The following is a 1,002,500-nucleotide window of genomic DNA, read 5'->3' as shown; positions in this document are numbered from 1 at the left end:
TAGTTATGGCATTGATCATGGACTTTAAATCTTTTGCAGTTTTCCTTTACAATGTTATAATTGTGTGCATTGTTCTACTGCTTTTTACAATGTTGTCATTAAATACATTATTTTCCTAGTTCTGATCATTTCATTCTGCTTTGGTTTATACAATCCTCCTAAATTTCTCCAAATCTGGCCATTTTGCTTTTTCTTAAAGCTCAGTAATATTCCATTGCATTCATGTGCCATTATTTATTTAATAATTCCCCAATTGATAGCTGAACAGAACTTTTGCCAAAAATATTTATACATGTTATTTATCCTTTTTGCAATGTCTTCACTCTTCTTCTCCAGCTGGCCAAATTCTCTCCATCTTTAAAGAGCCAGCTTAAGTCCCACTTCCTTTGTGTCCAGCCAAACGCAGATATTTAATGAGTTTTTGCTATGTTCAAAGTTTTGTGTTGGGCAGTGATTGGAATATTGTTGGGAGGGAATGACCTTGACAGTTGACTTGTATGGAAAATAAGTCTGAGAAAAACAGTTACTCAATTAAGTCTGACTTGACAATTCATTTGTCTGGGGCAAAGTTCTAAGAGAAGCAGTTAGTGAGTTATCTAATTTAAGAGCCCTGTTTTGAGATAGCAGTTGCTCTTTTATAAGTTGTAGAGCAAAGGAATCAAACTCACATAGAGAGAGATCCACTAAATTGTGCATAAATATTTCTGAGAGCTGCACACTAACTTAAAAAATGACATATTAACATAACCTAAGTTCTATTATGTATTTATTTTTGTGAATATTTCCCAATTACATTTTAATTTAGTTCTTGCTGAAATGTGGTTCATATGTTCCCCAGTAGAACGTTGATGTAGATGGGAAACATAGTCTATGTTGGTAGTTTGTTAAGTTGAAGAACTAGAGAAATTTTAGGTGAACTATTTGGGAAATATGGGCATAAGAATTGTTTTAGGATGATGGTGTTAGGATTCTTACAAAGTGCTAAGTAAGTGGAATTGAGGAGACAGTGGTTAAATCTAGTTTAGCATTGATTTAATCCTACAACAAATAATGGTTTTCTAGTAATATAATGATTGGTATATACTCAGTGTACAGCATATAAGCAAGAAGCTTTCAGGGCCAGACACAGAAGCCCACTAGAAGTTCTCGGAGGAGGAGACAGATTCATTCCATTTTCCACCTTTGTGCTGGCTGGAGGATGAAGCTGGAAGAGGCAAAGGACTAGTGGCAGGAGCTCTTGGAACCAAGGAGAGAGATAGGCCTCTAAGAAAGCTAACTGGGCCCAGGGAAGGAGACAAGACTTAGAAGAAAACAATAAAGGATTTAGACTTTAACTCCTGGCTGTATTTGAGGTGATTATTGAACTGAAAAGAAACCTGTTCCCAGAGAATATTATATTTTAGAGAAGAATATTACATGATGGGGAAAATATGATTTACCTAATTATAGACAGAATATAAGAATGTGGTTATTTACTATGGGCTAATGTGGAATCATTTATAGAAGGACCTGAACTCAGAAAGATTAGAGTTTTTAATCAACAAATATTAGGCTTTTACTATATACCAGCTATAGGGCAGCTAGGTTGCATGGTGGATAGATTGCCGGTCCTAGAGTCAGTGAGACTTATCTTCCTGAGTTTAAATCTAGCCTCAGACTTCTATTAACTGTGTGATCCTGAGTAAGTCATTTCACTTATTTGCATCTGTAAAATGAGTTGGAAAAGAAAATGGCAATCCATTCCAGTTTCTTTGCCAAGAAAACTTCAAACAGTATCATGAAGAGTCAGACATAACTGAAAAATGATTAAACAATATGTGCCAGATATTGTGCTAAATTCTGGGGGCACAAAGAAAGACAAAACAGTCTTTGCCTTCAATAAACTCATTCTAATGGAAGAGAAAACAAGCAACAACTATATATGAATTAGACATATAAAGAATGAATTAGAGGCAATCTGAGATGGAAGACATTAACATTAATAGGATCTGAGAAAGACTTCTGAAACAAGGTGGGATTTTAGCTGACACTTGAAGGAAGTTAGGGAATCCAAGAAATAGAGGGGAGATGAGAGAAGTATAGAGAACAGTCAGTGAAAATCCATGGAGTGAGATGATGGTTTCTCTGTCTCTGTTCCCTTTTCTCTCCATCTTGCTCCATACCTCCACCCACACCTTCTACTAATCCATTGTTTATGCAGATAGGTAGAGGGCTCTACACTTCCACCTACTGCTGAAAAGACAATGAAGAGAATATATGCCATTTTCTATTTTGACTTGATCCTCTGGGAATAAGTGTTAGCAAGAATATTATATTCTTAATATATTCTGCTCATCATTATAATTTGCTGCTGGGGAAAAGAGGAATGAAGAGAGAAGGCAGAATATATTTCTTTTTAATGTTACTTGTTTCCTGGAGCAAAGCTTTTTAAACTGTGGGTCACAACCCCATGGGGTCACCTAACTGAATGTGGGGGATCATGAAATTATGATTTATTATGAGTAAATGTTTGATTTCTATACCTTTTTAATATACTTATCTACTCAGAATTGTATAAAAATTTCTTGAGTGAAAAGGAGTCCTGAGTAGACAATTTAAGGAACTCTCTCTGAAAAGAGGAGAAGGATAAACCTGCAAAGGAGTAGAGTTGGAAAGGCTTTTGACAATTTTAGGATAAAGGTCATTGCCTCTTTCTCAAAGAACATGATGCTTTTGATGAAGCCCTATGAGGTTTAAAGCCAGAAGCTTGGAGAGATGTATATTACAATTGCTGTTGTAGGAAAAGTCCAGTTGAGCAGAAGAACAGTTTAGAAGCATCTCAGTGGATCAATTATTTAAGCTAAAATGTCATGTTCAGTGAAGTGTTAGTTAAGCATAACATAGATTAGCTTAGCCCAGCAGTGTCTGTTCAATACAACAAACTATGTTCATCAAAGAGCTTTTATAGACAATTGTGACAGAAGAGGATATTAAAAATCTACAATCCTAAAATTCTGTGTTTCTCTGGCCACATTAGTTCTTTACTATATGTGTGTTTTTCTACCTCAGGACTGTAGGTATGTGTTTATTCTCTCCACTGATACCAGGTGCATTGGTAGGAGAGTATAGTTAAGATTTGTTGACAGAACTTCATCTAAATATTATGTATTTTCTTTAAATTTTTAGTAATTATTTTGGTTGAGTGCGTGTTAATAACTGATCTGTAAATTGAAAATTCACTGGTAAGGACTCTTGAGCTAGAATGTTGGGGAATAACTACTCACAACACTTGCCCTTAGCATTTAAAAATATTGAGTAATAACAGCATGGCCACTCCTCTAGAAAACTGTCCTGACTACTGGAAATGAAGGCAAATAGGGTAAATGAGCCACTCATAGCCCAGGGAGAGTGAACAGAAGCTTAGGGAAAGGGGAGTTTAGTCCCATGCCCTATGCTACAAAAGCACTTGCAGTCTTTTTCCTTCAAAAGTACAGGTGGTAAGAAGCCCGAGACCACCATCCAATTATTCCTCTAAACTCCTTCTCTTCCCACTGTGTGCTTCAATATAAGAGGGAAAAACAAACTTCTTTATTATCCAGAATACTCTCATATCATCTTTTCTTTTCCTTTTAATGGAACTTCTCTCACCAAGTCTCTTAGGAAACATCTTTTACACATTCTTCTCTTTCACTCTCATTATATAGAATAATTATCAAGTCCTATTGATTTTAACTCTGTGCTATTCCTTATATATAAAGCTTCATTTCCATTCCTTCTACTATACCTCTAATGCCTTTTTAAAATACTAGATTATTATAATATTCTCCTAATAGTCTTTCTGCTTCCCATTCCTTTGCCAATCCATCTTTCAAATCAGGGGCTGAAGAATACTCCTAAAACACTATTCAGATCAAATTACTCTAATTTATGGGGAAAAATCTATTGTGGCTCCATGTTATGTTATTTACCAAATTAAAAATGTTAACTCCGGACTGAATTAAAAAACCTCTACAATCTGGATCCAATTTATTTGCTCAGTCTTACCTCAACTTAATTCTCCTTTATGTTCCAGATAAACTATACTGTTCATCCCGTTTTTGTTGTGATCTTTCTTGTACGAACAATTCCTCTTCCACTCCCTTCCCCATTTATAAATTTGAAATCCCTCCCATATGTCAAAGTCCAGATCATCTTAGCTCTGTTTCCTCCATGAAGCCATTTCTGTCTTCTCAAGTCAAAGTAATCTCTCAAGCCTTAGATTTATGATAGAATTTTTCCTTTGTATCAGAAACATTTCAACACTCTATCTCTATCTCTAAGTGTCCTGAGAGCAGAGTTTGTATTATATCTACCTGTGCTTAGCACAGAGCCTTTTACATAATTGGTATTTAATACATGGTGATATTTTGTTCAGGTGGTATTGTCTGGTGAGGTAACAATTTAGAATTGAATGGTCCTGGGATTTAGAACCATGATAATTTAAGGGTTATATTGTTCAGTTGCCTTTAGTATAGATCTTTTGCCAAGACGGCCATTCTGGGACACTGGTTGACCACTCTGAGACTACATTTAATTCATCACTATGAGAATAAAGAATGATGGCTGCCCATAAGATCTGACCTTCTCTATGCACAGCTCTGTAGACTAGGATAGATCTAACTTCAAAGAGACTACCTCCAACTGTTCTTTCCTCTCCTGACAATGTTAGTATTTATGGAGTGTCTGAAGCTATTGCCACGTGGTTCTGTTGCTATGGTAGCGAGAACATCCTTTTCTTCCTCCTTCCTCCATAGGTGTTTGCATGGGGACATATGTGGCTGTTTCCATGACAACAAGGTGTCTTATCTCTTAGTGAAACAGGAGTCTATAAGAAAAAAAAAAGGCTTGGATGAGTCTGAAGAGGGGGAAATTGAAAATAAAACCGGGCATTTGGAAAGCTGATGCTATGAAGCAAAGAAAAGTAATATGGTTAGTGCTAGAGCTGAAAGACTAGTTTAGGCAGTTGGGATATTTTATACAATAGAATTAATAAATTCTGTTCTACTACTACTACCTACACACATACACAAACACATTCACACCCATATCCCTTTTTCTTTATTAAAAGAACAATTTAAAACAGGCATTCTTAACCTTGTTTGTGTGATTCCCTTCTCTGGCAGTCTGATGAAACCTATGGACCTCTTCTCAGAATAATGTTTTTGAATACCTAAAATAATAGGATTGTGAAAGGGATTTATTACATTGAAATAAAATTGTTAAATTAATAAAAAGAAATCCCAGATCCTGGGTTAAGAAGTCTATATTTTTGAGCTAGGAAGATAAGATGAAATGTTGAAAACCTTCCAACAATTAAGGGCAAATTCCCAAGAGTGTCTAATTCCACAACTGTTCAGTCAATAGACACACAAAGAAATTCAAATATTGCCTCAGGATGCATCTGAGAACAGTTCCCAAAAGACTTTTTTTTTCTCCCGAAGGCTTCTGATGGTTAGTCATATTTAAAGTTGTTTCTTAAAGGCCACGATTTCCTTTGCCATTGATCAGCTTCCTCCCACAGACTGCCCTGTGATTCATAGCTCACACCTCCCCAGTCATTAGGTTTTTCTGTTTGTTCTTTTCCCTTTCCTTACCTCATACCCACAGGACACTGGCTGGCTGGACTCAGTGGTTTAGATGGAGATATGCTTATTAAAAGTCATATGTTATCTTTCATAATTTTAAAGAAAATAGAGAAACAAGAATAGACACAAATCTAAGTCAATCCAGGATTATGAAAGAATAAACTAAAGAATTGTTTGTTTTTGGTTTTTGCTTTGTTTTATTTTTGCTGGGGGAAAGTGGTGAGAAACTGAAATAAGGCTATACATTACCTACGAAAGTTAATTCATGAGACAGAATAGAAGAGTACTGCTTTTGGAGTTACGTCATTGGATCAGAGATCTAAATCTGGAAGGGAACTCATTAGCCAGCTTGTCCAGGCTCCTCATTTTAGTGTTGAAGGAACCAGGCTCACAGGGTTAGACAGGCAGCATGTGTAAGAAGCTGAATATGAATGCAGGGCTTTGAAGCTGGAATCAGAGTTTTTTCCCTAAGTTTTCCTCTTTCCTGCCTGACTAAATCTAAGTCCTGGCTCTGATCCTTACAAGATATACTGGGCAAGGCAAGTTATTTCTCTGACCCTTAGTTTTCTCACCTGTAAAATGGGGACACATTACTTAACTAACAGGGGTGTTTTGTAAATGTTAAAACTTTATGTAAATAATCAATTTTCATTCATTCAGTCAAGTATTCACTGAGTGTTATATATGTGTGAATGTGGGGGATTTGCATGTGGGATGAGGTGGGACAACATAAGAAACTGGGTGAGGATGTACTTGATTGGTAGTCAAAAGATTTATATTTTGTTCCAGATTCTGCCAATGACTCATTGTTCGATTTGGGAAAAGTTCCTTTCCTAGAGGGCCCCTAGTTTCTCCATCTGTTGAGTGGGGAAAACAACTCTCAAGGAATAATAGGACAGAATCTTTAGAATCACAGTCTCCCAGAGCTAAGAAGGACCAGAGAACTTCTTCATTTCATCCAAGATTCCCTTCTTACACACCTCAGGCAAATAAGGGGCCAATCAAGTCTCCACTTGAATATACCATGGGATGAGAAACTTCCTATCTCATAAAGTTTTTGCTACTTGATGAGATTCTGTTGGTGTTCAGATCTAATAATTAATTCATCTGATTGTTATTAAGTGGTGCTTATCTGCAAAACACCAGGGCAGCTTGGAGATACAGTGAATAGAGTTCTGGCTCTGGAGTCAGGAAAACTGAATTCAAATCTATATTCAGGTACTTACTCTCTGTGTGACCCTAGGCAAGTCACCTAACTCAGTTTACCTCAGTTTCCTCATCTAGAAAATGACCCAGAGAAGGAAATGGTGAACCACTCCAATGCCAAGAAAACCCCAGCTGAGGTCACAAAGAGTCAGGTATGAGTGAAAGAACTGGACAACAACAAAATATGCAAATCATATTTTGGGGGTCTAGAGTAGTTATAAACTTCAGATGAGGAGGTAGGTAGAGTGAAACCACTGACTACAGAAGCAGAGGTCCTGGGTTCAAATACCACCCTTGACACTTTTTTTTAGTTGACGGATACCTCGTTTAACCTCACTAGACTTTAGTTTACTTGTCTATCAAATCAGGAAATTGGACTATATGGCTTCCGAGGCTTCTTCCAACTCTAAATCCATGATCCCCATAATCTTGTCTTTTGGGGGTTTATGTTCTAATAGTAGATAAGAGCCAAACAGAAGAAGCCCATTTTACAAGGACACTAAAAACCAAGTACTCTGCTAGACTTCAGGCAAGATCCACATAATGATGGAAGTGGGAGGTTGTGGGAGCTGGAAGGACCCTCTATGGCTAGAGAGTTCTTTCTTATTTGAGCTGAAAGCTGCCCATCTACTTACTGCTCCTTGTGGGGTGAAGTCCATTTAGTCTGATCTCTTTTCTATGTAGTAGCAACTCAAATATTTGAAGATAGATACTACATCCTCCCTAAGTCTTCACTTCTTGAAGTTAAAATGCAACTACTTCTTTCAACTGTATCTCATATGACAAAACATTAAATGTTCTTGGAAATAAGGATTGTTTGTGCTATCACTCTCTTCTCCCAACCTCCATGGAGATAAGGCATTTTGCTAATTGCTCGAAACTGGTTTTCTTGTCTTAAGGTGATAGCTTATCTGAAGGAATTTGTAGTGTCAAGAACAAGGAAATACAACTAGATATCTTATTGGTAGCTTAGAAAAAAGAGAATACATATTAAGTAGAGAGTTTGGGACCAATAGAAGTTAGCATTATGCTTGATTTTTCAACTCTGGCCCTGAGCAATTATGCTTTTGATATGTGGGCTGCCTGGACCAGCTGGTAATGTAAAGTTTTCCAAAGAGAGAGCAGGGAATGTTCAAAACAAGGAAAGATATTGGAAGAAATAAGATGTAAATGAAGAGAAAACATCTCTTTTTTTGGTCAAAAGATTACATCATAGATTTAGAGTTCCAAGGGATCTTTAGAAGCCCTTGAGTCCAATTTTTTCACATTATAGGAAAGGAAATTGAGTCTCAGGATTTCTGGATTCTAAATCTAGTGCTTTAGTCACTATATCAATGAACCAGGTCAAGCCATTGGAGAGATGCTGATGTTGAGCAAAGCTTAGGTTAGATTCATGAGGATACCTTGTGAGAAAGCATCTCTGGCTCTTGTATTAATCAATCTTTCCAAGAGTTCTGAATCCTTCATTTCTCCCTAGGTGAATCACAGCTTATTTTTTTTTAATGGACAATTAGGATCACAACTTTTCTTCACCTCTCCTCCCACCCCCAACCACAGCACTGATTAAATTCTGCATTTAAGTAGAATGTAAGTCCCTTGAGGTCAAAAGCTATTTAATTTTTCTTTTTGTATTTGCAGTGCCTAGCACAGTGCCTTAAACATTGCAAGCCCTTTATAAATGTCTTAAATTTGAATTGGAGTGAAGAAGCAGATTTTGTGCTCAAGGGGCATATTAAGGAGTGTTTTTCCACCTCTCTAATCTTATTTCTCCTCCTGTTTTTCTTGTTCTATATCTTTTATGTTCCCTTCTAATTTTTGAGAAGGCAGATCTTGGGGCTGAAAGTGAGAAAATATTTTGCACTGATAGTCAGGCTAAGTAGTCTTCTCACGTTTAGTCCATGCTGTCACGCATTGCTGCTTCTATTCCTCTTCTCATGCGTCAGCTTAGCCTGCAACACTCCCTCACCTTTGGCACAAACTCTAACCATCCTTAAAGGTCAGTTTTCCTCTCTCCTTGAAGCTTTCCCTGATTCTGGCCCGCTCTGATCTCTCTAGTCAGAGACTTTTTTTCTTTTAGAGCCTTCCAATGGAGCAGGAACAAGTCTAGCAAAAGAATAATCATATTCTTTGCAGCAACCTACTGGTGCTCAAGGTAGCAGAGTGAATCTGGGTTGTAAGTATAGAGGGACAAGTTTAATACTTTGTAGTTTGGGGTGACCTTTACTGCCCAAGGAACTCTTGTTTGCATCCTGCAAGCCCTTACCTTCTATATACCTTCTATTTCTATAACCTATATTCTGATGTTCAAGTATCCTGACCATTTAGTCTTAGGAAAAATTCAGGGCTGTTTTCAAAAGAATATATATGCAGCTAATGAAATGTTCTGCTGAGGAGAAGTAGGTGGTTATTTCTCAAGCTTTTTCCAGGCTCCCTCCACAAACTTCCTCCTGCTCTTAGGAATGTATCCCACATTTGGAAAAAATGTCATAGGATTTTAGAGCTTGAAGAAACTTCAGATCTTGCTTAGTCCTCACACATCTCAATTATCATATGAGGTAACTGAGGTCTATAGAGCCCAGGTCACACATTTAGCAAGTGGGAAAATTGAGCTTCCAACTCGCAGGCTTTGATTTTCAATTTAGGGCTCTGTCCACTATATTATCTTCTTGTCCCTCCAGGTCTCCAGTGTCATCCTCCCACCTCCATCCCGTAGGTGATCTACAAACCCTCTGACAGATAGGGGAAAGAGGGAGCCAGGAGGCCAAAATAATATACATTGACCCCATCCCAGCAAGAAATTTCTTTTCCTGTCTTCCTTGTAATGTGATTTTCTCTCTTTTTACGTGCTCTTCTCCACCCCCCTCCAGTGATTGCTGCCTCATTATCTCCACTCTTTTTTCCATCTCACCCACCTCTCCTCACATCTGAGTCACTCAGTGCCTTTCATCAGAAGGGGCTTTAAATGTCTCTGCTTTCCCTTTCCCCAGTCTTCTCCCAGCATTATCTTCCTCTCATTAAAAAGCAAAGCGATGAGCTTCTTTGCTCTCAATGTCATTTCTGAGTGCCCCTCTTGCCTTTCTAGTCAGAGTGAATAAGCTGCCTGGGAACTTTCTCTTACAGTTCTCCAAACATTTCTCAAGTTCCGAGTAGGTGTTATGATAATACATTTTCATTTGTTGATGGAAGGATTGGCATCCAGACAAGCTAAATGCCTTGGCTAATGTGGCCGAGGGATGTGCCAAGAATAGGATGTGACTTCATTCCTTCTCCTTCAAGGCTCCCTTGGGAGGCAGGATGGTGCAATGTAAAGGACTTGATTTGGAGTCAGAGGTCCTACATTCAAATTCTATTAGCCATGTCTATTAACTGTGTGATCTTGACAAAATATTTAATTTCTTTGAACCTAATGTAAAATGAGGCAATTAAATTAGATGATCTTAAAAATCCTTTCCAGCTCTAAATGTATGATCTTAAGCCCTACTTTCTTCATTAAATGAAGACTTATACTATTGTCAAATATTTAGGGATTTTTGTATAATTAAGCTTCCTTAGTTTTTGCCTTTCTTATCCAAGATGGCAAACTATTTTCTAGAGGTTTGAATGGAGATGGAATATTCTCTCCTTTGCTTTATATCCAGCTAATACAAAGAGTTCCCAATAAGTCATTGGATCAGAAACAACTTCTTATTGTAAATAATACTACTCAGCATTTAGCAGGGGTCCTCAAACTTTTTAAAAGGGGGCCAGTTCACTGTTCCTCAGACTTTTGGAGGGCCAGACTATAGTAAAAACAAAAACTTTGTTTTGTGGGCCTTTAAATAAAGAAACTTCATAGCTCTGGGTGAGGGGGATAATCGTCCTCAGCTGCTGCATCTGGCCCACGGCTGTAGTTTGAGGACCCCTGATTTATAGAGTCCTTTAAAATTTGTAAATCATAGACAATCTCATTGGAACCATAGAACAACCTTGTGAGGCAGATGAAATTATTTTCCCCATTTTATAAGGAAAAAGAAATTAACACTGAGATACATTAAGTAATTTTCATAGGGCCATACAACTAAGTAAGTTTTTGAGGAAATAATTTAAAATCAGATTTTCTTGACTTTAAGTGTAACAATTTCCCCACCGCACTGTGGCCCTCAGTGAATCACTTGGTTCGCATTAAGGGAGATGGATCATTTTATTCATTAGATGGGATTTCAGCCATTTTGATCCAAAATGTTGGCTGAAGGGACAGAGATATGGTTGTGTGTCCACGTGACTAGATACAGTCAGAAGTAAAAAGTGGATCTTCTGACCTACTTCAGATGAATCTTTCTGTCATTTCTTTCTTCTTGTCCCTCTCTTTCTTTCTAGAATGGGAACAGTCACCTCTGGATGCTACTGCAAATTTTTATCTTTTCTTCTGATGGCCCAGAAGAGAGTCAACTCCAAGTTTCTTTTCTTCCAGGAGACTACAAAGGAAAATTTTGACTCAATCCTTCTCGTTATCATGGCTCTAAAGTTAAATCTAGGAGAAAACAGGTGGCTTTAAAGTCTTTTTAAAATTTCCTTCCCTCTTTTTCCTTTTCCTTTTTCTCTTTGCTAGAGGTTTACATGATCTCCTGGATACCCAGGTCCCACTGGACCAAATGCTAACATCAATCCCTTATAATCTTCACAGGAAACATTGTATTGCTTGTATTTTCAGAAAAATTGTTAAGGAGTCTATGTTCATTATGTAGTAGTAATTTTTGGAAAGATTTTTATGTAGCTGAGCTAATAACTTCAGCAGATAGTTCATATGCCTTGTAATTTAATTTATACTAGATAAGAAAGAATATTTGTTCCTGGACTATGAATCCTTCTGATAATTCATTGACCTCATAGTCCCTATTTCTGTCTTACTTCTCAAGTGCTCTTAATAAAAAGTTAATGAATTTTGAGAACAAAATATTTTGATAACTATATTTTATTGGTTCCATTTGTAATTCTATTTGCTATAATTTATGTATTTAAAAACATTATTTTGAGAAGCGGTCCATAAACTTTGTTAGACTTCCCATGAGGTCTGAGGCATGAAAAAAATTTAAGAACCCTTGAGTCTAAAACAAATTGCTGTTTTATTTTGTGAAATTCTGCCCCAGGTGTTCTATGTCCCAGGCCTAAAGACCTCAGAAATCCTGGCCTCCAACAAATTTGGAGTCCAACTCCTTCATTTGATAGAAGTGGAAAATAAAGCCTATGAGCTAAGTGAGTAGTCTAAGCTCCCTTAAGTAGTAAGGATGGAGCTAGTATTTGTACTCAGGGCCTCTGACTACAAATCAAATGGCCTCTCCATTGTGTCACATTGCCTTTCTAAAGATACAATACATTGACACTGGGATCTTAAGCATTAATCCTTTCTACACAAAGTGGAGCTTCAAGGACAGAAAAAAAGCAAAACAAAATCAAATTCCCTCCCCACCCCCAACCAAAGGAAAATCTTAATTCTTTGAAGTTAAGATCAGGGACCTAAGAATTATAGTAACTAGTGATTGAAAGGCTGGTGGTGTGTTTGAGTGTGTGTGTTTGTGTGTGTGTGTGTGTGTGTGTACAAACACATGCTTTGTCCCTGACTTTGTGTTTCCTAACTAAATTTTCTTTGGGTCTCTTCCAGTTGGAATGATTGCATGGCCTGACTCCTCAAGTCCAGTTCCATGTGCAGAAACCAGGTGAGTACAATTTCTCTTGTTATGCCCTGAATAAAATTATAATTATGGCCACCCCCTTCCTTGCCATTAGGGCTGGGAGAATTGAAACCTTGAAGCTCTGGGCGTTACATTCCATTGTATTGTAAAATCCAGTTGCTTTATCTCCATCCTTGCTAGGATAATTTCCCCTTTGTTTGAATTTTGCCCCTCACCTGCTGTCTCCTGTCTTCGACCTTCTTATCTTGACCCTTAACCTGTCAGGATTAAGTTATGATCCTTTCCTTGAGTTATGGCTTGTCCTTGCCCCACCTATCTGCCTTTGTTTCCCCTATAACTAAAATCCTATAAAAGTTCCCTGTTTCAGTTGCTCAGGACCAAATGATTTTTGAGCATGAGTTCAATTTGGTCATCTAGCCTAAACTCACCACATTAAAAACTAATCTTTATCCTGCCTCAGTTTCTCTGGCATTACACTCTCAGGAATTTTTCTTCTTCCCTTCTTCCTTCCCTCTCTTCCTCCCTCCTTCCCTTCCTTCCTTCTTTCCTTCCTTCCTTCCTCCCTCCTTCCCTTCCTTCCTTCTTTTCTTCCTTTCATAGTTGATCATTGCACAGTGTTGTTGTTATTGTGCACAATGTTCTGATTCTGTTCAGTTCACTCAGCATCAGTTTATATAACATTTTCCAGGCTTTTCTGAAATCTACCTGCTCATTGTTTCTTATAGCATGATAGCATTCTATTACATTCATATGCCACCACTTGTTCAGTCATTCCCAACTGATGGTTGTTCACTTAATTTCCAATTCTTTTTCATCACAAAAAGAGCTGTTATAAATATTTTTGTACTTCTGAGTCCTTTCCCAATTTTTTAATGATCTCTTTGGGATGCTCCTGAATTAAAAGGTATGCGCAGTTTGATAGCCCTTTGGGCATAGTTCTGAATTGCTCTCCAGAATGGTTGGATCAGATCACAACTCCACTAACAATGCATTAGTGTTCCAATTTTCCCATATCTTCTCTAACATTTACCACTTTCCTTTTCTGTCATACTAGGCAATCTAATAGGTGTGAGGCAGTACCTCAGAGTTGTTTCAATTTGCATTTCTCTAATCAAGAATGATTTAGAGTATTTTTTTTTCAAATGACTATATATGGCTTTAATTTCTTCATTTTAAAACTGTCAGGACACTCTTTCCACAGACTAAAACATATATGTCTAAAAGAACTAATTTCTAACAACCCTCCCTCCTCTAGATCTTCAACTTCTATCTCTTGAGACATTCTTTATTGATTCTAGGGAAAGATAATATCTCTACTCAAAGGATAAATCAGGACTGACCTCAACAGCCAACAGAATGCAGCTTGGTATGTACACACTCCCTGCAGGCTCCCAATGTGTCCACATCTCTCTCATTGATTTCCACTTGTGGAAATCCCTACCGTGAGTGATCTTCATGTGAAGAACAGAAATCAGGTTTTGTAGAAGGCTTCTTCTCTCTTCTAGACTTTGTCCCAGACTTGTACCATCGAAGAAAAGATTCAATCCCTCCCCTTCAAAAGGACAGTCTTGTGAGTGGCTATATGTCATGTGAAGGAGAAAATAAATGGAGAAGAAGAACTATATCAAGGCCTTGGAGCATTACTGAGTGTTCCAGGCAAAGTCTACATGCAGAAAACGATTGATGCCAGGGGAAAGGAGCTGATAGTTTTCTTAAAGCTGCCCAATCTGAATGCTCAGAAGGGAGCTGCTTTCATTTTATCCTCCCCATGCCTTCAGAGCCTTGCAAATCTCAATTTCCCTCAAAGTCCAGCCGCTGACATTCACATAGCGGGGAATTCTTTAAATTCTGTTTTTATTAATAGTTTTTCATGTTGGATAAAGTCAGCTGTCCAGGCACTAAATGTAAGGCGGCCTAGTGAATAGAGACAGTGTTTTGTTAGATCATGTTCCCAGATACACACAAGAATTAGTCTGAAGCTTTAATTATCATGTTCACACTCACCAGAAAGCAATCTGGATTTGGCCTTGGAGTCCAACCTATGATTTCCTGAGTGTGGAGAGCTTACCAGTGAAGAAACTCCCTTTACCAATGCAGAATGGCAACTATTAATAAAAGTAACTTGGAATATTTTGGAACTGGACCTTCAATTAGGAAGCCCTGAGTTTGAATCTTGTTTCAAATACTTAATAGTTATGTGACCATAGGCAAGTTATTTAACCTTTCTCATCAGCAATTTCCTTGTCTATAAAATGGAGAGTAATAGCACCTATCTCCCAGAGTTACTGTGAGAATCAAATAAGATTTTATATAGTACATATATAGTACCTGCTATATATCAGCCACTGTACTGACTACTTTTTTTTTACACAAATATTATCTTATTGATCTTCACATCAGCACTTCAAGATAGGTGCTATTATAACCCTCATTTTACAATTGAGGAAGCTGAGATAGACAGTCACTTGTCAGGGTCACAAAACTCATAAATGTCAACTGGAATTGAACTCAGGTCTTCTTGGCTCATAGCCCAGAACTCTGTCCACTGTATCATACCAACTGTGTATCTGTATACATATACCTATGTGTGCATATTTGAATATTTATGTAAATATGTCACAGATAATATTTATACATAGATAAATGCTTCCCCAACTGCAATTTATAGTCTTAAAAAAGTTGCCTGGGGCAGCTCCCATGTGCATAGGATTGTTAGAATGCTAGATCTAGAAGGGACAAAAAAGATATATTCTAACCTCCTCCTTTTACAGAATAGGAAACTGAGGTCCAAAGACTGGTTAAGGGATTTAAGATCAGATAGGTAGCAAATAATGTTCGCAGTTGCTTCTAGCAATCTCTTTTTGGGGCTAGTGTATATGACCTCCTCAAAGGCTTTTAAAGAGTTTTTAATTTTAAAATCATCCATCTTGAAGAAAATGGGATTTTTTTTCTTTTCTGAGCTTTAAAACATAGGTGTTTGAATCCAGGAAACAAAGCCACTTTTTTGTTTGTTTTTGCTCAGTCTCTTTAGCGGAAAATTCGGAGCAGCTTGAATTGCTCACTGGCTTTTCTTTATTTTTCTTTCTCCTCATAGATGCCAACTGAACCCTAGTGACAAGCTTTCTGCAAGCTGGAGCGTGTGCCTGCCTTCTCTTATCATTTACCTTCAGCTTGCTTGTTCAGGAGGCCACAGGTGGATAAATAATGTTCCATAAAGTCAGGTCATGGGTATCAAGTCTTTCCTGGAGTGTGCCGTGAGAAGCAGCTTCCTCCAATTTCAGATATACAGGGATTTAAAAACTGATCTGTGATCCAAGTGCCTTTCTATTTCTCCAGGAGGGAATCATGTCTAAGTGTACCCCCCTCCCCCTTGCATGCACGTGCATAATCAATGGTTGATTCTCCAGGCTCATCAAGGAGAGTGTGGCACTGATAACCCCTAAATCATTTCTATTCAGCTTCGGAAGGAATGATACGAGCTTGATTTCTGAGAAACAAATTTCCCTTAATATCGTAATGGTGTTTTGCTTAGGCATGAATGGGTGGATTTACATCCCTGCACAGAGAGCAATGGCTAATGGAGAACGGGTCCAAAGGTATTCTGGCACTTTTGTCTGGGGCCCAAGGGGTGGAGCAAATGGTCCCCCAATTGGATAAAATGCTCCAATTCACATTGTGTTGTATTTTCTGGTTTGTGCCTTCTCCCACTTCTATCTCCCCTCCCCACTGAGATAACAAGAAACAAAACCCGTTTCAAATTTGTATAGTCAAGCTAAACAGATTTTTACATCCCTGTCCCCACACTGGCTGTTGCACACACAGGTATATGTCTCTACCTGTACTCTGAGGTTATTACCTCTCTATCTAAAGGTGAGTAATATGCTTAATTTAAATATATACATTCTACAAATAATTATATAGTTGTACAACTATATATTAATATATTATATATGGGCTATATAAGATTGTATACTATATTATGTATTATATACATGCTATATAATAACTATATAGGATCATATATACATTATATAATAGCTATATAAAGTTAGTCATATAACTATATTAGTATAATATATGTTACATATGCTATATATAACTATATATGTGTGTGCATGTAGATGCATATGCCTGTGTATATATACATATGTTTATATACATCTGGAGAGAGAGTTAGCTCTTAAGCATATTACCCACCTCCAGATAGAGAGGTGATAGACTTAGAACATAGAATGAAGCATACATATATATATATATATATATATATATATATGTATGCTTCATTCTATTAATATCTATCTATCTATCTATCTATCTATATATATATACATACCCCCACATGTGTATGTGGGGGTGGGGGTGGGTGTTTGGAAAAGCTGACCCGGAGCAACATTAAATTATGTGTTCCCAAACCTCTCTTCAATGATCTCTGTAACCTTTCCTGGTACTTGTACTTCTCAGGAAACTGCTGGCTAAAAAGAGAAGGATCAATCATAAAAAAACAAAGATTAGTAACTAAAGAAATATTATGTCATCCTATAAAGAACCTAGACTTTCAATTAGATGACTTCCTTGGGAAGTGTTATGGCACAGAAGAAAAAATAATTAGGGTTTAAATCTAGAGAACATAGAAGATCTCCTGTTTGTCCCCTCATTTTATAGAGGAAGAAACACAGGCCCAGAGGGAAGTGTTTTGCCCAAGACAAGAAAGCTGGTGAGTAGTAAGAGTGGGACTCTTCTGATTCAAAATCCATCACACTTGCCAGAATACCAGCTTGTTTCTCAATGAACTGGAATATCATGGCGGGGATGGAGTTATGGGGTAAAGGTGCTAAAAGACATACCTAAGTTCTAGCTTTGGCTTTGCTTCTAGTTCTCTCTTTCTCTCTTATTCTTCTTCCTTACTTCCCTTCTTCTTTCCCTTTTCCCCTCCCACCCTCTTTTCTACCTTCCTCCCTCCCTGCCTACCTCTCTCCCTTTCCTCCTCCCTTCCCTTCCTTCCTTATTTTTCTCCTCCCTTCCCTTTCTTTCTTTCTTCCTTCCTTCCTTCCTTCCTTCCTTCCTTCCTTCCTTCCTTCCTTCCTTCCTTCCTTCCTCCCTCCCTCCCTTCTTCCCTTCCTCCCTTCCTTTCTTCCTTCCTCCCTCCCTCCCTCCCTTTCTTCCTTCTTTCCTTCCTTCCTCTCTCCCTCCTTTCTGCCCCCCTCCCTCCCTTCCTTCCTTCCTTCTTCCTTCCCTCTCTGCCCAAGCTCTCCAAATGTGCCTCTGTATTTTCTGTCTTCTGTCTCTCACTTTCTCTCTTTTTCCATTTCAGTCCTTGACTCTGTCCCTCTCTGTCTGTTTGTCTCCTTGAGCAAATCAGTTTTCTTCTCTAGGCCTCAGTTCTATCCTTTGCAAAATGAGGGAATTGAATTTGATTATATCTAATGTGCTTTCAGCCTTGACATTCTATGATTCTACATGACTGATCCAGCTAAGTTAATAGTCTTCCCAGCAACACCCTGACTAAAATATCCTCCACAGCCAGGACAATTCCGAGATGCTGGCAAAGAGTTAGTGAGGCTTTCTTTCCCCATCTCTTTTAATATTATCCTAATTCCCTTGCTTGATGACATTTAACTAGGCGGGTTCCCATCTGCCTTTTTTATATTGGTCAGATAATCTCTGCCTGTAGAAACAGTCTCGGCATTTGGGTTGAGCTGATTTACCGACATGCAAACATATCTCTATAGGGCATCAGTTGAAAAGCAAAACCCAACCTGGTGCTCTGGGAGGGATCGATCCCTAGCCATGACACAGGCTGTAAATCTTTGCTGGTAATGGCCCCAAATGGATCCCTGTGGGACCCCACCAGCTGGAAACCTTTGCCAAACATTTCATCCCCCCTCCTTTCATCCCCCTTGTCCTAGTAAAGTGCCACTGAATGGTAGACCCCTCTCAGTCCTATTTTAAATAGTGCCAGCAAGACAGATGGAGTCCCTCAAGTACTTTCAAAGGCTATTAGCCCTGACAACTTCCATAGTCACTATCTGGAGCTGTAAGAATAAATCTATAGAACCAAGTCTGTGGCTGGTAAGAAGTTTCTTCCAACTTTTAACAAAGTGAGGAGCTGTGTCTATTCTGAAAAGTGTTTGCCATACTAATATTATTTTAGATATATGTTTATATGTGGGTCAATATGTATATGTTCATATATATATATAATATACACATTATATTTGTGTGTATCTGAGTATATATAGATATGTATGCATGTTGCTTTGTGTATGGGTGTTATGTGTAAAATAAATATAAGGTGATTTATTGGAGTGGGGGATGGAAAGGCACTAGAATAGAAAAAAGACAGAAAAGGAAAATAAAACAACAAAAAACCCCAAAACAGATCATTATCATGTGCCCAGCAGAACACCAAGGAGGTTTCAAAATAGATAACAATAAATTTCCAGTTCAAGAAAGGATATATAATAGTAGAAGAAATTATATTCATTAATGTCCATATTTTCTTTGCTTCCATTTATGTTGTTCTTTTGTTCTTTGCTAAGCATTTTTTACATTATTCCCCCCCCCTTTTATCTGCCCTACTTTCCCCAAGCAAGCTATATTTAAGCACAGATATATTTAATAGATATATGTATACACATACATTCACACACATCCACAGATCCATACACATATACATATATATACATACATAGAGCAATATGCATACATATCTATATATACTCAGATACACACAAATACAATGTGTATATACATATATATGAACATATACACATTTACTCACATATAAATATATATCTAAAATAATATTAGTATGACTGACATATAATGTAAATTTCTCTCTTGATTGAATCTTTAAGTTTGACTTTGTCTAAGATCAATGATCACTAACCATACTTTTTATTCCTAATAAATTCAACTCCTATTCCTTGTTGTAGCATTTGTACAAATCTCTTCTTTCCTATACTTCCTAACTCTCCTACTTTAATTTTGCTCCTTAATTTACCTTGCTATTACTTGTCTTCTCTCTATGTATGGATCCCTCTCTTGTCTTCTTCTTTCCCTACTTTGTTTCCCCCTCTGCCCATTCTTCTCCCCTTATCTTTACAGATTTTAGACAGTACTATACTCTTCAAGATATATATGTTGCCTAATTAACTCCTCAGTGTGAGTAGATTTTCAGAATTACAAACCCTCTTCCCCCATCTAATAGCTTTGTGTCTATTCTTCCTCTGCACTTCATTTGTACAAATATTTTTTAGCTTCCCAATTATTGATGTCATTCTTAAACTTATAGTATACATTTCTATGTAAGAAAACATAAATAATTTGTCCATGTTAAGTTACTTGAAATTAATCTTGGACATTGGTTTTTTTATATTTGTTTGGTTGAAAGAAAATTCTGAAAATCTGCAAGTTCATTGAATATCCATTTTTTCTTTCAATATTGTAGATAATTTTTGTTGGATATAATATTTTTTACTTCAGGCCTAATTCTTTTGAATTCCAGCATATATGATTCCAGGATCTGTGATCTTTTATTGTGACTGCTGATAAGTCCTGTACAGTTCTAATTATAGCTGCAACATTTTTGAAATTTTTTTCATGTTTCTTGAAAAATTTTCTATTTGATCCAGTGGTTTCAAAATTTGGCACTGATATTCCTATATGTTTTCCACAAAGGATCTCTTTGAAGTGGTAATTGGTAGATTTTTTCTATTTCTACTTTTCCTTCATGTTTTATCATTCTAGGATAATTTTCTTGGATTATTTCTTGCATTATTGTGTCAAGAATCTTTTTTTTTGGGTCATAGCTTTTGTGTAGTCCAATTATTATTATTATTATATTTTCTCTTCTTGATTTGTTCTCCAGATATGTTATTTTTCTTATATTTTACATTCTTTTCTATTTTTTCATTCCTTATATTCTGCTTTGTCATTTCTTGGTCTCAGCTTCACTGGCTCCCTTTGCCCAATCCTAATTTTCAAGGAGTTATTGTCATCTTTAAAAGTGTATTTCCTTCTTTAGTTCTTTAGTTAACTTTTTTCATAATCTTGTATGATTTTTATTTTTATTTTATTTTTTGAGTTTTGCTTTAATGTTTCTCATTTGATTTTAAAATTCTTTTTTGATGTCTTCTACAAATTCTCTCTTATTGGGAGCCATTTAACCTCTTTGGAGTAGAAGAAATTTTTCTTTACTTCACTACTCTCTTCTGAAGATGAACCCCAATCTTCCTTATTCCCATTGTAAGTTTCTATGGATGGGTTCTTTCTTCTTTGCTGTTTTATTTTTTAAATGAGAATGTGAAGTATTAGTGTAAGCAACTCTAATCTTGGGGTGGGGGAAATAGAATCTCTAGTTTCACTTTAGCTCTTCCTTCTGACCTGGAACCACAAACCAAAAAGTCCCCCTTTCTGCAAATGCTGGCAGCATCCCTGCCCCATTGCTTCTACACTCTTGATGTGCTGGATCCTTTTTAGCTAGCTCCTCTACTCCTTACCTCTCCATCCCACATCTCAGCAGCTTAGCTGGGCCTGATGTTCCTAATCAGCTGAAGTTCCCTCAATCTTCCTGGGCTCAGACCCTAGACTCTTTATGCAGTCTGGCAGGTGACAGTTGTGTAGTTCTTGCTGAAGCACCAGCCAAACCTAGTTCCACAAAGGTGTCCCTACTTGATATTTCTGCAGGGCTAGCCTGGAGGTGTTTGCACTGTACACGGGTAAGTCCCTGGCCTGGGGGGTCTTTCTTTGGATTTTCTTGGGTTGTCCTAGAAGAAGCCCAGTTCTGCCCCAAGTCTTCTTGATTTTTCACCAGTCTATGTTCATCCTGAGACACAAATTTGTTCTGTTTATAGGGGAAATCTGGAGAGCTTGAAATTTATTGACTTACTCTGCCATCTTCCCAGAATCCTCTTTAAATGAACTTTCTTAAGATTCCTACTAGTTCTCACATTCAATAATTCTACAATTATGAGAGAACACAAAGGTGTTAGAACCAGCACCAGGAGGCAATATAGAAGTTAAGTATAGTCTCACGTCCTCAGTCATTATATCTATGTGGCCTTGAGCAAGTGTGGTATAATTCAGAAGGGTTAAATACGAAGCTACCTGGTAACAAATGGTCCACAACTCTCCTAATGGCAATTCAAACTAGATTGAAATGTAATTTAGCAAAAATAAAAAAAATATAGCAAAATATAATGTTAATTTGTGATTTTCAAAATTAATATGTGGCTGGAAAGGATTCTTATGTACCCTTCAGTGGCTTTTGTTTCTACTTGACATCCCTGATATAGTAAATAGAGAGCTGCCTTGGATATTGATAAGTACTGTGTTCAAAATCCTGCCTCTGACCCCTACTAGCCATGTGATCTGGGCAAAACACCTTTTAGTCCTCAGGGTATTGAGCAGACTCTGCTCTACATTGGTACAGGGAACTTTTTTCATTTATAGTTTCTGATTTCAATAAAATAACAAATTTGTTTTTTCTAAAAAATTACCTTGAACAAGTTATTTTGTCTCTGATCCTCAATCTCCTTCTCTGCAAAATGAGAATAATCATATTTGTGAGGGTGAATATGAGGATTAAATTAGATAATGTATATGATTTTATTGTTTGGTTCTTTCAGCTATGCTTGATTTTTGTGACCATATTTGGGGTTTTCTTGATAAAGCTACTTGCCATTTCTTTCTCCAGTTCATTTTGCAGGTAAGAAAGTTGAGGCAAACATTTAAGTGACTTTCCCAGGATCACACAACTAATAAGTGTCAGAGGCTTGAAGATGAATTTTCTTGACTCCAGGCCTGGCCTTCTATCCATTGAGCCACATAGCCACTTGGTATGTAATAAATGTGAGTTTTTATGATTAAAAAATAGCATGACTTTCATGGGAAAATAATCATTCCATGTAGAAGAGAGAGTCCTAGAAAACAACCAACCAACAAAGAAATCTTGAAAATGTTGTATTTAAGAGAAAAGAGATTAGTAACTTTGAAAAAGCTAAAACTGAAGATTATAGCAGTTAGAGAAAGACTTCATGTCTATAGATGAAAGTGAAAAGAGATTTGGCAAATAGATTTGATTTATATACATTGTTAAATCAGACTTTAAAAATAGTCCTAAGCTATCAGGTTGGTTTGTTTTTTATAGAGGCCAAATAAAATAAGTGCCAAAATAAGTGCTGATTTACTTTATGTTGTATAGATAAAGAGCCTAGAAATAGAGTTAAATGACTTAGAAAGAGGTACAGAAACAGCGTGGGAAGGAGACAAAGCAAAAAGATTGAATTTCCACTCACTGCCTCCCTCTATATCCATTCACTTGCCAAGTCTTGTCAATACCACCTCCTTAACATCTCTCATGGGTCCCCTTCCTTCTCCTCATCCCACAATTACCCTAATTTAGTCTCTCATCACCTCTCACTAGGATTATTGCAATAGTCTACTAACTGGGCTCCCTGCATTTTGTCTCTCCCCTCTCTATTTCATCCTTTACACAGTTATCAAAGTTGCATGCCTAAAGCTTGGGTCTTATCACATCACTCCCGAATTCAAGAAACATCAATGATGCTCTCTTGCCTCTAAGATTAAATATACATTCTTTTTTGGAGCCTTTTACTGTCTGATTGGTGATGGCAGGGAATATGGTGGATGATCTTGGCATCTTCAATGGCATTCCACTATGACTGCTTTAGCTGCCTTAGTGATGGTTGAAACAAATTGTTCTCATCTACCCATTCTACCAGAAGTCTTCATGTATTTAGGGTGGACATCCCCACAGCTCACTGACAGGTTTGAGTCCTATTGGTTGCCTCAACTTGGTTGAGCCTGTCTTAAAAGATTGTTTTATTGGAATAGGGACTGGTAAAAGCTGCGGATGCTACAGCCTTTTGAATCCACATGTGGAGTTGTTTAAGCATGGATAGCAAAGGTAGATGAGCAGCCCTGAAAAGGGTTTGGCAGACCCTTAGACCAGAGGGGCTAGTCCTCCCCTGAACACCCTAAACACCTCATCTTAGATCTCAGAGGTACTAGGAAGGTGACATATCCATGGATAATAAATGCAGGTTTAAATATAAACCTGCATAGGTAAAAATAGTTTGAATATCTATGGTACTTCATGGTTTATAAAATGTTTTCTTCAGAAACTTTGAGGTAAATAGTGCCTACATTTCCATTTTGTAGATAAGGAACCTGAAGTTTATAGACTGAATGTCTTGTTTAGGATCATACATCCAAAAAGAGTTTGAGTCCACATTGAAGTAAATGACTTTTCAACTCAGAAACAAGGGGATGATGGTGAAAGTTTAACAATCAGCTCTTTTTTTAGCAGGGGGAGATGTTTAATTTTTTTAAATAATAGTTTTTTATTTTCAAAATATATGCAAAGATAGTTTTCAATATTCACCCTTGCAAAATCTTGTGCTCCAAATTTTTCTCTCTAACTTCCCTTCTTCCCTCCCCTAGACAGCAAGTAATCCAATATACATTAAACATGTGCAATTCTTCTATACATATTTCCACAATTATCATGCTGCATAAGAAAAATTAGATCAAAAAATGAGAAAGAAAACAATATGCAAGCAAACAACAACAAAAAAGAGAAAATGTCATGTTGTGATCCACACTCCCAGTCCTCACAGTCCTCACTCTGGATGCAGATAGTTCTCTCTATCACAAGTGGTCTTTAGTACTGGCCTGAATTATCTCATTGTTGAAAAGAGCCACATCTATCAGAATTTATCATCATATAATTTTGGTGTTGCCATGTAAAATGATCTCCTGGTTCTATTCACTTCACTTAGTATCAGTTCATGTAAGTCTCCCCAGGCTTCTCTGAAATCATCCTGTTGGTCATTTCTTGCAGAACAATAATATTCCATAACATTTATATACCACAACTTATTCAGCCATTCCCCCATTGATAAGCATCCACTCAGTTTCTAGTTTCTTGCCACTACAAAGAGGGCTGCCACAAATGTTTTTGCACATGTGAATCCTTTTCCCTTTTTTATTAACTCTTTGGGATACAGACCCAGTAGAGATACTGCTGGATAAAAGGGTATGCCCAGTTTGATTACCCTTTGGGCATGGTTTCAAATTGTTCTCCAGAATAGTTGAATCAGTTCACAACTCCACCAACAATGCATTAATGTCCCAATATCCCCACAATACTAGTCAACATTTATCATTATCTTCTCCCATCATCTTAGCCAATTTGACATGTGTGAAATGGTACTTTGGAGTTGTACTAAACTGAATCAATTTTTGCATTTTTTCTGATCAATCGTAATTTAGAGCATTTTTTCATATGACTAGGAATGGTTTTAATTTCTTCATCTGAAAAATGTCTGTTCACATCCTTTGACCATTTTTCAATTGGAGAATGGCTTCTATTACAAATTTTAGTCAATTCTCTCCACATTTTAGATATAAGACCTTTTTCAGAACCTTTGGATATAAAATATTTTTCTTAGTTTTCTGTTTCCCTTCTAATCTTGTCTGCGTTGCTTTTGTTTGTACAAAACTTTTTAACTTAATATAATCAAAATTAACCATTTTGCATTTCATAATATTTCATACTCTAGTTCTTATTTGGCCACAAATTCCTTCCTTCTTCATAGATCTGAGAGGTAGACTATTCTTTGTTCAAATGCACTTATAGTATCACTCTTTATGTCTAAATTATGAACCCATTTCATCCTTATCTTGGTAAAGGTTGTTAGGTGTTGGTCAGTACCTAGTTTCTGCCATACTATTTTCCAATTTTCTCATCAATGTTTGTTAAATAGTGATTTCTTATCCCAGAAGCTGGGGTTTTGGATTTATCAAACATTAGATTACTATAGCATTGACTATTGTGTCTTGTGAACCAAACTTATTCCAGTGATCAACTACTCTATCTCTTAGCTAGTACCAAATAATTTTGATGACCACTGCTTTATAATATAGTTTTAGGTCTAAGATAGCTAGCCACTTTCATTTGCATTTTTTTTCATTAAGTCCCTTGAAATTCTTGACTTTTGTTCTTTCAGAAGAACTTTGTTATTATTTTTTCTAGCTTTGTAAAGTAATTTCTTGGCAGTTTGATTGATATGGTACTGAATAAGTAGATTAATTTAGGCAGAATTGTCATTTTATTATATTAGTTTGGCCTACCCATGAGTACTTGATATTCTTCCAATTGTTTAGTTCTGACTTTATTTGTGTGGAAAGTGTTTTGTAATTGTGTTCATATAGTTCCTAACTTGTAACTTGTGTGTCAGGTAGACTCCTATTTTATATTATTTACAGTTATTTTAAATGGAATTTATCTTTGTATCTCTTGCTACTGAACTTTGTTGGTAATATAGAGAAGTACTGATGATTTATGTGTATACTGCAGCTTTGCTAAAAGTTATTAATTGTTTCTACTTATTTTTTGATTGATTCTCTAGGATTCTCTAAGTATACCATTATATCATCTACAAAGAGTGATAATTTTGTTTCCTCATTATCTACTCTAATTTCTTTTATTTCTTTTTCTTCTATTATTGCTAAAGCTAACAATTTAATATGACCCCTGATCTTATTGGGAATGCTTCTAGTTTACTCTATTACATATGATGTTTACTTATAGTTTTAACTACATGTTACTGATCATTTTAAGGAAAACTCTATTACTCTCTAGTGTTTTTTTTATAATAGGAATGGGTGTTGATATTGTCAAATGCTTTTTCTACATCTATTGGCATAATCTTATGATTTCTATTAGTTTGTTTATTGATATGGTCAATTATACTAATAGTTTTCTTAATATTGAACCAGCCCTGCATTCCTACTATAAGTTCTACTTAGTCATGATATTTTATCTTAGTAATAAGATGCTATAATCTCTTTGCTAATATTTTATTAATTTTTTGCATCAATATTCATTAGGAAAATTGATTTATAGTTTTCTTTCTCTATTTTGAACCTACCTGGTTTAGATATCAATGCCCTATCTGTGTCATAAAAGGAATTTGATAGGACTTCTTCTTTCCCTATTTTTCCAAATAGTTTGCATGGTATTGGAATTCATTAAAAATGTTTGGTAGAATTCTCTTGTTAATCCATCTGGTCCTGGAGACTTTTTCTTAAGGGCACAATCAATTTCTTTTTCTAAAATGGGACTACTTAAGTAATTTATTTCTTCCTCTGTTAATTGGAGCAATCTTTATTTTTGTAAGTAATCATCCATTTCACTTAGATTATCAGATTTATTGGCTCTAATTTCCTCTTTGTTGGCAGAAAGTTCATCCTTTTCATTTTTGATACTAGCAATTTAATTTTCTTCTTTCCTTTTTTAATCAAATTAAAGGTTTATCTACTATGTTAGTTTTTTCATAAAACCAACTCTTAGTTTTGTTTATTAGTTCAATAGTTTTCATACTTTCAATTTTATTTGTCTCCCTTTTTATTTTCAGAATTTTATATTTGGTATTTAATTGGGGGTTTTAATTTGTCCTTTTTTTCTAGTTTTTTTTAGTTACATGCTCAATTAATTGATCTTCTCTTTCTCTATTTTATTCAAGTAAGCATCTAGAGATATAAAATTTCCCCAAAGAACTTCTTTGGCCACATCCATAAATTTTGCTATGTTGTCTCATTGTTATTCTCTTGAATGAAATTATCAATTGTGATTTGTTGTTTCACCCATTCATTTTTTAGGATTGGATTATTTAGTTTCCAATTAATTTTTGCTTTGTTTTTCACTGGCCTTTTATTACATGTAATTTTTATTGCATCATGATCTGATTTCTATCTTTCTGCATCTGATTTTGAAATTTTTAATGCCCTAATAAATGGTCAATTTTTGTGTAGATTCCCTGTGCCACTGAGAAAAAAAAAAGTATATTCTTTTTTGTCTTCATTCAATTTTCTCCAAAGATCTATCATACTTAACTTTTCTAAAATTCGATTTACTTTCTTAACTTCTTTCTTATTTATTTTTTAGTTCAATTTATCTAGTTCTGAAAGAGCAAGATTGAGATCCCCCACTAATATAGTTTTACTGTTTATTTCTTCTTATATTTCTCTTAACTTCTCTATGAATTTGGATGCTATACCACTTGATGCATATAAGTTTAGTATTGATTTTACTTTATTTTCTATGATACCCTTAGCTCTCTCCATCCAAGTTTCCTTCCTTATTTCTTTTAATTAGATCTATTTTTGCTTTTGCTTGATCTATGATCAGGATTGCTACCCCTGTTGTTGTTGGGTTTTTTTTGTTGTTGTTTTTTTACTTCAGCTGAAGCATAATAGATTCTGTTTGAGTCTTTTAACTTTATGGTGTATGTATCATTCTGCTTTAAAAGTGTTTCTTGTAAACAATATATTGAAGGCTTCTGGCTTTTAATCCAATCTGTTATCCACTTCCATTTTATGCAAGAGTTCATCCCATTCAAAGTTAAAATAACTAACTATTTCCCACCATCTTATTTTCCCCACATTATACTTCTCTTTTTCCTTTCCCCCTTTCCCTCCTGCCCAGTGTTTTGTTTCTGACCACTACCTCCCTTAATTTCCCTTTTTCTTTTATAGCCCCTTATTTCTTTTTATTCCTCTCTCCTTCAATTTGTATTTTCCCTTCTATTACCCTCCCCCTTTTCTTTTTCTCTTTCCCCTCCTACTTCCCTATAGAGTGAGACAAGTTTCTCTATCAAACTAAATCTGTCTGATATTCTCTTTGAGCTAAATCTGACGAGATTAAAGATCATACAAAGCCCATTCCCCCTTCCCTTCTTTCCCCCAATTGTAATAGGTCTTTTTTGCTTTTTCATGTGATGTAATTTACCTTGTTTCACCTCCTCTTTCCTCTTCTAGTACAATCCATTTTCTACCCCAGTTTCTTTTTTATATCATCATCATAAAGTCAAATTATATCTATGCCTTCTAAATATATCACTAACAAAGATATAGTTCTCAAGTCAGCTCTTTTGAAAGAAAAAATGTGTACAGGACACTTTTATTAATCTACATTATTACCATTTTCTTCATCATTTAAGTTTAGATAAACAACAAAACAACCAAGTTCTAATTTGTAGCCAATTTCCAAGATGTAATGCTCACACTGAAAATTTAACAATCAACTCCTGCAAGCTGAGACAAACTGGTAAATACAATGTGATTGGAGAATGAAAAGATTATTATTATTATTGTAATTAGCTGAGAAACCAAGAAAAGTTTCCTAGAGGAGATGAGCTAGATTTTAAAGGGTGGATTGAGATTCAATCCAGGTAGTGGGTGGTAGTAAGGTTGAGTGGAGGTATAGGATGGAGATATAAAACTCAGATATAGAATTGGAAAATTGAAAAGTGTGAACAGAGAACAGAAAATATTGCAGTTTTGCTGGAACAAAGGGAAAGTATGTGGGAAAATGTGAGATAAGATTGAAAAGATAAAATGGTACCAGATTGTGGAGGGCAAAGAAATTTGAACTTGATTTAATAGGCAATAGGGAGGCATTGAAAGGTTCTGAGCAGAGGGATAACATGACCAGAGCAATGCAAAAGGTAAATAAAATATGCCAAATTATGAGCTCACATTATCTGCAGCTCTTATCCAGCCTGCTCATAATAAATTGTTTAAAAGAATTTGAAAAACTGTAGAAATTATCAAGCTTTTAATAGCATCCTAATGTATCTCCTTGTCTCCAATTTTTTCCCACTACAATCTGTCCTTTACATGCTGCCAGACTAATCTTCCTTAAAAATGTGTTCATCATTTCATTGTCCTCAGCCTATAGTATAAAATCCAAATTACCTAGCAGCTCATTCAAGGCCTTCTATAATCTCACCCTAATTTATCTTTCCATACTGATCCATACTTCCCAAATCTGGCTTGTCTCCTCTGTTACCCACAGAGACCATGCTGATTTCTACTTTTTATCTTTCTTCATACTTCTCTCTTTGCTTCAAATGCCTTCATCTTATCCAAATTATACTTAGCTCAAGTTCAATTCAATAGGTATTTTCAATTCAACAGACATTTAGTGCTTGTGAGACATTAGTGCTGAGCATCTACAGACAAACATTGGCCTTGCCTTTGAAGAGCTTACACTGTAATAGTCCTTCCTTCACCATGAATTTCTCTCTGACTGTGGGAATCTCTCCCTTCTCTGATCTCCCATAGTACTTAGAAAAACTTCCACCATAAAGATCTTTAAGACTCTTTTGTTGTTGTTGTTTGGTCATTTTTCAGTCATTTTTTACTCTTTGTGATCCCATTCAGGGTTTTCTTGACAAAGATACTGGGGTGGTTTGCCATTTCCTTCTCCAGCTCATTTAACAGATGGGGAAACTGAAGCAAACAGGGTTAAGTGACTTGCGCAGGGTCACACAGCTAATACGTATTTCAACCTGGATTTGAATTCATGAGGATGAATCTTCCAGACTCTAATCCCACTACCCAATGTGCTACCAGCTGCCATTAGAGATGGTTAGAGGTTATTTAGTCTCTTCCCATCTCTGTCCTTCCACCTTCCTCCAGTCATATTACAGATGTAGAAACTGAGGCCCTGAGACTTCAATAATTTGTTTAGTTTTCCTATACCAGTTAGTAGCAATGCTGACATTAGAATCAAGGACTTCTGAGTCCTGGTCTAGTGTACCATATTTCTATCATCCTGTCTCACTGAGAACAAATGGGTAGAAATTACAGAGGGACAGACAGGAGCTCAGCCTAAGAAAGAACTTACAAAATGGAATAGAATGCTCTGGCATAGTCTGCTTGTCTCTACAGAAATAAGCCTCCTGCCCTTAAATATAAAGATTTCTTTATTCATTTATTATAAATGGAAAAACACACATACACATGTAAAAGCTTCAAAAATCTCACAAACCAAGCCTGTCTGAATAATAGATAGAAAAAGATGTCCCCCCCGCCCAGCTCTCTGCAGAGGTGGGAGCTCTATGACTATGGTACATTGCACATATTTTCAGACTTTTTTGATGAATTGATTAGTTTTGCTAATTTGTTTTATTCTTTCTGTCTTTTCTATATATATATATATATATTATAGGATGACTTTTTAGGAGAGGGATCTGGGGAAATACTACAGGAAATATTAGTGATATAAAAAAGACAACAATAAAATTTATTTAAAAAATAAAATGTTTAAGTACTTTAGAATGAGAAGGGAGAGATTCCTATGGTCAAGGAAGAATTCATAGTTTAGTTCATTACAGATTCTCATCAAGCACTCCCTCCTTACCTCTATCTCATAGACTCCCAAGCCTCCTCCCAAGCTCAGCTTAGGTATCACATTCTGCATGAAATCTTTATTGATCTACCTCCTTCTATTCCCATCAATACTTGCTTACTCCTACCCAATTATTTTGTATTTTCTTTGTATATGTCCTGTATTTATTTGTATATATTTACTTTGTTTTCCCCATAGAAGCAAGCTCCTTGAGGTCAGGCACCATTTCATTTATGTATTTATATGTATTTATGCTTAGTGATTGATTGCCCACCAAATTTATCTAAACTCTTTATTTTTTAATATTTAGGAAATCCTTGGTATTTGTGGAGGATTTCACAGAAATTCACAGAGAATTCCCCGAGAATACCTGGGAGAGGTTGAGGGAGCCCACTCTCCTTCATTATCAAAAATCACAGATCCATTAAAGCAATGTATCTGGCCGTAAGTATTTCTATTCTGAGTCTGTGCCACATCTCCGGGTAAATAGACTTACCTGCTACGTGAAGACGTGCTTCCTGTTATTTGTCCTACATTTAATTATCACAACATATGTTATTTTCAGCTTTTTCTCCCTGTATACAGGGATGAAGATTGGATTTAAGCCAGTATACAGCAGAGCAGGATGATATTCTTCCTCTGGACAAGCCCAAAATGGATAAATTTTGCTTTTTTATCCAACTTTTTCACCTGCTGACCTATCTCTGGAGTTGCCAGGGTTTGAAGGAATCAATCCAGTCCTGAATCCCTTAAAACCAGAGGCAGGGGAATAAATTAAGGCAAATGGCCTCCTTTAAGAAATTTAATCCAAGTGATAGATATAAAGAATGAATCTCTAGATACCCGAGCAGAGCAAAACCATCCAGAGTGGAAGAAATCTTGCAGATGGCACAAAGACAACTTTGACATCTAATCCAACATAGCATAAAACTAAATGAGATCAGTGGGACTCTGAAATTACAGTTCCATATGGCTGCTGTTACCAGCAATCGCCAGGGACTGCTATTGAGTTTGTTGAACGCTACTTATAATAAAAAATTGTCATCTAAGGAAGGAGCTTACAGTCATTGGTTGGGAAAAGGAACACTATTGGTAGAGTTCTAATGAAGTCTCTGGTGTATTTATCGTGGGTCTTTACCCCTAATAGGTTATTGATGGGGGAAGGGAGGATGGCAAATTATTCAATGAAAGGCTGACAGGAAAATATTTCAGGAAAACTAGTGTCATCGGCAAATATGGAAGCAGGTGCTGTTGAATAAAACATGGCTGCCAGATGATTTGGACATGCTGCATGGGAGGACTGATTCGACTGACATGGCCCATTTTGGGTGAACAAAACCAATCAGAGGCATGGCAGAGACTTCAACAAGGAGCCCTCCTGCCAGGTTCTGTAAATGAGACTCTCGGAAGGCTGACAATTCTATCTCGGTCTTTCGGGGCCCTGGCTATGTTTCTCAGGTCAGTGAGGGCTATGAGCTGAGGATAGAAATGGCATCGAGGAAGAAGAAGGGAGGACCCATTTTCTCACATGGGCAGAGAAGATTCAATGAAGTTGCAGTGGAAAACACTTGGAAAAACCAGTTTCAAATATTTACCAGCCCCCAAAACTATTTGACAGACTCATCCAGGCTTTATTGATAAAAGGCTTGGTGAAATTCCTACTTGTCTGGCATAAATTACTCTGTCCCTGGAGGACTCTTTGGGGGCTGAAAAGGGGAAAGGCTTCACTGCACTTGCAAATGTGGGATTCAATATCTTATAAGAGACTTCATTGAATTCTAAGTGATCTAACTAGTAGAAGTATCTTTTTGCCTCCTAAATGCTCAAGATAAATTTAATTGTCTCGCTTATTCTTCTCTTCTTTTTGTTATTTTCCAAAAGCCCTGGGACTCAGGACCAAACTTCCAGTGAAGCATCTTTCCTTTTTAGCAAGGGAAAGTCAGGCATGCAGAAAATAAACCCCTGCACTGTCATTAGGTCACACCATTCTTAGGAATGGGTATCTGGGTGGGAAAACTAAGGTCACAAACTGAAGAAAGAAGAAATTTATCCAGGTCAACATTTGATCAAGACAGCAGAAGTTAAGCCAGATCTGCTCTGGGAAATCACTGGGGTCTTCTGGATCATTGTAGTTTCAGACAAGACAAGACAACCAGCATGATTCTTGTAATCAGGTTCCAGACCAGGAGTCGGATTGTTATAAACCCATGAAATACAGGAGAGCTGGAAGAGCTCATCTCATAGAATTAGAACATCATAGGATATTAGATCTGGAAGGGACTGTTAGAGATCATCTAATGCTCTTGCCTCATGTTACAGAATAGGAAACCAAGACACAGAACAGAAGTGAAATTAGTGATAGAACTAGAATCAAAAACCTAGAAGTTTATTTTCAGTAAATGACTCCTTCTACTCTATTAGGTTGCTATCTCTTCCCCAGGGACCAGAGGAAGAAGGAAAAGTTTATTTCTTTCTAATGCCCCAGAATATAATGCCCTAACTATCCATATCACCAATAAATTTTTAAAAGCATGTACTTCCAATATATTCTACTACTACTCTACTCCTATACTAACACTTAGGTATTTACACAAAACAGATAATTTTAAAGGGATACCATAAACATAAACTAATATTTTACTTTAGAGTTACAAGGAAGTCATTGGAATTATTTAATAGGGAAGGGACAAGATCAAATCTTTATTTTAGAAAAATCACTTAGCAGCTAGGTAGAAAAAACTAGAGAAGGGAAATACTTGAATCAAGTACACTATGACGAGATTATTGCAATAATTCAGGAGAAAAAGAGGAAAGATGCAACTGAGATAGCTGAGAAAGTGTTGATTCTCAAAAGCTGAGTCAGTCTTCATGATTATGAGATAAATCTCTAGGAATCAGGTTATCTTGGAGAACTGGTGTTTCCTTAGGATGCAAACCAAGCAGAGGTGCTGATAGAAAATAGAAAGACACTGAATGACACTAAAGTTACGAACCTCAACAAATGGAAAGGTAGTGTTGCCTTCGACAGAAATAAGGAAGTTTAGAAAAGCAGGGGGTGTGATTTTTTTGTTGTAATGCAGTGGAAGTGGGGGTAGGGAGTTAAGATCTGTAATTCAGATTGCAACCCACCTATGACTACTCAGCCTGTGCAACTCACTCTGACTCACTAAACTGAAAGAGTTAGGAATAGAAGTAGCCTTTTTAGTCATTGGTTACTGCCTTAGAAAACAGAGCCCGTCCACTCTTTGCAGTCTGGTAATCTGAGGTGGAGGTGGGGGAAGGGCATGAAGCTGAGGAGAGGGAGAGAGGGAATTTTGCCTTTTTGAATACTTCAAGTACCTGGATCACAGTTAGGTTATCACTTTTGGACAGGGAACAACAACAGACAAAGCAATAGGGATCAATAGAAGGGAATAACAAGTGAAGTGGGTATTGTCATTATGTTAGAGAAAAGTCAATAATGACCTATCACAAGGTTGCACTCCCATTGGGTCACGCTATAGCCTCAGGGGTACATGCTACCCACCATGGAGACCATGGCCAAAGAACCAATGAGTTCTCTGCAGGATGTTGCTTTGAGGTTCAGAGAATCCAAGAGCCTAGAAAACTAGTTATTCATGCCATCCTAGAAAATCAAATCAACAAATATTGTTTGTTGTGATACGGAAGCCACCTGCCAGTGGCTGCTGGAGGTCTAACTCAGACCTGTAGAATAGATCTCTTCATGTGAGAGGAGGGAAGAGGAGAAAAAGGGGGAGAGGGAGGAGAAGTAGGAGGAGGGGGAGGAAGAGGAGGATACAAGGAGATTGAGAAGCTGTGGCATTGTCTGACCTCTCTCCTCTTCTCTCTGCCTCCAATTTATTTCATCCCCAATCCTCAAGGAACACTTGCATCAGCAAAGGCTGCTTTGCAACTCCTTCAAGTGTTATGATTCACAGCCATGGAGGCTCTCAGAGAATTGATCTGCCCCTTCACTTAGACATGGTCCTTATCATTTGTTAAGTTCCTATTGTATGCAGATTACTGGGGATGATACAAAGTTATGTTAAGATATGATGTCAGCCCTTGTGGATTTTATAAAATACAGCTAACTTTAATATAAAACAGTAAATGAAAAAATACACTGCAAAACAAATTGCAATGTAAGATCTGAGTGGTCAAATTGTTATTAACCAGGAAGTCTTTGTAGAGAAAGTGGCATTTAATCAGCTTTAAAGTTTGGTTAGGAATTAAATGGGCAAAGGACAGACTCTGGGTTTGGTAGCACAATTCTATATTGTACTTGAGGGTAAAGGATTGCTTGAGTTCAGGAGTTCTGAGCTGCAGTGAATTAAACCAATAAATCAGTATGATGAGCCTTTGGAGTGGAGGGCTACCAGGCTGCATAAGGAGAATCAAACTGGCCCAAGTTGGAAAAATGAAGCACGTCAAATCTTTTGTGCTGATCAGTATTGGGAGTAGGCTATGAGTAATCCCTGTACTTTCAGCCTAGAAAAGATAAGGAGATCCAGTCTCAAAAGAAAAGAAAGGAATAAAAAAAAACCCTCCAAACCCAAAATATAGATAGGTATAAAGAGCATTCCAGTATAGCCCAAACAAGGTAAGGGAGAAGAAAAAAATTATTTGCTTTGGCTAGCATATATAGAGTGCCTGATGGAGAGAAGCATGAAATAAGGCTAGAGAGATAGGATGGGATAAGGAAGATCTGAGTGTCAAACACAGGTATGTCAGCTTTACTCAGGAGGTGATAAGGGACTTCTAAAGATTTTTGAGAAGAGAAGTAATGTGTTCACATCTATTGTATAGGAAAGATTAGTCTGTCAGTGGTATGAAGGGAACAATAAAAGGGGGAAGAGAGGTGAGTTGCAAGATCTATAAAGAGGCTATTGCAATAAATTGTGGTAATCGGGAACTATACTAGACTTGTGGCCATGGAAATAAAAAAGACAAGAGTGAATATCAGGGATATTGGGAGGATGGAACCAGTAGATTATGAAGATTCAATGTGAGATAGAAAACTCAGAGCTAGTCTTGAGGTTACAAGGGTTGGAGACTGAATAAAGAATGATACTCTGAGAAAAAATAGTGAATGTCCAAGGGACAAATACAGTTGAGAGAAAAGAGGAGATCAGTTTTTGACACATTGAGTAGGGTGAGCTGATAGAAGATCCTAAGGAAGGAGATATGATCAAGATCAATGAATTCATCAAATGATCAATAGGGATAAATATGATCTTGTTCAGAAAATCCTAGCTATTAGAAAAAAAAAATCTTCCTCGAGTTCCTGAAAACCTGCAAGGAGATTTTATTTTGTTTTTTGGGGTGAAAGTTTATAGACTTTATTAACCTCAAGAGATGGTAGAGAAGAAAACAAAACAATCTGGAAAGGGTGAAACAGCATGACACAACAGAGAGAATTTAGACTTGGGAGTTCTGAGTTCACGCACTTCACCTTTGGTGTTTATTTGCTGAGTGATCCTGCCATGGAGTGACCTTGGCAAGACATTTAACATCTCTGAGCCTTAATTTTCTCCTCTATAAAATAGGGATATTACTAGCTTAGGACATTCCTTAAAATGCTATAGAATTATCAACAATGATTATATGTTCATGAATATTCTGGTAAACAAACATTTGCTATATTTAGAGTACTATGTTCTCCCTTAGTTGTAGTCTTTGTTGGACATTCTAGTTGTGTATGGACAGCTCCTCTTCCCCTTTTTGGAGCCCATAGAAATATTCTTTTCCTGCTCTCTGGAACTGTGCAGAAATTTAAGTATGCATGGTTATCCTCTGCCTGCTTCTAGCTAAGTATAACTCATCAATGGATTGAATTTCCCTGATTGCTAAATTGGAAAAGCAGATGACTCTGTTTACCCCAATAGAAGTAGCAGCTTCTGGTGGGTGGGTCTCCTGGAGAGATCTATCAAGAAGACAAACTATAACAGCAATTGGGGATAGCAGAAAGAGTCCTTCCATATTTTGGCCTAATGGTGAGTACCAATACCTTAAGGTTCCTTGCTACTTATGTGAAGCATGGACTTAATCCCTGGTTTTATATCACAAGAAAACTCTGACTGTCTTTTCTCCCCATTTATGTTTCCTTTCCTCTAAGTAGCACCCTTATGAAAACCCAAAGATCCTGCTCAAGACAAGGGAAGTATCTACTGAGTTATCATATGGCAATAGCTGTAGCAAGATCCGGCTTGTAACAAAGAAAGCATATTCATCTGAGAAGGAGATTCTGAAGAGACAGAGAGATATCCAAAAATAACCCTGAATTGATTGGACTGTGCCCAGTGGAGGTGAAATATAAAACATCTAATTAGCAGCATCACAAAGAAACTGTTTATACCCCATTGAGATTTGAATATTAGGTTCCCAAATGATTGTATTCATAGTGATAAATTATTGGAATCTGTTCTAATAATCCTCTGATTCTTTATTGCTTAGAATTTTCTTTTCTCTGTAAGAAAAAACTATGTTTCATATCTGATTTATGTTATGTATTGGGTATTTGCTTTACTTCCTCCTTTTTTAGGGGACAACCATAGACTAGAATGAAAAATAGAATTGCTCCCATAATATACATGGTGGGAGTGAGGTATCAATGAATATGACAATTGGGGAGCCTAATTCTGCTATTGAGGAACCACAATAGGGCAAGCTCAGAACAAGAACTCCAAGACAAAGCTTAGCACAGACAAAATCAAGATTTATGCAAGTGGTCTGTGCCAAGCAGTGTTCAGGTACCCACTGAGCCAGAGAAGGATTTATATTCCCTCCCCTCAAAGTGTCTGCTTCAAGCAGGGGTATGCTAATCAGTCTGAGAGATAATTGCTGAACTTTTGGTGTGAATACTCACACCTCAGAAATCAGCAAATGCTACAAATCAGGACTAGATTTATTGCCTTGTTGATTATTTAGACTTAAGAAAGCAATGGAGAAAATTTTATTGATACAGATTAAACTTAAAAAAGTGTGTTTTGAGTATAAATATATATATATATATATATATATATATATGTATATTTCTGACACACATACATATCTATATTTACCTATCTATAGATAAATATAGGGTACTGGTTTTAAAATATTTACCAGCATATCCCCAATTATAAGACAACATGTACATAATTATAACATAAATTAAAATGATTAGCTTAAAGGAAAGATCTGGGGAAAAAAAGCACTAAGACAAATCTGATCAAGAAAAGCTCACCTTTAGTTGAGAAGATGAGAAAGAGCGTGAGGGATGTGATATTTCCATTGAACTTAAAAGATGAGTGGTATATTGGCAGGTAAACCCATGGATGGATGAGAAGGAGTGAGGAAGGAATTCATTACAGTTGTGAGGGACAGTGGTGAGCTAAGATCCACAGATAAAAGAAAGTTAGATGAGATTCAGGATATAGTGAATGGTCTAATTTCACTGGAACACACAGATCTGAAGTTCTAAATAACATGACTGAACATCTTATTTCCCCAACATATTTGCAAATGTCTCAGGGGTAGTGACTGTGACTGCTTGTCTGCTTTCCAGTTAAAACAACACATTTATATAGCACTTTGCAATTTACACCTAGCATCTAGTATGGTTTCACATTACAGGTGTGCCTTAAATGCTTAGCCAACAAGTCAGTGAGTAAATAAATTGGAGAAAAATGAGTACAGGAGATTCAAGGTTAAAATCCAGCCTCTTTGGACAAAAATAATTCCAGTGTGGCTTAGTGGAGTTAGTCCTGCTTTGCCCCTTGGAATAAAGTAGTGAGTTGCCTACTTTGTGTTCGATTTAGATTGAAAGATTTTGTGCAACTTTTTTTTTCCTTTAGAATTTTCTGTCTCATCAAGGCATGGAGGTCACCCTGACTTCTCAAAGATTATGCTAGGGAAGTATAAGCTCTAATAGGTCCTGTACAGCCAGCACTACTTTGAATTTGGGCCTGGCCAAGAATTGCTTTTTTGAGAACCAGTTCAAAGAGAGATTTTCTATCATAAAAAATATGACCACCATCCTTTTCTTTTTAACCAGAATAAATTATGAGGCTATCTACCAAAGTAACAGAAATGTTGTGATCTGTATGAATGGAATAGTAACAGCTATGAAGTCATGACCTACATGAAGTATATCCAGTAATGAATATGGGAGTTGGATTGAATTAGCTTGGAAGGTATGCTATAGGCAAATTATAGAGGGCCTTGAATTCTGGGCTTTCAAGAAGTTAGAACATAGTTCCCCAGACAGTAGGGAAGCTATTGAAGCTTCTTGTTCACAGGACTGAAATAGTCAGTGATGCTGTAGGGAAATTACTCGGGAATCAATGTGAAGGATAGATTGGTGAGGGGAAATACTGGAGTTAAGAAGGCCCATTAGGACGCTACTGTAATAAGCTGAGCAAATAGGCTGTTGAGGTAAGTCAGGGGTATGGAGGGCCTTCTTTGAGTTCAGTGGTTGATATAAGGGAGAACAACCAGAATGTCACTCTGTGCCCTTATTAGAAGCAAACCCTGGAATAATTCATCAAGGCATCTGTGATGATGTGATTAGGGGGCTATCAATTACAAGGACAATGAAAACAATAAGGAGCACTTATTAAGTACTTACTGTATGTAGGGCATTGTACTAAAGTCCTTTCAGTGGATTTTTCCTCTTCTATCCAGATAGATACCTCCCCAATAAGCCTAAGGGACTGTGGTCATGTGGTGACAAGTGTTCTCTGGAGTAGTTAGGCTATACTTAGAAGCTCTTGCAAAGTTAAGTCTGGGAAGCAATCCTAGGAAGTATTCTGTGTAAATCTTCTCCAGATGATGGCAGAGAGCCTAGGGGAAGTTAGGTCAAAACACTGCCCCAGCTCTTATGTTTAAGTTACAGGGATGGTTTTTGTTTTTATTATTGTTTTTATTATTGAAAATACATTCCCCAGCAGTCCCATGGCAGCAACAGCGGCCTGTAGCTGGGACTGCAAAGAACCAAGCCCGAGTTAGATTCTGCGTCAAGGTGATTGTTTCTAACCCTGAGCCCCCTCTGAGGAGATGCTAGGAGAAAGACTATGCTCCTATTTCACATGGAAGGCACATCCATGTGCCAGAGATAGTCAGTGGAACCATGCAATTGGAGATATAGAAATCAGGACATGACAGAGAGGGAAGGGACGTAAGGATGGAGGATGGATATTTGCTCCATTTTGATGGTATTTCCCTGGCCTCTTGTTAGGCTCTAAAGGGGAAAAATATAAGAGGGAGGGGAGTGGGCTACCTTAGAAGGCAAAGATAGAACTGAGCTGATAGGATAGTAAAACTGCCCTGGGCAGCAGCTCAGGAATGCCACTTCAGCTGTTTAAATGCTACGGCTGGCTGTTCAAAATGACTGTTATCTGGAGGCTTTAATTCTGCTGATTCGATTGCTCTTATTTGGATTTTTGAATTATTCTTGACAAGATAACAAGTCTCTTTCGAAACATTAAATTGGATGAAAATCTCTGCTGGAGGTCTCTGGCTTAGTTTAATTTTCCGTAGCTTTTCTGTCAAAAGATCTAATGAGAAATCCACATGAAAGGGTTTAATTGGGATTTCTCTAATTCCCCCACCTAGAGCCCTTTGTACATGGGGCAAGCACAAAGCTTAGCATTCAGTTATTCTCGTTGGGTTGAGCATGACAAACCTTACTCTTGACCTTCAGACCACCTGCAACTTCACAGTCTATTAAATGCTGAGCATTAATTACAGAGCTTGATTTTAGCTTGTTTGGGGGTAATTTTAATACACTTCTTAGTTTCCTCCAGGTCCATTTAAGGATGCTTGTTAAACTTTTATCATTGCCATGTGGGGATGGGAAACAAGAATTCAGTAACATGACATTGTTGTTCACAAACAGACCTTGGGAAAAATACAAAAGAAGATTGGAAATGTCTCCTACAAAAATTTGTGCAAGGTGAGTGTCTTACTATTTTTATGCTAGTTCTCACAAATAGCATAATGAAGTGGTTTGAATGCTGACTGCCACTCACTATGTTTATGACTCTGGGAAAGTCATTTAATTTCTCTTGGCTCCAGTTTCCTCATCTGTAAAATAAGCAATTGAACAAGACATTGTATAAAGTGCCTGTATTTCTGGCCAACCCCAATCATCTTGATCTTTGTCCTGCCAATGGGTTTTGATGGTTTTAGAAAAGAAAGAGAGGTTTAAGCCTTGGTGCAATTCTGCCTTAATTAAATCCAATTCATATGCAAGTTAAGACATGATGTCATTGATCCTCTTCTAAAATGAAGGGTGAACAACAACTACTTTTATTTATAAATATGTGACTGTGAACAAGTAGGTAGACAGAGTCATCTATAGAAAGGAAATGACATTTGCATTGCCTACCTCATGGTACTAGAAAGATGTGAACTATTATAGTCATTCACTGAAAAAGGGAGATTTTTTAGTCTCTCATCAGTACCAAAAGTAATGTGTTTATCTCTCAGTTACACATGTGCCAATAAAACAGGAACCCCTAGTTCCTGCCCTCCACAAGTTTTAATCCAATCAATGTCATATTAGGACCTTAATTTGTTGCATTCCTAGTTTCTGAAGGTGCTGCTTCTGATATGTCAACCAGCTTCTCGATGTGCATGATTACTGATTTAAGAAGTTCTCTTCTCTTAAGGGGTTTCTTAGTGATGATCTTGGCCCTTTTGAGGGAAGGACTAGGGTTTTTACCATCCTTGGAAATGAGTTAAGATTCTCTTGCCAAGTGAACTGCTTGTGTCTCAGTGTAGAGAGGGAGGTCATTAGGACGATATTACCCAACTTAGAATTTCCTCAAACAAGAGAAACTGGAAAAAGTATGTAGTTGGTCCCTGTTGGCAGTGTTCCCACTCTCATTGTCAGTGATATTAGCATCTACTTTCCTAGAACAAATCAGGGAAGAATGTAAGACTAGACTCACTCGGCACAAAAATACAAGATTTGTGGGCTCTAGCCTGCTCACCCTGCCTCTTGTCTGAACCACAGTGAACAGCTACCAAGGAATCCATGAGTGACCCAATATTAACAGTGGCCCTGAATTAATTGAATCAGGAGGATGAAGCATGGCAGGCAATTGCTTTTAATGGTAATTCTAAGTGCAGTGTTCACTGCTAGGGAGCCTAGTCTGTTTGAGTCCTTTGAAGCAGCAGCACATTGCTTTCCGATGAAGCACTGGCTCCCAACCCCCTTCTGAACTTAGCTTGCCTATAAAGTCTCACTATAAAGATAAAATGACCTGTTACCCTTGGCTTTAAATCCACAGGGAAGGTATAAAAGCTTCTTGATGCATCAGCGCAAAAGAAAAGTTATAAAATGAGAAAAGTTGCTGGGGACTTGCCACTTTAGGTGGCAAAGAAACACTGGGCAATATGATTGTAGAATTTCTGTCAAACTGTAGAATTTCTGTCAAAGTATACCCCAGGTTTCACTGAACACATTTTAATACAATGGGGGTACTCTCCACTATCACCTCTGATTTTATAGAAGATGAGGATTCAAATCCTCACTGTTTCTTAATGCTTGTGTAATCTTAGTAAAGTTATTTAATTCAATCCAATACACATTTATTAAGCCCCTACTATGTGCCAGATGCTGTGTGAAACACTGGGGATACAATTAATAAAAAGAAAGATAGTGTCTGCCCTCAAGAGAGCTTAGAATCTAAAGGGAGAGCCAAAGAGGTAGGAAAGGGGAGGAGAGGGAAGGGATGGAATACCAGGAAGTATATTGTGCTGTGGGGCTGAAATCAGTCAGAGCAGCAGATGCAAAGAGAAATGTGCTGAGAGAATTCAATTTTTTTGCCTTCCAGAAAGAAGTTAAGATTTAGTATTCTACCCTCGGGTCTCCAGTCAAAGGGGAGAGGAATTAGCATCCTGATGATGGGTTTAGAAGCAATGAATTTATCCTAGAAAGGAATCTTGTTCTAAGCAGGGTAGCAGAAGCAAAGGAACATGGACTTATTTTCTCTGTGCCCTAGTTTCATCATCTGTAAAATGGGAAGGTTAACAAGATCACCTTTAAGGCCCTTTTAGTGCTCAATCTAGGATCCTTCTTCCTGTTGCAGACAACCAGGATATATGTAGGATAGGGAAGAACTAACCAGGGGAATTTAGCAGTTTTCTATAGAGGAAAGAATACAGGATTTGGCAGCAGAAGATGTGGGTTCAAATCCCAGCTTTGTTACTCACCATTTATCAGCCAATTTACTAAACACTTAACATGTGCCAGGCACTGTGGTAAGCACTGGAAATATAAATAAAAACAAGGAGACTTTTTATGCTCCAGGAGGCTATGATGTAATGGAAGAAGAAAATACACAAAAAGAATCTGAAAATACAGGGGGAAGTAAAGGAGTAGGGGGGAGATAGCTGGTGCTGAGGCGTGATGGAGAAATCCAAATACACCATAAGTGGTGGTAAAGGGAAGAGGACTGTGGGACTTCTGCCTTAAACGGAGGCTCTGCCCTCCAATCAGATCTTCCATTCAGAAGGGCAGAAGGTATGATGGGATGTGAGTAATGAGGCAGATTCAATCTTGCAAGATTATGAAATTTCCCAATGATGAATTTCTTGGGGAAGGAAGGCATGATGGAAAAGTCCAGACAAGACCCAACACGGTGTACCTTGTAGTAAATGGATAAATTTCTAAGTCACAACCTCTCTGGCCTCAATTCCTGTCTCTATAAAATGAGGAGGTTGGACTAAACGACTTCTAAAGCTCCTTCTAGTTCTAAATCTATGATACTGCAATAAGAATTCTGACTCAGGACCCCAGAATTTAGAATTCTAAGCAGAGTGACACTTTACCTGGTGTTATATGTAGCATCCAAAGCAAACCACTAAGGAATGATAATGTCTGCCTTTAACTGATTTGAGCACATCTGTCATGCATATACTAAGTCAGTGATGGATTGGTTTAGAGTGCAGTATTAATGAGACATAGTGAGATTCCTTTTCTGCACAGGTTACCCAGCTTTGTGTGCTTTGTGGGAATGCACCACATCCCCAGATCTGTTGTGTCATTGCCTAAACTCTCTCTCTCTCTCTCTCTCTCTCTCTCTCTCTCTCTCTCTCTCTCTCTCTATTCATTTATTCATATATGATTCACAGGAACTATTTGTGTCTGACCTGTGACAGAACATTCTGAGCTCATATGGTTTGCTCAGCCATAGTCGGACACATTAACTTGCCTCTAACATAGTATGTTACTTTTTTTCTCTTTGCTTTTCTTAAGAATGAATGACAAAAAAACCAAACTAAAACCACCATGTGGGAAGCAGAAATGCTTCTTGTTATCTACTATACTACTATAAGCTTCTTGAAGTCAGGGATTACTTTTGATTTTCCTTTAATTCTTATCTCACCAATCTAGTTCTGGGAACATAGAAAATATTCAATAAATGTTTTTAAAAGTAGAATGAATATCTGGTTCTAGGGTTCAGAATCTAGATAAAGGGAATGTAGATTTTCTACATAGCACTGACAATGAGCCCTCAAAAGAGAGCATCTTTTGTGAGGATATTGTTATACAATGGAACAGCACTCCAAATGAAAGTCAAGAGAATGGATTGTAGAGCTGACTTTGCCACTAACCGACTTTGTCTGTAACCTTGGGCAAGTTAGTTTATCTCTAGAGGTGCTGGTTTCTTCCTTTGGAAAGTTGGATAATTGGAGTTGATTTACCAGTGGCTTCAAATTTACCAAGGATTATCCTAATCTTATGAAAGTGGAAACTCTGATCCTATATTCAAAGAATGTCCTCAGAAATTCAGACAATTCCAGAAACCCAGAGGCTTCTATGGCAGGGTGGGAGGATAGGTGCCATATATGTGTAAATCTCTTTTATTTCATTTAATTCAGTTCAACAAATTAAAAAAGCACTTATCAATCAATTACTATAGACAAAGCAGTGTTTTAGATTTGGTGGATAGAAAGAAAAAAAATGAAATAGTTCTTGCTCTTAAGGAGCTTCTACTACAAGAAATAATCTGTACACAAATTAATATAGAACAAGGAGAGAACTTTAACACCTTGAAGATCTCCTGGTTAAAAAGGAGGCCCCTAAGAAAAATTTTGGTTTTTTTTAAATTTATTAAAGCTTTTTATTTGCAAAACATATGCACAGATAATTTTTCAACATTGACCCTTACAAAACTTGTGTTCCAAATTTTCCCCTCCTTGTCCCCCCTCCCTTTCCTAGAGGGCAAGTAATTCAATATATGTTTTTTTTTTTATTTTTAAAACTTTTTATTTTTAAAACATATGCACAGATAATTTGACAACATTGACCCTTGCATAGCCTTGTGTTTCAGATTTTCTCCTTTTTTCCTCCCATTCACTCCCTTAGATGTCAAGCAATCCAATATATGTTAAACATGTTAAAATATACATTAAATCCAATATATGTATACATATTTATACAGTAATCTTGCTGCACAAGAAAAATCAGATCAAAAAGAGAAAAATTATAAAGAAAATAAAATGCAAGCAAACAACAACAGAAAGAGTGAAAATGCTATGTTGTGATCCAAACTCAGTTCCCTCAGTCCTCTCTATGGATGTAGATAGCTCTCTCCATCACAAGACCATTGGAACTGGCCTCAATCATCTCATTGAAAAGAGTCACATTCATCAGAATTGATCATTGTATACTTTTCTTGTTGCTGTGTACAATGATCTCCTGGTTCTGCTCACTTCACTTAGCATCAATTCATGTAGGTTTCTCCAGGCTTCTCTGAATCATCCTACTGGTTGTTTCTTATAGAACAATAATATTCCATAATATTCATATACTATAATTTATTCAGTCATTCTCCAACTGATGGGCATCCACTCAGTTTCTACTTTCTTGCCACTACAAAAAGGGCTCCAAACATTTTTGCACATATGGGTCCCTTTCCCTCTTTTAAGATTTCTTTGGGATATAGACCCAATAGAAACACTGCTGGATCAAAGGGTATGCACAGTTTGATAACTTTTTGAGCATAGTTCCAAATTGCCTGAGAAAAACTTTGAGGAAAGATAAGGATTCCATGACTTCAAGATGAGGGAGAAGTACATTCCAACCACAGGAACAGATTTATGGAATTGAAAGAAGACAGAGGATGGAATATTGCATTAAGGGAATGGCTTATTATTCAGTTTCATTGGAACATAGAGTTTATGAATCAGACTGTGGAAGACCTTACATGAGGAATTTGTTTTTTTTTTTTTAACCTACAAGCAAAGGGGTTGCATTAAAGGTTTTAGAGTAGTGGGAAAGACTATGGATAGAACTATATCTTTGGAATGTTAATTTGGTAGCCAGGTGGAAGAGAAATTGGAGACAGGAAAGATTAGAAACATGGAAACATATTACATAACCATTGTAATATTCGAGAAAAAATGGTAGTGAGGGTCTCAACCAGGATAGTGGCTACTTGAATAAAGAAAACCTGAAAGCTATAGATTGAGATATTGACTATTGATACCTTGCAATCAGTGAGATCGATTTACATAAAAGAATGTTAGAGCTATACGGGTTATCAAGAGTATAACAACTGGGCCCATAATGGAATTTTTCATCAGTTAGTTTCAATTTTTTTTTTACCTCAATCCTGATTTTCCAATTTTATGTCACTTTACTCTGCCTTTTCTCTCACTCTATCAAAATAGTTGCTCCTCAGACGCAATGTGTTATCTCTACCTTCTCCATTCACACAAACTATCCTCAATTTCTGGAATTTATCTACTTTACCTTTATCTTTACCTTTTAGAATTTTTTCTTCTTTTAGTACTCAGTACAGCTACTATTTCCTTTCCTGATTCCCTCAGTTATTAATGCTTTCGTTTCTCCTTGCCTCCAATCTTTTCTAGAGCACTTTGTCCAATGTCTCCCTGTTATCTCCAGGATCAAATATGCAATCTTCTTCTTGGCATTCAAAGCCATATATAACTTAGTCCTCTTCTACCTTTCCAGTCTTCTTATACCTTGCTCTTGTTTTATGATTTACAAAACTATGACAATAGCTTTCTTGCTGTTCCTTGATGGTGACATTCCATCTATTAAATCAGTCCATTTTATGGATGAGGAAACTGAAGCAAACAGTGTTAAGTGACTTGCCCATGTTCACACAACTAAAGTGTTTGCATCTAGATTTGAACTCAGATCTTTCTCTCACGTATAACTGGGGCACAGGATTTGTTTATTCAGTCTCAAGGCAAGATTTGCCAACAACTTGGTTCAAAAAGAAATGCTAAAGTATGAACTCCCAAGAAACAAGATGAATCTCTTCCATTATTCTTCAAAGGCCCTAATCAACAGAGAAAAAGTATGTTATAGAGGAAAAATCACCCAAAATCACAAAACTTGAAAATACAAGATTCAAGATGCAATTTTGACTTTGCTACTTGCTAGCTCTGTGTCTGGAAACAAATCATCGCATTTTTCTCAACATTCACTCATAGAATCTTAGGATTTATAAAGGTGGGGATGAAAGAGGTGATTTCACCCAATTCCCTCATTTTACAATAAAGACAGTAAGGATTAGAAAAGGGAAGTCATTTGCCTAAAGTAATATAGGTGATAAAGTAAAGAGTTGAGGATTCTAGCTGAGATCATCTGATTCCAAATCTAGTGCTTTCACCAACACAACAGAGCCTTCCTCATTTATAAAATGAGGGGCTGACTCACCTTCTGCTAGAGAGATGATCAACATAAGATGCAAAGACATTTATTTTTTGGTATTAAGTTCTTTGGGAATTTGTCTTACTAGATTATACATTTTGTGGTCCTTTTGTTGTTAAATTAGAATGTGAGTTAAGTGGGAGGGATAAATTTTAAATGTAAGAAAATATATTACAATAATAAAATGAGAAGTTAGACTGAATGGGGCAGCTAGGTGGTATAATGGATAGAGTTTTGGGCCTGTAGTCAGGAATATCTGAGTTCTGATTTAGCCTTGGATATTTACTAGTTGTGTGATCCTGAGCAAGTCATTTAACTTTGTTTCCTCATCTGTAAAATGAGCTGGAGAAGAAAATGGCAAACCATTTTAGTATTCTTGCAAAGAAAACCTCAAATGGGGTCACAAAGAGCTGGATACCACTGATTAGATATTCTCTTGGGTTCTACTCTACTTCTAGATTACCTTGATGAAGAAACTGGCAAACTGAGATGAGATATTGTTTTATTACAGTGAATCATAAATAAAATTCTACAATAATAGAATTCTTCTAGCTTTACTATTTTAAGATTTTGTGATCCAAAAGCTCTAGATAAACATTTTAATCTTTTTCTATTTATTCAGTTAAGACTTTACTTTAACAATATATAACATGGCATGCCTTAACATTTTTCTTATTCTTTATATATGATACAATGCTTTCACAATCTAAATTCATAGACCTTGAGTTGAATTGACTCTCAGACGAAATGCAATTTAACTCCTTCATTTTTCAGATGAAGTTCAGAGAGAAGTGAGTTGTCCAAGGTATCACAGTGCAATGATTGCTGGAGTTAGAAACAATTTGGGACTTCAAAGTCTGGTATTCTAGGACACCTTAGCTTACTGCACATGAAGTAAAGAGAATCATTATTACCCAGTTTTTATATCACCCAATATTAAGAATGAAGAAAGAAGTTCAGTGATTTGACTGATGTAACTAGATTTCCTGACTTGCCATCAAGTATTTTTCACACTAAACTCCATGTCATGGAGTCCATCCAGTGTTTTAAAGGGAAGAAAACCCAACATCTTTTTACTCATTCTGAATAAAACAAAGCTCAAAAAAGAGCAAAGGCTCTTGGGTTTTTTTAGCCAACTACTAAATGGACAGTGGGAATTGTTTTTTTGATCTTATTATTCTCACTGATAACCTTCCTGTACAAACAGAGTTTGGATTAGTCAAAGGAATATCAAGAATGAATTTACTATTTTCCACATTTTCTTGGTTGCAATTTACAATTTAGCAACCTCAATTGAGATCAAGAGTAATAATGGTCCTGCTCTGTGGCTCTTCTGATGTTTTGCGATATCTCATGAATGTGTTTGTAGTTCATGTCTATTTTTCTGGAAAAAAAGTCTTGCAATTCTCTATTTGTTCATTTTTTACCTCTCTGAAAGAAATAGCACTCAGCTTCTAGTAGCTGTGTTAAGACACAGACACAATGGAGTGCTGATAATAGAAGAGATAAGGTACTTATTATGTCTAAACAGAGATTTGTGAACACACCAAAATGTTTCTTAACTGAGCCAAATAAAGTAGTGGCCCAGAGAATGCCAAGTTGGCATTTGATCTGTATTTTCCAGAATTATAGAATTAGAAAGGATATTTAAGGAAATTTAGCCCAACCCTCTGTATCATTGGGATCAAATCATTTAAAAAATAATCTTAAGTCATTTAACTTCTTTTGACCCCAGTTGTTGTTTTTTTTTTAATTTGTAAAGTAAGGGGATTGAACCAGATGATTTCTATAGACCTTTTCAGTTCTAAAATTTAATGTTCCAAAGCTTTTTCAAGCTTTGGCACACTATGTTTTAAGGTCTTTTCTATCACTGAAGCCTTCTGCTTTGTGGGCCCTTTAAACTGTAACATTTTGTGTTTTAAGATTCCTTAAGAGTTCCGACATGCTAGATTCTAAAGTCTCTTCTAGCTCTTAATTTCCATGTTTGAAGTTCCAAAGTCACTTCTAGCACTTCTATATTATGACACACTATAATTCCTTGATTTAACAATAGTAGCTGACAGGAAACTATTATATTTATAAAACTACTGTTGCCAAGTTTACAACATTAAATAAGAGATAAAAATATGATACATTCCCTGTATAATAAAGCATTAAGAAATGTTAGCATTTTATTGATTTCTTTAAAAAAATAAGAACCTATTTTGGAAGATGAAACTGCATAATAAAATTTGTATTAACTTTTCAGGTGGTAAATGGTTAATTGCTGGCATGGTAGGCATTGGGCTCTGGCCACTACTTCCATTACATAATTCCTCACCATGCCAAAGATATAACCCTGATGAGCGATGTCATGCAGACAGTAAAGTATGGTAGCAGAAAAAGGCCAGCTTTTCTCAGGCTTTCCAATCTACTAATTATTCATCCTGACAAGCTATTACCCAAATTCATTTCCAAAAAGTCACAAGAACTTGACAGGTCATACTGAATATATTGCTCAGAATCTGGCGTAGGTATCCTGCCAAATTAACCCTAGTGGTGCTCAAATAAGCCTATTTACAAACTACCTTTCCTTCCACAAGAAAGATACCCAGTGGGACTGAAAGTTCAGTACCTTGGAGAGAGGAAGCTAATTAATGGTGTGGAAATGCTTGAAGAAAAGGAAGCCAGTGTATACCGTAGGGCATTCCTAGGGCCTTCAGGGTTCTCATTAAGGATTCCTGCAAACATAGTTAGAACTATGTGGCATAACTGTGGGCTCCTGGGAAACAGGGCAATAGGCACACCAATCTGACATAAAGTAACCTGAAATTGGTAGTAGATAGACAAGAAAAGAAAGTGCTTTTTTGAAGACAAAGGATTGTTTAACTATAACTGAAAGATTGAGTTACCAGTAGTAATGGACTCTGTCAACAATAGCTATGTTGAAGGTTATGTTGACTCAGTTACTTATGGTTCTTAGCCTTGCTTATTAACCAATGCTGAGGGTGGTTCTGGTGAGGAAAGAGACACCAAGCCTACAGCTTTTTCTATTACCTGCTCTTTGTCACATACCCTTATCTGCAAATTGTCATGCTCCTGATACCCTGGGAAAGAATTAAGGTGCAAAATCCCAATATCTTTTGCTGAAATGGACCTATCAGAATTTTCTTAAAGTTACCTATAAAAGCTGTTCCCATCTTACGGATGTTCATTGCTGATGTTCAGTGATCAGCCTGTCAACATATTGCTACCCTTGTGTATTTATAATGAAATCCTTTTATTTCTCTTTCTTTTGAGTTTTGCCTCATTAATCAGGATGAAATGCCCAAAGGAAGAATTTTCCTTTCAATAGCTATGCCCAGAAATTAATATGTAAATCATATGTGGAGATATAGTAATTGGTCTTTTTGGCCACTCCTTAATACATACATAATAATCACTCACAACTTTATGTCAGTATATCAAGAATCTATGATTTGGGTAGTATTACAATAATATAGATTAAAACCCATGGCTTTGTATTTAAGGCTTTGGGAATTACTTAAAGTTCAAAGAGGTTATGACTTGTTCACAATTATACACTTTTTTAAATATCAGATGTGAAATTTGGACTCAGGCTTACCTGATTTCTAAGACCAGAACTTTATTCCCTAGACCAGGCACATATCAAGACACCTTCAAATATGGAGAGAAATCAAATATACTAACTCTGAAAGGATCTACACTTAAATTACTACAGCAAATAATAACAATAATGGTTGATATTTATGTAGCACTCAACTTTTCCCCCTTCTCTTATAGAACTTGTACAGAATTTAGCACTTAACTATATGCCACCCTATATTTTTTTCTAATTCTTTCTAGTGTATAAGTCTTCTTTCCCTGGTTACATTGTGGGGCACAAGGCAAAGACTCGAGTCTTTTCTTTCTTTCTAATTTCCTGTAGTACATAGAATAGCACTGAGTATACAGAAATCTCAACAAATACCTGTTGATAGATTGGTGGAAGTAAGTTTACTAGTCTGATCCCAATACCTTAATGAAATTTAGGCATTCAAAATGACTGCACCTAACACCCATTGAAGGTCTCCAACCCTGATAACCTGTAGCTTTGTGTTATGCTATTCCCTATTCAAGGATCAGGAGCTGACTTTCTTCTGTATCAAAATTGAACACAAATCAATGTTTATTCAAAGTTCAAGGATCTCAGCAAAGAAAAGGGACTTGAATGCATTTATCTTTTCCCCAAGCTATGACAAAGAAGCAAATTTCATACTCTAGCTTGAGTTTGAGAATCTTGCAAATTAATGCCAAACATTCAGAGAGCAGGGGCTACAACTACGGAACTCTTGAGGGAGGTGGTTGTGGAGGGGAGTGGGGTGCTGCTCCATTAGCATGCAATCCACAATAGGAACTATTATCTTAGCAATGAGAACAGCAGGAGTGCTGCCAGGAAGTGGGGGTGGGTTACCACAGCAACAGAGAGAAGTAAGAAGCACTGTTTCTATGGCAACGAAGAGACAGTGAGAATGCTCTCTTCTAGTCAGGATTGAAGGAGGGGCACTATTGTCAACATGATTATCACCTCATCTTGGGGATCACTTTGAGAGGGGTGGATTAATGAAGAGTCAGAATGCCCTCCTCTCTTGCAGAGCTCACAGTTGTAAACTGTCATGATCCAGTTGAATTCCAACTTCTATCGTCATATCATGGTTCCCTCTTCAGCTACTAATCAGGTAGCTGATTCTCTAATACTATTATTTACCATGACCCATTCTGGCAGCTAGATGAGGAAGGACGATAAGAATGCCAGATTTAGAATAAGAAAGACCTGTGTTCAAATCCTACTTGAGATTTTTATTTTTCATTATTTATTTATTTATTTATTTTTTGCTGAGGCAATTGGGGTTAAGTGACTTGCCCAGGGTGACACAGCTAGGAAGTGTTATGTGTCTGAGGGCAGATTTAAACTCAGTTCTTCCTGACTTCAGGGCTGGTGCTCTACCCACTGTGCCTATTGTGATCCTGAACAACTCACTTAATCTTTCTCAATCTTAATTTCCTCATCTGCAAAGTGGAGATAATAACAGTGCCTACATCACACTGTTGTGAAAGTCAAATATGATAATATATGTATAATGCTTTGCAAAATTTAAATGAATATATAAAAAATCTTTGTTGCATTTATATTGCATATCTATGGGTTATTATTATTGATATCACTATTTATATCCTTAGAATTAGCAGTTATGCTTATTTGAAGAAAAATTTCCATATGAAAATCTAAACTTATCTAAGATATTCCTACCTTACTTTAGGATGTGCAAGGATATCAGCCTTACAATATGTGCATGACAAGTTGCTTAAGCACTCTAAACCTCAGTTTCTTCATCTCTAAACTGGGAATTATATTACTTACTTCCTAGAGTTGCTGTGAGGAATGCACTCTGTAAACTGTAGTACATCATGTAAATATAGTGATAGTGATTAGGAGTATTGTGTGGGGCTTGGGGATGTGAGACTGGTGGGAACCCATTTGCAATATTTTCTTAGAGGTCCCAGAATTTAAAATCAAACCAGTGCTATTTCCTAGGAGGTGACCATTTGCATTATAAAGGTTTTCCTATAAATTCTGCTGTCTCCTTGCTAGTTTGCTTGGTCAAAGATCATTAACTACCTGGCATTTAGCCTGGACTGAATCAGATAGGTAGAAAAAAGTAGAAAAAGGAAGTCAAAGTGGTAGGATTCATTAAGCATTAACTTTGAAACAGAAATGAAGATAAACCAAGTCTGAAATGATCATATAAGGATTTAATTTACACACTTTTCAGAAATGTTTAGAATATAAGCTATTAGACTGCAAGCTAGATGAGAGGAAGGAACCAGCTTTTGTTTTCATTTGTACCTCATTGAAATTAGGTACCATTCACTGCACACAGTGAATAAATAGCTAGTTTCTGAGTTAAATTAACCAGCTAATTTCTGGTTAAATGAATATAAAATGATATTAGTCAATAATCCTACTCCCCAAACAAGAATCTTTCTTATAGGAGCCAGGTCAAAGAGAACAACATAAATCACTGTTTCCCATCCATCTGAAACAACCCTTTAGAGAAGAGCAGTTTAAAAAATATATATGGATGCATTTGACTTCAAGAACCAGGTCTTATTTAGCTAAGAATTTAAGATAAAAGAAGCAATCATACTTAAACTGTTGGTGAGACAGGTAAACTTCCCAAGACTCCCTTAAAGATACTTAACTTTACTCAAAATCAATGTGCTAATGTTTTGAAACCACAGTCCTTCATTAAGCACCTACTATGTGCTGTTGAAAAGATATAAAATTTAGATAAGCTATGACTCTCACCCCAATGGAAGTTATGGTCTAGTAGGAAGATAAAGCACCAAAAGATAGCTTTAAAACAAAGGATATGATAAATTGGGAAATTATAAAGCAAAATTCTATGTGATGTCTGAAGGTGAAAATCACTGATAAGGAAAATGAAGGAACACTTCTAGGATGAAGTAGATTTGAGGTGGACTTTAAAGGAAGTATAAAAATTGAAAAATATGAGGAAGCATTGGGAATTACATAAGTAAAGCACAGCAATGGGAGATCAAATTGAGAAATTGGGGATGAGAGAGAGAAAGCAACTTAGTTAGAATACTGAGTGTGCAGAAGAAATCAATATGCGTTAATGCTGGAAAGGAAGGGCAATTTAAAATTTTGGAGGGCCTTGAAAGTTAGACAGAGATGACTGAATTTTAGCCTGGAAACAATAGGGAGCCACTAAACATTTTTGAGCAGAGGATGGACATGATCTGTTTTCTGCATAAATGAGCTTATTTTAGTAGCTGCATGAAGAATGCACAAGAGAATAGAGGTAGTCATTATAAAGAAATTATTTAAATGAAGGTAGTAATGAGAAATTATGCCAAATAATAGCAGTAAGAATAGAAAAGAAGGGCTAGGGAAATAACAATTGAAGAGAAACACTCTGAGTATTTAGCTTAGATTGTTTGTTCTATTAATCATTTAACAAGCATTCTTTCTACTCAATGTAAGGAGTACTGATTGAGCTATGTACCTAGCACACTTGGGGATAAAGAAGAAATATGCAAAATGTTATATCAGGGAGCTTACAATTATTGTGTATTTGCATGTGTGTATGTGTTTGTGAAAACAAAACAGATATAAATGAAATCGACATGAAATAAGTAGAGAACAACATGATTAGTGCTATAGCAAATATAATTACATGCCAAAATATATTTTCTTTTTCTTTTTCTAATACTGTACTTCTCAGTGCACCATGAGATCAGTTCTGCCAATCAGGAACATGAGGCATCTGGTCTTCTTTTCTATTGATGTTTAATACTTGGATAAACCAACAGACCAATATTCCTAAAGCTTCACTTCCATCATGTCATTAACCCTACAAAACTATAGTGGCTCTACTCAAATTCTTATTTCCAATCCCTCCTGGCTCCCTCAGCACCTTGCTCCAGCTCCTCTCTTTTGGCTCTCCAATTTTTTGAGGAAGGGATTAACTTCTTTCTTCCTGCTTTCAAAGCACTGTGTCCCTGATTTTAGAAAGATCTCTCGATCCTTCTATCCCAATAGGAATCTTCTGTCTCCTATGTTTAAAACTTGGTGTTAGCTCTAATTATTCTCTCTTCCTTACTTCTCATATTTAGTCAATTATCAAGATGTTCATGTTTTCTCTGCCATTGTTGCCCAAGGCTTTTTAGCTGCTATCCCATGAAGTTTTGTCCTGTTTCTTTAGCTAATTCGAATAAGTATTATTAATCTTTTAGAGTCAGATCACCCACAGATGCATGCCTGGAGTTATTTGCCATTGAATTCTTAAGCCTAATTTTTCATGTGCCTCTCAATTTTGGGTAGGTTAGGCACTAAAGTGAGCATTTATTAAATGCCTACTATGTGCCAGGCACCATAAGAACAATTCTCTCACAGTCTAATGAAATGCAAACAACTATACACAACTAAGATGTATCCCAGATAAATTGGAGATAATCAACAAAGAGAAGGCATTATTATTAATTAGTATTAAGGAAAGCATCAGGAAGTGCTACTTCTAGAAGGTGGGATTGTAGATGGGATTTCAAGGTAGTTTCCAAAAGACTGTTCTCCAAAGACTGCTCTTGTTTATCTTTTTCAGTAGAAAGTCCTCATATTTTACTCCTATCTGAATTAAGGTAAATGTTTTTCTTTCCCTTTTCTCCTACTTTGAGGAAGGTAACATGACTCCCTACACTGTTAGACATTAGGTTATATCTTTCTGAACCTGACAGATCCTCAGACTGCTTTTTTGTCAGTCCTTTAGCTTCTAATAACAAGAATAATATCATTAGTTTTCATGACAATTCTGTGAGGCAAAAACTATGATTATCCCTTTATACCATGCTGCCTCACAGTGTCTTGCACATGGAAGTCATTTAATAAATTTGTTTAATTTAAGTCTATAGTCTTCTTTCTGATGCTCAAGATCCTCCATATTCTGGCTACTACCTTCCTACTAATCCAATCTTATTCATACTACTCTTCAACATAGACCTTATATTTTTGCCTGGATAGTATTATCCCATGACATGATAATTCTCTGTTTATTCCTACCTTTGAATCTTAAGTTTTTCTTTTAGATAGAATGCCTTCTCCCTTTTTCTTGATCTGTCCAAACTTTACTCATCTTTCAGAGCTTAATTCAAGTGCCATCTTCTCCATAAAGTTTTTTTTTTCTAACATGGAGAATCACAGAATCTCAGAGATGGAAATGCTCTTAGAGGTCACCTAATCTAATTCACACCTTAATAGACATTTCTTCTATGATAACTCTGATAAGAAAGGTTGCTGGAGAGAGAGATACAGAGGGTAAAAAGGTGCTACATATGGAAGGCTGACCTGTGGAGAGGGAGAAACCTGTGCATTTGTACAGTTCCTTTCCCTTTCTTGCTCCCAGGGAAATTTTTGATTCTAGTTTTAGCAGTAATGAGTCAACTATGGAAGAATATCAAATGAGTTCTTGGAAGAACTTCTTAGCCATGTTCCAAGGCCTAACTTCCTGGATTTAATAGATCTGGACCATGACAAGCTCTTTAACCAAATGCAGAGTTTCTGAAACAAGTAGAAGCTGGAGCCCAGGGCTCTCTAGACAGAGCCAGGATGTGGGAAAATAAGCTTAGATCTTTTTTCCCATTGGTATTGTGAGTGAAATGGTCCATGCAGACTTAGGAAAGGAGATGATTGTAATTATCCTGAGTTTTTCCTCTGTGGTGGCAATTGGGAGGATGGATAACCAATATAATATTATAATTCTATATGATCATAAATATATATACTTGGGAAGGTGGGCATCACTGAAAGCAAGGTTGCCTGATTGTCTACTAATGTTGAGTTCTTTCCATTACCAGGAGATGGGAGAGATGGGGGTTCAATTAGATTGTAGGTCATGATATAAATGCTTGGGGGAATAAGGCTCACTGGAGGAGATTGATTCTCTGATGCCACTGATTGCTTTTCCTTTGCAGTGAGACCTTGATGTTAAGGAAGCATTACAAGACTAGATCCTTGGGAAAGGTAAAGCCCCATCAGAGTGTAAAGACAACTGTCTTGGCTGTTTTTGAGCTCAAATGTAAAAATCCTTTCTATTTTTGTTTTCTTTTGGGTGAAATAAAGCCTATCCTGTATTAATTTGAAACACTAGCCAAAATGCTTTTGGCCAGATACTTTGATTCTGATGTTACTAGGAGAAACCCTGGTTGATGACATGATCTCCCAGAAGGAGATTTTTAATGAAAAAGTCCAAATATCGATCCACAGAGCACTAGTTCTGGGCCATGGTTTATATAGATTTTTTTGGTCAATATATAGATAATCTGTAATATAGATATCTGTGTCCTCCTAGATTTACAGACACTCTCTCTTTCTCTAAATTATTCTCTCCTAGTTCTCTCCAGCTACTTCTTCTCTTGTTAGATCATCATCTATGTTCTTTCTTGCAGCTATTTTCAGGAATTTAGATGACCAATATTTTAGATAGCTCCAATGGGATATCTTGGAGATATTTAAATTCACCATGTCCAAAACAGAACTCATTATTTTCTTCTCCCCACCCTGCATGAAACTCTTCTACATTCCCCTATTTCTGCTAAGTGTACCATACTCCCTGTCACTCACTTTTATAGTGACTTTTTTTTTATAGTGACTTTTTTTGCTCATTCTGATTTCTAATCAGTTGCTAATTCTTGAAAATTCTACCAATACAAAATCTCTCATACCTTTTCTCTCTCTATTTTTATACCTTAGTTCAGCCCCTCAACAACTCTAAATAGTTTTCTTTCATCTCACTCCTCTCTCCAATCTTTCCTCCATGGAGCAGCTGGAGTAATTTTCCTAAAGCAATGTAACTCCCCTACTCAATAATATTCATCAGTTACTCATTACTTCTGGGATAAAATATAAGTTCATTACCTTGACATTTAAAGCCTTTCAAAACCTGTCATCAGTCTACATTTCCAAATGTTTCATATTACTCCCTTTTATGCATTCTATGTTTTACCCAAACTGTCCTATTTGCTATTCCCTGAACCCAGTGTTGAATCTCCTTTTGCATTGTCTTTGTATATGCTGATCACCCAATGCCCAGAGTGACTCAGTTGTCACTTCCTCCATGAAAATCTTCTCCATCCCTATAATTCAAAGTATTTTCTTCAAGCTCACACACTCTTATACTTAGTTTATATCATGTCCTCAGGAAGAATGTTAATACCTTAATAGCAAAAATTTTTTTACTCTTTTATTTTAATCCAAAGTATCTAACATGGAGTCTTACTAAAGGTGCTTAATAAATATTTATTGAATTGTTGTTGTTGAGAAAGTTATATTCTTGAAGCTCTCTAAGGATTGGAAAACCAACACCAATTGAAGGAGATCTTTTTTGTTTTGCCCAATTTTAATTATATGTGGTTAAAATCTGCTTCTCTTCTAGACCTCATTACTTTCTCACTTTTTCTTTTACTCTTACATTCAAGATCTACATCAATCAGTACAGAACTTTATTATTTATCTTCTTGTTGTTCAATCATTTAGTTTTGTCTGACTTTTTTTATCCTATTTGAAGTTTTCTTGGCAAAGATACTGGAGTGGTTTGCTATTTCCTTCTCCAGTGGATTAAGGCAAATGCAAACAGAGGTTGTGACTTGCCCAGGATCACATAGCTAATACATGTATGAGACCAGATTTGAACTCAGGTTTCCCTGATCACAGGCTCAGCTCTCTGTCTACTGAGTCAGTCATCTAGCTGCCCCCTTCTTTCTTGTACTGCTTCATGTGGTTGCTATCTTTGTAACTAATGCACAGGCTACTTGTAATCAGGATTGGATCACCTTCCCTTGCATCCCTTCAGTGTCTAGCATAGATTTGGGCAATACTACAAAAGCTTGTTGGTTGAATGACAAATATGTAACAGAATAATCTATGTTCTAATTCAAATCTTCTCACAAATGTCTTTCAATTCGAAATGGGTCAAAGAATCAGATTCTGGGAAGATACTATTTAGATTCCATCAAGATGAAAGAGTTTTACAATAGATAACAAAGGACACTTTTTTCTCCTTCCTTTCCTGTTTTCACTGGCCATCTCATTGTACTCTCTTTTCTCTCTGACTCTTTCCAGTCAACATTTCAGTGCTTAGATTCTTAAATTTTGCCTGATTCAGGTCTTGGGTGCCTAAGGAATTTTTCTTTGCAGAACAAAAGAAAAGGGTTTTGTTGCAAGCAGTTTCATTTCCAGTGAAACTAGCACGAGAAAATCCATTCCCAGGGCCCTCCCAAAACACAATCTCTGTTTTCTTAGTTGTTCTACCAACTGTCTGCACTCAGCTCCAGTGCCTGGCAGCAGAATGAAAGAAAGCAAACAGATAGGACAATCAACTTATTTCTAGCACTCCCAGCTAGCATAGGAGAGAAAGATAGAAAAGGATTGAGTTTTGCTATGTAAGGGTCATGACAAAAAGAGGGAGTAATTATCTTCTGTTGGAATCCAATCTTTTTCTGTCTCTCTCACTGTTGATCCAAAGGTGATGAGCCTCACATGGCCATAATGTGAATACTCAATGATAAGCCCATGTGTTAAGAATTTATCTGTTGCAAAGTTTGTGAGCATCATCCCATCCTATGATATGATCTTGTATGATGATGATGATGAGTCTCATTTTGAGATTGTTATAAAAGTCTGGACATGGTTTAATCTTATACACAACATTAAGGAAGAATTCTGAATATAATTTCAAAAGGCTACAGATTTTAAATGAGTACAAAAGTCCTGAACTCACATTATTCAAAGAAGACCCAACAAGAGACAGGAGAATAAAATGTCCTTTTAAAAAACTAAAAAGATGAGAGAAAAGAACATTTGTGAATAACCGGATGCAGAGTCACTGCTTAAAATAGCAAATGGGGTTTCTGGCAACAAACTGAATCAAGTGAAACAAGACTAGTAGTAAAGGCTTCACATCTGTGATCAAACATACTGTTACATTAGATGTGTGAAGCAAGCTCCTTCCGTCTGCTTACTGTGTGTAAGTAGTTACCCACAGTGCAGTGTGGACCTGTCCAGTAGCTGCTTCCCACCTGCAGTGTGGTGACAGGACATATTTCACACTTGGTTCACACACTGATTCTGAATTGGATTGAAATTTTGGGCCTTCAGTAGCACACGTGTATTTCAATGGGGGTGGAAATCATCCCAGAGCAGGAGGAAGGGAACTGGTTCATTCTTCTATTGATGCCATAGCTTCAGGTCAATGTTCAAATATAACCCCATTGTGAAATGTTGATGCAACCAATTACAAACTTCAAAGTTATTGGGAAGGACCTTTAAATAAATAAATAAATAAATATATATATATATATATATATACATATTTAACAATGTGAATAACTGGATGTTATACAATTTATATTATTTATACAATATACACATATATACATATATCCTAAATTTATATATATCATATAAATATGTATATTTATATATAATATATCCTAATTTTATATATAAATATATAGTTTTTTAATTTGATCATTCATATATGTATATATTCACATATACATACATACATACACACACATATAAATACCTGAGAAGATACAAAGAGGATTAGAAAAAATGTTTCAAAGCACATAAGGAGAAAAAAGGTTTCCTTAGGGAATAGTGAGAAGGACTGACATTAAAATTTCCATAGTGAATGGCTTTTCTCAATCCCATAAAACCACTATAGTATACTGATATACTGATTCAAAGTGAGAACATCCTCATCTCAATTATTGCCAAATGCCATAGATTACAAGCCTAGATCCTTTCTTCCTCTTCCTCCCCCTCCTACCCTCAAATCAGCTCCACTATATTGAAAGAACTATTGTGGCATGTGATGGGAATGGTTGAAAGAATTCATTAATTGTGGTTATTTTAGTCTTCATCTGCCTCCCAAAACACCCTCCTCGCAAAGGATCCTAGATTAATATCCCATTTCCATGACAAAAAATGAAAAAGTATTAATCTTTATTCTTTACTGCTTTAATTAGATTAAAATGCAATAAAATATTTAACTACATGGTATGTGAATTGGGGGATGGGGAATCCCACATTTTTATCCAAGAGACTCCTGAAAAATGAATATTTTTCCATTCACTTAAAAAAATTCCGAGTGCTCAGTCCACGTAAGGCATAGTGCTAGGTGATGAGGGAAATAATCATACATAAGGCAGTGACTCTTTTCCTTAAGGAGTTCTCCATCTAATATAATTGGGAATATAAGATATGTATATGAATAGCTATGTTAAAAGAAGTGTATGACAAATGAAAAAGTTACAAAGAATCATGCAGTTTAGAAGGGACATACATCCCTTCCAGATGAGAAAATTAGGAAAGGCTTCATAGAATTAGACTTTGAAGCATAGCTAGTATTGCAATAGGGACAAAGTGCCATGGGCATGGGAGAGGGCACAGAGACAATTCTAGATAAAGGACTTGTCATAAGCAAAGTCATGAAGAACATGGGGTGAGATGATGTTCTACAGGGGCCTTTAGTGCCTAGTTGAGTTTCAACTTCATTGAAAAAGCACTGGAAAGCTACTGAAGGTATAGGATTAGGTGAGTAGCATTTGAAAATTATTAGTCTGGCAATGATGTATAGGATGGATTGGAGAAAAGAAATACTAGAAGGAAGGAAGTCAATTAGAAAGGTATTCTATTAGTTTGATAGGGTGATAATGTGGGAATGGGGATGAGGGTGGGGCAGGTGGGCATGGCTATATGAAATATTGCAGATTTACAATAGATTTCATGAGAGACTGAATGCTCTCTGGGTTAGTCACTGGAGGAGTGAAGAAGGACAACAAATTTTTGACCCTGGTTATAGTATCATCATCAATAGAAAAAAAGGAAATTTGGGAAAAGAAGCTGGTTTGAGATGGGAAAATGATAAATGTACAACTTTTATTTTCTGAGCACTAAATATTCAGACACTGACCCTGGACTTATTAGAAAGGAAAACATTTAAAGTATTGCAAAGCACATTACCTAGAATATCTTTTTTGAACTTCAAAAAAAAATCCCTGATTCAGATTTACAGATATTATTATCTCCATTTTTCAGATTAGGAAACTGAGGTTAAGAGACATATAAGTCAAAGTGAGGAAATAGGATGAGGCTCAAGGATCTTAAGGGACTTGTTTGTGGTTACATAGCTTGCAAGTGGAAGCTATGAAATTCAAATTCTGGTCTTCCTAACTCCAGTATGGCACTCTATCCACTAGACCAGATTGCTACATTTGTAGGAGAGAGTGTACCTTAAACGCTTTACAATAAAGCGAATTTAGCAATATCCTCTTTTCACAATTTAGCAGTATCCACTATCACCTGTAAATGATACTTTGAGGCTACAAGAGGTTACAAATGAATAGCAGAACTTTGCCCGTTACATCATGCTCATTCTGTTTTCCAGTTGACTAAAATCATTCTTAGAAGACAAAATAGGGAGTGTAAGTCAAAAGCCTGAACTCTATCATCAAATTCCTTAGCCCTGCTAGTCATCACTGTAAGCTTAAAACAGGCCCTATTTTCTATAGAAGTGGTGAGAATATGGAAGAGTTTGTTTTGTGCCCAAGAAAATAATGAATGTGATGAAGGACCCTTTAAACTGATCATTTGGATTCTCCTTTTTCCTCTTCTTTCTTCCTCAAGCCAAAAAGATTCAGAATGACCAAAACAAACAAACAAAAAAACAAAACAAAAATGACTAAAAGCACCATTTTACTTTTACACAGATACATATTCATGTACCTTCTTTTATATATATATATATATATATATATATATATATATAAAATAACTAATGTTTATATAGCACCTACTATGTCACTAAGTGCTTTACAATTGTTAACTCATTAATACATTTGTATTCCTCACAACAATCCTAGTAGATTGATGTTATTATCATTCCCATTTTATAGATGAAAAAATGGAAGCCAAAAGGGGTTAAATAACTAGTCCAAGGTCCCATAGCTAGTATGTATTAAAGGTAAGATTTGAACTCAGGTCTTTATGATTCCAAGTCCAGCATTCTAACCACTGAGTAACCTAGCTGCCTCATGTGTGTATATACATATATTTGATATATTCTGTTTTTATATCATCATCATTTCTGATTTTCATCCTTCCCTTCCCGCATGCCTGTCTTCTCATTCCCCTCTCACTCAAACCCAGAAACTAACAATCCTTATATTAAAAGAATAAAAATAAAAGAGGGAAAAAAGCAGTTTTTAACAAGACCAACCAACACATCAATTATATCTTATAGTATATTATATATATATGTATATAATATAATATATATCTTATAGTATAAGCAATATTCTACACTCCTAGTTCTCTCTTCTTCCAATACTCCCTAATCCTGTTCCCAAATCTGGAGGAGGGGGCTAACAAGAGGAGAGTCCAAGGTTGGTCATTATGCTTATATATATTGTACTCTGTATTTAGAGAATTTTCATTGTTTCTGTTTACATTATGGTAATCACCATGCATATTGTTTTAATGATTCTTATTTCATTCTGTGTCTGTTTGTATAACTTCCTATGTTTTTCTGAATTTTCCACAAGCATTTAAAATATTCTTCATAGTCACCATTTTTGTTGTTCAACAATGTTCCATTACATTCGTGTACTTCAATTTATTCAGCCATTTCCTTATTGATAGGCATCTACTTTATTCCAAATCTTCACTTTCTTTGTATCTTTGCATAGAAATGTATGCATAGAAGTGGGATATCTGGGTAAAATGATCTTTTAGTCACTTTATCTTTTTTCTTTTTCAATGGGTTAGTTAACTTCTTTCTAGAAGCTAACAAATCACCATAATTCTAGATCTTCTATCATTAAAGCATGCTGGGATATAGTACTTCTAGACTTTGTCCAGAATTAGGAAGAATAAAAGTCAGTTTAATTGACTTAGTTTAATTAACATTTAAAGTAGGGGTTCTGAGTCTCTCAAATAGCTCAACACTCATTCATTCATTCAACAATATTTATTAAACTCTACCATGTGCATAGCACTGAAGTGAGCCTAAATAAACTTCATAATTAACTGTTTGTTCTATTAAGTCCACAGGAAGATAAAACTTGGGGTCTGGCCAAGCTTTAGGCTAGGTACATACATTACAGAATAAACAGGAGGGGGTTAAAATGTGATTTCCACAGCCCTTAGGCTTTAATTAGATTGGAATACAAATCCAGATGCCATCTGAAATACACTATCTTAGAAGTTACCTACGAATGAATTTCATCCAGATTTTCTTGGCAAAATTTCTATTTAGCTGCAATAACAAAAACAATAAAAAAAGAGGTTATTAGAGGTTCCCCACCCCAACCATGCCATTGTCTTTTGACCTTTGAGTTTACTCCATGTAGATGGAATTATTTACCTTAAGAATGTTGTTTCAATTTAATGCAACAAAGATTTCCTAAATGCTTATTATGTGCAGGAGTAATGTGGGACAGCCACCTATTTCTCTGCTTAAAATACTTGATATCTCAGGTCTTAGAAGGGTTTTGGAAATTGGAAGACTAGATGGCATGACCTTGGGGATGCTGGCAGATGTGTGTTAAAGCTAGTTGTTAAAATTCTGAAGAGCTTTTATTGTGAGCATTTGCTCCCGGGAAAATCCTACAGATTAGGGCTTGAACTAATTTTTTGTTTATTATCTAGAGTAATGGATAAAGTATTGATAATGGAGATAGCTTAATAGTATATTAGGAATTCATTATTGGGAAGAGAGTCAGTTTGTAAACCATTTACCAGCTCCTGAGTGCTGAGTACCTGTCCCTCATTACCTGCCAAGATTTGTAAAAATTTTCCCAGAGAGATTCCATTTCTTTAGGTTTGTTATTTAGGGTTAGGGTTAGGGTTAGTGGTGCCTTCCAATGGCATAGAGGTGACTTCTTTTTTTATGGCTTTTTATTTACAACATATATGCATGGGTAATTTTTCAGCATTGATCCTTGCAAAACCTTTTGTTCCAACTTTTTCTCTCCTTCCCCCCACCTCCTCCCCAAGTTAGCAGGTAGACCAATACATGTTAAATATGTTAAAGTATAAATTAAGTTCAATATATGTATACATATCTATACAATTATTTTGCTGCACAAGAACAATCGGACTTTGAAGTAAGGTAAAATTAACCTGAGAAGGAAATCAAAAATGCAAATGGATAAAAACAGAGGGATTGGAAATTCTATGTAGTGGTTCACACTCATTTCCCAGAGTTCTTTCGCTGGGTGTAGCTGGTTCTATTCATTACTGAACAAATGGAACTGATTTGGTCATCTCATTGTTGAAGAGAGCCATGTTCATCAGAAGTGATTATCATAATAGTATTATTGTTGAAATATATAATGATCTCCTGGTCCTGCTCATTTCACTCAGCATCAGTTCATGTAAGCCTCCCCAGGTCTTTCTGAAATCTTCCTGCTAGTTGTTTCTTACAGAGCAACAATATTCCATAACATTCATATACCACAATTTATTCAGCCATTCTCCAACTGATGGGCATCCATTCAATTTCCAGTTTCTAGCCACTACAAAGGGACCTGCCACAAACATTATTTTTTTTTTGCACATGTGGGTCCCTTTCCCTTCTGTAAGATCTCTTTGGGATATAAGTCCAATAGTAACACTGTTGGATCAAAGGGTTTCCACAGTTTGATAACTTTTTGAGCATATTATGGAGGTGACTTCTTGAAGGCAATATCAGTACAGCACAAATTCTGGCAGATTCTACTAAAGCTGAAATCTGACTTATGCCCTTTGATTTAGTCCCCTTTGTCCCAATTCCCTCATTTTTCATATGCCTGTCTTCTGAACCAGACTAGCCAAGTTTTGAAGAACTCATCAGAAGTAAGATAATGTTTTATTGCTATAGTCATACTTTTAGACTCTCTACTAAGCCACCAAATCATAGAATTATAGTGAAAGAATTGTTTCTCTATTGTATTTAGTAACTTATTATTGAGTTAGGGACCAAAGATTTTCCCCATTTCTACTTCCTAATGCAGAAAATCAACTAGTGTACAAAATCTTACTCAAAGACAGGAAAAGCTAAGATCTAATCAAAGAGAATAAAGAAATTCTAAGTTTAGGCAAATAGATGGATTCCTTCTCATTGTGTTTATTCAAATAGGTCTAGGGAAATATGGGTTTTCCTTTTGACAGACTGGTGGAAACTCATGTCTTCTTGATCAAGATTTGGGTACTCATTGTCATGAATCCCAAGACTTTCGTTGGAATAGGTCTACCTCTCATTGTATTTTTTATTCTTGCATTACTTATTAAGCATTCAGAATTGATTGCCACCCTCAGGAACACCCACTTTTCCCAGGGCATATATACATTCAGTGGGTCAGCTAAGGGGTCTTTGGCATTTAAGAGTATAATTGACCCTTTTATTAATAAAATGCTAACACTATTAATAAAATGATTAATAATCCATAAACTATCACTCTTGAACATTTTAAACATCACTATAAACTTAAAAAGGGACCTAATTTCCCACTCCCCTTAATTTTATAAAGAAATAGACCCTCATAAAAATTAAGTGACTTGTTCAGGGTCACACAAAAAGTAAACAAGCTTTAATTTGTCTTGGTGGAGAAAGTATCTTTACCAGTGATATTATAGATCCTCAAAGTATTGAAGAGATAACAATTTCCTGCTGAAATGTAATGGTCCTTTGGAAGACAATAAACCTATTATAGGCTAATGCTTCTGAGGGAATCATGACAGCTTTCTGAAATGAAATGACTATGTGTGGAAAAGGGGGCTAAAAGGGTAGAGGAACCAAAGACAAACTTTCCCTCTTTAATCACATTTTTTCTATAGGTAGGTCCTGCCGTCTGATCAATGATGAAGTTACTTTTCTTCCATTTTCTAGTTATTGAAATGAACTAGCAGTATGACACTTTAACTCTGTAAGCTTTAGCTTCTTTATCTATCAAAAATCATTACCACAAAACCCTGGCAAAGGGAAAGAGAAAAAGAAATCATCAAAAAGAAGAGAAAATTAGCTAAATTTATTTAATCTTCTAGTAAAATTTGCTTTTTGCCTCTTGCCTGATTTCTTTTGGACACTGGGTATGAGACACATGCTAATATGTGATTGGAATAACTAATTGATAAGGAATTGGTTCATCAGTTTTGGTATCTATATAAATATATAATCTATATATTCATGAATATAATATATATAATATAAATATATAAATAAAATATAAATATGACTAAACTAAAACTAAACTAAAAGTTCTTTCCATAAACAAAGTATATTCCCTTTCTACCCTTTTAGCAAAACAAAAATAAAAACAAAAAACCAGGAAGAAAGCACAATGTCTCCCTGGAAACACTTAGACTGGAGACTTGGGTCATTTCCATCTGCTCATCTGTATTTGTTTGCCAGAGGAAGCAACCTATGTTACCATTAGCTTCTTCTTCTTCTTTTAATGTGACTTTACAGGAATTTGTCTTTGTGTTTCAATAGGCTCCTACCATATGTTTCCAGTTTGAGCCTTTGTCAGACTCTGCAGGGACCATGGCCTTGAGGTCCCCTACTACCTAGAGAAAAAATAGGCCTGCAAATAGCTGCCATATGCTTTGTGTGACTCAACCTCAGTAAGTCCAAGCAGCCTTCTTCTCCTCTTTTTTGTCTCCTGGTAGAAAAGAGGAAATTTAGTACAGTGGAAAGGAAAGTGAATTTGGAGTCACCTCAAATTTTGCTTCTACAACTTACTGTTTTTGTGACCTTGAGCTACTCCTCTGGACCTCAGATTCCTTCTCTATAAAATAAAAAGGTTGGACCAGATGGGCTTATGATCATTACCGTTCCAATTCCCTATAATAGGACCAAGCTAGTAGGAAAGGTAGTCAGGGAGGGTAATGAGAAATGTGAATGCCTGAGTAATTGAATGACTATGGAAAATATTGACTTTGAATTGAAATCTTGTGATTATTTGTTCTTTTGCTTTCAAGTTAGCAACTAGTTATTTGGCTCTTGGTTGAGTACCAAAGGTTGTGTTGGGTAAGAGATGGAAGGAAAAAGAGGTAATCCAATGGGAAAACTTAACCCAAACTGAAACATAATATAATAACAAGACATTTTTGTGTTTTTTTGTTAATCCTTTTATTTTATTTTTTTAAATTTTCAACAGTATTTTATTTCCCTAAATACATGTAAAAATAGTTTTCAAAATTCATTTTTCTAAGATTTTGTGTTCCAAGTTTTTCTCCCTTCCTCTCTTACTTCCTCCCTACCCAAGACAACAAATAATATTACATATGTTCAATTCTTTTAAACATATTTCCATATTTGTCATGTGCAAGAAAAATCAAACCAAAAAGGAAAAAAAGTCCATGAGAAAACAAACTAACAAACAAAGTGAAAATACTATATTTTGATCCATATTCAGTCTCCATAGTTCTCTCACTGGATGTGCATGGCATTTTCCATCCCAAGTCATAAGGCATTTATGTATTAAGTACCTACCATATGTCTTGTTCTATACTAAAGTTGTTCTCAGTTGCTTTGGGGTTAGGGAAGAAATGACTTGAGATTCTTTGAAAACTTTGCCAGTTGAGTATAAGCTCTGAAAACTTTTAAGCTGGGAAACTTTCTAAATCCAGATCAAATGACAAAACATGTTTTTCATCACAGGTCCAGCCTGTCAATCATCAATCTTCATTCAACCAACAAAAAAAAATTATTAAGGATCTACCATGAGCTAGGAACTCTAGCTTTGCTTCATGGAGTTGGGGTATAGAGACAAAGATGTCTGTTTACAGAAGATACCCTATCCTCAAGGAGTTTACTCTATAGGTAGGAGATATATGCATAAAGAGGTATACATTCTTCTTGCTGTTCAGTCATCTCTGACTCTTTGTGAACCCATTTAGGGTTTACCTGTTAAAGATAATGAAATAGTTTGCCATTTCTTTCTTCAGCTCATTTATAGATAAGGAAACAGAGAGAAACAGGATTAAGTGTCTTGCCCAGGATCAGGCTGAGGCAAGTCTTCCTCACTCTAAGCCCAGCACTCTACCCACTTCACCATTTAGCTGCCTATTTCAAGAGACTAGATAATTGTTAGTAAATAAAAACATTACATATTGTTTTTTACATTTTTTTACATTAACACCTCTTCAAGGACAGAGACTGTTTTTTGCCTTTCTTTATATCTCCATTGTGTGTGACATATAATAGGCACTTAAATATTTATTGATTCGACAGGAAGTGGTGAAATACAAAGGAAAGAGAGAGTGTTGAACTGGAAGAGTTAGGGGAGGTTTGTTTGACAAGAGAAGTATGGTGAATTTTTTCTTGAAGAAGGGATAGAATTTGCATTCATGAATAGTAGTGGAGAAGGCATCTGAAGAAAGGAGAACAGCATCAGCAAAGATGGGAAGTCAGAAGAAGAACTTGTGGGGGTTAATGAGAGTAATGGGAATAATGTTGAAGGTTTGTATTGGGGAAGATGAGAGATTGTATAAGTGTGTGTATGTATGTGTGTGTGTGTGTGTGTGTGTGTGTGTGTGTGCGTTGTAAATCATACAGAGAAAGAAGAAGCTAAAGGAGGGAGGGGGAGCTATCCAATTCCAAGGGCATGATGGACAAGTCAGAGATAACCTAGAATGGTGCAGCCAGGTAAGAAACAAAGAGAACTGAGCTCCCTTCTTAAATGGAAAGTTTTGAGTTTATGGTTCCACCCCTCAATCAGAGGGACATGAGACAGAGTCCTAAGGCTCATGGACCCCTTCTCAGATATAGATTATAAACAAAACCAATTATATAGAAATACAGTTAACACAATATTTTAAAAAGATGGATTCATCTTCTGGCCAAGATGGCGGTGAGGAGGCACACAGCTGTGTAAGCTCCGCATTTTCTCTCAGAATCCATCTCATTACAAGCCTCTGAATTAATGCCTGACTGAAAAAAAAAACCCACAAACAATTACCAAGAGAAGACATCCTTGAGATTCGCCAGGAAAGGTCTGTTTTTGCTCGAGGGCAGGACGGTTTTAGATCCGGCACAGGCTGAGGGCAGGCAGCGGCAGCAGGAGCTCGGCAGGCAGCTCAAAGCCGAGCAGACCGGAGGGGGTTGGGATGTGATCTCAGCCTTCTCTGCGGGGAGAGCTTCCCTACAGGATTGGATACTTTGCCCTGGCAGTAAGTCAGTAGCCCAGCAGAGAAGCTAAAAACACCAGGGGTGGAGAATACAACCCCAAACAGCTGGAGTTCCTTGGGACCGGCCACCCCTTCCCCACAGCATCTCAGCACTCTGTCAGAGTCTCAGAGCGTAGGCTCAGCACAGTCCTGCTAGTGCCTCGCTGCTGCCCCCTCAGTCTGTAGAGGAAGCTCGGTAACGCCACCCAGCCCCTCCCCACAAAAAGCAGATTCCATTTGTGGTTTTTTCCTTTTTTTCTTTGCTAGTTTATCTCTGATTCTTCTCTGACAAAATGAGCAAAAGTTAAAAAGGACTTAATGATTGAGAGCTTTTATACAGACAGAGAACAGACTCTAAAACCCGAGGAGACTAAAACAGATTATCTTCAGGTGAAGCCCCATAGGAGGAGATCATCTGTTCCTCAGCACAGATGAATCTTATAGAAGAAATTAAAAGGCCTCACAAGGGAGCTAGAAGAAAATGGGAAAAGGAGAGGGAGGCTTGGCAAGAGAGACTGGAGAAGTCATTCCACCATTTAAAGACAGAATGGATAAAGAAAACAAATCCTTGAAAATAGGATTAGTGAACTGAAACAGAAAATAGCTCACTAAAGAATAAATGGGCGAAATGGAAAACATTCCATAGAACAAATTGGAAAATTAGAAAAGATATAAAAAGTGAGTGAAGAAACACTTCATTGAAAATAAGAATAGAACAAATGGAATTGAATGACCTCGAGGAGACAAGAAGAATCAGTCAAGCAAGACCAAAAACCAAACAATGGAGAAAAATGTGAAATTCCTTCTGGGGAAAACAACAGATCTGGAAAACAGGTCTAAGAGAGACAATCTTAGAATCATTGACCCCAGAAAAATACGATGAAAAAAAAAGAGCCTGACACTATTTTCCAGGAAATTATCAAAGAGAACTGCCCGAAGTCATAGAAACAGAGGGTAAATATGACATTGAAAGGATTATCGATCACCCACGAAAGGATCCTAAAATCAAAACACCAAGAAACTATAGTGGCCAAATGCCAGAACCCTCAAACAAAGGAAAAATACCCAAGGGCTGAAAAACCCAATTCAAATATAAAGGAGCCACAATAAGGATCACCCAAGATCTAGCATCCACATAAAAGGCCCTGAATATGATATTCCAAAAGGCTAAGGAACTTGGTATGCAAACCAAAATAACTTACTAGCCAGAATGAGCATCTTTTCCAGGGAAGAAGATGGTCATTCAACGAAATAAGTGAATTCTCAACCTATTTTTGGTTAAAAAACCAGAACTTAATCAAGAAGTTTGATCTGCAAATATAGAACTCAAGAAAAACCTAAAAAAGGTAAAAAAATCTTGGGAACTATATTTCTGCTGTAAAGATGTATAAAAAAATACATGTATACCTTGTTCTAGAAATTAGAGGCGGAAAGGACATTATCAGAAAAAGGGTAAAGTGGGTACTATATCTCACAAAGAGGCAAAGGAAACCTATTATATCTGAGAGAAAGAATGGAGGGGATGAATATAGTGGGTATTTTACTCCATAAGAATTGACTTCTAAGAGAAAAATTTTAGACATATTCAATAGATAGGAAACTTCCCATCTCCTTGAAAAGTGAGAAGGAAAAGTGAAAAGGGAAGGAATAAGCTAGCAGAAGGGAATACAGAAACTGAGAGGAAAGGAGTAAGATAGGGGAGGAGGGATACTAAAAAGGGAGGGCTGTGAGAATCAAGGGGTGCTCACAAGTTTAATACTGGGAAGGGGGTAAGGGGGAAAGAAGGGAGAAAAGCATAAATAGGGGTTAACAAGATGGCAAGTAATACAGAATGGGTAATTTTAACCATAAATGAATGGGTAAACTCCCAAAAGAGGAAGCGGTTAGCAGAATGGATTAAAAGCCAGAATCCTACAATATGTTGTTTACAGGAAACACACCTGAAGCAGGGAGATACATGCAGAATAAAGGTAAAAGGATGGAGCAAAATCTACTATGCTTCAGGTGAAGTCAAAAGCAGGGTAGCCATCCTGATCTCAGATCAAGCAAAACAAAAATTGATCTAATTAAAAGAGATAAGGAAGGGCACCTATCTCTGCTAAAGGGCAGCATAAATAATGAAGCAATATCAATATTAAATATATATGCACCAAGTGGTGTAGCATCTAAATTTTAAAAGAGAAATTAAGAGAGCTGCAAGAAGAAATAGATAGCAAAACTATAATAGTGGGAGATCTCAACCTTGCACCTCAGAATTAGATAAATCAAATCACAAAATAAATAAGAAAGAAGTCAAAGAGGTAAATAGAATACTAGAAAAGTTAGATAGATAGACCTCTGAGAAAATGAATGGAGACAGAAAGGAGTACACTTTCTTTTCAGCAGTTCATGGAACCTATACAAAAATAGACCATATATTAGGACATAAAACCCTCAACTCAAATGAGGTAAGGCAGAAATAGTGAATGCATCCTTTTCAGACCACGATGCAATAAAAATTACACTCAACAAAAATCCAGGGAAAGTAGACCAAAAATAATTGAAACTAAATCATACTAAAGAATGATTGGGTGAAACAGCAAATCATAGACATAATTAATAACTTCACCCAAGAAATGACAATAATGAGACATCATATCAAATGTGTGGGATGCAGCCAAAGGTAATAAGGGGAAATTTCTATCATCCTAGAGGCTTACTTGCATAAAGTAGAGAAAGAGAAGGTCAACGAATTGGCTTACAACTAAAAATGCTAGAAAAGAACAAATTAAACCCCCAGTCAAACACTAAACTTGAAATTCTAAAAATAAAAGGAGAGATCAATAAATTGAAAGTAAAAAAACTATTGAATTAATTAATAAACTAAGAGTTGGTTCTATGAAAACCAACAAAATAGACAAACCCTTAGTAAATCTGATTAAAAAAGGAAAGAGGAAAATCAAATTGTTAGTCTTAAAATGAAAAGGGAGAACAGCCACTAATGAAGAGGAAATTAGAGCAATAATTAGGAATTACTTCCCAACTTTATGGCAATAAATTGACAACTTAAATGAAATGGAAGAATACCTTCAAAATATAGCTTGCCCAGATTAACAGAGGAAGAAGTAAATATCCTAAACAGTCCCATCTTAGAAAAGAAATAGAACAAGCTTATTAACCAACTCCCTAAAAAAAACCCAGGACCAGATGGATTTACATGAATTCTACCAAACATTTAAAGAACAATTAACTCCAATGCTATATAAACTATTTGAAAAATAGGGACTGAAGGAGTCCTACCAAACTCCTTTACGACACAGACATGGTACTGATACTCTAAACCAGGTAGGCTGAAAACAGAGAAAGAAAATTATGGACCAATCTCTCTAATGAATAGCGATGCTAAAATCTTAAATAAAATATTAGCAAAAGATTACAGAAAATCATCCCCAGGATAATACACTATGATCAAGTAGGATTTATACCAGGAATGCAGGGCTGGTCCAATATTAGGAAAACTATTAGCGTAATTGACTATATCAATAAGCAAAATAACAAAACCATATGATCATCTCAATAGATGCAGAAAAGCATTTGATAAAATCCAACATCCATTCCTATAAAACACTTGAGAGTATAGAATAAATGGACTTTTTCTTAAAATAGTCAGGAGCATATATTTAAAACCATTAGTAAGCATCATATGCGATGGGGAAAAACTGGAATCTTTCCCAGTAAGATCTGGAGTGAAGCAAGGTTGCCCACTGTCACCATTATTATTCAATATTGTTTTAGAAACACTAGCCTCGGCAATAAGAGTCGAGAAAGAGATTAAAGGAATCAGAATAGGCAGTGAGGAAACCAAACTATCACTCTTGCAGATGATATGATGGTATACTTAGAGAACCCTAGAGATTCTACGAAAAAGCTTATTAGAAATAATCCATAACTTTAGCAAAGTTGCAGGTTATAAAATAAACCCATAAATCCTCAGCATTTTTATACATCACCAACAAAACCAACAGCAAGAGATACAAAGAGAAATTCCATTCAGAATAACTGTCAACAGCATAAAATATTTGGGAATCTATTACCAAAGGAAAGTCAGGAATTATATGAGATAAATTACAAAAACTTTCCACACAAATAAAGTCAGACTTAAACAATTGAAAATATCAAGTGCTCCTGGATAGGTCGAGCAAATATAATAAAGATGACAATACTCCTAAACTAATCTATTTATTTAGTGCTATACCAATCAGACTTCCAAGAAAATATTTTAATGATCTAGAAAAATAACAAAAATTCATATGGAATAATAAAAGGTCAAGAATCTCAAACGAATTAATGAAAAAAAAAATCAAATGAAGGTGGCCTAGCTGTACCTGATCTAAAACTATATTATAAAGCAGCAGTCACCAAAATCATTTGGTATTGGCTAAGAAATAGATTAGTTGATCAGTGGAAAAGGTTAGGTCTACAAGACAGAATAGTCAACTATAGCAATTTAGTGTTTGACAAACCCAAAGATCCTCACTTTGGGATAAGAATTCATTATTTGACAAAACTGTTGGATAACTGGAAATTAGTATGGCAGAAATTAGCATGGACCCACACTTAACACTCATATACCAAGATAAGATCAAATGGGTCCATGATTTAGACATAAAGAATGAGATTATAAACAAATTGAGGAACATAGGATAGTTTATCTCTCAGACTTGTGGAAGAGGAAGAAATTTGTGACTAAAGATGAACTAGAGACCATTATTGATCACAAAATAGAAAATTTTGATTACATCAAATTAAAAAGCTTCTGTACAAACAAAACTAATGTAAACAATATTAGAAGGGAAGCAACAAACTGGGAAAACATCTTCACAGTTAAAGGTTCTGATAAAGGCCTCATTTCCAAACTATATAGAGAGCTGACTCTAATTTATAAGAAACCAAGACATTCTCCAATTGATAAATGGTTAAAGGATCTGAACAGACAATTTTCAGATGATGAAATTGAAATCATTACCACTCATATGAAAGAGTGTTCCAAATCATTATTAATCAGAGAAATGCAAATTAAGACAACTCTGAGATATTCACTACATACCTGTCGATTGGCTAAGATGACAGGAAAATAATGATGAGTGTTGAGGGGATGTGGGAAAACTGGGACACTGATACATTGTTGGTGGAGCTGTGAACGAATCCAACCATTCTGAGAGCAATCTGGAATTATGCCCAAAAAAGTTATTAAACTGTGCATACCCTTTGATCCAGCAGTGTTTCTACTGGGCTTATACCCCAAGGAGATACTAAAGAAGGGAAAGGGACCAGTATGTGCCAAAATATTTGTGGCAGCCCTGTTTGTAGTGGCTAGAAGTTGGAAACTGAGCGGATGCAGATCAATTGGAGAATGGTTGGGTAAATTGTGGTATATGAATGTTATGGAATATTATTGTTCTGTAAGAAATGACCAGCAAGATGAATACAGAGAAGCTTGAGAGAATTACATGAACTGATGCTATGAAATGAGCAGAACCAAGAGATCATTATATACGCCAACAACGATACTGTATGAAGATGTAATCTGATGGAAGTGGATTTCTTGACAAAGAGACCTAATTCAGTTTCAATTGATCAATGATGGACAGAAGAGCTACACCCAAAGGAAAAAACACTGGGAAATGAATGTAAACTGTTTGCATTTTTGTTTTTCTTCCGGTTATTTCTACCTTCTGAATCCAATTCCTCCCTATGCAACAAGAAAACTGTTTGATCTGCACACATACATTGTATCTAGGATATACTAGGACATATTCAACATATATAGGACTGTTGCCATCTAGGGAGGGGTGGAGGGAAAATCGGAACAGAAGTGAGTGCAAGGGATAATGTTGTAAAAAATTACCCTGGCATGGATTCTGTCAATAAAAGTTACTATAAAAAAAAATAAATAAAAAGATGGATTCATGAACCTTAGGTCAAGATGCCCTGCCCAGAACTCTTTGTGTTGCCTTATCTTCCCTTCCCCCACACCAGATTCCTTTTCCAGTGCAGAGATTTTGGGGAGCTCAAATATTTACCATTTTGCTATATGCAATCTGTTCAGACTACCTTACCCAATATTGATATCACTTATTGCAGGGTTGTGGTGGTAGCCCTGAACACGGACCAATAATCCTATTTTATAGATTAAATTTAAACTTTCTTGTTTCCTTGCCAAGCTCCTAGATGTATACTCTTGTCCTCATATATTAAATCATTCTTCTTGAATGATGAATGACCCCTACCTTTCCTCACCTCAACCTTCTAGGACTGAGGTTCTCAGTTCTTCATTCTCAGCCCATAATGAAGGTACAGAGTTTCACTGACATGGTGGCTCCCTACTGCCCCTTCTCCCTGTCATTCACATAACTGTCCTTTTTATGGCCTCAGTTCTTCTGGATCATGCTCTTTTTCTCAGGAGCACATTAACCAAGTCTATGCTTTCTAATAACAGTTTCTAATAACCTCTATCCTTTGAACAGTGTTCAAATCTATTGAAATAGTTTTGGGGGGGAACGTAGAGGGTCCACACCAAGCGTTAGGCCAGCCAGGGATGCCAAAGGTCTTCAAGCACATTTTGTGCTTAAAACATCTTTCTAACTCACATAAGAGAAAGCTTGAGGCTTTAAAGGGCTTTAAGGAATAGCATGGCTAAATAATCCTGGGACTTGAAGCCTGATTTTTTAAAAACTGTGTCATCTTAAGTGGCAGAGTTGATAAGAGATCCAGGTCTGAAGTCAAGATAACCTGATTTAAAATACAGACACTCATCTGTATGACCCCAAACACATCACTTATATCCCTGTCAATCTCAGTTTCCTTAACTGTAAAATGGGAAAATAATAGCAGTTACCCTACATGGTTGTTTAACTCTCACAAGATGAGAGTTAAAAGAGATAATATTTGTAAAACACTTAGTACAATGCCTAGCATGTGAGAGGCACTGTGTGTGTGTGTGTGTGTGTGTGTGTGTGTGTGTGCCTTTTCCTTCCCTTTCCTCCATCATTCCCCTTCCACCAAGACACTCTCATCAAACAGCCTATTATACTTTTTTTGGATGGCCCATGATCATAGGGACTATTTGGCCATTCTAACACTTATACCAGAAGGTATAGGGGATGGTCTGGGGCCAAGCAAGCACCAAGCAAGGAGGTAGCAAGAACAAGAGAAAGATGCAACCAGAGTAGCCATGTTATCCTGCAGGATGTGGTAGGAGATGGAAAAGAATTCAAGGATGTTCCTTAGAGAAGCAACTTCTGGGCGCATTTGTTTCCTTCTAAGAAATTCTACAAAGAAATAAGGAAAATGATTGGGGTCTCACTTCCTCCAATAGGGCAATGTGCCATTCTTCTCCAAATGGGAAGTGTATGAGCTGATGCCATACCCATATTAAGACTGCCCATGGAAAAGGACACACGTGCAAAAATGTTTATAGCAGCTCTTTTTTGTAGTAACAAGGAACTGGAGACTGAATGGATGCCCGTTAGTTGGGGAATGACTGAATAAGTTATGGTATATGGATGCTATAGAATATTATTGTTCTGTAAGAAATGACCAGCAGGATGATTTCAGAGAGGCCTGGAGACACTTATATGAACTGAAGCTGAGTGAAGTGAGTAGAACCACAAGATCAGTGTACACAGCAATAACAAGATTATGTGATGATCCACTATGATGGACATGGCTCTTTTCAACAATGAGATGATTCAAGGTAATTCCAATAGACTTGTGAAAGAGAGCCATTTGCATCCAGAGGGAGGATTAAGGGGACTGAATGTGGATCAAAACAGTAATTTTCATTTTTTTGTTATTTGTTTGCTTATTTTTTTCTCTCTTGTTTTTTGGTCTGATTTTTCTTGTGCAATGGGATAAATGTAGAAATATGTTTAGAAGAATTGCATGTGTTTAACCTATACTGGATTACTTGCTGTCTAAGGGAGGGGATGGAAGGAAGAAAGGGAGAAAGATTTGGAAAACAAGATTTTGCAGGGGTGAATGTTGAAAATTATCTTTGCATATATTTTGAAAAATTAAAAATATATATAATAAATAAAAAAGTGAAAAAGACAGTGCTACAATAGCCTAAGTCAGCCCATCTTCCAGGGACAGATGCTAGACTAGTGATTTTGTTCTTAGGATCACAAAAGTAAGATTCTTGAGATAAGGAATTTTTTTCATTCTTTCTATATTTATCTCCAGTGATTAGCAAGGAGTGAGCCTTAATAAATATTGATTGATTGATTGAGAGATTAAATGATTCATCTAAGGTGACACAGCCAGTATTTGTCAGGGATGGGACCTGAATCCAGATCTTCATCTCTATGGTCAGTTCTGTATTTATGATGTCTCATTGCCTTTCTAACAGGCCAAGACCATGGCTTTTATAAAGAGAGTCAGAAATCTCATTCAGTTATATCTAATGGCTTCTCAACTTGTATATCTTAGAAGAATCCTGCCAATGGGTTGCATAAGCATAGAAATCCCTTGCTTGGGTTTCAGGCAGAAAAGAGTTCAGATCAAAAAGGACACCATTAAGGAGGAAAGAATGTATTTCAATCAGTGACAGCCTGTTTCAAGAATGATTATGCCTCTTCCCACACCCACAATAACAATAACAACAAAAAATCAATGATGGGGCAGCAAGGTGGCACAGTGGATAGAGTGCCAGCTCTGAAGTCAGGAGGACCTGAGCTCAAATCTGGCCTAAGACACTTAACACTTCCCAGCTGTGTGATCCTGGGCAAGTCACTTAACCCCAATTGCCTCAGCCAAAAAACAAACAACAACAAAAACCAATGATACTTTTTAGACTACCAAAACTAGTAATAAAAGTGTGTCTCACTGTATCTTAAATGTGGCCAAGGTATGCTTAACAGGAATCTATGTGCGCCTGTAGCCTCAGATGTACAGTTAAACCCCATTTGCCAGCATCTTCAGAATCTGACAATGGACAAGGTCAGACTGGTAAGGTAAGAGCAGCCAGTGAAGATATACAAAAGCCAAACTAGGAAATATAGACCTGATCTCATAAGCAGTGGGTTCGTTCGTAGGTTTTGGAGTTGATGAATAGTATTTCTCAACCTAATCTTAACTCTACTATGAGAAAGTTTGTGTGTCTATATCCAGTTACCTTGTTTTTATTCTCAAATGTGGAGCAAAACACTGATCATCAGTAGAATGGGTTCCAGGCAAGCCTATATCAATCCACACCTCAGATACTGAAAACTGTTTTCTATGCAAATAATTTCTGTTGTGAAGGGAGTTTAATGAGCTGCCATGTCTGATTATCTCAGCCTACCTCTCGGCTGTGATACAGAGGAAGCAGATGTCTGACACTTCTTTGTGTTTCCCAATATTTCTGTGCCCAGCTATATGCTGCCATCATTCCTGGGCCTGGCAATGAAAGCTGTGGTGACTGCCCTTAATTGCCATTCTGAGAAGTGAAATAAGGCTTCACCATTTCTAAGGCATCCAGGCAGGCAGGGGTCATCAAGTACATTTCCCATCAGCTCCCCTCCCCATCTCTTTGTTGTCAAGCCTGTGCTTGAGCTGGAAGGAATGGAGAATGAGGAAGAGCTGATCTGGTAGCATTACTTATCCTATGCCACCTTTGAGTGGGTATAATCCTGCCAGAATGTCCTCTCAGTTTTTCTGTCTTCTCTCTAAAGAGGGATAGTAGGAAGGAGTGGGCAAATACCTGGCCAGTCAAGCAGCATTTGTTGGGTGAATTCAATAGGTTTATTGCTGAAAGGCATGAAGAAATGAGACTTGTTTCATTTTCTAATCTCTTAATCCTTAAAGAAGTTAGGTGGGAAGGCAAGATATATATGCAAGAAGAAATAATTTCATAGAATCATAAATTTAGATATAGAAGGAATCTCAGAAATCATCTAATATTACTCCCTCGATTTACAGATAAAGCAACCATGGCCCATTGAAGACAGTGTTCATATGATCATAGAACTAGTAAGGGACAACACCGAGATTTAAACTGGGTCCTCTGCACTTTCAATGCTCAAAGCTTCATAGAATTGTACTGATAGATAGAAGCAAGTGGTCAGAGACAACAGTAAGTGTTCCAGAAGTTCAAGATAGACATGGGTAGGGGATAAAGAGAAATACCACTTTAATATAGGATGATATTGAACAGAAAATTTTTCTTTTAGGCTTTCAACATAATCAATGAGCAGAATTCAAAGATGAAAAGAATTAAAAGAATTTGGTAATAAATACTTCAAGGGGACAGCCCCACATTGATGGCTGTTCACCGAAGATCAGCAATGGCTTTAAGGAGGTTGGAGCTTTTATAGGTAACTTTAAAATAATCCATACAGGCCCACTTCAGTAAAAGCAGTGGGGCTCTTGCCTCTCAGTTGCTCCCCAAGGTAGCAAGAGGGGACAATCTGCAGATCAAAAACTACAGACTTAGTGTCTCTTTCCTCACCAGAACCTCCCCTGACACAGATTGATAAATTAGGTTGGGAACAATGAGGTGCCGAGTCAACAGAACATCATTTCAACCATAGTATGAGGTGTGAAGGTTATGTGTCTTGATTTGGGCTTTGAAGAATGGATAAGCTCTAAACCAGTAAAGATGAAAGTATTTTACACAGAGTGAATCTGAATGATCCTTAAAAATAATCTCTGCCTCCTCTACTTCAAAGCCATTTTGCACCCAGTTAAGATGTGACCACCTAAGATGAACTTGAGGCAACTCAGTTCAGTGGAAAGATTTCTGGATGTGGAGTCAAAGAACCTGAATTCAAATTTTGTTTCTCTCGTGTATTACCTATGTGACACTGTTCAAGTCATTTAATTTCTCGAACCCAGATTTCTCACCTTTAAATGAAGGAGCTGTACTAGATGATCCTAAGATTTCTTCCAGATTGAAATCTATGGTCCTATTAATCTAGCACCATTGTTAACAAAAGCAGGAACAGCAGAGAATCATAGAGCACACACTTTGGATACCAAAACCCTGGATCTCAGTTTCCTTATCTGTAAAATGGAATGTTTGGAGTACATGACCTCTAATGTCCCTTCAACTTCTAATCCTGTGCAAACTTAAAGAGAAGGAAATAAAGCCCAGAATGTTAGATTGGCTAGATTGATGTCACAGAGTGTGTGACCACAGAGTCACTTTTCTTAGGCAGCCTGAGTGCTGCTCCAGACATCAGAAAGTGTCCGTCGTGGCTGCGACATTCATGACAAGACTGTTTCAAGGAAATGATAAAGGAGGCCAGCTGCTAGAGAATATTCTGAGAAGAAACAGGTACCCAGCCATCAACATCATGTGTTCTGACAGAAATGTGCTTGGCAATGAAAACAGTCATCAGTTCCTACGGGGGGAAAGTCTCCCAAAGCTTTGTAAATGAGAAATAATTCATGCATGAACAGAGTCAGTCTGTGGAGATATTATTAAATTTCTGCCCTTTCTTGCCATTAGAAAAACAATAAAGAGAGAAAAGGAGGGGGTTCCCTTTCCCCAAATTCAGAGCTCTATAATAAATACAACAATAGCCTAGTTTTAACTTATGAAAATGCATCTTTTCTCACATAGAGAGAGACAGCAGAATCAGGAAAAGAGGGACACCAGGGCCTCCTGTAAACAGAGTTTCATCAATTGTTACCAAGAGATAGTAACTGCCCCCAAAGCTGGGACTATATAGCCAAGCAGCCTGATTGGGCTTGGGGACTCCGAAAGGAAAGGTGTTCAGGGGTATGTCTCATGGTGGAAGAAGGGAGGAGAATGAAATGAATGGGACCCCTTTTGAAAATTCCAGCTTGGCATTTCACTGGTTTATGGAGTTAATATAGTGGACAGAGAGACAGTTCAGCATAGTAAATAGAAAAATCTAGCCTGATATTTCCCTAGTATATGTGCTATAATATAATGTATAGAGAGAGGCAGTTCAGCATAGAAGAAAGAGACCTAATCTTGGTCAAGAAGATGTGAGTTCAAGATATGTTTTTGAAATGTGCCTATGTGACTTAAACATCTCAGATTCCCTAACAGAATGTTAAATCTTGTCATTAAATAAATGAATGAATGATCAAATACACAAACAAATAAATGCATGGGTAAATAAATTAATGAATAAATAATTGCACAATGGACTGAGAGGAAAGCTGAAATGAGGAGGTCTTTAGTTTGAATTCCAGCTCTACTAATCCTGTAATTAATTCCGTAATCTTCTGTAATTTCTCCTCTATGGACCTCAGTTTCCCCATTTGTAAATTGAGGAGGTTGGAACATAGACTTCTATTCTAAGGCCCTTCCAGTTGTAAAAAAAAAAATTATGACTATGATTCCAAGTGCTGATTAAATGCTTTAAAAACTGAAGTTGTGACATGAACTGAATGTTGGGAAAGACACTATCCAAGTACCAATTAGTGTTATGAACTCTCTCAGAATGAACATGAGAAGGGATAAGACCTAGTGGTGCTTCCTCTAGTGAGTGACCTTAAGTAAGTTGATTAACCTTTTAAACTAACTCTTTTCTTCATTTCTGTCAAATAGGGGTAAAGGTACTTCTCTGGGCTATTAGAAACATAAGGGAATCATCTTTGTTTCTTGAATCTTCAAGATTCTACGCAAACAATAAGATAGATTCTAAGATATTCAGGCAGCTAGGTGGTTCAGTGATTAGAGTATGGAACTGGGAGTCAGGAAGATGTAAATTCAAATGCAGTCTAAGACATTTACTAATTATGTAACCCTAGGTAGGGTACTTGGCATCCTTCAGCCTCAGTTATCTTATCTGTAAAATAAAGATTCAATCTCTTCATCTGAAAATTGTCTGTTCATATCCTTTGACTATTTATCAATTGGAAAATAGCTTGATTTCTTATAAATTTGAGTCAATTCTCTAAATATTTTGGAAATGAGGCCTTTATCAGAACCTTTGAATGTAAAAATGTTTTCCCAGTTTATTGCTTCCCTTCTAATCTTGTCTGCATTAGTTTTGTTTGTACAAAACCTTTTCGATTTGATATAATCAAAATTTTCTGTTTTGTAGTCAATAGTTATCTCTAGTTATTCTTTGGTCAAAAATTCCTTTCTCCTTCACAGGTCTGAGATAAACTATCCTATGTTCTTCTAATTTGTTTATAATATCATTATTTATGTCTAGATCATGAACCCGTTTTGTCCTTATCTTGGTATATGGTGTTAAGTGTGGGTCAATGCACAGTTTCTGCCATACTAAGTTTCCAATTTTCCCAGAAGTTTTTGTCAAATAGTAAGTTCTTATCCCAAAACCTGGGGTCTTTGGGTTTGTAAAACACTAGATTGCTATAGTTATTGACTATTTTGTCCTGTGAACCTAACCTATTCCACTGATCAGCTAGTCTCTTTCTTAGCCAGTACCAAATGGTTTTGATGACTGCTGCTTTATAATATAGTTTTAGATCTGGTATAGCTAGGCCACCTTCATTTGATTTTTTTCATTAGTTCCCTTGAAATTCTTGACCTTTTGCTCTTCTGTATTATATAGATGATTTTATATAGATGGTTTATATAGATGGTTTTATATAGATGATACTATTTTAAGGAAAAGCCCATTTATTCCTATATTCTCCAGAGTTTTTAATAGGAATGGGTATTGGATTTTATCAAATGCTTTTTCTTCATCTATTGAGGTAATTATATGGTTTTTGTTAATTTGGTTATTGACATAGTCAATTATGCTAATAGTTTTCCTAATATTGAATCAGCTCTGCATTCCTGGTATAAATCCTACTTGGTCATAGTGTATTATCCTAGGGATGATTTTCTGTAATCTCTTTGCTAATATTTTACTTAAGATTTTCATCCTTCCTGGTTAAGGTATTTGTACCATATCTGTGTCATAAAAGGAATTTGGTAGGAGTCCTTCATTCCCTATTTTTTTCTAATAGTTTTTTTTTAACTTCACCTGAAGTATAGGTCCTGCTCCAGCCTTTTACCTTTACTCTGTATGTATCACCCTGCTTTAAATGTGTTTCTTTAAACAGCATATTGCAGGATTCTGACTTTTAATCCAGTCTGCTATCTGCCTCCGATTTATGAGAAAGTTTATCCCATTCACATTTACAGTTAAAAATACTAATACTGAATTTCCTGCCATCTTAACCCCAGATTATATTTTTCTCTTTCCTTTTCCCTTTCCCCCTTTCCCCAATATTTACCTTATGGGCACCACTTGCTTCAAGCAGCCCTCCCTCTTTAGAATCCCTCCCCCTTTTAGAGCCCCTCCTCCTTTCTTACACCTTTCCCCTACTATTTCTGTTCCCTTCTATTTAGCCTATCCCTCCCCCTTTTCACCTTTCCCCTCCCACTTTTCTATAAGGTGAGAGAAGTTTCTCTGTAAACCAAATATGTCTAATATTTTTTCTTTGAGCTAAGTCTGATGAGGGTAAGGTTCACACAATGTTTATCCTCCCTTCTTTCCCTCAGTTACAATAGGTTTCCTTTGCTTCTTTGTGGGATGTAATTTCCCTCTTTTTACCTCTACTTTTCCCTTTTCCTGGTACAATCCCCTTTCCACCTCTAGTTCCTTTTTTATATTATAACAGTAAAATCAAAATATACATGCACTCTCGTTGTATACCCATAACAGAAATACAGTTCTCAAGGGTTCTTTTTACCTTTTTATGCTTCTCGAGTCCTATATTTGGAGGTCAAATTTTTTGTTTAGCTCTGGTTGAAAAAAAGTTTTCTATTGGCTCTGAGGCAAAGATTTCTGGAACATTTGGCATACATACATACACACACATACCACAAATAGCTTAGAGTTTGCCCCAGTCTCACCTTTGGTGACAATAAGTTGAGAAGGATCAAATGTTTTTAAACCATCTGTTGTCCATTCAGAGGGGAAATTATTTCACTGTCAGTTTTATAGAAACCCTTTGACACTAGCCAGCCCAAAGTATTAATGTCCAAACATATCATCTGCCAGAACTGCAACAGTCATCTGAAGATTACATGTTTAAATGACCTAAACAGAAAGATACAGCTTTTGGATTTAGAGTGGGAAGCTGAAAGGTTCTGTCATGGGGAGAGTGATCAATCAAGCCAAGTGGACAAGGGGTGATGGGTGGAATTAAAGGCATTGCTCTGCTCTGTCCCTTGACAGAGATCTTGGGACTAGGGTTTCAGCATGATTTCCAAGGCAATGTCACATCATTTGTCAAGCAAACTAGCAATGTCATACTATATTACACCGCCATCCAAGAACACTCCCCATCCAAGAACACTCCCCAGCCAAGCGTGCATCTGAGATTGGAAATGGATCTTCCCTGGAATTGAGTTGCTACTTTCAATTTGCAGAGTGAAAAATATTCCAGATATGGGTAACAGGCAGATGATGATATAAAGTGGATTTTTCTTCTCCTGCCAATGGAATAGGTACAGCCCCACTATACCCCAATTGTTCTCTGTTTTGGCTATTAAGTTTCATTCCAATCAAAGTCACTGTGACACGGGTATGTCTGCCCCATTTGGTACTGCTATTATTATCTGGCTGCCGTGACACCAAGTCCCTCTCATACCCATTAGCAGCTGTTTGGTACTATCTAAAGTTGCCTGGGTTAGGAATACTGTGAATCTATCTACTTTCTAGTCCCAGTATCAGCTATATTACTAGGGAGCTGTATAACTTGGGTGAGCTGCTTAACCTTTCTCATCCATAATTTCTATTTGTGTTCAATAAAAATATTTGTTCAGTGTTCTTTGTGGAAATGCTATGAAACTCAAATGAGTTAATGATAAATATAAAAATATTCTATAGATCACAAAGTTCTATATAAACACTGAAGGCTATTACTACCTGGTTAGGGCTAATATTTTTTTAAGCATCTAAAAATCAGGAGAGAGGCTGGCCCTGTCATTTCACAAGTATGGAGGAATCCTGGATAAAAAATCCCCTGCACCACTGAAAATGTCTTTTAAAACTTTATTGCTATACCAGATGGTTTCTGAGGCCTTTCCAGGCTCTAAATCAGTGATCCTATAATCTATACATCTTTTTTCCTTAGGCTAAACATGTGCAATTCTTCTGAACATATTTCCACCTTTATCATACTATATGAGAAAAATCAGATCAAAAGGGGAAAAAAATGAGAAAGAAAAAAACAAGGTGCAAACAACAACAGCCAAAAGGGTAAAAATACTATGTTGTGATCCACACGTAGTCTCCATAGTCCTCTCCTTTGACACAGATAGCTTTCTCCATCCCAAGTCTATGGGAATTGGCCTGAATTACCTCATTTTTTGAAAAAAGCCAAATCCATCACAATGAATCATCACATAGTTGCTGTGTACAATGTTCTCTTGGTTTTACTCACTTCACTTAGCATCAGATCACGTAAGTAATCTATCCATCTTTCCAATTATTCAACAACCCTACAAGGGAGGTGCTATGAGTATTATTAGTCCCATTTTACAGATGAGCAAACTGAGGTTGAGAAAGGGTAAAAGACTTAACTAAGGTCACATACCTGGGAAGGGCTTGAGGTAGGGTTTAAACTCTGAGTGTTCTTGATCTAGCATCCCACTATGCCAAGTGTGCCCTCTCAGAGAAGATGCTGTGCTCTATGAGCAAAGCAGAATTGATTTAACTCAGAAGAAATCTGAGGTGCACAAAGTTAGAGAAGCCAGCCCAGACGTTCATAAGGACTATTTGTGTCTGACCTGGGGCAGAGCATTCTGAGCACATATATAGGTCTGATCAGCCATAACTGGACACAAAATAATTTGACTCTAACATAATGATGCCATTTTGGTCTTCCAGAACAAAGAACAACTACTAGCCAGCCAAAGCCAAGCTACATCCTTGGGACCAATAATTAAGGAAACCATTAGACTAGCAGCAATCCTTAGGTTAAATCCCTTGCTCCTTCTCAGCGATTTTTCTAAACAGCATTGTCCTAATACTTGGACGAGGCTGGGGCAGTGTAGCCTAGGCTAAATTAAGCTCTCTTTCCAACCACTTCCTCTATATACAATTCAACCAGCTTTTATTAAACACAGGCACTATGCAAGACTTGGGGAGTAACACAGTTTAGAGGGGAAACTTTTAGCAGCTCAATTTCTGACTCGACCTGGCTACAAAAGCTAAAAGTCACTTAACCTTTAATCCCCACAGGCAGCTGTCTCTGTTGCAGAAAAAATTCTGAGCTCTTTGGACAGTAGAGTTCCTCTTGTTGTTCTTCTTGTTGTTGATAAAATCACAGGGATTTGTTGCTGTTGTTGTTGCTGCTGCTGCTGTTTTTTTTAAAGTGAGAAACAGAAACATTGCTGGGGATCCCTACCCTCAAAAAGTTTATATTTTGTTGGAGGTTTGCATCATCCCAAATAGTGCTTTAGGGGCAGTTGGTGGCGAAGTGCAGGGCTTCTGAAACTTTCCCCACTCACTATCCCTTTTTGCAGGAGAAATTTTTATCCTTTCCTGTCTCAAATCTGAGCTGAGGTGTTTTTGCCAGTATTTGTGCATGCACAGTGCAGATTGTTCATACTGTGGGTTCAGGACCAAGACTGCAGTGAAGTCACGGGATGCAACATGGACAAACCCTGCCAGAAATACCTCAGAATCATTGTGTTTGATTTTGAATTAATTTTTGGTCCTTGCATTCAGAAACCTTTTATTGTTGCCAATTTTTTTAACTCCCACATTTAGCTATGTGACCCCACATGAGGCTGTAACCAACAATTTAAAAAGGCATAGTGGATTCAGCACTGACTCTAGAGACAGAAGGACCTTAGTAAACATGTAATAATTATGTGACTCTGGGCAAGTCATTTAACCCCACTACCTTCCCCTCAAAGCCCCAAAATTCTACTTTAGAGGTTCGTTCACTTGAATTAGAGATTTTACTCTTTTAAATTCATACTGTTCTAGGAAAGTCATATCACCAGCCCAAAACTTTGGGTCTGGCTTTTCTCACTTCTACAAAACCGGGGGCACTGCATTTGGTACAGATAGAGACCTAGGCATAAATTTTTCTGGACAGTAAGTGTGTTTCTACCCAGAGAGAAACCATAACCAACTTTGCCAGTGCACAGAAAATGTAGTCAGGCCAGTAGTAAATTGTTTTTTATCTCTGGAGTTTCTGCTATTGTACTATCATTATCACGATGCTAATGAAATGTAATAAAATGTGGCTTGGAAACCAAGCTCATCTGCAGTGAAACTCCAATTAATATGATTAAGATATGGTTGATAACAGCCCTTTTTACACAATAAACTTACATCAGATGCACATTCTGCCTTTTATGGATTATAACAACAGAGCTAATGCAGTCAAGTCAACTTAAGTTGTGACCAATTTACACTGAGACCTGAGCTCAGCAGAAAGAGGGGTTTGGGTAAGCAAAACAGAGTTGACTCTTGCTCCTGGGTACTTAGGTTCCTCTAGATCATAAGGAGCTCATTACAGTCCTCATTTTAGCTATTTCTTCCTTCTGTAGTCTCCTGCCTTTTCAAGGCAGGGAAGTGTTTCAGGATTCTTGAAGCTAGGTCCCTGGGGTGTAAACTGTGAGAAGTCCAAATAAACTCCAAAGGTTTTAGGATGGATTTGAGAATGGAGTCTTCACCTGACATATAAGGTCCTACCTTGTCAGATGTAGAAAGGCTCACCATCCAAAGGCTGGTATTATTTGTCTACCTTTATATCCACAATGCTTAGTACAGTATGTCTGGCACATAGTAAGTTCTTAGTATATTCTGGGGACTCAGAGATAAAACCATCTCTGATCTTCAGGGATTTGTAATCTGTTGGTGGGATAGACACAGACAGAGAGATACAATCATTTGATAGGGGGAATGAAAGTATTAACAACTAAGAGAATGAGGTAAGGCTTCCTAGTAGTGTCTAAACTTGAAATAAGCTAGAGATACTAAGAATCAGAGAAAAAGAGGAATTATATTTTTTTCTGACCTTCCCACTCCCAACTCCCAGGGATTTGTAGTCAGAGAGGTTTACTATGGGACAGAGTGAGTTGTGCTATGTGGAGTGAGGAGGACCCCAACTCTAGGGAATAGTTAAATGATGCTCTGGTACAAAACCCTAGTTACTCAATTTAGTTGTGGCTCTGTGTTTAGACAACAGGTGGTGAACTACATTTTGGTCACAAAAATTGAGTAAGACCATCTGGTTTTGCAACTGTGTGAGTAGAAGAGCTGCCTACATTAATGCCCAGTGCTAAGAAGAACAGTGGCTTTTACTTTTCACACTTTAAAGTGGAAAATTCTTGGAGGTCCTCTTAGCTGATGGAACTTTTCTCTAACTTCCCTTTAAAGGGACTTTATCCCTTTCTTATCCCACATACAATATCATAATCATAGCTTAATATCTATGGCATTTTAAGGTATACAAATTAGTTTACATCTTGTTGCAACATATAAGAAACTACATATCAATTATCTAGTAAAACTTCTTGGGAAAGAGCTTCTTTCTCATAGACACTTTGTTTCACAACTAATATATTTATATCATATTATGTTTTCTCCAATAAAATCCTCCAGTATTCCATGATGAAATTATTGCTCATGGGGCACAAGCCTCAGTAAGGGTATTAGAGGCAGCAAAGGCAACTAGGTATTAGAATAAATAGATAGACTAACAGAGTGATAGTCAGAAAGACAAATCCAAATGCTGCCTCAAACATATTAGCTGAGTGACTCTGGACAAGTCTGTGATAACCCTATGTTAGCTTCAATATTTGCAACTATAAACATGAGGATAATAATTCTTCCTTTTTGTAATTCTTTTTTTTTCCTAATAGCTTTTTTTTAAAAAAAAGTTTTTAATAGTTTTTTATTTTCAAAATATATGCAAAGATAGTTTTCAACATTCATCCTTGCAAAATCTTGTGTTTCAATTTTTTTCTCTCTTCTTTCCCTTTACCCCTTTCCCTAGACAGCAAATAATCCAATACATATTAAATATGTACAATTCTTCTATACACATTTTCACAATTATCATGCTTCACAAGAAAAATCAGATCAAAAAATGAGAAAGAAAACAAAAAAAGCAAGCAAACAACAACAAAAAGAGTGAAACTATTATATTGTAATCCACATTCAGTCCCCACAGTCCTCTCTCTGGATGCAGATGGCTTTCTCCATCACAAGTCTACTGGAATTGGCCTGAACCACCTCATTGTTGAAAAGAGCCAAGTCCATCAGAATTGATCATTGTGTAATCTTGTTGCTGTGTACAATGTTCTCTTGGTTCTACTCACTTCACTTAATATCAGTTCATGTAAGTCTCTCCAGGCCTTTCTGAAATCATCTTGCTAATCATTTCTTGTAGAACAATAATATTCCATAGCATTCATATGCCACATTATTCAGTCATTTTCCAGTTGATGGGCATCCACTCAGTTTCCAGTTCCTTGCCATTACAAAAAGTGTTGCTACAAACATTTTTGCACAAGTGGGTCCCTTTCCCTCCTTTAAGTTCTCTTTGGGATATAAGTCCAGTAGAAACACTGCTGGGTCAAAGGTTATGCAGTTTGATAGCCCTTTGGTCATAAATCCATATTGCCCTCCAGAATGGTTGGATAAGTTCACAACTCCACTAATAATGTATTAGTGTCCCAGTTTTCCCATATCCCGTTCAATATCTATCATTATCTTTTCCTGTCATCCTAGCCAATCTGAAAGATTGTCTTAATTTGTATTTCACTGATCGCTAGTGATTTAGAACATTTTTTTCATAAAGCATTTTTTTCTAGAAATGGTTTTAATTTCTTTTTCTGAAAATTGTCTGTTCATGTCTTTTGACCATTTATCAATTGGAGAATTGCTTCTTATAGATTTGAGTCAATTGTTTACATATTTCAGAAATAGGGCATTTATCAGAATCCTTGGATGTAAAATGTTTTGCCAGCTTTCTACTTCTAATATTATCTGCATTGGTTTTGTTTGTAAAAAATTTTTTTTAACTCAATATAATAAAAATTATCCATTTTGCATTTTATCATGAACTCTAGTTCTTTTTAGGGCATAAATTCCTCCCTTCTTTACAGATTTGAGAAGTAGACTACTCTTTGTTCTAATGAGCTTATAGTATCACTCTTCATGTCTAAATCATGAACCCATTTTGACCTTAATTTGATAAAAGTTGTTAGTTGTTGGTCAATGCCTAGTTTCTGCCATACTGTTTTCCAATTTCCCAGCAAGTTTTGTCAAATAGTGAGTTGTTACCCCAGAAGCTGGGATCTTTGGATTTATCAAATACTAGATTATTATAGTCTTTGACTATTGTATCTTGTAAATCTAACCTATTCCACTGATCAACTACTCTATTTCTTAGTACCAAATAGTTTTGATGACTGCTGCTTTATAATGTAGTTTTACATCTGGTACAGTAGACTACCTTTGTTTGCATTTTTTTTTCATTAATTCCTTGAAATTCTTAACCTTTTCTTCTAGATGAACTTTCTTATTACCTTTTCCTAGCTCTGTAAAGTAATTTTTTGGCAGTTTGATTGATATGGCACTGAATAAGTAGATTAATTTAGGTAGAATTGTAATTTTTTTTTACTATTAGCTAAGGCATGAGCTAATGAGCACTTGATATTCTTTCAGTTATTTATATCTGACTTTATTTGTGTGAAAAGTGTTTTGAATTGTTTTCACATAGTTCCTGATTTTATCTTGGCAGGTAGACTCCCAAAAATTTTATGATAATAGTACTTCTTAACATAGAAGGCTATTGGTAGGGTCAAATGAAATAATTTATGTGAAATCCTTTGTAAGCCTTAAAGAACTATTTAAATGCTAGCTAGTTATTATTTTAATACAGCTTTTTAATATAATAATGCATATTTTTAGTGCCAGAAAGCACTGCTTTCCCTGGCTCATGGGAATTAATGATTGGGACATAAGAGGGACTTAATAAATGCTTGTTAATTGTACCTATGTCCAAAACTTATGGTAGAAAAAAAGGAAAAACATTTTATTACACACTTACTATGTGCCAAACACTGTGTTGTGTTGAAGGTAAAATTGCAGATGTAAAAAACACTCCCTACCCCCCAAGGAGCTTGCATTCTAATCACAGAAACAGCACACATAGGGTGGAACTTTGGACCAGAATATAACTGAGATGAGGAGTGGAGTTATATGGGAATGATATATTGATACATTCTTACTAGAAATGATGGCAGAATTGATTTAATCATGACTTCACAACTTACACAACGAAAAAGAGGCTCAGTTGGCAAGATTTTTGTTGAGTTGTGAGAGAAGAAGGTCAAGAAATGGAGAGTTAAAGAGTCAAAAACATAGATGAGATTCTGTTTTCATATTTTGTAGCAGCTTGTCTTGATGTATGGGACAAGGAGATTTGTAATCTGCCTTGATAGAGGGAAAACCTATATCATAGAAATCCTAGATTGTTTTGAGGTAGGTTTAAGATGAACAAATGCCTTTTTCTTAAAGCAAAAATCCTCCCCACCCTTTCCCAAAAATGTTATCTTCACAAGCCCATTACAATATCTGAAATTCTGACATTAGAGTTTCAAAGGCTGCTCAGTCATCCAGAATGTGCCCATAAACAAAGAAATGGAAATTGAGGGGATGTCCATCAGTTAGAGAATGGCTGAAAAAATTGTGTTATGTGATTATGATGGAACATTATTGTGTTATAAGAAATGATGAGCAGGATGCTCTCAGAAAAACCTGGAAAGTCTTTCATGAGGTGACGCAGAATGAACTATACTGTGGACAAGTAACTACAATATTGTAAGATGATTAGCTGTGAATGACTATTCTCAGCAATAAGGGATCCAAGACAACTCTGAAAGAGTTATGATAAAAAATGCTGTCCATACCTAGAGAAAGAACTGATGGCGTCCAAATATAGACTGAAGCACACTTTTTGCTTTCTTGAGTTTTTAAAAATGTTTTCTTCTGCAGCATATTATGGAAATGTTTTGTATGGATATATATATATATATATATATATATATATATATATATATATATGTTATGTTAAATTTGCTTGCCTTCTCAAAGATGGGGGGAGAGAGTAAAGGAGAGATCAAAGTCTTAAAAACAAATGTTAAAATTGTTTTTACAAGTAACTGGGGTAAAACACTAAATGAAAACAAATAAACAAAAGAAATTAAAAAAAGAATGTGCCCATATACACATGAAGAAGAATCTGTGAGAGGAATGTGATTTAAATCTTTACAATTTAGTATCTTCAGATCATTTAATCCCTCAGATTGCTTTCCCAGTATAGCAATAATGTCCTTTTAAAAATTTTTATTAAAGCTTTTTATTTACAAAACATATGCAGGGGTAATTTTTCAACATTGACCCTTGCAATATTTTCTTTTCCAAATTTTTCTTCCCACCCTCTCTCCTATATGGCAGGTACTCCAATACATGTTAAATATGTTAAAATATATGTTAAATCCAATATATGTATACATATTTATATAGTAATTTTGTTGCACAAGAAAAATTGGATCAAGAAGAAAAAAAAACCTGAGAAAGAAAACAAAATGCAAGCAAACAATAACTGGAAGAGTGAGAATTCTATGTTGTGAACCATACTCAATTCCCATGTTCCTCTCTCTGGGTGTAGATGGCTCTCTTCATCACTGGACAATTGGAATTGATTTGAATCATCTCATTGCTGAAAAGAGCCACGTCCATCAGAATTGATCATCTTGAAATAGACAACAAAACTGTAATAGTAGGAGATCTCAACCTTGCACTCTCAGAATTAGACAAATCAAATCATAAAACAAATAAGAAAGAAATTAAAGAAGTAAATATAATATTAGAAAAATTAGGTATGTTGGATCTTTGGAGAAAATTGAATGGAGATAGAAGGGAATATACTTTCTTCTCAGCAGTTCATGGAACCTATTCAAAAATTGACAATATATTAGGACATAAAGACCTCAAAATTAAATGCAAGAAAGCAGAAATAGTAAATTCTTTCTTTTCAGATCATGATGCAATAAAAACTACATTCAACAAAAGTTAGGGGAAATAGACCAAAAGTAATTGAAACTAAACAACTCATCTTAAAGAATGATTGGGTGAAGCAGCAAATTATAGATACAATTAATAATTTCACTCAAGATAATGACAATGATGAGACATCATACCAAAATTTGTGGATGCAGCCAAAGCGGTAATAAGAGGGAATTTTATATCCTTAGAGGCTTACTTGAATAAACAGAGAAAGAAAAGATTAATGAATTGGCTTGCAACTAAAAAAACTAAAAAGACCAAATTAAAAACCCCCAATCAAATACTAAATTGGAAATTCTAAAATTAAAAGGAGAAATTAAAATATTGAAAGTAAAAAACTATTGAACTAATTAATAAAACTAAGAGTTGGTTCTATGAAAAGCCAATAAAATAGATAAGCCTTTGGTAAATCTGATTAGAAAAAGGAGGGAGGAAAATGTAATTAGTAGTCTTAAAAATGAAAAGGGAGAACTTTCCACCAATGAAGAGGAAATTAGAGAAATAATAAGGAGTTATTTTGCTCAACTTTATGCCAATAAATTTGATTACCTATGAAATGGATGACTACCTCCAAAAATACAGATTCCTAGACTAACAGAGGAAGAAGTAATTGTTGTATAGTCCCATTTCAGAAAAAGAAATAGAACAGGCAATTAAACAACTCCCTAAGAAAAATCCCCAGGACCAGATGGATTTATATGTGAATTTTACCAAACATTTAAAGAACAATTGGCCTAATGCTTATATAAATTATTTGATAAAAATAGGGAATGAAGGAGTCCTACCAAATTCCTTCTATGACACAGACATGGTACTGATACTCAAACCAGGTAGGCTGAAAACAGAGAAAGAAAATTATAGACCAATCTCCCTATCGAATATTGATGCTAAAATCTTAAATAAGATATTAGCAAAAGACTACAGAAAATCATCTCCAAGATAATACACTATGATCAAGTAGGATTTATACCAGGAATGCAGGGCTGGTTCAATATTAGGAAAACTATCAATATAATTGGCCATGTTAATAACCAAATTAACAAAACATATGATCATCCTCAATAGATGCAGAAAAGCATTTGATAAAATCCAACATCCATTCCTATTAAAACATTGAGAGTATAGGAATAAATGGACTTTTCCTTAAAATAATCAGCAGCATCTATTTAAAACCATCAGTAAGCATCATATGTACTGGAGACAAACTGCAACCATTCCTAATAAGATCTGAGGAAACAAGGCTCCCACTATCACCGTTACTATTTAATATTGATTAGAAACGCTATATAGCAATAAGAGTGAGAAAGAGATTAAAGGAATAAGAATAGGCAATGAGGAAGCCAAATTATCACTCTTTGCCGATGACATGATGGTATACTTAGAGAACCCCAGAGATTCTGCTAAAAGTTATTAGAAATAATCCACAACTTTAGCAAAGTTAGCTGGTTATAAATAAACCCACATAAGTCATCAGCATTCTTATATATCACTAACAAAATCCAACAGTCAGAGTTACAAAGAGAAATTCCATTTAAAGTAACTACTGATAATATAAAATATTTAGGAATCTATCTGCCAAGGAAAACATCAGAAACTTTATGAGCAAAATTACAGACCACTTTTCACACAAATTAAGTCTGATCTAACCCATTGAAAAATATTAAATGCTCTTGATAGGGCGAGCAAATATAATAAAGATGACAATATTACCTAAACTAATCTATTTATTTAGCGCTATACCAATAGACTCCCAAAAACTATTTTAATGACCTAGAAAAAATAACAACAAAGTTCATATGGAAAACAAAAGGTCAAGAATTTCAAGGAATTAATGAAAAAATCAAATGATGGTGGCTTAGCTGTAATTAGATCTAAACTATATTATAGAGCAGCAGTTACCAAAACTATTTGGTATTGGCTATGAATAGATTAGTTGATCAGTGGAATAGATTAGGTTCAAGGATAAACAGTCAACAAATATAGCAACCTAGTCTTTGATAAACCCAAAGATCCCAGCTTTGGGATAAGAACTTACTGTTTGATAAAATTGCTGGGAAAATTGGAAACTAATATGGCAGAAACTAGGCATTGATCCAATACTTAACGCCGATGACCAAGATAAGGTCAAAATGGGTTCATGACCAGGCATAAAGAATGAAATTATTAATAAATTAGAGGAACATAGGATAGTTTACCTCTTAGACCTGTGGAAGGGAAGTTTTATGACCAAAGCAGAACTAGAGATCATTACTGATCACAAAATAGAAAATTTCGATTATACCAAACTGAAAAGTTTTTGTACAAACAAAACTAATGCAGACAAGATTAGAAGGGAAAAAACTGGGAAAATATTTTACAGTCAAAGGTTCTGATAAAGGCCCTTATTTCCAAAATATATAGAGAATTAACTCTAATTTATAAAAATCAAGCCATTCTAATTGAAAATGGTCAAGTTGATATGAACAGACAATTCTCAGATGAAGAAATTGAAACTATTTCTAGTCATATGAAAAGATGCTCCAAGTCATTATTAATCAGAGAAATGCAAATTAAGACAACTCTAAGATACCACTACACACCTGTCAGATTGGCTAAGATGACAGGAAAAATAATGATGATTGTTGGAGGGATGTGGGAAAACTGGGACATTGATTCATTGTTGGTGGAGTTGTGAACGAATCCAACCATTTTGAGAGTAGTTTGAACTATGCTCAAAAGTTATCAAACTGTGCATACCCTTTGATCCAGCAGTGTTACTTACTGGATTATATCCCAAAGAGATTATAAAGAAGGGAAAGGGACCTGTATGTGCACGAATGTTTGTGCAGCCCTTTGTAGTGGCTAGAAACTGAAACTGAATGGATGTCCATCAGTTGAGAATGGCTGAATAAATTGTGGTATATGAAAATTATGGAATATTACTGTTCTGTAAGAAATGACCAACAGGATGATTTCAGAAAGGCCTGAGAGACTTACGAACTGATGCTAAGTGAAATGAGCAGGACCAGGAGATCATTATATACTTAACAACAATACTAGATGATGACCAGTCCTGATGGATCAGGCCATCCTCAGCAACGAGATCAACCAAATCATTTCTAATGGAGCAGTAATGAACTGAACTAGCTATACCAGAAAAGAACCTGGGAGATGACTAAAACCACTACATTGAATTCTAGTCCCTATATTTATGCACACCTGCATCTTTGATTTCTCACAAGCTAATTGTACAATAATTCAGAGTCTGATTCTTTTGTACAGCAAAATAATGTTGTGGTCATGTATACTTATTGTGTATCTAAGTTATATTTTAATATATTTAACATCTACTGGTCATCCTGCCATTTAGGGAGGGGGGTGGGGTAAGAGGTGAAAATTGAACAAGAGGTTTGAATTGTTAATGCTGTAAAGTTACCCATGTATATATCCTGTAAATTAAAGGCTATTAAATAAAAAAAAAAAAAAAAAAAAAAAAAAAGAAACGCTAGCTATATCAATAAGAGCTGAGAAAGAGATTAAAGGAATAAGAATAGGCAATGAGGAAGCCAAATTATCACTCTTTGCCGATGACATGATGGTATACTTAGAGAACCCCAGAGATTCTGCTAAAAGTTATTAGAAATAATCCAAACTTTAGCAAAGTTGCTTGGTTATAAAATAAACCCACATGTCATCAGCATTCTTATATATCACTAACAAAATCCAAACAGTCAGAGTTACAAAGAGAAATTCCATTTAAAGTAACACTGATAATATAAAATATTTAGGAATCTATCTGCCAAGGAAAATCAGAAACTTTATGAGCAAAATTACAGACCACTTTTCACACAAATTAAGTCTGATCTAACCCATTGAAAATATTAAATGCTCTTGGATAGGGCGAGTAATATAATAAAGATGACAATATTACCTAAACTAATCATTTATTTAGCTATACCAATCAGACTCCCAAAAACTATTTTAATGACCTAGAAAAAATAACAACAAAGTTCATATGGAAAACAAAGGTCAAGAATTTCAAGGAATTAATGAAAAAATCAAATGATGGTGGCTTAGCTGTACCAGATCTAAAACTATATTATAGAGCAGCAGTTACCAAAACTATTTGGTATTGGCAAGGAATAGATTAGTTGATCAGTGAATAGATTAGGTTCAAGGGATAAACAGTCAACAAATATAGCAACCTAGTCTTTGATAAACCCAAAGATCCCAGCTTTGGGATAAGAACTTACTGTTTGATAAAATTGCTGGGAAAATTGGAAACTAATATGGCAGAAACTAGGCATTGATCCATACTTAACGTCAGACACCAAGATAAGGTCAAATGGGTTCATGACCTAGGATAAAGAATGAAATTATTAATAAATTAGAGGAACATAGGATAGTTTACCCTTAGACCTGTGGAAGGGAAGGTTTTATGACCAAAGTAGAACTAGAGATCATTACTGATCACAAAATAGAAAATTCTGATTATACCAAACTGAAAAGTTTTGTACAAACAAAACTAATGCAGACAAGATTAGAAGGGAAGCAATAAACTGGGAAAATATTTTACAGTCAAAGGTTCTGATAAAGGCCTCATTTCAAAATATATAGAGAATTAACTCTAATTTATAAAAAATCGGCCATTTCTAATTGAAAATGGTCAAAGGATATGAATAGACAATTCTCAGATGAAGAAATTGAAACTATTTCTAGTCATAGAAAAGATGCCCAAGTCATTATTAATCAGAGAAATGCAAATTAAGACAACTCTTAAGATACTCACTACACACCTGTCAGATTGGCTAAGATGACAGAAAAAATAATGATGATTGTTGAGGGGATGGGAAAACTGGACATTGATGCATTGTTGGTGGAGTTGTGAACGAATCCAACCATTTTGGAGAGTAGTTTGGAACTATGTCAAAAGTTATCAAACTGTGTATACCCTTGATCCAGCAGTGTTATACTGGGATTATATCCCAAAGAGATTATAAAGAAGGAAAGGACCTGTATGTGCACGAATGTTTGTGGCAGCCCTTTTGTAGTGGTAGAAACTGGAAACTGAATGGATGTCCATCAGTTGGAGAATGGCTGAATAAATTGTGGTATATGAAAATTATGGAATATTACTGTTCTGTAAGAAATGACCAACAGGATGATTTCGAAAGGCCTGAGAGACTAAACTGATGCTGAGTGAAATGAGCAGGACCAGGAGATCATTATATACTTCAACAAAATACTAGATGATGACCAGTTCTGATGGATCAGGCCATCCTCAGCAACGAGATCAACCAAATCATTTCTAATGGAGCAGTAATGAACTGAACTAGCTATACCCAGAAAAAGAACTCTGGAGATGACTAAAACCATTACATTGAATTCTAATCCCTATATTTATGCACACCTGCATCTTTGATTTCTTCACAGCTAATTGTACAATAATTCAGAGTCTGATTCTTTTGTACAGCAAATAATGTTTTGGTCATGTATACTTATTGTGTATCTAAGTTATATTTTAATATATTTAACATCTACTGGTTATCCTGCCATTTAGGGAGGGGGGGGGGTAAGAGGTGAAAAATTGGAACAAGAGGTTTGGCAATTGTTAATGCTGTAAAGTTACCCATGTATATATCCTGTAAATAAAAGGCTATTAAATAAAAAAAAAAAAGAGAATTGATCATCTTATAGTTTTATTGTTGCCATGTATAATGATCTCCTGATTCTGCTTATTTCACTTAATATCAGTTCATATAAATCTCTCTAAGCCTCTTTGAAATTATCCTCCTGATCATTTCTTACAGAACAAAATAATTTTGTTACATTCATATACCATAACTTATTCAGCCATTTTTCAATTGATGGACATCCACTCACTTTCCAGTTTCTGGCCACTACAAAGAGGGCTGCCACAAACATTTTTGCACATGTAGGTCCCTTTCCCTTCTTTAAGATCTCTTTGGGATATAGGCCCAGTAGAAACATTGCTGGATAAAAGCGTATGCACAGTTTGATAATTTTTTGGGCACAGTTCCAAATTAGCTATAATGTCCTAAGGTAATTAGAATATAAGTGAAGGATTCTAGGTTTTAGCCTTATCAAGGCTAAAGAAAAATGTAAGATCACTAGATTGTAGATTTAGAAATAAATAATTATGGAATTCCAGAAATAATTGCTGATGTCATCTGGTCCAATCCTTCATTTTATGGATTGTTATGTTGCTGAGAAGAACTATGTCATTCATCATTGTGCATTGCCTAATAAAACGGCATGTTTGAAAATGAGAGAAGAGCAAAGACAAGGAATGAGTTGGGCAGGGTCAATGTCATAATTTGTTTTCATTGACTAAGCAAATTTGTTAAAAAGGATTTTACTTATAGTCTGTATTCGGACAAGAGGAGAAGTGGGTGGAAGAGAAAATAAATACTCATTGGAAAAATAATTTTAACAAAAGAAAGACAAGGAATTCTCTGAGTTTAGCTTTAGTTGTGAGGGCTAAAAAAAAAGAATAAAGACCAGAAGGATTCAAGGCTGAAACATCCAGGAAAGGAGAAGGAAGTCCTCTCACCATTTCCACATGGAGATCTGGCCTGTAAATACACACATGCTCCATTTCTGTGAACTCCAGCTGGCCATGTTCTGACCTCAAAACCTGGTGCTTTTGGGTTGCCAATTCAGCACTTCCCAAAACATTGCCTCCCCAGGGTGTGGAAGCTCGTAAATCATGGCCTGACAGGACCTGGGACTCGCCAGCACTCACACTTTGTGCCTCAGGGACAGATGGCCCAGCAGAAGTATCTCTGTGCATTTCATGATGTTAAAAGAACCTGTGGTCACATAGAACAACCATTATTAACCTGAAAAGAAAGATGAAGAGAGAAAAATGAAGGTTGTTTACTACTTTCTTCCTTTTGGACAGCATGGCCCATTAATTAACTGGTTGCCCAAGAAGGTATTCAACAATTGTTTATGATTGAAGATCTAGAGATGAAAAACTTTCTCTTTTTAAAATAGTATTTTATTTTTTCCAATTCATATAAAAACAATTTTTAATATTCATTAAAAAGAACTGAATTCTAAATTCTTCTCCTTCCCTCTCTCCCTTCCCTTCGTAATAAAAGGGTAAAAAATTAATATAGGTTATATATGTATGACCACGTAAAGCATATTTCTATATTTGTCATATTGTGAAGAAAGGAACAGATCCAGAGGAAAGAAAACAACAACAAAAAAAAAAAACCAAAGTAAAAATAGTATACCTTGATCTACATTCAGACTCCATCGGTTCTTTCTCTGGATGTGAATAGCATTTTTTTTATCATGAATCTTTTCGAATGGCCTTGGATTGTTATATTGCTGAGAATAACTAAGTCATTCATAACTGGGCATTGTACAATGTTGCTGTTAATGTGTATTCTCCTGGTTTTATTTATTTCACTTTGCATCAATTTATGTAAGTCTTTCTAGGTTTTTCTGAAACCTACCTTCTCATCATTTCTTATAGCATGATAGTGTTCCATTATATTCATATATCACAACTTAGTGAGCCATACCCCAATTGACGAGCATCCCCTCAACTTTCAATTATTTGCCACCACAAAAAGCTGCTATGAATATTTTTGTACATGTAGGCCCTTGCCCCTTTTATGATCTTTTTGGTATACAAATCTAGTAGTAGTATTGGGGGATCAAAGAGTATGCATAGTTTTATAGACCTTTGGACATATCTCTAAATTTCTGTCCAGAATGGTTGGATCAAGTTCACAACTCCATCAATGGTACATTAGTATTCCCATTTTCCCTCATTCTTTCCAACATTTCCAACTGAAAGCTGATTGTTCATGTCCTTTGACTATTTATCAAATGGAGAATAACTTGTATTCTTATAAATTTGACTCAGTTCTTTACATATTTGAGAAATGAGGTCTTTAGCAGAGATAGTGTAATAAAAATTGTTTCCCCACTGAGAAACTTTTTGACATTTAAATGGCTCTGAAGGGTAAAGATGAAGGAGACAGAGAAAATGTGAACTAAACAGATAACCTTCAGATTTCTTTTTAGTCATTGTTTCAACTTCCCATCTACACCTCATTAAAAATACTGACAAATTATAAAATGGCAAATTTAATTTTAATGGTAGAATGTAAGTTCCCTAAGGATAGGAATTTTTTGGTTTTGTTTTTGTATTTTCAAAAATGTTGAATTGGTCTAACTCCTAGAAACTCATTCAATCATTAAAAATGTTATCTATTTTATATTAAGTTTTGTCCTTAAAATGTGGTAATGTGATAGAGCTAAGAACAAGAGGCACTGCGGCCTAGTACAAAGAGGGTTGACTCTGGAGTTGGAGGACCTGGGTTCAAATTGTTCCTCTATCACTCTGTCTGGTCTTAGATTAGTCCAGTAATTTTTCTGGGCCTCTTCCTCATTTTAAAATGAGGAAGGTTGGATTAGGGAATAAATGGCATGGTGCATAAAGTTCCAGACTTGGAATCAAGAAGTCCTAAGTTTGAATCTTGTCTCAGATACTTATTATCTGTATGATCTTGGGCAAGTCAACTATTCTCTCTTGGCCATGGTTTCCTCATCTAAAAAAATGGAGGTTTCACGGGGGCTATAGAGAACAAAAAGTTATCTCAGGCTGTGATTTATGAGCTTTTTCACCCAAGTGCTAATTGTAGTGAGGATCAGTTGAAATAATCTTTATAATTGTTTTATAAACATTAATTCAGTTACTTTAGCTGTGTTTGACCCTGTGAACTAATTTAGGGTTTTCTTAGCAAAGATGCTGAAATGGTTTTGCCATTTCCTTTTTTACTTCATCTTAAAGATGAGGAAATTGAGATGAACAGGAACAAGTCATTTGCCCAGATCACAGAACTAATAAGTATCTAATTCTGGTTTTGAACTCAGGTCTTCATGACTCCACTTCTGGCACTCCATCCATTTCAACACCTACCTGTCCCTTACAAATCTTAAAGTGCTACATAAATACAAAAAGTTTCTTCCTAGCTCTAAATCTATGACTCTATGATCCTCTGAACTTGTTTCTGATAGACATATATATATCATTCAATAATCATCTCTTTTGTAATCCTATGTATTTTATGCATTTAAATTTAAATTTTATTTTATTATTTAAATTTAAATTTTTATTTTATGCATGTAAATTTAAATTTTCTGAGAAAAGTCCATAGGTATCAACTGACTGGCAAAGATTGGCAAAGAACACAGAAAAGCTTCAGAACTCCTGTTAAAATCACATGACTTGGGACAGATATTTTAAGCTCTGTAATTCAAAGTTTCCTTAGCTATAAGTGAGGAGGTTGAACTAGATGTCATTTGAGGACCCTTCCAACCCTATATCTATGATCCTGTGCAGGAAAGTTGGGGTGGGAAGAGTAAAGACAAGGCAGTTGAATACTTTGGGCTCACTATGGTTTCTTTCCCTCAAAGACTGCTTTTCTCCATATAAATGAAACAGAAGGTGCAGCAGATAGAAGGCTAAAGGTCAAATGATAAATTCTGAGTGCAGAGACATGCATTTGTTAACTAAACCTTTCCCTGGTGCTCAGCAGTGCTTCCTCCATTGATAAGAGGAGAACTCTGAAAGCCAAGAATACTGATTCATGGTCCCATGGGGAATGGAGGAATAAATAACAGCTCTGGAGGCTGGTCAGCTCTACCATTACTTATTTTTCCTATTTTAGAGAATGTGACTTGGGCATAATGGTTTAGAGAGGTTTTTTTGAGTTCCAGGGTAGGGAACCATCTGAAAATCAGGCTTGGCAACAATTCAATTTAATAAATGCTTTGTAAGTGTATACAATGTACAAGGCATTGTGCTAGGCACTAGAGATAAAAAAAAATAATAGCTAATATAAGCCCTGTTTTCAAGATGCTTTTAATCTAATGGATCTTAGCAAATTTCCAAATAATGTCAACTCAGATTATCTATGGTATTCTTAGCTTCTCATTGCCTATTCCAATTTCCATAATTTCTTTTTTCTTCCTTTATTGCTATAACTAACATTTCTAGAACAATATTAAATAATAGAGGTGGTAATGGGCATCCTTGTTTCATCCCTGAATATATTGGGAGGGTTGCTAGCTTATGCCTTTATAGATAATACTTGTTGTAGGTTTAGATAAATATTATGTAACATTTTAATTTTATTTTCGTACTCTATTGTTTTTAAGATGAATGAATACTACATTTTGTCATCTATTAATATAATTATATGATTTCTGTTGCTTTTTGTTTCAGATAAGATCAATTGTAGTTTTCCTAATATTGAAACCAGTTTTGCCTTCTTGTTATAAATCCCACATTGTTGTAATCTAATTTATTTAAATTTTGCATAGAATACTCATTGGGGAAATTGGTCTATAATTTTACTTCTCTGTTTTGGCTATTACTTGTTTGGGTATCCACACCATATTTGTGTCATAAAAAGAATTTAGTAAGACACCTTCTTCACTTATTTTTCCAAAGAGTTTATATGGTTATTAATTATTTAGGATTGGGATTAATTATTCCTTAAAAGTTTGGTAGAATTTGTTTGTGAGTCCATGTGGTCCAGAGTATTTTTTTCTTAGGAAATTTATTGATGGCTTGTTCATTTTCTTTTTTCTAAGATTGCAACAAGTATTTTATTTCTTCTTCTGTTGTTCTGGGTAATTTATATTTTTTGTAGATATTTATTCACTTCATTTAGATTATCAAAATTATTGGCACATAATTGGATAAAATAGTTCCCTCTTCATTGGTGGTAAATTCACTCCTTTCATTTTTGATACTAGTAATTTGATATTCTTCTTTCCTCTTTTTTTAAACCAAATGAACCAATAATTTACTTCATTGTGTTTTTATCAAAAAACCATTATCTAGTTTTATTTATTAGTTCAATGGTGGATGTTTAATTAGGGAATTTTAATTTTTCCTTTTTTCTAGTATTTTTAGATCCAAGCCCAATTTGCTTTTTCCTCTATTTCATTGATGTCAACAAGTATAAATACAAATTTTCCCCATATGTACAGCTTTGGCTGCATTTATAAATTTTATGGATTCCATTGCTGTTATTTTCTTTAATGAAATTATCAATTATTTCTGATTTCTTCTTTGAACTACTTGTTTATAGGATTACATTATTTAATTTCCAAGTAAGTTTAAATCTTTCTTTCTATTGCCCATCATTGGGCATTATGTTTTAAAAAGAATGTATTTATTATTTATGTTTTTTTGCATTTGGTTTTTCATATCCTAAAACAGGGTCAATTTTTGTGTAGGTGTCATATACTGCTGAGACAAAGGTACATTCCTTTCCATTTCCATTCCATTTTCTCCTGAGATCTATCATATCTGTTTTCCAGAATTTTATTTACCTCCTTACCTTCTTTCTTGTTTTTTTTTTGTTAGATATATCTAGTTCTGAAAAGGGAAAGTTGAAGTCTTCCTAGTATAGTTTTTTGTTTGTTTTTTTCCCCTAGTATAGTTTTATTGTTTATTTCCTCGTGTAACTCATTCAACTTCTTCAAAAATTTAGATGCATTTGGTACATACATGTTTGGTATTGATATGATTTCATTGTCTATGATATCTTTCAGCAAGATATAATTTCCTTCTTTATCTCTTTTAATTAAATCTCATTTTGCTTTTGCTTTGCCTGAGATTGTAATTGTTTATCTTGTTTTCTTTGCTTCAGCTAAAGCATAATAGATTCTGCTACAGGCCCTGGTTCAAATGTGTTTTTTATAAACAACATATTATAGGATTCTGATTTTTAATTTGTTCTGTTGTCTATTTCTCTTTTATGGATGAGTTCATCCTATTTGCAATTATAATTATGATAATTAACTGTGTATTTCCCTCCATGATATTTTTTGCTTGTTTATTTCACCTCTCCTCTTCTACCCTACCCCTTTCCCTTCTCACTGGTGTTATACTTATGATCACTGTCTTCCCCAACATATCTTTCTTTTTATCAGTTCCCACTTCTGTTTCTATTATTCCCATCCCTTTTTACTTTCTTATAGAGTAAAATATATTTCTATATCCAACTAAGAGTGTATGTTATTCTTTCTTTGAGCCAATTTTGATGAGAGAAATATTTAAGGTTTGCCTGCCACCCCCCCTATCTTTTTCATTATAATAGCTCTTTCATGTCTATTTTATGTGGGATAATTTGCCCCCATCCAATCCCCTCCTTCTTCTTCCAATGCAATTTTTCTCACCCCTTTATTTTGTTTTCTTTTATTTTTTTTTGGGGGGGGGAAATCATCCCATCAATGTCATCTTCTGTCTACATATATATATACCCTCTGCCTATATATATTCCTTCTAATTGTTCTTCTAGTAATAAAGTTGTTAAGAGTTACAAATATAATTTTGCCATATAGAAATATAAACTGTTTAACCATTACTGAATTTCTTATGTTTTTTCTTTCTTGTTTCTTTTTTATCTTTTTATGTTTTTCTTGAGTTGTAGTTGGCGGTCAAATTTTTTATTCATTTCTGGTCTTTTAGTTAGAAATACTTGAGAGTCCTTTATTTTGTTAAATGTCCATTTTCCTCCTGAAAAATTATATTCAATTTTGTTGGGTGCGTAATTCTTCATTGTAATCCTAGCTCTTTTGCTTTCAGGAATATCATATTCAAAGCCTTCTCATTCTTTTGTGTAGAAACTGCCAAATCCTGTATAATCCTAACTTACAAAATGAAATGAAATTTTAATTGTATCTTTTTGGCTGCTTGCAATACTTTCTTCTTGATCTGTGAGCTCTAGATTGTCTATGATGTTCCTGGGAGTTTTCAGTTGGGGATCTTTTCAAATGGTCATTGGTGGATTTTTTTTTATTTTTATTTTGCCCTCAGATTCTAATATATCAGGATGATTTTTTTGATAATTCTTGAAAGATACTGTCCAGGTCTCTTTTTTTAATCATAGTTTTGAGGTTGGCTTTTTTTAAGACCCAAGGGACAGGCATTTCCAGTAAAGTTGTCATTTTTCATTAACATACCAAGAAAAAAGTAGCAATCTGTTGTATGCAATTCATCTTTGTTCCTTTGCATAGGCTTTTCTAGGTCTTCTTAAAATTCTTTGGTAAACATCAGATATATGGCTCCTTATTAAAACCTGAGAGCAACTAAACATAAGATCAAAGAAGACTCATCTCCAAGCAGTGCCGTATGCTGTTAACAGGAATGCTTTGGCAGAGCAGGCTACTGGGGCAGGTTGCTAGGTTGTATTTTCCTACTTCATAGGTCTGATTTAGAAAGGAAAAAACTCTCTCTATCAAGCAGAGTACATAATTCATAACAAGAAACAACAAGGCTCCTTTTTATTAGCTCTTCTGCACAGCTCACACTCAGTCTGCCACTGTCTGTACATAAACTATCTTGTAGAAAAGCAATCCCTGTATCACACACAACACAGAGTGCAGGTCCACTCTATGCCAGCCTCCTGGGACATGATGGATGGAAGGTTTTTTTAAAAGCCTGCTAGTCCGCCTCTTAACATAGGGCCCCAACTCTATCTATGCACACAAATGAACCACTTCCACCTTTTATCTCACATGAGACTTTTAACTCACATGAATTGATTATCCCCTTTCTTGCAGATATAGCAGGGCCCAGAGTGGGGACTGGTTTGGCACTGTATCAAGGAATCACATCTATAAGTCATTGGACCAGGTTCCAATGACTCTGGAAGCTGAGACTGAATAGAAAGTGGTTCAAGGTCATGAAGGAACAGTGACAGCCAGAAGTATCTCTCCTTGTTCCAACCTGTCCTTGATTCCAGTTCACTGCTCATGAGTGATAAATAGGCATTAGGGATCAAACAGCTCAGATACTAAAGCAGCTTCCCCAAGAAGCAGTCAGAGGGCAGGGTCAGAGGATGCTGTTAGTGACAGACTGTTAAGTGGAAAAGCAGCAATCCTGGGTGTCAGGCCCAGTCACCAGATTTTCCTGGTTGTACTGAAAATTGATACTTGAAAAGACCACAAATATAAAAGAATGAAAGGAAGGAATGGAGAATAGGAAGAAGAAAGAAAGAAGGGACAAGGAGGAAAGGAGAGAGGGAAGGAAAAATGAAGGAGGGAAAAAGAGAAGGAAGGAAGAATGGGAATAGATAAAGGAGGAAAGAAGAAAGGAGGGAGAGAAGGAAGAAGAAGGAAAGAAGAAAGAAAGTGAGGGCAGTAGACTGGAAAGGGAGGACAAAAAGGAAAGGAAAAGAAGGAAAGAAGGAAGAAGAAAAGGGGGAAAAATAAACATTTATAAAGTGACTACTCTGTGCTAGACATTTTAGAAATATTCTCATTTGATCCTCACAACAACCCCTAGGCATTAGGGATCAAATTCCATGAGTCTGCATGTCAGACGACCTAATGGAAACTGAGGCAGACAGCAGTTAAGTGACTTACCCAGATTCACACAGCAAGTATTTAAGGCCAGATTTTAACTCAGGGCTTCCTGACTCCAGGCTCAGAAATCTATCTACTGTACCACCGCAATGCTTCAAGCAGATAGGGTGATGCTTGATAACTCTGGCATTGGTTATGTGGGATGTTTGTTAATGACATGTTAGAGGTATTTGGTTCAGAGGCATCTAGTGGGAATGATTGTCTAGTTTTCTATTTTACAAGTGAGGAAATGTTTGAGGTTGATAAGTTAATGAATTAAGGTCATTCAATATGTCTGGCCTGCCTCCATCATTTCCTCTTTTTTTTTTGTCCTTAATTGCCTTTACATTATTTTATTCATTCAACATTCATTCATTTAACAAATTATTAATTCATTTAATAGTAATTTTGAATGCAAGGCATTATATTAGAGACTTGGAGGGGAAGGAAACAAAAATAAGTAATACAGCTGTTACACATAAGGAGTTTACAATAAATTAAAACTTTTTAAAAATAAAACTATTATTTATTTATTTATTATAATCAGTATTTAAAAATTTCTTGAGTCCTAAATGCTCTTCTTCCCTGTTCTCCCATCTATTAAAAGGCAAGAAATGTGACATCAATTGTACATGTGAAGTCATGCAAAACATTTCCATATTAGCCATATTGCAAAAAAAAAAAAGAAAAGAAAAAGAAAAAAGTGAAATGTAGCATGCTTTCATCTACACTAAAACTTCATCATTTCTTTCTTTGTAAGTAGCTAGGATTTTTCATCATAAATCATTCAGATTTGTATTGTTCAGAATAGCGAAGTCATTCACAGCTGATCATTGCTATTACTGTGTACACTATTCTTTTGGCTTTTCTCACTTCATTTTGCATCAGTTCATACCAGTCTTCCAAAGTTTTCCTGAAACTATCCTGCTCGTCATTTTTTATAGTACTGTATGTATGTCATTATAATCATATACCACAACTAATCAAATAAATCTTGAGTAAGTACCATCTATATGCTCCAATCTGTCCTAGATACTGTTGGGGATAAAGATGAAGAAGATCCATTCCTTGTCCTAGAAAAGCACTGAGTTTGAAGTCAGGAAGATCTGATTTCAAAATGTAGTTTAATGAGCTGTTTGAAGTGGCAAGTCGCTTAATCACTCTTTGCCACAATTTCCTTTACTGTGAAATGAAGATAATAATAGACTTGCTTCTCAAGACTTGTTGTAAGGATCAAATGAGATAAGAATTGTAAAGCACATAGCATAATGCTTGACATATAGTAGGCACTAGACAAATGTTAGCTATTGTTAATATTATTATTAGTTGAGGAGACTCCCTATATAAAATAATGAGATACCATCATGTAGTGGTTGTATAATTGATTAATTTGGGTGGTTGTTGTGCAGTTATCAAGATGTAAATTGTAGTCTTTTCACGTTTCACAAGATATATGGTGGGGAGTTTTAGCCACCAACTTACTGCCTGACAGGATTTGTTTGGATGGATCCAGGCACAGAAAGAAATATTCCAGAGGAACATAACATATTGCATTCCACAATACCTTGAATGAAACCAAACCAAAGCATCTGACTTTCCTAATATGCAGACAAAAGCCAGAACTTTGGGTGCTAATGGAGAATGTTATTCTCTGGCCCCATCCCAGTACCCCTATAGAACTAAAATAGTTAGGAAAACATTGCTCAATTTTGGAAACTAAATGGGAAGCTCAATAGTCCATGGGAGGAAAATAGAAATCTGTAAACAGCACTTTCTAGTTTAATAAGCCCAGGATTTCACTGATCGTTTTGTGTAACTTGACTATCAGAACTGACATCTGCACAATAGGATGTCACTCTTTTTAGCAGACCCGTTGTTTCCTTGCTAATAAATGCAGTAGTTCCACGGAATCCATATCTCGTTTAATTTTCTCCAGGAGATGTTGGCACTAAATCACCAGCAGTGTCCCAGACCTCTGAGTTCTCTTGCTGCAAGATTAATAAGCCCTCTTTGAAATGGCTGCCATCTTCTCTTCCTGATTTGGTTTTCTCTCTGAAAGGTTTGGGACGGAAAATTGTCTTGGTGAACTTATAAACAAATGATGTTGTGACTGTCAGTGTCCTGAAGCTCAGAGAACAGGTTCAAGTCAAATCTCCCCAGCTAACTAGATTAATGTCACGCTATTAGGCAGAACAGTAAGATGGCACAGAGTGGGCAGCTAGATGGCATATTGGATAGAGCAATGGAATTGCAATCAGGAAGATCTGAGTTCAAACCCTGCCTCAAACACTTAGTAGCTGTATGTCTTTGGACAGATTATTTCTGTGCCTCAGATTTATTATTTTTAAAATGAAGGAGTTGTACTCCACAGTCTCCAAGATTTCTTCAATTGTAAATCTAAGATTCTATGGTGCTATGTCACTCATGAATTTAGCTGAAGGGAGGGGCTCAGAACCTACAGACAACAGCCTGCTTCCCCTATTCCCTCCCCTCAGCTGTAAATCTTGTCTTCATTTTATCTCTTAGCTCCTTTTAGTCCCCTTATGAACTTGTATTCACATTTGTGACATATTATTCTCCATAAATAGTTCATTAGCCCTATGAGGTTCAAAACATTTTGAATGCAAGGACTATAATTTATTTATCTGTGTAATAATAATGACTCATGACTGAACAAATTATGTACATGTTTATGATGGAACACTATTGTGGTATAAGAAATGATGAGCAAGTGATCAAGAGAGCCCTCTGCATCCAGAGAGAGGACTATGGGTACTGAATGTGGATCACAGCATAGTATTTTCACCTTTTTTGTTGTCGTTGCTTAACTCGTGTTCTCATTTTTTTTTCCTCTTTTGATCTGATTTTTCTTGTGCAGCATGATAAATGTAAAGATATGGGGAAAAAAACAAATGATGAACAGAATGAGCTCAGAAAAACCAGACTTACATGAATTGATGTAAAGTGAAAAGAGCATTGTACATAGTAATAGCAACATTATGTGATGATCATCAATACAAAGATCTAAGATAATTCCAAAGTACTCATGATGAAAAATGTTCATCACCTTCAGAGAAAAAAAACTGATGGAGTTTGAATGCTGCAATCTGCATCATATTATTTTTCACTTTTTGTGTGTTTTTTGGTCCGTGTTTTCTTTAGCAATATTACAAATATGGAAATTTGTTTTTCATGATTGAATTTGTATAACCTATATCAAATTGTTTACTGTCTTAGCAGCAGCAGCAGCAGCAGTAGTTATAGGAATGGTATCAGTAGTAGTGACAGAGAGGGGAAGCGTTGGAACTCAAAATTTTTTAAAAGAATGTTGAAATAATTTTACATGCAATTGGGAAAATTTTATTTAAAAATAATACTGATTCACTTTTTTACAGTCAATAGTAAATAGTCAACAAATATTTATTAAGTGCTTACTTAAAAGGGAAGCTATGTGACTTAGCAGATAAAACACTGGGCCTGGATTCTGGAAGACCTAAATTCAAATCTGGTCTCAGACACTTCCTGGCTATATAAGACCAAATACGTCACTTAATCTCTCTTCCTCATCTATGAAGTGGAGATAATAATAGTACCTTCCTTCCATGGTTGTTGTGATGATCAAATGAAATATTTGTACCTGCTATGTGGTAGACACTATATAAATGTTATCTACTGCTACTACTTCTACTATTACTATCATTACTGCTACTACTACTAGTAATGATACTACTGCTACAACTACTACCACTACTATTACTATTACTACTACTACTACTACTACTACTACTACTACTATTACTATCACTACTGCTACTGTTACAACTACTAGTAATAGTACTACTGCTACAACTACTACCACTACTATTACTATTACCACTTCTACTTCTACTATTACTATTATTACTGCTACTGCTACTGTTATAACTACTAGTAATAGTACTACTGCTACAACTATCACCACTACTATTACTATTACTACTACTGCTAGTGCTGCTACCACCACAACCACTATTACTACTACACTATTATTACTACTAGTACTGTGAATACTACTGCTGCCCATTAGTGCTTATTAAGTGTGAGGCACTGGGGTAAATACTGGACATAAAAAAAAAGGGAAAAAAGAATACCTACCTGCCTTTGAGAATCTCACTATCTAATGAAAAAGACAGTATGCAAACTATTAAGTGCAAACAAGCTGCATACAGGATTAATAGGAAATGATTCTGTACAAGGAAGGCACCAAGATTATGGCGGGCTGGGAAAGGCTTGCTGTAGAAGGTGAATTTTATATAGGACTTAAAGGAAGCTCTGGAGTGTAGGAGACTGAAACAAGGATAAAGAGCATTCCAGGCATGAATGATACCGCTGCAGTTCACAAATTGTTTCCCTCTTAAAAATCTCCTGAGAAACAGATAGTTTAGGCATTATTGCTTTTATTTTGCTGACAAGGGAACTAAGACCTCAAAAGGTTAAACTCAGGGTCACAAGGCTAATCAATCAACAAGTAGTAGTTAAGTGATTACCATATGGTAGGTAATGCAGTGAATAAAGCACCAAGCCTGGAGCCAGGAAGAGGAGTTCAGATCTGACCTTAGACATTCACTAGCTGTGTAACCCTGTGCAAGTCACTTAATTCTGTTTGCCTCAGTTTCTCCACCTGTAAAATGACCTGCAGAAGGAAATAGCAAAGCACTCTAGCATCTTTGCCAAGAAAATCCCAAATAGGGTAGTGAAGAGTCAGACACTACTGAAACAATGGAACAACAGCAATAAATACAGAATAAAGACAAAAAAGGAAAAGTAGTTGGATGCAAGATATGGCAGGAACACATTAGCAGTTGAAACAAACAAGAAAGACTTCCTGTCAAAAAGGGTATTTGAGCTGCATCTGCCAAGAGAAGGCAGCTAGTTGACACAGTGGATAGAGTACTGGCTTTGAAGTCAGGAGGACTCAAGTTCAAATCTGAGTAGCCTCAGATACTTCCTAGCTGTGTGATCCTAGGCAAGTCACTGAATTCTAATTACCTTGTGAAAAAGAAGAAGGGAGGGATATTATGAGGTAGAGATGAGGAAGAAAAACACTTGAGACCCAGGAGGCAGCCAATGCAAAGACATAGATGGGGGCTGTATGTGAAGAACTAAGAAAGGTAGGTGGGCTAATTGATGGAATAAAGAGATCTAAGTCTTCCCACTGTAAAAGTAGTGCTCTTTCTCTCAGCACACAGTAGAGAGTATCTGTAGGAGGCATTTAAAAATATTTTTGCTGACTAGCACAAAGTTTGACTTCCACAAAAAGTACATATAAATGTCCATGTCCAAGTCCAGATGTTTTGTAAATCTTATAATTGTTATTAAATATGAGTTTATGTAACTTCAATTTCAGAGCCCATGATGAGCTTGGGAAGAATAGATCAGGAAATGAGTGCTGATCCTAATAGAAAAAAAAATTAGGATGCCATGTATCGACATATTGAGTTTTTCTCTTCCTTAAAGTAATATTCAGATGCCTTCAGCTGGTAGGGGTGGAGGAGTGACCTGGTGTTCAGACCAGCAGAGTATAAACTCTGTAAAAACTTTGGGATTGATTCTAAAAATAGATTCTGTCTGAAGCCCGGCCTCAGTAGACTCAGAAAAGCTCATTCCTAGTAGGTTGGTCCTCAGGCAACGAACTTATTGGCCATGACATACCATGAAACTGATAAAAATGCAAAATGTCCTTAAGTCCTATGTAATTCCTTTTCCTTTCCAATTCAATAAGTATTTATTAAGAGCCTCTCATGTATTAGGCACTGTGCTAGGGGATAGGGATGGAAAGATGCAAATGAGTAGTCTCTAAATTCAAGAAGTTTACATTCTACAGGCAGACGGGTAATATAACACATACAAACACAAGAAACTAGAAGGGAGACTTAATTGGTTTAAGGACCTCCCTAATGAGGAAACCTCTTCTCCTAATGTAGATTGGCAGCTTCCCTGCAACCTATGCTTGCAGGAGGAGTTGCCTAGAGCAGCAGTACTGAGCCCATGCTGAAATTCTATGGTACAGTCTGAATTAGGTTAAAGTGGAATTGGGAAATGCTTAATAAAATCATGTTCATCAGTGAGTTTCTAAATCAATATGACATTGGCCTAGAGCACTGAGAAACCATGACTTACCTGGCTTCACTTAGTCAGTGTACAGCAGGATGAGAATTAATATCAGGTGTTCTTGAAGCCAGACGACTATTCCTCACATCATGATGCTGCTCAGACCTATCATAGCTCCAAAAAGCACATTCAAAGCAAATGCAGAGTAATTTTGTATGAAGGGAGAGTACTAACATATAGGGAGGCAAAATGAGGAAAGGCCTTAGTTATGGGGCAACACTTGGGATGAGTTTTCAAGGAAGCTAAGGATTGCAAGAGATATTGCTAAGGAGGCGATTCCAGTCTTGGGAGGACAACAGTTCAAAGGCACAAAAGCAGGAGATTCATTGTCATGGAGAGGGGATATCATGAGTAGTAGGTCATTTTGGCTGGAGTCTGGAATGTGTAAGGGAGAATAATATGATCTCATCCTAGGAAGACAGGGAGGAATCAGATTATGAGGGATTCTCTAAATGCCAAATGAAAGAATTTGTATTTAATCCTAGAGAAGGCACTGAAGCTTCCCGAGGAAGGGAGAAGCATAGCTAGACCTGTGTTTTAAGAATATTTGTTTGACTAGTTTATGTAGGAGGATTAGAGATGGGAAGTCTCAGTTCTGCTTCTCTATCTTACTTTATCCCCTTAAAAGTTCCAGTTCAATAGAAACTCCTTTTTCTAATTCAGAGCTCAAAAGCATCACATTCCCTCCAAGAAAAGGAAGAGAATGTCATCTGGGAATCCTATTCCCAGAATTCACAATTAGGTTTTGGACCTTTTCCCCTTGGCTCTATAGAAATAGATCTGAATACCTTGTTATACCCAGAAACCTCGTGTATAAATGTGATAAATACTTTATGAAGACAGTTTAAAGGTGCTTGAAATGGCCAGACTCAAATAATATCAGTAAAGAATGAAATTGACTGTGTTTTGAAAGTAAACAGTTGGTTACCATCATGGGAATCATTTCAAAATCAACTGTCTATGTAAAGTTAAAGTGCTTAGAGTAAAGATCAGCATTAATACCAAATCCAAAGAAGGGTAAAGACAAGAAGAAAATATTGCATGCTTCCACATATTAAAACATGACCTAATAAAACAAATTGATGAAAATAGAAAAATGAATAAAAGTGAAGACATTGACTCCAATTCTTTCTTTTCTTAGTCTGCACATGTATAGGGTAGACATTGCCCTAACCCACCAACGGGTTTCTGACCTTTACCCTCAGTCTGGTTTAGCTCATCTGCTGAGATGGTTTAATCAGGGTATGACCACTGGGCAGGACATAGCTTCTTAGAGTCACAGGCAAGAACTGAGGGAAAGATGGTCCCTCAAAGTGGTTGAAAGCTCTGAAAAAGGAATGAAAACCCTTAAACCATAGAGGATAGTCCTCCCTGAATACCTCCATATATCCATACATACCTGTGTGTGAAAACTTCCTCTGGTAGAATGGTCTGAATTTGTTTCAAAGGTCACTTAGAGCTTGACCAGACATCGAAAAGACCAAGGCCATCACCAGTTGTCCTGACTTCTGTCTTGCTGCTGGACATTGATGACTATGGAAGAGAGAATGAGAGTGATGACTCTGTGTGATTTACTAAATCCAATTTACTTGCAAATCATGATATCACCCCAGAATGTCATTGGCCCTCTTTGAAAACAAGATGAACAGCCACAACAACAAACTTTCCTTAGAAAATTGTAGCTGATATAAAATATTCTCCACCATGAGGATCCCAAAAGAGCTTGGAAACCACTTCAGCCAGTAAACATCTGTTCTCCTTGTCAGGGTCGGCCAAGGGCAATGACAATTTTGAGTGCAAATTCATTTTCAATACATTACAGAGAAGACTGATAGATGATTCACAAAACAGTAAAAAGCAGTGGAGGGGAAAACAAGACTGAGGAAATCTTGGAATGAGATCCAACTAAGCCAAAACATACCAAGAGTTTTTCTAGATGAAACTGGAAGAACAATGTAAACAGATGTGTAATGAGATAGATTTGTCAGAATTTCTAAAGTAATCTAGCTTCAACTTTGATGGAATTGTAAACACCATGTATTCTAACATATCAGTGCCTGGTAAGACTCTTAATTAAGAAGTAAAATTAAAAATAAAGGAAAGACTTTCATACCATTTCTCCTTTCCTATCTCCATGAATCGAAAGAGAGCAAATACTTTGACAGAACTCAGGAGATGCAAGAAAAACAGATTCTCTTACCCTTGAATAGATTAACCTATAAAAAACTTCCCTCTGAAAGTATGCAACAGTTCAGGGATTGAATATTGCACATCCTTGGGGCTTCAGAAAGAGGTGCTATGCAGCCGTTTGAGAGCACTGAGGTCTCTGGCATTTGATCAATCATTGGATCACAATGAGCACAGCCTACTCTCTGCTCATATGCCAGTGGGGAATTGCATTTATACAATTCTTTCTTCATACTTAGAAGTCATTAGCTCAGCTCTATCTGAAGGAAATTTTCTTCTTTTAGTCTCCACTCAGATGCTACCTTCTCTATCACATTTTGCTTGTCAACTCCTCCTCTTCAATGTTTGTGTTCTTATCATTTTCAATTTTCTTTGGACTATATTTATTTGTGTATGTGTTATATCTGCCCAGTAGAATGTTAATGTCTTGAGGGAAATGCTTCAGTTTTGTTTTTATATCTTTAGTGACTAGCACAATGCCTATCACATATAATAAATACTTGTTGACTTGAATGGCTAGCACTACACTAGCTGCTAGATGAGAAGACATAGACTTTGACCTAAAGAGCCTGCAATTCTGCTACGGATTCAGACATTGTACTCATGAGACAATGAGAGAATAGTATAAAATAGTACACAGGTAAATGTGAAAAAGGATATGAAACAGACTCCAAGTGCCTGAGGATTTCAGAGAAAGAAATGATTAATCAGTATTGCATCAGGAAAGGGACTAGAATGATGACTAGGATGTGGAAAGGCAGAGAGGAGGAAGAAAACCATTTCAAATGAGGTTAGACAGGAAGGCAATAGAATCATAGAATTCAACTTTGTCAAGCAACTTTCTAAATCCCAGAAAGGTGAAACAATTTGTTCAAGATTACAAATAAAAAAGTTAGGATTCAAACTCAGATCTTCTAGATGCCAATGTTTTTCATACTACATTGCCTTTCCTCCATTGAAATGAATAAAAATATGGACCAATCCATCAATGAAGAAGATGCTTGGGTGAGCATCAGGGAGGTGAGGGGAATTCCACATCATTTCCTAGGCATCCAGAAGAAAACAGACACCTTCCTCCAGGACTTCCTCAAGTCAAGACAGTCCTTCCTTTCCACCCGACCTCTGCTATATAGGCTACCCAGGCCACTGCTGTGATGGAGTGAGCCACCCACGCTGAGACAGGAGCAATTTTGGAAATTCCCACTGATGCCTTGAGAAGTCCTGGTGCTTAATGGAGGTAGAGCTCCTTAAGCGTGCCAGCAATATGCTCTAAAGGCAGCATCTCAGGCCTCCTCAGCACAGCACTCACCGGAGAAAACAAATTACAAGTTGAAAATTCATTACGTTTGTGGAAAACCTGAATTTATTTAGACAAAAGCAGATGGAGAGAATGGATAATCTCGTTACATTTCAGCACACTCCACTTTATTCAGAAGAAATGAAACATAACGCATTATGTATCCTTTCTCTCCATCTGCTTTCCCCTCAGTAAGCTCAGGTTTATTATTAATATAATGAATTCCTCCTGCTTCTCTCTCTTCTCCATTAGCCCCAACTCCTAATTGAGTTTTGTTCATTCTGTCCTTTTTCATAGCTAAAACACTCTTTCCCAAGTTCCTCCTTCCCCTAAACCCCAAGTCATTTGTAGGTCTTAGCTGCTGTTACTATGTTAATTCTGGAAAATGTCTTAATCAAATTATAGTTTTGCCAAAATGTTAAGAGTACTTGGGTCTGTCTGATCTCCAAGAGATCCCACATTCAGAATCATTCACATTTCTCCTCTTCTTGTACTTAATAGGGATTTCACCAAATTGACTTTCTTTCAATTTCTTAGCAGGAAGCTTCTAGACTTTATACTTTGAAGAATTTGGGCTCTTCAGAATTGTGTATCTTTCCTGTGTCAGAGCTACTAGGAATATTGGAGTGGCAGGTTGAAAATCATACTTTTATTCTAGCATCAGTTTCTTTAGTTTGAGTAAAATGCTATTAGCCAGAATATTTGCTTCACCTCTCATTCGTTGATCCTCCTTCTCTCTCATGCATTGAAATCCTCCTGGAATGAATTTAGTCAGACAGTCAACAAGTATTTATTGAGCTCTTACTATGGGCAGGACCCTGTGCTAAGTATTGGGATAAAAAGATAAGAAAAATAGTCCCTGGCTTTAAGGAGTTTACTTACACTCTGACAGAGACCGCGTGTAAATAGTTAAGTGCATATAAGACAGACACAAACTTCTTCCACAGCATGACTTATATGGAAATATGTTTTGTCTGACTATATATGTATAACCTCTGTAAAATTGCTTGCCTTATTAATGAGGTTAGGAAGGTTGGGGAAGAGGAAGAAAATGTTAAAAATTGTTTGTAATGTGTAATTTGGAGAAAAATAAAATTTTAAATCAAAAAAAATTTTTAAAAAGATATACTCAGCAAGAAAGGTCTCTTGCAAATGTCGGGGCTTGATCCAAGTTTTGAAGTCAAGGGAACCAAGATTCAGAAATGAGGGCATTCATTCTCCAATTGATAAATTGTCAAAGGATATGAACAGACAACATTCAGATGAAGAAATTAAAAACATTTCTAGCCATAAGAAAAGGTGCTCTAAATCACTATTGGTCAGAAAAATGCAAATTAATAAAACTCTGAGATACCACTATACATGTCTCAGATTGGTTAAGATGACCAGAAAAGATAATGATGAATGTTGGAAGAGATGTGGGAAGACTGGGATACTAATACTAATACATTGTTGGCAGAGTTGTGAACTGATCCAACAATTCTGGAGAACAATCTGGAACTATGCCCAAAGGACTATCAAATTGTGTATACCTTTTGATCCAGAAGTGTTTCTACTTTGGGCTTGTATTCCAAAGAAATCTTAAAGGAGAGAAAGGGACCCATATGTGCAAAAATGTTTGTGGCAGCCCTCTTTGTAGTGGCAAGAAACTGGAAATTGAGTTGATCCTCATCAATTGGAGAATGGCTGAATAAATTATGGTATATGAATGCTATGGAATATTATTGTTCTGTAAGAAATGATCAGGAGGATATATCAGAAAGGCTTGGAGAGACTTAGATGGACTGATGCTGGGTGAAATGAGCAGAACCAGGAGATCATTATACACAGCAACAATAAGATTATATGATGATCACTTCTGATGGACTGACTCTTTCCAACAATGGAAATTGTTGGGGCATACAGTTCCAATGGTTCTGTGATGAAGAGAGCTATCTACACTCAGAGAGAGGACTATTGGAACTGAATGTGGATCACAATATAAAATTTTTACTCTTTTTATTGATGTTTGCATTTTGTCTTTCTCATTTTTTTCTTCTGGATCTGATTTTTCTTGTGTAGCAAGATAACTGTAAAAATATATATACATATATTGGATTTAACATGTATTTTAACATGTTTAGTATACATATTCATATTATACATATATATATATATATATATATATATAGTATATATTGGATTATTTGTCATCTAAGGAGGGAGGGAGAAGGGGGAGAAACTTGAAACACAAGGTTTTGCAAGAGTCAATATTGAAAAATTATCCATGCATATCTTTTGAAAATAAAAAGCTTTACTAAAAAAAGAATTGCACATAAATAAAGAAATGAGGGCACCAGAGCATACCGGAGATAGGGACAGGGTGGAAGCAATAAGAATAAAGGCACAGAGAAAGGAGATGAGTTTGAGGAAGTACAAGTAGGGCAGTGTAGCTAAAGTGTGAGGAGGGGAGTAATATATAAGAAGATTGGAAAAGTAGAAAGAAGACTGATTATGAAAAGTTTTAAATGCCAAACAGGAGTTTATATTTGATACTAGAAATAATAGAGAGATGTTGGAATTCAATGATGAGGAGCTTTGCTTTAGAGAAATCATCTAATGGCAGCAGAGTGGAAGACAAATTGGAAAAGGGAGAGACTTGAGAGATGATCAGAACTTGAACTAGGATGGGTCTGTGTTAATAGATGAAAGGGGACATGGAAGAGCTGCTCTGATGGTGAAAATGACAAGATGAAGGAAGGGATTGGATATGAGGGTTAAGCATCCAACTTGAAATGTTCAAGAGGTAGTTAAGGACATTTAATTATAGCTCAGATAGAGTTGGGAATCATATAAACAGAAATGAAAATTGAAGCACTTCAAAGCTTTGAGATGACCAAGTGAAAATGTAAAGAACAAGAGAAGAGGATTCAGGACAGAGCTTTGAAGACTTATAGTTGGGTCCCATGGATAAAGAACCAGAAAGACTGAGGAGTGTCAGGGAGGAAAATGAGGAGAGAACCGCAGCTTGAAATTCTAAAGAGAAGAAAATTTTGAGGGTAAGAATATGATTAATAGCATCAAATGCTGAAGGGATGTTAAGTGGATGAGGAATGAGAAATTAGACTGCCATTAGATTTAGCATTTAGCCATTAAGAAAATATTGGTTACTTTGAAGAGAGTAATTTCAGTTGAATTTTACTTGCGGAAAGTTTAAAGAAAATCCTAAGGTAATCATCTGCCATATAATAGGGAGAATTTTGAAAGAAAGAAGATGAAACTTTTTGTTGTTGTTTAATCATTACAGTCTCGTCTGACTCTTTGTGAGGCTATTTGGGGTTTTCTTGGCAAAGATACTAAAGTGGTGGATTATTTCCTTTTCTAGAAATTGAGGCAAACAGGATTAAATGACTTGCTTAGGATCACCTACCTAGTAAGTATCTGAGACCAGATTTGAACTAGGGAAGATGAGTCTTCCTGACTTTAAGCCCAGTATTTTATGAAAGTGGATTATAATGGCATGAAGAAAAACCAATCACTTTTTATTGCAGGGAGAAGAGGAAGATATGTGAAGAGGTGGTAGTAGTGGTAAATCCAACCCCAAAACAATAATATTGGGTTAGCTTAGAAGAATCTAATACTGAAATTCTTAGTCAAGGTAACTTGGAAAGCTCAGAGTTCATATGTTCATTAATTACTTATATGTAAATCCACTGCCCAATTATTTTCCCCAACCTAACTACTTTTGAATACTTCTAGACAAATACTGAAGAAATCATCTGCATTCTGAATGAGGAGGGTGTTCATTCCAGGAAGGGAAAACAACTTGTGCAAATGTAGTGAGAGAAGAGATGGAGTGTTTTGTGGCAGTTACCTGTATAGCAAGATGTCTGGTTTGACTAAATCATGGAATAAGAGAAGGCAAACAATGCATAATATACTTGGAATCCAAATGATTCTTTCAATATTCATTTAGTCGAAATGGAAAATTCTTAACAAAAAAGGCAGGTCTTTCTTTTCTCTAGAAGATACCCATTCTAATTCAAGCCACGCACATCCTAGGAGGACCTCACATAAGAAAAGCAATTATTTGCTCCTGTAATAATTGTAAAACAAAGGCTCACAATCAGAAAACAGATCAACAAGCATTTATTAAGTGTGTACTTTGTAGCAGGCACTGTGCTAAATGCTAGATATAACATAGAGGGTTATTACACAGGTATTAGTAAAAAAAATTTTACTAAACACAGTACCGGGTACAAGACAAAAAAAGAAACAATTCTTGTCTCTAGGGGGCTTACATTCTAGATAAGATATGTAAAGAACTTTGCAAACTTTAAAGTGCTATATAAATGCTAGTTGCTATTCTTTTTCTTCATCTTATCAACATCGAAACCATTTTCATAGAAGTAAATGGAAATGTGTACATGTATATATGTATGTGTGTATATATGTATACACACAAATACATATGTGCGTGTGTGTGTATTTGTTCAGTCAAGTCATGATTCTGTGAACCATATATTGTTCATGGGATTTTTCTTGGCAAAGATACTGGCCATTTTTTTCCTTCCTTTTTAAAAATTTTTATTTACTTTATTTTTAAATTTAAATAAGCATTTTTATAACATAAAATAAAAAGATGATTTCACATGAAATTACAAATCTATTATGTATAACTCCTCCTCCTCCTCTTCTTCCTCCAGGATTCCATCTTATCAAGTCACACTTGGTCTTCCTTCCAACCTCAAAAAATATGCATTATTTGCTCATTATCCCTTTATTATTTTAATGCTTCTTGTTCAAAGGCCTCTGTGAAAAGCAATATTTCTTTCATAATTCTTGAGGAATTTTAGTTTTAGTTGGAAGAGGGGCCTGGGAATCATTGAGTTCTGGAACCCTTTTTAAAAGTTTTTTAGTTTGATGTAAAGAAAACCTGCCTAACAAAAATAATTATCCAAAAATGAAATGGGCTGCCTCCAGTAGGATTCCCCATCGCTGGAGATCTTCAGGTAGGAGACTGGCTGAAGACTTGTGAGAGACATTTCTTTCACATACAGGTTGGGTATAAGAGGGGCTGGCTAGGATTGTTCTTCTCCCTCCTTTATGCTTTTACTGACTTCAGTAACAATGTAACAGACCCAGCCTCTTGACCTTCTCTTGTAATTGACTCCAGGTTCCTGCCATGCTGAGCTCCCAAGCACCAGAGCTGAAGCCAATCTGTGTCAGCTCTGCAGATGCAGCTTTGTAAACATTCAGCATCCACTGAATGCGACCTCCCGCGTGCAGCTCGATACCGACATCTGTCAGATCGGAGCAGTTTGGGTGCCCAGAGTAAGGGTGAGACAAGTGACCTCGAACAATGCCCCCCCGGGGCCTGGAAAGCCCAGGACTCCAGTGGGAGGCTAATGGTGTGTTTTTATTGAGACCTTTGGAAGCTATGGGGATGAATCCCATATAAACAAAATTATATTACCAGGTGTTTGGGGCTGGCAATTGAATCTTTTATGACTAAGTGCCTGGGCTTTTACTAGAGAGCACATTTTCTCCAACTTAAATCTTTAAAATTGGAGTTGCCACCTTTAAAGGGTAAGCCGTCCAAATGTCCTTGCTGGTCAGTGAAGCTTCTCCAGAGAGTAGATGGGAAATTAAGGCTTTCCTTCTCTGGTACCAGCATGTAAAAAGCTGATGGTGTGAGACTGTTTGCAAGGAGCTGAGTGGGCAGGAAATTCCCCAGAGACTAGGATATTAAGCCAGAGGAAGCTTTGAGGTTTGTGAGAGTTTGTCTTTCTGCTAAATCGATTGTAAATTATCTATTCAGGACTAATATAATTAGGAAAATGATGACTATTAAGTAGGTTCTCTGCAGTGTGCCTGAATCTCAAACTTGTAATCCTAAACGTAAGTTTTAAAGTGGTTAACGTGACTTTACAGGCAAAGTCAAAGAAATATTAGCAAAAATAGTTTTTAATGCTAGGAGGACTAAGTTATTGCTGGGGAGAATAATGAAAGCAATGGAGCTGGGAGTTCTATGACTGTATGAATTCAGAAGAAAGAAAATGGAGGGTGGATCTGGCTGCACAAGGCTGCACATGGAGACATACATACAAGCTAGAGATAAAATGAGTGTTGTAAATGGGATTAACTCCTTATAGTATCATAGATTTATCACTGAATGGGACTTTAGAAGTTATCTATAAAATGAAGAGAAGACAATCTCCTCACTTTATAGTTGAGAAAACTGAGGTCCAGAGAGGTTAGACCAATGTCACTGTTCATCACATTTATAGATAACACAGAGTCTGAAGGGATTGTTAAGACTCAAGAGGTCAGTCAGGATCCAAAAAGATCTTGTCAAACTAGAACATCCTCTGTTTTTGTCTCAGCTTAGGAAAGAGACAGAGAGAGAGAGACAGAAAGAGAAAGGGGGGAAGGAGGAAGAGACAGAGAGAGAGAGAGAGAGAGAGAGAGAGAGAGACAGAGAAAGAGAGAGAGAGACAGAGAGAGACAGAGAGACAGAGAGACAGAGAGAAAGAGACAGACAGACAGAGACAGACAGAGATAGAGAAAGAGACAGAAATAGAGAGACAAAGACAGAGAGACAGAGATAGAGAGACAAAGACAGAGAGAGGGAGACAGAAGGGGAGAGACAGAGAGAGAGTTAGAGACAGAGAGACAGAAACAGATATTTTAGTTTGATGTAAAGAAAAAACACCTAACAATAAGAATCATCCAAAGATGAAATGGGCTACCTCCAGCAAAATCTCCTTCACTGGAAATCTTCAAGTGGGAGATTAGATGAAGAATTGTAAGAGAAATTACTTTTCACATACGGGTTAGATCAGATGGCTTCTGAGATACTGTAACAATACGAAATATTTCCACTGAGAAATAAAGTTTTAGAAAGGGAATTTTGTCTTCTTCCTGATAGTCTGTGCACAGGATACAATTAATCCTTATTTTCATTGTAATGTTTCTTGGATTTCCTCTTTATCCACATTCCTACCAATTGGAGACACTGGGATTTCTTTCTTTTGCCTTGTGACTTCCTGGTAATTCTAGTGACAGGGGAGTGCCCAGAGGCAGGACATAAGCTAGTTGACCTTAGTTTACCTTAACTCAAAGTTTACCTTAACTACCCTCCTATGGGTAGAAACATAACTAGGGCCAGCAGTGGTACAGTGGCATGAGTCTTAGCACTAATGTTAAAGGACTTGAATTCACATCTTTCCTCTCGTGCTTACTGTCTCTGTAACTTTGGGAAAGTCACTTAAATTCTCAATTGCATCAGTTTCCTTACATATAAAAGTGATGGGGTTTGATTAGATGGCTTTTGAGTTCCCATCCAACTTTAAATTGATGATCTTAGTACAAGGCACTTGGGACTTTTCTCCAAAGATAATAACATCTTCCCCAGAAGGGTATACTTCCTTTCTGTGCTAAGCTTGTCCTGCAACTCAGATGGCCTTTTCTGATACCCACTTTTACTTTCTATCCCTGTTGGAGCACAAACCAGAGTCTTTGGAGAATAGGTTGCCCCTTCTCCCAGTCTGTCTCTGGATTTCAGAAATTGCTGATTTCAACAAAAAAGCAGAAGGTTTCCTGACTTTTTGAAGGTTTTGGACATTTGGAGAAAGAACCGTATATCAACAAAAAGGCTATCTATCACCTTGAAAATAAGAGTAGTAACTGAATTTTGTGGCTAATGTTATGATGTCAATTCTAAGGAAGGGAAAATATAAATTAATGGAAGAAGGAATGATAAGCGATCCATTGTCTTCCTTCTCTCCTATGATCAGTAGATCTAGATCTCAGCCAAAACATAAAAAGGTGAAATTCCTCACAGAATGACTCCCAGACAGAAGACTCCTGATCATCCTAATACATTTTTAGAGGTAAGAATAGTAATTTTAAATGACTCAATTTGTGCATTTCTAATATCAATGTTTCTGTAATGTGAAGAATGCAACTTGTTATTTGACTTTGTGCAAGGCATTCCATCTCTGGGAATAACTGGGTCTCCATTTCTTCATCTACAAGATGATCTCTGGGGTCCTTTGAGAGCTGAAGTTATGATCTAAAGGCATGCATCCCTGTGGGTGCAATGGACTTTACTTAACAGATATATCCTGCATTGAATTTTGAAAAATAAAATCCTGTCTTCTCACTGACTGAAAAAAAATCATTTAAATTCTGCCTTTTTCTTCATTTTTGTATGACCTTCAAAATTGCAAGCTACTCAAAGGGCAATTGAAAGACGTCTGCAGGATATAAGGTGGTTGTAGTCTGTCACCAGCAATAACTTGGGGTAGAAAGGCATGATCAAGGGCATATATAACTGGAAAAACAGGTGAATCAGTCATGCAGTGAAAATGAAGGATAACAGATGGACAGCCTGTCTCTGATATATTCAAAATAGGAGAGAAAGGCCTCCAGTATGTAGGATGGATCCTCTATGCTGGCTTTTATGGGAAAATCTATATAAGAATCACTTGGAATGAGAAAGGGATGAATATTAAAATGCAGTGGTAGAGGGAATGCCCACTCCAATTAGCTCATGAACCAGTAGAACTACCAAAGAATCTGACTGACCTGCAGTCAGCAGTGACTTCTACAATCTTAGTTTTAAGTTTCTCTCCTGTCTTCACTCATATCATCTGTCAACAAACACAAGTACTGTAGGGGAATTCCTAGTTTAAGGAACCCTATGGAGAACTCTAGGGGAAAGAAGGGAATCCTTTGATAGTTCAAGTGACTTCCTATTAATTATCTGATTGCTAAATTGAGGCTTTCATGTTTGGGACTTTCTTTAAGTAGGGTTGATTTGGTTTTTCTTGGGAGGAGGGAGGTATTTGAGATTGAGTCTCCTAATATTGTCCAGGTTGTTCCATTTTTCCAACCTGGGTTAATTCTTCTTTAGGTCATCTGCTGGTCCTCTCCTCTTGGGGGCTCATCTTACTGGTGCCTGACTTAATATGGACATATAGTAAACTTTAGCTCTTACTACTCAGAATTCCTGAACTCAAGCAATCTACCATGCTCAGCCTCTCCAATAGCACAATAGTAAGGTGAGTGCCACCATACCTCAGCCTTTAACTCACAATCATTCATTAGAATAAAGGATTCAGAGCTCAAAGGGACCTTGGAGGTCATCTAGTCTAACTCCTTAGGATACTGAGGCCCAGAAAGGCTAATTACTAAAGCAGATATTTAGTAGCAAGACTAGGGCTAGCAACTACAAGTCATTACCATTTTCCTCTGGCTTCTTCCCAATCTAAAATGGGAACCTCCCACAAGTCATTCATATTCTCTTAGAAGTCTTCTCCTATTCATAAACAGAGAAATAGCCACACATAAAACCCTTTAAAGAATATCTATCTCTCAGTCAAAAAGCATTTATTGAGTGCTTACTGTATGCTAAGCTGTTGTTCCTTTCTTTGATGTCCTGACCTATGAGGATTGAATTTAAGTGAGACAGAGTTATACAGATTGCTAATCTCACTCTCTCTTCCAGAGTTATCAAAATCCAGTGGCAGAAAAAAATCCAATGACAGGTGATGGCAGTCCATGACCTTGTGTTTTCCATGTTTGAACAAACTCTAAGAGCTCTGCTTCAGCTCACTTCATGGCTCTTGGAACAAATTGTTCTCATCTGCCCATTCTGCCTCGGGAAGTTTTCACAGGCTTGGAGTAGACAACCCCTCACTACTGGGTTTCCAATCTGCCAAGAAAGTTTAACTGAAGTGTGACCACTGAGCCACCTCACCTGTGGCTACTATATTAATCCCCATTGTGGGGACACAAAAAAGTTCAAAGACAATCTTGAGGAGCTCACAGACAAATTAGGAAATGATAAGCAAACAATGTACAAACAAATTATAAACAATATATTTTGGAAATAATCAACAGAAAGAATTAACATTAAAGGATACTGGGGAAAGTTTCTTGTGGAAGATGGGATTTTAGCAGAGACTTGAAGGAAGCCAGGAAAGCTAGGAAAGGGGAAAAAGTTCCTGTCACAGAGCACAGCAATAAGAGAAGAGCTGTTTTATAGTAAGAGATACCCAGGGTTGTACTGGAGCTAATTTGCATGGGATCTGTAGAGCCATTTGTTAAATTTCCAGTTTGAGCATTCACACCTTAGAAATCAGTAAATACTAAAAGGCTTAATTTATTTTGTTGTTTATTGTCTGGACTTAAGAAAGTGTTAGAGAGCACAGTAGAGAGGTACCAGTCCTAAAGTCAGGAGGACCCAAGTTCAAATCCAGCCTCAGACACTTAATACTTACTAGCTGTGTGACTCCAGGCAACTCACTTAATCTCTATTGCTTCACCCAAAAAAAAAAAAAAAAGCAATAAACAAAAAAGAAAGTGGTAAAAGAAATTGTCAATAATGTACATTAAACTTAAAAATATGGCCTACTTTCTAAGAGTCGTTCGTAAAACATTTGTCAGCTCACACCTGGAGCTACTCCAACAGATATTACAAAAGAGTATGGGGATGTGAAGGGAGAGGGGAGCTTCATTAAAACAAACCAGACTTAAAAAAAAAAAAAAAGAAAATTGAAAAACAACCTTTCAGAGTGTTGGATTCGTGAGTGTGGTATCTCCGTGTTGACATATGTTGTATTTAGATATGTGACAATTTTCACTCTGTCCCAGAATGTCAATCTAGAGGCACTTATGTTATTTTTGTATTTAAGTGAAGTAAAAGTCACATTTGTATGTGTGATCACACCGAGCACATTGCCAGGCACATACCAAGCATTTAATAGATGCTTTTCATTCATTTATCCATTCAGTCATTCATTCATGTATACATGCATAAGCTCAGGACATCCTAAATAATAGTGACCATTCATTTATGGGTTAAATTTTATCTAGTACCAGCCCTCAATCAGTGTATAAGCAGAATCAGGTTGGGTTTTGATTTCCCCATGTATTATTTAAGTCATTCTGAAAGTGTAATCTGAGAGACAGCCAGGGCCATCCCGGATAGAACATGGGATTTGTACTCTAGAACACCCGGGTTCCAACCCAGTCTGTGGTTGGATGTAATAGCATTCATTCATAACCTCTTTTACAAGGGAAGCTGAAATTTCTGCAATGCTTGAGGGTGGGAATCCTGAGCTACAGCAGGTGTAAAGACAATAGGATTCTGCATCAATATAATGAGTCCCCAGTGGTAGGAAGCCACTAGGCTGCCTAAGGAAGACTGGGGCTACCCAGGAAGAAAATGGAACAACACAAAACTTTCATATTAACCACATTGGAACTGGGCCCATCAGTGTCTGATGCACTTTCAGCCTGAAATAGGGAGATCTGATGTCACACACAAAGTCCTGCCTCCAACACTATCTATGTCATGATAGGCAAGTAAATAAACCTATTAGAACTGTTTATTCATCTACAAAATGGAGGGGATTTATAATACCTTTGGTATCTATAGCACAATATTTCTGTGAACCAAAAATGAAATAAATTAATGCAAAATGTTTTGCAAACTTTTAAACAAAGACATCAGCTCTCATTGTTATCCTAAAGACATGCTTGACAGTATCTCCCCATCTGCTGACTCTCCTACTATCTATAATGTTTCCTACATCTCCCCCAATCTTCTTGGGAAAAAAAGCCCTCATTTGACTAGCATGCCTTTAAGTTATCAAATCAGTCTCAAATCTCTTCAGTTCACAGTCAAATTTCTAGAGAAAAGTGTCTGCTCTGGTTGCAGCCACTTCCCTTCTCACTTCTCAAACCCTTGCAACTGGAAATTTCTCTCTTCAAAGTGGCCAATCATCTCTTAACTGAAAAAATATAGTAACCTTTTCCCCAGTCCTCATCCTTTTTCACTCTTTGACACTATTTATCAACTATCTACTGGACATTTTGAACTGGATATCTCATAGACATTTCAGGCTCAACATATCCAAAGCAAAACAAAATACATTCTGAAGTTTCCTAATCATCCAGGTTCACAGATGGTGAGTCATCCTTGATTCTTTATACTCTCTTATTTGACATATCTAATTAATGATCAAGAATTGTCAATTCTATCTCCACAATCTCTCTCTTATCCCTGTCCTTTCCCCTCTGCTCACAGGAACCCCACCCTAGGGTTCCTCACCACTTGTTAATTGTCCTCTGTAACTCAGATCTCTTCCTAATCCAGTCCATCCTCCACACACCTGCCAAAGTCAGGTGTGATCATGTGCTCCTCTGCTCAGTAAACTCTAGGGGCTCCTATTGCTTCTAGAATTAAATAAAAACACCCCTGTTTGGCATGGAAAGCCCTGCATAATGAGCTTTTGTATGCCTTTCTAGACTTGTTACACATGATTTTCTCCCTTGCACATTGCTATCCAGCCAAACTGTTGTTGCTGTTCTTCACATATGCCGTGCCATTTCTGGCATTGTATCCTTTGCCTGTAATGTAGTCTATTCTCATCTCCTTTCAGAATCCCTAAGTCCCTTCAGTTCTCAGATCAAATGCCACTTTTTTATTTCCTGATTCTACCTATGTAATTACAGTTATCTTACCCCCGAATTACATATATTTACTTTGGACATATCCATTTATACACAAGTTATTTCTCTAGATAGAATATAAACCTTTCAAGGACAGGGATTTAGCTCAGTACTTAGAACATAGTACATTTCAATTGTTTAACTGGGGAGAAAGAAAACTAGGGGATCGTAGCAATTCCATTAGAGACATTCAATCCATGATTGGTCTCTGGGTAAAACCCTGACATTGGATGAAATTCCTACTTTCTCAGAAAAAGGACCCAACATCCTCCAAATCAGGACAGAAATAATCAAAAGGCTTGTGAAATGGAAACCCTCTGACAAGAAAAAACACCTTGTGGGTGGGCTGAGGGAGGAAGAGAAAACATTTTAATAAGCTTTGCCTCTATTACTTCTAAGCATCATGTGGAGTTGTACAGTGCTCCTCTTCAATAAATTGTTTGTGAACTAAACTCAGAGCATCATTTGAAATGCTGATGTATGAGGTGAACAAATTAGCAGATATGAAAAATTCATCTCTGAATATATTCAGAATTTGCTATGATACATGAGCTCGGGTGTTTAAGGGAAATAATTTACTAAAGAGAAACAGCCGCCTATTCATGATGCTAGTTGTTTGGAGGCTAACCTACAAACAGCAGAGACACAGCATTCTTCTGCATGTTAAATGCACAAAGAACCATCTGCCCCAAATGATAATTATTGAAATTGACAGACAATTCCATTAAGTGTAATCTTCATATTGAGACTTTTAGGAGCAGCATGAGGGAAGAGGGTATGTTAAAGATTTATTATGCTTATGAACTATTTTTACACCATTAGAGAAAACAAGATGAGAGTAAATTATTTCATAAAAAGCCCTTCAAATGAGTGTATGCATTTAGCTTTGTTAATTGCATGCATATATTAAAGTACTTTCAATGTCCCACCATTCTGTTTGGCATGCACCTTATGCTGGAAAATGCCCATTTAAGCTGTTTGATAGTTTGGAGACATTTTTCTTACACACTGTTACATGTAGTAGAATATTTAATGAAATGGAAAACAATAGAGTCTAACTACAAATGCACAAAACAGTACATCTTGAGGGACACCTTCCCAACCCCCTACATAACTATTATACGATTATTGTTATTGTTTTTTAAATAAGTGAAATTTATAGGAATTCATTAGTATAATTGGTATATTTAAATAGGAAAATATAATGATTAAGACAGGTACTAATATCTTTATATTATCTCAAATTTTCCTCTCAAGAAATTTCTTTCAAATGCCCTAATTACGCATTTGCAGAGACTTCTGGCCTTGACTGAACATTGTATTTCAATCTTAACTTCATCTAATTTGCATTTTCTATGTTCAAATCATGATCTCATTTCTATACCTCATGCTTTCCAGATCAATCTTGCTTTTATTATCTCCAGGACTCATTTACTTAGACACCATTATTCTTCATGTGAATATATTCTCTTCCTTTTTTTCTTCTCCCTAATCCTTATAACAGCTGTATTCAATACCTACAATTATTGATATTGAATCTGATTTTCTGTCTTATAGGTGAGCTATTGGCTTTCATATATGTCTTAATGTGGAAGTCCTCTTCTGAGTTTGGTTGGGTTCAGAATGTACCCTGGGCAAATAGCATAAAATATATGCTCACATTAAACAGGAGTGAAGAGATGTGGAATGACATTGGTACCCATGGGTGGAGATCCTGAGGCACTTCAAAGACACTGCTGGGTGGAGAATTGGAATGGGAAGAGGAAATCAGGAGTAGCCAGGCTATATTGTTATTTCTGCTCACTTCACACTCTGCATCAGTTGATCCAAGTTTTCCCAAAATTCATAGGAACTGTTGCTTTCAAGTTCTCATGACACAATAGCATTCTATTACATTCATCAGCAATAATTTATTTAATCAATTATTATTATCATCAAGTGACCTCATTTGTTTCCAATTATTGGTCACTACAAAAAGATCTGCCATAAATATTTTGGTACATTTGAATCCTTTCCCTCATCTCTTAGGAATTATATATAAGTCTAGTGCAGGATATCAGTGAGTCAAACAGTATGTGACATTTAGTGACTTTTGAAGCATAGTTCAAAACTGTTTTGTCTGGACTAATTCACAGGGAATTTTTTTAATAAAAAAGGGAATAACTACATATTTTAATATGTTTTAAATAAACATATTAATAAAAGGGAAAAACTACAAGAAAGAAAAACAGTAAAACAAAAAAAAGGGGGGGGGAAATAGCATGTTTCAATCCTTATCTGCCTCCATAGTTCTTTCTCTGGGTACAGATGGTATTTTCCATCCCAAGTCTATTGGAATTGTCCTGGATCATTGTGTGCTGAGGAGAGATAAGTCTATCATAATTGATCATCACACAATCTTACTGTTACTGTGTAAAATGTTCTCCTGGTTCTGCTGGACTAATTATATCTGGACTAATTCACAACTCCAACAGAGCATTTTAATGCACCTGTTTTCCAACAGCTCCTCCAACATGTTATTTTTCTATTTTGTCAACTTTGCCAATCTGATGTGCATGAGATGGAACATCAGAGTTATTGTAATTTATATTTTTTTCATATTAATAGCATTTTTCCATATAGAGCTATCAATACTTTGTATTTCTCACTTTGAAAATTTCCTATATTTCCTGGTTGATGATACACACAGTCCAAAGCTATACTTTCTCAACTCTCATATAGCTTCTCCCTGTAACATTTCCCATCTCCGTGCCTTTGGATAGGCTATTCCCTATGTCTGAATACTCTCATTCTTTGGAAAAGAACCCACATGTGAAAAAAAATGTTTGTAGCAGATTTTTTGTGGTGGCAAGAAATTGGAAATTGGATGAATGCCCATCAATTGGGGAATTGCTGAATAAGTTGCGGTATGTGAATGTAATGGAATAGTATTGTTCTATAATAAATGATGAGCAGGTGGATTTCAGAAAAGCCTGGAAAGACTTACATGAAATAATGCTGACTGAAGTGAGCAGAATCAGGAGAACATTGTACATAGTAACAGTAAGACTGTGTGATGATCAGCTATGATAGACATCTCTTCTTAGCACTACAGTGATACAGGACAATTCTAATAGTCTTGGGATGAAAAATATCATTCACATCCAAAGAAGGAATTATGGAGATAGAATGAGGATTAAAGCATACTGTTTTCACTTTTTGATGTTTTTTCTTTCTTGTGGTTTTTCCCTTTTGTTCTGATTGTTGTTTCCCAGCATGATTAATGTAGAAATATATTTAAAATGATAGTTCATGTATAATCTATATGAGATTGCTTGCTTTTTTGAGGAGGAGGGAGATAAGGGAAGGAGAGAGAAAATTTGAAACAAAATCTTACAAAAATGAATGCTGAAGATTATCTTTATGTGTAATTGGGGGAAAATATTATTAAGTATTTACTCTTACTCTTCACTTATAGTACTTTTTGATAACTCTAATTCCCTTTAAGGCTCAGCCCAACTGCCAGCTCCTTCAAAAGGGTTTACCCAATTCTGCCAATTGTCAGTAGTGTTCTCTCCAGCCCTACCAATGTGTGTATACTTATTTTGTATACATGATCTATTTACTAATCTATGAATGTATTATAACCTTCTAGTTGAATGTAAAATCCTTATGAGCAGGGACCACCTCACTTTCATAATTGTGTCCTTAGAGCTAATATAATTCCTGGCACATAGTAGCACAATAAATAATTTAAATAAATGTTTAAATATTTTTGATTGAGATATGCCACATGGTAAGCAACAGTGACATTTCATGTATAGGTATCTAAAAGATACATATTAATACAATTCATTCATAATATTATTGACAAAAATAGTTCTCAATGAATCATTTTTCAACAGCAGGCTCGATTTATGATTCATTAAAACAAAAGCAGATGATTATAATGCCCACACATGCTATATTAGTGTAGCACCTATCCAATGCTTCTTCATTCAACTTGTTAAAAAGAATGAAAGAAACAGTTGCAGGATTTCTTGAATGATTCTGTGGTTTTCCTTTCCCCCAAGACTGACTCATTTTCACAAATATCTTTAATATAAGTTATTAGACCCCATACAACAAAGCCTCTACCAAAATTCTCTTCTAATGTCTCATCATGGAGTGGAGATGACTCTGGTTCAAGAATCATAGAATCTTCACGTTGGAAGTGAACTGGAAGATCTTGTCCAAACCAAATCTAATCAAGAACCCTCTTGGTAATATCTCCAAACAAGCAGTTGTTTAGCCCTCATTTTATGTCCTAAAATGAGATGAAATCAAATAACTCAAAAGACAATCCATTTAATTTGGGAAGTCTCTATTAAGAAATACTTTTCTTCTGTTATTCCTAAATCTTCTCTGCCATTTTCATTATCACCCCTTAGTTCTTCCCTCTGTGACCAAGCAGAAAATTTTATCCCTTTTTACATGACAACCATTCAAAAACCTGAAGACAGTTATCATGTCTCATAAGTCTCATCTCCAATCTAAATCCCTTCTTTCTTTCTTTTCTTTTCTATTTTTTTGAAGCAATCAGGATTAAGTGACTTGCCCAGTGTCACACAGCTAATAAATGTCTGAGTTCAAATTTGAACTCAAATCCGTACACTTCTAGGGCTGGTGCTCTATCCGTTGTGCCTCCCGTTGTGAGATCTGTCACTTGATCTTCATGGGGTATATTCTCTGATTCTCTCAAAGCCTGATCTCTTTCTTCTAAATGAGATCTCACTTGTTCTTCCTAATGAATGCCCATACTGAAATGTTTTGTCCACATTGATCACAGTGTTTCCTCAATGATTTCATCAAAAACAATGTGACTGAATAGAAAAACAACCATATATTTTTCTGTTTTGAGGGTCCTCTCTCTGAGCACTTATGGCAGCCTCTCTCTGCCTCACACATTCTCTTTCTGAACACAACTCTCCTCCTCTAAAAGGACAATGTGAGAGATTCTGGCAAATGACTTAATGAAATCTAGGTAAAGTATGCCTTCAGAAGTTTCCTTTTCTACAGTGTAATAATGTAGATACGACAGATATTGGGGAACTCTGAGAAAAGTAGACTTGAAGCAAAGATACTTACAGCAGGGTGTTAACTCAGTGTGATTAATGAGATGATGGTTCTCTAGTTCACATATACTTAGTACTTAGTATGGTGATGTAAGGCTTCTATAGTTGGCACATGCTCAGTGTGCTGTAGTGATGTAATTGTACAAAGGTATTTAAGGGCTGAGAGGACTTGAAATAAGCAGACTAGAGTGAGAGTGTGCCCAAGTTCAGACTCCAGACTCTATCTTTGACCATCCTCATGGTGACTCCTGCTAAGACTAAGGCTGTCCAGAGACACTCGAGAAAGCTAGTCTGGACGTTTCATAATAACCCTGTCAAAAAAGGAAATGTGCTGTCATGAGATGTTTTTGTTTGCTTTGAAACTGAATCTCCCTATGTCCTTCAGACTGGAAAGCACGGTGGTCATTCACAGACCCTTATCCCAATACTGATGGGCACAGAAATTTTAGCTACTTAATTTTTCTAACCTGGGGTAGTTCATTCCTCCTTGGGCAATCCAGTGACCCTAAGTACCAGGGGGTTCACCATATTGACACCAGATTTAGTGCAGGCATTTAATGGCAGCTCATTGCAGCACAAAATTCTAGAAGTCTCAGGCATGGAACCAAATGAGGCAAAGTGATTCCACTAACCTATGGCTCACATGAGTCATTCTTGATAAAGATATGAAGAATCTACCTGACCAATACATTTCCCCTGTCAATGTTCAGAAACTCTCCCTTTAATAATATGTATATAATCTTGCTAGGAACTGAATTCAAATTTGCCATTGAGTTTATAGACTCAATTCATTTCCCTTTCTTAAAAATTTTCCTGCCTCCAAGATTAGTCATGGGCTCAGCAATCACGTCTAGCACTTTTGCGGGATGGTTCTAATGGGCTGGTGTTATTATTCCTTGCCATGCAAGCAGCTGGTTCCTTCTCTGAGCTTTCAGCTCCTCTCACCCCTTCAGGAAGACCTGAATATGCTTATTTTTTTTAGCTCCAGGTTGCTTGTGACTCTATCCATAAATGAACTGCTCTCTATCTTTCCGTACTTGTCTATGCTGTAAATGACTGTGAGTAACAATAAACCAAATGGACCCATCCTAATGTTACTGTGTGCCATTCACCTGAATTCTATTACCAATGTTCAGTGTTCCTTTGCCTCTTTCTTATCTGTTGCACATTCTTTCATATAACAACCTACAAATATAGGTCAGCATTCCCATATTCCTCTTCATATTTCATTTCTTCTTTGCTTTTAATGTTCACAATAATAGGTTCAGTGTTTCTGATACAGATATAGGCTTGGCAAATTTATTTTTCTCCTCACCTCTTCCCTTTTGATGTTTACAAGATGTTCTTGCTTAGGGTACTAGAGAATATTCAACCACAAATTGCATACTTAAGGTAGCCCATCTCTAATCTGCACTTTCTCAGCACAAATCTTGGCTTCATAAGAGTTAAGCTCTTAGTGCTTTGTACACAGGCGTCCTTGGGCTTCTTGTCCTTCTGCTTTGGAGAAGGGAGTCAAACATTAGATAGTCTATGCAGCTCCTTGCAACATCCCCTTTGCCTTCCTTTTTTGCTGGAAGCAAGATCTTCAGTTATTAGTCTTCACGTTGTTGCTTATAGCCAACAAGCCAACAAACATTTGTTAAATATTTACTATGTTCTAGACATTGTGCTAAAGTGCGCTATAAGGCAGGGAATACAAATGCAGGCAGAAAGCATGACAGATCCTGTCCTTATGGAGCTTACATTCTAATGGAGGAAGATGCTACATAAAAAGAAGTTGAAAGTCAGGAAAGGTTAGAGGGTACCTGCTCAGGAGCGTGGTGGAGAAAAAAGTCGGTAGTAAAGCCAAGAGAGAAATGAATGAGTGAACGTGGCTGGCCTGAGCATTTCCTTAAGGTGAAAGAGGAAGGGGTGCAGAAGAGCCATCTTCCAAGATAAGAAAGCTCCTGGGGCTCATGGAAAAATCAGTCTCCAGTATCAAGAGCAGAGCCATGAAGGGAGTGAAGGCATATCTACTGTGGTCAGCTCCACTGGTTAATTATTCTGGCAAACTGCTTATTTATCTCACTTTTGGCTTCTCAGTCACTGGGAACTCCCAATTTAGGTTTTTATCTACAACATCTATATCTCTTTCTATTTTATCCATATTCTTTTACATTTCTCCTAAAGTGAACAAAGAGCTAATTCTTCTTACTCACTACCCTTGACTGGCAACTAGCTGCTATCACCAAGAGCCCAAAGCAAAGAAAAGCTGAACATACCTGTTGTATTTCATCTATATGTAGGGGAATACAATTACCAGCCACTTTTCTCTCCTTTTCCATTAAAAGACTTCCCAATGGTGACGTGCTTTTGAAAAAAAAAAGTCTAAAAGTAGAGTTCAAATCCTAATTCTGATACTTTCTACTAGTATGACCTCAGATAAATAATTAACTTTTCTGGATTTCTTTTTCATCATCTTGGGGGTGAGGAGAAAGAGAGCAGGGTAGGGAGTTTGACTAAGGAAGCTAGCTCTCGTAGCTTTAAAATAAATTTAGATTATTTAAATTTTAATTTAGCTTATGATTATTTTTATTTTTAGACGCCAACTCCATTTTCCTGTTCCTCGACTGCTCTTCAAGCTGTTCTTAAGGGCTATGCCAGAGGAATGTATACCCCAGCTGGTTCTGCCAAATTGGCAAGTCTTTGAATAATGCCATATGTTTATTGTCCAAGGACCAGTCTATTTAAGTTCAGAGAGTCACCAGTACATTGGCCACATGGTGGTGAATATTTCAGCCATAGCAACTTATGAAGATCACCTCATTATGGTTCAGTGAAAAGGTCATTGGCTCTGGAGAGAGAGGCCTGTGTTCACATTTCACTTATGACATTTACTACCCGTGTGACCCAAAGTAAGTCATTTAAATTCCCTGAGCTTTTAGTTTCCTTATCCATAAAATGAGTTGTACTAGATGAACTCTAAAAGTCCCTTTATCTTCCAAATTTATGATTTCCATGATATATAATTCTTAAGAACTGACATGATTTCCTAAAGAATTTTTATTTTTCAGTCATTTCAGTGGGGACCAACTCTTCACAACCCCATTTGGGATTTTCTTGGCAAAGATACTGGAATGGTTTGCCATTTCCTTCTCCAGCTCATTTTACAGATGAGGAAATAAGGTAAACAGGGTTAAGTGACTTGCCCAGAGTCATGGAAATAGTAAATGTTTGAGATTGGATTTGAACTCATAAAGATGATTCTTCCTGATTGCAAGCACAGTACTCTATTCACTGCTCCATTTAGCTTTTCTTCCTAGAGAATAAGTTAGGATAGATTAATTACATGAATATCTAAAAGGATCTAAAATCCCATTCTCCCTTACTTGGCTCCTGTTATTGTTGTTTGTTCTTCCTTCTTGCAGAGGATGAGGCTCTTGTTATATAATACTAGAACACTGAAGGCTTCACCCCGCCCAATCTAGTTAGAATTGGCTATTTAAGCTCCACCTTTTTCATCCTTAGAGTTTCTGTTCTCTCGGCTTTAGGGCACAGTTAGAATAGAGTTGGGCTTTTTTGTTATTGTTACTATTTGGAGATTTCTCTTTGCTACTGGTTCATGTTCTTTGACTCATTGTCCCACTAGTAACTTGGCAGGTCATTTGTCTGAAAACTCTATATAAATCCAAGACCCCAGCAATTCTAAACAATTACAGAGGTATCAAATTCAAATGAAAACAGATCTCTGTGGATTCATATTGACTTAGAGAACCTCAAATTAACATTGTCTAGGTTGTATTATATTTTTATTTATTTTCTTAAGTATTTCCCAATTTTAATTGAGGCCATGAGCTTGACACCTCTGGTCTGGTATACATCTTTTCATCTTCTCTGGGGATCTATGATTTTATCTGTGCTTTATGGCATAAATGCTATAAATGAACTGAATGAAAATATACCAAATTTACATATACAAAAGGCTGGGAGGGATAGCAAGTGTAATGGACAACAGAGTAAATGTCCAAAAATATCATGATAAACTAATCAGATGAAATTTAATATGGATAAATGTAAAGTCCTACATCTGGGTACAAAAAAATCAATTTTACAACTGTGGTTTAGGTGAAGCACAGTTTGATATCTATTGTTCTAAAAAAAAAAGGCCTTGAGGTTTTAGTGGACTCTAAGATCAATATGAGTCAGGAATGTGATACACCAGCCAAAAAAAAGTAACAGATTCTTAGGCTGAATATTAATTCAGAGAAGCAGATCCTCCAGGTATAAGGAGCCGACAGTTCGATTGTACTCTACCCTAGTCAGATCCCATTTAGATTATTGTGCTCAGTTCTAGGCAATTTAAGAAAGATATTGTTAACCAAGAGAGTATATAGTTGAGAACAACCAGGATGGTGGAAGTTATTATTCATGTCATATGAGAATTTATTGGAGAGAAGACTAAGGAAGGGAAATGATGCAGTCCTCAAGTATCTGAAAGGTTAAGTGAATGAAAGATTAAATTTATTCTGTTTGACCTGAAAGGCCCCAAACCAGGATCAATGGGTAGATGGTACAAAGAGTTAAATTTAGGCTTGATGCCAGAAAAAAGCCTTAACAATTAGAGCTATCTCAAAGTGGAATGGGCTGTCTTGAGAAGTGGGGGGCTCCTTGTCTTTGGATATCTTCAAGCAGAGACTAGATGACCCCTGGTCATGTACATTATACTTAGTTTTCCTTTCATGTGTGGATTGGAATGGATGTTTGCTGACATTTGTGACTCTGAATACAAAGACTATGGACTTCATTTATCCCATAGAGGCACAGAAATTCTAAAAGTATTGAAATATACCATATAAGCACAATTCTATTGTGGGATGAAAAAAATGAATGAAAAAATGGATGAAGATTTACAAAAAGGAGAAAACCCACATGGATAAACATCCTCCACAATGACGAATTCCTGGAATATGACTGATATTATATGTATTTGTGAATGATATTATTTCCTCTAGTAGAATCTAAGCTCTTTAAAACCATATTGGTGTCTTATTCATTTTGGTATTTCAGAACACGATAATAAGCATGATAGTTTGCATATGCAAATAACTCAATAGAAGTTTGTTGAATGAATGACTGTGGCTCAGGCGGTGCCAAAAAATATGCTAGGAATCTTAGGCATTTTGCCTTTTGAGCATGGAAATTTGGAAGAGTAAGATGATAGTCCCAGAAGAGTAAAATTCTTAAACATTTTGTGTCATGGATCCCTTGGAAGTTTGGTGAAGCCTAAAGATCCCTTCTCAGAATTTTTTAAATACCTAAAATAAAATACTAAACAAAGAAAAAGTATTATATTTAAGAAGTTATCAAAATATTAAGAAAAAGTTCATTGATCCTAGATTAAGAACCTTTGTCTTAGCAGAAGTCATCAATAGATAGCTATAATCAAGAACATTATATGGTAGAGATGTACCAAGTATTTTTTGAATGTTTTTCCCCAAGAAGGGAGCTGATCTCTAAGATTCCTTCTTTTCTAACAATTTATGATTTTGAAGAGGATGGAAACAAACTTAGATGTCATTCTTTGAATGCCATGCAAAGCTTTCTATTGAAAAAACATAAGGCTTTTTAAAAATTGCTTCCATTTTTACTTCATTGGCTACATTAAATTACATTTTCTACATAAACAGTTCTGTGCACACACAGAGAGACACACACACATAGCCCAACTATGTAAATGGGCCATCAACTTGCTATTCAGTCCAAGGGTCTTTTGAAATTATATCCATTAAGATTTAGCTGAGTTTGGAGATTACTCTTAATGGCCAGTCACAGCACATATATCATAACAAACACAAAAAATTACAAATGAGTTTGGTCAATCATGCCTTTCCTGATTTGGCAGTCTTTACAATCTGCCATCTAATTCTCTATAGTTATTTGACACTGAAGGTAGTGCAGAAGAAAGTTGCTACTTCAGATGAGTGACCCCAAATTGGACCCATTTTTTAAAATATTGGAACCAGCTCTGGCCAAAACTGTAGAGAAGTAAAATTGTCTATTAGTGCCCTATAGTGATACCATAGAACTACACAAGGAGCTGAAAAACTTGGGTTTTAGTAGTACCATCTCTGACATTTACTAGTAATGTGATGTTGGGCAAGTCAATTCCCTTTTCTGGGTCTCAGTTTCTCCATTGGAAAAAAAAATTAAGTCACTGCACTAAATGATCTCCAAGGACCATTCCAGTCAAAAGTGTGGGAGATTTGGAGAAAATGTGTTGTCTCCTTAGATAAAGTAACCTCAGAGACCAAAGAAACAGAAAAAAGGGGTTTTATAAATAGAGATATTCAGACTTTATTTTATTCTTTTCTTTATTGGCAACACCAAGATGAGCCTGACTGATTCTATCTTGAAAGCGGCCTCTCTCATCTTAAAGATTTATTTATAACATAAAATATTCTGATAAGACTAAATACCAAGAAATGCATTTTCCCACAGGAACAAACTTTTCTTTTAGCAGCTCCTGTGACCATGAGGCTTATATATTTCTACCATTTCCATTCTGTCATAGAATGTCATTAATTTATTGTATACTCTAAGTGAAGCTAAAAAAATTACCCAAACCTAATCTGTGCCATAAGAATATGAAGCTGCTTTCAGCCCAAATGATCTTCCTTTTTTGCTGTTGGGTCATTTCAGCTATGTTAGACTGATTGTGACACCATTTGGGATTTTCTTGGCAAAAGTACTAGAGCAATTTGCCAATTCCTTTTCCATCTCATTTTACAGTTGAGGAAATTAAGATAAACAGGGTTAAATAAATTAGCCCAGGATCACATAAAGTAGTATCTGAGGTCAAATTTGAACTCAGGAAGATGATGTCTTCCTGATTCCAGATCTGGCACTCTGTACACTGTATTATTAATGTATTAATAAATTTATTTTCCTTTCTGTCTGGCTACTCATTTTTTGAACTCTAATGTTGAAGACCTCATGGTGGGTAAGTATAATGAAAATATATTTTAGTATTGTAATTGGATAGTTGGGCTAAATATGTCAGTATAACATTGAGAATAAGTTTTATTAACATAAAAAGCAATTTTTTCAACTTAGCATAATTGATTTCATTTTGGTTTAAGCCTCCATTTGGTGATAGAGCTGTTCTGAGTAAGTTGCTTTTCTAGAAGCTGTTTTTCAATAAAATGAACACTTATGTAATATGACAGTAAATAACATGTGTCTATTCTGAAGCAACTGATAAATATACATGAACCCCTTCATAAGACAGACTACCAATGAGAAAAGATTCTAAACAATTTTATTAGTAATTTCAAAGTAAACTGCTAAACAAATTTTGTGATAGACAACGTAGAAATACCCATAGCTATAGGCATAAAAATTAACCCAGAGCTCGAGACATTAGCTTCTTTGCAGGGTTTAACTAAAATTGACTCCTGCATTCTTGACCTTTGAACATCTTCAAACATCCATGTTTACTTGAGGGCAATGATTATAGTCAGAGATCATATGACTTCCTTAGACATGTAGCCTCTGGTTGGGCAGAGAGGAAGAAAGATGAAAGAAGAATTTTTTGGACCTTTAAGAATCATTTTGATGGTTGGTTCTCAGAAGAGGGCTTTATTTGCACATTTTGTTTGCATGCATAGAAAAGGATGAGTCTAATTAGTGTCTTATCTACTTGTTAACATAAGTAGCAGTAAATCAGCTATCCACATGCACTCTACATTGTAGTGAAATTCTTTTGGGGATCTCATGAAACCCAGGCTCAAAAACTCCCACAACAGAAAACTTGGTCTACTGAGAGATTGAGATGGGAAAAGGAAGAAACGTGTGTGTGTGTGTGTGTGTGTGTGTGTGTGTGTGTGTGTGTGTGTTTGCCAGATAGAAAGAGACAGAGAATCAGAGAAAGAGACATAGAGACAGAAATAGAGACACAGAGAGTGACACACAGAGAAACAGAGACAGATACAGACAGTGACAGAGAAAGGGGGAGCGAGAGAGAGAGACAGAGACAGACAGAGACAGAGACAGCAGAGATAGAGACACAGAGAGTGACACAGAGAAACAGAGACAGAGAGGGAGAGACAGACAGTGACAGAGAAAGGGGGAGAGAAACAGAGAGATAGAAGAGAGACAGAGAGAGAGAGACAGAGAGAGACAGAGAGAGAGAGAGAGAGAGACAGAGAGACAGAGAGAGAAGAGGGAGGAGGGAGGAAGAAGAAGGAAGAAGGGGAGGGAGAGAGAAAAAAAGAGGAAGGAGAAGGAGGGAGAGGGGAGAGAGGGGAAGAGAGGGAGAGACAGAGGAGAGAGAGGAAAAGGAAGGGAGAGAGAGAGAGAGGGAGAGGGAATACAAGAATGTACTTGTGGAAGACTTCCCTCTGCCAATTCAATCAGCACTTCTTCACAATCTATAGTCTCAGTGCTAGTTGCCTAAAGGTTAAATTCCTTGGCCAAGATCACACAGTCAACATATATCATCACTAAGACTTGAATTCGGGTCTTCCTGTCTCCAGGGCAGCTCCCTGGGATGGCTCTGAGCTGCCCCTGCCAGCAGTTGTGTGGGTCTCTTGGAGGGCAGCATGGAGTAAGCTCAGTCAGTGTGGCTTGTCTTGGCGTTGGGAGATAGGGAGTAGTTGCAAAGGGACATGAAAGGAAAGTTAGTGATTATGGGAGTGGCGCTGGCTGCATGACATGAGATGAAAAGGGCGTCCTGTGTTGGGGAAGTGGACCCCTGCTCTCCGCTGGCCGAGTGCAGGAGCCGGGAGCTCCATGGCAGCTTTGAGGACCTCGGTGTGAGACACACCGGGAAGTGAGGGGTACACTGTGATCTGATTGCTTATCACCTCCCCCCCTACACACACACACACACACACACACACACACATGTTCTGTATCTCAGGTGGGTGTCAGTTGATGAAAAGGCTAAAAGGTGAGAGTCTTTCTGAATCATGATGGGCTTCTAAGCTCCTACGGGTTTCTGTTTTGGGAACAACAGCTGACATTTCTTGATGCTTTTAGGTTTGCAAAGTGCCTTGAATACATTCTCTTTGGATCCTCACCATGATCCAGTGAGGCAGGCACCATTATTATCTCCAGGGAGAAGCAGGGGGAATGTGGATGGGCTTAGTGATTTCCCCTGAATCACCTTGTCTCTGAGGCAGGATTTGTATCCGGCTCTCCCTGGCTGTAAGTCTAGTCCTTCAACCACTAGCCAACTGGGGAGACTGCCTGGAGGGAGCAGGGTGATGGGGAGGTGTGGTTAGGTGATGACACTTTCATTTCTAGCATTTATATTTCCCAAAGTAAGCCAGAATGATACAGTGGGAAAAGTACTAGGCTTGGAGTAAGAGAAGTTGTTGTTCAGTCACTTTTCAATCAAACGCAGTCTGAGAGGCAATAACTATTCAACTATTCAAGATAGCACTGAATTTGAACTCAGAAGGCCTGGGGATTTAAATCCTTGCAGTAAGACTTACAAATAGTAATTTCAAGTAAGACTTGAAATATATACCTCATATTATGGGGGAGGGAAGTATGAAATTTTAAATCACTGTATAAGTATAAGCTGTTGTCAGTCATTAAGTGATCTTCTAGAGGATACTTTCTCTAAGAATTAGTTTCCTTATCTGTAAAATGGGGATAATAATACTTGAGGAAAGTACTTCAGTATACTGAAAAATGCTAGATCAATGTGAACTATAGTTAATGACATTTGAGGCCATTCAGTTTTGGTGAATAGCTTAGAGTATGAATAGCTTAGAGTATTGCCAACTCAAGGCAAAGCTTTTTAAGGAAGATATCCTTGTTTCCAGCTTTTGTTCACGTGTGTTACATTGAAATGGAGGGGATATCATTGCTCATATCTTGGCTTCATCTGGATCCAATTAACTTTAACTCAAAGTGTATCCTCTTGTTCTTGCATACAAAAGATATTTTAAGCACCTACTTGTATACCCCAGAACTTATCACAATGTTTGGTATACAGTAAGAGCATAATAAATGTTTGTGACTATGAAGCACCCTATGCTAGGTATTATAGGACAGGCAGGCAAGGATCAGAAGAAGTAGAACCAGTTTAGTCCAAGCACCTCATTTTATAGAAAAGGAATTGACTTGTCCAAGATCACTCAGGTAATGCATGGCAAAGCCAAGACTTAAATCAAAAATTCTCTGTTTTCACATTTGTTGTTTCTTCTATTACTAGATCCTGAGTCATCCTCAGACCCGATGGGCTGTGTACCCCTGAGGAAATCATTTGATCATTCTCATTCTTACTTTTCTTATCAATTATAGTACTTAGCTTACTGGGCTATCTAAAATAGCAAGTGAGATGTAAGTATAGAACTCTTTGAAAAGCTTAAAGTAAAATGTAAATGTTTGCTATTACTATTATCTGTTGTTCAGTCATGTGTGACTCTTCTTGGCGATACTGGAGGAGTTTGCTGTTTCCTTCTCCAGCCCATTTTACAGATGAAGAAATGGAGGCCTACAGAATTTAGTGACTTGCCCAGAGTCACACAACTAGCAAGCATCTAAGGCCAGATTTGAATTCAGGTTTTCCTGACTCCAGGACCTGTATGTAGTCTGCACATTGCACCACTATTACCTCAATGAAATTTTGCCTTTCTTTATTCTTCAACAAGTACAAACTCTTTTCTGAGAGATAGCACTGATAGCTGGGGTTATCAAGGTAGGTTTCCTTTGGGAACCCACTAGAGCTTTTTTGAGCAGGAAAATGAGCTGGTTAGATCTTTGCTTTAGAAATATCTATTGAATATGGGATGGACGAGAGAGAGGAAGAAATATAGCTGATAAAAATCTCTTGGATTTCATTTTTTTCTACATGGAAGTACATCAATTCCTTGACAACCACTCAGCAGAAGGAATTAATGTGAAACTGGTATTTCTAAAGCACAGTCCGATAATATCCACACCCTTGCTCAAGAAGTTTCGATGACTCTATGGTGTCATTAGAATAATACAATAGAGGAGTCATATATTATTAAGTGTCTAAGGATAGATTTGAACTCAGATCTTCTGACTCCAGGCCAACAAACACCTCTAACCCATCTAGCTGCCAAAATAGCCTTGAGGTGGATGTTATACAGTGTTTGAAGAGGAGCAGTGTGCAATCAGCTGAGGTGAGACCGTCCTGGAGTGCAATCATGATAGGTCTTACATTCCACAAAGAAGACTGTATTTTATTCTAATGACAATATAGAATTGTATTATTTTATAGCGTTATCTTCAGAAATCCTTTCCTAGTATCTTTAGGTGTGAATGCCTTTCAGAAGAATAGACTAGAGTGGAACCAGGGTCTTCTGACTACAAATCTAGTATTCTTTTTTCTGCTTTCCAAGAAGAAGACCTACTCCTGACCCTCATGGAGTTCACAGGCTAGGAGAGGGAGAAGACACATCTGTGAGTAATTAAATTAATCAATCAATAAGCATTTAAGTTGTTTACAATGTGCCAGACTTTGGAGTAAGTGCTGAAGATACAAAGACAAAGCAGGACATTGCCTGCCTTCAAAGAGTTTCCATTTTAATAGAGGAGATAACATATACATACATACATATGATATAATCCCAGTTCCAAAGCCCATTGAGACAGAACTCTCTCCTTCTTGCCCACCTCTGTGAGGGCAGACTTGGTGAGAATGAAAGAAAGGAGAGTCTTCTTCAGTTCTGCATTTTCTGGTATATATTCTTCTATATTTGCCATTGCTGGTTTTTGTTTTGCTATAATGTGGATGAGTAGATTTCATTCATACTGCTACATGTGTTTGTGGCAGCAAGATGGCACAATGTAAAGAATGCTGAGCCTGGAGTTGGGTAGACCTGAATTGAAATATCATCTCAGACACTTCCTAGCTGCGTGACCCTAGGCAAGTCATTTAACCCCATTTGCCTCAATTTTCTCATCTGTAAATGAGCTAAAGAAGGAAATGGGAAACCACTCCAGTATTTTTTGTTTTTGCTGATGCACTTCAGTTTAAGTGACTTGCCCAGGATCTCACAGCTAGAAAGCATTAAGTGTCTGAGGTCAGATTTGAACTCAGGTCCTCCTGACTTCAAGGCTAGTGCTCTATCCACTGAGCCACCTAGCTGCCCCCACTCCAGTATTTTGCCAAGAAAATCCTAAATGGGGTCACAAAGAGTCAGACATGACTGAACAACAATGATGTATGTTCATCGTAGGCAATTTTGTGAGGAAGGGGTCAGATCTTGGATGTAAAGACTGTGTTTCTGCTTCCCCCCAATAGTAAACAACAATCAGAAGTTAGCTTAAACCTGAAAGCTTCATTTTCAAGATTCATACTATTAAAGAGAGCAGATAGATATAATTCTAGTTTGATATAACCTCTCTCTGAGGAATTAAAGTCTCCTTTGAAGAAGGGTTAGAAGAGAATAAGCTAAAGTTTTTTTTTTTTTATTCCACCTCCCTTTGAGTCACACAATGGTTGGTTGTTGTCCTTTGTTCTCAAAGAGAACCAAAATGACAATGGCTATGAAGTGAGTGGAACCAGGAGAACACTGTGCACAATGAGATTGTATGATGATCAACTCTGATGGACTTGACTCTTTTCAACAATGAGATGATTCGGACCATTGCCAATGGACTTGGGATGGAGAGAGACATCTGCACCCAGAGGGAGGACTGTGGGGACTGAGTATTTTCATCTTTTTTTCTTGTCATTTCCTTACCTTTTTTTTCTTTCTCATTTTTTCCCTTTTTGATCTGGTTTTTCTTGCACAGCATGATAAATGTGGAAATATGTGTAGAAGAATTGCATATGTTTGACATATATTGGATTGTTTGCTATTTAGGGGAGAAGGTGAGGGGAAAGGAGGGAGAAAAATTGTAACATGGGGTTAATGTTGGGGTGAATGTTGAAAGCTGTCTTTGCTTGTGTTTTGAAGATGAAAAGTTATTATTTTTTAATTGCACTTCTATGTTAGAGTCAAATTATAGTGTCTCCAACTATGGCCAATCAGACCAATACAAGTTTGTATTCAACACCACAGGTGTTGGACTTCAAAAAGTCCAAATGAACATTTGGGGTGAATTCTCTAAATCTGTGCATCTTACATTTCTTTTGAATTACTTTAGTTCTGCTTTGCGCATATAGCACAGCACCTTCTTTGATGCTGGGTGGTCCTGTGCCAGTGTCTCCTTTGTCATATGATCAATTCCAAAGTTCTTAATAGAGACTTTGAGTGTCTTTGTACCACTTTTTATGGCCACCATGTGAACAATTGTCTTGTGTGAGTTATCCATAAAATAGCATTTTAGGCACATGTACATTTGGCATTCAAGCCACACAATGGTATGTGCTACATGCAGACCCTCGTCACATGTGGGAGACAGCCCATGGAACACTTTGAGTCTTGCCCCACTTAGATGTATACAAACAAATATAAAGTAAGGAAGGTTAAGGCAAGGTAGGGGGATCTAGAAAGGCTTCATGGAGAAGGTAGTGTTTGAGTTGTGTTGAAAGAAACCAGGGATTTCAAGATATAGGAGCAAAAAGAGAGTGCAGACTCAGAGAACACAAAATGAAGCTCCAAACAAATACAACAAGCCAGTCAGAACACAGGACTGAATGCAATAAGAAAAACAATGAGTCCATCAAGAATTATGGGAACAAACTATAAGTGGAAAGAGTGCCTTTGTCCTCAAGGAAATTAGATATTAAATGGAAAGACAACACATAAAAGGAAGCTGAGAAGGGAAAAAGCTGGAGAAGGAAGAAATGTTAATATCTAATTTAGGGGAACATCAGAGAAAGAACAGAGATTTGGTAGGGAAACCTGGAGAAAAAAATAAGACAATTGACCTGGCGTTTTCCATAAAATGGAGGTTCTGGGAGGAACCAGACAATAAGAGAGAGAGAGAGAGAGAGAGAGAGAGAGAGAGAGAGAGAGAGAGAGAGAGGCCACAGTGACTAAAGGCAGTCACAATGTGTAAAGTTCAGGAGGACGTGATTTAGGATAAAGAGATTTCTAGGGAATAGTAGACAAATACCAAAGGGTCAGAATTGCCGCCTGGAGAGATAATAAGGAGGAGTTGTGTCTGAAATCCTCCAAGTAATTTCCACTCTTCCTGTTATCCTGTGGTTAAAGAAGGGAACAGCTTCTTTCATTGAAGAAGGTCCTAACCACTTCCTTTCCTCCTCCACTCGTAAAAATATAGCTTATAAAGTTTATAAAAGACATTCTGTGGCTTTAAAGGGTGTCAGGGGAAAGAAGAGGGATAAGTGAAGGAAGTCAATAAGGCAGGCTTTAGTGGAGAAGAAATCTAGAGGATGCTTCTAGGAAGCAAGCCCAGAAATGGTCATTTACAACCCCCATCCAGCACCTCTAAGAGAATCAGAGATGAGAAGGAATCATTAATTAGCACAGCAAGTACTAACTCATTCTTCCTTTTCTGTAATGACACAGTCTCCAAAGTACAGAAAATTACCCTGATGTCTCTATCTCTATTGCTGCAAATTGCACTTCTGAGACACATCGATGAAGACAAACAGATCTAGGGTGAAAACCCATCAGCTAGAACTTTGTGCCAAGAACCAATAAATAACCCTGAAAAATATAATCGGAGGTTAGTTCTGCTGCTGTGAATCATGGCCCCTGGCCTCTGGAGGGACATGAATCTCTGGCTTTGACAGATCTGTCAGGACAGCGACCTTAGGTCCCTGCACTGCCGATGGAAGGAAATCATCAGAGGACCTGCAAATTAACCCCACGGTAGTGGTTTGAGAGCAGGACTTTATTTTGGTCCATCTGCTTAGGCAATGATTATCCTCTTATGCTGAGGCAGCCTGGCAAAAGGAAACCGCCTCCTGGGCAGGAATGAATCGGATGTCAGGAGCAAGAACTCTGGAGATGAGACAGCACTCTGTGACTCACAGGTCTAAGAGCACCAGCCCCACTGAGCTGATTAAGAATACGCATTGGGGTGAATCCTTGGTGACCCCAGAGGGACCTGGAAGAAAGTCTGACATGTGAGTGGGAGCTTCCTTTCTTTCAAACCCTTTTATTTCCATTTACAAATCTGCTCCCTGACTCCCTAGGAGACCAGTAAACAAACCACCAGAATGGCTGGGATCTCCATCACGGCTGGAGGACAGGTATAAGTGAGATATATACAACTAGGATGCATTGAGAAGATTCAAAAAGATGCCCGTCTTTCAGGAAGAAAAATAGTTAAGCAAAATGTGGCCAAACGCCAAGCATTTAAGAGACTGATCTCAATGATTAAAGTGAGTAAATCCTACATGAGTCCAGCAATGGGTGCTGAAAGATATTATCTCTTTATGAGCTCTTGTCAGGAAATACTTGATAAAGTTGCTGCTGGATGAGATGATCAAGACTAAATTAACTGACTCATGCTTATGCAATGACTGCAAAAAGTTTGCCATGTGAGTAATAAAAGAAACATACAGATGACTTTGGAAATATCAACTCAGTGGAAAAGTTTAATGTAAAACTTTTCTATGGGAGGGGGTGCAATCCTTCTATCAAAGGCAATTTGGTCCTGCTTTTTTGCAATTCTCTCCATGTGAATAATCCAAGAGAAGGAATGCCATCTTTCAAATAGCCTCTTTTGTAATAGACATTCCACCAAGAACAAGAGGGAGGCTTTGGCCCATCCATACTTATGTTTCCTCTCAGATGAGAGAACTACTTTCTTTCCCTTGAAATTACAGCAAGTTTCTTTGTGTATGATTTGCAATTACCTATCTGTATATGTGTTGTTTCCTCAGTAGAATCTAAGTTCCTTAAAGGTAGAAATTGGCTCATTTTTGTCTTTGTGTACTGAGAGCCCAGGATGTGGTTGGTATAACACAATGGAAACTCTACTGGCTGTGGAGTTAGAGTATTTGGGTTCAACTCTTACTTCAGATGCTATGTATGCAGCCAGTCATTTAAACTCTTTCAACCTCTTTTTCCTCACCTGTAACAAGGTGCCTTCCAGTTCTATACCTGTGATTCAATGCAAATGAATATTGAAGGCAGATACTGTTTGCTTTTTTTGTTTTTGAATATCCCTAGTGCTTAACATAGGCTTTACTAGGTAGCATGGCATTTAATAAGTGTTTGTCAAAATGAATAGAATTGAAGACCAAAGGCAAGGTGGGGAAGAGGGATGATCAGAAAAAAAGTACCTAGACCCCAATGTTAGTTAAGCCTCTCAGCTGGCTTCTCAAAGGAAAAAAAAACCTGAGTTTCCCACAAAAAAAAATAGCCAACAACAAAAAATTGCATGTAATGAAAAAAGATTTTTCATGAGAGGGGATAAATGAATTAATTCCTTTTTCCTTAAGAATTTTTTTCTCATGATTCCATACAAAAAGAATATATAGCAAAGTAGTCATTAATGTTTGGAAAGAATGGCACCAACTAGTGCCAATGCCAAGAAGCTCTCATCTCCCAAGCCAAATTATTTGCTTTGTACTCAAGAATTAAAATCCTTTCTTTCCACCTCTTACAAAATCAACCGTTTTTCCTCTCCCACACCCTCCCCTTCCCGTGCCATGTTAGAACATCTGCACAAACTTATCTCAAGGGCTTGTCACATTCTTCTCCATGAATTATCACTGATTCCTGAAATATTTTCCTAAAACATTACTGAGGCTGATAATCAGACCCTCTAAAAACAAAATAAGACTTGTTTTTGGCTTCAGGGTTTGATGTGGCCAAATAACTTTTTTCCTTAGAAATAAAACAACAACAATAATAAAGATTCTCTCAAAAAACAAAGGCGCCATCTCTGTTGTTTCCATTTCTGGGGCCAGGACTGACCTAGTTGTCAATGTCATTTAACAGATTGTCTCCTGAAGCTGAGGCCATTGGTCTTGTTGACCATGCATTTAATAATCAGTATTGTTTTTTCATAGTAAAGGAGAGGCTAAATTATGGTTAAAGGGACTTTGTATCAATTGTTTGTTCTGGAAGCTGAGAGTCCAGCCTTTTCCTGTCTAGCAAGAGACTGCATATTTGGCCATGAGAAAAGAATCTCAGGGAATTGGAAGAGAAACAATTATACAAGGCATGTGCTGAGTGAGTGGCAGAAGGTACCCAGTGTCAATAGAAAGGATACTAAAAATTGGCAGCACAAGGCAAACAGGCTAGCTTGGCTCTGATTTTTCCTTTTCTTTCCTTCTTTCCTTCTTTTTTCTTTCCTCCTTTTCTCCCTTCCTTCCTTCCCTCCTTTCTCCCCTTTGTTCCTTCCTTCCTTCTTTCTTTCCTTTCTTTTCCCCTTACCTCATTCCCTCCCTCCCTTATTCCTTTCTCCATTTCTTTCTTTTCTTCCTTTCTCTTTCTCTTCTTTTTCTTTTCTTCCTTTCTTCTTTGTTTCTTCCTTCCTTTCTTCCTTCTTTCTTTCTTTCTTTCTTTTCTATATCTTGGTATCTTTGTGATAAACCTTTAAAAATCTAGGAGTGATAGAGAAACAGGATTATCAATCTTGTTATCATCTATGTGAACTCAGGCAAATTTGCCTTTCTAAGTCAATCTTTTCACCTGTAAAACTGGGGTAATAGTGTTTCTGTGGTCTACCTCAAAGGATTGTTGTGAGGAAAGTAGTGTGTAAGTTATAAAGAGCTATAAAAATCTTTTATTCAACAACTGAATATCTGCCATGGGTTACATGGTCATACAAAAAAATATCATGAGACAATTATAGTATAATGGGAAAATCACTGGATTTGAAGTCAAATAATTTGAGCCCAAATTTCAGTTCTGTTGCTTTAATAATTCAATTTGAATAATTCGTACAATATTTACTACTTCCCCTTTGGTCCCTCTTCCTGTCTTCCTGAGTTCAAAGCCATGCCTGTATTGTTGTCTCATCCTGGAGCTTCCCCTCAATGTGGGGAGCCTCCTCATCTTGGAATATCCTACCATCCATGTGAGTAGTTCCATTCCCCATGGGCCCCAGTTTTCTCATCTGTAAAATAAAAGTACTGAACTCCATGATCTTTAAAATCCCTTCTAGCTCTCAATGGATGATTGCATCATCCTTTATGATCATATGATTCTTTTCCCCATTCACAGAACCATTATCATAGTTCACATCATCACCTCTCTTGCCTGAATCTGGTAATAGCTTTTTAATTGACCTGCTTGCTTCCAGGCTCTCCTTTTTTCTCTGCACAGGTCTCTGAGTCACTCCTCTGCTCCGTGAAAGAACTGTGGGTTTCTTTTTTTTCTTTTTGCTTGTTTTTATATCCCTACCACTTAGTGCAGTGTTTGGCACATAATGGATTTTTGGCACTTAATGGATAAGCACTTAATGGATTTTTGTTTCCTTCCTTACTTCTTTTTGCAGTGTGTGAGAGAGGAAGTGTGACAAAATGGTCAGAGAGCCAGCTTCAAAATCAGGAACATCTGGATTTGAGTCCTACTTTTGACCCACACTGGCTATGTGACTTTGGACAGTCACTTAACTCTTAGTATTCTAGACAACTCTCTAAGACTATGAGTGGTAGAAAAGGTTTAAAGTTCCTTTAAAAAAAACTCCAGGTCACTGTAGTAGGTGATAGGAAAACAAAGACAAAAAGCAAAATAATCCTTGCTCTCAAGGAGCTTATATTCTTCTAAGGATAAGTATATAATATGCTCTAAGAGAAGTAAATAAAAATCTATTTGAAGGAGAGGTGGGATCAGGTAGGCTTTACAGATGAAGCAGGCCCTGAGCAATCTTAGAGAAAGTGAAGTATTCAAGGAGTCAGAGATGAGTAGACCACAGACCTGGGCTCACACTATGGGAAGGCACAGAGAAGATGGAATACTGAGTTTAAGGAACAGCTTGGAGGTCACTTTGGCTGTAATATCATAGAGTATATGAAGGAGAAAAATTGGGAATGTCTGAAGAGAGAGGTTGGAGACAGTGGGTTTTAAATACCAGGATGAGAAGTCAATATTTTGTCCTAGAGGCAATAGGAAGACAATGAAGACTTTGGAGTAGGGAGAGGAGTGACTCAGAGATCTGTGAAGGGAATAAATGAAAGCCTGGGAGCAGGCAGTCAATTAAGATATTACCATAGTCTGGGCAGGAGGCGATGATGTGAACTATGATGGTCCTATAAGTGGGAGAAAGGTAATAGGATCATAAAGAATGGTCCAATCATCCATTGAGAGCTGGAGGTGACCTTAAAGGTCATTGAGTACAGTCAAACCCAATTCTTCCAGACTCCTTGTCCAATGTGATGGCTCAGATGCAAGAGAGAGTGTATAAGGCAGGATTAACGATGGCCAGGAGCAAGTCATTTCACTTCAGTTTCCTGTATAAAATGAGAGGATTTGTCCTAACTACTATGAAATCCTTCCCTTAAATAGGGATAAGCCAAGCACAGAAATTCCAAAAATATGATATTGCTAATTATAATTCTCCCCTTCTCCGGTACATATATGAATGCTTGAGTATTGATTATTGATTGTTTGTCTCTGTCTCTCTTTTTCTCTTCTCTTCCCCCATTTTCATCTTCTTTTTGTCACTGATGTTTTTATAGGATCCATTCCATTTAACTGACTCTTTAAAAAAAAAACATGAATTGATGGGCAATCTTTTGTTCTCTCAAGCTGTTTTTATTTCTAAGAGACAAAATACCTACTCTGTATCTGGTACTCCTATGTGTGACTAATGAGAACAGAACAGTCAGAAGCTGTACATTGGTATTTTTGAAAGGTTTAAATCAGCACCATTTTTATATGACAATAATCATATTAGCATAATTTGCTTGCTTCTAAAAGATAACAGGCTAAAGCAAGTTAAATGGTTTAAATTATAGACTTCCACAGACCACAACAACATTAGGGAGTAGAGATCAGTAATTCTCCATCTAGAATGACACTCTATTTCTGTCAGCTCAAATGCCTTTAACAGAGTTCCTCTTGCCTTTTTCATGCCTCTGACACATTTTCTTGGCTGTCATTTCTTTCTTAAAGCTTCTGATCTATTGATTATTGTTAGCCTTTCATTAGAAGGGGAGGATAAAACTGATAGGAGGAGAGGGAAAAAAGAAATTCTAGGTGAGGTCCCGGGAGACAGCATGGGCAGTTAGGTCTCCAATTTTTCAATGCACTAAATATTTAGTGAGCATGTGTTAAATACTAGGTACCATAGAAGATACAGAAGTAAAAGACAAAGTCCCTAGCCTCATGTAACCCATTAGGTAGTTGGGAAGAAGATAAGATATATAAAACATAAAAACATAAGAATATTTGACTTTTGTCTGCTTCTCATCATGGGTCAGATTGGGAACATGCAAACTAATCTGATCACAGATCAGTATGAGTACTTTATAGTTTATGAGGTAGATTCTTTTCTATACTCTCATTTAAGCTTCAAAACAATCATTTGAGTTCAAGTATCCCCAATTTATAGCTGAAGCATGTCACTCTACCAGGTTACTACCTCCATAATTATTTGACACTCTGCCCTATGGAGCATCGGATTTTTTCTTTCCAAACTCTAGCTGAAACTTTCCTTATCTGTCATCTCTTGTGAAGTGAGCTCCTTGAGAGCTAGGACTACCTTATTTGTCCATTGTGTCCTCAGCACTTAGAGCAGCTGTTTCCAAGACAGTAAGTACTTAATAAAGTACTGATTTTGGGGGAAAAAAAAACGGATTCCAAAAAGATAGAAACTATGTTTTCCATATCCAAATCCAAAGAGGAGAGAATAATCCAAAGAGAGAATAAGTGATGTGTAATGATAAAAATACAGGATTTGGAACTAGAAGACCAGAGTATGATTTCAAAATTAGTCAGATAACTAAACCCAGTGAATTTGAAAGGTCCAATTTATTGCAGTTTCTTACACCTTCTACCAAAAGCTATCTTAGGAAGCTAGAAGAGGACAAGTTATTTTTATTATGAAATTTTAAAAATCATTTCCTTTATGAGTTTATAATGGATCAGTAGCAGCTCAATGAAATAAACCATTTAGAATCAATAGAACAATGATAATAATGGAAATAAAAGAGAGGTTTTAAGACTGAATTCTTAATCAACCATTTTTAAAATTCAGACGCTAAGAGCAACTTCCTGTTATTTTTAAATGGACTCCCAAGTTCTAAGACAAGACCTCTACATTTTTACAAAATGATATTCACTCACAAATTGAGAGAGAGAAAAGATTCTTGCCTTGGCACATTCTTAATTAAATGCCTTTAAAAAAAATCAAGCGAGCTTACTAATATTTTTCCCATTTGAGTAAACAAAGAGCACAACTTCCATTGGTCTTATGATTAATATGGTATGTTTTAATTAGTTGATATGTAATTATTTGTTTCATTCTAATAATGTATATGATGTAAGGGAAGGGATGCTGTGACATGCAAGTGAGTTGGATTTAAGTGAGTGTGTTCTGTGCAAAATTATCAGCTTCACTTTCTTCTCCAGAGTCATCTGGGTCCAGGGGCAAGATAGAGATCAGGATGCAGTGGGAGGTCTTTAACAGCACTTAGTTTGGCTGAGGCAACTGCCCATGCAGTGATTAATTGATATATAGTATTAGCAAACTAGAAACCTCGAAGTGCTTCTTAACTAATAAGATAAGGCTCTTAGTTAGAACGAGTACCAGAGGAGGTGGGGATTTTATCTTATCACCTTAAGAACAACTCTACCAGGTAATAGATAGTTGGATAAATTCGCCTTCTTTTTAATCTTCTTTCCCATTTGGTGGTATCTCTATTTCATTCTTTTTGCCTTCAAGGCTCTGTGATTTTCCCTTGGTTTCTTAGCTTTGGGCTTTGTGAACTCTTCCCTCTGCAGAGACAAGTGTCACATGGATGATGGTCCTTGAACAAGAGGGAATGGAGAGAAAGAAAAGGTTATTGTAGTCTCAGAGGAGAGGATGTACATCTGTCGGGTCTAGATAAAAGCAGTGGGTTGTAAACTCTACTTTGCAGATTAAAGCTCCCCAAAGAACAGCTGTGTAAGTATGACTTAGGTCTTAGAAGAAAATGCTCTCAGTGCCTTAGCTAAAGGTGATGGAAGTCATCTTCCTTCAAGACTAAAGTCCACACCAACTATTTTTGAGAACTCAGAGCCATTTCCTATTATTTGTGATCAATATCCAAATATCTAGGGACAAGAATTATTTTCCCCTTAATAAGCTCTGATAATATTTACAAAACTGCTTATTGAAGGGACTATTAAAGTGTAAGAACCTCTAACTGAATGGGAAATATTTATACCTAATGGTCAACAGATAAAGAGAAGATTTTGTGTTCCAGCTATTTGAAGCTAAAAATCTCTATCCTGAGAGGATTGGGCAGATGGGGAGAAGCAGTTTATTATATTAAGAGGAAGTCAGGGACAAATTGCCAAGATAATGCTTAGAAAGAGGGGAGATCAACCAGCAGAACTTCTCCCCATCCCCCCCATTTATGCCACCGAAGAATGAGTTTCTTTTGCTTACATCACAAGTCTCTTTTCCACTTGAATTACCTTAATAAAGTAACTGACTTCTCACAGAGAAAAGTTATTGGAAATGGAATTCAGGGAGATTTAGAGAGGAAAGAAATTAAATATTACATGCTCCTTCAACTTCTAGTTGATCACAATAAGTGCCCTAGAGTGAAGATCACTTAGATAAGCCTTAGAGAACATGCTCAATGGGTTGTGCACAATACATGAAGAAAGGGAGTCAGAAGGAAAATGACTGGGAGGAAAATTGTAGGGTGATGATATAGCCCCGCTCAGGAATGAGAAACAGACTGTTCTCTTTGTTTTCAGATACTGAATATACTTGTACTAGAAGAAGTTGCAGACTTGCTAGCACTGCTGGCTTTCTCCCTAAGGAAGGTAAGCAGGTACCATATAATATGATTGCATGAGTGGAAAAAGGTTCCTTCAACCTTGATCTCCTTTGAGACCTCCTTGACCCTAGCAGAAAGCCTGACAGTCATAAATTGGATGAACTTGGGAAAGTCACTTCTGAGTCTCAGTTTTATTGTATGTCAACAGAGAGAGAAAATATAGAGAGCTGGCCATAGAGTCAGGAAGATCAGAGTTCAAGATCCAGTTCTAACTTATTCTGGATAAGTAACCCTGATTAAATCATTTAATCTCTCCCTTGCCCTAGGAAACTCTCTAAGACTAAATTTCAGGGTAGGGGTTGATCTGCATTGTAAATAAAGTATACTTTACAGATAAAATCACAGGTCTTGATCAATAGAGAACCTACCTTACTGGGGTGTGGTGAGAATCATTTAATTTGTCAACAAGTTTTATTAAACTTTAACAATATGATGGCACAGTTGGTAGAGGACTGGGCCTGTAATAAGGAAGATCTGAGTTTAAATATGGCCTCAGATACTTACTAGCCATGTGGACACCCTCCCCCCTCCCAATAATTATAATGGTATTGTTACTGATCTAGGCTAGACATCCTAGAGAATGAAGTCAAGTGAATGTTAGGAAACATTCCTAACAATAAGGCTAACAGAAGTGATGCAATTCCAGTTGAGCTATTTAAAATCCTAAAAGTGCTGCTTTTAAAGTGTTGTAACCAATATGCTGGGAAATCTGGAAAACTCAACAGTGGCCAGTAGATTGAAAAAGGTTAGTTTATATCCCAATCCCAATGAAGAACAATACCAAAACAAACAATTGTGCTAATTTCACCTGCTAGGGAGGTTATGTATAATACTCTACAAGCTAGGTTTCAGTAATATGTGAACTGAGATGTACAGGCAGAGGAATTAAGACCAAATTGTCAACATTTGCTGGATTGTGGAGAAAGCAAGAGAGTTTTAGAAAAAATATCCACTGCTGCTTCATTGACTACACTCAATCTTTTGACTGTGAATCACTGCAAAATGTAGCAAGTCCTCAAAGAGATGGAAATACTAATTTATCTTATTTATCTTCTGAGGAACCTGTATGCAGGCTAACAAGCAATAGTTAGAACCAAATATGGAATAACTTATTGGTTTAAAATTGCAAAAGAAGTATGACAAGATTGCATATTATCACCTTATTTATTTAACTTTTATATTGATTATATCATATGAAATACCAGGCTGAATGAATCAAAATCTGGAATTAAGATAGCTGGAAGAAATATCAAGAATCTGAGATATACAGACAATTTCCACTTTGATGACAGAAAGTGAAGAAGAATTAAGAAGCCTCTTGAAGAAGGTGAAAGAGAAGAGTATAAAAGCTGGCTTGAATTTTAACATTAAAAAACCTCTAAGAACTTGGCGACTAGCCCCATTACTTCTTGGCAAATAGAAAAAAGAAGAAATGGAAGCAGTGTTGGATTTTATAAACTTAAGCTCAAAGATCACTGTAATCATGAAATTAAAAGATATTTCCTACTTGGAAGGAAAGCTATGGCTTTGGACAGTATACTAAAAGGCAGAGACAACACTTTGCCAGCAAGGATCTGTATAGTCGAAACTATGGTTTTTCCAGAATCTGTGTATGGCTGTGAGAGTTGAATTGTAAGGAAAGATGAACACCGCAGAATTAATGCTGTTGAATTGTAGAGCTGGAGAAGACTTTTGAGAGTCCCTTGCACAGCAAGAAGATCAAATCAGTCAATAATTAAAGGAATTAATTTACACTATTCTCTAGGATCTTCTCTAGAACTAGAATTCTAGTTCAATTATGACCTCAGATACTTAACTAGCTGGGTGGCTGAGTAAGTGACTCAGTCACTCTTTGCTTTGGTTTTCTCATCTGGAAAATGAGTTTGAAAAAGAAATGGCAAATTATTTCAGTATCTTCACCAAGAAAACCCTCAAATACAGTTACAAAGAGTGAGCTATAACTCAACAATAACAACATACTCACTGGAAGGTCAAATACAAAAGATAAATTGAACTACTTTGGCCATATAATGAGAAGACAGGACTCATTGGAAAAGATCCTGATGTTGGGAAATTGAAAGCAAAAGGAAAAGGGGATGGCAGAGAATGACATGGATATTGTCACAATAGCAACAAACATGAGCTTGGACAGACTTAGGGACCCAGTGGAGGATAGAAGGGTCTGGTGTGCTATGGTTCATGGGATCATGCTGAATGACTCAACAGCAAGAGCAACAACAACAATATCAATAAATATGTCAGGCAATGTGCTAATTTGGACATACAAAGACAAAAGTGAAATAGTCCTTGCCTTTGAGGAATTTACATTCAAATGGAATAAAGAAAATAAATAAAGACTATTACATATCTTGTACTGATACAAGATATGTAATAGTCTTTATTTACGTTATATATAAAGTGGGATGGGATAAAGTGGGATGGGGACCTGAGATTTCTTTGCCATAGGACACTCTTCCAATTCAAAACAGCAATTTATCGTCTCAGAGAATTGCCTAGAGCACTGAGAGATTTAAGGGGTTTGTCCATTACAGAAATGTCACTGATGATCACCACCATTCTTTTAACATTGTCTACTCTTTTATGTTAAAAGCAGATCCATAATTGGTATGAAGCAAGAGAGGTTCTGAAAGCATGGGTGCTCCTCCCTAGGCAAGTCCTTTCTTCCTGAGGCAGCCTAAGTTTGGTGCCTTAGACTAAAGCCTCCTGCTGGCACAAAGCCCAGCACACCCCTTGTGCTTCACAATCCCCTCACCCCAAATATTTTTTCCTAGTTAAAGCTTTAATTAAAATGCAAATTTCTTTGGGAGTTCTAACAATTAAGTCATTAGCACTCATTAATAACATAGTTCCAACAAGTTAATAGCTCAAAACAGGAAATTCAAGAACTCAAAGGACATGATTCAAGGTCACACATCCAATAAAAAGGGTTTTCAAATTGGATTCTCTGAAAAGCATTCCATAACTTCCCACACTATACATTATTGAAGACCTTGGAAGGGAAAAGTGTTTTGTCATAGGCTCACAGGATTTCAGAATTGGAAAACTTGGAGATGATCTAGTTCTAGCCTTTTATTTTACAGATAAGCACACTGAGGATCAGAAATATTAAGTGATTTGTCCAAGGTCACACAGTCAGGATTTGAACCCAGGTCATTTGCTTTAAGTTTAGCGCTCTTTGTACTAAGTCGTGCTAAATTGTGCTGAAGGACAAAGGATGATATTCTCTGAGCAGTCTAGCAACAGCTCAAGCCTTCAAATTTCAGAGAATCTTTGGAACCTGGCAATTATAAAATAAACCATTTAAGACCATAGTAAGGGAAAACAGACAAAAGGTGGCAGTTCATCTGAGCTTTCCCCCAAACCCCTCTAAACACCTTTAAATAATGCCAAGTCCTGGAGCTGCAGCAGCCACAAAAGGATGGGGTGAAATAATTTCCCAGGTGGAGACAAGTTAGAAGGTCAGCAGGAAAGGAGTGGAGCACAGTCCACACAAGCCAAGCCAACACAGTCCTGATCCCAGCAAACCAGGAGCAGACCATAGAAACCACTGAACCAGTAGCAATGGAGGCTTTCCAAGCTCTGAGCTCACAGACAGGAAAGAGGTCAAACACCTGGTCAGAAGGAGATTACAGGAATCTCTTTGCTAGCATTGAGGCAGGACTCTATTGCTCGGCTCAAACTTGGATCTGGGGGGCAGTTCTGGGTGGCCATCCCAGGGGAGAAGGAGCACTAATACTTATAGCCACAGTGGACCAGGGAGCCTCGGTGTATAGCCCAGGAGAGTAGTAAGCACACCTTTCCTTAGGAGGAACTGAAAATTCACAGGTTCCTGGAAGGATCTCGGAAAACAGCTGCCCCAAATCCCTAAACCCAGAATTGTGTACTCTCCACTCTGAAAGCAGAGCCCCCCCTTTAGCAAAGAGTTAAAAATCAAAAAAATAGGCTGGGGAAATGAACAAATAAACAAAAAAAAAAACCTGACCATAGCAAGTTACTACGGTGACAAGAAAAGTCAAAACACACACACACAGAATATAACAGAGTCAAATCCCCTACATCTAAAACCTCCAAGAAAACTATGGATTGCTCTCAGGCCATGAAAAAGCTCAAATAGGATGTTGAAAAATCAAGTAAGAGAAATAAAAGGGAAAATGGAAGAGAAATAAGAGTAATATATGAAAATTTTGAGGGAAAAAAAGGAGTCAGCAGCCTAGTAAAGGAACAAATAACAAAAATTGAAGAAAATAACATCTTAAAAAGACTAGGCAAAAAAAAAAGGTAAAAGAGGTACAAAAAGTTACACATTAAAAAGAACTGATCAAATAGAAAGAGAGGCACAAAAAATCATTGAAGAAAAAAAAAACTCCTTAAAAAGTAGAATTGGCCCAATGGAAAAGGAAGTACAAAAGCTCACTGAAGAAAATAGTTCCTTAAAAATTAGAATTGTGTGGGTGATAATGCCTTTGTGAGAAATCAAGAAACAATAAAACAAAACAAAAAAATGGAAAAAATAGAAGACAATGTAGAATAATTCACTAGAAAAATAACTGCCTGGAAAATAGATCCAGGATAGATAATTTAAAATATTTGATCAAGATAAAAGCCACAGTTTAAAAAAGAGTCTACACATCATCTTTCAAGAAATTGTCAAGGAAAACTGCCTTGATATTCTAGAACAAGAGAATAAAATAGAAATTAAAATAATCCATAATCACTTCCTGAAAGAGATCTCAAAATGAAAACTCCCAGAAATATTATAGCCAAATTCCACAGTTCCCAACTAAAAGAGAGAGTATTGCAAAGAGCTGGAATGAAACAATTCAAATAACATGGAGCCACAGTCAGGATAACACAAAATTTTGAAGCTTCTACATTAAAAGATCAGAAGGCTTGGAATTTATATTCCTGGGAGAAAAGGAGCAAGAATTACAATTGGGGAATGATTGAATAAGTTATAGTATATGAATATAATGGAATACTAGTTTTCTATAAGAAATGATGAGCAGATTGATTTTAGAAAAGCCTGGAAAGACTAATGCTAGAAACACATGAAATAATGCTGAGTGAAGTGAGCAGAACCAGGAGACATTGTATACAGTAACACAAGATTATGTAACGATATATGATGATAGATATAATTCTTTTCAACAATATAGTCAACCAAAATCAACCAACCAAGTGAGATGGAAAATGCTACCTGCAGCCAGAGAAAGAACTACAGAGACTGAATGTAGATTGAAGCACCCTATTTTCATTGGGGTTTTTTTGGTCTCATGTTTTTTTCCCTTTTGTTTTTATTTTTCTTTCCCAACTTGACGAATATGAAAATATATTAAAAATGATTATACATATGTAAGTTACATCAGATTTCTTGCTGTCTTAGAGAAGAGGGAAGTAAAGAAGGTAAAGAGAAAAATCTTATAAAAATGAATGGGGGCAAAGGTTGTGCAGTGACATCCTAGCTGTGTGACCCTGGGCAAGTCATTTAATCCCAATTGTCTCAGAAAAAAAAAATGAATGTTAAAAACTCTACATGTAATTGGAAAAGTATACTATTAAAATGAAACAAAACTTTCCCATTATTAGGGTAGTTAGGAGTATATCTAGACAGAAAAAAGGTATGAGTTGAATATGAAAGGATGATATCCAAAAAAATAAAATTAAGGTTTGAAAGAGGGATATACTGGGAGAAAGAGAAAGAGAGAGGTAAAAGGGGGTAAATCATCTAACACCAAAGGTAAAAAAAGTTTTACAGTGGAGGGAAGTGGAGGGAAGAAAAGGGAAATAAGGAGGAATGAATGAATTTAAAGAGGGAATAACATACTTACTTAATTGGGTCTAGAAATTTATCTTACCCTATAAGAAAATAGAAAGGAAATGGTCTAAGAGTAACAGTAATACTGTAAGATGATCAGCTGTGAATGACTTAGCTATTTTCAGCAATACAATAATCCAAGGCAACTCTGAAGGAAGAATCCTTTTTTATCTTTCTTTTTTTTTTCTTTTTATTCTGTCTATGTTTTCTTTTATAACATGACAAATATGAAAAGGTTTTGTATGACTACACATGTATAACATATTTAATTGCTTGTCTTCTCAGTGAGGATGGGTGGGGAAACAGAGAGAATTTGGAATTCAAAGCTTTAAAAACAGATGTTAAAAATTGTTTTTATATATGACTGGGGGAGAATAAGGTACTATATAATATTTTTTAAAAGACCATGGTAAACTATTGGTTTGGCATTTTTCAAAGATTATTTCTCTTCCAAGGAACAGAAATTGCAAAAGTGCAAGAATAATATGTGTACTTTTCCCCTGCATTAAAGCCTCTTCTTTTTTTGAACTTCTCATTTTTTAGCATATCTTCACTGATAAGGACAAATGCAATTTTCACCATCAGTGGATCTGAACAGACAATTACATTAAGGCAAATAAGACAGCAGAGTGAAACCAGTGATGAAAATCCCATTGTGTTTCTCTAATGTGAAAACAAAACCACAGAGAAAAAAGAGAACTAAAACATTAGACTCTGTGTATGTGTGTGTGTGTGTGTGTGTTTGTGTGTGCTTCTGATGGGTTCTAATTTGCATAAACTTATCTTTGCCACATCACCCCCACAATTCCACCTCCTGATATGGGAGAGACAGCCTAGAGGAAGATCTCCAGCAATTGGACTGGCTTTGTTCCTGCTGCTCCAGCTGAAGTTGGGGGTCAGCTCTGACCCTGTTGGTGGGTGGAAGGGGAGGTTCTTACATAAGATAACAACTGGGTTCTCCCTCCGGGGCTGCTTCAGAATCTTCACCCCAGCAACGAGAACTAGTTCTCAAAGGTTACTGGGGGGCTGTGGTGACTCCTCCCCAGCACAAAGTCTAAAAGGGACATTCTATGATTCTTCAGAGAAGAAAAGCAGTAGGAAAGGGTCAGCAGGAGCCACAAAGAAATTTGCATTTTTTGCAAATGGGATTTGGACCAAAGGAGGGAGAGCAAAGTGAAAGGTTACCCACACAGAAAGAACGCAGCATCCTTAGGCTTTGTGTATTGGGGAAAGAGAGATAAAGGGCACCAGGGAGAGAGCTCCTGGAGGGGAAGAGGGAGTGGCTTGAATGCTCCAGCACAGGAGGAAAAAGTCTTATGCTTTAAAAACTCTCCTGTGGCTGACATCAAAGGGAGACCCAGACTGAAATGGCTTTTACAAGAAGGAAGATAACAGCAGGGTGTTATTTTTGGTCTTGTAGCAAGTGATCCCAAGTACTTAATGAGAGCACAGGTTCCCGGATCCCAGGTTGGGATGTTTTGGGGTCAGAAAGCAGACTCTGCCTTTTAGACCCATTCTGAATTATTTGCCCTTTCACTACCTTCTCCTTCAGCAGGTGAGGTGCAAGTCTGAGACCTGGAAGCTTTTGTCTGTCCCTTTCTGACCAGCTTCACCAGCTTTCCCCTTGCAACTGTACAAAGAGAAGCAGGTTTCTGGAAAAGAACTTGGCAATCTCTTAATCATTTCCTTTACAATTGAAGAAACTGAAGCTGAGAGGTTGTGACTTTGCCAAAGGTCACATAAATTATATTGGAACTAAGTCTTCCTAATTTCTAATCTAGCATTCTGTCCATTATACCTCACTAGTCTTAAGAGTTAGAGGATTCTGGATGCTGTATGGCCTTGGCTAATTAAAGAAAAGATCAGAGCTAGAAGGAATCTTAGAGATACTCTAGTCTGATCCTCTCATTTTGCAAATGAGGAAACTGAGACCCTGAGAGTTTAAAGTGACTTGCCTGAAGTTGTACAACTAGCAGAATCAGGATTTGAATCCAGCTCTTCTGCCTCCAAGAACAGTTAGTTACCTTTCTACTCTGGCCATGTGGTTTTCACTTTTCTCTACATGCTTATTTGTAAAAATCTATTACTACTACTACTGCTACTATTACTTGCATTATTTACCTAAGAAGACTTCCAAAATACTCTGTAAAATGTAAAGTTCCTTGGTGCTGAGTGAAATGAGCAGAACCAGGAGATCATTATACACTTCAGCAACAATACTGTATGAGAAGCAATTCTGATGGATGTGGCTCTTCAACAATGAGAGGATCCAAATCAGTTCCAATTGATCAGTAATGAACAGAACCAGCTACACCCAAAGAAAGAATACCGGGAAATGAGTGTGGACCACAACATAGCATTTGCACTCTTTCTGTTACTGTTTGCTTGCATTTTTGTTTTCCTTCTCAGGTTATTTTTATCTTCTTTCTAAATATAATTTTTCTTGTACATCAAGATAACGGTATATATATATATATGTATATATATATATATATATATATATATATATATAGTATTTAACATGTACTTTAACATATTTAACATATATATGGCACTACCTGCCATCTAAGGGAGGGGTTAGGGGAAAGGAAGGGAAAAGTTGGAACAGAGGGTTTTGCAAGGGTCAATGTTGAAAAATTACCCATGCATATGTTTTGTCAATAAAAAGTTATAATAAAAAATATAAAGTTCTTTATAAAGGGAAACTCTTCAAATCTTGGTGAATCTGAAAGCACTATTGCAATGGAAGTTATCATCCCTTCCTTAATCCTCACTTTCTTTGACTTTAAAATGGAGATAAATGCATATAAGGTAATATACTTCAAAGGGTAGTTTTGAGGAAAGAGGTTTAGAAGCCTTCAGTTGCTCTATAAATATGATTATTATTAACAACAGAAAATATTGTATTATATGCCAAATAGTGAGTATACAAATAGAAAATAATCAAGGCATTCCCTGCTCTCAAGGAGCTATTTCTTTTTTAAAAAACACTTTATTTTTTCCAATTATATGTAAAAATATTTTCAACATTCACTTTTATAAGATTTTGAATTCCATATTTCTTCTTCCTTCCCTGTCCTTTCCTCTCCCTCTGTCCAAGATGGCAAATAATCTGCTATAGACTGTCTATGTACAATCATATTAAACATATTTTCACATTGGTCATGTTGTGAAAGAAGAGTCAGAACAAAAGAAAAAACCATGAAAAAGAAAAAAAAGTGAAAATAGTATGCTTCATCTTTTATCATTGCATTTCTGATTGCATTGCAAAGTACATACAATGTTGCTGTTTAATGTTCTCCTGATTGTACTCCCTTTACTCAGCATCAGTTCATATAAGTCTTTCCATGTTTTTTTTGAAATCTGCTTGCTCACTATTTCTTATAGTGTTATAGTACACTATATTACATCCATATACCACAACTTGTTTAGTCATCCCCCAATTGATGGGCATCTCCTTGATTTCCAATTTTTTGCCACCACAAAAAAGAGTTATTATAATTATTTTTGTATATGTGGGTCTGTTTCCCCCTTTTTTTGTAAGTTCTTCAGGATACACACCTGATAGAGGTATTGCTAGATCAAAAAGTATGCTTAATTTTGTTGCCCTTTGGCCTTAATTCCAATTTTTTCCAGGAGCTCCTAGTTCATGTGTATATTCAGATCACAGCAGAAGGAAAGGTCAAGTAATTCTTAATGCTAATTTTATGTCACTCTTGCTGATGATACCATCCAACTTCTAGAGTCATTATAATTTCCTCTTATTGTTTAATGGTTTCAATCATGTCTATTGCTTCATGACCCCATTTGGGGTTTTCTTGGCACAGATACTAGAGTGGTTTGCCATTTTCTTCTCAAGCTCATTTTATAGATGATAGAGCTAAATGGGGTTAAGTGACTTGTCCAGGGTCACCCAACTAGTAAGTATATGAGTCCAGATTTGAACTCAGGAAAATGTCTTTTTGACTCTAGACCCAGCACTCTATCTACTACATGACCTAGCTGCCCAAGTATAGGTATCTGGGGGCTGGGAAGGTAAAGGGGTAAGGGGAGGAATGGAAGGCAGGATTCATAGTCAAGGGGGGTAATTATTTCTGTTGTAAGATGGACAAAATCACAGAAGCACAGAATTTCAGAGTTGGAAGGAACTTCAATGAACAACATATAGTTCAATCGATACAAGAATAAGAATCCCCTTGACAGCATTCTCAACAAGTAGTTAGTCATCCCTTGACTGAAGCCCTCCAGTGAAGGGGAAATCCACTCACTTCCATGACAGCTCACAGTACTTTTTGACAGCTCTCATTATTAGGAAGTTCTTCTTGATATTAAGCCTAATTTTTTCTCTTTGTAACTTCTACCCAATGCTCCTAATCTGCCCTCTGGGATAAAGCAGACCAAGTCTAATTTCTTTTCTATATAATAGTCCTTCAAATACTTGAAGACAGCCAACAGTGCTTTCTCCCCCTGAACCTTCTGCCAGACTCTCTTCCTCAGGCTAAATACTCCCTGTTACTTTAATAAATGCTCATATGGTATGAACTTAAGGTCCTTTAGCATCCTTTACAGTTTATCAAAGTCTGTTCTAAAATGTGAGGCTCAGAACTGAACAAATGCAGTCCTAGCTAAATCACAAGAAGCCTCCTACAAGAAGTTTTTCTTGTTCCCTCTTGATGAATGCTTTTCCTTGTTAATTATCTCCAATTAATCCTGAGTAAAACGTGTTTGTATGTAGCTTCTTACCTATTGACTCCCCTTTTAGACTGTGAGCTTTTTGAGACCAGGAACTGTTCTTTGCCTTTCTTTGTACTCCCCATCCTTTATCAGAGTGACTGGAACATTGTATGTACTTAATAACTGCTTGTGGACTGACTGGTCCATCTAGGAGAGCTCTGCAGGACTATTTTGTTCCTATTCCCAGATATCATACCTCAAGAAACATACATTATAATTGAGGGAGACTATATATATAAATAAAAGTCTGTGGTTTTATTCAATTCAGGGATGATGGAAAGGCCAGGGAATACTTAGCAATAATAATAATATTTTTAAAATATTATTTTATTTTTAAAAATAAGAAAAATAGAAAAGGAATACAAAACAAAATAAAACAAAGCAAAACATTTTCATGTGCCCAGAAAACATCAGAGAGAATTAAAAATGTGTAACAATAAATTACCAGTTCAAGAAAGGATATATAACAGTAGAAGAAATTCATGAGTATCCATCTTTTCTTTACTTCCTTGTAGGGTTGTTCTTTTGTTCTCTGCTGTGTACTTTTTTAAACTTTATTCTTTTTCTCCGTTTCATCCCTCCACCTCACCCAAGCAGGTTATAGTTAAGCAAGAATATATTTATGTATACATATATAGATACACACATATACACATATGCCCCCCATACACACACATATCTTTCCTAGCCCTATTAACTTTCTTTGCTTTAATTCTACTCCGTAACTTGTTTTGCTATTTTTGTATTTGCTATTATTTAACCCCCTAACCATGGATTACTCCTTTGTCTTCTTCCCCCACCTTTTGTTTCCCCCTTTAACCATTTCTCTCCCCTTTTTCTTTATAGATTTTGGAGGGTGCTATACCCTTCATAATATATATGTAATGTTGCCTATTTTATTCATTCCTGATCTAAGTAGGTTCTCTCTCTCTCTCTCTCTCTCTCTCTCTCTCTCTCTCTCTCTCTCTCTCTTTCCCTCTAATGCCTCTGTGTCTATTCTTCCTATGGACCTCATTTGTAAATATAATTACTTTTTTTACCTTAACTCTGCCCCAATCTTTCTTTTGAGTTATCCTATTGCTGATATCAATCTTAAATATCTGATATACATTTCCATGTAAAAAACATAAACAATTTACCCATGTTAAGTTTCTTGAAACTAATCTGTGGTATTGGCTCTTCTAGGTTAAATTTTCTATTGAGTTCAGGTTTGTATGAAAGTCTTGAAAATCTCAAGTTTGTTGAATGTCCATTTTTTCTCATTCAGGATTATAGATAACTGCATATGATATTTTTGGCCATAGGCCAGTATATAAGATTTCAGGAACTACAGTCTTTTACTGTAGCTGCTGATAAGTCCTGTACAATTCTAATTGTAGCTCTAGCACATTTGAATTGTTTTTCTCTTATTTCTTGCAAAATTTTCTCTTTGATTTGGGGGTTTCAAAATTTGGCAATAATATTCCTATGTGTTTTCCCCAAAGGATCTCTCTGAGGTAGTGATCAGTGGATTGTTTGTATTTCTACTTTTCCCTTATGTTCTATCACTCCAGGACAATTTTCTTGGATTATTTCTTGCATTGTTGGGCCAAAGTTCTTTTTTTGGTCACAAATTTCAGATAGTCAAATTATTCTTACATTCTCTCTTTGTGATCTGTTCTTCAGATTTGTTGTTTTTCTTATAAGATATTTCACATTCTATTCTATTTTTTCATTCTTCATATTTTGTTTTGTTATTTCTTGGTCTCTGATAGCTTCACTGGCTTCTCCTTGCCCAATTATAATTTTCAAAGAATCATTTTCATCTTTAAGACTCTGTATCTCCCTTTCTAGTTTTTTTCTAACTTTTTTTTCAAAATCTTGTTTTTCTTGAATGGTTTTTATTACTTCTATGTCCTCCTCTGAAAATGAACTCCAGTCTTCCCTGTTCTCATGGTAAGTTTCTATGGTTGGGTTTTTCTTTGCCAGTTCATTTTTTAAAAAATGAGAAATAATAGTATAAGTACCTCTAATCATAGGGTGGGGGTATTGTGCCTCTAACTTCACCTCAGCTCTTCATGCTGATCTGGAACCCTGAACCAAAAGTTCCCCCCTCCTGCAAGTGCCTGCAGTCAGCAGCAAAATTGTCCAGCTGCTTCTGCACTCACTAGGTGTGCTGGTTCCTTCTGCCCCAGCTGAGCACAGCTAGGCCTGGTCTTCCTACTCAGTCAAGATTCCCTCAGTTTTCTCAGACTCAGATCCCCAATTCCTCATGCTGTCCTGGAGATGAAAGTCTCTGTGATTTCTGCTGAAGCTCCAGCCAAACCCAGTTCACCCCATGCCTCATTTGGTGTTCTGCAGAGCTCCCCTAGAAGTGTTTGCACTACACCTAGATTATGGTGCCTGGGGTTTTTCTTAGAGTCTTCTTGGGACTGGATCCATGTTCTGGAGGATTCCTGTATTGCCTCAAATCTTGATGCTGATTTTAGAAAGACCTGGAAAGATTTACAGTCAGAGCTGGAAAAATTTTTTTAACATTTTTTTTATTATACATGTATATTAATTTTTCAAATACATATTTCTTTATAAATCATGTTGAAAGAGAAAAATAAGAACAAAAGGGAAAAAACTCCAGGAGAGAAAAAAAAACAGTAAAAAAGAAATGAACACACAGTGATTTACATTGTCTCCATAGTTCTCCTTCGGGCTGTAGCTGGCCGATCTTCTATCCAAAATTTATTGGGATTGCCTTGGATCACTGAATTACTGAGAAGAACCAAGGCTTTCAAAGTTGATCAATGCACAATCTTACTGTTACTGTATACAATGTATTTCTGGTTCTGAGTGTAAATCTTTCCAGGTCTTTCTAAAATCAGCTTGTTCACCATTTTTATAGAACAATAATATTCCATTATCTTCATATGCTGCAACTTACTCAATTATTCCCCAAATGATGGGCATCTGCTCATTTTCCAATTCTTTGCTACAACAAAAAAAGCTGCTACAAGCATTTTTGCACAAATAGGTCCTTTTCCCTCCTTTATGATTTCCTTGGGATACAGACCCAGTATAGGCACTTTTGGGTCACGAAGAGCTTGAAATTTATTGAATTACTATGACATCTTCCCAGAATCCTCCCTCAATAATAGTATTAATAATCATTTTCTGTCACCCATCCCAATGATAACTTTTGTCATCTTGGTGTCCTCCTCTGAAAATAGTCTAGCTTTATCAAGGTCTTTCCTAAAATGTGATGCTTAGAACTGAGCCCAGTACCTCATTTGTGATCTGTCTAGAACCCAGTGCAGCAGGACTGTTGCCTTCTTAATCATAAATACTGGAAAATGCATGAAAACTGGAAAGTAATCTGGCAGAAATTATTGACCAACATATTATACTATATATCAAGTCATATATCTTTTTTTAGAGATAAAAGATTATGTCAGAACAATTTAGAAAAAGAAGGAAAAAATTCTCCTTTAAATCTATGGAAAGGGTAAGAGTTCATCATCAAAGAATATTAGAAGATTAAAATGGACAATTTTGATTACATAAAATTGAAAACTTTCTGCACAACCAAAAAAATGAGGTTAAAGGGAAACAATTAACTGGGGAAATTATTTACAAGTTTACCTGATAAATGTTTCATACCCAATATATGGAAGGAGCTAATTAAAATTTATAAGAACAAGAAGCAATCTCCAATAGATAAATTGTCAAAGATATAAGCATGCAGTTTTCAAGGAGGGAAATATCCAAAAAATCAATAAGATGTGAAAAATGTCCCAAATTACTAATAATCATAATTAGAAAAATGCAAATTAACACAACTCTACAGTTCACTCATCAGATTAGCAAAGATGGCAAAAAAGGAAAAAAAAAACAAATGTTGAAGGGATATTAGGAAAACAGGCAGGCACATGAATGAACTCTTAGTGAAACAGTGAATGGGAAAGTAATTTGAAACTGAAGTCATTGAAATATGCATACTCTTAAATACAGTAAATATAATGATATTGCTAATAGACCAATACTACAAAGAAATCAAAGAAAAAGGGGGAAAACTCATATGTGCAAATGTGTTTATAGCCATTAGTAAGGGATTATCTATTGTCAACTGGATGGAACCAGTCTCTAACTGTGGGTGACCAGAGCCTAATAGAGCAGGTTAGAAACAGGAAAGTCAGGAATCAGACAGAAGTTTAATTTCAAAGCAAGGGAAATAGCTTGCAAGCAAGGTACATGTGCAAGAAAACTCTAAAAGTTATGTATTGAATTTATAAATTTTAGAAGAAAAGTAAACTTTATATAATAGAGATTCATACTTCCATAATATACATGAAAATGTCCATTTTATTTAGTTAAAGTTCAGGATAAAAAAAATAAATTGGAGGAAATAAAGAAAGAGAGGAACTTTACTAATCTCAGAGTCTAAACTTTTCTTTTATAAAGATGAATAAACTGAGGCTTAAAGACATAATATATCAGATCTAAGTTCATAGTAGGAACAAGTGAGAGATCTGGGTTCTGAAACGCTGGTTTTCTGTCTCTAGATCCAACAGCAATAGAGTGAGACTAGTGGGGACCTAAGAAACCATCTATTCATAAGAACATATGAAAGTATGATCATAGCTATAGATCTGGAAGAAGCCTCAGAGATCATCTCTCACCATATAGTCAAAGAAACAGAAGCCCCCAAAAGTCAGATGGAAGTTCCTTCCACTGGATCATTCTGCCTCATGACATACCTTCAACAGATCAATTCAAGAAGAGAATCTTAATAAAGTAAAAGTAGGAATGAAATAGAATTTTATTGTGGTGATGGAAGTGATGAAAGGGAAGCTTTCAGTGAAATCTGTGAATTCTTGTGGAAGTGAAGTAAATAGAACAAGGGAAGCAACTCTAGTTATCAGTGTGATCAACCATGATTCCAAGGAAACTGTGAAGAGGCATACTACCCACCTCCTGGGAGAGGCAATGGGCTCAGGGTGCAGAATAAGATAGTTTTTGGACATGAACAAAGCTTGGACTTGTTTTGCTTGACTTTGAATATTTGTTATGAATTTTCTTTTTCTAATGGCCAGGGGTAGATGAGAGACAGAAAGACAGTAGGTTTTTCTTAACTGAAAATCTAAAATTTAATTCTAAAGACAAATAAAGTTAGAGGCAGTAGCATAGTAGATAAAGTGCTGAACCTAGACTCAAAAAGATATGAGCTGATGTGATAGACTTGACTCTTTTCAACAATGAGATGATTCAGGCCAATTCTAATAGACTTGTGATGAAGAAAGCCATCTGCATTCAGAGACAGGATTGTGAGGACTGAATGTGGATCAGAACAAAATATTTTCACATGTTTTATTGTTGTTTGGTTAGTTTTTTTCTTGTTTTTTTTTTCTTTTTGATCTGATTTTTCTTGTTGCAGCATGATAAATGTGGAAATATGTTTAGAAGAACTGCACATGTTTAACCTATATTGGATTACTTGCTGTTTAGGGGAAGAGAGACATGGGAGAGAGGGAGAAAATTTTGGAACACAAGATTTTATGAGGGTGGATGTTGAAAACTATCTTTGTATATATTTTGAAAAAAAAAGATATTAAAAAAGGAAGATATGAGCTGAAATTCCATCCTGATGTTTACTGCTTATATGAGACAACAAGGTTGCACAATGGAGAAAGTGCTGAAACCTAAACCAAGAAAACCTAATTTCAAAACTAGTTTTAGATACTAGCTCTGGGCAAATCACTTAACCTCAGTTTGCTCATCTATAAAATGGAGTAATTAGTAGTAACTACTTCCCAAGGTTGTTCTAAGAATCAAATGTGATAATTTTTGTAAAGTGCCTGGAACAGAGTAGAGATGCTATATAAGTGCTTATCATTATTTTTATGTGATCTTGAGCAAGTCACTTCCACCAATCACGCTCAACTTCCTTATATGTAAAAATGAAGGGGCTGGATCTAATAACCTTTAAAATCCCTCCATTCTAAATTTATGAGCCTTATTCATACTCTTCTTTGAGAAGTTACCTCCCCACCTCTCTTACTGCTCCCTTTCCGAGGGCAGCAGCAGACTGGACATGAGTAGAATGTGTCCTACTGACAAAGCGCGATGATGGCTTGAAATGTGGCGCCTTCTTGGGAGCATTTCCAGCCTCCTTCCCCCTCACCCCCCGCTAAATTTTGCTATACTTGATTTAGAGGAATCTAAATTAAAGAAAAAATAGTTTGGGGAGAGGGAAGAGGAGAGGAGGTTGGCCGGGGAAATGAGCCCTTTAAAAATTCCTTGTGAGATCCGAACTGCATCCTATTAATATTAAAGCGAGGTAGCGCTCCCTAAGGCTGCCTCTGGAGGAGATTTGTCTGCCGGCTCTCGGGGGCCCCGCTGCGCGTGGTTCTTTTTGAATTTCGGCATAAAACCCACAGCTTCTGAGTTAGGCAGGAAAATGTCCAACCCTCTAGATGCACACACAGAGGAAACTGCCCCAGGCACAGAGCAAACGGGAGAATTCTGAACAGCGGGACCCCTCCTCGGCAATCAGCATCCTGATTTAAGAGTCTTTCAAAGTGAAAGATGATGGGTTTGTGAGGAGGGAGACTGGGAAGTTCAAATTCATTTCAGAAAATCATTTCCTATGTAGGAAACCTCTTCCTGGCATTGTTTGGATTTTGAGTTGTGATCTTTTATAATCCAAAGCAGAAGGCAGTGCAGGATCTCAAGCTTCAAATACAAGAAAACAAAAAAAGGGCAGGTCTAGGGGGAAAAAAAACTGAAAAAGTGAAGAAAAGACCAGAAAAAATGCTTCAGAATTCCCCATGGGAGAATTGTTTAACTGAGATTCAAACCTAGCCTCTGAATATGGGAAGGTCCCTAGACAATGGGCACCCACAATACAACTAATTGAGCTCTGCATGTGTCATTTCATTTATAGAACGTTCAAACTGAAATAATCCTCAATATTATCTTTGGTGACAGCAAGATGCCCTCATACCCCAAGGCAGTGATTTTACTTGAAAGTAGTTTCTCCAGTTAATGCAAACATATTATTAGCCCTCATCCCCAAAGCCTTAACACTTGGTTCCAAAAGAAACTTTTATTTCTAAAAGGAAAGTTGCTATAGCAGCTCTTAGAAAAAACCAAACATTACCTTGGAGCCACAAAACACATAGCCAGAGGTGTTTCCATCTGTGACCTTGAAATAGGAGTCACCACTCAAGGAAAAGTTTGCCATGGGGTTCCCTCCCAACAAATGAGTTGTTGAGAGGGTGGAATTATTTTGAAAATGCTTTCCAGAGCCCTAAAATTATGTGCCCTTCTTTTCAAAAAGAAAAATATACTGAATTTTTTGAGTGTCACCACAATTGGGAAGGCTTTTGAGGGAGACAGCAAGAAGGCAGCAGCTATTACCAATGACCAGAGCATGCCATTTGTGTCAATCCCTCTCTGAGGCTTCCTGGAGCTAGCCTCCTAAAACTAAAATCGTCTTGTTGCTAGATTAGCCTTCCTATTCTGTAGCTGACTATACAGTCAGGAAGGAGAAGAAGAAAAAAGTTCAGAATTTTGTGTTATGGCACAGAAATGGGGCTCTGGGGAATCTGAAGTTGGCTTTCTTGGCGTGTTTCTTCCCCCTTGTGATATCTGCTTCTTTAGGGAGAGCTTCCTTTGGTAGATTTTACCGCAAGTTGCTACTTTTTTTAAAGCGCAGCAGAACCCCAAAGGGCTTAGTGGTAGGTGTGTACCACAGTGAGCAATGACTGAATCCGTGATTAAGGCTTTCTGAATATTTTCCCTTTCTCTTGGAAATGCTTTGGGAACTTGGGAGTTCCTTCTTGCAAGTTGCCAGAAGTTGCAGGACCTCACAAGTCAATATTTGGAAACTGGCCCAAACTTTCTACCATCTCTAATAATGATAGTTATTCCTCATTTTGCTTCATTTTCCTCTGTTTTCAAGTTGATTACATTCAAAGAACTGCAAGGAGTTAAGCCTCAAGTTTTGAATAAAAATAGTGATTTCTGTTTAGTCCATACATCATAGTATACATAAGAGCATATTTTTGATTGATTGATAGATATAGATATGTATGTTTGTGTGACTGCTAAGCTTGTCATAAGTTACACATCAACTAGGGCATTTTATGCTTTGTCCTTGACAAGATTAAAATTAGAAGAGGAATTATAAGAAGGAATACCTGTCTGAGCATTATGTAGTTTAATAAATTCAAACAAGCATTCTTCTCCCCTTGACCTTGTTATAAAATGTCTATGCCCTCTTCCAACATAGTTTGAGAACAGTGATGTAATGAGACATTGTGAGAAACATCAGTGTTGCCTAATTAACCATTATGATCTATAAATTTACGACTTTTTTCTTATATTTTACTCCTAAACTGATTTTAAAATAACATGTTTTATAATTTTCAAAATGGTCTAATAAGTATTTTTTGGTTACAGAGTAATGATAAAGATAGCTTATTTTTCCATGAGGGGAAGTTCCTGTTAGAAGAATCTCAAACTCTGAGATTTTGCTTCATGGTTTTGTTTTTGTTTTTGTTTTTGCTAATTTTTTGTAGGTAGAAAGTGAACATATGGAAGCATATGGTCACTGAGTACAAAAATAGTGTTCTCCAAGTTAAAAAAAAAAAGAAAGAAAGAAAAACTAAAATCTTGAGAGCTAAGGAAAATATAATGCATCCACTTGAGACAGGATGATTCCAGAATGAAATATTATGTTCGATTCTGGACCCATACTTGAGTTGTTAGAGAACAGGAACTGGGCTCTGTTTTAATGCTACTCTCCTCTTCCTGAGCAGATGATAATCATTCCAGAGCATTTTTTCTGACCTCCCTTTCTATCTTCTCTCCTCCCTGATCCCAAAGCCGCAGACTGGCGAGGATGGACTGAGGGGTTGTTAGGACCACTCAGTTCTCTGCTCCCCATCCTGTCCCCTTAAGCCCTATACCTCATGCCATGCTTTTGGCTCAATACTCTCTTTCAGGACTCCCTGGGGTGTCCAAGGAAGGAGAAAATGGGAGGTAGGAAACTTTTCAATACCATAAGGCACATCTGCTCTGTCTTTGATTAACTGTGCTGTTGGCTGTTTTTAGGAGATAAACAGTGTTTAATAAGTAGCCTAAATGTGCCTTCATTCTTCACATGGACACGTAGGTTTTTTTTCCCAAGCAGATGGCAAAGCGTGCAGCTTGTCAGTAATATAACTTACTCTGGTTTGAAAGCAGCAGGGGACATGAGAGAGAGTGGGCATGCCCCTCTGGGATGGGGATGTGCCCAATTCTGTGGGAGAGCTGATCAGAGAACTTCAGAATCCCAAGTTGAAAGAGTCCTCAGGGTCATTCAACTCAACTCCCACTGGACCAGGAATCCTTTCTGCCACGTTTCTGACAAGTGACCAGCCAGCCCCTGCTGGAAGACTTCTAGTGATGGAGAATTCACTGCTGTGTGGGTCAACCATTTCTATTTAAAACAGCCACACCTTCTGAATGTGGGGAAGTCATGTCACCTCTTCAGAATACTTAACTGTCGATTGAGGGGGTTGAACTAGATGACCTTCCATCAATAGAACCTCTAGGTTAGTGCATATATTTAATTTAATAATTTCAACAAATTCATTAAATATTTATTAACCACCTACTATGTGCCAGACACTAATAGCTGGGGATACAGAAAAGAGGCATAAAGATAATTCCTGCTTTGTATGATTCTTCCTCTCCCCATGACTTGTCCATAGAATTTTCTTGGCAAAGATTCTAGAGTGATTTGGAGTTTCTTTCTCTAGTGTGTCCCCATTTTGCAGAAAAGGAACGGAGGCAAATAGAGGTTAAGTAACTTGTTCAAGGTCACAGAGCTAGTAAATGTCTGTGGTAAGATTTTAATTCAAATCTTTGACTCTAGAGCTGGTACTCTATCCACTGCACCACTTAGTCATTTAATACAAATGCACAATGTTTCATCACAGCGCTGTTCTCAGTCACCATTATTTGTACTTGTTTGCTAATGAAATGGCTGAAGGGAAAAGGCATATATTCACATTTCCAGAGCATCTCATGTGACCCTTTCATTTTACAGACAAAATCGTTAATATGATTTCCCCAAGATCACACAAATCCTAAGCCAGCCAACCCACTTCCCACCACGCACACAACCCCCTCAAATTGGCTCCAATATTTTGAATCATACTCTAGAAGTGAAGCCCTATATCCTGGTGACAGATTTATTTGTTCTGTGCGTCATATAACAAAGTTCACTTGGCAGCACTGGAAACTTTAGTCCAGCTTAGCTCCCTGAATTCTGAGTATTCACTCAATCATGGCTCTGTAAAGATACCCAGAAATTAAGGCGGGAGGGTAAGGATGGGGTGTGATTGTTCCAGGAAATCCCCATTGCCAATGCCAAGATATGCATTTCTCCTCTCTTCTCAAAATTTAGGATGATCCATAACCTACCCGAAATCCTTGATCATGAAGAAAGAACATTTTTGACAGGGTGACTACAATCACTTTTCTCCTCTTTGGGATCCATACTTTATAAATCACCAGGCCCTAGGACTCCTGGCCTGGAACTATCAAAATAGCACATAAAACACAAGCCCCAAGCAGCTTCCTACTGGCTCCTATTGAGGCAACTGTTGGGCATGCATTTCTCCTCTCTCCACATGCCTTTTCCTCTCCCCCTTGCAGCCTCCTGCTCTTCTGCCGGGCCTGAGTGACTTGGTACGCCAGGAGCTCATTTTAGCACACTTTGGCAGGACATAGGTGCATGGGGAAGGCCTGGGGGGTTGCGATGCTGGGGAGAGATTCAAAAGTGCTTTATGGCCAAACTGGATCACTTTAGGCAGGGTTTTATGGATTTAGCACCTCTTCATCAAGCTTGGAGTCACAGCTTATGAAACCTTACATTTTGAACAGAGATCAGAGCATATAAGGACATCCACAGATCTCTATGCCCTGCAAATTAGAGTTTTAGGACTCCAGGAGGTGCCGAGGGGAGCAATATCTGCCCAAATCTGTTATGGAAACATCACATGTCCTCCTTTCCCTCTAGTTTTGTCTGACACAAGTCTCATAAAACAAAAATCCATCTGCTACCTAAGGGGCTTAAGTCAGAAATCTCTGAAAATGATTTCACCTTAATCTCAAACACACACACAGACACATCCCTTCTCCATTCTCTGCCCTCCTGTGTTCTGCCTGTGAAGGCTCTCATATGGTAATTCCTCCACATGAGCTAAATTGGGATCATTGAAAAAACACCATGTTCCAGCTACAAATTATCAGCTGTATAAACCTCTACCTCTGATTGACACTCAAATTACGCATTGGAGTGTGCTGAGCACACTCTCTCAGAAACACCTCATCCTCCTTCCCAGACCTCCCTTCTCCCTCTTCTTTCTTAGAGCAAAGGCATTTCCTTGCTGAAGACACTTCCTCCAACCCCCAGGCCGACAATCCTGGGGCTGATTAATGAGTTTCCAGCCCCCACCCTCACTGAGCCAGTGGCAATCTCAGAAACTATTTTCTTGGGTTGTTGGGCAGCATCCAATTCCATTGGTCCAATATTTTGGAGTGGCTAAAATCTCATCAGCTCCCTTCAGAGTGGAACTTAAAGGGCTGTCATATGGAAGAGAGATTAGATTTCTTTAGCTTGGCCCCAGAGAACAGAACCAGGAACAATTGTAGAAAAGCAAATGTGAGCATCAGATAAAGAAAAATTCCTTAACAATTAGAACCATCTCAAAGTGGAAGGTGCCCCCCATCCGACTAGAGGTCTTTTTTTTTTTATTTAATAGCCTTTTATTTACAGGTTATATGCATGGGTAACTTTACAGCATTAACAATTGCCAAACCTCTTGTTCCAATTTTTCACTTCTTACCCCTCACCCCCTCCCCCGGATGGCAGGATGACCAGTAGATGTTTAATATATTAAAATATAAATTAGATACACAATAAGTATACATGACCAAACCCTTATTTTGCTGTACAAAAAGAATCAGACTCTGAAATATTGTACAATTAGCTTGTGAAGGAAATAAAAAATGCAGGTGGGCATAAATATAGGGATTGGGAGTTCAATATAATGGTTTTTAGTCATCTCCCAGAGTTCTTTCTCTGGGCGTAGCTGGTTCAATTCATTACTGCTCCATTGGAAAGGATTTGGTTGATCTCTTTGCTGAGGATGGCCAGGTTCATCAGAACTGGTCATCATATAGTATTGTTGTTGAAGTATATAATGATCTCCTGGTCCTGCTCATTTCACTCAGCATCAGTTCGTGTAAGTCTCTCCAGGGGCCTCTGAAAATCCTGTTGGTCATTTCTTACAGAATAATAATATTCCATAATATTCATATACCACAATTTATTCAGCCATTCTCCAACTGATGGGCATCCATTCAGTTTCCAGTTTCTAGCCACTACAAAGAGACCTGCCACAAACATTTGTGCACATACAGGTCCCTTTCCCTTCTTTATAATCTCTTTGGGATATAAGCCCAGACCGACTAGAGGTCTTTAAGTAAAAGCAAGGGTCAGCAAATTATAAGCCAATTGTCAAATGGTAATAACAATAATAGCTAACATTTACATAATGCTTACTATGTGGCAAGTGCTATGCTCAATGCTTTATAATTATTTTCCCATTTGATCCTCACAAAAACCTTGGGAGGTAAGGGCTGTAATTATCCCCATTTTACAATTAAGGAAACTGATGCAAACAGATTAAATGATTTGCTCGGGTTCACAGAACTAGAATGTATTTGACATAAGATTTGAACTCAAGTCTTCCTCACTCTAATGTAGTCTAGCAATCTCAACACTGTAGTGCCTAACTGCCTCTAAACCTAGCCAGCCATCTGTTTTCATACAGTCCATGAACTCAGAAAAGTATCCAACCATTAGAACATTAGAAAACCAGCTGATGGGTCAAATATGACCTTATGGACATTATTACTCTGGGGTAGATGACAACTTGTCAAGTACCTTTTAGGGAAGACCCTTGGACATGTGTATTTTAGAATAAATTTAGATTAAATTTAGAATAATTTTAGATTCATGAGATCTCTTCTAACTCTGAGATTATGTGACACTATGAATTTAGGATCCCAGTAGGATATAACTGTAACTTCCTCACCTTTCCTTTCTAGATCTCATTTAATGTCATTCCATGTCCCATTCTCTACTGTGCATAGCAAGTAGTCTTGGTATTCATCATATCCTGTATGAAGTTAGCCTGGCCAAACAGTGAAAACTGTGAAAAAAATTCCAGTCTTGAATGGACTGTCAGCTCAGAAGGACTGGACGATGTGACCCAAGAGCTCCAACAGCTAAAACTCTCTGTTAGAAAGCACTGAGAGACAGAGGGTCCAGAACGTACAAGGTGATATTCTTATCATCCTTTGCCCTGATCACACCATATTATCTATGCATTCTATTGGACAATAGTGTTCAGGGAGGAAATTAAACTGAAGTACCTGCAGAAAAGGGATACTGGCATTGCAAGAGATCTGGAGACCAAGTCATAAAAGCATCAGGTATAGGAAGTGGGGTAGTTTAGGACAAAAGATGTGAGGGGGACACTAATACATTGTTGATGGGGTTGTGAATTGATCCGACCCTTCTGGAAAGCAATATGGAACTTGTATACCCTTTGGTTCAGCTGTGTCTCTACTGGGCCTGTATCCCAAAAAGACCATAAAAAGGGAAAAGGACCCACCTGTACAAAAATGTTTGGGGCAGCCCTTTTTATAGTGGCAAGAAACTGGAAACTGAGTGGATGCCCATCAGATGGAGAATGGCTGAATGAGTTATAGTGTGTGAATGCTATGGGATATTATTTTTCTAAAAGAAACAGTCAACAGGATGGTTTCAGAAAGACCTGGAGAGACTTACATGAACTGATGCTAAGTGAAGTGAGTAGAACCAAGAGAACATTGTACACGGCAACAAGATTATGTGATGCTCAATTGTGATGGACTCGGCTCTTTCTAACAATGAGGTGATTCAGGCCAGTTCCAGTGGCGATGGAGAGAGCCGTCTGTACCCAGAGAGAGGACTGTGCGGACTGAGTACATCATAACACAGCATTTTCACTTTGTTGTTGTTTGCTTACATTTTCTTTTCTTTCTCATTTTTTTCCTTTCTGATCTGATTTTTCTTAAACAGCAATGCATATGTTTATGCAGCATGATACTTGTGGATATGTATAGAAGAATTGTACATGTTTAACATATATTGGATTACTTGCTGCCTAGGAGAGGCGGTGGGGGAAAGGAAGGGAAAAAACTGGGAACATAAGGTTTTACAAGGGTGAATATTGAAAACTATCTGTGCATATGTTTTGAAAACAAAAGTTTAAAAAAGAAAGAGATGTTAAGGGCACATAAATATTTTCTTTAAGCACTTTAAAAATTGTCATTTAAAGATGATTATTAGACTTATTCTATTTAGCCCTTGGTTGCAGCTAGGTGCATAGTGGAGAGAGCGTAGGGCCTAGAGTTAGGAAGACTCATCTCCCTGAGTTCAAATATAACAAGACACTTAAATGTATTTGCCTTAATTTTCTCATCTGTAAAATGAACTAGAGAAGGAAATGGCAAACCATTCCAGTATCTTTACTAAAAACAAAAACAAAACACAACAAAAGCTCCAAATAGGGTCACTGAGAATTATATTTCACTGAAGCAACTTAACAATAACAAAAATTCTTGCCCTTGGGGGCAGAACATGATTAACAGGTAGAAATTGTAAAGAGGCAGATTTAGGTTTGATGTAAGCAAAACAATATCTAACAATCAGAGCTATTTCAAAGTAGATTGGACTATCTGATTTTCCACAATCACATATGTAGACTTGTAAATAGTTTTGTATCAGGCTTTGAATATAAACATAAATCAGGCCTACAATTCAGTAGTTGTGAGAGAGCAGGCTGGGTTGCATTTAGAAAATTTCAGAATGCTTTGATGAGTTTCAAGCATTCTCTGCTGCAAAGGCCTATCTTTAAAAAAAAAAACAAAATGAATATTCTCCTGGTAGTTCTGTATTGTTGAAAAATCTTTAAATAACACAATCTCTAAGGAATCCAAACTATCAGTGACCCATAAGGCAGTGGAGCAACAAGGTAATTGCAGCATATTTCTTTTTCTCTCTTTTTTTTTACTTAAGAGTATTTTATTTTTCCAATGACATGTAGAGATAGTTTTCAACATTCATTTTTATAAGATTTTGAATTCCAAATTTTTCTCTCCTTTCTCCTTCCCCTAATATAAGTTATAAGTCTATTTTGGTATCAGTCATGTTGGAAAAGAAAAATCAGAACAAAAGGGAAAAACTATGAGAGAAAAGCAAACCCAAAAAAGGGTAAAAATAATTGCTTCAATCTGCATTCAGTTTCCATAGTTCTTTCTCTGAGTATAGATGGAATTTTCCATTGAAAGTCTATTGGAATTGTCTCAGATCACTATATTGCTGAGAAAAACTAAATCTATCATAGTTGATCATTACACAATCTGGCTGTTACTGTGTACAGTGTTCTCCTAGTTCATTGTAGCATAATGACATATGCATTAAAAAAAATAGCAGGGTGGAAATATAGATCTCTGAAAAGGTAGGCTGGTCATGTAAAGAGAGTAAAATATAATAGCTAGACCAGGTGATCTACTGGTACCCACAAATGAAAAGAAACCTAGAAGATGTTCTCTAAAATTCTGGGAGAATTTATGAAAGTACATGGATATGGATTGCACAGGATGAGAAGGCATGGAGAGGTTGTAATCCATACTGATGGAGGGAGTTTCTACTGAGGAAGAGGGAAAAGAAAGTAATCCACATATAGTCCCAAGTACTCTGGCACTCTGTTAAGTGCTTTACAAATATTTCATTTGATTCCCTCAACAATCCTGTAATGTAGGTGCTATTATTATTTCCATTTTACACTTGAGGAAAACTGAGGTAAACAAATAAAATTACTTGGCTAAACTCCCGGAGTTAGATTGTTACAACTTGTATCCCTTAAAGTTAATTTTAAGTCTAAAACTTAAAGTCGGTGACACCAGAATGAGGCAATGGGATTGAATCTCTTCCTCCAGGAGCTTCCACACATACCATATGCTTTACTGAGTTGTTGAAAATACTCAAATCCCAGCTGCCCCAAAGCAAACCAATGAGCCTTGTAAGTCAGCCTGAGAAATGGGCTGAGGGGTATATATGCACACTAACCATCATCTTCATAACTTGTATAGGGGCCTTACAGTCCCCAAAGGGCATGGAGACTTCACCAAACAGTATTTGTTAAGCCAGCACATGACACCATTCGGGTCATTTTCCAGAAAATATTCAGGATCTTTGGGGAGGAACTTGCCAAGCAAGACATTCAATTCTAAGTGGCAGATGGCCTGGCCTGCTTTGGAAAGGTTGTCCTCCTCTTGACTTAAATGGGAGATAAAATTTCCCATTTAAATTCCCAGGCAGAATTTCCAAAAACTTAGACCACAAGCGTTCCCTTCTGTTCTTGGAGAAAAAAACACCACAAATTTCTCTATGGATCACTGGATGAAGATCTGACAGCTCTATGAACAAGAGTTCTGACCCAAAGGGAGAGTACTTCCAAAAGTAACATTATAATGGATGATTAGGAAACTGAATGTATGGAGGTCAAGGGTAAGCTGAGTACACTCTATTCTAAATTCTGTACTCCATTTAAATATTACTTTAGGGAAAATGATTTTGTCATGGACTTTTTTGGATTCAGAGATTCATTAATGTCCTCTTTACCTAACTGAGAGATTCAATGATAAACAGGAAATTACTGGATATCAAGCCAGAGGACCTGAGTTCAAATCCTGCCTCTGCCATTTATCACCTGTATGATCTTAGGCAAATCATTCAATTTCACTGGACCTCAGTTTCCACATCCTCAAAATGAGACGATTGGACTAAATGACCTACCTCTAAGGTTCCCTATAAATCCATGATCCTATGATCCCTTTGAGCTCTACACATTTAAATCCTATGAATTATCAAGATCAAGACCACCAACAGGAAAACTAACTTAATAAAAGTAGCTTACACACAATCCTTTTTTTTAATTTTTCAAAGCTTTTAATTTTCAAACCATGGGCATAGATGATTTTTAACATTCAGCCCTACAAAATCTTGTGTTCCAAATTTTTTCCCTTCCTTCCCTTCACCTCCCCTAGATGGCAAGTAATCCAATATATGTTAAACATGGGCTATACATATTTCCTATGTATACATATACATATTTTTCTATACATATTTCCACAATTATCATGCTGCATAAGAAAAATCAGATCAAAAAAGAAAAAAATGAGAAAGAAGAGAAATGCAAGCAAACAACAAAAAAAGTGAAACTGCTATGTTGAGATCCACATTCAGATCCCATAGTCCTTTCTCTGGGTGCAGATGGCCCTCCCCATCACAAGACCATTGGAACTGTCCTGAATCACCTCGTTGCTGAAAAAAGCCACATCTATCAGACTGGATCATTGTATAATCTTGCTGTTGCCACTTACACACATTCCTAAGCACTTTAAAGTTTGCATAGCACTGTCTTTCCAACAACTGTGCGAAACAGACAGTACAGGTCATATCAGCTTCATTTCAGAGATAAGGAAACTGAGAAGTGACATTCACAATTTATATAAATGCAAAAAAATTAAGAAAAAGCAGGAATTGAGGCTACATATTTCTGACCCCAAGTTCCATACTCTCTTGGCTGTGCCATATAGACGTAGAAATCTGGGGAGAAGGTAAAGTACTGGCAAGGGTTCGTTCCTAAGCCTTTGGAACAAGGACTAAGCCAGGAGAGAGCTTGGCTTTGAGACTGTAATAAGGGGACCTGTTTTTTCCTTTGCTTGTCACCCAGAAAGGTATCTGTAGTGGCTGAGGTTGCTGACGCTGTATCCATCATGTCTGACAACTTTGGAGTCTAGTCTGAGTCTGTCATGTCCCATAATGTCAGCCCCACTGAGTTACCTATCAAGGAGGACATGACTAATACCTTCTGGTGTGATGCATCAAATGGGGAATTCACAAAATTAAAGAGGAGTTAAAGCTAGCCTGTCTCCCCCATCCCTGGAAACAGAAAGCAGTAGACTTCTGAATAACATTATGATTAAGTCAATCAAGACCCTGCTGTTGCCATGGAGATTCCTAGCCCAGCAGGTTCCCACTTGTGTCCCTCAGTCATGGAATCCTCCATTGCTCTCAGCCCAGCTCATGCTGAAACTATTATCTTTTGTGGCTTTTTAATTTTCTCATAGGTTCCTATGTAGATAAGCCAGACTTTGTATAATTTTTTTCACTAATCTGCTACCAATTCATTTCTTCTATGAGCTACCCAAATATACTATAGTCATTTATAAAGCATATTCCCTGTACCCACGCCTTTATGAGATATAAGTGTGACTTTACATAAGATTGCCAAAGTGGAAAAAGATGTGGTCTAAAAGTCAGGAGATCCTGGGCTAGATACATACTGGCTCTGTGATCTTGAGCAAATAATAATAACAGCTAGTATTATTGTAGGGCTTTAAATTTTGTAAAGCAATTTAAAAGTATCAACTCAAAACAGCCCAGAGAGGGAGGAATTGTTATCATCCTTGTTTTACAGATGAGGAAACTGAGGCAGAAAGAAGCTAAGGGGCTTATTTAGGGTCACACAGCTAGTAAGTATCTGAACTTGGATTTGAACTCAGGTCTTCCTGATCCCAGATTTGTATTCTATCCATTGAGCTATCTAGCTGCTACACCTAACTCCTCAGTGTCTCCAAGTGACTTTTTAAAAGTGTTGAAAATAACATGCTGACTAATATTGGTGGGAGTTTCCATATTTGGGAAGCCAAGAAGTGGAGATAAAAAGAGAGAATTCTCAGCATGGGGCACAACCACTAAAAATGATTAGAGTCAAGAGATGGACTATAAAATGTGAGAAACAGGAAGATTAGTGTGACTGGGTTGCAGGGTATTTGAAAGCATAAGAAGACTGCAAAGGGTAAAGGCAGGTTTAGAGCCCTAATATGAAAGCTTTTTTATCTATTTGAAGTATTTCTACCTCAGTAATTTGTTTCTCAAAATCACCTAGTGAAGTATGTAGAAAAAAAATATTATTCCCATTTTATAGATGGAGAAATTAAAATAGGGAGAGATTAGACTACATGATTCTTGAAGGCATAGAACATTTCACTTTTTATTTGTAATCCTAGAGCCCAGCACTATGCCTGGCAACAAATGAACTTTAAAAAATACTTTGTTATTGTTGTTTACTTCTTGGCTGTGTGACCTGGACAAATCATTTAACTCCATTTGCCTCAGTTTGCTCAGCTGTAAAATGAGCTAGAGAAGGAAATGGCAAACCCCTCCAGTACCTTTCCCAAGAAAACCCAAATGAGGAGAAGAAGAGAAGGAGGAAGGGAAAGAAAGAGGGAGGGAGAGGGAGGGAGAGATAAAAAGAGAAGAGAGAGAGAGAGAGAAGAAGAAGAAGAAGAAGAAGAAGAAGAAGAAGAAGAAGAAGAAGAAGAAGAAGAAGAAGAAGAAGAAGAAGAAGAAGAAGAAGAAGAAGAAGAAAGAAGAGAGAGAGAGAAAGTGTCAGTTTTTGATGTGGCTAATTTCAACAAAAAGGTTGAAATTAATTGGAAACAATACAGAGAGGAATTATGTTCTGAGAATTACCTTGGAAAAACTAATGTCAATATTAATCAGTAAGAAAAACCTAATCAATCAAATGTATTAAGTGTCTGGGGATACAAAAGAAGATTCTTTCTGCCCCATTGTAGCTGTGTGATTTTAAATAGGCAACTTGTCTTCTCTGAGTCTGACTTTGTACAACAAGATGGTTCAGACTACAAGATCTGCAGGGTGCCTTCTGATGCTAATCTTCCATGGAGTTGTGATGATTTGCCAAACCTAAGATGGCTATTAGCTGCTTTTCTCCTCTTGACTCATATCTTTTCAATATTCTCTGACCCTGGGACTCTTCTGTCCCTCTGATTGAATTGCTCCTTAATTTCCAGCCATCTCATCATCTCCCACCTGTCTGTGGGTCATCATGATTCTTCCCTTCCTATTCAAGGTACCTTCTCTTCCATCCCATCCCACTTTCAGGTTCTTTTTGTGTGTTGTTTTTTCCCATGAGCTTGTGAGCCCTTTGGGGATAAGGAATTCTTTTGCTTTTCTTTGTATTCCCTTAACATAGCATAGTGTCTAGCACATAATAGGTTCTTAATAACTTTTTTAAAAATTATTTATTTTATTCTGAACCTAAGAAATAAGGTGACCTAGAGGACTTGCTTGAGTAAAACCTGGGTCAGCAGCAGGGCTTCTGAAGGAAATATGTCTCTTATTCTGAATAACCATTGACAATAAAGGCTAACATAAGCTTTCCCTCAGAATAGTGGGGACAGTTCTACACACTGGGGAATGGAATGCTGGGAAAATAATTTAAGGAACCTGAGCTCGAGGGTATAGTTTCTCTAAGGCTGGTGTGATAATACAAAGTCATCTTGTCCAGGCTAGTGGTGAGGGAGGCTGACAGCTATCCTGAAAAGTAGAGAGAAAGAAGCAGCAAAGAAAGGATGTTTTCTGTTTTACAAGCAAAGATTGGGGCTGTCTTCTTTGTCCAGCCTCTCTTACCTCCTGCTTTCTGTACCTCTCCCAGATCCCTTTATGTCCAACTCCTCACAAGGATGTTCAAGGCTAAGACTCCCTCTGGAGCTCCTCGCCAGCTAGCCATTGATATCTGTACCAACCTGTTATATTCTGACTTGAGCTCTGTTGAAATCTGGCTGGCTCTATTGAATTCTACAAAGGGCAAAAGCTTTTCACACTCACAGCCAAACAGGTATATAAATAAATCAATACCTGAGCAAACACTGCATTCATACATACTTAACGGTGGACCCGCAGAGGCTTAAGCCCAACATTTTGGCCCCATACTGTGGCAGGTCAATATTATGAGCCAATTAAGAAGGAAAAGAAGTTTTTATCACTCTCCTTTATTGAGGTGACAGATGTCTTTCAGCTCACAGAATAGTTCTAAAGTCATGGTAAATTACAGGCATGCCTTGCTTTACAATGGCAACTGTGTTCCTGAAAAATAAGGAAATAAATTCTTATCGACTTCAAGAGATATTTCATTCCTGTGAATGAGCTGTTCACTAACCGGGGTCTCAACCACTCTATTAACATGGTAGATTGATCAATTAACCAAGGAATGTTTATTAAGTCCTTATTATATGTGCCCTTTGTAAAATATTGGGGATACAAAGAAGGTGAAAATGAGATTTCACCACTAACCTGATAGTTGAGGAGAGCAGTTTGGTGACATAGTAGATAGAGCACTGGATCAGGGGTGAGGAAGACTCATCTTTCTGAATTCAAAAAGGCCTCAGACACTTACTAATTGTTTGATCTTGAGCAAGTCACTTCACCCTACTTACCTCAGTTTCCTCATCTATAAAATGAGCTGGAAAAGGAAATGGAAAACTATTTTTGCCAAGAAAACCCTGAATAGTCATATAGAGCCAGACATGACTGCAAAACAATTAACCTGACCTGAGTACTTGGCGAGGGAGTGAAAGGCAAGTGTTGAAGATGATGTTGAGGTTATAAACCTGGGTGACTGGAAATATGGAGTTACCCTTGATAGTAATAGGAAAGGGATGGGTTTGGAGGAAGGGAGAAATTTTGAACATATTTCGTTGGAGATGCCTAAGTGACAGATGGTCTTCTGAGTGTCTGTCCAGCCATCAGTACAGTAGGAAGTGGCCAGCACAGGCATCTTGCTGTCTTCCATAATGTTGCCTACCTCTCTCAAAAAGAACATCCAGACTCTAGAGATCTGTTCCCAGTGAGGAGGAGGAGAAGCATTTGCCTATGGATGAAGAAATTAATTTACTCAGTTTAGTGACTCATCAAAGACAGATTAGCTGACAAATGAGTCAATCTTTATCTCAGGACTCAATATCTAATTGGTCCCAGACTCCCAGACCATGATTTATTCACTTCAGCCAATTGTTCGGACACCAGGATACTTACCCAATGTTCAATGAATTTTTCCATCCTCTCTTCCTACCTCCCTTTTGTCCACTGAAAAATAATCAAAGAATATGAAGATTTCTTGCCTTCAGGCTTTACTCACAACCCAGACAACTGTCTAGATCAATAGTTCCCCAATTTCTCCAAGGTTTTCATAATAATACTAAGACATTTTCATTTCTAATGCTTCAGAAGTCAATAGGTACCCATAACCAGCATAAACAAAACTTGGGCAGATGGGAAGGGGAGAGAGAAGTCTTCAGTAATTTTAAGAGTTTAAAAGGTCTTGACACTAAAAAATTGAGAACCACTAACCTAGACCAAGTTTTCTTTCCTGGCTATTGCTTCCCTGATACAGTATCTCCCTACTAGACGGTTACTTCCTTGAGAGCAGAAGTAGTTCCACTTTCTAGAGTGTAGTACTGTTCCTGTCACCTGGGAAATACTTAAAAATGCTTGTTGATATATGGGACTGATTCAATGATTCATCATGGAAAGCTGAAGATGAAGTTCTTTGAACTCAGCTAAATCAGTTTTTCTACAACTGGTAAGCACGAAGTCCATCACTGAGCCTGTGATCAAAGCCTTTTCAGTTTCCTGGGACCTGCCAATTCATAAGCTTTCATTACATGGCATTCAAGATTTTAGGGTTATCTCCCTACCACAGCAAAACATCAGAGCAGGGATTAAATGAGAGAAACAATTTTTTTAAAATTTTTAAATTGTTTTAGATGCACTAGTAAACCAGGCTATCTTTAAAAATCCTTTAAAAGTTGATTTTTTTTATAAGACAATATTTATAAGACAAAATATTGCTATATATTGTATGGAATGTCTTCTCTTTGCCTTTTATTCTTTCTCGTCCTACTTTCCTGTTTGGTGACTGCTTTTTCAAATATTCTTCACTTTGCCTCCATCCCAAATACCGCAATACCTCCTCTAAAGCCTCATCAACCGACTTGCCTTTGCCCCATATCCTCCTCATGAGTTCTAGAACCATGAACCATGATCAAATCACCTCTGCCATTGTTACTGAATGAGATGTGTCAACCTATTTCATTAAGATCCTCCTTAACCTGTCTATAATTCTCTTTCCATTCTTACCATCTTCTTCTGTGGATTGTTTCCTTTTTTTGCCTCAATTCTTACCTAGCCTTAAATTACTGGATGGTTGTTGCCTCAGACAAGCTTAAAAAGCTTTAAAAAACCAAGGTTTCCCACAGTGGGCCAGCATCTGTGGTCCTGACCTATATCTAGCCAGAGTAAAGCTGATAACTTGCACAACTCCCTCTTCCTTAAATCCAATTTACTTGTGAGTCAAGACATCATCCTCCAGAAGCCATTGATCCTTTTGGAAAGAGCAACAATAACAATAATTTATCTTCTACTAAAGAATGTAAACTCCTTGAGAACAGGCACTATCTGTGTTATTTTATCTGTATCCCCAACATTTAGTACAATGCTTGACTCATAGCAAGCTTTAATTAAATGTTTTTTCATTCATTCATGTTCAGATTTCTATAGTATTCTTAAAACTGGCCCATCTGCCTGCAGGCTTGGAACTCATTGGAACCTTGTCTTTTTAACATACTTTGCAGGCTTACAAACAGCCCACCACCTTATGACTTGTAAATATATCTATACATATATATATATATATATATATATATATATATATATGATAATGTAATGCATAATCACCAAAGAACCAGTACATAAAAAAAGTTGATGAATGTTCTTTACTGAGAATGACTCATCAGTTTTCATATAGAAAAAAACTAAATCTGTAATAGTTTCTCAAAAAAAAATAGCAACTGATATTTTTATATAGTGCTTTAAGGTTTGAAAAGTGCTTTCTATTTTATCTTATCCTCACACCAACCACAAGAGGTAGACACCATAATTATTCCCATTTTACAGACTGAGAAACTGAAACTCAGAGAGAATAAGTGATTTGCTCATGGTTAGTCATTGTTAGGGCTCTCTTAATTTTAAATCCAGCAATCCTTCTAAAATATTATGCTGCATGGTTAAGAACCTTCTCTTCTAATATGTCCAGTAAAGATAAGTTTTGATTGGAGAAAAGGAATGAATAGAGCAAAAGATTCGAATGGAACACAGAGTGGGGACCAAGCCAAGAGAAAAGGGAACAAGAAAACCTGGAAAAGACAGACTGACGTTTTTACGGTTTTGCCCAGAGCAGTACATGTGCAGGCAAGGCAATGCCAATAATTGCATTGACTCTAGAGAAATCACTCTTTAAAATAAGCACACAATCACAAGCACACACTCCATATCAAAATTTGTGAGTAGATAGGAATTATTTAATTTTTATTTTTGAACTTAACAAACATCAAATAAAATGAGTATTTCCATATACAAAGCAGAAGAGAAAAAGATAATATGTGAAACTGCATATTTCTATTATGTTCAGCTGTTCCTTTTCAAAGTAAACAGTAAATTTAACATTAGTTTCTAAGCTTTACTAATTTTTCTATTTCCTTCCATTCCCTTCTGTGCATTTTAAAAATTACTTCATCACCCCTCATTTTTTTCTTTGACTGTTTTTTGGCAACCCCATCATTAACTCATATTTCCTTTCTATCTTTCCCTCACATTAGGAAAAAAACAAGAAGAAACAATACAATTTTAATAAACACACAAAATCTGATTTCTACTTGGTATATATATATATATATATACATATATATATATATATATATATATATATTATTTTTTACCTTAAGTCCATCATCTTTCTGTCAGGAGGTGGGTGAGTTTACTAATGATTTTTGTTTAATTGTGGGTATATAGGTTTTGACCAAAAAAGTTATACATACTAGCAAATAAGATGAATATATACATATATGTACCTACATATTCATGTTAGTTGTTCAGTTGTTTTTCAGTCATGTCCAACTCTTTGTGACTTCATTTGGGGTTTTTGTGGTAATGATACTGGAATGGTTTGCCATTTCTTTCTCTGGCTCATTTCCAGTTGAGGAGACTGAAGCAAACAGAAGGCTAGATGATTTACCCACAATCACACAGCTAATAAGTATCTGAGGCCAGATTTGAATTCAGGAAGATGAGCCTTTCTGACTCTAATCTGGACACTTTATCTGCTGTGCCACTTAGCTATGCAATATGAAGTGAGAGAAAGGAGGAATAGAGAGAGAAAGAAAGAGAAGGAAGGAGGGAAAGAGGGAGGGAAGGAAGGAAGGAGAGACAGAGAGAGAAAGAAAAAAATAGACATTGATGGAGAGAGACTACACAGAGACAGAGAGAGGCAGAGACTATTTTCCATCATATATACATATACTATATGCTTTGCTATGGATCTACTTCCAAAACCATCTGTATTCTTATAAAGTTCCATTGCAAGAGTGAGTGAGAGTCAGCAGGAAAAAAAAAATACTAGAATGGGTGTTAGAGGTCAGGGATTTGACTCTGATCCCTACTACTTACCCCCTTTATGATCTCCAGTAAGTCATTTAACCTCCCGGGTCCTTGGGTCCTCATCTGTGAAATTAGGGGATTGGACTAGATAATTGATTAGATAGTCTTTAGGGTCCCTTCCAGTTCTCAATCTATAATCCTGTGTTTAACCTTGAATTTTTTTTAGTTAATCCTTATAGTTGTAGTCAATACAATTCTTGTTCTGATTCTGCTGAACTTGTTTTGCATCACTTCATATAAGCCTTTCTACTCTTTGTTTTCTTCTTCTTTGTTGTTCTTTAAAGCACCGTAATTTTCCAGTAAATCTTCCCCTTTTCTGTCTTGATCCCAGAAGCACCTTTTGAAATAAGAATCATGTCTTTAGGACTAATCTGCTGGATGTCCAATAGCATGTCTGAAACAGAACTCGTCATTCCCTCCCCCCAATCCCTTCTGCCCTCTTATGTTCCCTATCAATTCCTCCTGGTCTATCAGGCTCACAACTTAGGGGTCTTCCTCAATTCCTCACCAATTCTCACCTCCAAAATGAGATTTTTAACAAAGCCTATTGATTTCACCTTCACAATGTCTCATCAGTACCCTCTTCTTTCTGTGGATACCGCCACCACTCTTATGCAACTTTTTTCTGAACTACTGCAGTATCCTGCTGGTAGATCTGCTTCAAGTCTTTCCTTATTCAAATCTAATTTCCATTCAGTCACCAAAGTAATTCTAGTAAAACCAGCTCCAATCATATCATCCTCCTAATTCAACAAACTCCAGTGACTCCCTATCACTTCTAGGATTAAATTAAAACCTTCTGTTTTGTTATTCAGTGCATTTCCACCCCTAGACCTTTCTACCTTTCCAATCTTCTTATATATTTCTCACTGCCATCTATTCTTTGACTCAGTGACACTGACTTCCTTGCTGTTCCACAAATAAGACACTCCAAGTATCTCAGCTCCAAGTATTTTCTCTGCCTATCCCCCATGTCTGGAATACTCTTGCTCTTCATCTCTACATACTGGCTTCCCCTAAATCCCATTTAAATTCCATCTTTTATACAAAGCTCTAACTCCTTTTCATTGTATTGCCTTCCCTTTATTAATTATTTCCTATTTATCCTGCATATAGCTTGCTTTTTTTAAGCTATATTCTCCATTATATTATAAGCTCTGGGAAAGCAAGGTCTTGTTCTTGCTTAGCACAAAGGCTGGTATATGATAGGTACTTAACAAATGTTTATTTATTGATTGATTTATTGATTAACCAATATTGGTAACAAAATCTTTACCCTACCTGTACTCCCTTTGATCTTTCCATTACTTGCTTAAAAACATCAATCCTGTATCAAATCTTGGATTGTTTGTTTATCCCTCATTTTTGAAGAAGTCTGTGACATCGGGGAGGTAATACCATGACATGTAAGTGAATTAGATGTAAGTGAGGTAGGTTGTGCAAGGTCACCTGCCTCACTTTCCCTCCAGAGATATCTGGGTCCAGTGGCCAGATGTAGATCGGGATGAGTGGAGATGGCCCTGGATTGGCTAAAGGGAGAGTAAATCCCATTCTGTTGCTGTGAATTTCAGGATGTTAGTATTATAGATGACAGACAACACATACCTGCCCCGGGAAGTAGCATCCTACATAAATGTTTATTGATCATGATGAACTTAGAGGTCGCTGGCAGGCAGCCACCTGCATTGGAAAAAATCCCAGCCTGACAAACAAGAGACCTGCATTATTTTGCCAGAGTCACCATTTGCTTGCTGTGTGGCCTTGGGCAAATAATTTCAACCTTTCTGATCCTCAGTATTCTTATGTGAAAAAAGGACATGATAATGCTGCAAATTTACAGGGTTGTTATGAGGAAAGTGCTTTTTAAACCTTGAGGTGCTTTAGAAATTTAAGTTAGTTTTATCATCCTTTTGAGGATGTAGGCAATAAGCAGTAACCAAATATATTCTGCTTGCGCATACCCAGGGGATTATGCAGGGTAGGGAGAAAAAGGAAGGAAGAAATACCTGTTTTGACTCTGCCTGAGCTCTCTGGGTTTTCCTGGATTACAAGAAAAAAGCAAGGCACTGTCCTCTGATTACCCATACCTGTGGGAAACCAATTTAAATATGGAATGGATTGTTTTTGGAAAGGAGCCAGTTGCATAAGCCCATGCCAGAAATTTCCTAAATTGCCTCAAGAGTATAATGTATTTTCAGCTCTCACGGATCCCCAGTGCCAAATGGCCTGTCGACTATCTGCCAAAGACCTCAAAAGTTTAAGACTAAGTACATTTTCAATTATACAATAGTATCCTCTGATTACCTTATTATTAAGTCACCTACATAAAGTCCATTTCTGATTCAAATTCTATAGCTTCGCATTCAAAATTCTTGGCACCTTAGCCTCAACTTAACTTTCCAACTTTATCTCCCATCACTGTCTCCCTCAATCCAAATTGACTTTTCCTGCCAGGTCAGTGTCCTCATTGTTTCTTGGCTATGTCTTCTTCATTTATGATACTCCTAACTCTTTGCTCATGATGTTCTCCCAACCCTCTTACAATTAATCATATCCAATTTACTGAATGTTTAGTGCATGAAAACCCTGTAGCAGGTACCAATAATGGATAAAATAGAAAAATAATTTATAGCCCCTGATCTCAAGGAACTTCTAATTTTGTTTAGAAAATCATCTACTATGATGTTTCAACCAAGTCATCCTTTCCTGTTAGTCTTGTTTCCCTGCCTAAATCATGAGCTCTGGGTTGAATTTCAGAGTTGGAAGACCTCAGAGATCATCTATTATTGCTGTTCAGTCATTTTTCAATCCTGTCTGATCTTTCATGATCCCATTTGGGGACTTCTTGTTAAAGGTATTGGAGTGGTTTTCCATTTCCTTCTCTAGTGGATCCATTTGTCAGGCAATCCAAAGTTAAGTGACTTACCTAGGGTGACACAGCTCGGAAGGGTCTGAGGATGAATTTGAACTTGGGTCTTCCTGATTCCAGGCCCAATGCTCTATTTACTAAGCCACCAGCTGCCTCTAGAGATTATCTATGTACCTGAATGAGATTCCCTTTTCTAACATCGTTGATAAGGCTTCATTCAGCTTCTACTTGATCTCCAGTGAGGAGGAACCTATTACCCAACCCATCCACCCCATTAGCTTGACTGTGCATCCTACATTGGGACATTACTGATTGTTAAGAATTTACTTAATTCTTGGACCAAATAAAGCAAATCTAATGATTTCCTCTCAAATAACTCAAAGACAATGATCATATCTGCCCTGTTCTACTCCATCCCTTCAGTCAAATCTTTTCTAAACAAAATATTCTGAGTTCTTCCAGTGTCATGCTATTCAAACTATTCATCATCTTGGTCATCCTTTTTTGGAATGCATACTTTTTGGAATGTTTTTCTTTGCCTTTACTAAAATATGACTTCTCCAATGCTGTAGATGTATTTGAGCAGGGTAGAGCATTGGGGCACTATTACCTCCTTCTCCTGTTTCTCTTCTCTCCTCCCTTCCTGTTCTCTCCTATCTTATCTTGCCTTTTATCTTCTCTTTTCTTTTCTTTTCTCTCTTATCCATCTAGAGTTTAGTGTTGGATCCACTTCTGGAATAAATATAAAGGGAATGAGAAAACATGCTACGTAAGGATTATTAGAGTACCTAGAATTAAAGTGAGAAGATTTAGAAGGATGTTATAGCAACTTCAAGTATCTAAAGGTCTATGAAATTAAAGAGGAATTAGATTTGATCTGCTTGACCTTAAGGTAGACTAAGATGTAATGGACTGAAGTTACAGACAGGCAGATTTCAGCTAAATATAAGGAAAAAATTTTCTAATAATCAGAACCATCAAAAGCAGAATAGACTACTTCTGGAGACAGTGAGTTTCCAATCACTAAAATATTCAAATAGAGGCTAGATGGCCATGGGTCAGGAATACTCTAGAGGGGAATCGTGTTCAGGATGGATTGGGCTAAATGACCTCTGAGATCCCTTTCAACTCTGACCTGATTATATAATAACTTGACTTCTCATATTGAGAGAAAGCTACCTTTCTATATGTCTCCTAGGGAAATGAGAAGATATAAGATATAGTCTATAGTCATTTAATTGTTTCTTACAATTCTTACAAACCTAGCATTCTGTGGGTAAAAGATGCATTTAATACCATACACCAACTATGCCAAATTATTCAATCCTCTGTAGGACCAGAAGAAGTCCCATGGGGCGCTTAACCTAAACAAGCATAAGAGAAAGGAGTGTGTCCTTTGGAACAGGTTATGCATCTAAGTCAGGAATTAAAAACTCAGGAAGTAATTGGGCTCCTCATCTGCTGCCAATAGAATTAAATCAACATAATTGATTTAATCTCCAAAAACTGAGAAGCATCCACAGGAAAACTGCCCATGAGCAGCTCAGCAGGAGTGATAATTGGCATATTAAATGAAAACAAAGAGAAGACTAAAGGTGGAATTCTTCCAATCAATCTAAGCTTACTGCAGTACTTGGAGCACCACAGAAAGGGCCTGAGATGTGTTGCAAAGGAAAAAAGGAGGGGAAGAAAAAGAGGGAGCAAAGGAACTAACAATAGAGGGGATTATATTTATTTCTGGGTTAGTGAATTCAATTCAACAACAGTCATAATTTGTCAGTTACATAATAATGATCCCTCTGCAGGTCTAACATAGGGCTTTGCACACAGTAGGGGCTAAATGAATATTTGTTGAAATGAATTTTTGACAGAAAAATCAAGAAAAAGAAATAGACCAGAAGAGTGACTGAGACACAGGAACAGACAGATAGAGGAACAAAATTTAAAAAAAAGGCACACTGGGAAAAATACAAATATAGAAAGAGAGATGGAAGGAGATACAAGACAAAAATGGGAGAGAGGAAAAGACAGAGAAAGAGGCAGAGAGGGAAATAGAAAGACACAATCAGAGACAGAAATGGGAGGAGAGGAACATAAACAGATAGAGGACAGAGAGAAAGGGAAAGAATTTCTGAGAAATGGAGAAATGGGAAAGAGAGAGAGAGAGAGAGAGAGAGAGAGAGAGAGAGAGAGAGAGAGAGAGAGAGAGAGAGAGAGAGAATAAGACAGAAGCAGATGTACTATGCTACATTTGCATTCAGAAAGCCTTGACTTCAAACCTTGCCTTAGACACTAGCTGTGTAACTCTGGGTAAGCCAGTTAACCTCTCTGTGTTTCAGTTTCTTCATTTTTGAAATGAGGGAGTCAGATTTCCAGTTCTTAATCCAAGATCCTTTCATGCGTATGAGTTAGAATAAGAGTCCAAAAAATCACTGGTTAAAAAAAGGAAATAAAAACTGAAGGGCAAATGAATGAATGAGTTTGATGTCCTTCTCCAAGGATTCTCAACCCTTTCTTTACCCAAAGGCGCTTGTTTGGAAGCACCTGTGATACAGAGGAGAGAGCACTCCATTAGGTTTTAAGAAACCTGGGTTCATAGCCAAATTCTACCCTGTATGTGACTGTTGAGCCAAACCTTTTCCCTCTCCAGGCCTTGTTTCAGGGAAATACAAAATAGAACAACTGACAAGAATTTTAAGTCACGTTTTCAAATTCTCTCATTTTGACACTTGAGGAAATTGAGGTCAAGTGAGAGCACATGATTGTCACACATTGAACTAATGGCAAGATCAGGCCTGGGACTCAGACCTCCAGGTTCCTAAGCCCAGAGCTATTTCATCTTTAGCACAGTTATTCTAGACATCTCCCTAAATACTATTCTTGCTGCTCCAGCTCTGGTTCCTATGGGGAATCTTAAAGTCATTTTTCATCCTGGACTCAAGGAAACCTCTGTTTATTGAATTACTGCAGCCCTGGGTGGCTGCTATTCTAGGCTATAGTTTCAGAACAATTACTTTCCTGTACTTTTTGGCCTCCCCAGCAATCTGTAAAAACTGTTTGAGGTGACAGCACACAGGTGATGTGGTGGGAGGTTCTTAGGAAAGTCATTGAGATTAGAAAAATAAACCCAGCAGCCTCAGTCCTGAGAATAGACTCCCTACCCACACCCAACAACTTAAGGTCATTTGAGTTTTTTCCCATTTGTTTCCCAGTACCAGCTCTCCTCAACTTGAGTGACTACCCTGGACTTCACCAGTGCTTTGTTCTGCTAACAGAGCTGCTCCATCCATTTGCCAGAACACCCTGAATCCAAAAGGAACAGCATGATCCGAAAGGACTATTCAGCTGCTGATGTCACCGATGACTTTAGACTGTAGGAAAGAGCATAGGATTTCAAGGCAGGAGGGCCTTCATCAATCAATTAGTCTAAACCCCTCAATTGATGGAGGAGGAAATTGTGATATAGGGATTGTAAGTGACTCAGGTAATAAGTAGCAGAGCCAGGATTTAAAGCCAGGCTTTTAGATTCCTTTCCATTATACCAAGTTGATTCACAGAATGTCAGCCTTAGAAATCAGCTAATCTATTCTTCATTCCCTAAATCTGTACACATGATAAAAATAAGATTCTGAGAGTAGAAGTGAAGATTATACAGTTTGTTAATGGCAGACTGGAGAGAAGGATTTGAGTTTTTACTCCAAACCCAGTGCTCTTTTATTTGTTATTTTTATAACAACAGTTAAGATTGTTCTTTTTCCTTTTAAATATTTTATTAATTTGTTAAATTATCAAGCATTTAGTTTCTTCTCTTCTCCCCTCTCTCATTTTAAAAACAACCAAAAAATCCTTATAACAAATAATCATAATCATACAAAATACATTCTCACATTATCCATGTTCAAAAATGTCTCATTCTGCACCTTTCTGTCAAGAGGTGGTTGCATTCTTCATCATTAGTCCTCTGAAATCATGACTGATCATTGCATTGGTCAGAGGTCCTAAGAATTCAAAATTGAGCATCTTCATTGTGCTGCTATTATATAAATTTTTCTACTCAGTCTGCATCTGTTCATACAAGTCTTCCCAGGTTTCCATGAAACCATTCTCTTAGTACTTCTTGTGGCACAATAGTATTCCAATATAATCATATACCACAATTTGTTCAGCCATTCTCCAATTCACAGGTGTTTCCTTAGTTTCTAAACCTGGTCACAAAAAAAAATTGCAACAAATATTTTTGTACTTAGGGATCCTTTTCTTTGAACAATTTGGTGGGGATAGGACTAACAATGGTATAAAATGCATATACCCAATGCTTTTTCCACTATATCAATGATTCTTACTCATTCTCCCAAATTTCAGATCTGCTTAGAGGCAAGAAGATATACAAAAAATGAACTTAGAAGATTCTTTCTCTTCCTGGAGTTTTATGAGCTGTTCTAATTACTTAAAAGCATTGATGGGGATAAGAGATCACTGAAGATTCTGTAGAATAATCAAATGTTTAAGTAGGGTGATTATTACTAGAACTAGAAAAAAAACAAAATTGACTGTAGCACCCTATCTGGGTTACCTTTTCCCCAACTTTCAGTGGCTTGTGTCTTCCAATCTATGTTTACTTCAGACTCAAGATATTCTTGGTTTGCCATTTAAAACCTATAAGGAAAGACATATAAAGATAGTACATTTGCCTTTAGTTGTCTGCAGTTTTCAGAATTAACTTAAAGGAATTGATTGAAATGGTGCAGCATAAACAGTAACAACAGAACAGTCTTTCAGTAAACTTGGACAGTATTTTCCCACAAATACACAAATCATTAGTAGGAAGAGTGAACATACACATAGACTTGGAGTCCTTGCAGAGGCATGGACCCAACAAATTCAAATGACCAAGGTAAGTCACTTTAGGGTGCCACTGTCTTCTTTCTTTCTTTTTCTTATGGTGGACACATAAGGGTGCTACATGGAAGGCTGGTTGCTCCACTGAGGTCTTTGAGCTTACAACTCTCCACAGATAAACTCGACTACATTCTCAGGGTGTGTTTTCAGCTGTACTCAGTGTTTCCTATCTTAAAGTGGTGATTTGCTACACAATCCATCCCCTGATCCTGCTGAATTTTGTAAAAAATACAAGGAGAAAAGGTAAAGTGATTCTCTCTCTCACAAAGTAGTATTCTTCCATGATTGGCTCTATCATCAACTTCTAGAGATGACTGATTCCTCAGAATTTCTTCTAGATTTTCAAAGGCCACCAAGGACTGTAGCTAATCCTTTAGCCATTCAATAATTAGCCACTCTATAATTCCATCAAATTAACTGAGAATACTCTTCACACCTCATAAAGGGCTACACTAGCCAAAATTTGAAAGGGGAACACCCTTTACATTGTACATGCAGACTTCTTTGAAGTTTTTAAGCCCTTAAATACATCTTGTTGTCTCTTTTATCTGCAGCATACATCCTATAATTTAATCAAGGTGGTTATTAAGACTCAACTGATCAAGGGTTTTCTGACTAATTCCCCAGTACATGAAAAAAAGAGTGAAATTAAATAACTCCAATCTGATCTATTTAACCAAGTTATTGAAACCAGCATATAGGAAATAGAAGAAAGTACATCGACATTAATTTCAATGACATGGGTGCCTAGCCAATATAGTGTTAGGAGACCAAAAGAGCTAAACACTGCTTTCCTCACCAAATGTTGACTTGGCTACCAAGAAGAGGGATAGATATGGCAGCCAAAGGTAACTTTGGTTTAGAATATTTTTTAAAAAATAAAGGATGATGAGATATAATCACAGTCTCCTCATAAAATAGTAAGAAGTAATGAAAGAGAAAGCAAATTTTTTTTTTAAAGTTTAGGGGTAGACCAAACTAAGCAGAGTCATGATGAGGGAATTTATGGATGAAACAGAAAGACAACAGACAGAAGATTGGAATAGATCTGTAAATTTTTAATAATAAACCCTTCTCACTATCATGGAGAATGTAACTATCTCACTGGGATTCTAACGCCAAAGTCAATATTATGGAAGAATAAAAAGGATATTGAAGAAAATGTGTGTGTATGTGTGCTAAACACTGAGGATACAAAAAAAAGACAAAAAGAAAGGCAATTCCTATCCTCAAAGAGCTTACATTTTAATAGGACAGGTAACATATAAAAGGAAGCTGAAAAGGATCTTGGGTGGGAGAAGAGGGTACCTGCAAAGGCATGGTGGCAAATTTGAGAGTCAGAAGCATGGTTAATAGGGAGATGAATCATGGCTGGCATAGAAGAGGGGTGTTCCAGAGTGAAAAGGCAACTGAATCATGGCATCAAAGTCTGGGAAAAGTCAGAAGCATAGATAGGTAAGGAAATAAAGTGTTTATGTGCATGTGTGTGCATGCATATGTACATGTATAACATATATGTGTGTGTTTCTTAAATACAGCATGTATTTAAGAATACAACAAGAAGACATATAAAGAGCCCAGAATTAAACAAGGCAACAATCAGACTGGATGGATTTTAGGGAAATGACCAAATATTTTTAATGACCCCTAGTTTCTCCCTGAACCAAATATCAATATTCTTCTAGTAATATTGTATACATGTCATAGAACATTGTAGATTCCAAAGAATTATACCTGAAGATCACTCAAAAGGAAATAAAGAGGTATGTGGCAGGTGAAAACAGAGTACAACACATATATACATACATAATAATGATGTAAAGAATGTCATTTGATAAATATATCATTAAAAAAGAAAATGTTTTAATTAGTCAAAAAACATTTATTAAGGGGTTACTATGTGTCAGGCACTGTGATAAGTACTGGGAACAAAAAAAAAAAAAGGCAAAAAACCCATCGCTCCTGTCCCCAAGGTGAGTAGTCTAATGAGGAAGTCAACATGTAAATATTTATGTACATACAAAATAAATAGAGTGTGGGAAGGTAGTCTGAAAGAAGAAGTCATTAGATTATTCACATAATAAGAATAAGAGATGACTAACTGATCATGGACAGGAGAAGCTCCATAGGTATTCTTATGATGTTGACAAAACATGAGGAGGTCTTTAGCACATTGGGTGCTCCTTACATGAAAAATTTATGGGAATAGGTGAATAAAGTTTCCATGGAACAGTAAGAAATGGATGTTTTGGAATCAACAAATGTGGGAATACCCACATTGATAAAATTATAAATCCTTGAGTAAATCATTTTTATGCTTTTTAGGTAAAAGATGGCACTCTATAGCACTATAAGAACACTGGGTTTTGGAACAGAACTATCTTTTTCAGTGTCTCAGCTCTGCTACTATCTGAATGGTCGCAAGTAAGTTACTTACTTCAGAGTCCCAGTTTCAAAGTTTGGACTAATTGTTATAGTTCTTTCTAGCTTTAAGTCCTATGATCTGCAAATAATAACCAATACTTATATAGTACTTGGAGATTTGCCAAGTGCTATATCTACATTGCCTCATTTTATCCTCAAATGGAGCCCTATAAGGTAGGTCCTACAGATATTATCTTTATTTTTTTTTTTGGAGTATTGGAGAAATTCATTCTTGGCTCCAAATCCACTTTCAGCAGTGTTCTTAATGCCTATCATTCTAGGCCATGAAGCAACCATGCTATGGATGAACCATATTGTTCGTTTCCCCCAACCCCATCCATAAAGTGGAATATTTCACCACCTCCTGCAGTCTTCTTTGGCCTTCTTTTGTCAGCCTCATTCATGTTTTCCCTCTTGCCTAATTGCCGACTTGACTCTCTCAGCTTCTTTCCTGTTTCTGTTCTTGGGAGCTAAGCAAACTCATCCCCACTCCAGCTGAAGGTGAAACCGGGTGTAGGTAAGTCTACACTTTTATTATGAAACCAAACAAGACTCCAGATGTTTTTCTTATTATATATTAATGCATAATTTTCTGATGATAGTACTGCCAGGAATGAGGGATCTGGCAGCTGAGAGTTCAGAGGAAAGCTTATTTAGCAAACTGTAAAAAAAACAAGTTCTCTAAGTTGCTTTTCTCTATTCACATTGAGCTTAATTAAAATCAGTAGCAAAAAATATCTTACCTGGAGAAGCAAATTAATATGTACTTTATTTAGTTCACAGAGTCAGAAATGCCTATCATCTTACTTTGAATCTGCTGCAACTTTTTGACTTGTAAATTTGTTTCAGAAGCTAAGTAATTGGTTCCGTATAGTCTAATCAAAGGGTTTCTGCATAAAAGAGCACCACATAAGTTTCATTCGATGGACATAAGCTGATAACGTCATAGCTGGAGATGAGCTATGGTTTCTCTACTTTGCCCCACTGAAATAGTTTCTGAGTCTCCAAGGGAGAATTACAGAATAGCAAAGAAATATTAAAATCATGACATCCATAGCTCAAATATCTATATTGTTTACAATTTTCAAAGCACTTTTCTCATATCCAAACTATGTAATTAGGAATGCTAATAGCATTATCACCATTTTACAGATGAAGAAAGTAAGAAGTAGAGTAACTTGCCCATAGTCTTATACCTGAAGTAGCTTCCTTATCATAATTCTTTAAGGTTTATAAACTTTTTTTTTTTCACAATAACCTTCTGAGGTAGACAGTATAGGTATTTTGGGGTTATTGTTCAGTCATTTCAGTTGTGACCAACTTTTTATGATCCCATTGGGGGCTTTTCTGGTAGATTCTAGAGTGATTTGCATAAGAAACATGCGACTTACCAAAAACTCCACTGACTGACTGACGAATCCAGCAAAGATTTTATTTTATATTTTGGCAAGGGTGGATGTCTAAGCTAATAGACAGACATATCCTTGAAGTGCAATAGCACAGTCTTTTATTCTCTGTCTCACCCCTCTCCCCCAACACAACTCCCTCCCCTATTTCTCCATTAGCTGAGTACCACAGAGGTTACAACCTATCCAAAGTCCCTAATTCCCCTACATGAGCATAAGTCCCCACCTCGATCGCATTTCCCATTGTCATTTACCTTATTTGGTCATCATTTCCCATAAGTGACTCTATTGGCAATTCTTCTATAAGTTTTGTCAATCTACTCTATAGATTTTTATTTCCTTTCTCCAATTTAATTTCATTTCTCTAATTAAAAAAAAATAACTCTGTGGAAACTAAACCCTCATCCAATTCTCAGTTTGCCATTTCCTTTTCTAGTTTGTTTTACAGATGAGGAAACTGAGCAGAGTGTTAAGTACTAGGGTCACACAGCTGGTAAGTACATGAGGCTAGATTTTATTTCAGACAGGATTTATATAAGAATACTGGGCAGTTTGCTTAGATCTGCAAGATCTACTATGGATTTCTTAGACATCAAAGGATATGAACACATTTTTTTAATGCAAAGTATCCTAATGGTACTCCAAGAGAGGGAGAGATTTTGGCTGATGGACTAATGATGTTAGACCAAAATAGAAATGGGATACCATAAAAAAGGATTATATGAGTCACATATTGACTTAGAAAACCACAGATAAATATGTTCTATGTTTTATTGTATTTTTATTTATTTTGTTAAGTATTTCCCAAATGCATTTTAATCTACTTCCTTTGAAACTAGCATTGGAAAATGCTGCCAACAGTATGTTTGACTCTTCTGGACTAAAAAACACTGAATGAGAGACAGTGCAGGTTGAGGCCTTAGAATAATTAAATAAAAGAGGGCTTTGATATCTTAGTTTTATTTTTTTGTTTGTTTGTTTTTATTTTTAAACTAAAACAAAAGCATCAGAAGGATCTTCATTTCTTCATTGTTTCAGATTTTTCTGTTGGTGCTCCTAGATATTATGATTGTTTTATCCCAAGAAGACCTTTATGGATCACCCCCCTAACATTTTTGCAGGAAAATTGTTTTATATATTTATGGTAATTCTTTTTTATGAGGGCAACAAACTGGAAAATAAAGGAGTTTGGACTGACAAAAATTATGGCATACAAATATTATGTAGTATTATTATGCTGTACAAAATGATGAGTGGTTTCAGAAAAGTCTTGGAAGACTTATATGAACTGATGAAGCATGAAAATGAATAGAATTGGGAGAAAATTAATATAATGAAAATATTGTAAGTATTATAAAAACAATATTGTAAATTCAATATTGTAAAAACAAACAACTTTAAAAGGCTTAAGAACTCAAAACAATTTAATGATGAAGAATTCCAGAGGACAAAAATTTTTTGTTGCATTTTTGTTCCAGTTGGGAAAGGCAAGAAGAAGAAGAAGAAAAAAAATGCTTATTAATTTAAACTAAAAAGAAAAGCAACCTACTAATAATCACATAAAAGAGCTCAAATTACTAATAATAACATAAATTCAAGTTAAAACAAGATTTGAACTTTTACTCTGTACTCGTCAAATTAACAAATATGATTAAAGTAAAAAATAATCAGTGTGGGAGTGGCTGTGAGAAGTCAGATAGTTTAATATTTGTCACTGATACTATGAATGGTATAATTGTTCTGGAAAAACAATTTGGAATTGTGGGTGAAAACCATTAAGCTATTTATATCCAGTAATCTTACTATTGCAAATATATTTTCAAGGCTGTCAAAAATAAAAAGAAATGTCCATGTATACCAAAATTTTCTTGCAATATTTTTTTTGGTAGCAAAAACAAAAAACAAACAAACAAAAAAAAAACACCCTGGAAATAAAATGCCCATTGATTGAGAAATGGTGGAATACATTTTGATATGACTACATAATAGAAATGTTATTGTGCCATGAGAAATAGCAAGCAGTATGGCATAGAAGAAAGAGAGCTAATCTTCAAGTCAGAAATACCTAAATTCAAATTTTACCTCTGACACCTCCTGCTCGTGTGATTATGGGCAAATTATTCAATTTCTTCAATCCCAAGGCAACTCTCTAAAACCCTTAAGTTGTAGAGAAAGTACAGTTTGTACTGGTCAAATGACATAGAACCATTTGACATTGCCAAGGACTTTGATAATAAGAAATTTTTTTTCTGAGCCTTCAATCACTGTGGCTGTAACACCAGCAGTTGCCAGGCTGTATCCATAATGGCTGTCCCAGGATGTTGCTGGGGGTTACTGGGCTGAGAATATTGCCATTCCATTCACTATCTAAGAGGAGATAGTGGTCAGTGTAGTAATGGTGATTTACTTCAACCAGACTTTCTCCTTTTGGTAAATAGTTGAGAGAAGGAAGGGGGCAAGAATTAATGGATACAGAATGCTTCATAAATTGACAGATGTTTCTGTGTCAGATGGCCTTGTTTAACTGAATTACTTTATAATGGGGGTGAGGGTGGTAAAAAGTAAAAGGTACCACGAAAATTTTTAAAAGGAGTATTTACATTAAATTGACAGAAGTAAGAAATCTTTGATTCTCAAGGGTTTCAGACAGAAGTAAGGAATTCTTGACCTACAGGGGGATTTTAATGGAGTGGGATACTAAGATGTTGTAGACATTAGCTAGAGGGAATTTTAAGAAGAGAAGAGAACTCTCTTCCCTCCTTTCTGAAGTTGCAGCTGCCTTGCTCTGTTTAGTTGTACAATCTCATCACCTCTTTGCCAAGGGGCTATGCCTAGTTCTTTCTAACTTACAAGAATCTGAATTTAAATTAATTTGGTTCTAAAAGCTCTGTGACAATCCTTAAGCTACCTGAGTGCTCCCTAAGGCTTTGCAAAATTAGAAAATCATTGGTTTAAATATTCACCTTCCTCAAATTTGAGCTAACTCACTGATTGTTAAATTTTCAGTGTGAGCAGTCATGCCTCAGAAATCTGCAAATACTACAAATTACATCTTGATTTATTGTTTTGATAATTTCTAGACTTAAGAAGATAATGAAAATGTTAATAATGTAGATTAAACTTAAAAATGTATCTTTATGATCCTAACTTTTGGGATAAGAATTCATCATTTGACAAAAACTGCTGGGATAACTGGAAATTAGTATGGCAGAAATTAGGCATGGACCCACACTTAACACCATATACCAAGATAAGATCAAAATGGGTCCATGATTTAGACATAAAAAACGAGTTTATAACAAATTGGAGGAACATAGGATAGTTTATCTCTCAGACTTGTGGAGGAGGAAGAAATTTGTGACTAAAGATGAACTAGAGACCATTATTGATCACAAAATAGAAAATTTTGATTACATCAAATTAAAAAGCTTTTGTACAAACAAAACTAATGCAAACAAGATTAGAAGGGAAGCAACAAATTGGGAAAACATCTTCACAGTTAAAGCTTCTGATAAAGGCCTCATTTCCAAAATATATAGAGAACTGACTCTAATTTATAAGAAACCAAGCCATTCTCCAATTGACGAATGGTCAAAGGATATGAACAGACAATTTTCAGATGATGAAATTGAAATTATTACCACTCATATGAAAGAGTGTTCCAAATTACTATTAATCCAAGAAATGCAAATTAAGACAACTCTGAGATACCACTACACACCTTTCAGATTGGCTAAGATGACAGGAAAAAATAATGATGATTGTTGGAGGGGATGCGGGAAAACTGGGACACTGATACATTGTTGGTGGAGTTGTGAACAAATCCAACTATTCTGGAGAGCAATCTGGAATTATGCCCCAAAAGTTATCAAACTGTGCGTACCCTTTGATCCAGCAGCGTTTCTACTGGGCTTATACCCCAAGGAGATACTAAAGAAGGGAAAGGGACCTGTATTGCCAAAATGTTTGTGGCAGCCCTGTTTGTAGTGGCTAGAAACTGGAAAATGAATGGATGCCCATCAATTGGAGAATGGTTGGGTAAATTGTGGTATATGAATGTTATGGAATATTATTGTTCTGTAAGAAATGACCAGCAGGACGAATACAGAGAGGCTTGGAGAGACTTACATGAACTGATGCTAAGTGAAATGAGCAGAACCAAGAGATCATTATATACATCAACAACGATACTGTATGAAGATGTATTCTGATGGAAGTGGATTTCTTTGACAAAGAGACCTAATTCAGTTTCAATTGATCAATGATGGACAGAAGCAGCTACACCCAAAGAAAAAACACTGGGAAATGAATGTAAACTGTTTGCATTTTTGTTTTTCTTCCTGGGTTATTTTTACCTTCTGAATCCAATTCTCCCTGAGCAACAAAAAAACTGTTTGGATCTGCACCCATACATTGTATCTAGGATATACTATGACATATTCAACATATATAGGACTTCTTGCCATCTAGGGGAGGGGGTGGAGGGTGGGAGGGAAAAATCGGAACAGAAGTGAGTGCAAGGGATAATGTTGTAAAAAAAATTACCCTGGCATGGGTTCTGTCAATAAAAAGTTACTATAATAAAAAAAAATTTTTAAATGTATCTTTATAAACATTCCTTCCCCTATCTTCACCAGACAGTTGTTAAAAACTTACTAGGATAGCCCTCCTTATGGTCCTTTCCAATTCTAATATTGCTGGCTTTACTTTTTAAAACCACATTTGCCTGGTAAATCCTCCTAATCAAAACAGCTGGCATGGATTTTTTTTGATAATTTTAATAAGGGATCTATGAACTCCTCAGATGGGTTCTCTCTCTACACCTTCACAATTCTATCATGAGGAAACTGAGTTAGAGAGAGGTTATCCAAGGTTATACAGTTTGTGTTGAAGGCAAGATTTGAACTCAGGGTTTCCTGATTCTAAGGCCAGTTCTCTGTCTATTGTGCTGCCTATCTTCCTCAAGTGGAAAATGTTTTATCATCACTTGCCAATAAATAAGACTGATCATTGCCCTTAATCTAAATTCTGATGACTTTCAGTTTTGTTTTCATTGTACAAATTGTTTTTTGCTTCTGCTTTCTTTGTCCTGTACCACTTCTTCCAACTCTTCCCATTTTCCTCTTTATTCTTCATATTCAATTTCATTTTACATGAAAATGATCCATTAAATTCATAACCACAACTTCTATTTTGTCTCAGAGTCATAGATGTTGAAATGGAAGTGACCTTAGACATTATCTTGTCAAACTCCCTCATTTTACTGGTGAGGAAACTGAGAGTTAATGATGTTAACTGATTTAAAATCATATGGATAGTAAATGTTGGAAAGTCCTTTAGTTTCTAAATTCAGAGCTCTTTCCACAGTATCATCCATGGCATTCATCAGTTAGCCCCACACTTGGTTTCCAATTTTGTCCCATCTATCATCTTACATTTTTGTTATGTGATCTGTCCGTCTCATTTTCCTATTAGGCTATTAATTAGTTAAAAATCTATTTTTGGTTAACATAGAAAATCAAAGACCATGGTAGTCTGAAGTTTTCTACCCACATATCTCAAATGATAAGAATGCAAACATCCCCACAGAAAGCAAACAGGATAGAATGAATTCTCTTCTGTAGAAAAGTTTGTTTTCAATATATTGCTTCTATTGTCATGACATTTCTCTTAATCCTAAAACCATCTCTGCAGCCCTAAGCCAAGTGCAGGTAGAAACACCAAAATGCTATTATGTCTGCATTGATAATGGTGTTTTGACCGATTCCATTTGCTTCTAGCTGGTAAGCCACTTTTGCAGTCAAATGTATAATTATTCCCCTAAAATCAGTTAACCCTTCCACAGACGAGCAAGGATTGCTCATTTCATTTTAAGGCTTATGCCTAAACAAGTCAAGAAATTCAATGAACTATGTAAGGTAGGAGACATTGAGTCTCTTCTTAAGCTCACTCAGAGTTTGGTTATTGAGCTCAAAAACAGCATATTCTGAGAGGACACATAGGAGAAAAAAATCTTTAAACTTCCATTAAAAAAGCACTTTTTGAGAACAATCAAATCATCTCCTTTTATTAAAAAGATGTGGCTATAAAGTAATGAAGCTGATTCTTGGTATTAAAGGAAAGAAAAGATCAAATAGCTACTGCCTGTCTCCAGAACTGGGGGAGTAATTGACAGCTTCACTAATTGGAATATTTCTTGTTTTTCTCAACTGAAAGAGAAATGACTTTTATCTGTAGGAAAACCTTACATCTTGTTTATAAATATATCAAAATATTCCTTGACCAAACAAAATCTTTGCTGGCAAAGGTAGATGTGTGAAATTCATATACCCTTGTGAAATCAAATGCTATCATCTACTGACAAGCATTAATGAATCTAATAAAGGCAAGAGAAATTGATTTGAAGAAATCATTCCATTCCATTCATTCATTCTTTCAACAAAGAACTTAAGCCCCTGCCATGCTAGGTATATTTAGGATGAATGGGGCACCCAGAGTTTAGGCTGGACCTGGTCCCAGTTTTCATAGCTTACAGTGCAGTAGAAGATAAACACAAAAATGAGAGGTGTAATACAGCATACTCTGTGATAAGTACATTGGAGAGGTGTATAACAAAGGGCTTTATAAGATCTGAGGGGGAAGATCTTTGCTGACTTGTATAGAAATAGACATAAGATTGATGGAGGAGGTGGATGGATTGTGCTTTAAAGAGTGGGTAGAAATTCCACAGGTAAAGAGGAAAAGGGAAGATATTCCAAGACAAAAAGGATAGGCCTGAGGATAAGGGGCAGAGTAGTTATACAGGGGAGAGGGCTTCCTGGCAAAGTGACTAGTGAGAGGAAAGGTCCAGACCAAGTCAGATGAATGAAGAAGAAAAGGAGGGTGTCAAAGCTTGTTTCATGACAATATAAATGGAGAGAACCCCACAGGACAATCGAGCCAATGTTTTGAGATTACAAAGAACAATCTTATCCCCAGGGAAATTTTATGAGATGATAATTCCCCCACGGAGGTCAGTCTGTGGGTACGTAACATTGCATATGAAATCAGTTCTTTTTTCTTGGTATATTGATTGTTTCTGCTGTATTTTTTCTTATTTTCCTTTTTGCAAAGTTTCTTTTGTTATATGGAATGATTCTCTGAGATGAAAAGGGGAAGGGATACAGGGGCAAGCCTAGGTAATATAAAAACAAAAGATAAGGAAATACTTTTAGAAGACATTTGCTCCATTTTTTTTTTGTTTGTTTGTCTAATTTTTATCTCATTTTCATTGATGCCTTGTGTTTTTATAGGGGATATAGGTGGTGCAGTGGATAGAGTGCTGAGTCTAGAGTCAGAAAGGCTAATTTTCCTGAGTTCAAATCCAGTTTCATACATCTATTAGCTGTGTGACTCTGGGCAAGTCACTTTTCTCTGCCTCAGTTTCCTCATCAGTAGAAAGAGCTGGGGAAGGAAATGGCAAACCACTCCAATATCTTTGTCATGAAAACCCCAAATGGAATCAAGGAAATTTGGACACATTTGAACAAACAGTTTTTATATAACATTTTTTTCTCCCCCTTTTTTTGCATTTTGTTTATTTACACATATATCATCTGTCCCTCTCACTGTTCCCCCTCCCCATTGAACAATAATGAAAATAATAACTCTTTTATAACAAACTTGTATAGTCAGGTAAAACCAATTCCCCATTCTGACTGTGTTTTTTAAAAATCATGTCTCCTTTTGCAATTTATGTCTATTTTAAGTCTACTTGGCAGGGATCAGTAGTATATTTCATCTTCAATTCTGTCACTGCATCACATTTTTTTAATGTCCCTCCACCCCCTCCACCCAGAAAGCTATCCCTTCTAACAAAGATTTTATGAGAAAGAAATCAGTTCAGCAAACTAACCAATATATCAACCTTGTCTGAATATACGCCTCCAGTCCCCAACCTCTACAATGAAGGAATTTACTAAACTATTTTCTGATATCAAATCCTGTCATTATAATTGCACAGTATTTAGACATTATTGTTGCTTTTATTGTTATTGTTGTTTATCTTTCTACCTATATTGTTGTAGTCATTATTACTTTTTTCTTTTTTTATTAAAATTTTTTAATTTTCAAAAGATATGCATGGATAATTTTTCAACATTAAACCTTGCAAAACCTTGTGTTCCAGTTAAATAGCAAGTAATCCAATATATGTTAAACATGGTAAATATGTTATTTATACAATTATCTTGCTGCACAAAAAAAAAATCAAATCAAAAAAGAAAAAAAATGAGAAAAAATAAAATGCAAGTAAACAGCAACAAAAAGAGTGAAAATGCTATGTTCTGATCTATACTCAGTTCCCACAATTTTATCTCTGGTGGAAATGGCTCTCTTCATCACTGAACAATTGAAACTGATTTGAATCATCTCATTGTTGAAGAGAGCCACATCCATCAGAATTGATCACGTATAATCTTCTTGTTGCCCTGTACAATGATCTCCTGATTCTGCTCACTTCACTTAGCATCAGTTCATGTAACTTCTTCAGAGCGTTTCTATAGAACAATAATATTTCATAGCATTCACATACCATAATTTGTTCAACGATTCCCCAACTGATGGGCATCCACTCAGTTTCCAATTCCTTGCCACTACAAAGAGAGATGCCACAAACATTTTTGCTCTTGTAGGACTTTTTCCCTCCTTTAAGATCTCTTTGGGATATAAGCCCAGTAGAGATGCTGCTGGATCAAAGGGTATGCAGTTTGATAGGCCTTTGGGCACAGTTCCAACTTGCTCTCCATAATGGTTGGATCACTTTATAATTCTACTAACAATGTATCAGTATCCCAGTTTTCCCACATCCTCTCCACATTCCTCATTATTTTATCTTGTCATTTTAGTCAATCTGACAGGTGTGTGGTGGTATCTCAGAGTTGTCTTAATTGCATTTCTCTGATCAATAGTGATTTAGAGCACTTTTTCATATGACTACAAATGGCTTTAATTTCTTCATGTGAAAAATTGTTCATATCTTTGACCATATCAACTGGAGAATGGCTTGAATTCATAAAAATCAGAGTCAATTCTCTATATATTTTAGAAATTAGGCTTTTATCAGAAACTTTGAATGTAAAAATGTTTTCCCAATTTATTGCTTCTCTTCTAATCTTGTCTGCATTAATTTTGTTTGTACAGAAACTTTTTAACTTATAGTCAAAATTATCTATTTTTATTCAATAATGATTTCCAGGTCTTCTTTGGCCACAAATTCCTTCCTTCTCACAGATCTGAGAGGTAAATTATCCTTTGTTCTTCTAATTTGCTTATAATATCATTCTTTATGTCTAAATCATGAACCCATTTTGACCTTATCTTGGTATAGGGTGTGGGTCAATGGCTAGTTTCTGTCATATGGGTTTCCAATTTTCCCAGCAGTTTTTGCCAAATAGTAAGTTTTTATCCCAAAAGCTGGGGCTTAGGGTTTGTCAAACACTAGGTTACTATAGTCATTGACTATTTTGTCCTGTGGTTCCACTGAGTGACTACTCTCTTTCTTAGCCAATACCAAATGGTTTTGGTGACTGCTGCTTGTAATATAGTTTTAGATCTGGCACAGCTAGACTGCCTTCATTTGCATTTTTTTCAATAATTCCCTTGAAATTCTTGAACTTTTGTTCTTCCAGATGAACTTTGTTATTATTTTTTCTAGATTTGTAAAGTAATTTCTTGGGAGTTTGATTGGCATGGCACTGGATAAGTAGATTAATTTAGGTAATATTGCCATTTTTATTATATTAGCTCAGCCAACCCATGAGCACTTGATATTTTTCCAGTTGATTAGATCTGACTTTATTTGTGTGGAAAGTGTTTTGTAGTTATGTTCATATAGTTCCTGGCTTTGCCTTGGCAGGTAGATTCCCAAATATTTTATATTATTGACAGTTATTTTAAATTGAGTTTCTCTTTGTATCATTATGACTTTTTTTCCTAGTCCAGGTTACTTCCATTATACGGTTATCCCTTCTACATATCAACTTTCCCCATCGAGGTTTTAATATATCACTGGTTAGAAGTCACAATCAGCACATGAAGGTCAGCAGATAACAAAAAATTTAGAAACTCAGAAATATATAAAGTATATGTGTGATATTGTATAAAATCTGTAATACTGGAGAAACTGAGGCAAGATAGAGATTAGAGAGTATTTAATAATTTATTTAAAAGGGAGAGATGTACTGGGACCAAATGGATCCATGGTTTGGTCCCAGAGCTGAATGAAACTGTTGTCTCCAAGAATCCAGCAAACAATGTGAATTCTCAATAACATTTATATATATGGGGCTCAGACTCAAGAGGTAGACTGAGGCAAGGGCGGAGTCAGGGTGCTGAGAGGAGAACGGGACTCTGACAATCCGGTTCTGACAGGGTGAGGAGAGGCATGGGGGACATTTGACAATTGGGATTACAGAATGGGGAGAGGCACCCAACATTCTGATAATGCCTAAGATAGAAGGTCTTTCTCCTTATCTGCATCATCGTGATTAGGAGGGATGGGTGAGCAGAGTTGAGCTGACCAATTATAAACTGAGGCAGAACACTTAAGGAAATTGAGGCAGGACTGGGTCAGGATAATTGGGGAAACTGAGTCAGGACAATAAAAGAGAACTGTGGCATAACAATCAATATATTTTTATCTTGATATCATAATGATTCAGACTTCTCTGGTATGAAGGGAGGACCAAAGAATTTTACACAGATTTTTCTAGATCTCTAAGGAGCCTAATTCCCAAATCACCATGATGTGGAAAGAATAACTGTATATTCTTCATAGTCATCACTTCTTATCACATGGTAGTATTTCATTAAATAAATATACCTCAATTTGTTTAACATTGTTCCAATTTATTAACACTTATTTTTTTCTACTTCTTTGTTACCACAAAAAGTGCTGCTGGAATCTGTGTAAGTATGGCCTTCCTTTCTTTCTTTATCCTCAATGGGGTATATAGGTGGAAATGTATACAAGTAGTCTTAATCTGCTCATAGTATAATGGGTAGAATAAAAAAGAAGAGTTAAATCCTCACCCCCTCCTGAAATTTAATAGCCATGTGATCCTCAGTAAATTATGTTATCTTTAAGGTACTTTCTAGGTCTAAATCTATGATTTTATTTTTTTAATAGTTTATCTTTAACAAGTATTTTTTTAATTTCTCAGTCTTTCCTAATACCTCTTATTTTAAAAAATTTTTATTTAAAAAAATTCCTCAAAAAATAGTTGCAAATGCTGGCAAAGCAAATATGAACTCAATTTCTTTTCCCCCAAAACCTCCCCTTTTCCAAACTTCCCCATAGTCTACTAGTAAGGTCATCACCTTCCTTCTAGTCACACAAGTTCATAACCTACCTGTCATTCTTGACTCCTCACTGTCAACCTGCCTTCATGTAATCCATTTCTAACTTTTATTGATTTGACCTTTTTGTAACATCTCTTGAATATATCCCCTTTTCTCCTCTGACATTGTCTCGTTACTTCATCCCTGGGGCTCTTACTACAGCCTGCTGGTTGGTCTTCCTTTCTCAGGTCTCTTCCTACTACAGACCATCCTTGACTCATCTATCAAAGTATTCTTGAAGTGAAAGTCTGACCACATCATCCCCCTATTCAATAAATCCCAGTGGCTTCCTATTCAGCATCAAGTATACACTTCTCTGATTGACATTTGATCCTTCTAATCTAGCCTTATCCTACCTTTGCAATCTTCTTTCAAATTATATTCTCTTATTTCCAAGTAGTCTGTGATCTATTAACACTATTCTTCACCAAAGACATCTCATCTTCCAACTCCATGCATCTTCATTAGATATCCCATATCTGGAACTTCTTCCTGTCTCTTTCTGACTTCCCCGAGATTCCATCAAGAAACATTAATATCTGATAAAATCCCACTTTTTATAAGAAGCTTTTTCTAATACCCTTTAATACCAATGCCTTCCCTCTGTTGATTAACCCAATTTTTATATTTTGCTTGTTTTCAGTCATTTCCATGTTTTCTTCCCAATTAGATTTTCAGGTCCTGAAAACATAGAATGTCTTTTTTTCTTTCTTTGTATCCCCTGGGCTTACCACAGTACCTGGAACATAATAGATATTTAATTGAAGCTTGCTGACTATTTATGTTCAAAACTGCATGTTTCTTTTTTAAAAATTTCCCTCATTTTTTTCAAATGTATTTTATTTTTTCCAATTGCATGCAAATATATTTTTTAACATTTATTTCCCCATCTCCCTTCCTTATCTTCTTCTTCCCCAAAAAAGCAAGCAATCTGATATAGGTTACACATTTATAATCATTTTAAACATAAAAAAATTATGCTTCTTTTTGCATCTTAAGGTCATCACCTCTGTGGCAGGAAATAAGTGGAAAGTTTCATTTTCATTCTTTTGGATTTGTGGCTTCTCATTGTGTTGAATTCTAAAGCTTTTCAAAGTTGATTTTTTTTCAGTAATGCTGTAAAATTGTTAGCCTAGTTCTGTTCACTTTATTCTATAAAAGTTCACAAAGGCTTTCCGAGATTCTTCTAAAATTGTCCATTTCATCATTTCTTATGGCAAAATAATATAATGTTACATGCATAGGCCACAATTTCTTTAGTCATTCCCCAATAGAAGGGATTTAGTTCTTATTTTGGGATTCCATGAGAAAAAAATCCCACTATAACTTTTTGTACTTATACATTCTTTTCCTCTTTCTTTGTACATCTATAACTTTATGACACTAGTCTGAGGAGTGTATATATATATATGTGTGTGTGTATAGGATGTTCTATCACAACATTATGCTTATAATTATATAGGATTATGGGGGTGACTAAGGGGTGCAGTAGCTTGAATGTTGGGCCTGGAGTCAGGAAAATTCCTCTTTCTAAGTTCAAAACTTAGACACTTATTGTCTGTGTGACTCTGGGCAAGTCACTTAATTCTCTTTGCCTCCATTTCCTCATCTGTAAAAGGAACTGGGAAGGAAATGGCAAACCACTTCACTAAATGTACCCCTAAAATCCCAAATGGGGTTGTGAAGAGTTGCACACAACTGAAATGACTGAACAATAGTCTTAAAAGGAATCCCAGAGACCATATAATCCAGCCCAATCTTTATTAAAGTGAGAAAACTAAGGTCCCAGAATGGTAAGGGATTTGGTCAAATAAACATTAGAACAGGATTTGTAACCCTGGTTCTCTGAGTCCTGAGCCAGTGCTATACATTGTCTCCTGGTTCTGCTCTTGCAAAACCCTTTCTTGTCCTTAGTATTCAGAAATGTGACCCTCCATCTCAGTATGTTATCTTAGGGTCAAAATGCACAAAATAAGTTTTGATCACTTGGCTGCCAGCTGTCATTTCCATGGAAACTGTAAGTGATTCCATATAATTGCTGTTTTAAAACTTCAGTTCCCTTGCTTTGGCTGAGCTGATGTTCATTTCCATGGAAACAGTAGTAGTAATTGCAGACAGCACCATAGCAGTGAGAATTTGCTTTGGTGAATGGTGGGAGCAGGGCTTGCAGTCAGAAAGCAAGGGTCATTAGATTAGAAGATGCACCTCCTTATCCTAAGGCCCGAGAAGGTTGCTGGAGTTGGTACAGGTTTGAAGATTTCATACAAATTCTTCGTGTAGCCTGTTTTCAATGCATGAATATCAAGTGGACCCACTGCTTAAAGGATATATCCAAAACAATCGCCACATAATTCAGGCACCAAACAATTATCCTTTCACTAATATTATCTTGAGTGACTAATTGTCTCCTAGGTCACCAGATAATTGCAGAATCCTCCTCTTCATTCTAAAATCCCTGGAGGCAACAGAAAGCATTTACTTAGCAAGTGTCTAATGGGGAATGGCTCTGTGCCCCAAAAGCACAAAGAGAATTATGTGAACTACAGAATTACAAGGAACATGTTCTACCCCATAAAAAATAAAAGTACATCCTCTCTCTAAATCAAGTCTTCCCTTTAGGAGAATGGCACAAATGTTATCTGGGGCAAAAGTTTAGAGGTCAGAGAATTATAATTATAGCTCTTGAGCTAGAAGAGATTTTAAAGACAGTTAGGTCCAACCCCATGAATTTTTTTTTCTTAATAGTATATATATTTTTTCAATGTAAGGATAGTTTTGAAAATTCATTTTTGTAAGATTTTGAATTCCAAATTTTTCTCCCTTCCTCCCTTACTTACTTCCTCCCCAAGACAGAAAGTAATCTGATGTAAAGTTATATATGTACTATCATTTTAAACATATTTCCATATTTGTCATGTTGTGAAAGAAAAATCAGAACAAAAGAGAAAAAAAAACCACAAGAAAGAAAAAAACAAGGAGCCTCTAGATGGTGCAGTGAATAGAGCACCAGCCCTTAAGTCACGAGGATCTAAGTTCAAATTCGACATCACACAGTTTACATTTCCTACCTGTGTGAGACTCTAGGCAAATTATTTAACCCCAAATCATTTCAGTGGAGGAAAAAAAAAGTTTACCCTATGATTTAGCAATGTCACTACTGGGTCTGTATCATAAAGAAATCATAAAATAGAAGAGAAAGGACCCACATGTGCAAAGGACCCACAGCTCTTTTTGTGGTGGCAAGGAACTGGAAACTGAGTATTTGGGGAATGGCTGAATAAGTTATCGTGTATGAAAGTAATGAAATATTATTGTTCTATAAAAAATGATGAACAGGCTGGTTTCAGAAAAATCTCAGAAAACTTACAGGAACTGATACTGAGCAAAACAAACAGAATCAGGAAAACATTGTACACAGCACCAGCAAGATGGTGTTTTGGTTCTTCTCAGCAGTTCAGTGATTCAAGGCAATACCAATAAACTTTGGATGGAAAATGCCATCTGCATCCAGAGAAACTATGGAGACTGAATGTATATCAATACATGCTATGCTCATTTTTTTTTCCTTTTTCTTCTATTTTTTTTTCTCATAGTTTTTCCCTTTTGTTCTGATTTTTCTTTCCCAACATGATTTATAAGGAAATATGCAAAAATGTACATTTATAACCCCCCAAAATGTTGTTTTTACATGTAACTGGGGACAATAAAAATTTTAAAAATAAATAAAAAACTAGGGCACAAAGAAGAAAAAAAAAGAAACAAAACAAAAAAAAAGCAAACAACAATAAAAAAAAAAGTAAAAATAATATGCTTTGATCCATATTCAGTCTTTCTCTCTCTGGGATGTGATTGGCATTTTCCATCCCAAGTCTATTGGAATTATATTGGGTCACTGTATCACAGATAAGAGCTAAGTTTATCATAATTGATCATCACATAATCTTGCTGTTGCTGTAAACAATGATTTCCTGGTACTGCTTGTTTTGCTCATCATCAGTTCATGTAAATCTTCCCAGGCTTTTCTGAAATCAGCCTGTTTATCATTTTTATATAACAATAATATTTCATTACTTTCATGTACTATAATTTATTCAGCTATTCCCCAATTAATGAACATCCACTTGATTTTCAATATCCTGCCATTACAAAAAGAGCTGCTGTAAACATTTTCACACATGGGAATTCTTTTCACTCTTTTATGATCACTTTGGGATACAGACTCAGTAATGTCACTGTTAGATCAAAGCAACTCCCTGATTTTTATCAGTGAAGAAAATGAGTGCCATAAAGTACCAAAATTCATGCAGGCAGAAGTGGGACTTGAATACAGACCCTTGGTTTCCAAAGCCAGATCAAGAAACTATATTCTTAATCTCTTTTCTTCCACCCAATAATCCATTTAAAATCTGGGAATAATTTAAAATAAGAATTTATTGGGCTATATGGCAGTCTGAGAATTATGTAGATCAGGAATCAGCCACAAAAGTGGCTTTTTAATCTTTTTAATATTAATATTTCCTGGAAATGCTATGTGAATGCAAATCATGCCATTCCATGATTTTAGAAAGAACAAAATTCTGAGAAAAAAAAAAGATCTTAGGAGGACCATACACTTACATATTAAAAAGACTTTAGAAGTCAACTTAGAATTTTATTTTACAACTCCTTTATTTTACAAATGTAGAAACTGACACAGAGAAATTGCATGAGTTTTGTAAGATACCTTTATATTAGGTGTCAGAGGTAGGATTTGAACTCAGGATTTCTTTGTTTTACAATACTTTTTTTTTTTTTTACCATGATGTAGATTTTAAAGATATATATATATATGTGTGTGTATATATATATATATATATATATATGTATATATATATATACATACATATACCTGAATACTTTTGCTAAAGAGAGAATGAAAGAAAAAGTTAATGAATTCAGTATGCAATTACTAAACTAGAAAAATGGCAATAATAATCCTGAAACAAATGTAGAAATAGAACTTTCAAAAATCAAGGAAAAAACAAAATTTTTAAAAAAAGGTTATTTGGCTAAGTAAAAAAGGAAATTATTTTTGAGAAAAATTTTTAAAGAATTTATTGTTCACTCATTTTTAAGTCACATTTAACTCTTTGTGATCCCATTTGAGGTTTTCTTGGCCAAAATCATGGAGAGGCTTGTCATTTCCTTCTCCAGCTCATTTTAGAGGTAAGTAAACTAAGGTAAACAGTGACTTGCTAGAGTCACACTGCTAGTAAGTGTCTGAGGCCAAATTTGAACTAGGGAAGAGGAGTCTTCTTGACTTCAGGCCCAATCTTCTAGCCCCTGTATCACCTACCTGTCCAGCATTAAAATAATATCTCTTATATATCTCTTTAAGGTTTCAAAGCACTTTAAAGATATTAACTTATTCTATCTTTACAACTTTGAGTGGTGGGTGCTATAATTATTCCCATTTTATAGATGAAGAAATTGATGCAGACAGAGATCAAATGACTTATGCAGGATCACATATTAGTGAGTATTGGAGGCTAATTGGAATTCAGGTTTTCCTGACTAGAGATTTAGCACTCTATACACTGGACCACTTAACTGTCTCTAAAACAACCAATTAATCATTAAATGGTTTGCTAAAAAGAGGAAAACCAAATTATCAAGACCAAAAATGAGAAATGGCAATTCACAACAAAAAAGATATTTTTATAAAAGTATTAGAAATTGCTATGTTTAATTAAAGGCACTAACATTGTAAGATTAAATGAAATAGGTCATATTTTGCTATTTTGATGAATGTATATTCTATATTCTCATTGAGGTAGGTATTCTTTCCAATGATGTGGATTGAGCACATTGTTGAAAAAATTGCAAATCTTCCATACTGACCATTCTATGACTTTTGTCCCTGTCCTCATGTATATTTTCCTCAGGTTCTGGGGATCTTCCTCTAAATCTCTCTATGTAGTGTGAATTCCACTGCAGCATAAATATTTCCCATTAGTTGTCCTTTATTTTTACTATTTGACTGGCCCATTTTCTTGTCCAGTTATATATTCCTCTGATGCAATTCTACTGTGTAATTTCTTGTTTAAAATGTCTGCAATGCAATGTCTGTCATTGGGGAAATATTGGTATCAAAAGAATGGGCCTTTGTTTCAAGAAGAGGCTTGGGCTCATTAAAAGAATATCATTTCCAAAAGGCTAGTTAAGCTCATTGTCCTCCTCATGTTTAATTCCTGACCCAGTTTATTGTCCATTTGTAGCATCTGTCCAGTATCTGACCAACTCCATCGCATATTCATAAAACCACACATTATTTGGGAAATAGTTTAACAAATTGTGGTGAATGAATTAAATGGAATGTTATAAATAATGTACAATTTTGTACATAAGAATTCTGATTAAATCATCAGTTATTATTTCAGAGAATTGATAAAGAAAAATACTGCCTATTTCAGGACAAAGATGATAAACAAATATACTGGATAAAAATATGCATTTCTGGATATGACCAATGTGAGAATTTGTTTTGCTTAATATACTTATGTACCACAATCTCTTTTTTCTTCTCTTCTTCCCTCCATTCTTTCTTTCTTTCTTTTCCCTTCCTTTCTTTTTCTTTCTTTCTTTCTCTCTCTCTCCCTTTTCCCCTTCTTCCTTTTTTTTCCTCTGTGTCTCTTTCCTTGTCTTTTTGTGTGTCTCTCTGTCTCTATCTTTGTGTGTGTGTGTGTGTGTGTGTGTATACATGTGTATGTGTCTTTCTCTCCAGTAGGTGAGAGGAAAAAATAAATGAATGTTTGATAATTGAAAAAGGTAAAATAATTTTTAAAAGTTGACATAGCACATCATTATTTGGATATTAGGCTTTCTTCATCCACCTAAATGTTCCTATTTGGACAGTTGAGCCAAAATATTTTTCATGATTATGGATCAAATTTAATAGGCTCTTCAATATTCTGAAATTTAATGTAATCAGCAAAATGTCATCCATAAAAAAAGAATATCAGAGGCCATCATCTAGAGTTTTCCCTTTTAATTCATATTCTAAACTGTATAATCCTCCATGTTTGAGGCAAATACCTTTGGCAAACATTTCTCCCTTTTTTAAGCATCACTCTAATTCTAGTAATCAGAGCATCATTGAACAGTCATCTTTATTCTTATATCTTTCAACTACTTACAGAATCTGTATTTTCTTTCAGTCCCAGCTTCCTCTTGCAGCTTCTTCCCCTTTCCCAACCTCAGCTTCCTGATCAAGAGGCATAAAAAGTCCCAGCCACAAGTACTTTGGGCCTCTCGGATTTGGGGGATGCGTGAGACTTTGGAAATCACTATACCCTGATGAATTACTGACCCAGATGATTTTCAGAAGTGTCACTTGTTGCATATCCTTACTGTGTCAGGGCAAAAAAAAATCTTTATTAAATGTTCAGTGATTTGCAAGTGCCCATTTCATCACAACAACAAACCAGAACTAAGGGAATGTTGATGTTAGAGCCACATCTACAACACAAGAAATCTTGATTCTTAAAATTTTGAGATATTCATAGAAGATATCTTGTGGGTCAGGCTTTAAGGTAACAAAGTATTGAATCAAAAAATTATTTTTTATCATTAGCAAATAATAAATACAGCATTATCTTGCTTTGTCTACTTTTGTAGATTTGTCTACCTTTTGGTTCTTTGTGCATCTCTATAGATATAGTCTGTTGTAGTGTCTATTTATGAAAGCCCCTCTGATGCTTTTTTAGGCCTTCATCACAGACGCTTTTGCTAAAGATTATTCTTATAATCTTGTAGAGATGGGAAAGTAAGCATATAGTTTGGAGGTTATTGATATTCACTCAGCTGCCTTTTAAAAAATCAAGTCTGAGTTTGTCTGTTTGTTTTTCCCAATCTTTGGTATACTTCTCTTTTTCAGGTTCTTAAGAATTAATTCCTCTGTGTTTTTAAATTGTGGCTTCTGCAACATGGACCTTCCCCATGTATATCTGTTCTGAGCTACCTGCTCTTCCCATCTTTAGTTTCTTCAGGATGATTTCTCCTTCCTCAAGAAACATATCCATGACCTTAGACTCTTTTTGTGTGATTCTACTGCTTGTGATAATAAGTTTCTTATTAAGATCATTACAGATCTCTTCGAAGATGGATTAGTTTGCTTTTCTATCTCCTATTATAATCCATGCCCTTATATCGATTTGGGTTACTTGGTTCTCTTAATATGTTTTCTTATCATTGGGCTTTGAGCCAAAAGGTCTGGATTTAAAACACTATTCCAACACTTGCTTAGCTGTGTGATGATCTTGGCTGAGTCAAGATCAAGGCTACTTCTTGGAGCCTCCTATATAAAAATGAGAATAATAATACTCGAGCCACTTACCTTGTAGATCTGTTGTGGACCATGTACTTTCTAGACTTTAAAGTATGGTTACTTGTTTAAACAATAAAGTTACCAAAACGGAGATTTCAGTTTGGACCATTGGAAAACTAATGTTCCTTTAGTTTGTTAACCTTGAGCTCTAGGGATGGATGAGTGACAACCTGGTAATAATCAGACTATTATTGTTGATGCTTGGAAACTTGGAAGCAGGCAAGATATATTGAATTTACCTTTGCTCAAGACTCAGCTGCTATGTTTGCTTCTATGGGAAACTTTTTTGATCCCATTAGTACAGTGGTGTTCAGAATGTTTTGCTGTGACATACAAGATATGCCTTAGAGGTTTTTACTAGATGTATAGTAAATTGGATGAATTTTGCATTTGCAATTTCATGTGTATGCACAGATTTCACTACTCTTCCATAACCTGAAGACATTCCTCAGCTCAAAGAATAGCAATTTGTTAAACAAACATGGAATAGTGGTGATGTTCATGATAACAAGCATTTATACAGTGCCTTATACTATGCAAACATCATTCCATTTTATCTTCCCAACAACCTTGGGAAGTAAATGCTACTATTATGTTCATTTCACAATTTGAGAATAGATTTCAGTCACTAGTAAGTGTATGAGACCAGATTTGAATCAGGTGCTATGGCTCCCATTGTTACTCATTGTCACTCTCTCCTTCCTCAAATGGTTATACACTCACACATACACAGATATGGATATGTGTATATATGGATATATATTTATATACCTGTTTATGTTTGTGTGAGGTTGTGTGTGTATATATTATAGACATGTAATGTATATAATGTATGTATGTGTGTGCATATGTATAGGTATGTATGTATACAAATATGCAAGTATGTATACATATCATTTACATGTTCTATCTCACCAATAGAAAATCAATAAGGACTGGTTTTTCATTTTGTGAAATTACCTAGTTTAATGCTTTACATATAGTATATTCTTAGTCAATGGTTTTTAAATTAGATTAGATTAGATTAGATTGGCCACAGTGAAAGTCCAGCAAAATGAACCACTGGATATTCCTGCTTCCCACTATTCTAGTTTGGGGAACCAAAGTTTCTGCCTATTTTTATTTTAAATCCATCAAAAACAAAGCCAAGGCAGACCATAGAAGATGCCCAACTACTGTCATGTGGAACCAGCAAAATTGCAGCATGGGAAATAGATGGCTGGAAATTCAAAAGATGGAACTCCTTCCCCTTAGCAAATTAAACATTATGCAGTGAATCCCTCTTTTCAGGCTTATTATTCCAAAATCTATCTCTTCTGTCAACACTTAAATTATCTATGATGCATCAACACCAGAAGAGCCACAAAATCATGGAAATAAATAGATCTTGATAGACACTTTATAATCTACAAAGACTGCATTTTTAATTTGTTGATGAATATTCAAAAATTAACTATCTATAATTAACCACCTATCTCATATGCCCTTTGGGAATTCAAATTTTTAGACAGTTATATCCAGAAGGGACCTTCAAGATTATCTGGAGCAACTTGACATTCTACTTCCCAACCTCCTCTGATATTCATTACCTTCCATTTCTAGAAACTCCTTCAGCCAGCTACCCCTGGATATTTAATATGGTATAAGGCTCACTTTAGGAAGGGGCACATAGGTGCTTGGCAGCTGTCCTTTTTTAAAAAATGCCTCTGGTAGTCCCCAAGTTCCCAGCATGTGGCAGTAATTACTCAGTTCATTTGCATCTCATCTCCTTCCACAGGAGCCCTGACCCTCCCCAGCAGAGAGAATCATCCACTTCTCTCCAGGGAACCAGCTTTTTTGAAAGAAAGAAAAGGAAACACACATTTAGTAAGCACCTACTGTGTGCCAGATATTATGTTAAGTGATTTACATATATTATTTTATTTTATCTTCACAGGCTTACCTGAGACAAGCTCCTAAGTATCTGAGGTTACACCACACAACCTAATTCCTGGGCTACAAAGATGATAATTGCCTCAGTAGTGCACCTTTAGCAGTCAGGGATCCTCAAACTTTTTAATTAGGGGACCAGTTCACTGTCCCTCAGACTGTTGGAGGGCCGGACTATAGTAAAAACAAAAACTTTGTTTTGTGGTCCTTTAAATAAAGAAACTTCATAGCCCTGGGTGAGGGGGATAACCTTCCTCAGGTGCCGCATCTCGCCCACGGGCTGTAGTTTGAGACCCCTGCGGAGTTGCACTGCCTCCATTCTTTTGAAAACTGCGTTTTTTTCTGCAAGAAGCTTTTCCCAGTTCTCAATCTTAGTGCCTTTTCTTGGACACCACTCCCAGTTTATCTTGCATATCTTGTATTTGTACATAGCTGTTTGTCTGTTGTCTCCCCCATTAGACTGACCCCCTTGCGAGCCAGTACTCTTTTGCTTGCTTTATATGTTTAATGCTGTGTAGAGTGCCTGGCACCCAGCAGGCGTTTAATAATTGACTGTGATCATGACTTTATATACCCAGCTCTCTGTGTGTTAACTCATAGCCTCCGTTTCCGGGCTCTATGAGAAGGCTCCTTTCTTGTGTTCTTTATCTTCAGTCTCCTACAATGATTTGGTAAAGCAAACGTTTTCACCTGTGAGAATGCCATTCCCATCAGCATCCCTTCTGGGCAGCAGAGATCTGAAGGACACCCCCATTCTCTCCTTCTTGGTCTACTTGTCACATCTCTTTATTTTCCATGAAAACATTGGGGACAGATTACTAAAATAACCCTGGGGCAACTTCCCATAAAAGCTCTAAAAGGAATGGAAAAGAGGCAGAACTGCTGCTCCTGGCAGAGCAAGACCCAAGAAATGAGATTTTTTTTGCTATATAGAGACAATGAGGTTTATTCCATTTAGGTGACATGATGAAAGTTACACAATTGTAATAGCGCCAACACTTGAACCCAGGGCTTCAGGCACCAGATCTAATGCTCATTCAGGGTGCTTCATGCATGCTCCATCACAATTCTCTCCATACTCTGTTTTTTCCTTAGTGACTTTCCTTTCAACAAAGACTATATTGGCAGTTCAATAGTTTCCCATTTCATAAGAGCTGAACTATAAAATTCTAATTTAGAAAGGGGCTATGGTTTTAGAAAGAGAAGAATTCGAATCCCAGAATGGCAGAGAACATAGTCCAGGAGTAGAACCCACCTCTTTCAGGGTCCCAGGTTGCCTTTCTCTCCATGTAGCTATGAAGTTACATAAGAATGTCTCTGCTGCCAACAGGCTTTTGTTCTCTCCAGGCCAGGCCTTCCACAAACAGACTCCAGATCTTATTTCCTCTTCCTGGCTCCTCTTCCTGGGTCTGTGTTCTATTCAAATTGGATGATCCCCCTTATATCATCCTGCCACCTCTTTAAGGCCCCTCCTGTGCCAAGAATATACCCTTACCTCATTTGTGCTTTAAAATATCTCTTTTTTTTTTTCTTCAAGACTCAGGTCAGATGCCATCTCCTCCAGGAAGTCCTTTCTGAACTCTCTGCCCTCAGAAATTGGTTTCTTCCTCCTAGTCTTTGCCTAGGGGAGGGGCTCTTAACTCTTGTCTTATGGACTCATTTGGAAGTCTAGTGAAACCTCTGGGTCTTTTCCTAGAATAATGTCATTAAATCTATGAGATAAAACACACAGGATTACACAGGACATGAGTTACATTGACATACAATTATTTAAAAAACAAAGTAAATTGGTGGGGTCCAGATTAAAAGTCCATGATCTCGAATGTTTTATTTATCCTCAAATATACTAATAGTATGATTGGAGAAATCACTTAAACTCTGTTTCCTCAACTCTAAAATGGGAGTGATAACACCTGCTTCCTAAGATGGTTTTGAAAATAAATAATTAAGAAAAGCACACAGCACAAAGTAGACACTACATAAATGTTCATTTGTTCTTTCTCTTCTCAATAAGATAAAGTATTCAGCAAACAAATCTAGTGTTATCACTTCTATTTGACATGGTACTTGAAATGCTGGCTACAGCAAGGATAAGAAAAAAGAAATTGAAAGAAGACACATAGATGAAGAAGAAACAAAATGCTCTCTCTTCCTGTCTTTCCTCTCCCTCTCCCTCTTCCTTTTCCTCTCTCTCTCTCTCTCTCTCTCTCTCTCTCTCTCTCTCTCTCTCTCTCTCTCTCTCTCTCTCTCTCTCTCTCTCTCTCTCTCTCTCTCTCTTTCTCTCTCTCTCTCTCTCTCTCTCTCATTTGAAGATTATAGGATAGTTTATTTAGAGAACCTAGAGAGTCAACTAGAAATTAATTAAAACAATTGGTAACTTCAGTAAAGTTACAGAATATAAAATAAATTCACATACACAGTATTTCTCAATAGTATCAATAAAAATTAGTAGGAAGATTTTAAACAAAATTCATTTAAAGTGACTACTTGGAGTCTACCAAACAAAATACAGACAATAATAATGCAAATACTATAAAACACTGTTTAGAGAAATGCAGACAAATAAATGGAGAAATATTAATTGCTTATGGATAAGTCATTATAAAAAATGACAATCCTATTATCTAAATCTATTTATTTTATTTATCTATTTATATTTATTCTTAATATTTATTAAGAGACATAATCATACTTTATAGAACTGGAAAAATAATAATGCAATTCATATGAAGGTACAAAAGGTCAAGAATCTCAAGGGAAATAATTGGAAAAAGTAGAAGGAGGGTGACATGATCAAATATTACAAAGCAATGATTATCAAAACTATTTTGTACTGGTTAAAAACAAAAAAAGGATCAATTGGCAAAACAATGTAGCTGTTCAATATACAGAAACAAAAAAACTCAATAATTCAATAAATGCAAAGACCAAAGCTACTGGAGTAAGTATTCACTATCTGTTTTTTAATTGCTGGGAAAACTAGCCAGCAATAAGACAGAAATTAGGTTTAAACCAACATACCTTATACTATAAACTAAGATAAGTTCCAAATCAATATGTGATCTATATTATTATCTATCTTAAATTAAAGAACAATGAAGAAAAGTATTTATCAGATCACTGGAATGAAAAAGAGTTCATAACCAAAGAAGATAATGGAGAGGTTCACAGGGGATAAAATGAATAATTGTGATTATGCAAAATTAAAGTTTCTATACAAATAAATGTAATTGAGCTAAAATTAGAAAAATAGTTAACTGGGAAAATTCTTTACATCAAGTTTCTCTGGTTTCATTTTCAGGGTATATAAGAACCGATTCAAATTTATCAGAATAAGAGCTATCCGATATATTACAGAGGAGTCTCAAGAGAAGAAACCTAAGCTCTCTATAGCCTTTTGAAAAAAAAACTGTCTCAAATCCCTAATAGTTAAGAAAATCCAAATTAATGCAATTCTGAGGTTCTACCCTGTGCTGATTAGATTAAAAGAAAATCATAAATATTTAAGGTTAACATACTGTTGGTAGTGTTGTAATCTGAAAATAATTTGGAATTATGAACAAAAAGTTACTAAACCAATCCAACCAGTCTGAAAATAATTTGGACTTAATAAGCAAAAAGTTACTAAATAGTAATCCTTTGTAACATTACTAATAGTAATCCTTTGATTATACCATTTCTAGAGTCATATCCAAAAATCATCAAAGAAAGAGGAAAAAAGTCCTATTTGTATAAATATTTTATTTATTTTTAGTTTTTTGTGATTAAAAAAGCTGAAAGCTAAGGGGATACCCATCAAATAGGGAATGGCTGAACAAGTTATGATATATAAATATAATGGAATATTATTGTACAATAACAAATGAAGTGAGGGATGGTTTTAGTGAAACTCGGGAAGATCCATATAAATTTATACAGAGAAAAATGAGCAGAACCAGAAGAACAATTTAGATAATAACATCATTATTATTATTTTTTTAATCTTTTTAAGACTTAAAGAATTCTAATCAATGATCAAAGAGTATTCCAGAAAACTGATTAAGAAAAATGCCACCCACCTCAGGACAAGAGATGATGAACAAATACACAGAATAAGAAATTCATTGTGTTCATGTGACCAAGGTTAAATTATGTTTTGCTTGATTGTGCTTATATGATATAGGAGTTCCTTCCTTCATTCATCCCTTCATTCCTATTTTCTTTCTTGTCTATCCATTCCCTTCTTTCCTTTCTCTCCTTCCCTTCCATCCTTTTCTCCTATCCTCCCTTCCTTCCTTCTTTCCTCCTTCCCTTTCTTCTTCTCTTCCTCCCTCCCTTCCTTTCTTCCTTGCTTCCTCCCTTTGTTCTTTCTTGTCTATCCATTTCCTTCTTTCCTTCTCTCCTTCCTTCTTTCTTTTTCTTCTCCTTTTTCCTTCTTTATTTCCTTCTCTTCATCATTTCCCTTTTCCTTTCACAGCAAAGTTCTTATAGCACGTTTGAACAACAAACAGAAAACAATCCACTTAAGATGACAAAAGAAAATCAGCCTGCCCTACCATGCTAACAGGACGGTTTCACACATTTGGAACAGATGGAACAACAAAGTAAAAAAAAAAACCCACCAAAATGCTTGATTTTTTTCTGTCTCTAATTCATGCCAAGACTTGCTCACAGACAGATTTCTGAATATAGGAAGCAAACACTTCCTCCACCATCAGATTTCATGATAATTTATGTGAATATCTTTTAAAGGCACAAGCAGCTGAGTAATTATGTGGTTTGGGGTACCTAATTACATCCACTAATGACATGGGTAACTGAAATGCGGAAAATAAAGAGTTATCAAAATAACACATTGTTTCTGACAAAATGAGAGGGGACTGACTCTGAAAAAAACATCTGTAGGCAGAACAACAAAATCTCCATTTCTTCTTAACTTGTGATTTAGAACTTGAAAGACAGTTCATTGACAAGTCTATTGATTTGATCTGAAGATCAATCATCAATCAATCAAGTATCTGAAAAAGTGCTATTTATTACCTGTATGGTCTTGGAAAAGTCTCTTGCCCTCTCTGAATCTTAGTTTCCTATCCATAAAATGAGTGGATTGGTAGCAGTCATCCCCAACATTCTTCCAGCTCTAATAACCTTTTATAGATGGCTGGGGCTGCTGGGAAGTGTGGTTTTTCTAGCTGAAAGGAGAGATGAAGATCCACCAGAGGGAAGTCCAAATATGTTAAAGCTTTGGGTACAGATGTGTTTTAGTGCTCAGAGCTGATTGCAAGCGAGTAGAACGACTGCCCCAGATGGACTATAAGACTGACTATAATTGTGAGTAGTCTGACTTGTCTGACTCACTGAACCACTTAAGGAATGATTTGCCTGCACAGAACTCGCTGCTTTCCTGAATGAGTCTGCCTTATGGCACTGGTGGGACTGGGTGAATTTATCCACTCTCCACTTCTCCCTCCTTCCCGCTGCTTCAGTATGCCTGAAAAAATGGCATCGCATGTCCTTGAAGTTTTCTGCTTTTTAAAAAACCTTGTTTATTTGATGTTTGTACTTTTAAATGAGTTTTGTCCCTAGGTAAAGATAAACTGCTTTTTATTGCATTCCAAGTGAATTTTTTTTATAAATTGGGTAATAAGGTAAATGTAGTGGCTAGTAGAAATTTTGTCAGAATGTACAAAGGCAAAGAAGCCTGTCCTTCTACTCAGGGTCTAAGAAAGGAAAAGATTTCTTCCCTCCTTTGAGGGCTTACTCAATTTTGTAAGTATTTGGCATAGTTAGCTCCCCAAAATAACAATGACAAAAGACAAAGGTAAATTTGTGAGACCAATTTCCCTGGATCTTATAGAGGAAAAAAACACAAGACATTATCAGCTACATGACTATACAAAGAGAGAGGCTTCATTTAATTTAATACCCTCACATATAGAGGAGGAAATTCAGAAAGACTATTTACTTATGGTCATAAAGGTATTAAGAGGAAGAGTAGGGATTCAAATGCAGGGCTTCTGATTCGAGATCCAATGTTCTTTCTACTGTTTCATAATAAATTTAATTTATCTAAATCTATCTAACGTCCATATATCAAACCTTACAAAGTACAGGACAAGCACGAGGTGTTGCTGAGACATTTTCTTCTAAAAGCAATTACATTGCATTATATTGTAAAAACCTGCCCTAACCCTTTTTTATTGCTATTGCTGATACCACCATCCTACCTGTAATCCAAGTTCTTAACCTTATAATTTTCTTTAGATCCTTCTCCTGCACTCCCCACATCCAATCCAGTTTCTAAATCCCATTGATTTTACCTCTGAAATATCATTCACATCTGTTCCTTCCTTTTTAGTCTAATTAAGATTTCCCTACTGTAGATCTTTACTTCCTCTCATTTAGGCTACTGTGAGATTCACCTAATTGATCTACCTTTCTTCCAGTTTTTCTCCTACCCAAAAAGTCCACAACACTAATATTTATTTTATTTTTATTTTTTAATAACTTTTTATTGACAGAACCCATGCCAGGGTAATTTTTTACAACATTATCCCTTGCACTCACTTCTGTTCTGATTTTTCCCCTCCCTCCCTCCACCCCCTCCCCCAGATGGCAAGCAGTCCTATACATGTTAAATAGGTTACAGACAACACTAATATTTTAGCAATATTACTAATGCGTTGTGATAAATATGTCACTTTTCTTAAACAAATAGTTCACCATTGCCTGATAAATAAAATTTAAACTTTTTTTAATTCAATAATTTAATTTTTATTGAAGTTTTTTATTTTCAAAACATATGCAAAGATAATTTTTCAACATTGAGCCTTGAAAAACCTTGTGGTCCAGTTCTCCACCGCTTTCCCTCATCCCCTCCCCTAGATGGCAAGTAATCTAATATATGTTAAACATGGTAAAAAAAATGTTAAATCCAATACAGGCATACATATTTATACAATTATCTTGCTGCACGAGAGACATCAAATCAAAAAGGAAAAAAAATGAGAAAACAAATTCAAGCAAACCACACCACAAAGAGTGAAAATGCTGTGTTGTGATCCACACTCAGTTCCTGCAGTGTAGAAGACTCTCATTATCACAAGATCATCAGAACTGGCATGAATTTTCTCATTGTTGAGAAGTACCTTGTCCACCAGAATTGATCATCATACACTCTTGCTGTTGCTGTGTATAATGATCTCCTGGTTCTGCTCATTTCCCTTAGCATCAGTTTGTGTAAGTCTCTCCAGTCCTTTCTGAAATCATCCTGCTGGTCATTTCTTACAGAACAATAATATTCCATAACATTCATATACCATAACTTATTCAGCCATTCTCCAACTGCAGGGTATCCAATCAATTTCCAGTTAACAACTGCCACAAACATTTTTGCACATACAGGTCCCTTTCTCTCCTTTAAAATCTCTTTGGGATACAGGCCCAGTAGAAACAAAGCTGGATCAAAAGGTATGCACAGTTTTATAGTCCTTTGGGCACAGATCCAAATTGCTCTCCATTATGGTTGGATCACTTCACAATTCCACCAACAATGTTTTAGTGATCCAGTTTTCCCACATCCCCTCCAACGTTCATCATAAAATATAAACTCCTGACTCAACATTCAAGGCCTTTTACATTTTGACCCCAACCTACCTTTCTACTCCTAACTCCCACTACTCTCTTTCACATGGACTATGCTGTGGTCAAACCAGATCACATTTGTTAACACCATTCCTCATGCTTAAAATGGACTTCTCCTCTGATCCTAATCTTTCTCCAAGGGCAAGTCAGGTTGTACTACCTGGATGAAGTCTTTCTTGACAGTTACAGGTATAAGTGTTATCTCCCTCTTTAAATTTCTCAAAGTACCTTGCCCAGACATCTTATTTACACTTATCTTTCTCTTCTCTTCATCATGGTTTCAGTATATGATTATTCCCCCATTAAAGTAATATAAGATCCTAAGAATAAGGTCTGCATTATATTCATCTTAGTATCTTCATGGTCTAATATTATCCTTTATTTAGCACAATGATACTTAATAAATGTATATTGAAATTAAAACAAATATGATATTTTCCAAAACTACTTCTGTAACAACTGTCACTCACTTCAGCACAATGGCAAGTAGGAAAAAGATTTTTAAAGATTTTAAGGAGAAAGGTTTCTTCGGGCTGGTCATTCAGCACAAAACCCCAGCCATACATATTTTACACCTAGTTCAATATCCCTACTTCCTCACCATCAACTTTGACCCCATAGTTACTCCTTCTAGCTAGTTCTACTTTGTATCATGTTCTCCAATTGGAACTGTTTTGGTTTTATCATTGTATTGTATTTGCATCCCTTAGTAATTTGCACAGTGCTCCATCTATCATCCATCCATCTATCTGTCTATTCATCCATCCAACCATCTAAACGTTTATACATCTAATCTATCTTATTTTCCTTGTATTTTAGTCAGCCAAATGTGGAGGTGCTAATTACATTTGTCTGACCTGGAGTGCAATTTTATGTAATGGTTGGTAATAAGAAAAATAATAATACACCCCCAGAGCCCAATTCATCATCTGTGTGTATTATGGGGCAAGGGGAGGGCACTGTACCATTTTCAAAGTAAAGGAATGTCAGTTAAGGTGATGTACAACAGACTCTTTCCTGGGAGAACAATAGCAGCTCTTTTAGCTTGGCAAGGACACTGAAATGCTAGCAAATTAAGCTATGGCAATATCACTGATTAGGTTATTACCTTGACCGGTGAGAAGTAACTCATCTTATGAATCTAAGAAATAGATGGAACGGGTTAGGATTGCAGGTTGACCTAACTCAAAACCATTGTGATGATTAGACTGGCATGGAAGGCAGGAAGTAATTGGTGTTCCTTCATGTTCTGATGCCAGCAAGAAAGCAAGATGCATCAGAAACCAGAAATATCCGTACTCTACCTGTTGGGAATGCTGCAGGATAGATTATGCTGACCTTTATGCTAGCACAAGTGAGCATTTACTGCTCTGAAGATGTGAGCATTTTCATGATACAGCAATACTATATCATAACAGAAGTAGAAACAAATCTCTTCAGTTATAAACAAGGGCTTTGTACTGAATTTTGCCAAAGGTACCCTCAGCTCCAAGTCACACGATAACATATTGCTAGCAAAGCAGTCATAAAAATTAAGTTTATCCCTAGGCTTAGCTTAGCCAAAATTGAAAATTAAGAAGCTTTCAAAATTTGAAGAGGGGAAAGTGAAAGATCATAAGGTCACTGGAAATCTTTGGTTGGTGATAACTACAGGAATTATGCCCAATAATGAAATTACTGACAAAAACAGCACCAATATTTCAAATGATTTTGAAAAAAAATGGAAGTCCATAAATTGGATTTCTGACATGCCCTTTTTGAGTTTGATGGTATGAATGCAAATAGCAGATCAGTTGAATCAAAATAGTAAATTTTTAAAAGCTAGTGTCTATTATAACTATCACCCACAATATTTGACAGAAGATATAAAAAACATCTCAAGTTATACAAAATTTATGTGGCAACCACGGTCATGGTAAGACCATAGGAAGAAAGGTGGTGCCATTGAAAGGTGTCATATATCATCATGACTGAAGCAAGTTGAGAGAGCTATCAAATAGCTGCAGAAAAATATCAGGAGATTTCCTCAAAGTCTTGCTGGCACATGCAGTATTTTTAAAAAGCCCTATTATATAAGTTGAATTCTAAAAATGAAAACATATCATAAATTTTATTTTCTTAAATAGAAATTAAAATCAATGGTTAAAAGGCTAAGGGGCAAAAGGAATTAAAACATACTATTTTTTTTTAAAATCAATGAAGAAAAACTTTATTACAGAGTCTTAAGAAGTAAAGGAATCAGAGGAGAGAAAGAATTCTGAGAATATGGAAAATTTGGGGTTCTTTACATTACAGTGAAGAATTCCAAAGCAACAAAAACATGAGTTGAATCAAACAAAAAACAGAAAACTTGTTGACTTTTAATATAATGAATGATATTCATCATTTACATTACATCAATTACATCAAGGAAGATAACAAATTCTAGCTTCTCTGAAAAACTGGAAAGAAATATGGAATTTGAGGTACTGACAAAGCACTTTATGAACCTCACAGAAGCAAGTTTAATTCCATCTCTCTAAACAGAAATCATTGCTTATCTATTACTACAAGATAAGGAACCTAGTGGCTCCCTCCAAATATTGGCAGTGCAGATTGATGCATTTTTTTAACTGTTCGCTACTTATATGGTATCAATAAAAAAGAAATCTATCAACACTTAACATATTGACTGAGAAGCGTAAGAAGAGTGTCAAGAAGTTTAAAGGATATAAAGAGCAATGGTTATTATTAATTTGGTCATTATTACATAAATTGTTCCAAAACCCCCAAACATTTACAGTCTCTTCTATGAGACTTTTCCTGATCCTCTCAGTTGCTCATACTTCTCCCCATCTTTGAAAGTGCCTTTTAAGTTTTTGCTTTGTATATAATGTACTTAAATATATGAGTTGTTGCCCCTGATAGAATGTAAATTATTGAAGAACTGGAATTTTTTGTGTTTGTGGGGGTAGGGGAAAAAGGAGGTAAGACAGAAAAAGGGAGGAGAGTGAGGATTAAAAGGTGGCAAAGAGAAATAGAGATACAAGAAAGAGACAGAAACAGAGATAGAAAGAGATATACAGAGAGATAGAAACAGAGATGGGGGAAGGGAGAGAGAAAGAGGGAAAGGAGAGAGGAAGAGAGAGATAAGGAGAGAAAGAGAGAGAGAGAGAGAGAGAGAGAGAGAGAGAGAGAGAGAGAGAGAGAGAAAGAAAGAGAGAGAGAGAGAGAGAGAAATTCCATGGCTTGTTTCCATTTGTGGCCAAGATGTGCATTTTTATTTTGTGCAAACTGATTTACCTGAAGTATAGTTCTGTCATTCTCCTACTGGATAAATTCCAGGGCTCCCTGTTAACAACTCTATAATCACTATAAACTGTTTTGCATTTTAAACCCTTCACAACCTGGTCCCAAACAGTCATTCTAGAGTTTTTGCACATCATTTTTCACCATTCACACATTTCACTTCAGCCCACCTGGCCTTCTCTCTGCTCCTTGCACACCATCCTCCATTCTCCATCTCTGTTCTTTGTACCATCTGGCCACTATAACTAGAATGCACTTCATCCTCATGTGTCTCAGAACCACTGGTTTCCTCTGAAGCTCATCTCAACTACTATGTTCCCTATGAAACCTTTTCTGATTTCCTCAGCTTTTAGAACTTTTCCCTTTCCCTTTGCTCATCACCATTTATCACCATATATTCTTATACATTCATATTGTCTTCCTTAGCTAGACTTTTAGCATCTTGAAGATGCTTTTGGAGTGGTACAGTGCCTAGCCCATAGAAGGCACTTAATAAAACGCTTTTTGATTGATTCATTGGCCCATGTGACTAAAAAGCTTGAGAGTGTAATGCCGGGAACTGAGGCAAGATAGAGATTAGAGAGTTTTAAATATTTTATTTGGATTTCTGAGAGGGAGAGAGTGTGCTGGGGGCATGATGCCCCCAGGACTGATGTCCAAAGCATCCAGCAGTGAATGTGAGTTCTCAATGACATAGTTATAGGTCTTAGCTCAGGTAGCTAAACAAGGGTGGAGTCCAAAGTCTATCCAAGCGGGAATCTCTAGGCAGGAACCATCAATCTGACAGGTTGGGGGGTAGGACCATAAATTCTTACAAACTGGGAGTTATGGAGGTGTTGAGCTTAGAGCCAGGAAGTCTGGACTCCCCTTATCTTGAGTCTACACATTGACAATTTATAACCTTAAAGTAGCCCTGAGTTATATCAGTCTTAATGAACCAGAGTGGGGGGGTTGCAACTAAGGGGATTGGGGCAGAACAATTAGGGAAACTGAGGCAGGACAATTGGGGAAACTGAGGCAGAACAATAAGAGAAACTTATTTTCCCTTATTGAAACTGAGTCAGAACAATTCGGGAAACTGAGTCAGAATGATTTAGAGAAACTGAGTCAGAACAATTTAGGGAAACTGAGGCAGAGCAATTTAGGGAAACTAAGGCAGGACAATTAGGGAAATTGAAGCACAACACGAGGAAGAAATATACCAAAAACAGGAAAGCCCACCTGATTTTGAGGGAAACATAGTAAGTCATACCATGTTTGAGACAGAAGCCAAGTGGTAGAACTGATCTAATTCATGAAAGTGATGGCAGAGAGACTAGGGATTCCATCTATTCATTAAAATAAACCCCTATAATATAGCTATTCCCTATTCCTTTGATGCGTCTAGCCCCAGCAACACACCAAAACAGGTGACAGCTGGCAGGAAATTCCCCAGCACCTGTCTTCTCCCAAATCTCACAATCTGAGAAGAAAGACTGTTTCCAACAAATGCCGTCTGCTCAGCACACACACACACACACACACACACACACACACACCCCTTCTTCAATGTTCTTCCTTCCCTTCCATCCCGGACAGACAGAAAAGATGGTGTCCCATGGCAAAATACAACTCATCACTAGAGCACATGGCCCTCATGATATTGGAGAGCCAAGCCTCTGAGAGAACCACAAAGCATCCCAGTTTGTCCACCCACTAGATTGGCAAGACATTTCTAGTGGAGACAGCAACTAGCACAATGCCTTGCACACAATAGACACTTTAGAAATGTTTGTGGATTTGCACTGAATTGTGGAAGGGCTAGAATTACAGAAAGAAAAAAAATAAACTCTGGTATTTTGTGCCAGTGGAAACATCACTGGATTTTAGGGCAGAGGATCTTCTTCTGCCTCTTACCTTATGTGTGTTCTTTGGCAAATCAGCTGACCTCTCTGCACCTTAGTTTCCTCATCTGTAAAATGAAGAGATTAGAGTGGATGACTTCTGAGGGCCTTTCTATAAGGTTCCTTCCATAAATCTATGCTCCTCAAACTTCAGAAGTTAAATGATTTGTCTAGATCTCATAGCTAGTAAGTGATATAACCAGGGATAGAACTAATTCAACTTAATCCAATGACTCAAGAATTCTGATGCTAAATTTACTGTTCTTTCCACCAAACAACATTTACCTCCCCTTATGCATAATTGTAAAATTGCTGTAAATTTCATAAGACAGAACTTAGAAAGTTGGCAAATATGAATAAAGCATATGAAATAGTAGGTGTTCGGAAATGTACTGAAAACTATCCCAGGTCTTTTCCTGGAAATCCCTCATAGCTTCGTGTCCTATAAACAAAGCATAGATATATTCATGCATATGCAATACATATATATAGGTGCATATATATGTATATATATTCACACACTTTTGTGTGTGTAACCTAGCTTGTTAAGTGGGCAAGAGACTATTGAAGAATTTCTTCAAAGTGTTAGTAAGATGTCTGTATATACATATGTGTATATATTTCATACATGTGTATATAGATATAGATGCATATTATATATGTGTACATACATATGTCAAAACATTCCCAACCATTGTGTTCTCTATTTTTCACATTATATGTTGATTGATCCTTTTTTATGGTAAAAAAATGCCTCATGTAATGGCTATTTCTACCCTCCATTTCCCCTCAGGTATCACATGGCTTGTAGTTTAAAATAAGTTATTGTACATGGCACTATTATAAAGAATTAACATTTTTATGCATCATTCAATTCTCTGCTGAGTGTAGAAAAGGTTGCTGATTTTAGGAATATTTCCTTGTTTTGAATTAATTAACAAGGTAAGTTGAAATTCACATCTAATTCTTAAGGGATTTACCAAGATGGCAGCAGCACTGCAGAGTAAATTGTTTACAACCGATGCTAATGTCTGCTCATTTGATTTAATGTGTGGTGTGCTGTTCAATTGCTCCAGGGGGCTTTCTCCTAATAGTCAATCTTGGCCATAATAGCAACAGCTATACCTCTGTCCTCCTGCAGAATGAACACTCTGTTGGGGGATTTTTTTCCCTCCCAAAATTAGTGAAATGGGAAGCCTGGAGGAGTTTTGCTGAAAAGTGAGTTGGAAGGTGGGAGAATGGTTAGTGAAGTTGATGAACTAATCCAGGCTGAGTTAGTGTTGGGTTAGATCTTTTCATCAGACTCACAGATTCAGGGCTCATCTCTAGAAAGATTTGAAGAGAAAGAGATCTGGGGCATGCCTTATACTAATTGAAAGGGTGGAACTTCAGTCTTTCTCTTTAAAGGAAGAGCACACACTATTGCATTGTTAATAGAGCCCTTTATTAGTCCAACCATTGTTTAAAAAAAAAGTTTAAATTATACTAGGCATGTGCTACCATCTAAAACATATTTCTTTATTGGTCCCAGTTGTGAAAGAAGAAACAGACTTAAAAAAAAAAACAAAAAGGACAAAATAAGTGAAAAAATGTCAATCAACATTCAGAGTCCATCAGTTCTTTATCTGGATATGGATAGCATTTTCCTTCATGAATCCTTTGTACTTGTCTTGTATCATTGTGTTGCTGAGAAAAACTGAGTCTTTTATAGTTGGTCATTACACAGTGCTGCTAAGACTGTACATTTCTCCTAGTTCTGCCTATTTCATTTTGCAACATCTTTCCAGATGTCTTCTGAAATCTGTCTGCTCATAATTTTTTACCACATAATAGTATTCTATTACATTCATATGTCACAACTTATTCAGCCATTCCCTAATGGATGGGAAAACCCTCAATTTCCAATATTTTGCCATCATAGAAGGGGTTGCTATAAATATTTTTGTACATGTAAGTCCTCTTATCTTTTTATGATTTTCTTGGGATACAGACCTAGTAACAGTAATCCTGGATTATATATGCACAGTTTAGTTGCTCTTAGGACATATTTCCAGGATTGTTGGATCATTTCACAACTCCACCAACAATGATTTAGTGTCCTGATTTTCCCACATCCTCTCCAACATTGTCATTTTTCTTTTGGGGAGGGTCATATTAGCCAATCCAATAGGTATGAAGTGGTACTTCAGAGCTGTTTTAATACGTATTTCTCTAATCAAAAGTAATTGAGAATACTTCTTCATATGCCTATATATAACTTTGATTTATTTGTCTGACAACTTCCTGTTCATTTCTTGTAACCATTTATCATGTGGAGAATGTCTTGTATTCTTATAGATTTGACTCCACTCTCTATATATTTGAGAAATGAGGCCTTTATCAGAAATACTTGCTATAAAGATTGTTTCCCAAATTTCTGCTTTTTATTTTCTTTCTAATTTTAGTTGCATTGCTTTTGTTTGTACAAAAGCTTTTTAATATAATATAATCAAAATTATTTATTTTTCATTTCATAATGATCTCTGTTTCTTTTCTAGTCATAACCCTATAACTCACTTAATTTTACCCTTAAAAATTTGGTGCGTATATGTGTAGTATTGTTATTATATTATCGTCTATGGTATCATTTAGCAAGATGCACTTTCCTTCCTTATGTCTTTGACTTGACCTAATTTTTTTTGCTTTTGTTTTGTCTTAGATCATTATTGCTATTCCTGACTTTTTTTAAACTTCAGTTAAAGCATAATAAATTCTGCTCTAGCCCCTCACCTTTACTCTATGTATGTCTCTCTGCTTCAAGTGTGTTGTAAACAATATATTGTAGAATTCTGATTTCTAATTCACTCCATTCATTTCTTTTTTATGGGAGATTTTATCCCATTCACATTTACAATTATGATTACTAACTGTACATATCTCTCCATTCTATCTTTCTTCCTGTTTGTCCTCTCTCTCCTTTCACCCTTTTCCTTCTTGATAGTGTTTTGCTTCTATCTACCACCTCCCTTCATCTATCCTCTCTTCTGTCAATCTCTCCCCCACTCCCTGCCTCCTTAATCTCTCCCTTGTTTTTCTGTACAGTAAGATAGATTTCTATATTCAAATGATTGTGTATAAATACTACACCTTCTTTGAGCCAAAACTAATGAGGGTAAGGCTTGAGTGATGCCTATTGCCCACCTTTCTACTCTACATATGAAATAATTTATTCCATTCTACCTTTCCCCCTTTCTTCTGCATTAAGTGTACTACTCTTTTTCATCCCTTAATTATTTTATATGCCATATCCTCAAATTCACCTTATATCCATAACCTCTATCCATGTATATTCTCTCTAGCTGTATTATCAATGGTGCAATTTTTTAATTTAATAGTATTTTATTTTTCCAAATACATGCAGAGATAGTCCTCAATATTCACCATTGCAAAACCTGTGTTCCGTTTTTTTCTCCCTGTCCTCTCCACCCCTCTTCCCCATGATAGCAAACAATCCAATATAGGTTAAACATGTGCAATTCTTCTAAACATGTTTCCATATTCATGATGCTGCATTAAAAAAATCAGATCAAAGGAGAAAAAAACATGAGGGGGTAAAAAAAACAAACTACAACAGAAAAGGTGAAAACACTATGCTTTGATTCACATTTAATCTCCATAGTTCTTTCTCTAAATGTGGATGGCTCTTTCTACTTGTTAAGCAGTTTTTTCCAAGCTGTTGACTTTTTAGTTCAAATTTCTTTTGCATTATTCTTATTTCTTTCCCCAATTTTCTTCTACCTTTCTGACATGATCTTTAAGTCATTTTGCATTTTTGCCCATTAGTTCTTTCTGCACTTGAGACCATTGAACATTTTTCTTTAGGGTTTTGTCCATAGGTGCTTTGACATTGTTGTCCCCTTCTGAGTTTGTGTCTTCTTTTCTGTCACCATAAGTACATTTTATGATCAGGTTTTTTTTATTGTTGTTGTTTTTTTGCTTATTGGGGGGGGCGGGACTTTTTCCTTTCTTTTAAATTTGAGCTCTGCTCCTGAGGTGGAAGAAGCATTATTTCTTCTGCCAGTGGCTGCAGATCCTGGATATTTACATGGTGCTGGATTGATATTGCCCTGAAGCCCACAGGAGACCCTTATATCTGTTGCTGTTCTGGGGAGTTGAGGTTGAGGGGGCTAGTGCTCCTGGAGGTTGTAGAGATCTGGCAACATACCTAGTACTGTGCTGGGATCTGGCTAAGGCAAGTAGCATGTTTCTGCATTTCCCTGAGGCTACTACACTGGTCTAGAAGGCTGGTCACTGGAGTATTCCTGTTTGCCTGGGGCTGTGCTGAAGCAGGTGGTGATTCTCAGAGTGTAGTCTGCTGAGTCCCCTGGCTATGCTAATACTCGTGGGGGGATCTTGGTGTTGGCAAGTTTCTGCTCCACCACTGGAGCCCAGGATCTCCCACTGATTTGCTTAGTTGGGGCTTGCTGCTGGCTTGCTAGGATGCTTCCTGTCCTGGATTGTATTCCCCTTGTACTCAAATGAGACAGACATTTCTTGGGCTAAAATATTGTTTCATACCATCTTTTTGCTGATCCTGCTGTTCTAGGATTTGTTTGGGGGCACTATTTTATGGTTGTTTGGAGATAAACATTGGAGAATTATGTCAACATACTATTTACTGTGCCATCTTGACTGCTGGAAGTCCTGTATGGATTCTTTGGTCAAGCAATATCATATTGTATCTCAAGGTCAAAGCCAGAGGGAGAAATTCCATATATACAAAAATGAGATAGTTGCTTCTTTGTGGTATCCAGAGGCTGGAATCAAAATGAATGTTCTTTGATTTGGGAATGGTTCAGTAAGTTATGGAAAATGAATGTAAAAGAGTATTGTTACTATAAATCAATTTACACATCACACAATTTACACAATTTACACAAAACATGAGAACAATTTACACAGTGACCACAGCAACGTAATGGAAAGCAAGAATGAAAAATATTACAACTCTGATCAATTCACTGAACCAACTTGGCTTCAGAGGACTGATGATGAAACACACCTCTCTGCTCTTTACAAAAAGGTGGTGTACTACAGGTGTAGGATGAATCATATTTTGTCAGACATAGTCAATACACTGATTTTCTTTTTAAGCCCATGTGCAATTTAAATATATACATGATGTGGAATTTTTCTTGCTCCATATTCCAGACAGTCTGAAATTTTATCTTTGTATAGAGGAAAAGAAAGGGGTAAGTCTTGTGGGGGAAATAGGGTAGCAATGTCATACAGGAACCAGAATCATCATTGTTGGGCAATTTCTTCTTTACTCTTCTATATTAAGGAGGATATTGGATTAGAATTACACAATACATTTATAGTATAGGGTTCTAAAAAGAAATTCAGAATAAAATCTTCTTTCTCTAATTGCTATTAAAGGGGAGGGGAGTTTACTAATACAGCTTAAATAATTTAGCTCCCTCCCCTTAAATGTGATTACACAAAATACTAACACAAATAGCTGGGAGGCTCTTCATTAAAGTAAGCAGTAAGTAGAAATTGGAAAAGTCATAAAGATTATGGCAAACAATTTGATATACCAGAATAAACCAAGTTTTCAATGTGGGAACAATATAAGCAAGACAATATCTCAGTTCAATCAAAGACAAAATTATCTTATGGGGGAGAAGGGAGAGTCTCCTTTTAGCATTCTTTAGGATGTTAACTGCTTGAAATCAAGGATTATGTTAATGGTCATATCTTTGGCTCCAAGGAGATCTCTAGTCCACCATCCAAAATTTCACACTTATCCTCTCTTTATTGCTATCTTTCCAATGTCTCTTCTCCTATCATCCCTTTACAATCCAAATAAATTCCTTCTCTTTTTACAAAAATAAATAGTAGTATGAACTCAGAAGTCTCTCAGCCAATCAGAAATCATATCTCCGCTCCATATATCCTCAGAAGATAGAGTCATAGAGCTGTCTTTCAGGAAAAATGCTTCAGACTTTGGTAGGAGTGAGATTTTTACTCATTTCAGTCCTCTCCAGTTCTTTATGACCTCATTTAGGGTTTTCTTGGCAAAGATAGTGGAGTAGTTTTGACATTTCCTTCTCCAGTTCATTTTACAGATGAGGAAACTGAGACAAACAGAATTAAATGACTTTCCCAGGTTCACATGTAAGTGTCTAAGACAGAATTTGAACTCAGATCCATCTGACTCCAGAGCTGTCACTATATCCACTACACTACCTAGTCGTTTCAGGAACAAGATTATATGAAGATAAATAAATATAAGGTAATTTTTGGAAGGAGGATATGAGTAGTAATAAAGAAGGAAAGTCAGGAAAGTCTTCAGGGAAGCATCTGAACTGACCATTGAAGGAGAATAAGGGTGCAAGGTAAAGGCAAAGATGAAAGAAGTAAATTCTAGGTACATGGTATGACTTGCATGAAATGTAGGGGGGGGTTGGAAGATGTTGAATGTGTAACTACATGGCACAGTGAATAGAGTGTTGGGCTTGGAGTCAATAGTAATCATTGATGTTTCCATAATTTCACCATTAATTTGGTCAGTTGCAAGTTTTAGATCTCTTTGAGGGAGTTTTTGGAGGGAGCCTCTGTACTACTTTTGATAAAATTGCCATTTTTCTTCTGCCTCTAAAACTGCCCCTTAATCTGACAAGGAAAAAAATGAATCTTTAATAAAGTAAAGGATTGCCAAGAATTCCTAATGAAATGTCTCCAAGTGAGTAGAATTTGAAATGTAAATACAGGAGTCAAGAGAAATATAGAAAGGTAAATACATTTGCTCAGATGGAAGGGATTCTATAATGATGAATTGTTTACATATGAATAGGGAAGAAGAACCAAGTATTCTCTCACTGATATTTTTCAAGAGTCATAAAGTTAAATAATGAAGACAGAGCCTGGTATTAATTATAGTCTGTTTCAAAGGTCATAGAAGAAGGAAATGGAAGGAAAAGTGGAATATATTATGGAGGAAAGAAAGGAAAAGGAAATGGAATTTATCTTACATATAATAAAGATAAAGAGATAATTTCATTTGAATAAGACAAAGGAAAACTGAAAACTTACTTAGTAATACATATTAAGCTATAATAATGAGAGACCTCAATGTACCCCCTTTATAACCTAAACAAATTTAGCAAAAAGATAAACAAGAAAAAAGTTAAGATCTTGAGTAGAACGTCACAAAAATTCAATATTACTATTTTGGTGATTACTGAATAGTTATAGAAAAGCATTTAAATATTTTCCAGCTAGGCAAAGCATCTTTACAAAACTGATCATGTGCTGAGGTATTTTACCTTACAAGCAAAGTCAGAAAAGCAGAGGTTTTCAAGGTTCCAATATTAACTGTATATTAAATAATTTAGTTTTAAAGAATTCTTGAGTCAAAGAACAAACTTATAGATACAATAAAAAATGTCAGAAAAGAAATTTAAACTTTTAGAATTCAGTGAAAGCAACCCTTTGGAAACAATTTATATTCTAAATGATTCCATTCAAAAGGAGAAATAACAAGACTATAATACCAGAAAAACTGAGGCAAGACAGAGATTGGTTTTTAATCTTTAATGTGGAGAGTTTAGACTAGCCAGCCTTATGGAACTCTTGTCCAAAGCTTTCAACCCTGAGAAACTGAGGCAGGGAACTTATATGGGGTTTTAGTTAGTTAGGGTTTGCAAGCAGGGTACGAAGCCGAGAATGCAATTAGTCTAACATTTCGCAGCTGTTGTTATCTTTACTTCGGAGAAAAAGCAGGGAGAGAAGAGTTAACTTGGTATTTACACTTTTTGGATTGTGGCTCAAGCCATGTCAGACAAGGGAGGAGGACCATTCTTGGATAGATAGGGGATATAACAGGTTTTTAGGTAGGAGATGAGATGGCATAATTTTATTCTGGAGGTAGTTTTGGACAAGGATGGAAGCAGAGTAGTGGGCACCTGGATATCTTTTCTATCCTTCATTGTCATAATGGTATATGAAGGGGAGTTGGAGCCTCAAGGTTTTTTCTAGGCTCTCAATTTCCAGTGTTAATGGCAAAGAAGGAGTCAGAGAGCTATAGATCTCAACATATTTGCTATGGGTTGTTATTCAGGGTTTAGACAAGATCAACAAATTTGATATGTAACTAAAAAAACTTTGAAGTGAAAAAAATTAAAAACAACTAAACACTAAAGTAGGAATTCTGAAAGTCAAAAAAGAAGTCGACAAAATTAAAAGCAAAAGAAAAAAAAAACCTTACTAGCTTTTTTTTAATCTACTAAAACAGGTAAGAAGATAGAATGATTTTTAAAAGAGAGGGGATAGCCAAAGTCTATACCAAAAATGAAAACTTAAGATGAAATAAAGGAAAGAATTTTGTTTAGTTAGATGCTAACATAATCTATAACTTAGAGAAGAGAATCCATAACTATAAAAAAAGATGAACACACAAAAAATAAATTATTTAAATAGCACATTATCAGGGGGGGAAATGAATAAGCCATAAGTGAACTCTAAAAATAAAAAAAGAACCAGCTGTATTTACAAATAAATTATATCAACTATTCAAATAAAAATTAATTTATTATGTAAGCTTGTTGCAAAAATAAAAAATAAAGAATCCTGCCACATTTTATGTGATAACAAAAATATTCTTGATACCTAAAACAAGAAGAGACAAAATTGAAAAAAAATCCAGATACAAAAATATTAAATGAAAGATTAGCCTAGAATTACATATTTAAAATATCATACACTATCATTTGGCTAGATTTATGCCAAGATTTAAATCTTGATTCAATATTAGGAAAAAATAAACCTAACATAATAATTAATGATAATTTCTGTGTTTTTTATAAAAATAAAATACTAAAAAGCATGAAAATAAATGGACATTTCCTTAATCTGGTAAACAGATGGTGCAGTGCATAGAATTCCAATCTTGAAATCAAAAAGAGTTTCAAATCCAACCTCAAACACTTGTTAATTGTGTAAACCTGGACAAGTCAAGCAACCTTGTTTATCTCAGTTTCCTCATCTGGAAAATGACCTGGAGAAGGAAATTGAAACCACTTTAGTATTTTTGCCAAGAAAACCCCAAAAGGAGTCATAAAGAGTCAAACAAGACTGAAAATGACTAAACAATAATAGTTTACTAAACAATAACAATAATATTTATCTAAAATAAAGGGCCGTTGCTATGAAAAATGGAGAAAGAAGACTGTATAATATTAAGGGTGTTCATTATAATATCAAGCATGTCCATTATCACCACTAATATTTGATATAGTTCTAAAAATGCTAACTACAGAAATATGACAAGAAAAAGGAAAAAAAGATTAATATAATAATCTATTGAGAGAATCCAAGGGAGCCAAATCAAATATTCAATTGAAATAATATTTTCCATAAATTTGTAGGATATAAAATAAATTCAGATTAGTTATCATCATTTCAACATTATCAACAGAAGCCAACAAAGGTTAAAAATTGTATTGAAAGTAACAATAAAATGTATAAATTATTACCAACAGGAAGAAATTGGAGATTTTCATTAAAAATAACTATAAAATATTAAAGAAACTATCTATTAAGACACACAAGAACTTTGTGAATATAACCACAAAGCACTCTCCACCAAAAAAAAAAAAATTAAAAATTATCTAATTTAGAGAAGAATTAATTGCTCATGAGTAGGTTATCCTAATAAAAATGATACTAACATTTAAATTATTTACTTCTTTAATGCCATACCAATCAAAACTCCAAAGGATTAATTTATAGATCTAGGAAAAAAAATTCTATTTTTTTAAAGTAAAGAACCTAAAGTGGAATAATGCAAAAAAAAAAAAAAAAAGGCAGAAAGAAGACTACCAGATGAAATCTCAAGCCATATTACAAATCAGTTATATTAAAAACTATTTGGTACTTTAAAAAAAAAAAGGTTTATCAATGGAACAGATTATGTGAAACATACAGATGGAAGTGGAAATTTTGGAATGATATTTAATTAACCCAAAAATTCCAACTACTCGAGTAAAGATCATCATTTGACTAAAACTGCTCAAAAATTGGACAGCTATCTGACATTAATTAATTAAGACCAAAACCTCATACTCTGTGACAAAATGGATACATGATGTAGATATAAAAGGTCACATCATAAATAAATTACAGAAAGAAGAAATAAATTACTTTTCAGATGTATGGATAAGGGACGTTTACATAACCAAAGAAGGGATAGAGAGGATTGCAGAAGATAAACTGGACAATTTTGATTTCATGAAATTTAATGTTTTTCACAAATTCAATGCAACCAGTATTAGAAGAAAAATCTTTGCAAATTGTTTTTCTGATAAAGAAGTATCAATTCCATGATATGTATAAGGAACTGATTTCAATTTATAACAATAAGAGACTTTCGGGCCAGCTACATGGTGCAGTGGAACCAGCCCTGAAATCAGGAGGACGCGAGTTCAAATCCGACCTCAGACACTTAACACTTCCTAGCTGTGTAACCCTGGGTAAGTCATTTAATCCCAATTGCCTCAGGAAAAAAAAAAAGAATAAGAGATTTTTCCCCAATTTATAAAGAACCAAAAGAAATGAATAAGTTGTTTCCAAGGAACGAAAACTAAATTGTCAAACTATGGGAAATATAAAAATAAAACAAAACAAAAACGCACCAACACAATCCAAATCACTACAAATTAGAAAAATCCAAATTAAGCAACTCTTAAGATGTCTTCCTTACAACCATCCTATTGACAAAGCTGAACAAAAAAAAAAAAAAAAAAAGAAAGAAAGAAAATGACAAATTTTAGATAAGCTTCTAGAAAATAAGTACATGGATTCATGAATTCTAGAGTAATTTGGAACAAATTATCAAATTCAAAAATTCAAAGAGATCAAAGAAAGAAAAAGAAGTCCCACAGGTACAAAAATGTTTACTGGAGATCTCTTTGTAAGGGTAAAGAATTAGAAATTAAAGGGGTAGCCATCACTTAGAGGTAATTCGTGACAAAGTGAATTGAGCATATTAAATGTTTGTCAGTAAAATGAAGCAAACGTTTTATCCATTCAGTTTCTCTCCCTATTCCATCACCAGTAATTTTTTCATATAAAAGCATTTTAATTTTACATAGTGAAAACTGTTAGTATTGTCTTGTAATTGCCTCTATCTCTTGATTTATAATTCTTCCAATGAATCCTGCCAAATTCCTTTTGTGACATAAATATTGTACTGATACCAAAACCAGGAAGAGCCAAAACAAAGGAAGAAAAGTATAGTCCATTCTCCTTAATGAATGTTGGTGCAAAAATTTTAAATAAAATTTTAGCAAAGAAATTACATCAATTTATCACCAGGATAAAATAGTATGGTCAAGGGGGATATATACCAGGATTTCAGGATTGGTTCAATATCAAGGAAATGTGATAATCAAGAAGGCCTGATTGACCATATCAATAATAAAAATTAACAAAAATTGTATGGTTATCTCAATGGATGCATAAAAAGCTTTTGAAAAAAGATATCCATTCTTATTAAAAACACTAGAGAGAAGAGCAGCTAAATGGAGCGATAGAGAACCAGCCCTGAAGTCAGGAGAACCTAAGTTCAAATTTTATCTCAGACACTTAACATTTAACTAGTTGTGTGACTCTGGGTAAGTTAGAACCCCAATTGCCTACCAATGGAGTTTTCCTTAAAATGATAAGCAGCATTTATCTAAAACCATCAACAAAAGGGAAAACGGCTCATATGTGCAAAAATGTTTGCAGCAGCTCTTTTTGTAATAGCAAGGAACTGGAAATTGAGTGGATGCCCATCAATTGGGGAATGGCTAAATAAGTTATGCTAAATGAAAGTAATGGAATGTTATTGATGAGCAGGCTGATTTCAGAAAAGACTTACAAGAATTGATGTTCAGTGAAGGGAGACTAAATGTGAATCAAAGCATAGTATTTTTTTTTTGTTGTTTGTTATTTTATAAAGCTAGAAAAAACAAAATTTATCATATCTTAGGAAATAATGGAATAATGGGAAAAAATGCAAAGGACAATGGTCTAGCAGGAGCAGATCTAAAATTGTATTATAAAGTAGCAGTTGTCAAAACCATTTGGTATGGGCTAAGAAATAGAATGCGTGGATCAATGGAACAAGTTAGATATACAAGACACAATACTCAAAGACTATTCTAATCTACTATTAGATAAACATAATGACTCCAGCTTCTGGGATAAGAATTCACTATGTGACAAAAACCGCTGGGGAAACTGGAAAATAGTACAGTAGAAACTAGGCATAGACAAACATCTTAAGTCCTATACTATCATGAGATCAAAATGGATTCAAGATTTAGATATAAAGGGTCGTGTTAAATTAGCAAATTAGGAGAGCAAAGGACAGCTTATCTATTAGATTTTTGGGAAGGTAGGAATTTATTACTGAACAAGAAATAGAGAACATTATGTATGGTATGCAAAATGGATAATTTTGATTCTGATAAATTAAATTTTTTTTCACAAATAAAACCAATGCAGTCAAGATTAGGAGGGAAGCAGAAAGCTGGGAGGGAGGGGGGGAAGGGAAGAGGGCAGGAAGGAGAGGGAGGCAGAATTTTATAATCCAGTAATTCTGATAAATACCTCATTTCTAAAATACATAGAGAAGTGAATCAAATTTGTAAGAAAACAAGTCATTCCACCATTGATAAATGGTCAAAGTATATGAAAAGGCAGTTTTCAGATGAAAAAATTAAAACCATTTATAGTCATCTGAAAAAATGCTCCAAATCATTATTGATCAAAGAAATACAAATTAAAAGCACTCTGAAGTGCTACCTCATGCCTGTCAGACTTGCTAAGAGGACAGGGAAAAATAATGATAAATTTTGGAGGGGATGTAGGGAAAGTGTGACACTGATGCATTGTTGGTGGAGTTGTGAATTGATCCAGACATTCTGGAAAACAATTTGCAACTATGCCTGGTGGGCTACAAAATGGTGTATGCCCTCTGATCCAGCAGTGCTGCTTTTGGGTTTGTATCCCAAGCAGACCCACATGTCAAAAAATATTTGTAGCAGTTCTTTTTGTGGTGGCAATAAAATGGAAATTGAGTAGATGCCCATCAATTGGAGAATGGCTGAATAAATTGAGGTATATGAATGTTAGGGAATATTATTATTCTATAAGAAATGATCAGCGGGATGATTTCAGAAAAGCCTAGAGAAACTTTCATGAACTGATGCTGAATGAGGTGAGCAGGACCAGGAAAACATTGTACACGACAATAGCAAGATTATGTGATGATCAACTATGACACAGATCTTCTCAACAGGACAATTCCAAAAGACTTTGGATGGAAAATACCATTCACATCCAGAGAGAGAACTGTGGAGATTGAATGTGGATCAAAGCACAGTATTTTTACCTTTTGTTATTGGTATTTGTTGTTAGTGGTGGGAGTGAGGGTTCTTGTGGTTTTTCCTTTTTATTCTGATTTTTCTTTCCCAACATGACTCTTTTGGAAATATGTTAAAAATTGATTGGACATGTATAATCTATATTAGTTTGCTTACTGTTTTGTAGGGGGATGCAAGTGAAGGAGGGAGAAAAACGCTGAAACCCAAAATCTTACAAAAATGAATATTGAAGACCATCTCTACTTGTAATTGGAAAAATAATATACTATTAAAATAAAAAAATTAGGCATTTCCTTCTTGATATCTTCTTCTGTTCTCTTGTTTTTAAAGAAATGGTGATATGTTTTATAGTCATACTGTATATGCATTTGTAGTTTATTGTAAGATATGATATGGAATAATGTTCTAAACCTAATTTCTGCCAAACTGCTTTCCAGTTTTCTCAATAATTCTTGTATAATAGGAAGTTATTCTCACTCTTAATGAATGTTAAATACTAGTTTGCTATAAATAATTACTCTTTCTTAGCTAGGATATTTTTCTAATACAATTTTCTCTTTTTTAAAAATAGTATCAAATAATTTTAATAATTACTGCTTTATCATATAGTTTAATATTTGGAAAGACCATTGTTTGACCTTGTGGACAGGTTACAACTCTTAATAAATACCAATTTTTCCTCTTTAAAATGATGGAGGTAATAAGAAAAATTTGAATTTAAATAATGTTCTATCTTGTACTTATTAAATTGTAAAACATAAAAGTAACAATTACTGTAGGGAGAGCTCTGTAGACTAGGAACACATGCATTTGGTGGAGCTATAAATGAGTCATCCATTCTAGGAATCAATTTCATTTATTTATACATCTCCAAAGTCACTAAGATGAATCCCCTTTGCTTCAGCTATGCTCCTACCATTAGACAGTTAGTCTTTAAAAGTTCAAAAATAAAATGAATGGACTTATATATGCAAAAATACTATAGCACTCAGTTGTAGAAAAGCAGAAACAAAATGAGTCTCCATCATTTGAGAATGCCTGAACAAGGCATCTTGTCATCTAAATATAATCTAAATATAACAGGATATATTATTGCACCAAAAGAAATTATGAATATGACAAATTCAAACAAAACCGTGTAGACTTGTATGAATTAAATTGAAGTGAAATAAGCAGAGGAGATCAATGCACAAGGACTACCCTAGGGTCAAAGAGTACCACTTTAAAAGACTTGAGAATTCTAATCAATACAGTAACAAATCATGACTTCGGAAAACTAATGATGAAACATCACTTATACCTCTTGGCATAAAAGTGATAGAAAATAAAGGCAGAACAAGGCATAATTATTCATACATGGCTGATGTCAAATTATTCTCTTTTACAAGGCAGGACTTCTAGGCAGGTAGAAGTTAGCAGTTGTGATAAAAATGCATACAAAAAAGAAAAAGACATCAATAAAAATTTAAAAAAAAACAAGAATTCAAAAGGAATTATGGAGTAATTTGTTACCACCATATTAAATTTAATATACACTTGAAAAAACAAATAATAGTTGTTTATATCTCCATATGCAATCTTTTTTGTTGTTATTGCTGTATCCTGAAATGTTCATGATTATGAATGATGATAAAATTCCTAATAAAAAAAGTTTAATAAAAATAAAACAAGTCAAATGAGAGAGGGAAAATTTATTTCCAAGTTTCCTTCTAACTGCAAAATTCTCTGATTCATCTTTCAGTTGGCAAAATTTTAAAAATAGTTGTTTGAATAAATAGAGCTGAATGGGAAAAGTTTGATATTTCTTCAAAAGAAAACTATAAATTAACTAAGCTATAGGATCAGGTTTCCATCTTCTCCTCCCTGACAAATAATTCCCAGGATATGGGTGGATAGAACAATTTTGGGAATGTAGAAAACTGATCTAGCCCTTATCTACCCAGCTCCATGCATTGAGAACACATTTCTCAGGGTCAGCAAAAAACACGTCTTTGTTTAAATTAGAATTTATGTGTTGTTTCTCTTGCTTCCCACTGATCTAGCACCTGTTTTCCCACCCAGTGTCAGATTGTTTTAATGATTGATGCTTCCTAATGAATGAAGTGAACTGTGACAGCTGTCTCACAAGATGGAGGCAGTGTTCTAAAGACTGAGTGAGGGTCGGCTGGGCCACAGGGCCACGTTTCTTTCTCCAGAAATTATGTGATTTACAAGGAGGGGGACCTTTTCTTTGTGAGACTAAGTTAGGGCCACCTTGGCATTGAAACTCCCATATAAGGTAACTTAGTAATCCTAAAGATGGATTTGGGTTAGAAGTTTTTCCTCAATAATGACTTAGAATGTGAGGTCATTTGTCCTGACTAATCAAGGCAAAGCCTAGGCCCATATATAATTCTTGTCTGTTAACTGGGCCTTGCTTCTCTTTGCCCAACTGCTTGTGGGGAGGGAGACACCCTTTCTCATGAGATCATAATAAAATTTCTTTCTGCTTTTGCCTTGAGAAATCTCCTTAATTTATTTGATTTATTTGAGCCGGTGGTCTTACCCACATCCTCCACACACTAATACAGTTTTAAAAAATAACTTTCATGCTTAGATTGTAAGGCCACATTCTCAGCCAATGTGGATGAGCCAGCAAGGTGGGGAGGGGTTTAATATTGTGTCAGGGAACATATATTACTTATGATCCTTACCCTGCTTCTCATAAGAAGCTGAAATACCTCGGTTTCCCTGAATTGTTCTGCCTCTGTTTCCTTGGTGGTCATTCCCCCTTCCTTGCCCCAGTGGGACTGAGAGAATTGAGGAATCGAAGCTCTGGACACTCACATTCCAGTGAATCACAAAACTCCAGATGGCTTATCTCAAATGATTGGGTACCTCCTGGTCTCAGACTTCCTGTCTCCTGCTCAACCATCTTCTTGACCCCCAACTTGTCAGAATTAAAAAGTTATGGTCCTTTCTGGAATTTCCACTCCCCCCAGTGCTCTGCCCCACCTTGCCTTTGTTTCCCTGATAACTGGAGCCCTATAAAAAGTCTCTGGATATAACTTGATGGTTGCTGGATGCTTTGAGACAAGAGTCCCATCCAGCCAGCTAGTGTGGTTAGCCCAAATTCTCCATTATTAAAATATTTTTTAAAAAACCTAATCTCTGTTTTGCCTCAGTTTCTCCAGCATTACAAAATGAATACAACTTTTTCTTTACACCTTGAGAAATCTCTGAAATTTATTGGGTGGGTTACATACCACACACAGCTTAGAAACCTAAGGCAAGGGTTTACTTAGGGATTTGGTTGGGAATTGGAGGGAAATGGGATGTGATGTACAGTTACTTTGCAAGAAAAGCTTCCCTGAACTGTGAACGAATCCAGCCACTGGAGAGCAGTTTGGAACTATGCTCAAAAAGTTATCAAACTGTGCACACCCTTTGATCCAGCCGTGTTTCTACTGGGCTTGTATCCCGAAGAGATCTTAAAGGAGGGAAAGGGATCTGTATGTGCCAAAATGTTTGTGGCAGCCCTCTTTGTAGTGGCTAGAAACTGGAAACTGAGTGGCTGCCCATGAATTGGAGAATAGCTGAATAAATTGTGGTATATGAATATTATGGAATATTATTGTTCTATAAGAAACAACCAGCAGGATGATTCAGAGAAGTCTGCCTGGGAATACAATACAAGGACAGTCACACTGAAGGGAGAGGGGAACTGTTCCCTTTACTGAAGCTATGTTCCCTTTAAGATTATCAATCTGAAATTGTATCCTCTTTTCTGATCTCAGAGATTAGGATTTCCCAGGCTCCAAGGAGTCTAGAGACAGGGCCAGGATAAGAGAAGCAATACTATTCAAAGGCAAACTAACTCCCATAGAAATCCTAAATTCTCATTCAATTGAGAAATCCTGGTCTGATCAGTTCAGGCTGTCCCAACCCCCAGTAAGATGCCCATATAACAGCTTCCTTCCACTAAGCACCCTGCAGAAGGCCTAAGGTAGCTTGCTCAGCTGCTAGGACCTTTCTGCCCACTGAGAAACCATTCTCAGTGCCAAATTCCATTTCCCTAATAGATCTTTGCTACTATAGAAGTCAAACTGATTTCTGTCCAAGAATAAACTTTTATTTTGCAACTAATAATTCGAGAATAAGTGAATTCTTCCACTTTTAAACCTACAGCTGATTAAAGGAGATTTTAACAAATCTCTTATTGACACTAGCCTCATGACCACCAGGAATTGAGGAGATTCAAACCTCATCATCATTGGGTAGAGCCATGAGCTATTCAGACTTAGTTTTCATTTTGACCAACATTTCAGTTCATAGACATGCATAGTTTCCTTCCTAAGTATCAATATCCAATTTCTTCAAATCATTAAAAGCATAGACCTGGAAGGGAACTTTAAAGATGATCTAGTCCAATCTGCTCACTTTACAGAGAAGGAAACTGAGGCCTACAGCAGCTAAATGAATTGTTCAAGGGCACCCAGTTAATACATAATGGAGCCAATATTCAAACTCAGCTCTTCTGATTCCAAATACAATTTTATTCCCACAATCTTGAGCTTCCTCTGGAGTTCACCAAGGTGCCTCTCTATCAGATGCATGTGAGTATCTGGGTGATTTTGGGGGCCCAACACTTTTCCATCTTGCTCTTGAATGAATTTGCCTGACAACTGGGGCTATTATTGGGATTGAAAAGAATCTCAGCTTCATCTATCTCCTTTGCAATTTTGAAAATTGAAAGAGACATTGGCTGGTGACTCAAGAATACGCTATAAGTTAAAAAGAATTTCAGACCATAACTCAAAATACAGACTGAGAGAGTTTAGGAGGCATCAGGGAAAAGAGTTTTTAAAAATGCTTAAGGACTTAATTATCTGATTGAGTGTACTTGGCTGGGTTTTGCATCTCAAAAGACTATTGATGGTCCTTGAAGCTACAAGTTGAACCTCTTCACTACAGGGGAAGAAATTAATTACATCAGTTGAAGATTGAAATATACAAAGGATTTAAAATATAAATATGAGGAAGGACATCTGCAGATCTGTCCACCAAAAGTGTGAGTTGCTTTAGCCATGAATCCTTGTCACCTGTGTATTTCCTAAATGTGTGTCCCTCATAAAAGCATAGGATCATAAATTTAGAGTTGGAAGGGAACTTAAAAGTCATCTAATTTAATACCTTTATTTTACAGATAAAATTCAGTAGGGTAAAATTGTTCAGCAGTGCACAGATATTAAGTGGCAAAATTGAGATTTAAAGCTACTAAATTTAGTATTCTTTCCCCTGTACCATACTATCTCACAAAGTGCTCTTATCCTAATTTTCATTTTGATCACTCCTATTCCTTTGATGTGACTTCTTTCCCATCAATCTTGTGGCAATCTGTGGAAATGTGGCCATGTATATAGCCTTGACACTTGTTTTGGTGTTTGAATTGGATAATGTCTTTTGATTTCAATTAATGTATCCTATAGTTGATTTAGTTTAAAAAAAAGGGGGGGGTTCAAAAGCTATGGATAGACCATTACCCTTAGAATGCCTCAAAATTGGAATAACTCTTGGGGAAGCATATTTGTGGGGAAAGTGGAGGGATAAGCTAAATGGATTTTTAGTTTATACCACTTCTTGAGGTCATAAGTAGGAAACATTTGTCACTTTTTTGGTAAGGTCCTTTAATTCTAAACTCACTCTTTTGGTTTTGAGGTAAAAAAGAGGAATAACTAATTCTAATTCTTTGGGAAAACAGAAGCAAGTCCCCTTCTTCATTCTTCTATGAGGCTATAACCATGATTATACTTATATGGCTTCCTAGAATATATGACATTTCCACACAACTTGGAAGATGAATCAATTTGAAATGTCAAGCAAAGGAAATAAAAGAGAAGGGCAAAGTAAAATTTGGCACAAGAAAAAGTATAAAGCAATATCCCAAAACTGGGAATCATGGAGTACTGATAAATTTCTTAATTTCTCTGGTCCTCAGTTTACTTCTCTATCAACTATTGTGATTGTTTTAGGAAGTCACTAAAGTTCTCTTCTGCCCTAACATTCTAGGCATCTGTCTGACATTTTCATTTTTTTCTTTCCTTTCCTTTCATAGACTATGGTTAATCTTGCCTTTAGCTATGTTTCTCTAATCTAGCTCCAGATGAAGGAGATGAGAAGTTTACCTATGTAGACCTAAAGGCCAGAATGAATTGTATTCTATAAGAAATGAAATTGCTTCCTTCATTTCTTATTCAAATCAGCTATTTCCCATGCCCTTTTCCCCCTAGTCATCTCATACCTACCATGACCTTTTACCACAGATTAACTGCATAAATGGTCAAAGATACATATTTTAAATTAAATGAATCATTTTTCTATAACAAACTCTCCTTCCTGTCTTGGTGATATTTTTTTATCTCTGAAATTATTTTATTTTTAGTTAACACATTTTTCAGAGACCAAAATTAAATGAAAATCCTCATAGAACTTGTCCAACTGTTGTAATATTTAACAACATAAAAATTCCCATGTATTATTTATATCCAGACATGCTGAAGTAGAAATTCACATGTAAATTTCAAGATTCAAGCAGTTTCTTTAACTGAAAAATCTCTATGCATCACCATTTGCTTCCTGTCTCAAGTGCTTTATTAAATAGTTCGTTAGCACTTAGAAAGAGAGCCCTTCTATACACTGGAGGTCCTGACTCAAGTTCATTGACTTCTAGCACCTAGAGCTAGAATAAACCATCAAGAGTATAAAACTTCAAATTGAGAGGGACCTTAGAAATCACTTAGCCCATCATTTTACAGAAGAAAAAATTGAAGTCCCAAAAAGTGATGTGAACTTGTCCAAGATTCTATCACCTAAAAAATCAGAGCCAACATGTTAATCCAAGTCACATTGTCCCAAATGCATTTTGCATTATACCATGTCATATCCTGTATACCATCATACTTTCAGTTACAAAAAAATTGTATATATACATGTTTTTATGTCTATATATACTTTATATATGTGTATGTGAGTAGGTACACACATACACACACACACACACACACACACATATATACACACACACATTCATACATATTCATTATCATATGTATTTAATTAATATCCTTGAAGGAGATTCTGGAATCGGTAAAGAAGGGATTTCTTTGTATTCAAAGCAGTGAGAAAAGCCTTATTTTATTCCTGTAGCACCCACCCCATTTTAATTTGTACAATGATCAAAATCATTTATTAAGCTAATAAAGTAGGTATATTTATTGTAGGGCATTTTTGCTGGCTGTCTTCCATGCTTGAAATGTTTTCCTTTCTCATCTCTTTACCTCCAGGCTTCCCTGACTTTCTTCAAGACCTAATAAAATCCTACCCTCTAGAAAAAGCCTTTCCCCATCTTCCTTGATGCTGTAGTCTTCGCTCTGTTGATTATCTCCAAATTAACTTAGATAAATCTTGCTTGTATATAGTTGTTTTGCATGTTGTCTCCCTTATCAGACTATGAACTTCTTGAGATCAAAGGCTGTCTTTTTACTTTTTCTGTATTTTCGGTGCTAAGCACATTGCTCAACATTTAGTAGATGCTTAATATTTCTTGACTATCTATTATATGGTACCATTCTAGGCAGTATACAGAGTTAAAACATAGGCATTTCCTAACCTCAAAAAATTGTCTTTCATAAAATAAACTGTAATTATAGAAATAATAAGCAGATATACAAATTTTAATACAACAAGTTGTTAACACAAAAAGTATCATTGTACTAGGAAAACAAAAATATCAGTTCTGGTCTCCCTCCCTTTCCTTGTATATGATGTTGAACAAAGGTATCTCCTAGGCTGTGCTATTCATCTTTAAAATGAGAAAGAAAGGACAAATCTTCACCTTCCTAAAAACAGTAAACAGGGTTGGGGTGGAAGAGAGTAACTTTAAAAATAAATAAGTGTTCTAAAAAGTAGAAGGCCAAAACAGATTATCTCTTCTGCTTACTTTCTGCACTTTAAGTTTAATGCTTTAATAAGAATAAAAATTTTATATCAAGTCAATGTGAAAAACAAATGTGTTCAGTTTGGTTTGTGAGAGCATAGGAATTACAGTTATACCTTTAGGATTACTCTTAATCATGCTTTCAATAAATAAGGAAATTTTTCTTGGAAGAGAAGATGTTACAAGAACAAGTTAGAAGTGTGCAGAATTGCCTGCTGGTAATTTTTCATTTATCAATTGATGAAAAGTCATCTTCTGGCTACTCAGGATAGAATGAGAGGAGAAACACACAATAATTTGCCCCTCAACTACTTGAATGTGATCATAAAAAATAAGTGAAAAATTAGATGCCAATATAAGTCAAATGATTCAATTAAGTAATCAGTTCAATTCAATGAACATTTATGAAACACTTAATATGTGCCAGATACTGTGATATAAAGACAATGACTTCCCTCAAGGCGCTCACAATCTAATGGGAGAAATCAATATACAAAAAGAAGCTATAAAGTGGGAGGAGAGGGAGAAGGGTAGACAACAGGGATTATCCAACATTGGGGAATCTTACATTGTTATGCTCTGAATAAAATTATGGCCACACTGCTCTTCCTTGTCATTAGGCCTGGGAGAATTCAGTTAGGAAAAACCTTGAAGCTCTGGCCACTTTACATACCATTGTGTCATAAACTCCAGGTGCATTATTTCCATCCTGGCTAGGATAATACACTCTCCTCTTGTTTTATTGCCCCTTGTCTTGCTGTCTCCTGCCCTCAACCTTCTTATCTTGACCCTCATCCTGTCAGAATTAAGTTATGATCCTTTTCTGGAATTATGGCTGGTCCATCCTCCCAGCAATCCCACCTGCCTGGCAAACCCAAGTTAGCTAAAATCCTATATAAGTTCCCTGCCTTAGTTCCCAACCTTGGGGCTGGAATGCTTTGGACATGAGTCCCATCTGGTTGGCTAGCCCAAACTCTCCATATTAAAAGATTAAAAATTAATCTCTGTCTTGTCTCAGTTTCTTTGGCATAAAGCCACCCAAGAGCTACAGATGAAATTGGAGAAGAGTTGCCTTCTATTTTTTCCCCCTTAATTCTTTATAGATTTTGGAAAGTGCCTTCCTTTCATGGTGTATTTGTAGTGTTGCCTATTGAACTCAATCCCAATGTGAGTAGTTTTCAGAACTGAGTCCTCCTCCCTCCTCTAATGCCTCTGTGTCTATTCTTCCTCAGCACCTCATTTGTATAACAATTATTTTTACTTTTCCTTTGCTTTTTAGAGTCAGTCTCAACTCTGCTCCAATCTTTCTTTTGATTTACCCAATTGCTGATGTCAATCTTAAACATATGGAATACATTTCCATGTAAAAAGCATAAACAATTTGTCCATATTAAGTTCCTTGAAATTGTTCTTTGATATTGGTTCTTAATGTTAATTTTTGTTGTTGAATTAGGGTTTTGTTGAAAGAAAGTCCTGAAAGTATGCAAATTAATTGAAGTTCCATTTTTTTCCATTCAATTTTATGCATAATTTTGCTGGTTATGATATTTTTTGCCCTAGGGCTAATTCTTTTGATTGTCAGTATATATCATTCCAGAACCTGTGGTCTTTTATTGTGGCTGCTGATAAGTCCTGTACAATTCTAATTGTAGCTCTAGCATATTTAAGTTTTTTTTCTTGTTTCTTGCAAAATTTTCTCTTTGATCTGAGGGTTTTGAAATTTGGCAATAATATTCTTACATGTTTTCCTTGAATAATTTCTTGCTTTATTGTGTCAAGATTCTTTTTTTAGTCACAGCTTTCAAGTAGTCCAATTATTCTTACATTTTCTCTTCTTGTTCTGTTCTCCCGATCTGTTGTATATAGCTTCCTATTGTTAAGAAGGAAGGACTCCTTTGATTTAAAATTATTTATCTCTTGGAAAAATGAGTAAATTTCCATTGGACATCAGATGTGGCATTTTGATATATAGAAGGATGATTTTTGCCTTCAGCCATTAAAATAATTGAGGACAAAATGTAGATTCTGACAAAAAGTGATTGGGGAATCCATGACTAGAAATAAACTTGATTTGGCTCAAAGCAATAAATAAGGACAAAAAACATGTCTTTTTGACAGCTTATTTTCCCCCTCCCTTCTCCTGGGGAAAGGAGCAACAGCTCTCATGCTAATTTTTCTCTCTTGTTTTCTACAAGATGGAGCAGCAAGGAGAAGCTCTACTTTCCATCTTCTTAGCAGGAGGCCCTCCATGATGTTCCAAATTCTGCTCCCCACTTTTCCTTTAGAACATTTGTGGAGGGAAGAATAACAAGTAGCACTATCTTCTCCTCCCATTTTTTTCTCTCTTCTAGGAGGTGGAGAGTCCAATGGTCTATGTGAATATATGTCTGACCTGGCTCAGATTCCTTTCATTTATAATAGTGCTCATCTTACTCATTAATAAGATTTGTAATTTATCGTTTTAAAAATTTTTTTGTTTTTTTTTGTCATTTTGATGTAATATTTTATAGTGTTAGCAATTCCCCTAAAAACATTAAAAATGATATTAAAAAAGCTGTATTAATATCTGATTTTCTGCTCTACTTTTGTTGTATTGACTTACAACTGAGACCATTCATATGTATTATCTTCCCCAATAGCATATGAGCTCCTTGGGAGCAAGAACTGTCTTGCTTGTCTATGTATATCCCCAGTAATTAGCATGTTTTGCACATAGTAAGTACTTAATAAATGTTTTATTTGTTCATTTATTCATGTGCCTGATAATTCACATTAAACATACTCTCCTCATTAGCAAATTTATCATTCATCAGGGGTTTTCATATTGCCAATTGTATTGCTATCCATTGTTTAAAACAATCCAAGGTAAAAAAAAAAAAAAAAAAAAAAAAAAAAAAAAAGAGAAAGAGAGAGAGAGAGAGAGAGAGTATTGCCTTGTAATAAATTTGGAAGAGACACTTGGACAATCCTTGTGCCCTTCACTCTAGGATATTTCTAGTAGGGAAACTAAAGCTGTGTTCTTCTTGTAGATGAAACACTAGCAGCAAGGGTTTTTTTCCTTCTCTACTTTTAGATTTTTATTTTAATTGTAATGAATTTAACAAACATCTTAAGCACAAACATTTCTACAAAGAATAGAACAATAGTATCTTTACGAAGAAAATTCTAAATGAGACATGAATTGAAACAACTGAACAAGAACAACATATTAAATTTAATATGAAAATTCTAATATTTCACTCTTAGTCTGTGTCCCCTCCTGAACTGATTTCTTTTTTCTTTGTAATTTTTTAAATCTAGCATTATCACTGTTTTTTCTTCTTTCCCTCATCATCACCATCAATACATCTCCCCTAATTTCATAACTTTCGTTCCTCCCCTTTCTAACAAATGAGTATGTATGTGTGCGTGTGTGTGTATATATGTATGTATGTGTATATATATGTCAACACAAACCCCCTCACTGGCCATGTCAAAAAATTGTCTCATTCTGCACCTCTAGTTCATCACCTCTTTGTTAAATGGTTGAAAATATGATTCATCACTCTTATGGAGTCATTTTTTGGTCATATTTCTTAGGTCTTTTTGTTTTACCTTATAATATTGTAAATTTACTAAATTGTCCTCTTGGTCCTCACTTCATTTTACATTTTTTAATATACTGATTCTAACAATTAAATTCTCTGAATTCATTTCTTTCATCATTTATTTTTTTATTTGATATTTTAGTTTTCCCAGTTATATAATAAAACAATTTTTAACATTTGTTTTGGAAAACTTTGAATTTCACGGGAAATTGAGTGGATGCCCATCAGTTGGAGAATGGCTGAATAAATTGTGGCATGTGAATATTATGGAATATTATTGTTCTGTAAGAAATGACCAACAGGATGATTTCAGAAAGGCCTGGAGAGACTTACATGAACTGATGCTGAGTGAAACGAGCAGGACCAGGAGATCATTATATACTTCAACAACAATACTATATGATGACCAATTCTGATGGACTTAGCCATCCTCAACAATGAGATCAACCAAATCATTTCCAATGGAGCAGTAATGAACTGAACCAGTTACGCCCAGCGAAAGAACTCTGGGAGATGACTAAAAACCATTACATTGAATTCCCAATCCCTATATTTTTGCCCACCTGCATTTTTGATTTCCTTCACAGGCTGATTGTACAATATTTCAGAGTCCGATTCTTTTTGTACAGCAAAATAACGGTTTGGTCATGCATACTTATTGTGTATCTAATTTATATTTTAATATATTTAACATCTACTGGTCGTCCTGCCATCTGGGGGAGGGGGTGGGGGGAAAGAGGGGAAAAATTGGAACAAGAGTTTGGCAATTGTCAATGCTATAAAGTTACTCATACATATAACCTGTAAATAAAAAGCTATTAAATAAATAAATAAACCTTTGAATTTCAGATTTTCTTCCTTTCTCCCTCCCTCAGCCCCACTGAGAAGGCACTTGTGAAGTTATGCAAAACATTTCCATATAGCCATCCTTATCTCAGATCAAGCAAAAGCAAAAATTGATCTAATTAAAAGAGATAAGGAAGGTAACTACATCCTGCTAAAGGGCAGCATAAACAGCGAAGCAATATCAATATTAAACATATATGCACCAGGTGGTATGGCATCCAACTTCCTAAAGGAGAAGTTAAGAGAGTTGCAAGAAGAAATAGACAACAAAACTGTAATAGTGGGAGATCTCAACCTTTGCACTCTCAGAATTAGACAAATCAAACCACAAAACAAATAAGAAAGAAATTAAAGAAGTAAATAGAATATTAGAAAAATTAGGTATGTTGGATCTTTGGAGAAAATTGAATGGAGATAGAAGGGAATATACTTTCTTCTCAGCAGTTCATGGAACCTATTCAAAAATTGACCATATATTAGGACATAAAGACCTCAAAATTAAATGCAAGAAAGCAGAAATAGTAAATGCTTTCTTTTCAGATCATGATGCAATAAAAACTACATTCAACAAAAAGTTAGGGGGAAATAGACCAAAAAGTAATTGGAAACTAAACAATCTCATCTTAAAGAATGATTGGGTGAAGCAGCAAATTATAGATACAATTAATAATTTCACTCAAGATAATGACAATGATGAGACATCATACCAAAATTTGTGGGATGCAGCCAAAGCGGTAATAAGAGGGAATTTTATATCCTTAGAGGCTTACTTGAATAAAACAGAGAAAGAAAAGATTAATGAATTGGGCTTGCAACTAAAAAAACTAAAAAAAGACCAAATTAAAAACCCCCAATCAAATACTAAATTGGAAATTCTAAAATTAAAAGGAGAAATTAAAAATATTGAAAGTAAAAAAACTATTGAACTAATTAATAAAACTAAGAGTTGGTTCTATGAAAAAGCCAATAAAATAGATAAGCCTTTGGTAAATCTGATTAGAAAAAGGAGGGAGGAAAATGAAATTAGTAGTCTTAAAAATGAAAAGGGAGAACTTTCCACCAATGAAGAGGAAATTAGAGAAATAATAAGGAGTTATTTTGCTCAACTTTATGCCAATAAATTTGATAACCTAAGTGAAAATGGATAACTACCTCCAAAATATAGACTTCCAGACTAACAGAGGAGGAAGTAAATTGCTTGAATAGTCCCATTTCAGAAAAGAAATAGAACAGGCAATTAAACAACTCCCTAAGAAAATCCCCAGACCAGATGGATTTAATGGAATTTTACTAAACATTTAAAGAACAATTGGCCCCAATGCTATATATAATTATTTGATAAAATAGGGAATGAAGGAGTCCTACCAAATTCCTTCTAGCCAAACATGGTATGATACCTAAACCAGGTAGGTTGAAAACAGAGAAAGAAAATTATAGACCAATCTCCTAATGAATATTGATGCTAAAATCTTAAATAAGATATTAGCAAAAAGACTACAGAAAATCATCTCCAAGATAATACACTATGATCAAGTAGGATTTATACCAGGAATGCAGGGCTGGTTCAATATTAGGAAAACTATCAATATAATTGGCCATGTTAATAACCAAATTAACAAAAACCATATGATCATCTCAATAGATGCAGAAAAGCATTTGATAAAATCCAACATCCATTCCTATTAAAAACACTTGAGAGTATAGGAATAAATGGACTTTTCCTTAAAATAATCAGCAGCATCTATTTAAAACCATCAGTAAGCATCATATGTAATGGAGACAAACTGCAACCATTCCCAAAAGATCTGGGAGTGAAAAAGGTTGCCCCTATCACCGTTACTATTTAATATTGTATTAGAAACACTAAGCTTTGCAATAAGAGCTGAGAAAGAGATTAAAGGAATAAGAATAGGCAATGAGGAAACCAAATTATCACTCTTTGCCGTTGACATGATGGATATTTAGAGAACCCCAGAGATTCTACTAAAAGTTATTAGAAATAATCCACAACTTTAGCAAAGTTGCTGGTTATAAAATAAACCCACATAAGTCATCAGCATTCTTATATATCACTAACAAAATCCAACAGTCAAGTTACAAAAGAAATTCCATTTAAGTAACTATTGATAATATAAAATATTTAGAATCTATCTGCCAAGGGAAAATCAGAAACTTTATGAGAAAATTACAGACCACTTTTCACACAAAATTAAGTATGATCTAACCAATTGAAAAATATTAAATGCTCTTGGATAAGGGAGCAAATAATAATTAAAATGACAATATTACCTAAACTAATCTATTTATTTAGCGCTATGCCAATAGACTCCCAAAACTATTTTAATGACCTAGAAAAATAACAACAAAATTCATATGGAAAAACAAAAGGTCAAAATTTCAAGGGAATTAATGAAAAAAAAATCAAATGAAGGTGGCTTAGCTGTACCAGATCTAAAACTATATTATAGAACAGCAGTTACCAAAACCATTTGGTATTGGCTAGGAATAGATTAGTTGATCATTGGAATAGTTAGGTTCAAGGGATAAAACAATAAAAATATAGCAACCTAGTCTTTGACAAACCAAAGACCCAGCTTTTGGGATAAGAACTACTGTTTGATAAAAATTCCTGGGAAAATTGGAAACTAATATGGCAGAAACAGGCATTGATCCACACTTAACACCGTACACCAAGATAAGGTCAAAATGGGTTCATGACCTAGGCATAAAGAATAAAATTATTAATAAATTAGAGGAACACAGGATAGTTTACCTCTCAGACCTTGGAAGGGGAAGGACTTTATGACCAAAGCAGAACTAGAATCCATTGATCACAAAATAGAAAATTTCGATTATACCAAACTGAAAAGTTTTTGTACAAACAAAACTAATGCAGACAAGATTAGAAGGGAAGCAATAAACTGGGAAAATATTTTTTACAGTCAAAGGTTCTGATAAAGGCCTCATTTCCAAAATATATAGAGAATTAACTCTAATTTATAAAAATCAAGCCATTCTCCAATTGAAAAATGGTCAAAGGATATGAACAGACAATTCTCAGATGAAGAAATTGAAACTATTTCTAGTCATATGAAAAGATGCTCCAAGTCATTATTAATCAGAGAAATGCAAATTAAGACAACTCTACGATACCACACACACCTGTCAGATTGGCTAAGATGACAGGAAAAAATAATGATGATTGTTGGGGGATGCGGGAAAACTGGGACACTGATACATTGTTGGTGGGTTGTGAACAAATCCAACCATTTTGGAGAGTAGTTTGGAACTATGCTCAAAAGTTATCAAACTGTGATACCTTTGATCCAGAGTGTTACTACTGGGCTTATATCCAAGAGATTATGAAGAAGGAAAGGGACCTGTATGTGCAAAATGTTTGTCACCCTTTTTGTAGTGGTTAGAAACTGAAACTGAATGGATGTCCATCAGTTGGAGAATGGATGAATAAATTGTGGTATATGAATATTATGGAATATTACTGTTCTGTAGAAATGACCAACAGAATGATTTCAGAAAGGCCTGGAGGATTATACAAACTGATGCTGAGTGAAATGAGCAGGACCAGGAGATCATTATATACTTTCAACAACAATACTATATGATGACCAGTTCTGATGGACCTAGCATCCTCGCAACGAGATCAACCAAATATTTCAATGGAGCAGTAATGAACTGAACTAGCTATGCCCAGAAAAAGAACTCTGGGAGATGACTAAAAACCATTACATTGAATTCCCAGTCCCTATATTTATGCACACCTGCATTTTTGATTTCCTTCACAAGCTAATTGTACAATATTTCAGAGTCTGATTCTTTTTATACAGCAAAATAACGTTTTGGTCTATGTATACTTATTGTGTATCTAATTTATATTTTAATGTATTTAACATCTACTGGTCATCCTGCCATCTAGGGGAGGGGGTGGGGGGGTAAGAGGTGAAAAATTGGAACAAGAGGTTTGGCAATTGTTAGTGCTGTAAAGTTATCCATGCATATAACCTGTAAATAAAAGGCTATTAAATTAAAAAAAAAAACATTTCCATAAAAGTCATGTTGCAAAAGAAAACAAAGCTATCCCCCCCCAAATAAAGCCCTCAAAAAAACAATAAAGTAAGATAAATAGTACACTTAAATTTGTATTCAGATACAATCAGTTCTTTCTCTGGGAATGGATAGCATTTTTTCATCATAAGTCTTTCAGAGTAGTCTTGGATCACTGTATTGCTGAGAACGGCAAAATCATTCACAATGAATCATCCCACAACATTCCTATTACATTGTACATAGGACATTTTACTTTGCATGAACTCATGAAGGAATTTCCAGGTTTTTTAAAAACTTCCTCATTTTTACAAAAAGCAGTAGTATTCCATCATAATCACACAACACAGTTTATTCAGTCATTCCTCAATTGATGGACATTCTCTCAGTTTCCAACTCTTTGCCCTTAGAGAAGAGCTGGTAGAGTGAAATGAACAGGACCAGGAGAGATTATTATATACTTCAACAACAATACTATATGATTATCAATTCTGATGGACGTGGCTCTCTTCAACAATGAGATGAACCAAATCAGTTTCAATAGAGCAGTAATGAATTGAACCACCTACACCCAGCAAAAGAACTCTGGGAGATGACTATGAATCATTACAGAGAATTCCCAATCCCTCTGTTTTTGTCCGCCTGCATTTTTGATTCCCTTCACAGGCTAATTATACACTATTTCAAAGTTCAATTCTTTTTGTACAGCAAAATAACTGTTAGGACATGTATACTTATATTGTATTTAATTTATACTTATTTAACATGTATTGGTCAATCTACCATCTGGGGGAGGGGGTTGGGGGAAGGAGGGGAAAAATTGGAACAAAAGGTTTGGCAATTGTCAATGCTGAAAAATTATCCATGCATATAACTTGTAAATAAAAAGCTATATAATAATAAAAAAAGAGAAGAGCTGATATAAATATTTTTGTACACATATTTTTTTCCTTCATTTAAAAATCTCTTTTTGGATATATGCCTAGTAATCGTATTTTCAGGTCAAAAAATATGAAAAATTGTATAGCCCTTTGGACATACTTCCAAACTGCTCTACAGAATGGCTGAATCAATTCACAATTCTACCAACAATGCATTAAGTCTCATTTTCCCCATATTGTCTCCAACATTTGTCATTTTCCCCCTCTTGCATTTCTCTAATTCTCTAATTAATAGTGAATTAGAGAATTATTTTATATGTCTATAAATACTTTTATTAGTTCATCTGAAAATGGTTTGATCATTTATTAAATTGCAATGCTTCTTATTTTTTATAAATTTGACTCAAGTTTACTACACAATTCAGGGGTTCTCAAACTACGGCCCACAGGCCAGATGCGGCAGCTGAAGATGATTATCCCCCTCACCTATGCTATGAAGTTTCTTTATTTAAAGGCCCTCAAAACAAAGTTTTTGTTTTTACCATAGTCTGGCCCTCCAGCAGTCTGAGGGATAGTGAACTGGTCCCCTATTTTAAAAGTTTGAGGCCCCCTGCTACATTTTAGAAATGATGCCTTCATCAGATAAACTTGTTTCAAAATTTTCATGATTATTACTGTTAACTGTATTTCCCCCTATTTATTCTCTCTTTTCATCCTGTCCCTCTTCAAAAGTGATTTGCTTCTGACCATCACCTCTCTGAATATATCCTCACTTATATCATACTCCTCTCTTATTTTATCCTCTTCCCCTCCTACTTTCCTGCAGAGTAAGATAGATATCGATACTCATATTGAGTGTGAATGTTATTTCCTTTTTGAGCCAATTCTAGTGAGAGTAAGGTTTACTCACTCATTCCCCTCTCCTTCCCTTCCACTGTAAAAGTTTTTTGTATTTTTCTTTTTTCATGGCAGATAATTTACACCATTCCACTTCTCCCTTTCCTTTTCTCCCACTATCCTCCTCTCTCACCCTTAACTTTATTGTTTTAGATATTACTCCTTCCTATTCAACTCATACCTTGCCCTCTTATTTATGATTACTCCTTTTAACTGCTCTAATAATGAAAAAGTTCTAATGAGTTACAAGTATAGTCATCCCATGTATGAATATTAAACGGATTAACCTTATGAAGTCCCTTTTGAAATTAACTTATTGATCACCCCCTTATGTGTCTCCCGAGTTCTGTATTTGAAAATCAAATTGTCTATTCAATTCTGGTCTTTTCATCACTAATCCTTAAGTCCTTCATTTCATTGAATAATCACCTTTTCCCTTAAATAATTATACTCAGTTTTTCTGGATAGGAGATTCTTGGTTGCAATCCTAGCTCCTTTGCTCTCCAGGATATCATATTCCAAGACCTCCAATCATTTAATGTAGAAGATAGTAAATCTTATGTTCTCTTACTTAGATTGCCTCTTTCTGAATACTTGCAACATTTTCTCTTTGTCCTGGGATTTCTGAAATCTGGCTATAATCTCTTTCACGAGTCACTTCAATTTTTATTTTACTCTGTAGTTCTAGAATATCAGGTCAATTTCTCTTAAGAATTTCTTTTTTTTTTTTTTTTTTTTTTTTTTTTTTTTTTTTTTTTTGATCATGGCTTTCAGGTAGTTGAATAATTTTTACATTATATCTCTTGGATATATTTTCCAGATCAGCAGCTTTTCCAATGAGATATTTCACATTATTCTCTTTTTTCTTTCTTGGTTTTGTTTCATGATTTTTCATAAAGTCATTAGCTTCCATGTGTCCAATTTTAATTTTTAAGGAATTATTTTCTTCATTGAGTTTTTGTAACTCCTTTCCCATTTGGCCAATTTCGCTCTTTAAAGCATTCACTTTATTAGCTTTTTCTACATCCTTTTGCATCCTCTCACTCCTTTTCCTAATTCTCTCCCCCCCCCCGCCCCTCTTTGTTTTGAAAATTACTTTTGAGCACTTCCATGGCCTGAGACAAATTCTTGTTTTTTTTGGAGACTTTGGATCTAGAAACTTTGACTATGTTATCTTCTTTTGAGGTTATACTTTGATCTTCCTTGTCACCATAGTAGCTTTTTATAGTTGCAATCTTTTTCTGCTGTTTTCTCATTTCTCCAGCCTCAGTGTTTAACTTTTTGTTAGAGCTCTATTTCCAGGGTAGAAAGCGTCAAGATTCAGAAGTTTTGTGCAGCTGTTTTCAGAGATACTTCTGGGAACCTATAAATTTTCAGTTCTTCCAAGATAGTATGATCCAAGAAATGTTTACTATTCCCCTGGCCTATGTTCTAGTTTGTGAATGACCATCAGCACTCCTCTCTGCCCTGGAACTGTGAGGAAGGTCCCAATCTACTTTGTATGTAAGTTCTTTTTTTTCAGGCATTTAATAAATTATTTTTTTATGTTATACATGCATATTCAATTTTTACATTTTCCCACAAGAGTCCTAGAACTTATCATTTTTTAACTAAAGTTTTTTTTTCAAAATATATAATGGATAATTTTCAACATTCACCCCTACAAAATCCTATCTTCTAATTTTCTTCTCTCACTTTCTCCATCCCTTCCCCCAGTCAGCTAGTGATCCAATATATGTTAATATGTGCAATTACTATATACATCTTTACACAAATATCACACAGCACAAGAAAAATCAGATCAAAAAGGAAAAAAAATGAGAAAGAAAACAAAATGCAAGCAAACAACAACAAAAAGAGTGAAAATGCTATGTTGTGATCCACATTCAGTTTCCATTGTCCTCTCTCTGAGTGCAGATAGCTTTCTTCATCACAAGACCATTGGAAATGGTCTGAATCACTTCATTGTTAACAAGAGCCATGTCCATCAGAATTGATCATCATAGTCTTTTTGTTGCCGTGTATAATGATCTCCTGGTTCTATTCATTTCACTCAGCATCAGTTCATGTAAGTCTCTCCAGGTCTCTCTGAAATCATCTTGTTGGTCATTTCTTACAGAACAATAATATTCCACAACATTTATATACTATAAATTACTCAGCCATTTTTCAATTGTTGGGCAGCCACCCAGGTTCCAGTTTCTTGCCACTACAAAGAGGGCTTCCACAAACATTTTTGCACATATAGGTCCCTTTCCCTTCTTTAAAATCTCTTTGGGATATAAGCCCAGCAGTAACATTGCTGGATCAAGGGTATGTGTAGTTTGATAACTTTTTGAGCATAGTTCCAGATTGCTCTCCAGAATGATTGGACCACTTCACAATTCCACCAACAAGGTATCAGGGTCCCAGTTTTCCTACATCCCCCCAACATTCAGCATTATCTTTTCCTGTCTTTTTTTTTTTTTTTTTTTTTTTGCCTGTAAGTTCTGATGGACTAATGCTGTCCCTCACCCTGGGAATGTGAGCCAGGACCAAATCCTGGATCTGAGTTTGGGCAAAACAACAGAGTTCTTCCTTATTGCTAGTAAAGGTATTTCCTTCAAACCAACTGCTCAACTCCCTCCAATCTGGGATTTGAGACTTCTGGAAACTGCTGCTTCTGGTGCTCCTGCTGCCATTGCTGCCACTGTCCATTCAGGGGCTCCCAAAGTCAGGTCCCAGTTTGCTGGCTTCCCAAGGCCTTCTCCCCCTAGTGAAACAAACCTTTCCTTTCAACTTCCAAATCATCTTTGGTGTCAGTGGGTTGAGAGGTCTGGCAACTACCTGTGCTGCCCCTGATTTAGAGGCACCAAGGATTGCTCCTGGTTTGCTGGGGTTGGGACTATGCTGTGTGGTCTGCACAGGAACTGCATAGCTCTCCCATCCTGCTACAGTAGAGACCTCTCCTGCCAATCTTCTAAGTTGTCTTTGACTGGAAAATTATTTCACTCCTTCTTTTTATGGGTTCTGAAACTTTAAAATTTGTTTAGTCATTATTTAAAGGTATTTGGAGGGATTTGGGGGTGATCTTGGATGAGTCCCAGCTTTTACAAATTATTTTCATCATTTCTTAAGGAGAAATAATACTGTACTAAATTAAAACATCATAATTTATTCTGTGTCTATCCAGTTAATAGTCATTCATTGTTATTATTAGAAGTGATTCTATAAATAATTTTTGTATATATAGGTTATTTCCTTATGTATTTTACTTCTTTGGAACTTATCTTGATATATAACATGAGATGGTAGTTCAAACCAATTTCTGCCATATTGTTTTTAAGTTTTCCCAGAAATTTTGTAAAATAGTGAGTTTTTACCAGTAATTTGTGTCTGTGAATTTATCAACTGCTATGTTAATTTACTTCAGTATGTTATATACCTAATCTGTTTCATTGATCCATGTTTCCATTTTTCAACAAAAGAATTTTTTATGATGACTATTTTGTAGTATAGTTTGAAACCTGTCACTGATAGGCTCTATTCTTTTCATTTTTTTTCATCCTTTCTCCTGAGATTCTTGACTTTTTGTTCTTCTAAATTTAATTAATTTTTTAAATCTTATAATGTAATTCTTTAATACTTAAGTTGGGATTGAATTAAGTTAAATAGCAGAAAATATTGTCATTTTTATTATATTGACCCAGCTACCAAATGGGCAATTGATATCTCTCTAATTACTAAGAGCTATCTTTATATGTTTTGTAATTGTGTTCACACAGTTAAATCCTTTGTGTGCTTCAGTAGGTAGCTTCCCCAGACTTTTTATACATCCCATAATTATATTGGGAAAAAAATTCTGTTTCTATCTCCTCAGGCAGAATTTTTCTTGATGATATATAGAAAATCTAGAAATTTAAATGGATGTATTCACATATAGCTCCTTTGCTGAAGTTAGCATTTTAAGTTAACTGTAATTTTTAAAGTAAATTATCATATAATCTGCAAAAGTAATATATTGCTTAAGTCTTTAGCTATGCTCATTCCCTTAATTTTTTTTTCTTGTCTTATTGCTATAGTTAGTACTTCTAGAATTATATGACATATCATTGGCTATAATGAATTTCCTAACTTTAGCTTGTTCTTATTGGAAGGGCTTCTCATATGTTTGTCCCCTTTACGTACAATGCTGGCTCTTAGTTTCACACAGATAATTACTTTTCATACTATGGAAAATTTCAGATATTCCTATAATTTATTTGTTGTGGTTGTTGTTTTTTTAACCAAACGAGATGTTGAATTTTGTCAAAAGCATTTTCTGCATCTACTGATACAATTTTGTAATTTTATTATTTTGTTATTAATATAGTCTATAATTTTCCTAATGGACCAACTTTGAATTCCTGTTATAAATACAGTATGTCCTTAAGTTTTATATGTTATTATAGTTTCCTTCATTTAAAATTTTGTTTGAAAGCATTTGCATAGCATTATGCATATTGCTCTATAGCAAGTTCTTAAGATTCAAGGATCCTATAGATTTCATAGGATTCAGAATCATGGATGGAAAAGGGCTACAGCTTTATTTTCACTAACTGCTAAATGAAATTTAGCACTTCCTTCCATTGTGAATATAGACACCAATACATAGTGTTATTAGATTTCCCAAATTTGTCAGAAAAGACCATGATACACACACACACAAAAGAAATGGTTAAGAACCTCTTGTATATAATTTCTTTTGTTTTGTCTCTTATTGGCTTAGGAATTAAGGTCATATTTTAATATCATAAAGAATTTTGTAGAATTTTCTTTTCCTATTTTTATAAATAGTTTTTAAAATATTGAATTGTTCTTTGATAGAATACACTTTTAAATCCTAAGGTTATTCTTGGATATTCAATTTTTTTCTCTGAAATTATGTTGTGTAAATTCTATATTTCTTATCCTGTCATGCTGAACATTTTATTTTTTTATAAGTATTCAACCATTTCATTTAAGTTGTTAGTGTCTGGCATACAATTGAGAAAAATAGTTTCTATTATTTCCTTTATTTCTTCTTCATTCATTTTAACGTATTAAACTTTTTCATTTTTTTATCTTGGCAATTTGGTTTTCCTTTTCTTTCTTCCTTAAATCAAACTAGAAAATTGTTTGTCTCTTGTATTCTTGGGTTTCTTCTCAAAAAGTTTAGTTTATTTTATTAATGCAATTATTTTCTTTCAACTTTGTTATTCTATTTATTTCCAGTTTCTCTCTGCATGCTTATTTAAGGAGAGTTTTGTTTCTTTTATAATATTTTAGTTGCATACCAAGTTCATTTAACTGTTCTTTCTTTTATTGGCAAGTACTTAAACATATAAATTTTCCATAAAGTATTGCTTTAACTTCATCCCATAAGTTTTGATATATTGTTTAATTTTCATTATCTATGATGAAATTATTGTTGATATAATTATTTCTTTAAATCATTTTTAAGATTAAATTTTTTAGTTCCAAAATAATTTTAAATCTTTTTGATAGTAGCCCTTTATTAAATAAAATTATTCTTATATTTTGTTCATTGAAAAAAAACTTTATAATTTCTTTTTTCCCTCAATTTGTTTGTAAGGTTTTTAGGTTAATACATAATTACTTTTTTAAGTGTCATTCACTAATGAAAATATGGAATAATACTACTACAAAGCATTTATATGGAACTTTTAAGGTTTACAAAGTGCTTTACATGTTATCTCATTTCAAATATCTTTCTCATTCCTATTCTTCAATTACCAAAAATCTATCAAATTTATCTTTTTAAAAATTCTATTCAAGTCCTTCATTTCCTTCTTGATTAAGTTTTGGTTAGATGTTCTTTATTTCTAAAAGGGATACACTGAAGTTCCCAACTATGCACTATTATCTATTTCTCCTTCTAAAATATTTCATTTTTCCATTAAAAATGTAAATGCCAAGCCATTTGGTGCCTATATGTTATGTATTGATATTAATTCATTGGCTGTAGAACTATTAAGCACAATGTATTTTCCTGGTTTTATTTTCTTTTTTAATGAAGTCTCTTTTTTTTAGATCTAGTTTTGTCTGAGATCATAATTGCTAACTCTGCTTTTATATTTTGCCTGAAGCATAATAGGTTTTAATCCAGTTTTGTATTTTAACTCATTATGAACTTATGTTTCAAGTTTGTGATTCTTATAAATAAAAGATTTTTAGATTTTGCATTCTAATTCAGTCTATTGTTCTCTTCTGTTTTATGGATATTTGTCACATCCATACTCATAGTTATACTTATGAATTTTATATTTCCTTCTATCCTCTTGTACTTTTCTGTCTCTATCCAACCCATCCCCCAACTCCTTCTTTACAAAGAAGAAGAATGTGGTGAGGGCCAAGGAATTTTCTATACACTAGTGATCTACACTTTGGAAACAATCTGCTTCCAAATTCCCAGCACCCTTTCTTTTCCTTTGCTCAGACCATAATCACAGATTCTTATAACTTTACCTTTCTTTTTTCCCCTTAAGTTTCCCAACCTCTTCATGCTTGACCCTCCAAGGGTGGAATTTGTTTTGTATGATTTATTATCATTTTAGTTCAGTTTCTGTTAATATGACCAAAAAAGCACCAACAATTCACATTTAACTTACACTCAGGATTCTCTCCTTGAACTCGCCCTTTCCCAGGAGCCTTATGATGCTCCAGATATAAGAAGTTAAGATAGAAGCCCCACTTAAAAAGAAATCGCGTTTAACTTAACTCCTTTATTTTATAATTTGAAAAGTGAAATGCAAAGAAGTTAATAATTTGCCCATGTTACTTATTTCTCTTTGGTCCAGAACTTCTGGACCAACTTCTACTTGGTCCAGAAACTTCTCTTTTTCTAGATCCATTTACTCTAGGTACCACTGCTTCCATTCTTCCCCTCTGGAACTAAGGAATTCTCTTCTTTCCCAGGTCTTGAAAGAACCACACAAATACGTTGGTTCTACTCCCTTAAATTCCTTTGATAGATGAATGTTTTGCTCTTTTGCTTGTCACAAAATCATAGTGCAAAAAGTAATTATCCAGTTCACCTGGCACCTGGAAAAGGATCCCTTCCACAAGAGTCCTTTCTGGATGGCAAAGAGTTTCTTCCTTTGGTATTAAATAGGAGGTAAGACTTGATAATGCTGATATATACCTCTCCGGTAAGAGTAAAGATATACAGGGGAGGCCTTTTGAGATGAGAAGGTATGTAAGTCAGCTGGAGATAGCTCATACCATTTCTCAAGAACTGATTAATTGTTAAATTTTTGGTGTTAGAATTTACACATTGGAAGTTGACAAATACCATAAATTAGGGTTTTATTTATTGTCTTGTTTATGATATAAGCTGGGGCTTATTCCAGAGTGCGGGTTAGAACCAGATTAAAATGTATTTGGGAAATATTTAACAAAACAAATGTAATAAATATAGATAATGTTAATATGGGGCCCTCTAAATCCATAGACAAGCCAGCAGGAACCCTTAAGTATGGAGTTTCATGTCCTGTTTCTTTTTGAGTTTAGCATCACCAATCTAGAATTAAGAAAGTAAAGGAGGAAATTTTAAAAGTTCAGATTAGACTTAAAAGTGTGTTGTGTGTACATTTTCCCCCAAAGAGATATTCACTTGCATACAGTGCAGTATGTGACCTTCTAGGTACCTAAAAGTGGAAATGGGGGTTTCCCCAATTTATTCATCAGTATTTGTTAAATACTGATTTGTTAAATCCTGTACTATCATGTTACAGTTTAAAATCCTGTATTATCATGTACATGTTACACTGTACATGTACAGTTAAATCCTGTATTATCATGATAAGTGTTCCATCATAGCTACTAACAGGCTAAATTTTTTTACATAATTGGATCATGTTTTTTGTAGAGGGAAGGACTTTAAACAGGCTTTCTGGAATGAAATTCTATATATTTTTCTGGTGTGAGGCTCAGAGGTCTTTTGCTGAAAAAGCTATAGAAGTATTTGCAAGGAGAGAGTTCCTAAGATCAAGTAGATTCTTTTCTAAAGGGCTATTGGTCAAACTGGAGCATGGAAGGATCCCATGGTCAACTGGTCTGCTCTTGTCCCTCATCTTATGTCAAACATCAGACATCTAACGATAAATAATCCTATATCTTCCATTTGCCTCCTCCCTCCTCCCCATTTCTCTATCCTAGTTACCTTCTGTTTTTCTGTTGAGTTTAATGTATTTTTACTTCAAACTCTTTGCAGGGGGTTGGTATTATGTGTTCTAATTTTCTTAATCCAATTCAGTTGAAAGTGAGGATCATGTGATGTCCATTCCTTCCTCCATGTTTATTTAATCTTTCTTGAGCACTTTCATTATGTAATATAGTCAGAACTTCTAACTTGCCCCCCTTTCTCTATAAATTCCTTTTTCCTTCCTTTTTAAAAAATTCTGTTAATGGCACAAAACATAACAAAACTACTTCCAAGTTCTCAGTCTTATTTAATTTTCTTTATGACCTTTGAGGTCACTGGAGACCTAAAAAGACAATTGTTTCCTCTCCCTCTATTAGAATAGAAATATTTTATCTTTATATAGGTCTTTCTAATCACTGACATATATGTCTTTCTATATTTCTCTTGACTCTTGTATTTACCTTTCAAAATCTCTACTCAGGTATTATATTTTAATTAATAATGGGTATCATATTTCATTAAAGTTTCTTCCCCCTCTTGGATTATACAGTTTTGTTGGATATGTTATTTCTCTTTATGAGTCTTTATCCATTGTTTATTGAATGGCAAATTTCAAGCTCTCTTTGCTTTAATTGTAGCAGCTGCCAAATCCTGTAGAACACTGACTGTGATTTTTTAATAATAATAATAATGAAAATAATTGCTAGAACTTATATAGCACTTATGTTTCAAGTACTATGCTAAGTACTTTGCAGTTATTATCTCAATTATCCTAACAACCCTGGGAATTGTTATTATTATTATCCCTACTTTACAGTTGAAGAAGCTGAAGTAAACACAAGCTAAGTAACTTGCTCAAGGAAACATAGCCAAGTGACTGAAGATGGATTTGAACTCAACCAAGTTCAGCACTCTGTCCACTGCACTACCTAGTGCTCATGTGTTCTTTCCAAAATAAATAAATACACGAACCTCATTGATTTCTTTGTAATCAGTGTTGTGAGATTTAGTTCATAATGTTTCAGGCCTCTTTCTCTACCTTCACTTTTATTTAAATTCTGCCTTCATCCTTGTGCTCTTGTGTACTGTTGCTGTTGCTTCTGTTGCTACTACTGCTACTGTTGCTGTTCCTATTTGTAACCATATAGGTATCATTCTCATTCTGGGTTTTTTATTTTTCTGAAGTAATTTATTTTGTTATTTAAACACTTTCCTTGATTTCTATACTTATATAAGCATCTAATGTCTAAAGTATTTGCAGTCTTTTATCAAATGTTTATCTTTTTTTTTTTTTTTTTTTGGTGAGGCAATTGGGGTTAAGTCACTTGCCCAGGGTCACACAGCTAGGAAGTGGTGTCTGAGGTCAGATTTGAACTTAGGTCCTCCTGACTTCAGGACTAGTACTCTATCCACTGCGCCATTTAGCTGCCCCTTTTTATCTATTTTCAATGATGATGAAATTCCAGTTTTCATGTTGTATAATCTTGGACTGTATTTTGAGCTTTTTTGCTCTAAGAGCACAATATTCCATTCCATTTCATGTTTTCTTGTGGATGCAGAATATCTTATATTATTATGTTATATAATTTATATATTATAATATGTCATATTATTGAATTTTCATTTCTTTTATATTTTAAAGTATTTTTCTTGATTGCTTGCAAAATTTGTTGTTTAGCATTGGAATTCTTAAATTTGACTACATATGGTGTTTACAAGAGAAGATATGTCAGTTCTTTTGATTGGCATTTTGCTTTCTGTATTCAGCAGATCTGGGCAATTTTATTGTGTTATGTCTTGCATTATAATGTTCAAGTTCTTTGAGTTATCATGTTCTTTTGGGAGATCTGTAATCTTGCTGTTGTCTTTATGCATCCTGTCTTCAAGATCAATATGTTTTGCTTGTGAATGATCTCTTTTTCTTTTTATATTATTCCTTTGGGCTTTTGTTTTTCCAAATTGTCCTTCAGGTCTATGTATTTACAATCATAGCCAGTTGTTCTTTCTTCTGTTTCTTTGGAGAGAATTACCACTGTGAATTCAAGCTTTTTTTTTACTCTGCCAATCATTTCTGCTCTGTGGATCATAAATTCTGCTTTCACAATTCTTATTTCTCTTTTAAACCCTTCAAAAACATCCTTCTGTAGTTCTATTCTCTTGGGAATCCACAGATTCTTATGCCTCATCAGGTGTTGAATTATGTTCTATTTTCTTACAATATTTATTCAAAGACATAAGGACTCAGTAATTCTGGAGGATATATTCCCTTCTGTTATTAATATCTTCCCTGTTGGTTTATCTGCTTGTGCTCAAAGTTTTAACCATCTTCTTCATCCCAAGATCTCGGGCAATTTCATTCCTATCTTTCCTAATATTCCCTATTGCTAAATTTCTGACTTCTTACTCTTTAATCACAAATTTCCTGTGTCCCACCTCCCAGTCCCACCAAAGTCTGAACTTCAAAACTGTCCCCATCTCTCACATTCTGGAGAATCCACTTTTCACTGGCTTCAACTTCTGCCTCAAGTGGCTTCCAAGGAGACAGAACTGGCCTTACCTGAATGTTTATCCCCTTTCCTTTAGGTTTGATGGTGATCATGGGCTATAGGGCTGGGACTTTGACTCAATTCCCTTAGTTCTTTAACATTCTAGCAGCACTGTTGCAGAGTACACTTCTGTACTGAGGTATATATTTACCCTCCAAATCATTCCCCTAGAGCTCTCATTTTATTTATAGCAAGGTTTTGAACTTAGATTCATTTCTTCTGGGAGTCTTAGTTGACTTTTGTGAACAAGTTATATTTTTGTTAAGGACTTGCTTCTTTTGGGTCCCTGGATCCACAGAATTTCTTTGGGACTGATGTCTTCTTTGTTTACTTATTTTTCTACCTTAACTTCTCAAATTGGAACTTTGTGTCAGAGCCAGATTTGATGTACTTTATGAGGAAATAATGGTGTCTTATATTATCCTGATTTGTAGGGTCTTGCTGCAGTTTCCTTCATGTATTAAGCATTACAGGGATGGCTCAAGCTAGGGAGCTATAATTTTCTAGCATACTGTGGTCTAGTCTATGAAGAAGTCTTATTGTTGATCTTCCAGCCCAGTTCTGAGTTCTACAGGCTTGTAATGATGACTTTCATTCTATATAACATAGATGCAGAGTCCAAATCATATAAATGCCTTGAAAGGTTCTACTAATTAGAGTTTTCAATATGCAGGTTCACTCCTGGTCTGCAGCCCCTTTCTATTACATAGCTATGGACCTTACATCCTGTTCACTTGTAGAAAGGTTCCAAAGACAGAGCAGTAGAGATGCAAGCTTGCTCTAGTCTTCACTATTTTAGCCCCAGACCTTACTTGAAGATTCTGCTATACTTATCTAGAGTCAAAGAGCATCTAACTGCTGCACTTTCCCAGGTTTGTTCCATTTTGCACTGAAAGGCAAATATTTTCCTGACTGGATTTCTTCTCTAGTAACCAGACACCTGTCTGTCTCTCTATGTTGATCTAAGTTGGAAAAAAAAGGGACTCAGTGTTATTTTTCCTTCTTAAAAACATATTTAATTCTAAACACCAAACAAAATGGTCTCTTCCATATACAAATAGAACAGAGAAAGAATACTGCAGATTAAACTATGAGTTTCCATCTCATATATATATATATATATATACATATATGTATATATATATATATATATATACACACTGTCCTTCCTTCTAAGTTTATAATATATTCAGCATGTGACTCCTTTTTTGACATTTTGCTTTATATTTTGACATTAAGCTCTATTTCATATTGGCATATTATGAATTTCTAATATATTTCTAAATCATGGTTGACTCAATTTTATGTTAGTAACATCAATTGACTTGCTTTTACATTTTGACCCAATAGTTTTCATAAAGATTTATTATTTTTTTATTTTTTATCTCTTACAAAATCTTGCAGTCCAAATTTTTCCCTCCCTTCCCCTACTCTCTCCCCTAGACAGAAAGTAATCCAATATAAACACAGTAAGTAATACAATATAAGCTAAAAATGTGCAATTCTTCTAACATATTTCCATATTTATAATGCTGCACAAGAAAAATTGGGTCAAAAAGGGAAAGAAAATGAAAAAGAAAAAACAAGCAAAAATAATAAAAAGGTGAAAATACTATGTTGTGATCCACATTCAGTCCCCACAGTCTTCTCTCTGTGTGCAGATGGCTCTCTCTATCACAAGCTTATTAGAACTGACCTGAATCACCTCATTGTTGAAAAGAGCTAAATCCATCAAAGCTGATCACCACATAGTCTTGTTGCTGTGCACAATGCTCTCTTGGTTCTACTCCCTTCACTTAGCATCAATTCATGTAAGTCTTTCCAGATTTTTCTGAAGTCAGCCTGCTTGTTATTTCTTATAGAATAATAATCTTCCATAGCATTCATATTCCATAGCTTATTCAGCCATTCTCCAACTGATGGGCATCTGCCACATGTGGGTCCCTTTCCCTCCTTTAAGATCTCTTTGAGCTATAGGTCCAGTAGAAACACTGCTGAGTCAGAGAGTATACACAGTTCTATAGCCCTTTGGGCATAGTTCCAAATTGCTCTCCAGAATGGTTGGATCTGTTTACAATTCCACCAACAATGTATCAGTGTCTCGATTCTCCCACACCCCCAGAACATTCATCATTATCTTTTCCAGTCATCCTAGCCAATCTAACAGATGTGAGGTGACACCTCAGAGTTGTCTTATTTTCCATTTCTCTAATCAATAGTGATTTAGAGCATTTATTCATATAGTATGTGACTTTCAAAGCTCCCTGATTGTGTCTATATTTCCTTCTGAGATTCCTTCTGTTCTCTTTTGTGCACTTGAAAATGTTTCAATGACTCGGTGGGGCTAAGATGGTGGAAAGTAGCCAGGTCTTTGCCTGAGCTCTTCCTGGTTTCCCTCAGAATCAATGCTAGATCAAACCTCTGAACAACTCTGGAGTGGCCCACAAATATTTAGTGGGTAACAAATTTCCAGCAGAAGATATTTTGGAAGGACTTCAGAAAAAACCTGTCTCAATCAACACGGGGGACAGGTGCGGCACAGGGAGGCCCAGAGTGGAAAGGCCTCTGGGGAAATCTAGTGGGAGGCTCTTAGCCAAAGTATGGCAGCATTGCCCATTCTATTCTGGTTCAGAAGCTAGTGGATCCACAGTCAAGACCTAAAACACAATTACAAAAATAGGGAGCCCCTGAATTCTGGCATAACGAGTGGGACTTGGCCAAGCTGACCTAGCACGGGAAGGAAGTGGGCAGTATTGGCCCCAGGACTGCATGAAGTCCCTATCATCTGTAGGAAGCTTAGGACTAACTTCCCTTTGTCCTAGGAGCAGACCTCAACCTTTAAAAATGAACAAAACAGCAAAAAGAACTCTGACCATAGACAGGGAAGAACAGACCTTGAACTCTTAGGACACTAAAAGCAAAACATCTCCAGATGAAGCCTCAAAGAGTTATAGGAGTTGGTTTTCAATTCCAAAAGATCTCTTGGAAGAATTCAAAAAGGTTCTTAACAGAGAATTGGAAGAATAATGGGGAAAGGAAATGAGGGCTTTAGAAAAGGAAACACAGAATTGTCTGAAAAAAATCACTCCTTAAAAATTAGATTTGGTGAAATGGAAAAAAAAACAACTCTGAAAAATAGAATTGGTAAAATGGAAAAAGATAACTATTCCCTAAGAAATAGAATTGGTGAAATGGAAAAAAATTTCAATGAACAAAACAACTCATTTAAAAGTTCAATTGATTCTCCAATTGATAGTCAAAGGATATGAACAGACAATTTTCATATGAAATTAAAACCATTTCTAGTCATATGAAAAGATGCTCTGAATCATTATTTTTCAGAGAAATGCAAATTAAGACAATTCTGAGGTACCACTACACATGTATCAGATTGGCTAAAATGACAGGAAAACATAATGATGAATGTTGGATGGGATGTGGGAAAACTGGGACACTAATACATTGTTGGTAGAGTTGTGAATTGATTCAACCATTCTGGATAGCAATTTGGAATTATGCTCAAAGAGCTATCAAACTGTACATACCCTTTGATCCAGCAGCGTTACTACTAAAGCAATCATAAAGGAGGGAAAGTGATCCACATGTGCAAAAATGTTTGTGGCAGCCCTTTCTCTAGTGCCAAGAAACTGGAAACTGAGTGGATGTCCATTGATTAGAGAATGGTTGAGCAAATTATGGAATTCATGAATGTCATGTAATATTATTGTTCTGTGAGAAATGATCAGCAGGATGATTTCAGAAAGGTCTGGAGAGACTTACATGAACTGATGCTGAGTGAAATGAGTGGAATGACAAGGTCACTATATGTGGAAACAGCAATATTATAAGATGATCAGTTCTGATAGACGTGGCTCTCTTCAACAATGAGATGATTCAGACCACTTCCAATGGTCTTGTGATAAAGAAAGCCATCTGCACCCAGAAAGAGGACTGTGGAAATGGAATGAGGACCATAACATAGTATTTTCACTCTTTTTGTTGTTTGCTTGAATTTTGTTTTCTTTCATTTTTTTTTTCTTTTAGATCTGATTTTTCTTGTGCAGCATGATATTTATGGAAATATGTATAAAGGAATTGCACATGTTTAACATATATTGGATCACTTGTTGACTGGGGGAGGGGGGAATTAGAACACAGGATTTTATAGGGGTGAATGTCGAAAATTATCCATTATATATTTTGAAAGTAAAAAGCTTTAATTTTAAAATATAATAAAATTAAGCTCCTTCAGAAGAAAGAAAAAGTTCAATTGGTCAGCTAAGGGAAGGAAATAATTCACTAAAAATTAGAATCGAACAAATGGAAGTAAATGACTCAATAAAAATGTTTAAATTACCCTCTTTTCTTTCTTCCTTCCTCACCACCCCACTCCCCCATAATTCTATTATTACTTCCTCTCTCTATTCAGGGTTGTTGTGAGGATCACATGACACATTTGTAAAGTGCTTAACATAGTGCCTGACACACAGTAGATACTTAATAAATATCTGTTCCCTTCCTTTTATAGATAACACTTAATAAATATTTTTGATTGATGGATGGATGGAGCTATTGTTTTCCTATGCACCCACATTGCTCTTTCTTTCTCATTAGAATAATTTTTCTATGGGTCTTCATAATTTAATGCCTGAAAGTTTCCCATCTTTCCTAGGGCTGACTTGACTTGTAGAATTTGCTTCTGGCTAGGTGTTGTTTTCCACTCTTCATTCTTTCTTACCTCCATATCTAATCTGTCACCAAGTCCCGTCAAAATTTTGCCTTCATATTTTCTCACATGTGCCTTCTTTTCTTCTCTTACAATGTCATCACCCTGGTACAGATTCTCATCATCCCACCTAGACCATTAAAATAGCCAGGTACTTGGTTTCCTTTCCTCAGGTCTTTTCCCATTGCTGTTCATTCTCAACTCAACTTTCAAACTGATATTCCTAAAGTCTATCTCACTCCCCCTGACTCTAGTGGATACTTATCACATTCACAGTTAAATACAAAATCCTTTATTTGGCATTCAAAGCTCTTTATAACTTGGCCCCTTCTTACCTTTCTATTCTCACACTTTACTCACGATCATATACCTTGTGTTCCCTACTCTTCCTTAAACACTATACACTCACTCCTATTTCTGAATATTCTTTCCTCATCTCCACCTGGTTTCCCTTATCACTCAATTAAAATCTTTTCTTCTACAAGAAGCCTTTCCTGATCTCCCTTAGTTTTTTGTTTTTATTTTTGTTTTTTTTTTGCTCAGGCAATTGGGGTTAAGTGACTTGCCCAGGGTCACACAGTTAGCAAGTGTCAAGTGTCTGAGGTCATATTTGAACTCAGGTCCTCCTGACTTTAGCACTAACTAGCTGCCTGATCCCCCTTAATTCTAATCTTTTTGTACTTATATATTTGTCTATTGTCTCTCCCATTAGAATGTGAGCTCCTTGGAGACATAGAGCACTGTCTCTGGAGTCAGGAGGATCTGAATTCAAATCTGACACTGGGCAAGTCACTGAACCCCAATTGTCTCAGAAAAAAAGAAATAAAAAGAAGAATGTGAGCCCCTTGTGATATAGGATGATATTTTTTCCTTTCTCTGTATCCTCAGCACTTAACACAGTGCCTGGAACATGTTGTTCAATCATTTTTCAGGCATGTCCAACTCTCATTAAGGTTTTCTTGGCAAAGATGCTGGAGCAGTCTACCATTTTCTTCTCCAGCTCATTTTATAGATGAGGAAGGCAAACAAGGGTAAGTGACTTCCTCAGGGTCACACAGATAGGAAGTGTCTGAAACTAGATTTGAACTCATCTTCCTGAATTCCTGAGCCTGACTCTAGGCTGGACACTCTATCCACCATGACATCTAGGTGTCTGTCCCTGACACATAATAGGGACTCATGAAATGCTTGTTGACTCTTTCCAAAACTTTTGGAAAAGGAAAGTGTTGTTGCTTCCACAAATATTTCTCTGACCCATCCAATAATAATTTTCCCTCTACCCCTGCCCTGTATCTCACATAGTAATTTATTGTCATTTTGCCGATGTCACCAATTCCCATAGGTTCAATGATGACCCTTCTGGAATGATTCACAGAGCTATGTATTCAGCTCTCCTCTGTCTGAAATTCCATTCCTACGTCCATACCTGCCTTTTGGAAATCTTGATCCAGAGGCTGTGAACTCATTATATCTTCTCCCAAATGTTTTCCTTTTCTTGACTTTTTTCTTTTATCTCATAGTCACCTAGGCTCATAACTCCTATTTTTCTTAAACTACTCACTTTCACTGACCCCACATATCCAAATCATTAGTAAGACTTACCATTTCTACTTTCAATTCTCTCTTACAAGTTCCTCATCTCTACTCACAAAGTTATCTTCCTAGATCTGGATCTTATCACTTCTCACCTGGATCACAAGTACATTCTGATTAATGCAAATAATGAATCTTGTGAAGTGGTCATGATGAAGTGCAAATGATGAGGCTAATGGTAGTGAAGAGGTGTGAGAATTGGGGTGGGGAATCCCCTCTGTTTGGGCAGGTTCAATGTGAAAGAATTTGCAAGTCCAAAAACTGTGTGGCAATAAAAGGGAATTTTATTGGCATTGAGAAGTCAGCTTTGCTATTAAGACAGACTTCTTAATGGCAAAAGATCCTGTCAGGGAGGTAACAAAAGTTAACACTGAGAAGAGAACATCTTCACAGTGGGTAAAAGTCCTGGCAGAAAGATTTGCTAAGAAGAGAGTTTCCTTAGCAACCATAATCCTGTTTCAAACTTCTGCAATGACTTGGTTCAGAGTTGTCTTAATATTAGCAGTGGAGGCTTGGGATTCAATCAATGCCCCAGGCCTAGATTTCCAGTTGAAAAGAGATTACTTCTCTTAGAGTTTTGAACCATTCAATAGGATTATCAGGCTGAGATTTCCAACTGAATAAAATCATTTAACTGGGAGTTTGAAGGCTTTTCCCAGAGTCTGGGAACTCCCTTCAAGGGGATCTGGGCCACCCCCAAAAGATCTCAATTTCAATGGTGAGCGATTTGACCAAGATCTCCAATTGAATGAAACCACTTAACTTGGGAGTTTGCAGGCTTTTCCTAGAGGAGAGCCTGAGACACCAAATCACCCCTCTTTTACAGATTAAAGGGGACACAATTTCAGGGTTCACCCCCATCAGTCAGATGTATTCTAATTTACACTATTTGAAGTTGTAATTATGTAAAATATCATCAGAAATTCAAATAATGTGGTCATGCCATAAGATGTATTTGTTCTAATTGGGATTCAATACCCAAACAAATACAAATCCTAATTGTAATACAAAAATCTAATTGTCTTCCCTGACAAGTCTCTCTCTATTCCCATTCTGTTTCCAAAGTAATCTTCATTTTTTTCTCAATTATTTTATTTTTCCAATTACATGTAAAGACAATTTTCAACATTTATTTTTGTAAGATTCTAAGTTCCAAATTTTTTCTCTCTCCCACCCTTACCTCCCCTTTCCCCAAGATGCCAAGGAATCCAATATAGGTTACATATGTATAATCATTTTAAAAATTTCCATTCCTATCATGTTGTGAAAGATAAATCAGAACAAAATGAAAAAAAAAAAAAAAAAAAACATGAGAAAGAAAAAGCAAACAAAAATCCAAAATGATTTTCTTAACTTGCAGGTCTAGACATGTCATTTCTCTACTCAGTAAAATCAAAGGCTCTCTATTACTTCCAGAATCAAATATGTGTGGGTTGGAGAGAGAAAGTGAAGAACTTACGGGAATATTTAAATTCTTTTTCTGTCTCTCTGACCTACATAAGTACGGTGTGTGCAAGCCAATATTTACTTAAAACTTTAGATATATTTACTTAACCAGAAATGATGACATTTATCCTTGTTCAATGCTATCAATATTTAGATTATTAAATGTTGTCAGCTCAGTAATCTGAAGTTTGAAGGTCTGATTGATGATTCCTCACGGAAACAGGGAAACAAAGCATTCCATTCTAATCTGCCTTTGGCACCAATGTTTAACATTCAATTAGGGGAGAGGGCACCTATTTCTCAATGCTTCCCGATTTATGATGTAATCCTTTGTAACAGAAACCTTCCATTCCAATCTCTCCAAATAGCAACAACCAATTAGATCCTCTCCCTCCCCTTCTCAATGTTCTCTTACTTGTGAAGTAATCTCTTGTATAAAAGCTGTGTATCTTTACTACTTCTTTAGCCCTCCTACTGCGAGCTTTCTCTTTCTTATCTTGTGATGGGATGGCTCATCTTCCGGAAGTTTTCAATAAACAACTTTTCTGCCTTCTACTGAGTGATCTCTGAGTAGTCATTTTGGGTAAGAGTCTTCTACATCCCTCACAAATATAATATCCTCAGTTGCATAAAGCCCTTTACCACTTCATCCCTTCCTGTCTTTCTTGTATTTTTCTACTTTATCTTCCTTCTGCTCCTTCTCTGGCCTTGACCTATTTACTGCTTCTCACCCAGGACACTCTGCCTTCCCATCTGCTTTCCTTTTCCCTGGCTCTTCCCATGCCTAGAATGTTTTGCCTCCTCATCTCTACTTTGTAGCTTTCTCAAGTTCTTTCAAGACTCGGATCAAATCCCATGCTCCAAAGTAGCCTCTTCCTTGTCTTTTTTCCCCTTCCCCCTACCTCTGTGGCTTCCACTCTGAGATTAACTTCCATTTACTATGTATATATCTGACATTATAGCTAATTATTTACATCTTGTCTCCTCCATAATATTGTAAGCTCCTTGAAGGCAGGCACTGTTTTTTTGAATCCTGATTATAGTACTTGATACACATTTAATTGTTGTTCATTCTTCATTTTCAGAGGACTAATTAATTTATGTTTGATGGCTTGATTTGCACATGAAAGGGATTTAAATGAGGCAGAGTTGTACAAAGTCTGCAACCTCACTCTCTTCTAGTCATCAAAATCCAGTGGCAGGACAAAAGTCAAGAAGAATAGCGATGTCTGGAGATGCAGCAGATGCCTTGGAATCTCTGACCAAGCTCTAGACACCTCACATCACTGTTTCATGCACCTTTATGGTCATTGGGACAAATTGTTCTTATTCACCCGGTGCCATATTACATCCTCTGTCTTAGAGGCTCTGAGAGGAAGAGAAAGATTTCAGCAGAGATAAACGAAGTTGGAGAATCCATTCCAAGCACAGCCAACAAGCAAAGACATGAAAATGGGCAAAGTTGGGTGAGAACAGGGGAAGTGAATGGGACATTTGGACTGGAACATGGGCTACATGAAGAAGAATGGCTTGAGATTATTTTAGCTCCATATTGGAGAGGGTTTTAAACCCCGAAAGCAGGATGTTCTTTATAAATGATTGAGTTTTGATCTAAAGCAATCACAAGTGGAAATTCTCAGCAGGAAGGACTCATTCATATTTGATGCATGTAAGCCCCTAGAGATTCATAAGAACATAGACAAGTCAGTTTTGGAGAAAGTAAAAGCCACTAAAGTATTTGTCTGCAGAATCATTTTGGATACAGTTTATCAAGCACCAGAGCTTGTAGGCATCATGGAGGAAAGATAGCTTCAGTTTTAGCACTTTTTTTTTATTTTGTTTTCCTTTATTTTCCATACCTTCATTTTCTAGCCAGAAACAGCCTTTGATGCTTTAAAAAACTACATTGCATTCTTTAAAAAACTACATTGCATTCTAGTTTTGTCTCTTCTACTTATATTCTCTTTTCATGGGGTTGGGGGTGGTTTGGAGTTGGGTTTGTTTATTTTAAGGACCTCTTTTGCTTGTTTGTCAATGTTGGTGGAATAAGGGAGGCAAAGGAGGCTAATCTAACTTAGAATCCAAGCTCTGTCTAATAATCTGTGGGATAATGCAATAAATATCTTCCCATCTATATCTATCCATAAAAAATAGGGAAATTGGAATCTTGTCTCTAAAGAAGAAATGGAATATTTTTGCCATGTTTAACATATATTGCGTTACCATCTAGGGGATGGGTTGGGGAAGAGGAACACAAGGTTTTGCAAGGGTCAATGGTAGAAAATTATCCTTGTATATCTTTTGAAAATAAAAAGCTTCAATTAAAAAAAAAGAAATGAAAAAATTGCATCTTCCTCCTATCTTTGCAAGTATCTTCCATATTCTACCAGATCCTACTGATGATGTTTGTGTTACTTTTGCTTAATTCTCTTTTTCCTCCCCTCTCTTTTTTTCTCCCTCCCTTCCTCCTCTCTCTCTCTCTCTCTCTCTCTCTCTCTCTGTCTCTGTCTCTGTCTCTCTGTTTCTTTGTCTCTGTATCTATTTGGTTTTTTTCTCTCTTTCTCCAGGAAATGACTCACTAGGAGAGAGAGAAAAAAGTGTGCTGGTAAATATTTTAAAACGTATAATATTATATTTCCCCCAATTACATGTAAAAATGATTTTAAAACATTTTAAAAGTTTTGAGTTTGAAATTCTAGCCCTCTCTTCCCTCTGTCTAGAACAGCAAGCAGTTAGATATAGATTATATATGTACAATCACATAGGACATACTTTTATTTATTTTGTATAAGATGACTCAAATAAATAAATGAATAAAAATGAAAAATAGTACACTTCAGTCTATATTCACACAGTATCCGATGGAGGTGGATAGAATGCTCCATCATTAATCCTTGGGGATTATTTTAGATCATTATATTACTGAAAATAACTAAGATATTCATAGTTATTCATCATATAATATTGCTGTTACTTTGTACTATGTTCTGGTTCTGTTCACTTCACTTTGCATCAGTTTATGTAAGTCTTTCAACTTTTTCTGCTTGTGTTGATTTTCTCAATTTCTTTTTCTTGTCTTATTGCTTGCATTTTTCAACACAAGATTTCATTGATTGAAGGAACTGCTAGTGAAAAAGTGCTCTATTCTGCAACTTATTTTTCTTTTGTAAATTTCATTGATTTTTCTCAGGATTTACCTGTAGCACTTAATTTAGGTGATTTATTCAGGTTCACTCTGCCAGTGACAGAGGCAAGACAGAACCCAGCCCTTCCTGGTTCCAAGGTTAGTTCTTGATCTTCCATGCCATGCTAACATTTGTAGGACTATATCAAATAAGACAGTGGACTTCATTGTATTACCCCATATCTTTCTTAGAAAACTTCTGGCATATTTATAATATAAATGATAATTAATTTTGGCATCTTTTGCTTTAATAGAGAAAAAAGTTCAACAAAATTAACTCAAGACCAATCAACCAAGACCAATATATATATATGGTATTCTATATACATAGAACTTCTGGAAAAAGAGAGGGATTTTCATTCTTTTCTAAAATTAATTTTTATTACACATAGCTATTCTGATCAATGTCATGATCCAAGACATTTTCAAAGGACTCATGATAAAAAATGCTATCTACCTTAAGAAAAGAGAACTGAAGAACTCTGACAGCAAATTGAAGCATATTTTTTTACTTTATTTTTCTTGCCTTTTTTTTTAACAACATGGCTAACATTAAAATAAGTTTTTCATTGTTTCATTGTTTCACAAGTATCACATGTACATTATTGCACTGCATTATTTCACATGCATCACATATTGATTTGCCTTCTCAATAAGTCAGGGAGAGGTTGGAGCAACAGAGAGAATTTAAAAGTCAAAATTTTCAAATAGAATGTTAAAAATAAATAAATGAATGAAAATCATTAAATTGCTATTTTTTTGTTCTTATAATATGTATTATTTACTCACATATCTCTCCTTTTTCCCCTCCCAGAAAGTCTTCCCTTATAACAAATAATAAACAGAGAAAGGAAACATAATTTAAAAAAATGAATGAGTACACCAAAAAGATCTAAAATTATATACAATGATCCACATCCATAGTTCACTACCTCTAGAGAAAAAACAGTATGTATGATATGGGAATGGAGCAAATTCATAGATTTTTCTTTGGTCATCATAAATTTGAAAACACAGTTACAATTTGTTGCTATTGTTCAATCATATCTAACTCTTTGTGACCCATTTGGAGTTTTCATGACAAAGTTACAGAGTGGTTTCCCATTTCCTTCACCTGCTCATTTTATAGATGATGAAACTGAGGTAAATAGGGTTAAGTGACTAGCTAGTAGGTGTCTGAGGTCACATTTGAACTCAGGTCCAAATGCAGGACCCCTAGTTTCCTGTTTCAATTTGGGAGTGGAAAAATTGTTATTTCTTATTATTTTGTCGTAGTTAATGTATATATTTTTCTGATTCTATTTCACGATATCAATACATATATATGTATGTGTATATATGTGTGTGTGTATGTATGTATGTATATATCTTCCCACAGCTCTCTGTATTTCATCATATAGCATTTCTTACAATACAATGAGTTATATTTTCCATTGTATTATAGCCATTGAGTTACAATTTTTTAGCTGCTTCCTAGTCAACATGCATCTACTTTATTTTGTTACTATAAAAGTGTTGCTATAATTATTGTGATGTATACAGGACTTCCTTTTTGTCATTGACTGCTGGAATTTTGCTTAGTAGCTCCACCAACCTTTTGAGCCCATTTTTCTTTTACACATCTTGGGTATCAACCAAGTTGGAATAATAGCTATTTGCTAAATTTTTTAACACATTTAACTCTCCTGTCTCTGGGTCTTACACAAATCATTTCCCACATGTCTGCAGTTCAATTTCCCTTCATTTCCACCTTTCATACAATTCCCTGTTATGTGCCAATGCTCAGTTTAGTTGCTACTATCTCCCGGAATCTTCTCATTTCCCCAGGTGTTAATGCTCTAATTTAAAGCACTTAGTCTAATTTTTCCTTTCCCTTTTTAATTCCCCATGTCCTACTGGACTTGCCTATAAAACTTAACTTAAATTTCTCTGTATGCTTAATAATAATAACCAATATCTACTTTAATAGCTGCCTTTTCCATTTTTTATCTCATTTGATGTTCATGAAACCCCATAAGATAGTTTTTTTCCTTCTTTATTCCCCCAAATTGAGGAATAAAAGCTTTGAGAAATTAGTAACTTGCTTAGTGTGACACAGCTAGTAAGTAGGTATCTGGGGCAGGAACTGAACCCATGCCTTCTGACTCTTAAGTCTAGTGTTCTACTCATTATATCACACTACCTTTCAATATTTTTTATCTGTATTTTGGAGAATGTAAGCTTCTTGAAGGAAGGGACTGTTTCATGTTTGTTTTCATACCCCAGTGTCTTTGATCTTACATATTATCATTGTTGTTGCTCAGTCATGTTCAGCTCTTTCATGAGCCTGTTTGGAATTTTCTTGGCAAAGACAAGAATTGGCAATGGTTTGCCAATTCCTTCTTTAGCTCATTTTACACATGAGGAAACTGCGGCAAACAGAGTTAAGTGACTAGCTCGGGGTCACACAGCTAGTAAATGTCAGAGGCCAGATTTGAACTCAGGAAGATGAGTTTTCCTGTCTCCAGGATCCATACTCTATTCACTGTACTATCTGGCTGTCCATTTTTTTTATACATAATAAGTGCTTAAAAATGTTTCTTCAATTGATACATGACACATCACCAAGAAAACAAAATACTATGAGATTATTAGAGGCAGAGGAGATATTGTAATTAGAATAATAAGCAGAGGAGAATAAAGATGGGGAGAAATCAGTGTTAGAGGGATGCTGAGTAGTACATTTCTACAGGAGCAGAGAATTCAGAGAGGGGAGTTGTTTGTCTCAGAACTGGGAAGATGGCTTGGAGAAGCAAATCATCCTATTTGCAAAAGCCAAAAAAATCAGAACTATGAAAAATCACCACCTTCCTCTGCATTTAATGTCAAACTTTGTGGATATATTGGTTGGTTTGGGTGAATTTCTTTTTTTTTTCTTTGTTATAAGGGAGAGTTCTCTGAGAAAATGCAGGGGAGGATACATTGGCAAATGTAGATGATATAGAAACAAAAGTCTCAAAAATATATATTTTAAAAAAGCAAACAGCTGCCATTTGGGTTGGATATGGTGATGGTGGCCAAAACTGCATGTCCTCTATAGCCTGTGGCTGAGAGGAGTTATGAATAAAGAATGAATTCAGAGGCAGCTCCTCTATCTCAACCCTCTCTCACACATATACATACCCATTCTCCCCATAGTCACATGCCCACTCAGAGGCAGTAGCCCAGTATTTGTCCCCTACAGAATTCTGTTCTATCCATAAGGCAGTCAAAGAGAGATGCTGAAGGAGGCCTTGGTAATACCAGCCTGCCCCACTAAGTGGTAAGCCTACTGAACTTCCAGGCAGGACACAGCTGGTGGGAGGAATGAAATCCATTTTTATTCGCACAATTCATCCATCAGAGTCACTTCTTACAATGGGAGCCTCAATGACTAGCACTGCTGGGAGTTACATGTTGGTATCTTCAGGCTAAAGCCCTGGTCATGGTGTCCCCAAACCCAGCTGGATCTGGAAACCCAAACTAATAAATACTGGAAGTCCTGCTGGCCCAGAAACTGTCTATATGCCTGATAATACACCCTTGTTTCATGCTTTTGTGTCCAGAATCTTCTATGCTATTTTCAATGAAGCTTTTTGAGTGAATTTGTATTGACTTTTATGGCTATTCAGCTGAACATGATAGTCATATGCTTCTTTGCTCTATGCTTTATTCTCTTTGAAAAGCTTAACATGTTTTTTTTAATGGCCTGTTCCTGCCAACTCTACCTGCCTAGATATTTTTAGAAGACTAACCCATGGCACCACATTATGAAAAAGACATTGGCTTTGGTCCTTCTGCCGAACTTTCCTATCACTGTTAAAGGGACCATTGTCCTCCCAGTCATCCTGTCATCCTCAGCTCCTCATTGACACTCACCCCACATATCTAAGCTCTTGTTAAATCTTGTTAAATGTTTCCATCTTCACAACATTTCTCATTCAATCTCCTTCTCTCTGCTCACATATCCAACCAACCTTCCCCATCCCCAAACAGGCTCTTATCATTTTTCACTTGAAATAATACAGTAGCTATCTCAAGTCTTTCCTTGAATCCTTCCAACTATCATGTACCAAAGGGATTTTTCCTAAAATGCAGGTCTGACCATATCATTCCTCCAGTGAATCCCAACAACCTGAGGAATCAAAAATCCTCTTTTTGATATTTAAAGTCTTTCAGCACCTGAACCCTTCTGCGTTTCCAGCCTTACTCCTCTCTATGTACTCTATAATTCAACTACACAGTCCTACTGGCTGCTTCTCATACACTATTCCTGCTCTCCTGACTTTATACCCAGGTCTTGACTCCCCCATGCCTAGAATGCTCCTCAGAATACTCTGACTCCTGGCTTCCTTTAAGGTTCAGCTCAGATCCCAGCTTCTGCAAAAGACCTTTCCTATTCTTTCCCCTCCCCACTCCATTCACTCTGTGGGTACATTCCATTCATACTCTATATTTCTTGTATGTACATAGTTATTTACATTAATCTCCCACATTAGAATATAAGCTCTTTGAGGGCAGGGACTGGATTTCCTTAATTTGTACCTCCAGTGATTAGCTTAGTGCCTGGGAATATAGGAATCATTTAATAAATGGTTGCGGACTAATTGATTCTCTCATCAACTGTATAATGCCAAATGACTGAAAATGAATTATGACCTAGTTGGTGATAGAGAGGTCTATAGAGGATGTGTAAAGGCCACAAGACATCATAAAGAAATATGGAGGAGAACTGGAGTAAAAGATATTATGAAAGAAGGGTGTGAGCTCCATCAGCTAATGGAGAACATCTTATTCTCCACTGCCCTCATCATGCCAAGGATTAAAAACATAGAAAGCACCTAGTACATTTGATGGACACCCTGTGAAGAGCTTAATGGGAAAATATAGACAAGAGTCACATAAGTTGGACAGGTATGGATGGGTTGAGAAATGATTGGAGAGATTTACATTGATAAGATCCCAGATCTATCTTTGTATTTGAGTGACACTGAGCAGATTACTTACTCTAACTAAACCTCAGTTTCCAAATCTTCTGACTCAGTGGAGAAGACCCAGGACTGGAATTAGAAGACCCGGTTTGTATCCTGACTCGAATCCTTGCTGGCTATGTGATCTTCCTGGGGAAAAGGATCATCTCCTCCTCTGCGATAGGAGAAGAATTCAGGTATATAGTTGTGTGAACATTTGTGCTACATAAATGCTAATTATTATTATTACCCATGTCACCTACTGCATAGGATTGTACCAAATGAAACAAAGGAGATAAAAATGCTTTGAAAACTATAAAATTTGGTACAAATGTAAGTGGTATTTTAGATTCCACAAACATTTATCTGCTTTTTCTCTGTACTCTAAAGAGCACTTCAAGGTCCCTTTCAACTCTAAAGCTATGATCCAATGAGTTTAAACTCAAAATGTTCAAAACCAAACTCATTACCTCCCCTGTTAAATCTGATTCTCTAACAAACTTTCCTATGTTTTTCACCCCTCTTCCAGACTCCAAATCTCTAAGTAATCCTTGACACTTCCCTTTCTTTCCCTCACTTCCCATATCCAAGCATTTGCCAAGTACTGTCGATTTTACTTCAATGCCTCTTTAATTTCTCTCTGCACATATATTGTTCCTACATTTGTTCAGTTATTCATTTTCTGTTATCTAGACTAGTATAATCATTCCCTAATTGATATCTATGTCTCTAGCTTCTCATCTTAAATTCATCCTTCAGACAATTGCCAATAGCAATTTTTATAAAGCAGAAGACTAACCATCTAACTCCCCTTCTCAAAAAACCATCAGTGGCTTCCTATTGTCTTTAGGATAGCATATCTGCTCCTTAGGAGCAGCTTAGTGCTTCTTTGCATAGAGTGCTGGGCTTCTAATCCAAAAGATCTGAATTCAAATCTGGTCTCAGATACTTACTAGCTGTGTAGCCCTGAGCAAGTCATATAACCCTGTTTGCCTCAGTTTCCTCCTATGTAAAATGAGCTAAAGAAGGAAGTAACAAAGCACTCTGGTATATTTGTCCAGAAAATCCCAAACAGGGTCACAAAGAGTTGGACACAACTGAAATAACTGTGCAACCACAAAAATATCCTCCTTGGTCTGGCACTTAAGACTTTTCACAATTTGGCTGCAAAAGTACATTTTTATTTTGTATTTTTGCTTTCTATCACTCATTCTTATGCAGTCAATGTTCAACTAAACTGGGATAGTGACTATTTCCCAATCTCAACATACCATTTTCTTCCTCCATATATTTCATTCAGGAAACCCCTATGCCTAGAATGCCTTTATCTTGGTTTTTTTTCTCATCATCTCTCTGTTAGCATCCTTAAGTTAGCTCAGGTAGCATCTCATCTATAAAGTTTTCATTCCTATCCACTCCCTCACACACCCTAGCTAAAACTGTTCTTTCTCCTTTTTAAATTTTTCTTAGAGCTCTTTGTATCTCTTCTCTATCTCTAACACATCGTAGTAATAATAATTGCTAACATTCATATTGCATTTACCATGTGCCAGGTACTGTGTTATGTGCTTTACGCTTATCATCTCATCTGATCCTCACAACAACCCTAGGATGTAGGTGGATTATTACACCCATTTTACAGATAAGGAATCTGAGGTAAATGAAAATTAGGGATTTGCTCTGAGTCACATAGCTAATAAGTGTCTGAGGCCAGATTTGAACTCAGTTCTTCAAGACTCCATGCCCATTTCTCCATGTTTTACACCATCCATCTGTTTATGTCATATGAAATGTATTTATCTTTGGGTGTATCTTTTTTTACTCTTGCTCCCAATGCAATTTAAGCTATTTGAAACTAGAATCTCTCATTTATAAAATCATCATTTCCACAGATCCCAGCAAAATGTACTATGTTCCAGGCTTGATCGTTATTAAATGGAATAGAATTTGACTTTTAATGAAACCTTCTTTTTCACCATTGTGTCCATGTGGGTTGTTCTTATTTCCCAAAAGACATTGTAAGTAAACTCCATGAAAGCAGACACCAGATATTATGAAAGAATCAAAGCTATAGAGTTTAAAGAACTTTAGATATCATAGAATACTAAGAATTTAAGTTCAAAGGGACTTTAGAAGAACTGGATTAATCTCTTCAATTTACACTGTAAGAAACCAAGGCTTAGAGGGGCAGAATCAAGATAGCAGTGTAAAGGCAGAAATACACTTGAGCTTTCCCCCACACCTTTTCAAATACCTTTAAATGTGACTCTAAACAAATTCCAGAGCTGCAGGACCCACAAAAAAGATGTAGTGAAACAATTTTTCCTTCCAAGACAACTTAGAAGTTCAGCAGGAAAGGTCTGTTGCACGAGGGTACAAAGGAGCACAGTCTAGCACTGGTCATCCCAGTACAGACTGAGGCTAGCAACAGGCATTGGAGTGACTGAATGAGTTGCAGTAGGGGCAGTTTCCAAATCTCAGAAGTAAGGGTATTGAACAACAGGTCTGAAGGAGATTTACGAGGGTCTCTTTGCTGGCATCAGGAGTAGGACTCTGTTGCCTTACCTGTACTTTGTTCTGGGCCATAGTCCTAGCTTAGTCACTAATATAGCAGATTTCATAGCTTCAGAGGAGCAAGGACTTTAATCCTAGTTCCAGGGTTGACAAGAGTTCTATAATTGCTCACAAATCAATGCACACCTCTTTCTAGATCATATCACCTAGGAAGACCCAAAAACTTACATGTCCCCAGAATACTTCTGAAAAGTTATACAAAAACCCTGAAGCTTGGGACAATGTTCCTTCCACTTGAGAAGTAGAGCTCTACTTTAGAATAGAGTTAAAAGTTAAAAAACAAACTACAAAAACAAATACACTAGAAAAAAAACTTCTGATCTTAAAAAGTTACTATGGTGATGAGGAAGATCAACACTCAGAAGAAGAAAATAAAGTCAAAATTCCTGTGTATAAAGCCTCAAAGAAAAATATGAATTAGTCTCAAGCATAAAAAAGTTCAAAAAAGTTTTTAAAAACCAAGTAAAAGAGGTAGAAGAAAAATTTGAAAAGGAAATGAGAGTAATGCAAGAAAGTCATTTTTAAAAAACCAGCAACTTGGTAAAAGAGGCTCAAAAAATACTGAAGAAAATAACACCCCAAAAAATCAAAATAGGTCAAATGGTAAAGGAGGCATAAAAAATCCAGTAAAGAGAAGAATGCCTTGAAAAGCAGAATTGGTCAAATAGGAAAATATATTAAAAAGTTCACCTAAGAGAACTCCCTAAAAATAGAATTGGTCAGATGGAAAAGGAAGCACAAAAGTTCACTGAAAAAATACTACTCTAAAAGTTAGAATTAGGCAGGTAGAAGCTAATAACTTTATGAGACATCAAGAAACAATAAAACACAATCAAAGGGATGAAAATATAAAAGACAATGTGAAATTTCTCATTGGAAAAACAACTGACCTGAAAAATAGATCCAGGAGAGATAACTTAAAAATTATTGGACTAGCTGAAAGCAAAAATCAAAAAAAGAGCCTAGACATCATCTTTCAAGAAATTATCAAAACTACCCTAATATTCTAGAATGAAACAGTAAAATAGGAATGAAAAGGATCCCACATATCACTTCCTGAAAGAGATTGCAAAATGAAAAGTCCCCAGAATATTTTAGCCAAATTCCAAAGCAATCAGGGTCAAGGAGAAAATACTGCAAATAGCCAAAAAAAAAATTCAAATATCTTAGAGCCACAGTCAGGATAATACATGATTTAGCAGCTTCTACATTAAAAGATATAAGGTCTGGCAATATGACATACCAGAGAACAAAATAATCAGGATTACAACCCAGAATCACTTATCCAGTAAAACTGAAGTCTTAAAAATGGCTCTTTAATGAAATTAAATAGAAATGAAATTGAATGAAATAGAATGAATTTTCAAACATTTGAAATGAAAAGACCAGAGTTGAATAGAAAATTTGACTTTCTTATACAAGATTCAAGAAGAGTATAAAAAGGGAAATAGGAAAGAGGAATGATAAGGAATTCAATAAGGCTAAACTGTTTATATTCCCAGATGGGAAAATAATAGTTTTAACGCAAAAACTTTACTAATTTTAGGGCAGTTAGAAAGAATATACATAGAGAGAAAGCAAAGGTATGAATTGGATGTAATGATATGAGTATCTTAAAAAGTAAAATTAAATAATAAGAAAGAAGAATGGACTGGAAGAAGAGGAAAGGGAAACATAGAATAGGATAAATTATTTAACATGAAAGAGGATTGACTTTGGAGGAGGAAAATGGAAAAGTGGAAGGAGAGTGCATGGACCTTACTGTCATCAGAATTGGTTCTAAAAGGGAATAATGTACACAGCTGAGTGTAGAAATCCATCTTAACATAAAGGAAAGTGAGAAGAGAAGGGCATAAGAGAAAGGGAGAGGGTACTGATATAAGGGTAGATAGTTCAAGGAAGACAAAAGTCAGAAGGAAAACACTTTTGAGAATGAACAGGGTAAAAGGAGAGAGAGAGTGGGAAAAGCAGGGAGGAAATAGGATGGAGGGAAATACATAGGTGTTAATTATTACTATGGAAATATTATTTCCATATGGAAATACTACAGAAGTACTATTACTATTGACTATAGAAAAGAGTCAAATTAATAAAATAAGAACCATTCCTCAAATGATAAATGGTCAAAGGATATGAATAGGCATGTTTTCAGACAAAATAATCAAAATGCTCTAACTTACTATTGATAAGAGAAATACAAATGAAAACAATTTCATACCTGTCAAATTGGCTAATATAACAGAAAAGGAAAATGACAAATGTTGGAGGGCATGTGGGAAAATTAAAAAAACTAATGTACTATTGGAAGTTTCATACTGATTTGACATTATTAGATTAGTACCTTGTCTTGTGCTCTACACAGTTATTTTTTAGTCATTTCAATCATATCTGACTCTTCACGACCCCATTTAGGTTTTCTTGGCAAAGATGTTGAAGTGATTTGCTGTTTCCTTCTCCAACTCCTTTGACAGATAAGGAAACTGAGGCAAACAGATTTAAGTGACTTGCCTAGGGTCACACACGTGTGCCAGATTTGAACTCAGGTCTTCCTGACTCCAGACCTGGTGTTCTATCTACTTTGCCATCTAACTGCATACAGTTTCTATTAATAAATATTTGCTGACTAAGTGCTGAAATAATTGAGAACAATAAGATTGACTTTGATCTATGTGTCTGGCTACGGCTCCAAATGACCACAAACTTTAAAGGAAAATAAAAAGAACTTTTCTAGTGTCAATGTATTCAGAATGAAATCCTCTGCAAAATTTTGTCAGGTCTGGATTACAATCTTACAATCCATGGAGCCGCAATTTGAAGCCAGGTATTGTTTGTGAGCAGTTTGCTTATCTAATAAAGCAAGGAAATTTCTGAGCCATGAGCCTCAGAGTTTTCACTAAAATGAATCTGTGTGAGAGTGACTACAGGAGACTGAGGTTAAATGATTCAGCTCAGGCTCACATTGAGTTGATTTCACAAACTGCTGAAAACTTTAATAAAAATAAAAATTGTAACCTGAGGGGGGAAAGTTTTATTGCTGATTCTCTCCCTTTGACAGAGAAGAGGGATGACCTGCTCCCTAGAGAAGGCAGACAAGACAGAGCAGTGTGGAGGTCAGAAAAAGAGGATTGGACTTGGGCTGTCATTATGGCATTGACACTACCTGAAATCATGACCTTGGGTAAATGACTTCATTTCTCCGGGCCTCATTTTCCTTATCTGAAAAAATAAAAGATATTGATGGTCACCTTCCATCTTTAACATTCTGTAATTCTATGAATTTATATTCCCCTTCTGGTCCTCAGTTTCCACACTATTAAAAAAAAAAAAAAAAGCTCCTGCCCCCCACATGTCCTTCCTCAACTACTCATCAGAGTCCCTGGAATTCTATGATTAAACATTTATTCCTTTGAATTTTATAGGTCTTTCAGGATAGGAGAAATCTATAAATGCTACTCCTCAAGCCCCTAGAAAGGAGAATCATTAGTCCTTGCCATCTAATATCAAAGGTTATTATTTGATGCTCATCTAAAATCAAGACTCTAAAGGGATGGGTCAAAGTATAAGTCCCTAGTGGAAGATAAGGGCAACAAAGATAAATATATATACGTTCAAATTCTTTTATCATGAGCCTGTCAAGGTCTTCTTTTCACCTTTTTCAAACCTTTTCATATTCTTTCGGTCATAGTTCAAATCTCTCTTCCAGATATATTTACCCCTGGCTTACCCAAACTCTGCCACTTCTCTGTTCAGGGGAAAGGGCTTTCCTTCTGAACAACAGGATCAGAAGGCAATACAGGGTCAAAAACCTAGTTGGTAAATCAAGTCCTACTTATCAGACTGGAATCAGGAACAAAGAAGGCAGGGTGATACAGTGGAAAGAGCACTGAAGGCTGAAACTTCAAGTTTGAAGTTAAATTCTGCCTCTGCCACTTACTAATTAACCAATATTGGGCACATCACTTACTCTAACTGGGTCTCAATTTCTTCAATTACAAAATGAGCCAATTGAACTTTATAACCTGAAAGATTCCTTCTGGATCTAAAGCTGTGATCTTACAAATTGGGATCCCAAGAATCAGAACCATGGAAAGCATCCTCTTCCTTCTTCTCCCTTGCCTGCCTTAGTGAGCTCATTTGTTCTGGGGATTCAATTTTCATCTTAATGTAGGTGACTTTTAGACATACATAAATAGACCTCACTTCTTTCCTAAGCTCCAATTCCACAGCTTCATCTTCATGTGGTGATTTCATCAGCAGTTCACTCAGGATGAACTTCCCACCTTCATCATCTCCATCTCTACATTCACCCACTATCTCAAATTCTGTCAAACCCATAGATAATAAGGTCATCCCAAAGTGACCTCAATCATTTAAATTATCAGACTCAGATGGGTGAAGATAATGAACAAAATCCTAATCCCCTTCAATGCTAAAGTAGTCCAATTTATCCCATATATCTCACCTGTATGTAGTCATTTTCATGTTGTCTTCCCCATTATACTATGCGCTACTTGGAAGCATGACTTTGTTTTTCTTCATACCTCCATGCTTAGAATGGTGAGATTGGCACATAGTATGAGCTTAAGAACTGCTGTTAGGTCAGCTGAAACTGTTATGGGTAAGCCGCTGTCACTGATCTTTGTAAGTCTAGAGTAAAGGAAAAGTATCATAGAGTTGGACAAGAGTAAATACTATCCCACTTTTCAAAGCAGAGAAGAGATGGGAGTCTACAAATTATAGGCCAAGGAGCTTGACAGCAATTCTTATCACAATATTAATACTAATTTTTAAGGGGATTATATTGGTGTTTTTTCTTCTTTAAAATATAAGAGTTCTCTCTGGGAGAAAGCGGGTTTCTCAGGGAGGTTTTCTGGAGGCAGCCTTAGTTTCAGTTACAAGCATATAATCACCCAAAATCGCATCCAGCCAGTAAAAGTTCAGATCTTTTATTGTGTCCTTCAATATAGCCTGGTTAGCTCAGAGGTCCATCTCTCTGCTTGGTTCTAAGAGCTCTTGCAGCTTTGTCCTTGTCTTCTGCCTCTGCTTTCTTCAGCCTCCAGCCAATGCCAAGGTAGAAGATGCAATGAATCTCTCTTACCTCGAAGAGAGGGCTTGTGGGCTTCCTCCCAGAGTGCTCCTCTCCGACCCCAGTCAATGTTCCCAAAGAAAGTCTCTCGAGTGGCTCACTGGAGCTGTATTTATGCTAAGTGTAAAAGGCTGACTCCGCCTTCTGGAGGCAGGGATTAAAGGAGGTGTGAATTCAGATATCTCTTTCTAAACCCTGAAGTCTCCCAAAGATGTGAACTCCAATGAGTACTTAAATATTTCTTGCTTCTATGAGCTCTCTAAAGGTGTGAACACAAGCATCGTTTCTATCAGTTGTACTTAGTACCTTGTTGCAAGTTCTGGCCCAAAATATTTCCTTCTAAGATCAAATCAATCATATTGAACCATGCTAAATTAGATAATTATTGTCTCTATCAACTCTAATGGCTTAACAATTTGTAAAGATTCCAACAGGATTATCTATGAACAACTACAAAAGAAAGCAATAATTACACAGAGCCAGCATGGCTTCATCCAAGGGTAAACCATGTCAGAGGACTGTCCCACTGGAATTCTGTTTAGCCCCTATGATGTTTTTGCATTTTTATCAGTGACTGGAATGAAAAATAGCATAAGTATAAACTATTACATGTTCATATGACGCAAAGCTAGGAGGAAGAGTTAACATGTTGGATGAAAGAAATGAAATCCAGAAAGCCAAAATATTTGAATCAAATGAGATATAATTTAATAGGGATAAACATAAAAGTTTAATAAATGACTTTTTTAAGTACAAGGCAGAAATAGAGAGAAATTTACCTGGAAAAATCAGATAGTTCTGCCTAATTAAAAATTTATTATGAGGTAAGATAATATGGCAGCCAAAAAGATTCAAGCAATTTGAGGCTGCATTAAGAGAGATAGAGAAACCAAAACAGTGATTATAGTTCTGCTGACCTCTGCCTTATTCAGAGTATATTTGGATTTCTGGATACCATACTTTGGGAACGATACTGATCATCTGGATAATGTCCAAAGAAGAAGCAACAAGGATGGGTAAGGGCTTTAAATATGTGGCAGGTAAAAAACAGTTGAAAGAAACTAAGGGTGTTAAGGCTGGGGCAGAGAAAAAATGACTAGATGGGATATATTAGCTGCCATCAAGTATTTGATGGGTGGTCCTATGAAAGAGAATTTATTCTACTTGACCCTTTCAAAAACCAACTAAAAATATTGCCCTTCAGTTTTCTGCCTTGATATTTTGCTGGAAGGCATTTGTGTTTCTGCATCAGTCTCCCTAGTTCAATGCTGAAAAATTCATCTGCCTACTCTTCCTAAGAATCCGTAATGGTGTGCTGATGATACCAGCCTGTGTTACCATGGGGATGATTGTGTCAATATCATTACAGCATTATAACTTCTGGGTAAGTGAGAGGAAAAGAAGAGTGACAGAGGTGAAAAAAAATTTTTTTTCACATAAACACATTTGTTGTCACTCTGATAATTCACAGCAACAGAATGGATGACACCCAAAATAGAAAGATGGGATCCAACTCAATTTCTACTGAATGCTGGAATAATTCTTCTTCAGTGCTGAAATCAATACTTAATCCTCAAACCCTCTTCAGTAATTTCTATTTTATTTTTAAGTTTAAAGAAAGTTTCCAATAAGAGGAAAGATTATACAAAGTCACCAATGATCTCAATCAGTAAATCTAATGTTCTGTTTTTGTTTGGCACCTTTCTTAATCTGTCTGCCATGTTTGACACTGATGATCTCTTCTTCCTGTGTTTTCTCTTTGCTTTAGGTTTTCTTTACACTGTTCTCTCTTGGTTATCTTCCTACTAGTCTGATTACTCCCCAATTTCTTTTGTTAGGTCATTATTCATCATCTGTCCACTAAGCTTTGATATTACTCCAGGCTCTGTTCTAGGTACTCTCCTTTTCTCTCTTTGCAGTGATCTCACCAGCTCCCAAGGGTTCAAAGATCATCTCCTTACATGCCACCTCCATCAGTATATTTGTTCTAAATTTCTTTCTTGAACTCCTGGAGGTCTGCATTACCAACTACTTGTTGCACTTCTCCATCTGGATGTTTAAAGGCAGTTGAAACAGGATTTTCCTAAACCTGAACCCATTGTTCCCACTCCTAAACTCCCCCTTCCTCTGAACTTACTTTGTTTCTGTGGAGAGCACCATACATCATCCTTCCAGTCATTCAGGTTTATTACTGTAGAGTTTTCCCCTAATAGATGCTTGTTAAATAAATCCTTGACTCTTCCCTCTCCATCATTCTCTCTACCCCTCCATCCAATAAATTTCCTGTGTGTGTGTGTGTGTGTGTGTGTGTGTGTGTATGTAAATAAGACCAGTTTATTCTCTAATTTGAAACTGAAGAAAGGGATGGGAAAAACATTCTGAAAAACAAAAGAGGTGAAGATGCAATTCTAAATGCCATGACCTGAAAAACTGAGCCTAATTTTTCTTTTTATTTATTTCAAAAGAAAAAATTATCACATACACATAAGAGAAGAATCAAAATAGAAACAGTAAATTTCCATTTCAAGAAAGACTACATAATAAATACTACACATTATATTCAGAATTGTCCATCTTTTCTTTGCTTCTTTGTAGGTTTTCTTTTATTCTCTGCTGTGTACTTTTTACCTTATTCTTTTATGTTCCTTTTCTCCCCTTCATTTCCTCCAAAAAAGCTACAGTTAAGCACATGTGTATATACATATATGTATATATACACACACACAAATATATACACATATATATGTACATATAAACACATATAGGTATACATATAGATAGAAAGAAAGATAGATGTAATCATATACATATATGTATATATACATTCATCTACATCTATGTAAGGCCATACTACAGGTATGTGTCCTATTTCTCTGAAGATGGATAACATCATTTGTAAGTCTCATATTTTTCTAAATCTACCAACTCATTATTTCATATGTCATAGCAATATTCCAAACTTATACTATTTGGTTATTTTAAATAATCTGAAACAATATTGATTAATATAGTTGACATATAGTGTAGTTTCCCTATTTTTCTTTTTTAGATTAAATCTGTTTTGTAAGTCAATGATTACCAGCCCTGATTTTTTTTCCTTACTAAGTTCTATTCCTGATCATTATTATACTTGTGTTTATTTCTTATTTCCTATCCCTACTGAATACTCTAATTTACTTCTTCCTGCTATCTTGCCTTACTATTACTTAACCTACCCTCTCCCCAAGGATCCCTCCTCTGTCCTCTCCCTCTCCATCCTTTCCTGTGGTGTTCTCTTCTTTAAAATATAATGGTTCTCTCTAAAAGCAGGTTTCTTGAGGAGGTTTTCTGGAGGCAGCCTTAGTTTTCAGTTCAGATCAATAATCACCCCAAATGCAGCCAGGTGTTAAAAGTTCAGATCTTTTATTGCTTCCTCCAAAATAGCCTAATTAGTTTTCTTGGTGGCCTATCTCTCTGCTTGGTTCCAAGAGCTCCCTTCGAATGTCTCCAGATCCAAAGGTTTGTCCTTCAGCCTCCAGCCAGCACAAAGGTGGAAAATGGAATGAATATGACTTGCCTCTGAGAGAGAGGGCTTCTGGCTCTCAGTCTCCCAGAGTGCTCTGTGTCTGTCCTAGAGTGCTCCTCTCTGACTCTTGGCAATGTTCCAAACTGAACTGACCTGAAGCTCTAAGGTGCTTCTTTATATGTGATCTCCCAAAGGTTGACTCCTCCTCTGAGGGAGGAATTAAGGGAGATGTGAATTCACAAAGTTACAAAGTTAACTTTGTGAATCTCCCATACTTGTGAACTCCAATGAGTACTTAAATGCATTAGTGAGTTAGAGAATTTGCTAAGTACCATGCTAAATTAGGCAACTGACATCACTTTGTAAGGATTCCAACACTTTCCCATCCTCTTTATCTCATTCCCATTAATACATATAATCTTATTTTATTCTTGTTAATCTACATATCTTTCTATTCCCTCCCCCTCTTATTTCTTTAAAAACGTTGAGAACTTTTATACATACATACATACATATATATATAAATGTGTGTGTGTGTGTGTGTGTGTGTATATATATATGTCCTTCTTTAACCTATTCTTGAAGTAAGTGGGATCCTAGAACTACCAGCCTTCCTCTCCATCTAATTCCTCTGTGTCAGTTCTTTTTTTTGCATTTCATTTGTATAACATAATTACTCTTTTTGCATTTTTCTACATAGTTCATATTTAGCTCTAACCCAGTCTTTCTTTTGAACTACTCAATTACTAATGACAATCTAGAAATGTAGTTTATATTCCACATATAAAACATAAACAGTTCTTCCTTATTGAGTTTCTTGTAATTAGACTTCAATGTTTACCTTATATTTCTCTTGAATCTTGTATGTCAAATTTTCTGTTAAGTTCAGGTCTTTTTTTCAACGAAACCCTAAAAGTCAGACATTTCATTAATATCTCTTGTTTTTCATTCAGGATTATACTTAACTTTACTGAGAATGATATTTTTCATTTACAACCCTAATTCTTTTGCTCTCCAATACATAGTATTCCAAGACCTAAATACATAGTATTCCAAGACCTATGATCTTTTAATGTAGCCACTGCCAGGTCTTGTGTGATTTCCTTGTTTTTGAACTGTTTTTTTCATGTTGCATAAAATTTTCTCTTTAATCTGGGGGGATTCAGAATTTGGCAATGATGTTCCTGTATGTTTTCCTTGTAGGATCTCTTTCAGGTAGGGATTGTTGGATTTTTTTTTCTATTTCTATTTTCCCTTCTTGTTCTAAGAATTCAGGACAATTTTCTTTAATTATTTCTCATATTATTTGTATCCAGATTCTTTTTTTTTTTTATCATAGCTTTAGTCAATTATTCTTATGTTTTCTCTTCTTGATCTGTATTCTAGATGTGTTTTTTTCTTATGAGATGTTTCACATTCTCTTCTATTTTTTCATTCTTTATATTTTATTATTATTTCTTGGTCTCTTATAAATTTGCTGGCTTCCCCTTGCCCAATTTAATTTTCAAAGAGTCATTTTCGTACTTAAAATTGTGAATCTCCTGTTGAGTGAAATGAGCAGAACGAAGAGGACATTGTATACAGTAACAATAAAATTATGTGATCATCAGCTGTGATAGACTTGTCTCTTTTTAATAATAAAGTGATTTAAAACAATTCCAATAAATTTGTGGTGGAAAAAGCCATCTGCATCCAGAGAGAGGACTCTAGAAACTGAATGTAGATCAAAGCATAGTATTTTTCACCATTTTTTGGTTGTTGATATTGTTGGTTGTTGATGTTTGTTTGGTTTTCTTTCTCATGGATTTTGCCTTTTTGTTCTGATTTTTTTTGTACAACATGACAAATATGGAAATATGTTTAAAATGATTGCACATATTTAACCTATATCAGATTACTTGCTGTCTTGGGAGAGGGGAGGTATAAGAGGGAGGGATAAAAATTTGGAACACAAGTTTTACAAAAATGAATGTTGAAAACTATCTTTACATATTTAGAAAAATAAAATACTGTTGGGAGAAAAAGACTCTGGATCTTCTTCTCTAGTTGATTGATTTTATAATCTTGTTTTTCTTGGATTTTTTTTTTAGAAAAAAAGTTTTTCCTATGATTTGTCTTTTAAAATCTTTTTTGGGTTCTATGAATCCTTTTTGGGCAGCTGACACTACATTTGGGTAGGACAGGGTTTTGGGGATTTTTTGCTTCAGTATTCTTTCTCTTTGTCTTTCCTATTACCACAGTAATTTTCTATGCCTGGGTTTTTTCTCCTTTGCCCATTTGTTTTATTTTTTTTTTTTAATAAGACCTTGTTAGTCTTAACTCCTAGTCCTCAGATGGAGAGGAAAGGAATGGTGCTTCTGGACTCAAGTCCTCCTTCTGTTCTCCCCTCTAGCTTGAAACCTGAAACCAAAAACCCCATCCATTCTTCTATAGTGCCCAAAGTCAACAGTCCCTGATGACTGCTGCTTCTGCACTCACAAGGTGTATGCTTGTTCCATCTTATCCAGGGTCATATCTCAGCAGTACAGCTAGGCCTCATTCCTCAGCAGAGGGTCCTTCAATCTTCCCCACCTCAGACTCTGCACTCCATACACTGTCTGGAAGGTGAAAGATCATGTGACTGAGACCTGAGATTACCTTCCAATGCAACTAGCCCCTGGAATTGTTGATTACTGTTTCAGCAGAACTAGCCAGGAAATATTTACACTACATGGGGACCAAACCTCCTGCGTGTGTCTTTTTGTAGATCTCTGAGTGTCCGTTCTACCTCAACTCCTGTTTGTTTTTAACCACTTTACATTCACTCTGAGGTATAATTTTATCTTGTTTGTGTAGCAAATGTGGAAAATTTGGGATTTTCTAACCTACTCCACTATTTTCTCAGAATCCTCTCCCATGTAGAAAATCTCTATATCTTTTGCATCTGTTCCCTTTTCTCCAAGTTCAGGCCTTTGTTACTCCTTTCCTAGAATATCATAAGTCTTTAAGATTGACTTATAACTCCCACTGGGTTGTTTTTCCTCTAACCCATCATTCACACAGGATGCTAAAATTACCATCCTAAAAAATGTCACACCCTGATGTGCCCCTATGTCAGTAAATCCCTTTAAATGAGGTTTGGCGAAGTCTATAAACCATTTCTCAAAATACTCTTTTTAAGTGTATAAATTAAATATGTATAGGATTACAAAGGAAATATATTGAAATACATTTATCAATTTTTCTTTAAAGAGCAAGTTCACAGAACTTGAAGAAATCCTGGTCTGGAATAAATTAAAACTATTCATTACAACCTTAAAAATTTTTTACAATCTGATTCCAGCCTATTCTTTCAGCTTATTAATATCTAGATTTATAAATCTGATTCTGTTTGTAAATCATCTTATTCTACAACTACACATAATTTCTATTTTTGGATTCTATATCCCACCCTAAGTAACCTGTTTGCTAAGCCCTAAACTCAATATTCTCTTTCTCATGAGGGCAATGCACTGGATATAGCTCTGGGTATGGAGTCAGGAACACCTAAGTACATATTTGGCCTTAGACATTATTTTCCAAGCACAATAAATGGTGTATAGTAAGCATTTAGTTGGTCGGTTGTCGTCCTTCATTCTCGAAGAGGACCAGAATGACATCACTACATTAGAGTCAAGTTACAGTGTGTCTGATTGTAATTGATGAGACCAATACAAGTTCAGGGTGCTTTACCAAAGGTCATTACAATAGTCCATTTGAACATTTGGGGTGGATTCTCTAAATTTGGGCAAATCTAGTTTCTTTTTGATGAGGTTAGTGGTAGTTGTGATGAGGTGTGACCATTTGGGTGGAAAATCCCTCTGGTCAGAGGCAAAGGTCCCTTGTGAAACCATTCACAAACTCGAAATCTGTGAGGTAAAAAGGAATTTATTGGCACTGAGAAGCCAGCTTTCCAGGAAGACAGACTTCTTAGTGGGCAAAAAGGTCCTGCTAGGAAGATAGCAAAGGTTAACACTGAGAAGAGAATATCTTCTCAGTAGACAAAAGGTCCTGACAGGCAGCTTTGACAAGAAGACAGTTTCTTTGGCAAGTATAATCCTATTCAGGACTTCTGCAAAAATATCTGGGCATGTAGCCCTAGATATATTGGGACTTGCTTTGATCCTTGGTGGGGGAGGAGGAAAGGACACACAACTCCTGAGAGATTGATTTTCAATTCAATTTAAAATTGAATGAGATTACTTAATTGGGAGTTTGATCCACTGAGAGTTATTTGTGGCAATTCAATGGAGGGTGATTGACCAAGATCTCCAATTGAATGAAACTATTTAACTGGGAGTTTGCAGGCTTTTCCCAAGGTCTGGGAGCTCCCAAAGGGGATACAGTTTACATCTGGCTCCCAAAAGATCTCAGTTTATGTCATTTTGAACTACTTCAATTCTGCTTTGCTCACAAGGCATAGCACCTTTTCTGATGAGGGCACCTCATGGTGGGTGGTCCTGTGCCAGCATCTCCCATATCCCACAACCAATTTCAAAGTTCTTCTGACAGATATTGAGAGTTGCCTTGTATTGTTTTTTCTGACCCACCATGTGAGTATTTACCTTATGTAAGTTCTCTATAAAATCGTCTTTTTGGTGAGTGTACATTTGGCATTCAAAAAATATGGCCAGTTCGATGGAATTGCTCTCTCTGCAGTAGAGTGGAATGCTTGGGAATTTAGTTCAAGAAAAAACCTCAGTGTCTGGTATCTGATCCTGACAAGCACTCTTCAGAATCTTCCCAAGACAATTAAAATGAAAGCCATTAAGTTTCTTGGCAGGACAGTGGTATACTATCCAAGTTTCATAGATATACAACAATGAGATCTGCACAGTGACCCTGTAAACCTTCAGCTTAGTCGTCGGTCTAATACCTTTTCTCTCCCCACACTTTCCTTTGGAGTCTCCCAAATGTTAAACTAGCTCTGGCTTTGCTTGTGGACATTCCTGGAATATATTGCCAAGGGTAGTGAACATATTAGCTACATATTCAAAACAAAAAGGGGCATCCATTGCTCTATAAAAGATGACAGAAATTTTCTGGGTCATATGATGAAAGGGAGTTATCTCCCAAATTCAAGGATACCTCCACAGTCCATCCATCTTTATAAAGGTAAAAGACATTTAATAAGTATTTGTGGAAGTGGATTTAAATTCAACAAAATTTACTAAGTACCTCCTTCACTGAATCAAGTTAACAAAGATTTATTAAATGCCTACCAGGTTCCAGGCAGTATGCTAAAAGTTAAGGATACAAAAGAAGGCCAAAAAAAAAAAAAAAAAAGAAAAGAAAAAAAAAAGGGGGCGGGGGGAGGGGGAAGGAGTGGGGAAAAGGAGGGGGGAAGGGGAAGGAATTGAGTTCAGTTCAAAGATATATATTCAAATGCTAATCTCTAAATGCCTTCAGGATGACTTTGCATGTTTAGTACTCTCATCAAGCTTTCTTTAAGCTGACTTTTCACTAAATTGCTTCTCTCAGTCTTATAAATGGATGCTGCTCATAATCTTTTGTCAGTATTCTTTGTGAGATCCTATAAAATAAATTTTATCCTCAACCCATGTTGCCCTTAAATGTCATATTTCTCTGCTGGCAAGTCATGTTTAGTGACTAGAGTGCTTTTGAGGTTCTTTTGGTTTCCTTGTTATGGCAACTGATTTGTACTACTTTAACATTTCTATGAAATTATTGTAACTGGTGTCTATGTGCTTTGTTCTATCAAAATGCAATTTTTTCATTATAAATAACTTTGAAAAACAGATCATGTTGATGATTTCCTTCATAACATAACTAATATGGAAATATGTTTTTTCGTGACTTCACATGTATAACCTATATTGAATTGCTTACCTTCTCAATGAGGGGATGGGAAAGAAAGGGAGAGTATTTGGAATTCAAAGTTTTAAAAACAGATGTTTAAAAATTTTGTTTGACATGTAATTGGAGAAAAATAAAATACCAAATAAAAATTGTAAAATAGATCAGCTTGTTTTGATTGTACAACATATAGTGTTCTAATTTTTATACTATCTTCTATCTTTATGATAATTTTGGTTTTTGCTCTAACAAGTTTATAGTCTCGCTTTTTGCAGGTGTCTGATCAACAATGAGTCATTTCCTGTCCTTTAAAATATGATCAGTTTCAATTCTTCTGATGTTATTTGATTGTTCTGATTGTTTACCATGTCCAGGGCCTTTCGATCATTTTCTCAAAGGAAGTATTCATGTGTATGGGCATGAAATTTCTTTTCTGTAGCCTCCAAATGTTTGATCTCTCATTCATTATTTTTTATCTATTTTTCCCAATATGTTTTTTAACTTTTTCATTTATTCCCACTTTTGTATTTAAGATGTTGGATATTTCTATTTATGTTTATTTAATTTGGATAATGCCATTAAATTTTCCATAATTTTTTTTATGTTTTTTTTCCTCTGCAACAGATGTTAGTGTATATGCTGCAGTTATTTTTGTGATATTCTAGCAAATATTTATAAGCGTTGAATAGGAGGTGGTCAAATGTTTTATTGCTTTTAAAAACAATGCCAAAATAATACATTATTGGTAGAGCAAATGATCCAATTTAATACTGGTCAAGCTTAATGTTTATTTCAGGAATAGTCACTCAATAAAAATATCTCGGGATTTTTCATAATTTTTTTCTTATCTTCCCCTAACGGATGTTCTTGTACAAGCTAGTAGGTTTTTTTGGTCATTTTCTCATGCTGAATTTATTAGAAAATTTCAAATTTCTGTAGAATTCAGAAAAATTCATCAGCAAAGTTAGAAACTTTTTTTTAAGTTGTTTTTTAAAGTCAGAATAAAGAAAATTTATTTCTATTAAATTTAAGTCATTCATTCAGTGAAATAAAATGACAGATTTCCCCCAAATCCTAGAGAACAATTTGGAACTATGCCTGAAGCTATAAAGCTGTGCCTATCCTTTGAGCCAGCAATGTTTTTTACTGGGTCTGTATCCCAAAGAGATCATAAAAGAGGGAAAAGGACCTGTGTATGCAAAAATGTTAGTAGCAGACCTTTTTGTAGAGGCAAGGAACTGGAAATTGAGTGAATGTGCATCAACTGGGGAAGGGCTGAATAAGTTATGGTATATGAATGTGATGGAATGGTATTGTCTTATAAGAAATGATGAGCACACTGATTTCAGAAAAACCTGGACTTATATGATCTGATGCTCAGTGAAGTGAGCAGAACCAAGAAAACATTGTACACAGTGACAAGATTTTGTGATAATCAACTGTGATGGACTTGGCTCTTTGCAACAATGAGGTGATTCAAGGCAATTCTAAAAGACTTGGAATAGAAAGTGCCATTCACATCCAGAGAGAGAACTACGGAGACTGAATGTGGATAAAAGTGTAATATTTTCATCTTTGTTGTTGCTATTTATTTTTTTCTAACTCATGTTTTTTTTTTTCCTTTTGATCTGATTTTTCTTGTGCAGCACAATGAATACGGAAATATGTTTAGAAGAACTGAATTTTTATCTTATATCAGATTGCTTGCTGTCTTGGGAAGGAGAGCAGAATGGAAGGGGAGAGAAAAATTTGGAACACAAGTTCTTTGCAGAAGTGAATTTGAAAACTATATTTGCATGAATTTGGAAAAATAAAATACTATTAACATTTAAAAAAAAGAAATAAATGATCTATTCTCAAAAAACAAACAACACAACAAATCAATGTCTATCTTCTTTATTTGCTTTTCTAAGAAGAGTTGTCTTCCATCTTTTCAGTGAGTTGCCATTTCTTTTAATCTTTTAGTTGTAATTGATACACATTCAGTTTTATCTATGGTTATCTATTGGTCATGGACAAAGATCTCACATTTAGAACAATAATTAAATAAAAGTTTATGAACAGTCTAAAATGGTCTGATTCTTAGCACTTTCTGATCCTTTTTCTGACACTTTACCAATACTGCTGCAGAAATGGAGGGAGGAATGCTCAAAACCGAGGACTATTTTGTATTTCTTCATGTGTTACCATATTCATGTAATTAATCAAGAAGATAGCCTCTAGAGGATGAACTTCTTCATATTTATATGGCTTACTTCTCAAAAAAGTAGGCAGTCTGGGACTATATCATGGTGGGAGGGAAGGAAGGAAGGAAGGAAGGAAGGAAGGAAGGAAGGAAGAAAGGAAGGAAGGAAGGAAGGAAGGAAGGAAGGAAGAAAGGAAGGAAGGAAGAAAGCCAAAGCTATTTATGTTCATATAAAAATGCTCTAAATCACTACTGATGAGAGAAAAGCATATTAAAATAATTTTGAGTTAGTACCTCATATCTGTCATATTAGTTAATGTGACAGAAAAGGAAAATAATAAATGTTGGAGGAGATGTGGAAAAATTATGACACTAATGTGCTATTGGTGAAATTTTATACTGATTCAACCATTCTGGAGAGCAATTTGGAACTATGTCCAAAGGGCTATAAAATCATTCATACTCTTTAACAGAGAAATACTACTAACTAGGTCTGTATCCCAAAGAGATAAAAAAACAAAAATCTATGTGTACAAAAAAATTTATGGTGGTTCTTTTAGTGGGGGCAAAGAATTGGAAATTGAGGAGATGTCCATCATTGGGGAATGGCTGAAGAAGCTATATATGACTGTGATGGAATACTATTTTGCTTTAAGCAAGAGGCTCTCAGAAAACAATGGAAAGACTAACATGAACTGATGGCAAAGTGAACCAAGAGAGCATTATACATAGCCACAAAAATATTGGATGATAACCTAAAATGAATAATTTAGCTATTCTCAGCAATAAAATGAATTAAGACAATGAGAAAAGGTCTGTCCATTTCCAGAAAAAGAACAGGTAGACCCTGAATGCAGGTCAAAGATACTTTTTTCTATACTTTCTTTGTTTTTCTTGTTTTGATTTGGTTTTATATGTTTTTTTTTCACAGAATGACTTACAAGGCAATTTGTTTTGTATAACTGCACATGTATAATTTATGTCAAATTGCTTCCCTTTTCTATAGGGAAAGAGGAGAGGGAAGAAGAGAATTTGAAATTCAAAATTTGAAGAAAAAAAGGAATGTTAAAATTGTTTTTACATATAATTGGAAAAAATAAAATATTAAATAAAATTGATAATAACATTTTTTAAACTCATTAAATAATTGTCTTCTGTGGACTGTAGGAACTAAGCGTAGTTCCTGACATAGCATTTTCACTCTTTTTGTTGTTGTTTGCTTGCATTTCATTTGCTTCTTTCTTTTTTTTAACTAGTTTGATTTGATTTTTCCTGTGTGGCACAATAATTGTATAAATATGTATGCATATATTGGATTTAACATATATTGAACTACTTGCCATCTAGGGGAGGGCATGGGGGAAGGGGGAGAAATTGGAACAAAAGATTTTGCAAGGGCTAATGTTGAAGAATTGTCTACACATGTTTTGAAAAATAAAAAGCTTTAATAAAAAAAATAATAATTGTCTTCTGAACAAAACTGTTCTGTTATTATGCAACCATTCCTGTCTAGTGATGAGATTCTCATCAGACTTGGAGACAAATAGAATCTACCAGGCATTAAGGGGAAGATTGGTAAATGCTGTTGGAATTGGGATTTGAAAAGGCAGTCTGGAGCAATGAAGAAGGGGGACTTTACAGAGAAACTAGGGTCCTAGTCAGCACAAATAAGACAGGTTCCATAGTGTCTGCTTTTCTATTCATTATTTGAATATGATCTGCACCAGTTGCAGGTTGAGATCATGTGACAACTGTACAATGGCTTTCCAATCAGAAAGTTCTTTCCTATTATCATTCATTGGATCAGTAGTTTCATCAACGTGGGCATTCCCAACATTGTTTTGGATTGCAATCCACTCACAATTCCTCATTTGATACATTTCTTGTTCATTTTGTCCTACAAATCCTCCACAGAGGATCCCATTATACACAAATAAATTGGCTTTCTGGTAAAGCTCAAGCTTTTTGTATATCATTCCCCCTCCCCGCCCCTTCCCCAAGGACTGACTCCTCTTGGATAACTGCAGATTTACAGGACAGAGAAATCAAACTCTAGAGGAGCAGGAGACTCTGAGATTTGGGTGAATGAGAGGGAGAAAGTAAAAACTTTGAGGGCTTTTTAAAAAATAAGTGAGAGAGAGTTTTAAAGCTGCAGGGAACTTCAAGGGTCATCTCATCTAACTCCTCTTAGGTTTTAGTGAGGAGGATGAGTTTAGGTGAGAAGAGATTTGTTCATCCTAACTATGTCTCTTAACTGAATGCACTGCAAAAATGTTTATGCATTTAGGGCTTCAGCACAACAGGTTGGTTACTTGCAAAAGCTACAGTGTTCTCCATGGCTAATAAGTTAGGACTACGAAGAACATAGTATGTTTCTCTGATATTTTTACACTCCACATTTCTCTAAGGAAAGAAACATTGATCTGTCAGGATCCCTGTGCTAAGACCCCCTCTCTTTTTACTTCTCTCTCTCTCTCTCTCTCTCTCTCTCTCTCTCTCTCACACACACACACACACACACACACACACACACACATTAGGAGACACCCTGTTTTCCAGACCTAAGGCACAGCTGTGCCCTGACCTTGGCATAATAATGATCCTTTATGCTCACCTTCAGAATGAACTCTATTGCAACTAAATCACAGAACTGATGGTCCCTAAGTCTCGGCAAGCACCAACAGGGCTAGACGTGAAGCCCTGGTATGAATGGATTTTTTGTCATTAGGCAGCCTTGTTCACTGTTGTTGTTATGCCTCATCAGTGCTGCTACACTGTTACACAAGTTTGATTCTTTTTCTAACCACAAATAGATAAATCATGGTTTAGCCCCACTGTGATGGATGTACTAGAGAGACCCTGGTACATGTCTAATTTCCCTCCCTCAATGGAATAAAAAAAGCTTTTTGCTTTCTGTGACTCTTCCATCCTTTGTTAACAGGGTTGACATTTCAACCATTCCTTTGTTTATTATTGCCTTTTTCAAAATGCTGTGACGATTTACTTTTTATTCTGCATAGCTTTTATTTATGCTTTTTTGAAAAATATCTTTGAAAAAAGTCTTGAAAGAAAAAAAGTCCACTTTTGGCTTGGCCTTTAAATCCAAATCATTACAGCTTGCATTGAATGGCCAATAATAGTTCCCAACTCAAGCCTCTGTGGTTCATTGCTTACAATGAGTGGAAATAACAATTGTTTTCTTTTCTGGAATTTAACATTCTTTCCTTACCAAAGTGACAGTTTTGTGATGGAAAACTGAGACATATTTTGCCCAAAGTCACTGAATGGATTTTGCCTCAGACAAACTGAGACCTGGGAAAGACCTAATAAATTAAAAAGGCCAAGGTCACCCATTGCATCCTGGGCCATCACCAATCATCTTGACTTGTATCTCACACTGGACTTCAATGATTTTGGAGAATAAAGTGAGGCTGATGACTTTGTTCAGTTCTATCTCACTTAAATCCAATTCACCTGGAAGTCAAAATGTCACCTTTGTGATGTCATTGGTCCTCTTTCAAAAAGGATGAACATTTTTGTCATGGATCCCTTTGATAATCTCGTGGAGATTATGATTCCTATAGATTCAATTATCATCTATATGCTGATGATTCTCAGATCTAGTTATCCAGCCCTAAACTCTCTGCTCATCTTCAGCTTCACATCTCCAATTGTCTATTGGACATATTGTGTTGGATTTAAATTCAGTATGGCCAAAATTGAACTCATTATCTTTTCCCCTCAACCACCCTCTTCCCAGCCACTCAGGGTACAATTTAGGTGTTGTTAGAACTTCTTTCTCCTATCTTATATCTTATTAGATATAATATCTGTTTCCAGATCTGTCCATTTTACCTTCACAATATCTCTTGCACACACCCTTTCTTTTTGATATTGCCAGCTCATTTGGTGCACACTCTCCTTACTTCATGACTGTAACATTGTAATAAGCTCCTGGGTTAATTTTCCTGCTCTGTGTTTCTTCCTACTTCAGTCTATCCTTCATTCATTCAGCTGTCAAAGTAATCTTCTCAAAGAACAGATCTGACCACATTGCTCCCTACTCAATAAATTTCAATAGCTCCCTATCACTTTCAGCATCAAAAATAAAATCCTTCATTGGCATTTAAAGCTCTTCATAACCTGACACATCCTGCCATTCCAGCTTTCCTATTCCTTCCACCTTCTGCATCTTCAATCTAGTTCCACTGGCTTCCTTTTTTGTTCCTTGCACACTATATTCCATCTTGTGACTCTGGGAATTTTCAATTGGCCTTCCCTATGCCTGGAATGCTCTCTCTCCTCATTTCCTATCTCTTGGCTTCCCTGACTTCCTTCAAGTTCCACATAAAATCCCATCTTCTATAGGAAACTTGGCCCATTCGCTCTTAATTTTAATGCCTATCCTTTGTTTATTTTCTTTAATTCCTCCATTATGTGGCTTCTTCATTATCTGTTTTTATGTTATTTCCACAATTTGACTGTGAACACCTGGCTGTCTCTTGCCTCTCTTTTATTCTAGGACCTTAGTGATAGGGTTTAACAACCAAATGATGGGGTTTAGGGGAATGTGACCTCCAAAGTATATTGGAATTACAGGCTGGCATCACAAATTGTCTCAAAAGAATTTATAGGCTTAGACCAAAGAGAGCAAACCTTTTTTCTGCCAAGGACCATTTAGATATTTAAAATATTATTCACAGGCCATTCAAAATTATCAGCTTATAGAACTCAGGTAGTGAGATGTGCCTTTCAACTCATCATTGCCTGGGGTTGCCTTAGTAAAAGATTTCTTGGGCCTTATATGGCCCCTAAGTCAGATGTTCCCCACCCCTGACTTAGACCTTCTCCAAATCAAGAAGTGGAATTTATTATACTGCTAAGGGTGGACTAAATCCTTAAGGATTTTTAGCAAGGAATTTAGCAGTTAACCAGGGGAAGATGAGAGCCAAGTTCCCTAGCAGAACTCACAATTAACTAGGAGGAAGATGTCATTAAGACATGATAAGTTGGGGATTAGTCCATTGCTTGGCAGACTAAATTTCTGAAGAAGTTTAGCAGGGCTTTACAGTATGTGTAGGTCTTTTATAGGGGAAATATAGTCTCAGTTTGATATCATAACTTAACTTTCTAATTAGATACAGTAATTGTGGGATTCATGATGATTTTGTAAATGCAAGGTATTCCAAAAGCAACAACATAAATATTCCTATATGAACCTATCAGTACTTCTTCCTGCTTACAAAGGAGTAACTAGGCTTCCAGATTGTATACAGTAATTCAGGCTTTCTCATTGTCCAATCTAGTTACCAAGGACCTCATTTCCCTCCTTCAAACAAATGGGACCCAGAATCTTTTGGGGTGTGGATGGAGGTCTTGCCTCCTGTTTCCTGCTGAGGTTGGGTATATGGGTCCCACTCAAAGGGAAAATGGTCTCGAAGTACCAGAGACTGATCAATGCAGCTTTGTCTATCATTTGAAGGTGAATCAGCTGAAACCTAGAGTCAATAAATCTAATGAAAAAGGGGGAGGGGGAATGGGCAATAGGCAACAGTATTGTTATAACAGTAAAGATAACTAAAGTTGTGAAACTGCCAAAACCACCTTAGCAGATTCTGGAGGTTTTGAGAGTAATCATTTAAAAATTTGGTGATTAGTCATTTTAAGATTTCAGGAAAGAGATCTTGAGCCTGGGATAATTCCAGGAATTCACTCCTTCTGAAATGCCTTGAGACAATACCAAAAACACATGCCCAGATATCTTAACACCTTTGGTGTACCCCCAACATTTCTGGTGTCTCTCCAACTCAAGATAAACTCACTTCCTATGCAAATAGTAACTATCTGAATAGACTCGAGGAAGTTTGGGACCCCAGCATCACCCTGGTTCTGAGCCCCAGCTCTCCCTGACTTCTGGGCCCCAATGCACCCCTCTTTCTGGGCCCCAGGGCCCCTGCATCCCAACCCTCAAGATTTGTAAATGGGAGCTCTCAGTTGTTTGTTTTTTTTTTAATTTAATAGCCTTTTATTTACATGATATATACATGGGTAATTTTACAGCATTAACAATTGCCAAACCTCTTGTTCCAATTTTTCACCTCTTACCCCCCCACCCCCTCCCCTAGATGGCAGGATGACCAGTAGATGTTAAATATATTAAAATATAAATTAGATACACAATAAGTATACCCGACCAAAACGTGATTTTGCTGTAGAAAAAGAATCAGACTCTGAAATATTGTACAATTAGCTTGTGAAGGAAATCAAAAATGCAGGTGTGCATAGATACAGGGATTGGGAATTCAATGTAATGGTTTTTAAGTCATCTCCCAGAGTGCTTTTTCTGGGCATAGCTGGTTCAGTTCATTACTGCTCCATTGGAAATGATTTGGTTGATCTCGTTGCTGAGGATGGCCTGATCCATCAGAACTGGTCATCATATAGTATTGTTGTTGAAGTATATAATGATCTCCTGGTCCTGCTCATTTCACTCAGCATCAGTTCATGTAAGTCTCTCCAGGCCTTTCTGAAATTATCCTGTTGGTCATTTCTTACAGAACAGTAATATTCCATAATTTTCATATACCACAATTTATTCAACCATTCTCCAACTGATGGACATCCATACAGTTTCCAGTTTCGGGAGCTCTCAGTTTGAGAACCTTGTGTCTTCTCTGCTCCCCATAGGACTCCATGTATAGAGACCAGTGTGGCTTAAGGAAGATCCAAACAATAATCTTATTGAATATGATTGCTTAATACTTTATAATTTTATATGGGCTTGTGACCAACATATAATACAATGTTGAGATAAATGCTTTTCTGTGTAGGGTAATTTGGAAGCATATTCAATTAAATTAAAGTCACCTGACTGGTAATTAATGGGATCCCAAAACTATGTCCCAAGACATAGGGAGAAAGTGCATAGAGGAAAGACAATTTCTTTCTTTTCCTTCCACTCTGTCTTGTTTTATCCTAAAGGCATAGGAGAGGGAAACTTAAGCTCTTTGAGAACTATAAGCTCTGATAAACCTGTTTTCTAGTGTATTACAAGTGCAATAGGGAAAAGGGGAAAAAGCCTACCATTTAGATATTTTCACTTTCACTTGTTATGGCTAAGACAATTGGCTATCACTTATGATTATCATAATGTTAAAAGCTAACATTGGTAATGTAAGAAACTAAATATCTTATCAAGAATTCCATTGACTATTGATGAATTCAGGAAAGGTTTATTTTACATTCTTGCAAGAATGGGTGCCTAAGTGAGTTGATACACCTTTGAAACTCCAAAGACAGTTTTTTATTCCTATCCTGAAGTATATCCCCCACCTAATTCCAATTGTAAGCCAACTAACTCCAAAAGAAATTAGCAAGGATACAGAAGCAAAGAGATACATTTATCTAGCTTTCTACCATTGACAGAATTATCAGTCAGTAATGAATTGAGGAGTAGTCTATTCAGAATTAGACAGATTGTTGTCCTTAGATTGGGAGTTATGGGAAGTCCCTGAGACAGACTCCAAAACCAGAAGATTTAGGATTTACTGTCTTATTGTTAGAACAAAAGCCTCCCCCTTAAAATAGGGGACCACAAAATCATATTACATCAAAAGTACATAGCCCACATCAACCCTACAGGCAAGAGTAACAGACAGATTCAGTCCCTTTCTGAGGTCCCTGTTCATTCCCCTAAACTTGCTAGGTTTCTTTAGTTTAAAACTTGGTTTACTAAGGATTTGCAAATCTGTTTATCATATAGAAGTGATTTCTAATCATTGGTCTTTACACCAGGATGAGTTTAAAGGGCTAAATTAATTGGTTGTATTTTTCTTTACCAATGTAAGACTATACTCAAACCTTGAGAATTGAACCCACCTGAAGTCTCTGATTTATAAGACTTACTGTTTGAGATAAAATCTCTTTGGAACTTTTCCTGATTGTCTTTGATTTTGAATTCAGGTATGATTTTCTGATGGATCATTAAGTCAGTAACCCACCATTCAAAAGAAATGCCACAAGCTATATAGAGGGATATGATTCTGAACTTTTACAGCTAGAGATTGTTGGGCAAAAGCTAGATGGACAACCTTAGGCTTCCCTTAAGATGCGATCCTTTTCATTCAGTTTTCCTGAGTTTCCTACCTAATTATTCCTGAGTCTGGCTATGAGGTGGTGGAATTGTTACTGCATTCTTGGTTGTCAATTGTAACTCTTACCTGAAGTCAAACAGAGCCAAGAATGTTTTATCCTATTATACTCATATTCCAGCTTTTTCCTCTTATAGCAGCTTTCTATAATCAGAGCAAATGGTCAATAGAAGAAATGAGCACAAGTATGAGCACAATGCAAATATGTAAAATCTTGTTTTCAATCTGCAAATGTATAGTCATTGTATCTTTAAAAATGAGGTAAATGAGCATTTGACCTAGTCATCTACCTGTTACTAGATATATCAGTATGGTTTGGAGAATTCTAAGTACTTAAATATAATAGGAGTAAAGTCAAATTTTACTCTTGTTTCTTTGCCAATTAGAAACCCCATTTGTCCATCATCCTCTCCTCTCAATGTCTAAATACTTTGGCATATGTATCCTTAACCACTCAAGCACTCCTTTTCTACTTATAATGTTATTACCTATCCCCCACCCCACTTTTCATTAAATTTGCTTCTTCTAGACTCTAGTTGATCTTCAATTGATGGTCAATGCTGGCATAAGACAAAATACCAATTGGATGCTGCATTGACCAGCTTCTGGGTCCTCAAGGTCTTTGAATGGGACCTCTAAGAGGAAAGTAACTCTATGCTCAATCTCAGAGGTATCAGTTTCAAAAGAACTTTGTTCTTCACCCCAAAAGATTCACCCCTTTATTTGAGAAAAAATGATGAAATTCTTGGTAGCTAGGTGGGCATTGAGAGAGCCAGAATTACTGTAAACTATCTGGAAGCCTACCTACTCCTTTGTAAGTAGGAAGGAGCATTTAGGAGATTATATGTGGACTTTTTGATTTTGATAAGGCCTTTAAGGTCAATGGACCTTTATTACTGCCCTCCCTCAGGAGGAGATCTCCGATAGGATTACCAGCTGAATTCTTTGCACTGAAAAATCATAATTCCACAGCTGCTGAATCCAATCAGAAAGCCAAGTTATGATGCTATCCCCGCCCCCTGTTATATTTTTCCTATAAAAGAACATACCTGTCCCTCACTAATTTGCTGATGACTTTTTTAGGGTTATTTTGCTAGCTAAGGGTCACATCGATTAATACCTATTAGGATCCTAACTTCTTAGTGTTTCCCTGCCAGTCACTAGTATAATCTTCCACTTGCCATGCCTTATATATCTTCCCCCTTAATGGTGTCTTCTCCCTTAATGGTGTCTTCCCCCTTAATGGTGTCTTCCATGGTTATTTGGTGCAGCTGCCCTGATTGAGAGCTCAAAGTATAAGAGCCCTTTGATCTCCCAGGCGAGATGAATGAGGTGGGAGACTCTCAGAGTATGAAAAGAGCTCCAGTTTATTATGTAGCACAGTCTTGTTGATATATGTTTTTGCAAGCGTGATCAGCCTGTGGACAGTAGACAAACCCCAATCACCATTCAGAGAAGCAGCTCATGGGCTCTGCATATGCATGATTTCTGCCAATGGGAGGAGAGCTGATCCAGCCATTCAGCAGCTCACTCACAGGCGAGGAGGCCCTGTCCAGGCATCCCTGCTCACAAGCCACTGGCTGTGACCCTCAGACCAACACCTATTCCCGTGTCGCACATCACTGCTCCTTGCTCAACAAAGGCGTTTCTGCAACAAGGCAGAAAACTTATTGTGCACCAAAGGTCCAGGTGGCCTCTATACTCCTTTTTGGCAGGGTCCCATACCCTAGCAGTTAATGGTGAGTGCTACTAAGGTAATTGTCTTTCCCCTTGTTAATTGCTAAATGGGTTTTAGTAATCCTTATGGATTTAGCCCACTCTTAGCAGCATTAAAAAAAAAAAAAAAACTTTTCTCCTTGATTTGGAGAATATTTAAGTGTACAAATTCTTTTGAAATAATCTGTGGCACCAGCTTGTAACTCCAATATATTTTGGGTCCAACACTACCTAACACCATCATTTTGGTGCCTCATATGGGGAGTCCAGAAACCCCAATATATATTTTAAATGATGAGTGACAATTCTATAGCACATTGAAATTACATTTTATTATAAAATGTAAACCCCATATCAATCCTACAAGGTAGATAATGGAATAATTACTATTCCCATTTTAGAAATGGATATACTGATGCAAGAAAAAGTACAGCTCACAAAGCTTGGAAAAATCAGAGTCAGAAGACCTGAATTTAAGTCCTGGTGACAAGACCAGTGAATACTCTTGCCAGAGTATAATATTACTGTGGTAATATGTATACTACCATTATATTTACCAGTATAGACAGGAGTCATTGTATTGGCTAGGTCACCCCTGGTTAATCTCCATCAGAGACCAAAAAGTTCTAATCTATATTAAAAATAATCATGGCTAACATTTATATAGCACTTACTATGTACCAGGCACCATCCTAAGCTTTACAGCTATTATCTCATTTTCTCCTCACAACAAGACTGGGAGGAAAGTGCTTTTATTATTTCACTGATGAGAAAACTGAGGCAAACAAGTTAAGCAATTTGCTCAGGGTCCCACTGGTAAATATCTGAGACCACATTTGAACTCAGGTCTTCCTGACTCCAGACCAGGTAATCTATCTACTTCACCACCACTGTGTTAAAGACTTCATAGCTGGCTAAGTTCAATTAAATTCTATATGAATTTATTAAGTGCCTACTAAGTGCCAGACATTTTACTAGACACTTGAGATGGTAAGGACAAAAAGGTAAATAGTCTTGGCTCTCAAAGAGTTTATATTCTACTGGAAGAAAAAAAAATACATACAAATAAATGAATGTAAAATATATGCAAATAAAATGCAATAATATTTTGGGAAGAGTGTTAACAATTAGGAGGGTCAGGAAAAATCTTGATGGCATTTATACTGAGCCTTGAGTGGTACTAGGGAGATGAAGGAGAACCTGTGTAAAGACACAGTTGGGAAGTGGCAAGTTATGCATGGAAAGCAGCAAGTAGACCAGTGTCTACTGGAGTGTATGTAGAGAAGTAATTTAAAATAAGTTTGGAAATATAAGTTGGTGTCCTTTTATGAAGGGTTAAAGGTATTATATGATATCTTGTCCAGAGTTAGAATGGTCAGACTGAAGACTATTGCTCTGAGAGCATAATCTTATTCTTACATTCCTCTTACCTCTTCATTTCCTCATAACATCTGTGTAATCTTTCTCTATTACATTCTCCAAAAGGAGGCCATTTAACTTGATTACTTGTATATTGTATTTCTTTTTCTTTAGGATTACTTAACAGTGGGGGGGAAATCACACTTTTGGGTGCTGCATTAGGAGACTATTCCCCAACCCCCTTTTAAAAACAGTCTAAGCTAAAAGTTCCTGCTGGTGGTCTCTGGATTCATGACAAAGGAGTAAAACACATTTCACTTTTCTGAATTTTCTCTAATAATAAGATAACCTCTGCACATATAGAATGGCTTCTTGAATGTGACTAGAACAAATCCGGAAATCTGACAAGAGATTTGGACATACTCTCCTTGGAGGTCTGTGAAGTTTCACAACCTGGAAAAGATTAAAGTAGCTTATTCAGGGGTCCTCAAACTAAGGCCCGAGGGCCAAATGTGGCAGCTGAGGATGATTATCCCCCTCACCCAGGGCTATGAAGTTTCTTTATTTAAAGGCCCACAAAACAAAGTTTTTGTTTTTACTATAGTCCGGCCCTCCAACAGTCTGAGGGACAGTGAACTGGCCCCTATTTAAAAAGTTTGAGGACCCGTTGTTTCCATCAAAACATGCTGATTCCCAGACAGAGCTATTGAGTTGCAACAGACTGTAATGAGTTAGCATCTTTATGTGTGGCTCAGAATGGTGAATGATCACTATTTAATAAAAAAGCTGGAGATATCTCTAGTTGCAAAACAAAAGTTTATTATACATTCTCACAAAAAGCGGGCGTCCCTTCAGTCAAACAAGCAACTGAAAGGAGAAGGCACCTTCTGGCACAGGTGTGACACTTTAAATAGTCCCTAACCCAAATATCCTTCCCACCACTGACCCTCATCCTCATTGGCTGGGAGTTTTACATTCTAAACATGGGAACTACCCTGGGATTTGAATTTTGGTTAATAGGTACATAGCTGCCCATATTTGATTGAGGTAGGAAGAAAATGATGTCATGGGAGAATAGCAGGAAAGGGAGTTAGGTATGTCCTTGAGTCAATGCCCAAGGACTACCTTCAGGCCCACTCCAACTCTAAAGCCTTACTTGATTTTCACAACTGTCTTGAGAGATCTCACTCCATTTCATTCATTTATATATTCATATATTCTTCATGCTTATCTTGATACCAAAGGGGGGGGGTGGAAATCAATCTTTCTAGTTACCTTTTCTCTTTCCTCAACCCTGGTAAGTGGCTTTTGCTTTACTTGCTTTGTAAGCATCACATCTATAATTTGGACAGAGCCTTCAGTCATGATTGCTCCAAACAGCATAAAATCCTTATATCAGGAAGAACTGGAAGTGTCACCCAGTCCTTTTGCCTGCCTTCAAAAAGAATTGACCCTATGAATAGATTTATGTATCTAAATGAATATATTTTACAATGCACTTTGGATTAATTGATTTCATGGAGTTGAGCTGGAGAAGACCCTAAAAGGTCACCAAGTACAATCCTCTTTTTTGCCATAGAGGAAACTCAAGCTTAAAGACACTTTATCAAAAGACACACAGGATTGAATTCATAGAATGGAGACTCAAATTGGTGGAGATTGGATTCCCTGAGTCAAAATTCAGGTTTTTTTTGGTTTATTACCACAATATAGATCTCTTCAAATAAACAAATGTTTCTTAAACATCCACCTTGTTCAAGTCACTTAACACCTCTAAACCACTTTGTGCATTAGATCTTAAAAGAAATATACATAAATCCTGTTCTCCAAAATCCTTCAGGCTACTGGAAGAAATTTTCTTTCTTTCTTTATTATAAAGAATTATAATAAAATTTCAATAATTTTATTTAATTGAAATTTTAAAAAAGCAATCCTAAAAATTTGAGGAAAGAAGAATCATTATCATTTCCTCAAAATGTCATCTGATATTGTGCTCCTTTTCACAGCCAAACTCTTAGGGAAAAAATTCTTCTATATTCAATTGCCTCTACCTTGTCACCTTCTGCTCATGATCTAAGTACTAATTTCAGAGGCCTTTCTTACTGCTTGTTTCTCATTCATCATATTTATCAACTATGCTTCTCAGCTTTACATTTTATGCGAATTTAATAGGTGTGCTACCTATTTATAAGTATAGTATACTTTATCATGTTGAGAACCATGACAAATAGTAGTATAGTGTAGTAGAAAGAGTGTCAGGCTGGAAGTCAGGATACCTGAGTTCAAATTCCATCTTTGATAGTTATTAGCTGTATGACTTTAATCAAGTCAACTTCTCTAACACTTTATTTCCTCTGGTTCCTAGATTTTGAGCAGAGAACAGGGTAGGGAGATAGCTACATCTCAGAGAAGTGGTCGGGTTGGAGAACATTGATTTTGAAGCCGCCAACCTAGAAGAAACAATTGATGATGTAGGAGTAGATGAATTTCTTAGAGAAAGTGTAGGAAAAATACAGGAGGGGGCTAAGTGGAGAACTTTGGACAGTAAAAAGAAGAGGAATCAGTGAAAACTAAGGGGTAGTCAGAAGAAAAGCCAGAGGGAAGAAATATCACAAAAGGCAAGAGAAAACATAGTATCAAAATGGAATAGATGAAAGGAGTATAAAATTCCAAAAACAGGTCAAAGAAAGTAAGAACTGAACCTATTGGATAAAATCAAAATGAGGTCATACTGCATAAATTAATTGCAAGGTTTCTGGGTGACTTTGGAGAGAGCAATTTCAGTGAAGTGTTGAGGCTAGATGTCACATAGTAGTAAAAAGGTGGGAAATTACTGGGCAGTGAGTAATTGAAGTACAAAGGACTGGCTACTCTAAATCTGGCACTGAAGGAGTACAAATCATAGAATGATAAGTTTGAGGGAGTAATGAGGTCAAGAAAAATTTTCTTTTTAGGCTTTTGGTCATTCTAGCATCTAATAAACCCTTACTAGCACAATGGTCATGACTTTGCACAGCCCTCCCTCATTTCATTTGCAATTCATGGTGTCACTTTCCTGATGTCATGGTACTCTTCAAGAATGAAGGGCAAACAACAACAATTAGAACAATATTTTCTAAACTTCAAACCTGCATTTTACATGCAAATTCTTTTTGTTCTACCCTCAGTGGAGAGAGAGAAGAAAGGTGGTCGCAAAATTTTAACATGGTTTTCAGAAAAGTGCAATTCACCATTGAAAGGAATCCTTATCCTAAGAACTTCTTTTTGCATTCTGAGCAAAAACATCCAGTTCTAGGTTCCAGTCCTAATCTTTTCCTCAATTTCCATGAGTCTATCTGCTAACAATCGACTCATGAAAGTATAGTATGGGAAGAAAGGAAGAAAGAGAGAGGAGTATTTATTTTAATTACTGACTTCTCTCACCTCAAGAGTGCTGCTTTCTGAATTAGAATGGATTTCCTTTTGTCAGGAATTAAATACGTCTGTAAACAAAATAAAAAGTGAAAATTTTACAAAGGCAAGCAAATACTACTTTGATATGTGAGGAGGCTACTTAAGTCACCTATCCCTTAGCAAGGAATCTAAAAAGCAGGGGTTTCCAGTGCCAACACAAGAATTCAGAAATGTTCATCCAAAAATTAGGCTCCACAATTACAATATTTTCATGCTTCATTCAATTCAATCTAATCAACTCAATTAGACAAACATTTATTAGGTACTACATATATGAAAGGAACTTTCACAGGTATAAAATATATAGAGTTGAAAAAAACAATTCCTGCCCTCAAAAAGCTTACATTCTACCCAGAGAATACAAGAACCAGAAAGAAAGAAATATAACAGTAAAGTGTAATGGGATAAAGAAGAAATCCAAATGAAGCATCACAGGAAAATTTGAAGAAAAACAGGTCAAAAAATCAGGGAAGACTTCATGAAAAAAGACAGTATCTGAATAAAATCTTAATGAAAATAAATATTTTAAGAGGTCAAAATAACATCCGAAGTACAAAGATGATCAGTGTGAATGCACATAGATGAGAAAAGCCTCATAGATGAGAAATGGCAGGTAGAATTTGGAGATCTAAAAATTCTGGAACAAAGAGCATATGAAAAGGAACAACATGAAATAAGACTTAAAAAAAAAAAAAGGAAATAGTTTGTGTATGAGCTTAAATGCCAGGCTAAGGAGCTTGAATACTATCTTATAAGTAACAAGGAGTTACTAAAGTTTTCTAAATAGCAGAGTGACAATCAGGTCTGAATATTAAGGAAATGATTTTACTGTATGAAAGATGGATCGAAGAAGAGAGAGACTGGAGGTAGAGAGATGAATTAGAAGGCTATTAGGAGTTACGATCCAGACAAGAATTTGGAACTGTTAATAAAATGCATATATAGTTTGACACTGCAATATGTTTATAAAGATACATAGCTTTGCACATATATGCTGTTGTTTGGCCTTTGTTCTTGAAGAGGACCATGACATCAGGGAGGTGATATCATGACATGCAATGAATTGGATTTAAGTGTGGGAGGGCTGTGCAGAGTCACCTGTCTCACTTTCCCCTCCAGAGCCATCTGGATCCAATGGCCAGATATAGATCAAGACAACTGGAAATGTCCTTGGATGATGTGCATATATGTACATACATACACATGTGCGAATATAGACATACTTTCTTTTAACTATCATAACCGATGAGCATCCACTTTGCTTCCAAATCTTGCTACAATGAAAAGTGCTCCTATAAATATCTTTATATATATATATATAGTTCCTTTTCCATGGTCTTCAGCTGGAAAATGAGGAAAAAAAACATCTATAGGTATAAAATATTTACAGCAGCACTTTTTATTGTGTCAAAGAACTGAAAACAGAGTGAGTCCTCATCAGTTGGGGAATGAATGAACAAACTATGATATTTGAATGTAATGAAATATTATTGTATACTACAAATGATAGATATGACAAATTCAGAGAAACATGGAAAGAATTATATGAATTGATACAAAATGAAATGAGCAGAATTAGAAGAATTTACATGTTGACCATAATAATAAAAAGGAAAATGCCTGTAAGAGACTTCAGGACTTTAGAATGATGATGATACATGCAACCCATCTTTTGGTGAAGAGGTAATGATTTAAATGAGCAAACTCTACTTAACAGGTGCAGGAAAGAAAATGTCTTTAGCAGAAAAGTGAATACTTAAGTACTGATAGAGAAAGGAAGAAAGAGAAGAAAAAATTAAATATTTTAAAAGACATAGAAGAAAACAAGTTAAAAGTAGACATAAACAAGGCAATTCTGTTACCATGCTAATTTAATATGTACTTTAAATATAAACTATATATAACTGAAATTCATATTTTCAAACAAAACCCTCTTATTCTTTTATGTTGAAATGCTCATGCTCACTGTTGTTATTCAGTCATTTTTCAGTCCTGTCTGACTTTCTGTGATCCCATCTGAAGTTTCCTTGACAAAGATACAAGAGTGTTTTACCATTTTCTTCTTATCTCATTTTATAGATGAAGAAATGGAAGACAAGTTTACATGACTTATCTAGGATGACATTCTGAGGACAGATTTCAATTCATGAAGATGATTCTTCCTTGCTCCAGACCCAGCATTCTTATCTACTGCGTACCACCTAGTACTCTCAAAGTTAATATAATAAAAATGACAATTCTATTTAATCTACTTATTCACAGACATAGTAATCAAATTGTCAAGAAATTATAGAGCTAGAAAAAATAATAACAAAATTCATCTGGAAAAACAAAAGGATTTCAAGGAAACAAACAGAAAAAAAAAAAAAGGCAAAGGAAGGTGATCTAGCTCTACCAGACCTAAAACTGTATTATAAAGTGGCAGTTGTCAAAACCATTTGATACTGCCTAAGAAAGAGAATAGTCTATCAGTGGACAGGTTAGGTTCAGAAGATACAATTAACAATGACTATAGTAATTTAGTGTTTGATAAACCCAAAGACTCAAGCTCCTATTGACTATCTTACAAAAATTGCTGGGAAAACTGGAAAAGTGGCAGAAACTAAACATTAACCAACACCTAACATCCTCTGTTTAGATAAGATCGAAATGGATTCATAATTTAGGCTCAAAGGCTGACACTATAAGCAAATTGGGAGAGCAAAGGATAATTTACCTGTCAGATCTTTGGAGAAGCAAGGAATTTATGGACAAAGAACTAGACAACATTATGAAATGCAAAATGGATACTTTTGATTGCATTAAATTAAAATGGTTTTGCATAAACAAAACCAACATGGCCAAAATTAGAAGGAAAACAGAAAGTTGGGGGGAATTTTTATATTCATTATTTCTGGTAAAAGCTTCATTTCTAAAATATATTGAGAATTGATTCATTAATAAGAATACAAGCTCTTCCCCAATTGATAGTCAAAAGATATGAACAATTTTCAGACAATGAAATTAAAGTAATTCTAATTATATGAAAAAATTCTCTAAATTATTATTAACAAGAGAAATGCAAATTAAAACAACTCTAAGGTACCATTTCATACCTCTCAGAGTGGCTAAGATGACAAAAAAAAATAATGATGAATGTTGGAGGGGATATGGGAAAACTGCGACACTAATACATTGTTGGTGGAGTTGTGAACTGATCCAACCATGCTGAAGAGAAATTTGAAACTATGCCCAAAGGATTATCAAACTGTATATATCCTTGATTCAGCCATGTCTCTACTGTGTCTGTATCCCAAAGAGATCATAAAAAAAGGAAAAGAACTCACATGTGCAAAAAAGTTTGTAGCAGCCCTTTTTGTAATGACAAGGAAATAAAAATTGAGTGGATGTCCATCAGCTGGGGAATGGCTGAATAAGTGATGGCATATGAATGTAATGGAATATTATTATCCCGTAATAAATGATGAGCAGGTTAATTTCAAAAAAGCCTGGAAAGACTTACATAAACTGATGCAGAGGGAAGTGAGCAGACTGAAGAGAACATTGTTCACAGTAACCACAAGATTATATGAAGATCAATGGTGTTGAACTTGACTCTTTTCAAAAAGGAGGTGATTCAAGGCAATTCCAATAGACTTGGAATGGAAAGTGCTATCTGCATCCAGAGAGAAAGCTATGGATTCAATGTATAGCATTTTGTTGTTGTTGTTTCTTTCTCATAGATTTTTCCCTTTGGGGTTTGATTTTTCTTGCACAGCATGATAAATATTAAAATAAATTTAGAAGGATTGCCCATGTTTAACCTATAATCATATTGTTTTCTGTCCTGAGGAGGAGAAGGGAGGAAGGAGAAAGAAAAATTTGGAATGTAAGGTTTTGCAAAGGTGATTGTTGAAAACTATTTTGCATGTATTTGGAAAAGTAAAATATTATTTTGAAAAAGAATACAAGTCATTGCCCAGTTAATAAATGGACAAAGGATATGAGCAGGCAGTTTTCAGATGAAGATATCAAAGTTATATGTACTCCTATGAAAAAATGCTCTAAATCACTAGTGATTAGAGAAATGCAAATTAAAATAACTCTGAAATAGCACTTCACATTTATCAGACTGGCTAATATGACAGTAAAGAAAAATGATAAATATTGGAGATGTGGGAAAATTGGAATGCTAATGCATGAATCCAGCAATTTGGAATAATGCCCAAAAGCCAATCAAACTGTGCATACCTTTTGATCCAATAATACCATTGCTGAGTTTGTAACTCAAATAGCTCATTAAAAAGGGGAAAGGAATGACATGTATAAAAATATTTTTAGTAGCTCTTTTTTTTTTTTGTGGTGGCAAAGAATTGGAAATTGAGGGAATGTCCAACAATTGGAGAATGGCTAATTTGTGGTATATGAATGCAATGGAATAGTATTGTTCTATAAGAAATGTTGAACAGGCTGGTTTCAGAAAAACCTGGAAAGACTTACATAAATTAATGCTGAATGAAGTGAGCAGAACTAGAACATTGTATATAGTAATAGTAATATTGTACAATGATCAACTGTAGTAGACTTAGCTCTTCTCAGCAATACAATGATCGAAGACAAGACTCATGATGTAAAATGCTATTCACATCCAGAGAAAGAACTGATGGGTTCTGAATGCAAATCAAAATACATTTTCACTTTGCTGTTGTTTTTTCACTATTTCTCCCTTTTTTTCTGATTTTTCTTTCACAACAGGATTAATATGGAAATGTTTTTTTAATATTTTTATTAAAGCTTGAGCATATGCATGGGTAATTTTTCCAACATTGACCCTTGCATAACTTTTTGTTGCAAATTTTCTCCTTCTTCCCCCACCCCTTCCCCTATCTGGCAGATAGTTCAACACATGTTAAATATGTTGAAATACATATTAGATCCAATATATGTATACATATTTATATAGTTATCTGGTTGCACAAGAAAAATCACATCAAGAAGGAAGAAAAAGAAAAATTGAGGAAAAATGCAAGCAAATAACAGCAGAGAAAGTGAGAATGTTATGTTGTGTTCTACTGTCTGTTCTCATAGTTTTCTCTCTGGGTATAAATGGGTTCTCTTCTTTTTTATTATTATTATTACTTTTTATTGACAGAACATATGCATGGATAATTTTTTACAACATTATCCCTTGCACTCACTTCTATTCCAACTTTTCCCTTCCCTCCCTCCACCCCCTACCCTAGATGGCAGGCAGTCTTATATATGTTAAATATGTTATAGTATATCCTAGATACAATATATGTATGCAGATTGTACAGTTTTCTTGTTGCACAAGAAGAATTGGATTCAGAAGGTAAAAATGACTTGAGAAGGAAAACAATAAATGCAAACAGATCACACTCATTTCCTAGCTTCTTTGGTTGTAGCTGATTCTGTCCATCATTTGGAACTGAATTAGATTTCTTTGTTGAAGATATCCACTTCCTAGATGGTTCTCTTCATCATTACACAAGTGGAACTGGTTTGAATCATCTCAATGTTGAAGAGAGTTATGTCCATCAGAATTGATCATCATATGGTCCACTGATCAACTAGTCTATTTCTTAGCCAGTACCAAATGGTTTTGATGATCACTGCTTTATAATATAGTTTTAGATCTGGTACAACTAGGCTACCTTCATCAGTTTTTCTCTTCATTAATTGCTTTGAAATTCTTGACTTCTTGTTCTTCCTGTTGTTATTTTTTCTAGCTCAGTAAAATAGTTTCTTGGGAGTTTGATTGGCATAGCACTAAATAAATAGATTAATTTAAGGAGTATTGTTATCTTTATTATATTTTCTCGATCTATCCACAAGCATGTGATATTTTTCCAATTGCTTAAATATGACTTTATTTGTGTGGAAAGTATTTTGTAGTTCTGCTTATATAATTCCTGACTTTCCCTTGGCAGATAAATTTCCAAATATTTTATATTATCAACACTTATTTTAAATGGAATTTCTCTTTGTATCTCTTGCTGTTGGATTTTGTTAGTGAAGTATAAGAATGCTGATGATTTATGCGGATTTATTTTGTATCCTGCAACTTTGCTAAAGTTGTGGATTTTTTCTAAGTTGATTTTCTGGAGTTTTCTAAGTATACCATCATACTGCAAAGAGTGATAAATTGGTTTCCTCATTACTTACTCTAATTCCTTTAATCTCTTTTCTTCCCTTATTGCCAAAGCTAGCATTTCTAATACAATACTGAACAGCAATGGTGATAGTTGGCAACCTTGTTTCACCCCTGATCTTATTGGGAATGGTTCTAGTTTATCCCCATTACATACAATGCTTGCTGATGCTTTTAAATAGATGCTACTGACTATTTTAAGGAAAAGTCTATTTATTCCTATACTCTCTAGTGTTTTTAATAGGAATGGGTATTGGATTTTATCAAATGCTTTTTCTGCATCTATTGAGATAATCATATGGTTTTTGTTAATTTGATTATTGATATAGTCAATTATGCTAATAGTTTTCCTAATATTGAACCAGCCCTACATTCCTGGTATAAATCCTATTGGTTATGGTGTATTATCCTGGGGATGATTATCTGTAATCTCTTTGCTAATTTCTTGTTTAAGATTTTTGCATCAATATTCACTGGGGAGATTGGTCTATAATTTTCTTTCTCTGTTTTCATCCTACTTGTTTTAGGTATCAGTACCATGTCTGTGTCATAAAAGGAATTTGGTAGGAGTAATATGAAAATATGTTTAACATGATTGCAAATGTATAATCTATATCATATTGGGGAAAGGGAACAGGAGGAAGTAAGGGAGAAAAATTTGGAACTCAAAACCTTATTTAAAAAATGAATGCTTAAAACTATCTTTATATATAATTTAAAAAATAAAGTATTTTTAAAAAAGAGAGGAAAAGAAAAGAAATTGAAGTTCTGGAGAAATTAAGTAACTTAACATCCCATATTGAATAAGTGTGAGAACTGAGGTTTAAATGCAGGACCTCTTTCTTTAAATCCAGCCCTTATTCTGAAATCTGCTGTCTTGTCATATTTAAGGTTGCAAACATTGGTGTATAATGTAGTCAGAACCTCAGAAAATATTGAAGTTGAGAGAAGGGACAAGTTAGAAAAGATGGTGAATTCAATTTGAGATTTGTTGAAAATTACCATAAACCAAGAGTTTACCCATGCCATTTAATATAAATGTCCCTCATCTTTCTTCTTCATAATATGTTAACATTTATACAGCATTTTAAGGTTCACAAAATGCTTGACGTTCATCTAATTTGATTCTTATGACAACCTATGAAGTAGATGCTCTTAGTAACCCGATTTTACAGATGGAGTATTTGAGACTTAGAAACATTACATGACTTGCCCAGGATCATACAGGTAATAACTGTCTAAGCTAGGATTTGAACTCAGGTCTTCCTAATTCCAAATCCAATGATCTTGTTATGCTAAAATGTCTTTTTATCAATAGGAATCCTATCATTCCTCTCTCTTTAAAAAAAATTAGTCATGCTGTATGTGCACGAATGTTTGTGGCAGCCCTCTTTGTAGTGGCTAGAAACTGGAAACTGAGTGGATGCCCATCAGTTGGAGAATGGCTGAATATATTGTGGTATATGAATATTATGGAATATTATTGTTCTGTAAGAAATGACCAACAGGATGATTTCAGAAAGGCCTGGAGAGACTTACACGAACTGATGCTGAGTGAAATGAGCAGGACCAGGAGATCATTATATACTTCAACAACAATACTATATGATGACTAGTTCTGATGGACCTGGCCATCCTCAGCAAGGAGATCAACCAAATCATTTCCAATGGAGCAGTAATGAACTGAACCAGCTACGCCCAGAGAAAGAACTCTGGGTGATGACTAAAAACCATTACATTGAATTCCCAATCCCTATATTTATGCCCACCTGCAGTTTTGATTTCCTTCACAAGCTAATTGTACAATATTTCAGAGTCTGATTCTTTTTGTACAGCAAAATAACGTTTTGGTCATGTATACTTATTGTGTATCTAATTTATATTTTAATATATTTAACATCTACTGGTCATCCTGCCATCTGGGGGAGGAGGTAGGGGGGTAAAAGGTGAAAAATTGGAACAAGAGGTTTGGCAATTGTTAATGCTGTAAAGTTACCCATACATATAACCTGTAAATAAAAGGCTATTAAATTAAAAAAAAAAAAAGTAATTTAACCCTGATTGCTTGGCCAAAAATAAATAAATAAATAAAAGAAAAAAAATTAGTCATGACTATTGTGTTTACATCACATTTAATTCTGAATATACTTCCCCCCTCATCAATGAATCTTTCTTTGTAACAATGATTAAAGAAAAAAATTGATAAGACCAACTAATACCATATACAATATTATACTTATATACAATATTGAATAAATGAATAGATAGAAAAGCATTTATTAAGTACAAATTATGTACCAAACAATATGTTAAGTACTGGAGGTATAAATGTAAAAACAAAGATAACCTTTGCCCTTAATAAGGGAAGATGACATATAGGGAGAAAAATGGTGTCCATAGGAGAGGATTTAGTCCCTCCTTTGCATTGAAGGGAAGGAGATGAATTTTTAAAACTTTTTGGGGGGGCCAAAGTTGGCTGTTATACAACATTTGGCTTCATTTTATTATTCTTTTTGTTTATTTGGTAGCCATCATTATGTAAACTCTTATTCTGTTTATTTTTTTGATATATTTTGTATCAGTTAATTTTTAGTCTGATAACTCTGAATTTTTCATATTAGTCCATTCTTATGATGCAAAAATATTCTATTTCATTCATATACTACAATTTCTTTAGTCATTCTTAAATGTAAAGTGGGAAATAAGCTGAATTTGAAGACAGAAATCCTGGATTCAAATCTCAGCTTTACCATTTACTACCTGAGTAACACTATACTAATCACTAAACAGCTCTGGGCCTTTAGTTTCTTTATCTTTAAAGTGATTAAGTTGAGCTAGAAGACTTCCCAGCCATAAATTTATAATCTTAGAATCCAGGACTAGAACTCAGATCTACCAGCTCCCATTCCAGCTCACTTTCTACTATGCTAATCTGTCTCTTTAAGTAATTTGCTCTCAATTTCAAGGTACAGACCCACTTGAATCAAAGTTGGAAAAGCCAAATAGTTCACACTGAGAGTTGAAGATCTAAGTAAGAGATCTAAGATGATCTCTGTCCCTCAAAGCTGTCTTTGTAAATTTGGACAATGTAAGAAAATGGAAGGAAAGACAAAAGGCTATATCTGTATACAAAAAGGATGGATTTCCAGAAAAAAACAAAACCCCAAATCCAAAACTAGATTCTCACATTGTTCAACAATACAAAATTCCAGCATCTAAAATAGAATCCTTTTAAAAAAATCTCCAAGATGTAGATATTCATGGACTTGAAGACTTTACCTTTGAAGTGGTAAAGTGAGAAATGGAACTGAAATGGACAAAAGACTGGCTCCCTCATCCCTGGGTCAAGGGGCCTCAGATTTATAGGAAAAGGTTGCTTAAACTAAATTAAGGGAAGTGTTATGTTCAGACAGAATGCTTGCCTAACAATGTCAAACATCCTGTAAGCTCCCCAGCATCCCCCTTCTCAAGCGAGAAGTCGAGTCACTGTTGTAACCACAAGGTAAAACAGGAATTGCCTATAAGCCTGTCTCTATTTGGGTTCGAGGGAGTACTCTACTGAGAGTCAGTCCCATTCCGACCAGTAAATAAACAATAAATGGTTTCTAAATTACTAACACCTTGGCTGTCCTGAATTTTATTGCCTGGGCTATTTCAGAACCATATAAGGAGAAACAGGTAAGCCAATCTGTTTTGCTCTGACTTCATTTTCCTCACAGGTGAAACTGGAGTTTTCTTTAATAGTAATTCCTAGGCCAAGAAAATAGGGAAAGTGGTGCCTATTTGTGGGTGTAGTCATGTCCAACTTGTTGTGATCCCACTTGGGGATCATTTAACCATTTAAAGATGTTGGTTTGTTGTTTCTTCCTCCCACTCTATTTGCAGATGAGGACACTCAGGCTAATAGGATTATGTGATTTGTTCAGGGTCACATAACTAATAAGTGTTTAAGGCTAGATTTGAACTCAGGAAAATGACCCTTCCTGACTTCAGATTCAGACTACACAACTGAACTATCCCCACATAGTTGTAAGGGGATAAAAATAAATATCCAGGTAACTGCAAATCATAATCCAAGTTCCATAATGAATCAGGATGTGATAAAATAAACAATATTGTCCTACTATTGAACACTAATTGTACAATAATGAGTATTTCATTATGTATATATAATGAGTATTTCAGCATAATGGATCAAATTCTGAAGAACATAAAAAAGATGTATTTGAATTCATACTTGGAGAGTTATCAGATTACTAAAGGTTTTCCCAAAGATGGAAAATTTATAAGTTTTGTGTATTTCTGAAAAATTTCTTAACACAGTTGTGTTTGAAAAAAATATGTTAAAAATAAAACTGGAAAGTTGATTTCTAGTTCCAATTCTGTCACATTAATTGTGTGTATTTCCATCTCCAGTTATCTGACTCAGATGGTTCTGAATGAGAAAGTGAGTCAGTGGACCCTGCATAGTCTTCCCTCACTTTAATCCAATTTTCACTTGCAGGTCAAGGCACCATTTCCCTGACATTACTGTCCTCTTCAAAAACAAGGGACAAACAATAACAATAATCTGCACTTCTATTTTAATTTCTGTAAAATTTGAGAGCTGGACTACATGTTTCCTAAATATCAGCTCTATCATTCTGTGATTAAATCTGATTAAATATGAGAGCCTCTTAATATTCTCGCTGGTGCTCAAAATTAGTTTTGCAAACAAACTCTTTAGTGCTCCAAATCAAACCTTACAAGTGTCTATGTTTAAGACACATCACTCAAGCTTGGAATATCTCCTTCCTCATCTCTGAGACCCTTGTTTCACCTAAAATCCCACCCTGTAAAGAAGTCTTTCTATCTCCCTCCCCTTGATTCTAGAGCCTTTCTTTTATTTGTAACTTACAATTTATGCTGCTCATAGCTTATTTGTATATGATTGTTGGCATGTTGTTTCCCCCCATTCTGTTGTAAGCTATTTGAGAATAGAAACTTTCTTTTGTCTTGCTGTATAATCCCAGAAGTTAGTGTAATGCCTGGCATATAGTAGGCACTTAATAAAGGTTAGTTGACTGACTGACCATTGTAGCATGAAGAATGCTTATTGTTTAGTCATTTTCAGTCATGTGCAACATTTCACATGACCCTTTCTGGGGTTTTCTTGGCAAAAATGCTGAGGTAGTTTGCCATTTCTTTCTCCAACCCATTTTGCAGATGAGGAAACTGAGGTGAAGAGGTATAAGGGATTTACCCAGTGTTATAATGCCAGTAAGCATCTGAGGCTGCATTTCAAATCAAGTATTCCTGACTCTAAATCCAGCACTCTATTCACTGCACCACTTAGCTGCCCATGAAGGTTGAAAATAACTCCATATAGATTTTTCTTTACAACAGCAAAGCACTTAAATTTCTCTGGGCTTCAGTTTCCTCATCTGTAAATGGAATTAATATTTTTAGCAACTCCGTCACTTGGCCAATGTATGGATCAAATAAGATAATATCTGTTTAAAAAAAACACATTTTATAAAGAAAAAAGCATTATACAAATGTCAACTGCTAGCATTATTAGCTACTTAGGACCAATATTTAAATCATTTCATGTTCTCAGAGGAGGCAGGGAATTCACTGGGAAGAAACCAGTATGGGATTTAATATTTACACACAAAGTAGATAACTGAAAGATCACAATTCTATAAGGTTTTTCAAGGTTTTAGCAAGAGGGGAAAAAAATTCACACAAACACGTGTATGATAGATAGTGGTTTGTTTGAAGTCAAGAAAGATATTATCAGTCTGGATAAAGAAAAATAGAAACACTGTGACCAATTTATTGTTATACATTAGTCATTTACACACCCTCTTCATCTGCTGTGATCACAGGCTTCTCTGCTAAGTGACTTGCTTGGTTTTGACATCCCAAGAATTCCATAGTCTTAATGCCACAGACCAAACTCACAGGTAACAATTTCCTTTTCCAGATTTTTCCCACCCCAAATTTTGCTCAGCCAAAAACTCTTTAGCAATAGAGTAATCAACCCAAAATATGCAACCTGTTGTCTCTTCCACTCTCTGCTTTAATTAAAATGTAGCAATCATCCAATTACACTGCATACCTTCTCAAGCTTCTTCAGGATTAAGTCTCTGAAAACCAAAGGGAAAGATCATGTTGGAGAAAGAGACCTTGGGTTTCGGTGGAGGTAGCCATATACACCTAATTTGCTCCCAGGTAAACTATTGAGTGAAAATGAAATTGAGTATTTAATATTCTTTTTTGTCTTCTATTGTATAGAGAGATTCAGTATAAGAAAAACAAAAACAAAAAACTTCAAAGTATTGAAATAACATGCATCACCTAAATGTTTCACTTTTATTTCAAATATTAGTCATTTAGATTCCCAAGATTATGCCCATGACCAAATTGTAACTCTTAAACCCCTTCCAGATGATTACATCCTTACTGTACAAAGTCATGGAATCCTTGACAGAAAAACAGCTTGCCACACTATGTAAGATATTCTCAAGAAAGTCAATGTATTCCATTCGAAGTCATACCTCTAAAAAAAAATTCCCCACAGAAAATCTGAACCCAAAATACTCTTCATAAAGCAGAGATAAGTTGCTATTTCACAATTATTTTTATAACAGGAATTGAGAGCTAGGCAGTCCAGGCCTTGAAAATTTGAAGACTTTAGTTCAGGTATCTCTCTATTCCCTACATCTAATTTTTCTCTTCCTTGCCCCTATCCCATGCTGAAATAATTATAGAGTTTTGCATCCATAGCAATTAGTAGAATATAATCTTCTTGAGGGAGTATTTATAAGTCTAAATGATTGTTGTGTGATTTTTAAAAAATTAGAAATCATAGACTCACAGCTAGAAGAAACAGTTAATCTAGTTAATCTAATACCATCATTTTATAGGGCAGTGGTTTATTAACCAAGGTTCTCTATCCTTGGAAATCCAGGAAGAAGTCATTTTACATAGTAAACAAGTAAGCCTTCAAGCAAAGCCTGAGTGACAAAGTGTTAAGGATGTCACAGAAAGAAATCAAGTTTGTGTAGGGATTGAACTAGATGACCTCTTAGGTATTTTTCAACTCTGAAATTCTATGCTTCAATCAAGTCACAATTACCACCAGAAATTACCATCTGAGCAAAAAATGACCTCTGACCAGAAGAATGTACTGGTCTGATTCCTATGCCACTGAAGTGCAGTGGCAGAGGAACTAGGGAGTTCTAAATAGCAATTCACTTTGATTAAAGTTCCTTTCTAGGCCACCACACTCTCTAAAATACTAACCTTCAGCACAGGGTGAGTTAGAAGGTTTCCTATTTCAATTATCCACCCCCCAAGGTTAGCCATCTGCTGTATCTGATTGGGGAACCAAGGCATGATTAGCTCCGTGTGACATCACCTTCCCATTTCTTCAGAAGTCTATGAAGAGAAGTGCCTGCCTCTCTGGAGTGATTTTAGAAACAAGATGTTTGCTTTGTGTCATCTGAACATAAAATGAACAGAAGGATTGAATAAAGAGAGAAATTCTTATCTATATAAACATACATGCATATATATGTCTATTATATATGGATATGTGCATATCCATAAAATATATAATCATATCTATACATATATAATCTTGTGAATGTATAAGTATGTGTATATCTATAGAGAGACTCCAGAGACATCTTCCTTGAAAGCTCAAGATTTTATCACAAAAAAAAAATTAGGCCAAAAATGAGAAATTGACCGAATGCAGCTATTATTTTAAAAATACAGCCAGACCAAATGATGCCTTTATGAGATATGAGTCCCTTTGGTGAGTTAGAAAGTAAACAAATGGGAGAGATAAATAGTGGCAATCCACATTCCCTATGTATCCTTTAAAAGTCAGTCCAAAGAGAAATAGGAAGTGAAAATTCAATTTCTTGAGACATGTAGAAAATGCAAGTTCAAGAAGAGGCAGACAGAAGCAGAAGCCTCACTGGATTAGAAGTCTAGGTATAGGCAGCTGACATAACATAAGTATCCAGGACTCTAGGATTGAGGTGGTTTGAGCCAATTAAATATGAGATTATTAGAAGAGATATTGTATTGCTGAACCTAGCTTTGTCCTTTTAATACAGATTCCCAGGCAATGCTTTCTATAACTTCTTTCTCCTCTTGAGTTCTTTCATTGGAAACTAAAACCTTTCCCTATGGGCACAGAGAAAGTCTGTTTACCTTTGTTTTAGACATTTACTTGTTCTTTATAAACCAAATTAGCCACTGTGATCTGGATATACTTAATGGAAATATAACTGAGAGGAGGAGGAAATTGAATAGAGAATGAGAAAGACACAAAGGCACTGAAACACAGAGACTGACACACTGAGACACCGAGAGATAAGAGACAGACACCGAGAGACCCAGAGACAGAGAGATAGAGACAGAGAGACAAAGATAAAGCCAGAAAAAGAAAAGATACAATGCAGAGACAGAAACATAGAAAGACAGAATGTTCTCTTTTGTTGGGAGCTCAGAGCTTAAAAAAAGAATCATTGACAGATCCTTTGATAAAACTCTAGAGAGCAGAGAAACATTTAATGAGTCAACCCATCTATGTAATGCATCAATAGTATAGGGTCAGGTGGGGCACATGTTGTTCAGTCATATTCAACTAACTCCTCATGACATCTTTTGGGGTTTTCTTGGCAAAGATGCTGCGGTGATTTGCCGTTTCCTTCTCTAGTTCATTTTACAGGTAGAGATGGGAAGCTGAGGCAAAAAAGAGTTAATTTGCCTGGAATCACACAGCTAGTAAGTGTCTGGGTCAGCTTTGAACTCAAGAAGATGGCCAATTCACTGTCTCCTAGATGCTCTAGGACAGAAAGTAGTGGATAAACACCTTTGATCATTATACCAATTACAAGTAGCTGCTGTTTATCCTTTCTAAATTTTACCTTTCTTCAGACGAAAATCTGAAAATGACTTCTATTTGAATTCTTTCTTTCTTCTTCCTTGGAGGATGGTTTTTCCAATGTTATTGCTACATTTATTTCATATTTGTTTCTCTGGTTTCTCTTGTGCACTTGCCTCCATTACACCCACTCGACTGAATTCCAATGCCAAATTTACATATGAAAGGCACATTTAAAGGTGCTAATTATGACACTAAGCATTATTTTGTTACCACTAGGTTTCTTAATGGAATGCTGTTGCTGTTATTGTTGCCAATTTGCAAATTTGCGGTTCTGTTATTTGCTATGTGTCAATTGCTTTGGAGCACTGTTTCAGTATCGTTGTGGAAGATTGCATGGCTAGTTCATTTTTATACTGTATTCAGTCAAGTATCGTCATTACAGATCAGAATATGAACACTGCGTGTGGAAAATACTGTTCTTTAATGGCCTTAATGTTCATAGGAGGAATGACTAACATTTGAAGGAGACCCTGGGCTTTCAAAAATCTTCTTTCTTAGATATGTATCTTATCCGTATTTACTTATACTCTTGTCTCTGTAGGTGAATGTAAGATCCTTGAGGTTATGAGGTTGAGGATATTACAAAAGTATTGATGGATAATGGGTCAATAGGTGGCAGAAACACAAACACTTTGATTCTTGCATGTCCAGACGGAGAAATTATCTTTATTTCATTATCACTGATTGGAACCTGATTAGAATCAATTTCAAATTGATGAAACTAGCAGAATATGGTGAATGAGAAATCAGGATTCAATACCAACCTACTTGGAACATGCAATCCATGGAAAGGTCTATGAAAAATAAAAAGGGAATAAGAGGAAAGTAATAAATATTTATACAGCACCTACTATGTGCCAGACCCTGTGTTAAATATTTTTTTAAATGACTATTATCTCACCACTACACACCTGTCAGATTGACTAAGATGACAGGAAAAAATAATGATGATTGTTGGAGGGGATGCGGGAAAACTGGGACATTGATGCATTGTTGGTGGAGTTATGAACGAATCCAACCATTCTGGAGAGTAGTTTGGAACTATGCTCAAAAAGTTATCAAACTGTACATACCCTTTGATCTAGCAGTGTTACTACTGGGCTTATATCCCAAAGAGATCATAAAGAAGGGAAAGGGACCTGTATGTGCATGAATGTTTGTGGCAGCCCTTTTTGTAGTGGCTAGAAACTGGAAACTGAATGGATGTCCATCAGTTGGAGAATGGCTGAATAAATTGTGGTATATGAATATTATGGAATATTACTGTTCTGTAAGAAATGACCAACAGGATGATTTCAGAAAGGCCTGGAGAGACTTACACGAACTGATGCTGAGTGAAATGAGCAGGACCAGGAGATCATTATATACTTCAACAACAATACTATATGATGACCAGTTCTGATGGACCTGGCCATCCTCAGCAACGAGATCAACCAAATCATTTCCAATGGAGCAGTAATAAACTGAACCAGCTACGCCCAGAGAAAGAACTCTGGGTGATGACTAAAAACCATTACATTGAATTCCCAATCCCTATATTTATGCCCACCTGCATTTTTGATTTCCTTCACAAGCTAATTGTACAATATTTCAGAGTCTGATTCTTTTTGTACAGCAAAATAACGGTGGTTATGTATACTTATTATGTATCTAATTTATATTTTAATGTATTTAACATCTACTGGTCATCCTGCCATCTGGGGGAGGAGGTGGGGGGTAAGAGGTGACAAATTGGAACAAGAGGTTTGGCAATTGTTAATGCTGTAAAGTTATCCATGCATACAACCTGTAAATAAAAGGTTATTAAATAAAAAAAAAATGACTTTTATCTCATTTGATCCTCATAACCACTCAATAAGAGAGGTACAATTTTCAATTGTGGAAACTAAGGCAAATAAGATAAATTAGTTATCCAGGGTCACCTTACCATTAAGAGCCTGAGGCTAGATCTGAACTCAGGTCTTCCACATTCTAGGCCCAGCACTCTATCCACTGAATCATCAGCTCTGCTTCTAAGATCTTTGACTTCAATGATTTCTCTGGTACCAAAAAAAATGAAATGACTGGTTGATGTAAAAGATCAAAAGGACAAGAATGTTCATCTTAACTCAGTAGGACAAAGGGTGTCCCCAAAGAGCGATTTACTGGACCCAATTTATTGATTCTTTGAATTTCTAGGAATAATCTAGTAAGTTTCCTTTACCCAAATGAATGATCTTAGAAACCATCTGAAAGACTGTATGGTGCACTGCATCATTACAGAATCAAGCTGCACATGTGTATCGACTATAATAGTGGAATCAAAGAAAAATGGGACATTTGAATATAAGTAGATTATCAAACTCTGAATAAAAGTACTCAATATTCAATGTTCAAAATGCCTGAATTGTTTAAGTAGTTCTCAGTATTAAACTTACATAGTAGCTACCAGATTCCTCTGATAGAGGAAGACAAAGGGTAAATTACTTTTCAGTTGTCTGATGTGATTTTACCAGTTTAAGTATAAGTCCCAAGGCATTTTTGGGGTACTTGACCTTTTTAATAACTGAAGGAGAAAGTAGTTGGAAACAGGTGGAAATAAGGATATTTAAATCTAAAGAGATTTAGAGATGGAAGGAATCTTAGAAGCTATCACATCCATATCTCATTTTATAGATTAGGAAACTGAGGTACTGAGAGATTAATGAATTACTTGGAAATGTTGATATACATATTTACAAGTTAAGTCAAAAATCAATTAAGTACTCAATATTTGCCAGGGTACTTTACTAAGCACTGGCCATTTAAAAAATAAAAAGCAAAAAAAAAAAGTTCTATTCTGAAGTTGCTGACAATTTAATAGAGAATATACAAATAACTATGTATAAATAGGAAATATACAAGATAAATTGGAGATGATATAGGAAAATTATGGTATTAAGGGGTATCAGGAAAAGCTTCTTGTAGATGGTGAGATTTTGGCTGTGACTTAATGGAAGCCAGAAGCTAGAGATGAAATAGGAGATAATTCCAGGCTTGGCAGATAGTCAATGAAAATATGGAGATGGTGCATAGAATGTTTTGTTTGAAAAACAGCAAGGATATTGATGCCAATGGATCATAAGATTATGTGAAAGGAAGTAAGGTATAAGAATACTGGGAAGTAAAGAAGGGACTAGATTTTAATATGCTTTAAAAGGCAAGAAGGAAATTTTATATGAAGTAATGGGCAATCACTGGAGTTTGTGAGTAGGAAAATGATATGATCAGATCTGCACTATAAAAAGATCAATTTGACAGCTAAGTGTAGGGAGGGCTAGAGTGGAATGGAGAGGGACTTGAGCCATCAAGACCAAGAAGCAGGCTATTGCTATAGCCCAAGAGAGGTTACCATCATTGTTTTTGGGAAGACTCAATGAAGACATGAGAATAGACTGATGAAAATATTGAATTGTCTGGGTAGAAAAGAACCTAAAATTTTCAATTAATCAATGCCAGTTTTTCAGTAGCATGTCAAGTTTGTGGGTCATTACCTCAGAAAGGTGTGATTCCTTATTCAAAGAAGATAGATTATTCTTGACTTGAATATATCCACACAAACTTTGAGATTTAAGGATTTTTCTAGGATTTGGCTATTTTTAACCATGGTTTTTAAGAACAGTGCTTTTTTTTTTTTTTTTTTTTTTTTTTTTTTTTTTTTTTTTTTTTTCTGCTAAACCACTGAATGACCTTATATGTGTGAAAAAAACAAGAAAAAATTGATTTGTCTTAAAATCCTCTTTGGAGAGTGCTGAATTTATAGATATGAACAAGCTTTCACCCAGTTGTTCAAATGTTTTTTATATGTACCAATATTAACCTATGTAGATCCAAACAAGTCCTTTGTCCTTCATGCAAACGTCAAGTTATAGAAGTTGAGAGCAATCTTGTACTAAAAGTGAGATTTACCCCATATTCAAAGTAGAGTTCTTGGTTTTGAGGTGGATTGTTATTAAGAAGTTCAAAGATCTAGAATGAAGTTTTAGATGCGAATGGACAACAATCCACTAACAAGTTAAGAGTCTGCTTTTCAGAAATGGGCAGAAGCATTAGCTGTCTGAATTCAACATATAATATAGATTAAGGAAGACTAATGTGAATACAGATGATTTGTTTTAAGGGTCACATAAAAATGATAACAACTTACATTTCCATAGTACTTTAAGCATTTTCTGTAGCATATTTTCTAGGGAAAAAAACACTTTACAAAAATAATCATCCTTTTTTTTTTTTTAAACACAATAGCCTGTGAGGTGACTACTCTTATTCTCATTTTGCAGATGAGGAAATTGAGGCAGACAGAAGTCAACTGACTTGACCAGGATGACACTGCTATTTGGGTATGGGATTTGAACTCTGGTCTTTCTGATTCCAGGGACAGAACTTTGTCCATTGTATCACATGATGCTGAAGGAATAGTAATGCCCAAAGAAGGAGTCTAGCCTATAAGTGATACCAGGGGATCTGGACTACAAGGAAATGGGAGAATTTGAGATTTCTGTTTGAATGGAAGTTCCTCTGAGAGTCTGAGTATGCCAAGAGCATATGGGGACTTTTTTTCCTTGGATGAACCTCTGCCTCAGTTGTTTGTAGATGACTGACAGTGAGAACAGATGGCTGATGGGGGTCTATAAGAAGTAATACAAGCCAAGAAACATGAGGCAATGATTCTAAAGAACTTTACTTCCCATCTGTCCCTAAAGTACTCACTGTTGAAATATAATGTTTTGTTTGAAAAACAGCAAGGATATTGATGTCAATGGATCATAAGATTATGTGAAAGGAAGTAGGGTACAAACTCTGATTATTGTGTTCAAAGCACTGTTATCTTCTGTTACATACTTGGAAAATATAAACTCTAAAAAAATCCTGAAATTAATTTATGTTAAATTTCTTACTCTAGGAGGAAATATCAAGAACAAAAGCTATATTTTGGTGATGACAGTCTCCCAAGATATGAAAAGGAATATCCACACAAGAACAAGAAGCTTCAAGAATTACCCAATTATTGTGGAAGACATATTTCTCAGTGTATGGACCTCCCTCCAAGATCTTTCAGCCTAAGATGGAGACTTTGAAAGTCCTCTATTCAAAGGGACATTAGATTAAGCTGGCATTAAGACTCTAGAACCACACCATACCACCTTCAAATGGTACCACATCCACAGTGTGGTCACTTTGATCACACAGTGAAGGAAAACAATAGAAAAACAACAGAACCCGAATCAGAATTTCATTGGAGTCAACATATGGTATTCCTGGTACATGGTTACAGCCCCACCAGGAATAGTGTCACAGACTTTAAATTACACTTACTGATGCATGGGTAAGAAAAATGTCTATCTATCGACTTGTGTTTGAATCTCTAAGGATGGAAAGACTGAAAACTCAATACATCTCTCAGCTGAGAGAAGAACTGAAAGAAGCTTAGCACCTGGCTACAACTTCAGTTCAGAAGAGTGCTGACAGAAACAAATGACAGTGTCATACCTAAATTTATTGTCAAGACTATGAAAAAGGAGATAGTTTTACTAAAGAAATCTTGGTCCCCATGGGACTCACAAGATAGAAAATCAATGGAAAACAAGTCTATACCTAGTTATGAAAAGACTGGGCAACCTGCCCATTTACAAAATAGTCCCAGAAATTGGCAGAGGCTTTGTAAAGACAATTCATTGAAACCACTTATTGCTTATGGGAGAGTAGTGAGGACTACTGGAAGAGCAGGAAGAGACTGAAAGGCACCCACCTCAGTAGATTTGAAGCAAAAGAGATTGTCTCCAAGTTTTTCAAAAATTATCAGAACAAGATGAAGGTTCAGGAAACAGACATTTCTAGAAGATTCAGAGTATTGTAATCCAACAATCAGTCCAAATAGAATGAGTGAACTAAATAGGCATATGGCACTTAACTTACTAATAGCTCAGTAGAGATGCTTAGGCAAGAGTGGGTTGATAAATGTTTAACAACCAGAGCTTGAAACAAAAAGTATGCATAACACATTTTAAAGTTTAATCTGAATTACTATTTTGTCCATAACTTAATTAATTCTAGACAATCAACAAAATAATGAATCAAGCTCTGATTTGTAGCATTTATCTGAGTTCCAAAGTGTAAATGCTCACACTGAAAATTGGTGAATTGGTTAATGCCAGTATGATCTGGCTTTGGTATCCCCTTATGGTATCCCTTTACTCTCAGAAGACAGAGATACCACCTGAGTTCCAGAATACAGTAACACTGCTGGCCAGCTTGTTTAGGTTTGTGGAAGCAAGACTACAACTCTATGATCAGCTCAGAGAAGAAATGATGGGGACCAAGGCAGAGAGATTATAGAGAGAGAAAGGAAGAGAGAGAACTATAGATCTTAACACAATTTCCCAAAGCAGAGAAGGAGCTTTTAAACCAACAAACTCATCCAGGCACTAAGTCAGTAGTAGGGTGAGGTACAGCAGATTAAAGTGGTTGAACCTTGCTCACCCATTTTCCCATTATGGCTATTAATATAAAATAGATAAAAGGTAATTTGTAGGGGAGGCACTAGAAGATAGGGAGATAAGTTAAAGCTTTATGAAGAAGGGGGATTCTAAAAGGAAAAATTGTGAAAGGAAAGAAAGCATTCCTGTCAGCCTCCAGCCTCTACCTGAAGTGGCAGGGTGCCTTTCTGGAAGAGACTGGAAGCAGCATGTGCCAAATTGTCACTCCCTTTGAGTAACACTTAAGCACTCTGACTACCATTTTTCCCTGGTTACTAATGGAAACAGTCCAGAATTTTGAACCCAAAAGCCTTGGGAATTACCATACTTCCTTCTGGAAGAGCCCCCTACCATCACTGATGAGTGATCAATGCAGAGAAGGGAAACCACCTTCTTCATCATTAACAGTGATCCCTGTTGACCATCTGCCCTCAACAGACAGGTAATCACCAGAGTTCTGTGAATGATAGCACTTCCCATAGACCACCCATCTTGCTTCTAGTTCAGCTCTTACAACTACTATGCAGGAGAGCAACTCCTGTGGAGAAGGGGTTAGTGGTCACCTCTTGCTGACAATGCACCGTCACTCAGAGGGAAGGAAGGCAGTCAGCCTAGTTGAGACAGTGAAGCATCCTGATGGGGGGATGGAAGTATGTGCCAAAAAAAAAAAAAAACAACAACAACAAAACCTGACCACCTCCATCACTTTGACCACCATTTCCCCTTAAAATCTTTTGGAAACAGCCCACTCTGGATTCAAGATACTTAAGCATGGGAATGTTTCCCCTCCCCACCTCTTCTGTCACCAGAACTTTTTCCAGCCCAGTCCACGTAGCTATCATTGAGGAGAAAAAATGTCTTCCTTCCTTAGATCATCTCTGACATTTTATTCCTATGACATAATCCTATTCACAGACAATCCCCAGAGAGTCTTTTTTCACAGATAAAAGCTCTAAATGATTGGAAAAGGGAGAAAAATGATGTGGTTAACCATCTTATTAGGTAAATATTTTCTTTTCTCCTCATGGAGCCCTTTTAACCTTCAGAGATTATCTTTCAGTTAGATTTATACTTTTAAACACATTCTGAAAAGGTGTCCCGAGACCTCTGCCAAAGGGATCCATAACACAAATAAGGTTAAGAACCCTTGATCTAGCCCCTCTCCAGTGGTTTTCTGATAATAAATAGGCAGAACTAATTCTTCTTCCTAGGGCTTAGGAACAAAAAGCCCATTGTGTCCATAGGGCATTTTTACCCTGAATTGCTTATGTTTTATATATCACATAATGATTTCTAGGGTCCCATTAGTACACAATTCTTATGTATGGCCTTCTGGGATTACCAAGACATTTCTTGGTAAACTCTACTCTGAATATTTTTTGGTTGTTGTTTTCATAATTGCTAATCATGTCACAAAACTCTAACCCTGGACCTCACTTAAATGTCACCTCCTACCCCATTTTCTCCATCTATCACAAATACAAAAGTCATTTTGCAAGCTACCTTAAAACACCGATTTTCAAATTTTCCCCCATGACTACAATCCAAGTTCAAGCTCTTATTAATGGAAATAATGTTGCCATTCAGTATTGATGTGGTAGAAAAATAGTAATGGGAACTGAAATCACAAATGGCGAGAGGACAAGGTAGAATGTTCTGTTAATCAACAAATCCTTTTGGCTTTACTGCTTCCCTTCAAATACCCCACCCCAAGCCAAACAATAGTTATCTTTGTGAAGTATATAATCATTCTTAGATAAAAAAAAAAAAAAAAGTATCAACCAATGAAGAAGAAAAACATTTTAATGGTGGTTCTCTGCTCCTCTTCAAGTTCATCGAGAGAGAATTTGTCATTTAGCTTAGTTTTAGCTAATAAGATTCAAACTGAATTTCAAGAAAGGTGATTAAGTATTCAAATGGAACAGCAGTCTTATCAGTTAGGAAATTTCCTCCAACAACATAGGTCAGTATCCCATCTATCCTGTGTTCATGTCTTCCCAGAAGTTCATTACAAAAAGTTTGCCAACACTTTGGAAGCATTTCTCGCTTTCTCCTGATATCTTGAAAGTATCAAGGAAGTGTGGCTTTCCAGGTGTCATCCTTCACTCTTGACCTATAACTAACTCATCTTCTCTTACTATTACACTTTTTTGAATGATTGACATCTTTTCTGTTCTTCTTTGAAGTTTCTCATTGCCTATATATAGTCTCCTGCTTACATGCACTATCCACCTTTCCATTATCTTTGTATAATATTCATTCTTCATTCTTTATAAACTATTGTATACTGTATCTCACTAGCTCTCTACAACAATAGTAGAATGTAAATTTCCACAAAGGTCAAACAACACAAAAGGCATCTTAGATAGCAAACTTCTGAATTACTTGCCAAATGGAAAGAGATGGCTGCCAAATGCTTAGAATGAAAGCACATTGGACAAAAAAAAATCTTAGGGAAAGAATGATGGAAAATTATGAACAGCATTATCTCATAAAAGAGAGAAAACCAGTGGAAGGTAAAGCTAGTTTAGAAATGCTTGGCAATATGTTCAATTTAGCAAAGTCATCACAAGGGCATTTAAAAATAAAAAGGAAAAGAAAGCAACAGAAGAAAAATGAAAACGATCTGCTAAAAATTATTATAGCACACTATTTTCCCATTGTATTTGGAATCTAACATTACAGTACCAGATGTGTTTATAGGAGAAGTAAAAATGGCACTAAAGAGAACCGAGACAGGAAAAGCATCTGTATTGCAGCAAAGGAATACAGAGTATGGAAACTTTGCTGGAGGTGACCCAATTGCAAGAGCATTAAGAGTTCAAAATACAAGATATATAAAGAAGGGTAAGATACCAAAGGCATAGAAAAAAAAAAGAGATAATGGTGAAGATAATTCAATTAGAAATCTCTGAGGTCATTTCCAACACTGAATTCTATGATTATTATCTTTCAGGTAGGATGATCTCAGGGAAGAATTCTGGCTAATCAATATTTTAACAAGGAGACCACTGAAAGTAATTTCTTAATATCCATCTTATGATGGGCATACAACCATACTTAAATTTTTCATGATTTCATCTGTGTGAATTTAAACCCCTTCTCATTTAGAACAGAGGTGTCAAAATGTGGCCAATGGCTCAAGTATAGGTCAAACCAGATAAAAATGTTACTGGAAAATATTTCACAAAATAAATAAAAACTTGATAGAACATAGAGGATATCACATTTCAAAACTAAGTCAACATCTGACCTACAGAGATATATATGTATGGACTGGTGGCTCCTGTTTCTATTGGAGTTTGACACACCTCCTTTAGTACATGGTTTAATGAATTCTGCCCCCCTCCCAAATACATCATTTAGTAGTGAATTCTCTGGTGATAAGAAATCTCTTCAATTTTAACAAGGTGGGTTCTTGAATAATAGTCCATCACCACATGAAGTCTTTCCAGCTTAAAAGAAGTTGGACTACAGGGCTTACCTTCAAGAGGCCATACTATAATGAGGCATCTGAGGACTTTCATGAGGACTTTCAATAAGCCTGATGAAAGCTAAATAGCTAATTCTATTTTTGAAAAGTTGCTGGCTGGTTTCAGTTTCTAGCCCTTCAGTCCTGACAGTTACAAAAGGCAGAAAGCTGAACTTTGTAAATGTGGCTGACTCACCTTAATTAAGGCCAGAGCCTCTTCATTAAAAAGAAATGGCACTTTGCTTCTGAAAAGCAACATGAATTCCTGCAGTAAATCAGAGAGGAAGGAGAGCGCTTGCTAAATATGCTGGGAATGTAGATTTGAAAGTAGACAGGTAGCTTATATTTTGAGGTTCCTTTTCCTAATCATTTCCTGAAAATATGGGACTTGTGACAAATGAGACAATTGTGTAAGCTTGATAAGTTGTCAATTATTCTAACATTTGGCTTAGTTATTTCCCAAAGACTTCAATTTACTTTGAACTAGTATCTCCACAGTCAGTTGTTTGACTAAAAAAGCACTTATCAAGCTCGTCCTGTATCAGGCTCTATATTCAGTTCTGGGAACACAGAGAAAGGAAAAAAACAAACAAGAATTCACATTCTAATGAAGGGACAGAAACAGTCTGCAAAAATTTGTACATACATAGAGTTGCTGTGATTTTGACCTTTGTTTTCAAAGAGGACTAAAGATATCCTGACTTGCTAGAGAATTAGATTTAAATAAGACAAAGTTGCAAAAAGTTATAAGTCTCCATCTCCTTTCCAGATTCATCCGAATCCGGAACAAGGTTATTGGTGATGGCCTTTATGTCTATACAGTGATGGCCTTTATGTCTAATCAAACTCTCAGAGCTTCCTTCATAAGACCTGCTTCACTTGCCTTCACTGGAACAAATTGTCCTCATCCCACCCATTCCACAGGGAAAATATTCACATGTTTGGGGCAAACCCTCCCCTAACTCACAGACAGTAGCTTCAGCCTGGTTTAGCCTACCTGCCCAAATGATTTGCCCGGGTGTGCCCCTGCACATATATGCTACATCTTCTTGGAGCAGTACTGGCATCCTGTAGCCCCTGAGTCACAAAGAGTTGGACAATACTGAAGAACTGAACAACAAGTTCCAGTTATCTTAACTATTGTCTCGCCATTGGACAGAGCAGATGAAAACATTAGAGAGAAAGCTCTAGCATTTGGGGTCTCTTTCTGGACTGGGGACCTTCTGCAAAAGGAAGGACTTGAGCTCGCTTTTTTCAAAAGCTAAAGAAGCTGTATTAGTTAGTAGCTAAGTGAATGAAAAGAATAACATAGATTTATAAATTTATGTGTTCATGTGTATGTATACGTATATGCATATGTGCATACATACACATAATATGTGTGTGTATATATACATATATATGATGCATTATTTTTTGTTTTTTGGTTGTTATTTTTTTTTTTATGAGACAGTTGGGGGTTACTTGCCCAGGGTCACACAGCTAGGAAGTGTTAAGTGTCTGAGGTCAGATTTGAACTCAGGTCCTCCTGACTTCAGGGCTGGTGGTCTGTGTCACCTAGCTGCCCCTTATGTTGTTTTTAAGAGTAAAAATGAACAAAATTTGGCAGACAATTAGATATGTGGCATGGATATGAAAGAGGAGTTGAGGTTGACACTGAGTTTGAAAGCCTAGGTGATTGTGACTATGGTGGTACCCTCGACAGAACTAAATTATAATAAAATATTCTCCTTTGTCCATTCAAATACTTTTAAAGTTCTTTCTTCACAGAGAATTATTCCAAGCACCAAGGGAGAGATGCAAAAATTATGTATGTCATGGTTTTTCCCCCCTCTCATTAAATTTAAAGTTCAGTAAAGGGAGCAGAAAATTATAAGATCTAGATAGAAATAGACCTGTCTACTTTTCTCATGTGAAAGTTGAGGAAATTCTACCCACACATGTTAACATTTTCCTCCATAGATAATCATCACCTAGAACACAGAGAAGTAAAGTTATACATCCTGACCTACACTGTCATCAGATGTCATCATCAGGAGGACATCAGAGTTAAGAGCTGAAAACAGACGTGACTTAGAAGCCAACTCTTAATTTATGCTGTCACTTGACATATTATAAATGACCAAAATTGGCAAAAGTACGTAATACATTGGCAGGGTGAATGGGGTTACTAACCAAAAATATTGATCAGAGAGGAGGTGGGATTTATCAGATGAGTAGAAAGAATAGAAAGGAAGAAGGACCCACTCTGAAATGCTAGAACATTTCTCTTCTCCAGCTCTCTCCTTCAAGTTATTTCTACTGCATTCCTTCTTTTCCCCAACCTACTCCATGCTAAGACATTCTCTACCTTTAATGAATGAAGTAGACATGAAAATCTAGAGAAGTCTTTAAAAGTCTCCACCATCGAACTACTACAGGTAGTAATATAGCACCCTGGCAACCCTTTCCCCAAACATTATAAGCAGGCATTTCGCAGATGACAGCACTCCCCTAGGCTTCCTCTATTCATAGTGTACCTCCTGATTGGCTCCTGATATGACAGAAAGGACAGAAGGAATTGTGTAGGAAGCCTCTTCATACAGAACAAGTCTAAAAAACCCAGGGTTTCTATTTGTCATCCCCCAAAGCCATTTACATCAACTAGTGGGTGTTTTTGCCCAGAGAAACAGCTCTGCGGCAGCACCATTAATATCTTATGTAAACAAGCCACGAGGGGAATCAGTTGGAAAGCTGTACAAAAAACATTTCATGCAGTCTATGCATAGACTGTAATTTAGGAGTCACAGTGATGTTGCTGCTCAGAGAAATAGGCACTGGGAGAACCTGAAGGATAAAGGAAGAAATGGACTTTGCCTCTTCAGTTCCATTAACATCAGGGATGAAATCAGACACAACCCTTTCTTTTCAGTCATGTGCTTGTAGTCCAAGCTTGGGCCTGTGTACAGACAGGAAAGTAAAATAAGGCAGCATCTGCAGTTTGAAGGGGAATTGTCACGATTTAATTCCACTTCCTTTTCTTTTTGTTTTTGGCTCATCGATGTCAAACTACAACTGCATTTGCTCCAGTTAGAAAACACATGACTTAATTTTGCTTTAAAAAATTGTAGAAAGTAAATTTAAGCTCATCAGAAATAAGGGTTAATGCTTTTTAGAGAGCACAAGATTGTGGTCAGACTGAATTAGAGAAGACCCATAGTCCTTAACATGATTAACTGATTGCTGCCAGTCACTGACTTTCATTTAGAATAATACGGATGTATAGTGGTGCCTCTGTGGGATTGATGCCCAGAAACAAAGACATTGATTTTAATAATAGAGAGATGGAATATTCACACAGTGTACTAGTTACCCCTCATTTACTTTCCCTAGGAAGGGTACTTAATACTGGTGTGCCACAGAATCAGCTGTGCCCAGCCCTTTGTTATACCCTCTGAAGGCTGCTGCCTTACTTAAATGGATTATTAGACCCCTTACTGTCAAGTTGCCGCTTTCCCTCTTTTTCAGGGCAATGGCAATCCATAGTCATTATCTTAAGGAGAAGGCAAACTGGTTGAGATGAAATTGAAAGTCACTAAATTTTCTACCAAAACTTGAAATGAAATGAAACTTTCTCATTCATCCAGGTTATTAAACAAGCCTTAGTTTCAGTCACAAAAGGAAAGGGACCTTTGGAAACCAAACCAGTGAAAAGAAACATAAAGCATTTTGTGGACACTACTTCATATTCAAGATGGCACAGGGGTTTGGACAAAATTTATCTTTTCTCCTGTGAAGATTTTTTTTAAACACAGAAAATAGAATATTTAATTTCTTTTTTTTTTTTGATATCCAACACAAAACAATTTTATTTCATTATCAGAATGGAATGGAGTGGTGATGGGATTGGTTACACCTTTTTCTATCTCCATTGAGTTTAGAATATTTAATTTCAACCACTGACCTCAGGAGGTAGTTTTTGTTGCTTTCCACCCATGGGTCATTTTCTTAATATGAATGTCATTTTAGCTCCCTAAAGGTATGTGCATTCATCACAGGGCATAATACTCATATCCTTTCCTCAACTCCTTCACAGATAAGGCTAAGCTTTTTTCTTGAAAGTATGAGAATGTAAGGACTGTCATCTAGTACTTTCTTAAAGGATCTAAACTATAACCATCCTTCACTAGGGAAACATACCATTGCAGCATAAATGTATCACCAGAGATCAGATCAGAACAGAGGCCCCTCAGGTTCTCAAGCTAGGAGTCCTTTTGGACTCTACCCTCCCTCTCAACACAATATATTGCTAAAACCTGATTATTTCATGTCTGCAACAGCTCCTAATTATACTCCCTTCTCTCCTTGGATATTGCCACCATTCCGGTGTCATCTCCTCAAGACTAGACCATTTTAAGCTAATTGTTCTGTCCGCCTCCAGTTCTGCCTTCCTCAAAATCACTCAGCCACCAAAGTAATTTTCCTAGAGCATAGTTCTATAGGTCACCCCATTACTCAATAAACTCGTGTAGCTTCCCATTGCCTCCAGGATCAAATACAAAATCTTCTGTGTCAGAGCCATTCAGAACCCAGCCAGGACCTACCTTTCCAGTCTTTTTACATTATACTCTTTGACATGTGTCCTGTAATCTGGTGACACTGGCCTTCCAGCTATTTTCCAAACAAGACATTTCATCTCTCAGCTCTGGGAACTTAGTTTTAACTTCCTTTAAGTCTCCACTAAAAATTTCCTTTTACAGAACCCCTTTTAACTCTAATGCTTTACCTCTATTAATTATTTCCTCTTTATTCTATATATGATTCATTTGAAAATATGTATTTGAATGTGACCTTCCCCACTGGATCATGAGCTCCTTCAGGGCTTCTTTTTATATAACAGGGTTTAACAGAATGCCTGACGCATAGTATATGCCTAATATATTTTTAGGCACAATGACTGATCATTGTGATTAGGTAACATAGATACATAGAGAGACCACAATAAGTACTAGAAGATGGCAAAATTGGGTTCTTTACTTAGAGTCTTAGAGAGGGCACTTTTTCTGCCTAGGAGCCCAGTTGCTCCCTGGCTAATGACTAATATTCTGTAGAATGTAGAATCACTTTATATACCCTCGACATTCCTTCCCCACCTTCCCTTACTCTGCATCAGAGCTGTGGAACAGGGGAGGAAGGGTGCCCTATCAAGTTCATCTATGCTAGGTACAATTTAGCTACTCAAAGCTTCTAAGTGCAATGAGGAAGGGTAGAGTAGGGTAAAGGAGTAATTCATCAAGAATACTTGCAAATGATTGGCTTGCAAGGAACCGAACATTCACTGACACCATTCTGAACTATAACTTTCCTATCTGTAAACAGAAGATGAAAATATCAACCCTTGTATACCTTATAAGATGATGGTGAATATAAAATGAACCAATGACTGTTTAAAAAAAAACCAAACACTAAATCTTTAAAAAAAGAAAATAAAAAGCTTTACGAACTAAAGATATTATTGTTTCAAACAATTATGATGTTTGCCAGTAGAAGATGGCTAGACAGCACTCATATAAAACTGACATAGTTGTGTGGTTTTGGGAAGCTCTGTTTTACTATTACTGTACTATTATGAACAACAATATAAACAAATCAATGTGCAATATACAAACATCAAGACAATATTTTCACACAAATGCTACTTGTTGGAGAGGCAGCATGGTGTAGAGCAGAACTTCTTAAATTTTTTCCACTTGTGACCCCTTTTTGCCCCTAAATTTTTTACATTAGGTATATAAAATAGGTCAACAAATCAAATATTTACTGATGAAAACCCATGAAAAAGTATCATTTACTGATAAAAATTAAAATTGATTTAAAAAAAACCCAAAATTCTTTGGCATACATATAATTTTAATAAAAGATGAAAGCAAATTTACAAACTAATGAGGTGGATGTGCTTGTTTATTTTTACATAAGGAATTAAATCTTAAGAAGCTTTGATATGGTGGGTAGAAGATCCACCTAAAAGCCCAGACACCTTGGGTTCAGGTCCTGCCTTTGATACACTGTAGTGGTACAATCCTGGGCAAGTCACCCTCTTAGTACCCTAAGCATTTCTCATAGCAATGAATTTACAGGTTCATTCCTTGTCCCTTTATTACTTATTTCACATTGTTATATGTAACTGAACATATCACAGAATTAACTACATGTAAAGCAATGTATACTGTATTATATACAATTAGAGATCATTCATCAATAAATACTTTTGGTTCAAAGAGTTTTCCACAATTGAGATAGATCCTCAAAACACTATATCCTTAAAATAAGTATCTTCTCACCACAATTCTTTGACCTATGTAGAGATAGATGTGCAATGGGGGAGGCCTAAGGGATAGAAGGGAACAGGGATAACATGATGGGGTGTAAAGTAGATGTGGGGTCAGATTGGAGCTTGAGTCCAAGCTTGTTAGGTGATTTGGGGTACCTCTTTCTGCCTCCCAATTTCCTCATTCTAAAGTGGGCATAATATGAAAAATGACCTTTATAACAGCATTTCTGTAAGGAAAATGCTTTGTAAATTGTAAATTGCTATAGAAATATGAACAATCTTCCCTTAATCTTAGGGGAACCAGACCTGGAGAGACTAAGCAAATTGTTCAAGGTCATACAGCTAATGAGTAATGGACTGGAACCCAGGTCTCCTACTTCCTAGCCAGTTTTTTTTCCCCCACTACCTCTCATGCTTTAGTTTTCCATTGGGAAGATTTTTAAAGAATATTTCTTTGGTTAAATGTTGTTTTGCTGAAATAGCTGCCAACTTCATTCCTATCGAGAATATAGGGCTCTGGGCCAAAAGCAGAAGGAATCGTGTCAGGATCCTCCTCCACAGCTGAGAAAATTAATGGCACCATCCTTGATGCATCTCAGAGAACCACTTAACCAACTGCTGACTTTGCTACTTTCAGATATTTACTTCCCTTTCTGTTGAAGTTGAAAAATCACTTGTATTATTAATTTGTGTAAAGCCTTCAGTCTACAGTATGTGCCTACAAAGCTAATTTTGCCAAGTTAGAATTTGGAGCTTTATGCTTTCATCAAATGGCTATAATCATTCATCAGTTACTTTCATAAACACCATTTACATTTTTACTCCCATTTTCCAGATTTAAAAAAATGTGAAAAAAATCTTGTTTTTATTTGGAGCTGAACTCATCAACGTAGGTACTTCTCCTAAAAAGATTATTAATCTGGAGTCCATAATTTTTTTTTATAAAAATACTTTAATGACATATTTCAACATAGTTGGTTTCCTTTGCAAATCTATGTATTTTTGGCAGTCTGTCGACTGCCAAAGGAGCTCATGTCATAAAAAATATTAAGTTCTTTTCACCTAGGTCTTTCTAAGAATGTTTCAAACTCTTCTTTTTTATGGCATGTCCATCTTTTGTCTATATGGTTAAGCTCAGTTTTGCAAGATTGGTCACCTGAGACTGCAATTCCAATGCTCTTTGGAATACATTATTCCATTCCTTTCTCCTTTTTCTAGTGAGTATGGAAGAATTTTGAGTTATTTGAATGTCCTTCTTTTTGTATTTGAAGGTCTTTTTCCTGAGGACTTGAAAATACTGTTGTTTCTGAATTGAATTATTAAGTTTACTATATATCTAGGAGTTTGCAACCTTTTGCTGAAGTTTATTTGTTTCTAGAGGCGTTTTGTGAATTCTTTCAAATGAAATTCCATTTTTTATGTCCAGAAGTTCTGAGCAGTTCTCAACTATTTCATTCACTATAGTGCAAAGATTTTTGTCCTGTTCTATTCTTTTGAGAAACCAATGATCCTTAGGTCCTTTAATGTATCCCATCTTTAAGGGCAGTATATTTTGCGTGTGTAGTGAGTATATTTTCTTTTAATATTCTTGCTTTTTGCTTTTCTTCTTGTAAGGTGTCCTTTACTTCTATATCTTAGCATTATTATTGATCTACTGTTCTCTTTTGTTTTTTTTGGGATCCTTGATATTGCACATTCAATTTTTTTCTTTTCTTCTTTTCTGCTTTTTTTTTTTTTTTTTTTTTTTTTTTTTGCTATGTAGGAAATAAATTCTACTCTCAGTTTCATTAGTTTTTTTTTTTTTTTTAAATTCAGAAACAGTGTGTAATGGTTGTAAGTTCTCAAAAAACACAGTGTCTCTGACTTATGAAGTTCTGGCTCATTTTCCTTCATTTTGTAATATTTATTCACAGATGTCTGAGCTTATTTACTAGATCATTTACTAGTTTCCTTTTATTACTTTTTTTTCTATTGATCTATTTTCTATTTGTTTATGTTCAAGATCTTTGATATTTCTTCTTTCTGAAATCCTTAATACTTTGTCTTTTTTCCTTCCTTGTTTTCCTTATTATTCATTTCCTGACTCCCTCCCTTCTCATTATGGTTTCTTTGAGGGCTAGATCTCAAAACATCTGAGCCTCCTCCCACAGTAGGAAATTCATTGCTCACTAGTTGATGTCTCTTCCCCAACTGACTTCTAGATGGTCAAAATTAACCTCAGATGGATGCTATGCTCTTTCCTATAGCCTTGGTGGAGTATGGCACAACTCCCCATATGCACTGTGTCTTATGCTGGAGATCTGTCCTTTTCTCTGTTCCTTAGTTCTCTATTTCTTAATTCTCTGGCCCAGTAACAGCAATTCAGAACTTGCTTTCTTGATTACTGGCAGCTCAAAGCTTTGCAATGATGGTGCTTGCTGCTTGCAGTTTCCAATAGGCTTTTGCTCCTAAGGGGCTCCTGAAGAGCAAGGCCAACCTTGCTCAAGAAAACTTTTGCAGTTCATGAAAAAAGTATGGGAATAAGGCTCAGGAATAGATTTCTATGCAAGCTTGCATCATTATCTTTTTTCTGCTAGTGCTAGTAGCATGGAAATTAAAGGAGAGGTGCTGAGTAAGCTCAAAGTTAGTGACCTCCAGTTCCTGGGGCACTTTTTAAAACTTTCTTTTGGATTCTGGATGCTGTAAAACGTGTAAGTAGTTCAAGTTGCTTTGTCTCTGGCACATCATTTCAATTTTGGGGAGGTCTGAGAGGTAATGGGAACTAGACAAAATGTCTAGTCTGATATCTTGTTGTTCAAATGACTTAGAAACTATAACCCATTATCTCCTCTCATTATAGTGATTCTTGTTCATTTTAGAGGCCTCTGAGTCTCAAAAATTAATCAACTTTTCCAAAGTCTGACAGAAGATTATGAGACAGACCAAAAATCGAGAGAATAGGAGTCTTCCTTTTTTTTTTTAAATGTTCAGACATTTCACCTATTATGCTTATTTATGCTACATTTCAATCAGCAACAAACATTTACTGAATCCTTACTGTGTGTCAAATGTAGCAGCATGGAATAACGGAGAATGGGTTGTCTTGAGTAATGCCTGTGTCCCATACTAGTCTATAATTCTGAGCAAGTGATTTGACATCTGTGTCCCAAGAAAATCATTAAAACTATCAATTGCAAAATGTTCGTGATTTGTTTGGTAAAGAATAGTTTCTCATTAGGAACCAGAGTCCAGACAACCATGTCACTCACTGAGAAGAAATTCATAAACAAAAAGTATAAGATCTCTGCCCTCAAGGATCTTATAATTTAATTGAAGAAACAAGATGCATTCTTGTGAAATAATTAGTGCACAGGATAACATATTATTAAGTGCAAAAAGGTGTGAATTGCTGAAGCAGTTAGGAAAGAGAAAGATCAATGTTCACTGAAAATGGGAGAAGACACAATGGAGGAAGTGAGACTAAACTTGCTCACAAAGGATAGATATTTGGAAAGAGAAAAAAAAAGGCATTCCAAATGAGGACCTGAGGTGAGTAAAAGAAGAAGGGACTGAATGAGCACATAGAATGGTGAGGAGAGTGTGTTTTAGGGAGCACTGGGAATTAAACCTGAAGAGGCAGAAATGGGGGCAGAGTGAAAGCCAAGCAAAATTACTTAGAGCACAGTGCCTGATACATACTAAGTGGTTAATATATCCTTATTGACATGACTAAAATGATGTTGAAGGAAGAGTTGTCTGACTATGTATGCAGATGAGATGAGGAGAAAGATAAGACAGCAAGGACATCAAAGAGGCCATTGCTGAGTTTGAGGGGCTGAAAATGTTCTGTGGACAACAGGAGGTACATGACTAGAGACAAACATTGAGAGTTATTGATCTAGCAGTGATATTTGATGCCATAAGAATGTATAAGTTCATAGAGTGGAAAAATAGATAAATGAATAGATAAAACATTCATTGACATATCTTAACATTTCTCTGTGTTAGGTATCATCTTAAGTACTGGGGATACAACTATGAAGAAATTAGGCACTTCTTGCCCTTAAGGAATTTACATTTTAATGAAGAAATAAGGATAACACTTATTGAGGATCTGAAAGGGAGGAGAGTATGGTGATTGCTGGTGAGAGGCAAGAAATTAAGTCCTGAGGATTTCTCACAGATAGGTAGCAGGAAGAAGACCCATGAAGGCAAACAGATCATGTGTAGGCCAAAAGGAAGAGAACTATTTATGAAGTAAAAATAGATGTGAATAGGGGGAAAGATTGACTGTTGCCCTGGTAGTCACAAAATATTATAAGAAGCATAGAAAGATCTCCCCTCAAATTGGAAGGATTCTCTAGAGTGGTCCTGTGGCAGACATGGACAAGAATTACAGCATATAAGAAGGAAAGAGACTGTGTTGTGATCTGTACTTGTGGAGGGAGTATTTATTGCTAATGAGATTTTTTTTTTAATTAGTAGAATTGAGACCGTTTATTAACTTGGCAAACCCTCACCTATTAAGCCATAAAATAATGTCAATTATGAAATATTAACTCATGTCTTTTATCACAGGGTTAGAGAGCAAAAAGACATAGAAGAAATTGAATATTAAATTGGATTCTCAAAAGTCAATAGTTTTTCAAACAATGCCTCATCTTTTGAGCAAAATGAAATTGTTGTTGTTGACACAGTAGATGGAGTAGTGGGCCTGGAGTTAGGAAGACTCATCATCTTGAGTTCATATCTGTTTTTAACTCTATTTCCTGAGTTGGAGAAGGAAAAACCACTCCAGTATTTTTGCCAAGGAAAGCCCAAATAGGGTCATGAAGAGTCAGACATGACTGAAAATGACTGAACTAATCAAAGAGTTCTTCAAACATTGCCTCTTATGAGAAAACTGAAAAGAAAGCAAGGAACTAATCCAAAGCAGGATACTTCAGCTCAGATTCAGCTCATCCTAAAAGTAGGATGTTCTTTCCAGTTAAGAGAAGAAAGTAGTAAACCTCACCAAGTTGGAAGCTTATTTTTACTGCCAAATTCTCAGGTCATTAGCTAGACTTTTGTCACCTGCCATTTCTCCATCAAGACCTAGTTGTGTAAACTGAAGGAGCCAGAGAAGCTCTTTGCATGAAAGATTTTTTTAATAGTACCTTCAGATGTGAAAAGCAAATGCTTCTCAGAATGATCTATATTCCATATGAAACCATCATTTTTACTAGCGAGTTACCTACCCCAATTGACACTTAAGCATGCTACTCTGGCAAATTCACACTGGTGATCCTAGCAAGACAGAAGAACTAATTGTCTTCCCTCAGACTTCAGCACATTAACATGCTACATTGAGTACCTGGTGATGAGTAACATGATTGAGATTCTTCACTTTCATTTTACTGTGGGTTTAATAAAAGACTAAAATATATATACCCTGTGAATTCTAGTACTTTCTGGGACCCTGAGTGTTTTTAGGAAGCTACAGCTGTAATCTGTTCTTCTATTAGGGTAGCTATATTTCTTGACATTATTATATAAGGAGAGAGAAAGCTGCTGCAGATAAAAAAACATTTATTATTCTGGGTCTCACAAATTCCAGCTCTCCTTTTTTATGTAAACAGCTCCCTGGACCTTTATTGGCTTTAAGAGTCTCTATCTTATGATGTTCCCTCTTGTCACTTTACATGTCAGAAGTCATCTCATATCATACAATATTGTATAAACTGGGGTTGAAACACAGTGAACGCTGTAGGATTATGTGAGAATAGGAGATCAAATTTGTTATTTCTTTGAGGCAACTTGAAACAATAGTTATTTTGTAGGGTTGAAAAGTTTGAAGTATTGAAATTATATTTGATTTAAACTTGAATTGGATTTCATAGAAAATGAGATCATATTAAAAAGGTGAGAAATAGCTTATGTGCATGGAGATGAACAGATAAATAGCTTTCTTTTATGTTTACAAAGTCCTTTTACATAAACCAGCTCATTTTTGCTATAGGTCTATCCTATAATTCAGGGAATTTAATCTTCAGGGGTGGACAATCAAACTTGGACATACAGCTTAGTCTGATCCTGCCTGCCACTAAGGAGCAGGAAAGGGATAGGAGAATTGCATTTTCTTTTCTCTTCAAATTTGTCAATTTAGTTAAACAACACCTACCTTAACTCTTGGTATAGTTTTATATTATCCTTAGAATGGAAAACATGTTTTTAAGCCTTTTGAAAATAATTTTAAAAACAGGTTTCTGAGCAGTCTCATGATGAACTACAAGCTGATCATTTACAATACAAATGACCTTAACACCATAGGTAAACATATCTCACACTTTTGATTTTAGAAACTGAAATGTGACATTGAGAGGTATTAGGTAAAATGACGGAAAATGTAGGAGAAACCATAATTTTCTTGTGTGATACTAATCAAAGCGTTATTGAAGTTGATATTCATTCAGGAGATTCTAACAGGTATTATTCTATAAAATAAACATTTATTCAGTGAATCTGTCATGGAAGTAGAAGAAACTCTAAATCAGATTTAAATCTTGTCATGCTAATATTTTCACTCAATTTCTAGTGCAGCTATTAAAATATTTTGATTCTATAGACCAAATAAGACTAAAAATTCAGAAGATTCCTATGTTCTTCTTCCCCCTCTCTAATTAGGATATATATATTTTGACTTTGAGAGATATGAATCTTAAGGTTTACTGATATCAACTGAGATCTCTTAAGACAGTAAATTCTTAACTTCACAAAAATACAATGTATATGTTGCATACATTCAAAACTGCTTGTTTGATACAATAAGAAAATCTCTTCTTTATGGTAGTGAATTTTGAACATGTAATATTTAAACAACTAGTTAGGGAGAAAATAAAACTCTAAGACTTCATCTCTTAGGGGCCACTCAAAAAATGTACATTTATTAATATCTGATATTACTTGGGGACTCTGCTTAGCCAATCACATATCTATTTTAAAATATCAACATGGTTAACTTTCCTTTATATTTCACAAAGTATTTAGCAGAAAATATTCTGAACTTTCCAGAAATAAACTCTGGGCCTCAGTTCCTTTACTAACAAAATAAGGGAATTAGAAAAAAATGATCTCTATGGTCTTTTAAAATTAAATTGTAAGAAAAGTATGTAAATTAGTTAATTTCCTGGTTCTCCATTTAATTGTAATATGGTTATAGTGATTTGCCAATCACTTCTCTCAAGTCCTACCTTTTAAAATGCAACCCATTATTATTTATTTTGACACATTGCATTTAAGAATGAAATAATTTAATACAATTCAAATATCTATTTTATACTTAAGAAGGCACCAGTTGAGATAATTTTGGTAGGATAGTATAATTTTGTTTTGTTTTGTTTCTTTGTTCAACATATTTAATGTCTAAGATTGGAAGACAGAAATGGGTTCTGCTAATGTGAATTGGTGGTAAAATGAATTTAAACATATAGGACTGATTACCTTCCATTCCATCTACAATCATTATCAAATAAATAAAAATACTTAGTTCTAACAAAGATTTTCATGAAACAGAATTTTGTCTAAAAGTAATTTATTAAACACTATTATTTTTTAATTTATTAAACACTAAACTATTTTCATGAGTTTTGATTTTTCCCAGTATACATTGGATTTGGGATTCCATAATTAAACAAACTTGTGAACTTCACAAAAATTCTAAATACAATCAAAACTTAAGGAGAATATTTTGGAAAGTACAGGTTCATGATTACTTTGTGTTTAATTCTTTCTTCTATGTCTAGACAATACAAATATGAAGTCACATTCATTTTCCAAAGTGATTTTACAATAGCTTCTGTTAACTCACACATGATTAATGATGTTGCCTTTGACATCAAAATAATGTTAGCTCACTCTGATTTTAAATTTATATTAAGATCTAACATAATAATGCTCATGGGTAAAAGAAAAGTTAATCATTCTCACAAATTCTTTTAATATCCACACAAAACTCTTGGGTAAGCTTTCTGTTCAGTTAGCACAATACCTAATTATGACCATAAACTCAGGGAACTTAATATCATATCAAAGTTTCATTTTCATTAATTGTATAATCATGCAACGTGCAGTTTCATTTCAAGCTACATGGTTTCTGCCATTCAGTGAAAATAACTATTGTCAAGATGGGCTCAAGTATATTTTTGTTGATTAAATGTTTAACTCTAAAACTGACTAGCAGTTCCATGCAGTATCCCAAATAATTCAAGTGGTGGGATGATAAAGATCTCACTGGCAATAAGTAAATAGATACATGATTGTTTGGGATTAAGCTTCAAAGGAAACATGTCTGTCAAAGCTAATACCGAAAAAAATGTGATCTAGCTAAAGGAAGTACCTTCTACTCTGTTAGCTAACTATACAGGGGTCATCACTACTTGGCTTGACTTCTCCTTCCAGCAACAGGCTCATCACAACTTTTGTCAAGTAACTGCATGTTCCTCTTTTCCCCAATGGTGGAGTGTTGTAAAAGGAAGTCATATCATCCTGCAAAACAGCAAGCAAACAATTTGGTTTTATAAGGTACTGAGAGAATAAACATAAAAATCAGCCTAGATTGGGAGAGGGGAGAGGACCACTTATACAATCAGTCATCAAATAAGCATTTATTAAGAATCTACTATGTGCCAGGGACTGTGTTAAGTGCTGGGGATATTAAAAAAAAAAAAAAAAAAAAGAAAAGAAAAGAAAATCAAAGTCAGTTCTTGTCCTCAAGGAGCCTACAACCTAATAAAGAAGACACAATATACAAATATGTGCAAACAAGCTGTATACAGTTTAAATAGGAAATACTCAGCAGAGGAAAGGCATTAGAATTAAAAGGAATTGGGGAACACTTCCTAAAAAAGGTGAGATTTTAGCTGGGACTTGAAGGAAGTCAAAACATAGATCTGCTGGCTATTACTGTTGTTGTTATTATTTCTCAAATTCTTGCCTTCTGATGTTGCTGAGAAGTCTAAAGAGCAAAGATAAGTCATTATATTTGCAGTAGTTTCCTGTCACTGATCATTTGTGACAGGTAGAATTTCTGCAGTTAAGTACTAAGCATATTCAAAGGGGAGGCTCAGAAGGGTTATGTTCTATAAAAGAAGAAATTCCCGTTCCTAACATCCTATCACCCAGAACTTAATTTAACAGACTCCCCAAACCTATGATTCTTCTGCATAATAAAAAACTGTAATAGCTAAACATAAAGGAACTTTTCTTCATTTTAGATGGCTTTATTCAGAGTTTCCCAACTAACTATTGTTTACATATAAAATGATGCTAATTTTTTCCTTTTTCTTCAATAGGAAAATATACATTGAAATTAAAGACCATTAAAACATGCATTCTACCAGCATATCTGTGAGTCTGTTTCATGGATTAAAATGTTTAGGAATCAAGAGTTTGTATGACATAATGCCCTCCACAATTATTTATTTTACTTACCTGTTTTTCAGCTTCCTTTAGTATGCTCTGGTCTTTCTGAAAATCATTAAATGCTTCTTTAACTAGTTTATCCAGATCCACTTTATCTTGAAATTCTAGCTCAGGGTTTCTTTCCAGTACAATTGATACAACCATTAATAGCTAGAAAAGACAAAAACATTGATTCTGTTGTGTGCCATATAAAAACACCTGTTCCAGATGCATTTTTCTGATATTCAGAAATGGGCCATCTTATGAGATTGTCTGCAAAGTTCTAAAGGGCCACCTGGGAAATTTTTCTAGCCCTATATGCAGATCATTAAGTCCTTTCACTTTGGAGAAATTTTTAATTTCCTCAAACCAACATGAAAACAAGTTCCCTTGAAACTGAATAAAATATAGTAAACTCTAGGACCTAGAGACTGGTCATCTGTATAGTGTAAGAACACTTCATAAGCTTTTGAGAGCATCTTATGACTTCAAAAAAGTGACAAATTCAATAGGTTTCAGTGCCTTTTGACACAGACAATTGAATTCAATTTAATAAATGCTCATTGGGCACAACAAATAATATGTTCAAGGCACAAGGGAACAGTTAAACAAAGTTGAGTGGAGGAAGACTGCTTCATTAAAGAAGAAGTTGGCTCAAAGTAAAGTCATATTAGATCAATTTTGTTCATTTTAGAATACAGATTGGGGGTTCCTGGCACTGAAAGATCAGATTCTGTATTAAAAAATGTGTGTGTGTGTATGTGTGTGTATGTGTGTGTGTGTAAATAAAACCCCAACCCAAAACACAACAACAACGACAATACCCAGGAAAGACAAAAAAACAGAGTCCTTTAACAACATCATGAGAAATACTAGAACAACACAAAGGTATTCTAAACTATTGTGGAGAAAAGAAGATCAATGAGGGTAGAGAACAGAAAAGCTGCTCAATTCTTACTTTGTTTTCTCTGTGAAGAAAGATTGTTTTCACATTGAAAAGGATAGAATAAAAATGATGAATAGGGATTTGAAATCCAAGACAAATAGTGAAATAATAGTGAGTACCTGGCTATTGTCTTGATGAATTTAAGTTACCAAGCCACACAAACTATATCCCAGAGTACCAGAGAAATGGCAGATGTGAATTGACACTCAGTAGTCTTTGAAAGACCAAGGAAAATGGAAATGGTGCTGCAAAAGCACCACTTTAAAAGTGGTTAAAGACAAATATTTTTTAAAAGACATTCAGATTTTTTAAGTAGAGAAAAAAAATGGATTTTGCAAATTGACTACATTATATGTCAGTGAGCTCAGAATTTTGAGTGAAATTCTAAAGTGTGTTATTAAAGGGAGGATTACTTAACTATAAAAAGAAAAGGGAATCACCAAAAGATTAATGAGGCTTCGTGAAGGACAGGACATGCCAGTCAAGCTTATTTTGTATTTATTGAGGTAAATGGTAAATCAGGAGCATGTTAGGGGCATAGATAACTTAAAATTTAACAAATTGTTTTCAGTGTGAAAACTGTTTCCCTTCACAGGTAAAACAAACAAACAAAAAATCAATCAATTCCTTTGTTCTGTTGCCCATGAGTATCATCCCACCCTATCCTTTCATTGATCTTTTCTCCAAGATAGCTAAGAATCCCTTTTCATTGTTCAAGTGCTTCTCATGGTATAGTTTTAATGACATTCTTTTAATTCTGTTTTTGATTTCTTAATATATATATTTTTTTTGCCCAGACTGATTTTTATTAGTTCCAGGAATGCCATTATGGACACTCATTTCATCAATATAGATTGCAACTTATCTAAAACTTAGCAGTCTGAAACTTTACAAAGTCTCTCATGCTGTTCTTATGAACAAAATGGAAAGATGTGAGTTTGATATTACCACAATTAAGAGGTCTTGGAATTGTTTGAATGAAAAGAACCAGAAACAATTTATTCCTTTTCTTTTTTTTTTCCTGAGGCAATTGGGATTTAAGTGACTTGCCCAGGGTCACACAGCTAGGAAGTGTTAAGTGTCCGAGGCCAGAGTTAAACTCAGGCCCTTCCTCACTTCAGGGCTAGTCCTCTACCTACTGCAACATCTAGCTACCCCCAGAAACAATTTATTAATACTATAATTTCAGATTTGTGGTAATGCTCAAATTTGGGAGTGCTTCTCTCTTATGTAGTGTCTCCAGGGATCTGTGATTTGCCTTGGAATAATTATTGTTTAAACAAAAGCTTGAATAAAAGTATAAATGGCATGCTTCTCAGACTTATAGATCACACAGGAGGCATAGGTAATGTGTTGGACAATAATCAAGATTTAAAAAGAATTTGATGGGATACAATATTGGGCTGAATATAATAAGATGGAGTCTAACTAGGATAAAAACATGGCATCAAAAATGAACTTGACATATATAAAAAATTAGCTTAATACACACACATATGATATAGATGGGTAGGCACAGTTCAGTAGTTGTTCATCTATTTAAAATGCCTTGAGGTCTTGGTGGATTTCAATTTAAATTTGTGCCAATAGTGTGACATGGTAGTTAAAAATGCTAATGTGATCCTAAGTTGCATTAAGAGAGTAACAGTATATATACCATGATCGGTCATACAAAGTATATTTAGTTTTGAATTTAGTTATGAATAACACTGACTGATAAATCAGATGACAACCTGGATGGTAAATGGTCATGAGCTTATGATATGGGTCAAAGAAATGATGAAGGAAATGTAAATGCTGAATTTGGAAAAGATTTAGTAGGGACAAAAATAGGTGTCTTTACATATTTCAAGGGCTATCTCATGGAAGATGGATTAGATTTGCTCTGCTTCTTTCTAGAAGGCAAAAAGAGGAATATTGAAAGCTGCAAAGAGGCAATTCTAGGTGAGGGAAAACTTTCCAAAAATTAGAGCTGCCAAAAAGTAGAATAAGCTATTGTGAGAACTGAAGGTTTCTTCTTGTTGAAGGTCTTCAAGCAAACATTGGATGACAACTTAATGAAAATGTTGCACTAGAGATTCCTAATTAGATATGGGTTGGGCCAGTTAGTTTCCAAAGTCCTTTCCAATTGTGAGATTCTTTAATTTGTACTGATTGTTATGGTAGTTAAGGAAGTTATCTATAAGAAAAGCAGAAGCAGCAGCTAGGAACAGGGAAAACAATGGTTAGTGGAATGCTGGCTCAAGGAACTCTCCATTTTTAGGATCTTACTTTGATAATAAGTAATGTATCTTTAGAATTGCTTGCTTATTAGTGTTGGTGAAAAAGTGTCCTTGAAACTGAACTGTAAATGAGAATCACTGCACATTAGAAGATCTGAGGGGAGGAACAGAAGGGAAACAGGGCAATTATCACTCAGAAGTTCATAGAATCCCAACCACTGGATATTGATGAAGATTGCTGGAGGGTACACACTGACAGAAAAACAGAAAAGTCTCTTCTCTAAAATCTGAACTAGGTGTAAGGAAGAATATCTCAGGATATACCAATTGCATTACAATAAAAATAAGCAACAATAGAAGTAGGACATTTTGAACTCTTGTTTGAGTAGCCTTTATAGAAGGCTAAGGGAAGAGCGATGCTATTGTGTGTCACAGGATGAGAAGAAGGAAGAATACACCTGAATAAAAATGAAGTGCTAAATATTCCTCACAGATGCTAGTTAGAAATATATAGGTCAATAAAGCATTTACATAAGTCCAAGTTTCCACTAACTGATACCATTTCTCTGTAACAAAGGGAAGTCCAAGAGCAACAAATTATTGTTACATGATTAAAACAAATCCCAGAATTTCAAGGTTTCCAGTGAGGGAACTCTGAAAGCCCCTATAGCTGGAGCAGAGTTTAAATGATGGAAAAATGAACAGTGTTTGGAATATACCTTGTTCCCATATGAGGGAACCTTGATGGAGTCAACAAAATGTTTCTATATAGCATTCCAGGTCATTGTGACCCTTGTTGTGGTGGTATTGAGAGTTGAAGGTATAAAAAAGGACTTCATATTTGGATTTCCTTCTGGGGCTTCCCCAGCTTCTGTCTATGAAGAAGAGGTAAAGCTACAACTCAACTGAAACAACATGGTAAAATGGGGGGGGAGGGGAAGGAGGGAAACTACCCCACTAAATTTTGAGTTAAAAGACCAGGATATGAATTCTAATTCTGCCATTTACCACTGATACTACATTGTTGTGCAAGAAGCAAGTTGCTTCTCTGTTCTATGGAAGAAAAAAAAGTGAATTAGGCTAGACGGTTTCTAAAGATCTTTCCAGAAACAAAAGTCTAGGAACCTATGCCTGGATGAATATATCCCCAAAGTCTATGGAATGAAGAAGAAGGCTAGTATTATATTAGACAAAGGCACACTGAGCAGTGACATGTCCACTACAAACTCAGCAATGTATGTGTTCTGACTCTGGAGTAATCAGGATAATGGTTTCCCTAAATGGAAGGTAAAATGAAGCTGATATTTCTGTTTTTTACCCAATTCCCCATATTGCATATAAGGAGCATATTATGTTTTTAAATGTTTCACATTTATGTGTATTTATATAAATATGTATTATTTTAAAATAACTGTTCTTGTCATATTTGTGACATTTCCATTCATTTATTCATACACTTACTATAAACCTATAAAGTGCAAGGAACCATGTTAGACAGTCCTTCTGGGCTTGCTATTGATCTGAATATTATTGAGAAGACAGATATATGTGACCAAAAAGCCTTTCCTTCCTGGAAAAGCTTGATTTAATGTTGTTTTATTTATTCTTTGTGCCTTTGACATAATTTATGAAAAAGTTCAAAACACTTTGAAATTTGTACTCATAATTTTCTCCTCTAAAGGAAAATTATTTCTCTTGCTTGTCAATTTTTTTGGTCACATTTTCAGTTTTTTTTAAAAATTTGCTTATTTGTCTTTTAGTGAGATCAAAAAACTCTTCATTCATACACTGGATTTGTTAGTACAAACCTCTACAATGATCTGTCTGTATTCAGGCTGGTCAATATTTCCCAATATGTCTTCAACCAAGAGGGAAAAATTCATTTCATACATCGTCATATCTGACAGGGTTGGTTGCTGAAAAGAGAACAAAAAATTAAAATTCCATACTTTTTTCTTGTGGCTTTTAGTATAATGAAGAAGCTTTATTATCTCTAACTGACATTTTTTCTTTCCATGAAAACTTAAGAGAATATGTTTTTTGATATTAAAAAAGACTTGTATTTTATGGCCATTAAATTCTGAAGCCTATCTGTTAACCATGGTGATAAAGTTAAAATTCCTGGGGATGGACTTCAAATCCCTTTCAATTCTGGAATTGTGTGTTTAAGAGAGAATTACTATTTAATTAATGTTTCAGTAGAAAGGGTAATATTAGAAAGCTGCTTCCATATAAAAAAAAAGGTCTAAAAATTAAGGCAATTTGTTTCATTCTAGGAGTTGATTGTTTCTACATGGACTGCATAAAAAATGTGTTAGGAGCAAGCAGAAATAGGTTCATTTTCAGAAATAGTGTATAAGCAGAGAAACAAAATGAAAAGAAATCTTTCTGTACTGGATTGGTGGATCTGAAATATGAAAAAGATTAAGGAGCAGAGTCCTCCTCTACTTCTTAACGTCAAGTCAGATGAATGTAGAAAACAATTCAAATTTACCCTGTTTAGAGCTGAGTCTCCTTTAAAGACACCTAGGCAGAAAGCAGACCTATTACTGGATCTAACAAAATATATTGATTTATTCTCATTTCCTCTGATCACTTACAGCAAACTTACTGGTGCAGTTTGCATATACTTTCTACTCAAATGGGACCCAGGTAAAAAGTCCCCTTTAAATCAATCTGTCATCAGGATTGTTGTGTCAGTATTATACTGACTCTGCTCTAGATTCCTGATAAAGTACTAGAAATTTAAGATGAGGAAAACCAATAGGATTCCTGGTAACAATTATGAGCTCTGCAGGAAATTGTTTTAAAAAGAAAAGCGTATTTCTTGGCCCCACTTCCATTTTCTTGAAAGGAAAAATGCTATCATATGAATTGAGTTCTTTGAAGTCAATCTGCACACTGTGTGACTACAGCAACTGGAGTCAGCAAAGAAATAGCATTCCTGCTGATAGAAAAGACAGTACTCAATTTAGGAACAGGCTGAGTACAATTGCCTCATTTACTGGAAAGTTCTGGGAGTAACTGAGGACATGGAAAGGCAGGTCTACCAATCTCTACTGAACACATCCATGAATGCATACAGACTGGGTGAAGGAAATAGGTGCCTTAGTGTAGAGGACTATACTTTCTACTTAAATGTGACTAAGGGCTGGGAACAGTAACAAGAACAAGCAAATAAATAATACTATGTTGAACGCATTAATATTCATAAGCTTTCTTTAGCACACAAGAATCTCACTAATAAATAGAAACTTTGACTTAATAATTCCAGTATTCAGACTATGCCTTAAATTGTCATCTCAAAGAAAAAAAAAAGAATCTATTCAAATACAATTTTAGCAGCATTATTTGTAATTGCAAATAACTGTAAGCAACCTAAACATCCAACAGTTGGTGCATGAAAAAAATACATTTTTCACTACAATTCCATGAAAATGGAATGCTACAATGGCATTATAATGAAAAAATGAAAAATATTTTTAAAATTTGGAATTATGTGAAGGAATGTGAAATGAAGAATCATAAGAATATATATAAAATATGACTACATGAGAAGAAAGATGAACATACAGCAGGAAGGGATATAGAAGAAATAACTAATAAATCGCCAAGTGCAAATTCTGCATAAAAAATCATTTTGGAGCATAAAAAGTAATAAATATGTATCTCTTTGGTTTTGTTGCTTGAAGTTAAGTGTATCATAATTTATTTTTAAAATTAAAAAAAAAAGCAATCTATTGTAACCTAGCATAGAAGAAAAAAAATACATACTGCTTTACATTCAGAGATTCAGTAAATTGAGTTTTGTTGCAATTTCCCCCATCCAAACATAGTATTCTATTTTACTAATATATAATTATTCAATTACAGATATAATATCATCATCATCATCATCATCATTATCATTTTATCATCAACTATGGAGTGAGAATTTATACCTAAGTTCTTAACTCGACAGTCTTGTCTCCAATATAGTGAAAAGGAATCCTAAAATCCAAATTTTAAATAGTTAATAGTGTCCCCAAGTACAAAGTTATAGCTAGGGAATAGGAGTTTCTTATTCACAGTCTCTATCACATATGCCTGCTTCATCAGAAGATGAAACCTTTCATTAATAGAGAAAGCTTATCAACTTTCCCTGTTTTAAGCAAATACTATACTATAAATTCCAGAGACACAAAAGAATAAATTAAGTAGTAGCTGATTGTTTTATGAAAAGTTACCAAAAGATTCCTTTAAACAGAAATCTAAAGCATATGAAATACTATCTTATTTAGAAAAAATGGAGTATACACAGAATCTTTCAGACCTATTTTGTAAGCAATGTTCATTTGGAAAATGAATTTTCCAATTTAAAAAAGGAGGGAAAGCGGAAAAATATTTATGATCAGAGGAAAACAGCTCAAAATAACGTGCTAGATTTCCTGCTTTTCCTCTTTTCTGCAAAGCTGAAAACTTTTCTTTAAATTCAGTTAAAATTCCAGGAGTAGAAAGGTTATTTATGCAGTTTGTGCAGTAGATGGGGAAAAGAATGGCACCATTTATTTAAGGCTCACATCTTACCTCACAAGGCTTGCCTCACAAGAGAGATACCATTCATAAATACATTAGGACTTTACCTGAGGCAAATGCTTTCCAGCTACAATGATACCATTGGGTGTTCTCTCTAGGATCTGCCACACCCTGTCATAGAAGCCCATGGGTGTTCTATTTAAGGATCCATCAATTTGACGCCTGTTCAGCCAACATCTGCAGACCAAAGAAAAATGCTCAGGATTCAAAAGCAAACTTGTTCTCCAATACTCGCCTTGCTATATGGATTAACTGTACCAGTAGGGTGAGCAATAAAAGACAAAACCCATCAATGATGCATATCTACTATGTGTTCCTAGGAACAATAAATATTTTATTGTAAAAACAGAGCTTGTGGGAGACAAAGAAAAATCCCCAAGACCTTAAAAAATTTAGTAGATGAAATGTTATTCTTTAGTAAGGAATTGGCCTCTCACTAAATGGTCTAAAGATCTGAACATTTAAACTATTGTTTTTTGGTTGTTGCTGTTTTTAAATAAAGGGAAGCAATATTAACATAACAATTTTTATTAATATAATACCCATGGATACAGAATTATAAAAGAGAACAAACAGTACAAGTATACTTTTGATTTAAATCTTGGTATAGTTTTGTTCTGCCTAAATACTGCAAAACTTCGGATCCTAGAAAATCAGCATCATTGTGTGTATTAGAAAGAGCATTTTATCTAGAGTCAGGAGACCCGAGTTCTAGTACTTGTTCTAATTAATACTTACTAGTTATGTTGACTGTGAGAAAATCATTTTACTTTCCTGAACCTCAATTTTCCCATATGCAAAATGGGGATACGAATGTCTGCCCTACCTAGGACAGTTGTACTGGGAGGAAACCTTCAAGTGCAACATAAATAATACATAAACACATTATTATTATTCCTTTGTATTACAATTAGAGAGTCAATTGCACCTCTGAATCTCCTGCTTTAATAGAGTACATAGTTATTCTCAGTAATATACTTTAATGCTTTGAATTTGCCTTCATTTGTGTGGATATCTTCCACAACTTCTTCTTGGGTGGTCTAAGTTGCTCTGTAAAAAATTATTTACAACTTGGTGACCTATCCTCTGGCAAAGCATCTCTTTACATTTGGGCTAGGCCTTAAATAAAAGGCACAAAGCCTTTGTATCGAGATATTTAATGAAATCTTTATTGCTGACTAGAGGTTCCTAGAACTCTAATTTGGCAGGCAATTTGCAAGAACTAGATTTCCCCATTCTAAGAAGAGGCACTGAAGAAGGACTTTGGTAGCAGGGCAAATGATAAAGCACTGAGCATCATAATAATAATGATTAACTACATTTATATAGTGCTTTAAGGTTTACAAAGTCCTAAACCACATCTCATTTGATCTTCACAAAAATCCTGGGAAATAGATACTAGTATTATTCTCATTTCACAATAGGGTTAACGCATGATTTGCTCAGGGCCACATAGTCAATGAATATCTGAAGCTGAATTTGAATATAAGTCTTCCTGGCTCCAGGTGCAGTGCTTTATCCATTGTACCAACCTAAAACATTCATGATCTAACTACAAGTACTTGCCTATATTATCAGAACAGTTAAGTTCTACAACACAACTTGCTATTCAACGTTGCACTATAAGACCCAAAAATCATTCATGAATTCCTTCTCCCTTTCCTGTCCCCCAAAACACAATTATCTTTGTGGGTGCTGGGGGCAGCAGGACGATGGTGGTGTATGTCCTGGGTTTTGGAAGGCTATAGCAGTGAAGTATAAGGTCAGGAAGTGGGTTCTAGCAACTTTGAAGACTTTGACTAGAGGCCTGGTGAGTACTGTGTGTCTCTCTAAAGATTATTAGACTAATGAAGACTAGAGAGGCTCATCCCTTTCAAGAAATGTATCAGCCTCCCTCCAAAGAAGTTTGTAATGATCTGTAAAGTTTCCAAATGTAAAAACACCCATCTTGGATATTATAAACTGCAAAACACAAGTTTATTCAGATAGCAACTAAATGAGAAGCACATCATAATGTAATTCTTTAAAGAATAAGAAGTGATAAGAGGGATTTTTTTTTTATTTTATCCAAAGGAATTTAGTCAAATGCAATATTCAAAAAAAACAAAAAAAACCAACCTTTCCTCATGAGATTGTTTCAGCTATAAGATGACTCTATAGCATCGCATCTTGTATTGTGTTAGGAGTCTGATAAACTACTATGTAGTACAGATAAGTAACAGATTATAGCACTAAGATAATATCTATTATTATAATGGAAGCAATGATAATGGGCATGCTTTAATTAGCATATGAAGAAGTCATTCATATTTGACCCAATCACTCTTATGTTTTATTTTTTGTTTGTTTGTTTCATGGAAATTGACCTAAATAACCTCTCATAATACTAATTATTAATTTCTTTGGAGAAGAAGGGGAATTGATAAAATATTAATTTAACAATATCAATTTGGAGGGAGATCTCTGGTGAATCTCTAGTCCTATGCTAAACACATTTCTCATCAATGATTTAAATGAAGGTATGGACAAAGTCTCCAGTGAAGTGATCCAGCAATCTCTGCTTGACCCTGTGGTGTTTAACATTTTTAAGAATGACTTAGAAAAAGACATCAATGTCTTATTTATCAAATTTTCAGATAGATTGGAAGGATAGCCAATACAATGGATGACAGAATTATGATCCCAAAATATTTTTATAAACTGGAGAACTAGGCTGAGATTATTAACATGAACTTTTACAAAGATAAATGTAAAGTTTTATATTTGCATTTTTTGAGAGAATTGGGGTTAAGTGACTTGCCCAGGATCACACAGCTGGTAAGTGTCAGAAGCCAGATTAGAAGCCAGGTCCTCTTCTCTCCAGGGACAATGCTCTCTATGCTACACTACCTAACTGCTCCTTAACATTTGCATTTAAAAAATAATAATTCATTTCATAAGTATAAGATATGGGTGGGATGATCAAATAAAGATCATTTTGTCTGGAAAAAAACTGGACTTTTCAGTGGATTGTGGACTCACTAAGAGTTAGCAGCATAGTGTGATGGCAATTAGGCCAATGCAATTTTGGACTACGTCAAAAGAAACATATTTTCCTGAAATAAGATGAAAGCTATGCTCTTCTTTGGTTAAACCATATTTAGAGTATTGTTATGCCACAGTTCTCTTTTATTGTCCTGACTCAGTTTTCCTAATTATCTTGACTCAGTTTATAATTGTTCTGTTCAGTCCTGCAAAACCAACCCTCCCTCTTTATTAGAATATTTGATAAGGATAAAAGATCTTATGTTTTAGAATATCATAATGCCTCTCCCCATCCCAAGCTACCAGAATGTCAGATACTGTCTTATCAAGATATCTCTCTCCATCTCCAGGGTTCCTTCCCCCATTATGTCATCGCTCTCCAGAGGCTCACCCCATGCTGTCAGAGTCCCTTTCCCGCTCTCAGCACCCTGACTCTGCCCCAGCCTCAGTCTACCCCCTGAGTCTGAGTCATGTGTATATAGGTCATTGAGAACTCACATTGTTTGCTAGATTCTTGGAGCCAATAGTCTCATTTAGCCCTGGGACCAAACCATGGATCCATTTGGTCCCAGTAAATCTCTCCCTTTTAAATAAATTATTAAATACTCTCTAATCTCAATCTTGCCTCAGTTTCTCCGGCATTACAGTATCATGTTCAAATTTGGGGTCCAGAATTTAGGGAGGGTTTTCATATGCCAAATAGTGTCTAGATGAATGAAACTAGGAAGGCCAAGTATATGTCATACAGAGCATACAAATGGATCAATTGAAAGAAGTGAGGATATTTAGCTTATGCGCTTACTATTAAGTATTAATAGTTAGAATAGTTAGATTTAGAATAGAATAGTTAGAGGAATTAAAAATTCCACTAAAATTCTCTAAGATAAAATTTCTCTAAATCTCATGTGGCCTAGGGCTTCCTCAGGGATACAAAACACACCAACATGATACAAGGCAGGAGGTTTCTGATTTATGTTTAAAGAAAAATAATTCCATAGAACTGTTCTATCTCCTTTCTACTTGATAGATATTTCCTTCTCCTCTCTCTGCCTTTTGTTGCTCAAGACCATTCTCTGTTTCTCCCCCTACCCCACAAACTATACATTTCCACTTAAATCCTTCCCCTTCTCTTTACTTTGGACCTTAACAAAAGTCTAGTATGGTCATACCTTTCTGGGACCATCCTTCTCTCAGTCCTACTTCTCCAAAGATGAAGCACAAAATAAGTAGCATCTCATTTATTTGTTTTTAACTCTGAAATGCAAATTATTCTTAGGGGCTTGTTTATTCATTTATGCATTCATTTGTTTATCCATTTATTTATTATGACATTGGGTTGGTTGGGGTTTTTTCTCTCTAGACCCAAAAACAACTCCTTCTTGTAGTAGAGTTAGCATCAACAATCATAGTAATAGTCATAGCTCACATTGTTCTTTAAGGTTAACAAAGCATTTTTCTTTGATTATCTTTGTGAAGGTAGTGTAAATATCATTCCCTACATTTTATAGTTAAAAAGACCGATATATAAAAAGGTGCAAGATGATGAAATGAAGCTGGTATATAGTTTTAAATTTAGAGGACTCTATGCACATAGAAGGGTCTTCTAATCTCATCTCAAACTTAATGTCCCTTAGACATCTTAAACTCCCCATGTCCAAAATTGAACAGATTATCTTTCCCCCAATTTGTCTCTTCTTCCTGACTTCCTTATTACTATGTAGGGCATGGCCTTACTCCCCAGTCATCCTGACTCACAACTTTGGTGTCATTTTCAATTTCTCTTTTACCCAGCTAACATGTCTCACATAGGCTCTCTGCTCTCTTCTGAAGCTGCTACCACTCTGGTACAGGTCCTCATGCCCTCAAACCTGGGTGAATGTGGTGGCATTTTTGGTTGGTCTCCTGCCCCTGGTCTTTTCTTACTATACTTCTATGCTCACTGAACTATCATAGTGATCTTCTGAAAGCACCGTTCTGAAAGGTCCATGTAATAGCACGCCATCCTCATGTTTTAATAAACTCAAGTAGTTCCCTATTAGCTTCAGGTTCAAATATAATATATATGCACATGTGTGCATGTTTGTATATGTATTTATATTTGTATATACTTATATAAACAACATACACACATAGACAGACAGACAGACAAACAGATAGATGAATGATATTTATTTAAAGCAAACAGGGCTAAGTGAATTGCCCAGAGTCAAACAGCCAGTAAGTGTTTGAGGCTGGATTTGAATTCCGGTGGTACTCTATTTACTGTACTATCTCACTGCCCAACATTAGGTTCATTACTGTTCCTCAAATAAGACAGTTTCAAAATCTAGACATCCCTCATGCCTAGAATTCTCTCTCTCCTTAACTGCCTTTCTTTCTTCCTTGATTTCCTCCAAGTCCCAGTTAAAACCTCACCTTTTACAAGAAGACTTTTCCTGATCTCCTTTAATGCTAATGCCTTTCCTCTGGGGATAATTTCCAATTTATATTATATATTGCTTGTTTGTATGCAGTTATTTGAATGTTGCCTCCCTCAATTAATCTGTGAGGTCCTTGAGAACATGGATTGTTTGTTTTTTCCTTTTTTATACCCTCAGTGCTTAGCACAGTGCCTGACACACAGTAGGAGCTTAATAGGAGCTTAATAAACGTGTGTTAACTTGACTTTATTCTTTACCTTCCATTCTGCTGAGGCTGGAGAATATCTAAGAGAAGTTGTTTAACTTCACTAGGTGACAGTTGGTATAAGTCCAAGGCCGGCATGTCCCCCCCACGAATCTGTAGCTCATACTTCATAGCATGGATAATCCACCTGAAACATAATAAATAATGCATTTTTAAGAATGGCTTATATTTTAAAAAATCATTTCATATTGTTCTTTGGGAATAACCTAAAGAGCACTGCACTGTTAAAAGGCATATCAGGAAAATCATAAATTGACTTTTGGGATAGTTAGTATAATTAATTTTATCAAGATCTCTAGAAAAGGGGTTTGTTCTAGCTTATGCTGTTTTGGGCACAAAACAGGGTTATGAGGTAAATACTTGGAGTTTTTTATTATATATATTGCATATACTAATTATATACAAATATACTGTAAACTTATATAGAAATAGATGTCACACTGTATTTTATACATTGGGCATGCACCAAAAAAAATGAACAGTGCATGAACAATTCATTTTGGAAATGGATCACAAGATGAAATTGATGTAAATGTTCCTCTCCCAGGGAGGGCACACATGCTTCACATATTTCCTCTTCCACTGCAGAAATTAACAGGGAACAAAAATTGAAACAAGAAAAAGAATGCTTGCCTTTGCAATAAAGGGATGGAATCAGATATGACTTAGTTATTCTGATATATTAGAAAAAATATTTTACTAGGTTTCAGAAGAACAAAGGGATTTAATTATTTTATGTTTAAATGACTTTACGGTTTAACTCTAGAAAGGTCTCTGAATTACATTCTTAGAAGTTTCATTTCTTTCATTTTATCGTATTTTAGTGGGAAAATCTGGATAAATCAGGTATATAAAGCAAAGAGAACTCTCAGAATCCCATATTGCCTCAAGGAAGTCAAATTCTATAAACTATTAAGAGTAAACTGGAGAATCTCTCTTTTATGCCACATGCATATATTTTTTTGCCTAAATGCTTCATTATGTAATGAATTATAGATAAACAGTGACACTAGGTCGTCTAGAAATGAAACAATTTTCCTTAAGCCTTCTACTTTACTCCCTTACTAAATATAGGAACATCTACCCAAGAAAACAAAGAATTAAATTTATTCCCTATATATGTCATATTTTTCTTGACAAAATAAGTTAAAAATGATAAATAGGAAAGGGAAAAAAATCTGCTTAAGGAAAATAAAAAGAAAGATTTTTAAAAAGAATTATATCTTTTTCCTTTGTCTATCCATGTTTCTAATGCAACCACTGGCTTACATAAGAACTTATATTTCCCTCAAAGCTATTTAAACTACTGGAAATGATATAAATCTAATGTAGCAGGACAGTAGTGATAGCTAGAGTACAGTTTAGAAGAAGTGGGCATACGGGGACCAAATAGCATAAGAATCTTTGTTCTATAATATTTCCTTGGACAAAATAATCAATACCTCCTAAAAATGAAGACAATAGCTCTAAAGACTATGAATTATTTTTAAGCAAAAAATAAAGTAATTAAGTGAACATGTGCTTAAGAAATATATTTAGGAAAGAAATGAACACATCTTTAAGAAAGAGAAGGAGGGGGGCAAGGAGGAAATATGAATCATGTAGAACAGGACTTCTCAAGCTTTTTCTACTTGGAATCCTTTTAAGTATGAGAAAATTTTACATGACCTCAGGTATATAGGTATATAAATTAAAAAATCAAATATTTACCGATAATTAACAAATTTATGATCTCCACAATCAGTTATGAGGCCTCCCATGGGGTTAGAAAGAAGCTGGGATGTAGAGCACCCCAAATACTTTCTGATTAGGTATGACTTACCATTTTACCAATAATAACAAACACATTAAATATATTACTTCCTCAAAGAACTGAAGGGGAAAGAAAGAATAAGATCCACATGACTAGCAAAGACAAATGACTTTTTCATTTGTTGTTCCTTTTTATTGCTTACCACATTTAATTGATGTATTCTTCAAATATATAAAGGTATAAGGAAATCGTTGTATAAATGCCTCTGTGCTAAAGTTGATTATGAATTAGCTCTGATACTGTTTCCATGACTCCTCCGTACATGAAATGAAATTGTCCACTCAGTGGCTCTAATCTGTGAATTGAATCACCTGATCTTTGCTTTTAAGACTAAAGAAAGAGAAGTTTTCTCATTACTTTTCAGTTAGTTTTGAGTTAATTTACACTTCATCTTCCTAAGTACAGTTTGGAATAAGGCTTTACCAATACTTACCTCGAGCCTTCACTAAATATCCAAATGCCACCACTGAAAGAGTTTTAGAAATCACCATTTAAAAAAAATAGGTTACCATTTTTATTTTTAAATTCTTCCTACTAATTACTGATTGATTAAAAATGGTTCATTATATCTCTTTGACAATTGCTATTGTCACACATAAGTGGATGACATGAAACAAGAAATTTTAATTCTCTTTTTTCAATTTATAAAACTTCATCAGTTTACACTAATTTTTAAAATTTTTGTCTCAGTATCCTTATTGCTCAGTACTGTGCCTTGCATTTAATAGCTACAAAATGATTTCTTATTGAATAAATAATCTATAATTATAAATATTAATATTATAAAAATATATGGTAATAATCTATAATTATATAATAAATAATAAATATAATGATGAAAAATTAGCAATGCATGTTTTTGAGTTATTTTTGTGAATAATAATTTTCATCCACATGATAATAAATGGATTTGACATTTATCAGAATAATAAAATATCCAAACTTCTAACAGAGAAGAGTCACATAATCTTTAGAATTGTCAATCTAAAGGAAATATCTCTTAGGCACATTTTCATTAGGTTTCTTCATTTTGTTGTTTAAGGAATCACTTCCATCTGAACTTGGATTTGATCAATATTTGAATATCAATTTTTTAAAAAGAGGCTAAAGTATGTTTAAACAGGATAGAACTATAATTTGACAATAAATTTTGAAGTAAAAAAAAAAAGCGAAATTGTCTCCAATTGAATTCCAGGTGCTTAAACAAGACTTAAAAGCCTGAAGAAAGTGAATCCCTAAGTAGAGACAAATGCAATAACCAAAACTATTTTAGGAGTTTTTGAAACAATTAATAAAGATATGTAGCAATGGCTCTGCCTAACCACTTGTACTCACTCCTACTGACAAGGTCACACTTTCAGATTGAGCAGACAATTCTAGGGGGAGAGCACTTAATGTAAAAGAAGGATTTTTAAAAGTAAAGGAGGAGGACAGGTAGAATGATGATGATCCATGGGTCACTTTTTTTTTTTTTAACTGAATTTCATCTGCCTAGAAAAGCAGAAATTTGCTTTACTTGCCATAATCAAATGAAAAAGTGGCAGTCACATACTTGTGACCAAACCAGCCTTTCTTAAGTATCAAGACTTCACTAGGGGACAATGAATTTCTTAGCACCGATTTAAAAGTGTAAAGAAGTACATTAGTATTACTTCACAGACTTAGGAAATAAACTTGCCAGTCAAAAATTTCTCTTGCTATGAGATTTGGCAAGGATAAATGTACATGTAATTTTCTCCATATGCCCCAGTCAAGAAATAAAATATAGTACCTGGAAGTCTGACACTATCAGTAAACTAGAATAGTCAACACTTTCTGCAAAATGTCTAAAACTGCAGAGCTAATAGGCAGACTTCAAATATTTTTTAGTGATCAGGAGAATGCTTTACTGGAAATTTGTAAAACAGATTTCTTCATATGATTCATATGAACACTGAAAAAGAGGTAATGTGATTAGACAGATAGAGTTTTATGCACCAGTTAGGGAAGGCTGGCTCCTACATTCTATCATTGGAGCTGATGACTAAAAGAGAATTAGAATGCATTCATCATTATACTTCTTTTTTTCTTATATTAAAGATCAAAAATATAGATATTTTAAGAATATCAAAAACATGGAAGAAGAAAAGGTAACTTGACATGAATTTAGAATTCCAATTATGATCTCTCTCTTTTTTATTTTTGCTTGACCATAAAAATGACAATCTTATTCCTGAAAAGATACCTGCCTCAAAGACTGTTAATTTATAATGTTATCAATAGCTTGGATTATAACATGGATGGTATACCTATTTTTAAATTTATTTTTTTAAAAATAATAATAGTCTTTTATTTTTCAAAATACACACAAAGAACATTCACCCCTTGCAATACCTTGTATTCCAAATTTTTCTCCTTCCTTTCCCACCTCCCCTTTTCCCTAGATAGCAAGTAATCCAATATAGGTAAAATGTGCACTTCTTCTAAATATATTTCCACATTTATCACGGGTTCATAAGAAAAATCAAATCAAAAGGGAAAAAATGAGAAAGAAAAAACAAGCAAGCAAAAAACAACAACAACAAAGCTGAAAATACTGTTGTAATCCACATTCAGTTCCCATAATTCTCTCTGGAGGCAGATGGCTTTCTCTATCACAAGTCTATTGGAATTGGCCTGAAACATGTTATTGAAAAGAGCCAAGTAAGTGAATGGCACAGCTATAAAAAAATGCATATAAGAATGATGATGATTTGTGTGGATTTAGTTTATATTTTGTTACTTTGCTATAATCATTCTTCCAATTAACATTTTATTTGAGTCTTCAGAATTTGAAAAGCATATCATATCATCTGCAAAAAAGTTTTATTACCTCACTTCCTATTCTGATTTCTTATATTTATTTTTTTCTCTTATTGCTTTTGCAAGTATTTCCAATACAATATTGAATAATATTGATGACAGTGGCATGAAGCTGTGAAGGAGAGCTAACACAATGGATGACAGTAATGATCCATAAATACTTCAATGGACTATAGGAAAAGTGGCCAAAATTAATAAAATAAAATTTAATAAAGTTAGGCTTGAAGTTTTATACTTGCATTCAAAAGCACAAGATGAAGGGGTATGGTGAGATAAATAATTAGTATGAAAGATATTTGGATTGTAATCAATCTGAGGAAGTCGAAAAATGGACACTATCTTAGGCTGCATTGAAATGAGAACCTTTAGAATGAATAAGGAGATAATTTCATTGTATTCTACTCTGGATCTGACCATAAACAAAGTACTGTGACAGCTCTAGTTGCTATATTTTACAAACAACATTGAAAAATAGTAGTATGTGCAGAAGATGGAAGCTAGGATGCTTGGAAAATTGGAAAATAGTATGGCTACTCATTGACCAACACCCTATATCAAGTTAAGACTGATTCATTGTTGGTGGAGTTGTGAACGAATCCAACCATTTTGGAGAGTAGTTTGGATCTATGCTCAAAAAGTTATCAAACTGTGCATACCCTTTGATCCAGCAGTGTTACTACTGGGATTATATCCCAAAGAGATTATAAAGAAGGAAAGGGACCTGTATGTCACGAATGTTTGTGGCAGCCTTTTGTAGTGGTAGAAACTGGAAACTGAATGGATGTCCATCAGTTGGAGAATGGCTGAATAAATTGTATATGATAATTATGGAATATTACTGTTCTGTAAGAAATGACCAACAGGATGATTTCAGAAAGGCCTGGAGAGACTTACACTAACTGATGCTAAGTGAAATGAGCAGGACCAGGAGATCATTATATACTTCTACAACAATACTAGATGATGACCAGTTCTGATGGATCAGGCCATCCTCAGCAACGAGATCAACCAAATCATTTCTAATGGAGCAGTAATGAACTGAACTAGCTATACCCAGAAAAAGAACTCTGGGAGATGACTAAAAACCATTACATTGAATTCTAATCCCTATAGTTATGCACACCTGCATTTTTGATTTCCTTCACAAGCTTAATTGTACAATAATTCAGAGTCTGATTCTTTTTGTACAGCAAAAATAATGTTTTGTCATGTATACTTATTGTGTATCTAAGTTATATTTTAATATATTTTAACATCTACTGGTCATCCTGACATTTAGGGAGGGGTGGGGTAAGAGGTGAAAAATTGGAACAAGAGGTTTGGCAATTGTTAATGCTGTAAAGTTACCTATGTATATATCCTGTAAATAAAAGGCTATTAAATAAAAAAAAAAAAAAAAAAAAAGAGAGATCCAAAAAAAAAAAAAAAAAAAAAGTTAAGACTGAAATGGGTTAATGATGTAAACATAAAGGATGATACTATAAGCAAATTAAGAGAACAAAGAATAGTTACCTCTCAGATTTGTGGAGAAGGAGGGAATTTGGGAATGGAAAAATGGGAAAAAACATTTATATCCAAAGGCTCTGATAAAGGCCTCATTTCTAAAATATATTGAGAATTGACTCAAATTTATAAGATTGCAAGCTATTTTCCATTTGACAAATGGTCAAAGGAGATGAACAGATAATTTTCAGATGAAGAAATTAAAGCCATTTATAGTCATTTGAAAAATGCTCTAAATCATTATTGATTAGAGAAATGCAAAAAAGACAACTTTGAGGTACTACTACATACCTCTCAGATTGGCTAAGATGATAAGAAAAGACAATGACAAATGAGATATGGAAAAACTGGGACACTGCTACATGGTTGGTGAAGTTGTGAACTGCTTCAACTATTCTGATGAATAATTTGGAACTATGCCCAAAAGGATATCAAACTGTGCACACCCTTTGATTCAGCAGTATCTCTACTGGGTCCGTATCTCATAATGATCATAAAAAAGGGGAAAATACCCATGTGTGCAAAAATGTTTGTGGCAGTCCTTTTTTGTAGTAGCAAGGAACCGAAAAGTGAATGGATGCCCATCAGTTGAGAAATGACTGCATAAATTATGATATATCAATGTAATGGAATATTATTGTTCTATAAGAAACAATCAGCAGGATGGTTTCAGAAAGGCCTGGAGAGACTGACATGAACTGATGCTGAGTGAAATGAGTTAGAACCAAGAGAACATTATACACAGCAGCAACAAGATTATGTGATGATTAATTCTGATGGAGTTGGCTCTTTTGAACAATGAGGTAATTCAGGTCGGTTCCAATAGACATGAGGGAGAGAGCCATCTGCATCCCGAAAAAGAACTATAAAAATTAAATGTGATTGAATGTGGATCATACATAGTATTTTCACCTTTTTTTGTTGTAGTTTGCTTTCTTTTTTTTTCCTTTCTCATCTTTTTTTTTCCTTTTTTGGTCTGATTTTTTTGTGCAACATAATAAATGTGGAGAAATGTTTAGAAAAATTGCACATGTTTAACCTATATTGGATTACTTGCTGTCTGGGAGAAAGGGGTGAGGAGAAGGGAGGCAGAAAAATTTGGAACACAAGATTTTGCAAGGTTGAATGGTGAAAAATACCTTCATATTTATTTTGAAAATAAAAAGCTATTATAAAAAATAAAGGCATAGTAGGAAGAAAAAAACAATAACAAAAAAAAAAAAAAAAAAAGAAGAAGAAGAAGAGGCTTCATTACTCTCAGTAGCAGAAATGTGAAATAATAATGATACTGAATGACCATTTCTAGGAGTCAGCTCTGTAAGTCACACACAGAGTTTGGGGAATCAGTGGATGAAGCTTTTCTGCTTCATGATTGCTTACATGTGATTCTTAAAGTAGAGATGAAAATGGCTGATAAAATAAACCTCAGAAGAATCTCCTACTAAAACCTGAGTGACAGACCTGCGGGAGAAATCAGTTGATTGGAGGCCTTTACAGTAATGGGCCTGTCAAGGACTTGATTTCTTTTAACATGAAAGCTGGCATACAAATCAATAATGAGACACCAAATCAAATCATTATCAGTCTAGACTACTATTCCTGTGAGAAGGTTAATTTTGCTCAGTGAAGTGCTTGATGGTGGTAAAGTTTAGGAAACTGAATCCATTGGAAGAACATTGGGGGAAAAAAGAATAGGAGTAGAATTATTGGCTTAAAAGCGATATAGGGAGTAGGTAATATAAATAAGCAGACTTTTGGGAGGCTATTTAAAATAAAGGCATTACTCTATTTCTCTGTCTCTGTCTCTGTCTCTGTCTTTCTTTGAAGGTAAATTCTAGACAAGATTCATTGCATTATGATTAAGTTAAATATTTTGCTATGAAACTACAGTTTTAAGGATTTGTACTTATCATTTCCTAATGGCAACTATTAGTATTTTGTGAAGGATGCAATGTCCAAGTCTGACTAAGCAAGCAATCCTTTCATCAATAATTACCTGCTGAAAGAGAGATTGTTACAGAAAAGACAGACTAAGGTAACTCTTAAATGCTCTACAAAATTATGAGTAAGAAAAATGTTACTTTCTAATAATCTCAATTTCTAATCATCAAAGAATCATAGTAATTTGCACAGGACTGACTGCATAGGACTGTCTGCAAAAACTAAGTTTAATAATTCATGAGAAACTTAGTTACACAGAAGTCTGTTCATGAATAATTTGGCCACCATTTTAAAGTCAATTTTTGAAATCATTCAAGTGGAATTGCAAGGTGACTTTTAGAAGTAGTTTATATATATATATATATATATATATATACACATACACACACACACACACATATACATATAATTATGATCGTAAGTAAATTATCAGGCACTAAGTAATCTAACAGAAATGGAAGCGCATGGATGGTAAGGATTCAATGAAAGGAAGAATTAATAGATTCATGTGGAAAATACAAAAATAAAATTTTCCTTTTCCAAGATGCTGTTATTCAGTTATGTCTGATTCTTTGTGACTCCTATGGAGTTTTTCTTGTAAAAATATCAGAGTCCTTTGCTATTTCCTTCTTTAGTGAATTAAGGCAAATAGAAGTTACATGATTTTCCAAGGTTACATAGCTAGTAAGTATCTGAAGTCAGATCTTGTTGATTCCAGTCCAGTTCTCTATCCACTGAGCTATCTAGCTGCCTCCAAAGCAAAGAGAGATTAAATGCTTTGCCCAGTTATACAGCTAGTAAATGTCTGAGACTCAGGGCTTATGTTTTATGCAATCAGCCATAACAATGAGTCCCTGAGTTCTTATACAGGACAAAGGTGATCAAATAATGTGTATGTTTTGTAACATTTCATAACGTGGGGAAAATGTCCTATCTTTACTGACATATAATGGGCTTAAAATAGGTCTGTAAGGAAATTTTTATGGTCTCCACTGTCATATTTGGATGAACAGATTTCAAATCAGAGATTATAACATATTTATCAAATACCCTGATAAAAAGAATATGAAAATCTAAAAAGGCCATCCAAAGAATTAAATTAGTAGGTAGGAGGGAAGGCACCATGATGTAGTAGAAAGAAAACAGGATTTGGAATCAAGAAGCCTGGGGTTCCTTGTCTAAATAATGCTTGATTTGAATTAGATGATCCCTAAGATTTCTTCCAACTTTACATTTTATAACTCCCCTTTTTGGGGGATTGAACCAAAGGACTTCTGTTAGGAGAGTCAAGGCAGTTGTTAACAGCAGATTTAATCTCCTGTTTCTGGCATTCCATTTCTTAGTCCTAGTTATATCATAATCAATTATAGCAATTCATATGTGCTCTATACTTTATGCACTAAAAGTTGTCTATTGATATTAACCCAGAAAGGATCCATTTGCAGGGACTTAGAGTATACAACAAGTTCCTAGACTGTTTATACTTCCCTAGTCAACAAGTTGAAGTAATACTGACGTTAGAAAAATTACAAGATATCTTACTTAGTACTTGCTTTCAAACTCCTTAACAATTTTTTATTCAACAAAAGATAAACAGATTCATAATAACATGCTGATATCAGCTTGTTTTGTAGATATAGCCATAGAATGAAGAGTATTACCTCAAAAACAAACAAACAATAAACATTAAGAAGTGGTGAAAAGGGGAAATGAGTCTGCAGAAAGTTCCAAACAGTGAATGGAAGTGAGACCTGGTTAAACTAAGTCACGTCAAATAGAGGGAAGACAGAAAAAAAAATTTGTGAAAAATGAAGTAGGTCTGCTGGCATTTCTATGGACATGCTGTTTCAATGATGAAATTCAGAACACCATATTTAGACCCTCAATGTCGTATTGGGAAGTGAGGATGAGATTTTATCAGTGTGATAGAGAGCCTGAGCCAGAACAAGAACATGAAGAAGAAATCCATTGTGAAGGTAACACGATTTTGAAAACATTGAGGCATCAAGGCATTCATAGTTACTCTACAAAGATAATTAATTTTGTTCCCCCCAAATCTCTTATGTTTCATAATGTTAATAGAATGTAATCCTTGTAGTATACAAGGGAATGATTTAAGGACTTCTAAATTGAATCAATAAATTGAAATTATTTCTTTGGAGAACATCGGGAATTCCATTTTTACAGCTATTTCTTTGGTCATGGTGGGGGCAGATTTAGACTCTTTCATCTCACAGCAACTTTAATTTACTGGAGACCTAATTTATTTCCTATATCTAAGAAGGTGCTATATGCCATGAAAAATACAAAGGCACGGAACTTTTCCACAAGGAGTTTATAGTCTAAGTTGGAAAGAGAAAATAAACATATATGAAATTAAAGAAAAATATGAAATAATACATGATTAAGTTTAAATTGTTGAGAGTGGACTATAAGTATATAGGAAGCAGTACCTGGACCTGTTTCCCAGAGAAAGAGTAATTATATAAACAGATAAAAAGGTGTTTTTTAAAAGTATGTAATTCTTTTTGTATCTAAAGTGTCAAAGAGACGAATACTACAAAGCAATCAGACCCCGGTATCCTTTTGTGTCTGAAATGTTCCATCATCACATAAATGAGTGAAAAGAAAGAAGTGCTACGATCTACTCCTTCTCTTTGTGTGTGTTTCTATCTTCTGCATTATCATGATACATTATCATGATTGCACAAACGATGAAGCTTAGCATCTGTGCAAATTGAAGTTCATCTGGTATTTCTTCAGAGGACAAGTTTTGTTATATTGCATTTTTATAACTGGAATTTTAGAGTTTTCCTTTGTTACATTACCAAAGATTGTTCAAATGGCTCAAATGAATTATTAAAATGATTGACTGTCAGTTTTTTATGCTACAATTATTATAAAGAAGGAGAGAACTAATTTCCTTAATTCAACAACACTATATATGGATAAACTCTTTGAGGTAGGATCACTGTGTGTAGTACAATGTAAGAGAGGAGTGGATTTAGAGTTAGAGGTTAACAAGTTCAGATCCTAGTTTTGCATCCCACAGCTATGTGTCCCTAGGCTATTCACTTATTTATCTTCTTTCTTTAAAGCAAAAATTTTGGACAAGATGGCCCCTATGCTGTTTCTAGTCCAATAATCCTATAAATGAGGTGTTGCATGTATGTTTATTCCTTGACTCTTCTTTTTTGTGCTATTGAGTTATTCATTTCTCATTAAATTTTCCTTCATAATATCGCTTATATTCTCCCTTTTCTATTTCTTTTCATACTTCACTTCTGCCCCTTCATTGTCTTCTACCTGAACTGTGATCACCATGATTCTAATCCCTTTCTCTGATCTTGCCTACATATTACCACAAAATTAGTCAAAGTATATATAAGTATATTATATATAATAATGTCTATGTATCAGCCACTATACTAAGGACTTTAAAAATATTTTTTTTTACTCTTCACACAACTCTGTGAAATGTTACAATGCTATTATTATCCCCACTTTGCACTTTCAGGAAACCGAATCAAACAGGTTAAATTACTTGCCTAAAGTCAAAGAGTAAGTGCCTTTTAAAAAGACACCTCATAGAAGAAGATCATGAGATTTCAGTGGGCAATTTAATGTGAATATCACAGCCAAAAAAATAAGTCCTAATCTATGTTGCAGTGAGAGACATAACATCCAGATTATTCTGGGAAGTAACAATTCCAAATTATTCTATCTTGTTCAGATCCAAACTATAGTATCATATTCAATTTTGTTTGCTAGATTTCAAACAGAACATAGATAAGCAGAAGCACTTCCAGAAGTTGTCAACTAGTATGGAGAGGAGACTAGAAAACATGCCACATGAAGATTCATTTAAGGAATTGGGGACATTAAATCTTGAGTATAGAAGACTTAGGGAGTACATGACAGTAGTGTGACCTGTTATGTGCAAGAAGGAATAAGTTTATTCTGCTGAGCGTCAGAACACAGAACTAAAGGCAATAGACAGAAGCTGGTTTGCGGGGAGAGGTTATGGTTTGATAAGAAGAAAACTTCCTATCATCTAGAGCTCTGTAAAATTAGAGTGAGCTATCTCACGAGGTAGTAGACTTTCTAAGAATGATTTAGAGGAGGATCTTGATACCTATAAATTTGATTTAATGATCTTTGAGGATCTTTAGAAGTCTCAGATTCTGTGATTTCTAAAAACTTAAATTTTGTGCATGTCATCCCATGCTCCTATGTCTTTGGAGACCTTTAAGTAAAGACTAGATGACCACTTATCAAGGATGCTATAGAAGAGACTTCTATTCAAGAAATATGTTTACTGGATAAATTATAAGGCCCTATCATTCTCTGAGATTCTATGCTTAATGGGTGAATGAAAAAAAAGCATTTATTAAATTAATACTATGTGATAAACACTGTACCAAGAACTAGAACTAGAAATAGAAAAAGCAAGATGATTTTCTGGGAGAGATTGGGGAAGAGGTAACAAATATGAGACGTCAACTGCAGGGAATAAGGAAAAGGCTAGAAGTCCTTGAGTTGCAGTAATGGGGAAGATGGGAAAACTTAGGAATTTTTAGGATACATGATGATTGTGATCAAAGGAGCACCAGAACTATGCAAAGCACTAAGAGAAATAGGAACTATTTACATATAGACCTTTGCTTCAATTGATGTCATTGACTTGAATGAGTTGTCTCCATCTAAAAAAAATCTATGCATTCATACAATCAGGCTGTTATTCACCTACAAATGCTACAAGTATTATTAGCAGACTCCACCATTAAACTATGCTAAAGACATTTCAGGGACATACATAAAAAAGAGGGTCAGAGGCCATTACTGTTTACTTGAATAGTGGGAACATAAAGCAAAAAATTAATTCTAAGATGAACTCCAGGATAATGAAAATTTAAGGCTTTCAGTAAATTTTCCCATGATGAGGTTTCTCTACCATAGATAAATACCAAATCATATGCTACAAAACTGACATTTATGTCTTTGGTGGCACGGTATTTAATGGAAAGAAGCAATATTTCTCATGATAAGCAAACACTGAATACTGAATAGAAGAAATAAAACACTAGGAAAACTATTTTTGGAATATGCTAAACAGATATTGTTCCCAAGAAGTCTGGGAAGCTTTAGGTCAGATTTAGTGATTCAAGAAAGGAGGGTATGGCTGATATAAAAGGACATAAATTAAGCCTCAAAAAGTTGGATTAGCAATAAAGGTAAAATTGCTAGGGACTGAAAAAATATGGCATCATAAAATCTTGGAAAACTGTTAACCTTGACTATAAAGCTTTGTTTAAGGATCTGGTAGAATGACTCATACCTTCAGAGGACCTCCTAATTATAACACTCATTACACAGTATGTACCTTGGAATAGTAACTTATACTTTACAGCTTGTCTCAAAGAAATGTTTTACTATGGTAATAAAGTATTTTTTTTAGCTTCAATATCCTACTATGGTCAAGAGGTTAGAATTTAAAAGAATGAAATAAACAGGTTCAAATATATCAAGATGGAACCTACTGTTTTTAAATGTGATTTTAAATGTCTCTAAATCTTCAAGGAAAAAATTTTAATGGGTGTAAGGATGAAGGTTATGTTCTATACTGAGAGAGAATAGTAATGTCTTTTCCCACCAAAACAAAACAAAGAAGAGGATAAAAAATAAAATGCATTATAGTTCACACCCAACAAATACATTTTTCCCAATTAATCTTTTAACGTAATATAAATAATTAATAAAGCTTCCTTGGGAAAAAAAAAGTCTAGTGTGTTACTGTACATGTGCAAAATTACCTCCCTCAAAAAGGAGGCAGGATTTTTGAAGAAAAGATTCAGCATCAACAAAGCCTTCTTTGCCTACTTTTAATTTCTGATGAGGTCCCAAGGCTCAGTGTTTTAAACTTAGTCATGCAAGGTAAAGCAGTAAAGTCTTAAAAGAACCATAATTCTAACTCACTTCTTCCCCTTCCTCACTGAAAACTTTACAGGATATATGTCTACTTTACCCTCTATTATTGTTAGAATAATTTACTCTCTCTGTCTCTTCTTGAAGTGAATCAAATTGTATCTATGGTGATAAAGTGTAATTCAAAGTATTTTGCATGAATTTACAGCTGTTTAAACTTACTAGATTTGATCTTGCCAACAGAGTGAGTTATTCTTGTTGTTTATCCTTCATTTTCTTAGGGGGGCAATGACCTCACAAATGATGTGTTGACTTACTTGTGAACTGGATTTAATGAGACAGAGTTGCACAGTCATCAGTCTCATTCTCTCTTTCAGATTCATCAAAGTCCAGTGGCAAGACAGAAATTAGAATGACCAGCAATGGCCCAGGATGCAGTGGATGTTCTGATCTGATCAAGTTTTCAGGATTCCACAGTGCCTGGTTCATGGCCATTGGCCATGACCAAACTGATCTATCCATTCCACTGGAGTAAAGAATTCCCTACTCACCAACTATGCTTTATTTAGGCATATTTAGAGTTAAATGTTTCTTGTACCACACAAACTTTCGCTCAAAAAATCAAGCAATGACTTTATGACCTAAAATTTAATGTATTTTCCAAAATGCTTAACTCACTAAACTTATGGCAGAGCTTATTAAAGGGCTCATCCAACTTCAGCAACCCCACTGCTACAAATGAAATAATTTCTACTTACCCAATTCGTATTTTCAGCATGCCACTGAATAGTTCAGGATTATTAGATATGATCCAGCCAATATGAATGACAAGTTCCTGCTGAATAACAGCTTCCCTTTCATCATGTGTATTACACTTGTAATAGATGATATTCTTAATCACTCCTGGAGACAAAGGATTAGAAATCACCTCTTCTTCGTGCCCAAAAGCCCCCAGAGTTACCTATGAATGAATTAAAACATTAGTTAAAACAATTGGCTACTAAGAGGTAAATTAACAAATCAAAGTCAGGCTAGGTTGTATTTTACTATATAGGCTAAGGATGCAGAGTAAGCATTTAGTTGTTTGGACTATTTATAGGAATAATTCTCAAAGATGGGTCTGCATCTTTCATGGTTATCTAATGCATGGCCCCAAAAATAAGTGTACATAAGGTAGAAAAGGGGCTAAAGGTTTGGGATAGATTATGTGGGTATGTTTTTCTTTTTCTTTCTTTTTTTTTTAATCTTGAGTGAATTTAGTACTATACATCACTGGTTAGATTTGTTATACCATTCTTGCCAAATTATATATGAAGAAATGTATTTTGATCAATAATTTTTCTAGCTTGGACTGCCATCTACCTTCCTCTGACCTCTTGTCATGTTTAAAGTTTAGACCACACAATTTAACTCTTGATTGATAACTACATTGTATTGGTCTAAGATGATTTCTGATGTGTAAGAGTTATCTTCTAAAGACAAGAGGTAAGCTCTTACAGACAGCAGGATAATCTAGCCATGTTCTAGAAACATTGTCAGGGTTCACTAAATACTTAATGATTCATTTCTCAATTATAGGACAAGGTGGCAGAGGTAACATAGAACCATAGGAAATTATAAGTCTTTGAAAGTAAAGTACTACTGAAAAATACTGTATGATATTTTTGTTTTCATTTCCTCTCCCAATCTCTGCTCCTACATAAAAATTCATAGCTTATCTTACCTTTATCTCCCTTACCCCCAATCCATACCTAGTACATGATGTCAAGAATCAGGATAACAGAGAACTGAATAGATAGAGTACCTAAGGAACTATAACTTTTCAAATAATGGGAGGGAGAAAAGAATTTAGGCATTTTGGAGTCTTTTGACTCACCAAAAAAGTATTTAGACTGAAAACTGAACATCTTCTATTTATTATATCATAAATGGTCATTATTAATCAGCTCAAATGTTACTTTTATTACACTGGAAAATCAAGATAGATATCATTCCCTATGGAAGCAGTAAGACTAAATAATCGGTTCATTTAATCTGTTTCTTCAATCCTTAGCCTGAAGATCTGAAATCTAAACAGCCTATGCTGATCCCAACTTCTTTTTAGGACTAAAAGAAACTATGCCAAAGCTTTAGTTACAATGTAAGATACTGAAAAGCAATCAATTAATGTCAAAAGTTTGGCCAACTAGGAGCAAAGCTTTTTATAATAAAGCCTTATATAGTGGGATACCAAAAGTAGATGCTACTGACCTTCCTTCTGTTATCAATAAGAGATTATTCAATGTAATGTTTTTGTTTCATGAGGAGTGCCTTAAGACAATAACCTCATGACAGTCAGGAGTTCTTTGAAATTGTCAAAGAAGCAAAGGATTGAAACTACCTCTTGAAATTATACAAAGATTTCTAAAACTTGTCCTGGTGCTTCATATGCATCACAAGTTTTATGACAATTAAGGGATCAAAATTTAAGGGAAAAACAGCTATACATGATTATTCATTTTCTTCTAGCATTTTATTTTGAAAGATATCACTGGCTAGCGAAAAGGGTAGTGAACAGGTTTACAATAGTAAACCTGGACTTCATCAATACTTTGGACAAGTCACTTTCAAGTGCCCCATGTTTTTCCTATCAAATAAATGAGGACAATAGTACTTGTTCTATATAACAACAACAATAACTGACATAGAGAGCTTTCAGGTTTGCCAAACACTTTAGAAAAACCTTGTTTTATCCTCATAGCAACCCTGGAAGGTAAATGCTATAATTATCTACATTTTGCAGATGAGGAATCCGAAGCAGGCAAAGGTTAAGTGGCTTGCCAGCATCATCCAGGTGGTAATTTAAGACTGAATTTGAACGCAGGACTTCTGGCTCCAAGTCCAGTGCTCTATTCATTGTATGATCTAGCTACTGCATAAAGAATGCTGTGAAAATAAAGGCAACTACTTGTTTGAATGCCATTTGAGCCATTTAAGAGTTATATAAAGCCAATTACTACTTAATTCTTGTTGTTATTATATGTTATCAAAAAGAACAAGTAGCTGTTATTCAAATATATTATAAAAGTTAGACATCAAGACTCTATCATTTAAACTTTTAACACTAATTAAAAACTCTGAGATGTAAGAACTAGGTTGATTCAAAGGGAGTTAAAAGTGATTCAAGTGATTAAACCTTACCGTATTGATGGTCTGATGTATTTACTGTCAAGAAAGCATAGTAATGCACACATTTTTGCAGATAAGAAAATGGAAGCAAGAAAACTGTTATAAGCAAGTAAAGATTAAGCCAGGCAAGCCAACTGCTGAACAGAAGAGAGAAAAAATGTTGCCATTCTCCATGCTACAATCCACATGCGATTTCTTCCTACTGTGCCCTGTTGTTGTTCCCTTACAAATGCAGTTCCTTTGTATCTAGAACTTTTTTGATTGATTTGACATTAACGCACTTTGTGTACTGTACAGCATCAAGAGAAAGTCAAAGCTCCAAAGGAGCTAGAATGAAAAAAGGACATTACTTATCTACTTAATAATTTTTTATTACTGACTTTGCTTAAGGAGCCTTTAAAGATTTTTTTTTTTTTTTTGGAAGAAATGGTCAGAAATCTTTATATTCTCAAGATTGTGGTGTATGGCACTGAGAGTTTTCAGAGTAGAAACAGGGAAACCATTTGAGCAGAAATAGCTTTGATGAGACCTTGATCAGAGTCTAGAAGATGCAGACTTACCTGTTTGCCCTGAACTAACACATTAGTAATTGAAGGAGCAAGGCTGTCCACTACTTTATTTAAAAGACTCGCTGCGCAGCGCACAACCGACCTAGAGCAAAGAAGAAAGCAATCCCATTGGATGTTAAATGCTATTTTGATAGATTCAAGTCATGTTTGAGGGCAGTCTCCAAATGGGGCTGTTTTAAAAGATGCATTTCTTCACTCAAGTAATTTAACAAATCACAGTGGATTATATAGATTCATTAGGGTAAATATCACAGTGGTGATGGAGGGCAAGGTTAGAACTTACAAACTACAGTTTATATCCACATAATTAGCTAACAGTTCTTTTGTGTATCAATCTGCTACGCTAAGAAAATGTGTTTAACCAAATAATTGATTTGTATTATATACATGCTAATGCATAAAGGAAATATTATAAGTAACATTTCAAAAAAAAGAGAGAAAATTCCAAAAGAAAATTCATTTAAAAATGGTAATAGAGTCTTATTGAGTTATTTTGGGGTCCTATATCATGTAAAGCACATTATGAGCTGTTTTGTAATGAGTTTTTTTGGGGTACCTTAGTCATTGATCTCCTTTCAATGGAGTTTAAGATGGGTCATCTCATACTGAAATCTGCTCTCTCGTGAATATATGTGCAAGATAATTAGATGTAGTGTCTTCCTCATCCTCAGCCCAACCATGAATATTACGGCTACTGCAAATGGTAAAATTCGTTTGCAAATTCTTCCAACTGGTACACTAAAATGGATTAAGGAATGATTACCCTTGCTATTTTAGAGTTTCTAAAAAAATCTTCAGAATATGGGAAGCACAGAAATTTTCATGTTTTAAAGTACAGTACAAGCAAATCCATAGCCTACACAGGGATTAAACAAATTTTTTTCTTTTCAGAGGCAAAACTTCTAAGGAGAACTGTTTTATAGAACAAAAGAAAGAAAAGTACTGGATTTAAAACTGTCATTTTCTGGCTGCATGTATACCTGTATATATGATGTAAAAGAGCATATAAATTTCTGAGCCTTCACTGAAAAGAATGGACAAGATATAAAGGTACCAATACCAATGGAGTTAGTGAGACAAAAAGCCTCATCTCTGTTTCTGAGAAGAAGGCTATCCTCTCTCTCACATTACAAGACTGAGAAAAATGCATTTCCAAAAAGCATATATTTATTTCATCCAATGCAGATAAGCTCACACATGTCAAGCAGTATCACTTTCCAATCTGCACACAGTTTTACCTGTTTCCCATGTACCAATAAAGTAGTAATGTGGGGGGCTATAGAGGAAGAAAATTTCTGGGTAAATGCAGCACCATAGCGCACCGTCAACCTAAGTGGGTCAGAGGACAACTATCAGAGGGAAAATAAAAGAAATAGATTTCCAAGATTTGGCCCTTCTAAACAAAACAGAACTCGAAAATTTTGCCAATTTTCTCTCCTCAATTTAATACCATTCTCATCACAAACTAAAAAAGTTTATGATGTAAAGGAAGACTGGTCTTATCTAATCAAAAATAAGATTGTAGTCCTACATTTAAAAATCTGATGGGCAAAATCATTTGGCTATAATGCTTTTCTTCAGTGAGAACATCATTGTGGTAAAATTTGAATTATTTAGCTATTGGATTTACTGTAATTTCATGAATGTTTTTTTTTAAAAAAAAAAAAAGACAGGTAAAGCAACAAGCATTTATGAAGCTCGGACTGTAGGCCAAACACTGTGCTAAGTGCTGGGAACAGCAAGAAGGGGAAAAAAACTGTCTCTGCTCTGAAAGAGCTCACAGTTTAATGGGGGAGAAAACATGCGAACAGCTATGTATAAACAAGACATCTAGATTGAAAATCATCAATAGGAACATGGTAGCACTAGAAGGGTAGAAGCAGATTTGAATCCTTTAATTTACACACACACACACATAATTTTTCCCAATTACATGTTAAGACTTTTTTAACATTAAAAAAAAAGTTTTGATTTCCAAATTCTATCTATCCCTCCTTCCTTCCTTCCCATCTCCAGCCCCGAGGCAGTAGGCATGCAGATATGAATCCAACAATGTTAAAAGTGCTTAAAGTTTATCTATTTCAGCTGGTTCATTCCACAGATGATAAAACTGATGGCCAGAGAGGTTAAAGAATATAGCCTAAGACAAATAGATACTACATTTGTTTTGTTTTGTTGCAGATTTAGTATAATTATGTGCTATACAAGGAATCTATAATCTAGTTTTCAAAATACGTCATATTCTGCTAAGATAGTTAATGAACTAATTGTGAAATGCAGTGTTCAGATGAGCACACAATTAGCCATAACTAGTTCAATGTAAATTCAGTACTTATGTCTCCACTTACCTGAATAAAAGCCAATCAAGCCACCTTTTAGGAAGTGACCTCTAAAAGATCAAAGTAGTTATTTTTCAAGAAGGAACCTCCATCATGAAAACTAGGATAGGATGTAATTTAAAAGAATCAACTATTCTTGGCTCTTTAAGTCAGTTTTTCTCTAAAAAGATAATGCCACTAAATCATAGATTTATAGGTAGAAGGGAATTTAAAGTCCTTCAATCACGCCAGTTTAGAGCTCAGGAAACTGATTCTCAGAAATATTAAATGACTTGTCCAAAGTGTAAAAAAAAAAAAAAAAAAAGCAGGATGTAGCAGAGCTGGAACTCTTGCTACATCTCCAAGGTTTCTGCATTGCAGGGGGAAGGGGGAGAAGTCTTGCATACAATATTTGTGACTCCAGATGGCAAAGTGGTGGGACTGGAGAGGAGCTCCTAAATAAAAATAACCTCATGCACAGGTCTTTGCCTATGCATATATTTGATATAGTCTGGGATATCAGACTATATCATAGCTTCAGATATCAGAAGCCAGAAAGCATGAGAGAGGATAATCTTCTGTGAATGTTTTAATTCTTCTGAAGGAAGGCATGGAGACATAATACTGTGGTCCAAGAAGGGTAAATGGAATTGGGGAGAGCAGCTATCATTTTGGCTCCTCAGTTTATCTTTATCCTACCTTTATCTTTATGCCATCAAAGATAACAACAACAACAACAACAAAAATGATAATGATATTGAATACGAACCAAAGTTTTTTGCTGCCAGCTCTTCTATAGACTCTCTCCATATGATCAGAAACAGTACCTAAACATGAAATAACATAGATATGTAATTATTATTGAATGTCCACTGGCACAAAGCTCTTAATGAGCTGTTCTCAGTTATGGCAAAGGAAGCTCATTATTAAATGTATATCAGGGTTAACCTGGTGTACTTTTGTAAATGTGATGTTAGTCATTTATGAACTTTCATTTTTGTCATTTTTCTATTCAATAAATCAATTAATACTCGAGTTATTTCAGGAAATAACATAAAATGTGTGATTAAAATATATGAAGTGCTAATATTCAAAATCTATTGACTTTCAATTTCTGGAGATATGAATTTAGCATATTATCATTCCTTAAAACTGAAACTTGTTCAATATGGAAAACTTACAGTTCAATTAATTAAAAAATGAATGAGCCAATTTATTACAGAAGAAAAAGAATGAGTACATTATAAAACAAACAGGAAAGGGGAACTAATATTGTAAGTTGTAAAGGAATGTGATTGTTCATTAACCACTATTCCATAAATTTTGTGAGGACAGGGATCACATTTTACTCTTCTTTATCTCATTTAAGCACCTACCATACACAGCACCTTATATAAAGCAGAAGTTTATGCATCAACAAACAGCTAGTGAATACTACTGGATGTAGCATTATGATTATACAGTGTTGTATTAATCAAAAACTTTGACCTCCTGGATTATGGGTATCACTTGCACAAAGCTACTCACTAATATGGATTCAGCATGTTCTAAATGCAGCCATGTTCTATGGGACAAAGAGTAGGCACATAGATTCTATAATCACATACAAAAAAAAAGTAATGGAAAAAATGTTCAATATTTTATCTCATTAATTTTATTTCTCTGACATATTGGACAAAACCTCAGAATGAGCAATGGGCAGTATTTCTTGGAGTTTTCAAAATTTAAAGTATATAAAGCTAAATCAAATATCATAATTAATTCTCAGCAGATAACTATTTTTGAAAAGAAAAATAATGTTTTGTTCTTATGTAAATATTGGGGTTTGATATTTATTCAATCAAGTCACCCCATATTACTTAAAATAAGTGGAAAATGTCAATCAATTTTAATTCTAGGCCTTAGACCAAGTACAAAAAAGTTTTTAAAAATTATTTAATACATTGAAATGACACCAGACAGAAAATTTGTTCCAACCGGCTTGGGGTTTTGTTACTACCTTTTGTCCTGTACAGGAATTCTAAAAATTGGAGCAAGTGCAGCTTCCTAACATACCTCAAAAAAAGGAACCATCAAGGGAAGGTAGGAGTTGGGAGGAACTTGGTCCAAGGCCAAGTCCTCTTTGGCATGAGAAAAACTTTCTGAGCTTTTCAGAGGCCAGAGGAATTTGGACTTAAATCCTCACATCAGATTCATAGTGGCAACTTCATATCACCTGATTTGAAGGTCTGCTTTAGAAGCCAAAGCCAGACTAGATACAGATTCACTCTTCTGGAGGGGAACTTGTTAAATCCCTCATGAAGAAAAGCTCAAAAGCTGTGCCCTGTCTGGTATCTAAAATCAATTCTACTTTCCAATGGACTCTCTATATGAACTCATGAGAGAGCATTGCTCAATTTTTTGAGAGGATGGGAGGAAGGATATTTTGCACCAACTGTTCTTACTTTAATATCTGAGAAAAGACGAGTTTCTAAAAATAATTTAAGACAGACTGACTAACTTGATTGTCATCTAATAATCTTAGGAGGGAATCATACCTAAGTCCTCAGCTTGTCCCTTGAAACCTCAGGGGGAGATTCAAGCTTTTTCTGGCATCCAGGACTCATAAGTTAAAGCAAATCTTGGGAAAATAGACCGACTAAGAGCTTATATGGGCTACATTTATAAACAATTTTCTATAAATGTTCTCTACACATGAACATAGTTATGGTGACCATGTGAAGTTCCTTGTACTAAATAAAAAATGAAAAAGTTAAAAGAGACCCCAATAAACTAAGCATTATCTTAAAGCTCAAGCCCATCTTTTAGATAATAGCTAGAGAAGGGAAGAAGAAAAAGAAAATTCATTAGTTGAACATCTGCTTGCACTTCTGTTTTCACAGCTAATTATGCACAATAATTAGAACCATAAGTTTTTGTTTATATTTGTTATGAAGGTGAGTCATTTACAGGTTGTTCTGTAAATATTTTGGCTGAAGATGGAATCCAACTAAGAAATCATTCTTCAATTTACATGCAATGATGAGGAAATAATAAACATATTATCTCCTACTGAATGGCAGTAATGACAAGAGAAAGTTAACAGACCAATTTTTAAAAACATGCTTTTAATTAGTAACCAATCATTTGTATAAATGAGCTCTTCAATCAATATTATTTGATAAAATATTTTTGTGTAGCATTTTCTAATTTTCAACAAAATATCTTATTTGATCTTCATAATCAATTATCCTATCATATATGTAGGGGGCTAAAACTCCAAAAAAGATATGCTTGAATCAGACAACTGAGCACTTAAGGCTAATTACCTATTTGATGTGAGACAATGATTCTATTAGCATATGTTTGGATGAATGGCTCTTCTCACCATTGGTGCTTGTTGAATGTTTGGTATTAAGATAATCATAGGCAAGAATTGGAAGGCAGAGGGACAGAGGCCAGAGGCACTTGGCTGCAGGACCAGAAGAAGAGAGGCTGGTGATTCAGGACTCCGAAATCCAGGATTTTGCTTGTCTGCTTCCTTCACTTCTCCCCTTAAAGACCAAGGACTTTAATTTATCCTGACTCTGGCTGACCCTGAGGCCTCCAGGGAGCTAGTCCATACTTCACTCATATAGGCAGAACAAGGGTTATTTAAGGGTTTAATAACAGAGCATTAACCCAAGCTCCATGTTTAGTCACATTTGTATTTAGCTTTTCCCATGAAGAATTTTTAGAATAGCAAGACTCAATCTGCTAATTGTCCCCAGATATCTTATCCTTTGACAGCTTTTTTGAACTGGGTGTTAAATGTTTCAAAATAATGATACTAAATATTGACACAGAACATGAATATTCCAGTATGTACTTTAAGTATATATTCAAGTATATTTGGAGGCTTCTTAGGTTAGTGCAAGCCATCACATGAACATGATTTGAAATTTTTATTTTTTATCACCCTTTTAATTCAGTTTTGGACTGCTATTTCATTAAATGCCATATTTTATTTCAAATTCTACTGCACAACAAAAAAGGACTAATTTTTATAGACAACTCAATTTGATTCCAATCTTAAAATATAATGGAAAATAATACTGAAAACAAAACTGTCAATATGCAACTGCTGAGCCCTTTGAGGCTAACATGCACGGGCAGAAACCTAGTCTCTAGTTCCATTCTAATGTAGAAGATTAAATGCATTATCATAAAAGGAAAAAAAAAAAACCAAACCTGTGCTCAGAATTACAATAACCCAACACTGCATGAAAACAGTTTAGCAGTTCATACATTTAACAGCTCATTCCACTCTAGGGGCGATGAATACGCATTTTCCATTTAAAGAAAAAACTGTCTTAATGGAGAGGAAAATAACTGCAACTTCTTCAGTGTATGTCCATTATTCACATTCCTTAGGAGTTCACTGGACAAATACTTCCTAGTCTATTTAAAAAATAACAGCAACAACCCATATTTTATATACCTACCTTCCTTAGTGATGAAATTAGGACCTTCTCTTTTAAGCAGGATACCTAATAAGATGGCTTGGCTTGCCAGACAACTGCAGTCCTAGAAAAAAGATAAATCACTATTTGTAAATAGAAAGAAATAAACACTAGTGTTAGCAATATGGAATCTCAGAAGAAGAAATCTTAAATATTATCCCCTTCTTCTTACTTTTCCCTCTCTCCTATCATAAGGTTGTGAAGAACACATGAAAGATTATTCACTTACTCAATAAACACTTATTAAATTTCCATTTTCAGAAACTCTGCAGAGCTATAGAATTTAGAGAAGGGCAGAGCCTAGAGTCTAACAAGGGGATAAAAGGCATAGACACATAACCATGATATATAATATTGGCATATTATAAAGTTGGAAATATTTTGTGAGGTCAGAGGAGAACTATTTGCAAATGAGAAAGGCTTCCCAGAAGAGGTGACACTTGAGTTAGCCTTTAAAGAATAAGTAGGAAACCTCTCACATTGGCTAAGAGATCAGGAAAAGAAAAATACTGGAGGAAATGTGGAAAAACTGAAACACTAATACATTGCTGATCTAACCATTCTGAAGAGTGGAATTATGCCCAAAAGGCAAACTGTGCATACCCTTTGATCTAGCATGTCTCTATTGGGCCTGTATCTCAAAGAGATCATAAAGAAGGAAAGGAGGACCCACATGTGGAAAAATGTTTGTGGCAGCCCTTTTTGTGGTGGCAAGAAAGTGAAAACTGAATGGATGCCCATCAGTTGGAGAATGACTGAATAACTTATGGTATATGCATGTAATAGAATACTATTGTTCTATAAGAAACGATCAACAGGATGATTTCATAAAAGCCTGAAGAGACTTACAAGAATTGATGCTAAGTGAAGTGAGTAGACTCAAGAGAATATTGTACATAGCAGCAACAAGAATATGTGAAGACCAATTCTAATGGACATGTCTCTTTTCAACAATGAGGTGATTCAGGCTAGTTCCAGTGGTCTTGTGATGGAGAGAACCATCTACAGCCAGAAAGAGGACTATGGGAACTGAATGTGGATCATAATACAGTATTTTCATCTTTTTTGTTGTTCTTTGCTTGCTTTTTTTTCCTCCTATTTTTTTTTTCTTTTTGATCTGATTTTTCTTATGAGGCATGATAAATGTGGAAATATGTTTAGAAGAAATTATACATTTAACTTATATTGAATTATTAATTGCTAGGGAAGAGGGTAAGGGGACGTAAGGGAGAAAAATTTGAAACACAAGGGTTTGCAAAGGTGAATGTTGAAAATTATCTTTGCATGTATTTTAAAAATAAAAAGCTATTCTTTATTTATTTATTTGCTGAGGCGATTGGGGTTAACTTGCCCAGGGTTATACAGCCAGGAAGCGTTATGTGTCTGAGATCACATTTGAACTCAGGTCCTCCTGACTTCAGGGCTGGTGTTCTATTCATTGTGCCACCTAGCTGCCCCCCAAAAGCTAGTCTTTAAAAAAAAAAAAAAAAACAAGAATAGAAACCTAATAAATAATTCTAAAACTTTATGGTTAATTTTGATATTCTCTGAGATAACAAAGGAAAAGCACAGAAAGAACATATGGTAGGAAGGGGTCTCCTGATCTTACTCAGGATTACTAAATATCCTTACATTTAATTTTTGAAGAATTTCATGGGTTGTTTTGTTTTTCCACTCCACAACTGATATGTCTGGCTCCTGTTCCAGTTCAGGAGCACTGGGAGTACTGGCTTGTCTTTTGACTTTAGAATGCTTGGGGAGTTCTAGCTCTTCAAAACTCTTAAATTCTGGAAGCCTAGGAAATAAGAGAAAAAATTTCACATTTCATACATTTTACCAATGTCTCAAAAAACACAATGAATGGATATTCCATATGGCACTTACTCTTCTGTGTCACTGATTCTTAGGAAGTCAAGTTGTTCAACAACAGCTCCTGATATCAATGTCTGAAATACAACAACATGGAGAAGAAAAATTAGACTAAAGTCACTTCATAATTTATGTTATACCAACAATAAAGTTGGTATTAACAAAAAAGAAAATTAGAGAAAAATTAAAAATGCACAGATTTAAGTGATTATGTCATACTAAGTTGTAAGGGGAATAGAGGGCAAATTTTATTACATTTTAGTGTTCTCCTTGCTTCTCAAGCACTTATATATCTTATATTTCCCCTAAAAAGCTTTTATGCAGGGTTTTTTTTTTCTTTTTCTTTTTTTTTTTATTTATAAAGAAAAGTTTATTTTTAATAACAGTTTTTCCCCCAATAGGCTGCTTTCTCTCTCTGGCATCCATTTCCTTATCTTTTTTTTTTTTTAATAGCCTTTTATTTACAGGTTATATGTATAGGTAACTTTACAGCATTGACAATTGCCAAACCTCTTGTTCCAATTTTCCCCACCTCCTCCCCCAGATGGCAAGATGACCAGTAGATGTTAAATATATTAAAATATAAATTAGATAAACAATAAGTATATATGACCAAACTGTTATTTTGCTGTACAAAAAGAATCAGACTCTGAAATATTGTACAATTAGCTTGTGAAGGAAATCAAAAATGCAGGTGGGCAAAAATATGGGGATTGGGAATTCAATGTAATGGTTCTTAGTCATCTCCCAGAGTTCTTTCTCTGGGCGTAGTTGGTTCAGTTCATTACTGCTCCATTGGAAATGATTTGGTTGATCACATTGCTGAGGATGGCCAAGTCTATAAGAATTGGTCATCACATAGTATTGTTGTTAAAGTATATAATGATCTCTTGGCCCTGCTTGTTTCACTCGGCATCAGTTCATGTAAGTCTCTCCAGGCCTTTCTGAAATCTTCCTGTTGGTCATTTCTTACAGGACAATAATATTCCATAATATTCATATACCACACTTTATTCAGCCATTCTCCAACTGATGGGCATCCACTCAGTTTCCAGTTTCTAGCCACTACAAAGAGGGCTGCCACAAACATTCGTGCACATACAGGTCCCTTTCGCAGGGTTTTTTTTTCAAACATCAAGGACAATAATATGCTTTAATTCTATTTTCAACAACATGAAGCCCTTCAATTAAATAAAAAAAAATAATAATAATTACTAACTATCTGAGAGTTTGGGCAGCTGGGTGGCATAGTGGATAGGGATATTGTTATGGTGAAGGAAAAAGTAACTGATAACCAAAGATGATTCTGTGAATTATATATAAACTAAAATGATTTTTCATCAGTATTCTTTCCTTATGATATTCACCATTTGAGAGGAAGAAGATATAGACAGTATTACATATACATGTATATTTCTATTATTGTCATTACTGTTAGAACCATAATTTTCAAGCTACATCCTGAGAACCAAGAGAACTAAGTAGAATCATTGACTAATGACTTGAAGTGACGATCTTTTCATGAGCCCAAGTAGAAAAATGGATAATTTCTCTTGCTATTAAATGTATCCATTAGTTTAGCTTAGAAAGCGAGGGTCACAATGATCAGGAAATAGATTTAGAGCTAAAAGATAATCCTATTGATCAAAGATGTAGCAATCAAGCTTCAAAAAATCTATACAGATCCAAGATACAAGGGCCAAAACGACCATGGACAAGTTGCTTAAGGGCAAAAGAGGTTTTTTTGCCCTGAAGTCATGGCATGTAGTACCTATTTGAAGGAACTAGATAGACTATAGGAAAAACAAGGGAACAATTATCTCTCCAGTGGAAGTGAGCAAGAAGCCAATGAGACCAAAGCTTGGAGACCTTCATGTATAATGAAATGTTGCAAGGTCAAATTCCAAGGGAAAATTATTAGAAATAATACAACTTAAAAAACTGCTCAGGTCTAAAAATTTGTGCTTCACATCTCCATCTTTAGCCCAGAGATCCATCTTTTAAAAGTCTTTCAAAATCTGCCATATTTTCCACCTGTTGGACACTGTGCCCCCAGATTATCATCATTAGAACTCTCAGTGATGCACATATTCTGTATCCCATTCCTATATAAAATTCTAAAAATGGTCCCTACAACAAGAACAAAGGAAAGACCATTTTGATTTTTGTATTGCTGCTTGCTTTTTACTTAAATGCTCTCATGTTCTAATTTCATCTAGAAAATAGAGTCTCTAATGCAGAATGTTGGAGGGGATATGGGAAAACTGGGATACTGATGCATTACTGATGGAGTTGTGAACGAATCCAACCATTCTGGAGAGCAATTTGGAACTATGCCCAAAAACTTATCAAACTGTGCATACCCTTTGATCCAGCAGTGTCTCTACTGGGCTTATACCCCAAAGAGATACTAAAAAAGGGAAAGGGACTTGTATGTGCCAAAATGTTTGTGGCAGCCCTGTTTGTAGTGGCCAGAAGCTGGAAAATGAATGGATGCCCATCAATTGGAGAATGGTTGAGTAAATTGTGGTATATGAATGTTATGGAATATTATTGTTCTGTAAGAAATGACCAGCAGGACGAATACAGAGAGGATTGGCGAGACTTACATGAACTGATGCTGAGCGAAATGAGCAGAACCAGGAAATCATTATATACCTCAACAGCGATACTGTATGAGGATGTATTCTGATGGAAGTGGATTTCTTCAACAAAGACAAGATCTAACTTAGTTTCAGTTGATCAAGGATGGACAGAAGCAGCTACACCCAAAGAAAGAACACTAGGAAATGAATGTAAACTGTTTGCATTTTTGTTCTTCTTCCCGGGTTATTTATACCTTCTAAATCCAATTCTCCCTGAGCAACAAGAAAACTGTTCGGTTCTGCACACATATATTGTATCTAAGATCTACTGTAATCTATTTAACATGTATAGGACTGGTTGCCATCTTTGGGGAGAGGGCGGAGGGAGGGAGGGGAAAAATCGGAACAGAAGTGAGTGCAAGAGATAATGTTGTAAAAAATTACCCTGGCGTAGGTTCTGTCAATAAAAAGTTATTTAATAAAAAAGAAAGAAAGAAAGAAAGAAAGAAAGAAAGAAAGAAAGAAAGAAAGAAAGAAAGAAAGAAAGAAAGAAAGAAAGAAAATAGAGTCTCAATTCAGTAAGTAACAATCAGGTTTTTCCAACTTGTCTCCAAAACCCAGGACTAAAAAAAATTTGTTAGGATTCTTTGTGGAGATTCTCACATAGCAATGAAATCTCATACAACACATGTAAATTAATTGTATATAATACTATACTCCCAACTGAAGTTGAAAAAGACTTAAAATGAGGAGTTCATTTTCTTTAGTCACTGTAAAGAGAAAGCAGAAAGTAAAAAAAAAAAAAACTGATTTTGTTTTCATTTACTCTATAATATTATACTACTTGAATAGTTTATCAAAAACAAGTCACTTAAAAAAATTAAATTGCTGACTTCTCTTTCCTCTTAGAGAATCCCCTGGGACACAACTAAAGATGTAAAAAATTACATACACTGAAGTGGAAATTAAAGGGAGAATGGGAAGCCACATCAATTATGCTGATGGAAAAGATGATTATATGAGTCTAAAGCATGATATGGTAGGAAAAGCAACATACTGGGAATCAAGAGACCTGGGCTCTCATCATATCTTTGTTAATAGGCAATTAGGTGGCACAGTAAATAGTGTGATGAGCCTGGAAATCAAGAAGATCTAAATTCAGATACTTACTAGTTGTATTTTGCTTGCCAAGTCACTTAACCTTTGCCTCAGTTTTCTCATCTGTGAAATGGTGATGATAATAATAGCACCTACCTTTCAGGGATGTTGAGAGAATCAAATGAAATAATAATTGTAATAGGTTATGTGTATAGCACATAGAGTTAAATAAATGTTATGTATTATTATTATCTACTCTTATGACCTAGGGCAAGCTTATTCCTTTCTTTGAGCCTCAGGTTCCTTAGCTGTCCATGAATTGGTTTTTTTTATTATTTTTATTTTTATTTAATAGCCTTTTATTTACCGGTTATATGCATGGGTAACTTTACAGCATTAACAATTGCCAAACCTCTTGTTCCAATTTTTCACCTCTTACCCCCCACCCCCTCCCCTAGATGGCAGGATGACCAGTAGATGTTAAATATATTAAAATATAAATTAGATACACAATAAGTATACATGACCAAACCGTTATTTTGCTGTACAAAAAGAATCAGACTCTGAAATATTGTACAATTAGCTTGTGAAGGAAATCAAAAATGCAGGTGGGCATAAATATAGGGACTGGGAATTCAATGTAATGGTTTTTAGTCATCTCCCAGAGTCCTTTCTCTGGGCGTAGCTGGTTCAGTTCATTACTGCTCCATTGGAACTGATTTGGTTCATCTCTTTGCTGAGGATGGCCAGGTCTATCAGAACTGGTCATCACATAGTATTGTTGTTAAAGTATATAATGATCTCCTGGTCCTGCTCATTTCACTCAGCATCAGTTCGTGTAAGTCTCTCCAGGCCTTTCTGAAATCATCCTGTTGGTCATTTCTTACAGGACAATAATATTCCATAATATTCATATACCACAATTTATTCAGCCATTCTCCAACTGATGGCCATCCACTCAGTTTCCAATTTATGAATTGGTTGAAGGAATTAGCATGTTTACCCTGAAGTAGAGAAGACTATGTTGGGTGTAGATGGGGTAGATAATAATTCTCTTCAAGCATTTTAAAGGTTTTCACATGGAACCAGGAGCTATGGGTTGAAGGTGTAAAAAGGCAAATTTAAGCTTACTGTCTGGAAGAACTTCCTAACAAATGCAAAATTCATTGTCTCAAGAAGCTGAAGGTTCCTCCTCCTTAGGAGACTCAAACAGAGGTGGAATGATCACTGAATGGATGATCACACTAAGATTCCTTCCACATCTAGATTTTGTAATGCTGTAAGCATCAGTTTTGGCATCTTGTGACTCTGTGATTATGTGGGTGATTGTTCAAAAGGAGACTTCTCAATTTCACATAGGAATAATAATAAAAAAAAGGTTTTTTACAGTTCACAAATTCTGTTGTTCTCTGATATGCCACATCAGGCAAAGACAAAAATAGAAAAGGAAAATGATGAGGATTCCGGATTCTATCTTGCTAGAAAATAATTTTGCTTGTCTTTGTATTTTACACATTTCCTCTCAAATGAAATGGAAACCCTCCAAAATATGAGGACTATTAAATATTTAAAAGAAATGGAATTATTTTCAGATTCAGTATTACAGTGAAATTGGTTAACATCAAAGGCTGTGAGATCAGCAGAGTTCTATCTTATGCTAGAAAAAAAGGAAGCATGAACACACCTGACTTTGTAATAAGAAATGTAGTAAGGAATGTTAAAACAATATCAAATACAAAGAACAAATGGAAAACAAGTCATCAAGTTTAATCTTTGACTTCAAAAAAGTGGTGTTTTCCCTGTAGTACAGTTTATGACTATCTTATAATTGTAAAAATCTTGGAATGTGTCCTAGCTGATAACAAAGTGTGAAAATTTCATGTTACCATTCCATAATTCAGATGTGGGGAGACAAATTAGGAGATTATTGCAGTAGTTTAAGAAGAATGTGATATGGCAACAACAAGACAAAAATCAATTTTGATGTTTTTGGCTCTCTTCAATGAGATGATTCAAACCAATTCCAATTGTTCAGTAATGAAGAGAGTCATCTACACCTAGAGAGAGGACTATGGGAAATGAGTGTGGAACACAATATAGCATTTTAACTTTTTCTGTTACTGTTTGCTTGCATTTTTGTTTTCCTTCTCGGGGGAAAAAAAAACTTGCCAGAGAAACAAAAATTCCATTCCTGAGAGTCTATTTCAATGATTGATGGCATTTACAGACAACAAAAAGAAAAGAGAAATACTTAAGAAAATAGTTTTTAAATTATGAAAGATTACATGATTTAAAATTCTCACATAACTTGAATTAAAGCACACATGTTAGTATCAATTCTACTGAAAAATATGAATTTTTTCACATTTTCCAAAAATACCTGTAGTCGATCAACATGAACCTTCACTCCTCCAACCATTCCTTTTTTAAAGGATGCCAGCATATCTAATATGGGGTTGAACCGGCTGCCTCTAAAATAAATGAAGTGCACTTATTAATAGAGAAAGTATAAAACATACTATTTATTCATTCCCTTTATAAAAACCCATAAACATTCAACGTATACAGTGCCTTGTGGAAGACACTAGGAAAGCTACAATGATAAAGAATCTGTAGTCACCATAGTTATATGATTGGTGAGAAGCCAAATATGCAGATAAACATGATAAAAATTAAAGTACAGAATGATACAAAATGGGCTGGGAGGTCATTTTCCAAAGACATACAGAGCAAGATTTTATGGAGGAGGCAGAATTTGAGTGTCAAGGAAGAATGTTTACAAAGAGAGATGGTATCAGCAATAGGCAAAGGGATCAACCAGACATTTTCTAAGTATTTATTGAGATGCTATTCATAAAATAATCTGTGAGATTTCATGAGGGTTAATAAGACATGATGCTTAATTTCAAAGTCTTGACAATGCAGGGGAGGGAGACAAGAAATATGCATTTCCTTTCCTTCAATTCATTACCTTATGTTGTCCTCCCGAATGAGAACAAGGAACAGTGGACGGCCATGCATCTTCCAATATTGTTTAATAAACTGCAAAGCATTCTACCAAAACACAAGAAGGTAAGTAAATGTAAGGGTACAAGAGCTGAAAGCTGAAAATAACTAACAATCACATGTAGCAATGTTTTGGAAATATCCAACAAAATCCCATAAGTCATAACTCATTTATTAGTAGAAATGTTTGGAGGATGGAGTGCTTAACTAAAGAAAAGGGTTAACCTAAACTATGCATAAAACCATTTTGATTTCAATTTCATCTGTTCAAAAATTCTGAAATGAATACCCATTTTCCTACCTTAGTAAACACAGCAAATATAATTAAATCTTTCTTTGATCACTGAAGATCTTGTGGGATTTCGGGGCCCTTCAATCAAAACATGAATTTTCTGTACATTCATTGCAGATATTGCAGATATAGAAAGTGTAGGAAACTGAGCTTAATCTGTCCATACACCAGGAAATACACGGGAAGTTTCTTTCTCGATAAGTTTCAGATACATAATTAACTCTTTAATTGAAATGTGGGAAGAGAACACTATTTAATTCCAAATACTCCATTCTGGTCTAGTTGTACATAGCTTTTTTTTTTTTTGGGGGGGGGGGGGAATAGCTGAAAGAAAATCATTATTAACAGGAAGATCAAAAAAATAACTTCATATAAGAGGAGCCATTTACAATCAGTAGTAGAACATGGAAAGATTGGTGGTTTTCAAAATGACTAAAATGGAAGTTTTTTACATGATTGTGCTTGTATAACCTATATCAGATTGCTTACCATCTTAGGGGAGGAGGGGGAAGAGGGAGAAGTAAAATTTGGAACTCAAAATTTAAAAAGCCAAATGTTAATGCAATATGGAAAAAAAAAAGATAGATTTTTTCCCTTTCTTAACCCCTGAAGGACTTAGTGGTATTTAAAAAATAAATAGATAAATAAGCAAACAAACAAACAAATAAATAAAAAGGAAAATACTAATTCTGAAGGAACTATTTCATCTTCTTAAAAACGGCCTGAAATCATTTTTAATGAGATTGAAACCTGGTTCCAGAGGGTCTATAATTTTCAGAGTTAGTCTTTACATTCTGAAGAACCTTCCTATTTCAAAATTTTTTTTCTTAATTCTGATAGTTTCTCATATGATCATTTTTTAAAATAACTTTTTATTGACAGAACCCATGCCAGGGTAATTTTTTACAACATTATCCCTTGCACTCACTTCTGTTGATTTTTTCCCCTCCCTCTCTCCACCCCATCCCCCAGATGGCAAACAGTTTTATACATGTTAAATAGGTTACAGTATATCTTAGATACAATATATGTGTGCAGAACCGAACAGTTCTCTTGTTGCACAGGGAGAATTGGATTCAGAAAGTATAAATATAGTTGTACATAACTTGTAAAGAAATGGAAAAGGAAAAAAAAAACCCTTGGATTATACTTTCATGACTCAAAGAATTATTTTATTGTTAGTCTTAAAGTAGAAATAATTATAATACATATGTATATATTAACATAATTCCACCTGATGTCTGCAAATTCAAAGGACATTCTCTAATTACTTCAGAGTTAAATAAATTTCTTCTTTATCTTAGGATTCCTATTCCAGAAGACATTTAACTCTAGTGTCTTGCCCCCAGAGGGGTATAGTCTGTAATGTCAGAAAACAACATAATGATAGTGATACAGATGAATTGTGATCATAATCATGCTTTTTGAAGAAAATTTTGTTACAAAAATACCTTAATATCATCAATCAGCAATAACACATCCTGAGACATGTAAAAATCACTGAGATCAAAGATGATGGGATAACAAACCACAGTCTTTCCCAGGATTCGATAGATCTGTAAAACGATAGAAAAAAAAAGTTAACAAAAGTAAAGATACCCAAATAACATCCTAAAATCTTTTCTTATAAAACATGCAAATGAAGACAAAAACATATGAAATAACAGATTACTTAAAATCTGTGGGAAAATCCTATATTAATAAAATTTGAACTTTGTCAGTCTATTTCTTAAAAATTAAAATAGACCCAACTTTAATACCATGCAAACATTCTATTCTGTGTTTAAGTAAATATTTCTATAACTAGAAGTTTAGAAATGCGCAGAAATAATTTTTATTCTTATGTGTTTTATTCCTAGAGAATTTCCATTATGTAATATAAAACAAACATTACGATTAACTTGGGGAAAGATATGATTTCAGATAATTAGTTCAACCACTTAAAATAATGAGAATAGTTGGAGGACAGGTCGAAGTCATTAAAAATATGTCATATTGAAATGCAAACAATGTTTTATATAGGTTTTGCTTAGTATTTTTTAGGACCTTTGAAGTGCCAAGGCAGCCAATTGGCCTGTCGGGTCTTCCAGATAGTCCTAATTTTTCATTGATTCCCAGATGGAAATAAGCCTGTAAGATAAAAATATATGGAACATAATTAGATATGAACCTTTTCAATAGTTTTGAGTTCTGAATTACAATGGTTGATTTGACCAACAAATTGTTCTTCCATCCTTAATTTACACTTACTTTTGAATTAGAATGATAGGATTTTAGAATTAGAGGAGATAATTTAATCAAAACCACTCATTTTTCAGATAAGGAAATGAAGGTCTAGAGGTTAAAAGTGGCTCAAAATAAAGACTGTTAACTCTGAGACTGGCCTCAGTCTACCTCCTCCTACGGCCCATAGTCCTTTACTACTTCTGAACTCCATTAGAGATTATGAAAAAACAGTCTCTTTCATTGGAATGACAAACCAGCCAATGACAAGAAATATCTTTTCAGGAAGAATAGATACTTCAAATATGTTGGTGGCCAATTCCTGATTTATATCCAAATATTCTGGATTCTATTCATTTAACACAGATTAATGAATCAATAGGAAAAAAAATACTACAAACTTCCTATGACAGCAAAAATCTCACCACCAGAAACTTTTGCATTAGAGAAGGCACAATGAATTCAATATAAGGATCCTACCCCAATGATCTGGAGTCAAATGAAAAGAGAAAGCTTTAAATATTGTTCCTGTAGCAGTAGTGGATTTGTTTGTTTGTTTGTTTTTCAGTTGTCTGGACAGGTCAAAAAAAAAAAAAAAACCAATACAAAGCATTCTATAACATATTATGTTGGCTGCTTGAAACAATAGGAAGTAGATGAATAGCACCTACTATTCTAACAAGTTTTTAATAAGCAATGGTCTTATGGCCTTCCTAAATCCTCAGGAATTGAAGTAGGGAATGATAGGAAATGATAAGAAAGACAGCTAGATTTGGAGTCATTGGACTGGAGTTCAAACTATGTCACCTACTACTTTTGGAATACTACCAAATCACTTTCTCTCAATCTCAGTGCCTCACTGATTGGACTAGTTTACTTCCCCACTACCCCTACTTAACAGTACTTTATTTTTTTTCCAATTACATGTAAATATATTTTTCAATATTTACTTTTATAATAGATTTTGATTTCCAATGTTTTTCTTCCTCACTGGTTCCCAAAGCAATCTGTTATAAATTATATATGTACAATCATATGAAGTATATTTCCACATTAGATGTGTTACGAAAGAAGAGAACAAAAGAGAAAAACCACAAGAAAGAAAAAAAAAGTGAAAAGGTATGCTTTAATATGCATTCAGACTCTACAATTCTTTCTCTGGATGTGGATAGTACATTTCATCATGGAATTCTTTTACATCATTGTATTGCTGAGGGAGCCAGATTTATCATAATTGATCATCACATAATGTGTACAATATTCTCCTGGTTTTGCTCACTTCACTCAGCATCAATTAATGTAAGTCTTTCTAGGTTTTTCTGAAATCTGCCTGATCATAATTTCTTTTTTTTCCCTCAACCCCATTTTATTTATTTTTAAAAGTATTTTATTTTTCCAAATATATGTGAAGATAATTTTCAACATTCACCTTTGCAAAACTTGTGTTCCAAATTTTTCTCCCTCTCTTCTCTCTCCCCCATCCCCAAGATAGTAAGCAATCCAATATAGTTAAACATATGCAATTCTTCCATATTTTCCATATTTGTCATTCTGTGCAAGAAAAGTCATTTTGAAAGGGGAAAAAAAAAAAAAAAACATGAGAAAGAAAAAAAAATCCAAACAATCACCACCACCCCCAAAAAAAGGTGAAAAAAAGTTTTTTAAAAAGTGAAAATATTATCTATCCTCTGATCCACATTCAGTCTCCATAGTTCTCTCTTTGGATGCAGATGGCACATCCATCCCAAGTCTATTGAAAATGCTTTGAATCACTTTACTGTTGAAAAGCTGATGATTTTTTCTTTTCTTTTCTTTTCTTTTTTTTTTTTTTTTTTTTTTTGGCTAAGGCATTTGGGTTAAATGACTGCCCAGGGTCACACAGCTAGGAAAAGTTAAGTGTCTGAAAGCCAAATTTGAACTCAGATCCTCCTGAGTTCAGGGCTGGTGTGATCATCATTTTTTATAGCATAATAGTATTCCATTACATTCATATACCACAACTTAGCTATTCACTCAATGATGGGTACTTCCACACTTTCCAATTCTTTGCCACCACAAAAAATTGCTGTAAACATTTTTGTACATGTGGGTCCTTTTTCCTTTTTCATGATCTCTTTGGGATATGTACAATTTGATTGCCCTTTGGACACAGCTTCAAAATGCTCTCCAGATGGCTGGATCAATTCACAACTCCACTAACAATGCATTAATATTCCAATTTTTCCATATCCTCTCTAATATTTATCATTTTCCTTTTTTGTCACATTAGACAATCTGACAGGTATAAAGTTCATACCTCAAGAGTTTTTTGAATTGAATTTCTTTAATCAATAGTGATTTAAAGCATTTTTTCATATGATTCTGGAGAGTTGACTTCTTTATCTGAAAATTATCTGTTCATATCCTTTGACTATCAAGTGGGGAATGACTTGTATTTTTATAAATTTTACTCAGTACTCTAGATATTTGAGAATTTAGGCCTTTATCCAAAATACTGGTTGTAAAAATTGTTCCCCAGTTTTCTGCTTCCCTTTTAATCTTGACCACATTGTTTTGCTTGTGCAAAACTTTTATATATTATATATATATATATATGTATATATATATGTATATATATATATGAATGATTTGTGTGGGTTTATTTTATATCCTGCAACTCTGCTAAAGTTAATTATTTCAAGAAGCTTTTTAGTTGACTTTCTAGGATTCTCTAACTATATCATCATATCATTTGCAAAGAGTGATAAGTTTCTAGCTTTTTCCCATTACAAATAATGCTTGTCCATGATTTTAGATAGATACTGCTTATTATTTTAAGGACAATCCATTTATTCCTATATTCTCTCATGTTTTTAACAGGAATGGGCATTAAATTTTGTCACAAGCTTTTTCTGCATTTCTTGAGATAATCATATGATTTCTCTTGGTTTTGTTAATAATATAGTCAATTATGCCAATAATTTTCCTAATACTGAACCAGTCCTGTATTCTTGTTATAAATCTCACCTGGTCATATTATATTATCCTGGTAATAAATTGCTTTAATCTCTTTATTAATATTTTAATTTAAAGTTTTGTATCATTATTCATTAGGGAGACTGTGAAGCCTATGTTAGTTCCTTGGATATTTTAGAATCAGCTGGAATCAGGATCAGCAAAAGTCTTTGATCTTTATTCTTTGTGGACAAATGGCGCTAAGAAGTGAAAGCAATGGCAACAGAAATCTGCCAGAAGCAACTCTGTTTTTCTCACCCCACCCACTAACTCCTCCAGCCAATCTCCTATACAACAGATCAAGCCTGCAGCATAGTGGGCAAGGCCATTCTTTCTCCAAGCATATGCTGATATTGTCCAATTGGTAATTGGCTTTAAGTGCTCTGAACCTCAGTGCATCTGCTCAGAGTTTTCAGCCCATTACAGGAGATTGGTCTGTAATTTTCTTTCTCAGTTTTGGCTCTTCCTGGTTTAGGTATCACCATTTTTATGTCATAAGAATAATTTGTCAATATTCCACTCATTTTTTCAAATATTTTATTTAGTATTGGAATTAGTTGCTCTTTAAATGTTTGGTAGAATTCACTTATAAATCCCTGTGGCTGTAGAGAACTTTTCTTAGAGTGTTTATTGATGATTTGTCCAATTCTTTTACTTCCTCTTTTGTTAATCTGGGTAATTTATGTTTTTATAAGTACTTGTCCATTTTGCTTAGATTGTCACACTTAATGGCATACAATTATACAAAATAGCTTTTAATTATTGTTTTAATTTCCTCTTCCTTGATGGTGAATTCACCTTCATTTTTGAACCTGATAATTTGGTTTCCTTCTTTTACTTTTCTAATCAAATTTTCTAAACAAAAGGTTTATCTATTAAATTAACTAAAGGGTTATCTGTTCTATTTTTTTTTTCATAAAATCAGCTCCTAATTTTATTTGTTAGTTCAATAGTTTTCTTACTTTCAATTTTATTACTCTCTTCTTTGATTTTTCAGAATTCCTGATTGGTATTTAACTGGAGATTTTAAATTTATTGTTCTGGCTTTTTTGGTTGCATGCTCAATTCATTGATTTTCTAGACTAGGTTGCTTTTAAGCTCTTTTACAGCTTTAAATCTATGACTGAAGCCCAAACAGGCAATGTTCATTTTTGCCAAGAGTTCTACTTTGCCACCATATTCTGCTAGCTGAAGTCTTTTCCCTAATTCATGATTCTTCCCCCTAAACTTGTTATGGATATTACATATTATAGCACAATCAACCAATCACTCCTTTTTTTAAATTTTCATTTTGCTTTATTTTTAATGGTTTTATGCCTGTTATAGCCTTAGTTCTTCAAATGTATCTGTGCCAGCATAATTTATTGATTTCGGATATACAAAAATTTATAAGAAATATCCAAGTTTCAAAAAAAAAAAAAATATCCAAGTTTCTATTACTCTTCCATTCCAGCAAACTGCTACTTAAAAAGTATCACAGATCTAGGGATGGAAGGAGCTCAGAGTATACATAATCAAAAGTCCCTCATTGCACATATGGGAAAACTGAGGCCCAAAGAGATTAAATAACTTTCAAAGATCAAATAAACATCAGACATAACTTGTCTTGAATAACAAAATCCTATTTAACACAGCAGAAGCAAAAGAACATCTAAAGGGGAAATTAGATTTGAAAAAAATATTAACTGCAAAATGTTTGTTGTATTCAATGTAAACAAAAGAAAGCAGTAGAAACTCATTTCAAATATATAGAACTCATTCAATGGTAATGAAACCAGACAGTACGTGACATTCCTACTCCCCTGAGCAAACTCCAATTTCTTTCCTTTAAAAAATTTTTATTTGAAAATATTTTAATTAATGGAATAAAAGAAGCATTTCTGTAACACAGTATAATTTTTAAAAAATAAACTGCACATGAAACTTCAACTCTATTATGCATAACCTGTTATTACTTTTTCAAATAAAAAGCATTTGTCTAGATAACTTTAGATTTATTTCTCAAAAAGCACTTTCCCTTTTTTATTTTTTTTACAAGTCAAGCAATACTGATGTAGTTATTATTACAAGAGAAATAACCTGAACCCTGTAGCGTTATGCCAAACATATTTGTGATTTTTCACATGTGGTCTTGGAAGTCTTCAAACATGTCAGATTAACTGTACATACTATAAAATTTCATGAACTTACATACACAAAATATTTTAATAGTGATTAAAAGATTCAGACATACAGGCATGTTCTTTCATTGCAGATATATACTACTGATTAGAAGCAGGCTATAATACCAACAGTTATATAGAGTTAGGTATTAGAGGAAGGAAAAAAAAAATGTTACTTCCTTCATAGCCACTATATACTTGGCACAAGTGTTACACTATTCTAATCGTAGAGATAAATCAGAAGATTTAGGCCTGGAAGAGATTTTAGAAATTTCTCTGTGCCAAATGCCACATTTTACAGATGAGGAAACCAAATTTCAGTGAGAGGAAGTTGCAAAGCTGGCATCTGAGCACTTGTAATCCAGCTCCATTTTGCAGATGAAAAAACTGAAGCTAAATGCTTTGTCATGTTCATAGAACTAGGGGATTACAGAACCAGAACAAGAATTTAGATTTCCCTATGACCAGGCCAGTGATTCTTTCATCATATCATAATGTCTGTCAATCTGAGAGAATGACTTGACTGTGATAAAGATAATAAAGTTATAATTTTCACAGACTGGTATTTAATAGCATCAGAGACCCACTTATGGCATTTGGATATCAGGTACTCCACAACAAAATAATTTGTATTAAATTTAAAAATATATACAAATTATTTTAAATTACAAATTTTGAAGAAGGGAGAATAAGTATCTTAATTTTTTATTGGTGTAATTATTTCTTCTATAAGATTCAAAATATGGAAAATTTTTATTTGAATAACAATTTTAGAGATTACTATGACAAGATATTTTGCTATTAAGATAGACATCTGAGTAAATTACAAATTCTGGTCATAGAAAAAGATTAAATAAATCAAAAACTTTAAGGATGTATGATTTTGCCCCTGTGGATCTTCCCTACACAGATATGAATCACAGCCCCTCTAAATCTTAGCAGATCGTCTAGGTGAGTGATTATACTTGCAGTCAACTTGGTGATAAGGCTCTCCAAAATTAGTTGTATTGGTTCTTATGCACAAAACACACTGTTGTTTGTAAAATGCAAAATAGAAAACTTTCCAGCTTGGGAGAACCTGTTAGAACTTATGCTCTGCTGGACTAGCTTTTTGAGAGCTTAGAGTCAGGATCACTTCTATACAATAATAAGCCATTTGAATAATGGAGATGACTCTGGCATTTGACATGACTGAATAATATGACACCAAATATTATTTAAACATATAAAAAGTAGTGACTATTCAGCAATAATGATTAAATGCAAGTTCTATATTTTTATAAGGATAAAATACTAAATAATGAATCTCAGAAGCAAATAACTACATTCTTATTATATCCAAGAATCTAAGAGGAGAAGAAAGTTAAATGACACAGTGACTTACCTTCACAAGTTCCTGTTGAGGCCATATCTGAATAGGCTCAACCTGCTGTGGAGTCTGTGTTTGGATACCATATGTATTGAGAAAAACTTGTAGGCTTGAACAAAAGAAGAGTTAAGAGAGTTTTAGTATAAGATTCTCAAGCTTGTAACAGTCACTGATTTTTGAAGGAGGAGCTTTAAAATCAAAATGTAGTTGAAAAAAAGTATCTTTAAAAGAATGACAATATCAGCATTAACAGAAAAACATAGGATTTTATGTTTTTATTTAATACTAAGTTAATGTCTTCCCAATAAAATTTCTTCAAATTTTAGCTAAGGGGTTTATGAAATGATTCCTTTTCATTACACTATGTCTTTAAAACTATTTTGATGGGGAAGATTCTGGGAAGGTGGTGGAGTAGGTCACTAAATTTCAAATTTTCCTGATTTCCCTCACAAACAGAAAAAATTTGTGCCTCAGAATAAACACAGACTGGTGAAAAATCAAGGAGACTTGAGGAGAACTGGGGTCTTCCTGGGATAACCCAAGAAGATCAGAAAAAAAGACGGCACATTAGAGATTAAATTAAGAAGAGCAAACACTTCTGCCAGCTCCACAGAAACACCAAGTAGGAACCCCTGGGGTTAGCTGGGTTGGCTGGAGCTTCAACAAGAACCACAGAAACTTTCACCTCCCAGAATGCATGCAGATTCTTGAGTCTGAGTCCAGGAAGACTGAGGGAACCTCAACGGATTAGGAATGCCAAATCCAGCTGTGCTGCAGAAAAAAGCTAGCATACCCAGCAAGGGCACAGGCAGAGGGGTGCTACTGGCTGCAGGGACTTGCAGGAGTGGGGGGGGAGCTCTTGGTTGGGGTTCCAGGTTAGAGGGAAGATCTAAAGAGAAGTTAGAGACAAAATCTCCCCACCCCATAATTAGAAGTGTTTGCCATAATACTTTTTTTTTTTTCTTTTTCCTGAGGCAATTGGGGTTAAGTGTCTTGCCCAGAGTCACACAGCTAGGAAGTGTTAAGTGTCTGAGGCCAAATTTGAACTCAGATCCTCCTGATTTCAAGGGTGGTGAATACTTTTCATTTTTAAAAAAATGAATCCAACACCACAAAAACTTACTATGGGAACAGGGAAGATCAAAGTTTATCTTCAGAGGAGGACACCGAAGTGTAAAAAAAAAAATCTCTTCCATCCCAAAGAAATGACTCCCTGCCCAAAGAGAATTTATAGAAGAACTTTAAAAAAATTTAAAAATCAAATGGGAGATATTGAGGGAAAAAAAATTCATTCAAGAAAAATAAGAAGATTATGAAAAAAAAAGTTACCCAACTAGAAAAGGAGATACAGACTCAAATATGAATATAACTCTTTGAAAATTAAAATTGGGCAAGGGGAAGCCAGTAAAGCTATGTGAAACCAAGAAGAAACAAAAGAGAATAGAAAGAATGAAAAAATAGAATAGAATGTGAAATATCTTATTTAAAAAAACCCAACTGTAATGGAGAACAGACCAAGAAGAGAAAATATAAGAATAATTGGATTACCCAAAAGCTGTGACCAAAAAAAGAACCTTGACACAATAATGCAAGAAGTAATTTAAGAAAATTAATATGGAGAGATAGAACATGAGGGGAAAGTAGAAATAGAAAAAATCCCCACCAATTACCATCTTAAAGAGATCCTTTGTGGAAAACACATAGCAATATTATTGCCAAAGTTCAAAAACCTCAGATCAAAGAGAAAATTTTGCAAGAAATAAGAAAATTCAATTATGCTGGAGCTACAATTAGAATTGTACAGGACTTATCAGCAGACACAATAAATGACTGCAGGTCCTGGAAGAAATACCAGCAATCAAAAGAAATTGGCCTGCAGACAAAATGATCATATACAGCAAAATTACTCATAGTATTAGACAAATTGTTTATGTTTTTTACATGGAAATATACCATCTGTTTAAAATCAACATCAGTAATTGGGTAGCTCAAAAGAAAGAATGAGGCAGAGTTAAGATAAAAATAGTAATTATGTTATACAAATGAGGTGCAGAGGAAGAATAGACGCAGAAGCATTAGAGGGGGAAGGAGGGTTGATAGTTCTGAAACCCTACTGACATCAGAAATGGGTTAAATAGCAACACTAGATATATACCATAAAGGGTATGCAACTTTCAAAAACTACAAAGATATAAAGGAGGAGGGATGGCTGGAGGGGAAAGCAAAGGGAAGGAGAAGTAGACAAGGGAGGGATCCATAGGTATGGAAACAGAATTAAAGCAAGGTTAGCAAGGATAGGAAAAATATATGTGTATGCTATATGTATGTATATATTTAAATGTTTATGTATAAATATAGCCTTGCTTAATTATAGCTTGCTTGGGGGAGATGAGGAGATGAAAGAGGAAAAAAAGAATAAAGTAAAAAAGTGCACAACAGAGAACAAAAGAATAACTTACAAGGAAGCAAAGAAAAGATGGATTTTCATGAATATAATTTCTTCTATTATATATCCTTTCTTAAACTGGTAATTTTTTGTTATATATTTTGAATCCTCCCTGATGGCTAGGCAAATAACAATGTTCTGTTTTATCTTGTCTTGTCTTGTTTTGTTTTCCTTTTCTGTTTTTCTTTTCTTTATTTTTTTTAATAAAATAAAAATTTTTAAAAACCTATTTTGAAAAAAAAAATCCCCACTGTATCTGAAATACATACCGTTGACTTTCTGCAACCAGGGCTACATGAACCACTAAGTCATTTTCTAATGGACCCTATAACACATAAAAGGGGAGAAAATATTTGTTATAAATTGATCACTAGCAACTGCAATGAGAAATATAGGCAACACTTTTTCTTTTTCTTTGTTACATATAATATTTTGTTTTTTCTCAATTACATGCTGTCATTTTTTTAACATTTGAGATTTTTTTCAAGTTTTGAATCCCAAATTTCCTCCCTCTCTTTCCCCTTTCCATTTCCCTCTGATTGTAAACAACTAGATAAAAGATTATACATGTGCAATCATGTAAAACATTTCCACATTAGTCATTTTGTACAAGACAAATTTTTAAAAATGAAAAAAAAAGTGAAAAATAGCATGTTTCAATCGGTTTTCAGACAATATAAGTTCTTTCTCAGGAGGTGAATAATATACTTTATCTTTAGTCGTTTGGGATTGTCTTATATTATTGAATTGCTGAGAAAAGCTGAGTCATTAACAATTTTTCATTGTACAATAGTGTTGCTGCTGTGTTCAATGTTCTTTTTCTGGTCACAGCATTTTGTATCAATTTATGTAATTCTTTCTAGGTTTTTTGAAATCATCCTTATTTCTTATAGCTCAATAATATTCCATCACAATCATACACTACAACTCGTTTACCCATTTCCCAATTAATGGGCTTCTTGCCAATGTCAAATTCTTAGTCATGACAAAAAAAAAAAAAAGCTGCTATAAATATTTCTGTACAGATAGATCCTTTCTCACACATACATTTTTTATGTCACTGAATTATAGACCTAGCAATGGTGTTGCTGGATCAAAGGATATGCACAGTTTTATTACCCTTTGGGCATAGTTCCAATGAAATAAGGACAATATTAACTATATTTAAGTGAGTTGGTAAAATGGTCCTCATCAAATATCTTCAGATTACCGCTATTCCTGTCTTGTTCTCTCTAAAACAAATTAAACTATTTTGGAAAGAAAGAATGGAATTCTTATGAACTCAAAGACTGTATCTCACTTCTCTTATACTACTAGGGCTATACTAAATAATACATAACAATGATCCCAAATTTCCCATAACCAACATTTATTTATTTATTTTTGGGGTGTGTTTGTGATATTGAAGCAAAAATGAAGTATTTTAATTAAAATGGTTGTGAAAAATTAACAGCATTCCTATCCAACAATAATAAAACACAGTAAAAAATTCAAAATTGCTACAGAATATATAAATTATCTGAGGCTCAATCTGCCAAGGAACATTCGGGAATTCTTACAGGTTCATTAACAAATCATTCTTTAAAGAATTTTTTTAAAGGCAAAAAATTAGAGAGGCATACAATGCTCATAGATGGACACTGCCAGTATAACAGAATCTTGATACTACTTAAATTAATTTACAAATTTAGTAATCAAAATCAAAATACTAAGGAGATAATGAATAGAGTTAAATAAAATGAAACAATTCTCTTAGAGAAATAAAAGTTTTAAAATTTCAAGGGAAATAAAGATGAAAACTAGGAACAAAGGAAGAATAACTTTAGATTTCAAATTATATTATAAAAATAATCAGAAGAAGAGATGACAAAAGATAAATTAGATTATTTCAGGTAGATAAAACCAAAAGGCTTCTTTTATGAATGAAATCAATGCAATTAGCATAAGAAGGGAAATTCTCAACTGGGAAAATTTATCTTTGCATCAAATACCTCTAACCAAGGTCTAAAATAAAATATATATACAGGGAACTAATACAAAAATATGACTAAGATTCATTCTCTAACAGAAAAGTTCAAAAGACATGAATAGTTCTCAAAAGAATTGCAAAGCTTTTAATAATCAAATGAAATATTGCTCCCAATCACTAATAAGAAAAAGCAAATCAAAACAACTTTGAAATTTCAATTAACATCTGGCAAATTAGCAATGACAACAAACAAGGGAATAATTCAATAAAATAGGTGAGAAGGCATAGAAAAGATATTAGATACACTGAGAGAGAGAGGAAGTATCATGTGCCAGGTGGATCAAACCACTGTCACTACCTGGACTACTAACTACATTCATATACAGTTATACAGTGAAGTATGTATCTTATGAACGTATCCCCAAGTATCCTGGGAATACCAGTGCTTTCCAAATAACTGATGCTTTTCTAGTCTAGCCACTGCATCTTTCAACCAGGAGAGTAACATAAGTCAAGAAAAGAATTAGCTACTGCTTTTGCAGGTGATAAAACTCCCAAATCATTAGTTACTAAAGTCCCAGAAAACAAAGTTCTCACCAAAAGTCCTTGGTACCCTTAAACAATTTAATGTCAGATGCAATATAGTATTATCAGTATAAATGAGTAAAAATATGTATTGAAATCTTATTTGCTGTTGTATGATAAGGACCACTAGACTTTTACATCTGACTTGCAGCTCAAACGACCTTAGATGGATAGCTTTCCTAATGGAAGGTGAATGAATTACTTGAAAGCAGTAACCATCTTGCTTTTCCTTTTGTTTTCCCAGTAATGAGCATTTGATAAATACTTTTTATTCATCCAAATGGAGGATTAGAGGCTTTGTAGAAACAGACACACAAGGAAACTGTTGGTATAATATAATTGTTTAACTATTCTGAAAACAACACTTAATTATGCTAAAAAGTGAATATACCCATATTATTTGATGAAAAGACACTAAAATATTTATAACAGCATTTTTTAAGATAGCAAAGAATAGGAAACAATGTAGTTCTCCATAGATTGGGAAATAGAAAAACAAATTGTGGTGCATAGATGCAATAGATTACTTTATTGTGCTTTAAAAAAATTATCATTAAGAATAAAGGAAAACATGAGAAGACATAAACTAATGCAAAGTAAAAGAAGCAGAACCAGGAAACAAAATGCACATTGCCAATGTAAATGAAAAAACAATAACAAAAACTGAAACTGAAAAAGTATGTGGTAGAATTATAATTATTAGGATATATAAGAATACAAATTTGATACTTCCTTTAGGATTTGTGGGGACTATGTTTGTGAAATATTGTGTCAGTTTTAATGAACTTTTTATTCATTGTTAAAAATGATGAATCTCTCAATAGAGGAAGGGAACAAATATATTGGGAAATGAAGGGATATAAAAACAAAGGAAATTAATACTTTCTTAATGATGTTTTGGACTCTAAATTGGGCCACTTCAATGATTCAGGCAAGGGATTAGAAAATAATGCAACATCTGTGGACTACAAAATTAAATAAATTAAGTTTATTTAAAATAGGATTTAAAGTATACAATTAATTGAAAATAGACAAGAATGCTTCTAGATCTTAGGGACACTAATTTCCTTTAAGTTGAACTTTTTGTGCCTTGAATATTCAGGACAAATAAATTCTAAAGACAACCTGAGCTTTGGAAAATAGATGGTATTCTTACCATAACCCACCCCTTGGTGCTACGATTTCCCCTAACACAACTAAGGGATCTTCTATCACTTAAATAGCCTTAAGATCATTAGAAAGCAACTTTTGCTTTGGGAAAAAGCCTAGGATAAGTAGTACTGACGGAAGAGGATAGTAAAAATAAAAAGTGAAAAAAACCAAAAATATGAAAAATTTATAATCAATATAGTAAGGATAATATCAAGAGCAGTGTGCAGTTTTATAACTATGACAATGAATAATAATACCAGAAACATCATAGACATAATGCCAACATCAAGACCTCAAATGCAGTCACTGATTCTGATCATGGGTGGAAATCATAAGCTTCATGAATCAGTGATACTAATGGTGAATCCTGTCTGTACTAACACCTACTAAACATTTCCAGGATTATCATTCGAAAGTTTCTCCTCCCTCAAAATACCATAGGGACAAATTATAAAATCTTTATACTTTGTGAGAATTCTAAACAGAGGCTAGTTTTCTGTTAAAAACTAATTCTAATTGTACATGTCTCACCTTTATTGGATTGCTTGCTGTCTAGGAGAGGCGTAATGGGCCAGAACTCTGGAGAAATATACTTAAGGCAAGGATTCTTACAACAAGGTGGAATTTATAAGACAATGATTATCTAGTTTAGCATAGTGATTAATAGTTCTCCAGTTCAGTATGACTGAATTAATCTTACAACTAATAATGGTTTTCTAGTGATATAATGATTGGCTTATACTCAGTATGATGAATGGATTTAATTGTAATAGACAGAGTCAGACCTAGAGAGAGGATCGAAGAGACTCCGAGACAGAGTCTGGAGGCTGGAGCTCAAGCTCTCTGGCTCAGAGACATTCCATCTTCATCAGCCTCTCAGTGGCTGGCTTGTCCTTCTGCTTCACCAACTGAGATCAAGAACTGTCTGAAGGGCCTCCAGAAAGCTAGTCGAGCCCCAGGCAAGGAGACAGACAGTGAAGGAGACAATAAAGACTTTTGGGCTTTATTACCAGGCTATTCTTGTGGTGATTACTCAGCTGAAACTTAAAACTAGTCCAAAGACCTCCAGAAAGCTAACCAGAACATTACAGGAAAGGGGTGGGAAGAAGGGAGGGAGAAAAATTTAGAACACAAGCTTTTGCCAGGGTAAATGTTGAAAACTATCTTTACATGTATTTTGAAAATAAAAACCTATTAATAAAAAAAATAACTAGTTCTTCAGTAAGAACTGGATGAAAACATTCTCTTACCTTCATCTAGGCACCTAAGATTGTCACCAAGTCTGCAAAGGGCCACTACTTCCCTGGCAGATGAATTCACATTCTAAATAATTATGCAAAAGTATTTTCATTTCCATATATCACTAGAAAGCAAAGCATTTCTGAATAATTCCATATTCAAGCCCTTTGTAGAAAGAAGCCATCCGAAGGAGGAAAAAAAAAAAAAAAAAAAAAAAAAAGGCAGGTCTGAACTATTTCCTTGGAACATACAAAACTTTCTATGGAAGCAAAAATCTCCCTGCCTGGACAACCATGTGCAATAGAATGAGGTAGAGTGAACCTCTCTAAAGTAGTCCATTTTAACAAGCAACAATTCTTGAAAGTCAGATTCAAAGAACTGCTGTGCCAAAGAACCTTCCTCTTTTCTATGATAGCACCAATTCATCCCAGAGACATCTGGGAGATAGGGCATCTAATCCCAATCATCAGATATGATAAAGCTGTTGCTTCCAAAGTCCAGGCAGTCTGGCATTCAATAATGCTCTTGAAGATGATATGGGAGATGTAAAATATAGGAATGGTTGGTAGGTCTAATTTGGGGCCACTTGTGAAATAAAATGAGTACCTGTGAAATAAAATGGAGTATTTATGAAATAAAATATGTACTTCCATCAGAAGCAATAGTACAAAGTAAGCCCATGAGGAAGAAGGGGGATAAATACATGATAACTTTACTATATATTTAAAAGGAATAGCAAGTTATACATAACAGATTTGCAATTTCATGGGCAATCATCTTTTTTGTTATCCTATATTATAGAAATGCTTGCTTTAGTCCATAAATTAAAAATAAAATACAAACTTAAGAGTATATTTTTAATTTCATTAAATATTTCCCAATGGCAATATATTCCCAATGGCTAAAATATTTTAAACATTTTGAGCTCCAAATTCTTTCCCTCCATCCTTCCCCTCCCCCCTCCTTGAGAAGTGAAGCAATTTGATGTAGATTATACATGTAATATCCTATAATACATATTTCCATATTAGCCATGTTGCAAAAGAAAATAAAAACCAAAAAAGGAAAGTAAACAAAAGAAAAAGAATGCTAGAAACTGCATTCTGAGTTTATCAGCATTCTTTTTTTTTAAAGGTGGATAGCATTGTTCATCATGTATACTTTGCTACTTTCTTGAATCATTGCCTGGATTAGAATAGCTAAGTCTTTCACAATATTACTGTTATTGTGTACAGTGTTCTCCTGGTTCTACTCACTTTACTATGTACAAGTTGATAAGTCTTCCCAGGTTTTCTGAAATTAACCCCTTCATCGTTTCTAAAAGTATAGTAGTATTCCATCACCATCACCTATCACAACTTGTTCAACTACTTACTAATTGATGGGCATCTCCTTGATTTCTATTTCCTTGCCACCACAAAAAGAGTTGTCCTAAATATTTTTATTCAAATAGATCACTTTCCTTTTTTCTTTGATCTTTTTGGGGGCACAGACCTATTAGTGATATTACTTGATCAAAGGTACATAACAGTTTTGTAGCCCTTTGAAGATAGGTCCAAATTCTTCTCCAGAATAATTGGAACAGTTCACAACTCCACCAACAATGCATTAATATTTTAATTTGTCCACTTCCTTTCCAGCATTTGTCATTTTCCTTTTTTGTCATAATAAACAACCTCATAGGAATAAAGTTATATCTCAAAGTAATTTTAATTTGTATTTCTCTAGCCACTTGTGATTTAGAGCATTTTTTCATATGGTTACTAATAATTTTTATTTCTTCTTCTGAAAACTTTCAGAATATTTATTAGGAAATGGTTCTTTTTTTTTTTTTTAATAAATTTGGCTCAGTTCTCTATATGTTTGAGAATATATCTAAGAAAATTTACCAAAGAAACTTGTTGTAAATTTTTTTTCCAGTTTCCTGTTTTCCAAGAAGGATATATTTCATATGAATTTTGATGGTGGTAGCTTTGGTGATAATACTAGTTAATATTTAGCTATTATTATAATGTCTTAATTATAATTTGATAATAAGTGCCAACTGTAGAAAAGGCAAATATAATTACTTTAAAATGAGAGAAGAGAGTGAAATGGGAGCAACAACTCATCTTTTCCCAGTAGAAATTAGACTACTTTTTGTAGTTTTAAAGGTATTGAAACCATTCTCAGCTCTAGGATGTTTAGGGGGACTAAGAGCTCAGGCAGCTATCAGCTCCTGATTGTCTGAGTACTAAACAGCCAGGAAGGGTTCCAAATATTTTGTGATGGTTGGCTGGTAAAATATGAAGGCAACTCAAGCAAGAGAACTTAGCTGAATTCATGCTTTACATATAGCCAAATCCAGGTGGTTGAAGGAATTGGCCAAATTCTTCCAATGATCTCTTTTCTCTTCCTCATCTCATATCACTATTTTGTCTTCTGCCACTATCTTCTTCCTCTACCCTAACTCACACAATGAGGTGGTCCTTCTCCTTATCAAGGCAAACTCTTCTATTTGTGCAAGTGATCTCACTACATCCAGTCCTTCTATCATTCCCCTCTCTCACTTTTCTTAAATCTTTTATTAACTACTAGCTACTTCCCTTCTGCTTATATACTCCTATCTCCTTAATCCTCAAAAAACTCTTGTTTGATACATCTATTTCTGCCAATTATAACCCATATTTCTCCTGCTTTGGCAGGGCTAAACTCATTCAGAAGGCCATCCAAAAATGAGTGTCTATTTCCTTTCCTTTCACTCTATTCTTAACTCTACAATCTGGTTCATTATTACACTGAAATTCCTTTGTTCAAAGTTACTAATAATCTCTAAGTTGCCAAATCTAGACGCCTTTTCTCAACCCTCATTTTTCTTGATCACTCTATAGCCTTTGATAGTGTCATTCACTCTCATCTTGACATCCTTTTCTCTTTAGCATTCCCTCAAGTCTGAATACAAAGTCCTTGGTGGGCTGGAACCACCAAATGTAGCAAAAACAACAACAAATTTGAGTAAGGTAGAAGGATCATTACCATCCTGATCTTAAAAATCTCAAAATGGTTTTATACTAATGCCCCCATGAAATCTTCATTTCCACCTTATTTTTTCAATTGCCACATCTAATGATACTTATATATGAGTATACCATCATCCTTTGCTTATGGAACATGTAGTGGACATTGTATCTCTTCTTGTCATTCTCAGCATACCAGTTTATATGGGCAGCCTAGACATCCAGATTTCTCAATTCTCCACTCAAATTCGACTAGTTAATTTACTCAGGCCTTTATTTAACAGCAACATTAGGGTAAGCCAGTCACATCTCCCAGGTCTCATCCTCGTATCTACAATCTATAGTCCAACCCCATCAACAATGCTTTTTTCAATCATGATGTGATTAAGTCCATAGCAATTTCTCTCCCTTCAAGCATGAGCCTTGAAACCAAAAGTACATTCATATTGGTTCCTAATTGCTAAAAGAACAATAGTCTTCGATTTCTCTTAGGTCAGTGAGTTAGCTTTTTTAAAACCACTAATAAGGGTAGGTAGGTGGCGCAGTAGAAAGAGGACCAGCCCTGAAGTCAGGAGGGCCCAAGTTCAAATCCAATCTCAGATACTTGCCACTTATAAGCTGTATGACCCTGGGCAAGTCACTGAACCCCAAATTGCCTCAGGGGAAAATAAGAGTCATGGAATAAAAAGTTTTGCAATACTTTTATACTCCCTTCAAAATTCCTTAAATCACATTAGCTTAATCTTATTGAATCAATGGGGTACTATAATCCTAAATGTGGTGACTTGCACATCATTTTCCCCACTTTAACCATAAGATGAACCATATAGTCAGTACAATCCAATCTTGCCAACTTTGTTGAATATTTTGGACCAGGCCTAGTTCAGGCCAGTTCCGTGGTTAAAGATAAGAACTGGAACACAATGACACACTCATGGGGCATAAAACAAAATAAAATTATATAATTTACTTGGGGGAAGAAAAAGAAGATGCAGCTCTCCAAACTTCCATGTTTACCAGCATGGTAAGAACTATCAAACTTCAGGAACACCAACTCTCTGTAAGCTGGTCTTTTTACTGCCTTTAGTTCATTAGAACTATATCATTCTAAATCCTATACCATTCCTATATCATTCTAAAGATAATACATGGGCCATCTCAGTCTATATAAAATAAATGCCATTCCTACCAGAAATGGTTAAAGTGAAATCTAATTTACTGTCTTCCCTACATGAGCCTATTCCATGTCTTTTCCTTGAATATAAAACAGCATTATTCTAATATATAGTTCCTATAAAACAGAATTAACTATGCAACTGATTAATTCTGTTTATTACATGAATGCTGTTTTAATTTTGCGTGTTGAATTTAAAAGCACTGAATATCTGTTAAATGTCTTCATAACAAAATGTATATTAAAAAAACATAGATTGATTATAAAGAAATATATGGTTTAGCTGGAGTGGTCATTTACTTTATTGACATTTATCACAATTCTTCAAAATCTTGTTAGATAATCTTTAAGAATGACTGTGACCAAAAATTTTACCAACCAGCAATCAACCTGATAATAAATCTTTCCTATCTTATCTAGGATGGTTGTCACTCACCAGCTAAATAACTGAGTTCTGGGGCTGAATTCAAAGCTTTTCTCATTTTGTGTAGTTTTTGAGAACCCACATTCATATACATGTCATGTTGATGTATGACAGTATGATATTAGTGAGTGAATATAAAATATATCTTAAATTACTTTAAAGATTCCCATTTATCATATTTTATGTTGTGATTATTTATATCCCTTTTTTATCCTCAAAATTAAGTTTATAAGCATGACAATTGTATCTTATCTATTATTGTATCTCCCCTGGCAACTGCCCCAGAGTTTTACATATAAATAGTTGCTTGGCAAATAGTAACTGAATTAAATTCTGAAGTTTTACATAATTAACATAGCACACTAAGAAGATCAAAATAAATTATGGTTTTGGGGACACTGGGAAACTTATGTGAATAGAATCATTTTAAGACAATGCATATATCTCCTATAGTATGTTGTTACAAGTCTCATATAATAGAAGCCACTTCTTCTTTATAGAATTCAATAGATTATATGATATATAAATATGATGAAAAAGCAGAAAAACCAAGATACACATATCAGCAATAAATATATCAAGTAAATGGTTCATAGAACCATGAAGAAAAAATGTCTGTCATTTTGATAGACTAGATTTAAGTAAATATATATTTAAAATGTTTATTTAAACACCTAGCAAATACGATACATTAAGGATGTAAATTCTGTTTTACATTTGATAAAGAGCCTACACTTAAACTTTTGTTACAATTATAATACATAAAAAAGTACTAGAAGAGAATTTAACTAATTACAGTCTCATTAAGACTTCAAAGAACATATCAAAAAGATAAAAGCTTTATTTCTCTTTGAAAATATTTGGTACTTACTTATTCCAAAGGAAAGTAATATCATAACACAACCATCTATTAATATTCTTCTGTATAACAGACATTTTAAAATAAAAAATATGGAATCTTTTATTATAGATCAGATAATATTTCAATGAAGATAAAATAGATAGCTACTCATGTCCTAATTGATAGTTTTGGATTGTTGTTATTTTTTTTAAACCAAATAAGCCTTTTTTTAGTTAGAACTGTTTCCATCTTTAAAATAACATCTCTCCTTATTATTGAGGCCATTGCCTCAGTAATATATTAGATCAAAAAATACATTTTGTTAAAATGGCAGTTTGCATAAATGACCATTGTAAAAGGCAAAATGAATTTTTATCTCCATAAAGCCACATGACGGGACATTCACTGTGTGAACCTCTTCACATGGGACTGCTTCATTTCCAACACTTAGATACCAAAATCCCATCTCTCTAATTGCAACTTTCTCTTTTCACAACTTCTACTTCCCTATAACCACCTAGTTTGCTTTTTGGCCTCACTAATACCATACTAGCACACATCTTTGTGGCTGACCTAAGGCTAACATAGTACATGTGTGTATATATACATACATATACATCTACATACATGCATACTTATATGCATATACATAAGCTCTCCCTCGCTATATAAATATATATATACATACATACATACACACATGTAAAAATAATTATTGACAGTGAATAATATGGTTTATCTACATTACCCCAAGTAGGAAAATGTGACAGCTTTACAGCATTAAATTTTATTTTGTTTTAAAGGAAAACTGTTCTTTTCTTATTTACAATGGGCAGATGTCAATTCCTCTATAGGAGAATAAAGTTTCAAATGTTTAGAAATTAAAAATAGAAGACCATACTTGCAACTGAATGCTTTTAAACAGACTAATTTCTTGTTATTTAAAATAATTGTATATGTGTATGTTTATGTCTAGATCTACCTGTTCATCCATATGACCTGAAAAGTACATAATTCTTATTCCTAAACTAAACTCAAAAATCCTGATCTGAGTAGTTTGCTCTTCAATGTAATTCTATGCAGTTAAGGTAGAGCAATGTTTTGTGCAGCACTGAACAATCAACAAGAGTCTCTTAAAATACAAGAAAATAGATTTCACATACAGGTCACTCCTGAAGATAGTGATAGTTTTACCCTAAGGAAAAAATCTTACTTAAGAATTTAATGACTTGCCCCAATGTCTTCTGAAATGCTCATTAAGCTTCATCAGTATATTCTGCCAAAATCGAACATTTTTCATTATGCTCATTTTTCAGTAAAATTTCATTAGCAAAGGAAACTGGACAGATGCTTTTCACATCTCAATTCCAGACCTGAGACACAGTGGTCATGATATCAATGAATCAGATGCCAGACCTACTAACTACAACAGTTTCAACTGAAACAGCATTGATCTGGACTTTCTGGCATCTTGCTCTGTCATTTACAACCAAGCCAAAGCAGTGATATGAAGCAAATGTATAATTAGCATATGAGAGATATAGTAGAAAAAACTCAAGAATAATTACGCCAAATATAGTAACAAAGCTAAAAACTCTGGACTCCAGAGTAAGGTTGGCAGAAACATGGTACTTTGATTTTTTTTTTCATTTACTTATTGTATTTGTGATCTCAGAAGCATTGTGTTTAAAAGGGAAACAAATGAATATAAATGTTTCTAGATATTAGTTGCAGACCCCAAAGTGAATAAATCAGGGAACATTTTTGACAGCAATTGTTCCAATGATTGCAATTATCTTGGAAAGAAATATTAAATGGTTTGCATAAAGAATTTATTTGTAAAAATTCTTTTACCCCCTTTCAAAGAAGCTGCTGTTACAGGATTTTTCTGTATTTTAATGAAAAGAAATGACAATACTAAAAATCTTGCCTAATTCATTAAGCAGAAATGCTTAAAAAATCACAGAAAAGCTAAAGGTGAAACAATGGCCTGTAAACTTCCACATCACTTTAGACAGAATCAATGAAAAGGAAAATGATAGGAAATGTATAAAACATAATAAGTAAAAAAATAACATGAATGTCTTTTTATCCTTTTCTCCCACAGTCCTTCCTTCTATCAGTTTATCCATAAGATCCTAAAAAGGTCAATAGCTCTTCACTTTTATGGTTTTCATAATATCACGAAGATACCTCATAGCACTTTTCTTTTGAACCTTTGTCCTATATGTGCAAACTATCTTCTGTGACTTCTCTTCTGTATATAACAGCTTTCAAACTTATCTTCCTGAATTCAATATATGGTCTCTTCAAATTATCCTTCATATTGCTAGTTAGATGAGCTTTCTACCCTACTTGAATGATGACATTCAAGACCCTCAACAATCTGGCTATAGCCTTCCTCAAACTACTACTCTCATGAACATTTACATTTCAGATAAAATGGATTAATATTTACCCACTACTACTTACTTTCCAAGTCATGTACATTTGCTCACATTATCATCATGTCTGAAATGAGCATCACTCTATTCAATAAAGTCTACCTACCTTGTTGCTTAAAAAACAAAAACACCTGTAACAAATATGTGCATTTGAGCCAAATAAATCCACACATTGGCCTTCTGCCCCTTACTTAACTTAGAAGATAACTGATATGTTTCATCATATATCTTCTGCATTGAATTGATCCGAGTTCTTAATTCTTTCATTTTGTTGTTGTTTTACATTTTTGCTGTCCTTGTTTAAACTGTTCTATTGATTCTTCTCATTTCATTCTGTGTCGGTTCATACTACCAGCATTCTCTAAAGTTGTCTCCTTTGTCATTTATGTCAAAATATCTTGTTATATTCCTATATCACAATTTGTTCAAGAGAAACTTGGTTTTTTTTTTCCTTTTACTCTCTTTTCGAAATCAGGAATTTTTTTGGGGGGGGGCAGGGAGGAAGTTGGCAGTTATTCTGCCTCTAGTATTTCCTTTTCCTTTCGTTATATATCACCACTTTCCCCTCTTCAGTATGATGAATTTCTACACTACATTCTTCCACGTGTATATGCTCAACAATCTTTTGTCAATTCCAGATACAAATCACTACAATCTTCCTATTCATCTAAGCTTGTAACCTCATTGTCATTCTCAACTCCTCATTCTCAACTACTATCTATAACCATCTATCAGTTATCAATACTATATTTGCAACATCTCTTATACATTCTCTTCTCTATCCTGACATTGCTACCTAGTACTATGGTATTGTCCCTCATCAGCTCATGTCTGAATCACTATAATAGACTTCTGATTGATCTCCTTTCCTCAAATCTCTCACTATTCCAATCCATCCTCCTCTCTACTATCAAAGTGATATTTCAAAAGCTTGAATTTTGTCATTCTCATATTCCATAAACTCCAATGACTTCCTATCACTTCCAGAATCAAATACAAAATCTTGTTTGCTTTTGTAAAAAGTCCTTTATAACCTGGCCCCTTCTTACCTTTCCAATCTTCTTATACCTCACTCCTTTTCATGTACTCCAGTGACACTGTCCTCTTACACAACACAATTCATCTCCTGACTTTTTTCATTTTCACTCTTTCCCCTATGCCTAGAATTCTCTCCTTCCCATATCTAACTCCTAGCTTCTTTCAAATCCCAACTAAAATCCTACTCTCTGCAAAAAATTTTTCTTGATTTCCTCTCTTGTCTTTTCTATGAGATTATCTCTTTGTGATTATTTTTGATTGTTGCTTTTCCTTCCCTGTATCTACAGCATCTATACAGTACCTGGCACAGAGTAGGCCTTATGATATGATCTGACTAATGTCTACTCTCCTCACATCTTTTTCCATGTTTGTATGTACTCTTTTCACATAGCTTAATTCTGAAAAATAACAAGTTCAACCTCCTCTCTCCTTTTCTGTATTAGTGTATTCCTCTTAACCTTCAGTTAACCAATTCACCTCAACCCCTATGTTTTTTTTTCTTATTTAGCACCTTCAATAACCTTTAAAGACATTAAAATTCTGAATGACACTAGATTCTTCTTCCTCATTAGAACAGTTACACTATACTACTTACTACTACTTCCAGTTTCTTAAAGTGAACTTTGTTGGTTTTCTCTTGATCCTCATATTTGTATTTCAAAGTTTCTACCCTATTTCATCAGAAATGCTTGAAAAATGCTATATCATAACAGATCCATTTCTACTGTAGGATAATGCTCAGTTTTTCAGGCTAAGTTATTTTTTATTGGAAACATATCTTCTGCTACTGGATTGTCTTCTAAGACTTTTTCTTGTTTATAGTATAAGCTGCCAAATCTTAAGTGATCCTGTGATTCTCTTAGCATTTTCTGAATGCTTGCTGTACTTTGTCCATGATAGAGAACTCATGAGTTTTGCTATACCATTCTTAGGACCTTTTCTTAAGGGTATTCTTTTAAGAGATAATGGCTTTAAAAATCATTGCTTTCAAGGATTTACAATGATTCTTAAATTATCTTTTCTTGATGTGTTTTTCAGATGAATTGTTTTAAATATAAAATATCTTACATTTTTTCCATTTTCCAGTTTTTTGATATTCTAATATTTTTGGTTTCATAAAATCATTGATTTCTGTTTGGTCTATCTTAATTTTCAAGGTAATCTTTATTCATATTAAGCCTTCTATTTTTTTCTTCTAAGCTCATTATTCTCATTCTATAATCATTTTTGTACTATCTATATACTACACTATACTATCATTATTTTTTAAAATTTATATCTCTTCAGTTTTTAGGAATGTTGTGTCAGGATCAGATTACCTGCTACACTTTTGGGTAGGGTGATTGGCCTTGCCTCAGTTCTCCCTAGGTTTCGTTATTTCCTATGTTTATCTCTACCTTCTAGGGCTGGATTTTCGTAGATCTTTGAAGTTCAGTATGCTGGATCTTCAGAACTTTCTCTTGCATCTAACGACAGAATGATGCAGACCTCAGTGCATGTCAGAGTCAGGTGCTAAGGAGTTTAGTCTGAACAATGAAATTCTGCTTCAGTCAAATATGAGTTTTTTTCATTTGTAAAATGATGATTTTTAAAGTTTTTTAAAAAAAAAATTTTAAAACAATTATAAAAAAATAATTTTAAAAATCCTTTCTTTTACATTCTATTGTCATGAATCTTAAAGATTCACTCACTTAATGTTAGAATGGTTCAAGCACAAGTTCTCACCTGAGGACTATTTTCTAAGGAAAAATCTAACAAAGACTCAGCAATATAATCCTAACATTCATATGATTACTCTAAACTGTGATATCTATAAGGTCACAGTTGGACTCATGTTCTTATTAAAAGCTTGTATTAAAAGTTTCCATACTTTTTCTTAATATTATATGATTCATCATAAAAGGGCTGGCCAAATTCTAAGGAAGTGAATTTAGTGTGGTACCAGAATTCCATTTAATGCAGTTTTAATCTCCGTTCTTCAGAATACAGACCTCTCTGAAAGCTCAGAGCTTTATCTCCTACTATTAATGATTTTGGTTTAACAAGTACATGGAGCTCTCACACTGTAAATGTGATTGTTCATTCTTCACTGCCATACATAAATCATACTCTTGGCCTGACTTTTTATTAGTTTCTTCAGCGTCTGATTAATGATGTGATTAGAAGAGTTATAAGCAATATTCGGTTATCTGACCAAGCCACAGTATCACTTTCAATTGATCTTCATGAACTATTTCAGCATCACACACTGAATTTTTTTTCCTCATGAAAAATAGTGAGGAAGAAAATTTTGAATATGGTTGAGGCAAAATAGTAATTAGATGCTCACAAAAAGTAAGGAAAATGCTAAAACATGAAGAGGGTAATTAAGCAACTGTATGGAAATAGAATGTAAAGTAACAAGATAATGAATAGGAAAACATTACATAAAGCACTTTCAAATATAAGGATATAATATTGTTTTTTATCATTATCATTACTGATTTTTCTTTTGTTATAATTTATACAGGATTATCTGCCACAAAACTGAAAAAAAGATTGATTAGTTGGTTGTGATGATTCTTTTCCTCATTTTTCTTTTCTGAGAAAAGTTCTTTGTTTTGAGGGAAGGCTTTTTTTGAGGGGGAGAGGACAAGAAAGAGAGGAAAATCTAGGTGACATAAAAAAGATATTCATAAAATCTATTTTATCAATCCTCCAACCCTGATAGTCTCATATTTTATTATCTTTATCAATTTGCTTGATTTGAGGGGAAACTTCAGGGTTTATAAATTTGTATTTCTCTTTTTATTAATTAAGTGGAAAATTCTTTCATATGGTTGTCGATAGCTTAAAATTTTGTTCTTTAAAACTGTTCATATTGTTTAAATATTTATCTAATGGGAAATGACTTTTGGTCATATATATTTGTTAGTTATCAATTTATCTTGAATTGCAAATTCCTATTAGAGATATTTAATACAATTATATTTTCCCAATGATTTAGCTTGCTTAGGAATAATTTCCAATTAGACTTTCCTACTCTTCCTTGGGTTTAAAATATAGGAAGAATTTCTATATGAAAGTGGTTCAGTTTCTTCAATAATCTATCAACTTGTTTTTAGAGCAAGAACTCCCATTTGAAAAATCAAGAATTAAGCTGTTTGTGGACATCCAAAAATCATAATTCTTAGCAATTTCTATCCTCTTTTCCAATAATCCACATCTATCACTGTGAAAGGGGAAAATGGACCACATAAGACTGAGGTATTTTGTATTTATGTTTCATGAACTGCCTAAGCTAAACAATTTCACACTTAGTGGTCAATCTCCTGTTAAAAAATCTTATATCCAGCTAGGATAATTAAATAGTTTTTTTTTTTTTTTTTTGCAACTCTACCAATATTCATTTTATTATTACTATAAATATGAGATCTTTATCTAATAATTATTACTTAAATAACTAAACCATGATCATATTGATATTCTTCCAATAAATTAAATCACAAGAATAAGCAGATACTTTAAATATTGCATTGGTATATTGCAATATTGGGATATTAATTAAAAAACAAAAGGAAAAACTTCAAATATTAGATAGATCTTCTTTGAGGAGAAATTGATAAGAAGCAACTAAAAAGGTAGAAATATGGTGTGTTCTATTCCCGGAAAAGGAATAAACCAAATCTATAAGACCATAGACTCAAAAAAGTATCTTTATGGAATTGAAAAGCCTAAATCTTTAACAATAATTTTGTTGATTACATAAAACTTTTATACTTCAAACTTCCTAGATCAATTATTAGAATAAAAATTGCTAGCTCCACTATTTTTTTTCTAAGGCATATATTTTTTACTTTTTTTCTCCCATCTATATTAACTTTGTAAAAATATATGCTAACTAGATGAACAATTCCATATTGCTTCAAGTAACAAAAATTATTCTGTTGATTTTCATTTATATAATTCAATTGGCTTAATTCTAATGAATTCATACCATGTCTCCTTTCAGAATATTCATGAAGTTTTGTGTGCATATGGTTACAAAAACAACTGAGGGCATAAAAAGTCACTGCTAATTTTATAATTCCTTTGACCTCGTTTCTAATATTGGAAACTTATTTCTCCAAAATCAAAAGGTATTTAACATTAGTCATCACTCAGCCTTAGGAATCTGATTATAGAATCAACTTCATTTTTATGAGATCCAATACTGAACATAATTAATATATATATGTGACACCACTTTCAACAGTTTTTACCCATAAAGACTATAGATACCCTATTTTTAACAGGTAGTATAATCTTAGTGTCAATCCCACATCCTACTATGACAATGACAGTGATGACAAGGAAGATGAGGATGAGGATGACTTCTCCTCTTCCTCTTTCTCCTCACACACAGATATATACATATGCACAAAGAGTAACAGGAGCAGCAGCAGCAGCAGTGTCATATGTACAGAGAAGAAGCAACAGTGAGAAAAATATGCAAAATTTATCCAACTACATTTTTTTGGCAGAAAAAAGAAGAAAAATACCATTTTCTTAATAGTGAGTGAAAAATAAGAGAAAATCAGAAATGAGTTGACTTGACTCTCTACAAATAAATTTAGGTTTTGAATACAGACTTTTGGTCCATATCTTAAGCTAAGAAATAGGAGTTGAGATGTGGAAGGAATTGTGTAAAAAGAACATCTGAAAAAAGTATTTTTCCTCACACCAATCATTCCTCCAAAGGACTGTCAAACTAGATCAATTCAATTGTAATTGACAAATCAAGTATGCCAGTCTACATGAATCTAAGATATAAGGTGTAGGGGGCAATGAAAATGACAAATGAGAGGCTAAAAATTCTTTTATGGATTATTTCAACACACATGGCTGCGTCTAGCATTATAATTAGGCCATTATTGTAGAATATTGCCTCAAGTACTTGATAAAAAATATTCACATTTTGCTCAGGTAACGCAAGTGCAAAATAGGTAATAGATAAAACTCTCCAAGGATTTTACCAATATACATTAGAGAGGGTTCATTTCTTAGGGAAATAGTGGCTGTAAAAAAGCAAATACTTCTTGCTTGGAAGAATAAAATATCTGCTAATAGACCATTAAATAAATGTGTTTTAACAACTACATTAAGTAATGGAGTTTCCTTCAAATGCCCCAGTTAAGTTGAGGATTTAGGAATGATCTATCCTTATCTCCAGAGTAAATGCAAAGAATAAGATCTTTAATCAGTCAACAAGAACTATTACCCACAGAATTCCAAGTCCTATAATAGGCCTGGGGAAATAAACACAATGAAACAGTTTCTGTCCTCAAAAAAATTTACATTTAGAAAAGTATGATGGGAGAAGAGACAATCCTAGATGCTAGGGGGAGCAAGAAAGATTTCATGTAGAAGGTGATATTTGAGCAAAATCTCAAAGGAAACAAGGGATTCTCAGATAGAGAAGAGAAAAGAATGCATTACAGGCCTAGGGTTAGACAACCCAAAGGCACACAGGCTGGAAATAGAGGGTCCCTGTATTAGGAAAACCAGCTTGAATAGTTGAGGATGATCATAAGAATGTGAACTTGGGTGAACAGAAGCATGTTGGGGTCCTCCAGAAATAAGGAAGTTCAAGAGGTATAGGTTGGAGTAGGGGAACGATAAAGACATCTATTTGGACATGCTGAGTTTCAGATATCTGCAGGACTTCTGGTTGGAAATATCATGAGAGACTCTGACTAGATATAAAGAACAGAAAGAAATGTGATTAGAGATAATTAAACCCATGAGGAGCTGATGAAGTCACCAAGTGAGAGAATGCACAAAGAATAAACTTCCCCCCTCCCAACCCCACCAAAGTCCTGGTATATTCATTGTTATGAAGTATGACATAGAAGATCCAGCAAAGGCAATAGAAGAGAATTTAGGTTAGTGAAGGTGAAAACTGAGGGATAATATTGTCCAAAAATCCTATAGATGAGACAATCTTCAGGATTAGAGAATGATCAGCAGGGAGATTCATTGAATAATGATGTCAAATTATCAAAAGCTTTTTTAGGGGTGTGTCTGTCTTTACACTCACACACACATACATAATGGATCACAGGTTTAGTACTGGAAGGGACCATAGAGATCTTCTAGTTTTATTCATATACAGTTATTTGCAAGTATATCTCTCCCTGTGACATCCTTGAAAGCAGGGAATAAAAACAGCCTTTTTTTGTATCCCCAGCACTTAGCAAATACTTGCTACATGGTAGGTCTTTAATTAACGAGTTGATTGAATGATTAATCTAGGCCAACACTCTGACTTTACTGATGAAGAAGCCAAGGTCCAAAAATGTTAGATGATTCATTCAAGGTCCCAAAGGTATAAGTAGCAGAACTGGAACTTGAAATCATGCCTTCTGACTCCACTCAAATGTTCTATTGTCTACCACTATTTGTTAAGCATTTACTATATTCCAGGTATAGTACCAGACACATAAAGAAAGGCAAAAGCAGTCTCTGATGTCAAGGAACTCATAATCTGATTGAGGAGACAACATGCAAAGATTAGGGAGAAGAACGGGGAGCTGGGGAAGTCAGAAGAAAAGACACAAAGGTCTGTAAAAGCTGCAATGTTGAGAAAGGGGACAGCAAACTCATTATGGGATGCAATGAGTTAGACTATATAATATAAATATGTAACAAGTCTTGTCGTCATATGTTTCTTGATTTTCTCCAGTTTCATTCAGCAAGCAAAGTGTATCTGTCTTATGCTATCCTAGATGTATCTGTGTAGATACATCTCTATATATTATAACTTTTTTCTTATATTTCAATTTTGACTATGAGAAATTATTTTATATAATAAAATAAAAATGTAACTACTCAGAAAATTTAATATAATGATTTAATTGAATTTTTTAGAATGATACTACTCAAAATCTCAAGTAGATCTGTAATCTCAATGGCTTAGGAGTTGGTGAATCTCATCCATGCCTATCATTCCTGTAAGATGCTCACTAATATTCTAAAACTCTACTATAACATGTCCATCCAATGTGGTAGAGGCCTTCTTCCCCTTCTAATATTTGAGGGTATTAATGGAATATTATTTCTGTCCACTTGTCATTCTTCATTATTGCCATTTGACCAGGCCACCTTTTCCTTACTGATACCATTCCTTAATGACATTATTTATTCTGGTTCTCATTGGTTCATTATTGGTTATGTATCACAACCTGTTCATACCTGCCATGCACCTCTCTATAGTGTACTGTATGATAGTAATTATCAGTTATCCAGAGGCAATACTATTCTGTGTCTAACTAGCATGTAGCAACACAGGTAAAATGTGAATATTGAAAGGGCAGGCTTTTACTTTCTTTCTTTGTTTTTTAATATTGCTAACTTTTTAAAAGATTTTTATTTTCAAAACATATACATAGTCTTCAACATTCAATCTCACAAAACCTTGTGTTCCAATTGTTTTTCTCCCTCCCTTCCCCCAACTCTCTCCCCTAGACAGCAAGAAATCCAAAAACATTAAACATGTGCAATTCTATACAATTCTACAATTATCATGTTGCACAAGAAAAATCAGATCAAAAAGGGAAAAAAATGAGAAAGAAAACATAAAGCAAGCAAACAACAACAAAAAAGGTGAAAACACTATGTTGTGATCCACACTCTGTTCCCACAGTCCTCTCTCAGGGTGCAGATGGCTCACTTCCTCACAAAACTGACCTGAATCATCTTATTGTTGAAAAGAGCCATGTCCATTGGAATTGATCATCATATAATCTTGTTATTACTGTATACAATGATCTCCTGGTTTTGCTCATTTCACTTAGCCTCAGTTCATGTAAGTCTCTCCTGGCCTCTAAAATCATCCTACTGGTCTTTTCTTATAGAACATTAATATTCCATAATATTCATATACCATAACTTATTCAACCCTTTGATAGCAGCAACTGTTTCCAGTTCCTTTAGGCCTTTACTTCCATAAGAATCTTGGGGTCAATAAAATAGTCCTACAATTTCCTAAAAGCAGTCTAGTCCATTCTCCTTAACTCTAATCTTCACTTATTGTCCATATGTACCATTTAACTCAAATATATATGCTATTGGGAAAGCCCTGTGGTATGTCTAAATACATGTTGAAATCTGGACAATTCATTCACCCATTCTTTTCTGTGCAGATGGACAGAACAAATTCCTTTGACTGATAACAGGTCTTTTTCAAGACCTTGTACAAAATCATAAAGTTTGATTAAATCAATAAGCATGTGGAAGATTACATCCACAGGAAATCCTGCCTTATTCTGGATTCTATGTTGGATTTCTTGTAACACTGGCAAATCAGTGTCAGTGAATAAAGTAGGATCATTTCTATTACATCTTCTAAGGAATCCAGAATGGTCTTGATGTATAGATAAGAGAGACTTTGTTGTAAAACCAAAACAAAACAAAACACTGAAAGGCTATTTTGTTCTACCAAATTAAATGCTTTTTTGTAATCAATAAAATTACAAATTATATCTTTCAATAAATAAACTCAAACTAATTCCTGAATTTCACTGAACTATTTTTGTACTGCGCTGTATTTTTGATAGAGGCAATTAATTTTCACTGGCTCTAGTATAAAATTCTAATTCATAAAGCAACCCCCCCCCAAAAAAAAAAAAAAACACCTCTCAAATGAGAGCTAATCATTCAATCAAAACCTTCACAAGGCATTAACTGAAGAAAACCTCTGGGGAACTGTGGCAAATGTAGGACATGACTTAAATATCATTTTTGATACTTTGACTATTTTGTTGTATTATGCTAATCATCAGAATTCTTGCTTGGCACTCAAATCTATTTCCTTGCTTGTAGTTGAATTTGGATTTTTGGTCTTTCCTCTTTTTTTTGCCAAGCAAGTGAAGTATGTATATGTGTTTGGTAGAGAGAAGTTGAGGGAGTACAAGAGGCTGTTTTTCATTTAAGCAATACATTACACTTCAGAACTCTGCTTTCCATGAAAGTTAAAATGGATGAGATATTTTCACTAAAGTTAAATAGATATAACACTTTCCTAAAAGTATCTGGGATTATTAAATGTGTTTTTAAAAAATCTTTGTGTTTTTAAAAAATCTTTAGGTTTTTAGCTTTGGGAGAAAATAAAGAGCCACAAGTAATTTGTCTTTTCTGAACTCCCCAGGATTTTTTTGTATCTCTTAAGCCTTTCTTGCTTTTTAACTTATATTTGAGCTATCTGTGACTTTCGGTAATCTCCACCAAACTGTATCACTATATCTCCAGGACAGAGGGAACTATGTCTCTTTCATTTCTGCATTTCCCCATAATTCTAGAACAGGGTCTTGAAGATAGTGGATGAATTAATTATTAGTCTAGGGATCCTATTCAATGTATAGAGAAATAAACTCACTGAATAGAGATATAGACTTGGAATTAGGCAGAAATGGACTTTTGGCATGTTGGCTTTTTGAAATCATTTAATCCCTCAGCACTGCCCCAGGTCATTCCCCAAAACTGCTAGTGGCAGAACTTCATTAGTAGAAAGAACTTTTAGTTGAGATTTCCTAATACACTAATGAAATAACAATTATGGTTAATAATCCTTTATGATGCTATAGAGGTGATCTTGGTTTCTTGAAAGCAATATGAGCAGAATTAAAATTCTTTCAGGTCCAACTAAGATGGGTCCAACAAGCCCAGTTATATGTTCTTTGACTATAGCAATTCTCCAACATTATTTACCCCTAGTAATGTTGTGATGTATTGGTGTATCCATAACCAATGAAATTATAGGCACTGATATGGAGGCACAATTGATGTATTGATTGAGACAAAACCCATGATTTTTAAAAAATATTTGAACAAAGTAAACTTCTGAAGAGGAAGTTTAGTTCCATATCATTATCATTTATTCTCTTCTTATTACTCTAAAATTCCCACCTTTACTGCTTTAATGGAAGGTTTTTAAAACTAGTCTAAGTATAAATAACACTTTACTTGTCATGAATGATTTGAATATAAACTTTGTTCATCTTTTTATCACATCTGTTTTATTCCCTATATTTTGAGATTCTTCCTACCCTTGGTTTTCATGATAATGTGTTTACCTAGCCTCTCTTCTCTGGACTACTTTTATCCTCTTTCTTACCGTCATATCAAATGTGGCCTATTATAAAACATTTTGCTTATCTCTAAGTACCTATAGATTCATTCTTATTTTTCACTTTTTCTCCTCCCTCTACATATATGGGTAACTCTCAGTATGCTTCATGGAAAAGTCTTTGGCTCCTTTCTCATTAAAAGTATTCCTTCTATGATTTCATTTTTTCATATTTTCAACTATGAGTTAAATATCAATTACTCAAAATATACATCTGCACCCCTGACCTCTCCCAAATGTCCAGTCTATTAACATCAACATCTATGTTTAGATGCAGAATACTTAATCTTAAATCTGATATAAAACCGACAAATTCAAATTCTGGAACTATAATTTTTATATAATAAAAAGAAATTTATTTTTAATATTAGAATGGATTTAATTGACTTAGCAATTACATTCTATTCACTAATATCTATTTCAAGAAAAAAATTCACTTGCCAGGTTCAGTTTTAAGTCCATTAGACAATTAATTTTAGAATAAATTCAACAAATACATAACAAAAGAATTTGTTATATTCTCCTAAGAAGAATTAATTTTCTGTGTTCTGCACAGTATAACACTTTGGAATGAAAGTTAAATCAAACTATATTTAATGCTGAATCTTTGAAATTAACTACAAGATTCTTATAAAAAAATTCCCATTTCAAGATCATTTTGCCACCAGTGAATATTCAAAATACAGAATAAAAGGAGTGAGATTCACACATGCTTTCAGCTGCTTATAATTTCTGCATCAGCCATAGATTTTGAAGTATGAATGAGCTGCAAATTCTGGGAACAAACAAAATCTTAGAGCTGACATTATTGCACATTAACATAGCAGAAGCACTGCACTGTGAACAATGAAAGCCTCATTCATAGATAATCAGTGGTTACCCACGCATTTGGATTACCTAGGCAACAGGAAATGGTGACTTCCTATACAGTATATGGTGGTAAGGAACAGCTGGGTAAACCACTGAAAATTAAATGTTTCAATCAGGAAACCTGTTACTTTCCCTAAAACCCCATGCCTTTAGATAAGAATGCTGGAAATCTCATCTAAATGAATATGCATTACATGTTTGGAATTTGCCTTGTCCTTGAGTTAAAGAAATTTAGCTCAGGAAGAAGAGAAAAGCAAAGCAAATTAAATTTATTTATAATGAACAATAATAAACATAATAAATTTCACCCAATATATTATATTTATACTGTACCCTTGTTTTGATTCTCTCAGCATATATGCACCTCATATAATTGTACATACAAGCAATATTGTTAAAACAATCATATGATGATGATCTGCTATTAAGATTATAGTACAATGGAAAACACATTGAACAATGAGTTAAGAAACTGACATTCTAACCCTGGTTCTTTGACATGCTAGCTAGTCATTCAATCTTATTGAAATTCAGTTACAAAATGGAGGTTAAAATACTTACACTAGTTGTTTCACTGTGCTGATAAAATGATTAGATGAGAATTTAAATGTGAATGTATTTTATATTTTTTAAGATAAATGTTAGTTTTTATTTCACAATGAGGTTACAGAGGTTAAAGAAGCTAATCCTTACACATATTTAACCTACATGAGATTTCCTACTATCTTGGGGAAGTGAGGTATGGGAAGAAGGGAGAAAAATTTGGTACACAAAGTCTTACAAAAATGAATGTTGAAAACTATCTTTACATGTATTTAGGGGAAAGATAGTATTTAGATTGATTTAAAAAAAAAAAAAAAAAGAAGCTAATTCCCTAATAGATTTTCATATCAAGAGGGCTTCTAGTTTGTATTTCATAAAAATAAATTAATAGTTAGTTTATCTGATTTTTTAAAAAGAGAAAGGAAAGTTAAACTACTTATATTAAAAAAGAAAAAGGAAAAATTATAGCAATTCATGAGAAAATAAAGGAAACCATCAGAAACTACTTTAATTATATGCTCACAAAATTAATAACTTAGAGGAAATACTTACAAAAATATAGAATATGTAGAATACTTAGATTAACAAAAAGCAGGCTATTTAAATAGTCTAATATCAGAAAAACAAATTGCATGTCTTAAATGAACTCCCAAAGGAAAAAATAAAATTCCAGAACCAGATGGATTCACAAATGAATTCAATCAAACATTTAAAGAACAATTAACTCTAATATTATATAAACAGTTTGCAACAATGAAAAAAAAAGGAAACATTTCAGTGATATAAATATGGAGTTGTTATTGAAACTAAGAAGAGTCAAAACACAGAGAAAACTGTACAACAACATCTCTAATGAAAACTGAAACTGAGTGGGTTATAACAACATATTAGAAAGATTATACACTATAACCACTTTGGGTTAATACCAGCAATGCAGGGTTGGTTCAATGTAAGGAAGATTATAAATATTGGCATCAGGAATGTCTGGTTTTGAAAGAAAAATAGTAATGCAATTCATATGGGGAAATTTGGAACTATGTTCAAAAAGCTATCAAACTGTGCATACCCTTTGACCCAGCAATGTTACTACTGGTGGTTATATCCCAAAGTGATTTTAAAGAAGGAAACGGGACCTGTATGTGGACGAATATTTGTGGCAGGTCTCTTTGTAGTGGCCAGAAACTGGAAACTGAGAAGATGCCCATTGGTGAATGGCTGAATAAACTGTGATATATGAATATTATTTTTCTTTAAGAAATGAACAGCAGGAGGATTTCAGAAGGGCCTGGAGAGACTTACATGGACTGATGCTGAGTGAAATAAGCAGGACCAGAAGATCATTACATATTTCAACAACAATACTATATGATGATCAATTCTGATGGATGTGGCCATCTTTAGCAATGAGATGAACAAAATCAGTTCCTATAGAGCAGTAATGAACTGAACCAGCTACATCCAGGGAAAGAACTCTGGGAGATGACTATGAACCACTACATAGAATTGCCAATCCTTCTATTTTTCTCCACCTGCATTTTTGATTTCCTTCACAGGTTAATTGTACATTATTTCAAAGTCCGACTCTTTTTGTACAGCAAAATAACTGTATGGACATGTATACATATATTGTATTTAACTTATACTTTAACATATTTAACATGTATTGGTCAACCTGCCATCTGGGGGAAGGGATGGGGGGAAGGAGGGAAAAAGTTGGAACAAAAGGATTTGCAACTGTCAATCCTGAAAAATTACCCATGCATATATCTTGTAAATAAAAAGCTATAATAATTTTAAAAATTAATGCTTAAAATGATTTGATACTAGTTTTTAAAAAGAAGTTGATTAGTGAAAGATTAGGTACACAACATAAAAAACTAAGGGCAGCTAGATGGCACAATTAATAAAGCACTAGCTCTAGTAATTGAATGAAGTCAGGTGGACCCAAGTTCAAATCCAATCTCAGACACTTAACACTTATAAGTGACTCTGGGCAAAGTCACAACTCCAATTGCCTCACCAAAAAAACCAATACAAAACAAAATAAAAAAAACATACAAAAGCTAACAAGCATAGTAACACAATATTTGATAAGCCTAAAGATCCAAGTTACAGAGGAAAGGTTCCATATTTGAGAAAAATATCCTGGGAAAACTGGATAAATAGCATGATAGAAATTAGGTTCAGACCAATATCTCACACTATACAAGAAATGGATATATCACCTAGATATAAAAAGTCACATCATAAACAGAAGAACAAGGGAGAAATTACCTTTTATAGTTTTGGGTACTAGAAGGGTTCATAACTAAACAAGTGATAGAAAGGAACATACAATATAAAATGGATAATCTTGATTACATAAAATGTAAAAGTTTTTGAACAAATAAATCTAATATAGTAAAAATTAGAAGAGAAATAACTAGAAAAAAAATTGTAATGAGTTCCTCTGATAAAGATCTTCTATCCAAATATATAAGAAGCTGTTAAAATTTTAAGACTAAGAATCATTCTCCATGATAAATGGTGAAAAGATATGAAAAGATAGTTTTCAAAAGAAGAAATTCAAGCCATCAAAAATCACATTAAAAATCTTCTAAATTGTTAACAAAGAAAATAAAGCTAAGATATAACTTTATATATATATATTGGACTAACATAGGAAAATGATAAATGTTAGAAAGGCTATGGGAAAATAGGTATACTAGTGAGCCACTGTTAGAGAGTTTAATAAGTTTAGCCATTCTGGAAAACAATTTGGAATTCTGCCCAGAATTTACTAACGGGGCATACTACTAGACCTAACTGTACCATTACTAGAGAAATACTACCAAAGAAACTGAAAAGAAAAAATTTCAAAATATTTATAGCAGCTCTTTTAATGTTATAGCTGGAAATTGGTAATTAAGGGGATGTCCTCCTGAGGAATGAATAAACAAACCATGATATATGAATGTAATGCATACTATTATGCCTCAAAAAATTACAAAACAGCCAATTTTCAAGGAAACTGGGAAGACCACTATGAACTGATGCAGAACAAAGGGAGGAAAAAAGAATAATTTATACAATGATAATATTATGGGAGGAGGAAAAATAACTTTGAAAACTCATATCAAAAAAATAATAAAACATGAATCCAAAAGAATTAAAATGAAACATGATGTGTGGCAGGATATTAACTTAAGTCTTCCTGACTTAAAGTCCAGGATTTTATGTAATGTGCTACCCAGCTGCCTGACAAGAAGAGTATTATCTTTTACCTAGAAGCCATAGTGTCATCCATGTACAATACAAATTGCAACTCTACAACCTAGAATTTCTTAGTGTATTTCTATGGTCAAAATTAACTATTGTGACTATGAGACTTTCCCAGCTTGATTAGAATGACTTTCAAATGCAAGACATGCAGTTTTGTCAACCAGGCTTATTAAAAAATCTTTTCAAGCTTGACAGAAACTATCTGAGTTTATATTCTGCTTATACAAAGTTTGAGAACCCAGAGTTACCTACACATCATGATGTACTAAAGATTTTTTTTGGATGAACCTTTTTGAATCACATTATAAAAAACTGCTGTGGTATATCCCTTGTGATAAAAGAGTTTATGCAACTTCTAAAATAGATTGGTTCCTAACAAATAATTTATGTTATTGGGAATCTCTGGCTTATCATTCATCTTATCATCTTACAGTGGCCATGAGATAGGAAAGTAGAGTATGTAGGTAGGTGTTATTAATCCTAGATGTTGCTTAAACAACAAGTGAGTGGATTTGCCTTCAGCCCATTTTCCTTTCAAATATTTCTTGTATATAATTAGGAAATGATTTCAGCAAATGTTTAATTTAGCTCATTTTCATCTGGATAGGATTTTTAAAATGTTCCTTTCCAAGTCATATAATATACTTTTTTCTCCATATCGTCAAAAATTCTCATTCTTGGCAATTGTTTTCAAAGTGTTACAATTGTTATTATCTACACAGAAGTTTCAAACACATTCTATATGTAGCTTTCAACACTCCCATGTAGCCAAAAAGATTAAAATTTAATTGGGAAATATTTAACAAAATAAATAAAAATAAAACAAAATGTAGATAATATCACATTTTAAAACTAAATCAATATACAGCTTGCAGTCATCTTTTTGTATGGATAAGTGGCCCCATGTCTATTTGAATATGACGTAAATGGGCTCTTTCTCATTTGTACCAAAGCAAAATGCCTAATTTACAAGAGAAATTGAAAGTCAGTCCCAAATTTCATTAGTCAGGGGGAATTTGGGACCTATAAATTAAACCAAGACAAAGAAGCAATTTGGAGAGAGACAGATATATATGTATGTGTATATATATATATATATATAGAGAGAGAGAGAGAGAGAGAGAAAGAGAGAGAGAGAGACAGAATGAGTACAGAGAAGAATCTAAAGTTGTCATAACACCAAATTTTGTCCTACTAAAGTGCTATGTATGAAATATATCACTTAGGAAATATTAATTGATTCATGGATTACAAGAATTCAATTATTCATCATATAGCTCTTTACCTGTATCCCTTTTATGACCCTATCATGTATTATTTTGCTGTTATTATATGATGTATTTCCCTACAAAACTCTAAATTCCATAATGACAATGACTATATCTAAACTTTCTTCCCATCACATAGTACAGAACTTTGCACATGGTGAGTACTCCATAAATGTTTGTTGAATTGAAAGAAATAAATTTATTCTAGAAAATAAACTCATTTCAATATGTAAAGCGTGATTCTCTGAAAAGTAATCAGACTTTCCTGTTGCCTTGCTCTACAAATTGGAAGGGTAGGGAGGGGAAAGCTGCATTCCCAAAGAAGATGAATTTTTATGGAGTGAGCTATGAGGAGGGGAATATTCATTCCCCAATTCTTTGAGTTTTAAATGTAAATGAGTCATGGGAAGTGTGATAAATTGGTTCTTGGCATCTCATTGCTTTAATATCATCTCTCTAGCTTGTCACCTCAAATGCCAGAAAATTGTTGTGGGACTGGCAGAATACTGGCTTCAAATATTCTGGCATTCAAATATTTCTGGTATATTTGAAATCTGACCCTCCCTTGTCCTCCCCCCCGTACTATAGTTAAACAATGCTTCTCTTACAAAGCTTCAAGCAAATAAAAATGCTTTTCCATTTCATCAAAAAGATTAGGGATCCTTCATCCAATAAATCATGCTTTCTGGCTTAAACAATCTTTAGGCTCAAAATAAAACCATAGCATCATAGACTTAGAGCTAGAAGGGACCTTAGAGATCATCTAGTTCAAACTCTTGACCCTACAGATGAGAGTGCTCTGAGGTCTAGAGAAGTTAAGTTAACATAGGTACTAAGTGATAGAGGCAGAAATGTAATCTGGGTCCTCTTACTCCAAAAACCAGTGCCTTTTTAAGAGATATAAATTAGATCAGTCCCCTATTTTATTCATTCAAAGGTGAAATTAAATAGGGATAAATGTAAAATCCTCTACTTGGGTTCCAAAAATTAACTTCAAAAAGTCTAAGTTGAAGGAGCCAAGAATACACACACACACACACACACACACACACACACACACACATTTTCTGTTTGGCCCCAGAAGGCAAAACAAAGAACATTAGGTAGAAACTATGACTTAATAGTTATAGTCCTGATGAAAGGAAAATCTTCTTAGAATGAGAGGTAACAAAAGAAGGAATACACTTTCTGGAGAGTTAGTGGGTTCCCCCAAACAGAAGTCTTCCAAGACTTGATTACCACTAGTTGAGTATAATGTAGAAGAGATTGTGGTTTATGTATAAATTGGATTAAATATTTTAGGGTTGGATTTTTAATAGGTGTATTTCTGAGATCTTTCTGACTTCAGGATTCTGTGGATCAAGAATAGAAGTATAGAGGATTCCATAAAAGTTTTTCTTCTTATCTGACAACAACTCATTAACAAGTAGTCTTTGTGATTATTCAACCAGTCCTGAATTCCTCTACACTAGTGTTTAGCATGCATCCTTCCATCTTGTACACAAGAATTGCATAAAAGACTTGATAAATACTTCACTGGGCTCTAAGCATACTATGCTTATAATAATAAATTATATTTATTTATTTATTATTTTTATTATTATGTTTATTCTTTTCATTAGGAAAAAAAAAGTGGCAGAATGGGCTGGGGTGAGGACAAGATTGGTTTTGCACATTGCAATCTTGATGGAGCTTTGTTAGTTATTCTTGTTTACTGATTTCCTTTCTAAAAGCTCACAAGCTATATCTTAAATGATATGATTTCAAATTTTGATTTTTTAAAGAAATTTTGAAAATCAGTTCATTTGCTCTCTTCCTATAGGAAATTTTTCTTCTCCTCTACTTTATTATGAGATACTTCTCATTTTATTCAATATCAGTGGGAAGTTATTATTACATAGTAATGTGTGAATTTTGCAAATTTATGAAAAACAAAATGCTTTTACAAGTGTCTTAAATATTAAAAATTCACCACCTTAAATAAGATTTAAAAAACATAAGCCAACAGAACAAAACCTATGGGTCATAACTGAACTGTGCCTTGCACATTGTAGACAATGTTTGCCAAACATCTTTTAAAAATGTGTGTTTAGTGTGCTTTTATGCATATATGTGTATATGTAGACATATGTGTGCACACATATATAAACCTATTTCAAAATATATGGAACAATTCAACTTAATATGCATATCTCTTTTAAGTGGTGATTGTTTTCTGCTTTAATGCATTTTTACTGCTTTGAATTTCAGGCATATATTCAGATTCATTTCTTCTCTCTCTCTCTTCAGGTAGTTTCCACAATTTTATATATACATACATATATATATATATATATATATATATATATATATATAAAGTTTTCATTTGAAATGTACTCATTATTGATACCATTTGCTACTTCAGGGTTTGGTCAAGTCAACATCAATCTTATTCATCCTGCAAATACTTATTTTGCTGAACCAACAGTGTGAATACATAGAAACTAAATTTTAAACATTTTTAAAGAATCACATCACCTGTTAATGGTAACAAAGTCTCCAACTGTTATTCTAGATTTTTATGGAAAAAGGAAAAGAAACAAATACTCATGGTGTTCCATAAGATAACACAAATATGAAATGTAAATAACCTTATTTCTCCATGAAAAGTTTTTTGTGTATTTTCTGAGATGCTTGTACATTATTGGATACTTTAGCTCCTCCACTGCAAATTCAGTGGCCTACTTAGTTAGAAAATTCAATGCCTTCTTAATATTTTTTTCTCATTTAGAAGAAGTTCATTGATCTAAGCAGAACTTAAGTATAAAGAAGAAAAAGCATATTCTTTCTTAAGAACCTATGTAAGGAAAACAAATGAACTTATGAGACTTAGTAATCTTTCACAATATTGCTTGATTTAGTGACAAAATAATAATTGTAATAATAATAAAATAAAAATAGTAATAATAGTAAAAATAGTAATGATAATAAAATATATCATTACCTGATTAGAGAATCTCATGCTAACATTCCGCTGATCCTGTAGAGGGATGTACCTATGGATTGGGTCAATGTCTTTGGGACTTATTAAGTCATCAGCTGAAAAGGAAGAAAAGAAATGACTACATCAAACTGAGTCTAACATTTCAATGACACATCAGGTACTATGCAAATCAAATTTTTTATGATCTGTAGGAAAAGTGCAACTTCTACCATTTATCCTAACAATTGCAAAACTCTTTCCCTCTTTTTTCCCAGACTCAACTCCAGGTTTGAAGAGCAAAATTTGAGATGACTCAGTCAGGATGAAAATATTAAATACACAAACAAAATGACCAGGATTATTTGTGTATATTAGTATAGACTCTATAGGTAGGTTTTCATAGCATTGCATAGCAAAGAGAGAGCTGACCTTGAATCCAGCAAAAACTGGGATCAAGTCTTTCTTCTGGGAAATATTGACTATATGAGCCTGGATTAATTGCTAAATATCTAAGTTCAGTCACTTAACATTTCTAAACCTATATATGGCAAAGAAGGTGTGAATCCACATGGCAGGCATTTCCTCACCAAATAGTTCTCTCTAATAGCAAAATCACAGGATTAGTTCCTTTTCTTATCCCACAAACTTAGAGGTAAAAGAGACCCCAAAGATCAGTTAGTCTTGCTCCAACATTTTAACATGAGGACAAGAGACCCAGGAAGGTATCCAAGCTAATAAAGGTAATGGAAGAAGCAGAATTTGAACCCATGGCTCTTAGGCAATAGCACACTATTTTTCATTCCTTCAAGAAGCAATCAGCTCTCTCTTCTGAAGTAGAGGGGCTGAATATTTTAATCAATAAATTGGAAGAAATCATTGATCATTTAAACTAAAAAAAACAAAATCAGGAAAAAAAAGAAAAAAAAACCTGTGAATTATTTTTCCATCTTAATAAACAGTTCAATCATAAAGACATTTGAAGCTACTTGAGTGGGAGTCATAATGTAATTACAGAACTAAAGTTACAGAGCATAATATTAACTTGAAAAATTACTGAACTGAAGAATACTTTAAAATTGCATTTTCATCATAAAATCTTTAAAAATACTGAAAATCCTATTTTTTCTTAAGAAAAAGAAATCGGTACATTTGATTTTTCATTTTTTTTCCAACAGCATGTAACCTCAATTACATGGAGATACACAGGGTAAAGATATCATGAAATGTAATCGGTCAGTGGTTTGCAGATATTTACAATATTTTTTGTAATGCTGAACTTATTCTTTTTGGGAGAAGGAAGAATGAAATTTAATATAATTTTTAGTTGCTGCTAAACATAAGCACAAAGCTCAAAGCAGACCTCTAAAATCCCAACAATAATGGGCCTTATAGTTTGTAGAATGTTGAATATTTGCTCTGTAAGAGCAAGGGCTGCTGCTGTTTATAGTATGCAAAAACTATTTTTTTAATAGTTTTAAAATTCTATATACACACATAGTTCTTTAAAAGTACTAATCAATACAGATGAAGAGAAATGAGACTATTTGTGCTGAAAGACCAATTTAACTGTTTCAAAAGGATGGTGTGGAAATTTCAAACTACAGGCACACTTTAACTGATGCACTTAGAATTATACCTGTGATATACTTGCTCAGCTTTGAAAAAGTCATGCTAAATGGATTCATCAGTCACAATGGGAAATGTTTTCCATTCAAAATTAGAGAAAAAAATCATATCCATATAAAATTAAAAATAACTCAAGTATAGTTGTGCATCTTCAGTTTATCTGAAATTTTTTAGCAATAGAAATGATTTTTTCATTTCATATGCTACATGCACCATTGGAACATTGAACAAAGACCAACTGGTAAACTTCAAATAATGCCAGGATACATACTCTATAAATTTATTTGCATATAGTAATCAAACTATTTGCATAACTGTATGTATAAATACACAATGACAAAAATTTGACAAATATAACAGGTAAGAATAATTAACAAAAGTGCTTATAAAATTATGTGAGGCAGTATAAATCTATGCACAATGGACTTATGTTCTGAATGGGTATAGTATCTTGTTGGTACAATTAAAAGGCTCTCAATCATTTACCAGTTTTTAGGACACTTTTTTTTGCAAGGCAATTGCAACTAAGTGACTTGTCCAGGGTCACACAGCTAGGAAGTATTAAATGTCTGAGATCAAATTTGATCTTAGGTCCTCTTGACTCCAGGACTGGTACTATTATCTACTGTAGCATCTAGCTGCCCCCTTTTAGGACAATCTTAAGAAGTTTCTTGGATGGAACTAAAATTCAGTAAACAAACAACAACAACAACAAAGGTAAAAACAAAAGCAAAAGCAAAACAGGAAAAAAGATCAATAGAGTCTTTACTATTTAAAGCTATTACTTTACCACAGGATTTTCTTTTTTTTGAAAAAAAATTCAGTCAGTTGACAAACATTTATTAAATTCTTACTACATGTGCTAGAGACATTATGCTGAGCAGTAGACATACAAAAAAAAAAAAAGGTAAAAACATTATTTCTGCCTTCAAAGAGCTGACATTTTAAAAGGAAAAACAACATATAAATAAGTAGGTATATCTAATACATAGAATAGTTGGAAAAAATATTTGCTGTTATATCATATATTTATTTCTATGTATAAATGTAGTTTTCCCTGAATAAAAATATAAGCTTGAGAGAAAAGGAACAGTTTCTACAAGCTTCTTGAGGAAAATCTTATTTTAATTTGTACCTTTTTCTCACAGAATAATAAGATTTAGAGCAGGAAAAGACCTTAGAGATCATGTATTTCACTCCTTTCATTTTACAGATGAAGGAAATGAGTCCTAGAGAGAAGAAATAACTTGCTGAAGACCATATGGGCAGTACGTTGTATAGCTCATATGACTGACTACCAATCATTGCTCTTTTCACTATGCCTTTCTTCTTTTCTTTTAGTTCTTCTATTCTTTAGTACACTGAAAAATAGTCATTAATATGTATATTTAAGTAATATACATAGTTGTAGTTCTTCAAAGAAATAAGCAGAGTTTTTTGTTTTATTTTACTAAGTAATTCTAATTGAGGGAGAGGTTTAACTACAACTTTTTAGTACTAAGAAAGCCAGTCACAGTAAATTAAATGAAAAAACAGCTCAAGTTATGTATTGAGTATGCACTCAGGTCACTTGTAATCACTCTTTCCCACAAAATAGATATTGACATTGCTTAGAAATCCATTACCTTTTGGTTTATAACTTAGGAAGTACGTGAATCTCTAAGAAACAATCATCTAGCAATATATCCTTTTTCTTTTTGTATTCATTTTTTTATATAATTGATCAGTGATTGAAGTGATGTGCTCTATTAAGAAATAGTCAAAATGAATTCCATTTGAAGTTAACAAACCAACATAAATCAAAGATTTCCATTTTTTAAGCACTGATGAATATATCTAAAAATGTACTGGATAAAAATAACTCCCCAAAATTGGCATTCTAGAGTTAAGCATTCATGCCAACACTCAGTGGAGTTTGATACTAAGTGTCTACTGGACAAAGCTAAAAGATCTGGACATTCCTTTGTGATAAACATTCTCCATGAATATAAAAATACTATAGAATAATACACATGCTATTTAAAATTAAAAATGAAAAAATTATGAAAAACTAGTTTACAGAGGAATCAAAAACCCATTTAATGTAATAGAACTGGATTAAAGGGAGAGAAAAATAAAATAGTTACTCCGTATTACAGTAGCAGTAAATGAATCAGGGCAGCTAGGTGGTGCAATAGATAGAGCACCAGCCCTGAAGTCAGGAGGACCTGAATTCAAATTTGGCCTCAGACACTTAACACTTCCTAGTTGTGCGACCCTGGGCAAGTCACTTAATCCCAATTGCCTTAACAAAAAAAGAAAAAAAAAGTAGTAAATGAATCAAATGAAAAGTGAAGTATCAGTTATTTTAGTCTATGTCACAGAGTCAGTGGGGTTTTAAAGGTTAAATGGGAACTTAACTACTATTTAGACCTTTGTTTTTATGAGAAAATATTTTCTGAACAATGGAGTCTGAATAAATGACTTAGAAAGAGTTGGAACAGAAACAACTATTAATACTTATTGCTTATATTTGTAGTTTTAACTTTTTAAAAGCACTTTTATCCAATTATTTCAATGCAACAAACATTTATGTAGAACCTACTGTCTGCAGAGCTAATGTGCTATAACAAGAGGAATTTCCTTCTGAAACTGGCTGTTTAATAAGGGATATAAGATATAAATAACTATAACATGAAAGAAATAGTTATTAAGTCCATGCACAAAAGACATACGTAACAAGTACCTAGATGCAGACAGAGATCTGGTCTTGAAGTCAGAAAGATGTGGGTTTGAGCCATTCCTCCAAGATAAATTGGTTGTATTTGATAATCAATGGACAAACCTCAAACATTTTCTCTGTACTTTCCACATCGGAAGTCCTGAACAGTGAAAACTAGTCTGTTGTTTAGAACACTGCTTTCCTCAAATATATTTCATCTCCTGACTGGGCATTTTCCCTGGCTGTTTCCCATGTCTCAAATGATCTCCCACTGAAACAAATTATTTTGGATCCTACTCTATTCTAATCACTATTGTTGAGTTGATTTTTTTTTTTTTTTTTTTTTTTTTTTGCTGAGGCAATTGGGGTTAAGTGACTTGTCCAGGGTCACACAACTAGGAAGTGTTAAATGTCTGAGGCCAGAATTGAACTCAGGTCCTCCTGACTCCAGGGCCGGTACTCTAGACACTGCACCACCTAGCTGCCCCAATTCTAATTAGTATTAATCGTATCAAAATTCTGTATATAAGGGTCCAGAGTTATGAGTTGCAGATTCTAAGTTCACTTGATCAACTATAGGAAATTAGTTAAAGTTAGTTAAAAAAAAACAAAAACCTTTGTTTTGCCTTGTGATGATGACCAAGTTCAGCTTGGCAGAGGTGAAAACTACATGGAAAGAGCCCCCAAATATTTTGTACTTCTGGACCAATTAACTTGTCCAATAGGAGCAGATGATATCATTGACTGTGATAGCTCACATACGTTTCCTCCTACCTAAATTAAGGAGAAGCTTGTCCATCTTATGTGGAGATAGTCCTTGCTCACCCAACTTGTGACCCTACTGACGTGTTATTTTGCTTATTCAGTGGAATTAGTCTGTATTTGGTATAGCTATTCTGGAATGACTGGATATCTACCTCTATTATAACAGAGCTCTGGAAGGAGCTGGTATTTCAGATCATGAGGAAGATCTGAGGTCTGCTTCATTAGCAGAGACCATGGACCCTTCAATAAAGTGGCACTGGCTCAGATCTCTGCCTCAATCTTTCTTACTGTCAGTGGGATAACTAATTTCCACACCACCTACTCTGCCTCCTGCCTTTCCAGGTTTCTTTTAAGTCTCAACTAAAGTCCCACCCTCTACATGATGCCTTACATAATCTTTTTAATCTTAGTGCTTTTCCCTCTGAGGTTATTTCTAATTCTTCTTGTACATATCTTGTTTGCACATGTTGTGTCCTCCATTAAATTGTAAGCTCCTTTAGTGAAGAGAGCATTTTTACCCTTTTTTGTATCCCCAGAATTTAACACAGTGCCAGGAAAAAAGTAGGCATTTAATAAATACTTGACATGATTCTCAGGTCAGATGTAAAATTTGTTTAATACATTGTACAAAGACAGCAATGTAGATTTGGAAAAGGCAGGAATTTTCTGGTTAATGTTAACTAGAAAATTCAAGTAATTACAATCTGCTATTCACCAAGATTCTGATTTTGAACTTTTACTGAATGTCAAAGAGAAAGTAGATCATTAGAACATATGTATGTTTGTGTGTGTGTGTGTGTATGTATATATCTCCAGCATTCTATTACAAAATAAGGAAAACCTAGAAAGATTAATACCCCTACTAAATTTATGTAATAGATAATTAGTCTAATGGTTAGTACACTGATTAGTACATGGCAGGTACTTACAAATGCTTTCCGATGGAAGTGGCTTAATATTTATGTTTGTTTGTGGAGAAATAGAATCCAGATCTGTGGTTTCACTAGTAGTAGGGTAGTACTACTACCAGTGTAGAAACTCACTCCAACAATATAAACTGGGTAATCTGTCTATAACCTGAAATTTTAGAACGTTGTTTAGATTGCACTGAGATGTTAATTAGCTAATTCTAATAAGCTTGCTTTTTTTGCCCTCGATGAATAAAAGGTTTTAAAATCTATGCTCTTATTTTTATAAAGTATAATGGGCATAATTTATTCTTAAATGACTAAGAATTGTGCAGTGTTCAGGGTCAAAATTCTAAACATAAATTTTTAGAATTCTAGCTATGAAAAGCTGAAGGAAATAGCACTGGACAGGCACTGATCACATAATATATTAAGGAAGAATTTAACTATCTTCCATCTTATTTACTTAACATTTACCATTGCTTCCTAAAAGTTTAAAGAAGAAAGCAAAATTCAAAGTTAATGCTGGCTTTTATTAACTGAGGCTTTAGTAGAATATGTACTAGATTAGTTATCAACCGTATTTCAATGAACATGACCTTATTTAGCAACTTCTATTAAATTTAATCAAGAGAATTTGCTTTCTCCATTCCAAATAGTATTTTATACTATAGATGCTTTTAAAGTTGATAAATTTTAAAACACATTAGTCTAATGAAGAAAAAAGTACCTTCCTGGGAGTTAGGAGAATTAAGTTTCAGTTTTCTTGTGTCAGGTTTTAATTATTTGTGTGACCATAACCAGCAAGTCATTCCCTTGTCAAAACCTGGTTCTACTTCTGAAAATTCAATGAATATTTATTAAATTCCTACCATATACAAGCTACAACCATCAAGAAGCCAACATTCTACTAAGGAAAACATGAATATAGCACATACATAAGCAAATAAAATTATATGCAAAGTAGCACAAAGTAATTTCAAAAGGGAGAGGACTGAGGTCCAGTAAAATTGAGTTCTGCTTTGAAAGAAATTAATGGATACTATAAAATAGGGAGGAGAAAGAAGCACACTGCAGATATGCACAAGCACACATTCAGATCAAGTACTATATAAATGTGAAATATTTTATTTTCACATGAATGTTGATTTTTGAAGTTTATTCACATACAACAATATAGATACTTTCTGAATATTTAGCTGAAGTAATGTCCAAAATTATTTCTAATGGGAATTTTATGAGATTATTTTAAAAGAATCATTGCTTATGAATGGCTTTGCTTTTCAATGTATATTTATATCAGAATTTTCCTAAAGTGTTAAGGACCCAACCTTAGTGCGAAAGCCACTACAGCTGTGAATCACAACACATTTGAAGAATTGCAAATCAGTCTTTACTGACGCAGATGTTGCTTATGAGTTGTGAATGAAATAAATCAGAGGCAAGGGGAAGAAGAGAGAGGTAAGAGAATGCAACTGCCTCTCATTCTCCTTGTATTATTATCATCCTGTCACATGAAAGGATCTATTCTGCTGGTTAGAAATAGATGCCCAGCAGCCACTAGCAGCTTGCTCCTCAACAATAAATTATTTTTGTACTAATTATTTTCTAACTAATCTAATCTTTCTAAGCTAGAGCTTCATATCAGAAACAGCAATCTATATCATTTACTCAAAATACTAACTAGATTCTGCTTAGTTTTCAATAGAGATACATTGTCATATCCATCATACTTTATGGTGGACACTGAGGAAGATACAACTTTTGGTAAAACATGATCTTTAAAACTTATGGAGTATACACTAGAGAAAATAGCATAGGACACAAATTTTAAAATGAGATCACTATAAGTGCATTAGAGATGTTCAAAACAAAGTGTCATATGATGCCTGAAAGGAAAAATTCTTATAAAGCATTGAAATCACAAAACACAATGAAGGAAGTAGCATTGAAATTGAACTTTCAGTTCTAGCTAGGAAATCACCAGGTGAGGATAGGATATTACACATATCAGGAAAAAAAAGTTGTCAGTTTAGAGCACAATAATATGTACTAAAAGAAGTAATATAAAAGAGGTCTTGAAAGGAATATTGAAGTTATGGAAGGCTTGAAAATAAAGCAGAGATATTTGAACTTTACTCTGTAGCTCGGTTGTGTCAAACTCAAATAGATATAGGGATCACTTATCTGTATCTAATGATCCCTATGGGTTACATATTGATTTAGTTTAAAAATATAACATTATTTCAACAGGTGGTAATAAGTATCTAAAATAAGTTGGTGATGTTTTGAAGAGAAGAGGATGGATTCACAATAAAGAATGTTGAAGATTTGGTAACACAAAGTATCAGATGGGAGAGAAGAAAAATAATCAAATATAAGTCCAGCAAAAACATTTAGAATTATTTAGCATATGGTAAACACTTAATAAATACTTGCTTACTATCAACATGAATGAAAAAAAAGATGATGATACAACTGACATAAATAATGAAAAAAAAAGGACTAAGAAGCAGGTTTGAAAGAGTAGATAACAAACTTGATTTAAAACATGATGAATTTGAAGTACCAATGGACTATCTAGGGATGTCAAAGAAACAGTGAAAAAGAAGTCAGGACTGAAGATAGAGATCTGAAGAATAAGTTGCATAGAGGTGATATAGCAAAACCACATTGAATGGATGAATAACTGCCCAGAAGGAGAGAAAGAAGAGAGGATGAAAGTGAAAAAGACAATGAAGAGTTAGTGAAAGATAGCAATAAGGGAAAAAGAATCAAAAGAGTGTGAGTTGTCTAGAGGTCATGCTGAGAAAAACACACAGAAAGCATGGGTGGTCAACCGGTATCCAAAAATGCAGGTAAGTCAAGGAGAGTAACACTGAAGAAAGTCTTTGGATCTGGCAAGTAGGAAGTCATTATTTATATGTACAATATCACCCCCAACAGATAAGTGGTCAAAGGATGTGAACAAAAAGTTTTCACAAGAAAAATTGCAAACTATTAACACAACATGAATAAATGTTCCAATAACTAATGAAAAAGGGAAATGCAAATAAAATCTATCTGAAGTTTTACCTCTTACTCTATAAATTGGCAAAGGTGACAAAAATGGGGATAGTTATTATTGGAGGAATTGTGGGAAAACTAGTGCAAATCAAAATGCAAGTAAGCACTCAGAAAAGACTATAAGCATTGCATGCATTATAATGAGGGACAAGAGAGATGAAATAAGCATTATTTACAAACCATAATATCAGCACAGTCATAGAAAGAGTCAAAAGAGATGAAGAGTGTAGAAATGATTTTTGTAGTTTTGATGATCTTAAAAGGAGGGGAGGGGTGAAGACATACTACAGAAGAAAAGGATAGCAATGAGAGAGATATACCTATAATCTCACATAACTGATAACACAAACAAAAGTCTACATAACTGAATAAGGAGTGGAGGGAGAAATTATCACTTGAGGATTATTATTAACTAATGCAGAATAAAATAAACTTTTATGTTACAATTTACATTACAATAGCATTGTAAAAATGAACAATTTTGGAAGATTTAAGAACCGAATGATTCAATGATTAATTATGATGCTAGAGAATCAATGATTTAGAATGATGTCAATTTCAAGTTTTTAGTGAAGGACTTTAGATGGTGTGCTTCATAGCAAACTTTCTTAACTAATTGGAGAGCTAAACAGTCATAATGGAAAGTATGAATTACTTCTGAATGGGACTGATTGGATAAGTATTTCTCAGTATTGTTACATGGTCCCTGTTTCCAGAACTTGGGGGAAGTCATTTATTCTCTGGAGCAGGGGTCCTTAAACTCCAGCTGGCGAGCCAGATGCAGCCCGCTGAGGATGTTTATGCCGCCCGCCAGGTTATGGAAAAATCAGACCGGAAGTGACGTTCTACCTAAACTCATGTTAGCAACGCACACTTCCAGCACTGGGCTGAGGCAGCAGAGGCAGAGTGGAGGCAATACCGAGGTAAGGCGAGTTCCCAGGCCAGGGTGTGTGGTGTGGGAAAGGGAGAGAGATGCAGAAGATGGAGAACTGATGGCCCGCAGCCTTGTACAGTAACAGTAGCCACCACAACAGACAGGCACAGGGGATGTACAGTGCATGCTGCCCATGTCACAGCCACTACAGGGGGAATTCACTGCAGCAGTGAAGGTCGGAAGCGGGAGCGTGAAGAGCAGGAGAGAGAGTGTGGAAAATGGAGGCATCAGAGCACAGAGGCAGCTTGGAGGAAGTTGGGCATTGCAGTCTGTATGTCTCTGTGTGGACAAAGTTATTGCTGGTATATTGTTTTTGTAGCACTGTATATGTTTATGTATATATATTTTACTAATAGCAATTTGGAATCCCTAGGAAATAATGATGTCAAGAAAAAGAAAAATTGACTTAGAGTGTAGGATAGTCAAAGACTTATGATTACTTTTTCATGCAGTAATGGAAAGGGCTGTATATCGGATATGCCAGAATATAGTGTCTTTGTTCAAAGAATATAACTTGTGTCGACACTATGAAACTTAACATAAAGAGAAACAATCATTTGTTTGGTTGGAGAAGTGAGAAAAGATAAAATATTAAAAGTGAAAAATACATTGACAACTCAGCAAAATACTTTTGTGAAGCAGAAGCAGCTAAATATTTCATCACTGAGAGCAAGTTTTCAAGTTGCCAAGCTAATAGCACACACTGGCAGACCATTTGTGGAGGGAGAATTTGTTAAAGAATGCCTTCTTTCTGTTCCCAGAGAGATGTGTCCAGAGAAGGCCGATTTATTTAGTACAATGAGTCTTTCAGGACCTACAATTACACGGAGGATTGAAGATATGGGAAACAATCTGCATCAGCATTTGCAAAACTCCATAAAAAAAATTTCATATTTTTCCTTGGTACTCGATGAAAGCAATGATGTGTGTGATTCTGTACAACTTCTAATTTTTATTTGTGGGACAAATGATTATTTTGAAGTCATGGAAGAGCTTGCTGCACTGTAAAGCATCAAAGGAACAACTACAGGAGAGGATATCTATGAAAAGGTTTGCCAAACTATAAATGGTTTGTGTTCCTAGCATGGTGGGGTCTAAGAAAGGAGTAATTGCTCTCATTAACCAAGAGATGGACAAACATAACCATTCTCATCCAATAACCATACACTGCCTCATCCACCAACAAGCACTGTGTAGTAAATCACTGAAGTGGGATTCTGTTATGAAAATTGTGGTATCTTGTGTTAACTTCATTAGAGCTAATGCACTAAGATCACAGACTATTTCAGGAATTTCTGTCTGAGCTAAATGTTGAGTATGAAGACGTTCTATATCACACAGAAGTCCATTGGCTGAGTCAAGGGAGAGTTTTGAAACGTTTCTATGACTTTCTTCCACAGATTACAACTTTTTTGCTTTCAAAAAACAAAGAAGTATCAGAGGTCAATGATGCAGAATGGAAATGACACCTTGCCTTTCTGATAGATGTAACAGAGCTATTCGACAATTTCAATATGCAACTTCAAGGAAAGGGGAAGCTCATCTGTGATATGCAATCACATGTCAAAGCATCTGAAATAAAATTAGGCCTCCTCATCAAACAAGTGAAGGAGGAAAACTTTTGCCATCTCCCCACAACTCAAAATCTGTTAGCAGAAAAACCACTGATTGCATTCTCAAACAAAACATGTGTGGATTCACTGGAAAAATTGCAAAAGGAGTTCCAATTTAGATTTAAAGAGCTTCATCTCCATGAACAGGACATATAGCTTTTCTGGAATCCATTTTCTATTGACATTAAAAATGTGGATACAATTTACCAAATGGAACTGGCTGGACTGCAGAATTGTGACTCTCTGAAAGATGCATTCAAGTCAAGCAGCCTTTATAATTTCTATGCATCTCTCCCCTCTGAGACATATCCTCATCTCAGGAACCATGCACTTAAAATGGCAACCATCTTTGGCAGCAATTATGTCTGTGAACAGACTTTTTCTAGAATGAAACATTTGAAATCTCCAACCAGATCAAGACTAACAGATGCACACTTGCATCACTTGTTACGACTAGCAATGATAAACATGGAAGCAGACATTGACCATCTCATTAGCCAAAAGCAGGCCTATAGTTCCCATTGAAATACTGGTAAGTTTGTTGATTTAACTTTACTTCATTTTAAATATTGTATTTGTTCCCGTTTTGTTTCTTCACTTCAAAATAAGATATATGCAACATGCATAGGAATTTGTTCATAGTTTTTATTTTTACTATAGTCTGGCCCTCCAACAGTCTGAGGGACAGTGAACTGGCCCCCTATTTAAAAAGTTTGAGGACCCCTGCTCTGGAGGAATGAACTTTGAACCTGAGATATAGGAAGTTGCAGAAAGTGACATGACCTATGGGAGGCAGCCAGCATTAGTGATCATTGGTCAAGATGGTTACATTCTGTTAGTCTATCCAATGAGAGAGCTCAAATCTTTTGCCTTTAAACCCTGGACAAGCTGGAAGCAGGTCAAGTTCCAGGAGCACAGGAAGGGAGTTGGGATGGCTCTCAGGTGTGTGTGTGTCTGGGCCTCTCCCTGCAGGGATTAAATAAATGCTTTCTCTTTGTATCTGAAGATGTCTCTGATTAGTTAATTGGTAAGGGGGTGTTGCACCCAACCCATCCCACACAGTTTATGGGGACTTGTCTGGGATCTGGCTTCCCAGAGAGATGGCTGGTGGGCCCCTGATTCAAGGTAGATGCCAGGTTGGGTTCTCCATCTGATCTTGAGATCAGACTCTCAGCCTCCCTCTCTGTGAAGAGCGGGCCTAGGGAGAAGAGATACTCAGGTACAAACAGATGACACACAAAGATGAAGCCTAGGTGAGATAAAGCCAGGTAATTTATGCATGCATAATCGTAGAGGCACTGTCTGTTAATGTGCTCTTGAACTATCCTTGTGGGTCCTGGGATCATCAAGCCTTGGGTGATTCAGATTAAGGGGTAAGGGCTTGATTAAGGGGTTCTGTTAACAGCACAGGATAGGGATGCTCTGTGGTTGGCTATGAAGATAAGCAACTTGTTCTGACCTTGGTCTGCCAAGTGACCCTAAAGGGATTCAGCTGTGCATTTTCTGGAGACCAGGGGGTGAGGTTGGATGCTCTGAGAAAGCAGGCCAACTCAGATCTTCGGAGCAAAAAGAAAAAAAAAAAGGTGCACTTGAGTATTTTTGTATGTGGGTAAGTGGGTAAGAGATGGTCTTTTACATGTGATTTTTGTCTGTGTGTGTCTTTGTGCAGAATGTCTTTGTCATGTTTGCTCTGGGAGCTAGAATTTGTTAGGGGAAAAAAAAAAAGAAAAAGAGACTTTCCTTTAGGCTCTAACTCTGGCCAAAGTTGGAATTTTAGGAAAGTCCATCAGGAATAATAGTTAGGGGATTTGGCTATTGGTCATTTCAAAATTCCAAGGCAATTCAACTAAACTGGGAAGGATCTTCAAGAGAGAATGAAGATGGTGGTTTCTTTCTTTTCCCTCCCATGTGTCCTGACTGTAGCAGGGCCACGCAGGACCAGGGGAAAAGAAACTGCTATTTAGTGAAATTCATATTTTAAATATTGTAATGTTCTCTTTTCTAAAGTATAATGTGCTCTGGGAGCAGGTTTCTTGGGGGCCTTCTGGAGGGATCCTTAGTTTCAGTTCAGTATAATAATCACCTCAAATATAGCCAGGAGTTAAAGTCTAGATCCTTTATTGTCTCCTTCAAAACAGCCCGGTTACTTTTCTTAGAGGCCTATTTCTCTCCTTGGTTCCAAGAGCTCTTGTTGCTAGTCCTTTAGCTCTTCCAGCTTCAGCTTCTAGCTCCCTCCGAATCCAAAGACTTCAGCCAGCACAAAGGTGGAAGTTGAAATGAATCTGTCTTGCCTCCAAGAGTGGGCCACTCCTCTAGTGGGCTCCTCATCTAGTGGGCTTGTCCTTTAATGGGTTTGTCCTTCTGACTTGTGAATCTCCTGGACTGAATCTTGACTTATGAATCTCCCGGAGTGCCTATCAATTCCAGTGACTTAGCACCTTGTTTCAAGTTCTGACCCATAACAAAATATGATGGCAAAAGCAGTTTTACATTATTGGGAATTTAAAGCTGTATTTGATTGGATTTTAAGTTAAAATATAGGTTATGAAAACAAAATACCAGTAGTATACCTTAGTGGAGATCATGGTTGTATCTCCCTACTTAGATGGTATGTTGCTTACTAGAAATATTGAGTAATTTGTAAACGATGAGTTATGCCTTAAAAATTTGTCAGCTCTGTTGGGTATGTATAAGTTTTATGAAATTTGGTTCAAAGTTATTTGCGAATCTTGAAGTTTAAAGTTAAAAAGAAATTGATTTAAAGACAAGGGACAAGAAAGATTGATTTGTAAAAGCAATTAATAGTTTAAATGAAGCATCAGAGAAGGTTTGATTAGATAGGTGTTGGGAGGAGAGAGAGAGAGATGGGACAGGAAGAGATGGTATGAGAGAAGGAAGAAGAGAGAGGAAAATAGTTTTCCAGAAATCGGGAACAAAAAGGCACAAACCCCTAGTGAATCTGCCATTTGCCATGGGAAAGGAGATACCCCATGAGATTGGGGCCTGTCTTTAGCTGGCATATTGGATCCTGAGGGAAATGGCACCCTAAAAAGGATAGCTGTGATAAGTTGGGGTCGGAAAGCATTGGGAAGGAGGTCTTGTACCCAACACGTCCCATACACTTCCAATAAGTCTGATATTACATGATAATGATGGAAGATATGTGGTGGTGGTGAGAATGATAGTCAAGATTGGCTCTTTAAAATTACAGAACACTTTACGTTACCTCTATAACCCTATAAGATAGAAGCTAGATTATCAGAGTATGGAGGTAAGTCTGGATTCTCAGATACCACATCAAGGGGATGAGAGCTGAGACTAATTTTACGAGACTGAAGACTGTAAGTATAGAAATTGTCACTTTTGTCCGACTTCATCTAGTTAAATTTGGCAATGCTTATTGCTAGAAAATAGACCAGTAAGTGATTTTTATTTTTTTATTTTTTTTTTTTTGATATAGTAAGATATAGTGACAAGAGCTTTTGGAAATAGAATTCTGGGTACTAGCTGAAGCAAATCATTTCCCATCTTTATGACTCAGTGTTCTCATTTGAATAACAAAGGTATCAGACATTGAAGGAAACTGAGTCTGGTTATTCAAGGATGGACTCTATTCAGTTTTCAAAAAGTATCACTCAATTTCATCCAGAAAATGGAATGATGAAAAATCATTACTTAGCTAAATGGTAAGTTATCTATTTTTCTCTTCTTAAACTGAGTGTAATGCAAGAAAGTGAGAACCAAGATATTTAGAATTTAAATTCTAAACCGTGATTTGCAGGTCTCAGCACTGGACTCCTATGTCAAAGTCCTAATACTGTTATTTATATTTAAATAAATGATTGTAAAATGGCCAGAGATGTGAAATGCTACTCACTTTTATCTTGTTGACATGATTAAATATTGTAAAACCAAACTTCAACCAATTTCAAACACTAAATTAGTAGACTCTCAAGTCTTTGAGAGTCAAGTCTCAAGGATTTAATGTTTTAGTATCATTGAGATGACAGTTACAATCTAATTACATTTTTCAGGTTGGCATTTTTTTCAAATACATCATTTCATATACAAAAATATTTTTTGGATTTGCTACTGCACTAAATAAAAAGAAGAAATGTTATCAATAACTTTAAGTCTTTTGTGTTTAGTCTGTCCTCTTCCTGGAAGAATAAGCAGTGGACAAATTTTCCAACTATCCTTTAATTAGCATTATGCAAATAAAAACTACAGCCAAGAAAGGGCAGAATGTAAAACATTAACTCAATTTGCTTTGCATTAGTGGGTTTGTGTCAGGCCTTCCTTAAATATTATTTTCCACACATTTATGCAACATTGAAACTGAAAACCTGGGCTTTGAAATATATTTCCCTAATCGAATGTAAAGAAAGAACGGAAGACTTACTCTTAAGAGTACAAACAAATCTAGCACATAACCTAATACTGGAGAGAACAGAGATAACAATGATATTTCACAGGGTAAGCAGTTGTACAAGTTGTACAATTCAGTTATAATACTTCCAATTAGCTTTTTCTCATCATCTGCCATCTTCTACAAAGGCATTTCATCTACAAAAATGATTGTCCTTTTAATAAAAGCACTAAAAACTATCATGTTTTTTAACAAATTGTAAGAAGGAAATCTAACAAATGGCTTTTCTCTGTCACCATACTATCTTTCATTTGCATATGCCCCAAGAATTCTGATCAGTTTCTTAGATTCTTAAGAAACTGTAATGATTTTTCATAGAATTCCAAGTGATAGATCCATTTGTCTTTTAGCTATCATAAGGATTGCTACAGTGAATATATCAAAATAGTTAACTATCCATCATTCAATTCCTTTTGGTAGGTGGTTAACTAGAAGCATAAATGACAAAATGGATAAGTTAAATCAAAAATTCATGACTTACTAGGAAACTCTTAAAAGATGCTATCTGGTCTTTACAATGCTAAAGGTCTTTTCAAAATTGCTGAACTTAAGCTGCAAAACCAAAAGGAGCAAAGTAACATATAAGATATCATGAAGAGGGAAAAAAAAAGATTTGGCACAGTTTAGATAAAAAAAATAAGGAGTCAAGTGAGGAGACTGAAGCTGCCAACCTGGGAGACTAGGAGGATACTGGTACCTTCAACAACAACAAAAGGGAAATTCAGAAAAGTAGAGCATTTTGGGGAAATGATAATGAGTTGTTTTGAACATAATTAGTTTGAGATGCCAAGGAAACATCTTATTTGAAATGTCAAATGTATGATTGGAGCTTAGAAGATTAGGGCTATAGAGATAGATCTGGGAATTATATGCATAGAGATAACTGACCCCATGGGAATTATTGAGATTACTGGTAATAGAGAGAGAAAAGAGGAAAAAAAAGCTAAAGACAGACAGTACTTTGGGTGATAAGGGATGGAGAGAACACACATATTTAAGGAGTGTTACCTGGATGAAGATCCAGCAAAAGAGGCTGAGAAGGAATAGTCAGGAAGAAAACCAAAAGAGATTAGTGTCATGAAAACTCAAATAGGAAAGAGTATTTTAGTAGAAGAAAGTTATAAACAGTAGAAAAGAAAAATGTTGATAATGAATATATCAGATGCAAATTTTGGACAATAAAAAGAACTAGTATTTATTTTTCTTTGCCTCTTCTACTTACCTAGAAGTTTTGCAATGACATAAAGAGCTTGTCCCCACAGGAAAAATTTTCCATCACGCCCACAGTTACTAGGAAATCTCTTCTGACTACCAGGATTTTTCTTCTCAGATTCCACAAAGTCAGCTGGCACATAATAATACTTTGGTACAACAGGATATCCTGCAGAGTTTAAAAATAAATAGTCAAATAAAATTAGTTTCCTTCTATGATATTCAATCTTTATAAAATGAAAATGGTTTTAGAGGAGAGTTAAAGGTAGTACATGTGCTAGTCAAACTCGACAAATTGAATGATTGTCTACAATCTCCTTTCACTCTAAAAATGTATTACAAAATACAGAGAAAATATTATCTGAGTCCTCAAAAAACAGTTTCTCACCAAGCAATATGATAATCACTTTTAACATTTTAAAAAAATTTTAACAACTATACACAGAATAACAAGTATGAATACTTAGAGGAAAGGGAAATACTATTTTAAATAGGATTAATCCAGGGAATTTTCATAAGTGAGATCCTTTCCCATATTAAGTGAAGAATTATCTATCTAAATCATTTGTCAAAAAAGGAATTCTCATTTAAATGTTAAGCCTATTACTTCCCATTCAGTACCATAGAAGGAAAAAAAAATCAACTTCCCTTAAGCTAAATAGACAAACTTTAAAAAGTCTTTTTTCCTAAAGTATCTTTACTTAAAAGCATAAAAATCATTATTTTAAGTGAGGGACCTCTAACTATTACATGAGGGAAAAATCACCAGAGTTGTAGGGGACTATAAAGGTGTTACAAGTTTATATCAAGAATTCAATTATTCTGAGATTGCATATGCTTCAAGATCTCCCTAAAATCTCATCACTTCATTTTTACGTTAAAGCTAATGTCATCAACAAGTACGTCTCAGATCTTTTACTAATATATATATTTATAATGGATGGGGAAAGTTAATAAATAAGGACATTTGGGGGCCCAATGTGTAGTAAGTGAAACCAATGAACTTTCCCATAATCTCTAAATCTGATTCAAAAAATTCCTAATATCTTTAATTTATACAATACAATAAATAAAATCAGTGTATTGGATAAATGATCATCTTGAACATAATTGAACATATCACTTTATTAATATTCACATTACTACTTTTTAAGTATTCCTGTTAACAAAGCTAATACACACAAGTACAAGTGATTCCCAAGAAATCAAAACAATTTGAACAATATCTAGTTGCAGTTTAAGCAGGTAAAAGGGAGATATACAAGAAGAGCAACACCATTGCTTTCCTAAAAAAATTTTGTTTTTGAACAAAAAATGAAATCACATAGAGTAAAAATTCACTAGGAGGTTTTTGGTAACAGAAAAAATAAAGATGAAACATCAAAGAGTAAAGAATGCAATTTTATTTATTTTATTTTTTGCAAAATAATATTTTGTCACAGTATGAGCTCTAAATGCTTAGAAGAAAGATGGCATTATGACAGTAAGCATACAGTTTGCCCAAGGACAGTCCTTGGGCACACTAATTTAGATATGGTAAGTTTTGGTCAAATTTTACATTAAACTCACAACTTACATGGTGAAGACATTAGTGAATATACAACAAGCCAACAAAATATAAAGATTACCAAACTTTGAGGATTGACTATAATTCTACAGCTGAGACTAGACCTAGCTGCTATGATTTAACTTCATTCTTCTCAAAGAAAATGAAATGGTTTAAGAACTGAAATATCATAAAGAATTCATGAGTATTGCAGTTTTTTTTTTATTTCAAATTGCTTTATTAGCCAGGTTTGAGGTATCATATACTTTCTCACATTATTAATATATTTTAAAATCATTTGGATGAAATTTGGATAAAAATGAGATCTCAAGTAGGAATTATAGCTGTACCTTCTGTTGTCTGATGTAGGACTGGAGTGAGAAGATCCTGGTATTCCTTTACTTGTGAAGGATTTCCTCTAAAAACTCCTGAAGGATAGAATCACAAAATTTCTACATTTAAATAAATATCAGACCAACTTGATACAATTAGTGACTGAGTTATTATTAATTGCCCCAATGAGTAAAAATCAATGTAAAATCAAATTGCAAGCTAAAAATTGAAACTATAAATCCTGAAAGAGTAAAACAAAGAAATTTATTTCAGAAGACCATCTGGACTTTAAAGATTTAAAAAAGTAAATTTTCATAGTTTGAAACTTTATTACATTTATACTGTGGATATAAATATTATATACATTTTGAATAATACAGAATATGTTGGTATGGACACTACCTCCATTGATCAAATCACAACCTGTCCCTGAATTACTAGATAGTTATCATGCATCAGTGAGACTTGGGTTAGAGGGAGTATATTTTTAATAGCCAAGTTATTGATCAGCCTATCCAAACTTAATTGGAGTGATCTAAAGAAAATATAAATCTAGTTTAATGGGAACTGGGACTTTACATGCTGGTGGAACTTGACATAGTTTTTGCTTTACTGGTACAGTTATTTAAAAGCCAAGCTCACTCTCCATATCATGATAAAGCCCTGGAGAAGGAAGGCAGTATGGTACACTGAAAAATATACTGGTTTTACAGTCAAGGGATCTGAATTCAAATTCCAACAGGCTTACTGCCTATGTATTAAGATTTGTGCCTTTTTTCCCCACTGCTTGGGTATATTTATTATGTGGTTAAAATTAAAACATATTAAAAGGGATTATTCTCTAGTTCTTAGTAAAGAATTGTAATTTATGTGCTATTTGAGTACCCAGATATTTTTTCTTGGTATTTTATAATGTATATTTTAGATTGAAGCAAGATTATTAACGATCAAATAGCTTAATCACCTGTGCTTCATGTTTCTTCATCCATAAAATAAACAGGCTGTACCAGATGACCTCTATAATTTCTTCCAGCACAAAAGCTAGGAGAGCATAAATTTTTTAGCAAAGATTAACTATAGTATACAATTATAATTAGTATGATTTCCATTGTCAAGGAAGCCTTTAAATTTCTTAAAAATTCCATATAAATAATAACATCATAATTATCATATAGCTTTTAGCCTCAACAAGTACAAAAAAAAAAAAAAAGTCTTCACCACTACCAATAGTTCCACAGAGTAGAGATGTAGTGAACTACAGATGTGGAATGCGGTCTGTGTTGTCAGATCTGGTTAATATATCTATTGGTTTTGCTTAACTGTACTTTGCTTACATTACAAGGTAGATTTCTACTGGGTAGAGGTCATTGGCAAGTGACAGAAATATTTAAAGATAATCACTAGAGACAATTTTTAAAGTATCAACAATCAAACATTGTGCTATATGAGTTGAAAAAATACATGTTTCTCTAAACTTTACAAGCACAAGGCATTATAGGTATGTAATACTGTATATATTGGGGTATATGGTAATTTTGGTTGATTGGATTTTTCTCCCTTCTTTCATTTTTAATTTTTAAGTCATGATTCATTGGATAGAGGAACTAAAGGGAAATCTTTGGAAGTAAAGGTGATATAAAAATAAAATCTATTAATAATAGTAAGATTTAAAAATATTATGCTTTTGAACACAAATGACTTGTAGTTAGCACAATTTTGTAAAGGCTAAAAGTCAAATTTCATTATACTTTTCTTGCACATCAATTATATATGCTATAGATTTAAAATAACTACTTACCATCAATCATCATGTAAAGGAAAAAAATGGGAAATTCACATTCAATGCCATCAAAGAGCTAAAAAAAAAAAAAGAGTAATTTGCTGTTTCAGTTACTGCAATGTTCCAATACAGTTGTATATTGTAAAATATTATTTGTGATGCACATAAATAAATATTCACTTATAAATTCATTCTGAAATTGAACTAATTTCAGCAGACACTTAATTATATTTTTAATTAGTCAGATTTCTTATAAGTTCAAAAATCAAAATAAGGATCTTTACAATGGCACTAGGAATATTTGAAACTGAAATACTGAAAATGTGTTTAAAAGGTAAATGAAAAATTGAATAAATAAATATTAAAAGTGAAAAACACACACTAAAATTTCTTTTAATATAGTCTAGATGTAGCCAGCTGTGAAATTAAATAAAATGATAAATAGCTTGTCTACTTTTTCTGCAGAACTCAATGCATGCTGATTTTTTTCCCCAAAGTGGTCATTTTAATGCTAAACAAAACAGGAAGATAAAATGTTGCTTGAACATTTTCTCAATGTACCATCTGCACTGATGAGCAGAAAAAAAAAAGCTGACCCTATCTTGTACTCAATCACTTACTAGGCTACTAAAGCAAACTCCTGACCATCCCTCACTTAAGTCTTCATACTATTTCTTTTTTCAGGAGATTCAAATTTCTGAAACAAAGTCAATAGGAAAAATATGAATTAGGTAGCACAGAATTTTAAAAGTCTGAATCCTATTAGTTAAGGAATAGGAATGATGTACATATGTATGTATTTTACCTCAAGGAAAGAATACAAAACTAAATATATTCAAGGAATTGTACTTAAAAGGGAGATGTAAAATTAGCTATAAAGGGGTGGTATAGCAGTAATTTTAGCAACATCTCTTAATCTCTTAAGATATTAAAGGATTACTCCAAACTAGTATTTATCATAAGACAAATTTCTCTGAGGGAAATAGCATCCTTGAAAAGAAAATAAAGAGGAAAAAAGGACAATTTTCCTAAAGGAATAAGAAGTCAAGTAAGGGCATGTAGAGTATATTATTTGCACTGCATATTAGAGTACCTTAATTTCAGCTGGCTTATAATAGCGTCGGTTTGGATCTTCTAGTGAAGTTCTGTATCCATCCCTCAAGAAACGCTTGAATCCATACTTTCCTTTTAATTTTCTAACAATTTTGTCAAGTGTTTGACTGAACAGAGCATCATCATCGAGGGCAAAAGCAGGATAACTAATGCAGGGGAGAAGTGCAGCATCGGTATTCTAAGGAAACAGGAAAAAAAAAAAACCTAAAGCAAGTATATTCTTAGAGTGATGCTACAGAATATCATTCCACACAAATATAAGAATTATAATAAAGAGAGAAAAACAGAGGTTCCATGAACAACTATGGCTAGAATGAGAACTATTAACCAAACAAGAGCTAAAAATTATTACAAGCCATCATTACATGATTACAGTTACATAAAGTTAAAAAGCTGTTATATGAAAATAATCTATGTTACTAGAAGGAAGAGAAGCTGTTGCTTTTATGTGTAGAAAATCTCAATAAGTGTCTCTAATAATCATCTTATATCTAAGACATAAATAGTTAAAATATGCCAGGGATTAGATAAAAAAAATTCTGCAATAGAGAAAAAATGATATAAAGCAATTATCAAATGAATAAATGCAAATTCTTAAAAGCCATGAGGGAATGCACCAAATAAAAGTGAAATTTAAATTGAAAACAACTCTGAAATTTCACCTTACTCTAATCAGATAGTCAAAGATAACAAATTATGAAAAAAATAAATGTGGAAAGGATTGCAAGAGAACAGAATAACTAATGTACTGTAAGTGAAGCTATAAAAAGGCCCAGCAGTTCTGGAAAACAAGCTGTAGGTATGTCAAAAGAAATTTATGCTTTGATGACAAAAAGAACTCAGAATGAACTCAAATTAGTCAACATAATCAGTTATTATTAGCTGACATGAGTGTGTCTGAGAAGGGGGCAAAGGTTAAGCAATGAGTCAAAAAATATGAATGATTAATTAAACAATGAGGGTAAAATTATTTTCCTTTGTCACAAAGAAATACAAGTTCTGGCACACAAAGATGTCCCAAAAATCTTAGTAGAATTTAAGGCTTTCATAGTTTAAATATTTTAATCTTTAATATCTTGAATTTGTAATAAGACCTCAAGATACTCTGTATAATATATCCACATGATTTAAATGTATCTATATGTATATATATGTACATACATAGGCATGTTAACAATGGATAAAAACTGTGATTTTAATGCCTAAAGTCTCTGTGATTTTGTTTATGGGGATATTCCTTCAACTGATAGAGATCACAATCACTCTAGTCTTTGTATTTGGACTGAGACTAACATCTCAGCTACTAACATCTAACTATCTAACATCTAACTACTATATCTGAAAAGCATGGATAGGCAGTTATGAGTTTCAATGAACTGAGCTAGGTTGGGCCTCAAACAAGATACGTATACTCAGTTTCAGACACATATTTGAAACTTTTTCATCTTGGTAGCCCAGAGAGATCATGCATTCTGCATGCACAGTCTTCAAGAATGGATGACACCTTCATAGGACAATGAAGCATTAAGATATGACTTTGATGGGGGTAAAAAAAGAAAGTGGAAAAATTCTAATTTCACACTTATGTTACATAAAATCCAGAAGAGACAACTAAATCTGAAGTTGTCGATCTCTGTTAATGTCATAAAAATCTATATATTAAACACAATGTCAATTCATTTTAATTAAGAAAAAAACAAAAGAGGGATAAAAAAAACTTTTTATTGCAGAGTAAAATTATAATGAGGCAGGTAGGCAGCACAGTGAATATTAGGCCTGGAGTCAAGAAGGCTAAATTTCTAGAGTTCATATCTGACTGCAGACACTAGCTGTATTACTCTAGGCAAGTCATTAAACTCTATTTGCCTCAGTTCCTCAACTGGAAAATGAACTGGAAAAAAAAAAATCGAAAACCACGCCAGTATCTCTGCCAAGAAAACCCCAAATGGGGTCACAAAAAATCAGACACAACTAAAAAAAACTCAACAACAACAACAACAAATTTATAATAACAGTTTTGCCTCAATTGGCTCAATTGAAGTCTAGCTCTTCTAAAGTTAAATGTTGAATTAATTGTGCATTAATTAACCTATCAAGATGTAAAAGGGTGTGGTGAAAGTAAAAACTGGTTTTCTGGTTAAGAGAATTAACCTCCTGTCTATACTTTCTAGAATGATATTTAAGTGAAAGAGTAAAGATTATTCTGGGCAAAGCTGACAATTTTAAGAAATGGATGATAAAACTGAAAAATACAAGTAAAAATCTTTAATATGTTCTTAAAATATTCAGTAAATTACTCACATGAGATCTGGATTCTCTCGGAAGCAGTGAACACAAAGTCTGTCTGTTTCGATTATGGGCATCAAGATCCACAAATATAACAGACCAAGAACATCCCTAAAGGAGAACATGAATCTCTTACTCTCAAACAGTTTGGAAAAGTTTTAGAATTTTAATAGTCATTACTATCTTTTAAAAAAACCTGTTATTGATCATTTGCTTTATATTGCCTTTATTTCCTAATATATTACATTCCCTTTCTTTACCCAGAGGGTCATCCATTAAAAACAAAGAATAAAAAGCAAAAATTAAAACAAATTCAGCAAACAAACCAATACATTAATCAATTTCAGAATATATGCAATGACATCTTTCTAAAACAAATCTGAATTGCAGTTTAAAATATGTTTAAAAAATGAAGTATATAAACTACTTGATGAGTGATATTAGCAGATTGAAAAATATCTGCGGGAGTTAGTAAATAGTTGTCTTAATATGAACCAATTAAAAAAGGCTAATGCAAAATTAGATTTCATTAAGAAAGGAAAGGAAAATAAAGAGGAATATCTTTACATATCTATTGCAAAAATATCTATTGCAGCTCTTTTTGAACAAAGAACTAGAAACTGAGGAGGTATTCTTCAATTATGGAATGGTTGAATAAATCATGGGTAATATTTTTAAATTTTTAAATAATTGTTTTTTATTTCAAAATACATGCAAAGATAGCTTTCAGCACTCATCCCTACAAAACCTTGCATTCCAATTTTTTCCCTCCCATCCCCCCACAACCCTTAGATAGCAAGTAATCCATTACAGGTTAAACATGTACAATTCTTCCAAACATATTTCCACATTTATCATTCATAGCTAATATTTATAATAGAAAACTGTGCCATAAAAATGATGGAGATAATTTTAGAGAAATCTGAGATGATTTGTATAAACAGATACAGAGTAAAGTGACCAAAACCAAGTGAACAATTTACACAATAATAACATTATTATTATAAAGATGAGCAACTTTGAAAGACTTAGGAATTATAACCAACACAAGGACCAAACACAATTTCAGAGGACTCATGATAAAAATATTGCCCACTTCAGTATATATATTGAGTATATAAATATTTTTTCCCTGGTTATATATATTTATGATGGGGTTTGTGTATTTCTTGCCTCAATGGGAGGGGAAGAAAACTGGGGAGAGAATGTGTATCACTGTAATAATAAAATTAAGTTAAAAAAAAAAAAACACAATAGAAACTAGAATTGTATCCCGAATAGACCACATCCAAAATAATTCATTTAAAGGGTAAAAGGAAAATATTTGTAAAAGTCTTATTATTATGCTTGATTTAGAGTAGGTAATTAATAAGTTCTTATTCCTTTCTCTTTCCTTCTTTTTTTTTCTCCCTTCCTTTCTCCAAGCCTCATTTGGGGAATATTGATACCTAGAGAATTTTCAGAAAAAAGCAACTAGGATGTTCAAAGCAATCAAGCTCATGTGAAAAAGGATTGGGTAAAAGGAATTAGGGGCATGTGGCCTATAGGCAAGAAGTGATTTTAGTGGAAGAGTTATATTCAAGATTGTAGAGACTGTAATGAGAAAAGATTGAAATTGTTCTGCTTGAACCCAGTGAGAAAAACTAAGAGCTCTGACTGGAAATTGGAAAGAGACAAATATGGGAAGCAGTTCTTGGCTATATAACAGCTATCAAAAAAAAATGGAATGAATTGGCCTCATGGGAAATTCTTCATAAGAGGTCTTCAAAAAAAGGCTGGATGGCCAGTTATCAGACATACTATAGTGAAGATTCTTGTTCAGGTATAGACTAGACTTAAAAATGAACTCTGAGATCACTTCCAGGTTTAAGATTCTCTAATTCAGTGGTCCTCAAACTATGGCTGCGGGCCAGATGCGGCAGCTGAGGACGATTATCCCCCCTCACCCTGGGCTATGAAGTTTCTTTATTTAAAGGCACACAAAACAAAGTTTTTGTTTTTACTATAGTCTGGCCCTCCAACAGTCTGAGGGACAATGAACTGGTCCTCTATTTAAAAAGTTTGAGGACCCCTGCTAATTCTTGATCTTGACAAGGCAATAAATTTAATCAAAGGAGTTTTAAATAGAAAATAAAGAGAGAGAAAATTGATTCAATATATCCATCAATTAGATACTATAGAGAATAATTACAACGTAAGAAGAATAGTAAGAACCCAGAAATTCAAAGAAGAAAGTATACCCAATGCCAGGCTGGGTTCCAGAGATATAAAATAAAAGTAAAAATTCATGGTGACCCCATAGGACTTACTATTACTGGCAGTAAATACCAAGTGGATGGATAAGTAAATATCTAATATTTATATTAATATTTCATATAAATAATACAAAAATTGAATGAGGGAGGGAAAAGGCAAAGAAATTGATGGGATAATAAAAGGTAGTATATGAGCTAAATATCAAAAGAAGATAAGAACTCCAAAGCAGAAGGGCAGAGAGAAAGATTCCAGGCATGAGAGAAAGCTTTTACAAAGGCATGAGAGTGAGAGAGAAGTACTTTGTTTGAGGAGTGGTATATATGACAATTTTGTGAGAACAAAGTGGGCACTAGGGAAAAGTTATGTCAATTCAATTTAGAAAGATAAGTTAAGAGTTAGATTATAAAGGATTTTAAATGCTAGGACAGTTTTTATTGAATCCTAGAGGCAAAAGGGAGCCACTGAAGCTAATCAAATGGGATGACATGGTCAGACATGAATGATCCTAGCATAAGGTAGAAGAATAACATTGTGTATTAAGAAGATATGATCCTATTAAGAAATCTAGAAACCAGGAAGAAGAAATATGGTGAAGAGTACTTACATAAAGATCAATGGAGGTGGAAACAGAAGGAATTTTGTCCTTGAAGTACACTACAAACCACCTAGACAGAAGATAAGTGAGCAATCTTGGCACAGATGCAAGACCCATTACTTCAATTACCTACACGTCTGTTAGAACATTCTTTCTGGCCAAGGCAGGGTAACTAACAATTTCCTGCTATGTCTGCTACTTTAATTATTCAAATGGAGGAACCAAATAGAAGAAATTCTATTCTGGATCAAATTCTCAATAAGAAGGAGGAGTTAGTTGTCAAGATGGAAATGACAGAAAAATTGGAAGAAAATGACCACTCCATCTCATAACTTAAGGATAGAAAAGCGAAGAGAAGTTGTCTATAATTTGACATACACTCTAAATTTAGGGAGTACAAGTTTCTTTCTTCTTTGAATTCTTAAAATGTCATTTAAAATTGTCTTTTCAACTTTTGTTAACATAACAAACCAAAAAATATGATTATTTTCTTACAAAGAACAGAAAAAGCACATGAAAACATGAACTTCTATTATTTAGTTTTCTGTGTAATATTTTTAATACATTAATATTAATATTGTCTGCTTGTATGAATTTTCTTGTTTATTTCTGTGTATTTTTTTTAAAAATTTTGTTTTTGTTTTTAAAGCCATTTTGGTGATTTTTAAAGCAATCCCATAATTTTCCCTAGAATTACCCTCCTTCTTCCACTCTAAAAGCAATTTCATACAACAAAGAATATATTTAAAACAAAATAAAAAAAAGTGGGGAAAGAAAAAAACTGATCAACATATCAAAAAAGTGTGAAAACATTTATACTATACTACACTTGTGGACACCTTATCTTTGTAAACATAGAGTAAGAGTTACTTTTCAAAAAAAATTAATAGATTCCCTCCCGTCCCCTTTTTAATTATATTCTTTCATATCTTAGATTTCCAAATTTTGTTTGTTCCATTATCTATCACAGTTATTTATTTTATCTTTTATATCTTCTGCTTTTATCCCTTGTTTGGTTAAAAAAATGTATCTTCTATGCATAGATGTGAAAGATCTTTGATATCATTTTGCTTGCTATCTCAGTAGATAGGAGAGGGCTTGGAGAAAAGAAGAGAACTTGGTACTCAAAATATTAAAAACTGAAAGAAATAAAAAATATATTTTTTAAAAAAAGAAAGGTTTTTTTTTTTTTTAATTCACCATACCATATCAAACAAGTTGCTCTCTATCATTAACTTGAAAACACTGATAAAAAGGGAACCCACCATTTTGAAAAGAATGTCATTTTATTTTTGGATAGCAACAGTTGTGAGGAAGCTTTTCCTAACATTGTCAAAAGCTTTTTTTTTTTTTTTTTTTTTTTTTTTTGAATACATGGATCTTTTTTCATTTGGGAATTTACAATGACATCTCTAGATAACAGAGAATGGAGAGTTTAATGACTTGGAGCTATCAAAAATAGAGTTCTTTCCTACATATTTGCTTTTCATTTTATTTAACAGTCACCTCCAAGAATTGTAATTTTCCTATCTGATATATTCACCAATCTTGCAGGTATGAAGTGGGACAAGAGAGATATTTTTGTTTGCAATTCTCCTATTATTAGTGATTTGGAACATATGGTTAAAACGAGATTGTTGATTATAATATTTCTTTTAATTGAGAACTACCTCTTCATATCATTTAACCTCTCATTTACTAGCTAATGCCATTTTTAATCTAATTATATTAATTTTCTACTATCTATATATCAGATCTTTAACAAGGAAATTTTACACAAAGATTTTCCCTTGGGTAACTGCTTTCTTTCTAATGTATAGCTACATTGATTTTGCTACTCCAAAAAATTTCCAAATTTTGTATTCAGTGTTCCATTTTATCTCTTGTGATCCTTCCTGTTTCTGATTTGGTCATTATCAAAAATATTTCTTTCCTTTCTCTTCCAATTTTTGATATGTCCTTTCATTTTAAAGTCATTTATCCATTTGCAAGAAATTGTGGTATATGGTATATAATCTTGGTCTAAGCCTAATTTCTTCTTTCCCAGTTTTTCTAGAAATTTTTAATTGAATAGAGTTTTTACTAGGGTTGATAGCACTGGGTTTATCAAATATTATGGTATTTTGATTATTTCTGTGTCTCATTTTTTTCACACACCACATCCAAACAATTGCCAAGTTTTACCAGCTTTGTTTTTTGTAAAATCTCCTGTGTACACCCTTATTCATTCCTTCGACACTGCCATTACCCTGCACTAAGCCCTCATCACTTCATTCTTTGATGCAATAGCTTTCTGATTAGTTTCCCTGCCTCAAGTCTCCCTCCACTTCAGTTCATCCTCCACTAAGCTATTAAGTGACTCAAACACATCTGATCCCACCTATTTATTCATACAATGAACTCTAGTGCCTCCTTATAAGCACCAGGATCAAATATAAAATCCTCTGACATTCAAAGTCCTTCATAACATGGATCCATATTACCATTCCAATCTTTTCTCACCTTTGTTCCTACGGCATACTCTATAAAACAGTAACACTGGCCTTCTTGCTGCTCTGGAACAAAACATTCCATTTTTCAATTTCATTTTCACTGAATGTCCTCTCTGCCTGGAATTCTCTCCAACTTCATTTTTGTTTCTTGCTGTCTTTGACTTCCTTCATGTCCCAATTAAACCATTACTTTTTACAAGAAGTTTTTCCAAATTCTCAGTAATTGCTAGTGTCTTCTCTTTGTTGATTATTTCCTATTTACAATGTGTATATCTTGTTTGTACATAGCTGTTTGCATGTTGTCTTCTCATTTGACTGGGAGCTCCTTGACAATGGAGATTGTTCTTTACCTTTCTGAATCCTGTGCTTAACACAGTACTAGGCACATAGTGAGAAAGTACTAAACACTTGTCAACTGATTATGTATCTAAAATTTGTTATCAACTTTTCTATTTTTTTTTAATGTAAAAAATTATTATTCTTTGAGATCAGACTTTTTTTTCACTACTTTACTTAATATTCTTGATCCTTTTTTCTCCATATTAATTTTGTTATTTTTTTCCCTAAGTAATTCTTTCTGAGTTTTTCATGGTATGGCTCTTTACCTTGTTGTGCCACAGTTCCCTTTGATGTCCTGACCTAGTTTCCCCATTGTCCTATCTGCCTCAGGTTATAACCATTCCCTCTTAATGTTTGATAGGATAAAAGTCTTATATCTTAGACTTCAAGTTATACTTATTCCCTCTATATGTTTAATGGGATAAAGGTTTTTATCCATTTTAGATATCATTAGAATATCAGGAACCTCTCTAATATCTCCCATTATGTCATCCTAGGTGCCTCCCCCCATTAGGTTATCCCCATCTGGGTACTTCTCCCATTATGTCACTGTTCTTTTTATCCTATAAAAAAGCTTGCTGTCTGATACTTAGTGCTGGATTCTTTGAGATGATAGTCTTGACAACTCTGAGATACCACTACACACCTGTCAGATTGTCTAAGATGACAGGAAAAAATAATGATGAATGTTGGTGGGGATGTGGGAAAACTTGGACCCTGATGCATTGTTGGTGAAGTTGTGAACAAATCCAACCATTCTGGAGAGCAATTTGGAACTATGCACAAAAAATTATCAAACTATGCATACCTTTTGACTCAGCAGTGCTACTACTTGGCTTATACCCCAAGGAGATAATAAAGAACGGAAAGGGACCTGTGTATGTGCCAAAATGTTTGTGGCAGCTCTGTTTGTAGTGGCTAGAAACTGGAAAATGAATGGATGCCCATCAATTGGAGAATGGTTGGGTAAATTGTGATAATTCTGTCCAATGATGGACATAAGCAGCTACACCCAAAGAAAGAATATTGAGAAATGAATGTAAAGTGTTTGCATTTTTGTTTTTTTTCCCCCGGGTTATTTCTACCTTCTGAATCCAATTCGTCCTGTTCAACAAGAGAACTGTTCGGTTCTGCACACATATATTGTACCTAGGATATACTGTGACATGTTTCACATGTATAGGATGCTTGCCATCTAGGGGAGGGGGTGGAGGGAGGGAGGGAAAAAGTTGGAACAGAAGTGAGTGCAAGGAATAATGTTGTAGAAAACTACCCAGGTATGGGTTCTGTCAATAAAAAGTTATTAAAAATAAATAAATAAATAAAAAAGAGAGATAATAGTCTTGTCCAGCCCTGGGACCACATTGGATCCATTTGGTCCCAGTATATCTCTTCATTTAATAAACTATTAAATTGGTCTCTAATCTCTGTCTTGCTCAGTTTCTCTGGCATTACAATCTATTTATCAGTTTTGGTAGGATTGCTCTCTTTATTATGTTGGTAATATCAAACCATAAGCAATTAATTTCTTTATTTATTTAAACCTTCCTATATTTCTGAAAGTGCTTTATAATTTTTTTTTCATATAGTTCCAATGTGTTTCCAGTTATATTTTTAAAAATTCAGCAGTTATTCTGAATGGACCTTCTTTTTTTATTTCTTTCTATTGATATTATTGTAAAATACAAGAAAACTGATAGTTTTGTTGGTTTATTTCATAATCTTGCATTTCAAAAAAGTTCTAAATTGTTTCAATTAATATTAGTTGCATCTCTAGGGTTCTTTTAAGTAAACCATCATATTTTCCAAAAGCTCTAATTTTGCTTCCTCTTTGCAAATGTTTACTCTCTCAAAGACTTTTTCTTATCTTACTGCTATAGTTGGCATTTCTAGAAACATATCAAATAATAGTGAAGAAATATTTATTTATTCCTATACTTATTAATGATTCTGATGTAATATTATAATGCCGGAAAAACTGAGCAAGACAGAGATTAGAGAACAATTTAATAATTTATTTAATGGAGAGATTTACTGGAACCAAATGGATCCATGGTTTGGTCCCAGGGCTGAATGAGACTATCGTCTCAAAGAATCCAGTCCTGAATGTCGAACACAAGATTCTTTTATAGGGTTACAAAACTGATGACATAATGAGGAGGTACCTGGATGGGGATGACATAATGGAGGTAGACACCTAGGATGACATAATGGAGGGAGGTACTGGAGAGCTGTTGATATGCTAATGATGTCAAAAATGGATAAAGACCTTTATCCCATTAAACATTAAGAGGGAATAAGTATAGCCTAAAGTCTAAAATATAAGACCTTTATCCTATCAAACATTAAGAGGGAATGGTTATAACCTGAGGCAGAGTAACTAAATAGGACAATTAAGAGAACTGTGGCACAACAATGTATATCAGATTTTGTCCAAAAACAAAAAAAAAACTTTTTCCTGTAACAGCACAATTTTAAGATTTTTGTCTTTGTAATTATTGTGTTCTGTTATCTCTACAGTTTTTCTAATATTTTATCACACCCAAATTCCTGGTATAAATCATTCTGGTTAAAATGTCTTTTTTTCTCCAATTTTGTGGTAGCATTTTTGCTAATATTTTATTAAATTTTTTTGCCTTTATATTCATTAGACATATTACATATAATTTTCTTTCTCTACTATAGCTCTCCCCAGTTAAATTACTAGGATCATATTTATCTAAGAGAAGGAATTTGATAGGATCATTTCTTTCTCTGCTTTTGCACATAAATTATGTAATATTGGAACTAATCATTTTATTAATGTTTGATAACATTCATCTGTAAAGTCAACTGCTTCTAAGGAGACAAGAGTTGTTATGAGGATAAAAGAAGAAAGGAATTTTGCTTGTTTATTTTTTGACAAGGAGAAAGCTCTGTGGACTGCAAAAGGATGGGATGAAAGAATGGAATGACTATGCACAGAAACTTAAAATCAACAGGAATTTAGCAAGAGATCATCTTGCTTCCCTTAATAAATTCAAGTCACCTATATGAATTAAGGTACTGTGAGAATTGGCAAATGCGAATATTGAATCACTGTCAGTAATCTCTGAAAATTTATTAAGAGAGAAGTTCAGAACAAATGAAGGTGAAGTGAACTATAAAAGATACCTCACAATGTTGTGCCAAAGTTCCCTTTTGATGTCCAGACCTAGTTTCCCTAATTGTCCTATTTAGTTATTCTGCCTCAGGTTATAACCTTTCCCTCTTAATGTCTGATGAGATAAAGGTCTACCTCAGTTGCTCTGCCCCAAAACCCCAGGCTATAATCATTCCCTCTTAAATGGTTGATGAGATAAAGGTTTTATATCTTTAGGTTATAGACATTCCTTCTTAATGCTTGACAGAGGGATAAAACAGTCAACAAATATAGCAACCTAGTCTTTGACAAACCCAAAGATCCCAGCTTTTGGGATAAGAACTTACTGTTTGATAAAAATTGCTGGGAAAATTGGAAACTAATATGGCAGAAACTAGGCATTGATCCATACTTAACGCCATACACCAAGATAAGGTCAAAATGGGTTCATGACCTAGGCATAAAGAATGAAATTATTAATAAATTAGAGGAACACAGGATAGTTTACCTCTCAGACCTGTGGAAGGGGAAGGTCTTTATGACCAAAGCAGAACTAGAGATCATTACTGATCACAAAATAGAAAATTTTGATTATACCAAACTGAAAAGTTTTTGTACAAACAAAACTAATGCAGACAAGATTAGAAGGGAAGCAACAAACTGGGAAAATATTTTTACAGTCAAAAGGTTCTGATAAAGGCCTCATTTCCAAAATATATAGAGAATTAACTCTAATTTATAAAAAATCAAGCCATTCTCCAATTGAAAAATGGTCAAAGGATATGAACAGACAATTCTCAGATGAAGAAATTGAAACTATTTCTAGTCATATGAAAAGATGCTCCAAGTCATTATTAATCAGAGAAATGCAAATTAAGACAACTCTAAGATACCACTACACACCTGTCAGATTGGCTAAGATGACAGGAAAAAATAATGATGATTGTTGGAGGGGATGTGGGAAAACTGGGACATTGATGCATTGTTGGTGGAGTTGTGAACGAATCCAACCATTTTGGAGAGTAGTTTGGAACTATGCTCAAAAAGTTATCAAACTGTGCATACCCTTTGATCCAGCAGTGTTACTACTGGGATTATATCCCAAAGAGATTATAAAGAAGGGAAAGGGACCTGTATGTGCACGAATGTTTGTGGCAGCCCTTTTTGTAGTGGCTAGAAACTGGAAACTGAATGGATGTCCATCAGTTGGAGAATGGCTGAATAAATTGTGGTATATGAAAATTATGGAATATTACTGTTCTGTAAGAAATGACCAACAGGATGATTTCAGAAAGGCCTGGAGAGACTTACACGAACTGATGCTGAGTGAAATGAGCAGGACCAGGAGATCATTATATACTTCAACAACAATACTATATGATGACCAGTTCTGATGGACCTGGCCATCCTCAGCAACGAGATCAACCAAATCATTTCTAATGGAGCAGTAATGAACTGAACTAGCTATACCCAGAAAAAGAACTCTGGGAGATGACTAAAAACCATTACATTGAATTCCCAATCCCTATATTTTTGCACACCTGCATTTTTTATTTCCTTCACAAGCTAATTGTACAATATTTCAGAGTCTGATCCTTTTTGTACAGCAAAATAACGTTTTGGTCATGTATACTTACTGTGTATCTAATTTATATTTTAATATATTTAACATCTACTGGTCATCCTGTCATCTGGGGAGGGGATGGGGGGGTAAGAGGTGAAAAATTGGAACAAGAGGTTTGGCAATTGTTAATGCTGTAAAGTTACCCATGTATATATCCTGTAAATAAAAGGCTATTAAAAAAAAAAAATGCTTGACAGGATAAAGGTTTATCCATTTGAGATGTCATTAGAATATCAGTAACCTCCCTCCATTGTGTCATCCTAGGTGCTTCCTCCCATTAGGTTATCCCCATCCAGGTACCTCCCCCATTATGTCATCCTATAAAAAAGCTTGGCTTCTGATACTTAGGGCTGGATTCTTTGAGATGATAGTCTCTTCCAGCTCTGGAACCAAACATGGATCCATTGGTCCCAGTATATCTCTCCATTTAATAAACTATTGAATTGGTCTCTAATCTCTGTCTTGCTCAGTTTCTCTGGCATTACAACAAGATGGAGACAGTGTTCTAAAGAGTGAGTGGGAATCAGCTATGCCCCAGGGCCAAGTTTCTTTCTCCAGAAATCACATGGTTTACTAGGAGTGGGACCTTTTCTTTGAGACACTAAGGTAGGGCCACTCTGGCATTGAAACTTCCATATAAGGTAATTGAGTAATCCTAAGGATGTGGTTGGGTTAGAAGTTTTTCCTCATTTATGACTTAAAATGTGAGGTCATTTGTCCTGACTAATCAGGGCAAAGATCTAGCCTATAAGGAGTGTTACCCTAGACCCATATATAATCCTTACCTGTTAACTGGGTCTGGCCTCTCCTCATCTAATTGTTTGTTGGGAGGGATAAGCCCTTTTTCTCAAGATCATAATAAAATTCCTTTCTGCTTTTACCTTAGAACCCTCCTTGATTTATTTGAGTCACTGGTCTTTGTCCCACACAAAGGGTAAATACTAAATTGATTTTTTTAAAGAATAAAATCACTAACAATAGGTCAGGGAAATTGACTTTGATACTTTGCACAATTCTATGAGGTATTATATACCAATTTAAAAAACATCTAGAAAAGGAAGTGGAGAGGACAGAATCTACAAGGAGAAATTATGGCAGAATAAACTTGTTTTCTTTTTTGAGAACCTCACTAGAATATATCAAGCAAATACTACAGTTTTTCTAAATTTTAGTAGTGCACTTAAATTTTTTTTCATATTATGGAGGAAAATAAGCTTGATGATAACATATTTAGAAGTCAATTAACAAGTAATTATTAATGACTATTATATAAGAATTTAGGTCTGATTTAATTCCCAGTCCCCCAAGAACTATCATTAATGACTCTTATAAAAACTTGGAAGAAAGTCTTTAGTTAGAATGATGAGATAAAGGTCTACCTCAGTTGCTCTGCCCCAAAACCCCAGGCTATAATCATTCCCTCTTAAATGGTTGATGAGATAAAGGTTTTATATCTTTAGGTTATATTCACTCATTAGTGAATATATATTCACTCATTAGTGAATAACTAACATGCAAATTGATAGTCATGGAAAACAAAATGATCAAAGAAGCTTGAACAATGGACTGAATCTAATTAGATACAAATGTAAATTCTCATGTTAGTTTAAAACCTTATAGGGGGATAAGATTTCTAGAAAGCATTTTGAATGAAAAATATCTTGGGGTTCTGTGAACTATTAAGTTCAAAATGAATAAATGATGTGAGATGGCCAGTGCCAAAATTTATTTTGCTTTCCTATTCATGTTTGTATCAATGATTTTGTTTTTCTTTTGTCTTCAGTTGGGGATGAGGGAAAAGGAGATTCAGAGTCAGAAAAAGTGGATTTTTGATGATCGAAAAAAATATATATACTTTTTTCAATTATACACACACACACACACACACACACACACACAGAGTGTATAAAGAACTGGATAATCTTTATTATATTCTATCCTGCTAAGACCAAATTTGAGTATTATATTGGCTCTGAATAGTATAAAAATAAACTAGAAAACATGCAGAGGAAAACAGCTAGGATGGCAAAGACATTTTAGGGCATATAAAAATATTTTTAAAGTGTTTTACATTTTGCAAAGTATTTTTTATATTTTATCTCTTTAAATTTTATTTTAAAAACCTGTGAGGAAGATGTTTTATTTATTTATATTCCAATCTTACAGATGAAGAAACTGAAAGTGTAAGGGATTTTTATTTTTGCTGTTTAGTTGTTTTTCAGGAGTGTCTGGCTCTTTTGTACCCCTTTTGGAGTTTTCTCAGCAAAGATATTGAAGTGGTTTGACATTTCCTTCTCCAGCTCATTTTACAGATGAGAAAAATGAGACATAGATTTAATATTTGAGGCCAAATTTGAACTCAGGAAGAAAAGTCTTTCTTTCTCCAGGCCAGGGACTATTTACTGCACTACCTAATTACTTTCCAGAAACTGAAAGGATAGTGATTAACCCAAAAGAATTAAGTGTCAAAAGTAGAATCTGAACACCTCCTTTTTCCTGATTCTAAATCTCTGTGATCTTGCCTCATACCATATGAGGGACAGAAGGAAATGTTGATGTTTATCTACACAAAGATAAGACTTAGGAGGGAAGAAACAGTTCTTCAAATACCAGAAGCTTATCAGGTGGAAAAAAGGATTAAACTCTGTATGAATCATGAGGGCCAGAACTTTTTTTTCCCCAAAGGTTAGAAAATGAGAAGCAGATTTAGCTTCAAAATAAGGAAAACTTTTCAAACAATTGAAACAACCTATACAGGGAATATGCTGCCTCCAGAGAGAATGGATTCCTCTCTGGAATGGTCTTTGTGCAAAAGCTGTATAACTACTTAGATATATTACTGAGGGGAATCTCATAAGCTAGAGGCTAGATTAAATGGCCTCTGAAGTATTTACCCAATTTAAGATGAAGTCAGAATTCTCTGATTACAAGATGACAAATTAAAAATATTTATCACTTCATAAAAAGTAAAAAATGAATTTCAGTTTACAAAATTTTAGTTGATATATTCATAATGACAAAAGGAACATTTTACAGAATTTAACATAAAATGTGATTGAAAAACTACAATTATGTTTTTGCCTATCTATAAAAAAAAATATCTGATTAAAAATAAGGAAAAAATTTACAATTTTGATGTTAGCCAAATCTCCCAATTTTTAAAGAGAAAGACTTAAAACTTGTGAAGAAAATAATTATCTTAAATAATTACAATCAAAACTAGTATAGATTCAATTATAAAATATTTCTTCAAAGAAATTAAGAACTCAGAGAACTAGAGAGTTATTCAGTGCTCCTAAGTCTGTGCCTATATATTAAAAGTGTTAATACCTTTAATTTTTTTAAAGTTAGTTTTACAGAAAAGAAAAAAATTGTTTTGATAAAATGAAGTGGGACTTGTGTATGAAGAAAAAGAAGAGAATACAGAGGAAAAGTCATTTAGGAAAAACTTTCCACTAATTATGACTGATAAGTATTGAATATCCAAGATTTATAAAGAACTAACATAAATCTACAAAAGCAAAACCCATTTCCTAATGGATGACTGATCAAATGACAAACAAATGCTTCTCAAAATTAGAAATACATGCTAATAATAATCACTTGAAACAATACACTAAATCACTAAAAATAAGGGAAATGTAAATTAAGACAACTCTGAGGCTTCATCTCTTACAGAGAATTATGCTAACAAAATAACCAAAGTTATTATATCCTTTAAATAACTGCAATATAAACAGTTAATACAACTGCAATATAAACATGAAAAAGTATAATCATCTAGATAAATCAATGTCTTTGATCAGAAATCATAGCTAAAACTCTTTTCTACTATCTGCAAAAGTATATATATTATAAATATACTAAATAAAATGAAAATACAGTGGCCACATGAATTTCAAGAAAGATATTGGGAGAGGGAGGAAGGTATTTGGTATTTCATGCCACCTGAATATTGGCTTTTGAATCTCACACTAATTCTGTACTTTTTAGAGCATTCACCCTGGAAACTAAAATACCCTGAAACTGAAAACAAGTTTCAGTACTTGATATGGTGGAGGTTAAACAAATGTTCAAAAGATTATAGAACTGGAGAAGATAGAGACCTTAGAGGTCATTTGGTCCAAATACCTAGTTTTACAGATAAAGCAACTGAGGCCCAGAGAAAGTAAAGAACTCACAGAAATAACAAGTGATAGGGTTTTGGTCTGGAGCTCAAGTTCAAATCTGACTCCAAATCTGATGATCTTTCTATAAAACAATGCATATAAGAAGACTACTATTTGTTCTGGTATTATACATAGTACAGAATTATAACTTAAGTGGGAAGTAAGAGACACAGCATTTCTTAATTTAATGATAAAAATATAAAATATAATACAATAATAAATAACAAATAACAAATGAATAATAAAAATGTTACTGGCGGAATATATAGGCAGAAGAAAGGTCACTGTGGGCTGACTGAAGTAGACAAGAAATCTTACATAGTGGTACCATGAGCAAGTTCTTATAGAGATGTGATCTGATTAAAGTGGAAGATGAAATGAAGACAGAGTCCATTCTAGGGTAGACTACACCATGAATAAAAGCATAGAGAAGGAATGCTATGGGCTTATTGGGAAGATGGTAGGTAGATAAAAATACATTAGGAGCAGGTACTTTAACTTTATGCCAATACTTAGTTTATAGTTAAAAACAAACATCTTCTTAAATTTGTTGAAAAAGAAAAATTACCAAGCCACTCTGTGTGTGTGTGTGTGTGTGTGTGTGTGTGTGCGTATGTATGTATAAAAGCAAGAAGAGAATTAGAAAATTGGAAAAATACCTGCTTTATTTAACCAACATGAAAAAGTAGTTTGGATTTCTACCTTTAATTAATTACTTTGTTGCTGTATATTAATAACATTAACTGTATAATCAATTCCTGAATCTCCATTTTATTTTGTCTTGTTCAGATATAGCCTTAAAAAACCTGCCAAAAAGGAAAAGTCTGTTATTTTACCCAATTTCTAGTTAGTTTACAAGGCTTATATGTATTCTTATTAAAAATGAGTAAATATTTGATTTTTCATAATTATAGACTTATTCTGTGTTTAAAATTATTCCATGTTCAAGGTAATTTACAATGAAGATTTCTAGTAAGCTAAAAGACATCTAAATTATATCTGAAAATTAATATTTTTATATGTTATCTTGTAAAGGAATTATTTTTATGATTCACTAAATTGATATACTGAAATTATTATCACCAAGTTTAAACCACCAATTACTGTTTAGATATGAAAATATCAAAGAGATGACTATACAGTGCCAAATATTTTCTTTGCCATAAACAACTTCACTAGTCACTATATTTTAATTTTTTACTTCAATTCATGTCTTTATTAATTTGAAAAAATGAAAATGAGAAGCTGTGTATACTATATGTACATATTTCTAAAACATATCTAATTATCTTTAAAGATAAAGTTTTTCATCTTCTAGTTTCTGGATATATTCTGGCTAGAATAGAAAACCATGTTTCTAAATGGTAGTTCAAAGTTTTTGCAAAATTAGTTTTTTATTTTTAGTTTGTACCTTAATAGAAGTTCTTTCACATATAAAGGGATATTACTTAAATCATTAAAAGTAAGATATGTATCCTAGTTGTTGGTAAGTGAAATGAGCAGAACCAAAACACTGTACACAGTAACAGCAATATTGTATGATGAATAACTTTGAATGATTTAATTATTCTCAGCAAGACAATAATACAAGACAATCCCAAAGGACTCACAATGGAAAATGCTAATTATCTCCAGAGAAAGAACACTATGAGGAAGGTAGTGCAAGCCACCACTCTCAGAAAGAACCAGACTTTACCAAGGTCATACAGTAATTTTTGGAGCCAAGTCTTCTGAATACAGCCAAACTCATTGATAGAAGCCCTATTAGGAATCACTATACTTTTCACTATATTCTATAAAATAGATACATTCCTCAAAAGTTCAATAAGTAATTTAAAATATCCCATGGCTTTTTCTTCCTATCATATGCAAAAAGAAATCACAAAAAGAACATATTCTAAAGGGATATTGTTTTCTTTTTGGATTAAAAAATCAAATGCAAAATATTTCCTTTATTAGTTATTTAATTATTTTTCGTCTGCATTTTTCATGGGCTTCTAATTTTGAAATTAAGAGACCATCTTAAGGAAGCTAGCAGAAGTTGCCCTTTTGAAAATTCTGTATTCATTTAATTTAAAAGCATAGAATCAAAACTTGCAAATTGCAGTACTACTATTCTCTAAAATAACTAAGAATACTTAATTTTATCTGAATACTTTGGAGTAAATAACTCTGATTAGGATGTCTAGTTCTTCCTTTGGATGGGACTTTCTTTTTTATGTCACTATTTTTTTCAGCCATTGACTTTTAATTAGCTTTCTTTCTTTTTCAAGAACATATAACTATATTATTGAGATACTTAAACATTACAAGCACTTTATGTACTTTTTTATCCTTTTTTGTTTTAATCAAATATCAAGTAGGAAAAAAAAAAAACAAATTGTCATGTACATAGCAGAACATAAGAGAAGATTCAAAAAATATAAAGCAATAAATTTCTAAATCAAAAAACCTATAAAAGAAATACTACATATGTATTCTGAGCTGTTCATCTTTTGTTTGCTTCCTTACAGGTTTTCTTTTGTTCTCTACTGTATACTTTTTACTTTATTCTTTTTTTTCCCATTCCTTCTCCCCTCACTTCTAGAAGGCTACAAATAAGCACAAATATACTTATATACATTATACATATATACACAAATATACCTACATATACATAGATATCATAATCATATACATAACTAACACACACACACACATATATATATACATATACATGTATTATTTGTGTAAGATCATACTATGCTTGTTTGTCTCTGTTTTGCTGAAGTTGGAAAATACCGTCCTCCATCAGTCCAAGTCTTTCCATATTTTTCTTATTCCATCAACTCATCATTTTCTCTATCACAGCAATATCCTAATCTTATACTGTCTATTTTAAAGTCTTTAGTCTATTATATTATATTAATTAACATGACTAACATAAAGTGGAGTTTCCCTATTTTTCTCTTTTGATTAAGTAAAATTTAGGTATCTTAGCTTTAACTTTGAGATCATTTTTACTACCCCTGCTTTTTATTTACATAATAAATTCTACTCAATTTTTATTTTGTTTGTATACATCTTATATTTCCTATCTCTCCTAACTTTGCTTTATTTCTACCCACTACCTTGCCCTTCTATTACTTAATCTACTCCACCTCCAAGGATCTGTTCCTTATCTTCTCCCCCACCCTTTATCTGTGTCTCTTGTTTGTAGCTGAATTTAGAAGACTTATAGTCTTCCAAATATATATATATAGTTCCTCCTTTTTCCCATCCCCATTAATCTACACATTTTTCTATATCCCTCATTCCTAATCCTAATTCTTCACTTTTAAAAATCTCTTTAAAGATTTAGAAGACTTTTATTCACTTCTAAATGTATATATTGTTTTCTTTAACCCTGATCTGATGTGAATAGGATTCCCTAAAAAAAATCCTTCCCTCACCCTTTCTCTTCTACCTATAACATCATAGTCTTCTTTCTGAATTTAGAAGACTTTTATACTCTTCTGAATATATATGTATTGTTCCCTCTTTAACCCATTCCCATTAAGAGTAAGACTGCAGAAATACCAGCTTTCCATCTCCATTGAGTTCCTTTGTGTCAGTTCTTCCTCAAACACCTTATTTGTATAAAATAATTACTCTTTTTTACCTTTTCTTACATGGTTTTGCTTTTTAGAATCACAGCATACTCAGCTCTTCCCCAACCTTTCTTTCTAACTACCTGACTACTAATGACATATTAGACATATGGTTTATAGTCCCATGTGTGATGTTTTCTTCTTTTTTGTAATATATGATGGTTCTCTCTGGGAGCAGGTTTCTTGGGGAGGTTTTCTGGAGGCAGCCTTAGTTTCAGTTCAGAGTAATAATCACTTCAAATGCAGCCAGCTGATAAAATCTAAACGTTTATTTCTTATCTCTTTCCTTGGGCCCGGTTAGCTTTCTTAGAGGCCTTTCTCTTTGCTTGGTTCCAAGAGCTCTTGCAGCTTGTCTTTTGCCTCTGCTTTCTTCAGCCTCCAGCCAGCACAAAGGTGGAAGATGGAATGAATCTGACTCCGCCTTCAAGAGTGGGCTTGTGGCCTTCCTCCCAGAGTGCTCTTTGGCCCTGAAAGCTTCTTGCTTATAAGAGCTCTCTAAAGGTGTGAACACAAGCATTGTTTCTATCAGTTCCACTTAGTACCTTGTTTCAAGTTCTGGCCCAGAACATCTCCTTGTAGGATGTAGATAATTATTGTCTCTATCAACTCTAATGAGTTAACACTTTGTAAGGATTCCAACACTCATGTATACAATATAAACAGTTTGTCCTTATTGAGTCCCTTGTAATTAGTAAATTAGTAATTTACCTTATATGTCTCATGGATATTTCTATTAATTTCATATCTTTTTCAATGCTGAAAGTCTGACAATCCAAAAATATCCTTTTTGTTGTTGTTCAGGATTATGCTTAACTTTGTTGCATATGATATTTTCAAGACATAACCCCAGTTATTTTTGCTCTTCAATATATAGTGTTCTAAGACCTGCAGTCTATTAATTTAGTTGCTGTTAAGGCTCATGTCATTCTAATTGTCGTTCTGCTGTATTCGATTTGTATTTTTCTTGTTGCTTGTAATATTCTCTCCTTGACCAGGGGGTTCCTTATATCATCTTTTTTAGGTAGTAATCAGTAGATTTGTTTCCTAGTTCTATTTTCCCCGCTTGTTCTAACACTTCAGGACAACTTTCTTTATTTTACCACGATTCTTTTTTTTTTCATAGGTCTCAGGTAGTCTATTATTCTAAGTTTCTCTTCTTCATCTGTTCTCCAGAACAGTTGTTTTTCTTATGAGATATCTCTTCTATTTTTTAATTCTATATATATTTTATTATTTCTTGGTCTATTATCACTTCACTGACTTCCCCTTGCTCAATTCTAGTTTTCAAGGAGTCATTTTCTTCCATAAGATTCTTGATCTTCTTTTTCAGTTGATTGATATCTTTTCATAATATTGTTTTTTTAGGAATGTTTTTAATATTTTTAAAAAAATATTCTTCAGGGGCAGTTAGGTGGCACAGTCAATAGAGCACCAGCCCTGAAGTCAGGAGGACCTGAAAGTGTTTATGCTTCACAATGGCCAACCCTCCACCCTGGTATCTTTCTTCCATCTTAGATTGTCCTGGAGGACTACAATTCTGCTTCAAGTCTTATTTACTTTCACTCACTCTACATTCACCCTAAAACCCTATTTTTGTCTTTTTTTGTAGGAGAAATCTGGAGAGCTTGGAATTTTCTGATCTATTCTGCTATGTCCTCAGAATTCTTTCTTATCATATGTACTTTCTAATGAGTTAATGGTTTATGGGAGCATTTTTAATTAGCAGAGAATAGGGAAGAAATATATTTTCCAATTCGGACTTTGCACAATTTTCCATATGAGAAACAAAAAATGGGAAGCAATTTGTAAAAACCAGGATTGTCTCTGATAAGGACATTGTAAAACTATAAGATATCTGTTCTATTTGCAATATGTGACAGCTACTTGGTTAAAGGAATAAACAATTCTGCTTTATTTCAGTTTGAAGTTAAGCTACAGTTATTCAATTCACACAGAATCTGCATAACAACAAGGATTTAGTTCAGATGTCTTCTGAGGTCTCTTACAAATCTGAGATTCTACAATTAAATATTTACAAAGTATCTAGTTGGCATAAAGCACTCTTCCCAAAACACAGTCTTAGAGGACTTTATAGTCATAAAGAATCACAGAAGATAAATGCTATATTGTCCAATCTGTACCTGAACAGTATTCCTCCAACATGCTTGACAAAGTATCATTCAGCTTCCACTTTTAGCACTTTCCCCAAAATAATCCATTACCCTTTGATATGCCTCTAATTGTTACACAATATTTCCTACTATTAAGTGGAACTCCACAGTTTTCAGCCATTCCTCTAAATTCAAAGAAGTCTAACCCTTGTAGAGGGCTGAAACTATTGAATTCAATGCACTGAGGTCAGGACTGCTGAGCACTTGAGGCTAAATACTGACTGGACAATAATCTATGGACATATGCTTGGAAAATGGTCCTTTCCACTATCCATATTGGCTCAATGATTGGTGTACAGAGGATTGTAGGAAGGACTGGGGATGGAGTAAAGCTAGCCAGGGTCGCACTTTTGATGGTAGACAAGGGGGAAGGTGGTGTCAGAGATTCTGCTTCCATCCTGTTCAATCCTGCGTTTAAGACCAAGAATAAAGACAGACTTTTGCTTATCCTAACTCCGGCTGATTCTGAGGTATCCTTGTTGTTAGCTCGGTCATTACAAACCCTCTTTCTACATGAAAGTCTATCATATAGCTGATGAGAGAAAAAATTATTACTTCTGTCATATTAATACCAATTCGTAAAATTGGGGATATCCCAGTTTTTTTTTGTTGTTGTTGTTGTTCTTGTTTTTTACTATGCCCTATTTCTTTGCCCATTCCCTCAAGCCCAAGGCTGATAAAAAATCGGATTAACATTCTTCTCATTCTGGGTATTGTTACTCCACTGAACTAGCTCTGGTTTGGGCGGGAGATATAAATTCTTTGTCTTTCAATTTCAGCCCTTCATAGGAGGGAGCACTCTTTTCCTTGTAATGTTCACTTCTCATTAAGTATTAACCAATCAGAGTTTATTGCTACTCTTAGGAACACTCATCTTCCAAGGGCATATAAACTATGAGTCTGCTGACATGAGAGTTTTTGGCATTTTAGTGCCACTGACCTTTTTTTTTAAAATTCTGGAATTATTAATAAGATGATCAAATTATCCAGAAATTATCCTTCTCATACTTTTAAAATATCACACTGAAGATGTTTATCATATCCTCCCTGCCCCAAGATGACATATACAAATGAAGTTGTGAAAAAAAGCATCCCCAGGCCACACATGAGAAAATGCCAACACAATGTATGAGAGAAATAGGTCAAAGAATGAGTCTCAAAGAATGTGCAGGATTTAGATAGGGAGAGCAAAAGATCAGAAGTAGGAATAAAGATGTGAAAAGTAGGGAAGAGTGACCTTATTTAAGTAACCCACAACAGGATTCTACATAAAAAGTGAACCATATAAAAGAAAGAAAAGTTCTAAAAGACTTAAAAATCCTAAAAGAACAAAGGTGGACTACAGGAGAAGAGTAGCTATCAAGTGAAGAAAATGAGACCTCTTTATATAGAATATAGCTGATTTTATTAAACAAGAGTTCTATAATGAGAAAAATGGAATTTATTGATCTATTTTTTTAAAGAGAGCAAAAAATCTACACACATTGAAGTTTGTGTTGAATTTACCACCTAATTTTTGATATCCTTTTAACTAGACTGAAAATAATTTGTTAAAGACTAACCAGAATTCATTGAAAATATAGTTCAAATTAACATAATTTAAAAAAAAAAAGTCTGGGGTATTTTTTTTACCTGGTTGCCAAAGAGGTTGAATCCATTAATTGCTTCTAGAACTGCTTTTGCTAAGCCCACAGAGCTGGAAAAGAGGAAGAAAAAAATATTTTGGTACTCTTAACAATCTGGGCACAGAAATAAAACCCAACATCTGAAGGATTTATAAAAGACCCCCCCCTTTTTTTGTTGTTAAGACTCATCTTAACCAGAAGAGCAATGACAGAGATCATCCCTTTATCATTTTTACTTGTCCTTTGCTACAGTAAATGATAATTTTTTGGGGAAAAATTTCTGGCTTACCTTCATCTAGATTTTGCATCAAGAGTTCTAATATCTAACTTAAAAGATTGAACTTGACAAAAAGTTATACGGCAGTGCTCATTAATTACCCTGTCAGGTGTCATTAGTTTCAGATACATGTAATGGAACAATTTAAATTAAAACTTAAAGGAAAGGGGGAGATTCATAAACCTGCTATTGAGTGCAGAGGAATATAACCATTCAAAAACAGTTTTGTTCAAGAATCTAATAAAAGGTATTTAATGTCATATTAAGAGTTGGATGAATTAAAAAAAAAAAAGCTTCTGTCTTCTGATTTCTCCACTTTTCTTTTGGTAGTTCACAAAACATCTTTTTACTGATCGAATTTCTTTGCCTAAAGTTTATATTCTAATGTGTAATACTTTTTAATCCTGTACATAATAAAACCAGAAAGAAGAATAGAATTTATATTTTTATAATACTTGTAAGATTTACAAAATACCATCTTCACAATAAGCTTCAAGTCATTCCACCTTTTTCTATTTTTCCAGATCACCACTGCTGCCCTGCTATTAATAATAGCGCCTATTTCACAGACTGTTGTGAGAATCAAATGAGATAATATTTATAAATCACTTATCATTTTATTTGGCACAGAATAGGTATGATATGCAAGTTTTTCATTATTATAATTATTGTTATAATTATTATCAACATCTGGTCTCACTTTTATTCCTTTAAAATTTTGTCCCTGCAATTAATGAATTTAACATGATATTGTCCTCTATCCTTGAATCCCTTATTTTCTTGTTCACCATTCATTTTTTTCAAAAGCTTGTGCCTGGATTATTTCAAGTATTAATCTTTTCCTATCCTAATCACATGATGTTTAACCATACTGAAAGATTTCATTCAATTGTTTGCTACATCTACCACAAATTTTAATAATTTAATCTCAAATGGATCTTTGTTTTTAGAATTAATCCATTTAGTTTTCCATGGCTGATTCTCTATTATGCTTTGTATTTTCCCACAGTTCCTATTCCAAAATCCATCCCTCCTGTAATGCTGGAGAACTGAGGCAAGATAGAGATTAGAGAACAATTTAATAATTTATTAAATGGAGAGATTTACTGGGACCAGATGGATCCATGGTTTGGTACCAGGGCTAAATGAGACTATCGGCTCCAAGATTCCAGCAAACAATGAGAGTTCTCAATGACATATATACACATGGCTCAGACTCGGGATAGACTGAAGCAGGGGCAGAGTTAGGGTGCTGAGAGCAGGAACAGGACTCTGACAGGGTGGGGTGAGCCACCAAAGATGAGGTGACATAATCAGAGGGAGGCACCCAGGAAATAGGGAGAGGCAGATATCTGACATTTTGATAGCTTGGAATGGGGAGAGGTATTCTGATATTCTTAAACATAAGATCTTTTATCCTTATCAATATTCTGATAAAGAGCCAGGGGAGGTTTTGCAGGACTGAGCTTTGACTAAAGCAGAGAAACTGAGTCAGGACTTGGTCAGGATAATTACGGAGACTAAGAACTATGGCATAAGAGTCCCCACCCCCCCAAACCATCTATAATATATTGCTGAACACTACCCTCCATTCTAGCTACTCTATTCCTTTTGGATTTAGGTGATACTATTCTGTAGTGTTTCATTGGATTTCATTGGCTTAAGATTGATCTTTTTTGGTGTCCATAGCAGGGTCATTCTCCTACATGTGAGATATTCCCTGTTCTTGGTCTTCTCTTCAACTTTTTATCACAGTAAATGTATCAGTTTCCATTTGCTCAATTATCATCTTTATAGGGATGGCTCTAGAATCTGCATATTCAGCCTTCACTTTTTCCCTGAATATTAGTTCTATACTTCTAAAAGTCTCCTTGACAATCACTTGAATATTCCAAAGATAACTGAAACTCAGCATTTCAAAAGAGAATTTATTACCTTTCCCAATAAAGGGTAATCCCTCCTAAATTCCTGTTTCCATCAAGATCACAACCATTCTTTCAATCACTCAAATTTACCACCTAGAAATCAAATTGTTCTTCTCAGGAAAGGATGAGACTAAGGATTGGACTAAGTTATAAAGGGCTTTAAATACTAAATGGAGGACTTTCTGGTTAATAGTAGAAGTAACAGGGAATAATTAGAGTTTACTGGGTGGGAGAGTGATATGATTATTTAGGCTTAAGGAAAATCACTTGAACAATTGAGTGGAGGATGAATTGGATTGGGGAAAGCCTTGAGAAAAGGAGACCAGTAAGAAGATTATTATGAGAATCTAGGCAAAAGCTGATGAGGGTCTATATTGAAGTCATGGCTGTATTAGTGAAGAGAAGAGTATGTAAATGAGAGATACTGTAATGCCAAAAGAAACTGAGCAAGACAGAGATTAGAGACCAATTCAATAGTTTATTAAATGGAGAGAAATACTGGGACCAATGGATCCCAGGGCTAGACTAGACTATCATCTCAGACTCTATCCCCCAGTATCAGGACAGCAAGCCTTTTATGGAATAACAAGAACAATGACATAATGCAGAGACCTAGGTGGGGATAACCTCATAGATGGAGGTTACTGATATTCTAATGACATTAAGGAATGTCTATAACACCTTTATCTCAACCATTAAGAGGGGACAGTCATAACCTTAAGGCAGAATTAAGAAATAGGACAAATGGAGGAACTGGTCACCCCATTAAAAGTGACCTTTGGCATTACAATACTACAAAGGAAGAAATGACAAAATTTGCAACAGGTAAGAAGTGTGGGATAAAAACGAGGAGTTGAGGAAGACTCTGAGTTTGTTGGAGAATCTGGAGAATCTACATGACTATGAGAATGGTAATACTCTATAGAGTCAAAGGAAAGTTCAGAAAAGAATAGGTTTGAAGATAATCTGTTTTATCATGAGGCCTATTATAAGGTAATGACCAATCACTGAAATAAACCCACCCTATAGTTCTAGTTTTCGCAATAGTACCAAAAAATGTTTTATTAGAGTAAAAACTGAATGTCTCAAAATTGTAATGGATAAGTTTAGCACCAAAGAAATATTAGAGTAGGTATGAATGTCCCTCCCTAATGTCATCCTGATGTAAGAGGACTCTTTCATCCCCTGATCTTTGTGGGAGGCCTGGGTCAGAAAATCCTGAATCTTCTGGTTCTGGCCCACCACCCCTACCCTTAATTCATCTGGAGATTACTCTTTAGCTTCTAACCTTGGGAAACTCCTAAAATAATCATCATATCCTTCTCTCTCTAATTCATCTGGAGATTACTCTCTAATTCATCTGGAAATTTACACTCCAGACCACCACCCTTCACTCTCCATCCTTAATTCATCTGGAGATTGCTCCCTAACTCCAGGCTACAGAAGACTAAATAAAATTGACCTCTGTTTCTCAATGCTCTGCTGCTATTCCAATCAGGAATCCACGCCACTGAGAACTCTCAGTGTCACAATAAACCCCTTTTTTGCCAATCTTAACTTGAAAACTGGGACTGAGAATTCTTTCACAAAACCTGTGACACCAGTCTAGTGACTCCCAAATGTTATTAGGGTGTCTCATCCCTCAATAATCCTCAATATTAGAACTGTAGACACTTGGTAAATGCATTCTGAATTAAGTAGAAAAGAAGGCATTTAAACTTTTATCTGGATGTTACAAGTTAAGTAACCAGACACAAAGGAATCTTACCAATACTTGAATTTAACAATCTTTGGTTATGTCTATCTCCTGACTATAGCAAGATATCTGGCCATTTATACTCATTCCAAAAGAGAAGCTTCATTTTGTAGGCAAAGAGAATAAAGAGAGAACAATAATAGTTACTTAGTCCCAGTGTTAGGCACCAGCAATCCAAAGTTGAAAAAACAAACTTTCTGACTTCCAAAAGTTTAAAGTCTATTTGGAGGGGTGAGTGATAATTGTATAAATAAGTAGGAAAGAAGATAAATATGACAAAGACAAAAACAATCTGGACAAAGATAAATAAAATTTCAGATCTCTTTTACTTGAGTGATTGGGAAATTCTTCCTGGAAGAGAAAGGACCTGAATTGTCACTCTGAGGAACTTCAATGGGGAGGAATAAATGAGTGTATTGAAGGCATGATGGAAAGTCTACACAAATGTGCAGAGTTAAAGAGAGGAGAATGAATTCAAGCATTAAATTTGCATGGAATAAAAAGGATATGAAGTAGCATTTTCATGCTTTTTGTTGTTTGCTTGCATTTTATTTTCTTTTTCATTTTTTTCCTTTTTGATCTGATTTTTCTTGTGCAGCAAGATAATTGTATAAATATAAATAAATATATATATGCATATATTGGGTTTAATATATATATTTTACCATGTTTAGCATATATCGTATGACTTGCCATTTAGGGGAGGAGGTGAGGGACAGGAAAGGGGAAACTGGAACACAAAGTTTTGCAAGAGTTAATGTTGAAAAATTATCCACAAAACTTTAATAAAAATTTTATTTTACATGCAATTGGAAAAATAAAATACAAAAAATAAATTTTAAAAAAGCATATGAAGGAGAGTATGAAATAAAGCTAAAAAAGTAGATTAGTATTAGAATATGATGGGTTTTAAATGTCAGACTAGTCAAATTCTATTTTGTCATACAGATAACAGGAGACTCTGCATATGTTAGATTTTAAAGTATATATTTGCCCCATAGTAACCAAAATAAGGACATTTTTTATAGTATCAAAAATTGGAAACAAACTATGTGCCCATCAATTAAGGAATGGCTAAACAAACTGTGCTACATGAAGTAATACAATAATAACAGTATTGCAAAAAATGATGAAAAATAAAGATAATCATGTTTTTCTTGCACAACATGACAAATATGGAAATGTGTTTAGAATAATTGCATATGTTTAACCTATATCAGATTGTTTCTTACTAGGGGAGAGGAGAGAGAGAAGAATTTGGAATATAAAGTTTTTCAGAGGTGAATATTGAAAAATATCTTTGCATTTCCATGGAGAAATAAAATGCTATTAAAATTGTTTTACAGTAACTGGGAAAAATTAATTATTAAATAAATGAAAACCATAAGAAAAATCAGTAATTGATGCAAAATTCTAAGTAGAAGCAAGAAAAATATAACAACATAAATTGAAAGAAAAACAAAACCATGAAAAATTAAAGACTCAAAATTGTAATGGACAAGTTTAACACCAAAGAAATATAAGAAGGCATATCCTAACTTTTTTTTTTTGTAGAAGTAAGAGATTACAGATGTGGAACATTGTAGATAATGTCAAACTTTTTTGATCCATTGATAAGTTTCACTGAACTGGGTTTTTATCTTTTTAAAAAATTCCTTGGTATATAAAGAATTGATCTTTGAAAGAGAGAAAAATGAGGGATATATTGGGAAATGAGGGTGATATAAAAATAAAAGATCAATAAAATATATTTTTAAAAAAAGATTAGGTATGCCTAATTCCTTCTACTTAAAAGGCTGATAGATCATTTGAGTTTAGGAGTTTTGAGCTGCAGTAAGGCTAAAGGCAAGGTATGAGTGGACATACAAAGATCAGTACTAATATGGGAAGCTCCTGGGGCAGTTGGCTATCAGGTTGCTTAAGGAAGGACAACCTGACCCATATCAGAAATGGAGCAAATCAAAGCATCTGGGCTGATCATTTGTGAGATTTGACTCATGAGTGGCAGTTACACTTCCAGCCTAGATACAATAGGGAAAGCCAGGCTCAAAAAAATCCCCTTGTTTTATAAAATCATACAAATAATTCAATTTAACCTATTAACAATTGTTCAAGTATTTTACTACTAGATGACAAGATGACAAGTTTTGAAATGCAACATTATCAATTGAGGGATATGTATATATATATATATATATATATATATATATATATGAATGACTTTTCTTTTTCATTATATTTAATAGTGATAAAATTGATCCAAAATTAGTAAGTAGAATGAGCTGTAGGCTTTTTTCCAGGAGTGGTAATAGAGTTGCACCAATCTGTTATGGGCCAGAACTCTGAAACAAGGATTCTTACAAGGTGCTAATTGGAATTGATAAAGACAATGGATATCTAGGTTAGCCTACTGATTAGTAGTTCTCTAGTTCAGCACATGTAGTTAGTACTTAATATAGTTCTACAAGATTCACACTTATGATAATCTAATTATAAGAGAGATGGGATAAGCTCAGCCAGATTCATTACATTCATTCCACCATTTTTGTGAGAGCTGGAGGCTGGAGCATAAGCCCTCGGACTCAGAGATTCATTCACTCCATCTCACACCACTGTGATGGCTGGCCTGTCCTACTTAGCTTCTCCACTGAAACCAAAACTCCGGGCCCCAGGCAAGGAAACTAGACTGGGAAGGAAATAATAAAGGTTTTGGACTTTAACACCTGGCTATTCTTGTGGTGATTATTCTACTGAAACAAAGGCTGGTCCCAAGACCTCCAGAAAACCAAGAGGCATATTACACCAATCTACCAACATTCTCTCTGTTGGAATTCTTTCAAGCAACAGCATTTCTAAGATAGCTGGCAGGATGAAAAATATAGTCAGTTGGGATGTATATGAAAAAAAAAAAACTTTAGTTTAGAGCTACTATCTATTTGATTCAATAAAGATTTCTTGAGCAGCTACTCTATGCAAGACAAATGAAGGGTTACAAAAATGAGAAAGACATGGTCCTTGCCCACACAGAACTTCAAATTAGTAGGGGATATAAAGTACATTAATCACTCCAAGTCACTTAATTTCTCTGTAACTTAACTTTTTAAATGTAAACTGAGTAGCTGAACTAAAAGGTCTTCAAGGTATATATAATTTTAATTTGTGATTTTACGTAATACAGGAGAAAAGTACAAAATAAAGTCTTATGAACTTCTGACTGGGCATGAAATTAGGTGATCAGAGCTGTATATTAGGAAGTTTTATAAGATGGTTGAAGGAAAATTACGTGATGCTAAAAACAAAAGACAAGAAAAGCTGTTTTTTTTTTTCCCAAGAAAGATTACAAGAAGAAAATAACATCTGAATTGTCTTTGAATTGTAAGATTGAAAGAAGCAAAGTTATGTAGAAAGTATTTCAAGCAGAGGTAATAGTGTATGCAAAGACACAAAGGTGGATCATCTTTGATGTATTAACAGGTAGCCTAGAAAATAGACTGTCAATACATCATAGAAAATCCTAAATGACAAAGAAACGAATTTAGATTTTCTTTATAGATCAGGAAATGTGGAGCTCCTGAAGATTTTGAGTCAGTAATATTATCAGAGTTCTTCAATGAGAAGATTCATCTGGTTTTTACTTCAATATTGTAGGGAAGAGAGACCCGAGACTAAAATTCAGACTAGATAATTTTTCCCAAAAGAACAAGATGCACAGACATTTTTATACATTCTTTGAGAACAAAAGACGATTATCAATTAACACCATTAAGATTTCATAGAGAAGGCAGAAGTAACAATATAATTCAAAGAACATCAAAGAAGATGCAATTGCAGTTAAACCCCTCGAATTACTTATAGTCTTGTTGATAATCAACATTTTCATTTATACTACAAAAGTGTGTTCTATGTTTAAAATAACATTCCAAATTCATAAAGTCACTTCACTGCCTTCTAAAAGTAAGGCTTATTTCTAAATGAAAACTTAGAGCTTCTTATTCCTTTTTTTCCCAAAAGATTATTCCAAGTAGTCCAAGCTAGAAGCAACAAGGGTCTCAACTACATATGTAACAGTGGGAATGTAAGCAAAGGAACAAATATGAGAAATACTTTAAAAGGAAATAACAGGACTTAAATTTAAAAGGAACTGCTAATAGGATTTTACAAAGAGGAAGAAATCAAAAACAACTTCAAATTTTCTAGCCTTGATGACTGAGAAATTGTGGTATTATAAAAATAAGGAAGTCAGGAGAACTAATAAACTTTAACAGAGATGAACATTTCAGTTTTTGAATGTAATGGTAAAAGCAATATTAAATAAATCAAATATTATAGAAGTACCCATATGATACTTTAATGATTATTCTCTTACTGAAAAAATCAGAAAAAACTAGAAAATTGCATTTGAGACATATTTTCAATAAATTAAATCAAAAACTTCAATCTGATGGTGTTTATTATCTCTACATTCATCTTCATGACAAAAATTTAAAAAAAAAAAAACAAATTATGCCTTTAAAGGTAAATTTCTTAAATTTGATGTTTCATACAACTTTGATACAAGAAAGTAATCTCACACTATTCAGTTACTAATTTCATTTATCGTACACAAATCCAAAGTGTAATATGCATTATACATAGAGATAGGATAGAGGGAAGAAGAGTTAGGGGTGACTGTATTTGAATGGGCTATGATATCATCAGTGACTAAAGTGGTTTTGAAAAATTGAAGATTTTTGCTATGTTCTGATTAATCTTCAGTAGTAATGGAAAGGATAGGTTAAACCAAGATATATTACGGCTTATGAGAAAGGGGACAGACTTAGAATGAAAGAAAGGAGGAAATGAGTTTTTGAGAAGAACATTAGAGATGTGAAAACTTTTTTAAAAAAATAGTTTTAGAAGAAAAAAGAAAAAGTGTTAGAAATGATAGTAAAATCTAAGAGATATAGACTATAGAGTGTTGGGACAAGATTCTGGTTTAGACACTGAAAGGATAGCTGGAAAATAAGTATAATTAATTAATTAGGAAATTTAGTAAGAAAGTCATAAATGCAGCTGTTTGGGGGAAAAAATTTTCATTGAGAGGATTTAGAAAGAAATGTCATTTTAAAGTGCAAGGTCGGAAGTCAAAGTTGGCATTTGGCTGGAATTCAAATTACGAGGGAGAAGCAATTTTTATTCAAAAGGAAATAATAAACTGGGGACTAAAAAAGTCCCCAATTAAGTAACTCAAGAACTAGAACTTCATCCCCGCTTTCAAGGATTTTACATTCTAATCAGGAGGAGGAAATATAGAATATAATGTCTGCAAAAAAAGTGTAATATAAAGTAGGAGGTGATAGATATACCATGGTAATCTAAAAATAAATGGAAAAGGAGAGAATACATTCTCTCTTATCCAGGAAAATATAGGAAAGGAGGGAGCACATTTAGCTGAGGGAATGAGGGGAGACTATAAAGAGATGGTGCTTGTATTTAGCTTTAAAGGAAGTAAAGAATAAAGAATGGCAGCAAGGATGAGGGAAGGCATTGTAAGTAAGCAGCAGGTCATGGTATATGAATTCAAAGCTCAATTCTTCTACTTATTACTTATGTATGTGAGCTTGAACAAGTCAGTTTACATTTCTGGTCCTCATTTCCTCATCTGAAAAAAAAATTATGAGATTGGACTCAATTATTTCTGAAGTTTCTTTCAATTCTAAACTTGTAATTTTAAATTATAGAATGCATCTGCTACAATAGCATCTTTGTCATCAGATTCCAGCTTTGTGTATGTCTAACAGAGAAGACATCTAAAACTGGTTTTGGGTAGGTGGGTGGGGCTCCTAGGAATGGATAGAGGTGAAGTCTTTAAAATATTAAAAGGAAAACAGATTTAGAAATGTACAAATGCTGAAGCAATGATTCAAGAAAAATCAGGTGATCAATGTCAAACATTTCAAAATTTTCACCTAGCCATTATATGCAAACTTTACATTCTGCTCAGTTGAAAAAACATGAATTGTTGAGAGGGAGATTGATATTGCATGCATAAGGTATCTAAGAAAATATCACAATTATCTGTTAGACCATAAAATATATCCTTAATGATTCACCAGATACATTTGTAGCTGCTAAAAGAGAACAAGTTAAATTTTGTATTTCTCACGGGAGCACACCTACTTTACAAGGTTAATAGTAATATTCACCAGTGTTTTTTTCTACTTGTCTATATAGGTACTGTAAGGTTTAAAAGAAAAAAAGTCATTTCAACACCTTATAAACAAAAAAGTCTGAGTAAGAATAAGCCAAACATAAATGACTACAGAAGCAGTTGAAGAAAATCTTTTAAGATATTGATTAGACATCTCCACTGATACTGTTCTCTGATGTCTCTTCTTAACAAAAAAGTGACCTTGAGTTCTCAAAGACTAAACCAAGGCAGTGAAAATTCTGGCAGGTCCTATCCAGATTAGAAAGGCTTTGAGTGTGGAACTATTTGAATCCTCTAAGAGTCAGACTATCAGTTTTAAGAAGCTAGTTATTAGAGGACTGGTCACTGAGTGATTTTTTACTTTGGCTAGAGGAATGAAAGAATTATAATCAGTACATATTTCAGAAGTAATTATGCCTATGAAAAATATCTTTTGAAGTATTTATAAACCTGAAACTAGAAATTCATGCTATTGAATATCACTTTTTAAAAAAGACATTGGGGAAAGCAATATCAATGATGGGAAGAAGAGGGAATCAGTTTGATTGAATGAACTGATCTCAAAGGCTCTTTTTAGCTATAACAACTCATGATTCTATGATTGTAAGTAAATTAATTTTTGTCAAATTTGAGCCACCTGTTTCCTTATAATTTGGTTGCCAGCTTAATTTAGATGACAACTCAATTTAGGAGATATGATTCAATTTGACAAAAATTCATTAAGAGCTTCCAATATAGAGTACTCAGCTTTACAAACTAAAAGAGATACAAAGAGACAGAATCCTTACATCTAACAAAATTTAAGAAAGAAAATTGTTTTTGTTTTGATTCTTACTAATAATTGTATTAGTTTAACTTTACTGCCTCAATAAGGATAATAATACTAAACACCATTTTATTTTTCTGGAAATAAACACTTTGGTGAATATCTTTAGGGTAAACATTATAATAGAAATGATAATTATATATTCCTATTGATTTAAACAGAATGAGAAACCAGGCTGAATTCATATAGGTCCCATTATGTATTTGGGAAACTGAGTAGTGCCGGCTCTCCACAGTACCTTAAATTTTTTGTGCTTTATTCATTTCTCCCACAAATAAAGAGGACTGGTTTCCAATTAATCCAGGTTTTTCTCTTTGACCTTTTAACAAATATCTTCAGTTACATTGTGATGGCTTAGAACTGATTCTTTCATTTTAAACTCTGACATCCATTCTTGAGTATATAGAAGATGAGATTTATTGGCTATACTCTGTAGAAGGGAACTATTTCTTTGGCACAGATTTTAGAAATCTTGGGAGAGGTGTTAACTTTCCAAAATCATATATAGAAATACTAATGCACTAAAATACTATGGGAGTAAACTAAAGGAGAAAAGGAAATTCACAAAGTAATAAGCCTAAGTCATTCACAGGCTATGGTATTTCATTCAATTAAAATAATATGTAAATGTAATGATTAATAAAATATTAGAGCCAAAAGAAATCTTTACACCGAAACCAACTCTTTTTGTATATATGTATATATATACATATATACATGTATATATATACAAATTTAAACAATGTATAGAAAAAGCCATAAGAATTTACTTTTATATATATATATACATATATATATACATATATATATATGTATATATATATATAAAAGTAAATTCTTATGGCTTTTAAGTAAATTCTTATGGCTTTTTCTATACATTGTTTAAATTTGTTCTTCTATCCCTCCACCTTAATCCCTCCCAGAAACCAATTCCTTACAATAAAGAAATTTTTTGAGAAGAAAAAAGAATAAAACTAGTAAAAAATTCAAAAATTTCATATTGTATCCAATGTTCCAGACCTATAGACTTCCATTTCTGTAAAAATGTAGTGAGGTATTCGAAACATTCAATATCAACTGTTTAGTGATTATTGTCCTTTGCATTTAGGTTGTGATCATCATTATCCATATCATATTCTTGAGTCTGCTTACATTCCTTTACTGGCATAAGAAATATGTTCATACTTCTTTATATTCATATTTATCATTTCTTATAAGAGCACTTTATTTGGAGTCAGGAAAACCTCAGTTCAAATCTTGACTCAGATATTAACTAGCTACGGTGACATTGGCTGGGCTTAACGTCTTTAAGGTTTTATCACCTATAAAACAGAATAATAATAATACCTACCTCCAATGTTTGTTATGTGGATCCAGTGAGATAACATATATACAGTTCTGTGTAAATCTTAAAAATCTATATAAATTCTAGTTATCATCATCATCATCATTTCATGCACCATGGTTTATTTAAGCATTTCCCAATCAATGGACGTCCATTTTATTTGTAGTTTTTTGCTACTCCAAAAAATGCTATTATAAAAATATGGAATTGTTCTTTTTGTCATTGACCTCTCTTTAAGGTATATACCTAGAATTTCTAGGTCAAAGGGTTTGGACCTTTTAGTTACTTTCTTTACATAATTACCAAGTATTGCTTTCCAGGATGATTGTATTAATTCACAGATTCACCAACAATTCATTAATTTGCTTGTTTTTCTACAATCCCTCAACTACTATTCTCATCTTTACTATTTTTGCTCATCTTGAAAGTATGAGGCAAAACTTTAGATTTGTTTTAATTTACATTTTTCTTATGTTTATTAATTTGAGAATAGTCTTTTATAGGATTATTCAAAGTTTGCAATTCTTTTCAGAATTGTTTAGCTACCTCTCTTTAGGACATGGCTTTTGGTCTTATTAGTTATCTAACTGTCTTGGATGCCAAAACTTCAACTGAGATATTTGAAACAATGATTTTTTTTTTTCCTTATTTGATGTCTCCTTTCTTATCTGAGATGTATTAGTTTTCTTTATGCAAAGCTTTTCAATTTCATGCAATAAAATTCAACAATTTTATCTTTTGCAATCACCCCTATTCCATGTCTGATTAAGAATTCCTCATAACCAGTGAAGACAGTGCTATTATTATCCTATTTTATAGATGATAAAAGTGAATCTGAAAGAAGTTAAACCCAGTCAGGCCACACAGCTAGATAATATCAGAGTCAAGATTTGAACTCACGTCTTCCTGACTTCAAACAAAGTGCTCTTATAAGAAATTATAAATATGAATTTAGGGAAGTTGTCCATGTTTGGTTAAGAATTCCTGCCATGAAATGTAGCTGACTAGATCTACTTTCCTATGGTATGATCTTTAATATTCAGATCATATTTTCAATTTATTTATACACTATAGGGTAAAATGTTGGCCTAAGTTTAATTTCTGCCAATTTGATTTCCAGATTTGCTAGCAGTACTAAGAAAAAAGTTTTATCTTAAGTAATATAGGTTTTATGAACTTATTGACCTATGGATTCAGTTCAATTTCTGAATGTTTATAGATCATGAAATATGTGCCTGGTATTTCTGCCTTTTTTTACATTTATTTGCAATTTCTCCTGCCTCCAAAGTACAGATAATCTTTGTAAAAGTATCACATAGTATTGAGAAATACATACATTCCTTATATATTCAGAATATGCTGCAAGACTTTTAGCTCCATAGTCTCTTACAATTTGTTCAATTCATTATTTTCTTTTGGTTATCTTGATTAGTTTTGTCAGATTTTGAGATAATATTATGATAACTTATTATAATTAGATAACAATGTATGATGTCATTATGCAAGTTTGTTGTTTTTTTCAGTTATGGATTCATGTGCTATGTCATTTGGAATATATAAATTTAATACTGACATGCTTCAGAGTAAAAGATTCTTTTAAATATGTAATTTCTTTGTTTATCTGCTCAAACAGTAAATTTTTATTTTTGATTCTGATAGCATAGTTGCAATTTCTGAACTTTTTTGATTCATGAGATATAATTTTATTCAAGTCTCTCATATGTATTCAACACATGCTTTTGCCTTTTAGATGTTACTATTAGCAAAAAAGGATTGTCTTTTCTTAGTTAATCTATCACTCTTTCATTTTATTGGTTTACTTATTCTATTCACATTTAAAATCATGAGTTAGGCTTATATTTTCCTTCATTTGTGCCAATGCTATTGTCTTTTAATTAGTATTTCTTTTTATTCTTCCTCTTTTAACTTAGTGCTTTATTTCTATGATTACTTTTGCTTCATTCAATTTAATGTAATCCCATTCCCATAGGCATTCTTTTCCTTTTCCTTTTCCCTGTTCTATTTGTTCTTTCCTGAGTATTAAGTTTTATTTATTTTAACCTGTTGATTTCTTTTTCTTTATTTCATTTAGTTATATAATCCTTCCTTTTTTGTCCTGTTACTTAAGCAGTTATTTCAAAGTGCTCTTTGATTTTCTTTGTCAGATTTTTTGATTAGATTTGTTTCTGATGACATGGACTCCTTGACTTTTTCTAAAGATTTCTTTACCTTTTTTTCTTTCATTAAATTCACTTACCTTTCTATCTAATCTGAATTGAAAATTGTTTTCATTCATGGTTTATATTATTTATTCCATTTTGAATCTCCGTGTTCTTCATAGAATTTAAACTTTTAAACTGATTACTTTCTTCTACATAATTTTTGTGTCATTGACTTCAATAATTGCTATCATTTATATGGCACTTAAAGATTTACAAAGTGCTTTACAAATAGTAGTTCATTTTATCTTCACAATAATACTAAAAGGTAGGTGATATTATATACATTTTGCAGAGGAGAAAATTGAGGCACAAAGAGAATAAATGGCTTAGCCACAATTATACAAATAGTGAATACCTAAGGTTATAAGGATTTGAATTCAGGTCTTCTTGACCATAAGTCCAAAGTTTTATCTATAGTGTCTCCTATCTATTTCTGTGACACCTAATTTTCTTGCCTTAGGGGATCTTGTATTTCTTTTTTCTGTGCTATGCCTCAATCTTCTAGTACTTGGGGAAAAAAAGATTATGAGTAAAAGAATACCCCATGACAGATACTATCTTGCATCTAAAACCATGTGATATATTTCTACCATATGTCATCCCAATAATTAATAACATGCAATTTTCTCCTCAGGTCCAGTTTCCCCATACTTTTCAGTGTTGTTTACCTCAGGAACTCTAATTTCACTTCTCACTAAAGCAAGATGCTATCCATGGAGGAATAAAAAGTTTTTTTCAGAGAAAATAGTCTTCTTATGCACTAAACCTCCCCAAATAAAAATCCACCAGAAGATAATAATTTTTCATTATAAACATATTTTTCTTGTTCCATGTAAGGATTCATCAATAGAAAAGACCCTCCCCCCAATCATTTCTTCTTCTCCCTTTTGCCATCTCTCTCATTCTCCTTTATCTCCTCTTTTTGCTGAGACTAAAGGACTTATATCTTCCCTTTGCTATTCATTCACAGACTTGCTCAGGATATATAACACATTCCTCTCTATGATCCATCTCTTAGCTCTTCATATAAGCATCCTGATTCCTATTCTGCAATTTGGCCCCACAAAATATATATCTATAGGTAAGATGGGCTTTAGGTCTGCTACTTTACCTCTACTTCTTTAAATTCCATTTTCATTTGTTGTTTTTTTTTTTTTTAACCCTATAGTCTGTCTTTCTCTTAAAAAACAAAACACCAAAAAACCTCTACTTTACTTTACTACTTATTCTTTCTTCTGTGGTTATATATTTTTTTATCTTTCTTCCATTTTGGTTGTTTAAGATGTCTGAAAGTTAAATATTCTAATTATCTTGGGTAGGGATGGGGTGGGGAGATTGGGATTAATGTCCCAAATGCCTATCTTTTACTGAAAGTCCATCTTTTTCCCTGGATCATTAAGCTCAGGTTTGATGGGTATATCAGTTTGGGTTCCATTTTGAGATCCTTTGTTTTTCAGAATTTAATTTGCCATTCCCTTATGTGGAATATTATATTCCATTCCTTTTTCCTGAGAAATCTCTTGAACTCCTCACACTATAAATAGCCTCTGCCCTATGGTTTCTTCCTCTAATTAGCTGATTCCTTAAAGAACCTCTGTTTTCTGGAGAACATTCAGGCCAACTGTGTCTTCATTCCTCTCCAGGTTACAATCTTGACTCTAGGCTTTCTTTACCACAGAAACATCTTCTAATTTTAACATATTCTCCATTATCTCATCTGCTTGTGCTCTAGGTTTTTTATCAAATTTTCTTCTTGAAATACTTTTTGGTTTTAGCCTTTTCCCTTACATTCTCAATATATACTTTCTAACTCCTTTCCTTTTGATAGTGGATATATACCCACAGGATTAGACTCGGCCTCCTCTCACTTTGTGAGTCTACTAGCTTTGGTCTCTTTTTTAAAAAACTGATCCCAGATGGATTTCACTTATCTTTCTCTAAGGCCAGGTACAGCCATTGTATGTTAACTCCTTGCCCAGTTCCAACCCTGAATCCCATTCTTTCTTTCTTTTTCTTTTTTTTTTTTTTTGCCTAGAAGGAATAAGTGCTTTATGCATGGTAACAGCAAAGTAAGGTAAATGTTCTGAGCACATTCCTTATAATCCTGGGGTTTCCTAATCTGTGAGGCAACCCACTTTCCCCACATGACTGGAAAGAGACAATGTTTGCTGCTTTTTACAATAAAGTATATAGAGTGAAAAAGGAGGAGGGAGTTTCACCAAAGTGTCTGTAGCACAGTTAGAACTACTGTGCCAAAACCCAAGCCAATGGGTTGGTTTGTTCATCCTGTCAGTATGTAGAGGCTGATGGGAGAGAGATTTTAGTGTGTTAAGGATTAGCATTCACCAATGGTAATTCAAAAGGCTCTTATCTTTATAGGATTTCTTGCTTTCATATCTATGTATTTAACTCTACCTCTGGTGTATTCTAAGGATTTTTCTGAGTTATTGGGACCTTGGAAAAAAGTTCTAGTTCTCCATCTTATTGATCATAGGACCCAATAGTCCCTTTCTTTTTTAAACAGATGAGAAAACAGGGTAAGGAGTAAAATACTATGCCCTACAACTGTAGGTCAGATCTTGAACCAAATATTCTGAATCAATACTTTTTGCCCTTTTGTTTTACTATACTATTCAGTCTCCCCAAAATAATATTTAGTGTTGAGTTTAATTTAAATAAATTTAATTAAAAATGTAAGGGGGAATATAAAATCCTTCATATTTTGTTTTTAGGAAATGACATACTTAGACTTTCAAAGCGTAATTGAGAGACTTTAGGGAAGTTCAGATGCTGGATCAACTGTGCAGATTGAATTCTATAAGCCAAGATGGGGAAAATTCCAATTTTTTTCTGGTTCCATTTGAGGACAGTGAATTCAGCTACCACAGCAGTCAATTTGGTACACATGCTTTAATTTTAAGTGAATTTCATCTTCATTATGTATATAAAAATGAGTTGGAAAATTACCATAGAAACTATTCTGATGTACTCTTTTGATTTCCTATTCATATTCAAATTTTGTACATTTAAATCAAACAGCACTTAGAACTCTGGAAATTACCTGGAATGTAGCTCTGTGCTGCCATTATTGTATTTGCTTCCTCTTTCCCAGATACCAAAGTCAGGTACACGGTAAACTCTTTCTACACAAAATACCAGGTTTTGAATGAATGCTACCTGAGAGATAAAGAAAAGAAAAATATAAGGATTAGTTGGCAAGCTTGAAAATATATTTGCTCCAAGTTGCATTTTTAAATATAGGTCTCAGATTCATACTAATCAGTCAAGTATATGAACCTAAGATTTGCAGGCCCAAAGGTTTTTCCTTTTTTTTTTTTTTTTTTTTTTTTTGAGAATCAAGATATTTGTCTTCTTTCAATTTTGTTTCATCTCTTTTATTAAACACAACCTTTCAAAAATCATTAACAGTTGTTCATCAATTAAAATCACTGAATTTTTTCATTACCCTGAAATTCAACAAGATTTGGTGACCTGAACATTAGGGTAGCTGGATACTTTCTATTTCCCTCAATTATTTAATCTATTACCTTTTCTACATATTTGAGAGGTGGTTTTTTTTTTTTCCTTCTTTGAATCTCCTCTTTACCCTAGGCTAGTTTAAATACTTACATATCACTTTTTGTTGTCCTTTACTTTCCATGAGAGTCTAATATCTTTCAGGGCTTTAGCATGTCTGTATTATTCTTATAAGTACAGTGGTACATTCATCTTCTCATAATTTTTCCTTACATTTATTTCTGCATATGTTGCTGGGTTGTTGGGCTTTTAAATTTTTTTTACTTTGATTAATTCTCTTTTATCCACTGGTTCTCTGAGTAAATTTCCATTTTTTTCATCATCAGCATTTTTCTTTGTGTCTTTAAAATTTTGTAATCCCTCCTCCGTTGACTTACTCTTTAGAACATTAGTATATAAGATTCAGCTTAGATATCTGTTCTCAAAGTCAGAACATACTTCAGAGTATTCTAAGTTATTCTTGTTCTTTTTTACCTAAAATTCTAAGATAAAATAATCAATTCCTCTAAAGAATCATCATCTCCATTCTAATAATCAGTCCTTCCTTTATAATATGAATAAGATCTAGAATAGAATTTCTCTTTGTTTAATCTCACATTTTATGAAGGCTAAAATGATCACTGAAGGAAGTAAAGAAAATATTATTCATTGCTTTGCTTTGAGAAGCAGATGTCTAAATAATTGAGGTCCCATCTTTTCTATCATTCCTCTGTACTAGCAATCGGTTTCCAATTTCTCTTCTATTTTTTTTTTTCTTTCTCTGTAGGTAATGTATAGTATACTCCAATGACATTATAATATGTGTTTTTGGCTTCATTGACTTTTACTGTGATTTTTCTTCATACCGTTTTGCTTCCTGGATTTACTTACAAAATATTTCTTTTTAATATACAATGGTCTACCTCTCCTTTTAATCCATATAGTTGTTCACAAATAAGAGGCTTTTTCTAGCCATAAATTCCATTCCCTCAAGTCTTGATGACACTATAAGATCAAATTTGTTTTTCTTATAATAAGATCTATAATTCACTTTATTATATATCCATACTTTGTTCTTTTGAGTAAGCACATTTAAAGTAAAAGATTTTCTTGATGGCTCTCTAATGTCCCCTCCAATTCTAGAATTATATAATTTTATGAAAAATTAGCATGGAAAAAGTTGAAATAATAATGAAAATTAGATGGATTTGGGGGCATAATGCCTTCTAGCTTCCATCTAATCTCTTTTTTCAATACCATATTCTTCATAGTTAATATATTGCTATACTTCCTCCCTCCAGTTCCCAGTACTTGTCTTTTTTAATGATCTGTTTTCCCAACTACTGTACAGAAGCTGTTCTTTCAAAACCTACTAATTATCTTCTCTTTACCAAATTCAATAATGTCTTCTCAATCATCAACCTTATCAAGGTTTCTGTAGCATTTGGAACAAAAGATCATACATTTCCTGGGGAAGGAGAGGCTGGAGGGAGAAAGATCTCTCCTCTCTTGCCTTCCATGATAATGATCTTATTTGCCTTATTTTCTACTTTAAATCATTCTATAAATTGCTACAAGATCATACTATATAATAGACTCAGAATGTTAAGAATTTAAAAGGACTTTAACCAATATCTCAACCAAAAACTCCCTCTATAATTATAATTGACATGAGGTCATTTAGTCTTTGCCAGTTCAGGTCAAATCCGCCTGCTTGAAGGAAGAACTAGCGACTGCTTTTTACTTCCAGGAGCAAATATAAAATAATTCTTATTTTCCTCCTCTTCTTCCTCCTTTACTTTTAAAACTCTTTACAAATAGGACTCATCTTTCCCATATTCTGACATTCCACTCCCCTTTACACACAACTTCCCTTTTTTAAAACTACCCATACTTAGCACAGTGCTTGACATATACAAAGTGCTTAATAAATGCTAGTAAATAAATGCTAATAAATTGATTAATTCTAAGGATAGTACCACTATCCTCCTAGTCACCTAAGTTCAAAAACTTAGAGGGATCTTTAATTTTTTTCCTTTCTCTCATCATGCCTACCTTTAATTAGCTGCCAAATCCACTTGGACTTCCAATACTAGTAGTCCAATCCTATTTCTACATATCTTATATTTCATTCCCTCCAGTGATAGTATTATCACTATCCTAGTTCCCACATCTGTGTCTTTTAAATGCACAGACCTGACCATATTATTTCTCTGCTCAGAGTCCTAAATAGATCTCTAAAGAATAAACTACAAATACATTAGACCAGCACTTAAAGCTCTTCAAAACCTGACTGTTGCAGCCACCATTCTAGGCTTATTTTATTTTACTTCCATTTATATATAGTATGTTCTAATCAAACATAATTATTAGTTATTATATTTAAAGACCAGGAAATCTCCCATCTCTGGGGTTTTAAAAAGATTATTCTTCCTGCCTAGAATTCATTTATTTTCCAACTCCACTATTAAAATCTTTCCCTTCAGGGCTTAGGTCAAATGCTGTCTCTTCCATAAAGACCTCTCAAAACATGAAAATATACCCTCCTCATATTTTTTAAAATATTTTTTGATGAGGCAATTGGAGCTAAATGACTAGCCCAGGATCACAAAGCTAGAAAGTATTAAGTGTCTGAGGTTGAATTTGAATTCAGGTCCTCCTAATTTCAGGGCTGATGCTCCATCCACTAAGCCATCTAGCTACCCTTCTCATACTTTTTAAGAACATTTTGCCTGGATCTCTCCTCTACTAATGTCATATATTATAACTGCTTATGTAAATGCCATTTCTCTCTTACATTCTTAAGACAAAATTTTTTGAAAAATATTTGTACTTTTAGGGTCTTGCAAACAGTGCATATTTATTAAATATTGATTATATTTTATTGATTTGTAGGATGTAAATATAAGTACCATTATAGATAACAATTAAAGAGTCATGGTATAAGGGATAGGACAATTGACCTGGACTCTGGAAAAATTAGATTCACATTCTGCCTCAGATACATATTAGCTATGCCACTCATTGCAAGTCATTTATCCTCTTTGAGTTTCAGTTTCTTCTATAAAACAAGGGAACTGAATTAGAAGGTCCCTTTCAGTTCTAAATCTATTCTTTTATTCTTATACAATCTTTTCAGTCATGTCAAACTATTTGTGACCCCATTTAGGCTTTTCTTGATGAAGATACTGAACTGGTTTGCTGTTTCCTTCTCCAACTCATTTCATAGATGAGGAAACTGAGGCAAACAGGATTAAATGACTTGCCTATATTCTTACAACTAGTAAGTATGTGAGGCCAAATTTGAACTGATGTTTTCCTCTGGTTTTTTCTGATTTTAGGCCTGTTACTCTATCCACTGTGTCACCCAGCTGCCCTAAATCTTTCCTATGTAGTGCTGGAGAAACTGAGCAAGATAAAGAGTATTTAGAGAGTATTTAATAATTTATTTAATGGAGAGATTTACTGGAACTAAATGGATCCATGGTATGGTCCCAGGGCTGAACGAGACTATCATCTCCAAGAACCCAGCAAACAATGTGAGTTCCCAGTGACCTATATACATGTGGCTCAGATGCAGAGGGTAGACTGAGGTAGGGGCAGAGTCAGGCTGCTGAGAGCAGGAACAGGATTCTGACAGGGTGGGGTGAGCCTCCAGAGATGAAGTGACATGATCAGGGGGAGGCACCCCAGACATGGGGAGAGGCATCTTGATAAGACAGTATCTGACATTACAATAGCTTGGGATAGGAAGAGGCATCCTGATATTCTAAAACATAAGATGTTTTATCTTTATCAAACATTCTGATAAAAAGGGAGGGGAGGTTTTGCAGGGACGGAGCCTTGAGAAGAAGGGAAACTGAGTCAGGACTGGGTCAGGATAATTATGGAAACTGAGAACTGTGGCATAACATTCCACACTCTCTTCTGAATATTCAAATTATTGAATTACCTTCCTCTAGAAGGTCTTAGCACCAGAATTTTTGACCAACACTATATAAGCAAATAAACCAAAATAAAACTAGAAAAATGCAAGGACTTATGGCAAGGACTAGTCTCTCCCTGATAACCGCAGAGTATTAGCATTAAACAGCATTCCTCATTTAGGGAGACATACAGGCCTCTCTGTTCAGGTCCTCTGCAGTTGGGGAGCATCTCAGCCAGAGAATTCAGTTTGAGATGGACAGTTCACTGTGAGTTAGGTCCGGGATCATTTGTGCATTTAACAGCCTCTGCTGAGTATCAGTGCTCAAGACAGTCCTGCTGCCCATCCTAAGATGGGCACCCCCAAGTCTGTCAGGGACTCCAAAAGAGGGAAAAAGTGGGGCCTGGAGTACCTCCACCTGTCCCCTCTCTGTACAACAGGAGCTACTACTTAGGAAACAGATTTCTGAGCAAATTATGCAGTTAGACCAAGGCAGGCAACCCCAAACTATTAGAGGCCTGATATCAAAACACTGAAATACTAATTAAGGAACTGGGGTTACAGGAGTGGAATCAGATCAGAGAGACAGCTAGTCCCAGGAGAAGTGTCTGATTTCTGGTTGTTTCTAAAGAATAATCGCAAAAATTGAGTCTGCCAGGGCAATTCCAGCAGAATAAGGGATTTCAACGTTAAAACCTAACCCGCAAGTCATAGTCCACTAAATTTTAAGCAAGAAGTTAAATAATTTCCAATTCAATCTGAATTAATGAAATAGGGAGCAGGGCAGAAATATCTAAGGAAAACACATCAGTTTTTCCCAATTTCCTGACCAGATTCAATCAGTTTCCTTCCTCCCTTTTTTTACATGGAAAATAAATTATCAAATGACTATTCCACATAACAGACTAGTACAGTAAGTTTCCTAAAAATCCTTCAAACATACAGCAATAGTTAAACAGTTTTAACAAATCTTAAATACAGTAATACAGTTAAAATTTTAACAATAATTTCAAACACTTCCCCATTCCCCAGTATATATATTCCCCAGTCCAAATTATATCAGGAGCCCTGCTTTCTGCTGGGGAGACCTGTCCAGAGAGGGGAAGGATGGGCGTGGCCGTGCTGCCTGCTACCAAAGCTTCAGATGGGCTCACCATGTTTCAGAAGCAAGGTAATACCTGTAATTGACCAAAATCTAGAACAAAAATTATAAATCTGACAAATGAAGGTTAGAACAGACTGATATAAAACGTGAAGAGGCCAGTATGAATTGGCCAGCAGCTTCCCAATAGATAAAACAGCAATTAGGTTTTTTTCCTCTCATTATTTAAAAACCTGAATATCCACAGACACAAATATTCAGTAACAGATAGATGATCAGGATAAATACCCATTTGCCAAGTGTTTAGGATATAACGATTGCACATAACCACGTATAACATATAACCAGACTGGAACTAGCAAGGTATGACATAACTGAATTGCATTAACAGTTTATATTGATCATTGCTCTGATCATAGGAATTAGTTACTGGAGGAAAAAATGCAGGTTCACAACCATAATATAAGCAGTTAAAACTTAACTTTCAGCAAAACAGGATAAAATAGCTTTAATTCATTTTAACTCTAGATAATTGTCCCACTAACTGTCAGAGGGTAGAGCTTTAAAATTCCCAAATAGCATTAATTATAACCCCAAAGAATTTTACTTCTAATAACAAATTCTATTAACCAAGTTTCAGACATATCCTAAACAGATATTTACCATAATCATATATTTATGACAGTAAAAATTTGTCTCAATAAGTTCACTTCTTTCATATCTAAGCAGATGTTCCCATAAGTGAATCAGTTTGCCATTAAAAATGCCCAATACATAGACAAATATTCCAAATTACATATTTTCCATAACAGAAACATTTTCAAAAGGACAAAAAAAATATTATTTTCAGAGGCTCTTTAAATGACCTCAGGATGACCTAATACAATCAATTAAAACTTAAGACTATCCTACACAGAACATCCTAATATCACATAGAAGAATCCAAAAGGTTCTTAAAAATATTAAACTTTTAGAAATACCATAACCTCATATTGATAACAGTAATAAATTTGTTTCAGTAAGTTCACAAGTTAGCTTTCATATTTAACAGAAACATTTTCAAAAGGACAAGGAAAAACTATGGGCATAACCTCATGATACAATCAATTAAACTTATACAGAATATCCAATTCTACAGAAAAGAATCTGAAAGATTCTTAAAAATATCCTTTAAACCTTTAGAAACAGCCTTACCAAATTATAGATCAATTAACTTAAAATTGGGCCTATCTCTTGAAATATTTTGCCAAAGCCAAGCCTCTGCAGAAAGAGGTTGGAGCACACTTAGGTTGGGGGGGAATTCCACGTGACTGCCTTCCTCCCACTCCACCTCCAAAGAAACAGGAGGGAGAGAAGGGGAGCTAACCTGCCCCCAGGCTTAACGAGGTGGTCTGTAGCTGGAGTAGCAGAGAGCAGTGGGGGTGAATTTAATCTTAACCTTTGGAGACAAAATATCCCTACCCGACCCAACCTCTACTGGGTTGGGGGTGGGGGAGGATTTCACATGGCTGCCCTTCCCAATGGTCTTTTTCTAAACTTCAACTTTGTGTTGAAGCTTTTAGAAAAGTCAGACCCTAATTTGAAAGAAGTGACCCCTTTGAAGTTACCAGAACTTTACCCAAGTTCTTAAGATCTTACATTCAAAGATTACTAAATCTAGCCTGCAAAGGCAACAGTAAAATTATTTCCACAATTAAAAACTTCCCAAAAGAATACTCAGAACAAATCTGGCATGCAAAGGTGACAGTAAAATTATTTTACACAATTTTAAAAATTATTCTAATCAGATGTTTTCTCCACCCTGAGTTCAAAGCAATTAGTATAAATTCCATTAGTTCTCCAGAGGCCTTATCTAGGGTAGCTCCACTCAAGATATGCCTCAATTTAAACTACCCAAAAGTGCCAGTTTTTAAAGTTTAAAATCACAAGTAAATTTTAACTAACTCCCAAATTTCTTAATTTAGCAGAGCTCTGAACCAACAGGACAGACAAATAGCACATAAAACACAGACATTGACTGAGCAGTTACAACATAAAACAAAACATTTAACACAGACCAAGGGCTATCTAGAAATTTTAGACTAGCCCTGAGGGAAGTTGTCAGTTCCTTCCCAGAATCCAAACAGAGTTTCTTCTTCTTTTTCTTTTTTTTTTTTTAAGCCAGATGGTATTTTTTAAAAAGACACCTAGATTTATACTCTGGAATGCCCAGAGTTGTGCCAACTGGCACAAAGAACCAGATGTGTCTTAAGACATCCAGGTCTTCTGCATCCAGAAGACCTTACTCCCAAAATTTATGCCCTTCAACATTTCATAATTCTGGGAGTCCAGATGCCAGTATATAAAGACAGAACAAAACAGGTCTTAGCCAGATAGTACCCAAAAGGTACTCAGACAGACTTACTCTCCTTTGGCTGAAATGGGGGTGTCTATCATCAGGCAGTTGTGGCTGGAAACTGCTCTCTTTCCCAGAAGCTCTGGAAAAGAAAATCCAGGGCAGCCTCTCCAGACCAAGAATTCAGATCCTTTGCCACCCTGAGGCCCAAGGGGGATTTTTTGGTCATATCGGTGATGACCAGATCTATAATGTTATCGTAACAGCCCATGCCTTTGTAATAATTTTCTTTATAGTCATACCTATTATAATTGGAGGTTTCGGTAACTGACTGGTTCCCCTAATAATTGGAGCTCCTGATATAGCATTTCCTCAAATAAACAATATAAGTTTCTGACTATTACCACCTTCATTCCTTCTCCTCCTAGCGTCTTCAACAGTTGAAGCCGGTGCTGGAACTGGATGAACAGTTTACCCTCCTTGATGAGCCAAAAGTCTCATCTCTAATCCTGCTCATTTTCTAACATCTCGGTGGGAAGCCTCCAAAATGTAATGCTGGAGAATCTGAGCAAGATAGAGATTAGAGAGTATTTAATAATTTATTTAATGGAGAGATATACTGAAACCAAATGGATCCATGGTTTGGTCCCAGGGCTGAATGAGACTATCATCTCCAAGAATTCAGCAAACAATTGGAGTTCTCAATGACATGTATACACGTGGCTCACACACAGGAGATAGACTGAGGCAGGGGCAGAGTCAGAGTGCTGAGAGCAGGAACAGGACTCTGACAGGGTGGGGTGAGCCACCGGAGATGAGATGACATAATCGGGGGGGGGGGCACCCCAGACATGGGGAGAGGCATCTTGATAAGACAGTATCTGACATTACAATATCTTGGGATAGGAAGAGGCATCCTGATATTCTAAAACATAAGATGTTTTATCCTTATCAAATATTCTGATAAAGAGGGAGGGGAGGTTTTGCAGGGACGGAGCCTTGAGAAGAAGGGAAACTGAGTCAGGACTGGGTCAGGATAATTATGGAAACTGAGAACTGTGGCATAACACCTAGTTCTACAAAATGCCAACATTTTGTTTAAATCCTAAGATATGTCCCTATTGTAAAATTCCTGCCACTGACATAAATTATAGGCCACACATACCTTCTCATTTCTGTGATTGTTACTCATCATTGTCTTCTGTCATGGAAGATCTATCTTATGTATTAGAGGTTGTCTTCCAATTTTTATTTTAATTTTTTTTTAACATTTCTAGTGTAACAATGAAGTCCCTGAATCATCTGTTTGATTCTCCCATCTCCTTTTCTAATCATATCCTATCTTGATGTTATCTTTTAAACTAGTTCTTGGATTAAGATGAGGATTTTTTTTTTTTTAAATCAGAGACATTTGCAAAGCTATACTTTCCCTGGAAAAGCCTTCAAAGAATTTCTCCTGAGATGATATGATTCTATTATAACTATATCACATAGTTGACAAGGGTAAAAATGTCCAAATCCAGGGAATTTTAACCAAAAGTGGTCTCCAGAAGAAAAAAATATATAAACCTATTAAAACTGTACTGAAATATCCTAAAAAATTTGACAAATCTAGCACATTTCAAACAGATGCAAAAGAATCTGTTTTTCAAATGTCAGTTGACCACAGAAAATATCAAAACTATAAATATTCACTAGACTTTTTGAAATTTTTAACCAAGCCAGGTCAAATTTTCATAAAGCAACACTTATATTTGTCCTTTTACGACTTCCAAAAAGTCAGGGAGACTGTGATCAAAACTTCCCCAAAAAAGAAAAGAAAGAAAAAAACACCCAAACCACAGCTATCTGAAGAGTATGCTATTAGTAGAAGAGACATCAAAATGCTAAATTTAGTGTTTCTATCTTATCTGCAATCAATATTGAGCTCACATGACACTTGAGAGGTTGAAGCAAATATAGGACCATATTCAGATTGCTTTGAGATTGCTGAGTAAAGACTGAGGATTTAAAAATAGGTGACTTGAGTTGTTGATAAACAATCTTTTCTGTCACATCAGGAACTAAAAATAGTTGTTTATGCCTAAGCATAGTTTAATTAGAGAAGAGGGAAATATGTTATTGATCTACTCATCTAATTCATATTACTTTTAGAGCTTGCTACTCTGCTTTCCATATATACATATTAGTTTGGTGATAATTCTGAAAAGACTTTTATAATTCATAAGCTATCTATGCTATATTTTTGAAAATGCTATAACAAAACGTTTTAAAACTAGTAAGGTCAATATATTTTAATTCCCTAGTATTCTCACCTCGACAACTACCAATAAATTCTACAAAGAAGCCATTTTGCTGTCTCACCAGAAATTTTTACATATACAAAAGACAATTCTCAAGCAAATATTTTGCATTCCTTACATGTGGATTCCTAACTGATTTTATTCATCAACAATTTTAAGATTTAGTGACAGAAAATGCTAATGTAACTGCTATATCGTAGGGCTATCGAGTTAAATTAGTCAATGAAGAGTTGAAGGTACTTTAACACCCAAGCTGTCACTGAAACTTTGCAGCTGTATTTCACCATGAAATAGCCACTATAACACCCCAACTTAGAGCAAATTCCTGTAATAGGCACATTTACTGAAAAGATGTTCAACTTGCATCTGGTTGAAAGTTATTTCACCACAGAGAGAAATTATACCCCAAGTATATATCTGATTAATGAACTAGATTCTTAGGGTTATCTGTAAAAATAATATTTAGAAGTGATGTCATTATAGTGTTTAATTATTGGTATTAAGGTCTCTATTCCTCCAGTTGTTTTAAAGTTGGTGACTTTATATTACTCAAACTAGAGTACTTCTTCATCAAACTAGAGAACTAAAATTTTATTTTAGCTTTGCTATTATGGTGTAACCACCATAGCTTACAAAATTTCTTAGAATCTTATCTTTCTTGTGTAAGCTTAAAATGCTTTCGAATACTTCAGTTGAAACTGTCACAAAGCACTAGAGTGTCCCAAGCCCTGAAAATCAACTTCTTTTCTATGATCCTGCAGCCATCATGCCTTTCTTCTGAGGTCACCTTTCTACTGAGACATGTTGTTCCTGGATATACTATGTGACCTGGAAATCTCTGCCATATATAATGCCCAAAATCATCACAGCATTAGGGCAAAGAATAGTGTTCCATCCCCAAATTTAAATCTAATTTTCTCTCTCCACTGAATATTGTGGAACCATCCTTTATTTGTTAAAGAACCCCTTCTCACACTAGATGTCCTCCTTTCAGATTTCTTCCATCCTCTTGCTTGTTGAAATGTATCATGCTTTTAAAGTTACTTGATTACTTATATTCCTCTCCAAGACTGCTACTGCTTCTCTCTAACCACCTGACACAACAAGAACAATGAACAAGAGTTGGCATATTCAGCTTCCACTCACATTTCATACACTCCTTCTGGTCTTATCATAGCAAGCATCTCTTTTCTCCTTTAAAATTCATGTCATCCTGGCCAGATTCTTGTGCTTGTCATCTTTTGACCTCTGAATAGTGATTCCTTCCTTTTCCTCCCTCCCCATCAGTAACAAGTCTTTTTCTCTAATATATGCACTACCACCTTTGAACATCCCAGGTTCTTATTTCCTCAGCCTCTTTAATTCTTCTAGCTATATAATCGACCTCAATCCTATACAGGATGGTCATTCTTATCATCACCATGCCGTAGCCATTATGAAATAATAAATGTTTTTAGGTGTAAAAATCTTTGATTATGGCTATTTTTTTAAAATTTCAGGAACACTGAAATGCAAGTATCTATCCTAGTTTAGACTTTAAAGAATATGATTGGCTATATAAGTCTTTTAATAAAATAAATTCAGTGTAATACTCTGAAAGTTTCCAAATAATGAATACTGAATGAAATCAACATTACTTTAGCTTGTGAAATGTTTTCTAAAAATTGCATCCTGACTCCAGTTCAATTTTTATTGTCACAAACATTCATGCACATACAGGTCCCTTCTTTAGTATCTCCTTGGGGACCTGTATGTGCACGAATGTTTGTGGCAGCCCTCTTTGTAGTGGCCAGAAACTGGAAATTGAGTGGATGCCCATCAATTGGAGAATGGCTGAATAAATTGTGGTATATGAATATTATGGAATATTATTCTTCGGTAAGAAATGACCAAATAGGATGACTTCAGAAAGGCCTGGAGAGACTTACACGAACTGATGCTGAGTGAAATGAGCAGGACCAAGAGATCATTATATACTTCAACAACAATACTATCTGATGACCAATTCTGATGGACGTGGCCATCTCCAGCAATGAGATGAACCAAATCAGTTCCAATGGAGCAGTAATGAACTGAACCAGCTACACCCAGCGAAAGAACTCTGAAAGATGACTAAAAACCATTACATTGAATTCCCAATCCCTATATTTTTGCCCACCTGCATTTTTGATTTCCTTCACAGGCTAAATTGTACAATATTTCAGAGTCTGATTCTTTTTTGTACAGCAAAATAATAGTTTGGTCATGTATACTTATTGTGTATCTAATTTATATTTTAATATATTTAACATCTACTGATCATCCTGCCATCTGGGGGAGGGGGGAGGGAGGAGGGGAAAAATTGGAACAAGGGGTTTGGCAATTGTCAATGCAGTAAAGTTACCCATACATATAACCTGTAAATAAAAGGCTACTAAAAAAAAAAAAAAAAAAACTTTTATTGTCTTATGACAGGCATTTACCTACATTCAAAGACATTATTTTAACATTCTGCAGCCCAGTGCCCCATTGCCCTCCCAAATATTATAAATATAGGTCATAGAAGCAGAAGCAAATTCCTATTAAGTATATATATTTATCTGATTCATAAAAGCAAAATGGAACCAATACTCCCAAATCAGAAACTCTTCCCAAAAAAATATTCAAGAAATCAGATACTCTATTCAAGTAATTCTTCAGTTTTAAGTTTTTTAAGGCCAACACCTCAGAAGGTATTCATAGTTCTATTTTATAGTGTCCCTTAGTTAATAATGTGTATAAGCCCTCACGTTCCATAAAAAATTAAAATATCATATTAATAATAGGACATAAGTAAAATTTCAAGGATAATTGTGTCAGTAGTCTTAGAGGGTATACCATTGAATATTTGATGATGCCTCTCAGTTTCTTATTTCAGTGTTTATCAATGAATGTCTTCCTTTGCTCTAGGTTAAATAAATTACATTTTAATCGCAATTCTTTCTTTATAGCACCCCTAATGTTATGAATTATTTAAATACTGCCCAATTTTTTCATGTCATGCTTAAAATGTGGAGATAAAAATTAAAATGACAAAAAATAGGCAATATTTTAAAACATGATATATTGTACCTAAATGTTTATGTTCGAAACATTTAACAATTATGTTTAAGGGCAATATTTAAAATATATGATTACTTAGCTAGTGTTATATTTTATTACTCAAAAGCTATAACCAAGAAGGAAAACTTAACATTGCCTACAGGAAATTTGGACGGTACTGCCCTAATCAGAAATAGCACCATCAATCTATCCTACATAATTTGTAGATATTGTATTGTAGAAGAACTAACTCCGATATGTTTGTTAGCCTGGAGAAAAAAAATCAAAACTAAGCCAAAATAGGTCAGAAAATATTAGGTGTTACCTCCACTTCTGATTCACAGTTAACGGTTGTTAGATTAATGCTGAAAATCTTCAATACTAATCATACTACTAGACATTATGAGTCTATTCTCTTTTGCGCTAAAAAAAAAAAAATGAGAAATTTGTATGATTCTTATATCTTCTTTCTTGCCATAATCTGTCTAAGGCCAATTATTCTATAGATGTCTTTAGAACTATGTATCAGAAATTGGTTAGTTTATGTATATAAGCTCCCAAATGTCTTCAATTAGGATAACTGAAATACGATAAAATATTATTCTTTATACAAGGTAAGAAATGATTGACTAAATAACAAATCATAGAGGATAGTTTATATCAGAGATAATAATTGTAGAAACATAAGAGAAAATTTTCTCACTTAACATTTACTCTTTGAGGAAGATAAATAATAGCATTTATATAGCACTTTAAGATTTACAAAGTTTTTTATAATATAATCCCATTTTATACTCATAAAAGTTCTGGGAGTAATCATTATTCTTTTAGAGATGAAGAAACTGAGGCAGAAAGTGATTAAATGACATACCTGTGGCCACACAAATAGTATCTAGGGAAGGATTTGAATTTAGATTTTCCTGAAGAGAAGCACTCTAGCCATTGAACCACTTAAATGCTACTGAATCATTTCAGTTTATATATTATTTATAAAAATTATTTATTTTGTATTTGCTTTTGAGGTGAATGAAGAATATTTCACACAATGAAACACAGTTGTGGACTGCTCTTGATTCCTTGCATATACCAATGAGTAATATGGCAGTTCCATTTAAACAATCACTTCAAATGGGATTATATACATGATATTTCAAACTGTTCTGACTACGTGCACTAGATAAAATTAATTGTGCCACCAAGCTTAAATGTAGCAGGAAGCAGGATAACCTCTCAGTTTCAACACTACAATCAGACTGGCATCTTCATTGTTATTTTTAGAAGTCAATTTTATAAAGACTTCAAGTAAATTTTCCTATTTATTCTGCCTTTAACATAGAATTCTGAAGAATCATTGCAATTGACAAGAAGTTAATCTCAGGAGCAAGATAAGATGACAAACTACTAAAACAATTCAACAAGGTTGATTTATGCCGCATTTAGAATTGGCTAAGCTCCTGAAATCAACTATAAAGTAAATAAATAAAATTTATAAAACACAGTTTTTGTGAGCAAGATTAGAAAAAGACAAATTTGTAATTCCTTTTTTTTTAGGTGTAAATTAAGGAAAATGACACCAGAGAATTTACAAATGAAGCACTGCTGAAATAATACCACCATAGAAATTCATAGTTTTTTAGTATTTTAAAATTTAGAAAGCCCTTTATTTATATACAGTGTTTGGGTGAGGATCTGAACTAAGGTTTTTTTTACTCCAAATCCAGCATTCTATTACTTATACTAATCACAAAACCAAATACTAAAGCATGTGCACGTGCATGCGAGTGCACACACACACACACACACCATTAGGACTCCAAGTGAGAACACAGAGCAAATCTGAAGTATTTGGCAGTTTGTCAGATGAATGGGAATAGTTTGACACTAAAAGATGGTAATATTTTCTCATGATCCTAACAAGGGTGGCTGTATGAAAAAACTTTTTCACTGATTCAACAGAGGAGTGATTTTTGCATAGTAGGAAATTAAATAATAGAAGAATGATTTTGCTCAGCACGTGATAAATGGTGTAAACTCTCTTTTAAAGAGACACAAGATATGGTCTACCATACCCTCCAAGTACATAGGGTTCTGTATTTGTGTTCTTCTCTGCCAGATTTCTCTAAATATGATTGTTTTTGTTCTTGCCTTCTACTGAGAAAATATAAATATTGTAGAGTTTTTTTGTTATTTCATAAATGTCTCATTATTTAAGAAATTCACGCCATTGTGACTGATTTTGTGTAAACAAGAAGCATGCTAACAGATCTTCAACCACTGAAGTAGAAAATAGTAGTACTAGAAGTAATAACAGTAGTAGTAGTAATGATAGTAGTAGTAGTAATAATAGTAGTAGCATATTCCCCTTCCCACCTCATCTCCACTAAGGTTTAACAGAGGACTATAGAAAAAAGTTTAAGCAACAGCTGCACGATCACATTTGTGACTCACAATGTTGTTGGCTTACCATCCAAACCTACTGAAGCAGGGTATAGGTAGGATAAAGAAAGCTAGTTGTAATCCAGGAAGAGAGAGATGGGAGCAAGTTGAAGGTAGGTGTTATGGGCTTTATTCCTGGGCTACAAGCAAACTATTTTAAAAAGATGTCATTTAAAATTATTCTGTCTATATTAGTCACTGCAACTTTAAAAGAATGTTAAAAAAAAAAAAAAACTGAGAATTTTATTCTTAAAAAAAAAAAAAAAAAAGACAGGCACCTAAGTAATACAGTGGGTTGTGCTGACCTAGAGTCAGGAAGATCTGAGTTTAAATCATACCATAAGACATTCATAGACACTGGGCAATCACTTGCTTTCTCTGTGCTTCATTTTCCTTACCTATAAAATGTTAGTACCTAACTCCCAGGGTTGTGGTGAGGATAAAACAAAGTAATATTTGTAAGAGGTTTTGCAAATCTTAAAGTATCATATATGTTAGATATTGTTAGTATTAACTATTAGTAGCTTAAATTGGAAAAAAAAAAAACGTTTTGTTTTTTTAAATGCACAGGTCTCCATTGACAAAACTTGCCTCTAAGCTCTTTACTTTTAAAATAATATACTACAGTTTAAAAAAAATGATTAGATCAACAGATTCTTTAGCTAATTTAGCATAAAGTCTATCCTATAGATATTCTTTTAATTTTTAGCAACTGACTTCATATTAGTTATAAAATACCCATTTGCTAAGTATTTACTGTTATAAATAAAAACAGCATATTTATGTCTAGAGTAATGGCATATAGTATACATGTACTTACTGAAAGACTTGATTAAGCTATCCATTTGTAGCTTATTGTTTATTTGTACTTTTGCAATTTATTGAACTTCCAATGATAATGTTTCTGACTTTTAAAATTTTTTTAAAAATTAAAACCTGACATGGTCAATAAATTTTCTTTCTGAATGTTCAATATGTCTGATATTTGATAATTTTCAGAAACCTGTAATTTAAAGAAACATTTTATATTATAAACTACAATGAATTTCCCTTTCCCTTCCTAATTTTTCATCTAATATGACCTCAAGGTATATTAAAAAAAAATGTAAATAACTCCTAAAAATTACTTACTTTTAAAAGAACTATTTTAAAAATATTGTGGTTTTGTGTGTGTGTATGTGTGTGTGTGTGTGTGTGTGTGTGTGTGTTTTGCTGAGGCAATTGGGGTTAAGTGACTTGCCCAGGGTCACATAGCTAGGAAGTGTTAAGTGTCTGAGACAAGATTTGAACTCAGTTCCTCCTGACTTCAGGGCTGGTGCTCTATCCATTGTGCTACCAACTGCCCCAAAATATCATGCTTTGATAAGTAAATATAAAAATCTATTGCAAAAATTGAAATTAAAAATTCAATTGATATACTGGATCACTAAGACTCACTATCATAAAAAAAGACATCATTAAAAATGCTGTATCAAGTAGTATTTATATTACCAAATTCAGAGCATTCGTGTTAAAGGTTTTTCAAAAGCTAAAATATCTGGTTATTTCAGGCTAAATAAGATTGCTTATTTTTTATTTGTTTTTATTATGGGACTGTAAGACAGAGTTTACTCATGCTGAATTGCCAAAAGTCTATTTCTACTTAAATTCTATCTTTGTAGGCCACTTTGGTCATCTAAAATCCTTCCTAATAATATTAACTCCCATTTATATGGCATTTTAAGCTTTATTTTAAAGCACTTTCCTGAATAGGCAGATATTGCTAGCATTATTTTCCACCACTAATAATAAAGAAAATTAAGACTCAGAGAGGAAAAGCATTTTGTATGTATTATTTATTTATAACAGTATTTCAGAGACAACTAGCAAATACCAGAGATAGCATTAAATATCGGTATTTTTTCTACTATAACATGATTTCTCCAAAAAAAAATTAGATTTTTATTATAAAGGACACAGATAAGACACAAAAGACAAGAAAACACTTAATTTTTATTTGGACACACTCAAATATGTAACAACTTTTGTCTTCAGTTGAATGACGTCTCTATAACTTTACATGGAATGGGCAAAAGCTAAGAAGAGTAGTAGTTTTTGTTTTTTTAATGCTTTAAGTTTTAAAAAAAGACCTTTGGGGTAGGCATGGGGAAGGTTTGGAAAGCTTCACTTTTTAAAATGTTTTAGAAATGTTCCTTTTGCTCCTTTCTATGATTCTTGAAGCTATGCTGAAGATAGCTAGTACTTTCTATTTCATATGTAATTTAAAAAAAAAAAACAACAACAGGGTAACTAACTAGGTGGCATAGTAGATAGAGCACCAGCCCTGAAGTCAGGAGGAGCTGAGTTCAAATCTGGCCTCAGATACTTAACACTTCCTGGCTGTGTGACCCTGGGCAAGTCACTTAACCTCAATTGCCATAGGGGAAAAAACCCACCATAATATACAAAACGAAAAAAGAAACAGCATTAGATACAAGTTTAGAACTGCAGTCAGCCAGAACTTTTGGGGAATCAGGAAAAGGGAATGGTAGAAAATCCTTTTTTTGACACTTCAATTTCCTTCGCATTAGACAATTCATTTGTGGGAATTGTTGTCCTTGTATTTTCAATACAACAAAGCAGTTCATTAACTTTCTCACTTTTCCATGGAAATGACAGCTTCATTAATCAATTAAAGAGCAGGATGTTTTCATTATACAACATATCAGCTTCTTTCCAAAGGAAAAAGAAGGCAAAATAAGTAGACAAATTGCAGAAGTGGGTTGAATCTGCTCTTTTTCACTTTTCAGTTTTTATCATAAATATATAACTGACAATTTACTAACTTGCTAGTCTATTTCTGAACCCGGGTATGGAAATGACCCTAATTCTAGAAGGTGACATTAGTGTCTAAGCATATAGTTACTCAAGTTTAGAAATGCTCATCACCAGAAGGTAACACATTTCTCCAGTCACAGAAAACATTAAAACCAACTATTAGAGTGTGGGGGGAATTATAATCTGTATCAATAGAAGCATCCACAATTATAAAAATGGAAACATCTTGAAGCCTTTGAAAAACTACAATAAAAGGAGGAATATATATTTAAAACATTTAATGATATACACAAAATATATGTGGAAGCTCCCAGCAAAGCACAGTTCTAGAAGGTCACTGATGGATCATTGTCCAAGGATCACCAATGTAGCTGACAATCAAAAGGTTCATCACTAAAAAGTTTACCACTAAGAGATATTTTTTAGCCACAGCAATCCATGTAAACTATCTTCTAAGATGTGGTGGGTTTGCTTCTCCTGAGAATAAGTACTGGTAATGGAGGAGGTAAGATGAGGGAGAGAAGGATGAGAATCTAAAAATGTATCTGATTTTGTAGTCAGTCACATATTAGATAAATATTTGCTAAATGCACAGAACATAATTTGTTTCTAGAGGAGATTGCAAATAATGCAAAAAAAAAAAAACCATTTAAAACTATTTGGATCCTGCTTTCTAATAATCTGATATTCTTAGAGAAAAATTCATTATTATAATCAATCATGTACTGGGTACTTGGCAATGAATTAAAAAAGTGGACATGATCATACAGATTGAAAGTGTTAATGCCAGGACTATAAATCCAGGGCTCTTTCCTCTATGCCATGATGTCTTAACCACAAACTGACATAGAAACAGAACATTTTAGGGTATGAAATGATCAAATAAACTATTCCTCTAATTTTGTGAATGAAGAGACAGACCCAACAAGACTAAATCACTTGCCCAAGGTCACATCTATAAATGATGGAGTGGAATTTTGAATCCTAGTTGTCTGACTCTGAATCTATTATTTTGTTGGGAAAAATGTTAATGAATCACTGCATATCATAGTCTAGATCCACTATAATAATTTGAAAATAGACAAATAGAAACAGACAGACGGATAGATATGTATGTACATATACATACATACAATCTCCTTGAAGAGAAAGACCTTGTCCTTTTCCATCTTTGAAACCCCAATATCTAATGCATTCCTGTGCACATAATAAATATTTAATATATGTCACTGAAATGAATGCAACCAAAGCCTCCACTTATTTGGAGAAGTGAATGTGAAAAAACACCCATTTTTAACTATTTTTCTCTGATTAAAGAGTTTTTCCTTTCTTATTAAATCAATATTGCCTTTATGGTAGAAGCTGAAAGAGTTAATAGATTGCAAACTACAGTTTCAAATATTTAAAAATTGATGAACAAGAATTTTCTTTCCACTTCTTATTTCTTCCTTGCTTTTCCTTTGTTTTCCTTTCTTTTCCTTTTCTATTTGCAGAACTGCTCCATGCATAGATAGGCATTTAATGAATTATATACTTTCAAGTATGCTGAATATCAGAAAATAACTCAAGCAATCAATTAGTAAGAAATTATAAGTGGTCAGCTCTAATAAGATCTTCATTTCACTTAACCCAGAGCACTAAGTGTGGGGCTTTATATGGGAAAAGGAGCATATGTCTTTGTGAATAGTTAAAGTCTATAAGTGATATAATGAACATTTATGTTAACATAGATATTATTAAAACCTAAAACTAGGGATTTGGTATTTGTCTTTTGGAAAATATCAAACACTCTGCTGATGTCCAAACAGCAAAAAATAAGAATACAATATGATACCAATAAAAATTTTCTTTTAATTTTAAAAGCCCAAGCAATAAAAGCAATGAAGCATGAAGAAGAAAAAGAGAAGGAAAAATCTGCTGGAGTTATTACCCTATTATCCTTATTAAATTTTTGAGAAAGTTACACATTTTTATTTCAGACCACAATGAATAGTCTTTACAATAATGAAATCTTATAACCTGTGATATATTCTGGTTATTTTTGTTGTTGGCGTCTAAAAATATAAAGACTTTCTTGCTATATATTTCCTGACAAATGAATATGTGAAAAAAAGAAATAACTCAATTTGATGTTGTAGAAAATAAGTCAAAAAAACAAATGAGATGCATTTAAGAAATGTGTTTTATTCCTGTAAAAATGTAGATAATATTACCTCATCAGTGTTGTAGATAATCTGAAGTCCTGAGGAAATCATTTCCACAAGGTAAAGAAGATATAGGGACACAGCATTTATCTGAAATAAAATGACAACATGAAAAAAGATCAAGAGGAGACATACAGGAAACCATTTTGTGGTAATGGTAGCAAATAAAGGCCCTCTTCTTCCTAAAATATAATCAATCAGTTGGGTTAATTCATTGAAAAGCACTGGCTTTCTCATATAACACTATAACAATAACAGAATTGTAGTGATGGGTAATATTTGATTAAGAAATCTGCTTCAAGCAATGCTGTTAAAAACTGTCACTACAACATTTGTTTTTCAAAGATTTATTTTCAAACTCTAGATTTAAAGTACTTTTGTTTAGGATTAGAGTTTTGTTCTATAGACAATTAAAGGGTGCCAAATTATCTGCAATGTACATATGTAAATTAAAAAGTTATTGGCAAATAACATGTTAACATGTTGGTAATGATATAAACAATAGAGCACACGTATAGAAAACAGTTATTTCTGACTCTCCATGAATAAAGTCTTGATGTAGCTACCTGCAGGGACGTATTAATTTTAATCAACAGGACAGAGCATAATATAAATTATATTAATGGGCAAATGAATTGCTTTCTTATTTTAGTTAAGTCTATTAAAACAATGCTATCATATGGTGAGCTATAACATCAGAGAATACGAGAAACAATGAACAAAATAATACCAACTATTACTGAATAATATATTCATAAATTTGTGTGTAGAGTGAAAAGAGAGAGGAAAGTGGAAAAAACATTAAAATATTTGCTTGAAGTTGAAAGAATCGCTGTTCTCTAAGTTTTGACTATGCCTTTTTTGTGCCTTTCATGTCCCACTCACAAAAAATTTATTGAATATTCTGGCAGGAAATCCTTCAAAGCGCATGGCTCTGCATAATGTGTAAGTTAGAACATTTCAGGACACATCATGGCTTGGGACTTTTTCACCTATTTCTTTCAAAGAATTTCTTCAGGTTGTCCTAAGGGGCCATGTTCAGATTTGCTCTGTGGCTAACATTAGTTCAAAGATTCTCTCAACTTTTCATGAGCCTATAAAAGGACAACTAGATACGGTCATTGCTTGGTGCAGTTCTCAGGTTGACTCAAGTAAACACGTGAATGGTGTCTAAAGTAACCCAATTTCTAATAGGTTTTCATGTCTGACCAAATGAGTCCAGAGAAAATTCCTCTAAATTTGGATAGAGAACTTAATGGATTTGTTATTTTATTAATGTTGGTATTACAAATTGCAATACATTAATTCTTTTTCATCATGGCTGAATCTTAATCTCTTCAAACACAACATCCCATCACTCATTACTGTGTATTTGACTGGTTCCCTAGGATACAGTGCTCTTCTTTCTCAACTATGCCTCTTGGAACTCATGCTTTCTAACAAAACTTAGATTAATTTAATCTATATTAAGCCTTAACTAATCCCCTCAGTTTCTGTTGTTTTCCCTCATGAAATTACCAAATTACCAAACTATCTTTTAACTATCTTGAACTGTATATTCAAAAGACATCTATAAACTCAATATGTCCAAAAATGAACTCATTTTCTTTTCTCCTAAATACTCCTCAATTCCCTATTAAGGTAGACAGCAACATTATTTTCCTAGTATTTCAGGCATACAACCTAGAAATCCTGATTACTTCACAATCTCTCATCCTCAAAATCCAATCTGTCAACATCATCACCTTTACAAAATCTCTTGAATAGACTCTCTTCTCTCTTCTGATACATCAAACACTCCAATGCAGACACTCAAAACCTTATGCCTGGATTACTGTAATAATCTGCTGAGTCTGCCTGCCTTAAGTCTCTCCCTATTCTAATTCATCCTCCATTTAGCCAACAAAGTCATTTTCCTAAAGCTCAGGTTTATCCATTTCTCCTACTCAATAAATTCCATTGGTTTCTTTTCACTTCCAAAATCAAACACAAAATGCTTTGTTTGACATTCAAAGACTTTTGTCATTTAGATCTACCCCTACATCCAGTCTTCTGACATCTTATTCCCCAAATCATACTTTTTGATCTGGTGAAGTGAGCTTCTTGGCTGTTCCACAAACAAGACACTCCATCTTGCAGCTGCCATCTTCTCTGACTGTCCCTTGAGTCTGGAATGCTCTCCCTCCTCATCTGTGCCCATTGGCTTCCCTGGCTTCCTTTAAGAACCAATTAAAAGCCTATCTTCTAAAGAAAGCCTTTCCCAAATTCTCTTTTTAAAACATTTCTTATTTTTCCTGTAATATAACTTGTTTGTACATATTTGTTTGCTTATCTCCTCCATTAAATTGTGAGACCCTTGAAGGCAGGAGAAGCCTTTTGCTTGTTTTTATATCCCTATCACATAGCACAGTGCCTGGCACATTTGTTGTTTAGTCATTTTCAGCTGTGTCTTACTCTTTGTGATCCCATTTGGAGTTTTTTCAGCAGGAATACTGATGTGGTTTGCCATTTCCTTCTCCAGCTCATTTTACAGATGAAGACTTGAAGAAAATAGAGTAAAGAGACTTGTCCAGGGTCATGTGGGAAATAAGTGTCTAAGGCTACCTTTGAACTCAAGAAGATGAGTCTTACTGACTCCAAGCCCAGCACTCTATTTACTGTACCCCTTAGCTGTCCCAGCACAATGCAGACATCTAATGAATGTTTTTATTACATAACTGTGTAAAATTCAGAGAGGTCAGAACATAACCATAAAATATTATACTATGAAAGCAAATAAATGGAAATTTTTTGTTGGATCAGTCCTCTGACTTAGTAATACAATTAGTGGACCTAGAACCCAATGAAGTTAATGATAGAAACAAATATGTAATATATACAAAACCATTCATGGCAGCACTTTTTTTCCTCCTAAGGCAATTGAGGTTAAGTGACTTGTCCAAGGTCACAGAGTTAGGAAGTGTTAAGTGTCTGAGACCAGATTTGAACTCCGAGCCTCCTGACTTCAGGGCTGGTTCTCTATTCACTGTGCCATCTAGCTGCCCCCATGGTAGCACTCTTTATGGTAATAAAGAACAAGAAGCAAAAGATTTGCTCACTCTTTAGGACATGGCAAAAAAAAAAAAAAAAGTTATGTTGTATAAATAAATTGGAATATTATTGTATTATAAGAAATGAGAAGAATTATTTAAAGAACTATGATAAGATACAATGAAGTGATACAGAGGAAGAACTATATATACAATGATTGCAATAATGTACAGCAAAAGAACTCTTAAGAGAAAGTTGAACTCTAAGTAATTTTAAAAACCCTAAAGCTGTTGGAGGAAATAAAAGCAAAATGTACCTTTTCCCTTACATTTAGGGAATTTAATTTTTTGAGACTGCTAAGAAAGAACAGTATACACATTTTGCATAAATTGTTTTTAATTAACTGTTCTTTGTCACAAAGATTCAACTTAGTGAAAAAAAGAATAGTAAAAGGAAATCACTGGGATATAAAGACAAATGATGTCAATAAAATGTATTTTTAAAATGCAAATAACCTCAATTCAGTCTCCAGTGAAATATAATTTTGCAGATTTTCCAGAAATTGATAAATAACAGTAAGAATTGTTCAAAAGAAAAATAATATTTTCCCCCTGAGGCGATTGGGGTTAAATGACTTGCCCAGCATCACACAGTTAGGAAAGAAATAATATCTTAAAAGGAGATATTAAGAATGAAATTAAATCAGAGCTCTCAATAAAGAATTAAAAAGAAAACAAACAGCACTTAAGAAAAAAGTTTTAAAAAACACAAAGGAGACCACCTCAAAAGTAGACTGTTAGTGAGAGAATAATAGATATGGAGAACAAAAAAACAGAAGTGGAAGAAAATTAGGCAGAAAAGAAGCAAAAAGCAAGAACCTTTAGGAAAACAAAACTATGAAAGCCAAAGTGACAGGTTGCTCTGAGCAGTGACAACTTAAAAATAATAGGCTACCCAGAAGAACAAAATGTATCTTTCAAAGTCAAATTCCATATTGTAGAAAATAATACAAGAATATTTACCAGTCTTTTTGAATATTACAATAAACTGAATTCAGATAGTAACACAATTCTTATCGACCAAATAAGATACATCTAAATCAAATAAGCAGAAAAATATCAGAGGCAAAAAAACCAAAATTTCCATAATAAATAAGGTACAAAATGATTAAACTTAACAATTTATATTTTAGTATGAACAAAATATTTTGTAAATGACAAGGAAGAACTTTGACTATAGAGACATAATTTAAATTAGCCAAGAATAATTCTAGAGGCATAATATATTGCAAAGGATAAGATAATAAGAGAAAATAAGGAAAAATAAGAATTCAAGATAGAGCCCAAAACAACATATTCTGTGAGTCATATCTAATTATCAATGAAAAAAAAAATAAGCCCTCAAAAAGAGTCATTTAGGGCATTCCTCAAAGACAAAGATGAGCACAATATTTGACTTGAGAAACACTGGGAACAAAAAGAAATTATAGATATATAGTTATTAGTTTGTAAGATCCTTGAGCTCAGCAACTATCTTTTGGCTCTTTTTGTATCCCTGGTGCTTAACACAATGTCTGATACAAAGTAAGCACTGAATAAATGTCTATTGATGGATTATTGATTGATTGATAAGTACAATTATTCAAAAGAAACAAAGACAATTCTTTCATGTTTATGCTATTATTAAAAAACAAAAAAAGGACATTATCTTCAATATAAGAATAAAAAGGATCAAGAAACAAAAACTAACAATTTTAAATAATATTTAAAACTAATCAAACTAATAGAAATTGATCCCTTCAATTACGCATATTGACTAAGAAAATGACAAAACAATATCTGTTATGCTGTTTTTACTTATTTTAAAAATATTTATGTAAAAATTTTAAAAATTCCCTATAATATTTTCATGAATTTATGGGGTAGAACTTAAAGATTGATATCTCTGCCTTAAATAATCAAAGTGGAAAAGAAAAAAAGTTGAATTAATATTCCTCAGACAAAATATTAGCATTTCCTTTATGGGAATTATGAAGGGAAAATGAGGAAACAATGAATAGGAACAGGGAGGATTTAATATGGCCTGAATAATGACATGTTCAAAGAACAAGATAAATGAACACTTAAGATGCATCCAAAAAAAAATAATTATGATACATGTCATTTTTTCTCTTGTTTTTATAATAGCTTTTTATTTTTCAAAATAAAAATTTTCAACATTTACCCTTGCAAAATCTTGTGTCCCATATTTTTCTTTCTCTGTTCTCAATTCCCCCCTCCCCTAGACAGCAAATAATCTAATATAGGTTAAACATATTTCCATATTTATTATGCTGTACAAGAAAATCAGGTCCAAAAGGGAAAAAAAATGAGAGAAAAAAACTTTCAAAAGCAAACAACAAAAAAGATGAAAATACTTTATGTTGTGATTCACATTCAGTCTCCATGGTCCTCTCTCTGGATACATATGGCTCTCTACATCACAAGACAATTAGAATTGCCCTGAATCATCTCATTGTCCAGCACAGTTGATTATCACATAATTTTGTTATTGTTGTTCTCTTGGTTCTACTCACTTCGCTTAGTATTAGCTCATGTAAGTCTCTCCAGGCCTTTCTGAAATCTGCCTGCTGATCGTTTCTTATCCTTTTTACGATCTCTCTGAAATAGAGACCTAAAAGAGACACTGCTGGATCAAAGAGTATGCACAGTTTTGTAGCTTTTGGGGCACAGTTCCAAATTGCTCTCCAGAATGCCTGGATTAATTCATAACACCACCAACAATGTATTAGTGCCTCAGTTTTCCCACACCCCTCCAACACTTATCATTATCTTTTCCTATTATCTTAGCCAATCTGATAAGTGTGAAGTGGTTACTTCAGAGTACAATATACACTCTTCAGAAGAAAAAAAATCATTTCTAAAAAACATACTAACAAAATAGGTAAAATATGAATGAATTGAACATTCAATTAAAAAAAAAAAAAAACTAAGGAGAAGAGTGGAGCCAAACTGGCAGAGGACAGACAGCTGAGCACTCTCAACATTCCTCTTCAAATAAATTTGAAATAATTCCTCAAATCAATTTTTGAAATGATAAGAGCCAAAAATCGGTCAGGGAGAACCATTTTTCTAAATTAGAATTAATCTAATAGGTTCAGCAAGAAAGGTCTGTAGCACCATTGTGGGAACTAGCCCAGAGTATACACAGAAGCAAAACTAGCAGCAGGCCTTGAAAGATGATTGCAAAAGTGGTAGCAACAATAGCAGTGGTTATCTTCCAACTGATATAATGAAATGATTTTCAAAAGAACACTTGGAAAGTAATAACAAAGAAAAGAAAGATTGTTCCATATAGCACTATAATAAAGAGAAATGAAAATCTAAATTTTAAAAACTCATATAAAATGAAACCAATAAAAGATAATTATAATGGCCAAGATTTGTCCTGAGACAATGCAACTTCTTTCTTTCATTATATAAGTGAAGGACCATAGTATGGAATTGTGGGTATGCTAGTAGATGTGTTTGATATGTTGCTTTCACTGAAACACTTTTCTTTTCCTTTTGAAATATTTGTTAAACTCAATTGGGTATAGTAATTTATCTTACACTAAGGGAAAAAAAGGAGAGGGAGAGGATAAGAGAAGGAAGATGATGCTGAGAGAAAGTAGGGCAGATTAGGAAAGATGGTAGTCAGAAGTAAAGTGCTTTTGAGGACAAACAAAGTAAAAGCGGAGAGAAAATAGAATAAATGTAATGCAAGATACTTTTTCTTCTTTTTTTTTCTCTTGTGGTATTTTATTTTCTTTCTCCCTTAACTCTCCTTTCCCCAAGACAAGTATACATGTACAATCTTTTAAATATATTTCTATATTTGACATATTGTGAAAGAAATCAGAACAAGAAGGAAAAAAAAAACACAAGAATGAAAAAGCAAGCAAACAAAATAGTATACTTCAATCCTCATTCAGTCTCCATACTTCTTTCTCTGGATGTGGATGGCATTTTCTATCCCAAGTCTATTGGAATTTTCTTGGATTATTCTATTGCTAAAAAATAAACAAAACAAAACAAAACAAAAACTATCACCACGTAGTCTTAATGTTACTGTATACAATGTTCTCCTGGTTCTTCTCACTTCACACACTATCAGTTCATATAAATCTTTAAAGGCTTTTCTGAAATCAGCCAACTCATCTTTTCATATAGAACAATAATATTTCATTACATTCACATGTCATAACTCAATTGATGGGCATCCACTAAATTTCAAATTTCTTGACACCACAAAAAGAGCTGCTTCCACACATTTTTGCACATGTGGATCCTTTTCTCTCCTTTATGATCTCTTTGGGATACAGACTCAGTAGTAACAATGCTGGATCACAGGGTATACACAGTTTGATAGTCCTTTGGATATAGTTCTAAATTGTTTTTCATAATGCTTGGATCAGTTCACAACTTCACTAACAATGTATTAGTGTTCCAGTTTTCCCATATCCCCTTCAACATTTATAATTATCTTTTCCTGTCATTTTAGCTAATCTGATAAGTGTGAGATGGTACCACATAGTTGTTTAATTAATATAATTCTGAGATACTACTCACATGTATTGAACTGGTTAATATGATAGAAAAAGAAAATGAAAAATAGTGGAGAAGGTGTGGGAAAATTGAGACACTGATGCCATTACTGGTAAAGTTATGAATTGATTCAACAATTATGTAGAGCAATTTAAAACTATACTCAAAGACCTATAAAACTATACGTATGCCCTTTGGCCTGGTAATATCATTACTAGGTCTATATTCCCAAAGAGATTAAAAAAAAAAAAAAAAAAAAAAAAGGAAAAGGACCTACACATGCAAAAATATTTCTAACAGCTATTTTCTGAATTGAATTGATGATTGAGAGGACATCCATCAATTGGGGAATGACTGAACAGGTTGTGGTATATGATTGTAATGTAGTACTATTATGATATAAGAAATGATGAGCAAGATGCTCTCAGAAAAATCTGGAGACACTTACATGAACTAACTCAAAGTGAAGTGATTAGAACCAGGAGAACCTGTACAAGTAACAGCAATGCTGTAAGATGATCAACTGTGAATAACTTTGCTATTCTTAATAATACAATTGTCTAAGACAACTCTGAAGGACTTATACTGAAAAATCCTATCCACCTCCAGAGGAAAAACTGATGGAGTCTGAATACAAATCAAAACATCCTTTTTAAATTCTTCTTTGAAGTCTTATTTACTGGGGGAACGGAGCCAAGATGGCGGAGAAGACACACATGACTTTCTAAGCTCTTCTCTTACCCTCTTTATCAATATTATATCGAACCTCAAAAATAGTCTTGACTGCTACAATTCATAAAGATTAGAAGTATAACAACTCCACAGCCGAAGAAAATCTGAAGTCTTGCCAAAAAAAGTTTGTCCCCGGGCAGGAGTAGGGGGGTGGGGGAGGTGGGGGAGGGGGGGGGGGGAGATCAGCACAGACAGGGAGAGAAACAAGTTTCCGAGCAGAGCCTCAAACCGTAAGTGAGAACACAGATCGTAGCACAAGCTCACAGCCCCAACCCGAAGTACAGGGTTTTTCTTTGGGGCAGTTGTGAATCTGCACGGCAGGAGGGCACAGCCCAGATTAGCCTCTAATCTGCACAGTGGGGGGCTCAGCTTGGGGCAATAGAGCTTTCCTAGGGCCAGTTTGCATGGGCCAAAGACTTCCGGGCAGACTTCAGTAGAGCCGGGCTATTTACTTGTCAGCTGCTAATACCCACAGCCCCATAAGGAGCTCTGGCCTGGGGCAGTGACACTTTCACCACTTAGTCTCTAGCATTAGGTCAGTCGCTAACCCACACAGCCCAACTGGGCACTTCCATAGCTGGGCCAGTGCTGAATCCACCTCTGGTTGGGGGAAGGGAAAACTCTCACTCAGAGCACTCCCATACCTCGGAGCCAGAAGCCGGTTTACATCTCTCCCTGCTCTGCAGAGGAAGCTGGGTAACCCCTTGCCTAGAAGGCATACCCTAAAGGCTTTAAAATATAAATTTAAAAAAAAATGAAAAGAACGATTGACAGCTTCTATGCAGAAAAAGAGCAGGTCAGCAAACCTGAAGAGACTAATAGCAAAAAGGCACCAGACAATACCCCAAAGGGGAATCTCACCTGTCCCGTTTTACATGATGCTCTCATAGAAAGTCTCAAAAGAGAGTTAGCAGAAAAATGGGGAAAGGAAAGAGAAGCTTTACAAGAGAGCAACAACTTCCTGAAATATGGAATTGAAAAGATAAAAATTCCAGGAAGTGTAGGGAAACAAAAATTGTGAAGTAAAAAATCAAAGTAAAATTTGTGAATTGAAAAGACAAAGAACCTCAAAAAAAGTAGGATCTGTGAATTGAAAAAATATCACTAAAAATCGGAAATGGAAAAAAATTCCATAGAGCAAAACAATCCATTAAAACTCAATTGGACAATTACAGAAAGAAGTAAAAAAAAACAAGAAGAAAATAATTCTTAAAAATCAGAACTGAACAAATAGAAATAATGATTCATTGAGAGCAAGAATCATAACAAACCAAAAAATGACAAACTAGAAAACCATGAATTATCTACTCAAAATGACAGACTTGAAAATAGATCAGGAGAGATAATCTGAGGATTATTGACTTTCCCAAAATTAATGATGAAAAAAAAGAGCCTAGATACTATTTTACAAGAAATCATCAAAAGAAGTGCCATTAATAGAATCAGAAGGTAAAAGGAATGAAAGAATTCATCAACACCTTCTAAAAAAACCTCAAAAATAAAACCCCAAGAATATTTTGCAAATTCAGAACTACTGATTAAGGAAAAATTTACAAAGCAGCCAAAAAAAGCCAATTTAAAGAAGTGCCACAATAATCACCAAGATCTGGCGCCTCCACATTAAAAGATCAAGGACCTGAATCTGAATTCAACAAAAGAACTGAATACCAAACTACCCAGCTAAGCTGACATTTTCCCAGGGAAGAAGATGGACATTTAAAAACAAATGAATTCCATTTGTTTCTAGAAAAACCAGAACTAAAACAAAAATTGATCTCCAAACATAGACCTCAAGAATGAGAAAAGGTAAAAAAAACTCTTGAGAATTGTATTTCGGGATATAAAAAAAATACATGTATAATTTTTACTTGATATAACATAAAAAAGGAAGGTGATATGGAAAAGGTGGGAAGAGGGAAAAAGAGGAAACCACATCCCACCAAGAGGCAAAGGGAAACTTATCATATTGAGGGAATTAGAGAGGGAGGAAATGGAATCTTACTCTCATCAGAGTTGGCTCAAAGAGAAATAATTGACAAATTTGTTTTAAAAAATCTCCCGCCTCATTAAAAGGAAAAAAGGAAAAGAAAAGAACATGAAGAAGGGAAAAGACTAAAGGGGAGGAGGATTCCAAAGAGGAAGCCTAGTACAAAAACTGTAAAAGGAAACAGGGTGGAGGGCAAGAAAGAGCATAATCTGGGTTTTAGATGGCAGAAATCAAATATTAATTCTAACCATCAATGAAGGAAAACCTCCCAAAAGAGGAGGAGATAGCAACTGACAAAGTCAGAACCCTACAAATGTTGTTTAAAGAAACATTTAAAGAGGAAATTAAAGTAAAACTGGAGAAAATCTATTATGCCTTGGTGAAGCCAAAGGGTAGCCATCCTTATCTCAGATCAAGCAAAAGCAAAATTGATCTAATTAAGAGATAAGGAAGGAAACCATCTTGCTAAAGGCTGATAAACAACAACAAACATATTAAAATATAGCACCAAGTGGTATGGCATCCAACTTCAAAAGGAAAGAAGAGTTGCAAAAGAAATAGACAAAAAACTGAAATACTGGAAGATCTCAATCTTGACCTCGAATTAGACAAATCAAACCACAAACAAATAAGAAAGAAATAAAGAAGGAAAAGAATATTAAAAAATTAGGTTTAGATCTTTGAGAAAATTGAATAGAAGAAAGGAAATATTTCTTCTCAGCAGTTCATGGAATCATTCAAAAACTGACCAATATTAGACATAAAGACCTCAAAATGAAATGCAAAAGCAAAAGAAATGCCTTTTCAGACACAGTCAAAAAACAATTCAACAAAACGTTAGGGTACAGACCAAAAGTAATTGAAACTAAAATCTTATCTTAAAAATGATTATGAAAAGCAAATTATAGATACAATTAATAATTTCACCTAAGATAATGAACAAACAAGAGACGCTACCAAATTTGTGGATGCCCAAAGTAATAAGAAAATTTTATATCCTTAGAGGCTTACTTGAATAAAACAGAAAGAAAAGATTAATGAATTGGTTAACTAAAAAACTTTAAAAAAAATTAAAGCCCAATCAAAAACTAAATTGAAATTAAAATTAAAGGAGAAAATAACATTGAAAGTAAAAAACATTGAACTAATTAAAAACTAAGAGTTTTCTATGAAAAAAGCCAATAAATAGATACCTTGAAATCTGATTAGAATAAGGAGGGAGAAAATAAAATTAGTAGTCTTAAAATGAAAAGGAGAACTTTCCACCAATGAAAGGAATAGAAAGAATAAGTTATTTTGCCTAACTTTATGCCAAAATTGATAACCAATGAAATGGATACCACCAAAAATAGATAGACTAACGAGGAGAAGTAATTTTAAAGTCCCATTTAAAAAAGAAATAGAACAGGCAATTAAACACCCTACCAAACATTAAAAACAATTGCCCAATGCTATATAAATTTTTGAAAATAGAATAAATCCACCTAAATTCCTTTTATGACACACATGTACTGAACCAAAACAGGTAGGTTGAAAACAGAGAAAGAAAATATTAGACCAATCCTCCTAATGAATATTTATCTAAAAAACCTTGCAAGATATTAGCAAAAAGACTACCAAAAATCACCCCAGATTATTTACAAAGACAAGTAGGATTTTACCAAATGCACTGTCCAATATTAGAAAAACATCAACCACTTCCAGATTATAACAAATTAAAAAAACCATATAGACATCTCAAACACATTGCAGAAAAAGCAATTGACAAAACCAAATCCATTCCTTTAAATAATTGAGATACAAGAATAAAAGGTTTTCCAAATAATACATGAGCATCTATTTAAAAAACCACATAAGCATCAATTAATACAACCAACCATCCAACAAGTCAGGAAAAAGTGCCCACTATAATTACTAATTTAAAAATTGTATTAGAAATGCTGCTTTGCAAAAGACTAAAAGAGATTAAAGGAAAATAATAGGAAAGGAGGAAACAAATATTACTTTTGCTAATATATAGGTATACAAAGAACCCAAATTCACTAAAAGTTAATAGAATAATCCACAAAAAGCAAGTTGTTATTAAATAAATAAACCACAAATCATCAAGTACTTATGTACCAAAAAATATTAAAGAGCATTAAAAAAATTTTAAAGTTAAATGATAATATAATATTTAGGAATCTATCAAAAAGAATAACAAATGCAACTATTTTACAACCAAATCAGTTTGATAAGATTTGAAAAAGTCTGGATAGCAAAAAATAATAAAAATAATTACCACAATTTAATCCAACAAAGATCAAAGGAATATTTATGACCAATAAAAATTACTATAAATAAAAATTTAGGAAAACAACAAGAAGAACAAGAATTATGAAAAAAAAAACTAGAGTCATTTATTCACCAAAATTAAATTGTCAATTAAAAAACCTATTAAAAAGTGGATCAAAATGCAGACAAATAATAACAAATGAAAATTTACTAACAAAGTCTATTTAAAGCCATTTACCAAATATGTAAAAATTAATTTAAAATGACCTAGAAACCAAACCAATAATTTATGAAGGAAAAAGGTCAAGAATTTCAAGAATTAATAAAAAGAAATAAACAATTGAGGTAACTTAAATAATTCCAGATGAAAAAAAATTATGCAAGAAGATTACAAAACCATTTGATTCACAATAATTTGTCTGGAATGTAAACATCAAGAGACAAAATAGAAAAAGTATTCAAACTGGGCATTTTGACAGTAAAAGGACCTAGTTTGGCCATCCAAAATAGTTGAAAAAATTGTATAAAAAATTGGAAACTTTAAAATGACAAAATAGGATGTAGATAATCAGGTGAAGAAGATTAAGGAAACTGTGTGTATCATGAAAGCTAGCATATTATTTAAGAAATACAAATAAGACAAAACCTGGATAATTCTTACCTTCAGACGATGGAAGAAAAGGAATTTACCAAAGGAAAACAGAACCAATCTTGAACTTGACACAAAATCAGACAATATTTCGATTATCAACTGACTACACTTTTGATCCAAAGAATTACTGGTCAGAACAAGAATCTAAAAAGGGAGTAATTATTGTGAAAATTTTTTAAGTATTGGTACTGATTTAGAGGCCTCAGCAAAAATGGTAGAAAAATTTGGACTAATTTATAAAAATTACTCATTCTTAATGAAATGGTATAGGATAATAACAAGAAACATGAAAATTAAACTATTAAGTCAATAAAAGATATTAAATAAATAAATAAGAAATATTAGACAAATGAGATACCATTACCATTTGATTGGCTGAATGACAAAGTAATGAAAAATTTGGATTAAGAAAACAGGAATAACTTTTACATTTTGGTTTTCTGTGAAGATAAATAAGGACTTGAAACAATTTTGGAATTAATTTAAATTACAATATATATTTTATAATTTAATAAAACTATTTATTTAAAGAGGTAAAAGAGGGGAAAAACTTAAATAAATTTTAAAGTCAAAATGTAAACCACATCCTTTGTAAAAGTTGGTAATAAAAAAAAGTAAAATAGAAGAATTAATTGTTTCAAATGTTTAATAAATAAATAATTGAAAATAAATTTTGTAAGGAAATGCCATAGGTATTGATGAAAGGGAAGAAAAAAAAATAAACTATAAACAAATTTAAAGATACTTTTAAAATATACTTCCCAATTACTATATACCTGATTCTCCAAAATTAGAGAAGGATTGGAAAATTGAAAGAATTTTCAAATCAAGTTAAATTAAGGAGTTTGTAATGAAAAATTAAAACCAAAAGTATTGCACAATTTCTCAAAAGTAATATAGCCCCCTCTGTTCCTATTAGATACCCAATTCATCCAAGATATAAGTATTGACAGATTATCTCCACTACCCATCAACCATATATCAAAATCTGAACAAATTATTCAATCATTTTTTTCTAAGTGAATTAGTCAGAATGTCAAGTTCCCTAAGTATTTATGTGTTTGAATCCTAGTGTTGACTCACATGGAAGCAATGCTTGTGTGCTTGGGTTTGCACCTTTGAGAGTTCACACATTAGCTCACACATTAGTTCACAAGTTTGGAAGATTCACAAGTGTTCACAAATATGGGAGATTCACAAAATTAACTTTGTAACTTTGTGAATTCATACCTCCCATAATCCCACTCTCGGAGGAGGAGTCAACCTTTTAATTTACACCTCTAAAAGAGCATAAAAAGAGCTGAGTTAGAGAAGTGAATTCAGTTCGGAAGATTGCCAGGAGTTGGAGTTGAGCTAGAGGCAGAAGCTGACAGAAGCAAAGGACTAGCAACAAGAGCTCTCAGAACCAAAAAAAGCTAACTAGGCTATTTTGGAAGAGACAATAAAAAATTGGATTTTAACTCCTGGCTGTATTTGAGGTGATTATCACTTTGAACCGAAACTAAGGCTGCCTCCAGAGAACTGCCACAAGAAACTTGCTCCCAGAGAGAACGATCATATTATACAAAAGAAGAGAATATCACATTTATGTTTGATTATACCATTTGCTGATTCTATCTATTTCAAAACAATGAAGCCTCCACAATGAGATTTATAATCATTCATGATGATCCATAGAGGAAAATAATTAGATATAAAAGCTTTATTGTCTTGGCAATTGTGGTCAAACTCAAATTGAAATGGGGCCCACTAAATTATGTACAAGAATCCCTCTGGGTCAAAAGATGACTGAGTAGTTTTACCTGCTAATGCTATGATTTATGTATTTTTATTTATTTTGTTAAATATTTCCTAATTACATTTTAACCTGGTTCATGTATTTGATGCTACTGGTCTAGGATTATTGAACGATTGTACAGAGAGCCTACAATGTGGGTCAAAGAGCACATTCATTTGGATAAAACTATAAACAGACAATGAATAGGAGCCATAACTGACTATAAAGAGAAATATGAAATGGATTGCAATTGAGGAACTCCACACACACTTTTTGTGATTTCCCGCTCTCCTCAAGCTTCTCCCTAAAAAAAAAAATCCATTTTTAAAAGCAGTAATAGTCCTCTAGAAATACAATATGGTTATGAGTCATGATCTATTGCAACAAGTGAATAATACAAGCTGTGAGTCACTCAAACACATTGGAGCATTTTACAAAAAAAAAAAAAAAATCATATGCAACAAGTGGTGTAAAATATATCAAAGAGACATAAAGTTGAGGGCAGGGTGTAAATCACTCATTGATGTAAAGAGATAACCAATGAAGAGTTCAAAAGCTGTAATGGTAATTTTGTAATATTAACAAACAAAAAGAAAAGCTTTTCTAGAGTTCATTGGAAAGATTCCCAGTATAAGATGTATAGAAAGATATATAGAAGAATTGCATATGGTAAAAAAATTATGAATAGGACACAATCTATACAGGATAGAAACTAACTATATTGATGATATGACAGCTCCTCCAAAGCAATGAAGAATGCACCTAATTCACTGTACTTGAGTCTATGTCAAGAAATCATTAGTGCTCATGAAGATGTATAAAGAACTTGAGTATGTGAGAATTTCTTGTGAAGACAAAGCATTATACCAACATTAGTAAATAAGAAAGGAGGCAAGGAGATCTGCATTACTGGAGGGGATCTCTACAATTATGAGAACACAATAATGGAACTGGTAACACTGATCACAAAACAGAATGATGGAATAAGCAGCATACTGATCGTAGAATAACTAGACATATAAGTATTCACATAATAAGATCAAAAGTTAGATGAAAACTCTAGAGATCACCTAATCCAAACCTCTCCTTATTTAGAGACTTAATTCCAAAGCCTGCTCTGCCAAAAAATTGTTACTGGTCTACTATTAACAAATATCAGAAAATTTTAATGTAATTAATATAAGAAAATTATTTTTACCTGAAGATGACCATATTCCTCATAGGAAAAGACTTCATCTCCTGTATGTACATTGAAAATAGAATGGAGGCATGTTGTTGGGCGGGGATCTTGTTTAAATTGCTGAACCTGTAAGCAAAAACATAATAAAATGAAAGTGAGAAAACCTTAGAGACTTACAGTTGTCCTTTTATAGAAATTTAATTGTGCAAGGCAGAAACATTATGCAATATATTAAACTAGACTACATTCAAGAGAGGAGGCAAGTACTACAAAGAAAGAGCTCATGTGTGCTAACTTAATATAAACAGTGAATACTGTTGCTAAATAGTAACTATTTGGTAAACACATCTCAAGGATAAGGTACATGTTAATATAGCAACTATGGCTTTCCCAACTCTCATGCTTTATTTCAGCATCAAAATCATATCAATACTTTATCCTGTACTACACTGAACTTCATTATTGTTATTCACAAATGCTTATGTGAGATTATGAGAAAGTACTTCAAGCAACAATTACTGCTTCATTCTAATTCATTAGCTATTCTGTAACCTAGCAAGTTTCAATGCACAGTTTCTCCCTGTAAAGAGAAAATTTTCTATGTTTCTACTTCGTTATTCATTTCCTTTCCCATATGTGCTTCTCAGTATTAAGGCTACCTAAACTTTAGAGAACAAAGACCAAACCTTTTATTATCTTATATGACATTATGAGCATGAAATGAATATTAAATAATCCATCATTTGCTTCATATCTCCACATACCAAATCCCTTCCATTAGGCTGAGACCATATTGTACATGATTTACTCAATAAAAAGCAAATTATTTTTATTCTTTGAATAATTTGAAGTGATGACAACATTTGTGTGGTCAAGATTTTACTATAAGAATCATACAGATCATTTGTAATATGTTAAAGTAACCCTAAACCCTAACATTTAAATATGTCTTTCCATATATTTCCATGATCGACAATTATGAAAGATACGACTAATGATTGTTAGCAAAGCAGATAGAACACCAGGCTTGAAATCAGAAAGACTTTCATTTAAATATGGCCCCAGACACTAAAAAGCTGTGTGACTCTGGGAAAGTCACTTAACCCTATTTGTCTCAGTTTCCTCATCTATGAAATGGACAAGAAAAGGAAACAGCAAACCATTGCAATATCTTTGCTGAGAAAATTCCAAATGGGGAAACAAATAGTCATGGCTAAACAACATCAACAAAGTATAAAGACTTAGATGGAAATGTAGATTTCTCTTTCACATAAAATTTTTAGCCATTCCAGGTTATCCTCTAGATACTGCAATATCAATCCAGCCAGATTTTCTTAAGGTCTGAATAACTTAAAGCAAGTGGTCAGGTGAATTACCTATCACTTAAAATTTAATTTAGATATCACTTCCTCCAAGCATCCTTCACTGATTTTCTTGATTTATAATAATTCTCCTTCCTAAGATGTCACAAGGAATCCTATATTTAAGAATTGGAAGTGACTTAGGGACAATTTAGTCCAATGCATTCATTTCATTTTATACATATGGGAAACTGAGGCACAGAGTTCAAGTGACTTGAATAAGGTTACACAGATGGTAAGCATCAGAGGCAGTATTTGAACTCAAGTCCCCTGATTCCATGGCAAGTCATAACTAATTTTTCTAATATTCTATTCACCCCCTTAGTTTCTTTCATGTCTATATTTTGGTTGGATTTATCTAGTTCTGAGAGGTGACAGTTGAAGTTCCCCATTAGAAGAGTTTGCTGTTTATTTCTTCCTGTAACTTAATTTCTCCTATATAAATTGGATCCTATACCATTTGGTATATATATATGTTTAGTACTGATATTGCTTCATTATTTATGGTACTTTTTTTAAAGCAAGATATAACTTCTGTATCTTTAATTTAATTTAATTAGGTCTGTTTTTGCTTTTATTTTTTATGGCATCAGGATAGCTATTTCTACTTAAAAAAAAAAAAAAAACTTCAGCTAAAGCACAATAGATTCTAAGTCCCTTTATTTAATGTATGTCTGTGCTTCAAGTATGTTTCATGTAAACAACATAACACAAAATTCTGTTTTTGATTCACTCTGCTAAACACTTCTGTTTTATGGAAGAGTTCATCCCATTTACATTTACAGTTACTATTACTACCTATGTATTTCCCTCCATCCTATTCTGCCTCCTGTTTATCCTCTTTCTTCTTTCACCTTTTCCCTGCTTACCAGTGTTTTGCCTCTGTCTACCATCTTCCCTGATTGTCTTCCTTCTATCATTTCTCATCCACATCCTCAACCCCCTTTCTTCCTCTCTTCCTCTCCTAATTCCCTGTCATATAAGATAAGATTTCTATATTAAACTGATTGTGTATAGTATTCCCTTTCTGAACCAATACTGATGAGACTAAGAAGTGATGCTCATAACTCACTTGCCCATCTTCCCATGTAATAGGTCTGCTCTTCATTTGAAATAATTTACTTCACTCTACATCTACCTTCCTTCTGCACCCAATGTACTCTTTTTTTCTCATCCCTTAATTTTTAAAATGTCATTTCCTCAAATTTACCTTATGCCTGGAACCCTCTATGTATATTTTTTCTAGATGTACTACTAGTGATACAATCATTAAGAATAACAAGTATCATTTTTCTCATTGAATACCTTATGTTTCCTTTTCCCTTTTTAGCCATTTATGTTTTTCTTGGGTCTTTATATTGGTTGAGTTCTGGTTTTCTCCTTAAGAAGGCTTGAATAATCCATTTTTTTCCCTTTGAAGTATTATATTTAACTTCTTCAGATAGGTGATTCTTGGTTGTAATCCTAACTCTTTTTGCTAGACTATCATGTTGAATGACCTTTGGAACTTTAATATTGTAGCTGCCAAGTCCTGTATAATCCTGGTTCTTACTCCCCAATATTTGAATTGTTCTTTATGGATACTTGTATTTTTTCTTGGCCTGATAGTTTTGAAATTTGGCTATAATATTTCTTGGAGTTTTTGTTTGGTTGATAGCTAGATGATCAGTGTATTCTTTCAATGACTATTTTACCCTCGGCTTCCAAGACATCCAGGCAGTTGTTCTTTATAATTTCTTGAAAGATGTTTTCTGGGTTCTCCTTTTGTTTATGGTTTTTTGGGTAGTCCAATGAATAAGATACTGTCTGTACTGGATCTGTTTTCCACGTCACTTGTTTTTCCCATGAGATACTTTACATTTCTTCCATTTTTTTCATACTTCTGAATTTATTTGATAGATTCTTGATGTCTCAACTATTAACTAGCTTTCTACTAGCCCAACTTTTTACTTTTAAGAATGATATTTTCCTTAATTAGTTTTTAATACTTTTCATATGCTCAAGTGTAGTCTTTTAGGAATTATTTTCTTTAGTATTTTCCTTTTACATTTGTCCAATTTTATTTTTTAAAACAGTTTTCCAAATTGTTTATTCTTTTTTTTATAATTCTCTTATATCACTCTCATTTCTTTTCCCAATTTTTCTTCTACCTGTCATATTATTTTTAAACTCCTTTTTGAGCTCTTCTATGAGTTCATTATGGACTTGAGACCATTTCCCATTTATCTCTGAGGCTTTGCCCACAGGTATTTTAATGTTGTTGTGTTGTAAGTTTGTATCTTGGTCTTCCTAGTCACCATAATAAATTTCTATGGTCAGAGTTTTGGTTTTTTCCTCCTCCTCTGTTCTTCCCTTTCTCCTTCCCTCTTTTTCTCTTTTCCTCTCTCCCTCCCAACTTCCCTCTCCTTCCTTCCATCCCTTTGCTTTTTTTTTCCTTTCTTTTAAATTTAACCTCTTCCCCCTGGTGGGAGGAGTAACCATCTAAGATTTCTTGGGCTAGTGGCCATAGGCTCCAACTGTTTACCTGGTGCTGCACTAATGGTGCTTTGAAGCCCCTGAGTGACTTTCATGTCTGGTGCTGGGTGAGGAGGAGGGGTGAGGGTGTGACTATTGCTGGAGTACTGGTACTGAGCTGGGGTCCTAGTGGTGTTGTCTAACATATGTTGAGTCCAAGTGGGGTGTTTCTGTATTTTCCTGGGGCTACACTGAAGCACATGATGAGACATCTAGGTGCTGAAGGATCTTATTTGTCTGGGCTATGAGGAGACACACAGAATTCTGCCTCTTGAGGATGCCTCCCTGGGTCATATACAGGGTCTATACCAGAGCACATGGTGATTTTCTGTGCTGAAGTCCACTAGGTCCCCTGGTTTTGTTAATGGCTGTGGAGGGATCCTGGTATTTGTGTTTACCTATTCCACTACACAGGGGCTCAAGATATCCTTCTGGTTTGCTTAGATGGGGCTTGCTGCCAGCTTGTTGGAGAGTTCCTGTCTTGGACTGTGCCTCACCCTTTTATGAATAAAACAGATTCCTCCTGGCAATCTGCCAAGTTTCACTAAAATATTATTTTGATTTTTCTCTTTGCTGGTTGTGCTGCTCCAGGACATGTCTTGGGGCATGATTTTATTGTTGTCTGTCTGGAGGTGAACATGGGAGTGTTACAGTAATTCACTGTTCACTCTGAAATTTTAGCTCCTGGAAGTGAATCTCAGTAGGTACTTTTTTCCACTGTACCTTGTGAGCAGCCTACAAAATACTTTGCTTTATAAGTTGAATGAATTTCTTCCATGATAATGTTTATTCAACCTATGTGAATTAGTGTCTTATCACTCTACAATACTTACAGTTTCCTGAAATAATATTTTACCTGAGATCTGTCTCCTCCAGTGCCTAAAAGAGTACCTTCTACATGGTTCTTAAAGGTCCATCTGGATAATCATGAATAAACATGCAGTCAACCTACCACTTGCCTCACAAGATTTTTGTGAGGACCAAATGAGATAATGCACTTAACACTGGGCCTGGCACATAATAGGTGTTAGATAATTGCTTGTTCTTCTCTTTTCCTCTACTTTTTACCCACACTATTCTGCCTATCTAAGTTCTCTGCAACCTTACAGACTTCATCAAGAATGTTCCTAAAATAAAGTTCATGCGTACTTTAGTCATCCCATGTGAATCAAAAAGGTCAAAGAGTTTAACATATCATAAAGCAATTGTTGCTAGAAATATGTTGTTAATTTATAACCATTCTCACTATAAGCCAGAAGTCAGCATGAGAATTTAAATATAACCATTATTTCAGGGGGAAACAACAACTACTAAATGATTCAAGACGCTCAAAAGAGAAATTACATAACTGTGTTTTTAAGTTTTGAAGCAGTTAGGCTAACTAATTTGGAATCTCAAAAACCCCCATTTCTATAAACGCTTAAGATTAACAAGGTATGATGTCTGGCAATTTAAACAACAATGACAACTCTTAAGGGAATAGTCAAGAGAGATCTGTAGCCAACATTTCTATCATGCCCTGAAAACAGAGGTGAAAAAAATGATTAAAGGATTCACTTCTTAGACTAAAGTCAACATAGAAAAAAATGTATTCACTTAATTTTGCTGAGAAATTGTAGCTTGCTTTTTCCTAAAAGTCAGTCATTGCAAATAAACAATGTTTTCCTTTGGGCAAAGGCAAGGTAGTATATTTGCAGACATTATTCAGTCACAGCCTTGAGATATCCAAATGGAAAAAATTCTAGAGTTGGGGAGTTCTTGACAGGGTAACATCTATAAAACAATACTGATGTTTTTAGTGCCTCCAACATGCCACAATTTCACTGCAATCTACATTTGCAGCTTTACTTCATATGATGCATTCTGTGTTATAGCTAAGTGGAACTACTAGCCATTCCCCAAACTCAATCTGCCATTTTTCACATTGGTGCATTAGTGTAGGCTATAGTAAGTACACATAGCTAAACTGTACTTTTTTTTTTTTAAACCATATCCATCTGTTAAATTGCCCTCTTTCCCCCTTCAAGCTCAGATTGTGGATTATATCTTCCAAGAATGCTTCTATTATTTCCCCAAGTGAAAAGTCACTTTCCTTACTCAAATTTTTCTGTGGCATTCAGGATTTAACTTAGAGCGTGAAAGAGTATGAAGAGTTGCCCAATATTTCTGAACTCTATATTATAATACAATAGAGTGACCATGTTTTAGTATAACCATATACTATAATCTTTTTAATGAAACCTGCATACTTAGGTTAGTTATCATCAGAAGAGATTTTATGTTACATCATGAATTACTCAACAATATCATCATTAACAAATACTTCTTACGTAGCTATTCAAGTATAGCAGAACTCAAAGCAAGTTATGGTCTTACAGACATTTCCAAAATGAGGATGTATACTCAGGGAATGATACTAAGTGGCATATGATTAACCTATCAGAGGGCAGAAATATAGGTCACATCTAATTCTCTCTGCCACAGCTAACCATGGGCTTATTTCTAACACAACTTTACCTATCCCCTTCTCTCATTTTATCTATATATTCACCATCCTGACCTCATATTTCTATCTCCTAATTCTGGGTTCCTGTGGCTATTCCTTTCAAGATATTTATAATATAAATAGTCCAGACATACCCAGCAGCTGCACTAAAAAAATTCCTATCTTTCCCCTACATGCCCTGCCAACCCTGTTCCCCAGATCAGCTCTCCACTGGAGCATACTTCTCTCAGGAGGCAACCACTATTAAAAGTGGTTAAGATATTACTCTTTTTTTCATATAATTATAGCTTTTGAAAGTATTAAAAAAAAAAGATATTACTCTTTATTTTAGGTGCAACCAAATGAGACACATAGGATAAGCAGGTTGAGATTTTCTTTTAACTCTTATTACATTTTCCCAAATCTATTCATCTCCAAATTTACTTAAGGCACAGTCACCCAGGTTCACAAGTTTGGTATTATCTTTAACTCTTTACATTTCCTTACAATAGATATCCAATTAGTTGCAAAATCTTGGCATTTCTACCTGCAGGACAATTCATTCAATTCTCTCTAGTTATGTTGTCATCAGACTTTCAACATCTCTTATCTGGTCTACTGCAACAGTCTCCTACTTAGTCTTTCTGACTCAAGTCTCCTCTTTTGCTAAACCATCCTCCTCAAGGTTGCCAAAAATGATTTTTCCTAAAAGAGTAAGTCTGACCATATAACTTCCCTACTGAAATTCCATTGGTTCATTCCACTAATACTAGGATTTAATATTATTTCATCTTTATCTCATTCTTTTTACTTTCTACATTATCTATATTTTATAATATATGTACAATTGTTACTAAAATAATCCATGCATATAATTTATTTTAAAGACATATTGTGAGTGCTTACTCAAAAAATTTACTGATAGAGATATGTGATATTACAAAGTCTGGACAGCACTACTTCACTTATATTCTTTTTGACCTTTAGCTACTTCATTTTTCAGACATCTGAAATATGGAAAAGAAGGGATGGTATATTTATGAAGGTAGGAATCACTAGGTAGCAAAATATGAAGGTGGCCATATGTGAAAGTACATTTTGTGTCCTAGATTAGGTTTTCAGGAAGAAAACATGGAAAGAATAAGTATATATTTAAGCAGCAAGGCAACAGCTAAAAGAAATAAAAGTTAACATTAAGAATAAATATTAGTGAATCCTCTTCATTTTTCTCTTTAACCTTTCTCTCTTAGTAATCTCATCAATTTCCAAGGATTTAACTTCCCTCTCAATGTGGGTAACTCCCCAAAAGTCCCATATTATCAATTCCTTGTAAATACATAAAAACTTATCTCCAGATGACCAAAAAAAAAAAAAAAAAAAAAAAAAAAAAAACCCAACAACAACAACAACAACAACAAAAAAAAAAACCTACAAGCTTTGGGTCCAAACAACATACAGATTACATAAATCACTTGTGTTTTTATTTATACTAGAGAGAAATAAAATAAATTTGACAAGGATTTTTCCTGAATGAGTAAAGGAATATTTTCTTCCTATCCTAAAGCAAGAGTTAAGTTCCAGGAAAGAAAAGGGGGCAATAATTATTGTCTAACACAGTGCCTTGTCAGTCACTACAACATCAATAAGGTTGACAACTTTATGCATTTTGACTACATTCACATTAAATAAAAGAGGAGACAGAGGCAAGAAATAGCAGTCTCAATAACTACTACATTAAGCCAAAGGATTTGGGAACTCAGACACAGTGATATAATACTTATGGGATTTACAAGGAACTTAATAGGTACAGTAGAAGATTTCAGAGTTTTGTTTTAAGAAATGGATGTTTTTAAAGTATACTTTATTCTATTCAATGTATATTGTAACTCTCCCAATACTTTAGAGGATTAATGATTTTAAAACTGTGAGTGTACCCACCATGAATGCCATAACACTACCAAATCAATTTCATGATTTACTGTAACCAAAAAGAATTTTTTTCTTGAGGGCATCCTGGGGGATAAGTTTCTTATAAATAAGATTGATCCTTGGATAATATATATTCAGGTCATTGTTGGATCCATATGTCAAGCCTTTTAATTTTGCTAGAACTTTTCAAATAGTGTATTCTTCAAAGAGAGTCTCTGAGAAGCAAAAGTCATGGCAAAAGGCATTATAAAACATTTAGTCAAGCTTTTTTTTACTAAACATATTTAAAATTAATCAGCGAATTTTACTGAATGACTCATAATTAGCATTTACATGATAATTATAAATGATTTGTTAAATTACAAAAGCCTGATTAAATATATATTATAATACTAAATAATTTAACTTTGGCATATATATTACTATAACATGATCTCACACTACAACCAAATTCAAACATGTTACCTTTGATAATATTTCATATTATATCATATCCAAAGAACTAATTTATGCTTTTATACAACTCATGATAACTGTATTTTTGTATGATGTTAGCAAAGGGGCCCAGATAGATAACATAAAATGTCAAGGAGGTGTAGAGATGATGGATTCATGTTAGCTTAGGGAACTCAAGCTAAAATAAGGTAAATCTGGACTAGAATCTGCAAAGAAACATATATGACTACATAATAAGAGAACAAAGTTTAAATATTCCTTCAGTAAGACTATGTAACAAATGTTTCAGCCAAATAAATACATGAGATTCAAGCCACTCAACTTGTTTAGCAATTACCTGAAACTCGGGGATTTGACATAATTATTCTTGAGGGAAAAGCAAGAGAGTGTAGATTGATAAATATCAGACAATAGTAACAAAACAGGTTATAAGAGAAAAAAGGGCAATAATTAAATACTCCTAATACATCTAAGCTGATGCATTTTTCATATTCAGAAAGATTCTCATATTCTATCACATCTCCTGGTCAGTAAAAAGAATGGCTTTGATTTTTACTTCAATGTATTCTGTAATATACTACTTTTAACTTCAGTGTAACAGCTGAATATGTTTACTGAGACAGTGATTTGAAATGTCTAATTTTGGCAGGCAAATTATCAGTTTTTTACATATCTCCATAGCAACTAATGAATAAATATATTTGCTCTGTAAGCAGTTTCATTTTCTAAATTCTCAAGGAAGAATATTGTAGTGATTTTAAAAAAATAAAACATTTGTTTTCAATTATATGTTTTATAACACAAAAAAAGAACAATTACAATTTTCTAGCTAATACCCAATATAAAGGTAGCAAATAATAAAATATATAGAGAATTTTACAGGAAATTGATGTTTAAGCAATTTGTGTTGCTTCATGTTAAATATAACACGGTTCCTACTCTTAAGAAATTTAAAAGGTAAAGGATTCTTATAGGAAAAGAAGAATTTCAACTCCATTCATGTATATAAGGTATTTATTTCTAAATATTATTACAAGAAAATAAAACTAAAGTAAAAGGATCAGTCATACATTTTTAAATTGCTAGACTGCAAGTTCCATATTGGTTTCTTGGAAAAAGCTGCTTATATATAACCAGGCATTTCATCTTAATTTTTACAATAAAGTTAAGACTATAACTTGTGTTCTTATGTTGTAGAGTCATGTCTGATTCTTTGTGACCCCATTTGGGGTTTACTAAAGTTTTCCTTCCCAAGATCATTTTTACAGAGGAGGAATTAAGGCAAATATGTTAAGTAACTTGCCAAGTGTCACAGAGCCAGTAAGTATCTAAGGCTGGATTTGAATTCACATAAAGGAATTTTCCTGATTCCAGGCCCAGTGCTCTATCTACTATACCATCTAATTGCCCTAAGACTGTACCTAGAAGTGTTGAATGCTTGGCCTGTGCCAATCAAGTCCACAAAAACTCCCAAGTGAGCCAGATCAGATTACAATATAATGAGAAATGTTCAACAAAATAAACGCAGTACATTACATTACTGATGATAATAATTTGTGGGTTTTCTAAGTCAATACGCAGCCAGCAAAGATATAATGCTATTTGAACTAGGCCCCATGGCTCTACAATATTGAATCTTGTGAAAATTTATACTAGGGCACCAGCCCTGAAGTCAGGAGGAACTGAGTTCAAATCTGTCCTCAGACACTTAAGGCTTCCTAATTGAGTGACCCTGGGCAAGTCACTTAATCCAGTTGCCTCAGGGGAAAAAAAAAGAAAAAGAAAATTTATACTAGGATGGACTAGTTTCAACAATGATACTTCCTAAGAACATTAATTCTATCTACCAAGCCCAGTTGTTGTCGTTGTTGTTGTTCCTTTTAAATAAGCAAATAAAATAGAAATTAAGTAAGAGGAAATTTCTATTTTAATTTGATTGGAAAAAAAAATACTATATACATCCCACAGCAGTGTTCAAAAGAAAAGACTATATATAACAGGCTGTTCTTAAATAACAGTATAAAAGCCATAGAAGTAGTAGCACTTGTTTGTATATCATTTTAACTCATTCAACAAGCACTGTAGTAAACTATAATTATCTTTGTGCCATATTTCCAAACTAGACAACAGGCTTCCTGAGAACAGGTGTCTTACTTTTTATCTTTCCCATTGCTCAGCACAAAGGTAAGTAGAAAGGTGATACTTGTAAAGTACTCTAGAATTTAATCTTATCTTCTGTCAAATAAAGAATTAGGAAACACTAAGGCCTAAGAATGGGAAAGTAACATGCCCAAGAACACGTAGCATGTAAGCAGCAGATGTGAGATTAAAAGGCATTTGCTCTCAGTTCACTATTGTTTCTACTACAAACCATTAGGAACTGAATTTGGATGTTCTGTAGTTTCTGGCTATTTTGGAATAGGAAAGTCAAAGTTATCCTCTGCTTGATCAAATAAATAGTAGGAAGGATGCTTTGATTTCCTACTTGAAACAGAAGGAATTATGTTGATTTATATATACTTGGGCAATCACAGAAAATATATTTTATGCACACACATATATGTATACACATAAATATCTCTTTTTTGAATAGCTTTTTCTGCAGTTATGAGAACAGTTACCCTTAATAAGGATATGGAGCCTTCTATACACCCCAGCAAATTCAGTAAGGTGATCATTTGAAGTGAAAAATGTTAGTATATAAATTATGAAAATTAATAAAGTGGCAAAATATGAATTACAATTCTTAATTGATTCTGTCAAAAATGTTCTGCTGATTTCTAACAGGTGTGCTGAGGAGACAGCAACCTCTTTACTTAACTGCACTATCCTATAATTCAGCTTTGCTTTTTCAAAGGCAATTTTCCCCCAGAAAATACTATTGCTAATGGTTAATTTAATCTTCTAGAATTAACTGAGAAGTTCTATCCATACTACACTGTTTTACCTTATCAGCCTGGCGCATGTAGCAGTAGAGAATTCCTCTCATACATTTTATAGCTGAATGCTCCAGCTCATGGGTCCTTCCCTTGTCATCATCAATGCGCCTGGTTGAGAGAGATAATTCACAAAACAAATTGGAAATGCATTTGCAAAGAAAGCAGAGCTTTACATAATTAAGTATTTAACTATTCAGTTAATCCTGTGTTACAGTGATGTCCACTAATTCTGCAACAGTTAAAGACCAACATTTTTTTCTTTTTCATTATTAAAAATAAATTATTATTAATCTTTTATAAAATCTATATTTCCTATTACATCCCTGCCCATGCCCCTTCCTGGGGAGCCATTTCTTATGAAGGAGAGATAGAAAGACAGACAAATATAGAGACACTCAGAGAAATACAGAGAGACAGAAGTACAGGAAAAAATTTTTAAAAAAAAGTCTAACATACACAGTATTCCAAACATCATCTCTGTAAAGAAGGGAGAAAAGTTGCTTCTCATATTTCTTTGGAGTCAAACTTAATTGTTATGATATTTAGAGCATTCAGTTTCCCATTTGTTCTGTTCCTAATTTGTTTATATTTATATTATAATGTAATTAGTCATTGTGCATATTGTTTTCCTTTTCTGGTTATGTCACATTTTGTTAGTTAATTAAATCTCATGTTTTTCTACATTCATCATGTTAATCATTTATTATAACATAATAATATTTTGTTATATTCACGAACAACAAATTGTCTATCTTTCAATAAATGAAGATCTACCTAACTTCCAGTTCTTTTCTATGTCAAAAAATGCCACTATGAATAGTTTGGTATAGATGAAATCAGTCTTTTTTATTAATAACTTTCTTGTGTTTTATATATCATCAATTATTCAAATAAAACCTCATCTAAACATCAATTTTTAAAAAGACAATACAAGACAAAACCATGTTGTCTGTTTTACCTCGTACTACCATAAGGTTATTGTCAGGTATCAATATTTTAACACAGCTAAATTTCTACATGGAAATCAGAAAACAAAGGAGGAAGCACCATTTATAGGTGATGAAAGACTCAGTTAAATATTCTGCTTATCTCTATTTCTTCATTTAAAAAGCCTGAAACATGTTACATATATAGTAAGTAGAAATTTTCTAAATGTTTTCAAAAAACAACTACTTTTACCCCTACTTTTAATATGCTTTAAAAACTCATGATGATTCAAATATACTTATAAAAAAACAACCCTGAGCATGATGAAAAAACTCAAAAATAGTTCATAAGAGAATTCATTTTGTATTTTTCTCTACTTACAGAAATTTGTTTCTTTAGATTGTTAATTCTGTATACTAGAAATTAAAAGTTTTAAAGGGATATGCAACTAAATTATATTTGGGATTTAATTTTATTGAACTAAAAAAGGAAGCTATTCACCTGTCACCACCCAGGTACACTTAAAGTCTAAAGTCTTTACATAGAACTCAATAAATCATGTCCTAGAATTGATTTAAATACTTTCTTCTTTAGGCACAATCTGTGCACATAAATTGTAAGTGACAGGAAGAATATTGTTAGACTTAAAAGATTAATAAATTTCTTGGGAGGGGGAGAAACCAATTTTTGTTATTGGTCAATAACAATTTTTTTTTTTAGTCTTATCTGCCTCTTCATGACCCTTTTTTTTGTTTTTTGTTTTGTTTGTTTTGGATTTTTTTTTTGGGGGGGGGGTTGGCAAAGATACTGGAGTGGTTTTCCATTTTTTTCTCCAGCTCATTTTACAGATAAGTAACTGAGGTAAACAGAGTTCAAGTGACTTGCTGAGGACTACATAGCTAGTAAGTGTCTGAGGCCAAATTTGAACTGAGAAAGATGAGTCTTCCTCCCTCCTAATCCAGTGCTCTATCCACTGTGTCAACCAGCTGCTCTCCACAAGTATTGTTTTTATTTTTAAATTTTTATTATTATAGCTTATTTATTTATTTGCTTACTTATTTATTTATTATAAATTTATTTTATATTATATTATATATTATATTACATATTTATATTATAATATAAATTATTATAAATTTATTTATTTAAAATATATGCATAGGTAAGTTTTCAACATTGACCCTTGCAAAACCTTCTGTTCCAAATTTTCCCCTACTTCCTTCCATCCCCTCCCCTAGATGGCAGGTAGTCCAATACATGTTAAATATGTTAAAGTATATGTTAAATCCAATATATGTATACATATTCATATAGTTATCTTGTACAAGAAAAGTCAGATCTAGAAAGAAAGAAAAAACACGAGAAGGAAAACAAAAATGCAAGCAAAGAGTAACAGAAAGAGTGAAAATACTACGTTGTGGTCCACAGTCATTTCCCATAGTCCTTTCTCTGGGTGTAGATGATTCTCTTCATTATTAGATAATTAGAACTGATTTCAATCATCTCAATATTGAAAAGAGCCGTATCTATCAGAATTGATCTTCATATAGTCTTTTTGTTACTGTGTATAATGACCTCCTGGTTCTGCTCATTTCACTTAGCATAAATTCATGTAAGTTTCTCCAGGCCTCTCTGAAATTGTCCTGTTGGTCATTTCTTACAGAACAATAATATTCCATAACATTCATATACCATAATTTATTCAGCCATTCTCCAATTGATGGGCATTCATTCAGTTTCCAGTTTCAAGCCACTTCAAAAAGGGCTGCCATAAACATTTTTTGCACATATCTCCACAAGTATCAAATTAGTGGCCAAATCTTGTTTTCATTTTTCTTTATATCCCCAATACTTTGCAAAGAGCACATATCTTAATATAAATGCTCCAGGGCTTTATAAACACTCATTGGTCAATTGATCAATTTACCAAGTTTATAAAGTGGTTGAAATCTAAGTCAGCGAACAGCTCATTTATAGTAATGAAATATTTGAAGACAATAAGAATTTATTTTCTTATATGCTACTGGGCAGTCACTTTAACTCTACAGATGAGTCTTTCTGATTCCAAATTCCATACTATATCCACTGCCTAGAGAAATCTATAAAATCTAGAAAGTATGGCAAAAAGAGATACAAAAGTTATGACAAATCATTATATGCACATTCTGAAGTAAATGAAATGTAATTTTAACACTTTCACAGGTTGATTCAAAATACTACAATATTCATTCTACAAATTCTACTTCTAAGTTAACATTCTTGAAGATTATATAACTATTATTATTCACTATTTGAACAGAAAAAGTAAAAGTAGAAAAATTCTACGGTTAAAGCAATATTAAAAGCCTGAATGAGTTGGTTATTTTGAATGAAGACATAAGCCTACTATTTGCATGACTAGAATTCAGCCACACACATAATCTAATTTTAAAAAATAGGAATCAAATCTTAAAATTTTTATTTCATTCAATTCTTGTTCTATCTTGTTTTGTTTTCATTGGAAAACTCTTGGATTGAACTTGAAGTGTAAAGTTTCTTTACATTTAGAGAAAGCAAGAACAGGTTGAGAGAGAGTAAAGATTCTTGCCAATCCCAATATTGTATAGGAATTCCTCCACAAAGATATTATAAAGTTACCATTGTGGGACATACAGAAGAACCTAAATTAGGAAGGGTGAATTGCATCCCTCTCAGACATGTCAATAAAACTTTCTGGGCTTTAGCTTTCCCATTTGTAAAATGAGGTGGTGGGACTAGATCCCAGCTTCTTAAAGTCTGGTTCATGACCACATATGAGATTTTTTAACTGAATGCAAGGGTTACAAAATTATGATTTATTATCTGTAAATGTTTGATTTGTGTACCTATTTTATATATCTATATACCCGGGATCATGTAAAAAATTTCTTAAGCAAAAAGGGGTTGCAAGTAGGAAGAGTTTTAGAAGCCCTGGACTAGATAATTTTCTAAGATCCCTTATACCTCTAAATATGTGATCTTAGATTAAAGGCAATAAATAAAATAAAATCATAAAGGCATCATTTCAGAAGCAGTGTGTCACAGTAGAGAGGGTACTGGCCTTAGATTCAAAGGAATGGGGCTCAAATCTCAGATTTTGTCACTTACTTCCTATGCGACCTTGGACAAAACACCTGTCTGGACCTCAGTTTCTTCATTGTAAAATAACAAAATGTACCCAGATGGCCTCCAGGTCCCTATCAGATCTAAATTTGTGATACTAATTAGGTATATATTATCTATCTTCCTTTTTAGAAACTGGATCATTTCAAGGCAAATCTTATACCAATGTTTTCCCTTTTAAAAAAAATTTGGTTTTAGAAAATTTTTTTAACTGTAAGTCCTATGCAAAAATATGATTATAGTAATAAAGTACTTACTCCCTTCAGATAAAACCAAGAGAAAACATTTTTTAATTGCTTATCTTATTATTCAATTCCTTTTTTCTAAACAACCAACAAAAAAAGAACCTACTTAATTGTTTAACAAAGATTTATTTAGGGGGCCATTTAAATAAAGAACCTCAAAGATTATTTAGTCTAGTTTCCTCATTTTACAAGTGAAAAAAATAGTAAGGTCCAGAGAGATTAGGTACCATGCAAGATAACAGAGAGAGAAACTAAATCTTACAATCAGGATTCAAAACTAGTCCTTTAACTCCAAATACAACACTATAATATAATTTGTACCTCTCTCTTTTTTTCTTGTTTCATTAAAACTTATGATACTTCATTTGACAAAACAATTCCTTAGTCCCATTACCAAGCCATATGTTTTGGATTAAAAACTCAAAGTTCACCTATACTTTTCCAGTTCCTCAACCATAAAGTCTGATCTGCTTAATTCCACATTTGAGAGTCTGAGAATTAACAAAAATTTTCAATAATAAAAGTTGTTCTCTAATAGCTAACTGGCTAAGGTATAGATTCAATTTCATTTTATAAAAAAGAAATACTATGGGAAAAAAAGTTTTAAATCCTTATAAGAGAAATCCAAATACAACAATATTAAAAAAAAATTTACCTCACAATTATAAGATTGGCAAAGATGATTAAGAGCTAGTCATTTTAGAAAATCTATGAAAATATAGGCACATTAATAATTGGTTCAATAAATCTGAAAAGTAATTGAAGCAACTCTTTTCCAAGGACTGAATGGAAATATTCAAAGTAGCACTATTTTTAGTAGCAAATGAGAACTAAGCATCTTTTTTTTCTTATATTCTCAGTTATTTTCTGTCCACAGAAGTAGTGATTCTATTCCTTTTTTTTAACTGTCCTCCTTCCCTCAGTATTAGTTACCTCCAAATTAGTTCTCATTAATCTAATTTCATTCTGATCTTTAGGAAATCTGACAATCTCACAGAATTTTATATTCATTTGTATTCATTCTTGCACACATATTCTGTACCTTTTTTCTTTAAAAAAATCAATTAATTGTATTAACATCAAGACTGATTTATGAACACTGTCCTCTCTCTGACTAATCCAAATATACATGTCTTGTAACAAAATAAAGAAAAAAAAATCAAAATTAAATATATCAGCTAAGTCTAACAGTCAATCTAATAGTCTTACTGAAAATGTCTTAGGGTATGTTTAACCACACTGTCTTTTCAGGTTTTCACTGAGTATTTCTCACTCTATGCTGACTTACTCTGAAGAATTTTATTCCAAAGGGATTCCATCTAATCTTTCTCTGAACCTCTTGAAATCTGTCTTGCCAAAACCTAGGATGAAAGTCTACCTAAGTAATTGTGCTACTCTGTATCACAAACTCCAGGAAGTTACTATTCCAGAAAGTTGCTTTCTTTTTCTTATTTCAGTAACTGATACTCCTATTCCTTCTTTATCCTTGTAAATGAACGAAATAGAAGTTCCCCTGGTTGGCTATTCTACCTTTAGAAGAACAAAATTTCCTTCAACAAGCAGAAAGAAATTATGTCTAAAACTATGACTAATGATGAAAATGAATGGAAATTTTTATAAAAATTAAGTTTAGTAGTTTGGAAGGGAGTAATCATTATGTCAAAGCAATACTGTTGGGTAGAATTTACTTAAGTCAGAGAGTGAGTGCAAATAGCAGCTCAGACTATCCTGTCATATCCCTGGAAGCCATTCTCATATGTGGCTGTCTCTCCTGCACCAAACAAATAGATGCAAAAAACAAAGATAAATTCATGTAATATAATGTACATGCTGCTAAGAAATTTTAGAAGTGATTACATTCTTCTCTGGACTGTTTTTATGGATATGTAAAAGTTAAGGAATGATCACAGTGAACAGGCTGTTAAATAAGCTGCCTATCAACAAAAGCATGTAGCATTAAAATTGTCCCAAGGTATAAGTTATGATCAGAACCCTCATTTGTTTACATGAGAGCTTTGTGAAAATGCCTCCATGGATCTGCCTTTCCCCCAACTCTTTAATGATACAGACTAACTTCTAAAGTATCCAATCAAAACTATACAAACAGTGACTTGATTAAATCATATAGGACTTTGGATGCTTTTTTTTTTAAACTGCCAAAGAACTGGAAAGGGAGGGACTGCCTATCATTTGGAGAACAGCTGAACAAGTTAAAATATTTGAATGTAATAGAATACTATTGTTCTATAAAAAATTATAAATGAGACAATTTCTGAGAAATTGGGAGTACATATGTGAAATGATGAGAATGGAGTGAACAAAACCAGGAAAGCAATGTATACAATAACAACACTGATGTAAATATATGCCTCTTTGAAAGACTTTCGATACTTTCATCAGTATAAAAGATTCTATATATATATATTCTCTATATATATCAGTATATAAAGATTCTAGAGACCAATGATGAAATATGCCCTCACCTCCTCACAAAGAGGGGGATGGACTCAAGAGTACAGAATGTGATACACTTATTCTATTTGAACATGATCAGTGTGAGAATCTGTTTCATGTGTCTATATATATTTGTACAAGGGTTTTGTTTTTTCCTTTTTTTTTCAGTGAAAGGGAGAGAAGATAGATTTTCACCAACTGAAATTTTTTTTTAAATTTTTTTTAATTAAATCCATCTTTCAAATTATAATCATTAATAACTTTTCTTTACAAAATTTTAATTCCTTTGATAATCTCTTCTTCAAGCAGTTGTCACAATTAATATATTTAACAGAATTTATGTAAAGTATCACAGATTAGTGATACAGAGGCCTGGGTTCTATAATACCCAGCTCTGACTTAGATAACTTAGATAACATTTCTAAAATGGCTTCTCTGAAATATTTCACTGAATGACCACCTTTCCTCTCAAGGGTTATATTGGTTTTGCTTGGTTGCAATGTTCTGAGATGACCAGCTGTAAATAACTTTGGAGTACAAATAGCAGCTGAAACTATCCTGTCATATCCCTGAAAGCCATTCTCGCATATGGCTGTCTCTCCTGCACCAAATTCTCAGTAATACAATCATCCACAACTACTCTGAAGGACTTATGATGAAAAATCCTTTCCAAACCCAGAGAAGGAACTAATTGTGTCTGAATACAGATTGAAGCAGTCTCTATTTCTCTATTTTTAACTTATTTTTTCTTGAGGGTTTTAATTTTCATTAGGGTGGGAGATCTATGTTTTCTTTCACAACTTGACTTTTATGGAAATGTATTGCATAACTTCACAAGTGGTTTTTTTTTAAAATTTTATTTATTTTGAAATACACATTGTTTTATGAATTATGTTGGGAGAGAAAAATCAGAGCAAAAGGGAAAAACCATGGGAGAGGAGAAAAAAAAAGACAAAAAAAAAAAAAAGAAGTAAACATAGCATGTGTTAATTTCACAATCTCCACAGTTCTTTTTTCTGGATGCAGATGGCATTTTCTGTCCAAAGTTTATTGGGATTGCTTTGGATCACTGAACCACTGAGAAGAACCAAGTCTTCTGTAGTTGATCATCACACATTCTTGCTGTTATTGTGTACAATGTATTCCTGATTCTCCTTGTTTTGCTCAACATGTTCATGTAAATCTTTCCAGCTTTCTAAAATCAGTTTGTTCATCATTTTTATAGAACATTAATATTCCATTATCTTCACATACCACAACTTATTCAGCCATTCCCCAATTTTGGGGCACCCACTCCTTTTCCAATTCTTTGCTACCACAAAAAGAGCTGCTACAAACAATTTTGCACATGCGGGTCCTTTTCCCTTCTTTATGATTTCCTTGGGATACAAACCCAGTAGTGGCACTACTGGATTAAAGGATATGCATAGTTTGATAGTTCCAGATTGCTCTCCAGAAAGGTTGGGATAATTTCACAATTCCACCAACAATGTATTAGTGTCCCAGTTTTCCCATGTTCCCTACAATATTTATCATTATCTTTTTCTGTCATCAATCTGATCAATCTGAGAGATGTAAGGTGGTAACTCAGAATTGTTTTAATTTGCACTTCTCTAATCAATAGTGATTTAGACCATTTTCTCATATAACTATAGATGGCTTTAATTTTCATCATCTGAAAATTATCTGTTCATATCTTTTGATTATTTATCAATTGGGAAATGATGTGTATTCTTATAAATTTGACATAATTTTTTTATATATTTTAGAAATCAGACCTCTATCAGAAATACTACCTGTAAAGATTTTTTCCCACTTTATATTTCCCTTTTAATCTTGTTTCTGTTGGTTTTGTTTGTGTGAAAACTTTTTAATTTAATATAATCAAAGTTGTCTTTGCCTTTCATGATGTTCTCTAATTCTTCTTTGGTCATAAATTTCTCCCTTCTCCAAAGATTTTATAGGCATATTATCCTTTGCTCTCCAAATCTGATTATAGTATCATCCTTTATGCCCAAATTATATATTCATTTTGACCTTATTTTGGTATAGGGTATGAGATGTAGGTCTATGCTGAGTTTCTGATGCATTATTTTCCAGTTTTCTTAGCAATTTTTGGCAAATTGTAAGTTCTTATTCCAAGAGCTGGAGTTTGGAGATTTATTAAATAATAGATTACTATAGACCTTGATTATTGTGTGCATCTAATCTGTTTCACTGATACACCACTCTTGTCCTTATCCAATACCAAATGGTTTTGATTACTGTTGCTTTATAATACAGTTTTAAGTTTGATACCACTAAGCTACCATCCTTTGTAATTTTTTTCATTAATTCCCTTGATATTCTTGACATTTTATTCTTCCAGATAAATTTTGTTATTTTCTAGTTCTACAAAACAATTTTTTGGCAGTTTCATTGATATGGCACTGAACAAGTAGACTAATTTAGGCAGAATTGTAATTTTTATTATATTAGCTTGGACTACCCATGAGCAAAAGATCTTTTTCTGATTGTTTAAATCTGATTTTATTTGTGTGAGAAGTGTTTTGTAATTCTGTTCATGTAGTTCTTTAGTTTGTATTGGCAGGTAGACCCTGATGTATTTTATTTTGGTTACGAGTTATTTTAAATGGAATTTCTCTTTCTATCTCTTGTTGATGGGCTTTGTTGGTAATATATAGAAATGCTAATGATTTATATGGGTTTATTATATCCTGCAAGTTTGCTAAAGCTGTGAATTATTTTGAGTAGGTTTGTGGATGATTTTCTAGGATCACATGTGGTTTCTTAATTGTGACTGGGAATAAGGAAGAGAACCTAGAACTCAAAAATCTTAAAAACAAATGTAAAAAAAAATTTTTTAATGTAACTTGGGGAAAATATTAAATCAATTTTTTACAAAAGAAATAAAAAATAAAAATAAAAAAAAAACACCTTCTGCTTTAGAAAATTCAGTTATATGGCTAGAAGATAAAATTGCCCTTAATATCAATTTGTCATATTCTTGCATGGGAAGATGGAATTTAAAGCTGTTAATTAATTAAGAAGCTCCAGTAAACAGAAACAGCAATATTGTTTTAAGAAAGACTCTGGGTAGTCATTTTGATTGTAATAAATACCAAATTAACTATAAAGGACATATGAAGAAAGATGCTATCATCTTTCAAAGATGATTAGAAAAGAACTGATTCAAAGAAAGAACTGATAAATAGATGTATAGAATAATTTTACATATCTATCTATATCTATTAGTGTCTAATGATACCCTTCTCTGTGTGGAGGGAAAGGGAAAAAAAGTTTAAGAAATTTACAAAATAATTTTATTATGTATTTTAAAAGAAAAGCAAATTGTTCGTAATATATTAACAATTTACTGTGCAATCATATTTTTTATTATATTATGTTATGGAAATGTTTGTTTTATTCCATAAGTTAAAATTTTTTCAAAAGAAAAAGATCCAGAAGACAAGACATCTGAATTTGTGCTCAAGGTGCCTTAGCAAGGAACATGTTAAAGTCTAGTCTCTTTATAGCACTAAAAAAACTGGCTTTTGTCAGTTAGTAGAAAGAATCAAAGAGTTTAAAGCTAGTAATGGTCCATAGAAATCAACATTAGTGAGATGAGGGGTAGGGAGGTACCTCTATTAATATTCTGTTCTACCACCTCAACATGACTTTCAGTTCTCTACTTCAATACTTCAAAACTTCGTGAAAATGATCTTCAGTTCCTGAAGGCTATGCCAAAACAGAAATTTGGATAAGTCTTAATAAGACAGAAAACAAGAGAATATATTCAGTGATGCAATGTAATACTAACACTTAATATAACCCAGCTGTAAAGAATTAATTATTTTTCATTTATGCCATATTAAGCTGGGCAATTCATAAAGTTTATTCCTAAATAAATACCAATTATAAAGCCTTTTTACCCAACAAAAATTCAGTTTAGATAAAAATTTCAACTCCGTGTCTTCTGTAGATAAATAAAAAGTGCTAAAATCTTAATTATATCCTTCATATGTATTTAATTGAATACATGTTATCTTGTCAGATGGATGTACTGTGTATTCAAAGACAAAAATGGAAAATTCTGGAGAATCTTTCATTTTTGTCTTTGAATCCACAGTACCTGATGTGAAATAGGCAATTAATGATTGCTGATTAACTGATTCACAACTTTGGTTAGAAGGAGAATTTGTATTGTTTTTACAACACCTTCACTTCCCAATGTAGCAGTTACCTATTTCCTTCCACAAAGCAGTCCCTTCAAAGAATACATTTTTAAATATAAAATAACAACAATTTAATATTATTATTAAATATAAAAATAAATAAATAAAACAAAAATAAAAAAACTCAGCAAAATTAATCAATACCTTAAATTAAGTTTAACATTATTATATAAGGTCTACCTTAATTGTCCAAAGTAAGGAAGGAGTTATATTCTCATATCATTTTTCTATGGCAATAGTCCTTATAATTATATAGCATTCAATTTCTATTTTATTGATATTGTTTTTAGTTACATTGGTGTAGTTAGTGTGTATACTTTTTTATTAGGCTTATATCTCTTTATTTTAAAGTTCATATATTTCTTCTTCAGAATTTGTCATATCCAACATTTCTACACACCACGTATAATATAATTTGTATTATTATTACCCAATCAATGAACAACTAAGTTCTTTCACAAAAAGTGCTGCTATAAATATTTTGGGCTAAGGTTTTTATTTTTATGACTGAACTACTTGGGGTTTATGCCTATTAGTATAAAAGAGAATTTTTTAACTAAAAAAGATTAGAAGAGATCATAAAAGATAGCTGATATGTTGACATGAAATTAAAAGTTTATGCATAAAAGACATAAACTAAGGGAGAATAAGAAAGACATCAGACTTTAAATTAGCTTACATACAATATAAATTGCAAAGTGATCAAAACATAAGCATTGTTTTCAAAAGAAAAACTGCAAACTACATGAAAACATGGCTAATTGCTAATAGTAAAAATTCCGTAATTAAATTAAGGATTTATTAAATCATTTTAATAATTAATTAAAATAGCCGTGAAATTTTACTTTATACTCTTCAAGGAAGACAAAAGGTAATGATAGTCAATGTTAGAGAGCCTATAGGAAGACAATGGTAGCTGTAGACACAAACAGCTGTAATAAGAACCATTGGAGATAATGCTGCCACAGAAATAATGACCAGACATCTGGCTAAGGAAAATGCCAATGAGGTCTGCAAAAGAATTATATGGGGACTAGACAAAGATGCTCCTTTAGAGGAGAACATAAGACACTGTGCCACAGTGGGCACAAATGCTTATTATATCCAAACTATGATGAACATGGAAAGACAGGGTTCCTCTTCACAAGGGACTTCTAGAGAAATTCGTCGATGTTTTCAATGTGGAAAAATTGGATATTTGAGAGCTCATTGTAGATATGGAGATAGAATGAAAAGACAGAGTAAGAGAAACCCCAAACCCCATGTCCAAAATGCAACTGAGGCTTTCACTAGGTCTCTGAATGTAGATTGATCCAGAGAAATGAGAGGCAGGGCCCAGCTCCAAAGTTTCAATCAAAAGACAGATGGGACATGATAGCAGCTAAGGTTACACCCAGAGAGTCTTTAGAAATTCAGGACTCTGATGTCATCAACCAACAGAAAAGCAATCAGGATTACAGTTGGGGAGAATACTTATGCTTATGGCATAATACTTGTGCTTATGGCACAGTGAAGTGATCCAACTTATTAACTATCAATTTGGAATTATGTAAGAAAAACAACTAAACTTTCTGTATCCCTTTAACCCAGAGATCATACCATGAGCATATCCCCTCCTCCACAGATGTTAGATGGAAACAAAGGTCTGAGCAATACAAAAATATTCAAATTAGCATTCACTAGAGCTTGTGCTCTGGAGTCATAGAAGCTTGGATTCCAATTGCCCAATGTACTTTTCTGTAGTTAAATGATGAGGGGATACCTCCCTTCTCTTCTCTTAGTCTAAATTTACTAATATATAAAATAAGAGGATTTGACATGACCAATAAGATGGCAGATAAAACACTTTCTCTGCTCTTCATGAGCAGAAAGTACAAACCAGAATTAAGCAATTTCAGCTCTTTCATTAGTTCAGGATGCTAAGAACCCAAACAAGATAAACACTAATGTTTAATTTTTGTTCTCTCATCACCCTCTGCCCACAATAAAACCCACTTGCTCCTGGCAGAAAGGTTACACTAAATGACCCATGAGCTTGCAACATAATTTAGTCCCAAACCCAAACCTACTTTCTTTCTTCCAGTGTCTTCAAGATCCAAAATTAAAGTGACAGAAATTTCCTCAGGCTTTGATAGTCCTGTGGCAGTATTCTATGCTTCAATAGGGTTGGCTCAAGCACAGAAAACTCAACTCTATACCCTGATTTCTGCCTCTATTTTCAGTGCCACAGATCTCCCAAATCTAAAAGGGAGAAATTTGTTAAGGCTGCAACAGCAACACAGCAGTACTCTGGGTCCCTGGGTCAGATAAGTGAGGAATATAAAGAACAGGGCAGGGGATATGTGTGTATTGGTATCAGGAAATGGCACTCCACTAAACCTGAGGAAAAGAGCCCAGAATCAAGTTGTGGCCAGTTTTATCCTCAAAAATGTCATATAAGGCAGAGATCTAGGGTGGTAAATTGTAAAAGCATGGAAGGAAATTAAGATAATCTGAAATGCAGTGTCTTGGATAACTGCCAATGCAAATAACCAATGCAAAGAGCTTCCAAACAGGATCTGCTAGCAGTTAATATTTCACTTGTCTAAGAGTTACAAGTCAAGAAAACTCACTTACCTATATGCAAGTGCTAATGCCCAGGCACTGGCAGCACAGTAAAGGCTGTCTTGAACTTTGGCCTTGTGGTCATCAGCACAAGTTTTTGTGGGGAAGAGACCAGTAGTTGGACTTTGATATAGCAGCACCGTTGATTTGACTGAAATTGGAAACATGACCCAAAATGAATAAAAAAAATCTATCCATTTTCTTTGCAAAAATGTTTATACCTTATTTTTAGAATAACACCCTGTTTTCTTAAGTTTTTTAAAATTAATAATTACATAGAAAATAATGTTGAAATGGGTTTTCTTTCCATCATAAAACTTTTGTTAATGAAAGGGCAAATGAAAAAATCATTTCAAAGTCACCAGTTTAAATGGGATTTCTTTCTCTTTGAAATCATGGCAGGCTAGAAAAGAGTTAAATATGCTTTAGCAGTAGCAAAGCCTAGATAGATGAATTTAGAAGTTAACATGACTTCTTGGTCTCCTTCACTGATGTTCTTTTGTCAGTAACCTTGCTGACAATTCCAAAAGAGTTGAATAGTTGAGAATTACCATTAGAAGTCAATTCAAAATACCTCTCCAACTAAGGAAACAAATCAGTTTCAGTGAAAAAAGCCTGAAATAGATGAATGGCAAAGAGCAGCATAAGTTTGCTACTGCCACTATGAATGGCGATGAGTAAATTGGACTGTCACTTTCTTTATAGGGATGGCAAAAGCAATGAACCTACAAAATGATAAAATGTCAATAGATCAAACAAGAATCCAGAACTTCAGGTGCTTTGTCAAGTGAAGAAGTGTTTTGTCCCTGTCCTTCACACTAGGAGATCAATTTTGTTTAATACATCATATAGATCCTGTTTCAGCAATTTAGAACCACTCTCACATAATCTAACAGCATCATATAAACAGGTTCCTTAAAGTTTCATTTAAATAAACAGCAGGCTGAAGTTAATTTCTGATTCTGTTTCTGTTTAAAAGTCCTAAAAATTGGAATGCAAACATACATAATGTCATTTCATAAAAGCTTTTTAATTTTTATTTTTCAGTCTCTAAATGGATGAATGCTATATTCCTCCAAAATACATTAAATCAGTTTTTGTTATCAAAACTGATGAAACACTTTTTTCAATGCTTAGAATATTCTGTTCTTCAATAGAATTTAAGCCTTTAAAAAAAGAAAGCTCCTTTTTTCTCCAAATAAATTTATTTCAGTGCTGAGAGGTAAATACTTTAAGTTGCTAACTTGCAGCATTTTTATTAATAATTTCAATAAAGCAGAACTATGTCCCAAGGGATTTTTATAATTTTACACAGGCATACACTTCAATTCAATGCAATTGAAATGCATTTGTTAAATGCTTTTTATGTACAAAACACTGTGATAGATGTTCACAATAATAAACAAAATCCAAATAGTTCATACTGTAAATAAATTGATAATCTATTAGGAGAAAAACATATTTACAAATGAATAAACAGAAGGTAATTTGAAGGGGAAGAGAACACAAAAAATTGAAGGATAAGGGAAAGATTAATTGAAGAAGCTGCACTCACTAGTGCTTATGTACATATATAAAAATATACATATGCACACATGCATAATTGAGGTCAAAATCATCCTAGTACCTACTCCCATGAGACCTCCTATTTATAGCAAAAGACACTCTTTAAGTCTATCTACAAAGTGTTATAAGGGTTGTAATCTCTATTGGTAGAGACAGTTCACACTCTTGATAAAACAGAACCTTGAGTTATTGGAATATTCCTTCTTAGTGCATAAAAGACCTAACAAACCAGATGTCAAAAACAATACTTTCATGGAAAAAAGATAAAATAAATATGTAAAAACTAACTATTAAAATAGGGATATTCAAAACACTTATTACCCATTCTTTGCTTACCAATTCTGTAATAATGATCCAATTTATCCCACAGAGTTTCATTGTCAGGTCTTGGAAGATTAATACTTTTAAGAGGTTCATAAACTGAGCCTAAAAAAAGAAAAGTCCATATTTTCATTCAGAAAATACACAAAAAGAATCACCTGATCACAACTTAGCACTTACTAGCTATTTCATTGTCATGCAAATTATTTCATTATAGTGCAAACTGATCTTTGAAAAAAAAAGGAGATATTAATAATATTATGCTTAAACATTTAGCACTATGAGAATTAAATATTTAATTGTGTGTTCATTTATGTTCAGGCTCTAAACTCTAAAATCCAAAAACATTCATGTGTTAACCATAAAAATATGAGTTAAAGACTTTCTGAGATTTCTTTGAGAAAAGCATGTGTAGATGCTATTAAAAGAAATTTAAATAATGTCTCTATTTAATATAATTAATTAGAAGAAATAAAAGCCTCCCAGTTTTCAAAAGAAATGTGAACTATAGGGGAAAATGCACCAAATTAGTAGTAATAAAAGAACTGCAAATTAAATTAACTTTAAAATCCCACTTCACAACTATCAGACTGGCAAAAATTACAAAAAAGAAAAATGATAATTGATGGCAGTGCTATAGGAAATCAGGAAATCTAATGAAATGTTGGTGGAACTGTCAATCTGTTGAGACAGTCTATAAAGCAATTTGGAATTATATCCATTTGTTCAGTAAACTATCCTTTAGTAAACTAAACTTTAGACCTAGAAATAACACTACTGAACTAATACCCCCAAATCAAAGATATAGGGAAAGGATTCATATATGCAAAGCTACTTATAACAGCACTTTTTGTTATAGCCCAGAAGCTGAAAAAGAGATTAATTATAATTTATAATTAAAATGAAATATTGAGATATATTAAATTGTAAAAGGGACAGATTCAGAGAAAATGAAGATTTACAACTAAGGCAAAAATAAGTTGAGAGAACCAGGAGAACCAATTATACTATAATATTACAAAGAAAAATAAATTTTAAAGACTGAACAATTTGGATCAATGCAATGACCAATCATGATTAAAGGAATATGATTAGGAATGAATCATGTCTCCTACCTCTTAGCAGAGAAGTAAAGTACAGAATGAAACACACTTTTCAGACACAGCCAATGTATGGATTTTTTTTTTTTAACTAAATTTGATATGAGGAAGGGATTTAAGGGAGGAGTGAGGGTAGAAAGGGAAGACATACAGAGGGAAAGGAGGGAGTGTTCCTAGCACTCATAGCAAAATAATAAATAAAAAATTTGGTGAAACATTTTTTAAAAAAAAATTTTTAAATATGAACAGAAAGAAATTCAGAAATGGACATAGATAAGCAGGCCAAAATCAACACTATTCTGTTAAATTTATTATGTAATTTTAAAAAATAAGCTATATACAACAGTTTCTGTTGCATATATAATCCTCTTATTCTTTTCTAAGTACACAGAAATATTTACAATTGGTGCTATTTGTCAAACTCATAATAAAATATTTTTATAAGAACTTATAATAAAATGTGGCAAACATTATAAAAAGGGAAAAAAACAACTAATGTCTCTCTCCACTAAACTCTTCAAAAAAAAAAAATAGAAAGGAAAAAAATGGTGATCAACCATTTCAATGACAGCCAATCATTTCATCTTTTCTTGTCCTAAGCTTTCTTACTTTTGCTAGGTACTAAGAGGTTATCAGACCCTGTTACATGGGCCATAATATGGACCATTTGTGTTTCTCTGCCCTGAAAACTACCAAAAGGTGTTTTGATAGCACTAATGTTCCCAGAGTACAGAATACAGTGTAATTACAATAATTTGTTACAAAGCCTCTACTGAATATTACATGCTTGACTGCTATACTTTCTTTGCGGGATGAGAGGAAGACAACTCAACATCAAGGTATAGGGGCTAAATATTATGTCTCTTCTTGCCAAAAGCATTTAAACATCAAAAAGATCATAAGATCAAAATTAATACACTTTACATTCAAGTAACAAATGCTGCAAAATCAAAATAAAGTGCAAATAAAACTTGACAAAGGGTGGGTAGCATGGATTTTTTAGCTTCACTAAGGCTCTGCTTTAAAAGAAAATCAAAGCATTTTATTCCTAAAATTACTATGACAGGTATGATGTCTTAAAGCCAAGATTTTAGAAGTGTTACAGAAAGACTCACACATTCAAAGAAGCAATTTTTTTACTTTCTGTTGTGTGAACAACCTTTGAAAAAAAAAATAATGCCCTGTTCTTGGGTAATGAAATGTCTGTACGTAACCAGAGTTTTTAATGGAGGAAAGCTGGATTGACTTCTGATGAAGAATGGGTAGTCTATCATCACAACGAGGATAGGTATGGGCCAGCCTGTCATTTCAGTACAACATGACACCTGGGAACTAACAGTAACAGAAGAAAAAAGGTTCCAACATTGGTCTCACTATGTCAAATGATCCCTCAGCAGACAAACATAAATGAAATAGCCAGGTACAGCAGAGGCATAAAAGCACTGCTAGGAGCTAATATTTCAGAGCCAGCACTTCCCTTTTGGATTACTCTTAAGGAACCAAATGAGATTTTTTAGTCAAACTGGCAAGTTCAACTAAATGCAGAAATGCATACTTCTCCAGTATAAACCTTCATAAATAGTTGAAAATGATCCCCACAAGCTGAATGATAAAATGAAAAAAAAAAAAAAAAAAGGAAATGAATTTCTTTATCTAGCACAAAACTATATATAAAGACAGCAGGAAGCCAGCAGAGGTACGTAAAAGGGAACAACAGGGAAGCCAGAACAAGATACCACTAGCAAACTCAAATTCAGACAGGCTATGAGGAAAAGCACAATAAGCCCAATGTAGGACTGGGCAACTAAAGCCACATCTACAAACCAGCTTGTTAGAAGAGAATAAGGCACAAAGAGAGTCTACACATGTCACTGCTCAGGGTGACAAAACCTGGCTATGCAGTCCTCATACCATCAGGCGCTCAAGTAGAAAATAGGGCCAACTCTACACCTAGATACTGATATCTATGCTTTGCAGGCAGCCCAAGGTCACCAAAATCAACAACAACCAGCCAAAACTTACCAGGGATTACACCAAGGAATATGTCAACTTGTAGTACAAGAAGAAGATGGTTTAGTTGGAGGCCAAGAGTAGCAGTGGACCACCAAGAGATCAAAAAACAAAGTTTAAGGAAAAGATTGGGTAAAAATGTGAGTCAACCTACTTATACCAGCAGAGGCAAAAGCACATAGACTAAAAAGGAGACAGGACCAAACTAGGTCTCTCCATCCATCCAGAAAGACTGGACTGAGCACAAAGTCACAAATCAAGATCTCAAGTTGAAAATAAGAGATAAAGAAGAAAATAGCACGCACAAATAGGAAATATCTTTTCACTAAAAGAAGCCTAGAAAATAATGCATGGAGCAGATACCCCAAAGCCACAATTAGAGCCTCAGAGGGAAAAACGGCTCAGTTAAAAAGAAATACGTGACCAGACAGTGTAAAGAACCATATATAGTGGGAGAACTCTGGGAAAGGGAAACTTGAAACAAGGATACTTACAGCAGGGTGCTTATAGTTAAGCACTTACTCAGGGTGAGTGATGAGATAATGGTTCTCAAGTTCACATATACTTAGTGTGATATAATGATGTAATCACTCTAGTTGGCATATACTTAGTGTGATATAGTGATAAAATGGTTCTACAGTTGGCACATGCTCAGTGTGTTGTAGTGGTGTAATCATACTAAGGTATTTAAGGGCTGAGAGGATTTGAAATAAGGACTCCATCTTTAACCATTCTCGTGGGTCTACTACCTCCTTCATTCCTCCACTAAGACCAAGGACTCAGGCTAGTCCTGAGGTTCTCCAGAGAGCTAGTCCAGATACTATATTTTGACATCCCAGCATGGGGACTCTAGAAAGCAATGGTACATTTTGTCACCCCAACTTGGAGGCTCTAGAAAGCACACTACAAGACAGGAAAAATGGAAGATGAAGTTTTTTTATTTGTTTGTTTGTTTTTTGTTTTTTTAATAAGAAATTAAATGAGAGCTCAGGAGGAAAAATATGAAAGGAATATAGCATAGACTAGAGGGTAAAAAAAATCTTATCAAAGTAATACTTTGAAAACAGAATGGAGAGGGACAGTTAGATGGCACAGTGGATAGAGCACCAGCCCTGAAGTGGAGGACCCGAGTTCAAATCTGGTCTCAGATACTTAACACATCCTAGCTGTGTGACCCTGGGTAAATCACTTAACCCCAATTGCCTCAGCAGGAAAAAAAAAAAAAGAAAGAAAAGAAAAATAGAATGGAGAAAATGGAACTTATTAACTCCATTAGAAATAAATATTTGACACAATTCAAAAAAGGAAAAAAAAATTAATTGGATACTATTTTTAAAATGACCTGGAAAACAGGTTCAAGAGAGAAAATTTAAGGATCTTCAGAATCCCTGAAAATTATAAAAAAAAAAAAAAAGACTAGATATTATGTCTCAAGAAATCATTAATAAAAGAAAAACTTGCCATAGATTAGAACCCGTAGCAAAGTAAAAATGGAAAAAAGTGTAGATAGATAGAAATTTAGAGATAAATATAAACATTATATAGATTTTTTTTCTTACAGAAAGACAAAATGGAAAACACCCAGAAATATCAGTAGAAATCCAGCACTTCAAAGTTAAAAAAAAATTACAACCAGCCCCCCCAAATGATTACGTATTAATGAAGTACATGAAGATCACATATGATTTGACACAAATTACTGTAAAAGAAAATATTGTAATATGATATTCCAAAATGCAAATTAAAAACATATTAACAAAGTCTGAAAAAAGAATATAATTGTATGGAGGAAAGAGTGAATTTTTAATTCTCTAGTATAGTAGAAAAAGAAATTAGAGCTAAATAGAAACCATGACATTAAATCCTTGCCTCTTATTTTATAGGGAAAAACAATGAGCCAATTTTTTTTGAACTCTCTTTTTCTCCCCTCTTCCTTATCTCCCATCACTCAGATGTCATATGCCACTCTTTCTTCACTGTCTCACATTATGAAGTGGTCTTATTCCTTATCAAGGGTAACCCTCTCTACCTATTTAAACAATCTCTTTTCATCCCATCTCCTCTAATGTTCTCTTTGTCATACCTACTCTTTCACTTATTTTCACATACTCTCCCTCTTTACTAACTCATTCCCTTTGATCTACATACATGTTCCAGTCTCTCTCATTGTAAAACAAAGAAAGAAAAACACCCTCACTTGATTCTTCCATCCCTTCAAATTATCATCTTATATCTCTGCTGATGTTTGTAGCTAAACACCTCAAAAAGACTATCTACAATAGGTACCTTCACTTTTTTTCTTCTCTTTCTCAAATTAATCCCTTATAATCTGGCTTCCAACATTATGAACCCCCAAAACAGCTTTCTCCATTTACCAGTGATTACTTACAGGTCATATCCACTGGCACTTTCTCAATCCACATTTTCCTTGATCTCTGAAGCCTCTGATACTATTGATCATCCTTTCCTCCCTTTCCTCTCTAGGTTCTCAAGACACAACTCTCTTCTACTTTTCTTCCTTCCTATCTGACTGTCCTTTTTTCAGTCTCCTTTAACAGATTCTCATCCAAAACACATTCTTTAAGCACAGGTGTCCCTCAACCTCTGCCCTAGGTTCTCTTCCCCTTCTCCTTCTCCTCGTTTCCCTTTTTCTCTTTCCAATTTCTCTTGAAGAGTCTATCAGTTCCCATGGATTTCTATGCTGACATGTCAAATTTACTTATCTTGCCACAAATCTTTCTGTGATCTTCAATTTTGCATTTCCAACCATCTTTCAGACATCTCAAACTGGATGTCTAATAGACATCATAAACCAAACATGTCCAAAACAAAAGTCATCATTTTCCTCATTATAGCCTATTCCTTCCACCTTCCCTATTACTTCTGAGTGCATCGCCATCCTCCCAGTCTCTCAAGCTCCCAATCTAGGAGTTATCCTTGGCTTTACACTCTCATTAACTCTACCAATCTGTTGCCAAAGACTATCAATTTCACCTTTGTAACACCTGTTGAATACACCTCCTTCTCTCCTCTGACACTGTCACCATTTTAGCAAAGGCCTTCATTAGCTCACATATAGATTACTGCAATAGTCTACTTGTAGGGGGCAGTTAGATGGTTTAATGGATAGAATACTTCCATGGAGTCAGGAAGACCTGAGTTCAAATCCAGCCTCAGACACTTAACATTTACTAGCTAAACGACCCTGGGAAAGTCACTTAACCCCAATTGCCTCTTCAAAAAAAAAAAAAAAAAAAAAAAAAAAGGAAAAAAATTGCCTATTGGTAGGTCTGTCAGACTGTCCCCATTACAATCAATCTTCCATTCAGTCACTAAAGTGATTTTATTAAAGCACAGGTCTGACAACTTCCTACTCAATAATTCAAGTAGCTTCCTAATAACTCCAAGATCAATTGAAAAATGTTCTGTAGGGTTTTCAAAGATCCTTCCTAAACTAGCCCTATCTTACTTCTCCAGTCTTTTTACACCTTACTTTCCAGACATATACCTTTCAATCCACTGTCATTGGCCTCCTGATTGTTCCATAAACAAGGCACTGGTCTGTTGGCTCTGGTTATTTCCTCTGGTGGCGCCCCCATAACTGACATGCTGTCCTTCAATTCTGCCTGATTTTTCTGGCTTCTTTTCAGTCCTAACTAAAAGTTTCTCCCAATGTCTTTTCATTCTAGTGTCTTCTCTCTGCTAATTATTTCTAATACAAAATTATTATATATTATTTGTAATGTAATATGTAATATATGTATTATATATTATTTGTAATATAAGATATATGTGTTATATATTATATATAATATAATTTACATATTATATATTATTTCCTATATATAATTACATAATTCATAAATGTAATTATTTATATTCTTATAAGGCAGGGATAGCAATAACAATCTCAGATAAAGCAAAAGCAAAAAACATCTTTAATTAAGAGATAAACAGAAATATCTTGTTAAAAGATAATATTAATACTAAAGATATATGCACTAAATAGCAAAATAATCAAATTCCTGAAGAAAAAGTTTAATTAGTTACAGGAGAAAATTGACAGTAAAACTAAAATAGTGGGGGACATTAATTATTCCCTTTCTGAACCAGATAAATTTAAAAAGAAGTTAAAGAAATAAATAGAATTTTAGAAAAGTGACTACATATTAGGGCATAAAAACCTGACAATAAAATACAGAAAAGCAAAAACATTAAATGCCATCATAATGCAATAAAATTATATCCAGTAAGGATCATGGAAACATAGATTAAAATTCATTGAAAACCAAATAATCTAATCCTTTTTTGGAGGGGTTAAGTGACTTGCCCAGGGTCACACAGCTAGGAAATATTACATGTGTGAGGCCAGCATTGAAATCAGGGCCTTCTGAATTCAGGGCCAGTACTCTATTCACTGCACCATCTAGCTGCCCCAATAATCTAATCCTAAAGAAAAAAGAGCTCAGAGAACAAATCATAAAAATGATTGATAATTTCAAAAAAGATAATAACAACAATGATACAATATTCCAAAATTTGTGGGATGCAACTAAAGCAATACTTAGAGAAAATTTTATATGTTTAAACATTTACATTAATAAAATAAAGTACAGATCAATGAAGTAGGTATAACATTTTAAAACTAGAAAAAATTTAAAATCCCTAATTCAATTTCAAAATGTAAATCCTGAAAATTAAAGGAAAAAAAATCAACAAAATTGAAATCAATCAATAAATAGTTGAACTAATAATTAAAACCAGGGTCTGATTTTATGAAAAGTGATTAAAATAAATAAAACACTGGTTAATTTGATTTTTTTTTAAAAAGAAGAAAACCACATTACTAATACCAAAAATGAAAAGATAAATAAGCTAGTCTGTCAGTACATATTATCTTGAATAATAAGTGCAGATGGACAATAAGCTGAGCCCAGAATTAAACAAGAAAAATACAGACTATATGGCATTTAGGATTTTGTGCAGCACTTTCAATGAGTCGTTTTCTCTGAAACAGAAATTCATATTTTTTCAAATTACTTATGTAGTGATGCTATGTCTATGAATCACAATGTCTAAAGAATCAAAATTGTGGTTCACACAGAAGAAAATAGAAATATTTATGGTAGAGATAAGTGGTTGCTGCATATTAACCAATAGTTAATAATGTGCAAGCAACATAAAGAAAATCATTAGGCTGATGTAGAAATAGGAAAAGAGAAAGTCATAAACCAAGAGTGATAGATCACAAATAAACATCCTGTAGGCCACACTGCTATCCATAAGACACCTAGAAAAAGATCCTCAATGTACTGAGTGAACTACTTCTGAGGAAGTATTGAGGAAGGGCATGAATATAAGTCACAAAGGTTAAAAATGTAGGTAGGTTACAATCTATCTCCTTGTTGGAAAAAGTACCAACATCAATGGGATCACATCTATTAAAGTTCAGAAATAAATACAAATTAGGGCTCACTATTGTAGCACCTGAAAATGTATGATAGCTCACTAAACACCTTAATAAGAAGACTGAAGTTGATGTAAAAGGTAACAGAGAGACGAACAAGAGGTATCACTCAGGTTAGAGGCATATTATCAAAATTGGTTTGAATGCAGAAAGTTATTATCAAGAAAGCATTTTTTTTTTAAAAAAGTAATTGGTGTGATCATATAAGAGAGGGGATATGAAAATTCAAATCCTCTACTAGTAACAAAGAAATGTTAAAAAATCTAGAGGAAAATCTGCAGAAAACTGGATGGATTCTCTGTGAAGGACTTAGGGTATTACATATAAGAATTATATAGACTGAAAAGAATGTATACAGAAGAGGGGTTGCTATATATGTGTGTATATATATATATATATATATGTATTAGGTATGTGTGCATGTCATACATACACATATCATTTGAGGGAGTACCTCAATTACTGAGATCATGAATCTAAGTTAGTCAGTTAACAAGAGTGTATTAAACTCTATACCAAGTAGTATATTAAGTACTAGGAATACTGAGAAAAGTAAACAGTCCCTGTCTTTAAGGAGATAACGTTCTAATATTGGAGACAACATGCAAACAATTAAGTACATTTGTGTTATACTGTTAATGGAAGGCAATCTCAGAGAAAACCCACTAGCAGTGGAGACAACAGGAGCAAGAAAGGGATTAGGATTACAAAAGATCTCTGAGGAAAAAAAATTAGTGTTTGAGCAGAGATTTGAAAGAGACTAGGGAAGTTATGATGTGGAGAAGAGGCAGAGCATTCCAGGCATGAGATAATCATTTCAATGGCACAGTCAAAAAAATAGAGTACTGTATACAAGAATAGCAAGAAGGTTAATGACACTCATTCACAGAATTTAAGGAAGAAGAAAGGTTAAGAAACTTAGAAAGAAGAGGCTAGTTGTAAAGAGTCTTAAAAAGCCAATCACAGTGTTATGGGCCAGAATTCTGTACTTGAAATAAGGATTCTCACAAGGTGCTAACTCAGTGGAATTGATAAGATAATGGTTATCTAGTTAAGCATGGTGATTAATAGTTCTCTAGTTCAGTACATGTACTTAGTACTTAATATAGTTCTACAAGATTGACACCTATTTTTATAAGATTCACACTTATGTTAATGTAATTATAACAGAGCATATAAGATAGGACAAACTCAGCCAGATTCATTTCATCTCCCACCTTTATGGTGGCTGGAGGCTAGAGCACAAGCTCTCGGACTGAGACAGACTTCAAGACTGTCTTGGTGGTCCTCCTGCCTCACCCACAGAAACTAAGACACATTCCGGAGGACCTCCAGAAAGCTGGCAGAGCCCCAGGCAAGGAAACTAGACTTTGAAGGAAATAATAAAGAATTTGGACTTTAACACCTGGCTATTTTTGTGGTAATTATGCAACTGAAATGAAGGCTGGTCCCAAGACCTCCAGAAAAAAACAGAACACTACATCAGAGAATTTTTATTTGATTCAAGAAGTATGGTATCTACTAGATCTTACTGAGTAGAGAGGTAACATAGTCAAACCTGGGCTTTCAGAAACTCACTTTGGCACTTTAAATCAGAGATAATAATCACAAAGCTATCACAATAGTTTATGTATGTTGCTGTTATTTTCCTGGTCTTAAAAGAGGATCAATAACATCATGTGACATCTTGACTTGCACCTGAATTGGATTTAAGTGAGGCAGAACTGTAGAAAGTCATCAGCCTCACTCTCTTCTAGTCATCAAGGGCAAAGGGAAAGGAAAAAGTCAAGATGACTGGTGAATGCTCAGGATGCAGTAAATGACCTTGGCATCTTCAAAGTTACACCAAATTCTAAGAGCTCCATGGCATCCATTTCATTGTTATAGGAACAAATTGTTCTCACCCACCTATCCTATCAGGGGATATGCTTGGGGCATTCATTCCCTTAACTCACTGATGGGGTTTGAGGACTATCAGTTTACCCTCAACCTGGTTTAGCCTGTCTGCCAACACGCCAACATGATATGAGCACTATGCATGCTACAGCTACTTGGAGCCACAGGTGAAAACGGGGTGACAGCTGGACACCAAAAGAGAATAAGCAGCCTAGAAATAGGATTGGGTCAAACCCTTAGATCAGAGCTGCCTGTCCTCTCTGAATACCATAGAAATTACAAGATGACAACATATCGGAGTGAAATGTCTGCTAACAGCTGTTAATAATATCAGAAAAGATTTCAAATTGATCTTTTATCATGGAATCTGACATAACTTTAAAAATTTCTTATTAGACCATAATAATGGTTTTTAAATCTCCATGCCTGAAGGCAGGCAGTCATATTAATTTAAAATAACTCAATTTACCTAATGTTCATTAACAGATTTTTTTTTATACATACAGGTTAAATCAAAGAAAAAACAGAAACAATCTATCTCTCTGAGATCTATGTTTAGATTGAAAGGGCACAGATCCAATAAATCTTAGCTTGCAGAAAGAATCAATCTGTATTTTGCTTCTATTTTTTATTAATGTTTTTATTAACTATCAGATTAACAGAATTAAATTCATCAATTGTCATTGTTATACTTCAAAATCTTTTGCCTGCCTGCCTCAATGCTGAATAGCTCTTTACAGATAATTCTTTAAGTGAATACATTTAAATTATGCTTTTAAAAGTTAGGAATAAAATCATTTTAAGACATTCTGACAAGTAATTTTTTTTTAAGAAACTAGAAAGGCAGAAGTGAATAAATGAAGGCATGTATCAAATAAGCAATAAACACAAAAATAAATTCTGTCAGATATCTAAAAGGCTCTTTGAGAAGCTTACCTACATCTAAGTCTGTTTAATGAAAGAAAACAAATAACTATAATACATGATTTATACATACCAACAGGTTTACTGTGCAGTCTTTCTGAATTAACTCAAAACTTTAAAAATCATTATTTTACTTTTTTAAAAAAAATAGATTTCTATTGCTATTTTTGGTTTTTATACCACATGTCCCATTTTTTCTATCCCTTTCAACTCTTCCTAAAAAATAAATCTTCATAACAAAGAATTTTAAGTAGAAAGAATAAAATTGCAGTACAAAAATTAAGACACTGAGGCTATATCATTAACTCCCTTCCCCCCCTCACTCCAAGTCCATTGACAAGATATGTAAGAGTTGTCTTCTTTTTTTCATTTAAGATGTTTTATTGATGGAAGGTTCCCATAAGATACCTCTTTCTCTGCCAGAGCCATCTAACAAATGGTATTACATAAAGACAAAAAAAATTTTTAAAGAGTTAATGATTATATATGTGTATTGTGACCATATATACGTGTGTATCTATCTATCTAAATATATATATATATATATACACATACATATGCATAATCATTTTTATACATATTGGATGTCAAATCTTCATCAGAAATTTGATACTTTCTTATCCTAGATACATTAATTTAATCTACAAAAGCTGTTTGATTTCATGTAACCAGCTATTTTATGTAAAATTCCTTATTGCTTGTTTCTATAAGAAAACATCTCTCATATAGTTGTGAGAGGTATCACTTGCTTTTCTATTTCTGGAAGTATATAAACTTTAATATGAAGGTCATCTATCTATTTAGAATATACTATCAGGTATTAGTCTGATTCTAATTTCTGCCAGATTGTTTTCCAAGTTTGCTTGTTTTTAAAATGAAATAAGTAGTTTTTTCCCAAGTAATTTATGTTCCTTGCTTTATTGAACACTGAGTTACTTTTCCATTGTTTTTTATTCTCTTTTTCTATTCTGTTCCACTAATTTATCTATTTCTTTTTTTAATTGTTTTATTGGCTGCTGCTTTAAAATATAATGAAATACGAAAATGCTACTCCTCTTCATCTATATCTATTTTCATCTTTCCTTTTGATATTATAGATCTTTTATTTTTCTAAATGAATTTCATTATTATTTTATCAAATTGCAAGTTCTAGAAGAATCAAGTTCAATCCTTTTGTAAGTTTGTATAGAATTAAGAGTATAGTCTAACTTTGGTAATAATGTCATTTTTATTATATTGGCATGACCCAGTCTTGAGCAATTATTATTCTTTCAGATTTTTAAGCTATCCTTTATTTCTTTATGAAACACTTTGTATATAAAGCTATACAAATATTTCCTGTTTTAGTATACTGATCCCCAAATACTTTATGTACCTTGTAGTTATCAGGAATTGTATTTTTTCTATTATTATTTCTTAAATTTTCTTCTCATATAGAAATAAAATATATATTAGAAAATTTTGTAGCCTACAAATCCAAATTGTTTTTAATATAACATCCCTAATTATGTTGATTAGTTTTCCCAAGGTTGAACCATGTTTGCAATGCTAGTATAAATCCAACTTGATTATGAAGACTAATTTCTTGGATGAATTTCATTATGAGTCTGACTTGATTCAGGAATGTCACATTCTCTTTTCTGCCTGTTTTTAGATTCTCTCTTATTTTGCAATTTTGTTTTTTAAAAAGCCAAGAATGACTCAATACCAGAGCCAGGCAATATAATGAAATTTAATCTATAATGTTTCAGGCCTATTTATCTACCATCATTCTATTTGACTTCTGCTTTTATCCTTATCTCCTCATGCACTTTTAGAAAGAAGTCTCTTACTGGTCTCTGTGCTGTTTTGTTGTTGTCCCTAGCTGTATTTGCTGACCTTTCTTGAATTTCTCTTGTCTGGGATATTAGAAGCACAAATAATTCTTTCTAGTCTGATTTTTCTTTCTAGGAATGTTTCAAATAGTTTTTTTATTGCAATGTTCATTTTTTATTTATAGTTATTCTGATTTGCAGGGTAGGACACCTTGGAATGAATCTTAAACTCCATTGCTCCTCAGAATACTTTATCTCATTCTCTCTTAAGGTTTCTGGTGAGCACAGAATAATCTTGTGTTGCTCAGATTGCTTATACACACACACACGTCTTTTTCATGGCTGCTTGCAGAAATTGCTATTTGTCAATGAAATTATTACATTTGGACAGTTGTGTGCTTTTTTCTCTTGGAAGGTGATATATGAAGCCTTTTCACTGGCACTTTATATTTTGGGTTCAAAAGTTCTGGGCAGTTTTCTTATAGTATTTATTGAAACAAGATATTCAGGATGTTTTAATTTTCTTCTGGGAGTTGTCTTTATATAGCCTATCTTTGAGATCAATATGTTTTACCTATGTAGAGAGAATTTTTTTTTAAACATTGTGTTTTGTTTTTTCTTCAATACTGCCCTTCAGTTCTGTGTATTTGCAATACAAGTAAGTTATTACTCTCTTTAGTTTCTGTGTTCAGACTTGCTATCGTAGAGTCAAGTTTTGCTATTCTGCTAATTGTTTCAACGCACAAATTATAAATTCTATTTTAAGCTATTTTACAAACATCTTCCTATGATCATATGTTCTCTTTTGAATCCATATGATTTTCAGCTTTATGGAACCCCAATTCATTTTCCTTTGTCTTGCAATATTTCCTCATAGATAACTAAACTCTTTCCTGTAACTTAGTAGTCAATCCACCTTCTGTTATAAGTATCTCATATACTGGACAGCAAGATTGTACAATAGATATAGCATCAAGCTTGGAGTCAGGAAGATTAGCCTATAAGTTCATATCTTGCCTGAGACACTTACTACCTGTGTGACACTGGTCTAGTCATTTAACCCTGTTTGCCTCAATTATTATTTATAAAATGAGCTGAAGAAGGAAATGGCAAACCTCTCTACTATCTCTGCCAAAAGAACTCCAAAAGGTTCACAAAGAATTTGACGTGACTGAAATGACCTTCCCATCACCTTCCCATCAGTTCATCTGATTATTCAAGGTCTTTCAGCCAATTTTCTCTCTTCTGAGATCTTTGATGATTTCAGTCTTTTTTTCTATTCTCCCCCATTGTTCATTTTCTGACTCCTTTGGTTTTAAAGGAATTTCCCTAGGGGCTAGATCTCAAAGCTGTCTAAATTTTCTCCCTTGCTCAGCAATTAATTTATGGTGGATCTTCCTAAGTCTCTGCCCCAAGTAACTTCTGAGGAGGCAGAACTGGATGAAGTATATATTGGACCACATATTTCCACACACATCCTGTCCTAGTTCCCTCTCTTCCCACATTATCTGGTCAAGTTCTGTTATGACACAGAGTACTGCTATTCCTCAATAAATAAATTTCTTAATATTTTTTTCTGAGGTAATTGGGATTAAGTGACTTGCCCAGAGTCACACACACAGCTAAGAGGTGTTACATATCTAAGGCCAGATTTGAATTCAGGTCCTCCTGACTTCAGGGCTGATGCTCTGTGAATACACTGTCCCACCTAGCTGCCCTGTTTTAATAAATTTCTGCTGGTTGGATTACTGTCACACTGGGAGGATGGGAATGTGGTGTGGAGAGGTGTTAAAGGATCAGTGGTTTTGTGTAGCTCTACTGCAAAGAACATGATGGATAGGTGGGGGGAAGAAAACAAAAAATAGAGAAAGCAAGGTAGGAGTAAAGGGTTAGTCTTCTCTGCTTTTGTTCACTGAATGTTTACTTTTACTAAAACAGTACATTGAATGTTTTTGATGTCCTAGACTATAAATATAGTTGAAATTATTATTTTGTCTCAGGTGTAATTCCGATTTTGGAAAGATTTGAGAGGTTTGAGAGGATTAGGAAAAACATCTAGACCTCGGGCAGCTAGGTGGCACAGTGGTTAGAGTACCAGCCTTGAAGTCAGGAGGATCTGAGTTCAAATTTGATCTCAGAAACTTAACACTTCCTCCTAGCTGTATCACCCTCGGGCAAGTCACTTAACCCCAATTGTCTTAGGAAAAAAAATTAAATTAAATTTAAAAAAAAATCGAGACCTCTATTTTGTGAATGTGAGCACTCTATCATTAACTTTCAAATTCTGGTGTATTCTTTTTGCTCCTTACTATAATTGATCACAGCTCCCAAAACAGAAATATATAGCAAAGTGAAAGGAGAAAAGGGAATATGATATTTGAGGTGTCATGAAATATGGGCATTAGGGGTCATTAATTTATCATATAAAAAACAATGAATTATTTATCTTATTCTCAATGCCTCCCTTCTTAAAAAAATAAAATATTTAGTGAGTGTTCTATGTATAAACAATGTACTTTACAGGATGTAAATTGGGGAAAGGGGTATATCTGATCTAAGAATTAACACATACACACACACACACACACACACACACACAATTAATATAGAACTGAACTTCCCCTCTGAAATTATGACTGAGTAGATACCATCATCTATATTTCATCTCTTGCTACTGGCCTATCTTAAACCTGTTTCAAAAATTAATTCACTACTTTCCCCACTGTTTTTCCTGATTAAAGAGTAATTTTAAGCCTTGTCTTTGCTCCTTTCAAATGGAAAGGATGTCTTTAGCTCACCTCTTTGTTTAAGCAACAAACAACCATGACTGGTAATGTGCTTTTATGTATCTTAACAGAAGTACATACATATTTACATTCACTTCTACCTTGCTTAGATCTTGAGGAAAAAACCCAAAAGCATTACCAAGTTATTAAACTTAAATCTAAATATAACTTGTCAAAATTTTAAGATTATAACTGACTACAACTTGGAAAAACCTACTAGGCAGAAAAAAATTACATAGGATTATAGTTTTAGGCCAGAAGGGAAAACAGAGATCATCCATTCCAACTTCATTTCACAGAAGGTCTTACTAAGTCCAGTAAAGCTAAATGACTTCCCTAGGAACTCATCATTACTGAATAAGCAGGATCTGAATTCAGGGACTCCAAATTAAAAATCATTAATCCTCTACTACACAATTCTGCCCCTCCATTTATTTCCAGAATAAATTCTGGAAAAGTGATATTATAGCAGAAAAAAGATAACAAACTAGTGATTTTTAAGCAGTATATAGATATGAATATAAATCGCATTTTTACAATGGGATGTCTTTGAAAGGAAAAATGATGCAACATCCTGAAAAACAACACACATTTGAGGTCATGCTTAGGTTTAAAACAAGCCCAACATGATAAATGAAATAATTTTTTTTCCCCCCTCAGGTGTATTAAAAATCTATATTCAGTTTTAGGCTTTTAAAAATATCTTCCTTTATGTATGTAAGAAAAATTTCCTATATATAATAAAAAGGTAAAACAATCAAAAGATTCTGAGCCACTACCACAAATCTACAAATCCTCAGAAGTGGCAGAAAATGCAAAAAGGACCTCCCTAAGGTAGTCACTTACAGATTACACATTACACATTACACAGCTACTCCTTAATTCATCTCTTAGTCAATATGGCTCTTCTATTTTATGAAATATAAAATAGGAAACTATAAATACCAAAGTAATACAGTTTTATCTATTTTATTTAATTAAGAAGTGAAAAGGCCACATCCATGACACTACTTGTATTTTTTAATAAAAAGCAATTAAATACTTTTTCCAATGACTTTTTATAGAAGTAACATGTTTACATAATCTTCAGAATCTTAAGCTTAGTTGATATCTTTCTCACTGATCTTTCGTAGCCCATCCACTCAATTAGCAACTCAATTAGTGGTTTTCCCTCTGGACCTTATTTACTTACATCAGAAAAGGGTCTTGTTAATGAGGGGTGAAAAAAAAGTTAAAATGATCATAATAGGAATATGAGGCTTGAAGAACTTTGCTGGCATCTTTAAGATTATATGGCTAAAAAGTAGCAGAATTAGGATTCAAACCCATGCTTTCTGATGTAAAATCCATGGTTTCTTCTGCCAACTCAAGAAGTCTTATTTCCTCCTAGTCAAATAACATACTCACAAAGTCTTTTTCACTTTTATTTTTTTTTCTTCTCCCATTTATTCCATTTTATTCATCTTCTGGAAAACTGGCTCCTCCTAGAATGAGACAGTCTCCATGGACTCCCTTTTCAATACTGACTGCACCTTCACCCATTTTTCTAGCTATCAAATCTAATGGCATTTTATTAATCCTAATTTCCTTTGAACTCTCTTCAGTTTTTGATGCTTGAAAACTCTCCTCCTTTACACTCTTTTCTCTAGGATTTCAAGATTACACTCTCCTGGTTCTCCCACTTATCTGATTGCTTCTTCTCAGTCTTCTTTACTGAATCCTCATCTAAAGCACATCCTCTAATCTGGGTGTCCTTCAAGGTTCTATCCTGGACCCTCTGTCTTTATATTAATTCCTTTGATAGATTTCTCATAGATTTAATTACTATCATCATGCTTATAAAATTGTAAAATCCTTTCCTACCTTTCTATCCTTTTATAACGTCTGCTGAATTTCATCTCCAAAAGCCTTTCAGACATCTCAAACTGGATATTCAATAGACACAGTAAGCTTACCTATCCAAAACAGAACTTATCATCTTTTCCCTTAAAACCTACTGCCTGTCTTCCTACATCACTATCCTCCTAGTCTCTCAGGCTCCCTCCCAACCTAGGAATTATTCTTTATCTCTCACCTTCTATATCCAATGTAGTGCCAAGGCCTATCAATTTCACCTCTGCAACATCTTTTGTGTACATCCCCCTTCTCTGCTCTGATACTAGCACCACTTCATTGCAGCCCCTCTTTATTCCATACTTCAATAGCATGCTGATGGACCTACCTGCTTCAAGTTTCTCCTCACTCCAAACCATTCTTTAGCCACTAAAGTGATTTTCCTAAAGCACACTTCTGATCATGTCACTACTCTCTAAATAAATTCAAGTAGCTTTCTATTATCTCTAGGATCAAATACAGGAATGCAAACAAATATTGCAATTAAAGTTCTTCATAACTGAGTCCTCCCCAACCATTCTAATTTTCTTATACCTTATTCCTAGACATGTGCTTTTCAGTCTGGTGACACTGCCTTTCGGACTGTTCCACAAACAAGACATTCTTTCAACTCTCTCTGTCTCCCATCCCTAGAATGTTACCTTTCTTCCACTCTTTCCCCTAGTTGATGTTCTATATCCTTAGAGGTGAGAGGAGGAAACATATTTTAATACAACTCTTGCTTTTCCCAAAATGGAAAGCAAAATGATGGATACAGAACTCAAGAAAAACTGTTGATTGATCAACCTGTTCAGGATATCACCAATACAATAAAGAGATAAATAAATGCCCCACATGTTACTTTTTAAAAAATGATTTAGATCATCAGTAATTTTTAACAAAAATATTTAAAATAATTAATCAAGTTAAGAAGATTGGAACTAGTATCCTACATTAATGTATACTTGAGATTATTATAGTCGATTTGGTTTCCATGCACAAGACTTTTGTCTGATATCATATGTATTTTATCCAAGAATAGCTAAGTTAATAGGCTATAATTAAGAGGAGAAAAGAAAAAAAGAAAAAAGAAAAAAAAATTTTCACCCTGCATCACAATACCTGAAACAATTGTCCTAAATGAAATTGGAGTTGGATTGTTTTTATATTTTTATTTTTAAACAAAAACTGACCACATTTCCTCAGTATGCCTACCAAATTTAACTTATCTTCCAAAAGCAGTAACCAATTCACATACTTTTATTATGTAGGAATCACACTATCAAACTTCACAAAGAAGATCCCTACCCTTATTCCACTGGACTAACAAAGCATGAATATTCAAAAAAAAAAAAAACTAAATTCATAAAACAATGCATTACTCAAAGCATCCAATTTGGTTTAAAATGTATATTCCTGTTCTTTTACTAACTTTAGCTCAATTTTATTATTTTTCTTTATGAAATATTAATTTTTCTATGTAATGTAAGCTAAAAGTATATTGCTCTGGATGAGCAATTAACACTATTAAAATATTACTGAATTTTAATTTACATTAGAATGTATAATAAGAACATTATTACAGCCAAAAATTAAACTTGGAATTAGAGCCAAGAAAAAATTTAAGATATTTGGCCATCACTATTTAAAATGAATTCATAATAGAAATCAGCCTTAAATTCCCAAAGCTTTTTTGTAACATTTAAGAAATGCTGTTTTTTCTCTTTACTTTAAAAAAAAACTGCATTTTTTAACTTAAAATATCTTTCTCCACTATCATTTTTATTTTATAGATCTTTTAAAATCTTATCTTACACTTATTTATTCGGGGGATAGGGAGAATGAAAAAGATTTACCACAAATTTTAATGTTTATTTGCATTTTATTTTGCTTTAATAATAAGATGTGTAAAGTACAAAAAGATAAGAAAAAAAAAAAAAAGCTCTCCCACCAGTCACTTAAAGCTCTTCAAGTAATCAGCACCTCAATTTATCAAAGAGATGCTTAATGCTTATTGAATACATCTAGAGAGAAAAAAATCTGCATAACTTATATTAATGCTTAATTTTGCCTCTCTGTTAATATTCCTGTACTCACACAATGCCTTACATTCACCCCATTAAATATTTGCTAAATGAAATAAAAAACTAATTAATTCAATTGGCAAGTCAACTCCCTGAGAAATATTATTGTTTCAATATCCATTCCCTAAGATTGGCCTTATATTGCAGAGAATATATGCCTTGATCACAATAATCACTGACACATATAGTACACATAGTAAAGCATAGAAAAGAGATGAAATTTATAGCTTGCATGAAAAGTTATTGCAAATGAAGAACCTATTCTAGGTTTTAACAAGCCACAGTTGCCATATAATTGATATTCACATTAGCATAGCTGAATTAAATAATTCTAAAAATATTCTAAAGTAGTACTTCAGGTAAGAATTAAGTATTAAGGCAGAGGTTGACAAGCTGATGTCAGGGGCCAAATACTAGAAACTGGATATGAATGTAGGAACTATAATCAGGAAGCTAAACAGTGATCAAAAGATGTGAGAGAACAGAGAATGGGGAGACGTGGTCATTCCCTGTAATCAGAGTTCCAGGGTAAAGTTTAGTTTAAAACTTTAAAGTGCAAAAAGTAGGACATGAAGATACCAAAGCCATAATTCAAACTCAAGGTTATAAGATTAAGAAAAATCAAGTAAGCAAGAAGTAACAGGAGCCAGAAACCCAGGACCACATCAAAGACTGCTCTTGATCAACAACAAAAATGTCAGAAGGCTTTGTTTCCTTTTAAAAAGGGAAATTACCGGGGCAGCTGGGTGATGCAGTGGATAGAGCCCCAGCACTGAAGTCAGGAGGACCTGCGTTCAAATCTGCACTGACACTTAACACTTCCAGGTTGTGGAACCCTGAGCAAGTCATTTAACCCTAATTGTCTCAGCAAAAAAACAAAAAACGAGAGCAATTACTACTACACTGGTAATATATTTGATAGAGAAAGGTTGAGTCAATCTGTTGGTAGTTTATATTCAATATTAGAACAAAAAGAAGATCATTCAGGAATTGATAAAGCCATGACAGGATATTCAACAAAGAAAGGTATGCGTTGAGAAGACCAAAAGCTGATTCAGATAAACAAAGTTTCCTTGCCTGAGTTGCCCATCAATTGCTATCCATTAAAAACATTCAGAACTTCTCATGGTGATCTTGTACTCAGGCAATCAGAAACTGAAGGCAATAGCCTGAGCCTTTAGTGCCCTTAGGCAACTAAGTTTCAAAGATAGTTTAAATACCTTTTTAAAGAAAAACTGGCTTCAGTGACATGAGAAAATTAGAACATCCACCACACAGGTCAAAAGGACTGAAAGTTAAAACCTAGTCCAGGTAGCCAAAAGTAAATAAAGAAGATCAAATGAACCCTGCTGGATGAATATAAGAAATGTTATACTGTAAAAATCATTTCCATTGAAATTTAACAAGTCACAAAATAACATTTTAGAGTTTTGAAATTAAAAAAAGTCACAAACTCACTCTACCTTATCTTCCTTGGTTTAGTGACCATGATTGGTCATGTATTCTCTGTTCCTGTTCAACTAATCAACCTGCTATACCCCAAACTGGGCATTACATCTCCCCTTTCTATGACTTAGCAGAGGTTGCTACCAATGTCTGGAAAGAAATGTTTCCTCATTTTTACCTCAAGGAACTCTGGGTTTCCTTCAAGTCTCAACTCATATACCACCTCATAAAGAAAATCTAACTTCTTCCTGTCCCACCTCACTCCCTTCTCCTAATAATCACAGATATGCCGATCTATTTACTTGTTATATGTCCACCCACTTGAGCTTCAACAGTAGAATTTAAGTTCCTCAAAAACAAAAATTATTTTTATCATTTTAATGACAAAAACACTTTGCTAAAAATATTAAGTTGTTTCTTTAACCAGATATTATTATACTTTATCAAAGTAAGCTATGCAAATGATTGTTTAGACTCTAAAGTTCTTAATGCATTTGTCCTTTTCATAGTTTTTCTTTTTATATAGCTCTGACTACTAGAGAGATGACTTATTGGTATAAAGCAAGAATGAGTCAAAGGCTTAAAAGGGATCTGTGCTGTTAAAGATTGAAATGTAGAAAACAGCTTGAGTGCTAAGCACCAATCCAAAAAACAAAATAAAAACAAAAAAGAGAGATAAAAACCTAAGACAAAGGAACTTTCCAAAATTTTTGAACATCCCAACTGAGACATTGTTAAATTTGATATATTTATCATATGGCTGAGAATTATGGACTTAGAATTTGAAGATTCCTAAAAGGTCATGTAGTCAAACTTGCTCATTTTACAGATGAGGAACAAAGGTCCAAAGAATTTAAGTGAATAAGCATTCAAGAAAAAGTAGTAATTCCATGGTGTCTAATTCCAAATTTAGCACTTCCTTTTTAACAACTATACTTCCATTACATTCTTTCAGAAATTGTGTCTATTCTCAAACACAAAGCTTAAAAGGCTGATTTCTATATTTTATTTTTCTATATCAATTAATAACATCTCATTCTTCTTCCTTCTTCATTATCAAATGAATAATGCCAGCTTCATAAAGGCTTTAAAAAGTCAAAATTTATGCTAATAGACATACTTCCTTTCTTTTGTAGTAGTGTCTTTCATGTTATCTAAAATAGAAAAACATTCTGCTTAAAGATGTATTTATATCAGTTTCACTGCAGATGAATAACTTCTGCAAAATAGCTTTCAGTTTGCACTTAGATAACTGATGTTACAACATAATCATGATATTCAATTTATCACTTATTAAATTTATTTATAATTATCAAAATGCTTTTAGTATGAACATGTTAATTAAGCAGCATAAAAAAGTTTTGGAATGGAAACATAAGGAAATGTTCAGAATGGAAAGTACTATCCCACCATCACCACCACAAAAAAATCAAGAGACTGAACTTCATGCTTCACCAAGATGCCAAATTCAGGGCAAGATAATGTATCATCAAAGAGGAGCTCAACAAGCAAGTTTAAATTCATTGCATTACCTGAGGCATAAACACCACATTCTATATATATAGCAAACTATGAAAGAATCTAGTGGTAATTTTTGAGCTTCAAACTTATTTTATCTAGTATTTTAATGATAATTTTCACTCTTTGCCAGCTTTTCATCTATGTTGTTGTGCATATTTTTATGCTGTAAATATAAAATAGAAGGGTATCAGATTAACTGAAGTTCTTTATATTATTTCCACAGAAATGAGACAACATAACCAGAGCAGATAATCTTGAAATTGAAGCAAGCTTTTAACATGAGTAAATTTATATAATAACATCTCCCTCAAGTCAGTACATTACTCTCAAAAAACTATATATTCAAAAAATAAGTTTATCTTCTCACAAAAGTACTCATGGTCACTATCTTTTCTAGCCAGAACATTTGAAAAGATTTTTTAACACAAATGAAAAATAAAGGCCTTCCTAAAACATTTTAAGATGCTTAAATAACTTTAATATATTCATGTTTTAATAGTTTGATTGGACTAAAAATAACAATCATTGTAAAAGAATAAAAAGTATTATTAGTATTTACTCATGGTTTTTCTAAATGCTTAGCATATTATCAATTAGGATCCTTTAAAAAATATCAAATGGTATTCAATAATCAATAATTCAATAATCAATTGTAAGTGTATCAATGATCAATGATATTTCACATATCAACACAAAAGTCTGATTAACTTACTTGTTCTCCAAATCTCTAGCTGCCTAATTTTATAAATGACATCTTAACCAATTAAACAGAAACCACTTTATCAAAAAAGTCAGATAAGGATTCCATCATAGGATTAAACAAGCATAAAGAAGTTACTACTAGTTCAGAAATAAGAGAAATGCATTGTGATTGCTTAAAAGACAAGGACATATTACAGCTATGTTATTAAGATCATAGGATTTAACATTAGAGATCTAGTCTAAAGATATCAAATTCAGGGTGCCTAAACAAGATTAAAATGTAACTAGGAATTATCTAACAAATCATATAAAATACAATAAAACATAAGAAATATTAATTTGTGGTTTTCTAAGAAAATATTTGGATAGCAGGAATTCATTGCTTTTTTAGTTTGACAACACTGTCTATTCAATAATATCAAGAAAAGAAAATCTATCATTCAAGAAACACATTAAAAATTCTGAATCCTAAAAATTTGAAGTTTATATAAGTATATTATATATGCATAGGTGCATACATCCATATTTTGCAGTAGCTATATATTAGCTATTGAAACTTCACTAAGATTTTGGGAACATCATATATTTGTGTGTGTGTGTATAAAATTTTTTAACTTCCCATTAGGAATGTCTGCTATTATTGTTGGGTTTTCCCCTTGGCAATCAATTTTTATATATAGGTATATTAATAATAATAAAAAATAAAGAATATTGTTATAAATTTAGGCACAACTACTATTTAACTTAGCAAGAGGATAAATACATGGCAAATCAATTATGAGAATTCAATTTCTGAATGAATCCTAAATAGAAACTACTAATTTTGCCATAGTAATAATTTATAATTCTCTTCAAGCATGACATAAGAGGGTTTATGATAAAATCATTAAGTCAAAGATAATTTCAATAAACTAAAACTTTATCATATTTCCATGCTAAAGAAGTCTCCAGAGGGAATATTAGTTAAGCACCTGAAATGACATGTTCTCAAATGAATTCTCAGCTGAAAAATAATATAAAACTGTTAAGAATTTTCCAAACCCAGTTTGTCCAATTATTCATAGTCACATCTTCATCCTCTTTAGATATCACTTACACCTACTTAAACTAAGCCTGAGAATTTAAATAACAATAAGTGCATGGGAAACCTATGTATTTATGGTAATTCAGAAACAAAACAACTACTTGGTTAAGGTTGCTAAATGACTAATGGAAAAAAGAAAGATAAAAGAAAAAGAAAAGATTGTGTGGGATATTGAGATTTTTAAAGTCTACCTATTGATAATAAAATATCTTTAGAATAAAGTGATAAATAGTTGTAAATGCTTTGTATAAAAATTATATTGATTCAGAATATGGGAGACCTCAAAAAAAGAAAGGCAAAAAAATACTATCATTCTATATGACAATAAATTGAATAATAAGCATTTTTGACATTTCTATAACACTTTACATGTTACAGATAAGATTGTTCATAATCATTTTTTGAAGCAAGAAATGCAAAAATCAACTCCATTTTATAGATGAGAAAACTGATGGGATTAAACAATTAGTAGGAGGGAGGAGAGAGGATGGAAAAAAGTTTCAAAGTCATTCCAAAGTCATTCCTTCAAACACCGATTATCTGAATCCAAATCCTATGTCATTTTCACTACCAATTTAAAGATTTTCTCTGTAGTTTTTGGTAAATGCGTTACTCTGTCCTTTAAATCTTATAATTCTGCCCACTTGTAAACTGTGTAACTTTCAAGAGGATTTAAAAGGTTCAAATCTCAAATCTGCCATTTTACTATTTGTATGACCATACATAGATCGGCCTCTTAATTTTTCTGAGTTTTGGCTTTATCATTTGAAAAGTAGGAATTGGAGGAGTTGACTTCTAAGGACTATTCTTATTCTAAATTTGTGATATTATGAATATATATATTTATACATATATATACATAGATAAAAGCTTTGATGAGCAAACTTTCCTAAGTTAATTAAAAATGAAAAACCTACACATTCTGAGAATTAAGAAGATGGGATAATTACTTAAATGGACTATAACTTGCCCATTTAGTTATCCATAGAGAGAATGAAGTGGAAAATTAAAATAGCAGCACATGAGAAGAAAAAACTAATGGTAATCTTTCACCATTAGCAAATCACATCTAAGACAGCAAAAGTCTCAAATATGGCAAGAGTGTGAATTGATTGAATATATGAATTTGACAATAGATTCTTCATTTGTCTTTCTGTCTATTATCTGAGGACTAACTTAATTAAATAAATCACATAAAGACTGGCTCTTGTTATACCTTTAGGTCATAATTTTCTTTTGCTAGCTCTCAGTTACCTTATCTGTTAAGTGAAGACGCTAAGTGTGATTTCAGTTCTGAAGTTCCAAGATCTCACAACTATGGTATGTAGAAGTTTTGATCCATATTGGTGAAATGATCATCAGTAAAAATCACAGATTTCATGTGAGGTGTGAAGGAAGTATGTTCCATATGTTAACCACAAAAGTATATTCAAATCCTAATGTAACCAAACTATTTACCACATTCATAGTACTAGCCAGAGTGATGGATCAAGTGATCATATGGATTGAGAAGAAAGTTCTCTAATCCTTTCCTAGGTGCAGAAACAGTAAAAAAAGAAAAAAAAATTGATAGATGTGAAATATATGCCTAGGACTCAAAGGTCCAAAAATGATTCTGCTGTCCTAAGAATATCCTCTACCACAACCACTAAATGCAAGTTCTACTCCTCCCCAAAAGAAAAACAAAACAAAACAGGTAATATATAGATACTTTCTAGTATACCACATCTTGCAATAGTCTTGCATATAGTCTTGCAACATACTCTGCTGCATTGCTAAATTGACAATCGTCCTAACTTATGCCACTTACTCAATGCATTTTGTAACTATAACAAACCAATGAGAGAAGCAGAAGCAAATTAGAAATTGTGTGTGCACTTGTTTCTTACTGAATATTCTGGTATAACTGGATTCTATACTTTTACTGCAAATTTAGTAACTTCAATTTTGCTCTATGTACTTACATTTGACAAAAAACAAAACAAAACAAGACCAAAATAAAACAAAAGAATTAGATTGAATTTTGGATTTTGTGGTCAAAACAAAAGAAATACATCGAAGTTCATACCACATATATGTAGAATTGTGGTTTCTCCTTTAAATCAGTAAAAGAATCAAAAGAGAAAACACGTGTAATAAGGCTTATTTCAATCATAGTGGGAACACAAAGAAAGAAAGGGTAAACAGGGAGAGGAGAATTTTACTAAATGCATTACAGCATTGAATTTATAATGCTATAATAGAATAATATAATATAATAGAATTCCTTGGACAGGGGTAGTATAGAACTATGATTTCATCAGTGTGTGAAACTCCCAGTATGAAAATTTCTTCCATGAATTCAGAGCAGCAATTCATTTGTCATTCAGAGTCCTAGAGAGAGACCCTGGTATTGAGAGATTAAGAAAATTAGCCATTCGCATAGAACTAATGTTGACCTTGGGTTTCTCCTTACTCTAAAACCAGCCTTCTTTCCATTCTAAGCTAGAGATGCTATAGTTAAATGTACATAATGGTTGTTTTAAAAGCATGATTTTTGTTATAAATTTTGGCTACATTAGGTATTTTTTTTAAATAAAAAATCTCAAAAAGGCCAACTGGTGCCATGCCATGACAAACTCTGATAAAGTCCTTGTTAAACTGAAGTTTGTAATGGAATATTTCCCTATGATGAACATATCCCAGAAATTTTCATAGGAAAAAAAGAAATCTTTTTTTAACAACTGATTGAATTACCTTTGATTCATTTCCCATGCAAATACAATACTCAGAAATGACTAAGACTAAAATGAATAAATAACTACAAACCTCTTAGAGAAAAACTATTCATTATGTTTTATCACTAAGAAGTTATAAATCTTCATTTAAATTTACAGGAAATTTTAAAGGAAGCTTTAACTCAAGCACTTTGCTAGGCACTTAAAGGGATGCAAAGTTCAGATAAGAGTTAGCCTCTATCCACATTGGCTTATATTCTAGTAGGAAAGAATGTAAGAATTAGTAGAGAATTTAAAGGGAATCAACAATAAAAATAATTCTCATAGATTAATTTTAGTTCTTGGTACTTTTTTTTTCATGAAATAAGTAATATGATATGAGAAAAGCTACTACAAACATGCCTTCAAACACTCTATTTAAAGATGGCCATTATCCAAGATCTGCCATTCTTGGGTTTTTTAAATTTATCAGACTATTCATGCAGAAAAACATATTTGTGAGATTCTATTTTCCAATAACTACTAAATGAGCTTCCTCATGTTGGAAATATACCAAACTATTATATAAAAGTAAGGATGGAAAACACAGGTTAAACTTATTCCTGTTCCTATATTCTTTTCAAAAAATTTAGTCAAAAATTTTCTTTACATGCCTTTAAAACACTTTATATTATGCTAGTTAATCATTTAGTAAAAGAACATTAGCTAAAAAAACATTTAAGTGAACTTATTTAAGAATATTTATCTTATCATGTTTAATTGTGATTTCCCTCTAATCTATCTCTTTATAGTGATCTTGCCAATATAGTATTTCATATTCAGAAAAAAGTCATTAAAATTTTTCTTTATATAAATATATACTTATATACATACATGTATGTATGTATGTATATTATGTATGGCTGGATGTATAAATATAAAAGCCCAAATAGCCAGCTCAAGCAAATCTTCAAATTTACTACAGCAAATTTCTCAAAAATTTTAAAGCTGGAATGTTTCACAATTACCTCTGAAATATCCATTATATTATAATAGTTTTTTTAAAAGTTTGTTTATATATAGCTTGACAGTATATATATAATACACTTATTATAAGAAACTGAAGCAAAATTTGTTTCTTATAAGAAAAGTGAAACAAATTACTTCAGTATTACAAGCAAGGAAACTGAGCTGTAGAACAGTGATAGAGCTTACTCAATGTCACATGGCTAATAAGTGACACAATTAGAACTTGAACACAGCTACAATTCTTCTTCAGTGTTCTTAAGGCTAAAACCAATTGGTCTTTAAACTACTATGTGAAGGCTTCTCAAGTATGTTAAGGCTAATTTTGAATATCTCTTTTTTAAGGCCCATCTCATGCTTCCTATATCTTGACCAGCAAGGAGGTAAAGAACCTTGAGCTTCATGTCAGATGATATAGGTTCTAGTTCTTCCTCTTCTATCAAATTATTACATGATTTTCAGAAAGTTATAATCCTTTTCTGGATATAGATAGCCTTTCTGTAAAAATCAGCGTAATATTTGTACCACATCTTTTATAAGCTTTCTGTGAGGAAGAAAAAAAGTCAAAATTGTATTAATATATGAACCATAAGAATACCAAACAAAATAATCTTTAAGGTACCTTCCAATCAGTTATAATTCTATAACTACATGTTAATTTTCTTGGTAGCATATTTTCTCCTCAGCAGTTCTACTTCCTGAACTACCATTGTATTTAGAGTAACATTAATTTAAAAAATAACCCAAGAAGAGCTTTGGAGAGGTAGGCTAATTAGGACACTATTGATAGAGCTATGAACTGGTCCAACTATTCTGGGTAGCAATTTAGAATTATATTTTTTTAAAAATAGAAATAGAAAAAATTAAAATACTATAACTGTCCTAGACATTCACTGTCAGGTATACTTTCCAAGAAAATAATGACACAAAGGTCCTGATGTATCAAAATATGCATAGTGATGCTATCTGTCTAGCAAAGAACTAGAAACAAAGTGTGTATGTGACCAGAAACCAGAGAGTATCTGAACAAAGTTTGGTATGTTAATATAAGAAAGGGGTAGTAGTGGCACAATAGAGTTCTGGGTCTGGAGTCTGGAACTCCTTTCCCCTCTTTTATACTATTAAAAGGATAGCTTACAGGATACCAGAAAGAAAAGGGGCATATTTAGAAATGAAGATGATGTAAAAACAAATGGTTTTAATAAAAACTTAAAAAGTAAAGAAATCTAGATGTTCTAGATGTTGAAAGAATTAGGATAAACTCAAAGTTCTCCAGTTGGGGAATCTCATTAAAAGTCCTTTAAAATTCCTAATAGTTAACTCCAGTTATCAGCCCTATAAGTGCTTATCTTTAAAGAGAAAGAAAAAAAAATAAAGATAATGATAACTGGCCAAGTCTCAGATACAATTTAAATCTAAGGCCAATGAAAGCCAAATACTTTATTTTCTCCATTAATAAGCAAAAACAAAAATGCAATAAATAAAAAACAACAACAACCTTGAAAAACAAAAGTACTAAAAATACCAAACAACCCCTTTTGGGTTCATAACACTTACCAGACCTTAAGAAAACACAGGCAGAGGTGGTTGTTGGATCTTCTGAAGTGTCCATTTCAAACCGTTCCCTCTAATCATTTATGTTGCAGGCTAAACTACAGCAATTTTCAAAGTGGTTTAGTAAAGGTTAGATGCAATCAGTATTAAATTAAATAAAAGCAATATTAGTAGCTATTAATAAGATACAGTACGCAACAGAATAATTTAGGCTTACTTCATTTCCCCCTCAAATTTGCTTTTTCCTTATATAAATAAATTACTTTCATTTCAGTTATACAGGTGAATTTAAGCAGGAGTTCTTAGTCTGGGGCTTGAGAAATTTAAAAAAATATATATTTTAATAACTACATTCCACTATAAGTGGTTTCCTTTGTAACCTATATATTTTATTTTCTGCATTAGAAACTATAGGTTTCATTAGATTAACAAAAAGTTCTGTGACACACATGCAAAAATTACTTTTGGTCTAGACTTACACAATCACTTATTTATTAACTGCTATATGTGCAGTGGAGTTTGTTATTCTATTATGTAACAATGATTGTTTTATTATGACTTATTCTATATAAGGTTAAGGTTAGTCCATATTTTAAGCCAAATTCTTTGTATGGTAGTGTTTGGTTTTTTTAAAAGTAACAAAAATAAACTTTGTGTAAAAATGTAACAAATAAATGTTTCACCAGAGTACTTTATTCAGCAAACAGCATATAGAACTAAAGGGATTTGACATTTTAAAATGATTAGTACTTTAGGGATAATATAAAGTTGAATGTGGTTCTGATTTTTATTGTTATACAATATGACTAAAATTGTAGACACTTACTATTAACTTATTCTGAATATTTAATTGACTAGATATTAATAATTACTGCTAATACCAGTTCAATATCTGAAAAAGGAGGTTCTGAATTCAGGAAGTATATCCTTAATACATTTTGTGAACTACCTGGAATTTTCGGTTAAACTCTTATAGCATGCATTTTAGAAGAAGTAGAAGAGTGGAGAAAGGGAAAATACTATGCTTAGAGAAAGAACTGTTGCAAATAAATGTGTTCAAGTAGAGTTCATTCCCCTGTAAGAAAGCTCTGGTTACTTTCTTTGTCCAGTTACAATTCAAATGATACTTTATTATAGTCTAAGCAATTACATTGTTGCTTTTCAACTCTTTTTCATATTACAGGGTTCTTAGTATCAAAAGTGAGAAAAAAAAACCCAACTCCATTATGTACATCTTGCAAATTACAATTTCTCAAATATATTAGCTGGAAAATTTTGTGTCAAAATCATACTTTTAAAGACTCCATCAAAAAAATTTTCTTTGAAATGTAACAATTGCAGTTAAAGAAATTCAACACTATTTTTATTTTTGTCTACTAAAGATGACTGAATTTCTCCTGCTAGAATTTATGAAAATACCTGCCCCTCCCCCAAACCATGCCAGTCTATTGTGCACAAGATACCATTTAAAAAAAAAAAAAGCCCAGAGTACAATAGTGGCATGACCAAGAGATAACTAAATTGTCTCTAAGAATCAGTAGAAATAAATGCTGTAGAATCACCAAAACTAGGGCAAAGTTTTCTTCTGCGCCCTGGGCTTTGTACTAGTATTTTATATCATAATTAAAATAATTCCATTACTGTTATTGTTTAATAAACATTAATAAAATAGAGAACTTTGAAGATAGAATTAGCAGCCCATGGCTTTTCGTTTTCTAGTTTTGGTTAAATCAGTTTGGATACTTTGAAAATTTTAATTGCCTGAATTCTGATTTAAATGAGCTTTGGATTTGTCAGGAATAAGAAGGAATGAAATGAGTGAAAACTATGGATTTTTCTTGATTTTAATAAAATCATGGGAATGCTAGATTCAATAAGGAAGAAGTTGAAAGTGACGTTTCCATGAAAACCAGACATTACCAACCAAAGAATCAGGAACCTTGAAACCTCATGGAAAGTTCTCTTTCTCTAATCTAAAAGTGAAATAATCTGAAGACCAGAGAGGAACAGGACAATTTCCACCATCATGCCCTTGAATTACTAAATTCTGTGGGAAAATATAACCTAACCTGGCCCAATTCTGAGCTCCTTAGAAGCTCATGACTTAATTTTCCTTCACCTGGGCATAGAACACTTAAGAAAGTAAGAGGAAGTTAGAAAAAGACCTGAAAGCCTAAAAAACTGGCTCTTTATTTCCAAGGATAATAGAAGCAGCCTCTTTTCTAGGGGAATGTGGATCTGAAAGAAATAATTTTTCCTAAGGGCAGTCACTTAATGCCTTCTATGCAGCAAGGGAGGTGAAAGACTAGGTGGGGATTGAATTATTTTATTTTGTTGTTTTTTACAACAGTTCAGCTACTTGAATTCTAGGGAAGTTGAGAGACCAAAGGACAAATTTATTTCCAAAAATTGAGCAAACCTTACAAAATACAGTTTTGTATATATCCCTTGCAGATAGTTGTTTGCATTAAACTGTAAACTTCCTGAGGAAAGGGACTGCTTTTTTTTTTCTTCCTTTGCATGTCTAATATTTAGCACAGCACCTGACACATAGGAGAAACTTAATAAATATTAGATTATTTTAAAAGATAGAGGAAAATCTCATAGTTAAGAATTAAGTTGGTGCCCTAACTTATGGGGAGTGGATGGTCCAGTGAGCAACTTTATTTCTAATCTTGGAGAAACAGACAGATGGCCAGGAGCACTCAGGGGCAGAGAGGGCAGCAGCGTCTTTATTTAGGGTAAAGTAGTATGCAGTTTCCAGAGACATCAAACTATCCATATTTGGAAGGAATAGAAAGAAGGGGCAATCTTTGTTGGTTAAAAAAAAAAGAAGAAATTTCAGGATGGGGAGAGGGATAGAAGGCAAATTATTTTAAAGAGATCGGACAACAGGCTGATTTTTCGGGAGGGGGTATGAGACCAGGTGCAAAACTATTTCTAAAAATGGAGATGTCACTTGATTTCGGGTAGGTAGAGTGAGAGACATGGAATAAACGTCTAAAAATGGGCTCATCAGTTGATTTAAAGGAGGGGAAATGGAGAGAGACAAAAAGGACCAAACTAAGAATGAGGACCGTTCCTGACTTTGGGGAGGTAAAGAAAGAAATAGAGGGCAAACTTATTTCTAAAAATGGAGCGATCAGTTAACTTGAAACAAGAAGCTGTGTTCCTTAAGAATTCGGTCATCGCCTGATTTCGAGGAGGTGGGGAGAGACACAGGGGGCAAATTTGTTTCTAAAAATGAAGTCATCAGTTCAATGGGGGTGGAAGGAGAGAGTGGAGGCAAACTTATTTATTAAGAATGGGGTTATTGCCTGATTTTGGGAAGCTGGAATGAGTCACAAAGGAAAAACATTTCTAAAAATATAGCCGTCGCCTGATTTCGTGGAGTTGGAAAGACATGGAGGGCAAAATTATTTCTAAAAATAGCTAATTTGTTGATGTGGAGACAGACACAAGGTTCAAACTTATTTCTTAAGAATGAAACCGTCGCCTGATTTCGGGGTGCTGGAAAGAATCACAGGGGGCAAGCATTGATAAAAATGGGGCAATCAGATGACTAGAGGGAAGGCAGAGACACAAGGGGCAAACAATTCTAAAAATGAAGCCATCAGCAGATTTCGGGGAGCCTCAGGGGATAAACTTATTTCTAAAAATGGGGCTACCGCCTGACTTTGGGGGCGTCGCGGGCTCTGGAGGCACCCCGGCAGCAACTGCGCGCTGCTTTTGGGGAGCAAATAGAGGCCACACTTATTTCCAAGAACGGGGCTGCCCGCGTGCCAAACCTGAACGCTTGGAGCGGGCCCTCCGCTCTAGGACCTTCCAGCTGACGTCAGCCATGAGCCCCTTCTCCCCTGTCATGGCTACCCCGACCTCCGCTGCTGCTCCCGCCGACGCCGCCGACGCCGCCGTCGCCTTCGCTGCTGCCCAGGTCAATGTGTCCCCAGGCTGCCCAAATCCAACCTCCTAGGCACCCTCCCCAGAGCCGCCCCTCCGCGCATGCCCCGCCTCCTGCTCCGCCCCCTCTCCAAGTCTACGCGCGACAGTGTCGCAAAAGGGGCCCCTCCCGGAAGTGTTTTGGACCGGCTTTTCTTCCCGGGGAATCCCTCTTGGGGTGGCCGGGGAGACACCGAGCGCTCCGGTCCGGGGACAGCGGAGACGGAGGCGCTGTGTTGTGACGCTGCTTCCGGTGCAGCTGAGATTAGACGCTTGGCCGCTGCCGGGAGGCGCTGCCAGGCCTGGGCCGGCACCGGGGCCGGGCTCGGGTTCTGGGAGTGGGTAGGAGACGCTGACAGATCGGAGAGGGCAGGCCGCCGGCACGGCTGAGCGATGGTAGCGGCGGCCGCCGGCCGGCTCCTGGGCGCCTGGGCGCTGCTGGCTCAGCTGCTGGGATTGGGACTCGTGGGCCCGGGCCCCGCCGGAGCGCTGCACAACGTCACGGGAGAGCTGTTTGGCCCCGAGGCCTGGGGGACCGTGGCCGCCTTCGGGGACTTCAACTCGGACAAGCAGACGGACCTGTTCGTGCTGCGGGAAAGTCAGTGTCGCCTCCTGACAGCTCCTTCTGTTACCATCCTGGTGCCCTCCTGACTTTTTCCTTATCCTCCCCATCGCATTTCCCTCCCCCACTTCCCTGTCCTCAAAAGACCCCATCCCTACTCCCACCCATTTCCAGGAACTCACGACTCTGCATTTTTAAACTCAGATTCTCACAGTTCCCTTTGCTAGCACAGTTTTCTTGGACCATCTTCCTGATCGTCCCATTTCCCATCTCCATCATCTCCATACTTTTGGCAGCCCCCTTCTGCCTCCTCCCAGCTCCAGAGCCTTGACAATACCTGTCTCCAATCTAGTCCCTGACAGCCCCTTTCTCCCTGCCCCTACCACTACCTGCCTCTACCATCTTCATCCTCCTGCTTTCTCTGCCCCTCACCTGATCCCTGACAGAATCTGGATCTCCTTGCTTAAACGATGACAGTCTCCTTCCCTGCCTTCACTTTCAACCCCATTCTTCAGAAAGACCTCTACCCATCCTTAGAGCACTCTCCATGTTTAATCTCAGAGCCCTTGTGTCTAATCTCACTGCCTGATCCTACAGTCCCCATCCTTCTGCTGAGACCTTAATAGCCTCCCTTTCCTCAGCCTCTCACTCTCAGCCCCATCTTTGTCTTTTTTTCTTTACTGTTCCTCCATTCCCAATTCTCAATCTTATCCCTTAAAAACTTCTTCTCTTTCCCAGCCTATGCTAAGGATTCTTAATAGTTTTCATAGTCCTTAATTCTTAAAAGAATTATTCTTAATTCTTAATCCTTAGATTCTTCATCCCTAGTCTCTTCATCCCTAGGCCTATGCTAGGAGCCTTAATGGCTCCTCTCTGTCCTTAGAAATTGCCTTCTCTTTCCCTCCACCAACTTCCAGAAATAACCAGGGCCAATACAGCCTTTCTCTCAACTTTGTTCTCTGAAACCCTAGAAGCCCATCCTTCCTCACGATTTCCTCCCCCCTCCAACTTTCAATATTCTGGTCCTATTAATTCTAGTCATGTTCTATTCTAATCTTGACTCTGTTATTAACTTGCTATGTTACTTTAGGCAAGTCATCTGTGTAGGCCACATTTTCCTCTTCTATAAAGGGAGGATATTACACTTTAAAATCTCCAAACTATATAATTTTCCAGCCTTCATATTTTAAAATTCTAATAACATTCCCATGTTCACATTCGATATCCTTTGCTTTCATCTTGACACTTAAGAATATAATTCCCTCAGCCATCCTAGTGATACCCATTTCTTCCTTGGAATTATTCTCCAACAATTATTCTCCTTAGCCATAGATTCTCATAGTTTAATGCCATATATTTTCCTGATATTTAGATCCTTAAAGATTTGGTCTATAGGCTGTGAAACATCCCTAAAACTTACATATCTAGTGTTCCTTCTAGAAGAAGACTCTTAATTTCTCCTGAATCCTAATTTTATTTACTCCTAATACCCATGTCAGATTTGTGATTCCTAAGATATTCAGCTCTTTAATCAGACTCTTTCTAAATTTTGAAGATAATTTATCAGCATAGGGAATATTTTAATTTAAGATTAAAGAAAGGAGAAATTGGCTTCAGCCAAGAGCTGATATTTGGAATAACATCCCAAAGTAAGGTTTTTTATGACCCTCAGTGGGACTCCAGATTTTCTTAGATTCCAGGCATTTCCCCTTTGATTCAACTTCTTATAGGAAGTAAAGAAATTGTTAGTCACTTTAAATTTTTGTTATTGTTGTTTACAAGGTGTGGTGAGTCAATAAACATACAAATATAAAGCAATTAAAATTTTAAAAATATCAGTTAGCAATTTGAGTGTCTCCTTTTTGTGCATTGTACCATGTTAAATACTTTATGGTTCTAGGTGTGATTTCATTACTGTGAGGTAACTCCAATATAGACTCTTTCCACCATGTGTATGACAACTTATATGCAACATTCTGAGAAAATTGAATTTAATACTGAGAGAAGCTGTGACTTAACCTATGACCACATAGCTAGTATATATTAGAGATAGGATGTGAGCTCAGGCCTTCCCAACTTCAAGGCTACATTTCACTACTGTACCTTCCTCAAGTAGTTTAGATAAGTCTTTTTATGGTCAAGTACTTAAAGATAACTTTACAATTAATCAAATACAATAGAACCCCTTTATAATTCTGGAGTAAAAGAAAGGATTAAGACATGATTGATAAGTTTTATCAGTCTATTTTTATTGCTATGTTTTAAGGGCAAGGCTTGGCCCATAATATAGCCACAGGTATGATAAATTTTAATGAATTTCTGTTGTTAGAATGAGATATTCTAAGTCCTGATAGAAGCTATCTTTAGTTAATAATGTATTTTTACCTTCTTATGTGGTTCTTCCTGTCCATTTGTCTCTTGCTTTGAAAACTGAAAATGTAATGGCATATTATACAAGAATCCTTATCCCATTAGAGTGACAAATTGGTTTTAAATATCCCTGGAGGTGTACATAAAATGGAAGAAATAGTGAGAATAGCGCCTTCCTGAACAATAGTGCCTGAAAGAGTACTATTGAAAATAGTGTCTAAAACTTTTTTTATAAAAGTGTCAGAGCCAACCATTACTGTGATTTGCTACCCAAATATGTTTGTTCAAGGCTTCTCTAACATAATTCTTACTTCTTTTAGGAAATGATTTAATCATCTTTCTGGCAGACCAGAAGGAACCATATTTTAAACCAAAAGTAACACTATCCATGAAGTAAGTATCTATCTCTCTTCCTATAAAATACTATATGTTTATGAACTGATACCTGGGAAGTAATTGGTTAAACTATGTTCTGTATGATGTGTTTTTTTGTCTGACTTGGATTCTGAATTTTAAAATTGATGTTGGAGAAAAAGTTTAAATTGAACTTTCAGTATCATACTAATTTGGGCAGTCATTCCATTTTTAAAGCACCTGGCAAAGACAAAGTACTAGGGACCTAAAGACAGTGAAAAACAATGGAACTGAATGGATGTCCATCAGTTGGAGAATGGCTGAATAAATTGTGGTATATGAATATTATGGAATATTACTGTTCTGTAAGAAATGACCAACAGGATGATTTCAGAAAGGCCTGGAGAGACTTACACGAACTGATGCTGAGTGAAATGAGCAGGACCAGGAGATCATTATATACTTCAACAACAATAATTATATGATGACCAGTTCTGATGGACCAGGCCATCCTCAGCAACGAGATTAACCAAATCATTTCCAATGGAGCAGTAATGAACTGAACCAGTTACGCCCAGAGAAAGAACTCTGGGAGATGACTAAAAACCATTACATTGAATTCCCAATCCCTATATTTATGCACACCTGCATGTTTGATTTCCTTCACAAGCTAATTGTACAATATTTCAGAGTCTGATTCTTTTTGTACAGCAAAATAACGTTTTGGTCATGTATACTTATTGTGTATCTAATTTATATTTTAATATATTTAACATCTACTGGTCATCCTGCCATCTAGGGGAGGGGGTGGGGGGGTAAGAAGTAAAAAATTGGAACAAGAGGTTTGGCAATTGTTAACGCAGTAAAGTTACCCATGCATATATCCTGTAAATAAAAGGCTATTAAATAAAATAAATAAATAAATAAAGTTTACAAAATATTTTATATCCATAAAAAAAAAGAAAAAAGAAAAACAATGGAACTTAAATTCTGTTGGGAAGATATAGCATTTACATAAATAAATGCAAGATAATTTGAAGAAAAAAACAAGCACTGACAATTAGGGGAATTAGGAAGAATTTCCTGTATAAATCTGCAGATCATATGATCAGAAAATAGAGTCTGGACATTTTCTCCTGTATCTATTAACTCTCATAAAAACAAACTAACAACAAAAACCAAACAACCCCAAAAGCAGAATTATGAGGCAGAGATAGAGCAAGTACAACTATCTTCAACTTTCTCAAAAGGAGCAACTTTATGAATGATCACTACACTTACTCAACACCATCTTCCATCAACCTCTACATTCCAATGGAGCACACAGACTGACCTACCTGCTTGTGCTGTGGGACCATTCAGGAGTTTTCCTCATCATGAAGTCTTTGCTGGTACATCTGAGCCTCTTCTACCCTAGTATTTTGCTTCAACAAGCTCTGTCCAGCCATTTACAAAGGAGTGGAAGATATAGGAGCGGGGGACTATGCACTACATTTAATAGCCTCCAGGTTAGGGAGCCCTGGATAACTGAAACTCTGCCCAAGATATACAATCCACCTCTACAATCCTGCAGAAAGCAGCAAACACACTCGGATCTACCATAGAATTAAAGAATACAGATTGTTGGAGTAAGTATTGTGTACATTCGCTAAGGAAAGAGAAGATTGAAATAGTTTTGATATTAGCTCTCAACAATGTATGCACAAAGAAGAATAAGAAAGTGAACAAAAGGGGAATGTAAAGGGAAAAAATAGAACTACTAAAGATCAGGAAGGAAAAAATTTCAATTAAAACCTAGAGTCCAAACAAAGAAATTATCGGGAATATACTTATTTAAATTAGTATAGAAAATTGAAAACATATCTAAATAAATTTTGTAAGATAAAGGGAATCTTATTACTACCTGATGGAACTTTGTGAATTCCCCCAAGACACAGAATATATATAGCAGGATGTTCCAGAGTGTCTGAGAGTCAAATCAGAACCTTGAAAAAAGAATTTAAACAGAAACAAATACCAGAATTTATTTCCCACAAAGCAGAAATAATTAGCAGAGTAGAAAAACTTAAACCTAAGTCTCTCCATGGAAGAAAAAAAAAGATAACAACAGATTGGGAATAAAACTTTACTGGAAGAAAAGGGAATCCTGAAGAAAAGAAACAAAAAGCAATAATATAAAGTATTTACAGGACAATTCAAATAAAAATAGATCTCTGCCAGGCTGAATATCAACTCAGAAAACCATAAGTTAACATTACCTATGTTGTATTATATATGTATTTATTTCTGTTAAAGATTTTCCAATTGTTACAGCTGTCCATTTAATTTGGTTCTAGCAATTTTGCAGGCTTCACCTTCTGAGTTTGATACATCTGATGTGAGAACATATCCTTTTACAAGCTAAAAACATTGATCTTGAAGATAGAATATTTAGCGACAACTTAGCATATATGCCTCCCAAAAGAACATGACAAAAAAAAAAGGAAAAGAAAGAAAAAAATCTGAACATCATAGTAGGAGAAATAATATAATTCCCCTCTCCCCACCCCGGAAAAAAATAAAATAAAACCTGCCCAGAACTTCTGAATGCAGAAAAAACTCCAATAGAAAAAAAGTCTATTGTTCACTTACAGAAAAAAGTATGCTTCAAACTTCAAGATACATAACGACTAAATTTCTGTTCCAACAACAACAAAATGTAACCTGGGAAAAGACTTTGAAAAAGGAATGGAAATTCAAATGATATAAGATTGTCAGAAACCACAAAAGGGAATGGTATAATATATTCTAAAAAGCAAAAGGATGGAAAATAAAATTCAAAATGGACCTAGAAACCCAAACCTTAAAAAGATTGAATAAAAGAGATATATTTGAAGTGTACCTGCTCCCCTCCCTGTGAGGAAAGGTTTCCTGTAGTAGATGATACTTTTGGATTCCAATATGTTTTCTTTTTTAAGGAATTGATTTCTTTGGTGGATTTTTTTCCCCTATTTGGCCAATTGTATTTTTTAAGAGATTGCCTTCCTTTCCAAGCTGTTGATTCTCTTGCATACCTCTCTTTTTTTTTTCTCATTTTTTTCTTCTACCTCTCTTATCTGCCTTTTAAAATCTTTTATGAGTACTTCTAAGAAGCTTCTTTGGACCTGAGATCAATTCATATCACTCTTTGAGATTTCCTCTGTAGTCATTTTGTCCTTATCTGAGTTGGTGTTTAGATCTTCCCTGATACCATAATAGCTTTCTGTGGTTAAGGTTCTTTTCTGTTTCTTGTTCATTTTCTTTTCTTTTTTTGTATTTCCTCTTTTGTGACTTTGATGATCAAGCTCTGCTCTTGGGGTAAAGGGGGTACTGTCCCAAGCTACTGGTGCAGCTCTGAGTCTTGGCTTTAAGCACAGGGGCGCCTTGTATTTGGTGTTTTGCTCATAGCAGAGGTTAGCTTTGCCTGATTTTTTCCAGGAAATAGTTCAGTTTCCCAGAATTAGCCTTTTCAGCTGGGATTGGTGGTTTCCCCACTTTTCTCCTCTACTAAATGAGCTATAACTAAGGGTCTTAGTTGCTGATCTGCTATGTTTAACTGGCTTTCCCAGATTCCATCTGAGCTGGGCTGAGTACCCCTTTACACCCTAGCAAGACTGACTTTTCCTAAACATCTTCTAATCTACCTTGAGCTGGAGATAGGTTTCATTCTGTCAGACTCTGTTCAGAGGCTTGTTTTCATGTGGTTTTGAAGGAAAACTGGGAGAGCTTGAGTAGCTTCTGGCTTCACTCAGCCACCTTGGCTCTACCCCTCAATATTGGTTTTTCAACATTTTTTTGAGTCATGGAGCCTTTTGGCCATCTAGCGACACCTCTGGACCCCTTCTCAAAATGATAGTTTTATATGTATAAAATGAAACATATACAATAACCCCAAAATGATATATTTATTGAAAAGTTCATAAACCCCAAGTTAAGAATCCATGTTATAAGGGATTGACATGAGTAAGGTAGTGCATTCCAGGCCAAAGGCAAGAGATGCAATTTGGAAAAGAGGGAAGAGGGAACAGTGAGTATATCAGTTTGGCTGAAGTATCTGATGTATAGAGGAGATGTGATGTGAAATAAAAATGAAAAGGTTGATAATACCAGATCATGAAGAACTTTAAATGCCAAACCAAGGGGATTTTTATTTTTTCCAGGCATCAGTAGAGAACCACTAAAGATTCTTGAGTAAGACAGTGACATGATCAGGAAACTATTTTAGAAAGATGATTTTGACAAATACCTGGATGATGTGTTGAAGAGAGGAGAGGGAAGCCATTTAGGAAACTAATACAACATCCAAGCAAGAAAATATGTGGGTAAGAAGGTGCAGGGAGAAGGAGAAATATAATGATGAAGAGATGGGGATTAACTCCAAAAGATATAATTAATGGTGGCACAATTAACAAGAATCAAGAATGAACAACTGATTTAGATTGGGAGAGGGAAATGAAAGAAAGATGGGAGTTAAGAATCACTCTTAGTTTGCAAGCCTGGTTGATTGGAAGGATGATTTTGCCTTTAAGAGATCATATGCAGCTTGAGGGAGGTGTGGTTTGGAGGTATAAGATAAAATGCATTCTGTTTTGGGGACATTGAGTTTACCCACGAGATGACCAGTTGGAGATATCTAAGTAGGTGTAGGTGATGTGGAATTAGAGTTCAGGAGAGGGATTTGGGCCAGACAATACAAATTTGCTAATCTTTTGGTTATAGTAAATGGAATCCATTGAAATTAATGATATCCTCTGAGAATACTATAAGGAGAAAAGAGAAAACTTGGATAACCTTTAAGGACAGCTACACTTATATGCAGGACATTGAAAGTTATCTATCAAAAATGACTAAAAAGAAGTAGTCATACAGGAAGCAAAAGAAAACATTGTGACAGGGAGAACTAGGTAGTCAACAGAGAAGCTGCAGAGAGATCAAGAAGAATTAGAATCAAGAAAAGAATACTAATTTCATTGATTAAGCAAATATTGGTTTACTATTTTACTCAAATGATTTGGTTAATAGCCAGAATATAAGATAAAAATGAGAGGTATAGAAGAATGGAAGTGATGAGAAGTAGAAAGCATTTTCTAGGAATTTGGTTCTGAAGGGTAAGCTATATTGAGAAAGTTTAAAGGGGTGGCAAAATTAAGTGAAAATTGAGGAGGATCAGGAAGACCTAGTTATGGATGTGTATAGTAGGGAAAGAGCTAGTAAAAGAGTGATTAGAGGGGGATATTCAGAGATGAGATAGAGTTTAGGTTGAACCCAAGTAGAGGAATTTTTCTTAGCAAGTAGTAGAGCCACTGTTTCTTCAGAGATTGGAACAAATGAGGAAAGAATAGAGGACAATATAAAGAAATAATAAGATACACAACTGGAGAGAAGAAAGATCAAAAAGGCTAGCCTGGACGGAGCACAGATTTTGGGGTAGGAAGTAATATACATAATAAAAGATTGGAAAGAGAAGTTGATGGTGATTTGTGAAGGGCTTTAAAAATTAGAGAAACTTATATTTGGTCCTAGAGAAAAAAGGAAGCCATCAGAATTTATTGAATAGCAGGGACCTGTCCTTAAGGAAAATCATATTGACAGACATGTGGAAGATGGATTGGAGAGGGAAAAGACTTGAAACAGGAAACTAGTTAATAAGTGGTTCAAAAATCCAATGTGAGGCAATGGGAAATATAAATTAGGGGAAATTGTATGAGTAGAAAGATAGGTGTAGATACAGGAGATGTAGCAAAGGTGAAAATAATAAAATTTGGCAACTAATTTGATATGTGGGGTGAGGAGAAGAGAGTGAAAGTCAATGCCAAGATTATAAAGCTGTATGATTAGAAGGATGTTGATGCTCGTAAACAAGTTCAGAGGATAGGAAGATAAAAGAGGAAATGCAAATGTCCAATAGGCAATTGAAGTGCCTGAAATGTACAGGAGTAAAAAATGCATGAAATGTATAGGAGTAAAGAGTACTCAGGAAAAAGACTAGTGTGGATATCTAGTGGAGATCTAGGAGTTATCTAGAGAAAAGGAAATTTATGAGCTCATTGGGAAAGGAGTAGAAGACTGAGAGTAGAGAATTGGGTTGTTTATAATCATAGGGGATAGGTAATAAAAGATGAAATAGTGAATAATGGTGATGAGTTCTCAAGTAGGGAGGAAATGAAGAGAAGAAAAAAAATGTTTAAAATTAAAAAGGGTGGAGGGGGGGTGCAACTAGGTTACACAATGGGTAGAACACTGGCCCTGCTCAGACAAGAGGACAATTCAAATCTGGCTTCAGACATTTATTAGCTGTATGATCCTGGGCAATCACTTAACTCCAAATGCTTCCAAAAGAAACAAAACAAAACAAAATTTTGGAGAGAGGAACCACGAAGAGAATCTTTGATCATATTGAATTCTATATAGCAATAATAAGAAAAGGCCATCAGATTTGTCAACTAAGAGATTATCAGTTATTTTTGAGAGAATTTTCAGTTTTTTGATGATGTAGGAAGCCGGATTGCAAAGGACTGAAATGTGGGTAAGAGGAGTAGTGGAGGTAAAGAATGCAGATAACTTTTTCTAGAATTTGGCCCTGAAAGGAAAGAGAGATTGTAGCTTGAGAGGATATAAGGGTATAGGGTTTTGTAGTTATTTTCAGGATGAAGAAAGATACCAGAAAAAAAAAAAATCCTTACATAAAAAGAGATTGAAGATTAGAGAGACAGGATGATCAAAGGAACAGTCTACTCTGGAAGATGGAAGGAGATGAGATATAGGATACATGCAGAAAAGTTGGCCTTGTCAAGGAGAAAGATCAACTTTTCACCAGGGACTGGAGTCAGGAAGAAGAGAATAAGGTATGATGTGAAGAGATTTACAGTGTTCACAGTGAATATCGGTGTCACAATCTGTATGGTTTAGTATATTGAAAATGTAGATACATTGGAACTGAGGAAATTAATGACTTGAGAGATCAGAATATTTGAGATGATTTTAGAGTGTAGATTCAAGCTTCCAAGTATAAGAGCAGAAACCTGTTGTCAGTCCTCCATTTTCAAAGAGGACCATAATATCAGGAAAGTGATGCCATGACATGCAAGTGAATTGAATTTAAGTGAAGGAGGGCTGTGCAAGGTCACCTGCCTCACTTTCCCTTCCAGAGTCATCCAGTGGCAAGATATAGATCAGGATAATTGGAGATGGTGATGGATTCAATAGGAGACCTTGGCCTTTTTAAGCTAAGGTCTTCCATAGGTCTCAGTTTGACTGAGGTTACACCCATTCAGTGATTAAGGCTAGGTAGCAATTGTGGGAAAGAATCTTCTCTTTCACCTAGTCCCCCCAAAAAAACTCAGCAATCTAAAAAATAAATAAATCTTGGAGGAGAAGACCCTCAGTGTTTCAGGCTTAAGCAGAAATAATTTCTATTTACATTCTGAGTTCATCAGGACCCAAACAATGGACAAAAGGGGCTTTGCCTGGAATCTATTGGTGGCCTATCCATAAGAATCAGATTGGTTTTGGTTCAAGCCATGGTCCTTAAGAAAGAAATCTAGCCAGTAAACCACAAGATATCTTGGGAGGGCCCCACAAAATGGAAATGATCACTTGGAAACTTCTTCCTTTTTTCCTTAAAAAAAAAAAAAAAAAAGGCAGAGGTAGGAAAGAGATGAAGACCATGAGTTAAATATTGAACTTTTTGAGAAAGGAAGGATAATGACTTTGAAATCCATTAGATAACAGCAATCAGAAGCTAGTTAGAATGATCTAGTAAGTGTAAATCTTTAAGTAAGAAAGAATCCAATAATTCACCAAGAGGCATGAGAGATGGTACACTCAGTACTAAAAAGAGTAAATTAAGATGTGCACTGATTGTTCATTTTATTGTATTAGCACTGGATAATATACAAAAAGAATAGAAGATAGTTTCCAGCATATTTGTCACAAAGTGACTAGAAGAAAGAAAAGATTTTATGGGGACATACTAAAATTTTACTGATATCAGCCAAACCGGTGGGAGAAAGAAGAAAGAAATTGGTTGGTTTCATAAGGAGAAAATATGAATATATTGGGTGTTTATTAGATTAAAGGGAATTTTCTATTCTGATGGGGAAATTTCAAGAAAGCATAGTAATGAGGGAAATGATGAAGGGGAATGATTAAAAAGAGATAATAGGCATTTGGTAAATGTTTGTTGTTTGACTAAACTTAAGTTAGGAGTTTAAGGTGCAGGCGTGGGAAACGGGAAAGGAGGAGGGAAGAAGCCACATTGGCAGGCTGACCACACTAGCTGAAGCAGTTGAGCATCCCAAGGGAGAGACAGGAGGTATTATATGCCAGCCAAATTAAACCACCATCACCACTACCTTAATTAGTATCTCCCCCTGCTGCCTAAAACAGACAACTGAACCCAAGAGCCTTAGGAATAATTGAGTCCCTCAAACTATCAGACTTGCTTCCAGCCCAACTCCCACGAGCATCATTGAAGAAAGAAACCATCATTGGAGAAGAACTTCCTCATAATCACCACTAATTGCCACAAACAAATAGATAAGCACAAGAACCTAGGACTTGAATTGTATCCCAAGACTAGTTCTGCTTCTAATCTAACCTACACAGCCATCATGTGAGAAGGTGGTTCCTTGAATTAAAGATTCACATTTCCCATCAACTGACAACCTGTGGATCCTCACAGAACAAGCCAACTAACCTATCTGAAACAGCAAGGAAACAGGAAAGAGAAAAAGCAGCATGTACCAAACAGCTCAAACTATCACTATCACCTTAACTACCAAGTCCTCTCATTTTAAGTTTAGTCTACATTAACATTTTATCTATCACTTTCTTAAATCTACACTTAACAAAGCAATAATTTAAGCCTTTATTCAAAGCATTGCCAATTTCCAAATTGTAAATGCTCTCACTGAAAACTTGATAATTAGCTCCCCAATTTAATAACTTCCCCTACCCCTACTCAGGGTACTTTGAACCCAAGAGTCTTAGTAATGGCAATATTTCCAGCCTGATGCATTAGTTACCATCCTGGGGCTCAACTCTTACTGAGATGCAGCCAAGTAACTGCTCCCGCACATGCTTTAGCCACAACTACTGAAGATACAGAAAAGGGGAAAAAAATCTTACCTCCAAAGTCCTTGGCACTATCAAATGGTTCAACATCAGAAATTGATAGGATTTTATCAGTGGAAATGACACTAAAGAGGCATCAACATCTGTTTACTACTGTATCCTAATGATTATGATTTTTTTTAGTTTATTTTTAATACATATTGTTTTATGAATTATGTTGGGAGAGAAAAATCAGAGCAAATGGAAAGAAACCATGGGAAAGGGGGGGAAAAAAGCAGAAAAAAGTGAACATAGCATGTGTTGATTTACATTCATTCTCCTTACTTCTTTCTCTGGTTGCAGATGGCATTTTCTGTCCAAAGTCTTTTGGGGTGGGAGGGGTAACTAGGTAGCTCAGTGGATAGAATATGGGCCCTGAAGTCAGGTGTTCCTGAGTTTAAATCTGGTCTCAGACACTTAACACTTCGTAGCTGTGTGACCCTGGACAAGTTACTTTATCCCACTTGCCTTAGTAAGAAAAAAAAAAAAAAAAAAAAAGTCATTTGGGATTCCTTTGGATCACTGAACCATTGAAAAGAACCAAGTCTTTCATAGTTGATCATCACATATTCTTGCTGTTACTATGTACAATGTATTCCTAGTACTGCTTGCTTCGCTTGGTGTCAGTTCATGCAAATCTTTCCAGGCCTTTCTAAAATCAGTTTGTTCATCATTTTTATAGAACAATAATATTTGATTACCTTTATGTGCCACAACTTGTTCAGCTATTTCCCAGTTGATGGGCATCATTCCTTTTCCGATTCTTTGCTACCACAAAAAGAAGCTGGTACCTTTTTTGCACATGTGGGTCTTTTCCCTTTCTTTATGCTTTCCTTGGGATGCAGACCCAGTAATGGCACTGTTGGGTCAAAGGTTACGCACAGTTTTATAGCCCTTTGGGCATAGTTCCAGATTGCTCTCCAAAATGATTGAGTCATTTCACTACTCCACCAACAATGCATAGTGTCCCAGTTTTCCCACATTCTCTCCAATATTTATCATCCTTTCCTGACATCTTAGCCAATTTGAGAGGTACTATAGCCTCAATAGATGACTTTGTGGAAAACTCTCTGGTCTGTATCTCTAGCACCAACTTCTCTTCTGAGATCCAGTCCCACTGTCCCAATTGCTTATTAATGTTTCCACATATAATACTGTTATTTTTCTGAAATTTTATCCAAAGCTAAATTCCTTGTTATTTCCCCTACCACTGCCTCAAAACAAACAAACATACAAAATACCTTTGTTCCTTCCTCCTTCCCCTTCCCCCCCCCAAAAAAAAAAAAGTATCTTAATTAGGGGTATCAGCACCTTCCCAAGTACTTAGGTTTGAAATTTCAGCATCATCTTGCCTCTTCCTTTTTGATATTTTCTCACACATGATTTCTTCTTCACTATTGTTTGCCTTTCACCTCCATCCCATCATTTATATTTCCTATTTTACTTTCTTAGTTTTAAATTCTCATTTCCTCTTGCCTACATTATTATTGTTATAACTTCTTATTCTGACCTTCTGTTTCTCTGTTCTATCTCTCACTATTAAGTGTCCTTCCAGTTTACTTTACATAATACTACTGAGCTAATTTTTATTTTAATATTTTTGTGTTTATATTGATGTTTTTTGTTTTTTTACATTATAATCATTTCCCAACCTATCCTTCAATCAAACACTGAATCCTTTGATGTAACAAATTCTTATGAGCCAGAACTTGAAACAAGGTGTTAATTCAGTGGAATTGATAAAAACAATGCTTAAGTTTACACCTTTGAGAGTTCACACATTAGAGTTCACAAGTCCAGAAGATTCACAAAGTTACACCTCCCACAATCCCACTCTTGGAGGAGGAGTCAACCTTTGAGTTTATACCTCTAAAAGAGCATAAAAGGAGCTGAGTCAGTGGAGGAGTCAGTTGAGGAGATTGAGAAGCTAGAGACTGCAGTCAGGCAGAACTGGGGATTTGCAAGAGGAGAGGCTGAAGCTGGCAGAAGCAGAGGCAAAAGACTAGCAACGAGAGCTCTGGGAACCAAAGAAAGCTAACTGGTCTATTTTGGAAGAGACAATAAAGGACTGTACTTTAATCCCTGACTGCATTTGCGGTGATTATTGATCTGAACCAATACTAAGGCTGCCTCCAGAAAACCTCCCCAAGAAACCTGCTCCCAGAGAACCATCTTATTTTAGAAAAAGAAGAAAACACCACAACAAATAAATAACAATGAGCCAAACTTATCAACAAAGTAAATACATCTGGTATTATATGCAACATTTTATCCATGCAGTTTCTTCCAGCCCTTTTTCCTGAAAGAAGGGAATGTTTTATTATCTTTTCTTGCCCTTATTTAATTTTCCCAGAGAGTAGCTATGATCACTTTACTCCACTACTTAGAAATCTTCTATGATTCCTTAGTATCTATAAAATAATTAACATTCGTAGTAGTTCAAGAGCTGGTCTCAACCAATCTTTCTAACCTTATAATACACTTATGTCCCTCTCAAATCATGCACCCTAGTCAACTTGAACCATTCCCCATTTTTTTACCTGACCTGCACACTCTCATATCCAGACCTTTGCTGTCTCACTTAGACTGTTTCCTCTACCAATAATACTTTTTATGCCATATTTTTCTATCAAAACTCTACCATTCCTGCTTGGGCAAGATGCTGCCTAGTGAAGCCTTCCTTGATTCCTTCTTGCCTCTCCCTTTCTTCTTCTCCTTTCACCAGGAAAAAAAAAAAAAAAAAGAAAGAAAGAAAGAAAATGTTTCCTGAAGGCAGGAACTGTTGCTTTTTTTTTTTTTTTCTGGTACTCTTTGCACTAAGGATAATTATCTTGTGATAACAAAAATGTAGTTATTTTAACCTGATGGAATCAAATTTAAATTAGGCAAAACTAGGTTGTTTTTTTGTGGCTTTGAGTAAGATATCAGTTAAGAGTGTTTTAAATTTAATAATACAAAATTAAGCTTAGGTTCCAGGTTTAACTCCTATGACTTTCTTATGCCTATATAACCTCCTTGCCACCCATAAAACAAAATTCTAATTATTCTTTGTAGTATGTATGAAAAGTATATCAGTTGTATATCTATTTATATTTTGCATTGATTATACTCCAAAATAAAATAAATATAGAGGCTTCCTTCCATAATATGCCTTAACAAAAAATTTAAAACTATTTTTTAGGAATCAAAGTTCATTGATAACAAGTGTAGTTCCTGGTGACTATGATGGAGATTCACAAATGGATGTCCTCTTAACATATCTTCCCAAAAATCATGCCAACAATGAGTTATTAGTTGTTATCTTCTGGGGACAAAATCAAACATTAAGTAAGTATATTTATACCATATACTATATATATAATTTGTCAGTGGATATTGAAGTAAGCAATGTTCCTCCTACTTTTAACCTGAATATAATAGAATTATGAATCTAATCTTAGTTCACAGATGTATAGTTCTGTGGTTATGGTTAGCTATGTGTATAAGATTTAAACAGAAATTATATACTTTTTACCCCCATTCAATGTTCAGGTTACTTTTCTAACTAAAGTGGCAAAGGATTATACCTATGGAAGTCTCTCTTTTTTATATAATCACTTCTCCAGAAGAAAATGAAGGTTGGTAACATTGTAGAATACAATCGGAGAAAAAAATTGTATTTAAGAAAAGTTTTGTATTATATGCAGTTTTCTTGCTTAAGTTAATTCTTTTTGATTCAGCAAGCATTTTTTAAGTCCCTGTTATGGACAAGGCACTAAGCTTTCTCTAAGTTGTTGCTATTTGTCCTCCATTCTTAAAGAGGACCACGACATCAGAGAGATAATAACATGACATCCAATGGAGTTAAGTGAAGGAAGGTTGTGCCAGGTTACCAGCTTCATTTTCTCTTCAGCTTCATCTAGGCCCAGTGAAAAGATATATCTGGAAATGACCTTGTCTCAGTATTCAGGCATAAACAAAAATTCCTACACTTAAAGAGTTTATACTTTCTTGGGAGATACTATATTTAAACAGTTAAGTAAATACAAAATAATTTGAGGAAAGAAACAGTAGTAACAACTAGAGAATTAAGGGGGTCAGAAAGGGTGTTCAGTAAGGTAACACATGCTGAACTTCAATGAAATGAGATTCCAAGAAACATGCTCAGCATAGAAAACACCTTTTGCAAATGCATGGAAAATAGCACATAGAGAACTGAGTTTGTGCAACAGTGGTTGAAACACACAGTATAACAAGATCAATATAAAATAAGTCTAGAAAAATAGATTTAAAGAGCTAGCATGTGAAAGGTCTTGAAAAGTTATGTTCAGACCAATCCTTAAAGAAATCTATTGGCAGATACGTGGACAATGGAATGGGGAAAGGAGAGACTAAAAGAAGGGAAATCACTTAGGAGTATATTGTAATGGTCTAGATAAGAGATGATCAAGCCCCTGAGATCAAGGGTAGTCAAATATGGGAAGTGCAGAAGTATAATTTACAAAACTTGGCAAATGATTAAAAATCAGGAATTAGAGAGAATAAAAAGTCAAGGATAACTTTGAGGTTATGAACTTTGGCTGATATAGTAATGGTACTGTCCTCGATAGAATTAGGGAAGTTTGGAGAATGATATGGATCTGGGGGAGGAAAGGTTATAAGGTGTTTTTTTTTTTTTTTGAGATATGTTGATTTTCAGTCATCTATGAGACATCCAACTTTTAGATATCTTACAAGCAGTCATGTAGTACTAGAGTTCAGAAGAGCTCTATATATTTAGTGCTAAATATATAGGTTTTGATATTATCTATTTGGAGATAATAATTGAACTTAAAAGAGTTGATGTGATTACTAAAAAAAAAAAAAAAAAAAAAAAAGATCTAACTAGATCACTAGGAAACAGAGCTGAAGAAAAGTCCAAGACAGAGTAATAAAAGAAATTAAAGATCAATCAGTCATATAATCTAGTATTCTATTAAACATAAGGATCTTAGCAATTTGATTAAAAACTGTTGAGAAAATTGGATAGCAATATGGAAAAACTGAAATTTAACCAACATCTTTTATGAAGTAAGCATCAAATAGATGTATAAAGTAGATGTAAAAGGTCATATTATAAATTTGAAAAACTGAAAGCACTTCCATATCAGATATAGATGATGGGATTTTTATCTGGGACTTGGAAAGTGAGGGAGGCCATATGGTAGAGGGAGAAAATTTTAGGTATGAAGTATATTTAGTGAAAATAAAGTCTCTTGACTTACAGTCCTATATTTCCAAATAACAAGTCTTAGGCCCAAGACTTGGCAACAGATTAAATATTGGAGATGAGAGATAGTGAGGAGTAGAGGATAATACTTAGATTATCAGTATTGCTAATTGGGAGGATGATGGTGCCTCTGATAGTAATAACAGGAAGAGGCAAAAACTTGGAAAGATTAAAAAGGGAAGATAAATTAGTTCAATTTTGAACAAGTTGAAATCAAGCTGTCCATAGGACATATAGTTAGAAATGTCTAGTATTTATTTGGAAATATAGGACTGTAAGTCAAGAGAGGGTTAGGGTTGGATAAGGAAATCTAGGAGTCTTTTGCACAGAAAAATGTTAATTAATTCTATGGAAGCTGAAGAGATCACTGAGTGAAATAATTGAGGAGAAGAAAAGAGGGACCAGGACAGAACCTTGAAGAACATGTACTATTAGTAAACAAAGGCCTCACTTGAAAGAAGTTATACAAAAGAGAATTGAGAAGGAGTAATCAGACAAGTTGGAGGAGAACCAGGAGGAAGTAAGTGTCTAACTAACCTACAGAAAAAGAGAGTATCAAGAAGGGAGTTAGGAGCTACAGAGAGATCAAGAAGGAAGAGAAATGATTAAAAACCATTAGATTTGACAGTTACTAGATCATTGATAACTTTGGAGAGAATAATTTGGGTTGAACGATGAGGTCAGAAGCCCTGCTGTAGAGGTTTAAGAATGTAAGAGGAGAGGAATTTTAGGCACTTATCGTAAATGAGCTTCTCATGGAGTTTAATCACAAAAGGCAGGAGAGATATGGGACAAAGGTTAGCAGAGATGGAAGAATAAAATGAGCATTTTTTTTTTTTTTTGAGGATGTAGGAGATATATGAATTGTTTGTAGTTAATAGACAGTTTGTAGGCAGTAAGAAGGAGCCAGCTTATAGGAAGATATTCAAGATTATTGAGGGTGTGGAGAAGATAGAAGTAATCTGACTGGGAAGATGGCATAAAATATGATCCTATGTACATATAAAATGGCATCTTGTTGGTCAATTTTTTGGTCAATATCAAGTACAGTTCTCAGCCTAGATGGTAGGGAGAGGGGAAGCCAGGTTTGAGGAGAGTTAAGAATATTTAGATAAGTTCCTATGGTGAGTGGAATAATCATTCAAAGAAATATGAAAAGATTACTTTGCTGCAATAAGGATACAGTTGAGTTTATGCAACATATATTTTCAGTAGACCCAGACAGCATAGTTTTCATTTGGTTCAGCAGCAAGTGAATATAAGCAAAGACAGTAGATGGCAAGAATTATTCAAGGTTGAAGCTTGGCAGGGTAATTGGCAATAGGATAAGGATGCAAGGAATAGAATGGGATGATGTAACTTGAACTGGTTCACCATGGGGTCATGATGGACATGGGAGAAGAGTGGAACCAATGCAAGGATGATGGCCTGATAAATAACTGAGAATTTAAGGATTTAAGGTCTCAGTAAGGAGATAGAGAGAGAGAGGGAGAGGGAGGGGGAAAGAGAGAAGGAAAAGGAAAAGGAAGGAGAGAACAGGGTTTGGGGGTTCAAGACAGAAATAGAATGACAACAGATTATAATCAGATAAAGAATTTTCATTGTTGGTGAACATGAATTTATAGGTGATGGCAAGATCAAAAGTATGACTTTCTCTTTGTGAGGCTTGAGATAAAATGGAAGAGTAAATCTTGGGCCATGAGTAAATTGAACTGGGAGCTTAAAGAGGTCTTTGTAGAAGCATCAATATGTATATTGAAGTTCCCAAGTATAACAGCAGGAGTTGAGGATGAAAGGAAGAAAGTGAGTCAGGTATTGATCTCATTGAGAAAAAGGGAGGAGTGTCTTAGAGGTCACACAACAGCTACCAGAAATTTGAAAGAAAACGGACGAATCAAGAAGAAAAAATATTGAAGACAAAAGCACATTTGTTACCTGTGGAACAGGCCTCCCAAAGAACACAATGAAAGAGGTAGGAAGCTTAGAGATTTGGTGGACAGTGGGGTTGGAGGAAGGAGAGAGGTTGGACTGAGGAGAATGAGAATACGGGAGCAGGCAGCACTAGAGTGATAACCAGGGGTTCAGTCATTGGGACAGGTGAGGATGATGGTGTTGGGTGTGTGTTAATCTTTGTAAAATAAGTTCCCATAGATTAATGATTGGTAGAGAGAGAGCAATGGAATGAGAATGTTTCTCCTTGAGTAGACCTAGCAGGTCATTGGGATGAGGCGGCAAATCTAAGCAGTAAAGTGGGATGGAATAGTTTCCCTTCTTCTCCATAGGCCCAGTCTGCATTTAAGGGAAATTACATTGGCAGCTGTGTGGAAGATAAATTGTTTGGAAAGGGACTTAGAGGAGAGAAATGAATTAGGAAGCTGTTTCAAAAATTGGTGCTGCAGACCTAAATTGAGGGGGTGGCTTTGTGAATGGAGAGAAAGGGTCAGCTGTGAGAGATGTTGAAAAGGTAGAAACAGCAAATTCTGGCAACACAAGGATGAAGTTGCAGACCTGGCAGAATAGAAAAATATCCCTTTGGCAGAGATTATGCCTTTTGGCAGGAAAATCTGAAAGAGGAGTGGGGTCTGAGAAAGAGATCTATTTTAGACATATTGAATTTGAGATGTTTGTGGGACACCTAAGTTAGAAATATTTATTGGGAAGTAAAAAGAATGATATTTCCTTTTAGAGTCTAGTTGTCAAAGTACGTCAGATAACTGATCCTATTAATTTACTTTTTTCTTTCAGATCCTCACAATAAGACTGTTTTCAATAGGACATTTCATGATGAACCACTAATTATGGAGTAAGTATCTGCTGTGGCTTCTCTATAATAACTTAAAACTTATTCAAGTAAAATTAATTCTTATCAGATATGAAATTATGCTGTCAAGTATTGAAACTAAGTGTACTATATTTTAAACTTTTTTATTCTTTTGATTGCAAGTAATGTTACTCCCATGGTTTAAATCTAGCATCCCATCATCAGAAGAAAATAAAATGAAAAAACAAACACTGGGGGAAAGAGAAGTAATATTTACAAAATTAACCATTCATTTACTTTGACCAAATAGCTTATAGAGCAATTCTGAATTTGGGAATAATGCTTTACCAAAAAAAAGTACTAATTCAGGATAATTGTTCTTAGAAAGAAAATGCGGGTTTGTTTCAAATGGGGCTTAGAGGATAGGTACAGGGTTTTCTTGTAAGATGCAGGAAGATCTTGAGGCTAAAATTTAGAAGAGGTACTCTTGTAATGTAGAACTTTGAAGGCATAATACAAAGCAGATTTCACCAGAACCATTTGGTAAGAGAGAAATGGATCAATAAACACATTCGAGATACTAATTGCTAACCAAATACATTCAAAATATTATTGTTTGACTAATCAATAGAAAATAAAAACTTGGAATGCATTTTAAGTTAAATAACTTGCCCAGGGTCACACAGCTAGGAAGTGTTAAGTGTCTGGGGTCAGATTTGATCTCAGGTCCTTCTGACTTCAGGGCTGGTGCTGGAATGCATTTTTAAACAAATGCTTTGAGGAACTGATTAGCAATGAAGTAAGAAATAGACCCATGTATATTATACCAGATATATCAATGAATTCCACCTGGATCAAAGAGTTAAGCATAAGAAATCCTATAAGAAAGTAGAAAAAATGAGATTATGTATTCCTCTTAGTTATGGAAAAGCAGAATAGTGTAGTGAATAACCAGCCACCCTAGAAATCAGGAGGACCAGGGTTCCAGTACTGCTTCTGACACATACTACCCTTGTGACCTCAGACAAATCAGTTATCCTCGTAAGTGCTCTAGTCAGCTGTCTGAAACTGTAAGATGCAAAGAAGCAGCCAATCTGTATTTTAGGCAGGGGAAGTTTTCTTCAGTGTGGAAATTTCAGATGTGAATCATGTTCCTCTGCTTATAGAGAGGAAACTTCTTTGTTTCTATTAAATAAGAGTTGTTATTAGAGACAAAGTTAGCATAGTTTACATTAAAGTAATAATTTTCTATATAACAACAGCAAATAATATTAATAGCCAGCTTTTATTAAAATTTTGAGGTGCGGGTCATTTTACAAATATTATCACATTTGATCTTCACAACTCTGCAAAAGAGATATTATTGTTGCTATTTTACATGAAGAAACTGAGACAGAGGCTAAGTAACTTGCACAGGGGCCCCTACCTTTCAGATGTCTTAGGCCAAATTTGAAATAAGTCTTTATGACTCCAGTCCCAAAGCTCTTAACAGTGGTTAATTTCGAAATAAAAATAACTTGGGAAAAATATTTATGGCAAATATTTATAGCAAATGTGAAAGAAAAATATTATATCTAAAACATAAGATGCTGTTGACTACAATGGCAACTTCTTATTAATAATTTGAAAAGAGATACTATAAAAGAGGAGACACAAATTATCATTCGTTACCTGAAAAATAAGCAATCAGTGATAATCAATGGGATAAACATATTTAAAAAAAAACCCACTACCATCTCATGCACATCATATTGGTAGGAAAAAAAATTTTAATAGTGAACTTTAGTTTTAGCAGAGATATAGAGAGAAGCATATATTTATTGTTTGTTAAATTATAATCTTATATGATACTTTTGGAAAGCAATTTGGAAGTACACATAAAAGGTACATAAATCTCTGTACCCTTTGATCCTCTACTGCCATTGTTGATAATATACCCTGAAATTGTTATAAAAAAAAAAAGATACATAATTTTTAAAACAGCATTGTTTGTAATTTCAAATAATTGAAGGCAAATTCAATATTCAACAGTAATTCAGTTCAGCATGCATTTGTTAACCTTTGGAAGACCTAAGTATAAATCAATAATGAAACAGTAGCTGGACAGCTGTACATAGTAAACTAATTATAAAAATTTAGAAAGTAATTTCCAGGAGTAGGGCACATATCTTCTATGTAAAGAGTAATTTGTTAGCAGTAGAACTGGGGTTCCAAAAGCAGAGTGGACAGAGTAGACTGAGATGGAGTTGAAGTTGACATAAAAAAGTAGGAGGGAGTCAGGAAGAATAGTAGTCAGGGAAGAGAGTTTAGCCCAGGCAATCAGTTGAATTGAAGCATATTAGTAGATAATTATTCTGTTTAGGTAAGCATTGGTAATACTGATTTGGTTATTGATTTCCTGAAGAGTAAAAACTGATAAGAATATGAGATGAAGTTAGGATGCAAAGACAGAACGATAGACCTCTTCTTCTTGGTGACCATAATGAGATCTTGGAGCTAATTGGTTATAAAAGGGTTTTACATATTTAAAGTGCTCATCTGCTAGTCATCAGCCAAGCTAATTTTGCCTCAAGGCTTTCTATGGCATGGAGTAAGGTATCGCCCTCAAGATAGAAATCTCAGAGATTTTTGATCTTTAATTGTGTCAGATTCACTCAGAAGACTTACAAGAATTTATTAAGTTCCTACTTTCAAAGAGGCACTGTGCACTTGGATATACAAAAAATAGCAAAAAAAAATTTAGTCCCTGCTCTTAAGTTGATAGGGGAGACAACATAAAACAACTATGTATATCAAGACATATACAGATGTAAGAGGAAATAGCAACAGGGTAGAAAATGAGCTTGGAAAGGGTTTGTGTACTAATGAGACTTGGCTAGTTATATGGGAGCTGTTTGAATAAATTATGAGGTATATACATGTATGCATGTGCATGTTTACCAGACATATGATTTCCTCTCTTTAAGGTGCTCATGATGAGGAACTTTTTCCAATAAACAGTGACCCTTTTTCTCCATTTTAGACTTTTTAGAGAGTATATGTAAGTAATTTTGCTCAGCATCCAACACTAGTAGGTATAATAGGTAGGACTTTAAACCCAAAGCTTCCTAATTCAGATACCTCCTCTCCATCCACTGTACCAGGTAGCATCTCACAGTTCGTTAATGTGATGGAGATATGGGGAGGATTCTTATAAGTGATGAGGTCAAAAGAAGTAAGAATAGTTTGCCAAATTTTAGAAAAAGGAAAAAAAAGGTCTTCAGAGCATTTTTTAAATGCATAGAAGAAAACAGAAATGCAAAGAAGTTCAGAAGGAAACTGGCAGGTAGGAAAGCTTTGAAAGTAAAATGTTGAATCTATAAGTTTTTTTTAAAAGCAAGTTTACATAATAGAAGCAAGAAAAAAAAGTAAACAGACATTTAGTTAAGTGCCTACTATATGCCAGACTTTATGCTTAGTGTTATAGTGACGATGATGATGATGATGAAGAAGAATAGCAGGTAATACTTATAGAGTACTTACTATGTACCAGGTACTATGCTAAGCATTTTTAAATTATTACTTCATTTGACCTTCACAAAAATTCAGGGAGGTAAATTATCCCCTTTTTCACTTAGGGAAATGAGACAGAGGTTAAGTGCATGCCCAGGTTTATGCATCTAATAAATGTCTGAGGCTGGACTTGAACTAAGGTCCTCCTTACTCCACATCCAGCATTCTATCCACTTTTTTCATGTAGTTGCCTCTTAACCAATAATAGATATTTAAGGCTTCATATGTAACATATGTGAAACATATAATCTTTTTCTTTTCTGCCTTGCAGATAGACATGTTTGTTTGGGTCTTTTTTAAGTTAATTGAATTGAGAATAATTTTTTTTTTTTAATGATCAAGCAGTATCAGGAATATGAGGAAATCTGGAATGAATTGTAGGAATTAACGAAGAGAAAAAATAGTTTCCAACAAACAGTATATATATATTTATATGACCATATAAATGAAAAAGTAAAGAAGAATAAACAGACAAACAAAACTTAGCAATGAATAAAAAGTGATAGAATTTTGTGTATTACAAAGGAAGGAAAAGGAAAAAAGGAAATTGGGAAAACAATCTGGGATAATAACTATATATATGGAATTTTTTTTTTTCTGCTGTTGCCTTCCTTTGACTTACCAAAGTCAAAATTATACATCAAGTGAGTGGGAATTATTAATGATTTTAAGGATCAGTCTGATTTAACATTTTTATTTATGACTTTCATGAAGATATTATGTGTATCATGTTTGCAAATGACATGGAGCTGACAAGGATAGCTAATTCACTAAATGGCAAAATCAAGATACAGAATGATCTAAACAAGCTATAATGAGGGGCAAAATGTAACAAGATGCAATTTCACAGGAATTGCTGTAATTTAAGTTTTAAGGATAAGTATTACTTACAATTTTTAAAAATCTACAACTGAAGTGCAGGGTGGTATAGCTATTTATGTAAGAAAGATTTAGAGGTCTAATGGACCGAACGACTCAAATATTGAATCAGTAGAGTACTGACACTGTCCAAAAAACTAATGTGTTGTCAGCACATATTTAAGGAAGTATGATATCCAAAACATAAGCAATAATAGCCACATTATAGGCTAAATTAGCTAGGCTATAACTGGAAAATTATGTTCAATTCTGGGTAAGATGAGTAAATGAATAAATGAAACATTTATTAAGCACTTACTATGTACAAAACAGTGTGCTGAATGTCAGGGATAAAAATAAAAAAGTATGACATTTCCAGTGAGCTCTAATCTTCTAATGAAGAAAGAACACATAGAGAAGGTTTCAGCTATCGTTCTAATGAAAAAGACCCATAATCCTTAGAATGCAACAGCAAAGCATATGTGGTTGCCTCTTTAATGTGATTTCCACTGTTAAAATCATATCAGTTTTTGATGATGAACTATTTAATGGTGCCAAACACTTTGGGAGCAAGAATTTTTTTTTCTATTCTGCATTTTCAGTAGTTGTAGTTTAGTACCTGAAGGAGTAATTGGCACACAGCATTTACCAGAGTTTGATTTCTAGAATGATAGTTGAGGGTACCAGGCTTAAAACAAAGCTATCGTTAAGGCTCTTGGAATCAGTTTCCTGGGTTGTCAGTATCAGGGTCTGATGGCAGATGATAGTAAAGGTAGTTGTGGTGGTTTGACTTGCTTGGCACATTTTGCCTCTAATCCTGCCAGTGTACTCTGGTGCTTCAGCTAGACTGGCATATCCCTCTGTCAGTAGAGCTTGGTCAGTAGAAGATGGGAATGGCCAGTCCTTTCTCTTTGGGGGTTGTTTTCTTGTATGATGGGTGTAAAAGTCTAGGCTAGAAGCAGAACTAGTAGTCTGGAGGGTGATACCAGGGTTCGTGTACCTATCTGTTGGTAGCAATTGGTCAGCTGTTGTTGCTGTGGTGAAGAGGAAGATGGGGATCCTTCTTTCTAATGATTTCTCCCCTCAATGATGGCTATAGTAACTGGGCTAGAAGCAGGTGTTTGTGGAACATTGCTATTCTGAAGGCTCTGGGGTTCAGGATCCTAGTCTGTCTCTACTAGCATCTGAAGGAAGATATTGATCAAAATGGGATGGGGATGGAGGGAGCTCCTTTAGGACAGGGACTATTTTTTGACTTTTTCTGTATCCCCAGCATCTTAACACAATTCATGGTACAGAGCAGATGATTAGCAAGTAACTTAACTGTTAGTTGATTGGTTCGTTGTTGACTTGATTTACACAACAAATCTTTCTGTCTTTCTTTTAAGTAATTTGATGCTTCAGCTAGGTTAGCTTGACTGCTCAATGATACTTGAAAAACATCCTGATATGCTAGAGTGAAGGGGGGGGGGGGGGGGGGAGGAGATAGAATTTATTTAAGAAGCCAGAAGTACAGCAAATTTCTCCAAATAAATCTAGAAAATATACCAGAACAAATTCTAATGGGGAAATCCAAGACAAAGTAATAGTGAATCATGCTCTTTATGGAGAGACTGAGAGGGACGGAGTCAGGCCAGGAGCTCTGTATGTGGACATTCTGGTACTAAAGGAAAAAATAGTACAAAAGAAAGTGGAGATCCGTGATCTATGTTGGAGCACCCCCAGACACGTATTGGGATACTTTGCTGGGGGGGAAATATCAACTCGCAACTTTGTTATCCACCACTCAGTTCCAGGGTCACAGATCTAAAAGAGCCCCCTATCTATTTTCTGACCCCAGTACAAGGCTCTGTATTATACAGAAAAGAGCAAATTCAGAAGGAAGACAATGATGTATCTCTAAAGCCTTTAGACTTACAGAAGAATGACAGAGCATGAATGCCACACCAAAGGGGAAACTGCAATTCTATCAGTCTAAGTTAAGTGATTTTCTAAGCTGCTTGATAGTGACTGAGTCAAACAGCATTCTGCTTTTGCACATATCCAAACCCAGATCAAGAACCTGTAAAGTTCTAACAATCAGACTTCACCCTGGATCAGACCACTTGGAAAACATTGAAAATGCAGTTTCCCGGTTTGAGATGTTCTGAAGACCCTGTAACAACACAATGCTCACTAACCCAAGAAATTAGCAGGACATTCCTTGACCTTAATATCAAGTGCAAGGTCAGAAGTAAGCTGGAAAAATAAGTAAATGACCCAAAAAATATTTTATCATGTAAGAAAAAGAAAAGCTATTGTGACAAGGATATTCATGATACAAACCCACAAGAAGACAATGACTCCAAAACATCTAAGTAAAGCCTCAAAACACAGATTAGGTACAAATTGAAATTCTACTAGAATTCCTAGAAGACATGAAGCAAGAGGTTTAGAAGAGTCAAAAAATGTTTCATCAATTGCATGAGATGCTAGAGGGAAAAAAATAGAGAAAAAATGAGAGCTATGGAAGAAAGAAGTGGAAGGAATTTTTATAGTTTGCACAGGAGATACAAAACTTTGTCCAAGTAACTAATCCCCTGGAAATTAGAATGGAACAAATATAATCAATGTTTCTATGAGAAAATAAGAAATATTAAAAATGAAGAAAGAAGAAAATGTAAGATATTTCATAACAAAAACAAGGGACTTGAAAAACAAATGGAAGAGGAAAAAAAATTTAAGTATCATTAATTAAATAAACTTATAGGAACATTATAACCAAAATCCAGAGTTTTCTAATCAAAACAAAAATAATACAAGCAGCCAGAGGGAGAATAAAAAGTTCCAAGGAACTGCAGTCAGGATCACATATAATTTATCAGCTATACTTTAAAGGAGAGAAGATCTTGGAATGCAGTATTCCTAAAAAGCAAAAGATATAGATTTACAGATAAAAACAACTTACCAGAAAAATAGAGTATAATTATATCGAGGAGAAAATTAGACTTTTGAAGAAATATGAAATTTTAAAGCATTCCTAATGAAAAGACCAGAGTTATATAGAAACTTTGAAGTTAAACACACAGAAGTTAAGAGAAACATTAAAAAATAAACATAAACACATAATGATAAAGGACTATAGAAAGAAATACTATTTACATTCTAGTATGGGTAGATAAAAATGTATCTCTTCTGAATCCTATTATCAGGGATTATAGAAGGAATCTAATTAGACTTGGGAGTGGTTCTGTTATGCCTTGATAATCTTAAAAGAAGAATGGAAAGAGAGAGGAAAAGAAAGACATTGATAGGGGGAGGAAGATTAGGGGGATAATTATCTCAAAATCAGGGTACAAGTAGATGTCTACATAGTCATTAAGCATTTATTAAGTACCTACTGTGAGATTAGGCAGTTTTAAAAACAGAAAAAAAGAGGCAATAGGGAAGGCAATAAACAAATACATGTACAAAGAAGCTTTGTATAGGTTAAATGGAAAATTATTAGTAAAGGGTAAATTCTAAAATTAAGAGGAGTTGGGAAAGACTTTCTGTAGAAGATAAATTCTAGTTGGGACTTAAAGAATCTTGGAGATATTAGGGAGCCATTGAAGTTTATTGGGTAGGATATGAGGAGTGATATGCATCATCAGACCTTCACTCTTTGAAAATTACTTTGGCTGCTGAATGGAATGTGTATTGAAGTGGGAAGAGACTTATTAGAGTCAGATGGCATCAGGCTAAGTGTGAAGTGATGAGGCCTTGTGGGGATGACAGTTAGAAGAGAGAAAGGTGGGGATGGAGGGGAAAGTGACTGACATTTGAACCTTTATCTGAACTGATCAAAGGAGAGAAGAATACACACAATGTTGGGCACAAAAATATATCTTTCAGCAGGGAAATAGGAGGGAAGGGGATATGAGAAAAAGACGAATTAGTAGGAGTACAGATTAAGGCAGCAATTAATCTTAGCAAAACAATCTCTCACAAAAATATTGAGAACTCTTTTTCTGGTGTCAAAAAGGGATCTGAAGTGGAGGGGATGCGGGAAAACTGGGACATTGATGCATTGTTGGTGGAGTTGTGAACGAATCCAACCATTTTGGAGAGTAGTTTGGAACTATGCTCAAAAAGTTATCAAACTGTGCATACCCTTTGATCCAGCAGTGTTACTACTGGGATTATATCCCAAAGAGATTATAAAGAAGGGAAAGGGACCTGTATGTGCACGAATGTTTGTGGCAGCCCTTTTTGTAGTGGCTAGAAACTGGAAACTGAATGGATGTCCATCAGTTGGAGAATGGCTGAATAAATTGTGGTATATGAATATTATGGAATATTACTGTTCTGTAAGAAATGACCAACAGGATGATTTCAGAAAGGCCTGGAGAGACTTACACGAACTGATGCTGAGTGAAATGAGCAGGACCAGGAGATCATTATATACTTCAACAACAATACTATATGATGACCAGTTCTGATGGACCAGGCCATCCTCAGCAACGAGATCAACCAAATCATTTCTAATGGAGCAGTAATGAACTGAACTAGCTATGCCCAGAAAAAGAACTCTGGGAGATGACTAAAAACCATTACATTGAATTCCCAATCCCTATATTTATGCACACCTGCATTTTTGATTTCCTTCACAAGCTAATTGTACAATATTTCAGAGTCTGATTCTTTTTGTACAGCAAAATAACGGTTTGGTCATGTATACTTATTGTGTATCTAATTTATATTTTAATATATTTAACATCTACTGGTCATCCTGCCATCTAGGGGAGGGGGTGGGGGGGTAAGAAGTGAAAAATTGGAACAAGAGGTTTGGCAATTGTTAATGCTGTAAAGTTACCCATGCATATATCCTGTAAATAAAAGGCTATTAAAAAAAAAAGGGGGGGATCTAAAGAAGGGAGTGACTGAACTAGTTATGATATTTAAATGTGATGGATACTATTGCCCTGAAAGAAACAATGAAAAAGATGACTGACCACAATTCAAATATTTTTTTCTATGTAAAGAATTTAAGTAGAACTATCTGTATTTAGAATAAACTACCCTGGTACTGGAGGTGTTCAACAGAGTCTACATAAAACCTTGTCAGTGATATTATAGGGGGTGATACTGGCTTTATATCAAAATTTTATATCTAAGGTTCCTTACAACTAAAGATTCTTTGCATCCTATGATTATTATGATTATTGTTAGGGTTATTAACATTTGTATATCTCTCAATGTAACTTTTTTGTCTGTTTGATTTACTTTACATCCTCTATCCTAAGTGACTGTGTTGATTTTTATACATGATTATTTCTCTGAATGCCTTTAGGGTATAAACTAGATGATTTTAGATTATAAAATAAATTTCCAAAGATAGTACTAATAAGGAAGCAACTATAATCTTTCCCTTTAAAATGACAGTGAAATTTCAATAAAATTTCTAGAACATACTTAATTTCTTTTCATTCTTTTTCATTTTAGTTTCAATGGTGATTTAATCCCTGATATTTTTGGTGTCACAAATGTATCTAGTCAGCCACAGATACTGTTGGGCGGGTAAGTAGATAGTGATGTAATTAAATGACAGTGTACATTGTATAAATATTGGTGCTATTTTTGATTATTTCTATAAAGTGAAGCTAATGATTGGTCTCCATATCTGTCATTGAAAAGTTCAGTCCATTATAAATAAGAACATAATTTCCAAGATTTTAAAAGGGCATTTTATCCAAATCTGGAATCCCCTTAATCAAAAAATAAATTTGATTGCATATTGTTTCTTAACTTGATAACATTTTGCATGTTCTCTAAGAATTAAAAAATGTGAAATTTACCAGTAACTATTTAATCATTTGATTTTTAGGTGTGCCTTTAGGGATAGAAGAATTTTATTTAAATATGATGAATTTTAAGGCATCATATCTTAAAGTCCGAAACATGTGGGGTTCAAGGCCTTTTGATATATTCTACTGAGTAGTGCCCTGGAAGTCTCTTAAGTTGCAGATGTATATTGCTAGGACATGTGTCCTCATTGGGAATTTCCTACACCAATGAAATAATCATTAAATCCAGATCTAAAAAATTTTAAATTTTAGATAACATAAACCTTTACTGGAACTCTCTTCTAATTATGCTAGCTCTCAAACTTTCATTGGCAGGGTTACAAAACTCAGAATTTATGGGACATTGTTTTCCATGGCACTTGTCCAGACTTTCTAGTCATTTTTTCACAGTGTTTATGTCAGTAGTCCAAAAACACAGCACAGTAGTAGAAAAAACTCCCAAGAGTACCTGTATAGAAGGGGTCTTCACTGTGTTTTCCTTGCGATGAAGCAGTTCTGATCATTTAAAAATAAGTGAACTGTGGGCAAGCTGTTTCTCATAAGAGATCAGTAGTCTTGCAATATCATTTTCTTGCTTCTTGTACAAAATCAGTGTGCTGACTCTCAGAATGCTGTAAAGGTTTACCTTTTACTGTCTCATCCATGTACCTAAAATCTAATACATTTTCTTTCCTTGCTATAAGGAATATGTACTTCTCTATGATTATTACTTTTTTAATCTACTGGTCACAAGCTCACAGATGTGTTTTCATAGTTCAAGATTTTCTTTAAAAGCACCGTACTCTTTTTCAATCAAATTTAAGTCAACTAGGTGACTGAGTGTATAAAGAAGAGGATTTAGTTTGAGAAAGCCCTGAATTTGAATTACACTTCATGTATCCTCTAGTTGTGTGATCCTGGGTAAGTTATTTAACCTCTCAGTAACTTAAGCCTCATCTGTAAAATGGATAACACTTACTTCACTGGATTGTTTTAAAGATCAAATGAGATAACGTATGGACAGCATTTTCCAAACTTTAAAGGGCTATGTAATATTAGCTTATTATTATTATTATTTTGAATTTTTCTTTTTTACTAGTACTAATAGTAGATAGTACTTTAGTATTGATCACAGTGAATTTACACATAGTTGAGGTAAACCTCAAACAAGATTCAATTTGAGAGGAGTGTCTGGATACTCTTGTTTTAGAGGGTTTGTGAGGGGGAAATGGTTCTCTTTTGTTCCTGCTGCCATATCCAATAGAATCTGAAGTGACTCTTCTGAGAAAATTGCCCATTACCCAATCTGTAGGATATCAGAGTTACTCAGGAAGATTTTGGGGGGACTAAAACTCAATAGGTAGGTAATTCTAATCTATTCCTTTCTTACTCGAGAATTTTTTGCTTCCTTAATATCTCTGAAAACTCCACCCCTATTTGTTCTCAGAGTGACAGAAGGTGGACAAGTAATAAAAAGGAGGATGGTGCCAGTCTACTTTATTTATTCTCACAGTTCTTAGTGATAGTACTCATATAATCAGTAACCTCCTCTTTGAAAATTGAGGAAATACTCAGAATATTTTTAAATTATGTGACTGAACATTTAGAGTAACTGCATGTGAAATTAAAATTTTTTTGAAATTTAAGAACTCTAAAATAGTCCATACTGTTACTCTTATTTTCTATTTATTTTATGAGGAATTTCTTGGAAATATTTTGCTATCACTTTATAAAGTTATATCCCTTCTCCTAATCCAACATTAGCAACATATTTCTGTTATTTCTTCTGTGAAAGTATGGTTTTAAAATGAAATCCTCCTACTTCAAATTGCTTAATCCAAATTTTAAAATAAATATTTTATATGTAATTACTTTAATATGGCTATTTTTTAGTACTTAAATGGATTTATGATCTTATTGCTATGGATATTTCTCTTGTAGTGCAAATTATAGCCTATTTATTTCTTCTCATCTTAATCTGAATAGCCTTCTGGAGGTCATCTCAGTATCCTCAATTCTAAAATGAGGAGTAGAGAAGGAGTTAGAATCAGTAACTTGTACGGCCTGTTTCATATCTATATCTATCATCTGATCTTATCATGGTTATGTTTATTTTGACTTTTGTTGTCAATAATAAGTTGACAGTTCATAATAATGTCTTGTGATTATCATGTCTAACATCTTCTGTATTGCTTCTTAAGATTAGTATTCAGAAAAATAGGAATTAAGATTATGCAATATATAAACCTTAGGCCTTTTCATGTCCTAATAACAATGTATCCTTTTTATCTCCTTTGTGTGTACCCTTCATATCTAGAATATTAGATATCAAAGTATATGTTGACTTGATTGGGTGGATTTTGTTAAACTCTTTGTACCATTTCTTTCTGACTTTATGTACTGAACAGTGGTGACTCATGTATGGACATCTTTCCATAGTTTTTCTTCATGTAATCATTTGGCAAGTTTTTCTTCATGTTAGTCATTTGGCAATTGTGCATCATCATCATTGCAAGATGAAATAGCCAAATTTTCTCAAAATTATGTTTCTTTTTCTTTTGGTTTAAAATGAAAGAAAATTGCTTTATTTGTCTCTCCAAGGACTATCCTTTAACTGATTTTAAAAAAAAATTTGCTTTTATTTATAGCGGAAGTGTTAGTATTGATACATTTTGCTTCTTTCAAGAGTGTGCCACTTTACTGGACATTAGACAAAGGTCCCATGGTTAGAGTACCAACTACTAAATTTTTATGGGTATTCTAAAAATTATGATATTCTACAGTTGTCAATGGAAATTTAAAGAGAGATAGACAACTAAGAAATTTTTTTTCTTCATTCCATAAGTTTCCTAATTTAACCAAAAAATTTATTACTTAACAATACATATAACAATACAATAATAAAACAAATAAACTTGCCCATCATTACCCAGCCAATAAGTATCTGAAGTCAAATTTGAACTCTGGTCTTTCTAACTTCAGACTACATGTTAAGTAGTTTCCTAAGTGTTGGTGTTACACAAATTAAAGCAAAAAACAAGACTTTTTCCCTTAGGAGCTTATGTTCTAATAATATAGATTTCCTATAAAAGGGAAACTGAAAAGTGGGGCTGGAGAAAAGTATACATAAGTGAGGCACAGTAGTTGGAGAATCAGGAATGTCAGTTTGGGACTTTTCCTCCAAGCTGAGGTTCTGGGAAAAATGAGATAAAGGATTTTTTTCAAGTTCTCACCAATGGAAAAAGGATTTTTTTTTTCAAATTCAAATGAAAAATATTTTGAACCTAATCATAGTTTTAATTTATTAAATATGAAATTCAAGTTATCACTGTATAAAACTGAAGGAAAGGGTTAGGAAAGAATTCAAATGAAACTATTAATATTATTAATAACTTTGCTAATCAGTAGTTAAAGCTCCAACTTCTTCCTTAATATAATCTTTTAATGACTTAAAATAATGTACTATTATGCTGCATTTCTTAGAAGTAGCACTTAACAAATGTTACTTTTAAATCTGTTACAAAGTGCAAAATAACTAGCAATATACAATGTATAACTGATAGGACTCAAGCATTTGGAATATCTTTGCTCTTAATATTAAAATGAAAATACCTATTATTTTGATCAAGGACAAACATAACATTTATTCAGTATCTCCTATGCTGCTGCATTATTTTAAATAGAGGTACAACACAAAGATAGAGAATTGGGGGTGGAGTCAAGAGGACCTAAATTCAAATTTAACTTCAGACATTTAGTAATTGTATGACCTTGAGCAAATCACTTAACTTCTATCTGCCTCAGTTTCCTGAACTATAAAATGGAGGGAATCATAACATCTACCTCCCAGGGTTGCTGTTGAGGATCAAAAGATAAAATTTATAAAATGCTTAGCATAGTGCTTGATCCATAGGCACTTAATAAAAACTTATTCCGTTGTCTTCCCCCTTATAGACCAAACTCAAGAGTTTATTTAAGTAAGTAAATATGAAATATGTGATAGAAATGTATTCTGCACACTTTGGTTCTGATTTGTTTTAATTTACACGTAATTATATGGAATATTTTAATTCATATACAATTACTTATAACTATAAACTTTGTGGCCATTTTTTTTTCCTTCAGAGGAACTGTAAAACAGGAATTAAAATCTAGTTAACTTTTGTCAAGGCAGGAAAGAATAGATCTTACTTTTTCATTATGATACTTTCTCTTTTATTACATTGTATTCAGTGATTAGTTAAGCAGAGCACTTATCGTGAGTTAATTAAATAGAGTAAACTTCACTTTATAATTTCATTTTCTTGATAATCTGTTAAGGATAAATTGCAGATACTTGTCCATAATAATTTATAATAGAATTATTATAAAGTGTCATCTGGATTGGATCTTTTTTTTTTAATTATATGAAAATAGGTAGAAATTTATTTCACCAAAATTAATTTAGGTAATCTTTAAGATAGTTGTTACTCATTCTGTATAATCAGCATCAGTACTTATCCTCTTAGTAAACACAAAGTTTATTTTGAAACACTTTATAGTTCCTTTAGATTCTTCCTTAGCATGCAGGCAACACCAGTTTTTATCATGGCCATTTTTTAGAAAAATTCATCTGTTTTTACACAAAAAAAGAGACTGTTTTCTAACATTTTTCATTGATCCTAGAGAAATGTTTAATTTTAAGGGGAGAGGAAAATCTATTTATTTCCAGAATTGCTTCTCCAGTAAGACTTTTATTTTTCTTTTCTGTTGTCTCCAAACCAGACTAGGATTAATGAAATGCCTTTTGGTAAATCATGATCAAAAGTGTCCTGTTGTTTATTTGAGAAAAGATAATTAGCCTTAATAGAAGTCTTACAAAAATCTTTTAGTAGTTAGCCAAACCATATTTGATGTGTTGTTTTAGAATCTTAAGATCATAAACTTAGATCTGGAAGTGACCTTTGAAGTCTTCATTTTTTCAGATGAAGTAACAGGCCCTCAGATCAATCAACTGCATTTATTAAGCATCTACTATATTGTAATCATTGTTATCAATTGTTACTTTTATGTCTGCACAAAGTGCAGGTGATGTTAATTAGCAATATAGTTTATTACTAATATGATTCAAGAATTTAGAATATCATTTCTCTTAATGGGAAAGTAAAAATACTTGTTATTTTGATCAAAGACAAATGATATTTTCTAATAGTGCTAATGTGTTCACTTGTACTTTAAATAGAGGCCAGAAATAGAGGTAACCAGGTAGCACAGTAGGTAGAGAACTGGAATACAAAGAAAAGCCAAAAACAAAAGGAAAGAAGCAAAAACAGTCTTCGCTATCAAGGATTTCACAGGTTAATAGGGAAACATCATGCAAACAGTTTGGTACAGATAAGATATATACCAAAAAAAAAAAAAAAAAATGGAGGTAATCTCAGAATAAGGACTCTTAAGACCAAGCACAACTAGAAAAGGCATCTTATAGATGTGAGGTTTTAGCTGAGAAACTTGAAGGAAACTAGACTAGTTGGAAAAGAGAGATGAGCAGGGGAGGAAGGGGGGAGGGAAGGAAGGAAGGAGAGAGAGGGGGAGGAACAGATAGAGACAGAGAGTCATTGTATTGCAGTGTATGTGAAGTAAAATATAAGAAAACTAGAAGAATAGGAGTCCAGATTAAGATGCATTTGAAACCATCAGGAGATTTTATATTTGGTCCTGGAGGTAATAGGCAGTGAAGTTTTGAATGTGCAGTGGAGGATGGGTGAAGGGAAGTGAAAGGATAAGACCTGTGTTTTAGGAAGATTAATTTTATAGTTTAGTGGAGGATGATCTGAAGTTGGGTGACCTTTGAGTCAGGAAGATCAATCAGCAGGTTATTTCAATTGCATAAATGTAAGGTGATGTGGGAATATATAAAGTTATACTCTACTTAAGAAGAGAGGAAGCATACATGAGGGTTATTACAAAGCAGAAACTACAGCATGTGCATTGACTTTTGATTAGAAATGGCAATATCACAAAAACCTGGAGAGGAGAGTTTGTAGAAGAGGGGAATCAGCCATGTGAGAGACTGCAGAGAAGACAAGGAGAACAAGGGGTGAAATGGCTGGCCCCGGATGACAGTGATATTAAGGTATATGGATAGAATTTGAACCTAAAATCCAGCACCATATCTAGCATATTTTCCACTATGCTAAAGCAGTCTTATTAGGAAATGTTTTGGTTTGGTTTTCCCCCCCAGACCTTTGAATATTTAATGAAAATTTTTATGCCTTTCAGAGTGGGTATTTTACACTGTGAATCTTTTCTTAAATTTTATTAAGATGACTTTTATTTAAATCTCACACCTTTTCAAACATAGCCTCTGATTCCCCAAAGATATTTAAGACTATAATCTTAAATTGATTTTTCAGAAAGATTTTATCTGTTTTCTTTAAGAATAGCATAAATAATCATTTCTGTCCATAAAGATATTTTCTTGGAATATCCCTATTTCATTAAAGTTAGTGATTAATTATATTTAAAATTAATTAATTCCAAGTATGCATCCTTGGCTAAGGAAAATGGGTTTTTGTTTTACTAATCTGTAATCAAGGTGAACACTTTTTTCATAGATAATATTTACTTATATAATATAGATGAAGGTGATTCTTTATTGTTTTCTAACTATGTAATACTTATAGTATTTGCTATATAAAGTTGATTTTTTTAATGTTTTAAAAATAAAATATTTCAATGTCATATTTGCCTTTTCTTTTGACTCTACTGCTCTGTGAGAATTCTGATTTGCCCAGTCCCATAGCAAAGCTATATTAGAGGTTGGACTTAAACTCACTGTTCCTAACAGTAAGACCAGCCCTCACTCCACTATTGTACAGTGCCATAGATCAATTAAAATGGGGATAGAAGGGATAAAATATTCATAGTAAAACTCCCTGCTATAGGAGATATAAAGAAATGAAGCATTGCAGAATGGTGAGGAGGAGGAAGAGAAGATACCTTCCTCCTCAACCCATATTGACACTGATATTCTTTTTTAATTTTTACCTAAGAACCAGTGCTACTAAGCACATTAAATATAAGATCTATACTATAAATAGGAAATAGAAAGCTTGAGGGAAATGGTGGGCATTGCATGTATACATATTGAGGCATAAATGAATTTTTAAATATTATTATAAAGATTAAATAGATCTTGTAGGACTAAGAATTTTTAAATGTTTATAGCCTAAGTAAGTTTATCAGAAAAGTGAGTGAATTCAAAATCATTTTGAAGTCACAGTTGCCATAGGCAACCAAACATCTGTAGTTGACATTAATTACATTTAAATTCATCCTTTGGTAAATGCTAATTTTTTGTGATTAAAGGGTAATGATGCCCACAGAGTAGTACACCTTAATATTGTTGTACTTCCTGCAGAAAATAATAATAATAATTAGGTTTTCTTTGAGGTCAAGAAATGTCAATGATCAGATCAAATATATCACTTTGTCTCTAGAATAAATTGGTCACCTGGAGGTCACTGCTCTGTAATTTTTCTTTTAAAATTATTTTCAGTTTCTTTCATCTCATATCTTCACATCATTTTACACATTTGAGAAGTTTACAGTTTGTATGAATGTTTTTGCTTGAAAAAGTATATTACTTTCTTCTTGTCAAAAAAAAATGTTTAGGTTCTTCAGTTTCTTGAAGGTATTTTTCAAAGTGCTTCATTTTAATAACTTCATTGTCTCTTATCTATAAAAAAATAAGTCCACATTTTTTCACTTGAAATTCTTTTGAAGATTTCAATTTTGTACATTGGTACAAAAGAATAATCTTATTATTTGGCTTTGAGTCTCAAATAAAAAATGCCAAAGGCAACTTCTTAGAAAATTCTAAGATTTTGTTATTTCTATATCTGTTTTTTAAAAAATAATTTTTTTATTTTTCAAAATATATGCAAAGATAGTTTTCAACATTCACCTTTGCAAAACTTTGTGTTCTAAATTTTTCTCCCTCCTTCCTTACCTTCCCACTCCCCAAGACAACAAATAATCCAGTATAAGTTAAATATGTGCATTTCCCCTAAACTTATTTCCATATTTGTCATGCTGCACAAGAAAAATAATATCAGAGGGAAAAAAATGAGAAAGAAAAAAAGAAGCAAGCAAACAATAGCAACCAAAAAAAAAGGTGAAAATATTATGTTGTGACCCACATTTGGTCCACATAGTCCTCTCTCTAAACACAAATGGTTCTCTCCAGTATATACCATACCAATTCAGCCATTCCCAAATGATGGGCATCCACTCACTTTCCAGTTCCTTGTCATTACAAAAAGGACTGCTACAAACATGTTTGCACAGATAGGTCCTTTTCCCTTTTTTTATGATCTCTTTGGGATACTCAGTAGAGACATTGCTGGATCAAAGGGTCTGCATAGTTTGATAGCCTTTTGGGCAGTAGTTCCGAGCCACAATTAATTGTGGCTATGATTTGCTGTTTCACCCAATCATATTTTAGGATGAGATTATTTAGTTTCCAATTATTTTTTGGTCTATTTTCCCCTGGCTTTTTATTGAATGTAATTTTCATTGCTTTGTGATCTAAAAAGGATGCATTGGGCAGGAGTTCTCCCTTTTCATTTTTAAGACTAACAATTAAATTTTCCTCTTTCTTTTTTAAATCAGATTTACTAAAGGTTTATCTATTTTGTTGGGGTTTTTTTTTCATAGAATCAACTCTTAGTTTTATTTATTAATTCAAGTTTTTTTTTACTTTGGGCAGTAGTTTGGGCAGCCACCTCTCCGAAATGGTTGGATCAGTTTACAATTCCACCAACAATATATTAGTGTCTCTGTTTTTTCACATCCCCTCCAATATTTATCATTATCTTTTCTTGATATAATCAAAATTTTCTATTTTGTGATCAATAATGATCTCTTATTCTTTCTTTGGTCATAAATTCCTTCCTCCTCCACAAGTCTGAGAGGTAAAACTATCCTATGTTCTTCTAATTTATTTATAATCTAGTTCTTTATGCCTAAATCGTGAACCCATTTTGATTTTATCTTGGTATACGGTGTTAAGTGTGGGTCCATGCCATACTAATCAGTTTTCCCAGCAGTTGTCGAATAGTGAATTCTTATCCCAAAAGTTGGACTCTTTGGGTTTGTCAAATAATAGATTTCTATAGTTATTGACTATTTTGTCCTGTAAACCTAACCTATTCCACTGATCAACTAATCTATTTCTTAGCCAATACCAAATGGTTTTGGGGACCGCTGCTTTGTAATATAGTTTTAGATCAGGTACAGGTAGGCCTCCTTCATTTGATTTTTTTTTTTCTATTAGTTCCCTTGAAATTCTTGACCTTTTGTTCTTCCATATGAATTTTGTTGTTATTTTTTCTAGGTCATTAAAATAGTTTCTTGGGAGGCTGATCAGTATAGCACTAAATAAACAGATTGGTTTAGGTACTATTATCATCTTTATTATATTTGCTTGGCCTACCCAAGAGCACTTAATATTTTTCCAATTGTTTAGATCTGACTTTATTTGTGTGGAAAGTGTTTTGTAGTTTTGCTCATATAGTTCCTGACTTTCCTTTGGCAAATAGATTCCCAAATATTTTATGCTATTGACAGTTTTTTTAAATGGAATTTCTCTTTGTATTTCTTGCTGTTGGATTTTGTTGGTGATGTATAAAAATGCTGATGATTTATATGTATTTATTTTCTATCCTGCAATTTTGCTAAAGTTGTGGATTATTTCTAATAGCTTTTTAGTAGAATCTCTGGGGTTCTCCAAGTATACCATCATATCATCTGCAAAGAATGATAATTTGGTTTCCTCATTGCCTACTCTAATTCCTTTAATCTCTTTCTCAACTCTTATTGCCGAAGCTAGCATTTCTAATAGAATACCGAATAGTAATGGTGATAGTGGGCAACCTTGTTTCCCTCCTGATCTTATTGGGAATGGTGCCAGTTTATCCTCATTACATATGATGCTTATTGATGGTTTTAAATAGATGCTCCTGACTATTTTAAGGAAAAGTCCATTTATTCCTATATTCTCATGTTTTTATTAGGAATGGGTGTTAGATTTTATCAAATGCTTTTTGTGCATCTATTGAGATGATCATATGGCTTGTGTTAATTTGGTTATTGATATAGTCAATTATGCTAGTAGTTTTCCTAATATTGAACCAGCCCTGCATTCCTGGTATAAATCCTACTTGGTCATGGTGTATTATTCTGGGGCTGATTTTCTATAATCTTTTTGCTAATATTTAATTTAAGATTTTTGCATCAATATTCATTAGGGAGATTGGTCTATAATTTTCTTTCTCTGTTTTCAACCTACCTGGTTTAGGTATCAGTACCATGTCTGTTTCATAAAAGGAATTTGGTAGGACTCCTTCGATCCCTATTTTTTCAAATAGTTTATATAGCATTATAGTTAATTGTTCTTTAAATGTTTGGTAAAATTAACATGTAAATCCATCTGGTCCTGGGGATTTTTTCTTAGGGAGTTGATTAATAGCTTATTCTATTTCTTTTTCTAAAATAGGACTGTTTAACCACTTTACTTCTTCATCTGTTAATCTGGGCAAGCTATATTTTTGAAGGTATTCATCCATTTCATTTAAGTTACTGAATTTATTGGCATAAAGTTGGGCAAAGTAACTCCTAATAATTGCTCTAATTTCCTCTTCATTAATGGCGAGTTCTCCCTTTTCATTTTTAAGACTAACAATTTAATTTTCCTCTTTCTTTTTTAAATCAGATTTACTAAAGGTTTATTTTGTTGGGTTTTTTTTTTTTCATAGAATCAACTCTTAGTTTTATTTATTAATTCAAGTTTTTTTTTACTTTCAATTTTATTAATCTCTCTTTTTATTTTTAGAATTTCAAGTTTAGTGTTTGGGAGTTTTTCATTTGCTCCTTTTCTAGCTTTTTTAGTTGCAAGCCCAATTCATTGACCTCTTTCTCTATTTTATGCAAGTAGGCCTCTAGAGATATAAAATTTCCCTTTATTACTGCTTTGGCTGCATCCCACATATTTTGGTATAACGTCTCATTATTGTCATTTTCTTGGGTGAAATTATTAATTGTGGCTATGATTTGCTGTTTCACCCAATCATTTTTTAGGATGAGATTATTTAGTTTCCAATTATTTTTTGGTCTATTTTCCCCTGGCTTTTTATTGAATGTAATTTTCATTGCTTTGTGATCTGAAAAGGATGCATTTACTATTTCTTCCTTTCTGCATTTGAATTTGAGGTCTTTGTGTCCCAATATATGACCAATTTTTGTTTAGTTCCCATGAACTGCCAAAAAGAAAGTATTCTTCTTTCTGTCTCCCTTTAATTTTCTTCAAAGATTTATCATACCTAACTTTTGTAGTATTCTATTTACTTCTTTGACTTCTTTCTAATTTATTTTGTGGTTTAATTTATCTAATTCTGTGAGTGCAAGGTTGAGATCTCTCACTATTATAGTTTTGCTATCTATTTCTTCTTGCAGCTCTCTTAACTTCTCCTTTAAGAATTTAGATGCTACTCCACTTGGTGCATATATGTTTAATAGTGATATTGCTTCATTATTTATACTACCCTTTAGCAAGATATAGTGCCCTTCCTTATGTTTTTTAATAAGATCAATTTTTGCTTTTGCTTAATCTGAGATCAGGATGGTTACCCCTGCTTTTTTGACTTCACCTGAAATATAGTAGATTCTGCTCCATCCTTTACCTTTACTCTGTATGTATCAACCTGCTTCAAGTGTGTTTCCTATAAATAACACATTGTAGGATTCTGGCTTTTAATCCAGTCTGCTATCTGCCTCCACTTTATGAAGGAGTTTATCCCATTTACATTTATGGTTAAAATTACTAATTCTGTATTCTCTTCTATCTTGTTAATCCCAGCTTATGCTTTTCTCCTTTCCTTCCCCTTTATCCCCCTCCCCAGTATTAAATTTGTGAGTACCACTTGCCTCATGCAACCCTGCCTCTTTAGGATCCCTCCCCTCACCTTAGAGTCCCTCCCCTTTTCTTAATCCTTTTCCTCACAATTTCTGTATTTCCTTCTGTATTTTCCTTGTTTAACTTACTCATTCCTTTTTCACTTTTCCCCTCCCGCTTTTCAATGAGGTTTCTCTATTAATAGAATGTCTAATTTTTTCTCTTTAAGCCAATTCTTATGAGAGTTAAGACACACACTATGTTCATCCTCACATATAATAGGTTTCCTTTGCCTCTTTGTGAGATGTAGTACCTCCACTTCTCCCTTTTTCTGGTACAATTTCTTTTCCACCTCTAGCTTCTTTTTTATATTATAACAGTAAAACCAAATTATACATGTATTCTTTATGTATACTAATAACAGAAATATAGTTCCCAAGATTTCTTTTTACCTTTTTATGTTTCTCTTGAGTCCTGTATTTGGAGATCCAACTTTTTGTTTAGTTCCAGTTTTTAGTCATAAATAGATGGAATTCACCTATTTCATTGAATGCCCATCTTCTTCCCTGGAAAAAAATGCTCATTTTGGCTGCATACCAAGTTCCTTAGCCTTTTGGAATATCAGATTCCAGGCCTTTTGATCTTTTAATATGGACACTGCTAGATCCTGAGTAATCCTTATTGTGGCTCCTTTATATTTGAATTGTTTTTTTTTTTGTTTTTTTTTTTTTTTTTTTTCTAGCTGCTTGTAGTATTTTTTCCTTAGTCTGATAGTTCTGGAATTTAGCCACAATATTTCTTGGAGTTTTGATTTTGGGGTCTCTTTCAGTAAGTGATTGATGAATTCTTTCAATGTCTATTTTATCCTCTGTTTTTATAACATCTAGGCAGTTCTCTTTGATGATTTCATGAAAAATAGTGTCTAGGCTGTTTTTTTCATCATAATTTTCAGGAAGTCCAATAATTCTCAGATTATCTCTCCTAGATCTATTCTCCAGGTCTGTTGTTTTCCCAAGTAGGTATTTAACATTTTTTTCAATTTTTTTCATTTTTTTGGTTTTGCTTAACAGATTCTTGGTGTCTCCTCAAGGCATTCATTTCCATTTGTTCAATTCTGATTTTTAATGAATTTAATGAATTATTTTCTTCATTTACTTTTTAAATTTTTTTTTGTAATTGTCCAATTGAGTTGTTTTGTTCTATGGAATTTTTTTTCCATTTCATCAATTTTATTTTCTTTTTCCAGTTCACTAATTATGTTTTTCAGGGAATTGATTTCTTTATCCATTGTATCTTTTAATGAGTAGGATGACTTAATCAGACCTTCTTGCCAAGCTTCCATTTCCTTTCCCCATTTTTCTTCTAGCTTTCTTGTGAGAGCCTTTTAAATTTCTTCTATGAGAACATTTTGTGGTGGGAAATAGATCATATCCCCCTTTGTGATTTCATCTAGAGACAGTCTGTTTTTAGTCTCCTCAGGGTTTGAAGTCTGCTCTCTATCAGTATAGAAGCTATCTATAGTTAGAGCCCACTTTAACTTTTTACTCATTTTGACAAAAAAGAAACAAAACAAAACAAAAAAAACAACTATGGTCTGCTTTTGGGGCAGTGTGGTATTACCAAGCTTCCTCTACAGATAATAGGAAGTAGTAGTGAAGCAGCAGTGGGACAGCAATGGCTGCACTTTGTCTGCACAGCCATTGCACTCTGTGTCACTCCAGGTGTTGAGTGGGTGTGGCCAGGTCCAGAGAGACTCTAGTGATTCAGGGTTATAGTCTTTACCCCCTGTGTTTATAGCTTCTCTGTTGATCTACTGGCTTGTTGCCAGAGCAAAATAGCTCACATTGTGGTAAAGTTCTCCTCACAAATTTTCCACTGGCTGAGACCACCCTCCTCCTCTTCAGGTCTACTCAGGTAAGCTGCCTTTCCTGCTCTCACTGCCAACTTTCCTGACTCTCCACTAGGCCTCACCATTCCCGCCCTCGAGTAAAAACAGACCTTTTCTGGCAAATTTTGAGGATATCTTCTGTTGGTAATGTATTGTACTCCCAACATTAGTAGGTTTTTTCAGTCAAGCACTAATTCTGAGGCATTTTATAAAAGAAGTAGTCTGAGGGAAAGGAAGAGCACAGATAGATATGTGTGTCCTCTCCACCATGTTGGCTCTGCCCATTTATCATTATCTTTTTCTTTCATCTTAGCCAATCTGAGAGATATGAAGTTATACCTCCGAGTTGTCTCAATTTGTAATTCTCTGATCAATAGTGATTTAAAGCATTTTTTTTCATATGAGTGGAAATGGCTTTAATTTCTTCATCTGAAAACTGTCTGTTCGTATTACTTGACCATCTATCCCTTAAGAGTGGCATGTATTCTTATAAATTGAGTCAATTCTCTATGTATCTTAGAAATGAGGGTTTTATCAGAAACTTTGGATGTAAAATTTTTTTTCCAGTTTTCTACTTCCCATCTAATCCTGGCTACATTGGCTTTGTTTGTACAAAAACTTTTTAGTTTAATGTAATCAAAATTATCCATTTTTCCATTTCATAATGTTCTTTGGTTCTTCTTTGGCCTTAAATTCCTTTCTTCTTTATAGATTTGAGAGGTTGACTATCCTTTGTTCTCCTAATTTGCTTATAGTATCATCCTTTATGTCCAAATCATGAACCTATTTCTATCTTATCTTGATATAGGATATTAGGTGTTGTGTCTAGTTTCTGTCATACTATTTTCCAATTTTCCCAGCAATTTTTGTCAAATAGTGAATTCTTATCCTAGAAGCTGGAGTCTTTTTGTTTATCAAATCCTAGATTCCTACAGTCATTTCCTATTGTGTCTTGTGAACCAACTCTGTTCCACTGACCCACTACTTTTATTTCTTAGCAGATGGTTTTTTTTATGACTGCTGCTTTATAACATAGTTTTAGGTCTCCTGTAGCTAGGCCACCTTTGCATTTTTTTTTTCATTAATTTCCTTTAAAGTCTTAACCAGATGTATTTTGTTATTTTTTTTCTAGCTCTATAAAGTAATTTCTCAGCAGTTTGATTTGTATGATACTGAATAAGTAGATCAATTTAGGTAAAATTGTAATTTTTATTATAATAACTCCACTTAACCATGAGTACTTGATATTCTTTCAGTTGTTTAGATCTAATTTTATTTGTGTGAAAAGTGTTTTGTAGTTGTGTTCATATGGTTCTTGGGTTTATTTTATAAACTGCAACTTTGCTAAGGTTGTTAATTGTTTTTAGTAATGTTTTAGTTGATTCTCTAAGATTCGCTAAGGATTATCTAAGGTGATAATCATATCATCTGCAGAGAGTGATAATTTTGTTTCCCCTTAGCTACTCTAATTCTTTCAATTTCTTTTTTCTTCTCTCACTGCTAAAGCTACCATTTCTAATACAATTTTAAATAGTAATGGAATAAAAGGCAACCTTGTTTCACTTCTGATCTTATTGGGAGTACCCTATGTCTCTCTTTGGTGTTTTCATTTAAGTCCTGTAATTATACTGTAAATTCTCCATTTTTGCTTTAACCATTCTTTTTTAACTTTTTGCTAAGGCAATTAGGGTTAAGTGACTTGCCCAGGGTCACACAGCTAGGATGTATTAAGTGTCTGAGGCTAGATTTGAACTCATGTCCACCTGACTTCATGGCTGGTGCTCCATCCACTGTGCCACATAGCTGCCCCAACCATTTTATTTTTTTAGAGGCATGTTTAAGTGAATATTAGCTACATGAGCATAAAGAATGGTGGGAAATGGCAGGTGTAAATACAAAATTCTAACAAATAAGGAAATAGATGAACTCTGTGAAAAGAAAAGCCTTTACTATACTCAGTCATTCAGACAGCACAAATGCTGTATTTTTTTTCCTTTTTTTAAAATCATTACAGAGGATTCTGGGAAGATGACATAGTAGGTTGGTAAATTTCAGGCTTTCTAGATTTCCCCCATAATAGAACAAATTTGTGACTCAGGGCAAACACAGACTGCTGAAAAATCAAGACTTCTGGAAGAACTGGGGTCCACCTGACACAATCTGAGATTGTAAAAAAGACTGGGATACCTGGGGTTAGCCCATCTGAAATACAAACACATCTAGATTAAAAACGCTAAATGGAGATCCCCTCAGGCTAGCTGAGTGTGGCTGAAACCTCTGCAGGAACCACAGACTTTTACCTCCTAGACTGTGGAGTGGGTTTGAGTCCTGAAAGACCTAGTTGCCAGGCCCAGATGAACAGCAGTGACATGGCCCTAAGTGAGAAGGAACCAGCATCTGGTGAGTGCAGAAGCCCTAAGGCGGGTGTGGGTACTTGCTGGAGGGTGGAGCTCTTGATTTGGGTTCCTAGTCAGAGTGGAGAACTGAAAGGAAGCTTGAGGCATTATCTCCAACCACCACCCCACCCCCACCTCAGTATTACCAGTGCTTGCACTAATAGAGCACCAACCCTGAAGTCAGGAGGACCCGAGTTCAAATGTGGCCTCTGACACTTAACACTTCCTAACTGTGTGACCCTGGGCAAGTCACTTAACCCCAATTGCCTCAGCAAAAAAACAAAAAAAACCCAAGAAGATTGGGGGCGGGGTGGAGTTAACCAATTAGAAAAGGAAATACAGAGTCCGAAAGACAAAACTAACTCTTTGAAAATTAGAATTGGATAAGGGAAAGCCAATGAAGTTGTGGGAGACTAGGCTATAACAAAACATGTTATAAAGAATGAAAAAATAGAACAGAATGTGAAACATAAGAAAAATGACACATCTGGAGAACAGATCAAGAAAAGAAAATATGAGAATAATTGGACTGCCTAAAAATTGTGATAAAAAAAACAGGACCTTAACACAATAATGCAAGAAATAATCCAAGAAAATTATCCTGGAGTAATAGAATATAAGGGGAATATAGAAATGGAAAAAATTCACCAGTCACCACGTCAATGGGATCCTTTGTGGAAAACACATAGGAATATTATTGCCAAGTTTTGGAACCTCCAGATTGAAGAGAAAATTTTGCAAGAATCAAGAAAAAAAAATTGAAATATACTAGAGCTACAATTAGAATTGTAGATAATTTATCAGCAACCACAATAAAAGACTGCAGATCCTATAATCATATCTACCGACAATCAAAAGAACTAGACCTACAGCCAAAAATATCATATCCAGCAAAATTATATATAATTCTGAATAAGAAAAAATGGGCATTTAATGAACTTTCAAATTTTTAGGAGTTTCAATCAAACCCAAACTTAATAGAAAATTTAACATAGAAGAGCTAGTATCAAAGATTAATTTCAAGAAACTTAATATGGACAAATTGTTTGCTTTTTTTCACATGAGAAATGTAGAGCATATATTTAAGATTAACATCAATAATAGGGCCCCTCAAAAAGAAAGATTGGGGTTGAGTTAAAGTAAAAATAGTAATTATGTCATAGAAATGAGGTACAGGGGAAGAGTAGACATAGAGATATTAGAGGGGGAAGGAGGGTTCATAGTTCTGAAAACCTACTCACATCTGGAATGGGTTAAGTAGACAATACTACATATTTACTAGGAAGGCTATAGCACCCTCCAAAATCTATAAAGAAATAAAGGGGGGGTGGAGTAGATGGATATACAGGAAAGCAAAGGGTTGGGGAAGAAGACAAGGGAAGGATCCTGTGTGTGGATGCTAAGTAATAGCAAGACAAGTTTGGAGCAGAATTAAAGTAATGGGTCAGCAGGGATAGGAAAGATGTGTGTGTGTGTGTGTGTGTGTGTGTGTGTGTGTGTGTGTGTGTGTGTATGTATGTATATTTATATACACACACATATGTATACATAAATATATCTTTTCTTAATTATAGTTTGTTTATAAGTGGTAGGGATAATGAAAGGGGGGAAGAATAAAGTAAAAAGGGTGTGCAGCAAAGAACAAAAGAATTTACAAGGAAAAAAAAGAAAAGATGGACACTCGTGAATATAATTTCTTGTGTGTACACACACACACACACACACACTCTTTCTTGAACTAGTATTTGTTGTTATATATTCAGAATCTTCCCTGATGTTCTGCTAGGCACATGACAATGTTCTTTTTTGTTTTATTTTGTTTTTTATCCCTTTTCTATTTTTCTTTTTCCTTATTCTGTTTTTTAAATAAAATACATTAAAAAAATTCATTATAGCCAAATTTTCATGTTCAATTAATATCATCTTTTATCTATATCTACATTTTATGTATCTACTTTTATATTTTTATTTTATTATATTTTGTATTTTATTAATTTTTATTATTTTATCATATATTAAACCTATATTTTTATCAATATCTTTTTTAAAAGTATTCTTAATCATTCAAATCAGACAACTTGACATTTCATTACTATAAGTCCTTAGAAATAGCTTGAAACTTGATTGTGAAAGATTCATTTTACCATGACTTTCAAAAATAAGCCAAAACATGACAAAAGAACAGTAGAAGAAAAAATTACAAATGACAATTACGAATGACAAACTATCGTTAAGAAAAAAATATATTTATGTATACGTGTGTGTATATATAAATACACTCACATAACTTTCTTATGACATGTATGATCTTTCCCAAAATACATTTAAGACTATAATGTTGAATTTTCTTGAAATAGTTTAACCTGTAAAAAAAGGAAATTGTAGACAAAGTCAGAACTTTAATTTGCAAGGGAACTCAAAAGTTCCACATTAATGATTATATGAAGTTTGGGAAATAAAAATATTCAATACATAAGCTATATTCTTGCCATTCTAATTTGCATTATATAAAGCATGCTTATCTTAGTTGGCTAGTAAGCTTTCTAGAAGTAATTAGTTAAACTGACAGCTGTCTTTCCCACATAATACCCCTGTGGTTTATACCTCATTAAAAAGAAGTGAAAACTTTACAAATTACATGAATCCTAATAATTAATTATAGAAAACTTCAACCAGATTCATCATCAAAAACAAATATTATTGGGCAATAACTGCCTACACTAATTTCCTTATTTCTTTCCATTTATGTAAAATCCAGTTCATATCATATCTTATTTCCTCTGTGAGTCTATCTTTTAAGATATATATGCTAATTTATTAAAAGTCTATATTCAAAATTTTCAGAGATACTAAGATCTTAGATATAGAGATCAAAGGGACTTTAGAAGCCATTTAGTCCAACTCCTTCATTTTATAGGTGAGGAAACTATCACTTAAGGTTGTTTTTCCCAAAGTTGCACAGGTAAAAAGCAGCATAGCTGCATGCTCTATTTCAATTCCAGCAGACTTTCCTCTTTATCACAATTCCTTCTCTAAAATGTTCTATCCAGTCAAAAAAAAAATTAACCCTTCTTTTTCAGACATAGTATTTAGTATGTCTTCCATCTACATATCAAATCATTATGTTTAGCATATCATGTATTTAGTATATTTATCTCAGTGCATATCTACTCATATAAGTATGAGATTGTAATCTTAACAGGAGAGATCGCCTAATTGATTTCTGTTTTTTTTTCTTTAATAAAATGCATTTCATGTAGTAAGTGTTAGAATCCTTACAAAGTGATGTCAGTTGCCTAATTTAGCATGGTACTTAGCAAATTCTCTAGCTCACTAATGTATTTAAGTACTCATTGGAGTTCACACTTTTGGGAGATTCACAATCCCACTCTCAGAGGAGGAATCAACCTTTGAGTTCACACCTCTAAAAGAGGATAAAAAGGAGCTGAGTTAGTGAAGTGAGTCAGTTCAGAAGAAGCCTACTCTCAGAGGTGGAACCAGATTCATTCATCCCATCTCACACCACCATGGTGGTAGGCTCTCCTCCTTTGCCTCTCCACTGAAAGATAGTCCTCTAAGAAAGCTAACCAGCCCAAGGAAAGAGACAAGACTTGGAAGGAGAAAATAAACGTTTGGATTTTATCAGCTGGCTGCATTTGGAGTGATTATTACTCAGAACTGAAACTAAGACTGCCTCTAGAAAACCTCCCCAAGAAACCTGCTCCCAGAGAGAACCATCATATATTATAAAAAAGAAAAAGAATACCACAAGTAAGCATTTTTATAAGTCATTGATACATGAATGAATTAGGTTTAAAGGTAAGGCATAATATTTATGTAGCTTCTACAGGATCTTGCTATGTGCTTAATGCTTAGAGCAGTACTTGCCCATTATAGGCTCTAAATGTTTGATTGTGATATTCTTCAGTCATTTCAAATGTATTACAACTCTTCACGAACCCTTTTGGAATATCTTGGCAAAGATACTGAAATGGTTTGCTCCTTTCTTCTCTAGTCCATTTTACAGATGAGAAATAGAAGTCAATGAGTGATTTCCCCAAAATCACGCACTTAGGGAGTGTTCAAGGCCAGATTTGAGCTCAGGAAGATGAATCTTTTTTGATTTCAGGCTCAATACTCTTTCCACTGAACCACCTAGCTGTTCTGTGCTTGAGATAAAAGTTTTCTGACCAAACTATCACTCTTTGCAGATGATATGATGGTATACTTAGAGAACCCCAGAGATTCTATTAAAAAGCTATTAGAAATAATTCATAACTATAGCAAAGTTGCAGGATATAAAATAAATTCCCATAAATGCTGAGGATAATTTATACATCACCAACAAAATCCAACAGCAAGAGATACAAAGAGAAATTCCATTCAAAATAACTGTCAACAGCATAAAATATTTGGGAATCTATCTACCAAAGGAAAGTCAGGAATTATATGAGCAAAATTACAAAAAACTTTCCACACAAATAAAGTCAGACTTAAATAATTGGAAAAATATTAAGTGCTCTTAGATAAGCCGAGCGAATATAATAAAATGACAAAACTCCCTAAACAAATAACAACAAAATTCATATGGAATAATAAAAGGTCGAAAATCTCAAGGGAATTAATGAAAAAAAAAATCAAACGAAGGTGTCCTAGCTGTACCTGATCTAAAACTATATTATAAAACAGCAGTCACCAAAACCATTTGGTATTGGCTAAGAAATAGATTAATTGATTAGTGGAACAGATTAGGTTCACAAGACAGAATAGTCAACTATAGCAATTTAGTGTTTGACAAACCCAAAGATCCTAACTTTTGGGATAAGAATTCATTATTTGACAAAAACTGCTGGGATAACTGGAAATTAGTATGGCAGAAATTAGGCATGGACCCACACATAACACCGTATACCAAGATAAGATCAAAATGGGCCCATGATTTTAGCATAAAGAACGAGATTATAAATAAATTAAAGGAACATAGGATAGTTTATCTCTTAGACCTGTGGAGGAGGAAGAAATTTGTGACCAAAGATGAACTAAAGACCATTATTGATCACAAAATAGAAAATTTTGATTACATCAAATTAAAAAGCCTTTGACAAACAAAACTAATGCAAACAAGATTAGAAGGGAAGCAACAAACATCTTCACAGTTAAAGGTTCTGATAAAGGCCTCATTTCCAAAATATATAGAGAACTGACTCTAATTTATAAGAAACCAAGCCATTCTCCAATTGATAAATGGTCAAAGGATATGAATAGACAATTTTCAAATGATGAAATTGAAATTATTACCACTTATATGAAAGAGTGTTCCAAATCATTATTAATCAGAGAAATGCAAATTAAGACAACTCTGAGATACCACTACACACCTGTCAGATTGGCTAAGATGACAGGAAAAAATAATGATGATTGTTGGAGGGGATGCAGGAAAACTGGGACACTGATACATTGTTGGTGGAGTTGTGAACAAATCCAACCATTCTGGAGAGCAATCTGGAATTATGCCCAAAAAGTTATCAAACTGTGCATATCCTTTGATCCAGAAGTGTTTCTACTGGGCTTATACCCCAAGGAGATACTAAAGAAGGGAAAGGGATCAGTATGTGCCAAAATGTTTGTGGCAGCCCTGTTTGTAGTGGCTAGAAGCTGGAAACTGAGTGGATGCCCATCAATTGGAGAATGGTTGGGTAAATTGTGGTATATGAATGTTATGGAATATTATTGTTCTGTAAGAAATGACCAGCAGGATGAATACAGAGAGGCTTGGAGAGAATTACATGAACTGATGCTAAGTGAAATGAGCAGAACCAGGAGATCATTATATACTTCAACAACGATACTGTATGAAGATGTATTTTGATGGAAATGGATTTCTTTGACAAAGAGACCTAATTCAGTTTCAGTTGATCAATGATGGACAGAAGCAGCTACATCCAAAGAAAGAACACTGGGAAATGAATGTAAACTGTTTGCATTTTTGTTTTTCTTCCTGGGTTATTTTTACCTTCTGAATCCAATTCTCCCTGTGCAACAAGAAAACTGTTTGGTTCTGTACACATATATTGTATCTAGGATGTACTGCGACATATTTAACATATATAGGACTGCTTGCTATCTAGGGGAGGAGGTGGAGGGAGAGAGGGGAAAAATCGTAAACATAAGTGAGTACAAGGGATAACGTTGTAAAAAATGACCCAGGCATGGGTTCTGTCAATAAAAAGTTATTATAATAAATTTAATAAATAAATAAATAATAAAAATTAAAAAACAATTTTTTAAGGGTTTCTGAAATGGCATTTTCTTAAGCAGTGGAACAATCACAATATGGCTATTCTTCCAAACTTTATTGCAAACTATAAGCAAGGACCCCTTAAGATTGGGTATATATGTTTGATTCTGGAGGTTAACTTTGCAAAGAGTCAGTATATATCTTTGACTCATAAGTCCCATATCCTAATTCTAGAATATTTTCAAAATATATAGCTTACATTTGGTTCGTATTAGTCTTATTTCAAATATGGTTAACAGGTACCAGCTCCTGTATAAGGATTCAAAGTAAAAATTCTTGTGATAGACATCTTTTATTTTACCCCACAAGAATGGACTCATGTAGCCCATGAGCTGATAAAGAAGTGTAAAAATACTTTGAGTTAAAGTATTTGGTTCGCAGTCTTCCTCTCCTCTTTAATTCTTGCCCTTAAAGTAGGAGACCAGCATGTTAATATGTCCTCAAACACCTAACCTCTCAGTTCATAAGTCTCTTTAGGTCCCATGACCTATTCTCTAGCTTAGCCATACATAGGCATAATTAATTCCCTCAGAACTGAAGACGTCACCAAAATGAGAGAGCAGTATAGCGAGAGAATAGACAACTCAGGAAAGAACCTTGGGGTATACAATGTTGCCTTTTTACCTTTATTATGCATTCTCCATGATCTATGTATTCTGTAGTTTAGCCAAAACGGTTTCAGTTTTCCTCACATATGATACTCTCTTCTCACATTTCTATGTTTTTGTATTGGCCTCAAACTTGAAATATATAGTACTTTCATCTCTACCTCATAGAGTGACTTCCTTTATGACTGGGTTCATGTACAAAAAGTACATGAGGTTTTTGTTTTGTTTTGTTTTGTTTTGTTTTTAACATGAGGTTTCTTCCAATTCCCTAAAACTCCAGCGTTCTCTCCACAAATTAACTTGTATCCATTTTGTAAATACATATCAGTGTGATATTCTTATGCATATATATATATATATATATATATACACACACATATTTTCTCTTTTCAATAGAATGTAGCCTTCTTAAAGCAAGAATTATTTAACTTTTGTCTTTTCTAATCTTCTCTTTTGAATGGTGTTTTTGGTCCAAAGAACCATTTCATAAGCTGCAGTCCATGCTGACTTTATTCCCTCCTCCACTCCTTACTTTCCAGACTTGTCTACCTTCTCCATAGCAGCCTTGCCCCTGCATAGGTACCTCATATACCTGTGCATACATAATTGCTTTCAGACCCCTTTTATGTGCTGTCTCCCTCCATTAGAATGTAAGATCCTTAAGGTATGGCTGTCTTTTTCCCCCTTTATTTGTATCCTTAGGGTTTGACACAGTTTCTGGCACATATTAAATGTTTGATAAATACCTATCTACCTTTGTGTTCCCAGCTTTTACACAATACCTGACACATAGTAAATTCTTAATGAATATTTGTTGATTTATTTAATTACCCCATTAGTTCCCCTAAAGAGGAACCTCAATTTTGAGGCAACTTCTAAGGCTGGTGCTTCAAAGAAAATTTCTTTCTCTGACCAGTTTAGGTTGTGGGATCATGAAACCAGGGGAATTCAGAATCCTTCATATTCCCCATATAATAAGAAAAACCCTCTCAGGCCTGAATCTTCTTCCTTCCATAGGAAATCTAATAGTATCCTGGTCAGTAGAAACACTTAGAAAGGAAAGTTCATTCTCAAAATCTCTGCAGGCACATTCAGTGCCTATGTCCCTCTATTTAAAGATAAGTATTTGTAGTTCCTAAAAAAACTACACAAGTAGAGGACTCATTCCCTATTCGGAACTGGGCCTCATTTGCTGCATTTGGTCTGTTTTCTGAACAGGTAACTAGTAGTCCAAAATGCCCCTAAGTCCTAGTCAGTCTGTTAATTTTTTAGGCCACCCCAGACAATTGGAACTGATGAAGTTTTTTATCCTTATCAGCCAGTTACTATTAGATTTGCCCACTATACCTAGAGAAGTACCCTTTGACACCTGTTTGATACTCTAAAGGTATCTCTCACTATCCCCTGCAATCTCATACAATCAATCAGAGAAATTAGAGAATTATATTAGAGAAATATATAAAGTTAAGCAAAAACTGCTCAGAACAACTAGTTTTATATCCATGTTGCTTAGATAAATTGGCAGTTTTGAATTGCAAGGCAGCTGAATATCATCATCAGCTACATAGAGGCCCATTTCAAATATATTTTCTAAGATCACATTTTCTTTCTTATTGGGAAGACAGCATCATTAGAGTTATTACAGATAATTTTTTTGCTTATTTTAAGGATGAGAAAAGAAGTACAATCATATGTACTCTGTTGATTTAGTACAAAAACTGAAACCATTCTTTTCTGAGGGGTATAATTCATTCTTTTTCTGGTTTTAGTAAAATGAGTTCAAATAGTTATTATAAATCATCGGTATATTGTCTTAGCAGTGCCACATATGCAGAATTTAATAGCTTAAAATACTATATGCTTTAGTTGCATGTCATAGAAAAGGATTCATTTGCAAGTTTTCATTAAGAACATTTTCTATTTTTTCTCCCCTTAGGAATTTATCATGGCATCCCGTACTGAATACTCAAAGTAAAATGCGAACACCACATTCTCATGCATTTATTGATTTGAATAAAGATTTCACTGCAGGTGAGTCTTTTCCCCATATAAAAATTTTGGGGGCAGCTAGTTGGTACAATGGATAAAGCACCAACCCTTAAGTCAGAAGGATCTGAGTTCAAATTTGACCTTAGACACTTAACACTTCCTAGCTGTGTGATCCTGGGCAAGTCACTTAGTCCCAATTGCCCCAGCCAAAAACAAAAAACAAAAACAAAAAAAAAGGATAATTTTTATATTGAATTGCTAATAATTTAATATTTTATTTTAAATAACACAATAGATGTGAAGTATTTGATAACTACTAGACTTAGAGCTAGATCAGAGTTCAAGTCCCTAATTTTATATTAATTAGATTCATTACCTTGATTACTCCCACCTTCAGTTTCCTTGCCTATAAAATTAAGCTGTGACTGTAAATCAGAAGTGACAACTTGCAAGACATAAACTGAATTAAAATATAATTAGGAAATATTTAAGAAAATAAAAACACAGTAAAACATATATCATGTTTATATGTGGTTTTTCTCAGTCAATATGTACACTGAGGTTAATTCAAACTTATGTAGGGGTTAGTGGCCCTGGTTTCTATTTGACTTTGATATGAGTGCACAAAATGGCCTCTCAAGCCCCTTCTAGTTCTTACATTACACAATTATCCATCTACAACTTAACTCTGCACCTCAATTCTTTCATCTGAAAAAGTATTTACATTTCTCAATTTTGTCATAAGGTTTCTGTGAAAAGAAATGAGATGATGCAAAAACATTTTTGAAAGTTTAAAGTCCTTATATAAAGATATATCTAAATTGTCTAAAAAATAAAAAATATATCTAAAATGTCTAAATTGTCATCATAATTAATTAATTAGTGGTTTCAAGGTAAATGGAAATTGATCTTTGGACATAATTACAAAGTTTATAAAAAAAATATTTTGTTCATTTTTAAAGGGAAGAGTTTGGTTTAAATCTGAGAAGAAGAATCCCTGATTGAGATAGTTCATCAGCTTGTCTGTAACTCATGATATTAGAATGTTATTTGGGTCACTGTACATCTGAATTATTCATGATCACACAGTCAATATTTGTCAGTAGCAGAACTGTAACTTAGGTCTTAGTGACTTCAGCATTAGTCCCCAATCTACCTCACCATACTTACTCTAATTCTAAACTAGTTATGTAAATGAAACGACAAGGGAAATATCATCTGCTTGTGAAAGCACACTTTTTGCCATTATTTTCTTTGATATGAAATAATAATAATGTTGACGCACATTTATTTTAGAACTTTAGTGTTTACAAATTCCTTTCCCTCACAATAAGTCTGTAGTGAAGAAAAGAAAAGTTAAATCCATCATTTAACCTCTCTAGACTTCAAATTCTTAAATCTATAATTCAAGAAACTATTAAGATTATGATCTCTAACATTTTACATTTCAAAAATTTTAACTACTTTCAAACTGGATATGATAACATCCATTTGTGTACAATGTGCCTTTAAAAATCATTAAACGAGTCTAATGAGATATCTAATTAATATAACTATTACTGTCATTAATATGATTGCATTCTTTTGAAAATATTCTACTTCTCCTTACATGTATGCCCTTTTACCTCACTGGGTTGGTCTTGTCTCATCTGCAAAATAAGAGGATTGATCTAGATAGGCTCTCATTTTACTTCTAGATATATGTGTGTGTATATATATATATATATATATATATATATATATATATATATTCATTCTAATTCAGATTCAGCAATTAAACTTGGACTCCTTGTAATTATTCTTAGTTAGTGAAGTTTTACTCTGCTGTTTTGTTTTGTTTTTTAAGTTGGTGAAAATAATTCCATCAAAGCTTTGAAAGCTCTAACAGAAAATCTCATAGGAGAATATTACTGATTTCAAGTTAATTTAACATCCATGCATTGGGCCTTTCTCCCTAGCAGTTTAAAGCTACTTGAGAATATATTTTGATTGAAGGAAGAGGAAGCAGAAGGCTTCTTTTAATAAAGGTGATTTAACATCTTAACTTTGGAGAAAATATTCATATTTTAAATAGAATGCTAAGGAAATTCCTTTAAAATGTACTTTTAGTAAATTGACATATTGATAATATATGAAGAATTATTTATTACCTTTTAATTAGATACAAATTTTATGTAAATCAAAACTTAACACTATCTCTTAAGTAAAAGGTGAAAAAATGAAAGTTCAAATTTTATTATACAGGTTTTAGGATCATATTAACATGACTTTGGTCTTATACTGGACAATTTTTCATATCAAGAAATTCTGATACAACTTTTAAGAATTCTCTGTCATATCTGTAAGCAATATAAGGTACAAATTTTGTTCAGGTCCATTACAATTTTGTTAAATACCTTCATTGTTTCATGGTAATCCTTTTATTCTTCCATCACTGGCTCTTTGTTTTCTCTACAATCTGTATTCCATTCCTCTATTACTCTCCTCAAGACATCCTCAAGAGTAATGATACTCTTATTTCTTTCCCTTTTCACAGAGGACCTTCTCTCCTAATTTATAATCTCTCTTCTTCCCTATTCCACAACTCAGAACTCCTTATTCTTATCTGATGTTATCTTACCCCCACCTCCTTATTATTGTTTCTCAGAAAAAGGTAGTCTTTCTCTTTACTAAGACCATTCTCTATAATTGTGCTTATCTCTTACTGTCTTCTCCTGAATTTTGGCCCATCAATCATTTCATCATGGTCTCTTCAATGTTTCCATATCTACTGGCCTCCTTTCTTCAATCTCTAATGATTATTATCAGTGTTGTGCTGACTCTCTCTCTGCCTCTCTTTCTGTCTCCCTTTCCTCTCTCTTTCCTTCCTCCCGCTTTCTCCCCTCCTCCCCCCCATAGAGAATTCCTCTGCATTTAAATTATCAGCTCTACATGAATAACTACTGCATCTACATATCTAGCCCCAGTTTCTTTCCTGAGCTACAATCATTCAGTCAAAACATTTATATGCTAGACATTTGTTATATGTTGGCTACCATTTTAAATACCAGGAATACAAATAAAATAAAAATGGTCCCTGTCCTCAAGGATCTTACATTATGATGGAGAGATGAATGACAGGTAAATAACAAGGAACTTACAAGATATATACAGAATAAATGGAAGGTTACTTCAGAGAGGAAGAAGCTAGCATCATGGGGAGCCAGAACATTCTTCCTGAAGAAGGTGGGACTTGAGTGAAGTTTTGAACAAAAGCAAAGGGAAACCAAGAAGTAAGTTGAGGAAGCAGAACAGGCATGTTCAAAAGACAGCTAATACAAAGGCATAGAGATAGGAGAGATTAACAAATTTGAGGAACTTCAAAAAGGTCATTGACCTTGGTTCCCAGAGCACATGGAGTAGAATAAGTGCAAACAGAATGGAGAGGTAAGAAAAAGTCAAGTTGTGAAGAAATCCAAAAGTTTATTAGTACCAGGATAAAATATAAAAATAGTTTTTTATTTTAAAAATCCTACAGCTCAGGAAACAGGAAGTGATAGTGGTCAAACCTGTATTTTACAGAAAAAAATCACCTTGAAAACACAGTGAAGGATGAACTGAAGAGAGATTTGACCTGGGTAGTTTAGTTAAAAGACTTTTGTAAGAGATGGTTAAGAAGTACATTGGAGAGAACACCACCCCAGGAGTCAGGAGGCCCTGAGTTCAAATTTAGCCTCAGACACTTAGTAATTACTCTGTTACCCTGGGCAAGTCACTTAACCTGAAGCATCCCCTCTTCTACCTAAAAAAAAAAGATTGTTACAGTAATTCAAAGGAGAGGTGATGAGGGTCTGAATTAATGTGTGGCTACACAAATGGAGAGAGGGGAAACATATAAGAGAAATGTGGAGATTAGCAACGGATTTATGGTTTATACCAAGATTTAAGCCGGAGTTATTGGAAGGATGTTCACTGTTTAGTAATTGAATAGTTCAGAGGGCAAGAAGGTTTAAGGGGCAAGATTATAATTTCTATTTTGGACTTGCTGACTTTGATGTGCCTATAGACTATTCAGTTTGAGATGATTAAAAGGTAGTTGGTGATGTATGTGAAGCTTATGAGAGAGACCAGAGTTGGATACACTGAGGAAATTATCTGCATTGGAATGTTAATTCCTAGGACAGAGCCTTGGGACACATATCACAACTGCCAATTGGATATTTCAAACTGTTTGTTCTGTAGACATATAATTTTTAAAAGAACCAAAACAGCATTCATTGTCCTTCTCCCCAAATGCATCTCTCTTCTCAACTTCCCTATTACTGTTAAAAGTGTCTCTATCCTTGCAAATAAGCAGGCTTCACCCCACACATCTAATAATTTATCAAAATACTCTTTTTTTATATCACCAGTGTCTCATATCTTTCTCCTTCTCTCTATTCACATAACTACCATATTAGGTCAATGCCCTCATCATCTTTTATCTGGACTTAGACTATTGAAATTTCTTCCTAATTGCTCTCCCTTTCTCTAGTAATCTCCCATCCAGCTGCCTAAATGATTTTTCTAATTTTTAGGTCTGACCATGGCAAGCTCTTGTTCAGTGACGTAGAGTACTTAATTACCTATTTTCTATAGGTAACATAACTTGGAGGTTTATGGAAAAACTTTGGAAGTCTGTGAACTTGGATAGGGAAAAAAATTATACTTCTAACCTTTTGTTTCCTTTGTAATCCTACGTATTTATTTTAGATATAAGAAAAGGTTCATAGCCTTTATCAGAACATCAAAGAGTTACAAAAAAATGTTTTGAATCCCTAATCTAGATTCAAATACAAAAATCCTCTCTTTGGCATTTAAAGCCTTCACAGTCTTGGCTCCATCATACCTTTTGTACCTTATTATATGTGATTCCACTTAATATATTATATAGTCCAGCCAAAATGCCCTTATTAAACTTTCACTCATATAGCATTCCATTCTCCATGTCTGCCTTTGCTCAGGCTATCCCCCCCAGTGATACCTTTCCTCACTACTTCTTTGACAATCCCAAGTTACCTTGAAGATTAAGTTTAAATACCACCTACTACATGAAAAACTCTGTAATCATCCTCTTGCATATAAACATTTCCCTCATAGATTGTGAGCTGCTTCAGAACAGGGACTATCTTTTGCCTTTCTTTGTATCCTGGTGCTTAAAGCAGTGCATAGTACTTAGTAAACATTTAATAAATGTTTGTTGACTGACCTTAATCACTTTCCTTCAGTTACTAATGACTTCCATTCTCCCAAAATAAGTTTCTTCTTATTTTTTTTATTTATCTGCTTTATATATGTTTAGAGAGGAACAAGTCTACCCTTATAGAATGTGAACTACTGCAAGCTGGGACTGTTTCAGTCTGTCTCTTTATCTTCAGTGCCTATCATGTAAAGGAACTTAATTAGTGCTTATTGACTGATTGTCATTGATCCTTCTTGAAATATGGTACTTCAAATTGAGCAAATTACTCCTGAAATAGTTTTACTAGAAAAGAGTTCAACAAGATTATCCTTTAATCCTAACATTGTCCCTTCCTTAGTGCAGCCTAAGATTACATTGGTGGTTTGGTTGTTTTTTTTTTTTATTTGTTTGTGTTTGTGTGTTTGACTTCTGTTATTACATTGTTGACTTAATAAACTTTTTGTCTTCTAAAAACCCTAGGTTTTTCAGGCAATTTTTTTCTTTAATCATACGTTCCATTGTTTTACTTATGGTGACACTGGGGGATTTTTGAGCCTAAATATAAGACTACGTTTATATTTTTTCAGTTTCATGCTTTTAGATTTGATGCTACATTACAGCCAAGAGAAATCCTTTTTGCAACAAGACTGTGTCATACTGTAATAGCTTTCCTCCTTTTCTATTCTGTGGGCACATTGGATTAACACACCATCTTTGCCTTCATCTGTGTCATTGATAAAAATTGTAAATAACACAGGCCCAAGAACAGATTCCTAAATTGGTCCATTAAGAGATTTCTTCTCAAACTGACATCAACCCATTAATGATTATTTAAGGGGTTTGGTTCAGGAACCACTTCTAAATCCACCTACCTGTATTATTATCTAGGCCACATCTATCTTTTCTGCTAGTCTCTCATTCTTATGGAAGATTTTGTCAAATGTTCTGCTGTTATCTAGGTCAGGTATGTTTGCAGAATTCTTTTGACCTACCAAGTTTTAGTAGTCCTGTTAAATAAGGAAATTAGGTTAATATGGTATGCCTTGGAATACTTCATTTTGACATTTCAGCATATACGATGTATATAGGCTTCTATGCTAAGAACTAGGAATATAGAGATTTTTTAAAAATGTTCTTACCTCCAAAGAGCTTGTTATCCATGAAGAATAATCAGTCAAAAAGCATTTATTAAGCTCCTACTATGTGTCAAGCATTGTGATAGTTGTTGGCATTATCACAGAGGCATATGCTAGCCCTTTGCCTCAAGGAACTCACAATCTAAATGGGAGAGGCAACAAGCAAACAAATGTATTTTAACAACTTACATACAGGATAGATAAGGAATAATTGAAAGAGAGAAGGTACTAAAATTAAGAGGAATGGGAAAGTCTTTTTGAAGAAAATGGGATTTTAATTGGGATTTGAAGAAAGTCAGAAAATCAAGGTAAAGCAAAGAAAATTCCAGACATCGAGTACCACCAAAGAGAATATCTGGAGCCAGGATGAAGATATAATAAAATGTGCACACTTAACTATTAGAATACAAATAAGAATAGAAGTAAAAGATGATGATTTGAAATGTTCAGGAAAAGAGGAATCACTTATAGTTAGAAGACAAGGAACATTTTAGGGGTCAGTATTTTGTACTGAGCCTTGAAGGAAAAGAAAAATTTCAGATGGAAATAAGAGAGAGGTTATATCATTCATGGAGTACAAATATGTACATATATACAAAGATGGAGGAGTTCAATACAGGATCACAGAAAAGCTAGAACTTCAGTTTATGCTGCCTAAATTACCCAATATAAAACAAGCAGTTTGACTGTAGCAGAGGGTTTGGAAAAATATGTTGGAATTAAGTATGGGGAGATAGAACAAAACCAAAATCTGATGGATTTGGGCCTCCAGGCTTAAGGAGTTTGACATTATCCTGTAAGTAACTACAAAGGAACTACTACTAGTTTTGACTAGGAAAATAACAATATAATGGTAGGATTTTAAAATTAGCTTAACAAAATGTATAGGATAGGTTGGAAGAATGAAGAACTAGAAGTAAGGAGACCATCTAGCTATTTGCAGGCACAAGGTGACAAGGGTCTGCATTAGGGTGTGGTAGTCCAAATGGAAAGGGAAAACAACAAGAAAAAGATATTTCAAGGGAAAAAAATGACAAATTTGATGACTGACTTATGGAAGTTGATGAAAAAGTTAGTCATGATTCTAAGGCTTCAAGTTTGGGTTTTGGGAAGAATACAAATGCAGAAAGGCAAGTGAGGCAAGAAAGTTAATTTTTGTAAGATGAGTAGTTTTAAAAGTTAGATTTGAGTTAACAGCAAAACACCCTGCCAACTGGCAGACAGCTTGAAATATAGGACTGAAACTTGGTAGGGAAATATAGATTTAGACAGTATCTGTATAGAGGTAACCATGGAACTCAAAGAACTTTACAAGTCATCTAGTTCTCCTATAATTTGAAGTTTAGGAAACATGCCTTGAAGGCGACTTATTCAGACTACTTAGCAAGTTAAAGCTGAGAAGAGGGTATAACTCCATTCATTTATCTTTCTTCTCAAGCCTGATGCTTTATAGTTGAAGCCATAGGAACTGATGGAGCATAGAGAATAAAGAACAGAGGGGAAAGCAGTGAACCTTTTACTCATGCAACCACTGAGAAGTCCAATTCAAATGTTACCTTCTTCAGAAAACCTTCCCTGTGCATTCTGTCTGAGAAGCTAGCCTATAGGCTGGTAAGACCTTGGTTCTAGTACTGCCTCTGACACCTACTCACTGTGAGATTCTGTGCAAGCCACTTCATTTTTCAGTATTATAGCAGAAAAAATACTGCTTGCATTGGTAGACAGTTTCTTTGTCTGAAAGTTTTCCTTCCTAATAAGAAAAAATCATAGGTCCATCCTTTACTAAAACCTCTCCAATGTAGGTGTTATATGTTGTTTTATAAAAAGATATTTGTATAAAAGGTCCCTATTAGATTAGAAGCATCATTAATAAACATGTTTATTAAGCATTTTCTATGTGCAGAACATAGGCCCTGAGATGAAGTGGCTAATTATGTTTTGGCTCTCTTGTGTTCTTTAACAATTGTTGATCTTTATCACCAAGATGAAAGGCCTGTTTAGTAAAAATTGTGATTGTTATAGATGTTATCAATTTTACTGATAAGGTTAGAGAGCCAAAAGATAATGAAAAATGTGTTATAACTGGATCTTATGATCATGTTTTTTTTTATTTCTGGAAAAAAAACAACTTCCAAGATTTTTTTTTCAAATTGAACTATAAGCACTCGTATGTTATTTCTATACTTTTTTTATTTCATAACTACTTATGTATTCTTATCTCCACAAAAGGCAACCACCTAAGTTATAGATTTTTGTTTCCACTGTCCAAATTATTAGGTTTGACAAAACATTCTATATAGGCTTTACAATACTGAGCCAAATCTGGTAAGAATGAATTTAATAGGGATAAATATAAAGATTAAATCAACCTAACAAATTATAAAATGGGAGATGTAAGTAGGTAATGGTTTGTCAGATAAAGAAATCTAGTGTTCCACAAAATATCAAAGACCATTTATTCTAACCCATACCTGAACAAGCATCCCATTTACAACATTTGCTACAAGCAGATATCAGCCTTTTGCTCAAAGCTCTCTATTGACAAGAATTCTAGTATGTTTCCAGAAAATCTATGTCATTTTTCAATCATTAGAACTTTTTTTCTTGCTTTAGGATTAAATCTGTAAATTATTCCCACTGAGCCTCCTTCTGAAGTCTGAGACCAAACAGAACAAATCCGTTCTACATAACTTGACAATTCTTCAGACATTTAACAATTGTCATCATTGCAGTCCTAAGGCTTCTCTTCTCCTATCTAAAACTCCCCGATTTCCTTCAGTCAGTCCTAAAATCTTTTCTTCCCATTTTTCCCTCTTCTAATATTCTCTTTCTATACGTGCATTTTACAATCTAGCTGTGCAGACCTTCCTTTTGCTCCTTCCACAAACTCTGTTACTTTGCATATATCCCACCTCTGTGCCTTGGCATTCATTGTCCTCCCTCTCAACCTCCTACTCTTAGAATCCCTGACTTTCTTTAAGACTCTACTAAAACCACCATTACCTCCAGGAGGCCATTCAGGATCCTACCGGCTGTAAATGTTATTCCTTGTAATGTGACTTTTAATCCACAGTTTTTACTTTATATGTTCTGACTTATATAAGGTTCCCAAAGACAAGGAATATATCTGTTTTTTTCTCGAATCTCCAGTGCTTAGCATAATACCTAAGACATGATAAGTACAAACATGAGAAGAATGGCTGACACATAATTTGGACATAATTTGTAATTTAAAAGATCTTTTTAGGCTAAATTATCCGTTCAAATGAATTATAAGAAAATTTTATAAGGATGAATGTATTAAATTTCATTAATTTCAATTAATCTTATGTTTGAAATTGATTTTGTAAATCTTATTTCATAAGTCCAAGATTGCAAAGATGTAAACATAGAGTATTTTCCCAAAAGAACAGGGAAATTTAGGTGGAATGTTAGCTTAACATATCAACAGTATTATATGATAATCAAAAGAAGCTATGAAATGTGGCAGCAAAAAAGGTAATGTTATCTTGGGCTGCATTAAGAGACATAACTTCCAGAAATAAACACGATAGTCCCTTTGTAATATACCTTGAGCTTCCTTTTGCAGTTGAAGAAGAAACTGGAGACATTAGCTTTGAGAATAGAAGTGAGGAAGAGGGGGAACGAAGATGGATTACATGATAACTGTTCTTTAGCCATGTGAAGTTTTTCCATAGTTTTCAGTCATTGGAAGGGCTGTCATGTGAAAAAAGTTACACTTATTTTGTTTGAATCTAGAGTACAGAACAAATAAAGCAAATTTAGGCTTTATGTAAAGAAAACTTCTTAACTATTTGAGTTGTCCAAAAGAAGGATGATTTCTGGGTTAGGACATAGTGACTTTCCTTTCACTGGAGATTTTCAAGTAGGGGTTGGATAACTATCAAATATGTTATGTAGAGATTTTTTTCAGATATGGATTGAATTGGATGCTGAGCTTCCTTTCAACTTTATAATTCTGCAATTATTGAAATATTTAAAAGGATGATTAAAGGGATTAGATTTTTATTCCTGCCTTAAACCCCTAGGATGCCACTAAGAACAATAGTTGGAAGTTGCAGAAAGGCAGATTTAAGTTATTGTAAGGAAAAACATTGTAATGAATTTTTTTTTTTTTGGCAATTTGAACCCTAGCTAATCAGCTAGAATTAATTTTGACTTTACTTTGTGTTTTGTGTAAAGAATTTAGGATATTTTGAAAAATCAATCTTAATATATACATTTTTATATATAAATTTTGAAAATTCATAGTTTTATCTTTCATAACAGAGTTTACGAAGGAATTCAATCTAATACTCTTCTAGGATATAAGTACTTTCTAACAGTATAAAATTAAATATCATTATATTTAGGATTGGGGGAAGTGGGAATGAGATTGGGATTTTTGTAACCCTATTTCATTTTATTAATTAAATAGCTTAAATAATAATATATATTTATATTACATATAATATAAAAACAATTTTATATTTATATATATATATATATATATATATATATATATATATATATAGTAGTTGGATTACTAGAAATAATGTAAAACTTGTCCTGGCTTTACCAAAGTCTTAATACTAAAGCACAGTACTCTATCTGAGAAGTGCATTAAAATTTTTTGCTTCTGCATGTTATTTTGAAAATTCTACCATACACTCAGAATCCCAGAGCTGGAAGAGATTTCAGAAATCGTCTTACTATATAATCTTTTGTTGGTTGAATATTCTATGACATAAACTAAGTGAACTCATTATTTTCCCCTTTATATTAAAAAGAATGAAACAATAAATACTGAAAAACTATTAATCTAGCTATATTTGAGAATTTGATGGAGCAAAGATACTTGGTAAAGCTAAAAAACATTCTGGTGCTCATTAGAGTTGTAGAACCTCCTTATGCTTCCTTTTGACAATATCTCATATTGCTAAAAGGGTTTTTTTTTTTTTTTGCCTCTATACATTGTATAATTTTGGAATTAAGATTGCTATAGAAATTACAATATGGAATTTTCTAGCTTCCTCTGAAAATAGTTTACTAAAATGGTACATTTTTATATATCATGTAATGATTTACATACACATTTTTTCTATTTAAAATACAACTTATCTAACATTCAAATCCAAATGTAATTCTAATCAGAAGTTCCAAATAAGTTTGGCTCGCATAAATATTTTATAAAAGCAAAACAGAAATAAAAACTGTAAGTCTCATTAAACTTACTAATTAATTATTTGGTTTTAGTTAAAGTTCAACTTAAAAGAGTTGATCCAGATAGATGAATAGACCAAAATGAGATATTTTCTAGGTTTTGGAATGAATAAAATTTACTTATACAAATCCTTACATAAACATCATATATGTATAGGCAGCGAGGTGACATAATGAATAAAGTACTAGACTTTAAGTCACAAGAGTTCAAATTTTACCTTAGACTCCTATTAGCTAATAGGCAAAAGGACTAAGAAAATCAGCAACACACATTTGTTCTTTTAATCAACAGAAGTCTTGAAGAGTTTTGCATACATTTCACCTCTTTTTCTGAGAAATATAACCAAATTAACTCCGTTGCCTCTGGAAAAGGAGTTTCAATTCACCATAACTTGTAACTTTCCAGATCATAACTTCCTTCCCAGGTCATTATTCTTTTTTATGCATTATCTCTTCTTTATCAGAACATAAGCTTCTATGAGAACTGGTACTGTCTCATTGTTTTACTTGTATATTCAATACTTATTTAATGTATTATAATTGTTAATATTTTCCATTCTTAAATAATTTTTCCAAGCACTATTTATGCTTAATCATATGGAGGTATAGAATAACATATAGCAATATTGATAATACTAATGGTTGACATTTATTTTAAAGGGGGGGGGCACTCTTCTTTTCAAAGTGCTGTGCAAATCATATGGAAGAAAAGTCATCTAAATCAAATTAAAATCCCTTTTTTATTTTCTGAGTTACTACCACTAAGTCAACTTGACTTCTCTAGGCCTTGGTATTCCTCAGGTATAAAATAGAAAAAGGGAGATGATTTCTAAGGTCACTTCCACTTTTAAATCACATCATCATCATCATAATACTTAATGATGATAAGTAGGTAGCATATACCTACATATATGTACGTTTGTGTGTATATACACACGTGTATGTGGTATTACACACACACACACACACACACACACACACACACAAAGTGCTTTAAGGCTCATAAAGCACTTTATAAATATTGTTTCCTTTGGTCTTTCCCAAAACCCTGGAATGTAGGTGCTATTATATTCCCACTTTATAAATGAAGAAACTGAAGCATACCCAGGGTCATATAGCTATTAAGTATATTGTTGTTCTTTATTCTTAAAAAGAACCCAAATGATATCACTATGATAGAGTCTAATTATAGTGTGTCTGACTGTGACTGATCAAACCACTTTGAGCTTGGGATGCTCTGCCATGGGTGAGATACAAATAATCCTTATGAACACTTGGGATGGCTTCTCTAACTTTTCGTATCCCACATTTCTCCTGAGCTAATGCAGTTCTGCTTTGCTCATAGAGCTCAGCATCTTCTCTGAGTAGAGTAGACCATGCTAGGTGGTCCTATGCCAGTGTCTCACCTGTAGCTGCAAGAAGCTTTAGCATACACAGTGGCCACACTATAAACCATTTCAGCAGACAGGTAAACCAGGTTGAGGGGTCTCAAACCCTACAAGAAGTTAGGGAAGTGTCTGTTACAAGCACGTAAAGACTTCCTTTGGTAGAACAGACAGATAAAACCAATTTTTCCAATGACTATGAAAGCAGATGAAGCAGGTGTTGTGGAACACTTAGAGCTTGGTTAGACATCAAAGATACCAAGGTTATCTACTACATCTTGAGTCATCTTGACTCTGTTCCGCCACTGGATAATGTTAGTTCTGGAAGAGTGAGGCTGATGAGTTCTTAAATATTTAAAGCAGGATTTAAGCTCAGAACTTCATAACTCCTAATTAGCACTCTATCCATCATACCCCCTAAAATACAATTTTATGACCTTCAGTTAAGATATTAGAGGAACACTTATTTATATGGCATAATATATAATAACCCTACTGTTATTGGTTTTTCATAGTTCTGTCAGTCTTAACTTGTTTTTCTGTCATAGATACCCAGGACAGTCTGGTAAAGTATATGGACCCAGTCTCAGATAGAGAGATAAATATAGATATATAGATATATTTATACATCTAGAAAGATGTAAAACAATTCTACTTGTATGGCTTTTAAAAATTTTAAGTACAGCAACTTGTTAAAATGATCTAGGCAACTTTGTCAAACTCAAATAGGATCTCTGTTGGTTGCATACTGATTTAGAAAACCACAGATTAACATTATCTGTGTTGTATTAGATTTTTATATTGTCAAATATTTTTCTGTGAATGTCTTTGAAATAAGGCTATTCTGACAACTTGAATTCATATGTATCACTAATAGAACCCAAGAAAATAAATTCAATTTTGAAAACAAATTTGTTACCCACTCCCCTCTTTAAGACATTCCTGTATAGCTCAACTATTTTCCAGGGTAAATGGTCATTGATAATATAGTAATGAAAACATATGGGTGTACCATATGTTCTTTTCTGGTGGAATTATTTTTTTATCCTTGATTCTGTCCACTACCCTCTGCCCCGCCTAAAAAGTAGCTTTATTTTTTTTTTTTTTTTTTTTTTTTTTTTTTGGTAAGGCAATGGGGTTAAGTAACTTGCCCAGGGTCACACAAATAGGAAGTGTTAAGTGTCTGAGGTCAAATTTGAACTCAGGTCCTCCTGACTTCAGGGATGGCGCTTTATCCACTGTACCACCTAGCTTATCCAAAAGTAGCTTTTTTATCAAAACTATTTTTAGCAAAATTTCATTGATTATCATCTAAGTTTTCATAGTGTGTAAATTATTATTATTTTTTTAAATTTTCAGTTCCAAATTCTCTCTTTCCCTTCAGCCCCTCTACTCTCCTTTGATTTGGTAACTGTAGAACCCATTATACATATTTCATAATGTTTAGATGTTAATATAGACTTTTAATTCAGGCTCAATAGAGGATTGACCATAACACTAGGTATATGGAATGGATTGCATAACATGCCACATGCCACGTAATATTCTTTTTTAATCTTGGCTTCAGTGCTTTAGGCATATTCTCATAAAAGTAAAAAACTAAAAGTGTTTAAAGAGTTATTCACTCAAGCTTATTTTATAGTTTAAAAAGTCTAATGTCATGAATATGTAGGAAGAAGGTTAAACAAATCGTTTGAATTGTTGAACAATCTTCTTGCAGTTGAAATAGAAAAGTACATTAACTTTATATAGCAAATACTATGTGGTGACAAGAATCAGGCATTCTTGTTTTATAGAAATTGTTTCTATGAACAAGTCCTGACCAGGGTGTATTATATTTGACTTGTCAAACTGGAAGCTTATGAATGAAAGCAGCACAAAGCATGGTCTTTGTATTCAACCTTTATATGGTATGAAAATAGCCTACAACATTTTGCAAGGTTCCTTTGACTTATTAAAAACTCGCCCCTATTGTTTGCAATTATGTCATGTAATAGATTTAATTATCAAGGATTATGCCTAAAGTATACTTATTTTGTTTTATATATTAATTTGGAAAAATAAAAATGAATATAAGGAAATATTTACTTGCACCTTTTTTCCCCAAGTAAGAACATTTTTTAAACTGTCATAATTTTTGAAAAGCAATTTTCATCATGTAAGAATATAGAATCATTTTTCATAAGCAACGGTTTTGACATTCTGTCACTAAACACTGAAAATCTAGAAGTCATTTCTGATAATTTGGGTTATTTCTATACCATAGGAATTCTTTAGGATTAGTTTCTGAAATTTCAAGTTGTTAAATGGGGAAAAAGTGATAAAGTGGTATATCTACCTACCTAGGATAATTTGATTAGATCATTAAACCATTAGTCATGTGACAAGTTAGAATCATACAGGAATCCTAATTATGCTACCACCATTTTTGACACCATAGAGGCTGCCTAATATTCCAAGCTCCTTCAGACTAACTTGTCATTAAATTTGTCATTTAGTCTTTGAACTCTCAATACCTAGCACACTTCTTTACACACAATCAGTACTTGGTAAATATTTATTGAAATGCTGCTTGGTGTCAGATCATTACTTTATGCCCATTTGGCTCAAAGATAAAGGCATATTTACTATGAAACAGAATTTTTACATAAGGTATATTTCTGAGAATCTATGCCTCTTAGAGATAGAATTTTTTTTTCTTTTAATGATTCTTTGATTCTTCTTTTTAAATGCAATTCTCTCTGTTTCTCAAGGGGACATTTTTGGAAATAAGAAAAGCATTTGTAAAAATCACAATACATTCTATTCAGACTTTTATAATTATTCAACTAGTTTCATAATTTCTGGCTTTCACCTCCATTTGACACTAAGAGAGCAGAAACATTAGCAGGGAGCTTGGAAGTCCTGTCCTGGAAACCTACAATCCTAATAACCCTTAAAATTGTTTAGGATTTGTACCTCAGAAAGACACATTTCTATGAGGCTTTGCCATTTTCTTCCAGCAGTGATACTTGTACTATATGTATAGACCAGTAGTGATCTCATTTCTCTCAGCGCAAAAAAAAAAAAAAACCCACTAAATCTTATTGTCATGCTCCGTTTTTTATTGTGGTAGTTATAAATTCTGAAACATGATAAACAAGGCATGGGAAATAATTCTGTGACATTGTGAATTTATTATTTTTTAATAGCTTTTTATTTTCTTTTTTTAAAAACTTTTTATTTTATAATTATTTATAAATAATATATATTATATATAATAAATATATATAATATAATATATTTATAATTTATATAAAATTAATTTTATAAATTATATATAAAATAAATATATTTAAATATATAATATATATAATTTATAATAATATATAATACATATTATATATTATTATAAATTATATATATTATATATATTTCTATATAGATGGTATATCTTTCTATTTTTAAAATACATGCAAGGATAGTTTCCAACATTCACCCTTGCAAAACCATGTGCTCCAAATTTTTTTCTTCCTCCTCCCCCCCCAACTCCCTGCACTAGACAGCAAGCAATCCAATATATGCCAAACGTGTAATAGTTCTATACATATTTCCTTATTTATCATGCTGTACAAGAAAAATCAGATCAAAAGGGGGACAAAATGAGAAAGAAAACAAAAAGCAAGCAAACAACAACAACAAAGGTGAAAATACTATGTTGTGATCCACTTCAGTTCCTACAGTCCTCTCTCTGGGTACAGATGTCTCTCTTCATCACAAGATCATCGGAACTGGCCTGAATCACCTCATTGCTGAAAAGAGCCATGTCTATCATAAATGATCATCATATAATCTTGTTGCTGTGTACAATGGTCTTCTGCTTCTGCTCATTTCACTTAGCATCAGTTCATGTAAGTCTCTCCAGGCCTCTCTGAAATCATCCTATTGGTCATTTCTTACAGAACAGTAATATTCCATAACATTCATTTACCACAATTTATTCAGCCTTTCTCCAATTGATGGGCAGAAACTCATTTTCTAGTTCGTTGCCACAACAAAAAGAGCCACTAAAATTATTTTTGCACATGTGGGTCCCCTTCCCTCCTTTAAGATCTCTTTGGGATGTAAGCCCTGTAGTAACACTGCTGAGTCAAAGGTCATGCACAGTTTGATAACTTTTTGAGCTTAGTTCCAAATTGCTCTCCAGAATGGTTGGATCCATTCACAGTTCAACCAACAATGTATTAATGTCCCAGTTTTCCCACATCCCTTCCAACATTTGTAATTATCTTTTGCTGTCATCTTAGCCAATGACAAAGATTTTTAAGATAAAAGGGCAACACATGAGTCATGATACTACCACAGCACTGAGGATCATTTGTTTTCCAATGCAGGTTGCATTTGATCACCTTCAATTACATATATCATTTCTTTGACCTTTTTGTGGATTCAGGATCCCATCAGGAGTGAATGTTTCCCCTGGTGCAGCTCACAACTAATGATTTACAGGCAACCCTTTAAATGATCAGTTATTTAAAGTAAGGAACTCTTCCCCATTGCTTTAGTACTAATATTGATTGCTTTTGTCATAATATGTATAAATAAGTCTTATCTTGGTCACAACCTCCCTGAAACTCAGCCAATCAATAAACATTTATCATGTACCGACTGTATGCCAGCACTGCTAAATTGAAAAGCAGAGAAGAGGGGGACTTTGTAACTCAGGTATCAAGATATGGAGTCCAACAGAGTAAACATGATGAAGTCCAAAAGAACACAGCCAGGTGGGAAGTGAACTCAGTGTCTCTGTTTTCTCCTTTGTCATATAGAGGATGTGAGAAGAAAAGAGAGATCAGTAGCACATACCTCCCCGCGTTATTGTAAGGATCACATCAGCAGACATGTAAAGCACTTTGCAAATCTGAAGCACTGTGTAAATGTTAGCTATCATTATTATGGCTGTTATTATGAAATAGTAGTTTATGAAACAGATAAATCTGAGAATTAATCTGATCCAATTTATACTTAGCCTCACTTTCTTCTGTTCTTTCAACCACAATTAATTTTTTATGGGCATGAAAAACAGAATGCAGATGAAATAAATAAAATGGTTCTCTTACAATAACAGTTAGCATATGAAGTGCTGAACATAAAAATAATGAGTTCTAAAAGCCTGCTGATATAGAGTAGGTCTTGCTTTGCTCATGGCAATATTTCTTGCTTTTCCCTTAAAATAATTGGAGTTTCCAGTGTGAAGATCAACATGCTATAAATGTTTAAAATCCCAAAGGGGGAATTGCTTGTCCATTTGCATAATCAAGAACCCTATTTATCTAAAGAGAATTAAATTAAAACCTGTATGTTTTAAATGATGCTGGAGGGTTAATGTGTGTGGTTTCCTATAGTTTTCCTTAATCAGTAAAACATAAAAGAGCTAAATGTTTGATAGAGCTTATTATAATTATCATGGGCTTTGTCGTAGTATTTAATGACTAAGTTTACATTTATGGTGGCATAAAGTCACTTTTAAATATGGAAAAACTCACAGAAAACAAATTTACAATTATTATGAAAAACCTAGCTTTGTCAGACACCCTTTCCAGATCTTCACAATGCAAAGATCTTTTTCTATACTATCAAGTTCCTGTAATATTTATTAGCTATAACTTTCTTGTGACTTTCTGCCTTGTTATAATTAAATTTAATTAATTTTATTTTTATGCTTCCTAAGTTTTCATTTTTGTCTTTCTTGCTGAAATAGATGACAGGATCCACATAATGTGTTTTTTTTGTCTTTTACAATATCTGGCACAATGCCTTGTTTTTAGGAGATGGCGTGTATTTGTATGTGTGTATATGTATATAATATATGAACATATGTACAATATAGATGTTTGTAATATATTCTGCATGCTTGTTTGGGATTTGTACTCCAAATGATTTTAAAAAGAATTTGAAACAGTTTATAAATTTAACTATGATGACATTGAAAAACCTGAACACACAGTATGAAAGTAGTAGAGGTCATTAAGTACATTAGATAAGCTTATTATTATAATTGAGCACTTTGATCCCAAATTTCCTATCAGTTATACAAAATAGTAAATATTTTGTGTTTTGTAGTTTGAGAGAAGAAAGCACAAATTTATTAAAATGGATAGTAAATTCTGCCTATCTCAAGTGTTACTTTTCTATCTATCCAGCTCTAGCCTGTCTTCTCAGTTTGTGCCATTCGTCACCAGCTGCTTCTTTGACATCTCAAATTGGATGGCCCATGGTCATCTCAAAGTCAACATGTTCAAAACAAGACTCTATCTTCCCCTTTCCCTCCAACTCTATCATGAACCCATCCTGCAAGGTCTTAGATACATCTTATCGTTACCCTGTGGCCTTTTGATTAGAGAGTGAAATCATGAACTCCAAAACAGAGCTCTAGCTAAGAGGAAAGCTTAACACAGACATCTCATTTCCCATTTAAATGAAGTTCACAAACCTTATTCCCTTCTTTTCACTTTTTTGTGTGTGCTTTTCTCCTCCATTAGATTGTAAGCTCCAAGAAAGCAGGGGTTTCCCTCTCAATATTTGCATCCCCAGTGCTTAGCATGTATCTGACAATGGTAGGTGCTTAATAAGTTTTTATTTACTATAGATAATCTCACTATTCCAGTTCTACATGTGTGTTTAGACTTGGTGAAATACTGAGCAATAGAATGCACTTAAAGGGAAAAATTTTTAGATCTAAAATATCTTTCTCCTTTCTCCTCCTACTTCCTCATCTTCTTCCTTCCCCTCTCATTCCATACCCAGCATGTCCAAAACAAAACTCATTATATTACTCCCCATATCCCTCTCTAGAATTTCCCTGCTTCAACCAAGGGAATCAGTTGTACCAAAGTCCTTCCATTTATCCAGATTTGTAACCTCAGCAGTCTAAATTACTCTCTCCTTCACCCCATCATATATAGTTAGTTTCCAAATCTTTTTTTGTTCTTCCACAATATCTTTCACATCCATCCTCTTCTGCCTACTTAGAGAATCATTATCTTAATTCATGTTTTTATTACCTCTTCCCTAAACTGTTACCATAGCCTCCTAATTAATCTTTCTGTTTGAAATCTTTAGCCTCCAATATGTCTTCCACACAGTTGCCATGGATGTTTCTAAAATATGGGTTTCATAATGTCATTCCTCTACTTGCTAAGCTCCATTTGCATCCTGCAGCTTCTAGGATTAAATATAAACTTCTCTTTTTGACATTTTAGCCCTTTATAGTCTGCTTCCAACCTCACTCTAAGAAACCTTGCTATTCATCATAAATAATACTCTGCCTCCATTTTCTTACTTTTGCACTGACTGATCTTTATTACAGCATATCGGATTGCTTCTATTCTCTTTCCTTTACAGTACTTTAAATAGCTGCCTAAAGAGCATTCCCAAAGCACTCTTTCCCTTGTTCAGAAATTTTGTTACTTCTCATTGTTCCTAATTTAAAATACTGATCACTCCTATCTTTCCATACTTATTTCGTAGTACTGTTCTTTATGAATTCTACATTCTAGCTAAATTGGAGTTAATATCTGTAAACACTCTATTTCCCACCTCCGAATACATAAAACAAAACTTCTTTACCTCTTCTTCTCTACCTCATTGAAAACCTTAAGTTGATATTTTTCTTTACCGCCCAACTCAGATACCATTTCCTTAAAAGATCTTTCCTGATTTTTCTCTCCTACCCCCAAGATATTAGTGTTCTATTCTTCTCTCTATTTCATTTTTTCTTATATTTATTTGCATGCATGTTATCTTTTTCCTGGTAGAATGAAAATTTCTTGAAGGTAGGTGCCGTTTTATTTCTGCTTTGTGTGCTCAACATCTTATTTGTTCAAACATTTCATTAGTAGATGAATCTTTGACCCCATTTGGAATTTTCTTGGAAAGTATTGGAGTAGTTTGACATTAGCTTCTTCACCACATTTTATAAATGAGGAAATTGAAGCAAATTGGGATAAGTGACTTGCTCAGGTTCGCACAGCTAGTAAGTATCTAAGGCCACGTTTGAACTCAGAAATATAGGTCTTCAACTATAATCTATGAAAAAAAATATTCTAAATCACTATTGGTTGTTGAAATTCAAATTTTAAAATTCTGAGGTAGTACCTCATACCTATCTGGAATTATAATTGCTAAACAAGATGAGTGAAAATAGATACGTTATTGATTAGTATAGTTTTGAACTTATCTAACTATTCTAGAGATAGGCCCAAATGGCTATAAAATAATGCATACTGTATGAGCAAATAATATCACTATTAGGTTTGTAACTCTAAAAGATCAAAGGAAAAAAAAAGGACTCATATACACAAAAAATATTTATAGCTACCCTTTTTTTGTTGTGATAACAAATTAAAAATTAAAGGGATAGGGGCAGCTAGGTGATGCAGTAGATAAAGTTCCAGCCCTGAAGTCAGGAGGACCTGAGTTCAAGTATGGCCTCAGACACTTAACATTTTCTAGCTGTGTGTCCCTGGGCAAGTCACTTAAACCCAGTTGCCTCAGCAAAAAAAAGAAAGAAAGAAAGAAGGAAGGAAGGAAGGAAGGAAAAGAAAAGAAAGAAAGGAAGGAGGGAAGGAAGGAAGGAAGGAAGGAAGGAAGGAAGGAAGGAAGGAAGGAAGGAAGGAAGGAAGGGAAAGAAGAAAGGAAGGAAGGAAGGAAGGAAGGAGAGAGGGAGGGAAGGAGGAGGGAGGGAGGAAGGAAGGAAGGAAGGAAGGAAGGAAGGAAGGAAGGAAGGAAGGAAGGAAAGGAAGGAAGGAAGGAAGGAAGGAAGGAAGGAAAGAAGGAAGGAAGGAAGGAAGGAAAAGAAAAGAAAGAAAGGAAGGAGGGAAGGAAGGAAGGAAGGAAGGAAGGAAGGAAGGAAGGAAGGAAGGAAGGAAGGAAGGAAGGGAAAGAAGAAAGGAAGGAAGGAAGGAAGGAAGGAAGATAGCCTTAATCATCTAGAGAATGGACAAACAGGTTGTGGCATATGTTTGTGATGAAGTATTATTATGCCATAAGAAATGACAAAGGGGAATGGTTTCAGAAAACCATGGAAAGGTCTTTATGAACTGATGCAAAGTGAAGTGAACTGGACTAGAAAGAACAATTTTGTAATGATGATCAACTGTGATGATCAACAGCTACTCTGAGGAATATAATGATCCAAGAAAATAGCATAGTAAGAAAAAAAATCATGGTAATGTTTTCCATCTGTAGAAAAAGAACTGATGAACAATGTTTTTCCTTTTATTTTTCTTACTTTTTTGGTGTGATATAATTAATATGAAAATGGTTTGCACACTTTCTTATGTTTAATTCATATGTTACTTGTTTTTCTTAGTGATGGTGTGAAGGGGAAGAGGAAGGGAATTTGGTATTCAAAATTTTTTTAAGTTAAAATTAAGCAAGTAATAAATATTTAAATTAAAAAAATATGTATGATTCCTGGTCTGGCATTCTACCCACTGTGTCACCTAGCTGTCCCTGCATCTCAATAAGTACTTTATAAACATTCATTTAAATTAAATTTCATTGCCTTATCAGGAAGAAAAAGTAAAAATTGTGAGAAATATCTTTATGATAGCTGGGCCTTATTTATTTATTTAAATTATTTTTGTTTGTTATTAAATAATTTATTAAATTATTATTATTTATTTAAATAGACATTCTACTCTAGAAAGTGAGATATTAACAGAAATAAAGACATTGACCTGATACAAAGCAGTTACCAGGAGCAACATGCTGAATATGGCGTCAGAAGCACTAGAAGAAGACTGATCTATGATATTTAGTCCCTACGTGAGTAGAGGCAACTCACTTAACTCCTCTGGACTTGTTTCCTCATCTGTGAAGTGCAGGATTTGGACTAGATTCCTCTGGGCTCCCTTCTAGCTTGAGATCTATAATCCTGGGTTTTGTTGACTCTGAGAACCTCTAAAGTCTCTTCTAGTCCTCTGTCTATGAGGAAAAGTACTAAGAGACCAAAAGAACACAGAAAATACTTTAGCCTGCAAAATCTTCATTTCTTTGCCATGGGCGAGTCATGTTAGTCAGAGGTATAGAGCATAATCTTATTTGCAAAACATTATTGAAAAGAAGAATAGAATTAACCATGAAATATAGTGAAAAACACTGAGGCAAAATGGCCTTTCTCAGAGAGAGTTTACTATGAGACCCAGCTAACCCAGACCAACTGATAACTTTTTGCAAATGTATTGAAAAGAAAAACATTAAATGAATTATCTTCTAGTGTTTTTTGTATCAATTTATTCTCATAAATAATGATAGTGGAATCACCACACTTGGACCTGATCAATCTCAGTTCCTGATAAAGAAAAGGCAATGTCAAGAAGTGACTGTATCTTGTGATATATATACCAAAATAATCTTTGCTGGAAATATCACAATTTTAAAAGTACTTGGATCAATTATCACACTACCTCAAAGGCAAAAATTCTAAGCAAATGGAAAAAATCAAGGATATATATATATATATATATATATATATATATATATATATATACATGTGTGTGTGTGTGTGTATGTATAGTAAGAAAGTAATATGTAACTACAAACCTGCCAACTTTTTCCATCTATATAAAATAGAGAAATGCTTTATACAGGAAAATTTGAGGAAAGAAGTGGTAGGCTTTCAGAAGTCATTTTCTATAGCTGATTAATCACATTTGTAGAGTAGTACTGCTGACTGATCAATTTAAAGATTGCAGTATCTCCTTGTATATATACCTGCTGATTAAAAAAAATATATATTTAATTGGATAAACCAAGACAGCCTTTTAATACTCTCCTCACAAATTGTATCTTCCTATCATAATATACATTAGTTTGTTACATATGTGACCAGGAAGATAATCTTGGGGAGTTACCAGGGGAATATATCAGTATCAAGTAAGTTTTAAAATAAGCTAACATATGCTAACCCATGGAATTAATTACTGTTGTGGAAACCATCTTGTACAGAGTTAAAAAAAAAAATTTTTTTTAGTAGTAAGATTTTCCAAAAGCTCCATTTCACAGATATATATATATATTATTAATTCAAACCGGAAACATTGTACAACTTCTTAAATAGATTAGCCTCACTATTCACACTGTGGGGAGTATGTGTATGTGTATGTGTTTAAAGGGGGAAGGGAAGGGAAGAAAAAGAAATATAAATTGCCCAGATTATGACATATAGTTAGGTGAGCAGCCCATTTAATCAGTTTACATGTATCATACTTATGCATTGTAAAAGTAAGTTTGACCCATAATTTAGTAGAAGGAAAAGATTTCCTCAAATTATATTGAAGTTATGTAGCACTTTAAATAATTGCAAGCTCCTCATTGCCCATCTTTGCAACACCAATATTGTTCCCTTCCCCAATATGCTACAAATAATCAACCATAATTTTGGAAGAAGCAAAAATGCATTAGAATGAAAAGTTAATGGGACTCTGTATGGTAACCAGTTTTAATGTGTTTCCACAAAGTTTATGTTTGCAAGGAATGGTATTAAAGACTTTAGACACATTTATGATTAAAGGAGGAGATAGGTTGGTCATGTAGTAAGAATAAGAAATCACAAATAGAAAATCTATCTGCTACATTATTATCACTTGAAAAAAATGGTTCTTTTCCAAACCAGAGGCCTCTAAAATACCAGGTGAATCTACTATGGAAAATATACAGAAAAAACCCCAAGTATTTGACAAGCTAAGACAGTGGGAAAAGATTGTAGTCTGAATTGGCAAAAAGTATGCTAACATCAGTAATACCATGAATGTGACTTCCATGGCATCATGCTCTAATACCATAGAGTGGAAGTAATATTGGGTTCTCAAAACTTAGCGAAGGGCCTCAAATGAAAAAATCTTCAAGTACATGCTCAATACAAACTGTCTTCATAGGACTAGCCAGCTCTTACTAAGTTATGAATTGCTCACTGATAAATATTGGTACAAAATGAGGCATTCATGATAAGACGTGGCTAATTTGTCGGTGGCTGTGTATGTGTGTGTGTGTGTGTGTGTGTGTGTAGGAGGGGTTGAGGAGGAATCATTAGAAAGTGACAAAAATAAAATTTTAAAATCAATAGAATATTTACTTAGAAGAACCTTAATACCAGAAGTTAGTCCTCCATAAGATAAAAATTTTGATCACAAGCAGTCATGAAATAATCTATTAACAGTTGGATAGGTTGTAGTCTAGGAAGAGAAGTCCCCCAAAAATTGATATTACAGACCTTTTTCTTAATGTCAGTCTTTTTTAAAGTAAGGCAATCATTTTTCAGTGATATGCACATTGAATCATATGTTGTTGTTCAGTTGTGTCCAACTGTCATGACTCCATTTTGGGTTTTCTTGACAAAGATAATGGAGTGGTTTGCCATTTCCTTGTCCAGTTCATTTTACAGATCAAGAAACTAAGGAAAACAAACTTAAATGATATCTAGCACATTTTTGAGGCAGATTTAGAACTCGGGTCTTCCTGACTCCTGGCCCCATGCTCTATACCTTGCCATGTAGCTGCCTTAATATGCATTGCATGTAGTGGGTGTTTAGTGGATGGCTTTTGGTTGAATAAATGAATGAATGACTTTTTACATATCTCCTAATTTTCTATAAAATTTAAGCAAAAGTTTTAAGAGTAAATCTAGGTTGATATCCCTTTCTCTTATAATCTTATGAACATTCAGCATTTTGTTTTGTTTGTGTTTTTTTTGTAACAAAAACAATTCTTAAAGCATCAATAAATTGTATAAATCTAGTACTCATATAAACTGACATTTTGCTATGTGATGAATTGGAAAAGGAAAATGGGCAGGAGAGTCTAGATCTTTGATTTTCCTGGTATAAGAAACTCCATTTACCAGCACAATTTAGTACATTTTTCCATAATGTACATGTATTTTTAAAGAGTTACAGGACTACTGAAAGGTTAAATGACTTTTACTATTTCTCACATAGCTAAGATATATAAAAAGTCAAATCAGCAAGAGTTTATAAAGCATTAACTATATGCTAAGCACTTTGCTATGTACTAAGGATACAAAGAAAAGCAAATAAAAGATTATTCTCTAGAAGCTCACAGTCTAATGAGAGAGACAATATGTAAACAACTACATACAACTATGTACTAGATATATACCTGATAAATTAGAAATAATAAATAGTCAAAATACTAACCATTAGTGGAATTGGGAAAGACTCTTTCTAGAAAGGATTTTTCAGTTGTAACTTGAAGGAAATCAGGAGGTAGAAATGAGGGAAGAGAGGATTCCAGGCATGGGAAACAGCCAGGGAAAGGGTACGGAGTTGGGAAATCAAATGTTTTGCAAGAGAAAAAGCAAGGAGACCAGTGTCACTATATCCTAGAGTATATGAAAGGGAGTAAAGTATAAGAAGTCTAGAAAATTGGGGAAGGATCAAATGATGGGCTTTAAATGTCAAATGGAAGATTTGAAGTGATAGGAGCCAATGGAGTTTATTGAATAGAAGATTATACTGCTGTTCAAATCACCTCTTTAGGGAGCTCATTCTGACAACTAATGAACTAGAGTGAAGAAAGTCCTAAAGCAAGGACGCTCACTGGCAGACTACTAAATAATCCAGGTGTGAGGTAAGAGCCAACACCAAGTGGCACAAATGTAAAAGGAGAGAAAAGGGAATATTTAGAATTATTACAAAGGTAAAATTGACAAGATTTGACAACAGAATTGCTGGGATGGATGAGAGTGAGGAGTCAAAGATGATATTTAAGTTGTGAGCCTGTGTGACTAGGATGATGGTGGTACTTTAAGTAGTAATAGGAAAATAGGAGGACAAGTGAGACAAGAATAATGAATTCAATTTTGGACAGGTTTGGATATAATTCCTCCAAAACAACTGGTTCAAGATGTTCAATAGCCAGTTGCAAATAGGAAACTGGAGGTCAGGAGAAAGGGATAGAATTTAGTAAATAAATCTGATATTACAGAGTTAAGAAGAGACTAAGAGGAAAGGAAGTAGAGATTCCAGTTGTAGATTGTATTCTCAAAAAATTTGCTTACAAAAGAGAGAAGAAATATAAGATGACAGTTTGTGGGAATGGATAGGTCAGGTGAGGATTTTTGGGGATGAGCATTGGGCATATTTGTAGTCAGTAGGAAAGCAGGTAGTAGAAAAGAATTTGAAGATGAGTAAGAATGATAGAAGAGGAAATCTGCTGAAGGAGATGAGGTAAAGTATTATTTATACAATTAGAGGGATTTGCCTTGACAAGAAAAGCCACCTTTTTCCAAGTGAAATGAGTGAAAGAAGATGTAGTATCAAAGGGCATATGAATAATATGAGATGAGGAAGAGAGCTCACACTGTCTGGTCTTTTTTTCAACGAAATTGACATAATGGGATAATTATTTGATTAAGGGGATGTAAAAAAGGATTGTCTTGCTGTAGTGGTGGCCCAGTTAAGATTAGATAAGATAAATTTGTAATGTATATAGTTGGGGGTTCTGTGATTTTTCTCCAGCTTCCTTCATCAGTAAATGAGTAGGAGTAAAGACAGAGGATGCCAAGAATAATTTAAGACTGAAGCTTGGTAGGGCAAGATTGACAGTGAGATAATGGTACAGATGTCTTGAGAAAAGACAATAGAAAGCTTAACTAGTTCATTAAGGGCCCAAGATAAGGAAGGGAGAAAAGAATAACCAATTCAGGAATGATGGCCTAGAAAAGAACTGAAAATTTGAAAATAGATGTCTTGGTGAGGATGGGAAAAGAGGGCATAGGGTTGCAATGTAGAGGGAGATGTGAAATGACAATCGATTCTGATCTGATAAGGGAATTCCAAAGTTCATGAATATGATAGTAGTGTATTTGTAGGTAGTAAGTAATCCAAGAGCAAGGATTTTATGATTTCTGTGTAATTGAGGTTAAATAGAGGAGTAGGTCATAGAAATTGAGAGAGGTGAAGAACTCAAATGTTAGGAAATTTTAAGGAGCATTGTCTATGTTGAACTTCCCTAGTATGAGAACAAGAATTGGAGAGAAATCACTGAATTTATTGAAAAAAGAAGGGGAATATTTTGGCAATTGGTAGATAACAGCTACCAGAATCTTGATTGGATGGTAAATATTGATGCTCATCCAGAGGAAAAGTGAGAGGTTCCTGCGTGATTATGATAGGAAATGTTGGAAGTGATGTTCGAGATTAATGAGTATTGCTTGACCAAGGGGGAGGATCATAAATAAAAGTGCTAGAAAGGGTAGCTAAGAAGACTGTGTTCTCAAAAAGAATGTAGATTAAAGAGGTAACTAGAAGATGGAAAGAGTAGGAAGAAAAAGATTTAATATGAAAGCAACTTTGTTGCCTGTGTAGTAGGCATTCCAGGGAAAACAGAAGGGTAGGTAGCTTTAGAATGGGAACTTGGATGATTTGGTTGAGAAGAATGGGAATAAAATTTTAGACTATGGCTGGGATGAAGTATGACCTTGTGAGAGGTTGTTGATTACTGAGGAAAGAATTAAAGTATGTTGTCAATATCCCTAAGGTTTTAGCCTCAGGGTAGAGTCCTCTCTAGAGTATTTAGCCAAAATATGTAGTTTGAGGATAGAAATGCACACACTTAGGAGCAGGTTCAATCAGGTTATCTATGAAAGGTATATTACACAATGACATTTAACTTTTTTGGTGGCAAGCAGTACAGAACAAGAATTCAGTAATGAAGGGAGCATAATAGAATGACTTTTTTCTCCTAGAAGCCAAGTCTTTCCACCTGTGAACCAGCTCTCTATCAGTTAAAGTACACAGCTTCATGTAATAGAATATTCAGTTAAAAAATGTAGCACTTTGTCCAACTTAAATACTGAGATAATTTCTAGAAACATTGTTAGATTTTATCTATTTGCTAATTAGATTTTTAACAGCCTTTTTTTTTTTAATTTTTGGTGTAGATTGTAGTGAGGTATATAATTTTAAATGCCAAAAAGTTTCAGTTTTCAAATATAGCCCTTTGACATTAAGTAGAAAGGTTAAAGCAGTAATTATTAAAATGAATACTTAATATGATCTATAAATAACATTCTGTATTTACAACAAGAAACATAGGAGAAAGAAAAAAAAATGCAATATATCAAAGAAAGTTAATAGCTAACTTAAGTATTCAATTTTCTACTTTTATAGCTTTCTGTCTTTCATACTGCTAAATATTTTAAGTATTTAATTTAGTATTTTAACATTATGGTATTATAAAAAGGTAGAAATTATTTCTTCAGATAGTCTCTTGAAAAGCAATTATAATGATATTAAAACAGTTAATACTCACTTAATTTCCAGTTTAACCTGTAGCAGTTTCCTGTGGCGATATTCTTGCTCATTTTTATTCATTTCCTTGATGTCAAATATGTATTTTTGTAATTTTATGTAGGAAATTTTATGATATACATCAATTAAACTCCGTAATTTTGATGAAAGAATTTATCTCAGACAATCATGAATATGTTGACTGTCATAGTTTGGTATGTGAGATATGTTTATTTTTTCTTCTTATCAAATACTAGTACTATGATCTCTAAAAAACAACCATGTATTTATACCTCAGTAATTATAATATCTTCCCTTGCCTTTTTAAGGTCTTTTGCATTTGTTTCACTACCATTTGTTTTGAAATGTTGTTTTGGAAGTAATCAAAGCAGCTCCTCAATGCTTTTTTGTGCCTTTGTAGTCTATAAGTTTGTGTCTTTTTAAGGCAGCTGTTCTTCAAGTGTACTAAAAACTCATTATTGTTTTTTGATAATGCAATATGTTGGAGAGAGACACTAAAATTCTTGATAGGAAAATCAAATTAATCTATTTATATTAAAGGGTCCTCAAAATAGAAAATAGTGGTTTGTTATTTCTTAAGTAGATTTTTCTCAAAGTTCAATGGTATCAAGAAAGAATAGTCTTTTTTAATTCAAATTAACAGCATTTTAATATTTACTTCAGGTACTGGGCTCAGAGCTTTACAGCTGTAATCTCATTTGACCTTCACACCAACCTGGAAGATAGGGGTTAGGTTGTTTGTTTGTTTTTTAGTCATTTTAGTTGTATCTGATAGGTAGCCTATTTTATAATTGAGGAAACCAAGGCAAACAGGTTAAGGGATTTGCCCAGAGTCACACAGTTAATAATGTCTCAGACCAGATTGCTTTATGCACTCACTATACCCCCTAATTCCTTCACTGTGCTAAGCACTAGAGATACAAAGACAAATACTCTTTGTGTTAAAAGAATTCCTATTCTAACAAGAGTGACAACTGCAAAGAACTCTGCATATACAAAAAATGTACAACGTAAACTTGAAGTGATAGGAAGTTACTAACATTTGTGGGGAGAGGGATTGGCCTATTGCAAAAGGTAAGGTTTGAGCTAAAGGAAGGAAGGAAACTCAGAAGAGCATGTAAAGAATAATATTCTAGGCATGGTGACAGGCCAAGGGTCAGGAGGTAGAGTGTCTTATTCCATGGACAATAAGAAAACTAATGTCACTGAACTAAAGAGAATGTGAAAGAATGTATAAGGAGATGAGCAAGGTAGAAGAAACCGAGTTGCAGAACTCTTTAAAAGCCAAACAGGGTTTTATAATTGATCCTACAGGTAATAGAGAGCCATTGTAATTTGTGGAAAGGGGGAAGAGGGAATCATGATCAGACCTGCACTTGAGATATTATTTTGGCAACTGAGTGGAAGATGGATTTTAATGAATGAAAAGAGACTTAAGGCAAGGAAACCAAGCAGAAGCTATTGTAATAGTCTGGGTGTGAAGTGATGGAGGCCTATCGCAGAGTAGTTTGCTGTGTCAGAATAGAGAAAGAGGCATATTTTATAGATGTTGCCAAGGTAAAATCAGCAGGATTTAGGTAGGTTTGATGTGGAAGATAAGGAGTCAAGAATGCCATATAGGTTTCAGGACTGGATGAATTGAAGGATGGTAATACTCTCCAGAATTATAGGAAAGATAGGAAGTGAGGACAGGAAAAAGTTAATGAGTTTTAGACATGTCAGTGGAACATCTAATTCAAGATATTCAATAAGCAGTTGGAGATGTGAGACTAGAGGTCAGGAGAAATGTTAGAGCTGTATAAATAGATCTGAGAATCATCTGCATAGAAATGATAAATGAATGCCAAGTGAGATAGTATAAAGGGAAAAGAAAGGAGGGTCAAATAAGGCAATGATTTCAACTCAATGCATCAGCCTTGTTACTATTTACAGACCTGACAGTTGAGTAACTTCATATAAAGTATACATCACTCAGGTTATTGAACAGCAGTAATTCGGACTTCCATATTGTCGTGTAAGAGATAGGGAACTGGGAACTGCTAAAAATTTCTTAAGATTTTGTGATTGGAAACTGCCAGAAGGCAGAAGCTGCTTCAACCTGCAACTTTGTGTCAATTGTCTGAGACTGGAAGTGAAAGAGCTGGACCAAGTGCTATGCAGACAAATTAGTCCCCTGCACTAATACAGGGTTCTAACGTATGGAAGGTCCAATACTTCAGGTAATACCAGAGTGTCAGCTATTATGTATCTCAATGGATTAGAGAATCAAAGTTAGTGAGACTGGTCTAACTTCCTCACTATCTCCCTGCTTTTTTTATTACCTAGGGTTACTAGAAGGTGTTTGGGAGAATATGATTCAGAATTCTTCTCAATATACTTGAAGAATGAGAGTGATAATTGGGAGAAAACTGGGGAGATGGGCAAAGATCTCTTTGTAGGAGCATAAGTTCTCATTGTTTCTGTTTTCAATAAATTATGTTGCTAAAATATATTGATTCTCAATGTCCTATGAATTTTGGCTTCATTTGACAAAAGAGTGATTTCTATACAAGGAGTAGGCAGCAGAGTCATATTCTTCATATTTTTTAATATTTATGAAGGAAATTTTATAACATTCCCTAGATAAGTTCATAATATGGCTTACATAGATTTCAAACTATTTCTCATTGATAGGTGGGGCACAGTAACATTGTGAGACTCTGACATCCCTGACCATCTGATGGCTTGAGTATAGTTATTACTGAATGGGCAGGTGGGATATTGTATTCCCCTGAGAGTCATTTAATATAGTGATGTACTACCTTTCTCTACATTTAAGAAAGGTTGTATACAAACCAATTTGAACTACTTACACATTTCAGGGCTCCAACACTCACTTAGTGTAGAAATTACCTCAGAGAGCCCAGTACAATTCTCCTCTTAATTTCATCTCTAATATGTTATTTAACTTCATAGATTAAGTGTATTTTTCCTTATAGAGGATTATCTTTATTAGAGTATAACTACTTCAATAATTTACCTGTTAGGTAAAGACTATAAAATGCATGGAAATATACCTGGAATAAAAATTTTAATATCAAAATTATTATTCACATTTCAGCTATAAGATACTTGCATGTAGTATGCTATAAATTAAAATTATGCTTAATTTTCTAGGATCATTAGCCTGCCATAGTTATATTGGCCACATTTCTCTTCCAGCAATACACAAACATAGCAAGTTGTGAAAAGTAAGTTACCTTTAATAAAAATAGAGTAATTAGAAAACAGACATTCTTCATTTGCTAATAATCTTCATAGAAAAAAAGCTATTTCCCCTTTCCTATTCGAGGCTATTAACTAACATTTCAGTCAATATTTGTGGTTCATAACCAGTTACTTGGAATTTTATTACTTTAGGCAGTTATTTTCATGTTCATAATCCAAATTCTCAAATAGTAAAAGGACCTTTGCTTCTAGGTCTAAAACCTCCCTTCCCCCATAGGCCTTGACCTTAAAAATATATTCTTTATATTTTATATATTGAGGCATCTTGGCCTCAGCCAAAACTGACATATAGCAAATATTTTAAATTCTATGATACATAAAAAATAGATCTTAAATGATGTATATTCTCTTTTAATATAATTTTTAAATTTCTAATGATCAATAGATTACCAGCCCTGAAGTCAGGAGGGTCTCAGACATTTAACACTTTCTAGATGTGTGACCCTGGTCAAGTCACTTAACCTCAATTGCCTCAGCAAAAAAAAAAAAAATTTCTAATGATCAGAATAGATATAAATATGTGAACAAGACCATAAGAAAAGTCAGCATGCAAAGTAAAACAAACAAACAAAAAAAATTGTAAATTAATATATGTGCTACTCAATTCAACACCACCCCCATAAGATTATATATTTATATATATATATATAGACTTTACCTAGTATTCCACATCCTTCATAAAGAAATGTTTTTTTTTACTCTCTCAGAATATTTAAATCATAACCTACAGAATATAGAATCAGTGAGAAAAATCATTTCATCTTTCAGTGTCCTAGTCAACTCTAAATTATAGACAGTTATTGCTTTAAATCATTGGATAGTGTTTGTACCCTGGAAATTCTGAACTCACAGATTTGAGTCAAAAAAAAAAATTTAATCCAGTCATGCTACATGATTATATTAGCAAATAATGTCATCCCTGAAGAACTTAAATTGAGGATCATCCAGAGGACATTAAAGTAACACATAGTGGCCATGAACAAGCTATAGTACATTACAAATGAAGATATCATAGGGAGAGGCAGTATAAAATAATTGATTAAACAATAGGCATTTATTAAATACCTACTGTAAGCCAGATATTTTGCTAGCCTTTGAAACAAAGAAGGAAACCAACCCTGCTTTTATAGTATATGTATCAGAAAAATGTATTAATTAAAAAAGATGAACTAATCATGTAATAAGAAATAGGAATAGATAGTGGACAACCTGCATGCTCAAGTGGGAGCCACAGAATATCAAGACATCCAAAGGAAGCCCACAGTACTTTGGGTAGACTTTATTGAAGATTTAAGAAAATGTGAACAAGAATCAGAATTGGGAATCCTGTATGTTTGGAGTCAGTGTCCTTAAAAGGAATACCTACATTATTGAGATCACTATTTGATGGCATAATTTGAGATCTGGTACCTAGCCTTTCTGCTTTTTAAAAGTTTTTTGTTTTTTTTTTAATAATTTCCTTTGATGTTTTTGGTTCTTTGTTCTTCTATACAAATTTTCATATGATTTTTTTTTTTGTTATTCTATAAAGTTTGCCATTTGAATTCTAATGAATATAACATTACATCTACTTAATTAGCTTACTTTGATATTTTATTTTTCTCCAATTACATTAAAACAATTTTTAACATTTGTTGTTAAAACTTTTGAGTTCCAGATTCTCTCCCTTCCTCTCTTCCCATCTCCACTCATGCTCATTGAGAAAACAGAGGTAAAGTTTTGCAAAGCATTCCCATAAAAGTCATGTTACAAAAGAAAACAGCTCTGCCCCATTTAAAAAATAAAAATAAAACCCTCAAAAAAACTAAAGTAAAAGAAAAAAGTATGCTTCTGTAACGTTCTTTGTTTGGTTTTCTGGGGGTCTTTGGGGAGCAGCCTTCCATTCAGTTTAGTAATCACCACAAGAACAGTCAGGTGTTAAAGTCCAAATCCTTTATTGTCTCCTTCAAAGTCATATCTCCTTCACTTGGGGCTTAGCTAGTTTTCTGGAGACCTTCTGGCGTCTTGGTCTCAGTGGATAAGCAAAGAAGGAGAGCCTGCCACCAAGATAGTGTGAGATAGAGTGAATGAATCTGAGTCCAAGGACTTGTGCTTCAGCCTCCAGTCTGCTTGTCTTCCCTACTTCTGATTCTGGCTGAGTTTGTCTGAGTTTATATGCTCTCTTATAAGTGTGAATCTTGTAGAACTATATTAAGTACTAAGTGCATGTACTGAACTAGAGAACTTTATTAAGCACCAGGCTAAACTAGATAAACAATTCCACTGACTTAACACCTTGTAAGAATCCTTGATTCAGCTTTCTGGCTCATAACATGCTTCAATCTGTATTCAGGCAAAATCAGTTCTTTCTCTGAGTATGGATAGCATTTTTCTTTAGAAGTCCTTCAGAATAGTCTTGGATCATTGCATTGCTCAAAATAGTAAAGTCATTCACAGCTGATTGTCTCACATTGCCATTACTTTGTACACAAAATGTTTCACTTTGTATGAACTCATAGAGAACTTTCCAGGTTTTTCTGAGATCACCCTGCTTGTCATTTCTTATAGAACAATAGTTTTCCATCATAATTACATATCACAATTTATTCAACATTTTTCATTTGATAGACATTACCAATTTAATTGGGAAGAATAAGCCAAGTTCTTTATTTCTATTAAAAAATATTTTGGTTAACTTTAAGTACTGTATCTGTCTTGATGATTTAATTATCAAAAATTTGGTGTGTTTTTCATTATCATAAATAGTAATTTTTTCTTTTACTTTTTCCTGTTTTTTTTTGTTGTTGTTGTTGTTGTTATTATTGATCTATAAAAAACCTGATGGTTTTGTCGTTTTCCTAAGTTTTTTGTTATTTAATGTCTTGTTGATTCTCTGATTTTTCTAAATTGGATATCTTGGCATCTGCAGATAAAGATATTTTAACCTACTCGTATCAATGCTTATTTTGGAATATTTGTTGTTGTTGAAGTAGTTCGTATTTCCAGGACTATATTGAATGATAAATGAGAGGACAATGATCTCTATTTAAGCACTGTTTTCAATAGGTAGGATTCTAAGTTTTCTTTATAATACTAAATGTCATTTCTTAAGTTCAAGTAATGCCTTTTAATTTGTTAGCAAATGCCATTTTAGTGATTTGTTTGGTTTCTACAAAAATGTACATTTTGCTTTGTCATTTTCTGTGTGTTAATAAAATCATAGTTTTTATCATTTTTTATTAATATGATTTGTGACTGCAAGGCATAACATACCACAGAGTGTGGAATTGAAATATAAAATAATCCAAAGGATAATGGAAAAGTACATGATTAAGAGAAATGCAAATTAAAACAACTCTGAGATACCACTACACATCTGTCAGACTGGCTAGAATGACAGGGAAAGACAATGTGGAATGTTGGAGGGAATGTAGGAAAACAGGAACACTAATACATTGTTGGTGGAATTGTGAATACATTCAACCATTCTGGAGAGTAGTTTGGAACTCTGTTCAAAAAGTTATCAAACTGTGCATACCCTTTGATCCAGCATTGTTACTTCTAGGCTTATATCCCAAAGAGATCATAAAGAAGGGAAAGGGACCTGTATGTGCACGAATGTTTGTGGCAGCCCTCTTTGTAATGGCCAGAAACTGGAAACTGAGTGGATGCCCATCAGTTGGAGAATGGCTGAATAAATTGTTGTATATGAATATTATGGAATATTATTGTTCTGTAAGAAATGACCAACAGGATGATTTCAGAGAGGCCTGGAGAGAATTACACGAACTGATGCTGAGTGAAACGAGCAGGGCCAGGAGATCATTATGTACTTCAACAACAATACTATATGATGACCAATTCTGATGGACCTGGCCATCCTCAGCAGTAAGATCAACCAAATCAGTTCCAATGGAGCAGTAATGAACTGAACCAGCTACACCCTGTGAAAGAACTCTGGGAGATGACTAAGAACCATTACATTGAATTCCCAATTCCTATATTTTTGCCCACCTGCATTTTTGATTTCCTTCACAGGCTAATTGTACAATATTTCAGAGTCCGATTCTTTTTGTACAGCAAAATAATGGTTTGGTCATGTATACTTATTGTGTATCTAATTTATATTTTAATATATTTAACATCTACCGGTCATCCTGCCATCTGGGGGAATGGGTGGGAGGAAGGAGGGGAAAAATTGGAACAAGAGGTTTGGCAATTGTCAATGCTGTAAAGTTACCTATACATATAACCTGTAAATAAAAGGCTATTAAAATTAAAAAAAGAAAAAAAAAAGAAAAGTACATGATTAGCCTTCCTGGGTTACAACACATGACCCCTTAAAAAAAAAAAAAAAAACAGCAACAACAAAAAAAAAAATTATAAGGAAAAAGAACAAAGGATTTCATCAAAGAACTATATTAGTAAAAAGTCAAAAGAATAATCTTTGAACCAGTGTGTATATATATACTCTACTGGTATCTATGAAATTGAGATATCAAGTCCCCAAAGATAATGCATATACCCCATTATTAAAGATAAACTTGAAGAATGGCACTGAGTAGAAAGATGAATTGCAGTTAAATCATTTTCAAAAAATATCCATGCCATAAGATCCTAGATTAGTTCGAATATTTGAATACAGTTTAATATGTCATTTCCCCAATATTGAACTGTTCATTTCATTTCTAAATGCCATTTGATGATAATAAGTAATTGGGGTGGGTTTACTAAATTTTGTGTGTCAATATTTTATTTTGTCCATTGATATTTATTAATGATAGTCATTTATAATTCTTTTTGTTTTGTCCTTATTTATCTCATAGAAAGAATGATGTGAAGTACCTTTTTTTACAGTTTTTGAAAATAGTTTTTGTACAGTGGAATCATTTGTTCTTTGAATGTTTAATAGAAATCATTCTTAAATAGAGCTGAAGATTGTTTTATTTGTTTGAGGTTTTCACATGGCATTTTACTAATGAATGTTTAGAGTTTTTATATTGGTTAATTTACGTTATCTTTATTTTGTCAATTCACAGATTTTTCATACTCATAGGTATTTATTGTTTTGGAATCTCAGTTTTATTGGCACATTTTTCTGTGTAATATTCTTGAATAATTTTCTTTATGTTCTCTCCTCAAATACTCAAATGAATCTAAGATTTCATTGATTTTCAATGTTCCCTTCAAGAAGTCATATTGTACCTCCTTTATACTAGCCCATCATATGCAACTTTTGTTCACATCTCGCTACGTATCCACTATGGAGGGTTTACCTAATGGTCTGGAGCATTCCTTGATCTTAAAAATATCAGTAGACACTAATATAATCCACCTATGTTCTCTTAATCCTGTCCACATGGCCAATCCATCCTGGTTTTGCTCATTTTCCCCTGATGACATGCTTTATTCTTCAAAATTGCTCATTGCTTATATGTTACAATCTTGTTACAATCTTGTCACAATCATAGAGCTCTTTTGTTTTTCCCATGTATATTATTCATCATCAGTTCTGTGTGGAAAGTTGTTCTGTACATGACAGCCATTCATCAGCATTGACAGAGTATTATTATTAAAGATACAAACCTTTGTTTCTGGAATGATCTGCAAGTCTTTAGAGAGGCTTACAGACAATACAATCCACCTTTCTTCTGATTCTGAACCAAACTCATCGTCCTTTTGTGCTGTCTATCTTGAATATCCTAGTACCCCTGCTAGCTTTTTTGGTGCTGATTTTATTCCAACTAAGATTCACAAAACAGAGATTCATAACTGATAGAAAATTTCCAGGTTATATAGCAAGAAGAGGTTATCCCCAGGAGTTTGAAGATGCCTCCATTGTCCATTTCTGTTAAGATAAGGGAATAAGTTATTCAGTGACAATCATAATGAACTTTTTCTGTCTTAGTCATTGCTAGAAAGATTTTTGCCAGACTTCTCCTTAATAAACCAACCCTTTTCCTGAAAGGTGGTCATCTTTCTGAGAGCCAGTTTGGCTTTACAAAGAGTAGAGGAACGTTTGCTATGGTGTTTCCTGAGAAATACTTGGAGCAGAACAGGGTTTAGTATGCAACATTTGTTGACCTAACAGAGACCTGAAATGTCAACCATGAGACCTTATGGAGAATTATGGCAAAATTTGATTTCCCCCAGAAGTTCATCAGTATTGTGTATCAGCATGCTTGCTCAGGTTCTGGATAATGGGCTGTGTTCTCATGCTTTTTTAGTCACCAGTGGAGTGAAGTAGCATTATGTGCTTGCTCCCCTGAAGCATAACTTTTTAGCATGATATTTTCTACTATGGATTGGGTATCTTCAGTGAGGATGAAAACAACATCAAGGTCAGCTACTCGATTGATGGTAAATTATTTATTTGAAAAGGATACAAGACAAAATAAAATAAAGATAACCTTTTTCTTGCAGGTGATTGTACACTCAGTAGAGCCTTTGAAATTAAGATGCAACAGACTTCAATTAGTTCTCTGCTGCAGTGCTGATTTTGGCCTAATAATTAGCACCAAGATAGCAGAGCTTCTCCAGAACCTGGCATATATCTTCCATTTATGGAATCATGGGTTACATATAGAGGATGAGACTGACATATTCATTCATTACTAGAGCTAACGCAGTTTTTGGAAGGCTCCAGAGGAGAGTGTGGGAAAGCAGAGGTATTAGACAGTCTACAAATTGAAAGTCTGTAGAGTTATTATTGTTTTTTGTTTTTTGTTTTTTTTTTAATTTAATAGCCTTTTATTTACAGGATATATACATGGGTAACTTTACAGCATTAACAATTGCCAAACCTCTTGTTCCAATTTTTCACCTCTTACCCCCCCACCCCCTCCCCTAAATGGCAGGATGACCAGTAGATGTTAAATATATTAAAATATAACTTAGATACACAATAAGTATACATGACCAAAACATTATTTTGCTGTACAAAAAGAATCAGACTCTGAATTATTGTACAATTAGCTTGTGAAGGAAATCAAAAATGCAGGTGTGCATAAATATAGGGATTGGGAATTCAATGTAATGGTTTTTAGTCATCTCCCAGAGTTCTTTTTCTGGGTATAGCTAGTTCAGTTCATTACTGCTCCATTAGAAATGATTTGGTTGATCTCGTTGCTGAGGATGGCCTGATCCATCAGAACTGGTCATCATCTAGTATTGTTGTTGAAGTATATAATGATCTCCTGGTCCTGCTCATTTCACTCAGCATCAGTTCGTGTAAGTCTCTCCAGGCCTTTCTGAAATCATCCTGTTGGTCATTTCTTACAGAACAGTAATATTCCATAATTTTCATATACCACAATTTATTCAGCCATTCTCCAACTGATGGACATCCATTCAGTTTCCAGTTTCTAGCCACTACAAAAAGGGCTGCCACAAACATTCGTGCACATACAGGTCCCTTTCCCTTCTTTATAATCTCTTTGGGATATAATCCCAGTAGTAACACTGCTGGATCAAAGGGTATGCACAGTTTGATAACTTTTTGAGCATAGTTCCAAACTACTCTCCAAAATGGTTGGATTCGTTCACAACTCCACCAACAATGAATCAATGTCCCAGTTTTCCCACATCCCCTCCAACAATCATTATTATTTTTTCCTGTCATCTTAGCCAATCTGACAGGTGTGTAGTGGTATCTTAGAGTTGTGTAGAGTTATTATTGTATGCCATATGAAACCTGGACTCTTCACCAGTGCTTCCATCTTAGGGAGATTCTGAAGATCACCTGGCAAGATAAAGTTCTGGACATTGAGGTCCTTTTTCAAGCTGAACTGCCAAGAATTCAAATTCTTTTGCAGAGAGCTGGCCACATTATTTGAATACCAAAAGTACATTTTCCTTTAAAAAGAAAAACATACTATCTTATGGAGAATTCAGATGAGATAAGTGCCCATAGGCAATACCAGGACACTCTCAGGGTCTCTTTGAAGAACTTTGGAGTTGATTGGGAAACATGGGAGACACTGGCACAGGACCACTCAGGAAGACTTGCTTGCATCAAAAGAGGCACTGCTCTTTATGAGCAAAAAATGGCAATAGCTCAAAGTATAAGATGCACAAATGTTCCTATGGTTTGTGTGATCTGTGGTAGAATCATCTGAGCTAGATTGGTCTGAGCACTCACAGTTGTACACACTGTACCCTGACCCCAACATAGTGATGGTATCATCAGGAAGGAGAGACAAGAACCTCTGAAGGTTTGATTGGAGGATGATTCTAATCCATAGAGGGAAGGGAGAAGCATCATCATTATATAGCAGTTACTTTGTGCCAGCACCACGCTGAGTGTAAGCACCTTATAGTGACTATTTCATTAGGCCCTCACAACAACTCTGGGAACTAGCTTGCTTTTCCTATCCTCATTTTATAGAAGAGACAGCTAAGGCAGCCAAGATTTCATAGCTTACCTAAGTTCATACAGTTACACAAGTCTTCATGAATCCAGACTGTGTGCGCTGTGGAGCCACCTACTTGAGAGCCTGAGAGCAACATTGTGGTGGAGGAGTGTGGCAGCATGAAGCTGGCCTGGAAACAGCCAAGGGGGATGGAGAGGAGTTAGCTGTGGAGAGCACTCACTAGTCAAAAAAGCAGGGCCCCAGCGTGGGAGCTGGATTTTTAGGTTGGAAGTAGAAGTTGCATCTCAAAAGTATGGAGACATAAAGATACTCTGGAATTAACAACTACATGGATCTGAGTCTGGGCCAGTTATAAATAAATAGTCACTCAAAAGTCCTAGGTTGGGACTTTTTTGAAAATATGCTTCTATGTCAAAAAGGCATTCCAGCTCCTAATCTGGGACTTTTGATTGGTGAATATTGCTCGTGTGCACCTGGGGCTCCCTCTAACTTGAAGACCATGTGATTTATCATATCCTCTTACCATGCTCAGCAGAAACATTTCCATATGGAGATGAAAGAGACTATGTACAGGGAAACTGATTGCCACAGTCTCATTGTTACATATCCACGTTGTTTTAGGGCAAAGTAAATTCCCTTTGGTTTACTATTCAATGAGAATTGGATCTAAACTAAGAAGAATGTTGGCTTTGTCTGCCTAAAAGGAATTTAACAAATATACACACACACACACACACACACACACACACTCACACACACACACACAAACTTCTAATCTCTGTTTTTATATTGATTACTATTACTCTGTCTTTCCCCTTCTCCTTTTCAATGTTTCCTCTGCCTAGATTTTCCTAGAAATAAAGTATGACTTTTGTGATTACACATTTTCCTGATTCTACACCCTATCCTTGTTCAATATTTTTTGTCTAAAATCAGATATCTCTTCTTAATTTTCCTTCCCATTAGTTTTATATCAGTACGTGAATATTATGTTTGTTAAACAATCTCTTTCCCAGGCTTCTCCAGCCCTATTTGTTATCTTTTTGCCATCATTGATGTTTACTTCAAAGCTCAATTTCAAGGACCAAAAAGTTACCTTGAATGCCTTTTCAAATGCCTTTTTGGCAAGGTATTGAAGGGAAATATTATTTTTTTCCAAATAGGCATGGTTCAGTTTGGAATAGCAGTGCTGGAATTAGTCTTCTCTTTCATCTCCAGTCTATCCTTCCCCCGTTCCCCACATCCCCCAAAAAGGCCTGGACTCCTCACTGTAGGACTTGACTGAAAGAACATGGGAGTCAGAAAAAGCCCTTCAGTGAAGAATGAGCTCAGGATCTTTGTTGTTATTGTTGTTGTTGTGAGACCAGCGTATAGATTAAAAGAATTCTAACTCCAACACTGCTAGTCCAAACTGAATCATGAGTATTTGAAATCTTGTCAGATTTATTGACCTACTAAAGGAGTATTTTCCAGAACAAAATTTTATGGTTTTCCTGATTACTGCTGTTTTTAGAATCTGACAAATTCATCTCCTCTCCACTTCTTTCATCCTCTTCAGTCTTATTCCTTCCTGATTACATTTTAAGGTTTCCTGTTCTTTTTTAAACTTTATTTCTTTGCTATGTGTACTAATGACTTTGTCTCCAAATAAAAACTTTTTTATTGTCTTTTGAATGAGTATTAGCTTAAAGAAGGGAAACAGACAGTGGGAAATTAATAGATCAATAGCCAACCTTAAGTCTATATCAAGCAAAATAATAGATACGTGTATACATACATGTGTGTATGTGTATGTGCATATGTATATTATATATATATGCACGTATATCTCCTCTATAGAATGTAAGCCCCTCCAAGGCAGGGAGTTTCATTTCTGTTTTTATTCTCTAGGCCTTGCACAGGGTCTGGCATATTATAGGCCCTTAATAAACATTTGTAAGTTGATTGCCAAAATTGCTTTGCTTCTGAATATTTCTTAATTGAATCAAAGCCTTTGTTGCTTTGAAGGTTTTCTGGAATAATCTATGGGGATCCATACTAACACTTCTATCATTCTTATGTCTCATCTGAGTCTAATATCCACCCCTGCTTCCTGAAGACAATTATAAATCTTTGCAGCATGCATAGCAGTTCTGATAACTTTATACAGCTTTTCTATGAGATCTTTTATCCCGTTCCCACACTTTGCAATTTCTTAGTAAAATTCTTTTTTTTTTTTTAATAGCCTTTTATTTGCAGGTTATATGTATGGGTAACTTTACAGCATTAACAATTGCCAAACCTCTTGTTCCAATTTTTCACCTCTTACCCCCCACCCCTTAGTAACATTCTTAATAAATTCCCTACTCAGTTCTTTTCCCACTCTACTGAACTAAAAATTTCAGTTCATACCCACCCCAGCCTTCCCATTTTCTTTTTTTTTTCTTTTTTTTTTAAGTGTTTTAGAGGAAGAGAGGGAAAAAAAGGGAACATATATTTATTAAGTGTCTACTACTAGCCAAACATATAATAAGGCTAGGTGGCATGGTAGTGTGTCAGGCCTGGAGTTAGGAAAACTCTTCTTCTTGAGTTCAAATCTGGGCTCAGATAATGAGTGTGTGACCTGGGCAAGTCAGTTAACCCTGTTTGCCTCCATTCCTCATCTGCAAAAAATAAGCTGGAAAAAGAAATGCCAAACCATTCTAATATCTTTGTAATAAAAAAAAAAAAATGGACTCACAAAGAGTCAGACATGACTAAAAACCTCAACCATAAAATATCATGCCAGGCACTTTACAATTTATACACTTTACAAATATTATTTCATTTAAGTCTCACAACAATCCTACAAGTCTAAGTGCTTTTATTATACTAATTTAATAGTTAAGGAAATGGAATCAGAGGTTAAGTGACTTGTCCAGAATCATATAACTAATACATTTTCAAAGTCATATTTGAACTCGGGTCTACTTGACTCCAAGCCTAGTGTTCTGTGCCCTGTATCACCTAGCTCTCATTGTTATAGTTTTCAGTGATTTTTGCAATTGAATTACTTAGAGATTTGTTCCTAGGTTAAATAAGAATAAAAGAATGATTTTTTTTTTTAAAGCACTTGTTAGGTGTGACCCTGAGCAAATTATTTAACTCCAATTGCGTCAGGAGAAAAAAAAAAAAAAAAAACATTTATTAAACATTTCCTATTGTTAAATTCTGGAGATAACAGCTAGAAAACCAAGATAGTTCTCCAAGAATTCTCATTATAATATGGGAGACAACATATAAGGAGCTTTTAGCTACAAATCATAATAAAATTCAATGGTTCTTAAAGTATTTAATTAGGTGAATCCCTATACCTAGCAAATTTGTATCTAAAAGATGCCTATCAGCTTTTCTTTTTCTCATAAAATGGTTTCCTAATTCTGGAAAGAATCAAAAACATTTTTATTGTCATATATTATTCCTAGTTTAGTCTGATAGAAGATTATTGTGTGAAATCATACTTCCATAACTTCTTACAAGTCATCCAACTTTCTGGGTTTTTTTTTTTTGTTGTTTTTTTTCATGATGAATCAATAATCTCATGCAATTTAAATTGTGGTACCATAATAAGTGATGGTTTATTAGTCTACTCGAAGATACCCTCTTTATTGGTGAAGTTCTTTAGTTTTAAAATTCAGAGTGAGTTGAACCACAGAATGTTCCAAGAATTTATCCCTTTACCTTGCTAGTTCAAGGACATTTTTCTTTCTTGCAATTTTTCCAATAATCCAAAGATCCTATGATTATTTTTCTATTCTCATCTTTTAGCTTCATGTGTAAATAATAAAATCTGAAAGAGATAGCTAAGACTAAATGATATTCAGGAGACCTAAGACCTCCTCAGCAATTCCTTGTTGTTGCTATAGTGTCTGCTGGCACAAATTCTAATCTCATTCTCTCCTACCCCACCATTCTGTAGCAAAAAGCTAAATAGATGATTAGAAATCAATTCTAAAGTTTTCTTCTATCCTGTCACCCCCCAAAAAATAATTTGTGTGTGTGAAGAATATGGAGATACAGGAAAATAGAAGAGTATTCAACCAGAAAATTAAGGAACAGGAAGCTAAGATGGCATATTAGTGTGTAGCAAACATCCCGAGTAACAATGGGGAACTAGTATCTAGTAAGGGCCAGTTCTGCCCTCTTTCCACTCTCAAAGTCACTTAGAAAAGGAATTAAAGCCAGTGAAAAGTGAATTCCTTGCAAAGGAGAAGGCTGAGACAACTTTGAGGTCCAGCCCTCAGAGGTCCCCCATCAAAAGGGAATATCAGAAAGTTAGCAATCACTAATATAAGGGGGGGAGGAGGATGGGACACTAAAATTACCAAAGATCTTAGGAGAAAGAAAAAGTTAAAGTTTTTGAACACAAGTCGATAAATCAACAAGGATACTCATAACATAGGGGAAATGATCTGCAGGTCATCTAAAGAAGTCTAAATGTCTCTGCATAAACACTACAAGACAAAAGAAAATGAATCAATACCTAATAAGGCAAGAGGACTCCAAATTCCCAAGAGAACATAGAACCACAGTAGGATGTTCCCAAATACTTCCACGAGAGAAAAATGAATTTTGAAAGCAAAATTTGTGGACTACATAATAAGAATAACTGGCAGAATAGAAAGAAAGCAAAAAATTTATTGAGAATTAAATTATAGAAGTGAAAGAGTGTCTTGAAGAAGAAAAAAAAAAAAAAACCCAGCAATGTTAAAAGAACACACAATCTATCTACAAGTAAAACATATTTGTTTCAAAGATAGGATCATTGAGACAGCTTAAGGATCATAGAAGATAACAAATCAAAAAACCTAAGCACTTAATGAAAGAAATAATACAAGGAAGCTACCCAGAACTTCTAAATGCAAAAAATAAAATCAAGAGAATCCACAGATTGCTTCTCAGGTGGTTTAGGGAAAAACATACAGAAAATGTGGGTGACCAGTACTTAAAAAAAATTGGTCAGAATGCATTTCCTATGTCATCAGGATGTTTGTTCTGAGAAAACATAAACCAAAATTTGAGTTTATAACTACTTTCTGCCATCATAGTCATAATATGTCCAAAGATAGCTATAAATTCTTGTTCTTCCAGTAGTCATTAACCTAAATTTTTATTTTACTAGCATCTTGCCATTTGTGAATTCATATGTTCCATGCATAAAAATTGTTTCTCAAAGTGCTTAAAATTCCTAAAAACTATAAATGTTGATTTTCTTCCTTTTTGATGCCAGCTCTAACCAGAGGGCTCTTCATCCGAAGGAAGTTTGTACTGCAGTTGGTGAAAATTAAAATGCAGTAGCTTAATCTTTTCAAGCTATGAATGGAGATAATTGAAGCATAAGCCATTTAATGTTTTTGTACACATTTATTTGAATGTGTCTGTAGTTTCTGGTGAAGAGACTGACTACATGTGGATAGAATAATATTTCACTGTTTTATTTAAAGCAGAGTAATCTAATGGAAAGGCCTGAATTGGGTACCCCAGAGTTCCAGGTTTACATTGTGTATTTGCCACAAACTCTGGGTTATTTTTCTATGTGTTAAGTATTATTTCTTGTGGTGAGTGACAGTGACACTATCCATTATCATTTCAGTTGATGTCCTTTAGTGTGTTTTCATTAGCTTCACAGTACAAAGAGGGTTAAAAATTGTATTGCATTGCTGACAAAAATTCTCTTCCTAAGATGATTATTTCATTCTAATCTACTATTTTTCTCAAATTTTGCAATCTGATTTTTTTTTCAATAAATATTGTCTCTCCTTATCTTGCCCAGGCTCCTAAGTCCAGTTCTAATACTGATTTTCATAGGAATTTTGATCTGAGCTTTTTGACCTGTTGCTTTGCAGCATTTCACTATATTGATGTTGAATGTGGTACAGAGACTTGATTGGCATAGTCCATAGTACCTCAGAACTCCCAAACTTATCTTTACAGGTATCTGGAGATGACAGGCAGTTACTGCCATAGCAAGCTAATGATTTATTTTTTTTATAAATTCTACATTTATTTATTTTTTGTTCTTTATTTCTTAATTCATTTGTTTGTGTTTTTCCTGTAACTTTTTCATAATTGATTAATGGACTTGAGAATTTGGTAAATTCCTATTAGAAAAACCTAAAGCCAATATTCTTCTTAGTTCAGTTCCAATTCTCTTTGAATAGTAAACCAAAGAGAATTTACTTTTCCCTAATAGCAGGGATATGTAACAATGAGACTATGGTGCTCAGTTATTCTGTACGCAGCCTCCCTCATCTCCATATGGAAATATTTCTGCTGAACATGGAAAGAGAACATGGCAAATTACATGGTCTTCAGAAATCTACCAAATTAGAGGGAACCCCAACTACATGGGTAAAACTTTTTATTAAAGCCCTTAAATGAGCAGGAAACTTTATCAGGGAAACAGGTGCCAGTCAGGTCCTGAGACTGTTCTGATTCCTTTTAGGGAAAACAAATCCCTTTTACTAGAGGCAAAGAGGAGGCATGGATCCAGTCTCTCTGGTGAGGCTCATAGATATGAGTCCTAACACATATAATTTACTATGAACTTCCCTATTCCCAGGAATCTTAGCTATTTTTAAACCAAAAGTCAGATATTAGAACAGACTATAATTAATAGAGAGACAGAGAGAGGGAAGGGAGGGAAAAGGAGGGAAGGGGAGAGGAGAGGAGAGGAAAGGAAGGGAGGGAGAGAGACAGAGAGACAGACAATGAATAGGTGCAGGTTGTATCTACCTCAGTTGCCTCAACTACAATATGGTTATAAAAATAGCATCTACCTCACAGGGTTGTAATGGAAATCTAATGAAGTGATATTTGTAAAGCATTTAGCACAGTGCCTGGAACATAAGTGTTATATAAATGTTTATTTCCTTTCGAATCTTTTCCCTTTGTTTAAAATATGTCACTTGAAAAAATTTTGATCTCCTAAATATGTCAATAACCCGAGAAGAAAAATATACAGTTTTGATTCATTTATCTTTCCTACTGACCTTCTCTCAACAGAGGATGCATTTTTAGTTATATCTCCACTAATATTAATGAGTTGCCCTAAGTCATATCTACATTCTAACTAGTCTTACTTATTATCAGTAAAACATATTTCTAATATAGTTAACCATTGAGTGTTAAAAAAAACCATTTATAATTGGGAAACAATTTATCTGCAAAGCTAAGTGGTCTGTAGTCAGTAAGACTTTGCACTCTTGATGTTGGCAAAATATTTTCTTTGGGGGTCTTAAAAGTTTTTAATTCAGGTTATTTCACTCATATTGCATAATGTATTATCCTGTTCCCCCTATCCCTTTCAAAATGAGATTTTGCTTCATGATTACAGCATAGACCTTCTTCTAACTATAATCTTTGTGATTCAGTAACAAATGGCCCAATTCTGTGTGGCATTAGATTAATCTCTAATGCACTTTCCTGTACTGGTGACTGCCTATTTTCTAATCATTCAGAAATCTTAACAGTTTTTAAACATTCCTAGCATAGTATTCACTATATTTAATAATACTTTTGTTTTATTGAAGTACTTTGGCATTAACTCTTCTCTAGGATTTCTATGTAAAATTATATTTTAAAAATCGCTATTTTTATGCATTCCAATTATATACAAGAGAATACACAGGTACATGAATATACATCCACATGTCATATACATATGTATGTATTCCTGGAGAAAGAAGTATGCACATAACCATATTCAAAAGTTTATTTTTGTTGTTTTTTTGAAGAGTGTGTGAGTGGGTGATTTGGGTTTCATTTGTTTTTTAAAATAGAGTAGTCATTGTTATGTCCACTTTCAGGAATATTATGTTTAATCAGGTAAAGAAGTCACTTTTGCTTAAGAATACAATTTTATTTCAGAAACCAAGAAGCATCTCTTAGAGTTGTTATAATACCACTAAAATCTTATTAGGAGTTTTTACCAATGGTATTTTAGAATTTATAAGCTTAAAATTATTAGTTATTTAATGGTTTAAATAATGTTTAACTTTCCTACATCTTTGAGAATATCAAGGTATTTTATAATTATTTTAATTATCTTAATTGGATATATAAAAGAAAACTAGATAAAAATTACAGTTTTCTAAATAAGCTTAATGTGATTTTTTTCAAATCCACCAGGATTACATATAAATCCTAACTTCCATTTTAAAAACATAAAGATTAATGTAGTTTTAATATTCTAATGAATCAGGCCATTATTTTAAGATTAGACATTCCCTCAATAAAAATGCCATTATGTTATCTTTGTGTTGACCTAGTAAATGAAGCTACCAAAATGGTTTTGGAATTCAGTTATCCTTGACCATAACAGAACATTGAATTTGACCATCAACTTACCTAATTTTTTATAATTATATTATAAAGTTCTATTTTTCTTGTAAAACAAATCTACTATAATTGTTATTAGCCATAAGGAAAAATTTTCATGTGATATAAAATTTTATTTAAAGGTTGAATAACAAAATCTTTTTTTTTTTTTTTTTTTTTTTTGATTTTTGGCCATATTCCACATGAAAATATGTAGCTTCAGATTTAATGCCAGTTGAGTATGTTCAAGTGAATTTTTCTTATGCAGGAGTTCCTATACCAATAACATCACCAGTCCACTCCTTATTTATTCTGTTTTGCCAGCTGAATATAAAAAGCTATATAAACTAAACTGATAACAGTATATATAGGTGGAAGAAAACCCTCAGAGGATGAAAAATATTAAAAGTAAGTTATACTAAAGGCATATGAAAGATAAACTAAAAATAATAGAATATATTTCAAGTATTTTCTAGATATTCAAATGTATGTTACATAATTTTATCATTTATGAATCACAATAACAAAAATTATTTTAAATTAACTCAGAAGTTTTCACTATTTACATATCTTCACACCACAATTGTTAATCTGAAGGTACAGATGAGGAATCTCAAAAACAAAAATCTTAAATTTAGTTTTATGGAAAGTATTTTTCAATTGTGCTTCTTTTAGTAATATGTTAACTTAGTGAAGGAGGAAGGTTAAAATTGGCATTTCCACTCAAAGGCAACGTGGTATAGTAGAAAAAATGATAGAATTAAGAAATGACTTCTGATTCTAATTAATTGTTTGATTCTGGGCTAATCGCTTATCGTCTCTAAACTTTATTTTATTTATCCCTTTTCACATACTCCCTCTCTCCTGTCTCATTGCTGCCTAGCAAAGTGGCATTACTTATCTTTAAATCTTGTTTATTTGCTATCTGTACTTTAATATTGTTCTGTTTCCAGATAATAGTAAGATTATTTTCTTTGTATTTTGAGAGTGTTTTTGCTGTAAATTTGTGAGCAGGGTGGAACTTCTACACAAATAGCCCTAGAACGAACCCTAGACTATATTGAAATCTCTCATTCTTCTCTTCCCTTCTCTTCTCTTTTTTTTCTCTTCTCTTCTCTCTTCTTTTCTCTTCTCTTCTCTTTTTTTCTCTTCTCTTTTTTTCTCTTCTCTTCTCTTCTCTTCTCTTCTCTTCTCTTCTCTTCTTTTCTCTTCTCTTCTCTTCTCTTCTCTCCTCTTCTCTTCTCTTCTCTTCTCTTCTCTTCACTCAATGAGAGCAAGCGTTATTATCATCCTTTGTAGATGAGAGAACCAATCTGCCTCATGTTATCTGGCTAGTAAGGCAGATCTTATATTCTGTTCTTTTGACTTGAAGATCAATATTATTTTCACAACACTGTGCTACCTTCTTTTTTTTTTTTGTATTATCTTAAAGGTTTTATCTGCCTTAAACTTTAATATGGCATTTTCATATTTGAATTTTTTATAAGTAATAGTTTAATAGTTTAAGTAATAGTTTTCAGTGTTACATGAAAGGAAAATTTACTGTACACTATGATGTATCTATATATAATTTTTGTCCTTTTAAATTGAATTTTGAGTCATGAAAAATAAGGATAGATTTGCTTCTGAAAAGTCTCTACCACAAGACTAAACCTGTTAAGATTTTTTTCAATTTGTTGGCTATGAATCCATTCATGTCTTTAATAACCATTAAAAATTATTTCCTCTTTTGTTGAACGTGTATATCATATTAACTATCAAAATTTGCAATTATAATTTTTTTTTCCAGATTTGTTCCTAACTACAATATCAAGTTCTGGTACCTTTCAGTTTGAAATATGGGAAAATAAGGTAAGAAATGTTTTAAAGTTAGGCATTTTAAAACTATGACTTACAGCAAAAGGATATAACTTAAGGAAATATAATCAAAGTTATCATCCTCGTATAGATTTCAGAAATAAACAGAACAGACATTAAGAGCCTGTAGTTGCATTGTTGCATTCAAACTGCTGAAGGAAATGATTCACTCAGCATCAATTCCTCTGCAGGTTTTTTAGCACAACTGCCAATTAAACCAATCAGTCTACCCTAATGTGCATGTTAACAGGGTTCCTGCAGTGTTGTCAGCTGTTCTAAGAGGTTACTGTCATTTAATTTGTCAGCATGATGGTTTATGAAGAAAAATCTTTTTAAGGGACTAATTTTTCCTCCTTGCCTCCAGGCTTATATATTTTTAGTCTGGTTTAAACATGACTAAAAGAAATTAGATTTAGATATGAGCTTACTGCCAAGTTGACTAGATTGAATTGTTTCTCTCAGTAAGATGTGTTTCTGAACTTTACCTTAAATACCCCCAATTGATATTTTTTTTGCATGTGATTTTTAGATTTTCTAAAAGAATAATTCATCAGAGGCAAATTGAAATATCTTTTGTTTTTGTTTTTGCCAAAGCAATTGGGTTAAAGTGACTTGTCCAGGATCACACATCTAGGAAGTGTTAAGTGTCTGAAATCAGATTTGAACTCAGGTCCTCCTGATTTCAAGGTTGGTGCTCTATCCACTGTGCCACCTACCTACCCCTAAACTGAAATCTTTAAGGTAGAAACAAGATGTCTTAATTTCCTAAATTTTAATTAATTTCAACTTAAGTAACCTTTTATTTGGTCTAAATCAGTTCCATGGACCCTATTGTTTTACTAATAGAGAAACTAAAAGATGGACAATAAGATTTATCAGAAATATATAAATAATGGGATGGAGAAAGGGGGGGAAATTTGGAACAAAAGGTTTTGCAAAGGTCAGTGTTGAAAAATTATTCTTGAATAGGTTTTGAAAATAAAAAACTTTAGTAAAAAAAGTCATATCACCCCCCCACACACATTTTTACAATATATACTTTTTTAAATTAAATATTTATTGATATGTTAATTTTTAAGAAATTTTACAAATAATGTCAGAGATTTTTTAGGAACTTGGCAATTATAAACATTTTTCTCATCAACTGAATACACTAATGTGAGGAGACATCCATTGGAAACCAATTTTTTTAACCCGGGATTTAATCTTTTTATCCAAATGGAAAGAGAAATTAACATGTCGAGTTGAATGATCCTCCTAGGAATTAACATGAGACATTGAAATCTTTGAATGTGAAATACAGTGATACTAGACTTCAATTTGTGTCCATTCCTTCATAAAACATGTATTAAGCACCTATTTACTATGCATGTAAAGATAGATATAGATGATGTCTAGGTGATTATGCTGAGGAAGATAAAATTCCAATTAAATAATCACTTTTTTCATGAATCTTATGGTTCACCTCTGAAATATAAATAAAAACATGTTCTTTTTATTATTTCAATGTACACAATTTTAATTTTTTTAAATATAACAATAGAATTTTAAAAAGTGATTTCATATGAATTGCATAATTTAACTTCTGGAGTAGTAAAAATGCAAGAAATAAAAATTATTACAATTTTAAAAATTCTTCAAGTACTCAGTTATCAAAGAAAATCATTTATGCTGTGAGCAAAATTATGTCCCCTTTATAATAAATTATTATAATACCTAGCTTATATATTGTCATAGAATCATAATCTATCATTCCTGACCTCCAAGATCAATATAATCATACATTTCTATTACGTTCATTTATATTTTCATATAACGAAATTGTATCCTTTTTCTCTCCATTTCATCTCTTTCCTCTTCAACTTATTTTATGATATGTTATCACTTATATGTCCTCAAATTCAAAGCCACAGCCCCTTTCTCTGCTCCAATTTCTACCCAGAACATTAATAAAATATTCCCAGTTCTGATGGTTATTTTCATTTGATTCATGTATGTAACTCCAAAGTTAATATATTCCAAACTGAATTCATTATCTTTCCCATAAAATCTTTCTCTTCTTCTGATTTCATCTTCTTTTAATAGTACATTTATCTTCTCAGACAACTAGTCTCATAAATTTGTAGTCTTCTTTCTTCCAATCTTCTTTTTTTTTTATGTGCCAAGCCCTGTTTTATTTTTTATTTTTTTTAATATTTTATTTTATTTTTTTATTTATTTAATAGGCTTTTATTTACAGGTTATATGTATGGGTAACTTTACAGCATTAACAATTCCCAAACCTCTTGTTCCAATTTTTCACCTCTTACCCCCACCCCCTCTTCCAGATGGCAGGATGACCAGTAGATGTTAAATATGTTAAAATATAAATTAGATACACAATAAGTATACATGACCAAACTGTTATTTTGCTGTACAAAAAGAACCAGACTCTGAAATATTGTACAATTAGCTTGTGAAGAAAATAAAAAATGCAGGTGGGCAAAAATATAGGGATTGGGAATTCAATGTAATGGTTTTTAGTCATCTCCCAGAGTTCTTTCTCTGGGCGTAGCTGGTTCAGTTCATTCCTGCTCCACTGGAAATGATTTGGTTGATCTCATTGCTGAGGATGGCCAGGTCCATCAGAACTGGTCATCATATAGTATTGTTGTTGAAGTATATAATGATCTCCTGATACTACTCGTTTCACTCAGCATTAGTTTGTGTAAGTCTCTCCAGGCCTTTCTGAAATCATCCTGTTGGTCATTTCTTACCGAACAATAATATTCCATAATATTCTTATACCACAATTTATTCAGCCATTCTCCAACTGATGGGCATCCACTCAGTTTCCAGTTTCTAGCCACTACAAAGAGGGCTGCCACAAACATTCGTGCACAAACAAGTCCCTTTCCCTTCTTTATGATCTCTTTGGGATATAAGCCCAGTAGTAACACTGCTGGATCAAAGGGTATGCACAGTTTGATACTTCCTTCCAGTCTTCACCCATGTATCTATTCATTTGCTAAGTCCTGTTGTCCTTCTTTCTCAGCTAAAGACCATTTTTTAATTGAGAATATTGAAACTACCTACTGTGGAATCTTTCGTCTTTTTTTAACATCTCAAAAGGCTTTGGCATCATTCTTATTTTCTTCTCCTTTTTTATCATTCTCAGTCAAAGAAATGACCGTTCTCCTTGTCAAACCAATCTCTCTATATATGTCCTTGATCCTATCCCCTCCTTTGCTCTATAATATATTGGAGTCTTAAGTAGCACCTCTCTCTGATCTTCAACTTTTCCATATTCCTTCCCTCCTATTTTCAAACATGCCTAGGCCTCCTTCATCATTTAAAAAAAAAAAAAAAAAAACCTTCACTAGTCTCCTACTACCCTCTTAAGCTATTTCTCTACATTTCTGCTACCCTTTCTCAGCCAGACTTGGGAAAAAAAAAAAAAGCTAACTTTTTCCCCTTTTCATTTACATCTGGAATCTTGGCAATCTAATTGATTTCTGAATTATCACAACTGACATCTCTTTCCAAAATTAGCAGTAGTATCTTCTCTCTCTTTCTCTCTCTCTCTCTCTCTCTCTCTCTCTCTCTTCTGCTCCCCCCCTTCCTCTCTTCCTCTCTCTCTTCCTCCCTCCCCCCTGTCTTAGAGTTCATTATTATTATTTTTTTTTTGGCTGAGGCTATTGGGGTTAAGTGACTTGCCCAGGATCACACGGCCAGGAAGTGTTAAGTATCTGAGATCAGATTTCAACTCAGGTCCTCCTGACTTCAGGGCTGGTGCTCTATCCACTGCACCACCTAGCTACCCCAGATTCATTAATTTTATGTCACTTCTATAATCTAAGCCCAATTCTTCCTCTCACTTTGACATCTCCATTAACAATTATCTATTAGATGTTTCAAATTCAGTATCTTAGAAACATCTCAAACTCTCTAGGTCCAAAATGAAATTCATTATCTTTCTCTTCAAACCCACCACCCATCTTTCAAATTTCTCTATTCGGCTTCATAGCATCACCATTTTTTTTGATGTCCCAGATTATGATCCCACAGTTATGCTTACTTCTTCCTTCTCCCTCACTTTTCATTTCCAGTCTGTTGCCAAATCTTGCCATTTTTAATCTCTGTACCCTTACTCATACCTGACACTTTTCTACTCATATAAGTACCACCTTGGTTAAAGCATTAGTTGCCACACCTTACCAGTTTTATCTGCATAATATTTCTCTCATCAGTCCTTACTCTACCCACACAGCTACCAACTTTTCTCATCTTGGTTATTGTACTAACTCTCTAATTGCAATAGGAGATGAGGACAAGGGATTGAGATAGCCTCAAGTTGCTGTTCCCTTCAGTGTGTCCTTCATACTACTGTCAAAATAATTTTCATAAAGCACAAATTTAAATTCTCCCATTCACTAAAGTCTAATGTTGTATTTAACTACAGTACTTTGTGTTTATTCTGTATTGACATGTGTTCTTTTTATCTCTTCTGTTCAAAGTAAACTCATTTTGAGTATTTGTTATGTTAATAATATACACATACATACAAATATACACACATATATATGTCCCTTTGCGTGTCATAGGAATTATATGCAAAAGACTTTTAACTCTTTTACTCTGAAATGAACTAGAAGTAAAAACCTAGCATAATCAATCCTTAAATGATGAACCAAAAATTGCCTTGATAATTTTATTTTCTAGAAGAAGTTTTGGAAAATAGTAGGAACTGAGTCTTGAAGGGAACCAAGGATTCCCAGAGGCAAAGAAAGATGAAAAAGGAGTGTATTCCAGGCATAGGGAACAAAGAGTACAAATGTAGAATACAAAGGAGATGGAATATCATTAGTAAGGAGGCCAGTTTGTGTAATAAAACCAGAAAGGTAGGATTGGGTCAGGTTATGGATAGCTTAACATTTACATTTAAATTCCAAAGAATTGGAAACCACTGGAGTTTAATCAGTGATGTTGTCAGATCTGTACTCTAAGCAAATCCCTTTGGTGGCTTTGTGGAGAATAAATTAGAGTAGAGAGAGGTTTAAAACAGGGAAAGTTCTTGTTAATAGTTTGGAAAAAGGTGATTAAGGCCTGAACCAGTATGGTGGCTATTTGAGTAGAGATGAGGATCCAGATACAAGATATGATGACTATCCACATATATTCTTTTGATGATATGACTAATTTGAATCATATATCAAACTTTCTTTAAAATTGATTTTTTGCCACTATTGTTTCTTGTTGTCTTATGAATCACTGCTGCTTGTTGGAATCTTTACAAAGTGTTAAGCCATTAGAGTTGATAGAGACAATAATTATCTAATTTAGCATGGTTCAATATGATTGATTTGATCTTAGAAGGAGATATTTTGGGCCAGAACTTGAAACAAGGTAGTAAGTACAACTGATAGAAACAATGCTTGTGTTCACACCTTTAGAAAGCTCATAAGTATCTAAGTACTCAATGGAGTTCACACGTTTGGGAGATTTCAGGTTTAGTGAGATATCCGAATTCACACCTCCCTTAGGGCCAGAGAGCACTCTGGGAGATAACCCAGAATCCCTCTCTCTCCAGAAGGAGGAGTTAACCTTTGGGAGATCATATATATACAGGAAGCTCTTAGAGATAGAAAGAGTTTTTCTTGGGAACATTGACTGGGGTCGGAGAGGAGCACTCTGGAAGGAATTTCTCTGGAACATTGACTGGGGTCGGAGAGGAGCACTCTGGGAGGAAGCCCACAAGCCCTATCTCCGAGGCAAGAGAGATTCCTTGTATCTTCTACGTTGGTGCTGGCTGGAGTCAAAAGGACAAACCTTTGGATTTGGAGACATTCGGGCCGAGCTCTTAGAACCAAGCGGAGAGATAGACCTCTGAGCTAACTGGGCTATATTGAAGGACATAATAAAAGATCTGAACTTTTATCACCTGGCTGTGTTTTGGAAAAAAGAACACCACAGATACTCATAACATTTTACCATTTTTCTCCATAAGATTTTATAATTTAAGATGATATTGCCTTTGACTTCCATATTTGTCCACCAGTTACAAGATTTGGTTTTGAGGTCTTTTGATATCTCTTCTTAATTGCAGTTGATTTTTATGCATTAATCTTCCTTAACAGATGCTGATAATGTGGGCATATATATTTGTTCTTTTATGAATTTTCCCCTTAGGGAGAATGTTTCCCAAAATTAGAAGAATCAGTTATTTACTTAAATGGATCAGGTTAGAGTTACCTTAATTACATAGCATATCTTCTCTTTTTTTTTTTTTTTTTTCCTAATTTGTTTCTGATTTTAATCCTTGCTTTTTTCAAGCCAATAGAAAATTACTCTATCAGTAATTAGTTGTTTTTTGTTTAAATTTAGTTACTCATTTTTCTAATATTATTGTTTACCATATCTACCACCGTTTGACTTTTATCAAAGCAAGCACTCATGCTATATGAATATGAGGCTATCATATGGTCTATAAGTCTGACTTTTCCCTGTTTCTTATTTCTCAACTATTTTCCAAATTATTTTTCATTTTCCTTTCCTAGGCCTACCTTTGTTTTGATATAGTTGAATTGCTGAAGGATATGCTCCTTTCACTGGAAGGTTTTTTCAGATTGTTCTTAAAATGTCTCTCTCCTTATATTGTACAAGAAGTAGAAGGCTCATGGACTGAAATAATGTTCATGGTAATTTTTTTGAAAATGCTTATCCCTGCCATTGCAAATACAAGATGACTAAATGCCCTCATGAAATGATATTTCTTGTTGCCTTTGGATATGCACATACTTGCTTCATTTGCTCCTACAAAGAGAACTCATGAGCTCTTTGTCTTCATTGACAGCTAAAATGTTTAGACTAATGCAGTTTTCTTCCTCCAATAGTATATCCACTTGTTGAGTCCCTAGATTTTGCATTGTTGAATACCCAAAATGATTTAATGATTGTAAGTATTCTTAGAACTGTATGATTGTTGACATCTTCCACTACTCTCCTGCTATTTTGCCAAGATTTTTGCAGAAGATGAGGGACCCATCCAGGTCTAAGGATGATGGGTTATCATGACTAGAGAATTCATCACCATGCAACAGCCTTCTACTGATGAACTTCTCCATACATACTAGATTGAAACTCAGAAAATGTTATTCTGTTGCTAAGACAATATGTGAAGTTTTTCTAGTATTGTACAGCTTTCCAAGATTTGTCTTCTACTGAGATGAAGTTCTAGGACTCTGAGTTACTGTCATGAGGCATCAGAGTAGCATTTTTATTTATATTTTCAGGAATGACTCACAGCATTTCTAACAAACTATATCTGTGTTTAACAGGATGGAAATTTTTCTTCTGCCAGTTACATAATTCAGAAACCCCAAAACATGAAGCTGGTTGGTCAGTCAGCATTTGCAGACTTTGGTAAGGATGATTATTTACTTAAATCCGCCTTCTTCCCCCCATCTTTAGAAATATATAATATCTTTCCCCTTTCCATTTAATAAAATCAATTCTGGTTACTTTTCCTGGGTAATGGAAAATGTCTATGATATCTCTGGAACCATTGCAGTTGGAAAATAAATGCCCATGAACTTTGTTACCTCATGGCTTTTATACAATTATGCAATAATTGTATAACCTATTTACATGAAGCTTCACATGGATTATTCCTACATAATATGTTTCTTTCATACAACTACTTTTTAAATAAAAAATACCAATGAGGATTATTTTTCTTGAAAATACATGAAATAGAGCAGCAGCATTCTGTAATAGATAGAGTATTAGACTTGGAATTAGGATGTGGTCAAATCCCACCTCAGATATTTACTAATTTGATTACCCTGGACAATATCAGTTAAACTTTTTGTGCCTTGGTTTCTTCATCTGCCTCAAATTAGGCAATTGGACTTGATATCCTCTAAAATTTCTTTTAATTAGTAAATTATGATCCTGTGATCTAGACATTCCTATCATATATCTAAAGGGAAATTCTTAAGAAGGACATATGTGTATATAGGTATATATATATGAATATTTACCTATACACACACAAATATCTATAAAAATGAATGTAAAACGTAAATTTGAAACATGTTATAAGTTTCCTTTATTTTTAGGTTTTTTTTTCTAATGTATAGTAATTTTGTGGTTTGATGAAAAATATTTACTTTTTGTTTCCATATTATTTACATTATTTTAAAAAAGCATTTCATGATATTTAAGGGTCCAAAATATCGAAGCATGACCATTTTTCTTCCCCCCAAAAAAATTTATTAGAACACTAATATTTGTACTTTTTTCACTTGCTTCATTTTCATTTTGTTTCCAGATCTAACTTACTTTCCCTTCTGCAGCATGCAGCATTCCTATAAGCTATTCCAGAAATCAAAGGAAAGCTAGCTTCCTTACTGAAGTAAAGTATTTTTTAGTTTTTATTTACAAAACATATACATAGGTAATTTTTCAGCATTGACCCTTGTCAAACCTTCTGTTCCAACTTTTCCCCTCCTTTCCCCCACCGACTCCCCTAGATGGCAGGTAGTCCAATACATGTTAAATATGTTAAAGTATATGCTAAATCCAATATATGTATACATATTTATACAATTATCTTGTTGCACAAGAAAAATCTCATCTAGAAAGAAAGAAAAAAACCTGAAAAGGAAAACAAAAATGCAAGTAAACAATAACAGAAAGCATGGAAATGCTATGTTGTGGTACTCACTCATTTCCCATAGTTCTCTCTCTGGGTGTAGCTGATTCTCTTCATTACTCATTTGGAACTGGTTTGAATCATCTCATTGTTTAAGAGAGCTACATCCATCAGAGTTGATCATAATATAATTTTATTGTTGCCATGTATAATGATCTCCTGGTTCTGCTCATTTCTGAAGTAAAGTACTTTTATAAAAAAACATGCTGAATGCTAAATAACAGTTTGGACATGTATACTTATTTTGTATTTAATTTATACTTTAATATATTTAACATGTATTGGTCATCCTGCCATCTAGGGGAAGGGGTGGGGGGAAGAAGGGGAAAAATTGGAACAAAAGGTTTGGCAATTGTCAATGCTGTAAAATTATCCATGCATATAACTTGTAAATAAAAAACTATTAAATTTAAAAAAAAAAAAATGCTGAATTAAAAATTGTGGGTTTCCTAGCAGAGATCAAATTTCTTTCTCTTTTTTTGAGCTTTAAGTTCAGTTTGATTTGCAAATTCCCAGTTTGGTTAGGAACATTCAAAAATTCTTATTATTTTAGCAATCTATTAAGGATAATGTAAAACGAATTCTCAGATTGGTCAGTATAAGTAAATAATGAACATCTAAAATCCCTACCGCTCACAATTCTTCAGTTCTGTTTTTCCAGACCAGATATTGTAATCATGGATAAATTAATGTCATTTAATAATATTACATTCTTCATTAAGTAGCCTAAGGGTGATCAGTTAAATATTAAAGAATATTTGTTGATTTTATTGAAGTCTCTAATCATTCATATACTATTTATATCAATACTGTGTGTGCTTTTTATAATGCATATAAATATCTTTCTTTAGTCATTTTTTGTTTTATAGTCCAAATGTTTTTTCTGCACAAATATAATCCTTAAGTATATTGTTGTTCTCACCACCAAGACTTTTTTTTATTCTGTTAGTTCCATAATTCTAAAATTGAAAGCTTTGGAAACTGAAATAGTTTTGGATAAAAAGTCCAGTTAAAATCTTTTCTGTTCCCTAATACTTTATGAATCAAATAAATATAAAGCTCTTCTTTTTCATTATTTAAAGTTCTTAAAAGGCAGTCTCAATCTACCTTTTTATATGTGTGTATGTATATATACATACACACACATATTTTTATGTATGGGTTCATAGATACATATGGGAATAGCTTGATGGGACTCTAGAAGTCATTTGACTCAGCTTCCACATTTTATTAATTAGGAAAGAGGTTTAGAACTGTTATATAACTGGCCAGGTTATTCAATAATAGGTGTTTAGTGATAGAGCTGAGATTTGAACCCATGTACTCTAGTTCCAAATCCATTTTGCTTTCCCTTCTGCAGCATGCTACATGCCTATTTTCTTAGCTATTCTAAAAGTCAAAAGATATCTAACCTCATGATTATAGTATTATACCTTGAATTCCCAATTATGGATTTTCTTCCAGAAATCAAAAAACTTTCTGTTTTCTGTGATTATATATATCTTCACCCCCACATATTCCATTTTATTTTTCTGATGCTTTAATGTCTACAGTGACAACACATAGTTCTGCATCTAATAGTTTGCCTCTGAGTGAGAACCCACCATCATATTATGATATTTTTACTTAAGGGACCTGAATTCCTAATGTTCAGGGAGCATTATCTTACAGAGATATGGAATCTATACATGCTGTTTCTGGAAGTAATTCACTTGCTTCACATATTTCATCTGAATTGCCTCCCAGAGATGATGAAAAAGAATGTAGTGTGGACATGAACTATCCTACCTGTTCTACTTCTTTTCCTTCATCTTCTCAGCCTTATCCACCCTGGATTGTGAATTAAGAGTTTGCTTTCCTATGGCCTTATTTGTGTCTGACCACATATTTATTTAATTTGTTTTTGTAATAGAAATAAATAAAAAGCTTCACATAAATTTCATTTCAGCCAAACTGACATTCATACTCATACAAGATGCTTAATTTTTCATATTTCTGTTTTTGCATCAATGTTTCTTCTCTCCTGGAATTCACCCTTTCTTCCCCTTTACTTCTTAGAATTTCTAATTTCCTTCAAAGTATTGTTCCAATTTCAGTTTCTTTATGAAGTCTATCCTGATATTCCCATCTACTAGCATATTATATATATATATATTTGTACACATTACCTTCCACAGCTAGATGTAAACTCTTTTTGTATCACATGTCTTTGTATTCCCAGTGCTTACAATAGTGCCTGAAATATGCTTGATAGGTGCTTAAAATTTTTGAATAGGAGATTTTGAATGCCTGCCCAGCATAGAATGCCAGACTTTTAGTTCTAAAATAAATCCTATAAATCATATAGTATGAGTTCTGCATTTTACAGGTCTAGTAAGAGGTTTGCTTAAGGTATCACATCAATTTAATAATAGGGACAAAACTTGAATAGTAATGAATCACATTATTATAACATTTTTTGCAAAGTACTTTCTTCACAAAAAATAGTTGGGAAATAGTATATGAATATTATCTCTATTCTATGGACAAGGAAAATGAGAATTAGAGCAGTCAAGTATCTTCCCAAGTTACCCATCTTAAATGCAGGTTTTTTACTCATACCAACTTTTTCCTTTCTTTACACTATAGAGTTTGACTCAGGAGTCCAGGGAACACTCAGAATAGCAGCTGATGGTCTGAAACATATAATGCCCCTTAGAAGACATATGAATCACTGTAGACATTCTTTCACCTTAGAATGTAGTTATTACTACAGAAATATAATGAAAAACAATAGTAGGAAATAGTCATACTCAATTTATATTATATTCAAATCTCAAATAACTGGTCTCAAAATTTATTTATTTTTATTCACAAACTGGCTTCCTTGCTGTTCTCTTAGGGGTTTTTTTCCCTTTAAAAAAAAAAAAAGCAAATCTGGATTTTCTGGAATTTTCTCTATAAATCCTGTGATATGTTAATATCAGAGAAGACTCGGTTAGTCCCCTCAATTTTCTTCATTTATAATATAATGACTAATGCCCTGCAAAATACTCAAAAGATTTCTTGACTAATCACTACTATCTAGCACAGGAAAAAAAAAATGTTTTCTCTTTAACCTTCAAAAAAGCAAAGGATACCTATTCCCAGAAAATCCCAGTAAAAGTAAAATTTTACAGTATTTCCTTTGTAAATAATCTTGTTTGTTATTTACACTACAGCACAACAAAATATGTTACAATAATTGGTGTCCTTAATGTATATATCTTTTCCTTAGCAAGAATTTGTGAAGGAATATTATTTCCTTTTCAGGTAGGGAAAGGGAAAAAAAAATAGATTAATAATAGCCTTGGGGCATAAAATGTCCTTGGCAGAATTTGAAATGTAAAGTCTCCTGACTCATTAACCTACATTTGATAAAGAATCAGAAGACTGGACCAATTCTATTTTTATCTACCTATCACCCTCAATATTCCCATCTTAATAAGTGCATTATACTTGGAGCTGGAGAAAAAAATACACAGTGAAATAGTCTATATATATATATATATATATATCTTTTTTTTTTTTTTTTTTGGAGACCAACATGTACACATAGAAGTAAATAAAAAGCATATATCAAGTAATATCGGGATTGGGGAGGATGCAAAACTACCCATAGGACAGAGGTGAGGGAGTGATCAAGAGAGGTTCACATGTTAAAGGGAGCATTTAATCTGAACTTTGAAGTAAACTAAAGAAATCTAAAATGTTTATAGGTAAGAATGGACTGCTTATTATATACTGAGAATAGCAAGAAAACCAGTTTGTCTAGATCATAGAATATATGAAGGAGAAAATGTGTAATAAGCCTGGAAAGGGATTCTGGATCCAAATTGTGAGGGACTTTGAATGCTATATAGAGAAGTTCTGTTTGATGGTGGAATCAATGGGAAGTCAATAGAGTCTGCTTGAGTAAACCTTCTTGATTAGACCTGTGTTTTAGTGTTAGAATTCTTACAAGGTGCTAAGTCACTGGAATTGATAGAGACAATAAATATCTAATTTAGCATGGTACTTAACAGTTCTCTAGTTCAGAGTTTACACCTTTTTCACCTTTAAGAGAGCATATATCAACTAGGAGTCTCAACCAGGATACATTTCGGGAGATTCACAAGTCAGGATTCAGTGGAGAAGATTCACAAGTCAGAAACCCACAATCCCACTCTCAGAGGCGGAGTCATACTCATTCCAAATTACACTTTTTGCTGGCTGGGGTACCTTGGGAGATTCAGACCCAGGATTCAGTTGAGGAGATTCACAAGTCTAAGAGACAAAAACCCACAAGCCCACTCTCGGAAGAGGAGTCAGATTCATTCCAACTTCCACCTTTGTGCTGGATGGAAATTCGGAGGGAGCTAGAGGCTGAAGCTGGAAGAGACAAAGGACTAGTGGCAAGAGCTCTTGGAACCAAGGACAGAGATAGGCCTCTCAGAAAGCTAACTGGGCCCAGGAAAAGAGACAAGACTTTGACGGAAATAATAAAGGATTGGGACTTTAACTCCTGGCTGCACTTGTTATTACTCTGAACTAAAACAAAGGGTACTCCCAGAAGCCTGAACACAAAGAACATTATAATTTAGAGAAGAATATTACATTTTAGTATTATCATTTTGGCAACTATGTGCATCATGGATTACAGAAGGAATTGGAGACAGGGATTTTGACATATGTAATCATAACAACTCATTGTTGGAATGGGTCTCAGAAATCATCTAGTCTAACCCTATATCTGAGAAGGAATTGCTCTATATAGTATCTCTTCTAAGTGGTCATCTAGCATCTATTGTATTAACTAACATTTATAAAACACTTTAAGATTAGCAGAGATTAACATGTCGTGTCATTTAGTCCTCAAAACAATCCTATGAGCTAGGTGCTATTTGTATCCCCACTTTTACAGATGAGGAAACTGAGACAGACCAAAGCTAACTGACATCCTCAGAGTTACACTGCTAGTAATGGTCTAAGTTGAAATTTGAAGCAAATCTTCCTGACTCCAACTCTAGCACTCAATTGACTGCAGCATCAAGCTGCCTCTAAGGATATCTTAAAACTTTTAGTAACAGGAAACTTGCCTCTCCTTGAGGCACTTCACCTTTTGGACAGAGTTTTTCTTTATTTCCAAGTACATTTCTTGTATAGCATAATTTTAAAGTTCTCTCAATAATTAATCCTCATTACCTTCTTTTAGACAAATTCCAGTTTGTCATGATGCTTATTAAAATGCAGGGCCTGGAATTGAACACATCACTTCTTGTATAGCTCAACCAATAGATGAGTCAGTGATAATGCAGCCTCCGGTTTGCCCTAAAACTAGCTTTTAGGGCAGCTTTCACTACCTTGGTAACTAATTGCCTCATATTAAGTTTGAAGTTCACTAAAACTCCAAGTCCTGTTATAACACATTTTTAACAGTGTCTTTCCCAACCTGTATTTATGTTGTTAATTTTTTGTAACACAGGTTTTAGACTTCAGTTATCACTATTACATTTCATTTTATTAGTTTCATTCCCTTTTACTATCCTACTGTGATTTTTTTTTTTTTTGATCCCAGTTGTGTGATCAAAATTATTAACTTTTTCCCACAGATCAACAGATTTGATTATTGTGCCATTTATATTCTCAGCCAAGTCATTAAAAAAATGTTGAAAAGCATAGGGCCAAGGAGAATCCTATGTATCCACTAAAGATTTTCTTTGAAGTTGATATTGATCCATTAATTATTAATTAATTCTTCATCCATCCATTACTGAATACACCTAGCTATCCCATCATCCAACTTATATATCTCCACCTTGTCCACAAGAATAATGTGAAGGACTAAAAATAACTGACAAAATTTAATACAAGTTTCCTTTGGAATCCCAAGGTCATTCCTTATCAAAGAAGAAAATGAAGTTGCTTTCACCTGATTTCTTGATAAATTTTGACATTTACTGATTATGGTTTTCCTTTCTAACCCACAAATCCTTAATAATGTATACTCTTGCCTGGAATATCCAAGTTGGATATCCAACAATTCAAAACACAATAGTTGAAGCAAAGAAGTGATGTGGTAGTGATATATTTTCACATTTTAAAAAGAACTGCAAAAACCCAAATATCTAAATGCAATCGCAAAGTTTCCTGCTCACTAGTGATCAGAATAAATAGGTAACCATATTATGAATCTAATCTAGAGAACAGTCACATATTATGCCTGTGTTGAATTATTTCTCCATCTCCTTTTTTTTTTTTTCTGCCCATCATTTTTTTTTTTTTTTATTGTAGCTTTTTATTTACAAGTTATATGCATGGGTAATTTTACAGCATTGACAATTGCCAAACCTTTTGTTCCAATTTTTCCCCTCCTTCCCCCTACCCCCTCCCCCAGATGGCAGGATGACCAGTAGATGTTAAATATAATAAAATAGAAATTAGATACACAATAAGTATACATGACCAAACCGTTACTTTGTTGTACAAAAAGAATCAGACTCTGAAATATTGTACAATTAGCCTGTGAAGAAAATCAAAAATGCAGGTGGGCAAAAATATAGCAATTGGGAATTCTATGTAATGGTTTTCAGTCATCTTCCAGAATTCTTTCGCTGGGCGTAGCTGGTTCAGTTCATTACTGCTCCATTGGAATTAATTTGGTTCATCTCATTGCTGAGGATGGCCAGGTCCATCAGAATTGGTCATCATATAGTATTGTTGTTGAAGTATATAATGATCTGGCCCTGCTCGTTTCACTCAGCATCAGTTCGTGTAAGTCTCTCCAGGCCTTTCTGAAATCATCCTGTTGGTCATTTCTTACTGAACAATAATATTCCATAATATTCATATACCACAATTTATTCAGCCATTCTCCAATTGATGGGCATCCACTCACTTTCCAGTTTCTGGCCACTACAAACAGGGCTGCCACAAACATTTTGGCACATACAGGTCCCTTTCCCTTCTTTAGTATCTCTTTGGGGTATAAGCCCAGTAGAAACACTGCTGGATCAAAGGGTATGCACAGTTTGATAACTTTTTGAGCATAGTTCCAAATTGCTCTCCAGAATGGCTGGATGTGTTCACAATTCCACCAACAATGTATCAGTGTCCTTGTTTTCTCGCATCCCCTCCAACATTCCACGTTATCTTTCCCTGTCATTCTAGCCAGTCTGACAGGTGTGTAGTGGTATCTCAGAATTGTCTTAATTTGCATTTCTCTGATCAATAGTGATTTGGAACACTCTTTCATATGAGTGGTAATAGTTTCAATTTCATCATCTGAAAATTGTCTGTTCATATCCTTTGACCATTTATCAATTGGAGAATGGCTTGATTTCTTATAAATTAGAGTCATGAGGCCTTTATCAGAACCTTTGACTGTAAAAATGTTTTCTCAGTTTATTGCTTCCCTTCTAATCTTGTCTGCATTAGTTTTGTTTGTACAAAAACTTTTCAATTTGATATAATCAAATTTTTCTATTTTGTGATCAATAATGATCTCTGGTTTTTCTTTGGTCATCAATTCCTTCCTCTTCCACAGGTCTGAGAGGTAAACTATCCTGTGTTCCTCTAATTTATTTATAATTTTATTCTTTATGCCTAGGTCATGAACCCATTTTGACCTTTTCTTGGTGTACGGTGTGAAGTGTGGGTCAATTAATGTCTAATTTCTGCCATACTAATTTCCAATTTTCCCAGCAATTTTTGTCAAACAGTTAGTTCTTATCCCAAAAGCTAAGGTCTTTGGGTTTGTCAAACACTAGATTATTAAAGTTATTGGCTGTTTTGTTCGTTGAACCTAATCTATTCCATTGATCAACTAGTCTGTTTCTTAGCCAATACCAAATGGTTTTAGTAACTGCTGCTTTATAATATAATTTTAGATCTGGTACAGCTAGGCCACTTTCATTTGATTTTTTTTCATTAATTCCCTTGAAATTCTTGACCTTTTGTTTTTTCATATGAACTTTGTTGTTATTTTTTTCTAGGTCATTAAAATAGTTTTTTTGGGAGTCTGATTGGTATAGCGCTAAATAAATAGATTAGTTTAGGTAGTATTGTCATCTTTATTATATTTGCTCGCCCAATCCAAAAGTATTTAATATTTTTCCAATTAGTTAGATCTGACTTTATTTGTGTGGAAAGAGTTTTGTAGTTTTGCTCATATAGTTTCTGATTTTCCCTTGGCAGATAGATTCCTAAATATTTTATACTCTCAGTAGTTACTTTAAATGGAATTTCTCTTTGTAACTCTAACTGTTGGATTTTGTTATTGATATGTAAAAATGCTGATGACTTATAATACATTTATTTGTGAACTGATCCAACCATTCTGGAGAGCAATTTGGAATTATGCTCAAAGAGCTATCAAAGCAAAAGAGTATACCCTTTGATCTAGCAATGCAATTAACTAGATCTGTACTCCAAAGAGATTAGTTAAAAAGGAAAAGAATCCACATGTGCAAAAATCTTTGTAGCAGCCTTTTTTGTAATGACAAAGAACTGGAAACTAAGTGGATACCCTTCAATTGGGGAATGGCTGAATAAGTTACTGTATATGAATGCTATGGAATATTATTGTTCTATAAGAAATGTTGAGGAGGAGGAGGATTTCAGAGAGACCTGGAGAGACTTACATGAACTGATGCTAAGTGAAATGAGCAGAACCAGGAGATCATTGTACACAGCAACAAGACTATACAGTGATCAATTCTGATGGATATGGCTCTTTCCAGCAATGAGATGATTGAGGCCAGTTCCAGTGATCTTGTGATGGAGAGAGCCATCTATACCCAGAGAGAGGACTGCAGAGATTGAGTGTTGATCACAGTATAGTATTTTCACTTTTTTATTGTTGTTTGCTTTCATTTTGTTTTCTTTTTCCTTTTTTCCCCCTCTTCTTCCTTTTTCTTGCACAGCATAATTGTGAAAATATTTATAGAAGAATTGCACAAGTTTAATATGGATTACTTGCCATGTTGGCGGAAGGGTAGGAAAAAATTTGAAACACAAGGTTTTACAAGCGTGAATGTTGAAAATTATCTATGCATATTTTTTGAAAATAAAAAGCTTTAATAAAAAAATTAGTAAGCAATATTTGAAAGAAGAAAGTATAAAAAAAAGGCAAAATATCACATGATGAAATATCATATGATTCTTTGTAAAATGTAGATGCCAATTCCAATTTAAGTATAGCAAGGGTTAGTTTCTTAGTGTGAAATAACATTCATACCAGTTATACTTTCCTTTGCTATACAATTAGTTATACTCAATTACATCCTAGCAAATAAGAGTTTTTTCTTGATTAGTACTTGATTTGGAAATAAAAATAAATCAGTTGGGTCATGTAAAAATTTAAGTTTGATTGCTAATTGGTAATTGAATGTTCATTTTCTCCCTTATAAAAAATTTTTTAAAAATCAAACATTTTCAAAGAGAGATGATTATTGTAATATAGGAAAAAACATTTAGCGGAGAAAACTCTAGGTTTTAGATTTTCTAAGCTTGATTTTATTGTTAAGTAAATTAGTGTTTCATTTGATCCCTAATGCTTAAATTAATGGCATAGGTGTTTAGTTTCTCACATTTAAAAATTTTCTTGACTCCTATTTAGCTGTCTTATTGTCATTCTGATCTAAATGATTATCCTTAGCTTAAAGCAAAACAATAAGCTCTATTCCAGCATTATCATAAAGACAGGAATAAAGGTTTAAGTTATCTAATATTAGTATTTTTTAAAATATACTTCTTTCTTTTTCTTCATTTAATTTTTATATCCCTTGAAAGTAGTAGCAAGATCATTTCTACTTAATAATAAAAAAAAAAGACTTAAGATTTAAGCTCAGTAGCATCTCAACCATCAGTATTTCTTGCTCTTTCATTTCTCCTATATAATAAGGTAAAAATTAAGTGTATCTTAAAGAGTGATGAGCCAAGAAGGCATTTGTTATTTACATATTTGAATAAGTAGTCTAGCAAAAATTCCTACTACTTTACTTATTAGCATCAAAAAAACTATATTTCTCACTTAAAGCAAAGAAATATGTATGTATACAATATATGTAGATACACACATATATATAGGAGTTATATATTGATTTGTTTTGATCCTATATCCAACATTTTAAAAAAATTCTAAAGAGCTTTAACCGTAATTCTAAATGGAAATTCTTAAAATAATATCACTCACATTATATAAAGAATAATTTGGAAATGCTATTACTAGTCTAGTCATTTAATAGTCATTGAAATAGAAATTGTCTCATATAACCAGAATGTACTGTTCCTGATTTCTATAGTAGCCATCTAACGTACTTGGCAAAAATGAGCTTATCTTTGTTCTTATCTTTCCATTCCCCTTATTCCTTTATTCCATCTTCATTAAATGAAGGGACAAGATGTGCTAGTGGGGATAATTTTTATGATTTAGCTTCTATATAATAATATTTGCCTTTTATAATGCTATTTTGGATCAAATTAGCCAATGACAAAGCCATTGTGAAAACATCTAACCTCTGTTATAGCATTCAATAAAGATTTTCTACTTTCTCTCTTTCCCAAAAAAAAGGCTATTACAAGATTTAAGTAAAGCTAAAATATCTAGTGTGACTAGTTTGCTAGATAAGATACCTGAAGTGATGAGCTGTTCACTAAGTATCCATTACTTTTTTGGGGGCTTAAGGGGCCAGCAATATTTTTAAGTAAGTGCTTTTCATTAGGATTTCCTCTTCTATCTCTGTTGCTATGGTGATTGCAATGCAGTGGTTGCCATAGGAAAAATGATTAATCCTAAAGTTGTTATTTTGTGTTTTAGCAAAGATTTGCTTAAGATACCAGTGTGCTGTCTTAATGAGTCATGTATACCAGATGTGAGTCTATTAAATATTTTGAATGCCTTTTTGATTAGAAATGGCATTTTGTGTTTAAAATTTGTAAAACTGCAACTTCAAGATCTTGATAATATACATATCCTACATTTAAAGTAGACCATACTATGCTAATATGTTTTAGAATTCATAAATATGAACAAAGCTAAAACACCGAATTATTTGAAGTATATTAGGGTTTGGGTTTTGTTTTTTTGTTTGTTTTTTGAAAAATTTTTCTTGAAATTCTAATTTATAGTTATTTTTTCAATTTTTTTTTTACATTTTTATTTAACATTTTGAATTCTAAATTCTCTCTCTCCTCCTGATCCCTACTCTGAGACAGTAAATAATGAGATATAGGTTACACATATGCAATTATGTAAAACATTTCTATATTAGTCATTTTGTATAAGACATATAAAATAAAGAGAATAGTATGCATCAGTATGCATTCAATTAATATCAGTTCTTTCTCTGAAGGGGAGATAGTAGGCTTCATAATTTATCTTTTGGGATTGTCTTGGATCATGGTATTAATGAGAACTAAGTCATTCATAGTATTTCATTGAACATTACTGTGTATAATGTGTACAATGATCTGTTCCTGTGTACAATGTTCTCCTGGTTCTGTTCACATCACTAGGCATCAATTCATAAATGTCTTTCAAGGTTTTTCCAAAATCATTTATCATTTCTTATAGATTAATAATATTCTATTACAATCATATACCATAGTTTCATTAGCCGTTTCCCAATTGATGAGCATCCCTTTGACTTCCAATTCTTAACCACCACAAAAAGAGCTGCTTTAAATATTTTGTACAAATAGTTGCTTTTCCTCTTTTTTTTTTTTTTTTTTTTTTTTTTTTTTTGGATGTCTTTGGGACATAGACCTAGCAATGGTATTGCTGAATCAATAGTACCCCTTTGGATATAGTTCCAAATTGCTCTCCAGAATGGTTAGATTAATTCACACACAACTCTACCAACAGTACATTAATGTCCTACTTTTCCCACATCCCCTCTAGCATCGAACATTTTATTTTTTTGTCATTTTAATCACACTTTTAGGTAAAACTAACCCTAGATTTTTTTGCAAATTTGACTCAGTTCTCTGTATATAAGAGAAATGAAACTTTGATCAGAAATAGCTATTGCAAAAAAATTTTTCCCAGTTTCCTGCTTTTTTTCTAATTTCAATTGCATTGGTTTTGTTTGTGCAAAACCTTTTTAAATTTATATAATCAAAATTTTCTCCTGAATTCCTCCCTAGTTCATAAATCTGACAGATAAATTCTTCCATGCTCTCTTAATTTGCTTTTGGTATTTCATGTATAAATTATATACCAATTTTGACCTTATCAAATGATGAGATGTTGGCTTATGCCTGGTTTCTGCCATACTATTTTCCAGTTTTCCCTACAGTTTTTGTCAAATAATGAGTTTTTGTTCCCAAAATTTGGATCTTTGGATTTATCATATACTAAATTATTATGGTCATTTGCTGTAACCCAATTTGTATGTAATCTATTCCACTGATCCACTATTCTTCCTTAGCTAGTACTAGATTGTTTTGATAATTTTTGCTTTATAATCCAGTTTGAAATCTGGTATGACTAAAACACCTTCTTTTATATTTTTTTTTCATTGATTCCCTTGATATCTGAGTTTTTGTTGTTTCAGATGAATTTTCTTATTATTTTTCTATTTTTTGATAGTTTGATTAGTATGGTACTATATAAATAGAATTATCATTTTTTATTATGTTGGCTCAACCTATCCATGAACATTTAAATATATACTTGCAGTTTTTTAGATCTGAGTTTATTTGTGTGAAAAGTGTTTTATAGTTGTTTTCATATAGTTTCTGGGTTTGTCTTGGCAAGTAGACTCCTAAGTATTTTATATTATCTATTATTATTTTAAATGGAATTTCTCTTTTTTATTTCTCTTGCTGATGGATTTTGTTGGTAACATATGGAAGTGCTGATGATTAATATGGATTTATTTTGAATCTTATGTCGTTACTAAAGTTGTTAATAATTTCAAGTAGTTAGTTATGAATTTTAAAGAGCTGTATATTAGATGAAATAATATATTTTACCCTTTATAGTCTCTAAATTACTCTATTTTGTGAAGTATTTATCATTTAAATGTGTAAATATATTAGTCTTTGAATATGAAATTAAAAGCCATCAAAATAAAAAGTTATGATAAGATGTGTTATGTAGATTGCATTGGTCTTAATTTGCCTGGTGATATTTTGGAATATTTTATATGTACTACACAATTTTAATTGAGCTACTGTGGCTCTCAGAACTATGTCTTAATTAATAAAGTGAATAAGTGGAACAAGTCCAAGTAATTGCTTTTTGAAGTTAGTTCAGCACTTTGAGTACATGAAAGAGTATAATAATTGCATTCCTTGTGTTGGACTGATATATTCCTTATTTATTCAAAAAATACATTAGTTAAATGCATCACTGACACTTTAAGAAATGTAGGAAGTCAATTATATCACTGTTAACAGAATAATATTATTGATGTTAATGGGGGCCTTCTAAATGCTTTCCTTTAGAACTGTTAAATTTTGGGATGGCTGTCTTTCCAATATACTCTATATTTTCTAATCATTGTTTACTTTTCAGACTTAAATTATTAACCTTTTAAATCCCTTTTTTGTAAGCCACCAAACTTAAATTTAAAGATTACTATGTTTATGCCAGTAATTGCTATCATAGTTAATTATCAATAATAATGAAGGTTCATTCCATGAAAGCTGAAAAAGGCCACTAGTAACTGAACCTAGTTGTTTTGAATGCAAAAATCATTTTAAAAAATTATTTTCCCGTTAGGCAAAACAGTCATTTCAGACTATGTATTTGGAAGTACATACTAGTATATAAAAGGTGAGGAGTTAGTGGACTCTATTGGTAAAGGTGGTTATAATTTAAGTAATTGGGTAGTTTAGGAACTGTTAAAGAGAAGATTTTCAAATGATTTAACCTTTCTTTCACTGATTCTAATTCAGACCTATACTCTCTTTCCTTTGCCTCTGAAAACCATTTATTATAGCTGTTCCATTCAAGAGGCAGTTTCCTTACAATGAAAGGAGGGCTTGATCAAAGTCTCAGTGGTTCTCAAAGTCTGATCCAGGGCATCCTGGGAATCTCCTTTCAGAGAGTCTACAAATTTATAATTAGTTTTTATTTTTAATGTGATCAATATCTAAAACTATAAACCACATAAACAAAAATTCTTTGGACAGATCCTCAATAATTTTTAATAGCATAAAGATATTGAGAACAAAAGTTTGAGGACCACTAGGTCATATAGTGGAGGGAGAGTTGGAACATTGAACTTGGCAAACAGAGAGTTGGGACTGGAAAAAGGTCCAGTGGTTCTTAGTCCCTTCCCTCACATATTGGAGAGTTCAAGGATTCACTTCTATGCCTACCCTTAAAACCACTGCCATCAGTTAAAGTTAGCATGATTTTATTCTTTGTTTCTAAACTATGAATAGCTGGAACCACACAAAGTAAGGATAGAGACAAGTTTTGGAGATCAAATACCAATTTAATCAGTCACTTTCAGAGTGAGGAATACCCTATGCAAACTGGAAGTTTTCCTGTGCAGGAAGACCTCCTCCCATCACAGAAATGGTAGAAATTTTATGCACAAATCATAAGTGGGAAGGGGGAAGGAAGGGGAAAGGATGTATTCTAATACATTCACTTTCAGGGCCTGAATGGTTTTCCATGAAAAGCCCATGAGTACAGGACAATATGGGTGTTCTCTAGGTCCTATGGGAACAATTCTTAAAGCATTGTTTATTTTTAAGTGAGGAATTTTTGAGGAATAGGCCAGAATTCGGTGATGAGAAAGGTTTTATAATCTTTAATTCCCTTCACTTAACCTACATAGGAGAGTGTTGTTAAGATTTGATTGATCATTTCAAGCTGCACTGTAAGACTCCCAAGCCAGAAAAGGCAGCTCTGAGAGAGCTAAATTATTAGCATATTCATTACCCATATCATCTTGATAATTATGAAAATAATAATTTTTCCTCATAAAAATTTTTAATCCCATATTTCTGCTGCTACTTCTAATTTTTTTTGGCCAGTTCTGCTGCTAAATTTCCTCTCTATTTCATTGCAGAGCCTCTTGTTGGTTATCCTAGTTTCAATGCAAATTTATCTCCTACTTCTTGGTGTGCCCTCTTTCTTGTTTGTATATCAATTCTTTGGGGTTTTTTGTTTTTGTTTTTTTTTAGTGAGGCAATTGGGTTTATGTGATTTGCCCAAAGTCACGTGACTAGGAAGTGTTAAGTATTTAATGAGCGATTTGAACTCTGGTCCTCTTGACTCCAGGGCTAATATTCTATCCAATGTGCCTTCTAGATGCCCCCCAATTCTGCGATTTTACAACAAATCACTTTTCTGTTACTTTGTTGACTTGTTTAAAATCATTATTTGAATATAACTTAACATAGTTCAAAAGCTAGACCTATTTTGTAAGTGCATGTTCTCTTTCATATGCTTTTCCTTCAAAGTCTTTGAAAAAAGGCCAACAGGTTTAAATTAATGAGTTTACAGATTATTTTGGATTTAACTAGCATTTGGCAGTCTTCACAAAGTATATGTCTTTTAAGACAAACACCTATACCCTAACCCTAATTTTAAATTCTAACCCTAACTTTTAAATCCATGTACCATTAAGGAACTCATGTAGAAGGGGTATGACATGTGTGTTTGACTTAATATTTTCTTCTACTAGTGATCTGTCATAATCTCCCAGTTACCATCTCTGATAGGCTAGCCCACATGGATTTCAATATCCCTTTCAACTCAGGGATTCTATGATATTGTTTAGGTGTGAATGCACTTTTTGAGGTCAGTATTGGACAAAAAGCAAAAATGTACAAGAAATATTTTTAGACCATTTTCTGTTAGTTTAAAATCTTATGCTTTAAAATATATAAATGGATCCCTAATTTCCCCTATGTCGATATTTCCTTCATGGACACAATCTCTGTCTCTTAGTAGACCACTTAATGGGTTCTTGTTGCCAAAACAATTTCATTCCTTGGTGCCAGCTTTATTCTGATTATCCTTTCTGAACTTAGTTCAGTAGACCTTCAGGTGAAATACACAAGACACAGTGTCTTACAGGACTTTTCAAAACCTTTTCAGCTTCTTAAAGCTTGTCAGACCTTATGCTAACTTCTCCTACTTTGCAATCATTATTAGTATTTGAACTAATGAGAATTCTTAAATCTTTCAAAGTTGTTAGTCTTTTGAGTGTTGGTGTCATATAAATTTTTCTCTTAGTTTTTCTTACTTCTCTCTACATCAGTTCATATAAGCTTTCCCAGGTTTCCCTGAAACTATCCTTTTCAGAAATTTCTTATGTCCCAATAATATTCTATTACATTCATATATATTCAACCATTTTCCAGTTGATGGTTGTAACCTAAGTTTATAGTTTTTAAATGCTACAAAAAAATCTGATGAAATATTTTTATATGTAGATGTTTCTTTTCTTCCTTGTTTAATCTCTTTAACGAATAGAACTAATAGTGGTATCATTGAGTTTAAATATATGTGAAATTCAGTGATTGGGCATTATTACAAATTGTTTTGCAGAATGACTAGATTAATACTTAGCTCATCAATAGTTTATTCATGTGCTTTTTTGTCTTTTTTGGGGGGGTCAACTTTGCCAGTCTGGTGAGTATAAAGTGGGACTTCAAAATTAATTTTTATTACTATGTTAAAATTTGGATCAATTTATGAATGTGTATTGTATTTCTTCTTCTGAAAATATCAGATTCATATCTTGAAATGATTTCCCAATTGGGGAATGGCTCTTATAAATTTGAATCAGTTTTTTATATCTTACAAGTGGGAACTTTATTAGAGAAACTTGCTAATAAAAAAACTTTCCCTCAGTTACCTGTTTCCCTCCAAGTTTTAACTTCATTGGTTTTGTTCATATGAAAAGGTTTAAATTTTATATAATGAAAACTTTCCATTTTATCTTCTATGACCCTCTCTATCCTGTGCTCATTTATTTTTCCACATTCATAACTCTGTTATCCTTTGCTTCTATAATCCTTTATGATGTGGCCTTTTATCTCTGTCATATATCGGTTTGGAGCTTATCTTATTGAAGAATGTGAATTGTTGGTTCTACTTAATTCTTAGTAGATTACTTTCTATTTTTCCCAACATTTTGTGTTCTTACCCCAGTAGTTGGAGACTTTGGTCTTATCAAATACCATGCAACTATGTTCATTTAGTTTTGTAAAGTGTATACCTAATCTGATTCACTGAACCTCTTTTTTTTTAACCATTTGCAAATCATTTTGATGATTACTGCTTTATGGAATAGTTTGAGATCTGATACTGCTATTCTCCCCTCTCTTTTTTCCACTTTTTCCATTATTTCCCTTGAGATTTTTTATCTTTTGTTCCTTGGGATAAATTTTATCATTTTTTTCAAGCTCTACAAAATAATTCTTTAGGAGTTTGTTTAATGTGGTACCAAATAAGTAAATTAATATAGATAGTATTGTCATTTTATGATATTAGATTGGCCTACAACTTCAATTCTTCAAAAATTATAAAATATGGAAGAAATAATTACTCACATACAAAACTTGCTTATTAAAGATGGATATGCCATCTCTCCAATGGACAACTAGGGGAGGAGGGCAATAGATAGATAGAGTAGCAAAAATAGATAGATATAGTAGAGAAGCAAAAGCTTCATCTTCCTGAGTTCAGATATGTCCTCAGACACTTACAAGCTATGTAAGTCACTAAACCTACTTACCTCAGTTCCTCATCTGTAAAATGACTAGGAAAATGAAATGGCAAACCTTTTCCAGTGTATCTGCCAACAAAACCCCAAATGTGATCACAATGAGTCAAACATGATTAAAAAAACTGGACAACATGCCTTTTTTCCACACTTAGAACTTTCACACAAAGCTCAATTAAAATAAGAGAAAAATCCATAACTGGCTTTCTTGAGGACAATGTACTTGTTATCATGCCTTTTACTTTCCCTCCGAGAATATCAAGGTAAAGCATTTGGGGACCTTTCCAGTCTCTCAAATTGTCCAGCTTTGTAAAAATCACAAGCAAATTATATGAAGTATTTCAGAGTCATATTCTATCTGACTTTGGCCATATCAGTAAACCCTCATTGCATCAAATGGGCAATTATTAGACCTAATTATCATGAATTTTTTCAAACCTAACAAATCAGCAGAATGAATGATTCATTTCCATTTGATAAGTTACATTCACTGATTTTAACCTTATTAGATTTCTAATATTGTTGTTCTAATCCAGAACATAATTAGTTCCTTCTTTTCACTACCAATAATGTTACTCAAGATAGCATCTCCAGTAGGGATCCCCAATATGTTAATTGCTAATTTCATCTCCAAATTTTTCCCAGATCTAAAGTTAAATGATTAGTATTGACATATTATATGTCCTTTTGAGGAAAAGTGCCAATTAATAACTACTAATTATGAGTACAACCTGTATTTTCCCAGGAGTCTTAATTCAGGTGCCAGCCAATCTTGTTCTCAATTAGTTTTTTCAGTCTAAAAAAATCACAACCATAGTTCTTATTATGTTAGGTCAAACTATATTATTCAAAATAAACTATGTAAACTATAAATTTACTGATCATATCTTTCATAATATTTATAACCAAGAGCTTTAATTATATAATGTGTTAACAAATATATTCTCATTATACCATTACTGCATTATTACAAAACTATTCTTATAAGATTGAATTCATATGGTAAATATATATTTTTTTTAATTTGTCAAAAAGATTGACAATGGCTGGTAGCTGAATTCTAATTTTAATTCATTTTTGTTCCTAAAATTCTATATCATTAATTTTAGAAAAGAATTTTAATTATCTAACTTGAGACTTAAAGTAATTATGTAAACTCAAAAGGATTTTACAATGATTAGCATCAATCCTCAGTTTTTAGTCTCCTCTAAAACAATCTCATACAGTTACCATGGAAGGATAAAAAATGTCATTTGTGTTTTGTTTTGTTTTGGAAGGAAATCTAGGAATAGGACTAGAATGCTTAAAGTAAAAAAAGACACATCAAGGAAAATACTAACCTATCTTCTTTTGCATCATTATGTGTTTAAATATTAAAAATATTATGCGCATTTACTTTTTTATTGGAAAGAAGATTACTAAATAGATAATTCCTACTTTTTCTACACTACTATTAAAACTGTATGTGTATATATATATCCTTTCACTTTGTAACTGGGATGTGTAAAGTTATATCATTTAGAAAAATACATATGTAAAAGTGAACAATTTTGAAAGTTTTAGGCAAACAAAACCATTGCATAGGAGAAACTGTCAGAGGGCAGAAGTGATGGAGTGAAGGAATCTTCTGTGCAAGGTTTTGTGACAAAGGTCTCATTTCCAAGATATAAGAAAAGGCATTCTTCAGATGAGAAATGCCCAAAGGATACAAACAGGCAATTTTTAAACGAAGAAATTCAAAATCTTAGTGGCCATATCAAAAATATGAATATTATTAAAATGCCATATTTTAAAATTTCTTAATCTCTTCTAATTAAAGAAATACCAATAAAATAAACATTGAGATCCCACTTCATACTTATCAGAATGGTAAAGTTGACTCCCCCTCCAAAAAAAAAAAAATGACAAAATTTTGGAGGAGCTCTGAGAAAATAGATATATAAGTAAAATGTCATTTGGCAAAAATTTGGAACAGTGACTTAGAGTCACTAAATTGTGTTTTTATTTTGTCCTAATGATATCACTATTAGATTAAAGGGATTAAACAAAAAAGAAAAACTTCTATATATGCAAAAATATTTTAGCTGCTCTTTTTTGTTTGGCAAAAATCTGAAAATTTAAAGTAGTACCCACTAAATGAAAAATAGCTGAATGAATTATGGTATGTGAATATAATGGGAAATTATTGTATCATAGAATTTTCTGAAAAGAGAAACGTGGAAGCTCATATTAATTGATGCAGGCAAAGGTGAGTAGAACCTAAAGAATGATCTATACAATAACAGCAATATTATGATAATAAAGAACTTTGAAAGAGTTAGAACTCTTATCAATGTAATGACCAGTCATGATTTCAGAGGACCAATGATGCGACGTGCTTTTTAATTCCTGACAGAGAATTGAGGAAATCTGGGTGCAAAATTAAATATGTATTTTTGATATGGCCAGTATAGGAATTGGTTTTGATTGACAGCATATTTTTATACAAGACTTTTTCAACCACAGTGGGACAAAAGAAATAGGAAGGAGAGAAAATATTTCATGTTAATTGAAAAAATTAACAATTTTTAAAATATACATATAGCTTTTAGTATTATGTAGATTCAAGCATTCAAGCATTATATAAATCAATATCCTCTCTAAGATGTGTTGGCTAATGTTAGATGATTATCATTTTCTACAGCTCTGAGAAGGGGAAAAATAAATTTGCCGCAGCAATTTCTTGGTTGGTAAAGCTGAAATCTTGCAGACCTTAGTGTCACCATTATAATTCAGCTGACGGCACTCCGCCTACATGAAAATATACTATTTACTTAGACACTAGGCATCTATACTGCAATGAATCATGACAAAAAAACTTTTCAAATCACTTGTTCTATGAGACCTAATTTTTCTATTATTAAAAAAAAGCTGTTGTACTAGATTCAATTGTTTAATAGATAACAAAATGTAATTTTGAATACTGAAATTTGTCATTTTTCAAGGAACCAAGGAAAATAAAATGCTTTATGAAAAAAATATATTAAATAGGTACAATAAATATGAAATTCATTGAATTTGGATGAGAGTCAATGATTCACTTAGAGCTAACATTAACCAAATTGTTTATAGCCTAGGATTTATTTATCTTTTATAAATTTGTAATACTAATTCCTAAAATTTGCTTTAAGTAAAATAGTATCATGAACAATAAAAGTACTTTAGATGTTGAAATGCTAATGTAGCCTTAAATACCTAATGAACACTGTCTGATCCACAAAAAAGTAAATAGTGATGTTTAAAATGACTAGGTACTATGTACAGACAAACTCAGTTAATAAGCTGTATAGAAATAGTCCCCAAAACAGATTTTATAAAGTCCCTATTATCTTTCCTAGAAACAAAAAATACATATTAATAATGAAATAAGTTAATATTGAAATTTCAACTTAAACTTTTCTTTGTTGCAATATGTTGGACATAATAGAAGGTACTCAGTAAACATTTAATATGTAATTTATAATAAATGTACTTTGCTGTCTTTCAAGAAAGTAACAAAGATTAATTGATTTGGCACTTAAAAACAATTACTAAAATGTTTAAACCTGTAGCTCTTTCTGCATAGGAGTATTACAACACTAGTTGCATTTCACATACATGTAATTTGTCAGAGATTGCCACACTGCTCAAATATCTCTTACTCTGGATTTACTCTTGGAATAATAATAAAAACTCATAGTTACATTTAACTTTGAGGTTTCCAAAGTCCTTTTCAAGTTAGTTAATTTAAATTTTATTAACCCCATTTTTTAGATATAGAAACCCAAGTCCAAGTGATTTGTTCTCTGTCAGCCAAGTAATAAGTGTTGAATTCAGGTCTTAAGATTTCCAAACTGACATTACTTTTCCATGCCATGCTCTCTCCCAAAGTATAAATTTTGAAAGTTCCTCATACCAAAACTGTTAAAATGAATATTGCGAAGTGTGTTTTCAAATAGTATATCTATACCTTTTTTTTTTCCTGAATATTATTTTTGGTTCTATGAATGAGTATTCCATTATTATTTTAGATAATATGTATTTATTTGTCCTGTTTTGAGAGAAGGATAATTTCAGAACCCTAGGATTTTTTTCATTTTTAAACAGGCCAAAGCAGTATACATTTGAATAATTTATTCTTTGAAAAGAAATTTTTAGCTTAGAAGTTATATATGACTTACTTTGTGAGCTCCTGGTTTACTTGTTATTGCTAGATGATTAAGCTACACTTGTGAATTTGGTCCAGATTCATTCGCTTCACAAAGAAAAAATTTTCCAAGGCTATACATTATTAATGTATACATTATATACACTTAATTCTGTCTAACCATTTTAAAATGCATATCTTTGCCCAAAAGGAGGATCCTGTGGGGAAAATAAATGGCTTTGGGGATTTTGGCTGTTATAAAAACTGTGCGAGAAAAGTCAAGTTATAAGGCCCATTGGCCACAAATCATAGAGTTATGAAATTTTTGAGTAATATCTTTTTCAAGGACAAAATATTTTTATATCACTTGAAACCTTAATAATTTGAAGGTATATCTGTTAAGTTTTTATCTTTATCTTTCAATTCTAGGTCAATTAATCCAAAAGCCTTTTTAGAAAAGCCATCCAATAGAGACAGAAAACATCTGTTGCTATGATATTAAAATGATTGAAGTTCGTACATATTGACTGAGCTGAGCCTATAAGATGAATTTGTTTTTCCTAAAGAAATGTTCTTTAAGCAGATTGCCCCATTTTCTTTTTCCATGGGCCTTTAATGCAACTGTGTATTTATACTTTTTTTTTTTTCCACACTGATTAACAAGAATTAAAATGAACTTGTCCAGGTCAGTTATTTTTACAGATAACTATTATGTAACTCTTCAGATTTAATAAATACATTCTTCACAGGAGTACTGTGAATTGTGTATATTGGCAATATAAATGAAAAACCTGAAATCCTGAGATATGAAGTGACTCAGCTATTGAAACAGAAATTAGAAACAGGTCTTCAGACCCAAATTGAGTGTTCACTTCCTTCAGACTACTCTGGTACTTTTTAACCAAATTTATTGTCAGTTAAAAAATACCGTTTTTTTTTTTTCACATTACAAAAAAAATACTTTTTTTTTAAGTAACATGAAAGCAGTTCCTCCAAGTTCCTACAATATATTACACATCCACCAAATAATATATTTCTCAAGACATAGACTAAAGTAAGTTGGCAAAAATTTTTTGAGAAATGTATTAGTTAATTCAGAAACACTCCTTATAATTAAGTGATAAACTTTTTTTTTTTGCAAATACAATAAAATTATTGGACATTTTGGTCAGTCAGCAAACATTAGACACTTGCTATTTGTTGAACTTGGCAGCTAGGTGACACAGTGGATTGAGCACTGGGCTTGGAATTCTAAAGACATCCTCCGGAATTCAGATCCAACCTCAGATACTTATTAGCTGTGTGACTAGGCAAGTCACTTAATTCAGTTTATCTAATATATATATATATATGTATATATATATATATATATATATATATATTTTTTTTTTTTTTAATAGACAGAACATATACATGGGGAATTTTTGCAACATTGGTCCTTGAACTCACTTCTGTTCCAACTTTTCCCTTCCCTCCCTCCACTCCTTCCCCTAGATGGCAGGCAGTCTCATACATGTTAAAACATGTTAGAGTATGTTGTAGATACAATATATGTGTGCAGATCCGTATAGCTTTCTTGTTGCACAAGAAAAATTAGATTCAAAAGGTAAAAATAACCTGGGAAGAAAAAAAAAAATGCAAACAGTTCACACTCATTTCCACTGTTCATTCTCTGGGTGTAGCTGATTCTTTCCATCATTGATCAATTGGAACTGAATTAGATTTTTTCTTTGTCGAAGATATCCACTTCCATCAGAATACATCCTCATACAGCATTGTTGTTGAAGTGTATAATGATCTCTTCATTCTGCTCATTTCACTTAGTATCAGTTCATGTAAGTCTCTTCAAACCTCTCTGTATTCATCATGCTGGTCATTTCTTGCAGAACAATAATATTCCATAACATTCATATACCACAATTTACCTAACCATTCTCCAATTGATGGGCATCCATTCAATTTCCTATTTCTAGCCACTACAAAAAGGGCTGCCACAAACATTTTAGCACATGCAGGTCCCTTTCCCTTCTTTACTATCTCTTTGGGATATAAGTCCAGTAGTAACACTGCTGGATCAAAGGGTATGCACAGTTTGATAACTTTTTGGGCATAATTCCAATTGCTCTCCAGAATGCTTGGATTCATTCACAACTCCACCAATAATGCATCAGTGTCCCAGTTTTCCCACATTCCCTCCAACATTCATCATTATTTTTTCCTGTCATCTTAGCCAATGACAGATATCTAGTGGTATCTAAGAGTTGTCTTAATTTGCATTTCTCTGATCAATAGTGATTTGGAACACTCTTTCATGTTAGTGGAAATAGTTTCAATTTCATCATTTGAAAATTGTTCATATCCTTTGACTATTTATCAGTTGGAGAATGGCTTGATTTCTTATAAATTAGAGCCAATTCTCTCTATATTTTGTAAATGAAGTCTTTATCAGAACCTTTAACTATAAAAATGTTTTCCCAGTGGTTGCTTCCCTTCTAAGCTTGTTTGCATTTGTGTTGTTTGTACATAGGCTTTTTAATTTGATATAATCAAAATTTTCTATTTTGTGATCCATAATTTTCTCTAGCTCTTCTTTGGTCACAAATTCCTTCCTCCTCCACAAGTCTGAGGGGCAAACTATCCTATGTTCCTCTTAATTTATTTATAATCTCATTCTTTATGCCTAAATGATGAACCCATTTTGATCTTATCTTGGTGTATGTTGGTAAGTGTGAATCCATTCCTAGTTTCTGCCATATTTCCAGTTGTCCCAGCAGTTTTTGTCAGATAATAGATTCTTATCCCAAACATTGGGATCTTTGGGTTTGTCAAACACTAAATTGCTATAGTTATTGACTATTTTGTCCTGTGAACCTAATCTATTCCATTGATCAACTAGTCTATTTCTTAGCCAGTGCCAAATAGTTTTGGTGACCGCTGCTTTATAATATAGTTTTAGATCAGGTACAGCTAGGCCGTCTTTATTTGATTTTTTTTCATTAGTTCCCTTAAAATTCTTGACTTTTTGTTCTTCTATATGAATTTTGTTTTTATTTTTTCTAGGTCATTAAAATAGTTTCTTGGGAGGCTGATCAGTATAGCACTAAATAAATAGATTAGTTTAGGGAGTATTGTCATCTTTATTATATTAGTTTTACCTGTCCAAGAGCATTTCATATTTTTCCAATTGTTTAAATCTGACTTTATTTGTGTGAAAAGTATTTTGTAGTTTTGCTCATATAATTCCTGACTTTTCTTTGTCAGATAGATTCCCAAATATTTTATGCTATTGACAGTTATTTTGAATGGAATTTGTCTTTGTATCTCTTGCTGTTGGATTTTGTTGGTGATGTATAAAAATTCTGAGGATTTATGTCGATTTATTTTGTATCCTGCAACTTTGCTAAACTTGTGGATTATTTCTAATAGCTTTTTAATAGAATCTCTGGGATTCACTAGTTATACCATCATATCATCTGCAAAGATTGATAATTTGGTTTCCTCATTACGTACTCTAATTCCTTTAATCTCTTTGTCATCTCTTATTGCTGAAGCTAGTATTTCTAATACGATATTGGATAGTAATGGTGATAGTGGGCAACTTTCTTTCATTCCTGATCTTATTGGGAATGGTTCCAGTTTTTCCCCATTACATATGATGCTTCCTGATGGTTTTAAATAGATGCTCCTCACTATTGTAAGAAAAAGTCCATTTATTCTTATACTCTCAAGTGTTTTTATTAGGAATGGATGTTGGATTTTATCAAATACTTTTTCTGCATCTATTGAAATGATCATATGGTTTTTGTTAATTTGGTTATTGATAGTCAATTATGCTAAGAGTTTTCCTAGTATTGAACCAGCCCTGCATTCCTGGTATAAATCCTACTTGGTCATGGTGTTTTATCCTGGGGATGATTTTCTGTAATCTCTTTGCTAATATTTTATTTAAGATTTTTGCATCGATATTCATTAGTGAAGATTGGTCTATAATTTTCTTTCTTTGTTTTCAACCTACCTGGTTTAGGTATCAGCATCATGTCTGTGTCATAAAAGGAATTTGGTAGGACTCCTTCGATCCCTATTTTTTCAAATAGTTTATATAGTATTGGAGTTAATTGTTCTTTAAATGTTTGGTAGAATTCACATGTAAATCTATCTGGTCCTGGGGATTTTTTCTTAGGGAGTTGATTAATAGCTTGTTCTATTTCTTTTTCTAAAATGGGACTGTTTAACCAATTTACTTCTTTCTCTATTAATCTGGGCAAGCTATATTTTTGAATGTATTCATACATTTCATTTAAGTTACTGAATTTATTGGCATAAAGTTGGGCAAAGTAACTCCTAATTATTGCTCTAATTTCCTCTTCATTAATGGCGAGTTCTCCCTTTTTATTTTTAAGAATAACAATTTGATTTTCCTCTTTCCTTTTTTTAATCAAATTTACTGAGGGTTTATTTTATTGGTTTTTTCATAAAACCAACTCTTAATTTTATTTATTAATTCAATAGATTTTCTTTACTTTCAATTTTATTAATTTCTCCTTTTATTTTTAGAATTTCGAGTTTAATTTTTGGGGGTTTTTAAATTTGTTCCTTTTCTAGATTTTTTAGTTGCAAGCCCAATTCATTGACCTTCTCTTTCTCTATTTTATGCAAGTAGGCCTCTAGAGATATAAAATTTCCCCTTATTATCACTTTGGCTGCATCCCACACATTTTGGTATGACATCTCGCTATTGTCATTTTCTTGGGTGAAATTATTAATTGTATCTATGATTTGCTGTTTCACCCAGTCATTCTTTAAGATGAGATTATTTAGTTTCCAATTATTTTTTGGTCTGTTTTCCCCTGGCTTTTTATTGAATGCAATTTTCATTGCATTGTGATCTGAAAAGGATGCATTTAATATTTCTGCCTTTCTGCATTTGAATTTGAGGTTTTTATATTCTAGTCTCCATTTAGTTTTCTCCAGAGAGCTTTCATATCTAACTCTTCTAGTATCCTATTTACCTCTTTCACTTCTTGCTTATTCATTTTTTGGTTTGATTTATCTAATTCTGAGAGTGCAAGGTTGAGATCTCCCATTATTATTGTATTGCTGTCTATTTCTTCTTGCAGCTCTCTGATTTCTCTTTTAAGAATTTAAATGCTATACCACTTAGTGCATATATATTCAATATTGATATTGCTTCATTATCTATGCTACCCTTTAGCAAGATATAGTGCCTTTCCTTATCTCTTTTATTTAGATCAATTTTTGCTTTTGTTTGATGAGATCAGGATGACTACCCCTGCTTTTTATACTTCATCTGAAGCATAGTAGATTCTGCTCCAACCTTTTACCTTTACTCTGTAATTATTGCCCTGCTTCAAGTGTGTTTCTTGTAAACAACATATTGTAGGATTCCAGCTTTTAATCCAGTCTGCTATCCATTTCTGCTTTATGGGGGAGTTTACCCCATTCACATTTATGATTAAAATTACTAATTCTGTATTTCTTGCCATCTTGTTAATCCCTACTTAGGCTTTTCTCCTTTCTTTCCCTCTTTTCCTCCTCCCTAGTATTAACTTGTGAGCACCACTTGCCTCACACAGCCCTCCTTTTTTAGGATCTCTTCCCCCACCTTAGGGTTCCTTCCCTTTTCTTACCCCTTTTCCTCACAATTTCTGTATTCCCTTCCGCTTAGCTTACTCCTTCCCTTTTCACTTTTCCCCTCCCACTTTTCAATGAGATGGGAGAAGTTTCTCTGTAAATTGAATTTGTCTAATTTTTTTTTCTTTAAGCCAGTTCTGATGAGAGTAGGATGCACACTATGTTCATCCCCCTCTCTTCTTTCCCTCAGATATAATAAGTTTCCTCTGCCTCTTTGTGAGATGTGGTACCCCCACTTTACCCTTTTTTTTTTGGTACAATTTCGTTTCCACCTTTAGTTTCTTTTTATATTATAGGTGTAAAATCAAATTACACATGTGTTCTTTTTGTATATTCATAACAGAAATATAGTTCCCAAGATTTCTTTTTACCTTTTTATGTTTCTCTTGAGTCCTATATTTGGAGATCAAACTTTTTGTTTAGTTCCCATTTTTTCATCAGAAATAGATGAAATTCACCTATTTCATTGAATGTCCATCTTCTTCCCTGAAAAAAAAAAATGCTCATTTTGTCTGGATAAGTTATTCTTGGCCGCATACCCAGTTCCTTAGCCTTTCAGAATATCAGATTCCAGGTCCTTTGATCCTTTAATGTGGACGTTGCTTGATCCTGAGTAATCCATATTGTGGCTCCTCTATATTTGAATTGTTTTTTTCTAGCTGGTTATAGTATTTTTTCCTTGATCTGATAGTTCTGGAATTTAGCCACAATATTTCTTGGAGTTTTGATTTTGGGGTCTCTTTCAATAGGTGATTGATGAATTATTTCAATATATATTTTATCCTCTGTTTCTATAACATGTGGGCAGTTCTCTTTGATGATTTCTTAGAAAATAGTGTCAAGGTTTTTTTTTTTTCCATCATAATTTTCAGGAAGTCCAATACTTCTCAGATTATCTATCCTAGATCTATTTTCCAGGTTTGTTGTTTTCCCAAGAAAGTAATTAACTTTTTTTTTCCCATTGTTTCATTTTTTTGGTTTTACTTGACTGATTCTTGGTGTTTCCTTGAGTCATTCATTTCCATTTGTTCATTTCTGATTTTTAATGAATTATTTATTTTTTAAATTTCTCTTTGTAATTGTCCATTTGAGTTCTTAAGTGAGTTGTTTTGTTCTATGGAATTTTTTTCCATTTTGCCAATTTTATTTTTTAGAGAGCTATTTTCTTTTTCCAATTCAGTAATTCTGTTTTCCTTGGAATTGTTTACCTTTTCCAATTCACTAATTCTGTTTTTCAGGGATTTCATTTCTTTATCCACTCTATCTTTAAATGAGTGGGATGCCTTATCCAAACCCTCTTGCTAAGCTTCTCTTTCCTTTCCCCATTTTTCTTCTAACTCTCTTGTAAGAGCCTTTTAAATTTCTTCTATGAGAGTCTTGTGTAATGGGGATCAGATCATATCCCCCTTTGGGGAGTCATCTGAAGATAGCCTGTTTTTAGTCTCCTCGGTGTTTGAAGTCTGCTCTCTATCCATATAGAAGCTATCTATAGTTAGAGCGTGCTTTAATTTTTTGCTCATTTTGACAAAAAATAATGAAAGAAAGCAAACAAACAAAAAACAGCAAATATGGTCTCCTTTTGGGCCGTGTGATGTTACTAAGCTTATTCTACAGACTACAGGAGCTAACAGTGAGGCAGCAGTGGAATAGCAATGGCTGCGTTGCCTGCACAGCAGCCACTCTCTGAGACTCTGTGAGTGTGTTGAGTCACTCTAGGTGTTGGGTGGGTGTGGTCAGGTCCAGGGAGACCCCAGTGTTTCAGGATTGAGGTCTTTACCCGCTGTGTTTATAACTTTTCTGCTGATGTATTTCATTGCTGCCAGAGCAAAGTAGCTCACACTGGGTAAAATTCTCCCCGCAAATTCTCCATTGGCGGAGACCACCCCCATCCCCCACTGATCTGCTCAGTGTGAGGTGCTTTCCATGCTCTCACTACCTGTCTGCAGTCTGCACCTGGTCTAACCATCCCCATCTGTGAGCAGAACCAGATCTTTTCTGGCAAATTGCAAGGATATCTTCTGTTGGTAATTTATTCATGGGTTTTTTTAGTCAAGCACTAATTCCAAGGCCATATCATGAAAAAAAGTGTTCTGAGGGCAAGAAAGAGCTTAGATAGATGCGTGTGTCCTCTCTGCCATCTTGGTTGGAAGCCCGCCATCTTGGCCAGAATTCTGGTTTATCTAATCTTTAAAATAAGTTGGAGAAGGAAATGGTAAAATATTCCAGTATCTTACCCAAGAAAATTCAAATTTGGACAGGTCTAAAACAACTGAACAAATATGTCAAAGACTATGTTAATCTCTGGAGATACAAAGACAGGCAAAAACATGATTCCTGTTTTCAAGGAGTTCTCATTCCAATGTAAGAGATGGTACACAAAGTATATACATACAAGACATATGTGTTTATGTAAATTATACAGTGTAAATGGAGAGTAATGTCAGAACAATGTACTGAAGTGATTGTAAAAATGACCTTGTTATAAAAGGGTCCTATGGTTATTGGTCTCTGACCACAAATCAATGCAAAGGATCATAGATATTTTAGGAAAATATTTTGTTTCCCTGAATTTTTGCACTTAATAGTTTCATCACTTCAAAAATCACACTTTCCTTTTTTTTTTCTTTTTTTGAAGAGAATATTTGTTAAAAGTTTTGATCTTAGAAATAAATACCATGAAAGCATCAAATGTTAGAAAGATCAACACCTCAAGTTGTTTTTCTCTTTTGCCATCAAATCATCATCATGGCAAATATTTCAGCAATCATTAAATCAACAATTAAGCCAGAGCTAGAGAGACAGTTTAATATTCTTAAGTGCAATTCTTACATTAAACTTGTAAAGAAAGTTCATTCTTCTAATCCATATTGGATTAGAACTAAGAGTTGAGAATTTGATGTCACTAATTAATGATAGGCTAGGTACAAGAAATTGTTTTGATCGTGGTTTAATAATTTACAATAAAATTCTAATTCACAATTTAACATGACAAGATTTATAAACTGGAAAAGAAAAAATTATTTCCCTTCCACAAGAGTTTGCTTCTTGTCTGGCTTTTCTGCTCCCATTGATCAAGATAAAGTTCTCAATAGTTCTGCTCATTTTGTAGACTTTTCTAAGGTCTAGATTCATATGGAATCATTTGGAGGAAGACAGGTTATCCCTTTTTGTATATTGAAGAAATATGTTAAACTCTAAAATCTATTAGGATAACTGAATATTTGATTTCTTTGGTCCAAAAGATTTTTTAAAAATTAAAATTCTTTAACAGAAAAAATATATATATATGGTATAGATTTTAAAGTTGGTAAAAAACAAAAAAGAAACAGAGATAAATTGGAAATAACCAATGCAGTTTTGATTTCATGTGACATGAAACAGAATTTGGGGAAGCTATCTTTGTGGTTTATTTGTAAATAATGTCATATTTTATGGCTTCAGAATCAAAACGGAGAATTGCAGATAATTTCACTTGCTAATATGAAATAAAATTGTCAGTCGTACAAATGGCTCAAAAGGCATATAAGTAATTACCATTTGAGAATTTCAAAATTAATTTGACCTATACATTATACATATGTGTTTTAAAGAATTATTGTATAACTGAAATTTTCCTCTTGAGTTATTAATTGACTCTTGTTATATGATTTTAAATACATTAAAGATTTATCAGTAGGTACATCTAATCTATAAATGTTTGGTTCTTCTTTGCCTAGATTTAGTCAATTTCTTCCTGGAATGGTATGAAAAGTTAGTATGGCAGAAATTTAAAGAGTTCTTTATTGATAGATAGTCAATACCCAAGTTCACTCAAATCATACATGCAATTCTTTTGAGAATAAATCGTTTAGTACCCACATGTGCAAAAATGTTTGTAGCAGACATTTTTGTAATGGCAAGGAACTGGAAATTTAATGGATTCCCATCAGTTGGGAGATGGCTGAATGAGTTATAGTATATGAATGTTATGGAATATTATTGCTCTATAAGAAATGATCGTATAAGAAAGTATGATTTTAGAGAGGCCTGGAGAAACTTACATGAACTGAGTAGAACCAAGAGAACATTGTATACAGCAACAAGATTATATGATTTTCAATTCTGGTAGATGTGACTCTTTTCAATACTGTGGTGATTCAGGTTAGTCCCAATGGTCTTGTGATGGAGAGAGCCATCTGCCTCCAAAGAGAAGACTATGGGAACTGAATGTGGATCACAACATAATATTTTCACTTTTTTTGTTGGTGTTTGCTTGCTTTTTGTTTTCTTTCTCAGATTTTTTCCCTTTTTGGTCTGATTTTTCTTGTGCAGCATGATAATTGTGGAAATATGTTTAGAGGAATTGCTTGTCTTTAACATATATGGATTGTTTCCTATCTGGGAGAGCAAGTTGGGGGGGGGGGGAGAGAGGAAGGAAGGAAAGAACAAAATTGGAACACAAAGTTTTACAGGAGTGAATATTGAAAACTATATATATATTTCAAATATAAAAAGCTTTAAGTTTTTTAGAGAAAAAGAGAGAGAATGAATAGATCTTTTTCCTAATCTAGAAGTTTTCCATGAGAGATCATCATTTACCTGATTATATTTGGATTTGCTCTTGTTACTATAAATTGGGGGAACATATTTATTTTTATTCAATTTGTAGATTTTGGATAAAAAAAGATTCATTTTATTTTCTAGAGTTGGTAAGGATGAAAAACCTTTTGAAATGCCTTTTAACCTGTGCAGATTGATTTTCATGTTCTGCCCCAAGAAATTATTAAATGCCAAATTGTTCATATTTAATTAAAGTTTTGAAAGTTCTTTCATAAATTATGAACAAAAAAAATCAGTGTTTTTAAAAGTCATTAATATAACCAGAAAAGCAATACTGTAATTCTTCAGACTACTGATTATCATTATTAAACATAATATTTCTGAAAAGCATGTGTCAATTTCAGCAAAGAATTGTTCAATTTGCTAGCTTTTTCTTTAGCTTTTTATAAGGGTTTGAAGTTGGGAGGCAGGGAGTAAGGTCATTTCTTTTCAGAAATAATGGAAACTATCCAATTTTCCTTTCATGTCAATCATTGGGCAAACCATTTATTTCCTTATTTTAAAAATAGAAATTACACAGTTAGTACATTATTTTTAAAATTTCTGTCAACCTTAGCACTTTCTATCACCTTCAAAGTTTAATCACGATTCACTAGTCATATCACTTGACTTCTTTCAACAATTGACTACCTTGTTAGGTTGGAAAGATAGGATGGGATAAGCTTGTGAAGGGTTTTTAATTTCAAACACAGAAGTTTATGTTTTAGCACCAGTAGGGGGGAACTGAAATTTCTCGAGTAAAAGATTGACTTTGTTATTCCTATATTTTTGGAATATCCATTTATGTGGAAAACATATTGGAAAGGAGTGAGGATGGATCCAGGAAGACCAGTGGGTTGTCCAGGTAAAAGGTGATGAGTATCTTAAGTCAGTGAAATATGGTGTGAGGAAGGGGAGGAATTCAAAAGATGTCATAGAGATAGAATTAACATGTCTTGGCTGCAAATGCCAAACTTTGTCAATTATCCCTTCATAATAGGTTGCATACACTCCCCCTTCTCTCCTCTGATCCTGCCACTAGCCTAGTACAAACCCCTATTTCCTCATGCTTGGACAATTATTGCAGTAGCCTTCTGTTTGGTTGCCCTTTCACAAGTATCTTTCCTCTCCAGTCCACATTCCACTCTATCCAACTCAATTTTCTAAAGCACATTCTGATATCATGCTCCTCTCACTCACTATTCACTAAATTCCAGTGATTCTGTCATCTCCTGGAACAAACATAAAACCCTCTGTTTGACATTCAAAACCTTTTATAACCTGCCACTCTCTGTTTTTTCAGCCTTCTTAAATCTTACACGTACCACCCCATATATTCCGTGATAAGTGACAGTAGTCTCCCTGCAGTTCCTCAGAGAAGACTTTCCATCCCCAGTAGTGTGCCTTTTCACTGATGGTTCCTCCCATACCTAGAATGGTCTCCTGCTTTTTCTCTACTTCCTGACTTTCTTCAAACCTCAGCTAAAATCCTACCTTCTACAGCTTACCTTCCCTGTTCCTCTTAATTTGATGCCATTTCTCTTTTGATTATTTCCTATTTATCCTGTGTTTGTATTTAGTTGTTTATGTTATTTCTGCCAGTAGACTATGAACTCCTGGAGAGCAAAGACTTTTACTTTTTTTTTTTTTTTTAACTATTCCTTCCCCTTAACACAATATTTAGCACAAAATAGGTGCTTAATTTTTTTGATTAACAGAATGAAGGGATGTAGATAATAACTGAAAGAGTAATTGAAAGGATGACTGCTGGATTGTAAATCTCAATAACAAGAAGACTTGTCTTGTTCTTTGCAGAAGTAAGAACATTGGATCTCAACAATGAGTTTTGTTTTGACCATATTGAGTTGCCCATGGATTACCCAAATGGAGATATTCATCAGGCTCCTTAGATGTGAGACTAGAATTCAGGAAAGACAGGACAACTGAATTGGGTAAATCTGAGAATTCATATTCAGAAAGTGGATAATTTAGCCTTTGACAACTGATTAGGTCTCCAAGAGAAAGTAGAGAAGATAATCCAGGACAGATAGAGCTCTGGGTACTCCTACACTTGGGATGTAGTTAATATTCTTGTTAAGGATAATAGACCATAGATTCAGAGCTGAAAGGAGCCTTAAAGTTCATCTGGTCCAACTGTCTCATAATTTTTTAACAAAGGAAAACAAGGCTTAGAATAATTAAGAGGTTTTCTCCAGGAGCAGTGAGAAATAGCCAAGATTCAAAGCCAGGCACCATATCTCCATATTCAAAACACTTTCTCCTATACCAGATTTCCTTCTGAGAAGGATTACAAAGATTTGAAGCACTACAACAGAATAATGTCAGGAAAACCCAGGAGGAAAGGGTATCTAAAGGATGGAGTGGAATCAGACACTTAAAAAAGGCCAAAAAGGTGAGGATGTGAATTAAGCTTTAATGAAATCATTGTGTCTTCTGGAAAGATCAATTTCCCTTGTAGTGGTGAATATGGAAGTCAAGTTGAGAAGTGTTTGCAAAATGACAAAGTAGAGACAAAATATGTGGATAGCTTTAAAAAAAAAATTTAGTTGTGAAAGTCAGGAGGAATGTAGGAATTCTTTGTGGTTAGCAAGTGAAAGATTTGTAAGGATGGAAGGGATTTGAGCATGGTTGAAGTTAGGAGAGAAGGAATTCATACATAAGAAGTGGTTGAAAATTATTACAAGAAGGGATGATTGAAGAGGCAAACTGCCCAAGGGACATATGGAATTGAGTACTAGAAGAGGAGTTGTATTGGCATTTGGAAGGAAAAAAAGACTTAGTCCTTTGACCCTGAAGCAAAAGAAGAGAGACATAGGGGCAGGGAATAATATTGAAGTGATTTGAAATGTGGAATAAAGTAGGTCTAAAAATATAATAGAGCTAATCAGCATAGTTCTGGGATTTATTTTGGTGGATTCACAGTGTAAATAAAACAAATGAAATAAAAGTAAAATTTCTAAATGATATTTATTTCTGAAACTACATTTATTTCTAAGACATGTGTCTATTTTTTTTTTACCTGATTGATACAATCTTTGAACAAATTGAAGATTTAATCTTATGTGAAAGGACATTTTATTTTTTGAATAGCAATGGACTCATGTCATTTCTTTTGGCAGATGGAGATGGACAAACTGATCATTTATTGCCAGGATGTGAAGATGAAAATTGCCAGAAAAGTGCCATCTACTTATCTAAACCCGGAATGACTAATCAGGTATGCAACCACTGTTTTACTAAGACAAACATAATGAAATATAGGAAAGAACTTGTGATGCATGAAGAAGAAACCAAAATAACCCTGAGACAATTAAAAAAACAAAAAGCAAAACCCACACTCTCTCTTTTGTTAATAGAGAAATCGAAATTAGTTTTTCTTTTTAAAAATTTTTTGATTATAGCTTTTTATTTTCAAAATATTTACAGATTTCTACAATCACCCTTACAAAATCTTATGTTCCAAATTTTTATCCTTCCCTTCCTCTCATCCCCTTTCCCAAGATAATGAATAATCCAATATTAGTTAAACATGTGCAGTTCTTCAATACATATTTCCATATTTATCATGCTACACAAGAAAAATCAGATCAAAAAGGAAAAAAAAGGAGAAAAATAAAAACAAACCAACAATAACAAAAAAGGTGAAAATACTATGTGGTAATCCACACTCAGTCCCCACAATTCTCTTTTTGGAGGCAGATGGCTTTCCCTATCACAAATCTGTTGGAATGAGCCTGAAACACCTCATTGTTGAAAAAAGCCATCCACCAGAGATGATCATCATATAATCTTGTTGTTGTGTACAATGTTCTCTAGGTTCTTTACTTAACATCAGTTTGTATAAGTCTCTCCAAGCTTTTCTGATATCAACCTGCTGATCATTTTTTATGGAACAATAATATTCCATTACATTCATATACCATTACTTATTCAGTCATTCCTCAGTTGATGGGCATCCACTCAAGTTTCCAGTTTCTAGACACTACAAAAAAGGACTGCTACAAACATTTTTGAACATTTGGGTGCTTTTTCCCTTTTTTATGATCTTTTTTGGGATGCAGGCCTAGTAGGGATACTGTTAGATCAAAGGATATGCACAGTTTGATATCCCTTTGGGCATAGTTCCATATTGCTCTCCAGAATAGTTGGATCACTTCACAGTTCCACCAACAATGTATTTGTATCCCAGTTTTTCCACATCCCCTCCAAAATTTGTCATTATATTTTCCTTTCATCTTACCCAATTTGAGAGGTATGTAGTGATAGCTCAGAGTTGTTTTAGAAATTGGTTTTTCTTAAGTGACTAAGGTATACAAGGTGGTAAGAGGTACAATCCATTCTGATAGAAATCCATTCTGATACAAAGAGCCCTTTATAAATCAAACATTATATGTAACAACAATGTATATTTATTGTACATATTTAAAAATCAATCCATTATGTTTCCTAGTAAAATATAAACACTGAGTCATTTAGAAAACCATCATATCTGTAACAGTGTTCTGTCTGATATTAAATATAGTATTTTATTGTCTTCCAGTGCTTAAACTATAATTTTACCTTTATATGTGTCACAGGAAAACAATTCAGAACACAATAGTTGAAGTAAAGAAGTGATGTGGTAGTGATATATTTTCACATTTTAAAAAGAACTGCAAAAACCCAAATATCTAAAATGCAATTGCAAAGTTTCCTCCTCACTAGTGATCAGAATAAATAGTTGGCCATATTATGAATCTAATCTAGAGAACAGTCACATATTATGCCTGTGTTGAATTATTTCTTCATCTCCTTTTTTATTTTTTTTCTGTCCATCATTTTTTTTATTATATCTTTTTATTTACAAGTTATATGCATGGATAATTTTACAGCATTGACAATTGCCAAACTTCTTGTTCCAATTTTTCCCCTCTTTCCCCCCATTCCTTCCCCCCAATGGCAGGTTGACCAATACATGTTAAATATGTTAAAGTATAAATTAAATACAATATAAATATACATGTCCTAACAGTTATTTTGCTGTACAAAAAGAATCGGATTTTGAAATAGTGTACTATTAATCTGTGAAGGAAATAAAAAATGCAGGCGGACAAAAATATAGGGATTGGGAATTCTATGTAATGGTTCATAGTCATCTCCCAGAGTTCTTTCGCTGGGTGTAGCTAGCTCAATTCATTTCTCCTCTATTGGAACTGATTTGGTTCATCTCATTGCTTCCACCTCCTTTTTAAAAAATAATTCATTAACTTTCTTTAAAGTATTAATTATTTTTAAATTTGAAATCTTGTAAAAATAGCATTGATTAAACTAGGCCTGGTTTCACATGAATAGGTGGACCTCATAATTACAGCCTGAAATCAAGTTACAAGTAATGTTAACTGTATTCAGAAGCTATAATATCATTTTGTGAGTAGAGAAATGTTATTGATGTAAGAAACTGGTAAGATCGCATTAAATGACAGTTCTTGTTTTGTTATTGAATGTTTTAAATGTTAGCAGAATAGAGCTTCTTCCTTCATAGTGAATCATCAGAACAGCGTGTTTTTGTTTTATTAGATTTTTTGTGTTTTGACACTGAGAACTATACTTGAGACTTGAGGTCTAAAGTTCTCAAATCCTGTGTGAATTTGATGTCAAGCTCAGCTCTTGACATCTCCTGCTAGGTGATGTCACCTTGCCTCATTTTTCTCATGTGTAAAATGAGAGAGTTAAACTAACTGATCCCTAAAATCCCTTCCATTTCTAAATCCTATGGGACTATGAGATGTTCTATCTCATATCATGTGTCATCATTAAATTGGTAACTAATAAGATTAAGGCAGTCTCATGTAGGGAAATGAGCACTAGATTCAGAGGTAGAAGACTATGTCAAAATCCTGACTCCTCTACGCAGTGTGGCCTCAGTTTCGTCATCTGTAAAATGAGCAAAGTCTTTGCTTGATCTTCAAGTTTTCCTCCAGCTTTAAGTTCTTTGAATCTATGAAATTCACTATATTTTTAAAGGATTTTTAATTGAAATCTGAAAATTGTAAAACTTTTTAAAATTTATTTTCTTTAAGTTGGAGAGTTTTATGAGGTGTTCTGCCTTTCCCTGAATAACCTTTAAGTTTTTTGAGGCAGTCTATGGACTGAGCCTTTTTATAAGAGCTCTTTTTTAACATAGTATGGCTTTGAGCCATGTAAATGAGCCACCTGCTTAAAGAGGAAAAAAAATCTGTTGGCATGTTTGGTCTCCTGCCATATCAGTCAGTCAAGTCAGTGCACCTGCTTCTATTTGGAATTGATCATATTATTTGCCAGCATTTCTTAAATTCTAATTTTAGACAACGATATTTTAATTGGCATACTTTCTATTCTACATTTTTATTTTCATTTTGAGATGCAATAAATGACAGTTTGGGCCACTCAGAAGGTAGAGTTGGGTCAAATCTTACCTCCTGTTTAGCATTCCCTTACTGTGATTTTCATTACAGTCAGTATTGAAAAGGAAAGAGTGAAATAAATCTAGATCCCAATACTTATGGTAGCAGAAATCACTCTCCTAAGTAAAGATCAGTCTTTCAATTTCATTCAAGAAATTGTCAGTTCAACATATTATTAGAGAAACCTCACTGTTTATCTGACTCTGAAAATGCAAACTGTTGTTATCTTTGTAGAATAACAGGTACAAAAAAGAAAGTGGGAAAGTCACTTTCAATCTTAAATTTTCTTGAGATTATCATCAAAAATGAACACCCATTTGAAGCAGAATGCACATTTTGCTTTAGCTTAAAAATTAATTCCTTAAAATACAGGTCCTATTTCCAACCAAACTGAAATTGTTAGAAAAGAGGCAGTTTTGGTTAAAAGAATTTTTAAATCCCACCAATAGTTCTTCATCTGGACCAGACCAAATGAACATGGTTAGATATGACTATAATTCCTGAAGGAAGCTATACAGTTTTTTAAAAAATGTTACACACTTTCCCCAAAAGTAAATTATAATAAATTGCCTTATTGATATTGTAAATAAAAGGACATTAAATGAAATAGTTATTTTGAGAGTATAAGAACATGCTTTGAAATGAATATATGAAATTAACAAAAAAAAGTAATCATTTAAATGAATAAATTTTTACTTCCTCAAATGGTGAGTATTTTTGTGAATAAATCCATAAACACTAACTTTTTTTTTTAAATCTCAGTGGATTCCAGTGATACAAGATTTCAGCTACAAGGGCACAGTCTGGGGCTTTGTGCCATCTAATCATGAACCAGCTGAAATACCCATTCCAATTACCCTTCACATTGGAGACTACAACATGGATGGCTATCCAGATGCTCTTGCCATACTAAGGAATACATCTGGAAGGTAATTTAAGTGAAAAGTACTTATAAATTCAAGTCTTACATTCTGTCTCTTTGGGAACTGGACATTACCCAGATATACTCCATTCATATAAGCATGTAACACAAAGGACCTAATTCTTATTTCTTTCCACACTCCTTGAAATTTTCTTGAGTGATTAGCATTCCTATTTATTTGCATGGAGTCTTTTTGTGCAGAAGAGAAATGAGCATCTGATCCAGAGTAAAAAGCTTATTTTTCACTCCATAGAACTTGCTATTAAAACGGTCTTAATTTTTGTAGAACATTGTACCATTTATCCAATTGCATTTTTGCATCACTTCTTCTGTAATGGTACTGAAAATGAATGAAATTACTTTTAGAAAGGTTTATCATGACTGTTTTATATTAGAATTTTCAGATGGTCTTTATATGGTTTTTTAAAACCTCAGAGGCATTTGTTATATTACCAATCATTCTGAAAGAAAATTAAGGTTCTAGGTCAGTTAGTCTAAAAGCATTTATTAAGCATCTACCAAGTACCAGGCATTGTGCCACGAGGTAACAATACAATGATAAAAATGAAATGGCGATTTCATATTCTTAAATACAGTGGAAAAAATAGGTGCAGTTGTTGAAATTAACGACTAGCTAAAATATCAATGTCTTACTGTTTTTCCTGATCACAAAACCAAATTGTAGTAGTCTTCCTTTGTCTTCTTTTAAGAAACTTAATTGTCAGTGAATTATCATCTGAAATATTTGTTTATCACTGACTGCAGAATCAGAAGGAAATTTAGTTTAAAAGTTCCATGCTTATCTGGCAATATGGTAATTCAGCTTTCTTAATACTTTCAAAACCTTTAAAAGTTTTAACTCTTATCAACAATTCTTTGTTACCAAAAAAATTCTCTAAGTTGGAGGATCTTATGAGATATTTTGCCTTTCTCTAACTAACCTTTAAATTTTTAGAAGTACTCTGTTGTCTTATTAGTGAAATATCTTGAAATATTTACAGCAAGGTTAAAAGTCTTTTTTAATATTGCTGCCAAATTTTTAATAGTTCTTTGAAATTTTACAGTTTTTTTTTTTAAGATAGTCTAAGCATGGTATCAACTTATCCTATGCAACTGAAGTATAATGATAATACGTGCATATTGGTGTCTTCCTTTTCTTTCATGGAATGAAAATCTAATTTCCAAGAAAATGAAGGGCATTTAACATTCTAAGAAATGAACTTGTAAAAAGAAAAATAATAATCTTTTTTTATATTATTAGGTAGATGAGAGAGAACATGCATTTATTAAGTGATTTTTGTTTGCAGGCATTATTCTAAATGCTGATGAGACAAAAATATACTACACAGTTCTTGTGCACAAGAAGCTCACATTCTAATGGAGAAAAACAATATATAAAAGAAAGCAGTTGTGGGGTATAGAGAAGGGCAGCAATTTAATAAGCACTGTGGCACGGATAGAGATTGTAAAAGAAGTACTGTGGAACCCTGGATCTGAGCAAGAAAAAGCCAGAGCTGGCTTCACAAAACCCACTGTGGTTTCAGGGGTGAAATCTGTTGGCAGGGAGTAAAGACAATGGCCTAGTTGGAAACAGAATAGCTACGGATGTTCAAGAAATATGAACAAAATAATGATTATCCTAAACTTTTCAAGGAAATGCTATTTTCTTTATTCTGAGCCTTAAGCCTTGTCGTAGGAGGAAAAAAAAAATCATTTGGGATACCTAGATTTTCTCTAAATTAATGTGTTACTGTTTTCACCTTTTAATATATTGTTTAATAAAACTGTCAGAGGAATGAGAGCTCTTCACTTGTCAAGAGATGTTTGCCCCATAATGTATGGGCCTAAATGTTCTTGGATAATGAATTTGCTGGGGGGAGTGGGGGGGGGGGGGGGGAAACCAAGACAAAGTGCATTATAATCCTTTCTGCCTAAATTTACTCTTATACCAATGGTATGAAAACAATTATGGTTTACCAGATTGCACATCATCCCTTCATATTCTTCTGTAACATTTTTCTATCTGTTGTCTAGATATTGATATCACATACTGACAAAAACTTTAGTTTGTAGAATTACTATCTATAAAGTTTGTGTGTATCTATGTGTGTATATGTATGGGTAAGAGAGCGAGCAAGAGAACACCAAAATATTTATAATCTAAAAGAAGCAATTCTGAGACTGTTTTTTTGAAGGTTTGAGTTTCTCTGCACATTGTATATAGTTTTGTACTTGATACTATCTAATCCCCATAGAAGTCATGTGTATGCTAAATATGCCCTCATTTGGAAGAAGTATAATGTGTTTTTAAATATAAAAAATTTTATTGGTTCTATTGCGATACAACCTAACCAAACATCCCAAAGGAATAAAATGTCTTTTTTATTAGCATATAGTACTTTATTTTTTAAATGAGATTAGGTAACAGAAGTTACTTATAAAATAATAATTAATTTAGCCTATGCTAATCTCTAACAAACAGGTCACATAAAAGAGATCTTTACAAAAGAAATTCTTGACTATATTCTCCTGAGGTACCTATCTCCTATTAAGTGAAAAACAATCACTTACTTAGTGTTTTTACCAAACAAAGGATATCATAAATACAACTACTAACTCTATTGAAAAAGGGGGGAAGTCATATATTAAGTAAGAGAAGAGATTAAAAGTTGTATATTCCTAAACAACAATAATGTCACTTAGAAAATGCTTTAAAGTTTAACAAACTCTTTTTTTATATAAACAACTCTTTGTTACAGCTAATAGTATGTAATGGTGTTATAGGTAATAGGTTCTGGGCAGCAAGGTGGCACAGTGAATAGAATGCCAGGCCTGGAGTCAGGAAAATTATTCTTTATGAGTTTAAATCTGACCTGAGACACTTACTAGCTGCCTAGGTCTTGTTAAGTCACTTAACCCTGTTTGCTTCAGTTTCCTTACCTGTAAAATGAACTGGAGAATGAAATGACAAATGATTACATTGTCATTGCCATGAAAACCAAAGAGTCATATATGACTGAAAAACTCAACAATAGTAACAAATGCTAATACTAATATCCTTGATTTTACAATCGAGGAAATTTGGGCCCTAAAAAGTTATGAGATTCACCTAATATAAGTGTTCCTTAAAAGATAATCCAAAGCCACATATCCTTGCTCTGAGTCTAGAAACTGTAGACTCACAAGTAAAAGAATTGGTCACCTGAGAATAAGAATTGTTTACTCATGCTAACAAATAGCATATACTTCAACTAAATAGCACAGTGTATATAGTGCTAGGCCTAGAATCAGGAGGACCTGATTTTAAAACTGGCCTTAGACATTTCTTAGTTGTGTATCTCAGGGCAAGTCACTTAACCATTGCTTCCCTCAATTTTCTCAACTATAAAATGAGAATAACAGCACATTCCTCACATAATGTTTTAAGCATCAAATGAGATAATGTTTCTTTAGTGCTTTGCATAGTACTTGGTACATATTAGACATTTAATAAATGTTTGTTCCCTTCTCTTCTCTTCCTCCCTATCTCTTTGTAAATACACAATATCATAAAAAAAGAAAGGAAAATTGAAAACCATTTTTTCCTAATACTTCAGGATTGGCTTAAATACTGATGATATTTTTAAAGTCTTCACTGAATATTACTTCTTCTAAAAACAGACTTAACACTTATTAAACCTATTGTAGGAGTAAACCAACAGGAAAGTATGTGTGAAGCACATAACCTATATCTATGATAAAAAATTTTTAAAAAGGAAAAAAAAAAAAAGACACGATCCCAGAGATATGGGTTGAGTACTTTCATGGTGTTCTCAACAGACCATCCTCAATCAATGCTGAAGCTATTGATCATTTACCTTTTCATAGGAAAAGGTTTTTCATAGAAACTTTGATATAATTTATCAGAACTTTTCAACAAAAACAACCAGTTCTTTCTGATTCTTGTTTTTTAAACGTTAGTGATTTTGTAAAGTTTGTAAAGTTCATCAATTGTGATGAAAATAATTTAATTTAGAGGTTTACTATGTGGAAAGTTTTATCTGACTTTTAAAAGTCAGATAGGAATTAGTTTTGAAGAAGAGAAAGAAAAAGTTAAAATGTAAACACTTATTTAAAATAACCTAAAGTTTATTGAATGATACTTGTTTTTATAAAGGATAGTACATTGAACTAGTTTTCCGTTCCCCTCATTTAAAAAAATAATTAGGGTCAGTATTTATTTATTGAGTGTTTAGCACTGAGGGAAATATAAAATTTAGCAAAGATCATGGACCTTACAGACCAGAAGGAGAATAAAATATAAAAGCACATAAATATCATACACAGTATTATAAAAGTATATTAGAGAGATATTTTTTTAGTGCCTTTCAGCTAGAAGAGAAAAATTATTGCTGAATGAAGAGGTCAAGGAAGTTATCATGAAGGATGTTCAGTAAAGTTCGACTGCTAAAAGGTTGTATAAACTTTGAAAATACTGCATGAGTTTCTTCAATATTGCCAGATGATTGTGAATTTAACATATATATGTTGGAAAGAACATTTCCTTAAGTACTTTCAGAAAATAACTTCATGTGTAAACTTAAATCCTAAACTGTAATTTAGAATTAGTTTTTGGGATCCTGAAGGAAAAACTCTAATACATCATTTTAAACTAAATTTATATAATTGATATTCTGTCTGCTTTTGGGAGGTTTTGGGGTTTTAGTTTGTTTTGTTTTGATTTGGTTTGGTTTTTAGTTTTTGTTTTTTTAAATCAAGAACACAATTAGATTGTTATTGTATGTTAAGTTCATTAATATAGTTTAGCATCAAGACTATAGCCTTGGTTGGTTGCTTGATTGGCAGGATAAGATAGCAGACACTGAGGTGCTTTCTTAATTTAAACTGCCAAGCATTCTAACTATATACTACAGGAAACACAACTCCACTGGGCTGGCCACATTGTTCTAATGCTAAATGTTCACTTGCCAAAAAAATTATTTTATGGAGAACTCACAGGGCAGGCCTTCATAAGATGGTCAGAGAGAGAACCCTACTGTGATTGTCACAGGACAATCTATTCTCTTTGCCTTTATGAAGATAGACAATGGAGGCATCCTTGAACTCCAGGGGCATAACTTCCTTTTGCCATATAATCTAAAAAATTCCAGTCAGATTTTTTGTGAGTAATGGGTCGTTTCCCTCCCGCCCCCACCTTGTAAATATCCATTGCAATAGAATCAGCACCCAGTACTTTACCATATGAAAGTAACTAAATGGCATTCAAAACCTCTTTTTCAGTTGGAACTTTAGCTAGGGAGTGATTGATTTCAACTTAAGGTAAATGATCAATAGCTTCAGCATTGATTGAGGATGGTCTGTTGAGAACACCATGAAAGTGCTCAACCCATATTTCTGGGATCGTGTCTTTTTTTTTTTTTTTTTTTTCCTTTTAAAAAATTTTTTATCATAGCTTTTTTTGGGGGGGGGGGTCTATTCCTTTTTTTTTTTAATTATAATAACTTTTTATTGACAGAACCCACACCAGGGTCATTTTTTACAATATTATCCCTTGCACTCACTTCTGTTCCGATTTTTCCCCTCTCTCCCTCCACCCCCTCCCCTAGATGGCAAGCAGTCCTATATATGTTAAATATATCGCAGTATATCCTAGATACAATATATGTGTGCAGAACTGAACAGTTCTCTTGTTGCACAGGAAGAATTGGATTCAGAAGATAAAAATAACCTGGGAAGAAAAACAAAAATGCAAACAGTTTATATTCATTTCCCAGTGTTCTTTCTTTGGGTATAGCTGCTTCTGTCCATCATTGATCAATTGAAACTGAGTTAGATCTTCTCTTTCTCAAAGAAATCCACTTCCATCAGAATACATCCTCATACAGTATCATTGTTGAAGTATATAATGATCTCCTGGTTCTGCTCATTTCACTTAGCATTAGTTCATGTAAGTCTCTCCAAGCCTCTCTGTATTCAACCTGCTGGTCATTTCTTACAGAACAATAATATTCCAAAACATTCATAAACTACAATTTACCCAACCATTTTCCAATTGATGGGCATCCACTCAGTTTCCAGCTTCTAGCTACTACAAAGAGGGCTGCCACAAACATTTTGGCACATAGAAGTCCCTTTCCCTTCTTTAGTATCTCCTTGGGGTATAAGCCCAGTAGAAACATTGCTGGATCAAAGGGTATGCACAGTTTGATAACTTTTTGGGCATAATTCCAGATTGCTCTCCAGAATGGTTGGATTTGTTCACAACTCCACCAACAATGCATCAGTGTCCCAGTTTTCCTGCATCCCCTCTAACATTCATCATTATTTTTTCCTGTCATCTTAGCCAATCTGACAGATGTGTAGTGGTATCTCAGAGTTGTCTTAATTTGCATTTCTCTGATCAATAGTGATTTGGAACACTCTTTCATATGAGTGGTAATAGTTTCAATTTCATCATCTGAAAATTGTCTGTTCGTATTCTTTGACCATTTATCGATTGGAGAATGGCTTGATTTCTTATAAATTAGAGTCAATTCCCTATATATTTTGGAAATGAGGACTTTATCAGAACCTTTAACTGTGAAGATGTTTTCCCAGTTTGTTGTTGCCCTTCTAATCTTGTTTGCATTTGTTTTGTTTGTACGAAGGCTTTTTAATTTGATGTAATCAAAATTTTCTATTTTGTGATCAGTAATGGTCTCTAGTTCATCTTTGGTCATAAATTTCTTCCTCCTCCACAAGTCTGAGAGAGAAACTATCCCTATGTTCCTCTAATTTATTTATAATCTCATTCTTTATGCCTAAATCATGGACCCATTTTGATTTTATCTTGGTATACGGTGTTAAGTGTGGGTCCATGCCTAATTTCTGCCATACTAATTTCCAGTTATGGGATCGTGTCTTTATCACTAATCAGTGTGGTACTATCAGCACTGAGTAGTTGAGATGCACCATAGATCTTTGGCCCATAAATAGTCTAAAGTACATCGTAAAAATACTTTGGATTGTTGCTTTCAGCATAAAACTGAATTTCAAACTTTTTACTGAGCCAAGAATCCTGCATCTTTCTAAGTTTCAATAGTGCTTTCTTTTTGATAGAATTGAATGCTACCTTCTTAGAGATGAATGAACTATTCTACTGACACACCCTGTAGTTTTGAATTTCTCCATCATTTTCATCAAGCTAGTATTGATGTTTACAAGTGTTCTGACCCAGATGAGCAAATGCAGTGCTGTACACCAAATCTTTGAAAACTGCCCATTCCTTTTCTGCTCCATTGTTGTCAACTGTGTGTTCACTGAATTTACCCTCCACGTTGGCAACAAACTCTTTTCTCTGGAGAAGCACTCTAATCTGTTGATATTAATTCTTCTAGGAGTCTTTTTGCCTTGGGACTGCCACTTTTGTTCAATGTGAATATTCAGCTTGGAGAGGATAATACAATAATTTCTCACAATCACATTTCTGTTAAATGCGGTTTGCTCCTAGAATGTATCCACAAAGTTTATTGGAATAGAGTTTTTATTGGAATACAGTGATGAAAAGGTCGTGAGATGCCCAAATGTTCAATAGTAAATGACCATTGTTGTTGTTTCCAACTCATTCCTCACACAGATTTCCTGCTATGTCTTGTAGTCTGAGCCTGCGTTAGCATTAAAGTCACCCAGAATTATAAGCTTATGCTCTTTTGATACATTGATCATAAAGGTTACCAGGTCTTCATAAAATTTTTCTTTGACCTCATCAGTCATGATGGGAGCATAGGCCCTGGTGCTGGTGGCATGGTGTTTTCCTGCAATGGCAATTGCATTGTCATGAGTCTGCCTCCTTATGGAAGGTATGTGAGCTTGTTTACTATATTAGTTTTGAGTGCAAAACCTACTCCATTTTCACGGCACTCCCTTTCACTGTAGCCACTCCAGAAAAATGTGTCCAGCTACTATTTTAGTAAATTGTGGACTTCATTTGCCAGCCTTGTTTCGCTCAGGGATGCTTTTTTCATGTGGTACCTGCTGAGTTCTCTTGCAACAAGAACAGTTCTTTTTTCAGATCTACTAGATTTTGTGTTGCCTTTGTGTACACACATTCCATGTACATTGGTACATGAGAGGAATTAGCTTTTCAGAAGCTTGTGTACATTTTTCTTCACCAGAGTGTCTTCACCAGAGTGGGATCCCCCCACCTGCTGTGGTAATCAGACCAATTTTTAGGATAAGCAGACAATTTTTAGGGCACTTTTTCTAGCCCCTTCCTCACAGAGAGGTGAACAGTGCAGTCTTTAAAAGGCTGCTCAGACACTCAGGGGACTGCCAGATCTCATTGCTGCTTCCTGTCTATGCCTGGAACTTAGGTGGATCATCATTATTTTAGATACTGTCTTTATTGAAAAGGACTAAAATTATTACTTCCTGAAAATATGAAAATCAGAGAAAGTTTTACCAATGACCTACTTGTTTTTCTGCCACAGCCCAATAATTATCTATTCCTAAATGTGGACTGATCTGCTTAGAACAGAAGATAAAGTTTACAAAGTGGTCTCCACTTTTTAGTGGTTGGAAAGATACCTCAATATGAAAACAGGGAAAAAAGGTTTAAAGAAGCAGTAGAGAATCCTGTTGGCGTCCTGTGATAGGAGATTGAAAGATAGAAGATTGTGACATTAGATAAGTGGAAAGAAAGGATCTCTGAATCTGTAGAGCTCAGTAGCAGATAAAAACTTCTCTCTGACGAAGAGGGGACTGAACCTAAAAAGGAAGAAACAGCCTCCTGTCCTCTGAGGAATGATGATCTGAACCCTCAAGTGCTCTCAAATAAGATTGTCTAGAAAGAATTAGATGAAAAAGAACTGAAATCCTGATGATTACTCAGTCCTTCCTTAGGGAATTTAGACAGTTGTTTGTCAGCCTGATAACAATAGAAAAGATCTACTCTCTTCCTTAGACATATGCATTGGTATGTGATGGAGAGCATCCCAGGGGTTAGGAAACCAACTACTATTTACTTAAAATTAGGAATCTAGAAAGCACTGCTTAAGGTAAAGGTCTTTGGAAGCCAAACTGGACTTTTGGCTATTCCCTGATGTTATACTTCTTCTCACCCTATGCATTTTCATAGGCTATCCTCCATACTTTGAGCACAGACTCCTTTCTTATATCCACCTATTGAATCTTTCTTTCTTTCTTTTTTTTTTTTTTTCCAAAAACTAACTCAGTTGCAACCTTCTGCATGAATGCTTGTTTGATTCCTTCATTCCTAATCCCCTGCTTCCCAGCTCACAGTGGTCTCTTCTAACTCCTATGTTTTTGGAATACTTTCTCCTAAGGGCACCTTTGCCTGTATCATATTCTTCTTTTTTTTTGTAGGTCTTATAACATTTTATGGATACCAGAACAGCATTCAAGCTATTCACCTGTTATTCTTTCTACATAACCAATTTTCCTCCTTTTCTGATCATACCTTTTAAAAATTATGCTTTTTTACATTATTTCATACAAGTTATTATTAGCAGTATGATTAGCCTACTTATAACTTCTATTTAGCCATACATTATTTTCTGGATTATTAGCCATTTTAATTCTTTGGAGATAATATCTCACTTTTAACAACTATATAGCATCTCCAAAAGAATGGTTTTCTTACCTTCTATAATTCATGAAAGAGGAATAGTCTTCACAATTTTAAAAGTTTGTGCTGGGTTATTTGAGGAAATACTTGCTCTGACCCTACAAAACCTCATCAGTCATTATCATTAAATGATCACATAAGCTAGGTCAAAATTCTTTCTAAGCTTTCCTTTATGTTTAGCTTTTAATAGAATTCTAGGCACAAACTGCATTTTAAATGTGATTATGAGATTCAAAATCCCAAATATTACCTATATGAAGGAGGAATTTGCTTTTGAAATGTCTTTTATGATGTAACTCCTCACATACTGGGATCCACATGTTACTTCAGTGTTTATATATGAGAGAAGACAGGAACATTAAAAATACAATACAACTTGCCCACATGTTGGGTGAATACATAATACTATACAAATTACTTTTAGTGTACTATATACCTCCAGTTTTGTTTATTATTGTGAGGACTTTTGAGAATGAATACATGTGAAGATCGAGTTAGCACCCTGGATACCTTAGAATCAGCCAGAGTCAAGATAAGCAAAAGTCCTTGGTCTTTATTCTTAGTCTTTAGGGGTAGGAGTGAATTGCATAGACGCAGAATCTCCACGACCTCTCCTATTCGTTTCCCACCCAAAAGTGACCCTGGCCAGTCTTACTCCACCCCCTAGTCCCTCCTACAATTCTCTGTATACACCAATTATCGAGCCAACACAGAATAGGGGGAATAAGGGCCATTTTCCAAGCATATGCTTATATAGTATAGTCCAATTGGTAATTAGCCTTAAGTGCTCAGTTGTCCAACCTTAGTGCATTAACTCAAGAGTTTCAGTCCTTTACAAATACAGTTGAGTTTTAGTTTTTTTTATCTTCCAGCACTTACTTCGACTAAATGTGCTATGATTGTCAAGGGCATTTGTAACATAAAAAGGCAATTGAGGTATGATTATTTAGAGTGAAGAAAGAGTACCTCACAGATTCCTGTGTTCTGTAGTACTTATGCAGAAACATATATTATGTTTGGAATGCTACTGTTAAAGTCAAAGTATATTGATAATAAGAGAAACAAAGATGAAAATAATAATTTTCTTGTTGAGAGATGGAAAATATACTTTATATAGTGATTCAACCTTTGATTCACTAATCTTAAAGAAAGATACCCAAGTTTCAGTACTCAGGAGATAGTATAATTGTATATGCTTCTTTCCACCTTTGTAAGAAGGAAGCAAATGACCAAAAATCAATTCATAGAAACTTTTTTTTTCCCTGAGACAATTGGGTTTAAGTGATTTGCCCAGGATTGCACAGCTAGGAAATGTTAAGTGTCTGAGGTAAGATATGAACTCAGGTCATCCTGACTTCAGGACTGATGCTCTATCCACTGTGCCACTTAGCTAATGTAAAAGAAATCTTTTTTAAGAAAGCTAGTTGCTATGCTCAATCGCCATTCAATCTCATGTCCCCTACTATATTTAGCTAAAACTGCAACATAATACAATAATTACAATGTTTTATATACTCTGTTTAATAAGGCAGAAAAATGTGAAGCATATTTTATAGAGATTTCCACTTAAATCCCATTTGTAATTTAATGGACTGGCATTCAAAAGGTTAATCCTTCAGCTCTTTAGAATATTTGTTTATCCAGTGTGGTATATTCCCACAGGTGCCTGTTAGCCATGCTTCTCTTTTGTGTTTTAAAGTAGCTGTCATTTCCTAAGTCACAATTTTGTCTTGATCCCAGTAAAAATCTATTAGAAGTTAAGATCAGGCTTATCAGTGATCTACCTAACTTTTTTTTCCTTTTTTCTTCTTTTGTTAGATTTTTTGACTCATTTTAAGATCACAATTCTTTATTATATTTTACAAGTAAAATACATTTATTTCTCATGATCCTGTGAGAAAATATAACATTTCTTAAGTTTCAGTTAGTGAAAAGCATTCCATGCTTTATTTTATCTAGGAATATGAACTAATATTTTCTGGCATACAGTAGATTTTTATTAATTTCTACCTCCCATGCAATAGGTATTACTTTTTCCTATGAAAAAGAATTTAGGAATTTCATCTGCCCAGATGTCAATAAGTGGATAACTGAGACTTCTGGGGGTAGAACCAAGATGGTAGAGTGAAGCTAGGAGGCTGCTTGAGCTCTCCAAATTTCCCTCAAAAACTATATGAAACCAAGCCTCTAAATAGAGTCTGATGGGATGAAACCATTTTCCAGCTCAAGATAGAATAAGTGGGTAACCTATGTATTAGGTTCCCTTAGAATCGATAAATCAAATAGCTTCTATATATTAATAACATAAACCATTCTTTAATGAATGATGATTTTTGGTTGTGAAAGCCATCTGCATTTATATTTTCTTGGAATCTAAGCATTTAATATCTTTATTAAAAACAATCTTTTTTTCTTTTAGTTGCTACTAAAAATAGAATCATTTTTGCCAACTATTTCTCCTAAAAAGCAATCATGCTAACTACTACTGGTTAAGTTCATCACTGAAGGTTCAACATTTTGTTTTCATATGTAGGGATTTTCAAAAAGCATTTTCATGCATTATTTATAGTGTAAAATATCTTCTGAGACGTAAATTTGTTTTTATTATATGTATTTATATTCAATTGCTTTTCATAGAATGTCAGAAAAAATCTATTTAATTATAACTATAATGGCAATTGCCATTCTGATGGCAGATCAGAAATATCCAAATATTTCTTTAAATTCTATCTTAAGCCATAATTCCAGCAAAAGTACTATCAAAGATTTGTCTTTACCACAAAACTGTGATTTTAACTTTTTATATCTGCTATTGGACTTCCACCTACCATTTTCCCTAGTCCTCAACACCTACAATCCAGTTTTCGAATTAAGTAATTTGAAAGAAAAATTTTTGGTAATCATAAATCATTCCATTTTACTGTCTTAATCATAGAATCAATGCTACAAGAAACTTCAGAAACCATGAAAAAAAGTTATTTTGTAAATGCCATAATTGAATTATTGAAAAATCATAAAGGATTGAGACACTTTTCTGTAAGACCTTTATGGCCATTGGTCTGAAATACTGGAAAGTTGTTTAAATGTTGGCAGGTAATTTGCATTTATATGACTAATGCTTTCTTATTTTATAAGCATCCAAAATAGTTGACTTTGCCTCCAAACAACCATCTTCATAAGGAAGGCTGAGTCATAGTATGTGGATATCTCAGTACAAATCTATCCCCACTCCTGGAAATTCAATTCCAAGTAAATATCTTATTGATAATGAGTTAGTAGCAAATGACAGACCATCGTTAATTATACCTAGAGAGGATGTATGAGCTTATCTGTTGTTTCCTCCAGATCAGTAATGTTGATAAATTTTATTACTTACAAATGATTGTTACCAAAATTAATAGCAGTTAACATATTTTGTTATTAATGAGTACATTGTAAAACAGATTTTTACTTTAAATTATGTTTTAATAAAGTTAATTTTTTGGCTCATTAACATGTTACAATTATCTTTTTAACCTTTTTCAAAGAGATATAGAATAATATCTTATGATGCATTCTTTTTAATTTAATGTTGCCCTCTGTCAGGTATGATTGAAAAGGTCATTTCTTTTGTGTTTTCAAGTATGTTAGTGATTGGTACACCCTGAAAATTTCAGTTTTAATATTTTTAAACTGACCAAATATGATTTTAAGTTATTAGTCTAACAAACTGAATATTTGGCATTAACTTATGAACATTAAAATTCATATCTGGACATAATCAAATATTTTTAGCATAATTACCCATCCTTTTTTTCAAATCAATCACCAAGAATTTATTAATTTCTTACTATGTGCCTGGCCCTGTGTCTAAAACTAGGGATACAAAGAATAGACAAAAAAAAAAATTAATCTCTTCCTCAAGGAGCTTATATTATACTGGGAAATTGTCTTATAATGGGGAAGACGATATTTAAATAATTAGGCACATACTATGTTTCTACGAAGAAAAACAAAGGTAATCTTTGAAGGCAAGGCTCTAGAAGGGGGCAGAAGGGATTGAAAAGACTGCCTTTTCAAGCTGAATCCTGAAGAAAGCCAGAAAAACTTACCTTATGGAGGTAAAGGGACAGAAGATTCCAGGCAATGGGGCAACCAACAGAGTTCTGAGATAAAAGATTGAGTAGTCTGTAAGAGGAATAAGTAGTGGTCCCCTGTACAAGATTGGAAAAGTAGGAAAAAGTCAATTATGAAATGCTTTAAAAGCCAAACAAAGCACTTTATACTTGATCCTGGAGTTTTGAATAGAGAGGTAGCAAAACCTACACTTCAGAAAAATCACTTTGGCAACTTAGTAGAGCATATTTTGGAATGGGGAGAGGTTTGAGGCAGATGCTATTGCAGTACCTCAGGTAAAAAATAACAAGGCAAGAAATAAAGTTGTAACTCTTTGATTAAAGGAAAGGAAATGTTTATGAGAGATGTCATGAGAGTAGAAATGACAAGATTTGGCAATGGATTGGTTATGTGAAATGGGGGCGAGTGAAAAGGCTGTGACTACATCAGGGGTATGTTGGTGTTTCTTTTTCCAAAACACAGCCAGGTGATAAAAGTTCAGATCTTTTATTATGTCCTTCTTAGCTCAGGCCTATCTTTCTGCTTGGTTCCAAGAGATCTTGCAGCTTTGTCCTTGGCTTCTGCCTCTGCTTTCTTCAGCCTCCAGCCAGCACCAAGTTGGAAGATGCAATGAATCTCTTTTGCCTTGAAAATAGGGCTTGTGAACTTCCTCCCAGAGTGCTCCTCTTTGACCCCAGTCAATGTTCCCAAGAAAACTCTCTCAAGTTCTAAGAGCTTCCTGTATGATCTCCCAAAGGTTAACTCCTCCTTCTGGAGGGAGAGGGATTCTGGGTTATCTCCCAGAGTGCTCTCTGGCCCTAAGGGAGGTGTGAATTCGGATATCTCATACTAAGCCATACTAAGCCCTGAAATCTCCCAAACGTGTGAACTCCATTGAGTACTTAGATACTTATGAGCTCTCTAAAGATGTGAACACAAGCATCGTTTCTATCAGTTGTACTTAGTACCTTGTTTCAAGTTCTGGCCCAAAATATCTCCTTCTAAGATCAAATCAATCATATTGAACCATGCCAAATTAGATAATTATTGTCTCTATCAACTCCAGTGGCTTAACAGTTTGTAAAGATTCCAACAGGTGCAGACCTCTGGGAGGATTGGGGTATCCTTGCCATTACATAGGAAAGTTAGAAAAAAGAGGCACTTGGGAGGAAAAGATAGAGTTCTGTTTTAGATATCTTGAGTTTGAGATGCCTATGGAACATCTAGGGAATTTGTAGTTTAGCAGAAAGGCGAAGGCTGAAGACATATAAATATATATCTGGGTGTTATCTTCATAGCTGCTTACTTAAGTGAATAGTATTTTGGGAGAAGTGGAATTTTTTTCCTTGGAATCATAAGTAAACAATGTGAATAAGATCGGGGCAGCAGAAGTTGGCCATATTTAACCCATGGCCTAAGGAGAAATGATAAAACAATGACATGATAAAGTGTTCCTCTCCAGCAGAGTATCATGGGCCTCTTGTCACTCTGGTGAAGTCTGTCAACCCCTTCTCAGAAAGTGTTTTTAAATGCATAAAGTGAAATTCAGAAAATTACAAAGTAAATTAATTATGTTTAAATGAATATGTAATTTTTCTCATTTAATTTTATGCATCTCCATAATTTTATCAGCGTGGGGGCATGAATCCCAGATTGAGAAACTCCTGGACTACAGTCATATCAGAAGTCGTTCTTATAGGAGGATCACTGTGTCCTTAAGATTATGTTGCTGACAATATCTGGGGGAAAAGTAAAAAAGTAATTAATCCAGATGTTGACATGTAGTGTCCTTCTGGATGTCCCTGTTTGGGCTCCAAAATGTAGTGTGCTTTCTAGAGCTCCCAAATTGGGGTGTCAAAATATACCATCCGAACTAGTTTTCTAGAGGATCTCAGGACCAGCCCGAGTCTTTGGTTTTAGTGGAGGAGTGAAGAAACAGAAGACCCATGAGGATGGTCAAAGATGAAGTCCTTATTTCAAGTCTTCTCAGCCCTCAAATACCTTGGGATGATTACATCATTACAGCACACTAAGCACGTGCCAACTAGAGAACCATTATATCATCACATCACACTGTGCATGTGCTAACTATAAGCACCCTGCTATTGATATGTAAAATACCTCTTTACTGTAAGTATACCTTGCTTCAAGTAGAACATAGGTGGTCATTCCCTCTCTGACTTCTCAGGAAGGCTGAGAGCCCTTAGGGGAGATGGAGAGCCAAATCAGACATTGTGAGCAGGTTCCCTCTGGGCTGAAGGGTCTTACACCTTACCTAGAGTTCCCCCACTATCTGTGGTCCTCTACATTGACATTTGGGGGGCTAAATAACCTCAAAAATGAATTTCTATTAGGATATTGCTATTTGCTAAGTTTCTGCCTTTGTCACAGAAGGATATGTACAGAGCTTTCAAACAAAAATTTTTATGGATAGACATGGCATTTAAGAAAACATAGTTGGAAACATAGGCTTGGTTTTAATCAAAACAGCTTTTCAACAGTTGTGCCCTTTTTTACTGGCTAATATTTAGGCATATAATCAATTAGAAATGATTTTCTGGTCCCTAGATCTGGTCTGGATCCCTACTCACACATACCCTTCATACTTATAACAGCAGCATTTTTTAATGCAAAGATCAAAGTTACATATAGATAAAAGAACTTGGGAGAAAAATCTAGGCATAGCAATTAAAATCTTTTCTTTCAAATTTGAATGACTCAGTGAAATTACTGCAGGGTAGGATGGGCAAATAGCTTTCTAAATGCTTTTGAGACAATATCAAAGAGAATAGATGCTAATGATCATGAAGATGAATAGATTGTGAAAGCCTGAAAGATACTATCATGAAGTATTCTTAATTAAGAATTGGAAGTAACTATGTCATCTTTGAAACATCTTTCAGAATCCATTAAGTGATTTCAATTTGGGTCCTTTTTTTCCTTTGTTGTCTGGTAAATTAGATGTTACATTGGGTCATCCTCTCTTTTGTTTGTTTTTAAAATATCAAGAGATTGGGAGGAGGTAACAATATGCTTTTGGTACTGAATCAGCCTCTTTCCAACCTGTCTTCCATTCTCACTTTCTTCCTGATCAAAGGAAGGAGAAAAGAACAGATTCAAAGAAATAGGCATGGTACAGACCACATAAATTCAATTCAACCATACATTTTTTTTGGTTTCTTTGTCACTGTGGGTCTAGTTCTAGTCATTTTAATTAGGTAGTTTTTGAGGTAGCCAGACATTTTCAGGAAGTATAGTCATTCTTGCTCTTTCTCCTAACAAATGAATACATTTTACTTTATATCTCTTGTCCTGAAGTAATTCCTTACTAGATGATAACATTTTTTTTCACCTTTTAACAAGCCTGTGGCTCTTCCACTGTTTTAGTTGCCATGTTTTCAGAGCCTTCTTGTAACATCCTAAAAATAATCGACTTTATGTCAAAACTAGTAGTATTAAGACGATAGAAGAAAAACTAAGATCACAGGATTATAGATACCTTGGGATAATCTATCCAAATCCTGCTTGCTGTATTCTTCATTTTACAAATAAGGAAATGAGCCCAGAGAAGTTATAGAACTTGCCAAAAACTAAATATCCAGTGATGAGGTCAGCACTAAGTGAAAAGAAATTTATGGGGGAGGGGAGGAAAGCTGGACAAACAATGCAGTGGACTGTTTCTTGATATCTTAATTCTAATAATGATTTCATAACTAATAATGAGTTCAGGGTTCATTTCAACAAATAACAACTTCTAACAGCCTCTTAGTTCAGAAGCCTAAATTCAAGTCCTACCTCATATACAATACTACTTGTGTGACCCTGGGCAAGTCATTTAACCTCTATGTCCCAAGCACAAACTAGAAATTACAGGCATTGTTCAAGGGAATTTCCTCAAAGGGGGCTTCCTATACCCACAATAAAAACAAACTAAACATATTGGCAAAGTTTGCATAAGAACAAAATCCACGTTTTTCTAGCTCTAATTTTGCATGCCTTCTCAATATCTGGCATCCATGAAAAATGAAAATTAATCATATGAAGTGAGTTTTGAGAATTTCTGGATTTATCTAAATACTACAAGCAGCGTAGCAAAAGCATAAAAGTCTGTCTGATTTTGAAGGATCCATAGATAGGATTTGTTAAATAAAGTTTTAGCAGTAACCTTTTCATCATTTGTTCAGGGTAGACTACAAATTGATCTAAAATCACATCCTAAATTATACTTAATAAATGAGAGCCCTGGTATTTTAGCTGTTCCTTGTATTCTCATCCTTTGTTAAACATGTAATAGACTTTGCTAAAGAATGATAATAATTAGATGTCTCTGTCACCATAATCGTGTTTTTGTTTTTCTTCTGTGTGTGTGTGTGTGTGTTTTACCAAAAACCAGTGTAGAATTCATTAAAGCAAAAGTTATTTATGGATCACTCTTTATATTATATATTAATATATAACCTTACAGTTTATACATAAAGTAGCCTCCAACTTTCACTGAACTTTTATCAGACTTTAACTGATAACCTGCCAGTTATGCCAGTAGCACTAATTATCACAATACTTTGAATTTATCTAATAGGTCCCACAGTGTACTTTCTTTTAGAAGTAATACTTTATTATCCAGACTTTTAGTTGTTTATCTCAGGACCTCAAGACATAGGTTCCGGTTGTGTATGTGTGTGTACCCATAACTAATTTCATAAAACTCTGAGACAGGGAGTTGTAGATATAGAATATTGCAGATAATACAATGTTTTCAAGTGTTAGTTTTGATTAACAGTTTTTTTTCTCTTTTATTCTTTATTATAAGGGAGAGCAAAAAGGAATACATAGACAAGTATAGGTAATATAAATATAAGATATCAGTAAAAATTATTTGAAATGTTAATCTCTACTGTAGCTATCAAACATGATTATTGAGGACCATATAAGATAATGTATGTATGTAAAACTGTTGATTTAAAGTACAGATAGATAGCCCAATAAATAAACAGGATCAAAGTCAAGAAAATTTATCTTCCTGAGTTCAAATCTGCCCACATACATTTATTAGTTGTATGACTGAGCAATTTACATAACCCTATTTACCTCAGTTTCCTCATCTGAAAAATGAACTGAAGAAGGAAATAATAAACCATGCCAGTATCTTTGCTAAGAAAACTACCAACGGTCACAAAGAGTCGGGCATGACTGAAATAACTTATCAACAACATGCCAGTATGAGAATTATTGATGTAAACCTCTCTAATCAATGGGTTTATCAGGGTTTCACTATAACTCTGTAACTATTCTTTCCCTCCCCTTTTCTTTTCTCTTCTCTTCTCTTCTCTTCTCTTCTCTTCTCTTCTCTTCTCTTCTCTTCTCTCTTTCTCTCTCTCTCTCTCTCTGTCTCTTTCTTTCCCTTTCTCTCTTTCTTTCTCTCTTTCTCTCTCTCTCTGTCTTTCATGTTTGTTACATGTATCAGTAGGGTTCACTAATTCTCATACTTGGGACTATTTCAAATAAGAATGGGAAATCCAAGTTAGGAAACAGACCTTCAGATATAAGATTATAGAACTATCTAGTGACAATGTCACAAAAATCCTGCTCTAAAGTGTGTGTGTGTGTGTGTGTGTGTGTGTGTGTGTGTGTACTTGTACTAGAAACTAAAAGAACAATATAATGAGGAATAAAGTTATTTTGCTACATATAATGTCAAATACATCTCAGTTTATCAAGCATATATCTAAAATAAAATATTTTTTTTACCTTTTCCAAAGTGTAGAAACTTCTGCATATTTAAATTCAGTGATTATAATTCTTGGGAGAAAAGAAATGTTTTTATTATCCCTTTATATATTGATTTCTAAGAAGAAACCAAATTTAATGAATTTAATTTTGAAAGAGCTATTTATTGCTTTTGAAAACAAGAACTTTCAGGGTGATCACAATTTGGTACATTGCTACAAAAAAGGACATGAGAAAAATTAAAGCTTGCTTTGCCTTGCATCCTGAAAATTACCTGCATATTGTCACTTAGATCAACTAAAAGTTTGTAGGCAGCATGAATAATGTTTTTCTTAAGCTGCTAACTAATGAATATATTGAATGCCTACATGAATTTCCTACATCTGTAAATAAAGGAAGTTTATATAGCTAATTATCACAAGCCATTTTTCATTGCTAATTCTCTTGAGAAGTTAGGAAGCAAAATGGAAATCAGGAAGACCTAAGTTCAACTTCTACCTCAAACATTCAGTAATTGTGTGAGTCTAGACAAGTCTCTTAACTTTTCTCATACTGAGTTTACTCTTTTGTAAAATGGTTATTACAGTAGCTTTTGCTTCATGGGGCTGTTGTAAGGATAAAATGTGATAACATAACTAGTATGCTTTGCAAACGGTAAAGGACTATATAAGTGCCAGCTGGCTATTTTACCTAATTTTGTTTAGTTCCCATAATTACTTTCATCTATACTACTATCAAATGTTTTACCTTCATACAAATAAGATTTTACCAGAGTGGCTTGTGCTTTGAATGGTACTTGAAAATGAAGTAAAAACTGTCACAAGATTGATTGGTAGATTCTTTTCATAGAAAATAAAAATTCTAATGAATATAAATATATATAAATGTGTATGTATATATGCATATATGCTCTAATTAATGATTATATATGTTAAATATATATATATGTGTGTGTGTATATATATATATATAGGAGGATGTTAATCTAATAGAAAGCTTACTGAATATTAAATGTGAGAAGACTTTACTTCAAATCTTGGTTATTCTATTTATCTGTCATGCCACTACTCTAAGCCTCCATTCCTTCTTCTTTCCAACCATGATAATAAGAGCAGTATAGCATTGTTGTGAAGTTCATGTGATATATATAAAGCACTTATTGAATTTAAAATTTCTACATAAAGTTGTGTCATTATATATTTATGCTGAAAGATCATATCATAGTAGAAAATTCTAAAATCAAAGAACCTGGGTTCAAATACCACCTTTGTCACATAATAGCTGTGTGACCTTGGACAAGTCATTTAATCTCTCCAAACGTATGTGTGTGTGTGTGTATACATGTTTCCTAATCTGTAAAAGAGAAGACTGGAGTGGATGGGCCCAGAAATCCCTTCCGAGACCTATGATCTATCATTTTTTTCTATTACAAAAGACATACTTTTTTTAAAAGTGCAAGAGCTTTTTGTGAGATCCAGAAAATATATTTTTAAGAATAGTTGTACACAACCAAAAGGGAAAAAAAAGCAATATTATATAACAATGAATGGATATATATTTCCTTCCATTAAAAGTCTTTTCTAATTCTGACCACAAAGTATTATCTTTTTTAGAGAGTATCCTCTATCTCAATCTACATTTTTTATTATTTGGAGTAATATTTTGGTACAATGAAAGCAATTTGATGATTTTTTTCTCCTCTTTGTCTATATATCTTCAACAGGATTGTGTCTTGGGGATACTTAATAAATATTTATTGAAAATGAAAAAAAAAAGGAATAGTTATACACAGTTGCTTAAAGATAACTGAAGAATTGTCAATCCATTAAGCAAATTATGGAAAGTCACACACAGATGTGCTTTTAAAAAGTGATGATTATTTAAAATTGTAAGCTTTAGGAGAGGGGGAAAAAAGATTGTATGAATATCTTCATTTAAGGTAAGTGTCCAAAGTTCCATCTTGAGTAACAACCAATTTTTATTGAATTCTTACTTTAGTGCTTCTAGAATTCATAATTTTATTAGTGTAGGAGCTATTTGAAACATTAATTTGATGACTTTATATCTTTAGTGGTAACACTTAATCAGTTCATTTTATCTTTATATTTCTGTTTTTCCCATTCTAAATCATAAAACCTTAGACTTGGAAGGCATTTCAAAGGTCATCTTATCCAAATCATGCATAAATAGGATTGCCCTCTATAGCTGTAATGTTCTTCTCTAAAATATAATGTTCTCTGGGAGCAGGTTTCTTGGGGGGCTTCTGGAAGCAGCCTTAGTTTCAGCTCAAAGTAATAATCACTTCAAATGCAGCCAGGAGTTAAAGTCCAGATCCTTTATTATTTCCTTCAAAATCTTATCTCCTTCCTGGGCCCGGTTAGCTTTCTTAGAGGCCTATCTCTCTCCTTGGTTCCAAGAGCTCCTCCTGAATGAGCTTCTAGTGGGCTTCTGTGTCTGGCCCTGAGAGCTTCTTGCTTATATGCTGTACACTGAGTACACACCAATCATTATATCACTGGGAAACAATTAATTGTTATACGATTAAATCAATTCTAAACTATATTTAAGCATTGTCTCCTCAATTCCACTTTGTACCTTGTTTCAAGTTCTGGCCCATAACATCTCCTTGTAGGATCAGATCAATCATACCGAACCATGCTAAATTAGATAATTATTGTCTCTATCAATTCCACTTATAAGAATCTTAACATATAGCACCTCTGACAAGTGGTCATTCATCCTCGATTTAATGACATTTAGTGAGACAGGACTTACTATTTCTGAAAGATCTCATTCCATTTGGGACAGTTCTAAGTGACAGAATTTTTTTTTTCTTTACATTGTTCCAAAATATTCCTCTTTGCAACTTCTACATTGGGGTCCTCAAACTACAGCCCTCGGGCCAGATGTGGCAGCTGAGGACGATTATCCCCCTCACCCAGGGCTATGAAGTTTTTTTATTTAAAGGCCCACAGAACAAAGTTTTTGTTTTTACTATAGTCCGGCCCTCTAATAGTCTGAGGGACAGTGAACTGGCCCCCTATTTAAAAAGTTTGAGGACCCCTGTTCTACATCTTTATAGTTCTTATTTCTAGGGTTAAGCAGAACAGTTCTGAATCATTCTAATTATTATTTTTACATAAAATAATCCACCAAGTCCTAGAAAACTGTTGTCATGTGCTTTCCTAAATCATCTCTTCTCCAGGCTAAACATTTATAATTCTCTCAAATAATTCTCTCATAGAGTGGTCTCCCAAACCCTCATCATCCTAGCACTATATCTCTATCTCTGTATGTATGTATATGCATATACAGATTTGATCAGATCTAGGCATGATATAACTCAACTATCACTTCCTTAGTCCTGGACACTTTCTCAATTCAGTCTAAAAATCATTGTCATGCCATATTATAAAAAATAATGGGGTGAGTTTTGTCATGACTTTTTCTCTATTATTTGAAGCTCTATTATCTTTATGATTGCTGCTGTCTTTTATTAATGTTAACAAATCCTTTTAAGAATGTTTTATGGAATTTTACCATCTATCAAAGCCAGTGTAATGTGACTATGTTTCCTGATAACCATTCTCTTCACTTTTTTGAAAGTGAAGATTTTGCCTTTTTCTCCAACCCAGAACTCTTCTCCTTTTTCCTACATTCTTTAGAGATCAGCAGTCACATCTAAAACTCCTTTCACTTTTTGGGATGTAATTCATCTGGCTTTGGTGACCTGATTTGGTGAGAACATCCAAATACTCTTATTACCTTCTTATTTTGAATTGTTGTAGTTCAGTCATTTTTCAGTCACATCCTACTCGTTGTGACCCCATTTGGGATTTTCTTTTACAGAGAAGGGAACTGAGATAAATAGGATTACATGACTTGCCCAGGATCACACAGCTAGTATGTGTCTGAGGCCACCTAGCACCCCCTTCTTTTGAGTACTAACACTCTAATAGTACTTTTTGTTTTGTCACATCTAGAACAAATACTTTAACAGAAAAAAAAAAAAAAACACAGAAATGAAATGTCTTTTCAATAACTGTCATTCTCTTCAAGCAGGAATCCTATTCTTTCTTTAGTTATCTACATTTTCCCATTATAATTTAAGAGTCTTACTTGTACTTGGCATTCTTGAATAACCTCATCTCAGTCACTTTGCCAAGCAAGGGAGAATATAAAAAGAGGCAAAAGACAATAGAGCCTTCAAGGAACTCACAATCTAAAGGAGCGAGACAGTGATCAAATATTTATAAAGAAAGCCATGTACATGATACATAGGAAATAATTGAGAGGAAAGTCACTAGAATTAAAAGGGTTTGGAAAAAGTTTGCTCTAGAAGATGGGATTTTAATTATGACTTAAAGGAAGCCAGAGAAGTAGGAGGTAGAATTGAGGAGGGAAAGCATTCCAGGCATAGGAGATAGGCAGGAAAAGTATCCAGATCTGAGAGATGCAGTGGCTTCTTTGTGGAACAGCCAGGAGGGCAGTGTCATTGGATAAAAGTCTATGTATGTGTTGAGGAGTAAGGTGCAAGAAGATTGGAAAGTTAGGAAGAACCAGGTTTTGATATTTGATAACAAACAGGATTTTGTATTTGATCCTAAAGGCAATAGGGAGCTATTGGAGTTTGTTGAGTGGGGGATGGGGGGTGTCACCGTTAGAACTGTACTTGAGGAAAAGTCACTTTGGTAGTTGAATGAAGGATGAATTGAATTGGGGAGAGGCTTATGACAGGCAGACTCAGCAGCAGCAGTCTGTTGCAGTAGCCCAAGCATGAGGTGGCAAGGGCCTGCACCAGAGTGGAACAGTGTCAAAGGAGAAAAGGAAAGGTATTCAAGGAATCTTGCAAAGGTGAAATTGGCATGGACATTTTTGTAAAAAGCAAGGAAGCAGCCAAGAGACAGGAAGAGATTAAAAATTAGCAGTAGAGTGGAGATGAGAGAGGTGTAAGCTGTTAGAGGAGTCAGGATGAAATGGGACCACTTGAGCATATAGAAGGACAAACTTTAGTAAAGAGTCATTCTACTTTATTATGTGAGACATGAGTAAAGGAAAAGAGAATGGCAGAAGGCATCTCGTAATAGAAGATGAGGAAGAGAGAAGAGGTGAATTATCAGGTCAGATATAGACTTTAAAGCCAAGAGTATAATAGATGGTTGAGGAAGAACCAGGAATACAAAGCAACCAGTACTTATATTGTCTCGAGACTTTCTATGGAGGGAGGCTGAAAGTAGAAAGGAGAGAGACAGCAGGCATATTATTTTAATAAATATCATGTGTGAAATTCAATGTCCTTCTATATCTATGAAATCCTACTTGGTATTGTGTTTAATTTTTTGTTATTTTTGTTTGCTAATTTTCCAAAATAATTTTTCTTTTCATTGATGATTCTGAACTGACAAGAAATATAATCGAAGCTTTTTTTCCTCTCTGATTTGTGAAGGTTTTGTTTAAAAACCTTTGCATCTTCCTCCAGAATAAAAAGTGAGATAATATATTCCTTAAACCACATTTTTAACATTGACTGTGTGTTTATTTTAAATCTTCAAGCTATTTCAGAATAAATGTATTTTGTATTTGTAAATATATTTGTATATTAGTCAGTGACAATTCCATTGAAAACCAGAGATGTAACTGGCTCACTAGTTTAAAAGTGCAGTTGGTTTGAAATTGACAGATTCTATAAAAAGAAATAAAAGAGGATGCACACCTGAGGTGACAAGGTTCAAACGATGTTCAAGAGGAAGCATAAATGGCTTTTAAAAAGGAGCGGCGACCAGAGAAATTGATATTTGTAGTCAGTTTTCAATGTTCCTGTCTACCTTTTCTATTAATTATAAGAGAGAAACTGGAGTGTGAAACTTAATTTTGCTCATTCATTGATAACTAGTGAATATTTGTAATATAATTCCTGACTATATTTGGCACCTAATTAACTAGTCAGTCAACAAGCATTTTTGAGCACCTACTTTTTTGTGCCAGGAACTATGCTAAGTATCCAGGGAAAATGCCTAATCAATGTATATCTTGTGAGAGGTTAACAAGGAGACCAAAGTCACTAGACTGCAGAATATACGGGGGAAAGTATTAAAAAACTGAAGAGGTAAGAGGGGACCAGATTATAAAGGCCCTTGAAAGACAACCAGAGATTTTATGTTTGATTCTAGAGGTAATAGAAAGCCACTGTAGATTACAGAATAGTGAGAGTGGGATAATATGGTCAGAATTGTTCTTTAAAAAGATCACTTTGTTAGCTGAATGGAGGATGGACTGGAAAATAAAGAGACTTGTTGAGACAAACAAATAGCTAATGCAGGAAGTAATCTATGAATGAAATAACTTCAGATTGGTGGTACTATCATGAGAGATTGTTCAAGGTGTTACAGAGGTAAAATTGACAAGACATTAACTAATGTGGTTGAGGGGTTGAGTTGGAAGAGGGGAGAGGGCAATGAGTGAGGAATTCTAGATAATATCTATTTTGTTAACTTGAGTAACTTGGAGGATGGGGGTACCCTTCACTGTAATAGAGAAAGAAGAAGGAAGGATGGGGTGAAAGTGAGATATTAACTTTAAAAAAACCTATAGGAATATCCCAATTAGAGATGTGAAGAGGCATTTGGAGATGCAAATCTGAAAGTTAGGAGAAAGGTTAGGGTATGACCAAGGTATACAACATAGCAGAAAAGCTAGTATTATCCTAAAGGTAAGAGAAAGTAACCACTGAAGTGGTTGGTTACTAGGAAGTAACATAGTCAAACCTATGCCTCAGGAAGATTATTCTGGCAGTTGTAAATGAAAAGGAGAGGAGAAACTGTGTGCAGAAACACCATGGGATAAAATTATAGATTTAGAGCTTAAAGAAACTTAGAGGCCAGTTTATGCAACCTCCTCATTTTTTAAATAATGTAACTGAGGTATAAAAGATTAAATGACTAAGGTAAAAGTCCAATGCTCTATCCCCTAAACCATTTTACCAAATGGCTGTGTAAATAGAATGAAGGAATAAAATGCCAAATGTGTTGTGGCAATCAAATCAACAAAACTTGGCAGCTGAGCTGGATCGGAAGCAAGAGTCAAAGATGATATGAAATTATGAATCTGGATAACTGGGAAATGGTGATGCCCTCTCCAAAAACAAGGAAGTCACCAAAAGAAAAGGATTTAGAGCAATCAGATATAAAGAAGACATACAAAGGAACTCAGAAGCTCCAAAGTCCAGTGCCCTCATTTTACAGATAAATAAATTAGAGCTCAGGGAACCAAGTCAACTTGCCCAAGATCACAAATATAATAAGTGTTAGAGGCCAGATGGGGACCCATATTCTGTGACTTTAGAATTTGTATTTTTGCCCTCTATGCCATATTCTCATGAAAATTGATACTACATCTCTACTACATCATTAAAAAAGGAAATTTTCATCAATGATGTCATATAACTAAGAGATGTCTTAGTTGTATGCTATGTCAATAATATAGTACATAATTTAATTGTCTCAGGCATAAACATACAGTCTACTTTAGAAAAGTTCATGTCTAATCCATCGGTTAATAAACATTTATTATTCATCTCTTTGTAATTCACAGTCTACTATATAAGTACTCTATCCTAGAAAATGGAAGCTTTTTAACTGCCAATTTCTATGGCACTTCCATCTTAACTATATTTAGCCAAGATCAGTATGTTCTTTCAGGCTTGAATTCATATTTCTACAAAACATTCTTACCTATACTTTCAGTCATTCTAGAAATGGAAACCAGTTATCCAAGACACCAGTTACCTTTTTGTATCCTCCAAACATAGATGCATCGTGGTCATGACAAGCTGTAATATATATTACAAAAATCTTCAGACCTTCAATATAAGCCTTAGGAAAATAAATTAATCTCTAACACTAACACTTTCCAACAGAAAGAAAGAAAATAGCAAATTTAATGGTCCTCATAATACTTTTAAGTTGAAAGCAGTTAAACCTTACTTGCTACATGGTAATAACAAAATATAGCAATCATCAGAATCCTCTGAAAATTAAGCAGAAGCAAAATCCTAGAAAATGAAAGGAACTATTTTCTGAATAAAAAATTGTATTCCTTTCTGTGCAGCCTTAATACTTTTCTTAGAATTCTAATCTCAGTGATTGATTACTATTATTAAGTGATTAGAACCTTTGAGAAAATCTTTACATTATATTTGTACCAGAAGTCCAAAAAAATTAAGCCCTTAATTGCTCTGGTCTATAATTTAATGAAATGAAGGGAAACATGTAGGAATGTGACTATCTCAAACCAATGGACCATATAATATTGCCCCTTGACACAGAGTAAATATAAAACTGAAGATATATTTGTAACATCATTCTCACAAATTGGGTAAAAGTAGGTTTGAAAAGGAAACTTTCTCTTGTAGCATGTCAACAGAGGGCAGGACAGCTACATTTAGAGAAATATGTTTTAAGTTCTTTTTCCTAACAAGTTGATATGAGAAGATATAATGAATAGTTTAAATGTTTTATGTATTAAATCAAACATTTGTTTTAATTCCAACCTTATTGCTTATTGACAGCATTAAGTTTAATTTTATAGTAAGCATTCACTCTTGTGCCTAAGGACGTTTTTAAACTAAAAATATTTTGAGTTGCACATATGTTTTAGAGAATGCACAACAGAACTAAGACAAGGTTTGTGCCATATCAAATAGTAAACAAATATTTAAGTTTCTACTTTGTGCAGGCAGCAGAAAAACAAAGACAAAATTGAAGTAGTCCTTACAGTCAAGGAGTTTAGAGTTTATCAAAGGAACTTTTTAATCAGAATGATCTACCATTAATTGATGGACATAGATCATAATGATGATAATAATAGCTAGCATTTGTATAATAATAATAGCTACCATTTATTTATTTCAGGTTTATACAGTGTTCATAATAACCTTATTAAATAAAGATGCTATTATCCCCAATAAAATGAGGCTAAGTGGTTAAGTGACTTACCCAGGATAATGCAGCCAATATCTGAAATAGAATTTGAACTTGGGTTTTCCTAATACCAAATCTAACACTTTGTCTACTACATCATCTAAATACTCAATCAATTGCTTAACCTCTATAGACTTTGAGTTCCCCTTCCATTAAAAGATAGTATTGATTTATATGATTGATTTCCAAGGACCCTTGCAAGTTTTAAATATTGGTCTTGTAATCCTATGTATCCAATGTAATCCAATTTTTTACTGGAACCAGAAATTTTATATTACTATAATTGTTTTCAGTTTTTTTTATATACGCTTCATAGTGATTCATTATAAAATGTATTTTTAAAATTGTTGTTTTTTAAATCATTGACATGTAACAAATATAAGAACAGTTGGTTTTGCTTTAAAGCTACATGTGCTCTTGAAAATCATTGCACTGTGCAAAATAAAAACCACAGGACTTATGGAAAACAAAGTTGGGGGCACAATATATTTGTGTTTACTCATCTTTGTAGTATCCACTGTACCTAACTAGAGTCATGCACATAATAGGTGCTTAGTAAATGTTTGTTTTATTTTGTCTTGTCTTTATATTTTAGCTGAAGAAAACTTAGTTGTCTCCCTTTGTTGGTGCAAGTAGGTAAATTTAAGGAACAGATTAAAATAATATGGTACCAATAAAACATTCCAGCCATAGGCATTTCTTTTATTTTTTTTTCAGTGTTATCTTTTAACAATCCACAATGTGAGTTCCTTTATACCTGTTTCTTGGGAGATATCACATATTCTCTTGCATCTTTCAGAATGCTTCATTATTTCAAACTTTTCAATGTTTAAAGCTTTTCTGCTTGTACTTCTTTCAATTTTCGAACTAGGACCCTTAGACATGTAATGTTCAATGAATAATTTTTGGTCTTTTTTTATGTAGAAGAATTCATAAATGCAAAAGAATGGAAAAACACACTCCTTTAGGTATGTAAACACAGTGGAGAATTGCAGTAGCTGGTCAAAATTTGAGGCATATTCCTAGATGCATGGGTGTGTGTGTAAACAGGTCATGTGTTTTCCTATACAAGCAACCTGGTTCAGATAGTGCTTTTTTTCTGTCTTCACCTCCTGTTTCTCAAAGACATTATCACTAACAAGCAAACACAAAACTTGCATTATATTCCCTAATATATCAATTGTGCTAGGACAAATTCCAATTTTCAAAATAAACATTATGACAGAAGCAACTTAGTCAATTCCTAACACAATGAGTAAACTAAATTAATAAGGTATTATTTTTCTATCTGCTTAGTATCATTCAACATGTAAAGTGTAGCACATATTCTTATAAAACATTTTTCAGTTTGATCACCTTTAATAAACAAGAAGTTGTCACCACAGGTACAATGTTAAGGACAACCAGCTGAATTCACTAGAATTATGTGATGTAGCAAAACATCCCAGAAAGTCTAGAAGTAATTAGATCCAGTATAATATCACAAATATCCCCACAGAAACAAAACCAAGCAGATTGTTTTAAACACAAAGCAAACACAACAACATAACAGAACAAAAATGTATTATGAATCACCTAATGTTTTTAGCCAGATAATTCCTTCAAAATTGATGGCTTCCATGACACACAAATAAGAGCTAAGGAGATAAAATAGAGCAAGGCTGAAGAGGATCCCAGGGAAGAGGTAACCCCTTCACTTAGATTCCTCTGGTAAAGGATAGGCAGCCTAAACGAGACACAATAGATTGATAGAGTAGGAAACACTTAGAAGATTCATGAGTTTGAATGTAAAAGGAGCTACGGAAGTAACATTAAATTTGTGGTTTGGACAGGCCAAATTAAACTTGTGATTTATAATATGGCAGGTCATGATCCTGTTTGCCAAGGTTTTATCACTTTGGGTTTCATCATATTTGGTCACCCAGATGTAGTATTCCCATTATACTTTGGTGTATATCTCTCCTTTATTTTCATACTTATGAACCTTCCTACCAATTTAATCTCCTTGAAGTCTGTGACTGTTTATTCAATTTTGTAACCTCCACTGCCCCTACTTAAGGATATGTACATCATAAATATTAGCAGGCATTTGTTTGTTTTTAATTCAGCTGAAGAGAACTGAATTGTCTACTGTATTGGTTCAAGAGGATGAATTTTCAAAACTTTTTAAAATAACATAGTACCACTAAAACACTAATTCTTATTTTACATTAAATAGAATTATTTTGAAGCAAAACCATAGCATAACTTGTACTTAGAGGTTTTACCATTAAGTCATTTTTCTAGACATTATTTGCTTATTTGTTAGTTTGAGTGTTCTAACCCAGCCTTTAAATATTTGCAGTATTTTTCCATTGATTTCTATTATCATAAAAACAAAACTTCATACAGGCAGTTGTAAAAATCCTATTAATCAAAGTAGGAGACAAATCTGTCTTCTATTCAATTGATAGTAAAAAAAAAAAAAAAAAAAAAAAAAATGGCTCAATATGCCAAAATTGATCTAAGCTCTTAAAGATAGCTATTCCTGGTCTACTGGAGTCTAACAAGCAGAAAATAATCTCAACAAAGAGAAAGTTCTCAGTGTGATTAAATGGTTAAAAGTAATTTATCAGTATTTCTTTTTAAAGGTTTATTTAATTATGTAGATGTTTTGTTTCTTTCTCAGTAAAGATTTGCATAGGTTATTAGATGCATATTCCTAATTTATTCTTCCTAAAATGTTTTTTTCTTCCATTGGTATCTTATCTTAACTTGTCATATTGTCAACCTTTACAAAGAAAGTAAAACTGAATGCTTGAATTTAGTTGTCTTTTCTTTTTGGGTATTACAAAAGGATGGACTAATAATCTTTCCTATGTCTCTGTGTAATTAGCAGTAATTTCTTTTGCAGACTATAGGATAAAAATTTCCTTATAGTCTAAAATATGTAATTTACAAAATACAAGAAAAGTACAGACTTAGTTTTGTAAATTTTACAGGTAAGGTTGGGACATAATCAACAAAATTATTCAATTTATGGGCTTTAAGTAGAAATTGATTAAGGCTTCTCTAGATATTTGCTAATCTATTGGCAAGAAATGTTTATCATCTAAACAGACTTTTTAAAATTTTCCCTTACATGGGCATCTCTAAAGATGAAACATCTCTTTTCCTTCTTTTCCTTTTCATTTATTCTTTTCATTCAAAAAAACACCAAGTACCTACTATATGCACTACCCTATACTAAACACTTTTTTGAGGATACTAAAATTACTATTGTTTAACATTTTAATTAATTCTATTGTGAATATCACATTTCTGATTTTATGTAGACATTTAATATTCGGAGTCATCTGTATTACAATGACACTTGGCTGATTTGGGGCATTTCACAAATGGAAATTGCATATTGGAAGAGATTTCAGTTTTTAGTATATCAGAGCAGACAAGGCATGCAGGTTGTGCACCAGCAGACAACATTGACTTCAGAGCAGCAATTCCAAAAATTGTTTCATTTTTTAAAGGTATTTCTAATGGCCTTGTTCTTGCTTCTTCTTAATTTGCTATTCTTTTTGCTCATAGAAGCAATTCTCTCACAAATTAAGCAGAGAGACAGACTTAATGTATGTAAACTAAAGCCCATGTGTCTCCTGTTTAGGTTAGGCTATTAATGAAATTGTGGAATTAGTTGTAGAGTCTTCTAGGACATGTAAGAGAAAGAGAATCTAGTAGAGAAAGAAATGACTATGAAGTGGACACACAAGCTCTAAGAGCATTCTTGGAGAAAATCAGCTCCAAGTTAAATGATCCTCCAGTTACCTCACTTGATGGGAAATTAGACAGATTAACATAACACATTAACAATGCAGAATAACACAGACTGGCTCACCTAGTAACTTACTGAGAAGGAACAAAGATTTTTATGGCCTTTAAAGAAAATTAAATTCAGCCTCAAAGAAGTAGGATAGGCATCCTTAAGACAGTAAGACACAATGGATGAATATATACTGGATTATTAAATGAGATGGCATGTTTTTGCGTTTTGGGTGTAATGAAGCATTGAAAGATAAGTACTATTGAAAAATGCCCTGGATTAAAAATTTAAAAAAAAAAAAAAAAAAACAGGTGAAATAGGGCAATAATTTTGTTTTCTGGCAATAATATAGGAATAAGTTTAGGAATAGATATTAGTTTTCCACATAAGATGTACAAATCAAGAAATAATGACCGTGGAAATATTAACTAAGGAAAGGCAAGAGGGCTCCAAGTACAAGTGGAGCAGAGCTTTCCTGTCTAGATATAAATATTTTTGGAGACTACATTTTTCTACAGAGTCTAGTAAGTAGAACCTTTAAAATCAAGCCAGTGGCAGATGCTAAAAGATAGACAAATATGGTACTTTTATGCTCAAAAATTTTGAGTATGCAGCTTTTCAGAAATTCTCTTTTTATAAATATAATTTCTTGATGACAATCTCATCACTACCAAACAAAAAGAATAGTAAAATTGGCTAAAAATTAAAGTGGATAAAAAAAATGCAGATTTTAGTGGTAGGAGCACTAGGAATTAAAACAAAAAGTTGAGTTTGTTCTTAGGGGTTGAGAAGTTATCTTAAAATGTTCCCTCCCATTAGTTGAAGGTGTTATATTCTAGGAAAGGTTACTTTGAAGAATTAGGGGTAAGCATTATTTTTCTGAGTGTGTATGTGTACTATGTACTGGCATGTACATGTATGAATGATTAAAGTGCTGTTCTAACATTAAATAAAGTTCTAGAACTTTTTCTTTTAAAAAGTCCCCATATATTTATAACAATGATAAAAATGACAAAGTGATAACCTTCAGAAAGGGGTTAATGTATGCCATAGGGGGTGATAGGCATATCAGAAGAGTAAAAGAAACTAAAAGAGAATTGGGAAACTATCTTCCTTGCCAAAGGCCAGTTCTTTGTAGATAGCAGGCAGTGTTGGCTATTGATGATATAGGATTTAGGTTGCTTATTTTCCACAAAGCTTTTTTAAAATCACTTTTTAGTTTAGTAAACATAAATAAACATATTGCCCTGCCACAGTGATGGCAGAAGCACTGTTAGGGTTTTTATAGGGAGAATAACTAAATGCCTTTCTTTTTTTCTTTTTTATAGCAATCAGCAAGCCTTTTTACTAGAAAATGTCCCCTGCAATAATGCAAGCTGTGAAAGGGTTGGTCGTATGTTTAAAGTCTACTGGGAGCTATCGGATCTTAATCAAATCAAAGATGCTGTGGTTGCAACCTTCTTTGACATTTATGAAGATGTGAGTTCAGAACTTTTCAGTATGTTTGGTTTTTAACTGCCATCTGCTTATTCTCCTTTGAGTTCCTCCTCAGTATTTGACCAGAAAACGTAGGTTCACTAATGAAAACAAATAGGTGAATTAAATAAAGCCTTAATAGTGAATAATAAAGACACAAATTCATTGATGTCTTTCAGTGATAGAGGAAAAATGGCAACTATCTGGACTAGATTTATGTATATTTGGTCTTAATAGATCTAGGTGACCAAGCTGCTGGAATTTTATGTTCATATACAATATATCAGCTGTTTGGAGTTTTCATCAGAAGACTAGCAAATTTGGCTACAGAAAACCGTTCAACCTATTGCAGATAAAAGAACTTAGTTTTTATAAGCTGTGTGATTATGAAAGTAAGTTGATAGCCTCAAATTGTTATTCCGACTCCAGCCCTGATTGTCAGGTAAGTTTGTAGTTAGCTCAAGATGTCTCTATTCTGCCATTTGTAAAATGGAAATACAGCTCCCTTACCATATCAAAGGTTGTAGAACAAAATTAAAGGTAGTCTTCAAAACATTTTGAAGACTCCTAAATTTAATATAACAAAAAAGTATCATAATTACTCTTCTCAGACTACTTAGAATATAAGAAGTAAGGAGTAGTTAAATGTCAATTTCTGTAAAAATTTGAAAACCTTACATTAAAAATTAAAACAATTAGGATAATCAAGTCTCAGTATTCAGGTGTTGATTATCTCTGGATTTATTCAGGCCCTTCATCAGCTTCTGGAATTTCCTCTTGCTGCCATTCTTTCATCTTTTTTTTATCAAATAGCACCAGAGGGAGGACTTTGAGGAGGGAGGTGAGGCATAGGGATGCAGGAAGGGGTAGGATGAAGACTAGAAATCAGACAGGAACTCCTACTACTTATCTATGCAGAGACAAGTCGTTTCACTCAGCACTAATTTTTTTTGGTAACATTTATTTGTAACAATTATTTAAAAACTACATTGGGTTAAAATTCATTTAAACATTAAAAATACTTGTGGCCTCAGATTCTCTCAAACATTTTCTAAACATCATTATTTTCATTTTTCCCATGAGTTTTGTGTATTGGCATGGTCATTTGTTATTTAATTTGGTGCCTTTGTAATCTTATGGTTTGATCTGTGTTTTTCCCCCAGGGTATCTTAGACATCATTGTTCTAAGTAAAGGTTATATAAAGAATGATTTTGCCATCCACACACTAAAAAATAACTTTGAAGCAGATGCCTATTTTGTCAAAGTGATTGGTGAGTATTCCCTTTTTAATATGAAATAATAATATTAAGTTTGGGAAAATTCAGCAAATGTTCAAACACATATTTCCAATGGCTAAGTAAATGAATAAAAATATATAAAGGCATATCAGAATTCTCTCCCTTTTTAATGTGAGAATATGTATTGTCTTTCAGGAAGAAGATCTAGTACTATATTTAGCGTTCACAAATCCATTAGCCTTTCTTAATATTGTCTTAAATGCTATTAAATTTCAGGATTCGTAGTTAAGATTTAAATGTGATCAACTCTTTTGTGTCATGTATTTGCTAAAAATTTTTGTATTTAATAATTTTTCAAGCTTTTGCATTCCTAGAAAAAGCCATGATTATTGTTGATGCTTGTCATATTGCTTCTTAAAAATTCTTCTTCAATCCAGGTAATTAAATTAAGGTGGAAAGAATGTTATCTCCCAACGAAAACAGATTGTGTTTAGATTGGTTAAGAAAAATTCCAATTTAATATTCTTTTCCTGTAATAGATTTCACTTAAATCAAGTTTTACTTTTATTTCTTATTTTTCTTTTTAATATTATGAACTTGGCAAACATCAATAGACATGAACATTTTCCTTATAAACAAACAGAAGAAAAGATTGCATATGTACAGCTTGAATTTTTAAAATTCATTTTAAATTTAATAACAATTCCATTCCTGCCCAGCTTCTCTATTTTACCATTATTTTAATGCATATTTATCTTTAAACCATGACAAATTATTCCATTTAAATATCTTTGTAATCTAGTTATTTTGCAAACTAATGCTTTATTTCTTCACTTTCCAAGATTCACTTTTATGATTTTTTTCAACCTAATAAATATAAACTTTTAAGCAAAAAAATGTTGACATTGCTGTAATGATGCTCCTGGATACAATTAAATCACAAGTTATGGTTTAAACCCAAAGTTCTACCAGAGAGAATTCATTGAAATATAAATTGAAGTTTGTAAAGTATATAAATTGAAATGTATATTGAAATATAAATGCTAAAGCCTTGAAGAACCATTTATTGGAGCACTTCTGCAACAGTTTGAACATAGGATCTAATGAATAGAGATTCCTATTTTTTATTCATGCTCACAACATCTTTTTAGAAGTTTTAAGGTTTCAACCATAGTTACCAAAACTAATTGATTTCATAACCTGAATGTTAGAATCTAGTCTGCTTAATCTCTGCTCTGGAGGGATACCTCACTTCAGTCTGAAATTTTAAGTACATGTTAAAAGAATGATGTGTTTATTCAGTTTACATTACATCATGATCTAGATCTTTGAGTGGCAGAATGAAAAATAATTCACATTATCAAAGAACAGAGCCATGAATAAACCACATAATACATTTTTTAATATTAAAATCCTAAGAATAATACTAAGCACTTAAACATTTAAACATTAGCATTAAGAAAAATTTCTTGTAGAAAACAGGATTTTATCTGAGACTTGAGGAAGTGAAGAGACAGGTGAGTAGAGAGAATTCAAATCTTGAGGAAAGCCATCAGCAATGCATGAGTAGAGAAATGAAGTATTTCGTTTGAGAAAAACAAAGATAGCAATTTCATTGGATCATGGATTATGAGTTGGTAAGATGATGAAGGCATGAAAAAGAGAGAGAATAAGGTGTAAGAAGACTGGCAGGGTAGGGAAGACCAGTTTGTGAGAACTATTGCCAGATAAAGGATTTTATGTTGGATCCTCTGGATCCAATAGTAATAGGGAGCCTCTGGAGTTTATTGAATAGAAAGAAATGGTGTCATGACCAAACTATGCTTTATGATCACTTTGAAAGCTTGAGTGGAAAAAGGAGTTCAGAAAGACTTTAGGCAGGGAGACTAACCAGAAGACATATCAGCAGTTCAGGGTAGAGGTATTAAAGATCTGCACCAGAGTGGTAGAAGTGTTAGAAGAGGGAAGGGGCTATATTCAAGAGACATTATTAAGGTAAAATTAATAGAACTTAGCAAAAGATTAGGGAAGAGGAGAGGAAAATGACAAGTAGAGGTTGACAACTAGGTTGCAAGCCAGGGTCACTGGGAAGATGGTAGTACCTAAATAATAAAAAGAATGTGTGGGGAGGAAAAAGATAATGAGTTCAGTTTTAGACACATTTAGTTTAAGATGTACCCTAGATTTCTAATTGAAGTTTTCTAATAAGCAGTTGGAGATTCAATACTAAAAGTTAGAAGAGAAGGAAGGACTGGGTAAATAGATGAGTTATCTGCATATAGATATGGTAGTTGAATTAATCAGGAGCTGATGAGATCACTAAGTGAAATAATATAGAGGAAAAAGAAAAGATGAAGGCTTAGGACAGAGCTTTGGTGAATCCTACTATCCTCACATAGTGTGCATGACCTGGATTAAAATTAAAGAGAGCAGACTGAAAAGTGATCAGACAAGTGGTAGGAGAATCCATGTCTTAAAAACCTAGAGAAAAGAAAGTATCAAGGAGAAGAGGGTAATCAAAGGCTGCAGAGAAAGAATTTAGTAAAAGAAAACATCTTGACAAGTAAAGGAGAAATAAAGAAATTTGAAAATAAAGATTGTAGAAGTAATAAAACTAAAAGCATATATTTTTAAAAATAATAACAAAATTAACTAATCAAGAAAAAAGGCAAGAAAGTCAAAAAACCAAAAAGTTTTTAAATGGACAAGATGAACTTTTCTTTACTTCTGTTCTTTCTATTTTATCAGAAACTACCATGTATAACAATAATCCAGAAAAACTAAGAATTCAAATATAAAGAATGGCATGTATATTATATAGATTGTGTTAGTACTGTCAAATGTATATTCATCCATATCTAGCTCATTCCTTTTCTTTCTACAACTCACAATGAAGTAAGCTATCAATTAACTAGCCATTGAGCATATTTTGACCATCATTTGGTTGAACTCTTAGACTACTAACCCAATGGCTGTATGTCTGAGGATATTTGGCGCACATATTTTGGATTTTCCAAAGGCTGTAACATCCTTCTAGCTCATGATGGAGTGCTCAGATTATCAATTATCCAAATATTTTTACCCTACCACAACCTTGAGCTCTGTAGGATAGTTTTCTGGTCTCAGCCTCTCTCTCTCTCTCTGTGTATATATATATATATATATCTAAGAATATGATTTGGAATATATTCCAAAATTGCCTCAATAGAAAAAAAATCTCATCTTGGCTATGAGCCCCCATACCTTGCTTTTGGGAAACCTCATTCTCTTCTGTAACTAACTTCATTATGTTTCTCGGAAGATTGGCGTTTTTTTAAAGATATAAATAATTAAAATATATTTTTTTAAATAAATTCAATAAAAAAATGTTTATTGTACTTTTATATCACCACATTATCCCTTCTTCCAATGTTTTCCCAGAGAACCATTCCTTATAACAAAGATTTTAAGAGAAAGAAAAAAGTTCCACAAAATTTATCAATACTTGAAAACATCTGATGTTTATATAATAGTGTTCTACAATCATGAATTTGTATCTTTTCCAAAGACTAAGGGGAACATTCTTCTCATTTCTTTCTAACCGCATTTGTGTGTATGTGTGTGTTTCATTATTATTCTAACCGTTTACTTTAATGTAGTTTTTCTATATATTGTATTCCTGATTCCTTTGGATTTTTAGATCATATAAGTTTTTTGGTGGGTCTCTATTCATCATTTTCATCATTCATTAAGCACAGTAATCTGTAGTTAAGTACTATAGTTTGTTTAAGCATTCCCTAATCATATTTACTTTGTTTCCAATTTTTTGCTATCACAAAAATAAATTAATTAAATATAATAAAATAATTATAAAAGAGCAGTAGCATGGCAAAACAAAACTATAAAGAAGCATTCAAAAAGCAAAACTGTATACTGCTTTACCTGATTAGCTCTCCTTCAGCACCTCCTCCCAGACTGTAAATGGAGGAATGAATAAAGGAAAGGATTATGGTTTTAGAATTCACTGGAATCTGCTTGAAAGATACTCAGAAATAAAACAACAACAACCAAAAAAAAAAACAGGGAAAGGTTCAAGAATCTCTTACTGCTGGAGTCACCATGATTTGGGCACTTGTGGCAGTTGCTGATCTGGTGTAGTCCCCACTTTAATGCCTTATCGAGGATAAGGGTAAACAAGAATAAGGATAAACAAGGGTTCTTAATTTGAATTCTAGTGTGAACTTGTTTTCTAATATCTTGATAATTATATTTCGATATAATTAGTTTCTTTTGTAATCCTTTAAGTGTGTGCATGTATATATATATGTATGTTTAATTTTAAAACTTTGTATTTAAAGGAGACTTCACTATACTGCTCAAAGGGTTTATTAAACAAACAAACAAAAAGGTTGAGAATCTCTGTCCTAGACTCGGCTCCATATCCATATCCAGTTTGCATAGTTCTTCTTTTGTTAGGCACACTTGGGTTTCAGGGGCATAAAGAGTAAAACAGGTAGATGGCCTTATTTTATTGGGAGCTGCAATTTTCAGAAAACCAGATAATTTTTGTAAAGAGCTTAGGACAGTTCCTGGAACATAATAGGAATTACATAAATGCAAATGCTTATTATCTTTCCTTCTCCTCTCTCAGCTTCATTGAAGAAATATTGTAAATGGGTTACTTGAAGCATTTACTTTCTCTGTAGATAGCCCCATGGAAATAATAGAACAGAATGGCAGATTGGCACTTTCTTTACACAAAGCCCATGAAAAACAATTCATATGATGTAGCAAAGTTCTCGTGCCCAAATGCCAAATCTTGTGCTGCCTGCCAAGCTTTCATGTATTTCTGGTTTTGAACCTTTTATCACATGACAATTATAAACGCTGATACCCAAGGGAAGTGAATGAGTTATTACAAAAATATATAATGTTTAAATAAAAAAAAAATACCAACCACAATAATAGAAGTCATAATAACCCAATGTCAGAAGAAATTGAGCAAGCTAATTATAGGGGGAGGAAAGGAAGGAAACTTTGCCACATGGATTTTCAAATAAGCTCTGTAAAACATTTAAAGAATAATTCTTGTTCTCCAAATTATTCTCAAAAATAGAAATAGGAAGCATTCTGTTACACAGTTTTTAATAGGAAAACATGAACTCAATTCCTAAATAAGGGAAATAGAAAGCGGAGGAATAAAACTGTATACCAATCTCAGTAGTCAATATTGATTGCAAACTTTTAAATAAAATTACAAGGAGAGAGCAACAGTGTGACCAGAAAATAATTCACTGTGGCCAACTTATAATCATACCAGAAATATAAGAATTGTTCAGAATTAAGAAAACAATTAGCACTAACAATAATATGTGTGTAACAAAGAAAAGGAAAACAATAGGATTACTGTCAATAAATTCAGAAAAAAAATTTTTTTGACCAAATTCAGCACTGTTTAAAAAAATAAAAAACAACTGAAAATTTAAGAATCATATTCTGGCAAAAACATCTTTAATGTGATTTAAAACATATTTTAAATTCTAATATTATTTTCAATGGAGAGCTATCAGAAGCTTTCTCAAAAGAAATTTAGATAAGGCAAGGTTGTCCCACCCTCCCTGTTTATGTAGTAAAATGCTATCTATAACAGTCAGGCAAGAGAATACATTTAAAGATATCAATCAACAACAGCAAACCAAAAATAAAACATACTTATTGGCAGATGACAAGATGAAGTCCTTTTAAAACCATGGAGAATCAACATAGAAATTCATTGAGATGATTAATCATTTCAGGAAAATATTAATATACAGAAGAGTAACATGAAATAATAAAGTACTAACCTCATAGCAAGGAAGACTTAGGTTTAAATTCTACTTCAGACAAAAATACCCAAATATATCCTGGACAATTCACTTTTCTTCTCAATACCCAATAACAGAAGTGTTGAACACAGTCCATATGCAGCCCACAATATTCCCAAATGTGGCTCAAACCAGATGAAAATTGGTTTCCTTTGCAATTGGGAATTGGGAAATATTTAACAAAGTAAATAAAAGAACTATAAAACATAGATAATTTAATGTCTTTTTCTAAGTCAAAATACAATCCACAGATATACTTACAAATCTCTGTCTAGTAGCCCCCATTTCTAATTGAATTTGATACTGTTGGCTTAGGCAACGCTCTAACTTTTAGGTTACAAAATAAATGCACAGAAACTATTAGCATTTCCACAGGATAGCAACTACAAAATAAATAAAATGTCTTAATTAACATGCACACAAGATTTCTATAAATGCAACTAGAAGCTATTCTATGAAAATAAAGGAGAGACAATTAGCAAGACATTTGTGGTCATGACTGTGTCCTGTGCCAATTTAATCAAAAAATTTAAAGATCTTCCACAATGCTTATTACATTACAAAGAGTGTACTTTTTATACCTAGACAAAGTAATAAAATCATATAGAAAAAGAAAAGGTCCAGAATCACAAGAGAAATAAAGAAAAAAGTATGAATGGAGGGAGGCATAGTTCTTACTACTAGGCCTCAACCTATATTATAAAGTAGTAATCAAAACTTTGGAACAGTTAAAAAGAAAAATAGATTTATGGAGTATTTCAGAAAAGCAAGAAACAGAATGACTACAAAACAGTAAGTAGCCCATTTAAGAATATAAATTACTACTGGAAATTTCCTAATGAAAAGATTTTTCATTCAATGAAAAAAAAAAAATTAGCATAGGTTTTTAATTAATCTGTCCTATTAAATAACAATCATATAAATTACTTTGGAGTAATTTCATTACATATTTGTTATATCTTACAATGATAAGTTTAAAAATGAAGAATTTTTTTTATTGCTTTCAGGAGAATAATATAGAATCACAGATATAAAACCAGAAGCAACCTTCTAGTCTATTTAATCCAGAAACTTCTTTTTTGCTGATAAGGAAACTGAGAACCAGAAAAGTTAAGTACCCTAGCCTAAGGTCATGCAGATGGTAACTGGAACATCTAGGATTTAAACCCTGAATATTCTGACTTAAACCTGATGCTCTTTTAATTTGATAGTTGTATAGTAGAAAGAATATTCAGAATATTACAGAAAAAGAGCAAAGCATATTTTGCAAAAGTATGATGATGCATGTTTATCTACGCAGATACCTACTTGATTCAGAAAGCTTGATAAAAGCAATTCAATTGCATGACTGAATTTCCAAGGCATGGGTTTATGTGTGATTTTCCAACAATTTGAATTCATTGACCAGCACATTCTATGACTTTTGCCCTTATATAAGGAAAGTTCCATCATGTGAAGCCTCATGTTTGTTTTTGTTTTTCGTTTTGTTTTTGAAAGAAATAAGTGCCAGTGAAGGGGAAAAAAACTTGTCATGTGCAGCAGCACCCTACAGCATGGAGATCCTGTGCAGAGATCCCAGGCTAAGGACCTTTTCATCAGTTTCCTCTAAGAATATGATCACATTCTCTTTTTCATATGAGTCTTAATACCTAAGATTATTACTTCTAGAGTGATTGAAAACTGAAAGTTGTGACTCCTGCTAATAATGGACACATGTATTTTTAAATCTGATCCAATATTATTTCTGTTTTTATGAAACCCCAGTTCATTGGGATAGGTAGGTGGAAAAGGAAAAAGTAATGAAAGTTCATAATATAGATCCTCACTTAAGCATCGGAGAGAATTTAAGAGATTTCACTTGTAAAAAGTTAGCAAGTTCTGAATATGAGATAGACTTGAAAGAACCTAACAGTGTACTCTTTAGTAATAATAATAATCCACTACATTTGTGTGGTGCTTTACAGTTTTCTGACTTTTTTTCTGATTCATTCCCTCATTTTATCCTTTCAACAATCTGATAATTATCTAGTAGGAACTGATAGCCCTCCTAACTTTTAAATAGGCTTAGCATCAAGGAGATAATTGTTATTTAAAAAAAAAAAAAAGGCAAGAATACACATGACCCAATAACAATTATAGTCAGTATAACAAATCCATGTTCCTTTCTTTGTTCCCTTACAGCGAGGCTTGTCCTAGATCCTGATCACAATGTGAGGTGAAGGTCTTGCCCTTTTAGAGAAGCAGTGACCCCTCTTTCTCTAATTGCTTTAAAGCTCAATGTCTCTTTTACGTTTCACAACCTCTGACTCTCTACTTTCCTTTTTGGCTTCATAATCTTGTTTTTCTCCACCCACATAGCTTAATTATGACTACACCCATCACCCTTGGGAAACTTCTCAATAAGCCCAACACAGATGGATAAATACTGGTGTCAAATTCAAATAGAAACACATCTCTACAACCTCCTATTGACTTAGAAAATTACAAATTGACATTATCTGTGTTGTATTGTATTTTTTAATGTTGTTATATACTTCCTAATTATATTTTAATCAGGTTCATCCTACTTGGAAATTTGGAAAAAGCCCTCCGATTATGATTTTTGCATCACTTCTATAATCTCTATTTTACAATTGAAAAAAAAATCAAACATAGAAAACTTAAGTGACTCAACCTTACTCACATTAAGTGGGAGAGCCAGAACTAGAACCCAGTTGTAGTAGTCCTGCCATATTTCATATATGATAAACACTACTACAAGGTAAAGTATCATATCTTTAAAATCCTCCTATGTCACATTTCATGAGTATTAATTCTGTTTAATAATAGCATGACATTCTTTGAAAGAACATATCACAAATCTTTTGTTCAAATAAATTCTGTGCAATCCTTAGAATTTAATTAGAATACTTGAAAGATGACAGAAACAGCCAGACATACACTTGGGCCACTTCTAAGTAGAATTATTTGACTCTTTTTTTTTTAAATGATCTATCCTTTTGCTCAGTATCTAAAAGCCAAAAAGAAAGAGAATAATTGTCTGCATTCTCATCCTGTGTTTATTTACTCGTGATATATAAATTTTACCAATATAATAAAGCTCTAGCAACTATATTATATTCAAGATATTTGGCATCAAGATATCCATGTCTGTTTATTAACTAGATGTTGAGGTTAGGAACCGAATGTTGAGGTGTAGATCACATGTTGAGGTCTACATTTGGGGTACCTAAATGAAATTAGGATTTAGTTAAGGTCTAGTGGCAGGTTTGGGGTACAGGGAGTCAAACAGAGTTCCCCTACAACCCCCTTAGATTCGGCGCAAGGATACGGCGGTATATGAGGTCTAGAAGCGGCGCGGATTCCCAATAAAAGCATTTATTGGCCCAGAGCGCTAGATTAATAAAAGAGGTTTATTATTGAGTTTAGAAGTAGGAGATAGGTGAAGGTAGAGATAAGGAGGGCACTGGACAGAGGGTCCAGTGGACAGAGGGTCCTCACATGGCAACCATGTTTGGAATCTCTGCAAAGAGGGGTTCCCAGTGTGGTCCTTTTAAGTCGGAGACTTAGCTCAAGGGGCTTTGGGGTGTAGCCCCAAAGTTGGCTCAGATCGGGTGGGGCTGGGAGGTCCGGACCTTCTATTGGAATTCAAAGGGACCAGGATTTGTGAGTCAAAGGGTAATTTACATTAGCTAGGGGGGTTGGGAATCAAAGATTGGAATCTTTCCCGCATCACTAGACACCACATATAATTGAAAATTTTATTATTGGAAATGAAAATATTATAATATAGAACAACAGTGATCTGGAACAATTTAGAAGATGACTTCCATTATAAAAGGTATGTTTTTATATATTGCCTTTAACAATAGACAATAAATATATAGCCTTGTATGTAATATAGACTATTATCATAGAATCATAGCATCCTATATATTTGTTATCTCATTGATGAAGAATATTTCCTTCAGTGGTACATATCACTACCCATTAGTGCTCTCTCCATTCTGTATTACTTTTGTTTATATCTACCCATAAATTCGTCACAAAAAAATCCAAACAGTGTACTTAGGATTATCCTTTAGAAGCCAGAATATTCTGAGGGGAAATTATACATTTCACATTCTATTAGCCATATTTTTAAGTAATTTATTCAGAGATTACCTCTCTTTCATGTAGCTGCATCATGTCAGTGCAAGTTCAACATTTTAATTACAGTTTTATTTAATTCTGTAAACAACTCACCCTCTAGAATAAATTATACTTTATGCATTTCATTAATATTTTGCAAATAAGATATTTCTGGGCCAACTAGTGGAAATAGTACTTGAACTGGAAGTTGTATTAACTGAGTTATATCTAATTATATAAATCAGTCAGTCTACAAACATTTATTATATGTTTGGTGTTTCTAGGCACTATGCTAAACAGGGTTCTTACTGTTAAGGAGATCACATTCTAATGGGGAAAATGTATGCAAACAACAATTTCCACGTGTAACTAATTCATTCTGTGACCTTACAAAAGTTAACTTCTCCCCTCTGGACCATGGTTTTCTTAGCTATCAGATGAAAGTGCTAAACATGTTGTGACTATGAAGTCTCCTGGGATATTGATAACCACTTTTCTAATAAACTATATAATAGATGTTATATATGCTGAATGGAGGGGGCACCTAGATAGTACAGTAACGTCCTGTAGTCAGGAGGACCTGAATTCAAATCTGGCCTCAGACACTTGCCTTTACTAACTGTATGACCCCAGGTAAGACACATAGCCCTGATTGTCTTGCCAAAAATAAAATAAATGTCAAATGTCAAAGCTATATTAGAACTTCTGCCTAAGAGTGGATAAATATAGCTACTTTTAGAACATTGTTAAAATTTGAAATCTTAGAGCATGCCTGTGAATCCGTTTTATCTTTATATGACTATGCTGCTAAAGAAATGAGGCTTAGAGGGTGTGTGTGTGGTTTGGCAGGGGTTAGTTGGTATGTCAGCTCACAGTATTTACTGTGAATTCTAAATTGCTTATTATAGAAAGATATAAAAAAATAAAATAAATTGTTCCTTCTCCATGAATCTCAGAATTAAAGTCAAGTATGATTGGGAAAGATAAGAATAATGACCTGTTTTTTGTAATACTTACAGGATTTTCAGTACCTATACCTTACTAATCTGGGGAAGACTGGGTTCTTTATATATTTGTCACACACACACACACACACACACACACACACACACACACACACCCCAGAGTATGATTCTTTCAATAAATTCATAAACATGTATATAAAAAGTTTATATTTTTCCTAAACTATTGCACAGTGTTTGAGGGTGGCTTTTAATAGAGTAGTAATAAAATAGCTTTGATGATTTTAATATTCCTTTTCTATTGTTAAAATCATATACCATATATGAAATTTTGATCCTTATATCACCTGGGAAATTATATTTCTACATTTATTTAATAGAATACTGACCCTCAGTTATTCATATCCTTGACATTATAAAGTTTTTAATTTATAATTTAGAATTGACATTTGAAGGGAGGCTATCACAATCTATCCTTCCACTCACTTTTCCCCACTCTTCAAAAAGAAACGTTTAGGAGGGAGAGGTCATAGAAGATAGTGCATCTTCATTTCCCAGGTACTCAGTAGCCCTCTCTTCACTTACATAAGCCACTTCTCTGAATTACTTAATCTCCATGCTTGTCCTCTCTCTCTTCTCATTCCAATCTACTTCTCACAAAGCTGCCAATATAAAATTGCTACAGCACAGACCTGACCAGATATGTCCCTGCCATTCTCAAAGACATTCGGTTATTTTCCATCACTTCTAGGATAAAGTAAAAATTCCTCAGCCTAGTATTTAAGAATTTCCTCAGTTGAACTCCTGCCTATCACCCAAATTTATTTCATACTACTCTCCTTCATTAACTTGACATTCCAGCAATATTATATTATTAGATATTTCCTGAACCTGACAAGTTAGGAGAGCTATCTTTTCCCACTAGACAATCCCATCAGGTTATTGGGAGAATTAAATGAGGAAACGAGTGGAAAGGACTTTGAAAACTATAAATCCCTACCCAAATATAAAGGATTGTTATTATCAATAACAGGTACATTGAAAGCATTTAATAAGTTGCACTGAAATTGAATCAAATGAGACATTCCTAAGGCCATCCAAAATCTGTAGATAGTTATTGTTACCCACAAGTCTAGAAAAGGAAACAGCACCAGAGAAAGGGGTGGATTTGCTAAAAGTTATACAGTGAGTAATAGAATTGTGATTAAAATCAAGAATTCCTAACTGTTACTGTTATATGGTTTATGATATGCATCACATCACAGAGAAGATCTTCCCATTGTATATAATCTCTCTGTGTCCTTCCCAAAAAGGAAATTGATCCTTTTATAGATTATCCAGTTTCCATATCTTTAATCTGTATGAAAATATCATCACATAATTTCATGATTATTCCAAAGGAACTGAAGTTATAGCACTGAATCTCTCCATTTCTAATCTCAGTTTTACTTCAATTTCATTAACATTAGATGATGTTAATTAAATTAATTAAATAGCCACTTATATTTGTCCCAGAATACAGAAAAATCTATATTCACTTACAAGCTGCTTCCTCTTTATAATACATTTTACTAACATCTTTTTTAAATGATGAAGCTAATTAATGAAAACTTAAAAACAAAAAAATAAGGATTATGTTCATGCTAATAAATAAGAGACCAAGTCCAACTCAATATATCTAGGGATTTTTAATGGCACATGAGTTCTTTGAGATCATGTAGGCATCCATTATTGACTCTTTTAAAGTATTAATAATATTACCAGTGGTATGAACAAATGAATGAGTTCATCCATGGGATTATCTTATTACATCTGGCTCACATTCTTCAATATCTTCAGATGAACATTGTTTATAATATGACTGAAAGCAACAACACACTTTCCTTGCAAGCCATGTAGCTCTACTATGTATGTAATTAACCTTTATATATATATATATTTATATATATATATATATATATATATATATATATATAGGATTCACATTAGAATTAAAGTAGCTGATCTTGTATTTCTTAGCTGATGTTAATATGTTTTTTCTTTTTTTAGCATTCACTGACTTCTAGAAACCATTGAATGACTTTAGGTTTTTCTTTACTTTAGCAGACTTTTGAAAGACTTTAAACTAATATGATACCAACAGAAAATGTGGTATCAAAAATGAATTTGAGCTTTATCTTCTAACAAATACAATAACCAATCATTACCTTATATTAATTACTTACCATGTGCTAGGTTCTGTGGATGCAGTTATAAAAAATGAAAAATCCCTATTCAAGAAGCTAACAGAGTATAATGGACTTGTTTCACTATGGTAGTATATAGTGTATTCAATGCATTTCACAACTACATTAATGCAGTTTTACTTTTCCTTTGTATTGACCTTTTATGACTAACTTTTAATGCCTCTAGTAGAAATACTGTTATGTCTTTAGGGTTTCAAATCAATTCAGCAAATGTATAAAGGCAGTAGGACTACAAAAAAACAGTTCCTCAAGGAGCTTAAATTTTACTAGGGAGATATAACTTAATAATATACAGATAAGAAAGTAAAAAACACGGGCAACTGTGAGAACAAGGAAAGCAATGTAAATTACTGAGGTCTGAAATCTCCAGTAATTTCTGACAAAGATATAAAAGCTGAGTTGACAGAATATCTGCAAACTGGTATTTGTGTAGAGATAATAGAAGCTAATGAAGATTTTTGAGTGGAGGAGTGACATGGTCAGACCTGTATTTTAGAAATATAATTTGATAGTTACGTGGAGGATGGTTGGAGAGAGGAGAGACTACAGATAGGCTAATATAGTAGTTCAAGAGAATTACGATAGTGGCTATATAAATTGAAAGTAGTATAACATATAAGAAAGGCATTGCAGGAAGAAATTTGATAAAGTTTGGCAGCTGATAAGGAGATGTGAGAGAAGAATCAAAGATGTCACTTGGATCCTTAGATGTTTGGAATGAGCAGGTTTTGAGAGAGAGAAATATTGCGTTCCATTTTTTACATGATAAATTTGAGATGCCAACTAGAATTTCAAATTGAAATGTTCAGTATTTAATTAACAATCCAGGACAGAAGTTTTAGAAAGAGTTTAGGATTGGATACATAGATTGAATAAACAAGAATCAATGAGACTTATGAGAGAAAAACAGTAGAGAGAGGGGGAAAAATGACTCAGTACAGAGCATTAGTAACCATTCTTGCTTAGTATACAGAAGAGGAATAATGACTTAAAAAGGGAGCTTAAGAAAGAATAAATCAGACAGATAAAAGGAAAACCAAGAGAAAAAAAGCATCACAGAATCAAAAGGAGGGAATAGCAGTTTTAAAAGTTACATAGAAATCAAGGAGAATAAGGTCTGAGAAAAGGCTATCAAAGAGGAAATTAAATTTCTTCAGGCGAAAAGAGACTTGAGACAGGAAAAATAATCAGGAAACTATTACAACAACAATTGATAAAGACCTAAAGTAGGATAGGGGTTGCATGTTTTAAAAAAAAGAATTTGGCAAGAAATTGTTAAAGTTATATGAAGGGGTATGATAAAAGAAATCGGAAAGTAGAATTGATAAATTTTAACAAGTGATTATATATGTGGGTGGGAAAAATCAAAGATGACACCAAGATTGTAAAAGTTTGAGTAACTGGAAATATGGTAGTGACCTCAACAGTAATAAGGAAGTTTGAAAGATTAATAGATTTGAGGCAGAAAAGATAATGTAATGATACCTGTGATCCAAATTACAGTTCACCCATGACTACTCATTTGGGATGCTTACTCTGAAATGAGGTGGAGCTTTTCCCACCAGTCACTGCTTCCAAGTTCACAGTTCTCTCCTTGCTTGCCATTGTCACTAGGTGATCTGTGGGTAGGAGGTGTAGGCAAAATCTTCTTTATGGCATCAGGCAGAACCCAGGGAAATGGTTAGTTTAGGTCATTTCTGTCCCAAAAGGTTAACAGTAAGATCAGAAGCATGAAGCTTGGCACAGCTTTTACAGCAGAGGGAGAATAGAACAGTAGAATGGTAGAATATTAGGTGATAATAGGTATATATAAATGTATGTGTGTTGAATTTGTCCATGATCCTATAATTCTTTAGGGTCTGTTTAAGAATCCTAATTCTGATAATACCACCATTTCCACTTTATAGTCCCTATCACTATAAGATATATAGATATATAGATATCCTATACACACATACATATGTGTGTGTACTAACTGCCTTGCTAAATGAACCATTCATACAACTACATATAATAATCTGGAAAACAGTGAAAACAGTTACTCTTCATCTACTTGATTTTTCCCGTGTGGATTTCTAAGGATAAATTCTTATAAGTTCTTATTTAGAAGCCTGTGCAGTATTAGAGGGATTGATATTATCAGTACAATGCTATCTGCAAAAAAGAACATCTGCAGGATCTATTTTACCCTTGTTACAATCAACAAAGAATCCAGACTGCAAGCTACCTGGATAGCAATGGAAAAAATCATGGGAGCAAATATCTTGCTAATGATAAACTGCTATGCTGCAAAAGTAAGGATATTCTACATGTTGCATTAGCACCCATATAATTTTAAGAGAAGGCTGCAAGCATGTTGAGTGGAGTTCTTGTGAAGGATCTCTGAGAATACAGGGATAAGAATTATCTAAGATGAGGTGTAGATGGTTTATAAACTACCCTTACCCACCTCAGTGAGATCCCAGATCCATTAAAATCTAGCATCATGGGACTTTGAGTTTACAAACCTTTTCTAATTACACTACCTCAGGTACATAATAAACTCTCACAACACATTCTCTACCATTTTACTGCTAGGAAAAGTAAAGCTCAGATAGAAGGTGCTACTGCCAAAGTCAAAATATCAGTTTTCTTATATTTTTTCTTGATGCTGCTGTATTTATGCAAGAGCAGTATATCCCCCAGTGCTGAATAAAACACATTTGTTTTCTGCTCTTGTATGATTTCTGTATTCTCTGCAGTAACCCAGGAGATTTAGGGAAGTAGATTAGTCCTTCATCACTTATTACAGTAACTGCGTGAATGTCACTGAAAAGGTCAAGCACTTTTATAGTTGAGACATTCATTTGAGCACAGGTTAACCTTTATGATAATAACATATCTAGGTGTTCTGACCAAATTCTTAATTAAACAACATTCTCAATTAAACGAGAGTTCTCTTGCTGACACTGAATTGATGTTGAAAGAACAGGTGGTTCCTTTTGGAATTTTTTTTAAGTCTAAGATCAAATAAAATAATCCTCAATGTTCCATTTATATTCCATGGGCAGTTTTTCTTTTGCCACAAATGTATTGATTCAAAAGCACTTTATAGGTAGAGCTGATTTCATTAAATAAATTCTGTGGGGGGCGGGGGGGGGGGGAAACAAAGCTTTAAGTGGCTAAGTATCTTAGTATTGTGATCATGTCATCTTAAAGTTAGAATTAAAATCACCAACAGAAAGACAAATCTAGTTGCAAAGACATTTTTTGAATGGAAATTTTATAAGGCAGGAGTTAGTAATCAGTATTTTTTATTGTTTCTAAAATGTTGCTATAGAAATTCTGATATTTTTGAAATTATTTCAGAAAGTTAGTGCTAATCCATTGATCTATTAATTTTTCAAATATTTTAATTACAAAGTTAGGATTTGTTTTCACTAGTGCCTCTGAAAATGAGGAGTAAGAGACCCCAAAGAAAAGGATAGGAATTTTAGGGGAAAATTTAGTTCTCATCTTGAATTATCAGATTAGCTGCTGCCACCATCTCTTAGAGTTCATTTTTTCATTCCTGCATTCAATAGACATTATTAGCTATCTACCATGGTACCTTACATATCTCTTTTTTTTATTTCGCTGTCAGTGTTGGTAGCTCCTAGGAACTCATCGTAAGTTAAGCTCTTAGTTGCCTGGAGCACTAACAGGTTAAATGACTCCCCGTGGTCACAATACTAGAATATACCAAAAACAAGATTCAAACTACAGAGGTCAAAACAGAATCTGTATGCATTAATCCGTCCTGCATCTCATCTTGCACATATTTGCACATAATATGTGTTTAACAAATATAAGTACTTTACAAAGAAATTATTTGATCTTCATAACAATCCTGGGAAGTTGGGGCTATTATTATCCCCACTTTACATTTGAAGAAACTGAGGCAGACAGGTTAAGTGATTGCCTAGCATCACACAGCTAGTAAATATCTGAAGCTGGATTTGAACTAAGTTTTTCCTGACTCCAGGCTCACCACTTTACATTTTGCATTGAAATGAGATCATATTATGGACATAGGCATGGTAATAATTTGAACAACAGATTTCCTCTTAGGTTCTGGGGCAGGAAAGTGACATAATGAAGTAAATGTCATACAGGCAGTACTCCCACTGAAAGGGATGTGTATATCAAGGTAGACTAAAGACAATGAGACCCAGCTATATAAGCCTTATACTGTAATGTGGTTTAGCTATGAAGAATACTCAATATACAGTATTGGCAATGTTAATGGAAATCCTCAAGTACATCTTCCTGAGTCCAAGGCTTATTCTCTATTATGGGATACTGATGGACATTTCTATAATTCTGTCTTAGTAATTCTACTTTTTGCTTGTACAAAATACAGAATAAATTTGGGAATTTGTCATTAAGCCATTTTTATCATTATTTTTTGGTAATGAGCATAAGAAAGTGAACATTTAAACTATGGATGGTTACATCTTAATCTATTAGCAAATTCAGTAACAAAAAAACAAAAAAGTCAGATAAACTTAGATGAAGTCTCTATTTTTGAAAGAAATTTTACTTAATGAATATCATTCTGCTAAGAATTAATAATGGAACAATCTGTATGCTAGCTAATGAGAGCTTTTTATTTTTCTCATTTACAATTTCCCATTACAAATGTTTTCTTTGATATTTGTTCATTCACTAAACATTTATTAAGTGTTCAATGCCTCTTGATTAAGTATCTGAAACCTTCCGCTAAGAAAGGTGTTATTGTATCAGAGAGAATAATCATGACCTATCTAATTAAGCCTGATGTTTAATATATAAAAACCATAATATATAAACTGTACTATATAAAAACCACGTATTTTACTTGGGGTTGGGTGGGATAGGATTACTGATGATATAAATGAAAAGAAAGTAAGGAATAATATTATATATTACATTTGTTTTGTGTGTGTTTATGTGTTATATATAAATCAAAGATTTGGTCATCTTTAATGTTTTTACAATTATATTCTGAACAATAACTTGTCAATCATATATAAAATATTTGGCCTCTTTAAAGATCATTGGAAAAATTTGTTTGAGATTTAAAAAGTTCATTGTTCTCTTTGCTATTTTTGGCACATATTTTAATTTGTTTGCATTTACCACGTCCCTGATAGTCTCAGTTGAAATTAGGCTAACCAATTAGAAAACAGGAAAAGTAAGTAAGCGGCATAAAATCTTGCAGTGATTGTCTTATCTACAGATTTTGCAAAGTAGCATCAAGTTGGGCAGGTCAGAAAAAGCCTTGGAAATATTAGTTTAGGGACAGCTAGATGGTACAGTGAATAGAGTGCCAGCCCTGAAGTCAGGAGGACCTAAGTTCAAATCCAGTCTCAGACACTTGATACTTCCCAGCTTTGTGATCCTGGGCAAGTCACTTAACCCCAATTGTCTCAGCCAAAAAAAAAAGAAAAGAAAAAGAAATGTTAGTTTAAGTTGGATAACAGTAATTTCACCTACTAGATCTAAAGGAACTAGATTTATTTCTGTTTATAACTGTGAATCAATATAGTACATTCATGGATTATAAAGAGAAAAAAATAGAAGAGATTAAAAACATTTGGCTTGTCATTTTAACAATAAGAATAATAATCTTTTTTTTTTTTCAACAGTTCTCAGTGGTCTCTGTTCCAATGACTGTCCTCGTAAAATAACAGTAAGTCACATCAACTATCATTTGCAACTATTGATATAAAATGCTGTCTAGGATAGTTCATTTATATAGTAATTTGAGATTTGCAAACTGTTTTTCATTTATTATCTCATTTTACCCTCACAATAACCTTGTGAATATTACGCCCATTTTTCAGATAAGGAGACCAAAGCTTAGAGAATGACTTAGTTAAGGGACTTCCCCAAGGTCTCACTGATGAAAAACTAATTAAATGGCTTTGTCAAATGGTGGTCAAATTACTATCAACTAAAAATTACTAGTATTTCTGTGGCAATTTAGAATCTACAAAGCACTTTCCTTATCCTATCCCATTTGTTCCTGACTACATCCCAATATGCTCCCAACTCTTTGTTGCAGATTTCAAAAATGAACCAGAGAGAGCTGAGGGACTCATCCAGGGTCCCACAGCTAGGAAGTAACAGAGATAGGTTTTAAACTGCAGTTTTCCTGACTCTAGATCTAGCATCCATCCACTATTGTCAAGTTTTCCCTGGTATCCCAAAATATTCTGCATAATAAATAAATCATTTTTTTTTTACTTTATAAATATCAGAATTTGAAGTGAATAATCAGGAATGTTTTAACTACCTTAATTATTTAGTAACATTTTAATTTGAGTGTTCCAGAAATCAAAAGAAAGGGCTATATACACTCTTTGTGCACAGAGAAGAAAATTTTCAAGTAAACATGTGCTGATTAGCATAATCATACTATCAGTGGGAAAAGTACCAAGAACTTTGCTGTCTCCGTGATGTAAAGTTTGTTGGTAGTTTTACATTTAATTGGGTTCTCCTTTCATTGAGCCCTAGATAGAGAATCATGAGGTGCCTCTGATCAGCAAGCTTCCTATTTGTCTAAAGAAAATTGAGCTCAGAGAAAAGTGTTGAGCCCAAGTTCACACAAATGCCCAATTGGAGCCCAGGTCTTCAGACTTCAAATCTAACATGTTTTTCACTCTGCCCAGATACTTTGCTCTTTTTTTTTCTTCTGATTTTAGCCAATTTCCTACTTATTAGCATATTCATCAAAAGACCAAGAAAGGGAAGAAGAGAAGTACAATCAAGCTAGTTGTCTTGGCTAAGCATTCTCACAAATGAGTTCATGATGAAGTCTGTAACTTTCAAACAAATTGCACTGAGGGTTTTCTCTTCCTCTGTGTCCATTTCCCTTTTTCTATCTGTCTCTTTATCTGTTTGCATATATAAAGTATTTCTCCCTTATACCAACCGGCCTCCAAATAAACCTGAATACTCTCTTGAAATCATTTTGAAAGTCACATCAGTAAAGTCCAATTTGCAAAACTGCTCCTAGATTGATTACTCTGACAGTTTAGTTCCCTCAGGGTTCTCAGCAGTTGATACATTTACCTCCCATTTATCCATTTATGACTTTCTTTGAGGTTCAGATCCTCTTGAACAGCCTTTCACATTTTTCATTTTCCTTCCCCAAAGATATCATAGATCACAACGAAAGTGACAGACTAAAAGATAGGAAGTACACAACACACTTCCCCAGTGTTCTGTCCATCAAGTATGTACCCACTTTTGAAAATCATTTACATCCTGAAAGTTTGCCTTCTTCATATTGATTTTGATTTCAGAGTAATTTTATCATGCTACAGAGTGTCATCACAGTAAGATTCTGAATTAATCCCCCTTCCTTCCCTACAAAAGCTGGTAAACTACAATTTTTTTCACTGCTAAAATTAGTTAATAAGGTAACTCTTCTTTTTTGTTATTTTTTTAAAAATATATTTAACATTTTATTTTCTCTAATAATAAATAGGAACAATTTTAAACATTCTTTTTTTTTTTAATTTTGAATTTCTGATTCTTTTCCCCTCCATCATTTGATATAGTTTGTACATGTATAGTCATACAAAACATCTTTCCATATTAGTCATGTTGTGATAGAAAACAGTCAAAAAAAATCTCAAGAAAAATTAGGTTTTTAAAAAGTATGTTTTGATCTGCATTTGAACTTCATCAGTTCTTTCTCTGGAGATGGTTAGCATTTTTCATCATAAGTCCTTCAGAATTGTCTTGGGTCATTGTATTATTGAGAATAGTTAAAAGTTGTTCACAGCTAATCATCATACCATGTTATTGTTACTGGGTACATTATTCTTCTGATCCTGCTTGTTTCACTTTGCATCAGTTCATTAAAGTCTTTCCAGATTTTTCTGGAAGTATTCTGCACATCATTTCTTATATTACAATAGTATTCCATTATAATCATGTACCACAACTTGTTCAGTCATTCAGCCATTGGCATCCCTTCAGTTTTGAATTTTTTGCCATCACAAAGAGAACTGCTATAAATAGTTGTATACATATAGGTCCTTTTTCTTTTTTATCTATTTTTTAATCTCTGGGATACAGACTAGTAGAGGGAGTGCTGAGGCATAGGATATGCATAGTTTTATAGCCTGTTGGGCATAATTCCAAATTGCTCTTGAGAATAGTTGAAATCAGTTCACAATTCTCCTAACTGTGCATTAGTAGCTCAATTTTCCCATATCTCCTCCCACATTTGTTATTTTCCTTTTCTGTCATGTTAGCCAATCTAATTGGTGTGGGATGATATCTCAGAATTCTTTTAATTTGTGTTTCTCTAATAGTGATTTAAAACATTTTTATATAACTATAAATTTGATTACTTCATCTAAAAATTGACTGTTCATATCCTTTGATCATTTAACAATTGGGGAATAACTTTTATTTTTAGAAATCTGATTCCATTCTTTATATATTTGAGAAATGAGACCTTTATCAGAGAAACTTGCTGTAAAAAAAATTTTTCAGTTATAATTACTATGTATTTCCCTCTGTACTAATTTTCTCCTTTTGTCCTACTCTCTTTTTTTTTACCCTCTTCATCTTCAAAAATGATTTGCTATTGACTAGCACTTCCACCACTTTGTCCTCCCTTCCATTATTCTTCTCCTCTCACCTCTTCTTCCTACTCCCACTTTCCTATAGGGTAATTTTCTATACCCAACTGAAAATTTGTGAATTCCCTCTTTGAGCTAATTCCTATGAGAATAATCCTTCTCCCCTCATATATCTCCTTCACTATAAAAGCTCTTTTGTGCCTCTTTAATGTGTGTATCTGATTCTATTTCCCTCTTTCTTTCCTTTTTTTCACCTCTTAATTTCATTTTTTTGATTATTATTCTATTATATTCAACTCATACCCATGCCCTCTGTTTATACTTCTAATTGCCCAAATAATGAGAAAGTTCTTAGGAATTACAAACATCATCTTTCCATATAGGAATATAAAGTTTAACTTTATTGAATCTGTTTCCTCTTTACCTTTACATGTTTCTTGAATCTTCTATTTGAAAATTACATTTAGGAGTAATTGAAAGCCTATATTATTGAAGGTCTGTGTTTTCTTTTGTAGGAATTATACTTACTTTTGCTGAGTATGTTATTTTTCTTCATAAATCTAGCTCCTTTTCCCTCCAGAATATCATATTCCAAGCCTCAAGCTGCTAAATATTGTATTATTTTGACTATAGGTCCATGATATTTGACTTGTTTCTTTTTGGTTACTTGCAGTATTTTCTTTTTGAGCTGGGAGCTCTGGAATTTGGCTATAATATTCCTGGGACTTTTCAGTTTTAGAATCCCATTCAGAAGGTGATTGGTGGGTTCTTTCAATTTCTTTTACCCTCTGATTCTAGAACATTAGGATAATTTTCTTTGATAATTTCTAAAAGCCTATAATGAGTAGGCTTTTATTGATCATGGCTTTCAGGTAATCCAAAAATTATTAATTTATTTCTCCTGAATCAGTTTTTCAATTCAGTTGTTTTTCCAGTGAAATATTTCACATTTTCTTCTATTTTTTCATTCTTTTGATTTTGCTTATTTCTTGATGTCTCATAAAGTCATTAGCTTCCATTTGTCCATTTCTAATTTTTAAGGAATTATTGTCTTCTTTGAGTTTTTGTATCTTCTTTTTCCATTTCCAATTCTACTTTTTAAGGGGTTCTTTTCTTCAGTGAATTTTTGTGCCTCTTTTTCCATTTGGCCTATTCTGCTTTTTAATGTGTTATTTTCTTCAGTATTTTTTGTGCCTCTTTTGCCAAACTGCTGGCTCTTTTTTTCATGATTTTCTCATTTCACTTGTCAGTTATCTTCTACATGTCTTACTTGATTTTTAAAAACCTTTTTTGAGTTCTTCCATTGCTTAAAGGCAAGTCACATTTTATTTTGAGGCTTTATATGTAGAAGTTTTGATTCTGAGTTTCTTCTGAATTTGTGTTTTGATTTTTCTTGTCAGTATGATTAATTTTCTATGGTTAGGATCTTTTTTTACTCTTTGCTTATTTTTCCAGCCTATTTCTTTACTTTTTAACTCTTTGCTAAATTGGGGCTTTGCTTCCAGAGGGAAAGGGCTTTTTTTGTTTTTGTTTTTGCAGCTAGTTTTAAAGCTAATTCAGTGGAAGAAAGAGGGAAGAAGTTTTCAGTTCTTTCAAAATGATATATCCAAGAAAAGTTTTTTTTTTTTTTTTTTTTTGTTTTTTTTTTAAAACTACTCTCCTGGCCTGTATTCTGCTCTGTAAACAACCACAATCACTCTTTCTACACTGGAACTGTGACCAGGGTCTCTGCTCCACTATGGTTGCTAGATGTAGTGTGCTAGTATTCCTCCTTTCTCTGGAGTTGTAACTCACATCCACATGTGGCCAATACAACAGAATCCTGTACCCAATACCAATAAAGGGACTCCTGTAATCTTTTTAGGAGAAATTATCTGGCATTATTTAAAGTTTTTTGGAGAGGAATGTGAGAGAGCCCAGGCAAGTTCCTGCCTTTTCTCTATCATCTTGGCTCCACCCTTAAGATAATTCTTCTGCTGACTCTCTGTCTTACATCAGTCTAGCTATACCTTGGGGAACTGATTCCTGGTTAAAGCCTCTTATATTACAATTACATTTAATTGCATTACAATTTTACATTGCTCCATTGTACTGAATTTGGTAATTTAACTGAACTGAAATTGGTAAATTAAGTACCATTCTTCCCCAAACAAGTGTCAGTATGCTTCCCATCCTCTTTAGCATTACTGGTTAACTGAGCACAAAGGGAATGATTGATATACTTACAAAGTAAGTCCTCAAATATTCTTTTGTAATCCTTGATGGGGAAAATTGTCCTATCCTTTATGTTTTCACAGGCAGTGGTTTTCAGATTTGGTGGTCCAAATCAATTGCTTCAACCTATTGCTAAACCTGACCTGTGTGTGTATCAGAGCAAAATAGCTTTTAAGTCTTTGATGTTTTCAGTCAGAGAGACCTCTAAGGTTGAACCAGCAAGTTCTGTTTAGCAGCTCACTGATGAATTGTCTCAAATTGTTTTTCTTCTCTTTGTTTTGTCCATAATCTAATTAATTTTTTTTGCTTAATTACCTTTATTTCACCATTCCCTCTATAACAGACACAACTTATGTGTTTGGTAGTTGAATTTAACATAATGTTTCCAAAAATAAGATTTACTCAAAGCCCTTTGTTTATGATGATCATATTTCATTGTGCTGAATAACAGTAAAGGGAAAAGCAGTGATGTGGACACCCTGTTCTATCTGCCCTTTCCATCTCTTTGGTTTCCTTGGTCTAAGGAAAAAGCAGATTGGAGTTTTTAGGGGGAAAAAATGCATTAAAGAAAATAAAAGATTTCTTGTATTATCTCCCAGAAATAAGGAGCATGACAAGTAAATATATGGGTGAACTAAATTGGAAAATGCAGCCAACACCTGAAAGCCAAAAAAAAAAAAAAAAAAAAAAGAAAAGGAAAGGAAAAAAACCACACTATAACTTCTAAAGGCAAAACTCACATGAGAAAAATAAGTACTTTCTTCCTGGAAAATAAAAAGTCCATCCTAGCCCTCATACATTTTTCACATCATAAATTCCCATATTTTCTTTTCATAAATTCTTTCAAGATCAAATATTATGATTCTCTGCAGTACTCATGTGTTGCTTTAAGAAAATACTATTATGATAAACACAGAAAAGCATAGAAAGGTTTACATGATCTGAGGTAGAATGAAACTATCAGAGCCAAATTAGCAACATATACTGTGATTATTAGAAGGTAAATGGAAACAACTACAACAGAACAATCAAAAGCAAATGTTGCAAAATTGCAAAGACCTAGCATGGTTCCAAAGAAGAGAACAGAGAAGACACCCTCCTCCCCATTCCTTTGCACAGGTGGGAGGTCCACATGTAGGAAGCATTGCATGTTCAAATTGATCAATTTTGCTCCCCACCCCCTTTTTCTTTTCTCTACAAAATGTTATTTGTTACATGGGATGGAGGAGAAAGGATACTGGGAAATTTTCTGGTGGTATAAAAACAAAAGATTAAAAAAATAATGTCATTGATCAGTCAAATAACAGACTCCCTAAGAACTCTAAGAATAACTCAGTTGTTCAGAAGTAAATAGGCAACACATCTAAAAGTCCAAGTTAGGTGATTTGTTTTCCAGGCTAATGTTTTCTACAACATCCGGGCTTCTCAAGTAAGTCATGAAATGAACTGGAAACATCTTCCTTATATCCCCTTTAGAAGTTTTTAAGAAAAATCTTAAATTTGAGTAAATCCTCTATTCCCCCTACAGGCAGTCTAAATTTTATAGTTATTTTGGTGCTGACCTAAGAATGAAACTCTTGCTTTCATACAATCATAATATCCCTAACAGCCTGTACCTTCCCCCAAGAAGATATAATGTGTCGTAGCTTTTCTTGGAATAGTCTTTTAAGGATATTAAGCCCCAGAGAGACTATATCCCAAAAAAAGCTCAATGGTCTAATCCTAGTGCTTAACTCGTCCACTTATTCTAGGAAATATGTTAACCTTTTCATGCCACTATCTCTGAAATTAGCATTTAGGTAGCACAATGAAGAGAAGGTGTTGGATATGGACTGGGAAAGACCTAAGTTTAAATCCTCAGTCAGTCTTAGTGTGTAATCACAGGCAAGTCAAAAACTTCTCTTAGCCTTATAGGGATAATAATAGCACCTACCTCATTGGATCATTGTGAAGATCAAATGAGATTATTCATAAAGCTCTGTAACAAAGCTTAAAGTGTTAGAAAATTATATGTGTATGTTGTTGTTGTTAGCAGTTCCTATATATTAAAAAGAAGGTGCCAGGAGTTTAAAAATGAAAGCATTATGTATCATAAATGTCTGACCTTTCTGATGAGAGGCCCTTCCTGATCCTTACTCTAACTTGTAGAAATCCTCTGCAGCAAGAAGCAGAGCTGCCCCCCTGTGCCCTTCCTTACCAGAATGCTATCAGACTGGGCAAAGGGAGCATGGCAGCACTTAGACATCTACACTGACACTTGATGCTGTTGATCACCTTCTAGATACACTCTTCTCACTCTACAATTTTTCTTTCTATGAGTATATCTGACTATTTCTCCTCAGTCTCTTTAGCTCAGTCTTCACCCATATCATACCTACTGACTCTTAGCATCCCTCAGAGTTCTGTCCTGGCCCTTCCCTTTTACTCCTAGGTAGTCATATAGGATGAAAGCTCACTCATCCTATCTTTACAGATGATTCTGTCCTGCATTGGAGGCAGTTAGGTGGTAGCACAATGCACAGAGGTCCGTGCCTGGAGTCAGGAAGACCTGAATTTAATTCTAGCCTCCAAGACTTATGAAACATGTGACCTTTGGATAATCTTGTTGCTTGCCTGTGTTTCATAGTTTCCTTATTTGTAAAATGAGGTAAATAATAGCATATCTCTCTCTGGGTTGTTGTGAAAATCCAAGGAATTAGTACTTTGCAAACCTTGAGTTGCTATATAAAAGCTAGCTGTTCTTCTAACTATAGTCTCAGATCTATTTATCTAGCCCTACTAGTTCTCCTGAGCTACAACACATACCACCAAATGCCTTTTAGACTTCTCAACCTGGATCTTCCAAAGGCATCTCTAATTCAACATATCTAAAACAGAAGTCATTATCTTCTTTCCAGGTTCCCCCACTCTTCATTATACTTTCCTGTTATTGTCAAAAACACCCTGTCCTCCCTGTCATACAGGCCCGCAGCCTTGGTGGTATCTTTCTCAATTTCTCACTCTTACCCTACATATCTAATCTGTGCCAAACCTCATAAATTACCTCTTTACAACATCTCTGGCAGCAGTTCCCTTTTTCTCTACTCATGACTGCCACCGTAGTACAAGCCTTCATCACTTCTAACCTTGACTATTATAATAGTTTCTTTCCATGGAAATATATCACTGATTTTGATGAAGAGCAGAATTATCTTTAAAGAAAATTGTTGTACAGGCTGTGTGTATGAAAATTTTAAACATAGTTTATAAAGTAAAGTAGTCTCATAAATTATCCAATTCTTAGATTAAATTTCATATTCTGATAATCCAAGGAATAAGAATTCAACTTCTTTCCTTTTGTAAATGACTCTGCTCTGTGTAGTCCTTCCCAAGTAAGTTGGAGTGGTCATTAGACAGATCAATGGCATAATGCTATTGATTACATTGTAAATAGCTAATGAATGTTTGTTGAAATTCAGTACAATTGGTTGAACCAGGCCCTACAGCTTCACTCCAAAAGTGGTATACCTCCTCTATTATCTCTGGTACATGAAGGAGATTGTTCTTTGTTGTAACCAGCACATTTTGATTTAGCTCAAATCTTTCAGTACTCAAGTTCTATAACAGGGTCACCATATAACAGGATCATCATATAACTTACCTCCCATCTCTTATTATGTTGCTTCAGTTTTTATCTAATATGCCCTTGCAGACTAAATACATGATTATTCCTTCAAATAATTAATTCTCCAGTCATTCTATGTGTGCAGTATCATTTTGATTCAAATGACTACATATCAGAACACTGACCTTCATTTTCTCTAAGCTATGGGAATGTTACTGTACGGGCTTTAAATTCATTGGAACAGATGCTTATAAAATCATAAGCTTATCTTAAAAAAAAAGTTTACATTTCATAGGAGCAACACATTCTCCATATGATATAAAATATAGGGATTCATTTTTAGATTTATGGGTAGCTTTAGTCTAGGTTATGCCATTTTTCCTTATTGTCCTTTATTCTACAAATCACAATCAAAAATACAACTGCCAAAAATAGAATATCAAATTATTTTGAGTGATACAAAGGTCCTCTTTTGTGTCCTTTGAATTGATGGGATCCATTTGATTTTCAATATTGGGGCAGCATGGACCTCAATGCAGAGAAGATGAGAAGGTCATAGAACACAAGAACTGACATTTAAACAGTGCTTTTATGGTACACAAAGGTCTTTGTTGTCTCATTTGTCTGGAATAGTGGAAGAATGGTATCCTCCAGGCCCTTGGAATCAGTAATCCCCTCCACTAGGGAATGAATGATGAGGGAAGATTAAGGGGCTACAGGACTTACCAAAGAAAGAACAGAACAGAATGTCCAACAATATAAACCCAGTGTAGCTGAGAGAAGAGCCACACTAATAAAGAGACAAAGGGAGTAAGAGTTCCTACATTGGCAGATTAGTAGGTATGAGAAGTGGCACTTGATTATGGTGAATAGTGGACAAGGATGAGTTACCTTTGGCACAGTGGCTAGCTCAGTCAGGAATGCATATTACACCAAGAAAAAATCAGGAGGCTCTGACCTTGAAGAACACTGTCAATCAATCAGCAAGCTTTTATTAAGTATCTACCATGTACCAAGTATTACATCACTACCTACAAACCAAAACAGAGCCTTTTGTCCATTGTCCACAGGCTCCCACATGCAGCATGAGGGCTCAAGAACATTAATAGGACAGTGCTTAGGCAAGAAGCACAGTTTTAGAGTGGATGAAGCACAAATTGCCAAAAATAGGTGGGGGTGGGGGAAGAAGAACTAAGTATTCAGATCATGTATGTCAGAAACCAAATTCAGTTAAACAGACTTGTTACAGCTGGAAAGAACCTTAGAAATCTTCTGTACACCAATACTTCTGTTTAGCTCTTGTACAGAAGTCACACCGATGATATGAGCAGAACTTGAAGTTATATCACTTGTTTACTACTTCACTGTCCTTCCTACTATAAAAACACTCCTCAGTGTTCTGCATTTATTTTTGTTTTGTTTTGTTTTGTTTTTTTTAAATAATATGTCATCTTTTCCCAGTTACATATAAAAACAATTTTTAATATTTGAGTTCCAAATTTTCTGTCTCCCTCTCTCACCACCCCCCTCTCTGAGACAGTAAACAACTTAATAGAAGTTATGCATGCTCAATTTACTTGTGATTAAAATCGGAACAGAGTCACACAATCCTATACAAATACAAACAGTACCTGAAAAGAACCTTCTCCCAAAAATGTCTGACAAGTGGTCCTCCAGCTATTCTTTTAAGACTACAAGTAGTAGAAAACTTAATTAGTAGGCAGCTTATTCCAGATTGAAAGTTATGATGTTTAAGACGTTTCTTCTCACATTAAGATTAAAATTGCCTCTCTGCAACTTCTAACCATTGCTATTTCTTTGTTCTGCCTGAAATCAACCAAAACACACCTGATCCTTGTTTCATATGATAACACTCCAAATACTTGAGAACTAATCCTTTGTCCCACTTAAGTATTTTCACCTCCATGCTAAATTTTCTTAGTTCCCTTTGCTCATTTTGAGGAATAGAATAATCTTGAATCCTTCTGCTTCATCTATATATTATTTGACTTATCCATTATCCATCCTAAACTGTAATGCTTACAGCTGAATACAAGATTCAAAGTATTGTGTGATTAGGACTGGCCACAACAGAATTGTTATCTTCCTAGTTCCAAGGTCTCTCTCTGGATACAGTTCACCATCATGTTAGTGTTCTTGGCTGTCAATCACACACTTTGAACTTAGATTCCACCAAAATTTCCAGACCTCTTTTCAAAAGAAGTCATATTGAGCCATAGTTCTGTTATGTCATACTTGTGAACTTGAATTTTTTTTTTTTTACTTAAATATAAGACTGTACTATTATTATGCCTTTCAAATGTTAAGATTCAGGCTAACCTCTCCAAACCTTTTAAAATACTAATTCCACCAGCCATTGTTTTAGCTAGTCCAGCTTTGTGTGATCTGCAGATTCATAAGTATACCATTTTTCCATTATCTAAGTCAGTAATAAAAATGTTCAAGACAATAGGACCAAACACACTTCACCCGTGTGCTCAACTGGAATCCTCTTTCCAAATTAACACTGCACTATTAATGATTACCTTTTAGGTGACCAACCAGTTCAGTCCAGTTCCTGTCTCTCAATCTTTTTTATCTGTATTGCATTAAAGAGTTTTGTAAACTCCTTTGCTAAATTCTAGATAACTGTTTACAACATTCCTCTGATAGACAATCTAGTAACTGTCCAAAAAGGAAATGAAACTTTTCTGGTGTCGCATATTTTGCATGTTAGCTGTGAATTATGCTGACTCTGCGGTCACTATTTTCATTTCTAGTTATTCTCAAATGATCTCTTAAATAATACAGTCTAAAAATTTCCCAGGAATATAGATCAAGCTCACTGGTCTGTAATTTAAGTACTTCACTGTCTTCCTTTTCAGCAAATCAGCACATTTGCCTCTCCTGTGGCATCTAACCATTCATTATAATATTTCAAAGAAAATTGATAATATCTTGGCAATATTATATTTCTTCCATTCTATGGAATGACATTCTTTTTCAGAGCAAATGACTTGGCCTCATCAAGTAAATCAAGAGGCTCTTTAGCCAGTGGTGCCAAACTCAAATAGAAACTATCTCTTAGAAAACAACAAATTAATATTATCATTTCCAGTTACATTTTAATCTTGTTGAGGATACCCATTTCTACTATATTGCCAGGCTGTCATTCATAATGTGAAATCACATATAATTTTACTGTTAAGTCTTCATTCTATTTAAACTAAATAACTGCTAGAAAGCTGTAGGTGTTAGATTTTTAAGAGAATTTGCCACTGATTGTTATCATATTCTTATGCCAAAATATCCCTGTAAAGTATTTTTTCTTTAGCTTCCCAGTGTTTTCTAATTGCCTGTGTGCTTGTCAAGGCAATCTGACTCCTGCGGAAACACTGACAAGGTCTTGCCACTTTGAGGTCATGTGCTGGCTATCTGCCAGACCATCTGGAAGTTTGCCCTTTTTAAAAAAAACAAAAAAAAAGGTCAAATTGTTTTGCTTCATCATTAGAAAAAAAAAAAATAAGGATCAAGTCTAATGTTAGGATTTTTATATGAGCCAAACTTTTTCTGTTTCCCTCATCAAATGACTACTCACTTCAAGTTCACACTCCTCAGATCTGCACAAAGGATAATCAAATGAAAGGACTCCAGATCTAATGAACAGTTCAGAAAGCTTCCTAATTACCTCAGCTGAGTTTTTGTCATTTCTCTAGTTCTTCCAAGCTGCAGTTAGCCTATTCTTCTTATTTGCATCGCTACCAGAAACATTACTATTTTTACTATTTTGTTCACTAATACCTCCTAAAAAGGATACTATTTCAAAGTAAAATGTTTTCAAAAAACAAGTATTTGTTTAGTTTTCAAAATTACAAATATTTTCATAAAATATAAAATCATTAGTGTGCCTTTCCCTATAGAGTACAATATTCTTTTCTAACCTTAATCACTTGATCACTACACATTTAAATACCTACAAGTCATATACTGTGCTAGGCCTTAGAGAGTTAAAAAAGCAAAAAATGAAATGATTCCTGCCTTCACTGAGTTTAAATTCAATCAAGGGAAACAAAGTATGCATGTATAAATATGTGCAGAGTAAATACAAGGTAATTTTTGTGGGGAACCACTGAGTGCTGTACATCAGGAATGTTTCACATAGGAGGTTGTAACTGAGTTTGAATTCTGTGAGATAAAGATGAGGAAAAAGAGAACTCCAAGCATGGGGGACAAACTGTTCAAAGGTATGGATTTGAGCACACCAGAGAACTTGTATTTGATCCCAGAGCAAGAATTCTTAATCTAAAGTCTGTATACTTGTTTTTGTTTTTGTTTTAAATACCTTGATAATTGGTTTCCTTTGTAATCCTGTGTATTTTATGCATTAAAAAAAATTATCTTAAGAAAGGTCCCATTAACTTCACCAGAATGTCAAAGAGGTCCATGATACAAACAAAATTAAGAATTCCTAAACTAAAAGGAGTAGATGCCTATTAATTGGGAATGACTAAACAAGCTGTGGTACACGAAGGTAATGGAATATTATTGTTCATTGAAAAATGATGAACAAGCCAATTATAGAAAGTCCCGAAAAAATTTACATGAACTAATGCTGAAACAAGCAGAACCAGGAATACATTGTATAAAATAACAGCAAGAATGTGGGATGAACTATGAATGGCTTAGTTCTTTTTTTTTTTTTTTTTTTTTTTTTTTTTCAAATTTGAATTGGCTTAGTTCTTCTTAGCAGTTCAGTGATCTGAAGCAATCCCAATAGACTTTGGACTGAAAATGCCATCTGCATCCAGAAAAAGATCTAAGGAGACTGGATGTAAATTGATATACACCATGTTCACTTCTTTTTTCTGTTTTTTTTTTATTTCTCCCATGTTTTTCTCTTTTGCTCTGATTTTTCTCTCCCAACATGATTCATAAAGCAGCAATGTGTATTAAAAATAAATAAACTTACTATAATAAAAAAATTTTTTAAAAAAGAATTCCTTTCCTAGAAGCAGTAAGGAGCTTCCAGAATTTATGGAGTAGAGGTGTAACATAATCATAACATTATTTATAGAATATCAATTTAGCAGATATGTTCAGCATGAACAGGAATACATTCTACAATATAGGGAGAAGAGAAACTTGAGATAGTAAGACCAATTAGGACACTATTGCAATAGTCAAATGATAAAGGCCTTGGCTAGGGTAATGGTGAGAAAGGGGATCGATTTAGATGATGTTGAAAAAAATAGAATTTACCTGGCTTAGCCACTTGATTACATGAGGCAAAGAAATCAAGGATGATTCAAAGGTTAGGAAATAAGATTAAAAAAAGAAAAGTAGGAAGAAGAGTGAGCTTCTGGGGAGAGAAAACAAGTTCTGTTTGGATGTTATATCTGGGGTGTCTCTACTATATCCATTTGGAAATATTTTAATAGTCAGTGGTTGACATCCAACAGTAGATCAAGAGAGAAAATAGGGTTAGATATATGGATTGGGGAGTCTTTGGCAGAGGAATGATAATTAAACCCTTTGGGAATTAATGAAATTTTATAGAGAATTAGAATAAAAGAATAGGGATCAGGACAGAGTCTTGATGTACACCCAAGGTCCTGTGTGAGCCTCTGTGTTGTGCTGACACACCCTGTGATGTAGTTCACATCATTTTAGAGGACAAGGAGGATCAGAAATAAAATGCATCTTCTAGGTGTGCCTGTGCCCATGGTTCCTTGATAGGACATAGATGGTGATTTACTAGAAATGATTGAGGATGACAAATTAGGTAGATGGAGAACCAGGAAAAAAATGTTGTCACAAAAACCCAGAGGAAAGAAAGTACACAAGAGGAAGGTTGGTCAGCATTGTCAAGTGCTGCAGAGAAATCAAGAAGTACTCGTGTGAAAAAATGCAGGAACCAGGAGGGAGAGGCAGGAAAGAGAGCAGTTAGCTAAAAAAGGAAACACATACAAAAATAATTTCACCAGAACATATATAGCCTGGGACTTCTTAAATTTTTCCCACTTCTAAGAAATTTTTATGGAACCCCTGGTATATAGGTATTTAAAATATTATATACAAATCAAATATTTACTGATAATCATAATTTTATGATCTAATATTTAACTGTGAGACCTCATATGGAGTCTTAAACCACATTTTAAGAAACTGGGCAGAAAAAAGTTGATAAGTTTAGGTAACAGTTCACTAACCTAACATGTTTGTCTGATAAAAAAAATTTACAAGGGACTTCAATTATCCATTCAGACATCCACACTATTAGCCATTTATTAAGCAACTGCTTTGTGTAAGGTATTGTACTGGGCATTAAGGAATATAAAAACAAAACCAAAAAATATTTTTGGGGAGTTCTCTTTTTGCCAAGAGAGCTAATAAGTTCCTATTTTGCCTAAATGATTTTTTTCTTCAAAAGATGAAAGAACCAATAAGGAAATTTCTGTTATGGCTCCAGTTCTTAATAAGGAGAAACTGCTAGGCTGGAAATGATCAAAAACTAAGGAACAAATCATTCTGTCTGAAAATTGTGTGATACAGAAAAAGATAAGAGCTAAAAATTGTCTTATACATAACTTTAGATTTTGAGAAAACAACTTTTTGGAACGGGGTGGGAGTCTTAACATTACATTAGTTTCTCTCTGTTTTTTTTTTAACATCATTGTCATTTCTCAGTAACTTTGTCTCCCAATAGAACCTTTCCTTGTAACAAAGTAATACTATTAGGCAAAACAAACTGAAATATTGGTCATGTCCACAAAGGTATGGCTCATTCTGCCTCTGTACCATTTCTTTAGCTAGGGTAGGAGAAAGAAAAGGAGGATAATATGTTTCATCATCAGTCCTCTAGAATCAATATTAATTATTGCTTTGAATCATCTGAATTACAACATACTGTAGTTTTGTTATCTTTTATATTATTTTATTCATATCTTTTAGTTCTTATGGCACTCTATATGAGTTCATATAAGTGTCTTTGTTTCATTGAATTCTTTATCATTTCTAAGAATACAGTAATTTTGTATTCCATTAATATGCCAGTTTGTTCAGCCATTTCAAATTACTTGGCACTCAACTTTGTTTTATTACTGCTATAAAAATTGCTTCTATACATCCTATACCAAAAGTATAGGTTGTAATGGGCTCCTGATTTAGATATAAAAGTTAATACAATAAGAGAGAGAACAAAGGATAATCTGCCTCTCAGATCTATGAAAGAGGGAAGAATTCATGACCAAAGAAGAACTAAAAAATATCATGAAATACAAAATGGATTTTGAATACATTAAATTAAAAAGGTTTTGCATAAACAAAACCAATGCAACCAAGACTAGAAGAGAAGCAGAAATATGGGGGGGAAAATTTACAGCCAGTTTTTCTGATAAAAGCCTCATTGCTAAAATATATAGTGAATTGACTCAAAAGTTATAAAAGTGCAAGTCATCCCTCAATTAATGTTCAAAGGATATGAACAGATAATTTTCAGATGAAGAAATTAAAGCCATTTCTAGTCATGTGAAAGAATCCTTTAAATCATTATTGATTAGAGAAGTGCAAATTAAGACAACTCTGAGGTACCATTTTACACCTCTCAGATTGGCTAAAATAATAGGAAAACATAGTGATAATGGAAGAGGTATGGGAAAACTGGGATATTTATTCATTGTGAAGTTATGAACTGATATAGCCTCTGGAGAGCAATTTGGAGCTATGCCCAAAGGGCTATAAAACTGTGCATACCTTCTGATTCAGCAGTATCTCTACTGGATCTATAAATACCTAGAGACAAAGAGATCATAAAAAAGGGCAAAGGACCCACATGTACAGAAATGTTTGTAGCAGCCTTTTTTGTAAAAGCAAGGAACTGGAAACCGAGTGGATGCTCATCAGTTGGGGAATAGCTGACTGAGATATGGTATATGAATGTTATGGAATATTATTGTTCCATAAGAAATGATGAGCAAGCTGATTTCTGAAAAACTGGAAAGATTTACATGAACTAATGCTGAGTGAAGTGAGAATGACTAAGAGAACATAGTACACAATAATAATAAGATTATGCAATGATCACTGTTATGGGCTTGGTTCTCTTCAACAAGGTGATGATTCAAGGCAATTCCAATAGATTTGGGATAGAAAATGCCATCCATATCCAGAGAGAGAACTATGGAGACTGAATGTGGATCAAAACATAGAATTTTCACCCTTTTTTGTTGCTGTTTGTTTGCTTGCTTTTTTTTTTCTTTCTTGTTTTTTTTTTCTCTTTTGATCTGATTTTTCTTATGCAGCATGACGAATATGGAAATTCGTGAAAACACATGTTTAACCTATATCGGATTGCTTGCTGTCTTAGGGAGGGGGAAGGAAAGAGGAGAGGGAGAAAAATTTGGAACACAAGATTTTACAAAGGTGAATGTTGAAAACTATCTTTTCATCTATTTGGAAAAAATAAAATACTATAAAATAATTGCTACTATAAGTATTATAATATATGAAGGACTTTATAGGACTTTACCATTTTGTTTATCTTTCTTAGACCACATTAATGTTATATTTGTGTCAAAGGATGAAAACATATTTTAGAAGATTCAGATAAAGTATAAGAGAAAACTCCAAAAACTTCATAAAAGAGTGTCAAAAGAACTAAAATTCTGCTTCAGATGTCAACTTAAAAGGGATGGAAATCTCTGAAATTATGAAGATACAAAGAAAACTCATTCTGATGATGAGGAATAAATATTGAAATTGTATAAAAAGACTGATAGTATACACAAGATAATCACCAACCAACTAGATTTTTATAGACATAGAAAAGATGGGAGCAAGGACAAATAATGGAAGATAAATACAGTGGCAAAACATTTTTTCTTTAAGAAGAAAGTTTTAATCAAGATAAAGTTCACAATGACAAGTTAAGACCAACAACAATAAAAGGAGTTTGTTGAGAAATTCTTTGAGAGTTTGGGAGGTTGAGATTTACTACCTAGGAATAAAGAAGAGAATGAAAGTAGGGATAGAACCAATGCTTTAGAGTGAATGGAATAAGGAGAAATGGAGAAGAAGCAGAATTGTTACTCAACTCTCTTTTAATTCTATTTTTTTCTTTCTTAGAGAATGAACTTTAGATTGGAAGATTCTGAACAAAAATGACTAATAGTTAATAACCAAAATAAATAAAGAAGTCGTAAAAGAGTACTTAGTTCCTCTTAATAAATTCTGTTAGCAGGCCCAGATGGATTATTTTCTCAGATATTAAAGAAACTGCCAAATGTCATTTCTAAGTTACTGTCATTGATATTTGAAAAGATTATGGAGAATAGAAGAAGTACTACAGAATTTCAGAAGAGCAAATTTTATCCCAGTTTTCGAAAATGGGAAGAGAATTGTAAATCAAAACCTAGTGACTTAGAATCCTGTGGGGTATTGTTAAACATATCATTAAAAGTTTAAAGGATGCCATAATTACAAAGAGCATGTTTTTTCAAGGGCAGGTAATACAAGACTAATCTGATTTCCTTCTCAATTAACTTACTAGTTTAACAGGCTGGAGAAATGCTATATAGATATAGATAGATAGATAGATAGATAGATAGATAGATGGATGAATGTAGATACATGTATCTATACACCACACATTGTTTAACTAAATTTTAATGAAACATTTGACAGAATTTCTTTATCCATTCTTATTGACAAATATGAGAAATATGGACCAGGCAATAGTACAGTTAGATGGATTTGAAACTCATTAAATGGCTGAACCCACAGAGTAGTCATTAATTTATATGGTTAAAGGATTGACGTGAAAGATCTCCAGTGAAATACCCTAGTAAAATGTGCTCATTCTGTGCTTTTAAAATATATTTATCAATGACAAAGGCAAAGATATATATTGTATATTCATCAGATTCATAGAAGATGAAAAAAAAATTAGGGAAGAAAACTAAAATGCAAAGTGACAGGGGTTAAGATATAAAAAGACCTTCAGGCTTAAACATCTGACCAAATCTTAATATAAAATTACACTTAATAGAGATAAATATAAAGTCTTAGGCTATAAAAATCAACTTCAGAAGTAAAATTTCTATAGATTATTGTATACTTAGTCTTTCTCATTGAATGGGAACTCTTTGAGGGTAGGGGCTGGTTTAGGGTTTGTTTTTAATCCTCAGCACTTAATACAATGACTGGCAAAAAGTAAGTGTGATAAATACTTTTTAAATTGATTTTTAGTAGAGGGAAAATGAGTGAACCTTATGATATAGTAGGTATCACATTTGCCATGTATTAAAGAGACTTGCTGTTGTCTAATGCTAAACTGTTCATAGAACAGATGGCAAGAACTTTCCAAAATGACCTTGCTATGAATTTTATTTTAGCCAAAATGATACTATTTGCATTTGCAGCAAACTACAGTAAAAGCTTTGTTATCTCACCATTTGGGAAACTAGAGATTACAGATTGGCCAAATTTAGTTAATTAAAAGACAATTCATGTTACCCCAGTATCCCAGTTTTCCTTACTTTCTTGAGATTTCTAAGGAAAGGAAAACAATAGTTTACTCTAGACTCATGGATCAAAAAATCTAAAAAAAAAAGAACCTATCCCTCCCCCAAAAAATCTAGAAACCTTAACAGCCAAACCCCAAATGAAAACTCCTTGATTCAGTGTTCTATTTCTAATAACTGATACACAAGATATGCTCTTAGCAATGTGCTAATTGCTAGATTAGATATTTGTAGCAAAGTATTTTCAAAGACCCACTTTCTAGAACTATGTGACTAGGAAAGGGTCAAAGAGCACAGCTTTTCCTATTGCATAATACAGGGGGGGAAATTATCATGGGAGGACAATTATATTACTACTCACAAATGAAGTAACATTGAGAAATTGAATAAACTACTAATAAAACTTTATAATTATGATATGTTTGCTGAAGGATGTATGTAGAACTTATTTTAATTGTAATGTGTATTTGTAACCTCTAAGACTACAAATTTCATCCATTTCCAAACCATGACTTCTGCAATCCAGCTTTTCTCTTCATTTCCCTGCATTAAAACCTGAATTCTGCCCTGACAGAGAATTTTTACTTCATCTTTCTTGAAACCAAACCTCCACATCATTATACCTGTGATTTCCAAACCATGCCACAACATGTGTGCCCCTTCCCCCTTCATACTACTCTTTATATTAGAGTCAAGAAGATTCAAGTTCATTAGTTCAAATCTGGCTTCATACACTAGCTGTGACCCTGGGAAAGTCACTTACCCCTGTTGCTTCAGTTTCCCCAACTGTAAAATAAGTTGGAGAAGGAAATGGCAAATCACTCCAGTATCTTTGCCAAGAAAAGCCAAAAATGGGGTCACAAGGAATTGTACTGAAAGGACTAAATGACTGTAACAATCCTCCATTCAAATAGAAAATACCAGCGAACAGACTATCTTATATGCTTGCATTGTATTCTCAGCATTTAGCACAATTGTTGTTCTTCAGTCTTATCCAACTCTACATGACCTCTATGAACTTTTGTTCATAAAGATACAGGGGTGATTCACCATTTCCTTTTCCAGTATGTACCCATTTTATTTTTTTGAAGAACAAAAGCAAAAATAAGGTTTGAATGACTTGCCTATGTCACATAGTTAGTAAATGTCTAAGGCTCGATTTGAACTTGGATCTTCCTGACTTCAAGCTAGTGCTCTCTATATTATACCATCTAATCGCCCCACCCGACACAGATTAAGAGTTTAATAAATGCTTTATCACTCATTCATTCATTCAAGGCACCATTACATATTGGTAGAGGGCATTTACTTTTATCATTGAAATCACAGATCCAGTCTTTGTCTCTGTCCCCCTAGATATGTAATATGGGCTCTCGATTATAAGTGTAATTATAATATGGTAACAATTTTTTACTATACTTTAGAACTAATAGATTGTACATGCCTGTTTTAAAAGTTTACTTAAACATTAAATGACATCTCTGATATCTGGTATATAGATATAGATATTTATATACAGAGATATATAAAATATAGAGATATATAGATATATGCATACACATATTACATATACATGTGTAAATATATGTACATATATGCATTACATGTACAAATATACATATACACCCATAAACACTATGGATTTCCTGCATGTCACTGATGGATGTCACTGGTTTTTTAAAAATTTTGACAGCCAAAGCAATAATTAAGTACTTTAATGTTCAAGAAGAGTAGATAGATTTTTATAATCTTTCTATCAGATATGCTAACTAGATATTTTCTTTTTTTCCACATAAAAATAGTCCTTTTGAAACTATTTTTGTGATATTTATCTAGTGTTATTTCCAAGTCCCATTTCCTCTTTTTTTTTTTTTAATATAAAAATTGAAGCCCAGAGGAGTTAAATGATTTGCTCCAAAGTTTTAGCTACATGGTAGAACTAGGACTATAACATAGATCTCTTAAAATTTATCAATTATCCTTAGTCCTCTATTATTATGAAAAAAGCACTTTATAAATCTTAAGATGATAGGCAAATTTGAATTATCATTATTATTTCATTATTTAATTCACTGCATCCCTAAGTAGTTACTCTATTGGTAAGTGAATTTATGCACGGCATTTACTTTCATTGGCAGTGTACTTTTCAGGGATGTCCACAATGATAATAAAGTTGACACATGCATTGTTAAAGTTAATTCAGTGTTTGGGAGGCTCTGAAGGAAAGTGTGGGAAAGGAGAGATATTAGATTGACTACCAAATTGAAGATCAACAAAGCCGATGTACTGACCTCATTGTTATATGCCTGTGAACCTGGACAATACCAGTGCCATGCCAGGAAACTAAAACACTTTCATTTGAATTCTTAGGAAGAGTCTGAAGATCACATAGCAGAATAAGGTACCAGACACTGCAGTCCTTTCTTGAATTAGACTAACAAGCATTCATATTCTACTCAACTCAGTGGGGCTGGTCACATTATTCGAGTGCCAAATGTCCACATGCCAAAAAGACTATTTTATGGAGAACTCACACAGGGCAAGCTTTTATGTGGTGGTCAGAAAATGTGATACAAGGTCATTCTCAGGTTTTCTCTTTAAAAGTAATTGCATGACCTGGGAGATGCTGGCACAGGAACAACCAGCATGACATATCCCCATCAGAGAAGGTGCTGTCTTCTATAATCAAGGCAGAATTGAAGTTCAAAAGAAATGCCAGATGCACAGTTGGAAAATCCATATGTTCATATGGACTATTTATATCTGACCTGTGGCAGAACATCCTGAGCTCGTAATGGTCTGATCAGCCATAGTCAGAAACGCTGTGACTTGACTCTTAACATAGAGATGATATTTTGGTCCTTTTCAAGGGAAAACCTTGACAACCAAACAATTCTACTGGTACAGAGAACCACCAATTGAAATCTGTGCAAATATTGCAATGCCTTGTTATAAAACTTCCACAGATGATCTGTTCCAAATCTTGGAGGCCTTCCTTTGAGTCCTTTAATAATATTGTACATTCCAATATACCATTCAGAGTGCCTATTCATCAGTTTTATTTTACACCTGTCCTATCTCTTTACATATCCTTGATAATGTCTTTTATTCACTGTTTTTCACTGAAGATATTAGTTAGGTGATTCATCTGCTTACATTACTCTGGATCTTCTCATTTTAGCCTTTCTTTTCCCCTGCTTCTCCACCACTATCTTTGAAGAATGTATTGATTTTCCAGATTCATGTAGTGTTAGATAAAATACTATGGTGTCTATCTAGTTGGATTCTTTCTTAAAGATCACCTTAAGAGGTGATATTACTTTGGCAAAACATCAGATTAAATCATAACTAATGATAAGGAGAGCTATGAGTGGTCAGTCTTGGTCATCATATTGCCAAAACTGGGACAGGAAAGGAGGATTTCTGATGCTAAACTAAAGATTTCTAAACTACATTCCAAATTGCCACTTGGATTTCTTTCACAATTCTCCTCATAGGATTCAAATCCTAAATGTCTTATTTAAATAGACTTTTTCTATAGATAGAAGAAATTTTGTCATCTAATTCACCATTGCAGGAGTGTTTCAGGAATGGAAAGTGATATATTACTTAGAGACTTGTCTCACTACTTTCCTATATCCTTTCTGGCCTTATCAGATTTGCCTAAACTGCAGAATGATAATACTTGTTTCTAAATTGAGTCCAGTATCTCAAATGTGCTGGAACTAATAGCAAAACTTTTCCCTTTCTAATTAGCATGAATGGATTTTGTTTATTTTGATATTTTAATGGGAGAAAGTCATCTCTTTTGAAACATTCACTGCAACCCCACAAAAAAGACAATTAATGCTGCATTTAACAGGAAATAAATGTCATTAATCACACTGTTATGGGTTTTATTCTATGTTGGACCAACAGTATGATAGCAAATTTGGCTTGAAATGAATATACCCACTTTTCTGTATACCCTATAGAATTACCTCCACTAGTAGCACAATTAGCTTTTAATAATAACTAGTTCATTGAATTTCAAAGATTGAACCATAAATAACTTAAAGCATTAATAATAAGGAATTTCTTCTTGTTTTACCAATTTCTAGAAGCTTTCTTAGGTGTCTGAAAGCCCCTTTTGACTGTTATTTTCATTAAAATTATTTTAATTATGAATGTCAAGTTGAATGAAGTTCACCTATTTCTTTACTTTCTGAGATTTAGAATATTTCTTTTTCCTTACAGCCCTTTGGAGTAAATCAGCCTGGACCTTACATCATGTACACAACTGTAGATGCAAATGGCTATCTGAAAAATGGTTCAGGTAAGGTAGACAAAAGTCAGTAATGTCTAATGTTTCTTCTTTATTACTATCTACTTAATATTATTGAGGTGTTCTGAAAAAGTGTCTCTTCTTTCTCTGTAATAGGATAAGCTTATCACCATCATGAGCATGACTATTCCTGTCATGTTATTTTTCCCTAGTTGGGGTGACTGTCATAAAGTTAGAATCATTTAATATTTGAAATTGAGAGCTTTTTGTGCAAAATTGGCAAGGTAAATTAGGCACGATGGCTTCTAAATGAAAATGATGACAGTATACCACTCTCCCTTTATACAAAATCTGACACTTTCTTAAATCATATATATATATATATGTTCTCCTGGAAATCTAAAAGTACTTTTCCTCTTGTTAATCTCCACTACAAATGATAATACCACTTTGAAATAACATTGTCATTTCATTCAACAATTACAGAAATTGAGAGATTGGTAGGTAGAATGCTTGACTTGTCTGGGATCAGACATTCAATTAGTAAAAATCCCTTAAATCAAACCAAGCATTTCTCTTATAGTATTGCTGGTATGATATACTGATTCATTCAAAATCATCTTAAGAAGAAATTCGGAAATACCACCAAAATCTAATTTATTACCTCTTCCTTATCTCCTAAAACTGGAGTAGAAACTATTAACATTATTTAGAAATATCTGTTAGATCTATTAAATTTTTTATATAAAAGCAATTCCAGTTAATAAATTGCAAAAGGTCATTTGATGGGAAAAATGATTATCAGGAATAAGTCCAGGCTATGGAGAATTGTATGAAATAAGCTGTACCAGATCTGATATTAGAATGACTGTATTTATTAAGAAATCGGAACTTACTGAGACCCTGGGCATAGTATATGTAATAATGATATTTATCAATTAAATAAGTGATAGAAACAGTTTTAAACTCTTAATACACTACTTGGAGAGTTCCAGAGACAGAAGAATATGGAAGTATAGATAAGCATGGTCCTCTCTTCACAGAATTAGAATTATAGATAACTCTTCTTTCTTCAACATCTTAAAAGGTGAGCAAAAGAAAAAATAAATCAGAAAAAATTACCTGTCAAGTCATCATTATTTTTGTCTTCTGGTCTGATATAAATCAAATATACTATAACATCTCCATCCTCTGTATTTAATTGCACTTATTTGGGACAGTCACTTTAGCCAGTATAACTCTCAGTCACATAACCACTGCTGAATAATAATACAGTCAGCATAAACTTATAGTAATAGATCAAATATTTCAAGCAAACTCATTCTACATTCCACACACAAATGTATATCCTAGCTAGACGGACTGTACTTATTTAATTGAAATCACCTTTTAGGAATATGACCATAGTAACCCACTAAAATTTGGAGCTATGATATTTATTTGGTCACTATAATTTCAAAGCATGGAAATTCTAGAATGACAAAAGATCCCTGAACAGAGCTTTCCAGAGTAGGTGGATCAAAAGTCACTACACTAACTATAGTTACTGTATGTAGCTAGGTCTTGAATATGTCACATATTAAAGAAGTAAGCCAAAGCTAGGTCAGTTCCAGTGTAAATATGTAGAGACCTTTGAAGATGCAACTTGATGACCTGAGGAAGACCATGCTGAAAGATGTTACTCCATTTTAACTCATCAAGTATCAACTCTGTACAAGGTACCCGGAAAAAAAACAAAATTATACAAAGTACAGAACCTATTCTTATAGGTTTTGCAGTCTAATAGAAGACATGTTCACTAAAGCTATAATGCAAAGCATATGATAAATTCTATAAGAAAGCAGAGGAAGAAGAGATGTCTCCTCTCTGGACTGATCTAGGAAGGGAACATGAAGAGATTTCTGACCTGAACTCTGAAATGATAGATTTTTTTCAGTAAGGAAAGAAGGACATTAAAGAATGAATGGTGCATATTTTATTAACGTCAGTTTAAGTGACACATATTTCCTATAAAGGGGTCATTAAAAATGAGGCTGGAAAAGTTGATTGAATTTATAAGGAGGGACAAATGTAAGGAATTTGAACTTTTGTAACCAATAAGAAGCAAATGAAAATAATAATGATAATAGAAATGATAAAATCAAGGCTAATCTTGGCAGTTGTTTTCAAGATCATTATGAAGAAGCAAAGTTTAGATTCTAGAAGACCACCTAAGTTACTACAATAATCTGTAGATGAAGTAGAAAGGATCTCAACTAAGTGGTTCTAATGGGTGGAGAAAAGAAAGGAAGAGACAATGCAAAACTTAAAGTGATTTGAAATGATCTGTCATTTCATAGACAAGGCTGTTGAATCATAAGAACCCTGTTGTCATTCAGTCATGTCTGACTCATCAATGTCCCTTTTGGGGTTTATTTGAAAAAGATTCTGGAGCAGTCTGACATTTTCTTCTCCAGCTCATTTTATAGGAACTGAGGCAAATATAGTTAAGCAACATGCCCCGATTCACACAGCTCATCAGCTTCTGGGGTTATATTTGAATTTAGGTCTTCTTGATTCCAGGACCAGCCTCCTTTCCACTGCACTACCTAGTTGTCCCATAGAAACTTAAACAATTGAATTCAACCCATATCTGATAGTGAAATTGTGTTAGTTACATGAAATTCGTTAGTTACAGATCTGATAGCAAAATACAGGCTTCCAAATTTCTAATCCAATGCTTTTTACTGTAATATTTTCACTCAGAACTTTCTATAGTATCAGCATTTGAGGGTGTTAAAAAGGAAGTGAATAGAGTTTTTATCTCTGAAAGAGAATGAGAAAGAAATTTTCATCACTCTAAAAGTAGTAGAGCCTTTAATGAGTCTCCATAGCAACGCAACTTTGCACATATCCTTGAGTATGTAACTTTGAAGACAGAGTGCATATTCTTTTCCCTAGTGTTAGTGATGACTAAAAATGTAAAAGCCTCTCTCTCCCACTATCATTGTAATTGTATTTAAATGTATTTGTATAGAATTGTTTTTTGTCATGCACATTGTATCATACTGACAATATAAAAAAAGAAAAAATGTATTATATATACCATAGATGAAGAGACTCCATGTCTCTGTTGACTACTGTAAGAAAATCTCCTGGCTGCCCAGTTATTATGTACAAGCAAGGTCACATTTTTCCTTACCAGAAGCATTGAAATTAAACAAGAAATACTACCTGAAATCCTTCCCTGACTGAGCAGGAGAGGAGCCTGAAATAGTGGTTAAAGTCCTAGACTTCGAAATGGGAGTCTTGTCTCTGGTCCATGCTACCTTTGTAATTCTGGGCAAGTCACTTATCTTTTCAGAGAACCAGTAATTCTTTAAAGACTATATGCTACCCAAAAATTACTGGCCTGTGTTGGGAAAGAGAATTTCCATACCAGTAAAATCACAATTTCATATTTCCTCCTTCCTGACCAAAAAACCAAAACCAAAACAAACAAACAAAAAACAAAAAACTGATAGTCCTATTGGTAAACTATAATTCTTACGTTATAAAAATCCTAGTACAATCTTTAGTTACTGAAGAATTTCTAAATCTTCTACCTACACCATGTTAGAAGGGGCAGGAATCCAAATGCAGATTGCTGAACCTATTGCCAGAAAAGACAACCGGCATGTATTATCACCGAAATGGTCCAACCTAATTATCTCTTGCTTGTAGACAGATCTCCTTATTTTTACCAAATTCCCTATGGTTTCACTCCATTTCCCAGCAAAGTCTGAATAGCCAAATGTTATTAGGAGCTTATATTACTGAGACTTCATTACTTTTCCAAATAAGCAGTAGTACTCTATGAAGCTTAAAAAAAATAAAATTAAATGAAACTACTTTTGTCCTAGGAGCCTTAGGGCTGTACGTCTCCTATGTTTTAGAACCTATATTTTATTTATTCCTTTTGCAAAATATCCAGTAATCAGTAATGGGAAGTCAGATTCCCTGTAAATTAATATTTAAATCTACTAAGCTGGAATATCATATTTAGGAGTATGTGAAAATTTTTGTGACCTATCATATAGTTACTCATTGACGAACAATACCTGTGTTGGGGCTAACTTTTGTTTGTTGAGCACTGAAGTTATTTATGTCATCCCATTGTAATGGAGCAGGAGTTATTCCTTTTAAACCTTCTGAGATAGCTATTTGTTAATATTTTTGAGAAAAATCCAAGTAACTGTCAACCTCTGTCACCCTTCATATATTTTGAAAACTGTTATTAAATAATCACATGACTCAAACAGGAGCAGTAAAATGCATGACAGATTGACAGCACAGCATGTTAAAAGGCAAAGAAGCATTTAATAAGGATGTAATAAAATTCATAGTGGCTGCAGATTTTAGTTTATTGAAAAGAATGTATCTCAAGCATATGTACAAAATTTTTCCCTCAAATTTGGTAATAATCATTCATATTCCACTCTACAGGTCAATAATTTTCCACTAGGGACTCTAGATGTGGTAAATTTTATTTTTTTATTTTTTTGCTTTTCTCTTATACATAGAGGTCACTCTAGTTCCCTAAAATGAAGTCATCTTTCAGTTGTCCACATATAGATTTTTTTCATCTAAATCCCTTCTCTCCATATAGTGAGAGTTCAGGTAAATCAAAAAGCAAAACTGACTCTCTTCTCTTTACTGTTCCCATTTACGTTCACCATGACTTTGTTTGAAGTTTTCCAACTCTTGGACAGCCATTTGTAGGCCTGTTAGATATGTACAGATTATCTTCAGCAAATTTCAAATTCTAGCTTTCCTTCTGTTACTTCTCACACTCAAACACTTCACCTCTTTGTTCATTGGTCAACAGGCCTTTATTAAGTGCAAGATTGGAAACACAAAAACAAGGAATAAAACAAGTGCTGCTCTCAAAAGCTTAAGTATTAAGGAAGACAATACATATATATATACAATACATATAATATTACATATATTTTTATATACATTTATCCATGTATATGTAAATTCTTAGGAAATGCAAATAGTTTGATATTAGGCTATCATATATAATCAACTACTACAAAGATGAATGGAAAAAATTTTTGAATATCTGCTATTTCAGGCTATCTGGGCTACTACTTTCTTGAAATGGAATGGATCATGACCACTGTCATGTTTTGGTAACATATCTTTATTTACTTTAATCTTCCATCAACCAAATAGTTAGCCAAACTATAATTCTGAAAAAGTCATAATCAAGTGGGAAATGATTTTTCTCTAGTGAAAGTCAATCAGTAAATAATCGGAGTAACAGAATAAGCGTTAGCAACAGCTGATATAACCATTTGCTTGTTTGAATGAACTGCAGGAAGGATACAGCTTCAAAGGAAGCTGTCACAGGGTTTGAAAATTATCCATCTGTCTAACAAGTAGCAATCCCATTCCTACAGCTGCAGATGAATTGAATGCCTATTCTGAAATCTTAAGGATAAAACTATTTTTAAAAAGAAAAAGAAAAGAAATATCTAAAGAAGAAATTGGAGTTCTAGTACAAACAAAAAGACTTTCTTCATGAAATGGTACTTACACATTGACTTTCAGGATAGTGTTTCCATTCAGTATCAATGCCAGCACAGTAAGATTCAGCTGCAAAACAATTTGGGGAGGTGGGGAAAAGAAAGAATAATATTTGTCTGTTTTTGCTTATGAAGCCTTTGCTAGCAGATGTTTTTCTTCCCACAGGTTGTAAATAATTCAACAAACCTTGGTTAGAATGAAGAGCATTTGGTATCAAAGCATAAGCTTGAGATCTTATTCTTTGCTCAATATTGATGCCTCTGATAATTTCTTTCTTGTTGCTGCAGTGTCCTTCATTAGATTTCAATAAAATGTTTAGGTTTTTAGTCAGTTCAGTGATAAGATGTATGCCTTGCACAACAAAAACAAAAAATGCCATTATGTTCTGCAGTAAAGACCAGTTTGCACATCCAAATCTCTGACTGACATTCTTTGCTGCAGGAACATTTTGGAGGTTTTGTTTGTTTGCTTTTTTGGGTTTTGACAGCACTATGTTTTCATTGGTGAAGGAAACTCCTCATGAGGTACTTATAGTATTAAAGTAAACCTTCACTTTCTCTCCTACTTCTCATCTTAGAAAGGTGCCTAGGATACTCACAAGTTAAATGACCTGTCCAAGGCCACACATCAGGACATATCTGAGGCTGGATTCAAATCCAGCTCTTCCTGACCAGTCCTCTCCACAAAAAGTTATTGATTGAAAAGAAGAGCAGAATTGCCTTTAATATTCACTTCTTAAACTCAGTCAAGAGGGTGGTGAAGGGAATCATTGTGTGTTCCCATACTGTGCCAGGGACTAAGTGCTCTACCAGGATTCTCACATTTGTGGCCCCTCGCTTCCACAGATTTGTTTACAAATGTAACCTTCAAAATTTTAAAGAACTGGGTAGCAGTGATTTTCAAATCTGATTTACTCCATAAGCTGCTAGATAGTATAGTGGCTAGAGCACCAGATCTAAAAAGCTTAATTAAGTCTGGTCTCAAACCCTTACCAACTGGGTGATCCTGTACAAGCCACTTCAGCTCTGACTGTCCTCTATTTACTCATCCACAAAATGGGGGTAGTAATAGCATCTCCCTTCCAGAGTAATTTTGAAGATAGGAAAAGATAACATTTGTAAAGTGCTTTGCAAATCTTAAGAGGCTAAATAAATGCTAGCTGTAGTCGTTAAATTGTAGTATTATTAATAGTATCACGTTATTATTGTATGTATGCAATACATACAATGCTATATAGTGTTTTAGTTGAGTTCATAAAAATCCAGTAAGGAGTTACTATCTTTTTTATTAGCATTCCTTTTTAATAAAGTAATAAACTGAGATTCATACAGGGCAAGTGACTTGCTGATGGTTATGCAGCTAGTAAGTGTCAGAAATGGAATTTAAATCCACGTCTTCCTGATTTGACAACCAGCACTCTAACTGCTATACCATATTGCCTGCAAATAATCTCTCAATAGTAGTTTACAATCCTGAAGACATCTGAATGTGCTCTAGAGAGCATCTAATATCATGTAATCACTAGTAAGCTGCCAAAAGTTATTTTTAAGGGTTTTAACTTATAGCTAATATTGAAAACTCTTTTAATAATGACATCCTGAATCATAAATCAAGATTTTATTTTTCTATATTTAAAAAAGTACTTTCAAGAATGTACCATCTTCGGAGGCAGCTAGTTGGTGTAGTGGATAGAGCACCAGCCCTGAAGTCAAGAGGACCTGTGTTAAATCTAGCCTGAGATACTTCACACTCTCAAAAGAAAAAATTTCAGATACAAGTTATCACCAAAAGTTGAGTTTAGATTTGAGTCAGGATCATCAAGAAAATATTTGACGAGACAGCACATTGGGATTTCCGTCATAAGAAGTACCCATGCTGTGAAGCATTTCATGTCGTGGCCCCATTTTTAAGTGTATTAGAGTTATTTAGAGGTGTCTGGCAAGTTCATCCTACATCAAACCCAAGTCACTTTCTAAGACTTCTGTCTTAAAGTACACAAGAACAATAATAAGCTTTTTTGAACTTCACCTACAATATGCAAACTATCCTTGGAGAAAGCTACTTTTTTCTTTAATATTTCTGGAATTTAGAAATATTGAATTATGTGAAGAAAATACCAATTAGACCACTTTACAGTTTCCTTTGCTAGATGTGCATTACAGTAGTGCCCACTAACTGTAAGTTTATCTTGGACTCTCTTTTTTCTCCATCTCATTTCTCTGGATAATTTCAGTTATCATCTCTATGCTCATGAATTTCAAATCCATTAGTTAAGGCCTGATATCTCTGCTGATCTCTAGTCTCGCATCTCCCCCTTATATCAGTCCAAAGTACAGTAGATGCAGGGTCCAGTCCATGGTCTCATTTTAAAAAACTGCTGCTTCAGGCTGTGAAGTGATAGGAGACTCTCATTCCATGCAGAGTGGGTGTGCCATGCTGACAATCAAAGCTGATCAAAGCTGGTAAAGATTAGATCAGTCTCAGATAGAAAGACTCTGTTCACCAGACTGCTGCAAAATATGAGGCCAAAATAAATTGTTTCCTGTGTGAAGAGATGAATTTGCTTTACAGGCCAGGCAAATGGCTGCAGTCTTACAGACCATTATCAATTGTCCTCTTATCATGTAGAAACCACCCAGGTCTTTGTTCCTCAGGGCAGGTGGACCCATGGCAACCTTATTCTCTAAATTCTCCAGGACTGCGCAATCATTTTGTTGAGAGGTTCGATCTAGCAATGGCTACTCCTTACTCCAAAATCTTCCGGGCCCCACATTTGGGCGCCATTTGCTTTGGCCCGCAAGGCAGTGCTTCCTGAACATCTTGAATTCTATATCCCATAGACATCTTAAATTTAACATGTCTAAAATTGAACCCATATTTCTCCCCAAATCTTCCCCTCTTCCTAACTCCACTGTAAAAAACACAACACCAGACTCACAACTTAGCACTGTCTTTTGCTTCTCATTCTCTCACTCCATATATCTAGTCTCTTACCAAGACCTGCCAATTTTAACTTCAGAACATCTCTTGCATAGGATCCCTCTCTCTTTCTATGATATCTACACACACACACACACACACACACACACACACACACCACCATGCAGGCCTTCCTCACCTCATTTCTGGACTATTGCAGTAGTCAGCTGGTCAGTACTGCCCCCCCACCCCCCCAATAAGTCTCTACGTACTTCAATCTATCCTCTCTGCCAAGTGGTCCTCCGAGAGCACAGGTTTGACTGTGTCACCCTCAACTCTGTAAACTCCAGTGACTCCCTATTACCTCCAGAATGAAGCAGAAAATCATCTAACATTCAATGCTTTCCAGTCTTCTTATACCTTATATTATCCTTATATTATACCTTATACCTCCCTTCCTTCTCCCACATATTCTGCATTCTAGTAACACTGGCTCCTTGCTGCTCTTTGATTTGAGCACTTTCTCTTCCTGTCCCTTGTGTCTAGAATGTTCATCCTCTTGATCTCCACCTCTCTACCTCCTTTTATAGAAAGCCATTCCTGATCCCCGGTGTGCTTTCTCTCTATTTATTATCTCCAATTTATCCTGCTTGTACAGGATATAATCCAATTTATGCAGCTTGTTTGGACATGTCTCCTCCATCGGGCTGTGAATTCCTTAAGAGCAAAGACTGTCTTTTGCCTTTATTTGTATCTGCAATGCTTAGCATAGTGTCTGACATATAACAAGCACTTAATAAACATTTGTTAACTATTAATTTGTAAATTGTATTAAGCCAAATTTTGAATTTGATAAGGAACCAAGGAAATATCACATACAAAATATATTTTAAAATCTATATTTCATGAGTGCTTAAGGTAATCATTTTTAGTATATCTTAAACCCTTAGATGGTAACTATTTTAACTAATCAATTTAAAGAGTTACCATGTAAAGAATTTTAAGAATCATACTGCAATTCTATGTTGATTTTCTTCCCTTTTATCTAATTATTGTAAAAGAAACATCTATAAAGTGGTATAGTGAAAATAGTTTAACAAACTCAAAAACTTATATGGTGTTGCTTTCATTTATTCATAGTAATTCTCTAAAACATAAGGTCATTGAAAGCAAAACACAAATTATTCCCTTCCTGTTGATTCTTCTTATTCTTGTACAATTGATGTCTGGAGTTACAATCAAAAGATAGGAGTGTAAATCCTAATTCTGAAAATAATTTGTGTCACTGGGCAAGTCATTTATCTCTGTAAAATGAAGATAAAAAAATGGTTTTTTCCTACTTATGTCATAAAGTTATGTTGTAAACTCCATAAAAGCATAAGGTATTATTAGCTTTGCCTTATTAGTATTGATTTGTGGTAAATATAACAGATGGATTTTCTAACAGAAACATCTGCCTGCCCACTTGACCTGCAAATATGCTAGCTGTTGGGTTGTAGATGATTCATTATAGTGATATTAACATAAAGTATGGTTAGATTGATCTGAGACAAGGGAGGATGCCACAGACATTTACAGTCTAGGAATTTACAGTTTACCTTGATAAGGAACTTAGTATCATTACATTTAAAATTGAAAAGTAACTTTTTTCAGTCACAAATATATGAAGACTTTTACATGTAAAGTATATAAAAGTAGAAGATATTGGGAAATTATTGTGTTAAATATTCAGAAGGAAAAATGTATTTCACAGAATAAGTAGATATTATGATATTGGATTTGTGCTTTTGTTGATTTCATTATGAGAGATTTCAATTTTCTTAATATATTTTACATTAAAGAATAGATTTACTTTGAAAGTTTATGTGGGGTACGATGTGTCTTCATTTAGAGGCAAACTAAACTTCACAATGACAGTACTTATTTATGTTGTAATTAAATTAATTTTAAAAGGTACCTTAGTGCATCAGAAAGAGCACTAGATTTAGAGTATAAGAATCTGGGTTCAAATGTGAGCTCTTCTGTTTCTTGTCTTTGTGACCTTAACTTTTCCTTAGTGGGTTTCAGTTTTCTTCTCTATAAAGTGAGAGGACTCAACTAGATGAACTTAGGAGGTTCTTTCCAAAGCTGAATCTATGAGCCTATATTTTTACTACCTACAAAATTTAAATGCCTATTTTATTAATTTTATTTAATATTGACTGAGTAGCATCTTGATTGTATTATCTTTCAAACTTTTTTCCAAGTGAGTTCAACTTTTTTTTAGTTTTGCCAAAGTATAATTTTGACAATTTTATTTTTTATAATAATATTAATAATAGTTAAAAGGAACAAGTTTCCTTATATCTATAAATTAGAAAACATTGCACAAACTCAGGAACAGACTCACTTTACTGTGAAAAATCATACACGCATGCATGCACAAAAGTAAATATAGAACATAAAAGCCACCTTTCAAACACATTTGTTTTAATTTTAATCATTCTATTTATCCCATTATCTTGGAAATAACAATCAACACTTTTTAAATTTTTACTGGTCTTTTTTTCCCTGTTATATATAACTAGTAAGTAAATTAGAAGTTAATGTTTTAAAAGCTACCATGACAGAAATCATTTGTAGATATAGGAAAAGAGGAAAGAAGGAAAAAATAAGCTATATCTTGGAATATATAATGGTAAATCAAGAGAATCACTTAGAGATGCTGCAGTTGCCTGTATTGATTATCAGTTCTCTATTGTTTGAATGTTGTCCTCTAGAATGACTTCTTAGTAATTATTTTATTCCCCTTATAAATAAAAATTATTTTTACCTCCAATTTTAGTTCATTTATCTAACATGTGAGCTCACAGAATTAATATGCTATATGTTTATTTCTGACTATTAGATTTTTTTCCTTTCTCAAAGATAGGTTTCTTTTTTTAAAAAAAAAATTATTTGTTTGTTTATTTTAACACACATTGATTTATGAATCATGTTGGGAAAGAAAAATCAGAGCAAAAGAGAGGGAAAGATCAAAAAAAAAAAAAATGAACATAGCATGTGTTGATTTACATTCTAGTCTCCTTAGTTTTTTGTTTTTTTTTTTTTCCTGGATGCAGAGATAACATTTTCTGTCCAAAGTCTATTGAGATTGCTTTGAATCACTGAACCACTGAGAAGAACCAAGTCTTTCATAGTTAATCATTGCACATTCTTGCTGTTATTATATACAATGTATTACCTGGTTCTGCTTGTTTCTGTCAACATCAGTTCATGTAAATGTTTCTAGGACTTTCTAAAATCAGCTTGTTCATCATTTTTTTGTAAAATAACAATATTACATTATCTTCATATACCAACTTGTTCAACAGTTCCCCAGTTGATGGGCATCTACTCATTTTCCAATTCTTTGCTACCACAAAAAGAGCTGCTGCAAACATTTTTGCACATGTGGGTCTTTTTCCTTCCTTTATAAAGTTAATTTTCAATAATGATTGAAGCCAATGAATATTTGAAGAGAACAATTTGAAAATGACAAAATATCCTCCTTCAAATCATTATGCAATTGCATGTATAGACAAGGCATTCTTTTCCCAATATAATTTTTAAACTCTGTATTTTAGATTTATCTTGTCATAATAACACATTCTGAGCTTGCCAAAGAGATTCATTTATTAAGTAAAAGTATTCACTCCCTCTCTAAAACTCAAAGAGAACCATTCAAGTTCCAAATGTTGAAAGCCTCTGAATCACTAATTTCCCCTAATTCTAATGACTTAATGTGTATTTTAAGTATCCTAACTCTTGATAAATTAATTATGTATTGTCCTTTTTTAAACTACTCCTACTGAATCTTAAGAAAAACAGTTAATACAAATAGAGATGTTACAAGAACAGCTTAACCTCCAAAGCATAAAGATTCCAACTGTAGGCTGTCTTGATTTTGAATTTTCTTATGCTTTGGACTCCATAGCCAGGTTTTGTCATTACTCTGACATGATTTCTTTTTTCAGAAAAATTACACAATGCAACATAAGTTTGCTATCAATGTATTTTTGGTAATACTAAAATAAAATAATTGAAAATTATTCTTAAAAGAGTTGTTGGATTCTACATCTCCAACTAGGAAGGAAAGAAAGGAGGAAGGAAGGAAAGAAGGTGGGAATGAGGAAGGAGAGGAGAAAAGAGGAAAGGAGGGAAGGAGAAGGAAGGAAAGGAGAAAGGAGAGGAAGGGAGGGGAGAGAGAGCAAGAGGAAGAGGGAGAAGAGAGGAGAATAAATCATTTATATTGATCAGGGGCTAAATTATTTTGCTTGCTATAAAAAGACCATTTGTTTTCATCCTTCTGTAGAAATCTTCAGTGAAAAGAGCAGCAAAGTGCCTACAGAATTCCAGGATGACAGCAGCCTACATAACACCATTTGACAGATTATATCTTAGCAGCAGATTTATAGAGGTTCAGTACTCACTCAACTTTTTTTTTTTACTAGCCAATACCTAATTCACTACAGTTCATCAAAGAATCAAATTCTCCTGTCATAAAAGACTTCAGATGTGTAATCCAACTGATTAGCCATTTAGAATTACTGTGCCCTTGGGTGACACATTTTCTTTCCATTCTAAAACCAACAGTGCCCTTCACTACAATGACACTACTTTTCTATATATTTGAGCTCAGTGATTTAGGGAAGAAATGGGTTCCTTTCACAGAGAAACCCATTTCTCCACTCAGTCAGCCAATATTTATTAAGCATCTTCTATATGCCAAGCACTATGCTAGGGACTAGAGACAAGACACAGAATGAAATAATCCCTATTTTCAAGGAGCTTCTATTCTAAGGGGAGAGATAACAAGTATTTCAATAAAAATATACAGCATAAATATAAAGATAATCAATACAAATAGAATGCAGGGGAGTGTTAAGTATAAGGTAGCATTTGGAAGGGTCAGGAAAAGCTGTATATAAAAACTAAAATTTTGACACATGCCTTCCACAGTTGCTTCTCCCATGTGGAAGACACTTTTACTTTATCATGAATTATTTTATTAAGTAAAGGGATTTTGCCTTTTACCTCAATGTGACATGCCCAGTTCTCTTGAGTTTTTAAAGCAATTCATTTTAAGACTTGTGGAAAAATAAGAGTCAAATGTCACTAAAATATATGCCATTACAACGAAAAAATCCTTTGTGACTAAAAAGACATAAAACTTTCAGGTGATGCCTAGAATACAGAATATCTTATATGGAAATTTAAACAATATCCTATTGCTTAAGACTTCTTAGCAATATTCTATTACTTAAATAGGAGCAGCTAGGTAGCACAGTGGATAGAGCACCGGGGCTAAGGTCAAGAAGACTCATCTCCCTGAGTTCAAGTCTGGCCTCAGATACTTATTAGATCTGTGACTCTTGACAAGTCACTTAACCCTATCTCAGTTCCCCATCTATAAAAGGAGCTGGAGAAGGAAATGGTAAATTCAGTATTTTTGCCACAGAAACCCCAAATGGGGTCACAAAGAGTTGGACATAATTAGAAAACAACTAGACAACAACAAAAATTACTTAAAGAATATTTAAACAATGTTCTATGCAAAAAATTCTCATTCAACAAAAGAATTAGTGCAACTAATCCTTCAAGTTTAGTATTATAGGATTTGACCTATAATGATTATTTCTCTTAGCAATATGTCTAGTTCAGTATCTAAAGTAACTGAACCAATATAATATGGTCATTCTGAGCAGCGTGACTTTAAAGTTTTGATTTCAAAGTGCCTTTTTTACCATTCTTTGTGCAAATTAGCAGAAGGATGGTTCATCATACAACAGATCTACCCCCAATACATCCCATTTTAATGATAGAAATCAGTTATTAACATTTTCCATTGTTAGCCCTATTGAATTGCTTTGGTGTCATCCACCTGGCTGCCAAAGGAATTATGCAAGCAACAGCATGACTCATGATACTCGGTACATAATTGCATAAAAGATATACCTAGAAAGATAATCATCTCAAAAAAAGTTTATTTTCTCTCTGCAAAATTGTTTTTCATCTTACAAGAGCAAAATGACTTAGAAAACATATCATCTTCTTTATATGTAGTTATGATTTCTAAAGAAAGTCAGGATCAGTCCATTTGCCAAGTATACTGTCTTATTAAAAACTTATTAGTTTAGCAGCATGAATGTGAGAGATCTAAACATTTAGTGCCTAAATTTTGCTCCTAACTTGAGTATTTTAAACCTTGAAAGCAAAGAAGGAAACAGAGAAGAAAACCGAAAAGAAAGAATGACAATCTGGGTCCCGTCAGGTGACAAGGGAAGAAGTCACCACAATCAGTATTCATTGAGACCTGACAAGACAGTTTAGGAATGAGAATGAAAGCCAGATGAGTCAGGAGTTTTTCCTGGCAAATGAGGAAGTTTTTGGTCTTGTTAATTTCTATTTCTCTCTCTCTCTTTTTTTTTAATGAAAGGATCACATTACAGCATCTGAAAATCAAAAGAAATAGCAATCATCTAGTCCAATTCCTTCATCTTACAGATGACAAAACCAGATCCTAGAAGGGTTAGGACATTTCTCCAGGATTACATGAAGTTTATAGTTTGCCCCCTGGCATGAAGTCCACACCTCCCTCAGAGCAAAAATAAAAGTACTGCCCTTCTTGTCCCTTGCATTACCTCCTCCAATTGCAGCCTGTTAGCCTTAATGCTGAATGCATTGTCATGTCCAAGCCAGTCACATTCTGAGATGTCAGAGAGAAACGGCAATCCCAAATTTGTTCTTAAGTAACTAGTATCCTTAATCAATGTTTCTGTCAGACATTGCCCCCAAAATGGACTTGTATGACTTAGGAGATAACATTAGTAACAGTTCAGTTTCACTTCTCTATGAGAGCATAGTACACACTTATATACATCCAAATTGACTGGTTAAAAGTAATCAGTTCATATGGCCAAAGGGCTATCAAACTGTGCATACCCTTTGATCCAGCAGTAGTTTTCTGGGCCTGTATCCCAAAGAGATCATAAAGGAAGAAAATGGACCCACATGTGCAAAAATGTTTGTGGCAGCTCTTTTTGTAGTGGCAAGAAACTGGAAACTGAATGGATACCCATCAATTGGAAAATGGCTAAGTAAATTGTGGTATATGAATCTTATTGTTCTCTAAGAAATGATCAGTGGGATGATTTCAGAGAGAGCTGGGAAGAGATTTACATGAACTGATGCTGAGTGAAATTAGCAGAACCAAATCATTGCACACGGCAACAAGAATATTTATAAGATTATCAAGTCTGATGAATGTGGTTCTTCTCAATGATGATTCAGGCCAATTCCAATTTTCTTATGATGAAGAGAGCCATCTAGACCCAAGAGAGAGAACTTTGGGGACTGAATGTAGATCACAGCATAGCATTTTCACTCTTTTTGTTGTTGTTTGCTTGCATTTTGTTTTCTTGATTTTTTTTTTCTTTTTGATCTGTTTTTTCTTGTGCAGCAAGAAAACTGTATAAATATGTATACATATATTGGATTTAATATATATATATATTTTTAACATGTTTAACATTTGTTGGATTATTTGGCATCTAGGTTAGGAGGTAGGGGAAAAGTAGAGGAAATTTGGAACACAAGGTTTTGTAAAAGTCAGTATTTTAAAAATTGTCTATGCATGTTTTAAAAATAAAAAGCTTTAATTAAAAAAAATGATCAGCACATTTTTCCATATGATACAAAACACTGGTTTTTCCCCCGATAAAAGTAACTACTTCTCTTGGTATTATGAAGTTATGACTTACTCTACAGTGGGGAAAATGAGAAGTTTATAGGTACTATTATACCACAAAGATGCAATTTTATTATTTATTACATATCATGCTTAAATTCTATTGCAGCTGTGAGGTACTCTAAAATCCATGAAGTAAATAGTGAAGTGATGGCATTGGATTAAACTTAAAGCCATTTTAAGAAAATAATTATTTACTAAACTAAATAAACTCTATCATATCTAATCCTACAAAGTTTATATAAGATAATTTTCAAAGCACAGAAGTCATTCTGGTGTATCTATTTCTGTCTTGTTATTTTTAACTTGGAAAGCTAAAAGGGATTGATGGGAGTATGATTTATTATTTGGCTCTTGAAATGAAATGTCATACCTAGATGTCCCCCCAAAAAAAGGTCAGGGAATCCCTTGTGCCTAATAGGAAACCCAGAGCCTAATCCCTGGCAAAAAATGTAAGAAGTGTAATGACTCTATATTCTAATTGTCTATCATTAACATCTTCCCCTAGTTTTAGTAAATGGGATAGAAAAATACAAATGCCTTTGGACATATGAAAGATAAAATTATGGTGAACATTATTAACATTTAAAAATTATGCTACAAGGCAATCATGATAGAGCATTTCCATATACAAAAAAACTTAGTACATAGATTCACACATTTTTTCATATCTGAATATTTCAAGAATAAATGTATGTTTCTGTGTTCATTCTGAGATGTTAACTAGATTTATAATACCAGACAGAGGAAATAAGAGTTGAATGAGATGCCTCAAAAATAAAGTCAGCTTGCCAATATATAAATTAACTGCATCTGTTTGGCCTAAAGGCTACAGCTTTGATACTGTATTTTACATGGCAGATCAAAACTATGCCAGATATGTCATCCATCTTGTCAAAGGTAGAAAAAAAAACAGAATTATCTGCACCCAGGCAATGCCCAGTATGAAAAAATGAGTAAATACCAGATTGTACACATTTTCATTCAGGGAATGCTTTGCTAAGCTTGAAATAGCCTTTGATCCACCTCAGGAAAAGCAAATAGCCTTATAGGAAATATCCATAGACCTAAATAGAGGGTTCTTTTGAACTAAAAGGAAAAGTTCCTAATAGAAAGGATACTTCAAGTATTTTTGTAACATTGGTAAATATGTGATGTTACTGTATTTGATACAATTACTGATTAGATATTATACTAAAGGTTATCTATAAATTTGACAGAAGTGTTTTTGATGTTTTGTTACTTCATAAATGAATGGTTGAATGCAAAAGCATTTATTCTATACTTAATATGTACCAAATGATAGAGATACAACTACAGAAACAAAAAGGTCTTCCCCCAAGTATCTTACAGTGCAATCAATAGAGACAAACAGGGGAAAGTTGTGGCCACGGAGAAACACTCAGAAGTTACAGAAATGATATAAGGCCATAGGAAAGTAGACTGACATACTCCTGTGAACAATGCTGAAGTTGATTTGATCACGATTTCAGAACTTAAAGAAAGGTACAGAAAGTACATATACAAAGAGTAAGGCTATTGACAAAACTATCATAAAGATGGCCAGGGAGTAGGAGTGAAATAAAGCGTGAACTAAGATCTGCCTAAAAATAGTAGACCATGTGTGTCAGTTCCTAATTTGGACAGTGGGGCTTCAGCACAGAAGTTCCAGATAGAAAGAGAGAAAAACCTATCAGGCATCAGTTCTGGTTGAGATTGTGAAGAAGGAACTAGGCCTCCTGATGAGTGGCCTCATCAGTAAACTATTTCATAGAAGAATGAAGCCATTAAAAAAAAACAAAAAACAAACAAACAAAAAAAACTTTGAAAAGCCATCAAGTGATAACATTCTTTCTACCAGATTTATCTAGGATCCTATGTATGTTTATAGTAGTATGTGGATTACTTGGGACAAACAGTTAATTTTGATATAATTTCATTTTATGACAGCAATCACACATATGTACTTCTGCTAAGAGTAGGTTAACTGAAAATATCCATCCTGGATCAGATGAAACCAGACTTAGTTAGTTTGCTCATCTTTAATTGGTTCTATCAACTGAGTGCCAGATTTTATGCCATAAACATATTTCAATTTTCTCATGTTTTAAATTCTATCATTTTTAAGAATAGATATTACTCCAAAGAATTGTACAGAAGATAATAGCTCTTAACAAATTTCAGTAACCATTAGAGTTATTGAAAAGGTTACTGCTGTGGGGCAAGTCAAAATATTTGTTGTCATTCAGCCCCACAATGAAACAAACAGTCAGTTTTATTAAAACACAAAAGAAAGTGTAGTCTAAAACAAAAAATAATGCCAAGAACTGAGAAACTTTTGTGACAAAGCAGCCTAATTAATCCTCCAGAAATATCCAAAGACATTCACAGGGAACTGGCAACTGAAGAGATTGTTATTGATTCCTCTACATTGTGAGTGTAGGTTTCTTGAAGTTGGAATAGCAAGACCAGTTTAAAAAAAAATTGAAGCTACTAAGAAATACTATGAAAAGAAATTATTTTCATGGACAAAACAGTAAAAAGATTGAAATACTGAAGGTTGAATAAAAGATAATTTTTATTGATGAAACTCACTTTTTCATTTAAAGCTATTCAAAATCATCTTAGAAGAGAAGGCTAGATGATATCTAGACATCATCAGTTGTAAAACAAGCATGCACACACACACAGTCCCCCAAGAAAATTTTTTCCCAAAAGATGAGTCTTGTCCCAATTGAGAGAATGATGACAAGTTTGTCAAGTCAAATGAACAAGCACTTATTAAGTGCCAACTATGTATCAGACAATATGTTTTTACATAGTTTACAAAGAAACAATACCTGCTCATGCTCACAGTCTAATAAGGGAGTCAATGAGCAAACCACTATGTATATATTTTCTATATTTTAATTATAATTTTTATTATATAAATCAAGATAATTTTGTACTAGTTAATTTACATACTGCCATGTCTCTTTTTGTCTACATGCAGTCAGATAAGTATTTGGGCACTAGGTAAATCTAGTGAGAATTGTTTCTGAATTCAGTAGTTTATAGACATTATAAAGGGGAAGATGAAAAGTGTTACTCTTCAATGTAAATGCTGTCACCTTTCAAATAACTTTATTGATTTCAGTAAAGCAGTGAAGCATGGTGGGAGATGATTATTATGGAAATAATCGCACTCTTTTGGCCTCAAAGCCTAGCACTAGTTCAGTTGTCATTAAATCTCCTGAGAACAAACATTCCCCCCTACTGTCTCACTTTAAGTTCAATCAAATAGGAAAGCACCTTTTTGTGCCCTGGCTTTGATGGTGGGAGAGTAAGCACTCAGATAGAAAATCAGCTGAATCACCACATTAGCCTCTATCACTGTTGTGACTGCCTTTTGGTCTTTTTAAAGCTCATTGTGGGGAAAATGAGCAATGAACTCAATAAAATACCTACAGGTTGCAGGTTTTTTCTTCTCACTGCATACATATGGTATTTTCTTATGATTTGCTTTTTGTCTTGGTTGTGCCTTTTTAGAGCTGACGCTATGTTAAAGGTTAAGGATTATGTACCCGATTTTCATTCCTCCCAATTTAGAATCTAGTTGGGGGTGTGTGATTTTAAGATCCAATTTTTTTTGCATTCCAATATATCTCTCTGCAGTAAACTACTACAGCATATTCTAAACATACTTTTCCTGCTTCCTTTCCTCTCTTTCCCTTGATTTTCTCAGAAACATGTACAAATCTAACAGGTATATATATATATATATATGGATTAAGGTGACAAGCAAATGGAATAATTGGGGGGAAGGGAACATAACTTTTTTTTTAGCTGGGCCCAGACTTAAACTTCAGCTCCTTAGTGAATTAATTAAAAACAACATTATCATATATTTACTAAACATCTACTGTGCTAAGTCCTGGAGGGAAAAAATGGAAATTTAACTGAGACATGGATCCTATCCTCAGGTATCTTACAATCCAGTAGGAGATAAGATGTAGTTAACTCCACTACAGATCTAAAGGAAAAACTCAGGAAAAACACAAGGAGAATTTCATTCAGTAGTCATCTGAGTATCAGCATCAAAGGAGGCATCAAACAGGAAGAAAAATGCTTAGACAAATGATTGCCATTCCCACTCAACAAAATTAAGCATGTGTGAATGATTCTGTGGCAGATGATGTCTTGCACAAAAACCAAGTAGAAGGATCTTTCCCTATTAACAGATTCTGTAGTTTCTATTTGCAAAAGATAGTGTGCTGATTGCATTGAGCCTACAAAGTCTTCTCATTGATATCTATAGTCAAAATAGATATCTACCTAGCCATCCATACTAGGGAGAAAAATGAGTGAAGAATATATTTTGAAATAGTATTAGGTAGGCACTGCTGATGGACAGTAGGGCTCAAATTAGGAGAGAACTAATCTGGATCACATTTCAGAAACTAAATACTTTATATCCAATGATGCCAAGCAACTTAGTGCCACCAAGTTTATCTTTTTAGTATCAATATTCTTCTGGTGATGCTATATGACTGAATTTCATGGAACATCACAGTCTCAAAGTATTCACAATTGCAAATAACCCAAAGGATATGATGTATATGTAAGTTACAATATAGGCTTACTTACAAGAAAGCGTATAAAAACTATCGTGAAAATCATTCATAAAAAGAAAATGGTTCAGTCATTAACAAGAATGAGAAGTGGAGAAAATGAGTTTTCCATTGTTATATATCAAATATTAAAAGATCCAGGAAAAAACCATCAAGCATTTTGTAGTTTAGTTATAGCTGTACAGAATAACCTAAACAAAAATCCCACAAGATGAGAGGGCATGGATTTGTTGCTGACTATTCTAGAGGAGGGCACAAACATCCTGATGAGATCATTGATTGACAAAGCATCAAAGTTAAGGAAATGTTTGTTTTTGTTTCCTGGATCATAGAGAATAGAGAAAAGGAAGTGGGATAATCATATAATTAATGAGACACAACAAATGAATAGTCATAGTCCTGTATTACACATACACACACACACACACACACACACACACACACACACAAAACAAGACAAACAAAAGTAAAAACCTTTGGATTTATGGAAAGACTGACAAGTATTTGCATGAGATAAAAAGGTGGGGAGGCGGAGGTGAGGTTGAAATCAAGGATCCATAGAAGAATTCATCTCTAAACTAAGTACTATAATTTAGTTTAAAAGAACACTGACTAGGAATTAAAAGTATGTCTCAGAAGTATGTCTGACTCCAGCAAAAATTTGCCTAGGAGACTCCAAGTAAATCATTTAATTTCTCTATGTCTAGAGTTTTTCATCTCTGCTTGATTATACAGACATATGTCAAATGTTCTGAACTTGAACACAAGATATTAGGGAAAATCAATTTACTATTACTAAAAATCATAATTACTTTTTTTCCCCCTGCCTGTTACAAAATTCTTAAGAGAATATAACTTTTATATCTACAAAAAAACTGGTCATGAAAAACCAATTGTTCCTAAGTCCAATATGACTATAAATATGAGATTTATACAAGTGAATTATAACAAATGATTACAATAAATTCAAATTCAGTATAAGTTTCATGTGTGATAAATTGAACATTTAAAACTCTATGTAATTTCATGTGGCACCCAGTTACACAAGGAATTTTAAGAAATAATTTTCTAAAATCAAAACTTATCACCTTACAAGCATTACAAATCAAGTTTTACATTACCCTTGAAGAATTTTGTGGTTGTTGAACAATTATTTTGCCATTTCCTTTAAAGACTTGTTCACTGTGACAGAACCAATAACTCGTTTCTTTAAAAGTCTAAATTAGTAACAGATTTGACTCTACTATCTACAGAAATGTAAACTGTGAGCCCTATAAAATAGAATTGACTTGAAAAGATAATAAATCCCACACTTATACCCGAGATTGGGTTCCCCTGTTCTGCCTAGGCTGGAAGTACAACAGTCTCTCATAGGCCTAATCTCACTACTACTCAGCATTGTAGCTTTGACCTGCTTTATTTCCATTCTGAGCCAGTTTGTCTCTCAGGCCTCTTGGTGGTCCTCTACTCTAGGATACTTACAAAAGTGATAGATTTAGTGAGAACACTCAATTGCCTTTAAATCACTATAGCCCAGAATTCCTAAACTCAAACAATCAACCAACCTATCAGTATAAAGATTACAGATTATACCACTGTGATTAGCAAATCACCCAATATTTAACCTTCCCTCTTTTTTTTTAATAAACACTTATGTTCTCTCCCTTCTACTCTCTCCCTGCCCACCTTGTACTCCATTAAACAATAAAAAAAAAACTTCTTATAATAAACATAGTCAAGCAAAACAAATTACTATATTAGCCATGTCCTATAACATATGTCTCATTTTGTATTTTATGTCTATCATCTCTAACAGGAGATAGTGTCATCTTCAGTCTTCTGGAATTGTGATTTGTCATTTTCTTTATCTTAACTATAGAATTCTTTGAAATTGCTTTTCTTTATAATGTTGATTCTGTATAAATTGTTTTTCCATTTTCCTCTGAAACTTTCTGTTTTTTATTTCTGACAATCCTAACTAAATATTTCTGTATGGGTAATTGATACTTAAAGATAGCCTTTTTTGCCTACTAAGAAAAAACTCTTTAAGTTGAAAGAAGAAAGATATCAGAGTCAAGTGACAATGTGGTTAAAGTAAGATCACAGAATTGAATTTTGTTGAAGAATTATGGAAATTAGTACCTTTCTTATGGTCACAATTCAAGATGAAAGTTTTTACTCAGAGATGAGGTTCTCTATCAAACACTTTGTGTGATGACCTCTTGCAGTGAAACACAAGTAGAGTGTAAAAATTAATGTACTTTCAAAAGGTGAGGTGAGTGACTTTCCTTGAACATCCAAGATATTTGTAGAACTAAGGGATAAAGGTTAAGAAAAGAGAAAAAATAGAAGAGAGAAAATTCTGCCTTGAAGAAAAACAACGTCTGTGAAGTAAGTAGAAGAACGAATGATAAAGATCAAGCCTAAGAATAGATAAGAAAATGACAGAAAACTAAAAAATCTATGATTGGAGAAGTCATTCATACTATTTAAGGTGGTAAATCCTTAAGTGATAAAGGGGTCATTGGTAAGACTTGGGATTTTTTTCCCCAATACACAAATATTTATTGATTGCCTATTATCCATCACTGTTGTTATTGTGGAGATATAAAAAGACATGGGCCCTGCTCCCAAAGATTTTATAATCTACTTGAGGAAATTATGTATATTTGCATGTGTATGTATATGTATGTGTACATGTGTATATACATATACACACACATATATGTCTGTATAGGTGGATACATGTATATACATATGCATATGAAAATTTAAGACACAATAGAGGAACATATAGGAATAGAGGAATAGAGTTTTATAAAACTAGGAGAACATTTTTTAAAGGGGTTAGCAACTTTTGGAAAAGATAATTCCGTAATTTGTAAAAGTATACCTTAAATGGTAGGCTCTATCATCATTAGATTTTAAAGATTTTCATCACACTTCGAGGACTTGGAAAACTAGATTCCTATGAATAGTTCAGCTGGCCTTAAGACTTCTCACAGCCTAATGAGCATTTAATGGCTTTTCATAAGAGGTTTCTTAGAAAACTAACATCCCTGATCCTTTTGGCAAACTAATCATTTGCTCAAGAAACATTATGTATCCAATACATAAGCCCCTGTGCTCAATAATTATAGGACATACAAAAAAAAAGCATAAAGCAGGGAATTTGCTTTCAAAAATCTTATAGTCAAATAAAGATCTGTATATAAAGAATAAATTATATAAAGCAGCACATATGTGACAAATGAAAAGCATAAATAGTAAATACTACAGATAGAAGACAAAAATGAGCACATTTGATATATAACAGCAAGAATTCTGATTTTGAGATCAAAAGACTTGAGTCTGAGTCCTACTTATCACTCCTTTTATGAATTTAGGCAAATTATTTATCTCTGGACCTCAAGTTTCATTATCACTAAAACCAATAGTATAGGAGTAGATGGCTTCCAACATTCTCAACTCTAAAGAGTCTGTGATTAATTACTGTGGCTTTTAGAGTTGTTGAAGAAAGTAAAGCTTGAGATTGACTTATAGAGTAAGGCTAGTGGCTTTTAAATGGGTCTATATCAGCAAAGTAATAATAATAAAAATTGACTTGTTTCCGAGTTCATTCACTAGTGACAAAAAAAAGCAACAACTTAAAATAAATTGACCTACAACAATGAGAAAAGGCTATGTTTAATTTGTTTTTAATTTTCATAATTAGAAAAAAATGAAACTTCCTAGAGTATTTTTCATCTTTTTTTCAGTGAATTTAGGAAAAACTCTAGTAACACTGTATAGTTTTTGCAGTGATTTTTATGTGTGGAAATCAAATGACTTTGAGTCCCTAGATGTTAGTTTTTCTGCCTTATATAACAAAGTTATATGCAGTTTAGTGGGCAGTTTCCTAACTGTTAGAATACATTTTATCAAAATATATTTATTTCACTAATAATGGTGCTTGAAAACATGAATCGGACAATTTTTTTTTTTTTAAGCTTTTTGCATTTTCATTGCCTAACTTTACTTTCTGTGTAAGGAAATCAATATACAATTTAAAATATGCTTGATTTCCCAGAATTTGCAACATGTGAAAATCAAGTATATATCTCTTGAGAAAAACTTAAATTTTACTTTGATAAACAAGTGTTTTTCCTTTGGGAAAAAATAAATTAAAATGATTTTTCACATCACAGGATTAAACCATTTAGTTCTAATTAATTTTCATCTCTGATTCCTTATAGAAAATCATTGCAGCTCTGCAAAATAACCAGGTAGAACTTTTTTTTATATATCTAAATATTGGAAGGCTTTAGCTGTGCAGACAACTACAATCTTGTGCTATTTAATTTCCAAAACAAAATATCATGTTTGTGAATACAAGCCAAAACAAAATTTTAAGGGAAATTGAGCAGTTACAAATCAAAAGCAAAAATCTTTGTAATAAGAAAGTAAATCTTTTGCTTTTTGTCCCCCATTCAGTTAAGAAGAAATGGGCATATACTCTAACTTGAATTTTTCTCAGTATTTTACTATCAGAAATATTAAAGAAAACATTCTGTGATATTCTGTCCCAATTTTACAGCACCATTACTTTAAAAAGTGATCTGATTGTTGATAGTCTTTTGGTTTTCATTTAGGTTCAGTCTCTATGGATGGGTTATAGCTATTCTTTTTCTATAGCTATTTACCTGCAAAATGCAGAAAGAAGAGACTATGCCTACTTTACAAGGGATGTTATGTAGATGAAGGACAAGGATAGTATTAAATCTTCAGAGTTTATTGTTGGGTTTAGTAGATATAATAATTATATAATCATAATAGTTATCTGAATTGTTTGGTTCTATTCACAAACACCATTGTGTTATCAACTCACTCAACAATATAACCTCCAGTAAAGAGTGGGCCACTCAGAGAAAGTTTGAAAATATGCTTGAAAATATAATTGAGAACAAAAGAAAAGAAGGTATAATCTTCTCTATCTTTAGAAAAAGAAAAATCCTTCAGTATCTATCTTTCAAATGCTGGAGCCGAATTATGTTAACCTTACTCTTAATAAAAATGAACATGAAGATGATTTTATGAAAATAAAATGATAGTAGTACTAAAAATGCATTCTTCTGGAGACTTGTAACAATTGAATAGCATGAAGTAGGTAAATTGAGCACAAAAACACAAAAGAATTTCAGTGCCAATAGCTAGTAACATTTATAGTTGCAAAGAAGCATCAAGTCAGTGTAATGTCAGTGAGAAATTTTAATGAGTAAATATAATCACACAGTGAATGATATAATGAACTATTTGAATTCAATCACATGAATTTTCTGGAGAAAATATTACTATAATCACCAGAAGTGGGGAGAAGAAAAAGAGGGATAGGAGAGGATAAACATTAGAAATGGTTTGTGCTTAGGTGTTAACAGCTTATATTTTGAAGTTAGGCAACACAACTCTTAGATCTTGGGGTTAAGTGTCAATTCACATTGAGTACCCAAAATGTTTTTTTTAAATCAGAAAAGACACTGTTGTAGCCCTGAACAGTGATTATGACAAATAAAAACACCAAAAAAATAGGAAATGGTGGGAACATGTGTAGACAAGAGCATGATAGCAGAGAGAAAGCGCTGAGCTTTTTGTCACCTTCAGAGATGATCATTTTTTTAAATTATTTTTTAAAAAATTTAACTGATAGTTTCAGAAGTCTATCTTAAAAGAAGCTTCACTTAACCAAGGATTTGAAAGGAAGGTGGCAGAAGCTAGACAGGTGAAAAGTGACAGTTCAAGACATATGAGACAACAACAAAGAATTTACAGAAATGGATACAACTCTGATAAAAGATATACATGACCAATACAGCCCAGGTAGACAATAAATGGGAAAAAATGAGAGATTAAGCAAGGATTGTGAAAGGGATAGAAGGTGAAAATCTGGCATTTAAGAGTCAGAATATATAGTCGGAATTTAATCTAATCTTATTCCCTTATTTAGAGGAGTACATGAGAGACACGAGTCTACTGATGGAAAAGTTTGAAATATTTTTGTTTTGTTTAATTTCTTCTCGTAGCCAGGTGACCCTGCCTCTCTATATGTATCTCCACTTGGAAGAAATGCGATATTTATTGTCCTAATCTAATGGATATGAAATTTTACTTCAACTATAGTTGCAGCATTTTTCTTTCTTATATAAAAAGTTACTTATTTATTTCAAACTAAGGAACTTTCAAGCATTAAAAACAGAATGATAAAAAGCTCTAGACCTTCATATATTGAAAATTATCAAAGTTCTAAAACTTGTGGGTATTTAACACATGTTCTTAAAACCATAAAGATTCGTTTTGGATCTTTTCCTCCTTACCTCTTTACTCACTTCTTTTCCCACATTTGAATCCAGATTTGTACTATTGAGAGTTACAGGTGAGTTTGACCCATTATCAAAAAATAGCCTTTTAGTATTTTTAGCAATATTTCTTATTCAGAGATTGGCTTTCTCCATATTGCTTGTTAAACACTTCAATAATAGATTCAGGTGATAAAATCATCACTTTTCACTTTTTTTTTTATCAACTTGCTTCCTTTTGTTTCTATTCTAGTTTAGTTAATTAAGAGTATATAGGTCACTGATGTACTAATAAAAATCTTTTCTAATTTAGACATTTGGGGTCCTTGTGTACCCTATGTCCAAAGGACAATAAATTATCTGGATATTTAAGGAATGTAGCGTTCTTATTAAATCCTATAGTTTGGGCATAAAAATTAGCATGTCCTCAAATGGATCATGTTCCAAAAGTTCCTTTGTATATTGTTATTTGAAACTTGGGACACATTTTCCTATAGGGCAATGTCATATCTGGTTATTAGGTTAATAGGTTGGCCTAAAATAACTCTTGGGCTAGCCTGGAAACTGATTTCCATGTGTAACCATATTTCTCTAGAAAAATGTATCATGGCATAGAATAAGAAGGGACTTTGGCAACTGTGGGAACATGTTCACCATAACCAAAACAGTCCAGGAGGTGGGAGGGGAGAGAACCAGTTGTCGCTATGGAGCAGCTTACTATTGGTGTACAGTCAAGCAATAAGCATTTACTAAGTACCTACTTATATGTCAGGCACTGTGCTAAATACTCTGGGTACAAAGAAATCCAAAAGATATTACTGCCCTCAAGGAGCTCAAAATCTAATGCAGGAGACAGCATGCAAACAAATAAGTACAAACAAGATGTATATATATACAGATGAATAAGAAAAGAGAGAAGCACTAGAATTATGAGAAATAAGGAAAGGCATCTTGTAGAAATTGAAGTTTTGTTGAGATTGAGGGAAGCCGGAAGATAGAGTTGAGGAGGAAGAATGTTCCAGACATGAACAACAGCCAGGAAAAAAATGCCCATACATGGAGAGAGAGGAGTGTCTTGTTTGTAAAATAGCCAGACCAATATAATTGGATCAGAGTATGTGAAGAAGTGTGTGAAGTTAGGAGGGAAGTGAGGAGCTACCTTATGAATAGCTTCCAAACAGGATTTTAAATTTAATTCTAGAAGTCATAGGGAGCCAATGGAGATTACTGAGTATGGAAGTGATATAGCTGGCCTTGCTCTTTGAATGTACATCATGAAGATAGAAGTGTATTGGGAGAGATGATCCATTTACCATTCTCTATGAATAGGCAAATTGTTCATATGTATAGAACATTCCAAATTTAAGAACTCACCTGTAAAAAAAAAACTTACAATAAATTACATTTAATATTATACCAATCACAATATAATTTTTCTTTGATTTAAAAGATACTTCATAATCCTATAGTATGCTCTTTAATTCAAAAGGTACTTCAGAGAAATGGTAATAAACATAATTTGTCATTGAACATCTTCTGATGTGTCACTTCTGATGTGTCACTTCATGAAGAATTTTTAGCCAATTAATTAGATGCAGGGTAATAGTATATTTGTTATATGGAGTAACAAAAGGAATATAAGGAGACACAATCACTTTTACAAGGCAATAGAGGACATTGAGTGGGCAGCAGCCTTAATGAACTAAATTTAGTGGTCTAAAAAAAAAGTGTACGTTTTAAATGTATAGTGGGCACTAGGAAAAATTGTATCCAATATTATAGGTTACTTCTGTTACTAGCCATGATAATAAGTAATAATATTTTCTCATATGAAATTTAAGACTTGTGTCAATGTAATCTAGATCACACTATTTCCTTTCAAAGCATTCGTTAGGTATAACTTTACATATTATTCCATTAAAAAGCTTACAAAAGAGTCCCAGATTAAAACTTCTTTTGAAGAAATTAGATAAAATCTCTTTAATCTTTCTGCTATGTGGATGTACATATAGTCTTTAAGTTGACCCAAATATTTTTTATATTTCTCTTCCTCTGGGTCGCCTTAAATATGTTATTCAATACACAATTATCATATCTCTTTCCTTACAAGGATATTGTCTCAAACCTTGATAGTCCATTATATTTTTTGCAGTAAAGATTTTTAAGTAATTTGCTATCTTATAAAGGAAACTGTGTGGTACCAAGACATAGTGCATTATTTTAGCATCCCATAAAAAGAAGGAATTTTCATTCTGGCAAATATCATATGGACTCAATCTAGAAGTAATGCTGAGTTTGGAATTGGAGACTGGAGTTGGGATTTCATCATTCTGCCACTTAATGCCTGGGTGACCTTAGCAAGTCATCTCTTTGTTTCTCTGTTTCCTCATCTATAAAATGAGAAAATTGAACTAAATGTCTCTAAGGACCCTTTCAGGTCTAAATTCACAATTTTATTATCTATGATAGATGACCTAGGTTTAAGTCCCATCTCTCTTTGCTACTTAGGAGCCATAAGCCCCTTCTGAGTAATTTGAATTAACTGATCTCTATAGCCCTTTTTTCCCCTCTGACACTCTGACTTGCTTGGAATTTCAGCCTGAATAATTATAACTATGTATCAAAATAAGTACTTGATACTCCCCAATTGGAATTAGGATCAGCAAAGAGTCCATAATCCCAAATCAGCAGAGTCAATCTGGAACCACACTGATCTCCAGAAATTTCTTTAAAATCACAAACACCTAGATATTCACACAGTACCTAAGTGGTACAACTACCAGAAAGTAGGATACAGATGTTCCTAGATATACTCTGGAGTTGGTGTATACTTCCCTGAGAAAGCATTAAAATGTTGCAGAATCTTTGGTCCCTACAAATATATACAAACAAATGGATAGAATGCTGGATTTGAAATCAGAATGTTATGGATTTAAATACTGCCTCTAAAACTTGCTAACCTCATCAGTAAAATGGGAGTATGAGAAGGGAGAGGTAAAAATTAAGGAAGATTTCAAATCAGTCATATTGCTCAAAGAATAGTTTTGAGTCTTAGTTGAGATAATATATGTAAATTTATTTTTTAATTTTAAAATTATTTTAATTTTTAAGAAAATAAAGATTAGAATGATTTTACACAATTAGAAGATCTTGTCTTAAAGCAGATAAATCTTTTCCTTTAGTACTTACACTGGTATTTTGTTTAGGCTCCATTCTCTGGTATTTTTTGATAGTCTTCCTCTTTTTTAAATTGGAATCCATGTGGTCTCTTATAGATATGCCACAGCTTTAGAGGGGAACAGCCATTTTTAGACCAGAAAATGCTTCTCCAACCAATTTTCCTTTCTGAAGAGAGAGCCTCTGAAAGGAAACAAAACTTTGGTTGTTTAAATGTTCCTTCTTATCTCCTCTTCAGAGAGATGCTGGTCCTTTTCCAAGCTAAGGCAGTGCCAAAGGACTAGCAGGCACTCCTGTTACAAATGAAAGTTCCCTGTGGCTTAATGCCTGCTGGGAGCTGAAGACCACTGTGCTTTTGACTCTGAAAAAAATCAAAAACATGAAAGAAATCTCAGAGTTTGTTTTTCTTTTCAATCCAAGCTATTGAATGTCCCCCTTATGCTCTGCCTATCTCCTGTTCAAGAATATATGCATATTCTCCTTTTGTTATGTTTAATGTATATTTTAGGGTTTGAATTATGGTATAACAACCCATCTGGTTTCACAGAGAGAAATCTGCTTTTGTCCTTCTGCCTAACACATAAGGTGTAAATAACTGCAGTGTAATTCACATCTTGTCCTGCCTTATTACTTAATTTAGGATTCTAATTTACAACATAATCCATTATGATGTAGCAGGAAATAGTAGGATATGGCATTACAATATCCTCCTATAGAACATGAGAGATCAATCATAAAAATTATGCTGAAAAGTAGTTCAAATGATATAATCTGTGTACTATTTTGTAAGAATCAGACAAGGTTGTAAATTACATTACATCTGAATGTCACATTAGCATCACAAATTGAACATGTTCAAAATGAAAGTTATCATCCTCCCCTTGAAACTTTGTCCTGCAAACTCCTATTGAGCATGCTACTACTATCTTCACAGATTCATAATCTTGAGTCATCCTTGAGTCTTCCCTCTGCCTCACATCCTATATTATCCATTCATACATTCAGCAAGCAGTTATTGTGCCATCCATCTACTAAGCACTGTGCTAGGCACTGGAGATGCCAAAAAAAAAAAAAAAAAAGAAACAGTCCCTGGTCTCAAGGACCTTTCATGCTATTGAGTGAAATAGTGTGTACATAGAAATTAAATTTAAAATAAATGAAAAATAATTTCTAGGGAATGAGGAGAGTTGTAACTTTGAGATCCACATTGGTTTCCTATAAGAGTTGGCACATTAGCTGAAGTTTTTTTTTAAAAAGCTAAAAATTCTAAGAGGTAAAGATGAAGAAAATTTCATTCTAGCCTATGCAGAGGCACTCAAGTAAATAGTAGAATGTCACATTTAGGCAACAATAAGTTTGACAACAATCAAAATGGAATATAGAATATGTAAAATAAAGTACATTCACTCTAGAAAGTGAGGTTAGACAGGCTGATTTCAAAAAAGCTTGGAAAGACTTACATGATGAATGAAGCAAGCAGAAACAGGAAAACATTGCACACAGCAACAAGAAGATTGTGTGATGATCAATTATGATAGGATTTAGCAATTTGGTGATCCAAGGCATTTCCAACAAACTTTGGGTGGAAAATGCCATCTACAACCAGAAAGAGAATTATGAAGACTGAATGTGGATTGAAGAATGCTATTTTCATCTTTCTTCTGTTTTTTTTTCTTTCTCATCTTTCCCTTTTGCCCTGATTTTTCTTCCCAACATAACTCATAAAGAAATATGTAAAAAAAAAAGTATGTATAAAAGAATGTACATTTATAGCCTTAAAAAATAAAATAAAATAATAAATGTACATGTATAACCTAAAAAACAAAAAAGAAATATGTAAAAAAAAAAAGAAAGAAAATTGAATGTACATGTATAACCTAGGAAAAATAAATTAAAATGTACATATGTAACCTAAAAAAAATTAAGAGTACACCCAGATTGTGGCTGACTTCGTATTTAACCATAAAAGCAAGAGGGAGCCACTAGTGTTTATTGGAAAGAAAAAGATATAGTCAGAACTTTACTGTAGGAATATCAATTCAGCAACTGTATGGAAAATATATTAGAAGGGAGAATCTGCTTCAGGAAGACCACTTAGGAAGTTATTTCACCTGAGTGAGAGGTAATAAGGGTGATAGCCATATAGATGAAAAGAAAGGAACTAATATGAAATATATTATGGAAGGTAAATTAGCAATATTTGGCAGCTGATTTAGATAAAGAAAGTGTAGAGTCCAGTATAATGCTAATGTTGTAAATCGAGGTAGGGAAATAATGATACTGTCCATAGAAATAGAGAATTTAGTATAATTTTGTGGAGCCAAAAGGTAAAAAATAATAAATTCTGTTTTAAACATGTTGAATTTCAAGTGGTAATGAGATGTTCATTTGGCAATGTCCAAAAATTTCTGTTGCAGGTCTAGAGCTTTGGAGAGAGTAGAATTAGATATATATAGATTAGAGAGTCATCTGCCTATAGGTGATAATTAAATCCATGAAATCTGATGGAAATAATCAAGAAAAAGAGTAAGGAGAGAGTTCTGATTTAAATGCATACGTAAGAGGCAATATAAGGATAATGATTCCATAAAGAAAACAATTAAGGCCAGATAAGCCAGGAAAGAACCTAGAGATAATGTTATCATAAAAACCTAAGAGGAAATAGAGGTGATTAACCAAGATAAATGCTTTAAAAAAAAAAAAAAAAAACTAAGGAAAAACCATCAAATTTCACAACTGAATTCATTAGTAGCCTTAGGAAAAGAATTTTCAGATAAGTGGTGAGGTTGGAAGCCAAATTGCAAGGGATTAAGAAAAGAGTTGTAAAATGACAAATTGGAGACAGTGGGTATTATGGATAGGTTTTTTTTTCCCTTTGGGTTTTAGCTGTGGAAGGGAGGATACAGAACAGTGCATTGCCAAATTGTATTTTTTGTACCTCTGCTATGTCATTCACATCCATTCCCTTATGTCTACTCAAAAAGTTACTATGATGGATGGATGGAAGGAAGGAAGGAAGTAAGGAAGGATGGATGGAAGGAAGGAAGGAAGGAAGGAAGGAAGGAAGGAAGGAAGGAAGGGAGGGAGGGAGGGAAAGGAGAGCAGAGGAGAGGAGAGGAGAGGAGAAAGGAGAGGAGAGGAGAGGAGAAAGGAGAGGAGAGGAGAGGAGAAAGGAGAGGAGAGGAGAAAGGAGAGGAGAAAGGAGAGGAGAGGAGAGGAGAAAGGAGAGGAGAGGAGAGGAGAAAGGAGAGGAGAGGAGAGGAGAAAGGAGAGGAGAAAGGAGAGGAGAGGAGAAAGGAGAGGAGAGGAGAAAGGAGAGGAGAGGAGAGGAGAAAGGAGAGGAGAGGAGAGGAGAATGGAGAGGAGAGGAGAGGAGAAAGGAGAGGAGAGAGGAGAAAGGAGAGGAGAAAGGGGAAAGGGGGAGGCAACATAGAAGAGAGGAGGAAAGATAAATGAAACATTTTTTTAAATAACAGAAGCAAGCAAAAAAATTCAGATTCTACATATATGTATAGTACATAAGCAGGTGTTGGTGCTACCATGTTAAGTTCATATGTGTGTATAGGTTAATATATATATATATATATATATATATATATATATATATATATATATATATATATATGTAACAAAAGCTATATGTAAGGGGCAGCTAGGTGGCGCAGTGGATAAAGCACTAGCCCAGAAGTCAGGAAGATCTGAGTTTAAATCTGGCCTCATACACTTAACACTTCCTAGTTATGTGATCCTGGGCCAAGTCACTTAACCCAATTGCCTCAAAAAAAGAAAAAGAAAAGAAAATCTATATGTAAGATTTGCTGTTTCATATACCATCTCTTTGTATTCTTTATGTATAGAAATGCTCATTTCTAAAAATGTTTGTCATGTTAAAAATTGTTTATAATATGATATAAATAAGGAAGAAACAGAAAATATTTTGCTTTGGGAAATAGATCAAATATCTAGAGTAATGTCTTTTTGTCCTCCTATATGTATGTATGTGTCTGTGTATACATAGAAGAGAGAATTACAGGAATTACTTGGTTGACTTATGCAAATGAATGGCTGAAGATAAGGATATGAAGAAAGGTTATGCCTTAGGGCAATGCTGTCAAACTCAAGTAGAAAAAGATCCCTTTGGTCTACATAGATTTTAAAAACCACAAATATATATTATATATATTTAATATTGTTCAACATTTCCCAATTACATTTAAATGTTTCAGATTGACACTTCTGCCCTAGGGGTTAATTGTTTCTGATGACCTTATTCATAGATAACTGAGCTAGTAAAATTTCAGATCCTTTCCTTTATATCTGAAAGGTCTTACATTTCAATATTTCTGTTTTTTTGTCCTCCTAACTTTCAACTTTGATGAAGTTCACAGAGGTTACACTATCATAATAATGGGTATGAAAGGCAGTATGTTGTAGCAAATAACCAAGTCAAGAAGTAAGTTTAGGTTAATCTCGTCAATGTGAACTCCTTGGAAAATCAATTAATTTCTGAGTGTCCCAAGATACTTTCTAAGAACATATAAACTACAGAGCAGGTGCCAACCTGCATAGTAGAATGGTTTCCATATTGGAAGTTTCCTATAGCAATCAAATCACAAATCTTATTTCCTCACATCACCACCACCCAAATATATATTTATATTTATATATATATTTATAAATATATATAGGTAGATAGTCAATAAAATTATAGAGCTTTTTAAGAAGAATATTCTTATTTTACTTAGGTCAAGAATTGCTGTAATTTTCTAACTGTATAAGTAGAATATAAGGCAAATTATTCTACCCACTTAAGTTTAGCATTTGTACAGTATTTTGACAGGTATTCCATAGTTATTCTTAGTTGTCATAGTTTTATCTACAGAATCAATTAATATGTTGGCATCTTCCATTCATTGTTGCCATTTACTAAGCATCTGCTATATCCAGAGTACTCTATTAGTAAGGTGAAAAAAAAACAATTTAGAAATAATCTTTTCCCCATGTAACTTATAACATATATCCTCAAAATGAGGGCCACAAATATGTAATATAATAATGAAAAACAGAATGTTATAAGAGAATTCCATAGAAAATGTTATTCAAAGTCCAAGGGAAAAAAGATGTCTAACTAGTACATCAAATTATGTTCTTATGAAGTAAGTACCATCTGAGCTAGGTCTTCACTCTCAGAAGGCATCTACAATGGCGATCATTAGTTATGATAGCATGGTATCTGGAAATGCTTTCTTTACATTGTGCCCATATGTCCTGTAATTTAGAAGTAAGACCCACATAGCTAATCTGTTATATAAATAAAATTCTTTCTAAGGCCTATCTTTAGAGGACTAATAATGATTATGCCTCCTGTTGCTAGATGCAGGTACAGGATTAACCATACATTTTCATTCCCATCCAATGTGTTGCTTTGTTTGCCTTAGCCATATTAGCTTGTAATTGAGGGTTTATTAAATGACAGTGGTATTAAAAAAGAAAAGAAAAAAAGATCTATAAAACATTTTAAAAGAAGTCACTTTTTAAAATCACTATCAAGCACACACGTGCACACATGCACACACACACACACACACACACACATATACAATATGCCAGTTGATGAGAGGTTGTCTCTGATATATAATTCTAGCCACTTTATCTATGTATTACTGGGTATTTGATAAATGCTAAACTTTTACAGCCTATAGCAACATGCTACATTTTCTATTAATCCCTTACATAACCTACATTGATCATTGAATCCAGGCTTCAAAACATTGACTTTTCTGTAGTTTCTCATGGCAGTGACCTTGTCCTGAATTGCCATTATAAACCTTTCCATTTCCACATCAAGATAATGACAATGACCATGACAGTGACAATGATGATGAAAATAATGATGATGCCATAAATTTGGAGTGTTTATGTCCATGATCATCTTAAATATATGATTGGCATCTAGAATAATACCTAAAATGTTAATACTACATAAGCACTGATCAGTTATTGTGGTTTGTGAATTGTTTTCATCTTTATTCACTGTCTGTCTATGTTCTTTCCTGAAAATTTGATTGGAATAATTGGGCATTTTAAGTGCATTTAAATTTTTTAAGAATCTCACTTTTCATTAGCATTTCATTAAACAAAGCAATATTAACAATGTTTATCTGTTTTTTGTATTTACTTCTAGCTGGGCAACTCAGCCAGTCAGCACATTTATCTCTCCAGTTGCCTTATAATGTACTGGGTCTAGGTCGAAGTGCAAATTTTCTTGATCACCTTTATGTTGGCATTCCTCGTCCATTAGGGGAAAAGGTAAGTTGAGAGGTTTTTTGGGGGGTGGGGTGGGGTTGTTTTTTGAGTTTTGGGTTTTTTTGCTGCCCAGAGTCACTTATCACTTTGTTTCTAAAAATAATCTGATTTTTAAAAATTACTCTACTTTTAAACATAAATTGAAAAAAAAAGTTGGATTAACTTTTTGCCAAGAATTGCCCTAAGAATAATTACCTTGGTTTTTACTTAATATAAAGGCATAAACATCCTAGTAGACTAATAATACATACTCATGATTCAATCCAGATATAAATGTATACTTTCAGTTCAATCTAGCAAAAAAATTTTACTCAGCATTTATTGGTATAAGGCAAAGGTATCAGACATGCCACATTTCAGTGAGAACCAGATTAAAATCTATTTTGGAAATACTTAAATAAAAATATAGTAAAACATAGGTAATATTAATATGGGGTTTTCTAAGTCAATATGTAGCCTGCAGGGGTCCTGCAGGGCTCCTTAGGTACCTTTTAATGACCTTCTTTGGATATGACTTAGACGATGCTATTGTAGGGTACTATGCCATTTTACCTGTCAAACAATTTTGAGTTTTAGAGTGTTAATTGAATTGAATTAGAATTGAATTGTTTTATTCTATTATCTAAAAGTTTAAAGTGTCTTAAATTCTTTTTCTAGGCTATACGAAAACAAGAGTGGACTGCAATCATCCCTAACTCCCAACTCATCGTCATTCCATATCCACACAATATTCCTCGGAGGTAATGTCAGTACTTGAACTAAATTTGGTAAAATGATACCGTCAACTGTGCAAATCAGAGATGCAGTTACATCTCAGAGAAAACCTCTCTAGCTCCTGCTGTGCTCCAGTATGAGTGCCATTACTTAATTTCTTTAAAGGAAACCTTAGAAGACTTAAGCATGCCTACAGAAAAGGTCTCTGACACTTTTCATGAGGAACAAATTAAATTCTATTAGAAGAACAGCAGGTTAACTAATTTGAAATTTATACATGTATTAGTTAAGTAAATTGTTCTTCATTTAACAACTGCATATTCTAGAATTTCAGGGTAATAACAATTTAATAGAAATGGTTTTCTAATATTCACTGCTGTTTATTTGTATTTGATTTGCAATGGATTGAACTTTTTATTTTTCAGTCCTAAATGGCTATCATTTTCTTTCCTTTAACTATGTTAATTGTAATCTCTTTTTAAAGTATAAAATAATAAAGTTATTTATTTGAGCTTTTTAATTTTTTGTGAAAAATAAATCGTATATTAGCCAGATCTCATATCATGAGAATATACACAGGCTGTTTTTTCTCTACTTCCTCTATAATGAATATAGATCTATGTAGAATAATGAATCCTACATGTTCTACTGAACATACTTTCTGATCATAGCCATAGTGGTATTTTCTTTTCATATGAAGCTATAATTTCATAAAATTATATGGAGAATGTCTGTTATAGAAAAAAGTTCTACATCTTAGAGTTAGAAAGAGAATCACCTGAATTGCTAAGAGCTGAGAGATTCAGAAATATGATTGGAACCTAGGCCTTATCAAGGCCTCCTCTATCTATCTATCTATTTATCTAATTTTTAAATTAGATTGAATTAAATTAAACAGGAGAACTTTTGGTTATTGATTTGTCTGCTTTAATATAGTATTAAACTAGGAATAGCCTGCTGACATAGTACATAAAATGCTGGTTTTGGAGTCAGGAAGTTCTGAGTTCAAATCCTGTCTCAGGCAATTATTAGCTTTGTGAGCTAATATTTAAAAAACTTTTGCTCAGCACTTATTAAAGTAAGGCAAAGTTGTCAAACATGTTACATTTCAATAAGAACCAGATTAAAATGTATTTTGAAAATACGTAAACAAAAATGCAATAAAATATAGATAATGTTAATATGTGGTTTTCTAAGTCAATATATAGCCTGCAAAGATTCTTGGGTACTTTTTAATGACCTTTTTTGGTTTTGACTTGGACCTATTACTAATTCTAAGGTACTATGCCATTCTACTTGTCAAACAAATTATTTGAGTTTTAAGAGTACTTTTTAACTGAATTAGAATAGTTTTTATTCTGTTATCTAAAAGCTTAAATTTGGAAATTTCTGTTTCTAAGCTATATGAAAACAAGAGTAGGCAAGTCACTTAATTTCTTAATTTCAGATTCTTCATCTATAAAATGAGGATAATAGCACCAAGTTTCCTGGGTTGTTGTAAAGGCCAAATGAGATAACATGTTTAAGTTTTGCAAAATGCTATAAGCTATCGAGACAAGGAGAGAAAAACGGAGGGAGAGAGAAAGAGAAAGAATAAGAGACAGAGAGAGAAAGACAGAAACACACACACACACACACACACACACACACACACAGAGTTGTTATTTAGTCATGGCTGATTCTTCATAACCTCATAGACCTACTATCTTATAGAGTCCAAGCTCAGCATTCTATCCACTGAGCCATTCAACTGCCTGATAGGGATATATAAAATATTTGTACATTCTATAATTGATTACACATAATATAAACATATAAACATACATAGATATCTTTGATTAAATTAGAATGAGAAAGAATGTGTAGTACTTTGCAAAGCTTAAAACATCATATAAATGCTAGTTAGCAGAAATTGTGATGTTATCATTAGTAGTAGTATGTAATCAAGAAATAGATATGGCTAAAGATTTTGGTTTTGGTTTGAGAGGCAGAGATAATAGTATAGGCTTGTTATGTAGACTCTAGTTTTTTAATATAATGTCATATTGATAATTGATTTGCTTTCTTAAGCTAGATTTTTTCCTTCTGCTTAATCCAGTAAGAGAAATATATTATAATTCAACTGAATCAAAATGGAACTAGGAACAAAAAAAGTTTTCCCCCTCCTCCATTTTCATAAATTAGGTAATTTGAGGAATTAACTCGATATAATTAATAATACTTATTTTCTTTAAGTTCTTCTTCACTGGATTTTTACTTCCATTTCTATTAAATCTTTTTCTACCACAAACCTCTAAATATTTTTATCATCTTACTGTTTCAGAATAAATTATCTTTTCAAATTTATGTACATAATAAAACACACATTGATTTCAGCTTTCAGTATATTTTGAGATATATTGACTAGTGGCTAACCTTACTGGTCAATAAATTTTAATTATGGTCCTCTGAGAAGTCAATATCTACTTGCTATTCATCAGAATGATCTTAACTTTATTAAACTTTTTAAACGAATATATAACTGTTCTCAAAGAGAACAGAAAGTTCTCTTTCTACATATTGGTCCCTGCAGCATTGGTTATAAACTATGAGCTGTGCCTCATCGCTCTGCATGTTTAACTAGGTTGTATAGTGTGGACTTTTTAATCATGCTCTATCTAGGCCTTGGGTTTTGCAATATTTTTTGTGATTGGTTTCAATGTAAATCCAAGGCATGCTTCCTACCTCATTTTGACAGAAATCAATGAAAGAAAATGATAAATAAATGTAAACACCAACAAATGCTAGATAGCCTTTCATGAAGCAAATGTACTTTAGAAGCTTTTCATATCTGGTTATTTTAAAAGGTAATATACAGTTTCATATATATGAGATATATATATATATATATATATATATATATCAATAAAACATTACACTAATGTCAGTCACATAGTATTATCTAAGTCTTAAGTCGTTCAACTTTAGATTTAGCATTCAAAGAAGTTAATTCAGTACTGAAATATTAGGTAAAGTACATTTGTTTAAATGAAGATTTAGCAAATAACCAATCTTTATAACCATGTCTTTATGGTTACTCAGTTAACATAATGAGTGTTGTTTAATGAATAAAGTATTTAGGCTTTAAAGTTTCTTTCCCCACAAGTAGTCTTAAGTACATATGTTAAGATAATATAAGTTTCCTTGATAAATAGCCATATTCTATAATTCTCTAATTATTAACTCTTGGAGAGATGCAAGACAGAAAGGGAGAGAGTGTGTGTGTGTGTGTGTGTGTGTGTGCGCACACGAGAGTGTGTGTGTATTCACTATAGGTATTCTTTATTGTCATGGAGGATGCTCTGAATGCTATCAGAATGGAGGATCCCCTAAAGATTGTAAGATCTTCCAATTGCTGCTTTTTATAAAAGTATTGAGTCACCTTATTATAATCACTAAAATCCATGATTTTGGAAAAAAAAGATCATCAGCCTAACAGGCCATACAAAAACATCTAAATTATGAAAAATGTCTATTATCAAAACTATGGCATGCAAATTACACAACTAGGGCATTGAGTTAGTGTTGTGTCCTGCTTTCTAGAGCCCCCAAGTTGGGGTAACAAAACATACTGGTGCTTTCTATAGTCCCCATACCAGGGTGATTAAAATATCCTGCTTTCTAGTTGAGAAGTGACAAAGCAGGACTCCCAAGGATGATGGAAAAATGGAGTCCGTTTATTTCAAGGACTTTCCTCTTTATATAATGTAATATAAACAACACTGAGCACATGGGACCACATAAACAACTTGCTATTGTACGTAGTTTACCACCTGGTATCACTCTGCCTCAATCTCAGCACAGGTTGTCACTGCCCCTTGACTTCTCAGGAAGGCCGAGAGCCCTTAGGGGAGCTGGGGAACCGAACTAGACATTGTTAGCAGGTTCCCTCTGGGCTGAAGGATCTTATACCTTACCCAGAGTTTCCCCACTGACTATGAACCTCTACAAGTTAGTATATTAATGCACAGACCTGGAGCAGGTAATGCATATGGACAATGAATTAGACTTCATTTGACCAAGAAGAGAACAGGAGGCTAGAATGAACTTGGGAAACTATTCATTGATTTTAATGATCCTAAGCAGTTCCCCAATAATAAGCTCCATCATTTCAACAATCAGTCAGTCAATCAGCAAGGAATTATTAAGTATCTATTATATCCCATATATATTGCTAGGCAATGTGTACACATATGTGTACATACACAGACAATATATGTGCTTATATGCCTATATATGTGTTTTATGCATTTACATATGTATATAATAGCAGTAAGTGAATAAATACAAAAATAGAGGATTTCTCAGTTTGGCTGAGAAAAAGAGGAAAAGCATAAGACAAAAACATTCTGCTGATAATACTCTGTTGTTGCAAATTTTGAGCTAACCAATCCCAGAGGAATCAAAGTTGTCTCAAGTGGCAATGGAGAGAGGTCTGAGGTGTATATGGGCTGCAGCTTATTTCTACTAATGACCTATGTTCAAAGTGGAGCATGAGGAATATATAAGTAAGGAACTGTATGACCATAAAATGTAGTGAGCTAGTGATATGTCAAAATCAAGGACAAAAACTCGAGACTCGGGCTGGTGCTGTATCCACTGTACCACTTTGCTGCTCTCTGCTTGACATTATCTAAACTTTGTTGTGCTTTTTTTGTTTAATTAAAATGATTACATGTTAGTTGGTTCTATGGAAACAGGCAATTTGCATTTTCTCTTTTCTGGTTTTTAGCTGGAGTGCTAAACTGTATCTGACTCCCAGTAACATCGTACTGCTGACTGCTATAGCTCTCATCGGTGTTTGTGTTTTCATCTTAGCAATAATTGGCATATTACATTGGCAGGAAAAGGTATGTTCAATTAATTGAAGGTTTACTTTGGATAGTATCATGCTTATTAATTGGCATAGGAGTACTCAATAGAGCAGTGTTCATTCAAAATGTATGGTGTCTAGAAATTGCTGATTTAAAAAGAAACAACTTCTGCCAAGAATCTCTGATGAGACTCTTATTTATATCTTTCTAATTAATCAGACCATTTGGAAATCAACACAGTTCTGGAGGATGACTATTTTATATTAAAGCAATTTAGAGACATAAAACCTATGCGTTGCTCATTTTATGAAAGGCTTGAAAAGTTTTATTAATATATGTTTTCATGAAAAAAAATCTACAGTACTCTTAAAAAATGTATTTTCCCTCTCCTAGTTAGGATTGTTATAGGTTCTTCCTATTTTACAGATGAAAAAACCAAGCACAAGGAAGTTATATGTTTTCCTTGAGATTTAAACTGGCAAGCCTCTTTACCAATTGTTCTATATACTAATTTAAACAACTTTCTGTGCTTTCAGGGCCATCAGCGAGGGGGGGTGGGGGGGGCGGGAGGAGGGAATTAAGTGGGGAAGGATAGGAAAGAGGATTTTGTGCTCAATTTCATATAAAGAGAAAACTCAAGATCATTAGTGGATTCTTTATTAGTTGGTTTTACAAATTTATGCATGCTGAGACTACTTTATATCTGTGTATAATTATGTATTAAATATGTAACTACTCAGTTTCAAGATGTCACACACACAGTTTTCATATTTTTGCTCCTATTTTGTCTATCATCTCCACCTGACAAAACAGACAATGAGAATTAACATCTGACCTAACTGTAATCATTATTGTCCATTTAAATTATAATTTTTATACTTACCATGACTTTTTTATTCTTCTGGGGGGGGGGGGGGTAATAGAATATAGTCATTGTACTGATATAACATGCTCTCAATTTCCAAAAAATTATCATTCCCCCGTGTATCTGAAATATTAACATGAAACTAGTATTTAAGAAGATTTAATTTGACTGATAAGACTCAGGCTGGCAGCCCATCTTTAACTTCTCTTGTTTTCTAAAATAGCAGAAAGCAAATGGTCTGATATAAGTTACTAAATTAATTTAGGTGCTTAAAATGTTTCCCAAGAAAACAGTTTAAAATCACAACTTGCTATCATTAACCATGGCCTAAGTGATTTTGAGAGTATTGTGATATAAGAATGCCAAAAATATCAGAGGAAAAAAATATTTTTTCTTGGACTTAGAATTAATATGTTTGTTAGCAGAATGTGTAGCAAAATATCTAAAATTTTTACAAACTTTTATTTTTCAGAAAGCAGATGATAGAGAAAAACGCCAAGAAGCCCATCGGTTTCATTTTGATGCTATGTGACCTGCCTTAAGTTTGTGATAATGAAGCTGCTGTTCATTTGCTTAATCAAAATACTAACTGCTAACTTGAAGAACGGAATTGGAAGAGAGCTATTTTAAATCATCTATTTATAAATATTGCATTCCTTGGTATTTATTTGGTTAAGTATTAAGGTATAAGTGTATTACAAGGTCTTTTTGGTAAGCACTTTGGGATAATTTTTGATCTTTGTTAAATAAAGTTGTACTTTTTCTTTTCATGGTCAGGGTCCTACTGCATGTACTGTGCTATTTATAAACTGAAAAGTCTTCCAAAAATAATGAAAGAAAAAGCATCATGTGTAAATAAAAATAATTTAAATCAGTAGTTTTTGTGTTCGAGCTATCTATATTAACCTTGCAATTTATATTCCTTTGATGCAAATTATATTTTTATAAATGATTCTAAGGTAAAGAGGTATCAAAGGACTTACATCCATTATGATAGTTATCTAGAGGCTTCTAACTTGTATCAGTTTGATCTTTTTCTTTTCTTTTTTTAAAATCATCTACCCATGCAATGAAATCTAAACTTTAGTATACGAGGCAGAGATTTTCATAGCATCATTATATGTGATTGATTGCCCCAAAAAAAATAAATAAATAAAATAGAAGCAACCTTAAATGTTCAATAATAGAGGGAGGATTAAATAAATTCTGGTACACTGATATAATAGTATACTATAATGCCATCAAGAATGACAAGCATTAGAAATACAAAGAACTCTGTGAAGCCAATTAGGAAATAAAGCAATTTAAATTTAAAAATCAAAAGTAGAACAACAGAATATATTACTAATTACAACCATAATTAAGAGAAAAGATGAATGAGAATGAATTGACAAAGAATCCTGATAGATCCTCAGAAGGAGTATCCAAAAAAGTTGTTGTTATACTTTATATACTTTGAATTAATTCATTTTTAACTGCAGATAGTTGCTAAGCAATTTTAGTTGAATACATAAACTATTCAATATTGAATTTTTAATAATATATTCATTACCAAACAACACATCTAATAGTAAGCATATAAATAGATGGATGGATAGATATACATTTGTTATACATTTAAATATATACATTATATTACATACATACATATATACATTATATATACATTTAGATACACATATCTAAACTAGATATAGCATGTGAGTTTTCCAGTTCAGTATGATTGATTTAATCCTAAGACAAGATGTTAACTCAGTAGAATTAAGATAAAGATTCTCTAGTACTTAGTATAGTTCTACAAGTTGACACCTATTCTACAAGATTGATACCTACAATGATGTACTTATAATATATAAGAACTAATAGATCTGGGAAGGGAGACAGACTTCAAGATAAAGACAGTTCTGGTGGCTCTCCTGCCTCCTGCATTCCTCCACTGAAACCAGACCCATTCCTGGAGGACTTCCAGAAAGCTAGCCTGGCCTCAAATGAAGGAGACAGACTGAAGGAGATAATAAAGACTTTGGACTTTCTCATGGTGATTATTTTGCTGAAACCAAGGCTAGTCCAGAGACCTCCAGAAAGCTAACCAGAACACTACATAATAATTTAGGTCTCTGAAAATTTTGTTTCATTCTTTTTGTACCTTTAATTTATAGAATGACTATATAGAATGAAATAAACCTTTGTTTAAGTCTTTAAAACTTAAAATTTTGGTGGCTTTTAAAAGAAATAATCAATTAGGCTTTTCTTTTGTTGTTGTTTAGTCATTCAGTTATGTCCAAATCTTGGTGACCCCATGACCATATCATGGCAGGCCCTTCTGTGTCCTCTGCAATTTTCTGAAGTCTGTCCAAGCTCCTGTTTGTTTGCCTCCATGACACTCTATTCATCTCATCCTCTGCCATTCCCTTGTCCTTTTGCCTTCAATTTTGCCCAACATTAGGGTCTTTTCCAATAAGTCCGGTTTAAGTATTTGACCTTCAACTTAATATTTATCCTTCTAGTAAGTAGCTTGAATTAATTTTTTTTTTTTTGGCTGAGGCAATTGGGGTTAAGTGACTTGCCCAGGGTCACACAGGTAGGAAGTGTTAATTATCTGATGGCAGATTTGAACTCAGGTCCTCCTGACTTTAGGGCTGGTGCTCTCTCCACTGTACCACCCAGCTGCCCCAAATTAATTTCTTTAAATATTGGCACAGTTGATCTTCTTGCTATCCAAGGGACTCTCAAAAGTTGTAAAAGGGACCCAGAAAAGTAGGCCCAAAGAACTAGTGAAAGGATAAATGCTTTAGAGAAAATTAAAAATTTAAAAATCCATGCTTATTACTAGTTTTCTGTAGATTATTTAATGCCTGCTTAATTAAAATTCATTATAACTACTTAGGGGAAGGACTGGTGATGTCTTATGAGCCTGAGAACATTTTGTTCTTCCTCTATGCTATATTGATATATCTGCTGATTGATTGGACCTAAAATGAATAATCAAAGACCTAGACCTCAGGCATTACTTCTGAAGGATGAAACTGCTTTCCATATTGCAATAATCAGCAATTATTGTGGCAGTTCCTTACCACATATCTAGAAGAATTTGATTCATATCTCCTAAGGGTAAAATAAAATAAGTCAAGATCTGGTCATCACTAAATACACCATGTATGTAAAGGTAATGCTGTAATATAAACTTGTAGCTAGGAAAGGATCCAGACCTATGACTTTATCAATGAATTCCTAGTTAGAAAAGTCTCTTTACCAATGCAATAACTGTTTTACAACTTAGTCTTTAAAAGCTGCCCAAGGTACAAAGAGGTTATATGATTTGCCCAGAGTTACATAGCCAGTATATGCCATCAGTGGGATTTGTACCCCATTATGTCACCCTTGCTTTTTCCTGCTTTCTATATTAATATTAGTTAACATATTAAGAGAGGTTGCTAGATATGATTTGAACACTACATATATATTTTTAATTTTTGTGTAAAGTTTTAGAAAAAATTTTTTCCACATATTTTATTCCTTTTCAAAATATTTGGTAGCATAAATTATGCTCAGTGATTTTTATATCTGGTATACAACTAAACCCAAATGATTTTTTTCTTTCGGCCAGAAATTTGTGAGCTACTCACAAAATAGCAAGGTAGGAGATTAGGTTACCACCAGATGTAGAACTAGAAGGGACCTTAGAGATTATTTACTCAGTTCCCAACTTTGTACATAAGAAAACTTGAGTTCCAGAAAGAGGAATTTGGGAATTGAAAGAGAATAATAGATTCTCAGAGTTGCAAAGTTGCTAAAAGACTTCAAATCTAATCAATCACTGAACTAAAATCATTTCCATAGAATTAGCTAAAAAAATACCTATTAAAGGGCAACTTTATTATCTCCTGAAGTAACGAATTTCTTCTGGAGGGTAAACCTGTGGAAGTTTTTCCTGATATCAAAACAAAATTTGCCTTGGCAACTTCTTAATTCCTCCTACTTCTACCCTGGGGGGCTCAAGCAAAACAAATCTATTTCCTTTTCTATATGACTGCCCTTCAACTGCTTAAAGACAGCTATTTTACACTATCTAAATCCTATTCAGATAACATCCACAGTTCCTTCAATTGATAATAGGAAAAGAACTTGAGGTCCTTTTGCCATCTTCGTTCCTGTTCCCCTCCTTTTTACATTCTCCAATTCATTACTGTCTTTCCTATAAATGTAGCGCACCCAGAACAGAATTAGAGTACTCTGAATGTGGTCTGATGAGGGCAAAGTACAATGATACTTACCTCCAGCCTGAACCTTAACAGACTTAAAGTGCAAGAGATGGACATTTTTTGGACAAGACCAAGAGTGGTAATTTGTTATGCTTGACTATGTATCTTTGTCATAAGGTTTTTCTTTTTTTCATTTTGGAATATGGGAAGGAAAAGGAGACTTGAAATTGGATTGCCAAAAAGAAAAAGAATCATTCAAGCATGTTTTAGGGTAGAAGGAAACACAACATATCTTTGAAAGATAATAACATTAAGTTTATTATGTACTTCAAACAAAATGATACTCTATATAAAGCACATTTTATTATAATCCTCTTTTTCTGTTCTATCTGCAAATATTTATCTGATGTTTAAGTTCAGAATTTTAAAATTAAAATATTGTTTTATTAAATTCAGCCTAATATTTTCATCCTGCTAAGATCTCTTAAATCCCAACTCTGTTATCCCAACTATTTTTCCTCCCAACTTTGTGTCCTTTACAGTTTTGATAAGCAAGCCATCTATATCTTTATCCAATTCATTAACAAAATTGTAAACAATACTGAGCCCTACAAGGTTCTTGAGGCAGCTTCCATTAGAGATTTCCTTGCAGGATAACATCCCTTTTGGGGCTTGGCCATTTAATCAGTCCCAAACTATCTATTTTTTTCTAACCTGAGGCCACATCTTTTGACCTTTTCCTTGAAATAGCATTAGAGACTAAATTGCTTTTCTAAAATCTAAGTAAATGTCTACTGCATTCCCCTGATCTACCAATCTCTAGCTGTTAAAAAATAAATAAATAAAAAGAATATAAGATTAGGCTGGCATGATCCGTTCCTGAAGTCATGCTGGCTCTTTTTTGGCACTTCATGAAGTCCACTAACTATACCCAGGATACATTCTGGAATTTTTCAAGGAGTAAAACTCAGTGGCCTATGATTTGTACAGTACAGGGCAGATAATATTTAAGAAATGTATATTAACTAATAAAATATATTATTATCGCTTTTGAGAATCAGGATATCTAGGGGAGGATTCTGGGAAGATGGCAGAGTAAGTCAGAAAACTTTTTGGCTCTCCAGATTCCCTAAAAAAAAAAAAAAAAAACAACACCGCAAAGTGAAAATAGAACAGCAAAAATAAAAATCAGGGTAAAACAGTTGTCCTCCTAAAACACTCTGAGAGAACTTCTATAAAGACTCCAGGGGTGGACGGAGGGAAGTACAAACACTTCCAGGTTGACTCTATTGAATCAACAAACAAGCCCCGGGGGCAGCTGGGTCAGCGAATAGCCTTGGCCTCAGGAACTTTCATCTTACAGACAAGATTGACACATTGAAGAGCCTTCTATTATCAAAGGACACCAGGCCTACCTGTACTGACCAGACACAATATAAGATAATCTACTGCTATGGGAACTTACAAGAATGGAGTCTCTGGTTTTGATTCTAGGGCTGAAGTTTGCAATCCAGGAGGGAATACAGAAAGCAAAAATGACAGTGTGGCAGGTGGCCCAATCCATCGTTTAGGGGTGGAAAAATAGTATCTGAGGTTGAACTTCTGGATGGAGCTCAGAAAAGTAAATAAGACAAAATCAAAATAAAAATGAGTAAGCAAAGGAGAAAGCACCTAACCATAGATATAGAAAATCTGGGTTTGAATTTAAAGATAGTGAAGTTTGAAAACATTACTCCTTTTTCAGAAAAATATCAAATGATCACCTGAGTTCAAATCTGACCTCATACTTACTTAACACTTCCTAGGTATGTGACTTTGGGCAAGTCACTTAACCCCAATTGCGAAAGAAAGAAAGAAAGAAAGAAAGAAAGAAAGAAAGAAAGAAAGAGAAAGAAAGAAAGAAAGAAAGAAAGAAAGAAAGAAAGAAAGAAAGAGAAAGAAAGAAAGAAAGAAAGAAAGAAAGAAAGAAAGAAAGAAAGAAAGGAGGGAGGGAGAGAGAGAGAGAGAGAGAGAAAGAGAGAGAGAGAGAAAGAGAGAAAGAGAGAAAGAGAGAAAGAAAGAAAGAAAGAAAGAAAGAAAGAAAGAAAGAAAGAAAGAAAGAAAGAAAGAAAGAAAGAAAGAAAGAAAGAAAGAAAAAGAAAAAAGAAGGAAGGAAGGAAGGAAGGAAAGAGGGAGGGGAGAAAGAGGGGGAAGGGGAAAAGACTTAAGGTAAAAGGAGAGACTCAAGAAAATTATGAAATAACAAACCTACTGGAAAAAAAAAATCTAAAACCTTAAGAAAATAACTCCTTTCAAAACTAGGCAATGGGAAACTAATGTTGTTATAAAAAAAAACAAATTAATAAAATTAAAAGAATGAAAAAAGTAAAAGATAATCTGAAACATCTCATTAAAAAACTAAGATTCAGTTGCTGATGAGAGCAAGGTTTCATCACTACCAACCCTCCACCTCCACTTGCTGCTTCTATATCACACCTTATCTTTCTTTCACATCAAACTAAGACAAATCTTAAGACAGTCTTAAAAGAGTATTGATAACATTTTCACATATAAGATATAAACAGTTTGACCTGATTGAGTTCCTTAAAATTGGTCTTTAATGTTTATATTTCTTCTAGAACAGGTCAAGGAGGAATAGTTTAAGAATTGTTGGATTATTTGAGATTAATAATCAAAAAATCATATTTCATATGATCATGTTGCATACATATGATCAAAAAATATTATAAGAAATTGTTCAGGAAAATTGTCCTGAAGTTCTAGAAACAGGAAGATAAAACAGAAATAGAAAAAACAAAAACGAAAAAATGAAAAAACAATTATTAGCACCTGAGAGAGATCCCATAAAGAAAACTTATAGAAATATCATAGCCAAGTTTGGAATCTTCCAGGTTAAGAAGAAAATATTATAAACACCAAGAAAAAAAATTAGAGCTACAATCAGGATCACACAAGATCTAGTAGTTTAAACATTAAAAGACTTGGAACACTAAATTTTGAAGAGTAATTTGAAGAGTAATATTGAAAAAATAGCATGCAGAAAAGTATAATCCTGAACCAGAAAAAAAAAAACAAAAAACATAACAGACATTTAACAACCTGAAAAACTTTTAACTATTTGGGATAAAAAGACTAGAACTTGTTGAAAAATTTAGCATAAAACAGAGGAAATATAAACATTAAAGACCAATTTTAAGGAACTCAATCAGGTCAAACTGTTTATATCTTATATGTGAAAATGTTATCAATACTCTTTTAAGACTGTCATTATTTGTCTTAGTTTGATGTGAAAGGAAGATAAGGTGTGATATAGAAGCAGCAAGTGGAGGTGGAGGGCTGGTAGTGATGAAACCTTGCTCTCATCAGAAATGGGTCAAAGAGGAGAAAAACATACATCTAAAAAGCATTTAAAAGTCTTCTAAATTTCTATTGCATTGTTGGTGGAGTTATGAAATAATCCAACATTCTGGAGAGCAATTTGGAATTATGCCCAAAGGACTATAAAACTATACATATATTTTGACCCAACAAAGTCTCTACTGGGTCCATAAAAAAGGGAAAAGGCTCATATGTGCAAAAAATGTTTGTATTGGCTCTTTTTGTAATGGCAGGGAAATTGAGTGGATGTCAGTCAGTTGGGGAATAACTGAATAAGTTTTTAAATATGAAGTTAATGGAATATTATTGTTCTATAAGAAATGATGAACAGGCAGATTTCAGAAAAGCCTGGAAAGACTTACATTAACTGATGTTGAGTGAAGTGAGCAGAACCAGAACACTGTACACAGGAACAAGAAGATTATAAAGTGATCAACTCTGATAGGCTTGGCTCTTCTCAACAATACAGTAATTCAAGGCAATTCCAATAGGCTCTTGATGGATGCCAATTGCATCCAGAGAGACACAGAGCATAGTATTATCACATTTTTTATTTGTTTGCTTTTCTTTGTGGGTTTTATTCCCGTCTGGTCTAATTTTCTTATACAACATGACAAGTATGGAAATATGTTTAAAAGGATTACACATATTTAACCTATATCGGATTGCTTGCTGTCTTGGGGAAGGGAGAGATAAAGGAGGGAGGAAGAAAAATTTAGAACAGAAAGTCTTACAAAAATGAATGTTGAAAACTATCTTTACATGTATTTGGAAAAATAGAATACTATTTTAAAAATAAAAGAGTTGAGGATAAACTAAGGGAGGGAGTTTTTTTAAAAAAAGAGTGGGGAGATTAAGAATTAGGAAGGTGAAGGAGAGGATAAAAGATAGACTTTTAAGGTAGTGTGTAGATTAAAGAATAAGGAGAGCAAAGCCATGGTTAGAAGCAAATTAAATGCATGATGGGATAAATAGAATGAGAAGATTAGTGAGGGAAAATAGGATGGAGAGAAATACACAAGGAATTATTGTAATTTTGAATGGGAATGGGATGAATTTATCCATAAAAATGGAAATGGAAAGCAGAATGGATTAAAGAGCTAAATTCAACAACGTGTTGCTTATAAGAAATACAATAAAAATGAGAGACACAGAGTTAAAAGGCTGGAGTAAAATTTATATGCTTCAGCTGATATAAAAAAAAAAAGGCAAGGATAGCAATCATGATTTTTGACAAATTTAAAGCTAAAATAGATTTAATCAAAATGAGATAAAAAGGGAAACTACTTGTGTCACCAATATTATTCAATATTGCTTTAGATCATTTAAAATAATTGTAAACAGTGGTTCTCACTGATTGGTCAACAATAGGTCCCAACCCAAGCCTCACTTGGAAAAATATCAATTGCTCATGGATAAGCTGAACTAACAATAAAAAAATGACAATTCTAGCTAAAGTAAATCTTCTTTTTCAATTCCATACCAATCAAACTGCCAAAAAAGTTACTTTATCGAGTTAGAAAAAATAGCAAAATTCATGTAGAAGAACAAAAGGTCAAGAATATCAAGGTTAAATCATTTCACAACTCCACCAGAAATGCATTAGTGTTCCAGTTTTCCCACATCCCTTCCAACACTTCTCATTATCTTTTCCTGTCATTTTAGCCAAAGTAATAGGTGTGAAGTGGTGCCTCAGAATTGTCTTAATTTGCATTTCTCTAATCAGTAGTGAGAGCACTTTTGTATGATTATGTGACTATAAATGGCTTTAATTTCTTCATCTGAAAATTGTTCATATCCTTTGACAATTTATCACTTGGGGAATGATTTGCATTCTTATGAATTATAATATCTTAGAAAGGAGGCCTTTGTCAGAAACACTGGTTGTAAAAGTTGTTTCCCAGCTTTCTGGCTAAGACATGGAGTTAGGGGATCAGTGGAATATGTTAGGTAAACAAGACACAAAAGTTGATAACTATAATAATCTATAGTTTGATAAACCCAAAGACTCCAGCTTCTGGGATAAGAACTCACTATTTGACAAATATTGCTGGAGAAATTGGAAAATAGTATGACAGGAATTAGGCATAGACCCACATCTCACATTCTATATCAAGATAATGTTGAAATGGATTCATGATTTAGAAATAAAGGATAATACTACAAGCAAATTAGGAGAACAAGGGATAGTCTACCTATCAGATCTTTGGAGAAGGGAGGAAAATGTATAATACAAGTCATTTCCCATTTAATAAATGGTCAAAGGGTATGACTAGTTAGTTTTCCATGTACATAGAACAGAGAATGAAGAAATCAAAGCTATATTTAGTCATGTGAAAAAATGTTCTAAGATATTGATTAGAGAAATATAAATTAAAACAACTTTGAGATATCTTATACCTATCATATTTGCTAAAATGATAGATGCCTTTTGATTAAAGAATGGCTAAATAAATTATATTTGATTATGATAGTTCTATAAGAAATGAACTGATTTTAGAAAAACATGAAGATGCTACCCACCTTTACAGAAAAAACTGATAAAAAAAAAGCCTAACAAGAATTTGACACTCAAGATAAGGAGGGAAATAAAATAATTTTATGAACTATATACTCTAGAGCAGATGTCAAGCTCACACTCAAGAGAACTGCCAGAACTAAATTAAATTGTAATTTGCAAATATCTAGCCAAAGAAATAAAAATACAACATAATGTTAATTTGTAGTGAATATGCACTTTTGAATGTTGACACTACTATCCTAAAGTATTGAATTAATCAATCAACTATTTATTAAACACTTATATATGCCAGAAATTATTTTGGATGCTAGGGATTTTAATTATGCAGAATAAAACAATCTCTACCTACAATGAGCTTGGGAAGACAAGAAATAGTACATATATATATATATATATATATATATATATGTGTGTGTGTGTGTGTGTGTGTATTTTATATATATATATATATATGTATATGAAGCATATAAAGTTAATTTAAGTAGAGAAATGATAAAATATAAAATAAATACATGTACTTATACATACATACAATAGTAAAATACAAGGAAATCTGAAAGAGACAATAGTAGAAGTTGGGGTAATCAGCAAAGGCTTCATGCAGAAGTTAATGCTTAACCAGCATTTTAAAGGAAGAAAAATCTTTAAGTTGGAGGAAAAAAAGGGAAAGCATTCCAGACATAGCAAACAACCAGAGCAAAGAATATCCAGGAGATGAAGTGTCATGTATAAATGTAGCATATTTTGAAATGACAATACATTTATGATCCTTTGATGTTTTTCAAACTTCATTTTGTCGTTTAGGACCCATTTTGAAACTAATTTATAATGCAACTGTAGAAATTATTAGTTGGTTAGAAAAATCCCCCGATGCCTTGACTTCCTTTGACTGTGTATTCTGATTAAGTTACCATTCTTTACCCTGTTCCTTGGCATAAGGCCATTACTGTCAAGATGATCCAAAGTTAGAGCACTGAGTGGTCCTCCATCTACTCTGCATATAAAGGTAAGACAACACCATTCAGATGCTCAAGTGGGGATTTCATCCTTTCCTGAAAACTAAGGGGGAGATGTCCTATCCTTTCTTTTCCAGGTGGTCAAAGAGAATAGTCCTAGAAAAACCCTATAAAAATTCCATTCAATACTCAGGGATCAGTTTTCCCACCCCACAGGAATTACCTAATTGCCTATACAGGATTCCTCAGCCTCTGTCTCTTTCTCCCTTTCCTGTCCCTATTTAGGTTCCTCAGGCACTGAGCTACTTTTCTTTGGACCATTGGACACTACTCACTGACAGTGCTTGTAAATGTCAATGTACCATTAATAAAATTTCCTATAATGACTCTTGTAATGATATCTTTCTGACAAAATCCAACCAGACCAATTGGCTGGGTAACAAGCCAAGACTGGGACACACGTATCTCTCTTTAGTTCATGAGATACTAACAAAAGTTCTTGGTAGCAGCAATTGTGCTGAAAAGGATTGGCAGCTTTGCTTCCTAGCTTACTTCTTTCAATCTTCTCTGGAGAAAACAAGAGCCAGTACCTCCACTTACCTCATAAACTACAGCTCAAATCTGGGATTATGCAGCCATATATCTACTCTAATACCCTGATAAGCATGGTTCCATGATTCAGAATTTTAACACAAGGGCTTGACTGAAGAACTTCATGTGTCACTAAGAGGGTTTTTGCCATCATTTTAAAACTTTAAGTGCTGATGAAGGCCATAACCAGAGGTCCTTTATAGCTTTACTTTGCAGAAAAGATTGCCTTCCTTTTCTAAATCAAGGGTGAGAGAGTGAACTACATACCTCAGGAACAAAGAATTCCCTTTCTATTCTACTTCTTTAGATTCATAAGTCACTGACCAGGGCCAGGGTAGGATTAGTGGTAAGGAATTCCTCCTTCATCATGGCAAGACCTGAGCTCCCTAAGCAAAACAATAAGGAACAAACACCAATTTTAATGAACTGTAGTACGTAGGAGGGGAAAACCATTTAGTGAATCTGAAAAAGTAGTTCCAGTTGTACAGGTTGTTTTTTTTTTTCCCTTGAGGCAATTGAGGTTAAATGACTTGCCCAGGGTCACACCACTAGGAAGTGGTAAATGTCTGAAACCAGATTTGATTCAAGTCCTCCTGACCTCAGGGCTAGTGCTCTATTCACTGTACCACCTAGCTGCCCCTGTACAGTGTTTTAAAAGCTGAACAGAAGACCTTATATTTTATTCTAGAGAATTGGCAGATGTGATTGCTGAATTATCATTCAACAATCAATTAAGTACCAAGAAATGTTTGTTAGATTGGTTTTTTGTGTTATTTTGTTAGATGGAATTGAGATATCACTAACAATGACAACCATAATTAATGGCAAGAAGGAACCAGCAGCTGGAGAATGCAGAAGCAGTGGGGCAGGGATGCTACTGGCTGTGGACACTTGCTGGATGGTGGACCTCTTACTTTGGAGTTCGTGGTCAAAGGGAAGAATGCTTATACTAATACCTCTCATTTAAAAAAAAAAAACACCAAAGAAGAAATAATTCCACCATTGAAACATATTGAGAAAAGAAAATATAAGAATTGGAATGCCAGAAAATTGTGACCAAAAAGAAAACCTTGACACAATAATGCAGGAAATAATCCAAGAAAATTGTTTTGGAAGACAGAACATAAGAGGAAAGCAGAAGAAATCCACTGCTCACCACCTCAAAGAGATTCTTTGTGGCATGCAGGAATGTATTGCCAAATTTTGAAACCCCCAGATCAAAGAGAAAATTTTGCAAAGAACAAGAAAAACATTTAAAAAAAGAACAAGAAAAAAATTAAAATATGCTGGAGCTACAATTAGAATTGTACAAGACTCAACAGCAGCTACAATAAAAGACTGCAGGTCCTAGAATCATATCTACTGACAATCAAAAGAACTAGGCTTGAAGCCAAAAATATCACATCCAGCAAAATTATCTATAATTTTGAACAAGAAAAAATGGACCTTCAATGAACTTGTAGACTTTCAGGACTTTCTATTAACCAAACCTGAACTTAACAGAAAATTTAATAAATAAAAGCCAATACCAAAGATCAATTTTAAGGAACTCAACATGGACAAATTGGTTTTTTTTTATGTGGAAAATGTATATTATATGTTTAAGATTCATATCAACAATAGAACAGCTCAAAAGAAAGATTGGCAGAATTAAAGTAAAAATAATAATCACATTAAACAAATTAGGTGCAGAGGAAGAATAGATACAAAGGAAGGAGGAGAGTTCATACTTCTAAAAGCATACTCATATCGGGAATGGGTCCAATAGGCAACACTACATATATACCATGAAGGGTATAGAACCCTCCAAAATCTATAGATAAAGTGGAAGGGGTGGGCAGATGAAGAAGCAAAGGGTGAGGGAAGAAGACAAAGAAGGGATCTTTGAATAGGAGAAAGTTAAGGCAAGTTATGGAGCAGAATTTAATTAAAAAGTAAAAAAAATAATAATAATTAAAGAGTCCCCTAAAGGGATAGAAAAGGGGCGTGTGTGTGTGTGTGTGTGTGTGAGAGAGAGAGAGAGAGAGAGAGAGAGACAGAGAGACAGAGTATGTATGTATATATCTATATATGTATACAAAATATGTCTTTTCTTAACTGCAGCTTGCTTTGGGGTCAGGGAGATAAAAGGGGGAAAAAAGAATAAAATAAATAAGGTGCACAGCAGAGAATCAAAGAACAATTTACAAAGAAGTAAAGGAAAAAAATGGACATTCATGAATATAATTTCTTCTACTAACATATATACTTTATTGATCTGTTAATTTGTTATATATTTGGAATCCTCCCTGATGTTCTTTTGGGCATATGACAATGTTCTCTTTTGTTTTACCTTTATTTTGTTTTGTATTCCTTTTCTGTTTTTCTTTTTTTTTCTTACTGTTTCTTCACATAAAATAAATTTAATAAAATAAAACAACAAAACAAAAAAAAAATTCCAATGAGAAACCTCATACACTCCATTCAATTCTTGAAAAGCCATAATCATCAGGAAGATTTTTTCATAATCAAATATAAATTTAGGTCACTCTAAACTATACTATCCATAGACCAAGAAATTCTGCTATCAAGCTCATACCTCATAGTCCCATTGGCAAAAAATAAATAAATAAATAAACACCAAAATATTCGTAGCATTTTTTTATGATGGCATAGAATTAGAACACAGCAGATACCCATCAATTTGAGTATGGCTTGTTGTGGTGGTACAGAATGTAATGTAATATTGCTGTGCTATAAGAAAAAATAAATATGAATACAGACCTATATTATTAATATAATATTAATTAATAAACATTAAGCTCCTACTACTATGTCACAGGCACAGTGCTAAGTGCATGGGGATACAGAAAAAGGAAAAAATAATCTCTGCCCTCAAGAAACTCACAATCTAATAGGAGAGACAACATGTAAGCAAATATATCCAAATAAGTTATATAAAGGGAAAATTAGAATTAAAAGGGGTTGGGAAAGATTCCTTGTAAAAGACAGGATTTCAGTTAGAATTTAAAACCAAGCAGGTCAGTAGTGGGAACAGATACAAGAAGACATTCCCAACTCCATTTCTTTTCAGAGATGAAAAGTCCATGGATACAGTACAGTTATATCTTCAGAAATGCTATGTCCCATCTATCTGTACTCATTTTTGAATTATTTAGCTACTTCACCATCACCCCAGTAAACTCACAACAAAGTCTCATCAAAGATCCCAACTTTATTATTCACACCTCGTCAGTATCCTCTACTCCTTTGAAGAAGCCATAAACTTCTCTGGCTTCTTTTACAGCACTCATTTTGAACACCTTTGGCTTTTTTCACCATGTTCTCATTCTGTGTATCTATCTCCTCCACTTTTCAGCTTTTTGTGCTATGTTGTCTTGCTACACTAGATTGTAAGTTCCTTGAAAGCAAGGCCTTTTTTTTCATATTTGTATGCCCAGCACTTAGCACACAGTGCTTAATGTTTATTGATTGTTGGCATACTGTACCTGTTTCCAGGATTTTTCCAATGTACTGATCAGTTCTTTTCCCTCTTTTTCTTTTTTTCTTTAAAAAATATATGAGATGGCTCTCTGGGAGAAATGATGGAGAAGGATAGTCTTAGCTCTGCCTTCAGCTTTATGGCACATAAGAAATCTAATCACTATTCTAAATCCCAATTGTTCAAAAAGTTGAAGAGTGATGACATGTCCCCTCATGTTCTTTCTCCTGATTAAATACCACAATTCCTTCAACCTTTCTAAAATGTGTCAAGAATTGAACCAAGTATTCCAGACATAATCTAACTATATTGTAAAGCACAACATAACTATTTATCCTTCCCCATTCTGGAGTTCATCTGAATTATTTTAATTCTGACATAGCCTCATGTGGGAAGTAGGAATTTCATTTAATACTTTTTAATAATTAATAACAAAGATCAAATTGGAATAATGTGTTTGCAAAGTCATGAAATTACTAATGAATTTCAACAGACACATTGTGTTCCCTCCTATACACTAATTTCCCAGTTCCTCAATCTACTCAGTTTCTATAACCTTTCCCTTCACTCTACCTCATCTATACAGATATGACCATTTCTGCATCTTGATCTCATTATAAATGTTGTATTTCCCTATTCATGGAATTCAAAATTTCCTTACCTGATCATAATCTTTTATCATTCCATTTTTCCCTTTGTCTTATGACTTTCCAACTCTTTTCTGCATCTTCACTATGACCTCCAATGCTTCAAATCCTCAGTAATTTCCCAGGCTATTTACCTCTACACTGGCTATATTCTCCTCCCTTCCAGATCTCAATCCCATAGTAAGTCAATTCATCTCTAAACTCAAATCCATGGCTCACCACTCCTCCCATGACTAATTGCCAAATGACCACCCTTGGATTTTTCCCACTATCTTCTCCCTTCAACCTCTCATGCCACTGAAGAGAATTAGACAAAGCCACAAAACCATGCCAATCATGTCCATTATAAATTTCAAGTTATCTAATCTCAGCTGGATTTCTGGACTAGCAAGGCAATCCTTCTACTTCTAATTGAATCTCTATCCCATTCAGTATAGCAGATGTTCCAAACATTTTATCTCAAGCTAACTACAGCACTCTTATTTCATATTTAACCAAAAATTTTTAGGCCATCTGGTGAGAACTCCCCCCACTACATCTCGCTTTTCTTTGTCAATGCCAGTCTCTTTACATAAACTCTTGTTCCCCTCTACACCATCTTCCCTAACATATCGTTTCCATCATTACTATCGTATCTCTCTCTATATTGTCTCCTTTCCTAATTACAAACATGCCTATGTCTCCTCCATACTCAAAAAACCCTCACTTAATCCTACATTCACTGTTGATTTAACATGCCATAGCGCTCCTTCCTTTCTCATATCAATCTCTTGACAAAGTCATCTATATTCAGTGCTTGTGATTTTCCTTCTCTCTTTTCTAAACTCATGGCAATCTGGCATCCAATCTCAAAATTCAACTGAAATTACTCTCTCTCAAAGTATCAATGATTTCTTAATTGCTATATTCTTTTTTCAACCTTCATTATTCTTAGCCTCTCTGCAGCATATAACACTATTGATCACCTCTCCTAAATATTCTCTCCTCTCTGGATTTTTGTGACAGTGCTCTCAATTCTCATTGTATCTGTCTGACCTCTCTTTCTCTATCTCCTTTATTAGATCTTTTCCCCTGTTATTTACCCTAATTATAGACTTCCTTCAAAGTTCAATCTTCTCTTTTCTATTTCATTTGGTGATCTACTTAACTCCATGATCATCTTTATGCAAATGATTCCTCAATCTACACATCTAGTACTAGCCTAGCCCTACAACCTTCTTGAGAGAAGGGACTGTCTTTCAACTTTTGCCTTTCTTTGTCTCCCCTCCCAGAAACCAATCCATCCCCTTCCCCTCTATATAGCATTGCTAGGAAAATAGTGGCATTAAAGAAATGAACTTTACAAATGATTAAGGAGAAATGGAAAAACTCGTGGTGTTTTAAGTAAGTTGCATCATACTATGAAAAATAATAATTTTTAAAAGTATATTGCAAATGGCATCATTAACAATATGTAAGAATGGAAAAAGTAGGCTGGACATGTAACAAAAATTTAATTAACAAGTAGATAGTCCAAATGCCATATTGGTACTCTATGATAGTAAAAGATCCTAACTGTGAAGATTTATAGGACATGGAAGAGAATCTCACAGAATAAGATAGCAAGCTGGAAGCAATATATACACATATGTGCACACATGTGTGCTTTTAAGTATTTAAATAAGAATTAAAATATGACAAAGAACTAAGTAAATTTCAGTATTAACCTTCTAGAGTTGTATACTCAGGTGTGAAACAGACATGTTAACAGTATTACCTAAATTAATATACTTTAGTGCCATATGAATCAAACTCCCAAGACATTATTTTACAGATCTAGAGAAAATAACAAAGTTCATCTGGAAGAACAAAAGGTCAAGAATTTCAAGGGAATTAATGAAAAAAATGCCAATGAAGCTGGCCTAGCTGTAGCAGACCTAAAACTATATTATAAAGCAGCAACCATCAAAACTGTTTGGTATTGGCAAAAAAAATAGACTCGTTGACTAGTTGAATAGGTTAGGTTCACAGGACAAAATTGTCAATGACTCTTTAGTGTTTAATTTAGTGTTTGACAAACTCAAAGACCCCAGCTTTTGGGATAAGAACTATTTGACAAAAATTGCTGGGAAAACTGAAAACTAGTATGGCAGAAATTAGGCATTGAACCACACCTACCACCATATTCCAAGATAAGGACAAAATGGGTTCGTGATTTAGACATAAAGAATGATATTACAAGCCATCCCTGTGGAGGAGGAAGGAACTGGTGACAAAAGAACTGAAGCTCATTATTAAACACAAAATGGATAATTTTGATTACATTAAGTTAAAAAGTTTTTGTACAAACAAAACTAATTCAGACAAGATTGGAAGGGAAGCAATAAATTGAGAAAACATTTTTATATTCAAGAATTCTGATAAATGCCTCATTTCTAAAATATATAGAAAACTGACAAATTTATTTTATTTTTTTTTTATTTAATAGCCTTTTATTTACAGGATATATACATGGGTAACTTTACAGCATTAACAATTGCCAAACCTCTTGTTCCAATTTTTCACCTCTTACCCCCCCACCCCCTCCCCTAGATGGCAGGATGACCAGTAGATGTTAAATATATTAAAATATAAATTAGATACACAATAAGTATACCCGACCAAAACATTATTTTGCTGTAGAAAAAGAATCAGACTCTGAAATATTGTACAATTAGCTTGTGAAGGAAATCAAAAATGCAGGTGTGCATAAATATAGGGATTGGGAATTCAATGTAATGGTTTTTAGTCATCTCCCAGAGTTCTTTTTCTGGGCATAGCTGGTTCAGTTCATTACTGCTCCATTAGAAATGATTTGGTTGATCTCGTTGCTGAGGATGGCCTGGTCCATCAGAACTGGTCATCATATAGTATTGTTGTTGAAGTATATAATGATCTCCTGGTCCTGCTCATTTCACTCAGCATCAGTTCGTGTAAGTCTCTCCAGGCCTTTCTGAAATCATCCTGTTGGTCATTTCTTACAGAACAGTAATATTCCATAATTTTCATATACCACAATTTATTCAGCCATTCTCCAACTGATGGACATCCATTCAGTTTCCAGTTTCTAGCCACTACAAAAAGGGCTGCCACAAACATTCGTGCACATACAGGTCCCTTTCCCTTCTTTATAATCTCTTTGGGATATAATCCCAGTAGTAACACTGCTGGATCAAAGGGTATGCACAGTTTGATAACTTTTTGAGCATAGTTCCAAACTACTCTCCAAAATGGTTGGATTCGTTCACAACTCCACCAACAATGCATCAATGTCCCAGTTTTCCCGCATCCCCTCCAACAATCATCATTATTTTTTCCTGTCATCTTAGCCAATCTGACAGGTGTGTAGTGGTATCTTAGAGTTGTCTTAATTTGCATTTCTCTGATTAATAATGACTTGGAGCATCTTTTCATATGACTAGAAATAGTTTCAATTTCTTCATCTGAGAATTGTCTGTTCATATCCTTTGACCATTTTTCAATTGGAGAATGGCTTGATTTTTATAAATTAGAGTTAATTCTCTATATATTTTGGAAATGAGGCCTTTATCAGAACCTTTGACTGTAAAAATATTTTCCCAGTTTATTGCTTCCCTTCTAATATTGACTGCATTAGGAAAACTGACAAATTTATAAGAATTCAAGCCATTCTCCAATTGACAATGGTCAAATGATATGAACAGAATTTTCAAATGAAGAAATTAAAATCATTTCTAGTCTTATGAAAAGGTGCTCTAAATAGCTATTGATCAGAGAAATGCAAATTAAGGCAATTCTGAGGTACCACTACACATCTCTCAGATTGACTAAGATGACAGAAAAAGATAATGACAAATGTTGGAAAGGATATGGGAAAACTGGGACACTAATACATTGTTGGTGGAATTGTGAACTGATTCAACTATTCTGATGAGCAATTTGGAACTATGCCCAAAGAGTTTTCAAACCATGCATATCCTTTGATCCAGCAGTTTTTTACTGGGCTTCTATCCCAAAGACATCTTAAAGGAGGAAAAAGGACCCACATGTGCAAAAATGTTTGTGGCAGCCCTTTTTGTAGTGGCAAGAAACTGGAAACTGAGTGGATGCTCATCAGTTGGAGAATGGTTAAATAAGTTATGGTATATTAATGTTATGGAATATTATTGTTCTATAAAAAATAATCAGCAGGATGATTTCAGAGAAGCCTGAAGAGACTTACATGAACTCATTGATGCTAAGTGAAATGAGCAGAATCAGAAGATCATTGTACATGGCAACAGCAAGATTATATGATGATCAATTTTGATGGACATGGCTCTTCTTAATGATTCAGATGATTCAGGCTAGTTCCAATGATCTTATGATGAAGAGAGCTATCAACAGTCAGAGAGGATTGTGGGAACTGAGTGTGGATCAAAACATTGCATTTTCACTTTTTTGTTGTTGTTTGCTTGAATTTTATTTTCTTTCTCATTTTTTCCCTTTTTGATCTGATTTTTCTTTGTGCAGCAAGATAATTATATAAATATGAATGCCTATATTGGATTTACATATATTTTTACCATGTTTAACATATATTTGATTATTTGCCATCTAGGGGAGAAGATAGAAGGAAGGGGAGGGAATGGAACACAAGATTTTGTAAGGGTCAATGTTGAAAATTTATCCTTGCATATGTTTTGACAATAAAAAGCTTCAATTAAAAAAGAATTAGCAAAACAATAAGTTAAGCCCTTAAAAATGCATTGTAGAACACCTGTCAGATTGGCTAAGATGACAGGAAAAAATAATGATGATTGTTGGAGGGGATGTGGGAAAACTGGGACATTGATTCATTGTTGGTGGAGTTGTGAACGAATCCAACCATTTTGGAGAGTAGTTTGGAACTATGCTCAAAAAGTTATCAAACTGTGCATACCCTTTGATCCAGCAGTGTTACTACTGGAATTATATCCCAAAGAGATTATAAAGAAGGGAAAGGGACCTGTATGTGCACGAATGTTTGTGGCAGCCCTTTTTGTAGTGGCTAGAAACTGGAAACTGAATGGATGTCCATCAGTTGGAGAATGGCTGAATAAATTGTGGTATATGAAAATTATGGAATATTACTGTTCTGTAAGAAATGACCAACAGGATGATTTCAGAAAGGCCTGGAGAGACTTACACGAACTGATGCTGAGTGAAATGAGCAGGACCAGGAGATCATTATATACTTCAACAACAATACTAGATGATGACCAGTTCTGATGGATCAGGCCATCCTCAGCAACGAGATCAACCAAATCATTTCTAATGGAGCAGTAATGAACTGAACTAGCTATACCCAGAAAAAGAACTCTGGGAGATGACAAAAAACCATTACATTGAATTCCCAATCCCTATATTTATGCACACCTGCATTTTTGATTTCCTTCACAAGCTAATTGTACAATAATTCAGAGTCTGATTCTTTTTGTACAGCAAAATAATGTTTTGGTCATGTATACTTATTGTGTATCTAAGTTATATTTTAATATATTTAACATCTACTGGTCATCCTGCCATTTAGGGGAGGGGGTGGGGAGGGGTAAGAGGTGAAAAATTGGAACAAGAGGTTTGGCAATTGTTAATACTGTAAAGTTACCCATGTATATATCCTGTAAATAAAAGGCTATTAAATTTTTAAAAAAATGCATTGTAGAGAACAAAAAAAATACAAGAAAGCAAAGATGGACACTTCTGAACATGTAATATTTAGTATATAGACTTTTTAGAAATGGAAATTTACTCTCATATTTTTGAATCCTCTAATATTCTGCTGTGCACATGGCTATTTTTTCTTTTTCTTTTTTTCTATTTTGTTTCTTTTCCTATTTTGTATCTAAGTTTTAAATAATAAACAAATATATATATTTTGCAGATTGAGCTGTGTACTCATCAATCTAATCAATCTATAATTGATAAATATTACTAATTTTATTCTCAACATAGTTTTAATTAGAATTTTGGTTCTCTCAATCATTTAAATAGATTACTAGAAAGTTTCCTGAGTATTGATGTAGTTTAACAAAAAAGTGCTCAGGGTAAGCAATGTTACTAAAAAGGTTACTAAATATGGAATAAAACCTAACCAGGAATTCAGACAGTAAGTGACTTTTTATTATTGTTAAGTCTTTGGCAATTAATCCACAAAAATTATTTAAGACTACAGATGCAGCAATAATTCTGATTAGTAACATAAAAAGAACTGGTATTTTCTGTCTTTTACACATACAAAAAAAATCTATATCCATGTAGTAACCAATAAAACTCCTATATAGAAAGATATTTTCTGGTTCCGTTGTCATCATTGGATTTGTAATTTGTATAATACAATAAAAATTTTGAGAATCTCATTCTATTTCACAATAAGTAGATTTTGTGTATATCTATTTTGGAGGTCAAAGAAGAGGGGAAATACGCTAAGAATTTGTGCATTTCTAGAAGTTAGAATTTTGGCATGTTTCCTCTGTCTCTCCCATGGCTACCAGTCAGAACAAAATGGGCTGTAAAGTTCTTATATAAATCTAGGGTTTTTTCTAGGCTATTCTTTGGCTTTTGAAGGCTGTGATGGTGCTCATGGAATAATAACATCAAAACACTAATTTTAAAAATAAACCCTACTAGAATAAAATATGCAAATGTAGAAATGGCAACAAAATAAAATCCAACATATTTCTGACTCTTAATTTGTAAGCTCATTTTTCCATTTAATTTAATTATTTCATTCCAAAATCCTGAAGACAAATGATACTGTCAGAAGGAATCTAGAAAGTATTACCAAAAAAAAAAAAATGTGATGTTAAAGGCAGGAATTGAAGAATTTAGGAGCACAGGTGTTTTCATCACTGCTGCCAATCAAAATGAGAGCTTTAGGGAAGAAATGCAGGTGTGCAATGTGAACAACTGTTAGTTAAGAAATTGGTGTCTGAAAAAAAGGGTTTGGATTTCTAGACTACATCTTAAATTCTCTGATACTCAATTTCCTTATCCATAAAGGAGATGGGAGAATAATAGTGCCTTCCTCACTGAATCATTGTCTCAAATAAGATAACATAAAGCATATGAATATCAGCTATTATGTGAGGAAAATCAGGAATCAAAAAGTATGAACATGACATAAAATATTTTGATTAAGACCATTGGTCAAAAGTAGAATCAATATTTTCTTCAGAGACCACCTAAATAGAAAAAGGAAGTAGATGAATAATTTAGGAAAATAAATCACATTCTCAGAATGAAATTATGCTATAAAAGTATAAAGAAGGGCTTCGATTATTAGGATGACAATATTGCTGGAGATAATCTACATAATAAATGAATATCTTCATCCTTAAAGACATGGAATAATCATAAATTCTACTTTAATACAGATAGATAATGTAATGAAATGACTTCGAGGAATACCTTTAAACTTAAACATTGGATAAGGAAGTCAACTGATTGAACAGATTTCTAGATTCTCTGAAGAAAAATATAAAGTTGTCAAGACACAGGAATAGAATTCCATTGATGAAAAGTGACCAGTGAAACTAAAATTTCAATGACTATAGGAAGGCAATCTGAGAAATGAAAAGACTTAGTTGAAGAACAAATATAAAGTATTCAAGAACTTAACACTTAGAATTTAAAATATCAATTATAACTTTTCATGTTTAGAAAATAATTGAAATTACTTGTCATCTAGGAAGCAATTCTGGGAAAACGAAAAATTGTCAAAGTTGACAAAGTAATAGAGTAAAGATACTTCTTCAATGCTAGATTTTAAAAATAAATGTATATTTTTTACATGTAAATATAAAATATATTAGGATATAAACTATTATCTGCAGAAAGAGAGGGGAAATATGGGAAAAGGTGAAAGAAACAATTGGGGGGAAGTAGCAAACACGTTTGAGGAAAGGGTCGAATGGTAGAAGAATGATTCAGTATAGTTACAATGAGTTATTGAAAAAGCAACTTATTAAAGTTTTTGCCTCAATTTAAAACATCATATGAACATGCACTCAATTTATATAAAAACTAGTCATTATCCTGCAAGAAAATAGGAGGGGAATAACTATGGGAAGAGGGGAGGGTGATAAAATAGAAGACATATTGGGGAGGGAGTGATCAGTAGCAAAACACTTTTGAGGATGGACAGGGTGAAAGGAGAGGGAGAATAGAATGGGCAGGAATATAGTTAACAATAGTTATTGTAAAAAGAATTTTGAAGCAAGTTTCTCTGCTAGGGCCTCATTTCTCAAACATCAAGGGAACTGAGTCAAATTTATAAAAAATAGGAGTCATATCCCCAATTGATAAATGCTCAAAAGATATGATCTATGCCCAAAGGGCTATAAATTCATACATATCCTTTGACCTAACAATACTACTATTACTACTAGGCACGAATGCCAAAAGAAATTTTTTTAAAAGGAAAAAGACTTATATGTACAAAAATATTAGTAGCAGCTCTCTTCTCAGGGCAAAAAAAAAAAAAAAAATAGGAAATTGAGGCGATGCCCATCAATTGGGAAATGGCTGAATGAATTGTGGTATGTGATTGTCATGGAATATTTAGCTCTATGGGAAATAAGCAGAATGCTCTCAGAAAAAACCTAGAAGTTCTCCATGAACTCAAGCAAAGGTTTTTGTGTATTTTAGGGAAGAAGCCAGTAGCATGAGAAAAAATGAAAATTAGAGAGAGGAAAGATCAGAGAGAGCCAGTTGGTACCAGAGGAAAATCTGATGGGAGTACAATAGAGGATAGAATTGAGTTCAAAGTATAGATTAGTCTTGGAAAACAAAGACACCTCTTCATAACGGACCAGCAAGAGAGTAAAAAATAATTATATTGAAGAAGATTATAAAGTCTAGAAAGAGAAGAAATTTATGCTTGATGGGTTCATTTCCTTGATAAAATAGACTATGTTGTCTGTTAGTTGAAAAAGGAATTGCATGGTTTAGGAAAATTTGGAAATGAGTGATTGAAATGTATTTATTAAATGTATATTAAGTACTGGGGATGCAGTTAAAAAAAAACAATGTTTCCTGCTCTCACAAAATTTACATTCACAGCGAGAAATAACACATAGTAGATTTCAGATGCAAGTTAAATGCAATGACTTTATGTCAATTGTGTGTAGTGTTGAAGCATATGGTAACATATCTTTAATGTTATTCCTAATGATAAAACATCAGTACCTGATATGGAACCATTTGAGAAAAGATTTTTTTTTTAATTTCCACTGTGTGGGAAGCAAGATATGGTTAATTAGGCAAAAAGAAAAGGTTTTCTGTATAGCACCAGGGGCTCAATTGACATTAGATAAAATCAATTTATAGTGGGCCCAGTTGGCATGGTTGTATAACTTTCTCAAATAGTGTTCAGAAGCATTCAGTTAGAAGTGGAAATGGTAGATGATGGGGTAAACCAGGGTTGGTTGAGGTTTGGGAGAACATGCATAATGATAGAACAAGGTACCAAATATAGAGGGTATATATACATACATAGACACAAAAAACAGAAAGAGAGAAAGGGAAGAAGGGAAAAGAGGGAGGAAGGGAAGGAAGGAGAAAGAGGATGAATGGGATAACTATAGAGTCAAGTTCACTAAAGAAGGAAAAGAGAACAAGTTAATAGATTTATTTTGAATAGGAAGTGGTGGAACAGTCATAGTAGGGATCAAGAATATATTTAAAAGGCAAAGAGAGAAATAGAAGGTTTAGAAGGTCATGGTCAGAGAGAAATTTCTGATTCAGATTATGGCTATAGAACACTGGTGATGGCAAGTTCAATCTGTTCAGTGTCTAGATGTAGTTGTTTAGGTGATGGTTGTCCTTTATTCTTGAAAAGGACCAAAATAACATTACTATGTTAGAAACAAGTTAGTGTTTATGACTGTGGCTGGTCAGACCAATATGAACTCAGAATGCTCTGCCACACATCACACACAAATAGTCCCTATGAACATTTGGGGTAGATTCTCTAACTTTGTGCATTTCGCATTTCTTCTGAAATTCTAGTCTGCTTACAGAGCACAGCACCTTCTCTGATGAGGGTGATACCATGCTCGGTGGTCCTGTGCCAGTGTCTCCCATATTATATAATCAATTATAAAGAGACCTTGAGAATGTCCTTATATCTCTTTTGCTGACCACCTTGTAAGCACTTCCCATATGTAAGTTCTCCATAAAATAATCTTTTTGGAAAGTGTACATTTGACATTCAAGCAATGTAGCCAGTCTAATGAAGTTGTACTCTCTGCTGTAGAATTGGAATGTTTAACAGTTTTGTTCTAAAAAGAACTTCAGCATCTGCTGTCTTACCCTGTCAGGCGATCTTCAGAATCTTTCTAAGATGATTCAAATGGAAGGTGATTCAGTTTCTTGCCATGGCACTGGTATTGGTATACTATCCAGGTTTCACCGGCATACAACAATGAGATCAGCACAATGGCTCTTTAGACCTTCAGTTTGATAATCTTAATATCTCTCTTCTCCCACACACTTTCCTTCAGGGCCTTCCAAACATTATACTTATTGATTTTATATATCTTTTTATTCACCTTTCTTAATCTCTGCAGTGTGAGGTTTTATAAGTTTTTATAAAACTTTCTACCCTCCTCCTGAGTACTAGCTGTTCCCTATGTTTTAGTGTTGATACCTTTTCCTGGTTTTCTTTGATATGGGTATTTTGCTCTTGTTATCCTTTACTCATCAAATCCAAAACAAATCTCTATATTGAAGTACTATATTGAGAATGCTAGCATCCTTCTTCCAGTAATCAACTGCTTCCTCACTCCTAAATCAATTACCAAGTCTTGAGTCTACTCTCATCACACAACTTATATTCATCCCCTTCTCCTCTCACATGGCCATCAAACCCCCTAATTACCTCTTACTGACACAACTGCCTATTTTTCCTAGGCTCATTTTTTCTAATTATTTCTAATCCAACCTCCACAACAGACAAAATATTATCTTCCTGCAACACAGTATATTTGAAAGTGGAGGTGCCCGGCTCAAGAATATTCATTGGCTCCCTATTTACAAATTCCTCAAGCTTAGTATTTAAACTTCTTTATGTTGTAGCATCATCCTAACTTTTCTAGTTTTTTAAGCATCACTCCTATATATGTAGCCTATATATTCCAGGCAACCTGTTCTATTTACTATTCCCTATATTTGGTATTTCATATCCTCAGTGTCTGCACAATTCCATCCTTGTACCAGCAATGTAGTCTCAGTTTACATTAACCTGTTGGAATCCCAACCCACTGCATTTATTCCGGGTCAGGTTGATCTTCATATTGTGCTGCTTTGGCTCCTACACAGATGCTCTCTTACTTTTACATTTATCTTTTAAGTTTTACTCAGCTCATCTCTTACCTATTTGAGGTCCACCCACATTGATAACTTTTTTAAAATGTCTTTTACAGTTATTTCTACACCCAAATACATACTTTACTATGTTTGACTTCGGGCAATGACTAAACACTGATTGGGCTTCAATTTCCTCATTTGTAAAAGTAAAGCTTTGGAGATTACTTCTAAGATCACCTTCATCTCTATATCTTTGGTCCTGATTCTATTGTCTAATGCTTGATTAGTCGCCAATTGTTTGGTATGTGCCTCAGTGACCCAAATATATTGTAGCTTTCCTGTGAACTGAAATCTTGTCTTTTTCTTCCTTTGTATTCACCAGCAACCAGCAGCAATAAATACTTAACACGCAATCTTCCAGAAGGGAACCGACTCATTGCTGCCCTAACATATCTGTCATCTGTAATTATCTGAAAAACCTCTCAGGTGAACTGAATATAATTTGTATATTTGGGGTAAAGCTAAAGCAGTCTGCCGCTCTTGGAAACTCTTTGCTATTTATGCCTTATTTAAAAAAAATTTTTTTAAAGCTTGTTTGTAAGAACATCACCAATAAATCCTGAATAGCTGCGTACATATTTGGAAACAGTGAAATCATAGGTTCAGTGCCTATCCCTATGCTAGCAGTGAAAAATAAGTGGAAAGTCTAAGAGTGGATTGAGTGGGAGGACCCAGGTTTTTCTCCACTCCGCTTTCCTTGTGATCCGGGTTGCGCTAGGGATGCGATGATCTTTAAGGTCTCTTCCAGCGTTACACTCTACGTTCCAATTCTGAGAGGTGCTTCTAATATTGTATTGTCTGGGGCTGGACCGGCAAGAAGCAGGAGCCAGAATTTGCCTTACGAGAAAGAGTGAGGTCTTGGGTGGATGCGTGTATAATGTATGCGCCAGGGCTCGCTCAATTTTGCTTCCTCTCTCGGGGAATTCTTGGCCCTTGGGGGACTTTCATGAAACTAGAGGTGAATCAGGAAAGTTTTGCTAGATAAAAGACACGGACACCAAAGCCCCTAGTCCTGCTCGGCCAACGGGAGCCCCAGAAATGAGCTCGAAACCGTCAAGGCGGCGAGGGGAGCCCGGCTGACTGCTCAGAGGTCAGACAAACGGGCGGAGGACGCAGCCCCGGGCCGGTTACAGAGAGATTAGTGGAAAACCCCCCCCCCCCCCCCGGGGCTCTTCCCCCGATCGAGGCTGGCGGCCGCCTCTCGGTGAGGGGCAATGCAGAAGATGGGGCGGGAGGAGGAGTTAGGGACGCGGGCTTGACTCTGGCCCCCCGAGAGTCCCCTGCGCGCCTCGGCCCAGCTCTGCCTGTGCTCCAGAAGGAGCTGTCCGAGCCGCGGCGTGAGAAGAGCAGAGCTCCGAGCCCGCGGCGGCCGAGAGCGCCGACTTTGCCGCTGCCCTTAACCCTGCGCGGCCCAGAGCCGGAGCGGGGCGCGTGACGGGAGATGGTCCCCTCCCCCGCCTCCACCTCCCGGGCCCAACGGTCAGCCACACGAGGCGCGGAGCGGCGGGAGGGAAGGCGCCTGCCCCCTCCCTGCTACTCTCTCTCTAGCGTGTGTGTATGCCCACATGCACGCGCGCGCGTACACACACACACACAGGCACGCACACACGCAACTCCGTGGGACAGGCGGGGGAGGGGGGGGCAGGAGGGAGAGAGCATAACGAGCTAACGGCTGTCTAGGCGCGAGCCGCGAAAAGGCTTTATTTGTCGGGAGAGGAGCGCGCGGATTCAGAAGGCAGTGGGTGGGAGGGGGAGGGGGAGGGGGAGGGGGGGCAGTGGAGCGGAGGAAGAACACATGCGCGGAGTTGGCACAGCCGGCACGCGGCGCTCGCGCTCCCCTCTTAAAAGAGCCTGGGTTTGGGGTGACCGCCACTTCATTCCAGCCCGAGCGGCTGCCGGCTAGCGAGAAGCTCCAGGGAAACCGAGTGCCGGAGGAGGACCTGCATTGAAGCGACGCTCCCCGAGACTAAAGGGAACTCTCAGCCCCTCCGGCTTACCCCTTCTCTGCCGCTGCCGAAGTCTGGGAAGCGACTCCTCTGGTCCATGGGACTGAACGCCGCGAAGCCGGAGGCGACTCCCGTCCAAGGGCTCGGGCAGCCCCGTCGCTTGCCCGGGAGCCCAGGCATGGCTGGTCCGCGAACCTGAGGACCGGGGGAACGGCTCCGTCCGGCTGATGGGAAAGCGTGGGGCCGCTGCCGGGCTGGGCCGTGAGGCGCTTTCCTCCCAACGCCCTCCCTCTGCCCCTTTTTAGCCTGGGACCCAGCGCCGGAGCACGGCGGGGAATATGGCCCTGGAGAAGCTCTGTTCGGGCCTCAAAGGTAAGAACCGGCCCGCCTCGCCGGGCGGGAAACGGCGCCCCCTGCGGGCCGGGGCCCCAGGCGCCCGCCGGCGGAGCTGTCCAGGGTCTGCTGGACCCGTCCCGGAACGGGAACGCCGCTTCCCTCGCCTGCGCGCCTCCTGGCAGCCCCTGCCCTTTCCCAGACCCCGATCCCAGGCTCGTTTCCGTGACCCTGAGCGGCTGAGCTCCGCGCCCATCCCCGCTCGCCCTCGGCGCGCTCTTGCCCCGGCCCGGAGAGCCCTGGATGCTGGTTCCTCTCTCCTTGTCCTGGGCCGTTTATCTAAGGGAGGGACGGCGGCGGCCGACCCAGCGGACCGAGACTTTCGGCTCGGCTCCCCCTCGCTCTCCTCTCTCCCTCCCCGCCGCCGCCGCCGCCGCGAGCCGCCTTTGTCACTCAGTGCAGCCGTTGTCCAGAGCGATGCCGTTGGAGCTGCCCGGGGTGAAAGGCACTGAAGCTGCCGCCGCGGCTCCTCCAAAGCCCTACGTAATGCTCGCCTCTTTAAAACTACTTGCACCAAAGTGTCCCGGTGTCATTTTAAAGCGGTCATTTTTTAATTCAGTTATTTTGAGAGAAACGAGGTGGCATTTCTGATTTACCCTTAAGAAATGGGTTTTTAAAACTCTTTTCAGTGTATTTGATTTTCATGATTTCTTCTTTGAATATGCAAAAATACGCATCTCGGTAATCTTAGATATTCCATTTATCCCGATTTTTTGTGTGCCTTATAGATCACTTTTCTTTGTGTTGAATGTTTAATCCTATCAAATAATTCTGTGCTTGATTTGTTACAAAATCAAGTGCAATATGTATAGGTAAGTAGAACCAAAGCAGTTTTTATGGTCACTTCTTAACCGGAGCAAAACTAATAAACACAACTGTAGGCAATTTATTTTCAAGAAAAACATTATCACAGTGCGACTTTACTACATAGATAAGTCATTTTAAAAAACCAGTAAGCTTCAGGGCTGAGGTCTAGAATGTGACATTGATGTGCTAAATTCATAGTATTCTCACCTTCTTATATTTGTGTGTAAAGTGCTCATGTGTTTTATTTCCAGCCAGAAGCAAAACATGTATAGGCAAACCTGTAGAGCTTTTAATTTTCTATCTTCTCCTTTTCTAATCTGAGTGTCGTATGTTGATGAAAGCCATGCACAACTGACAGACAATAACATTTTCAAAGACTGACTTAAAACCAAAGTCATATTGTCACTTGTGGCTTAAAGTATAACATTGGAGAAGCTGGTTGCACTTTAAAGTACTAGGGGCTCTTATTTGTGTGGGGGGGGAGGGGTTGTCCTTTTTCATGTCTCTAACCACAGTAATACTTCTTGATGGTGGTGGTAGTAATAGTGATAAAGGAGGAGAGTTGGGAGGCTGCGACACCACTGCAGGCTTTCCTGAAGTGGAGCTCAGCCAATGCTGACCCGTTTTCTAATGATGTACAATGTCTCTGAGGATTCAGTCTTTGCTTTGGACTTTTCCAAAGATGCCATCCCAGTTTGACAAAGTGATATGCCTCCTTATATTTTGAGTGAGATCTTAAAACACAAAGCTGTTGCTGTTTGGTTGTCCTCCTCATTTCTGATCAGAGGCTCCTTGCCAAAAGTAGTCCATTCAGATAAAACAGTGATTTCAAATTTTCCAAGAGATGAAGAGTTTGTGTCATGTGTTGTTGTTTTAATAATTAAGGTTGCATCTCAAAGTTGCTTATGAAATTCTTTTTAATTCTCAAAGGAAAACAGCAAAAGGAAACAAAGGACTTCTCCCCCTACTATAAGTAAAAAGGTGGATTTTGTCTTACACTGTTATAAATTTTTTTTTTACATTTCATGGAAAACTTGAGCGTTATGCTTTCATCAGTATCTGTTTCCATCAGAAGCTTGTGCCAAATTAGAGAGATTTTTTTCCCCTAACGTTAGTTTGTAATGAAAATGTGATAAATTTTCAATTAATAATGACTTTTGGATTAGCAAAACTTTTGTCAAATTGATGTTGAATAGCCAATTCCATGTTTTAATTTAAATAGTTAATAATTCAGCTATCTAAATGTTTCCTAAATTAACATTTGAAATCTCTTCAACAACTTCAAATAATTCTACTTAATTTTTTTCTTACATAAGCAATTTGCAATAAATTAACAAACAAGACTTTTTGGATAGTGAATATTTACTTATCTTCTGTGATCAGATTATAAGAGTTCTGGGAGTATGTAAACTATATGTTCCTTTCCACTTCCTAGATTTTTAACTATTTCTTCTTGTGTTCTAGCTATAATAAACCATAATATTCATTTTTAATTTGATTCTGTAGTTCTAAAAATATGCTTAATTTCTTTACTTAAACTATACGTAACAAGATGTTATAATTTCATTTGTATTTTTAAAATAGAATTTGGGATTAGGAATAGACTAATTTTGATAGTACCTTTAATATCTCAAAGTAATTAAGAATTACTATAGTACTCTTAAGGTATCATGGGACAAGTCATTGAAAGCTTAAAGCAAGATTAATAATTGCTATTAATTTACATTAGTAATAAAACATTAGATAAGGAGTTAAATCATTGGCCTGGAAGATTAAGAATGGGATAGAATAAAATGGAATTTGATAGAATGATAGTCAATTTGATATGCTCATTTTCTAGACATGTCATATTACATATGTGTGTATGGGTACACATATATGTGTGTATATGGATTAATGGAAAGATGTATTTGTGTACACATATATTTATACATGTGTATAAAATATATACATGCATACATTCCATATGGAAAAATCTAATGTGGCAATGGTATTCCTCATAAACTGGTACTGGGAAACATTACCAAAAAATAAAATTCATTCTCCCCATCAAAAAAAAAAAAGTATTAGATTTTCCTTAATGCTGCCTGTTTTACTTTTCTCATATTTCAGGAATGCTTTTATCTTGTGTCAATGCATTCTGTCCTCTTGTGCCACTAGAAAAAGGGGCATTCTTATCAGGTATCATACCCTCTATTCTTTAAATTATTCAATTTAAGTAAGTCATTTTTGCTTATAGGCAGCATGGTAGAGTAGAAAAAACCCTGAATTTAGTCAGAGGTTCTGAGTTCACATCTTATCTCTGTTATTTTCTTACTATAATGCCATTCAGTGTCCTAGTTGTAAATAAGTATTCTTTAATGTAGATTGTTTCTACATTGAAATATAATATTTCTAAAAGTTATTATTGAAAATTTGTATAATCATAGATATTAATTAAAACTTCAATAATTTATTGGCTATCTCCCCTTAAAAATCATCTATAATAATAGGTAGTTAAGAGTTTTAAGTAGAGAGCAAATGGTAGTAGTCTAATGAGCCACTGTTTGTTTAGATTGTAGGACTGAGGGTCAGATTTGATGAAGATTTTATTAGACTTTATGAAAATTTATTATGCAGAATGAATTATTAAATATCTCTCTTGTTCCTGGTGACATAAAAACTTTTCACTTGATTTCTAATTTCTAAGTCCAAATTAAATATCAGATTTGCATGCAAATAAAAATAGGAATAGAAACACAAAGGCAATCCATGTTTACTCTAGTAGATTTCCACAAAATATAGCAAGTAAGCCAAATCTTATATTTCAAGTTATAAGATTTTAGTTGCATTTGTGATAAGATATTACAAAGGAAAAACAACTTTTCATTGGCACTACTTTGTTAAAAACCCACCTACCTACCTTGGAATGTGATAAGGCAATAAAATTTTATTCTACATCCTTAAAGCTTATTTAAAAAAAAAAAAAAAAAAAACCAGTCACAAGGACTTGGAAGAATAAGTCATTTATATAAGAGCAATACCTAAAATAAAATAGTAGGGGCACAACTTCAATTACTAAGTGCTTGCAATTTGTAAAGCACTGTACTAAATAGACCCTGGTGCATACAATCTTGATTGCCTTGGTTGAAAGGTAACCTGTTAACATTGTTGTGTTATAAGTAACAAGAGCAGAAAAGAACTTTTCGTCCCATTCAAAATAACTAACAAATTCATTTACATATGATTTCTGTGATTTAACAGAAAATATAAAGCTGGAGGTTGGACTAGAAGAAAGGTGAATATGATTTGGTATCACAATTATAAGAAGGTAGTCCACTCTTGACTAACTATGTCTGAGGAGGAATCTGTGGTAGGAAGACATGCACAACTGCTTCTCAGGAGCACTTTTAATTTCCTACAGTGGTTTGAGTTTGACAAGGAGGATGTCATATTTTTCAGAAGAGAAGGTACTACTTCGACAAGCAACTTTTTTTTTTTCTGGAAGAAGTGATTGGCAGTGTAATTAGCAAGCATATGCTAGGATCCAGGCATTTACAAAGTACACTGAAGCTTTGAATACTTCCTGATAAGTAAATGTTTAACTACCATAAAAAAGACTGGATGTTGTTGAGGTTAAACACCCTCTTGTTATTAGGTACATAGTAAAATATTTTGGGGGCCCTGATATCTCCTATTATTTAAAAAAAAATTGCTACAATGTCTGAATATTTACAACTCCTGATACTTAAAAATAGAGACTCTGTCTTTCAGTGAAGATCCTTCATTATATTCTAGCTTAAGTACAGGTTTAAAAAACAACTATAGAATCATCTCATAGAAAATGGGATTAGCCCAAAATTGTGACTAGGTAATTATTGAGTGAGATCTCAATTGCTTTCTTCTTAGTTCTCTTCTTTGTCCTCAAAATAAAAAGTATGCCTTCAGTATGGCTCCTAGTGGTTGTTTAATTTTGTGTGGTAGACAGTCGATAGATATTGACTGTTTTAAGATAGCATGAATGTTGTGAAAAATAAAGGCAATTGACTAAAGGAAGTAGATTGAAGTTGGTAGAGACTTAAAGACCAAGATTTGGAATTTAATCTGAAAAAAATAAATTTTACTTTTTTCATTTAGTAAAATTGGAAAGAAGAACCTTTAACTGGAAAGCCAAAATAAAGACAAGAAGAAGGTAGGGTTAAAAGCTAATACTGGTCATTTTGATGGGATGAGTTGGAAGTATACCTAATACCTACAGTAGCATAATATAAGTTCATACCCTAACATCCTTCTTTATTAGAAAGAAATGAGCCATAACTAAGAATATCGTTATCCTTCACCTGAATTCCAGAATCAAAATGGCTAAAAACATTGCTTTTCACTGAGATAGTTGTTTAAAATTGAGTTCTTCCCTTTCAGCTGAATAACTGAATAGATCTGCATTTTATTTCTAAGTTACAAAGTTTGAGAACCATGGTCTAGACTTGATCTTCAATCTCAATATAATAACAATTGAAACCGATACAGTGCTTTGAAATTTGCAAAGCACTTTATACACATCATCCCATTTGAGTCTCAACAATTCTTGAAGTTGTTATGAAAAGCATTATTCTAATTTTCCAAATGAGCAAATTGAAAGCAAGAAGTTATATGGCTAAGCCAAAGTGATAGAGATAGATAGCAGAGATGAGATGTTTTACAGAATCCAAGTCCCTTACTTTGTCCAATATGTCCATGGTGATGACTTGATGTTTTGCATGCTCTTTCAAGTATGGATTGCCTTGGGTGATATCTGGATTTGAGAATTCATTTCAATCAACACATATCTAAATATCTGTGAAAGACAAGGCATTATGCTAGGTATCAGGGATACAATGATTTTTTTTTTTTTTAATGGCACAAGAGCCTATGTTTCACTGGTAATGGGGATAACTACAGAGAGTAAGGTTGAGATCCAGAAAATTTGAGAAAGAAGGAAATATCCTTGCCTGGGATGATAAGTGAAGACTTCCCAAAGGAGATGGCAACCAAATTACCATGAGACACAGTCTGAAAATCAAAGAAGAGGAATGTATACAGTTCAGGCATGAGCAAAACTGTTCAGATGCTCAGAATATGGGGAAAGGTATATCAAATTTAGGAAAGAACTAGTAGCCCAGTAAGCCAGAATGTGAGTAAATGAAGGATACATAAAAGTGGGTGAAGGGAAGTTATGTGAAATAAAGCTAGAATGAAGCCAAATTTTGGAAGATTTTAAATGCCAAGTTAAGAATCTTTATTTTATCCTATAAGCAATAGAGAATAATTAAAGGATTTTGAGCAGATAAGCGTCATAATTAGACCTGTGCTTAGGAAGATGATTTTAGCATCTGTATGAAAGGATTTGGAGAGGAAGAGACTGCAAGTGCCACTCACTCCTATGAACTCAGCTTTGAATCACTGTCCACTACCTCCCACCTCCACCCTCAATGGTATCTTCCTAGTACTAAAGTAAAAGGCACTTAGAAATCCAAACAGTTCAATTTGGGACAAAAGCTGTTTTGGCAACCTTTACTGGTAGCTACCCTGCATGGGAAAGGCAGTTGGATCGGAGTTACCCGTTTTCCTTATTGGTCTCTCTCAAACCAAGACTTTAATGAAAATCTGAAACTTTCTAGCAAGCATATAGCTAGAAAGTTTCAGCAACTCAATCATACTCTCCAATCAACATTCACCAGATTTCCTCACCTCTAAGTTCCCATGGTCATACCTTTCCAGTACTAGAACTATATCCTGATGTTATTAAAGTATCCCAAGGAAAAGCTATCTTCCTTGTCACATACACTCAAAAAAACATTCAGTCTCAATCATCCCCAGCATTTAGTAAAAGACAATGAGGTCATTTAGAAGACTATTACAATAGTACAAGCAAAAGTGCTAATATTGGCATGAAATAAGGTAGTTTGGCAGAATGAACAGAAAGAAAGGGAAAATGTGAAATCATTTAGTTCTGTTATATCAACAGAACTAAAAAAACTTGGTAACTAATTGAATATGAAACCATGAACCATTATTGGTTCATAATTATGAAGAAAAATTATGAACCATTAAGTCAGAAGGGAGGAAGAGCAATAGAAGTTTTGATGAGACAGAGGGCAGAAAAAATACAGAAGTGCCATGTGTACTAATTAATTACATTCAAATTATATTTGTTCAGTACTAGTATTATAAATAACTTACGTGTTATTATCTTGTCATAATGTTAAATTGCAGCAGGAAGATATATCCTAACCCAATTATTCATCAGTATTCTATGATGTTGGGCATTCATGGTATTTGTTTTAATAATTCAACCTGATTATAACTCAGTTCATTACAAAGAATCTATTAAATTCTTAGCCAAACTCATATGTTTGTTATGACATATTACTAGGATGATTAATAGTCATTGCTTTACCACTAGGAGAAAAAGAAGCAGATGTTTCTAGGTGTACTACAGAGTCCCTCCTTTCTGTATTTTTATAGTATCTTTGTTTCAAATGGCACAGTTTCAGAAAACTAATTTGTGTGCAATCCTAGAAATCTTGCATAAAATATAATGAGCATTATATGTTTTTGAAGCTTTAATTAAAACATTTTGTCCCACTTGTGAATAATATGATTGATATCACTAGTAAACCAAATTTGTGTACAGCTAGATTTTTATTAGGCGTTGTCTATAACTACTGAATTAATTTTCTTTTGTTCATTTTTCTGTCAGTTTTACTGGTGATCCCCTGATTTCAATTTAGTGATTGCTTACTTTACTCTTTCTTCCTCATACCATACATACTTACATATTTGCCATGTGTTGTGCATAAGAAAGTTGTTTATTCATAAACATGCTCATTTGCCAGTGTCATTCATTAACTAAGGTGAAAAGAATGCAACTGCTAAAAATTTTACTTGTCTTAAAGGTGGTACCTCTGCAGTAGTTTCTTGTAGCATGATGCATTGATTTCATATTGATATATATAGAGAGAGAAAATGCTATTTAAAGAATCACCAGAATTCTCTGATTATTACCATATTTTCACTGTGAATAAATTTGTCCTAAGAAATATAGTGATATCTCTCTTCCAAGGGTCAATCCCTCTAACTCAAACTTAGGTATTTAGGAAGTTCACTAAAAGATTAAATCCTTTGTGGCATAGTTTATCTTCAACAATAGTACTGATCATTACACACACACCCACTTCAACCCTTCTACCAAAAAAAAAGAATAAAAAGAAAGGAGAAAGTTTTAAAAAAATGAGAAATGAGCTAGAGTAGGTCAACAAAAATATAAAGTCTGCATCCAAAAAAAAAATTAAGGAGACAATATAAATCAACACATGCTATGTTCACTTTTTGTTGTTGTTGTTGTTGTTTTTTAACTTCTCCCATGTTTTTTCCCTTTTGCTCTGATTTTTATCTCCCAACATGGTTCATAAAACAATGTATATTTAAAATAAATTTACTTTAAAAAAAAAAAAAACAAAAATACAAAGACTTAAGAATTGAAAAGATTGTAACAACTAGATCACAATTCTCTTAATAAAGTCAGATTGTTTCTTAAACATTATTCTCCAAAACCTAACAATATTTCCTTTCCACAAAAGTATATACTTAGTGTTTCTTATTGGAATGGACCTTAGAGAGAATATAGTCCAATCTCTAGTCCTTTCAGGAATCCCCATTATGGTTCCCTAGCACTTAGACCTTTTCTTTAATGTTCAGCCTCTTCTTTAACAGGTTCAGTGGCAGAGAACTCTTTCTTCTTGAGGAAATTCATTTCATTAACAATTTTAACCATTAAACCACCTTACATTAAATTAAAAGCTGCCTCCTTGTAACAACTCTCCACTGATCTTGGTTAAGCCCTTGAAGCTACATCAGATATATCTAATCCTTTATCCAATGACACACCTTCAGACTGTTTAAAGATATATCTCCAGACCATATCTCCCTAAATCTTCCCTCAAAGCTAAATATCCTCAGTTCCTTAAGTTTGTTTTAAGTATGTTTATAGTATAGTGTCCAAAGCTGAATAGTGTTTTGGATGGAATCTGACTAAATAATAATACAGGAGGACTAGATATTTATTTTAATGCAAATCAAAAACACTTAGCATTAGGTTTTGACGGTTCCCTCATACTTTTCACTCCTATTGAACCTATAAGCCATCAAAACCTCCAGATCCTTTTTGTACACTAGTATTAAGTCAAATCTCCCCAAATCTATACATATACATTTGATTTTTGAAACCTCATTGGATGGATGGATGGATGGATGGATGATAGATAATTGACAAATAATATAAAAACTCGCATGAATATATGAATGTTAGGTTACAGGAATTTTCCATTCAGGGAGAAATTATTATAAAAGATAGCATCAATACTGATAAATAGAAAATAAAGATAGGACACATAACAAAAATCATCTCAAGGTTATATAGCATCTTTTTGACCTCTAAAATTTTCACTTGTACTATAATGAAATTTTTGTTAAGTTTCATTTTCTAAATATACATTATTTTGTATTATAGGATTCTGCACAGTGTGAAATTTCTTTAATTGATTTCTTTGAGACTGCTGCCCCCTTTCTGTTTTTACCATGTAGAAGCTTGGATGTCAGAGAATCCAATTGAACTTTCACTGACATACATTCATGAGTTACCCACTATACATGGAAAGACAATATTATAATCCAAAGATAAAAAATAAGTTTAAATCTAGAACATTCACATTAAAACCTGTTTAAAATATAGTACTTTGATTCAAGAGTTTCATGTAGTAGCAGTTTTTGTTTTAAAGATTTAAAACTTGTGCTTTTTCCATCCATAGCTAAGGAATAATCATTATAAATTCATACTTCATTTACATATATAAGTACAAATCAGATTTTAGGGATTTTTCTAACACTAAGAAACCAAAGTAGGATTTTTTAAAACCTTGAGGTAAAGGCATATAATTAAGAAGAATGTTTTTATTTCTCTGTGTTTTTCATTAATTTTTCATTGGGAATATAATCTTTTTATATATAAGTTAATATTATTTAACTTTGGTTTCATTTTAATATGTGTTTTCTGTTCTTTTACTAGTGTTGTTAATAACAGTACTTGTAGTAGAAGGCATTGCTGTGGCCCAGAAGACTCAAGGTATGGTATTTATAGAGATAGTTTATAACCTATACAAGATAGTAGGATGGGTTCATAGAAGGTAGTCTAGCTACTGAATGCTATTTCCATAATCCCTCTGGGTTGTTCTAGTGACCTAAGGCATTCTGTCAACAAGTATGCTTCAGGTAACTGAGTTCAACTGTAGTTAAGCTAAGTAAATTGTCAATAGCTATTCTTGCCCAGGTTTAATTCAGTAGTCTGCTATTACCATTGACTTCTGATTTACAATGGGAATTATGCACAAAATTGAGTAAAATTCATGGATAAATATAAAGCAGGAAGAGAAATCCATTTTTGCAATATGAGCAGACAGAAAGACAGCATGGTATTCCAGAAAAGATTCCTAGTTTGAACTTAGGATATTCTTTTAAAAATTCCAAATATGTTATTTACTCCGTATCACCTTGCTCAAATCATTTAACCACTCTGGATCCCATTTCTTCATCTGTAAAATGAGGGGATTGAATTAAACTATCTCTTAAGATCCATTCCAATTCTCATTCCTATGAGTACAAAAGAATCCCACAATACTTGACGGGCTGTAAACCTGTCCAAATCTTCCTGGATATGAAACTAAATCAGATGAATTACTTTAGGTCAGATTTTCATGACAGAGAGCATGCCCTTTCCAATAAAAACTCTTAATTTTAATTTATTATTTAAATATGCATAGGAATATACATATATCTATGTAAGAAAATAATTGCAGAAAACTTTAGTTAAATTTCTGAACATTGAACTGTTTTGATATATGAGTTGCCCCCTCACAGGCATCATAATAATATCCTTATTTGTAAAGTGGTGACTCAGCAATTTGTTTTTTTCCCCATTGGGACTGAGAAAAAAATCAATATTTTTGATATGTCCTAAAGACATATCACCATCAGATGAGTTAGAGCAATATCTAAGACCCCAAATATCTTGTTTTACTTTCTCCTATGACTATCATACATTTCAGTTTTCCTAACATAGAACACAGAAACCTATATCTCCTTCATTCTTTCTAAATTATGTCAAATTTGCCATAAACTATATCAAATATATCCATAAATCTCTGGATGTACAATGGTAGAAGAGGTGTGTGTGTGTGTGTGTGTGTGTGTGTGTGTGCGTGCACGCATGCGTGTGCATGTGTTTGTTGTTGGGATTGTTTGATTTGTTTTAATTCATAGATTTTAATATAATTTTTTTTCAAGATGGGCAGAATATTGGAATTAAACATGTTCCAGCTACCCAGTGTGGAATTTGGGTTCGAACCAGCAATGGGGGTCATTTTGCTTCTCCAAATTATCCTGAGTCATACCCACCAAATAAGGAGTGTATTTATATTTTGGAAGGTATTTTTTTTTAATGTTTTTCGTTAAAATTGATTATAAAATTTAAAAGATTATCGATATAATATAGTTTTAATCATTTCGAATCAAATTAATTTTTAAATGATGATTAAACAAGTAACACATGCCTCTGAATTTTAGATATTCATAAAAATACAGTGGTTGGCTGTGTGGTTCAGGGAGGCAACTAGGTGATAATAGAGGATAGAGTTCTGGACCTGGACTCCGGAAGACTCCTATTCCTTACTTCAAATTTGGCCTCAGGCTCTTGTTACCTATGCAACTCTAACAAGTCACTTAACCCTATTTGCCTCAGTTCCTCATCTGTAAAATAAGCTGGAAAAGAAAATGGTGAAACCATTCCAGATCTGTGCTAAGAAAACCCCAAATAGGGGTCACAAAGAGTTGTACACAACTGAAACAACAACAAAACTAATTCCTAGATTTTTTTAATTCCTTAAAAGAATCTTCAAACTAGTAAAAATATTTGTTTCAACTTTCATTTTTTCAAGTATCAATATTAATGAGAAATGTTTCTGAGAAATTTCCTTAAGTATTACTGTAATAATTTACTGGACCCTATGCAAATTTTTGGTCACAATCTTCATTAGTAGAGCAGTATTTTTCTTGTTGGTATTTTCATTTTTTTTCCATTTATCTATTATATTTCATGAATTGAATATTTGCTTCTTGAAATCTTAATTTCAATAAAATACATGTTTAACCAGTATAATAAATAATGTATGCTGGAGGAGAATGTTATTTTTGTTCTACAAAGAATTGTGCTATGGTTAATACAAGCTATGTAGCCTGACCTATATTCTGCATCTAAGTTTAAGTTATTAATAAAAGCAATTGTGTTGCTGCCAATTACACTTGATTTATTTACATTGGCTCCAAGTATGTTATTTCATTCATACTGATGTCCTTAGTTATAAAGTACTGACTCAGCAATTATTTCCATTTTTTTTCCTTTTTAGACTTTTTTAATGTTTCTACATTACATATTTCCTTCTTTAAAAACTATCCCAATTGATTCTCTATGTTACAGCTGCTCCACGTCAAAGAATAGAACTGACCTTTGATGAACATTATTATATAGAGCCTTCATTTGAATGTCGATTTGATCACTTGGAAATTCGAGATGGACCATTTGGTTTCTCTCCACTTATAGATCGTTACTGTGGTGTAAAAAGCCCTTCATTAATTCGATCAACAGGCAGATTTATGTGGATTAAATTTAGTTCTGATGAAGAACTAGAAGGATTGGGATTTCGAGCAAAATACTCTTTTATTCCAGGTAAGGATTCTTTCAGGTAAAGGATTATTTTTTTCAAGATGCACTACCTCAAAAACAGAATATTAAGGCTAGAAAGAAGGTCTACTAGTCAAGCTGTATGCATTAGCACAGATGTAGGGCTTTAAATTAATTAGGCAGAACCTAAAGAAAGTTACTCTGTTAAACAGAATTTTAAGAAAACTAATATTGATTCTATGATGCTAACATTTTTTATATTCTTTGTCATCAGAAAATATTACAAAAGCTTCCTTGGCTCTTTTCACAATGGCAAAACAACTAGATGAAACAGAAAAATTTACCCAATCAGTTCCTTTATCCCCTTGATTCCAAATAACTACATTAATTCTTTTTTTTATTATATAAAGTGACTACTATCTTTAGGATTGATCATCAACAATAACTATGAATCACTTAACTGTATTAAAAAAAAAAAAGCACTCTATTAAGCATGATCGAAATGTAAAAGCAAATGAGAAGCCTGAAATAAAAGGATTTATAATATCATTTAAAGAGTTATTTTTGAGATATTAAGAAATTTTAAATCATTAATATATTATACTTAGGATAAATCTTAGCAGTCTTCTTGACCAGTCTTTCTTTTTACAGGTGAGGAAACTGAGACACAGAAAAGTGAAGCAACAATTACTTAAAACTGGAATTAGAATCCTGGTTTTTCTGACTCCCAAGCTAATACTCTTAAAAGAATATTTTTCCCAAGACTTTAATCTTTTGGTATATTCTACAAGCTCTTAATTTTTTACCCAATGACATAAAATTCTTTTTTACAAAAGTGGGAAATTTTGAGATTAGGAACAAAATGTAGTGTGCTTTCTAGAGCCCCACATTGGAGTGCCAAAATGTACTGTTCAAACTAGCTCTCTGGAGGATCTCAGGACTAGCCTGAGTCCTTGGTCTTAGAGAAGTGATGAGGCGGGACTAATGTGGATGGTTGAATATGGAGTCCATTTATTTCAAGTTCTCTCAGCTTTAAATACTTTCATACACTTATATCACCACAGCACACTGTGCATGTGCTAACTATAAGCACCCTGCTATTATTATGTAAATGCCTCTTTGCAGCAAGTATCTGTGCTTCGAGTAGAACACAGGTTGTCTAACTCCCTTGACTTCTCAGGAAGGCTGAGATGCCCACAAGGAGAGATGAGAGCTGAACCAGACATTGTCAGCAGGTTCCCTCTGGGCTGAAGGGTCTTATACCTCACTGAGAGTTTCCTCACTGTGGCCCTCTACAAGACAATAAAGAAATGACTAATTAGATACAATCACTCTTTTAAAAACATAAGAAAAAAAAAAATATATATATATATAAGAAATTTCTAAGTTTAAACACTTCTCTGAAAAGATAATAATATTCTAACATAGTATGCATCTCACAAAACAAAGGATGAGCCAAAATTTCTCCACATTTCAGAAAGATAACATTAGAAGGAAGAACTGCAGATCAATGGAGTAAATTTAGTGGATTGAAGTTTCTGAAAGTATTTCATGTACCACATTTTAACTGACTACTTGTGCTTAATTAATTAAAACTCAAACTTGCATCAGAACTGTTTAGAATTTTGTTTTCTTTGTGTGTATTACAAATTATAATTTGAAAATTGCTTATGGGAAAAAGGTTTTCAAAAGTACAATATATTTCTATAACTTTGGATTTTCTCTCAAGCTGAAATGCTTAAAATTATAATAATTTATTTAATAAAATTCTTTCTGGCAAGTTTGCCTCTTTACCCAAAAAAAAGGATCCTAGCTATTCCTTGTAAATAAAAATCTATTGGGAGAATCTGGGTCATAAACATCATGACTACTTTACTATGTAATTCAGATGTCCCTTTAGCTTTGAAATAGTTAATAAAGTAACACAAGCTAATGTCAAATGTGTCTTCTTCTAGAACTGTTTGTTTTATAATGTCTTTTTAAAAATATAGTTGTACCTAAATTCTACCTGGGGCACAATTGATGTCAGTTGACTTGAGTTTGGCTTCTATTTTTCTTTTAGAGTCTGATAATTACCTGTCCAACTTTGGGGGAGTTATTTCACTTCAGTAGGACTCGGTTTCCTTATTTGCAAATGAGAATTAGATTAAATGTTTTCTAAGCAGACTTAGATATAATAATTCTGATTCTTATTCTAAAAAATTGTGTTTTATTAATTATTCCAGAAATGTTATTTTTGTCATCTAACTTATTTTGTGAAAATTTTTAACCCATATAAAATTATTCTTATGATATGAAAAACAGTAAAGTCAAGAGGAACTATTCTCTGATTCTTTACTAAATTTTTTATGAGATGATGTTTGATAGTCTGGTCATATTCACTATGATTTTATTGTGGCATATTCAGCAAACTATTAGTCTAAACCCACTTTCTGCCAGATTTCTTTCCAGTTTTCCCAGCAATCATAACAAAAAGCAAGTTCTTTTCTAAGTAATTTATGTTTTCATATTCTCAGAAGTAAGTTGTGGTGTTTTCCAGCAGACAGAGAACTAGTCTTAGATTAGAAAGTTCTGAGTTTCTTTCTGTTACATCCACATATTATTTGTGTGACCTGAGGCAAGTGATTTGAACCTTCAATGCCTTTTGGAAACTGTCTAAAATCATAAATTGCACAGAAGCTGACCCTTGTATTGGTAGGAGTTTTCTTATTTGGAAGTTAAAAGTTTAGTCCCTATTCCTATTTTCATGCCATGCTCATTTATTAAAATGAAGTTAATTAATGGGGGTTTCAAATAGTATGATTTGTTAAATTGGCAACTTTGTTTAGATGCCTTCACAATGTAGTTAAATATTTGTTTACAAATATTTGGTCTATGCATAATTAACCAAATCTGTGTGTCAATATGATGCCAAATAATCTGCCAGTTCAAATTAAAGCTTAGTCATTCATTTGGATATTTTATCTGTAAGATACCAAAAACAATTGGTTGGATTAAATTGAACAGATATGCTGTGTCATGAAGAACAATGGTCCTTAGATGTCTATGTAGCATGACTATGTCAGCAAGGCAAAATATCCTATGGATCTACCCTGCCAACTTTTGTTTACCACAGTAAAACAAACATACACTTCACCAGAATGAAAAGCCTGCTGCTGCTTTTTCTGAAATGCCAAGAAGATGTCATGTTCTACTATATATTAATTAACTGTTAATTAATATTATAATCAAAAATATAAATGCATACTAACATAACAATGTACCATTCAATAGCCAAAGTACCAACCTACAATAAATGTAAAGGATGCTTAGAAATATAAAATGTACTTATGAGAATGGGACATATATACAAATCGTAAAAAGCATAATAACATAGAAACAATGCATAAGAGAGGTATAAACAAACTACTAAGGTCTAAGGGGGAAGGAAGAAAATAATCATTATTAACTGCAGGGATAGGGAATCGGAGAATGCTTCCTGGAAGAGGGCCTTAAAAGACAGATACAATTTAATGTTGAGAAGAAGGAAAGGAAAAGTATTCCATATTTTTATAAAGAACAATGTAAACAAAGCCAACATATGCAGAAAAGCATGAATCATATAAATATATCAAGAAGCAATGTTCCTATGTTATTAAACTTACTAAGCCTTGAACCAACTCTAAATAATCTTTTCAGCACTAGTAATTGTCTTCTTTTCTGTTACAGATCCAGACTTTACTTACCTAGGAGGTATTTTAAATCCCATCCCAGGTCTAGTATTATGTTGTCACTTTTTTTCATTTTATGACATTTGTAATGAGGCTTATTTTCCATTGACATCATTTACATGTCCTCTCTAGACTGTCAATTTGAACTGTCAGGAGCTGATGGAATAGTACGCTCTAGTCAAGTAGAACAGGAAGACAAAACAAAGCCTGGACAAGCAGTTGACTGCATATGGACAATTAAAGCTACTCCAAAAGCCAAGGTATTTGTATGAAATCAGTCATTTTAAGTGAAATATATTGATTATATTTACATTATTTGTTACTTTGGTTTGAATAAGCTATTTTGGACTATTATATCTATTACTGTATGTGACAATTTTTTTTTAAAAAGTCCATTCAACACATACTATAACACATAACAACCTATCATTGTTATCAGAAAATTGTTCAAAATGTAACATTTGAATGTTAAGGGCTAATACAAATCCACTGAAACTTTTAAATTTGCAAATACCCAACTTGTTAGTTGTTTGGGGTTTTTTTGGAGGAAATTGTGTTTAAATGACTTGCCCAGGATCAGACAATTAGTGTCTGAGATCACATTTGAACTCAGTTCCTCCTGACTCCAGAGTTAAGGTTCTATCTACTGCACCAATTAGCTACCCCACAACTTTTAAAATTATGAATTAATAAACATCATGCTAATCATGAATCATTTATTAGGCAATAACCGTATGTTACAGTGTGGAAACTACTTTAAATAAAAAACACAACATACCTTATCAAAGTAAACTATATTCTTTTAATTTATAAAAAATATTTTTTCCATTCCATTAAACTATACTTGGGGAATGAAATACCTACAATTCTGTGATATTTATATTTGTAGATTCATTTGGAATCTGTGGGATTGAAGTGGCATTAGTATGCTATTGAATGACCATAGAATTTTATTCCAATTAATCAAGCAGGAAGTAAAACATTACCTACTCCATTAAGTAAAATAAAATTTTAAAGTTTTTTTTTTAATTAAAGCATTTTCTAAATTAAAACATTTGTAAACAAATCATAATCTAAGCCAAGCCCTGGAGATGGTCCATTCATAGATTTTTTAATCATATCGTTCCATATAATTTGTTGTAAGTTATATTTTAATGCCTATGACATTGAAATTGGTTAGTGCTTGTCAGTTACCAAAGTACAAAGATCTATGTTCAGCATAAATAGTAACAGAACCCAGACCTTCATATTCCTTTTCTTGTAATGTATCTATAACTTCCCAATCTGTTTAAGTAGAACCATTAAGAATGCCTAAAGTGGCAAAAATTATCTATCACATTGCCTTGCACATCAATAAGAAAATCTTATGCCATACATAATCATCTAGAAGAGAACTCACAAACAGTATTGAGCAACAATGCAACAGTGTCAGATAACAAGAAAAAAATTAACAAAATTAGAAATAAGAGGGACCTTGGTATTAAAAGACTGCTAATCTCTTTCCCATCTTGAATAAAATTAGTGGGATCAGAAATCAGTTGTTTTATTCAGTTCCATAAGCTACAAATATTGTATTTCTGCAGTTAATCAACTAACTCGTTCTAAGTTAAAAGCACTAAATTTAATTCATTGCTCAGACAATGAAGAAAACATTTCATTATTTTAGCAATTGATTAACCATTCAATAATAAGAACCATTCATTGTCCTCAATTATTACTGTGTAATAAGAAAAATCAATTGGCTTAGGTTAGTATCAGTTCAGTAGAGCACTGTCACACCAGGTCAAAGTTAGACAGAAATATATACATGAGCAACACAATCAAAAGCAAATTTCATTTATTTCATTAACAGATTTACCTGAGATTTCTAGACTACCAAATGGAACATTCAAATGAATGCAAGAGAAACTTTGTTGCAGTTTATGATGGAAGCAGTTCTATTGAAAACCTGAAGGCCAAGTTTTGCAGTACTGTAGCCAATGATGTAATGCTTCAAACAGGAATTGGAGTGATTCGAATGTGGGCTGATGAAGGTAGCCGGCTTAGCAGGTTCAGAATGCTCTTTACATCATTTGTGGATCGTAAGTAAAGAATACCTTCCCCAAAGCAAAAGCTATGTGAGAAATTTTTCACAATTATTTGTCTCATATATAAGCAGATATATTCATTAACTGATGAAATTTAGATGATGAATCTACCAAAAATTATTTTTGACCTGGTATGATTCCACTAGGTTTTATATTTTTTTTCTTATTATTTATGCAAAGCCCCTATGGAAATCTGACTATATCTAAAAGTGATATATCATAAAAGATCCATCAAAATTATTAGAGTGATTGATTCTGATTTCAGATTGATTTGATTATCTAAATTAACCTACTAATTCTGTCTATTCTCTTTAAGAAAAATTTTAAAGCCTGAATGCCTCATGAATACCTCACAAGGCTTAACTGATGCTGTAAATAGATCTTTGAAAGTAATGACATTTCAATTAACCTTAACATTTAATGTTGTTGCCTGTTCTTCGCAATTAGGCTGATAAATCTGTCTAAGGATGATCATTTTCTGTAGATTATTAGCTAAAAGTAGGGTCAAAAATTAACTTATCCTATGCCAAATTATGTTCTATGTCAAAGAATGTGTAATGAGGTTCTATCTCTTATATTACATTCTCATCAAGGAATGCTGGAATGAAGTAGCATATAATAAATCAGAGAAATAAATATTAACCTCTGTCTTCTGCCTGTTTCATGAAGATGGTGTGAAGATGAACTACATAGATTCTGCAAAGCTATTTGAGCCCTTAGAAAAAATAAAGTTGTATAAAAAGTCTCACTTATGAAATTTTAGACAATAAACCATTTTGATTGGTAGTTTTTGCCTTCATGTGATACTTCTTCATTAATAGTGACCTTGCATTTGTAATTTCATGTTGCTGCTTTATGATTACATATTTATATGGTAAGACATACTAAAATATGATTGAATTATTAAATCTGGAAGTTTAAATAATCCATTTGAATTGCCACATGGTGATTTAGGCTGTGATGTTTCTGAATAAATAGCAAAGACAGAATATGACAAACTGAACTAACCATTTCTGCTGTTTATACACATCTTCATTCAACAAACATTTATTAAGAAACTATTATATTTAAGGCACTGTGTTCAAAACTGTAAGGGATCTAAAAAATATATATGGCACAGATTCTGCCTTTAAAGAACTTTTAATCTACAGGAGGAAATATGCCATGTATAAAAACAACTGTAATATAGGTGCAAAGGGATGCATCAATGTAGTCCTGAATTAAATTAAAGAATTCCTTTTTCAATTTTCTAATATTTCAGAGAAGTGGGCCATTGCTCCCTAATTGATTTGGTGTACTCAGGGGCACATTGGTCCATGAACCTATTCCTGAATGGCTTTCTTGTGACTGAATGAGGCTCAATTCACTATCCATTGAGTGCAATTTTTCAAGTCTCCATAGTGCTATGTACTGAGTTTAACAATGTTCAAATGCATAGTTCTTAGATGCTCCCAAATTTGTGTCTGGTATAAGGGCCCATATTTCTCAAAGCTGATTATCCCCCTAGAGCTTATATTCATCCCAAAAATGATTCTGTAGTTCATACTTAGGTTGGTACTTGTAAAGAACTAGCCCAACCCAAAAACAATTTTAAAAGTAAAAAAAAAGGGGGAGAGTTCCCAAGTGATCTCTTAAGATATGTGGGGCTCTCCTAATATAAATTTGGGACTTGGGATTTCCTAAGACCAATTCCTTATTCCCCTGTGAAAAGTCAGCTTCCCAATAAGTCACTACAGAACTTAAAGCATTCCAAAATGGAGATCTGGGATGGAGTTGGAATTGATGGGAGACCAACCCCTTACTCTACAGAAAAAAAATATCAACTAATCAAGATTTTCCCCAGAAAAAAAAGAAAATATCTCAGGTTTCTAGACCACGAAGCAAAATTCATACTATGGACATAGACTCCACAAGAATAATGGAAATGTTATCTGTATTCATGCCACAATAAGGCAAGCAGTTGGAATCTGTTAAAAAATAAAATAAATGTTGATGAACCCAAGAAATAGGCAGGGGTCCCAAAAAGGAATTAGATAGTTAGTATTAATTGGAAACCACCTCACACAAATTCAGGAAAGCTCTCAAAATGTGTGGCTCCCACAAAGGGATGTGACACGAGGACAATTGAAAATCAATTACTCAAGCCCCTTTGGTTTAATTAAACAAATAGTAACTAACTGCCATTGTTAAATTCAGATCACTCAACATGTATGGACTATTTCCTTTGGTATTTAAAAAATGGTAGATTTTGATTTTTAAACCATTTATCAGTGATCTTTAAAATATCATATAAGTATGAGGTATTGCATCATTGGAGAACAAATATCCTGATTTTTTTTTTTTTAAGAAATGAAAATGGAGTCTATAGATTATAGACAAGATGCTTGACTTCAAGTCCTGGAAAAAAATTTAAAGATATTATTTAAGAGAATGCTAATTAGCATACAGAAAAGGAAATGATCATAGAATATGGTTTCATCATAAAGAAGTCATTCTGAAACAACTTTATTTTCTTGTTGGACAAGATCTCTAAAACAATAAATTAGGAAAATGCTATACAGTTTGCCTTGATTTTAGCAGAGTCTTTTGATAATAACTCAGGCTATTCTTGTGGAAAATATCAAAAAATCTAGATGAACTAAGTTATAGTTACAATATAAACTAGTTAAGGTTCTGAATAGTTAAATGATTAGACTCAAGGAGTAGTCATTAAAAAGTTTAATGTCAACTAGAAAAGAGATTGCCAGTGGAATCTGTGCTTGCCTTATTATATTGAAGGTTTTTATCACTAATTTAGATAAAGATAGGATGGCATTCTTATCAAATTTTCAGGTGACATGTGGGAGAACTGGAAGACAAGTCAGGATATGAAAAGATCTCAGTGGGCTAAATTGGGCAAAATTTAATAGAAATAGATAAATGTGAAAGTCTCATGCTTGACTTTAAGAAACAAATTCACAAGTACAAGATAAAGGAGATATAACTAAGCAGAAGTTCTTCTAAAAGATCTGCAAAGTTTAACTGAACTGCAAACTCAGTATGTCAACAATATGTTATGGCAGACAAAAACTAATGTGCTCTCAGGGTTAATTCAAAGAAGTATGATGTCCATGATTAGGGAGGTGCCAGATAGTTCTACTTTGCTCTGCCTTTATCAGACTAGCTCTAAGTACCACACTTTATGGACATTTATGGACAGAGAATGTTTAGAAGACATCCATGATAGAAAAAGACCTTGAGATCATATCTCATAATGACTTCTTGAAGCAATGTAAGATGTTTGGCCTAGAAAAGAGAAGATTTAGACAGAATATGGTAAAATCTGTAGAGCTGTCATATAGAAGAAGGGAGAAATTAGGTTTGTTCTACTTGGATTCACAGGACAAAATTAGAAATATTGGGTGAAAGGATCATAGAGACAAATCTAGATTTGATATAATTAGATTCTATTAATTAGAACTATGAAAAAAATGGGAAATATGCTATCCCAGGAAGTATAGTGGTATGTAAATTACTTGGGACAAAGTAAAATACTTAAGTATATTAAACGATACAATAAGCCTTACAAATTTTTGCAGCTTAAAAAACATGGCCTTTTGCTGCAATAACTTTCTTACATGCTTTAATTACATTGAATATTAAGCAAAACCTCTACAAATCCCAGTTTTCCAAATGTTGTCCTTAGATTTTTATTGAGCTTTAAATCAGACAAGTCCCCAGTCTACTGAAGCACATTTATCTCCATTTCTCAGATGTATTATTGGTTAACCGTCATCTATGGTATGGTACAAACTCATGTTGGAGAATTTGGCCTCCATTTGGAAATTTCTATCATTCCAGAACAATTCTTCTTCTCAGTTTATCAATATATATATATTAGAGTGAATTATTTGTTCAATGGGGTCAAGACATCTAGGTAATGAAAATAAAAAATCTGCAGCACAAACACAGAAGAGAGTAACTCTAAAACATCCACATGTAATGCTTAAGAGCAAAACATAGCTAAATGAAACAAATTTTTATAAATGGATTGAAAGCACTTGAAGAAATTTTTGAAAAAGAAATGAGAACTATGGGAAAAAAATTATAAAAGGAATTAACAGCTTGACACAAGCAAGAACCTCCCTGAAAATTAGAATTGGACAAATAGAAGTCGTGGACTTCATGAGGTAACAAGAAAATTAAAAGCCAAAAACAAAAACCAAAAAGATGAAAATGTAATCTATTTCACACCAAAAATAACTAACTTGGAAAACATTAAGGAGAAAATAAGATTTTTAAAACATTATTGAATTATATGAATGTTGTGACCAAAAAAAAAAAAAAACCAAGCCTAAATATTTCAAGAAATATTAAAAATTTGCAGGCCTCATCAGAGAGCAAAGTGGAGATAGAAAGTAATCTGCCATTCACCTCCTAAAAGAAACTCTCACCTGAAAACTCCCAGGAATATGATAATCTAAATCCAGAGCTTCCAGGTCCAAATACATATATGGTAAGCAGTTACAAAGAAAGAATTCAAGTATTAAAGAACCATAGTCAAGATTGCACATGATTTAGCAGTCACTACTGTAAAGAAATGGAGAACTTAGAATATAATATTCCAGAAGGCAAAGAATATCAGCTTTCCACCAAGAAAAATTTATCTACCAAAACTGAATATAATCATAAAAGAGGAAAAAGAAAACTTTAATGAAATAGAGGATTTCCAAACATCTCTGATGAAAAGACCAGAGCTTTGGAAAAACTTTGAAATTCAAACACAGGAGTAAAGAGAAAGGTAAACATGAATGCAGAATGATAAAAAAAAAAAAAGTAAATAAGGATAAACTGTTTACATTTAAATATGGGAAGATGATAAATGTGTCTCCTCTTGATCCCTATTATCAAGGTTCATAGAGTTCAAATAGTCAACTCCTGGCAGTGGTTCTACTATAATCTTAAGAATGGAAAGAAAAAGGAAGAGGAGTACTCTGGCGGGGAGGTGAAAAAAAGGAAGGTTAGGGGAAATTGTCTCATGCAATCAAGTAGACAAGTAGACAATTAAATAAACAAGAAGAAAAATGGGAAGTATTAATGCTTGAACCTTATTTTCACACAAACTGGTCAAAATAAGAAAGGAGAGAAAGAAAAGGAGGTGAAAAGGCAAGGAGGAAAGGAAGGAGGGAGAGAGTTGAATACAGGAAATACATTTCAATAGGGAAATAGGAGAGAAAAGGGGAGAAGGTGGGGTGAATACTTCCTGAAATGTGGGGGAGGCAAGAAGAGGAAGAAGGGGAGGACAGGATAAAGAGATGTAGTAGTAGTTCTAAGCAAAACCAAATCTTAATATACAAAAATATTTAAGGCTCTTTATGAGTTAGCACAGAATGGGAATCTGAGGGATGCCCAGCTAAGGGGGGAATGTTATGGAAATTTGTGGTATATAAATATAATGAAATACTATTTGTTGAGCAGAGTACATACCAACAAGGATTCAGAGGAATAATAAAACATGCTACACCACCTCTTTCTTCATAGAGAAGTGAAGGAATCAGAATCCCGAATGAGACAAATTTTTTTGGACGTGGTCATGTAGAAATTTGTTTTTATTGACTATATATTCATAATAGGTTTTGTTTTTCTTATAGTTTCAATGAGAGGAGTGGGGAATAAGATGGAAAACATTTTATTGGTGAATATTTTAGCCTAATAAAAATGTTCAGACTTTACAGACTTACCTTACTACTTCTCTCAATAGTTTTGGGAAAGACTTAAATAAAAAAGTGAGTTTCCTCAGCAAAATTACCTTTTTCTGAATTTCAGCACTCCATTTTTTTTTTTATTATCTTGCTTATAACAAGCATTTTTTTCTGCTAAGAAAATCTTAATAAGGTTTTTTTTTGTTTTTGTTTTTTTTTTTTAAACTGGTCTTAATGCTGTTACAATTTTCAGGAGCTCAAACCACAGTGAAAAAAAAAAAAAAAATGACAGCTATTTTAGTTTCCAGATCCTGAAAAAGTTTTTAGTTTTCTGAAAGATCAGATTTTTTAAATTCTTAGCATTGCTTTTCGTTTTTGACTGCATTTTTTCTTGTATTTCAATGCATATGATAATGTTTCATTGTAGGCTTCAGTGATTCTTGAAAGACAACTTCCTCATACAAACCATTGCAACTTTCTAACTTGTCATAGTCATTGAAGTGTGCTGTTTAAAGTTATACCTTCCTCACATTTCCTTAGAATAATATCCATTCTTTAAAAATACAATTAAAAAGACAACAAAATAAAGCAATAAAATATCCATATGCCATGCTTGCATCCAATATGCAAGTGATAGAAAACTAAAGATAATAAAAATAGCTCAATCTAGCTGAATTTGGTCCAGGTCAAATAAAATTCTAAGTAGGTGTGGTGTCAACAGAAATATACACAAATGACCAATCCTATCACAAAATGAAACTGTACATAAAAATAATTGTTTCAAGTAATTCCCATACCACTTTAATAGGTTTTCTACCTCTCCCAAAGGCTGGATGACCATTTGTTTGGTATGTTCTAAAGAAATTACTTTGGGGGGGATTGTTCCAGATAGCCACTGATTCCTTTCCACCTCAGAAACTCTCCTAACTAGTAGAAAATAATGCTTAAAAGGGAAATTGGGATAAGTTTGTGGTAGATCTTGAATGTCAGACTATACAGATTTTATTCAGTAGGAAATTGTTACTGGTGAAAAAAAATCACATGAGTGACCAAAACACAATGCATCAGAGAGCAAGAGGCATTACAAAGCTAGAATTGACAGTCTTTGATGACAGTATATGTAGGGAAAATAGAAAAGTAGAATGTAAAGTTAACTCTAAGGCTTCTAATCAAGGAGAATAGTGATACCTGTGGAATGGTCAGTAAGATCAAGGAGAGAAATATGTTGAGAGGGAGGAGAAAATGATAATTGGGAAGTGTTAGTGGATATGTTAATAGATATATATTTACACATTATTTATGTGTGTATATGTATTATATAAAGGGGATTCATTATGCATTTGGAATTGGGAATCAAGTTGTTTGTTCCGTAAATGCTGCTGGTTATTGTTGTCAGAGAATTTAAAGACCTTCATAAATTTTTATACTACACAAAGAACTATTTAAACTGGACTTAATCAGTATTTAAAGGAGAAAGTAGCATTTAAATTTGTCAGACTACTACTGATTGAGCGGTTTGTTTGCCTCTAAGCTTAAAGCTCTTAGGCTTCTAATAAAATAATCAGAGTACCAGAAAATGAATCAGGTAGGGAAAATAATATCAGGGAAGAGGTAAAGAGAGCATGCTGCAGATCAATAGAGAATTTCATGGATTTTTTATAAAACAAGGCTTCCAGTTGGAAAATCTCCCTGTGATAAGCACCTTTCGGGATTCTAAACAGTGAATTTATATGCTTATCATTATTTTCAAGTCATTGGGCTATTTTTGGATTTCTTTAAATTGTTAATGATTTGTAATTGTTACAAATCCATCCATGAAAACAATCAATATTTCTGAAGAGGTTTATATAAATGGACTAATTCTGCATGACAGATTCACTTCACGCCTCCCCATTGCAGATTGCAGATGTGACTGAAATAGCATAATTCAACTAAGGAGACAATGCAGAAGAGCAATCGATGTTTGGCTTCTTCCCAGGCACAGAATACTAATATATACCTAACTCTAAGAAAGGATATATTAGGAAAATAATTTCTAGGACTAGAATTGTGAAAGCAGCAGAAGATATTTTCATTAAAATAAAATCCACAAATGTGATTTTTAGTAGCATATTGCCTAAGGGCCCCCCAAAAGGGCCAATTGAAGGGCATAGATATCTGTCAACATTCTTGCCTCATTTTGTCACAGGGAACTAAAACAGAAACCTGAGTTCTCTTTGCTCCCTGATCTTCTGACCCAAGAAATCAATGGAAAGAAAAAATAGGGAGTCTGGAGATTATAAGGGAAGACTAATATATCACTGTCATTAGTGTTAGCTTGTAGTATTTATTTATATTTAAGTCTGGATTTATAACTTAGCCACAATATATGGTTTGAAGTGAAACATTATAGCCTCAAAAATGTTGTTGCTCTTAAAAAAATTAATGCATCTTTGGTTCTAAAACCTCCAGATCACAACAAAATCTGGAAATAAATATGTAGTGTTTTTTAAATTATTTTGTAATTCCCAAAGTAATTAAAGAGAATTACTTGATTAGAATGCCATTCTTCCAATATATTAAATATGCTGAGGGGGTGGAGGGAAATTAAGCAAAGAACTACACTTAAGGGACAAAAAGAAAGAATAACCCAGATTAAGTTTAGTAAAATTGTTATATATGAAACTGGATGCTAATGATGGTTGTATCACCAAGGCCTTGTCCCATAGTAGACACTAATTTTATGTTAGTTAAATTAACATAAAAATTCAAAACGCCAAAAAAAAGTCTGGTTGTGTTACATTCCCAGTCAGCACATCTTGGAAAACAGATTTTTGTCTCTTTGTGGAAAAAATTAATTTTACATAGTAAAAATAAAATTATGTATAATTATTACAGACCTATTATTCAGGCTTCATAGTCTGAATTTTTTTTAAGTTTTTAAAAGTATAACCATGAAATGTTCTCAACGAAACTCATGGAAAAGTAATACTCACATTTTTTGTATAGGTCAATTTTTATCCCCATATATTATGTGACAGTTTTCCAACATTTACAAATATTTACAATATTTATATTACACTTAAATAGGACTAATGAACCAAATATCTAATGCCCACCAATGAAAAAAGTAATAGATTACATTTATGCTGAAACTATGTGTTCAAATTAATGGTATTATATGTATCTAAAGCAGAGATTTTAAACAATTTTGTGTTAAAATATTTTTTAAAAAAAAACAACTTAATGGACTCTAGGTTAGGAATAGCTGGTGCAATTCTTATTAAAGAATTTTAACAGTTGAAACAAATACTTTTTATCACTTTATTAGATTAAACAAACAACGTTTTGATATTCTTAAAACTCCAACTAAGAACTATACACTAGTTAAATAAAATATTAAGTTAAGAAAAAAAATAGATGTTAAGACAGACACATAATGATAAGAATTGTAAGAATTTCAGAACTGGAAGAGATTTTGGAGGCCATATATTCCATGTCCTCATTTTACAGATGAAGATACTGAAGCCCAAAAAGGTGAATTGACTTGGCCAAGTTAACTGACTAGAGGAAATGAGAGGTTCAAGATGTGTTTTCTCCTGATGCCCCAGTACTTGTGATTGTCTCGTAACATTTCTCAGCCACAATGTATGCATCTGAGCTTGTCTTATCAGGCTCTAGAATTCAAAGCCATTTTATAATTCTAGTACAGTGCTCAGCAAAGAACGAGTTAAACTATACCAGACTGACAAAGTACTTTTTAAGTGTTTAGTGACAAAATTAAAAACAAACACTCAATTCAAGGAATATTTATTAAGCTACCAAGTAGTGGGAAATTGGGAATTTAAAGAATTAGGAACCCTCAAAAACCTTACTTGAAGTGGATATTTACATAGAGAAGTTGGTAATTTGAAAAAAAAAAATTTGGTAGAATATGTGCTGCCTTTTCCCTCTCTATTTTCAGTTTCAAATGTTCTTTTCCTCCGTCCCCCAAAGAAATCAGAGAGAAAAAGGATCCATGTGTACAGCAAAATATTTACAGCAGTTCTTTTCATAATAGCAAAGAATTGGAAACTGAAGGGGGTGTTCATCAATTGAAGAGATGATTCTTAACAAGTAACAAAAGTCAGGAAAGAGTTCTCCTTAGTTTCCACCAAGAAAAGAATTTAATTCAACTTGGTGGAAACTTAACTACAAATATTTAGTTTGTTTTTGCTAAAATTCTGGTGTATCTTTAAGGTTAGTGCCTTAAGAAAAATTATAGATGAGACTGCTTGGTAACAAGACCATTTTTACAAATTATCAAACTTTATCTTCAATGTGGACCATATCCGATACCACATTATGTTATCTGTCAGATTGGTTTTAATGAGGTTCTAGTATGCAGTTATTATGTTTATCAAAGGAAATGAAATTTTTAAAAAATGAGAACCCTAAAGTCCTATTTTAGAAATATTGGTGACACTAAACAATAATTTCTTTTTTGTTTCAACCAGATGTGATGGAGAAAACATTTCAGATTACATCAAGTTCTTATCTAATACTGTGTCCAATTGCTTTTACTTAATATAGCTGGGTTTTTTTCTCTCTAGAAACAATTCTACCTTTTTGGTCTCCCAGAAAAATACATTTCACCCAATAATTTTCATAGAAGGTACCAAAATGACTGCTTGCTTCTGTTAGATTCCTTTCTGATATTTTTAGCCTTTATCTCAACTGGAAAACACTTAAGCTTTCTCACTTCTTGATTTTCATATTCTTTTGTTTCTTAAGCTGAGCAGGGCCCCAAATTTAATAAACCAGTAACTCTCAGCTCAGACCTTGGGCTTATCTTCCCCAAAAGAATTCTGTGTACATTTGCAACACAAAATTGAATCACTGTTCACTTTAAAATGTGTGAGACCTTAAGGATCCAGTTGTGGTTTGAGGTTTAAAAAAAAAACAAAAAAATACCAGATATCCCCACATGAAGTCAATGTCTCCCACAGTCTTGAAAACTTAATGTTGTTAGGTCAGATTTAAACTATTCAAAGCAAAAAGCTCAACAGGCCCCTTAACAAATTTTGGAAATAGCCCTAATTAAGTTTCTGAAAACTATTACTTTTTATCTCTCTATTTGTGATTTTCAGTGCCATATTTTTATCTAGGATATAGCAAACGATATTTTTCAAGGCTTTTTATGGAAAATTCAGATACGTCTATATTTGCTTTGACTATATTTAATAAGTTAGAGAGTTGATCTTGTGCCAGCATCTTTTAATATCTTGAAAAACTTTATTTTGCTATGTATTAATGACATTAAAACCATGGGAAAAATTCATACTCTTAGATTTAGAGTGATTCAGAAATAAAGAACATTGGTTTTTACTTATTTGGGTGCTCCAAAGTATGTTAACAGTGAGAGTAGACAAATTAAAAAAAAAATTGTTGACTGTAAATATTTGTATTCCTAGAAATCAAATAATAAAGTTGCTGTTCATTTAATAGTGTTTTCCAGTAACACAGACCATTTCCATGGCTTATAATTTAAGATCCACAGAAACAATTATCATCACTTTTGCCAACATGATATTTGCATGCATTATGGTAGTTTTTCCTTTGGTGTTTGAAATCAGGAACTGCTTTTAGAAGCGAGAAGTTAATGATCTAGACATTCTCTGTATTTTCTTGACAACTCAGCTAGCTTTCTTTTTCCCTACAGCTCCCTGCACAGGCAGCACTTTCTTTTGCCATAGTAATATGTGCATCAATAATTCTCTGGTCTGCAATGGTGTTCAAAACTGTGCATACCCTTGGGATGAAAATCATTGTAAAGGTGAATACAGTGCAAAGTCTAACCTCTGAGAGAAGAGTGTCACTTGCCTTACTATGAATGTGCTTAGTATAGGTTTTTTGGCAGAAATGGAGAAATATGCTCTAAATGTTTCCTTTTAATGGATTATTGACCTTCTCTGGGCTGCACTGGAGTAGAGGCAAAAGAACAAATAATATCTTTGCTTTGAAATTAAAGTGTTGTTACCTTTAAAAGAATGTTAATCAACATTCTTTATAAGTTATAGCAATAAATTTTTCTTTAATATTGAGTTAATTATTTTCTTTAAAGCCCATTTAATTTTGTTCTCAAAATTATTTTAAAAGTAGCCACTGTTTTCTATCAAATTTGAATTTCTGAGAATAAAAATTTTAAATTCACAAAAAAATTGTGAAAATTTTGCAGAATAAAACCCTATTTCATTATTTGTTTTAGAATTCTTTTAAAATCATCATGAAATCATTAACATATGTTAGAATTATTTAAAAATCATTATGAAATTACTCATATGTGTAATCTTGATAAATAATGTCTACCGATATTGGTCAGATGTGTGCATGCCTATTATCAAAATGATTTGCCAAGTTTTTTTTTTTTTTTTTCATTCTAGAAGTATACCCTATAATTATAAGGTGCTGTAATCTGATACTGCCATCTTGTGTATTTGACATGAAGTGCCATGAGTTCATCATTGAAATAACATTTAATTCTGGTTTATATCCTAGTATGTCATTCATTTATAGTTCAACTAATATTAGAAATAAATCAGTCATTTGAGTATTTTCAATATTCCTAATAGTATACAAATGCAAATAAATTTTAGAATCAGTGATATTTTTAACCAAAGCTATTAAAAAATGTAAAGGAAGAAATTGGATGGAATTAAGCAATAATATTGAATTTGGCACAATTTGCAATATTACATTCGTTCAAATTTGCAGAATTCATGCATTCATGTACAGTCTCTAAGTATAGAAACGATCATTTCCTTTGCTTATACTACATGATTTCTGGCTCTTTTAACAAATATTAATGGTCATTATTATTCATGAGCTTCTTATCTTATTTTGTTTTTAAATCTAATTATAAATTGTGCCATCTGCAGTATATTTTACCAAAGTATTCCACACTTTTTACTAAAAAAAATATTACCAAGTTTGTTTGTAAAATAGACAAAATCATTGATTTTAATAGACTCAACCTTTTTCTTTCTACAGAGAAGAAAAAAGCTGGACTCTTTGAACAAATCACCAAAACACATGGAACAATCATTGGCATTACATCAGGGATTGTCTTAGTTCTTCTCATTATTTCTATTTTAGTTCAAGTCAAGCAACCTCGAAAGAAGGTCATGGCTTGCAAAACTACTTTTAACAAAACTGGATTCCAAGAAGTATTTGATCCTCCTCATTATGAACTGTTTTCATTAAGGGACAAAGAGATTTCTGCAGATTTGGCCGACTTATCAGAAGAACTGGAAAACTACCAGAAAATGCGACGTTCTTCCACTGCTTCCCGTTGCATCCACGACCATCATTGTGGATCTCAATCCACCAATGTAAAACAAAGCAGGACCAACCTCAGTTCCATGGAACTTCCTTTCCGTAATGATTTTGCACAACCTCAGCCAATGAAAACATTCAATAGCACCTTCAAAAAAAGCAGTTACACTTTCAAACAATCACATGAGTGTTCTGAACAGGCCATAGAAGACAGAGTGATGGAGGAGATTCCTTGTGAAATCTATGTGAGAGGACGAGAGGATTCTGCACAAGGGTCAATGTCCATTGACTTTTAATCATTTAGAGATGAAGATGATATATTAGTATGTATATATGCAGCATACACAGCACATACACTGCACATATGTATGTTTTTAAGCTTTTCTGCAATCAACACTTTTACCCACCCCCCTCAAATGAGAAACATCTTCACTGTCATTAATTATTATAATGTTGGAGATTGTATTCCTTTGTGCTCCCTAACCCATGTGAAATTAATTGGTAAACTTAGGAAGTTGAATGGGAGTAGGGGAAACAATCATCTATTGCTTGGTGTCATGTAAGCAAATAACCAGTTAAATAACTGAATCCACTTTTTAACTGGTTATTCTGATGTCTTGTGAACATAGACTTATAAGCTACCTTATAAGCTATAAGAGTTTTACCAACATAACTGAAGGTGTGCATGGAAACAATACCACAGACTTTTAAAATCTACAGATACACCAACAAGTTTTAGTCATTGAATAAGTTTAAAAATAAAGTTTCCATCATATTTTCACATTCCTTCTCTTTTTCTTTCCATGATTTTCAAGTCAATGATTTTAACATTTTAGTTGCATAAAAGTGATTATTTCACTATATATATTTTGATATGGGCATTTACTATTGACTTTGTCAAATTAAAACTAGAATTACTGTGGTTCAGTGCCAATTATGACCCAGAGTTATGTTGCAGCCATCTGTTTCTTCTGAACTAATTTCTATATTGCTGCCATTTAATTATTAGTTCCCTTAGCCTGTGTTTTCTGTGAGAAGTAAGTGAAATGGCTTATTGCCTTTTACGAGTATTTTATCTTAGTTAACATATTAGAATATTTTAGATCCTTGAGATATATAAGCCTTTGCAAATTATGTGTACAAACTCTTAAATTAAACAGGTCTTCAAAATTCCCAATATTGAGTCACATGTCATGTTGGTAAAGGGAAAATTATTTAATTTATTGTTGTGATATTTATAGTCATATAAGTGTTTTTAATTCTCCAAATCTGTGGTCCTTGTTTTTTGTTTGTTTGTTTTGTTTTGTTTTTAAGATATCTTTGCTTTCTTACAATGTGGTTTCTCTTGTAGTATTTAATAAATCCAGGACTTCTCACCTGAGACAGTCACATTTTTCTAGAGCTGATGAAGAATTACAACCTTCAATTTTCTTTTTAACTTCAGTTTTGGCATTTTGTTGTTTTATTATGGTACATGAAATAATTTGTAAACATGATTAAAAAAACTTTCATTGTGGTTTTTTTAGGCTTTTGATATAATTTGATACTGTACAAACTTTATTAAATCAAGATCAAAGACTTTTGTGGCCATTTTATTTCAGTGCTTACATTGGCAGTTTGAATATATGATATTCTGAGTCTGTGTTATTCATTATACTTTATTGTAAAGAATGTGGGAATCTGTTAGTTTTGAGTTCCTTTGTTGTTGCTTAGTTTATGATAAAACTTTTTGTAACATTTATTTTTCTAAATCACTACACATATTTTATATTTAAAAATACATCATCCCCTAGTCATGTTATTTTGCTGTTGATTAGGTTTTAGAGCTTGGATTGAGGTAATACAGGAAATAATTGCTTGCCATAATTTTATAGCATCATAACTATCACAGTAATTTCCTTTTAAAAGAAGAAAATTTTCACTCTATTTTTTTAATTTTTTGATGAAATGAAAAAATGAAAATCCCAGAAAACTTCAAAGTACATTCCAGTCATGTTCATTCTATTGAATGTTATATAGACATTTTCCCAGAGACTATATTTTTAAGCTGAATATGAGAGCTGAACAAATGTTAAAGATACTCAAAGATGTTCATTTTATATCCTATTTCTCAAAGGTGCATTACTCCTAATCAAATCATATACCTAAGTTAATAATCAATAAAATTATTCTTTTTTTTTAAAAAGTAAAACTTAGAAGTACTTACAGTGTTCAATGATTAACAGCAGAGCTAGGATTAGATATCTGAATTCTGGTCCATGGATCTTTGAATCAATCAGTCAATGAACATGCATTCATTAAATATCTCCTTATGTAACAAGCTGGGAACTGGAGATACAAATAAAAACTATCTCTGCTCTCAAAGAGCATACATTCTAATCAAACAATATAGTGCTTCATACAGAGTATTCATTCCAATAATAGTAACTAATAATATGCTTCAGTGATGCTGTAAAGAAAATTAGCATCTTAGAAGTATGAGAATTTCAATGTTATTTTCAATGCAACTATTAAATGCATTATTAAACTTTTTAGGCTTCAATCAAAAAATGTAGGCTGATTTTATCCCCTCCTTTATATGGTTCACATTTGTCCCTCATCTTGAAAAGGACTACAGAGGCTCACAGGCCAAAATAAATGTATAGTAAAGCATTTAGAATCAGCCAGTCAAGGTTCCTCTGAAGAAAGCAAAAGGCTTCGATCTTTTTAAGTCCTTAGGGTGAAAAATGACACTTGGCCATGAGTTTCCTGGCAGGAAGAGGTTGGATTACATAGTTTTCTTTTCCTTATTAAAGAAAACATAGAGATTTGTTTGCAGAGATGAGATCTTTTATGAAGCTAGAATCAAGAATGAGTCCTTATGTAAAGGGCAGTTTCTTCATAATTTTATAAAAAATATATAGAAACATTTATAAAACATTTCATAAAAGACATAGAGAAACATTTTCTAAGACTGTATTCATTATGACCCTCTGCTAAAGTCAAAGAACATGACACACAGTAAGTGATTAAAGGTATTTCTTCAAAGAATTGAAATAATGTAGTCCAGGTAATTTTTTTTGATGGTCACACTTGATCCAGGAATGGAACCTGGACAATGTAGATATAATTAACACATCAATTAGACAATATCAAATGTCAGGTGTCTTAAATGGGCTTAAGTTGGCCTAGGTATAGAATCTCATTTTATTCATGATGTCATGATCACCATAAAGTAGAATATTCTGCTCTTTAATTAAAATGGAAAACAGAAGTATGATTTAGCAATTTAGATCAGAGGGAAATAAAGATGGTGTTCTGGTGTGGCAGTCACAGTTAAGAATTTTATCCAATCCACAAAGAATATTTCTGTCACCCTCCCCCATCCCACATTTCCTACACTTTAAATGCACTCAAGGGTTAACTATATCCTACACTCAGAAACTGAAGTCATTTAAACTAAAATATCAAAAAAATCAGAGGTCAAATTTATCAGACTATCACAGGAAAACATTTAGTGCTATATTCTGCTATTGAATGTCTTCACCATCCATCCCCCACCACTGCATTCAATACAATTAACCAAAATCAACACAGTTATCAGAACCTACAAAATTCTAGAAGTCTTACTTATTAGAACTTTTAATGTATATAAAAATGTTTAATGTTCCTTTTTGTGGGGGAGGGGAGAGGAAATCAATTCAGAGGTTTACCAAAACTTGGAAGAGATTCTATAACTCAGCATGTTAGGAGATTATGAAAGCCCTTTTAACACTGAATGTTTAACAACTCTTCTGTGGGTGTCTTTGTCATGTTTCATATAATTGTCAGGCATTAAAAAACTCTTGTAAGTGTCTGTGTCTGAACCTTTCTATGATTCTGCTATTGTTTCAGGAGAAAGATGCTTCCTTTTTTTAGTAGCATGTCATCTGTTAAGACAAAATGAAGAAATGCCATCCAAGAAATTACTATGAATCAAAGTAGATCCTGCTGTCATTGTAAAACACTATGTTATATTGCTCTGTTTACTTGAAGTGCTAAAAAAAATGTTGTGCCTTTATTGTGAGGTAAAAATTGAATCTTTTAACAACAGCCACAAAAATGCTATCCAAGGGTTTGCTAAAATTAGTTGGAGATTTTTAAGTAATTAATTCAGCCATTAACAATTTTTATTCGTGTTACTTTTCAACTCTTCATGGATTTAATATCTTATACTCTTAAATTCATTCTATGAAAGAGCTGTCAAAAATTCTTAATAGACAAGAATTTCTTAAGTTACATTCTTAGTAATGAATAAGAAAAAGCAAAGTTTTTGCTTTGGTGATATATTTTAAGCTCCAGAAAATAGTGCACAGCTTACTTTAGAATTAATACTAGTATGTCTTATCTTAACTTCAGAAGGCTATCTGAATTGTATAGCACTGCAAGTAGAAAGCTGCTATTGAGATTCTTGTTCTATAAACTGGGGAAGAATCCACTTAGAGAAATCTTTTTTCCATCTGTTTTATATGTCACCATTAATAACTCCTTCAGAATTCCAAGCTTCCCTTTATCCAGCTCAGCCTAATTCAGGTTGTAGCCACTTCAAACAATTTAATCTCCTAAATCACTATGATCCTCATGACCAGACTAAAGCCCATTCCACTAAGAAGTTCAAGATTATGTTGTTCCCCTCTATCTCTTAGAATAGTTTTTTTAGCATATTTTTTTAATAATCAAGGTGCCAAATACAAACTCTTGTGTGACATTTAAAGCTCTTCACTACCAGTTCCAGACTACCATTCCAGACTTATTATATACTATTTCCCTTCACACAGTACAATCCTGCCAAACAGGCTTTGATGTTCTTCACAAGATACTCTATCTCCCATCTCCCATCTCCCAGTCTTTGAACAGGATGATCCCTATATCTTCCTTACTCCAGATACTAAAAACTCCTACTTTCCTTTAAAGCTTAACTCAAGGGACACCTGCTACCTAGTAATTTTCCTTTCCCCATCTCAGCTATTCATTTTTTCCCATCCAAAAATACCTTTATTTTATTAATGCATGTGTCTGCTCCAATTGAATGGGAGGCTCACAGAGAGTGAGAATAGTTTCTTTTTTGTCTCTGTATGGCCAGGGCCTAGCACAGTGCCTGACACAGACATTTTTAACTGATTGATTCATCCAGATGGTATAGCAGAATCCTCAATGCTCCTTCAAAGTGACAGTGATTAGTCTAATGCTGGCACTTTATAAATGAAAAACTAACTTTTGATCCTTTGGCAAGTTTGCCATGAAGCAACACAATCCCCTTGTTTGTCTGATTTATAAAATCTTTAGGAGGATGGAATACCTTAGAGAAAGTTCTTGTTTTTCTCACAAATTAAGCATTTGTCATGTGCAAGGCACTATACTATGTGCTATGGGTACAAAGCCAAAACTAAAAAATAATCTGTAAAATAATCTGTGCCCTCAAGAAGCTTACATTTTAATGAGATATGTGATGAATGAAAAGTTCGAGAGACATAATTTCTGGGTGATTAATTATTTTATTAATTATGGCTAGCAATAATTAACAAAAGGAAAGTTATCTGACTTTCTCTCATAAACCAAAGACCAATCTTAGAGGCCTCTCAATGCTTATGTGCTATTGAACATTTTTTACCTAGCCTGAATCACTGAAGTAGCAATCAATTGATTGGTTAATGAGAAAATAAATATTATAAAGAAATGTAGACCTAAAGGCTGAGGAACTAACTTTAATTGTGTTACTCTTACTTCTCTCTACCTATACCATCCCTAACTTTGGGCAACCTAGACAAAGAGATCTATAGCCTCTCTGAGTAGAACACAGTGGCCTAAAATTCACCTAAATTAGATTCTCCTTATAAGATTTTCCAGTGGAGTGAGGTAACAATTTCACCTAAATAAGATAGATGGTCTAGATGGGGCAAATTTTGGGGCAAGGTCAATAATGTCCTTCAAAGACTAATGGGTTTATTTCTGAATGAGGAAACAGGAAAAAAATTACTAATAATTGGTTATTACTATGAGAAAAATAATCATTTAAACAGACTACATGTACATACACACACGACATACAGATCAAGCACAAAGTAATCTTGGAAAAAAAGGTATTAGCAGTTGGGGTGATCTGGAAAAGCTTCCCACAGAATATAATGCTTGGGCTGAATCTCAAAGGAAATCATGAATTCCAGGAGGCAAAAGTGTGGAAGAAGAACATTTCAGGCATGGAGAAGAGCAGTGCAAAGGACTAGAGATTAAAAATGGACCAAAAGTGTGTGACCAAGTAGATCAGGATGGTTCAACCATATAGAGCATAAAGATGAATGATATGTATGGAACAAGAAAGGTAGGAAGAGACCAGCTTGAGAGGAGCTTTAAAAAGAAATTATTGCAATAGTTCAGGACAGTCTAAATGATAGTCTGAATTACAGGGTAGCTTTGTGAGTGCAGTGCAGAGAAGGGGGAGTATGTCAAATCAAGTCAACAAGCATTGTGCTAAACACTGAAGATACAAAGAAAAGCAAAACAATTTCCACTGAGGACTCATCATCTAATGGGGACATCTATGTATCAACAATTTACAATCAGAAAAAAGAATAAAGAGAAAGCACACATACATATATACATACACACAAAAGTGTGTATGTATATGTTATGCACGTTATATATACTTTGTGTATGTTATATATATGTATGTACATATGTGTATCTGGGTTGTAGAAGTAGCAATAAAATTTGAAAACTGATTGGACATATGGAGTAAGTATGAGAAGTCAAGAATAATAATGAAACTGTGAACTTTCTGGTTTCATGGGTAGTATCCTAGACAGGAAAAAAAAAAAGCTCGAGATAAAAGAAAGATAATGAGTTCTGTTTGGGACATATTGAGTTAGAAATGCCTATAGGACATGCAGTTAGAAATGTCTAATAAGCAATTTATGGTGCATGTCTGGAGCTCGGAAGAGAGACTAGAGCTGTGTGTGTGTGTGTGTGTGTGTGTGTGTGTGTGTAGAAGTGGTAAATGAACCTTTGGAAGCTGGTGAGGTCACCAAGTGAGAAAAAAAAAAACTTCAATAAATGTTAAATACCTGGTTACTGTGAACAGAGCAACTAAGAAAATACAAAAGTCAAACGACACAGATTGTCCTCAAGCATTTCATAATCTTGTTGCAGAGGGGCTCTGGGTGTCAGTAACGATAGTAGGTTATTTCCTCACATGTAGAAGCCCAAGTGACAGAGTGAGTAGGAGAGCTTCCTCTTGATGACTCCTAAGACCATGTTAGAAATTTACACAGAAGAGATACTGAATAGTCACTGACCTCCAAAAAAATACTAGGTTATAATTAGGATTATGTTAAAAACTCAGTTTCTTTGATGCTCAATCATGACATTTATGCATGTAACATCTCTCTTTAATTGTCTCAAGTGCAAAAAAATCATGTAAAATATAAAGGAACCAGATCCATTTTGCAACAAGCAGGCACAATTGTCTCCACAGCATCCAGTCTACTGGGGTCTAATCACTGAAGCCAAAATTATGTGTATTACACAGTGGGATGTCAAAGCTATTCAATACTGTCACACTCCAGGCTATAGAGATTTAAAAGCAAGGTTGCTGAGTCTAATAGCCACAGATCAGTTTTCACAAGCCTGAAGTGAGATCTGTTGAATGAAACTGAAAAAAGGGATGGAGTTGCAAAAGAAAGCAAGAACTTTCCCTGAGGAGACTTACCTCTATTAAAAGGCTATGGATCAGACAACAAAGAAGGGAGGAGGAAAAGGTATCAGGGCGCTCCCACTAGGCATGTTTTTACAAATAAAATCATAATTATAGGGCAGCTGTATTTTCTATATTTAGGGTCAAGGAGAATGCTTTATTCTGAAATGCCCCAAATTTCACTCTGCACTTATTTAGATCATTGACCACAAAACTGGAAAGACAGCAGGCCCTATTTGAATGAAATATTTCCTGTAGTTGTTTATTGCCTGGTAAATTTTCTTTGAAAACTTTATTTCTGAAAAAACATATCTGAACTTTCATTAGATCCCAGCTAAGATAATGTCTCTGAAGAGTCATCTATGTTCAACCACAAAGGATATATAAGCACTTGTGAAGAGTGAGTCTAATTCTATTAACTAAGTGCCATTCCAGAGGGCTTTTGTCTACAGCCTTGTGAGTCACTCAATGGGATGTGCATCCCATGTGGTAAAATGTACCTCTGAAACTTCTTGCCCTAGAGAGCATCACTACCAGTAGCTCAAGGCTCTCGCACAGCTAAGTTCAGATATGGCCTCAGACAATAAATGGTAAGTGCCTACTTGTAGGACCTTGGAAAAGTTATTTAACTTTCCAGGCTCAATTTCTCATTTACAGAATGATAGACTTGAACTAGCTCTAAAGGCTGCAATCTATGAGAAAGTCTCAAGTCAAGCAGTCTCCTCTATCATTGATATTTGAAGTATTTGCTTTCAATTCTAACTTCACAGAGGTAGAAAAGCAAAAGAAACTATTCCCATATATCAGGTCCTTAGAAAAAGTACTAGAAAACCTGCTGGCTTTTCTGTGAAAATAATAATAGTTCATACTTAAAATATCTTATACTTAACAAAATGTTTTAAAGGCATATATCTTAATGTTAGAGTAAGAGACCACTGACTTGCTATCTAGGTAGGTGGAGCAAATAAAGGAGAATTTTTTCCATGTTATCTGCAGTTTTTCACAAGCTGGTACCTTCAACCACAGGTTTAAATGCCATTGACATTCTAACCTTAGACCAAAGCCCTTTGTATAATAAACTCCCTAAAATTAATTCCAGAAAAGGAATATGAAACTACATTTTAAAAATTTGAAATGTAAATTAAATTAAGCCTTAACTTTAGGATATTTTCTATTTTGAGCCTCTCACCAACTCTCTTTTGAATCAAATTAAATTATCTCAAGGTAATAAAGGAAATAATTCTATTTATGCCTTAGTTGGAGTTCCTACAATTAAGCCAACACCTCCTCTGTTTCCAATCACACAGCAACAAAGCCCACTTAATAGCTGAGTTGCTAGACTGCAATGTTAATTACATCCATTGTTATATGATTCTTACAACATGTAATGGAGAAAAATCTGGTAAAATCTGAAAAAATTCCACTGCCTGGTTGGGGAATTAGTCCCAACCTTTTTTAATCACTAGGGAAAGAAGGGGCAGGAATGTATGCTACAAGCAGCAACCTCTTGGTGAGCTGGCCCAAGAGGAAGCAAAGAGATTATTTTGTTGTGATGAAAAATAATTTTCTGAAAAGATAATGTTCTATTTGCTTTGCTTTGATCAGAAAGATAAAAAACCAGACCAGACTGATTTTATGTTACAATGATATTCAGTGACAAGTTGACAATCACAGTTACTCTTTTAAAGAAAAAAAAATAGTACCTTTAATTGTATCTTCACTGTGCCTGTGATTATGTGTATTTTCTTTTTGGTTTTGAAGTCAGCTGTTACCCTTGACGTCATTACTCCTGTAATACCTTGAGTGAGTGACCTGAAAGCTTTCCTACCCTGAATTCTATTGCTATTTATAGGACATGTTGATTTTGCAGCTCTACTTTCTTACTCACGGACTCTGCTCCCAAATGGGGCCCTATTTCTAACTTCTTGATGTCAGGTCAGCCTTTCCTAAGATCTTGATTCCTAGTAATTTATGTCTATTCTACAATCCTTAAAATTCTTACCCACTTTGCTTTCATTTAAGCTCTCCAAATGGTACATGTTTGGAGATCCTCATACAAAACCATAAAACTATGCCAAATATTCTCATCTCCAACTAGAAGCTTTGTCTCTGCTATAGAATAAATGAATGAATGAAAATGAATGGAAAAGCAATAAAGCTCTGTGCCAAGCTCCACACTAAGCCCTGGTATGTATAAAAAGAGAAAATACAAAAAATGAGACAATCTCTGTTCTCAAGGAGTTCATACTGTACTTGGGAAAGGCAATAAATGTCGAAGAGTTTAACTGCAGGGCAGACAAAAAAAAAGCCCAGGAATCCTTTGGGATGGATCATCTGGTCAGACGATAGTGTCCAGGGGTGAAGGGCAGATTGTTAGGCTAGTCCAAGAGAACTTAATAGTTGCTAAGGCCGGGTGGCCTTCCATCTCACTGGGAGGCTTGTACTTGGGGACTCCTCCCTAATTCAGTGATGTGAACAGCTGGGTAACCTTTCCTGCCCAGTCCCCCAGGTATGAGATTGTAAGATATAAGCTATCTAAACCATGTCAAGTAAAGGATTGTGGGGCACAAATGCTTCTGGGTGTTTTTGCAAAGGCTTGCCTCCCTAGCTCAGAAGGAAGCAAGGAATGTTCACAAACTTATTGATGAGAATAAGGAATCATCCCAGAAATGGTCGTGGATCAGCAGCAAATACTTTTTTTTTTAACGAGTTATTAATAATGGAACTTCCAAAACTAATTTCAATTTTTGCAAAATATGTTCCTCACACAAATGCTGTGAGCTAGATAGTACATTATTATCTCCATTTTATAGATAAAAAAAAAAAAAACTGAGGCTCAAATGGAATTGACTTACCTAGTATCACACAGCTAGTAACAGAATAGTGAATCCTGATTCTTTGACTGCCAATCCATTGCTCCTTCTGCCACACTATGTTGTTTTACATAGATAAGAATTGAATCCCATACAGAGGGCTTGAGTTACTTACTGCACAAGACCACTAGTATTTTAAATTGATTTTACTCTTTTTTCACTGATCATACAAAAGAAAATCCACTTTAAAAAAAAAAAAAAACAAAAAACCTCTTCTCTAATTTTCATCAAGTGGGCAAAGAACATGATTATCTATTGAGTATAATTATATGGTTACAAAAACATACAAGTTTGAAGTATTGATTTCCAGGACTGTAGCCTGCACTTTCATACAACTGAGCCACATTTAGGCAGCATGCCAGATGTGGAACATCAGGATTTAATGGCAGCATTTCAGCAACAGCCCCAGAGTTTAGTGCAGTACGGTTATTGAATGCTAATGCACCACAAAGAGGAAAACAGGAATACAGACATGGCTCCTTTTTCAGCAAGCTTTTTTTTGGTTTTGATGCTGTTGTTTCTTTCTTGAAGATAGAGTACCTGAAAGCAATTAATTGCTCCATGGAAATGCTGTGTCATAAAGAAAGCTGGGTTAAAAGGAATATACAATCACCAAGACTCTGTTCTCATCACCTTATCAGTCAGTCAAAGGTAAATGAATTTTCTTAAGAGATTTTTTTTCATATTAATAGAGCTGTGCATTTATGTGGTTGGTGCCTTTTCCCAAGAAGTACAAAGATTTTTCAATTTCAGGAAATAATTATGTACATGGGAAGGATATGAACTAAGCCACCATGGGGTAAGCCATCATTTCTGCCTCTCTTGATTTACAAAATGGATTTCAATTTCCTTCTTGAGGGGATAGGAAAGGAAGGGAAGAAAAATTTAATTCATGAGAAATATATTTTCTAGGAGAAATTTCAGGAGGGGGGAACAACAGTTGTTCATTTTGGACCAACTGAGCACCCACTGAACTTCACAGAAACTCCCCTAAGGTCTCTCTTCTGAGCAGGGAAGTTAACCTTCGCTAAAATGCAGTGCCTGGTCTGTGACAGAATTCCTCTAGCAGCATTTCTTTCACTTCTTTCAGCCCCGTCTGACTCTCCTTGACCCCATTTGGGCTTTTCTTGGCAGAGATACTAGAGAAGTTTGCCATTTCCATCTCCAGCTCATTTTACAGATGAGGAACTGAGGCAAACAGGGTTAAGTGACTTGCCTACTAATAAGTGTCTGAGGCCAGATTTGAACTCAGCAAAATGAGTCTCCCTGACTCCGGGTCCAGAGTTGTCCTACCAGCATCTCTTTAAAGCTGGGCAAATCTCCAGCTTAATGAGATTTATTGTTGCAGCTGACCACTTCTGGCCTACAGAAATGACAAGGGAGGTTTAGGGAAGCCTGAAGGTTTTAATCCCCTGGCCTTGCTTGCTTATGAGATGACCAAATCCTGCAGAGATTATGGTTTAGCTAATGCTACTTCTGGGCTCAGTACATCTATCACAGCATCTCGATCCTGGGGAAGTTCAGCCTCAGTGGCTCGGGTAAGGACTTGATGTGAGGATAATAAAGGGAAGCACCAGCACTCTCCCCATCTGAGTTTTTAGTAGGCACTGTCACTAATTGCATCTGGCTCAGATTTTTTTTTCCCTAGAAAGAGAACAGATCAAGTGGTTCTGAACAATTTATAATAATTGCCCCCTATTCAACATAGCCCTCTTCAGTCAAGTAAACAATAATATGGTTTAAAGTACACTTCAGGAGACAGTCATTTCATTTTAAAAGTATTTATTCAAGAACCCAGATATATCAGATAGAAAGAACCGTGATGCTCAAATTGATTTTCCATCACTGCTATTCCTTGTCCAGTGCTATGCAGCCAAGAGCCTCTGGTTTGGATTCCTCTTAACTCTACTACTGATATTAGGGATCTGTTTTGCAAATGCCAAAATGGGAGCACTTCCTCTGTGATTCTATGATTATATGTGTGTCCAAAATGAGTACATTCGCTCTTATTTTCTTTTTTATGAGGTTTTGTAAAACTAATAAAATTATATGGGTCCCTGCTCTCTCAGTCATCCTTAGAGAGGGGCCGGCATGAACCATAAGCATTTTCCTCCCAGCTGTTTACTCATAATCAGGCTATAGTATTTATTGAGCTCATCCTGGAGGGATGGAGATCCCAGTACCACATGCCTGGGGCTTAGTGCCCCCACTCCCTTCTAGAATCCGGACGTTTATAACCTGAACGGGTGAGAAGCTGCTAATAGCAGCTTAGCCTTAGTGTCTCTGGCTGGTGTGAAAGGATAAGAGTAAATGATATCCATTTATTTGCCACTTACAGTCAACTAGAGTCACCAGGGTGTCTGCTGTGTGCCAGGCACTAATTGGGCTTATAAGGAAGTGCCCTCATATATAAAGATCTTATCTATGAGTCTATTGCCTTAAAATGTAGAGGGAAACAAATTTAGGTCACAGAATTTAGATATGAAAGAAAACTCAAAGATCATTTAATCTGACCCTGTCATTTTACATATAAGGAAACTGAGACCCAGAGAAACTAAGGGATTTGTCTCCCAGGTAGGAAGTAATGATTATAGCTCATGATGATATAATTTATCTCCTCTAATCCTCACAACTCTCTACTCTGAGACGTAGGTGCTATTATTATCCCCATTTAATAAAAAAGGAATCTGAGATTTAGAAAGTCTAAGTGACAAACACAGGTATGTGCTCCAGTGGATAGAGCCTTTTCCTGGAGTCAGGAGAACCTGAATTCTAATTTAGTCCCAGATATTTGTCTGGGAATTCTCTGCCTCTAGTTTCTCTAGTTTTCTTAAGTCTCAACTGAAATCTCTCTTCTAATACAGTAGAAGGAAAACTTTTCAGGAAGTCCTGAATATTGCTTTCTTGTAAAAAATCGGTTTGCTTGCTATCTCCTCGCTGAAACTGAGCTCCTAAATGATAGAACCTGTCTTTTGCCACTTTTTGTATCCTTACCCTTTAAGCACAGTACTTGGTAAATAATAGGTGCTTAATAAATGTTTATTGACAAGCTGTGTGATTCTGGGCAAGTCACTATCTGCCTCAATTTTCTCAACTGTAAAATGAGGAAGATAATTATAGCACCTACTTCCTAGGATCAAATGAGATTAATATAAATGCTTCACACAGGGCTTGTCACATAATAGGCTTATTTCCTTGTTTGTCTAAGTTCACTCAACTAGTAAATACTAGAAGCAACATTTGAACTCAGGTCTGACTCCAAAATCTGGATTCACCTAACCCCTGTCTTCTAGGAACTTACTTTTTAAAATTTATTTTTATTTTTAGGTTATATGTGTACATTCATTTTTTATGTATTTCCATATGAGTTATATTGGGAGAAAAAAATCAGAACAAAAGAGAAAAAACACAAGGGAAAAAAAAAAACAGATGAAAGAAAAAAGGGTGAAAATAGTATTTGTTGATCCACAGTCTCCATGGCTCTCTTTCTAGATGCAGATGTCATTTTCCATCCAAAGTTTATTGAGATTGCCTGGGATCACTGAATTGCCAAAAGTCAAGTCTATCATAGCTGATCTTCACCCAATCTTATTGTTGTTGTGTACAATGTTTTCCTGGTTCTGCTTGCTGCATTCAGCATAAATTTGTGTGAATTTCTTTCTTTCTTTCTTTCTTTCTTTTTTTTTTTTTTTTTTTTTTTTTTTTGGTATTGATCGATAGAGTGATTTTTAATACACATTGCTTTCTGAATCGTATTGGGAGATAAAAATCGAAACAAAAGGAAAAAATCATGAAAGAGGGAAAAAACAGAAAAAAAGAAGTAAACAGAGCATATGTTTGTGTGGTATGGCAAATCCAATTTACAAATATTCAGAGATATCTCTAATGAAGAATAGAAGAATATTTTAAAATCTTGCAAGAAGCAATTATCTTTCCACTGGACTTCTACCAGTGGAGAGAGGTTAATTTCCACAGAGACTGAAATGAGTTATATAGAATTCATAACACCCTTCCTTCCCCTTATCCAGTCGATTCTCACTATCTCGCTTAATGCTTGGAAGTAACATGAATTTGTTAAATTTTGACCTGAATTTCTGATGGTCAGTTTCACAAGGTTTACAACTGTTTGCCGGTGTGCTGTATAGTGGTCACTTTTGCAACTGTTTACAACTATTTACTTTAGCCAGTATGAGCCCCCCCAGATAAACTGAATCTAAATTATAAATTCAATCTATCTTAGTCAATGATTTTATAAGAAATCATATAATCCCCCACAAAGAGATTTGTTTAGAGGTAAGTAATCCATTAAGCTAGAATAACCAAGGAGATTTAGTTTACCTCAGGCTTCCTCAACAAATAGAGATTAGCCCGTTTATAGACCTCTTAGAATATCTCCAGGTATTAAATAGTTAGATTCTTCTCTAAGCAGTTAAGGTCCAGGAGATCAGATATTTCTATTAGAAGAGCAAGTCTTTTGTTCTTCCCAGAGCCTTAATGATTAACAGACCTTTGAAATTGGGTCTGGAATTATCAAGTGACTATTCTTGAGAAGTCCTCAGTTTCCCATAACACTCATGTTGATATTTATTCAATCTCCATAGTTTTTCTGGATGCAGATTTCTATTCAAAGTCTATTGCTTTGGATCAATGAACCACTGAGAAGAATCAAGTGTGATTGATTATCACACATTCTTGCTATCATTGTGTTTCCTGGTTCTGCTTGCTTCATTCAACCTAAGTTCATGTAAATCTTTGCAGGCTTTTCTAAAATCAGCCTGTTTATCATTTTTTATAGAACAGAATTTATAGCATGTACTGTTACTTCCATATGCCATAACTTATCTAGCCATTACCCAACTGAGGGGCATCTACTCATTTTCCAATTCTTTGCCACCACAAAAAGAAAAAAAAATTGCCCAAGTGGGTCCTTTTCCCTCTTTGAGATACAGATATAGTAGTAGCACTGCTGGGTCAAAGTTTAGGTATGAGGTGCTATCTCAGAGTTGTTTTCATTTTCATTTCTCTAATCAACAGAGATTTAAAACATTTTTTTCATATGACTATAAGCCTTTAATTTCTTTAACTGAAAATTGTCTGTACATAGCCTTTAATCACTTATCAAGTGGGAAATGTCTTGTATTCTTATAAATTTGACTTGATTCTCTATATATCTAGAAATGAGGCCTACATCAGAAACCCTGACTATAAAAATTGTTTCCCAATGGAGTTTACATTTTAATGAAAGAAATCAAGTCATGTAAAATAGATAACAATCAGGGGAAAAGATAGGGGAAAGTGCCTACTGGGGAATGGTGGAGAACTCCAGCAAATCAAAAGAGTTGGCAGAGGAGTGAAGGAGAGAATATAATTGGCCTAGGCACTTCCTCCAAAAATGGAAGCTCCAGAAGGAACTCACCAATTGGAGGAGGGAACTGAAATGGTAGGATATGTTCCAAAGTGAGAAGAGCATTATGGTTATAGGATCCCATAAAAGAAAAAGAAAAACATCACAACTTCTCTTGTACAAAAGGGGGGGGGGGGGTCAACTTTTTTTCCTTAGTTTTCTTTTTGCATTTATTTATTTATTTATGTTTGTTCCACAACTAATATATAATTTATTTCTTAAATAATAATAGCATTTTATTTTTTAAAAGACATGCAAAGATAGTCTTCAACATTCATGTTTACAAAATCTTATGTTGTGAGTTTTTCTCTCTCCTTCCTTATTTTCCCTCTCCATATACAGCAAGTAATCCAGTATAGGTTGAACATGTGCAGTTCTTCTAAACATATTTCCACATTTATCATGCTGCACAAGAAAAATCAGATCAAAAGGAAAAAAATGAGAAAGAAAAAACAAGCAAGCAAACAACCACAACCAACAATAGTGAAAATACTATGTAGTTATCCCACATTCAGTCCCCATAGTTCTCTCTCTGGATGCAGATGGCTCTCTCTATTACAATTCCATTAGAATTAGGGCCAAAAAATTTACACAGATTTTCCAGATCTCAGTGGATGCCATATTTCTAAGCTTGTATGGTGTGGAAGGGATAACTGTAAAGCTCATTAGTTTTGAAGCCAAGTAAAGGACCTAACTTTTATCCCTATTCATTTTCATCTTATTAGATTCCAACCATCCTTTTAACCTTTGAAGATTTCTTTGGGTGATGATTCTCTCATCCAATGTATTAATTCTCTCTTTTCCAGATGTAAGTTACCAGCAGACTTAATAAGCTTGTCATCTGAATTTTCATCTGAGTCTTTACTATATAAATATAACAAAAAGAATGGAGGAGAAAGGAATAGCTAGGTGACACAGTATATAGACCACTGGTCCTGGAATCAGGAGGACCTGAATTCAAATCCAGCCTCAGATAGTTCCTATCTGTGTTACCCTGGGCAAGTCACTTAACCCCAATTACCCCCCCCAAAAAAAATCAAATGAACAGAATGAGGCAAAAGATAGAAGGTGGGATGGGGTAACCCCTGGATTTGTAGTTAGTAACTTGGTTTGAACACAGGCTCTGCAATTCCCTACCTAACTTGGAGAAGTCATTCAGCCTCTTGGCCTGTTTCTTCATCTATAATTAAGGGGATTGAAAGAGATCTTTTGAGATCCTTTTCAGCTCCAAATCTACAATTTCATGGTAGAACCCTGAGCTCCTTACTCAGGGTTCATTTCAAGAGTCAATACAGTGTTTCTCGAAGAGCTGATGCTTAATAAGTGTTTGTTGGTTGACTGAGAGAATTTAAGCCTCCTGACATGAGCTGCTGAGAAGAGGTCCCCATAGTGAAGTCCTCAGGGGCCAGTGGGTCCCATACAGACATTTCCAAGAGACATGATTAAAAGGCAATCAGTTGTTCGAGGAAAACTTTCTCAGCTGGAAAGCAATGGGACAACACTCCAATGGCTTAGAAAACTCAATTTTTAATATCCAAAGGCAACACTCAAATTCTCATTTGTACCATCCTGGAGCTGAGCATTGGAAATAACATATGTTTGATATGCCCAAATCACGTCAGTACTATGGAGGCCTAGGCAATAATCAATTAACAATCATTTATCAATGCCTAATATGCACAGGTCTGTCAATACAAGTACAAAGAATGAAATAATCTCTACTCAGAAGAAACTTACATTCCAATGGGGGGTGGGATACAGGTAGGAGTGGAGTGCTGTTGTTATTAATTGTTATTAACAATACACACACACCACATACATACATGTGTATACGTAGACATATAAATGTAAAATGAATAAATACAAATTTATGCAAAGTTGAATGCAACATAGTTTGAGAGGGCAAGTACTACCATTTGGGAGATCAGGAATGTCTTCATGCAGAAGGTTCATAGGTTACATCTTAAAGGAAAAGAAAGATTCTGTAAGTCAGAGGAGAGGGGAGACTATATGAGGAACAATCAGTGCAAAAGCATGGAGATGGGAGAGGATATGACCCCTATGTGTGGGGAACAAAGAGAAGTCCAGTTTAGCTGGGTAAAGAATGAGAAAGGCAAAATAATATTCAATGAGACTGGAAAGACAGATCAAGACGTGGCTGTGAAGGGCTTTAACAGCTCTACAATTGATGATGTTCACATTTTATCCTAGAGGTAAGAAACCACTAAAATTGAGATTGAGCAGGAGAGCCATGTAAAGATCTGTGCTTAAACAAAATTATTTTGGTGACAGAGCGTAAGATGTATTGAAAAGGAATCATAAAGCAAGGAAGCCTCCAGCTACTGCAGAAATCTGGACAAGAGGTGATAAGAAAACTATGTGAGTGGAAAGAAGGTGTCAGATACAAGAGATATTTTGGAGGTAGAAACGGCAAGATATGGCAATAGGTTATAGACCTGGGAAAATGGAAGGCTTAGGTCTTTAATAGAAAGGGAAATTTGGAAGAAAGAAACATTTGAGGACAAAATGAGTTCAATTTTAGACATATGAGTTTGAGGTGTTTCTGGATCATCCAGTTTCAAATGTCCTCGTTTTGTCCTGGCCACTGCCTCTCCTAAGATCAGGAGTCCCCAGCTCAAAGATACCCTTTTTATTTGGCTCCTAAATTCTTCCTCTTCTTCTCTTCTTAAAATCACACTTTATTTGGATCAGATGAAAGAAGGCTCTATTCCCTCTTTGAGATCAGCAGAATAAAATCTCATTTTCACATCCTTCTTCTCTATGTTAATAGAGAGATTCCTTATTCTAGGGAGAGGTCTCTGGGAGGGCTAGATGAGGCCCTTCAGGTAATAGGAATAGTAAATGGTCCGAAGTGGCTTAAGTGGCCAGTCTTTTCTTGCAAAAGATGATTATTTTCTTAATTTGGTAATCATATTCAGAGACAGCATTACAAAAGAAAATGCATTGTCCAAGGAGCAAAGCAAGTTAGATGCTTGCTCTTTCACTCTCAGTAATTCACTGTGTGATTTTGAATAATTAACTATACTTCTCCGGGCCTTGAGTTCTCTGCCTTTGGTATGTTAAAAAGGCAGTGCACAGAGGAGGGATTAGATCCATAAGGAGGGCCCAGAAATTATCTCAGGCCTATGCTCCAGCATGGGACAATTGGAGATTAAGTACCCCAAATAAGGATTATGGTAGAGAGATGGGAAAGCTAAATGGTAGACTTTATCAAAATGTTCTAAAGAACTAAAAATTCAGTCAACATATTGTTTGTTGGAAGCATTAATGACAGAAGTAAAAGAATACTTCAAAAGAATTTTTTTAGGAGTATCTAAATTGAATTCAACAATCACTGCATCACCAGAAAATGACTAAAGAAAGAAAAATGGCCCAAAGTGGCTTTGTGCCTTCTGTCATTGCAGCATGAATTTCTTAATTCCAAATCTACCAACCAGAAAATATTAGAGAGCCAGAATGAAATTTCTGACTGCAGAGAGATGGTGATGGATGAACCACAAGAATCAGAAAGCCAGCTGTAGTCTCTTATGGAAGCCAATAACCAAGTTCATTAATAAGGCACCAGTGCAACTACCCAATACTCACCAGTTTAAACACTGGTCAGCTAGATGACATTGTAAAGTGCTAGTCCTGAAATCAGGAATGCTCTTATCTCCCCAAGTTCAAATCTGACCTCAGACATTAATAAATTTGTGACTCTGGGCAAGTCATTTTAATCCTGTTTGCCTTAGTTTCCTCATCTGTAAAATGAATTGGAAAAGGAAATGACAAACTACTCCAAACATCTTTGCCAAAAAAAACCCAAATGAGGTCACAATTAGTCAGACACAGACTCAACTGAACAACAAACCTCACCTACAAAAATAATGTCTCTCACACTGAAATTGAGTCAATGACAATAATATATGCATGTCCTCCAAATTCTCATTCAGATGGACTCCAAAGAGCTGTTTCCTTTGATGGGGGTAGGGTTATAAAGTAATGTGATTGGTTTATTTTTAACAGATGTCAGCACTTAACCACTCAAATATTCATTTTCAAATTTATCTCTGGATGTTCTACACAGAATCCACTGATGGATTCCTTTGCTCAAGACATTTTTGGAAATTTATTTCAGAAGTGATGACACATTTCTTTAAAATTATCCTTAGTGGCAGCAAAACTTCATTTTTAAAAGATAGAATTCATATTTCTCTTTGAAATGACAAGTTATTGAAATCTGGTGAATAAAATTGGGAATCCGCCCATTTGGCATTAAAAATGAAGAGTGACAATAAAATAATGGTGTGTAGATATTTTTTATATAGCTCTGAAGGAACTTCCAAAAATGTTTGGAATAATGACATCACTAAAGAAGATTAATGAGGTAATTATTTTGAAAGATATGTTGGTACTTTAAATTTTTGTCTCATTTTTGTTGTTCAGTTGCTTTTTAATCATGTCTGACTATTTGTGAGCTCATTCAGGGTTTTCTTGGCAAAGTTACTGGAGTGGTTTGCCATTTCCTTCTCCAGCTCATTTTACAGATAAGGAAACAGGCAAATTGGGTTGCATGACTTGCCCAGTGTCACACAGCTAAGAAATGTTTGAGGCAGGATTTGAATTTAAGAAAATGAGTCTTCCTGACTCCAGCCCCATCAATCTATCCATTGTGCAACCTCGTTATATTAGTCCCCATGTATATGTATATCTCCTTCTTTATTATTTTATGTATATTAATAATTATGTTATACACCCACTATCCCTAGTATAGAAGATACACAAATACTTGTTTTTGTTTTCTAAAATAAGATTCAATAAAATCCATATGGCTAAAAAAAAAGACAGAAAAATGAAAGAAAAATTAAATACCTGCCTCTGAGATTTATGATTAAGATCAATCACCTCCTTCAAAAGATCTTCCCTGCCGTCTTTGCCAGTTTGCTCATGTCTATCAAATGACCAGTGACCTCTCCTCACATTTCCATCTCTACTCAACTCAGTCTTTCCCTTCTCCAATCCTCTCTGCTTCTGCCATCTCTCTCAACTTGTGCTCTCTTAATTATAGCTTCCTACTTCATCATCACCTATTACTAATAGAAATTGAGATTTTCCCCTGAATATATCTTCTCTTTCAAATATCTTCAGTATTGGCTCTTTTCTCAGGCTCTGCTTCCTGACAAACTGGGCTAAACAGAAGAATCAGTCTACTCTTTGCTCCTTACTGCCACTTCTTGCCACTTTCTCTGCTACCATCACTTTTCAATCTTTCCTCCTTTGAAATTCATTTCATCCATTTCCATCATCTATCCAGGGCATTATTGCCAGAATCTACCAGCATCAAGGTCATGCTCCCTTCTTTGTCAGTATTCAGTACCTGATCATAATCTTTCTATCCCAAACTTTTCCCTTTCCTTGAAGATTCCAATGTTTGTGTGACTATTCCTTTAAAAAATCTTGTCTTCAATCTCATCAGCCTCCTTAACTGCTGTGCTCTATGTCTCCATTCTACCTAAATCACCTGCAGGAATGGACATTATCTTAAGCCTCATATCTCCCATTATCATCAAAACTTCTCCCTTCATGATCTTGAACTCTGGGATTCAACTCTATTACTATCATAACTTCCTGTTCTTCCATCTTTCCCTTTGCCTCACCCTTTCTATTCCTCTTCTTTGTTCTTGCCTTCAATTCATCACTAGTTTACCAGTTCCTCATCCCTACTCTAACTTTGCTTTGCTCCTGTGACCTATAATAAATTAGTTAAACTATGCACTGTCCTCTGCCCTTAGATTTGCTAAGTGCTTGGGATATGATGAAAAACAAAAGACGGTTCCTGCTTTCATTACATACATATAAACAGACTTTATATAGGAGAAATTGAAGATAATCTACAAAAAGAAAGGGAGATTGGAAAAGACCTCCTGTACGATGTGGGTTTAACAGGGACATAAAGCAAGCCAGAGAAGCCAGGAAGCAAAGATAGAAAGAAGAGCTTCCAGATATTTAGAGATAGCCAGTGAAGAGGCCTGTAGTTGGGAGGCAGAATTTCTCATTAAAGGGACTGAAAGTATCATTCATTAGGCTGCAGAGTACTTGGGGTAATGATGTAAGGTATGAAAAAGCCTGGAAACTATGAGGGGAAAAGTCAAACAGAAAATTTTATATTTGATCCTGGAAGTAATAAGGAGGCTCTAGAATTTATTGAATAAGAGGAAGGAGGGTGACATTGTCACAAATGTACTTTAGGAAGATCACTTAGGCAACTAAAGGGAGGATAAACTGAAGTTAGGAAAGACTTGGAGCAAGGATACCCACCAGCAGGCTGCAGCAACAATCTGGGTGTGAGATGAGAATCTGTACCAGGGTGGTGATAGTGTCAGAAAAGAAAAGGGCATATGGCAGAGATGCTACAAAGGCAAAATTGGCAGGCTTTGGCAAGTAGAAAGAATAAACTTAGCAAGTGTATGAGAAAGTAAGAAAGAATGAGGAGTCAATGATAATATCTAGATTTAGAGACTGGATGTAAAGGAGAAGGTGGTCTCTTTGACAGAAGTAAATAAGTTAGGAAGAGGAAAGGATTATGGAGAAAGATGAGTTCAGTTTCAGACATACTGAGGTTAAGATATTTACAGAAGATTCAGTTTGAAATGTCTAATAAACATTTAGAGATGTGAGACTGGAGGTCACAAAAAAGCTGGGGATATAGAAGTAGATGTGGGAATTATCAGAATAGAGATGATCATTGAATCTATGGGAATGAGTGAGATCGCCAAGTAAGATAATATGGAGGGAAAAGACAAAAGATATTAAGACAAGGTCCTGAGGACATATACACTAGCAAGAGTGAGCTGGTTAAGTAGGAAGTTTCCTCTGGGGACCAGCTAAGTGATTGTGTTCAAATTTGGCTCCAACACCTCATCTTTTTAAACCCCAAAATGACAAGAATGAACACATGGATGAATGAGCATTATAAAGTTCTATGGTCTCCCAGAATTTTACTAGGGTGGGGGGGAAGAGGAGAGGGAAAAGGGGGAGGAAAGAAAGAAGGAGAGAGAGAGAGAGAGAGAAAGAGAAGAGAGAGGAAGAGAGAGAGACAGAGAGAAGAGAGAGAGAGAGAGAGAGAGAGAGAGAGAGAGAGAGAGAGAGAGGAAGAGAGAGAGAGAGAGAGAGAGAGAGAGAGAGAGAGAGAGAGAGAGAGAAGAGAGAGAGAGAAGAGAGAGAGGGGGAGAGAGAGAAACACAAAGAGTGTTCCTACCTTCAAGGTGATTACATCCCCAAAGGAGGAAACCATGTAAAAGAATCGTTTCCAGGGAGGAACACTTTGTTCTGAAAAAACTACTAGACTGGGTGAGTGATGCCTACAAAGAGTATTCTTAGTAGTATGCTGGACAGCTAGGTGGTACAGTAGACAGAATGACAGACCTGATATCAGGAAGATTCATTTTCCTGAGTTCAAATCCAGCTTCAGACACCCAATAGCTGCATGACTCTGGGTCAGTCTCTTAATCCCATTTGCATTAGTTCCTCATCTGTAAAAGAAGATGGAGAAGGAAATGGCAAACCACTTCAGTGTCTTGGCAAGAAAATCCCAAATGAGATCTCACACAGAGTCAGATAAGACTAAATATCAGTAGTGGTATGCTGATTAATATTTAATAGCCAGCTCTCTGGGGGGAGGGGAAATATGCACAATATGTTTCTAAGTTTAATTTGCATTATTATAATTTTCTTCATCATTTTATTAAGTCTAGATTAAATCAAGAAAACCAAACAAGTGTAATGTTTGCCAATTCCAAGGTGTAAATGCTCACACTGAAAATTTAACAATCAGATTTTAAAAGCCAAGAGGAACTGGCTCCAACACACCTCTGCTGGATGGGATTTATCCCATCCAGAAACAATAATTGAGCTAAATTGATCATGTTCATGGTTCCAGAACTGGAGAAGGAGCAGACAGGAGAAGATAAATGCTCAGCAGCATGGAGATTCTTGGCAAGGAGGCTGTGGAGGAGGTAGCAAGAGAGAAGGGAGTGAATGCTATGTCAACAGCAGAAAGCAGCTGCAGGCAGAGTCCCCGTCAGTGTCCATAGTCTGGTTGCCTCTGTGCATCTTAATAGCTACTATCAAGGGTTACTAAATTTAGAATAATTTTTTAAGTAACTGGTATCAGGCCAGCTTAATACATAGATTGAATAGGCAGCTGCCTACATAGTATGATTCAGGGGGCTCCCTTGTCTCTAAGTTTGTACTCCTACATTATACCAGTGCCTGAAAGTCTAGTAGAAAAAGGAAATAGATTAGCTCTGTGGCCACCCTTCTCTATGGGCACCAACCCCACTGCAACCACCTTGTGTTTTAGCAGAAAAGTCTAAAGTTGGCTTTCCCTGGAACTGACTCATATTCTCCAGACATTTCACAGAGCCAGCAAGTGATCCCTAATTCATAGCTTACTGATTCAGAGGGCTCTGGGTCTGGGAGAGTGAGCCACAATAAAGACCCCAAGAGCACCTGTGAGAGAAGGACACTTCAAGTCTCTCCCTCCAGCTGCATGTTACTAACAGCAGGAGACAGAGGGAGGTGATATCCAAGGCTTGAGTTAACAGTAAGGGGATTTGATTAGAAGTGATCAATTTACCCTGGGAGGGTATCCTGTTCAATGAAGTTGAAATCAGACAGAACTACAGACATTACATATACATTAGCTGTGTAACTCTGTACAAGTCACTTAATCCCATCTGCCTTAATTTCTTCATCTGTAAAATAAACTGGAGAAGAAAACGGCAAACAACATCATATCTTTGCCAAGAAAACTCCAAATGAGGCCATGAAAAGTTGGACAGACTGAAAATGACTGAACAAATAATTAACTAGTTAGGGAGGCAGGACACAGATACACATAAAAAGAAATGCTACTATTGGTACCTGGCTGTGTATTTATAATGCTTTGTATTACAATAAGTCTGAAACGACTAAACAACAACTAGTAGAGCCCTTGGAATAACCAGAGTCAGAATGAGCAAAGTTATCTGGGGAAATGTGAAGCTAGACCACAGGAAGGGACCTTGATGACCATCCTTCCTCCCTACATCCCCTTCTTTGTAGCCTTTTATGGTAGCCCTGTTCTTACTCAGCAGGTCCTCCTTTCCCCTCCTATTCAAGTCCAGTTCATTCCGTCTAGATCTTACCTCATCTTGAAGGTATCCTCCAGGATACTTTCCCTAATTACTCTAGTCACACTGATCTCACCTCTCTAAGAATTCTGATAGCATTCACTGTCTGTATCACAGAATATCCATAACCACATGTAATTTAGTGTTTCCCTCTTAAATGTTTTATGTCTCTAATATTATCTCTACAAGCATAGAGAAAAGTCCTTGAGAGTGAACTTTGCCATAATTCTTAGGGGTCCTTTTATTTTATTTTCAACTGTAAGTGATGCATGTGATGTGGACTTTGTCTCTTTCCTTGTCAGGAAGAAGTCCAACCAGCTATTATCAAACATAACCAAGTTCCAACTATCCTGTTAGTATAAAGTGATTTTGTGAAGATAGAACTTTTTATCAGCCTCTATTGAATATCCTCCAATCTCTGTGCATCTTTTAAAAAAAAACCTTTGAGATTAAATAAATAAAAATCTTTGAGATATTAATTAGCCACATCTTTAGACAAGTCTGGGACCTGGTCTGCCAGGTACCTTCCATTTGACTTCTTGATCCCTCCCTGAGTTCCTGCCTTTATTTCCCTGATTTCCCTAAAAATCCCCCAAAGCTGTATTTCCCCTAAAAAATATCTGGTCATGATGATCTTTGCTAAATTCTTTCTAGGACTAAACCCACTATGAAGCACTCTTTCTCTCTCCCTCTTAGTGTCTTCCCTCTAAATGGCAACTTTCTCCTTACTCTGGCTAACTCTGGTTAGTCTGCTGAACTCCTCTATAGATCTAGCCTGCCAGTCAATGGCATATTTGGGCCTCATGGCATATTCCTTTAATGGATTTTTCCAAAGCCCTTTCCTTGGTAATCCTACTGCTCTCTCAATTTTATGTTTGCCACTCCTGGTGCCTATTTTACCTCTTATTTTCTCTGGAACCTCTTCTTCTAAAAATAAACCTATCTTTTGACAAAGAAAATAGCCATTGTGAATTTGTCACATATTTATGTGAACTGGGAATTGCTTTCCTGATCTCATCATGTGGGAAGATAAGAACTCTCTTTTCAATGGGGAGCCTTAAAAGTCTCTCCCAAACAAAGATTTAGTCAGACCCCATTAATAGAAATAGATGTATAGTTTTCATATTTCACCTCAGTGGCTCTCATAAGCCTTGCATTGAATCTCCCTCCATAAGGCAAGAAGCGGAAAGATAATGAAAATCATTACCATCCCCATTTCACAAATAAGAATATTAAGATCCAGAAAGGTGACCTCACTATAAAGGTCACCTTTTCAAGGATATATATTCAAACCTGGAAATAAGGATATTCTCTTTTCTACTTTTTCCCCTACCCCCAACAATAAAGGGTAATGTTTAAGAGTCTCCTTCCTTCTGGAACTCATTGTCCAGACAGCAGAATTAGGCAGACACATACACAAACACTTGATCAGGCTCTGCTTCATTCAGAAGCCAAAATATGATTAGAGTTACATTAAGAGAATTAGCCATTCAATGAGGAAGGAAATATTTCTAAGGGATTTAAAACAATTCTCTTAAAAAGGGTTCATCTGAAAGTAGATTCATCCAGCTAATAAAAAGAAATAAAAAAAACCTGTCTTCTTTGGACTGTTGTTAACATTGTCTCTTCCCCTAAGGACCCCACAAACATGACTATTTCAAAAGCACTGCTCAAAAACTGGTTTGAGGGACAGAGTTCTCTTCTAGGGCAGGGATGCAATGGTCCTCTCAGCAAATCTACTCTGAGATCAAATATTTTTATACTAGGCAATGTGCCACATGATTTTCAGTCTTGATGTCCCTCTACTTGAAAATACTTCAGTTAAAGGTTCCCCTTCAAAGCTACTTTTTGAATCCAAATATGGTATAGTGGCAGTGTTGAGGCAGAAGACATCCCAACAATATTAGGGTTCCTAGGATGGTGTTGCAGATATGGCCAAAGAATTCACAAATTCAGTTTGTCTCCAAGTTAAAGAGGACAAACTTATTACACTGCTAACAGAGGAGCTAAGTTCCAAAAGAATTTAGCAAAGAACCAAGATCAAGAAGATAAATTTATAGGAAAAAAATAAAAAGATCAAGTGTTTCATGTCACTGATATGCTAATTTTATGGCTATGAGATAGAATTGAGAAAGTCTTAAGAGGTAAGGTTGATGAATATTGAATTCTATGGCTTAGACATAGAATTGTACCCCATTATTGAATTTTATGGCTTAGAGGTGGAGCTGCTCCCCATTACTGAATTCTTTGCTTAGATTGTCTCAGAAATCTTGTTGTTACTGACAATTAGCATTGTCTGTATGACATCACTCCCAAGACCAGGTGATCTTAAGGTTATTGCTACATCCTCCCTCTACCACATCAGCAAAAGCACATTAACTTTGAACTCTGGGTTCAAATTCTGACTCTTTTCTCACTTTCTATGTAACCTTAGGCAAATCATATAAGGTCCCCAAGCTTCAGTATCCTCATCTGTAAAATAAGAAATTTGAACCAAGGGGTCTCAGAAGCCCCTTCCAGTGGTTAGGAGCCTATTTATTGTTATTCACTTGTTTTTTCAGTTATGTCTGACTCTTCATGACACCATTTAGGGTTTTCTTGGTAAATATACTGGAGCAGTTTGCCTTTTTTTCTCCAACTTATTTTACAGATGAGGAAACTGAGGAACATGTGTTAAGTGCCATATCCAGCTCACACACCTTGTGTCTGAGGCCACATTTAAACTCAGGTTTTCCCCTTTTTCAGACCATCTCTATCCACTGCACCACTCCCTGCCTCTCATGAAGCCTATTATCATCTCTTAAATGTGGATTAGTCAATCATATTGCTGAGCTAGCAGAAAACAAGTGCAGTAGCCTGATTCATTTTCAGTCTCAATGCTTCCAGGTTGGGTTAGTTAAGAACCCATAATAAGGGAATTCTGTAAAGTTGGGAGCATGGCTTGTAAACAAGAAATGCCTAGAAGGTGAACTAGAGAATCTTAAATGGAAAACTCATCAAGCTGAAAAAATTGAATCTGAATATACTCCTATATCAGGACCCTCCACATCTCCAAATGGACCCTATTGAAGAGCTGTGAGACAGTAGCAATGCTGAGAAGCCCTAAGGCTAGCGGGCCTTGAGAGTGGCACAAATAATGCTGGCCAGTAGCAGTAATTCAATACTGATTTGATTGGTCAGTAAGCTGTAGAACTCAATGTTATAGAACTACCACTCTGCAATTATACTTCTAAACCATAAAATTACCTAATTCTTGGCTTGTTTCTCATCAATCTAATCCTTGTTTCTCTTTCCTATAAAGTTATCTCCTTGATTCTGACTCTGCTAGATTCTCTTGGAACTTTAGCCTGCTGTCAAGCAGCATTATAAATCTTTGCCTCTTAACTTGGAAACTGAGTGTGTGAATTCTTTCGCCAAACTCACTACACCAATCAGGGCAACCCTAATTTTATTGGGATATCTTTCGTCTCAATACTATATGCATCAGGTGGGACTTTGGGCTCCACAGTTTCAACTTAAAGAGGGGGCTCAGACCAGTTTTCTGCCCATTTTCTACCAATTATCCTACTTTTGGACTTATCTGGAAGGTTCCCTTCTTATCTAGTCTCCCTGCCTTGTCCACCTTGCCCTCCCACTCTATTGATTATAAATTCCTTGAGGGAAGGAGGTGTCTGTTTTTATTTGTAGTTATATCCTTATGTTGAGTTTGGGAAGGGAGACCCCAAAGGTGTCAGACTAGTGTTGCAAGGTGTCTCAAAAGAATTTACAGGCTTGAACCCATCTCCTAGTCAAAGGACAAAGTTTTATTGAAAGTAATGGTATGTTATTACAAAGTGGACTGAATTGAAGGGAATTCATTAAAAAAAAAAAAAAAAAAAAGACTGAAGTAAAGGATATACTCTTACACAGCTTTCAATCATAGATATGTTAATTCTATGGCTCAAGGGTAGGACTAGGGAATAATCTCCAGATGAATTGACAGTAGTCTCCAAAATTTGATTATCACTGACCAGATCATCAGTTAGCTATGAACTGGGAAGTAGTCTTTTCAGAATCAGACAGATTGGGTGTGGGAGTTTCCTGAGACAGATACCAAAGCCAGAAGACCCAGGATCACTGATTCATTTGTCAGGGGACCACAAAATCACATTACATCACGTAGAGTTCCTGGCACTTTTTTTGTTGTTGCTCAGCACTAGTGACTCTTCATGAAGTAAGGAACTTAGATACTCAATAAATACTTAACACATTTTTATTGACTGAAAAGGTCCAAAAACTCAATTTATAGAACTACAGATCTTGTAGATCCCAACATCCAACATAAGAATTTGCACATATTAGGTGCTTAATAAATGCTTCTTAAAATTAATGAATGAACCATTAAAAAGCAAAATTCCTGTTGCGTGGAACAGCAACCCCTTACCCAAACTAAAATCAGAGACTCTCAAGGTAAAAAGCAAAAAAGGATTTATTATGATTTCACAAGAACGGGCAACTCTCATTAGAAAGGAGTGCAAAGCATGAACTGTAAAACACAAGATTATATAGACCCCAATGTGGAAACCCCCACCCTCTTCTGACATCTTTTCTCCCATTGACTGGGTAGTCCAAAGTTCACCCTTTAATTTAAATATCTATCTCAGAAACCAAGAATACTAGTCAATAACACACTCAGGTACTTAAATATTAATAAAAAGATGGGGTTGGAGGGGTGGGGACAAGAAGAGAATACAAATTTATCTAAGATAATCAAATACCTGCAGCTTTTAGCTATAACTCAATTTGTTATTACAAAATCTAAAGTCACAGTTAGGACATAAAAGTCATATGAGAGGTCTTCATTCAGTTTATCCTTCCTGTTCAATGAAATGTCATTCATGTCTAGTCCAACTCTCTAATTTTCTAGATGGGGAAACAAGCTGAAAAAAAGGAAGGAAAAGTATTGTAGTGAAAAATGTGCTAGATTTCAAATCAGTTTTGGCTTTGCCACATTTTACTTTCTATGCCCTCATCTAAGTTATTGAACATCTCAAAGCCTCAATTTCCTTATCTCTAAAATAAGGGGGTTGAACTAGATATCAATTCAGATCTCTTCTGTGCTTTTTTGATTTTCCCCAGCTAATCAATAGCACATTTGCAACTTCTCTGACAATCCCCCGCCCCATATTTTTGCCAGTTAAATTATTGGTTTCCATTTTTTTCTCTTATGAGAATCTATTAGCTGTTACTTGCTTCTGTCCCTTTCTTGTAGATTATTGTTGTGTCCTGCTTTCTAGAACTCCCACACCGGGTGATAAAAATATCCTGCTTTCTAATGGAGAAGTGATGAGGCAAGACTTCAGGGACCTTCCCCTTCATATAATATAACATAAACAACACTGAGCACGTGGGACCCCATAAACAACTTGCTATTGTACGTAGTTTGCCACCTAGCATCACTCTACCTCAATCTCAGCACAGGTTATCTCCGCCCCCTGATTTCTCAGGAAAGCAGAGAGCCCTTAGGGGAGATGGGGAGCAGAACCAGACATTGTGAGCAGGTTCCCTCTGGATTGAAGGGTCTTGTACCTTACCCGGAGTTTCCCCACTGTCTGTGGCCCTCTACGGATTTTTCCCTAACTGACCTGACCCCATCCCCAAAATGAATTCTTCTTTTACTTTGGAAAGAAATGTATTTCATGGTGTAGATATATCTTATTTTATGCACTAGGTATGTTCATGTAGTAACATTTTTAAAAATTGAAATTTTAAAATACCCTCATGAAGTTTATTATCTAAAGGAATCTCTCATGAAAATTTATGTGAAGTGGATTTATGTTTTAGAATTTTATTTATTTATTTATTGCTGAGGCAATTGGGGTTAAGTGACTTGCCCAGGGTCACACAGCTAGGAAGTATTAAGTGAATGAGGTCAGATTTGAACTCAGGTCCTCCTGACTTCAGGGCTGGTGCTCTATCCACTGCACCACTTAGCTGCCCCTGGGGACTTGTGTTTTGTAAGATTGCATCTTTATATGGACTCTTTTAAAAGCATGGTACATTTATTTAACCATTTTTTGAAATGTCATTCTTTTTTTCTGACAATTACATTAATATACTAATCGTGTAGGCAGCCAGGGGGAAAAGTGGATGAAGCCTTGGGCCCTGGAGACAGAAAGACCTGAATTCCAATCCAGTCTCACACACTTATTAGCTGTGTGACCCTGGGCAAGTAACTGAACCCTCTTTGCCTCAATTTCCCTATCTGTAAAATGAGTTTCAGTAAGAAATGGCAAACCACTCCAGAATCTGCAGAGAAAATCACAAATGAGTCACAAAAAGTCAGAAAAAATTGAAATGTCTGAGTGACAATAACAATAACAAACTCATTGTTAAATGTATCACAAGTATTCACAACTTCCTGGTTCCTAGAACTAAGCTTTTTGCATTATTGATGGAGTTGTAAAGTGATCCAACCATTCTGGAGGACAATTTGGAACTGTTCCCAAAGTGCTATAAACCTGGGCATACTCTTTGATCCAGCAGTATCATTACTAGGTCTGTATCCCAAAGAAATTAAAAGGAGAAGAGAGAGAGCTGAGGCTGAAAAGACCTATTAGTATGAAAATCCAGCTTTTTTTTTTTTTAGTGGCAAAGAATTGGAAATTGAGGGCATGCCCTTCAGTTGAGGAATGGCTGAACAAGTTGTGCTATATTATTGTAATGGAATATTACTGTGCTGTAAGAAATGATGAGCAGGTGGATTTCAGAAAAACCTAAAAAGACTTACGGGAACTGATGCAAAATGAAGTGAGCTGAGTCAGGAGAACACTGTACACAGTAAAGCAATTATCTACTATGAGTGACTTAGTTATTCTCAGCAATACAATGATCCAAAACAATTACTCATGATGAAGAATGAGAGCCACTTCCGGGAAAAAACAAGACAAAACACTGATGGAGTCTGAATGTAGATCCAAACATACTATTTTTTACTTTCTATATTTTTTTCATGTTTTTTTTTCTCTTTTGGGTCTATGTCTTCTTTCACAATACAATTAATACAGTAATGTATTTTGCGTAATTGAACGTGTATTTTATCAAATTGCTTGTTGTCTCAAGGAAGGAAGAGGTGAAGGAGGAAGAGAGAAAATTTGGAACTCAATTTTTTAAAAATGAAAACTAAAAATCATCTCTATATATAACTGAGAAAAAATAAAATATTATTTTAAAAAATAAATAGTTGATTCACACACACACACACACTTATTTTCACTCCATCTCAGGCTACTTTTCCACATGGATTATTTTAGATTTTTCTCATTCATCTCACTTCTACTTCTTTTGTTGATTGATGTAGATTATATATCCATTCCTGTGCTAAGTCCTTGCACTATCATATTTGGGTAGGAAGGTCTCTGCCTACCCAGGGTTGGAAACAAAATCTGGCCTGGTAACCTTCTCCTCCTGTCCATCTGTTCGGTAGCATCTGTTTCTTCCTCTAAGGGAGTTGCTGAAGCCAAGAGATGACATGCAGGTGATAGATAAGTAAGAAGCAATAGTCGCACTATTGAGCCCAAGCTGACCACTTGAACCTATCCCAGGAAGAAGGGTGAGGGTGAGAGTGGACATCAGCATGAACCTGCAGACAATTAGGACATTTTGAACGATAAAACTTTACAGTCGAAAGGGGCTTGAAAGTTCCTCTCGTACAAGTCCTTTATTTTACTGAGACCCAGAGAAAGAACCGTATGAAAACCAAGATATAATCTTATAGTCATTTTTAGGTTGGGGTGACTGATTAGTTGAATGATTTACTGAACAACCATTGTATGTCAGCTTTCCTGCATATTCCCATCTTTAAAAAGACCCTTTTCTTCCTTCAGAACTCACTTCTGTGTTTATACTTTGTATTTACATCTTGAGTACATATTAACTTCCTTCCTCACTCCACCACCACTCCCAGAAGACCATAAGCAACTTGAGAACAAGGACTGTTTCATTTTTGTCTTTATTTGTCCTATGCTTGTATATCAAGGTCATGGAAAGAAGACATTTGATCAACAAGTGTATATGGAGTATACACTGCCTACCTAGTGATGCTCTAGCACGGTAGAGAACAGAGAAGTATGATTTGGTCATTGCTCTCAATGAAGTTATAGTCAAGTTGGGGGAAGAATGAAACAATTAGAGAATATCGTACTATAGGAATACAGACAAAGGACAGATCAAAGAAGAATTAGAATGGTCAGGAATTGCTTCATGGAGACCAGATTTGACCTAGAATTTGAAAGGTGATTAAAAATGTGTCATCCTGAATGAATCAATCAATCATTATTGACAATGTCTACTATGTGCCTTGAATAAATCCTGACTTAGGAAAAATGTTCGGTGTCTATTCTCTCACCTTTCTATGGAAGGATGTGTCCCATTACAAAGAATGCCAAGGGACACCTAGAAAATAAAGGAGGAATGGGTAGGCTTTTTCTGAGTCCCCAATATATATAGGCAGATATCTGATCCCTCTTGAAGCCTTCAAGGTTATTACTGCCTTCTTTATGGACTATAGAATTTATTAAGAGGAAATATCAAACCTCATTACTCTCAACAAACTATGGTGGCAGACTATTATGCCTGACATATTGGTTGTTTCTACTGTGCAAAGTCACGATACTGGGCAAAATATAGTCTAAAGGACCCCCGCCCCCTCTTAACCTTTGGGTACTGTGCTCACCCAGACAATAAGAGAGGTAAAGTTCCTTTAGGCTAATTCCATTACCCCTTGATTACTCCCCTCACTTGAGAACTAAACTCATCTTCCCAATGAAACAGTAATGGGAAGAACTGATATGATACTTATACAAACTCTTCATTACCATTTGAGACTGTCTTACCCATATAGGTAAATTGTTCTACTACTGTCTATAATGACAGGCTGGAGCTTGAATTTGGCAGCTGATCTCATTCCAATTGCTTGATGCCTTGGGGTGTCAATAAATCCCCGAGTTTGTCTTTAATTGACTTGTGAAGCTGAAACCAGGATTTTTCCCTTAACATTATTTAACTGATTTTCTTAACCAAGTAGAGTCAGTTTTAGGGGTGGGGTATATCAAAAAATGCCTATGTTGTTTAAAAAAAGAAGAAGAAGAAGAAGAAGGCACTGAGAAAACTTTAAAAAGAGAGAAAAGGAGAGAGTAGTGAATGTTCTTTTAAAACATTAAGAAAAAAAAAAACAAAAACAACCCTCATATTTTAAAGAAATAGCCTACCCAGCTCACAATCAGTTAAGGCCTGGTTCCGGTCTTGTCAGTCAAGAAAGGGAGGGCTCCTTCATGGAGGGCTATTTTTAATATATCTAGCAGGTTAGCAGCAAGCTTCTCGATGAAGCTTCTCTCCTGATGGAAAGCTAAAAGAATTTCCCCTGGAGCAAAGCTCAGTTACCCAGAACCAAAACGCAGAGGTTCCAGGATTTCTAAAAGCAATTTTTTTCTTTATCCTTCAGAAAGCCTACCTTTCTCAGAGACTAGGAGGTCAGAGGAGTAAAGGTGAATATTCTATACAGTTTGACTTTCCTGTTCCCTCTCAGATTCTCTTGCTGACTAGAAAGAATGTAAATAAATTCACTAAGGTAGTCATGACTTATAATAAATTAATATTACTCTTCCCTGAGGCCTTTATTCTCATTAGGAAGAAATGTCTTAATCCAAAGGAATATTATCTAATAGTGGATTATCAAACTTCAGCAACTAGCCAATGATAAGTAGGGGTCCTTCCTGCTACCCTAGGGGTAAGACCACTAAAATGACAGCTCATGGATACCTCACTAATACTCATATAAAGCTGGCACTGCTTCTTATCTAGTCCTCCTCACTATTCTTCATCATCTTTCTGATGACATATTCCACTCCCTCCAGTCTTTATATCACAAACAAAACTACCAGGAGAAAATGAAGAACAGTGTTAAAAGTTGCAGATCTCAAAAGGATATTAGGGAAATGACTTTGTACCATTATCTTGTTCAAATCAATATATATTTTTTGTCAATATATATTTTAGAAACATAAGATTTCATGTATGGTTTATTTTTATCATTTGTGTATTTGAAAATTTTTCAGATTTGGGGTTACCTAAGAATATTTTGGGATAGTTAGGTGATACAGTGGATAGAGTGGCAGGCCTAGAGTCAGAAAGACTCATCTTCCCATAGTCAAATCTGTACTAGCTGTGTGACTCTGCCTCAGTTTCTCATTTGTAAAATGAGCTAGAGAAGGAAATGGAAAACCACTTTAGTATCTCTGCCAATAAAACCCCAAATGGGGTCAGGAAGAGCAGGGCAAAACAGAATGACTGAACAACAAAAATACGTTCATAAAACATCTCTTAGACATACTATAGTGTCTTTGAGTTAGGACTTATTTTAATATGAAAGAGGTATCAGAACAATAAAATTCTTCTAGTGATCATAGCTCTTTATTAAGTGAAGTTTAATGGAAACTGCAAGAAAAAAAGCACCTTGGAGAGCAGGGGGCTTACCTAATAGAGCCTGAGGAGAAGGAAAAATTTTGGAGAATCTAAACGCTTATTTCTCTCCCTCCCTCTCTCCTTCCTTCCCTTTTCCTCTCTGTCTTCCTCTCCCTGCCCCCCCCCCCAAACTCTGTCTTTCCCTCATTCTCCTTTTTCCCCTCTTCATACCCCTTTATTGAGAAGGCAAACAAGTCCATACAGGTTATACATGTGTAATCATACAAAACATTTCTATAACAGTCATATTATGAAAGAAAACATGGACCAAAAAAAAATAACCTCAAGAAAAATAAAGTATGCTTCAATCTGTGTTCAGACATCATCAGTTCTTTCTCTGGGGATGGATAGCATTTTTCATCATAAGTCCTTCAGAACTGTCTTGGATCATTATATTGCTAAGAATAGCTAAGTCATTCACAGATGATAATCTTAGAATATTGCTGTTACTTTGTAGACAGTACATTTCACTTCACATGAGCTCATGTAAGTCTTCCCGGGTTTTGCTGAGAGTATCCTGCTCATTTCTTTTAGCACAATAGTATTCCATCATAATCACATACCGTAATTTGTTCAGTCATTTCTCAATTGGTGGGCATTCCCTCAATTTCCAATTCTTTGGCCCAGAAAAGAACTACTATAAAAATTGTTGTACAAAGTGGTCTTTTTCCTTTTTGCTTTTTATCTCTTTGGGGATACAGACCTAGTAGTGGTGTTTCTAGGTCAAAAGGTATGCATGGTTTTATAAACCTTTAAGCATAGTCTGGACAGTCACTCTGAAAGAAGACAGGTGAGCTGCTGGAGTTAAAAATCTGGCTTCAAAGTAAAGGCTTCTTTACACTAGGAAGATGGATAGGAATTCAAAAACCTGGATCAGAACTCCTTGCAAGAACTAAGGGAAGCCTGAGAAGTTTGAGAAGGGAACTTTGGGTGGGAAGGGAGGCTGGGTTTGGGTTTAAGTAAGCTTTGGTTCTGCTGCCTATAAGGAAGAAAGGGTATCTAGGTAGGCTCAGATAAATGCTGAAACTTGCACTTTATTAATATCATCAGTATATCATATTTGCATTACTTGTATTAGTGACAAACAGTAAATAACCAAAGTGTACAACTCAGAAGAAAGGCTGCATAGATTATATTATGTTGAAATAAAAAAACATTGAAATGCTGTTGAGATTGATGAGTTTGAATCATCAGAGTAATCTGGCCATTTATCTATGAAGTAATATAAAGAGAAGTCAGAACCCAAAGAAGTTGGATATTCCAGTTTTCTTCAATTCCATGGATCTAGGATTTCATTAGCTGGAGTACTTTTCCCAGATGCAGACTGCATCCTTTCTCATCCACTGAAATTTGTATCCATGCCTCCTTTTCCATGAATGCTCTCTATATAGCTACCCACCACACTAAAGGCCTTTGAGGGGAAAGTACTGGGGGAAACTAAAATAGATTACCAACACATCCCTCAGTTATAGTGTTAGTTGCCTGAGGGCAAAGAAGTTAGGTCACTTACCAAGGTCTCCTATGTAAGAGTCTAGTTTGAACCCAGTTAGCTCTTTCTGACACCATCATTGGCCCTCACTCAATCTGTTATACTTTGTTCCTCTCTGTAGATATAGAAGCAGTATGGTCTCATGGAAGGAAAGCTGGGTTTGGAGTCAGATATCTTTGATATAAGCTTGAAATAAATCATTTAACCGTCTGTGAACCTCAATTTCCTCATCTGTAAAATAAGAAACTGAGACTAGTTGTCCTCTGAGTTCCCTTCCAAATCTAAAAGAAAAGAAAAATGAATAAAGATAAATAGGAAAAAAGAAAGCAGTTCAGACATAAGGTCACAATAAGTTATGATGCACATTTTAGGGACGGGGACATGTGATTTCATGACAAGGAGCTTTCTTATGAGGAATTCTAATATAGGTCAGCACCTTCTTGACAACTTACAATCTTAGAGAGTTATCTAGATTGATTCAAGGTTAAATGAAAAACCCAGACTCAAGTAGTCAGAAACAAAACTTGAATTCTGTTCTCTATCAACTATGGTACTATGGCTTCCTTGTGGGTCTTTTATTTTTAATAACTCACATTTTATGACATTTTACATTTTTCAAAGTACTTTTCTCACAACCACCCTGTGAGGTAGATAATGAAATTCTTATTATTACATTTATATTTTGACCCAGAGAGATTAAGCACATCTAATTCAACTACATGACTTTGCTCCCAGTGCTGATTCCCTTGTACTAGTTTGATAATTAGGTCTGCTAGATGGCACAGTGGATAGTTGTGTAACCCTGGGCAAGTCACTTAACCCATTTTGCCTCATTTTCCTCATTTATCAAATGAGCTAGAGAAGGAAATGACAAACTATTCTAATATCTTTGCCAAGAAAATCCAAAAGGGGGTCACAAAGAGTATGACACAACTGAAAAAGGATTAAACAAAAAGTATGATAACACTTGATAGACAAATGAGACTTCTTTGAGAATTGATAACCTGAAAAGAACCTCCTAATTTATTTTCGGAACCTTCTTTTTTTTACCATTCCAACCCCCTTCTATCACTGTGGGTTCCTGTCCAAGATCTGTCACTTAATAACTCTGTCACCTCAGACAGTTCATTTTTACTTTTCAGGGCATCAATTTTCTTTTTCTTTCTTTCTTTCTTTCTTTCTCTCTTTCTCTCTTTCTTTCTCTCTCTCTTTCTTTCTTCCTTTCTGTCTGTCTTTCTTGTCTTTCTTTCTGTCTTTCTTGCTTGCTGAGGCAATCAGAATTAAGTGACTTGCCCAGGGTCACACAATTGGGAAGTGTTAAGTGAATGAGATCACATTTGAACTCAGATCCTCCTGACTTCAGGGCTGGTGCTCTATCCATTGCACCACCTGGCTGACCCTAGGGCATCAATTTTCAAAAAGAACTGGATGTTAACTCTAGAACTGGAAGGACATCAAAAGTCATCTAGTCCAACCCACTTATTTTACAGACAAGGAAACTAAGAATGTAAATAGCAGAATCAGGATTTGAGTTCATATCTATTGACTTCACTTTCTTTTTGTTTTGTTTTTTGTTGAGGCATTTAGGGTTAAGTGACTTGCCCAGGGTCACACAGCTAGTAACTGTTAAGTATTTGAGGTCAAATTCGAATTCAGGTCTTCCTGACTCTAGAGCCAGTGCTCTATCCCCTGCACCATCTAGCTGCCCTCAAGTGATTTTACTTTCAATGATTTCCACTGCACCAAATTGTTTCTCCTAAATAATGATCAAAATTTTCTGTGTTCTTGGCATCCTCCTGCCTGGCTGATATTCCCTTAGCCCAAGAATTTCATATTAATAAATATTAGGTCACTTAGTGTCTTTACCCAGTCTCATGGATATCATAGCTCACCCAGGATTGAATTGTTCCAGCCAATGCACAACTGGGTCTCAAAGATACTGGGCAATCATGCATGCCTAAAGGAAAATGACAAAAAGTGACTTCATAAACACATAACCTTTTACCTTTGCCTACTTTTATCCATTAATACCCAAGTTTATGTCATTTTCCTTATGAGATCTTTAATAGAACAAAAAATAGCAAATGATGATAATGAGGGAGGGAAGGCATCAGTAAAACTTTTAAAAAAAAAAAAAAAGAATACCACAATATATTGTATTTTGAAGACATTCCTCTAACTCATCTTGGTCTTTTAGCCCTGAAGCCTGAGGAAATTTAGGCTGGGACTAGGCTTACTAAATGTAAGAAAAAAAAAATGAGAGCTTCTCCTCTATTATATGGATGGAAGCATTTTGCAGGATGTGAAGTGGCATACTAGTAGAAAGTAAGTCCCTGAAGGATAAGAACTGTTTTATTTTTGTCTTTATCTCCCAGTACCTAGCACAGAGGACTAAGAAATGTTTAAAGTTTGATTGATAAATCTAGTGCAAAGAACTGTTATATCCAAAATAAACTGGGAGCTTCCTCTAATGACAATAAGCAAAGCCCAGTGACTAATGCTAATGCCTACAATAGATTAAGAAAAACTTGATTCATTCATGAATTTTTTCACAGTCTTCTCTG

The 1,002,500-nt window shown here is 34.3% G+C and overlaps 3 protein-coding genes and 1 long non-coding RNA gene across 12 annotated transcripts; 2 read left to right on the top strand and 2 right to left on the bottom strand.

Annotated features, from left to right (window-relative positions):
* Window positions 1-371,814: 371,814 nt before the first annotated feature.
* PHKB (phosphorylase kinase regulatory subunit beta) lies at window positions 371,815-626,630 on the bottom strand. Of its 6 annotated transcripts, none has more exons than XM_031954430.1 (32): window positions 626,417-626,503; window positions 622,632-622,721; window positions 592,662-592,751; window positions 590,772-590,910; window positions 577,162-577,261; window positions 565,488-565,595; window positions 549,261-549,341; window positions 528,615-528,730; window positions 511,020-511,083; window positions 489,007-489,102; window positions 486,686-486,883; window positions 485,611-485,668; window positions 483,830-483,907; window positions 481,944-482,102; window positions 464,701-464,795; window positions 432,039-432,094; window positions 429,339-429,432; window positions 422,622-422,705; window positions 422,027-422,131; window positions 420,249-420,331; window positions 419,658-419,748; window positions 413,610-413,671; window positions 413,358-413,520; window positions 411,708-411,789; window positions 408,014-408,071; window positions 404,918-405,008; window positions 401,948-402,150; window positions 387,159-387,293; window positions 381,505-381,634; window positions 378,691-378,798; window positions 373,745-373,885; window positions 372,662-372,799 (listed from the first exon to the last, which is right to left on the bottom strand). In XM_031954430.1, exons 2-32 carry the CDS (start codon window positions 622,684-622,686, stop codon window positions 372,662-372,664), a joined length of 3,261 nt encoding a protein of 1,086 aa, XP_031810290.1. In that variant the 5' UTR covers window positions 622,687-622,721; window positions 626,417-626,503. The 6 variants fall into 6 exon arrangements, with proteins under 6 accessions (XP_031810292.1, XP_031810287.1, XP_031810290.1 ...); XM_031954428.1 differs by having other exon boundaries at window positions 622,632-622,726; window positions 626,417-626,498; XM_031954429.1 differs by having other exon boundaries at window positions 622,632-623,703; window positions 626,417-626,495.
* A 70-nt stretch (window positions 626,631-626,700) lies between these two features.
* On the top strand, window positions 626,701-902,839 carry ITFG1 (integrin alpha FG-GAP repeat containing 1). 2 transcript variants are annotated; one of them, XM_003757229.4, is made up of 18 exons: window positions 626,702-627,165; window positions 629,820-629,892; window positions 642,167-642,312; window positions 646,979-647,036; window positions 656,868-656,942; window positions 682,270-682,364; window positions 733,327-733,388; window positions 740,711-740,795; window positions 777,321-777,418; window positions 781,386-781,552; window positions 815,095-815,245; window positions 816,406-816,514; window positions 835,312-835,355; window positions 858,841-858,919; window positions 895,409-895,533; window positions 896,188-896,270; window positions 901,016-901,133; window positions 902,435-902,839. In XM_003757229.4, the coding sequence occupies exons 1-18, from the start codon at window positions 626,961-626,963 to the stop codon at window positions 902,492-902,494; spliced, it is 1,833 nt and encodes a 610-aa protein (XP_003757277.3). In that variant the 5' UTR covers window positions 626,702-626,960; the 3' UTR covers window positions 902,495-902,839. The 2 variants fall into 2 exon arrangements, with proteins under 2 accessions (XP_031810293.1, XP_003757277.3); XM_031954433.1 differs by lacking the exon at window positions 656,868-656,942 and having other exon boundaries at window positions 626,701-627,165.
* LOC116421755 lies at window positions 862,768-890,414 on the bottom strand. The gene is made up of 3 exons (XR_004232266.1): window positions 889,237-890,414; window positions 864,432-864,490; window positions 862,768-863,716 (listed from the first exon to the last, which is right to left on the bottom strand). It is a non-coding gene; the product is annotated as an uncharacterized LOC116421755 (long non-coding RNA).
* Window positions 902,840-930,895: 28,056 nt separating the features above from the next.
* On the top strand, window positions 930,896-964,368 carry NETO2 (neuropilin and tolloid like 2). Of its 3 annotated transcripts, XM_031954424.1 has the most exons (9): window positions 930,896-931,441; window positions 941,352-941,408; window positions 942,626-942,766; window positions 943,815-944,063; window positions 947,727-947,771; window positions 947,861-947,988; window positions 949,581-949,809; window positions 961,177-961,290; window positions 962,505-964,368. In XM_031954424.1, exons 1-9 carry the CDS (start codon window positions 931,408-931,410, stop codon window positions 963,083-963,085), a joined length of 1,578 nt encoding a protein of 525 aa, XP_031810284.1. In that variant the 5' UTR covers window positions 930,896-931,407; the 3' UTR covers window positions 963,086-964,368. The 3 variants fall into 3 exon arrangements, with proteins under 3 accessions (XP_031810284.1, XP_031810286.1, XP_031810285.1); XM_031954426.1 differs by lacking the exon at window positions 942,626-942,766; XM_031954425.1 differs by lacking the exon at window positions 961,177-961,290.
* Window positions 964,369-1,002,500: the final 38,132 nt, after the last annotated feature.

The sequence above is a fragment of the Sarcophilus harrisii genome, chromosome 2 (genome assembly GCF_902635505.1).
Source record: "Sarcophilus harrisii chromosome 2, mSarHar1.11, whole genome shotgun sequence".
NCBI lineage: Eukaryota > Metazoa > Chordata > Mammalia > Dasyuromorphia > Dasyuridae > Sarcophilus > Sarcophilus harrisii.
This window is presented reverse-complemented; position numbering and strand designations above follow the sequence as displayed.

Coding starts and splice junctions, on each gene's coding strand:
- ITFG1 (XM_003757229.4), top strand. CDS start 626,961: ATGGTAGCGGCGGCCGCCGGCCGGCTCCTGGGCGCCTGGGCGCTGCTG. Junction 835,356..858,840: donor ACTGTCCTCGTAAAATAACA/GTAAGTCACATC, acceptor TTTTCCTTACAG/CCCTTTGGAGTAAATCAGCC. Junction 858,920..895,408: donor CTATCTGAAAAATGGTTCAG/GTAAGGTAGACA, acceptor ATTTACTTCTAG/CTGGGCAACTCAGCCAGTCA.
- PHKB (XM_031954432.1), bottom strand. CDS start 626,492: ATGACAGGGGAGAAGGGGCTCATGGCTGACGTCAGCTGGAAGGTCCTA. Junction 549,342..565,487: donor AGGAATATGGTCATCTTCAG/GTAAAAATAATT, acceptor ATTTTATTTCAG/ATAAATGCTGTGTCCCTATA. Junction 387,294..401,947: donor ATGCTGAAAATACGAATTGG/GTAAGTAGAAAT, acceptor ATTATGTTTCAG/GTGGATTATCCATGCTATGA.
- NETO2 (XM_031954424.1), top strand. CDS start 931,408: ATGGCCCTGGAGAAGCTCTGTTCGGGCCTCAAAG. Junction 944,064..947,726: donor AAAATACTCTTTTATTCCAG/GTAAGGATTCTT, acceptor TTTCTGTTACAG/ATCCAGACTTTACTTACCTA. Junction 947,989..949,580: donor AAGCTACTCCAAAAGCCAAG/GTATTTGTATGA, acceptor TTTCATTAACAG/ATTTACCTGAGATTTCTAGA.